The 1,153,433-nt window shown below is 48.8% G+C and overlaps 7 protein-coding genes across 11 annotated transcripts; 4 read left to right on the top strand and 3 right to left on the bottom strand.

The window, feature by feature from the left end:
• On the top strand, positions 502,938–982,343 carry CDH4 (cadherin 4). Its single transcript, XM_018057599.1, has 16 exons — positions 502,938–503,112; positions 505,346–505,457; positions 850,714–850,940; positions 874,170–874,343; positions 924,080–924,235; positions 928,762–928,906; positions 945,695–945,867; positions 960,870–961,007; positions 969,951–970,136; positions 974,237–974,490; positions 974,994–975,136; positions 975,568–975,801; positions 976,632–976,865; positions 977,056–977,195; positions 977,840–978,004; positions 978,600–982,343. The coding sequence occupies exons 1-16, from the start codon at positions 503,056–503,058 to the stop codon at positions 978,804–978,806; spliced, it is 2,745 nt and encodes a 914-aa protein (XP_017913088.1). The 5' UTR covers positions 502,938–503,055; the 3' UTR covers positions 978,807–982,343.
• TAF4 (TATA-box binding protein associated factor 4) lies at positions 994,676–1,059,995 on the bottom strand. The gene is given in 17 exon segments (XM_018057598.1): positions 994,676–996,163; positions 1,008,484–1,008,603; positions 1,009,060–1,009,116; positions 1,010,131–1,010,256; positions 1,011,023–1,011,153; positions 1,011,452–1,011,621; positions 1,012,661–1,012,775; positions 1,013,119–1,013,266; positions 1,015,662–1,015,904; positions 1,016,417–1,016,506; positions 1,018,154–1,018,276; positions 1,019,026–1,019,145; positions 1,021,111–1,021,230; positions 1,022,112–1,022,278; positions 1,058,664–1,059,243; positions 1,059,246–1,059,286; positions 1,059,289–1,059,995. Coding segments are annotated over 17 exon segments (3,180 nt in total). The 5' UTR covers positions 1,059,950–1,059,995; the 3' UTR covers positions 994,676–995,995.
• Positions 1,085,582–1,096,083, top strand: LSM14B (LSM family member 14B). 2 transcript variants are annotated; one of them, XM_018057596.1, is made up of 10 exons: positions 1,085,582–1,085,838; positions 1,087,731–1,087,894; positions 1,089,004–1,089,139; positions 1,089,869–1,089,985; positions 1,092,049–1,092,216; positions 1,092,446–1,092,523; positions 1,092,720–1,092,881; positions 1,093,233–1,093,383; positions 1,094,282–1,094,467; positions 1,094,948–1,096,083. In XM_018057596.1, exons 1-9 carry the CDS (start codon positions 1,085,712–1,085,714, stop codon positions 1,094,451–1,094,453), a joined length of 1,275 nt encoding a protein of 424 aa, XP_017913085.1. In that variant the 5' UTR covers positions 1,085,582–1,085,711; the 3' UTR covers positions 1,094,454–1,094,467; positions 1,094,948–1,096,083. The 2 variants fall into 2 exon arrangements, with proteins under 2 accessions (XP_017913085.1, XP_017913086.1); XM_018057597.1 differs by lacking the exon at positions 1,089,869–1,089,985.
• Positions 1,097,782–1,103,439, bottom strand: PSMA7 (proteasome subunit alpha 7). Of its 2 annotated transcripts, XM_018057595.1 has the most exons (7): positions 1,103,198–1,103,439; positions 1,101,074–1,101,200; positions 1,100,295–1,100,419; positions 1,099,556–1,099,678; positions 1,099,024–1,099,143; positions 1,098,305–1,098,367; positions 1,097,782–1,098,011 (listed from the first exon to the last, which is right to left on the bottom strand). In XM_018057595.1, exons 1-7 carry the CDS (start codon positions 1,103,291–1,103,293, stop codon positions 1,097,919–1,097,921), a joined length of 747 nt encoding a protein of 248 aa, XP_017913084.1. In that variant the 5' UTR covers positions 1,103,294–1,103,439; the 3' UTR covers positions 1,097,782–1,097,918. The 2 variants fall into 2 exon arrangements, with proteins under 2 accessions (XP_017913084.1, XP_017913083.1); XM_018057594.1 differs by having other exon boundaries at positions 1,097,968–1,098,367.
• SS18L1 (SS18L1, nBAF chromatin remodeling complex subunit) lies at positions 1,103,546–1,131,435 on the top strand. The gene is made up of 11 exons (XM_018057593.1): positions 1,103,546–1,103,858; positions 1,118,259–1,118,335; positions 1,118,848–1,118,932; positions 1,119,501–1,119,645; positions 1,120,071–1,120,268; positions 1,121,036–1,121,197; positions 1,121,381–1,121,485; positions 1,122,277–1,122,369; positions 1,126,495–1,126,614; positions 1,128,104–1,128,231; positions 1,129,303–1,131,435. The coding sequence occupies exons 1-11, from the start codon at positions 1,103,790–1,103,792 to the stop codon at positions 1,129,327–1,129,329; spliced, it is 1,209 nt and encodes a 402-aa protein (XP_017913082.1). The 5' UTR covers positions 1,103,546–1,103,789; the 3' UTR covers positions 1,129,330–1,131,435.
• Positions 1,132,127–1,139,568, top strand: MTG2 (mitochondrial ribosome associated GTPase 2). 3 transcript variants are annotated; one of them, XM_018057590.1, is made up of 8 exons: positions 1,132,127–1,132,176; positions 1,133,520–1,133,728; positions 1,135,350–1,135,358; positions 1,135,437–1,135,584; positions 1,136,216–1,136,331; positions 1,136,777–1,136,995; positions 1,137,159–1,137,297; positions 1,138,020–1,139,568. In XM_018057590.1, the coding sequence occupies exons 2-8, from the start codon at positions 1,133,525–1,133,527 to the stop codon at positions 1,138,412–1,138,414; spliced, it is 1,230 nt and encodes a 409-aa protein (XP_017913079.1). In that variant the 5' UTR covers positions 1,132,127–1,132,176; positions 1,133,520–1,133,524; the 3' UTR covers positions 1,138,415–1,139,568. The 3 variants fall into 3 exon arrangements, with proteins under 3 accessions (XP_017913079.1, XP_017913081.1, XP_017913080.1); XM_018057591.1 differs by lacking the exon at positions 1,132,127–1,132,176 and adding an exon at positions 1,132,183–1,132,793; XM_018057592.1 differs by lacking the exon at positions 1,135,350–1,135,358.
• On the bottom strand, positions 1,147,689–1,152,491 carry HRH3 (histamine receptor H3). Its single transcript, XM_018057589.1, has 3 exons — positions 1,151,931–1,152,491; positions 1,150,730–1,150,896; positions 1,147,689–1,149,730 (listed from the first exon to the last, which is right to left on the bottom strand). Exons 1-3 carry the CDS (start codon positions 1,152,187–1,152,189, stop codon positions 1,148,801–1,148,803), a joined length of 1,356 nt encoding a protein of 451 aa, XP_017913078.1. The 5' UTR covers positions 1,152,190–1,152,491; the 3' UTR covers positions 1,147,689–1,148,800.

Here is a 1,153,433-nt window from a genome sequence, read left to right as displayed (position 1 = left end):
TACCCATTTACGGAGTCATCAGCCTCTCCCACCGCCACCCCTGGAGGCTGCTTGTGCCTGCACCGAGTGTGAACAGGGAGGGCTCAGCATCCCCTGCGGGGTCTAGAGACTGAGCCCAGTCCATTCCAGATGGGGAGGCAGGCAGACAGTGAGAGCGTCCCTGGGTGAGGCCATGGGAAGAGAGGTGGTCAGGATTCTTTCTCAAAGTGCCCCTCCATCCTGCCCAGCCCACATGGGAGGAGAGTTTCCCCGAATACTCCAGTTTGCCTTCAACTGTTTGGATTTTTGTCTGAAACATTGCCCTGAATGCATCTCCTGTTCTCAGTCAATTCACACATGTTTATTCAGGTTTCAGTATCATTTTATTGACTGTTCCGCTCAGTAAATATTTACTGAGCTCTCTTTCTGAAAGGACAAGAGTAAGCGAGGATCTGAGAAGTAAGGACCTGTCTTGTCACCCTGGGAGGTCAAGGACTTCCAGGAGGCGGGGCAGGCCGAGAATGGAAGTGGGGCTGGTTCCCAGATGGACTTGCATATCGGACAGCAGAGGTGCCCCAGGACCCTTGATTTGGGGGGTGTTTCCTTGGGTTGGGACTAAGGGAACCTGTTTTGAATGAAGCAGCTTTATCATCCTCTGCCCCTGCCTCCCTTTTCCTCCATCCCTCCCTTCCTTCATTTTTCCCGTAGACCTACAGTTGTGTTTATCTGACACTTCAGCTCATAGCACGTCATCTTTATCCATTTGTGAAAGTCCTTTTTCTGATTTTATTTTCCCCATTACCCAACCTCTATCCCTCTTCTCCTTTTTGGGACCCACTGTAGTGTGACTGATGCTGGTCCTTAAAACATCCGTGTGTCCTTATAAAATACGCAGGGTCACTCTGATGTGCCATTGTGCTTTAACTCTCATTCTGCTTTTGCATCTTTCAATCACAACAACATTTCACTTTAATTTATTTTATTTTTGAGGGTTAGTTTTATTTTTATTTTTTCCATATATGTCTACTCCATCTTTATTTATTTATTTAATATAAATTTATTTATTTTAATTGGAGGCTAATTACTTTACAATATTGTATTGGTTTTGCCATATATCAACATGAATCTGTACATGTGTTCCCCATCCTGACACCCCTCTCCCACCTCCCTCCCCATACCATCCCTCTGGGTCATCCCAGTGCACCAGCCCCGAGCATCCTGTATCATGCATTGAACCTGGTCTGGCGATTCGTTTCACATATGATATTATACATGTTTCAATGGCATTCTCCCAAATCATCCCACCCTCTCCCTCTCCCACAGAGCCCAAAAGACTGTGCTATACATCTGTGTCTCTTTTGCTCTCTCACATACAGTGTTATTGTTACCATCTTTCTAAATTCCATATATATCCATTAGTATATTGTATTAGTGTTTTTCTTTCTGGCTTGCTTCACTCTGTATAATAGGCTCCAGTTTCATCCACCACGTTAGAACTGAGTCAAATGTCTTTTTAATGGCTGAGTAATACTCCATTGTGTATATGTACCACAGCTTTCTTATCCATTCATTTGCTGATGGACATCTAGCTTGCTTCCATGTCCTGGCTATTATAAACAGTGCATCAGTCATGACAACATTTTGAAACAATATAACAGTGCCTCTGCATGTACATCCAGTCTGTTGCTTGTCACTGGGTCATAGAACCGCACATGTATATCCATAACATTGCACGTGTGTGTGCCCACAATATTGCGTGTGTACATCCACAACATTGCACACATATGTATCCACAACATCGCACACATATGTATCGATGACATCACATGGCCCAACATCCGGCAGCTATTATGCCCTCAACCCTGGGGCTGTAGAAGCTGTGCCTTGCACATTTCTGGGCTGTTGTGGACCAGCTCCAGGGCACGGTTCAAGGGACTGATTCTGCCCCACCTGGACTGGAAGAGCAGTAGGCCCAAGTGTGGGTGAATCTATTTCCTTCATGGAGAAGAGGCTCCATCTGTCCTATGTTGATGGGGAAGCAAAGGTCTCAGACAAGGAGGAAGGTGAGTGTGAAGTAAGTGTGCCTTGTGCGCAATGCTGGTGGAAGAGAGGCAGAGCCGAGATGAATTAGGACGCCCGTGTGTGGCGCCTGGATTCCCAATGTCTGTCTTTGAAGAAATGCATGCGGGGCTCTGAGCAACTCTCCTATAAGCAGGGAGGCCAAGAGCACTGTCCACTCCTGAGCTCACATCCCAGGATGACATTTGAGCAGCCGAACCCACCATCCCCTCACATGTCCACATGTCCACAGGCTCACCCTGTCTCCGTCATCCTACCTTGGCTGGAAGGACAGCCTTAAAAAGCAGGATGGTGTCATCGTGTCTCCTTGGCCTCCATCACAGGAGCAGTTCCCTTAGCCACTAGACAGCTCTGAGCCTGAGACTGAACTGGTTAATGCCTTGCTGGCTCCACTAAGGAGGCTTTAAATGAGCCACTCAGTTTCTTGTTTGGGCCGTCAGAGGCAAAGGTGCTAAGGGCGGAGGAACCATTAGGAATGACAGTGCCTGCTGGCCTGTTGGGAAGTGAGGGCTGGGCTGCTGGGCTGATCTGAAGGCTGGAGTGGTGTCTGCAAACAAGTTGGGGTCTGTTAAAAGTCCGCTGCCCCCCACCCCCATCCCTCCACCACAGATGCAGATTAACCCCGGGTCCACTGCCCACCCTCCTTCCTGTGAAGTGCTTGGTAAGCCTGTCTCTATGGCTAATAGTTACCAGAACATCAAACTGCCACCACATTAGGCCAGTTCCAGTTCCCTGGGGACCTAAGAGGTGGACCCATCCCTCAGTTCATTCTATAGGGTTCTTCAGAGAAGGACCAAAAGAAAAAAAAATACCAAACAGTGTGATCTCAGTGGAGTTTTGAGTCCGGGGATGGTCTTTGTTGCCCTGTGAGGAGCTGGGAGCCTGCTCAGTCCTGTGGGTGTCTGTGCCTGTCAAGGACAGAGGAGAGCCCAGACTTGGAGGGGGGCATCTGTTCATAGTGGAGGGAACATCCCCTGGGGCTCCCTGGAGGACCAGGAGGGAGGCTGTGCCCATAGAGATGTTATTTTCCATAACAGGGAAGAGAGAGATGACAGGATGACGGGTAGCCTGAGCACAAACCAGTGGCAAGAGGTGGGAGACAATGAGAAGGAAAAGGTCAGAGAGGACCTGGGCTCTGTGGCCAAGGGTGTCCTGAGCCCTGACTTTGCCTTCCCAGAGTCCAACCTGGGAGCAGGTTCATCTCACACCTGCTTCCTCTAAACAAGGATGGGCACAGACATCAGAACCTTTTGTAGTGGTTTGCCCAAAGGAGGGCTTCCTTGGTGAGCAGATAGTAAGGAATCTCCCTGCAATGCAGGAGACCCTGGTTTGATCCCTGGGTCAGAAAGATCCCCTGGAGAAGGGAATGGCAACCCATCCCAATACTCTTGCCTGGAGAATCCCATGGACAGAGGACACTACACTCCCCAGGGTTGCACAGAGTTGGACGTGACAGAGCAACTAACACTTTCACTGTCCAGGGAAGGCACTGACACTGTCAGTGGAGTCCCCCAAGTGTCATTTGGAAGGTGGGGTGTGAGGGCTCTGTAATCAGCAGAAAGGGCCACATCCAATTCCAGCACTTAGAATGAGGCCACAGTCTGTGGTGATTGATCAGAGGAGCCAGCAGCAGACCTGCTGGAGCGAATCACCCCTGTCAAGGTGTTCTGCAGGAAAGGAACAATGTGAAGAGTGCCAAGTCAGCAGAGAAGATCTGGGTCTCCTGGGGTCTGGTCCAGGAAGACGCACTCTAACAAGCTCCCGAGAGGATTCTGGTTCTAGATGAAAGACCCTTTCCATCTGCAAGACCTCACCTCCTTCCAGGAAAAACGAGATTGTTTTGTTCCCATGTCACTCCCCTCTTACATTTCCCCCAGCAATGGATTTTTGCCGCAATCTGTATACAAGGTACACAGCCCTATTGAGGATTCAGCCAACTAATGAAACCCCAAATTCCATTCCAAATCTCTCTTATTTATTTGCTTTCAGAGAGCGGGCCCTAATTGGCTATTAGGAAAGCATGCCATCAGTTCCTTTATGGGCCGTCGGATTTATGGAACTGGCTCTGGAGTCGGAGGGAACATGAGGCTCTCATTCAATGTCACAGAGCATTTAACTAACCGTTTCATTTCTTCCCAGGCCTAAAGGGAAGAGCACATTTATTAAAGTATTTTGATCCTTTGGAGACAGATTAATGTGAAGCTCATGTCAGTTTTGTTGGATACACCGAGTCAATAAACAGAAATGCACACTGACAGGCAATCCTCTGAGCCACAGGTGCTACAATGCACATGTGTGTTGTCACAGAGAAAACATTACTTAAGAAAAGTAATCCAGCATATTGTATTTCTATCACTGAATGGCTACTCTAAATCTCAGATTGTGTGTGTATGTGTGCGTGTGGTGTGTTTGGGGCAGGTCTATTTTTTTTTTTTTAACTGACTGCAGTGAACACATTTAAATGGAGGCTTTGAACTCAATTGAAGGCTTGAACTCAAATTCATGATGCCATGAATTTCTGTTTAGCTCTGCCATGATTTAAGAGGCCATGTGGTCTCCATCCAAACTGCTCATCTGTCACAGTTATTGTGCCAAAGTGAACACAGTGTGTTAGTTGCTCAGTTGTGTCCGACTCTTTGCAACCTCAAAGACTGTAGCCTGCCAGGCTCCTCTGTCCAATAGGATTCTTTAAGCAAAAATACTGGAGTGGGTTGCCATGCCCTCCTCCAGAGGATCTTCCTGAGCCAGGGATCGAGCCTGGGTCTCCTGCATTGCAGGCAGATCTTTTACTGTCTGAGACACTAGGGAAGCCAGACACCACATAAACACATGATATGGCTACATTTCAATGAAACTTTATTTAAAGTAACAGGAGGAGGCTCACTGAAGCCTGGAGAAGCCCCATATCTGTCCATCCTAAGAGACGATCAGTTTTCATGTCTCATTAACAAAGGATTGTTGATTCATTGGTGATCTATCCTGACCTTGTATTTGAGTGGTCAGTCAACTCTCAGGAACTAGTTCAGGAAGAATACTCTTGTAACTAGAGACTCTTCTTAGCAGATTCTTTCTTCTAATTCAAAGGGTTTCTCCTTTTGGAATGACAGTTTAACGTGGAAATAGTGTAGATTGTACTTTGCAACCAGTAGCTTCAATCAGAGAACAGCCACTTGCTTTAATTCAGACCTTGACATCTTCCACTGTTAAAAAAAATTAAATTGGAGTAAAATTTAATTGTGTTGAAATAGAGATTAGCACTATGGTTTAATAATAACTAGGAAAAGGTCTTTCGTTTTGACTAGGGCACTCCTGAATTCAATAAATGACAAAGTTAATTAGATAACAAGGACAAAAGTGTCTGTTCGTTAATCCTGTAAGCAACATGAGACTTGATGGGAATGCTGGCAAATTGGTGTTTTTGAACTTTTCCCCCAAACCCCCCACTTGTGTTCCCAACTTGGGGGAAAAGAAATTCAGAACAAGTGTTCCTACAGAAACACCAAATCTCTTTCTCATTTTTCTAATAATGGATTATTACTCGTGCTTCAAAGCCAACATTATTAACCTCTAAAATTACATGCATAGGAAGGAATGACTCCCATCTGAAACTGGGAGCAGAATTAGGCTCTGGTGACGGTGTCTGTGGCTTCTCCTGATAACCTGTCACCTTCCTAATTAATTAGCCTCTCAGAACCAGGTGTCACCAAGCAGGAGGGCATGTGGGGAGCTTTCCCAGGAATGTGAGGCAAGCAAGATGTTGGCCAATTATGGACTTCCTCCCAGGGAAACACTAGTGTTCACAGCCCCTGTCTGTGTTTACACAGGGAAGGAGAGGTTGGGGGGTTGGGGGAGACAGAGAGAGGGAGAGATTTCCAAAGGGGAAGCCACTTCCATTTCTAGCTGGGGAAAAAAAAAAACAACAACAACACATATTCTGAAGTTTTCCTCCATCTGTACAGCAGAAAATTATGACAATAAATGTTCTCCATCACGTGCTTTTTTATGTATTATCATCCCATTTAATGATCACACACACCTCGTCAAGTAAGTGCTAATAGACCGAAGTCACAGGTGAAGAAACTGAAGAGTTTAGGGCTTTTCCTGGGCTCATAAGGGAGATCCTGAAGAGTCTGAATTTTCTGAGTCCAGAGTGATTGGGTGCACTTTCATCACTATTGGTTTTGGCCAAGGGTTCTGGAGGAGGAAATGGCACCTGCGTGGGTAATCTTGCCTGGAGAGTCCCATGGACAGAGGAGCCTGGTGGGCAATAGTTGCAAAGAGTTGGACATGATTGAGAGACTGAGCACACTCCTCAGATTCAAGTGCACACAGCAGAACCTGATTGTAACACACCTCACTTTGGGCTTCCCAGGTGGCTCTGCAGTAAAGAATCTGCCTGCCAAAGCAGGAGACATAGGTTCAATCTCTGGGTTAGGAAGATTCCCTGGGGAAGGAAATGGCTACCCATGCCTGTAGTCTTGCCTGGAAAATCTTATGATTTTCCCTTATGAAAATCCCATTCCAGAGGAGCTTAGTGGGCTACAGTTGCAAAGAGTTGGACACTGCAAGGCTGCCATCTCCCTTGGTTATTCCCCATGGGATTCATTGGCAAGCTAAAAATAAGGTGAGAAGGAGTGATTCCCACACCCTACTCTCCATCTGTTCCTCCATGCTCAGAAGATTCCCAGCCTGAGATCTGACTTTGCTCAGAACCCAATCCAGGGAACATCCTACCTGCTACATCCTACCTGGGTGAGGCCACCAAGGATGGAGATCTCGGGTTGAGAGATGCATTGCTAAGGGGACAAGGGTGTGGACACTGCAGGTGAGCCCTGAACCCCTAAGGCACTTTCTTGGGAACAGACATTTGCTCTCTCCCGTCTTGGCTTCCCCACAAACCAGACACAGGTACTGTGATAACCATGGGGCAAACTTTGATTCTGTCACCACATAAAGACATTTCCTCCTTGAATTTCCTTCCTACTTGCTATAAAAGGACAACTAAGACAACAAAAAACACTGATGCCTCTATGACATTTAACGGTGTGACAATGAAATGCCGGTGATAATTGCATGTTAGTCATGCTCACCATCAACCATCCTTTCACCCGTCTCGTCACATCATTGATATTTGTAATGACCTTCTGCGGAACAGGCTGTGTGTGGTTATTATTGGAATGACCATATGGCCTGGTTCTTCTGGAAGAGTCCCCTTTTCTGTTGCACGGCCTACTTGTCCCTCAGCCCCTTGTATTCCTGAAGTGTCCCAGCTTGGACGACAGGATGCATGGTCACCCTGACTGTCAGGTCCACCCTTTATGATTCTGGGCGTTTGGACTTGAGACTATCTGCATGGGGATACTCGGGACAAAGGGAAGAATTGGGATCCAGATGCGAGGAATGAGATTTCCATGTGGACCTCCTGAGGCTCACATGACGGCACGTGGCGCATTGGTGACCACAGCCCTCCTGACTGTCTTTGAGCAGCTAAAGGTAGGCCAGAGGGCCTGGGAATCCATGTGTTAACACAACAATGACAACCACAATTTGTGGAAATTGAGCTCATGAGAGAAGCACTTGCAGCACCTGCCTGCTTTTCCTCATCCTGAGGTTCACCCTCAGACTCTGGGCTGGCATCTGCTGCCAACAGGCCAGCCCTGCCTGGGCTACCAGCCCGGTCAAGAAAGTGGGAACAAGGCCTTTAAAAGCTGTTTCTGTTTAATATAAGCATAAAGTCGTACTTATGAGAAAATCAGATTTTTGATGGACCTCCTTCACCTTCGTTGGCAGGTCTGCTGTTTTAATTTTGAATGATGGATGGGGAAGTGAAGGCACCTTTTTCCCCCAATACTGTGGATTCCACAGGCCTTCCTGGGACTTGGCCTCTGTCTTGAACACAGAACATCCTACCGAGTGGAATCTAAGGTTGTGTCTGTTTGTCAAGCTGAGGTCAATTTGCAAAGGCCCCTCAGACATCAATAGCCAGCAAATTGGTGTGGATGAGTGTCCGTGGTCTCTCTTAGCAGAAAAGATTACCTAGCATGTGTGATCAGCAGGACACCTAGTAGATAAAGGGTGTTTGGGAGCTCTCAGGCTGGGCCTCTGAGAGAAGGGCTCTTAGGACAAGACATATAAAGAAATGGGGCTGTGGGGCCTCTCTGCTCCTTCCTTTGCATCCATATTTTTGCATTCTGAACTGGTCTCTTGACAACACTGGGCTTCCTGCTCTTGACCTGAGCTGCATCATTCAAGACTCATCCCTCCAGGAGGTGTTGGGACCTATTTCCCTAAGGTTAGGAGGCCCTATTCACTAGGTTCTACAGGTGGTGCTAGTGGTAAAGCACCCTCCTGCCAACACAGGAGGCATCAGAGACACGGGTTTGATCTCTTGTTGGGAAGATCCCCTGGAGGAGAGCATGGCAACCTACTCCAGTTTTCTTGCCTGTTTAATCCCATGGACATAGGAGCCTGGTGGACTACAGTACATAGGGTCAAAAAGGGTCAGCATAACTAAAGTGACAGCACGCACACCCAGCTCTAAAATTATGTGATTCTTGCCTAGTTTTTACCTGGGAGCAATTACCAACATTTTGAATTTGGTACCTAAATCAAGACCTTACTGATTAATGTATTATTTTAATATTGCATAATTCAAGTGCCAGTAAAACATGACCCCATGAAGATGGCATGAAGACACCATTTACATGGTCTTAAGGTGGTCTGAACTGATAGTGCCCACAGACATTGATTTTTCTCTGGTAGTTAGTGAATTACCATGACCACTGCTAGCGAAAAAAAACAATAGGAAAAGAGCAGATAGAAACACTTCTTTTCAGGGAAACGTTGGAAAAGAACTCTGAGTGAATTCCTTTATCTACTCATCCACAGATAGACACTTAGATTTGAGTCCATATCTTGGTGATTGTAAATAGTGCTGAGATGAACATACGCGTGCCTATATCTTTTCCAATTAGTGTTCTCATGTTCTTTGGAAAAATACCCAGAAGTGGAATAGCTAGACCATGTGGTAGTTTTATTTTTAATGTTTTTGAGGGCTCTCCATATTATTTTCCATGGTGGCTGCATAAATTCACATTCCCACCAACAGTGTGTGATGGGTGGAAACTAAATTTTTGGCAGTGAACACACTGTCATGTACACAAAAGTAAAGATACAATGTGCACATGAAATGTATAATGTTATTAATCAGTGCCATCTCTATAAATTCTTTTTTAAAAGAATGACCCTATTGATTTGGGGTAGGGTTCCATTGGCACACACAAAGCTTCCCTTCAGAGGCTCACCTCCTCAAATTTGGAAGACTGAGCTCTCTGCCCTACTCTGCGTTCATGAACTCTCATGAGGACATTTCTCTGAAAGAGAGGCAGAACTGAATGCAGGTGTCCAGACAAAACGTTCACACAAACGTTCACAGCAGCAGTGCTCACCACGGCCAAAAGGTGGACACAGCATAGATTTTCACCACTGGATGAATGGATAAACCAAGTGTGGTCCACTCATACAATGACATGTTATTCAGCCATAAAATGGAAGAGATTCATGCTACAACACAGATGAATCTCAAAGTCATGCTAAGTGAGATAAGCCAGGCACAAAAGAAGACCTATGGTATGATGCCTTTTATGTGCAATGTCCAGATGGGCAAATCCCTAGAGACAGAAAGTAGATCTGTGGTTGCCAAGGGCTGGGGTGAGGGCTTGAGGATGGCTGCTCAGTGGGTGCAGGGTTGCCTTTAGGATGATGAGAACATTCTGGAACTGGGTAGAAATGATGGATGCACAGCAATGCGAATGCACCAAATATCATTAGTAGCCAATTTTAAGTTATGTGTGTTTTACCACAGTGGGGGAAAAAAAAGAGCATTGGCAACCCAAAATATCCAAAGCTATTTTTCATGTCCCTCTAAACTGGGTGGTTCTCTCACTTTAATTTTTATTTTATTTGTTTACATTAAAAGCCCATCTGTGAGCCCCTGGCTTATTTTCCTTTGAAAATGACTAATTTCATATTTCATAAGTACAGAGTGAATGCCGATGAGTCTTCATCTGTCACGGGGTGCCTGTGATCAGAGTAATCACCCCCCTAATGTGTCTTGCAAAAGAGCCAATGGATCCATTGTTGGTGATGGTTGCATGTAAAGCAGGCTTTGTCCTGCCTTGTCCCCGTCCATCTGGCTCAGTGACCTCCCTGGTACCGCAGGTGTGTCAGCATGATTTACACTCCTACTTCGTGTGGTCCTTTGCTCATCTAATTGACTGGCCGTTAAAGAGGAGGAGGGGAGAATTATGGGCATCTATACACATCCATTTCAGGATACACAGCCCATCAGCTTCTGGTGGCTAAAATAATACAGATGCCTAATACCATTTTGAATATTAATATTCATCCTCAACTTTCAACAACATTATAATTTGGCAGTGCTCAGTGGTGCTCCTGTCTTTCTAGCCAAAAGACATTTGTCACACTCAAGTAGGAACAATTATTAATAATTTTCATTTCATTAGAAGCACTACAATGAAATGTCAACAGCCTTAAAAGTGCATCAGAAGTGTACAAATTAATTTTGATTTTCTGAAGTGTAATTACTTTTGTAAGTACTAGACTGTGTAATCACTTTGGGCGTTGTTACTTGCCCAATCAATTATACTTAAATGCACTTATCTGTTTTCAAACATGATTTTCAGAGGTCACCTGTTGGTGCTTCTTGCTATCATAATAGGAAGTTCCTATAGTTCATAGTGGACATGCAGTAACAAAGGCCCGGTAAAGGTAGTGATAAGATGAACAGAAATGCAAGAATAAACATTGTCTCAGCAAGAGACCAGCCCAAGCCACATAAGACTCTGGGGCTTGGTTTTGATTTAATTCTGGCTGGGGGACATATATAGTGACTAGAAAAACATTTTTACATGGAAAACTAAAGGTGGTAGTTCCTGTCTAAAGGTGGTAGTTAAGAATGTGGATGTTGCCACGAGCACAGCCTGGCACACCTGTTGACTGTGTTGTTCAGTCGCTTAGTCGTGCTGCACTCTTTGAGACTCCATGGACTGCAGCACACCAGGCTCCTCTGTCCTCTGCTGTCTCCCGGAGTTTGCTCAGATGCGCATCCCTTGGGTTTGTGATGCTGTCTAACCATCTCATCCTCTGCTGTCTCCTTTACCTTTTGCTTTCATTTTTTCTCAGCATCAGGATCTTTTCCAAAGAGATAGCTCTTCGGCCAAAGTTTTGGAGCTTCAGCTGTAGCATCAGTCCTTCCAATGAATATTCAGGGTTGATTTCCTTTATGGTTGACTGGTTTGATCACCCTGTAGTCCAAGGGACTCTCAAGGTCTTCCCTAGCACCACAATCCAAAAGCATCAATTCTTCAGTGCTCAGTTTTCACTATGGTCCAACTCTCACATCTGTACATGACTACTGGAAGAACCATAGCTTTGACTAAATGGACCTTTGTCAGTAAAGTGATGTCTCTGATTTTTAATATGCTGTCTAGGTTTGTCATAGCTTTCCTTCCAGGGAGCAAGTGTCTTTTAATTTCATGACTACAGCCACTGTCTGCAGTGATTTTGGAACCCCAAAACATAAAATCTGCCACAGCTTCCACTTTTCCCCCATCTATTTGGTATGAAGTGGTGAGACTGGATGCCCTGATCTTAGTTTTTTGAATGTTTAATTTGCTGTTGACTCACTCATAACATGAAGGGTATGAAGCACCTCCTCCCATGAAGCGCTGTGCCTGCTTCTATCATTTCGTCTTTACCACAGAGCCTGGTGCGATAGTAGATGCTGCATAGCAAGTAGATGCCAAATAGTCACTGAATCGTGTCTGACTCTTGTGACCCCATGAACGGTAGCTGTCAGGCTCCTCTGTCCATGACATTCTCCAGGCAAGAATACTGGAGTAGATTGCCATTTCCCTCTCCAGGGGATCTTCCTGACTCAGGGATCTAACCCAGGTCTCCTGCATTATAGGCAGTCTCCTGTATTATAGGCAGTCTCCTGCATTGCCAGTGGATTCTTTACCAACTGAGCCACAGGAAACCTTAATAGTTACTAATAAAGTTATTTAATAGTTACTCTAAACTATTAAAAGTTACCAAAGAAGTAAATGAAGATGCATTGATAAAAATTCAGTGAGAAAACATAGGACATGCTGATTTGCTGTTACCCAGTATTGTTAATTATCATAATCAATATAGTATTAATAATGATCATTTCAATCTTGGAAAAATCTATTGATCCCACTCATTTTGACCAGAAAAACAGAGCCGAACTCAATACACCCTTGGAGAGATGCTATACATCACTAATAATTATATAAATGCACTATGAAACATAAGTTGAATACATTTATTGCTTACAGAACATCCAAACAAGAGGTGGTGGAGTGGCAGAGACATGGGTGCTTCCATACACTGTTGACAGGAACATAAATTGGCTCAACCTTCCTGAAGCACTGACTTGGCTAAATATATCACAATTAAATATGTACACAAACCTTTTACAGAGGAATTTTTATTTTTGGTATCTGAGTTATAGAAACAATGTTTAAGTAAACAAAGATGTATACAAAAATGATTTTTTGCAGTATTAAATGCATAAAATGGATACACCATAAATATCCATCAATAACGTATATGTAAATGAGTTATGGTTTGCCTAAGATGGTGCAGTGTTAAAGAACCCTCTTGCCTATACAGGAGATGTGGGTTTGATCCCTTGATCAGGAAGATCCTCTGGAGGAGGAAATGGCAACCCACTCCAGTATTCCTGCTTGAAGAATCCCATGGACAGAGCAGCCTGATGGGTTACAGTCCATGGGGTCGCAAAGAGTTGGACTCCACTGAGTGACCGAGCCCACACAGCACACTTGTCCAAGAACAAAATTCTATATATACATTGTTCTTTGGAGCACTGAACTTTACTTTCACCACCAGACACATCCACAATCGAGCGTTGTTTCCGCTTTGGCCCTGCTTTCTTTCTGAAACTATTTATCTGATCTTCCCCAGTAGTATTTTGGACACCTATGAACCAGGGGTGTTTATCTTCCAGTGTCCAATCTTTTTGCCTTTTCATACTGTTCGTGGGGTTCTCAAAGCAAGAATACTTTGTGAATTGACATATACATTTTTCTAATAGAGTTAAGTGATAAAAGCAAGTTGCAATCCAACATGAATAGTATGCTTATCTGTGTTTTAGAGAGTGGACTAGATTGCATAAAAGCTAATATGAAACTGGAAAGTGAGTTATGATCAAACATGAAGAATTATTACCTTTTGGGGAATGGATTGAATATGTGTGGTTTTAACTTTTATTTATTATTTCACATATTTTAAGTAGAGACCTTATGTGTGGTTTTAATTTATTTTCTGTTGATAAGATAAAGTAAATGCATCACATTTATTTAAAAATAATTTGAATCCTGTGAGCACGTTCCTGGTAAGTAACCAACTGAATCCATAAAGGATGGATAACCAAACCAAACCCATCTGAATCACCCCAACCTGGTCCGTGTGGGCTGTGTCCCCAGGCTTGTGCCTCAATTTGCTGCCAGCTGGAACTGATTAGCAAGTGTGCCAATATAAATGGAAGCCTCCTGAGAAGGGGTTGGTAGATCCCTGTAATTTATATGGAGAACCATTCACTTAAACTTCAACATTCTCAGGCCCTTCCAGTAATATAACTCTGAAAGCAGGACCACTCTCAGTACTCTTCAAAAATATGGATAAACTCTCCAAATTATGTCTTTGTCCTCAAAATGATTTCCTTAGCTGTTAGCTAAATTTCTGCCAAAACGTCATTATACTAAAATGGTGAGGTCCCGCCTCCATGGAAATGAAAATAATGACTCCAACACTGTGAATAGGAACTGAAGTGGTGGTTTCTTGTCTTTGTTAGGATCCATTCCCTTTGAGGTCCACAAATGGGGTGTCCACCTCACTTTTACCACGTTGATTTTTAAGAAAGAATCACATTTGAAAACATCGTAGTAGTAAGCACAACCGTAATTACAAGAAAAATGATGAAATCATAAAATAACAAAGTAAGCCCTATTTTTAAAAAATTAATCTCCTGCTTTAAATAAAATAAAACCTTGCATTGACCTGAGAACTTGGTTAATGAGGCATTTGCCAAGTTGTTTAGTTTTTATGGCTTGCCAAGTGTGTAATTACTTTGCTTGGCACTTTTAGAAAATGTTATTATAAACCCTTCTTCCAAAGAAAATTATGCAACATAATTATTAACTCTAAAATTACACACACATTTATCTGCTAGTGTTCGCTTTCATGCTTCAGCTGTCACTTAAACATTGCCGGCTTGAATCACGCACCTGTTCACAATGATGTTTTCAATGTGTTTCTACTAATTTTCCATTATATGGTGGAAAGCCAAACACTGGGAAAGAGAAAGTAGCAAAAACTGGGCTTTAATAGAAAATCACTTCCCGTAACATCTGAGACCCTGGTAGCCTTCATGGAAAGAGCACCATTGAACCCTTGTCCGCAGTGATCACATTATTCATGTCCTCTTCTGTGCATTTTCACTCATTTTGAATATTTCAACCAGAAACAACAGCTCTTTTGACTCAGATGCACAAAGGCAGGCTGGATCATGTCAGGGCTACATTCTGTTTTTGCTTTCTCTCTAAATCTACTTCTGAAAAGAAAGAAAAGAATGCCCCCCCTTTTTTTTAATGGACAGAAGAGAAAATGTCCAAGGACAAAGTTTCATGAATAATACTTCCATTTCAAGGTGGCCTTTACCCAGATTTCATCTTTGAATTTCCTTTGTGTGAGGCATCTGCCGTCTGCTAACGGGAAGCTCCCCAAGGACAGGGCTGAGTGTCACTACTGCCCAGTCTCAGCACCTGCTCAAGTTTGGGGGTCCCCCCCAATTATTTATTAATTAACTGTTTTCCTTTTGCTTAAATCCATCAGTGATCAGAGCATAAGGACTAGTATAGATTGGACTGTGTGCCCCACCAAGTGTATGTTGACATTGGAACCCCCAGGACCTCAGAATGTGATGGTATTTGGAGAAGGGACATTTAAAGAAGTGTTTAAGTCAAATGAGATCATGGAGATGGGCCCTCATCCAATGTGGCTGATGTCTTTATTGGATGAGGAGATTAGGAAACAGACTCATACCCAGGAGGAAGACATGAGGAGAAGACAGCCGTCTACAAGATGAGAAGAGCGGACTCAGAAGGAAGCAATGCTGCTGACACCAGGATCTTGAACTTTCAGCCTCCAGATGGTGAGAAAACAAATGTCTTTTGTTTAAGCCCCCTGCCCCAGTCCGGGGTCTGTTTTCGTGGCAGCCTTAGCAAGCTGATACCTTGCTTGGCTTAGGAGAGGTCTATACAAGGAGCTATAGAATGTGTATTGGAGAAGGCAATGGCACCCCACTCCAGTCCTCTTGCCTGGAAAATCCCGTGGGCGGAGGAGCCTGGTAGGCTGTAGTCCATGGGGTCGTGAAGAGTCAGACACGACTGAGCGACTTCACTCTCACTTTTCACTTTCATGCATTGGAGAAGGAAATGGCAACCCACTCCAGTGTTCTTGCCTGGAGAATCCCAGGGACGGGGGAGCCTGGTGGGCTGCCGTCTCTGGGGTCGCACAGAGTCGGACACGACTGAAGCGACTTAGCAGCAGCCGCAGCAGCAGAATATGTTGACTTGTGTGCTCAGTCGTGCAGTTGTGTCTGACTCTTTGCAGCCTCATGGAATGTAGCCTGCCAGGTTCCTCTGTCCATGGAATTCTTCAGGCAAGAATACTGGGGTGGGTTGCCATGTCTTCCTCCAGGGGGTCTTCCTGACCCAGGGATCTAACTTAAGCTCATTCCATTGAAGCTTCCCTTTGAATTTCAAGACAGAAGCAACAGTGGCAGCATGGTAGGGTCTGCCCTAGGGAAGTGCCAGCCCCAGAAGCCCGGGGAGTTCGAGAGTCCTGTTTTACTGGGTGACCACATCCAGGGAGACTGGAAACTTCAGAGTTATTATATCTGGACAATTGTGGCTTTCTTTGTAAGAGGTTGTGCCAGCGTTTGCCTGGACAACAGTGGACAGTTTTACTGTCCTATTTTAATCCATTTCCATATACAAACTTCCTAAACTGTCAGATCAAAGAGCCACTGTAAATTGCTGAAAATGTCATGATTACAGTGCACATGGATGCTGGCCTTCCGGGGCCTGAGGGGCAGCTGTCATCATCTTCTTGTGAAGTCATCATGCCCCAGATGTTGAGTAGTTGCCCCTTGCTGTGTAGAAACAGGATAGTGGCTCGAACTCCAGCTAATCTTCAGGGGTCCCCATGTCAGCAGAGGGTCTGATGCTGAACACATTGCTATTTGCATGGAAACAGCTTTTATTGAAGATTTACACATTGAACTAGGATGTATATCATTTGAATAAAAATAAATAAACACCTGTTTAGCATCTCGAGGCACAGTGCTGAGTTATTCCCACCTTTACTGACCCTTTGTTGTTGAGTCTCTAAGTCATGTCCACCTCTTTTGAGACCTCATAGACTGTAGCCCACCAGGCTCCTCTGTCCACGGGATTCTCCAGGCAAGAATAGTGGAGTGGGTTGGGTTGCCATTTCCTCCTTCAGGAGATCTTCCTGACCCATAGATTGAACTGCCATCTCCTGCACGGGCAGAAAGATGTTTTTACTTCTACACCACTTGGAAAGCCCTTTACTGACCCTACACTTTCTAAATTGATTGCTTCTTTTGCTTCTGGTTTAGCAAGAGAGATTCATATTTATCTCTCTGTGGGAAAAGGACACAAATACAAAGCTCTGAGAACATAACAATGTTTTTTCCCCCTATGATCACTGAGAGTTTATCTATTAATATAGACCCACGTGACCATACCCTCTGGGGTTTTATCAGATGTTATTTCACTTTTTGCTGGATGCCTCCTTAGAAAATCCAAGAGAAAAACCCCATGCAAATCTGCATGCTGCATTCTTAGAAAACATTTTTAGGTCCCATTTTAAAGAAAGAGTGAGACATATTTTCACTTTTACACCTTCTGTTCCCAAAGGAAAACATTGACTTCAAAGCCAGGCTTGCAAACAGCTTCCCACTTAAACAATAAAAATGCACTGAAATCTTTCCAGCGAGACCAGAAGTTGTGTGTAAGACATAGAATTCAGGTGTCTATAAGCATATAGAATATATGGAAATTCACCAAATGAAACCAATGAAACATATTCCTTTTCAATTCAAAACGATATATGAAAGAATAGCAACAGTTTGTGTTGGAATGTTCACTTAGCCCTCGTAGAAATACCAGATTAAACCACAGAGAAAAAGATGGTTCTGCTTATCATCCATTGGATATAAGAAAAGAATACAACCGTCTACATTGTATTCATGGGAGGACCTCTGTGTTTCCGGGAAGAAGTGACCCTCCAAATTGAGGGCAATGTTTATCATCACAGAGTTAGCCCATGAGAACAATGAAATGTTCAAATAGAGACCCCTAGAGCCTTAAAAGAAAAAAAGCTAAGACATCACTTTGTTGAGAAAGGTCTGTCTAGTCAAAGCTATGATTTTTCCAGTAGTCATGTACAGATGTGAGAGTTGGACCATAAGGAAGCCTGAGTGCCAAAGAACTGATGCCTTTGAATTGTGGTGCTGGAGAAGAGTCTTGAGAGTCCTTTGGACTGCAAGGAGATCAAAGCAGTCAGTCCTAAAGGAAATCAACCCTGAATATTCATTGAAAAGACTGACACTGAAGCTGAAGCTCCAATACTTTGGCCATCTAATGTGAAGAGCTGACTCATTGGAAAAGAACCTAGTGCTGGGAAAGATTGAAAACAAAAGGAGAAAGGGGTGGCAGAGGATGAGACGGTTAAATAGAATCACTGACTCAATGGGCATGAATTTGAGCAAACTCCAAGAGATAGTGGAGGATAGAGGAGCCTGGTGTGTTGAAGTCCATGGGGTCGTAGAGAGTTAGACACGACTTAGAAACTGAACAACAGAGCCTTAACAACACAGATTTCATAGTGATTACAATTATAAACCTGCACTGTGCATTTCCCTTTGCCAAATGTATTATTTTTTCCCTAGTGATTATCAGGAGGAAAAAGGTAAAGTCAGGCACATATTAACTTCCAAGTTCAAATAAAGTGGTGTGACACTGTACCTGGCCAGGCTCATTTTAATTTCCACTTGGTAAGAGGACATTCTCTTAGATTCATATCTCACTGTTCTTTTTTATCATTTCTCAAAAGCTTGCCATGTGGGGAAAAAAATCCTGCTGCTTATCAGATAGACTTGCTCTAATATATCAGCCCTGGAAACATCTTGCATTTATGCTTCATAAAACTCATCAGTTTTTAACTCTTTCACTCAAATCAGGAACGAAAAGAAGGGCTTCTTCCTTGAGTCTATATAGAGTTAGCAAATTTACCTTAAAACCCACTGTCTCCAACAAGCAATGCATACATTGTATAGTGAAAGTGAAAGTGTCAGCTGCTCAGTCTTGTTGCCCACTAGGCTCCTCTGTCCGTGGGATTTCCCAAGCAAGAATACTGGAGCGGGTTGCCATTCCCTTCTCCAGGGGATCTTCCCGACCTAGAGATAGAACCCAGGTTTCCCTCATTGTAGGCAGATTCTTTACTGTCTGAGGCACCCGGGAAGCCTGTACATTAGCAGTAATGTGCTTATAATCTTGGGAAAGCGTCTTTGTTTAATCAGCATAATATTGTTTAAAGTGTATCTGAATGATAAACTGTGTTTCAGGTACACAAAAATAATTTGAAGCTAACTCTTTCACAAAAGTCGCATTTGCTGAAATTTTTCTGGTTTCCCAAACCATGTTGAGATCACAGGATTTTCAGGTAATACACCCAAACTTGCTTTGTACCAGAGCTCTCCATTTGGAAGACACAATTCTGAACTTCAAGAGTTTGGTGATTAAACTGATGTTTAGCTGTGGCCACCATGGTTTTTTACCTTCTCAGAGGAGTGTGGGGATGGGACGATTGCTTGTGGAGGTGGGGTCAGTGTCTGGGCTTGAAAGCGGTGCTTTAACCCAGAGATGGAGACAAGATATGCTGGGAGGGTGTGGGTATGTGATGCTGGGCATCTTCAGGTCAGAACTCGGCATCAGAGGGTCCCTCACCACGTCCTCCTGGGGGAGCCTCCCCATAACGTCATCACCGGACCCGCTGGGTGAGGACCTGTGGGTCATTCAGCTGCCAGAGTGGTTCCTTATGCCTGTGAATTCTTTGTCCCTCATCTGCTCCACAGCATCATCAGGAGCAGCAAGCAGGACCGCCTCAGGTGGCAGGTCAGCCATGCGCACTAGACCTTGGCGTGTGAATGAAATGCAGCTGGTCAAGTTTGCACAGAAGTGATTTAATCTTGCTCATCAACGCCCCACCCCATCCCCACTCAGCAGGATGCAGACTTCCTGCGATCACTCCCTTGCTCTCCCTGCTTTAACTCGCTGCCCTCGCTCATACCCAGTTCCTCAAGCTCGGTTTCTTCCTTCTTCCTCCCCTCCAGATGGTGCCAGGGCAGTGGGGTGATGAAGAGTGGGTAGAAGAGTCTTCTGAGGTGCCCCCTTGGGTCTTGGTTGGCTTTTGTGAAGGTGCTGCCCCTGGTGTTCGGCCAGGCCACTGTACAGTGCCAACCACCCTGTGGTCCATCTTGGGTCTCACTGGCCCTTTGGGATCTGGCTCATACTCCATCCTTGACTGAATGGTTCACCTACATCTCTCTGTCATATTGTCACTTCTGAACACCTTCAAGGGGAGCCCAGGCCCGCCTCCGCCTCACCCTACCACTCTGATGGCTCACCCTGAATGGGCATCTCTGTGGGGCAGGAGGGAGCCACCCCTGCAAAGGACTGTCCTCCCAGGCGGCCATGGGGTGTCAGCTCCCCAACACGAGACAAGCTAGTTTGGTTTAAAACAAAAAAGCTCTCGAATTCAGACTCCTAATTGGCTGCGTTGGCCTCTGGGCCACTTTGGACCTGTGGGAACTCAGCCTAGTTATTTACATTTCTGCACTTCATCTACAAAGCGCAGATGACAAGAATAGCAGCAGCCTCATGTATTCAGAGCAGCGAACACCATGTCATTAAGCTTCAAGAATTACTGGCATTACTGCTAATATACCTGAGTCTATGGAGGTAGACAAAGTGGAGGAGACTCAGTGCTTTACTATTGGGTCAGGATGGGGCTGAAGATACTTCGCACACACACACACACCTCTACTGCTGGTAACACGTAGCTGCCTGCTCAGTGCCAGGTATCACGATTAGCGAATTGTAATGCCTGGAGAGTGGCTCTAATTTAGCCCAATTTTACAGGCAAACCAGATCAGAGAAATTGTGTTACCTGCCCTAGGTAAAGAAATCTATCTTAATTTTAATTTGTAGTTTGACTTATTATCTTCAAATTAAGATGTAACTAATTCAGTGCACATGTGTGTACTCATGTATTAAATATACACATATATCTAGGCATTCAAATTGGCTTTCTGCATTCATTAGGCTGAGATGTTGAATACAGATGGGATTTAAAAAATAGCCGTATTTCCAGGAAATAATAAAGTATAGCCTGTCATCTTAAAAGGACAACATTATGTTGGCATCCGTATTAGTTCTATCTTGCTGTGTAGCCCCCAGACTTAGAAGGTTAAAGTGACAAACGTTTATTAACTCCCCTGGTTTCTGAAAGTCAAGAATCCAGGAACGGTTTAGCCAGTGGATTATGGCGAAGGGTCTCCCAAGGTCGCAGCCCAGCTGTCAGTACTGTGTTACATGAAGGCTTCACTGGGGCTGGAGAACCCTCACCTGGGCGTGGGCGGGACGCCTGGGTGGCCCCACCACCTGATCTGTGCACGGAGCTGCCTGACAGCCTCCCGGAATGGCAGCTGGCGCCCCCTCTCGGCTGTTCCATGAACTACGCAGCAAACAAGAAGCGACCCTTCTTCACCTGGTCCCCACCATCACCTCTGCTTCCTTCAGTTCATTAGAAGCGCATCAGCAAGTCCTGCCGTTCTCAAAGGGAGGAGAATCAGGCCCTGCCTTTTCAGAGAGGATTATCAAAGAACCCGTGAGTGTTTTAAAGCCATCACCACCTCCATTCATACTGCTTCACACCTGGTACCCCACTGTGGTTTGTCCACGGCTTCCTCGGGCATGCACAGTATTAGTGTCTGAGCCACCGCAGACAGGGCATCACCCGGTTGGCTGCTGTGACAGAGGTACCTGGCTTTCCACCTCTAGCCAAGGACCCACAGCATCCTATTTCTAGATTGTAAGTGCTACGAAGGTGGCTTTGCTTCAAATGTGACTCAGCATCCAAAATCATTTTTACCACATAGTAATTGCTCAATAAATAATAGCCTACTGTGAATGCCTCTGTGTGTAGATGCTTCAGTCTGACTCTGTGCAGCCCCACGGACTGTAGCCCACCAGGCTTCTCCACCCATGGGATTCTCTAGGCAAGAATACTGGAGTAAGTTGCCGCGCCCTCATCCAGGGGATCTTCCCGACCCAGGGACTGAACCCATGACTCATGTCTCCTGCATTGACAGGCGGGTCCTTTACCACTAGTACCACCTGGGAAGCCCTATGAATGCCTGTGGACATTCAAAGAGCTGCATGTTAATCTCAAAGAAGGAAGAACCCCTGAAGGGGAAGGGTGCCTTGAACACCAGGGGGAATGAGAACATCCAAAAAAAGAGTGTGTGTGTGTTCAGGCATCTACAGAGATTATAGCTAAGAAAATTGGGAGATGTCTATGCAGAACTTGTCAGCTTCAATCACATTTCCCTGAACTTGTACCTAAAAGATAAGAGCATCCCGCATCTCTGTTAGTGCTCAAAATTATTAATTCACAGGTAGGCACTCCAGATGAATTCTAGATGAGAAGCTGAATTTTCAGGAGCACAGCAGGAAAACCATCACTTAGAAGGGCTGAGAATAGTTATCAGTGATTAGTGTCTCTATGTTTGATGTGGCAGCTTTCATACTACATGCAGCGTGGGGTGAAGTGGCTGACCCTCCAGACAAGACTGTTAAGGCACTGAGACCAGCCATGTGTACGAGGGAGCCTCGAGCAAGTGGGTGTCGAGGGCAGATGCAAGAGGTGTCTTTGCCTGGGAAAGAAGAGGGCATGCTGGCTGGGGCTCCACACCCAGGTCAGAACATGTCTGTCTGGGAATTGGATGGTCATGGGAAGGAAACTGTGGACAGAGCACATTCCATACCCAGCTTAGTCTATGAACAGATGGACATTTTTCTAGGTTGAGATGATTCGTTGCATGGAGCCAAGATATGTAGCTGAAAATTGAGAAGGGCTGCCTCTCAGAATCGAGGTAGGCTTCCATGGACTGGAACCAGGGTAATTGGCATTTGGCCTCAGAATCGGCTGTCAGCTGGAGTGTTCAGCCTCGTGCCACTAGGGTGTCTGTGAGGCCCCCTCACTCCAGGTGCGTGTAGCCCTGGAACTCAGCAGGTCGACTGCAGCCTCTGCCATCACGGGGATTTCTCTTCAAAGATGCCGTGGTTGGTGCTTGATTTCATCTAAAGATGGAAGCACAGGAGTTGCTCCCTACACGTTCATGCCTCACAGATTTCAGAGTCCATGAGTGGACATGTGGATCCCTGTATAGGACACCAGGCTCTCAAAGTTGATAGTAACCCAGTTTACAGACTTGGGACAATGCACTGATTCTTTCCTTGGAGCACGAATATGGGGAATGATCTGCAGAAAAGACAGGCCAGGGTCCCTGGGGGTGGACTATTAAGGAGGGGAGTAGGCATTTGTGACTCACTGGCAGTTGAGTATGAGGATTGTAGCTAAGCTTTGCTCCATGCTTGCTGGAGGCCTTCAGATCATTTATCAGACAACAAACCCACATGGCTTCTTAAAATGCCTCCTAATCTTCCATAAATGGTTTTTAAAATTATTATGTTTCATAAGCACAGTCAACTCGGTTGCCTCTAAAAATACATACACTGCAGAAATTTATTTGGGCAATTGACAGTTTCTCTCAAGCTGATTCCATTTTAATATTTACTGGGGTCTGTAACCAGGTTATAAATAATTATATTCCCTGTAAATTTATTTGCCTCAGTGAAATACAAAATTTAGTTTAAATATCTCAAATCTGTGATTGGTTTTAGGATATAAATATTCTCTCTGCTATGAAATACGTATGAACCATCAGGTACCAGTGGAATATATTACACAGTCATAATGTATACTGCAAAGGTGACTGATGACTGCTTATCACGACTTCTTTGGCGAGGTATTAGGCATCAAATGATTCATTAGTCATCTTGCAGGAATCTGTTTGACTAACAGGATTAGTATGATCTGAGCATCACAGCCCACTCACATTACTTCCAGTGAAGCTGCTCCTGTCTCTTCTGCGTGCACCTGATGAAGTCTGCCATCTTTCCCACCTGCAACGTTGGACATGCTCAAATGACAGCAAATAATACAGATGCTAGACGACAGTTCCATTTTCCTATTTAAAAGATTTATTACTCAACACTGCGTGTGGCATTTCTTCACTCGCTCATAAATACTTTACAGATTTTGAGAGCATCAAACTTAAAATACCAATCAGCTAAATTAACTACCCAGATAATTGAAGAACAGTATCCTTAGAGTTCTGGGTGTTTAATTTTCATTTTTGATAGTCATTGGATTTGAATTCTCTAAAATTAAGCACTGTAGAGAAATCTGTATCTGCAGGGCATGTTTAGCCTTCTCAATAACTTCTTTAGAATGGCCCAAACTTGGTTGCCTATAAGTATCAGGAAAAAAATGAATTATTAAGAATGCATCACTCAATATAAATGGTAAAGACATTATGGAAGCTGCCTTTCATCTTCTTTCCCTGCATCTCTGTGGTCACTGGCCATTCCCTCTGCTGGAAGCACCTTTCCACACATAACCACTTAACACACTTGCTTGTCTTCACCAAGTACTTGCAGTGATATTCGCCTTTTCACTGTGCTCTGCAGACTCCATGCTGTTTAAACTGGTAACACTTTCCATCCCCTCCCTTAGGCCTCCTGCTTCTCCTCGCCCTGGTTTGCCTTTTTTGGCCCTTCTCTCTTGCTGACATGTCATGTTACTATTGACTGGCCGTCTTCTCGCACAGGCAGGGAAACTCCATATAGGTGCTGGGTTTTGTCATCGCTGTCCCCTTGACTGCTAAGAAGGTGCTTCTCCTCTCTGGACACTCAGTTAAAGCCAGCCATCTGGGGTGACCTTTATCTTCTAGTTCATCCGAGTACCTGGCCAGCTGACTGGAATCTCCACCTCTAGTGATGCTTCTTTCTCTGGCTTGCATGGATGTCTTACATTTTTAGATTGAGAACAGAAATGTGGAAGCGTAGTATCTGGGCTTCCCTGATATCTCAGCTGGTAAAGAATTCGCCTTCAATGTGGGAAACCCCAGTTCGATTCCTGGATTGGGAAGATCCCTGGAGAAGGGATAGGCTACCCACTCCAATATTGGGCTTCCCTCCTGGCTCAGCTGGTAAAGAATCAGCCTGCAATGTGGGAGACCTGGGTTCGATCCCTGGGTTGGGGAAGATCCCCAGAGAAGGGAAAGGCTACCTACTCCAGTATTCTGGCCTGAAGCATTCCATGGACTGTCTAATTCATGGGGTCACAAAGAGTCAGACACTACTGAATGACTTTCACTTTCAGTATCTTGTGAGGAGTATCCACTTCTATGTACTTCCCAGGTGGCTCAACTATTAAAAAAAAAAAAAAATCTGCCTCCCACTGCAGGAGACACAGGTTTGATCCCTAGATTGGGATGATCCTCTGGAGAAGGAAATGATAACCCTCCCCAGTATTCTTTCCTGGAGAATCCCGTAGACAGAAGAACCTGGCTGGCTACAGTTCACAGGGTTGCAAAGAACGACTTAGTGATTAAACAACAACATTCACTTCTACATTCTCCATCCTCAGAGTGCACAGCTGTCTCAAAAATACTGCTGTAACCTTTCTGTAAACAGATTCCTACCCAATGCCAGACACTGTTTAGTTATGCTAAAATAGTAGATGTGAGTCAAATGGATTTATATCTCAGGTTATAAAAATGGAATTTTGGCATCATCTCAGCCTTTTCACAAAAGAGAACGTTTTTTATCCCTCTTGTTATTGTGGACAGATTTGGGTCTAGAACTAATCATTTTCAGACTATTATCATGGCCCTGGAATCAGATTGTCCTTTCCACACCTGCTTCTGTTGTGAGCATCCAGAGAAAGACCCTTCCCCCAGTGCCTTTCCTCCTGCATTTTCATCTATAGCCTCACCTCTTTAAATGTATGAATTAACACCAGGATGTATGCTTAACAGAAAGTCAAGATAAACTCTGTATAAGATGGCTACCTTTAGAAATATTTTAAATACGTTATTATAGAATAATCCACTTTTTGAGGATTTTTCCATTTATAGATAAATTGCTCTGTTTGAGGAACCTAAAATTATGCTTTTGCTTCCCCATAAAACTCTCTCTAATCCTGGCATGACTGAGCTGACCTGTAAAGATAATATTCTAAATCTACCTTTAACTTCTTCCATTGTGGTTTAATTCTGATTCCTTTTCCTGAAAGGCAACTTTTGTAGTTTCTAGGGGCTTCCCTAGTGGAAGGAGACCACTTGCAATGCAGATGTGGCTTTGATCCCTGGGTCAGAAAGATCCCCTGGAGAAGGGAATGGCAAAACACTCCAGTATTCTTGCCGGGAGAATTCCATGGACAGAGGAGCCTGGTGAGTTACCATCCATGGGGTCGCAAAGAGTCGGATATGACTGAGCGACTAAGCGCACACTGGGACTCTTTAGAATCCTAGACGGTGTGCTCAGCCCTCTGTGTCTTGTTCCATCCACTTCCTGCAGGACCCTGGACCCCTGCTTTGTAAGGTGCTCCCTAGCTCCCATCCTTTCCCTCCCTGTCTCTCCAATCTACTCCACAGCTTCTCCCCAAGACTCCTTCCCTAGTTGTGTTTCTAGATCAATCTTATGTACAGTTCCTTCTGAGCTCTGAACTCATAAGCTAAGTCTAAATATTGAAAACTGGACTTCCCTGGTGGTCCAGTGGTTGAGAATCTGCCTGCCAATGCAAGAGACACAGGTTCAATCCCCGGACTGGGAGGATCCCCTGGAGAAGGGAATGCAACCCACTGCAGTATTCTTGCCTGGAGAATTCATGGACAGAAGAGCTTGGTGGTCTACAGCCCATGGGTCTCAAAGAGCCAGACATGACTGAGTGACCAAGGACGTACAGGGCCTCCCAGTCCTAACACTGCTGACATTTGGGGCTGCAGAATTCTCTGCAGGCAGGCTGTCCTGGGTGTGGTTATAACGGGGTTGAGCAGCATCCATCCTCAAGATACCAATAGCTTCCCTTTGGCTGTGACACTGAAATGTTTCAGATGGACAGAACTGCCTCTTGGAGGCAGAATTACCCCCGAGGTGAATCTCTGGGCTAGCCCACCTCTGATGTTTGGGCTCCCGGCTCCAGTGCCACTCAAGGTCATCCTGAAGATAATCCCACGACCCTAGTGTTAGTGGCAGGGGGTGAACTAAATGTCTTTAAACTGACATCTAGCTCTAACACTCACAAACCTTTAATCAAGAAGCTATGACCTTGTGGAAGAGGCAGGGCGAATGCAGAATTAGCCTAAACACCTTCCTGCTTTCCCTCCTGGGAGACACTGAATTGAGAAAGTTGCAGGTCCTCTCTGTCCTGGAGAAGTGGGGACGCACTTTTAAGGGTCCAGTTATATCTGGCTTTTATGAGGAGAGCCCATGAAAGGTCTAGCTGGTTCCATGCCAAATTTCCTTGGGACAGCCTTGCCCTTGTAGGGCTTACAGGATCCCTCAGCCCTGGGCAGGACTAGGTGGTGGCTTCAAGGAAGGAAGGCCTTTGAACAGGGGCCTGTCCTGGCCACACACCTGCCTGTCCAGTCGAGGGACCACCTGCTGGCTCTCTCCCTGATGGGAGGCCCTCTGCAACCACCTACATATTCAGAAGATGAAACCAAACACTTGAGGATTAAGCACTTCGGTAAAACTAAAATCACAATTATAATATATTTTTTAACAGAAGTGAACAGGTGGTGTTTTAAATCTATCCAAGATTAACCCATATTCAACATTTTAAGCACCCAGGCTGCTGTAATAAACATTGTCTAATTACGGATTCTTGGGAGTGCACTTTATGTTGGGTTTTCAAATTGGAATTTGGATCTGATTGGAGTTATCTACACAGTGCAATTTTTGCGTATAATAAAGTAGGGATTCAAAATAGTCAGTCTTTTTTGAGAAACTCCACTTTGGGGTCTCCTTCTAGCTTCTCCCTAGAAAGGAATGCAGTTGGTCTGTCTAGCCAAAGCTATGGTTATTCCAGTAGATATGTATGGATGTGAGAGTTGGACCATAAAAAGGCTGAGCACTGAAGAACTGATGCTTTCGAACTGTGGTGCTGAAGAAGACTCTTGAGAGTCCCTTGGACAGCAAGGAGATGAAATCAGTCAATCCCAAAGGAAATCAACCCTGAATCTTCATTGGAAGGACTGATGCTGACGTTGTAGCTTCAATCCTTTGGCCACCTGATGTGAAGAGTTGCCTCACTGGAAAAGAGAAAGACTGGGAAAAGACTGGGAGAAACTGAGACCAAGAGGAGAAGAAGGCAGCAGAGGATGAGATGGTTTGTTGGCATCTCTGACTCAGTGGACATGAATCTGAGCAAACTCTGGGAGATGGTAAAGCACAGGAAAACCTGGCATGCTATAGTCATCGGGGCTGCGAAGAGTTGGACACGACTAAGCAACTTAACAACGACAACATAGGGTGGCACTGTGATTTGCCAACCTCAGTTTTTCTCCAAATTCAGCTTCTTCTCCATGTTTGGTGATATTATTAGAGGTTCATCACGACAGTGGGATGCTGCAAGTTTTTATTTTAAACACAGAACCAATACACTTATATCACTTAACCAAAGGGCATGGTCCTTCCTAATTTCTGCTTCAACTAAAGCACATAGCAGTAGGTGGTTCCCAGGTGATAACCATAGAAGTTACCTATTTTGGGGAGGAGGATAAGGTGATGCTGGCTCCCACTCTTTTGGGAGACTTCTTAGCTCCACCATGGGCTGAGCAACATTGTGAGCCCAGCTTATAAACAGAATAGTTTGAAAACTATTTTTTAACCCTTTCCATGACCACACTTTTGGGGCTTGCCTGGTGGCCCAGCGATAAAGAATCGGCCTGCAATGCAGAAGACGCAGATTTGATCCTTGGGTCAGGAAGATTCCCTGGAGAAGGAAACAGCAACCCATTCCAGTGTTCTTGCCTGGAAAATTCCATGGACAGAGGAGCCTGGTGGCCTACATTCCAAAGGGTCACAAAGAGTTGGACACAATTGAGCAATTAAACAATAAACACAGCATTTTAATGGTCCCCTTCTGTCTTCCCAACATCCGCTGTATCATCGAAAATGCAAGAGCGTTCCAGAAAAACATCTATTTCTGCTTTATTGGCTATGCCAAAGCCTTTGACTGTGTGGATCACAATAAACTGTGGAAAATTCTTCAGGAGATGGGAATACCAGACCACCTGACCTGCCTCTTGAGAAACCTATATGCAGGTCAGGAAGCAACAGTTAGAACTGGACATGGAACAACAGACTGGTTCCAAATAGGAAAAGGAGTACGTCAAGGCTGTATATTGTCACCCTGCTTATTTAATTTATATGCAGAGTACATCATGAGAAATGCTGGGCTGGAAGAAGCACAGGCTGGAATCAAGATTGCTGGGAGAAATATCAATAACTTCAAATATGCAGATGACACCACCCTTATGGCAGAAAGTGATGAGGAACTAAAAAGCTTCTTGATGAAAGTGAAAGAGGAGAGTGAAAAAGTTGGCTTAAAGCTCAACATTCAGAAAACCAAGATCATGGCATCTGGTCCCATCACTTCATGGGAAATAGTTGCGGAAACAGTGGAAACAGTGTCAGACTTTATTTTTTTGGGCTCCAAAATCACTGCAGATGGTGACTGCAGCCATGAAATTAAAAGACTCTTACTCCTTAGAAGGAAAGTTATGACCAACCTAGATAGCATATTCGAAAGCAGAGACATTACTTTGCTAACAAATGTCCGCTTAGTCAAGGCTATTGTTTTTCCAGTGGTCATGTATGGATGTGAGAGTTAGACTGTGAAGAAATCTGAGCACCAAAGAATTGATGCTTTTGAACTGTGGTGTTGGAGAAGACTCTTGAGAGTCCCTTAGACTGCAAGGAGATCCAACCAGTCCATCCTAAAGATCAGTCCTGGGTGTTCATTGGAAGGACTGATGTTGAAGCTGAAACTCCAATAGTTTGGCCACCTCATGCAAAGAGTTGACTCATTGGAAAAGACCCTGATGCTGGGAGGGACTGGGAGCATGAGGAGAAGGGGATGACAGAGGATGAGATGGCCAGATGGCATCACCGACTCAATGGACATGAGTTTGGGTAAACTCCGGGAGTTGTTGATGGACAGGGAGGCCTGGCGTGCTGCGATTCATGGGGTCACAGAGTCAGACACGACTGAGAAAGTGAACTGAACTGAACCTGTCTTCCCAACAATGCATTTCCTACCAGGAGCATACATTGTGGATGGGAGAGGGAACCTGTTGGGATCACCTTTAAGGTCTGATTCACTGCTCACCCCACCCTGCCCACTCCTGCCCTTGAAGTTTAATCACTTGGATTCAACTTCTATTCTGTACCTGGCGAGAGTTTAAAGCGCTCCCAGGACTTTTGCAGTTGCCCTGGGGTTGAGTCTATGGAAATCATGTCTAGATGGGGGAAACTCGATTCCTTGAGCAAAAGTTGCCTCACCATTCTGCATGGGTTTTCTTTAAACAGGTGACCCAAAGCCCAAACCAGCTCCTTCCTTGGCTTCCTACCCTCCCCCCAGAGGAAGCCACTCAAGGTGCTTTGTGTCTCTAGTACATTTTCCTTGGGTTTGGAGTGACTGAGCCCAGGCAGAACTAAAGCTGCAGGATCACACACTCTGGTTTTCTTATGCAGATTAATCTAGATTGTTTCCCCAGTTTAACTCCGGGCTGCTCTCAGTACAACCAGTCCCATCACAGAGCTCAGAGCATACACACTTTCTCCCATGAGAAGGGAGGCCAACGAGAAGGTCAGGGACCACTCTTTCTCTTGTTGGCACCAGCCTTCTATCCGTCCTCCTCGTGGGTTCTTGGTGTATAGGACCCACCCAGTCCTCACGGGAGCACCAGAGCTCTTTCAGATGTCACAGGAGCTGTTCAGAAAACAGCCTCACCCAGGGGGGAGCCAAGGGCAGTTCTCAAACTCTTATCACCTACGACAGCTCCCGGGGTCTCTCCATGCTTAGCCACAGAAACAAGAAAGGTTCCGACATTCTATACAACTTGCATATTAACGAGGGAATGTCACGGGCAATGCTGTTAGCTTCATATGCAGCCATACCTTGTTTTATTGTGCTGCTCAGATACTGATTTTTGTTTTTTCTACAAACTGAAACTTGTGACAACTCTTACTGTGTTGGCAGATGACGATTAGTATTTACAGCAATGAAGTTTTTTTGTTTGATGAAGGTATGTACATTACTTTTAGACATAATGCTATCACACACGTAATGGGCTACAGTCTAGTGTAAACTAATGTTTCTATGCACTGGGAAACCAAAAACATTCTGTGACTTGCTTTCTTGTGATACTTTATTGCAGTGGTCTAGAATCAAACTGGTGGTAACTCCAAGGTGTACCTGTCTAAGGAAGCACAGGATATTACAAGACTGTTATGGTCCTGAATTTGATGAAAAAAGCAGAGCAATGTGGACTGGGTTATAAGTTTTAACTTTCAGTGACCTTGGGGAGGTGCTGGAATTTTCCCTCCCACTGTATTTGAAGCATCTCCATGCCCTGAGCCACCCCCCCCCCCACAAAAGGTCCCTACATCACCAATTGACTCCTCTGAGATGATAAAGCCTTTCCCAGTGTAGAACCCTTAGATTGATATTTGTGATCCATAAAAAAATCATGAACAAATACATTTGGTAAATTATGCATTACGTGAGGTTATATAACTTTTTTTTTTAAGAGCCTGATTGCCAGGAGTCTTTAGCATAACAATTCCAATTGGATTATTCAAGGGAAGTGTGAATGTGTATGTCTCAAATGTTTTAAACAGAGAATCCTTTTTCGGAGTGGGGAAGGATGGTGTCCCTTACTCCAGACCAGAGTTGTAAGGGCACAAGTGTGGAGATTCTGGGTTTGGGAAGAAGCACATGTTCTGGAGGTGAGACTCTGGCTTCTCCAAACCAAGCAAGAGAACTTGGTCTAATCGTGTCCTTCTGGCTCCACCTGCACCAGCGAGTGTCCCATGCCCCTCTGCCTCACAGCCCCAGACATCCTTTCCCGCCCTCCTGCCCTGGGTCTGCTCCACTCCAGGTCTTTCCTCCTGTGTCCCACCCATCCATCACTGTCCCTGCCTCCTTGGTCTCAGCCTTGGCTCCCTTCTCTCTCTGGTCTTCAGCTCCTTCTCAAGGCCACCAGCTTGCATTCTCCGAGGCTCTTTGCTCTTTACTCTGCATCCTCGTGTGGGGTGTGGGGTAAATGAGCTCCTGCGAAGAGAACTGACGTTCTCAACAAGGGAAGTAGCTCACATCATCCTGCCTCCTTAATGAGCTGAAGTTCAGCAATGAGAAAATGTTCTGTGGATGGAAGTTTGTTGGACTCCTGGTTGTCAGCCTGGAATCCCCTTCATAGTGTTGTTGAAAGTGTTACTCAGTCATGTCTGAGTCTTTGTGATCCCGTGAACTGCAGCCTGGCCAGGCTCCTGTGTCAGTGGTGTTCTCCAGGCAAGAATACTGAAGTGAGTAGCCATTCCTTTCTCCAGGGGATCTTCCTGACCCAGGGATCAAACCTGGGTCTCCAGCATTACAGGCAGATTCTGTACTGTCTGAGGCACCAGACTCCCAGCGTCATTAAGAACATAGATTTGGTGCCCTCAGGTCTTCTGTATTCATTCTAGTGTCCACCCTCCCAGGCACTGAGGGTCTTTGGGTAAGTCACACAACCTCTCTGGGCCTCAATACCTCTTCTGGAAATTAGCAATGAGTCTTAAAACACCTGCAAGTCTTTCCTGAGATAGTACACGTGACATTCATAATCTCAGTGTTGGGCACGTAGGAAATGAGGATTATGGATTATCTGATACTGTTATTATTATTATCATCCTCAATTGATTTCAATGCCAAAATCCAGAGGACCATCCAGAAACCCAGAACCTCCCCCCTCAGGGTCCCCCTCCCCGGTCCAGGCAGCAGAAGGGGATGGACTCCTCGCCTTCGAGTCAGAGCCTGCCCTCCCCGGGGGCCTCTTGCAGTGAGCTGAATCTCTCCATATTAAACACTGCTGGAGCTTCGGAGCACACAGATTTATTTGCCTGTCACATTTGTTGGGTTGCTCTGCAACAGAATGATTGCTCCTAATTAACATATCAACACGAATCATTTCTGGAGTCCTAGCAGCACACACTGCCCAGCTGCTGGTCATGTCTTCCAGGAGACAATCAGGGGAACATAACAAGCCTGCAGTTCTCACCCCAGCTCTGCACTCCTCCGCTGCCGCCCCTGTCTCCCCTGCTGTTCCCATGAACATGACAGGCGCTGTGGGATGGGAAGTGTCACCTGAGAGTGGCTGGAGGCTGCAAGAGTGACTTGGTCCTTCTGATGACAAATGTTCTCAGCTGGTTGCAGGACACTGAGGGGGCAGGGGAAGGATTTTACAAGAGCATTCTGTCTTGAGGACAGAGTTGAGTCTTTTTTATTATTGAGGAAGCATTTCTATGTATCTGAAATGGAGTGTTGGTTCAAGTCTGTCTCTCTCTCTCTTCCTAAGCTTGTGAACCAAGTCCTCATCTTGGCCTATGAAATGTGTCTTCATGGGCATCAGACCCAATCAGCATGGCAGGGCTGCCCAAGACAGAAACAGGCTCCTGGAAGGGGCTTGGGAAAGAGTGCCTTCACACTGAGCAAGGCGGTCCCCAGGGCAGTTGTGCATCCACCTGACTCTCAAAATGTGTGTCTCTGTGTTGGATGGTGATTAGAAAAGGAAGATGTGTTTGGGTGTCCATTCTTACATTTAGATTCCTCTAGGACAGTGGTCCCCAGACTTTCTGGCACCAGAGATTGGTTTCATGGAAGATAATTTTTCCATGGACCGGACTTAGGAGTGGGGAATGGTTTGGGGTTGACTCAAGCACCTTCCACTTACTGTGCACCTTATTTCTAATCTGACACTGCCCCTGATCTGACAGGAGATACTAGTCTTTGGCCTAGAGGTTGGGAACCCTTGATCTTCTGTTATGAGAGACACATTTCCAGCCAAAAATCTCATTTAGTTGCACTTGTCATCCAAGTACAACTCCTATATCAATCATCACAATTACATTTGGGAAGAGAATCACACACCAGGCAACACAGTGGTTGTTCCCAAATCTGCATGTTCACCTGTTTGCTAATTGTATGCACAGTATTTCCATCCCTAGATTCTGCAACAGGTTATCCCTTATTTAAGCGAGTTCTTGTATATTCAGCCCATGAAGACTTCTCCATCTGTAAATGACAATAGACATGTCAGGAAATTGGAAGGACTGATGCTAAAGCTGAAGCCCCAGTACTTTGGCCACCTGATATGAAGAGCTGGAAAAGACCCTGGTGCTGGGAAAGATTGAATGCAGGAGGAGAAGGGGACCACAGAGGATGAGGTGGTTAGATAGCATCACTGACTCAGTAGACATGAATTTGAGCCAACTCCAGGAGGTAGTGAAGGACAAGGGAGCCTGGTGTGCTACAGTCCATGGAGTCACACACTATTCAGCAAATGAACAACAACAAAAGTCCGAACAATGATGAGAAACGCAGAATTTGGATGATGGCTTTGTTAACTGCAACTAATGAATCAAAAATCCTATTGTAACCTTTAAATTATGTATTGTCCAGTGTATTTTGATTTATATTTATTTCCTATGGAAATTGCGTGTTTCATCAGAACATAAATGACGTCTGGCTTCATGATTCTGTTATTGTAAACTCCGAGAGATCCTGAGGGCTTCCCTGATGGCCCAGTGTTAAAGAATCCACCTATATTGCAAGAGATGTGGGTTAGATCCCTGTGTCAGGAAAATCCCCTGGAGAAGGAAACGGCGATCCACTCCTGTATTCTTGCCTGGGAAATCCCATGGGCAGGGAGGCCTGGCAGAGCTATAGTCCAAGGGGCTGCAAAGAATCGGACACCACTGAATAACTAAACCACGATAAACAAAGAGGTCCTGAACCACAGATGTTTTTGTTTCTTATTGAGTCGCTAAGTGGTTAGTGCTTAGTGGATGGCCAATATATATTAATTAGTCAAATATTATTTAATGAATGTTTGGAGAGACGGATGGATGTGGAAACATAGAGACTTTGAGACAGACATTGGGTTTTAGTAACTTACAAGGGACCTTTTATCCAGGAGTTTGGAACACAGTCACGTGGCATCTACTAGACCTTGGTTAGTGACCACCATACCAGCAGTGTTTGATTTGAACATGTCTTAGTGAATGACTTTTTACTGCCAGTCTCAGGCCTGGCTACTCACTGCAATCACCCAGGAAACTTTTGAGATGATGACAATGTAATTATGATGATGGTTGCTCTATAAATATCCCACAGGCCCCTCAATTGTACACTTAGAACAGTTTAGCTGTAGGAGATGTAAATTATATCTCAGAAAAGCTGTTGAAGAATACTGAATCCCTCGAACAAAGGTTCACTTTCAACTGATCTGGAGTGCAGCTGGTAACGTGTCCCCAGGGTATTTTAATATGCAGCTAAGATTGAGAATTATTGGTTCCAGTCTAGCCAGGACCCTGTAACAAATCCATTTCCACAGACACCTGGGAGCCCACCACTGATCATTCCATTTGCATAGATCTGGCTACCCAGGGGCCCACAACAAATGTCTCATGTTGTCAATAGTGTCTTAACTCCATTGTCCCCATACCTGGCCAAGGATTACATCTCACAAACAGGGAGATTTTGTAGAAGATAGCTCCCCTCAACCTGCATGCCAGCTTCCCAGATCACTGTCCCCAAGTCAGTACCTGGAAATCTGGGTCTTTAAGAGCTTCTCCACAGAGCACAAGGCCCTGATCAACATTCATGGGGCTCCTGTATGCACCGGGGATGTTAAAATGAGGTACCTGAGACACCAGCTAAATAGCACATGTTCCCAGAAGGGTCCTGTGTGTCACCTTGCCAGAAACTATTTGCACTCATGGTCACAGGCTGGAGCAGAGTGAGAATGCAAGCCCACAGCCTTGAGAAGGGGTCTGAGGACCAAGGAGTTGCAGGACGTCTGCATGAGGCCAACCAGAGAGAGACTCGCCCCCACCACGTGTGGACTGTCTGACCGCAGGCTGTGTCTTTTCACTGCCAGCCCTGCTCCTCCTTGTCTCTCATATGGGGAAGGCACCAACTCTCCTTACACTGAGGTCTGCTCTCTCGTCTCTGGTCTGAATCCCATGCTTCCATGAGACATACAGATTCTCAGCTGCACTTCTTCCATCCCAGAACCTTAACTGCTCAGTAGCCATCCTCTCTTCCAGCTTGAAAACCTGCTTCTTTCCCATCTTAACTATCAAACCAAGCCTCTCCCCCTCCCCTCAAGGCCCCTCCCCACCAGCTCTACCCCAGTCCTGCCTCCATTCTACATCCAGACTGGAGCTGCCATCACTCACGTTCAAAGTCTGTGACTCAGAGACCACTTTCTGTATGTGACTCCTGGGTCAACACCCCTCACTGTCCCTGCTCCACCGCACACCCCCCTGCCCCCACCACCTCCCACTCAGCATGGACCCAACTCTCTGACCTGCCTCCCTCCTCCTGGCCTACCTGACTCTCCATTTCAGCCACTGGAGGCTCTGGCCTCATTCTTGATTCTTTATTTGTCTTACTCTTCATTTTTACTTTTATTTGTCTCTTAGTCTTTATTCTTCTCTAGAGGTTCTCATGCACGTTAGTGCTTCAAATCAGTCTATAAACTGAAGACACCCAGATGATTACTCAACCCCATTGAAAACTTCCCAATGGTGATTTTCAAATGCTTCTCGAATTCTGTATCACCTGCAGTTTTCCCTACAGATCTCTGTCTGTGGTCCCAGCCTCAGCACCAAGCACCACGTACCATCCAGTGGGTTAGCACACACTGGCACCTTGGTGTCTTCCTTCTTTATCCTTCTTTATCCTCCTTGATCAGTGTTGCCTAAGTGCTAAAGGTTTTACCTCCAAGTATGTCTCAAATCTCTTTGGTGTTCTTCATCTCTGCAAACTCTCATTATACTAAATTGTTCTTTCAAAATGCAAGACTCATCAAGCTCTTTTTCCTAAAAAAAAAAAAAAAAATCCATTAATGACTCTCTGTGGCTCATTGGATAAAGGACAAAATTTCCAACCACTTCATTTAAGACCCTGGAGAGGTTCACCCTGCCTCTCCAGCTCCTGGAGGAATGCTCCACCTGTGCTCCCCACTCCCTATCCACGCCAGCCTCTACCCTCTGTGGGGAGAGAGAGAGAGAGTGAGTGTCGGGTTTTCTGATACTGATTTGTCAGTTCTTAGCACAGTTGCATTCTTTGGTGGGCCCTAGAAGAATGTCTGAGGAGAAGGTGATGGCACCCCACTCCAGCACTGTTGCCTGGAAAATCCCATGGATGGAGGAGCCTGGTGGGCTGCAGTCCGTGGGGTCGCTAACAGTCAGACACGACTGAGCAACTTCACATTCACTTTTCACTTTCATGCATCAGAGAAGGAAATGGCAACCCACTCCAGTGTTCTTGCCTGGAGAATTCCAGGGACGGGGGAGCCTGCTGGGCTGCCGTCTATGGGGTCGCACAGATTCGGACGCGACTGAAGTGACTTAGCAGCAGCAGCAGCAGCAAAAGAAGAATGTCTGTGTATCAAATAAATACTGAATTACCTAAGCCTCAGCCTGCCAGTACAGAAACTGGAGCTGAGGATTGTAGCTAACATTTAGGATAACTTCACAAAGATGCCACATAATAACACAGGTGAGATGCTCACACGGTGTCCAGCACATCACTAGGGCCCTGACACTGAACACTAATGGTGATGATGATGGTGGTGATAATGGATCAGGGGCATCACACGGGCAAAACTCAGCTCACGCTAGATGATCAGTTACAGCTGTTGCCATGGAAGTAGGATCCTAGACGGTTTGTGGATGATACACAATGTAGGCTTCCAAGTCCTCTAATGTGAAATGGGTGTATGGGTCTTCTACTTTGATCCCAGAGACTTTGGGTGTGGTCATGTGCCCTGCTGGGACAAGCTGAGGCTGGGGATTGGGGGGCCATCAAGGGCAGCCCAGCTGCTTGATTCAGAGCCTCACTCATGTCTAGGCTTCCATGTCCCCCGGTAGTGATGCTTAACTGTGGGGTGGCAAGGTCTGAGGCAGTCAGATGCTTCTCTGTGCTATAAGCAAACAAAACTCAACACAAATCAGCCTTGGCATGAAAATATTGACAGCTGGGGTGATCTCAGATTCAGGTCCCTGTCTGGGTTCCTTGCTCTGCCTTCTTCTGAGATTGCCTCATCCCAGCCAGTCTCTCCCATCTCCTCCCAGGAAGTGCTGAGGGGTCAGCTGATGCCTCAGCTCAAAGCTGCCACCAGGTGAAGGGTGCATCTCTGAGGAGTCCTGAGGTCTATTCTGATGGGCTGACCTGTGTCACATAGCCATCCCAACCTGCACCCTTGGGACTACAAGGTGCTGATGACACCCCAGCCAGGTTGGGGTTCTGCACCCCACTTTTTTGGATAAGCATAAAACCTCCTGTGAACATGTAAGGGAGGGTGTCAGAAGCTTCTCCGAGGGAAGATACAAAGTGGTTTCTAGAAGGATAAAGAAACACTAGAGCAAAATGCAAAGCTCAACATCCTGGCGCTTAGATGATTTTAAATCCTCAAAAGAATCTAAATTCACTCAATCCATTTCGGCAGAAATTGCTGCTTCAGCTCCAGCTGCCAAATAAAACTCCTCGCTGACCCCCCAGCACCTCTGGACTATCTCTTGGACGAAAGAATTTAAACTACAGTTTCGAGGCCCTCGGAAAAAACCAACTGGCCTTCTCTTAACTCCAGCATCGCTAACAGAATAGTCAGGAAATGAACAAAGCTTGCCAGAGTGCTGGTGTCGGCAGAATTCCAGTTGTCACATCTTCCTTCCCCGAGCTATTTGCTCGGCTCTTATCCTCTCTATCTTGAAGATCTTGACAAGTTCCTTACCCATTCAGGCAGCTCCCTGGCCATCACATCCTTGCTGACCTAGAATATTAGTCTTTTGTGTGCTACTATATCAAACGCTTACTTGAAGTCCAAGTAAATTACAGCCGGGCTTTCTCCTGTTGACTCTTTGTGCTGTTCCTTGAAAAATCCTATCAGATCAACCAAGCGTGGTTTTCCTTGGTGACTTCATGCTGACTGCATGTAATTAAGCCAAGGCAAGCATAGCTCCTGCCTGCCAGGTGGGGTCTTGTTCCTTGCTGGCTTCCTCTGAAGCCAGAGTGGCACCCAGCAAGGTCCTGAGGAAGGGAGATGCTGTGGCTCCTTCCCAAAGAACCAGCTCAGGGCTCTACTTCTTTCCTGTGGATATTCCCATCATGCCAGAGAAGGAGCATCCCAATGGTTGCTCATCCCAGCTGGGAGGCAAAAGGCACCTGGAATTTGGAGGCTGATGATTATCATGTGCCTCCTGACTCTTCCTTCCTTCTCAACATTCACCTGAGACCACAGGTTTTCCCATCTTAATTTTATAGATTGAGTAACTGGTAACTGGCCGACGTAGGATTTGAACCCTGGCATTCAACTCAAGCGCCTATGTCTTATCCACTCTGCCATCCTGCATGTAAGGACACTGTGTCTTGGAACAATGGGTGTTTGGGAGGGCAAGTGGAGGGGACTGTGCTGACCAGGATTAGGGAGGCTCTTTCTGTGCCCCAGTGCTGGTGGGGATGAGGGGGTTGGCAGTGGAGAGCCTGTGATGACCGAGGTTGAGTATGCCTGCCAGGAAGGAGGGGGTGGCGCAGTATGGCTGAAGTTGCTGTGAAGACTAAACTTGAGGTTGGTTTTTCTTTTTTTAAAAAAATTGCTTATTTATTTATTTTTGGCTGTGCTGATTCTTTGTTGCTGAATTTGGCCTTTCTCTAGGGCTTCCCTCATAGTTCAGTTGGTAAAGAATCCACCTGCAATGCAGGAAACCCCAGTTCAATTCCTGGGTCAGGAAGATTTGCTGGAGAAGAGATAGGCTACCCACTCCAGTATTCTTGGGTTTCCTTTGTGGCTCAGCTGGTAAAGAATCCACCTGCCATGTGGGAGACCTGGGTTCGATCCCTGGGTTGGGAAGATCCACTGGAGAAGGGGAAAGCTACCCACTCCAGTATTCTGGCCTGGAGAATCCCATGGACAATCCATGGGGTTGCAAAGAGTTAGACACGACTGAGTGACTTTCACTTTCACATTCACTTGGCCTTTCTCTAGTTGTGGCAAGTGGGGGCTACTGTCTGGTTGCAGTGTTCATGCTTCTCACCGTGGTAGCTTCTCCTGTTATAGAACATGGGTTCAGTAGTTGTGGCGCACGGGCTTAGCTGCCCCTCAACATGGGGAGTCTTCCTGGATCAGGGACTGAACCTGTATATCTTGCATTGGTGGGCGGATTCTCAACCCTGGACCACCAAGGAAGTCCTAGGGATTCATCTTTCTTGTATGGAATTCATGGGCTAACATCCTCACTGATGCATCTTCTGTCCGTTAGCCACTTGAGTTCCAATTTGTGAGTGTGGCTGCTCCAGCTGCCTCAAAGTCTGGCTGGAATGTGCCCAGTGTCTTTATCTCTGCAACCTTGAAAAGATTTATTAATTGTACCCATAGCTGAAAAATATTGGTATCCTAAACTGAAAAATGGAGTATCCTGTTGCAAGAAAGTATTTGTAAGTGATCCTCACAGTGATAATTTTGGAGAGTAATAAATGCAATTGTTATAAAAATGCACACCTTCTAATATATAAAATGCAGGTTCATAAATACATGTGGAAAGTGCTTAGCAAGTTACTTGCTGAACAAACAAAAGAAGACATGGGTGCTTTGAATTTTTCACTCAACCCCCTCATCTTGTTTCTTCACATCCACCAAGATTTTCATATATCTTTTTCCAAATCTAATGAAAATCCTTTGTTTTGTTTTAAGTAACTGTGTCTTTGCTAAAGTAGGATGTGCTGTGTCTTATAAAGAAACATGTACACTTCTTTGAAACAAAATGAATCTCTGTACTCATTCTGAACAGCGAGTATTAATTCACTGCAGCCTAAGAAGGGGAAAAAAGAAAAGAAAATATATATCTTACTAAAATCAATACTAAGGATACTTCAGTAAATATGAATTCTGCTGCGTGTGGCTTCATCCTTGCCTCATGATCAGCAGTCAGACCTTGGCCATGGAACAGAAACATAGATTATCCATTGATTGCCGGCACTGTTTATTGTCACAAGAGGAATTCTTCCTACATAGTAGGATTACAGCACTTCTTGTTGATTAAAGGTCTAAGACATCACCTCAGAATATAATGCCATCAGTCAGGCTAAGCTGAATTCATATAGAAATCCAGTCACCATCAGATTTGCAATTGTAAATATTTTGAGAAAGAATTGGGAGAAACAAAGGATACTATTTTTCATCATCTGCATGAACTAATGTGCCCTGTGTTGCAGAACAAAGTGTGTGGTAAGAGGATGCTAAATGAAGCACAAAGAAAGTGTGTTTCACCCTCCACAAGCGCAGCGCAGGAGGTGTTCTGACATGGTGTTCCCATAGCAGAGAGTTCAGCTTTGGGCCACTTCAACTGACAGCTGCCTTCTGAGCCCACAGCACAGCAGTGTCTCTGAACCCAGCCCTGGGTTTCTCAGCACTGGCAGGGCCAACCTTTAGGGTCAGAAACGTCTCTGCTGCAGGATGCTGTCCTCAGTGCTGCGGGATGTGTATCAGTGTGTCTGGCCTGGCCACTAGCATCACTAGGTACCAGCAGTACCTGCCTGGCTGTTGCAACAACCAGAAATGTCTCCAGACATGGCCACATCCCCCCGGAGCAGAATGGTCCCTGCTGGAGAATGGTCTAGCCCCGTGTCCTCTATCTCCTGTCTGGTGTCACTGGCCATCAAGCCACAGCACTGAGTGTCCCCAAGTCCATGTAGAGTGAGCCTGCAAGGGCAGCCTGTACAGGCACGTTCCTGCTCAGCACAGGGGTTCCCTCTCCTCCATGAGCTCCATGTCCTGCTCCAAGGAAGAAGGAGCATTGTGTCAACTCCCTCCCCCATCACTTGTCTCTGAAATAGGGCTGTCCTCCCATCTCACATTCAGCAGCTGACACAGCTTTCAGTGCAGTCAGATGGGGTTCCTCACTGTGATACCACCACACAGTGCAGAATTCAGACACTCTATGAATATCCTCTGAACCAATGTGGTTCCTGCAGGTGGTCAGGGAACTTCGGGTGCCCTTCTATCTCCCCTCAACCCTGGCCACTGGACAAGCATGCCACACTATTAAAAAGTATGTCATATATACACAATCTTATATAAGTTATGAGCTTCCCCAGTGGCTCAGAGGTAAAGATTTCGCTGGCAATGCAGAAGACATGGGTTTGATCCCTTGGTCAGAAGAGCCCCTGGAGGAGGAAATGGCAATCCGCTCCAGTGGATTTCAGGCAATCCGCTTGCCTGAAAAGCCCCATGGACAGAGGAGGCTGGAGGGCTATAGTCCAAAGGGCCTCAAAGAGACACAACTGAGCGACTGCGCACAGATGCATTCGCACATATGATTTAGCAATTATTTGTGAAAATTTAATTTGGTGCAACATTCCTGCTGAACCACCAAGAAATACAAATTAAAATCTATAAAAATGGTCATACTTTCTGACCCAGAAATTTGGCTTGGAAAATTAAATTCTAAAAGACAACTGCAGAAATGTAACATATGTATAAGGATTTATATTAGAAGATGTCCAGTGCATCATTATTTATGATACAAACAAGCGGAAACGGCATTTATATATTCTTTACTAAGAAGTTAGCTACAGTATGACATCATATTGTGATAAAATACACATGAGTCATTAGAAATAACGTTGTGTAAAAAAAAGCATTACATTGACAATGCATGTGTTTTGCTTAAAAAAATAAAGATAAGGAGCTGTATTTATAAGATGGTCCATTCCAGTCTCCAGGTCCATAAAAATCTATAGATTATGAGTGGATTTTAATTCTACTTTTGGTGTCTGTGTATATTCAAATATTTGTATTCTTAAGGAAAAAAATATTTCAAAATGAACATGGAGGCATTCATGTCAGGCAAGAATCAACCTTCTTCTTCATTAAACCTCTCTCAGAGAAGTGGCGCTTCGCCTGTTTGCCCCAGGAGCTGAGCTGTGGGGGTGGGACGTGGAGGAGGCAGAGGTTCTGCGGACACCTCCAGGAGGTGACTCAGCTTCTGATTCAGCTTCTGAGTCACCTGGAGTCAGCAGCATCTTCTTTTGTAGTGTGTATGGGGGTGTTTGAAAGTGGAAACTATAGGTGGGTTCAAAGTCTGATGCGTTGAATAAGTTTGATGTGTTCAAAGCAGATCAGTGAATGGGCCAAAGGCTGGAGGGCAAGGACATCAAGCTTCTCATTCTGTGGGGCTTCAAGGATGCAAGAAAATAAAGATGACCTGGAGTAAGGAGTGAGGGCAGAGGACCTCCCGAAGGATTCAAGGTCAACAAGTTTCCTCGATGGCCTCGGACACTTGGGATTACCCTCCCTGAGACCGTTGCCAAGTTCCCTCCAGCCCATGGATCTTTTCGTCTTCCCAGAAGGTACAAGTCTGCCTTCAGCCTCCGATCCACCTCTGTCCCCGACTGACTCTTCTTTGATGTTGCTCTAACAGCATCTTTGTTCTCTCCAAATGACCGTCTTTCCTGTCTATATTTCTTCTTAGCGTGTCTTATGCTTTGTTGTTTATGCCCAGAGATAATGGTGGCAAAGATTCCCCTCTGGTATTAACTAGCACAGGACCACCTGGGCTCTTCCAGGCTCACCACTCCCCATCTCCAAGGTATCAGGGCAAGTCAATCAATGTTTCTGCCACAAGTTTTCCTCTCCTAGAGAAGGCAGATGTGATAACTGCTTTGTAAGACTGGTTTAGGAATTAGAAGTGAAGCGCATGACATCACCAGCATACTATCTGGACTGAACATATTGAATGATGATTCTTATTGCTATTATTATTTCCAGATAAATGTCCAGCTCAATCTGGTACGCAAGGCTAGAAAAAAGTCTGACTATATCAACACTTCAAGATATTTCCTCAAATGTGATCCATGGAATATATTCATGGATGTTGCAGTGGGAGGATTTATTGGGTTGACAAAAAGGTTCATTCTGGCTTTTTCATAAGACATTAGAGAAAACACCCAAATGAACATTTTGGCCAACCCAATACTTTCAACCTTTATTTTCAAAAAATACTTTTTAGATATTTGTAAAAAGACAGCAAACAGTTGTCTATTACTATGTGATATCCTAAGAAAAATAATCTAATAATTCATGAATGGCATACTATGTGCAGATACTATTCTAATGCTTCATACTTCATGTTTAATCCTGTAAGATTCTTATTGTTCCCATTTGCTGAGGTTCAGTGACGTTAAAGTATTTGCCCCAACACTCAGCTGCTAAGGAGCAGAACCAAGATCTGGATCTAGGCATCCAGTACAGAGTCACCATACTCCATCCTTTGCCAAGTATCCAAGGCCAAGCCTCCCAGTGTGAAGGCAGCATTTATCCACTGCCCTTCAAGTGAATGTTGTCCACTGATTGGCCACTGCTCTGTGCTGTAGACTTTGCCTGAATATTTCAGCATCTATCTGTGACATTATTCAACATTTATGGTGCCTGAAATATTTATACTGCATAAATCGCTTCCGCATAGACCTGTGGCTGGAGGAAGGCAGTTTTATCAAAACAGCAATGATGACAAAACCACAGAAATTCACAAGGTGCTCAAACTATCTAGAATGTCTAAGGTGAAAACTTTGAAAGGGAGAGAAAAATGTGCAGATTCAGTTTCTAAAATACCAAGAGCAGACCGTGGATACGCACATCCGGGTGAATGATTTGCACAGCAACCTAAATCAGTGTCTCCCGAATATTGCGAAAACGTCATTTACACATGTCTTCCTTTGCCACATAATTTGTGAGAAGCAGAATGGTCATATTCCACTCGAATTAAAAGAAAAGTGGAAATGGATGTGATTCTGTACCTCACATGGGGATGAAGCTCAGCAAAATCTTCACAAATTTTAAGTAGCTGTGTGTTTCAGAATAGATCCCAAAAAGCACCATTTAAGAAAACATTTTTTGGAGCATGTCTTCTTTTATTAGAAAATGCACATGCAAAAAATTACTTTATGTTGACATATTTTATTCACTTAAGCCTAAGCAGATTTCTCTAATTTGTTTTTTATTCTGTATTAAAGCAAAGTGAATGTGAATCAAATTTTTATTATTTCTTTAAGCGATTAATTCACCTTTGAGAACATTTTTTTTGGTGCTGTCTACTTCAATCTAACCTTACATTTATATTTCATGAACTCCTCTTGGTGTCCCATCAATATATTATAATTTAAAAATGTTTCATGGTCAGGTTAGTTTGGAAAATGCTGATCTAGAGCTATCCAAAACTGTTTTCTTGTCATGTAGAAAAGAGGGAAGATTTTTGTACCTGAGAACAATTTCGCTATCTGTTTTGATAATCTCTGATTAACAGCGGCATGAAATAGGCTATAGATATAAAAATGATTAATAAAAGGTACCTAGAAAGAAAATGGTGCCCTTGCATTTTACCCTTGATAAAGCCAGAAGCCACTGGGTCATACCCTTCAGCAGAGAATAGACAGGAACCGACTCATGTTTTGAAAAATCCATTCAGGCTTCTTTTTTTTTTTTTAATTGGAAGATAATTGCTTTAGAATGCTGTGTTGGTTTCTGCTGTACAACAAAGCAAATCAGCTAGAAGTAGGCATATATTCCATCCCTCTTGAGCGTCCCTCCTGCCCCCCATCCCACTCCTCTGGGTCATCACAGAGCACCAACCTAAGCTCCCCGTGCTCTACAGCAGCTTCCCACCAGCCACCCATTTTATACCCACAATGCTGCTCTCTCAATTCATCCCACCCTCTCCTTCCCCTGCTGCGTCCACAAGCCCATTCTCCACGTCTGCGTCTCTTATCTCTCTATCACTGCCCTGCAAATGGGTTAAAGAGAAAGTGAAGGGAGGAGAATGGAAGCCCGTAGAGGGTGGAGGCTGTGGTCACTGTAATAATCGGGCAGGAGAGGATGATGGCTTGGTCCAGGGAGGTGGTGGTGGAGATGGTGAGAAATGGTCAGATTCTAGAATTGCACTGAAGGGCAGAATTTGCTACAGATTGGACATAGGGCCCAAGAGGAAGAGGGGTGCTGAGGCCACCTCAGAAGACGTGGCCTGTGAACGTGAAAAGATGGAGTTTCCATTTGCTGAGATGGAGATGACTGGCTTAATTTTAGAGTGATGGGCCAAAAGTCCAGTTGGAACATTTTAAGTGTGAGTTGAACCTCATTGCACATGCTGGATGGGAGTTTGGATCATCAGGGAGAGGGACTGGCCAGAACTCTGAGATCAGGGTCATTAGCATATAGATGATTTGGCAATAAACTGGATCAGGTCCCCTAGGAAAGTGGTTTTCAAACTTGACTGCACATAGCAATCACCTGGGAAACCTTGAAAACATACTGACATTTCTGTTCCACCCAAGAGACTCTGATTGACTTGATCTCGGGTGCACTGAGAGTTTCCAAAGTGCCCCAGGTGGTTTTGGTGCACAGCCAAGACTGAGAATCACTACCTAGGGGCCCAACAAAAATCAGGAAGTAGCAGAATGGCACCTTGAGCCCTGGGTATCCCAACATTTTGATGTTAGAGAAATGAAGAACCAGTGAGAGGGTCTAACAAGCAGTATCAGTGAAGAAAGCGGGGATTCGAGCAGAAGGCAAGTGAAGATGGGAGACCATGCTCCGCTGTGTCAAGTGCTGCAGACAAACGAGAAACAAGAGGACTGAGAACCACTGGGCTTAGAAATGAAGAGCGTTTAGAGTCCTTCTCAGGGGCAGCTTTGGTGAGTGATGGGGATACAGGCTCAATGGTTGGGTGCAGCGGAGAAAGGAAAGAGAGTAACTCGATACAAGTATAGACAGCTCTTTGCAGGTAATTAACATAAAGGGAAAGTTCAGTGAACTGGAAATAGATAGGATCAGGAAAGTTCAGATGTTTATCTGTTTCTTGGGTTCAGACAGGAGTCACACTACTAATAGATTTGCTTTATGAAGATGACCAAGGGCATGATAAAAACTGATGGGCTGCTGAAGCTATGTCCTGGGGCACTTCAGAGGCCAGAAATCCAGTGCCAGAACAGAGGGGATGGCAGCAGATGAGGGCACAGGCAGTTCCCTGGATGTAATGAACAGGAGGCCAAAGATATGGCTGTCTGCACACATGACTGTAGGTGAGGCGGTGGCAGAGAGTGGAAGGCCTCTCCTGAATGCTGCTGTGCTCTTCATGAGAAAGTATGGTCTTCTGCTGTGAATGAGGAGGGAGGAGGGGGACCACTGTTTCAAAGAGAAGAAAGGAGATGCTCAGTGACTCTCTACAGGAGATGAAGGGGCGCATGAGCCCCAGCCTTGAGCACATATCAGGTGAACGCTGAGAACGCCGGGCCTCCATCCCTGGTTCTGATTCAAGAGGTGGCACTGATGCTGCTGGCTGGGGACCACACGCAGAAGATCAATGGGTTATAAACCTGTCAGGCTGCCCAGAGCTCTCTGGAGGTGAGCTCACGATTTCTGAGAAGAGAGGCACTTCTTAGATGAAAATGTGTATGTGTGTGTGTATGCTTAAAAATTTAATATATTTGGAGATCATATATATTTACATAATTTGGTGTGATTTGCATGTATGTAAATTATGTCAAAATCACTCCTGGTCAGACTCTTCTCAGCTTTTAGATGAGAACATTGTATAGCAAACATGCAGTCTCTGGTAAGTGAAAAACTTTTGAATGAGTTTGGTTTTGCAGCCCTTGGCTCTCCCGGTTAATACCATAAATTATCAGATGGGATGAAGTGCAGTCACTGCCTGACTCCTTAATGAGTTTCTCATAAATCTGGGCCATTTGGTAGAGGTCAAATTGATAACCCTGAAGAATGAATACCAACGCTTCCTAAAGTTCTACACGGAATGCTGTGGCTGTAACTGCCGGATGGCTTCTTTATCACACTTTTAGGAAGATTGGTGCTTCACTCCTCACAGCTAACTTGAAGATCAGAGATCATTATTATGTTCATTGTCAATGAATCCAGACATGAAGTCCTCTAATGGCACACTTTAGATACTGGAGGACCAATTCTCGATTATTCATTGCTTTGGGTTTACAATTGAATTATTTCTCCCGAAGCCTTTCTGGTGACTTTTAGTCTTGGGTCTGAACTTTTCAGACTTTAAATACTCGAATCCTCTTGATTCCCCTCGGGTTATTTCCTAGTAAAAACTGAAGTGCGATGTGCTTAAATTTCTGGTCTTTGTATTGGATGACGTTTCTAGCTTTTCAGGAGTGTGCCTTGGAGCTAGGATGTAAGAAAGTCTGGGATTCTCTTTGTGCAAAAAGTGATTTGAAGCCCCGGAGACTTTGGAACTTTTCTGCTTGATTTTTCTTTAACTGTATGAAACAGGTTTGAGAAAACAGTCAGGCGAAGGAGCACCTTTGTCTCCACACTACTCTTTCTCTTCAGAGGCAAACGCCGTGACACCTTGCCTTGAAACTGTCTTTTCTAACATTTTGTCTCAGTGATATGGTCCTCTTAGAAATCATTTCTTAAGCGTTGTGTATCTTCTCTACCAATGGGATGGAGAAATGCGTGCAGGAGGGGAATCCTGTTTGTGATCCGACTTGCAATCCTATACAAACTGCAAGTTCTACTAGTAAGTATTAAGGGAGAGAAGCTGTTGTTATTGTTGAGTTGCTAAGTTGTGTGACTCTTTGAGACCCTGTAGATTGCAGCACACCAGGCTTCCCTGTCTTTCACTGTCTCCCTCAGTTTTCTCAGATTTATGTGCATTGAGTTGGTGATGCCATCCAACCATCTCATCCTCCATTGCCCTCTTCTCCTTTGGACTTCAATCTTTTCCAGCATCAGGGCCTTTTCCAAGGAGTCAGCTCTTCGCATCACATGGCCAAAGTATTGGAACTTCAGCTTCAGTATCATCCTTCCAGTGAATATTCCGTGTTGGTTTCCTTTAGGGTTGACTAGTTTAATCTCCTTGCAGTCTAAGGGACTCTCAAAAAGAAGCTGGCTTAAGGAAGAGGAGGGCCCTTTATAAAGAAAAGTGAAAGGAGAATGACACACTTTAGATATAAGAGAACCAATTCTTGATTATTTTTTGCTTTGGATTTACAATTAAATTGCTTCTTCTGAAGGCTTTCTTGTGGCTTTTGCCCTTGGTTCTACAGTCCTCAGGATTGCACTGAGTATAATAATGATAATTTGTGATTATAACAGTTGTAATAGGCTGTGTATGGCTCCCAATTATTCACAGCCCTTCCTGTAACAGGATTGCATGACCTCACCTCATTAACACCAGGCTTGTCCATTGGACTTGCTTTGGCTAATAAAATGGGGTGAAAACGGCAAATGCCATCCGCCTTATGGCGTCAAGTCCGCAGCGATGCCTGAATCCCATGGGAGGCTCTGAGTCCCATTGCGCAGTCCCCCAACCACTAGCCTTAGAGAGGGAATCCTGGTGGTGAGATCAGGGAGCAGAGTCTCAGAGGCCCTTGTTACCACCAGGGCCTGAGATGTGGGAGGGATCTGTTACCATGGCACAACCAAAAGAAAATTAATCCAGCATTGTGCATGCATGCTAAGTCGCTTCAGTCATGTCTGACTATATGCAACCCAATGAACCATAGTCCTCTAGGCTTCTCTGTCCAGGGGAGTCTCTGGACAAGAATACTGGAGTGGGTTGCCATGCCCTCCTCCAGGGGGTCTTCCTGACCCAGGGATTGAGCTTGTGTCTCTTAGATCTCTCGTATTGGCAGGTGGGTTCTTTACTACTGGGAGCCACCTGGGAAAGCCAATCCAGTGATGAAGGCCGTCTTTACTGAAGCATGCATTATTCCAAGTGCATTTCTTCTATCAACGCATTCAGTTATCACAACAAAGCTATTCTTCCTGTTTTGGAGACGAAGGGAAAGGTTAAGTAACTCACCCCAGGTGAGCAAGTGGTAAGGAGGTGCTGTCATCATGATGCAGGCAGCCTGGACAGTCAGTGTCCAGGTTGGTTATTTGCTTTGTAGCCTCAGTTCTCTGATGGGTTAGAGAACAAGTAAGAACTTTCCCAGCTTTTCTTCTTATAAGTGTGGGGATGGCACTCTGTCCAGCTCTCCACAACTCCAAATTGGAGCTGGCATCACTCTGTCTTTTTAAAATAAAGCACATCTTTGTTCCAGAAACATCAGGACAAGGGACTTCATTTTAATAGGCAAGTGGACAAATGCTGAAGATTATGCAGAATGTTGTCCATCAAATATGATAACAGTGAGGCACTGGAAACGACATGGATGGTCACAGATAAGAGGAGGAGAGACATGTCACAGTACAATGATGGATTTGAATTTCCCTGCCACCCTCAGTGGTGTGCAGCTATGACCATCAATGTGGACAAGCACCTCAGACAGATTATTAAGTGAAAAGTCAGACCCCAACTGCCACCTGTTCTCCGTTCCCCATTACTCTCGCTGGAGTGGGTTCCCACATGAATGTGCGAGCACAGCTGTCCCTGGCAATTATTTGCAGAAACTGAAAGCACCTCCCAGAAACGCTAAGAGCAATTGCCCACTGATGGTGGGCTTCTAGAGAAAATCTTACTTTACGCTTGTCTTCACCGTTCAGATTTTTTAGAGTATGTATTTAGAAGTGAGGGCTTCCCTGGTCACTCAGTGGTAAAGATTCCTCCGGCCGATGTAGGAGGCACGAGTTCTATCTCTGGGTTAGGAAGATGTCCTGGAGAAGGAAATGGAATCCCACTCTGGTATTCTTGCCTGGAAAATCCTATGGACAGAGGAGCCTGGTAGGCTGAAGTCCATGGGGTGAAAAAATTTGGACATGACATAGTGATAAAACAATATTTGGAAATGATCTTGTGTTTAGAATGAATGTAGTTAGAGAAAAGCAGTTTTTGTTTTCAAGAGGAAAGAAGGCAAAGCTGGAGACCGTTCTCATTTTGAGCAAAGGGCCCAGGAGTGGACCTCAAGTTGAGAGCAATGTTGACCAGCGTGTCCTAGTTGTAGTGACAGAGCCTATGTTGACTTCCACAGCCTCTTGGGGTGAAGTTTCCAGAATCTCATTACAGATGGACAGGCCATGCCACATCTTCACTGGGGGTGCAGGCCCTGGAGTCCCCCAGACCACAGTCCTCAGAGCTTCAGTTTCTCATCCTTAGCTACTAAGAATCAGAAATCTTCCCGAAGTTGCTGGGAGGGTTTAAGAAAGTGGCCTGTGTTCAACCCTTGGCACACTACCTGCACAAAGTAAGCGCTCAGTAAACCAAGGTTATGATTTATGTTAACCCCAGGTTAAGCCTGTGCGTGGTAAATATGCTTCTTGAGATGACAGGATGTGGTCCGCCAAAGGGTGGATTTCCCAGCCAGATACCAGCTCATTCACTTCTGAAGGTTTCTGAAGACCCTCCATCAGACCCTGGCCTGTGCTTATGAAGAAGGTTTTATCCCATCCTGAGGCTGCTGGGTCAGCCATGCATCCTCCCATCCCTGGCTCCAGTTGGGGGTATGGGTTCAGTCTCCATCTTGGCCTGGAGGCCATAAAGAATGTCAGGCTGGGGAATAAGCACCCTTCATTTCCTCCCTTTAGGAGAGAAAAGGACAGACTCCTGTCCCCTCCTATTCCCAGAAAGAAAGAAAGAAAAAGTGATGTCGCTCAGTCGTGTCTGACTCTTTACGACCCCATGAGCTGTAGCCTGCCAGGGTCCTCCATCCATGGTATTTTCCAGGCAAGAATACTGGTGTGGGTTGCCATTTTTTTCTCCAGGGGAATCTTCCTGACCCAGGGATCAAACCTGGGTCTCCTGCCTTGCAGGCAGACTCTTTATGGCCTGAACCACCATGGGCTCCAATCCTGTCCCCAACAAGATATCAGTTAAACCCCACAAAACCACTTCAGGCAGCATTCAGGCCTGGACCCTTCCCCAAAGGCCACTGTCCACAGCGAATTTCTCAGCCACACAAACATCGCTGAAAGACGTTGTACAGAAGAGAGTCATGGGGAAATGTGGCATGAATGGGGATTGAGAACTGCAGAAATCCACCACACAGCCTCTTGACATTCCCCACCTCACCCCCACATCTTCCATGCATGGCTTGACCCAGAAACCACATCTGAGAAAACAAATCAAACAAGTCCAGTTTGCAGGTGTTGCCCAAATATGGTCATTTGATTCTTTTTCCTTTGAAATCTAAGCAGCTCGGGGAGACAGCGGCACATACAGTTGGCTAATTCTACGTTGTGCTGTGCTGAGTTGCTCAGCCGTGTCCGACTCTGTGCTACCCCATGGACTGCAGCCCACCAGGCTCCTCTGTCCATGGGATTCTCCAAGAAAGAAAACTAGAGTGAGTTGCCATGCCCTTCTCCAGGGGATCTTCCCAAACCAGGGATGGAACCCAGGTCTGCCACATTGCAGGCAGATTCTTTACCATCTGAGCCACCAAGGAAGCCCAAGGGTATTAGAATGGGTAGCCTATTCCTTATCCAGGGGATCTTCCCGACCCAGGAATCAAACTGGAGTCTCCCATATTGCAGGTGGATTCTTATCAGCTGGCCTACCAAGAAAGCCCCATTTCTACATTAGGCATTCCCCAGCGGATTTTTTTAACCATTAATTTTTTTTTAATATAGGTATAATTGACATATGAAAAGCTGTCATATTAAATGTGCATGCGTACTCATTCACTCAGTCCTGTCCAGGAAGCAGCCTCGTGTTTCCAACCCCTCTCTAGGTGATGTCCCCGTCATGTCCCCCTACTGAAGTGGGGATGGAAACAAGAGGCTGCTTCCTGGACTCCAGCTGGGAGGTTGGGATGGGACTGGATCAGAAGACTGGACAACAACAGGATGGAGCCTCTGAATGCAGGGTGGTGAGTTTGGCCTCTGTCTTTCAGTCCAGGAAACAAGGCCAGGCAAGGGAGGGTCAGAGAGTCTGGGCACAAGACAGCAAGGGGAGAGGACAGGAAGACTGAAGAGGCCAGGCAGGTTGGGCAGAAGGGAAAGAGTGAACCACGACTCAAAAGTCACTCTAATTGCACACAAGACCTGAGGAAAGAGTGTTTCTCATATTTTGTTTTTCCTAAAAACAGACACATGCAAGACCCCTGTGCCTGTCACAAAACAGAGTATCAGTAAAGAAATGCATGTTGACTGAAGAAGGGATTTGGGGAGAATACCCTTAAAACAGTTGTGTATGTTTAGAATCTTACAACATTGAACTGGAATGAAGCACAAAATTCAGGCAAAGTATGCAAGATTTCATTTTCCATTCTTTTTTTTAAAATTCATTTGATCTTAGAAATGAGCAAAACTTCAAATATTTTAGAATGCTAAGTAATTTTTTTTCTTTAGTTTTCTTCCATTAGTCCCTTCTAAAAAGTCTAGTTTGCATTTCAGCCACGAAAAATAGTCTTATATTTTTAATGTAGAATAAGAAGAATTGGTATCAGAAGTTTCTGCAGCTAAATGGCAGTAATGTCATATCTGGGGGGGAAAAAAAAGAAGCTGATGTATTGCAGGCTGCTCCAAGCACCCAGCAATTTTTATGCAAAATCCCTCTTTCTGTACTGATGAGCCCTCTTGACTAACAGTATAGTAACTGTGCATGTGTTTTAAGAGAACATCTTGCACCAGCTCTTTAAAATCGTTAGGAAAAATGGGAGAAAAATGTTCATTAAAGGTGATGAGGAAATTTAGATAAGACCTGAAATAGCCGGAATGAGAAAACAGCAAATCAAAGAGATCAAAGTTATGGCTGGCTGCTCTCGGCAGTGATGCCAGTGGAGGTGCCTGCTCAGGTAAGGGCTTAATTAGTGCTGTCAGTCACTCTAATTGCCTGCAATTAAAGGCCTGAGTCAGCAGGGCTATGAGCTTGCCCAGTGATGGGCGTCACCCATGAACTTGGAAGGGGAATCGGGGATCACGCCTCCTCAAGGGGCAAGTGGCACAGTCGTCTGTTTGAGGACATTTTCCATCAGCACCTATGTGGCTCGTCTGCTGGTCTGCTTTCTCCAACAACAAGCACTTTGTTAAATCAGTATCAATTCACAAGCTGGAGGAAACATCCAAGTAGACTTTATTTGATTTCTGTGCTTCTGAGTCGGGGCCAAGGGTGTCAATTATCAATGAACAGACTCTAGGCATTGACTGCAAGTGTTGCACCTTGTAATGCTACCAGCTCCTCGTCTCTCCCTTGAACATCTTCAGCATCCTGTCTTCATAGCCCAGGTCAACTTATGCTTCTCAGATGGTTTCTGGGGAGGGCTTCTATCTGGGTCCCCCCGCATTCGTTCTACATTTTGGGCCATGGTTGTTCCTCGACCAAGAAACCCTGCCCCACCACCACTCCTCTTGAAAGTGAGAAGTGAAGTCGCTCAGTCGTGTCCAACTCTTTGCGACCCCATGGACTGTAATCTATCAGGCTCCTCCGTCCATAGGATTTTCCAGGCAAGAGTGCTGGAGTGGATTGCCATTTCCTTCTCCAGGGGATCTTCCCGACCCAGGTCTCTGGCATTGCAGGCAGATGCTTTACTGTCTGAGCCACCAGGGAAGTGAAGTGAAGTCACTCAGTCATGTCCGACTCTTTGCGACCCCATGGACTGTTGCCCACCAGGCTCCTCTGTCCACGGGATTTTCCAGGCAAGAACTCTCCTCTTTTCCAAGTCTAACCTCCTGATATGGGTTCGATCCCTGGGTCGGGAAGATTCCCTGGAGAAGGAAATGGCAACCCACTCCAGTATTCTTGCCTGGAGAATCCCATGGACAGAGGAGCCTGGTGCAGGCTGCTGCTCATGGGGTCACAAAGAGTCGGATACGACTAAGTGACTTCACTTTCACTTTCATTGTAAAAGACCCTGATGCTGGGAAAGATTGAGGGCAGGAAGAGAAGCGGATGACAGAGGACGAGATGGATGGCATCATTGACTCAAGGAACATAAGTTTGAGCAAACTCCAGGAGAAAGAGAAGGACAGGGAGCTCTGGTGTGCTACATACCATGAGGTCACAAAGAGTCAAACACAACCGAGCAACTGAAAACAACAAAACCAAACTTGGTGGTGGGGGAGGGGGTGTCTATCTCAAATCCTTTCAGGTGACGACCCCTCCTTCTCCCACCCCAAGGAGACCCTCCCCTCTCTGGGTTCTCGTGCACTGTCTCCAGCCCTAATGCCCTCTACCCAGGGACAGTCTGCATCCTTCCCCCAAAGGCAACTATTGCTGCTTGTATCCTCTCTGGGGTTGCCATGAACACTGTGATTTCAAAATTTGATTAAAATACAGAGTAGATGCTCAGGAAATGTTTATCTGGTCAAAGGAAGTCAGTACTGCTGGATAGAAACAAAGGATCCAGGGAGGGAGGCTGCAGAGGAGCCCACTGCAGGGCGACAGGGCAGTTTTCATCTGGATGGCTTGGCTAGGATACCAAATAAAGCAATAAAAATGCTAATCTTCCCAGCCCCGCCTTCTGCTTCAGGAGAGCCTCGGAGGCTGTGACAGCAATAAAGTAGGTGGAGAAGTTAAAGGGGAAAACATAAATTAGGTCATGAGAGGATAAAGAGACGGATTTTCAATAGGCTTCAACCTTCAGAGTTGGGAGGGCCTAAATTAAGTGGATCATACGAAATTCAATAAACAAGGATTGTAGACGGCAGATGATTTATCCCATTATAATTTGAATTAAATTCAAGCATCAATAACACCCCTGACCCAAAGGTTATTAAGAGATGGCTAATAACATGAACCAAACCAGCACATCTGTGTATTATTGCTGGAAATTCAGGGTCAGGGAATTGATTGCCTGAGACGAATTTCATCCCTGGTGCTGTGGAGCAGGGCCCAGGAGGACAGGGCACTGTGGTGTCCCCCAGCCACCGGCCTGCAGCCCAGGACTCCTCATCTGTGGCCAAGACAACCTGGATGATACCCTCTGCATGGAGAAAATCTAGACACGTTTCTTCCTAGCTGGAGGTTTCTCACCTCCCTTTGCTGATAGTGTTTACTTTAGAAAACTTGCAAGTATAAATTCTTTCTCTGACCCTTTGCAAATTTCCCCCCAGTGCCTTGCCTGTGTGATAACCCAGAGCCTGTCTTTCTGGAGGAGATGGGAGCCACTTCCTTGAAGTGCAGACAAAGGAGAGAGCACTGTATCCCCAGACTCCACAGGAGAGAAGTAGCCTGACTTCCACATCACAGAGAGAAACACTTGATGTACCACACACCCTGCTGGCTCCCACCTGGACGGTGGCCCCCTGCACTTTCCACTGGCCTACCCAGGGCTTAAAACCCTCCCGCTTTCGGTGTCAGTGGAGTTGAGCTCAGCCCCGACTGCACTAGTCTTGAGTAACATCTAGTTTCTCTGTTTAATTTTGGTGCCATTCGGGCTTTGACATGTGTCTCTGGGCATCAGGGAAACCATTTGCTCCAAGCGCAGACTGCTGCTCTCAGAAGCTCTCTTCTGCCTTGTGTATAAACTCGTGAGTGCTGGCCAGTTAATCCAGGCCTGTTGCTTCTATTTGTGTTAGACGATTCAGACTGCGTTCAGACATGGAAAACACACCAAATCAATCACAGGACCAGGCCCAGCAAATCTCTGAGAACTGCTTGACAGACACTGGTGTCCCTGCACACTCCCTTTCCCACTCGGGTCTAATTGTGAGCTCCCTGACAATGGCTGGGTATCTGTCACCTTCCTCGTGGGGTCTGATGGGGTTTTGCCTTTCAGCACCACTGAGGTGCAATGTCTCAGGTTCAGGTACATCACACCAGTGAGCACCTGAGCACCTTCACTCCCTTCATCCTTTCATCTTGTAGGACTCCCAGGAAACACTGCTGTCCTGTCTTCACTGATAAGGAGGCCAGACTCAGACAGACTGGGCTTTGCCCAAGGTCACAGGCATGGACAGTGTCAGGCCTGAGATGTGAACCCAGGCAGCCTGGCTCCCCAGACTGCAGGATTTCACAATGAAATATTCTTGTTGTTGTTGTTCAGCTATTCAGTCATGTCTGACTCTTTGAGACCCCATGGACTACAGCATGCCAAGCTTCTCTGTCCTTCACCATCTCTTGGAGCTTGCTCAAACTCATTTCCATTTATTCAGTGATGCCATCCAACCGTCACCTCTTCTGTCATCCTCTTCTCCTTTTGCCTCCAATCTTTCCAAGTGTCAGGGTCTCTTCCAACAAGTTGGCTCTTCACATCAGGTGACCAAAGTATTGGAGCTTCAGCTTTAGCATCAGTCCTTCCAATGAATATTCAGGGTTGATTTCCTGTAAGACTGACTGCTTTGATCTCGTTGCAGTCCAAGGGACTCTCAAGAGTCTTCTCCAACACCACAGTTCAAAAGCATCAATTTTTTGGCATTCAGCCTTCTTTCTGGTCCAACTCTCACATCCATACATGACTACTGGAAAAACCATAGCTTTGACTAGACGGACCTTTGTCAGTAAAGAGATATCTCTGCTTTTTTTTATGCTATGTTTGTCATAGCTTTTCTACCAAGAAATAAGTGTCTTTTAATTCCATGGCTGCAGTCACCATCTGCAGTGATTTTGGAGCCCAAGAAAATAAAGTCTGTCACTATTTCTATTGTTTCCCCATTTGCCAAGAAGTGATGGGACCAAATGCCATGATGTTAGTTTTTTGAATGTTGAGTTTTAAGCCAGATTTTTCACTCTTCTCTTTCACTCTCATCAAGAGGCTCTTTAGTTCCTCTTCACTTTCTGCCATAACAGTGTTGGAATCTGCATATCTGAGGTTATTGATATTTCTCTTGGAAATCTTGATTCCAGCTTGTACTTCATCCAGCCAGGCGTTAATGGGCTTCCCTCTGGCTCAGACAAGGATTTAATCGTTTGGAGTAGGAATCCTGGAGGGAATGTAAACCCAGGGGGGATATATCTAGACTGCTGGCAGGGCAGCTGGATCAGAAACCAACTTCCTGAGGGACCAAAGGGCACTCCTGCTGGAGGGAGACCCCTCCTGGCAGAAGCACTGGAGGAAGGGGCTAGGCACTAAGTGTCCAGGGCAGGCAGCATGTTGTCTGGGAAGTAAGGAGGGGATGAGTTATGGCAGGACAAATGAACTAAGGTGTCTTGAATTCTGCAGGACTTCAGGACCCTGCTCTACTTGTGTAACACCAGGGAGTCAGGGCCACTCCTTTCCAATGGAAGGACATCAGTGAACCGTGGAACATCAAAGGGCTCAGAGCTTCAGCAGCTAGGAGAGAACCAGGGCTGCACAAATATGGTGGTGCCATTGGTCAATAGATACGAGGATGAAGCAGCAGCAACACCTGTAGAAGGAGTCTTGTTCGTGAGCGCAGGTGAGTGCCCACCACCTGTGGACATCCGGGTATTCTTACAGAGGAATGTTTGGGGACTAAAAGAGTAGAGGAGCCGCTGAGTATGGCTTTCCTGTTGTCCTGGTCTCTCCTCCACTCAGCAGCCATTAAGGGCTGCAATGCAACTCTACTGTCTCTTTATCAGCAGTTTCACCTCTACCTGCTGAGAGTGGGATGCAGCCAAGGGAATTCTGGCTGTGCCTCCCACAGGTCAAATCAAAACCACCACCTCCCTGGTGCTGCCTTAATACGCGCTGGGCGTGTGGGATCTGCCAATGGAAGTCGAAATCTGTTGGGAGAATTGCACATCAGTCAGTGAAACTATTACCTGTTTATTTGATAAGAGAAAATTAAATTATTCAGCTCCCAATAAAACAGGCAGCATCCCACCATAGTAGTGGAGTAATTGTTTTACAATTAAGGCTTGCCCAGAATGTACATTACCAAGTCATTTTAATAATGTGTGCATTGAGTTGCTTATTTTTTTCCCAAAGAGAGGCAATTCAAATAAGTAATTTAGTGGTAGAAGTAAACTATGAATTTAATTTATATGTTCATTAATTGTACAATTAAACAGAATACTAATTGACTGTAGAATTATAGCTAAATGGAACACTGCACCCGGATAATTAGTTCTCGTCCTGTTTTTCATCGTGAACATAATTTTTGGTGGTCTCATCCTACCCAATTAGGTTTTGTTTGGCTTTGTTGGAGCATAAATCATTCTGCTAGCACAAGATTTAATCCCCCCAATACAGCTGGTGTGTTGCTCCCAAAGGTTATCTCTTAAAAGAAAGGACATCAGGTTTCAGTGATCAGGATGGGCAGGAGATAAGCTGGGCTTTGATTTCCAGTGCGTTTTCCACAGAAGGACTGATGTAGGCAAAGCCATGGGTCAGAGGTGATAGCATCTTGGTTCTGCCACCTGCATCTGGGAGGGGCTAGAAGTCTGGACAACCTGCTCACCATGTCTAAGGTTTTTACCTGGAATGGACATTTTTAAGCCATGGTCCCTTGGAGCACACATAGGCTACTGGCTCCAACAGGAGCCATCCTGACAGGTAGGAAAAATGTGTACGCAGGAAACATGGTGTCTTTTCATGGACATGAAATGTCTGTGGTAAACTCAGGGCCACTTCCTTTTCTGGGCTGCGCCATTGGGAGTTCTCACCTGGAGCTGATGTCATGAGCCAGAGGGTCTGGTTGTGATCCTTGGTTTATCCTGAGATTCATGCAGGCTGGCTGTGCTTTCCCCAGCTGCTCAGAAAGAAAAACGGAAAAGGGAAGATGTGAAGTGGTGGCTCCCTAAAGACATAGGAATGTACCTTCTCCACATGGATGGGAGGCCAGGTCAGAGTCCCGTGCATGCACCTCTGGAGGCACCAGGATCTCTCAGTTGTTTTGGGCAGCGGATGGGGCCCTCCCAGAGCTGTTTAAACTTCAGGGGCTTCTCTGGCACAGTCTCTGAATGTGGCAGAAAATCAGACATGAAGTAGGCTGTTACCAACATGTCTTCTTTACATAGAGCATCTGTGGGACCAAGTTTGTTTAAGTCATTCCACAAACATCAGGTGCAGCTTGGACACTGTGATAGGTAATTCAGTTCAGTTCAGTTCATTTCAGTCGCTCAGTCATGTCTGACTCTTTGTGACCCCATGAATCGCAGCATGCCAGGCCTCCCTGTCCATCACCAACTCCCAGAGTTCACCCAAATTCACGTTCATTGAGTCGGTGATGCCATCCAGCCATCTCATCCTCTGTCATCCCCTTCTCCTCTTGCTCTCAATCCCTCCCAGCATCAGTCTTTTCCAGAGTCAACTCTTCACATGAGGCAATCGGGTACATAATTAGACAAGGCAGACCCAAATATCTGCCCATTGGCCCCATGGCTGAGACAATGGCCATAGGGAATGTGACCCAGGGTCATCTGGTGAGTATCCTTGGCCATCCTGACTCAGCTTCAGGGGAATCCAAACAGCAGTCTGCGTATTGGCCTCCTGTGACTACTGTAATGAACTACCACCAACTTAGCAGCTAAGACAACACAAGCTAATTTCTGACAGCTCTGGTAGTTAGACGTGGTCTGGTCTAAAGTGGGTCTCCTGGGATAGGACAAGACCAAGGCGTAGGCAGCACTGGTTCCCTCTAGAGACCCCTGGGGAGGCTTCCTTGGCTTCTCCTGCTTTGAGAGGTACCTATGTTTCTTGGCTCGTGGCCTCCTCCTCCATCTTCAGAGTCAGCAGTGGTGTCGTTCCCACCTCTTCTCTGTCCTCACATCTCCCATTCTGACCCTCCAGCCTCCCTTATTCACTTAAAGACCCTTGTGAGGACTATGGGTACATCCAGGACACACTTTCAGCTCAAGACCTTTAACTGAATCAGGTCTGTGAAGACCCTGTGGCTGTGGTGTGTAGCCTGGTTCCGGGGATTAGGGTGAGGACATTAGGTGGCGAACTGCTCTTCCCACCGCTCTCCCTATGGGGAAAAGGAGTGCGGTGGTGCCAGGTCTCAGTTTCCGGGGAAAATAGGTGTTCCTTCTAAGAGGGTTTCGAAACACCTGGTGTTAACTGTTCATCTCACTCTCCAGTATGCTCCCAGTGACACCAAAGTGAGATATGTGACATCCAGAAGTGACTGGGATGCTCAAAGGCAGAAATCCTTCCTGCCAGTTGAGAGGACTCAGGCGGAACCCAATTTTGTTTTATGTTTCTGTTGCATCATTTAAACCATTGAAATGCAAACCCCCACAGACACAAATCGGTAGAAGGGTGGTCTCCCAGTCGATTCTATTGTCCAGAGAAAGAGAAATAACTCAGAACTTTATGCACTTTGGAGCTTCCTCAATGCCACAGTGCATAAAGAATCTGCCTGCAATGCAGGAGACACAGGATATGTGGGTTTGATCCCTGGATCAGGAAGATCCCCTGGAGAAGGGAATGGCAAGCTCTCTCCAGTATTCTTGACTAGAGAATTCCATGGACAGAGGAACCTGGCAGGCTACAGTCCATTGGGTCACAAAGAGTCAGACATGACTGAGCAACTAAGTATGGCGTGGCATGGCCTTATGTACTTTACCTTCAAAGTGTTTAGGTAACGGGACCTTAAAACTAGAAAACTTCCATTGTTATTAGTTTACATGGAATAAATAATTGTACACAAGACATATGTAATCAGAGAGCCATCGGTGTTGGTTTCTAAGCATCAGAAACTGAACATTGAATACAGGAGTAAGCAAGCTTACACCTTAGGAGTCTTTGTCATATACACACACTCCATGAACCTTACTTTCTCCCCTCTTTGTTTAATTCCTAAATACTTCGTACCTTCTGATACTCTCCATAATTTACTTACTTGTTTGGTTTATCATCTGTCTCCCCCATTAGATCAGGGACTTTGTGTTTTGTTCTCTCTTCCAAGAACTAGAAAAGTGACTGCTCTGTCAAAGGCAACCAATAAATATTTATAGAATGAATAAGTGATTTATACCATATGATTAGCATGCTGTATTTTGCGTAAGGGAAATGATGTCTCTACTATAGAATTAAGCCTGAGTTTTAACTGCTGTTTGGTGGATAAGATTTTTCTTAAGCATTAAGTCAAGCCAAGATGCTTCAAGACATTTCCAAGTTCCCAAATCAGGCCATGTTGCGGGGATGGGTCAGCATCCTCACCTGACCCAGGCTTTCTCAGGTCCCCACTAAGAGATTCATAAAGGCACGGAGAAAAATGGAGAATTTGAGACACTCTTGCACAATGCTAATGAAGAAGTTGAAGAGATAAGATGAGATGGTTAATTATAGATAAGAAAACCAATGCAAGGAATCATAGCTATTTCTAAGGAAAATATCAGAATGACAGAAACAGAGTCAATTATCAATGACACAATCACAGAAAAATTGCTGGAAACGTGATAAATATCTCAGAGTACAGGGGGCAAATGTCCTCCATTTTCCAAGGAAAAATCAGCCAAAATGGACCAAAGTTAGACACATTTCAGCAAACATTTAGAATGATAAAGATAAACCCAAAGACCGGTCTTAGAAGGAAAGATACGGCTGCATGAAAACAAGCACAGATGCGTGTGGTCTGAGATCAGTGCCACACTCCTGCCAGAAGGAAGTACAGCTGAGCTGTCGTTTATGAAAAAAAGTGGAAAATCTAAGAACTTTACATCCAGGCGGGGACTTTCCAGGTGTGGGGTTGATACCTAGAGAGTCTCTACATCCACCTGCTCATGAAATACACACCCAGATACATTTTCTTGATACAGTTACATCGGTGACTGTAAGAGATGATTTAACAATGGAAGATCCCCTGAGAGCCTTTTTGAAGAAATGCATGATATAAGCACCCCCCAGTGACTCATGTGCTGTGGAATCCAGTAGGATGGTTCTCATGCTAAGGTCTTGGGCAGCTTCTCCACCCCCACAGATTCAGACTCTGTTCTGTTGTCTGGCCAAAGAACCACTCTTAACAGCCAATGAACCCTAATTTAAATTAAATAACTTTATCATAAATTACTACCTCTCATCTGGAGAGTTGAGCAAAATGCACCCAAATATGAAGCTGATTGCCTCTGCCTACAGAAAGCTGGATAAGCTTTCCAGGCTCTGTTCTCTTGCATTTTCTAGGTTTTTAAAAGAGAATGTCTTCCCAGTGAAAACAACCAAAAAAAAAAAAGCTTCACATAAAGAGAAGAGCCAAGTTTTATGGGTCACAGTGACCTGATACTACTAAATTCTAACATTCAATTCTAATTGGAACAGAAAATCCTGTATTTTTATCTGGCTTTTACAAACCTCTTCAAATGTGAACTTCCAGATCTTCTCTGAAATTTCCCTTCTGTGTCACATTCGGTCAAATACATCTTTAATAAAAAGACTGAAAATGAGTTTTTTAATCCAAGAGACTCTTGGAAACTTTGGAAGTTAATTTGTAGTTGAGAAAACACACAAACAGATCAGGTTTGGGCTTGTCTGTCTTTGCTGCCAGCTGACCTTGAAATTCAGTGTGGGTTGCTTACCTGCTCTGAGCCCTCCTTTCCTCATCTTTGAAATGGAGATGATTGTATCTGCTTCAAAACAGCTAAGACAGAAATAGCACAATGTGAGGAAAGGTCAGAGACCCTCCCTCTTGCTTGTAGACTCCGGCCATGGTGGAAGAATTGTGGCGGATCTTCACATGGGCGTCTGTGAAAGAGGTAACTCCTCATGCTCTGTTAACCTCACATTTCAGCAGAACCAGTAAGCCAGCAGTCTTTTGCGGGTCAGAAGACCCCGCCCTCATGTTCAGGGATCCACTGGAAGCAGGGGATAAGCACAGGAAAGCAGTCAGGAAAGCAGTGATATGCACAGTTATGGTTTATCACAATGTAGGGATGCAGGTAAAGATGAGTGGATGGAAGACAATCACAGGGAAGCCTAGGAGAGGCCAGGTGTCAGCACCCAGATGTGTTCCCCTAATAGAGTCACTGCGAGCATTTACTTTTCCGAGCAATGATGTCTGATAGAGCTTCCCTAGTGGCTCAGCTGGTAAAGAACCTGCCTGCCAGTGTAAGAGATGCAGATTCAATTCCTAGGCTGGGAAGATCCTTTGGCGAAGGAAATGGTAACCCACTCCAGTATTCTTGCCTGGGCAATCCTACAGATAGAGGAACCTGGTGGGCTACAGTCCATAGGGCTGCAAAGTGTCGGACACAACTGAGTGACTAACACTTTAAAAGAAAATTACTTCAGTGAGCTATAGGTATTTGTGGCTTTGCAGGTCTCATGGTCTCAACTCGAAGAACAAGAGCAGCTTTTGACAATGTGGAAACAAATGAAGGAGCCTGGGGTCCCATACAACTTTCTTTATTTGGAGACACTGCAATGTGAACTGCAGAGCATTTTCACATGTCATGAAATATTACGATCCTTTTGGTTTCTTGACTGTGTTGATGCACAGGGTATATTAGGGAGTTAATGATACTATTCTGTATGAAACTATAATGGTGGATACAGGCCATTATGTATTATATTTGTCAAAACATATAGAACTATACAACTCAAAGAATGAACCTTAATGTAAATGGTAGACTTGGGTTAATGACAGTGTATCAGTCAGTGCTCACAGCTGTAGAAAATATACTACTGGTATGAGCTGTTGGCAGGGAGAAGAGTGTCCCTGGGCTTAGTGAGGAGGGAGCTGGCATATAGAACTCTATATACTAGCTTCTCAGTGATTCTGGAAATCTAAAGTCAAAGTGAAAATGCTAGTCACTCAGTCCTGTCTGACTCTTTGTAACCCCATGGACTGTAGCCCACCAGACTCCTCTGGCCATGGAATTCTACAGGCAAGAATAATGGAGTAGATTCCCATTTCCTTCTCCAGGGGATCGTTCCAACCTGGGAATCGAACCTGGGTCTCCCGCATTGTGGGCAGATTCTTTACCATCTGAGCCACCAGGGAAGCCTCAGAACTATATGAAAAAATAAGGTCCAAAATGTTAAAAACATTCGCAGTTCATTGGTCATAGGATACCAGAGGGAGGTGGGGTTTGGCCCATGACATGTCATCGCCAACCCACAGGCAAGCAGGGGGATGAAGCTGACACATATTCACATGTGACTCTTTGAAAATACCAGGACATGGGCATGTAAACAACCTGAGATTCATACAGTGAATACTGTATGAAGCTAATGATTTTAGCTTCCACTGAGCTGGGAGCAGCCACCATAAGTACTTGTTGTTGGCTTAAATAGCTGTATTATTTGTAGTGGAAACTTGGAAAAGTGGGCCTAAAGGGAGATAGAGATTTCTTCAGATATTGCGCTGCCTTTAATAAGCTGCTCACCCTCCTTTTTTCTTAAAGATGGAACAATCAATGCAGCATCCCTTTAAACAGAATAATAAGCACAATTCACTTGGTAAATGAGTATTGAGCGCCCACTGTGTGCTAGCTACCTGCCCGGGCTGCTGGAGCTGGTAGCAATTATGGCATGATGTTGAAAATGGCTGGACGGCATGTCCAAGCAAGAGAAAGAGCAAGTGGGGTCGGATTGATTTCATGAAATATTTGCTAATAAACACATCCTAGCGCTCCCCCTGCGTGGCTGCCCCATGCCCACTGGACTCCCATCTGTGGCTGTTCCATCTTTCGTTGTTGCTCATCAGTCACTAAGTCATGTCTGACTCTTTGTGACCCCATCTACTGCAGCATACCAGGCTGCTCTGTCCTCCACTGTCTCCTGGAGTCTGTTCCAATTCATCTCCATTGAGTCAGTGATGCTGTCTAACCATTTTGTCTTCTGCTGCCCCCTTCTCCTCCTGCCCTCAGTCTTTCCCAGCCTCAGGGTCTTTTCCAATGAGTCAGCTCTTTGCATCAGGTGGTCAAAGTATTGGAGCTTCAGCCTCAGCATCAGTCCTTCCAATGAATATTCAGGACTGATTTCCTTTAGGATTGACTGGTTTGATCTCCTTGTAGTGCAAGTCTTCTCCAGCACCACAATTTGAAGGCATCAGTTCTTTGGCGCTCAGCTTTCTTTATGGTCCAACTTTCACATCCATACATGACTACTGGAAAAACCAAAGCTTTCACTATACGGACCTCGGTCAGCAAAGTAATCTCTCCGCTTTATCTGTCTGCCTACATCAGAGATGAGAATGCATTTATCATCCTCCACTCAACAGGATATTCATTTACTGCCTTTAATATTCCTGTTACATCCTCCGAGGGCATGACCTAGTTCCTTCCTTAAAGGCAGCAATGAAGCAAGTTGCCCACTTGAGAGATAAGGACTGAGGCTCCCAACTCCCCACTTGGAGACAGTCAGCAGAAACCCAGTCCCATCCTGACATCTCAATTCTGGCATTCACATGATCCTCTCACTGGGATTCAGAGGAATCAGAGACCTAATTACAATCTCTACTCCCATGTTGAGCATTTACTCCAATTACACGGTCAATAACTCATTGTATATGGATGTAAATGCTACTTGGGGACTCTCCATTTTTCTCCATTTCTGAGGCAGTAAGAATGGTGGTTTTGTCCATAGAGGCCCCTTTGCTAGAGGCTTCTAACTGCTGGCTTAGTCCTTCTGTGGAAGCCAAGCCTTCAAGGGAAGAACAAGACAGCTTTAGCAGATGGCTAAAAGCAGAGGATCCCTTGTGGCTCAGATGGTAAAGAATCTGCCTGCAATACAGGAGACCCAGGTTCTATCCCTGAGTCAGGAAGATCCCCTGGAGAAGGGAATGGCAACCCACTCCAGTATTCTTGCCTGGAGAATTCCAGACAGAGGAGCCTGGCAGGCTGCAGTCCATGGGGTTGCAAGGAATTGGACACAACTGAGCAACTAACACTTTGAAAGCAGGGCATCCAGGTGAGACTGTGGGTTCCACCAGCATCCCCAGCTCCATGAACACACTTCCCATGCCTCAGTCTACCCCTCTGCAAAATGGGAACAACATCAGTGCCTATCTGAAAAGTCCTTAGGGTGATGTCCAACATGAAATGTGCAATAAAGGAACAATCCATGAAGAGAACACAGGAGTGAAAGCTGTGTATCTCTAGAGCATGTTTGGGGAAAAGCATGTCTGAGGAAAGATGAGAGGCAGCTGCTCTCAGTGCCAACAGCAAGAATCTCAGAGCTGAAAGCAAAGCCAGGACTCTGGTCCTGTGTTTAATCACCACAGGTGCAGAAATGATCCTGCCTTCTGTTTACCCATCTCCTCAGGCCACGGTGCTTTCAATGTAGAGACTCACTGCCTCCTGGAGCATGAAGAAAATCCCCACCAAAGGGGTGTTGACTTAAAAAAATAATCACAACATAAAAGTTGAGAGTTATGTTTTATTTGATGGGAATGTTTAGGACTCCAAGCCCGGAAGACAGCATCTCAAGTGACCTTGAGATAACTGCTTCAAGGAAGTTAGGGGGAGGAGCCAGGTTGAATAGAAGCTATGCAACAAAGGGCAGGTAGTTTGAACATCAAAAGATTATTGTTAAAGAAAACCAGATATCCTAAGTTAAGAAATTAAGCGTGTTTCTATGTATGGGAAGATGGAAGAGTCTAGATTCACTGAAATCCTTCCTTTCACGTGCATCTCGGCTTTCTGAGGCCCTTGTCCTGTGTGTTTTCACATCCTGAGATCCCTTGGGCTCACCATAGGGAGTGGCTGCAGTCTGGTGGCTGTTATATAACAGACATTCTTCTCCTTCCTGAGTGCCCTTAGAGCTCAGAAATTCATATTTGGAGGGCCAGAATCACTGATGACTGTGACATTCTTGTTTACTGATATCACAGGAAATATTTCCTTTCTCGGGGTGGGGAGTTCTGCTTCATATGTACTCAGAAACACACATTCATTAAGAACCAGGCCACATGGCTGTGACAGCAGGTGGAGGCACATGGGCAGGTGGGAGCTCTCTGTCTTGGGGAGGGTGTGTTTTTTCTCTGGGTGACTTGGAGCCCCAGGCCTGCAGCCTCCTTCCAGACTACTTAGTGGACATCACACCAGGACACCGGAGTCGAGAACACAATCTCTCTGAGACCCAGTTGGGCTCCAGAACTACTCAGCAGCCTCTCACCTGCTATGAGAAGTGAGATGTGAAATGTGTTCACATCTTAGGAAAGTGTGGCAGACAGCCCACAACTCCACCTCGGGATGAGCTAGGAGGAGCCCCTCCCACTTCCCTCTTTACTTTCATCTATTTCAGCGTGAAGAGACTCCAAGGAGCGTCACACATTGGCCTCAGAGGCTCCTCTGGATGCCTGGTGTGGTTGGCGGGGTCCTCATTGGGTGTAGGGAAGATGAGCCTACAACAGGTCTCCAAGAGGATGGTTGCAGTGGACCATCAGTGGGTGCAGAGTGAGTCCCTGCTCTTTGAAGATTGTAAGTGATTCAGCCAACATGTTGTTATCCAAGTCCACATCCTAAATGAGGGTGGGCTCTGGATGCCCTTCAGGGTTGCAGAGAAGCTCATGAGGTCCCTGGGAAAGTGAGCATGCACAGAGGTCAGGGAACCTTCTCTGTTTCTCATCTTTGCTCCCACCGGCCATCACAGCCTTACCCGCCACTGAGCAGAAGGCAAAAAAAAAAAAAAAAAGATGGGGTTTGTTCCTACCTTTGAAAACATCACAGAGAGTCAAAGGAAATGTTTCCAGGCTGAACTACACATCACTGAGTAACACAAGCAATAGGAAAACACATCAAGACCGTCAGCTACAGCGTTTGAAGAGCAAATGTGGTCCATGTAGTGGATGAGTGTCAGCAAGTCCCCATCATTGAAAACAGGTGCCCCTTTTAACTGGAGGTCTAGCAAGGGTCAGGCGTGTGGAGATCTTGGAGAAGGGATATCCTCAGGGAAAAAAGGCAGAGAAATAATGATTTGAATTCTGACACTGATTCAGTGTCTGCGGACCAGTTAGCAGCCAGTGGGAGCGATAGCTTCATCCATCGTCAATCAGCAGTGGGAACTCTAGTTCAGACACCCATGTTAACCTCTACAATGGTTCAATGAGGTTTGAGAAAGCAGCTGTGACAGGGAACCAAGAGAGGACAGCAGAGATCAATGACGTCCTGTTGAGGAATGGCATGGAATCGGTCAATTTCTCATCCTCCCACCCTCCAGGTAATGACCACCAGTGGCCAGGATGAAACAGAGCTGGTACTTCCATACCACTCCCAACAGGACTCAATCCTTGCTGTCCTATCTAGGCACTCTTTGTATTTTGAGGCTTTGCATTGCTAAGTCAGTCTAAACGGAGGAGGAGAGACGTGCTGCAAAAGGATAATAATACTAATGAAAGGGAGAGTCAAGCAGGCAGCCATAATGATAATGTGAGGGCAGTGGGGTGTGGACCTCAGTTTTCTTACTTCTGCAATCTCCTATGCATGAATGGAGGGCTCTCTTGGGTGTGACTGGATGTTGACAGAGCCCTGGATCCTTCTGCAAGGACTCGGGTGCCCCATAGTTTGCCATCAACACAACGATCCATGGAGCATCAGTTCAGAGCTGTCCCCAGACAGTGCTGCAGAAATTAGGTCCTAGCAGATGCTTTGTGAGAAAGTCTCAATGAGCAAATGAATGATAAGCTGCTCCAGAAACACATTGTCAGGCATTGGCTACAAATCTGCTCTTTTCTTTTACAGACAATAAATCAAATGTCCTCTCCTCCTCCCATAAGCTGCTTCAGTCAAGTCTGACTCTTTACAACCCTACGGACTGTAGTCCATCTGGCTCCTCTGTCCGTGGGATTCTCCAGGCAAGAATACTGCAGTGGGTTACCATGCCCTTCTCCAGGAGATCTTCCCCACCCAGGGATCAAACTCCCATCCCTTATCTCTCCTGCATTGGCAGGCAGGTTCTTTACCACTAGTGCCACCTGTGTGCGTGCTTAGCCATGTCCGACTCTCTGCGACCACATGGACTGCAGCCTGCCAGGCTCCTCTGTCCATGAGGATTCTCCAGGCAAGAATACTAGAGTGGATTGACATGTCTTCCTCCAGGGGATCTTCCCAACCCAGGGATCGATCCCAGGTCTCCTGCATTGCAGGTGGATTCTTACCATCTGAGCCACCAGGGAAGCCCATGAATACTGGAGTGGGTAGCCTGTCCCTTCTCCAGGGGATCTTCCTAATCCAGGACTAGAACCGGGGTCTCCTGTATTGCAGGTGTGTTCTTTACCATCTGAGCCACCAGAGAAGCACCATCTTGGAAGCTCCAAGGCAAAGAAAGGTGATGCCATTGATTTACCTGTAGCTTCGGTCCTTAGAAGTGTCATTTGCAATCTTGCTGCTCTGTCACTGGTGCCCACTTTTCCCTACAAGCCTCATTAAATGTGTGACCAACCCCTGGGTGAAAACTTGTGATCTAAGTTAAAACGTTCCTCTGCCAGACCTCATTTCTGTACAGATTTAGAGAACTTCCACTTCAGGGCTTCGCTCCTGGGAATGGGGCCCCAGCAGATTCCATGTTCCAGGGGAGCTTGATAAGAGTGCAGAATCTTAGGTCCCACCGGACCTGCTAACCCTCAGACCCCTAGGTGGTTTGTGTGTTCCTTAAAATTGGAACCGCCCTGCTGTCATGAAGAGAAGCCCAGTTGAGCCATGGGTGGCTTCTGGCTCAAATCATATCACTTCCAATCAAATGACCTCCATTTCAGCAATGATACACCCAAGCTCAACAGCCCATGAGCCAATGAGTTAGAAATCCATGGAAGCCAGTGATTCAGTGAACAGCAAATCGTTGTCTGTTATCAGTCACTTCGGGGCACACCTTTTAACAGGCTCCCTCATTCTCTAATCCATGAACTGAAATGCCTCACAAAAAGCCCTCTAAGAAAATTTCAGGCCTCCCTAGGAGCCCAGTGGTAAAGAACCCACCTGCTGATGTAGGAGACGCAACAAGGGCTTGATCCCTGGGTCAGGAAAATCCCCCAATGGAGGGGATGGCAACCCACTCCAGTATTCTTGCCTGGAGAATTCCACAGATAGAGGAGCCTGGCAGGCTACAGTCCATGGGGCTGCAAAGAGTCAGACACAATTGAGCGACTAAACAATAAGAAGAAAGCTCCATCTTAACAGGGAGGAGATCAGAAAACCTGGGGAGAACATAGCCTAGCTTTACATTGCTCTCCTGCTGTCTCCTCCCCTGGCCTCCTTGCTGTCACTCTGATGTGAGCAGTGTTTTATTTAACATTTTGTCATCGCAAAATGCATTTATACTTTATTTACTGAGTGTCTCTCCTCCTGCGCTCTCTGTCTGCTAAAGAAAAACAAGGGTAATACAATAGGGAAGCTGCTGCTGCTGCTAAATCGCTTCAGTCGTGTCCGACTCTGTGCGACCTCACAGATGGCAGCCCACTAGGTTCCTCTGTCCCTGGGATTCTCCAGGCAAGAACACTGGAGTGGGTTGCCATTTCCTTCTCCAATGCATGCATGCATGCTAAGTCTCTTCAGTTGTGTCCAAGTCTGTGTGACCCTGTGGACAGCAGCCCACAGGCTCCTCTGTCCTCTGGATTCTCTAGGCAAGAATACTGGAGTGGGTTGCCATTTCCTTCTCCCAATAGGGAAGCAGAGGAAATGAATTAGGGGTAATGAGTTTTCACTTGACATCGGATGCATGGTTTTGCTTTACCCTCCTGACATGTACTTGGTTAGGTGGCCGTTTAGAATTACCAGTAATATCGATACTTCCTACTAGGCCATTCAGGGTGTGGGGCAACTTTGTGGTGATAGGTATGCTTCTGCATTTTATAATCAAAAGTGATAGAGGAGTGCAGCTCAGCTGTTTGCTTTGTGCTGATGTTTATTCCACCTACAGCCAAAACAAGAGAGATCTTTTTGAGAAAGAAAGGCACATTTTTATTCTTTATTGAAACATGTAATCGAGTTCTTTATATATCAGAGGGGCCTATTCATCTGTATGGAATGGTCATTGAGATGGCCTGTGTATTCAGAATTCACACAGCTCACTGCAAACGCAGGATGGACTTTGGCAATACCCAGGAAAACATAGTGCTTTTTGGAACAACAGTTTCAACTGATTATAAAGTTGCAGGTTTTTTGGACATATTCATTTCTGAAAAGATGATTGACAGAAAGTCCAAAGGATTCCTTTGGATTGACATCAATTTTTGGATGTAACTGGAGGTTCAGACAGCATGAAGAGAGGGTCCGAAGCTGTCCATTACCTTTTAAAGACAGATATACACTCACTTTGAAGTAGGAAAGTATATTCAATGTAAATTAACTTTAACATTCCAAGATGATGGTTCATGATTTATTTTCAAAATAGTGTATCTGTGAAAAATTAAGAGCCACAAGGATCCAATTATCTCAATGGCAGTCTCATTTACGTGGCACGAGGCACTTAAAAAAAGTCGGGAGGGATGTTTAGTAAGGCTAAATTGGTGTTGCCTTGCTGGATCACAGCTTGAAGTCTATCTGAACGACGTGGATCTCATTAAACATCATCAACTTAAAATCGCTCAGATAATAAGAAAGATGAAGATGAAGATCAGCCCAATAGAAGCTTCCCTTTTGTTCATAAATGTACTTCCTCTCGGGAGCATCTCCAACATCCACAAGCAAACAGCACTTTGCAAGACAAGCTGGGAAGGTGGGTGGGCTGGGAGCATCTTTCTGCCAAGATGCCCAGGTCTCTGGTGGCCCGATTGTGAGAGGGGAGTTCAGACCAGCAACTCCCTTTGTCCCAGAGCCTGAAGTCCTGCCCGCTCGCTGATATTGATTTTGGAAAGGAGCTTTGAAATCGATCGATATCTGCTGGCAGCCGAAACCTTCAGATATTTGTTAAAGAAGCAGGCCGTCATGTTTCTGTGGGCAGAGAGGGTGGCCAGCTTTCAGGGTTACATGATTAAATAACGCCTGGTTTAGCTGCTGTCGGTAAGTGACAGGTCGACACAGAAGCAGGCACTTCCTGTGATTAATCTAAGCAGGAACAACCCAGAGTGACCTGTTCCTTTGGCACCCGCGTAAGGGAAGAATATTTGTCATTTGCTACTTTAGAAGCCTTTTCTCCCTTCTAATGAGCTCTACAGACAGATGGGGGCGGTGGGGGAGCTCCGGTAAAATCCCGCCACAGAAGTGTAGGACCCTCGGAACAAAGCAGAGCACAGCTCATCTCCCCAAGTGTTCTTCCTACACTCTGGAAGGAGGGCAGGACACAAAATATCAGAGCCATTAGGCAACCATGGGCTGCAGCCCTTCACAGCAACCCAGAGAGACACAAAGACCATCGGTTCCCCACGAGCCTATGTCTGCGGGGTGCATATGTCTCTACAAATTTATTTAACTAGCCTCATCACCTAGTGGCCCAAGAGATGCTGAATTCAGAGTGGGCATTAAAATGTATTTCTCTTGTAAGGAAGAATTCCTAAACAGGCCATTGTTTACCATTTCGTCTTCTATGGAGCACTTCAGGACACACTGATAAAATATTGATACTCTATAATTGGCCCTTCTGCAGCATCTACGTTTGTCAACCCATTCTGGGGTGATTTATGGTTGGGGAGGCGCTATTCACAGATGCAAGGGATGGTTGGGGAGGCGCTATTCACAGATGCAAGGGATGGTTGGGAAGGTGCTATTCACAGATGCAAGGGAGGCAATTTAAGATATCCCAGATGCAACCAAGTCAAGTGAAAATACATCTGGGTTCAGGCCAAAAAAAAAAAAAAGTTAAGATTCAAGAGAATCAAGGTAGGATACCCTAAAGTCATGGGGGTAACAGAACACTCAGATTTCATGTACAGCTTTCTGTTGTTTGTTAAGACTTCTGGGCTCTCTGAAACACAGCCTAATGGAGAAAAGAGGGTTTGAATCATCTCCCATGTCTGATCTCTGTTTGGCCATGTCTCAGGTAACAGTGTGCCCTGAGTCTTAGACGGCTTATCTTAAGAGAGAAATGATAACCCCCAACTTCAAGGACCTTGTGTGGAGTACATGAGATAGCAATGTGGTATCAGGGAGCAGCTGTGTAACAAAGTATCTGGAATGGTATTTTCCCCCAACAAGTATCTGTTTATTTACCACCTGGCTGTGCTACACTTGGGGCTTCCCAAGTTGTGCTAGTGTTAAAGAACCTGCCTGCCAGTGCAGAGGACACAAGGGAATGGGTTCAGTCCCTGGGTTGGAAGATCCCCTGTAGCAGAGCGTGGTACCCCATTCCAGTATTCTTGCCTAGAGAATCTCCTGGACAGAGTAGCCTGGCGGGCTATAGTCTATAGGGTCACAAAGAGTTGGACATGACTGAGGCAACATAGCACATACATATGCTACGCACACAATGGATACACCAGTGCTTTCATCTCATTGTGTGTGTGTGTGTGTGTGTGTGTGTGTATCCACTCTCAGAAACTCAGCATCAGACAAGGCGCCCAACAGACCAGTGGAGAACTTATCTTTCTTCTTTATCTTCTGATCCAGCATTGGCTTTCTCCACCTAGGATCCCACATGGTCTTATCTGGTTCTTGGGATTCATTCATGTGGAGTCAAGTCTGGATAATACGTCCTCAGGGAATTCCCTAAGCAGATACAGGGCGGTTGTTATTCCTGGCATTCAGCAAATGCATCCAGCTTATCATTTTAAGGGCAGCCTCCCCTTTGAAGGTGTAGGCTCTCCCTGGTAAAGGCGATCCCTCCCAGATTCAGAGCAGACATCACAGTTTGAGATGAACAATTTACAAAGGGCTTTCACATGTGTGACTCAGATCAATTGCTTTCTGCCCGGAGGTCAATGACAAACTGCGTCAGGGATTTCAAAGCTCACCCTCACGATCAGCAAAACATCTTCCTTCTCATTTACGACCAGGACGGAAGTCACGTGGGTCAGATTTTCATTTCTCACTAGGCCAGTGTGAGAGAATTAACCAATAGTTTTAGTGGAGGACAAGTAGGACACCTTGTAGGGGGCCACAGGAAAGGCAGAGTCTCCAGGCATCAGTAGAAGGCAGTGCTCTGAGAAGGATCCTTTCCCTGTGGTTTCCACATGAATGGACTGTGTGTACCCTGTGACCTACTGAAGGACCTGTGAATGAAGTATCTTTTTTCACATGAAAGAGGCCTATTACCATCAGGTGTTAGCCTCCCAGGTGGCTCAGTGGTAAATAACCTGTCTGCCAATGCAGGAGATGTAGGAGACATGGGTTGGATCTCTGGGTTGGGAAGATCCCCTAGAGGAGGAAATAGCAACCCACTCAGTACTCTTGCCTGGGGAATCCCATGGTCAGAGGAGCCTGGTGGGCTACAGTCCATGGGGTGGCAAAGAGTCAGACACCACTGAGCACACATTTATGCACACACCATCAGGTGTCAGGACAAGTTATAGGTCAGTGCCAGAAAAAAATCCACTCATAGATACTCTGCTTTCACTCTCAAAAGCCCTTTTGAAAACATGCATTTTTAGCCATGATAAAGATTTCCATTTTCTGTGCAAGGTTCCCAAGATCAGCACCAGTCATGCTGTAGATAAGATGTGTGTGTGTGTATGTGTGCGTCTATATTTGTGTACATGTGTGTGTATGTCTGTGTGTGTGTCTGTATTTTTGTGTGTCTGTGTGTATGTGTTTGTGTGTGTCTCTGTGTGTGTATGTCTATGAAAGTGAAAGTTACTCAGTCATGTCCAACTCTTTGCAACCCCATGGACTATGGAGTTCTCCAGGCCAGAATACTGGAGTGGTTAGCCTTTCCCTTCTCCAGGGAATCTTCCCAACCCAGGAATCAAACCCAGGTCTCCCGCATTGCAGGCATACTCTTTACCAGCTGAGCCACAAGGGAAGCCCCGTGTATGTCTGTGTGTGTCTATATTTATGTGTGTGTGTGTGTCTGTGTGTGTGTGTCTGTGTGTGTGTCTGTGTGTGTGTGTCTGTGTGTGTCTGTGTGTGTGTATGTCTGTGTGTGTCTATATTTGTGTGTGTCTGTGTGTGTGTATGTCTGTGTGTGTCTACATTTGTGTGTGTCTATATTTGTGTATGTGTGTGTATGTCTGTGTGTGTCTATATTTATGTATGTGTATGTGTGTGTGTCTGTGTATGTCTGTGTGTGTCTATATTTGTGTGTGTCTGTGTGTCTGTGTGTGTCTATATTTGTGTGTGTGTCTGTGTGTGTGTATGTCTGTGTGTGTCTATATTTATGTATGTGTGTGTATGTCTGTGTGTGTCTATATTTATGTATGTGTATGTGTGTGTCTGTGTATGTCTGTGTGTGTCTATATTTGTGTGTGTCTGTGTGTCTGTGTGTGTCTATATTTGTGTGTGTGTCTGTGTGTGTGTATGTCTGTGTGTGTCTATATGTATGTGTGTGTATGTCTGTGTGTGTCTATATTTATGTATGTGTATGTGTGTGTCTGTGTATGTCTGTGTGTGTCTATATTTGTGTGTATCCGTGTCTGTGTGTTTCTCCCAGCTCTTTGTTTTCTCAGTCTGCCTTGCTCTCACCTGTCAAGTCTGCTGAAATGTTCTCCACTCAGATGTCTTACTCTGTCCACTGTCTATAGAAGCCCCAGCACTGCACTGACCCTGCCCTTGTTTTCTCATATCCCATAGCCTCCTTCAGAGCGCTTTTCACGATTAGACTCTCCTCTGCCCCCAGGAGAAGGCAATGGCAACCCACTCCAGTACTCTTGCCTGGAGAATCCCATGGACAGAGAAGCCTGGTAGGCTGCAGTCCATGGGGTGGCTAAGAGTCAGACATGACTGAAAGACTTCACTTTCACTTTTCACTTTGATGCATTGGAGAAGAAAATGGCAACCCACTCCAGTGTTCTTGCCTGGAGAATCCCAGGGACAGGGGAGCCTGGTGGGTTGCCGTCTATGGGGTCACACAGAGTTGGACATGACTGAAGCAACTTAGCATCAGCAGCAACAGCTGCCTCCCCAAAGGCAGACATCCCATCACAGGTAGGAATCCTAGGGATTATCTCACCATCGGACCCCAGGCCCTGAGCAGCATGCCTGGTACTGCAGACACATGCCTGCCTCTGAAAGGACAGGAGGCAGGCAGAGAGGGAGGAGAGAACAGCCATGCCCCTCTCTCATTCCTTCTGTTCCTGTCCTGAGGGGAAGGGAGGTGAGAAAAGCAGAGAAAATGCTGAAGGAATGGGAGTCAGGGTCACTGAGCAGCTGCCATGTGGCTGGAACACCCCTCAGGAGCCCCAAGGCCTGAGCAGCAGGTGTCATCCCCCCAAGTTCAGGGGTGGATTCCTGCTCAAGGCTGTTAAACTGTTGTAAGTGGTCAAGTCAGGATTCAGCCTCCTGGCTTTGCTCAAGCTGACCACTCAGAGGGACCTGAGTTCTCTGGGAGGAAAAGAGCACCCAGGTGTGAGCACGAGTCTGAACAGGTGCACAGGTTCCTGGAAGGATCCTCCAGTTTCACCTTCCTTCCACTGAGCTCCGAGCCTGGATGCTGTGTCCTCAAATGCTGCAGAGAATGAGGGCTGGTCTTGCCAGGGTTCCTGGCCCCACACCTGCCCAGGGCCCACCTCATCTTCCCTGATCACCCCACAAGCTCCTTGCGTGGAACCCGTCTCCCAGGCCATGAGCACGGAAGGGTCTTTGTAACGACCATGGTAATTAAAATGGAGACACATTGCCATCCTTGGACACAGTATTTCTGCCTATTCTTTAATGAAAGAAACTCTAGTCTCTGTCCGTTTCTTGTTACCACATTTATAATCACTTCTATGGCTTTGTGGAGAGTTTTCTGGAAGCGTAGAGGCAAAAAATCTGTTTTCATGAAAGCTCTTCCTTTTAAATGAGGCTGTTGTTTCTTGTGGCCCTAATGCCACCCTAATTGTCCTTTCTGGATTGAATGGCTCCTTTGTAATTGCTACACTTGTGTCTCTGCAGAAGGTATTTCTTGGGCTGCCCACAAAGTGGCTGGTGCACTGTCGTTGGGCTTAGCTGGCTTTTAGCTCCATCCTGACCAATGTCCATGGAGCAGAGACTAAAAGAGCAATTTACACGCCTCACCTTGTAAAGGTCTCATGGTCATCTGATGAGACAGATACCATTGTTGCTCCCATTAGACAGATGCAAAAACCAAGGACTAGAGACTGAACAACCAACCCAAAGACAGACAAGTAGTCAGTACAACCAAGAAGTATCTGAGAAAGGACTTGAGTGTGTGTGGTGTGTGGGTAAACCAGCTCACTGGGCGAACAAAACAGGGAGGGGTGGGTTTTTGCACTTGCTAGCTTCCATATTGTAAATAATCCCGTCATTTATAGTTATGGATGGTTTAATAGCTCACTTGCTGAATTACTGAATACTTAACAACCTGCTCTTGCCAGGCAGGGTGTGTGGGCTTCGCTCACTCTCGTTACTGGGCCTGGGACACCCTCATTACTGGCCATGGGTCCAGCCAAGGCTGAGGCCATGGGTTGGGGGATCTTTAGAACAGCTGGGAACAACATCCACTTAGATATCTCTACATTCAGGGTACACCCTGAGGTGTATCCTGAGGGCGGTGCCTCTCTGGATATCATCAGCAATACTACGCAGCTTATGAAATTTTCCAAAGCTCCTGAAAGGAAGCGAAGTCTAATTTTAAATCTAAAGGAGTCTATAGGAAAGTCTCAAGAGTCAAGCCTCTCACAAGAAAGCTCTGCGTCTTTCCAAAGGTAGGAAACACCTGACCCAAATCACCTTCTTAGCAGGACCCTTCTGTTTTCTCTATCATCTCTGATTTGAACTGAGGCTTCATCACAAGCATCTGTTTGCTTGGCTACATGAGGTCAGGGCAGGGTCCATTTTGGAGGGCCTGGCTCATCAGCAGGCCCCTTCTCAGACCAGCCCCATGTTCCCCAACATCTCTTCCCGGAGGTTATTTAAATCCAAATAATGCAATGTAGAATGGCCTCAGACCCCAACAGCGTAGAGTGGCCCTATGCTGTAGTTCCCATGGAGAAACTCTAAACAAAAACTGGAATTTCTTTTCCATCTCAAACACAGATTCCAATATTTTAGTTTTTTTTTTTTTTCTTTCTAGGTTGGTATAGAATGGGAACCTTCCAGACAACATTATCCTGTCCAGAGGAGGGGGTCTCATTGGCTCAGTCTAATCTAGACACGGTAGGTCAGGCCTCGGCCCTGAGTCTCGGCTCAAGGAAAAGCATCACTTTCGGGAGAGGATGGTGCAGAAAATCTGGAAGGACCCACTTGTCCTCCTGGGGGATAAGGCAGGTCAGAGATCATTCCTAAAAGCAATGGTCTCGGTCCCAGTTCTAGGGATGTTTGCACGTCTCTGTGAATTCACTAAATACCATTTAGGTGTTCACTTCAATAGGTGAATTTCTTGGTATGTAAATGATATCTCAATAAATACGCCTTAAAAGGTACATGGCTGGGAAGGCCACTTCCCTCTTCTATAATGGTTGTATACTAGTTAAACTTGGGTTAAATGTTTAAAAAAAATTAGAGCAAAACATATTCTTATAAGAAGGGATAGAATTAGCTTAGAACTTGAAACATGGGACTTGGAACCTTCAGGTCCAGGTGGATCCAGGTGTTATTATGGTTCCCTTCCTCCCCACTGTGGCTCTCAGCTTTATCTACCCTGGCCTCATCCTGTGGCCAGGGAGCCAGGGAAGTGGACCACTGCCTAAGACAGTGCTTCTCGCTGGGCAGCCATCCAGCCCCATTAGTGTCCCCTCCTCAGAGCTCACCACTGCAGCCAGGGAAAAATGTATTGATGGCTAGTCAGAAGGCCTCCCCTGTCCCACAGCCAGGCCAAGACAGAGTGCTATGGGCAATGAAGCCCAGCAGGGCTGTGTGAGTGGGCAGGGGGTGTTTCCCCAGATGAAAGCAAGGAGGGCGCAATTGCCGCAAGACAGACAGACAGCCTGAAAAGCAACAGTGAAAAAGCAGAGCTCCTGAGGTCATCTACACCATGGACCCCTGAGCACATTGTCTGGTAGTCCCAGAAGGATGGTCTGTATATGCATCAGGTTTGGGCTGAACTCATAGCCCGGACCTGCCTCTAGTCTGGGTCAGCTAAACTGAGGTTGACACGAGTGAGAAATAAGCCTGGCTGCTGTGAACCATCTGAGGCCCCTTCCTCTGTCTTCAGAGTCAGCAGCAGTGGGTGGAGTCCTTCTCACAGCTTATTACCCTGACCTCTCATAGCCGCCGCCTTCTACTTTTCAGTACTTGGCAATCTGTTTCCTCTAGAGATGCTGAGGATAAGGATGGGGTAGTTTGTTACACAGCATCAGTGTGGCAATAACTGACCAATACGCTCCCTCATTTTGTAGCACCAGGAATCAGTGTTTTCTCCCAAACAGGGAGCCCCATTCCCAACAATGAAAAGTAGGGTGAAATCCTTCAGATGGCAGAACTAAGAAGACCTCCATTCATGAAGCCTCGTCTCAACTTTTAAGACCAGGCCTTGAAGAGGGCGTGACAAAGACAGAGTTGATGCTTTTAAGTCACCTTTCCCGTCTCTACAACAGGCCTCTGAGCCCACCTGAACAGCAGAGCAGAACTGTTGTCCTTGGAATGACCTGGGTCCAGACCCACCTCTTATCTGTGGGGACCACACAGTGGTCTATCTCCCTCCACCATTCAGATCTTCACCTTCTCCAAGGTCAGCATTTATAATGAATGGGATGCAGAAATCCCCAAGTCATGTCCCCCACCCCCCACATCAGTTTGGTAATTTATTTATGAGATTTCAGCTATGCCCAGTGTCATATGTCCTTGGGGCCCTAGAGACTTTATCATGCATGATTAAAACAGGACAAAGGAATCAAAGAGAAAGGTCAGGAGTCTTCCTGGGTGGGTGTAAGTTATCCTACCTCCTTGGATGTCCTGTGTGGACACTTCTGGATGGTGGGTTTTTTTTTTGTTTTTTTTTGTGAGTTATTCTTTCCATTTTGAGAGAGTTTTAGAGCTAAGAAAAGCTGCAAAGATAATTCAGAGTACCCATATACCCTTCACTCAGCTTTCCCTTAGGTTAACATCTTACACAGTTTTAATCAAAATTAAGAAAGCATTCTCACTGTTTTCCTACTAACTAGAGTCTGGATACTCTAACTCATGAACTCCATAGTTTTTTCTTTAACCTTCTTCCATGCCAGGATTCCACCTTGTGTTTGGCAATCATGTCTCCTTAGTCTCTTCCAGTTTACCCCCACTTCTCTGTCTTTCCTCATCTTTAGTGACCTGGCACTTTCTCTGTCTTTCCTCATATTTTTTGACCTTGACACTTTGGAAGATATTGCTCAGTTATTGTGTAGAAAATACTGTATTGGGGGCTTGCTGATGTTTGCTCACAGTGAGACTAAGGTTGTGTGTTATTGGGAGAAACACCCAGAAGAAGCGCCCTCCCCCCGAGTGGGTCCTGTTGGGGTGCGTGGTGTCTACGTGCCACCCAGTGAGGTTGCCCTTGACCTGAGCCTGATGCGCCTGAGCCAGGTTCTCCCTGAAAACCCACTACTTTTCCTTTTGATTGAATATTTGGGAGGGTGGCAGTGCATATATCCTGTTTCTGCCTAGACTTTGAATAGCACACACAGTGCATGAAGATAAATGGATAACTCTTCTGCTCCAATCTGTAAATTCAGTTGACTGTGGTTTAAGCCAACGAAACTGAAGTCTATCCCGTGTCATCCACCTCTTTCCATCTCCTCCTAGCCCTGCTGTCCGACATCTCCTGGTTTACATGTCCAGCCTCCACCCCACCATTCTCCCTGCCAACCCCGTCCTTTCACCTCCCAAGAGCATTCTCGGGTGCCTGCACCTTGGGTCAGCACCAGCCATATCCTGAGTATGCTCATGGCAGGAACCCATCAGTGCAGAAGCTGAATTCCAGCTTCAGGAAAACAGCTCCTGGAACACAGTGATGTCCGGGTTTGGCATTTCAGGTCTCTAAGTCTGTCTTGTGCCCTACTCGGCACACAGCGTTCTCAGACCCTTGGCCTGGCAGCAACCTTTCCCTACCCTCCACCCAAGACATCCTTAGGTGCCTGCAGCTGCTCAGCACCATCTCACCCTGTGAGGAACAGGGTGAGTTTGCAGGGAGGCCATCAGAAGATAGAAGAGAGCACCTTGGATTCTTCCCAAAGCCCCCAGACAGAGCCCTGGGCGCCCCTGGTTTCCTGATAAATGTCACACACCCAGCGTTGGCTTCCTTGGCTGATCTGCGGTGACAAGCACAGTTGGCTGCTTGAGTTTCTCTCCTTCCTTTTTTCAGCTGAACATAAGTTAAGGTCTCCAAACGGAGACATTGATCCAGGATTTCATTTTCCTTCTCTGCTGTTTCGGCTTTATGAGGACCCAAGTGGTTACTGCAGAAACTTTCGATGGGCCCAGCAGTCTAGCAAATTAAATCTTGCAGCCCCGGCAAATCCTGCCCTTGCGTCTCTGCACAGTCCCCAGCCTTTTCTGTGGATTCATCTTTCTCTTCTGGGACGGGTATTCGTTTACCCCCATGGGTGCAGGTTAAATAATGAAAAGGCTGAAAACAAAACCAACTCATATTATAGGCAACCTACTGCTGCTATTGCTTTTTCATTTCAGTCCAGAGAAAAGGGACCACTAAAGAAAAAAGAAAAAGCATTCTGGAGGAAGGATAAAAATAAAGGTGAAGAAGGAGAAGGGGGCTTGCAGGTGGGCAGCACTGATCCCTGATCTACTGGGAAGGGGGTGTTGGTTGACCTGCCATGAGATCACTCAGGGTGGGAAGAACACAGTAGACTTTCCATCATGGATAGGGGGCTGGCCCGGGTAAAGCACAGAGCCCCATGACCCTGAGGACTGACGGAGCAAGCGGCCAGCCAGCTGGCAGAGTTGATTTCCTGCAGGGGGACACATCCTTTTTTCATTCACATCGGCCTCACCGTTCTCAGTGGGGAGATAGAGCATCAGCCTAAAAATAGCTGCTTGTGCTGGCCTCATGGCCCCAGTCAAAGCCAGAGGCGTCTCTCCTGTGACATATTCCCGCCACCTTTGGCCCTGGGCGGAGCAGAGCTGGCCTCTTGCCAGGCTTGATGCGAGGAGGTGAAGCCAAGGGTCCAGCTGGAGCAGCTGGGTCAAAGACAGCCACAAATCTGGATTTCCAGGTCATGTGAGGTCAGGCCAGCTGCATTTTTATTTGTAATATTTAAATATATATATTTTTTCATGTAAAAATATGGATTTCCAGTGAATATAGAAAAACTAGACCCCCTGCTGCATGGGGCACCAAGGGGCTGAGCGGGCAGGTGAGTGGCTTTGTCCAGTGGGCCACCCTCCTCACGCCACCTGCGGTCCCCTGCTGTGTGTCATCTTAAGGTGTGTCTGCTCTGTTCCTCGCAGATGCAGCTGAGGAAGCTGGTGACAGCTTGGTGGTGGTGTGACCCTCAGGGTGGACAGCCCAGCCCCCAACCCCAATGGCTGCCAACCGGGGGGCCCTGGTGGGAACACAGGGGAGGACTGCTTCATTCAGGGCTAAGGGCAGTGCCTTCACTGAGCGATCAGGGACCTGCCAGTCCTCCCCCTGCTCAGAATGTGGGTGCCTGCAAGAGCTCTGGGAGGCCTGTTTGTGGACCCTTTGCTTCCGCAAGGCACTCCTACCTCCCTAGCAAGACGCTCACACACATTATTGTGTTATTGTAACTCACTGGATGGCCTGTTCTCCCCACCACCCACCCATCCCAAGAGACCAAGGCCAGTCTGTCCATACCCTTCCCAGGCTGAGCCCAGGGCCTGGTGCACATCAGACACTCAGGACCATTAGTTTAATGAAGGAGCCGGAGGCAGGCCGCGCCTCCACCAGCCCCCAGCCCTGGGCATTTGACGGCAGCTTCTTGATAAAATCTGAACAAAATTTCAATGGCACCTAAGCCCTGCTGGCCAGTCTGTACTTCATCAAGGGATGCCAGGGTCACACAGAAAAGTCACAGATGCGCCTGGGCCCCGGAGATGGCTGTGAGCACTGGGCAAGCAGGTCTGTGTCCTGAACAGCCGTCCTGAACTTGGTGGGTGCAGTCAGAGCCTGTTTTCTTGGATATCTTTTCATTCCTGCTCTACCGGTCAGAGCCAAGCAATCCCATCATGATTCAGTCTCAAAAGTAAGAGAGGAAATACAAACATTCCCTTTCTTCAAAATTAGGACTTGGCCTTATTCAAGGAGAAGGCCCTGATTATGGAAAAACCATTCATAAGTTAAAACAAAAATTAACAAAAGAAGCAATTGTCTGAGATTTGCAGTCCTGCCCAACCCACTAAGAGGAGGAATAGGGGGACATCTTTTCTGAAATAACCATTTCAAATGGGATTCAACCATTTTCACTTATAAGCAGGATGCAAAGTGACTTTAAGCCAGAAATACTTGGAAAATATTAGATGTTTGTGTTGGACCAAGTGATGATGAGTTTATATATGGGGAGGGGCTGGGGAGTCTGTTGGAAAGTGAATGATGCTAAGTCTGCAGAGAAAAACAGAACACTATAAACTGAAGAGAATCCTACACTCAGATGTATCTTTCTTTGTGTTCTGAGATCCCCACAAGTGCCTCTCAGATGTCGCTTCTTAGCCATCCAGATTGAAATGTGTAAAACAGAAAAATGTCAGCAACAACAGGGAAACAGCAAAGGCTCAGGAGGAACAGGGCCTCAGTGACATCATGAAAGCACCTAGATCCAGCCATGCCTGAAGCATGTTTGTCTAGTCACCAAGCTAAGATGTTGAATTGGCTTTCTGTCCCTAAAAGTGCCAAGAGACAGCAGATATCAGTACCTTGAAGTGGAGTGCGGCAAGTGACAGAGTGTGAAAGGGACCGAGGTGAGGCGGAGAAGGAGACAGTGATGTCTAAGTGCTGGGCCCTCAGTTATACAGCCATGAAGAACTGAACACCCTGGGAAGCGGAGGCCAACTCCACGGGAGCTCATTGGCCATAGCCTTGGAAGACCCTGAACAGAGGACACAGAGAGGCCCCGCTCAGACCCCGACACTTGGAAGCTGTATTGTAATAAGTGCGCTTTGTTTCGAAGAGCTGTGTGCATGGCACTTTGTTAGATGACAGGAGGAAATTAATGCAGGCTTCCCCAGTGGCTCAGCCAGTAGAGAAACTGCCTGGGATGCAGGAGACCCCTCGCAGCACAGGGGGCCCCCCACAGCCCAGGAGACCCCCCGCAGCACAGGGGACCCTCTGCAGCATGGGAGACCCAGGTTCAATCCCTGGGCTGGGAAGATCCCCTAAAGGAGAGAATGGCAACCCACTCCAGTGTTCCTGTCTGGAGAATTCCATGGGCAGAGGAGCCTGGTAGGCTACAGTCCTTGGGGTCTCAAAGAGATGGACATGACTTAGCGACTAAACCACTACCACCACCACCACAGGAAACTAATATGAAGCAGGAAGGATCTGATGGGGGCAGGATGGCAGAACCCTCCCTGTTCCTAACGAAATCAGTCTTACTGTGTAGTTCAGAACTGAAGCCGTGGGCTGGGAGGTGCTCGGAGAACCACTGGCCCCAGGGTAGACCTCTCCAGGGAAACCACCTGGACCACCTTCCACATCCACCAATTTCATTCCTGCTCCAAGCACCAGCGGGACCTTCACACACAAGCTGCGCAGCCCGTATCCGGTGGAGTTTATGAAATGTTCCCCATCCGAACCCCTTGTTCCCAACCTTGGCTTGTCCCTGTTTCCCCACTTGGCTCTTGGGGAACCTCAGCTCAGCTTTACCAGGAAGCCTCAACTCTCTCTGAAACAGTCATTAACGAGAGTGGATGCAATGTCCTAATTCCCGTACTCAATTATGTTAAATTATACATCCCCGCAAAATCTCTCCCTCACTGCATTATTTAGGGAGAAAGAGCTAAATAAAGAAGACCTCTATTTTTCATTCCCAATTCTCAGATAATTTTAAATATACTGACTTTTTCCCCCTTTAACCATGGACTCTTATGGAGATGGTTGATTTTCTTTTTGGAGACTTAATTTTGATGGAAGCTCACAACTTGTAATAAAGCTCTGTGCTCACCTGGGCATTTCTATAGCAACTATCACAGCTGAGGAAGAGGGGTTTGCTGCAAGAAACCGGTTTTGATTCTTGACCCAGCATGTCATCATGTGACCCCAACAAGTCTGAATAAGGGTGGCATCCGGGTTGGGAACCCCCTCATCATTTCACTCAGGAATTTACAAGTGCTCGTGAATGGAACTGTAGCAAATTGAATTCCGTTTTCCCATTTACATGCACTGTGCTTTCCCAAACGAGTGTCCAGAGGGGTTGGATGAGTGACTTTCTCCATCTCTGCTTCCCATCCTAATCGTGATAAACCAACAAGGGTAATTTTCACTATTCAAAATTCCTAATCAATTAATGCTTGCATGAAATGCGGGCCCCTTTAGTAACTCAAACTATCAGACAATATAGGGAAAAAAGAGTGATGTGCCTAAGAGCGCAGACTCAGGTACCCAGCACCATCATGGACAAGCTCTGTGACCTCAGACAAGTGACTCAATCTCTCTGTGCCTCAATTTTCCCATCTTCAATATGGAATCAGAACAGTATTTATGTTTTGCGCTTTACTAATATGTAAAGCACTTACAGTGGTGCTCAGCCTGTGATGAGTGTTACATTTAATATTGTTGTTCTCATTTGTTTTTATGAGGTGGATTTCTTTGAACACCACAGAAGATTTACTGATGATCTCATCCACTCATTCTTTCATTGATTCATCCATGCTGCAGGCATTACTTCTGTGCTCCCAGGTCATTGAGCTCTTGTGACTTAGAGATTCATTTTCTGATCACTGTTCTCATCAGTGGGGAAGAGCTCAGACTCACTCCTCCAGGTTGAGCTGACTTATGTCTGCCAACACTGAGCTTCTCCAGCCGTTCCTACCAGTGACCAGAGACAGTACTACAGTGACCAGTTGTCATTCCCAGGCTCTGGATACATATGTAGAGAAAAAGTCACACAAATGAGGCCAGGGGGGAGAAAATAACCTGGATGCACTGGTGTAGGCACCTTCCCATTCACCAGCTTTCTTGGTACTTTGGAATCCTGGCAATTCCTGGGTTTTGTGAATCAAATGAGCAACAGATTCAGGACTGTATGTTTCCTTCTGAGACCTTATGTCTGAGCATAGGTAAGTTTTCAGGGACCACTAGCCGGCATGTAGAGGGCATCCTGCATCTTCATCTCATCAGTTGTGCTGAATCTGCTTTAGCGGGGCAGAGATGAAGACAGACCGCCACTAGGGTCATGCAGGTTAGCACAGATGCATGGTTAAGATGACATTAAAGCCAGAAAAGATGTAACTCGCCATCCACCCAGGCAGCATCATTAATTTCTATCACACTGCACTGCCTTCAGCTAGACACTGCTTCTTCTTCTTACTTGTGGCAACAATTCTTCCATTTGAGAGGAAGGGATTATCTACGCCACAGCCACTCCATGCAGATAATCAAATTACATGTTTTCTTTCTTCTTCAAATATAATCAGGGGCAGCATCTGTCTATCCAAGATGAGACGAACGTGCCTGGCACCAGCCTCGAAGCAGAGGTGACCTCAGCAGTTCAGCAAGTACTTGAAGACGTCCATTAATTACCCTATCCATCCTGACCCAGCATCCCCACACTCGAGAGAAATAACATTCAAAGGACACAGACTGAATGAGAGGAAGGCAAAAGTTTTTTAAGAAGTCACTTTTAGACATATCAATAATATCTCTTTGTTGGGAAAAAATTTTTTAATTAAAAAACAAAGGGAAAAAATCTATCATAGCATTTAGACCCCACTCCTAAATTTGTGATAACTGATGCAAGGCAGTGGTTCTCAATCAGGTCAATTTACCCAGCTGGGGGATATTTGACTGTTTGGAGAGGGGAGGCCAAGGATCCCTCACAGCAGAGAACTGTTTACCTGTCTGTAGTACTAAAGTCTAGAAACCCTGTTACCACAATATGCGATGATACAATAAGCTTATTTTTATGCAACATGAAAACATCACCTGCTAGACTAACTCCTGATACATATGCTGAAGGTACATGTATGCTCAGTCAGGTCTGACTCTTTGCAACCCCTTGGACCATAGCCTGCCAGACTCCCCATTCATGGGATTCTCAGGCAAGAATACTGGAGTGGGTTGCCATTTGCTCCTCCAGGGAATCTTCCTGATCCAGGGATGGAACCCATGTCCTGCCGGAGTCCAGCTGCAGCAGCCAGGGACTCAGCCTGAAGGGATGAGCGGTGTTGGCAGAGAATGATGTAGCCTCTGACTCAAGGTATGGGACTACATGTTTATTTCAAGCTTCAGGTTCTCTTTTATACTTTTGCTACATTAGGTCGGAGGTTTTACATTTTCAGCCCCCCCCCGTGCAGATTTATTGTCTCATTGTTGGCCTTCAAACAGAGTTCCTGCTTCAGGGATTCTCTCAGAATGGTGTTTACTTGTGATTACATTGTAACTCACGCTTATGTCTGGGCTGCATACGATGTTCCTCTGTTTATTTCTTATCTTTCGAAATCCTGCTTGCCCCTAGTATCTTAAACTCACTATCTCCTTAAAAGGCTTCTAGCTATTCTTGAATTGAATTGAAAGTCGCTCAGTCGTGTCCGACTCTTTGCAACCCCACAGACTGGACAGTCCATGGGATTCTCCAGGCCAGAATACTGGAGTGGGTAGCCTATTCCTTCTCCAGAGGATCTTCCCGACCCAGGAATCGAACCAGTGTCTCCTGCATTGCAGGCGGATTCTTTACCAACTGAGCTATCAGGGAAGTCTTAATCATTTCTAAACCCTAAGCTCAGCAAACTTCCTTTGCCATAAACATTCCCCTCACAAACAGGTCTCAGATAACAATCCTTCCCATGGCTTCAAGCTGCAGCCTATGTGCTCATCCTGGAACATTCTTTGTAAAGATCCTTGAATAAATGTCAATGGTTACTTTATAGATTATTTTCTGGGCACAACTGCAGAAGGCTTTGTGCTTTCTCATGCTTTTCTCAAGAGCAATAAGCACTTTAACATTCTTTCCAGCCAACTCAACCTAAGAAAGGAAAGAACAAGTCAGAATCACAAAACTTAACTCCTTCATCCCAGGACCATGCCTGCCTGTGGGATAAGGAGAGGGGGTTGGGGCCGTGTCTCCACTTTGTCAGCAACACCTAACGAGGCTCCTGACAATGTCCCCTGCTTGACAGGCAGATTCTTTACCACTGAGCCACAGAAGCCCTGGAAGGGAAGCATTTAACAAAGTGACTGTCTGCTGGTGAGGACTTGAGTTATCACCTATCTCAATAAAAACCACTTAACATTTTTCTCTAAGCAATAAAGCTGCCCCAAATCCTCATTTTGTGCCATAAAAGTAATTATCATTATTATAAATACAGACATAAGTATTTATTGAGCAGTTGTTACTGTCCACAAAATGGGGGTGTCTGCATCGCCATGGGGACTAATGCCAGAAGGCATGCAAAGGGCTCGGTGCAGGAGGGGTCCTGGCAACAGGTGCTGCCAGCAACAGCAAGTGCCCGATAAACACCAGGTAGCACTGGGTGCTTGTGGTGTGACCAAGACTGCTCATCAGGGCTCCGGGACTGGGAAGGTCATCCGCTTGGATGGTTGCAAAGCAGAAGCTTGAGCCATGATTCTTCCCACCTCAACTCTGATCCACAGACAGACGGATCAGCAGTCAGCATGGACCCTGGGGAATCCAGAGTGAAGGTGGAGCATGCCCCGTGGCAGTGCCTGTTACATCAGCCTGTTTGGGGTGATACTGGTTTCCCAGCCACATGGTTGCTCCTCCATGGGGGCACTGACCATGCTTACTCACCCAGAGGTAAGTTCCTCTCTGGCTCGATAGCCCCAGAGGCCATGGGGAAGGGCAGACCTTCTACTCTTGTGAGAGACTCAGTCCTGCTTCACTTCCTGGATCTTCCTTAGAAAGTTGGCATGACTTTGTGCCCTCTTGGTCCAGACTCCTGCAGGGAAGTGGGGTCAGGGTACAGAGGTGGGACCAGGGTCACCCCATGACCAACTTCAGGGTCCCCGTTCCCCATCTATTAGGCTGTGTCTCATCTCTCCCAAGCCTCCACAACCTGCCCCTTTGAGCAATCAAATCCCACAGCTAGAAGCCCTTGCTTCTCCCCAGTCTCCTGAAGGGGCTGAGAGACCGGGGAGGAGATGACTCAGGGAGAGAGGTGGCAATGAGTGATGTCACACCATTTCCTGGTTTGGACAGCACCTGCTGAGGTCAGAGTGGTTCTCCCCACTGCAGGCAGAAGAGCCAAGCTTCAGAGAGGTTAAGTAGGTGTCAAGGGACCTTGAACTCCTTAGTGAGAAACCAGAATTTGATCCAGACTATTTAACAACAGAGCCTAAACCCCAAGTTGCTGGTCAGTGCTGGTCAAGGACGCTGGATTCGGGCAAACCCTTGGCTACTTCCTAGACCATGTGGGACTGACAGGGCAGCCTGTGCTCTCTGCAGATGACAACAGTCTGTGAGGGTCACATGGAACATCTCAGGGACAGGGCTCAGCCCAGGGCTGGGCACACAGCGAGTGTGGAGGGAGAGTGGCCCTGTGACCATGACTGCTGGTCCAGGCATCCAGTGACACCAGCCATCCAGAACCTCGACATGCAAAAGACAACAACCTCAGTCCAGCTGTGAAAGCACCTCTCCCTGGAAATGGGCAGAACCGAGCCATTTTTCGGTATAGGCAAGACGCTCCTCTGTAAATGTCACCCCACTTCCAGGAGACTGTACAGACATGCCCCAAACTGCCTGCCCTAATGTGTTTATGCCGTTTTCCCAGGATGGTGTTAAACAACACAACCTCCATTTCATACCTGAAGTGCGATTCTTCAGCCTTTTAGCTCGACCACGGTTGTGAAAATTGGGGCATGTTATCTGGCTGCCCATAGAAAGAGCCCAAACATCCTCTTCCACATGTGGTGAATTCTTGCTTAATGTAATAACAGGGTGACCTAAAGCAGCCTCATGTCTTTAATCATTCTAATTAACTAGCATATAACGTTTTACCTAAATACACCAGAAAAAATATGCAGTAATGACAGATACAGTAGGCAATTAACAACACCGAGGTCTCAGAAAGCTGACTGGAAAGCTGTAAGTGCTTTTGTTATTTCTCCTTTCTTAAAATAGACTCTGGCCACATACAGGGAAGAAGAACATATAAACCAAAGTCAAGGCTGCCTGGCTCTGTGTATTCTTGTTATTCTCTCCCTCTGAGATTTATGATCTTCACTCCCACAGATGAGATGAAGACTTTAGGTGCTGTACTAAGTGTGTGCATGCTAAGTTGCTTCAGTCGAGTCCAACTCTTTGCGACCCTATAGACTATAGCCTCACTCTCCTCTGTCCATGGGATTCTCCAGGCAAGAATATTGGAGTGGGTTGCCATGCCCTCCTCCACGGGATCTTCCCCACCCAGTCTTTTATGTCTCCTGCATTGGCAGGCAGGTTCTTTACCACTAGCACCACCTGGGAAGCCCTAATGATATGTGTTATGGATATATAAACCCTCTGGTTCCCAGCACAAAGGCCATCATATGGTTGAAGTGTCCTGGGTCAGAAAGTCAAATGAATGAAGTTCTGACCTCATCATCCACTTGGGTGTAGGGGACTTGAACAGGGCCCTCAATCTGTCTCAATCTTGGTTCCCCATCTGTGAAGTGGGGACAATGGAATGGGCCCTTCAGTGCCCTTGAGAGAATTACTCCAGTGAATGGCTCCAGTACGTCACCATACATGCCTGCTAAACACAGGCAGCTTCCCATCTTTGTTAAAGGTAATGTCCCTTCTCTGTCCCGGGGTAGAAAGAGGAGGGAGAAGATGAAGAAATCCTAATATATATTTTTAAAGATTTATTTTATTTATTTATTTTTGGTTGTGCTGGGTCTTTGTTACTGCACGTGGGCTTTCTGTAGCTGCTGGGAGTGGGGGCTACTCTCGAGTTGCGGCTCACAGGCTCTAAAGCACAGACTCAATAGTTGTGGCTTAGTTGCTCTGCAAGCTGTGGGATCTTCCCAGACCAGGGATCAAACCCACATTTCTAGCACCAGCAGGTGGATTCTTTACCACTGAGCCACCAGGGAATCCCAAATCCTAATATTTTAACCCAGAGGCTGGGGCTCCTGGCTTCCTGATTTCTGTTTCTGGGTGAGGCTTTAAGGAAGAATTTTCCCTTTCAGAGGTAAATGCTCATTCTCATTTTCACTTGGTCCACTTTTCCCTCTTTACTATTGAAAATATTAATTCTAGCTTTTACTTCCCAAGAAGAAAGGCTATTGCCGTTACAATGATTTAAATGGTAACTCCATTCTCTAACTTGGGTGCTTCTCTGGCTTTGATATGAAGGATGGAAACATTCACAGGGTTTGATTACAGCCCTGGGCAGGCTCCTGAGCGATTCTTCTTTGCTCTGATTTCTATTGCTTTGCAGTAGCAGCAGGTGAATTGGGGAAATGGATAAGGAAAAACAAATATGGGTAAATAAAGGCAGGATAAAAGCACCCAGGGGAGAATAAAGGTTATTTACACTGTGCCTTTTTTATTTTAGTAGGCCGTAAGAAAAAAAAAAGCTGCGCTTGAAAAAATGGATTTGGAGGCTCAAACATCTATGGCGAAATAGAAAGTATATGAAATATTAAAAACTAACATTATCCCTTGATTGTGTTTGCCATGTCCAGTGAGTACCATGCTACCGTGACTGTGATCTTATTTTTCTTCTAAATGTTTCTGTGTGGTCAGTGTCATTAACTCTTTCATGGATGACAAATCTGAGACTTAAAGAGATGAAAGAATTTTCTTTCCACAGCCAGGTAGCAGTGCTGGCTGGACACCAGACATTTTTTGGTTTCTAGTGTCTTTTTAAAGACCCACGGCTGCTCTGCAAATGCCAGACCAATCATTCACACTCGGCAAGATTTTAAGACATGCCTTAGGTCAGGAGTCTGTCTTAGAGGGACATGTAAGATCAAAAAGGTGTGTACCTTCCCCGGGAGGAAGGAGAGCATAGCTTCTCTGGGATTACATAAATATGGCATCTCTGAAAACTTAGTCAGACCAGCTTCTCCTTATTCTTGGTTCCTCAGCCTTGACACTGTTCATAACTGGCTGATTTGGGGCTGGATGACTCTGCTATGCACTGTGGAATTCTGGTGGCATCTCTGGTCTTTGCACATAAGATGACAGTAGTGTCCCCCTGTTGTGACATTGAGAATGTCTCCAGATCTCATCACCTGCCCCCTCCGTGGTAAAACGGTTCCAGTTGGGAAACCCTCCCCTTATATCTAGTGAAGATACAACTTGCGATTACATGTTACTCCTTTTAATATTTAATTGTTTTTTAATGAAACATTGAGAACTTCCTTGCAATCTCTTGAGTCTTCACTCCAAATCTGAAGGAAAAGGAAAACACAAAACTTACAAAATTGGCATGCCAAAAGCAAATAACCATGATGCCATATGGGTTTATGTCTGGGTGCAGAATTTTTACAAACATATTTCTGATTCAAATGTTCAAAAATATCTGCCTAATGATATGTAGTTTCAGAGTAAACACTTCATTTTTCTTCTAAATGAGCATTCAGTTTATAGAAATGGAAAACTAATGTATTTCTCTCCTACCAGAAACAATCTCCATGGTGTTCGGAGACCTTTGCTGATTACTTCTGAGCTACATGATGTTTACATTATTTAAACCAGAAGTACCAAAATGATGGGCAGAAGGATTATCTTGGATTTGATTCCTCATCTGGATTTAAAATCCAGTTTCACATCTAATCATAAAATGAAAGAGAGGCATCTTGATAAAAATGGAGAACTGATTATAGATATCTTGCGCCACGAACCAAATTTTTGCTGAAAGGAACACAAGGAAACCTACAACAGCATTGAAAAGGGAAACTTAGGGCCACACTGATGAGGACTTTCTGCCGTATACAGTGCAAGGGACCATAAAGAGAGCTGGACCATTAAGAAGACTGAGCACTGAAGAATTGATGCTTTTGGACTGTGGTGCTGGAGAAGACTCCTGAGAGTCCCTTGGACTGCAAGGAGATCCAACCAATCAATCCTAAAGGAAATAAGCTCTGACTATTCTTTGGAAGGACTGATGCTGAAGCTCAAGTTCAAGGTCCAAAACTTTGTCCACCTGATGCGAAGAGTCAACTCATTGGAAAAGACCCTGATGCTGGGAAAGGTTGAAGGCAAAAGGTGAAGGGCGCTGCAGAGGTTGAGATGGTTAGATAGCATCATCAACTCAAGGGGCTTGAGTTTGAGCAAACTCTGGGAGAGAGTAGAGGACAGAGGAGCCTGGCATGCTGCAATCTATGCGGTTGTAAAGAGCCTGACATGACTAAGTGACTGGAAAACAACAGTGCACAGAGAACCATGTAAGTAAAACTGAGAGCTGGACCACAGCCCAGTATCTAGAGACACGGAGCCTGGGCAGTGAAAAGAGGTGTGTGCACCTGATGAAATTACATGAGATCCAGCAATTTACTGATGCCTGAGCTGAAGCACAGCGTTGCCTCAGAAAGACTGGCCATTCCACAGGGAGGTTCTGTGGGGTGTGCAGATGTTCAGGATGGGCTGTCTGGATGGTGGGAGATCAGCCTCCAAATTGAAGGAAAGGAGAGCTGGGTCCTCACCTGACTCTAGAGCAGTCTCCAAGGAGCCTGAATCAATGCTCATGGACCAGGAATGAAGCCCCAACACACAGAAACCAGGACGCAAAAAGCTGCCTCTGAAAGAACATCATCTGTAAAACCAGAGAGGCAGTGGCACCTTAGATGGTCTTCTTGTTCAGTGGCCTCTCAACCTTCTAGATATTTTAGCAAGAGATCAGGAAGCAGAACCCAGTAGAATCCAGGATGAGAGTGAAAAAATGAGAAATTCAGCTCTCAACACTGTTAGGGGGGAAATGTCCGAGGTGGGCGGAGACCATCCCTTACTGTACAGCATCCTGATACATAAAATGGGTGCCCTGTGTCTGAGTTTTGAACACCGTTCTCAACTCTGTTATGGAAATTCCAATTCATGCAATAGTAGACTGGCTGATAGATTGATTTGCCTGTTCTGAAAAGTCAAGAAAGGTGACTAAAAACATAGAGAAATAAGGAAGATCTGTAAGTTGAGGCTATTTACGAATAATATTTATGACAAAATAATAGTTTTTTAACCTTACATGTCAGGCTTTGTGCTAATTATTTAATCTCTTTTGAAAAATATTTTTGTTTACTCATTTATTTTTGGCTGGGTTGGGTCTTTGTTGCTGTGCAGGCCTTTCTCTAAGTTGCAGAGAGCAGCGACCACTCTCCAGTTGTGGTGTGCGGGCTTCTCATTGCTGTGGCTCCTCTTGTTGTGGACAGAGCACAGGCTCTAGGGCACACAGGCTGCAGTAGCTGTGGTGCCTGGGCTCAGTTGCTCCACAGTATGTGGGATCTTCCCAAATCAGGGGTCGAACCCATGTCTTCTGCATTGGCAGGTGGATTCTTTACCACTGAGCCACCAGAGAAGCCCTATCTCTTTTAGTCAAATTCTCCCTCCTGCTAGCTGTGCAAACTCAACTCTCTGGGGTTCACTAAGTTGATTTTTGGCGGGGTGGTATCTATGAGGACTTGCTTTGTGTCTTAGAATATACACAGGGTGCTTGGAAAGAAAGTATTTAACTGTTGGGTTCATGGATCTAGTTTCCACTAGTTGACACCTGTTTGTATCCTTTTCATTTATTGTTTTATCTATCATTTATTGAAACCTGCATTGCTTTTCTCATCATCATTGCTGGTTCGTCATCCTCTCAGTTTTCTGTCTATATTATTTTCTAATTCATTTTGAAGTTATGCCGTCTAGTGCACACAAGCTCAAGATTGTGTGTGTATGGTGTTTCTGGTGAGTCATCACATTTCTCATAATGTTATAACCTTTTCATCCCTAACAATGTCTTTTACCCCAAAGCCCATTGTGTCAGATTTATGCTACCTTAGTTTTTTCCTTTTGGATAATATTTGTATGGTGTATGTTTTCAAATCCTTTTACTTTGAATTTTGGGGGGAACTTACATTTTAAATTTATCTTTGTAAAGAAGATAAATTGGTTGGATATTTTAATGCAGTCTGAAAATTGCTTACTTGACTAAACAATATAATCTATATTTACTTATTGTGGTTTTTGAAATATTTGGGTAAGTTTATATGATCATAATGTCTTGATGACTTTTCTCCTTCCTATGGTGTTTGATGGACTAATCTTCATTTTCCTTTTGATTTTTAAACTTTCATCAGATTTGCCTTCTATTTCTATTCTTTTATTAGTAACCCTTAAAGATTTAACATTAGATATTTAACCTTCAAAGTCTAGAATTAATCAATGCGTATATTATCCTTTCAAAGAGCATATAGACCTCAGAACTCTTTAACTCTGATCATTCCTTCCTAAATCCCCAATGTTCTTATTATTGGTATTTAATTTCCACCTTCTTCATAAGCCACCCAAATTAGACAATTTCCCAGAATGCTCTACAGGGATTTATAGAGATGAAAACAGAAGAGGCAGACGTTATGAGACCAGTAGGGTAAATTGAGTAGGTTCAAAAATACATCCAGTAGGATTTTCAGCTAGGACAATAAAGAGATTGCAGGAGAAGCAATAATCAGAGCGTATGCTTCAGAAATGTCCAGAGTCAAAGAACAAGAATCTACACACTGACAGGCTCATAAATAATATAAATGTCAATTAATCTTATTGTGCGGAGACAGCAGGATGCCAAAGAAACTAAGGAAATCTCAAAAGCAATCATAGAGAAAATATTTTAAAGAAACAACAATTAGGTACTACATCTTTTTCATCAAGCGCACAATAAGCTAGAAGACAAAGAAAGCTTCCAATTGTGAAATCATACGTTTCTATCAATGTGTACCCAGATACACCCTTGTTTGAGGATGAAGGTGGATAAAGAACTTTTCAGACGTAAAGAAACTGCAAGTTTTACATTTGCAGATCCTCACTGAAGGAATGATGGAAGGATTAAATCCTTCAGCATAATCTCTGTATCACTATGGTTACAAATTACCCCTGACATCTCAACACCTTAAAAAAATGTTTCCTTTTCTTGCCCTGATTGCACTGGCTGGTATAAAACCAATGATATTCATTTTTCTGCTCACATGCCATCTGCTGTGGATAGAGCTGCTCTCACAGTTCATGGAAGGGAAAGTCAAACAAACAATTTCCAGATAAATACCCTCCATCTCTTTACACTTGCACAAGAAGACAGTGTATTCGTAGGTTTAGTGATGCATTTTTAATAATATAAAATATTAAGAGCGATTTTTTAAAAATAATAAGGCAATGTATACAAATTCTGGTCTGCAATGGAATACTGCAGAGCAGACATCAGCAAACTCCCTGTGGCCACAAAGCCTTCCATACATACCTTCTATCCTTTAACAGAAAGTTTACCAACCTTTGCTTTAGAGACTGAAGCGATTTGGTATAAATATTGATCCATCTAAAAAACATCAAAAGCATAAGGTGGCGTGGGAGAAAAAGCAAACTTCAAATGGTTATAAACAATCTGATACACTTTATTTTAGTTACAAATAAAACATACAAACTACATGTGATGGATACATACATATATAAAAAATAGAAAAAGAAGAATATGGAGGAAACTGTCTTTAAAGATCAGGACCCTGGTTACTCCTAGAGAGGGAAAACAAATGAAGGGGGGAGAGTGGGCTTGTTAGTAACATCTTATCAAATTTCTTGTCTTTCCAACTCTGAATGTGCAGGGAGGCGAAAACTCGAGGTCTTAGTGCATTGGAGCTACTCCACAGTAGAGAGCTTTAAAATTACAAAATAAAACAGTCTATGTCTGATGCAGGATACAGCATGCTTGGAGCTGGTGCATGGGGATGACCCAGAGAGATGTTATGGGGAGGGAGGTGGGAGGGGGGTTCATGTTTGGGAACGCATGTAAGAATTAAAGATTTTAAAATTAAAAAAAAAAAGAATAAAAGAAATCTGAAATCCCCTTAAAACAAAACAAAACAAAAAAAAAAAAAACAAAATAAAACAGTAATGAAAGAGGAAATGCCCCAGAGGAAAAGCAGGCAATAAAATCATACTGATGTGGGAGAAAAGTATATCCTGACGAATAATCAATGACAAATTAATTTTTAAGAGGAGTATCATTTGCCTGGATGAAGGGACCCTTGAAGTTAATAGCTCTAAGTGTCAAGGACACGGGAACATGGCGACCTCAATACTCTGTGTGCCACGCTGTATGTCAAAACGTTCATCTTCAGGACCCTCACCGCCCCACCCTGCCCCACCACATATCCAGACTGGAAATTCTTCGTGGGCAAGAGCCATGTCTCTTTCTGTCTTTGAATCTCTAGCACTTGTCACTGTATCTATGCAGATTGGCTATTTTTCATACCTGTTTTGAAATAAAGACAAGATTCTGTGTTCTCTGTGTTGGGCTTAAAATATTGATTTTGAAAAATGTCAGCTGTGCAGAAAAAAAATACTAACCATCTGGTGCTTTTCATCCCCAAAGTTTAGAACTCTGGTGAACTCTCAAAGCAGGCAGGCTTGAGTAGAAGAATAGAAATAAGATCTTCACTTCCCAACATGGGAGCAAGTGTTAGGAGACATTTGAATGGCAAACGGGTCAATCAGGGTATAATTGCCTCTGATAGACACTCCAGAAATCAGAAACATTCTTTACCTAGAGCTGAGTGCCACTTGAAAAGATGACAGCCTTTCCTGCCTTTGAAAACATCAAAGACAATCAAAGCATCAACTTCCAACCTGATCCTCAAGATCGAACGCCCAGCAGACGAGGCAGGAATGAAGACAGCAGCCTCGCCAAGAGAAAAACCCCGTTACAGACTTAAATGTGAGTCACAGAGGAAGCAGATCCCACTACACCTCAGCAAGACTCTTGGCCAGGCAGCCAGCTGGTCCAACCTTGCCTGGATGTCAGCAATCCCGAGTTCAGACAGGACAGTGTCAGGAGGCTGGTAGCCAAAGGGGTCTTCTCTGTGGGCTGGAGGGGCATCAAAGAAATGTCCCACCTGTCTGTGCTTCCCCTAAAACTCTCCTTTGGGTTAACTTTAAACTTTCCAATGAAATGCAAAGAGTAGCTAGGAGAGGTAACACCTGACTTAAGATCAAACATTAACACCTAATCTGAATTAACCTCAGCGGTTACTTGGCCCAGAGCAGAGTTGAAAAGAAGTGGAACTATCAAGAAAGAACTTTTTATTTTATCTCTAGTTAGAACTTGTCATCACTTTTAAGGTCAGGTTTTGGAAGTTTCTTTTGTAGATAAATGCCTATTTGATTCTCAGAAATTAAGCTGTTGGATTTAGTCTTACAGTTTGGCTTTTAAATTGTTGTCTGGTAGGAAAATCTGACATTCTCCTTTACAGAAAAATTTGCCAATGTGTTTGTAATTTTATTTTAGGGAAATTGTGGATCCACATACAATTGTAGGAAATTGTAATGTAGGAGATTCCTCATACCCTTTTCCCAGATTTCCCTAGTTGTAACTGGGAGAAAAACATCTTTTTCCTCTACCTATCTTGGGTTCCTTGGCTGGGATGCTACAAATTAGAACAATAAAAGACAGATTAACAAGAGAAAAACAAACAGAAGCTTATTAACATGTGCATGGCACATACCCAGAGGAGTAATCAGTGGAAAGTAACTCTAAAAGGCGGTTAGAATTGGGCTTCTATAACATCTTAACGACAGAATACACTTTGTAAAGAAGTGTCAAGACAAAGGAAAAAGGAATTTGAATTTCTAGGAGCAGAAAGTTGTAGGAAATTATTAATAAATATATGGCTTCCCAGGTGGCACTAGTGGTAAAGAGCCAAGTAGATGACGTAAGAGACTCGGGTTCAACCCCTGGGTCAGGAAGAGCCCCTGGAGGAACCCATTCCATTACTGGAGAATCCCATGGACAGAGGAGCCTAGAGGGCTGCAGTCCAAAGGGTCACAAAGAGTTGGACATGACTGTAGTGACTTAGCATGCATACATGCATTAATAAATATATAAGAGCTAGTGGAAGAAAAAATATGTATGCTAATGTTGGCTATGTACATTCCCCTGCTGCCATCTCTGGGCTGATAGTAGTCTCGAGTAGCCTCTGGTCATTGTTTTCTGTCCTTCCTAGATGATGGGGGGTGCATCTTTATAAATGTATGTCCTGCTTTTAGGGAAATAAAAGAGGACAGACAGCCTTTATTGCCTCTGCTGCTTCTCAGCTACCTTCAGTTCAAAATAATCTTTTTACCAAAGTGGCATGTTTTGGAGTGCCGTATTCTGCTACCCTTCAGTAACATCTTGCAAAATATAGTAAAGTCACTGTCGAAATGTAGGCATTGACACAGTCAAAATACAGAACTTTTCCATCCACACAAAATTCTTTCCTTTGTCCTTTCAAACCTCCTCCCCTTCTTTCTGTCCCCAGAAACAATCAGTTCCATTTCCATTTCTAATCACTGTTGTCTCAAGAACCTTGTATAAATAGAATATGGAGTCTTATCTTTTGGCACTGACTTTTTTTTCACTTAATTCCCTTGAGTGTCCTCTTAATTCTTATGTGCACATCCATGTGGATGGACCTCATTTGTTTAATTATTTATCCACTGAAAGGCATCTCAATTGTTTCCACTTTGGGATGATATATGTAAAGCTGTTATGAACACTCATGCACAGGATTTATGAGTGTTCATTTTCCTGGGGAAAATATCCAAGACTGCAGTTGCTGGGGTGCACGGTAGTTGCATAGTCTGTTTCATGAGAAACTACCAAATATTTTTCCTGAGTGGCTGCACCATTTTACATTCCCACAAACAATATTTGTGTGCCAAGGTATTTTAAAGGATTGTAAGCTTCGTGCTCATTAGCCTAGGGGGACCTATCCTCAGGTGACAGGTCATAATATGGAAAACAAAAAAAAAAAGTTATATAGTTTTGATTCTAAAAGTGCATCAGGCAAGTTAGATGGTTATTTTGTATTTAAGCCTAGGAGAAAACCAAGTTAAAATTATATCTATGGAAAAGTATAATTGAGTGGAAAAACATATCAGCCTGTGTTTCTCAGGCAACAATGCTTCTAATAAGCTATTTCTTTCGAACATATGGTCATAGCATTAGTACCACTGTGCCTACACGCTCTCTAGGGAGGAAAGTAAATCTGGAATATTGGGTGAGAAAACCTTAACCAATAAAGGTTAATTGAGTGATGAGAAGTAGGCAGCTATTAAAGCCTGAAAAGTTCCTTAGACAGTCACACTGAAGTGAAGGGTCGCCATGAGGCTCCTATGTGTCTGTCGGGGAAGGGCACCACATGTGGGTGGGAAGGGAATGGAGGCGGAAGGAACTTTAACCCCGGCACGAGGGATGCGAGGATAGCAGGGGTGGAGAATTAGCACCTCCATGTCCCTTGAGGCAAAAACTAACCCAAAACAAAAACTTTTCTCAGAAATCACATTTTTTCAAATTCCACTTGAAATAATGAGTTGTTGACTTTCTGTTTTTTTAAGAGAAAATAATAACCTAACTAGCATCAAGGGGAAAGAATTTAATAATATTTCCCATATCTTTAGGGTCTTTGGAGTGTGTTGCTAAGAAAACACAACATACAAAGAGATCAGCTGGGTTTTGTATGATGGATCTGGGAACTGTGTTGAAGAAATGTGAATCCAATCAAATCTCAGTGCAGACTTCAGTCCACTGTTTAAAAGCACTGATATGGAACGATGCCTCTGTTAAACCCATTTCCTATGGAAATAGCACCTCCAGTGGAGTCTGGTGTTCATGGGTGGCTGCTGCTTCAAATGCTGGTGGAGAGAGGCAGGGGGTGTCCTCTGGAGATCCCTAGGGGGTGTCCCCAGAATCTGAGGACACCTGGAACCCTGAGGCCTTTGTACAGGAAGGGATGGAGACACAAAATCAATTAGATCTGTGGAAACCATTCCCCAAATCAGGAAAATCTATTAAACCTCTTGAACTCTACCTTCTGCAGGTGGAGAAGGGAGAGCTACAGACTCGTGCTTTGAAATTAAATGGGCGCCACAGACCACACTGCGGAGTCTGAGAGATGCTGAACGAGTCACTCATGTCACCCTGAGGAGCTTCCATTGGCTCACCTGGAAGTGAAGACCCTCCTGCCTAGTCATGGGACCATCCTGCAGACCAGGTAAAGTTACCACCATAAACCATGTCGGCTGAGGTGTATCTTATGATATGTGCTATTGTTACATTGGTGGTGTAGGTTTGCTGGCTTGTTGTTGGAATTTGACTGTTATTTGTGGGTCTACAATCATGTTTTCTTTAAGATTAATTTATTGACTCAACTGGTATTTGTGGAAAGCCCATTAGGCACCAGGCAGGGTTCTCTGGGCTTGTAGACATAGCATCCAGGTCCAAGGAGCCCAGGTTTCCAGGGAGCTGACATTCTGGAAGAGGGGAACCATGCAAGCCCACAGGTGTGATAGATGCTTGGAAGAAAAAAATAGATGGGGCCAAGGGCTAGAGCACGAGTATATGGGTGGAGAAGGATGCTGTGCATGCTCACGGTTGGTCAGGAATTGCCTCTGTGACAAGATGGGGTTTAAGTGGAGACCTGGAACCAGAGAGGTTCCAGAGGGGATAGTCATGCTCTGATGTGATGGCCAAACACACTTTGTGGAAACGCTTCCTGGTGTGAGTTCTTGATTATTCCTGTTGACTTGATTGTATCCAAGGCTGATCTGGAAAAAGTTTCTAATGTGTTTCAGACATGCTATGTGGACTCTTTGTTTGTTTAGAGGGCATCAGACTGTCTCTCCAGGACCTTTGGGAGTGGTTTCTACCTGGGGATCACTCGGGTACCTGGGCATCACTCAGGTACCTGGGCATCTGGTGTCCAAGGCCCACACCAACCCACAGGTGAGCTCCACATCACCACTGATCCTGGTCTACCCATCTGTTCCTCCCAGTAGACCGCAGGCTGCAGAACGGGGGATGTACCCATTGTTTTTCTTGAAATGTCTAATGTAGCATTTATTTCAGGGGAGAACCTTTCTCAAATGAGGTAAAAGGAAAACTATTTTCAAAGGAATAATTTTATTTCAACTTCAAAAATGCATATACTGAAATTTTTAGGCAGCATATCCACAATAACAGATTTTTTCTAAGACTGTTGATCTAGTCAAGATAGAATTCCAGCCTAACTAGTTCAAGAAAAGGGAGGAAGGTTGTCTAAAGATCAGACAGTCTCCAGGCAGGCCCCACGGGCTGGCAGTGGGAGGTCAGGAAGTCCCCACTGCACACCCCATGGCCCCAGGGTCCCCCTCTCTGCTTCCTTCTTGACTTCTCCCTCTGCCATAAGACCCTGTAGGTGTGTGGTCCTGGCTGGCCAGGGCAGTGGCCCAAGCCCTGAAGCTCTGTGACCAGCCTCTTTAAGCCTCCTTGGTCTCACCTTCCCAATTTTCCGTCCAGGAGGCAGACTTTGGCTGGTGCAGAATCTGGTGTTTTCCCTGGGCCCCTCAGTGGGCACAGGGTGGAGTCTACAGCCCCTAGGTTTGCATTTATCCATTCAGCAGCAGAGTTTTTTTATATGCTGCTTCTACCAGTGAGTTCTGTGCTGGCAAGGCTGATGCTAAAAGCAGAGTTACCCACCATGCCTCTTGTTGTTGCTGTTGAGTCCCTAAGCCATGTCCACCCCTGCAACACCTTGAACTGCAGCACACCAGGCTTCCCTGTCCTTCACTATCTCCCAGAGTTTGTGCAAACTCATGTCCTTTGAATTTGGTGATGCTATCCAACCAGCTCATCCATGGTCGCCCCCTTCTCCTCCTGCCCTCAGTCTTTCCCAGCATCAGGGTCTCTTCCAATGACTCAGCTCTGAGCATCAGATGGCCAACGTGCCTTGAGGGTAAAGGCTCGAACTGCATTCCTTAAGTGTTGATTTAATATTGAACATGTGAGAGAAATGATGATTAGTGTGTCTCCTATAAATGGGAGTTTTTATGAGAAATTTAAAGCATGTTTTTGTTTCCTTAGCAAAGGCCCATTCTGCAGTTAACTACCTCCACACTGGCCTGATCCTTCTTTCCCCTCTGGATTTCTGCAAAACAACTAACCCTAATCACGTTCCCCACTTCTGGGTGTGTACTGGGTGTATCTATTCACTGAGCCTACTTTTCTTATCCATTTAATGGAGGTATTACTACAACTGCTAATAGTGGTAATAATAGGAAGATTTACTTCATATGGCTCTTGTGAGGATTAAGGGAGATACGTGAACAGAGTGATCAGCAGGGTATCTAGAAAAGCTTTCGACCCCAAATATGCAGATGCTGCAGGTTTTATAAACGCTAACCAGCATCACCATCATTGTCACCCTCATCTTCATGAACTTCACCATCACCGTCACCAACAGCAGAAGCTGTGTCACCAGCACAACCATCGTCCCCATCGTCACTCCTGCCAGTTGACAGACGGGTGTGGGGCCATCATTTGTGGCTTTCTGATACAGACAAAAGGATTCCACACACTCTATTTCTATTATTTGAGAGGCAATATGAGGAAAGAACAAGCTGAACACAAATCATTTGGGAAAAAAAAGTTTGATTTATGCCTGCAGTGGCATACGGTCACTTTTCAACTCTGTTCATTAGCTTGTGGATTCTCTTGTACCCTCAGCTCTTAAGACACAGTTCTGAGCCTAGCGAAGGTTTCAGCTCACCTTGGAAATGAAATGTGAGGCATGATCAAGATGAAAGACAGCTTGCAAGACACCTGAGCATGGAAATTGTCTGCAATTTAGCCATTCTTCATTCTCTGTGATTGGAAGCACTGGCCCACTTACAAATGACAATCGAATAAAGAGTTTTAAACAAGCCTTTTCTAGAATGTTGATTTACTGGGGGAGGGAAAAAAGCGTTGTATGCTGCCAAATGATTGCAGCACCTATAAAATGGTGAGGTCATTTTTTTTTTTTTTTCCTGCAGAAATGTCACAGTGAGATTTTTAAAATAGATTCCTGGTGCACTTTTAATAATGTTGAGGTTAAAGATAAGGGGGAAAAAAGTACTTAACAGTGAAAGGGAAGCAAAAATATTGATGTTTACTGTGGATTTGGAGAGTAGCCTTTTATTTAATCAGTGTAATAACATATTACCTTGTATCCTGTGAATATTTTTGTAGTTGTTTTATTTGTAATTAATAACCGTCGGCTCCACAGCTCCAGGCTGATGATCCCTGCTCTCTCCTGCCGAAAATCATAAAACCAGTCCCTGGAGAGACTGGAGGGAGGGGAAACGGGGAGGATGTGGGGCCTGGCAAGTACTCAGAGTAAACATCTCAGAGTCAGGTCTGCAGTGGACACTTCTCAGAGGGTTCACTCAAGACCCCCTCTCTTGGACTGATGCCCACGATTCAAATCCTGCCACGGTCAGGGTTGTTCTAAGTAACCGAGACCCAGCCATTCGTTTGTCCCTAAAATTAGTGCTGGGAAAAGGGCCAAAGAGATGGGCATAGACTATATGATGAGCTACATGCCTAGGAGTTGAATTTATGAAATACTTGGATGGTGGAGTATCCCTTACAGATGTTGCCAGCTGGTTCTCCTCCTCCCCAGCCACCCCGTCCCCCAGCAAAGGACAGAAGTTCCGCTTCTGATGGATGAGTGAGGAAGAGCATCTCCGTGGCCTTAGCCTGCACCTTCTCAGTTACTAGTGAGCCTGCCTCCTTTTCTGTGTCTACTGCTCCTCTAGATTTCCTCTGCTATGGGCTGCCTGTTTTCCATCAGTTGTTTCTTTTGTTCTTCTTCTGACTCTTAGTACCTTTCTCTTCATACTCAGCTATTCCTCCCCCATCACAATTATGTGCTAACAAACTATTAGCACATAATTCCAGAATGTGTCTCTCTTTGTTTTACTTAGGGTATCTTGCATTTGACAGATACTTTCAATTTAAATGTACTGAAATGTGGTAGCGTTTGTTTTGATGGTGGTCTGTGCCTTTTTAGTCCAAATCAAGAAATTTGTCTCCGTTCAAAATCATTAAATAGTCTGCTATCATTTACCTAAAGGGATTTGCTTTGTTTTGCTTGAAATGGTTTCACTTTTTCACATTTAAGCTTTGAACTGACGTTTGGGTATGCTGAAAAGTAAAGACGTAATAGTCCATTTGTCAGTCAGGAAGGTGAAGATGCTGGTGCCATTTGTGTTAATAGAATGCCCATCACTTCCCCAACTTATGTACAGGGCACTCCGTCTTACTCCACTGCCCCATGCCTGTTTTTATACCTGGACTTCCTATTTTGCTCCAGTGGCCAGTTTGTTTGACCCTGAACTAATTCCTCCATGGGTTTTTATTTTTACTTAATAAATAATGAGGAGGGAATTTTGCCTTGACATTGGCTGTAATCATTTCAAAACAGCCTGTATTTGCTTGGGGATTTATTATGTTAAGAGTATTCTCTTTTGTTCCTAATTCTGCCTGTTTTTTAAAAACTCATCTTTGTATGTTGAATTATATTACCTAATTTTGAGCATCTATTGATATGACTGTTTTTTAAAAATGTACTACTAAGTTGAATTGAATTCATATGTTCTTTTATATTAAAACAACAAATGGTAAGTGAACACCTGTCTTATGATTCAATAGAGTGTACATGTGGGGGCATGCTTTTGTCCACGTACTTACATACCAGCATTCAGTTTGCTGATATTTGATCTTGGATTCTGTATCTATGCTCAGAATGAGAGAACATATTTCTAGTCAATACTATAAATAATTTCATCTTCTCCTTTTAATTCCATTGTGTTTGGAAGTTGATTGTGGAGTGGGGATGATTGACTGAATATGAAAATTTTTGTCTTTTCAAAGATGTTATGATGTTTCAATAGGAATACAGTGAAGTTTCCTGAGACTTATTTCCACCCTTATTTTTGTAGTTAGTTTTTCTTTACCATGCATGACCAGTGTGTGGGGGAGCTGGGGTGTGTTACTCCGGGTGGTGCCTGCTGCAGTCACAGTGGGTGGCTCACCTTGACACAGGAGCCAGTCTGTGCCCAGGACCATTTCTGCTAAGAATGCTCGCATGTGTTTCTGTAAATGTCCATCAAACACTAGGACTGACCAGCAGCTTAAAGGGAGGCAGGTGTCCTCTTGAAGCTCAAGATGAAATTTACACACTCCAAGTTGAGCAGATGGTAAATACATTGCAGACTCAGATTTTTAGGCAGGATTTTCAAACACTGTACAAAGGAAAAAAAAATAAGTCACCAACAAAACCTATTAAAATTTCCTTAGAAAACACAGCTAAAGTGAAGTCAAATATCTAAAAGAAAAGATGGTCTCAGCAACTCTTATCTCAACACTGAATAGCCTTCTGGCAATCATAAAAGTTCTTAGCAATTCCTCAGCCTTGATCAGTTAGTAGCGGCAGGCTTATTGTGGCAATATCCTTCAAACAGGACATTAATTTTATTTTATTTAAAGTTCAGTCCTAGGAGATACATAAAAGACACGGTGGAGTTAGGTGTGGAAAAAGAAGTTCAGGGTCTGGACACTTTGAGCAAAAGATGTGCTCTAAAATAAGAACTCTGGTTTGCCTAATGTAATTTTTTAAATGGTTCTAAGGATAAAAAAAAAAAAAAAACTGGTCTAGTTGGAAAACATTCCAAGTAACACATTTTAGGCCAACATTACTCATTTTTATGTGCATTTTGGCAGGATCTTTTTTTACACACAAAAAAATATTATTCCGTTTCTTCATAATCACATCCTATAACTACAAGCCAACTGAGAAAATGATCAAAGGGGAATAAGATATTTCCAGGGAGAATCAAGCCTCACTGAAGTCTTAACAGTAGCCCCTAACTTTACAGTGCATACTCTGATAAGAATGCTGATCTTGTCTTGTGACTTACGGATGCCTGAATGATGTCCCCCAAAAGATAGATCCACAGTGTGACTCCTGGGACCTGTGGACATTGCCTTACTTGGAAAAGGGGTCTTTGCAGACATAATTCAGTTAATGCTCCCTAGGTGAGGTCATCCTGGATTATCTGAGTGGGCCCCCGATCCAGCGACAAAGTCCTTATAGAAGAGAAGATGTGGACCCAGAGAGGAGAAGAGGCAATGAAGCGAAGACAAAGAGGCAGAGGCTGGAGTGATGTAGCCACAGGCCAAGGACGCCTGGCTCCCCAGCCACTGGGGGTGGTGCAGAGAGATGCTCCAGATCCTGCCGAAGGAGCGCAGCCCTGCTGCTGGCTGAACTTCAGTCCTCTGCCCTCTTGAAAAGTGAGAGGGCATGTGCCTGGTTCTGTTGTCTGAAGCCAACAAGTTCTGGTGACTTATTATGGCAGCTGCAGGTCACTGATACAGCTCCCACCCTGTTCCATATTGTTACCCAGGGTGATCTGGAGCCAGGAAGAGCAGTGAGGACTTTAGTTCACAGATCCTGAGCAAAAGAAAACAAAAACAAACAAAATCCAAGCCTACAATCTGAATTGTTGGGGTGGCTTTACCAAGGAGAGTTAGTAAGGACATGTAGAATTATAGCCCAAAGCCAGCAAAACAAAACCACACAAGCACAAGACATGTAATCATGAGAACCTCTGAGGGTGACTTTAAAGAAACAGTGATGCATATTTGGGAAAGGGTTCACACAAAGGCTAACATGACCCCGAGGGACTTTGATATGGAAACAGATTCTAGAACCAGGGACACCTGCCCAGCCCTGACCCCACTCGCAACACCCTGCCCAGTTGTCATGGGTGCTGTTCAAGATAGACATGGGAATGTGGACAGAAAGTCTATGACAAACCTAGACAGCATATTAAAAAGCAGAGACATTACTTTTCCAACAAGGGTCCGCATAGTCAAAACTATGGTTTTCCAGTTGTCATGTACAGTTGTGAGACTTGGACCATAAAGAAGGCTGAGCGCCAAAGAGTCGATGCTTTCAAACTATGACTCTTGAGAGTCCCTTGGACAGCAAGGAAATCAAACTAGTCAGTCCCAAAGGAAAGCCACTCTGAATATTCATTGGAAGGACAGATGCTGCAGCTGAAGCTCAGGTGACTTCCTTCCTCAGGAACCATCCTGACCTCCATCCACAGCCCTTGAGAAAGTACTGTTTCCCTTTTCATCTCTCTAGTTCATCTGCCCTAAGTATGTATGTGGCTGGGTTCCCCTTGTCCCCTGTACTTCCTTCTCTCCATCACCAACAGACATCACCAGGGCCCAAACCAAATGCCAATTTTCTATGAGTTTTGCCCCGATGTCACCTTCCAGCCTAAACCAAGAACTGTCAGGGTTTGTTTGTTTGTTTGTTTGTTTTAATATAACTTATTTGTTTGTTTCTGACTGTGCTGGGTCTTTGTTGCAGTGTGCAGGCTTCTCACTGCAGTGACTTCTCTTGTGGAGCACAGGCTCTAGGGTCCTTTGGCCTCAGTAGTTGCAGCTCCCAGGCTCTAGGGCACAGGCTCAGTAGTTGTGGCATTTGGGCTTAGTTGGCCTGAGATATACGGGATCTTCCCAAACCAGGGATCAAGCCTATGTCCTCTGCATTGGCAAATGGATTCTTTACCACTGAGCCACCAGGGAAACCCAAGGAGTATGAGTTTTCCATTCCTTTGGCTTTGTGGCATTGATTAAAGGAATGAGCCAGTGAAGAAGAGACAAATGGAGTGATCTACTTTTGTGATATATGGAGACTCCTGACTGTGTTTCAACTCCACAGTTAAATTTGAGTAGTCAATGTGTGTTGTAGACTGCAGAATTTACACATGTTTTAAAATATCGAAGATTTGCCAATTCAAGTAATCTCCCTCTGAAGCAAAATGACAGCTAGCTCTCAACTTAAAATCCTCAAACACAATACCTGCTTGTCTATAATAGCAAGAGGGAAGAAGGACCGTCTCTGTGGAAAATAGGTAGTTGTCTTCGCATCTCCGAGGGCCAGTCATTAACCAGCAGAATTCCGGGGGACACCTACATGATACCCCCACAGTTACATCCCCACTTCATTCTGAATATACTTAAGGAGGATTTCACAGCTCAGGAAACTGTGCCAGTGATATTTCTCTCACAGACATTAGTTTCTAGAAAAATGGCATCAGCAGAAGAAGGACACATGCTGGACTGCTTTTTGTCAATGCATGTGGATGTTTATGGCCAACACTAAATAGAGGCTGATGGAAATACAAATTGCAAAACAGAAGACAATGACACCTCTTTTCCTGATAGGAGACTGCATTGTAAGCATTTTTAGACCCTGCACCTCTGTAAGCATAGAAACCAGTGCTTAAGCTCTGGCTCAGTGATGACAGTGGTGTTCTTCTCTTTCCCACCCTCTCCTCCTGGAAGGTAAAGGTGATGAATGAGGGGCCAAAGCGATCATACAGTAAGCTCTTTTGATCAGAGTATCCCTCGAGCTAAACATGTCAGCTCAGGACTGTGCGATGGAGGGTATTGATGACTAGTTTTATGACTCATTTGGGCAGATCCATGAAGTCAACTACTTTGTAAGGTGGCATTTCATCACGCTGCCTTTGATCCAGCCTGACTGGCTCATTGATCAGCATTCACCAAGGAAAGCAAGTGGAACAGCTTGGGACCCAAAGCTGCTGACCATTGTATCTGGACTTTTCAAAGGGTGTGTCCCACAATGTGTGTGTGACTCCCTTGGGCTGGCTTAATTATCCTGCCATTTGATAAGGTCAGGCAGTTCAATAGAAAGTGGGAAAAAATCCACATATTAGGCAGAATCTGTAATTCTTGGCTTCTTGTATGACTCATTTAGAACAGCCTCCCCCCACACCCTCCCTTTTTATTGAAGAATCTGAACACTGAATCTAGACGCACGTTCATGCATCATTTGCTCGGCTTGGAGAAGTCAATTAAATTAAAATCTCTGGCTGAAATATATACATAATAGCTCTTCTGTACATCCACACACACACACATACATTAGCTCTTCCTTTTGATTCTTTTTAGCTTAACTCAATAGAGTTATGTTTTGGTACAGTTTTACTGAGGCACTGTAGGGCTATGAAGGAGACGAACAATTTGCAAGTAGCAAATGCTGTGTGATTCCAAGCACATGCATAATTGGAAAATTAGGTGCAAATAAAATATTTTTGCAAATTATGTATTTTTGCACGGTGTGCTCTCTCTTTCATTCTCATGTGGATGCATAATATATCATAGAGTTTTGCGTTCTCTCCACTGCTGACTTCTGGAGGCTGCCCGAGGGTGGCTTTTCCTTCTCAGAAACCCAGTGCAGTGAGACACCCGGTGACGCTTCCACCTTTGGAATGCAGAGTAGTTAATGCCAAGGGAGGAGCTTCTTTTCCAGGAAAAGAAGTCAGAGCAGGCAGGAAGCAGTTTCCTCCAGTGAGGGACTCTGGAAATTTCTTACCATCCCTGCCCATTTAGTTGGAAGGGAGAAGAGAAACACAGAGCAGGGAATCAGGGCTGGTGACTTGTTTCTTTAAATAAACATTGTTATTTTATGCTAAGAGATTTAGATTTGCAGGGGGAAAAAAGTGTGAAGATGGCGCATAGAATTTCCTATGTCCCACACCTAGTTTCCTCTATTATTTTTAAATACTTTATTGAGATGTAATTTGCATGCCACACAATTCACCCATGCTAAACACACAGTCCAATGGATTCTAGTGTATTTAGAACTGTGCAACCCTCATCACAATCAATAGCAGACCTTTTCATGACTGCAGAAAGCTACCCTACTCCTAATATCAGTCATTCTTTTCTGCTCCCAACCCCCACCCCGGCCCTAGGCTGATCTACTTTCTGTCACTATAGATTTGCCTGCTCTGGACGTTTTCTATAAATGGGGTCGTGTAGCATATGATTATTGTAGCTGTCTTCACTCACTTAGCATAATGTCTTCAAGGTTCAACCATATTTTTTTCTTGGAGAATTGATCACTTTATCATCATATATTGCTTCTATTTATCCCTAATGACCTTCCTACTCTGAACTCTTGCTTTTTCTGACATTAATGTAGCTGCTTCAAATGTCTTTTGTGTTAGCAGGTGTCTCTTCCTCCATCTCTTAACTTCAAACGTACCTGGGTATTTAACTCTAAAGTAGGTATCTATTAGACAACATGTAGTTTGGTCTTGGTTTTAAATATTTTAATAACCTCTAATATATTCAAAAGCAGAGACATTACTTTGCCGACTAAGGTCCGTCTAGTCAAGGCTATGGTTTTTCCTGTGGTCATGTATGGATGTGAGAGTTGGACTGTGAAGAAGGATGAGCGCTGAAGAATTGATGCTTTTGAACTGTGGTGTTGGAGAAGACTCTTGAGAGTCCCTTGGACTGCAAGGAGATCCAACCAGTCCATTCTGAAGGAGATCAGCCCTGAGATTTCTTTGGAAGGAATGATGCTAAAGCTGAAGCTCCAGTACTTTGGCCACCTCATACGAAGAGTTGACTCATTGGAAAAGACTCTGATGCTGGGAGGGATTGGGGGCAGGAGGAGAAGGGGACGACAGAGGATGAGATGGCTGGATGGCATCACTGACTCGATGGACGTGAGTCTGAGTGAACTCCGGGAGACGGTGATGGACAGGGAGGCCTGGCGTGCTGCGATTCATGGGGTCGCAAAGAGTCGGACACAACTGAGCGACTGAACTGAACCGACTGAATAATCTTTTCCTTTTATTTAGGCCGTTTGCGTTTAAAATAGCTAATGGAGTGTGCTCCCATTCTACCCTATTTGAATGTGTTTTCACTGTCATTGTTCTGTATTTCTTTACATCTCCTTCATTTTTCTTTCTTCTCTGGTTAAATTGAGAATTTTATATGGTTATATTTTATCTGGTTTCTTAGAAAATCAGTTATACTTCTTTTTAAAATTCTTTCAAAGATATTTAAAGGGTTTACCATAAATGTACTTAGCTAATCTACCTCCACCTTCATATAACACTGTACTACATATATCTTCTAATACAAAATTCTCAGTTTTCCCCTCACTCACCTCATAGTACTGCTGGTATTTATTTCACTATCCATACACTGTGATCACCCAATATTTTTGTTACTAGTATTAATTTAACATTTAACTTAAACAGTTTTCTGCTAGATCAATTTAGTGTAACAAGCATTTTATCTTCATTTATAATTTCTCTGAAGTTCTTCTGTTCAGTATGTGATCTGAGTTTTGACTCTGTATCAGTTTCTTTTTCTTGAAGGGTTTCTTCTACCATTTCAAGCAGGGAAGGTCTGTTGGCAATAAATTCCCATAGTTTTTGTTTTCCTGAGACAGTATTTCTACTTCATGTTTGAAGGATAATTTTGCTGGATATAGAATTCTAGGGGTGTAGGTGTTTTCTGTCAGCCTTTAAGATATTTCATGCCAGTCTTATCTCTCATGCGTTCTCATGAGAAATCCGCTGTAAAGTCTATCATTGTTCCTCTAGGGAGTAAAACCATTTTCCTTTGCTTCTTTAGGTTTTCTCTTTGCTTTCAGTTTTCTACCATTTGAATACATTATGCATAGGTGCATTCTCCAAGGGATCTTCCCAACCCAAGGATCAGACCCAGGTCTCCTGCATTGCAGGTGGATTCTTTACCAGCTGAGCTACCAGGGAAGCCAAAGAATACTGGAGTAGGTAGCCTATCCCTTCACCAGCAGATCTTCCCAATCTACGAATTGAACCAGGGTCTACTGCATTGCAGGCAGATTCTTTACCAGCTGAGCTACAAGGTAAGCCCCCATGCATAGGTGTATATTTGTTGGTAATTACTATGCTCGGTGTTGTCTGAGCTTTCTGGATCTGTTTTGGCATCTTGTCACTTATTTTGGCAATTTCTCAGTTATTAGTACTTCAGCATTTCTTCTGATCAGTTCTCACTCTCTTCTCCTTGGGGTTTTTCAAATATTTCACATTTACACCTTTTGAAATCATCCCAGTGATCTTAGCTGTTCCATCTCAGTCTGGGAAGTTTTCTTCTGAAATGTCTTCAAGCTCAGTGACTCCTTCCTCCACTTCTCCAGTCTGTTTCTGAGCCCTTCGAAGGCATTCTTTTTTTCTGTATTTTGGGGTTCTATCATTTTACTTTGAGGTTTTTTTTTCAGTTTCCATCTCTCTGCTTACATTACCCATCTATCATTGCATGTTGTCTATTTTGTCCAGCAGATCCCTTGACATAATAGATATCATGCGTGTGTGTGTGTGTGTGTATGTGTGTGTGCATGCTCAGTTGTGTCCAATTCTTTGTGACCCTATGGAATGTAGACTGCCAGGCTCCTCTGTCCATGGAATTCTCCAGGCAAGAATATTTGGAAAAATAAAACAATTGGAAATGACACAAACTATCTATTCCCTTATTAGAGGCTCACTTTAGATATTAGTCTCAGTTCAGTTCAGCTCAGTGGCTCAGTCGTGTCCTACTCTTTGCGACCCCATGAACTGCAGCATCCAGGCCTCCCTGTCCATCACCAGCTCCTGGAGTCCACCCAAACCCATGTCTGTTGAGTCGGTGATGCCATCCAACCATCTCATCATCTGTTGTCCCCTTCTCCTCCTGCATTGAGAACTAGTTGAATGTTGAATTAATTTTAGAGTTCTACATTAAAGACACTAGTTCCAATCTGTCCAACAAAAAGACTCCTAAACATATTTAAGGATAAAGCCATTTGTTAAAATTTGTTCAGTTCAGTTCAGTTGCTCAGTCGTGTCCAACTCTTCGCGACCCCATGAATTGCAGATCACTGCCTAAATCTTGCTTTCCCTGAGATATGCTTTGGTAAATAATACCATAATCTAAAATGTGTTTCTCTCCTTACTTAGGTTATTCTTTTCTAGATTTCTTTTTTTAAATATAAATTCATTTATTTTAATTGGAGGTTAATTATTTTACAGTATTATATTGGTTTTGTCATACATCAACATAAATCTGCCACAGGTATGCAAGTGTTCCTCTAGATTTCTTTAGACTATACATGTATATTTTGATCATAGGTTATAAACATTTGCCTGATATTCATTATGAAATTCCCTATGTAATTTTCCAGGAGATCTTAGGTGTGCACTAAGCCTCTTATTTGTATATTTTAGTTATTATTTTTAAAATCTGAGGTGCCCTAATAAAAGTGTAGGACATCTTTACCTAGTCAGCATGTCTGGAGGCTCTAGTTCTCAGAGAAAACAAATGCCCATCAAACGACCCTTCATTCTTTCTTACACCAGAAGGCATCAGGCACCTGTGTTGTGCCAAATAGAGTTGAATTCTCTGTATCAGCAGAGGCAACAGAAAGTGTTTTCTCTGACGATGCTTATATTCCAAATATACACCTGTTAGGCGCTGGTTCCTTCCTGAGAGGCACACAAACTTTTGCTGTTCCCTTATTTGAAGGCCTATGAGTCATAATAAAGATATCAGGAGAAGGCTTAACAACCCTAATCTTTGCTTCACACAAGTTGCATTTAAATCAGGGAAAACAAAATATACACCTCAGAGCACTAATCCCATAGATGTTAATGTATGTAATCCAAAACCCGTTTGAAGATCAAACACTCCATAGCACTTTGTATTTAAAGAAGTTAAACCTCCTTTCTTACTGAAAGCTCTCTTGCCTTCTTCCATTCTTATTGAAGGCTCTCTTGCCTTCTTTCATTCTTACTGAAGGCTCTCTTGCCTTCTTCCATTCATACTGAAGGCTCTCTTGCCTTCTTCCATTCTTACTGAAGGCTCTCTTGCCTTCTTTCATTCTTACTGAAGGCTCTCTTGCCTTCTTTCATTTTCTGTTGTGTCCTGAGTGAGTCTGTGTGTGTGTGTGTGACTGGTGGGGCAGTCACAGAGTTTCCCAAACTTGTTTCTCAGGAAGCATTTCATGAATGTGGTGTCTCATAATTCACATTTGGGGAAGTGCTTTCCTATTCCCTATCTGCATAAGAAGCCAGTGTACCCAGATAAGACATTTGTAAGTATGCTCATTTTAGATGCCTAGTAACTAAGGAAGAAGAAAGGAATCTCAGTGGGAAAAATGTCAAAGTAAGAATTCTGATTCGAAGCTGGCAGATGCTTTACAGAGTCAAAAAAAAAAAGTAAATCAGAAAGGGAAAATTCTAGCCCTCAAGCTGAAAACAAGCTGAAACAAATGAACCTAATTTCATATCAAAGTAGTAAAATAATAACACAGAGAAAAATTATTCCATGTAATCTCTGAAAACAGCAACCTGAATCTAAATCCTTGGTGATTATAATTCTAAGGATAAAAAAAACTATAGAGAAACCTTAACATTCACTGTTGTTTTTTTTAAATAATAATTTTGATATCATAATTTTGACACCATTTAATGTACCTTTTAGAATAAACAAGTAACAATATTAGTAGTGCAAATGTATACAAATATATATAGAGAGAGATATATGAAATAAAAAAAGACAAGAAAATAAATTCTGTGATGCTAAATTGAAATAGAAAATGAACACACACATCCTATTTCTCTCCAGTGAGAGGGTTTAGAAGCAGTATCTTGGGGCCAAAACTCAGATTTTGTTTTATAAATGCCACTTCCAGAAGGCAGTAAGGTTCAAAGACATATTATCATGTGTCAAAAGCAATTCCATTGGTTAAATGTGGGATATTTGAGCTTCCCCTCAAACATACTTTTATTGCAAAATATAGAGCATAAAATATGAGTCCATCAAGTTATTAAAAAACAGAACAAAGTGCTAAGTTGCTTCATTTGTATCTGACTGTTTGCAAGCCCGTGGACTATATAGCCCACAAGCCTTCTCTGTCCAAGGGATTCTCCAGGCAAAAATACTGAGTGAGCTGCCACACCCTCCTCCAGGGGATCTTCCCAGCCCAGGGGTTGATCCCATGTGTCCTGCATCTCCTGCAGTGGCAGGCAGGTTCTTTACCATTGAGCCACCTGGGAAGCAGCAACGAGCTGTCAGCTCCCCCAGGACTGCTGTAAGTTCAGGAAGCCACCTGGCTCAAGTGAGTGGGGTGAGGCTGTAAAGGTCTAGCCACATCGACCCAGTGGGGGCAGTTGGGCAGCTCCTGATTCTGAAGGGCAGGGCTGGCCCCAAAGCCACTCCATATTGGACAAGGCTTCATCAACCTTTGTCCTGAGTGGTTTAACGTCTTCCTCTGCCCACCCCTATCTGCCCCTTCCCTTCGCAGGTATCTATCTCCAAAGAGGATTGTGCACCCCAAAACCCATTTCAGCATTAGGTTGTGAGGACCCCAAATCATGACATGCAAAAAGAATAAAAGAATGCTGCTATTCAAAGTGACAACTGCAACCACTCCTTACCCTGAAAATTGGAACCTAATGGGAAAGAACTAAGCGTTTACCCAGAACTAGGTTATCTTCAGTTAGTAAGGAAAACTCCTCTTTACAGAGAAGTGGCAGGAGCTAGATGAGGAAGCAATGGTGGGATTAGGGAACTTCGTATTTGCAGCACCCCCACCAGCACGTCATTGACCCAGGAGTGTCAGGATGCCTATGATAATTAGAAAGAAGCTTCTCAGGGAAAGGATTTTGCTCAGTTCCTAAGTACATGCCCAGATTTTCCCTGTTATCTGTGAACAAGGAATACACATTCACATGGATAAACCTTGAGGCCACATGCTCAACCAAGCGGCAAAAGTTACCATGACTGTCAGTAGGAAGGGCCTCTTGTCTACACTTCCTAATGAAAATCAGTAAGAAGGAAACAGCATCGCCGTGAAGCATTCTTGTTGAAAAAACATTCAGTCTAAAGTTAATCAATACTTTACACCGAGCTGTTAAATTACAGGGAATCCAGGGATAAAGGATTAAGTGTCCCAACAAGAATGCAATCAAATATTCCACAATTTGGGACCTTCTGTAAGCTATCTGACATCGTATCAGAAAAATCATTACTGAATAATGCAGTGAAGAGCTGGGGAGGGGAGCTTTAGAACAAAGGTGACAAATTAGACAGATTCCAGTGTGTAAATGCTGACTGGTTCCTGAAAAGTGGAAAGCTGGCCTGCAACACCAACTCCCCATAAAGTTATAGCCATAAAACACCATGTTCACCATGCAGATACCTGCCAATGGTATGGTTTTCATCTTTATGCCCTCTCCTGTCCAGGGAAGCTGCTGGCATCCAAAATTTCTTTTTTTAATTAATTTATTTTTAATTGGAGGATAATTGCTTTACAATGTTGTGTTGGTTTCTGCCATACATTAACATAAATCAGACACAGGTATATATATGGCCCTTCTCTCTTGAACTTCCTTCCCACCTTCCACCCCATACCACTCTTCTAGGTTGTCAAAAAGCACTGGGTCGAGCTCCCCAGGTCATACAGCAAATTCTTAATGTTATGTGTTTCAGTGCTAATCTCTCAATTTGTCCCACCCTCTCCTTCCCCCACTGTGTCCCCAAATCTGTTCTCTATGCCTGTGTCTCTATTGCTTCCCTGCAAATAGGTTCATCAATGCAGTCTTTCAAGATTCCATATTTATGATATTTGTTTTTCTCTTTCTGACTTAATTCAGTCAGTATGATAGACTCTAGGTTCATCCACCTCATTATAACAGATTCAAATGTGTCCCTTTAAATGGATGAGTAATATTCCACGTATATATGTACTACAACTTCTTTATCCATTCACCTGTCCATGGACATCTAAGTTGCTTCCACATCCTGGCTATCGTAAGTAGTGCTGCAAAGAACACTGGTGTACATGTGTCTTTTAGAATTGTGGTTTTCTCAGGATGTTTGCCCAGTAGAGAGATTGCTGGGTCAGATGGTAGTTTTATTGCTAGTTTTTTAAGATATTGAAATTACAGATTTCTTAATGGACGTTTGCCACTATAGCATGCCCAGTTCAGTCAGTTCAGTTCAGTTGCTCACTCATGTCCAACTATTTGTGACCCCATGGACTGCAGCACACCAGGCCTCCCTGTCCATGAACAACTTCTGGAGTTTATTCAAACTCATGTCCATTGAGTCGATGATGCCATCCAACCATCTTGTCCTCTGCTGTCCCCTTCTCCTCCCACCTTCAATCTTTCCCAGCACCAGGGTCTTTTCAAACAAGTCATTTCTTTGCATCTGGTGGCCAAAGTATTGGAGTTTCAGCTTCAGCATCAGTCCTTAGTCCTGAATATTCCAGACTAATTTCCTTTAGGATGGACTGGTTGGATCTCCTTGCCGTCCAAGGGACTCTCAACAGTCTTCTCCAATACCACAGTTCAAAAGCATCAATTCTTCTGTGCTCAGCTTTCTTTATAGTCCAACTCTCACATCCATACATGACTACTGGAAAAACCATAGGTTTGATTAGACGGACCTTTGTTGGCAAAGTAATGTGTCTGCTTTTTAATATGCTGTCTAGGGTGGTCATAACTTTTCTTCCAAGGAGTGTCTTTTAATTTCATGGCTGCAGTCACCATCTGCAGTGATTTTGGAGCCAAAACAATAAAGTCTGTCACTGTTTCCAATGTTTCCCCATCTATTTGCCGTGAAGTCATGAGACCGGATGCCATGATCTTAGTTTTCTGAATGTTGAGCTTTAAGCCAACTTTTTCACTCTCTTCTTTCACTTTCATCAAGAGGCTTTTTAGTTCTTCTTCACTTTCTGCCATAAGGGTGGTGTCATCTGCATATCTGAGGTTATTAATATTTCTCCCAGAAATCTTGATTCCAGCTTGTGCTTCTTCCAGCCCAATGTCTCTCATGACGTACTCTGCATATAAGTTAAATAAGCAGGGTGACAATATGTAGCCTTGACGTACTCCTTTTCCTATTTGCAATCAGCCCGTTGTTCCATGTCCAGTTTTAACTGTTGCTTCCTGACCTGCATACAGATTTCTCAGAGGCAGGTCAGGTGGTCTGGTATTCCCATCTGTTTAAGAATTTTCCACAGTTTGTTGTGATCCACACAGTCAAAGGCTTTGGCATAGTCAATAAAGCAGAAGTAGATGTTTTTCTGGAACTCTCTTGCTTTTTCCATGATCCAGCAGATGTTGTAGCATGCCTACTGAATCCTTTTTCCCTTTGGAGGGAAAAGAGATGTCTGTGTTCCTTTGCTAAACCGACCATCACACACTCACAATCCTTAGCTTTGGGAAGAGGGAGACACAAGTCCAACCCCGAGGATGATGTCCACTCACACCTGGGCATGCTAGACTCACAGTAATTGAATGGGCTGGTCACATGACCTAACATGATCTAGGGAGCCCCCCCCCCCTTTATTTTAACTGCTGGGGAAGAGCTTTTATAAAAATTTAGTAAATGTGAAGGCTGTTAGCCTGGAGCTACTATGACCATCTGCACCTCAACAAGAGGGTGCCCTGCCAGAGAAAAGTGCAGAAAGAGCCAGAGAAAGGGGAAGACAAGAGAGGGACACCATTTGTGCCACTTGATCCAACCATAACTGAAGGTGATGCTCAGGACTTTCCAGAAAAAGGGGGCAGTAAATTCCCTATTTGGCTATAGCCCATTGGATTGTGTTTCTTACTCTAGCAACTCTGACAGCACTGAATAAAATACATGTAACAGTTAAAAATATGAGCAAATTTAGGTGTAAGTGTGTGGGAATCTTTTTTAAAAACTTAGTAGGCAAAAAGATGTGATATTTTATTTTTAAATTTTAATTATGAAACATTTCAAATAAGCATGAAAAGTACAGAAGATAATAGAGCAGATCGCTCTTGCACCCACCTCGGAGCAGACATTAACATTTTGTCCTATTTGCTTCCAATAAATGCAAGGGAGGAAGGAGTATATGATGTCCTATCCATCCTGTCTTCCCAGGCACCATGTCCTTTTCCCTCAAAGCAACCAGGATCAACAGTTCTCACCATGTGCTCTCAGAAACATGCAAATACAGACACTAGGAATACACCTGCTCACAGATGATAGAGTTCACAAACACTGACTAATCTTTGGCTTTTCCCACCAAATATGCATTGGAGATTGTTTCATATCAGAATATATAGGGCTTCCCTATTCCCCTAAGAGCTGTGAAAGGTTCCATGGAAGCAGACCTATTGATTTATGTTTAGATCATATTCAATATTTCACCATAGTGCAGGATACCATGGATGACCTTGTGCGTAAGTCGTTTCACACAGTTGCAGCTGTTTTAGCCCACATTTCTAGGAGTGAGGAATCCAAGTCAAAGGTTTTGTATAATTGTAATTTTGATAGATTTGCCAAGTGTCCAATATAGAGGTCATATCAATTTGTGCTCCCACTGGTAATATATGAAAGAATCTAATCCACAAATTCTGGTCAAGTTTGGGTTATCACATTTTTGCCAACATAGCCACTTAAAAATGTCATTTCAAGGTTGTTTGAAGTTTGTATTTCATGTTGAGTATCATTTTATACATTTAAGAGCCACTTGTCTGTTTCATTTTCTGTGAACTCCCTGTATTGTGTGCCCTTTTTTACACTGGACTTCTTTTGTCAACTGAACAAAATTATGTATTGTTCTATCTGCTGTTTTTCTCTCTCTTTCGTTTTTCAAGAAATGGCCCTTAGTGACATAAACAGCAAGTATGTTCCACAATTTCCCACTTGTCTTTTTACTTTTCATATTTTTTATCATGCAGAATTAAAAAAATTATTTTCATGTAGTCAAGTGTATCCACCTATTTTAAACTTTTGTGCCCTTTTAGAAGAGTTTGTGAGATGAATTGTATTCTCTTAGGCTTCATATGATGAAGGCTTGAGCCTCCAGGACTTCAGAATGGGGCTGTATTTGGGGGTGGGGGTCTTCAAAGAGGTCGTTAAGGTAAAATGGTGTGATACAAATGGTTTGGTATTCCATATAACTGGTGTCCTTATGAGAAGAGGAGATTAGGACCCAGAAAGACCCAGATGGAAGACCATGTGGAGATGCAGAGAGAAGATAGCCGTCTGCAAGCTGAGGAGGGAAGCCTTGGAAGGAACCTGCCCTCGTGGTCCTCTGAGGAAACCAACCCTGCTGACCACTTGATCTTGGACTTCCAGCATCCAGAAGGGGTGGAAAGAAGTGCCTCTCAGTCTGTGGCCCTGCCTTGTGACAGCCAGGTTGACTTATATGAGGGGGGTTTCTTACAACAGGATGTCTTAAAAAGCAAAGTGTCCCAAGCATCTTCTAGACTTGCAGATTATCTTATTGTTAATTTTTAAAGTGTATTTCTTCCCTTCCAAATCTTCTTCAGTGAATAAAGCCTGTCTCAGCAGATGGTACTTCTTCTCAAAGAAGGGCTGGGAGAGGAGATGCCAGCACTCATTGCAAATGAATCTCACTGAGTGCACAGCTCCTGGCCCATGCTCGCCACCTGCTCAGAGAGTACAGACCCTGGACAGGAGGCATGGGGACAGCAGCTATCATGAGCATCAGTTTGGCCCAAAAGGAAATAAAATGGGTTGGGGATCTGGTTGTTCAGTTTCACATCATAAATATATGTCCATTACTGATCATCTCTCAGACATAGCAAAAGAAGTCTTCTTCAGAGTCTGTTCAGCAGCATGTCTGCAGCATCCCAGGGCCATGGACCATCCCCAGACCCACCCCGCAGGCCAAGGAGCAGGAGATGCTCAATGACTTCTCATCACACCATATGCAAGCAGCCCCCAGGGAGAGAGCATGTTGGAAAAACTCAGCTTGAAGAGAATTGTAGAGACAGCCCCGGCTTATGTAGTACTGATTTGTTTTCTAATCAAGCTCCTGGGTTGAATATTTATTCACTTTGTCCTGCTCATAAACTCATCATGTAGCTTTTAAGCACATGGAAATGAACAGGGAAATGTCCCTGTTCATTGTGAGTTGATACTGAAAGTGTTTGATGAAAGAGCCAATTGGTCCTTTTTCCCATTGGATATAGATTTGAGCTCACAGAAAGTCACCGCTGAAGTAGCTGGTCATACATCAAAGGGTTTAGATCTAATGGGCCTTTGAAGCGCTAGTGTAAGCATGTGGGAATGACGTGATGAGGGAGCAGTGTTGCTTCAGAGTGCCATGGGGCTCTCAGGGCTATCAAAAGTGTTTACGTTTTAAATAGTTCACAGAAAGTTCTTTCACCATCTCCCTTTGTGCCTCTCCCCACAGTTAGACCATAAGTAGGACCAGTCAGAATTGGACAAAGCACAGTCGTTGTGTTTGGTGTGCAGTGTTGCCAGAGCAAGGCACAAGAAGGCCTATTTCACTTTCTACACCAAATACTCACGGTAAGATGGACAGGACTGTCCTCCGTGCACTGGCTGCAAGTTACCCTATCATCCTTCCTTGTGCCAACAGATCGCTGGAGCATGATGATATTTCTGGACTCATTTCAAATCTACCCTTCTAAGGTGCTACAGGCACAAAGGTCATTAATTAACCTTGGGCACTGGATGACTGATTCCACAGGGCAAGACCTCTCTCTGGCTCACCACTGAATAGCCAGCACCTAAAAGAGTTCCTAGCACAAAGTAGGACTCAACATATATGTATTCAATGAATAAAGGAACATTCTTTAAATCGTAGATTAAGTAAAGGCTAGCCCTCAAATTAGGGCAGCTAGAAAAAGCATACAGCATATTAAAACTTCTCTAAGAGGACAGCAGAAAGCTAACAAGATAGCGAGGAATTAGTGGGATAAGATGAAGGAAAGTCAGCTGAAATTAAGAGCTGCTTTTTGTCTAAGTTCAACTGAAATAAGCTAGACATCAACTGGTCACTATAACCTGTGCAGACCTAATAGTCTCAGTTATTGAACTTGGATTGAGATGATCCCAAACATAAAATGAATCAAATAGGACCTAAGTCATTTACAAAAATTATAAATGTACAATGACTGGCACACAGTATAAAATTACCAGGCACCTTGAGATGGCAAGGCAACATGTACAAAAAGCAGTAGAAACAGAATATAGAAACAAATTCACAGCAGATCCAGAAATGAGAGTCACTGAATTAAAAAAAAAAAACAACTATGACTATCATGTTCAAGGAGTTAGAAGCCATTGAGAATTTCTACAAAGAATCTGCAAATTATTTAAAAAGAGTCAATTGGAAATTGCAGAAAAATGCTTAAAATTTTAGAACAAGTCAATGAATGGAACATAGATTGGATGCCAAAAGAATTAGAGAAGTGGGAGGTGTCAATGTCAGTCGTGGTCATTGACTGACAGATCGTGGGAAGAATAGAATAAGGTGGGAGACACTCTGGGCTGCTGAAAGAAGGAGCATGCGTGCAATCAGGTTCCCAGAAGAGTGGAGGGGGAAACTGGAACGAAGCAACATTACATTGGCTGGGAACTTTTCAAAGCTAATAAAACACGAAACTGACAGATCTGAGAAGCTTTACTAACCCAAATATAGCCATTAAAAAAAAAATTATACACTAAGGTACTCTATAGTATGGCTACCCAGTGGCTCAGGGGCAAAAGAATCTGCCTGCAATGCAAGAGATGTAAGAGATGTGGGTTCGATCCCTGGGCTGGGAAGATCCCCTGGAGGGGGCATGGCAACCCACTCCAGTGTTCTTGCCTGGAGAATCTCCTGGACAGAAGAGCCTATCAGGCTATAGTCCATGGGGCTGCATAGAGTCAGACACGACTGAGTGACTAACACTTTCACTTTCATAATTCATCTTGGAGCAGGAAATGGCAACCCACTCCAGTATTCTTGCCTGGAGAATCCTATAGACAGAGGAGCCTGGTGGGCTACATACAGTCCATGGGGTTGCAAAAAGTCAAATACAACTGAAGCAACATAGCACACACACATGGAGCTTTGCCCACAGAACATCACCAATGTGGACCAGCTTAGACTATTTTCATTTTACTGATGCCATATTAATATACTGTACTCTTCTTTTATTCTCAGTGACTGAGCAAGCTGGGAGTGGGTTCCAAACACTGAAGCTGGAAGAGTGATTTGTTTCCTGGATGACAGTAGTAAAATACATCCTCAGCTCCCGTCTCCAGCCAATCTAATTCTGCACTGTGGCTGGTGCCTCCCCTTGGGGTCCATCTGTATGTTAATCCCTTTATCCACTTTCACCAAAGGCTGTGTTCATGCTTGAATTACATGCCCTTACAATATTCTTTCATAAGGACTGTGCCATTTGTTTCTGCAGCTCGGGAGGGTTGTCTAAATCCGTTTCCGCTGGGGTGGAGCTACTGGCTCCCAGATGCCCTACAATGTAGGTCCCTCCATATCATTTCTTTTCCAGCTTTAACTGTTTATTGTTTTGCAGGACCTCGATGTTAATCACTGAAATGCACAGACCAGCCTGGACACCTCTAGCTGCACAGAGCAGCCATCCTCCTTCACCCGTGTCAATATTGTAACAACAACTGCCAGAAAGAACTCAGACTTCTCAGAATCCTGGGATCTCAGCTTTTTCTATCATTTCAGAGTGATTTTATTCACTGTTGTGAAGAAATCTTCCCTGTCGACAACTCAGACTTTCACTACTTGAACCTCAGTGATGAGGGAGAGAATTGCCCAGAATTGCAAGTTCCTGAAGAGCAAAGATACCTTCTAATAAAAACAGTCATGCCTTCCATGTACTCCCTCCTATGGGCTTCACTGTAGCCTGATGAGGTGGCTTTGTTATTATACTCAATCTGAAGATCAGAGAACTGAACCTTGAGGAGGTTGAATCATACACTTGGTCAGTCAGTAAGAGATGGAGCTGGGATTGACGCCCAGGACTATCTGACTTATACCTTATCGTCTTTATCACCATACAAAATAGTGTCCTGTAAGTTTCTCTAGGGTAATCTTCAGGCCTGATGCTCAAATACTCTCTATGATGTTTCTGTCAAAAAAAGTTATTCCACCTCTACTGAAACTATTATAATGATGACAGATTCATTATTTCCTGAAGCACACATTGCTTCATAGGCAAAGTGTTGATCATCCTCCCAATGTGTTCCCTAGACCACTACAGATTCTTTGGTATATTAATACAGTTTCCTATAAAAAAAAATCTATTAAGTATGCAAATATCTTTGAACAACACCAAATTAAACAAAGTTAGATGAATATCACCCCCACACACACCAATGTAGGACTTTTCAGAGCCTTTAATATGCTAATGTGAGTTGTGAATCCTCAAGGAGATACACTGCTCAGAATTTGCCAACAGTATGTCTTGCAGCAGTTCTGAGACACAGTTCTGAGAGAGAACTGTGTTTGAGTGTCACCTGTGGAGGTACAGGTCAGCAGTGGACTGCTGCAGGGGCGGGTGCTTTGGGTGCAGCAGACCTGGGTATGGCATAAGCCCTCTTGGAGGAGGTCACCATTAACCCCACCATAGAGCCACCAGAACTTACACAGGACTTGGGAAACAGACTCTTGGAGGGCACAAACAGAATTTTGTGTGCACCAGGACCCAGGAGACAGGAGTAGTGACCCCACAAGAGACTGACTCAGACTTGCCTGGGAGTATCCAGGAGTCTCTGATGGAGGCTTGGGTCGACGGTGGCCTGCTGCAGGGTTGGGGGCACTGAGCATAGCAGTGCATGTATAGGTCTTTTGAAGGAGGTTGCCGTTATCTTCATTACCTCCACCATAGTTTGTCCCAAGGTACATGACAGGGAGGGAACACAGCCCCACCCATCAGTAGAAAATGGGATTTAAAATTTACTGAGCATGGCCCCACCCATCAGAACAAGACCCAATTTCCCCCTCGGTCAGTCTCTCCCATCAGGAAGCTTCCATAAGCTTCTCATCCTTCTCCATCAGAGGGCAGACAGACTGAAAATCACAATCACAGAAAACTAACCAACTTGATCACATGCACCACAGCCTTGTCTAACTCAGTAAAACTATGAGCCATGCCATGTAGGGCCACCCATGACAAATGGGTCATGGTGGAGAGTTCTGACAAAACGTGGTCCATTGGAAAAGGGAATGGCAAACCACTTCAGTATTCTTGCCTTGAGAACCCCATGAATAGTATGAAAAGGCAAAAAGATAGGACACTGAAAGAACTCCCCAGGTCGGTAGGTACCCAATATGCTACTGGAGATCAATGGAGAAATAACTCCAGAAAGAATAAAGAGATGTTGCCAAAACAACAACAACAACCAGTTGTAGATGTGACTGGTAATGGAAGTAAAGTCTAATGCTATAAAGAGCAATATTGCATAGGAACCTGGAATGTTAGGTCCATGAATCAAGGTAAATTGGAAATGGTCAAACGAGATGGCAAGATTGAACATTGACATTTTAAGAATCAACGAACTAAAATGGACTGGAATGGGTGAATTTAACTCAGATGAATATTATATCTACTACTGTGGGCAAGAATCCCTTAGAAGAAATGGAGTAGCCCTCATAGTCAACAAAAGAGTCCAAAATGCAGTACTTGGAAGCAGTCTCAAAAACGACAGAATGATCTCTGTTCATTTACAAGGCAAACCATTCAATATCACAGTAATCCATGCCTATGCTCCAATCAGTAGTGCTGAAGAAGCTGAAATTGAATGGTTCTATCAAGACCTACGAGATCTTCTAGAACTAACACCCCAAAAAGATGTCCTTTTCATTATAGGGTACTGGAATGCAAAAGTAGAAAGTCAAGAAATACCTGGAGTAACAGACAAATTTGGCCTTGGAGAACAGAATGAAACAGGGCAAAGGCAAAAAAAAGTTTTGCCAAGAGAACGCACTGGTCATAGCAAACACCCTCTTCCAACAACATAAGAGAAGACTCTACACATGGACATCACCAGATGGTCAATACCAAAATCAGATTGATTATATTCTTTGCAGCCAAAGATGGAGAAGCTCTATACAGTCAGCAAAAACAAGACCAGGAGCTGACTGTGGCTAGGATCATGAACTCCTTATTGCCAAACTCAAACTTAAAGAAAGTAGGGAAAACCACTCGACCCTTCAGGTATGACCTAAATAAAATCCCTTACAATTACACAGTGGAAGTGAGAAATAGATTTAAGGGACTAGATCTGATGGACAAAGTGCCTGATGAACTATGGACGAAGGTTTGTGACATTGTACAGGAGGTAGGAATCAAGACCATCCCTAAGAAAAAGAAATGCAAAAAGGCAAAATAGCTGTCTGAGGAGGCCTTACAACTAGCTGTGAAAAGAACAGAAGTGAAACGCAGAGAAGAAAAGGAAAGATATTTGAATGCAGTGTTCCAAAGAATAGCAAGGAGAGATAGGAATGCCTTCCTCAGTGATCAATGCAAAGAAATAGAGGAAAACAATAGAATGGGAAAGAATAGAGATCTCTTCAAGAAAATTAGAGATACCAAGGGAACATTTCAGGCAAAGAAGGGCACAATAAAGGACAGAAATGGTATGGACCTAACAGAAACAGAAGATATTAAGAAGAGGTGGCAAGAACACACAGAAGAACTATAAAATATATATATATATATATATATATATATATATATATTCATGACCCAGATAACCACGATGGTGTGATCACTCACCTAGAGTCAGACTTCCTGGAGAGCAAAGTCAAGTGGGCCTTAGGAAGTATCACTATGAACAAAGCTAGTGGAGGTGATGGAATTCCAGTTGAGCTATTTCAAATCCTAAAAGAGAATGCTGTGAAAGTGCTGCATTCAATATGCCAGCAAATTTGGAAAATTCAGCAGTGACCACAGGACTGAAAAAGGTCAGTTTTCATTCCAATCCCAAAGAAAGGCAATGCCAAAATACGTTTAAACTACCGCACAATTGCACTCATCTCACACACTAGCAAAGTAACGCTCAAAATTCTCCAAGCCAAGCTTCAACAGTACATGAACTGTGAACTTCTAGATGTTCAAGCTGGATTTAGAAAAGACAGAAGAACCAGAGCTCAAATTGCCAACATCCACTGGATCATCGAAAAAGCAAGAGCATTCCAGAAAAACATCTACTTTCGCATTATTGACTATGCCAAAGCCTTTGACTGTGTGGATCACAACAAACTGTGGAAAATTCTTAAAGGGATGGGAATACCAGACCATCTCACCTGCCTCCTGAGAAATCTGCATGCAGGTCAGGAAGCAACAGTTAGAACTGGATGTGAAAGAACAGACTGGTTCCAAATCAGGAAAGGAATATGTCAAGTCTGCACATTGTCACCCTGCTTATTAACTTATATGCAGAGTACATCATGAGAAACGCTGGGTTGTATGAAGCACAGGCTGGAGAAATATCAATAACCTCAGTTATGCAGATGACACAACCCTTATGGCAGAAAGTGAAGAAGAACTAAAGAGCCTCTTGATGAAAGTGAAAGAGGAGAGTGAAAAAGTTGGCTCAAAGCTCAATATTCAGAAAACTAAGATCATGGCATCTAGTCCCATGACTTCATGGCAAATAGATGGGGAAACATTGAAAACAGTGACAGACTTTATTGTTTTGGCTCCAAAATCACTGCAGATGGTGACTGCAGCCATGAAATTAAAAGACACTTGCTCCCTGGAAGGAAAGTTATGACCACCCTAGATAGCATATTAAAAAGCAGAGACATTACTCTGCCAACAAAGGTCCATCTAGTCAAAGCTATGATTTTTCCAGTGGTCATGCATGGATGTGAGAGTTGGACTATAAAAAAAGCTGAGCACCAAAGAATTGATGCTTTTGAACTGTGGTGTTGGAGAAGACTGTTGAGAGTCCCTTGGACTGCAAGCAGATCCAACAAGTTCATCCTAAAGGAAATCAACCCTGAATATTAATTGGAAAGACTGGTGCTGAAGCTGAAACTGGAGTTTGGCCACCTGATGTGAAAAAAGGACTCATCTGAAAAGACCCTGTTGCTGGGAGACAATGAAGGTGGGAGGAAAAGGGGACAACAGAGGATAAGATGGTTGGATGGCATCACTGACTCAATGGACATGGGTTTGAGTAAACCCCGGGAGTTGGTGACAGACAGGGGGCCTGGCGTGCTGCAGTCCATGTGGTCCCAAAGAGTCAGACATGACTGAGTGACTGAACTGAACTGATATCATGTGGATTGTTTGTTTCTGAGGCATCTTATAGAGATACAGGAGGTTACAGTTTGAAAAAATGCTGCTTCAAGAAAAACAAAAGAATATGTAGTTGGTTTTCATAATTAATAACAGTAGGTTTCTTATAAATTCCCTGCAAACCCAGGAGTAGTGAATACTGAATGATGGCTACTAGGGGATCATGTATAGATAGAATATTCTATCTCTCTATATTTCATTTGTTGTTATTCAGTCACCAAGTTGTCTGACTCTTCAGGACCCCATGGACTGCAGCACGCCAGGCTTCACCATCCCTCACCATCTTCCAGAGTTTGCCCACGTTCATGTCCACTGAATCGGTGATGCCATCCACCCATCTTATCCTCTATCGCCCTCTTATTATATAATCATCTTAAATCTTAAAAACAACCCATCCTAGTACATTCTATTTTCTTTGCTTTGTAAACAGCACCTTTCAGAAGTGTTAAGTAACTTGCCCAAGGCTGCCCCCTCGATGGTGCCAGAGTCTGAATCCAAACCCTGACCAGATGGTCCAGAGCTGGACATTCTCACGCTTGTCTGCACTGTCCTTTCCAGTCTCCATCCATCTCCTGGTCACTATCTGAAGGTCTCTTTTAGCTGCACATCAGCTGTGAACATGCCCACTGGTGACCCACATTTCTCACTGCTCTGCACACGTCTGCAGTTGACCGTCAAAATGCCGTAAGTATTGATTTGGGGGATTGCAAATTAAACGTAGTGAGTAGGCAGCTTCACAAACAGAGGACACACGGATAATAAGAATCAACTGTAACTCACGCAGTGTCTTCAAGCATCTTCATTATTGGACAAGCATTATGTAGGCACACATACCCATCTCCAACTTCATTTGCCACACTTAAGAGAGGAAATATCAAATTAAGAAGCTGGTCCTATTTATCTCAGTGAGAAATATTTTGTTTTAAGACCTCCAAAAGTCACACTCATTTTTCACATAGATTTTTTAAAAGTGTGTGAAAGAAATACATTTTATGACAAAAGAAAATATTAGAGTGCATATCTTATTAAAACAGCAATTATCTATGAAAAGCAATCATAGTTACTTAGTTTGGTGAAAATAAAGGTTTATGCAACCCAAAATCATTTGAAGGAAAATCACTGGATTCCTCATCTCTTGCTATTCTTGGTCTTTTGAACAGTCAACTGTGAAAGTCTCCTGACCACAGGGGTCTATTGGAGTCTTGTCATTTGGGGCTCCCTTTCACTGGCCCCACAAGGGCAAGGACCACCTGTGTGATGCTGCTGTGGCCTGGCCTTGGCTCTTCACTTACCCTTTGCTCAAATCAGTGACTTGATCCACACACTTGCTATTTCCTAGGAATGTCTAGGGAGTGGAAGGGGGAAAAGAAAGGTTGTTTATGTCTATATCTATATATCTATATCTATGTCTATAACCGGAGAAGGCAGTGGCAACTCACCCCAGTACTCTTGCCTGGAAAATCCCATGGACAGAGGAGCCTGGTAGGCTATAGTCCATGGGGTCGCTAAGCGTCAGACACGACTGAGCGACTTAACTTTCACTTTTCGCTTTCATGCATTGGAGAAGGAAATGGCAGCCCACTCCAGTGTTCTTGCCTGGAGAATCCCAGGGACGGGGGAGCCTGGAGGGCTGCCATCTACGGGGTGACACAGGGTCGGACACAACTGCCATGACTTAGCAGCAGCATGTCTATATCCACATCCCTAAAAATGAAAAGGAGAAGGAAAGAAGTGAAGCTGCATCTACTTTGACTTTTCCTGGCACCTGACTTCTGCTCCAACTGGGAGCGGCTCTCCAGCACGGTGATATTAAGAGAGGGGGCGGGGACATTAACTGGGCTAGGGTGCTGTGGATTTTTGGCTGGTCTACCTGTAATGCTTCCTTAGCCCAGGACTCTTTAAGCCCAGTTTGAGAAGGAAGTGGTCTACCAGCTACTCATTGTGGGATCTGCAGACCAAGGGTGTCAACATTACCTGCCAGCTTGTGAGATACACGACCTCAGGCTGCTGGCTCAGATTGCACGTTATAGAGGGTCCTTGTGCAATTTCATAGAACAATAAGGCCCAGGAAGCATCTGCTTGGGGTGATGCTGGAGGCAAATCTCTGTGTCTCCCAGTGAACTGTTCAGTGCACACTGGAGATTAGGGCTTGGTTTCCTCTGCATCCATCCAAAAAGCCAGTGGTGGAGAGCAAGAATCACCATCGAGTCTTCTAAAGCAGTATTACAGGGAAAAACTATATTAATGAAGTCTTTCTTTTATCAAGGGGCTTCCATAGGTTTTGGTACACAGGCAGCCCACCTCCTTTCCTCCTGGCGAGCCCAGTGCTGGCAGTGCACGTGGGCTCCTTCTCAGTCACCACTGCTCAGAAGATGGAAAATGCAGACATCCAGCCGTATCCAAGAGAAAGGCAGGTAGAATCTCCTAGAGTGGAGTCCAAGGACCACTGTATTTATAAAATTCCCCTGGCTGATGCTAAGTTGTGCACAGAACTGAGAACCCCTGCCCAGGATTGGATTCAGGAGAAAGTTAATTCAGAGGAATTTGAAAAAAAAAGGAGGGGGATGCTTTCTTCTAAAACCCTCAAATGGACCAAGGTCTTTCACAATTGTGTGGTTTTCATCAGCGTCCTAGGTATGGTCCAAGTTAGAAGCCACATGAGCCTTCGGAAGTCTCTCTTAGACATAGACATAGATATGTGTGTTAGTCACTCAGTCATGTCTGATTTTGCAACCCCATGGACTATAGTTCATCAGGCTTCTCTGTCTCTGGAATTCTCCAGGCAAGAATACTGGAGTGGGTTGCCATTCCCTTCTTCAGGGGATCTTCCTGACCCAGAGATTGAACCTGGGTCTCCTGCATTGCAGGTGAATTCTTTACTACTTGAGCCACCAGGGAAACAAATAGATATAGCTATGGATATAGATGGAGATATGGATAAAACAGTCTCAATCTCCACCTCAGCCCTTAACCTTTTCTTAATTTAAGAACACAAGTACAATTCTAGAAGTTACCTGAACTGTCCCCTGCCAAGTTACAATATTCATGAGAAATTGGCTGATTTGTTCCATTAAAACACTTTTTAGGACTCTGCTATGCGTACTTAATTTGAAAACACATGCATATTTAATTTTCTCTTCATTGGGAATGTATTTATACAAGTAATAATAAGCCACAGCCTCTGAAGACAGAAAAAAAATAAGACACATGGGTAGGACAATGTCAGAACTCACAGACGGGAACTCCTTGTTGTGTCTCTATAAATCCCATCATGTCTTCTTCACCAGAACATGAATGAGACCCTGTAGCTTCACAGGAAGTTATCAAAACCTAGAGCCGTATGTAGCATTTCCATGACTAGGCATTTTCCCAGCATACCAGCAACAGCAGTGAACTTCTATAAAACACCAATGGGAATCCAAGCTTGGGGTGATACTGAGTCCGCTGTGACCTGAGCAGTATGCATACATGTGTGAGGTGAAGGTAGTGACAAGTGAGGTGTAGGCAACAGAAGAAAGGAATTAGGGTTGTTTTGTTATGACAAGGTACTCACGTCATCTGTGAAGTGGTGTAGAATCACATAAACTACTCGATGAAAACTATGGCAGGCAGAGAAAGAGTGGGAGACAAAACTAGGAGCAAACAACCAGGGCAACAAATAACCAACAAGAATGAACATGGTAGCCATGAGCACAACTCTCTCCCAAGTCACTTTGAACTGGTGGGAAAACGCACCAATTCAAAAGACAGCGATTGACAAAGTGGATCAAAACACGTAACCCAACTCTGTATTGTCTACAAGAAACCTGCTTTAAATATAAAGACACGTGTAAAGAAAGCACGAATAGCTGCATTAATGTGAGAGAGAACGGACTTCAGAGCAAAGAGAGTCATCAGGGATGAAGAAGGGCTTTATGTAATGATAGAGGGATCAGTTCTTATAGGAGACATGACCATCCTTAACAGGCATATGCCTAACAACAGAGCATCGAACTACCTGAAGCAAAATCAGATAGAACTACAAGGAGAAACAGATGAATCCACGGTTATAATTGGAGACCTCAGCACCCCTCTATTACAAACAGACAAATTTAGCCAGCAGAAAGGCAGTGAGAACATAGTTGACCTCAACAGCACCATCAATCAAGTGGATGTAATTGACATCTATAGACAGTTTCATCCAACAGGAGCAGAAAACATGTTCTTCTCAAGCTCTGGGCCATGAAACATACCTTAACAAATCTAAACGAATAGAATCATAGCATGCCTGCTCTCAGACCACAGTGAAATCAAACTAGAAATCAGAAACAGAAAGATAATGGAAAAAAAAATCCAAAATGCATGGAGAAAAAAACAACACAGCTCTAAACACACACACACACACACAACAACAACAACAACAACAATAACAAGGGCCAAAAGCAGAGAAAAAGAAAAGCCTCAAGGGAGATTTTTAAAATATTTTGAACTAAATAAAACTGGAAACACAACTTACCAGAAATTTCTGGTTGCAGTGAACACAGGGCTGAGAAGGAGATGTGTAGCCTTGAGTAGGTATATTAGAAAAGAAAAAGGCCTAAAATCAACAGTCTAAGTTTCCACCTTAGCTAACTAGAAGAGGGAGAGCAGATTAAATCCAAAATAAGCAGAAAAAAAGGAATCAAAAGAGTTAGAGCAGAAATCAATAGAATTGAAAACAGGAAATCAATAGAGAAAAACAATGAGCCAAAAGCTGGCTCTCAGAAGAGCTCAATAAAACTGATAAGCCCCGAGACAGGCTAACTAAGCAAAAAGCAGACAAGGAGGGTGGGCAGCTATTAATTCAGAAACTATGCCTTGAGCAAGCCGTTTGTGCCTGGCACTATGCCAGGGTACCCTGTGAATAGGACAGATATCAGCTCTGCTCTGCCTGACTGTACGTATCAGTGGCGGGTGAGGGGCATAGATAATTTGAGTAAATATCTAAATGACATCATTCCAGGTCAATTAAGTGCATTAAGGACAACAAGTCAGGGTGTTATAGAGAATGACAAGGTGAGTGGAGTGGTCAAGAAGGGCTTCTCAGTGGAGGTGATATTTGAGCACAGCCTGTGAACAGGAGACACCTGGGCAGGACATGGAGGCTGAGGCACACTTAATGGCAGCTTGTGGGTTTGGAAGCCTGAGCAGGGACACGTTTAGTGGGTCTGAGACCTGACCAGGCCGGAAGATGGCAGGCAGGATAGGGGGAACAAAATTGCAATCAGGCAGGCGTGCTGGATGGGCCATGCTGGGGAGGCTGAGTGTTGTTCCCAGTGCTAAGCGGAGCCGCTGCAGAGCTTTAAGTGGGAGTTTACGTTTCAAAGGATCTCCCTGGAGACACCCTAAGGATTGGATTGTAGAACAGGTGGGAATCAGAGAGACCCACCAGGAGGCTGTCAGCATCATCCCAGAGATGATGGACGTCAGCCCTGACCAGGGTGGCAACATGGGACTGAAACAAGTGGACAGACATGGGGAACGTGGAGGCGGAGTCTCTGGCTGCAACGCTGGCTCTGATGTGGGCAGTTAGTGACGGAGAGAGAGAGGTGATGCTGAGGGCTTTTGCCACGGTGCGTGGTGAGTGTAGCATGTTCTGCTGCGCTGGGGGAGGTGCCCAGTGGCTTGGCACCTGGCTGCTCCAGGATGGAGGGATCAGTCAGTAGAAGGTAACCTGGGGAGCCACTCCAAGAGAGGCAGGACAGGAGAGGTAATGGGGCTGGTTGGCTCATTTAAAAGAACTAGACACATCCTGTCAACAATCCTGTAGTTGACCCCACCTGGTGACAGAGTCTGTATGTTAAAGTGTCGTTTTAATCCTGCATCACCACTTGAGGGGCTCAGATCTCTCTTCAGGCATCTTTAATGGACATGTCTTGGCTCTTTCCCCTGATCAGAATCAACGGCCCAGCTCTCCCCGGCTCTCCCAGGCTCGGTCCAGCACTGGGCCTCCCCTCTGTCAGGCCACAGCTTTGGGAGCAAGGCTCGCAGGTGTGCTCTAGATCTGTGAAATCCAACAGGCTCTGGGAACAGAATGGGGCTCAGCCATGAAGCAGGAGCATCTAGACCTCTCTGCAAGGCCCAGGGAGGATGCTGAACTCAATTCAGAGACATGGCTGCACCCGGTCAGTTGGTCTATTGACAGAGGCGAAGATATTTCAGACAAGGACATGCCTTCGAAGTAGCTGAAGAACAAAAGGGTGGGTTTATTGGAAAGATATGGGGTTGTGTCACTGAAGGCACAGGCTGGACATGCAGTGGGTCAGGGTAAGGATGGAGCTGGACATAGAGGGCTTTGTGGCCAGGAGGCCTCCTCTGGACCACAGGGTCTGTGCCAGCCCTGCTCCAAGCCTCTGCCTCCATCTCTGCCCATCCATGTACTACTCTTCCTCTGAAGCTCTCTCTGGGCTTGTATGCAGCTGTGTGCCACCTTCACGACCCTGCATGTGTCTGGGAGTCTGTCCCTGCTCTCCGGCCCGGTGCACATCTCTATGCATCTCCTCCACTTGCTGACTCCATGTTCTCCCGCAAGGCTGACAATGGCCAACCCGACACACAGCCTCCTCTCTGGGCTAAGGGCCTGCAGTGCCCGATTCCAACCTGAGTGGACAAGCAAAGCTCTGTTCTCCACCCTGGTCCCTGGTGGGCAGTAGGGGATGGAGGTCGGGAGGGACACCATCCTGACATGACTTCAGCCCAATCCTGTGTCTGGGGGTTCCTATCAGTGGGAGGGTTGTGTGCCAGGGCAGAAGTTCCATGGAACAGTCCCTCTGGGTCAGTACTGCAGGACGCAAAGGGACCAGCATGGACTTAGCAAGATCTGTGTTCAGTTCTCGGTCACAGGGTTCTCTCCAGGCTGCTCTGTTTCGATGTTTTACCAGCATCCGTGCTGAAGGAGATTTCCCCAAAGGGAGAATTACAGTGGTGGCAGACACATTACAACCCTTTCCACTTGCAAACTCTCAGATACCTTCTTTCTCCTGCTTCCAAGCCACTGGGGACAAAGAGAAGAACGCAGACAATATCGCTAGAAGCAGCCACTTCCTGAGTCTGCCAGGCACTGATCAGGCATCTTTAGACACCAGGAGGGGTGGGGGGCTCCACCAGGCCCCCCTGGCACACTCCCTCATGCATCTCCTCTCAGACTTCTCCACCTGACACCCAGAGGCCAGGCTGCAATTGTTTCTCCATGCTTATTTGCATGAGCAGATGGCTAGTTAGTGTAAGTGGAACAAAATATTTTTAAAATAATATTTAACAGACGGGGAGAAGGAGGCCTCACTGCAGTCAAACACCCATCTTGTCAATTGAATTCCACGAATCCACCCTGAGCATAAAGGCCACCCTGCCTTCTCCTGTGACGCACACAGGGTTCCGAGTGTTTTACTAAATCCTAAATCAATCAGAGGAGAGGAAAGCCTTGAGAGCATCTTTAGAGCCATGCCTCCTGCTGCCCTGGTCCCCGCGCCACACACCGTCCACTGCCCTGCATCGCCCTCATTGGCGCACACTCTCCAGGCCTTTTTTTCCTCTAATTTTTACATTTTTCGTCATTCTGCTCTTTGGGGCCATTTTCACCTTTGCCTTCTGGTCTACCTTTGAGCCACATTCCGTAGCAACTTAATTAATCTGTGTCAGGGATTGTGCGGATCTCACTTATTGCTTAATATTTGCCTAAATGCCTCCTTTCCCTTGTTTAGACCCTGTCCCCTCATGTCATGAACTCTGTCACTAAAGCCTCCAAGGCCAAGGGAACAATTTTCCAGTGAATTGTTCCCAAGAAAGAGAGGTGGGGAGTTCCTGCTACATCTCCCACTTTGCTCACCTTTTTTTGAAACAGAAGGAGAAGAAGGGGAAACAACTCTCATGCCTTTGCCCAGATTCAGCCACTTAGTTCATATTACTTTTCATTAAACAAATCACCTTCCTGTTTTTAAAAATGAAAATTATGTCACATGCAATGGAATATTAGCCATAAAAGGGAATAAAATTTGAGTCATTTGTAAAAATGTTGATGGACCTAGAGTCTGTCATAGACAACGAAGTAAGTCAAAAAGAGAAAAACAAATATATATATAGGGCATCCAGGCTCCCAGCTCAGAGGAGCATTGTTGATGCCAGAACGGCATTGAGGCCCTGCACACAGACTGGAACTTCCTTCCCAGGTAATTGGAGGTTCTCCAGTGCAACTGGGCGGATATTTCATGCTTGTCATTGTATCTCTGAAACCTTCTCTGACCTGCCCTCTTCCTCCAGGACCAGCTGGGAAAAGACCCCGAATCAGGGCCAAATCATGGCTATTTACTTCTGGAAAGGGCTCCAGCCATGCCCTAATCCCTTCATTTCACGCCTGAAGCCATGAAGGTGCAGAAAGGTTAAGGGGCTTTTTGAAGGTATCTCAGCTCATCGGTGGCAATGTGTGTGGAGCCCAGGTTCGTTAACCCTGACATCCTCCTGGGCAATGGCAATCAGCCACGCTCTTGGATATGGGGTTCTTATGAAGCAGTGGGCTCAGGTCTAATTTTCAAGGGAGAGGGCTTTCAGTACAGCCTGTTGTCTCCACCTGAGAGGCCGAGTCTGATTTTAAACATAGGCGGGGAAGACGGTGCCTCTCCCAGGAGATCCAGGTGGCCAGGCTGGGCTTTCCTGAGAGCTTCCTGCTATCTCATCCTCTTTTAAGGAGAAAGGAGGAACAGTCAGAGTTATTGCATCAGATTCCTCAGAGTTCTGCCAGCCTGGGTTAGTGTGGCTCTGGACATCAGCAACCCCAGGATACTGGAAATGAAAACCCCCAGGAATTTTTTAACTGTCTGGTATAATAGAGGACCTTTGTGTTCATGAGATCATATGGCTGGAGCTTTAGAAGAGGAAAGGCTGATGAAGGCCAGGGAGGCAGGAAAGATGAATGCCCTTGGGACCCAGATCCAGGGGCCTGCACATCTGGTTACTGAATGGGAAACAGCTACTCCTGGTCAGGACAGGAACTCACCAAGGGGATGGCCTGTTGTGGAATTGGCTGATTTGACAGTGTGGCCTTGAGGGTCAATTGGAGGTTTGCTGTCCCTCACAGAGCACAAGGCACCTGCTTCCCTGGTCCCTGTCCATTCCCCATTCCCCTCGGTTTCCTCCCCTCCAAGGCTCCCTTTGCCCAGATCTGCTGTACAGCAGGTGCTGAGTCAGGGCTGGGAGGATGCTCTGAGCAGGGCAATGAGGTGCCCTGGGCTCTGGGAAGGCAGAGATGGAGCCAACCTGACTGGCCGGGGCTGCTCTTCAAGGTCCTTACATTCCTCTCACAAAGTCCCTTGATGAACATTTAGTGTCTGCCCAACACAAGGACCATGGTTCCTAATAATGTTTAGTAGAGATATGTTTATCTCTACTAAATAATGTTTAGTAGAGAATATACAGTAGATACATACGGTGGGTGCATGAAGAGTAAACGTAGGGATGAAGGGCTAAATGAACACATTGAATGCAAGAGGACTTTGTAGGAACTTGGACCAGAGGACAGTCAGGTTCTTTCTAGTCTCTCTGCTTCAGGAGTTTGAAGAAAGCAGAAGAAATATTTTTCAAATCAGCTAGAGGGCCAAGGAGAGAGTGCATCTCACTATGTGCAAGCTCCGTGAGTGGAGAACCTGGGGTCTTTTAACCTCTGTCAGTGTTTCCTGCAGAGTAAAGCCCCTTGGGCACCAGGCAGATAAGACTCCTCATCTCAGTCCCAACTGCTGGTCGCCCCAGAGTGACAATTACACTTTCTTTCTTTCTTTTTTTTTTTTTACAGCAAGACTTGGAAATTATTATTTATTATAGAAAGATTTTTTTTATAGAAAGACACAAGGATTAAGTGTCACTCCGGTTTTGCACCCTTTCGTCACATTATAGAATGTGCCTTACAATTTCCTAATGGGTCAGTGGTCTGAGCCATGTCTTGACTTTCTCGTCACCCCCACTGTCATCGTCTCCTGATGAGCATGAGGCTGGGACCCTCACAGCTCCCCCCGCCAAGGTGGCCTCTTCCTGCTGAGCCCCCCACTGGGAGCTGGCACCTTCAACCCCAAATGACTGGAGAGGCTGTGACTATCCACCCTTCCCTCTCCTTGTCTTCATTTCAGAGCCATCCAATCCTTACAGCTAGCACACTGAAAAATATTCATATTTTAGATGGGGGGTGTTAAAAAACTCATTGACCAAAAGTCAGTTCATCATTTTTAAATCAGTCTCAACACTGTGATAAAAGATAAGTGAATAAAGAAGTTATTCACAAATATGAGGTCTGTTTTGCTAGCTATTTCCCCACCCCTGAATTCTTATATATATATATATATATATATTTGTTTAGAAAACTGGTCAGTAAACACTAATCGTGGTAAAGGAAAATGCATGCTACATAATTCATTAAACCCCACAGGCTTTCTGCAGCCCCGCCATTCAGAAACATGTTAACATGCAGAGTGAACGATTTTCAGTGTAATTAAGGGAATGAGTCGTGGCAACGGCAGGACTCTGATCACCAAACTTCCTTCCAGGCTTCTCTCATCTTTCTGTTGTTTTTATCCTCAAATGTTACTCTGTGGCGGGGCGGGGGGTGGGCAGTGAGGAGAGGAAGGGAAAAGACGGCATGGGGAGACCCCCAAAGAGTCAACACTCTAAGAAGCTGGATGAATCTCTTTCTTTTTAATTTTTACTTTATATTGGAGAATAGTTGAAATCCCATGGATGGAGGAGTCTGGCGGGCTATGGTCCACAAGGTCACAAACAGGTAGACACGAGTCAGCAATGAGCACACACACATGGTTGTTACACGGTGTGGTGGATGCATCTCCGCTTCTGCGCCTAGAAGGGGTGCTCGCTGGTCTTCCTTTCTTTCCTTCTTTTTGGTTGGTTGGCTTGAGTTCCTGGTTATTCCTCATAAAGTCAACAAACCGCCTTCCAGAAAACGGAAAAGCCAACGTACCAACCCTCAGGAGATTCCATCTTTAACTGGTTCCTTACCTTGCACGTTGGGCACAGTGATGTGAAGACGTATCGTGGCTTCGGCACCCATCTTGCACTTTGCTCTAGTCGGGTTGTCTGTATCTCCCTCAGATTCAGGTTGAAATCCTGACTCCCAGAGGTGACGGTGGTAGTATTGATACCTTGGGCTTTACGGATGGTATTACGTCATGAGAGTGGAGCCCTTGTGAATAGGATGAAGTGCCCTTATGAAAGAGCCCCCAAGGATCCTGGCCCCTTTGGCCGGGTGAGGACACAGAAGTTTGCAAACCCAGAAAAGGGCTCTCGCCCACCCAGCGCATCCTCTCCTTATAACCCCCCGACTGCTCCCTTGTGACAGCAGTTGCAGTCGTAATTGGATGCGGATAGGCGGTTAGCCTCTGTCTCCCCAGCGCAGTTCTGTGAGAGGAGGAGCTGTGGTTTCCTCCCCACTGCAGTGCTGGGGGTGTGTGGTGCCAGCCTGACACCCCAGGCTCAGCACATCTTTGCTGAGAGTAGGAAATAATAAACAGGGCTTCAGGTGCTATGGACTTCTATGGGAGCCAATATAAGCGCTCAGACTTGGGGATTACGGGATGTATTTTCAATCACAGTGTCCTGGACTCTGTCCAGACCGTGCATCAGAAGGCTCCAGGATGAGTCTGGATAGGAGGGACTCCAAGGAGAGGAGGGTGTCGCTCAGAATGCCAGGTGAGGGGTCCTTGAACAGATGGCAGAGAGGGGCCCGAGGTGGCCCCCTGGGTTTGGGCACTTGTGAGGCCAAAATGAGTTCTTGTCACAAAACCTCACCGACACTGAGCAGAACATGGCTGTCCTGCACAGGGCTGCCCTGCTGTGCACAGACGTGCAGGAAGTCTGGAAAGCATCATCAAGGTCCTCCGTGTCTTTAGAGCCTAATAAAAGCTGTTATCTTTTCCAAGGAGGGTTATTAGAGGGAGCAGCAGCAGATCAGAGAACAAGCAATCAATTGTAGCCATTACTGTGTCATCTGTAACCTCCTTGGGTGTAGGTGGAAGGATTACTGCTCTGCCTGGGGGAGGTGGGGGGGGGGTCCATCAAAGATCATTATCCTTACGTCCTTCTGTTTCTTCATGTGACCCACCTCTGCTCAGTACCTTTGTACCATATAGAATTCACCCATAGCCTGGTCCAGAATTGAAACATAAAATGCCAGGTACCTCATCCCATTATCAATACCAGTTGGAAGCATGTTTAGCTATGAGTTAAAGAAATCTGAATGAATAATGGCTGAAACAATCAGGAGTTTGTTGTCTTACACTGTAAGTTGTCAAAAGGTAGTTGGCTGTCAGTTTAAATTCGCTGGCTTACTGATGCCGCTGAATACCCAGATTCATTCTATCTTAGTTCCTGTTACTCTTCTTGTGGACTGACTCTTGGCGCATCTGTTGAACATCATCACAAGATGGTTGTTGCCACCACATCAGCCATCAAATCCATGTTTAGCGGGAAAGGGGGAGCACCAACAACAGACTGACTTCTTTTACAAGACAGTAAGCTACATTCCTGGATGCCCGCTATCATACCTCTGCCTTATTATTTGTCAGAATTTTGCCTTGTGGTCGGCCTTTAGTGTAGTGGAGTGAGAAAATTAATATTTAATTTTCAAGTCTTTGTGGCATCAAGGGAGAAAGGAGATAGAATGACTGTTTTATCATCCAAAGAACATTTTCTCCAATACCAGTCAACTTATTAATTCATCCACATAGCCACTTTTGCCATTTTTTTTTTTGGTCAAAACTTTTATACCCTGAGGGCATGATAATATCATTCATTTTTATGTGTGAATATCCTTTTATTCATATTACAAACATTTATTAGTTGCCTCCTACATTTCAAGTGCTGTCCTGGGCAGTTAGAACACTGCAACAAATGAGACACAATGCCTCCTGCTTCAGTGTGGAGGCTGGTCACCTGCAAAGAGACTCTGGTCAGCTATTAACCAAGGTGATGAGGTCTATGGAGGAGAAAGATGGGTGATGTGGGCTCCTAGGGGAATAGACACATCTAGATTGAATCATGTTAGATTTTTCTCAGAATGGATCTTTTAAGCTGAGACGTAGGAAGCAGGCTGATGTGGAGAGTTCCCTCCACCCTGGACCATGGGGAGGAAACATGGGGAATTCAAGAAGCAGGATAACCTCCCAGGACTTGAAATTCCACACGGCTGGAGACTTGGAGCCTGAGAGCAGAAGCCGGTGCAGGATGAGGCAGTGGGAAGAAGTTGCAGGAAGCTGCTTCCATGCCTCCTACCTCCGCCCATTCCTGCAAAGACTCAACTAAGAGACCAGCTTCTAAGGGCACCAGTCTCCACCACACCCTCTGGGTGAGGGTAGGCATGCACGTATCCACAGCTGATTCTTTGTTCCCAGATTCCTCTTTGCATCTCCTGCTGGAGAGAAAGCTGTGTGAACCCAGCCTACACCCCATCCCTGGTTTACCATGTCCCTCTACTGAGGATAGATGCTCATTAGCATTTATGCACCTGGTTGGAACTGCTCGCACACTCCCTTAGAACAGGATCCCTAGCTTGTTGTTAATTTACTGATCTCTGTATCCTCATCCCTTTAGTTCAGACCCTCAAGGATGTGGGCGGTGTGGGCTCACTGGGCAGGGAAGGAGGAGTGAAACAGTTCTTCACCCCTCGGCAGCCACCAGGCACACAGGAAGACAATACTGCCCATTTCCCCTTAAGCCCCATGTTTATTTACAGCCATGCTGTGATACAGACCCCTCTGAAGAACCCATTAAAAAGGACTTCTGATTGATGGATTTCATACCATGGAGCAGAACCATTTCCCCGCCATGTCAAATCCCCCCCAAAACACCCGGAAGTATCCTGCCAGCACATTTGTTCTAAATAAACAGACTCCAAACTGCAAGGAATGAAAAGGCTGCTTTGGAGGCTGTGTTTCTAGCCAGCAGTAAGTTCAGAAGCAAACTGCACATGTGATGGTACCTCCACGGTGGTACTTCACACAACCTCATTTCAAACCTGAGAGGGAAGCTGACAGATTTGCTGCAGACTATGGGCAGTCCTGAAGGTTTTGCTTGAAAGCCTTGGGGGCAGGGAGATCCTGGAATCTTACATCAACCTCCCCACCTCCCTACCAACCCCGGCTGAGCAGGAGAGGGGTCAGCATATGTCACCTGTCCGTCCTCTGACCTTCCCTCCCCTCCTCCTCCCTCTGATGGCAGGGGACCTGGAAACTGCATGGGGCCCTGGGCCAGGTGAGTGGGGAGAGCTCAAGCTGGTGGGTGAAGGGAAGAACCAAGACTTTGGGGTTGAATTAAATGAAATCTCAGGTCTTATCTGTTCCAGCTGTGCCAGGCAGACCCAGGCTCCATTGACCCGGAGTGCAGATTCTCATCTGAAAGTTTGGATGTTTACCATGGTGGGGTGCCTTAGGCATTAACTGGGAACCACAGATGCAAGAGCCCCCTCTAGTTCTGCTCCGTGGAGGGACCATCTACCCTGCTGAGACCCGACTGGCTTCCAAACTCCCCACCCCGCCCCAGACCCCAGTGCCTCAGCCTTCTGTTGCCTTCTCTCTCTCTCCCCCTGCCCCACCACACATTTACTCGCACACACTGCATCACGTCACATACCACAAACATACACACAACCCCCCCGACACCACAGCACAAATATAAGCACACCATATATAGACCAACACAGGCACACCACACAAACACCATAGACCCACACAACACCCACATGACACCTCCACACACATACCCACACACAGACTGTGATGTAATCAAGCCTCCACACTTACGTTTTAGTTCACAAGTTGGCACAAAATAAGGGGGATAAAGAAACCATGTGAAATGACACCAGGGAGATTTGATCCACAGCTTACAGAAGGAAAAACAAAAGGCCCATTTTCCTCAATAAATGGACATCGGAAGTGGAGGGCAATGCAGGGCAGGCTCAAGAGAGGAAGATATTTGAGAGAAAGAGCAGCCTAGTTCAGTGTAGAAGGGTTTGTATCTTGATTGGAACAAATTTATCATAAACACATGTGTATGTTAAGTTGCTCAGTCGTGTCTGACCCTTTGTGATCCTAGTAGCCCACCAGGCTCCTCTGTCCATGGGATTCTCCAGGCGAGAATATTGGGGTTGCTATGCCCTCCTCCAGGGGATCTCCCCAACCCAGGAATCTAGCCCACATCTCTTGCATCTTCTGCACTGGCAGGTGGGTTCTTCACCACTAGTGCCAATACTTTCTCCCAATCTGTGAAATTGGCTTTTGTCATTCAAATATGTAAAAGCTTGTCACTAAATGTATCAATTGTTTTATCAGAAATTTCTGGTTTTACTATCCCAGTGAGATAAAGATATTATCCTATATTTTCTTTTTAAACATTTGCTTTCACATGTAGGCCTTTAATCCATCTGGAATATATTTCTGTGTATGGTGTTATGTAGGGATCTAAATATATTTTTTTCCATATGTCCAGCCAATTGTCTGCATACCAGTTATTAAAAAGTCCATCCTTCCCCATTGATTTGAGACTGCACTCCTCTCACACACAAATCTCCTACAGCTCTTGTGATTTCTGCTGAGGTTAATCCTGCCTGAGTCTTTCTCACAATTGTCTTATCCATCTTTGGCCCTTTACTCCGTTATGTGACTTTTAGAATCAGCTGTCAAGCTCTGTTAACTTCTGAGACTCTTTTGGGATTTCACGGAATCTGCGCATCTATCTGGGGAGAATTTCCATCTTCCTCATATCACCTCACTCACTTTCCTTTTCATCTCCTTGGCTGGTTCTCTCTTCTCTCCCTGCCCTGTCCTCTAAGTTTCAGCAGGACCCAAGCATTAGTGCCTGGAACAGGTGTCTGTCTATCCAAGCAGAATCTTCCCCCTCTAACCAGAGCCGCAACCCCAGCATCCTTCTCAACAGCCTGGAGTCTTATTAAACACAGATCTCAAGCCCCTACCCATGGAGTTCCTGATTCAGTAGCTTTCAGAAGTCCCCAAATATCTAGGGTTGACCCAAGAATTTGCAATCTAACAAGTTTCCAAGTTCTTCAGGTCCTGTGACCACTGTTTTAAAACATCATCGTGTATTAACAAATCGTTAACTTTTACTTTTAGCCTAAACTTCTGGCACTTCCTTCTCCGTTCCAGAATTTCACATGCAACTAAGCGTGATAATCTAATTATCACCTGAAACTGTATAGATCCAAACCAACCCCCTGTTACACTTCCCCCTACACCAATGTTCCATGGTCTTGTCCGTTTCAGGCAATGCAAACACTCTCCTCCAGTGTTTCTGGCCAAAACCTGGAGTCACCCCTTTCTCTCATATTCCATGGACAATTCTTCACCAAATTCTATTGGTTCTACCTTCAAAATGTATCCAAAACTTGACCATTTCTTTCCACCTCCATCACAATTCCCCAGATTCCTGTCACTTGGGTTATAGCAACAGTCCCAAACTTGGATGCAGGTGTCCACCACTGTTGTTCACTTGCCAAGTCATGTCTGATTCTTTGTAGCCTCATGGACTAGAGCACACCAGGCTTCCCTGTACCATCTCCTGGAGTTTGTCTGAGTTCATGTCCATTTTATTGGTGATGTCATCCAACCATTTCATCTTCTGTTGCCCTTTTCTCCTTCCACCTTTGAACTTCCCCAGCATCTAGGTCTTGTCCAATGAATCAGCTATTCAAATCAGGTGCAGAAAGTATTGGAGCTTCAACTTCAGCATCAGCATTCAGGATCGATCTCCTTTAGGATTGACTGGTTTGATCTCCACCATTGCTCCCTTTCAATTTATTGACCCAAGAAGCCAGATAAGCCAATGGAACTTTTAGATCTTGCCAGCTCTTTATGTGAACATCATCCAAAGGACTGGGTTTCACTGGTGGCTCAGATGGTAAAGAATCTGCCTGCAGTGTGGGAGACCCAGCTTCTATCTCTGGGTCAGGAAGATCCCCTGGAGAAGTGAATGGCTATCCACTGCAATATTCTTGCCTGGAGAAGTCAATGGACAAAGGAGCCTGGCAGGTTACAGTCCGTGGGGTCACAAGGAGTCAGACATAAATGAACAACCAACACTACATTACTATACATTTATATATATATTTCAAATCATAAGAGATGATGCTGTGAAAGTGCTGCACTCAATATGCCAGCAAATTTGGAAAAGTCAGCAGTGGCCACAGGACTGGAAAAGGTCAGTTTTCACTCCAATCCCAAAGAAAGGCAATGCCAAAGAATGATCAAACTACCGTACAGTTGCACTCATCTCATACATTAGCAAAGTAATGCTCAAAATTCTCCAAGCCAGGCTTCAAAAATGCATGAACTGTGAATTTCCAGATGTTGAAGCTGGTTTTAGAAAAGGCAGAGGAACCAGAGATCAAATTGTCAACATCTGCTGGATCTTTGAAAAATCAAGAGAGTTCCAGAAAAACATCTATTTCTGCTTTATTGACTATGCCAAAGCCTATGACTGTGTAGATCACAATAAACTGTGGAAAATTCTGAAAGAGATGGGAATCCCAGACCACCTGACCTGCCTCTTGAGAAACCTATATGCAGGTCAGGAAGCAACAGTTAGAACTGGACATGGAACAACAGACTGGTTCCAAATAGGAAAAGGAGTATGTCAAGGCTGTATATTGTTACCCTGCTTATTTAACTTATATGCAGGGTACATCATGAGAAACACTGGGCTGGATGAGGCACAAGCTGGAATCAAGATTGCCAGGAGAAACATCAATAACCTCAGATATGCAGATGACACCACCTTTATGGCAGAAAGTGAAGAAGAACTAAAGAGCCTCTTGATGAAAGTGAAAGAGGAGAGTAAAAAGTTGGCTTTAATCTCAACATTCAGAAAACGAAGATCATGGCATCTGGTCCCATCACTTCATGGCAAATAGATGGGGAAACAGCGGAAATAGTGGCAGAGTTTTTTGGGGGGCAGGGGCTCCAAAATCACTGCAGATGGTGACTGCAGCCATGAAATAAAAGATTCTCCTTGGAAGAAAAGTTATGACCAACCTAGACAGCATATTAAAAAGCAGAGACATTAATTTGCCAACAAAGTCCTGTCTAGTCAAGGCTATGGTTTTTTCCAGTAGTCATGTATGGATGTGAGAGTTAGACCATAAAGAAAGCTGAGAGCTGAAGAATTGATGCTTTTGAACTGTGGTGTTGGAGAAGACTCTTGAGAGTCCCGTGGACTGCAAGGAGATCCAACCAGTCCATCCTAAAGGAAATCAGTCCTGAATGTTCATTGGAAGGACTGATGTTGAAGCTGAAACTCCAATATTTTGGCCGCCTGATGAGAAGAGATGACTCATTTGAAAAGACCCTGATGCTAGGAAAGATTGAAGGTGGGAGGAGAAGGGGACAACAGAGTATGAGATGGTTGGATGGCATCACCAACTCAGTGGACATGAGTCTGAGTAAACTCTGGGAGTTGGTAATGGACAGGGAGGCCTGGTGTGGTGCAGTCCATGGGGTGGCATAGAGTTGGACATGACTGAGCGACTGAACTGAACTGAATTGATTATATATACATATATATATATATATATATATATATGTGGTTATTCTTTTTTAGATTCAATAGCTTTATTCTTAACTACCTTTTGGCAGTTTTGGTGCTATGAATACCACTTTAAAATAGAACTCAGTGTAATGTTATTTTCTGCTGTTTGTGCACGCCTGCTAAGTCATTTCTGTCGTGTCGAACTGTGTCCACTGTGATGCTGAATCATGTAGTGATAATCAGCAACCTTGTTCATGTCTGACTTTAATGTGAGAATTAAAACCCAAATCAACCTTCTGCATATTAGAATCATTGGGGAGAGCTTATTACAAAGCCTGACGGCTGAGCCCCATCCACACAGATATTTAATTAACAGGTTTGGAGTAAGACTGGGCACTAATATGGTTTAAAATCTCCCCAGATGATTCTGATCTGGAGCTGGCATTTAGAACCCCTGCCCAAGATTATTGAGACCATCACCTGCCTTCTCATCAACACACCAGGGTAGGAATGCAGCTATCTCTTCAGTTCTCTTTTTTTACTGCACCTACAGATTTTATTTTCTTTCTTGCAAGAGCAGCTGTATATTTAATATTCCATTGTGTATATGTACCACTATTTCGTTATCCATTCATCTGCCAGTTGACATCTAGATTGCTTCCATGTCCTAGCTATTGTAAACAGTGCTGCAGTGATCATTGGGGTACATGTGCCTTTTTCAATTCTGGTTTCCTAGGGGTATATGCCCAAGAGTGGGATTTCTGGATCATAGTCTTTTAAGGAATCTCCATAGTGTTCTCCATAGTGGTTGAATGAGTTTGCATTCCCACCAACAGCGTGGGAGGGTTCCCTTTTCTCCACACACTGTCCAGCATTTATTGTTTGTAGACTTTTTGATGTTGGTCATTCTGACTGGTGTGAGATGATACCTCACTGTGACTTTGATTTGCATTTGTCTAATAATGAGTGCTATGTACCTATGGCCCATTCATACTGATGTATAGCAAAACCATCCCAATATTGTAAAGTAATTATCCTCCAATTAAAATAAATAAATAAATAATGTTAAAACTAAAAAAAAAAAAAAAAAGCCCATTTGTCATATTTCGTTTTCTACTTTTCAACCGTGAAGAAGGATGCGAGACCATCTACAGCATCAGACGTTCCCAATCAAAAACTTCTTCAGGAACCTTTTGCATACTCAGCCGCACAGCCACAGCCCAGGTAATGCACTGGGCTGCTGCCCTCCTAGGTGGTCATAAAGAGTCACCTGTGACACTGGTTCAGTCTACAGCAGTGGTTCTCAAACTCCTCTGCATATTAGAATCACTCAGAACATTTAAAAAAAAAAACAAACACTTATGCTCAGTTCATACCCCATGTCAACTGAATTAGAATCCTTGATATTGGGGCCTAGGCATCAGTGTTTCAAAAACTCTCCAGGTGATACCAACATGTGTCCAAGTTTGAGAACCAGAGTTCCCATCCCAGACTCAGGTAGAATCTCCAGGGGATGGCATAGAAAATTATTACGTCTTACTGAAGCAGAGCTGGATCTTAAGGTTCTTGCCACCCCTCAACACCTCCGCCTCCCCCCCCGCACCCCTTGCCATGACCTCAGCCTGCCTCTTGTCTGTGTAGAAACTTTAGCCAAAGAAGTTTAATCAGAGAAAAAGGCAGAAGCAAAGGAAAAGAGTCAAAGGAAACCAAATAATAACAATGTACCCATTTAAGTAAAGTCAAGGATCTTTAGTTACTCCTCAAGGGCTATAAACAATATTCTGAGCCACATCCTGTGAGCTGTCTTGTAGATACTGAAACTCTCACCAGATAGAAGAAGTTAACATCATGATGATCAGACTATAGCTATGGCATAAGCTGTGACAATTCTGAGAACTGTCCTCAAAGAAATGGGGAAAAAACTGACCCTGAAACTGAAGACTAACTATTCGAAACAGTCAAGATGATACTAATGAAACACCCATGACCAATTTCAAGATGACTCTCAGAGATGAATATACTATTTCTGCAGGTAGTCAGTTCCCTCAGCCCATAAAAAGCACTTGCCTCCTGATTGTCAGGGGTAGGGTGGTTGTGATGGTGGAGCTGGCCTTTGGACAGACATCTACCCCTTCCCTCCATCCCAGTTGCCAGCATCCAAACTAAAGCAAACTTTCCTTTCCACCAACTTGGCTTCAACAATGGCTTTTGGGCGGTGAGCAGACAGACTCCAATTACAAGCTTATCAGATAATAAGTAAAGCCTGGAGCAGCCTTTGCCTTTTCCCTGGATGCCTGTTTCCTTGCCAGTGAGCTAGGAACTAAAATCAGCGTTGCTGAAACAATACGCTCTCGTTACAGCTTAAAATCCTAGGTCATCCATTGATTGTTTGATCAAACAACTGGAAATCCATGAATTCATGATTATAGAGGACCATTTGTTTTTGCTGTGAATTGACTCACTCATCTACCCTTTTTATTTGTGGAACTTTTACAGAGCTCCTCTTATGTGTCCAAATCTGCCTTATTTTGCTTGCAGAGGATTTGCCTCTCTAAGAACAGTTGAATTATTAATGTTTGACTCTTCCTACTTGAGGCCTTCACATTCACAGCCAAAAAAAAAAAAAAGTTGAATTACAAGTCAAATTAGGAATTTTTAAATATATATAGTAAAAAAAAAAATTGTGAGAAACCCATTCCCTGGTTTTCTATGATGATGCATTCTGAGTTTTAATCCAACAAACAATGCCATCTCTTCTGGATTTCACTGCCTGCACACAGGGGCTAGATAAAAGATAAATGATTCTCATCAACAGAGTAACAGCTCCCCGGGCAGCATCGAGGAGGCTGCTCTGCTGTGCGACACCTCGTCCGGCGTACAACGGTTCCAAGCACTCTGTTTGCAGTGATTGGTTTGCTGGGATCCGACGTCTCCAAAGGGGAACTCAAGTATTCATTTCACCCTCTCAAGTTCCAACAGATGTGTAGACAGCCACGCCTACTGCCCCCTTATTGAAGCCCCATGGAATTACAGAATTTCATAGCTGGTAGGAACCCTGGTGCTTATTTCATCTGTCCTCCGCCAAGGAGGAAAAAGCAGCTGTATCTCAGATATGGGAAGAGATGTGTTTCCCATCACACTGTGACCAGCGGCACTGCTGAGCCTGGGGACAGACAGCCTGTTCTCTCTCCGCCCCACCATGAAATATTGAGGAGAGTGTCATGCTACCAAGGAGATGATTCACGCAGTTCCTACCACACCATCCACTTCAAGTAGATGTGGTGAAAAGGCAAATACAAGCTGTTTGAGTTCTTCCAGAAAGCTCTGCTTGCGAGCAGTGTGACTGCACACCCTATGGAGGCAATCATCTCACAATTTGTAGTTTTCTATACACAATCCTGTGGAGTTGAATTTACAAAATGCTAATGGCCAGGATGCCTATTTCATGACGGATCACTCATCACTCACTGTTATATTTCTTCATTTCCCACATGTGTATGACAACATTCCAAAATATAATTTTAAAACAGGGAAATATTTATGTCAGAGAAGGGTGTGTCTCTTTTCTGAAATGTCAGAGTTTATGTAAGACATAGGGCAGATGATTCGCCAAAAGTGATGGAAGTGCCTGATGGGTAAATCGGAGCTGGGATCTCGTGCAGGAAACAGTGGTACCAGATGCCCAGGAAGGCAGGAGGTGCTGGAGCCTGGGGGCTGGGTGTGAGGAAGCCGATCTAGTAAGAGAACTTCACGGTTGGGCAGGATCACTGTGAGCATTCCCTCCACATGCTTCATCTTGCAGCTCTCCGGGTATACAAAGGGCCCCCTGCATGACCATTATACCAGAATCCTCATCCTCTGGGCAGCATGCTTATGAGGCTGCTGCCAAGGCTGGCCCAAACCAAGGCTTCCTGATGATGGAAACACAGCTCCTCGACTCAGCTGACACTCAGTGCGGTCCCACCCTACTTCCAGCCCTGTCTGGGCACCAAGGAAGAAAGAATAATCAGTCACAGGCTCTGCTCTCAACAGGCTTGTGGCTGTTAACCAAGATGGAGAAAACACAATGAATATCAATGCCCCACAAACACCATTGGGATGGGCAATGCAGGTGTTCACTGGACGGAGGGTCCACCTTCAGAGGATGTGGAGCTGGAGGCTGCGTGACCATCTGGCAGATGGTCAGCCCTGACCGTCCCACTGCCCTAGAGAAGACAGAAAAGGGAGCCATGCCCTGGGGGAGCTGCCCAGAGAAACTCAGACCCATCTCCTACGGTTCTGCCTGTGGCATCACCCTCCTTTTATTCTTTACTTACCTCGCTTCATCACTAGAAAATCCAATGAGGACGTTTATGAAGACACACACATAATTAATAGGGATAACTCATTAATTTACAAGCCAGCTAATCAATAATCAGGTTAATCTACTCAGGCATCTAAAGAACCACGGTGTATCTCTATTTACATTGCTATTTACTCTGGTTCCACATCATCAGTTTTTTTGGGCGGCTATTAAGCTGACAGGGTTGGTCACCACGTAGAAGCTGATAGATTAATTTCTGCTAACATGATATTCTTCCAGGATACGAATGGCATGTTAATAGCCCACAATCAGATGATGGCATTTCCTGTCAGAAGAAAGGATGTTATTTCTCTCTCTTTCAAAAGTTCTAATCAATCTTTTTTTCACTCTACTTGTTTAATTTTCTTGCTTGCTTTTATGTATGCCCAACATATGGAAAAAATTCTTTTTAAACTAATTTATATTCAGCCATCTCATCCTCTGTCATCCCCTTCTCCCCCCGCCCCCAATCCCTCCCATCTTTTCCAATGAGTCAACTCTTCACATGAGGTGGCCAAAGTACTGGAGTTTCAGCTTTAGCATCATTCCTTCCAAAGGACACCCAGGGCTGATCTCCTTTAGGATGGACTGGTTGGATCTCCTTGCAGTTCAAGGGACTCTCAAGAGTCTTCTCCAATACCACAGTTCAAAAGCATCAATTCTTCGGTGCTCAGCTTTCTTCACAGTCCAACTCTCATATCCATACATAACTACTGGAAAAACCATAGCCTTGACTAAACGGACCTTTGCTGGCAAAGTAATGTCTCTGCTTTTGACTCGATGGACATGAGTTTGAGTGAACTCCGGGAATTGGTGATGGACAGGGAGGCCTGGTGTGCTGCAATTCATGGGGTCGCAAAGAGTCGGACACGACTGAGCAACAGAACTGAGCTGAACTGAAATAATTTATCGTATCATTCCAAGAGTACTAGGAAGTAAACAAAGCATAGAGAGAGGTGTTGGGTATCTCTCTTCTTTGGTTAGTTAGGAAAGGACTCCGTGCTGTGTCCATGCTTGTCTTATTTACTTGTTTGTGTCTGGCTGTTGTGAGAAACTGAAATGCTGTCAGTGGCACACTTGGCAAAGAATCCACCTCAATGCAGGAAATGCAGGTTCGATTTCTGGGTCAGTAAGATGCCCTGCAGGAGGGCACAGCAACCCACTGCATTATTTTTGCATGGAGAATCCCATGGGCAGAGGAGCCTAGTGGGCTATAGGCCATAATGTTGCAAAGAGATGGACATGACTTAGTGGCTAAACCCCCACCAGTCTCCCTCTAGCCTGGAGAGCTCTCTTTTCCTCTCTCGGGGCTTAGGGAGAGAGCAAAGTGTCTGATTCCAAGTCAGACCTGCAAAGATTGTAGGAGTCTGCACCACCTTGTAAAGGGAAGAGGATCTCCTCTGTCTCAACTCATGTCCTGGGACCTCACTTATAGCCTGGTGATGTGCCAGGGGTCCAATACCAGTGGTGGGTCCTGAGCGGTTAAGATCTTACAGGCTGTAGCATGGAGCTGCTATTACCCATGGGACAGGAAGAAGGGGACCTAGGGAGTACTGATTTTAGGATTAATTTACCATTTTTGTTTGTTTGTTTCTGCTGCTGCTGCTGCTAAGTCACTTCAGTCGTGTCCGACTCTGTGTGACCCCATAGACGTTAGCTCACCAGGCTCCTCCATCCCTGGGATTCTTCAGGCAAGAATACTGGAGTGGGTTGCCATTTCCTTCTCCAATGCACGCATGTATGCTAAGTCGCTTCAGTCGTGTCTGACTCTGTGCGACCCCATGGACAGCAGTCCACCTGGCTCCTCTGTCCGCAGGATTCTCCAGGCAAGAATACTGGAGTGGGTTTGTTTCTCTTTATCTCTCATTCACACACACACACACACACACACACACACGTACATGCAACATACAGACACACTAACACCCCACACTTGCTGTCGCATATCCTGGAACTTACTTCCCCTGATCTTTAGATGAAGGTCTCCTTTTTATCACTTAGACTTTTACTTTAATGTAGTGGTGGTTTAGTCACTAAGCCATGTCCAACTCTTGCAACCCCGTGGACTTGAGCCTACCAGGCTCCTCTGTCCATGGGATTTTCCAGGCAAGAATACTGTAGTGGGTTGCCATTTCCTTCTCCAGGAGATCTTCCTGACCCATGAATGGAACCCAGGTCTCCTGCATCGCAGGCAGATTCTTTACCGAGTCATGAGAGAAACCCGCAGCTTTAATTCTTCCCATAAATGATGTTTCCTAACCACCTTTTAAAACTACTTCCCTGGCACCACCACCAACCTCTATCTCCACTCTCTGGTTTCACGTCTTTTATAAACCATACACTCTCTAATGTAGCAGGATCTATTATAGCCACCCTTCTTTCTGACTGCTTCATTGCAGCCTTGGATGCAGGCTCCATCACATCTGCAGAGATAATGTAATTTGTATCTTCAGCACCTAGGACAGCGTCAGTGTGTGTGGGTAGTCATATTGCTTGAATGGATGGAGTTGAATAGACAGATTTATAAATGTATCCATTCTACTCAGCCTATGCAGGGAAATTTAAAGAACATATAGAACAAATCAGGAACTTCTTTAGAAGCTGTTATTAGAAATCCATACAGATATTAATATTAAAGCAAAAATGCAACCTTTAACTGAAGCCAATATTTTGGCCACCTGATGCGAAGAACCAACTCACTGGAAAAGACCCGATGCTGGGAAAGATTGAAGGCAGGAGGAGAAGGGGACAGCAGAGGATGAGATGGTTGGATGGCATCACCGACTCAGTGGACATGAATTTGAGCAGGCTCTGGGAGTTGGTGATGGACGGGGAAGGCTAGTGTACTGCAATCCATGGGGTCACAAAGAGTCGGACATGACTGAGCAACTGAACTGAACTGAAATCTTAATCATAAAGCTTCTGTTCTTCAGGGTGTCTGTTTTTTCAACCAGAAGACGTTGCTTGATGCCCTCTGTGTAATGGGAAATGAGTGTAGGTGTATAGCAGTATTTATTGGTAGTATTAATATAATCTCCTTCCATACAGATATGGAAACTTTGTTTCAAATTCTGCTGATTAAGGCATCATAAGGTGTGATTCTCGGAACAAAAGAGCTGAAAATATGACCAAATATAGTCATTTGATAAAAGGTAAGATGAGAAAAGTTTCTTATGTCACCTGACCATTAGCCTGTAGAGAGCTATAGAATTTTCAAAGGAATAAATCAAAGCCTCAAAGCTCCACATTCTCAAGATTACAACAAGGATAATAAATAGCTGTCATATACTTACTGTGTGTCACATGCAGTCTGAGCCACTAGCAGGTATTAATTCATTTAATTGATAATAACCCAGCAGGTCAATACTGTTAATAACTGCACTTTACAGACGAGGAAGTTAAAGCCCCTAAATGTCTCATGACTCTTCCTGGGCCCCACAAATAACAAGATGTGGGCGTGAAATTCAGACAGTCTGGCTCCAGAGTTGCCTTGGCCATAAAGCAATAAGTTTCCCCAGGGACTCTTAGGATGGAACAGGCAAAGAAAGTCATAGGAATATTTTGAGAACTTTGTTTGGAAAAAGCAAGGCAGCTACTTTTTTGTTTATTGCCAAAACACTTGAATGAAAAGGAAAAGTGAAAAGGGGAATCTGCCATCAAGACATGACAAAATTATGTTTACCATCACGTCTGCATTTTATATAGTGTGCTTGGCTGTCAGATGTGGAGACAAAGCTCCCAAAGAGAGATTCAGAAGCCACACTTCCCTCATCTGGATCTAAAGACAGCCCCAAAGTTACAGGACACCAAGCCAACCTTTCTGAGAGCATTACCAGGAATGTTAGGGACCACCATCAAGAATCATTTATAATGTTTGAGATTGTTCTTGGCTTTCTAAGTTGAAAACAAATTCAACTTTCTCAGTTTTACAGACATTTAACAAATCTTGGAAAGTCAGATGAGGGAGTTGAAATTTGACTTGAAAGAAATAAAACTTGTATGTATAGGAATTTAGTGAGAAATCAATTATTCCAACCAGGGAAATGTGATTCTTGACATGCCTCAGCATCACTGTAGACTGTGGGATATTTTTACAGACGTCAAATCTAAACGCTGGAAGAAATTTGATCATCGAACTGTTCATCTAGGAGGATCAAACTGATTTCTTCTGACTTTTCACTAAGGTGCCACTGAAATATGATTTATCAGGCTGTCAGTTTTGTTATTTCTGGAAGGCATTTCAAGACATCCTACAAAGATCTGAATTAATTTTGTAATAATGAGATTAAATCAGAATATGTATCTGATATTTTAGATAAGACTGCCCAGCGCTTTTGGTTATGTAGTCAATTTTGGCTAGATATTAGCATGCATTAGTAAGATCATAATGTCAGTACATTTCATGGAAACACACATTCTCAGCCCTGTTCCTCCGGCTTGGAATAATTTTCATCTCCGTGGGATACTGGCCATGACTTTGATTCCAAAACAAGTCATAAAATTGAAACCTATTTCTCCTTTTCGCTCCCCCATTCTTTATTTCTTTTTTCTTTGCTAAAAAACTGCTTAAATCTTTTCTTTGGAAGCACTTTTCCCAAGAGGTCTCATTTACTACTAAGAAAATTTAACTTAGTTTTAGAGCTGAAGGAAATGTCAACACAAGCAAGATTTTAATGATCATCTAGTTGCATTTAACATTCACAAAAAAAGCCTCTTGTTTGAGAAACTCACAATAATTGAAAATACGTAGTTTTTAAATTATGCATGTGCTTCTGATGCTGAGGCCATGAGGATAAAAAAGCATCCTCTGAAATGTTCTTCTTCTTACATTGAAGTTGGAAACATTTGAATTTCTAGACAATAACAGACTGCTGTGCAATTTATAAGCAGGAGCAGTTGTGTTCCAACTGAAGGGGCTGGTTCCTCAATGGGGTGAAAAAGTTCACAAGTGCTGAGTGACCACCAAAGGAAAGAAGGGTCTTATTTCATCGGAAACAGTATCCAGGGAAGTCCCATCACTGCCTTGACTTCATATACAAGTGCTCATCTGCCGGGAGCCAGCGTGAGGAATTCCGCCCGTGACAAGGCCATGAGGAAGGAAGCTGACATACGCAAGGTCGTGATCAGACTTCAGGAGTTCCCCCTGGCATTTCCTGAGCATCCACCCCACCCCTCAAATAAGAATCTTACTGCTTTTCCACTCTTCTGATATTCTCTGGAAAAAAGTCAACTCAGGGCTTTAGTCTTCTGCATTTGAAAGGGATGTTTCAGTTAAACCCCCTCTGATTGCTCTCTAGCTTGCCTAACAGGTTCCCCAGACCTCTTACAGCTTGTGAATTGCTTATAGTTCTCCAACTGCAAAGGCACAAAGCTTAAAAGCATCTTAAAGATACAGAGCCTTGTCTAAAATGTTAAAAATTATATTGGTAGAGGGTTTTCACTGTTGACTCAATAATTGCCTCCAGGCCTCCGTATTCTTTATCTTTTAGGCACCTGGGAGGATGGAATACGGGATATGGAAAAAGATATATAATAGTTTTGATGTTGGCAACACTAGACTTTTGAGTTAATTACTTTTCTCTTTGTTATATATCACTGCACTCCTCTTGTGTCCTTGCTATGTAAGAATGTAACTTTATTTAGCGCTTTCTGAGAACGGCACCAGACTTTGGGAAGATCAACACAAATAAGTCTTCTGGTTGACAAACCCTTATCAGAAAAAAGGCTGTAAAATGTTAATTGGCCCTTTCGGCCAGATGATGTAAATCACCTAAGACTTGTGTATACAATTAGGTATGCAGAGAGAAAAGCCTGGTTTTGATAAGAGTCTGGACTGCTAACACTGCATAATTTTGTGTTACCCATTGATCTCCATGTTTTATCAAAAGTATAAAAGGCCTTCTGAACAATAGAGGCCGGAGCCAGTCGCTGGACTGGTTTCCCCTGTGTCTCTCTCTTTTTCCTCTTTACTTTAATTTCAGGCTGAATTCCCACCTGGGGCCGTGGAGGCTCGCCAAGTCTACTCACTTGCCCTGGCTGTTAAGACCAGCGTGAAAGGGAGCCTAAGGGAGCCTAAGGCGAGGCACCCTTAGATATTCAAGCGAGTGCCGGTGGCCCAACGTAGATGGTGCAAATTCCTTGTCTGGAATGTTATTGGTCTTCCACGTAATCCAAGTTATTCAGCCCTCTTTCTCCACTTATTTTTCCTACTACACTACTGTTTCTTAATCTAATCTTCTATCAATGAATAAATAAGCCTTTCCTCACCAATGCAGTCCTCGCTTTGAATTCCCTGGATCCACCGGGGCTGGACCCCAGCACTCATCCATCTAGCAGGACCAGAAAAGTCAATGAAAATATGGAGGCTGTTAAGAGTCACCTCAAACAGTGCCTGAGAGGCAGGATCACATAGAATTTTCAGAATAGACTTGTGGTGTGCAATCTCAGCTTCCAGGGCAGTCCCTGGTTATTGCCACGTGCTCAGTCTTCCTGAGCCTGTGATTCTCACCTGTAACATGGATGTAATTCACTGAGCAATGATGAGTGGTGAGGTTGCATATGCTTAATTAACTGTAAGCATTCTATAACAATAATAATATGGTTCTTATAAACATTCACAATAATAATGATATTTTCTCAGTGGTAAAGAATCTGCCTGCCAATGCGGGAGACAGGAGTTTGATCCCTGGATCAGGAAAATCTGCTTGAGAAGGAAAAGGCAAACCACTCCAGTATCCTTGCCTGAGAAATCCCATGGACAGAGCAGCCTGGTGGGCTACAGTCAAAGGGCGTTGTAAAAGATACAACTTAGCAACCAAACAACACAACAACAAAATTATCATGGTTTTCACATTCATTCACTTTTACTGAGTGCTGATGTCTTAGCTCAGGCTGCTATATCAAAATACCATGAGCCTGGTGGCATTTAAACAACAAGCGTTTATTCCTCATAGGTCTGGGGACTGGTGGTCCGAGGTCAGCCTGCAGGGTGGCCAGGCTTGGAGAAGGGTCTCCCTCTGGGTTGTAGATCACTGGCTTCTCCTTTTATCCCAACTGGTAGGAAAAGAAGATGCCAACTCTCTGGTTTCTTCCTACAGGGGCTCTAATCTCATTCCTGGGGGCTCCATCATGACCTCTCAAAGGCCCCATGTCCAGAAATCATCCCATTGGAGGTTAGGTTTCAATGTACGAATTCCCAAGTGACACAGACATTCAGTCCATAATAGCCACTGTGCTAAGCACTATATCAGAGTCTTCCATTCCACTCCACAGGGTTCCAAAGAGGCAGAAATATTGTTTTGATCTTAGAGAAAGGGGAACTAAGCTAATCTGGGGAGTCAAGGGGTGAGTTGTCCAGACCACCCTTCCCAATAGCTTCTGGGTTGCTGTGGGCAGGTAACCTCCAGCCAGCAGCCAGTTCAGGGACTGAGCACTTCCTCCATGAGCACCCCTCCCCCTACAGTGCCATCTGATGATGGATGGATGCAGAAGTATAAAGACCTAGTCATCTCTGCTGCAGAAGCAGAATCTTAATGGGTTGATTTAGCACCATAGCTGTGAGGAGTGGCTGCAGCTCCATCATAGCAGGTTCCTTAAACTGTTTATGTCTTCCTATCCTCCATCCCAATCCTCCTACTGCACAAGATGGAACCCGAGGGCACACCCCAACCATCATCCTGCTGCACCCCAAACTCCATCTCAGCATCTGATCCTCCAGAACTTGGCCGATGGTTAGGAAAAGTGACTGGCTCAGCTGGATTAGTGAGAGGGCGAGATCCTCCCCTCCCCACTCTGCAGGCTCCCCTGACTCCTCTGAAGTCTGAGGACCCCACAATCTTCATGACTTTTCTTCCCCTCCCATATGTGTGTGCGTGCTCAGTCACTTCAGTCTTGTCCAACTCTTTGTGATCCTATGGATTATTGCCCATCAGGCTCCTCTGTTCACGGGATTCTTCAGGCAAGAATACTAGAGTGCGCTGCCACGCCCTGCTCTGGGGATCTTCCCAACTTAGGGACTGAACCCACATCTCTTGTGGTTCTCACATTGGCAGGTGGGTTCTTTAGCACTAGCGCCACTTGCAAAGACCCCCTCCACATCTGCCTCCCACAACTTCCTCCCTCCAACTCCCCAAGAAACAGAACTTCATCTTTACCTCCATCATGCTCCTGACTAATATAGTTTTTCTAGAATTGCATTGCCACTACATGTCTAAATGAAGGCTTAGAATCCTTTGAAGAAAAACATCCATGCAAAGAAATTCCACTAAATTAAAAGACCAGTGTTAATTAGTGAAAAAGTCAGGATGTAAAATGTTTTTAGATGCGTGTTATTTTATTCTTCTTGAGTAAATATATCAAGAAACTAACAACTAAAGAGAGGAACTCAAAATAGAATTCTTATTTGTTCTCTTCCAATTCATCTGTTTGTGACCACAGTGACCTTGAAAGCAATTTGTTCTCCTACAGAAGCCAACATATACCTTCTGTAATCACCCCGACTTCACAACTCATTTGCTGAACAGTTTTTAACAAGGAGAAAGGAATCTTCCTTCTGACCCATGTCTGAATGTTCACAAATTTCAGGTTACCCAACTCAGAATTAATGAGGTTTTACGGACTCTCCTTCATTTGCCGTTTCTCTCTCTTTCTTTCAGCTTCTTCTTTCCTCCACATTAAAAAATAATAATAATACACTTTTGGTAATATGTATAACTGTCACTTCATCTCAAAGCCCTGGAGATCTGCAATCATTCTGGGAAAAAAGCGAGCCTTGTACCCACCTGAACTGTTTCAGTGACAGCATGCTGGAGCGTTTTAAGATCAACAAGGTCAGATCCAGCAGAATGTCATCAGTTCTTCCTGTTCAAACACTGCATCTTCAGAGTATCATCTGGGTGCCTTAGGGAAAAGCCCATGTGTCCCTTGGGTCACTGATAGTCCCTGTGGGAAGTGCCTTTTCCAGGAAGGGGCTCAAATTCTCCGGCCAGGTTTTCAGCCCCTCTGAATGCTCTCTCACGATGCAGCATTGCACACAACTCCAGCTCCTCTGCGTTGTTCCAATCGATCTCTTTGTAAATTGGTTTTTGTGGGATGAATAGAAACAGTAATTCATTATAATGATATGTGGGCTTACCAGGTGGCTCAGTGGTGAAGAATCCACCTGCCAATGCAGGAGACATGGGTTTGATCCCTGGCTTGGGAAGCTCTCCTGGAGGAGGAAGTGGCAATGCACTCCAGTATTATTGGCTGGATAACTCTATGGACAGAGGAGCCTGGCAGGCTACAGGTCCATGGGGTGGCAAAGCATCAGACATGACTGAGTGACTGAGCGCGTGCGTACACACACACACACATAATGGTGTGTGCTTTTCTTTTTCAGTCAACATGGAATCTGTCTATGTACCACTCTAGATCAGTGGGGGGAAAAGGAGCAAATGATTCCAGATCTCTGGCCCAGGGAACTCAGACTCTAGGAGAGTGAAAGTAACTGACTACCTAGCCTGGGCCAGTGCAAGTTCAAGTGTCCTTCCACGTGCTGTGTCAACACAGCACACACCGCCCTGGGAGTAGGGACCATGATCATGGCCATTTCACAGATCGGGATGCAAGTCACACACGCCTCACAGACACCTCCAGTGAAACAGCAGAGCAGGTACTCAGTGGATCGTCGACTAGTGGATGAATGAGCACATGAACTTGCAAGGCAGTCCGTGAAGCAGTACAGCGTGTTTTGGAAACGACTGGTCATGTGTCTGCTAGCTGCTCCATTATTTTCAGCAGCTCATCTGACTCTCTGAGCTTCCAATAGCTTTCCTGTGTGGTGACCCTGAAAGTTGTTGTGCAAGGAGAGGTGACGATGTCAGGCATTTGCTGGTATTTGCGTCTTCACTCAGCAGGTGTTAGCTGACTGGGACCTGGGGTTTGTGCAATGATAACTGACATTTTCATTCAGTTTTCATTCCAATCCCAAAGAAAGGCAATGCCAAAGAATGCTCAAACTACCGCACAATTGCACTCTTCTTACACACTAGTAAAGTGATGCTTAAAATTCTTCAAGCCAGGCTGCAGCAATACGTGAACCATGAACTTCCAGATGTTCAAGCTGGTTTTAGAAAAGGCAGAGGAACCAGAGATCAAATTGCCAACATCCGCTGGATCATCAAAAAAGCAAGAGAGTTCCAGAAAAACATCTATTTCTGCTTTCTTGACTATGCCAAAGCCTTTGACTGTGTGGATCACAATAAACTGTGGAAAATTCTTCAGGAGATGGGAATACCAGACCACCTGACCTGCCTCTTGAGAAACCTATATACAGGTCAGGAAGCAACAGTTAGAACTGGACTTGGAACAACAGACTGGTTCCAAATAGGAAAAGAAGTATGTTAAGGCTATGTATTGTCTCCCTGCTTATTTAACTTCTATGCAGAGTACATCATGAGAAATGCTGGGCTGGAGGAAGGACAAGCTGGAATCAAGACTGCCAGGAAAAATATCAATAACCTCAGATATGCAGATGACACCACCCTTATGGCAGAAAGTGAAGAGGAACTAAAGAGCCTCTTGATGAAAGTGAAAGAGGAGAGTGAAAAAGTTGGCTTAAAATTCAACATTCAGAAAACTAAGATCATAGCATCTGGTCCTATCACTTCATGGCAAATAGATGGGGAAACGGTGGAAACGGTGGCTGACTTTATTTTTCTGGGCTCCAAAATCACTGCAGATGGGGACTGCAGCCATGAAATTAAAAGACACTTGCTCCCTGGAAGGAAAGTTATGACAAACCTGGCAGCATATTAAAAAGCAGAGACATTACTTTGTCGACAAAAGTCCATCTAGTCAAGGCTATGGCTTTTCCAGTGGTCATGTATGGATGTGAGAGTTAGGCTATAAAGAAAGCTGAGCACCGAAGAATTGATGCTTTTAAACTGTGGTGTTGGAGAAGACTCTTGAGAGTCCCTTGGACTGCAAGGAGATCCTACCAATCCATCCTAAAGTAGATCAGTCCTGGGTGTTCATTGGAAGTACTGATGTTAAAGCTGAAACTCCAATACTCTGGCCACCTCATGTGAAGAGCTGACTCACTGGAAAAGACACTGATGCTGGGAAAGATTGAGGGCAGGAGGAGAAGGGGACGACAGAGGATGAGATGGTTGGATGGCATCACCGACTCAATGGACTTGAGTTTGAGCGGACTCTGGGAGTTGTTCATGGACAGGGAGGCCTGCCGTGCTGCAGTTCATAGGGTCGCAAAGAGTCGGACACGACTGAGCGACTAAACTGAACTGGGGTTTGTGGGAGCAGGTGAGTACACCAAGATCCCCGCCCTCATAGGGGCTATGGATTTAGCAGTTTAATGAAACAAGCTTACTCAGTTGCTTCAGTGTGTCCCACTCTGTGTGACCCCGTGGACTGCAGCCCGCCAGGCTCTCTGTCTGTGGGACTCTCCAGGCAAGAATAGTGGAGTGGGTGGCCGTGCCCGCCTCCAGGTGATCTTCCCAATGCAGGGGTCGAACCTGCATCTCCTGTGACTCCTGCATTGCAGGCAGATTCTTTACCCACTGAGTCTCCTGGGAAGCCCTAATGAAACATGCTAGATGCTTGATAAATGGGCCTCATCAAGGCCAACCCAAGTGTACAGGAAGAAGCCCCCTCAGGACTGGGGGATGTGGAGTAGGCAGTATTTGAAAGACCACATCAAACTGGGCAGTATTTTGACTTAGAGAAATCCCTGGTTTCCATCAGCCTAGAGTTTGGGCAGCTCCTTCTCCCCATAAGTGCCCTTCCTGCAGTGGAAAGGACACTCAGGATGGGGGGACAGTCAGAGTCCTGACAGTCTGTGAGACCCCAGTCCAGCTTGACCAGGAGTCAGCCCCATTCACTTCCCTGTTAGATATGCTTTCGTTTTGGCCTATTTTTCACTGAACAGGTCAGGACTGGAGGCATCTCTGGCTATGAAACATGGAAACACTCCTGCCAGCCTCGATTTTCTGAGCAGCAGAGCCCAAGCATTAGCAAAGGCTATCACTGACTGATCCTCGAAGTGGTGACGTGAATGTCTTGATTGTCACTGTAGGTGGTCCCAGGTGACTTCTTGATACCTAGTGGGTGTTCTGTGAGTCATTAATGAGTCACGCTTTGTAATGTTCCTTGTGGGCGCCCCACACTGGCTGCCAGGATTCTGATCTCCCCGGGGCTCTGAGAAACACACCTGGGAAACTAACAGCTGGTATTACTCCAGCCTTAAACAGGATTGCTTTGCTGAAGCACTTCCCTAGTCATTTTCTTAACTTTGCTTAACTTTTCCTGAGACTGCCTTTCCTCTGCAAGGAGGTTAGACAGGACTCGCCTCAGCCCTACCTTGTGTGTCAGGCTCTGGGAATGTGTGGGTCATCAGGGATGGGGGTAACTGTACTTAACTGTGTCAAGTGACTCTCCCTCAATGCATCATCCCACTGATGGTCTTGCCATCAACTTACCGTTGTCCATGTCTTAGATGAAAGGAAAGCAATGTGCCAGGCACCCTGACCAGGTAGAATTGGGGCTCATAGCTAATCGTTTGCATGCACATGGGCATCGTAGAGAGCAAATAACAAGAAATGCTTTTGTATCTCAGCAAACTCATGCTTTCATTCATCCACCTCACGTGTGTATTGAATAAGTGAGCGTATGGGGTTCTTATTGCTACTGTAACACATTACCACAAGCTCAGCGATTTAAACAACACAAATTGGTTATCTTAACGGTGCTGGAGATCAGAAGTCTGAAATGGGTCTTGCTAGGCTAAAATCGAGGTATCGACAAGGGTGCTTTCCTTCTGGAGTGTGACGGTTAAAGTTGTGTGGACTTGACCTGGCTGAGGGATGCCCAGCAGCTGGTGGTACATTCACTCTGGGTGTGTCTGTACCTAGGTGGGGGATAGGGTGGGGTCTCAGAAAGAGATTAGCATGTAAATCAGTAGACTGAGTGCAGGGGATGGCCCATCAGATCAATATGTCAGGAGCCTGAACAGAATAAAAAGGAGGAGTTGGAACTTCCCTATTCTCTGCCCTTAGACCTCAGAGCTTCTGGTTCTCAGGCTTTCGGACCCAGAGCAGGAGTTCTATCACCATGTCATCAACTCCCTGACACTTGGGGCCTTTGGACTCAGGCTAAATTATACCTTGGCTCCCCTGCTTCTCCAGCTTGCAGAGAGCAGATCGTGGTTCTTCTCAGTCTCCATAAATATACAAGTCAATTTATCTAATAAATCTCTTCTTATGTCTATCTATCTATCACCTATCCATCGTCTATCTATCTCTATCATCTATCCATCCACCCATCAATCTTATCATTTCTATTTATCCATCCATCATCTCTATTTATCCTATCATCTATCTATTATCTATCTATTTATCTATCATCTACCTGTATCTATATATCCTATCAGTTCTTTTTCTCTGGGGACCCCTGACCCATACATAGTGATTCTAGGAAGAATCCCAGTCCCTGGCTTTTCCAGCATCAGGAGGCTGCCCACATTTCTGGGACTGTGATTCCCTTCCATCTCAAAGCCAGCACAGCCTCTCAAGCCTCTTTCCTGCTGTGTCCCTCAGGCTCTGAGCCTCCCACCTCCCTCTCTGCCCACCTGGACCCATGGAGATAATCCTAGATTGTTGCAGAAACCAGTCATCGAGAAACCAAGCACCACACCTGGAGAGTTGGAGAATTTAGGTTTATTACACCTGTGGGTCCAGCGGAGTTAACACCCCAAGCTCTGAGCCCCGAACAAAGGGGTTACAGAGTTTTTATAGACAGACTATAGTGGGCAACACTACCTGCTAATAGGCTGGTTTAAACTAAGGGTTTCACGCACGCAGGAACAGTAGTCAAGATGGGGAGGGGGATGCCTGACCTTTACATGGACAGGCATGATTCAGCAGGTTTTCAGGGGCTGGGCAATTGCAAAGAGCAGGACAGGGGTGAGTGAGATAAGTTCCACTTCCTAGTATGATAAGTCCCCACTTTCTGAGACTTCGTGACCTATGTGATCCAGACTTTGAAAGGAGCAAGCTGAGTTACAGAGGCAGAATGAGCAGGAGGTTTTGTAAAATTTTTCACTTTTCCTCTTCAAGATAACAGCCCCCCCAACCCCACTGCATCTCCAAATCCTTAATTTAATCTCACCTGAGAATTCCCTTTTCCAAGTAAGGGGGCATACACACAGGTTCTGCTGATCAGGGTATGGGAGTCTTTCAGGACTATTATTCTGCCTGCCTCAGTGGTCTTCTTTTCCACTTAAAGGAAACTAACCATCCTGTTATTATGGTGAGACAGAAAACAGCCCTGTGCTGGTAAGGTATCATCCCACAGACATGATAAGGGTGATCAAATGAAACCCATGTCAGGAAAGATCCCGGGCCTCCCTTGTGCTATTGCTCAAACGTTGCCAAGGGTTACAGGACTACCTGTCTACAGGACCCTTTCCCATTGGTGGGCAGTCCCCTTTCCATGCTGCAGCCCTAGCCCAACATCAAGCAGTGACTCCCTGGAGCAGGAGGAGAAGCTGGTGCACTCGAGGGACCCAGCATCCCTTGCCTTCAGCATCTCACGAATCTTGAGCACATTATAAGCACCTCTTGACTCTTTGGAACTCACCTTCTTTATCAATCCTGATGATAAAGAGCATTGCTAAAGGGTAAGAACATTCTGGTTTAATTTTTCATGAGGGCAAGTATAAAATATTCAAGCCAATACAACCCGAAGTAAGCACGCAAGATGCCAGCAAGCCCTGACACCTGCCTCTCAAAACAAGCTCCAGTGTTTCCTGGGTCCACCCTGAAAAATGAAACTGACTTCAGCCCTAATTAGAGCCTGACTTCTTCTGGCCAGAGAGTATGGGAAAACTGCAGCCTGTACCTCCCTGCACAAGGGCTGGTGGGTCCAGGCACTTGCTTATCAGAAGGTCACTCCTAACAGTTTTAATTTAATTTTTTGGTTTTCCTTCATGAAAAATTTAAAAACTTTGTATTAAGGGTCATGTTAAAGAAGTCTGGATGAAGAACAGCCCCATGCTGCCTTGAGGACCCAGACACTGTCTGCAACATCTATCCCTGCAGCACAGCGTCTGACAGGAGACCCACTGACCCGTGTCACATGCCAGGGTCCTGCTCAGATGCTGGACTGCCCCCCACTCCACCTGCCGAGCTGATCTAAGCAGGGGAGGGTAAGCTGCTCTGTGTGTTTCCTTCACAGATCCTGCTGGAAAAGTATGTTCTGATTTTCCTCCCCAGGAAGCCCCTGTCCCTAGGAGCTACCACCTCCTCCAAGTGGCTGGGGAGGCGCTGGGCACCCTGAAGTCATTCGGGGACCTTCGCCTGGGAGCCGGTGGCCGATGTGTCACGGGACCAGTCTACATGTTGGTTCCACGTGACGAGGCTAAGATGACAACGAGACAACAGGGTCTCAGGCAGGTGGTATTTGAGATGCATTCATGGAGAATGGGTGTCTCAAAGTCCAGCTCCTGGCAAATCTTCCAGAATAACAGCCTCAGGTCGGGGGGTGGTGGGGGGCAGGGGCACAGCGACAGGAGCAGGGCAAAGGTCATGGGTATAAGTGGCTTATCCCCCTACTGGTGGACTTGGAGACGCTTCCTGGCCTTGATTCCTTCACTGAACCAATGATCATTACAAGGGTCTGGGACATAGCCAGGGAAGGGCACAGCCACTGCTTTCAGGGCTTATGGCCAGAGGGCCGGAAGCTTGGGCTATGGCAGGGCCTGTGCTCAGCATCTCTGGACGATGCCTTGGGGCTCAGGTGAGAAGCACTTCCAGAGGAGGTGATGACTAAGCACAAATCCAAGGACAGACATACAGGAGGTGGCCAGACAAAAGGAAAACTTGAGCAAAGCAGGGAAGAGGGGGTCAGCATGGATGTTGGCAGACCTTCTGTGTTTGGAAGAAAATGGAGGCTGCAAGGTGGGTACCAGGGCAGAAGCCAGGACATTGTGCCCAGCAGACTTGTTAAAGAATTTGGTTCTATTTTAGGAGGAATCAGGGGCCCTGGAGGGTTTTTGTTTTTGTTTTCTTTTGTTCTTTTTTTTTTAAATTTATTGTTTTCACATACAATAAAAGCATCCATTTTAAGTGCTCACGTCCCTACATTTTTACACATGTACACACCTATGTCACCAGGACCAGAATTGACATACGAGGCTTTCCCATGGCCCCCAAAGTTTCCTTGTGACCCATCCCTCTGATGCCACCCTCCCCCATCCCAGGGATTGACCACTCTGCTTTGGTCTCTACAGATTATTTGTGTTGCTCACGTGGGACGTGTGCATGCTTCTGTGTCAGGCAGCTTTCCATCTGAGTTGAGGTCCAGATCCATCACACAGCCGTGCTCATTTGTTGCTTCCCATTGCCGAACTGTACCCCCCTTGTGTACGTGTGACAGCTTTCTATCCATTCCCCACCTGGGGACACAAGGACTCTTTCTGTTTTGGTGCTATGATGCACATGGCTGCTGGGGACAGGCATGTGCGAGTGTGTGTGCGGACGCAGGTATGAGCTTTTGTCGGTAAGCACCAGGAGTGGAAGGGCCAGATCATTCAGGAGCTGTTTGTACAACTTTGTAAGAAATTAACATCCCACCTAAGGGCAGCCAAGCAGGGGCCCAAGATGATGTTTCAAGTTTTCTGGCTGCAGTGCAGTGCAGAGAAAGAATGGGCCAGGGGAGATGGGATAGAATCAGTGAGGTTGGAGATTACAAAGTGTTGTCAGGCGACATGGGGGGGGCACCTGGGGAGAGGGAGGACCATGGTTGACAGAGATGGGCCAGTGGAGAGGCCCGGAGGACCTGGGGTTATAGGACTGGTGCAGCAGGAAGCTGCAGGTTAGAGCAACTTCGAAAGAGCAGGACAAACTGTGCTTGGGAAGATGGTGAGCTCAGCCTTAGGCATGGCATGCCTGAGATGGCCGTGGGAAATCCAACAATAACAGGATGGACCCAAGAAAGGCTCTGGGGAGGGCTCTGGACAGGAAGGACACGTTTCTGAGTAACCAAGGCTCAGCTGGCATTGGCGCTGCAGGAGAAATGTGTGTCCAGTGTGGCCTATGTGGAACCACTGCCTGAGACTTCCAGGAGAGACAAGAGTGCGATTTGGCAAACCTACAAGGAATTTGATTCTCTAGAGACACCATGGAAACATGGTTAGAATTTGAGAACGACCCTCAGAAGTAACTTAGTTGGCATATACAATTATCAATTAGGCAAAGAGGCCACTTGCCTACATCAGTGTGTGATGGAATTAATTTAAAAACCAGACAAAACCCAAATGTGCCCCAATTTCCCCTCATTATCACCTCCTGACAACCGCTGGGCAGGGGGCGGGGGAGGGTGGATGGACACTCATGCACAGTGACTATAAACAAAAATGTTCTCAGCTTTCCAGGAACGCATAAGGGCTCTTTTCCCTCTGCCTGGTCAGTTTCTCGGTAATGAAGAGGTTTGCTTTGCACTTGTCATTGTAGTTCATCTTAGAGGATGAGTGTCTGATTCCATGGTATTTATTCAACCTCCTAAGGAGAGAAATAATCTGCCCAAAGCTGGAAATGACCCCCACACACACACACAAAACAGCCACACAGCTTCCCAAAGCCCAGGGGCACATGCGTACCTGGGTGGACCAAGCCTCTGTGCATGGAAAGATGTGAACACAGTTTGTTTAAGGTATGTGAGAAAGCGCATGGCTGAGATGAAGACAGCCGACATTCACAGGCACTTTAAAGAGGAAATCTTTCAGGGCTGTGGATGCAAACAGTGCGTCCCCAACAGAGCCCACGTGTGCGTCCACCGGGTTTGCTGCTCGTTACCGTGAGTGTGCATGTTAAGTCACTCAGTCATGTCCAGCTCTTTGTGACCCCATGGACTTTAGCCCGCCAGGCTCCTCTGTCCATGGGATTTTTCAGGCAAGAATGCTGGAGTGGGTTGCCATTTCCTTCTCCTGGGGATCTTCCTGACCCAGGTATTGAACCTGCATCTCCTGCATTGACAGGTGGATTCTTTATCATTGAGCCACCCAGGGAAACACCTGCCTTGTTACTGGGCGGATGTAATTTCAAGGCTTCTGCTTTCACTATGTTGGTGCACTTCTGAAACAGAGGTTCTGCTCCTCCGTGTTTCTTGCCAAGACTTCCGGTCTTCATCTTAATAGTGCCATCTCCAGCTCTCCGAGTGTTCCTTGTGCCTGGAGGGAGCTCTTCAAATATTAGAATCGGACTTGAGATTTCTGGAACACAATCTGTTTCTTTTGTATCCCTCCTGTGTTCTTCATTCCAGTGCTCCTACGCTCTCCTGACTTTCCGTAAGAATATGCATTTTATTTAATATGGAGCAGGCACTCTGCTGGGCTAGAGACACAGATCAAGGGGGAAGGGAGCTGCCCTCAAGGACCTCAGGACTCGGTTGGGAAAACAAATGGACATAATTAAGCATCATGCAGTAAGATGCGTGCAAAATTGAGATTTCACAGAGCACTGCGGAATTGTGGAGAGGTTGGCCCTGAAGGGCGGGAACTCTGAGGCTGTGTGCCAGCCTCTAACTGCTGAGCTGGGGGAATGTCTCTTGTTGGATTGACACAGTTCCTCTGAAGCCCTGCTTCTTCCCCCATTGGTGTCATCACACCCTCCATACCCACCAGTCAGAGCATCTTCAGTACTTGTACACGGTGACTGGTCCAGGGCCAGACACAAGATAAATGGGATTGATCCTGTCCAAACAGGTCAAGTTCTGCTGGGGAGAGGGATTAATACAGATCCTGTGAGGAGAGAGATTGCTGCTTCTGGAGCTGTCAGTGCTCAGCTGCACGGAAGCCCAGAGCAGCCAGGACTCATTTTTGCTTCTTTTTGGAAACAATATTCCAGAGGATGAAGCTAGCAGAGAAGGAAGCAGCACGGAGAGAGAGAGAGATGAAGGCCCTGTAGTGTTGGAGCTCCTGGATCCAGCCACACCTGAAGTGAGCCCTGTTTCTTAGCATTCCCAATTAGATGAGTCAATAAACTACGTTCTTTGCCAGTCCTCCAAGTGTAGGCTGGCCGAGGCCCTCCTGGCCCATTTTACTACAAAATTATATAATTATTAGAAATTGTAAAAATGCTGCATAACTCTGAGGAACTGTTAACATATTTGTTCCAAAGCTCTGAATGACAGATCGAACTTGAAAAAATAATTATGTAATTAATCAACCTAAAGAAACATTTAGGTTATCGCCACAAAAAAAGGTCAGAAAACTTTTAAGGCTACAGAATAAAATCTAACCTTCTTAGCCCAATAATCAAGGCCTCTAGGAAGGAACCAAACCTTCCTTCAGACGTCTGCTGATGATCTCACAGAAATTCAAATACTCACCATTGACCTGAACATGTCTCATCCTTCCTTCCCCATCAGCCCTTGCTCCTGCGGTCCCCGCATTCAAACAGGCCCCTCCACTTGCCGCTGCGGAGCCCACATCAAGCTGACTCCCATGGGAAGTATGACCCTCGCCCTCACTGTGGTCCTTTCCTCTGCGTTTCTCTCATCATGGTTCCACCTCCTTTGTGCTATGTCTGTGCAATTTCTTCTCCGCTGAACTGTGATTGTCTCAAGAACAAGAGTTCAACGCAATCCTGAGCCACCTTTGTATTCTTGGAAAAATCTGCATTGAATTCTGCAGAACCTCAGTAAATGCCTGGTAGATGGAGATGTGAATACATGAACAAAAGAGTGGTTATTTTTGGTGCAGATCAAAGATAACAACTGGCCTGATATGGAAATATTGTTATCTTTCTGCCTGCTCCCAGCCTCCCTTGTCTGTGTAACCATAAGGAGCATGAGGACTTTCTTCACCTCCTAGTTTTTTGGAACCGAAGTTGTTAAAAGTGTTGAACTTTTCAGCCCAGGCTGCCTGGGGAACAGCAGTCATGTGTTTCAGTGTAGTTAAGATGCAGTGTCCAGTCCTCTGGTGTGCTGTGCTTAGTCACTCTGTCGTGTCCAACTCTTTGAGACTCGTGACTGTAACCTGCCAGGCTCCTCTGTCCATGGGATTCTCCAGGCAAGAATACTGGAGTGAGTATCAGTTTCCTTCTCCAGGGGAACTTCCCAACCCAGGAATTGAACCAGGGCACTTCTGCATTGCAGGTGGATTCTTTACCAGCTGAACTCCTTATGAAGCCCTGGCTGGTCCTGTAGTTTACACCAGACCCACTGGATATTCCCATGATGCTCGGTGATATTTTGTGTCTGGGGATGTGAACGTTGCTTGGCGATACCAGTGTGTGCCATGGACAGGGGTGCAGGTTGGGTATTACCCAGCCCAGGACAAGATCCAGGCCTTTGTCAGGGAAGGTTCTGTGGGTTATCACTAGCCATCCCCGCTCAGGTCTTCATGCTTGCTTTTGTTTTCTGTGTGTCTCTGGCTCATCTCCTCATCTGTAAAATGGAGATAGGTATCGTAACCACCATGTAGGGCCGCTTGAGGATTAAATGAGTTAGTAAGCATACAGTACTGCAGCTGACACCCAGGAAACGCACAGAAATGATTAAGGTGATGCTAGTCTTTGCCAGTGCCCGAGTGAGGACACAGGATGTCCCCCCAGGAGACGTCTGGTGGATATGCTTGCAGGAGAGGTCATGTGCTGGATAAAAGGAATGGGGTCTACAGACGGCGATGGCCATGGAGGTGGTGGAGGTAGTGGCATGCGAGGCAGCTGGACACACACTCCTGGGTCATGTCCCTGCTGGTCTGAGGCAGGGCCTGGCCACAAGTAGCATCCCTGCACCCCTCCAAGGCCAGGCTGGTGGGACCAGCCATAGGGTGAAAGAGCTCTGCAGAGCCTCTTGGCCTCCAAACCTCCTGGAGCCCACCGTGGGCTGGCGCCACCTTTGTTCATCCCCTCCTCAGTCGTGAACTTGCTCTGGAAGACAACCCCTCTAACTCAAGCTGTGGGCTTGGTGGTTGCTGACTCCAACCACCAAACAAAGAAGGTGGCTTTAGAAGCTCAGAAGGGAGGGTTCTCGGAAAACAGAACAGATCAGAGGCAGCAGAAAGGGGACTTTCTTATGAGGACCTGGCATGCCTCAGAGACCCCTCATGCCTGGACCGGCAGAGCGGGACCTCTTAAAAGAGCCAGACAGAGCCCAGAGGACCTTCCTGTCACTGCCGCTCTCTGCACGGCAGTGTCTTCCTTTCTCTGGACGCTGGCTCCAGCTCATATGTCATCTCCCCCCTGACTCAGAGATCAGCTTTTTGCCTCCCACTCTGCATTCTGAATTCCTAAGGGCTAGAATGTAACTTAGTATGCTGAGACTTCTAAGGTCTGTTTTTCCTTTGGCTTTGGGATTTCACTTCTCAGCAGCGTCTTGGAGTCAGGAGGCAGAGATGACCTTACCCCAACCAAGTCAGGACTTGCTGGAGACAAATAGTTCCTGGGGATGGAGAGTGTTCTGCCAGCTAATTTACATGCCACCTGGAGGGGACAGGCCAGGAGAAGGTGCAGTCCATGCCGGCTGCTCCCTTCCACTGAGTTGATTGGAACAGACAGCCCTGTCTACTGGAATTTTGTTTTGCACCCTTGCACCTACAATTTGGTTTTGTACTTGCAAATCTGGACCTGACTATCACATTGCAAAACCCTCCCTCCCCCTGAAACCAAGAATGTCAGCAGAAGTAATGAAAAGAGAGCACCACCTTACTCCCTTGTGCATTCCCAGCCCACTCAGAGGAGAATGTAAGATTTGGAAATGAGTCCCTGCAGACTGGGCCACCATCTCTTTTTTGGGATCATGGTCAATCCTGGAGTGTGAGGTGGATGGTCAGGGTCAAACCTGAAACCTTGGGATTAATTAGCTTTAACTGGACTCAACCTACACATTTGGCATTGGTGTTCCTCCCACAAGAGGAAATAGAGGTTTTGGTTCACGATGGCAGAGTTGAAGGACATGTGCTCATCTCCTCCTGTGAGAGCACCAAAATTGCAATTAGCTACTGAATAGTCATCGACAGAAGAATGTCAGAAACCACCACTGGGAAAAAAAAAAAAAAAAAAGAGGAAATATGGCATCATGAGGAGGGGGTGTCAAAAGCGCACTGATTTAAGTAATTAAAATTTGGAGCTCTGTGTGACTCTGTGATGAGTCGTCATGTATTTCAGAAGGTGAGAAACATGTCTGTTCCTCTGCAAGTCCTGCCTGGACTCCTTTACTGAGTTGGCTGCTCTGCCCACATGCCACACCTTTCTGGTGCTGCTGGATCACAGCTCCAGGCCGTGAGGGGGCAAGGCAGCTGTAGGAGGTGGGTCAGGATGGTTTCTACTTCTCGTGTAGTTTTCTGGGGGTAAAACAAATCACATTGCCATAGAAACTTCATCTTCTATTTTTCAAGGAGTTTCTCAGCTGATTTAGAAACTGGACCAAGATAAAATCAGGAACACACTTTAAATGGAGTTCAGTAGTCCGTTTATAACCCTGATCCATAGATGAGATGTGTATTAATAAACCATCTTGGTGGGCCCCTCAGTTAACATTGTTCCCAAACTTGTCCCAGGTCCAGTCACCCACCATACATCACAGGACATTAAAATTCCCCACAGTGCCCAGGGCTGCAAATTTGCTTTGCAGAAAGTTGGATAACATCAAGTTTGCTGGCTCATTTCTGCTGGCTTGTTTCTCAGTGGGCGAAGCTGCAGACACCACACGATGTCTCTGGGCTGAGAAAACAGAGGGACGCACTGCTGTTGTTGTTGGCTCAAGACCTAGCAGGGTTTATCTCACCTCTTCCCTGAGGCAGTCACCTCCACCAACAGGGGTGAATGGTCATCCTTGAGGATACGTGTGGTGCCCATGGGCCGTCAGGACACGCAGCCTTCTCTCATGGACTCGGTGTTTTATGACGTTGTACACAGCAATTTCTGTAAATATCCAGCACTGTCCTGGCATTTAATCTATCTTTTAATAGCTTAGTTAGAAGGGACATAAAAAACAATGTTCAGTTCCACACAATCATTCAAATGGTCTCCACGTGCTCTGGAACTGATTCATTGCTGCACTGTCTGTGGAATTCTTCAGACAAGAATACTGGAGAGGGTTGCCATTTCCTTCTCCAGGGGATCTTCCTGACCCAGGGGTTGAACCTGTGTCTCTTACATTTCCTGCATTGGCAGGTGAAATTTTTACCACCAGCGCCACCTGGGAAGCCCAGATGAAGAGAAGGAAAACTTCTATTTCCTCTATTTCTTCTTTAAATGGTTCACTCTTCATCAAAGAGATGATTGTTTTAATTAAAATGACCTTGGGGCCAGCAGGGCAGGTAGAACTCACTCCTGTTTCCTCGCATGGCAGGAGGGTGGCCTTGACCTGCTCAAGCCTCAGACTTGTCATGTGTTGGGTACAGATCATTGTAATAAACACTTCCCAGGAAGTAAGGCTGCCAAGAACTAGCCTTGTCAAGAAAAGGGGTCCTCCCAACTCTCCTGCCCCCCAAAAAGGGCCTTGATCTCTAAAGAAAAGGCTGGTATTTTATTTGAATATATTTCTATAAAGATAATCTAATGGCATGCCTCAAAACTTATCACGTTGTTTTTAAATACTTTTTTGTTCATTTTTAGAATAGGTTTAGTCTTGTAGAAGTATTGGGAAGGAAAAGCAAAGAATTCCCATACACCACTCACCCTATTTCCTCCATTATTAATATCTCACGTTAGGATGGCCCTTTGGTCAATGAACCGATGCTGACCTGTTATCATTACTGGAAGCCCTTAGTGTTGCATTCAGGTTTCCTTAGTGTTTGTTGAATGTCTTTTTTTCTGTTCTGAGATCAGATGCAGGATGTCACGTCTCCTTAGGCATCTCTTGGCTGTGAAGGTTTTCCTTATTACTGATGACCTTGATGGCTTTGAGGAGTCCTTGTTAGACATTTTGGGGAATGTCCCTCAAGTGGGGTGTGCTTGATGTGTTTGTTATAGTTGGGTGAAGCATGTTTGTTGGCGTTGAAGTCCAGTGAAGACCACATTGTTGGCTGTGAAGACTCAGCCAGGATGAAAAAATAAACCCTAGAAATTGGACAATCAGCATAGAACCAGGCAAAGCACTAATAGTGATGATGGATTTCTATTAGTCTTTCCAAACATGAAAAACTGGAACTGATGGTTGGTCCGCAGAAGCCCAAACGTAAAAGGGCTGCAGAAAACCATCTAAATACATAGTGCTCTTCATACTTGGTGCTTATCACTCTGGTTTCCCAGTGGGATGGCTCACAGCCCCTGAGGATGATGACCCAGAAGCTGAGACACTCCTGGCAAAGTGGGGGCTGCCTAGTTCACAGTGCTGGAATAAGTGGGGATACACCCCTGCAGTTGGGGTGAAAGGCCTTCCTCACCACACTGTGCTCTGCAGAGAAAGAAGTACCCCGCACCAGCCATCCGTGATGTGTAGCAAATTTACACAGACCCGGTGCCCTAAAACAGCACCTGCTGTGACCACAGTTTCTAGCACGACCTAGCTGGCCTTCTGTTCAGGGTCTCATCTGGCTGATATCAACATTCTGGATGGGGCCAAGGCTCAGGGTCCACTTCTGAGCTGGGGTAGTTATGGACAGACTCACTTCCTCTAGGCTTCCTGGCTTCTTGCTTCTGCAAGTGAGGCAGGTGAGCATCTCTCCTGCTTCAGTCCCTTTGATTTCTTCCCGCTCTGACCCCCAGCTCCTTTTCTAAAAGGCTCACCTGATTATCCCAGGTCCACCCAGGATCAGTTGTCATTGGTGAATTCAGAGCCCCTTGATTGGGAAACTCAGTTTCAGCATCTGCAGGATTCCTTCACCCTTGCAATGTAATGTCACCTAACCACAGAAGTGACCGTCCATCCTATTAATGGTCCTACCTCTACTCACAAGCAGGAATCACCAGGGCACAAGCTCTCGGGACGGGAACCTTTGAAGCCATCTCAGAATTCTGCTGACCAAGGCTGCCTCCTTAAGACCCTCTTCTGAAATTGTTGCTAAAAGTCTAAACACTCATTTCTTGAGAGAAAACACAAACGGTGTGGCGATCACCTGGACCAGGATTAAAGTGACTGGAGGGTTTGGAGTATTACAGTCAGGGGGCTTCGCTCACAGCTCATAGCCCTGATTTCTCCATGAGGAAACCCCCAGGAGCTAATGGGCTGTAAGTGCATTAGGAGGGGAAAATGGCCCTGAAGGAGCAGGATGTAAATTCATCCAGTCACATCCTCTCTGAGTGCTCTGGTTTCCAGAATTCTCTTTGTCATTTTTTTTTTTTCCTTTTTAAGCATAGAATGCATATTAGAGGCCCTTGACAGTTTTCAGATGTCCTGGTGAGAACAGAAGGGAAGTCTTACTGAGATTCCATTTTCCCATCTTTGTGCTATAAAACCAAGGAAATCATTTAAGGAACCCGGTCTTGAGCGTCTCTGCGGTCAGGTGGGGAAATGAGAGAGACCAGTCACAATGTGACCTGGATCAGAACTCGGAGCCTCTGAGCCCAGACCTTGCCTCTAAATACCAGATGAAATTGCCTATGTCCGGCTCCCACAGTGTTCCCCAGGTGGGGAACTGCTGTGCTGGGAGGGTGACACGGAACTATCACCAGCATTTCTAGATCGTGGAAGAAACTGGCTTTCACCACTGCTACTGCTAAGTCACTTCAGTCGTGTCTGACTCTGTGCGACCCCATAGACGGCCGCCCACCAGTCTCCTCCGTCCCTGGGATTCACCACTGAGGATCCCCTATGAACCAAACTGGATATGATAGAAACTCAGGGTCTTATAATAACCTGTTGTGACCAAGAATCTAAAACAGAATAGATACATATGTATATGTATAACTGAATCACTGTGCCACAGTCTTGAAACTAACACAACTTTGTAAATCAGTTATATTTTAATAGAATTTTTCAATATAAATTTATTTATTTTAATTGGAGGCTAATTACTTTACAATATTGTACTGGTTTTGCCATACATCAACATGAATCTGCCGCAGGTATACATGCGTTCCCCATCCGGAACCCCCCTCCCCCTCCCTCCCCCCTCCCCGTACCATCCCTCTGGGTCGTGTCAGTGTACGAGCCCCAAGCATCCAGTATCATGCCTCGAACCTAAATAAAGTAATTGCTCTTAAACAAAAGAAACTCGCAAGTGGGTGCTGTACCTGCTGTTAAAAGGGTGCTTCTCTCTCACCCTCAGAGGAGGACATGCGTCAGTCTATTTAACGTTTTTAATTTTTTTTTTACATTTTATGAGCAGCAGTCACCCATCTTTATCTGAGATAAAGTAGAACCTCTATGTTGTTGTTTGGATGCTATGTTATGCCTGACTCTTTTGTGACCCTGTGGACTATAGCCCGCCAGGCTCCCCTGTCCGTGGGAGTCTCCAGGCAAGAATATGGGAGTGGGTTGCCATTTCCTTCTCTAAGGGATCTTCCCCACCCAGGGATCAAATCCGTAACTCCTGCGTGGCAGATGGGTTCTTTACCACTGAGCCACCAGGGAAGCCCTTCAGTATGTATGTGCAAAAAACGTCACCCACAATCTCAGTGTGCAGGCATAACCACAGTTTGTGCATGCACGTGCGTCTTTGTGATAATGAGGTAACAAGTTACATGGTGTTTTATAATCTGGTTTTTTTTTTTTTATTATTCTGCCAGGAACTTCAGAATTTTGTCCTGTGTTTCCAGGACAAAACATACTGCTGGCATGTAGCAACATGTAGCATCTGTGGAATAAACTTGTCTGTTAGTAAATATAAAACTCTAGCCTCGTCTCAATTACTGTAAAGTGACCCAATGGAAGTTGTCTGATCAGTATTTCCCAATATGCAATGTTTTCCTACTGCTAATTTCCAAGAGGACCTTAGATTATATATGGATAAAGATGTCTTAATCATTATGTATTTTTTAAGATATATTTCTTCTTTTGTATTATTTTTAAAATATAAATTTATTTATGCATGTATTTTAATTTGTACTTGAAAAAAATATGTAAGTAGCATATCAACCCAATGGTTTCATAAAATTTTACTTTTGGAGGATTAGGCCTAAGCACTATTTAAGAAAGAAGAATTCCTACATAATAATTCAGGAAGTTCTCAGATTTCACAAAAAGATTTTGTGGCAATTTAGAATGTGGAAATATAGTTCATTTAACCATCTACCTTTTCACCTTCCTTATAGACTCTTGATCCCTTGCTTTTTGCTTTTTCTGTTATAAAAACAGTGTGAAGAATATCTTCATACAGATATCTTTATACACCTCATTGATTATTTCCCAAGGGAAAAATGGCTAGCAGTGGAAATATTGTGTCACATGGTTTGAAACTTTTAAAAGCTGTTGGGTTATAACACACAAAAATCGTCCCTGGAACCTGAGCTTGTATTGGAACACTTGCCCCCCATCTCCACCCCCCAACTCCAGCCAGTCAGGCGTCAGTTGCTTTGTATTTTCAGAAGCCTCTGTAGCAGGAATGGTGGAAGCTTGATAAGTGTGCCCTGGATGGGAGAGGGGAAAAATGGGCAGCTCGTGGAGTCTGTGACCCCCGACCTTCTCTCCCTTCCTCTCAATTTCTCATCCCTTCCTTTCCACATCTACAGAGAGTTGTGTGTAAATTTTAAATATAGAAAACAATGTGGTGTTTGATATTTTAATATTTATCATTCAAATTAAAAGACGTGTGGGCTGATATTTATATTACTAACAAGGTATTTCTGAAAAGGGTTTGCTGTTTAGTTTAGAAACTGTCAATAAGGAGGGAGTGTAGGTGAACACTCCCCAGGAAACCCACACCATCCCCTGACAGCCTGCATTTACCCTCCAACCACTCAGGCAAGAGACAGGCTATTCTGGAATTTCTGTCTCGTCCCTTGTGGATGGCATCGCCCTGTGCACCTGGGATGCAGGCAGGATGCTTGTCTCTTACCTTGAGCCCTGGGACCGCTCTGGAATGAGGACTGAAGACCAATGGGAACCAATGGGCTGGCAGCCCCCATGGGAGATGTTTTCATCCTGCACCCGTGAAACGATGTCATTGCTTCCTGACCTCTTTCTGACTGAATCACCTGTGTCACTTACAGAACTTGTTTTAAAAGTGCGTTATTTACTCTATGTTTATGTCGTTACCACTTGTAATAAGAAAATATGTGCACATTCGGTCACTTCAGTTGTGTCCAACTCTTTGAAATCCTGTCGATTGTAGCCTACCGGGCTCCTCTATCCATGGGATTCTCCAGGCAAGAACCCTGGAGTGGGTTGCCATGTTCTCCTCCAGGAGATCTTCCAGACACAGGGATCGAACCTGTGTCTCTTATGTCTCCTGCATTGACAGGCAGGTTCTTTATCACTAGCACCACCTAGGAAACACTTTCACAGTCTTGCTTGATGCCAAAGTCATGGATGCCTCCAGCCAGCCCTCTGCCCCTCACAAAGGGGATTAGCAGGAAGGCCTGAGGTCTGATGAAGATGTTTCTGCACCCAGCAGCAGTCCCCAGCCACAGCCTGGCACCCCTGGGGCCCAATCCCATCACATCCCAGGTTGTAGCAACCCTTCCCTGACATCTTTTCCTCCCCAGTCCCACCCCCCGAGCTCAGATTTCTCTTGCCTAATTTCTATATAAGGTTGAGGTTTGACCATAGCCTGTTGCAGGCCTGAGCCCAGCACTGGGTTATATGGCCCATATATGCTAAAAAAAAAAAAAAAAAGTATAAATGAGTCAAGTCAAATCTACCAATTTAGGTATCAGCAAGTGTCCACAGAACTTGCAACCAAGAGAAATGATATTGGTGATCTTTTTGGTTTATCTTTCTGGACCTGAATATAAGACCATGAGGCAGAAATGGCCAGTCTCAAGCTAACTGCTCAATACTCATAGATGAATTGCTGATTTGGGCTGCACTTAGCCTCATGCAGTGTCCTGGGCTGCCCAGTTCAATTTCTGGGGAACAAACTTAACTCTTCTGGTGTTTCCTGGGATCCTCAGACCCCAGGCCCACCCAAATCCCAGTGAATGATTCAGCAGCAGACAGTTGCTGCTACCTGTGCCAGAGAGTCAGCAGACAGAGCTTGGGAAAAAGAGGCGTATGTATATTTCTGCACATGTGTCATGACTCGAAGAGGAGGAAGATAAACTCATTTTAATCTACCTCAGGGCTTGCAATAAAGTACTGAAGGATCTAGGTTCATCCTTTAGGGCGTGATTTAAAAAAAAATCAAATTCTGGCTCATTCATGTCATTTTTCCTTAAAGTTTGCTGGGGAGAAGGAGGGTGGCCTCCAGTGATCAAATTACCTGGTCTTGTGCTCATCATCTGTATTAAAATGTTTTCTTCCATCAGCTCATTTTGCTCTAGAGAGTAGCACAAGTGAGAAAGAAGACTTAGGAAAACAAAGAAATTCATGCAGGTGAAAATATGCAATTTTTTTTAAAAGAAAACATATATTTGTCTTGAACACATATGTGTGTATGTTGTTTCAACATGTGTTATTTGTCTTTCTATGTAAAGCCATTACTACGTGAGGAGCAAGGAGACAGAAAATGAAAAATAGAAAAGTGATTTCCGTTTTCCTTCCATCCTCATGAATATGAATTCTCCTCTTGATCAAGACAAAAATAATTAGACGAGGTCTCAGGAGACCCAAATCCTCAGCCTGATTCTCTCTCTAAATAGCTGCTTGGCCTGAAGCAAGTTACTTAATTGTTCTGAATTTTTGTTAAATAGTACAGAATGACTTAATATATGGACCAAAATAGACTTGTTACTGTTTAACTTGGAATCAAAATACATTTATTGATTCACATGAAAACATTTTTTATTTTATTGATTCACATGAAAACATTCTGATATTAATTATTCTGATAATAAGAATTTTCAGTAAGAACATCAGTACTGCTGATTTTGGGACCCTCAATGTTAATATCTAGTTGACATTGGATGACAGCAGAGAAATTTCTAATACATTTTCCTGAAAATGGACTCGAAGCCACAGTGTCCCTTGGGGGCCACCCATGTCCTATGTTGTAAGAACTGGACCACCTTAAAAGCCTTCCCATGTAAGTTCTGTGTGTCTCCGATTTGTCTGTCACGTAGGGTCTATTTGGAAGTGTAATGACCTGTTCTACTTTCAAGTTTAGAAACAGACTCTTGCTGTCAATAGTGCTTGTCAACCTCAATTGAATGGCGCTTAAATTTACAACCTGTTTCTGGATAATAATGGGTCTGAAATTGAAAGTGGAGAAGTCAAAACATTATTAATGTGTAATCACTGCCACACACACACAGACACACGTGCACACAGATGCTCACAGACACACGCACACACAGATGCTCACATGCACACACAGATGCTCACAGACACACGCACACACAGATGCTCACAGACACATGCACACACAGAGATGCTCACAGACACATGCACACACAGATGCTCACAGACACATGCACACACAGATGCTCACACGCACACACAGACGCTCACAGACACACACACACAGATGCTCACATGCACACACAGATGCTCACAGACACATGCACACACAGATGCTCACATGCACACACAGATGCTCACAGACACACGCACACACAGATGCTCACAGACACATGCACACACAGATGCTCACAGACACATGCACACACAGATGCTCACATGCACACACAGATGCACAGACACATGCACACACAAGATGCTCACAGACACATGCACACACAGATGCTCACAGCACCACACACAGATGCTCACAGACACACACACACAGATGCTCACATGCACACACAGATGCTCACAGACACATGCACACACAGATGCTCACATGCACACGCACACACAGAGATGCTCACAGACACATGCACACACAGATGCTCACATGCACACACAGATGCTCACAGACACACGCACACACAGATGCTCACATGCACACATAGATGCTCATAGACACATGCACACACAGATGCTCACAGACACATGCACACACAGACACTCACACACACACAGATGCTCACAGACACATGCACACAGATGCTTACAGACACACACACGCACAGATGCTCACAGACACATGCACACACAGACGCTCACACACACACAGATGCTCACAGACACATGCACACACAGATGCTCACAGACACATGCATACACAGATGCTCACATGCACACACAGATGCTCACAGACACATGCACACACAGAGATGCTCACAGACACATGCACACACAGATGCTCACAGACACATGCACACACAGATGCTCACAGCACACACACAGATGCTCACAGACACACACACAGATGCTCACAGCACACACAGATGCTCACAGACACATGCACACACAGATGCTCACATGCACACACAGATGCTCACAGACACATGCACACACAGATGCTCACAGACACATGCATACACAGATGCTCACAGACACACACAGATGCTCACAGACACATGCACACACAGATGCTCACAGACACACACACACAGATGCTCACATGCACACACAGATGCTCACAGACACATGCACACACAGATGCTCACATGCACACACAGATGCTCACATGCACACACAGATGCTCACAGACACATGCACACACAGATGCTCACATGCACACACAGATGCTCATAGACACATGCACACACAGATGCTCACAGACACATGCACACACAGACGCTCACACACACACAGATGCTCACAGACACATGCACACACAGATGCTCACACGCACACAGATGCTCATAGACACATGCACACACAGATGCTCACACACACACAGATGCTCACAGACACATGCACACACAGATGCTCACACACACACAGATGCTTACAGACACACACACGCACAGATGCTCACAGACACATGCACACACAGACGCTCACACACACACAGATGCTCACAGACACATGCACACACAGATGCTCACGCACACACAGATGCTCACAGACACATGCACACACAGATGCTCACATGCACACGCACACACAGAGATGCTCACAGACACATGCACACACAGATGCTCACATGCACACACACAGAGATGCTCACAGACACATGCACACACAGATGCTCACATGCACACACAGATGCTCACAGACACATGCACACACAGATGCTCACATGCACACACAGATGCTCATAGACACATGCACACACAGATGCTCACAGACACATGCACACACAGACGCTCACACACACACAGATGCTCACAGACACACGCACACACAGATGCTTACAGACACACACACGCACAGATGCTCACAGACACATGCACACACAGACGCTCACACACACACAGATGCTCACAGACACATGCACACACAGATGCTCACACACACACAGATGCTCACAGACACACACACACACAGATGCTCACAGACACACGCACACACAGATGCTCACAGACACACACACACAGATGCTCACACACACACACAGATGCTCACAGACACACGCACACACAGATGCTCACAGACACATACAGTCAAAAGGGCAGGTAAAGGATTGAAACCCTCTTCAGTTTTCCAAGCAGAAACCACTGCCTTACTCCTCTGTGATCCAGAGCCTTTTCATTTATTCATGATCAAACATCAGGTAAGGGAGTTTCTCTCCCCAACAATTGCTTATTTCCAAGAGTTGCTGAAGCCCTGAGGCAGACCACTGGGTGTTTTCTTTCTGGGGCTGTGAGCTGAAATGAAAGGGAGAGAAAGGGAGCAGTCCAGTCTTGCTGGAATATTTATGTTGTTGGAGGTAACCTCAAGACTCCTGAAAACCCCAGAACCTGACCCACCTTCCATCCCCGCTTCCAATAGGAGAGGAAAGTGGACGAGCCTCCTGCTTGGATCAAGGCTACAGAGGAGCTTTTTTTAAGCATCTCTAGTTAAGGCCTTGCATCCTTCCCCTCTCCCCACCTGCCTCCATCCTGGCTGAAGCCTTAACATCGAGAATTCTGTTTCTGTTTGATTTCAGGAGTACAGAGCCAAATCTGCAGGATCTCACCAGCTTCCCTCATGTTCTCTGCAATTTTACAAGATACACAATAGTGCATGCAGAATGCCCAGAACTATAATTACCTTCTGTGAGAGAAGCAACAACAGAAAAACAGACTACCACATCTCACTCCAGCCAATCTCTACCTTTTTTTTATATAAATACCCTTACGGAGAAACATTTGCTCTGTATCTGTGTGTTAATCTGAAGTCACTTTTCTAATACCCCCCTGGAATGTAAACCTTCTCTTTATTATTTTTAGAGCAAAAGCGTCAAAGTTTCTCATATGTTTCCAGGAACAGTTCCTTCCCAAGGGGAGGGAAGTCACGCAGTAGAAGCAGGTGTCGACTCATGGCTGATTGTTTCCCACGTGTGGAGGTGGTTCTGACCTAGGAAGCGTGTGGCTGGGAAGAGGGGAGGAGTCATGGCTGTGCTCGATGATGTGACGGGCCCTTGTTGGGAGGCGGGGTGGTGTCACATGGGTTCACGTCCTGGGATGGGCATCTTGAGTTCACGAAGAAGCTGTCCTCTGCCCAAACTGGGACTTTCGCTCCTGTTTCTCCAATTGATCCCATAATCATCCTTTGAGTGTCTACTATGTGTTAGGCATTCAGCAAGGCTCTAGACACACAGTGAGAGGTAACATAGGGGCCTTGGTCTCCGGAGAGTCACAGATGGTACAGAGACTGATGAGTAAAAGGCCTGAGAATGGACAGCATCCAAGTGACCCCATGAGGATGCCCACATGACAGCAGGCAGCCCGCCTAGGCATCTCCCTCCATGGCAGCTCCAGTCCTGAGAACTTTGCCCACGTTAACTCCCTTGGGCCCACAGCAACCTCATAGGCAGGACTGCATCTGCAGGAAAAGGATGCCAAGGACAGGAAGGCTGCGAGGATTTCCCAAATCCACTCAACACCAGGCAGGAGACCCGGTTCTCAACACCTGATCTGTCTACTTTACAGACAGAATGCTCACCCCTGGGCCTTCCACTATGACTTCTTGCTGCACTGAAAAGTAAGCAGGGAAGCAGGGTTTTGAGATGGTTGACATGTATTCTCATCTCCATCAGCCAGACCTGCTCATTTTTCCCTAAAGATAATTAATGAAGAGGCTACCAAGAGATAGGCTATTACCGGCACACAGATGTAAAAGTGCATATATTAAACATACATGTGACAACTCTAGAGGAGAGAAGACCCCAACGAGGTCTATGCACACTATGAAAGTGAAAATTGCTCTGTCATGTCCAACTGTTTGGGACCCCATGGACTGTAGCCTGCCAGCTGCTCTATCTATGGGATTCTCCAGGCAAGAATACTGGGATGGGTAGCAATTCTCTTCTCCAGGGGATCTTCCCAACCCAAGGATCAAACCCATGTCTCCCACACTGCAGGCAGACTCTACCATCTGAGCCACCAGGGAAGCCACTATATCTACCAAATAAAAGTGGAGGAGACACAGTCAATATTTACTGTATGTTATAGATTTATCTTGAGAAATGAACCATTTCCAGGCACATGTAGGCTAAGCTTAATTCTGTGGTTTAGTCAGCTGTCCCCAAATTTATTGGCACAAGGGACCAGTTTCATGGGAGACAATTTTTCCATGGACCAGGGTTGGGGAGGTTGGTTTGGGGATAATTCAAGAGCATTACATTTGTTGTGTAATTTTTTTCTATTATCATTCCATCAGGTCCACCTTGGGTTATCCGGCATCTTGAAGGTTGGGAACCCTTGGTCTAGCCCAGTGGTTCTCAATCCATGGGGGCTGCTTTGTCCCCAGGAGATGTTTGCCAGTGTCTGCAGCCAGTTTTGGTTGTCATGACTAGGGTTGGAGGGAGAGGCTGGAGATGTGGCTAAATCCTGTATGATGCACAGAACAGCCCCCGCACAACAAAGGACCCTCCCGTCCAAAATGTCAGTAGTATTTATCTTTGGTTGGAGATCACTGGGTATCATTCAACACAAAAGAACCAAGTTTGAAGCACAGCTCTATGCCTTGTGTGATACAGGTTGACAGACTGGCCTGTTCTCTCCAGCTTTGCATCAGATTTTTTTTTTTTCCTTCATCAAACTTGAGATCAAATGAGCAAATAAGCTGCATCCAGCTGACGATTTCTCCCATGTCCTGACAAGAGATCTTCCTTCCAAACCCTAAACTTTAGGTCCCTGTCCATCGACCCAGAGCTGAGCAGACACATTCTCCAAAGCACAATTAAAGAGATTGACTGCCTGTTAGTACCAGGCACCCTGGTATCAGCTAATCTGAAATTAAGTGGGAGATAGTTTGTTAGCACTGTGTTTTGTTAAGCAAGCAAAATGGAAAACCTTCCCCATCCTTAGAGATTGATTAATGACCTTTTAAAGGACCCAGCTAAATGGAACAATTGAAGAATATGGGAGCAATTAAGGTGACTTTGCAAGGCAGTTCACTTATCAAAATGACTTAGACAAGATTTCAGTGGGATCATTGCCCCTTATACCTTAACCACTGTCAAATTACATCCAGCAACCCCAAGAAGACTATTTTAGGCGCATCAGTGAAATGCCACCCTGAACTTTTAGCAGCAATTACAGGCGTAACGCATATTGGCCACAGAGAGAGTCAGACTGAACTTCTCCTTGAGCTTCGATCCACATGCCTGGTCCCCAGAGATCCCTCACCCGCCTTGTGTTACAGGTATTTGCTGGTCGGTCCCATTAGCATTTTCCAGATAAAAGGCGCTCTCTGGAAAGGGTAAAAGCTAGGGCTAGCTCAGACGAGGAGACACATTGTTTCAGGAAGCTTTTCTCTGAAACAGTAATTACTAACAGCGCCAGGTAACTTAGGGAAAGTGTGAAAGTGTCCGACTCTTTGCAACCCCCATAAGGTATAAGGAGCTGTAGCCCACCAGGCTCCTCTGTCCATGGACTCCCCCAGGCAAGAATACTAGAGTGAGTTGCCACTCCCTTCTCCAGGGGATCTTCCTGACCCAGAGATTGAACCCAGGTCTCCCACATTACAGCCAGGTTCTCTATCATCTGAACCACCAGGTAAGGCCTATATAGGGAAGCAGAGCTAAAACCAGCTTGGTGCTTAGAACAGAAATCTCACCCCAAGTATGTGTTGTTGTACCTTTTTCTTTCTCCACCTTTTTCTGTTTGATGAAAATGCACCAGCTCAGCCCTTTCTGTTGATTATGGCAGGAGTGTGGGGGCCCTTCCAAGTGCAAGACATCAAGGATGTTTGCTGGGTATTAGTCTGAGCAGAGAGTGTATCCCAGTCTCCAGGCTCTCTGGGCTCTTCCTTTCTGGACCCAACTCTGCTCTCTGGCCCATAGTGGAAGAAAGAGAAGACTAAACATTCATTCAGACACGTTTGCCTTAGAGGTCTGTTTTTAAAAGCACCACCTGCCAAGGACATCACAGAATTTGATCTCTCCCCTTGGAATGATAAAAGTGAGTGAACAGACTTTTGATTGCTTGTGATGGCAAGATTTTCATTTTTTAAATTCATGGACCACTTGGGAAGGTTGTGGATTGGGCTGTGTTCCAATATTTATCATCACCAATGGCCTCTGAGTCTGTATCAGTCAGACAGGGATGGTAAACGCCAGTTTCCTTCCTTTTGCCCCCAATCTGAGGTTGCCCTCAGTTCCAGATTAAGCAGACGGAGTCCTTCATTGATGCAGTGACTTTCTTTCACAGAAATTTTCAAGAGCAAAGAGCTCCAACGGCGCCTGGAGATTGTCTTGACTGTCAGTTTCCTTCTTCTCCCATCCAGGACTCGCCAGTTCCAAATGATCCCCTCCCCACATTTTGTGGGTTTTCCAAATCCATTGGATAACTGGGATCTCTAAAAAGTGCAGGGAAGCGCTTCATAACATTGATCTTGGCAATGATTTCATGGGTATGACACCAAAAGCACAGGCAACAAAGGCAAAAGTAGATGTGGCTACATCAAAATCCAAAGCTTCTGCACAGCAGAAGAAACCATCAGTGAGAGAAAAGGCCACATACAGAACGGGAGAACACATTGGCAAACCACTTATCAGATAAGGGATTAATTTCCAAAGCACGTATATAACTCACCGTGTATCCTTAATTCACCTTGAGTCTGTGATAGCTTCTCAGGCTCTCCTTATTTCTTGGTATGCCAAATTAGGTTCATCTGATGTTTTCTCATGATGCGAAAGTCGCTCAGTCATGTCCAACTGTTTGCGACCCCATGGACTATATAGTCCATGGAATTCTCCAGGCCAAAATACTTCAGTGGGTAGCCTTTCCCTTCTCCATGGGATCTTCCCAACCCAGGGATCAATACCAGGTCTCCTGCATTGCAGGTGGATTCTTTACCAGCTGAGCCACAAGGGAAGTCCAAGAATACTGGAGTGGGTAGCCTATCCCTTCTCCAGCAGATCTTCCCAACCCAGGAATTGAACCCGGGTTTCCTGCATGGCAAGTGGATTCTTTACCAACTGAGCTATCAGGGAAAACCCCTTCTCATGATGAGATTGAGTTATATATTTGATTTCATATTTTAGTCTGATCTCATATTCTATGACCTTTCCATTCACCATTACTAATTCCAGGGTTTGGGGAGAGGGTGGTTCATTTGAAAAGACGTTTCACACAGACAATCTCGGCATTTATGAGCAAAGAGAGCTTTAGGTCTTCCTTCACAATGTGTACATATTCTGCTTCCTTTCCTCCTCTCACTGCACTGGCCAGGATGGGAAAAATTTTGGATCATAGTGGTGAGAGTAGGTGTCCTTGTCTTGTTCCTAATCGGAAAGGTTTCTAGTTTCTAATCATTAAGCATAGTGTCTGGGGAGAAAATTGCTTTATTTGGGGGTTTTAAAGATGACCTCCATGATTTCTGGTGAAGGTGAGTGGTGGCTACGTGGCCCTGGAGTGGCCCAGAGAAAATACCCCATGTCCAAGGTCAGGAGCGGTGGCTGAGAGGAGATACCCCACGTCAAAGGTAAGGAACAGCAGCTGCACCTTGCTGGAGCAGCTGTGAAGAGACACCCCACGCCCAAGGTAAGAGAAACCCCAGTAAGATAGTGGGCGCTGAGAGAGGGCATCAGAGGGCAGACAGACTGAAACTGCAATCACAGAAAACTAGCCAATCAGATCACATGGACCACAGCCTTGTTTAACTCAATTAAACAAAGCCATGCTGTGTACGGCCACCCAAGATGGACAGGTCATGGTGGAAAGTTCTGACAAAATGTGGTCCACTGTAAAATTGAATGGCAAACCACTTCAGTATTCTTGCCTTGAGAACCCCATGAACAGTATGAAAAGGCAAAAAGATAGGACACTGTAAGATGAACTCCCCAGGTCAGTAGGTGCCCAATATGCTACTGGAGATCAGTGGAGAAGTAACTCCAGAAAGAATGAAGGGACGGAGCCAAAGCAAAAACAACACCCAGTTGTGGAAGTGACTGGTGATGGAAGCAAGGTCCAATGCTGTAAAGAGCAATATTGCATAGAAACCTGGAATGTTAGGTCCATGAATCAAGGCAACTTGGAAGTGGTCAAACAGGAAATGGCAAGAGTGAACATCAACATTCTAGGAATCAATGAACTAAAATGGACTGGAATGGGTGAATTTAGCTGAGATGACCATTACATCTACTACTGTGAGCAGGAATCCCTTAGAAGAAATGGAGTAGCCATCAGAGTCAACAAGACTCCAAAATGCAGTACTTGGATGCAATAACAAAACGACAGAATGATCTCTGTTTGTTTCCAAGGCAAACCGTTCAATATCACAGACCACCTGACCTGCCTCTTGAGAAACCTGTATGCAGGTCAAGAAGCAACAGTTAGAACTGGACATGGAACAACAGACTGTTTCCAAATTGGGAAAGCAGTGGATCAAGGGTGTATATTGTCACCATGTTTATTTAACGTATATGCAGAGTATATCATGAGAAATGCTGGGCTGGGTGAAACACAAGCTGGAATCAAGATTGCTGGGAGAAATATCAACAACCTCAGATATGCAGATGACATCACCCTTATGGCAGAAAGTGAAGAAGAACTAAAGAGCCTCTTGATGAAAGTGAAAAACGAGAGTGAAAAAGTTGGCTTAAAACTCAACATTCAGAAAACAAAGATCATGGCATCTGGTTCTGTCACTTCAGGGCAAATAGATGGGGAAACAGTGACAGACTTTCTTTTGGGGGGCTCCAAAATCACTGCAGATGGTGACTGCAGCCATGAAATTAAAAGATGCTTACTTCTTAGAAGGAAAGTTATGACCAACCTAGACAGCATATTAAAAAGCAAAGACATTGCTTTACCAGCAAAGGTCTGTCTAGTCAAGGCTATGGTTTTTCCAGTAGTCATGCATGGATGTGAGAGTTGGACTGTAAAGAAAGGTGAGTGGCGAAGAATTGATGTTTTTGAACTGTGGTGTTGGAGAAGACTCTTTTTAATTTTACTTTACAATACTGTATTGGTTTTGCCATACATCAACATGAATCCACCACGGGTGTACACGTATTCCCAATCCTGAACCCCCCTCCCACCTGCCTCCCCATACATCTCTCTGGGTCATCCCAGTGTACCAGCCCCAAGCATCCTGTATCATGCATGAAACCTAGACTGGCAATTCGTTTCTTATATGATATTATACATGTTTCAATGCCATTCTTCCAAATCATCCCACCCTCTCCCTCTCCCACAGAGGCCAAAAGACTGTTCTATACATCTGTGTCTCTTTTGCTGTCTCACATACAGGGTTATCATTACCATCTTTCTAAATTCCATATATATGTGTTAGTATACTGTATTGGTGTTTTTCTTTCTGGCTTACTTCGCTCTGTATAATCGGCTCCAGTTTCATCCACCTCATTAGAACTGATTCAAATGTATTCTTTTTAATGGCTGAGTAATACTCCATTGTGTATATGTACCACAGCTTTCTTATCTGAGGCCCTTGGACTGCAAGAAGAGCCAACCAATTCATCCTAAAGGAGATCAGTGCTGGGTGTTGATTGGAAGGACTAATGTTGAAGCTGAAACTCCAATACTTTGTGAACTCATGCAAAGAGCTGACTTATTTGAAAAGATCCTGATACTGGGAAAGATTGAGGGCAGGCAGAGAAGGGGGTGACAGAGAACGAGATGGTTGGATGGCATCACTGACTCAACGGACATGAGTTTGAGTAGACTCCAGGAGTTGGTGTAGGACAGGAAGGACTGGCGTGATGCACTTCATGGGGTCACAAAGAGTTGGACACGCTTGAGAGACTAAAGTGAGTGAAAAGATGACCTCCATGATTTCTGATGAAGAATCCTCATTCTCAAATTGTTTTCTCAATGTTTTTTTCTTTCTCTTTATTTTTCAGCACTTTAAGGTGTGTCTGTGAGGTTTTGGTTTTGGGGGTTTGGGTTTTGTTTTTTTAGTTTATTTTTTCATTTTTAATCTATAAATTTGGCTTTCACCAAATTTAAGACATCTTCTTCTATCATTTAGTTAATTTTTCCTGCAATAATCTCTCCTCTCCTTTTGATAACAGACAAAAGGTTAAAATTTTTATATCATCCAGTAAATGCTGTTCATTTTTACTAAGTTTTTTCCTAGGTTCTTCAGATTGGATTTTTTTTCTTGGTTTAGCCTCAAATCCAATAGTTCTTCTCGTATTTGCATTTTAATACTCTGTTCATCTAGTGAATTTAACTTCAAATTAAATTCACTGCTTACTTCTAACATTTTCATTTGATTCTTTTTTTATACCACTCGTTTCCCTTCTGAGAAATTTGTATTTCTATTTATTTCAAGTGTGTTTGTTTTTACTTGATAGAATATAGTTCAAATAATTGCTTTAATATCTTTATCTGGTCATTTCTGATCATAACTGGTAGTACTTTCCTTGACAATTGGTCATGTTTCTCTTGGATTTGTATATTAGGCTGTTCTGAATTGCATTCTGAACATTATGCTCTGACTGCTGTTACAATCCTCTAGGTAAAGTTTATTGTGATTTGCATCATTTTGCCAGGTAATCAACCCAGTTAGGCTCAGACTACAAGTTCTGCCATGTAGTATAAGTTCTGTAAGAGGTGGTTGTGATGTGAGTTTATTTTGGTTCTGCTTCTTGCCTGCACCCCCAGGACCATCTGCAAGTTGAGGTAACTCGCATCATAGTTAAGTTCTTTGCGTGCTGCTTCTGGTGTTTGCTGCACTTGCGCTGTTGGAGGGGAAGCCAGAGACTTGTGTTGGTTTATCCAGAATCTGGGAGACCCTTCTCCAGGCCTCTTCTCCTCCTGCTCTCTCTACCCTCTTGGGGATCCTTTCCCCAGTTCTCTGTGAGGACTAAGGGGTTCTTCAGCATTTGAATTTCCCTCATTGCCAACACACAGCTCCAAAGTTTAGCAGGGCTTGAGGTAGGGCTAGAAGAGAAAGAATAGAAAATGAAAAAAGATTAACTTGTCTCTCATTCCCTGGCATGCTGGGGCCCATTTTCCTGAAAATCTGCCCACAACGATGGGGGTTCTTTTCCGGTTTTGGGTGCTCACGTGTGCTCACTGCTAGGCAGAGCGGCAGCTGAGGCCATCCTGAAGTCAATGCTGGGAAACCAATCAGGAGGAAAAAAACAACAGAAAACGTGCCTCTGCATGGGTCCCTTCTCACGTCTGATTTGCCATCCACACATGCTGGCTGTAGGTTACTCCTCCGAATCCTCAGGTAGCCATTATTTGTACTTTTTCGAGAACTTTAAATTTAAACACCTGGAGAGTGGCTGTAGAGTTTACCTTGTGAAACTTTTTCCCCCCTAAGTTGGGGCTTTACAATGTAATATAGAGTTATTTAAACATCCCAAGTTCTATACCATCAATAGGCTAGGGATCTGCTTCCAGGGTTAAAAGTGATGAAGAAAATTTGATAAATGCAACAGGGCGAGAGCTGAATTTTTTAATGGAAAAGGTGTAAAACAACCATTAGCTGGCTCTGTCTTTCTTGAGAGATCCTCACACCCAGATCCTATGTGCCTAGGAGAGTGGAAGAAGATTGTCTTCCCTGCGTATGTCTTCAGGGAAGGTTGCTAGGCATCCCTCCAAGATCTCGATATGACATGCATTAGAGCAAGGACATACACTTAACATGTAAGACATCGCCTGTGTACTGCCAAAATATCACTCAGTTTAAAATATATTTTCAAAGTGACAAAATTGCCCCAAGGACATGTAAAAGCTGATGTTATAAGAAAGCGTAGTGAATCTGGAAGGGTAAAGAAGGTCACTGGGTTTTGGACTGGAAAAATATATATCCCCAATCCCTGAGTTTTGGAGATTTAATTGTTGGCAGTGGATCAGTTACTGCTAGATAAAGCTATGCAGGCACACACACACACACAGTCACTCATAAAACCCATTCAGTACAAAGCATTTCTAAATAAAATGTTAATAGAAAGCAGAATTCAGTGGATTGTGCACAAAATTATTCCATTCAACAGATAATAAAAAGCAATTAACCAACAGACACAAATAAGGCAGTAATGAACAAAGGATCCTGCCTGGCGTCTTATTTCCCACGTCAAAGCTTAGGATGGAAAGAGGGAAGCCAGAAACAGCAGACCTCCTCAAATCTAGAGCCAGATGACTTAAGCTTCTCCCACCCCTGTGGCTTCTCCCTAAACCCCCCGGGCTTGGACCACCAGACCCCACAGAAAGCCATAGAACTGGCCATGCTCTGGACACCAATATTTTCTTGGGACAGTAGACAAGTACACACGCACCACCCACAATTTAGATCACCAGTCCACGCCGACACTAGAAAGCTTCCAGTCAGTTAGGAATAAACACCTCATGTTCTTTTTTCTTAGAGTCTAAACCTTTGTTTACCGAATTGCTTAAAAGAAGAGTTATGGTCAAAAATATCTGATGAGCTTTGAGGAGAATATAGGCCCTGAGATCTGAAAGTGAAGCTTGTCTGCCCTCTTCATCCAGATGTTGGGAAACTTTGGGGGAGAAAAGTGCTTTTTATCTGTGTTAATTCAGAGACCCCATTAATAACTTGCCCCTTGAACATGCTAATGAAGGTCAGGGGCTGGGCTGAGAATTAAAGTCCGTGGAGAGGCGAGTTAGCACTACAGCTTCAGCTCTCTGCCCTTTCAAAGCCTTTAACTTAAGCTGTTCAAAAGAAGAAAAATTATCTAATTCTCATTTTTCGTTTATTCCAACAACTCATTATTCCAGCAATAAAATTTATAAATTACATATTAGATGTCTGGTCCAAGGGAGTCCATGACATCAGGACAAATACCTGGGCTTGGGGGATCCAACAGGAGAGACAGTCATTAAAAAATAGTTAGACAATAATCATATAATTATCTTCGTGACAGGTCACCAGCAAAAGAATGCCGGATGGGAGAGAAAGACACTTAACAGGGATCTTGCCCTCATTTGGAGGTCAGGAGGTCTTCCTTGAAGAAGTGACAGTCAAGTCAAGAACTAAGGGTGTGCAAATATGACCCAGGTCGACGAGTGGGGAAGGGAGAACACCCCAAGGACAGAGTGTGGTTTGTGGCAGGGAAGCCAACACATGTGCTCGTATTGAAGACCAATGGCGAGAAATGCTTAGAAGAGCATAATGGAGCTTGAAGGAATATCCATAAGAAAAAATATTGACTTTGTATTCATTTATATTAATTAGTCTTTTATACTGCTAACCCAGTAACTTCTATTTCCTAAGCAGTTTTGTGCATCTTATAATTCCCAAATGGCTCAGCGGGTAAAGAATCCACCTGCAATGAAGGAGATACAGGAGACACAGGTTCAATTCCTGGGTTGGGAAGATCCCCTGGAGGAGGGCACAGCAACACACTGACGTATTCTTGCCTGGAGAATCCCATGAACAGAAGAGCCTGGTGGTCTACAGTCCATAAAGTCACAAAGAGCTAGACATGACTGAAGTGGCTAAACAATGCATACTCCTCCCCAGCCAGCCATGGTCTTGCTCTTTGGGAGTTCATATTCTAGTTTCAAGTTTTAAGATGACTAAAGTCCTAGATTAGTAGCTTCTTTGGCCAAGTAGAATCTTAAAGTAAAAAAAAATTCTCCAAGTATTTTGTGTGAAACATAGCATCAGTCAGAGAGCCTAGTGCTTATAGTCAGTATAATATAAGCCCGCCTTCCTCCTGCCCCATGGCTCCCATCCCCTCCCCAGAAAGGGTACCACTACCTCCATTTTGCATGTACCTTTTGGCCTGAGCGCATTCTTGGAGAACGCACACTGGCCTTTTGTCAGCTCTCCCTTTCTTGCATTACTTGTCTCCATATTTACAGATCTATCCATTCAACAGGACATGCATCTCCTCTTTAACAGTGAGGGTGTGCACCCACCACACTTTCCCTTCCCACTCCTGTGTGTGTCCCGCTGGAAACCTGTGTGAGGGTCGCATCGACAAACAGAACCACGGAAGGCATGGCTGGTTCTGAGCATATTCCTATGATCTGTTTGACTAAGTAATGGTTGGCTGATTGTCAGGGTATTTGCCTCACAGTTCCTGGTGATGTTAACGTTCCCCACATCTTTGTCAACACATGGTATCACCAGATTTAAAATTCCTCCCCAGCTCAAGCAGTGTGACCTCATTTTATTTTGCATGTAGCTACTCACTGAATAATGTGACGTCCTCCTTGTGTACTTGGATGATTGAGATTCATCTTTTGTGACTCAACTCAAACCTGTTGTTCATTCTTCAAATGGAGCTGGTTTTTATCTCAATCTATGTTGTATATATATATACTAAGAAACTTCAGTCATGTCTGACTCTTTGCGACCCTATGGATTATAGCCCTCCAGGCTCCTCTGTCCATGGGATTCTCCAGGCAAGAACACTAGAGTGGGTTGCCATGCCCTCCTCTAGGTGATCTTCCTGACCTAGGGATCCAACCTGTGTCTCTTACATCTCCTGCATTGGAAGGAAGACTCTTTAATATTAGCGTCACCTGGGAAGCCCCATGAGTTGGTTTCTACTCTACACAGGAAAAACTGAATCCCCCTGAATGTCATAGGAGGTTCTGCAATGTCTGACCACATATCCCCACGCTCTCTGACTTGCCTCCACCCACTCTCTCCAGGTCCCACTTATTCTGAGATACCCCTCGTCTGTCTCCCTAAAGTGTAGGTTCCAGGAGGACAGAGAGAGTATCCGTTAGTCCCTCAGCAGTGCCCACCACATCTTGCATGTGGCATACAGTCCACCGTTGTTTGTGCAATGAACGGATGAATGGACAGCATTTGCTATATACTTGGCATATGGTCATTGCTCAATTGGTGCATCTTACATTCTTGTTTTTATTGTTCCCATCATCACTGATAAAAAGGAGATTTGAAAAGAGAAAGGCAAGGGTATCATTGGCTCAGACAGGGGCTGCCTCCCTCTCTCCCTTCCCCCCACACACTGTGAAAATGATGTGATTGTAACTATCATTGTGCTTCTTCTCAACCTTGAAGCGGGTGGGCAACACTAAAAGAAATGCTTGAACTAAAACCTCCATGGGTGTCAAGATACAGTTCCTTAGCAGGCTACTGACTAAATAACATGTTGGCCTGTAGGCAAATAGTCAAACTAAAGATCATTCAGCGGGTACCGTTGCTTAACCCATCTCATCTTATCTCCAAAGAAGGAATATTACAATTAGCAACTCAGAAACTCTTTTACATCTTAGTAACCATGCATAAAAATTAATTCAAGCAAAACCTAATTTAGAATAATAATAACATGCCTTCCTAATGTTTCCTACATTAATCATGGTTAAGACAGTTACTATAGCAGCACTGTTGGAACTTATTGAAAATAACGTAATTCGCTGTAGTGCATGTTCTCTTCTGAGAATGCTACTATTTGTTTAAGCAAGAGAGAAAGAAACAGCAAAGCACTGTTTCCTTTGAACTAATTTGAGGTTCAATAGCCAACACAGATGAAAGTAATAAAGTGCTGTTTGCTCTGAGAGGAGGTGGTGGTGACCTCTGATTTTTATGGTTAGATTAGTTTTAAATATGTTCTCTTGGTCTCATTTTTCTCATCTTTTTGCTCAAACTAAAAGAAAAAAATATGGGATGAAGGAGTTGAGTTGAGAGGGAAGAGAAGTACCAAACATTGTAGGGGAGCTATGCCGTCTCTGGGCCAGAGTGAAGCCATCTTCACTTTTGTTGCTTGAGAGCTTGCAGAGCCCAAACCAAACTTAAAGACATCAATGAGGAGTCAATGGCCAGCAGAGGCCAAGGCAGAAATCTGGGGAGAGGTCTGGAAAAATGTAAACAGCATGGGATTATGCGAGAACTCCCCCAGGTCTTCAGCTCAAGGCTCTTGACTTTTGTTCCCCACAGTGTTCACCCCCCAAATCAGGTGCTTCCAAGCAACCGACTGTTCAAGGTTTTCATGCAGAGTCAGCAAAGTTGCTGTTTTTCAGAGCAGCTGCTCAGACCTGGGTTCGACTCTGCCATGCTGCCAACAGGCTGGTCTCCTCTGGCCAGGAGCCAGAGTGAACTGGCTGCTCAGCAGTTGTATTTTCGGCCGTAATAACTTCCCAATGGTTGCACAGTTGACACTGAGATCATTTCCTGTTGTGGGGTTGTCCTGCGTGGGGAGGAGGGGATGGCAGTATCGCTTGTCTCCTCCCACTAGATACGGGTAGCACCTCTGTAGTCGGGACAACCAAAAATGTGTCCAGACATGTCAACGTGTCCCCAGGAGGCCAAAGTCACCCCCAGCTGAGAACCACTAAACTGTAAGATAAAAACAGAGTAGCTCCTTACTATGAAAATGAAATGAGGCAAGCTTCCTGGTGGACCATGAATCCCATGAGGGCAGGCTATGTGCCGTGGACTGATGGAACCTCAGAGGAGCTCTCGGGCAGAGTAAATCCTTGATACGGTTATTACAAAAGTCCCTCCTTGACCAATTAGAGAAAACTGACTTTCTTCCCCAAAATATTTAAACACCAAAATGTCTCAGTTAATAAAATAGAGAAGCTTTGTCTCAGAAGACCCATCACCATTTTCACCATAAACTTTGATACAGATGACACGAAGAACTATGTTTTAAATCAAACTCTCTCAATATAAGCAAGACAATTTATGTTTACTCATTTCTATCAAATGCGTCTGGGTCAACTCCTTCTGGAAGGCCTCTTTCCATAAGATCTGTTTTCCTTGACTTTTATACTCATTTTGGTAGATAGCTTTTTCCACTTTCTTGAATTTCCTTTTCCTTTTTTCATTCTGTTTGTCAGTCCCAGAACAATTTCAAAAACAGAATTTGCATTCTCCAGTTCATTGAAGACAGATTTATTTTAGACCAACCAGTTGTGCAGATTTCAAATATTGATTGGTCACATGTGAAAACCAAATTAGATTTCTTCTCGGATTCTCTTACTGACAGCCCTCCCCTTACACTTAGTCTCAGGGAGGTTGGGGTTCAAAAATGCTTTCATATCAGCTGTGTAAAGAATCCTTATATCAGTGACTCTTTAAAATCGAAAGGTAGTTAATTTAATTTACACCGATGTGTTAGTTCAGGTGTTATCAGTGAGTGTTTAAATAATTAAATATTTTATTTTGATATGGCTGTAGAGTCACATGCAGTTCTTTTTACTTATTAGTCTATTTATTTTGATTTTAGTTTTGGCTGTACTAGGTCTTTGTGTATCATGTGCTGGCTTTCTCTGGTGGCTGCAAGCAGGGGCCACTCGCTGCTGTGGTGTGCAGTCTTCACACTGCAGTGGCTTCTCTTGCTGCTGAGCGCAGATTCTAGGTGTTTAAGCTTTAGTAGTTGCCGCTCCTGGACTCTAGAGCTAGGGCTCAGCCCTTGTGGCACATGAGCTTCGTTGCTCCTTGGCATTTGGGATCTTCCTGAACCAAGGATCCAACCATGTCCCAATGCATTGGTAGGTGAATTTTTAACCACTGGGCAACCAGGGAAGTCTGAGACACATGCGGTTTTAAGAAAACACAGAAACATTGCCTGTTCTTTTTGCCTAGTATCCCATAGTGGTTCAGTTCAGTTCAGTCGCTCAGTAGTATCCGACTCTTTGTGACCCCATGAATCGCAGCACGCCAGGCCTCCCTGTCCATCACCAACTCCCGGAGTTCACTCAGACTCACGTCCATTGAGTCAGTGACGCCATCCAGCCATCTCATCCTCTGTCGTCCCCTTCTCCTCCTGCCCCCAATCCCCCCCAGCATCAGAGTCTTTTCCAAGGAGTCAACTCTTCGCATGAGGTGGCCAAAGTACTGGAGTTTCAGCTTAAGCATCAGTCCTTCCAAAGAAATCCCGGAGCTGATCTCCTTCAGAATGGACTGGTTGGATCTCCTTGCAGTCCAAGGGACTCTCAAGAGTCTTCTCCAACACCACAGTTCAAAAGCATCAATTCTTCTGCACTCAGCTTTCTTCACAGTCCAACTCTCACATCCACACATGACCACTGGAAAAACCATAGCCTTGACTAGACGGACCTTTGTTGGCAAAGTAATGTCTCTGCTTTTGAATATGCTGTCTAGATTGGTCATAACTTTTCTTCCAAGGAGTAAGTGTCTTTTAATTTTATGGCTGCAGTCACCATCTGCAGTGATTTTGGAGCCCCACAAAATAAAGTCTGACACTGTTTCCACTGTTTTCCCATCTATTTCCCATGAAGTGATGGGACCAGATGCCATGATCTTTGTTTTCTGAATGTTGAGCTTTAAGGCAACTTTTTCACTCTCCTCTTTCACTTTCATCAAGAGGCTTTTAGTTCCTCTTCACTTTCTGCCATAAGGGTGGTGTCATCTGCCTGAGGTTATTGATATTTCTCCTGGAAATCTTGATTCCAGTTTGTGTTTCTTCCAGCCCAGCATTTCTCATGATGTACTCTGCATGTAAGTTAAATAAGCAGGGTGACAATACACAGCCTTGACGTACTCCCACAGTGGTAGCATCATGCAAATTTTTGTTAAGTCTCCTTTTGGGGCTCCGATGTTGATACTGTCACAATACAGAGCATTTCCATGACCCTAAGAAACCTCGTGTTGTTTTTTAATATCCACACCATCTTCCGTGCTACCCCTAACTTCTCAGTGCCTGGCAATGACTAATCTGTCCTTCATTTCTATAAATTTTTGTCATTTCAAGAAGCTTATATACATGGAATTGTTTGGAGGTAAACTTTTGGGATCTTTTTCCATTCATCATAGTTTGCTGAAGTTTCATCTACCGTTATGTTTAGTATTAATAGTTTGATTTTGTATGTGTGTGTCAAATAATATTACATGGTATGGATGCACTTTTCACTCATTAACACACGTGTGGGCTTTCCCCATTTTTTTACTATTATGAGTAAAGCTATTATGAACATTAACACACAGGATTTGTGCAAATACAAGTTTTTATTTCTCTGGCATAAATGCCTAAGAGTACAACAGCTACAGCACTCATAGTTTTTCAGCACACAAGTCATAGGCACATATTGTTACATTTATACCTAACTATTTCAACAATTGCAAGTAGTGTTGTAGTTTAATTTGATGTCTATGTATGCATTGTTAGTCTTGTGTTCTGTATTTGATACAGAATTAAAATTAAATAAAATTAATTTTTATGTTTATCATGTATTCTGCAACCACAGTGAGTTGACTCATTAGTTTTGGAAGATTTTAAACATAAACATAGAAACACATGGGACTACATCAAATTAAAAAAAAAAAAAAAAGCTTCTGCACTGTGAAGGAAACCATCAACAAAATGAAAAGACCACGTGTCAAATGGGAGAAGCTATTTGCAAATCATAGCTGATCATGGGTTACTATCCCAAACATGTAAAAGAAGTTGTACAGCTCAACAACAACAACACACACCCAGTTAAATCATGGGCCAAATAGCTCAACAGACTTTTTCTCAAGGAAGATACAGATGAACAACAGGCAGATGAAAAGACGCTCCACGTCTTTGTTACCAGAGAAATGCAATCAAAACCACAAGGCAGTATCACGACACACCTGTTGGAGTGACTCTTTTCAAAAGGACAGGAAATAACAGCTGCTGGTGAAGATGCAGAGACAAGGGAACCCTCCTACACTGTTGGTGGGTTTTCACTAAACTTAACAGAGGGATGGAGGCAGTCCATCTACTCCATCTTCCCCAAGGCGGAAGTCTGACCATGTTTCATCACATTCATTGAGACAATACAGACAGAGATACCCAACCCAAAGGCTAGCTCAGCCATTAGCTTGGCAGATAATTAACTAATCCAAGCCTCAGTTTCCACATCTGTAAAAGGGGACACTCATAGCCTGCCCACTTGGAATCATGCATAGGAACAAGGCACCTGGTACCCAACTTAGTTCTGTCTTGTTGACTGTGATTCATCATGACCAACATTGCCCCCAATACAGGAAGCATCTTCACCCTGCTGAGCAGGTGATGCTTCCAGTGAGTGGCTGGGAGGAAAGGCACACCTACTGGGGTGGGGGTGCTCTGTCAGGAGGCGTGTTGTGTCCTTACTCAAGCTGATGGACTCAGCATGGGTGATGACAGCAACCTCTGCACCCCTAATAAGAAACACAGAACCTCAGGGTTGAGGAGGCCCCCCTACACCTGCCATGTCAAAATCTGCATTTTGACAAGATCCCTGGGGTTTTCATGCTCACCCTGCAATGTGGAAAGCACGGGTCTATACAGACTTTGTTGAGTGGAGCAGGAGTGGAGCTTCTGAGGCTTCACAGAGATCACTGTCCTCCCTGGAGAGGACACAGCAGCTCCCTGATGCAGCTTTGTGTTTGGACACTGGGAAGGTGAAACAGCAAAGGTGGAGGCCCAGAAAGCAGGCAGAGGAGTCCCAGGAGAGGCTCGTGTCAAGAATGGAGTTCCCCATGAGTCACAAGAGGAGGGGGAAGGCAGGGGAGTATCACCAACAGGGACGCACACGACCTCCCACAATCCTGTCTCCCGTCCTGTCCCCTGGAGTCCCTGCCCCATGGATTCAAGGACACCCTCGAGCTCACTGTTTGCTGCACACTGCCTACAATGGCTTTGTCTGGCAATTAGTATGGATCCTTTCTCTGCAGCCAAAGCTCGTGAGTGACCTTAAGACTCGCCCCACATCTGTTCTGCGCTTTGACATGAATGTGAAATCAGTGCCTATGAAGAGGTGGCTGCTCCCCTGGGGGAGCAGGAATGTCCCTGAGGACCCATGCGGCCAGTGAAGTGAAGTGAAGTTGCTCAGTCGTGTCTGACTCTTTGCGACCCCATGGACTGTAGCCTACCAGGCTCCTCCCTCCATGGGATTCTCCAGGCAAGAGTACTGGAGTGGGTTGCCATTCCCTTCTCCAAGGGATCTTCCCGACCCAGGGATTGAACCCGGGTCTCCCACATTACAGGCAGACGCTTTAACCTCTGAGCCACAGAGAAGCCCAGAGGCCACCGCATTTGCAAACTCCAAGGACCATGGAGGGGTTTCCCATCAAATCAGGCTAACCTGGAATAACAGAGATGGGGAAACAACCAAAGTGGCAGAGAATCCTCCCTGGCAAAGCATCGTGAAGAAGTAAAACAGAACCCAGTGCCCTCTGCCCCACCAGGCAGGGGCTTCACGCCTTCTAGGGGAGAGGTGCCCATTTTTTGTACGGAGAAACGAAGCCCACGTACGAGGACTACTGAGCTTCAGTGCCACAGCTATAGAGATGCCCACACGCTGCAGTGAAATCCTGAATTCCATAAATAGGGCCCAACAAAGCCAAATAAATAAACAATTTATTTGCTTCTTTGGGTCTTCCTGGGACCCACCCAGGGAGAGAGGAAACAATGTTCCTTCTTTAAGTTGTGTGAGAAGACGTCAGAGGCTTAGAACACTGGCGAGCAGCAAGCCTCAATATCAACAGGAGTTGGCGCATCCCTGGGCCTGTCCCAATACATTGTACCCCGAGCAGATGAAAGTGGTGACTGCAGAGGGGAATGTGTCTGCAGCGACACTTCTTCCCTACATGGTTTGAAACCAGCCACGTGTGCAGGGGATGGGATGGAGTTTCTAGACACCTGCTACCTTACACATGGGGATGGCCGTTTTCCTCTCTTATAAGGAATATCAGTGTCCTGGCTGTCAAATATAAACACAAGACATAAAAGAAAGAGCATGGGTAGAGGGGAGGGCTTGTCGCTGATCGCACATTTAAATCCAAGAGCTTCCCAGGATCCCCTGCTCCAGTTATTCACCAGGCACTGCAGCCCACAATTCTTGAAAATTGCTCGTTTATTTGGCCACATTGGGCCTTCTTTGCAGCATGCAGAACTTTCACGGCAGCATGCGGTCATCTCTATAGTTGTGGTGCTGGGGCTCAGTAGTCCTGGCGCATGGGCATAGTTTCTCTGCAACATGTGGGATCTTAGTTCCCCGACCAGGGATCAAACCTGCATCCCCTACATTGGAAGGTGGATTCTTAACCACTGGATCACCAGTGAAGTCCCTAGAGCCCACAATATTGTGTAACCAAACTCACACCCGACAAAGTGCTGGGGCCTGGGGCCACATGCTGTGTGAGTGTCTGAGGATCAGGAGTCCAGAGAGAATCCTCCTGTCTTGCAGACTCAACCTGCCCGGTGAGGTCACGGATGTTTGAGCCATTTGGGAATTTGAGCTGCAACTCCAATTGTCAAGGAATCATTCACAACACAGCAAGTTAATATTCAGAGAAAAATAAACCAGAACAGAGTGTGGTTCGAAAAGCGATTTCCCTGTGATGGTGTGTACAATACCATGACTGCATTCTCTGCTGGGTCCTTTTCAAAGCCCTCAGTTCAAAAAAGAAACAACAAAGAGCGCACACACACACACACACACACACACACACAAATGTGAACTGGGGAGAAAATCTAGGAGGAAAAAGAAGGAAACACAGCTCTAAAATATCTCTTTACTTGGCATTTCCTTGGCCTATGTCTGGATTTTATTTTCCTGGTGTCTCCAATTCCTGACATGTTTGTGTTTCTAAAGAAACAACTAAAGGGGAAATGACTCAAGCTCTTTCCAGAATTTTCCGTGTTTTGGTTTATAAGGAGAAGCAACTAATTGCAGCTGGGTTCTGTTCTCAGCTCCTCCTCCTTCTGACTTCAGAACATGGGTCAGGAATCAGTCTTAACCATGTCCCTAACATGAACTGGTCTATTTGTGAGCCAGAGACGGGTTTATCTACCATCTCAGAAAACAGCGTCACTCCTCCAGGTGACATGGTGATCTGTCCACTGTTTCCCTCTCTGCTATTCAGATTGCTGTGTCTTTCATTAAAGAGATATCACAGAACCATTGCAGCCATAATTTTCTGGAGAGATAAAGGAAATCAACCCTGAATACTCACTGGAAGGACTGATGCCGAAGTTCTAATACTTGGGCCACCTGATGCGAAGAGCCAACTTGTTGGAAAGACCTGGATGCTAGGAAAGAGTGAAGGCAGGAGGAGAAGGGGGTGGCAGGAGATGAGATGGTTGCATGGCACCATTGACTCAATGAACAGGAGTTTGAGCAAACTCCAGGAGATAGTGAAGGACAGGGAAGCCTGGCGTGCTGCAGTCCATGGGGTCGCAAACAGTTGAACATGACTCAGCGACTAAACTACAACAACAACAAAGGTCAGAATATATATGATATTTAGTCAGAAAAGAAAACTCACAGGAATATCCCTGATCCAAAAGAAAGAAGTGACAGTCCCAACTGACAGAGACTGGGGCAGGCGTGGTAGTCAGCTACTGGTCGGCCCGTCTGACAGACAAGCCACAGTCCCTGCCCACTGTCTGCTGGGATGGACCAGGGCCTTTGAGCCAGAGGCAGAGCTTTCATCTGTGTCCCCACCCCAGGACACATGATAAGAAGCTGACGCTCCCTTGGAAGCTCCAGCTCTGTGGGGCATAGCTGCCTCCATGCACCTCGGCCTTATCTGAGTTATCCAGGTGAAATAAACAAGAGCTCCTTCAAGAAGCAGACCCTCACCCGCATGATGGATGCCCACCATCCCGGAACAGGAAGTGGGTGTGGGAAGAATGCAGAGACTGAATTCTGTACACTGTGGGTGGTGATGGAAATGGCTCGGCCGTTACAGAAAAAGAGTGTGCAAAATTAAAAATAATTTAAAATTTTTCCTTGAAAAATTAAAAATAGAATTACCATGCAATCCAGCAATTGTGCTTCAGGGTCTACATCCAAAGAAAATGACAGCTGGGATTCAAACAGATACAAATGCTCCCCTGTTCACAGAAGTGTTATTCACAGCAGCCAGAGGTCAAAACAACCCAAATGTCCATCGACAGATGAACCGATCAAGAAATTTTGTAATGCATTTTAGAAAAGGGGAAAGCCTGTCACTTGCTGCTGCATGGATGAACCCTGAGGACATTATGCTCAGCAAAATAAAACAGACACAGAGAGTCAAACATTATATGATATGATTCCACTTCTAGGAAGGGTCCAGGGTCATCAAAATCACAGAAGCTGAGGGACTTCACTGGAGGTCCAGGGGTTAAGACCCTGTGCTTGCAAGGCAGGGTGTGCTGGTTTGATCCATGGTCCAGGAATTAAGATCCCACATGCTTTGGGGTGTGGCCAACATTTCTTTTTTTTTAATCATAGAAACTGAAAGTGGAATAGTGGTTGCCCAGAAATGAGAGAAAGGGGATGGGGGATTCGTGTTTAATGGAGAGAGTCGCTCACCACTCCCTTGGTGAACAATGACTTTCCTCTAATGATACCCAGAAGCAGTGCTGCTTGCTAGCCAGTATCTGGGATCACGTGAAACACGTTTCAAGGTTCCAGCGAACGCTCTATGGAAGGTGACACCTGTGCTATCACACCTTTATTTGCATGCTAAAGAAATATTTTGCTGCTCCTTAGTCTTTAAAATAACTGCCTTTCAGATGTTTGCTGAAAAGGTGAATAGTCTGAGATTTATTTTGAGCATGATACGCTACAATTTTAAGTCTGATCTACCAAATTGTCTCGTTCTATTGACAAACTATAATCAGCCACCCAAATAAATAAGGGCCCACCTGGAACAATGGTGTGAGGTGCACAGCCTTCATTTCCCACTGTTCGTGGGGAATACAACTATCCCCAGGTATGTCGGTGAAACAGCAGGGCCATTTGAATCTACCATTTTAACTCAGGGGAATGCAGACAAATTTCCCTGCAGGACAGTCACCCTTCTGCTCCGTATCCCACCTGTGTTTACAGATCCCTTTTCCATTCGTGGTAGAAAATACGTTAATAACTGTTTCTGCAATCTGTACACCAAGTTCTAGAGTACTCCGAATTCACCCACAGGGCCCTCTCTCAGAGAAATGTGAGCATGAACAGTAACGGGACGATATCCGTGCTGTTGGATGGAGACGTGAGAGAATGCTGATTTTTGCAGCGGGGGCCGGCAGGGATGCAGGCATTGTCCGAGGAAAGGAAATGGGAGAATAACACTGCCCTGGCCATCCAGCTCAGAGCTAAAAGCAGGCAGAGTCTAACCTCCACACCTCCAGTCCTCTGGATCATTCCTACCAAGACAAAATTCCCTGTGAAGAAGCGTGTCCTCCAGAACCTGTCATGCCCTTAGGAATTACACAGAGAATATGATTGCTCTGCAAGTAAGCATCATTCAAAGAAACTAATGGCCAGTCAGAGGGCCCTGCAGTCAGAGACACGGGATACACACCCATCTCCTCCTCTGTGAGGCCTGGCAGGGGAAGTGGGAGGGGATGATGTAACATGCTTGGAAAAGTCGAGAACATACTCCATCTTGGTGGTGGTGGTGCTGCTGGGTTGTATGAACAAGTGCCCAAAAGTCCCTTAGCCCTGCTCTCAGCACACAGTGGGTGTCTTCTGCCACACTCAGTGCCTTTTGCCTCTTTGCCTTGGACAAGAACCCATCAAGATTCGGGAGGATTTATCTCTCATGTAAACACTGCCTTCTATTCCCAAGCACTTCTTCTAAGCAAGACACACAGAGCCCACACCCGCCAAAGTGACCACCAGAGGCCGTTCCACGCATTCATTCTGTTAACATACACAGATGCTGCTTCCAGTAGGGAAAGGTCACCTGCACGTAAACAGTTTATGTATAGCCCATAATGAAATGAAGGATACGGCCCAGAGCAAGATGGACTTTCTGCCGCCGCTTCCCTGCAAGGTAACGAGAAACATTAAAAATGCATTTGGCCCTGATAGGCTGAATTCATTTTAACTGGCATAAATAGGACAGATGAGCTATTCAAATGTCTTCAGAGCACCATATAATGAAATATTGATCATTTCTCATGGCTCCACCAGGAGGGCAGACTCATTTGTTTTCTCTTGGCATTCGTATTTGGTGGCGCCCACAATGAATTCCATGTTGCGAGCTCGCATCCTGTGCCCAGTTTTATTTACCCATACAGTCCAAAGTCTCATGCATCAAAGTTCAAAGGGAGAAAAGATACAGCATTAAACGCATAAGCTTTAATGAACCCTGAATCGATACTGTGTTCATTCTTTGGGTATCGGTGATTAAGAACTCATTTTTTTTAGTCTTTCAGGATTACCAATTGTTAAAAATGTTTATAAATTGTAGTTTTTGTTTTATGAGATCAAGGATATGTGGAAACTAGCTCCTCTATCATTTGCCTTTGAAATATGGTGTGGAGAACTTAGTCCATCTTCTGCTGCGGTGACATTGCTGGTGAATTCTGGCTGGACCAAAATTCAGCAGCTCTCTCTATGGAGAAGACATGCTTGGTGTGGATTTTATCTCATGAAGTTCCTTCAGAAGCCCCAGTTTGATGGGTTGCTCTTTTACTTCAAAACCAAAGAAAACTCATTGTCGGATGATAAATCCTCCACATCTCTAAGATAGAATGTGTGGATATGCTTGAGTTGTGTTATTTTTTTCTCCAGAGAACTCTGAAGCTGTCTCTGACACTTCAAACTTCCAGTTCATGTCAGAGGGGATTTTCAAATAAAAGGGCTGAAAGCTCACCCAACATACCATAATCTCCTCTCATCTGTGGGCTCCTCTCCTCAGACGCCCCTCCCCTGATTCTTCCAGGGCCTCTAGAGGGTCTCTCCGGGGCCCACACACAAATCACGCTGTGGTCCTGATGGACAGCAGGCCCTAGGTAATGTGTGGGTTCAGTTCTGGGACTTGCCTTCTGCACCAATGGGGAGAAGATTTTGATCTCAGTGCTCTGAACATTTCCGAGCACACCGGTGTTGTTCGGAACCCCTGGGTCAATACTGCAAATAGGATCGTGTCAACCTCTAGGTCAGCCCGCCCGGTGATAATCCAAGAAGAAAGGCATCGTTCCCTGTGGTTAGGATTTCCCTGCAATCATTAACAGTCCCCACCCAGGACCTACTGGTAACTTAGAACCTCAGACTGTTCTCCTCTCAAGAACTTTTGAACCTTATTCTCTGCATCCCACTGCAGCTACCAGCCTCCCTCAGCCCTACCTTTCACCCCTGCACAGAGCCTGAGACCCTGCCCCATTCTTGGCTCCTCCACCCATTCTTCATTCTAACCAGTATCATCTTTTAGAAGCATCAACCTGATAAAGACATTGGTCTATAAACCCTTTTAATGATTTCCCAAAGTTTGGAACTCTTACTTACTATGGCACACAGGCTGCTGCCCACCTCTCTGTGCAGGCTTGTCCACCCTCCTTCGGGAATAGCTCGCTCCTCTTCCAGCTCCTCCTATGTGCTGTCAATGTGGTCCCCGCTGCCTGGCACCCTGTTCCCTGCACCTGCCATCATTCCTGCATCACCTTCACCTCCTCAAGGATGCAGCCTTCTCCAAAGCTCTTAACATCCTCTGTCCTAAGCTCCTATAGATCCTGAAACACTTCTAAGGACATAGTCACACACCTGGTCAATACCGGTTCTCCCCTGCACATTGGCAATTCCATGTGAGGTGAGATGCCCTGTGTTGTTCACCCATAGCAATGCCAGGTTTTCTGCCCACAGCAATGTCAGACGTGTACTCAGGGCACTTGTGCCAAAGGTAACAAATACACTCACTTTACACTGAACCCTGCCTATCCCAGCTCTAGAGGAACACTCTTGAAAGTGTCTAAAGGAACAGAAATACTTTTTTAGACTTCTGCTGAAGTTTTGTTTTTGGCCCAATACATGGTCAAAACAACTTAAAATTCACCAAAAATTATTTTATCCAAAGAGTTATATAAACAATAGATCATCAGCTGAAGAGAGAGAGTGGCTGCATAGAAAAGAGAAGAATAGAAGATGTTTTCTCACTCGACGATAACCTACAGATATTTAGAGAAATAGACTGGTTTGAGAACCAGACACAAGGAAGGGTGGTTTGAAATGACAGCGAAGGCCCAGATGTTGGCCTTCCGCCATCAAAGTCCTCATGTGAAACCACGTGAACAGTTTTCATTCAACTCACTGAAACCTATGTCTTCAGTCAGAACATGCTCCCAAGCCCCTCCTTCGCACATGAGTGTGGAGCCTGGCTGGTGGATTTGCAGCTCATGCTTTCCTGGGTGCTTTCTCCTTAGATAGAAGGTGCCAGGTGACTGCATCATCTCTTTGCTCCTGGTCTGTACTCGACACCACGTCTGATGCTCAGGGTGGGGTAGCCTGCTGGGGACCCCAAGACAACAGATTCCAGAAGAAACACGTGTTGGGGTCGGGGACAGCTCACAGCGAAAGGAAAACTCTAGGTCAATGGACTGACATGTAAGGAAGTGAAGCCCTTTGGAGGAACAGGAGAGGAGAGGTCAGGTCGGGGAGATTCCACTGGGAGAGGCCTTTGGAGGTGCAGACAGGACCCGAGGCCACAGAAAGAAATCAGGATTGAATCCTGGTGTTGATGGGGCTCTTCGTGATCAGAGAGAGTAACGTGGTCTTAGATTTATTTCAAAAGAAGATGACTTGTGTCAAAATATGAAAAAAGGAGAGCTTCCCAGGTGGCACTAGTGGCAAAGAAGAATCCGCCTGCCAATGCAGGAGAGTTAAGAGACACAGGTTCCAATCCAGCATCAGGAAGATCCCCTGGAGGAGGGCATGGCAACCCACTCCAGTATTCTTTCCTGGGAAATCCCATGGACAGAGGAGCCTAGAGGGCTACATTCCATGGGGCCACACAGAATCAGACACTACTGAAGCAACTTATCACACACACATGTAAACTAAGGGTGCAACTGTTAATAAAACCCTTAGCAAACGAGTGGCTCAGAAAGACGATAGTTTGTTTGTTACAAGGCAAAAGGTGAGCTCTGTGTTCACTGAAGCTGGGGCTCTGGAAGAATCTCACACCTCTTACTCTTTCTTTATAAAGAGGTTTTCATCAGGTTGAGGAAGTGTGTTAAAAGTTCTCGGAAAAAAAGGGGGAAGTGTGTTTCTTAAAAGAATGCGTGCATCGCCCAATTCTTTGACTTGTAATTGTGGCCAAGGTCTCTGAGGTGGGGAGCTTTGGGAGAGCTCTGCCCTTGCACACCGCCCTCTAACACAACCTTCCTGTTACCTGGGGGTGTCACCTGCCCCATAAGTGACCTTTCCAGGGTGCTCTGGAGGGGGTAAAGTTGGCCTGGTATTCAGCCAGAGTCCCAGCAGATGGTGCTGTTCCCTCTGACTTGGTACCGGCCCAGAAGAGGGGTAGCTGGGTGGCAGGGCAGTTCAATGCTGGGGTACACTGGGGGTGCTGGGGTCCACCGAGGGTACTGTGGCCCTGGCCTCCAGCAGCAAAGGGAAAAGATGTGCAAGCTACAGCAGAGCAGAGAGCTGGACACACGCTGCGCTCACAGCGATGATTCTTACGGATTGAACACCGTCACAGCGTCTTGCTTGTATTGCCAACAAATAAGATGGGAGATTTTGCCCAAGGGCAAAAGGGAAGTTTCGTCAAACTCTTTATTTACATCTGTGATTTTCTAGGAGATTTATCCAGATTACAAATCAGGACTGGGGCCCCTTCTTACAGTTACTGTGAAGGTGAGATGAGACAGCACCCTGGTAAACGCACACAGGAACCGCGTAGACAGCACTTGCGTTGTTCTCGTCATGGTTATGGTTGATTATCACATCCTTCATGCAAATGCCTGTAGATGTGTTACGGGTCAGGATCTGTGATGGGCACAGGGAATCCCAGGCACTTATGACTCAGCCTCTAACTTCAGAAAATACACAAGGGACTTTCGGGGGAAAGGCGAGTCAACACAACAAAAAGCGTGAAATTGGCCCAGAGAGAGTATGGACGAAACAAGGAAAGGATGCAGGCCAGACCGCTAGAGAGGTTGGGGGCGGGGGGGGGGGGGGGTAGGGCATGAGACAAACAAGCCAGACAGTCGGCCTAAGGCTTGTGCAGAGAAGTGATAGGTAGACAGTGACGAAGTGGGCAAGCCCAAGGCGGGGAAGCCAAAGCAGCCCCTCAGATCCAGCCAAGGGGGTGCTGAGCCAGCCCCAGGCTGAGGGCTGGGGGACAGGACATACCCAGGGAATCTGGCATCCCAGTGGCCATCCACACGGGCTTGAGAGAAATAGAGCCGCCTTCCCCCAGGTAACTCCTCCCTTCCAGATGTTCACCAGTGGCAGCCAAGGTCCACAGGTTCACAGTGTCCGTTTGGCAGGAACAGGGATGGAAGGTTCAGTGCCACCAGTGTGGGCGGGACACCCCCAGTGAGGGGCAGAGTGGATCCTGTAAACTAGGAGCCTTTCCTCTGCTTCCGCACTCTCTCCTGGTGAATCAGTGTTGACTTACTTCTCAGGGTTCAGGATTCTCTGCCTCTGGCAGCAGAGAAGGCAACAGTGCCTGCCTTGTGACACCAGGGCTCCGTAAGACCATTCCTCCAAGTGAGTGCTCCCCGCATCTTCCTCCTGCTGCCATGACAGGTGAAGTCTTTTTTTTTTTTTTTTAATGTATTTAGTTATTTATTTTTGCCTGTGCTGGGTCTTCATTGCTATCCATAGTTCAGTTCAGTTCAGTTCAATCGCTCAGTCGTGTCTGACTCTTTGTGACCCCATGAATTGCAGCACCCCAGGCCTCCCTATCCATCACCAACTCCCAGAGTCCACCCAAACCCATGTCCATTGAGTTGGTGATGCCATCCAACCATCTCACCCTCTGTAGTCCCCTTCTCCTCCTGCCGTCAATCTTTTCCAGCATCACAGTCTTTTCAAATGAGTCAGCTCTTCGCATCAGGTGGCCAAAGTATTGGAGTTTCAGCTTTAACATCAGTCCTTCTAATGAACACCCAGGACTGACCACGGATGTTCTGTAATTGTGGTGAGTGCGGGCTACTCTCTAGTTGTGGTATAGGGGCTTCTCATTGCAGCGGCTTCTCTTATTGTGGAGCACGGGCTCTGGGGCACCTGGGCTTCAGTAGTTGCATAAAATGGGCTCAGGAGTTCGGTGCATGGACTTAGTTGCTCTGTGGCATATGGGATCTTCCTGGATCAGGTATCGAACCCATGTCCCCTGCATTGGCAGGCGGATTCTTAACCACTAGACCTCAGGGAAGCCTGTGCAGTCTTATTGACTGAAAATTTTTTTTGCAAACAACCTTACATTGACTGCTTTTTAAAGACATTTACTATCTAAAGATATTTTCAAAAATAGCCTTAACTTGATAAACGATATACATAAAATAGTGGATTTGGTTGTTTAGTCGCTAAGTTGTGTCCAACTCTTGCGACCCTAGGGACTGCAGCCCGCCAGGCTCCTCTGTCCATGGGATTTCCCAGGCAAGAATACTGGAGTGGGTTACCATTTCCCTTTCCAGGAGATAGTCCCAACTCAGGGATTGAACCCTGATCTCCTGCACTGCAGGCAGATTCTTTACCGACTCAGCTAAAAATAACATGTAAAACTTCTTTTCTCATACACAACTGACACCCAACTCTTCACTTTAAGCTGTTTTCTCATGTGCCACCTCCTCCCTCAACAACAACTTTAAAAATGGGAGAAGAACCACTAGGGGTGCCTATCCCAGACCCAGGGGGCCCACAGGATGCAGCCAGGAGCTGGGGTCCATCTCTGCCTTCAGCCTCCATCAGGATGGAAGCTCAGGAGTTTATGCTGCAGAGAAGGCTGTGAGGCCTCACCTGTGGTTTCAGCACTTCTTACGACGACGGTACGCTCTCATGTTTCAGAGGCTAGGACACCGTGGCCCACTGCAGCTTTGTTTTTCTCGTCAAACTCATCAGACACCCCAGGTGTGGAATCTAGGCAGTACGTGACTTGGTTTGTCTGGAGCTCTGGAGGGTGGTCCAAGCACACACGAGGGATCATCGGTGGGGAGGAAAAGCATCCGTGAGTCCATGCTGGGGTACCAGCCCTGGCACAGCCAACACCGACTCTTGCCCATTAACCTTCAAGGAAGTGCCTCCCCTCCAACTAGCAACTGCTTTAAAATAATAGTCTCAGGGAGAATCTCCAGGAGATAAGGAAACAGATCATCTCCAACAAGCCTTCCTTCCACATCTGAGAGAGCTGAGCCCAGGATGGCTACACAGTGAACGTGTTCGGTCCCATCCTCAGCACTGAAGTCATTTTAATTCTGCACAACCGAATTTAAAGCCAATCATTTAAAAATAGTTTACATTAAAAAAATAAAGCACTAAGTCCCCGATGCTATTAAAGCTGAAATGAAATCATTTTACCCCTTCAAAGCAAACAGAGAATAAGGCCTTTGGAAAGAAACGGATGCTCAACCCAAGGACTCTCAAGATTATCAAGACCTTGACCCAGAAATCCCAGCCCTCACCAGTTGTGCTGCATGCATGATTCAACAGCACAACAAAGATACGTGCACAAAGTTACGAACTGTGGCACTGCCCTGAAAAGTAGAAATTGTAACTGCTGGATATAGCTAGGGCCATATCTTCAGAAATTACATCCATCAGTATGAAAGAATATTATCTATCCATTACTGTGATGATTATACAAACTATGAAAAAGCAAGATTACAAAATGACCTGTCTGTGTGGACCGCAGCTCTGAAAACTCCGATTTGTCGTTCATAACAGGGTCAGAATTGGAAACAAAGAGTGTCTGAGGACAGACACTGGGCTCTGTGAGCTCTGCTCCACCACCTGGATGGGGCAATTGGCTGCCTGAAAGAATGGGAGAATAGTATTGAGCTGGGAATAGTATCACCGCAGATCGCTGGTGAGACAAAAAGAGGGTGCAAAGCAGTGTGTACACTCATCTATAAGAAAACACACACATTCCCAGAGACAGGAACTGTTGACTTGGGCACTTCTATGTTTTTCTTGTGTGTGTATGTCCTTCCCTGCATTCAATTATCCTTGAATCAAGCCCATGATGATAAAAATATTGTAAAATAATCAACTGCCACAAGAAAATTTGGGATAGCTATTTATCTTTTAAAATAAGCAGACACAGAGATCTCAAGTTTAAAATGAAAATATTTGTGCTCCTGTAATATTTTTACATTGGGCTTATGAGATTTAATATTACTTTTTAATGTGAATTTTTAATTAAAAATTAAAAATGGATAATAGGCATTTTCCCTTCTCTTGGAAAAAAAAAAAAACCTTCCTAGGAGTTCAGATTATGCATAAACAGTGTATGTGTGTACATGTGAAGTGCAGATAATTTTATTTGAATTAATGTAGTTAGGAAGCTTCTTTCACAAACAGTTATCACACCATAGTGAAAACATTCAGAGCATAAACAGCATAAATAAGCAAAATGAAAAAAATGTTATTGTACTGTTTACCAACAGATCTATAATTACAAAATAAATTAACCATGAAATGAAACACTTTGGGTTTTCTGCAATATTGTTATGAGAGATTGGGTGGGTTGTTGTTGTTGTTGTTTCAAATTAATTCTGGGAAAGCTTAAAAGTGAAATATTTACAAGGAGGATTGTGATTATTTTTAAAATCTATCAGCACACATCAGTGCTGTTCAGAGACGCCTGCTTTCATTTCCAAAGTCAAGGCTGCAAGCAGGGTGGTCACTCTGAAGAGGCTGGCCAGACACCGAAAGGACACCTTTCCAGGTAGGGGATGTCACAGCTGTCTTCAGGTGACACATCCAGGTCTGAAGAGCAATGTTTCTTCATTCTCCTGTGAAGCCAAGAGCCCTGAGATCTCAGCTCAAGTCCATGGAAATGAGGAGAAGAAAGCCTGACCCACCTTCCTCTCAAACAGTGAATTCCAGCGTCCAGCCAACCGAGATCAAGACCAACTTCCAGGGCCGGGTACCCCCGCATGACGGTGTTTATCTGTGTGGGACACTGTGGGGGTGACAGCGTGTCTCCTACAGGAGACTCAGAGTGCTTAGGACAGATCCATCCCCACGGAGAAATGGGGCCCCTGCTTCTTTGCTTTAAGGAAAGTGCACAAAACAAAATTCATGGGGAAAAGGTCCAGCCTCCTCTCTGAAAATTCAGTGTGTGCCGCACCGTTTATCTTTTCATTCTCTTCAGTCATCAGCCCATTTCTCTTCTCTTCCTACTTGGGTTTAAGGTTTATTTGGTGTCAGGCTTTTGTCTTTACTATGCAGGTGCTTTTTCTTGTGAGAGAATGTGCAGGAAACCCAACTGCACCCCCTATTAGGAAGAAAATCAACCCCTGGGTGATGCTTCTATTTACCAGGGAGGCAGGAACCCTACACCTGAAGCTCTTCTCCAGGGAAGCCTCATCCCATTCAGAAAGATGCCACAGGAACTGACCAGAAGCACAGGCATCTACAGAGAATGGCCACTGGTCACCACCACTGATTCCCAAGTGCTTCTCACTGCCAGGCGCTCAGCTCAGTGCCCCTGGAACATTGTCTGACTTAATTTTCCTGAAAGCTCAGCGAAGAACTTGCTTTCTTCACCACCTCTACAAGGCGCTGTTGCAAGTAGGTTCATTGGAAAAGTCAGTTAAAGCAAGAATTTATTAAAAACTGTTGTTCAGTTGCTAAGTCTTTGAGACCAACTCTTTGAGACTCCATGGACTGCAGCACACCAGGCTCTCTGTCCTTCACCATCACCCAGAGTTTGCTCAAACTCATGTCCATTGAGTCAGTGATGCCATCCAACCATCTCTTCCTCTGTTACCCCCTTCTCCTCCTGCCTTCAAGCTTTCTCAGCATCAGAGTTGTGTGTGTGTGTGTGTGTGTGTGTGTGTGTGTGTGTGTTTTCCTAATGAGTAGGCTCTTCATATCAGGTGGCCAAAGTATTGGAGCTTCAGCTTTAACATCAGCACTTTCAATGAGTATTCAGGGTTGATTTCTTTTAGGATTGACTAGGTTGATCTCCTGGCAGTCCAAGGGATTCTCAAGAGTCCTCTCCAGCACCACAGTTCAATAGCATCAATTCTTTGGTGCTCTGTCATCTTTATAGTCCAACTCTCACATCTGAACATAACAACTGGAAAAGCCATAGCTTTGACGAGACAGATTTTTGAGGGCAAAGTGATTTCTCTGATTTGTAATGTCCTTTTTAATACTCATTAAAAATTACACAATCTAAAAATATTTAACTTAACATATGCAAATGCACACTCATTAGCCAATCTTGTGAAATTTAAACCAAAGTCTCTTCTTCAAGTGCAGTACCGCCAACTGCACTTCTTAAATGTTTGTCTTCCATAAGCCTGTCACTGCCATCACAATGCGTGACTGTATGTGCGTGTGCTAAGCTGCTTCAGTCATGCCCAACTCTTTGCGACTTTATGGACTGCAGCCTGCCAGACTCCCCTGTCCATGGGATTCTCCAGGCAAGAATACCGGAGTGGGTTGCCGTGCCCTCTTCCAGGGGATCTTTCTGGCCCAGAGATCAAATCTACGTCTCTATGTCTCCTGCGTTGGCAGGCAGGTTCTTTACCACTAGCTCCACTTGGGAGGCTGATGCATGGTTAATGTTGTCCAATACCAGTTTCTTTAGAGTAGAAAGATGGCTGAAGATCACTTCTGTGCACAATCCTTCTTTTTAATACACACTCCTACCCCACCCCGTCTTTGACAGCTTCTGCTTCTGTGCCTGACTCGACAGCACTTTCTCTTTGGCAGCTTGGTCTCCAAAACATTTCCCTTCATTCTCATAAAAACAACCCCTTTTTTGTGCTCTCATTTCATTGGCTCACACAGTATTTAGCCAAATTGCATAATTACGATAAGATGTACAATCACATAAATTAATGTTGGAGCAAACACAAACAAATCTTGTTCAGCAGGTGCTTCTGCTGGAAGATCCAGAAGGGCCTGAGTGACTGGGGCGTGGGCTACAGGCTGTGGGCATTGGGCGGAGGGGGCAGAGCTCCTCCATACTTTTATAGAGAAGAGGAGCATGCGGGTCACCAGGTGAATCAGCTCAGTGAAGAGCACTTAAAGCACCATCACTGTAGCTGAAATTTAAAGGGCTGCCCATGAACCACTGAGCATCATGCTTACTTCAGGCCCTCTGAATCATCCCTCCAGCTGCACAGTTGGCTCGGAGTTCCCCTTGCTCTCATCGTCACAGCACCAAGTGGGTCCTAGGGGGCAGTAAGAGATTTTGAATAGTGAGTTACTGTCCTGCCATCTGCTGCCTCTGCCTGATCCTTTTCCATGGGGGACAATGTCCCCCCCCAAAAAATCCACATGTTGAGACTCCTCTGGCCCCCAGGACCTCAGATTGTGACTGTGTTTGGAGATTGGACCTTCACAGAGGTGATTAAGTTAAAATGAGGTCATTTGGTGGGCCCTAATCCTACCAGACTTCCCTGATGGGTCAGATGGTAAAGTGTCTGCCTACAATGCAGGAGATCTGGTTCAGTCCCTGGGTCAGGAAGATCCTCTGGAGAAGGAAATGGCAACCCACTCCAGTGTTCTTACCTTGAAAATCCCATGGACGGAGGAGCGTGGAAGGCTATAGTTCATGGGGTCGCAAACCGTCGGACATGACTGAACGACTTCACATCAATCCTACCTGACTGGTACCCTTATAAGAAGAGGCAATTGGGACACACAGACACCAGGGAAGGGAAGGGCCATGCAAGGACACACCAAGAAGGCAGCCATCTGTAACCTGAGGATAGAGATCCCAGCAGAAACCAGGCCTGCCCATACCTTGATCTCGGACACCAAGCCTCCAGAGGTGCAAGAAAGCACGTTTTTGCTGTTGATGCTGCTCAGACTGTGAATTTGATATTGCAGTCCCAGCGAACTCAGACTCCTTCCAGCACACGTCCTAGGTTCTGAATGCTGTCCCTAGAGTCTATCACCTGAGTTCCAAAACCCCATCCCCCAGCTGAACGGACAGGAGGAATAAGGTTGCTGAGAGTGTAACCCTCAAGACCTCCTAAGTGAGAACCACCCAGGGAGGGGGTTTAAAATGCAGGTTCCCGGGCTCCACCCTGACCTACCCAGTTGGACTGAAGCTCTGAAACACTCCCTGTCAGAAGCTCCCAGGAGATTGCTGTGAAGATCAAAATGTGAGAACTGAGGCAGTGTCCTCCATGCAGGTCAGCCCACCTCCAGTTTCATCCCTGGAGTCAGAGCACATCACCTGCACGGACTTCACTTTTTCTAAGAAACCACTGGGATCTGGCTGTGAAGGGCAGCCTTTACCCAACTAGGCAAGTTAAAGCTGCCTGAATAGAACCCTATTCAGACCTGAAGCATCCCACTAATTCCAGTTACTGACAATAGTGATTGAAAAGTGAGTATAGTGGTGACAGGCTCCAGGCTGAATGTCTCAGCTTAGATGCCGTTTCTCTGGCTTACCAGCTAGGTGACCTTAGCCAGCTTCCTAACTTTTTTCTGCCTCATTTCTCCCATTAAAAAACAACAACAACAACAACAACTATATCAACGTGATGTGAAGATTGAAACCATAATACACGAGTACCTAGCAGAATGCCTGCACTTAATGAAAATGAAAGTGAAGTCGCTCAGTCGTGTCCGACTCTTTGCAACCCCGTAGACTGTAGCCCACCAGGCTCCTCCAACCATGGGATTCTCTGGGCAAGAATACTGGAGTGGGCTGCCATTTCCTTCTCCAGGGGAGACCAAACCCAGGTCTCCCGCATTGGAAGCAGATGCTTTAACCTAATAGATGTTATTAGATTACAAGTTATACAATTTCAAGGATTACAACTACTGATACTGGCATAAGGAAAAATGTGTAAGATATAAATAGCTTATAAACCCTAGTATACAGTGAAAAGATCTTATTTGATAAGAGTAACTGCAAAGCTGTGCAGAAAAGAATGGTCTGGAACAAAAGGCTAATTACAGGGGACAAAACGGGACACTTACTCATTTTCACTGAAGGTATTGCAAGGCGAACCAAAAGGAAAGACAGAAAACCATTAGAGAACCTTAGAAATTATGAAGAGTGAATGTCTGTTTGGGTCAAAACACAATACCTTGGAGGAGATGAACCTTCTCTTTGGGTGCAACTGTAAACACTTGGATTAATGTTTGTAGTGAAGGAGGGAGGGGAGGAGGGAGGTAAAGAGGGAGGGAGGGAGAAAGGAAGGATAATGTTTGCTTTTTTTCTTTTTAAACTCCGCTGTGTTTTTTCCTAGTTTCTACAATAATATTGCATCCATGATCAGGAAAAAAAGTATTTTTAAAGAAGTGAGATTAAAGAACACTTTATTTTTTTTTAAATCATTATTACCATCCATAGTCTTTACTTTGGGGAAGAAAATGTCTTTATATCCTGAAAGAAAAAATGCAACCATCCCAAGTTCCTTTCAGAAACATAAATTTCAAAAGTAAGTTTTAAGCATTTTTGTGTACAGAACAAAGCTTCTTATCAGCACCCCACTGCTGGCCAAGAAATGTGAACCTGGAGAACATCAACAGAGAATTTTATGGTGAATAAGACAATTCTGTTGATAAATACTTGTATAGTGGAGAGATTTTATTTCAATAAATATTTGCTTAGCACCTATGCTATGCCTGAGACTTTCTGGCAGCGGGTAAATAGGGGAGTAAAAACAGTCCTGTGCCCCAGAGGATCGTACAGTCTGGTGGGGCATACAAACGCCATCGGATAATCACAGGAATAAAAACACAACTCCTGCTCTAATACATGTGGCAAATGAGAAGAGAGTCATTCTGGGAGAAGACATAGCAGGCTTAAAGCTATTTCCCTAAATCCACAAAGCCGTCTTTGAAGTGGCATGTACACCTGCCGCCTTTCCAGGAAATCTGACACATATGTTTTACACCTGGCCTCTTTCTGCATCTCTAGCTGCATCCGGCTGGGGAATGGATTGAATTGCTTCTGTCTCAGAAGTACTAGAAACCAGACCGGAGCTTCGCACCTGTGAGGGGCCCACAAGGGGTGGGTTAGTGTCCTTTTTTAGAGGGAATTTTTAGAGGGTACCATTTTTAGAGTGACTGTCGCCTCCTGTCCGGGAGGTGGGAGGGGTGATCAGGGCTGGAGAGGTGGCCTGAGGGAGGCGATCCCGTCAGAGAACAGCCAGGCAACCAAGGTTACTGACATCAACTCTGGATCCAGTAACTAAACTGACATATGTGCGTGTATGCGTGTTTGGTCACTTCAACCATGTCCAACTATTTGCAGTCCTATGGACTGCAGCCCATCAGGCTCCTCTGTCCATAAGATTCTCCGGGCAGGAACACTGGAGTGGGTTGCCATGTCTTCCTCCAGGGATCTTCCCGACCCAGGGATCAAACACACATGTCCTGCGTCTCCTGCGCTGCAGGCAGATTCTTCACCGCCGCGCCATCGGGGAAGCCCAAACAGGTGTACACATTTGACTTAATCTGTTCATCGGTTAAAATCTGCTGGGCCTGGTGCTGAAATGCAGTCTGTGCCCTGCTGGGTCTCACCTCAAGGGAAAGAACCCAAGAACCGCAGGACCGTGGCAGCGACCTGCAGGTGCAGTGGGTTTTTGAGCTGTAGGGACATGACTTGGCAGATTTAGGGCAGAGAGGAGGGCCGGGCTTCATGGAGATGTCACCCTGCACCCTGCAGCCAAGAAACCACGTGTGACCAGAGCCCTCTGAGTCTGGGGGGAAAGAACGGGTGATGGAGTTCCTCTGTAAGAAATTTGTGGCACAGCTTCAAGGAGAAAGGAGTCTGAGTAGCAGGGTGAGTCCCAGAACCCAAAGGAGGTGGAGAAGCAGTGAGAACACCAGGGGCAGAGCATGGGAATGGAAGGGGGCAGTCACTCCCAGCCACAGGCCCAGCCACTCGCCAAGGCGAAGCTTCCAGTGAGAGACACGTCCCTTCTCTTCCAGGCAGCTTTTCCTGACTCTCCCCGAGTTGTATGAGAGCATCCATCCATGCCCCTCCCTGTGGTTCCTTGAGTCAGGTCATCCTTTGTGACTTCAAGTGATGATGCAAGCCACACACCTGCCCTGCACCTCAAGGGGCCTGAGACTTACTCCCCCCACGTAGCAGGGCCTAGAAGACATCAGAATCGGCCACCCTAATTACAGAGCCTCCATGCCAGTAAACGCGGGCCTGCATGCACTGCAGAGGGAACCTGGGATGGCCACATGCCCCAAACCATCTTCTCTGGTGGCAGAGAACAGAAGGTGACAGAATTGGAGGTAAATTATTCAGTTTCTTCTCTCAGCCTCTGAAAAGGCTCTGTGCTGCGTGGGAGCTCGGCGCATCTGTCCTGAGTCACTTGCCCCAGGCTGCCTCCGCAGGCTGACTGACAGCTGAGTAACAGAGCCCTGATCTGCAGGAACGGCCTCACTGAGCCCTGTGTCAACAAGCGGACTTTGATTCTGAGACAGCTAATGTATTCTGAGCCTCAGCTGAGCACCGGCCGGGTGCTGGGCGAGTTCTTCCCAGGAGACTGGAGAGGCTGCATGCAATGCTATGGAGCTGGGAGGGTGGCCAGCACGGGAGGAAGGCTGTGTGTCTGCAGGAGCATCAGTGGGTGGTCCAGCACTGGGCGGTGAGAAGGATGAGAACTAGTGGCTAAGGCCAGATGTCTCTCCAGGTTCTGGCAGAAACGGGGGCGGAGGGCTGGACCTGCAGAGAGAAAGGGGAAGCCCTTTGGTCACATTTGGTCCATCTGGGTTCTAACAAGCACAGAGCAACTGAGGCCTCCTGGGAAAGCACACTTGAGCCTCTGCACATTGAATGCTGAACCCACTTTTCGGGTGCCTCCCAATCCCTCCATCAGCCAGGTGAGCACATCTCAGCCTGGAAACAGGAAGACACCTTCATGAAGACAGTGCTTCCTAACAGTGAAGCACAGACTCAGGCCTCAGCCTATTTCCTAATAACTGGGACGCTGTCCATGAGAGCTCAGACACACACACCTCTGCTGTTGACCGAGATGACTCCTGGGAGCAGCAAGTACCCAGGTTTGAGAGAGCAGGTGTGGACACCTGTCCAAGCTGTCGAGAACTTCACTTAGGAGATTCTGCTGAATAAAAGCTACTGAGCTAAAGGGTCAGTGGAAATGACTCGGGACCCTAAATGATGCCCTGGAATCCTCCAGACTGACTTCTGTGTCACTCACCTGGACAAGCAGAAAAAACGCAGAGCCCGCCTCAGAGGGGGCCAGTGTTGACGTCATGATTTCCTGTATATACCACACTCCTAAACCACTGATAACCAACTCAAGGGAGCCTGGGGGCAAGAAGAGAGCTCCTGACAAGCACAGGTGGCAGGCTGCTGCTACTGGAGCCTGTTTGTTTTGTTTTTTAATATTCCATTTTTTCCTTGTGAGATCTCTGCATAAAAACACAAAGGTCCTTGTGGTTAACCTGCATTCCTGCCTGCCAGTCCCTGCTTTGTGTTTCATCCACTCCGGCCACAGTCAGGAGCTCATTTTCTCTGGAGGGGTCGCTATAGAAACCTTGGGGAAAATAACTCAGAAGGATTTTCACAGTGTGGAAAGTCACTTTATTTCTCTACCCTCAGCTGGGCTCTTGTGTTTTCAGAATAGCCCTTGGGCAAAAGTCCAGTTGCGTTTCCTTAGGAAAAATAGGTTCTAGAGACAAAAATAAGATGAAGATGGGGAGGGCAAAAGGTTTCCAGGGGACCCTACCTGCCTAAAAGGTGTCCCCTTGGGTCTGTTGGGATATCCCTGCATTCCTTTCTAGTCCTTTCAGTCCTGACCACCCTACTCGCACCTGACCAGAACCAAACTCAGTCCCAGGCAAAACACCTCGGCATTTATTACCACCTTCACAGAGAGGAGGTGAAGAACAGGTGAGCTTGTCCAGGGCAGTTTCAGAAAACAGGAGTGTCCAGAGAGCAGCCAGGCTGGCGATGAGCCTTGCAAAGTCACTGGGCACTCCGTGAAAGAGAACTCTCTGGAAAGCCCAGAAGACTGACGTTCATGAGAGCCGAGCTCCCCATGAGTGGAGGACTATGCTGTGCATAGCATCTGTTACCTTATCTGATCCACACAGGTGTTAAAATGCTAGCACAGTTACCATCTGCATTCTCTAGATAAGGAAAAAGAGGCTTAAAGAGGTCCAGGAGCTTGGCCACGGTCACAGCCAGGGAATGCACAGAGTGTGAGATCCCAGGGTCACAGGGCACCACGTGCCTCTGGAAGCAAAGTGCACATACTCTGGAGAGTGCTTCGGATAAATTTAATCAACCTCAAATGGATGCAGAGTGGCTGTGAGCTACAGATTGCACAGGGCAGCCCTGACCTAGAATGTTCCCTGCTGCGGTCCAACCAGGTATTCTAATGTTTGGTCTAAAAAATCCGACCAGCATACTGCTCTTGGACCAGGGAGTCTGCCACCAAGGAACTTGGTGCTGAGAGCAGGGAGCAGAAATGCCCCATGTCATTCGAGGTCCCGACACTCCTTTCCAGAAATTCTACCCTGTGTTCCTGCTGCTCCATTATGACAGGTTTATTCTTCTGAGCCTTGAAGAGTGGTGTACAATCTTCTCCATAGAATTGCAAATGTTCCCTGGAAGGGCCGCAGTTTATGTCCTGGTTAAACCTGTTAGGGAGAGTGACAAGCTGGGCACTCAGAGGTCACTGACATGTCCAAGTGGCCCCGGTCATGGCCACTGACATATTGTCTTCTGCAGGCCCTGTGTTGGGACCCACTGCCACCTGACTTCCTACTTTTTGGGGATATGTGTTGGTTTCCTGTGGCTGCTGTAAGAAATTACCACAAATGTGGTGGCTTCAGCAACATGAGTTCACAGTCTTACGGTTCTGGAGGTCAGAAGTCTGATAATGGTATCACTGGGGTAATACCAAGTTGATGGAAGGGTTCTTATCTCCTGGAGCCTCCTGGGAGAATCTGTTTCTTGCCTTTTCAAGGCTTCTAGAAGCCCCCCACCTTCTTTGGCCCAAGGCCCCTCCGTCCATCTCCAAAGTCAGCAGAGGTGGGCTGAGTCCTTCTCACATCACATTTGTCCAACCTCTACTTCTGTCTCCCTCTTATAAGGATCCTGTGATGGCACTGGACCCACCCAGATCATCCAGGATAATGTCCTTTCTCAAAGTCATTAACTGAGGTCTCAAAGTCATCTGCAAAGTCCCTGTGGGGCTCTGGGGTTTAGGGTGTGGGCCATTTCCTGCTGCGGCAATGTTTTGTAGGGGCGTGTGTGTGTGTGTGTGTGTGTGTGTGTGTGTGATGGAGATAGAGATAACATTCTTTGCCTTCTACTTCTTTGTTATTAAAATGTATACAGTCTTGGCTTTGGTTGATCTCCTGGTTCTGGATATTAAGGAAATGTATATTATAAATTTTGGGTCAAAAAGTGAGGAGACGCTGGCCCACAAGAGGATCCTCAGTTTCCTCTTAGCTTGGTACTGACGCATCTCCATAGTAAGGGCCTTGGGTATTCACTGATGAATTCCATGTGAGGTCTGCGTTTGTAGGCTTGATTCTGCAGTGTATTTACCTGGTTAAGACTCCTCTCCTGCTTATCCTAGAGTGTGGTAAATGTGGAGGGACGCTAAGAACATTCTCAACCCTACTTTTAGGAGCTGGACCTGAGATAGTGGGTTAATAATCTCTCTGTGGTGTGTGCACTGGTTGAGGTCACAGCAGGTCCTTGATTCTTAGACAAGTCTGATGGCCTCTTCTCCTGATAGGCCTCCCTGGTGGCTCAGTGGTTAAGAACCCACCTGCCAATGCAGGAGAATCAGAAGGCTCGGGTTCCACCCCTGGGTCAGGAGATGGCACCCCACTCCAGTACTCTTGCCTGGAAAATCCCATGGGCGGAGGAGCCTGGTAGGCTGCAGGCCATGGGGTCGCTAAGAGTCGGACACGACTGAGCAACTTCACTTTCACTTTTCACTTTCATGCATTGGAGAAGGAAATGGCAACCCACTCCAGTGTTCTTGCCAGGAGAATCCCAGGGACGGGGGAGCCTGGCGGGCTGCCATCTATGGGGTCACACAGCGTTGGACACGACTGAAGCGACTTAGCAGCTGCAGCCTGAGTCAGGAAGATCCCCTGGAGGAGGAAATGGCAAACCACTCCAGTATTCTTGCCTGGAGAATTCCATGGACAGAGGAGCCTGGCAGGCTATAATCCGTGGGGTCTCAAAAGCATCAGGCACAACTGAGTGATCAAACAACAACAATTTCCTTATGAGGCCATCTTGGAGAATCCAGTCAGGCTGCTAGAAGCCCTTCTGGTTCTCCTAAAACACATTCTGACATTTAGCAGGACAAAACTAACAAAGAGAGAACATAGAATTGGTCCAAGGGGCCGAAAGGAGATAGGCAGAGGACAGTGGAGGAAGAAAGAGCTGGGGGATAGTTGCATGCGGTAAATCCAGGTGATAATTTTGCCACGACTTCATGCTTACAACTCTGCTGGCATCTGCTCTCCAAAGGCTATCTTACAGAGGAGTAGATGGCAGATGCTACCATACTGAGGCACTTCTCCCCAGCTCTTTGCCCATCAAGACCTGACCTTCTGGGCCTGGGCTCTACATTATTTGAGGAAGGTGCTTGATAAATATCCTCACACTTCTCCCAGCCAGCCAGCCACTTATTCCTTCAACAAACTCTTACTGAATAATGCTGAGGAAAGAAACTATTCTTGTTGCTGTGGAGATAAACTCACAGCACAGTCTCAGCTCTCGAATCACTTGCCAAAATGTTCAGTCCTGATCTCACTAGGCATCTCTTTTGGTGAATTTTTATAACACTTATTGTGACTTAAGGAGCTGCTTTTGTGCCCATTTCCTATAATTGTTTCGAGTGTTTTATCACTTTTATTCTTAAGAGTATTCTTTAAGGTTTCTAGTTAGAATGTTTGTTTAGATCACTGGGGATTGAGGCAAGCAGTAATAACATAGTTTCTGGCCTCAGTTCTTTTAAAATGCTCTCTTTTCTTTATCCGATGCAATATTACAGTTTTATGAGGATTAAATAAACACAGTCTTGGATGTTGTTAGAAAATTCACATTTAAAGCATTAAAATGGGGTTCATCAAAATCACCAGCCTTTGAGGATTCCATAGAAATTTGGCTGTTTTTCAAATTTTATTGAAATGTAGTTGATTTACAATATTGTGTTAGAGGCTTGGCTGTTTAATTCCAAGACCATGAAGAGGAGAGAGGAAGATTTTGCTTTCTCCAGCGTAAACACCCCAAAACTGTTAGCAGACTAAGGATTCCTTCAAGTCTCAAAATGAAATATGGCTTAAAAATATTGCTGATTCAATGCAAATCCCAACCAGCCATATGCATCATTTCATTAAAATATTCATTTTAAAATAATGCCTTAGCCAAAGGAATTCCGATAGGCACTGTGTCCAGCTGGTCCTGTTTGAACTTAGCAACAGACATGAGGGGCTGGGGCTGGGGGTGGCCCCTCTGACGCGAGTAAGTGAAGTGGTCTCCTATCCACCATCCCTGTAACGAAGCTAGAAGCTTCTCTGAGTTATGTACTGCCAGCCACCCTGGTTGGGAGCTGAAAGATCTGTTTCTACCTTTCCGAGCTAATTTTTAGAATTAGGCCGTATGCACTGGCTATGACGGCTCCTCATCCCCACAATCACTTTTCTAAACCTGACAGCGTTCTGCACTTTTATCATCTATCCATTTTTCACTTTTCTGAAAATATGTCTCCAGATCCCAGAGATGCATTTAAAAAGCTAGTTTAAATATTTCAACATTGACATTAAGCAAAATGGTGAGGATGAGCCCGGAGCAAGAACCTCCTCACTGATCTTCATTCTAGAAGGAACAAAGGGGCTTCTTCCTATGCCGGGGCTTTCTGTCTGCCATGTCTGTCTCAGCCTGTAAAACACAGCCCTCCCCTCATTCCACCAGGCCCCGGCTCCACGGCAGCTCCATAGCGCAAGCGTCACCCACCCAGCCAGGGCCCATGAGCGGCTAGCCTCAACCAGTGCCATGATTCCCATGTTCCCTAACAGGGACCCCCCTTACTTGTTGTCATTCTTCAGTCCCTAACTTGTGTCCGACTCTTTGCAACTGTAAGGAATGCAGCACACCAGGCTTCCCTGTTCTTGACTATCTCCCGGAGTTTGCCCAAGTTCATGTCCGTTGACTCAGTGATGCCATCCAAACATCTCATTTTCTGTTATCTCCTTCTCCTCCTGCCCTCAGTCTTTCTCAGCATCAGGGTCTTTTCCAATGAATCTACTCTTCTATCAAGTGGCCAAAATATTGGAGCATTAGCTTCAGCATCAGTCCTTCCAATGAATCTTCAGGCTTGATTTCCTTTAGGACTGACTTGTTTGATCTCCTTGTTGTCCAAGGGACTCTCAAGAGTCTTCTCCAGCACCACAATTCAAAAGCATCAGTTCTCTGGCACTCAGCCTTCTTTATGGTCCAAGTCTCACATCTGTGCAAAGCTACTGGTAAAATCATAGCTTTGACTATATGGACCTTTGTCAGCAAAGTGATGTCTCTGCTTTTTAAAATGCTGTCTAGGTTTGTCATAGCTTCTCTCCCAAGGAGCAAGCATCTTTTAATACCATGGCTGCAGTCACCATCCTCAGTTATTTTGGAATCCAAGAAAATAAAGTCTGTCACTGTTTTCATTTTTTCCCCTATATGCCATGAAATGATAGGACCAGATGCCGTGATCTTAGTTTTTTGAATGTTGAGTTTTAAGCCAGTTTTTCCCCTCTCCTCTTTCACCTTCATCAAAATGCTTTTTAATTCCTCTTCACTTTCTGCCATTGGGGTGGTGTCATCTGCATATCTGACGTTATTGATATTTCTCCCGGCAATCTTGATTCCAGCTTGAGCTTCATTCAGCCAGGCATTTTACATGATGTACTCTGTATATAAGTTAAATAAACAAGATGACAATATATAGTCTTGACGTACTTCTTTCCTAGTTTTGAACCAGTTCTTTGTTCCATGTCTGGTTCTGACTGTTGCTTCTTGACCTGCAAACTGGAAAATGGGCTGCATTAAACTGCCTCAACATCCGCCTAACTTTCAGCAGTGACGGTTAGAACTCTGACCGATTCTCTGCCTTTTCCCATGGCCATTTTCCCTCCGTGCTAGGTGCGCTTTGTACATGCGGTGAGTAAGCGTACTGCACTGCCTTATAGTGTAAGCATGTGCATATGTGTGGGCTGATAGCTCAGTGTCGTATTTAGTCCAGTAAATAAACTTGATGTCAGCAACACCGCCCGGATCACCCCTCTGTCCCCCTCAGTCACCCAGGACAGTGCCTGGAATGTGACACAAGGACGGCATGTCACCTTCAGGAGCATCATCTTCAGCCAGGTCGCAGGATGACAAAAGAAACATCAATCAGAGCAGCACATGAATCGCAGCCCCCAACGTGTAGCTTGGTCGTTTTTGTGGTTATTGTTTCAGGACTGTGTGTTACTGCAGCAAATTAAGTACTACAGCCCTGATTCTTCATGGGACTCAAGAAACGAGCCAAAGCTTCCCATTGCCCAGAAGGAGGTCACAGATGCCCAGTAAAAGTCACCTGAGCCAAAGGAGCTGGCAGTTTGCACATGGAGGGTGCACAGCACCTGCCAGAGAGCCTGTGCAGCAGGACAGAGGGATATAGAAGCTGAGAACAGCAGGTATTGTGATGAGGTGAGTTATATTTGGGACAGGAAGTGGCAAAGGGCAGTCACAGAACAAGCCCAGAAATCCACACAGGGTCCACTGGGGGACATGCCATGGTCCCCAGGGCCATAAATTAACCCTAGAAATGAGGAAGACAGAAAAACCTAAGGGGGCAACTTATAACCTTGAATGTGACGATATTTTGCATCTGAATTAATAGAGACATGACAGGGTTGGTTAGAACACCTTGCAAGTGACTCCATTAATTGTCTGTTATTAGAGGAAATGTGGGCTTTCACAGACTCAAATTGAGTTATGGAAAATGTAATAAAGCTACCTTTTTACACACCCACGTTTTAAAAAGTTTTTTTTTTTTTTTCTTTGCTGTGAGTAACATTCATACCCGTGACACACATAGACTGGCATATTTTTTTACAAGCCCTTGGTCTGTGGTGTTTGAAAAATCAAGGGCTCCAGAGAAGTGAAGACTCCCCCCCTGGGAAATTGACACAACACATCAGAGATAAAAATCGAAGTGATTCTTCTTTCGGACCGAGTCTCCCCATGACATAGGTGTGAGTGCTCCACCTCGGAAGGTCTGCTGCCAGGCAGTGGCAGGCGCTGAATCTCCTTTTCTAGGAGTTACACTGATGCTCACAAATGCTCTTTTCAAATGATTGATTCCCCAACATGTGAGAATCTGAGTTAAGTCTGAACCTCAGAGCACGAGTTCAGAGCCGAGATAAAAAGCTCGCCAGCTCGCCCCGCTTGGCCTTCTGCCCGGCTAAAGAAGCTTCCAGTCTCGAGAGCTGCCTTTGTGGACATGCGGAAGCAAGGATGGTATTGCTGACAGCTCACACAGTGGCAATGGGCTCCATACCCACCAAGATAAATGATGTTTACAAGCTCTTTCAGCCTCGAGCGTGGGTTTCCAACACGGCAAGCCAGCCATTGGAGAACCACCTGCTTGGACATAGAGACTGGCCAATGGCTGTAACCAAAAGAACCATCTCACCTGACATAAAGCCTTCAAGGAAGTCACCAAAGAACCACAGGATTGGCTTAGAGCCAAATATTTGCAACACAAATTTTAGACTTATATGTTTTGTTGTTTCAGTGACAGTAAACACTTGCTGAGCTTGGGCATTTGAAGGGAATCATTCTTTTTTCTTCTTTTTTACACTTCTTGGTGGAAAGTGACTATAATTTTATGTTTTTTTCTGCCCTTACAGCAACACAAACCAGTGATAACTGTACACATATCCCTTCCCTCCAGGGCCTCCCTCCCCTCCTACCCCGCTAAGTCATTACAGAGTGCCAGGCTGGGCTCCCTGTTATTTAGCAATTTCCCACTAACTATCTGTTTTGCACGTGATAGTGTTATACATGTCAATGATACTTTCTCAGTTCGTCCCCCGCCTCACCTTCACCCGCTCTGTCCCCGAATCCCTTCTCTGCTACATTCATCAGAGTCATTTTTCTACCTTCCATATATATGCATTAATATATGAAATTTGTGTTTTGCTGTGTCACTTACGCATGTCACTTAAGCAGTTTGGACTGCAGTTTCCTCTGGCAAGCTGGGCTGACTGGCTGGGATCGCCATGGACACCCACACATCAATGCAAAAATGTTTATGTGGCGTCTGTTGTGTGGTGGGGACTGTGTAGTCACCGAGGATGCACAGGTGGGGAAGGAGATTTCTGTCACAGGAAGTTCATTTTAATGGGAAACATCACATAAATAGAAACATAGATCTGTAGAGGCCTTTCCGTGCACCAGTCTATGTGCAGAGCACAGAGAGGGAGTGGTCCCAGATTGCTGATAGGGATGTGCGGATGACAGAAGGAGAGCAAGTGTGGGGACGGAACCCAGCCCGACACGTGTGGAGAAGCGTACATAGATCGGGGCTGCTGGACCATCCGTCACGTTTAATTAACGGATTCACTCATGGCTTCATGCAACAAGTATCTACCTGAACACCTGTTATATGAGGGGCCCTGGGGAGTGAAAAGTCATGCAGGGAGGAGGCGGGGACTTGGAGCCACGTAGGATTCCTTGGGTCGCTGCCTCCATCCCATAATTCACAGGCCGTTCCTCATCACGCACAGATGTGAGAATTACCTGGGGCAGAGTGAAATACATCAGGTTTCTAGACATCTTCCTTGGAGATTCTGATTCACTCTTTTCTGTGTTGAGACTGAAGGGTCTGAACCATTAATGAGTGCCCTGGGGGATTTCCATTACCTAGAAAGTTTGGAAGCGATTTCAGGGGCAGTGTTGGGGCTGAGATATTTTTAGCTACTAGGAGGCATGTTCTTGGGGGCAGTACAGGGAACAAGGAGAAAAGAAAAGGCTGATGGATACAGAGAAAGGGATGCAGAAAGGGGGACTGATCAGAGAATGGGCAGCAGCTAAATTCACTGGCTTTGATTTCTAAGGCTGGAAGGAGCAGCAGGGGTCAGCTGCTGAGCTGGAGAACAGGGGCACAGAGACGGGTCCTACAGGGCCCCAGGGGGCACATATCGGGGCATTCTGGTTTTCAGTTGAGTTTGGGAATATCCTCAAATCAAGGCTGACCCCCAGCCTGTTCTACAGACCACCCTCTAATTATTTAATAATATGAAAGTTCAGGGCAGCAAGAATGAAAGATCACAAAAGACTTCCTATCTCTCTGAGTCCCTTTCAAGCGCAATCGGATAATAGATTCTACTCAGAGGAGATTCTTGAGAATCCCTGGGACAGCAAGGCGATCAAACCAGTCAATCCTAAAAGAAATCAACCCTGAATATTCATTGGAAGGACTGATGCTGAAGCTGGAGCTTCAATACTTTGGCCACCTGATACAAAGGGCTGACTCATTAGAAAATATCCTGATATTGGGAAAGATTGAAGGCAGGAGGAGAAGGGGGCTACAGAGGATGAGATGTTTGGATGGCATCACCATCTCAATGGACATGAATCTGAGCAAACTCCAAGAAGAACAGGGAAGGACAGGGAAGGATAGGGAAGACTGGCATGCTGCAGTCCATGCGGTTGAAAAAAGTCGGCCATGAATTAGCAACTGAACAACAACAAAAAAGTGTCAAGGGTTACTAGCTTAAAGCATAAGAGGAAAAGCTGCCTAGAATAGGCATGCACGCATAAGCTTATATATGTATATATGTTCAATAACTAATCTATACATATGTGCACATATAGTATGTATCAATATAATATTATTATCAGTATATGTTATTGTATTACTTTATTTTTAAATTTATTTATTTTAATTGGAGGCGAATTACTTTACAATATTGTAGTGGTTTTTGCCATACATTGACATGAATCATCCATGGGCTTACATGTGTTCCCCATCTGAACCCCCTTCCCACCCCATCCCATCCCTCTGGGTCACACCAGTGCACCAGCCCTGAGCACCCTGTCTCATTCATCAAACCTGGACTGGCGATCTGTTTCATATATGATAATATACATGTTTCAGTGCTATTCTCTCAGATCATCCCATCCTAGCCTTCTCCCACAGAGTCCAAAAGACTGTTTTATACATCTGTGTCTCTTTTGCTGTCTCACATACAGGGTTATCATTACCATCTTTCTAAATTCCATATATATGTGTTAGTATACTGTATTGGTGTTTTTCTTTCTGGCTTACTTCACTCTGTATAATCGGCTCCAGTTTCATCCACCTCATTAGAACTGATTCAAATGTATTCTTTTTAATGGCCGAGTAATACTCCATTGTGTATATGTACCACAGCTTTCTTATCCATTCATCTGCTGATGGACATCTAGGTTGCTTCCATGTCCTGGCTATTATAAACAGTGCTGCAATGAACACTGGGGTACACGTGTCTCTCTCAATTCTGGTTTCCGTGGTGTGTGTGCCCAGCAGTGGGATTGCTGGGTCATATGGCAGTTTTATTTCCAGTTTTTTAAGGAATCTCCACACTGTTCTCTATAGTGGCTGTACTAGTTTGCATTTCCACCAACAGTTGTAAGAGGGTTCTCTTTTTTCCACACCCTCTCCAGCATTTATTGTTTGTAGATTTTTGGATCACAGCCATTCTGACTGGCGTGAGATGGTACCTCATTGTGGTTTTAATTTGCATTTCTCTGATAATGAGTGATGTTGAGCATCTTTTCATGTGTTTGTTAGCCATCTGTATGTCTTCTTTGAAGAAATTTCTGTTTAGTTCTTTGGCACATTTTTTGATTGGGTCATTTATTTTTCTGAAACTGAGCTGCAGGAGTTGCTTATTTATATATTAATATATAAACATCATTTATTAAGCATTGACTCTGTATCTGGTACCATGATCAGCACATAGGATTATTATTTATTTAAATCATTAAAACTATCCTTTATTGGAGAGTTGTTATATGCTATATTAATGGAAAAACTGAGGATTGGACAGATCTGAGGACTTGCATAAGATCTCACAATTAGTAGGTATGAACCTTATATTTAAACCTGAATCCAAAAGAGTTCAAAGCATCAACTCTAAACCAGTGTGATGATCACCACGGATGATGATGACAGTGATGATGATTACAATGGTGATGGTGGTGATGGCAATGTTAGTGATGACAAATCTGCCTATTAAGCCTTCACTATATACAGGGCTTCCCGAGTAGCTCAAAAGGTTAAGAATCTGTCTGTAATGTGGAAGATCTGGGTTCAATCCCTGGGTCAAGAAGACACCCTGGAGAAGAGCATGGCAACCCACTCCAGTATTCCTGGAGTATGCCTGGAGAATCCCATGGACAGAGGAGCCTGGCAAGCTGCAGTCTATGGTGTCACAAAGAGTCAGACATGGTGGGCGACTAATACTTTGATATACAGAGCACTGTTCTAAGCACTTTAAAAGTAATAACTCATTCATTCTTCACAGTGAGCTACTTTTGCTCCCATATTAGAGATGAGGAAACTAAGGTATACACAGCACTTATAACTTGTCTAGTTTACACAGCAGGTAAGTGGCAGAGAAGACATTAGAACTTAGGTGGCAGGTCCAGTATTTGGTTCAAATATCGTGCTTCACTTCCTCTCATAATACAAATTCATATTATATAATGGAAAACAGTATATAAAATTATATATTTATAATGCAATGTTATTCAGTCACTAGAAAGAAGAAAATTCTGTCATCTGTGAATGGACTTTGAGGGCATGATAAGTGAAATAAGTCAGACAGAGAAAGACAAGTACTGTATGAAATCACTTATATGTGGAAATCATAAGAGCTGAACTCATAGAAAGAGATTAGAGAGGTAGATACCAGGGCTGGGGGCTGGGAATTGGGAAGATGTTTCCAGGTCCAAGCTCAGAGTGAGAAGATGAGTAAGCTCCGGAGATCTAATGCAGAGCCTAGTCATTACAGTCATTAGAGTCAACAAGACTGTACTGTAAACTGCAAACTTGCTAACAGACTGGACCCTAATTGTTCTCACCCCAAAAAAGAAAAGCTAATTATGTGACATGATAGAGGTGTCAGCTAACACCACTATGGTGGAAGTTATACTGCAATGTATAAACACATCCAGTCAATACATGGTACGTGTGTGTGGGTGTGGGTGTGTGTGTGTGTGTGTGCATGCACACATGCTCAGTCATGTCTGATTCTTTGCAACCATATGAACTATATCCCACCAGGCTTCTCTGCCCATGGGATTCCCCAGGCAAGAATCCTGGGGTCAGTTGCCATACCCTTCTGCAGGGTACCTTCCCCACCCAGAGACTGAATCCCATCTCTTACGGCTCCTGCATTGGCAGGCAGATTCTTGACTATTAACACCTCCTGGGAAACCCTGGTTCACCTTAAACTTAGACAATGTCATATGTCAATTATATCTCGATTTTTTAAAATCCTGATAAAATACAACAAGATGAAACAATGACTTGTTGTGAGAGGTTTGTTTCCTTTACAAAAAAACTAAGTGAGGGTCTGGACTTGGAGCTCACACACCTAGTGGGGATGGGGTCCTCCAGGAGAGGAGGAACCTTCAAAGGCTGCCTGTCAGAGGACATTGTCTGCGTCCACCTGGGAGACGTGAAAGTTTTCCTTTCTGGTGCCCTTCCAAAAGTGGCTTTTTTTTCTGTCATTAAAGGTTTTTGTTGTCTTTTTATTTTTTTAATATAAATGTGTATATTTTAATTGAAGGTTAATTACTTTACAATATTGTATTGGTTTTGCCATATAGCAACATGAATCCGCCACAGGTATACACATGTTCCCCATCCTGAACCCTCCTCCCTCCTCCCTCCCCATACCATCCCTCTGGGTCGTCACTCACTCAAAAGTGGCTTTTGAGACAAAGCCCAAACTGAGGCATTTCCCCTACAGGGCCTCCCACCCAGGCTCCCATGTGCTCTGCAGTGACTGCGCCTGCCCTGTGTCACCAGAGGCAGCAGGTGCCCTGGAGGGGCCAAGCTAGTTACTATCCACTCCCTGCATCCCTGTCACGGTGGAGGTGATGGAGCACAGGCTCCAGTTCAAGAGGAGGGGTGGTATGTGAAGCCACGAGAGACCGATGAGGGAAAAGGCAGAGAAGGTCCGTCCCCATGGCAGCCACCCTCCCATCACAGTGCTAACAGGACACTGGCCACATAATTCTCCAGGTGGCAAATTGGTGCCTTTGTGGCTTAAGCTGGAGGGAGCACTGGTGTGTGTTTGTGTACAACATGCCCTGACACTCACATGAGCAGCTTCCCATGGGGATCTCCAGCTGCGTGAAAGATCCACCAAACTCCTATCATATCCCTGGCTAACCTAGGCTTTGAGGGACAGGATGTGGAATTTTCCAGTTAAAGAATTTCCTGAAAAATATTGTACATTCCTTTGAAAGTTTTCCAGGATTTTATGGCATTTTAAACAAAGTAAAGTAACAAATGGCTAATAAATATATTTCAAAAATGCAAAGAGGCAGAAAAACAATGAAAAGAGAAACTCACCCCCCAGTAGCAGACAGCTAGAAGGGTCACGGGCATCGGGCATTTTCCCTTCCTGTCTATTTTCTGTTCATTTTGGTTTAACAACAGTTGTGATCAGAACAGAGACATGACTTTGCAACATGTCTTTCATTAGCATACCACAAGCACTTTCTCAGTTGTAGGCTCCATAAATGTTAGTTAAATATATTCTATTATCATGCCCATAATTGCATATTAACTCTACAGAAAGCAGGAAAATGTTAAGCAAAAGGGAAAAAATAAAATTGAATTATAATTCCAACACTTAAAAATAAGCGCTATTATCATTTTTGCATGTATTCATTTAAAATGCACAGAAGAAAGGCTAATACACAGATACACATCTATGGATGAAGTAATGGTTCACTTTACCCACTGTGTGCGTTTGGGATGTAGGCAAAGTGGAATCCTAAGTGATATACCATCTTTATCCTATTAAAATGCCATTAAATGCTGATTCTTGTTTAATGGCTAAGTTCACTTCTATTTATATCAGGCAAATACAAAAAATAAATGAGTAATTATGAAGGAGCTCGTTTGCTCCATTATCTCTCTCTCTACTCTATCATCTATCTATCTATCGCCTATTGCTCTCATCTGTCTATATTATCTATTTATCTATATCATCTACCTTTCTGTGTATCATCTATCTCTATCACCTGTCTATATTAACTGTCTATTTATCTATATCATCTATCTATATTCCTATCTATCATCTATCTCTGTCTGTAATCTAAATTCTTTCAGGTTCCAGAGTTTAAGTACCAGTTCTCTCCCTCCTGCTGCGTAGACATTTCCCCTCCAGTGTTTCTGACTCATAGGCTCTTTACTTGCAAGTTTCCCAACCCACACCCTGAAGGAGGGATGTTAAAACTCTAGTCATAGGTCAGGACCCCACCCTGGGTCCCATGACAGGGCAGTGTCAAGCTAGAATTGATTTGTTTTTAAAAGGCCCATTTGGCTTCCAAACCCTGATTTCCCTGTACATCCACTCTGCTTCTTCCTTTATTCTGTTCTCCATCCCCTTTGCTCACTGGGTGAGAAATAACATGGAGTGTGTGTTCTGTGTTACACACTCAGGAGATATAATAAAAGGTACCTGAGCTTCAAGCCATTGGTGAATGAATACTTGAAGCTGAAATTTACAACATACATAACTGACAAGGTATTAATATCGAGAACACAAAGGGAACTTTAGCAACTTAGCAAGTTGATGGAAAGAAGGCTGGTAAGGAAAGGGTGAACACCTGAAACAGCTGACAGGGATCAGAGAACTGCTCAAACACACCGTTTACGCCCAGATGTCAGAAACAGAACGTAGGTGATTATCAGAACTACAGCAGGAGTGAGCACTGCGGCCACAGTTGTGAAAAACAACTGGGAAGTTTCCAGTGACAAGGAGAATGTTCCTTCATTGTGACTGAAAATTTATCTTCCACTTTTGCTGTCAAGGAGAAAGAGAAACTTTGGCAGAGGCACAAACAAAAAATGAACACCAGAACGTCAATCGCAACATTACTTTGATAACAGAAGTAATCTATGTGACCAGTTGGAGAGTGCATGCTTACTTGTTTTAGTCGTGTCTGACTCTTTGTGACCCCATGGACTATATATAGCCCACCAGGCTCCTCTGTCCATGGGATTCTCCAGGAAAGAATACTGGAGTGGGCAGCCATGTCCTCCTTCAGGGCATCTTCCCAACCGAGGGATTGAACCCCTGTCTCTTTTATCTCCTGGATTAACAGGCGGGTTCTTTACCACTAGCACCACCTGGGAAGCCCAACCAGTTGGAGAGGAGTGGATAAATTCAGTGTGAGGGAGACCAAGAGCAGTGTGGATGCTTCCTATGGGTTAAAAGGAAGGACCACAAAGTGTGAATCCATACAGAGCATCCCCATGATACCAGGAAGAGAGACAGGAGGAACTGGATGGAATCAACACAAAATACACTTGACGGTGTTTAAACACAGGCAATGACACCTCTTGGGAAGAAGACTGAGACTGAGCACAGAGGATAAATTTTAAAAAAAGACTTCCTTCCATGGCGGCGATGTTTATCCAAACTGAGAGTCGTCGTCAGTCCAGTTCTGCACATCTGAGGATCAAGGTGGAGGTTCAATATCAATACAGATTTGTTGCCTCTTTCCTTGCCTCTGCCCACGAAATCCCCCGGGTTTGCAAGCGCTGCCAGGGTCCTAATCATCACCCCACACCTAGGGCTGGATGGTGAATGCTGCTCAGTTGATATTTTTTCCTGCCTCTTTCAACCATCATACTTGAAGTTTCAACTTGACCTGTTATGCTTCCAAAAGAGCAATAGAGAAGAAAGATGGTGGATGAAATCACCGGTAGCTCCCTCAACGGATGCTAGGGCGCTGGCCACACAGACGCCTAGGCGTCCATCTGAAAAGAGAACTGGGAGCTAACGACTGTGATTTGATCCTGCTCTGCAGGGGCTGCTTATTGGAAGGATCCATCATACATAGAGATTATTTGTGCTTTAGCTGCAGGCCAAACACTCTGCCCTCAGCATCCAGCAAGAAGCCCGGGCCGCCATCTCTTCTCACTTACCCAGGACATAAATGACAGCGTTATCAGGACAGATGAGCTCTGTTTGCCGGTTTCCATCTGGTTTTTAAATCACTCAAGGAAAGCTCTAAAGACATGTTTTTATGCTGCCTAAAATACACAGAGGAGAAAAAGGGCTTGAGCTTTCACCCATTTCTTATTTCATTATTTGTGTTGCCTCCGCAGAAGAAAGATCACGAAGTCATTCCCCAATTTTTCTGACCTCCAAACACTCACTGTAACCTCTTAAATTTGATGTCTTCTTCCTAAATGTTCTGTCAGAAATTGCCCGATAATTCACTCTTCAGGCAGCTCTGACAGACAACGGGAACATTTCTGCTCCCAGCAGCTCAGGGCAGCTGAGGATGGAACTCATGGAAACAGGCATTGAATCAGTCTCAAGAAGGACATGTGGGGTCCATGCTGGATTGCACTGCCCAGTACACAGGGCTCTCTCCTCAGAACCACAGCAGCGACTGACATGTTCTTTGCTCCTGCCCCACATGCTAAATGGCTCTGTGATCTTTGTTCCAGTTCTTCTGCTTGGGCCAGGAGTTAGATGGCCCCCCTCCCAGGGTAAAGCAATTGGAGACTCATTCCCTTTGGACCGCAATTTCAGGAGACGAACAGCAGGACAGTTAAGGGAGGAGACTGGGCCCTGCCCAGACCACGTATTTCTCATTCCCAAAGTCAGGAGACCTCCTTGACCACACGTGTGCAGACAGACTCCTCAGAAGTCAAAGCAGGAGTAATGTCGCCTTTGCGGTAGAATCCATCTTGGTTAAGAGATGCGTGTGCCCACATGGGAGGATCCTGAGATATGCCAAATATGGAACCAGACAAATCAAAATGATTGGCCAAAGGAAAACTGGGAGAAATGCCCCATATGAGTGATTTATGATACCCCATATGACCCTTCCACAAGGGTGCAACTCAGCAACTCAGGGACTCTCCTTCTGAGTCTGCCCGAGTGTCCATCCACACATATGGTACTCCTTTCTCCTCTTAATAAATACTTCATTTGCTTCACTACCTTCCATGCTTATGGAAATGCTTTTCTCCAAAACTGAGGGCCAGGGCCCTCATCACTGACTGCTAGGATCATAGTGGCTAGGATCTGGTGCTCCCACCACCAAGATCCAGCTTCAATCTGGGTCAGGGAGCCCAAGATACTATAGGCAGAGGCCACCTGAGGTCACCCTAAGCCCCCTACCCCCTCCTGTTGATGGCCTAACTCCCTTCCTGGCCACCCTAGTCATGGCTGCTGAGCCTGTTGACAGAGATTCCTGAGTTTCTACTCTGTGTGGGGCAAGATCACGGGGGCAAGGCTCCCACTCTGAACAAAGGAGTCTTCCAGGGCTCCACTCTCTCAGAGTTTCTCTTTGATGGAGATGAGAGACAAAGAAGGACTAAACAAATGAAAGATCAAGATCTTCATCATAAGCCATAAATGCTATGAAGGGAGTAAATAAAGCTTTGGGACTCACCACGAGAAAAGAAATAAGAAATAAGTGAAGACATTTTAGACCAGTGGTCAGGCAGGAAATATTCAAACTGGAGCCTCAACGGTGAAAAGAAGCCAGAGTTGGAAAAACATAGGAGGAAGTAGATTCAGGTAGAAGGCACAGCAAGTGGAACCGGCAAGGTGGAACCAGCATGATACATTCAAGAAACAAGAAGGTCAAACTGGCCAGGGGGTCCCAAGTCCCAAGTCCAGCAGCCCAGTTCCCAAGCCCCCTTGTGAATCCTCTGAAGCTCCCCAGTCTGGGATTATGACCCTGTGTGCATGCATCCATGGCCTGGTCTGCTGAGAATAATAAAAATCCCCAACATGTATGGGGCACTTCCCCAGGGCCAGACACCACACCTTTAACACCGTTTTCCAATTTCATTCTCACTGCCACCTTCTAATCCAAGAAGAGCCAAAGCCAGGGAATGTAAGCCATTGGCCCGCAGCATTGCACAGCTAGAAGGGCTGGAGTCTGGACAGAACCCAGGTTTATCTCCTGGGCTGGGTGCTCAGCAGCACTCCATGTGAGGAAGGGACCAGGCAGTCAAGAGGGAGCTGGGGAACCCCCAGGGCCAGCAAGAGGGGGTGGTGAGGAAGAACTGGTCAATTTGCTGCTCAGCCAGTACATCTAGCTTCCTTGACCTCCACTCCTGGTCCAAAGAGTTCATGTCCCTTGTGAGGTTAACTCTGACAAATGCTGGGTCCCTGGGACCTTTGGGTGAACAGGGGGCATGTCCTTGGGGACAAGCCTGGGATCTTTCACTGGGGTGGCAGCCATGCATGTGCAGAAGGCGTCCCGCTGAAGACTGAAGCCCTAGACCAGTCCCTGTCTGTTTCATTTTCTATAAAGGGCCAGATAGGCCTTAGATTTTGTAGCCACTTGGTGTCACCTCTCCATTACATCTACTACTACTGTGGCCAAGAATTCCTTAGAAGAAATGGAGTAGCCATTATAGTCAACAAAAGAGTCCAAAATGTAGTACTTGGATGCAACCTCAAAAATGACAGAATTATCTCCATTCATTTCCAAGGCAAACCATTCGATATCACAGTAATCCAAGTCTATTCCCCCACCAGTAGTGCTGAAGAAGCTGAAGTTGACTTGTGCTCATTGGAAGGACTGATGTTGAAGCTGAAACTCCAATACTTTGGCCACCTGATGCGAAGAGCTGGCTCACTTGAAAAGATCCTGATGCTGGGAAAGACTGAGGGCAGGAGGAGAAGGGGATGACAGAGGATGAGATGGTTGGATGGCATCACCAACTCAATGGACATGAGTTTGGGTAAACTCTGGGAGTTGGTGATGGGCATGGAGGCCTGGCATGCTGAGGTTCATGGGGTAGCAAAGAGTCAGACACAACTGAGCGACTGAACTGAACTGACTGACAAGACCTTCTAGAACTAATACCCAAAAAAAGCTGTCCTTTTCATTATAGGGGACTAGAATGAAAAAGTAGGAAGTCATGAAATACCTGGAATAACAGGCAAATTTGGCCTTGGAGTACAGAATGAAGCAGGGCAAAGGCTAAAAGAGTTTTGCCAAGAGAACACACTGGTCATAGCAAACAATCTCTGCCAACAATACAAGAGAAGACTCTACACATGGACATCACCAGCTGGTCAATACCAAAATCAGATTGATTATATTCTTTGCAGCCAAAGATGGAGAAGCTCTACACAGTCAGCAAAATCAAGACCAGGAGCTGACTGTGGCTCAGATCATGAACTCCTTATTGTCAAATTCAGACTTAAATTAAAGTAAGTAGGGAAAACCACTAGACCATTCAGAGGCGAGGCAGTGAGGCGAAGTTGCTTAGTTGTGTCCAACTCTTTGCAACCCCGTGGACTGCAGCCCACCAGGCTCCTCTGTCCATGGGATTCTCCAGGCAAGAATACTGGAGTGGGTTGCCATTTCCTTCTCCAGGGGATCTTCCCGACCGAGGGATCGAACCCAGGTCTCCCGCATTGGAGGTAGACGTTTTAACCTCTGAGCCACCAGGGAAGCCCTAATGACCTAAATTACGATTATACAGTGGAAATGAGAAATAGATTCAAGGGATTAGATCTGATAGACAGACTGCCTGAAGAATGATGAACAGAGGTTCGTGACATTGTACAGAAGGCAGTGACCAAGACCATCCCCAAGAAAAAGAAATGCAAAAAGGCAAAATGGTTGCCTGAGGAGGCCTTGCAAATAGCTGTAAAAAGAAGAGAAGAGAAAGGCAAAGGAGAAAAGAAAAGATGTACCCATCTGAATGCACAGTTCCAAAGAACAGCAAGGAGAGGTAAGAAAGCCTTCCTCAGTGATCAATGCAAAGAAACAGAGGAAAACAACAGAATAGGAAGACTAGAGATCTCTTCAAGAAAATTAGAGATACCAAGGGAATATTTAATGCAAACATGGGAACAATAAAGGATAGAAATGGTATGGACCTAACAGAAGCAGAAGATATTAAACAGGGGTGGCAAGAATACACAGAAGAACTACACACACAAAAAACCTTCACGACCCATATAATCATGATGGTATGTTCACTCACCTAGAGCCTGACATCTTAGAATGTGAAGTCAAGTGAGCCTTAGGAAGCATCATTATGAACAAAGCTAGTGGAGGTCATGGAAGTCCAGTTGAGCTATTTCAAATCTTAAAAGATGATGCTGTGAAAATGCTGCACTCAATATGCGAGCAAATTTGGAAAACTCAGCAGTGGCCATAGGACTGGAAAAGATCAGTTTTCGTTCCAATCCCAAAGAAAGGCAATGCCAAAGAATGCTCAAACTACCGCAAATTGCACTCATCTCACTTGCTAGCAAAGTAATGCTCAAAATTCTCCAAGCCAGGCTTCAACAGTACTTGAACTGTGAACTTCCAGATGTTCAAGCTGGATTTAGAAAAGGCAGAGGAACCAGAAATCAAATTGCCAACATCTGCTGGATCATGGAAAAAGCAAGAGAGTTCCTGAAAAACATCTACTCCTGCTTTATTGACTATGCCAAAGCCTTTGACTGTGTGGATCACAACAAAATGTGGAAAATTCTTCAAGAGTTGGGTAAACCAGACCACCTGACCTTCCTCCTGAGAAATCTGTATGCAGGTCAAGAAGCAACAGTTAGAACTGGACATGGAAAAACTGACTGGTTCCAAATCACGAAAGGAGTATGTTAAGGCTGTATATTGTCACCCTGCTTATTTAATTTCTATGCAGAATACATTATGAGAAACTCTGGGCTGGAGGAAGCACAGGCTGGAGTTAAGACTTCTCAGAGAAATATCAATAACCTCAGATATGCAGATGACACCACCCTTATGGCAGAAAGCAAAGAAGAAGTGAAGAGCCTCTTGATGAAAGTGAAAGACGAGAGTGAAAAAGTTTGCCTAAATCTCAACATTCAGAAAACTAAGATCATGGCATCTGATCCCATCACTTCATGGGAAATAGATGGGGAAGCAGTGGAAACAGTGACAGACTTTATTTTGGGGGGCTCCAAAATCACTGCAGATGGTGACTTCAGCCATGAAATTAAAAGACACTTGCTCCTTGGAAGATAAGTTGTGACCAACCTAGACAACATATTGAAAAGCAGATATTACTTTGCCAACAAAGTCCGTCCAGCCAAGGCTATGCTTTTTCCAGTAGTCATGTATGGATGTGAGAGTTGGGCTATAAAGAAAGCTGAGTGCCAAAGAATTGATGCTTTTGAACTGTAGAGTTGGAGAAGACTCTTGAGAGTGACTTAGACTGCAAGGAAATCCAACCAGTCCATCCTAAAGGAAATCAGTCCTGAATATTCTTTGGAAGGACTGATGCTGGTGTTGAAACTCCAATACTTTGGCCACCTGATGTGAAGAACTGACTCATTTGAAAAGACCCTGATGCCGAGAAAGATTGAAGGTGGGTGGAGAAGGGGATGACAGAGTATATTATTGGATAGCATCACCGACTCGATGGACATGAGTTTGAGTAAACTCCGGGAGTTGGTGATGGACAGGGAGGCCTGATGTGCTGCAGTCCACGGGGCCACAAAGAGTAGGACACAACTGAGCTGAACTGGTGTCTCCTCTCAGCTGTGTGTTTGGGAAAGCAGCCAGAGACCGGTAAATGACGGTGTGATGGGGCACCCATAACACTTGACTTGTACCCAAGGCTATTCATGGATTTGGCATCCCAGGCCACAACCATCCAACCCTGGACCCACAAAAGGCTCCCCCTGATGCCAAAGGATCCTGGCCTCCTTAGGACCTCATGGAAGGCCTGCTTCCAAACACCTGCACTGTAAGATTCACTTTCCTGGGGTTAGCTAATAGACAGCTAATGCATTTGTGTGCTAAGATGCTTCACTTGTGTCCAGCTCTTTGCAACCCTATGGACTATAGCCTTCTGGGCTCCTCTGTCCATGATAGTCTCCAAGCAAGAATACTGGAGTGGATTCCTAGGGTTAACACACTGAAATTCACTCTAAAATATCATCTACCCCAATAACAATTTTTTTTCCCCTTTGATGCCTCTTTTACTGTTCTGCAGTCTTTTAAATTTTCCATCACACATGCATTTTTACTAATGTCATCCCTTGAGATCTATTTGTTTTCTAGAAAGTGGTTTCCATTCTGAATGGCCCCCTTATTAGAAAACCATCAATTACTGGAAGGTTTGAAACAAAAAGAAAACATTTGAAACCCTTCTTCCTGCCTCAGCTGATCCATTGGCATGCCCTCTCCTCTGAAAATCACCATGTGTTTTCCTGTGTGACTATGTGCAGCAAATTATTACAATTAGGACCAAAGAGCAAAAAGCATGGCTTCAACTTTAATTAAATTTAAATTAAATGAGTTTGATTTTTGCTGAGCAGTTCATTTCTGCCAAGGGTCCGGGGGTTTCTGACCCACCAATCTAACAAGCAGCTGGAGAGTCCATGGGGAAGATCTAATGACGTGGGACCATTTCCACCAGCCGTAAACATGTCTCCTGGATCAAGAAGGAACTGCTAGTCCCCGGGGAGCTCCCAGGGCGCCTCAGGTAGAAAATGTGCTTCTATAAGCGAAAATCCAACAAACTTCAGAGAATCTATCATTTTCCTCATCCTCCAACTCAACTCCCAGAAGAAGCTATGCAATTTACACCCACTGAAATGCTGGGGCACAGAGAGACCAGGGAGAAAATGAGAAGCTGGGTGCAGGGGTTGAGGAGGCTTGCAGGAAATCACTCATTTCTACCTGCATGGACGCGGTCTACATGTGGCCTCTGAGCTGGGGACTTTGGGGTTCACTCTCTCTTGAGCCCCTCCCCACTCATCTCTGCAGAACCAGGGCAGGTACAGCATGAACTGTGTTCCAGTATCCGTACATGAAAGACCCACATCTTATTGTTTGGGGTTACTTTAAGTCTTTTGCAAAGCAAAAAAATGATTACCGCCCCCCTCCCCACAAAGATAGTCCACATCCTAATCTCTGGAACCTGGGAACATCAAGATGTGAGTGAGCTAATGATGCTGAGAGAAGGATGTCTTCCCGGACCACGTGGACAGGCCCTGAGAGCACCACGTGGGTGGTCCTGAGAGCACACAGAGGAGAAGACAAGGTGAATAGAGAGGCAGGGACCAGAGCAACGCCCCCTCCAAACCAGAAGCACTGGGCAGCCCCTGGAAGCTGGCAGAGGCAGGAAGGAGCCTCCACTGGGGTCTTCAGAGGGAGCTGGGTCCACAGACACCCTGATATTGGACGTCTGGGCCCCAGAGATGAGGGAGAATACAGTTTTGTTCTTTTAAGTCCCCAGTTTGTGATCATTCATTACAAGCCCCCAGAAATGAATGCACTCCTCCAAAAAATGATTAAAAAGTCACTATCATTCAATCAGTAAATGCACTGATACCCTCTTCTTAATGAGCCATCACTCCTTGCTGAGCACTGGCCCATGTACTGTTACATGCGATGGCATTCACCGCCCCCCCACCCCCCACATGGTAACCACTTCCAGCACCTCCTGTTTCACAGTCAAGGAAACAGAAGCTCAGAAAGGTTGGGTCACTTGCTCAAGATCACCCAGCAAGAGTCAGAGCCCAGAGCTGGATTGGCCTCTCTCCAAAGCCCCAGTGTTAGCCACATCTCTGGGGCTCTGGGCCCATGCTGGGCTCTAGTGTGAGTCCTCAACAGGGGTCAGAAGACTGTGTACCCTGCCTGGAGCCACATCCAAGTCATTCTAGAACCTTGTTCCTTTATCCCAGTGTGCACCCTACTTGGTTCAGAGAGAAATGTGGAGCAGAACAAGAACACTCTAGAAAGGCCTGCTGTGGACATGGAGGAGGAGGATGAAGGAGATGGTCTATGACAATCTACTTCCTTTCATCCTCTTAGCAAATGTCTTATCAAATGTATTCTGTCTCTTGGGTGCTTTCTTGCCTCTCTAGGAGTCTCATTATAGAAAAAGACTCCGAAGCTGCTCATGGTGGGTGTCTGGAGATTCTGTCAGGGTAGAAATTGCAGGGGGTTCCAGAGCCACTGGATCACGATCCCTTCTTGTGAGCTGGGGTCCCCTCAGGGCATGGTGGGGATAGGAAGCTGGGCATAGAGGGGAAGCATGGACTCTCGGTGAGGTAGGCAGGGTCCTTTCTGGCTCCACTCCCTACCTGTCCATGTAAACTGCTTAACTTCTGACAGCCTTCACAAAATGGGAAGAAGAACAACCTAATAATGTTGTATATAACAAATTATAGTGTGTATTTCAGGAGAAAACATGTGAAAATACAATTGACCCTTGAACACAGTTTGAACTGTGTAAGTCTGCATATATGTGGACTTTTTTCACTAAATGTTAATTTCACTGAAGTGGTGCTACGGTCCTACGCAGACTGTGACTGAGTGAATACAGGGATGTGAAGCTGTGGATACAGAGGGTTGACTGTAAAGTTATACAGACATTTTTGACCATTTGGAGTTTTGGCATCCTAGCCCCTGCATTGTTCAGGGGTGAGCTCGTCTCCACACAATTTCAGGCACAGTGGGTAGTTAAGAAGCATCAGTTTCTTTTATATTTTGAGCTTCCAGAGAATCAAAGTATTTTACATTTTTTATTGAATTTTTTTCCCTTCATTTTTATTTATTTATTTTTTTTACTTTACAATATTGTATTGGTTTTGCCATACATCAACATGAATCCACCATGGGTGTACATGTGTTCCCAATCCTGAACCCCCCTCCCACCTGCCTCCCCATACCATCCCTCTGGGTCATCCCAGTGCATCAGCCCCAAGCATCCTGTATCCTGCATCGAACCTAGACTGGTGATTCATTTCTTATATGATATTATACATGTATTAATGCCATTCTCCCAAATCATCCCACCCTCTCCCTCTCCCACAGAGTCCAAAAGACTGTTCTATACATCTATCTCTTTTGCTGTCTCACATACAGGGTTATCATTACCATCTTTCTAAATTCCATATATATGCATTAGTATACTGTATTAGTGTTTTTCTTTCTGGCCTACTTCACTCTGTATAATCGGCTCCAGTTTCATCCACCTCATTAGAACTGATTCAAATGTATTCTTTTTAATGGCTGAGCAATACTCCATTGTGTATATTTATAGAATTTTAAAGGACCTGTATTCATTTAGAAAGTAATTAAGTCTGATTCCTGAAATAGTGTGTGGTGATGGGAGAGTATGATGGGAACCAAGACCCAATAATCCCCAGATCATTGATTCTCATCCAGTTGTCAAGGCAACATAGGGTACCACAGCCCTCTCCAAGGGTGCACTAACAAACTTTGGTGGACACATAAAATTATCCAGATGCATTTTTTAAGAGCAGTTTCCATCAGGGCAGCATTGAGCTGAGAGCCAGGCTACATCCGCTTCAGTTCAGTTCAGTTCAGTTCAGTCGCTCAGTCGTGTCCGACTCTTTGCAACCCCATGAAATCCAAGCATGTCAGCCCTCCCTGTCCATCACCAACTCCCGGAGTTCACTCAAACTCATGTCCATCAAGTTGGTGATGCCATCCAGCCATCTCATCCTCTGTCATCCTCTTTTCCTCCTGCCCCCAATCCCTCCCAGCATCAGAGTCTTTTCCAAGGAGTCAACTCTTCGCATGAGGTGGCCAAAGTACTCGAGTTTCAGCTTTAGCATCATTCCTTCCAAAGAACACCCAGGGCTGATCTCCTTCAGAATGGACTGGTTGGATCTCCTTGCAGTCCAAGGGACTCTCAAGAGTCTTCTCCAACACCACAGTTCAAAAGCATCAATTCTTTGGTGCTCAGCTTTCTTCACAGTCCAACTCTCACATCCATACATGACCACTGGAAAAACCAGAGCCTTGACTAAATGGACCTTTGTTGGCAAAGTAATGTGTCTGCTTTTCAATATGCTATCTAGGTTGGTCATAACTTTTCTTCCAAGGAGTAAGTGTCTTTTCATTTCATGGCTTCAGTCACCATCTGCAGTGATTTTGGAGCCCCCAAAAAATAAAGTCTGACACTGTTTCCAATGTTTCCCCATCTATTTCCCAGGAAGTGATGGGACCAGATGCCATGACTTTCGTTTTCTGAATGTTGAGCTTTAAGCCAACTTTTTCACTCTCCTCTTTCACTTTCATCAAGAGGCTTTTCAGTTCCTCTTCATTTTCTGCAATAAGGGTGGTGTCATCTGCATATCTGAGGTTATTGATATTTCTCCTGGCAATCTTGATTCCAGCTTGTGCTTCTTCCAGCCCGGCGTTTCTCATGATGTACTCTGCATAGAAGTTAAATAAGCAGGGTGACAATATACAGCCTTGACGTACTCCTTTTCCTATTTGGAACCAGTCTGTTGTTCCAAGTCCAGTTCTAACTGTTGCTTCCTGACCTGCATACAGGTTTCTTAAGAGGCAGGTCAGGTGGTCTGGGATTCCCATCTCTTTCAGAATTTTCCACTGTTTATTGTGATCCACACAGTCAAAGGCTTTGGCATAGCCAATAAAGCACAAGTAGATGTTTTTTCTGGAACTCTCTCACTTTTTCCATGATCCAGCGGATGTTGGCAATTTGATCTCTAGTTCCTCTGCCTTTTCTAAAACCAGCTTGAACATCTGGAAGTTCATGGTTCACATATTGCTGAAGCCTGGTTACTTTACTAGCAGGTGAGATGAGTGCAATTGTGCGGTAGTTTGATCATTCTTTGGCATTGCCTTTCTTTGGGATTGGAACGAAAACTGATCTTTTCCAGTCCTGTGGCCACTGCTGAGTTTTCCAAATTTGCTGACATATTGAGTGCAGTACTATCACAGCATCATCTTCCAGGATTTGAAAAAGCTCAACTGGAATTCCATCACCTCCACTAGCTTTGTTCATAGTGATGCTTTCTAAGGCCCACTTGACTTCACATTCCAGGATGTCTGGCTCTAGGTGAGTGATCATACCATCGTGATTATCTTGGTCATGAAGATATTTTTTGTACAGTTCTTCTGTGTATTCTTGCCACCTCTTCTTAATATCTTCTGCTTCTGTTAGGTACGTACCGTTTCTGTCCTTTATCGAGCCCATCTTTGCATGAAATGTTCCCTTGGTATCTCTAATTTTCTTGAAGAGATCTCTAGTCTTTCCCATTCTGTTCTTTTCCTCTATTTCTTTGCATTGATTGCTGAGGAAGGCTTTCTTATCTCTTCTTGCTGTTCTTTGGAACTCTGCATTCAGATGCTTATATCTTTCCTTTTCTCCTTTACTTTTTGCTTCTCTTCTTTTCACAGCTATTTGTAAGGCCTCCGCAGACAGCCATTTTGCTTTTTTGCATTTCTTTTCCATGGGGTTGGTCTTGATCCCTCTCTCCTGTACAATGTCACAAACCTCAGTCCATAGTTCATCAGGCACTCTATCTATCAAATCTAGTCCCTTAAATCTATTTGTCACTTCCACTGTATAATCATAGGGATTTGGTTTAGGTCATACCTGAATGGTCTGGTGGTTTTCCCTAATTTCTTCAATTTAAGTCTAAATCTGGAAATAAGGAGATCATGGTCTGAGCCACAGTCAGCTCCCAGTCTTGTTTTGGCTGACTGTATAGAGCCTCTCCATCTTTGGCTGCAAAGAATATAATCCATCTGATTTCAGTGTTGACCATCTGGTGATGTCCATGTGTAGAGTCTTCTCTTGTGTTGTTGGAAGAGGGTGTTTGCTATGGCCAGTGCGTTCTCTTGGCAAAACTCTATTAGCCTTTACCCTGCTTCATTCCCCATTCCAAGGCCAAATTTGCCTGTTACTCCAGGTGTTTCTTGACTTCCTACTTTTGCATTCCAGTCCCCTATAATGAAAAGGACATCTTTTTTGGGTGTTAGTTCTAAAAGGTCTTGTAGGTCTTCATAGAACCGTTCAACTTCAGCTTCTTCAGCATTACTGGTTGGGGCATAGACTTGGATTACTGTGATATTGAATGGTTTGCCTTGGAAACAAACAGAGATCATTCTGCATAATGATGCTAAAATTGCTGTAAGAGTAATAGCAAGAGAACTGTTACATGGGTACCACAGAAAGATTGGAGTTGGAAAACTCTGCCTGGTAAGTATATAAATGAACACAGTCAGGAAAGGTCCTAATTCTATTAAAACAGTGACAAAACTTGAAGGGCAGTCAATTTACTGCTCAGTGATGTTACAGACAAGGTGAGGCACTGTGATGTCATGGCAGAGATCCCATTTAATGCTTGCTGACCTCTTTAGTGATGCTTTGAGATTTCAGCTTCTCCAGTGAAAGATACCAAAGTTTTTTGGCCCTCAAAAATTGTTCCTGAGAAGAAACTCTTTGTAAATCTCTAGACTGGATTGTGAGTGTCATCTGAGCTGAGGGAGGTTTCCTCCAGTGATGTGCTGGCAAGATCCATGAAAATACTGAGACCTGCTCTCTGAGATGGGCCTGGGCACAGCTGATCCACCTGGAAATACTGCATGTGCTACTGGAGCTAAACTCTCACCTGCTCACTCAAAAATAAGGACAGACTAACTCCTGGCATGGGATGGGGACTAAAGATGGAGGTCATAAACAGAGGCAAGATGACCGTGCTCAGGGAGCCCCTCCAAACAATCCAGTTAGAAGGACTTTGATGTGTGGGATCAGAGCAGGGAAGTCCCACTTCCCATAACAAACAAGTATAAATTCCTGAAGAGTTTTGTGTGAGATCAATCTATGTTTCCTGGATTCAATCTCATGGCCTTGAAGAGATCCCTTCTTCTACTCAGAGTGACTGACTAGGATTAGCAATGAAGGACAAACAATTTACATACCTTAAAAAGGAAGGTGGCCATATTTCAGACTGCTAGAGGAGTGTTCCAAGCGAGAAGAGTAGCAGTGAGCTCTAGGAGCCTGCCAGGGCCATTTGCTCCCGTGACACAGGGATGGTGAGTGTGGGTGATAATGGAGGTGATCACGATGATATGATATGATGATGACGTAATGACGATGCTCACGACCGTGATGATAACGATGGTTTGATGATGGTGGTGGTGAGGGTGAGGGTGGTCATCTTGATGATATGATATAATGATGATGTGATGATAGTGATCCCGACCATGATGAGAATGATGGTTTGATGATGGTGGTGGTGAGGGTGATGGTGGTGATGATATTGATGATGTGATATGATGATGATGAGAATGGTGATGGTGAAGACAGTGGCATGAAGCTAAAGTCCATGGGAGACTGCCTCTAGAGCAGGGGTTGGCAAACTATGGCCCACGGGCAGATCTGGCCCACTTCCTGTTTTTGTAGATAAAGTTTTATTAACATACAGTCATGCTCATTTGCTTACATACTGTCTTTTGCTACCTTCACCCTAAATAACAACGAAGTTAAGTAGTTACAATAGAGACTATATGGCTCACAAAGCCTAAAAGATTTACCATTTGACCCTTTACAGAGAAGTATGACAATTCCTGCTGTAGAAGGAAGGGGAGTTAGACTTCATGTGTTCACTGGCCCAGTTTTCTTCAATCACTTGTGAGCATAAAAACCACTTCGGAGCTTCTTATGTAGACTTGTGGGCAGGTGGTTTGTGGACAATTCACTGATAAACACTTCACAGGGTCCATATACAGGTCTTTCAAACCAGACATGTGGTTTTAAGAGAGCTTAAGTGCCTCTAATCCTCTAGTCTATTAAGTGAGGATTATATATTTTATCTAGAGGTGTTGGGAACCTAAATTGATGAAAAGTAGAAGAGTTCAACATTACATAAAGTTGAGCGGAATTAAGCTAGTTCAATCCTCCTGGAACAAATAAACATCTTCAAGCTTCTCACACAGGCCAGGATATAGTCCTTTAAGTTTGTCAGTCATTAAGTGGACCCACTGGAGAAAATTTTACATTGCCTTTAAACGATCTATTACTGTGATTTTGAGGGGAGCTTAAGTACTTACTATTGTCTCAGGACAGTTAATGCCCCAGTTTTGAAATGCATTCTGTCCAAGAATCACCATTTTCAGTTTGTGATTTTTTTCCCTGGGATTTTTCTAAGAAGATAAAGCTAAATTAAATTCTTCTTCATACCGTCCAACATGAGTTATGGCCTCAGTCTCATTTAGCAACGTTTCCAATTTATCACCATTAAAAATGGTCTAAGAGGGCTTAATTTAGATAACATATTCCTTTGCTTCAGAATCCACTCCCCCGTGACTCGAAATTCTCCTTCTGGTGCCACAAAAAGACATAGGTTCTCCCTGAAACAGACATTACTGATTCCCAAATGATGTTCCTGAATTGTAAGCTGATTTTCACGAAATGAGACAGATGTGTGGAGCTACCACCAGCCACCTGCGATGGCTTTGGATCCACTTTTTAAATGAGAAAGAGAAGGCATTCGGCAGAAATCCCTAGTTGTTCTTTGGGAAAGAGGAATCTTGGCCGAGGAGGCTACACCAATTCCACATGTTCAGGCTTCTGAAACCCACAGGCAAGGGGGAGATATCATTCTTGGATTAGTTGGCTGTAAATGCAGAGATAATGAGACATGCCTGAGACGAGAGAAGGCTGGTTTGGATACTTGTATCAAAACTGACAGGTGGTGAAAAATGACAAACACACTTGGGGAAAACATCTCTCGATTAGATAAAGAGCTTTATGGAAAACAAGTTCAGTGTTTGAAGAGGGCGGCACAGTGTAGCCTGCAAGAAACAGGATCCTCACATCATTCACTTGCTCTATTTCCTGGTATAATCCCCATCCAAGGGTCTTGTGGACCCCACCCTTGCTAATGCCATTTGGAGATTTATTTTCATTTAAGAGACTTGCCATTTCTGTGTATACAACTAATGTGTCTTAAGGGCAGTGTGTGCGTTTATTCAGAAGTGACAAAAAGTTAAGAAAAAGAAAATCAACATTAGATCCCCAAACTCTGAAACACAGATGTAACCATGTGAACATTTCACTTTTTACACCCGTTTTGGCTGTGTCCAGCATATGAAGAAATACGGGGTGTACACGAATTACAAAAGTAGATCTTGTGCTTCTTAGCAACTAGCTTTTCTCTGAAAAATACTTTGTGAAAACCCCACAGGTGTAGATATTCACAATCATTTTTGAAAATGGAAGTGCTGTCCTATTGCATGAACAAATCCCAGCTTATATAATCAATTGCTTATTGGAGGCACTTAGCGTGTTCCCAAGCTTTTGTTTTTATTCGTAAAGCACTGACAACCCCCCTGATGTCCACCACCTAGACCCTCTGTCCAGTCCTTTTCTTATAAACACACCCTCCCCTCCCAGTCCCACTGTGGCAGATGAAGGGTTAAGGTCACACATTTGACAGGTAAAACTGGGAGCCATGCATGCAGCTCTTTCCTTGGTTTCCAAACACCTGCCAGGGTGTGTCTCCCATGCTCTCCAGGAAGGAGAGGAGATAGTGTCTGGTGTCAGACAGGAGCCCAAGGCAGCCGGGCACCCAGGACTCTCCTCCAAAGATCACCGACCTCCTTCCCTCTGACACACTCGCTGTTCTCCAAGGCAAGGCCCCTGCCGATGCCCAGCATGGTGATGTTCATTCCCTTTGATTGTCCACTTTAGGGACTAAAGGGAGAATGATGGTTGGTGATTTAGACTTTCAACCCTGGTGCGAGCTCACATTTAGTGAAAACCCAGCGGTCTCTGAGCAATGCTCTTTGACCTGTTTTCAGAAAGCAAACTGAGAACTTTAAAAATTAAGTCTTTAAAAAGTGATTCAAATACAATCACAGACGCTGGGTAATGGGAACACAGGGATCATTGAGCTATGCCTTCTACTTTTTTGAACATTTGAAATTTTCCATAGTAAAAAGTTGACCAAAAAGGAACCCAAATGAGCTTAGCTGTGAGGATTCAATGCCCTCGTGGATTTAAGAGCAAGTCTACTTAAATGAATTTAAGTAACGATTCTACTTCCCTTATGGCTCAGAGAGTAAAGAATTTGCCTGCAGTGCGAGAGACCCAGATTCAATCCCTAGGTCAGGAAGACTCCCTGGAGAAGGAAATGGCAGCCCACTCCAATATTTTTCCCTGGAGAATTCCATGGACAGAAGAGCCATGGGGTCGCAAAGAGTCAGACACAACTGAGTGACTAACACTTTTTCTACACACAGTGAATTTCAAGCTGCTTCATGAAGCACACATGCCTTAATTTCTGTTCTCTGTTCCATCACAAAGTTTGCTTTGTAAGTTCCATTTTCCTTTTCCTGCTGGAGAACATTACTCCATGGAGAAAAGCCCATTCAGCCACCAGTCCAGGGAATGGGGAATTTTCCAGGCAGTCGTATTTCTTGGAGAGGAGGAGAGAAAATACATCTCACTTCCTTATCTCAGACAAAACCAGGGAGAGCCACATGGAGAGAGAGGAGGAAGGGCCAGGAATGCAGGTGTCCCCTTCTCAGAATACCCTGGCCAACTCAGCCCACGTGACTCTCTTCTCTTGCAAATGGCACTTGAGTTGAGGTCATTAAGATGCTCCTGATTTGTGGCAAGTTCATGGCAAATTTACTGGGGGTCTCACAAAAGTTATTGTTGTGATGGTTTGAGCAGAGCTAGGGCAGGGCAACTGCACGGCTGGGCCCCCCACAAGCTGTCACCTCTACCCTGGCTCTCCGCTCCCTGGAAGACGGATTATAGTGGCACTGCTGTGGTTTCCCAGCGTGACAGGAGCGAGGCTTGGCCAAGGTGGCCACCTTCCAGAGTCACCTCATGAGTTAACAGCAAACATCAGGCAAGTCTCATCTTGATTTAGCTGGAAATCAGGAAGGCAGGAGCCGAAGGTGTGGCTGACAGCTTCCAAGCACTTCTCCCTCCTCCGTGTTTATCACAGCCCCAACGCAGTCAGCCCCTGACTTTCCTGGGGTTCACTCACCCCAAAGAGGATCCCTTCCCAGATTTCATGCTGGGTAAATATCAGTGAGCCCTAGTTTTCCAAAGTGGTCTACCACACACCTGTGCTACTGGAGAGAAGGTGGGAGGGATGTGTGCAGGACAGGAGGAGAGCAGCCCATCACCGTCCATGTGTGATGAGGCATTTTCATCCAAGAGAAAGATGGATTGTCAACCAGGCAACAGGATCTGACATGCAATTATGTCTGTGCACCTGCAGCTCGCCCCATATGCAAAATCCACAGGTGCAAACCTTGAGTCCAAAGACAGCCCTTTAAATCACCCGGCTCCAGATACGCCAGTGGTTCCTGTCAGAGCAGGAAGGCTGCTTTCAGGGAAGAGAAACTGTGGGAGAAGCTCATTCAGGACTTCTTTCTCACACTTGGTTTTGCTTCCTTCATCCAGGGAGAACTTTCACCCTGGAGAAATTACAAGCCTTTCTCTGGATCATTTCTGCAGCTGGTGTCCTATTCTCCTGCCCGACACAAATGAGGGGAGGAATGTTTGTTTTGTGTGTGTGCGTTTGAACAGCTAACACCATGCTGGCTCATCCATCTTCTCTGGGCATCTCACTAGGACACTGGACATCTCCTTGTTTTGGCATCCTTCCGCATCTCCTTTCAGGCACGTCACCAAACCACACCTTTAAAACTGCAGACAACCCCACCAGAAGCTTCTGTCCCTCCAGCACCTCCACTGTCATCATTTTTGCTGTCTTCCAGGGACAAGCCTACACACAACCTCACCCTGAAGGCTATGCCCTCTCAGCCCCACACACACTCTCTTCTCTCTCCCCTCTCTGAACCCCAATTGTATTTTGTCCCTCTTTGTCACTTTGATAATTCTTACCATGTATCAAGGAGAACTGTGCACCTTTCTCAACCACGTTAATACCAGTGAAGTTAATGACTTGAACCCTCAGTGAGGGTGGTTGAGCTGACAGTTGTGCTTGCCTTGCCTTATTCAGTTCTCAGGAAAACCCATGTAACAACTGCTATTTTAAGTCCATTTTACAGATGAAGAAATTGAGGCTCAGGAAGATTCATTCATTTTTTTAATATAAATTTATTTATTTTAATTGGATTCTAATTACTTTACAACATTTTTAACAAACATTTCTCGACTTCCAGGTATAAGCAGGTTGTCTCAGGCACTGGAGACATAAGAAGTGAAAAAAGAAAAAGAAACGCCGCTCTCATGGAGCACGTGGTCTGGTTAGAGAAAAGCTGTCAAAAGGGAACACATGACCAAGATACTTTCAGATGACAGTGAGTAAAGGAAACAAAACGCACGAATACAATAGAAAGTCACTGGGTGGGGTGGGGGAGGGGCAGAGTAGGGAAAAGGCAGAATTCTAGCAGTGATCTCAAGGAGGTGGGGGATGAGCCATTCAAAGAGCTTTAGGAGGAACCGCCAGGAAGAAGGAGCAGAAGATGAGAAGGATGAGAGTCAAAGAACATGGATATCCAGGGTGAGGGGAGCACAGAAAGCCAGGGAGAGGCAGGCGATGGTGGGAGGAGAGGAGGGAGAAGGAAGAGGTCCTGCAGGTGCTTGGGTGGCCCCTGTGCTCACAGAGGTGACCAGGCGGAAGTGGTGGTCCTGATACTCCACCCCCAGGATAGGGAACATGCTCTCACTGTCTCCCACAGCTTCACAAAGTCCAGCACGCAGGTAGGCACACTCCACCAGATGTCTCCTGCACTCCACCTGCTGTGATGCCTGAGTCCTGCCAACCCTACACATTAGTTACTCTTATTATCCGCCTTCTGCAGGCAGGAATCCAAGGCCCAGCAAGGTCACCAGGTAGTCATGGGGCCTTGAACACATGCAGTCTGGGTCCCAAGCGCACCGCTTTGGGGCTAGAGGTTGTGGGTGGGTGTGCAGGTAACCCGCCTTGAGTGATGTGTCACCGAAGCCCCTAGGGATGTTCCAGGGTGTGGCTGCTACTCTCCATGGACAGTGACCACCCTGCAGAAGTGTTTCTGGAAAGTCACTCTAAAGGGGATGCTATTTCTGAGAACTGAGCACAAATGGCCCAAGAATCGGAAGCCCTGATCAAGTGTATGATTTCTTCGCAGAATTCAACTCCTGCGCTATATGAGAGACAACCTCAGCCCAAGCTGGGGCACTGATGACCTTACCCCCAGCCCTGGGCTTAGCTCTCATGAACTTTACAGTGAGGCCAGATCACCCCTGCTTTAGCGTGGCCTGTCCCCAGATGGCCCCAGCTGTCCTGTCTGTCATCAGCAATAGTATCACCACATCAGGAGGGGCAAAGGGTGAGATCTCATGAAGTTTTCTACAGATTTTGTTTTCCCAAGACTCTTCGCAAATGAGATGCTCCCATCACTCCTGACAATAAGAAAACAGAACGTCGCACAATCATTAGATTTTATTTATGAGGGAAGGCCTGAGTTTGCTAAAGCCATTGTTGCACATGTATAAATAACAGTGGCATCTCCCCACGTCCACCTGGAGAAGCTGGGCTGCAAGAATTTAAAAATCATAATAAAGTGATTGACAGAGAGGACACTTCAGGCTCTGAGTCCTAGGATCTGCTTTTAAATATTTGAAAAGTATGATTTTATGCATAAAATGGGCTTCCCAGTTGGCACTAGTGGTAAAGAACCTGCCTGCCAATGCAGGAGATGTAAGAAATGCAGGTTTAATCCCTGGGTGGGGAAGATCCCCTGGAGGAGGGCCTGGCAATCCACTCCAAAATTCTTGCATGGAGAATCCCATGGACAGAGAAGCCTGATGGGCTACAGTCCACAGGGTGGCAAAGAGTCAGACATGACTGAAGTGAATAAAAAATAGCTAGGAGGAAATATATCTCGAGTCTCAAGGGACCCAAGGAGATCAAACCAGTCAATCCTAAAGGAAATCAACTCAATATTATTGGAAGGACTGATGCTGAAGCTGAAATTCCAATACTTTGGCCACCTGATGTGAAGCAACTCATTGGAAAAGACCATGATGCTGGGAAAGATAGAAGGCAGGAGGAGAAGAAGACAACAGAGGATGAGATGGTTGGATGGCATCACCGACTCAATGGACATGAGTTTGAGCAAGCTCCAGGAAATGGTGAGGGACAGAAAGCCTGGCATACTACAGTCCATGGGGTCACAAAGAGTCTGACTTGACTAAGCCACTAAGCAACCAAGTGTTAATATTAGCAATGAGGGATTGTAGGTAGTTATTGGGGGGGGGGGTTTCCTCTTTTAAAAAGTTATCTGTGCTTACTAAAATTTGATATGATATTTTCCAAAGAATTCATGATAGGAGCGTAAACGTGTACCTTCAACTCAGATGTCCAAGGAGCACATCGAATGGTGTGACAGTCCTCTCTTCCTGCTCCAGGCCATCTTTGGACCCAGTAGGGGCCCTCAGCACACAGGCACCGCCCTTCCTAGAGACACAGTTGTTCTGTTGGTAATTGTTCCAGATGCATGAGTAGGTCTGGGTGTTTATCTGGCTTTTGGTCAAGTTTTGGTGACAAACTGCCCAACCCTTTGAAAGCCCTCCTGAACTCAGCTGAGTGGAACCATTCCCTACTTTCGTGCCATCTTCAGCCACAGGTCCAGCAGGAGATCCAAGTTGAGACAATCACATACTCTCAACCTAGAATCTGAGTTACAAGCAGAGAAATTACACTCCTGCAGGATCTCACAGACGAGGCTGTTAATTCGCCTCTGCCAGCAGGAGGACCTTAGCAAAACACTGTCCCCTGTATTGCAAGCCTTCTTCCAGTCAGTTGTCACCATTTGTTACGTGAACTCTGATTGGTGTTTTTGTTCTTGCCATGATCCTGGATTGAAGGCAGACCCCATTCTACATTCCTAACTTAGGCATGAAGATTTCAAGGCCCCAAAACCCAACAGACACAGCCAGCGGTCAATTTCCTTTGGTGGAGGTAAAGACTCAGTGTATCTGTCCAGACACCATTGCATGCAGAGGGAGTCAGGCTTGCAAAGCAGCACCATGAAGGGACTTGGCTGGAGTTGACCTCTTCAAGGCAAGGGTCCTATGAGGACTTTATTCCCAGCCCTCCACACTGACCCAGAGGCACTGGCTACATGCTCTTTGCTGTCCAAATGCAAAGAATCAGTAACACCTGTGCCCCGCAATCCATCCTTCATTTTGCCCATGAGATTGAGACTATAGAGAGTCAGTCTGACAGGTGTCCCAAGCCCCCCATCCCTGTAGAACCAAGTCACAAGCCTGTTTCAGACCTATGTCTGCAGAGAACACAGTGGTCTGTACTTGTGCAGAGACTCTCAGGCTTCATTGTGCTCTGAAATTACCTGGGAGGCTTGACTATGGACACAGAGGGGGAAGGGGAAGGTGGGATGAACTGAGAGAGGAGCCCTGACTACACACTGCTGCTGCTGCTGCTGCTGCTGCTGCTGCTAAGTCACTTCAGTCGTGTCCGACTCTGTGCGACCCCATAGACGGCAGCCCACCAGGCTCCCCTGACCCTGGGATTCTCCAGGCAAGAACACTGGAGTGGGTTGCCATTTCCTTCTCCAACGCATGAAAGTGAAGTCGTTCAGTCGTCTTCGACTTCGCGACTTCATGGACTGCAGCCTACCAGGCTCCTCCGTCCATGGGATTTTCCAGGCGAGAGTGCTGGAGTGGGGTGCCATTGCCTTCTTTGGACATATACACACTACCATGTGTAAAATAGATAGGTAGTGGGAAGCTGCTATAGCCACAGGGAGCTCAGTTAAGTGATCTGTGATGACAGAGGGGTGGGATAGGGGTAAGAGAGGCTCAAGAGTGAAGGGATATATGTATGCATACAGCTGATTCACTTCGTTGTACAGCAGAACCTATCACAACATTGTAAAGCAATTACATTCCAATAAAACAAAATGCCCATACTGACTCTGTGCTTCTGAGATGGGGCCTGAGACTCAGCATTTACACTAAGATGGTGCTGATGCTGCCAGTTCAGGAACCACAGTCTGAGACACAAAAGCCAAGATCATATTATCGTTACAGCTGGCCTTTCTATGAAATCTTAATTCAAATGAGCCAATGATGTTCAAAGTGAATCATGAAGTCAACACATAATCCCTTATCCAGTGGATTTACGGTGATAAGAATCAAGAAACTAAGATCTTCATATAATTTTGAACAATCTTCACCTTTCTGGACTTTGTTTCCTCATCTACAAAATGGGGACAATGCCAGCATTGACCTTGTACATAATTGTGGGATTTAAATAACATAATACACGTAATCTCTGAGCAGAAGGTCATACTCAGGATAAGCACATGGTACATGACAGCTGGGAGGATGACCGTTGATGAGAAAATGATGGTGTTGAGGATGATGGTGGTGTGGATGGTGGTGCTAATGGCTGGTTAACTGAACATGATTTTGGTGAGGTCTGCAGTCAGGGTCCCTGCTAGAGCCACCATGACAATGACCTGCAGCCAGGGCTTCAGAGGCAGAAAGGAATGAGTCTGGGATTTCACTCCAGAGCTGTTGAGCTTGATTTATTGGTTTGGCTCTTTGAGTACATTTCTTGGAGTTGATTTATTGAAGGTTATTTGTTGTCTTTTGTCAGAGAAGTCACCTCACAGCAAGTCTTCCTTCCAAGTCAGAGGGGACATTCTGGGCTTCCCTGCCATGTCTGACCCTGCAAAAATGATCTTCTTAGAAATCGAGGCATTAAATAACCTCTGCAGGGCTGTTAGGGGAGTTCGACTTCTTTTTTTTCCAACCAGGTGCCTTTTTGAATTCAAAAAGAATTGGATTTCTTTCACGGAAGTGAAAATTAAAGAAATTGCACAAAAATTACTACAAGACCCAAAGAAAATAGAACACTTAACTGCAGGTGACAGCAAAGTGATGTTCATATGTATTTAAACTATTTGATTACATTGATGGCTAAATACTCCTTGAAACATACGCATCATTGTTTGGAGACAGGGAAAAAATTGGAGGAAGTCTGTCAATGAGAAAACAGCTGATTTAAAACCTGTCTGTTTTTCTCAACGGAAGACCAGTTTTCCTAAGAACTGCTTTGGTTTTATCCTGCCGTTTTGGCATGGAAAACCAATTCAGATGGAACACTAGTTCAAAACTAAGGCCAACTCAAATGGTCTTTTTCTCAGTTGAAAAACCAATTCAAATGGAAGACCAATTCAAAATGAAAAACATCAGTCTGAGATATATTCTAATGTCATGTAAATAGTACGGTAAAGATTGTACTGATGAAAAGAACTCTGGAGGTGTTTCACAACAATGTGAAACAATGCCACCTAACTGTATGTTTTTTAAATCGTTACGATGGTACATTTTATGTTATATGTATTTCACCACAACACAAACAAAATTGTGGCAAAGGTATCAAGATATATATATATAGAGAGAGAGAGAGACTAACAGAATAAGGATCTATTTGAGCATAATAGAATTTAATTTATAAGAATTTGATTTAACAGCCATGTTAATGTAGGAGGCCTCATTACATTAATGGTGAGGGGATGAAGCAAGCCAAGCATTTAAGAAGAAAGAAACTCATTTCAGAATCTCATCCAGATTACAAACATTTTAATGTAAAAAAGAACAATCAAAGTACGAGAAGAAAATTTAATTGCACAACATGTAGTCCTGCTGAGAAGGGGCATTTTACTAAGTATGACATTAGAAATCCCAAACACAAAATATTGGCAGATTTGACAAAGTAAAAGCACATACACTACACGCATAAATACCCAAAATTGTAAAAGTTAAAAGACAAATTTGGAACACATTTTGCATTGTACATAACAAAGGGTTAATAACCTTTTACTAGAAATATGCTTAATGTATGTTGTCCAATAGAAAAACGGGCAATGAACTCAAACATTTGTTTTACAAAAGAGGAAATACATTTAAACTATCAATCAAAATTAATCAGGGAAATGTAATGTCAAACAAAGTAAGGAAACCCTTTCCACTGTATCAGATTGGACAAATTAAAAATGAATGAAAATAAGCTGGCACGCTTCCTTGAATGTGGTTTTGTAATATGCTATCAACATTGTAAAACATGCACGTATTTAAATAATCACGTTCTGCATAGTCAAGGACAGATACAGAGAGAGATGGAGATGAAGAGTGACGAATGGAAACGATCAGAAAGAACACATGGCATTTTGATCCAAAGTTTCTGAAGTCCCTGAAGAATTTTGCCAAGAGAAAATTCCTTTGCTGCATATGCTTGTCTCCACAAACACAGGCTTGTTCTCTCCACATGTGCACGAGAAGAAACAGAGAAAAAAAAAAAAAGACAAGATCTTTCATGCCAGTTTTTGTAGTGAATTCCTTTGAGGCATGTAGAATCTCTGAAAACTTCCTTGTGTATGCACATTCTCAAAGACTGTTTTCCATGAAACTAACCTAAATCAAACACTGTCATACCGCTATAGGATTTTCAGGGTAATCTTCCCACTTCACTGTTGTCCAGTTTCTCTGTTATTTTTATACTCTCTATTTCATTTATTTCCACTCTAATCTCTTTTTTTTTCTACTTTATAATACTGATGTGTGGCAAAACCAATACAATGCGGACCATTTTTAAAGTCGTTATTGAATTTGTTACAATTTTGCTTCTGTTTCATGATTTGGTGCTTTTGGCCTGGAGGCACATGGAATCCCAGTTCCCCGATCAGGTATCCAACCTGCACCCCTGCACTGGAGGAGGAAATCTTAACCGCTGGGCCACCGGGGAAGTCCCTCCACTCTAAATCTCCATCATGCCCTTCCTTCTATTTGCTTTGGGGTTAGTTAACTTTCTTTTTTCTAGTTTCTTAAGGTGAAAGATTAGGTTATTGATTGAAAATCTTTCTCATACAAAATGACCCTATTTACAAGTTGAATTTCCTCCTAAAAACTGCTTTGGTTGTATCCTGTGGTTTTGATATTTTGATTTCCACAAAAATTGAAACAAGTTCCTCCTCAAAAGACACTAGCTACTGAGTATAAATTAACCCAAAGAATAGGATAAAATACTTACAAATCATACTCCTGATAGAGGACTAACATTCGGAATATGTAGAGAACTGAAACTCAAGAACAACAACTCTATTCGGTAACAGACAAAGGGTTTGAGCAGACATCTCTCCAAAGATACATGAATAAACAGTAAGTACATGAAAAGTGGTTTTTAGCTGGCCAGTTAGTAGTTGAGCAGGTGTTCATAAGTATTATATTTTTTTGGTGTGTTGAAATGGGCTCTCCTGGTGGCTCAGTTGGTAAAGAATCTTGCAGAGAGGGCCACCTGAGTTCGATCCCTGGGTCAGGAAGTTCCCCTAAAGGAGGGCATGGCAACCCACTTCAGTTCTTGAGATGCATGTCACTTGCGTCTGAGACTTGACTTTCCATACCCGTGTTCTTGCTGACAGCTTACCTGGCGCAGAAAAATCAGTTATCCCCAAAAATTTACCATCACCACCCAGGACCTGCTTTTCTGGATTCTAAGGGATAAATCCACACCTAGTACTCTGTAGGAAGTAGAGACAAAAGGCCAAGAATCTACTGGAAGCGGTGGGGTGGTCTCCACCAAGACAGCGTCAGCATGCAACCATTGAAAATGGCTTGTTCACAAAACACTACACAATAGCTCTTCATCTACAAAGTCACCGTGGCAAATATCTCCCCAGTGAATTAGGTGTTTGTGTGTTTTGCTGAAAACGGTATCTTTTCTAAAAGATTGCTACCTAAATAAGAATGCTCTGGAGATCCTAATACGGAAATAAAAGGATGGTTCTGTCATCTCTGGTGTCTCTTTTAAGGAAGAGAAATGTGACGCTCTGAGCCGCCTGCCTCCCATACATCTTTCTCCAGTCCTCTCCCCCTACCTCTCTCCCCTCCTCACTACCTCCCTCTCCCTCCTCGGCCTTGTTTCCAGCGCTCAAACTGTCAGAAAGCCCTCAAATCTGTGCACTCATCCCAGAGAGCTCCAGGCTGTGCGTTCTGCACAGAGGCTGTGCGTTCTGCACAGAGGCTGTGTCATATTTACATATTTTAAGGGGGATGCACCACGAGTGCTCTCAATAGGGAAGTGGTGGGGCTTTCAGCTTTCTAAGGCAACATCACCTATTCCTGGAAACAATTAGAGTCCTTCACAAAAGCCCCAATGCACACTGAACAGGGCTGGGAAAATGAAAGGAAGCACAAGACTGCCCTGGAGAGACAGTCTCTGACTCATCGCTGACCATGGAGACGGTGGAAGAAGCACCAGAGTGAACACCTCCGAGGACTCGCCACGGGGAAGCTGGTAGCCTCTTCTCTTACAGAGATGAACAGAGCCCTAGAAAGGCAGTGCTGTGCCATGCGCTTTGTGTATTAATTACGTGGTGTTGATCAGGCTGGCTGGCTTGACCTGCTGCCTCCCACGTAGCAGCTGCACCAAGTTCAGTGCAGCAGGTTAGGAAACAGAGGGGTTTGTTTTTGTGTTTGGATGCAGATGCATTCGGAGAAGGCAATGGTACCCCACTCCAGTACTCTTGCCTGGAATATCCCATGGACAGAGGAGCCTGGTGGGCTGCAGTCCATGGGGTCGCTAAGAGTCAGATACGATTGAGCGACTTCACTCTCACTTCTCACTTTCATGCATTGGAGAAGGAAATGGAAACCCACTCCAGTGTTCTTGCCTGGAGAATCCCAGGGACAGGGGAGCCTGGTGGGCTGCCATCTATGGGGTTGCACAGAGTCGGACACGACTGAAGCGACTTAGCAGTAGCAGCAGCAGCAGACACATTCTGTGGGCACCACCTATGCGATCAAATCAAACTCATGTTTCCTTTTTGTGCAGTGCCCAGAGAATGGGACATACTTGGTTCTTTCAACAAGATGGGCAAGAGGGCTTGCAAGCTGATAACCCCTCCCCAGTTCTCATACTCATCAATTTACAGGGTAGCATCTAGCTGCCAGGGGCTTCCCAGGTGGCGCTAGTGGTAAAGAATCCACCTGCAAAGTAGGAAACATAAGAGACATGGGTTCGATCCTTGGGTAGGGAATATCTCCTGGAGGAGGGCATGCCAACCCACTCCAGTCTTCTAGCCTGGAGAATTCCATGGACAGAGGAGCCTGGCGGGCTACAGTCCATGGGGTCACAAAGAGTCAGACACGCCTTAGCTACTAAGCAAGCACACATGCACCTAGCTATCAAGCACCATCCTGGACCCTTCGTGAGCACAGTTTTTGTCTTTTTCACAATCCAACCATTTAGCAGAATGGTGGATTTAAAACTGGGAGGTTACTTTTTTAATTTTTATTTATTTGCCTACATACTTACTTACCTATTTGGTTAGCCAGGTCTTAGCTGTGGCAGGCAGTCACACAAGATCTTTGATCATGCGTGATCTTTCATCGTGGCATTGTTGTCGTTTAGTCCTTGCAACCCATGGACTGTAGCCTGCCAGGCTCCTCTGTCCATGAGACTCTCCAGACAAGAATACTGGAGTGGCTTGCAGTTTACTCCTCTGGGGGATCTTCCGACCCAGGGATAGAACCTGCCTGTCCTGCGTGGTAGGTGGATTCTTTACCACTGAGCCGCCTGCGAACACTTAGTTGCGGCATGTGGAATCTAGTTCTGTGATCACATATGGAACCCAAGCCTCTGGCATTGGGAACACAGAGTCTTAACTACTGGACCACCAGGAAAGTCCTGGGAGGTTTTTACCTGCCTGTTTTTATTAGTTTTTATTTTATTTTTCCCTCAAAGCTATATAACTTGTGAGTGGCAGAGCTGAGGTAGGAGTCTAAGTCTCCTACCTCCAGAGGCATCTTCCACAAGGAATCAGTGCACCAAGCACAGAACAGCACCTGCACCAACCCTGAGGGATGCCCACATCGGCATCCCATGCACCCTGCATCTCACAGGCTCTCAGAGAATATGTATTAATAGCAAGAGAATGGTGTTACCCGTGTCAGAAACCAAGAGCTCAAAGTGGGCTGGAGATTGTTACTCCTGGAGTCTACATTTTACCCCAGAGGCGAATGCTACTCCTTTGAAAGTGAAGAAAACGGTCCTTTCACAGCTGTTCAGGCCCTTGGCTTCCTGAAAGCTGCCCTGTTTACCATGGATTGTCTTCGTGAATGTGTTCATCCCATGGGAAGAAGGTGGGGTTCTCTCTTCAATGTCTTTTGACCATGAGCTCCGACCTAGGATGGTGCTCAGCAGAGAGCAGATATATAATAAGCATTTGACAAATAAAAGAGGGAATTTATTACTTACATGTTCTTTGCACAGCATTTCAGTAGGCATTGGGACTTTTTTTTTCAGATAATACAGTTTATTTATTTGGCCATGCTGGGTCTTCATTGCTGCACAGGCTTTCTCCAGCTGCAATGAATGAGAGCTACTCTCTAGTTGCAGTACCTGGGCTTTTCACTGTGGTGTCTTCTCTTTTCACAGAGATTGGGCTCTAGGGTGCACAGACTTCAGTAGCTGCAGTTCCCAGGCTCTGGGGCATAGGCTCAGTAGCTGTAGTGTATAGCCTTGGTTGCTCCCAGGCATGCAGGATCTTCTCAGACCAGGGATCAAACCCATTCTCCTGCATTGGCAGGTGTATTTTTCATCACTGGGCCACCAGGGAAGCCTGCATTGGGACTTTGCAGCCCTCGATATGGGTAATGATCAGTAGGAGAGGGTAAAACAAACTCACTCACAAATGAAACACCAGGCAGGATAATAGAAGTGTCACAAAACAAAAAAGTGCCCAGAGCACAAAGCAAAGACCACGAGTGTCATGACAACCTCATCTCATTTTTCTTTGCTCCACTCTCAAAGCTGGGAAAAGTGTGTGGCGTGTTTGTGGGCATCCAATAAATGCCAGAGGCGTGATTAATAATCAGAATTCTCATTTGTCTGAAAACTCTACCCAGCATTTGAGCAAAACTGGAGAACATTTTTAAAAAACATAGTAGACTTTCAGATATAAGGGGAAATTGAGAAAATACTACAGAGAGTTCCCAAAAGCCCCATATCCAGTTTTCTCTTTTATTAGCCTCTTATATTACATGGCACGCTTGTCACAATTAGCAACCAATATTGATGTATCATTAAAATTTATGACTTATCCAGATTTCCTGAGTTTCTAGCAAACATCTCTTCTTTTCTGTTCAGGATCCGACTCAGGGCACCTTGCTGCATTCAGCTGTCTGGTCTCCTGATATTCTTTCTGGTGGTGGAAGCGCCTCCAGACTGCCTTGATTGTGATGACCTTGGCAGCTTTGAGCTGTGTTGGTCAGGTATGTTGTGAGATGTCCCTCCACTGGAATTTGTCTGATGTTTTCTCCTGTTTATACTGGAGTGATGGGTTTTTGGAAGATCGCACAGGCCAAGCGCCCTTCTCATCACATCCCGTGAAGGGCATGTGAAATCAGCATGACCTCACTGTCTCGACCTTAATCATCCGGCTGAGGTCATGCTTGACAGATTTCTCTGCTGAAAAGTTATTCTTTCCTCCATGTTTCCATACTGTGTGCTTTGGGGAAGGAAATCCCTGTGTGTAGCCAACAGGCAAGTAGAGGGGAGTTGCGCTTCTACCCATGAGGGTAGATACATATGTTATCTAATAGATATGTTATATAATAGATACATATGTTACTTGAAATTCTTCTGCACAGATCTGTCTCATTTATTTAATCATTAATTTACATCAATATGGGCTGACAGATATTCATTTTGTAACTGGTATTATAATCCAATATTCCCTTATTTATTATGTTGCTTGTATTGTCCCAACTTTAGCCCCTGGGAGTTTTTCAGTTGGCTCCTGTGGCATTTGACATACTTGGATCAATGTGATTTTTTAAAATATTTTTTCAAGATATTTTTGATGTGGACCATTTTTAAAGTCTTTATTAAATTTGTTACAATATTGCTCCTAGTTTTTCAGCCGTGAGGCATGTGGAGTCTTAGCTCCCCGACCAGGGATCAAACCTGCACCCCTTGTGGCAGGAGGCAAATCTGAACCACCAGACCACCAGAGACGTCTCCATCAGTGTGGTTTTTTTGAGCACTCCCTTCTTTTCTGGCACTGCAAGATCCCTAGGCATGTCTTGTATTGATACTGTACCTATTCCATCCCTAGGATGAGCCACTTTCCCAAGAAGAACAGTGTGAAAACTAAAATCCGGCATAAGAAATGCTTGTTTCTCCTGTGGCCATTGTTTCCAGGCCTTCTCACCTGACCAAGCAAGGCAATATGAGTATAGGTACCAACTGATGTATATGGGTTTATCTATAAATGTTTCCCAGAGTATTGCTTAGTATCCATATTAAGCTACAATGAGTTCACACTGGTGTCTCTAAGCCATGACCACATGGCTCATTCTGACCTTCCCTATCTGCAATCTCCTGCCCTTGCAGTAAGCCACCTGGTTCCCATCAGCTGATACCCATTTATGTACATTGCGTACAGCCGATACCCATCGTTACATTTCAGCATAGGGATAGCATTTCATACCCTCTTGGGAAACAATCAATAGGAACAGACTTGTTCACCCCCATGCCCATCAGGAAACCTGTTTCCTGTAGCTGTAATGTACTTAGATTCTCCTGTAACAGTCTTCATTCCTTTCTGGAGTCCTTTAAAATGATCTCAAACAGGGGCTCTGTATCAATCTAGAAGGGTGGGATGGGGTGGGAGATGAGAGGGAGGTTCAAACAGGAGGGGATATATGTATACCTATGGATGATTCATGTTGAGGCTTGACAGAAAAGAACAAAATTCTGTAAAGCAATTATCCTTCAATTAAAAAATAAATTAAAAAGGAAAAAGAGACAATGCAAAAAATAAAATGATTTTTTAAACATTTGGATATAAAGGTTTACTCTCTGCTCTGTTAAGTTCTATGCCTTTTGACAAATTCAAAATGTCCTATATCCACCACTACAGTATCACACAGCATAGTTTCAGTTCAGTTCAGTTCAGTCGATCAGTCGTGTCCTACTCTTTGCGACCCCATGAATCGCAGCACGCCAGGCCTCCCTGTCCATCACCATCTCCAGGAGTTCACTCAGACTCACGTCCATCGAGTCCGTGATGCCATCTAGCCATCTCATCCTCTGTCATCCCCTTCTCCTCCTGCCCCCAATCCCTCCCAGCATCAGAGTCTTTTCCAATGAGTCAGCTCTTCGCATGAGGTGGCCAAAGTACTGGAGCTTCAGCTTTAGCATAATTCCTTCCAAAGAAATCCCAGGGTTGATCTCCTTCAGAATGGTTTATTCCTCTAAAATATTCGGACTTCATCTCTTCCTTCCTCCTCCTCTTGAACCCCTGAGTAATATTCGGTCGATGTGGTTTTGCCTTTTTGTAAAACATTGTATAATGGGAATTGTACAGTCTATTGCCTTTGCAGACTGGTTCCTTCCACTTAGCATTGGCATTTAAGTTTCTTCCATGACTTTTCACAGCTTGAGAGCTTATTTCTTTTGATCACTGAGTAATATTCCACTGAATGTCACCGTCTGTTTGTCCATTCATGTTATGAGCGACGTCTTGATTGCTTTCAGTGTTCAGTGACTATGCATAAAGCTCCTGTAAACATTAACCATGCCCAGGTGTTTTCCAACAATTGGGTAAATAGGAGTATAGTTACTGGGTTGCATGGTAAGACTTTCTCTAGCTACCAGGCTGCCTCTCAAAGTGGCTCTAACATTCTGCATCCCCACCAGGAATGAATGAGAGGTTATGTTGTTCTACATCCTTGACACATTTGTCATTGTCTGTTATTTCGGAATTCAGTCATTTTAATATGTGTGTGGTGGCATCTCCCTGTTTTAACTTGTAATTCCCAGATGAAAAATGACATTGAGTGTGATATTTTTATATGCTTATTTGCCATCCATATATCTTTACTTGTGAAGTGTCTGTTACAATCCTTTACCCATTTTTTAGAATTATTTCCTTATTGTTGTAAGAGTTTTTTACATATTTTGGGTACAAGTTCTTCATCAGATATGTGGCTTGCAGGTGTCTCTCCCAACACTTGGCTTGTCTTTTTATTATCGTAGCAGTCATTTTCACACAGCACATGGTTTTAATTTTAAGAAAGTTGCTGCTATTTCAAAAAAACTCAATGCCAAATCCAAGGTCACCCAGCTTTTCTCCATTATTTTCTTCTAGTTTTATGGCAATCTGTTTTATTTTTACTTTAATCCATTTTATTTTTATTTTTAGACCTATGATCCATCCTGAGTTAATTTTTGTGAAAGATGTAATGTAAGGTCTGTGTCTAGACTTATTTACTTTTTAAATTTTCACATACAGACATCCAATTGTTCCAGCACCATTTGTTGGAATGTCTAGCCTCCCTCCATCACATTGCCTTTGCTTCTTTGCTAAAGATCAGTTGACCGTATTTTGTGGGTCTCTTTCTGGGCTCTCCTATCTGCATCACTGGCCCCACATCTGTGCTTCCATCAACACTACTCTGTCTTGATCTTTGTAGCTTATGGAACAACTGAAAGTGGGTACATCAGGTCTCAGCTCTCCTCTTCCTCAGCACTGGGTGTAGGAAGCAGGAGTGTAGGTCTTCTGCTTCCTACATAAACTTTAAAATCAGTTTGCCAGTTTTTACAAAATAAAGAAGTATAAATTAACGGTTGAGAAAGATGGGAGGAGGGAAAGATAAACGTCCAGTGCAGAAGAAATGACAGAGAGATAGATTGATGATAGATAAATATAGAGAGAGATGGAGATGGAGCTATTTCACCCTCAGGTAAGTGCAGCATAACCCCATACTCCGTAAGTATGAGCCGTGCACAGTGACTGTCTTCTAAAGACTGTGAGAAGCTGAAGGAAAAGTAATTTTGCGATGGAGAAACCCAATGAACACTAACTAAAACCCAACGAACACTACCAAGGTTAACAGAGAGAGTAATAAGTCAGGTTGACAGCATGAGCACTTGATGAGATGTGATGAGGATGACATTTTACCTCCGTGGTCTTCTTTCTCAAGACCCATAACCCCATTCTCACCCTGTGAAAATAAAAGCACCAGACAGACCCAGACTGAAGGGCTTTCTGTAAAATACCTGACCGGCGTTCCTCACACTGTCAAGTTAATAACAAAATAAGTCTGAGAAACTATCTGTCTAAAGGAACTTAAGGAGCTACAATGACTAAATGTAATGTGTTGTCCTAGGTGGTACCTTGAGACAGAAAGAAGGACATTGGGTCAAAACCAAGGAAGGCTAGCTAAAATCTGGGTATAAATTGATGCTATAAATGCATAGATACCAGTTGACTAGTTGTGATAAATAAAACAAACTGATGGAAGAGGCTAACTAGGAGTGGGATGTATGAGAACTTTTCTACTATCTTTGTCAATTATCTGTCAATAAAAAAAGCATCATAAAATGAAGGCTTTATTGAATAATAAATAAATGGGTGAGCAGCTGAGACTCAGTTCTGCTGTGAATTCTAGGACTGAGTAGAGAACACAGCTCAGAATGACAATGACGTCACCTGAGGGATTAGGAAGCTGGGATGTTCCCCCTCCAGTTCACACCAGTTGTGGCTGAGGGCTAATCCTTATAACCCCATGCATATGTGGGACGCAGGCAGGGGTCAACAATCTCAGCACCCACCTGCCAGGAGAGGACCTAGGTTCTTTTTTTTAATCAAGGGGCAACCTTGCAGTTTCTAAACTCTCTACAAGGAAGAACTTCCTGAAGATTTAAAAAAAAAAAAACAAGTTAAAAAACAGCACATCCATTGAGAAAAGGTGAACAGAATTATACACCAAGGTTTACAACTTGTGGGTACCTTATTGTCATGTTAATTTCAAGCCCAAGTTGTTCAAATCTCTCCTAGGAATTTGAAATAACTTTTGTGCCCCCTTAGGAAACAACTGGCCTTTCCACCCTGCCCAGGGCTGGGAAATGACAGCCTTCTGGCACAGCTGAGGAGCTTTCCAAAGGGGAGCTAGGTCCCACCCCTGTGACCACCTGACATCTTTACCTGCTCAAGCAGGGGCTTCCCAGAGTGAATACTGGGTTCCCAGCTGTCGCAGGACATCATTTAGAGCAGCGGAGGTGACCTCCCTGCTTTATTTTACAGGAATAGCACTGACCGGCCTGCTTCTGAGCAAATCTTAGCAAGGCCGTGGTGAAAAGGGCACCTCTAGCTCTTTAGGAACATCTTCAAGGAGGGAAGAGCAGCCCTGTTCTCAGGGAAATGTCAAGTGATATTTTGAAAGCAAAATGGAAGCAAACTTTAATTCTCAGGAAAATGAGAAATTTGGTGTGGAAATGCTATTTTCTTCAAAATAGGCAAGTCTTTCCTCCTCAAATGCCTGCTTGATCTGAATCCATGCAACAGCAAACCTAGTCATCCAGCACTGAAGCAATTTCCCCCCAAACCATCACTTTCTGCTCCTTTTAAAATTTTCTAACTTTATTCTTCTGCTGTGTATGTGTGTGTTAGTCGCTCATTTGTGTCTGAACCTTTTGCAACCCCATGGACTGTGACTCACCAGGCTCCTGTGTCCTTTGCTGTCTCCAAGAATTTGGCCAAATTCAAGTCCATTGGGTCAGTGATACTATCTAACCACCTCATCCTCTGCCACCCTCTTCTCCTTTTGCCTTCAGTCTTTCCCAGCATCAGGGTCTTTTCCAACGAGTCTTGTCTTTCAGGTGGCCAAAGTATTGGAGCTTTAGCATCAGTCCTTCCAATGAATATTCATGGTTGATTTTCTTTACTATTGACTGGTTTGATCTCCTTGCAGTCCAAGAGACTCTCAAGTGTCTTCTCTAGCACCATAATTCAAAAACATCAAGAAAACATCAAGCTTTGGCACTCGGCATTCTTTATGGTCCAGCTCTCACATCTGTGTATCACTCCTGAAAAGACTGCAGCCCTGACTATGCAGACCTTTGTCAGCATAGTGGTATCTCTGCTTTTTAATATGCTGTCTAGGTTTGTCATAGCTTTCAGGGACCCTCCAAAATCCCCCTCCTGTCATGTCAGCACCACAGTGTCATCTGAACATGGCTCCTGACTTCCTCATGGCATTGATTCTTCTCTGAGCTCCCAGGTTATCCCTTATCAGGTCCAACAGACCTCTGAATTACCCAATCCATAACACATCTGAACTCTTCTCAGCTGGATTCTGCAGGCCGTTTTCCCTTCCTTTGGTGACTGTGCTCACATTAGTCTTACCTACAGAAAGCCCCACCCTCTCCACCATCCACACGCACCTGCCCTTTTCTAGGTTCAGCTCCATCCTTCCCTAATCAACCCTCCTCCACACAGTGACTCAGCCTCCAAGCTTCTACGGAACTGACTTGGCGCCGAAAGTCTTGATGCCCGGTGATCCATGGGTCTCCCCTTGAACTTATTGACTTGATTTTGACCTCTAAGAAGTCTAAGATCACCTTTGAGCTTACTGATACCAGTCAAGTGTCTGACACTCGTGAGCAGTGTTTCAAAGGGCAGGTGTCATTGATGTTTCTGATGAAATTGTTTCATATGCCTAAATCTTGAGTCTCATTCAATTATAAGCTCCTTAAGTTGGTCATTCTGTGATACATATTTTTTCCTCCTTCAACCTCATCTTGGATTCATTAATCTAAACTTAAAGTGACTTATGAGGTTCGAATTCATACGTATTTGGGGAGTTCATGAACCAACACCACTGCACCCACTCGATCAGCTGAGAACGTGCTTTTTATCGGCTGGTGGCTTACAGATGGTGAGGTTTGCCCCTAGAAATACAGGACTCGAACCATTTTCCATTCTGGTCTTTGAACCTTTGGCTCTGTAGACCTTCATCTCCTGCCACATCACATTTTATTGTCGACCCTGTAGCCAATTTTCTCTAGAATCACAGAATAAATCAAGAGGGAATGAGCATGTGCACTTGATCCTTCTGGCATATAATTTGAGCTGTTCTGGTAATATATGAACTGAAGTTGTCCTCTGTGCCTTGGACTAAATCCAGCAACATCAGTGGTCAATGAGATTTTATTTTTATAATAGAGTAGAGTAAAATGCAACCGACTCCATGCTTTATGGAAAGGAGGGTTTTAATGGAAAAAAATCATCACCATCACCATCTCTAGCAGATTCTTAAAGCTCTCGTGGTTTATGAAGATGTAATTCATGATGATGTATTAAATATTAAAACCAATGTAAGACTTAATCCAAATTTATGGGGCAGCTTTGCTTAATTTACTGTCTTTTGCACGATTTCCTTTACAGATAACTTTTATAATAACAATTATAAAACAGTGTCCACATCCTTGCCTTGTTTGCACCTAGACCAGGATTAAAACTGAACTTGGTGACACTTATTCTCTCCAAAATCATGTCTTTCTTTCTTCCTCCATCACTACAACAGGGCTACCTGGTAATTCTGGCATGATTTTATGGATTGCTGTTTGGAAGCTGGAGACATTTTTCAAGGGTCAACAGAGTGTTTCACTTAATATCTGGCTTACCCTTGAATACTTTTTTGGTGGTGAAAGTGTAAGTATTCATCAAGGCCATGTTCCTAAGAAGACTCACAGAGAAGATGGCAGAGAAGTGAGAATCTGGTCCTTCTCAAATTCTTCAAGACCTGTGTCTCTATTAATGAACTAAGTTCAGTTCCATTTCAAATTTCCTTTCAGGTCCATGTGTCAGGCTCCAGAAGGATGAAGGTGAGAAACAACCCTAAGGCTCTCTCTGCTGAGGAGTGATGACACTCACTTGAACTTTTCCCCTTATTTAGAGGGTTGTAAGATGCCAGAAGCCAGGAAGTCTCCTTGACTTGGGTTTTCCAGTGGGGTTTTCTTATCAGCTGGGATGATGGCTGCTGGGAGAGGGTAATGATAAGCATTATTGATGCTCTGATGAGCATTATGGTGCTCTGATGAGCATTTTCAGAGCATGAGCTATGATGGGGTTCAGCCGCCCTATAAACTTAGCTAGACACCAAAAGAAAGAGAGGGTCACAGGACCGGGAGGAGGTCCCAGAGAGATGGAGAGCCTTCAGTGAGAGTGAAAGGAGCTGAAGCTGGGTCCAGAGGGCGCCGAGGGCTCCACAGGCCTGTGGTGGTGGCCGGGGTGGGAGGTGCGGGATCCCAGCCGGCTGTCGGCTCACCTGCAGACTGAGTGTAAGAAAGAGAAGGTCAGGTGGCTCTGGTTATGGGAGAAAGAGCAGGAACAGGGTAGGGGTGGCCCTGGGATGAAGCAGAGGGAGCGATGGGGGCAGGCTGACCCGCCCTCAAGCCTCAGGCAAGAGTGAGCTCAGCATGCCCCGGAAGCCCCCTCTCCAGGGTAACCCTGCAGGAGGTCAGCAGCCAGCACTCCCAAGGCCCCCTCGATTTCAGGTCCCTCCTTCGCATGTCCGTTCCCATCTGCCCTGACCCTGAACATGTCTCAGCTGCTGTCCTCATTGTCCCTCTTGAGGCAGAAGACCCACAGGTGCGGGAAGCTGAGCCCTGCCCCGGAGGCCGAGGAGCAACTGGCCTCTTTCCAGGCACTGAGAACACCACTGTCTTGTGTTCACTTGTTTTTGTTCCTCTTTTAGAAAGGTGGTAGCGATAACCCTGTATGCGAGCCAGCAAAAGAGACACAGATGTATAGAAGTCTTTTGGACTCTGCGGGAGAGGGCGAGGGTGGGATGATTTGGGAGAATGGCATTGAAACATGTATCTTATCATATGTGAAACGAATCACCAGTCCAGGTTCGATGCATGATACAGGATGCTCGGGGCTGGTGCACTGGGATGACCCAGAGGGATGGTATGGGGAGGGAGATGGGAGGGGGTTTCAGGATGGGGAACACATGTACACCCGTGGCAGGTTCATGTTGATGTATGGCAAAACTAATACAATATTATAAAGTAATTAGCCTCCAATTAAAATAAATAAATTTATATTAAAAGAAAAGAAAGTGGAGTTCTTCTTGGAACACTTTTTTTTCCCCCCGTTTACAGTGAAGTCCAGGGATTGTAGGCCTGGCCTCCAGGCTAGCCATCTGGGTCCTAATTCAGCTCTGCTGCTAATCAGCTGTGACGTATGTTGGGGACTCATCTAACATCTCCTGTCCACACAATGCAGGGCTCACAGTGAGTCCTACTTGACAAGGGTTTCAGAAGAGTTAAAAGTATGAACCTAAACACACTTTAAAGAGAGCCTGATATAAAACGAGCCAGCCAGGAGTGTCTGCAAAGGTGATTTTCACGAGCTCAGCGCCCAACTCTGAGGTTTCCATGTCAGCCACTCCACCTCCTGGTGTCCTCCAGGCCCGTGTCACACACAGGACGGCACATGTGTGTGTGACGGAGCGGGGCTAAGAGAGTGAGACACCCCGCCACAATGAGACTCTCCTGTCAGAGGAGAGGATGTCCAGGCATCAGGCGTGTTGAGGTCCCTTCATCCCGGCTCCACGTCTGAGGAGGGCTCTGTGGACGTGGGTGAATCGGGGGAAATACAGTGTCCTTCACAAACAAAGCAGAATCAGGCCTCTTCTGTTCCCCCCCTCCCCGATCTGCTTCTCCACAAACCCCCTTCTCTTCTTCTTAGGACTCATAAGCCTTCCCACAGAGATGAGATAACACAGGGGCAGGCAAGAAGCAGTGCTGGGTGGCCTTCTCCACACATCCCCATGTATAAGGGACCAACTGTAAACCAACTGCTTGACAAGCTGTTGCTCTGATTTCGTCTCTAATCAGATTGTACTTCTCGCCTCTATTCTCCAAAGGACTACGATTCATGAGCTTTCTGATAGAATAGGATAATCCTTTCTTGTTGATTCGAAGTAGGAAAACAGAGAATGGAGGACTTCTCACACCCATGCCAGAGAACTCAAAGGAAGGAGGAAGTAGTAGGTGTGAGGAGGATGTTCCAGTTGTTGTTGCAATTCCATCTTGCATGGTGCCTGCATCTGTACCCTGATCTGAGGCCCAACTCCAGCTTCATTAACTTTCCATGAACAACTCACAGGAATAATAATCTATCCTATCAATGGAGCGCAGAGTATCTGAGCCCTCAGCACACAGTCTAGGAAATGCCTTTCATGCATGGCTGACCAGATTTTAGGCTCTTCAGGATAGGAACAAAGATTTCTTTTATATGGTCTAGTGATAAAGGACCCACCTGTAAATAGAGGAGGCACAAGAGATACCGGTTCAATCCCTGGGTTGGGAAGATCCCCTGGAGAAGGAAATGGCAAACCCACTCCAGTATTTGTGCCTGGAAAATCCCATGGACAGAGGAGTCTGGTGGGCTATAGTCCATGGGGTCACAAAGAGTCAGAAATGACTGAGTACAGCAACAGCAATAATAACAAATCATATTTAGCCTAAGAATTTTCAAGGAGATGGCCCTTCCAATACTTCATAACTTTGCATTCTTTTTCTTTTTTAAAAAAGAAATATGTATATATTTATGTGGCTGTGCTGGGTTTTATTTGTAGAATACAAACTGTTAGTTATGGCACATGGGATCTAATTCTCTGACCAGGGATCAAACCCAGGCCTCCTGCATTGGGAGTGTGGAGTCTCAGCCACTGGATAACCAGGGGAGTCCCCTCCACGAAATTTACTAATGGATTTCCATCAAGGAGAAGATAATTAAACAGGGAAAATGGCTTTGGGTTTTCCTTTCTCACTGCAAATTATATTCCATACTGGATTATTAGATCCTGTATGAACTGTTAGAACATATGGTCTATGTTGTATATTCTGGTGAAAAGCAATTCAGGGGGTAATGGGTGCTGTGGTCCCCCATCCAGACCACTGTAATGGGCTGGTGCTCACCCAGTGCTGGAACAGCGGCTGCTGACAGCCTCAGACACCCCCATCTCAGAAGCCTTGGTCTTGGCAATGGCAGCTACCTGACATGGGCCTCCTTGCCTCCTAGGAGTGGAGATACAGACAGGAGGTCACTGACCATGGGCCAGGTCCAGGGTGCATGTCCTGCTTGAGGGTTCAGCTGAGAGCAGACTGTCTCCAGAGTCTCCAACTAAGACTACATCCCCATCTGCACCTTCTCTGGCCCTTCTTGCTCCAGCCCTCACCTTCCTGACTGCCCTGAGGACAGGCTCCAAGATGAACAGACCTGGAATCTGGACTGGTTTCTAGCCCTGAATAGCTCTGTAATCTTGGGCAGATCTGTCCAACTGGAAGGATATTCTTATTCCACATTTGTATAATATTCATAATCTCTGAACCTGCATCTCTTGTGTCTCCTGTGTTGGCAGGCAGATTCTTTCCTGGTGGCTCAGAGGTAAAGACTCCACCTGCCAGTACAGGAGATGCAAGAGACGCAGGTTCGATCCCTGGGCCTGGAAGATCCCCTGGAGAAGGAAATGGCAACCCACACCAATACTCTTGCCTGGATAATCCCATGGACAGAGGAGCTTGGAGGGCCACAATTCATGGGGCAGCACAGAGTCGGGCACAGTTGAGCAACTAAGCACTCGTTGAACTTTCTGCGCACATCCTGGCTCCCTGGTTACCATGATGAAGATAACAGAGCAGGAAAAACACAGCCTCCAGTACAGAGAGGTCACAGGACCTTGGGCTGGCCACTGTGGAGCTGGGGGTCTACCTCCATCCTCCAGCTGCAAGTCCAGGGTGCCCATCTCCTGCTGTTGGGGGTCCTGGGAGTCCTGGATGGCCAACCTCAGCACAGGAGACACATTGCATAGCAGGAACATTGGCATAAAAATTTAAATACGTGGTGACAAGAGCAGAGGCACAACTGCAGACCTTGAGGGAGAGCTTCAAAGAAAGGATCCAATGGGAAGAGGTCAGGAGCCCAGGGGCTGCAGGCTCTGTGCCACACTCCCCCGTCATCCCAAGTGCCTCCACCATGTCCTGAAAAGGTTCCTCCTGCTCGCTCTCCCAGATGAAAGATCCTGAAAATTATATAAACGATCAGCTTGGCGATGATGGAAACGTCTCTGGCACTTGCTTCTCTCCTGAGCTCCCTAAAAAATACCTTGAAGCAAAGAGATCCAAATCTGGGTAATTACCCACCAGGCCAAAAGGGATCCTCTGGCAACCCAGCCCCAGCTTTCAGAAGAGGCCGAGGAGGATTCTCGATCCTTCGTAAATGTGCCTCTCGCTCTCCAGGCGCTTCTGTGTTTCCTGTTGTTTCCAGGACTGGCCCTCACTCACGTCGTTAAGAGCCTGACTCTAATGAGGCTGCAGACAGACAGACGTCTTGCTCCTGGGCTTGCAGGTTGTTTCTGAGTGAGCAAGGCCTGCCGCAGCATCCTCGATCCTGGCCCTCCTTCCTCCTCCCACCCCCTCCTCCCACAGCATCAGCATTTTCTTCAGCATCCCTTTTACCATCATCCTCTTACTCTATTTTTCCTAAGGGTCGTATACGGTCATTCCAATTACCCTTTATTGTTGATTAAATTGCACCTATTTTTCAGAAGATTGATCTGCTATTCCAGTCATACAACCACCAAACAGATGCATCTAGGGTCACACTGGGTCCCCACTTTCCATGCAGGTGCTTAATTTTGCAGCTTCTGGGATCCTCCCCAAGTTGTGCCAGAGAACATGCCCCTAGGCTGGGAAACAGCTAGGGCTGGCTGGGGACAGGCTGGTGACACCAGTGAGCAGCCTGAACATCGTTCCTTTCCAGCTCTTCTACAAAGACTTTGCCAAGAACCCCAGGTTCCCTCACAGTTAGGAGCTCCCCCAAAAGGAAATCAACTCTGAATATTCACTGGAAGGACTGATGCTGAAGCTGAATGCCAATACTTTGGCCACCTGATATGAAGAGCCAACTGATTGGAAAAGGCCATGACACTGGGAAAGATTGAAGGTAAAAGGAGAAGGGGGCGACAGAGGATAAGAAGGTTGGATAGCGTCTCTGACTCAATGGACATGAATATAAGCAAACTCTTGGAGACGGTGGAGGATAAGGAAGCCTGGCATGCTACAGTCCACGGGATTGTAAAGAGTCAGACACAACTGAGCGACTGAACAACAACCTCCTGAGTCCCAGGCACAGGAGCCCCACACACCCCTCGCCTGGCATCTCTACGATGTTAATCCACACAAATCCTCTGATACATCCAGCCCCTTGCAAGGACTCTCTCCTGGCAACTGTCCACCAGGGAAGTTTAGGCAGCATCCTTACAGCTACAAGACGCGGAATAATCCCTCGGAGCTTGTCAGTAATGGACTGGAGAAGTGCAGCTGTGAGCATGGACACCCCACAGCCCTTAGCAATGACAAGAGGTATTGACATGGGATATGGGATACTCTCCAGACAAGGTTTTGAAGAAAAAGAAAAATATATATAGACATCCATTTCTAGAAGGAACTACTAACACAAACCAAAAACACCCAAGCTCTTAATAAGAGTCCCACTCAGGGAGAAGGATTTTAGGCAGGCAGGGGACGTGAGCTTTGCATCGTGTGTCTTATGTGTGTTTGTCTTTCTGGGCAAGTATTTCCTTTACTGTTTCGCAACAGTGACAAGTAGGGCAACTGGATTACGAACAGCTTATCGTGTGTTTTCTTCTGTCACAATGAAACAGGAGTAAAATGCCGATAAAATGATTCTCTTTGTTTGATCTCTAACCACTGCTCCTCGCATGCAGGCAGGTGGCTTCAACCTGGAGGTGCAGGACTGAATGAGCAGGTCAAGCCCTTCACTTTGATGTTAAATTCCATTATGAGCTGCCTCACAGCAGTGGGGCAGGCAGGGTAGCCCTCTTGGCATAACCTATATTCCTGATCCTGACTCAAGAACCACATCTACCTGGAGCTACAAGAGCAAGTTGCTGGCATTTGAAAGCTTAGATACTTAACTGCATTGCCTTGTAAAACTCACATTTCCAAGCGATTCACATTTTAACCATGTCCAGAAGTTCCATCTTAAACCCATTTTCACATTTGTCTTGATGGTCAAGATAATTTTTCAGGCAATCTCAGTGTCAGTGGTAACATGGATGCCTCTGCAAAAGTGAAAGGAGAGAAAAAAAAATCTTTAAGGGAAGAGAACGTTTCAGAGATGAGAAAGAAAGGCGTATCACTCAGGAAAGGAAGGTTCACAGATTCCCATTTATCACATCCTCACTGCACACCTTCCATGAGCTTCTCCGCACTTGGAAGACTTCTTAGAAACGTACAAGGATCATTGTAGCGCTGTGTGGGTCCCCTGAGAGCAGCAGGGATTCTCGAGGGAGCAGGAGAGTGCTAATGTGCATGAGCCACCACAAAGCCCCTCTTATCATTTAATTTACAGATTAAAACAGAGACCCTAAATTAAATCAGCATTGCAGGCCCGAGACATAAATTAAATATGTGTTGTAGGCTGGAGACTCTGATTAAGAGATTTGTCATAATTGAAAATTGTGTGGGAACTTCCCTGGTGGCTCAGTGGTAAACAGTCCACCTACCAACGTAGGGAATCTGGGTGTGATGCCTGGTCCGGGAAGATCCTGCATGCCGCAGAGCAATCGAACCTGTGCTCTAAAGACTGAGAGCTGCAGTACTGAGCCCACCTGCTGCACCTACCGAAGCCCAGAAGCCCTAAAGCCTCCATTCCACAACAAAAGAAGCCGCTGTAACGAGAGGCTCGCGCACAACTACAGTAGCCCCTGCTTGCCACAACCAGGGAAAACACCCTCACAACAATGAAGACCCAGCACTGTCAAAAACAAACAAACAAAATGATTTAAAAACCAAAGAAAATTGACCGTATGGTGTGACATCCCATAAGGGATCCCCCAAAAGTTACACATCCCCATCACACTTGTCAATTCTGAACAGCATGGCATGACAAGGTGAAGGATTTTAGTTTATTTATTTTATTATTATTATTTTGCTCAAATTGGAAAAGACCATAGCGAGAGCAGTTAAGGTACTGGGGTCTGATTTTGTAGATTTGACAAGTATGGATATTTTAGGGAAGTAAATATAATTGCAGATGTGTTTCCACTCTGAAGATAAGCCCTGAAGAACCATCTCCTTTAACCACTTCTGTGCTTAAAACCCCACCCAGACTCTGATGGGACCATGGGCTACACCGCTGGGTGCTGTGTTTGACTTCCCAGTTGTGCAAGTTCCGTGAAGTCAGGAACTTCTCCAACCAGCAAACGGGGATCCCCCGTGCCTGGCACATCAGTGCTTAGTTACAAATAGAGAAAAGAATATAATGTGGATCTGGGTTTGATACAGATTCAGATGCTGATGTGGATAAAGGTATGGATATAGACATCTAGTATAGATCAGGTATGGGTATGAATCCGGAAGAAGATATATGTACACGGATGTTGTAGTTTGAACGAACGCGTGAAGCAGTGAGTGAAGGAGCACCCCTCACCAAGCACCTGCTTCCACACTTCCTCCCACATCCATCCCCACAGGGGCCTTGCCTAGAGATCCACCAGGAAGCCTCTATTTCCTTCTTTCTATCCCTCCTTAGAGGGTAGATGGGCTATGAGGCGAGCACAGAAAATATGTCAGCTGGCCTTATGATTCACTGGGCTTCCTTGCTGACTCAGATGGTAAAGAATCTGCCTGCAATGCAGGAGACCCATGTTCGATCCCTGGGCCAGGAAGATCCCCTGATGGAAAGGACGGCTACCCACTCCAGTATTCTTACCTGGAGAATCTCAAGGACAGGGGAGCCTGGCAGGCTACAGTCCATGGGGTCGCAAAGGGTAGGACAGGACTGAGTGACTAACACTTCCACTTTCACCCCAAACCTGCCACATCATAAACATTCCCAGAAATGTGAAATGAAATGCAGGCTCCAAAGCCCCCGACCCAGACCGATTCAGACTCTCCAGGGAGGGACCCATACATGTTTCACCTACATTCCAAATGATTCTCATAATAAGGTGAGTTTGGGACACACTGACCTGGCTCTTCATAGCTCAAGACCACTGGGAGGATGGGCTCTGGACTAAGAAACTGCCTGTGATTGGGGTGGTCTGAGAGTCTCCCTGACCTGTGTGCCCTTCACTCGCCTCGGAGGGACAGGGGAAAGGAATCAGTCAGCATGAGCAGAAATGAGGGCTGCCTTTGGACTAGAAACGACCTGCTCCAAACCTCCTCTTTCTTTCCCAATTAAGCCTCTCCATGTGGAGGCTGCCGGATCACCGGGCAATGGAATGAGACAGAGCAGAAGCAGGCTGCCCGGAAAACTGCTGCTCTTCACTGCGGTGACCGCACACCCCCTCCAGCTGTAGCTGGCTTACCTGCAAAAATCATTAAATTCAAAATCACCATATATATATATAAACAGGCACACAAACACACTGTACCTGCCGATAGCCAGCAGCAGAGCTAATCAAATGCACTACACATTTCATGCAATTTCACACAATTATGAATCTCACAAGAATGCAAATAAAGAGAAAGCCAGGAGCCTGGGCGGGGGGAAGTTACAGGGGAGGCATCACAGGGTGAGGAGGTCTCTGGTTCTTCCTAAGAACCTTTAAACCCCAGGAAACCTCCCAAAGGCCCTCAGCCATCACTACCCAGGTGACATGCACATCGGGAAAAATCATAGGTAGTGCACATATAGAACAGAGTGATCTGGGATCCAGAGGCACCATGGAGATGAGATGGAGCAAAACCCCACCTGGTCCACAGAGCCCCCACCTAGAGCCCGCCAGCCCTTCTCCCACCAAGGTGGGCGTGCACAGAGCTCCTGAAGGTGGAGCCCTGAACATCCACCACAGTCAGGTGTTCCTGCTGTCTGAAGCACCTCATCTGCAAAACAAGCATTGGGTGGATTTGATCTGAGCATCACTGCTTGCCAAGTCCTGGTCTAAGGGAGCTTTGGAAGGGTGATCACGTTGACTGTGGGATGCGGAGTCAAGTGGAAAAACCATGATGTCCCAAAGACAACCTCAGTGAGATTCATGGGGCCAGTTAAAGGAGTGACCTCCCAGACCTCTGTCTGAGGCAAAGGTCAACATGGAAGGCTGGACATAGGGACAACCAGCCAGCTCTGAAACTCCCACTGCACAACTACAGAGGCCCACGCGGATGGTTATACCTCAGTTGATGGGCTGAAAGTGTTAGTCATTCAGTCATGTCCGACTCTTTGTGATCCCATGAACTGTAGCCAGGGTTCATTTGTCCATGGAATTCTCCTGGCAGGAATACTGGAGTGAGTTTCCATTCTCTTCTTCCAGGGGAGCTTCCCAACCCAGGAATCAAATCTGAATCTCCTGCACTGCAAGCAGATTCTTTACTGTCTGAGCCACCAGACTTAATGGATTAGACCTTTGGAAATATAAATGATAGGGGTTCCCTGAAGCATGAGTTTTAAGAGCTCCAGAAATACCCTCAGAAACTTCACTCAGTTTGAGTCTGTTCCATGTCTGTATCCATGTCTGTATTTTCATTTCTGGGTGCATATGTACTTAGTTGTGTCCAACTCTTTGTGACCCCATGGACTGTAGCCCACCAGGCTCCTCTGTCCATGGGATTTCCCAGACAAGAATACTGCAATGGTTTGCCATTTCCTCCCAAAGGGATCTTCCTGACCCAGGGATCAATCTTGCATCTCCTGCACTGGCAGGAAGGTTCTTTACCACTGAGCCACCTGGGACGCCCCTTCATTTCTGGGACCCAGAGTAATAATTCAACTATAGGACTATCCTTGTAAGCCAGTGTCCAGAGCCAGCTGGGTCTGTCTTGTCTTGGGCTTCTAGGGGTCTCAGGAAGCAAAGCTTTCAACGTGACCTCAGAATGGGTGCATGGAGCCCAGAAGCCCACTGAACCCACAGAAGGCAAATATCCTGTGACCACAGCATGGTAACACCCCAGGATCCCATGAACCACAGGACAGGGGAATGAGGTTGCCACCATTTTACTGGTGGAGCTTGGGGCAAGAGTCAATGTTGTGCCTCATTTCTGGCCCTATTTTGTGTTTCTCAATTGTGCAGACTGGGTGACAACAGGCAAACACCCCACCATAGGCTTAGTCACAAATCCCTCACAGAGAGACTCCCAGGAGGCTTCGTCACCAGCTAGACCATGGACTGAGTCTTGACAAATAGATTTTGTTTCCACAACCCACTTGAAAGTAGCACTGTTTCTGCTGCAGTCGAATCAATGCACATATGGATCGCTTGTTCGATAAAAGAAACTAAGGAGGAGGTATTTCAGGAACTAGAGAAGTGGCCAAAAAATATAAAGGAAAGATGATTTAACTGCAACATATTGGAATGAACATCTCAAAGCATGCAATAGAAGGAAAACTTCTACAATAGTTATTTCAATGAATGCGAGTTCCGTGTTAAAGCCGCTTTACTGATTAAGCCTGGAAATTTTTCCTTTTTTTATTTTTTTTTTTGCCTGACATCGCAAAATTCTTGATTTATCTGATGAAATGCCAGACGTTTCCTGTTGGAATGATGTCTGCCTACTACTAGAAATCTGACATCTGGGCACGTTATGCACTAGATGTATTTTCTGAGATGATCCCTGTGACCTCAGCCAGTCTGTTACCAAAATCCGAACAAGACTTGGAGAGTGTGAACCTGATCATCTGAGGCCAGCTCCCTGCTTCTGGAGACAGGGAGCCCCTATCACTCAGCCTTCCTCTCTCCTCCCTTTCTAATTTCAGCTGCCCAGCCCCCTCCACATGCTGCTCGGGCCACCTGGTGTCCCCCAGCCTGTCTCCCTAATATATCTTGTTCACACCCACCCACCTCAGCTTGGATTTTCTGCCCATCTTTTGGCCTCTCCCAGCTCAAGCCCTGTCTCCCCCCAGTAGATCCTCGTAACCTCCTTAAACCCCTACCATCTGTAGAACTCTAACTGGTGCACTTCCCATGGTCAGTGTCACAGATCTTGTTTTTAATTCTCTGAATACATGGAGATTGACTTTCCAAACCCAACACAGGTCCTAGAGGGCAGAGACAGAGTTTTATATATATGCAACAAGTGTTTATTAACCAACAAATACAGCTATTTGCTGCTAGCATAAATATCGTAAAGTCATTTGGCATGATTAAAGCTCTGTCATCTGCTGCACAGACAGCAAGGGTCAGACACTGGTGACTTACTCTAAACACAATGCAGAGAACAGAGTTGACAATGGCCCCCATCCGTGTCTTTGTTAGGGGAGCTGCCTGCCCCACCATCACCATTACCCTAAAAGGAACTGGGTACAGACCTGAATCCACAATTCTGGAGAAACTACCAAACGCAACATTGAAAGGCCCCCTTCTACCTGTCCTCCCATCTGTACCATCAGGATATGTCATTTTCCTTGTATTTTTTTCCCCACCATAAAACCTTTGGAGGCCCTTCAATACAGAAGGCAAACAGAGCCAGCAAAACAAAAGTTTAAATGGAAACTCAGGTACTTCCCTGGAGGTCCAGTGGTTGAGACTTCTCCTACTAGTGCAGGAAGTGAGGGTTCAATCCTCACTTCAGGAGACAGGGTCAAGGGAGTTAAAACACCAAAAACCCAAACAGAAACAACAGAAGCAATATTGTAACAAATTCAATGAAGACTTTTAAAAAATTGGTCCACATAAAAAAATTCTTTTAAAAAATAAGTGGAAATTCATGGAAGAATATCAGCAAAGAGGAGATAAGCATGTAAAAGGTGCTCAGCATCATTAGCCATTAGGGAAATGAAAATCACAAACCACGACACCACCACCACATCCTATTAGAACTGTCAGATTGTTAACAACTGGCAACGCTAGATGCTGGCAAGGACATGGAGCAACAGGAACTCTAATCTTTCGCCAGCAAGATGAAAAATGACACAAACACCCTGGACAACAGATGCGTGCTTCTTATAAATTTAAACTTATCATATGAGTTGGACTGAGCAACTGAACTGAACTGAACTGAACTATGCTCCCCAACCCCAACCCTAGAAACTTAGCAAAGTGAAAATAGAGACCTTTGTTCACACAAAGATCAAATCTATGAAAACAGGGATAGAAGTTTCATCTAAAAATCACCCCAAACTGGAAACAAACCCAGTGTCCCTGAACTGGGCAATTAGTAGGCAAATTGATGGAATGTTCATCAGCACTAAAAAGAAAGAATTCTTGATGTATTCAACCACACGGAAGAATCTCAGATGCCTGGTGCTCCCGGGAAAAATACAGCCTCAAAACACTGCAAACAGAATGATTCAATTTATGTGAAGAGGTAAACCATTAGGGGCAGGAAATAGACCAGAGCCATAGTTGCCAGGGGCTGGGGAGGGAGGAGGTAGGAATATCCCATATCTTGACTGTGCTTCTCATGTGACTGTAGGCATTTGTCAGAACTCACAGAACTGCATACCAAAAAGGTTATGATTTACTGTATCTAAATTATAGCTTAAGAAAAAATATCTCCAAGTTGGCAGCTCTAACTTCAGGCCTGGATTCATCCCGCCCTGGAATCCCTAAACTGCTCCGGGTAGTTCCAGTGGACACCAGGGATACTCAGAGCCCTCAGAGCACAGCTGGGGGTTGCATCACAAGCCAGACCTTCACTGGGCTCCCCCTCACTTTCCAACTCTCTGCCATCTCTTGGGCCCTGCCAGCAGGTAGATGGAGCCGATTCTGGGGACCACTCACAAATGCCATCACTTTAATCAGCAAAACCATCCCCAGACTGCTGGTGTGTCCACCAGCCAGACCCCCCAGCTGAAGCCAGGCACCCTCCAGGGTGATAGACCACCCCAGCTGACCTGCTGGGCTGCTGTCCACTGCCAGCCTGAGAGGAGGGTGTGCAGGGGTGGGCTTGTCCTGCCTCTTGTCCAGGAGGCCACAGCTCCATGGCACTTCCTACCCACCACTCTTGTACTGCACTGTCTCTGGAAGTCAGAGCTCAGATGTCTCACTCTATATGGAGCTGCCTTTATATTAAAGTTAACCCTAGACACCCAGTGTTTATTGCACCTCTATTTACAATAGGCAAGACATGGAAGCAACCTAAGTGTCCATCAAAAGAAGAAATGGACAAAGAAGACCTAAGGTATATAAGGAGTACGTCAAGGCTGTATATTGTCACCCTGCTTATTTAACTTATATGCACAGCACATCATGAGAAATGCTGGAAGAAATGAAGCACAAGCTGGAATCAAGATCGCTGGGAGAAATATCAATAACCTCAGATATGCAGATGACACCACCCTTATGGCAGAAAGCGATGAGGAACTAAAAACCCTCTTGATGAAAGTGAAAAAGAAGAGTGAAAAAGTTGGCTTAAAGCTCAACATTCAGAAAATGAAGATGATGGCATCTGGTCCCATCACTTCATGGGAAATAGATAGTGAAACAGTGGAAACAGTGTCAGACTTTATTTTGTGGGGCTCCAAAATCACTGCAGATGGTGATTGTGGCCATGAAATTGAAAGACTCTTACTCCTTGGAAGGAAAGTTATGACCAACCTAGATAGCATATTGAAAAGCAGACACATTACTTTGCCAACTAAGGTCCGTCTAGTCAAGGCTATGGTTTTTCCAGTGGTCATGTATGGATGTGAGAGTTGGACTGTGAAGAAAGCTGAGTGCCAAAGAATTGATGCTTTTGAACTGTGGTGTTGGAGAAGACTCCTGAGAGTCCCTTGGACGGCAAGGAGATCCAACCAGTCCATCCTGAAGGAGATCAGTCCTGGGTGTTTTTTGGAAGGAATGATGCTAAAGCTGAAACTCCAGTACTTTGGCCACCTCATGCAAAGAGGTGAGTCATTGGAAAAGACCCTGATGCTGGGAGGGATTGGGTGCAGGAGGAGAAGGGGATGACAGAGGGTGAGACGGCTGGATGGCATCACCAACTCGATGGATGTGAGTTTGAGTGATCTCCAGGAGTTGGTGATGGACAGGGAGGCCTGGCGTGCTGCGACTCATGGGGTTGCAAAGAGTTGGACACAACTGAGAGACTGAACTGAACTGAACTGAAGGTATATACGGTGGTGGTAGTGCTCCGTCGCTCAGCTGTGTCCAACTCTTTTGTGACCCAATGGACTAGAGCCCACCAGGTTCCTCTGCCCGTGGAATTTCCCAGGCAAGAATACTGGAATGCATTGCCATTTCCTACCCCAGGAAATCTTCCTGACCCAGGGATCAAACCTGCGTCCCCTGGGTCTCCTGAATTGGCAGGCATATTCTTTAACAATGTGCAACCAGGAAGACCCAAGTGTACATATACAATGGAATATTTCTCACCCATAAAAAAGAATGAAATAATGCCATTTGCAGCAACATGGATGGCTCTAGAGACTGTTATATTGAGTGAAGTAAGTTAGAGAAAGACAAATACCATATGGTATCATTTATATGTGGACTCTTAAAAGAATGATGCAGGCAAACTTGTTTACAGAATAGAAAAAGACTTGGAATTAGAGGATGAACTGTGGTTGCATGGGGGAAAGGAAGGAATGAGGAGGGACGAAATGGGAGGTTGGGATTAACATGCACACGTTACTATACGTGCAACAGTTAATCAACAATGACCCATCGTATAACACAGGGAATCCTACTCAATACTCTGTAATAATCTATATGGGGAAAGAACCTGAAAAAGAACAGACATATGTATATGCATAACTAAATCACTTTGCTGTAAACCTGAGACTAACACAATATTGTGAATCAACTACAATATAAAATTTAAAAATTAAAGAAAAATGAGCCCCAGGCACAGAGCTAAAAGTCAGATGTGTATGATTCCTCAGAATGTTTTTAACATTTTCTTTTCTCTTTAATAAAGGATGGCTTCATCGTGAAAGCCATCAGCTGATACAGCGGGAGCACTGCTTTCCAGGCAGCACGCAGAAATATTCCTATGGGAGGTGGGGAGCAGTATCTATGGTAACAAGATGCAGAGGCCTTCAGCACCTGATGGACCGATGAGGACCCGTGGCTGTGGCTTGTTTCTGAGAGCTTGTGCCCAGCTCCAGGTCCCTGGAGCAGCATCAGCTGGGACCTTGCTCCTTCTTGGGAGGAATACAGCACATGGGCGAGGACTCAGTGAGCCAGGGTCTCAGAGAAAACTGTCGAGATTTGACTCCTGACACTTAACCCCCTTGAGATCATCTCTGTGAATGTGGAGTACAGCTCCGACCCTTTTGCTGTGTGGAGATGAAACCAAGGATATGCGCACTGCACTTGGTCCCCTGCAGGCATGGCGAGAGCTCAATCGGTGACAGTTATGATCTTCTCATTTTATGCCGTGTAAGAGACTTCAGCTTTATGGGCAGGAAAGGCCATTCTTGGCTTCACTAACAGAGACCCTCAAGACAGGTTCCCAGGATGAGATTCCGGTCCTTCAGTTCAATCAGGGTTCAGAGCTAAGCCTTGAGGCAACCAGCCCTGAGCAGGTGGTTGTTCCTCATGTCTGCTCTTCTCACCTGTGTGCCCTGACCTGTCATCTCTGTAATTACACTGGAACACACTTCTCATCACAGGCACCAGGAGAACCCACAAGTGAGCAGGCAGCTGGTTAAGGAAGAGAAAAGCGAAGGCTGACCTCATTTGGATAAAAAGGGATCCACCCAAACCTCTCCAGGACAAAAGTCTTACCATACCAGTGCTCACCAGTAGGCACAGACATGTTCTTTCCTTTCCTATTTTTTTTTTTTATTATGAGGATTTTTGTGAGTTTTGTTCTTTTCTCAATTCAGTAGAATTACAAAGCTTGGAAATAACTGCAAGAATCTGAATGTTTAGCAGGAAGAGAGCCTCAGGCGTTCAGCGCTCTTGGAGCCTCTGCTCCTAAGTACAGGCCTGAACCCAACAAATCAGCAACTTCAGAGGACCTGAGATTAGTGCATGAGCGCCATGCAGGATCCAGCGATGACTGAGAAAGTAAGAGGAAGGGTGAGCACTTGTCCAGACAGCGCCTTCCAACAGGAATAGTGAGGACAGCGACCAATTCAGGGTCACCAGCAGGAAAGGAGCAGCGAGAGTAGCAAGATGCCACACCACCAGTTGGAATATTTGCAGAACTGAGAAAAGGGCTCAGGGGGCAGGGGTGTGCGTTTACTTGAACAGCAACAGAGTGGAGGGGAAGAGCTCTCTGTGGCTGCAGAGAATAGAACTCAGACTAAATTGATAAACATTTCATAGAAAGGCCACTGTGCGTGTTTAAAATAAAATCTAAATTTGTCAATACCGCCTGCATGGTCCTGTCTAATCTGACCTCTTTCCCTCTCTCTGATCTCGCCTCCCTCCACCCGCTCTTTGTTCCCTGTGCCCAGCGGCCTTGCAGGACTTCCTCCAGCAGGCCACGGGACAGTGGCAGTTGCCATCCTCTCTTTCTGACAGTAAGTGGCCTTTCCCTTCCTTCACTTGGATCCAGTCTAAATACCATTTATTCGGAGAAGTCTTCCTGGACCTTCCCGGCTGACGTCGACTCCCAGAATCACTTTTTGCTGCAATAATTATCCAGCTTTATTTATTAACAAACCCTGGTGCTCATCATTCTCTAAAAGTAGTTTGTGTATTCGTCTGCTGATAAGGACTGTGTCTTTCTCTCACGTTCGCCACCTATGCTCAGCTCCTGGGTGAGTATCTGATGAATAGAAGGGCTCGGCAGTGATTTATCAGGTGGGTGCGTGAGTGCAAGAACAAGATGCTCTACCGGTTCTGAGTGGCTCTGTCCCTCAAGGAGAGGTAGAAGGGCCAGGAGTTCTGTCTTCATGCAAAGGAGACCGTCTCTCCCACACGAAAGAGACAGCAGCCCTTCCCTCCCTACTTCCTACACCTCCCACCAGTCTCCAGTACACAAGCATGCAGAAGCCAAACGGTCTTCTTTTCATTCACAGCTTTTGTTTTTGAAAATCCTGAGATTTCTGGTAATTTGATGTATCAAGCAATAATCAATATCTCTCTTTAGGGCATTTTTAGCCACAGCTATGTTTTTAACTTATTTTTCTCCAAACACAGGTTTTTCTCTGGACTGAAAATCCATAGCGTTTCTAAATTCAGATCTCCCGGGGTCCATGTTTTCAACGCTATGAAGTCTAATTAACTGTGAGTTTATAAAGTGATAATTGCCTGATACATCTTGGGAGGGTCCAAGAAAGTGCGTCTCCAAGGGCTTGTGCCCAGCAGTCCTCAAGGTCACCCATGGACAAGGCTGCCCTCAATGTTAATCCAGTGCTGGAGGGAGAAAAAAGCTTATTTAATTGGGGAGTACTTAATATATCATTTTCATATTAAAACAAACACAGCCTTGTAGAGTAAATTCACTAGATTTTTAAAGACAAGGCTTCAATAGTCAAGGATGAGGGGGGTCACTTTTATGCTGTGTTTGGTTTTCCAGAACTCCACGCAGCCAGGAGAGACCAGGTGACACAATTCTAGCCAAGGGGTTTTGCTCACAAATCCAGTCTGTAGGAAGGAAGTCACTTCTCAAATAAAATGACAAAGCTGTACGCTGCCTGGAATACAAGGATATGTGCCAGAAGGATTTTCCTGCCATGTAGGCAAAGGTCATGCCCAGAAGTAAAGGTGGGGCAGTGGACAGGCCCTGGCTCCTGGACCTCAGTACCCGCCCCCTACATCCCCAAGACCTGTTGTATTGGAGAGAAGCAAAACCTTAACCAGTGCTAGAGTTACTGCAACCCTAAGTGTGAACTCCTGGTTTGGCCTCTGTAACAGAGATGATTAAGCCTCTTCCTCCCTGGTCCCTGCCCGACCCTCAGTCTGATATGGCACAAGGCCCTGCTTGACCACTAGAGACACATTCCTCAGTGTGCAGCTTATCCCACCCGATCTGCCTGACCTCTGAGAAGCCTTCAGAGATTGCCACCAGACCATATTCTTCTTTTTTGCAATTGTCTTTTCAAATTAAATCTCTCCTAAGTGAAGCCCAGATTTGTTTTTTTTTTTGACAGAGGAACAAACACGTGGGGAGAGAGCATGGAATCTTACAGTCTCTGGGCTGTCAAGGTGACCAGAGGCTGTCAGAAGTCAGAAGTCCAACCTTTTGACTTGGTTGTGAGTGAATTCAGTCCAGGGCAGAGGAAATCATTTTCCAAGTCTGCCGTGGTAAAGCGATGGGTTTCAGGCCACATCTAACTCCCATGTCCATGGTCTTTGCAGAGCTTCCCACCTTAAAGGGCAATCCTGGGTGAGTCCTGTGCTTGACACTGACCCAGACCCCCCATCCCACGTACACAGCGTCCTGTATACACACATGAACAGGAACACACACACACATGTCTACGTATGTCTAAACCTAGTTTACATGATTAAGCCTAAACCTTAATCCCGGTCAATCAGATTGCCACTGAGTTCCGCTTTCTTCACACCCCATTTTGAAGTTCAGTTGACAGATCAAAATGGAAATTAACCAGGAGGCCTCACAGTGGATGTGCTCGGACAGGCACCAAATCACCAGGCCTTGTGGAGGCCGCCTTTCTGTGTCTCCTCCCCTGGGAGATCATGCCACCTCTCCGTGGCCACTCCCACCAGAGGCTGCCTTTCTTCTGCCCTGCCACCCACCAAGGTGATGTTGGAGCTGTTGGTAGTGACCACACAGAGTGCAGACAAAGCATCCACTTTTCCTGGAGGAAGGAGGGAGAGGGGCTTTATTCTGAGAATGGATGTCTTAATGTACACAGTGAAACTCTCCTCCCATTGAAGAAAATCCTCCCAATAAACAATTGCTGAGGACATATCAGGCACCTAAGACATGTTTCCACCTTTCAGAACCTCACAGTGGAAGGGTACAGAAGTAACGACAGTGATGTAAACGTTGACAATGACGAGCATGTAAACGTTGTTGTTGTTCAGTCGCTCAGTCGTGTCCGACTCTGCGCCTCCATGGACTGCAGCACGCCAGGCTTCCCTGTCCTTCACTATCTCCCACAGTTTGTTCAAACTCAGTCCATTGAGTCAATGATGCCATCTAACCATCTCATCCTCTGTCGCCTCTTAAATGTAAAGTGTGTGATATATGCACATAAACACATACATATATGTAAAATGTACACAAATAGATACATAAACATACATACTTTATGAGTATATATATATATATATATATATATATATATATATATTTTGTTGTTGTTTATAGGCTTCACCACACCAAAACCTTGGGACAGGACTACTGGTCAGGTCAGTCACCATTCCCTTTATTACAAATGGAAAAACTAAGCTTAGAGCTTAAGTAAAGCAGAAGAAGACTTCTTCTTGAACAGAAGAAGTCATGACTGAATGTTTCAAAATTTAACTATCTTATTCCAGGGCTTCCCTGGTGCCTCAGGGAATCCTCCTGCCAATGCAGGAGACATGGGCTCAGTTCCTGGTCTGGGAAGATCCTCTGGAGAAGGAAACAGTAGTCAGTTTCAGTATTCTTGCCTGGGAAATGCTATAGACAGAGGAGCATGGCGGGCTACAGTCTGTGGAGTCACAAACAGTTGGAGGCAACTGAGCAACTAAGCACGTGCGTACACCTCTTATCCCAAAGCCAGAAAAGTCAGTCGTCTCCCAACTTCGCATAAGGTGGCAATTCCAGTGGACAGAAGCTGTTATGAAGGAGGTGTGCAAAGGTCCAAAATCCACCCTGAAAGCTTACTGTGAAATCCCAATGCTATAATTGAATGACTCTCAGATGTAGGCCCAGCTGACTCATCCTAGAAGAAGCAGTGTAAACTTTGCAGGTATGGTATGTTCAGTTCAGGAATGAACTGACAGATAATAGCCTAGAGCTCACTCTGTCTTACCCTTTGAAAATCTGATCTAAACAAATAAGTCGTAGGTGACTTTGTAGAAAGTGTCAGGCATTGGCGTGACTTGACTTCCGTTCATGGTTTTCAAAGCAACCCTATCAGAGACAACTGTGGACCCAGCTGGCTCCAGTGAAAGACCAGCTCTGAAAAGGGTAATACTGCTTCATCTGGCAGTGGGGAACTTGCCTCTGCGTTGCATTCAGTTTGTTATGACATGTTACTTTGGGAGAGATACATGAAAAAAAGGCATCCTTACACAGATATTTAGTTGGAAAAGGGAGAGGTATTTTAATAGTCTCTTTGGGTGGTTGTGGACATTCTTCTCTGATACTAAACCAAAAATCAGTGAGCGCTAGTTTCCCAAAGATAAGGTACAGTGCAAGGCTGAAATTTTAGCAAACTCTAGGAGATACTGTAGGACAGGGAAGCCTAGGGTGCTGAAGCTCATGGTGTTGCAAAGAGTCAGACATGACTTAGAGACTGAGAAACGACAACTCTACATGGTACCCAGGTCTGAAAAACTACGGTTGACCTGTCAGATATTCTTTCAAGGAAAAATGCTGTTTCTGTGGAAAAAAAGGAAGACAGTTCAGCTGGCAACTCAAACATCCTCAAGAAACTTCTCCTCTAGAAAACCCTCGAGCTCTGCTTTGAGGACAAGTGTTTTGTGCTTCCCAAGTCATCACACACAATATTTTTATCAGAGCATGCAGAAGTCACAATGTAACAAAATTAACAGTTTTACTGCTCCCTCAAGGAAATCCTTAAGTGAAACTGGCATGGCTTCACTTTGCAGAAGTGCCTGGAGATGAAGATAGTAACTTCAGTACTCCCCGCCAGAAGTCCGGAATGCTCACCACCACAGCTCCTGACCATCAATGCAAACGTCATCCCAGGGCAAGATAAACACTGTCTTAGTGTAATTATGAAAATAGTTCTGACTTCACAGACCCCTTAAAGGAGAATGAGGGTTCCCCAGATGTCTGTGGAGTTCATAGCATAAAATTTTGTAGTCAAGGACAAACTTAGCTTCCTCCTTCCCCAGTTGACCTTGATTCCCCAGCTCTCAGGGAGACCCAAGGTCAACCTTCTCCATTAGTCCCTTAGCTCTGCTTCAGCTCGTCCCATATCTGACACCCCCTGTCTTGGAACAATGGTCAATACACAAAGGGTATTGATGATGAGAGCCCCAGTGCCACCCCAGGTCCCAAGTTGGGAAACCCCACTGTCCTCCTCCTGGTTTCTTTTTTCATTAATTGTCTCCATATCTCAAAAATGTGTCTATGTTGCTACTCATTAATTCATGAAGCACCTATTAAGCACCCTAATGAGCTGATCTCTGGGCTACTCGTCTTTACTGCCCTCTTCTTTAGAAAAGAGGAGATGCACCCAGACTTCCTGGGCAAAGCAAAAAATTAACCCTTCCCCTGAGTCTCAAAAATTATATTTTCAGCTAAAGTTTATTTATTAGCACATATATGCCTAGCTATTAATCACATTATTTTTAATTAAGGAATTTTCCAGGGTCAAGTTGCCAACTGAAGTTGCTAGGCAGTTTGCCCAAGTAAGGACTTCATTAAGAACAAGGCAAAAATCAAAAAAGTGCAGAGAGTTCAACTGGGAAGAAATCGCCTAGGGAAGCAGGACTAGCTGAGTTTTCTGAATTTACTATCTCACCCCTGACTCTCTCTTTCACCCTCCTGGCTCCCAGTTATTGTGGATGAAAGGAGAATGAGGGTTCCCCAGATGTCTGTGGAGTTCATAGCATAAACTCTGTAGGAACCACAATCTTATCTCTCTGGCTCTAGACATAGAAGTAATTTCAGGAGGTCAAAGGGGAAATGAGAAAGGGCTGCCTGGGTAGAGAACTAAGGGTTGGTTGTGTGATTCTATCCATTTAGACATATTCAGATGTAAGCAACAGAATCACCAGCTAAGAGTTTGTCAAACAGGAAAGACATGTAATTTTCTCCTGTAGCAGGGAGTTTGGAAGGAGAGACTCTCAGGTGTGGTGCAGTGGTCCACCAGGGACCCAGACTCATCCTCTTCTCTTCCTCTGTCATCTTTGCCACTTTGGGGCTGTTAATCCTGGGCTTATAGCCCTATGTTTACATGTCCTGAAGGATCAGCTTTGCCATCTGTCTTTCAATCAGGACATAAACACCTTTCAGCCTTCCCCAGTCTCCCCATCATGTGTCACTGGCCAGGAATAACTTCATGCCCATGAGTCACCTAGCCTGCAGGAAATGGGTGGGATGAGACCAAAATGGTGATGCTTGGCTGCTCAAGGCATGAAGCTGCCTGAACAGGAATGGGGTTTCCTAAAGTCATAAGAGGAGTAACCATGCCCTTAGGAAGACAACCAATGGCACATTATGGGTTTAGTCTCAAAGACCATTTCTTCAGGCAGCATGATGCTCCCACCCAGCTGACCATTATGAGTGGCACCTAAGGGGCAACAGTCACTCAAGTTCTCTGGGACTGAAAGACTGCTTTCAACTCTATCTAACAGCAGTAGGAGTCCCAGAGAATCAAAAAGACTCCCTCCATCAGTTGGGAGATTCCCTGGTAGCTCAGATGGTAAAGAATCTGCCTGCAATACAGGAGACCCAGGTTCAGTCCCTGGCTCAGGAAGATCCCCTGGAGAAGGGAATGGCTACCTCTTCCAGTATTCTTGCCTGGAGAATCTCATAAACAGAGGAAGACAGGCAGGCTACAGTCCCAGTTTAGTTCAGTTCAGTTGCTCAGCCGTATCCAACTCTTTGCAACCCCATGAATCACAGCACATCAGGCCTCCCTGTTCATCACCAACTCCCGGAGATCACTCAAACTCATGTCCATTGAGTCGGTGATGCCATCCAGCCATCTCATCCTCTGTCATCCCCTTCTCCTCCTGCCCCCAATACCTCCCAGCATCAAAGTCTTTTCCAAGGAGTCACCTCTTTGCATGAAGTGGCCAAAGTACTGGAGTTTCAGCTTTAGCATCATTCCTTCCAAAGAACACCAAGGGCTGATCTCCTTCAGAATGGACTGGTTGGATCTCCTTGCAGTCCAAGGGACTCTCAAGAGTCTTCTCCAACACCACAGTTCAAAAGCATCAATTCTTTGGTGCTCAGCTTTCTTCACAGTCCAACTCTCACATCCATACATGACCACTGGAAAAACCATAGCCTTGACTAGACGGACCTTTGTTGACAAAGTTATGTCTCTGCTTTTCAATATGCTATCTAGGTTGGTCATAACTTTCCTTCCAAGGAGTAAGCATCTTTTAATTTCATGGCTGCAATCACCATCTGCAGTGATATGAGGTTGCGAAAAGTTGGATCTGACTGAGCAACTAACACTTTCATCACAAGCTAAGACTCAAAGCCAAGTTGTCCTGAAACCAACACCCATGCCCTTGGCTCATCCTGAGGATGTGGACATTCCATGGGCAGAGGAGCCTGGCAGGCTATAGTCTATGGGGTCACAAAAGAGTTGGACATGACTTGGACATGAGTTGGACATGACTAAACAACAACAATGTACAACAAAGAAGCAAAGACCTTTTACAAATAGGATAATTTAAACAAACTCATGGCATTTTGGAGGATCAAGGGCGAGCACAACCCACTGTCTGGAAATGTCAATCTTCTGGCAACATTAGGTGAGGGAGGAAACCTCCCTACAAAAGAGAAAACAACTTACCAAGGAAATCTCTTTATATCAAAACAAAGCATTTACAAGCTAAATAGCTATATTGGCAGTAGATTAGATTGAATCGATAGAAAGATAGATTGATAGATAGAGATGTATAGAATATTAACCTCATTGCATGTATGCTGCTGCTGCTGCTAAGTCGCTTTAGTCGTGTCCGACTCTGTACGACCCCATAGACGGCAGCCCACCCGGTTCCCCCATCCCTGGGATTCTCTAGGCAAGAATACTGGAGTAGGTTGCCATTTCCTTCTCCGTTGCATGTATACCTACTCCCAAAATTGGATAATAATAACATTCAGGAAATTCCTTGGCATTCCAGTGTTAGGACTCCGTGCTTCTACTGTAGGAGGCACAGGTTCGATCCCTGGTTGGGGAACTAAGATCCTGCAAGCCATGTGGCTCAGCCAAAAAAATAAACTAAATGGCAAAAATAAAATAACATTCAGATGGAAAACTGAGTTACCAGGAAACTTGAGAATATCCGAACTTTCCTAAGGGCCCAAAGCTACTCTCTGTGAGAGGTTTTCTTGGGTCAGCTCATTAGTGAGGCTCTTGGTCATTTCTGACTGTTCCCACACAGGTTTGAATCACAGGGCATAACGAAGTGGAATGTGAGTGAACAGTCTCATCTGCAAATGGGAACATAACCGAAGCCGCTTCGCTTGGGAACCCACCAACTTCTAAGAAAGTCGCATGAGAGGTCAGAGTGTCACCTGTACTTGTCACCACCCAGAGGTGCCTGAGCCCAGTGACAGCCTTCAAGTCACTAAGTCTTGGGGGGAAAATCAAGACCTCCAGCCTTTTTAGTAAATCACTGAAGAGAAGGGCAGAGGAAAAGAAATGAAAATCTGTTCCTTCATAGCTTCAGAAATCACTCAGGGGGCTGGGGACATTCCTAGATTGGTATATGATTAATAATTCAGGGGTCTAGTTTGTGCAGAAGTGAAGATCCCCTGGAGGAGGGCATGGCAACCCACTCCAGAATTCTTGCCCGGGAGATCCCATGGACAGAGGAGCCTGGTAGGCTACAATCTATGGGGTCGCAAAGAGTCAGGCACACCTGAAGCAACATAGCATGAACTCATACTTGTGTAGAAAGAATAGACATAAAGGAGGGTTGCTCCATCTTCTTTCCCATCTCATGCATTTTTCTTATCATGTATTCACTCTCTGCTGCTGCTGCTGCTAAGTCGCTTCAGTCGTGTCCGACTCTGTGCCACCCCATAGACGGCAGCCCACCAGGCTCCCCTGTCCCCGAGATTCTCCAGGCAAGACCACTGGAGTGGGTTGCCATTTCCTTCTCCAATGCATGAAAGTGAAAAGTGAAAGTGAAGTCGCTCAATCATGTCCGACTCTTCACGACCCCATGGACTGCAGCCCACCAGGCTCCTTCTTCCATGGGATTTTCCAGGCAAGAGTACTGGATTGGGGTGCCATTGCCTTCTCCGATTCACTCTCTAGTGAAGGGTAATCTGATAAATCTGTGTTTTGTTTTCCGTGTCCTGGCCCCGAACGGTCTGGGTCTGGGCCTCACTCCGCCCTGAGCACAGATGCCCGATTCCATCATTGATCTTGTTGACTCTGACCCGGGCTCACACCTGGCTCTGCCATCCTGGGTAATGGGTCTCTTTTGGGGAAGCATCACTGTCTCAGGGCACAAGGCAACCAGGTTCCTTGTCTGCAAGAGTGATGGCTAATTTCATGTGCCAATTTAACCAGGCCACCACAGGCCCAGATGGTTGGTTAAAAGCTGTCTCTGGATGTTTCCAAAAGATTAGCATTTCAATCTGCAGACTCTCCCCAGTGTGGATGGACCCTGTCCTGAAAGCCTGAGCAACGCAAAAATGTGGAGGAAGCAGGGATTCACTGCTGCCTGACTGTCTGAGTGGGACTGGGGTCTTCTGCCACCCTTGGACTGAGACTTATCACCTGGTCTCAGGGCTTCCTGGTCAGCCAACATCACCGCTGGCTTTCCTGGGCCTCCAGCTGGTGGGGGGTGGACCATGTAATTTCTCAGCCTCTTTAACTCCATGAGCCAATGCTTCATAACGAATCTCTTTATATTTAAATATATAAATCTCATATAGAAAATCCCTAGTAGATATAATATATATCCTTTGTGTATAAGTCTCATATGAAAGAAAAGTGAAAGTGTTAGTCACTCAGTCATGTCTGACTCTTTGTGGACTGTAGCCCGCCAGGCTTCTCTAGCCATGGGATTCTCCAGACAAGAATACTGGAGTGGGTAGACATTCCCTTCTTCAGGAGATCTTCCTGACCCAGGGATCGAACCCAGGTCTCCCACATTGCTGGCAGATTCTTTATGGTCTGAGCCACTGGGGAAAGCCACAAGTTTCATATAATACATAATAAATCTAATCTGTATAAAACACGTATTTATTATTTATATGTAATATAATTATATATTTATAAATTATAAACATAATTTTATTCAATTATATAATATATATTTATATATATAGTTTAAATTATAAAATAGAAGTATATTTACACCATGAATGTTTTCTATTTTAAACTATACATATATATTATATATATATGAAATATATATGTTTGAATGTCTGTTTCTCTTACCCCTGCAGTACCCTGACTGATACCTCCCAGTAGCCACAGAACATAAGTTGATTCCATGCAGCAGTTCTCAAAATGTGGTCTCAGATCAGCAGCAGCAGCACCTGGGAACTTGTGAGAAATACAGATACTCAGACTCCACCCAGATGATAAGCTGAATCAGAACCCCTGGATGTGGAGCTGAATCAGAACCCCTGGGGAAAGTCTACCAACTCCAATATTCTGGCCTGGAGAATTCCATGGACTATGTAGTCCATGGGGTCACAAAGAGTCAGATACGACTGAATGACCTTCCCTTTCAGGGTCCCCTGGAGGCTTCCTTAAGTGCGCACCACAGGCTCCATGTCCAGGGGTTCTGATTCAGCTCCACATCCAGGGGTTCTGATTCAGCCGATCTGGGTGGAGTCTGAGTATCTGTATTTCTCACGAGTTCCCAGGTCCTGCTGCTGCTGGTTGAGACCACATTTTGAGAACTGCTGCATGGATTCACCGTATGTTCTGTGGCTACTGCAGTCAGGGTACTGCAGGGGGAAGAGAATGAAACATTCAAACAGATATATATACATATACATATAATAGATATATATAGAACCTGAGCAATGCCCAGCTTGGAGAATCATTCTTTAAAGTTGCAGGTGATGGGAACCGAACGGAAACTCACTAGGGCACAAAACAGTAGAAAAATGCAGAGCGAATCTGGCTTCAGGCTCCACTGGATCCAGATCTCCAGTGCCATTCACTGACTCTAATTGACCAGACCAAGGTCAAGTGATTACCAGGACCCTTGAGGATAGAGAGTCAAGGGAGGTGGGGTGCGTTAGAGAAAACCACAGCCAGGAAGAAAAGGAGAGAGCAACAGGGAAAAACAGAAATCCCAGGCACTCCTTCCACAGGTAACAGGCTTTGCCCCCCACTTTTCAAATGGGCAAACAGAGGACCGGGGACGCCAGGCAGTGTTCCGAAGTTCCAGCCCGCTCCAGCTGACTCTGCGTCTGCACAACGAGTCACCAAGGATATCCTCAAGAATAATAAAGTGTGTGTGACCTCAGAGAGGAGCCCAGGATGTCCTGGCTCAGCCCCTTGTCATTCAAATGACAAGCTGTGCTAGTCCCAGTTCTCTCTGAATAAGAACTCTGACCAAGCATCTTTCATGTTCAGCCAACCCTTGTAGCTTTGTTGGTGGCGGGGGGCCTCTGGGGACAAGTCTGTCTTTGGGCATCAGCACGTGTGGTCCAGGTCATCCGCTTCCCCACACAAGCTCCTCCATGTGGAACTGCAGAGCCTGGTAGAGAGCCAAGCATCACTAGCTCTGGTCATGGAGGAATGGGGCCCCTTCCAAGGGCAGCCGGTAGAAATGGCAGCAGCCTGGAAACCAGCTTCTCTTGAATCAGTTGTTCACCCCAGCTCCCATCCATCACAGGAGATTATTGGAGGGTCCATAGTAAAGCCAGTGATTTTCATGATAAAGAAGTTCTTAGGAGCAGAGTGGAGGAGAGCACTCAGAGGAAAGGGCAGAAATGAGCTCTTGGTCAAGTGAGTGAGTCAGGACAGAAGCCAATTAAAGCCAGAGCCACTCAGGGGTCCCAAACTGAAACGTCAGTGGATTCCATGTAACTTGTTAATATAAAGGATCTAATTTGAGGCTAGAGACTTTTTCTCTGTTGGTCTCATTCTCTACAGAAACAATCATTCACTCAAAGCCGCCAACAAGAAAAACTCTGTCCTGTCCTCTCCATCCCAGTGATTCAAATACATATAAACAAATAGATGTTTAAGATATATTTACAGCTTCCCAGGTAGTGCTAGTGGTCAAGAACCTGCCTGCCAATGCAGGAGACATAAGAGATGCAGGTTCGATCCCTGGATGGGGAAGATTCCCTAGGGGAGGCCATGTCAACCCACTCCAGTATTCTTGCCTGGAGAATCCCATGAACAGAGGAGTCTGGTGGGCTACAGTCCATGGGGTTGCACAGAGTCAGACATGACTGAAGTGACAGCTACACACACACAAGAGATACTTACAAAAAGGAGCTTCAGATATTTTTAGATATCACACAAGGCTGAGGAAGGGGGAGTGTTGAGAAAAGCAACTGCCTTGTGATAAATCCGATGAAAACACGCTTAAAATAAAAAGTCCAGGGGGAACTCTGTCATGAGCAAACAGGCATTAGAACACCTGCAGAAATATTGACTTCAACATATTTGCAGAGGCATAGCCAAAATTTCTGTTAGAAAAGTTACTAAGCATCTGACTCACATGTTTATATTTAAACTTTTCTGGAAGAATTTGAATCAGTGTCATCCGTTTGTTTCTCCACCCAGTTTTTGTGGAGAATGTGAAAAATTTGTACCTAGTTCTGGTGATGTGTTTGGATTCTGGTCCTCAGAAGAGAGAGAAAACTACCCTTTATTGAGAAACCCTATCTGGTGAAGACAGTGATTACAGAATTAAAATGAGGTGCAAATAGTAAAGAATCTGCCTGCAAGTGCAAGAGATGCAAAAGATGTGGGTCAGTTTCTCATTTTGGAAGATCCCTAGGGAAGGAAACGGCAACCCACTCCTGTAATTTTGCCTGGAAATCCCCATGGACAGAGGAGCCTGCCAGGCTGCAGTCCATGGGGTTGCAAAGAGTCGGACGTGACTAAAATGACTTAGAACATGCCACTGTTTTCATTGCAAAGCAAAGCACACAAATTCTGAAGCACCATTTACCTTGCTGAAAATAAGCTGTGTGGTTTCCAGGTATGTTAGGGCTTGCCTTATGTATGTAGGAGGTTTGCTGTCGTGACTTTTAAATGTTAGAACATTTCATAAGTCAGCTCTTCTCAACCCTGTTTCAATGCGCACGCGTGCACACACACACACACACACACACACACACACACTATAGCAGTGTGATTATATTATCCTTCTGTCATGATTCTGATTTTACATATACAATGTGCTGGGTAGACACTAACATCTCCGGCTTCTCAGGATTAGTTTTGAAAGTTGCATCTCATTTCAAACAGAAATGACAAAAGGCTCATTTGGCTCCAGTTTTCTGCCCAGAGGTTAGTTATCAGCAGAGGAAGCCTGGAGAAAATCCTCCTGATTTCTCTCCGGTTCCCGTGGAAGGATTAGGAAAAGTTACAATTGCTCCTGGAGCTTCCAGAAGCTGCTTGGCACGAGGTCTCATTACTGTGTCCTGGGACAAAGCGAGGTCTTCTCTGGGAGGCACAGAAGGGCCTCTGCACATGGATCATGCTAGAAGGTTAAACCGATAATACTGACTTTCTTTAAAGAGGAATTTACCTTTACCGATGCAGAGATGCAAGTGAGTCGTGAGGATTTAGAATAATCTCCCTAAGAAACAAAAGCAAATACCGTATAAACACAAATGGGTGACACGTGCTCTGCAGGCCAGCCCTGAGCTACTTCATTTTTCCCGATCCCTTTAATCCTGCGAGGGAATCTCTCCCGGTTCTAGAGCCTATTTGAATGTGGCAGTGACAATTTCACTGCAAGGCAGCAGCAATAATTCTTCTGTCTTCTTGTCCTCTTTCTCTGCATTAAAATATTAATACACACTCTCTGAAGGCATTGCCAATGAAACGTAGATTCTGGAGTGAAATGCATTTGGCATGTGACTTCAAAAATAATTAATCTTGAATTATACTTACCACAGAAATAATTGGCCGGCCCTAGATCATCCCCACCACTTACCTACATTAAGGTTTTGTGAAAATAAGTTCTAAGACTAATTGATATTGGGGATAAAAGCACAGCCCAAGGAAAAAAACATAAAAAATCACCAGGTGAAAACAAAGCGGGAGTTCCCAGTGTGGCTACGTAGTTGTGTTTGAAACACTTGTGTGATAGAGTGGGCACTTTTGTGTAATGGGACTCAGGGAGGAAGCTTTTGCCCAAAATTCTCAGTCTGTACATCTTAATATTCTTTATTTTGAAAGAACGTTCAGTGTGATACTCACTGCTACTGGTTAATCCCTCTGGTTGCTTTGACAGCTATTGTTCAGTTGCTAAATTGTGTCTGACTCTTTGTGACCTCACAGACTGCAGCTTGCCAGGCTTCCCTGTCCTTCGCTATCTCCTGGAGTTTAATCAGATTCATGTCCATGAGTTGGTGATGCTATCCAACCATCTCATCTTCTGCAGTGACAGAAACTGAAGGAGCCGTTGACTCAGAGGTTCCTAGGGAGATCCAGAGATGGAGCCGCCTTCGGGTACCACTGGATCCAGGGGCTGTATCAATGGCATGTCCTCCCCCTCTGCACTTCCAGCTTGTTTCACCTCCTCTTGCTGTCATTACAGCCAAGGTTTCTGGGCTTCCTGTGTGGGAGGGACTAAAGGACCAACAGCAACCCAAGCCCCATAACCTCCTCCCTTTTAGTTCCAGCAGGAAAGGCTTAGTCTGACTCCAGCCGAAGGACACTACCCTCTCTGTTGCCCCCAGCAGGGTCTCAAGGCCCCTGGGAGCATTTTGCGTCTTTGTAATTGTATTTACAAAATGCTGCCCATTCTTTTCTCTGGTGGTAGTGAGTGGGGGTACTCTCTAGTTGTGGTGAACAGGCTTCTCATTGTGGTGGCTTCTCTTGTTGCAGGGTCTTCCCTGGTGGCTCAGCTGGTAAAGAATCCACTTGCAATGCGGGAGAACTGGGTTCGATCTCTGGGTTCGATCTCTGGGTTGGGAAGATCCCCTGGAGAAGGGAATGGCTACCCACTCCAGTATTCTAGCTTGGAGAATCCCATGGAAAGAGAAAGCCTGACAGGCTACAGTCCATGCGGTGGCAAAGGGTCCGACACGACTGAGAGACTAACACTTCTGCTTCTCCTGTTGTGGAGGTCAAGCTCTTGGGTACATGGGCTTCTATAGCTGCAAATGTGGGCTCAGTAGGTGCAGTTCCCGGCCTCTGGAGCGCAGGCTCGGTAGTTGTGGAGCGCAGGCTCGGTAGTTATGGTGCACAGGCTTAGTTGCTCCATGGCGTGTGGAGTCTTCATAGACCGAAGATAGAAGCCATCTCCTGCATTGGCAGGCAGATTCTTTACCACTGAGCCACCAGGGAAGCCCTAATTTGCACCTTGGACATCACAGTAATTGGAGGGTACTGCTGACATTGGACGGAGAAGGCAATGGCACCCAACTCCAGTACTCTTGCCTGGAAAATCCCATGGATGGAGGAGCCTGGTAGGCTGCAGTCCATGGGGTCACTAAGTCGGACATGACTGAGCAACTTCACTTTCACTTTTCACTATCAAGCATTGGAGAAGGAAATGGCAACCCACTCCAGTGTTCTTGCCTGGAGAATCCCAGGGACAGGGGAGCCTGGTGGGCTGCCATCTATGGGGTCGCACAGAGTCAGACACAACTGAAGCGACTTAGCAGCAGCAGCAGCAGTGGAAGGGCAGTGGTGGGGGTCGGGGGCGGGGGAGACTCAGGGATGACCGACGTCATGCCATGTGCCTGGGTGCTGGGCCACCCTGCGTGGTGAAAGCCTGCACACCATCCCGCACAGTGTTCATACATCCAGCCAGATACTCACGGAGGAATAAGCTTGTTAACAATCATCTGAGACTTGTGTCTTCATACCATTTTGCATGGAGCACAGACATTTGTAAGACCCACTGAATTTTCCAGGAGCATAACTTCCATGTGAACCTAGAGAAGATGGCACAGTTTTTCATCAGGGTGGGGGAAGCGTCACCAGGAGTTTCTCTCCATTTTACAGACTCTTGTCTCCGACAGCCACAACACTGACAGGTTTGCATTTCCAAATAGCTAGTTTTCATCTGTTCAGCTTTTTTAGATACTGTGTTCACCCATGGGAAGAACCAGCTGACTATCCACGGTGTCCCCCAAGGCACTTTCTCCTGCACATTTACATTTAGAAATACGCATCCTATTATAAATTGCTTTCCTTTCCCTTGACCTTTATATTACAGTTAGGGCATAAAATTGATTTCTTATTCAATTATATGTGTAGGTAGGTTCTATTATTCCATTTCAGGAGCAACACATAGACTCTTAACTAATCACCGTGTGATGCTACAGATGAAAGGGCAGGTGGGAAATAACTGAGTCCCCTCCCCAAAGCACAGTGAGTGGATGGTGGTTGAGCTAAGTTGCTTGAGTTATGTCCAACTTTTTGCAACCCCGTGAACTGTAGCACACCAGGCTCCTCTGTCCATGGGATTCTCCAGGCAAGAATACTGGAGTGGGTTGCCATTTCCTTCTCCAGAGGATATTCCAGACCCAGGGATCAAACCTGTATCTCTTATATCTCCTGTATCGGCAGAAGGGTCCTTTACCACTAGCACCACCTAGAAGCTTCTGAGTGGCCCAGAAAAGTGATCCTTGCCAACAAAAGCAAAACACAGACACTGAATCTACTGCAATGGTCAGGGCAAAAGTGACATGAAAAGAAAAACCAAACAAAGAAGAAGTCTATGCAGAAATAAAAACAGGTTTAAAAATCAATACATGTGTATTAGCCAGGGTTCTCCAGAGAAATGGAACCAATGGATCTGTATACAGAGAGAGAGATTTATTATACAAGATTTATTCCTGGGATTATGAAGACTGACAAGTCCCAGGGCTTGCAGCCAGGAAGCTGGGGACCCAGGAAAGCCTGTGCTAAGAGCCAGGTAGCCTGACACCCAAGAAGTGAAGCTCCCATTCAACAACAATGGTAAAAAAAAAAAAAAAAAAAAAAAAGACTGATTTTTCTAGTTCAAGGGAAGTTGGGCAACAGGCATTCCCTCTTCCTTGATGAATGTCAACCTTTTGGTCTATTCAGGCCTTCAACTGATTGGACGAGGCCCACCCACATTGGGGAGAGCAATCTGCTTTCCTCCATCAATTGGTTCAAATGTTAATCTCATCCAGAAACACCCACACAGACACATCCAGAAGAATGTCTGACCCAATATCGGGCACTCTGTGACCCAGTCAAGCTGAGACAGAGAATAACCCTCACAACAGGTAAAACTAAAGTTGCAGGATAGAGATAGGGGAACAAAGCTTCTCCTTATGAGAATCTGTACAACTTCACAAGAGATCCCACTGTTGCATCATCCAGGACCTTGATATTCAAATCAGACTTTCCATGAAATTTTCCTGGAGTTTAGGTTTTTTAGTCACAAAGAGTGCCAAGGGAACATTTCCTTAATATAGTGATTCTGAAGCCTGAATTTGACTATCAGGATGGATGTTCTGAGTCACATCTGTTCCAGTAAAATGTAGTCAGTTACTACAAGCTGGAGTTTCTCTTCCTCGGCATCGCTGACATGGTGGAGCAGATCACTGTCAGTGGCAGGGTTGCTGTGTGCACTAGAGGATGTCTGTCAGCATCCACTGTATGTCAGTACCATCCCCTCCCAGGTGTGACAATAAAAATGTCTCCAGACACTGACACATGTCCCCTGGGGGCAAATATGCTCCCTGCCTACCTGAAGCCAAGTGCCATAAAGGGAGCCCAACAATCCACACAGTACCAGCTTCTGATATCATTTTAATTTAATGGGAACCACAGACCCCAAGCACCCTTAGAGACAGGTAGAGAGACCGTGGATACTCTGCCCAAGAGACCCATTTCGTGCCCAGAAGGCTTTAGCATCATTGTGCAGGAGACCCAGGCTAACACGTTCATCCTGCATATCTCCACGAGGGTATCAGAATCAGCTTATCCTTCCCATGGACACAGCACCGGTTCCATGTGCAAAGAGGAACAGTGTCTCTAGGAACAGGATGACTGGTTCAGCCTCCAGGGCAGGAAGAACGCACGTCCTTAAACCCACCTGAAGGCATTTCCAAGAGCAGGTTTGATGGGTGCTCACACATTCAACTTGAGAGATTTAAGACTCATGATTAAATCTAATCACATTAAAAGATTAATATAAAATTAGATTCAAAAATAGCTTTAAAGGACTTTTACATCCAAAAGAGTTAAGCAGAGGCTTAACAGCAGAATTTGCTCCAAGGGTAGTAACTGCTCTCCTCCTGTTTCTCCTTGGGCATGAAGTTCCCACCAAAGGCTGAAAACCTCTGACAAAGACAGACATCTCCTGGAAGAAGCTAGAGGATGAAGGAGAGTCCGGGGGCCACAACAGAACAAAGAATATTTCCTCAGGGGCAGTGTGAGCTTCCTTGTTGAAAGCTTCTGCTCTTTCCGCTAGTCTGGGACACCACCTCTCCCTCTGTTTCCCTTCTTTTCTTCTGCTGCAAGTAATGAAACCTCCCTGGATAGGAGGCCCTCAGCATGAATGATATTGCTTACTGAAGGCTCACTGTCTGCCAAACACTCAGAGCAAAACATTATTCGGATGATTTCATTAAATCCTCAGAAGAACCCCATACCTTGGGTTTGCGTGTGTGTGTCCTAAGTTGATTCAGTTGTGTCCAACTCTTTGCAACCCCATGGACTATAGCCCTCCAGTCTCCTCTGTCCATGAGGTTCTCCAGATAAGAATACTGGAGTGGGTTGCTATTTCCTTCTCCAGGGGATCCTCCCGACCATGGGATCGAACTCTGTTTCCTAGTTGGCAGGCAGATTTTTTACCATTGAGCCACCAGGAAAGCCCACACAGCCCACAGCTATTAACTAAGCTGCATCTCTAGTGATGTGAAGACCGTGCCCTGGAACACACCTGGCCCAGCTCTGACTTTGCTTTCTCTTAAGCCCAAAGCCCAGAGTGATCTTGTTCACCATAACAGGAAAAATGCTCCTTCCAGCTGACACATCTTAGCCCAGAGGGTCATGCATCCCCTTTCCAGCCCCTTGAGGTCCCCCAACCTGCTTCCTAGACCCTCAACTGTGCCAGAGGATAAAGGTGATGATGTACTGTGAGGTCAGAGAGATGGGTGTGAGCAGGACCGGTTGGAGTGGGAACTGGCAATCCTTTTCTGTAAAGAGCCAGAAAGTAAATATGTGTGCCTTGTAGGCAATATGGTCTCTGTCACAACTGCTCAACTCTGTCCTGCAGCACAAGAAAGTGGCACAGATAATGTATAAATGGGTAGGTATGGGTGGGTTCTAGCTAAACTTGACTTACAAGAGCCGTCTTCCCCGAAGCAGGAGTGGCCGGGAGGTAGCCAGCCTGGAGCACGTCAAGGGAGGCCTCTTTTGGGTGGACCCTCCCCTTTGCTGACAAAGCACCTGGTCCTCCATGGGTTTGCAGGAATGAGCCCTGAATTAAGAAAGGGTAAATCCTTACCCATTGAAGATGCTGTTAATGTTGGTTTTCTCACACAAGCGGCCGGACCTAAGTCAGGCCAGTGCAAACCATTTTCCACCCCAAAACAAGAGTTCCTGGGACACAAGAGCCGTGTCCTACTCACCTTGGCAGGTCCCAGCCCTGCAGTTTGCAGCTCAGCACTCAGTGAATTTTGTTAACTTGCAATGAGATATGACATCCTTTTCAGTCCTGTGGGCAGACAGTCCCAGGCAGTCTCTTCTGTCCCCTCTGTGACGCCTACATGCAAACTGGCCCGGGCGCTATGAACAGCATCAACTGCTGGCAGCTCCCTGCAAAGGGATGAACCCAGTGATGACTGCCAGCAAGTAACCTTGAGCTCCACATGAGTGTATTTCAGTCAGGTTCCCTCCACTAACAAATAGGAGACCATCGTCACAGGTGAATCCTGAGACCCTGCTCACCTCTAAAGGCAGCGAAGATGTGAAACCAGGGCACAAACATGGTGCCTCCAGGCCTGTGGCTGCTGTCTGAGCCAACGACCATCAGCCCATCCTTGTTTGCATCTTTGATGTGTAGCTTTTCAGAAGGTAATTGACATGAAGGACATCATCAGTGTTGGAAGCGGAAACAGAAGACACGTAGCCAAGCATTTTCTGCCTTCTCTTCGGCACAATAGGAATCAAATTGTGGCATTACCTGATCTATCAAAATTAAAAAAAAAAAAAAAAAAGTAACAAGGAGCTGCCAAAAACAGTTCTGCCATTGGCTCCTTGTTGAAACAAATGCCCTGAAAAATGTACCCCCCTTTCAGGGTAGAAGCAGCATTCATGCTCACTGGGTCGCGAGAGGCCCCCACCCTAAACCCTCACTCGTCTCTCTCTTTATTGTCTCAGTGGGGCTTCAATCCTCCTGCTGGTTTGTGAACTGAAACGTGCTCATGGGTCCACCTTTCCAAAAGAGCATCACTTGTGTAGGACGAGCATCCAAGGGAGACCATGAGGAGCAGACACTGCACTGGCTTTGTGGACAGTGGGGCAGAGGACTGTGTGCTCACAGCCAAGGTGGGGAGAGAACACGGAGCACGCTGGCTGCCTGTAGGAGTCAGAGCAGTCCAGAAGTGCAGGATGGAGTCCCGGACGTCAGGTTGTAGACCCCTGGACAGCTGTGTGTCTCAGGGGTGTGGGGGAAGCATGGCAGTGCCAGAGTCATTTTCCAGCCAGAATGACTGTGTGTAGATCTGAGAAACTGGTGTGGAGTTGGGGGAGAAGGGGAGGAATGAGGTGGGGCCAGTGGATTCCTTCTGTCCTGTCTGCTCTCTGGTTCCCTAGAGCAGGCACCTGGCTGGATTTCCATACAATAGACATTCTTGAAAGTGCTGGAGCACTGCCCTGATTTTATGCTTCCTGGAGGCTTTTTAATCTATAAACTTATCTCTGTGTAAAACAGGGACTCAACTCCAGGCCACAGTGAATTCCGAGGACCAATATCCTGACAGAGAGTCTCACTCTGACATCACCCAGGGGTGTGGGAGAGAAAAGGTTCACCTCCTTAGGAGACCGCAGCAGCCTGTCTTCTTCAAGGACAGGTCCCAGATTCATCCTCAAGCCCATCCATATTGGACAGTGGCCTCACACGGGGTCAGTGGCTTTTGACGGCCCAGCATCCATGCCACTTTCTTTCACTAAGGTTCCAGTAGACACTATCCTTAGACCTTGCTCAGCCTCTGAGATCCGGGGGGAGCCCAGGCTTGTCACTCTCTTTTCTGCAGTCCCCTGGGGAAGACTGCATGGCACAGCCCTCCTGGAGCACAGCTGAAGATGTGTCGTCCTGGGACTTTAACAGGAAGTCAATTCCAGAAGATTCCCCATCCTTCCACACTGCCTGACAGTATGATGCTGAAGAGGAAAAGTTAAAATTCTACATAACCTCCTGCTCCTCTTGCTTCTGTAACTCAGCTTGCTCCTTGAAAAGTCTGGATCACGTGGGACTCACAATACTAGGAACTGGACTTATCTCACTCACCCTTGTCCTGCTCTTTGCAATCACCGGGCCCCTGCAAACCCACAAACCTACTTAATCATGCCTGTCCGTGTATAAGAACTCTGTAACCCCTTTGTTGGGGCTCAGAGCTTGGAGTGTTAATTCCTCTGGGCCCACCTGTGTAATAAACCTGAGTTCTCCAACTCTCCAAGCATGGTGCTTGTTTTCTCGAGTACTGGTTTCTGCAATAATGCCATCAGCCTGCTTCCCAAGGCAGCCTTCTACAGCACCCCGGGAGAAGAGTTGAGGGAGGGGTGCCCACCTATAGCAAACAAAGCTTCAAGCCTTGACATATTTGAGCCCCCAGGTGGGGTGCAGTGAAAGGTTTTTGTTTGAACTCTTTGGTGAGAAGAATCTATGAGTTCCTATAATTCTCTCACGGTGACCACAGCCACTTGCCACAGAAAGAGTGCCATCTGGTTCAATCAGGCCCAGCTGACTCCCTCAGTTTGTGTTCAATGGTGTCACTATAGTGCCCCCCCAGCCATCTGCTTAGGAGAACAGAGAATGTGGATTTCAGCATCTGGATAGCTCCCACAAAGGGGGCAGAGGATGCCTAGGACCTGGGGAGGGGGACCCATAGCCCTCCATCTCATTTCCAGCTCCAGGAACTGCTGGAGTCAGGGAGAGTGTGGGTGGATCTGAGTGGAGGAGAAAGAGACCCAAGGCCCCTGCTTCAAACAAACAAGATGCAATTGCTCACTTACTCACCCTTCTCCAGCTGTTTCAGAGGACCAGGGCTTCCCCAGTGACTCAGAGGTCAAGCATTCACCTGCAATGCAGGAGCCTCAAGAGATGCAAGTTCGACCCCTGTGTCTGAAAGATCCACTGAAGAGGGCACGGCAACTGACTCCAGTATACTTGCCTATAGAATCCTGTGGGCAGAGGAGCCTAGCAAGTCACAGTGCATGGCGATCACAAAGAGCTGGACGCAACTGAAGTGACTTAGCACACACATACACACACACACGCACACACACACATACACGCATCAGGGTCCAGCAACAATTAGACACTGTTTAGCCAGATGCTGCCAGAAATAAAGTACGTCCACCATTTTATAAGCAGCTGAGACTGAGTCAGAAAGCACAGACCCAGACCTTGCAGAGCCTTAGCGGAGCGCCCAGTCCACAGGGCTGACACCTCCATGGGCCACGGAGCTGATTTTGACAGTTCAGCCCTTCCCTGGGCTGCGCTGTCTTATCATGTGGGTCTTTCTAGTTCTCTGCTCCCCAGTATGTCACAGAGAACATTGCACGGAAGGAGCTCAATGTTTTATTCATTTTCTGGGAACATTCTCCGAACGATCAGGGAACTGCCAATGGCCCCCCCGCCTCATTTTTGAAGAAGAAGAGAAAATCACCCAAGACAATGAAACAGTGCTGCTTTTCATTTTCCTTCAGCTGCTTGATGAAGATAGACCTACATATCACACTTGCACCAGGTCAAGGGCACAGTTCAACAATTTTCAGTGACTTTACCGAGGGGTGCGACCGTCACCATTAGTCATTTCAGATGTTTTCATCCCCCCAGGAAGACCCTCCTATCCATTTGCAATCAACCTCCTCCTACCCCTGGCCCCAGAACACCACTTATCCTATCTCTGACTCTATAAATTTACCTTTTCTGCGCACTTCATCTAAGTTGAATTGTATACTATGTGGTCCTTTGTATACGGCTTCTATCACCTGCCATAATGTCTCCAATGTTTATCCAAGCTCAGCTCATATCAGGGTGTCATTCCTGTTTGTGGAAGAATGAAACCCCGCTGAGTGAGTGTCCGTCCCTCACCTGCTGGTGGGCAGTTGCAATGTTTTCAGTGGAGGTTATTTCAAAGGTGGCTCAGTGGTAAAAGAATCCGTCTGCCAATGAGGAAGATGCAAGAGATACAGGTTCGATCTCTGGGTCGGGAAGATCCCCTGGAGGAGGGCATGGCAACCCACTCCAGTATTCTTCCCTGGAGAATCCTACGGACAGAGGAGCCTGGCTGGCTATAGTCTGTGGGTTCGCAAAAGAGTCAGACATGACTGAGCATGCCCAGCACTTACCTTTATGTAGACACATGCTTTTGTGTGTCTTGAGCAAATGCCGAGCAGTTTAATTTCTGGATCCTACCAAGTATTGCAAACAGAAACTCCTTGTATTTAAGGCCTTGACATTCACAGCGGGCACACAATTTGGGGCACAAGCTTAGAGTCTGAATCCTGTCTTGACCACTGCGTAAGCGAGTGTAAGTTCAAGCAAGTCACTCAAACCTCAGTGTCCTCATCTATAAAAGGGGGAGATATCAGCTTTGAGATATGAGATAAAGATGCTCTGGTTCCTTGTAGAGAGTAAGGGGACAGAGGGTGACCAGCAGCTGTACCCGACCCCACAGCAAGCGCCCAGGACCCGGTGCCGTTTCGATGACCAGACAGATCAGGGACAGAAGAGAGGGTGGAGAAGACAGGGAGGAGGACGGTGCCGCCACCTCCTCTGTCACTTACACAGCCTGCTGCGGGGCTGGCGGATCTCACAGCCACTGAGTCAGGAAAGGCTGCTTCCGAGCCATGGCTATTCTATTCTCTTATCTTGCGGCTCAATCCTACTTTGCCTGTCACCGTTTTGGAGGTCCCCAGGTCTTTGGAAGCCCCCAGGTTCTCGCCCCTCACCTCCTTTCCTGCGTCTCTGCCCCACCTCACCCGAGCCCTCTCTCCAGCCGCCTCCTCATTGCGTCTCTGGGCTTCCACTTGGCTACCTTCAGTGGTGGTGTGGCGGGGAGACCTTGGCTTCCTCCTCAGCTGTTCTGTCAGTTGTCACACTGTTGTCACTTCACATTAGTGCCCTCCCTTTGCTAATACCCAGCCTGCATTCCATGTGATGCTTAAAAAGAAACCCTCATTCTCCTGCAGCCGTTTTCCCTGCTGTTCTGCCTTTTGCCAGAGAATACCTCCCTGGCTTTTCTTTTTTTTTTTAATCTTCTTTGTATTTTTTAATTTTCAGGAACTGAATTTCAACCTCTATCTGTGTCAAAACCAATACTGCATAAAAAAAGATAAGTATATGAAGGTCTTAAAACTTAACATTCCAAATACATTTGATGGAGCTGACCTGCTGAGAGAAGAAACAAAGAGACAGTCAATGGGAACGCTGACAGAGAAACTGAGTTCTCAGACACACAGGAAAGCCTTTTCATTCTTGAGTCAATCAGAAGCTGCTCAGATAAACAGCAATACCAGCAACAAAGGGCAGGAGAAGGAGACGGCAGAGGATGAGCTGGTTGGGCGGCATCACCAACTCAAGGGACATGAGTTTGAGCAAGCTCTGGGAGATGGAAAAGGACAGGGAAGCCTGGCTTGTGGCAGTCCATAGGGTCGCAAAGAATCAGATACAACTTAGTGACTCAACAACAACAACACAACCAACAACAAAAACTATTTCTGAGCTTGTACTGTGTGCCCCACCCTGTTCTAAGCACCATATTCATTTTCACACTCACCCTACAACGACTCTTTGAGATAAGGACACTCATTATTCTCATTTTACAGAGGACAAAACTAAGGCCCAGAGAGTTTAAGGAATTTGCCCAAAGTTGCACAGCTTCACAGTCGTGAAACCAGGACCCAAAGGCCAGCTGTCCCAGCCTGGAGACCACAGCCTCACACCACCTGGAGCTCCCACAACCAGGTACCCCATATTCAGACAGAGGTATGGATATTGCTGGACTGGAGTCTGGCTAGCACTCCAAAAACCTATTCCTAGCAAATGGTTAGCTTTTGTCAGAAAGCCAGCATCTTAACAACTGTTTTTAACTTAGTTTCTAGTTTTGTTGAAAAGCCCATGTATAAAATAAATACGACTTTGGACAGACTAAACATCACTACACAATACGTGTGTATTCACTCAGAAAATATAATTTCATACACAGGTTAATTTCAGAAGACCGACAGAGTGACGGGGACTTCAGTCTGATCTGAATCACAGGCCATTTTCCTGTATCTATCCAGCCATTCTTCCCTTGAATCAACAACAGCAGAGGTGTACTGAATGGTTTCCATGTGCCAGGAGCTGAGAAATGTCCTCTATTCCTTACGCCACCCAGCCCCTTCTATAAAGAGAAAATGGAAACTCAGTGGTAAGTGGAGAGTCAGGGGTTCAAACCAGGAACATGGGTCAGGGCCCTTCCCTTCCTCAAGCAGTTGAATCGTTCCACGAGAACATGGCACCTCCTTTACCATCACTTTTCCATTCAACACATACTTCTCGCCTCCCTGTAGGAGCCAGGCCTGTTGCCAGGGACACAGCGGTGGACAGGCCAGCACTTTCCAAGTTTTGTGGGTGCCACAGCTGAGCAGGGGAACGGATTGTTTATGTTTATCATAGCACAGCCCGTGTGATGGGAGCTGCAAGGGGGCCCTGGTGCTGAGAACACACAGCCAGGTCTTGGGAGACCTGCTGGGGACTTGGGGACCTGCTAGAGACTCCAGCTGGGGGCAGACACTCAAGAGGAAGGAAGTGGAGCGAGATCCAGGTGTCTGCCAAGTACCCAAGACCAAGTGGGATAAGCAAGCAGGAGGAACCACCGAGGGCGCAGGGCTAGAAGCCCGGAGAGGGCAGTGGGGAAGCGTGGGGTGGGGGGTGGTGAACATGGGTGGGAGGTGGTGAGTGTAGGGTGGGGGGGCGGTGAGCAGGGGTAGCTGGTGGTGAGCAGGGTGAGGGTCAGGCTGGCTGCCTTGCAGAGGATGAATCAGGGAGCAAGAGCCTTGAAGAAATGGCCATTTGGAGGCAGCCGAGGTCTTGGGTAGAGAAGATGGGGGCTCAGAGGCCCGTGGTGGGGGAGGGTACAGCTCCAGGGGCAGGTGGGAAACAGACTTGGTGGGAATTGGGGGGTTGGGTGGACAATGAGGAGGGAGTGAGGGGAACTGGACTTGGAAAGATTTAGAGACTTGCAAAAATGGCAAACAAGCAAATTACCCATTCCTCTTCCAATTGTGCTCAGGTGTAATTTCTGCCATCTTGGATTCCAAACCCAACTGGTCTTCCAAACTCAACCTATAGCATAGCCCAGCCCTAGGTCCTGGGATGACCTGGCATTGACCCCAGAGTCCACATTTCTTACATATCCTTCCAGACCCCCCACACATTGCCCTTACCCTTGCCTTCTGTTCATCCATCTCTCCCTCCATCCATCCATCCCACCAAGTGTATATACTATATGTCACAGGTCTGCTAAGTGCTGGCCATCCTGACTGGCATAAGCGACATAGTCCCGGCCATACTAATTACACAAGCCGATGTGCAAGTTCCGAAATGGCAAGAGCTGAGACAAATGTGGCCGTGTCTTGGCAGTGGGGTGACTGGTCCACAGGCCACTCCCACCAAGTCCCTCCTCACCCGCTGGCCCCAGAGACACTGGACCCTGTCCCTCAAGGCCTTGTGCATGTCTCATCCATGTTCTGCCTGTGATAAAAGGCCTGCTCTCATTCACTGGTAGATATTTCCCGCTCTGAAAACCCATCCTGGCTGATAGCATCCATCTCCCCACCCGAGGGATGTTGCAGTCACGTGTCCAAGACGGGTGACCTTGGGCTAGGAATAGCCTAGTCTGAAGCTTCATTTCCTTATCTACAAAATGGAAAAAGCAAAAGGAACTTCCTCTCTGAGTTGCTGTGATAAAAATTAAAAGGGAGAATGCATGTCCGATAACGCAAGTGCTCAGAAGACATGCGCTCTCGTTCTTTATAATGAATCTGCCCCCAAGTGGCGCACAGGGCTGAAGCCTTCAAAGCTCTGTTTCCTGTTTCGGGCACGTGAGAGCCCAAAAGGCAGGCACAGTGAGGGGATCTGGTTCATAAGAGAGGCCGTTACAGACAGAGATGGCGTCCTGAGTCTTGGAAGCAGTCAGCGGGCAGCTTTCCCTTCTGAGGCGATCGATCGCAGGGTCTGTGGATACATCACGCTCTTCTCCTAACACAGACACCTATCTCCTACACTGGATTAAACACTTTTAATTTACAGAGGGAGAAGGACCCATTTCAGTCTTATCTTCCAGACTTCAGCTGGAGTTGTGATGCTTCCTGCCAGGATTCAGGAAATGATGTGGTGGTTTTCCTCCTGAATCTCCCCACCTGCAGGAGCAGTGGGGAAGGAGTAGGCTGCCTCTCCCTCCCCAGGGAGCCTGGATGTTGCTCGCCTCCCCCAGGCAGCCCCTCACCCTCCCGAGCACCAGAGCTTGTGGTCAGAGGGGCAGGTCCACAGCATAGGTTGTGGGCAAGGCTTGGGCAGGATGGGGATGGAGCAGAAGTGGCAGGTGCCACCCCTGTGACCCAAGGCACATCCCGCAGAGGACTCCACCACCTCGAGGGGCCGGGGTGTGCCCTGTGACCCAAGGCACATCCCACAGAGGACTCCACCACCTCGAGGGGCCGGGGTGTGCCCTGTGACCCAAGGCACATCCCACAGAGGACTCCACCACCTCGAGGGGCCGGGGTGTGCCCTGTGACCCAAGACACATCCCACAGAGGACTCCACCACCTCGAGGGGCCGGGGTGTGCTCTGGTGGGGGCCCAGACTAGACATTATGCTGTGGTGTTTGTGGGGGTGGGGGAGAACAGCTCCCAGGAAGACGAGGGTTTGAATTGCAAACTCAGTAGAGCAGATGGTCACCCCAGTGTGGGCGGGCCCGTCCAGTCAGCTGAGGATCTGGGCAGAACAGAGACAAAGGGAGAATCGGTCCCTTCTGTAAGCGGGACCCCTCATCCTCTCTCCCCCTGAGCCTGCACATATGCCACCAGCTCCTCTGAGTCTCCAGTTCCAGGCAGCAGAGTATGGGACCCCTCAGCCTCCACAATCATGTGAACTATCCCTCATAATAGATCTCCCTGGATAGATGATAGACAGATAGGCACGCAAGTAGGTAGACAGAGATTTAGATAGGTAGGTACACGTATAACAGGCAGAGAAAGAGAGATAGTAGGTAGGTAGATAGACAATAGATAGGTGTAAGGATAGACATGGATAGGTAGATAGATGAAAAGTGATATATTGATCAATCTATCCTATTACGTTTCTTTGCAAAACACAGATTAATACAATACTCAACTCACATTCAGCTTTCCTTGGATTGGTCCATCCATCCATCCATGCATCCATTCATTCAACAGGTAGTCATGGGTGCCTGCTATATGCTCAATTCTGCAAGGAGATGCAGAAAAAAAAAATAGTGAAGAAACATCAGATTCAAATCCTGCCCTCATAGAGTAGACTCTGTAGATTGTGGAGAAAGGTGTGGATCCAACAAGCACAGTGACAGAGCTACCAGGGAGAGGAATGTGGGGCCCCCGAGGACACATAAAATGGACTTGACCTCATTAGGGAGATCAAGAAGGGTTTCCTGGAGGAAGTGGAATTTGAACTGAGATTTGAAGAATCAGTAAGCATGAAAAAGATGGAGAAAAGAGGGGGAAACATTCTTAGACCAGTTTATTCAAAGGTCCCAAACAGGTATACAGAGGGGCTGACCATAGTCATGGCTTGAAGGTGAGCTGGAGCAGCGGGCTAGACTGGACTCTTCCTGGTGGGTTGTGGAGATCCGGGCACTGGTGAGATTGGGGAGGATGTGCTAAGCAAGGAGGAGAAGTGAAGCATGTTTATTCAGCAAACATGCCAAGTGCTGCAGCTGTGTACCATAAGCTTTAGTGAGTCGAGAACCCAGGCTAGATTTAGTCTGCTTAAACCATCTTAAGAGTAGATAAATGTGCCTTCTAGTGACCCAGGTTAATAATACTGGATCTTATATTTTAAATCTGCTTAGAGAATAGGTCTCATCACAAGAAAAAATAATTTGTGGCTATCTGAGATGATGATGTTAACTAAACTTACTATGGTCATCATTTTTGAAATACATACATATATTCAATTATCAGGTGGCATACCTGAATCTATATGTCAAAATAACTCAATAAAATTGCATAGGGGTGACAGATTAATTAATGAGCTAATTTTATAGACAACAAAACAGAGATTTGGGCTAAGTAACCTGTCCCAGTTTTCACAGATAGAATGTGACCAACTTCGGGCACAGACAAAGGACCCCCATCACCAAGCAGGTGCCTCCAGCACTTTGTCGGACTGTGTCCCTGGGCTCCGGGTGGAACAGGCCAAAGTGAGATGATGCTCCTTTACCTGGGCGCCCAGGGCAGCCATGGAGGCAGAAGCAGGTAGAGAAGCGAGCACGTATGGCTGAATGGGGTGTCCCTTGGGTCCTGGGAAGCCCGGCTGAGACCCAGTCTGCACGCAGGACGCAAACAGGCAGGTGGACTCACCTTTTGCAGCACGAGGCCACCAACCCTCCCCCTGACACCAGTCCCTCCCGGGAGGAGGCAGGAAGTGATGTCAAGAAAGGACCAGGCCTCGGATGAGAGGCCTATCTGTTAGCCCATTGCCTGCTGGAGGATTTTTATCTCTAAAGTATAGTGTTTCTGTTAGAAGGTACACATTTTCACATCTATTAAATTGCTTTGCATGAAAGTGTACTTTCCTGGTACCATAGCAACCGCGCTTCCTAATCTGATTTAAATTTTTTACCTTGTGCTGCAGAAGCTAATGCCATTTTCTGAAGTCAGGGGCTGCGCTCTGCGCATGATGTACAATTTTAGTGAAGAAAAATAATCATTGGCTAAAAACCACTCCACTCTGCCCTGTTGGTGGGTGTTCCACACTGACGGTTACAGACATGGGTGCCAGCTACTCATCACTTCCTAGCTGGGAGATTCTGAGCAGCTTATTGAACCCCCCTGAAGCTCAGCTTCTTCATCTGGAAATCAGAAATTATAATATTCTGTCTCAAAGAGCTGCTGAAAGAATTAAATGACATAAAGCACATAAAGAGCTTAGTTCTGCGTCTGACATTTATTAAGTGCAAAGTAAACATTAACCAGGGATCTCGCCTCACACAATTCCGTTTCTTTATTATCAGTAATTGCAAGTTTGACTCTCCCGGTAGCAACTGGAAGGCAGTTTTCCACTGACAGCTTGTCTTCTTCTCTGGGATGCTCCAAGGAGGGGCTCGGCAGTTCCAGGAGGAAGGGGTGAAAGTCAAGATGCAGCCCCAAGTTGCCCCATGCTATCTCATGTGTCAGGCAAGGCTTCCTATCCCCAAATCTGCACGCTTGGTCCAGCTTTCTTGGTCTGACACTGTGCTGAATACAGAGGCTGTGGGAGGCATATACCATGGTCCACCCTCCCAGGAGAGCAGCCCAGTCTTGGGAAACCCTTGGAAACATTCCTGAAAAGGAAGATGTCACTATGGGAAGGATCAGGTGCACATCATGCCCCATCTCACAGATGACTGTTACACCCTTCACACTCAAAAAGGACAAGCAGCTTAGACAACTCACAGCTCACCCGGACCTGGGGCCAGGATGGTGGGCTCCATGAGGAGGGCTGAGAGCAAGGCATTCCTGGGGTTCCTAGACTGGCTGACGCATCACTCAAGGTGAGGCGGGTTAAATACACGTCCCAGGTGTCATGACTGAAATTGATTCTGTGAGTTCAGTACGGGGCCCTGGAACCAGTGTTTTAATCAATTACCCTAGAGGTTCTCACACAGGCACCTTGGGAAATGCTACCAGGCATTTATACACTCTAATGCTGTTGGAGTCATTTCAGAAAGTGCCCTGTATCTCTGAGTATTTAAAGGCAAATTATCTTGGGGCTTGGGATATACCTTAACATTCTGCAGAGGGACAGAGGGACAGTGACTCTGGGAACAAAATGATCACCTGGGGACCTCTGAGTGGCAATCCATGATACCACTTTCTCTACTTTTCCGTACATTTGGAATTTTTTCATAAAAATGGATTTTTTTAAATGCTGTTATAAGCTCAAGATCTAAGAAAGTTGAGAATCCCTCTTATTTTTTCCAATTCTCAGCTCCAGCCAGAAACTCTGGATTGTTGAAATATCCGTGTTCACCTTCTTTAACACATGAAGAAAACTCCGTATCTGAGAAATCTTCCCTCCCGTCTGCTCCCGGAGCTGCTGTGGGTAGTTCGTCTTCCCTTCACTTTCCTGTGTCTCTGGCTGACACGGCAGGTCGCATCTGCCCAGGGGGACGGCAGCTCGTAATGGGACCTGACTGATGTCAGCTGACATCACACGCCTGGATGTGGTACTGCTGCTGGGAGTTTCCCGGCTTTTTCTTCCTTCTCTTTCCATAAGCTGTGGCTCTGGCCCCTCCGGGAGTACGTGGAGGAGCACAGCTTCCTCCAACTGGCTGGGGGCTGTGGCTGCTGCCCCCACACTGGCTGTACCGGCCTTCCCCACCCACTCCTGCTCCCAAGTGTCAGGCTAGGCAGAAGGCCTCCCACTGCTTCGAGGCACGGAGGTCGCAGAAGGAGAAGGAGGTACAGATGATGTTCCCCTGGGTGACCTGAGAGCTCCATCCAGACGTGACTCAGTCTTTCGTAAACTTCTCTGGATGGAAAAGAAGCATAGTCAATCTGAGCTCAGAGCATTCAAATATTGAAATGTTAACAAATTTAAACCACCCAAACCAAAGCAAACCCCTCCTGGCCAGTTCACAGCAGCCCCAGTAGCCTGAAAAACCCTCTTGCTTTCATCTCATTGTGAGTTTCCTATTCATAGTGCCTAAGTATTTATGAAGATACACCAGCTCTCTCTACTAAGAGGCAGAATTCACAGCCTCCCTGTTCAAACCCTGTACCTGTCGACAATAATCTGTCTGGAAACTCAGAGGCTGGAATTCAAGCATAGATTTGGTTGGAGCTGGATATCAGCTGACAGGCTGGTGGTGAGGGTACCCCCAGATGCATCTGCGTCCTCTGGGGTCCAGACCTGGCAAGTCATCCCGCAGGGATAGGGGAGCCTCAGCAAACACACCCCACTCTGAACAGCCCCCAGCTGCTGCTCGGGTCCTGTTCATTCACCTCCCACTGGCCACAGCAAGTCCCACGATGTGAGTCTGGATCAGGCACTGCAAACCGGGCACTGACTCATCCAAGGTGGGGAGTCCAGCCACAGGAGGGACGAGGAATCAGAGCCACCCCCTCCTCCCCTCAACATCCAGTGGGTACTCAGCAAAATCTGTATTGACTTGGGATCTAAACCTTGTGTGATCAGACCCATATACACTCCACATTTTGGAAAACTCTACTCAGTGTAGCCGCAGAATGGAGCCCTTCATTCCATCTTTAATTGCAACATAGACTCTTGCCTGCCCCACAAAGAGCATCTCACGGAGGGCAGGGACCACGCCTGGCCTATCTACATTCCCTTCTCTCATCAGGAGAGAGAAAACCCTAAATATCTGCTGATCAACAGGAATGACTGCATGTTGCCAGGCCTGAAACATCTGTAAGTTCCCTCATGAGGAACTTTCCATGTAGGACTGTTTTTCACCTTTTCGTTGTGAAAATTCTAACACACTAAAAAAGAGAGAATGGCATCATAAACCTCCATATAGCATCAGTTGCTATTTAGCCATATTTGCTTCAACTGTTTTGGGCTTCAGCACTTTAAAAAAGGAATTCCTGACATTTCATCAGTGAGGGTGTGCTCTGTCGTGTCTGACTCTTTGAGACCCTATGGACTGTAGCCCGCCAGGCTCCTCTGTCTATGGGATTCTCCAGGCAAGGATACTGGAGTGGGTTGCCATTTCCCTCTCCAGGGTATCTTCCTGACCCAGGGATTGAAGCAGCATCTCTTGTATCTCCCACATTGGCAGGTGAATTCCTTACCACTGTGCCACCTGGGAAGCCTAACACTTCAGTACTGCTCTCTTAACAGAAGGAGACATTTACTTACAAACCACAGTACATTCTTAGATGTAGAAAAGCAAGTGTCCTCTTCTAACATCATCAAAAAACATTCATATTTAAATTTTTCCAATTGCCCCAGTAATGTTTTCTTATAATTGGTGTGTTCAGATCGAATGCAGACAATGTGCACAAATCACATTTGGTTGTTTGTTATGTCACTAAAGAATCTTTTAATCAAGAAAAATCCACACTTTTCTATGCCTGTCATGGACATAGGGATGTATCTGATTGTAATCTGCTCAACAGCCCTACAGCAAAATTGTAATTACCCCCATTTTCCAGTGAAAACACTGAGGCTCAAAGAGTTGGTATAACTCAAAGCAGCAGCTGATATTCATTGAGTTACTGGCATTAAAAGGACATGTGTTTTCATCTCAAAACCGTGCTCTTTTTCTGTCATTTCCATGTGAAGGGAGGAGGAGGGAAGATCCTAAAACTTTTTCTTTAACGTTTTAAAAAGCACCTTTAATATTGATTTTCAACACATTCTGACAGAGCTCGGCTGTTTCTGTTTTCTGTAGAGGAAACAGTGACAATCCTACCCTGAGGGCAAAGCAGTGATATTTTCCCGGCTGAGATCTGTGCCAGGCAGGAACCAGTCACTAAGTAAATAAGGCTGAGGTTTTTAATCTTCAGAAGTATAGGAGTTTTCAGACTATGCCAAAGACCAAACTCAAAAGCCAGTCCATCTTCACTATTTACAAAATTGGAACACCTATAGAATAAGTGAAAATCGTTCAGTTGTGTCCGACTCTTTGCGACCCCATGAACTGTAGCCCGCCAGGCTCCTCTGTCCATGGAATTCTCCAGACCAGAATACTGGAATGGGCAGCCATTCTCCAAGGAACCTTCCCAACCCAGAGATCAAACCCAGGTTTCCCATACTGGAGGCGAATTCTTTATGTCTGAGCCGCCAGGGAAGCCCTATGGGATAAATGATCTGCGAAAAACAACAGAGCTGCCCAAGGTCCACTTTGATACGTGAATATGTCCCTGATGGGTTAGTCTCTAAGCCCTGTCTGACTCTGCAACCCCATGGACTGTAGCCCACCAGGGTCCTCTGTCCATGGGATTTTCCTGGCAAGACTATGGAGTGGGTTGCCATTTCCTTCTCCAAGGGATCAAACCTGGGTCTCCTGCACTGCAAGTGAATTCTTTACCAACTGGGTCACCAGGGAAAACCCCAAATGTATTCCTGTTTCTCTCCAACCCACTCCCTCAAAAGGGCATGTGTCTTTTGAAATCCTTTGAAATGTAGGAAATCATTATGGAGATTGGTACCAGGAGTATTAAGGTTTACAAGGGCGAATCCTTCCTTCCAGTTCTCTTAGGTAAGCTTCCTTTGCAGAGAGAGATTTGCTGAGCAGTTTCTCTATCAGCAAACGCTGACTGATAAAAGCTCAATAGCTTTGAGAATTGGGTTACAGGCTCTTTCCATCTGCACTCACCAGGAGCACAATTGAGTTTCAAAATTTCTTTCCTTCCAGATTGCCACAACTTAGGAAATCATGTCTGAAATTTTGATGCCTGGTGAATGACTTTTTTAAATGTATGTTCCCAGACTATCCCATGGGTATTTAATAGAAGAAACAAAAAATTCCAAATCTCTGAAAGTTTTCTTTTAGCTCTGGTGGCAGGCTACAGTCCATGGGGTCGCAAAGAGTAGGACGTGACTGAGCGAGTAACACACTCCTTACACTGTGCTCAGTTAAGTTGTCCAGAAAGTCAGTCCACAAAAGGACCTTAGAAAGGTACGATGGAAGACCTGTGTACCAAGGAGGCGGCCTCAGGAACCTCGGAGATCTGAAGCGGATCGTGTGAACCCCTGAGAAATCAGGCTGAGAATTCCAAAATCTCCCTGCTCAAGAGACGTTTTTAAACTATTCTTCAGTCTTAGTTCAGATTTTCAAAATTCTTCCAAAGATATAGATTTTCTTTTTTAAGTAGAAACAAGAATGTCATGAAAATCTGCTAAATAAAACTATAGAAGGGAGAAGGATAAATCAGGAGGTTGGAATTGACATATACACACACCGCTATGTACAAAATAGATAGCTAATAAGGACCAGCACAGGGAACTCTACTCAATACTCTGTAATGAATAGAATCTAAAAAAGAGTGGATACATGTGTATGTGTAACTGATGCACTTTGCTGTACACCCGAAACAAACACACCATTGCAAATCAACTATACTCCAATAAAAATTAAATTTAAAAATACAGAAAATAAGGGGAAATGTGTTGGGACCAACAGAAGTCTAATACGAAGGAACAGGTGTGAGTGGACATTCTGATGAACAAAGCAGGGAGTCGCCAAGACAGAGCTCCCCTGTGAGAGTGGTTCACTTTGACTGGTAATGTTGCAACAGCGCATGTCCAACCATATGAGGAGACCCGACTTTAACTACTTAAGTTTCTGTTGAAGTTGGAAGATCCATTTCATTCTTCCTCCAACTTTACACCACAACCAATTTCCAAACAAGATCCAAAGATTAATATTCCCTTCACCAAAGTCTAAAAATTTCAGCCAGGAAATTTTTCCAGAACAGAATCTAAGAAAAGCTGAGTCAAGACTTTAGATGCTCTGGGACAATTCCAGCTTTCCCTAACACCCGCTCCATGGGAGATGGAGTGCTTATGTGTTGGAATTTTTCACTGATGAGACCTTAGCTGGCAATGAGCTATGTTTGCTGCTAAGTCGCTTCAGTCAGGTATCTGACTCTTTGCAACCCGATGGACCATAGCCTGCCAGATTCCTCTGTCCGTGGCATTCTCCAGGGAAGAACGCTGGAGTGGGTTGCCATCTCCAAAGCTAAGTTTGGGAAAAATCAATAATAATCGTGAATAATATGGAAAAAGCTTTGAAAATGCCCTGTCATCTGTGTTCACACTCCTAACATCAGAGTCAAAGCCTGACCTTGCTCTGGGCTGGAGCCAGACTTCCCTCCTCTACTTGACACATAACCTTTTCCTCCTCCCAACAGCTGCACCAACATTCAGTCAGATCTGATAGTGCGGGCTTCATGAGGAAGAGGAAGGGACCCCTCGAGTCTCCCCAGATTGGCTAAGCATTCCCTTCACACTATATTCCCACTCTGAAGACCCATCACTGGAAACACAACCTCAAATCCATCCAGGGAGAATTGATAACAAATCAGCAGCTATTCACTCAGCTTTATTGGCATAACCAAGTGAGGCAACCAAAAATCACCTAGAGTGGGTCAGGCAGTAGGAAACAAGCCACCTCTGGACTTCATGCTCATGTGATAATTCCACGGGCAACTAAGGGCAGGACAAATGGTAACTCAGAAGGATGCTTCCTCAAGATGCAAAGTCATGTTTCCCTTCACTTACAGCTGATGCAGCTGATCAGTCTTAACCTCACCATAACTCGGGAGCCCAGGAGAACCTTCCAGAAAGCACAGGCACAACTGTCTTTTGAACAGACTTGTGATTTCTGGGCACTAAAATCCTTTGGAGACTCTGCTTTGATTTGTGGGTTTGAGAAGCGGTTCATTTTCCAGGATACTTTTTCTGGACTCTCCTAATGATGCTTCAGTAATGGCATCCATGTTGCTATCAATGGCACCCAGGGTGCTTGTTGGAGCTCAGTGATCGCCCAGAATGGCTTTGGGGTTTGTACTCTCCAGCATCCTGGAAAGGGGAAAAAAGCTTTTGATGTTAGCTCACCATATGGTGTCATTGCAAACGCTAACATTTATTTAAAAACTCAAACATCGCGATTTCAAAAAAAGACAACCCAGAATACAGAGAAAGAATGAAATTAAATCATTTCCTTTCCTTGAAATTCTGTATTTTTTGGCCACAGAATCACACTAACACTTTGGGTTTTATCATCGAGTTTAGAACAAATGCCTCCTGCAGCATGGAGATTACCTTTAAATGCCCACTTTGATGCTGAGATAAAGAACCATCCAGCTACTCAAAGGTTCCCCCCCACACACATTTCCAGCTGTGTTTTATGCATTACAATTATTTGAAAACGACTGATGAGAGTCAGACATCATTCTGATTCTACTCTGAGGACCTCCCTGTCAAAAGCTGTGAAGTAGTACCCACAGGTGCCCGTTTCTGGGTCAAGTCCAAACTCCATCAACACAATGCACATTTCAGAAGACAGTCTAAGGAACCTGAATTGTCCTTGATTCTGAGAAAAATAGGTTATAATTCCAAACATCTGTTTCTTGCAAATACCACCACTTAAATAAGTGCAGAGTTCACCTTCTGAAGACAAAGTTATATGATTTTGCCTAAAACAACTGGTGGACACAGAAGCTGGCCGTCAGGGGACATGACCATCCGACTGCTCCCCTTGGGACAGCCGGGTTGACAGCTAAGTGCACAGGAGGCTCTGGTGTGACAATGGCAGAGAGTGAGGGCCAGTGGTGGACAGTTTGCAAAAGCAGTCCCACTTGGTGCTGTCAGGACTCTCTCTGTGGGAACTTGGCTGCCCCTCCAGTGGAGATAGGGAGCCTGTATTCTCAGCCCTTCAGAGTAGGCTGGAACTATGGCTGGCTGGGCCAAGAGGGGCTACACTTGGAAGCCTCTGAAGCCTTGAGAGGCTCTGCTCGATCTTCTGAAACCTGGCCTGGCTCACAGAGCAAGCCTGTCTGGCTTACCAGAGGAGAAGAGATTGCATGAAGATCCCAGGTACCACAGTGGATATCAGCCACCCAAAAGAAGGGGTTGCCTAGGCAACTGCAGTGGACCTCAGAGAGAAGAGAGAGCCCAGCTAAGAACATGTGAATCACCTAACTCAGCCCAGCCCCACAGCCGAGCCTCAAAATCAAGAGTTAAATTTTATTTTTATGCTTTGAGGCAATTATTTTAAGTCACCAGTTTCTAGGATGGTTTGTTATACAGGAGGAATAACCAGTGCAGACCCAGTAATACTCACCTCTCTCTCCATCTCCCTCTCACCTCTCTGTCTCAGTCTCTCTTAGCCCCCACCTCTCTCATCTATATCTCTCCATCAGCACCTCCATCTCCATCTCTCTCCACAGTCTTCTAAACCCACTGCTGTACCTCCAGGACAGAGGAGGTATCTGATCTGGGCAAGAGATTGGAGGACACAATTAAGATCATGTTTGTCAAACATTAGAGTCTATGGAACTGAGCAAAAAGCTTAGAAATGAGCAAAAAGACCCAAACTCTTCTGTGTGTCTATATGCATTTACCATATAAGAAATTAAAGCTGTTTGTTGTTGTTCAGTTGCTAAGTAGTGTCTGACTTTTTGCAACCCCATGGACTGCAGCATATCGGGCTTCCTTGTCCTTTACTATCTCCTGGAGTTTACTCAAATTCATGTCCATTGAGTCAATGATACCATCCAACCATCTCATCCTCTTCTCCCCAAGCCTTCAATCTTTCCCAGCATCAGGGTCTTTTCCAAAGTAAAGCTGAGAAGATTTTGGGCATATATACCGAGGAAACCAGAATTGAAAGAGACACATGTACCCCAATGTTCATCGCAGCACTGTTTATAATAGCCAGGACATGGAAGCAACCTAGATGTCCATCAGCAGATGAATGGATAAGAAAGCTGTGGTACATATACACAATGGAGTATTACTCAGCCATTAAAAAGAATACATTTGAATCAGTTCTAATGAGGTGGATGAAACTGGAGCCAATTATACAGAGTGAAGTAAGCCAGAAAGAAAAACACCAATACAGTATACTAACGCATATATATGGAATTTAGAAAGATGGTAATGATAACCCTGTATGCAAAACTGCAAAAGAGACACAGATGCATTGAACAGTCTTTTGGACTCTGTGGGAGAGGGAGAGGGTGGGATGATTTGGGAGAATGGCATTGAAACATGTATAATATCATATAAGAAACGAATCGCCAGTCTAGGTTCACTGCCGGATACAGGATGCTTGGGACTTGTGCCCTGGGATGACCGAGAAGGATGGTATGGGGAGGCAGGTGGGAGGGGTGTTCAGGATTGGAGACACATGTACACCCATGGCAGATTCATGTTGATAATGGCAAAACCAATACAATATGGTAAAGTAAAAAAAAATTTTTAAAAAGCTCCAGAAAAAGCAATCACCCCTTAGCCATCAGATGACATCACTCTAGTTGTTGTGCACCCCCAAACCTCACTGTTCACTTTAAAAAAAAAAAAAACTTAGAGTTAGGGAGACAAATAATCTTTAGTGTTGTTATGAAAATAAGGCTTTCTTCACAGATTCTGGAGAACCTCTGAGCTAAACTGAAATAAAAAGGTATCAGTGAGACCATCATCAAGGACATTCCTAAGATGTCACACTGCTTCCCAGTTCTGTCTGCAGGATTGTGCTTGTGAAGATAATAATCAGAATATAAACATGAAAAGACTTGCTCATTAGAAAGCTCAGACATTTACTACACAATGGTAAATGCATACTGTTAATAAGCATTCATATAGGGTAAACACTCTAAAATTATTATAATCATGGCATCTCCATGGTAATATTTATTTATAATGAATTATATGCTTACAGGGGAATTTATTGAGCTAAGTGGAGAACTAATTATGGGAAGCATATTTAGATCTTCAATAAAGTAGCTCTTGCTTGTTCTAAATGACAATTGTTTGAAGATCATCTGCTATGTTTGTAAGTTATGGTTGGCACCCAGGTGTCCTCCCTGGGAAATGCCATGTAGTTCCTTTCCTGTTCATCTTTCACTTGGTACCTCCCCGTCATCTATCATTCACACCCCCCACCATCAGCACCCTCTCAAGTCCAGGTCACATCTGCCCTGCACTCCACTATTGTAAGCACTTCTGCATAGGTCATCACCTTGAGTCTTCACTCAACTTGTGACTCAGACATTGTCCTCTCAGTTGTACAGATGAGGAAACTGACAATCAAGGTCATTGAACAACGTTCTCAAAGTCACGCAATTAGAAAAAAAGAGAAAGAAGAAGTGTTTCATTAATTTATTCAAATATCCCTTCACTGATCAAAAATGTTTTGTTTACTTGTTCTTTCAGGTACCATGCTAATAAGTAGGAGTATAGAGATGAATTGATTATCTGCAAAGCCTGAAACTGCTTATAGCCTGGGGCTTCCCAGGTAGCCAACCCACCTGCCAATGCAGGAGACACAGGTTCAATCCCTGAGTGGAGAAGATTCTTTGGAGGGAGATGTGGCAACCCCACTGCAGTATTCTTGGACTTCCCTGATGGCTCAGACAGTAAAGACTTTGCCTGCAGTACAGGAGACCTGGGTTTGACCCCTGGGTTGGGAAGATACCCTGGAGAAGGCAATGGCTATCCACTCCAGTATTCTTGCCTGGAGAAGTCCATGGACAGAGGAGGCTGGAGGGTTACAGACCCTTGGATTGCAAAGAGTTGGACATGATTGAGTGACTAACACTTTCAGTTTCCACAGCCTGGGAGAAGGAGCAGAGCAGGGTGAGATATCAATACAGAGAGATGATCCCATTGTGCCGTACAAAGATGTGGACTGGGTCTCCTGGAGCCCCAAGAAGGTGCTGTGCCTGCTTGTGAGAATGAACTTCCTGGAAGAGTGAGGCAGATGGCACCTTCCATAAACGGCTGCAGTAATAGCTCCACGTGTTGTTCTCTAAGAGAATTGGGGTGGGGGGAGCTTTATTTGTTTAAAGGTTAAGGTTTGAATAATGGTATGTGTGTAAATAAGTTAAAATCACCTTTGAAAATACATTTTAAATTCTTTCAAGATAATATTTGAAACAAAGCCATTTCATAAAATTCATCATAATAGATAATCTTCATCATGAAACTATTTGTAAACTGATTCAAACAGTTACATATTGTCTTTGTTTCTGTAAAGTGAAAGTCGCTCAGTCATGTCCAACTCTTTGAGACCCCATGGACTACACAGTCCGTAGAATTCTCCAGGCCAGAACACTGGAGTGGGTAGCCTTTCCCTTCTCCAGGGGATCTTCCCAACCCAGGAATCAAACTGGGGTCTCCTGCACTGCAGGCAGATTCTTCACCAACTGAGCCATCAGGAAAGCCCTTGGTTTCCATAACTCAGAGTCAGTAGAACTGTAGCTTTACACTTGGAAAATTGTTTAGCCCAGGGCTGAGATGAGTGTCTTGTACAAACTGCCCACAAACCAGCCCCACCCTGTAGAACTGCTTTTCTTAAAGTCTTCCTTTGCGAGATAACATCTATTTACCATGTACAGAGGAGCCTGGCAGGCTACCGTCTACAGGGTCACAAAGAGTTGAACATGACTGAGCAACTAGCACTTTCACTTTTCTTTCACCATGAAAAATATCTCCATTAAACTTATTACAAGATCATTCTAGAGGGCATGCTCCACATCTGTCTTTTGAGTTGTCTGACTTCTGGCAATGATTCACGCAAGTCCTTTGCGTATGTGACCCTTGTTTGTTAAATATACTGTGCATACCTTTTCGGTCTCTGTGGCTTGCCCTTGCAGGGTTTTAGACTTGCATTTTGATTAAGATACTTTCTTAATTTTAATATTTGTTTTATCAAGCTAAGGAGATTTTAAGGCTCCTCCCCACAAGTAGAAGGGTCTGTGTTTCCTCCTTTTGAATCTAGGCAGACAGGCAACAAAGAAGGAGTGATCTGTGAAGTCAGAGCCAGGCCTCAGAGGTAGCTTCCACCCTGTCCTCTGGAGAGGCTTTCTCTGAGCCCAGCTGCCATGCCGTCAGGAAGCCCAAGTTGTCCACTGGAGGGCCCAGAGGCAAGACACCTAGACCAGGAACTTCACTTAATAATCTTGAGCCAGTTTGTGTTTTAATTACATTAATAGAATAGAGGCAAATGCTGAAACAATTAAAAACTAAGATGCATGTGTTGAATGGACTTGTGTTTGCCTTGTGGCATTGCCATTACCACCGAGGACCTTGAAAATTATTGAACATCACTCTGCCTCCTTATGTTCCACCGTGCAGTGGTTCTGTTATTATTCAAGATCCCTTAAGGAGAGTTTTAGGTGAGTAGTGAGCCTCCAATAAAGATAGACAATCATCTTCATCATCGTCATCTGCATTTTACTCCCGAGAAAATATATTGTGTACTTAGGAGTATGTTCACCGAGAGAAAGCATTGTTTTCGAAATAATAGGAACTGAGTGACCCTTGCTCATTCTCTGTCCCCAAGACATTGCTGACATTAACAACTTCGCTAAGACAACAAATTTGGGTGCTAACCCTTACTGTGAAGGGAATCTATTTTCATGGTGGTTCTATACCCAGGACGCAAGTTTCCACCACTCATTTAATTAGAGCCCTAAATAATTTGGATGTTAGAAATCCATTTGTACCATTAGCTTTTATGGTGGATTTTTATATTTTTTTCCCCTAGTCCCCATTTCAATTAAGAAATTTCAAGTTTTACAATAGATCAATGGGTGGGTCCTACATCATTAATTTAACGGGCAAGTTTATGTGAGCTTGCAATTTCTTTGTCAATTCCCTTTCCTTTAATTTGTAAAATTGTTAGGGGAAAAAAAGTGAAACTCAAATAGAGATATAACATTTAAAATATAAGGAAGAAAACTCTGGAGAATTAAACACACACACAAAGCGGAGTGAGTACAGGTAAAATTGGAGGGGTCGGGTGAGATTAGTGGATTATGTATATCCTGTTGATGTCCTGGCTGTGATCGTCTGCTTGAGTTTTGCAAAATGTTACCATCAGAGAAAGGTGGTGAAGGGCATATGGGATCTCTCTGTGGTATTTCTTATAATTGCTTATGAAGATACATATATGCATATATAGGAATATAAGTGTGTTAGCCACTCAGTCGTGTCCAACTCTTTGAGACTCCATGGACTATAGCTTGCCAGGCTCCTCTGTCCATGGGATTCTCCAGGCAAGAATATTGGAGTGGATTGCCCTGCTCTCCTCCAGGGGATCTTCCCCACCCAGGGATTGAACCCCAGTCTCTTATGTATCCTGCATAGGTGGGTTCTTTAAAACCAGCACAGGCTGGGAAGCCCTTACCCCCTCATCCTGTTCTTAAGAGAGAATTTTCACCAAAATCCTGGATGGTCACAGGCATCTGTTCTCTCCCCAAACACTGAAACATCCCTGGATAAGACTTCAGACCTGCCCTCACCACCTCTGTGAATTAAGGTCTAGCCTTCCTTCATGTCTCAGTACAAAGGTTGTTTGTTCAGGGAACAGAGGACCAGATTCCTCTGCTACAAGTTTCCAGGGTCATAGAACTTACCTGCAGAATCCCACATACACACCTTTATCTATGTGACTGTCATTTTAATTGGGGTATAAATTACGGGCATTAAAATGCACAGATCTTAAGTGTCCATTCAATACGTCTGACAATTACACATACCCATCAATTGTATATGTCTTCCCAGGTAGCCCTGCTGCTGTTGCTAAGTCACTTCAGTCATGTCCAACTCTTAGCGACTCCCTAGTCCGACTGCAGCCTACGAGGCTCCTCCGTCCATGGGATTTTCCAGGCTAGAGTACTGGAGTGGGTTACCATTGCCTTCTCCTTAGTGGTAAAGAATCTGCAGAGGCATGTGGTGCAGGTTCAATCCCTGAGTTGGGAAGATCCCTTAGAGTAGGAAAAGGCAACCCACTCCAGTACTCTTGTCTGGAAAATCTCATGGACAGAGAGCCTGGTGAGCTACAGGCCATGGAGTCACAAAGAACTGGACACTACTGAGCAACTAAGCACATAACAACACATCAACTGTATAAACCATCCCAAACCAGCTGGGACACATCAGTCACTCAAAAAGTTTCTCCCTTTCTCTTTTCAGGAGGCAAGCCCCACCCTTAGAAGCAATGGTTCTTCTGATTTCCATGGATGAGTTTCATCTAGTCTCAAATTTCATGCAAGTGGAACCACTCAGCCTACATTCTATTGTGTCTGGCTTTATCAATGCTGTTGTATGTACCAGCAGATTCTTTCTCTTGACAGCAGCATTCATCTATACAATACAGCAGAATTCAGGTTTCCACCATCCAACTGATGAACATTCAGATGCCCCTGCTGCTGCTGCTGCTAAGTCGCTTCAGTCGTGTCCGACTCTGTGCGACCCCATAGACGGCAGCCTACCAGGCTCCTAGTTCCTGGTTTTTATGAATAAGCCTGCTATAGAAATTGTTGTAAAAGTCATCTTGTGGGCATAGCTTTTCATTCCTCCTGGGCAAATATCTAAAAGTGGAATTGCTGGGTCGTAAGGATGACATATATTTAACTTTACAAGAAACTGACAAACTCTTCTCCAAGGGGCTGTGTTATTTTGCACGCCTGCCAGCTGTGTAGGAGAATTCTGTTCGCCCCACATACTCTCCAACATTTGGCACTTTAAAAGAATTTTTTTATACTTTAACCATTCTGATGCATGGTATCTCATTATGGCTTTCGTTTGTGTTTTCCTGATGGCTGATGACGTTGGGCACCCTTTTCTCTGTTTACCACCCATGTGTACAGCTTCGTCTATGAAGTGAGTGTTAAACTATCTTTCCCATTTTTATTGGGTTGGTTCTCTTTTGATTGCTGATTTGTAAGAATTCTGTAGGTAGTCTGGATATAAGTCCTTTGGCAGCTGGATATATTGCAAATGTTTGTTTGTCTATCTTTGTGAGTTACCTATTTAATCTGTTAAAATTGGTTTTCTTTACTGAAGTATAGCTAACTTACAATATCCTGTTAGTTTCTGGTGTACCAGAATGTATATAAGAGTGTATATATATATATGTATGTATGTATGTATGTATGTATTCCTTTTCAAATTCTTTTCCCTTATAGGTTATTACAAAATACTGGGCATAGTTCCCTCGACCATATAGTAGATCTGCCTATTTATTCTCTTGAGAATGTTTTTTGATAGGCAAATTTCATCATTTTGATGACATTTTTAAAAATCAAGCTTCTATTCAGCGGTCAGTGCTCTTTGTGTCCTGCATCCAACTGGTGTCCCAGAGCCATTCTCTCAGGTTTTCTTCTAGAATCGCGCTGCCCAGCGTTGCACAGGGCAGCACCAGTGGGCACAGGCAGCTACTGGGCACAGACAGCACCAGTGCCCAAAACCTGATGACTTAACCCAAGCGTTGCGCTTCACTGACGTGTTCGTAAACCACAGGCTGAGGAAAGGCTTCACCCTTGTTGATTTACCTGGTGTCAGCTCAGACCCCCTTGCTCCTCTGGCCCTTGAGGGCTCCTGGGCTCCCTTCCCTTCTCTTTCTCCCCTTCCACAATGTCTTATCCTCCATGTAGCATCTCCATGGGCTTTTCAGAGCATGGTGGCCTTGGAGTATGTGGATATTTCACATGGTGGCTGGACATCTCCCCTGAGAGAGGGTTCTTCTTATAACCTGGCCCCAAATTGTCACGTCCATGTCATCTTACTGGTCAACCAAATCATGAACTCCCTGCAACATTCATGGGGTGGAGAGCCATAGACTTGACCTCTCAATGGAGCCATGCCATAACACATGGTCGGGGAGGAGGGTGCAAAAATGGATGGAGTCATCTCAGAATGTCCCCACCTCCACCTTGCATCCTAGGACCACATGAAATTCACTTTTTAGTTCTAGTTGTCATTATTGCAGACACAGTATTTTTGAATGTGCACAATGATGTCAACTGCTAACAGCAACAGTTTTGTTTCTTTATTTTCACTCTGTGTGTGTGGCAGTTTTTGTTTGTTTTTCTTGCCTTGCTTTACTGGCCAGGACTTTCAGAACAATGTTGGATGGACGTGGTGGTGAGGCACACACCATAGCCCAGTTCCCATCCAAGAGGGAGAATGTGTAGTGTTTCACCATATGTGTGACTGTCTGATTCAGGATCAACTCCACTAGGCTAAAAACCTCAGGACTATGAAAGAAAGTGAAAGTATTAGTTGCTCAGGCATGTCAACTCTTTGTCATCCTATAGACTGTAACCTGCCAGGCTCTTTTCTCCATGGCATTCTCCAGGCAAGAATACTGGAGTGGGTAGCCTTCTCCAGGGGATCTTCCTGACCCGGGGATTGAACTCAGGTCTTCTGCATTGTAGGCTGATTCTTTGCCAAATGAGCCACCTGGGAACCTCATGACTATGAGAACCATGCCAATTCTGGCCCACCTGCGCATATCTAGAGCTTACTTAGCCAAATGCCTGGCCACAGTAAGTTCTCAAAAAAAAAAAACTATCAAAAAATAATAATAAAATAAAAAAGAATCATAAATGAAAAAGAAACATGTGCTGAATAAATAGTCTTGATGTTAATCTAGTCTATTGTTGAATGCTTTTTAAGCTATTTAACTATCAATTTGAGATTTTAGAGGCTTTTTTCTATAAACCAGGGGCTTTGATAGCCTGCGTTTCTAAGGCACAAATTGACAAAGAAACATATCCATATTCCAAATGTTTTGTTTTTTTCCACTTGAAAAGAGACATCTAAGAAGATTTTTCCTGCTATTGCCTACCGCTGAGGAGGACAGACACTGCTTTCAGTCTCTGCTATGTCTAAACACTGACCCCAGAGAAAGTATCCCCAGAGAAGGTCTCCCACCGTGAAGATAAATGTCTTTATGCCTGGGCCTTGTTGAGACAGGCACTCATCGTAACAGGTAGGCATTGCAGGAAATGAGATGGCTCCCAGCTCACTTGAGCCCAGTAGCCACATCAAATGAGGTCTGAGAGGATGATGGAGTATGATGCCTTTTCTCATCACTTTTTTTTTGATGTGTTGTGATATGAAAGTTATAAACCTGGTTGTAGCCCCTGAGATGTCTATCAAGTGGGCACAAGACCCTCTTGCCCAGGCAGCCTTGGACATCTGGACTTCATCCTCAGGAAGTATGAGCTGTCTTCCTAAAGGAGAAGGGGGCAGCAGAAGATGAGATGGTTGGATGGAAACACCAACTCAATGGACATGAGTTTGAGCAAACTCCTGGAGACAGTGAAGGACAGCCTGGCGCACTACAGTCCATGGGGTCACAAAGAGTTGCACACAACTCAGCGACTGAACAGCAACAACACTCTTGTTACTTCGTGCAAGTTAACAAATCTTTTTGAGCCTCCAGGGCCTTACCTTAAAATAAGGACATTTAGTCCTGCCTCAGTGGATTTTGTAGGGATTAAATGGCACCACCTTTGTTAAAAACCAAACAAACAAACAAAATTCCAGCAATCACATAGAACAGGTAGCAGGTATTCAATTTTGCTATCATTGTCATTATCAGTATTAATTTACAAGTTGACGTTGGAGTCTCCTGCTAGGATTACATTTTTTTCTTCTTTCAATATCTCTTTGATGTGGAGATATTGGCAATCTGTGCTTTGAAATAGTTATGAGCCCAATTACCTTGGCTTCCCAGGTGGCTCAGTGTAAAGAACCCGCCTGCCTATGCAAGAGATGTGGGTTCCACCCCCTGTGCTGGCAAGATACCCTGGAGGAGGAAATGGCAGCCCACCCCAGAATTCTTGCCTGAAAAATTCTATGGACAAAGGAGTTTAGTGGGTTACAGTCCACGGGGTCACAAAGAATTGGACACAACTGAGTGACTTACACACACACACACACACACGCTGAGTACTGAGCAGAGCTCCTTGGGCTGTATAGTAGGTCCTTGTTGATCATCTATTTTATATATAGCAGTGTGTATATGTTAATCCCAATTAAATCTCCTCATTTATCCCTCCTCCTCCCCAGCATTCCTCGTCTTTATGGGTCACCGTTTCTCAGTCTTTTGTCTTTCGAGGTGATAACTGACTAGTTATTCCACGTAAGCTCTGAAAATGTGGCCAGCGGCTTTCAAGTCAAGGGCTTAATGTGCTCCCTTGCCCCTCACACTCTCTCAAGCACCCGCTCTGTTCTTGGGGAGGAATGTTCAGCCTGTCTGGCATTGAAATATAAAGCAAATGCAAGTCCTCATCCAAGTCCCGGCAGCCAGGGCTGGCAGGGGAAGTGGGGACCACCTTCCCTGCAAAATCAGGGGCCAGTGCCAGACAGGCAGTTGGGGAAGTTCTGTCAGTATCCCTGTGGAACATGCCCACTTTTCCCCTGCGATGCCCACTGACACCTCCACTACCTGCATCACCCGCAAGGCTGATCCCCAGCAGCAACCCCCTCCCCCACCACAAGCACCTTTGTGAGAGAAGCAGGTGTAATTCCCAAAGAAGGGATCTCTCATGAATCCTGAATAACATAAGAACCTGGCATCAAGCCTGGACATGTCCCCACGTGATCACAGGCCATGCGGCTTACTACAGATCCAGTCACCACCCTGCAGCCCTCCAAAGTCCAACTCCATGACCCCACAGTGCCCCAAGGTGCCAGAGCCCCCTGTTTCCCCCGGGTCAGCTGAGCAGGAAGCAGAGCTCCCCAAGGCTGAGTCATTTCTAGGAGGGGTTACTGATTTGTGTCTTTCCTTAGCTATGTTCCTGGGCAGAGAGATCACCTAGAATCACACCTGCCTCTTAAATATTTTACGATCCTGACAGCCACCCAGTCAGACCCCTGCAGACATCCCTGCCAGCCTCTGTGCCCACAAGTCTCTGGCAGACGCTGCCCTGAAAAGATTTGTCTTGAGATGTGTCTCTGTCACAGGGGGTTATTTTTCAGCCACTGAGCAGCTCTCAAGACAGCCCAAATGGCCACTTGTGAGCCCAATATTCTTTGAGGTTATAAACTATTTATGTCCCAGTCTGTCATCTTGAGGGTGGGCATCTCTGGCTCTGTGGAAATGTCAGGGGGAGCAGGGGACCAGGGGCATCTTTTTTAAAAAGTGGCAAACACTTCTCCCCAACTGACCCCTGCTTGTCAGAGCCCCACTCAAGACTTGTGGAGTCGACCTTGCCAGCAACTTGATGAATAGGACACCCAGCTCAGTCTGACTTTTCAAGTGAACAGGAAAGACTTTTTCAGTGACTGTAGGACCCAACTGAGGAGAAGGCAATGGCACTCCACTCCAGAACTCTTGCCTGGAAAATCCCATGGGCGGAGGAGCCTGGTAAGCTGCAGTCCTGGGGTAGCGAAGAGTTGGACACGACTGAGTGACTTCACTTTCACTTTTTACTTTCATGCATTGGAGAAGGAAATGGCAACCCACTCCAGTGTTCTTGCCTGGAGAAACCCAGGGACGGAGGGAGCCTGGTGGGCTGCCATCTATGGGGTCACACAGAGTCGGACACAACTGAAGTGACTTAGCAGGACCCAAGCGACTCATGGACCAGAGCCCTATAGATCCTTCAGCAAAACCTAGAGGGTCCACGAGACCGTGCCTGACACATACCACTCCCTCCTCCGTCATTATTTCTTCTTAGTGTATAAAGGTATATGTGATAAGTAGGTACAGCTTACATAATAGTGAGTAATGATATGACGCCTGGGCTTCCCTTGTAGCTCAGATAGTAAAGAATCCACCTGCAATGCAAGAGACCCCAGTTTCATTCCTGAGTTGGGAAGGTTCCCTGGAGAAGGGATAGGCTACCCACTCCAGTATTCTTGGGCTTCCCTATGGCTCAGATAATAAAGAATCTGCCTGCAATGCAGGAGACCTGGATTCAATTCCTGAGTAGGGAAGATCCACTGGAAGAGGGCATGGCAGCCCACTCCAGTATTCTTGCCTAGAGAATTCCATGGACAGAGGAGCCTGGTGGGCTACAGTCCATGGGGTCGCAAAGAGTCAGACACAACTAAGCAACTAAGCACAGCATATGACACCCATAGCAACTCGTCCAGTCATGGGAGAGCCAGCCTGCTCACAACCCCCCACAGGCCCCTCTGCTCTCAGCACCCCCCTCGCAGAAGAAACCACCAACCTAAGATGTACTTCTCAGGAGCACTTCTCTGTTTAGGAGATGAGACGCTGCCCCATTCGTGCAGCACTCCATAAAGTCAACTAGATTTTCAATTTAAAAATAGTAATGAACATAACAGCTAAATAAGAAAAATAAAAATTAAATAAAGCCAATTAGATCTTCCAAGTTAAACAAATAATATAAATTAAATGAAATGTGTGTTTCTCATCCTCTTCTCTTTTTAACCTTGCTGTGTCTGGATGGATCCCTTGGTGTTCGCACAACCTTGTATGCTGTTGAACTTTCTACTAAAAAGTACACGTCATTTCTTCTGTGACTTATTGATGTCTCCCTCTGGAGGCCGCCGTGTTGGGGGTCCCATGCGGGTCACACCACTTATCTGTTCATTTTGCTGCTGATGAACATCATCCCCAGTGTTCCTGCTGTCATTGATGCCCCAGAACATCTGCCGAGTTCATCAAGGTCACTGTGCCCCTCCTGTCACACGTGAGCAGATGTTTGTTCCCTCCATCCAGGAGGGAACTGGGGACTGGGTCGGTGGAGGGGGGGGGGAGCGGTGCCTCCACCCAGAAGCACCCAGCTGTCTGCACAGCGGCCAGTCCCTTCCTGCTCTGAGGACAGCCTGGCCAACATCACAGTCACCATCCTCGTCAGCCACTGGGGAAGAGGATGTGAAATTAGATCTCACTGCCCCAGTCTGCATTCCTTCTGATTTTTCAGTAATCCATATCTTTCTAGGCATTTTCCCATGATTAAAGATTCCAAGAAAGATAAAAATGTTTTAAATTTGGTTCCATGAAAAGATAATGCAAGCTTGGTAAAGAACGACAAAAGATGATACTGTCATTGATAACACTAAGAATTGAACAGGAGACAGAACTTGAACCACAACACAAGTTTAAAAGAAAAGAAAATAATGCAATGATTCCCCCGACATTGCTGAGCCCAGGTGGGCTTAATGATGCGGCTGCGGTCCAGACCCCCTGGGTCCTCTTCCCCAGGTTCCCTCCATGCAGCTCTACAGCCTGGATGGCAGCTCTTCATCTCCCCTCATTGTCTTCCCAGCAAAGTCAGTCTTATTCAGTCTCATCTCTGAGGATGAGGTCTTCCAGGGTCCAGCTGGAGGTTAGTCTCCAAGGTGCCATCTCCCATTCTGTGCACCCAAATTACAAAACTCACACACACACACACACACACACACACACACACATAATCTTCTCTACCATCAAACTCACTTGACCTCTGCCATCCTTTAACCTTAACTTGACTGATATTTAATCCTCAAAACAATAGTCTAAGGATCTATTACATTTACAAATAGGAAGATAGGAAGAAAATAACTCAGACAAAAGATTGGTGAAAAGCAAAACAGTCACTTAGGGGAGAGTGGACAGCCTGGTTCATCCAGCTTCCTGAAGATCGGCCCTTCCAGATACACAGGTGCAGCTACAGGTGGCCTGGAATCGATCCAGCCAGTGGGAAAGAAAGGAGCAGATATAAGACAACAAAATCGGGGGCTCTCTCAGCAAAGAGACAGAGCCCAGGTTTTAACAGCAGAGGGGCTTGAGTAGGGTTATCTCTCTTCTCAGGTCAGACCAAGTGTGCAGGAGCCAGAGGCTCCAGTGAAGTGAAACCGACATGCAGTGTGGATCCAGGAGACAATGGGTGGGAAGGTGGCATCTTGGGCACGGGACCCGGGGATGCAGCAGGTTCAGGACTGGGTGGCAGGCAGGCCCATAGGAGAGAGATGAAACCCAAAGCTTTGAGACCCTCCTCTTACCTGCTCTCTGTGACCAGTGGATATTGAGCCACATAGCCAGTAAAAGATGTACTGTGATCTCCAGGTAAGGATTAGCGTTTGGCATCTCTCTCTGCTTCATCCTGCTCTCTGAGGGGGTCCTTGGCTTTGCCAGGTTTTCATTGCTCTAGTACGAATGGCCCACATTCTAAAGAGGGATGTTTCACGGGAAGATTCCCTGGAATTTCATATCCTAGGCCAAGCGTAAGGTCAAAACCCCCATGTTTAACCCAAAAGCTCTTCCTGGTTTTGTTTAAAACCAAGCAAATGCCACAACATGTGACAGCCACTTTTCTCAGAAGCAGTGGTTTTATTTACTGGTGAACCTTGCAACATCTATTTCTTTCTTTCCTGTCCTCTTCCATTTTTAACATTTAACGTTTTTTAACCTTGTTCTCTTGGTGTCCTCGAGAAAACCCATAACAAAGAATTACAGCTGTATTTCATCCTTTTATCTGCACGTAAGTACTTTTGATCTGTTACCTCAGAGGGGCTATTTATCCACCACGAGGCCTCCTTGCGGGATAAACATCCCAAGGAAGTGGACTGTACCTTCTGGAAGGAGCCTGGCTCTCACCTGACTCCCCAAACAATTTGTGTGTTCTTTACCCTTCACTCTGCACCAAAAAGCTATTTCCTTCAAATGTTAGCACATTTTATCTCAAGAGAATATTTATCTTCAGGACTTCTGGGTACCTCTGCTCCCTGGCTTTGGTTTTAAGAAAGCACAGGATGTAACTCCTTTCTTGTTGACAATAAGGATACCTGCTACCTCCAGGAGATGAAGGGGACGACGTTCCCAAGGTCTTGCTCCTGGGCCCATTCCAATTCCTCAAGCTACTGCAGCAAGTCTATGGTGAGGCCAAAACCAGCATCACCAGCAGCCCCCTCTCAGGGTGTCTGATGGACATGGTGCTGGGGTCAGCTGGTCAATGAATCTGTTTGAGAGGCTCTGGCCTGAGCACCCCCCACCACCTCCACAACAGACACTTGTCTGGTCTCTTTATCTCACTAAAAGAGTTCTTTTCTCCCTTGCACTTACTAAAGTATCAGTGGTAAATTGTCACTGAGTGCCTTTTGGGAGTCTAGCCCTGGAGAGAGATGCATGGGTCCAAAATGAGAAAACTTCATACTCATCAACACAAACTTTGGGGGGGTCATGCCTTGGTGGGTGGGGTTGGACCACAGGCTCAGTGCTCAGCTAAAATAGGTTGGGATCCTGAGGCCTCTGCCTGCTGGCTGTGAAATGCTTCTGGGGGGGGGGGCACTTCATCTCCCTGTACCTCAGTTTCTGCATCTGTGGAATGGGTATCAAGGCGGGACCTGCCCCAGTGCTCCTATAAAGAAGATGCAATGGGACAGGCCTTGCCCAGCACACCTCACAGCCTCGCAGCACAGAGGGGTTGGAAAGGAAGGGAGTTCAAAGTCACAGGGTCCCGAGAACTTCCTGGATGACTTAACAGCAGGCTGTGGAAGTCGCCCTTAGGACCAGGCAGAAAAAGATGTGGGTACGCTCTGAAAGTTTGGGAGCCCTTCACAGGCTCCAGTAAACCCAGGATGTTGAAGGGGCTTTGCTCCCTGACAACCTCAGAGGGGACCACTGCTGAGCTTCCTCTGCCAGGGCTGGAAGGAGCCCACGCAGGAAGGGACACTCCCTGCTGCTGTCTCAGCTGGTAGCTGCCAGACAAGGTGTGCAGTTGGGGAAACTTGAGTAGTTAGGGAACGTGCTTCCTCATTTCCGTCTATGTGATCTGTATCATTCACATCCTATGCCTTAGGGTAGTGCTTGATTCCTAGTTAGCACTCAGGTGAGTAGCTTCTGTCCTTGTGATGGGTTCCTCGTGAACTTCCTAGCTCAGCAGAAAATCAAAGCTAAGGCATCCACCACTCCAACAGAAGGACTTCCTTGCTGGCTCAGTGGAGAATCTGCCTGCGATGCAGGAGACAACGCTTGATCCCTGGGTCAGGACGATCCCCTGGAGAAGGGCATGGCAACCCACTCCAGTATTCTTGCCTGGAGAATCCCATGGACAGAAGACCTTGGCAGGCTGCAATCCATGGGGTCACAAAGAATCAGACAGACTGAGCAACTAACCAACAATAACACCCCAATATAAAGCTCCAAGAATGGATTCTTTCACCCTACCGTTTTTGTTTGGTTTTGTGGTAGCAGACTCAAATGCTTTCTTAAATTCTCTTAAAAAGAAGAGTTTATTCTGGGTCATTGCTTTTACAAGAATTTAAAAGAAAAGTGATACCTTTATGTATTTATTTATTTGATTTGACTTTTTATGAAAGACTACCCCAGACGACCCAACAACAGTGCTGATGGCTGGAGTTCTGTTTCTTCCCTCAGGACAATTTCTTCCCATGAAGAAAAACATGTTTTCCCTGCTGGGTGTTCTGGGTTTGGGCACCTGTCTGGCAGGTTAGACACACTTTGTACCTGAGTCCAGCACACCTGAAGAGCGTTGGCCTCTCAAAACCCTGGAGCAGGATGGATTGACATCCTCTTAGACTCAAAGCTGAGCATCTGGTCAACGTGATCAAATGTCAAAAGTTTTAAATAGGCGGTTTATTGCATGTAACCCGTCTGATTCCTTGCATCATTAAACACATTATAGTCAGACTTTGTGCTATTTCGGTATTTTGGTTACTGTTGGAATGTCTTATACCTCGAACAGTAAAAGGCTGAGGTTTTTCACTACCTTCATCATTTGTCTCTTGATGAAAATTTCCAGGCTTTATCTCCTTCTCAAAGGAACATAATTTAAATATGAATAATGAAAAGTACTTTCAGAAACATAAATCCAATAATGTTTTCTGAGGTGCAAACTGCTTAATGTGAAACTCAGATGCAACACAAAAGAACTGAATGTTAGCAAATTATGCTTTCTAACTCTTCCTGGCATGAAATTCTCCATGGGCCTGGCATCTGGTGCCAGGAGGGTAGGTGCAGACGGAGGAGGCATGTTTTCAGGCTGCAGGTGAGGCTAAGCACAGGCCAATTGTTCTGGCCAGACTTAGAGTAAAAAATGGCAATTCTAAGTACCTTTTAATGACAATGTAGCTTTTAATCTCTTTAATATTAATATTGGGCTTCCCTGGTGGCTCACATGGTAAAGAATCTGCCTGCAATGCAGGAGACCTGGGTTTGATCCCAGGTCAGGAAGAGCCCTTGGAGAAGGGAATGGCAACCCACCCCAGTATCCTTGCCTGGAGAATTCCATGGAGCAGAGAAGCCTGGCAGGCTACAGTCCATGGGGTCTCAAAGAGCAGGACGCAACTGAGCCGCTAACACTTTCAGTTTTCACTTTAATATCACACACATGCTTACTCTTGTGGAGATGAATTTTCAGAGAGAATGAATGTATTTAAGAGTCGAAGTGTAAATTTATTCCTTTGCCATTAAAATAAAGAAACTTCACTTGCATATGAGTTTTTATGGGGAAATAAGGAATACTGATGTAAGTGAGGCTTTTGTGTCTCAGCTGGCATCTCTCTCTCTTATCCCCCAAAATAATAAACACACTTGTGCTTTTCAAGCACACTCTTTAATTCTACATAGAATAGAGGAAATGGACTCCTTTCTAAGATCTTTTGCTTGTCAGGTTGCTGGTGTTATAAGACATTCCTGATGGAAAATTTTCAGATCTTTTGCAGCATGGCTGTGAACCGGACCTCACATGGCATGTGGGACGTCCCTCAGGTGCTGTGACATCCCCAGATTGCTGGGTCATTTCTCCTTTTTACACTAAAGGCAGAATAAGGTTAGACTGAACCCTCGTAAGTCCACCAATCAAAATATGCTTGCCATCACCGTCTTCTGAATTCAAACAAAGAGAAGAAAACCCACTCTCCAAATATGAAACTGCCTGGCCTAAGTAGATTTAAGTGGCTGAGCAGAAGCCTTTAGGGCTTTATCTTAACAAATCTGCACAATCCTTCAGGCTCTTTGTCTATCCCTGGTTATATTCAGTCCCACTGTTTACATAACAATTATGGCGAGAGGGTTTGTTTAGTGCTAAGTGTTTCACACCTTGGGTAAAGCAGTTAATGTTCAAATTCTATTTTGGGCTTTATTTATGAATTTGCAGCTTTCAAAGGGTTTGGCTAGGGGAGCAAGCTGTGGGCCTCTTTTTTAAGAGGCAAGCCTCTTGTTGACAAGAAAGGTTTATTGGGCTCACACTGACTGTGTTCATTTTGTGTTGAGCAGCACAACTAACCACACGGCAGATGTACAATTCCCGCTCTTGCCACACACACACGTTTTCAGCTGGTGCAAGATGTTTGCTCAGAAGACGGATTAATTGTGAGACTTAAAGACTGAGTCAAAACAGTTTCAATGAGTTGGGAAAAGAGTTCAGTCTTTCCCAGCACAGAGCCAGGGTTTCTGTTCTGAAAGATGGCAGCCCCATGGATGGTTGGCTATGTCACCTATCTGAGCTGCTCCGAGAGGTGCCACTGGGAGGGCAGTCGCACTTTGAAGCTGCAAACTTGGATATGTACGAAGCTCAGCTCTTTTGTGCCCTCTTGCCAATCCCCAGGGTCCTTTGAATTTCACAGGGATCCTAAGTGAAGCAAAGAAACTGGAGAGACCACCTGGCTTCAGTCTTTGCTGGCTACGGCTGGCATGCTCTCTGTCCAAGCCGGGAGATGAAATCCTGGGTACCACTACTGCGCATCACACAGCACATGGGCACTGGGGCTTTGGACCAAGATGACAGCTCACACCCCGGGCTACAGCCCAGGGCCCTTCATCTGTGCCCCTCCCCAGGGTAAGGTGGCTCTGTCTCTCTCTCCCTCCAGCTTAGCTCTCTCCCCTTGTGTATCTCTCTCTAACCTTCTCCTCCCTTTCTTTCTTCCCCTCTTTGCTCATCACTGGGCCACCCTCAAGCCTGATTGAGATCCTCGGATTTTGATTCTGCAACATAAGCTGAATTGTCCTCAAATTCCTTCTGCTTTCAGCGGGGTTCATGGCCCTGGGTGAGCTGGACCAATGGGCCAGCTCTCTTCTGGGTCTGGGGATGTGATGTCCCAGACATGTCCACAGAGGAACGTGCTGGCTTATCACCTGCTACAGCAAGGAACATCGCACACCTAGGGGGTCCATACCCACTAAGGAAGTGGAGTCTTGCTCTGGATTAGAGGCAGTCAGAAAGGGGCACTTCTGTGATGGGATGGTCTCAGGTGATTGTTTCTGTGGGAGGAAAGTCCAGGCAAGGATGAAGCTGTGCGTGGAGAGCGGCAGTCACCCCTCAGTCACCAGGCCTCTGCCCTGTCACCCTCTGAAGCGTGTCCATGCCCACTCCTGTGTTTATGTCCATGACCACGCTCATGTTCACGCCCGTGTTCACGTCCATGTTCACATCTGTGTTTGACAGAACAACACTGCCAGGCTATAAGCATCCTACCAGCTTGTCACAGTATTGAGGTCAGATCCATTGGGAACTCAGCACCTGCTATTTTCCTTTTCCAGACTCAGGAAGAGAAAATTCCAGAAACCAACACACACATTAACATCCCACTAAGAATTCCTGCTTTGACCTCTAGTAACCACTTTGCATGTTGAAGGTGAGCAACCTTCAAAAACCTTCTTAAGTCCCCTTGGCTGGTTTCTTTGCAGCCGGAGAAAGGCCCAGGAACTTCCAGGAAAGGCCCGTGCTGATTTGTTTAACCCGATCTACCTTTCGTTCTGTTTTCATCAGAAGGATGAACAGTGATAACTATTGTAATAATATGTAATGATTTATAGCTACTATTGTAAAAATATATAGTTATATTATAGTAATACATGGTTACTATTGTAATCATTTAGGATGAGATGGTTGGATGGCATCACTGACTCAATGGACATGAGCTTTAGCAAATGGGGAGATAGTTAAGGACAGGAAAGCCTGACATACTGCCATCCACAGGGTCACAAAGAGTCAGACACAACTTAGCAATTCAGCAACAGCGACAGCACCGTAATAATTTAGTTGAATAACATGGCTTGACGTCCCCACTCACAGAGGCCACATGGGCACCAATGGCATTTGATGAATGCTGAAGTAGTTAAAAGTTATGGCTGATACTTCAGAGAAAATATTTTGGTTTTAGGATAATACACAGACACTTCCTTTGTTTCTCTGTTGCTTTATCCATGTGAAAATAAAAAGATAAATGTGCCTGAGACCCACTGTGTTAGGTTAGAGTGGATGAGTTTTCAGAATGTGCAGCTGATTTTGGTTTTCAGTCTCACATCCTTAGACTATTATTTTGATGCCTCTTTAGGTCTTTATTCCCAACTTTACATGTTTTTGTTCCTGACTTATGTCCTTTCCATTCTTGTGCTTCCCAAGTGTGGTTAGTTACAAGAATTGTCTGTTCTGAGTGGAAGCACGCATTCCCTGGCCCAGCCCAGAGCCACCACAGAGCTAGGGTTTTCCTGGGTAATGTTCTGCGCGGCTCTCACTTTCCTGGTATTCATTCCAGGACGCTGGCCACTGGCTCCAGCCTGTGAACAGCCTGCCATTTTCGCAGGACCCCAGCCACCTCAGGGAGTGTGGCCCTTACCCCAGCTGAGGCTGAAGTGTGTAGACAAGCACTGTGACCCCCTCTTCTCAGAGACAATCCTTACTATTCTTCGGCGGCTTTAAACCCTCCTCCCATCAGAGAAAATAGCAGATTTTCACTCAGACTCTTGTCCATTGAGTCGATGATGCCATCCAACCATCTCATCCTCTGTCATCCCCTTCTCCTCCTGCCATCTTTCCCAGCATCAGGGTCTTTTCCAATGACTCGGTTCTTCGCATCAGATGGCCAAAGGATTGGAGCTTCAGCTTTAGCATCAGTTCTTCCAATGAATATTCAGGGTTGATTTCCTTTAGGAGTGACTGGTTGGATCTCCTTGCTGTCCAAGGGACTCTCGAGAGCCTTCTCCAGCACTGCAGTTCGAAGGCATCAATTCTTCAGTGCTCAGCCTTTTTTATTGTCTAGCTCTCACATCCGTACATGACTACTGGAAAAACCATAGCTTTGAGTATAAGAACATCCGTCGGCAAAATGATGTCTCTGAGTACACCTTTTAAAAATTTTTTTGGCTGCACCAGGTCTTACTTGGGGCATGTAGGATCTAGTTTCCTGCTGCCACTGCTAAGTCACGTCAGTCGTGTCCGACTCTGTGCAACCTCGTAGACGGCAGCCCACCAGGCTCCCCCGTCCCTGGGATTTTCCAGGCAAGAACACTGGAGTGGGTTGCCATTTCCTTCTCCAATGCATGAAAGCGAAAAGTGAAAGTGAAGTCGCGCAGTCGTGTCTGACAAGGGATCAAACATGGGTCCCCTGCATTGGGAGCACAGAGCCTCAACCGCAGGACCGCCGGGTAAGTCCCTCCCTTTCTTATCAGCCAGCGCATTTTTCACATGATGATCATTCTTTGCTTTTCTTTAAAAAGGCAGAATGAAGGGTTCCCAGCCCAAGGGGCCAGGAGGACACAGGTCTTGGGCTCTGGTCTCCCTCGGGTCCTCACCACAGCCAGAATCCCCCTTTTCAGACTCTACCTCCTACCCCCGTGACTCCCAGGGTAAACCAGCCCCTCGCCTAAGAGCCCCTATCTCCATGCAGACCCCGAATCCCACACAGGGAGGCACCTCCATCTCCCTGTGAGTTCCGGGCCCACTGTCCTTTCCCAGCAGTGACATGACAGGTGCAGACGCGAGTGTCATCGTCCAGAGTGGTGCCCTAGGCTTCTTCAGGGCAGCACGGCCGATGCCCGGGGCAGCGAGCATCCACCTAGTGTCAGATTGGAGTCATCTGTTGAAAATAGTAGGACTGAACTGTGAGGTTGTTTGTTTAAACCTGGCTGGGAAGAAGGCCAGATCAGAGTGGATTTATTCCCCAACAACGAGACACTGCGTGTAGCCTGCAAATTTTTATGTACATATTCTTCCCTGCTTGGCCAGCTCCAAGTCAATAAAGCAAACCTGCTATCTGAAAAGAAAATGTATATACAGGCATAGAAGAGGAGGAGGCTGAACCTACAGAGCTTGGCTGTGTCTGAGTTTATCCCACCAGGCTGAGCAAGCTGGTCTCGCATCTCGGGTTTCAGACACCCCTGCAAAGCTCATAGTGCAAGGTGGAGATGCAGGCTTTGCTCATCCTGGAAGGGGCCCTGTGCATCCTCACAGCCCCCAGCCAGGCTGAAGCCTCCTATTCGGGACCCGCCAGCAGCCCAGACCCACGGTGTGGCAGCAGGTCATATGGGCTGGAGCTGGGGACAGGGCAACACCTTCCAGAGTGGCAGAGCCCACCCCAGCTCAGGGGGCTGGCTCTCTTGGAGGACAGGAAGCCAAGAGGCAGAGGGAGGAGTGGGAAGGGGCCCTAATGCTGGGAATTGGACGAGCCCCCTTGACATGTATTATTATACATCTCACGCATCTCAGTCCTGCAGGATTGAGTTACAGCTTCACTCTGACACCGCTCTGTGTGTGACCAAGAACAAGGACACTCCCACATGCACACACTGGAGTGATATCACCCATATCTGGACCAACCTAGGAGTGTTGGTGGCATGGCTGGATTTGTGCTTCATCCCCCCAAATCCACCGGCTGAAGTCCTGCCCCCCAGTACCACTTGGGGTGACTGCGTTTGGAGCTAGGGTTTCAGACAGGAAACTGGAGTTAAAAGAGGTCTCTAAGGTAGACCATCACCTCTTAGACTGGTGTCCTCATAGGAAGAGGGGACGAAGACACACAGAGAGATGAGGGATGCTGGCGCCTGAGGACACAGTGAGAACACAGCTGCCTGCAAGCTAGGGAGAGAGGCCTCAGGAGGATCTGACCCTCAGACACCCTGATGGGATGTCCAGCCTCTGGAGTGTGAGTAGTAAACTGGTGTCTCAGCTGCCCAGTCTGTGGCACATTGTTGTAGCACCTGGACCCAGGAATGCAGGTATTTAGAACATGGCTCAGAGCCTAATCCAGAGCCTTTCTCTTAGCGTACCCCAGCAGTCAGTGTTCTCCGGTGGTTATAACCATGCACCATGAACAAGGTCACACCGTCCATTCTCAAAATCATAAGCTGACCCTCTGCAGTGATGGGTGCATTCCTTTCAGTCATCATTTCTGAGTACCTAGCAACTGCCCAGCAGTGTCCCAGACGGCAAGCTGCCCACTGCTGAGTAGACACTGGCAAATCACAGACAGAAGGGAAGAGCTCGGCTGGACAGTCCACACAGATGCTCTGGGCTAATTTCTGACGTAGACCTGTCGGGGCCCTGGCTTTCCAGCCCCGGATGATCCTGCACAAACAGAAGAAGCCCTTCTTTCTGAGTTTGGCTCCTGGAATACTTGGTCTCCACAAAGGCTTTTCTGTCATCTGAGAACAAAGCTGCCCTGCAGCTGCCGGGAATCTTAGCACTGCTTCTCTAAACAGGCTGGTCTGTTTGGCTCCTGTGCCCCTGAGCCCACTCCGGCGCCCACCCCCCTGGGTTCTGTGTGCCATCTTTCTTCACTTTGGCTCTTCTACTCTTGTGTGTTTGCCCAGCAGACCATCAGGTACAGAGGGCGTGTGCAAATGTAGTTGAGAAAAGAGCCTCTAGTGAATGGCAGCCCTGGGGACACATTACACCCCAACACAGCCCACCTCACCTGGAAGATCAGCGATGCTCATGTTGGCTTGAGAAACATTCTGAGAAGTCTTACAGCAAACGGAGCTGCTTTACACTTAGTTTATACCAAATACATTCAACCAAAATGTTGTTATTAAGACAGAAGCCTCTTCTTCTGCCTCACAGGCTGGTGATGGCAGTGTCCACTTGGGATGCGGTATTTGCAGCAAATGAGTGTGACGCTGGAACCAGGAGGTGAGAATCAGAATGCTCTTCCTTCCCAGAGTCCAGCAGCCACCCTTGGTACCAGGCCCATCTGCGGCAAAGTGCTGCTTCTCAGCCTCCTGGGGATCTGCATCCAATAACCGCATCTCTTTCCTGACAGTAAACCGTATGAGGTCGGCAAGCTCAGCTTACCCTCCAGCCCCAAGGTGAGTGTAAAAATAATTGTTTAAGAAAGAACAGAAAAGTAGGGGATAGGGGGCACCCTATTGGTGCTGCTCCCTGAGAGGCTGCAATAGCATCAATTCTCACAATGCTGCTTATTCCGAATAGGGTCCCTGGGAATTCCATCAACGAGATTTCCATACAGCAGAATATGCTGGAGAAGAGGTTTCATCGGCGGAGGGGGCAGGCTCGTTCTGAATGTTTTTCAACAGAGCGCTGGTTTTCTGTCCCGGGAGACCTTGGCAATTTAAAGAGGCAATTGCTTCTCGGGCTCACCCTGCAAAATTGGAACTAATAGAGCCGCCGTCTCCATCAAGGTTGCTCTTGGGAACTGGATACAATCCAAGAAAGACTTATTCTGGACAACATCAATATTTGTCCCATTAAAAAGTGTGGTATAAAAATCAGTTACATTGTTGACAAGCTGTTCGGGTCCTCCCGGGCTAAGCCCGTTATGAAAGCTGGTCCCTCGCTCTGGCAAAGTGAACTGCAGGGAGGTTTTTGAAAGCCCGTGCCTTGGCCTGTGGGCCTCTTCCAGGGTTCCATGTAGAAGTCCCGAAATGACAACGTCTTGGACTGACCTCCTTTCAGCATTTCCTCCCCCCCGCAGCATCGTTAAGTTTTCCCAGCACACTCGCCAATGCAAATCATCCACTTATGTTCTCACACAAAATCCAATTGCCAATTTGTCTTTTTATTCTTACACTTAAAGTGATTTGCCTTCAAATAATCTGCAATGAATTGTTCATTTTACTACCGCAGGAAGCGATTGGTTCGTCCAGGGAGCCACTAAGATTGTAATCATCACCAAAGAACTTGTACTTTTCCCGCATAACTATGCAGCAGCCAAGAGATGCCTGTGGGGGCTGCAGGACCGGTTACTACCATAGTTCCCCATTTGCTGCCCCGCATCCATCACAAGGCCCTGACCCAGCCAGATCCACCCTGGCCTCCAGGTGGGGCTGAAGACAAGAGTCTGAACAGGATTTGAAGGTGCTGTGGGAACACCGGATGCTCTCCAGGAAGTCATTAATTAGCTCTAATCGCTTTGTGGGCACTGGCCTTTGGCCATAATGGAGATGGATTTGGGCTTCATAATCCCTGGTGGAGCTAGACATGAATGAGGCCCAGAGGGAAGGCGGTGGTTTAGGAAACACAAACCATCAAATGCAGGTTGGAATACTCCTCCCCCACTGGGCTCCGGTCTGCCCATCACCTGTCCTTCTCCACCCCTGCTTCTCCAGGAAACTCTCACCAACCTTTGCGTGGATCCAGGGTGGGACCTTGGGCAGACCCTCACTCCCAGGGGTCACCCTGCCAGACCTCGGGAACCAATGCTTCTTCCTTTGCAAGAGATTCCTACCTTGCTTCTTCACGCCCCCACAAGCAGAGAATCTCATTGCTTCAGAAATCAAGAGAAATCCTGGGTTCAGCCGGAGGTGGGGCTGGTGAGGCACTGGTAGGAAAAAACCCTCCTTCTCAGGGGTGCATCTCCTCCTCTGTGGGCTCAGCCATCACTTATCTTCCCAGAAAACTCATGGCCCTTCCAACAACCATAGCTTTCCCTCCTGGGGGGACGTCAGGCACAGGATGAAGGTCAGAATAGTGTGAAAACTTCTGGTCAAGGTGTGGGGCTGCTGTTTCCCCGGATGACAGAGGTCCTTCAGCTGAGAAGATATTGTATAAAAAAGCAAGCGGTGGAATTTAATTGCCAATTAGAGATGGTGGTTTCCAGCTGGCCATGGCTCATCTTTCAAAAAGAGAAAACTGATCTTAACTCTGGAAGCTGGCAACTTGTAGGGGGACAGGACCTGCTGAAAACTTGAAGCCGGAGCTGGCTCGGACCTCACGTGGACTCAGGAATGCTCAGAAAGCCCAATGCATTATTTATTGTCATAAAACGCAAGTCTGAAGTTTTATCATAAAAAGTATGTCTGCATAAAAGAACCTGACATGGCAAATCAATAAACAAGTGGATTGCTTGCCTGGAATGGCCTTTTTTATTGTTTTTGTTTGTTATCAGCATCAAGATCACAAAAGAAACGATGACCCCCCTAGAAGGCAGGTTGGGAAAGGCAGCCAAATGTGCTAAAAAGGAAGGGAAAGTGGGCGTGACTCACCAAAATTAAAGAAACATGAAGTAAGTGTTCCACTCTCCCTGTGGGGAGAGAGCAAGGGCAGGGGGACCCGCTTCCTTTCTGCCTTGGTGGGCGCTGCCAGCCGGTTTATGCAGACTGAAGACATACAGCACCCGCAGGAGATTTGCAAAACACAAAACAAACAAACAGAACAAAGCACACACACTCTCTCTTAAGCAACCACCCTGGGCCTGTCCTTGGCTTGATTCCTGGAATTTTCACGTACTCTTTGCTTCATTGACACTTCACAGAAATTCCCAGGAGGCAATGGCCTGACACCCATTTGACAAATAGGAGCTGAGACCACATGACTTCAGGAAACCCCTTGCTCCTCTGGTCTGTGGAGACAACTGTGAGGGCCAATGTTTCTTCCTCCCTAGGACATCATGGGACATAGCAGTTCTGATGGAGAAACCTGAACCCAACCTGGCCGTGGCCTTGAGCACGGACTTCAGAATCAGCCGCCTTGCTTCAGGACCCGGTCTCCTCTGACAGCCAGTTGAGTTTCTGCCTCCATCCTAGCCTTGCTTCCTGATTTAGAGAAAAGGGAGACACTGGGTCGGCAAGAGCATGAGATAAAGAGCCTCATAGTACAGGCACTTGGTAACCGCTAAATAAACCATGGGTCAAGTGTGTTCCTAGCATCCTGGAGCCTGGGCTGATCCACTGCTCAGACCAGGTCTTCACTAACCCCCCAGGGGCTCCCGGGATGCTTTTCACAGATACGTTTGTTTTCCACTGTTCGTTGTCTATCACCCCCATTTGATCACAACTTTTGTGAATGGAGGAAATGACAGATCAATAACAGATTTGTTCATTAGCACTTGCTGAATAAATGAGTGAATAAATTCATGAAGATGGGCCTTCTGTCTGACCACGTGCTGCCAACACAGCTGGAAGGGAAACACCTAAGGCTGTACATGTGGGGTTACAGGACAAAAGGGAATTGTAAGGTCTGATCAAGTGCACTCGGGCAGGGGCTGGAGGGAGCCGGCCTGGGGGCTCAGGACCTGGAGCTGGACACTGAGAAGCAGCAGGAAGGGCAGGGAGGAAGGGTAGCCTCTGCTGTAGGGGGTGGCAACTTCACCAGGGCTGTTCTGCAGAGATGAGTCACAGGATGGCTATAGCATCTTTAACTGAATATAAACAGGCTTCCCAGGTGGCTCAGTGGAAGAGAGTCTGCCTGCCATTGCAGGAGACACAGGAGACATGGGTTCGATCCCTGAACAGGAAGATCCCCTGGAAGGAGAAATGGCAACTCACTCCGGTATTCTTGCCTGGGAAATCCCATGGACAGAGAAGCCTGATGGGCTACAGTCCCTGGAGTTGCAAAGAATTGGATATGGCTAAGCAACTGAGCATGCACAAATATTGCCATCAGATCAGCTGGGGTAGATCACGTGCCTCCCCATCACTCCAGTCGTGACGAACAAGGACCTCAGTGCCTCCGAGTAAATCCAGAAACAAAGCAAAGGAGCACAGGACCCCCGTGCCAGGCATCTTGACAGTCTAGCAGCGTCTTCAGCCCAAAGAGGCACCAGCCGGAAGCCTCAGTGGCCCATCACTAATGATCATTGAATATGTTTGATATCCGCTGTGTATATACACACTCCCAAAGTAAACTGCATGTGGGTGTTTACATTGAAAGAGACTTTCTATGTTATAATTGATAAGACTTTAATTTCCATGTGGTTTCAACAGTAGACACTGCTGAAAAGAGCAAAATGGCTCTTTTCAGTATTACCGAGCCTTAGTTACTTTTAGGGAAGCAAAACGTTTTCCTTTGACCACCCTGGTCTGAAGTGGAGGGAAAAGCAAATCAGATGGAACCAGGACTGGAGAAGCAGTGATACGGGTGCAGCTAATTGCACCTCCCTGGATCCTGCCTGCTCCCACGGCCAAGGCTGAAAGGAAGAGGCCATGCTGGCCCTGCCGTTTGTCTTGGTGTAAGTGTGAGTGCCTGTGAACTCAGTTGCTAAGTCATGTCTGACACTTTGTGACCCCCTGGACTATAGCCCTCCAGGTTTTTCAGTCCAGGATTTCACAGGCGAGAATACTGAAGTGGGTTGCCGTTTATTTCTCCAGGGAATCTTCTCAACCCAGAGATTAAATGTGTCTCTTGAATTGGCAGGTGGATTCTTTACCACAGAGCCACCAGGGAAGCTGGTAAGTGTGAGTGCTCTGTGCTAAATGAGGGGCCACTTCCTGGGAGATGCTAAGGTTTGTGTCTATAGCGGGAATCAGGAGGAAGAGAACAGAGGAGGAGGCAGAGGTCTTCCAATCCCCTTGAACTTGCCCAGCAGTGGGGCATGGGGCGGCATGAGACATAGCTCTGTGTGTGGGCCTGAACCCTGAGTCCCTGAACTCTGGGCCAAGTGATCATCTTGCTTAGACCCGGTTCTGGAAGGCAGGGGATTTGACCTCCCACAGGGCTGTGGGAAGGAGATGATGTGTAGAGACCATCCAGAACAGTACTCCCCCGGGGGCAGATGGAGGCCTGGGATCCTCACCAAAGGGCATGAAGACCAGGGTGGCAGCAGCTGGTGCTGTTCACCCAAGAGCCAGTCATGACCTTAAAATTGTCCAAAAGCCTCGGTTAGCTCAGGACAGGGGAGCCAGGATCTTGGACTCTAGAAATGGTGCCTGAGTCTCAGAACTGTCTGCTTCTCTCCACTGTTGGCCTCATTTCCCACCCGCCAGGAGAATGACCCCAAGACCCATGCCCTCATCCTTGAATGACTATGAGAGGCACTGAATGAGCTGGCTGGGCAGCTCTAATTCACAAAGGGCCACAGAGGCCTCCGAATGAAGCTACCCGAGGCCAGACCCAAATTCTCTGTGCATGTCCACTCCCAGAACAAGAAAGTGACCAAAAGGATCCTGAGAAATTCTGGGAGACATGAATCCCTGAAGATCTTACACAGAGAGCTGAAGTGGCAGCCCTCTCTTGTCAGCTTGAAAAAAGAGAGATGAAAAAAGAAAATATGAAGGTGATGGCTGTCACTTACCTGCAGGCAGGTAGAAGGAGGTGATCATATTTATCCCTCTCACTCCCTGCCAAGAGCTCAGGATTCACGGGGAGTGTGTGAAAAATACAGATAAGCTGTGCTGATCAGTGAGGCTGTTTTAAACATCAATTTTTAGAAACAAAAATAATCAGGCTTGGGGTCATGCATGCTATGTTACTTCAAAAGAATCAGGCTTGGGGTCAGACTGGCCTAAATCCAGCCTCCTGATGACTCTAAGATCTTAGAGCTCTTTCATCTCCTAAGTCTCCACATTTTCATCTGTGCAAGGGGATTAACAACACTGATAGAACCTGGTGGCTGCACAAAAGTTGATCCTTTCCCTTCACGGAATGGTCAACCCCTCTCCTCGGCCCAAAAAGCCAGGGGTTATGGATGGTGGTGTCAGTTAAGGCAGCTGCATGCAGATGGGGTAGGGAATGGCAACCCACCCCAGTATTCTTGCCTGGAGAATCCCATGGACAGAGGGATCTGGTGGGTTCCAGTCCATGGAGTAGAAAATTGGCCAAGACTGTGGAACTGAGCACACACACATACAGAGGGGGGTGTATATCCTGTTTGTCGTTCTCCAAAGCCCTTACACAGGAGGACAGATTGGTCCAGAAGACATGTCCAAGGGGACAGCTGGGCCTCCATCTCACTGCAAAATGGAGCATTTCCCAGACTGATGGGAGGAAGTGAGCTGGGGAAGCATGGGGGCGTTTGGTGGGACTGCAGTGCAATGAGAAACGTTTGCAGTAGCCACATCAAAACAGGTGAAAAGAAACAGGCAGTACTAATTTTAATAATGCATTTCATCTAACCCAATAGATTCCAGTGCTATTACTTCAAGATGTAATCAACATGAAACATCTTCATGAGACATTTTGCAGGCTATTTTTTGCACCAAGTCTTCAAAATATGGTGTGTGCTTTGCTCTCACAGCACCTCTCATTCCAGATGAGTCACATCTCAAGGGCCCCATAGTCACCCATGGCCATTGGCCACCAGACAGGACTGCTCAGGGGTGCCCAGGCCCTGGATCTGTTGCCTGCAAGTCAGGAAGGACATGGACTGAGCTTGGGGGTGGGCCAGCCAAGGCCAAAGGAGCTGGGTCTCCTTGGAGTCAACTCCTGCCATGATGACCTTATGGACGTCCTTGGGATCCCACCACTGCCAGACTCTGCAGTTGATTTCAGTTTGAGGTGATGTTGTAGGTGTCTGATGCCCTTGTTCCACATGGCAGAAGTCACATAAAGTTGTTTAAAATTTCTGTAGCACAGTTAGCATTTTTAACATATCTGTGGTGAACTTTAATGGGATTCCCATAAAAATTGAACAGACCTCCTAACTAGCTGGAATAGTCAGTGAATGACCTTGGTGTTTTTAATTAAATCCAAAGTGAAATTTAAGAACTTGAGAGTTTTATGTGGCCGTCTACGCAAGATGGGAACAGGGAACGAATGGACCTCTCTACCTGCCCAGCTGACACTGGGTTGATCCAGACTAACTCATTCCCAGGTGTGGGGTCAAGTGATTACTCAGTGTGTGATGCTTGCTTGATAGCCCAAAAGTTTTCCAGAATGGCAGGAAGGACTTCTGAATAACTAACTCCCACTAGACCTTCTGCCTTCACCTACGAGATCTTTTCTTGTTTGTGCTGGTGAAGGCAACACATATATTACTATAATAATTTGTTAAATCAGGTGCTTCCCGTGGAATGATGAGCCCAGGTGAACTAGAGATGTATGTGTTTCTGGGATGAGGAGGAGGATGAATGCTAAGCGTAAGGACCAGTGGGAGCAGGTTGTCAATCAAATTTGTGAGTGGCCTATTTAAGGCAGAACCCACCCTGGTTTATAAAAGGACACAACCTGACTCCTTCTTGTAGTAAATCTGTTTCATCATCCCCCTCCAACCCAGGAAATATCCAGAACTCTCCCCCATTCATTCATCGGAGGTTAATCAGAACAACTGTGTACAAACCAAGTGTGGCTCGCACCCCAGCCCCTCAGAAGCCTCCCTCTGTCCCTAGGCAAGGATGTGCTCTTAGTTCTTTGAAGCTACAGGTCACTGCTTCCTGATTTTTTCCAACCACCTATCACAAATATAATACATTATGATTCTAAGTGTACTTGTATTATCTCCCTGATGGATGAGAAGATTTTTAAACACAAGATCTGGTTCATTTTCTTCCTGTCTCCCAGAAGTGCCCAGCACAGGATTCACCCATGTACTTGACTGTCCATCACTCCTGGTGTTCCCCTGCCCCCGCCCCCCACCACCAGCCTTCTATCTCTCGGGTCTAGTTCTGTCAGACTATGTCATCTTTCTGTCTCACTTTCCTTTTCCCTCTTTTCCTACTTTTCAAAAAGCACCATGGAAGGCCTCAGTTAACTGCTGGGCTGGGGCAAGATATTCTCGCTAACTAAATGAATGAATGATTAAAGTTAACTGAAGAGTCATCCCCAAACATTTTTCTGGTTGCCATGAAAATCCTCATTGTTGAACATATTTCTAAATATGAGTTCCCATCTGTCTTAGGAGCAGCCACGTAAAACGTAACAGAACTTCTTGGTGGTTGAAGGTCATTATTCGATCATCACTTCTCATGATGAGTCCTTTCCCAGAGTACCCTCACCACCTTCAATGCCCCCTCAACCTCCTACAAATTCTTCTCCTAAAGGATCATACAGCTGTCAGATGCCTCTTATCCTGAATCTAAGGCAACAGTCACCCTCTTATTTTAATCTAGCACACTATGAAGATGTGGAGTAGTGTGTCCCAAATTAAAGGACAAAATAATTCTATGAGATTTACTTTGTAAAAGCCACAAAAGAAGTTGGCAGATACCTCTGACCCAAACCTGCCTCCTTGTTTAGAAAAAAAAAAAAAAATGTTTTGTTCATGCATAAGATGACTGTTAATTTAGAGACTTGGGGACCACGCTCCAGCCCGGGGGTGGGGGTGGTGGTTAACTCGTGATTAGTTAAACCTTTCCTCTGGATGGTGATCACTTAGGAGTTCCTATAATAATTGGCCTGTGACCACAGGGATTGAGATTGAGGCATGAAGGACAGTCGGCTGAGGGACTCCTGGAAAGGTTTTCTACCTCCTAAAAGGAGGCACAGGGCTGTCCTCTCTTCCTGCCCTGGGGTGGTATTTTCTGAGAATGAGAAGCTGGGTGCTACAGCAGCCACATTGTGACCATGAGGGGCAGGTCCAGGAATGAATGCCAACACAATGGCAGAGCAGAAAGGTGACAAAATCTTGTCCTTAAGTACATCAACGGTCACCAGATCAGCCATCCTGGAATCTCCAGAATTTCCCACTTAGGTTTAAGATATTGAGTTAGTCTTTTGTGTCTCAGTGCTATAACTGTAACTGATATGTACAGCTCTTACCTTTTAGTCTTCAAGCAGAGGGGGGTGGAAAATAAAGAGAAATGCACAATCTGAATAATTATTCTAACTGGCGTGGTTCTGGTTAGTTATCATTTATTTATATTTTTAATATTGTTTATTTTCTAGGGGTACTTGCAGCCACGGATTCTTCCCTGCAGGAAGTCTCCTGTACCTCCACAGGAATCTGCCTGGCTCTGCATTTTCTTAGCCTATTTTCTTCATCCCTGGACCTCTGAGCTGAAAGCTTCCTCTCAGAGTTTCACATATGGATCCTGAACAAGCAAATCTGTCTGTGCAGACCTCCACTCTCATCACAAGTTGGTAATTCCATGCTGACTGTAAACATCCAAACAATCTCAGAGCCAGAAAGATAGCCTTGCAGGATGGTTATAGCGGTGAGTGAGGAGGCTGCTCCCCAAGTATGGATGTCTCTACCAGTTACTCTGCTTAAACAGAAGGAGTTGGAAGTCCAACCAATCATAAGACATGCACACACACACTCCCAGGAAGTCCAACCAATCATAAGACTAACTCAATATCTTTCCCCTTTGTTCTTCAGTTTAATTTTTTTTAATTTGCATACAGTAAAATTCACCTTTCTGTGTCAGATTCAATGAGCTTTTCCACGTGCATCACCTCTCAGTCAGGACGCAGGCAAATCCATCACCCTCAGCTCCTGTCTGTCCTCAGGACCTCCTCCTCCTAATCTATGGCGCCTCTTCATTCCTACAGTTTCACCATAAGAGTGATGTTTTATAGGACGAAGCCTTTGAGCCTGGCCTCCTTCGTTAACTACAGTGCATCTGACGTTCACCCCTGTTGTTGTGAGTATCAGTTCAATCCTTTTCATTGCTGAGTAATATTCTACCATTTGGATGTACCACAGTGTGTTCATCCACCCACTCTCTGAGTGAAGGTCATCTGGACTATCTCTAGTTTGGGGTAATCACTGCTATAAACATTCATGTACAAGTTTTACATGAACATTCTTTTTATTTGTCCAGGGTGACACCAAGGACTAGGAGTCCTGGATCAGTGGTCATTGGGTGTGCAACTTTGTGATGAAACTGCCAATCAGCTCTCTAGCATGGCTGTTCCATTCTGTGTTCCCACCAGCGATGAACGGTGCCCCTGTGGCCCCAGATTCTTGGCAACACATTATTTCATCCATAGTTTTCACTGTGTTCATCTGAATAGGTATCATTAATGCTATTTCATCAAGGACTTAAAGGGTGTTTAACACAGGAGGTTAAAGGGAGGGATGGTTGTAGAGAGCAGAGGGCCCTGGGCCCTTCCCCACGGTGGTGGCACCATGATTGGTGGTGTCCCCTCGGAGCCTTTGAGCAGCATCTTCTGGGTCCTCTCCTTGCCCCCAGGTCCTTCTGGGAGACACATGCATGCACACACACACACTCCCAGGGCCATATCCCCATGCCAAGCTTCCCTCTGAATGCAGAGGAGACCTCGTTTCTCTGCACCTTCCATGCCCTCACAGACAGACGTGATTTATGGTGCATGCTAGCACAGTCTCTCTGTGCATGGCTGGAGGAAACCGAATTGATGAGAGAATTGTCAGAAATGATTCCGCGTGTGTTGTGGGGTGGATTTTAAAGGCAAATCAAACGGGAAAGAACCATTTCTGTGAAATAAAATGTTCTCCCATTGTGATGTGTAATATTTCCCCAAGAAATAATCTCCCTAATTTTTCCAAATAAGATTTTGGAAATAAATCTCAGTTAGGTGACCAGGCAGTTCTAGGTAAGTAAGATATATCAAGAAGATGAGTTTCTAATATCTGAGGACAAGAATGTGGTGTGAGAGCTCAGGGGAGGGCAGGCCCCTGGCAGATGGGCATTCCAGTTTTCAGAAAGCAGATGGGTTTGTAAGGGACTCCATCAGGCACTGAGGGGTGGATATGATGAAGGGACTGGGGCGGGTGCACTATGGACCCATTGCCTGGATGTTTACACCTTCCCAGTGTGTGACCACACAGTGGGTGTCTGGTAGGTGCACACGGTGATGGTTAGAGGATATGTCAGGTGTCTCCGTGGCCTCCTCCACCTCGGGGTCTGGTTCAGCAAAGTGGCTCCATCTCTTGGGGGACAGCAGGCAGAGCTGACTTCCCCAGGGGGAGGAAGGGTTCACCCAGGCCAGCAGAGACCTCTGGCTACTTGAAAGCTCCACCAAAAGTGCCAGCACCTACCTTGCAGAAGCCATCGGGTCCACTTGGAAACCCGCCTTCCTGATGTGGTGTTGGGGCCAGTGAACCAGGATCTCTGGGTCTCGGGGAAGGACTCATTTCACATGCATGTGGTAATGGGGTACTTTGAGAGTGTGGCTAATCCATGAATATTAAAAATAAAAAATGACTGATCGATGAGAACTTTGTTTGCAGCAGGAGAGTGCTGGGTTCAGCCAGACCAACTCTCGCAGCTTAATTACCATCATCAGAGTTGGTTTCACAACAGAGCAGGAGGTTTTGACATCATTGATCTGCCATCAAGGTCCAAGGCTTTCAGAGACAAGTACCCGCCCATCGCCTTTCAGGGCTGTATTGGGAACACGTCAGCGCCACTTCGTATTGATACTCAGGGGAGATAAAAATGCCCGTGATGGTGTGATTGATCATCGCATATTAACTAAGGTTATTAGAAAAGGAAAATACAACACTTCCCTCGTCTCCTCGTGGTGCTTTATCTGACAATCTATCTACTTCCTGTCCCTGGGTCTCTGTTCTCTCTGGCCACGTTTTCTTCTCTTTTCTTTCCCTTTTTTTTTTTTTTTTTTCATCCTCAATGAATTTCAGTCAATTAGATGATGAACAAAATGACCTTCCCAGGATCTCCCAGGACACTTCCTCTTTGGGAGAGCTGTTCCAAAGAAAACCATAGAAGATTCACTCAGGAAAACCTCAGAGAACCAGCAGAGGAGCCAGAGATGCCCCAGCCCCTTCTCAGGGGGTTCAGACTCTCACCCATTCCCTTGCCTGGACAAGGGCGTCTTTCGCCTCCACTCGGTTTGAGCAAAGACAGGTCTTGAAACTGATCCCGTCTTCTGAATGTCTCTCTTGGTTTCTGGGATCGAGTTTCCTGGGCCCTGGAGGAAAGACAGCAGGGCAGACAGAGGACAATGAGCCTGAGTGTCACTGTTAGAGTTCCCACCTTGCTAGCCTTGCTGTGTACCGCGTGTTCAGCTTCCCTGGGACATAGCACCGCCCTGTGTTCTAGGAAGACTCCCCTGAAACAAAATAAAAGAACTCCACTGACACCTCATGTAGGACTCATTCTTTCCCGTGGTGAGCATTTACTGAACACCTGCTGTGTGCACGGGGCTGCAGGCGGGGCTGTGGGAATCTATTCCACACAGATCCCCACCCCCCACCAAAGTAGTGGATGCAGGCTTGGGCAGTGGAAGGAGATTTGCTGCCCCGGGCCTCAGGCTCCTCACCTGTCACATGGGAACAGGGACATCCAAGCCTCTCATGGGTGTACGCTTGATAAGAAACTCTGCACATAGAAGCCAGGCAATTGTCTTGGCCACGACAGTGATCTGGCCATTGAGCTGACAAAGTAGGTGATCAGTGAGATGTCAGCTTGGTTTCTGCCACCTGGGCACCCTGCCACATGCCTTGGGGGCCAGATGGTCTCAGGTGAGCATCCTTGGACCCTGCCTCTCTCTTCTTGGCCAGATCTCAGGATACCTGCAAGGCCAAAATTGTCTGGAAGCAAAGCCTACTCATGACCTGTGTGTATCCTGGGACTGCAGTAATCAAGGGCCACAAGCTGGGGGCTCACACAGTAGAAATGAATTCCCCCATCGTTCTGGAGAATGAACATCTGAAATCAGGGTGTGGGCAGAGCCGAGCTCTCAGGTAGGGGAGCTAGAATCCTTCCTGCCTCTTCCAGCCTCTTATGGTTCCATCTTCACGGGGTCTTCTTTCTTCCCTGTGTCTCCTCTGCAAAGGTGTAAAGAAAACTACGACTGGTGGCCCACCGACTCAAGAGAAAGAAACACTTGTTCCAAGTTCTGGGTTCAGTGAAGGTTCATTACTTGAGACTAGTGTAGCAGGTGCTGATGGATACACATGAGTCGAAGCCTCAGTAGGCTCATTGACTCAATGGACACGAGTTTGAGCAAACTCTGGGAGATAGTGAAGGACAGTGCTGCAGCCCATGGGGTCGCCAAGAGTCAGACACGAAAGAGAGACTGAGCGACGACAAGCCTGGGTAGTTCATAGGTATGGCTGCTGCTGCTGCTGCTGAGTCACTTGAGTCATGTCCGACTCTGTGTGACCCCACTCGTGTGTGACCTCATGGCAGCCCACCAGGCTCCTCCGTCCATGGGATTCTCCAGGCAAGAGTACTGGAGTGGGGTGCCATTGCCCTCTCCACATAGGTATGGAATACACCTCAAAAATAGCACTGATGGAGCGTTCTCTGATCTAGGAAGAGAGTGCAGAGCAAAACTGAAATTCAAGCTAGGTGATGCCATGCTGACCAGAAGCCAGCTCCTAAGCGGGCTCTTCACAATGTGCGGGGAGATCTGAATTTGAGACAGGACAGAAGGCAGAACAGTCTTCTGATGAAATCTTTTGAATGAAATACTAGGATGCCTATAAACACATTTACTTCTCAGCTTAACTTTTGAAAGATTTTTGCTTACACCTAATGCTTAACTGACATTCGATTGTTCATGTCATTCATAATCTGATAGGGTTGTTGAAGAATATTCATCTTACATGTAAATCAATTGACAAAATGGGGTCCTTCCATCCATGTGTGTCTGCACCAAAAACTATCTTTCCAAATTTAGCTCAAATTTGTGGATTAATTTTACAAGTGACAACTCATCTGCTTTCTCTTTGTAATAAAATAATTAAATTATTTTTGCTCCCGTTCAGTTGTATTTTTTTCAGGGTAATCTTTTTCATTAAAAGCCATTTAATGTTTTTGTTCTATTATCTTCTATATTTCATCTTTTGTATTTTCTCTGCTCTCCTGTCATGTTTCCCATTAAATTTCCCCCCTTTTATTCTCTTGTTGTCATGGCTTTTAAAAGAAGTCCCCCCCCTAACACAAGCTTTGAACTTAAAAACCTGAAAACCATGTTATTTGGAATAAAAGAATCTGGGGTGTCACACATTTGCCAGCTAATGTGTTACTCCTTATGTTTTGTTTTAATTTTCAGACCAATTGTTTATGAACAAGGTCTTTTGTTTCTTCGAGGTTGGTCTGGTTCTCCGGACTCATCCTTTACAGGAAATGATAATCCTCTGACAACATAATCATCACCATGGCAACTGGAGGCAATGTCTCCAACAGAATTATGACTTCAAGGGCCCGGATTTGCATTTCTACCCACTCCTGGAGCGGCAGGCGTGCACCTCTGCTGGCCCCACTCCACAGTATGGTGTATGAGAGGCTCCGGAGGGCTGAAGGACAGGTTCCCACGCTGAGAACAGGCAGTCAGGAAAAGCATTGTAGATTCAGAACCTGCTGCTGCTCCATCAGCTTCAGACACACTTACCAAGCAAAACAAACAGCTTTTCAATTTTTTTAAATCTGTGTTTTGCTGTGTTATGCTGCCTTTTCCCACCACTCCCACTGAGGAGTGATGTTTTAAAGCACAGATGAGCAATCCTGAGCAGCTCAATTCCTAGAGCTTGTAACTCTTCTAACTCATAGTTAACTGGTCAATCTACAGTTAGGGGAGAACTGATAGACCCACTGGTGCCATTCTAGGGTGAGAAAAGGATAGCCTCGCCCCTCCAGCTCAGTGGTCAATGGCATAGGGCTGACTATCTGCATTAAGAGCTCAAACTCTTACATTAGACCAAGTGGGTTCCAACTTCTGCTTTTGAACTTTATAAGTTACTTAACTGAGTATTGTTCAGTCACTAAGTTGTGTTTAACTCTTTGTAATCCCACGGACTGCAGCATGCCAGGCTTTCCTGTCCTTTGCCATCTCCCAGAGTTTGCTCAAACTCATGTCCAGTGATACCATCCAGCCATCTAATTCTCTGTTGCCCCCTTCTCCTCCTAACTTCAATCTTTGTCAGCATCAGGGTCTTTTACAATGAGTCGGCTCTTCGCATCAGGTGACCAAAGTATTGGAGCTTCAGCTTCATCATCAGTCCTTCGAGTGAATATTCAGGGTTGATTTCCTATAGGACTGACTGGTTTGATCTCCTTGCTGTCCAAGGGACTCTCAGGAGTCTTCAGTTTCACAGTTTGAAAGCATCGATTCTTCAGCCTCAGTTTTGGCCACTGTTTGAAAAAAGAAATTGAGTTATCCAGCACATTCAGGAGACCAGCAAAGGAAGCTCAGGGCTTGTACCAGGGTCCAATAGGCATAAGTGCTCAGAAGCCCTGTCTTGGTTTTCCAGGTATTGCTAGCAGGAGAGGCAACTGCCCATTTCACAGATGTTGAAACTGAGGCTTAAGGAATTTCCATGGAGCTCCAGGTCAGAGAGCAAAAAGCAGCAGGTAATGGCTTAAACACAGACACTTCCACTCAATCACTGGCCGTGGCCAGAGACTCAGCAGACCCTGAAGGGCCACGAAAATGCAGGGCATAGGACCTGACTATCCTGGAGGGCAAATTGGCTGAGTGAAAGTGGGCATAAAGGAGATAATTCCCTGCTTCCCACCCTTTGAGGGCACTTAGTTCCCCCTCCGCACCCACCCCCATCTTTCTTCTCTTTTCCCGGAACCATCGTGACACAGACAGAGCTGCCAGGTGGGGGGGCCTTTGCATCACCCAGAAAGATGGCAGGGACTAACACACTCCACTCTGCATAGAATCCAGGAACTATAATTGGTAATCCCCACATGCAAAATAAAAATAATCACTCCATCAGCGTTTCATGATGCATGTGTAATTTTTTTTTTATTTAAACATTTAATGTCATAAAACAAGCCTGGCATGCAGAGGAAACTGTTGATTTCTTCCAAAGAAATCGTTCCCTTTTAAGTCTAATTAGATATGAGTTAGGGCATCCCAGGGGAGGAAGTCAAGATTTGGGAGACTTGTCCCCAGTTGGCTAAATCCAGCAATGATGCTCTCAAAGTCAGCAGCAAAGGAGAATTCCTTCAAGGAATAAGGGAGACTGATTTGTGGGCAAAAAGTCAACACATTGTCCCCCCAAGCCACCCACAGGTTAGTGACTTTCTGGGAAGGAAGAGGGAAGCTCAGGGTCCAGAGAAGCTCTGAGAAGGATCCTCCTCTTCTCAGGATCCTCCTCTTTTTAGGGGTTTGTCCATCACCCACAAGTACCACTCAGCCTTTGTTCCTCAATTAGCCTTTCAGTCCTGGGAGGGTGGCTGCCCAGGAAGACCCACTGTTTAGACTCTGAAATGAAGCAATTAACATCTTGGCAGTGGGCAGCATTCATCATTTGTGACCATTTTTATTGAACTTCTCGCCCAAACACAAGATGGGAAGACATTTATTAGTTCACACAAAAGGCATCTCTGAACAGCAAATGCTCAATTATTTCGATGTTTACTGTTGAGAAAACTGCAGAAGAAAAATGTACATTCAACAGACGCATTCTGAAGGGTCTTATATAGAGGAGGCTTTTCTGCCATTTCTAAGGCACATTCTATCATTTTGCTTGGTTTTGAGTCATTGCAGCCTTCTGGACCCCATATTGTATTCTGGCTTCCACCTCTTCAGGCTTACCTAGTCGTCGCGGGCTTCTGGTTACACTCATCAACTGCATAACTTGCATATGCACCCTTTCATCAAACTGGTTATCACAGAACCTCAGATCAGGATAAGGAGAAAGGACATGAAATTTGTAGAATATTTCCCAGTTCCAAGTTTTCCTCCCACAAACTCCATGACAGTGTGGTTGCCCCCTAAAGCGGCTGCCTGTGCACCATCCCATACTCTGTCCCAGGACTGTTCCTTCCTGTGAATGCTGGGCTTAGTCAGGTGACCTTTGGTCAATAGGATGTTAGCATCTGTGACTCAAGCAGAGACTGGAAAAGTCCCTTGGGCATCTCCCTTCATGGTTTGACCCTGCTACTCCCTAGAGAACATATTCAGGGTAACTTGTCAGAAAAAAAGTGAGTGGAGACTGGTCTAGCTGCTCCCAGCCACCTGCAGCCAACTTCAGAACAAGACAGCTCCGGTGAGTCCACTGAGCCTGACTCATATCAGCAGAGCAACACTGTCAACCTGTACCCAGGTGGGAAAAGACTGTATAGTGGTTCCCTGGAGCTGTTACCTTTGTGATGGTTTGTTACACAGCACTGAGGCAGTAGGTAGCTGACACAAACCCAGCATGTTTCCAGTTCATTAAGCACCTCTTGTGCATCAGCTGTGGCACCTGGTACTTTACAGGCTCAGCTCTGGCCTGACTGTGATGTCAAGAGGCAGTTGTCAGAATTCTTATTGGTGCAGATAAGGGTGTGTGCCTTACATGGGACAGTCTATAAGCAGGATGAACTGGGTTTGAACCCAGGGCCATCTGCCTCTGGTCTTTCCTCTTCCCGCAAGCCATCTGTCCCCATGCTGCCAGGTGCTGCCTCCAAGCATGAACAGGTTGGGCGGCCTCCATCCATTTGATTCCACAGGCCCTGCAATATCCCTCTAAATTGCCAGTGCATCATGCCGTGTCCCCTGGAAATTCACTAGGAATGAAATGAATCTGAATGTCTAAAAGAAAACACACAGGCTGGCATTCTATTTGCAGCTGCCCATTCAGGTCTTATCATCCTGGCTCATCTTCCCATGAGGCTGTATAATGGGATCACTCCAAACAACCCGATGTGTGGGAGGCTTAACCCACCATGCCTCCTTCGAAATTACTGGGTTCCCACTACAAGCAGTGACTACCATTCTCCACTGCAAGGTTCCCAAGCTGAAATCTCTCACCTTGTGGCCCAAACAGAACGTACCTGCCCTGAACCAAAATCATCCAGCTTCTCCCATTCTCAGTAGCCTCCTTGGCAAATGCCAGTCCCTTCTGGATGTATATGAAGGTGTCTAGATCTGCCCCTGTTCCTCAGTGAGCCATTGGCCTGATGTTGGTCTTCTCTGTCACCATACGGAGCATGTTAATAAACAGGAGGAGTATATATTTGTGGATGAGTGAATAAAAAATTGTACACATGGGGAGATTTTTGAGTACAAGATTATTTGTGTGTACCAGGGCTTCTCAACTTGGACTGAGTATTAGAATCACCCAGGGTGTTCTGAAAAATACAAATGACAGGACCCCACCCTGGACCAATTAAACAGAGACCCTGCAAGATGCCTGGGTTCTTGTTTTAAAACTCTCTGTGTGAAATGAATGTGCACCCCAACCCCCACACACACATACACATTTTATTTTAAACACAAAGATTCAACCAACTCTAACACTAGTGATGTCATCCCCGCAGGGGACTCTTACAGAGTGTCCCCAGAAGAGGGTCCAGTGAAGTGTTCTGTGAGTGGATGTAAGAGTTCCTCCCATCCTCCATCCTGCCCAGAGACCTTCAGGGTCACCAAGAAGCTGGAACCACTAGATGAGAGTTGAGGGATGGGCTTCCTGCTCACCTCTCAGCTGGGGAATGGCCCCCTAGGGTCGTACACTGACTTGTCTTCTCACTGGCCTCGAAGACCATCTCAAGATGCTGGAATGTAGCCTCCAAGCTCAAGAGCTGCAACCCTTGCCTACCATCTACTCATCCTTCTGCTAGTCTCAGAGTGCAACCATGGCCAGGACTTATCTGCCTATGACTGCATGTCAGTGATAGATATTGTCCCTTTCAGCTAGTTAATGAAGGATCTGAGTCACGCCAGCTTATGTCTGTCAGAGAAACACCAGCAAGCAGGATACAGAGACCAAAACAAACCCCATTTGGAAGCATGAACTTGAAGTAAATCAGGAAAAAAATATTGTTGGGTTTCTCTAGTGAAGACTCATCACAGGAAACCAGCTGACCCTCTGCCTGAGTTTCAAGGATCTTAAGTTTCAGATCCAGGGTTATTTGGGGCAGAGGTCAAGGCATGGGTATTTCCTTGATCAAGGAGGCAGGGACTTCTGTGAACATCAGCCATACGTGTGCCCAGGTAATCAGGCTGTAGAAGGGAGTGGGTTTTCCATAACTCATCAACACGCAATGATTTTAAAGCACTAAAACCCAGTTGTGTATGTTCCAACCTAAACAGGGGAAAGGATTGTCTATTTTATTAGAAACATCTCTCCTGAGGAAGATGGAAAGATGGTTGCAGGATTGGCCTCTGGACTCACTGTCACCACTAACTAACCAGCCACAGGACCATTTGGCTACTGAAAACCTTTGAAGTCAAGTTAGCCCTCTGGCCCAGTCTCTTCATCTGGGGAAAGAGGGCATCTGGCTGAAAAATAAAAATAGCCAATGTTTTTTGAATATTTACCATGCTCTGGAAAATGTGCTAAGTGCTCAATTATTTTAAAACATTAATAATTCTAGGGTTATCAGCGCTTCACCACACTGGGAGGTACAGACTGTCATGATCCCGTTTATCAGATCAGGATCCTGGGGCCAGAGAGATGAGTGATGTCCAGGTGGAGACTCCAGGACTGGACGGAGGGGCTGCAGGTTGCTGCTGTATTACTGATTCTAATATACTGTCTTCTTTTGTGAGCAGAAGGCTCCTTCCAGCTATAGGATGTGGCCTTGCTCCATTGACTTGGCTCATCTGCAGGGGCATTTGTAGAAAGTGGTCTCTGAGCCACCGCTCGACCTGCAAAGACCTGCTAGTCACCAGACAGGCAGGTAGGGAAGGCAGCATTTGCCAGACTAGATCCACTGAAGGTCTTCGTTGTTGTGCTGGGTGTTAACTTCCTCCTGCCCACTGATACAGTCAGTAGGAACTTGGTATCCATTCACACTTCCTTCTTGAGTGCTTCCTGTCCTGCCAATGTTGATCAGCCAAAAGCTATATTTTCCAGACTCCCTTCTGCAGTAAGCTGACACTCAGGTGGCCCCAACAATCCCTTGAGCATGGCCTCCAGCCAACAGCCTGCAAGAAGCCAAGACCTCAGTCCAGCAGCCCTGGAGGAATGGACTTGGCCAGCAGTTAAGTGAGCTTGAAAGCAGGCCCTTCCTCAGTAGAGCTTTCAGATGAGACCCCAGTCCTGGCCAGCATGTTCTTTGCAGCCTCTAAGAAACTCCAAGGCAGAGAACCAAGCCAAGCCCCCTGACCCACAGAGCCTACGAGATGATTAACATGTGCTAAATTTATGATAACCTGTTAAACAGCAACAGGTGACAAGTGTTTAGTTCTGCCTGTCAGACGTTCTCCTTGGGATGTAGAACACGGAAGGGAAGCATCTTCTTGCTCCTTCTGTCTGATTTCAACCAGTCTGTGTGAGGTCACCAGCCTGCATTCCAAGAAGTGGTGGCCAGGGTGAAGCCTGAGAATCTTGGTGGTTATGTTCACAGCCTAGCACTCAGATGGGGAGATCACACTCCCAAATGTCATCAATAGATCAGTGGGTCTCCCGATTTCCCACCTTCCGGTAGGCAAGGTGGTAGCCCCTGGCAGGTCGTTTCTGCAGGACATGTGGTCTGTGTTGGCTGGCTTGTCTGTGCATCACTAGCATTCACTTCTCTACTTGTCCAGCCAGTTCACAAACACCTGACTCCTCATGTTAAGTCACTGTCTCCTACCTCCTCAGGTGGTCTTTATTTCCTGCCCTGAGTCCTAGCAGATCCACCTTGCTCCTATATTGTTTCCTAGAAAGTAAGGCAAGCCTTTCAATATTCTCACCATGCTCCTGAGTGCTTTTTCTCTGTGCAAATTCAAGATGCTCTGAATGTTGGCCAAACATGAATTAGATGACATAATCCTACCACAAGTACATATGGGACACAGAAGTTTAGGAAGCAGCACTACAGAAATCATGGCCTTTGTCTCTCAGAACAGCTCTCTGAAGTGGGTGTGCATCACCCACCTGTTTTATAAACAAGGAAACCAAGACTAGGGGGAAGTAAACATGTGGCCAAAGTGAGCAGGGGTAGAGCCAGGACCCCACCAGGTCCCAAGGCAGTTTTGGTCCCTTCCTCCTCAGGGTGGCACTTCCCAAGACTTATTGTTCTCCTGACTTCCTCATCCTTCAGGTTCTACAAACATGAACCCCAAGGTGAAAATGGCCATTAGATGCTATTTCCTCATGTGCGTCCCTGTGATGCTTGCTTGTCCAATGAATGTCCATCCCTATTGTGTGAGAACCAGCTCTTCCACTTGCTAACTTCCAGAACATGAGTGCCTGCTCTTGGCAAGATCACAGCATCATCCAAAGACCCTGACCATCAGGATGAATGGGGGTTGAATTTCCCCATGTCCTTGGTCTCCTTCTTGCTCAGCACAGAAATGCCTTTGGCTCAGCCAGATGCCCACAGGCACCACCCCCCGCCCCAGAAGTGCCTTTGCTTAGCTCACCCACATGGATGGATGCTTTTCCCTTGGCACAAAGCCACTGTATTGGCTGGTGGATCCCTGTCCAAGCAGGGGACACAAGTGTGAACAGAATCTTTGGAGGACCTAGGAGTGTGTGTCCAGCAACGAGAAGGCATCTCAAGGTCATAGATGTCCCTTCAGATGCTTGAAATGCTCCCACTCTATAGAGTTTCTTCCCAGACTGTGTGTTGTAGAGAACAGAGTTAAGAGCAATGAACAGAAATGTCTGGGAAGGAGAGGTGGGGATGCCTGACAGTTCAGGGACTCTGCAAAGATCCTTTTCTACATTAATAGGAGCCATGTCTCTGAAGGTGGTGACCTCGGTAGGAAGTGGGGTCTTAGCAAGTGATGTCATGGGAATTTTCATGAGTTCCTCTTCTTTCACCCCTAAGATCACCTTTCAGTGCAGTTTGTGAAATCTTTCTAAGACAACCCTCCTCATCTTCACTGTCTTCCCCTTTGTGAAATGTATGACCCAAGCTGCCAAAGCAGCACCCTCGGTTCCCCACCCTGCGGCTGACCCGTGATAGGATCCAGGGTGGTCAGGAGATATTTTTGTATTTTGTTGTTCAGTTCCTCAGTCGTGTCTGACTCATGTGACTCCTCCTTGCAGCACGCCAGGTTTTCCTGTCCCTCATTATCTCCCAGAGTTTGCTCTAACTCATGTTCACTGAATCAGTGATGCCATCCAACAATCTCATCCTCTGTTGCCCCCTTCTCCTCCTGCCCTCAATGTTTCCCAGCATCAGGGTCTTTCCCAACGTGTCAGCTCTTCGCATCAGGTGTCCAAAGTGTTGGAGCATCAGCTTTTAAGTCCTTATAAGCAGGCAAATGTTGAATAGCAAAGATAGGGAAGAGATTCATTGTTAAAGCTAACGGCAAGAAGCCTCATTAGAACATATTGTGAGTGTTTTGGAAGCTCCTGGAATGTAATTGGGTTTTCTAAACACCATACCATTTGATTCAGGTTTGGGAGAGGTGATACAAAGTGGACTTGAAGTAAAAATCGTCGATTATGTCCTGCAGCTCAAGCCCAGTGCCAGCAAAGAAGCCTAATTACCCACTGAAGCTAATTGCTTCCATTTGAGCCGGCTGCTAGGACTCTGCACAAAGGATTTGGAAATGAGATGGATCAGAGAGTTGCAGGCCAGAGCCAGGAGCCCAGGAAAGCAGGCCGCGCTCACGGAAGCAGTACACAGGCGGGGAAGCTTTCAAAGACACTTCTCTTTGAGCTGCTCCATATGAGCCAGCCAGAGCGAGAGCACTGCTTCCTCTGAAGGTGCCCAGAACAACTTGAAAATCTCGTTGAAAGTGGCAGAGGGGAGACAGGCTCCGGGATAACAGGATGCACACACACGCTTTGATCTCCATCAAGCGCTCTGCAAGGAGAGTCCTGGTGTCAGGGCTCTGAGGAGCTGACACAAGGGAAGACAGCCTGCTTCAGAAAGGGAGCCCCTCCCTGCCCCTTTCCACCCCCCTCCCCACAGATGCTGCAGAAGGCTGATGTCAAAGGGACCATGTCTGCACTCAGGAGCCTCCAGGGGTCCTCCAGGGGTCCATGACAGCTCCTCTTAGAGACCTAAGCCAGCTTCCCCGTGGACACGCCCACCTGCTCTTCTGCTTGGCCCTGGCTGTCCTGGAGATTGTCCTCATCTGAGGAGGAGCTGCACTTACCAGGGTTTGGAAACTCGGAGGCCAACATGCTCTTGACACCGGGTAAGAGGAAATGGATGTCTACTGCAGAACAAGCCCCCCAGGTCAGCACTGACTCTGTTCCCTTCCCAGCCCACCTCCTGTGGATCAGCTAATCTGGCCAGAATTATCTGAGAGACACGTAGTGACTCTGAACACTTCTCATTTTCACTATCACTGCCTGGGTCCAGGCCACCATCACCTTGGCCAGGCCCAGAGCAGGTAGGAATGCAGTAAGATTTCATGGGCCCTAATTGATCAGTTTCACCTCTATGGTCCATTCTTCCATTACATCTATCTACAGAGGGTGAGGGGGTTGGATGGCGTCACTGACTCAATGGACATGAATTTGAGCAAACCCTGGGAGATAGTGAAGGACAGGGAAGCCTGGCATGCTGCAGTGCATGGCACGGCAGAGTCTGACACAACTGAGCAACTGGACAACAATCTGTCCATCTATCATCTATTGATCATCAATCTATCTGTCATTTATCTGTCTGACTATGGCTTATCTATCTACAGTTGGATCTTTAATAATGTGGGTTTGAACCGTGCACGTCCACTTACACTGAGTTTTTTTTTCAGTGAATACGTTTATTCCTACAGGATCTACGGTTGGCTGATTCCACAGAGGCAGAGAATCCAATAGAGAGTTCCCATGATGGGACATGAACATCTTGGGTCTTGGGTCTGCGGCAGGTTCTGGAACCATACCCCTGAGGTTGGAGAGATCTCTAGAAAGTTCTTCCCCTTTGTCTTCCCCCAAGGTAGCCAACTAGTCCCAACCCAGAGGGGAGAATCTCTGATTTTGCCAAAGGCCCAAACCAAATTACTGTTTTAGGCCCTTGCCTTTGACCCCAGTCAAAGGGACTTTGGGTCTCCTTTTTCTTTTAAACTGAGGGACAACTTACCAAGAGAGAGTCCAGAGCACTTAAGAGTCCCAAAACCTTGCTGGTGTAATCAACCCCCGCCCACAGCCCCCAGGTGTAGACAGAACATTTCCAGCACTCTCCATGTTCCTCTGTGCTCTGGGTGGTCAGCCCTCCAACCCAAACCTGTTCTTGAACTTCCCATCCACAGAACCACACAGGATGTGTGCTTTCACATCAGGCTTCTTTTGCTCCATGTTCGTCATCCAGGAGTGACCATGTGTTATACACTTAAAGTCCACTCTCTATTCTTGTAAAGCTTGCCTCGCTTATTTTATACCTGTCTGTCTGCATTTCTAGAAAGTGAACTGCTGTGTCTTGAAGTGGAGCGAGCTGTGGTAGGTGGATGTGATGGAAACCACAAAGGCGGTGGATGAGTCATTCACATTGGAGGAAAAATTCATTCCCGGGGAAGGCAGCCGGTGACCAAGAATCAGACTAGGAAGTCCCCAGATGAGAATCTCCAGCTGGAGGGAATTACAACTGAGAAACAATGGAGAACTTCCCTCAGACGCCCTCAGACAAGTACAACCAGTGCTGCGCAGGAGCTGGATCAGCCTCCAAGGATTTCCAGGCACAGAGAAGGCCAGGTCAGAGCAGCAACTCAGAGGGGACAAGCTGGTGCTGGTGGGACCTGACCGATGGACTTTGCAGGTACTACTGAGGGAGACTGAGTGGGTCCAGGCCCCTGGTGGTCAGTTCACTGCTGTGCTTGGCCTGGGGCTTCAGGTCCACCCTATTCTCAGGTCTCCATGGAGTCCTGAGGCAGGACTTCCCTTCAGCTTCGGGTGGCCAAGACTGAACTTGACACAACTGTCCCCACAAAGAGATGCACACCCACCCTTAGATGCTACCATTTTGCAGCAAAAAAAAAAAAAAAAAAAAAACCAGACCATACATAGCTGCTCTGTGGTGTGTGAAAACACATCTGTTCGTTTATTTATAATACTTTTAACCTCATGCCCTGTCCACCCCACCAACCCAGTCCCATCCTGAACATCAGGCAGGCCCCACCCCAGTCAGAGCCTAGGCGTCACTCGGCAACCACTGGCTGGAAGGTCTCCGCGTCCATCACTCCTGAATTTGCACCACTGCAGACCTGCTTTGTTGCTTGGTAACAGTTTTCACGGGCACATGAAAAGGAGAGTTCTGAAAAGAGGCTTGCTTAAAGCCTGACAGCAATTACAGGCAAAGCAGTCTGCATCTTTCATTTCAGAAACCAACACACAAATGCATCTTCCCATTCAGTTAGTGTTTTATTATTATTTAAACAGCCTCCCCACTCCACTCGAAGCCAGCTCTGTGTCAACACTGACTCCACACCCCTCACTTCTGAGCCTCTTCAGTCACTAAAGAGAGAAGGTTCTTTTTCGCGGGCATTTGACTTCCTCTTGGCTTCAGAGTTTGTGGTGAACAACGAGCGTCTCACACTCAGGTCGCAGCCCCAAGAGGAGGAGAGGTCTTATGCCCCCTGCCTGGGCCAGAAACCATGCCCACAGCCACTTCTCCTTCTCCATCTCCTTACAAGCAAGCCCCCGCTGAACTGCTGATTAACTGGCTCATGCATGAACATAGTGGGCCAATCTGAGACTCCTAAGGGCAACAACCAACTGTGATCTGATATTTTTTTTTCTCCAGGAAGCTTAAGGGAGTCCTAGGTAAAGAATTCTGAATAAATGCTTCCCCTCTTTCATGATCCATTGGTTCTTATGCACAGAGGTGGTTGCAACCTTCGTTAATTTCAACTTGTCGAAAGGGAGGTTTTGATGACATCATGAAACTCGCAGAAAGACTTGAGCAGGCTCAGTTTGATATTAGAAAGTTCCCCACCCTGTCCCCATTTTTTTTATTATTCAACTAAATGAACTCAGGCTTCCCTGGTGGTAAAGAATCCATCTGCAATGAGGGAGACCTGGGTTCAATCCCTGTTACAGAAAGATCCCCTGGAGAAGGAAACGGCTACCCACTCCAGTATTCTGGCCTGGAGAACTCCATGGACTGTCTATGGGGTTGCAAAGAGTCGGACATGACTCAACGACTTTCATTCACTTCACAAACTGAACTCATCTAATAGAGTCTAATAGAAGTATGTTGAAGCCCATGTCTTACTTTTTTTAAATTTTATTTATTTTATTTTTTTATGTATGGCTGTGCTGGGTCTTCATTGCTTCATGGGCTTTTCTCTAGCTGCCACGCACAGACTTCTCACTGCAGCGGCTTCTCTTGTAAGGAAGCTCTGGCTCTAGGGTGAACTGTGGTACATCAGCTCAGGAGTTGCAACTCCCAGGCTCTAGGGCACAGACTCAGTAGTTATGACTCCCAGGCTTAGTTGCTCTGAGGCACATGGGATTTCCCCGGACCAGGGATGGAACCTGTGTCTCCTGCATTGGCAGGCAGGTTCTTCACCACTGAGCCACCAGGGAAGCCCAGAATTTCCATTTTTGATCAAGACTGAACTGCTTTCAGCAAGTCATTCCATCTCTTGGCCCCCAAGATGGCGATCTTCACCTTCTGTGGTGACGCTCGTGACCCCTGGACCTGCTGAAATGCGCCTATGTCAATAGCAAATGTTAACCTTCTCAGCATATTATCAACCACCTAAAATGCACTCTTTAACTTTTCTTCCAGGGAGAAGTCATCTGAACCAGTCATCAGAAACCCCATTCTTCCGGCCAATTTCCTGAGAACAGGGGGAGCAAACACACCACATCTGGGGGCCCTCCCATCTGTCTCAGAACCGTCTCCCCTAAGCTGAACAGGCTCCAAATGTCATCTCTGTTGCAGTCTTATCTTCCTCTCCGTCCACTATATAGCATGACTCTTTTCTATTTCAGATAATTAATTATCAGAACTTGCCAGAAATAGCTTCAAATCTCACAGCAGTTACCCCTACCCATTAGCGAGCAAGTGGTTGCAGTCTCTCTCTCTCTCTGGGATTATTTGTGCTAAGAGGTCAAAGATGGCATGAGAAATGAAAAGCCATTTGCTTTAGCACCATTAGTACACTTTGTAGATAATTATATAATTTTTCAAGTATTCCTGGGTATTCACTTCAGCTGCCCACTCTTCTGAGTGAACTTTGACAAGAGAAAATTGCAGGTAATTTCTGTTTGTTTGGGTACTGTTTCTATAGTAATAAGGATAATTATTAACAAAGGAAGAAAGTTGTATTAGATTTCAGTCAATAAATAATCTGAATTTTTCCCTTTAAAAAAAAATGTTCACAGCGCAGAGCTAAAGTAGAGAGAAACAAGGACATCTCCTAGTTTTTCTCACTCTTTTTATTTTTTATTTTTTGGCTTATCTTGCAGGTGAGATATCATTCTCAATTTAATTAAAGTCAGAGGAATAATGGCTACAGGGCTATGTTTCTAGCAGGGATCCCAAATGCCAAGGAGCTTGTGAATTTCTCTAACAAGAGAAGGGTCAAGATCACCCATGTATTTTAAAGACAAGTGTCCACCTCTCCACCCCACCTGGCCCCACCAGTTTGTAAGTTCTATGAAAAGCTTAGAATATCACCCTCAGTCATAAAGGAAGAGAAAGTATTAAATAACAGTGCCTTCAGCAACAACTGCCCATTCTTCCTCTGATAGGCAAACAACTGGGCACAAGTAGGCCCCAAACCAGGGGGCTCCGCAGGCCAGCCAGCATGCTTTGATTCTCTGGTTGGCTGAAGAGCGAAAGAAGCGCATGTTCTTCCTTCACTGGCACTGACTGAAGCTGAGCCACGTGTCCAGGAAGGATGCTCTGGACCAAGGCTGCAGCAGCCAGCCTGGCAGGAGCTCGCCCCTGGTGAGCTCAGAGCAGGGACCGCAGCAGACTGATGAGGGACCCTGCCTTCATTTAGGCTCCCCCGGAGGCAGAGCCTGAGCAAGGATTCAAGGGTCGGATGTTTATTTTGGAGGGAGATCCGGGTAGAAGGGAGTCAATCAAGGTGTGCCATTAAGGCAGCTGCCACTATAGGGACCTGGGATAGTCTCCCGGGAGACCTGCACCTCCGAGTCATCTGTCCTGAGGGCTGAGGGAGCCAGAGGATTTCCTGACAGTCTCCCAAGATAGATGGCTGGAGAGCCACTCCTGGGCGGCCCTAGTTATCTGACGCTTGGCCTGCCAGGCACCGACGTGGGGACTGTGCAGGACCAGGAGGGCCCTAGACAGAGAAGCACAGGCTGGCAGAGATGGGTCAGGATACAGACAAGGAGGAGGTGTGGGTGTGGTGCCAACATGGCCCATGTCGGTCACCAAGGTCAATGAGGGGTTGGGGCGCCATGGAGACAGAACAGCAGCTCCTTCACTGGCCACTGGGCCAGAGGAATGCTTCCTGGTAAAGGGAAGGGATGTTGGAAGTGAGCCTAAAAGATGGGCAGGAGCTCCCCTGGGGAGGGATGGCGGGATGCAGCATTGAACGGACCAGGAGGTGTATAAAAACGATGTCAGGACCCGCCCCCGGGGCCAAGGTTGAGAGAGGAGAGAAAGAAGGTGATGCCATGGAGAGGGGGGCTACCCAGGCCAGGCAATGAGAGATGCCTGTGATCACCAGGGGACCCCCAGAGGAGTTCAAGAAAGGGAGAGACAGAACCCAAGTTCATGCTTTGAAGGAACCATCTGCCCATGGTCTGAAGGGCAGTGTGGCATCAAGCAGGCCTGAGGAGGAGCTTGACAGCAGCTTGGGGGTGAATAGGTAGGGGTTTGGGGCTGCAGAGAGGTAGTAGGCAGGAGGGAACTGATCAACTCCAGCTGCACTGCTGTTGACAGGGTTGGGGACACACGGGCTTAGCCATTTCAAAGACAAGAGCCCGGCGCAGTTTGGGAAATGAGGGATAAGACCAGCCCATGCAGGTAATAGGTTGGACTGTAACATCAGGAAAACCAAACGCACCTGCCTTCTCAGGCCCTACCCTGTTCCCTGAGAGGAGGACACTGCAGACGTCAGGAGAAGAGGCAGGGAGGCATCCCTAAAAACAGCCGTCGGATGCTGAGACTCAGCTGCTAACCAATCTTCCCTGCATGTTCTTGACTCCCGAAGCCACCTGCTCAGTCTCAGCCAAACGTACCTCCCAGACACCAGTTTTATGTTTAAAGAGATGGTTGGAGTCACTGAAAATCCAGCCAGCAACTCTGCTCTGAACATCACATCACCTCCTTTCTCCATGCTCTGCTGCAGAAGTTCAAACTACCCTTCATCCTGTGACACAGCCTAAATAAGACTGTTCACTACCCCTCCCTATGCTCTGTTAGGAAACTATCCTGATGCGTTCCCTTGAAATGCTTTGACCAGACACGCTGTATACTAGTCGTTTGCAAGCTGCATGAAAGGTCCTTTAACTGGCTTATGGGAAACAAAAGGCATCCCCATTCCCACCGGTTTCACCATCTCCCAGGCAATTCCTGGGAATTGCCAGCAGCCCACTTGTCACAGCAGTCACACTGCAGTGTTCTTTTCCTACCGCTGATCGCTGTGGCGTGAATACCCCTGCTATCAACATGACGAAGCACGTGGCATCCTCTGCGCTCCCCGGTGGATGTGAGGGAGCCGGACAACACACCTTTGGCCTCATTGTTCTGTTAGCCCGTGTCAGAAGTCACTCTGGTGGACTTGGTGGGTTCCTCCCACATCCCATTAGAACCACCTGTCACCCCTGGAGACAAACCTGAGCTGAGGAACCAGCTCCTTCATGAACCAGGTGTCATGACTGTAAAAACCCAACAGAGAGAAAGCTACCTCTGTATGGGGTTCTGAGCCCCAAGTTCGGTCAGGGGCAGACTCCAGACCCAGAGAGCAGTGACGACTCCCTCTGCCCCATTGCTTCGGGGACCTCATCAGCTGCCCTTCCGGGCTGCACTCTAATTCTCTTATTCTCTAGACTTGGAAAGAGAGAACGTTAAGAAGTCATTTTCCCATCCTTCCTTTACATGCATCCAGCTCTGCTCAGCTGCAGCTTCTCTGTCTTTGGGTGTCTTGTTTCCCATCTCACATGTTCCCAAGAGTCAAGAACATGCAGGGAAGAGAGGTTAGCCCCTCAGCCATGTTAGATGCCAGCATCATTATGGCTGCACCCAGGCCACTGGGCATCCACCTCCGGGTGTCGTGACTGCCAGAATTTCTGGGGGGAGTGGAGCATGGTCATCTCCCTACAGCTCGTTCCAAATAAGAACCAGGAGCAGGTAATGGACCCGCTGATTTTCACTTTTTTGAGGAATAATAATGCCTGATAGGATCTGAATTACACTGTTCTTTTTTTTCCCTTCTACAATCTGCATTTGCAGCATTTTTCGTCAATTCGAAGCATTTGAACAAAGATCATCTAGCACGCCTGGGATAATTATGTCTATCAAAGAACACTCACGGGTGCACAAAGCTTGGGAAATGCTACGCCAATGATTTGTTTGAAGTGCAACCCAAGGAGAGGAGTATCTATAGTAACCACAGCCAGGTATTCAAATACCACTGTATTTCCTGATAATGGGTCCATTAATGAAATAGCAGTTTGATTTTCAATCGCACTTAATGATACCTTTTGTGTAACCAACAACCCTATGTGCCGACATGTTCAAACGGGCTGGTGCAAGTGAAGGGACAAGTCAGGGAAGGGGAGAGGGGCTGGGGGACAATATTTTAGGCTCAATCGGAAGAGAAGCAGCGCCGTCTCAGTTGGAGCTGTAAGGAACTGGCCGCCGAACCTCAGATCAGTCCTGGTGGTTTGGAAACCCTAAGACTGCCTGCGTCTGCACCTTCCACTCTTGCTGTAGACATTTTAGAAGAGTGGACATGGGTACTGGTGGTCACTGGAGGTCAGCACACCTCAGGTTCCTTGGAGATTCCTGGCATCATGCCATCCAGACCTTGGGGGCATAAAGGGCCAAAGAGATTATAGGAGCTGGAGGAGTCAGCCCTACAGTTCTGGCCATAGAGACAGATGGTCACCCGGCCCAGACAGAGCCCATCAGTGGTCCCTCTGTGGGACACATCATTGAGGCAGAAAGAGATCTGTCCAAGCCTACCAGCAGCTCAGTGCAATGGCAGGTATAGAAGAGAATGCTAAGGACGCCACATTCAGCCCCACACACTCGGAGAAGCGGAAGAAAGCAGCGGCGAACAGGAAGTAGAGGCAGAGACCCCAGGTTCCCTCAGGCCCACCGTGGGACTCTGGCATCTTCAGATTCTTAGATTCCCTAACATCTCCTTCAGTCCTGATCCTAAGTTCATCTTTATTCTGAGCCACTTGCAATGGACCCCAAACAGAGGGATGGGTCCTCATGACATCAGCCACTTCTCATCAGCCCATCTGGTCTTGGGGAAGCATCATTTAAACAACCTTCCAGAAGAGACACAAGTTCTACCAAGATCATCTGCCCGAGAGCTGTGGGGTCATGTTCTGACAAGTATTTCCCTCATCTGACCCCAAGTGGTTCCTCCGGCAGGTGGAGCTATTGGCCTGGAGCTGGGCTTACATGGGGACCACCCTGAGAGGCTCCATCTTCCTAGTGGACTTTGAGTGATTCTGCTGTGATTGTCCTGAAACCCCTCCGAGTCTAATCAGCTGGACACAGCACGAAACTGGAGGAAAAAACACTGATATTTGGAATGATGAGGGTTTTACTTTGGATCAATTTTTTTCCTTTCAGTTAGAAATTGACGTGCCACTCCTAACCTGTTCTCTCTCTCTCTTTTCACATCTCTGAAAAAGCTCCTATTCATCTGGAAGTCAGCACCACATCCATCCTGTTGTGATTGTCTGGAACCAAAGGCAGCATAAGCCATTTACAAACCCCTTCTTTCTAAACAGCCTCATTTGTGGGCTCAGCATGGGCTCAACCCCCAGCTGGCAGGGAGCCCCCACTTAAAGAGAGGGTCAGGATCTGTCTAAGCTGGGCATAATCACATTTCCCAGTGTCCAGTCTCTGAGACCAGAGTGACAGGCAGTATCACTCCATTAGAAACATCATTGATTTACCGAAAGGCCATAGCCAGAGCCTTAGGTACCGGGATGGACATTGCAACAAATTAATGAAAAATTCCATATAGCTGAAATGCCCTACAAGAAGAGACCAGTTGTAAAACAAACAAACCAAAAATGACGCAACGGCCACATGATAAAATATGACACAATTCACCAGTTCATCCTCAGAAAATATTTTGAGAACATGGAAAATGCTCCTGCTTTTATATGAACAGAAGGGAAAAAGCAAGAGACAGATTTGTAAATAAAAGATCGGTTAAGTTTTGCGTTGTACACACACACACGCACACGCACACACACACACACGCACACACACATGCACACACACGCGCGCGCGCACACACACACGCACACACACACACACACACACGCCTATAACCCAAACACTGGCGGGAGATATTGAAAGGAGGCAAACAGGAACGCTAGGACGACTGGAGACTTCAATTTTCTTCTTAATAATTTCCTATATTTTCCCAAATGTACATGCAAATGTGAATTTCTTTTTTAATTAGAAAATGTCATATTTATATAAATACATAAAACACTGCAAATGCGGTACCACAGACTACACAATCCAGAGATTAGCAACAAGCTGAAGAGCTGCCGTGAAGAGCTCAGAGCAGACACCTTCTTTGGCCCCAGGGTACCAAAGCACATCTTGGAAATCCATATGCATAAAGAACAGGTTTCAAACTCAAATAAAACCTTCATTCATTGATCATTCCCCAGACGCACTTCTCACGTTCACACTTATGTGGTTTCCAGTCTCAGGGGCCATCTTCCCTGTCCTCCACCCTGGGGACAGGGCAGTCCATCCATCCATCCATCCATCTAAGGGTGGGCTCCAGGTCCCTCTACTGCCCCTGGAGGAGGAACCGGGGTGACCAGTGTCTCTCCACCCACCCCCAGGTGGAGTCAGAGTCTCTACAGAGACCCACAGAATGAAGAGACTCATAGCACATCCTCTGCCCAGAGCCCTCAGTCCCACCCTGGGGAATGTGTGTCTCCACCCAGTGGATGGAAGGAAAGAGCAGAGGGTCAGAGTTGCTCTGAGCTTCTGACAACACGTAAACACAGCTTCTGCCATTTTCCTCCTGCCTGCGGTATTTCCTCATTATGACAAACTGACAATATAAAAGAAATCAAGAAGGGAGCGAATGTGGGGAAACATTTAGGAACGTGTAATCATGGCACAGTTTAAAATGTTTCTCTGACTCCAACTTACGAGATACATTTATGGTGTTTTTTTTTTTTCTTACGCATTCAGGTAACTTTCTAATGGAGCCACCGTCTCACACAAAATTGGGTTCTCCTTGGATTAATATCTTTGAAAATTAAGTTGATTTATAACCAATTTTCTCCTCATTTAAACAGTGACCTGCAAGGGCTCCTCTGGGGAGCCCGTGGGATCCGATAAATGATGGGTTGCCAAGAAAGCTCAGTGAAGCAGAATCTCTGGAAACACGGGCATCTGGAGGTGGGTCCTCAAGGGAGCAAAATGATGCATTTCCATGTTTTATATCCCTAAGTCAACTCTGGAGTCAGACGTGCACTTCCTGGGGACAAGGAAGCACTAACTGGATAATTATAAAACAACCTCATCTGAATTACAATGGTCAAAACACAGTGGTCAAAAGGGACCATTCTGTTTACCTCCACTGTGTCCTCAGGCCACACCAGCCAGTTTGCCCATGGGTCAGCATCTTCAGAACATTGGGGAGATGCCCCCCAACACAGGGACCCTGAGACAAGTCAGCCCCTCCTGACGCTTTGGAATGACACAAGGGGGCCCGTCTCCTGTAGCCAAGATGGGAAGGCCAGATGTATTTAGAATGGCCCACCAGTTGTTGTTCTGTTGCTAAATCACGTCCAACTCTGTGACTCCATGGACTGCAGCACACCAGACTCCTCTGTCCTTCACTGTCTCCCAGAGTTTGTACAAATTCATGAATTTGAGCAAACTCTGGGAGACAGTGAAGGACCCACCAGATGCTCCCACAGGTGCAAAAGAAGCAGACTTGGTTCTCAGAGGGTGCGTCCATCTCTGCTGCTGAGGAAACACCATGCTTCGTTATGTTTAGGATTATTCTGAGTAAAATGCATCACCTGTGTGCGTGCACATGTGTCTTTGCGGCAGGGACAGAGAGTGAGTGAGATGACTGTCGCTGCAAGGGGGTAATAACCAGCTATGAGTGTGAGCACCCACTGTGTGCTGGGCATGTGCCATCCCCACCACCCTTCACTGGACTCTACCAGGATGTCACTCCATCAGCCCTTTATCCGTGAATAAGGAAACAAGGTGACCTCTGTGAGGATGTCCCAGTGGAGGGCATAGCGTAGCCACTTGGCATTCCTGTCCATGGAAGCACAACTTCTTACGCAGCATCCCACATGCTCTGCATTTCACCATTCACTCTGCTCACTGTCCGTAAGTCCTGCTAAAGCAAGTGAATCGCCTCGCTGTTCTCTGAGTGTTGAAGGCCCTGGAGAGAGCAATGCTCAGTAAATATTTGCTTGATGGAAAGAGGCATGCATGCTCTTAGCCATCTTCTTCTACCTGATCTAGTTGGCTCTGGCTCCTGGAACTCTTCCCAAACCAACAAATGACTTTCCAGAAGTATTTCAATCCAGGCTGCCAATATTCCACTGTTTTCAGAGGTTGGTTATGCTGCCCTTTCAGAGGCTCCCCTGTGCCCACCCGCATTCACGGAGTCTGGGGGAGGAGCAGGCAGGTCAGGAGTTCCTGCTTCTCTCCCGTCTGTGTCTTCTGTTAATGTTCCTGATGACATGGATGTGGATCGCTTTTTAATGAGGGGAAAAAAGAAATCAAGAAAGTGACTGCCTTTTTGTTTGTTTGTTTTAAAATTCTGGTCACAGTGCATGACATGGGGAATCTTAGTTCCCTGACCAGGAATGGAACCCACACTCCATGCATTAGAAGGTGAATTCTTAACCTCTGGACCACCAGGGAAGTCCCATAACTGTCTTCTGAAAACTCAAAAGTGATGGCTCTGCACTTGTAGCCCTGGGGTTCCTTTGTTTCAGGTGAGGAGGGCAAGGTAGACCCCACACCCCAGCCCTGCCCCAAGCCTGGGAGTTTCCTTCTTGCCAGACAGCAGAAACCCATAAAGGCTAACAAAATCCTAGGCATGTGATACTGTAAAAAGTAGACAAATGACTCATGATGCTCAGAGCTCTGGTCCCACTGTGCCCCTTCCTGTTATTCCCGAGGGGACTGGTCTGATTAAAGTCTAATTGTGTTGTTATGGAGGCAAAATTAGGAAGGTTATTCTCCGCTCAGAAGGCACTGACTGGAGCCATGGGTTACCCCCTAGTTGAATGCTTCTATGGACCTGGAACTCACTACCTAACAGGGTGAGACTGTCTCACCTGGCAATCTCTTCTTTGTGTTAAGTTTTTGTTGTTGTTCAGCCACCAAGTTGTGTCTGACTCTTTGCGATCCTAGCTTCCTTGTCTTCCATTATCTCCCAGAGTTTTCTCAAATTCACATCCATTGAGTCAGAGATGCTATCGAACCATCTCATCCTCTGTGGCCCCCTTCTCCTCCTGCCTTCAATCTTTCCCAAATTCAGGGTCTTTTCCAATGAGTAAGCTCTTCACATCAGGTGGCCAAAGTATTGGAGCTTCAGCTTCAGCATCAGTCCTTCCAGTGAGTATTCTGGGTTGATTTCCTTTAGGACTGACGGGTGTTAAGTTTACATCTGTGAATTCTGTGGTGACCTATAGTAGGCAGAGACATAGGTGGGGGTGGGAATCTTGATTCTAGCAACAGCCTGTGAGGGAAAACTGCAGCCAGCCATTTACTAGCTGGACTCTGGAAAAGACACTTGACCTCTCCTCACTGTAGAGTAGAGAAGTTGATGCTGCAAATGCCACATCATTCAAGATACTTTATAAGAGATGCAACAAAAGCAAGGTCTTAGCTCAAAGCAGGTGAGTTTCAGGTCTGGTCTGATCCAGGACAGACATGATGCAATGTCATCACCCCCTGGGTAGGTCACTGCCGCTTGAAACACTGCACGGGCCCACCAGCTCACCCTGTGTGATAGCCCTGGATGATTCCAAAAGGCTGAGTTCTCTCTGAGTGCCTGAAATGGTTTGAATTGTATGCAGGGCCATAGCGATGCTGCAGGAGCTCAGGTGCTAACCATAGTAATTCACTCCGAGCAGCCTGGCACTTGCTGCCCAGGGTGATAATGCATACCTTAAAGAATGCCCTTAATGAAAATGTTTAGGATATCAGATTCAGCCAGGACTCCCACAGGAAGGCGATTCCCCCAGATGAGCAAGTCCCACTGTCCTGAGCCACGGGAGGAAAACACGGGGTGAGAAGTGGGCAGGTGGGAGCCTGGCTGCCCGTGGTGGAGGCACACTGACACTGCTTAAATGCATTCTTTTTATTTCTTTTTGATCTGGATGCAAGCAAATTACTGACCTGATACAGCCAAGAGTCTGGGTGTAGCAGGATACCTTCACTTCACCAACAAATACCTACTGTATGTCCACATGTGTGCCTTGGTGGAGGTGTTGGGGGTGGGGGGTGGGTAGTGGGCTGCACAAACAGACCGAGCGTCTGCTCTCAGTGACCTTCCACACCTCTGGGAAGCACACAGCCCCGCCCCAAATGCCTAGCTTGTCGCCTGGATAAATGTGCGACTAAGAGAAGGAAGCGGTGGGAACAAAGAAGAACGCTCTTGGCCATGCGTGTCAGTGCCTCCTGCCCTCTGCCTCCTTGCCCTCAGCCTTTAGCTGGTCCCACCATATTTTTGGAGGGAAGAGCGGAGAGGACTGGAGGGAAAGGTGTGGAGTACACACTGGACTCCAGCATCTATTTCCTGAGCTGCTGTAAGAAATTACAACCAACTTCATTAGAGCGACACAGACATACCTGCTCCCAGTTCTGGATGTCAGAAGCCCAGAAACAAGATGTGAGCAGGAAGAGCGGCACCCTGCTCCAGGCTCCAGGGGAGAATTCTCTTCTGTGCCTTTTCCAGCTTCCAGGGGCCATTCACATCCCTGGACTCATGGACTTATCATCTTCAAAGCCAGCACACAGCATCTCCCCATCTCTCCCTCTGACTCTGACCCTCCTGCTTCCCTCTTATACAGATCCTATGATTACATCAAGGCCAGCAGATAACCCAGGATCCACTCCCGTATCCAGGTCCTTAACATGAGCACATCTACAAAGACCCTTTGCCAAGTCAGGTGACACAACCGCAGGTTCCGTGAAATTGGCCATGGACACCTTTAGGGACCATTATTCAGTGGACCACCATGACCAGAGAGAATCCTCTGGTCCTCTCGCTGGCTAGCTGAGATTCCACCTCTGAAAATATTGCTGTCGCCCACATCCTGTGGTAGGAAGAAACACATCATTCAGGGGATTTACCGTTTTCCTTGCTAAAATGTTTTATGGTCTTTTGTTTGTTTGTTTGTTTTAATGTGATGATTTAGGGTTGCTTTGTCTTAACAGCAAAGAGAATGAACATATTGAAGGGTTGCACTGGTTTTCATTTTATCAGAGGTTGGAGAATCTTTTGGGCTTTAGAATGTCCTCGAATCTTCTCTCCAGCTAGGTTTCTGAAACAGAAACTCCTGTTACTAAGATGCTTAGGATCACCAATGGGCTGAGAAAGGATGGGTGAGAGATTACTCTGTGAGTCTTGCTGCCTCCCTGCTTTGTCCTGGAGCCTCACCACCCACCAGATGTCACTGATGGGAGTGACCACTGGGAAAGTCACTTTGTTTGCACCATCTCCATGGGAACGCCTTGCATGATGGCAGTTTTGAATCTCAGGAATATGAAACATTTTCATAAAGCATCACTAACCTGCTCACAATTTGATGTACTGCCATGAGAGGGGAAATGGGAAACTGGCAGCTGTGAGTTGAAGGGATGGGAGGAGGGAGGCAGGGAGATTTGGGTGGGGGGGGCCACCATTTCCTCTGGATGCTGCTAGAAAGGGTCTCCAGAGCACGTCACTCCAAGTGTCCCAGGTGATAAGCTTTGAAAGCTAGAGGAGGCCACACGGGCCAGAGTGGTGCCCCCTTGGTCCAGTACCCTTGTCAAAGTGGCCGTCCTTCTCTCTCCAGTGCGTGCAGGGCTGAGCTTGCGCAGGACTCTGGCTTCAAAGACCTCAGGGAACCTGCAGTGGCTGCGGTTCCCTTCAGGGAACGCCGCTCACCTTCAGGCTGCAGAGACACTCGGCTGACCCCCCGGGCCCGGGGGACAGGGATGGCTGGCAGGACTGTGGAGAAGCTGGACTCCCTGTCTCTTGCTTGTCAGCCAGGAGACTCGAGCCAAGATACAGGCAACCCAAGAGGCTGCACTCGCTGCTCTGACCTCTGCATCAGAAAGCAGTACCCAGGCCTCCCCACCCCTCCTTACTCCCACTGGCTTCCCCTCCTCCCTAGCTTTCTTGACCTGGATCCTCAAAATCCTCTCTGAGCAGGAGGCAGGCAGGCTCTTCCTGTTACTTTGGGAAGGAAGATGCCCTGAACTTTAGGAAGGAAGGCTAGACAGATAAGCATCACCAGCTAAAATAAAAATACATCCCAAGACTCAATAATCAGCCTGGCAGAGTCCAGAGGACAGGTTGAGTGAGGGCTTGGCTGTGGGGAGCCAAGCACAAGCTGTGGCTGTTTCTCTTTGGTCACCAGGCGCTCAGGGAGACGGCTTCTCTCACCCTCCCGTCTCCTCTAGCCCCACAGCCTCCAGAGGTGACCCATGTCCGCCTCCTGGGGTCTCTCTTCTCATTCTTTCAGCCTCTGACCCAGACTCTCCTCTGTGGGTCACATGGAAGGGATTCAGTCTTCAGTGGGTGCAGTGCAGAGAGCAGGGTACCCGGGGACCCTCCAGAAACATGCTAAGTCATGGCTCCATGTGGCTCAGGGCTTGGCTTCTCCACTGTAGCATCCTGAGACTTGCTGGATTCCTGAGAGCTTCCCCCAGGAAGGAAGGAGAGACTCCCCATGGGGTTTCAGGTGGGGGCCCTTCAGGATCAGAGGGAAGAGGGTAATGCTGGAAGATACCGCAGCCGGAATGTGCAGCGACTTGAGGCGCATACAGGACTGCTCCTGCGGGCCGTGAGGGAGCATGCGCGCAAGGCCTCTCCCCGCTTCCCGCTGCTTTGCTGGCATCTTCGCTGTTCCTCGACTCGCACCTGCATCTCCTGGGTCTCCCCGCCGAGTGTCCCCCCGAGTGCCTGCACGTGTGCTCAGTTGTGTCGACTCTTTGCGACCCCATGCACTGTAGCCCACCAGGCTCCTCTGTCCATGGGATTTTCCAGGCAAGAATACTGCAGTGGGTTGCTATTTCCTCCTCCAGGGGATCTTCCTGACCCAGGGATCCAACCTACATCTCTTGTGTCTCTTGCATTGGCAGGCAGATTCTTTACCACTACCTGGGAAGGCCCCCTGTGTACGTACCTCTGCCTAAACTCTCTCTTTGATAAGGACACATTGTTTTAAAATCTACCCTCATGACTTCACTTTAACTCAGTTACCTCTATAAGGACCCCCTCTTCAAATATAGGCGCATTCTCTGGTCCTGGAGGCCAGGACCCCAACATTTGGCTGGGGTGGGAATGACTCAGTTCAACTGACATTAGTAGACCAGTAGACCACCTCCTTTTATCCTCAAGACCAGAGAGTATTATTTTCCTCCATACACAGATGCAGAATGTGAGGCTTAGAAAAAGTGAGATAATAAGCCCAGTGCTGTAAGCCTTGTGGATAATGGAGCCAGGATGCAGACCTCAACAAGTTCCATGCTTAACTACTCTCCCGCAGTTGACTCTTCACACAGGACACTCTGAGTTATCACCAACCTGCATTTCTGATGACGGCCAGTGTCTCTTCTGCACAGAGACAGTGATTCGTGTCACCTGGGGCTCTGGAGATGAGGCCAAGGCAGGTGTACCAGGGAAGGAGAAATAGAAGGAGATTAACCAGGATTTCAGAGAACCCTGAGGGGCTGCGGCATCGAGTCCAGGATTTAAGACTCAGGATACTTGAAAACCAAAGATTCACACGTCCGCGTCTCCAGGGAGAACATTGATGATGACGGTGTGTTTCTGAGCATGCTCCAATAGCAGGTGGAGATTAATTAGGATTTTTTGGTTGCAAGAAATAGAAAACCTCTTGAGCTTGCCTAAGCCAGGAGAGGTAGAACTCAGGACAAAGATCCCCATGTCTCATGGGACCCGGGGTGCAGGGTGCAGGCTGGGCAGAAGCAGCCCCTCCACCTGCCTCTCTGGGCTTCTGCACACCTAGATCCACTCCAACCCTCCACCTGATTCCCAGCCAGTGGCCGTGTGCCCAGTCACCCCTGACACACAGTCCTGGCTGTGTTGGAGAGACATCCATATGACAGTCTCTCAGACCCAGGTCCAGATTCACAGGGTACAGAATCTGATTGTCCCAACTCAGGTCAAGTGTCCACACCATGGCCTGCAGGTCTAGTCTGGGATGCAAGGGCAGAATGGAGTGGACCACGGTGCCCACTGAGCAAAGACCCTCCCATCCCCCAGCCCTTTCTTCCTCCAACATGAGCAGATCTGGGGTTGGCCTTCGTTCTTTCGGGACTGAGTGTAGAAATGAGGGGACCATGAAAAGGAGTCAGAGGAAACTTCTTTGTTTAAAAAATGCCCTGGTGGTTGGAGGGATAGAGCTGTTGTTTCTACAAACCCAGCGATTCAAACCCCATGGTGAGTGGCATTTCCATGGTCTCCTCTGAACAGGCCTGCTGCTTCTGCATCGTCTCTTAGCAACTAAATACCTGACTAATACTCAATTTTTTTCCAAGGCTTTAAGAGCTGCAAGATATTAATTCCAAACAAGACATCCAAATTGTTACTCTGGAAACTTGCGTACATTCCCCTCCATAGATTAGATGATAAAATGCCACATTAAAAATAGCCCTGATTATTTCACCCTAGCTTGCCAGAAGTGGGATCAGAAGCCCTGTTCTCAGGCCTGTTTTGCTGGCTGCTGGCAGCTGTGAGCACCCCTGCACACACCCTGCAGTGGCCCCTCCAGGAAAGCAGGCAGCTGGGTTTGTGTAGCACCTGGTGTGGACTCCAGATGACCACTTGCTGTCTGGGTAACTTTGAGGAGCCTGTGACCTCTCTGAAGCTCAGTTTGCTTCCCTGGAAGTTGGGAACCTTAGTGCACTCAGAAGGTGAGACCCATGGATGACTAAGGATGTTTCATGTGATACAAAGAGCAGAGGAAGCCTGAAGGTTGTGGGGAAGGGCTAGAGAGTGGAAATGGTCACTGTCAGTGAACAGTAATCGACAGAGGGAACACGGTCTGCCAGCTGGGCCACTAAGATCTGTTCTAGTGATGCCCAGAGTCAAAGGTATGGATTTGCAGGCATTTATCAGGGAAAAATATTTACCAACAAAGAACTGGCCAGATTCCAATTCTACATGGAAGGAGCTTGGGAGTCACCACTTCATACTAACAAGTGAAAAGCTGAACACACTGAAAAATCAGCGATTCTTCTTGGCTCTAAAAAGGGAGACACAGGCAAATGCTGCCACGAAAATTGAAGAGACGCACAAATGCAGGAAGTCCCAGCATCTCCAGGGCAGCAGCCAGTGCAGGGGCAGGAGACCCTGGACCGAATTCATGAATCATGGGATGGTTGGCCCAGTGTGAATGACGCTGAGTGGAAACCCCAAGGGACCCGGGTATAGGTCCCCCACCACACTGTGAGATGCACCTCCAAGAACTTGACTATCCTCTTGTAACAAATATCAGCCCCCCTCAGGCTTCAAGCAAGGTGAGGGGAAAAGGAACCATTTTTGACTGCTCCAGAGAACTCTGTTCTTCTTAACAGTATTTGACCTCAAGGGAAACTAGTTAACTGGAACCTAACCTGCGGAGTTCCCAAGTGGTGCTAGTGGTAAAGAGCCCGCCTGCCAGCGCAGGGGACATTAGAGACTTGGGTTCCATCCCTGGGTCAGGAAGATCCCCTAGAAGAGGCCGTGGTAACCCACTCCAGTATGCTTGCCTGGAGAACCCCATGGTTCTCCAGAACCTGAAGCCTGGAGGGATACAGTCCCTGGGCTCACAAAGAGTTGGACACGACTGGGCACTTAAACACATACATGGCTGGAGAAAGGAAGCAACCAGCTCCAGTCTCTTCCCACCACCCTGCCCCTTTGTCTCTCACAAAGGAGAGAGAAAAATGAGAACCCTGGAGGAGTTCACAGTCTAGAGACAGAAGCTCACGAAAGACAGAGACCTAATCACAGGCTCTAGGACGTACCCCTCTCCCACTCCTCATCACCATGTGAAGAAAAGAAAGTGCTAGCTGCTCAGTCATGGCTGACTCTTTGTAATCCTATGGATTGTAGCCCACCAGGCTCCTCTTTCCATGAGATTCTCCAGGCAAGAAAACTACAGTGGGTAGCCATGCCCTTATCCAGGGGATATTCCCGACCCTGGGATAGAACCGGCGTCTTCTGTGTCTCCTGTATTGCAGGCAGATTCTTTACTGCTGAGCCACCTCGAAAGCCCCCATCAAGTTACTATCAGACAGCAAATCTCAGACCCAGGAAGCTCAGAGAACACCAAGCATTATAAACACTGGGAAAACTACAAATGGAACCTCACCATCAAACTACAGAAAATCAAAAATGAAGAAAAAACCCTGAAGGAGCCAGAGGGGAGAACACCTCACCCATGGAGGATTAAAGATAAGAATTACATCCGACTTCTCCACAGAAACAATTCAATCAAGGAGAGAGTGGAATGAAATATTTAAAGCGTAGGGAGAAAAAATCCCCACCAGACTAAAATTCAACCTGTGAAATTATTCTTCAAAAGTGAAGGAGAAAGGATGACTTTCTCAGTCAAACAAAAATTGAGGGCATTTGGGCTGGTAGACCTGCCTTGTAAGAAATATTAAAGCCATTCTTCAGAGATAAGGAAAATAATATAGGTCAGAAACTCAAATCTACATAAGGAAAGAAGAACGTTGAAGAAAGGATAAGTGAAGGTAAAAGAAAAATTTATTTCTCCAATTCTTCTTTGATCTAAGAGATAACAGTTGCCACAAAATAATAATGGCAAAATGTATTTGATTTATGTTTGCTTACTTATATATATTTGTAACTGCTAAGTCACTTCAGTCGTGTCTGACTCTCTGTAACTCTATGGATTGTAACCCTCCAGGCTCCTCTGTTCATGGGGTTTTTCAGGCAAGAATACTGGAGTGGGGTGCCATTTCCTCCTCCAGGGGATCTTGCTGATTCAAGGACTGAACTCACATCTTTTTTCTCTCCTGCATTGGCAGGCAGGTTCTTTACCACTAGCACCACCTGGAAAGTTATATATATATGCTTATATGTATATATATATGCTTATGTGTATATATATATGCTTATGTGTATATATATATGCTTATGTGTATATATATATATGCTTATGTGTATATATATATGCTTATGTGTATATATATATGCTTATGTGTATATATATATGCTTATGTGTATATATATATGCTTGTGTGTATATATATATGCTTGTGTGTATATATATATGCTTGTGTGTATATATATATGCTTATGTGTATATATATATATGCTTGTGTGTATATATATATGATGAATAGCAACATAATATTAGGGATAAGAGAAATTAGAAATATTGTGTTACTATAAGGTACTCACTCCGTTCATGAAGAGACGCAGTATTCTTTGAAAGCGTACTTTGGTTAGTGGTAAGTGTATATTAAAAACTCCAGGGCAATTGCAAAAGAGTTGTTTTTTTTTTTTAAAAAAAAGGTGTATAACTGATATGCTAAGAAATGAGAGAAAATGGAATGATACTAAATGCTCGATTAACACCACGAGAGGCATAAAAAGTGTAGAAGCAAAAAAAGGCTAACAACCAGCGTGATAAACAGGAAATGGTAATGAATGGTAATGAATACGGTGCATGTGCGCGTGCTAATTCGCTTCAGTCGTCTCCAACTCTGTGACACCACGGGCTCTAGCTTGCCACTCTCCTCTGTCCATGGGATTCTCCAGACTAGAATGCTGAAGTGGGTAGCCATTCCCTTCTCCAGGGAATCTTCCCGACCCAGGGACTGAACTCACGTCTCTTGTGTCTCCTGCATTGGTGGGTGGGTTCTTTACCACTAGCACCACCTGAGATTGAACCCCAGGATCCTGCATTGCTGGTGAATTCTTCCCCATCTGAACCACCAGGAAAGCCCTGATGAATAGAGTAGCTAAATATTAATCCAGTTATGTCAATAATCACTTTGAATGTTAATGACCTAAATGCACCAATTAAAGACAGAAATTGTCAGGATACATCAATAAACAAGATCCAACTACACGCTGTTTGCAAGAAACCCACTTTATATGTAAAGACACAGACATATTAAAAGCAAATGGCTGGAGAAAATCTACCAACTCTAACACAGAAAAGCAGGAGTCACTATGTAATTGCAGACAAAGCAGACTCCAAAGCAAGGAGAGTCGTCAGGGATAAAGAAGGGCTTTACACGATGATAAAGGAGCCAGTTTCCTGAGAAACACAACAGTTTTTAACAAGTATGGGCCTAACAACAGAGCATCAAACTAACTGATAGAACTGTAAGGAGAAATAGACAAACCCACTATCATAATTGACAACTTCAACACCCCTCTCTTGGAAATGGACAGATCCAAAAGGCAGAAAATCAGAAAGGACGCAGCTGAACTCAACTGGATGTAATTGCCAGATAGAGACAACTTCATCCAGCAATGAAGGATGCACATTTTTCTCCAACTCGCATGAACATTCGCCAAAATAGACCACACTCTGGGCTACAACACACTCCTTAACAAATCTAAGAGAATAGAAATGACACTACGTCTGCCTCCAGACCACAGCACACTAAACTCAAAATCCATTAACAGAGAGATAACCAGGAAATCTCAGAGGGTGTGGAAATTAAACAATGCACTTTTAAACAGCATGTAAGCCAAAGAAGAAAACTTAAGAGAGATTTTAAAATACTCTTAACTAAAGGAAAATGTAAACACAACTAACCAAAATTTGTGGAAGGCAGTGAAAGCAGCGCTTATGACATTGATTGCATGTAATAGAAAAGAAGAAAGACCTAAAATCAAGAATCAACGTTTCCACTTTAGGAAATTAGAAGTGAAGAAAAAAATTAAATCCAAAGTAAGCAGCAGCAGAAGAAATAAGAATAATTAGTGCCGAAACCGATGAAGTTGAAACCAAGAAATCAATAGAGGAAAATCAATGAAAACAAAAGCTGATACTTTGAAAAGATCAAAAAAATCAATAAGCCTCTAGCCAGACTAAGAAAAAGAGAGAGGGCACAGATCACTAATATCAGAAAAGAGAGAACATCCCTGAAGATACCATGGACATTGTAAGGCTAATCAAGGAATATTATCAACAGCTCTGTGCCCACAAATTGGAGAACTTGGATGAAATGAACCAGTACCTTGAAAGGTGCAACTGGTCAAAATTCACAAAAGAAGAAATAGATTCTGTGAATATATATATGCTCAATTGCTCAGTCATGTCTGACTCTATGAGACCCCATGGACTGCAGCCTGCCAGGCTTCCTGTGTCCATGGGCTTTCCCACACAAGAATACTGGAGTGGGTTGCCATTTCCTTCTCCGGTCGGGATCTTCCTGACCCAGGAATTGAACCAGCATCTCCTGTATCTCTTGCATTGGCAGGTGGATTCTTTACTGTTGCACCACCTGGGAATGCCAGCATCTAAGGAAATAAGTAATGACCTTTCAAAAAACAGAAAGGACCCAGCTGAGATGGGCTCACTGGTGAATTCTGGTGAAAACCCAAAAGATGTGGCAGAATTAGTGACTGGAAAAGAAAGGAAATAATAAACTAGAAAAGCACAAGTTGGAGTTCATCAAAACAATCACAACCTTTTCGGGGTGGGGGGAGGTGCCCATGCTCCAGACCTCCCTATCCCTCCCTCCATATAGCCCTTCATCTTGGATGCTGCTCGAACTCGCAAACCCCCAGCAAACGCAGCTGTTCAGGCAGCTCGGACCCTTCCCCACCCCCACGGATGTTTCTCTCAGCCTGTGCCCACTCAGAACTACAACTTCCTTCTAGTCTCAGTTCCTGGCGGGGGTGGGGGCGAGGGAGAGGCTCTACCCTGGAAGAAATCCTGAGGAGAAATAATAAATGAGAAACTCAAAGGACAGAATTGCTCTACAAAATCACAAGATGTTTGTCTTTAAAAAGCAAAAAAAAAAAAAAAAAAAATACAAGGCTTGGGACTTCCCTGGTGCTCCAGTGGTTAAGACACTGTGCTTCCACTGCAGGGATTCAAGGGTTTGATCCCTGGCTTGTCAGGGAATTAAGATCCCTCATGCCAAGAGATGAGGCCAAAAAAAAGAGATACAAGCCTTGGAAACCAGAAGCAGGATATATTGAAGTAAAAGGACTCTATTTACAGCTCAGGATTTTGGCCATTAGAACTCCAGGTGAGTTCATTAGTTTACAGTTCCGTACCTAGGCCAGCCAGGGTGCTCTCTCACCCCTTGGTCCTTGCTGGGGATTGGCCTGAGGGGCATCCAGGGGTGTGTAGCTGAGAGGTCAGTCATACAGGAGGGTCCAGGACCCAAGAGCAGCAAACTAGCAGTTGGAGGTTCAAGTGCTACAGACCTTGGTCCACACTGGCCTCACTCACTCAGCACTGACTTAACAAAGGACAGGTTTGAGTCCCAGCAGGCCTGGAGGGCAGGCCCCCCAGAAGCCAACTTGCTTCCTGCTGGAGAAACCTCACAGAGAGCCAAGGACATGGAGCCTCCCTCCCTAAGCCCACCGGAGCGTCAGGAAGTGCCTGACTTCCACCTGCTGGGTCTTAAATCAAGTCATCCCCACAAGGCCCTTCCTGAAGCCTCAGTCTTCTCATCTGTAAAGTGGAGTGGTATCTATAAAATGGGAACAATAATAAAATCATTCTTGTATTATTATAATATATATTATTGTGGGGAAAAATAATAAGCCATCAGAATGGCTCACTGTGTATGCTATGCAAACATTAGCAAATGTTACTACAGGATCTTTTTTTCCTTGGAGTATAATTGCTTTATAATATTGTGTTTGTTTCTGCTATACAGCATCATGAATCAGCTGAATTTATACATATATTCCCTCTCTCTTGAGCCTCCCTCCCACCTCACCGCCATCCCACCCCTCTAGGTCATTACAGGGCACCAGGCGATCTATTTCGCACATTGCTATGTGCATGTCAATACTCTTCTCCAGCTCGTCCCACCCTCCCCTCCCCCTACAGTGTCACAAGTCCATTCTCTCCATCTGTGCTTCTGTTTCTGCCTTGCAAATAGGTTCCTCTATACCATCTTTCTAGATTCCGCATATATGTGTTAATATATGATATTTGATAATATACGATATTTGTTTTTCTTTTTCTGACTTGCTTCACTCTGTATGCACTCTCACAGCAACCTTTGTTCGGTGGAGCTGGCATCATTACACTTACTCACAGGTGAAGAAGCTGAGTCCTAGGTAAGTCGGGGGATTGCACCAGCAAACTCTGTGGCCAGTCCTCAGCTAGACTTGTCTAAAGTTCTTGCAGAAACAACACATGGCATAACGGGCCTTTCCGAGTGGCCCCGCACTGTGTATGATAAAGCCGCTCAAACTGGCTTTCCATCAGCTGGAAATGCTTATTAACTGGCGATTCTACCGTACAGTGATAATTGATATTCATAAGGAAGTTAATTGAAATTAAGTTTAAAATAGCTTTAGTGTTAAGTGCATTTTAGTCTAATTCCTTGAAAATTCGTCATCTGTGTACAGTAGATGGGGCTTCTTCAGTGGCTCAGCGGTAAAGAATCCACCTGCAATGTAGGAGACACAGGTTCAACCCCTGGGTGGGGAAGATCCCCTGGAGAAGGAAATGGCAACCCACTCCAGTATTCTTGCCTGGAGAATTCCATGGACAGAGAAGCCTGGGGGGCTACAGTCATGGGGTGGCAGAGTCGGACACAGCTAAGTGACTGAGCATGCATACACACACATCCAGTAGATAAGGTAACAAGAAAACATGCCTTAAAAAAAGCATTCAACCTGGAGCTCCCCAGGTGCTGAAGCCCTGTGAGAGAAGAGGGGTCAGTAGGGGAGGGTCAGCTCCTATGCTTAGCCCCCACAGCCACTGCACATGTTCAGGAAGCTGAACCACTCACTTCCCAGACTTTTCTCTACATCCCCTAGGACAAGAGAATGCTGACCCCTTGAGGGCACCACATCACCCCACAACCTCCAGCCCTACCCAGTTTAGGAGCCTAGTGTGGTGGTGGTGGTGATTTAGCCACCAAGTTGTGTCCCACTCTTTGTGACCCCATGGACTCTAACTACCAGACACCTCTGTCCATGGGTTTCTCCAGGCAAAAATACTGGAGTGGGTTGCCATGCCCTCCTCCAGGGGATCTGCCTTACCCAGGAATCAAACTCGTGGACCCAGGTCTCCTTCATTGCCAGGCAGATTCTTTACCACTGAGCCACAGGGAAACCCTTAGGAGCCTATGGTGAATCCCCAAATTACACCTAAGTCCTAACACCCCAAACCTGCAAATGTGACCCTCTCTGGAAATAGGGGTTTTGCACATGCAGTCAGGTCAAGCATCTTAAGGGACCTTAAGATGCAGTTGCCCTGGACTTAGGATCACCCTAAACCCAGTGACACATGAGGAATAGGAAGCGGGGAGATCACAGAGAGATACAGAGAAGGGGGAAGTCCTGTGAGGACAGAGGCTCCAGGGAAGGGTTCTTCCTGCCTAAAACTCAAAATACACAGGATGTATTTTTATCCTCCCAGACTGTTTGGAAATATCCTCAAAGGTTGTTGAAACCAGTAGCAACTGGAATCGCTACACATTTTATTAGCAGTTCATGCAGACACATTTAGCACCTAGGTAATGTACCCAATTGATAAAGTTGCAAACTGAATTCAGTGAAGTGAACTATCTTAGATTTCAGGGCTTTGGTCCTGCAGCAGAATGTTCATTTGAGCAATGGACTGACCATGAGTTAGTCCTGCCAACCAGTGTTTCAGGTGCAAAGCTTTCTCTCCCTCAGCCACAGACCCTCTCAACCCTGTTGACCTTCTGCAAGGAGCTTGTCCTCTCCAGACACGTTTAGGCTCCACTGAGAGCCCCATTTTTTGGTTCAACTTTTCCAACCTGTGGACTGAGCATGTGAATAACTCTGCTAAGCGTTGTTTCCAACACCTTGCGGTTAGAGAGATGAGGTCAAGGAGCTGGTTCCTCCTACTGAAATGTGAATTGAGTGCTTCTTTCCTAAACCACAGCAAGGTCCACCGTCAGATACCATTGTGCATGCCACACTGTATAAACTCAGATCTGCATTTGGCTGCTGACAGATGCTTTCTGCCAGAGTTCACAGCCCATCCACCCGCTGTCCCCATACAGATGTGACTTAAGCATCGAGAATCAATCACCACTTTTGGAATATCAGCTAGCAGATGTCCTCTTTAGAGATTCTAATGCAGACTGTGAGCCCACAGATTTCAGTGCCTTTTTTAAAAGAAGTGCCATTTGTCTGTAAAGATGCCAAATGGCCTGAACGTTATTTGGACGCTGGGCTTACGGACAGATCTTCCCTGGGCTAAATAAATGCATCTTGTGAGCAAACATGGGTAGGAGTGGGTGTGCCCTGGCAGAGTGCAATGCTGCAGACTGCAGCTCTAACCGGGGAAGTCATCCGGCTCAAACATACTGCAGAACATCTGAAATTAATCACTGCTGCTGGCACTTTAATAAACAGCTGCATCTGAAAGCATTTTGGAATGAACACAATCCTGACCGCCAAATCTTGTTGAAAGAAGACAAGCAAGGGTTATATAAAGGGTTATAAAAACTGCTGGTTTGGGCAAGTAAAGAGAGAACAAATTTGAAAGTCACTCTTAACCAGACTCCTTCGGGAATGAGTACCTGACACGTGACCCTAAGCAACCTGTCATGAGATCAGACCCTGCAAAGTGTGTAGTCATCTAACCCAGGCCTGCACTGATTCACCTTGCGGTCTGAGGGGTGTCTCACCTCCTCTTCAATAAAGTGGAGATGTGACAGCTCCCCGTCTGGGCCTTTGCAAACATCTGATGAGATGATGGGCATGGCCATTCTTTGAGCAGATAAAGAAGCCCCCAGAGCAAGTTAGCACAAGCCGTCACCACTCACATCCTCCAAAATAAAGAGAATTCTAGTAAAAGTCAAACCCATATTTCTCTGCCTGTTTTCCTAGGACAGCAGTCCACAATATTTTGGGGCCCTGGGGAGATGGTTTCAGGATGATTCAAGCACATTGCATTTATGGTTTACTTTTTTTCTGTTATTATTGCATCAGCTCTACCTCAGATCATCAGGCACTAGATCCCGGAGGTTGGGAACCTCTGTCCCAGGATAAGACTCTCGGCTGTCTTCACCAGACTCTCGCAGTGATGAAATCAAAGGTTGGAAATGATTCAAAACAACAGAAAGATCAAATGGCTCACCTCTCAAGGACGTCCTCTGGTTGGGAATGTCCAAGAATGGACAGACAAGGGCCAAACCCTGTAGAGCAGGAACCTAACCCACCGCCCTCCAACCACTGCGCCTCCCTCCTCTAGAAATCTGTTTCTATTCCTCAAAGCTTACATGCCCCCCAGAGACAGCAAATAAAACACATTTGCCATCACTGTCAAATCTGGGCTGTAGATATTGAGAGATCTTTGTACCATTCTCTCTACTTTTGTATACATTAGAAATGTTCAGTAATTAATGGCTCTTTTAAAAAAAAATCTATGTAAGTACCACACTCTTAGATTTTGATGTTTCTAAAAGTTAGGTGTTAAAAACCAATTTAGAACCAACCTTGATTGTCACTGATTCTAACCATGTGGTTGACCCGGTGCTGGAGGGAGGCAGCTGGCTTTCCAAACTCTGCCAGGTCAAGGGTCCGAGAAAGACTGCATCAGGCTCCCAGGAGCCCCTGGACATTGTGGTCTCTTACCCTCCCCCTCCAACCCTGGAAGAGGCCTAGTATCCCACAGCCTTGCCACTTGAGTGGGGCAGGCCCCTCTCTCAAGTTTTAAAAATGGACACAATCAGTCAGCCTGAATGCATCAGACTCAGGTCATGTGTGGTCACAGTGGGTGCAGGGCTGGGGCACACACCCTGGGGACAGAGGCTGGAGGGACCCAACCACCAATGTACACAGTACAATCTTCTCATTCCAGGCAGACCGAGGCATCTGGGGACCTCACCTGTGACTCGAGCAGCCCTGAGCAGGAAGGATCTCAGGGCCTTGATACAAGCCCTTCTGGGTGTGAATAGGAGAGTGGCCACTGCCCTGGTATCCACCTGGCTTCCACGGGGACCAGACAGAGCAGGAGCCCAGAGGACCACTCACACCTGAACTGAATCCCACCCACTCCATGTATCTTCTAGATATGCCAGCCGACATGCTCTTTCTTTCCAAGCATCTGTGGCTGTGTCTTCCTGCCCCTGATATGACCCGAGGTTGGCTGCCCAAACAGAGGCATCGGAGGTCTGCCCCGGTGCTTTATCTCCTGACCGATGTGGGTCAGCTTTCTCTTGATGGTCCGGCTGGTCTGTCCTGTGAGTACCACTTCGTTCCTTAAGGGCCCAGGCTCTGAGCTCAGCTGCTGCCCTTCGGCGTGGTCTCTTTGTCCTCAAGGCTTCCCGACACTGGTGAATCATTCTACTTGCCAGCCAGCTCAATGTAGAGCCCTGGATGGAGCCCTCAGGCCCCTGTGATGAGGTTCAGTGCCTCTTGATGTCAGGACCCAGAGCCTACTCTAAGGATTTTGTTTCCAAAGACACATAATTATAATCAGGGGACTTTGATAAGATGTGTGCATGAATGCTCAGCCTCTTCAGTTGTGTCTGACTCTCTGTGACCCTGTGGACCCAACCCAGGGATCAAACCCACCTCTTTTGCATCTCCTGAACTGGCAGGTGGGTTCTTTACCACTAGTGCCACCTGGGAAGCCTGTTGATAACACATTTCTGATTTAAAACATACAGAGTCTCGTCAATCTGTGAATGAGAAAGGCTCTCTCCTCCTCCTGGTCATGATGCTCTGGGCTACGTCCTGCAGAATGTGGCGCTGGCAGCATGGCCGTGGGGACCTGTGTGTGCTTGAGGATCTCGACACAGGACATGCGAGGCTGGCCACCCGCCACCACCACCCACATGGCTTCTCCTCTTCTGGCTGCTTGATGTCAGTTCTTGGATCGTCCTTCCTCCCTCCCTCACTTCCTTCCTCTCTCTAGCTTCACCTGGGTCTGGATGCCTTAAGCCTGGTGACTCTCACACAGGGCGTCTGTGTCTACAGTTACAGTGAGACCATGGCATGTGCCTGTCGAGGAGCCAGAGTGGCTAGTTCCACGGCACCCACGGACACTCGCAGCCTTCAGGGTCTCCAGGGCCATAGTCATACTTAGAGGGATCATGGCTGTTATTTCACTTCTCTCCTCCTCCAAACTGTCCCCACCAAGGGTGTTAAAAGTGAGGCCATACTTACCACCTAACTGGTATTACATAGCACTCCATGGATGGATGGCTGAGCTGGGGAGTGGGGTTATTCACCCCAAGACAGCCTCCGAGTTGCCAGAGCATTGAGCCCCATGCACACCTGCTTCTCTCCTCTTGTCCTCTTGTCCGGGCACCTCTGCAGCTTCGCGGTCCCCATTTCAAAAGCACCAACAGCCACTTTGTTATGCTCGGACATTCTTACCCAATAATAGAGCCAGCTGCACAATGAACAGCGTGGGTGCCCACACGGGCCCAGTTATTAACACAGCCAAGCAGGGCCCTCAAAGGTGTGATTAAGGCCGCCTTGGATGAAAAGAAATTTCAAAGGCAGCTTTCTCTCCCTGACTCTTTTGAATCTGCCTGAAAAAAAGAAAAAAAAAAATCAGAACTTGATTCCAAGCTTGTTCTGGGGGGTGGCAAATTAATGAATTGTCCTCCTGCCACTGAAGACTTAGCTCAGAACTTGGGTTACCTGGTGGATCAGTCTTTATTAGTCTCCTTACTCTGGGCTCTTTGTGGTTCCAGCTTTTATTGTGGCTGCGGAAGGCGTTGTAAGGGGCTGATGAGTGTTTGCCGTGCGGAGCTGAAGGAGAAGCAGAGATTAAGTGGCATCTTCTCCCCACCCCACTCTCCTTTTTCCTGAGTCAAAAGAAACAGGAAGGCAGAATTCAAGTGAAAACTAATCGGTGCATAATTCTCGAATGCAGTCGTTAAACGCCCATAATAAGTACAGCAGCTATTAGACCGGTGCTTTTTCACAAAGGTTCAGTTGCTTGTCTTGCTTTTGAAAGGATCAGGTCCTTGAAATCTGACTTCGGGGGGATTCAACCCGCATGAATATCTCCAAGCTACTTTCCCCATGAGATAGCTGTCGGCTCTTTGGAGCAAATCAAGCCATTTACAATGTGTTTATGCGGGGGTCCACGTGGAGACAGCTTGAATGCCTTCATTGTGTGCCCTTCAAAGTGGAGTGATGAGGAATCAGAAGACATTTTATGAAAAGAGAAGAAGGCAATTTGGCTTCCTGTGACACCATTCATGCTCAAAGGATCCCAACAGCGAAAAACTGACAAGGGAGAAAGTGCTTCTGCTTTGTAAGTGAGATGGCGCCATTGCAGCAATAGGGCTGGAAACAAAAAAAAAAAAAAAAAAGACCAAACTGGGCATGAGTTAACCGAGACTTCAGGTGGGTCTCTGGGTCCTTGGGAGCCCAGCACAGGTGGGTAGAATCATGCAAACATTTTGAGTGGCCACAAGCAAGCCGTTCCAGAGCTGATGTGGGCGGGGATAACTCTGCTGCCAAGCACTTATTCTGGGCACCAGGACCAGATCTGTCATCCATTCTATTTGCTCGTGTGGTCATCATTTCTCTCCTTTACTGATTTTTTAATTAATTTTTATTGGAATACAGTTGCTTTACAAGGTTTTCTTCTTTTCTGCTGTACGATACAGTGAATCAGCTGTTCATATACATATATCCCCTCTTTTGGGGGTTTCCTTTCCATTTAGTTTACCCTGGAGCACTGAGTAGGGCTCTACAGCAGGTTCTCATTTGTTATCCATTTTATGCGTGCATGCTCAGTTACGCAGTTGTGTTGGATTCTTCACAGTCCCACACACTGTGGCCCACTAAGCTTCTCTGTCCATGAGGTTTCCCAGGAATACTGCAGTGGGTTGCCATTTCCTTCTCTGGCCAGGATCTTCCCAACCCAGGGGTCAAACCCGTGTTTCCTGTGTCTCCTGCATTGGCAGGTGGGTTCTCTACCACTGAGCCGCCTTGGAATCTCTATTTATTTTATACATAGTATCAATGGTGTAGATACATCAATCCCAATTTCCCAATTTGTCCCCCTCATAGTATCCATAAGTTTGTTTTTTATATCTATCTTTACTTATGCTTTGCAAATAGGTTTATCTGTACCATTTTCTAGGTTCCACATATAAATGATATTACACAATATTTGTTTTTCTCCTTCTGACTAACTTCATTCTATCTGGCAGTCTCTAGGTCCATCCACATCTCTGCAAATGACATTATTTCATTCCTTTTTATGACTGAGCAATATGCCATTTCATATGCATACCGTAACTTCTTTATCCATTTCTCTGTTGATGGACATTTAAGTTGCTTCTGCGTCCTGGTTATTATAGATAACCCTTTATTTATTAAGGTGAATAATTTAAACAAAATTAAGATGACATTCATCTCTTCTTTTCCTTTTTGCTCACTGACATAATGTTGCTGCTTCCATCCTTTCTGGAATCCCTCTTGTTCCTGACGTGTAAGGATGAACCATTACACACAGTTATACTCCTGGGTCAAATTTTGCATTGTCACACCCGCTGCCGCTGTAATCTGGGGAGCATGGCAGTCTCTGGGAGGGCGTGTATTTTGCTCAGGTGCTCTGGCTCCTGCAGGAAGAACCCACATCAGGGGCTGGTTCCTAACTGTTATTAGTCCTATGACTTCTTCCTTGGAATAAGTTCCTGGGAGCTAAATGTCTCGTGTCTAAGCCTGCTGATAATGTTATGTTTATTTTTATCTATCATCAAGCTATTTTCCCAAGGAACTAGGCCAATTTATGGTGCCGTCAGAAATCTATGATTGTAGCACACGATGTCCCCAATAGTATTGAAGATGACAGGTTTTTAAATATGTTAATTTGATACATTATTCTTTAGTTCTTCATTATTATTTTGAGCTACATGAGGGAGGTTGAACGCTGCTCCCTCGTTGCCAACGCTAAGGCAGCACATGGGCCGTCCAGCTGGGGGTCCCACCCAGCCTCCCCCTGGGCCTCCCTTATCGAATGTCTGTCAAATGCACCAATGATGCAAGGACCCTGTAGTTTCTTTCATAATCTCACCTGTAATGTGTGTACTGTCTCTGCTTTTCCCTCCAGATCATGCCTAGGAGGGAAAATTAAGTGTATTTTCTAACATGGAGGGTCTGAGAAGGTCAGTCTGATCTTACACCCACCGTGGCTTGTGCTGGAAAGTTGCCAGGGAAGCAGTTCTCCCAGGAACTGGAGGCTTTGGGGCCAGGCTCTCTTCCCTCCATCATGGGCATGTCAGGTCCCTCTGCTCTCAGCAAGTCAAGGTACATCACAGCCCCTGTCCCACCCTGCCTCAGCCAGACAGAGCCTGGTTCCCTGCCCAGTCTCCAAGGACCCATGGGGCCAGAAGTGCCCAGGGGTGGAAGGGAGAGGCCAAGGGCAGTAAGCCCAAGAATAGGAGAGGCTGTGCCCTGTCTTGTCCTCACTCCACCCAGTATGCCAACTGGAAACCTGTGACTCGCCTGTCTTTTCCAGGAGTGTGCTGTCTGCACGGGGGCCAAGTGCTCCTTCTCACATCACAGGTACAACTTCAGCTTGCCCTTGGTTCTGTGACACAAAATCAGCATGGTATGGTGATTCTCAGTTCAGTTCAGTCACTCAGTTGTGTCTGACTCTTTTGGACCCCAAGGACTACAGCACACCAGCCTTCCCTGTACATCACCAACTCCTGGAGATTGCTCAATCTCATGTCCATTGAGTAGGTGATGCCATCTAAGCATTTCTTCCTCTGTCTTCAATCTTCCCCTCCTCCTCCTGTCTTCAGTCTTTCCCAGCAACAGGGTCTTTTCTAAGGAGTCAGTTCTTTGCATTAGGTGGCCAAAGTATTGGACTTTCAGCTTTAACATCATTCCTTCCAATGAATATGCAGGACTGATTTCCTTTAGGATTGACTGGTTTGATCTCCTTGCTGTCGAAGGGACTCTCAAGAGTCTTCTGCAACACCACAATTCACCATCAGTTCTTCGGTGCTCAGCTTTCTTTATGGTCCAACTCTCACATCCATACATGGCTACTAGAAAAACCATAGCTTCTAGGGGACCAGATAAAAATATTTGTAAAGATCTATCTCCTTTGCTTGGGTGTCAGATGTTAAACAGACTGAGATTCTGGCTCTTCCTTGTTGAATAAGTTTGTGTGTGTATGTCAGTCTTAGCCTACATTGTAAGGAATCACCTTCTCATGATAGAATAAAGTCTTATTATCCTGAATGAGGCCAACCTTCCAAGAATGTACTTTTTCAGATGGCTCTGGAAATCCTGGGCCAGGGAGTCAGGTCCTAGAAGAGAGCGGACCTAAGGGATCCAAGAACCCTTGGATTCTACCAGTGGGATCATGTCTCCCAGCTCCATGACTGGGCCCTCTGTGATCCCAAGGTGCAGGTCTGGACACCACTGAACTTGTGCTCAGTACCTCTTTAGAGAGGAACAATCACCCTTCAGGAGACAGGAGAGCCACAGGCTCCAGGACTGCTTAAGATCCCAGGAGGTTCTTAGCACTTGACCTCCGCTGTCCGCTGGGAGCATCTCAGAGCACAGTCACCCCCAGGGATGTTGACACAGTCCTGTAACATGCCAGAACTGGGCTTGGCAGGGCAGATACAGGGATGGTGGGCATACCACAGCCAAGGGTCCTGGACATTCCACTAAGTACCTGGCAATCTTGCTGCATCTCTAGAACCCGGGGAGCAGTGGAAATTTTCAAGGGTTCAATTTGGTCCTATGTGTCTTTGAACAGGCTACTGTGTGAGCAGATGGGGAGGGAGGTGTGGGCACAGAGCCTGCTGCAATCATCCAGATGAGAAATGGTGGCAGAGGTAATGTTAGATGTGCAAGAACTCTGTGCAAATCAGGGGTCAGGGTGGAGGGCACCACCGGAGGAGCAAACCAAGATGGAGATACGTCTGTCTTCACATCGTACGGTCTAGTCACCTGGCCCCATGTTCCCCTTGGACTCTACCCTAAAAGTGATGGGAATCCATGATCAGATCTTAAAGAAGGCAACTGACATGATCAGAGTTAAGTCTTAGAACTTCACCGTCTGGGCCAGCAGGGGTGGAGGAACCAGGAGAGGAAGGTTTCTCGTGACTTCTGTAAAAATGAATGTGTCAAATCAGTTTCTTCATCCTTAAAATGACGTTAAAAATAACTTACCTGGGATTTTGGGAGCATATGAAATATCCATCGTCAGATCCATTATTCAGAGTTTGCTTAGGCATCATGCCAAAGGCTTCACTTACAAAATCCCAGTTAATTTAATCTTCAAAACAATCTGCAGGATAGATGCAATGGCCTGGCTTTCATGGATGAGAATATTAACTGTCCGAGAGTTTGCACATTTGCCTAAGATGGTCCAGCTCTTAGGGCAGAGGGAGGCTTTGAAATCACAACAGTGGAACTGCAGAGCTCAGTGTCTTAAACATCTCAAGTCCCATGCTGCGTGCGGACAACATCTCTGGAGTGTGAGCAGGATCTGTTCATATTTCACAGGTGAGGACAGAGGCTGGGGGAAACTTGACAATCTTGCCAGCCCCAGAAGAACTACTTTCAGCAGCATACTTGTGTAAACCAGAAAGTAAGACACAGTCGGCATATGCGGCTTCATCACCTACTCAGATTCTGGCCTCATCACCTGCTCATATCCCAGGTCCCATGAGTGTCTTCAGATTCATGCTTTCATGTAAGCAAGACTTGGTGCAATTTGGAAGAGGGTGAAACATTTTTATTGTAGAACAAGAAGACGACCCTGGTCACAGAATTCCATCAGAGAAGTTGAGTGCCAAGTCAGAATGAGAGACTGGGCAGATGTGGGAAAGGTGGGAACAGCGGCCAGGAAGGACAGTGAGCAAGGTGGGGTGACCAGCTCCTGGCAAGTGACCGGATCACCACATCCCGGATGGCCCTGTGTGACTCCTCCTCGGTGCTGGTGAAGGCTTTCTGTCTTCAGTGATGAGGAGTGGGTGACTCTAGAGGAGGCCACTCCTCCTGGCACAAGGACCAGACAGAAAGGGGACCCATGGCTCTTAGAAGTGAGTCTTCCAAGTTTCCCTTCTGTAAGCCTCCTTGTTCTTGGGATGAAGCTATTTCATACAATTGCTGCTAACATCCATATTTCTAGAAAAGCCAAAGCAATTTATCTGGGAGACGAACTCAAGCCCTTGAACACACTGCACAGAAAATTGTGACCAAGACTAAAATTCAAGAAATGAAATGGCCAGTGGCAATTTGCTAAGTCTGGGATTCTAAGATTCCAGTCAGCCAGGTGAGTGGGCCCCAACAATTGGAATCAGACCCCTGCATCCTGATCCCATCACCCTCTCCCCATCTTTTACAGAGGAGGGCCCTAGTCCTGCCAAAAAAATGAGATCCAGGTTACTTAACCCTCATTTCACTTGAAGGAATGACTCTAGTCATCGCAAATGACAGCCCTACTGGTCAGAAGTCATTATAACAATGCTTTTCAACTATTTTGTTAAAGCATTGAGGTGAAAAAACAAACAAACTGTTCCATTCTCCTTCCACTCTTTGACACCATGAATTGGCAACCACACACTGTAAATTCAAAAAAACTTTCTGGGAGGGAGAGGGCACCATACCGACTGCACTCTTTTATTTTTATGACACAGCCTAATTTCTGTAAAATATAATAAATAAAAATATTGATTTTTGAATTGAACCGTAAAGAATTTGCCTAAAAATGCATTGCTTCCATGTTTTCCATTAACATCTTGGTGAAATCTTTAAAGAACCTCAAAGCTTTTCCTTGAATTTTACCTTAATTTAACTTCTGAAAAATGTTTAGATGATTGGAGACAATGAGAGTGTGCCACCTCTGTTCTGCTCCATGGCTGGGAGCAGGTGAGCATCTCTCTGAAAGTTACCCGCAGCCAGAGCAGAACTGGAATCCAAGAATCCAAGGCCCATGTGGGCTGCCCTTCTCCTTACTAACTCCCTATTTTTGGTTTCCTTGCATGACTCTTGAGAGTCCCTTGGACTGCAAGGAGATCCAGCCAGTCCATCCTAAAAGAGATCAGTCCTGGCTGTTCTTTGGAAAGACTGATGCTGAAGCTGAAACTCCAGTACTTTGGCCACCTCATGCGATGAGTTGACTCATTGGAAAAGACCCTGTTGCTGGGAAGGATTGGGGGCAGGAGAAGGGGATGACAGAGGATGAGATGGCTGGATGGCATCACTGACTCGATGCACATGAGTTTGGGTAAACTCTGGGAGTTGGTAATGGACAGGGAGGCCTGGCATGCTGCAATTCGTGGGGTCGCAAAGAGCTGGACACGACTGAGCAACTGAAATGAACTGAACTGAACTGCATGACCACCACACCCTAAAAGATAAGGAAACCTGCGCCAAGGCAATGACCTCAGGTACAGGCTCAGAAAATATGAGCTTTAGGTATATGGTTTTCTTATGCCTGTTATAACAAATGAACACAAAATAAAAGGCATAAAACAATATAGATTTGGGAGATGTCCAGTAAAAGGGAACCAACACCCAACATCCCAGCAGAGGCCAACATCACCCCAACTGTCTTCTGATGCAAGACATCCACCCTTCCCACTGCTGCTGCTGTTAAGTTGTGTCAGTCGTGTCTGACTCTGTGTGACCCCATAGGCGGAAGCCCACCAGGCTCCTCTGTCCCTGGGATTCTCCAGGCAAGAACACTGGAGTGGGCTGCCATTTCCTTCTCCAATGCATGAAAGTGAAAAGTGAAAGTGAAGTCGCTCAGTTGTGTCCAACTCTTAGTGACCCCATGGACTATAGCCTACGAGCCTCCTCCATCCATGGGATTTTCCAGGCAAGAGTACTGGAGTGGGGTGCCATTGCCTTCTCCGCCACCCTTCCCACAGCTGCCCCAAATAACCTTGGAGGGACCCCAAGCCTTTGTCTCTCTACCAGGCCTCCACATTCTGGGCAGAAGCATCTCACTGGTTTTCTTCCAGCTCTGAGCATGGGCTCATTCAACCAGGAGTGGGAGGAGACCTCCCCTCCCTCTGGCTAACCTCCTGAAGGGGTAAAACTCCTGCCTTCCATCTGTGTGGAATTACAAAAGTCCGAAGACAGTATCTGTGCGCTTTGAAGCCAAAATGGCAGCTAGATTCCAGCTGACACTTCCTTGTGGCATGAAATATTTTTCTAAAATATAATATTTTATAAATTCTTAGGTACAGATAAAACATTTAGATGATTTCTCTTTTTCTGTTATGTTAAACAACACTGCAATGAACACCTGTCCAGTTAATCTTTGGGGGTATCCATGATTATTTCTTTAAGATGAAATTCTCAGAATTAAATTTGTATATCAATGGTGCTATATAACCAAAGAGCTTTTTGTCCTAGTTTGCAAACCCTGTATTGTTGACCTGGAGACAAACACCAACTTTCTTATAATCAACATACATTCATTCATATGAGAAATGTGCATTTGCAATTGTGCTATAGCAGCAAAAGTTTAAAAAAAATAGTTATTAAACATCATGTTTCGCGTGACTTCATCTAAGGTTCTGTGTTCCTTTTTCACTTTGGAGACATCGGTGCAGGAAATTAAAACAATTTCACACTGTGGCATTGCTATCAACAAAGGTTATTATTTCGGTGATACATACTAAATGTTAAAACATTTCTTTTGTGTAGCAAATGTATTTGACTGCCCTTTAACAGGGCTTAGAGTCCGTATTGAAAACATGTGGTCCAGGGGTGATTTGTCACATTTCTCGTTAGCTTTCCAGTGTGGATAGTACAGTCTTAATGCTCTCCTTCACACACACACACGCACACACGCACACACCCACACACGCACGTACACATGCACGCACACACACACACGCACGTGCGCACGCACGCACACACACACACACGTATGTATGTATGAACAGATTCAAGCTGAGCTATTTCAAATCCTAGAAGGTGATGCTGTTAAAACGCTGCACTCAATATGCCAGGCAAATTTGGTAAACTCAGAAGTGACCACAGGACTGGAAAAGGTCAGCTTTCATTCCAATCCCAAAGAAAGGCAATACCAAAGAATGTTCACACTACCATACAATTCAAGTTCCAACTGTCCCCATTCTCAGTTAAAAGATTTCGGATCAAGAATGAGACATGAGGTAGTGGGCAAGTGTCCACACAATCCCTTTATTGTAAAAACATTCTTTTTCTTTGGTCCTTACATATACAGTACTGTTGTTTATAGACAACCCGTCTATTCTTTTTGCCTGACTTTTCAACTCTTACCCAGTGGTTTTCTAGTTAATAGAGGGTGAGGTGCAATACAGCCAATATGCAGGGACCTTGGAGGGGAGGTTTTGTAATCGATGAAAAAACTCAAACTGAATTAGTATTAGAGTTTTCCTTATGTTTAATTAAGTCTAATTAAACAATGCCGACATCTTCCTGGCACCTGTGGTGCGATTATGTTAAATATTTAATGCTTGTGAAGGATTAGGCTGCGCTTCTAATCTATAGCTAACAATCTGTTCCCTCTCTGGAGTATTTTTTATTTAGTTCTGCTTCTGTATAATGAGTTACATTTCAAAGGAAGTGGTGAAGCACTAGAGAGAGACGCATCTCACCCACGTGACTTATGAGCATGGCCTCTGGCCTTGCTGGACCATAGCAGGGTGTCCAGAAAAGAGAGAAAGGAGAAAGCAAGAGCATCAAAGAGGCCTCTGGGGGTTTTCCCAGATCCTTCCCGATCCTACCTGGCTCATCAGGTAAAGAATCTACCTGCCAATGCAGGAGACATAGGTTTGATCCCTGAGTCAGGAAGATCCCCTGGAGGAGAACATGGCAACCTACTCCAGTATTCTTGCCTGGAGAGTCCCATGGACAGAGGAACCTGGTGGGAAACAGTCCATGAGGTTACAAGAGTCAGATATGACTTAGTGACTAAGCACGCAGCTCACATTGCTGCCACTTATTAAGGGCTTGGAGTGTCAGGACACCAAGTTCACATCGCAGACACCCTGGATGTTCTCATCTGTTTCACAACCGCACAGTCTCCATCCCCCATTTCTCCAAGGGTGTCAGCTGTCTAGTGAGAAAATACACGTGTGTGTTTATACCCCTCCACACTCCCCAGGACCCACATATCCTCCATCCCCTTGGAAATAAAGCTGCCCTACAAACCTGAGCTCCTCTTTCAAAGAACTCACTTCAAAGAAAAGGCCATGGTTATTTCTGGAAGCAAAACTACAAATGCTGAGTAAGGGTGTTTGTAGAATGCCATGCTTCTCCTCCAAAGGAGAACCGGGCCTCATTATTCATCTTGGCCTGAAATGCTTCTCAGAAAAGAAGTTCAGTGTTTTTCCTGCATATGTAACACTCAGCACAGAGACTCGGAACTTGCAGCTTTGTTTTATTTCTCTAATGATTCCTAACTTTTTTTAACATATCTGGGAAAGAACGACATATTTCTGTAATGAGGTTTCAATTGGAAGAATCTATATAATCAGTTTCTCAGGGTTTTTAAAGGTTTTCCTCCTCAGCAGAGCATCGTGGCAAGTAGGTTCTCCTTACTGACAAGTCGGAGAGAACTGCAGGAGCCCCACTTGTTAAAGCAAATGAGCTTTTAAAAATTGAACAAACAAAGCTGATGTGTGTTCTGGTGGTGGATGAACTACCTTCAATGTTTGGGGCAGAGATGAAGATCAGCTTGGATCCTCCCTATAAAACTCAAAGGCTCCTGAAAGAGATCCAAAGTTCCACAGATCCACACCTTGAAACCTGCAGCTCCTACCGCTGCAGCTCTTCCCACCCCCAAGAACCCCTCCTGAGGCTGAGTGAGAGGGAGGGATGGAGCAGGAAGCCAGGAGCATACTCAGAGAGCAGGCTTTATCCTGAGATGCTCAGAGAGTGGCAGAACCACAGGAGCCTTTGCAAGCTACAGCTCAGCCTCTGCCATGTACTTCCGGGATGCTGAGATGGCATTCTGCTCCAGAACAGGCAGGCATGGGTGAGATTGAAAAGTGGAGCTAGTAGTAAAAAACCCACCTGCCAGTGCAAGAGACATGAGAGACATGGGTTTGATCCCTGGGTTGAAAAGATCCCTTGGAGAAGGAAATGGCAATGCACTCCAGTATTCTTGCCAGGGAAATGCCATGGACAGAGGAGCCTGGTGGGCTACAGTCCACAGAATCACAGAGTTGGACACAACTGAAGCAACTTAACATGCATGCAATACTCCTTGGGAAGTGCCCCCCCTCTTGTAGGAATGCACTCCAAGTGAAAACAGGGTGGTGCCCTGTCCACAGGGGAAAAAATGAAGGAACAGCTTCTTGCCAACTGTTGAGAACGCCAAGTCATGTGTATTCAGAAGTGTCGCTGGATTTTCAAAAGTCACTTTGCACTTATGTAAAATTAATAGGGTGTTCATTATAAAACCCGTGCAGCATCTTATTAAACACTTCCTGTCATTGGAAGCAGAGGTAGAGGCTCCTGAAGCTGGAGTTGTGTTGCCCTCTAGTGAAAGAGGTCAGCATTATGCATGCAAAATTATTTTGATCACTGCATAATTAATACTTATGGAGGAAGGGAGAAAAGATTCAAGCCCCAGTCTATTCAGGAGGGCTAAGTGTTTACATACACATACATACATATATATATACATGTATGTGCATGTGTCCCCATCCCCCTAGACAACCTCCCACCCCTCCCCTTAATTTGACTTAACATACGGAAGCCATTTCTTCTTCCTTGTCACTTTTATGTCTTGGCATGCAAGTTTCGTTTTATATGGCTATCAACAGGCTAAGATCCAAGCATAAAGCATAAATCAGCAGCGCTGATCGGAGACACAGAGCTTTAATGCATAAGTATATATTTAATGTGTCTGCTGAAAGAATGTCTAATTACCCTGTCATTGAACAAAGCACATGTTCAACTGTGATAAATTATGCCATCCTTTACTTCTGCAAAACATATCGAGATTTAGGAAAGCTGGAGAAAACCACAAAGCCATCTACCCAGTGGAAAAAGCCAGTGCCCAGACCATCTCAAGAGGCGAGGACAGACAGAGAAGGGACAAAGGTAAGGTGACATCCCAAGGGCTTCACTGCAAACTCAGGCTGCCACGTGTAGCGAGAAGCAAGTCCTCCTTGAGTGGCATGTCCCTGAACCCATGCTGACCCTTTCATAGACTTTTATTGGGTCTGTATTCTGCCCTTTTATTGGGACTTATTATTGAGTCTGTAGCCTGCCATTATGAATTCCACATTGCCACAGGCTGGATTCCAGTACCCCAACCAGTGTACATTTCAGAAAAAGGGAAGGGGAGGACCACACTCTTATTTGTAGTCATGACTCTTTCCAAGGGAGCAAGATCCAGACTCGGGGTGCTGAGTCCCCACGAACATAGCCCCCCAAGGGTAATGGCTATAAGACAGCGGCATGCTCCACTGAACCGTGCTGGGTAGATTAATTTGAGTAGAGGATCAAGTGGGGTGAGTGTGGGTTATAAGAGACGAAGTACAGCTCACCGATGTACCTAGACCATCGTGGCTGGTCTGGTAACATTGAGGAATGCTCTAGAAACTGGGGACCCAGGGGCTGTTCCAACGTGGAAGCCAAGCAGGTGCCTGCTATTATATCTGTCCAACATGGATTCATTTCACCAAGCTCCCCTCCTACACATGCCTGTCTCTGTCACCCCCACCCTCCTCCTTGGCTGAGTCTTGGTTCTGACCTTTCCTTCCCCAGACAAAGGTCATCACAAGTCCCCAGACTCTTTGAAAGCCCTAGAGGGTGCATTAGCTGAGAGCCCCAGAACTCTGCATGTTTATTCTGCAGCGTCAGAGCAGGAACCATGCTGGGCTCTGTGATTTGTGTGATGCTCAGTCCCATGGACACAGAAGCACTAGGTTTCTATTTATGTCAGCAAGAGACATAGCAAACCATGAAGAGAAAATACAAATTCATCCTGCCTTGGTGTCTATGCCTTTCCTGAGAGCCTGCCCAGAGCAGCAGTCTGTTTCCTCAATGGCGATTATATTTCTTATTTCTTTGATTACCTCTTGTAATAGTATTCTTTTATTTACTGACGTATAAGAGAAGGCTTTACCATGATGTCTTCATCGTGTATAAAATACAGACCCCAGAACATCAGTCCTTTTATTGGCTTTACTGAATTGTGATCTATAGACTGAAGGGCACATGAAAAATAGAGATAAAAAATCTATTTCTGATACCATATTGGCTCTGAAATGTCAAAGTCTTCTTTATTGCTTTAGAAGATTTGTATCCTTATTTATCTTTCTCAGTTTATTTTCAAAGCCTGCTGTCTCCACGCTGTTTGACAGGCTGCTGCCTCCGTGTATCATCAGGGCCCTCACTGCTTCTCAGGATCTCATCAAGGCCACCAAAGCCCACTGAGAAAGAAAAGCCAGGAGACTCAGGCCAGCTGGAAACAACAGGCCAATGGCACAGACATGTCACATAGGCAGCCTTGGGCCACGTGCACGCAGGTTCAGCTCTTTTCAGTAATTTATTGAGGACCCAAGAGACACTCCTATTCTTTGAATATTGACAAATTGATAGACACACTCACCACTGTACCTTTTCTTTAAATTAATTTATTTATTTTAATTGTAGGCTAATTACTTCACAATATTGTGGTGGTTTCTGCCATACACTGACATGAATCAGCCACAGGTATATATATGTCCCCCCGTCCTGAACCCCTCTCCCACCTGTCTCCCCATCCCATCCCTCTGGGTTGTCCTAGTGCACTGGCGTTGAGTGCCCTGTTTCATGAGTTGTACTCGGACTGGTCATCTATTTCACATGAGGTAATACACACGTTTCAATGCTAGTCTCTCAGATCATCCCACTCTCGCCTCCTCCCACAGAGTCAAAATCTGTTCTTTATATCTGTGTCTCTTTCACTATCAAATATAGGCTCATTGTTACCATCTTTCTAAATTCCATATATACGCATTACTATATTGGTGTTTTTCTTTCTGACCTACTTCACTCTGTATAATAGGCTCCAATTTCATCCATCTCATTAGAATTGACTCAAATGTATTCTTTTTTATAGTTCAGTAATATTCCATTGTGTATATGTACCATAACTTTCTTATCCATTCATCCGCCAATGGACATCTAGGTTACTTCCATGTCCTAGCTATTGCAAACACTGCTGTGATGAACATCTCCTTCAATTCTGGTTTCCTCTGTGTCTGCTCAGCAGTGGGATTGCTGGGTCATATGGCAGTTCTATTTTCAGTTTTTTAAGGAAGCTCCACACTTTTCTCCATAGTGGCTATACTAGTTTGCATTCCCATGAACAGTGTAAGAGCATTCCCTTTTCTCCACACCATCTCTAGCATTTTGTTTGTAGACTCTTTCATAGCAGCCATTCTGACCAGCGTGAGATGGTACCTCACTGTGGCTTTGATTTGCATTTCTCTGATAATGAGTGATGTTGAACATCTTTTCCTATGTCTATTAGCCATCTGTATATCTTCTTTGGAGAAATATCTGTTTAGTTTTTTGGCCCATTGTTTGATTGGGTCATTTTATTTTTCTGGAATTGAGCTGCAGGAGCTCCTTGTATATTTTTGAGATTAATTCTTTGTCAGTTGCTTCGTTTGCCATTATTTTCTCCCGTTCTGAAGGCTGCCTTTTCACCGTGCTTATAGTTTCCTTCATTGTGCAAAAGCTTTTAAGTTTAATTAGGCCTCATTTGCTTATTTTTGCTTTTATGTCCATTACTCTGGAAGGTGGGTCATAGAGGATCTTGCTGTGATTTATGTCAGAGAGTGTTCTGCCTATGTTTTCCTCTAGGAGTTTTATAGTTTCTGGTCTTACATTTAGATCTTTGATCCATTTTGAGTTTATGTTTGTGTATGGTGTTAGAAAGTATTCTAGTTTCATTCTTTTACAGGTGGTTGACCAGTTTTCCCAGCACCACTTGTTAAAGAGATTGTCTTTTCTCCATGTATATTTTTTACCTCCTTTGTCAAAGATAAGGTGTCCTTAGGTGTGTGGATTTATCTCTGGGCTTTCTATTTTGTTCCATTGATCTGTATTTCTGTTTTTGTGCCAGTACCATACTGTCTTGATGACTGTGGCTTTGTAGTATAGTCTGAAGTCAAGCAGGTTGATTCTTCCAGTTTCATTTTTCTTTCTCAGGATTGCTTTGGCTATTTGAGCTTTTTTGTGCTTCCATACAAATTGTGGAATTATTTGTTCTAGTTCTGTGAAAATTACCATTGGTAGCTTGATAGAGATTGCATTGAATCTATAGATTGCTTTGGGTAGTATACTCATTTTCACTATACTGATTCTTCTGATCCATGAACATGGTATATTTCTCCATCTATTTGTGTCATCCTTGATTTCTTTCATCGGTGTTTTATAGTTTTCTATATATAGGTCTTTTTTTTCTTTAGGTAAATTTATCCCTGAGTATTATATTCTTCTCACCACAATGGTAAATGGGATTGTTTCCTTAATTTCTCTTTCTGTTTTCTCATTGTTAGTGTATAGGAATGCAAGGGATTTCTGTGTGTTAATTTTATATCCTGCAACTTTACTATATTCATTGATTAGCTCTAGTAATTTTCTGGTTCACCACTGTACTTTTAAAGAAACGTTTAGAGTCTAGGTGGCATCCCAGGGGGCACAGTTGGCAAAGAACCTGCCTGCCAGTGAAGGAGCTATGGGTTCGATCCCTGGGTTGGGAAGATCCCCTGGAGAAGGGAATGGCAACCCACTCCATTATTATTGCCTTGAAAATTCCATGGACAGAGGAGCCTGATGAGCTGCAGTCCATGGGGTCACAAAAGAGTCGAACATGACTGAGCACACACCTGCATCTAAAGTGATTCAGCCAGAATTGAATGGCCCACACTGGGCTCCACAGTTGTTTGAAATGGAAATGCTTTGAGTTAGACAAAATTCCTCTCCTTGGAAAACGAAGTGTACCTCCAGAATGAGGCTCTGCTCCAGGATAAAGATTAAATGGAGAATGTGATTAAGCAGTACTTGAAACAAAGCAGGGCATTAGGACCAGAGACACCCACTCTCACTCCTAACCTCTAGAGTCTGAAACCCACAAGCAGTCTCAGCCTCACTAAGGAAGGAAAGAGAAGACCTCCCACCCTTGAAGCCTGCAGGGGAACCAGAGCCCCTACCTGTCAGATGTGAAACTGTGCTCCCCTCTGGGGAACTTACAAGTCAAACCAGGATCTCTTGGATTGCAGGCAGATTCTTCACCAACTGAGCTATCAGGGAAGCCCCTGAGGAACTCACTTCTTCTTTTTAATTTCAATTTTTTACAATGCTTAAAGGGTGTTGCTGTTGATGTTTAGTCGCTAAGTGAAGTCGCTCAGTCATGTCCAACTCTTTGCGACCCTGTGGACTGTAGCCCACCAGGCTCCTCAATCCATGGGGTTCTCCAGGCAAGAGTACTGGAGTGGGTTGCCAGTTCCTTCCTGTGACCCCATGAACTGTAGCCCACCGGACTCCTTTCTCCATGGAATTTCCCAGGCAAGAATACTGGAGTGCATTGCTGTTTCCTTTTCCAGAAGATCTTTGTAACGCAGGGATCAAACCTATGTCTCCTACATTGGCAGGCGATTCTTTACTACTGAGCCACCTGGGAAGCCCCTTATTTAATCTTTACTCTTGTGCAAAATGCACCAATTCTGAACAGCTTATCTAGACAATTTCATGAGAATTCTCTGACAGAGTGGATACTGCTGCTGCTTCCCAATTTTCACATCAGACACAGGGGCCACCAGCCCAGGGGGGAGAGTGGCCTCATGAGTCCAGCAATATTAGCCTAAGGAAATGCAGGTAAAGCACCATCATCACTGAGCTTGGGTGGGTGCTCAGCATTTTGTTATACTCTGCACTACCTTAGCTATCACCGTCCGGCAAAACCTTTCAGCTGGGAAATCACAACCCTCCTGTTGGCAGTCACATACAGCCCATTCTGCTCCTCTCATCTCTGCCAGTAGACGGATAAAATGTCCAGTGTTCTTCAAGAGAAGGATGCCACCTAAATTTCCTAGCAACCGGACTATTGATAGAACAACTGGACAGAGTTTTTAGCCTAGAATAATCACAGTAAACTACCCTTGGCATTTTTCACTCATTGAGTAATATTCATAGAATCGCATTTACATTTTCTGGGTAATAAATCAAAGGCGAGATACCATTGTTTCTAATTTATCTGGTAGACTGCACTAGTGATATCTTGCCACTGTGGATATTTCTAATATTTCTTTAAAATCCTGAGATAAATGGATCCTGAATGTTGAATGTGGCGGATATCTTCATCCCCTAAAACTTTATTTCAGGAAAGGTGCTTTCTTTTCCTTTCAGTTTCTAAAGGGAATATTATACAAATTATGTCAAGCAAGCATTAGCTATCAACATTAAAATATTGACGTTGCTCAAACCCTGTCTTACAAAAAGAAAACATTAACAATTGAGCCCATCAGAAGACCAACCGTATGAATTATAAATCAAAAGACAAAATGTGTTTTTTTCTCTTTTCTGCAACAGACATGGAACAGGATATTATAAGCCTAAGGCAAAATAAGTGTTTGTGCTCTTGACATATTTTACCTGTTTATTCAGCAAAATGAATGCGTTTCCATTTGTTCTTTCTCCAAATACGTAGCACACAGAACCCAGCCAGCCAGGAGTAACTGATTAGGTCCCTGATAACAACTCTAAATGAAGGAAATTGTCACTAATGTGGACTCTGCTACTTCAGAATTTGTGATGCAGGCAAGCTTTGGCTTAAAACATTTCTTTATAATCTTTAGGAGGAAAATTAGATTTAATGGACAAACCTCAGTACAAATATAATTACCAGGGACAGGCATTACCTGCTTAAGGGCACACACTGATTCCAAGCGGATAGGGGACATGCGTTTCCCTATAAATTCTTACTATGTACTAATTACAAACTGCATTAACTTGCGCTCAAGATTTATTATGAAATTGTATATCTTCTTACAGTAATAAAATAGTTCCAAACCACAGAAATAAAATGTGAAATTCCCTTTGACCACACTTCTCTGCTGGGAGAAGATAGCTCACTGCTCTCTCCACCTGTTTTTAATAAGCAGATCCCTGCACTTTCCCATGGGCTGAATTCAAGGTGAGGCCAACTTGGGAGTAATCGTAATTCTTTTAAAAGAACAGTCACTGACTCAGAACTTCCAGTGAAAGTAGAGGCCAGGCAGCCATCCAAATTGTTCTCTGTGCAAATTGTGTAATGTCATGGGCATCTCACACTCCTGTGAAAGGATGAGATTTTGGGGACTTGGCATTTTTGTCCTGGTGGCTCAGAGGTTAAAGCATCTGCCTGCAATGTGGGGGACCTGGTTTGATCCCTGGGTCAGGAAGATCCCCTGGAGAAGGAAATGGCAACCCACTCCAGTATTCTTGCCTGGAGAATCCCATGGATGGAGGAGCCTGGTGGGCTACAGTCCACAGGGTCCCAAAGAGTCAGACACGACTGAGCAACTTCACTTTCACTTTCACTTTGAGAATGCACGTGTGCCCTTGTCCCAAGGGCAGGGCCTCATGGAGAGGCTGCCTGGAGAACTCAGGATTGAGGAGAGCTTAGATCCACTGAGGAGTCCCAGAGGGGAGGAGGAAGAGCTGGTCCCTCTGAAAAGGATGGAGACATTTGAATACAGGCAAAGGTATTGGAGTGGGTTGCCATTCCTCCTCCAGGGGATCTTCCCAACCCAGGGATTGAACCAGCATCCCCTGTGTCTCCTGCATTGGCAGGTGGATTCTTCACAGAGCCACCTGGGAATCCCAGGAACAGTTGGTGCTTTTGAACATGAGGAATCAGAGCCAACCAGAAGATGAAGATGGAGATGAGTCCTGAGTGGTCAAGGGGCTTCAGGTCCCACCCTCACATGGGATGTGGCCCCAGGGATACTCCTTAGAGATCTGAAGTCCAGGGAGGTTGAACTGAGCTTGCAGTGGAAGCATCATAGAGCCCCCTTCAGGGGACTATGGTTCCTGGAAAAGAAGGTATGTAAAATGACCAATGAGCCCAGGTCAGGAGGTGGATACCCAGGTCTGGGGCCCTATAACCCCCACTCCATACACACTTTATCCTGGACCTGGCATGGGCATGGAGTCTCTTCAGTGCTGCCATCGGATGGCCCACCCTGGAGGCTTGTGTTCATCAGGGTTCCCCAAGAAACAGACCAACAGGATGTTTAGAGAGAGAAAGAGATTTACTGTAGAGAATTGGCTCCCATGATTATGGAGGTTGGAAATCCCCAGATCTGCAATCAACGAAACGAGCTGGAGAAGCTGTTTCAGCTCAAGCCTGAAGGCAGGAGAGGATCAGTGTCCTAGCTCAGCAGTCAAACAAAGGAGTTCCTCTTATTCAGCCTTTTGTTTTACTCATGTCTTCAACTGATTGGATGTGGCCCACCTACACTGGGGAGGGCAATCTTCTGTCCTCAGTTCACTCAGCACATCTCATCCAGAAACACCCTTGCAGATGCATAGAATAATGTTTGACCAAATATCTAGGCATCACCACTGCAAAGCCCACTAATGCATCCATGCATCTCAAATGATGGCACATGCTCTATGTGTCTTACCAGCCCTTGTTTGCAGAGGGATTAGCCTTTTCACAGCAACAAACGGGTGTTACATTCCTCACATGTCATCAGCTATGGAAGTTGCATCATTCTGTCCCATCATCCTCCTTCTCCTCCTATCTGTCCTTTGTGGAATCTGCTCACTGGGATCTGCTTTCCTGTCTCCAGTGCAAACTGTAGCAGAAATAGCCCTCTCTTTGCAAATCACCAAGCCAAGGATACTATGGGAGCATGTAGCCCACAGCTAGATGAAACACTAACAGTAAATCACACACTCTTTCTAAGAGTTATAAACATAAAACGAGTCAGAATGGCCTGCCCCAAGTTCTAGATCACTGCCTATTGATAACTGTAATTGGCTGGATGCCAAGCAGCCTATGACTGTCCAGAGGCTCCTCTTTCAGTTTTGGATGTTCTCTGCTGGACACAGAACCAACCTAGGAAGGAGGAATGTGTGCCATCATGCACTGCTGCCCAGAAACTAAATCCCTCACTTGCTCAGCACCTGTTCACTCATAGACATGCTCCTGGACACTCCTGATGAGTTGGAGAGAAGCAAAAACATCTTTGCCCCTGGTACCTAAATGATGGCCAACCCCAGAGTTCTCTTCTCCCATATGCCCCACAATACAGCAGGAGCTCCTCCAAGTCCAGATAGTGGAGTCCAGTCCTGCCTCCCTGCAACATCTACCAGGGTCCCTCCCCAACTCATCTGAGAGGCCTTAGGGTCTGGCTTGTGTGCACAGGACTCTTGTGGAGTTGGAGGAACAAAGATCCTTCATGGTACCCTCAGGGCTGACACTTCTCCCTGCAAAGGGGTGGAGTCCTGGCTCACAGTCAGAAATCCAGGCAACTGGAAGAGAGAGTTGGGGTTTGTGCTTGCTTCCAGTACCAAAGGGGACTGCCATGTCACCACTTCATGACCCCCGAGCTGCCTGAGCGTCTCAGAGCTTTACCTACTGCATCTAGCCATGGAAAGGTGGTACTGCCCAGGCCTCCATAGCACAGATGATGTCCAAGGTGCATGTCTGCAGCCAGAATGGCCAGGTAATAGCAAGCCCTGACTGTCAGCCACCCCTGCTCCCTGGTCTACCCAACTCGCTTTGAGGGAGTGACCACTGGCCTTTCTGCCCTCTGAGGCTTCCATCAGAAGGGCCTCACCATCCTGGCAGGAGACTGGCCCTGGGTCAGTGCACATGACCCCTTCCAGTAACTGGGCACCTTGGAGATGACTCTGGGGTCACCATCCCAGCAGGCACACAGGACACTTGTTTCTCAAGATAGAGGCTCCACCAAAGCTGAGGCTGTGGGCATCCTGATAACCACAGCCCACCACTCCTTCTGCCCTGGAAGCCCCAGAGCACGCATCGGCCAGGCCTCCATCAAGCAGCAGGCTGATCACACCCCTCAGGTACTGAGTGCTTCAAATGGGGATGCTTCAAATGCATCCACTTATGCAAGAAACACCCACATTCAGGGATCTTCTGCTGAAAGCCAGCTCAGCTTATCTGCAAAACTGTCAGGAATAAGGTTTTTGAGCAGGATGCGGTAAAAAGAAAATCAGCCTACCTCTAAATACTCACTTTACCCCCAAGGTATTTCATCCGTGATACATGCTTGGACCAGGGCCCCACGTCCTGCCCTGCCTGGTCACAGACTCACTGGTTCTAGGGAGGAGGTGCATATGTTTTCCCAGCTGGCCAAGAGCATAGGTCAAAGACCAGAGCTCAAATGAGTCTGACCCTCAACCAGGCACATGCAATCAGAGGTTACTCCCCCAGCTGTTGAGTGAACCCCGGCCCTGGCTTCCAGGAGGAGCCCTCATTTCTTCCTAGGATGCTCTTCCTCCCAGCTCAAAGCCCCACATCCACTGAGAGGGAGGGATGAAGTTATCTCCTTCACAAACATTGTTTCCTCTGTCATTAAAATGAAGAAGTGTCCTGGCTGCTGTCAGAGCAGGTCTAATCACCGCGCCAAGGCAAGGCCCCTGAAGAGCCGATAAATCACCACGCTGGCGATGATTACCCTGATTAACAAAGAGGGATCCTAATTAAAGCCTGCACTGTGGCTGGACCCACTTCCAAAGTGTCTTCAAATACCCTACGTCTCAGTGACAGAGAGGTTCTCATTCAGCAGGCTGCAGGTGAGTGAGGCCCTGCTTCTGGGACTGAGGAAATCAGCTCTGGGGTCTCAAGTTCAAATCCTGGAGACAAGGTCCTTTGGGAGCGGGGCAGTCCTTCTGGAAGGGGAAGCCCCAGAGTTGTACAGCCCTATAGGCCATGAGGTCATTCTCCTGACCCCATCTCTACGGGGCCGGGCCTGCAGGGTCACCTGCCTCCATCCAGCACGGTGGCACCTTGTCTTCCTTTGGGAAACCACCCTCCCCCCTTTCAATCCACCTGGTTCAGCTGTGCCCATCCACCACCAGCTCCACCCTATATGCTCGCACACAGATGCACACACTTACACATTCATACACACACGTGTCCTCCCACACAAACCCACACACTCCACATACTTCATCACCTTGGGCTGAGCTTCACATTTTATCTGACAGGGAAGCCTCCATGGCCACTGCAGCAGATTGTGAGCCCTGAGTTCTGAGAGTGAGGGGGTAGGGTGCTGGAGAGACTGGGAGAGCCAGGTCCCAGAGCTGCCCTCACAGGTGAGTCTGGGCATCGTGAGACCCTGACTGTGTCATCCCCACTCACCTGTGGACCTTCCTGTCTGCATGTACCTGCCTGAGCTGGGTTCTCATCAGTTCCTTCTCTGAAGGCCTGAGGATTCTTGCAAACACCCCAGAGAGGAGGGCGGGGTCCCCCGGCAGCTGTTTCCAGCAGCAAACCCACAAGCAGCTTCCCTGATATGCCAGGGCTCTGTCCATTCCCTCAGGGCTCCAGCGCTGCCCATCCCCATGCTCCGAGCCCCTGCAGGGGTTCCCAGCCCCCCGAGTCGGAGAGGAGCCAGAAACATCTGAGACCAGACCTAGCAGCCGCAGGCCCTGGAGGGCAAGGCCACCTTGCTTTAAAAAGTGTTAACTCTGCAAAGTGCAGACAAGCAGAGGGGAGGTGCCAGGAGTTACCTCTGGGCCCTCTTGAGTGTGTTCAGAAGTGACTCTTGTGGGGCAAGGTCCACCCTCCTCCCTTCTCCATTCAGCTGCTTGGCTGGAAAACAAAAGGAAGCCGAGGAGAGAGATTATGATGACAATGATGCTTATCATTCATTCTGCTGATACAACAAGCTCCGGCTCTTGATTCTCAAGTCTGCAGACCCTCATACACTAAAGAGGGGATTCTCTCCCCTACAGAGCCCAGCGGTCACTGCCCAGTGGAAGTGGCCACCTCCTTCTGTAAAGAGCGGAGAGCAGTGGTCCCCAGACAGCGTCATCGGACACATCTCACAGTGTGTGCTTAGCTGCTCAGTTGTGTCTGACTCTTTGCAACTCTTTCAACTGTAGTCCTCCAGGCTCCTCTGTCCATGGGATTTTCCAGGCAAGAATACTGGAGCAGGCTGCCATTTTCCTCCTCCAGGATATCTTCTCGACCCAGGGATCAAAATTGCTTCTCTAGCATCTCCTGCATTGCAGGTGGATTCTTTACCCACTGAGCCATCAGAGAAGACCAAATCTCACGATGGAGCTGGTCTAATATTTCCTCTCAAGTGCTTCACTTTCTCCCACCCCAGAAGGACCACACCTTTTTTGTCCCTGGTGCTGTAGGTTTTTGGTTGTTTGTGTTTATTACAAAATAATCCAGGTCAGCTGTAATAAATGCAGAGAACAGTCATATATAAAGTGAAAGCCCCACCCAAATGCAAAGCTATCTATGGAGTGACAACAGAAGCCTGATGCAGGCAGGAGTGGTTGTCCAGACACATTCTGTGAGGCACGAGTGCACACATGAGCACACACCTAAACACGTGTACTCACATGCAAGCACAGAGAGACACACATGCACATACATCCCCACATGTACACACAGAGACAGCATATACTCAAGCATGCACGCAATGCACCTGTACACACATGTGCACACTTACGCACATGTGAACACATGTGAACACATGTACAGATTTGCATGCAGAAAAAGAAACACACGCTCCCACACACAGGAAACTTGGGTTTCCTACAATCTTTTTAATGAAACTAAGATTCAACGATGCACATCAACCTACAATTTGCTTTCACACAACAACATACTAGGCCCCTTCCCACATCAGTACATGGGATCGTCCCACCATCTCATGAGTCCATCGTACTCCATTAGGAATGCACCACAATGCACTCACCTGTTCCTCCACTCCTGCACTGTGAGATGGTGACTCACAATCCCCCAACACAAACAAGGTCACGCTAAACACTGTTTATAGCACATCCCCTTGCACACTCATGCTGGTATCGCTGTGGAATAGAACTGACCCATGAACTTAAGGAAAAGACTGCTCGGGTAAGGATGAGCTTCAGAAAGTGAAGCCACAGGAGAAACAAAGCATTCTTTTTGCTCTAAATTAAATTCTTCCAAAGAAATGGGCACGGATGTCAGTGCAGCCATCTGTATGAGTCTCATTGGAATGCCAGCCCTCGGAACGTTCCCCGTACCTGAAGGATTCCCGTCAGCTGTCTGTGTTAATCAGCCTCCACGGATAATAGTCTGATGAGATACATGTTGTCATGATGTCTTCCGTACTTTGGGAGGAAGTGACATAATATTGTGACAACATACTGTAACACTTTTGAAATCTTAATAACCAATGCACGCCGAAGGTCATGAATTCCCATCCAAACCCAGGCCCCACGCACAGCGGCATCTCTCCCGGAGACAGACCGCCTGTGCTCTGGAGGGGCTGTGGTTTTGGAGTAGACACTGAGTCATGGCACTTCTCACTGCACTTCATCTGTGAACAGGATATGACATGTCCCACTTTTGAAGTATCCAATTAGAAACAGAGAAAGAGGGGGCGCTTCTCTCTCTATCTCTCCCTCTATCGGTGGCTCAGTGGTAGAGAATATGCCTGCCAAGGCAGGGGACGGAGGTTCAATCCCTGGTCCAGGAAGGTCTCATATGCCACAGATCAACTAAGCACCTGCACCACAACCACTGAGCATGTACTCTAGGGCCCATGTGCCACAACTACCAAAGCCTTCTCAGCCTGGAGCCCCTGCTCCCCAAGAGAAGCCACCACCGTGATAAAGCCCACACATCCCAACTAAAGAGTAGCCCCCTCTCATGCAATTACAGAAGAGTCCATACAGGAACAAAGACCCAGCATCACCAAAAATAAATAAACAAAGTTAGTTTTTAAAAAAGGAAATACAGAAAGAAGGGGATGGAAGTGGGATCTCCCCAACTCTACATGCTTTTCCTCTCTTAGAAGAATAAAACATTCCAGTTAAAACTTGGTAACTAAATAGTATTGCCTAAGGAGCTACAAGTAAAGTCAAAGTGTTCTCTTGCTCACCCTTGACAACAACAAAATGTACTTTTAACCTTAGTGATGAGAACTGTGGTGACTCTCTGATAAATACGGGGTTGCATGTTTTTTTTCTTCCAGCCCACGAGACCCGGACGCATACATAGGAAACTTGATTTATTTTGCAAAGTGAGTGCCATCCAGAGCCTAAAGTGTTTAACAATCAGTCATTCCATCTAATTAGATCTCTCAACAGCTCTGGAAGTTAACTTCACACCCATCATGACACTAATGAGCTCTGTGATGCTGGGCGTGCTGGAGAGAACCCGCTGTGCAGGGACCGAGAGATCTGGGCATTTGGGTGGTTTTGGGGGGCACATACAGCTTTGTCTCAACCTCATTTTTGTGACTTAATTCAGGATCCAGAAGCCTCTTTTAACAAGACCATATGCATCCAAGGACTCTGGTTATTTAGTGTGCTCCATTTGGGGAGGAAAAGGGAAAAAATACAGCACCAACCATGACTTAACAGAACTGACATGCCATTTATTTCACTTTTTTCAAAACCCTGTGTTTGCAGCATCGACCTCATTAAAGAGCCTCTAAGCAGGATGAGGAGCTGGGTCCTGTATATATTAATAAAATCATTGATTTTCACTGAGCCAACTCTTTGCCGGCACCTGGAATCCTAACAACACGGTGTGGAAACATTGCTCATGTCAATTTCCACTGTATACTGTTAATATCCAATTTTGAGAGCACATCTTTTATTTGTAAAAGCAAATTGCTAGGAAAAGCAATTGCCACTGGCATTCTATGTTTCTAGCTCCAGCATGTATCCTCATGGAAAATTTATAGGAAAGAGTTCCTAAGTTTCTCCATATCCCAAATAGGCCTGGTGTTTATCATACTTTTGGGTACATATGTGGCTTGGTAATTTTTTAAATGATGGCCCATATGAATTCAAAATGAGATTACTTTCAAACACATACATTAAATAGTTTTGCCTTGAAGGATTAAAAATAAGAGGCAGAAAGAGAAGATGCTATAGACCTACTGAGAAACACAAGTTGAAGGATCTTTAGCATTTTGTATGGGTCCTTTTCAGCCAACAGCTGAGAGCCGCAAAGCTGTAATCTCACTAGACTGGGGAGTTAATACGAATGACTCTGGGAATTAAAGCAAGGAAATTAAGGACATTTGTGGGAGAGTTCAGGGAAACCAATTGTTCTCTGGAATTATTGATTGAATGGTAAGTCAAGAAATGTTAGCATCAAGTGGAGAGTGTGGACCAGAGCAGTAAATAAAAGAACGATACATTTTAAATGCAATTGTTGCAAAGGGCACTAAGCGATCACTGTATTAAATGATTTGCTTGGTGCTGAATGCATTTGAAGCTCCCAATATGTCTTTGTGCATGTATACAATACAGCAAAAAGGGGGTGGGGTGGGGAATTGAGTGGAATAATAATGGGAGTAGAACTGAGAAAACCTGTCAAATCCAGCTGCTGATAATAATAATTTGGGTGACAACAGGTCGTGAGGCAGAGCTGTAAAGTGGGGAACTAGAAGTATTAATAAAAACAAGGTAAGAACGTGTGAGTATAAAAACCACGATGTCCAGGACAGACGCTCAGAATAATTAGCCTGTCGAGGATGAGATTCAGGGAGATGCTCAGATCCAACCTGACCTCAGAATGGAGCAGGAACTCAGGCTGCAGGGCACCGGCATTTGTGGCCTGCTGGTCGGCTCTGCTTGGCTTGTGCGATGCTTTTCCTTCTGCTTTTTTAATGACCTGCCAATAGCTAAGGTGATTTCACATAAAGTGTCTGGATTCCTGGCTTTTCCTGGGAAATTAAGATCTGACAGCATGGTGCCCGCTCCCCATGTGACCAGAAGATGCTAGAGCTACAGTGGGGGTGGGGGAGGAGTTCCCTTCTCTCTTCACACCAAGTGTGTTTTACTTATGTGTATGTCCTGCCTGACCACAGTGGTATTTGTGTTTGAGGACTCTTGATCAAATGTACACGTGATATCAGCTGCATCTGCTTCCCTAAGGGCTTCCCCGGTGGCTCAGATGGTAAAGAATCAGCCTGCAGTGCAGGAGACCTGGGTTTGATCCCTGGCTCCAGAAGATCCCCTGAAGAAGCGAATGGCTACCCACTCCAGTATTCTTGCCTGGAGAATCCCATGGACAGAGAAGCCTGGCAGGCTACAGTCCAGAGTGTTGCAAAGAGGTGGACACAACTAAGCAACTAACACTAAATTCTTCCCTAATGGACCAAGGAGAAAACTCAGTATCATTTGGTCCATGAGCTGGGAGAAACAGGCTGCCCTGGCCATGATAGGTTTATATACTGTGGCAGCCTTCTTTATGGACCTCTGTAAAGATTATATCAAGATTACAGGAGCTTGTGAGCTCCATGTTGTACAGAGAGAAGATAAATGTCTCATTTTTCTAAAAAGCTCACAATGCAACCGGAATTTCACTTGAACCAAGTAAACAAAATTGTCATCTAACTTAAATGGGGGAAAGAAGTGTTAGAAAAGTCTTTATCATTCTATTTTCAACTCTCCTATTATTAAGTTTGACTGATATTTCCAGGAACAGGATTGTTACAGGGCGATTTTAAAATGAACCCAGAAGAAACCATTCTTCAGGGTTTATAATAGAAACATTTTAAAATTTAAATCACCAGTGAAAGATTGAAACCATGCGGCTTGGAAGCTGTGATTTTTTTGGTGGGGGGGGGCATTTATTTTCCATGCAAAGTGCAGCCTGACACAGAGCCTGCTGCACAGCCTGGGTCTAACTGAACAACTGGTGAAGACATCAAGAAATGGGCAAGTGACCTTGAACTTGACAACATCATGGGAACAGACTGCCTGTCTCCTGGGTGTAGAACTAAGGTACCACACTGAAGATGTTACTGAGGGGGGAGAATCTCTTTACATTTGAAGGTAAGGGTAGTATGCCAAGGGGCTTGGAGCCTGTCTCTGTTACAAGAGCCCCTCAGAGGGTTTGTCTACTCAGTGGGGAAAAGCGGACTTCAGAAACCATCCTCTCAGCAGTGATCTCTCCCGGATGCTGACATGATTTATTGATCAGCAACAATTCCTGAGCACCCAGGGAGCAGTGACTGCACACATAACATGCTTAACACAGTGCCTGACACTCAGAACGTGGTGGGGAAGCTGCCGTTCAAGTTAACAATTCAAGTGCATGGCGTGCAAACCCTGTACCCCTAGTCATTGTCTGGGAACGTTATTTTATTTCTAGGCTTCACCTCTAACCTTAGAGTAATAACTCCTGCTTTTAAGAATTCCACAAGGTAACGTAAAAATGCAGCTCAAGATAGGCAAACAGACATTATGATTATTATTACTACGTACAGTCTGTTTTTCCCAGGACTTTCAGGAATTGATTGAATGTGGCACAATAAACTGGAGGGCTATTGGCTATCGCATTGAAAACTCAGGACAATTTTTCTCAAACAATGATTTAGGAAAATAGAGGTTTGTGCAATAGTTCTCATGGCCTGTCCACTTCGGGAACTGATTCAAAATGCGCACGTGGACATACATGCCTGCCAGAGGGACAGGAAACCCAAGCCTTGTCCCAGCGGGCACCCGGCACCTGTTAGGAGACAAAGGGCTCACTGAACAGCCTGAGTCGCTGCGCTGTTTGCTCCTGGCATCTGAAGCATTTCATGATTCACAATCGTAACCTTTTACTTTCTTTCGTGGACTTGGTTATTATCACGATTCCTACTCTTGAGGAAGGAAATATGGATTTAACTAAGTTAATAAACTACATGGAGATACTGCCCCCACAATCAAGAGGGGCACCAGCACTCGATTAGGAGGTATTTATTTTCTTGGTTTTCCATCCTGACCCTCTGTTGCCACAGCTTTGCCAGAGCTGCTACCTCTCGAGGTTAATGTGGGCTTGCAGGACACTTGGCCCCGCCAGTGACCACACTGCTAGTAGAGCCAATGGGCTCTCCTTTGGAACAAACTACAGGGCATTCAAAGAAATAACAAGCACACTCGATAATCAGAATGTACAGGGCATCACTTTGCTGACAAAGGTCTGCATAGTCAAAGCTATAGTTTTTCCAGTAGTCATGTATGGATGTGAGAACTGGGCCATAAAGAAGGCTGAATACTGGAGAATTGGTGCTTTCCAATTATGGTGCTAGAGAAGACTCTTGAGAGTCCCTTGGACTGCAAGGAGATCAAACCAGCCAATCCTAAAGGAAATCAACCCTGAATATTCACTGGAAGGACTGAAGCTAAAGCTGAAGCTGAATCTCCAATAGTTTGGCCACCTGATGTGAAGAGCCAATTCATTGAAAAGACCCTGATGCTGGGAAAGATTGAAGGTAAAAGGAGAAGGGGTCAGCAGAGAATGAGATGATTAGATAGCATCTCTTACTAATGGACATGAATTTGAGCAAACTTCAGGAGATAGTAGAGATCAGAGGAGCTGGCTGCTGCAGTCCGTGGGGTTACAAAGAATCAGACACAACTTAGTGACTGAACAACACATCAAGGAAGGGCATCGATACCTGGAGGCGCAGCTCAGCCTTCCTTGAGCAAAAGCTTGGGGCTCATGGTTGACCCTGGAGAGGAGGAGGGGCTGTGGATTCCTGTCTGGGATTCACAGCCTTCGCCCTCCAGCAGGAAGCCGAGTGCATCTCTTATTAAATGGCACGTACATGTCTTTGAAGGCCAGACTCGCCACCCACATGTCCAGAAAAGAGCCACCTACTCGAGCTCAGCACCAACCACGGATGGCAGCTCCTCCTCTTTGGTCTCTCACCTTCTTAGCCAGGATCAAGACTCCTCTGGTCATTTGAGATGATGAGATTTGATCCAGTTTTCCAGTTGGTGACCTCATTCTTCAAGAGGAAGCACCCAGAGCTTGAGCTTCTCTGAACGGTGCCTGCAGTGAAAAGTGGGAACCTACATGTTCCAGCAACAAAAGTCCACGTCATGAGTTATCACTTCCTCAGTGTATTCCAGTGAAATTACCTTTCATCTGAACTCAGAATTTTCTCTGGATCAGCAAAGGATTTCAGGCTTCTGGGTGGGTGGCATTCTGCTAACAGGAGCCTCCGAGGCCCACTCCCCTTTGCTCTCTTCGCCTGATCCTTATTTTTACAGACACACCATCTGCTTCCTGAAGCTCCACAGGGATTGTACATGTCTTATGGGGTATTTATCATATGTTAGCCATTTCTGTGAGAGGCATTTTGAAAACTGCCAAGTCTACATGTATGAAAAATGCATTGAGGTTGCTGTTTGTCTAGGGACTGCAAACATTTCTTACCATTTGTCTCAATTCACACTCTGATTTCAACACCAAGCTCAGAAATGCACAGTAATGTTCTAAGCCCTGCACCCATCCCCTTTCCTCTCAAAACCAAACTGTCCACCATTTATTTTCTAAGCATAGAAAAAGATGTCACTGCATTTGATCCTCAGTCTATAGAAAGAAATGGCAACTTGTGGGAGCAGACCCTAATTTTTACCAACATATCTCACACTCTAGCTTATAATCTCAAATGGATAAAATGCAGTCTGCCATTCAGGATTCTCTTCATGTCTTCAGAATCCGCATTTGGACGTGTAATTGTTGTAACTGTAGAGCAAGTTTTACCCCTGAGTGTGAATGTTTGTCCCAGTAAAGGATCTGAATATTCGCATTACACTGTGACTATGCAGCAGAGGGAGGAATTGAATAGTTGCTTGAAGTACTTACTGGGTGGGGCTTTTCCCGGTGGTGCCGCATTAAAGAATCCACCCGCAATGCAGGGGATGCAGGAGACTTGGGTCTCAATCCCTGGGTCGAGAAGATCCCCTGGAGGAGGGCATGTCACCCTACTCCAGCGTTCTTGCCTGGAGAATCCATGGACTGAGGAGCCTGGTGGGCTATAGGCCTTAGGGTCACAGAGGGCCAGACATGACTGAAGTGACTGAGCATAGCATTAACTGGATGTAGACAGCCAAACCCCAAATCCATGTGTTTTTCCTTTTTTCCCTTTAGTGGGTTGGGCTTTTTTAAACCATGAATATTTTTCATTTTGTTTTCTAATTGGCTAGAAAATTCTGTCTTCAGGTCCATAATAATTGCCTTGAAATCTACCCTTTTTTGGCAGACAGCGACCAAGAATTTAACTGCAACGAAGCAGGTATTGAAACAGCTTCTTCCCAAATAGCTCAAAGTCTCCTTGTCACCGAAATCTCAAACTCTATCATGGTAAAAAGTAAAATAAAAAGGGAACTGGCATATCCATTTCCATCTGTTTTATCGTTTCATTATACCTTGTTATTTAAAGGGAACATGATCAAGCCACATGACTTGTGCCTGACAGTAATACTGCATGAGTGAAGTCCCACCAGAGAAGTTGAACAAAGAAGATTATTCCTATTAACTTATCAAATTGCACCAATAAACCTGCATGGCTCTCAGGTGTCACTAACAGAATTAAATGAGAGTTTAACGGGTTAAACGGGATCCAGTGGTCTCTGTCAGCCATTGAAAGGGAACCGGGGGCATAGGAGGGGCACTTCCCTCCCAGGTCAGGCCACCCCTGTCTGTCAGACAAATACAATAGGAATTACTTAATTTAACACCATTTCAGTTCTAATTGAATTCTATTTTCTAAATCCTGAATAAATACATTACAACTGCCGCTTTGGTCAAATGGAGAGAAAGAGCCATCTTTTAATGACTCCCCTGTGGATTTAATGCCTGTTCTATCTGTGAGAATGATGATTCCAACATCCCTGGAATTCATTGATGGGATGATGGTTATTTAAACTCACTAAGTCTTTACAGAGCAGATAAGTATTTGAATTTGCATTTATGAAAATCACAAGGTGAGCTGGGGAACCAGGTGTCAGGCTGCGACTTCCCAGGCCCTGGGAACCATGGAGTTTAGGACCAGGATGTGAAGAGTGGGGAGCTATTCTTTCCAGGACTTTCCACCAGCCTGCCTGTCCCTCCACAGCATTCCTGCCAGTGGACTTTAACACATCACCTCTGAAGGCCCACCTGCCTGGTTTACACCCCCAGTGCTCCCTGTCACCCAAAGACCTAGCCTGGGTGTCATGGCCAGCTCAGCCCTCGGGCCTGTCCACCCCCACAGCCTGGTCACTCTGCCCCTTCCTGGCGGGAGGTTCACTTGCACCCCAGGACTTTTGCACATGCTCCCTTCTGTCTGTAATGCTCACATATGCTACAATTTGCAATTGTTGATGTCATTATTAGATTCTTTCTTATCTCTCCTGCCAGGCAGTAAACTAGGGCCCTCATCTAATCTGTTCAATTGCAGCTCCAGCACATTTTGCCCAGCACGCAGTTTGCTCTCCATAAGCTTCTGATTGAATCAAAGAGTCATCATTCAACCAATGCTCTACTTTACAAATCTTGTTGAGCTTAAATATAAATAAGCCATTTCATCAAGCTCTTTCTTGGTTATTCCCGTAATCCAATACTTCTCATATTCAGAACGACTACATGCTCATTAGCATCCATGGTCTCCCCTCTAATCTCCCTTTATTTCACTCTGATTTTCAGAGGGGTTGTGTGTTAGTCACTTAGTCATGTCCTACTCTTTGCAGTCTCATGCACTGTAGCCCACCAGGATCCTCTGTCCATGGAATTTCCAGAGAATCCTGGAATGGGTTGCCATTCCTTTCTCCAGGGGATCCTCCCAACTCAGAAATTGAACCTGCATTGCTTGAATTGGCAGGTAGAATCCTTACCACTGAGCTACCAGGGAAGCCCCTTCAGAAGGGATAACCCACTACAATTTACCCACCAGACTCTGGACTTCTCTAAGCCTCTCCGTGTTCTGCTCCTCTGTCTTCCTCCTAGGCTGCTTCCAGTGCATTGCAGCTGCTGCGTGTCCCTCCTAGGGTCTATCTGCAGCACATCCCAGGGAAGGGGCTTCCTGAGACGCAACCCACATGGGGCTCCTTCCTCCCTCAAGGCCCCCTCCTGATAGGTCTGTGACCACCTAAGCTCTTTGCAAACGTGACCCTGGGTGTTACCCACCGTCCAAGCTCCAAGGGATGCCCAGGGAGATGACCCAAACTGTAGAGACAGGCTGCTCCTTGCCAACAGTAGTCAGCTGCATGGGTTGGGAGTTGGGGGGGTGGGGGGAGACGTCAGGGACAGAGAGAGCCCTTGGGGCAGGGGTGGCCAACCAGTGTCAACATCCAGCTTTCAGGAGACAGGGCAGGAAGCCCTGATCTGCAGGGTTTGCCGATTTCCACCGTGTAAACACTCCCTTTGTGGTCAGTGGTGACTCTGGGATAGGGCATCCCAAGCTTGGAGGGGGACGAGGTGAGCACAGTCAACTGTCATGGGCCCTAGGACCTCTGGTACATCCCGGGGACAGCAGGGTTCATGGGGGAGGGTCAAGGAGCTACCAGAGCTCTGTCCCTTCTGCCCAGCTTGGTCCTTACCCCACACCCACCCTGTCACATCCTTCAGGGCACTGACCCCACCCTTGAAGTGATGTATTTGTTCCCCGGCAGGCTGGTCAGCCTCCCTGGGGTGTGGTGGATGCTCAGAGGTCTTGCTTGTCCTCCTCGGGGGAAGCCCCTCCCATCACCCAGTTCCAGGTTTGCTCATCACGTCTGTCTCGATTTCCTCCTGGAACAGAAGATGTATTCCTACCTCCGGCTATCAGAACCTGCAAGAAGAAGCAAGACACAGTCTCATTTCTAAGTACTCCTAAGCTATTTTCTTCCCCGAGATCTTTCTGAGTGTTTGCAAGTGCACCCCTAAGTACCTAATGAAATGGATTTTAAAAGCCTGCCCACCTAATTCAGATATTTCACGGAAGACAACGTCATTGCTCTAAAAACTTCCCTTCGAAACATAAGCAGCATTCTAGAATATCAGGATGAAAATGACTTCCTCAAAATAAGAATAATGGTAAAGTGGGCAAATGTAGACTAGGGGTCAAAACACAGGAGAAACACGGAATCTCAACTTTCCTTTACCTTCCATCAGAACCCAGGAAACGCATCCCCTTAGCCTGTTGTCCAGTTGCTCAGTCGTGTCTGACTCTTTTCGACCCCATGGACTACAAGGCTCCAGGCTTCCCCGTCTTTCAGCATCTCCCAGAATTTGCTCAAATTCATGTCCAGTTTGTCAGTGACATCATTCAATCAGCTCATCCTCTGCCACCCCCTTCGCTTCCTACCTTCAATCTTTCCCAGCCGGGTCTTTTCCAATGAGTCTTCGCATCATATTTCAAGTTCCAACATCTTCTACTGGTCCTACCTCCTTCTGGCAGCTCAGGAGACATGTCTTTTGAAATAAAAACCCACTTGCATCCTATGAAACAGGCTTCAGAATCAGACTCTAGAGCCTGAGGCCTCAGCAAATCCTGACAGCCCCACCTGGAAGCCCCGGAGCCAGATCCTCCATCTGCCTTGAAGAGCAGATGGAAAGGATTTGTGGACAGAAAGGACCCTAGGCTTGTGAAGTCCACCAGGAAGTGACTTTGTTCTGTTTTGGTGGTGCGGAGAGGAGCGGTATATGTCAGAGAGAGACAGAGAGAGAGGGTCCTGGTGAGGGAAGGGGAAGAGCCGCCTCTTTGCTGATGAGCTGTACTGCAAACAGCGAGTGGAAGCCCAGCTGCTTATGCAAATCTGCATCTCAGAAATCTGAGCCATAGGTCAAGTACAAGCAGCAGAACCACGCTGGACAAAGATGGAAACAGCCCCCTGCCAAGAGCTGGCCTCTGGGCAGCGGGCAGGGGAGGAAGGGCTCTTTCTGCATGGACAGCTGAGGGTCTCCATCTGCCATCACCTCTGACACTGGGCACAGGAGCCTGGTCTGTGTGATGGCACAGCTTGGTGGTGCCCCTGCCCGACCTCACAAGCGATTGTTTGAAAATAGAGCTTGTCTTGACAGTGATAATTCCTACTTGTCCATTTACGAATTGAGCTACTTTTTAAAGGCATGATGTCACCACCTTTCCTATTCATGGGTCCCCCTGGGACCTGCCTCCATGGCAGCGTGTCCCAGCTACGCCCCTGCCCTTTCCAGCCTGGGGTCAGCCACCCTATCATCTTTAAGGGAAATAGCGGGGTTGTCAGCGTATTATTTGGATGCCGTGCTGCTTAAGGTTGTGGGAAAGAGTAAATCTGTGCATGAGAGAGTAAACCCACGGAACATCTTTACACTGTGCTTTGTTTCGTTCGGTTTCTTTCTTTTTTTTTTTAACTTAGCAGGGCAGTTAGACCATATCTCTTAGAAATTAAAGCATGCATCTCCTTTGACCCAACTCCATTTCCAATTCAAGCTGTAGAAATAATTGCCTAAATGAACAAAGACACATACACATGAATAATCATAGAAGACTGGAAGCAACCTAAACACTTACCAAAAGCAGCCCGTTTAATTTGAGGGACACTCCAGGTGGCCCTAGTGGTAAAGAACCTGCCTGCCAGCGCAGAGAGGCCGGTCTGATCCTGGGGTCAGGAAGATCCCCTGGAGAAGGGAATGACAGCCCGCTCCAATATTCTTGCCTGGAGAATCCCATGGACAGAGGAGCCTAGTGGGCTAAAGTCCATGGGATTCGCAAAGTTGGACTCAACTGAGCAATTGAGCACAGTACACTGTGCAGTCAGTATGGGGTTGCAGATTGAAATATAATGAGGGAAAGAAGCCCACCAAGGATGTTTTAAATTGGTCTTACTGAGGTATAATTGACCTTTAATAAGCTTCACACATTTAAAGTGTGCGACGTGTTACTTTGACATAGGACACATTTGTGAAACCACACCTGAGCTATTTATATATGTTAGACCACATCCCCATCTGGAGCTCCCTCCCGCCCATCTGCATGCCTTCCTCTCCGCTCCCGCTTCTCTGCCCAGGCAACCACTGACCTGCTCTCTGTCACTGTAGATTAATTTCCATTTTCCAGAGTTTTATGTAAGTGCAAGCACACAGGGCATATTCAGTGCTGTCTGGCTTCTTTCACTCTCATAATTGCTTTCACCTCCATCCACACTGCTGCTGGGCCCACGGGCTCATCCCTTTTTATCACCAGAAGTTTCCATTATATGGATGCCTGGCAGTTTATCAGTTCTTCTGTTGATAGACATCTAGGTTATTTTCATTTGGGGGCTAATACCAATAAAATGGGGCCTTCCCAGGTGGCACTCTTGGGTAAAGAACCCACCTGCCAAAGCAGGAGACACAGGACACCTAGGTTCGATCCCTGGGTCAGGAAGATTCCCTGGAGGAGGGCATGGCAACCCATTCCAGGATTCTTGCCTGGACAATACCATGGACAGAGGAGCGTGGCAGGCTGCAGTCCATGGAGTCAAAAAGAGTCAGACGTGATTTAGTGAGTGAAAAGCCACAACAAATAAAATACCTACGACCAGTCATCTATGTGTTTTTGTACAGACATATGTTTCTTTTCTATAAATACCTAGGAATAGAAAATCTAGACCATATGCTAGTTGTAGGTTTAACCTTTTTTAACTGAGGTAAAACTGACGTATAACATATCAGTTTCAAGTGTACAATATAAGAATTTTAGATTTGTATAAGGTTTAGCTTTTTAAGAAACTGCCAAACTGCTTCCCAAGGTAATTTCCATGTGTATATGCAGATACATGTTTATACATATGTGTATATATATATATATATATATATTTGTTTACATGCACATAAAACACCACATAAATTTGTATAGAGTGTACGTAAGGGGTGTGTGTGTGTGTGTGTGTCTGCATCCTCATCACGTCTGAGAATTCACATCAAACACTCAACAGCTTTGGACAACAGCCTGAGAGCACCATTTCTGAACAGTATCAGCTCCCTTCTCTTGTGTGTGCTAAGTCCCTTCGGTCGTGTCTGACTCTTTGTGACCCCGTGGACTGTAGCTCACCAGGCTCCTCTGTCCATGGGACCTTCCAGACAAGAATACTAGGGTGGGCTCCCATGCCCTCCTCCAGGGGATCTTCCCAACCCCAGGGATTGAACCCACGTCTCTTACATCTCCTACAGGTGAATTCTTTTCCACTAGTGCCACCTGGGAAACCATTTCCTTCTCTTGAATTAACCTCAAACTCTGCGTTTTTGAAAGATCAAGTTTTAAACAAATGCCTTGGGGAAAGCTTAACAAACACCATGGGCAAAGATTCTGAGCTGCACCTCTGCTGAGTGCCACACCCCACCTCCCAACACACCACGTGGCTTACTGATGGGGATGCGTGGAGGCAAAGTGACACTCAAGGGGAGCAAGAGGGATCACAGCCTTTGTGCACAGGGCAACGCAGGCCAGGGCTCCTTCCAGCTTGAACAAATCCCAAGAGTCTGGATACCTGTGTTGGGATTCATCACTGCTCTCAGAAAAGATGTGCCCCTCTAAGAACCAGGACCCTGATGGGGGAGAGACCAGACACTCTTGTCTCAGAAGACATTGGTTATAGTCATGGTTCTGTACACTGGGCAGGAGCATTGAAGGGTTACCAGAATGATCTTTGGGCGTTTTCACACATTTAGTTGAATATTAATGCTTCAGCATAGAATTGAGTTGTTAGTGTTTCATTAGTACTATTTTTAATTTTTAATAATTACTTGTTCCCATTTGTAATATAAACTCAATCAGTTTTATAGATTTCTATAAATAGACACACAACTTACTTTACAACTTTTGTAAATTAGTAGGCATCTCTAGGTCTCAATTTTCTCATCTATAAAACAAAAATAAGAGCACCTGCCTTGCAGTTTTGGCATGTGTTAAATTACTTAATTAAAGCAGTAGTGAGCACAGGATAAGGGCTACAGCAGTGTTGACTATAAGAGTTCCTATTATTTCTTTCTGAATTTGGATCCTTCTTCTGCAACATGAGACTCCTGTTATTACTCATTCACTCATTCATTGCTCATGCATTCATTCACTTACGTGACCAATATTTACTGGGTGCCTCCTGTAAGCTGGTGGCGAGGTCTCAGCTAGTTGTGGTAAACAAAATAGAACTAAAAATCGGGGTGCAGGAGCCACAGAACCCATCAAGGGGAACCACCAGGGACGATGGTGGGAATCAAAGGATGGAAATCAGCACGGGCTTGGCGTGGAACCAGGAGTCCCTCTAAGAAAGAACCCTTGGCAGAGGAGCAGGGAACACTGCATGGAAGACCATTCGGGGGTGGGATGGAAGGATGACAGTGGTTTTGGAACCAAAGCTAGTCAATGCAGGAAAGTCAGGGAGATGAGGTTTGAAGATAGATTGAATAAGAGAGTGAAGCTTTAGGAATGGTTCCTAGATTCTGAGCTTCAGTATCAGGGTAGATGAAGGGGATGTTCGCTGGAATGGAGCACATTGTCCAAGAAGCAGTTCTGTCCCATGGAGAGGGAGGCAGGGGATGAGGACACAGCTCTTCTGGAATCGAAAAGGATTGAATGCTTCACTGGAGTTTACTAAGACTCTTTCCAAAAAAACTGGACTTGATGCTTCTATGGAGTTATTCAAACATGAATTACCTTATAGGAGTAACTCTACCAGACAAAACCAAATGGTGGCTGCCTCAGTTGTCATTTATGTGAAAGGAATAATGTGTAATTACGCATAATCTCTCCCAGCCAGGAAGACCTAGAGGGATTTAAAAAATTGACTTTGTCATTCAAGGAAAAATGGTGGAACAGGAATTTGAACCCAGATCTGGCTGATTCCAGGCTTTTTGCTATCCTAAGGGCACCTTGCAGAATTCATAGGACTTCCTTTATAGAAGTGAAAAGAATGAAATCTTGGAAATAATGGAAAGGTGATATAGCATCCTGCAGATTCTAGTGTGAGATACAGTTGGTAGGTACTCAGCAGCCTTGGCAGTTACGCTGACAGTTTCTTAGAAGAGGCACCAGTCAAATAGCCAGATAAGATCAAGCTTCTGTAATGGAATTTTTGTTCACTGAGAGAGAGTGAAATACAATTCAAGCAAAGTGGAGTCACAGACTCCAGATTTTACTTCAGGGATGGAGAGACCTGGGACAGATTATTGCTTCCATCTTTATAACAAATAAAGGACCAGGCAAACTGCAAGCCACTGACTTTTCCTGAACCCATCAAAGAACCTAGACTGCAGAGCAAACAAAAAAGTCAAAACCTGGAGAGAGACAGCATGCAGGGAAAAAGAAGTTCCACACATTTGCTTATGCAGAGCAGATGTCATCTGATATCTTATATATATATTGTAATAAAATTCACATATATTATAATAAGCATATATACTGTAATAAAATTCAGCTTTAAACTATGACCAACCTAGACAGTACATTAAAAAGCAGAGATATTACTTTGCCAACAAAGGTCTGTCTAATTAAACTATGGCTTTTCCAGTGATCATGTATGGATGTGAGAGTTGGACTATAATGAAAGCTGAGTGCCGAAGAATTGATGCTTTTGAACTGTGGTGTTGGAGAAGACTCTTGAGAGTCCCTTGGACTGCAAGGAGATCCAACCAGTCCATCCTAAAGGAAATCAGTCCTGAATATTCACTGGAAGGACTGATGCTGAAGCTGAAACTCCAATACTTTGGCCACCTGATGCGAAGAACTGACTCATTGGAGAAGATCCTGATGTTGGGAAAGATTGAGGGCAAGAGAAGAATGGGACAATAGAGGATGAGATGGTTAGAAGGCATCACTGGCTCAATGGATATGAGTTGAGCAAGCTCCAGGAGTTGGTGATGGACACGGAAGCCTGGTGTGCTGCAGTCCATGGGGTCACAAAGAGTCGGACATGACTGAGTGACTGAACTGAACTGAACTTAAACTGTTAATTAATTGATAAAGGCCAAACGTGGGTGAGCATGAGCATGGAGAGCATGTGACTACAGACATGGGTGAGGGCTTGCATCGTATTACAGACACACCAAGCATCACGTGTTTGTATGTAAATGTAAAACATATGCCAAAGATGACACAAAGGATGGGAGGGAAAAATTAGGAACTTATTTCTGTAAGTCTCTCATACTACATATGAAGTGGGCATCATATTTCTTGAAAGTGAACTTAGATTTTTTTTAAGTTAATGGTAAATATTAAGGCAAACATTAAAAAATTGAGATGTATAGATACATAGTAGAAAAAATAAAATGTAATCATAGAATCGTTAGTTAAATCTAGAGAAGGCAGAGAGAGGGAGAAATAGTTTTAAAAAGTGAAATAAACAGAAAACAGCAAACAAAATGGTACGTTTTCATCCAACGTTATCAATGATTTTTTAAATACAAATGGTCTAAATGAAAGATAGTTAAAAGACAGAGACTGTCAGGTTGAATTTAAAAAAGGGAAAGACTCAAACATATTCTGTCTAGAAGAAATTCATTTAAAATATAAAGACATTAATATTAAGTTTTTTAATACTTTTATTAAAATAAAAAAGGAAACATGAAAAGAAGTGAATCACAAACTATCAATATCAAAATTGGAAGAAGGATCATCTTTACTAATCCCCCAGATATTAAGAAAAGGAAGAAAATATTACAAATAAAGTTATGATGATAAATTCAACAACTGAAATGAGATATATCAATCTCTTGAAAGACACAAAAACAACCAAAACTTGGAAAGAAATAATAATCTAGATAGACCTATATACATTAAGGAATTAAATTAGTAGTGAAAAATCTTTTAAAAATAGATCCAGATAGCTTCACTGGCATATTCAATCGAATATTTAAGAAGGAAATATTACCAAATCGGGATACATTTTCCAAAAAAAATTTTTTTTAGAAGAGAGCACTACTCAAGTTATTTTATGATGCCAGGTTTATCCTAATTCCAATACCCGACAAAGATATTACCAAGAAAGGGGAGGGGGCGAGAGAAACAAATGCATATTCTCAGTTTTTAAATATCTGGAAGACATAAAATATTAAAATCCTAGAAGGAAACATCTTCTAGAGATTTTCTAGGGAGAAAAATCTACCTGAACTGTTTGACAATGAGTTTATAGCTATGACACACCTTAAAAGGAAACAAAAGAAAGGTAAATTGGACTTTTTAAAAACAAAGCGTTTTACTTTGTGAAATACACTGTTAAGAGAATGAAAAAAACATGCTACACACTTGGAAAAAAGAGTTTCAAATCACATGTCTAATAAAAGACATATGTTTTGTATATGTAAGATCTCTTAAACTCAACAACTCAATTAAAAGTGGGCAAAGACCTGAAGCAAACATAGATTCCTAGATCTCACAGGAATCTCAGTATCATAGATACCCAACATCATTAATCATTAAGGAGACACATGGTAAAACTGCCCTCCCCACTGGCAATCATAAGTCTGTTCTTTACATCTGCAAGTCTATTTATGAGTGTTATTCTTTTTTTGTGTTGTTTTTTTTTAATTGAAGGATGATTATTTATTTAAATGATATTGTCTTACAATAATATTTACGTTCTGGAATTTGCTTTTTTCACCTATCAGCACATCTAGAAAAATCTTTATTTATCATTTTATATCAATCAGTTCAATTCTTTCTATCTTATGCATGGATGAAACTGGAGCCGATTATAGAGAGTGAAGTGAGCCAAAAAGAAAAACACCAATACAGTAAAAAAATATATATTATATTTTATTTTTTAATTTATTTTTAATATAAATTTATTTATTTTAATTGGAAGTTAATTACTTTACAATATTGTATTGGTTTTGCCATACATCGACATGAATCCACCACAAGTGTACATGTGTTCCCCATCCTGAACCCCCCTCCTACCTCCCTCCCCATCCCACCCCTCTGGGTCCTCCCAGTGCACCAGCCCTGAGCATCCTGTATCATGCATTGAACCTGGACTGGCGATTCGTTTCGCATATGATATTGTACATGTTTCAGTGCCATTCTCCCAAATCATCCCACCCTCGCCCTCTTCCACAGACTACAAAAGACTGTTCTATACATCTGTGTCTCTTTTGCTGTCTCGTATACAGGGTTATCGTTACCATCTTTCTAAATACCATATATATGCATTAGTATACTGTATTGGTGTTTCTCTTTCTGGCTTACTTCACTCTGTATAATAGGCTCCAGTTACATCCACCTCATTAATTGCCCCAAATTGGAAACAATTCACATACGCATTAACAGGTGAATGGATTATCAAACAGTGGTTTATCTGTGAAAAGAAATAATACTCTATTGGGCTTCCCTGTTAACTCAGATGGTAAAGAATCCACCTGCAATGCAGGAGACCCTGGTTTGATTCCTGGGTTGGGAAGATCCACTTGAGAAGGGATAGGCTACCCACTCCAGTATTCTTGGCCTTCCCTGGTGGCTCAGCTGATTAAGAATCTGCCTGCAATTTAGGAAACCTGGGTTCAATCCCTGGGTCAGGAAGATCCCCTGGAGAAGGGAAAGGCTACCCACTCCAGTATTTTGGCCTGGAGAATTCCACGGACTGTATAGTCCACGGAGTCGCAGAGTCAGACACGACTGAGTGGCTTTCACTCACTCATGTAAAGGAATGAGTGATCAATTCACGCAATGGTAAGGATGGGTCACATACATTTTGCCAAGTGGAAATAGCCAAAGTCAAGAGGCAATGTACTGTATGATTCCATTTATGCAACATTTTGCTTTTGTTTTTCTTGTTTTGTTTTTAATTTTTACTGGAGTATAGTTTGATTTAAAATTTTGTGTTAGTTGCTACTATACAGCAAATTGAATTGGTTTTACATATACATACGTACACTCTTTTTGAAAAATTTTTCCCATATAGGTCCGGGTTCGATCCCTGCATCAGGAAGATCCCCTGGAGAAGGAAAGGGCAACCCACTCCAGTACTCTTGCCTGGAGAATCCCATGGAGGGAGGAGCCTGGTGGGCTACAGTCCATGGTGTCGCAAAGAGTTGGACACGACTGAGCAACTTCACTCACTTTAAATAGGTCATTACAGAGTATTGAGAAGAGTTCCCTGTGCTATACAGTAAGTTCTTACTGTTTATGGGAGCATGTCATTTATGGGCTTCCCAACTGGCTTAGTGGTAAAGAATCTGGTTGCCAATGCAGGAGACACAGGAGACTCGGGTTCAATCCATGGGTCAGGAAGATCCTCTAGAGGAGGAAATGGCCACCCACTCCAGCATTCTTGCCTGGAGAATCCCATGGACAGAGAAGCCCAGTGCTATAGTCCATGGGGTTTCAAAGAGTCGAACATGACCCAGAGGGATGGGATGGGGAGGGAGGTGGGAGGGGGGCTCAGGATGGGGAACACATATATACCCGTAGTGGATTCATGTCAGTGTATGACAAAACCAGTACAATATTGTAAAGCAATTAGCCTCCAAAAAATAAATAAATAAATTTTTAAAAAACAGAGTCGAACACGTCTTAGCAACTGAGCATACACACACACACACACACACACACAGTGTGCTATTTATACAACACTTTGGAAAAGTAAAAGCACAGAGTGGAAAAGAGACCAGTGATGGCTCAGATTTGGGGCTGGGGTAGGAGTTAAGTCCAGGAGAATAGGGCATTAGCATAACTTCAAGTACCTCTCCCCAAAGTCTTTATTAATTCCTGGAGTGGGTTGAACATATGTCCACACTTTCTTTAATATTCCTCCTTCCAGGAGATGGAGCTTAATTCTCTCCCTTGAGGATGGGCTGGTTTCAGCAATTCACTTCTAATGAATAAAGCTTGGAAAGGGAAAAATGGTCACTTTTACAGCGGAGAAACCTGGGACATCATCTTACAAGTGATCAAGGTCCCCATCATTCATAACAAGTTGTGCCAATAGCAGGCACCCCTGCATGGTGTGAGGCCACCCGTCCCTGGGGTTGCCTTCTCTCAAACCCATACCTGGATGCGAACACCAGAAAACATCAGACAAATGCAAATTGAGGGACATTCTAGGAGGCGTCCGGCTGATACTGGCCAGGATTCTTGGCCTCCCCCTATCAATAGAAATTGATTAGAGGCCAGGCAGGAAATTCAGGTAAGGGTTTATCGGGGCCCCTGCTGCAGCAGTGGGGAGTGAGAACAAGTAACAGGGCCCCATACCTGCTCGTTCCCCGAGGGTGGCGGGGGGTGAGTTGGTTCCTTACATGGGGTGAAGTTAGGAGTGTATCCAGGGGTCAGGCTAGAGCGGGGCTTAGTGGTTTACCCACCCTTTAGGTGGTGTTGAGTGCAGAAGGCTTGCATAGTACCCAGTTTTTCTCTTGATTCTTCAAAAGTGGCAACTGGCAGGGTGGTGGAGAGGTCTTGATCTTTGTACCTTGTCCATAATGTGCCCCAACTGTGCACACACATGATTATTTTTATTCCCTTATAACTTCTTTGCATTTTATAGCTCAATGAGACATTTGTCCAGACGCAAGCTCTGCAGCAAAGAGTCCCAGGTCCCAGCCAGTCTCATGACCACTGCTCTTCAAATATTTCTAGGTGAAGAGAGACAAAAAAACGTTGAGAGGTTGTCATAGATAGGAAGGGACAGGGAGACCTGGGAGACTAAACACCATGCTGGCATCCATCCTGGTTCTGACCAGGAACAGGGGGTACTGAGTGATGTCTGGAGTTGAGTTATTTGTATGGCATTAATGGTTCTCATTTCTTTGCTTTGATAAATGCCTGTGGCTTTGTATTTTCCAGTAGTCATGTATGGATGTGAGAGTTGGACTGTAAAGAAAGCTGAGTGCCAAAGAATTGATGCTTTTGAACTGTGGTGTTGGAGAAGACTCTTGATAGTCTCTGGGACTGCAAGAAGATCTAACCAGTCTATCCTAAAGGAGATCAGACCTGGGTATTTATTGGAAGGACTGATGTTGAAGCTGAAACTCCAATACTTTGGCCACCTGATGCAAAGAGCTGACTCATTGGAAAAGATCCTGATCCTGGGAAAGATTGAGCGTAGGAGGAGAAGGGGTTGGCAGGCATCACCGACTCCATGGACATGGGTTTGGGTGGACTCTGGGAGTTGGTGATGGACAGGGAGGCCTGGCGTGCTGCGGTTCATGGGGTCTCAAAGAGTTGGACATGACTGAGCAACTGAACTGTGGTTTTGAAAGAGGTCTCTGTTAAGTGACACTGGGTGACAGATGGGGTAGGGGGTGGGGGGCTCTCTGGACTCTCTTTGCAACTCTTCCACAAATCTAAATTATCCCAATATAAATTCTTCAAAAACTTATAAAAACTGGGCTCAGCACAGTAGAGCAGGCTGGGCGTTTCCCGTTTACCACTTGGGGTATTGAGCAGGCTGGGGAAACGAAGGAGAGGAGATCAGGCAGAAGTTTCCAGTTCTCACAAAAGTCAGCATTTGCAGAAACTTGGGACTTTTACCCAAGACCTTCAGACACCATCCTCTGTCAGCACCCAGGCAGCCCAGATGCAGAAAGGCCATCATCTTGGGCAGTGTGGCAAGCTAGAAACTTCTGCATGAGGAGGCAGACACCTTGCTTCTCAGAGTGTGGTCCAGGGGCCAGAAGGCTGGGCATTACTTGAGAGCATGTTGGAAATGCAGGGCCCCAGGCCTTGCCCCAAGCCTACTGCACCAGAGTCTGAATTTCAACAAGACTGCCAGCTCCTCCTCTGCCCCTCCATGGGGGTGTCCACTCCTCCTGCCCACCATCAGGCCCTCTCCAGGGGTTGTCTCTTGTCCTGGATCACAGTCTTCCAGCCATACTTAGTCTATTTTATTCCTTACAAGACCAAGCTTTTTCTGGCTAGATCACTTAGACCAGAAATAGTGCTCAGACACCCAGTTACAAACACACAGACTTACAGTCATGCACATGTGAATTCAGGCTACTCACACACAGACCACACACGCACACACACACATACACACATTCCCTCACTCACATCCTACATGCACCTTCAGCTTTATCTTGCTGGCTTGTTCGAATGTCTGCTGCCTGTGGCCGTCACTGTGGTCCCAGCTCTGGGAGGGACCTTTGCCTCCATGTCTCTCACCATCTGTTTGCCCAGCACCCAGCATAGAGTCTGGCATGATACAGAGACTCAACAAATGTTTGTGTCTGAAGAGGAAAGAGAGAGAACCCAGGTTCAAGGGAAAGGGCAGGACATAGAGGGAAGAGACTGCAGATGAGAAGAGGTTGGTCTTTGCTGAACACGCAGGTCATCTCTGCATCCTGATGCTCCTCTCTCACACATGGGTCCACAGGTCCCCTGCAGCCAGCCTTATTAGATGAAACTCTGCAGCTCTGATTTAAAGCACAGAATACGCACCTGCCTTCCTACAAGTTACGGACTCAGTAACCAGCCGACCCGGGTTCTGCTCACGAGTTAAGAATGTGTTTCCATGGTGACCCTCTGGTAATTAACTCCTTGGAAGGTATCCAAGGCAGACCAGCATTCTCCAGAATCGGGCACCACTGGGGGTCCATCCCGCCCAGGGCTACTTGTGGTGGAAAATTAACTTGCATGTTCAGGTTGTGGGAGGGACATTTGTTCCCCAATGAATGTCATCAACACTTCCTCCTGTATTTTGCAGGAGAACCAGCTGGTCCAACAGTCCCTGGGAGCTTTATCAATGGACTCAGGTCTACTGTGAAACTCTGGAGACAGACCCAGAGAAAAGTGTGGGATGAGCCATTTCTAAACATTCATCACTGTTGGAATGATTTGATGATGACCAGCAGTTTCTTCTGCTTCCCTGGTAGCTAAGTGGTAAAGAACCCATCTGCCAGTGCAGGAGACATGCATTTAATTCCTGGGTCAGGAAGATCCCCTGGGGAAGGAAATGACAACCCGCTCCAGTATTCTTGCCTGGAGAATTTCATGGACAGAGGAGCCTGGCAGGCTACAGTCCATGGGATCAGAGAGTCAGACATGACTGAGCACCCGAGCGTGCACGTGCATGCACACACACACACACACACACACACACACACACACACACACACACACACATACACAGCAGCTCCTTCTAACAGACTGTTGAAAGAAATGGGAGAGCTGGGTGGAGGACTGAAGACCGACATTTTCATATCATGTGTTGTTGGATGGATGTTTCTTGCTAACATTTTGAAATTCTTTGTTTAGCTTCTTTATGCTCAAGGCAAAACATGAGAGACGATGATAGCGCATCACTGAAACAATGGTGATAAATCCTAAATAGCTATAATTACCCTGTGGCTTGAAAAGAGACTTGCACACAATTAATATTGAAATTTGGCAAGTGCTAGATCTAAAGAAACATATAATTTATCAAGTAAGGAAATTTTAGGGCGGGCCATCACGTAGTCTTCAAAAAGGAAGTAGAATCCCACTGCAAAGGAGATCTATGGAGCAAGGATTTTAAGCGTGGTACCCACAGCTCACATTGCCTTTTCCCACCTTTCTAACCCCAGTCCCAGTGCCACGTTGAAAAGAATTCTGAAGCATCAGCTAGGAATGCATGTGCTCGAGGAAACAGATCTGCTTGCAGCACAGACTGTCAAGCTGTTGCTGTCACACGCACCACAAGACAAGGAGATTCAGTTCTCCCCAAGATCTGGTACAGACTGTTTTGATCTGGAGGGAAATTTTGGCTGCATTCCAACACTTTGAGCCAGGTAACCGACACAGAGGGAGCAGCGGGCAGAATCCAGGCTCTGACATCGGTGTAAGCCACATTCACCTGCTCTGCACCCTTCGGGGGGCACCTGGGAGTTAGAGATGTGGCTTCAATTAGACCATCTCCTTCATCCTTCCATGCTTCCACTGATTTGCTTTCATTCTTAAGTTTTGTGAACTTTCTGAGCCCTGATCTCATCCCTGTAACAACCCACCTCCTGGGGTTGAAGATAAAACGAGGTTAGCAAAACTCCCAGCACATAGTAGGCACTCAATAAAAACTGGCTCTGATTCTCTGCAGAGCCACTGGGTGCCTGGATCCCAGATCCCATCAGGCATTCAGGTCCTTCTGGGTGAAGCATAAATAAAATCAACAGTTCACCCTGAACCTACATGGTAAGCATTCAACGGGACTTGAGTTTCCATCATCAAATTAGAGAATGCCCTGGCCATTCAAACCACCTGGGATCCTGTTCCTGAGTTTAATTCAGTTCAGTTCAGTCACTCAGTCATGTCTGACTCTTTGAGACCCCATGAACCACAGCACGCCAGGCCTCCCTGTCCATCACCAACTCCCGGAGTCCACCCAAACCCATGTCCATTGAGTCAGTGATGCCATCCAACCATCTCATCCTCAGTCGTCCCCTTCTCCTCCTACCCTCAATCTTTCCCAGGATCAGGGTCTTTTCCAATGAGTCAGCTCTTTGCATCAGGTGGCCAAAATATTGGAGTTTCAGCTTCAACATCAGTCCTTCCAATGAACACCCAGGACTGATCTCCTTTAGGATGGACTGTTTGGATCTCCTTGCAGTCCAAGGGACTCTCAAGAGTCTTCTCCAACGCCACAGTTCAAAAGCATCAATTCTTTGGCACTCAGCTTTCTTTATAGTCCAACTCTCACATCCATACACAACTACTGGAAAAACCATAGCCTTGAATAGACAGACTTTTGTTGACAAAGTAATGTCTCTGCTTTTTACTATGCTATCTAGGTTGGTCATAACTTTTCTTCCAAGGAGTAAGCATCTTTTAATTTCATGGCTGCAATCACCATCTGCAGTGATTTTGGAGCCCAAAAAAATAAAGCCTGACACTGTTTCCACCATTTCCCCATCTATTTGCCATAAAGTGATGGGACCGGATGCCATGATCTTAGTTTTCTGAATGTTGAGCTTTAAGCCAGCTTTTTCACTCTCCTCTTTTACTTTCATCAAGAGGCTCTTTAGTTCTTCTTCACTTTCTGCCATAAGAGTGGTGTCATCTGCATATTTGAGGTTATTGGTATTTCTCCCAGCAATCTTGATTCCAGCTTGTGCTTCTTTCAGCCCAGCATTTCTCATGATGTAAATAAGCAGGGTGAAAATATACAGCCTTGATGTACTCCTTTTCCTATTTGGAACTAGTCTGTTGTTCCATGTCCAGTTCTAACTGTTGCTTCCTGACCTGCATATAGGTTTCTCAAGAGGAAGGTCAGGTGGTCTGGCATTCCCATCTCTTTAAGAATTTTCCACAGTTTATTGTGATCCACACAGTCAAAAGCCTTGGCATAGTCAATAAAGCAGAAATAGATGTTTTTCTGGAACTCTCTTGCTTTTTCAATGATCCTGTGGGTGTTGGCTGAGATTAGCATGCAAATAGGATGCAGGAGTACCCAGGCACACACACACTTGGACTTACATACCTTTAGGAAAATTAATTTCCCTGAGTTTGTTATTTCATCAGAAGGATAGAGAGAGAAGTCACAGCTGGGCAGTTCTGAGGCCTTCCCCCAGGTCAGGCTGTCCAGGATCCTCCCGCGGGGCAGACTGTCTGGGGCCCTCCCTGGCTCAGAGTGTCTGGGGTCTTCACTGCATCTTCTGTGTCTGCAGCACCTGGTGACCCAGCTCATCCTACTCCTCTCTGGTCCCCTCTTTCCTTGATACAAGTTATTTCAGTAGGAAACAACGCCCTCTCCCCCCATTAAAAGCAGCTGTTTTATTTCTGATTGACTCTCTTTTGAACAAATCCTCCAGAATCAAGTTGCTTGAAGGGTAATTGTTCCCAACAAATACCAATTTTTCCTCTGTGCAGCTGTGGTTATTCAATCTGTTTCACCATCTATTGACGGGCGTATTTATTGCTTGACTTTTTCCCCCTCCATTTATTGTGGTTCTGTGTTGTTCTCCTAGTTTGGGGGGATTATGTTCTATAGGTTTTAGATGGGGGATTTATGTCTTGCTTTACTGTATTCCTAGGATGTGGTGTACCTGCATGCTCAGTTCTATCCGACTCTGCGACCCCATGAACTGTTCCCTGCCAGGCTCCTCTGTCCATGGAATTCTCCAGGCAAAAATACTGGAGTGGGTTGCCATCAGCCCCTCCAGGAGATCTTTCTGACTCAGGGATAGAACCCATGTTCCTGTGTCTCCTGCACTGCAGGCAGATCCTTTACCGCTGAACCACCAGGGAAGCTGGCAGAGTATAAGAAATGTTCATACGGATGGCTAATAAACACATGAAAAGATGCTCAACATCACTCATTATTAGAGAAATGCAAATCAAAACCACAATGAGGTACCACTTCACACCAGTCAGAATGGCTGTGATCCAAAAATCTGCAAGCAATAAATGCTGGAGAGGGTGTGGAGAAAAGGGAACCCTCCTACACTGTTGGTGGGAATGCAAACTAGTACAGCCACTATGGAAAACAGTGTGGAGATTCCTTTAAAAATTGCAAATAGAACTACCTTATGACCCAGCAATCCCACTGCTGGGCATACACACCAAGGAAACCAGAATTGAAAGAGACACATGTACCCCAATGGTCATCGCAGCACTGTCTATAATAGCCAGGACATGCAAACAACCTAGATGTCCATCAGCAGATGAATGGATAAGAAAGCCGTGGTACATATACACAATGGAGTATTACTCGGCCGATAAAAAGAATTCATTTGAATCAGTTCTGATGAGATGGATGAAACTGGAGCTGATTATACAGAGTGAAGTAAGCCAGAAAGAAAAACACCAATACAGTATACTAACACATATATATGGAATTTAGAAAGATGGCAATGACGACCCTGTATGCAAGACAGGAAAAAAGACACAGATGTGTATAATGGACTTTTGGACTCAGAGGGAGAGGGAGAGGGTGGGATGATTTGGGAGAATGGCATTCTAACATGTATACTATCATGTACGAATTGAATCGCCAGTCTATGTCTGACGCAGGATACAGCATGCTTGGGACTGGTGCATGGGGATGACCCAGAGAGATGTTATGGGGAGGGAGGTGGGAGGGGGGTTCATGTTTGGGAACACATGTAAGAATTAAAGATTTTAAAATTAAAATAAAATAAAATAAAAATAAAAAATAAAATAAAAATAAATGTTCCTTTTTTAATTAAACTACTTTTAAATTAAGTATCTCAATACAACATTCTAAAATTTTGACATGAGTTCATTAATCGGCAACATCTATGTTTCAAGGGATAAGAGACTTATGGAAGCTGGGATGGGAGAGAACTGTGGGGGAAACTGAGCCTTGTTCTGATGGGCAGGGCCATACTCAGTAACCTTTAATCCAATTTTCTGTTGATTGGGCGCGACTGTGTTCCCTCCCTGTTGTTTGACCTCAGACCAAACTATGGAGATCAAACCAGTCAATCCTAAAGCAAATCCCTCCTGAATATTCAATGGAAGGACTGATGCTGAATCTCCAATACTTTGGCCACCTGTTGCCAAGAACCCACTCATTGGGAAAGACCCTGATGCTGGGAAAGATTGAAGGCAAGAGGAGAAGGGGACGACAGAGGATGAGATGGTTGGATGACATTACTGACTCAATGGACATGAGTTTGAGCAAGCTCTAGGAGTTGGTGATGGAGAGGGAACTCGTGCATGCTGCAGTCCATAGGGTCCCAAAGAATCAGACACAGCTGAACAACTGAATTGAATATTTCAGGAGAAACTAACCAGTCTCGAATATTCAAAAATCACCTTTACAAATTCTGGAAACATGTCAGTCAGTTACATGGAATCCCCCATAAGGATTAGATTTCATACATACATGCTTATTTTATCCATCACAAAAATGTCTAGGAAGTAGCCATTGGCCTCCTGAAACTGTTCAGGATAAAAGTCCCATAATCTCAGCTGAGTAGTAACAGTTCCTGGGGTTTCCTCCGGACCCTCGACTTCTGGAGTATCCTTGTAGGGGAATGGCATCCTCTGAAGAGAAAAGTTCACCAGAATGAGCCAGGCCATGTGTCCTGGAATCAGGACTAGATTGAAGGGATTGGGTGGAAAGTAGGTACCAGGACACCCAGATGGGAAAGCATTGACAGTCTTCCTGAGCACCTAGACGGTAGACTCCACGTCCCCAGAAGGGTTATTTTGGACATACCAAGCCATCAGCTCGCTCACCACAGTCCTGTCTTGGAGAATCTGCTGCCACTCAAGCCCAAAAGGCCACCCACACAACACTGAGCCCTCACTCCCAGCACTGGTGACAGGACCAGGAAGGAGTCAGAAAGCAGTGCTTGTGTGGGTAAGGGGATGCTGAGTGGCCAGAGAGACAGGGGGGTGGGGGGCACAGAAACAAAGAGGAGAAGAGAAGGTAGATGGTACAGGGAGGGAGGAGGGAGGGGCGTTCAGGATGGGGAACACATGTATACCTGTGGCGGATACATGTTGATGTATGGCAAAACCAATACAATATTGTAAAGTAATTAACCTCCAATTAAAATAAATAAATTTATATTAAAAAAAAAGATGATGGACCCTTGATAGACAGAGGAAGTGGCCATGTGTCCTGACCTCCCAGGTTCTGCCTCAAGCCTGGGCCCAGCTTCACATCATTTACTTGGTTCTCGTGGTTCACCACAAGTACTTGTGTGTGTGCATAGCTCAGTTGGTAAAGAATCTGCCTGCAATGCAGGAGACCTGGGTTCGATTCCTGGGTCGGGAAGAGCCCCTGGAGAAGGAAATGGCAATCCACTCCAGTATCCTTGCCTTGAAAATCCCATGGACAGAGGAACCTGTCAGGCTACAGTCTACAGGGTCGCAAGAGTCAGACATGACTTAGTGACTAAACGACCACCACCACCTTCCTCTGAGCCAGCAAAGCTCAAGGTCCAACACCCATGTCTTGTGCCCAGGACACAGCTCCAGGCATGGCACCAAGGGGCTCCCAGAATAAACAAATGATGAGCTTTGGGTCCAGAAAGAAGTGACAGGTCAACTAGGAACCCACAGCACGAGGGTCAATGCACAGGTAAGAATTACTGCTGCAATTTCAATGAAACATGTAGATAAACATCAGAGGCAAAAATTCCTTTCTTTAACCTTAGAATAAAAAGTGTTTGATAGTGTTAGTGATGTGATTATTAAATTGTGAATTCATGTTTTAAACAATAAGTACCTTCCCCCTGGGATTCATGCGGGACACTGTGATCTGCCCAGGTTTTGATCCAGATACTAGTCGTCTGTAAGAGGAATAGAGCTCTTCAAAGAGCCATTGATCTGACGTCCTGCAGGAGAATAAAGTCAAGATGGTCCTGGAACATCTTCTTGCCCGAGAGCAAGAATTCTTTCCAAAATGTTTGGGGAAAGTACTAAAAGGACAAAGGAAGCTAGTCCAACAATCTCCCAGTGGTCACGCTGTGACAATAGGACCATGCAAAAGAAAGACGATGATAAAGAACTAAGTCAATTCACTGAAAAGCGAGGGGTCCATTTGCTGTTGTTTAGTACTGGCTCTTTGCAATCCCACAGATTGTAGCCTTCCAGGCTCTTCTGTCCATGGGATTTCCCAGGCAAGAATACTAGAGCGGGTTGCCATTTCCTTCTCCAGGGGATTTTACTGACCCAGGGATCGAATCAGCATCTCCCGCATTGGAAGGCAGATTCTTTACCACTGAGCTACCAAGGAAGCCCTGTAGGTCCATGCTGCTGCTGCTGCTAAGTCACTTCAGTCGTATCTGACTCTGTGCGACCCCATAGACAGCAGCCTACAAGGCTCCCCTGTCCCTGGGATTCTCCAGGCAAGAACACTGCAGTGGGTTGTCATTTCCTTCTCCAATGCATGAAAGTGAAAAGTGAAAGTGAAGCTGCTCAGCCATGTCCGACCCTTAGTGACCCAATGGACTGCAGCCTACCAGGCTCCTCCATCCATGGGGTTTTCCAGGCAAGAGTGCTGGAGTGGGGTGCCTTTGCCTTCTCCTCCATAGGTCCATACTGACACCCAAAGTGGTGCAAGTTAGTATAAAGTTTGCAAAGCTGTCCAGAAAAGGTTAATGGGGGTTGAAGATGTGTCAGTACCAGATTGTAACCCCACAGGTTCAGTTCAGTTCAGTTGCTCAGTCATACCTGACTCTTTGGGACCCCGTGGACTGCAGCACACCAGACTTCACTGTCCATCACCAACTCCCGCAGCTTGCTCAAACTCATGTCCATTGAGTCAGTGAAGCCATCCAATCATCTTATCCTCTGTCGTCCCCTTCTCATCCTGCCTTCAATCTTTCCCCACAGGTTACTTGCTGGTTAATAGAGGAAAATATAGGTACACAATGGAGGGATCTGGAAGCCTCCTCTTTATGCCAACAATGAAGCTTACTGTCACTCATGGTAAAGCAGCCCGACATGCATGTGTCCCCAACAAGACCCCACATACAAACAAATCTGTAGTAAGTCAGTCCCCCACTCAGACTTCTCAGTTACATGAGCCGATAATCTCCCCAAATGGTTTGCACCAGTTTGAGTTGGATTTTTAGTACAGATCAGATAAGAAGCAGCAAGTAACCTAGAGCCAAAGGCACAATTTTGGGAATCTTTGGGAAAACTCCTCCCTTCCTCCTGGTTAAGGAAGAGAACTCAGAGATCCTGAGTGTCCTGGGATTGTAACTACAACCTGCCTGATGGAGTTAGAGCGTCTGTGCCTTTATGAATCACCGAGAAGCTTCCCTCTGCCACCTCCACCCCACTCAGCTTCACCCACGAAGAGTAGGAAGCCAGGTTGGAGCGCAGTGTCGTGGCCTGGCAGGACTGCACAGAAAGGCACGCTCTTCACCACTGAGTCTTCCTTCTGTTCAGGCTGAGCTTCCAGACAGATTTCTCATTCTCTGAAATCCTTCTGGGTACCTCGGGGATCTCAGGGTCTAAATTCTAAAGACATTTCTTTCTAATTGCCATTAACTCTGCTTCTCAGGATGTCCCTTCACCTCCTAGATCTTAAAACTGCTGGCAGAAAGCGATGCCTCGTTCGGAATGGAATGGTTTTGCAGGGCCAGTAATATCTATAATTATCCTGACCGCATCTGTGATGAATTTCACTGGCCTTCCATGGGAATCGTTAGTGGAAATCATGGTATCACATTTCTCAGCAATGAAAAGGTTTTCTGTCTATGAGGGGCTTAGGAGGCAGCAGTCTTCTCATTATTTCATTAACCTCCCAAATATGTCCAGGCGTGTGATGCTGAACTTGGTGCGACAGGACAGGTGAGCTGGAGCCGAGGCTTTTGCTGCCTTGGTTTCTCCTCGCACCTTTTTTTTTTTTTTTTTTTTTTCCCCTGACGCTGAAGCTCCATTCTCAGTATTCCTCAAAAGCCGAGTTTTAAACAAAGACTTTTTTCCACAGTCTCCACGGTATTCAAAGAATCGAGACATACATGTCAAATATTTTAAGTCATTTACGAAAGTATTGAGATTTCCTAACGTTAAATGAGCAGAGTGAGGCCGTGGATGGCAAAATTACCCGTTGCCGGCAGTAATTCAGCGGCTGTCTATCACCCATTCGAGACACGGTGGAGAGGAGGCCTGGCTGATTTAGCGACTCAGTGGATGCATCCAAAAACACCACTTAGAACTTAGTATTTATTTTCCATAGAAAAGAATAATGGCACTGTTTCCTGCTGGGAAATTTACTATGCCTCTCTTCTGTTTAACCAATAATACCTTATGGGTGCTGGAAAATTATATTCACTTAAAGATCAAACAGTCATTTTCATTTGTCCTGACAGAAAAGTGTAAATTGCAATTGGGTCTACAGAGCCCAGGTTCAGTCAGGGTTTTGTTAGAATAACCACAGCCACCAGCAAACCCACTTCTGCTCAAACTCACCAGGTTCCTGCCTGGTGCTAACTCTCTGCTCAGGCCACGCCCCTCACTGGGAAGCCCCTCCTTGCCAAACCCTCCTTTTCCCTGGAGGTCCAATTTTAGTTCTCTCTTTCCATGGGTTTCTTTCCCAACATGTCTGCACTGACATGGAACTCCATGGTAGGTGGATTAATCTCAAAAATCCATGCCCTTGCTTTGTAGCTTTCTAGCTTCTCAAACTGGAGATGCTTAAAAGATGCTTGCTCCTTGGAATAAAACACATGACAAATCCAGACAGTGTGTTAGAAAGTAGAGACATCACTTTGCTGACAAAGGTCCATATAGTCAAAGCTATGGTTTTTCCAGCATTCATGTATGAATGTGAGAGTTGGACTATAAAGAAAGCTGAGCACTAAAGAATTGATACTTTTGAACTGTGGTGTTGGAGAAGACTCTTGAGAGTCCCTTGGACTACAAGGAGATCAAACTAGTCAATCTTAAAAGAAATCAACCCTGAATATTCATTGGAAGGACTGATGCTGAAGCTGAAACTCCAATACTTTGGCTACCTGATGCAAAGAGCTGACTCATTAGAAAAGACCTTGATGCTGGGAAAAATTGAGGGCAAGAGGAGAATGGGGCAATAGAGGACAAAATGGTTGGATGGCATCATCTACTCAATGGACATGAGTTTGAGCAAACTCAGGGAGATGGGAAAGGACAGAGAAGCCTGGCATGTTTACCTCCACACAATCCCTTCACCCTGTGTCTGCAGCTAATTTACCCTGTGAGAAGACACTCAGAGAGGGGAAGGGCTCCTACGGTCCCTAACGTCTCCATCATCTCAAACTCTGCATGGTCCCAAGGATTCTCTTCTTGTCTAAGGGTAGGAAAGTCTGTTTGTTGTTTGCTCCCAAATCTGCCAATTATTCCCCAAGTCCTTTGGTTTGCCTAGGGACCTAGACTTTTGCAATACAAAACCCAGGAACAGACTCTCTGTTTCTGTACATTCTGATGTCACTATCCGCCTTTCAGTCAAGAACCACAGACTACAGTAATAAGTGCTTGTTGATTTTGAGGCAAGATAACATTTTGGAGAGGAATGAAAGAAGCAGTATGTGTTTGTTTATTTCTTCACAGAGCTTATTATTTGGCTCAACAACAATAACATAACAAAGAAAAAAGCAGCTAATTAGTTTAATTAGACAAATTTCACTGACAGTGATCTCCCAATCTCAAATGGAGACTTTTATTGAGTTGTGTTTTTTGTTTTTGTTTTTGTTTTTGTTTTTTGCCACGGTTTTGGTAGAAGTCTCTTTAATACAATTGGTGTTTGGTTTGTTGCTTTGTTTAGCTTGTCCATCTCAAAGTCATTCAACAATGACAACAGAGCTCTTGACAGATAAATCTTCAGTTCATTGAAAGTTAAAAAAGGGAGAAAATGCAGTTATGCAGAGCAAGGTAAAGAGCAAGCCATCTCTGCATGACCATTTTTGCTCCATTCAGCCTTGGTTATGTTATCAGCCTTGGTTTCACTTCAGAATAAGCTGAGGAAATTCACAAAAAGAGCATCTTGGAGGGCTCCCAACTGGGAGTTCCCCTTGAATATTCAGCTGAGTACTGTAATAACACACAGGTAAGGGACTTGCCTGTGCTAAGGAGAGAACTACCTGAAAGGATGGAGGGAACCTTGACAGGTGTCCACCTGAGGCCAAGAATAATACCTCTATCCCCCAGCCAAGTTGAAGAAACTCAGGACTCACTGGGTGTTTAACAAAGTGTTCAACAAAGTGTTCAGAAACTTTTGCATCAATAGATGTAAAAAAAATTAGCCCTAGACAGAACAGCTCTGAAGCCATCTTAGACATCATTAAAGATTCAAAAGGACTAAACGGCCTCCAAGTAACTCAACTGAACTATAAGAAAAGAATACTTAAACATATTAATAAGAGACTGTGGGGACATTCTCAGGCTAGATCTTGCTGGCCCCAGGTCATTCTTCTGGGTAGGAATCAGCCTCTTCTCTGGTCCAGACCTCCACAGGTGGGGTCTGAAGCAATTACATCAGCTATGGCCAGGGTGGCCCATTCATCAGAAATGTTCCAACCCTCCCAGGAATCTCCCTTGGCACAAGCACAAGGTTCTAGTTAATTTTAAATGTAATTAAAATATTTTCTTCCTTTAAAACTAGAATAGATTTTTTTAAAGAATATAAAAATATACAGCTCTCAAAAAGATAAAAACACACAAGTGTGACATGTAAACAAAGATTAACAGACTTGCAAAAAGGCAGCAAAACATTACCCATAATGAGAATAATTCATTAAAACCAATCCAGAACTGATGTTAGAATTAGCAAAAAAAGATGGGCATTAGTATGATTATTATACCTATATTCCATAGGATCAAAACATTATAGAGAGATATGTAAAATATAAAGAGATCTGAGAAGCTTTTGAAAATACTACCCCCACACAATTAAATCAAAATATCCAGGAATAAGTGTGTGAGAGCATTTTTTTAAAGCCACTCCGGTGAGTTGAGTTGAGAAACACTGCACTGACAAAAATCTACAGGTCCAAAAGACTCCTAGCTTTGAAGAACTTCTTATTTGCCTTCAAGAATCCAGAGAACACTTCCCAGTTACTAATCACTGAGGAAGATTCCTCTAAAAGAGATAGGAAGACTCATGGCTTGTGTGTATCTTCCCCACAAAGCCCCCGACACATCTTAACAGGAATGCTTCCTATAACGACATTTTCCCACCACAGCAAAATTAAACGTAAAACTAAAGAACAAATCACAGGTTCTGGGAAAATGCGTGCAATGGCTGTGACCTGTTTCTGTAATGCCCGTACATTTAGCAATTTCTGTTTAACACCTGACATAATTCTTCAGGTTTCAAAACATCCACAGGTTCAGTCTCTCTTCATTTCTTGCTCACTCCAGAGCACTTAGTGGACTCAGAGCTGTGTTTCTACCAGACACTAAAGAAACACTTGCTGGGGACTTCCCTGGCAGTCCAGTGGTTGAGCATCCACCTTTCAAAGCAAGGGACGTGGGTTCAGTCCCTGGTTAGGGAACTAAGATCTCACATGCCATGGGGCAACGAAGCCTGAGAGCTACAACTACTGAGCCCAAGCCCTCAAACCACAACTAGAGAAGCCTGTACACCACAACGCAAAGTCCATGGGGTGCAACTAAGAACTGATGCAGCCAAATGAATAATAAGTTAAAAATAAATATCTTTTTAAAAAGAAAGGAACACTTGTTGAATTGATTTAAATGGGGTCCTGTAACACGTGGAGAATTTTCTTGTAAACTGAGCTATCCTCGATTACCACCACGTATACACACAGAATTACAGGCTGTGGTGGGTGTTTAGACAATCTGTACTCTGTGTAGAACTCTGAAACATTGGGTGCCTGGGAATGGGCTCCTTGTGGGTAGTTTTTAGCAACACCCCACATAGTTTCAGGAAGCTGCTGAAGTTACCCAGGTGGGAGCATGTGGGGAATTTGGGTACTGCAGTTATGGATGCTGAATAGCACTGGATGCTTTCATTCCTTTGACAACTCAGGCAGAAAGCTTCAGTTCAGTATTAGTAAGTCTTAAAGGTGAAGGTGTGAGCTGATGAGTCATGTCCAGTTCAGTTCAGTCGCTCAGTCATGTCTGACTCTTTGCGACCCCATGAATCACAGCACGCCAGGCCTCCCGGTCCATCACCATCTCCCGGAGTTCACTCAGACTCACATTCATCGAGTCCGTGATGCCATCCAGCCATCTCATCCTGGGCCATCCCCGTCTCCTCCTGCCCCCAATCCCTCCCAGCATCAGAGTCTTTTCCAATGAGTCAACTCTTCGCATGAGCTGGCCAAAGTACTGGAGCTTCAGCTTTAACATCATTCCTTCCAAAGAAATCCCAGGATTGATCTCCTTCAGAATGGACTGGTTGAATCTCCTTGCAGTCCAAGGGACTCTCAAGAGTCTTCTCCAACACCACAGTTCAAAGGCATGAATTCTTCAGTGCTCAGCCTTCTTCACAGTCCAACTCTCACATCCATACATGACCACAGGAAAAACCAGAGCCTTGACTAGACGAACCTTAGTTGGCAAAGTAATTCCTCTGCTTTTGAATATACTATCTAGGTTGGTCATAAATTTTCTTCCAAGGAGTAAGCGTCTTTTAATTTCATGCCTGCAGTTACCATCTGCAGTGATTTTGGAGCCCCAAAAAATAAAGTCTGACACTGTTTCTACTGTTTCCCCATCTATTTCCCATGAAGTGATGGGACCAGATGCCATGATCTTCGTTTTCTGAATGTTGAGCTTTAAGCCAACTTTTTCACTCTCCTCTTTCACTTTCATCAAGAGGCTTTTTAGTTCTTCTTCACTTTCTGCCATAGGGTGGTGTCATCTGCATATCTGAGGTTGTTGATATTTCTCCCAGCGATCTTGATTCCAGCTTGTGTTTCTTCCAGCCCAGCGTTTCTCATGATGTACTCTGCATAGAAGTTAAATAAGCAGGGTGACAATATACAGCCTTGACGTACTCCTTTTCCTATTTGGAACCAGTCTGTTTTTCCATGTCCAGTTCTAACTGTTGCTTCCTGACCTGCATACAGATTTCTCAAGAGGCAGGTTAGGTGGTCTGGTATTCCCATCTCTTTCAGAATTTTCCACATTTTATTGTGATCCACACAGTCAAAGGCTTTGGCATAGTCAATAAAGCAGAAATAGATGTTTTTCTGGAACTCTCTTGCTTTTTCCATGATCCAGCGGATGTTGGCAATTTGACCTCTGGTTCCTCTGCCTTTTCTAAAACCAGCTTGAACATCAGGGAGTTCATAGTTCACGTATTGCTGAAGCCTGGCTTGGAGAATTTTGAGCATTACTTTACTAGCATGTGAGATGAGTGCAATTGTGTGGTAATTTGAGCATTATTTGGCATTGCCTTTCTTTGGGACTGGAACAAAAACTGACCTTTTCTAGTCCTGTGGCCACTGCTGAGTTTTCCAAATTTGTTGGCATATTGAGTGCAGCACTTTCACAGCATCATCTTTCAGGATTTGAAATAGCTCAACTGGAATTCCATCACCTCCACTAGCTTTGTTCATAGTGATGCTTTCTAAGGCCCACTTGACTTCACATTCCAAGATGTCTGGCTCTAGATTAGTGATCACATCATCATGATTATCTGGGTTGTGAAGATCTTTTTTGTACAGTTCTTTGTATTCTTGCCACATCTTCTTAATATCTTCTGCTTCTGTTAGGTCCAGACCATTTCTGCCCTTCATCGAGCCCATCTTTGCATGAAATGTTCCCTTGGTATCTCTAATTTTCTTGAAGAGATCTCTAGTCTTTTCCCATTCTGTTCTTTTCCTTTATTTCTTTGCATTGATCACTGAAGAAGGCTTTCTTATCTCTTGCTATTCTTTGGAACGCTGCATTCAGATGCTTATATCTTTCCTTTTCTCCTTTGCTTTTCGCCTCTCTTCTTTTCACAGCTATTTGTAAGGCCTCCCCAGACAGCCATTTTGCTTTTTTGCATTTCTTTTCCACGGGGATGATCTTGATCCCTGTCTCCTGTACAATGTCAAGAACCTGAGTCCATAGTTCATCAGGCACTCTATGTATCAGATCTAGGCCCTTAAATCTATTTCTCACTTTCACTGTATAATCATAAGGGATTTGATTTAGGTCATACCTGAATGGTCTAGTGGTTTTCCCTACTTTCTTCAATTTGAGTCTGAATTTGGTAATAAGGAGCTCATGGTCTGAGCCACAGTCAGCTCCTGGTCTTGTTTCTGTTGACTGTATAGAGCTTCTCCATCTTTGGCTGCAAAGAATATAATCAATCTGATTTTGGTCTTGACCATCTGGTGATGTCCATGTGTAGAGTCTTCTCTTGTGTTGTTGGAAGAGGGTGTTTGCTATGACCAGTGCATTTTCTTGGCAAAACTCTATTAGCCTTTGCCCTGCTTCATTCCACATTCCAAGGCCAAATTTGCCTGTTACTCCAGGTGTTTCTTGACTTCCTACTTTTGCATTCCAGTCCCGTATAATGAAAAGGACATCTTTTTTGGGTGTTAGTTCTAAAAGGTCTTGTAGGTCTGACAGAATGTGGTCCACTGGAGAAGGGAATAGCAAACCACTTCAGTATTCTTGCCTTGAGAACCCCATAAACAGTATGAAAAGGCAAAATGATAGGATACTGAAAGAGGAACTCCCCAGGTCAGTAGGTGCCCAATATGCTACTGGAGATCAGTGGAGAAATAACTCCAGAAAGAATGAAGGGATGGAGCCAAAGCAAAAACAATATCCAGTTCTGGATGTGACTGGTGATAGAAGCAAGATCCGATGCTATAAAGAGCAATATTGCATAGGAACCTGGAATGTCAGGTCCATGAATCAAGGCAAATTGGAAGTGGTCAAACAAGAGATGGCAAGGGTGAACGTCGACATTCTAGGAATCAGGGAACTAAAATGGACTGGAATGGGTGAATTTAACTTAGATGACCATTATATCTACTACTGCGGCCAGGAATCCCTCAGAAGAAATGGAATAGCCGTCATGGTCAACAAAAGAGTCCAAAATTCAGTACTTGGATGCAGTCTCAAAAACGACAGAATGATCTCTGTTCGTCTCCAAGGCAAACCATTCAATATCACAGTTATCCAAGTCTATGCCCCAACAAGTAAGGCTGAAGAAACTGAAGTTGAAAGGTTTTATGAAGACCTACAAGACATTTTAGAACTAACACCCAAAAAAAAGAAGAGTCATGTCCAGCTCTTTGCAACCCCATAGACTGTAGCCCGCCAGGCTCCCCTCCCTGTCCATGGGAATCTCCAGGCAAGAATACTGGAGTGGTTGTCATTCCCTCTCCAGGGGATCTTCCCGACCCAGGGATTGAACTCGCATCTCCTGCATTGCAGGCAGATTCTGTGCTGATTCTTTACCATCTGAGCCTTATTTTTGTTGTTTTAGTTGAAACATATTTGACATATACTGCTATGTACATGTAAGGTGTCCGTGTTAATTTGATCACTTGCATTGTATTATAATTGTCATTGTAGTGATAATTAACTCCTCTATCAAGTCCCATAATTATTACCTGTTTAGTGGTAAGAATAATTAAGATCTAAGTTTGAGGATTCTAATGCAATATTGTTGTCTGACAGGGAGGCCTGGCATGCTGCAATTCATGGGGTCGCAAAGAGTCGGACACGACTGAGCGACTGAACTGAACTGAAGTGAACTGAACTGAACTGAATTGTTGTCTGTATTCACCATATCGTGCCTTGGATCTCTAGGACTGGCTTACCAGTCCTTTCAAGTTTGTGCCCTGACACAAAATCTATCCTATCACTCATCTTGTCCCTAGTAGCTACCACTCTACTCTGTTTTTATGAGTCTGGCTCTTGCAGATCCCACTTTAAGTGATGTCATACAGTATTTGTCTTTTTCTGTCTGACTTGTGTCCAAGTTTCACCGTTATTATAGCATATTGCAGGATGTTCTTCTTTCTCATGACTGAGTAATATTCCTCTGTGTGTGTGTGTGTGTGTGTGTGTGTGTGTTACATCTCCTTTAACAGCTTATCTGTTGATGCACACAGGACATCTCTATATTTTGGCTATTGTAAAATAAGGCAGCAATTACAGAACCTGCCTGACAGTGCTGGAGTCCCTGGAGATGTAGGTTCAATTCCTGGATCAGGAAGATCCCCTGGAGTAAGACGGCAACCCACTTCGATACTCTTGCCTGGAGAATCCCATGAACAGAGGAGCCTGGTGGGCTGCAGTCCATGGGGTCGCAGAGTCAGGCAGGACTGAGCATGCACACACACAAACACCAGAGTGCATGTATCTCTTTGATATTCTGTTTTCACTTTTTTGGATATATACCCAGAAGCAGGATTGATAGAATATATGGTAGTTCTATTTTTAATTTCTGAGGAAACTCCATGCTATTTTCCACAGTGGCTGAACCAATTTACTTTCCCACCCACAGATCACAAGGGTTCCCTTTTCTCTGCTTTCTCACCAGCTCTCACTATATTTTGTATTCTTAACTCTTGTTAACGTGTTCCTTTGACATACAGATCTCCAACCCAGAGCCTGGGAAGACAGTGGTATCTTTTTCAAATTCAATAATGTTTTTCTGGTTCACTCAGATTCCTAGTGGCTTGAAAGAGGCAGAGCTAAGATTCAAGTCTTGCCATGTCTGGCATCAAAGATATGATTCTACACAGTTTTTAAAGATGTAAAAAGTGATACAATGACATAACTTACATAACTTATGGGTTATATATTGTGTAGCCTGCAGGATTAATTGATTTCTTTAAAGAATTAAGGGAAATCATAAAAGAAATGTGTTTGAGGTGAGTCTTGATGAAGCAGTCTTTCTGGGTGCAAGGGACATATATTTAAAGCAGAAAGATCAGGAAGCAAAATTTCAAAGGATGTTTCAGGAATAACTTGGTAGGTAGGAATCCAGAGTGGAGATAGACAAGTGATGGAGCTTTCAATAAATGGTGACAAGCAATTGGCTCCTCCTGCAGAAAAAAATTACACCTCTAACTCATATCATATGCAAAACCAATTCAATGTGGATTAAAGGAATATATGCAAAAAACAATTCTTTTCAGATATTGTAGGAAATTGTCGAGAAGAATTTATACAGTCATGATTGACAAGCCCATCAATTGCCTATTAATTGTTATAAATCTATGATCAATCTGTCTTTTCTCTCTGCTTGCTTAAAGATTGCATCTTGTCTTTCAGTTCAGTTCAGTTCAGTCACTCAGTTGTGTCCGACTCTGCGACCCCAGGGACTGCAGCACGCCAGGCTTCCCTGTCCATCACCAACTCCCAGAGCTTGCTCAAACTCATGTCCATCAAGTCGGTGATGCCATCCAACCATCTCATCCTCTGTCATCCCCTTCTCCTCCTGCCTTCAATCTTTCCCAGCATCAGGGTTTCTTCTAATAGGTCAGTTCTTCACACCAGGTGGCCAAAGTAATGGAGCTTCAGCTTCAGCATCAGTCAGTCCTTCCAATAAATATTTAGAACAGATGTCCTTTAGGATTGACTGATTTGATCTCGTCTTTAGTTTTCAACAGATTCCCTAAAATGTGCTTAGAGTTGTGGGGGGGCTTTTAAAATGTGTTTATCCTGATGATAACTAATTGCACTTACTGAATCTGTGAGTTGGTGTCTTTCATCAGTTCTGGAAAATTCTAGCCATTGTACAGACAATTATTGTCCCCACAATTTTACTTCTTTCCTTTGATTTGGAACTCTGAGTACATATGTATTAGCTTTGGCCATTCATGTTTCATGTCAGTTTTCCTCTCATATTTTTTCCATCTCTGTCTAGCTGGGCTAGATGTTTTGGATAATGTTTTCAGATATATATTTCAATAAACTAATTATCTTTTTATCTTTGTGTAATCCACTGTTAAACCCATCTGCTGAGTTTTCACTTTGATCCTTTCTCCTTTTTCACATTTGTAACTGGTTCTTTTCTAAATGTGTCTGGCCATTTTATATTCTCTCACTTTCCCCATATCTGCAATCCTTTCAATTTATTTCCATAAAATAACTAAATGGACTCACTGGATATGCTATACCTGGTAATGTTAATATCTAAAATTTACATAGTTATTACACTGTCTGTTGTTTTGTTGGTCTTTGTTCATGGAGCCTGGTGTCCCTGCCAAAGTACAATTTTTTAATGACTTCATATTTATTTAGGGCTTTATTGATGGCAGTTCCTTGAGTTCGGTGTTGAAGATGATATGACTTCCTTTTGCTTCTGCAGATTTTTGAGAACATTATCAACCAGGACTACAGTAAAGTACACTCTCCATTTGAGGTTTTACAGATTAGATATTAATGTAAATTCAGCCTGCAAAGCTGAATTCTCAAGTTAGCAATTTCAGGATAGATTTTCTCTTTCTCAAATCTACCCTGAGGCCTTGCAGCCTCCAAGGATTTGTTTCCACCGCCCGTTATATTGGGTGCAGGCCTTCGGGGGCCCAGGTTCACATAGAAGGAACCCTTGGTTGACTCAGCACCTTGGACAGAGCCCAAGCTTTGCTCTCTCTTCCTTCCCCGAGGCTATAAGTGAAGCTCAAATGTGCTTGGTTGTCAGATGCCCTCCAGGTAGAACCAGCTCCCTGCTCTTATCTCCTCTCTGGGTTCCCCATAATAATCAGTCCCTGGCCTCCAAGTATAATTTACTTTCTTGACGGCACATCATGCATTTTAAAGGGTTGCTTTTTTTTTTTTTCCTTCTCTCTAATACAGTACTTTTGGTTGGTTTCCGTGGGATTTGTCATATCTAGCCCACCATTCTGCCAGAAGGCAGTCTTTGTAATAGCTGCATTAAATTCCATATTATAAATGTTCCACTTTTTAATCTTTGGTGGATGGATAGCCAGTTTGTTTCCGGATTGTTTTGTTTGTTTTTGACCCAAAAAGAGTCTTTACGAGTTCTTACGAGTGCATGCTCTCATTTCTGAAGGACTGGTTCAGAATATCAGAATGCCTGTATCCACCAGAGTGTTGTGTTTGTAGACACACAGATTCACACACATACCTGCAATATCTCACAATGTGCACATTCATCTCTTCTTTTGTCCCAAATTTTTAGATTGAAAAATAAACAGTTGCAAAAATAGTACAAGGAGAAGAGTGCACACATACAGACATTGATCTGTGTTCCTACAGTGTGTATTGTTTTACTGAACCATTGGAATCATACAGCTATCAGGACATTACTACTAAATATATCAATATGCATTTTTAAAAAAACAACCACATAACTACAACTTTGTTATCACACACAGGAAATGCAATGTTAATATCATCCTATTATCTAAAATGCTGTCCATATTCAAATTTCTCTCGTTGTCCCAATAACACCTTTTATAGATGTTTTATACTTTAATCCAGGATCAATTGAGGATCACAAATTGTCTTTAGCTGCAAAATTCCCTTAATCCCTTTTTAATCTGAAACAGTTCCCTTGGCTTTATTTTGATTTTTGTCTCTCAAGGGGTTGATCTTTTGATAAATCGAGGATAGTTATTTTTCAGAATATCCCTCAAATGTATTTATCTGATTATTTCTTTGTGATTTGATTCAAGATCATCATTTTTGGCCAGAACCTCTCATAGGAAATGTTTCCTTCACTGGGCATATGAGCAATTACTGTTTCTTGTGATTCTCCATGTTAAGTTTGAGCATTTGGCTAAGACAGTGTCCCCCAGTTTCTCTCCTACCCATTTATCCTTTTCCCATTGTAATGAATAGTGATTTATGACACAAGACTTTGAGCATGTGGATACCCTCTTCACCAATGATCTTTCATCCAGCGATTTTAGCATCCATTGATGATTCTTACCCAAATCAGTAGTTATTATGGTGGCTGTAAAGTGGTGGTTTCCTACTTCTTTGATTCCTCTGCGTTTAGTCACTAGTATTTTTCTGTAAAGAAAGCGTTCCCACTTGCCCCAGCTTTTAAAATGTTCATTCGTTCATTCATCCATTTGTGTGCATATGGACCCGTGGAGTCTTTCAGTTTTCTTCTTACTTGATATGTTATAACCCATTCCCCAGACTGGCCATGGCGTGCTTTTCTGTTTCCTGTCTCTAACAATTTTTGAGCACTTGCTCCATTTGAGCCCAAGAAGATGTTCCCATTTCATCATATTCTTTCTATCCCCAGACCCGTATTCATCAGGTCTCACTGGCCCTGGCTCCTTTTGAAGGGAAGACTATTTAGAAGCCTACACCTCGCCCTTAGTTTTTGACACTCTCCACCCATCACCCCCCTGCCATTGACTTTTACCACTCACTTCCCCAGCCCCTGCCACCTCTGGGCCTGTTCTGTGGACTTGTCTTGTATGCTTCTCTCTGGTGTTGGTCCTTTCCATGACACCAACACAATGTTCTTCTGGTCTCTCCTTGGATGACTTCCCCCATTCCCAGGGTTCGATAATAATTCATATGCTGCCAATTCCCAAGCTGCCATCTTCCATTCTAGCCTGTCCACTATTTACAGTTGAATCCTCAACTGCTAACCCCAATGTCCTGCAGACATTTCCAGCTCACACACTTCACTTTCAATTAAAGGCATCACCACCCTCCCCATCTTCCAGTCTTAAGTATGTCACCTTCTTTCTCTGTCACCCAATCTATTTAGTAACCAGATTCTTCCAGGTCTACCCCAGAAATATCTTATGCATTACATTTTTCTCTCCAACCTCAGTATTATGTAAATATTGACTCTCACTGGAATGATTGTCTCTCGTTCTGCAATCCTTGTGACTTGTCTGACTTCTATGTCAGAATTACCTCCTCCTGGATAAATGAGATGACATGTGTGGTATGCATTCCTCAGCCATACCCTGTTCCTTTCTAGGAAAAAAACCCTGATGTTGATCAGCACAGATGGACACCTAAACACCTGGCCATGTTCTCTCTAATGAGACAAAAGCAAGAGCATGATGTGGGGTTTAATGAAGGACACCCCTTCTTCCCTCTCTACTTTCTTCCAGCCCACAGCTCAGAAGTCTGCCACTCCAGCAGTCATCTCTGCCCAACAACTGGTCTGGAAGATGAATTCCGTGTGCTGAGCTGATGGGCAGGAAGATAAAACCCCAGAACACAGGATGACACCATGAAACTGTTTTCTGTCATATCCTGGGTGCCTTCCTCCAAGTTTTTGCCTGCAAGATATCAACTTTGATCTTTCATAAACCATCACTTTGGGGTGGAGGAGATTATTTCTCTTATGAGCAGCGACCCTAATCCCAGCCTACACCATGTGGTATAGTGGTGCCACACATCATCTTGGGAATTAGACAACACTGCCCTGAGATTTTTTTTTTTTTTTTTGCATTTCTTTTCCATGGCGATGGTCTTGATCCCTGTCTCCTGTACAATGTCAAGAACCTCAGTCCATAGTTCATCAGGCACTCTATGTATCAGATCTAGGCCCTTAAATCTATTTCTCACTTCCACTGTATAATCATAAGGGATTTGATTTAGGTCATACCTGAATGGTCTAGTGGTTTTCCCTACTTTCTTCAATTTGAGCCTGAATTTGGCAATAAGGAGTTCATGATCTGAGCCACAGTCAGCTTCTGGTCTTGTTTTTGTTGACTGTATAGAGCTTCTCCATCTTTGGCTGCAAAGAATATAATCAATCTGATTTTGGTCTTGGCCATCTGGTGATGTCCATGTGTAGAGTCTTCTCTTGTTGGAAGAGGGTGTTTGCTATGACCAGTGCATTTTCTTGGCAAAACTCTATTAGTCTTTGCCTTGCTTCATTCCGTATTCCAAGGCCAAATTTGCCTGTTACTCCATGTGTTTCTTGACTTCCTACTTTTGCATTCCAGACCCCCATAACGATAAGGACATCTTTTTTGGGTGTTAGTTCTAAAAGGTCTTATAGGTCTTCATAGAACCGTTCAACTTCAACTTCTTCAGCGTTACTGGTTGGGGCATAGACTTGGATTACTGTGATATTGAATGGTTTGCCTTGGAAACGAACAGAGATCATTCTGTCATTTTTGAGATTGCATCCAAGTACTGCATTTCAGACTCTTTTGTTGACCATGATGGCTACTCCATCTCTTCTGAGGGATTCCTGCCCGCAGAAGTAGATAAAATGGCCATCTGAGTTAAATTCACCCATTCCAGTCCATTTTAGTTCCCTGATTCCTAGAATATCAACGTTCACCCTTGCCATCTCTTGTTTGACCACTTCCAATTTGCCTTGATTCATGGACCTGACATTCCAGGTTCCTATGCAATATTGCTCTTTACAGCATCAGACCTTGCTTCTATCACCAGTCACATCCATAACTGGATATTGTTTTTGCTTTGGTTCCATCCCTTCATTCTTTCTGGAGTTATTTCTCCACTGATCTCCAGTAGCATATTGGGCACCTACTGACCTGGGGAGTTCCTCTTTCATTTTGCCTTTTCATACTGTTCATGGGGTTCTCAAGGCAAGAATACTGAAGTGGTTTGCCATTCCCTTCTCCAGTGGACCACATTCTGTCAGCAAAAAGCAAAATTACTGTCTGAGGAGGCTTTACAAATAGCTGTGAAAAGAAGAGAAGCAAAAAGCAAAGGAGAAAAAGAAAGATATAAGCAGAGTTCTCTGCTTTGGAACTCTGAACGCAGAGTTCCAAAGAAGAGCAAGAAGAGATCAGAAAGCCTTCCTCAGTGATCAATGCAAAGAAATAGAGGAAAAGAACAGAATGGGAAAGACTAGAGATCTCTTCAAGAAAATTAGAGATACCAAGGGAACATTTCATGCAAAGATGGGCTCGATAAAGGACAGAAATGGTATGGACCTAACAGAAGCAGAAGATATTAAGAAGAGGTGGCAAGAATACACAGAAGAACTGTACAAAAAAGATCTTCACAACCCAGATAATCACGATGGTGTGACCACTCACCTAGAGCCAGACATCCTGGAATGTGAAGTTAAGTGGGCCTTAGATAGCATCACTATGAACAAAGCTAGTGGAGGTGATGGAATTCCAGTTGAGCTATTTCAAATCCTGAAAGATTATGCTGTGAAAGTGCTGCACTCAATATGCCAACAAATTTGGAAAACTCAGCAGTGGCCACAGGACTGGAAAAGGCCAGTTTTCATTCCAAACCCAAAGAAAGGCAATGCAAAAGAATGATCAAACTACCACACAATTGCACTCATCTCACACGCTAGTAAAGTAATGCTCAAAATTCTACAAGCCAGGGAAGTCACAGGAACCAGAGATCAAGTTGCCAACATCCACCGGATCATGGGAAAAGCAAGAGAGTTCCAGAAAAACATCTATTTCTGCTTTAGTGACTATGCCAAAGCCTTTGACTGTGTGGATCACAGTACACTGTGGAAAATTCTGAAAGAGCTGGGAATCCCAGACCACCTGACCTGCTTCTTGAGAAACTTGTATGCAGGTCAGGAAGCAACAGTTAGAACTGGACATGGAACAACAGACTGGTTCCAAATAGGAAAAGGAGTACGTCAAGGCTGTATATTGTCACTCAGCTTATTTAACTTCTATGCAGAGTACATCACGAGAAACGCTGGGCTGGAAGAAGCACAAGCTGGAATCAAGACTGCCGGGAGAAATATTAACAACCTCAGATATGCAGATGACACCACCCTTATGGCAGAAAGTGAAGAGGAACTAAAAAGCTTCTTGATGAAAGTGAAAGAGGAGAGCGAAAAAATTGGCTTAAATCTCAACATTCAGAAAACTAAGATCATGGCATCTGGTCCCATCTAGATGGGGAAACAGTGGAAACAGTGTCAAACTTTATTTTGGGGGGCTCCAAAATCACTGCAGATGGTGACTGCAGCTATGAAATTAAAAGATGCTTACTCCTTGGAAGGAAAGTTATGACCAACCTAGATAGTATATTCGAAAGTAGAGACATTACTTTGTCAACAAAGGTCTGTCTAGTCAAGGCTATGGTTTTTCCAGTGGCCTATGAAGAAAGCTGAGTGCCGAAGAATTGATGCTTTTGAGCTGTGGTGTTGGAGAAGACTCTTGAGAGTCCCTTGGACTGCAAGGAGATCCAACCAGTCCATTCTGAAGATCGGCCCTGGGATTTCTTTGGAAGGAATGATGTTAAAGCTGAAACTCCAGTACTTTGGCCACCTCATGCAAAGAGTTGACTCACTGGAAAAGACTCTGATGCTGGGAGGGATTGGGGGCAGGAGGAGAAGGATGAGACAGAGGATGAGATGGCTGGATAGCATCACTGACTCAATGGACATGAGTCTGAGTGAACTCCGGGAGTTGGTGATGGACAGAGAGGCCTGGCGTGCTGTGATTCATGGGGTCACAAAGAATCGGACACAACTGAGCGACTGAAGTGAACTGAACTGCCCTAAGAATTGGGCTTACCAGGTGGCTCAGTGGTAAAGAATCCGGCACTTTTCTCCTATCTCTGACCTTTGATCTGTTACTTACTTACCTGTAACTTACAGTTCTCCCAGACTGGCCAATGAAGTTCTGCATACCCAGGACCATCCACAACAGGATACATACACGAAGCTCTCACAAATATTTGTAAACACACTGCTGAATTGAAATTCTTTATGCACAATGTGTACCGTGTATGTGGGGCCTTTAAGAAATGACTTCCACATGCCTGATTCCAAATGCATGAAATCATGCTTCCTTTATTTAGTCTGAGACAATTTTCTTTACATTGCTCAAAAATACCTCCTGAATTTGGGAATTGGGATTTGGAAAACAAACTCTCCTCCCTCCCTTCATCCTTCACAAAGAGAACACATTTCATCCACGCACTCTGACCTTTCCATCTGGGGAGTGATGCATCCTCTGGGCCTGTTTTGTGGGGAAGCCAAGGTCTCCATTCCATCTCCTTGGGATGCCCTGGGGATGCCCAGAGCCTCTCCGACCAGCACCCAGATGGTGTCCAGCTGCAGAGACCACTACCTTCCTGAACACTTGGATAAGAAAGAAGACAAAGCCTCAGTGTGGAAAAGAGAGAAGTGTATTGAACTTACATAATGATCATAGTGGTTTTCCCTGATGGCTCAACGGTAAAGAATCCACCTGCAAGACAGGAACTGCAGAAGATGCAGGTTCAATCCCTGGGTCAGGAAGATCCCCTGGAGGGGGGCATGGCAAGCCACTCCAGTATTCTTGCCTGGCGAATCCCATGGACAGAGGAGCCTGGTGGGCTACAGTCCATAGGGTCACAAAGAGTCAGACACAACCGAAGTGACTGAGGGCACATAGCTCCCAGCCTAGGAGTAAAACACATCGTCACCAGACTGAGACCCCAGAAAGCGATGAGTCCTACCTATTCCCAAGATTTACATTCCAAGTGTGAAAGTCAATAAAAACTAATTAGATGTTTACCTCATTTCCTTGGTAATGACCCTTAAACGCCGCTGATTGTCAAACTGAATCTATGTTGAGGCACTGCCTCTCCCCGGGTCAGGGCTACTTCTGCATACACAAAGAAACGTCGCCACAGTTATTTATTTATTCCTGGGCCCAGTATGCTCTGTGCAGATGCTGGTGAGCTCATTTCCATAGGAGGAGGGGCTGGAGGCAAGATTTGAGCGCACTGAACAGGGAATTAGGTATGCAGCAACCATTTACAATAATGAGAGTTATGCACCTAATTCCCCAGCATCATTTTAAAATTTGTTTTATTAAATAATGCTGTAATGTTATGTTAAGTAATGCAATGTTAAGTAACATTGACTTCAGCCTCATTAAATAATCTCCTTAACTATCATACTGGAAAACTAGTATCATTAAATAAAGGCGATTTGTCATCAGCCATGATGTAATTGTTACAGAAGGTTCCAGGCTAAGGAATTAATTAATAAAGGTACCACATGTATAATGCTATCAATGCACAGAAGGGAGAGTGGGCAGATCTGGAACATCCCTTAGGAAAGAGTGGGAATTCATAACCTTCCTTGATCATTAGCTCAGAAAAAGGAGAAAACCCTAACCACCCACTTTGGTCTTGCTTCTTCATGCCTGGCAAAAGGACCAGCATCTGGAGGAGGCATTATCGTGATGAGTTCCTGGAGAAGAAAAGAAACATGACTCAGTTGGTTCATTTGTCAACCTTCCTCTCTATTAGTAAGAAACCGGAAAAACACAATGGGATATATGTCAACCTTTTTATGTCAGGATGGTCCATTTTCCAATTAAAGCTGTGACACTGTAAAGTGCCACAGAGATTTTTGCTTGTCTTTTACTGCCCCCTTAGAATAATGTCACCCTCCCAAAGACATTATCAGAATAATGTCACCCCCTCCAAGATGTCCACATTCTAATCTCCCAATCCCATGAATATGCTAGGGTGCAGGGCAGAGAAAAATGGAGTTAAGATTGCTAATCCGGGGACCTTAAGAGAAGGGGAGGGTCTTGGGTTATCTGAGTGGCCTCAGTGTAATCACCACAGCCCTTAGCAGTGGGAGAGGGAGACGGGGCCAGAGAAAGAGAGGTGGAGAGGGAGACGGGGCCAGAGAAAGAGAGGTGGAGAGGGAGACAGGGCCAGAGAAAGAGACATGCCATGCCAACAACAGAAGCAGGGCCTGAGCCCCACAGTGGGAGGGCTCAGCCCACACAGACAGCTTTGAAGATGGAGGAAGGGGCCCCATGCCAAGGAATGCAGGTGGCTTCTGGAAACTGGGAAAGGCAAGAAAATCAATCTTCACCAAGAGCCTTCAGAGAGAAAGGCAGCCCTCTCCACACCCAGGTTTTAGACTTGCGAGACCCAGGTCAGGCTTCTAACCAGTAGAACTACACACGATAAGTGGGCTTTTTAAGTATGGGCTTCCCAGGTGCTCAGTGGTAAAGAATCAGCTTGCCAAAGCAAGAACTGCTGGAGACGCAGGTTCAACCCCTGGGTCAGGAAGATCCCCTGAAGGTGGGCATGGCAACCCACCCCAGCATTCTTGCCTGGAGAATCCCATGGACAGAGGGACCTGGCAGGCTACAGCCCATAGGGTGGAAAAGACTCGGGCATAGCTGAGCACGCACGCACCCCAGTGCGGTAACGCACTAGAGCCGCAGGAGAGATCAAATGCATCCACTGCCTGGAACAACTTCCTGCACTTCCCAGAAGCAATTGGACAGATAACACACGGGGAGATGCCCCGCCCACGAGCCAGCTCCCGCAGTGGCTGTTGAGACCCTGCTGCCTCACCATAGGCATTTCAACATCAAAAGAGAGAGTTTCAGGAGAGCCAGACAGGCTGACAGACAAATGGCCTGCATCAGTCAGAGCACAGGACACGAGGAGAGACCAATTCCCCAGGGGCTGAGCCCTCCCCAGGCACTCTCTCCACCTGCAACCTCTCCTTACCCAAACTTGATTATAAGGGAGGACATGCTTGACCTCAGAGCTGAGGAAATAGATATTTAGCTGGTTCAGCCAAAGTTCACAGGTCTTCACAGTACGAATCTCAAGAGCATGGCTTAAACCTCTTGCATTTCAGCTCCCGAAGCCAACCTGCCCGCTGCCCTGTGATGTCCATGGTACCAGTGATCTCCATTCAGCTCCTCTCAGAGAGAGGGGACTGCAAGGTCAGTGTTCTGTGTGGGAAACATATACTCCAGTGTTGGTCTACTTCTTGCCTTGTCCCTGTTTAGGGACCTTACAAAGGGACCTTGAATTTACCTCAAATTCTCTGGGACAGAAGCATAAGCATGAGAGCACTTAATCACCCCACCAGGCTCACAGCTGTAAGGGTTAATATGACAGAACGCTGATGGGGGTGCTCGGCTACTAAGGCAGCCTTTAACATGCAGACAGAAGTACAATTCACCAACTGCCCACTGGCCAATAACCATTAGCTCACGGGGTAGGCAGGGGGGCCGGTCTTTGGCCAGAATTTGTGCACACATAAAAGCATCATTGGCAATTGCCCATTTTATTACAGTCATGGAAGATAAAAGTGCAGAGATTCAAAGAGACAATAAAAAAGCATGATTGGGAGTGCTTACCCTTTCTGTCCAATAGAACCTGGCCATGCTGGAACGTCCTATTCATGATCCATCCAATATGGTGGCCTCTGGTGACAAGCAGCTGGTGCAGTGAGACCAAGGAAGATAAAAGTTAGGTTCGTTTCAGTTAATTTAAACTCAAGTAACCATCTCTGACTCTTGTACTGGACAGCACAGAATTGAAGAAACATGTGTGAAACTAAAGTATGTCTGTGACATTGGCCTTGGAGTTGACCACTGGCTATTGATCTTGGGGTGGTCAGCCTTATGGTCAGGCTCATTCCAGTCTCCAGGACCTAGATGTATAATCCTTCCATGAAAACATGTGCTCGCCTATCCATTACCCTGTCATTTAAAAAAAAAATCTTTAGTCTGTATGCCCTGTATCTATTTCTTCGGCTACTGTACCTGTCAATTTGCATTACACATTGTACTGCAACTGAAAGGCATGCCCCAGGGTGGCCCATGTGCGGTGCCTTTTGGTTTCACATGTGAAATTACAAGGGCTAATGACAATCATCAATTAAAATGTTGCTCATAATAAGAAAGACCATTGAACTTTTGGGAGTTAACAAATCCACACGTAGACAGGTGTCTGTTGAGAAGGGAGGGTCCTAGGTGCAGCTCCCCGGGTTCTTCTTCCTGGGGGAGGTGATTTTTCTCTCGTCCTCGAATCCCATGACGAGCCTCATAGCCACTGTCACTATGGCATGATAAAGACCATTCCAGGCTCACATTTTTCAACTTCACTTTAGCAGTCACAGACATCTCCTGATGCATCAGAGCACCCAGACCATAATCCAGAGTGAATGACATTTTTAAACGAGGAAAACGAGGTTTATAGATTTACTTGCCAGTGTCGGCATTTTGATCCTCATAGTAAGAACCCTACATTTGACAAGTGTTATTTAGGATGCTGTCTGATTGGGCTTCCCGGGACAATGACAGCCTGAGAGGCTCTGGCCTGGCTACAGGATGGCCAGAATTAGTTGCACTTACCCACGTCCCATCAAACTCAATTGGAGGATGTTGTCTTTGCTCCTTGAACACTCACATCCTAGTCCTCATACTTGCTATGAAGTTACTGAATTGATCGCAGGGGATCGGCAATCCTACTGAAAAGTGATCTCGGAGCCAAGCCTGTGCCAGCAGGATGTGAAGCTCTTAAATATTTGCTCAGCTAAGGCTGAGGCTGCTCATAAGCCAGAGAAAGGGCAGCGAGTAAACACCACGAGCTGGCCACATGCTCTCCCAGGCACTGAGTCATCTGGGGCAGCTGCACAGAGAAGGGAGATAGCATCCTGTGAATTCCAGCAAGAAGTCAACACTCATCACTCCCAAGAGAAAATGAAGAGACAGCCAGCCTCCTACATGTAAGTAAATACCAATTCTCAATGCGTGTTCCTGGGCACACTGCTATAACCCACAGGGTTCTTCCAAGTCAAGAGATTGATTCCAACCACCTTAAGGGGAAGAGAAGGGATTTATTTTGGGAGCAGTTGTCTCTACTCTGGCTACATATTAGATCGTCTGAGATGATTTTTAAATGCCAATACCCAGATCACAAGAGTCAGTTAGCAAATAATACTTTCTGTGGAGGTGGGATTCTGGGAATTAGTACCTTTTAAAAACATCACCAGGGAATTTTCAGGTGCAGTAAAACCACTGATGGTCCGGTGGTTAAGAATATGCCTTACAATGCAGGGAACGCAGGTTCAGGTCCTGGTCTGGAAAACTAAGATCCCACATGCCACGGAGCAACTAAGCCCACAGGCCGCAATTAGAGCTAACGAAGATCCCAGGTGCAGCAGCTAAGACCCGACAAAGCCTAATGCATAAATAAAAACTCATTAAAAAAAAAAAAAAAAGATGTAGTCGGGTTGGACGCCAGGGACTGAGGGGTCTGGAACATTCCCAGCAGGAAGGCAGCTAGAGAAGCAGACTTAGGAAGCTCCTGAAAGTCGTGAGGAGGGTCCCACAGGCGGGGCCCACCATTCCTGCCACCCTCAAGCCATGGGCTCAAAGGCCAGAATTCTCAGAGAGTGGGTGGATGGACTCAGATGTGGCCAGGCCCTTCTACGGCCCAGGGTGGAAGGAGGAGGCAGTTGCCCTGTCCCTCTGGCCTCCTGGGTGGGAGGTGGGCACCGGCTCTGCTCCTGCCAGGGCCCCATGTGACGAGGGTAAGGGTAATCCCCCAGAAGGAAGCTGGAGTAAGGCCAGGAGGGGAGCGGATGCTGGGCCCCCAAGTGACTCCTGCAGCTATCATCTCTGTCATCAGTAGGTCTGTATTACGGGGCAAAAATCACGCGTATTAGTCTGCAGGTTGAAAAAATTATACAACGTCTTTGAACGCAAGAAGAGGATATTCCACATTTTTTCCAAGATATTTTTAGTAACAACAAAGCCCTTCTCCCCATCGTATGTTTGAAAGTTACTATTTTGATCATTTTAAAGACAGTGTAGTGGCATCAAGTGGAACAAGAGCAACCCCTCTATGACATTCTAGATCTGGCTCACCTGATTGTCGTTTGTAGAGTGTCCGGGGTGCGCCAAGCCCTTCACAAGACACCAGGAGCCCAAGAAGGTGGCTCCCTGGGTGCTGGGAGGAGCAGGATGCATCTTAGAGCATTGGTTCATTTTCCCGGGCGGTGGGCAGGACAATGGCTCTGCCTGCCCCAGGTTCCTGTGTCCCTTGGGGTTGGCGGGTGACCCTGCCTAACTTTAGGAGTTACAACTCCCTGTGTGGGGCATAGCTGAGGTCAGCGTAGCTTGGGGAGGATGCATGTGCACCCTGCCCAGCAATGCGCTTGTAGGGGGCCAGGAGGGATAAGTCTGGTATAGCCCGGGTGAGTGCTATTCAATCACACACCTACTGTTTGACTGTGGCCACACCAGTCCCCCAGGCTCATGTGTCTCATGGAAGAGACTGAGGTGCTTCCCACCTCATGGGCTGCCTGGCAGGTTAATTACATTAAGGGACTCGCAGGGTGTTAGCAGGTGAGCACTGCTGTGTCCATTTTGATTACAATACATCCTTCATCTAACACGAGGTGGGAAAATATATGAGCGCAGTTTGCGTGCCAAGTCCATTCTGTTACTGCAAGGGATTAATTTATTCTTTGTTTTTGTTTTTGTTTTTTTTTTTCTGCAGGAGTTTAAGCTGCTAAAGCAAAACAATTTATGAATGAGGGTAAGTGTGTCTGCATGTGTGTCTGTGTGTGTGTGTCTGCATGTGTCCATTCTTGTGTCTGTGTTTGTGTCTCTCTGTGTGTCTGTGTCTCTGTGCAAAGAAAAAGGACTCATACTGTGTGCCTGTCCTTCTGTGTGTGTGAGCAAGAATGAAAGGGAACCCACAGAACACCACTCTGGGCATTTTCTTTGCATGTCTCTCTCGGCAGGATTGATCTTTCCTGAAACCTTTTCACCTTTATACCTCCAGAACTTAGTGTGCTCGTGGCGAAAATTGGCACCAGGCAGCCACAGGTGGAATTCAGCATCCTTAGGTTGCAGGAGAGTGATAGAGAATAAATACAACTAAAAGAGGTGGAGCCGAAGGCTATAGAAAAGGATAAAATACTATCATTTGCAGCAACATGCATGGACCTAGGGATTGTCATACTGAGTGAAGTAAGTCAGAGAAAGACAAATACCATCTAACCTCACCTCATGGAATCTAACACATGCTACAAATGAGCGTATCTATGGAACAGAAACAGACTCACAGACGCATAGAACAGACTTGTGGTTGCCAGGGGCATGGAGGGTTGGGGGAGGGATGGGGTGGGAGTTTGGGTTTAGCAGATGCAAGCTAGTATATATAGAACAGATAAACAACAAGGGCCTGCTGTACAGCATAGGGAAATATAATCAATATCCTGTGATAAACCATAAAGGGAAAGAATATGAAAAAGAATGTATGAGCATAACTGAGTCACTTTGCTGTACGTACAGAAATTAACACAAACTTGTAAATTAACCATACTTCAATAAAGTAAGTTTTTTTAAAAAGGTAAAGCTGAAGGCTGTGTAGTTTCCCTGTATGTAAGAATCCCCTGGGCTTCACGTCAGCCAGAAGCCACACTTCCTGGGGAGAGGCCCAGGAATCTGCGTCTGCTTCATACCTGGGGCAACACAGACCTGCTCCTGAGCTCCGGCCAGGCTGCCTGCACTCGGTCCCACCCAAGCTGTCCCTGGCCCACCGTGGTGGCCGCTTCTCTCCATGTCAGCATTTCATATAGTTTCTACCCGCCGAGGGAAACAGCAGGACTCAGCTGAAGGAGGGTGCATGTTCAGATCACCATCAACCCTCTGTCCACCAGCCGTAGGATCTCGCTGCTCACTGCTCAGAACACGCTCAGGGTCCACACATCAATTTCAGTTTAAAAATCCATCTCACACACATTCTGAGCAAATTACATCAGATCAGGCAGAAACTGCCTTAAAAGGGAGTTAATATTCTGGCTAAAGTTCCTGCATAAGATGACCACACTAGTCAGGCCAGCTGTACTGAACCAATTTTGGGGGTCAGACAAGTGAGCACATCAGTGGTGGGGTGTCTTTTTCAGAACTGGCCCTGGGAAGTCCTCTCACCTTGCAGCTCTCGTGCAGAGCTGAGCTGTCAGAGGTGAGCTGTCCCCTGGTGGATGGTGAGGGGCTCTGAATGGGTGTGTGTCGGTTCAGAATGTGGAAAACATTGTTTGGGGAGTATTTTTAACAAGGAGGCGATTATTTTTACAGCTAGAAATTGGAAAACTCTCAAAAGCCAATGGGAGGGAGTAGAGAGGCAGATTAGGAGAAGTGAACCAGCAGTGAAATCGCCATCAGAAATGATGGCTGAAAGGCTTGTGCAGACGACTCCGGGTGGCTGTGGGCACCTGCACGCAGCAGAGCACTGTTCCCACAAACGTGCCCACATCTGAATGCCCCAAACTTATGAATTTGCCTTCCATGGCAAGAGGGGGCTTTGCAGCTGTGATTAAGATTGTGAACCTTGGGGCTTCCCTGGTGGCTCAGTAGTAAAGAATTTGCCTACTGATGCAGGAGATACAGGTTCCATCCCTGTTCGGAAAGATCGCACATGCTGAGAAGCAACTGCTCTTGTGCACCAGAACTATGGAGCCTGTGCTCTAGAGCCCATGCTCTGCAACAAGAGAAGCTTTCGCACAGCAGCTAGAGAGTAGCCCCTGCACAGAAACGAAGACCCAGCACAGCCGAAAATAAATAAAATTCTTTTTTTAAAACGATTGCAAACCTTGAGCTGCTAGATGATCCTGATTATATGGGTGAACCCAAGGTCATGGTTCTTTGAGAGCAGAGCACCAGCCTTCACTGTGGTCACAGAAAGAGAGATGCGGTGATAGAGGGAGTGACAGAGAGACAGTGTAGAAAGACTTGACCCACTGCTGATGGGTGTGAAGTTGGAGAAGGGGACCAGGAACCAAGGAATGCTGGTGCCTTGAGGAGCTGGAAAAGGCCAGGAAGTGGACTCTCCACTGGAGTCTCCAGGAAGACACAGCTACGTGGACACCTTGATCTTAGCCCCATGAGAACGATATCAGACTTTGACCTCCAGACTGTGAGATAACACATCTCATTGTTTAAAAAAATGTTCGTCGCTCAGTTATGTACGACTCTTTGTGACCCCATGGACTGTAGCCCACCGGGCTCCTCTGTTCATGGAATTCTCCAGACAAGAATACTGTAGCCAGTTGCCATTTACTCCTCCAGGGGATCTTTCCCACCCAGGGATCAAACCCAGGTCTCCTGCACTGCAGGCAGATTACCATCTGAGCCACCGGGGGAGCATTTGTGGTAATTTTCTCCAGCATCCAGAAGAAAACTAACACAGCTCTGCCATCGGGCTGCCCCAGTAGTTTGGTCCGCCCACATTCACTCCTGCAAAGTGGAGGCAGTGGGCATGTCTACACTGCAGGACTGAAGGGTTAAATGAGATATTGCATGAGAAGTGCTTGCTCCAGTGAGTACTTCCTGTGAGTTAAGCTACAATTTAGAAAGGAAGTTTAAAAAGGAAAAAAAAAATGTAAAAAGTTTTTAAAGGAAGGGTCTCTATGCCTCAAAATGCACAATGTAGAATTCATGATACTAGGAAGGCCTTCAGTCCTGATTGTGGAGACAGCAGGCTTATTGCAGAGTTCTCTGTTACAGTTACAGATTTGTGGGTCAGTTATTCCCTGTGAGTGGAGCCGAGGAGAACTTTCTGCCTCAGCCTCTGCACCCCTGGCTTCACTGTAGGTCCTGGGCTCCCCCCTGGTTGGATGCTGTGCAGACACGGCCTCACTGCTCTCCATGCAGTGTCTGGGGCCTCAGCTGATGGAACAGACACAAAATATACAGAGCAATGGAGTGAGAAAATAGCCTCAGCCCCAATCTGAGGTCAGCCCTCTGCCGTCTCTTGACAATGCTGGAAGCAGCGGCATTGTTCCCTCCATGAGAAGGAAAGATGTTTCATTCCCACGCGCCTGAGCTTTGTGAAGCGTGAACTGTTCTGTTTTCTTCTCACTTCCTGGAGATAGAAACCAAAGGCCTCATACTGGGGCCTCACCATCTCTGCGCTTTATTTGCCCTTCGCCGCTTTTCGCGAGTAAACTCCTTCCTCTGCTCAGTTTCCCTGCAACCCGCGCCCCTGTGCATCTCGTGCATCTTCATTTCCTTTGAGAACTTCCTCCTGCCGCCTCCTGTCTGGCCTGACTGGGACCATCTCTGCCTGTCTGATGATGATGCCCAGACCTCTAACCCCCTGCCAGGCCGGGCAGCCCCTCCAGACCCAGTCGAACTGCACATAGCGCCACTTAGTGGCTGAGAGCCCCCGGCACACCCTGCTGCCCAGTCTGGTGAGGCTCCAGGACCTGGGGAGGATGCTTTCATTGAGGTCCTGTGTGGCAACCCCAGGGGCTGGGACAAGCCACATCCAGGCTGAATGGACCAGGTCTGGACTGAAGTTATCCCTCTGATGCTGAGTGACTGCGATGCTGTCACTGATTGAGTAGGGTCTCTGGTGAGTGAGGAGTTGGAGCTCAGGTCCTGACTCACCAACAGCTGCCTTTCCCACTGCATCACAGAGCAGCATGAACCAAGATTCACAGTAGTGAGCAGTGGGGTGTGTGTGTGCACGTCCCGACTCTCCTGACAGTGAGAAACTTATCACTCATCACTTCCGAGGCAGGTGCCAGGAGGCCCCCCAGCATTTGCCCCCCAGCATGCAGGTCCCCCGGGCTGCCTGCACTTTCAGAGCCTGGGAGTGAGGGCTGCCACACACCTGCACCCTGGGCACCTCCCTGGCCTCACCTGGTCCCAGTCCCAGCCCTCAGTGTTGGACTCATGGCCCTCGGATTCATATTCATCCCAACTGCCCGGGAGGAGCCCCTGGCATCTCCCATGCCCAACCCAAAAGCTCTCCTGAGTGCATTCAGAGAAGGTGTGGAGCCCCAGGAGAAACACCCGGTCCAAGAAGCCTCAAGGGAGGGACCTCCCTGGTGCTGCAGGGCCACGACCCCGTGCCCTCAATGCAGGCGACCTGAGTTCAATCCCTGATCAGGGAAACTAGATCCCACAACTAAGACCTGGCACAGCCAAACAGATAAGCATATATTTTTAAAGAAGCCTCAAGGGAGGCTGGATTTGGAGGGAGCGAATGGTCAAACTCAGGCCAAATCCAGGTCAGCTCAGGTCAGTGCAGCCTACACCAGGTCAATTCACTCTGAGTGGCCTCAGCAACTTTGTCATCAAGTGAGTAGGTCACTGAGTTCCAAAGACAGGGGAAACTGAGGGTGCAGCCCAACTCTATCCTGAGGATCTCTGACTGCTCATAAGGAGTACATCTTCCCCAACTAAATGCTGCCTGCTGAAGGGTCTGACAGAGATGGGCACCCAGTAAGCACCAAAGCAAAGGCCCCGCCAGGCCTGCACCCTCAGAGCTGCTGTTTGACAGCATGTCTGCCGCAGCATCATTACGCTGCCAGCAACTTGACATCACTTTCAAACCACGGCTTTATTTCAATAATTATAAAGTGTTCTGGCCTCTGACAAATAAATGGGAGGCCTTCCTGCATGCCAGCAGAGAGGGGAGAGGCAGTGTTACTAGGGCTGGGCCGCGCCCTACCTCCCACTTTCTGTTCGTCCTAATTTGTATTTGCCCAGAACCACAGGAAACCCAGAGATTGGCAGACTCGTTACTCACTTTTCACCCCCATCAATCTCGGGGAGGTTTTACATGATTGGATATGAGTTTGGGGTGAACTATTCAGATCTCATATTTTGATGAATGGGGAAACAATTGCCCAGAGAGAACACAGAATCATGTTGAGTTTGCATGTTTCAGGAAAACAAACATCACCTTCGCCAATCCCTATTTCTACCTGCTGTAAGAATTTTCTGCAGATCTTCAGTGTTTGGTGAGCAAAGATCACTGGATGTGTGTCCTGTCTGCCCCGAGCTCACAGGGAGAGACATGTCCATCTCTGAGCATCATCTGCCTCCTCAGTAGTAAAGAATCCACCTGCCAACACAAGAGAGGCAGATTTGATCCATGGGTCAGGAAGATTCCCTGGAGGGCATGGCAACCCACTCCAGTAATCTAGCCTAAAGAATCCCACAGACAGAAGAGCCTGGCAGGGACTACAGTCCATGGGGTCACAAAACAGATACAACCAAGCATGCATGCACGCCCTGAACTGTGGGAAGGTTATTTACAACATGTACCCTCAAGGACCCAGGCAGACCATCTGCCTGGTGGTGGGGCAGGAGCCTCCTCTAGCACTCACAAGGTATTGATGCTGAATGAGACTGGAGAGCTCCTCAAATCTCACAAAGCTCAAATGTAGCTGTGGACAAGCACCAGACCCCTGAGGGCTGCTAGAAGCACAGCCGTGTGGCTATTCTCACGTGACAGCTCAGGATCACCATCCCCTCGCGTTGTCACTTCCGAGAGGCGGGAGCTGTGCCCAGGGACACCGCGCCTAAGTTTTTCCATCTGTAAATGAGGGGTAGCCTCATGGTTTCATGTCAGCCTCCTTGGCTAGAAGACGGGATGGAGGGATGCAATTTTGTCTGATAACTTCCCCTCCTGGAGGCATCAACTCAAACTAACCACCTGCAGAGACACTCTCTCCCCTTCCTAGCCAGGTAGCCCCGGGGCATTGGGGTCAATTGGCGGTACAAGGCAGTTGTTAGAAATCTCTGTCTCCTGAAAACTAATCTCTGGTCTCCAAGCTCAGCCGGCTTCAGCGATGTGCTATTACTACACCTCCTCCACCTCGTATTATTAATTTCATTTATAGCAGAACCGATAACTCACACATTCAAGGCAGTTTGTCATGCATACCTGTAAATAGATTGAAAGTCTACTGAAGCATGCTGGGTAAACACGAAGCCAGTCTGCTCGTCTCCTGGCCCCGCGCCAAGTGCTTTAGAGCCAGGCGATATTTTCTGTAATGTGTGTGAATTTATGCCACCCCCGGGCCCCCACCTCCGTCACCCCTGAAATTCCATTTAGTCTTGGCGTTACTGCTCGCGCCGCTCTGTTGGAGCCGCACCCTGTGAAGGTGAAAAGTCTCACACGTCATCTTCCTATTGATTTAGAAGAGACACCTCCACACCGCCCTCTCTGCTGGTCGCTGCTCAGTGATCTAAGCTGAAAGCTCTCTGCCCTGTAGGAGGGGCGTGCATGCTGCTGGGCTGCCTGGGCAGAGGGGATGGGGCAGCAGAAGTTGTGGAGCTCAGGGGGAGGCGGGGGTGCACCCCTCCACGCTGCCCCAGGGCGGCCTGGAGTCACTGTCACAAGGATGGTCCTCAATGCCGCAGTCTGAATACTTAAACTGGTTCTGGCCAGAGATGCAAGTTGCTTGCTTAAAGCAAGTCTTTTATTTATTTTTTTCTTTTAGGGCTGCTACTAAAAAGAGCAAAATGGACCTCTAGGTAATTTACAAATATATGGACCTTTTGACCCCTAGAGCCTGTACCCTGACATTTACCCCATAGATATACTCATATATATACTCACAGCGGACACACCTATGTGGTAAGGGCTGACTTGGGTTGTGAGGGAAGGACTGAGGCCCGGGCTTGAGCACTTGGGCTCAGAGCTACTGTTCTATGGGTGTCTGGGTCCCCCATTTCCAGCATCCACCCCTCTTCTCCTGGTAACAGACTCTCAGTGTTCACTGGAGGTAATTTTCCCATCAGTGAGATTCAGATACCCCTGCCTCCATGTGGCCACGTGACCCAGACCTGGCCAGTCAGAGTATTGAGTCACCCTGGCACAATGACTAGTTCAGGGAGCTAAGATCACCAGCTTGGTCCAATGTGGTTCATCGTAGGATTCTTGCTGCTGTATTACTGGAAAGGCAGGGCATACACATTGAGCTGCTAACATAAACAGTAAACATCTTGCTACTAGAAGGAGAAAGCCTCTTTCAGAATGAAGTTGTATGTACAGCACAGAAGGGAACAAAGCCCAGTGGTCAAGCAAAGACTATCCAGCACCTGGATCCAGCCATGCCTGAAGCTGTTTATGTCTTGGTTTATGGGTTACCTGAGCCAACACATGTTTTGCTTAAACATAAGCCAGTATGACTTGGGATTCACTCACTTCTGATTAAAAAATAATACTCTGATAATACAGCTTAGAACCGAATCACCAAGCATCAGAATTTCCCCAACCCTTTGCTACTGTTTTAATTTCCTTGCAACCATGAGAGTCTGATTCAAAATTCTTATAGTTTTAGGATTCCTTCAAGTGCTGTTGTTTGTAAATCCAACCCCTCAGGCAGTCAGATGAAAAAGGACCAGTGTATATGGAAGAAATGCATTATTTTAAAATGAAAAGGGGAAGCAGGTTTTCTCCAAGGTCTTTTCTTTGCAACTGTGATCACCTATTCCTCTCTTATCCCCAACCCACTTTCTCTTGCTTTAGAGGTAACCCAACACTCCAACAATGGCACCCCACTCCAGTACACTTGCCTGGAGAGTCCCATGGACGGAGGAGTCTGGTAGGCTGCAGTCCATGGGGTCACTAAGAGTCGGACACAACTGAGCGACTTCACTTCCACTTTTCACTTTCATGCATTGGAGAAGGAAATGGCAACCCACTCCAGTGTTCTCACCTGGAGAATCCCAGGGACAGGGGAGCCTGGTGGGCTGCCGTCTATGGGGTCGCACAGAGTCGGACACGACTGAAGCGACTTAGCAGTAACACTCCAACAGCCTCTGAAAAGAGTGAAAGTGTTGGTTGCTCAATTGCCTCTGACTCTTTGCAGCCCCATGGACTGTAGCCTGCCAGGTTCCTCTGTCCATGGGCTTCCCTAGGCAAGAATATTAGAATGGGTTGCCATTTCTTTCTCCAAAGTATGGGATCAAATCTGGGTTTTCTGCATTGCAGGCAGATTCTTTACCATTTGAGTCACGGGGGAAGCCCATCCTAGCCTGTAGATTTTATTTCCACCTCTCCCATCTCCTGACCTTGGATTCAGAGAAATGGGCAGATGACTGAACTCTCAGCCCAGCGGGCTGCCACTGGCCCCATTCTCCCAACAGAGGAAGCATGTATGAATACTATGCGTGAATACACTAAAGTTGAACTATTAATGTTACTCTTTTTTACATAGCTGGAGTCCATGGCGTTTTGAACACAACAGGAAAGTCTATGTAAATAAGCACATATAATTACACAGAAGGCCCACAAACATGCCCCTAGATGTGGCAGGTTTGTCTCGAATCTCGTGACACAGGAGGCTCCAGGCCTGACTCTGTTCTAACCTCAGGGAATCAGCCGGAGCTCAGAAAATATTTGGGTTTCTCATTACAGTAAAAATTGCCAGCTGGGCTGGAGGACTGTGTCTCCTGATGAATGGAAGATTTCCTTGATTGAGATGAGCCTAGAATGTAAGAGGCCCAGTGTCAGATGGCATGTCCGATTCTTTGCCACCCCACAGACTATAGCCCACCAGGCTCCTCTGTCCATGGGATTTCCCAGGCAAGAATGCTGGAGTGGGTTGTCATTTCCTACTCCAGGGCACCTTCTTGACCAGGGATCGAACCTGCACCTCCTACATCTTCTTCATTGGCAGGCGAATTCTTTACCACTGAGTCACATGGGAAGCCACAATGTCAACTGAGTGGTTAGTAAACCTGGATTTGGACTTTTAACTTATAAATAAATAAATAAATGTGGCTTAAACTTCCTGTTTGCCTCTGCCACACTTTTAATGAGTTTCAGCGCAGCCAGCAACATGGTTTTGCAGAGTCTTGTTGTCGTTGTGGAAGACACAGGGCCAGTCTCTCCTGATGCAGAGACTCCCCAAGGGAGGAGGTCCCTCTGAACATCCATGTGGACCAGGTCTTGTGTCCTCTAGTCTCAGCTGGATTCCCTGAAAGCAGAGCCTGAGACAGAAACTAAGGGGCAGACAGTTAATTTAAAGATGGTCTCTACTTATTTCCGTATGTTGGGGTTTTTTTAACTGTGCAAGTTTACTGAATTATTCACTCTAACACGATTCATATGTGTGTGAAGTCTTCACAGTTTTCTATAGGTAAAATCATGTTATGTACAGACAGAGATAATTACTTCTTCCCCTCCCACTGGGATAGCTTTTCTTTCTTTTCCTTGCCCAGTGGCTCTGGCCAGGACTTCCAGCGCTGTGTTGAATGGAAGTGATGAGAGTGGGCATCTTTGTCTTGTTCCTGATTGTGAAGGAAAAGTTTCCGTTTTTCACCCTTGAGTATGATGTTAGCTGTGTGCTTTTTATATATGGCCTTTATTATGTTGAGAGGGTTTCTTTTTATTCCTAGTTTCCTGGGAATTTTTATCATAAAAGGATCTTGAATTTTGTCAACCACTTTCTCCAAATCTATAGATAATAATCATGTGGTTTTTTTTTTCACCCTTACTTCTGCTAATGTGGTTTTTGTTGTTGTTCAGTCCCTAAGTCATGTCTGACTCTTTGCAGCCCCATAGACTGCAGTGCACCAGGATTCCCTGTCCTTCACTATCTCCCTGAGTTTGCTCAAACTCATGTACCTTGAGTTGGTGATGCCATCCAACCATCTAATCTTCTGTCACCCACTTCTCCTCCTGCCCTCAATTTTTCCCAACGTCAGGGTCTTTTCCAATAAGTTGGCTCTTTGCATCAGGTGGCCAAAGTATTGGAGCTTCAGCTTTATCATCAGTCCTTTCAATGAAAATTCAGGTTTGATCTCCTTACTGTCCAAGGGACTCAAGAGTCTTCTCCAGCACCACAGTTCAGAAGCATCAGTTCTTTGGCACTCAGCCCTCTTTATGGTCCAACTCTCACATCTGTACATGACTACTAGAAAAAACCATAGTTTTAACTATAGCTTATAGAGGCAGCTATTGGAACAAACCACCTCCACAAAGTCACGTTTGGAAGGTTTCCTTCCTCAACTGTGCAACTGGACTATTGGGTAGCCAGCCTCCCAGAGGTCGCCCCTTCAATCGGAGGTCACTCCACAGGGGCTGGGGTCAGTGTCATGGGGTCTGGCCTCTGATGTTGAGGAAGCAGGGCGTTTCAGAAGGATGGATACACATCCCTGGCTTGGTTCCTACATAAAGACTCTTTATGCCCCACTTTCCCCAACAGATTTTCCTCTCTGGAGCACATGCCTATGAACGGAGCAACAACCAGCAATGAATGTCCCCAGTTTCCTCTGTGCTTGCTTCAGGCCCCACTCACCACAGCCGACCCTTGTCTCCCAGGAACCAAGGGACCTCATCTCAGGCCACTCAGGGCAGAGTCCCAAGGAGGGATGTGTAACCAGTGTTTATCCTCTTGAAATGCACTGTTTCACTCCTCTTTTGGGTCTTTCCCCACCTCCTCCCTGTCTCCTTCTGTGGTTGGAGAAGACGTGAGCTAAGATGCACAACTCCCATTTGCTTCCCCTGCAAACAAGAGTGTGATCAGAATAACGCCTTCCATATGTGAAGGGCGGGCGTGGAAGGGCTGCTGGCATGCTGAGCTGAGGCCTCCTGGGAACAGCCACTTCCTTCCAGCTGCACGAGGAACAAAGACCTCATTAGGGGCACGGTCGGACATCCAGGGTCCAAGTCTTGTGATTATGGCTGAGGGGCTGAGAGCCTGGGCTGACTTGGCTGTCTTGGACTGGCTGTCCTCTATGGGCTGTCCCCTTCTCCCTCCCCCACAGCACAGCCTGCGAGCTCACGTGCATCACGAGCCATGGAAGTGTGGGTGTGTCTCACCCACGAGCAGCTAAGTGAGCCAGCACTGGAGGCAGTCTCCCTGCCTCCGCAGCAGGTGTGTAACAGTCAGCTAACCACTACTGAGTAACAAGTCACCCACGGCTCAGTGTGTTAAATCATCCACCTCAGATTGTACCTCACAGTTTTGCAGGTCAGGAATTCAAACAGGAATTTTGCTCCATGTGACGTCCGTGAAGGTCCTTCAGCCGTACGATAGAGTGTTGCATGCTCAGTCACTCAGTTGTGTCTGACTCTTTTGTGACCCCATGGACTGTAGCCCACCAGGCTCCTCTGTCCATGGGATTTTCCAGACAAGAATACTGGAGGGGGTTGCCATTTCTTCCTCCAGAGGATCTTCTTGACCCAGGGGTCAAACTCACGACTCCACATTGGCAGGCAGATTCTTCACCACTGAACGACCTGGGAAGCCCTAATTTGGTGATAAAAAGATATGGGGGAAACGTGAATGTGAATGCATGTTGCCAAGTGAAAGAAGCCAATCGGGAAGACTACATCCTATCTGATTCCAGTGCCACCTCCACCACTGCACCCAGCACCTCCTAGGAGCCTTGTTCCTATGGGTCAAGTCTACAGAGTTTAGCTTTAGAGCTGAGTTGCCTGCTGAGTAGACCCGTGACCATGCCTGTACTATCCCACCCTTTCTTTCTTTTCAGGCCTCTTCCCATTGCACACACAGAGCCCAGCAGCCCTGAGATGCTCCCAGTCATTCTGAGAATCCCCTGCCACACCCCACCTGAACAGGTGACCTCCCTGCCACCTCTGGACCCCTGCCCACTTTTCCCTCCCTCACATCAGGCAGTTGTTTGGCCAACCCATGGGAACCAAATGAAGTCACAGTAAATCATTCAAGATGGAAATATTTGGAAGTGGTCTCACGCCTTACCTAGCTGGGGAAGTGGTGAGCAAAGTACCTGATATTCACTAAAAGCGAATCTCTGAGGCTGGCTGGGGTCCACCCACAACCCATATTTTAAGACTCTTGTCAGGAGGTTCGATGGCTTACCTAAAGTGTGAGGATCTGGCTTTACACCAAAGAAGTACGTCTCTAATGGAGGTCATGTTTTTTGGGGGCAGGTGGTTCATCCATCTGCCTCTGCAGCCTCCTCTCCATCAGAGCTTCAGATACAGACCCAGAAGGAAAGACAAGTGGAGGGCTGGCTCCCTGAGGAGAGGACAGTGTCCCTGGTCCCCCACACTCAGCAGGGTGTCTGCAGCGGGGTGGAGGGGTGAGGGGGGCACCTCCAAGGGACGTCTCCCCACATCTGCGCAGAGTTGATCAGGGCTGTCACCATCCCCACAAGAAATACAGGCACCTTTTGACAGACTTGCTGGTATTCCAGAGACAGTGATCAGTGGTAACCCCTCAAAGTTCAATAATAAAACCGGGTTAAATATAGCTTGAAAGGATCTGACCAGTGACTGTAGGCGGAAGCCAGTCCCCCTGAGAGCCCAGACAGGCTAAAGCCAACAGGACACCCTCCAGTTCAGAGAGGCTCATAACTCCAGGCAGATGCTTTAACTTGTAAAGCCATTTCCCATTTCCTTTCCATTTCCTTGGTCTCTCTTGTGTTTTATTGCCACTCTCAGTCTACTCATATTTCCAACATCTCCCCCGTTTTCTCCTTCCCCTTGAATCTCATATTATCTATTTTACCATTTAATTGGTTTCCTCTCCTCAGACATTTGTTTCTATCATTCTCCCTGCAGCCCCTCCCCCACCCAACCTCCAGACTCCTTGCTGCCTGCACCTTCCTAGCTGGACCATCTCCTCTGGCCCCAATTCTCCTTCTTCTGCCTGGAGTTTATGAGATGAAAGAAATCACCCGCGTTCGCATTACCAGGAGTCGGTAATGCGAGGGTTCAGGCTCAGCATCACAGGAGCCTCCCCTCTCCTCCGAGGTTGCCCAGGAGAGCAACATCCCTCCCAGATTTCCCATCATCCGCTGCAACGTTTGCTTTTTCAGAAATTTCCTGAAGCTGGTCCAGGGCTGGGGAGAGCCAAGGGTCAGGTAGAGGTGCCCCCACCCCACTGCAGCAGCTGCTGCTGCTGCTGCTAAGTCGCTTCAGTCGTGTCTGACTCTGTGCGACCCCATAGACAGCAGCGCACCAGGCTCCACCGTCCCTGGGATTCTCCAGGCAAGAACACTGTGAAAAGTGAAAGTGAAGTCACTCAGTCGCGACCCCATGGACTGCAGCCCACCAGGCTCCTCCATCCATGGGATTTTCCAGGCAAGAGTACTGGAGTGGGGTGCCATTGCCTTCTCTGACCCCACTGCAGACATGAGATAAACTGAGAATCAGGTGTGAAAGGTCCTGGCTAAGTGGGAGGTGGTTCAAGTCCTCTGCTTGCTCCAGGCCTCAGTTTTCCCCTCTGTCTAATGGGGGCATTATAGGAAGGCACCCAGGGGCTCAGGAGAGCTGCTGATTCAAGCCAATTGTCATCACTGCTTCATTCATCCAAGCCCTGGGGACAGGACCCTGGGCGACATGGGGAGGAGTGACTACATTGGGCCCCTGCTCTCAGGCTCTCAGGCTCTCAGAGTGCCCTGTGAGCGGGGTGCACACAGAAAGCAACTTCATGACAGTGAGACAGCATGAGGTGTGTGCGAAGCCAGAGGGAAGCCAGAGCCTGCCCCTCACCCCTGAAGAAAGGCTGACTGAGACAGAGGGAGAGGTCACCTCCCACACAAACGCTGATGGGGCCCAGACAGAGGGCATGGTGGGGACACAGGCCCAGGAGCTTGGAAGGATGCCTGAGCTCCTGGTGGGGCCAGAGACCAGGTTGCTGAGGGGGAGGGGGCAGGCGGTAGGCGGGGCGGGGGTTGGCATGACGGAGCCCAAGGCTGGAAAAGGAAGAAGATGGGGTGAGGCTGGAAAGGGACAAAGGGACCTGTGCACCTTTCCTCCTGGGGTTCCTGCCCCAAGAGCTGCCAGATCGTCTCACTGGCTTCTGTCCACTGCCTGGAGCGGAACTGCAGCCTGGTCACCCCACCCCCACCCCCAGCTGTGACCCTGGACAGGCTTGCCCGCATCTGTGACAGGTGGGAAAGACCACCTCCTCCATTCGTGAGGATTACAGGAGATAAAGTTCGAAAGCCCCCATGTGGGCCACCTGGCCCACCCTGAATATCAACGCGTGTTGAGGGAGAGCGATGACATCAGTGAAAACAAAAGCAGTAATAACAGCGGGCTTCCTCTTTCTTCCCAGTCAGCAGGCTCCATGGTTAACCTCCCTGGACTTGAAGGTGGAGGTTCCCTGTGCTGGCCTGTCTGTTTCTTGCTTTTTCCTTTACAATTGTTCTGGCTTCCATGCGGGGAGATTTCCTTGAGCAGGTAGCAGACTGATCGCACTCGTTTCTGTAGTGCCCAAACATCTTCAGTCCTCCGCAAAGATCCTGCTTTATTCTGGGGACCCGCCTTTTGCTAACTTCTCTCTGCTTTCTTTACAAAACAGTTTTTTGTCTAACACTGAAAGTGTCTATAAGGATAAATGGAGGAAAAACAAATTAACATCAGACGACAAGGCAGGGAAACGGTCCCCATGCAAGCATTCAATTGGCTTCCGAAGCTGACCTTTCCGCAAGCATCCTCAACAAGCAGGAGAGAGGTGTCTTCGAGAACATCGACAGCCCCACCGCACTCACAAGCTACGCTCCCCAGGGAATTCTCATAATCTCTCTTAGAAACAAAAGCATGCTCTTCTCCAGGGTTCTTTACCTGGCAGCCTGATGACATAGCTCCTCCTTCAGGTGGGCTCAGCCAGCTGGCCAGAGTGGAGCTGGCTGGAGTTCCCCCTCAGGGTGGGCTGTGTCTCCAACCTCCCTCCTGACCTCCCCCCACTGCCCTGCTCTGTCCTGTGATACCCAGATTCAGTAGGTCCATTGTGCTGTCCAGGATGGAGCATTTATACGAGCTTCCAGGAGATGCATATGGCGCGTGGGATACATGACGGTTTCTAAACACTAGGGCTCAAGTAATCCAAGAGGCTGTTAAAAGGCCAGGTCCCCATCCCGGTGGTCCAGTGGTTAAGAATCCAGCTGCCAATGCAGAGGACTTGGGTTCAATCCCTGGTCGGGGAAGATCCCACATGGGGCATGAACTAAGCCCAGGCACCTACTACTACTACTGAAGCCCGCATGCCCGAGAGCCTGTGCTCCGCAACAAGTGAGAAGCCACTGCAATGAGAAGCCTTAGCACCGCAACTGGAGGGTAGCCCCTGCACGCCGCAACTAAAGAAAACCTGCGGAGCAACGAAGACCCAGCACAGTCAAAAAAACAAAGGCCAGGCCCCCGGCTCCATTCCCCAAAGTTCCAAGTCATCAGTCTCAGGTGGGGCCTGGGGATGGTTTAGTTGCTAAGTTGTGTCCAACTCTTGCCACCCTGTGATCTGTAGCCCACAAGGCTCCTCTGTCCCTGGGATTCTCTAGGCGAGAATGCTGGAGTGGCTTGCCGTTTCCTTCTCTAGTGGGTCTTCCCAACCCATGGGATCAAACCCAGGTCTTCTGTACTGCAGGCACATTCTTTACCAACTGAGACACCAGGGAAGCCCTAGGCGGAACCTAGGAATCAGCATTTTTCATGAGCCTTGCTAGGATGCTGAACCAGATCATCCGAGGACAGGAGGGGTGAAGGGAGGCTTGGTTCCCCTGCAGACTCCCATTCGATGATCTGGGGTGTGGCTCGAGGGTCTGTAATTCCCGCAAGCCCCCATAGGGAGTCGGTGCTGCTGGTTCGAGGATCGTCACCTGGAATTCACTGGCCTGTGCTTCAGCCCATCTTTTCCTCCCTCTCAGTGGATCCTCTCTGCCTCGCTCACAGCAAGTCTGATAAACCAATGCTCTCTGCTGGACCTGCTTCAGCTACTGCAGTGTTTCTGAAACCATATTCCCGAACATGTGAGTTCCCATAAGACATCATATGTTGTATACCAGGGCTCCTCCAGCAAATGAGTTTGGGGGAAAAATGCTACCCAGGCCAGGTAGGCAGGGCTGGGATGAGAACACTGGATCCTGCTGCCTCCGTCTGGCCTCATCCTACCTCCCCCTGCCTGGGGGAACAACCAGCAGGGATGATAGCAGACCCCACACTGGAGTCAGGATGGCTCTGTGAGTTAATCCACACAGAGCTCCCTGATGTGTGCCTCCCCCAAGGCTGGTGAGAGGCAGGAAGGACCTGCTGGGTCTGCAAGTCATCACACCCTTCAGCAGACTCAAGACTGAAACAATCGGCAGTAGGAGATGGGGAGGTGTTTCCTCTGGTGTTTGGGCCTCAGGACACCCCCAACCCCTGCCAACATCATTTTTTTTTTAATTCAAGTTGGCACTCGTGTTGGCACTGAGCAGTTTTGGGAAGCACAGCAGAGCAAGTGCTGGGTTCTGGACCCCTTTTCTGAGAATGATCTCCATCACACTCCGACCTTCTGAGACAAAGGCAGGTCCTAGGGACAGACATTTCAGAACAATAGCAAGGGCCGCAGCTGGCCTCTGTGAACCACCTGTAGTGATGAAGCACCCTGAGTAAGGGGGGAATTGGCGGGGTGTTTGAAGAGGTGTGAGCACAAAGCTGAGGGTGGATCTGCCCATGAAACCTCACTGGCAACAAAGGATTTGCACTGAGTCTGAGCATAAAGATGAGTTGGGCACACTCGGCACATCCAGAGGCACCCTGGTCCTGTCCCAAGAGGCTGGGGACTGTCAGCTCAGGCCAGGTGTGGCAGGCTAGTACTGATGTGATGTCCCCTTTAACTGCCACAAAGGTCCTGGGTAAGAAGCCACAAGTTGACCCGTGCTCTCAGATATAGAACTTGCCTGCCCCTCTCAAGTTGTCTAGAATCTGACTTCCTTTAGTTTAAAGCAGCAAGCTAATAGCAGGCTGCCCAGCCCAGGTGCCAGGGTCCAGGAAAGGAGTAGAGCTGTGCGACGACTCTCCTGTCCAAGTCGGCTCTGACCTTGGAGCTCAACTGTGTGCTCTGCTTAGTCGTGCAGTTGTGTCCAACTCTACGACCCCATGAATTGCAGCCCGCCAAGCTCCTCTGTCCATGAGGATTCTCCAGGAAAGATTACTGGAGTGGGTGGCCATGCCCTACTCCAGGGGATCTTCCCAACCCAGGGATCAAACCCAGGTCTCCCGCATTGCAAGCAGATTCTTTACCCGCTGAGCCATCGAAGAAGCTTCAACAGTTCACTCCATCTTCTTTCCCCTCCTTGGCAGTGTATTTCTTAAACCAGAGCTAATGTATTCTGGACACAGAGCCCTCCAAACCAAGACAAAGAACATTTGCAATATCTGAGCAAACAAAACCGCTTTTCTTAAAATCTCCAAACCAAAAGGGAACGTGCATAAACATTTACTCACTTTTCAAGCTGTACCTGTTGTTCACTTGATGAGCCCTTAAAGAAAGGTCCCTTCAATTCAGAAATCACCCAAACCGGTCCCGCTGACCGTCCTGACAGCTCTTCTGTGAGGGAATTTCCGCCTTACCTTCTCAAGTCCTCCAATGTCTTTCTTAGCTTCTCAGGCCTAACCAGGTATTTTGATGCACGAACAGGCCCCTTCCTTGATCCTGATGGGTGTATCACAACCGGGGCCCGGACCTGAAGCTTTTCCTCACCCTGGGGGTCTCTGCAGCCTGGAGCCCCTCCCTCTGTGCTTTTCAAATCCGCTTGGGTCTCAAGGCTAAACTCTGAGAGGCCAAAGATTTTGCGAGGCCAGGAGGTGGGTCTGGTTTAGCGGGAAGACACCGAAAAGTACAAGACAGATGGGCGTTCCCAGCCCCCTGTGGACTCAGGCCTCAAGCTGGATGAAGGCAGCAGAGGGTCCCCGCGCAGATCCAGAAAGCTTTCCCATGGTTTGGGAGCTGGAACGACCCTGCCTTGTTCAGACCTCAGCAGCCTCCCCCGCCCCCACCTTTTTCCCTGTAGACTTTATGTCCTCGGCCCCTTTGGCTGACCGGGGCTCCTGATGCGCTAAACCGGGCTCCTGATGCACTGTCCGAGCTAGGTGGTACCTTGGGGCAGGCGGCTGGGGCGGGCAAGTGAGGGGCGCGGGTGAGGCGCTGGGGGCGCGGCGCCTTTAAGGCCCGCGTCAGGCCGAGCGAGCGAGCGCAGGGGCCGGGCGGCGGGGCGGGGCCTCGGCGGGGCTGCCGCGCGGCTTCACCTGCAGTTCCGAGCGCGCGGAACAGAGGCGCGGGCGGCTGCGAGGCCGGCGGACGCACCGGCCCGAGGGAGCGCGCCGCCCGCCGGACTTGGCCTCGCTCCCGGAGCCTGGCGGCGGTCGCGGCGGCGCAGCCTGGCCGGAGGCGCCCGGCCCGCTCGAACGGCGGCGGCGGCGATCAGAGCAGCGTGATCCGGACGGCTGCAGGGAGCGGGCTCCGGGCGCCGGGCATCGGGCGGGCGCCGGGGCGCGGCGCGGCGGGGAAGATGACCGCGGGCTCGGGCGTGCTCCTCGTGCTGCTCTCGCTCTCCGGCGCGCTCCGGGTAAGTTGTCGCCTCCCGTCCCGGCCGCCCGGAAGCCCAGGCAGAGTGGGGCCACTCCCGGGGCCGGCGGGGCTCGCACTCGCCCGGCGGGGCTCTCCCGGGCTTCCCTGGCCCGCACCGGGCGCCCCTGCCGCGCGCACCGCTGCATCCAGCCGGCTCCCGCGCTCCGCGAAGCCGCCTGCGGTAGGCAGGAGCGCGGAGCCGCCGGTGCAGCGGGGAGCGGCGGTGCGGAGCGAGGTGGGAGTATGGGTGAGCGGGGGACGCAGAGAGCCCTACCCGAATCGGGAGCCGCCGGGCATCCCTCCGCCACCCCAGGTCCGCGGCCGCTGCCCCGGAGCTCGGCTCGCCGGCGCCGGGGCAGGCTGCCCGCTGGCGGAGCCGGCGCGCCCTCCACCGCCGGCTCGCCGCGCTCCTCCGGAGTTGGCGAGCCCAGCCCGGGCCGGGGCTGCGGACGAGGGGGGCTGGCGGTAGCCGGCCGGATATCAGGGTGCTGAGGACACCCGGTCTGGCCGCCCCTGTTGAGGACTGGGTGCTCGAGACGCGGCGCCGCCCCCGTCCTCGTCCTCTGACTGCTGGCAGGGACCATCGATGCGGGTGGGCAACGGATGTGGACCGCTGGGCACCCTAGCCCCGGACTCCCGGCCGCGCCGGCCGCAGCCAGTGTCCGGCGGGGCCCTCGCCGCTCGGAGCGGGGTCGAGGAGTCAGGGGCCAGGCAGGAGTAGGGTGAGGTGTACCGGGAGCGCGGTCCCCGCGCCCGCCTTCCTCCTGCGGAGCCCGCGATCTCTGTCCCCAGCCCAGCTCCGCGTCCGCTGGGTGCAGGGCCGAGGGGGGCGCCGCTCGGGGAAGGCAGCGGGGCCGCGAGAGTTGCAGGAACCCCCTCTCGTGGCCGATCGGCCTCGCTGCTCCTCCCGGGCCGCGCTGTTGTAACCTCGGAAATAAACAAGTGCCCGAGGCCGGAGGCCCGCTCTGAGGCTCGGGGCGCTCGGGTGCACTAGACCCACGCTCGCTTGATCGGGCTGGTGGAAACTTTCCTGGGCGAGTTAGCTTGCCCCCGTCCCCCCTCCCCGCTTTCGGTCCTATTTGGAGCTCGCTTGCCAGGCACGGGGCCGCAGTTTGGAGCTTTACGCGAGGAGTGACCCCGCGCCCTGCTCTTCCTCCCCTCGGTGATTTTCTGTAGGGGCGCCGGGTCCAGGCCCGCGTCAGGGTGCCTGGAGCTCCGGGTCGGGGCGGCCTCCGAAGCTAAGGACTGGCGGGCGGCTGCGCGCAGAGCTGGTGGAGGCGGGCGGCGGGGAGGCGCGTTCCGCTCGGCGGCCCCGCGAAGGCGCGACTGTGGGGTGGGTGCGGGCTGCGCCCCTGCTCCTCGCGCTCCAGGGAGCCGGCGCTGTGGCACTCCTTCTGTCGCAGGGCTGGCTTCCCCGTTGCGCACGCAGTCTCTCCCTCCATTCCCCATCCCTACAGCTGACCTCGCTGCCACTCCTCGCAGCCTGGGAGGGGCCCTTTTCCCACCCTGCCTTCTGGGCGCCCAGGGTTCTAGACCTCCCACTGGGCAGGATACCCCAGAGTGCTGGGATTGGGGGACAGGACAAGAGTACACCCACCTTTTTTCGGTCAATTACGGGAGCTCTCTAGCCTGGTTAGGCTGGAGATGGGGGCTCCAAGAGTGGACAAGCCTCCAGGAAGTGGGGGGAGAGGACTGGATTGTAGAAACCTCCCCCACCTCCCTGCAGCCTCCCTGAGAGCCAAACTCAGAGCTGAGTCTCTGAGAATCTGCTTTCATCCCTGCCCCTCTGCCTCCTCTGCGGCACCACAGGGAAGAGACAGCCTGCTCCACCTCACCCAAAGCCTGAGCGCTGGGGTGGGAGGGGACATGGCCCTGGCAGGGGCCTGCTCCCTTGGCCTCCCCTCCCCCATGTCTCCATTGGCTAACTCCTGGCTCCCTTGCCTCCCTATTATGGACAGTCCTTAGACCTTCCCTTCTGCAACGTGCTGGTGAGGCTCCATCAGGCCCTCCGCCCTGCCATCCACCAGCGTGGCCTCCCTGTTGCATGCCCCTGTCACTGGCTAATATGGTGACCACAGGGGCATACCCTGGGTTATGTATGAGTGGAGACTCTGGTGGACCAAGACTTGGCATAATGGAGCCCTTGAACACAGCAGGCCCTACTAAACTTGGGTTGGATGCAGTTTCTATGAACCTGTGTTTTTTCTAACCTCACTTATTTCCATTCTCAGGCCCACAGTGGGGATCTTACAGCCAGGGAGACCTGCAAGGCTGGATTCTCTGAAGAAGATTACACAGCATTAATCTCCCAGAATATTCTGGAAGGAGAGAAGGTCCTCAAAGGTAAGGCGGATGTGGGAATGAATTCGCATACTGCACTCTGGACTAGGGAGACATTGCCACCTGCAGAACAAGAGGCAGGACTGGCTTTGAGCCAGGCTCTATGTGAAGCGAAGGTGGAGAGGCCAGTGGACATGCAGATCAGTCGACCTAAATGGCCTTTTGCATCACAGGTGAATGATTCAGAGTCCCTGTCATTTTTGAGTGAGGTGAATCATTTCCTGGGCAACAAATTGGAATTCGGATATAGTGTCACCCAAATAATGTGCAGAGAGAGACTTTCTTACCAAGTATTTTTGTGTATGAAATTCTGGATTCTTAAATTATCCCTGCTTTGCAATGCATGATAAAGCAGACGATGTTGTTGGGGATGCGGTAAATAAGCCCACAGACGTTCTGTTCAGACATGGCATGCGTTCTCATTACTGTCCTACTGACAACACAGAAACACACATGCAGGAGGGAGCTGCCAGTTAGCTTCATTGTCACTGCAGGGCGATGCCCACACTCGTGACGGGGACGTCAGAGGCAGCTTCTGAACTCCAGTGACAATAGATCCTCCTGCATAGCGATCTGCTTCCCTCTCAAGACAAACTAGTTAAACTTTTTATTCACACGGGAGGGGGAATAAATCAATTCTTTCTTCCTTGAGGTTTTAAAGTGGCACGGCAAATACCTTGACCCTGTGCCTCCCCTCCCTGCATTAGTTTCCCAGAAGTAGATTTCAGCCAGTTTCAAAGTGATGGACGGAACGAACTTTAGCAGAAGCATCAAAGCTGAGTTTCAGTATCCATGACTAATCCACACTCAGGCTGCTGACTTTGTCCCCAGTTTTCTGTTTCAGGGAATACAGAGTTTCTGCCCACCCCCACCCCCAGCAGATCCTTTGTTGGGAGGGCCTCTCACAGAGTGGGGGAATTCTTCAGATCCTCTGTGGGGACAGCTCGTTGACTTACAGGGTGTGCTTGGTTATATGAATCAGGATCTTATTTTGCACTTAGTCCAACTTTGCTAACTTATTTTTAGTCATCTGAGTTAACTGTCAAAATAGGGCATGTGATACTATTGCTTCTTTCATTGATTATCAAACAACAAAAAACAAAAAAAACCCAACCTCTTGGCTGTGGGCCTAGAAGCAGGATGGGTATGCTGCAGGAGTGGGCGTCTATGGGAAGAGTTTTCAAGAGATGCTGTGTTAATTGCATGGTGCATGTCATTTTAGAAAGTGTGGACCGCCTTTCAGGATTTGTGGGTTTATGAGAATCCCTGTGTATACACGGAAAAGGCCCAGAAGATTCTCCCACACATGCATTGTACTGCAGGCAAAACAGGAGCAGTTCACTGTGGTCCAGCTGTTTGCGTGTCCAGAGGCTGGCATACTTGCCACCTCCCCCATACGGAGCTAACCTTGATAAGATCCTGTAGTATCAGTTTTACTCAGGAATGTAAGAAAAATTGCCTCTGTCTCTGTAACAGCAGGTGCTACCACCTGCCATGGAAGAGAATGACACATTCTCATGCTTTTCATAATAAAACGAGAAATTTCCAGCTAGCATCATCCCTCTCTCTTGGTGGACTGCAAAGGTCCAGGCTGACTTGACCTTCTGCCCTTGGCCCCTGTGGTAGGGAAGCCTTAGCTGCTGGCTAGATGCTTGCCTGCCCCGTATGCCCCAGGAGTTCATCATGGTAGGTGAACTTGGACCAGCTCATGGGCTTCGTGGATATACAACTCATAGTCCAAGCACTTACCCCTGAGATGAGTGTCCCAACCCAACCCTGGTTGGGGGAAAATCACAGAGCATCTCCTTCACCTGTGAGTGCCACCTCCTGTCTGTGCTCAGGGACAGAGAGGTTTTATATCTTAGAAGTAATTTTACACATGTGGAGGCAAAAGCTATCACTGCATACACTTGAGCTAGGGCAGATAAAAATTTATTTACATAGAAAACTTTGCAAACGATGAGACCACAGTGAAGATGCATGTATCGAAAATAAGTGCCACGATATTTCTGTTATCCTGGTAGAAATCACGCTAAACAGATAATGACTACTTATAATTGAGTTATTCCAATGGAGAGAGCTTAACCTTAATTTGACAAGTGAAGCTTCACAAAGTCACCATTTTATTCAAAATGCACCGTAAGCCGTTAACAACTGCCTCGAGGCTCCTTCTCTCTGCCCCAGTCAGCTCACCAGCAGCCCTGAACATCCACATTCCAGAAGGAGAGATTTGTTACACAATAATTAACTTGTTTATGATAAATGGATGGAAGAAATGTCGTGGCATTTTGTTTTATGTCTAAATGAAAAGCATTTGCATTTGAAAAATTTCATGCTAATTAGGCTTAAAATAGTTTTCCCCAATAGGGTAGCAAATACTATGGAATTGAGAACCTTTTGAATGGCGGGCTGAGCGCTCCATGTGGCACACAGGGCATTTGTTTAGGTGCTGTGTGATTCCTGGATCCACTCTGCCTCATGGTTCTCATCCGTGCCTTCTCTGGAGAGCACTCAGGTGTCAGTGCAAACACTCTTAACTCTGTAAATTCTGCTCCGGGATTGTTCATTGATGGCCGTGATCACAGGTGCATGATCGTATCTAAAATAGGATTGTTAAGCCCTTTTCCTTTGGCTTCAAGGAAGTGTTCTCCACGCCATAGTTTAGCATGGGGTAGAAGCTAAGCCGGTGTCTTTTTCTCAGCTTTGTTAATAATGAATGGTCAGCCGGGCTCGAGGCTGCAGCTGATGCACTGACCTGCATCGCTCTCTCGTGGCGGGCAGAGTTCTGCAAAAACCCAGACCCCCTTCAAAGCAAAATCCCCCAAGGATGGGAGAGTAAGGGGTGGCTTAGTGGAAACCCAGCACATGTGGGTCATATCTCTCTTTGCTCCTGGAGAAGAAGGCCACGTGTGAGTGAAAATGCTGTCTGCTGGGTCGGAGGAGGGGGATCTGAAAATTATCCCATGAATTCAGATAATACAGAAAGAAGAGCTTTGTTTCTGGTGGCTTCATTTAATGCAACTACCTCAGAAAAGCCTTCCCTCTCCCATATCCAGGTCAGTTCATGACCATCTTGTGCCTTTAACCATACTCTGCTTCCTTATTAGAGAATGTATATTATCTGAATTTATATTTTCTCTCTTACTTAAATTGTAAGGCTCATGAGGGCAGCAATCCTGTCACTCTGGTTTAACATTTAGAATGTTCTCAGCCAACATTAGGATAAAACCCAATTAACAGAATCTTGAATGGAGGTTAATTTTTCTCACATAACCACAAAGAGATAGATAGTCAAGGGATGATCAGATCAAGAGTACCAATCTCATGCCTAATGTTTATTCTTATCATCCTACCATCTTAGTAATAGTTTGTCAGTGTGTTGCCTCATCATTGCAACCTGGCTGCTGTGGCTCCAGGCATTGCATTTGAGTTTGTAGCAAGCAAGAAAAAGGAAGGAGCAGCAGCACCATCTGCATCTCTTCCCTGTATGATGAAAGTACACACTTTCTCAGAACGCTTGCAGAAGTTCTCACTGGGGACAACTAGGTCATAGGCCACTCCTGTGGAAAGAGGTAGGGAGGCTGGGAAGCAAAGAACTGCATGGTCTGACTAAGACCCATCATGCCCATCACCTGGTAGATGAGTCAGTTGCTACCTGGAGCGTAATTGGGAGTCTTAGGAAGAAAGAAAGGAGAAATGTGTGCCGAGGAGGCAAATGTCAGTGTCTGCCGCATGAGGTTTCTCTGGCCTCCCTACACCTTCCCTGAAGCAGAGTGACAAGTGATGCATTGTCAAATGATTGACTCATTTGAGTACCAAGGCACACAGAGGGAGGGATGGTGGAGAAGGGACCAGATGTATGCAGGAGCCTGGAATGGGTATGTAAGAACTCGCCATGATGTAACTAATGTGGCCAGATGTACCGCTAGCTTATCTTCACAAGTATGTTGAAAATAGCCTCTGTATCCTCCTCTGTGAAGACGGGTAACTCTTGCAGGGTGGAAGCATCACAAGATGTGTGGGCCAGATGCTGAGCAAATCTGAGTGGGTACCCATCACCCAGTCCCATGCCTGCATTGTGGGGTGGTGGATGTGCAACCAGCATTGTCGAATGAAGTCATGAATGAGCCAAAAAACACTGACGCTACAATGTTTCTGAGTCCCCTCCATCAACTCAAGACAAGCAGGAGCTGCTCTGAATGTTTAAATAAATGGCACAGATGACAAACCAACTACGTGTGCTGAGCATCAATGGACACTGCGAGTTGATGTCCGATACCCATTCTCTCCCTCTTCCTCACTAACAAAACCTCTTCTCTCCTCATCCATTTGGCCCACACTGAGACTTGTCTAAAATACCCACACCTCCAGTAAACTCTTAAACCAAAGTGGCAATATGGCCTTTCTCTGGTCAGCAGAATCTACCTATATTATTCTGTTAGATGAGATATGTGAGAAAGCTGTTTTTTTTCTTGATGAAGAAGAATAGACCTCACTGGCCATACCTTCTGCCTTTTGCCCTTACCTTTTTCTCCTGCCTGGAATATGGACATAATGTCTAGGGCAGAGCAGCCATCTTGTGACTATGAGGATGGTGGAGTAGGAACCGGATCTCAGGTGGCATCCTTGAACAACTGCAGACCTCTGGACTCATTGTGCCATGAGAGATGAGAAAAATGAGTGAGAAGCCACAGTTGAGTCTTGTGGCATGCAGCCAAATGCATTCCCTGTCCCGGGGAGACAAAAGAGCTATGCGTGCTCCAAGGGCCTGTCTTTCAGTCTGGAAGCTCACAGCTTGTTTCACACTCTGCCTTGAGCCTCTGCTCGTTCTGTGTTCCCTGGGCCTTGTCCTTACTCCTGCTCTAGTGGCCTTTTGTTTCTTTCTAAGTTAGTATCCAGACCCAGCACAGTGGATTGCAGGGACAATGTCTGGGCACTCAGTAAATACTTAACAGATGAAGTCAAGAATCACAACTTCAAACTCTCTTTTTGGCCAGGATATGACTGAATCATTAAATATAGTAAGCTAGGGCTGTCTATCTGATCCACCCATCACAGAATGTGAACTCTCTCCTGACTCTCTTAGCCACCGTCTTTCAGGAAGCCAGGAGATTATGCCCTGGGAATCTTGGTCTCAACAAAGATGTGGAGAGAGTGGAGGTGAAACAGGACTGAACCCCAGTGGCTGGCCTCCCCTGGCTTGTGGCCAGGACATTCCTTGCTCTTGAAGCCAGAGGAGGCTTCTCTGAGCACCCAGCCCTCACTGCCTTCTGTCAGCGATGCCTCTGGGGCCCCTGAGAATGACTTCCAGAGCCTGTGGTGGAGATGCTCAGGCTGTCTTTGGAGCCAGCCTTACCTTTTCAAGGGCCCAGTTTTGGGGGTTTCTCAGCAGCCTTTCCCTGCAGTGATTCTGCCTGATCGCAGAGTTAAGGGATTTAGAAAGGGAAGTTTAGAAAGTGGTTTCTGTCAGATAAGAGGGGAGACCAGCACAGTGATAAAGCATGGAGTCTGCTTTATGCACGGCCCACAGGCCAGAGCTCGCGTTTAAAACAGGCCCTGATAGCCGTGTTTAAAACCAGAAGGAGGCCAAGGTCTGCGGCCCCCTGCCCTTGGCTGCCACACCACGTGCAGGCCTAGCTCTGCTTCCGTTGCTCCCCCCGCAGCCAGGAGGGAGATGTCCATGCCTGGGCTTCCACTCTAGGTCCAGAAGCCCATAGATCAAGAGCATCCCGCCCATCTCGTCCCTGCCCCTCTCACCCCTGCCCCTCTCCTATCACCCCCCATTAAATAAAAATCTTCATTGCAGAGATGCCCACACCAGTCAGACGTGAGGATGAGTGCCTCAGCCACACTGCAGTTTAAAGATTAAGAGTTTTGCATTTCAGAAATATGTATTTTAATGGAGTCTTAAGATGAGGGAATGTGAACCTTTATGTAATTATAATCCTGAGTCCCAGCTGGATCTGTGACTGGGTGACTCTGCAAAAGTCTTGTGGAATTCTCACAAAAGCCTGTAGGGGAGGTGGAGTTATTCCCATTGTATGGATCAGAAATCGAAAATCCGGAGGTTGAGAGATTGCCCCAAAGGCATGCAATGTGTCTTCCCTCTTTGTCCAGGCCCACGCCCATGCTCAGCTCATTTACATCCCCTTCTGTTGTGAATGGGTTGGTTTCTGGAGCATTTGAGTTACAGGCAGACAAGAGAACACCCAAGATGTTCCGGGCACCGGGCACCGTGGTAAAATCCGCAATTATCAGGCATTCAGACATGCTCGGAGAAGGCAATGGCACCCCACTCCAGTACTCTTGCCTGGAAAATCACATGGACGGAGGAGCCTGGTAGGCTGCAGTCCATGGGCTCGCTAAGAGTCGGACACGGCTGAGCGACTTCACTTTCACTTTTCACTTTCATGCATTGGAGAAGGAAATGGCAACCCACTCCAGTGTTCTTGCCTGGAGAATCCCAAGGGCAGGGGAGCCTGGTAGGGTGCCGTCTATGGGGTCGCACAGAGTCGGACACGACTGAAGCGACTTAACAGCAGCAGCAGCAGCAGACATACTAACTGTTTCTCATCTTGGACGTTTGAAACAGGCCTGGTACACCCAGAAGTGCTTGATCGTGGCTCCTGATGTGTGAAGGTCCATCTGAAGTGAGTCCAAACTCGGTGGACACTTTGGGCTTGCACAGCTGGCCCTGGGATTAGAAGAGCCAGGGTTCTGCGATGCCAGCAGGAGTTTTTGATTCCAGGCATGTAGCAAACAGTCCCTGAGCTGCACTGTCATTTGGCTTTCAGACTCTGCCCGAGTCCAGGGCACAGCAGGGAGCCGTGAGGAGCCAGGAGCTGAGCTGAGGCTCAGGACTGGCTTCATAAACCACTCTTGCTGCTTCTTGGAGCCTGGGAGACATGGGTGGGCCTCCTGAGAAGAACTGAGATCTCTGGTCTGAAGGAGCCGTCCACCTGCCCCAGCTGATCTGCCCACACCATCTCCTGGGGGTTGTTCCCTCCATCTGCAGGTGGTCCTTTTTGCCTAGGTCTGGGGTTCTGGGTGTTTGCAGGGGCCTCCAATTCCAGGTTCCTCCCTCCCTCCCTCCCTCCATTCTTCTTTCTTTCCTTCTCTTTTTTGAAGCATGGTTAAGTAGATGCCAGAACTAACCACAAACTGCAAGCAAGCGAGGAAACCAGCACTCATCTTTTCAGAGAATGTTTCTGTTATTCTGACTGTCTGAAGGAGCAATTCTTACTCTGAGTGAATTCCACTATACAAAATAACCATAAGCTGCGTGACTTTCTTTCCATCAAGGCTGGTAAATTTCTCCCTAGTGTGCTCTTGTAAAACCTCTTGGCACTTCCTTTTTCTTTTCATCTTCAGAGGGAGCTGTGCTATATTGTAAGATGGGCTGGTAAAGAGTCTGCTTTTTATTTCAAGACTGGTAATTTTGGTAACTTATTGCCCGGATTCTAGGCTGCCCTCTCCTGGTGGCTTCCAGTCCTGTCTTAGTCCACCCACCCCTGTTTTTAAACGAAAGAGAACAAACAGAACAAACACCTACTTCTCTTTGACTAGTGTATGCTACCAAAGGCCCTTTCCCCTCCAGCCTCCATCAGGGCTAGTGTTTATTGAGAACGTACCCTATGCTGATGTGGACTTATATTTCATACCATACAGACACCCGTGGGCTCTGCCAGAGGCCACACCCCAGATCACCAGATCTGTCTGGTCCACGTGACTTTCCACTCCCATGTTGCCTTCCGCAGGGAGAAATCTACTTAGTTTGTCCATTGTAATAGTATCTTAGTGTGGTACAAAAATGTAGCAGCTTAAAAGACGCAAATTTATCAGCTTGCTCTTCTGGACATGAGACTCCAACATGGGTCCCCTGGACTAACATCCAGTGTGGGCAGGCTGGGCCCCCGTGGAGGCTCCGGGGAGGGGGGCAAGAAGGAATCCATTTCCTGCCTTTTCAGCTTCCAGAGGCCCCCCTGCTTTCCCTGGCTCACGGCCCCTCCTCCTCCATACCAGCACCTGGCCAGCACAGACACCCGGACAGCTCCCCACACCTCTTCCTCCCACATCACATCACCTTTCCTAACGACTGCATCTTCTGCTCACAAGGACCCTGAGACAACCTTGCCCCCCACCCCCCAGATAGTCCAGCATCGCCTCCCATCTCAGGTGCTGAACTTGACCGCATCGGCAGAGGCCCTTTTGCCATGAAACTGACTGAAAACTCGCAGGTCCTTGTGCTGAAAACTCGCAGGTCCTTGTGCGGAGGACCTGCTGAGTCCCTGGCATCGTGCATATTCTTCACTGAGCTCCTGTGGACCCTCGCTCCTTCTCAGGGAGTAACCTGAAGCCCAGAGCGATTCAGTGACCCAGCAGAAGTCCTGGCTGAGGGAGGCTGTTTGCACACAAAGCTGCAGCCCTGAGCTCTGGCCTACGTTGCCTTCCTCCCATCCTGCCTCATCCAGAAGCTCCTGCCTGCGATACCCAATACCCGTGTCTGTAACTAGGACCCTGGCTGGCAGCTTTTTCCTGGGTCCTGAGATGGAGATTGGCCACTTTGGAGACTAAAAGGGGAAACGGTGACTGCAGAGCCCGCAATAGCTTCTGATCTGGTGCTTTCACTGCGCCTCGTTCGGCTTCAGTGTGTTTTCTTGCTGACAGCGTGCGGGGATTTAGGAAGGATTAAGGTAAGCCTTCAGTGACAGATAAATACACGCAGGGCAGGAGATGGCCACCCCCTGCCTTGCTGATAGGAGGAGGGTCCCCTGGATGTGGGAGCTCACCTACCCAGGGAATGGCTTCAGGAGAAGCCGCAGGCTCTCCTGGCCTGGGACAGGTGCGCTTTCCATTTGAAACAGTTTAGTTCCAGCTCCCAGGATGGGTGTACAGACCCCATGTCCATCCAGGAAGGAGACCTCTCTCTCTGGTCTTTGAGCCAGATGGAAAGGAAGGCTCACAGAGCAGACCACGTTCTCCCTTCAGGTGTATGCACCCAAACTTGGTGCAGCTGACTTGGAGAAATGAAGGAGTCTCATTGGGTTTTGCTGCCCAAATGTGAGTTTGAACACTGTTGATCTGCCTGAATCAACAAACACAGTTTGATTTTCCTGGAAAGCTGAGAGGGTCCCTTGGTGTGTACTTGTGCTAAGCCAGGGACAGGAGGGGGTGAGGAGTGCAAGCTGAGCCGACCAACAGGGTAGGGGGTGTTCCTGGGAGAGGTGAAATTCATAGGGGGAGCAGAGGGGAGCATCCTTCTCTGGGCCTCTTGTTTCCTGACCTGAAGTGAGGCAGGATGTCCAAGTGTAGTCTAGGAACTGCCTGCCTGGGCGACATGGTTAAGCCCCACAGGTCCCTGGGTCCCCTCTCACACCTACTACAGCTGCTTGGACAGTGGCACAAAAGATACACCAACCCAGACCTGTGACCGTGACGGTGTTCGGAGAGAGGGTCTTTGCAGGTTCAACTAAATTAGGGATCTCAGGATGGGATCATCCTGGATTATCCTGGCCCCCACATCAATGACAGGTGTCTTTTTAAGAGACAGAAGGAGAGATGTAGACACTGGGGAGAAGCCATGTGACAATGGAGGCAGAGGGATGTGGCCACAAGCCAAGGATACCTGGGAGACCAGAAGAGGGAAGAGGTAGGACAGACCCTCCCCTGGAGCCTGTGGAGGGGGTATAGCCCTGCGACCTGGATTTCACACGTCTGGCCTCCAGAACTTCAAGAGAATAAGTTTTTTATTATTATTTTAAGTCTGTGGCCACTTGTTATAGCAGCCTCAGGGAACTCACACATGCTAAGTCACTTCATTTATATCCAACTCTTTGCAACCCCCTGGAGGGAGTTTGTCTCACCCTCCTCCAGGGGATCTGCCTGACCCAGGGATCAAACCCACGTCTCTGATGTCTCCTGTATTGGCAGGAGGGTTCTTTACCACTATCGCCACCTGGGATGCACTGAATCAGAAATCTTGGGGCTGTGGCCTGGGATTCTGCCTGCTTAATTCATCTCCCAGGGAAGCTGATGTTCCTTAAAGCCCGAGGGCTTCCGGTCTAGAGCATTTTTAGCTTCCGAATTCCAGAGATCAGCATCCCTCAAGGGAAAGTGTGTTTTCCATGAGGGCTTCTGCGAGCAGGTAACCTGCATCTTACAGTGCCACTCAGGTCGGCGATGGGAAGGATGCTGTGGTTCCCGTCTCCCCAAAACAGTAAATGGGGCACTTCAATACAGAAATGTAGGCTCTCATATTATGAAGCCTGACACAGAACAGTTTCATTGAAATTAAATTCATTGAAATTAAAATGTATGTGAATATTTGTTCTCCTCCCATTATCTTTCCCGATCAAATGGAATCTTAACAAGGATTATAGCTCAGATAATATCTCATAGATACACTGTAAATATTTTGTTAATCTGAAGATCTACGTTTGGAAGTGGATCGTTTAACTGCTGCTGCTGTGACGTGGAGGCCCCCGAGAAGGAGCGGCCGCGCTCCAGCAGGAAAGCATTTATAGAACATGCCTCTTCTCTCCCCAAAACTGCTTTACTCTGCAAATGCAAAAAGGCATTATTTCTGGCTCCCAGCATCTTGTTTCTCTGTTTCAAGCAGGCACATTTTTGCTGCGTGGCCTCTGAGCTCTCCTGCAAGGTGAGCAGGATTTCCCCAGGAAGCAAAGGAAGGCAGCTGCTCAGCTCAGGTTCCAGGGCATCCCTCCTCCTGGGGGCCCCCTGCACACTACCCGCCCCCCCCCACCTCCCTCCTCTGGCCCTGGACCTCTGCGGCTATGTTGCAAGTGGACTCTTCACAACTGCCACTAGACTGTTGCAAACCACCCTGCCTGCTGGGTCTGTGTTGAGGGGGAGCCTGGGGTACCCCAGGAGGGCCCAGGTCTTACTGGGAGTGAGTGGCTGCGGCCATCCTGTCTTTCTGGGTTGCAATGCACAACCAACCCAAAGGCCAGTGACTAGCGTGGAAATGGCCCTGGTCCTTCCAGAGCTTGACCACTGCCCTGAGCACCAGGATTCTCAGGCCCCTGCCCTGTTTCAGCTGGCCGCTTGGGCGGCATGGGACATGAGAACCTCGGGACGGCCGGAGCAGAGTGGGAGGGGCCCTCGGGTCGGAACATTCTGGATCAGCTGCGTGGTCGCTTTCTCCTGATGCTCCGTCTGTTTGCGCTGCCCTGGTTGTGGAGGCTGTGAATGGGGTGAGCTGCTTCACGCAACCCCTGCAGTGAGCTCCAGGCTCCCACGGGTGCCCCTTCCCATGCCTGCGTGTGGCCCCATTTGAGGAGCTGGTCAGACAGTTGCTCTGTTTTCCAGTCTGTGGGTCAAACCTTCATCTGGCACGGTACCCAGCACCTCTTTGGTGCCAACTACTACCCTCTAAGGTTGGCACATAGCTAACCCTCTTTTATGAAGCAGGGGGCGCTGACGGAAGATGGAAGATGACATAGGAACGCCTGTGTAATGGGGCAGCCTGCCTCCTGAGGCCCGCCCTTGCTGCATCCTGTTCATCACCTCCGCTCTGACTCCCCCGCCAGGGAGACCCAGCACCCCAAGGTGCAGGGTCTGAAAGCTTCGGGAGTGCAGGGCCAAAGTCTCCATCATCAGCTCTGTGGCCCTAGACATGTGCCGTGGCCAGTGTGACCTCTGAGGCTGCATCCCCAGGGAGAGAAGACAGTTCAATGCCCAGGCTGGTCTTGAGGGCCCAGTGGGATGGACATGTGGCTTCCGGGAAGCCAAGTCTGGCTGGTGGAAAGCGACCCACTGCCGGCCTGTACCCTGGTCACTGGTCTTATTAGCGGATAACCCAGACTCTCCTCTCCCTGGGCCCTTCCCCTGAGGTGTGATGAGCTGGCCTTTCCAGGAGTGATTTTTCCATTAGACAGCGGCTTGATTGGATATTCTTTATGGTTTTCTTTGGGGACTTTTTCCCTTCTTGACCTTTATATTCTTATGTGCGGCCAGGGACCTTTCGGCAAAAGACATGTTTTTAGAATTGAATAAATAAATGATGGAGAGGCTTATTTAAAGCTTCATAGGCTCGTGGGGGAGGGAGGCCGCCCATGGACATAATTTTACTACCATCGTTTATTAATAGGATTGGGTATGATTGGATTATGTCTTATCACATTTAATAATGTGGCGTGATGAGCTGCTGGAATCATTGGGCAATGAGTGTCCGAAGGTAGCCGTCACCATGCTGCAAGCCTCCTTACTGTTTAAAGCTTTATTTCATCTTATGTTATTCTTTCCCACCTTCCCTCAGATACAAAGAAGGGATTATACCACTTGTCTTATGTAGTCCTTACTAGCGTAAGATAAAAAATTGAAGACCAGCAAAGGGTTGAAGGCAATAAAATTGTGATCAGAAGTCCATAAAATTATAGAACTATGTTTTCTTAAGAACAGAGAGGCTTCACAATCACTTTTTTTTTTTTTTAAGAAATTGGACCCTTTAAGGATTTATCTGTGGAGAAGTGTAAGATATACTTCCATGTAAGGGAAAAAATACGTTACATGCTTGAAAGGTTAATGACTGGTAAACGTCAATTTTCTACCATCCTGGCTAAAAAAAATTGCCTGTCAGACATAAGATGTCATGCCGCCAAAATTGCAGAGGCCTCTGAAATCCACTTTGAAGCCTGGGATCCCATGGGAGTGCCGAGGGCAGGGGGACAGGCTGAACACCAGGCACCTCTCCCTCTTGCTGAGCCACGGCACCTCAGTTAGAAGGGAGAGCATCTCACAACTGGTGGGAGTGTTTCTCCAGTGTATTTTTGGTTTAAAGATTTAACAAATGCTCTGGATTCCTAGTCCTGGAAACTGCAGATGCTTAACAGCAGATCTGTCCCCCTTGATAAACCTCTATTTGTGGGTCTGTGATATGGGAATCCTGGGAATTTGCATTTGAAATACTATAAGCATGTTGTTCAATCGCTCAGTCATGCCCGACTCTTTGCAACTCCATGGACTGTAGCACACCAGGCTCCTCTGCCCTTCACCATCTCCCCGAGTTTGCTCAAACTCTTGTCCACTGAGTCGGTGCTGCCATCCATCTCATCCTCTGTCACCCCCTTCTCCTGCCTTCAATCTTTACCAGCATCAGGGTCTTTTCCAATGAGTCAGTTCTTCGAATCAGGTGGCCAAAATATTTGAGCTTCAGCGTCAGCATCAGTCCTTCCAATAAGTATTCAAAGTTGATTTCCTCTAGGATTGACTGGTTTGATCTCCTTGCAGTCCAAGGGACGCTCAAGTCTTTTCCACCACTATAGTTCAAAATCATAAATTCTTAAATTCTTAGGTCTCAGCCTTTTAATCTGTACCTGACAACTGGAAAAACCATAGTTTTGACTGTATGGATCTTTCTCAGCAAAGTGATGTGATTTTAAATATGAAGATATCGATGGGACTTCCCTGTGGTCCAGTGACTAAGACTCTGAACTCCCGATGCAGAGGGGCCCAGGTTCAGTCCCTGGTCAGGGGAACTAGATCCCACATGCCTCAACTAAAGATCCCACATGCTGCAGTAAAGACCCAGCATAGACAAGTAAATAAATAGTTAAAAAATACATTTCTCCTGTAACATTTTGAAAAAAAATTAAAAATACAATGACTGTGACAGGCTTGTGTTGCAGCCCCTGGGATTAGAATGCGGTTGTTTCCACATTTTGGAATTCCAGCACACAGAGATTCTGGAACTTTCTAGAGTGTCACAGGGACAGACTGAGGGATGGGAGGGGAAAACCCTCTGAATTGTACCCCTCCACCTCTCTCCAGGTGTTCGGTGCTGTGTCTGGTAGGCAGGTTTGCTACGGCGGAGCAGATGCCCTGCAGTTAGAGGAAACAAGCAAGGAACCATCCCTTGTATGCTAATTTCCCAGTGTCCTCTGGGTCCAGCATCTTCTGCTGGATTAAATGCAGCCCTTGATAAGGGTTCTCCTTCGTCCTAAGCGAGGGAAGACCCCCCTCTCGTCCAGCCTGGCTGACTCAGCAAAAGGGAGGGACCAAGGGCTGTCTTTCTGATTTCTCTGCGAGCAGGATTGAGTTCCCCACAGGCTGGCGTGAAGCCATAGGCCTGCTCCAGCATCTTACATTCTGAGACTCCAGCCTGGAGGGTCGCATGTCTGTGTTTAAATCCTGAGAATCCTCCGTGCTCACCTGACACAGCATCGGTAGTGCTCACCTGACACAGCGTCGGTAGTGCTCACCTGTCAGCCTGACACACTGGGCGAGGTTGCCTGAACCTAAAATAGGAATTTGATTTTCCAGCACCATCAGCCTGGGGGTTGTGCCTTTCTGCAAGATGGTTCCGTCACGGCATGAGGGAGTCTTAGTTTTGCCTTTTCCTGATTGAAAGAAGAAATTGAAGGGTGACAGATCTCGCCTCGATGTGCCCAGGTTTGGTTTAGAAGCAGGTGGGGGTTTGGGAGGCCGTGTTTAAATCAGGCAGCTGACTGGGGGCAGGGATGGGAAGGGGTGCCGGGCAGAGGGAGAGGGACCCGAAGAGAAGGGCCCTGGGAGGGGACTTGAGGACTTGGTGGCTTCCTTCTTCAGTTTTGTGTCCTGAGTGGCCTTTCCTCTCCACACAAAACAGGCACCAAGAGGAGAGCTCTTTCCAAGTCGGGCCTCCGTCCTTCTGGAGGCGCACTGAGGACTGTGGGAGACATGGTCCATTGTCGGGCTCTAAGAGGCTTCTGGAAAGATAGTATTCTGTGCTATGCACAGACAAAGTCCCCCAGTTGGTCTGAGGTTGCAGCTTCAAGGAGGCACTAATTAATCACTTCCTCCAGCCCCAGGGGAGCAGAGGGGCTGCTCCCTAAATAAGGAGGCTGCAGCTCCCCCCTCGTCTAGCTGCTTTGCTCAGTGGGCAGAAAATGGCATTGTTTTCTCACTTTGAAAGGTGGTGATTCTATCAGGAAGGCGTCTCTCCTGTGGTTACCTAAGCACCGTCTTACTGCATTTCTCTCCCATCAGTTCTGAAACCTTATTTCCTTCTTGCTTAAATGCCGCACATGTGAGTGGACACTTCTGCTGCTGGGGAGGAGCATTGTGGGTGAGGGTGCTATTTTTCCTGGAAGCTCCGGGTCTCTCTCCTGGATGGTGGATGCTGAGGGCGAGACCATGGGTGACTCTGGACACTTGCCTGTGTTTTTTTCTGAAGGAGCCCTGAGTTCTGAGTGTCAGCCAGCAGCCGAGGAGGCAAACGCTTATCTGTTTATTTCCTACCATGTTGTGCTGTGAATCTCAACTCGCCGTCTCCCAGTGGAATGGCCCCTGGTGTGACTATAGCATCTCCCCAGGAAGTTATTTGATTTTTGATGTAACGAAAAGGATTAATGCAGTTGGGTTTTGATAAGGCTGGCCGTCTAGTGTGGCACAGACTTGCTTGTCCCGGCCATATCGCTGACAGCTGGATGGTTACGCAGGAGCACTGCAGAGCCATGATATGGGCGTGCGGAGATAATTGTAGTTTTGCTATTTAAAAAATAAGTCTAGTGCTTTACAATGTTACAATGATAACCTGTTTAGGGAAACTCACAGTGCCAGGCTCTTGGCACAGAAAAACCTCTTCTAGCAGCTTGACTTGGATCCTATTAATCTATTTTTATTTTCCCAAGCATAAATTAAAGTCTCATTGCTGATTGAACTCATAAGCTCAGTTCAGTTCAGTCCAGTTGCTCTGTAGAGTCCAACTCTTTGTGACTTCATGGACTGCAGCACACCAGGCCTCCCTGTCCATCACAACTCAAACTCATGTCCATTGGGTCAGTGATGCCATCCAACCAGTCTCATCCTCTGTTGTCCCCTTCTCCTCCTGCCTTCAATCTTTCCCAGCATCAAGGTCTTCTCCAGTGAGTCAGTACTTTGCATCAGGTGGCCAAAGTATTGGAGTTTCAGCTTCAGCATCAGTCCTTCCAATGAATATTCAGGACTGATTTCCTTTAGGATTGACTGGTTTGATCTCCTTGCAGTCCAAGGGACTCTCAAGAGTCTTCTCCAACACCATAGTTCAAAAGCATCAATTCTTCAGTGCTCAGCTTTCTTAATGGTCCAACTCTCACATCCATACATGACCACTGGAAAAGCCATAGCTTTGACTAGATGGACCTTTGTCGGCAAAGTAATATCTCTGCTTTTTACTGTGCTGTCTAGGTTGGCCATAGCTATTCTTCCAAGGAGCAAGTGTCTTTTCATTTCATGGCTGCAGTCACCATCTGCAGTGATTTTGAACCCCGAGAAAATAAAGTCTGTCACTGTTTCCATTGTCTCCCTATCTATTTGTCATGAAGTGATGGAACCAAATGCCATGATCTTAGTTTTTTGAATGGTGAGTTTTAAGCCAGCTTTTTCATTCTTCCCTTTCACTTTCATCAAGAGGCTCTTTACCTCCTTTTGGCTTTTTGCCATAAGGGTGGTATCATCTGCATATTTGAGGTTATTGATATTTCTCCCTGAAGTCTTGATTCCAGCTTGTGCTTCATCCAGTCCAGAATTTTGCATGATGTACTCTGCATATAAGTTAAATAAGCAAGGTAACGATATAACAGCCTTGATGTACTCCTTTCCCAGTTTGGAACCAGTCCACTGTTCCATGTCTGGTTCTAATTGTTGCTTCTTTTTTTTTTTTTAATTTATTGATATCTTTATTTTTTTATTTTTTATTTATTTTTTATTTTTTAAATTTTAAAATCTTTAATTCTTAACATGCGTTCCCAAACATGACCTACATACAGATTTCTCAGGAGGCTGGTAAGGTGGTCTGGTGTTCCCACCTCTTTCAGAATTTTCCAGTTTTTTGTGATTCACACAGTCAAAGGCTTTAGCGTCGTCAGTGAAACAGAAGTAGATGTTTTTCTGGAATTCTCTTGCTTTTTCTGTGATCCAACGGATGTTGGCAATTTGATCTCTGGTTCCTCTGCCTTTTCTAAATCGAGCTTGAATGTCTAGAAGTCCTCAGTTCATGTACTGTTGAAGCCTAGCTTGGAGAATTTTGAGCATTACTTTGCTGGCATGTAAGATGAGTGCAATTGTGTGATGGTTTGAACATTCTTTGGCATTGCCTTTCTTTGGGACTGGAATGAAAACTGACCTTTTCCAGTCCTGTAGCCACAGCTGAGTTTTCCAAATTTGCTGGCAGGTTGAATGCAGCTCTTTAACAGCATCATCTTTTAGGATCTGAAATAGCTCAGCTGGAACTCCAAGCATAAATTAAAGTCTCATTGCTGATTGAACTCATAAACTAGCATTGACTTAAAAAACAGTCACAACCTAAATGTTGAGAGTTATGTTTTATTCCACTTAAATTTTTAGGACTTAAGCCCTGAGAGAACACCTCTAAGGAGAGGGAAGGGTCAGGTTATATAGAAATTTTGCCATAAGGAGCAGGTAGTCTGAACATCCAAGAATTATTGTTAATTAAAGAAAACCAGACATCCCAAGTTAAGGAATTTAGTGCTTTTCTATGTATGGGAAGACACAAGAGTCTGGGCTCAATGAAATCATTCCTTTCATATGAATCTCAGCTCTCTGGGGCCAGTGTCCTGTGTTTTTCACATCCTGAGTTGCTCAGTTCTCATCGTAGGGAGTGGCTACAGCCTGGTAGCAGCCACATCACACAGATTTTCTTCCCCTTCCTGGATGCCCTTAGGGCTCAGAAGTCCACATTTGGAGGCCTGGAGTTGCTGATGACTGAGACATCCTTGTTTATTGATAAGGCAGAAAATGCTCCATTTCTCACTAGAAGGAAGACCAGGAGTGCGTATCTCCAGTTTTGAACTAAATATCATTCCATAGATTTCGTATCTGTGATGTGTTTATGCTTTTGCTTTTAAATGATCTCAAGAGCTGAGATTAGATGCGCTTGGTTAGATGGGTGAATACCTTGATCTATGGGGTGATCTTGATCCAGGTGCCCATTCGGTGTTGTACCTGGGGTTTGTGGGGAGAGAGGATTAGCAGCCACAGTAGAGCAGCGTGCCCCCACGCTTCTGCCGTTTTCCTGTCCCCACCAGGAAAATGACAAAGCTGTGCCCAAGCTCCCGATGCTGTTGTGCTCGATGCAGATGTTTTGATGATGATGGGGACATCTGTCCCTCCCAGGATGATGGACCTGCTGATCCATCACAGTGGCTGTAAGAAGGCCACAGCGTCAGGGGACCAGCGAGGTGCACACTCCTCACTATGACACCGTGCTGTTCATTTTGCCATTGGTGGTAGGGATTCACTTCGTGAACTCTGTGGGTCTCTGGATTTCTAGATTTCAAAGTGACTGTAGCCATCCTTGACCCATTGTCAGTGGATTCTAGAGAGTCTTAGGCCCTCCATGCCATGCTCTCCACGGCTCTTCCCTTCTCCCCCACAGCGCCTACCCTGCCAGGCACCAGCACTGACTCACCTGCCCACATAGCACAACCCTGCCATCCCTTCTTTCCCTGCTCTGTCCCTTTCTTCTGGCTGCCTCCCTGCTCATCTTGCCCCTGCATGTAGGGGAATCTTCCAGGGCCTCCCGATCCAAATGTCATCTCTCCGCTGGGCTCTCTTTGGCTGTCATCTCCCTCCCTTTCTGCCTGAGCTAAGTGAAATTAATTCCTTCCGCTTCCCTTGTCTCACAGTTTTATTAAAATGTGCAATGACATAATGTTTATCGTCCTCTCCTCCATGGCTGCCCCAATTGTGGTCTTACTCTGAGTGTGTTTTCTGGGTAACAGAGAAGTGAGGGGAGGGCGTGTATTGGGGGATGGAGAAAGAAGAACTTGGCCCAGCACACACCCAGGGAGGGATCTTTGCAAGAGGAAGGAGATAGCTCTGCCCACCTCTTGGAGGAGGCAGAGGCTGGAGCTGACAAGCAAGGAAATATGAAAGCGAGATAATTAGAGAAGGAGGGGCATAAAATGGAAAAGCCAAAATATGTTTCATTTTGCACCTCGGTGTTAGGGCTCACTCAGTTTATTTATTAAGCCGTTATCAAAGTAAAGTGAGACAAGTGGGTCTCAGTCTAATGAAATTGCCCCTCTGTGGGCCGTGTGAGCTTCAGGTATCCTGAGCATAATTGGATAACAATGACAATTATTGCACCGGGAGTTTTAGTGCTGGCTAGCCTCTCCTTTTGTGCTTTTTCTGCACAGCAGCTCACGGGCCTTTTGATGAAGCCAGGGTAGGGCTGACCACTCCAGCTACAGTCCCCACTGGGAACTGCACACTGGGTGCCCATCAGGCCCACAGACCTTCACATTTCAGCTCCTGGTGCTCTTCTCCATGTTGGAACCTGGATGAAAAGCCCTTCTTGCTGTCATATGGTGAACTACTGAGCAGGCTGCTCTGCTGGTCTGGGCACCTTCAAGGTTGGCAGTTCCTCACCTGGGGGTCAGGGTGCCAAGGATGCCCACCAAAGACTTCTGCTTTGTTTTTTAAAATTATTTGACCCGTGCCCCATCCCTACACCTCCATCCCTCTCAGGTAGGCCTGTATCGTTGCACTGCTGAGAAGGGGGCATCTCTGTAAAATTGTTTTGACCTGAGGGGATCAAGCTTCAAGGTGCTTGTGTGCTTAAATGTGCAGGAATCAAACTGCTTGGCTGATAACACGGCATCGATTCATCTCCTTCCCCTGCTTGCTGAGCCTGAGGCCTCCCCAGATGAGGTAGTGGGGGTTGTGGTCATATGGGGAAGTTCTCATTCTCGGTGCCAGAATGATGTGTCAGTGGGCTGAGGACTGGGTCTTCATCAAGGCTCAGCAGACAGGGACTCCAGCAGCAGCCCGCCTGGCTGGAGGTGTGGGGAGAGGTGGAGAGGAGGGAGCTTGAAGAACCAGAGACTCTATCATTGGGGTCAACCCCCAAAAAGCAGGTCAGGGCTTACAGTTATTGTTCCAGGAGGAGAACAATCAAAGTGCAAGAGAAATAGAGGTGATTTGGGAGGAAGGGAGTGTGGGAGGGGCTGGAGGGGGTCTCCAGGAGTGTTCTGTGTCCTCCAGGAGCAGGGAGTCAGAACCCTGCTGGTCACCACTCACTCCTCTGAATGTGAGCTTGTGCAGTGCCTGGGGTTCTGAGGGAGAAGGCACACCCGGGGCCTCACCTGCATGCCCACTTTTGCTGTGATCTGGAAGGTGTGAATCTGATCAGCTTCACTTCTTAAGTGGGGGCTTTAGGTCCCAACAGCAAGGATCCATCCACGTGGAGGGTGAAGACTGACCTCCGGTCTCTGCTACCTATGGTAACAGGTGCCGTGGGAGTCCCTGGAGGAGATCAAGGGGTGGTAAGCTTGCTGGGAGCTGCGGGTCCAGGGTGGCTGCCCCGCCTCTCTCATCTGAGCACCATCCATGGTCCTGTATTTCTAGGGATGAGAAGCACATGGCCATGCCCTCTCATCCTTGAGCTGCCCTCTAGGTCTCTACCGCAACCAGGAAGGATGGAATGCACATCCGGGAACACTCTCTGGGGTGGGCGGGCAAGGGGTGCCAAGCACCTGGTCTTCCTGCCCAGCTGATGGTTCAGCCCTTGCCCAGACCTGGCTGTGTCTCGGTCCTTGCTTTCAAATGCACCCTTTGCCAAAATGCCAGAAGGAGCTGGGGAGGCAGAACCACAGCCACCCCGAGGCCATGCGCCCCCCTCGTCCTGTCCCCTCCCAAGCTCCTGACTAAGCCACATGCCTGCTGCTCCTGGTCCTCCTCTTCACACTTGTCCCGGGGCCTCTGCTGGGACCCTCTGTATCTGCTCTCACTATGCTTCCTGCCTGGGGCCCTTGGCTCTTGTCCCCTCCCTGGGGGCGTCCCTGCCAGCTGTTGCCCTCCTGGTCTCCCTGCTCCATCTGCCTCAGGGAGCAGCACAGCTGCCCAGAGCCCCTCCCTGTTGTCCTCTCACCCATCACACCTGCCCCCGCTGCATCGCAGTTCCAGGAGCACCCGGGCCCCAGGGCCTGAGCTGGCCAGGTTCAGAGGGACACTGAGGGCCGGTCACCGAGCAGGTTATGTCCCCACTCTGCTCTGATTCCCCGCCCCCCCACTGATGTCACCCACAACCCCCTTCCCCCCGAGCAGGTTCTCATGACTGTCACCCTCCTTCTTATCCCCTAGTGCAGTTTCCACCCCTGGGGCTGGAATTTTTTGGCCCTTCATCCCTCCCCTCTCTTTTCCCGGGAAGTTCCTATGTCTTTTCACCTCAGGCAGCAAGTCCTGTCGGAGGCCCCCTGCCCCTCCCTGGGGTCTGGCCCCCCACCTCTCCCCTGCCCCTTGGCAGGCATTGCTATAGGAACCATCATGTGACTCAGCCCAAGGAGCTCAGCCAGTGGACCTTACATCCCCCCAGTGCACCTGCTGGGGCCAATCACCCATGGGTGCTGTCCTCCTGGGCAGAGAAGGATCCTGCCCCCAATGCTGGAAGCTGGGTGCCCTCAAAGCCCCCAGGAGCTGGGGCAGGGGGGAGACAGTAAGGGACTTAGAGGTTTGGGCGCCTCTGAGGACGGTGTACTCATCTGAGTCCTGGGGGACACAGACTCAGACTTGTTTCCAATTCAGATGTGTGGCCAGTTTGGACGCTGGTGAGAAAATTCCCAATGGTCTAACGTTCCAGGAGCCAAACACAGCAGAACTCTGGGTGGACTCTCAGGCCAACAGTCCATGCCTACAGGTCTGACTCCGCTGTAGATCACACAGCCATGCGTGGAGGCTGCACTCAGGTGAGCCTGTGACACCCCTGGAAGCTGGGCCACTGGAGAGGAGGGGACACCTGAACTAGGGCCTATGGCTGCGGAAGAAAACCTCCTTGAGAGGCTGGAGACAGCCCAGCCTGGCATCTTTGGGACAGGGCTCCATGCTGACTGGAGGCCAGAGGAGGGCAGAGTGGACAGCAGTGCCCAGGGCCACCAGGGCAGGACTGGGGACACCCCTGCCTGCCCACCCTCACCTGGCCCTGAGCCTTGGCTGCTGGGGCTGGGTGGGGAGGGGTGTGTGGTCTCAGCCCAAGCCCCCAGGGCTGGGCGTGGTCCAGGAAGGAGCAGGCTGGTACAGATAAGCAGTGCCAGTGAGGACAGCTTGTTTTGACCAGAAACTCCCACCAAGGTGGAAAAGTGGATTTTAACTGCACATTGTTCAGACTCTGCAGGTCTGTCACAGCCCGCAGACCTCCACAGTGTCAGCTCCCCAATGCCCCCCCACCCACATGCGGTCTGTGGTACAGCCAAAAGAACCCTCGGTTTCCTCCTCACTCACTCAGAGGGACACTGAGGGCCAGTTGCTGAGCGGGTCATGTCCCCAATCTGCTCTGGTCCCCACCACCTACTGGCATTACCTACAGGCCCTGTGAGCAGGTTCTTGTGACTGTCACCCTCCTTCCCACCCTCTAGTCCAGCTCCCCACCCTTCCCACCCCCTCCCACCCCCATGGCTGGAATTCCTTGGCCCTTCATCCCTCTCCTCTCTTTCCCTGGAAAGGTCCTATCTCTTGTCACCTCAGGGAGAGTGAGTCCTGGAAAAGCAACCTTTACATTCTCTTCCAGCATCAAGGCCTCAGGTGGGAGCTGGGATGTCCTTATTCTAGATAATCTCGCTTTTTCACCGAGGGAGCTAGCACCAGACTTGGAGCAAGCGTTTAATGGCATTATTCTGCGTTTAGTGTGCTTATTTACAAGCGAGATATTAGCCAGCAATACAAATTTCCCTTTTAAAGGCACAAGCGTCCATAAAATCACAGAGTCCATTAAAACAAAAGCCTGGGGTGCCTGCAACTGGGCGACTCCATGGTGTGCATGAGTGCGGTGTGCCCTTGTTGCCTGGAAGAGGACTTGGAGATGGGGCATCCTTGGCCGCCATCCAGTCGCACTGTGCCCTATAGGAAGGCAGCCATGTCCAGGTAAGGTCTCATAGCACTGCATCTTCCAATGTTTTGGACGGTTGCTTCTCTTTGTGGCAACTTTGTGGGATTTCCCCAATGGCTCAAATGATGAAGAATCTGCCTCCAGTGTAGGAGACATGGATTCGATCCCTGGGTTGGGACGATCCCCTGAAGGAGGGCATGACAACCCACTCCAGCATTCTTGCCTGGAAAATCCCATGGACAGAGGAGCCTGGCAAGCTACAGTCCATGGGGTCACAAAGAGTCTACATGACTGAGTGACTAACACTTCCACTTTTCTTTCTCTTTGTGGTAAGTGTTACCAGTTTTCCATTTTCCCTGCTGATGAAACGTGTCCCATGGAAATGATGAATTTTTTTAGAGAAATGGGAAGGAAAATGGTAAGATGGTCCACAGACGGGGCCAAGAGCCTGGGCTGGGCCAGCTGTGGATGGAGTTGCACTGGAGTCCAGGACAGTCAAGCGTGTGGTCGGGCCTCTCCTCCCTGCCAGCTCCAACATATACCAACCCCCAGCAAGCCCCACATATACCAGACACCCTGGTGGGAGTCCACACAGCTAGCACTGAAGCCTGTCAGGAACAGAGCACAGAATGAGCATCTGTCCTGAGGAGACCCAGTCATCTCCTTGTCCACCAGCCTGGCTACCACCATTAAACACAAATAAAACACCAGAACATGCAGAGTGAGTGTGCTCTGGGCCCGTCTGGGTCTATCTGGATGTTTCACTGAAAATTCCGACTGTTGTGGAGGTAGCCACACAGAGGAGAAAGACAGCTGAGGAAGAGGCTGATCAGGAGCCGAGTTATGAGGACAGGAAGCAAGAGTTAACCTCTGGGGGCCTTGTCTCCCTCCCCAAACAACCACCTTTAATCAACTGGCGTGTGTGTGCATGTGTGTAACCATGGTGCGTTATCGTATGGGAACACGCTTGTGTGACTTCCCTGGTGGCTCAGATGGTAAAGAATCTGCCTGCAATACGGGAGACCTGTGTTCAATCCCAGGGCTGGGAAGATCCTCTGAAGGAGGAAATGGCAACCCACTCCAGTATTCATGCCTGGAGAATCCCATGGACAGAGGAGCCTGGCAGGCTATTGTCCATGGGGTCACAAAGAGACAAAAGTGAGTGGCTTTCACTTTCACTTCACCACACATGTGCACAAACATGCAAGTGACTGGTGTGATATAAGCAGGCTGTAGCATGTGTTCATATGTACACATGCTGGGTGAGAGTGGTGCATACATGCATATAAGCATGTGAGCGGTGTGTGCATATGTACAGGCATGGATGTTTATGCATGTGTGTGGTGTGCACATGTGTGCATGTGTGTGGCTTGTGTGCATATCCGGTAAGTGTGGTGTGCCCGTCGGGTGGAGGGACGGAAGGACAAGTCTTGTTCTTGACTGCTGAAACAATGGATGCCATAAAGAAAATCTGTGTAAACCTGTCTCAGGGCTCATCTCTCATTATTTCCTTGTGATGACTCACTAGAGGCAGAACTCAGAGTTTCTGTTTCCTTACGTGGGCCTGGATCTATGCACCTAAAGGATATTTCATGCAAGTGGTGGTGGTTTGTGTCCCAGCCAGGACTTAGGAGACCCCCTGTTCCCAGCCTTCTCGCCCTGAGGCCTGTCACATGGCCAATCTTTTAGAAGTGTTTTGCAGCCTGACAGGTGTAAGACGCTGTCATTTAAACTTGCATTCATTTAACTGGTGATTAGTAGAGTGGTAGGGAACTTTTTAAAAGTCTGCTTTTCCTTCCTCTTTTTGCTTTTGCAAATAAAGTGTCTGTGTGTGTCAGATGCTCTCTCAGGGGTGATTGGAGTGGCCCCTGCAAACACAGATATTCATTTATGAGAAACCCGACATCTGTCTTCAACCTGTAAGCCACAGAGATCCCTCAGGAAAGTTCTGTAGATTCTTGCAAGTAGTTCTGGTGTCTTCCTAGAGTTTGTCCCCAAGTGTAACACGTGTAGATGTGCGAGCAGTGTGTCTGCAAGGTGGAGTTGCTGCTGACGTGTGCTTGATGGAACCCAGTCTAACCAAGGACCATTATTTACCTTAACAAGCAAGCCAAGTCCATGCAGTCTGGAGGAAACCCAGCACGGATTCTTTGCAAGGCAGAGGGGCTTTCTGAGAGCCTGGAGTCCAGGTTTGAAACCTAAAGCTGCCAGGACAAGGCTGGCAAGCTTTCTCTGTAAGGGGCCAAATATTAGTTATTTCAGGCTCTGCAGGATGGGGCCGGCGGGACCTGCCCATCTCTGCTGCTATAGGACAGGTGCAGCTGTGGACAGTTCACTGTGGGGGGTGGGGGGGCCCTGTGTGCAGGTGCTTTATTTGCAGCATCTGGCGCTGGACACCTGTGGCTTCCTGAGGCGCTCCTGCTGCCCGGTCTCCTGCACTTCTGGTTCTGCACACTCCATCCAGGTCAAGGGTCAGCGGGGTGGGTCCAGGCTGGGTCACCGGTAAGAGCACAGGGCGACATTTTAAGCTGAGGAGGCGTTCCTTTGGTTAAGTCAGGACGTCCCTGCCTGTCTCCACCAGGCGCAGAGACACTGGAAGGGACCTCCGGTGTTCCGATGGGGGGCAAGTTGACCACAAAGCATCTTGCCACTTTCCTTCCAATGCTCGTGTCAGGCTGGAAGCCGGGACCCTGGGATCCCCTCAGACCAGTGAGTGACCCAGCCTCATCTGTGGCACCTGCAGTGCAAGCCGGGAGGCACTGACTAGGTGCCCTGTACCATGGACCCCGAAGGCACGGCTGCTCTCTGGATATGGCTCTGAGTGAAGCCACCTGCATGCCATCCAGATTGGGTGACCTGTCCACCACCAGGCCAGCAGGTCCTGTTCCTCAGTCACCACAGGGCCTGGTCACTCACCCACGAGCAACATTGGCATCGTACCTGCTTTGCTAGAGCTCACGTCCTCCCCGGGATGAACTGGACTCTGTGAGGGATGCTCACCCAAGTTTAAAGTCAAGTGGGTGGAAGACTTAGAGCCAGAAAAGCAACTTGTGGCGTTGAAACTTGTCTGACGTTGGTTTTCCCCGCGGTGCCTCCTGAGCTATTGGCGACTTCTCCTGTTTGGGGGGACCCGGAACCAGAGAATGAACCTGAGACTTGGCAGGCCCCATGCTGGCGCCCTCTGCACCTCAGTCTTCCTGTCTGAGAATTGGGTAAGAGTTGCAGCTGCCCCCTAACCCACATCCCGAAGGGTGAGGCAGGCATACATGGCCATTGACCTTGCAGGCAGTTGGCAGATGAGGGTCGCTCAGCCTGCGGTGGCTCTTGGGGGAAATAAGCTCAGTGGAGGGCACATGTTGGGTGTGGGAGCCCAGGTGACCTCCCACCTCAGTGAGGAGATCTCCCAGTTCCTCCCGAGGCTTCCAAGTAGGTCAGAGCCTGAGTCAGGGGGATGGTCAGGGACACGATACGCAGCGGCTCCAGGGCCCACCTCATCTGCACAGCCTCCCTGCACTCATGGGTGGTGGTGAGGAGGCTGCTGGAGGATGCGCTGGGGACCGGCCTCCCTCTGGGTGAGCATCCTAGCATCCAGCTGGCTCCTGGGCGGTTGAGGCTGTTGGTCAAACCCCCACGCACGGCATCCCACGTTGGGGGGCACAACTGTGACACGGGTCCTGGCTTCTGTGGGGAAAGATGGTCCAAGCCCAGATGTCTGATGGTCACTCTGCCACCAACCTGTGTCTCCTGGGAAGCGAGGCCTTGCTGTACACTCCAGGGAGGGTGCGAGTCCATTTGGGGGTGAAATATTGTCAATGATGTGGAGTTTCACATGATGAAACACAATTATAACCAATAGGATTCTGAGGACATTGATCAGCCTTTAACTTTATTTGTCCAAGTCCACTTGATGAGGGAAGTCACTGGCCTTCTATCCTCATGGTGTTATTTTTCCCAAATATTCTTCAGTGGATTTCTGTTACATGTTTCCCCGGAAAGTCTCCTTTCTTGCGATGGCCGTACTTCCTGGCTGATCCATAAAAATGGGATTTTCCTGTCTTTGGTTCAGGCCCCTAGTGCTGGACCGTGTAACCTATTTTAGCTGAAAAAATCGCATTTGTCACTCTTTTTTCCCCCCTCGCATTTGTTACTCGACTGACAGCCAAACACCCTCGCTCCCAGCATTTGCAGGGTGGTTCATCCACCTGTGGGGACAGTGTGGGCCTATCCTTGGGGCTGGGGTCTGGGTGGGAGAACAGGCAGGAGCTAGCCTCTTAATTGCATGATCTGCTCATGCTATCATGAGACCCAGGAGGGCAGTGGACCCTGAGCAGTCCCTGATGAACGAGCTTGCATGTTCAGCAGCCCTGGGGCCTGGGCTGTGGTGAGTAGGCAGAGCTGTGGTCAGCTACCACGGCCCTGGCAACCACTGCTGCAGGCGAGGAGACACCACCAATGATGTGTCCAGGAGACCCCAGCTCTCCCCCAGCCCAAGTTGGCCCTGCAGGGGCTGCTGCACAGAGGAGACAGGTGGCCCTGCAAAGAAAACATAAGCAGTTTCAGCTTTTCTCTGTGCTTGAGGGTCAAGGTATTCATCGTCTTCAGCAGTAATAAAATCATCATGTTCCGAGGTAAAAGTCACAGACTCAGGCGCCTGGCAAGTAAACTGGGGCTTAAAGGAAAGTGGCTTTTACAGATCCTATTAGGAAAGGACAAAAAACATTTAAAAAGCTGGGAATTCATTCTCTCTCTGTAGCCATTATAGTGAGAAAGTGGTTTATGCAGCACACACCTGCTTCAGAACAGAGCAGTTGCTTTTGCTCCCAGGCCAAGTGAAAAATTCAGAGATACTCCCATGTGCATTTCTGGGGAGACGAGGGTCCAGGGAAGGGGTAACTCTACTGCACCCCACCCTCCTTGGTGTGCCAACTGTGCTCAGGGCCTCCTGCCCACCTGCCCCACCGTGTGCGTGCCCAGGCTCAGGGTCACCGTGACCAGCAAGGAAGGACCCTCTGGCTTTGCAGAGGACCCTCTGCAGCCACCCATCCTTCAGAACAGGTCAACCATGAACTCTGCCTGCTTTGGCTCCCTTGCCTTCCCATGTGGGAGCTGAGCCCCACCAGCTAGCAGCACTTGGGAGGCACCTCCTTGGTATGGATGCCTGGTGAGGACAGCCACATTGGCAGCATTCCAGCCTTTGCACGAAACAGGCTCAGTGGTCTCATATGAAATAGACAGTGACACCAGAATACCCCCAAAGCTAGCAGGGCTCCATGGGTTTAAGTGCCACAGAAACGCAGCTCAATGGATGTGGTTGCTGTGACAGGGACAGTGCTGTGCGTTGGCCACGTCCTCTGGCCCTCCCATGGGCACAGGTGCAGAGAGGAGATGGCAGTTAGGAGCTGGGGAGGGGGGAGGCTCCTCTAGGCCGATGGAGAGGTGACAGGGTTGCAGACGGACACAGCCCGGTCCCTGCATCACAGAAGGGAGAAAACTGAGCAGCCAGTGTGGGCCGGGGCGTGGGCTGAAGGAAGATGCTCTGTTTTTTGAGATGCAATTAAAGCAGTCCCCTGCTTCGTGGAAAGAGTCTTGCTTAGGTTGGGGCATGTTTATCGATGTTTTAATGCATGTTTTTCACAGAGACCTGGAGTTGTAAGTCCCCCCGTGGGGCTCTGGAGTCCGACAGCCTGGAGGCACACTGATTAAGTCTGTGGCCTCAGACAGGGAGCCAGGCCTGTTGTCTACACAGGAGGGTCATGGTATTTCCCCATCCCCTCCTAGACTGTTGTGATGATAAGATGCTGTCATAAATGCAGATGTGTTTGCAGACCCGGAAACCTTCCCTGAAGGTTGCAGAGTGGACCTAACAGCAATGGTCAGAGTGTCCCTTTGGCTTTTGGAGTCTGTGATTTTGATGCTTGAGCTCACGGGACATCAATACTAATGGTAGGAAGTTGCAGATTCTCATGTGGCCTTGGGCACCTCCTGGGGTGCTTCTGTTTACATAGATGAATAGCATGTGGCCAAGAATAAGGAGACGGTGGTCCAGAAGGCCCCTCACCCTCAATCTAGCCCTTCAGGCTGGGGTCACCATACCTGACATCCACTCGCCCACTCCTCAGAGCTGCAAGCAGTGGTCCTGTGGCCCCTCATGGGGCGAGGAGGCAGGCTGACTCTCTTTATCTTTAGCCTCAGTTATTGTCCCAACCGCCATGTCTGGATTCTCCACTCCCACCCCAGCCCCTGTTCTTGCTTCAGGCACATCATGTGCCCATCTGGTACATAGCTCTATGGTCACCTTTGCAGTAGCATTGGGCTGGACTCAGAAAATAAAGCAATAAGCACAGCACCTGCCCTCCGAGTCCAAAGGGACAGATAAACCAGAGGGCAGCTGTCAAGTGAGAAAGGGCTGTGAGACTGAATGAGTGGGGACAGTGGGAATTTGTGGGAGGGGGTCTATACCAGAACAGAGGAGGTGGTGGTTGGAGGGGTCCAGGAGGATGATGGCTACACCGAGACTAAGGGATAAGCCAGAGTCTGAGAGGAGAGAGGAATATGAGCAGCAGGTAGACCAGATGACTTGTCTACTCCATTAAGAGGTTACCATGCTGAAACCTTTAGGGGTCATAAGAAATAAGGGATGTGTGTGTGTGTGTCCCCCGTGTCCCACCACCTGCCAAAGTTCCCAGCTCTGGAGCAGTTGAAGATAAAGCGATAAGGTTCCTACATTCATGAAATATACAGTTCAGATGAGGTTCTCAAAGCTTTTTGACCATGACTTATAGAAAACAATAACTTTTAAAATGTAAAGCAGTAAATAGCTCCCCCATACACAACATAAATAAAATCTCGTAGAACAGTATTTGCCTTCCTAGTAGAGATATAATTACCATGGATATTTTCCATTCTGTTGTATTTTGTTTTAGAAGCTTCCTCATGCTTATCAGGTTGTTGGCCACAGTTTGTAAAGCACATTTTAAAAGTACAGTCAGGCATTTATTTATTTATTTATTTGGCCACACCACAAGGCTTGTGGGATCTTAGTTCCCCAACCAGGGATTGAACTTGTGCCCCCTGCTGTGGAAGCATGGAGTTCTAACAACTGGACTGCCAGGTAATTCCCTGTACAGCAAATGTTGGAGCACAAGCTCTGGGTGGGTATTTGGACAGCATTTAGGAGAGAATAGGTTTGGCTGAAGATCCCTAAACTGGGTATTTCAGGGCAAATCAGATGAAAGTATAAGTGGATGGATGGATGGATACATAGATTCATGGATGGATAGATTGCTGGATGGATGGGTGGATAGGTACATTCATGGGTGGATGGATAGATTGATAAGTAGATGAATGGATAGGTGTATCCATAGATGGAGGGATGGAGGATAGATGGGGGGGTGGGTGAGTGGGTGTGTGTGAGGATGGGTAAAGGGAAGGATGGACGGATTGAGTGTCTTCATAATGGTTATTACTCAGTAGATTTTTTTCTGGAGCTGTGGGGTGTTTTTGGCAGGACTTGGGGGCTGAGTTAAGCGAGCAGGACCTGTTTGCCTACAATATATTATGGTATTCCTAATGTGTGTCCCTCTTTTTAAAAAACATTGAAAAACACTGGCCTTGTCATGCAAAGAGCATCTGTGTTTGGTATAAAGCAGTGCCATGGGTGGAGGTCTTGCTCACTGTAAACATCCATAGAAGGTGACTTCTGGTGATCAGCTGGTGCCTTTGAGCTCATGCACATCACTCCATTGACAGGCCATCCCTGCCAGGGTCTGTCTGCCTCGGTCACTGCTCTTCCCAGGGCCAAAGACAGTGCATGGTGCACAGCAGACGCTTGACTACTTGTCCACTGAGTGGAGATTCGTGTCTTCCTGCCTTGCTGCAAAGGCCATGAGCATGTTCTCTGCTCCCCAGGTCTCGTGTGTGATAGAGACATTAGTACATGTCAGACCCTTTAGCGGGTTTCCCGTTGTTTTAGTATGTTCCTTTAATCTAATAAGTATGTGCCCTTGGCTGAACTTCCCTGAGTCTGTGGGGAGACCAGAGAGAAGGCAGGATGATGGTGTGGCTTGAATGGCAATCAGGAGGCGCTTCTTATGCCGGAGGAGGCACCGTGATGCCTCCTGTTGGAAACTGCTCCACTTTCTTCTGGGTTTAGGGGTTCAGACCAGCTCTGGGGGAATACTGTTCTGCTTTGGGGAACCCAAAACAGCTTTGGCTCTCACGGGTGGTGATTTCAATAATCCTGCCATTCAGGGAGCTCTCTTGGTGGGGCTTGGAGAAATGGGAGAAGGTGATGCCATCGAGGTGACCTGTCCGAGGGCGGGGCTCCTGGCCAGTGTTTGGCAGCTGCCTGACCCTGGACACCAGCAGAGTGTCTTGGTTCGAGGCCACCCGCATTCCTCTTGGCCACAGGCTCTGAACTGGCAAGAGATCAATGAAGTCATGTGTGTATACATTTGCTGGGATTATATTGAAGTCCATGTGCTTTAGTGATCAATCATCCTAGACAATCGAGTCCCCTCTGAGCACCAAGAACCCATAGCCTGGCCGCCTTCCTCTCTCCTGGGTTGTGTTTCTGGAATGCTCTTACCAGCCAGTCCTCTTTGGTCCTCCAGGTATTGCAGGACAACAGGCTGGCATTCATTGCTACAAACCATCAGAGGATCAAGTCCTGAAGTTAACCTGTCAACACCGCTTCTCCTTTGAGAAATAACAGTTTACTTGTAGCAGACACTCAAAGCCTTCTGGCACCCACAGGACCCTCAAATTCTACTACAATCATCACCATCTTCTCTTGCCAAAAAAATAATAAATTTAAAAGAACATGTACTAAAGAAAATCGTTTCCAAGTTGGGCTGCAGAGGAGTCTGAAATTCATAGCTGCTGAGTCCCCCTTGCTCACGGAAAAGGCAGAAGTAAGAGCAGGTCTTTGTGTGTGGTGAACATGGTGCTTGTCTAAATTCATGGCCTAGAGATGCTCTGAAAGAACAGAGTTGGTGTCTGAAGACTGTGAGTTTGCAGCCCCAGTGGCAGCATTTTGAATATCACTGAATATTCGGGTTGAATTGTGTGCCCTACAAATATATGTTGAGGTTCTAACTGCTTGGGACTTTGAGTATGGCTTTATTTGGGGGTCAGGGAGGGAGGAGGTCTTTGCAGATGTAATCAAGGTAAGTCGAGGTCACACTGAATTAGGGTGGGCCCTAAATCCCTCGACTGGTGTCCTTGTAGGGAGGAAGAGGACCTTTAATCTAGTTTTGGGTAAAGACCCACAAAGGTGGGGTGGACAGTGCAGGCAGAGTGGGGTGATGTGTCCGCAGGCAAGGGCGGCCTGGGAGGGCAGGAGCCACCCTCCCCACACACGCCAGGGGGAGCCTGGCCCTGTCCACACCCTGAGAGTGACCTCAGTCCTCCAGCCTATGAGAGAGTCAAGTCTGTTTTCTGAAGCCCCCCAGTTGGTGGTCCTTTGTTACGGGAGCCCTGGGACTAGAATTCGCTGGGGATACTGCAGTTGTGCAAGGCCACTAGGAAACCACAGTGGAATGAAAGTGTTGGTTCAGCTGCGTGCTGGTAACTTACCTTCTTGATGACACCCAGGAGTGACTTTTAGGGAGGAACTTGAGCTCTGGGTGAGTTTCCTGTTCCCAGCTCCATTGATGATTGATCAGTGGCATCACTCCAGACATGCAGGGTTGGCGTCTGGAGCCCAGGTGTCATTTTCCTGTCATCCCAGTTGTGTGACAGTGGATTCTCTCCTGAAGCCCCTCAGACACTCATAGCCACCCACCCACCCTCTCCACATACTGCCCTGTGAGAGTTCAATAGAACCACATTCTATATGCAGACAATGATGAGGCCTAAAGGCAAAGAAAAGCAGCGTATAAAAGTGCAAGGGGCCCTTTGAAATCAGCCGTAAATGTCAGCCCATGTCTTCTCTTTGGGGTGGGTACTTGCAGCAAGCATCCCAGCCTGCTGTTTTGCTCGTGTGATCATTTGAGATAAAGCTTTAGAAGGAGGATCTGGTTTGGGACCAGTTCGTATAAAGGAATATTATTAAAAATAGCATTCTATGGAAGCATGTGTGTCTTAATTTGTTCAGCAAATAAGCATGTCCTGTTGTGGATTCTGAACCCCGAGGCTGCCTGTCTCTGTAGTTGTTCCCATAACTGGCCCCCTCCAGGTCACTGTTATATGGATGTAGGAGTTGGGGAGCAGCCCGTGTGCATTTTCAAGGGCGCCTATGTCAACACACTTCAAGTACATTGACCCGCCCCACTTGGGAAAACAGCCCCAGGGCCCAGAATCAAATTTGGTTTAATTGAATCGTTGTCTGCCCATGCTGGCTGCCTGGAGAGGGCGGGGAATGTTTGTCACCAATGTTGAGGGCAGATCTGGTCTGCTGAGTCCATGCTGTTCCCCCCCACCCCCACCCCCCGCCCCATGCAGACCCCCTCAAGGGAGTCCTCCTGCTTCTCTGCTAGTTTCCAGAAATGATACTCAGGCAATAAACTTCGTCTCTAAAAATAGGGCACATCAAGGCCTTGATGTTTTTTCTAATTAGTGTAAGAATTTATTGAATATACATCATACATGTAGATCACAATATTATTAAAATTACTATTAAGACTTTACACATCAAAATATTCCAGGCAGTTGGGGACACAGGAAGCCTGATGCTCCCTGAGAACCGGATCTGCATTAGCAAGATAAAGGACAATTTAGGACGATTACAAAGGCGATGATTTAGAGTACAACATAAAACTCTGCTGAGAACTAATTCGTAATGCCAGCTGCTGCTAAGCTTCTTAATCTTTATCTAGTTCAATTAAAATCTGAATGTTTGGGATTTCATTAACAACTGGGGGTTTGGAAACTACACGCACTCTTACACTGGGTTCCGTTGCTGACGGACAATACTGGAGCTTTCCCAGAACGTCTTCAGGTAGACAGGTATAATTAAAACTTAAGTGCTTAAAGGATAACTCAGAGGAAAGCAAAGATTAGTGTAGTTTTTCCGTCAGATCCAAGTGACAAGAATAAGAATCCCCTTCAAAAGCTGTGCACATTTTGCTGGGGAGAGAAGGGTATCAGAGCCTGACGGAGTTGCTGTCTGCGCCGCTTGGCTGCAGGCTGCTTCAGTGTGAGGCCGGGGAGCCGGTCTGGGTGACTTTGACCGTGCGGGTGGGGGGCCATGCCAAGTTTCTGCTCCCACGCCGCGCTCCAGGTCCGCACTCCGCCGCAGGTGGGTTTGCTGTCTGTCAACTCATTATGCAGTTTCCAGACCTTTACAAGCAGGTCTTTCTAAAGTCGAATGAGCCAAAGTGATCAGCCTGGTGTGTAACTTCAGATTGACGACTGAAAGCGGAAGGAGTGTTTGATGTGTGTGTTTCCTCGTGACCTCAGTGTCAAGTCTATGGTCATGAACCTTACTCTCTCAGGATCAGTAGGGTCCCTTTGTCCTCCTGCAGAGGTTCTGACTGAGATCAGGGCGGGGACAGGGGATCTGCATTATTAAATGCCACCCCCCATGTCATCGTGAGGCAGATGGTCCCCTCACCAGGCCCTGCGCACCCCTGATGGAGAGTTTAAGGTTTGGGACATACCTGCTTTCTAGACTCAACCTGGTATCTGTGTGTAAGGGGCTGAATGATGGCCCCAAACATGGCTATGTCCCGATCCCCAGGACCTGCAAATATATCACCTTACATGACAAAAAAGGACTTTGTAGGTGGGATTTGGTTAAGGACATGGAGGTGGGGGATGATCTCCGGAAGACCCCTTCTGACCGGAAGGAGGAGGGCAGAGTTAATAGTGGGTGTGACAGTGGAAGCAGAGGTTGAAGTGATAAGAGGAAGGGGCCATGGGCCAAGGAGTGTGGGCGCCTCCTGGAAGCGGCAGACCCTCCCACCCCCACAGAGTTCTCAACTCTCCTGCCGCCTCCCCTTGGTCTGACAGCATCCCAGATGTTGATGGACACAAGTTTGCACCTGCTGAGGAGCCTGGCTTGTTGCTCACCTGCAGCGAAGTGGCCACTTAGTATGTCAAGATGAGAACGAGCTGCCACGATTAGGTGCTCATCATGTCCACTTGTATAGAAGAAGCAGGTGAAGGATGCCTCCACATCCCACATGGATTCAGCCAGTGTCCACTAGGTAGGTGAGCTCAGAGCTCAGGATAACTGGCACGATGCTGTGTATCTGTACACCTGGATTCAAATGAGAAAATCGGAGCCTCAGATGGATCCTATGGGGCCATAAATATCTATGGCCTATATTGCTCTTGAACTTGATGAGCCTTCTGAAGGCACCCTTACTGTTTTCACTCTAGGCCCTTGAATATTTTTATGAACAGCAGCCACACTAGCACAGCTCAGGGAGTGGCCTTGTCTACTCAGTTCCCGGCTATCCCCCATGAAAAGCTGGGAAGCTTCCCCGCTTCCCTTTGTTATGGAGGATTTTAATTTCATCTGTTGACTTTAAGGGTCTTTCCAAAGTTGTTGGGAAGAATGATGATTGAGAATCTCAACTCAGCAAGTTGCTTTAGAATATCACAGCCAAAACATCCCAGGTTCCTTCAAAACTTCCATTTACACTCCAGGACATGGTTGATTGGTTATGTTGCTGCAGTGCCATTAGGCTTTTTAAAAACTCTTTATTGACCACATGCAGAAAAATTGCATCAGTTGTGAGCGTTCAGATGGCGAAACTTTTTAAACTAAGCACATGGTGCCACCAGCACCAGACTTATTACCAAGGGACTGAGTGGAACCCATACTCCAAGGCCTTTCCTAGTCATCACTTCTTCCAAAGGGGTTGGCTGCACGTCCTATTTTGCCTGATTTTGGACTTCAGGTCAGTGGAATACTGTCGCATCTTTCTTCATGCTTCTAGCTTCTTTGGTTAAGCTCTAAGTCATCGGATATTGGCTTCCCCGTGGCTTTTCCACCTCCGTTGGGGCAGAGCTCTCCTTCCTGTGCATGTCCATATTTTATCTGTCCGGTCTACACTGATAAGCACTTGGGTTTTTCTGACAGTGCCATGCCAGATAGTGTCACATAGGGCCCACCACACAGCCATGTGCTAGGCTTCTGCACTAAACTTCTGAAGCACAGCCCTCCTTGTGTTAGTGTAAGGACAGGAATTCTCATTTACAGTGAAAGGTGGAAACGATGGAGTGTGTCAGGTCTGAACTCAGCACCCAGATTGTTGTTCAGTTGCTCAGTTGTGCCTGGCACTTCGCAATTCCATGGACTGCAGCACACGAGACTTTCCTATCCTTCACTGCCTCCCAGAGTTTGCTCAAATTTGTATTCATTGAGTCAGTGATGTTATCCAATCATCTTATCCTCCCTCACCCACTTCTCTTCCCGTCTTCAATTTTTCCCAGCCTTAAGGTCTTTTCTAGTGAGTCAGTTCTACACACTAGGTGGTCAAAGTATTGGAGCTTCAGCTTCGGGCCTCAGTCCTTCCAATGAATATTCACGACTGATTTCCTGTATTATTAACTGGTTTGATGTCCTTGCTGTCCAAGGGACTCTCGAGAGTCTCCTCCAGCACCACGGTTCAAAAGCATCAGTTCTTTGGCACTCAGTCTTCTTTATGGTCCAACTCTCACATCTGTGCATGACTGCTGGAAAAATCTGAGCTTTGATTATACAGAACTTTATCAGCAAAGTGTGTCTCTGTTTTTAATACACTGTCTAGGATTGTCATAGCTTTTCTTCCAAGGAGCAAGTGTCTTTTAATTCCGTGGCTGCAGTCACAATCCGCAGTGATTTTGGAGCCCAAGAAAATAAAGTTTGTTACTGTTTCCATTTTTTTTTTTCCATCTATTTGCCATGATGTGATGGGACCAGAAGTCATGATCTTAGTTTTTTGAATGTTGAGTTTTAAGCCAGCTTTTTCACTCTCTTCTCAGCACCCGGGGGGAGAATGCAAATATTCTTGTATCATTTAGTCCATTCCTAGTGAGCCTCCTGGTTCTAAGTGTACCTAACGTGTTTTCACACAAGTTTGCACTGCCAGGGGCACTGTGATATTCCAGGGCTCTGCAAATGAGTATTTTGATATTAAACACCGTGTGCTTGCACACTTACCCAAAGCTGTCACAGAACTGCCTCGAGCCGTGGGGCTGAGTGAGTGGAACTGGTTTTGTGCAGTTGGAACTGGTAGGATCCAGTGTCTTTTGTGGGAACAGGGAGGCAGGGAGCTGTGAAGTCCAGTGGCACCCTCCTTCGAGCTGCATTGTGCAAGAAAGCTTCGCAGACAATTAATCTTTGTCCACCTGCAAATCCTGGCAGAAGTCAGACACACCAGCAGCCTCTGAGATTTTTTTCTGCTGAAACGGCTGCTGCTTTTGTTCATCGAAATAATTGCCTATGCTGGGGGCCGGAGGAAGGGGGGGAGCTGGGCTTACCATTTGGCACAAACCAGACAAAATGTGAGGTGCCTCCAGTTCTCCAGTGCGCGTGGTTTCCCTCTGCTGATGGGGTCTGTTCAGGCACCGCCACCCCCACCCCGAGGTCTTGCCTCTGATGATTTCAGGTAAGGAGATTGGGCACCTGGATTCTGGAGCTTAGATTTTGCTGCCAGAAACCTGTCTTGGTACCTGAAATAGCCCTTTCCTGTGCATCTGAAGTTGCTCAGGACACTTTCAAAGGCTGGCCGTGGGAGCAGGGCCTGCAACCCACAGTTGGCGGGAGGATGGACTCCTGGTGATCTGGATCACAGCAGGTGAGCCTGTGCCCAGACTGCTCTGCTCCCACCTGGGTCGGAGCCGGGCTCTGACTGCAGATTTGCGAGGCCCGGTACATGATGAAAGTGTGGGGCCCCTTGTGCAAAAATCGTGAAGAGTTTCACAGCGGCGGCAGCAGAGCACTGAACCAAGCAGAGCCCTTCCCAATGCCGGGCACCTTGTAACTGTGAGGGTTGCACACCTCGAGGCCAGCCCTGCTCCAGGGGCAGCTGTGCCGGAAGATCCTGTAACCTTCTTGGAGCCGGTCCTGAGATCAGCTGAGTGCTGGGGTGGGAGGCCAGGGGCTTCCCCATCCTTGGCAACTCAGGGGAGCACCTCTCCTGAACCCCCTGCTCTCAGAAGGGACCACTCATGCAGAGCTGTCCTCTTCCCTTTCAGCTGCCTTGGCGTGGACACCGCCTTCTCTGCTCTGAACCTTTATTTGATGTAGTTTGTATCAGGCTGGGTGGGTGTTGTAAGCAGACGGCAAAGTAACAAAAGGAAAGACACAGATAAACAGGAAGAAAGAGAAACAGTTGAGATGTCATAAAGCTTCCAGAACCATTTCCCCAAATCGTTTTTCATGCCTCTATTGGAAGGAAACACGTGACCTTAATTATAATATTTAGTAAAAGATTTGAGCAGTGGAAGGATTGATTTGTGTACATTCAAATGTTTTCTGACTGTGTACTGAGTGCCAGGGCCTGGATGTAGCAGCGAACAGAACAAAGTCCAAGAAAGTTTTAGGGAATTTAGACGTGGTGACTGGCTTCCATGAAGATCTTGGAGTTGGATGTGGCTTCCCTGTGTCAGGAAGATACCCTGGTGAAGGAAATAGCACCCACTCAAGCACTCTTGCCTGGAGAATGCATGGGACAGAGGAGCCTGGTGGTTACAGTCCATGGGGTCACAGAGTCAGATATGACTGAGCAACTAACAATTTCACTTTCATTCAGATCAGTTTTGAAAAGTCGTGTGTCTGTGGTGGGGGTGGGGGACCTTCCTCCTGGTCACAGAGATAGCACAGTCATCATCCAGGCTCGTGCCTGTGGGTTGGCTCAGGTCATCTGCCCTCCTCTGCTGACCCCTAACTTTGTCAGCACAGGGCCATCTACAGCTGGCTTGGTCTCAAAACAGCCAAGCCCAGGTGATGGACAGACCCCATGCTCCAGCCACTGGGCGCTTCTCACTCCAGTGGGTGTGTCCTCTCCCAGCAGCCAGATCAGGAGTCTTCCTATATCCATCTGCTCCGGGCACCCGCTCATCATAACGAAGGACCACAGACCCGATGAGTTTAAACCACAGAAATGTATTTCTCTCAGTTCTGGAGGCTGAAAGTTCAAGACCAGGTGCTCAGCAGTGTTGCTTCTTCCTGAGGCCTCTCTCCTGGATGTGTAGATGGCCATCTTCTTCCTGTATCCTCACCTGGCTGTCTCTCTGTGCGCTGTGTCCTAACCTCCTCCTCTTAACACACACCAGTTCTCTTTTATCAGGACTAATGGCCTTATTTTACCTAAACTACTTCTTCAAAGGCCCCTTCTCTAAATGCAGTCACATTCTAAGGTAATGGGGTTGGGACTTCAACAGATGGATTGGGATGGGAGGTACACTTCATCCCAAGGTGCTGCCACTGGGCTTGGAGAGAGAGAGAGAGAGACAGAGAGACAGAGAGAGACAGAGAGAGAGACAGAGAGAGACACATACGGCCCTCCCCCACCCCCACCCCCACCCCCACCCCCATCAGAGCTAGGCCAGACACACAAAGGAGGAGGAGGAGGAAGAGGAGGGGCCGGGGGCGGCCTCCGGAGGCTTAGGGTCTGACCTTCTGGGTGAGCTGAAGAGCTAGTTGAATCCCAGCTGAGTGGGCAGATGCTTAAAGTTAGCCCATTAAAAGACAAAAACTAGATAAAAATGTGAAGGAGTGAGTGTTTATCTGAGCTCTGAATAGCAATGGGAACATGCTTGCTGAACAGAAAAGCAGGAGGTGAAATCAGAAAGGAAAAGATGGCTGGATCTGAAAACAAAAAAGAAAAAAAAAAAAAAAGTTCACGATAAAAGCCAGATTGGGAAGAATCACTTTGATAAATAGGACACAGAATTTCTCACCTTTAAATATAAAGAGGCAATATAGATTGGTGAGACAATCCAAATTAGAAAGGCAGACCAAACCTTAAAGAGAAAAATCACACAACAGCAGATCTTTAATAACCATAGCGAAAAGCGTTCAGTTTCGCGAGTAACCAAGGAAATGCCCTGAAAACAGTATTTTGCCACTGTTGTCCTACCAATTCTACAAAGTCTTCTTTTTCTTTTAAGCGATATTACTGAAAACGGGCCCAAATCTGTTGAGTTAGCATATTTTATACTACATCCAGAAATGTTAAATTGAAATAGAAAGGAAATTGACAAAACATGCCAAGAGCCAGAGAAATGGTTTTGTGCTTTTATTCAGTGATTCCAGACCTAGTCAATACAAAAAAAGAGGAGAAACCCATGGACCAGCCCCCTGAGCAGGCGGGGCGCCTGCAAGCAGCTCAACGCTCTTTGCTCTGCAGTGTTTGCGGTACCTGTCCCGCCCCAGCCTCAGGGTCAGGAAAAGTCACTGTCCCCCAGTTGCACAGTGACTCTTCCAGCCTTGACCTTTTCTTCCTTGTTCTCAGGGTTTCCCTGAGAGCTCAGTTGGTAAAGAATCCGCCTGCAATGCAGGTTCGATTCTTGGGTCGGGAAGACCCCTTGGAAAACGGATAGGTTATTGGACATGACTGAGCAACTTATACTTTCCTTGTTCTCATGTCTCCCCTTCCACCTGCCCCGTGAGCTGGGAACCCTGGAGGCAGGGCCACATCCTTCGGTCCTGTGCTTCCCGTCATACACAGCAGACACTTGGAGGGATGGGCCAAGGGTGGCAGCATGCGGTCATCTTCCAGAGTGGACCTCAAGCCCCTGTACTGATGGGACACATGGGGTGGCTGGCACCTCCTCACCCCTCTCCTGTCCTTCCTCTCAACCCAGCAGTTCCTACCCTTATCCTCTGCCTGCTATTGACCCCCCAGTGCAGAGAAAGAGCTTAACCCCCAAGCAACATGGAAGCTGACCAGGCCAGCACTGCCCTCCCTTCTTCAATATTCAATCGGCCGCCCTCCCCCGGCATACACACAGCCTCACTCCTCCCAGGAGTTGGGGTAAGCATGATATTCTCCTGCTGAGCCCCCACCCCTCCACACTACCCAGGGTAGTACCCACCCCCAGGCCTTCCAGAGATGAGACACCAGTTCCTGCACAGTGAACACCAGGCCGACAACACTGGGGGGGAGTTCTTACTACAGGCTGGCCCTAATCCAGTGTGACTTTCATCTTGTGGCTTATCAGGGCCTAGTCGTGTCTAGAATCTGCTTATTTCTTCCTCCCTAATCCCATGTACTACACCGGCCTGGTTTAGCCAAGAGCAGGGATAACAGTCCTTGCTGCTGTTCTGTGGTGACTTTCCCCTCCACCCTTGGGCCCAGGGCACCAGCTTGTGGGGAGAGACCAGGGCCAAAGACCAGGGGCCAGCAGGGAAGTGGGCTTAGGGGGTGCCCTGGTGAGCACGGCGTGAACACGGCTGGATTTCCCTAGGGAGGGTGCACGTCTCTCTGGGTTCCCGGCTCCTGCTGGGCTGCCCTTGGCACCTTTGTTTTAGTGCAGACAGGCCTGCTGGGGAGCCAGCAGTCACTTCTCAACGCTGTGTGGACCTTGGGTAAATATGTTTTTAGAACCAAGGGGAGGGAGCTGTTAATTTCACGTGGGAATGGAGGCCGCCTTGTCTCAGCCTGTGTGAGAGGAGCTAGGAGTGTCCCCCTGCTGTGGCCTGGGCATGTCCCAGAAGTGGTTTGTCTCTGTTTTTTTAAGTAGATCTTTCCTCCCAGGTAGATCATAGCACGTAAAAGCTGATCACTTGTGTGAAGGAAGAGCCCTCCATCATGGGGACTCCCCAGACCCTCTTCCAAGCACAGTGGTCACCCTGTCATCTCTGCTGATCTGAAGGACAACCTCAGAAGAAGGAATTAGCAGTTACCAATGCTTGGGGTCAGGGGCCTCAGGAGGCTGTGCCCTGGGCGTGCAGTGAACTCACCCCTTGGATCTCAGGGGTGTGACGCAGCCTGGGCAGCAGAGGGATCTGGTTTGTCTATCTGTCCATCCCTCACCCATTCAGGGATCTTTGGTAATAGAACCTCCATTCGTGTCTCATGTCTGAGGAAACTCCTGTGTGCTCTGCAGAAGGTCCTCCCAGACTTAGGCTAAATGGGGGCCATGGAGACCCAGCCTCATCAGCAGCACCTCTCTTACCTGGGTCCACAGTGATGACGTGGGGGTGGGCTTGTGATCAGACAATGCCAGTGAAACATTTGTGGCTTTCTGGGTTCCTGGGCAAGAGAAACTCTTCCTGGATGCCTTGGAGAAGTCTGGTGTCTGGAAGGAGAGGTGGTGCTCCCAGGGAGCTCAGAGTGGAGGGAGGAAGCTGTCCTTGGGATCAGTGACCCCACTGATGAGAATATGGTCAGACTGCAGCTGCAAAATCATACAAGTCTCACTCTGACTTAAACTACTCGGAGTCAGGTTTTCCATCTCCTGCTGCAGAAAGGGAAGTAACAGGGACAAGGGCTTGAGAAGGAATGATTCTAAGAACTGGTGGAGCCAGGCAGCAGGGGGGGATGAGGGGAGAGAGCACTGGACCTGGTCCTTAGGATATCACGCTCTGTCCTCGGGGTGGGTTAGCAGGGAGCAGGTCCAGGAAAGGCGGGCTTCCTGAGGCCTGGGAAGGTGGCCTTGGCATGCAGGTCACCCCGGGGGAGGGAGATCCAGACACTTCCCTACCCACATGCCTGTACCCAGGTCCTCTGGCCTCCCCATTGCTGGTTTGGATCTTTGGGGTTGGATCTGCCTGTCTCTGGGAAACCTGTGACACAGGAAATAGAAGCTCATTTTCCAAAGGGAAGGGTGTTTTCAGAGGGGCTTTTTTGATGGATCAGCATTTTTCAAAATCCATTCCATCAGGAGGAGTTAAGAAAAGAAAAATCTGATTTTCTGGAACATCAGAGATGGAAGAGGCCCCGCTCCTCGCACATGGAGGCTTAACTAAGTTTATAATATGGAGGCTTAACTAAGTTTATAATCTGAAGGCTCTAACGAGTTTGGAAAAGTCCCCTTTCCCCTTAAATCAGGTTCAGATGGCAAAACCGATGTGTTATCCAGCAGAGGTAGAATAAACCTTTGGCTGGAAGGGAGAATAAAGCCATCAACTCCCTCTTATCAGGTTTCTGCCGCTCGCCTCTGCCCGTCCACCATATGCCGCATTCTCTAAGCAGGATCGCTTTGCCCGTTACAGGAAAAGTGGTTGCTTTTCAGCACAATTAATTTAGTAGGACACAAATGCTGCTGACGGCTGGGAGTAAGGTTTGATCAAACAGATTGGCTAATTGGTAGCAAAGAAGTGTTGACCGTGTAAAAGAGGATGAAAGCAGAGTTGGACTCCACTGTCGTTAGGATGGCCTTGCCCCACATAGTGTGCGGAGGTGGGGGCGGGTCTCTGAGGGTGCCCAGAGCTAGAAACCATCCATCTCTTGTTTGATTTGTTTAGGATGATAGAGCTGAGGTGCAGGCCAGGTAGGGAGGTGAACCAGGTGGGCATGGCCACCTCACCTCTTCTGGCAGGGCAGCCTTCAGAGCACACAGCTTGTTGTGGGACTGTAAGTCTATCACGCTCTCCATTATTTCTGAAACCCAATAAATGAAGGTGCCAGAGCAGCCCGGCCTCCAGGCGCCTGCTCTGTAATTCTGTGGAATCAAGCTTGAATTGAAGTGTTTATTAGCAAATCCTGGCCACACAATCTGGTGGAGGCGGGAAGGCTGCAGCTGTAGGGCATCCCACTGAGGTCCTGTGCGGGGCCAGGGCCTCCTCTGTTTTTGCTCTAGACCAGGTGCTGGGTACCCAGCTTGGGCGCCACTGGGTGGTTCTCTGTTTTAAGGTCTGTGCCGTGCACTGTCAGATGTCTGGCAGCATCCTTGGCATCCCATGCCAGTAGCACCCAACCAAAAGTGCCCCCAGATCACGCCAGTGTCTCCTGGGGGCAGAAGCCTCCTGTTTGAGAACCACAGCTCTAGACAGAGGGCTGAAGTTGATTCAAAAACTGATCCCACACACAGAGGGCCAGGAATGACCTGAGAATGGGGCAGTCACTCCAGATGGATGGGTGACAGGTTTAACAAGCAGAGAACTTACATACGAGGCTTGACCTGGTGCCACAAGTCGAGTAGATCTCCACCCCACCTGCCAGAATCTTAAAGTTTGTGTAGCAGACTTGACTTGGTTCAGTGAGTCCACTGTCCACAGAGTCTCAACCCTGTCATCACACAGGATGCAGCTTTGCCTCGGATTTTTTTAAAAATATGTGTGTGTTACTTGCTCAGTTGTGTCTGACTCTCGCGACCCCAAGGATTGTAGCCCGCCAGGCTCCTCTATCCATGGGATTCTCCATGCAAGAATACTGAAGTGGGTTGCCATTTCCTTCTTCGGGGGATCTTCCCAACCCAGGGATTAAACCTACATTTTATGTCTCCTGGATTGGCAGACGAGTTCTTTACCACTAGCGCCACCTGGGAAACCCTTTTTAAAAAATATAGCTGTGTTTATTTTTATTTGTTTGGCTGTGCCGAATCTTAGTTGTGGCACGCAAGATCTTTAGTTTGCCTTGTGCTTGATTTCATCTAGGACCTGCTTTGCATGATAAAAGCCTAAGAATGTAAAAATTTCTGAAAGCAGTGCTCTTTTTCCCTTCCTTTTTACCCATTTGTTTGCTCAACCTGTTCAGTCATGTCCAACTCTTCGCGATCCACCAGGCTCCTCTGTCCATGGCCTTCTCCAGGCAGGAATACTGGAGTGGGTTGTCATGCCCTCCTCCAGGGGATCTTCCTGACCCTGGGATCAAATCTGCATCTTATATCTCCTGGATTTGTGGGCTCTTTACCATTAGCACCCCTTGGGTAGCCCACCTGTTTGTTTATCTCTTAGCATTAATATTGACTCTCTATTAAGGAAGCCTTTCCACTCAACAGCTTCATTAATAAACCATGAATCAGGACATCTGGGGGGCTGTGATGTGGGTGCATCCTCTACCAGGCACAGTGAGACAAAGGAATTGGGGTGATTCGTTCACCCCAGCTTACACGCTCAGCTGAACATTGCCCTGATGAGAAAACTGTAAGCTCCATGAGGTCAGGAAGTGTGTCCTGTTGGGCTGGCCTTTGGCACAGAGAAGGAACATTGCGTGGTCATTGCTTGAACCGATGAGCTAGTCTGCTTCTTGAGCTGTGTTATGCTTCTTATCTGTTCATTCACTCAACAAACATGCTCATATTCCCTGTGCCTGCCACTTGCCCAGGCTCTGAGCGGGGAGGGCTAAGCAGAAGATCCTTCCCCAGCCTCCAGCCAGTGTCTTTGGCCATGGCTGGTTCTGTGTACAGGTGTGGCCGTGGGTGCAGGGTCAACAGGATATGTTGACGTTTCTGATACTTTCCAGATTGGAGAATTCAGCTGTCAAAAATTTCCTTCTTTATTGTGCCAAGAGGTAGGACTAGCTTGCATTTTCACTATTGCAGATTTTAAATTGCCTGTGTCCATTCATCCATCCGTGGACACGTGAGTTGTTTCCGCCTCTTGGCTGTTGTGAACAGGGCTGCACAAACGGCAGATGTCTCTTTGAGAGGCTGATTTCAGGTCTGTTGGGTGCATACCCAGCATTGGGCTCACTATAGCATGTGGCGGGTGGTTGCCGGGCTGGGAGAGTGCAATGGGGATGAAGTGTCAGTTGTGCAAGGTGAGTGTCTCCTAGAACTAGCCGTCCACCATACATAGACAGGTGCCACCAGTTTGTTCAGTGAGACATCTCCAGTTAAATGCTCTTATTGGTTCAGTGTCTCTGGGGCAGGGCTCATGGCTGGATTAAATGCTCCTATTGGTTCAGTGTCTCTGGGGCAGGGCTCATGGCTGGATTAAATGCTCCTATTGGTTCAGTGTCTCTGGGGCAGGGCTCATGGCTGGATTAAATGCTCCTATTGGTTCAGTGTCTCTGGGGCAGGGCTCATGGCTGGATTAAATGCTCCTATTGGTTCAGTGTCTCTGGGGCAGGGCTCATGGCTGGATTAAATGCTCCTATTGGTTCAGTGTCTCTGGGGCAAGGCTCATGGCTGGATTGCTCTGGGGCCCCTGTTTTGCTGGTACAGCAGCACCTAAGGGTGTCCAGGCGGTCCGCGAGCAAGTCTCTTCCTGAGCATCTCAGGTGCAGACGTGTGTGTGTTCTTCTGGTTCCCTGTTTTCCTGTTTTTGTTGTGATCATTCTTTCATTCAGCCAGTATTTGAGGACATCTACCAGAGGCCAACTGTGTTCGGCATAGGAACTAACGTGCTGGTTCTTGACCCCAGTGGGCCAGTTGAGAATGCCAATCCCTTGACCTTGGAGAAGAAGGCAGGAGCAGCAGTGGAGGCCAGGGAAAATGGGGTGGATGGGGAAGGACCTCTGCCATGCGGGGTGGTCTCCGGCCAGGGCTCGTCTGCCCCCATGAACCTGGAAACCCTGGAGGCGTTTACATTCACCACAGCTAGAGGAGGGGGTGCCATTCACATCTGATGGGTAGAGGCCAGTGATGCTGATAACCTCCTGCAGTTATCAAGGCGGCCCCCTCAGGACAGAGGATTATACAGCCAGAATGTTCCTACTGCTAGGAAAACCTGGCTTTAGCTGAGATCTGAGCAGTGAGCAGGAGCCAAGAAGACAAAAGAGGGACGAAGGTAGGGCAGGAGGAGCAAGTGTAAAGAGGAGCTGGGCGAGGCCAGGGCACGTGGCTGGCAGGACAGGGCTGGAGAGGGGCGCTGGGGTTGGACGTTGGCCTGGGCCTGGCTCCCTCCGTGGGGCAGGGCAGGCATTGTCTTCCTGCCCAGCGTGGGGAAGTGGCCTGCGGTCTGTCTCCAGCCCCGGAACCACCAGCTCCTCCAGGCTCTCCACACTTGGATCCTCCTTGGGGCAGTGTTGACCTGGCTAGTCTGGCCTTTGGCCAGTTGTCAAAAAAATGAAACCAGCCCCACTGCACATTTCCAGGAAGACAGGGGCTCCGTGGGTCTCGTTAGTAGTCGATTGAGGTCAGAGGGCTCTGGCGGTTATCTAACTCTGCAAATTAGACCAGTTAATTGCCTGGGAAGTGAGTACATGGTCTCATTGATCTGGGAAAGGCGGGTTTCACCTTAGGAGAGTGGGGGAGGGGAGGCAGAGCCGCTCTTGTGGATTCTGAAGGTGAGGTCACCTTTCAATCAAAACCCTTGATCCTCGGTGCTTTTTCTTTTTGTCTTTTTCCTATGCCTCCTAAAATGAGAGCCTTGGAATGCTGAGGCTAAGACTTTTCCTTAAAAAAATATGAGAAGTTGCATATGCATGTGTGTGTATATTTCAATGTGTCCTCATATGTATCTCTGCATATGTGAGTGTGTGTGCATGTGTGTGCCTGAGTGAGTGCATGTGGGGAGCAGGCTGTGGGGGACAGAGTTCAAGTTCTGGAGTAAAGGCAAAGCCAGGAGCCCTGGTCTAAGTGGAGGGTTTGACAGTATGCTCTGTCCTCGGGCATGTTGTGGGTTTATCTCTGTAAAGGGCTGCATGCTGTGAGCTTTGGAGGGCAGCCCCCAGTGACCTTGGCCGTTTTTTCCCTTGGGCTCGCCCAGTTGGCCTTGTCAGCACAGCACCCTGTTCCCACACCTCTCAATATCCCTTACTCCATGCCCATCAGGAGATGAGAAATCACCATTCCTAATACAAATCATCCTCAACTTACATGGGATTATGTCCTGACAGATCCACTGTAAACTGAAAATATTTTAAGTGAAAAATGTATTTAATGCACCTGATCTACCCACCTGCCTTACCCACCTTAAATGTGCTCAGAATGCTGACATCAGCCTATGGTCGGACCAAATCATCTAAATCGAAACCTGTTTTATAGTTGTTGTTCAGTCACTTGGTTGTGTCTCTTTTCGATCCCATGGACTGCAGCATGCCAGGCTTCCCTGTCCTTCCCTGTCTCCCAGAGTTTGCGCAAACTCATGTCCATTCAATTGGTCTTATAGTAAAACGCGGCATATCTCATGTTGACTAAATGCTGTACTGAACGTGAAGGACAGTGGTTGTCTGGATCCAGAGTGAGTATAAGTGTGTTGCTTGCACACCCTCATGATCACAGGACTGTGGCATACTGCCAACCTGGGGGGTCACAATTCAAAAGCCTCTGGTTTCTACTGAGCATGTAGAAAGATCCCTTAGCACCATCCGGAAGTCAAAACATCATAAATTGAACCGTTATTAAGTCAGGGGCCATCTGTACACAGGTGATCCCAGAGACATACGAAGTTGATTGGGACTGATTGGAACTGTTTTCCCTTCTGTTTTCAGACACTAACTTCAGGTGACAAATATACTGAAGGAATGAGGTGATTCTCTTTGAGTTTCCCTCATGGAATCTTTATTTAGGCAGGTAATTCATAGTTACTCTCCGCAGACTTCTCCACTTAAGTGACTTGTTTTAGGAAGAGTTTAGCCCAGAGTGGAGTTCACGGTAGGTTTCTGTGAATATATATCGATCGAGCAGATGAATGAGTGACATGTTTTGAACTATATTCGCTCACGGCTGCAAAATTGCATTCATAACAGGAAGCTTGCTTAGGGGGAAGAAAAGGGGTTCTTCTTGTCTTATGAAATACACGATTTTCTCCCCAGTGTGCAGTGGGACTCTCCTGAAAATTCACAGCACACGTGTTGTCTGGCCAGCTCAGAGGAGTAGAATTTTGGCTACTCAGATGGGGTAGGGGCCTGAGTTACTATATACACAGTAGATGACAGGTTTTCAGAGACGGAGTATGAGACAGTATTAGCAGCATTAATACTACACTGCTTCATGGATTTCAGTTACTCCTTGACCCAGAAGGCTCACATGCATCGTGCAGGGGTCCCTGGGACCCCGTGTCCTGCATGTTGGAGGGGCTGACTGGCTGCCCAAGAGCACTGGGGGTGAGATTCTACAATTCAGAGGCTTTTCTCTTCTTTCAAACTTTTTATTTTGTGTTAACAATGTTGTGATAGTTTCAGGTGGACAGCAAAGGGACTCAGCCATACATATATACATGTACCCATTCTCCCCCAAAACCCCTCCCATCCAGACTGGCAGGTAACATTGAGCAGAGTTGCCTGTGCTCTACAGTAGGTTCTTGTTGGTTATCCATTTTAAATATAGCAGTGTGGACAGGCAACCATGAGTTCATTCTCTGAGTCTGTGAACAGAAACTTTTATCTCTCAGGTCACATCCACCTGGAGCACAAAATGAGTTGTTTTTCATTCTCTTAGAGAAAAAATTTTATCTGGTTTTCTGTGGAACAAGGGCACGGGTAAATGAAAGACATGTTCCTTCTTATGACTTTTCATCCCAGTAATCCTGAAGCATCTGAAGAACCAAGATACTACAGCTGTGGAGTTAGCGAGTTACATGAAATAACCATTTCTGGTGTAGCCTTCCTGAATGTCATTTTCAAATAACTTGTTTGCCGGGTGCATTTTCACGGGCTGTGAGGTTTAAGAGCTACCCTCACGAGCAGGATTAAGGTGTCCTCTCCATCCCCATTCCCAGAGCAGTCCTGTAGCAGAGGAGGGGGAGGGGGAGCCCTGGGATTCTGTGAACATCTCCTGAAGTGGTATGCTGGAAGCAAGTAATTGCTTTGAAGTTTCATACTTTATCTGAAAAATTCATGTACCCAGAAGCCATATAAGAAAAGACAGCCATGTTTGACCATATAAAAATTAAAGTTCCTGACTGTCAAAAGCATACCATTTAAATTTTATGGGAAAAATAGAATCCTAGGGAAAATGGTTTTATGTGTTTGACAGTTTTCCTTAATAAATAAAGAGCTCTTTAAAATCAATGGGACAAAGAGCTCAAACTGTTGGGGAAGGGAGGCAGGAATGTTGAACTAAATTATGTGATTTTATAGCTATGTTATGTGAACAAGCAGCTATGGGGGGGAAAGGATTTTAGATGATTGAGAAACATTTTGAAGGCATTTGCTCACTTTCATGTAAATGCAAAATAAAAGTCTGACCTACAATTTCACCGCTCAGATTGACAAAGATTAAACCACTGGTGCACAGCTCTGGGAGGCTGGGAGGACTCTGGCCACAGGTGGTGATGGGAGATGTGTATTCAATGTTACGGGTGGTCACTTGACCACATCCATCAGACGTAAGGTGGGCACACTGCTGATGCAACAACCTCACTGCTAGATACTTGTTCTATATCTATACAGCCAGGCGTGCAGTTGCAGTCACTGAAAAGTTGTTTATTATAGGAAACTGGAAATGACACACTCTTTATCAGTCAAGAACTGTCTCTAGCACAGAACAGAAAATCAGCCAGCCTCTATCAAAGATGAGGTTTAATTCTATGAGTGGCCGTGGAACTTTGGTTCATAACTGACCTTATGTGATAAACAGCAAGTTTGCAAGATGATGAATTCGTTAGGGCCCTGTGTGTGGAAAGTAGGGGACTCTGTTTGACATTTGTGCCTGTGTTTTAGTATATCCATAGAACATTTTTGGAAGCTTTGATAGAAAGATAACATGTTCCTCTGGGGAGGCAGGGGGCAAGAGGGAGGGCCTTTTGTTTCCTGTTGTGGATTGTTCATAGTGGACTTGGTTTGGTTTTTAATAGAATTGCTAATTTTTTAATATAAATTTATTTTAATTGGAGGCTACTTTATAATATTGTATTGGTTTTGCCATACATCAACATGAATCTGCCACGGGTGTACACGTATTCCCCATCCTGAACACCCCTCCCACCTCCCTCCCCATCCCATCCCTCTGGGTCATCCCAGTGCATCAGCCCCAAGCATCCTGTATCATGCATCGAACCTGGACTGGTGATTCGTTTCACATATGATATTATACATGTTTCAATGCCATTCTCCCAAATCATCCCACTCTCGCCCTCTCCCACAGAGTCCAAAAGACTGTTCTATACATCTGTGTCTCTTTTGCTGCCTCGCATACAGGGTTATCATTACCATCTTTCTAAATTCCATTTGTGTGTGTTAGCATACTGTATTGGTGTTTTTCTTTCTGGCTTACTTCACTCTGTATTATTTAAACAATACAAGGAGGAAGCTTACCTTTTCTATTAGGTATTGATAGTGATCCCATTTCCCATTATATGTTAAAGTAATACAGATATGCACAAGCACTTTGTATGCTAATTCTCAGTGCAAATTGTGACCTGGGTGTATGTACAGGAGGGTGCTGGTCTTGCTCCTGTGTTAATAGTCTCACTTGCTCTCCTGCCTTCAGATGTGTGCTCGCCTCCTGGAAATTATCCCCTCCCACCCCACAGACCCTGGACGGTCATTTAAACTGTTTGTCAGCAGAGTGACCTGTGCTTTGGCTCAACAAAGTTCAAGTTGTTGTTGCTGGTCCTTCAAGAACACCTAATGTCGGGAATTCCAAGGTGGTCCAGTGGCTAAGACTTCTTGCTTCCACTGCAGGGGACATGGGTTCCTTCCCTGGTCAGGGAACAAGGACTCCACATGCCACATGGTGTGGTCAAAAAAAAGGTCAAGAACGCCCTATGTCTTAGCCTCAGCTGCCTGCCTTCTGGGCAGCAGCACCTGCTGCTCATGGTGGGACCCTGCAGGTGTCCTCAGCCCTGCCCACTGCTGTACAAGCCCCTGTGTTTAGGATGTATTTAGGATGTATTTAGGATTCTGCACTTGTTGGCCTGAAAAGGTCTTTCTTGACAGGTCAGTCCTGGATGGAAGCACAGATCCATATGGAATCATGCCCTCCACACTGAACAGAGCAGGCCAGAGCAGGCACTGCCCCCACAGTTATCTCCATTACAGCATAGCCAGTTGGGATGTAAGCTTGTCTTGGTGGCTCTTTGGAGAGAACCTAGAACATGTAAATCTGTGTCAGAGTGGTGATGTGGAAAAAACCCAGAGTTCCTGGGCATATCGGTTTCCATCATGGTTATGGGTTCAGTGCGAGCCAGGTCCAGCTTCAGCCCTGAAGAGTTCAGGGCACCTCCTGGGATGCAGTGCTGGTGTTCAGGTCACGGTCCTTCCTTAGAAATGTACCCCTCTCCCCCGCCCCGCCCCCAGCAAGTGCAGGAGCTCAGAGGCCCCAGGCCACCCACAGGGGGCCAGACATTCCTGACCCCCTGGGAAGAGCGCTTTCCGGCCCTGGGGTCTCCTTCCTGTTCTCACTGGCCCTGGGGGATGCTTGGTGCGTCCCATTGTCCTGCATGTGTCAGAACTTCTCCAGCCCTGGCTCAGACCCTTTGCTAGGTGGAGGGAATGCTATGGGTTTCCCTTTGCCCTGGGTTGGGGGTGGTGACCCAGGGCTCTTGTGCCTGCACACAGTCCCACTCTGGGCTAACTCAGAGGCTGACTTTCCATGGTCCCTCCCCTGGTTGTGAGCACCCTTAATTACACTCTTGGCTCTTACCTGGCATCTCAGGGTAAAAAAAATCTGCCTTCTTCGCAGATGCTACCCATCGTGCTCATAAGGCCCCAGCCCCTCCTGGGCCCTACCCTGTTCCCGGCTATTTTGAGACTAACCTTCAGTCTTAGTGCTTGTCCCGTGGTGGCTTCCTCTCTGCCCCATGGGGGTCTGGGCCCCTCCCATTCCAGACCCAGGTCGCCTTAGAACCTTTTCTGGAATAAAGCTTCAGCCACACCTGCCCCAACCTGGAGTCTTTATTTTTGGACCAAGCTGGGCTCTGTTTTTGTTTGTGAAGGGAGGGGCTCTTCCCCTCTGAAGAAGCTACCTGGGTGTCCACTGCCGGCTTGGCCTTTTGAAAGCAAGGAACTATTTTTAGATGCATTTCAGCAACTCTTGTAAAGAAAAGAGGCAGAAGTAGGTGCAACAGACGCTCCAATCACACACACACCTTGGCCGGGCTGGGGGTGGGGTGGTGAGGCTCTCTTTCCTGAGCATTTGGCAAATCCCAAGCTGGCCTCCTACATTTGGATGTCGCTGGGGCACGGGCTCTAAGGAGGCCTCATGCTCTGCCTTACTGAGACCCTGCAGGTGCTGTGTGCTACACAGGTCACCAGGTGGCCAGGCTGACTTCAGTGCAGGGGCCACGCCAGTGACCAGTGTGTGTCCAGGTGGTGGAGGGTGGAGGAGGCCCAGGGCCCCAAGGGGAACACGAGGCTGCTCCGGGTGAAGTGGTGAGCAGAGCTGTCTTCCTTCTATGGCTTCCACACACCTGTGCCCGAGTCCCGGGTTGACATTTCAGGCCAGTAATAGAGAGTTTATGGTGCCTGTGGCAGAGTGGCTCGAAATCCAGCTCTAGGCTCTCTGGGAGACCTGCTGTGAGAGCATGTTCCAAGCAGCTCCAGCGTTACCACTCAGAACACAGTGCTTCTGAGGCACAAAGAGGCTGGGTAATGGGGGGAGGGGTGGGCAGGCAAGTGTAGAAGACACTGGATTCCTGAGTTGTTGCATGGAAAAGCCCACACAACTCCCACTAATAACCTTTTGTGCAGTGTGTGAGTATAAACTAATATTTTTTTGCTGTGTTGTAGCCAAGCATTCCAGGAAACAAACTCACTCCGAAGGACAATGCAGATAGTGGAGTGCAGTTTATTACACCAGCGGGCCCAAGGCAGAGTTTCCTCTTAGCCAAGGACCCAGACCAGTTTTTGTGAAAACCTTATATACCCTAAGTGTATAAGGTTCCCTGAAACTAGTCTGAACAAAGGAAAAAGAAAGATACAATCAAAGTTAACCCTTGATCATATGCCTTAAGCCTCCGTAGTTCACAGTGGACAATTATCAATAGGCCTGTGGTCATACCCCAACAAGCATAATAGAATGTATGATTCTATTCGGTTACACAGATAATTAGGGTGTTCTTTTAGGTGATGGAGAGCCCTGGGGCTCTTCCTTCCAGGGGCCTGGTTTTCCAGTTGGTATGTCGTTTCCATAGATACTGGGCATATAGCTCGAAGTCCACAGTCCGGCCAAAGATGGAGTCCTGCTTTCAAGAGAGAGCCTGTTCTGTTTCCTCCTTCAGCTGTATTGGATTAAATAAAACATTAGGGAAATCAATTTCTCCTCTATTTTTACTTTTCTAACATGGCACTAGTGAGTGAAGTTGCTCAGTCGTGTCCGACTCTTTGCGACCCCGTGGACTGTAGACTACCAGCCTTCTCTGTCCATGGAGTTTTCCAGGCAAGAATACTGGAGTGGGTTGCCAGTTCCTTCTCCAGGAGATCTTCCCAACCCAGGGATTGAACCCTGGTCTCCCGCATTGTAGGCAGACGCTTTACCTAGAGGTTTAGGATTGCATTCTCTTCCCACTGGATGGAGCCCCCTTTCAGTTCTTTCTTCCTGAGTAGCCGGGACTTGGGGTCCCTTTTTCTGTGACCAGTCCCAAGTTGGGAGAGGACTACCCACTGGCCACTCCATTTGTGAACGTGACTGTGGGGTCTCCAGGTGGGAAGGACTTGCCTCACTGGTTATGAGGGTAAAACTCCAGCCTCCAGGTGGGTGAACTGCCTGAGCCCCTTCCTTGGTCTCTCCCCTTGGGACACCCACACGCTTTTGCACCCTCTCTGTCCTCCCCGCCCAACACCCAGAACTGTGTTCCCACAGCCTGTGTCTACAACCCTGTATCTCAGTCTAAATGTCCTAAAAGTCCTGGGCTGTTTAGGAAAAGGCTCAGCCGACTCAAGAGTTGATAGCTCTGTCACCCAGCAGATCGTGGGGACAGAGGTGGCTCCTGCGACTTGGGGACATCTCATGGCCCCAGAGCATCAATTTCCTGTCTCCACGCAGCCCTCCCCAACTACACTACCTGTCCTGCCCTTCCTGACTGCCCCCCCCAACCAGAGTGAGTCACCACACTCCAGCAATTCTGCAGGTCCCCGTGTGCCCAGGCTCATTCACCTCTCAAGCCTGCAGTGCCCTCTCCTGACCTCCTGTGTCCCCAGTATGTACCTGTGGTCTGAAGCGGGTGGTCCTCAGCTCCTCACTCCCGCTTTCTCTGCGCTGTGCTCCTCCTGCGTCCTCACAGCACTCATAGGCTCTGAACCCACTGCTCCCCTCCGTTGGTTTGTTGTCTGTTTTCCTCCAGGAGACAAGATGCTCTGTGGTCAAGAGGCAGCCTTGTGCTCTGTGCCCATGCCTGGCACATAGTAAGTGCTCAGACCTCCTTGGATGAGCAGGCGCTGAGCAGAAGCCTCATCCCCTGGAATTCCCTGTCTGGCCTTATCAGGGGTTCTGAAACCCCAAATGGTTATTGTTAGATAGGTACAACAGGGAAAAGGAGTCCAAAATGGCGGTGGCTACAAGACAAAGCAGGGAAACCCCTCGAAAATGACACAAAAGAAGGTCTGAGGACCGGAGTGAGGACCTCAGGCGAAACAAACACTCCTGGCTGGCCCAGTTTACACAGGACAGGCCCAGGGAGAGGTAAACATATGAATAGAGGAGCCAGAGCCAGCTCTGTCCCTCTCCCCCGCGCTGGGGCTCTCTTCTCCTCATGTCTTTAGATCGACGTGCCCTCACGCCTCGAAGATGGATTTTCCTGCTATCTTCTAACTAAAATAGAGCTGTAACACTGAGCTGTAACACTGATTTGTCTAAGAGCTATAACACGGTCCATTCAAGACCTGAGAGCTATAACACGGTCTATCCAAGACTTGAGAGCTGCGACACACCGAGGGGGCTTTAGTGTCCATCACTCCAAATCTTTGTTGTGACGAGACAAAAAATCGAAAAACATACACTCGCGTGACAGTTATGGGATGAAGACCACCCACTGGGGCTTGCCCCATGGGATGGGAGTGAGACCCACCTTCTGGGTGAAGGACCAGACAGTGTGCAACTCCCAACAAAGAACCCTAGAAAGAGAGCGGGGACATTCCTTCTCACTTGCCAAGATGAAGCCCCCAGACCCCCTCCCTGGTGGAAGCTACTGCAAAGAACTGGCGGAGCTTCAGTCACCGTTCAGATCTCAGTGTCCCCTCAACGGATGTGAGAGGCATTCTGCATCTTATTAATAAGCACGATGGCAGCTCTAATGGTGCTACAGGACGCTAATGAGAGAAGACATCAGACAGCTCGGGCGTTGGACAGGCAGCCCTGCAGCGGTGGGTGTGGGGGCCTGGACAAATGTCCGGTGTCTGCATTGATTCTGTCCTTCCCTGCCCAGCCCAAGAGGACAGAGGAGCCAGGTCCAGATCAGCGGTTTCCTCCCATGTAACAACGTCACAGTGTTTGTGGTCCAAGGGACATCAGAGGTAATTATATTCACTTTGTTCAAAAATTTAGGAATGAGCCACACATGAAGCTTTTAGAGATTTGGGACACGTGGATCTGCTATTTAAAGCATCTAATTGCACCTTTTTGTGATGCTCAAAGTGTGATTATTTCACCGTGGATACTGCGCACCTGGTGTGGATGCCCGCTTGCTGGTTACTCAGCCAGGCAAGGGGGTCTGTCTGCTCAGAGGTGGTCCTGGCAGGACCCTAATTACACCAACGATTGTTCCTGAATATCCAGAATCAGATTCCTGTGAGAGAATCTGCATAACATTCCCACCAAGACGGGGTTCACGCATTGTGCATGCATGCTTGCCTGCTGAGTCGCTTCAGTCATGTCCGGCTCTCTGCAGCTCCATGGGCTGTAGCCGCCCCCCCAGGGTCCTTTGTACATGAAATTCTCCAGGCAAGAATGCTGGAGTGGGTCGCCATTTGCTCCTCCAGGGGATCTTCCCGCCCCAGGGACTGACCTGCATTTCTTGCATCTGCTGCATTGGCAGGCGGGTTCTTTACCACTAGCGCAACCTGGGCAGACTTGGAGAGCTCCCTGCATGGAGGTCATCCAAGCAGAGACTGCAGGAGGTCTCACAGGAGACCTGGCCAGGAGCCACAGAGCAGGGTGTGGTCCCGGCGGTGGCTGGGGAGTGAGCTGTGCAGGGCTGTTGCCTTCTGACGGGGATGTTTACAGAGTGACTGGGCCAAGAGTGGCCCACTCAGCCTGGGTTTCTCATCTGTACTACCCTGGGGTGAGAGCAGCCTGCCCCACTCGAGTCACTTCAAGGATGAACTCAGATGGCATGTGTAAACATGGCACGTAGGGAGGTTGCTAACTCCTCCTCCATCAGTAGCATCACTGCGGTTCAGAGTGTTTCAGTGATTCTCTTGTCCTGTGACCTCCTAGGACCTGGTCCCCAGCACCCTGCCCAGTCTTCTCTCCATTCCTTTTTGTTCTCTTCCAGGAAGGCCTTTTGTGGGCCCATTTCACTCTCCCTTGCATGTGTTGTGCTAAGTTGCTTCAGTTGTGTCCGACTCTTTGCAACCCTATGCACTGCAGCCCACCAGGCTCCTCTGTCATGGGATTCTCCAGGCAAGAATACTGGAGTGGGTTGTCATGGCCTCCTCCAGGGGATCTTCTCAACCTGGGGATCGAACCCACATCTCTTTAAGTCTCCTGAATTGGCAGGCGGGCTCTTTTGCACTGTACCTCCTGGGAAGCCCTTCATTCTCCTTTGGTCAGTGCCAATCCTATGCCCACAGTAGGTCCTCACTCTGTGTTTGTTGGAAGTAAGCCAATGCCTGCCACATCCAGCCCTCTGTGTGTGTAGGGAGCAGCTTCTTTTTAATTGAAATAGAGCAGATTGTTACTTAGAATTTCCAGTCCTCGCTGCAGAGGACAGGTGGCCCAAGTCCTTGAGAATCAGACGGGAATAAGTCCTTGAGGGTTCCAGCCCTGTGGGCCTGGGGCATTTCTGTCTGCCCTCCTCCCCGCACTGGACCTTCCAGGGATGGATCTCTCTTCCTTCCCTGCCTCTCTTCATGAAAACAACACCCAGTATAGAAACACATCCCCTCACACAGGGCAGTGAGGACAGGCACTCCAGGTGGCAGTTAGATTTCGGCCTCAGTCTGGCTGATTGGGACAAACCATGGTCCTTCTCCCCGACAAGAGCTCGAGAAAAGCAAGTCCAGGCTGGAATCCTCACTCTGTGCTTCTTGGCCCCTTGACCCAGATGTTACTGTTTCTCTCTGAGTGGCAGGGGCTTTACTGTAAAGTAGGGGGTATATTCGGAGAAGGCAATGGCACCTCACTCCAGTACTCTTGCCTGGAAAATCCCATGGATGGAGGAGCCTGGTAGGCTGCAGTCCATGCGGTTGCTAAGAGTCGGACACGACTGAGCGACTTCACTTTCACTTTTCACTTTCAGGCATTGGAGAAGGAAATGGCCACCCACTCCAGTGTTCTTGCCTGGAGAACCCCAGGGACGGGGGAGCCTGGTGGGCTGCCGTCTATGGGGTTGCGCAGAGTCGGACACGACTGAAGCGACTTAGCAGCAGCAGCAGCATTAGCAGCAGGGGGTATATTCTTGAACGTGGCTGGCAAAGTGCTTTGTCAGGTGATGATGACAATGATGCAGGTAGCGATGAGGAAGAAGAAGATGATGGGGATGACAGTGTTGATGAAGATGAAGAAAATAATGATAGTGAGGTGATGGAGTCGACAAAGATGATGATAGTGATGATGGTGGTGACAATGATGAAAAACGGTGATGATAAAGAAGCTGATGAAGCTGATGATGGAGATGATAAGAATAATAGAGGACTGATAGTAATCGTGATGCTGCTGATGATAAGAAAGATAAGGATGATGATGATGATGGTACTGGTGATGGAGGCCCTGGGCAGATACACTCTGGGTCGACTCCTTAAATCTCCAGTGTTCATATTCAGGAGTCTAGGTGGTTTGTTTTCGAAGCCTTCTCCCTGAGGATGTCCTCTTGCGCACTCGCGCCACTCGCACACCCACACCCAGGCTGCCCCGTCCTCCCCATCTGGCAGTCTGGCATCCTGCTCTGTGAGCTTTGTCATCTTTAAGATTTCTGTCTTAGAGCCGAGGTTTTCTCCTTTACTGTGCTTGCTCTTCCTGCTTTCAAAACGGTGCCGCAGTACCGAGTCGCACGGCTATGAAGGTTGAAACAGCACTTCCTTCCTTCCTTCTCCTGGTAATTTTGAAATGTGTGAATTTCTGCCCCGGGGTTTTTAGTTTTCTCAAACAGCAGGGGGTTAATTAGTTTGGTTATTTCACAATAGCATTGACAGTCGTCTTATTAACTGGGCAGATACCCAAGGACTCTTTCTCCTCACTGGGGTCTCTGATGAGGTTCTAGTCCCAGGGCTGGGCGCCAGGGCCGTGGGCTTACAGAGCCTCCAGGGAGGGGGAGAGATTCGAACCTCTGGAATCACTTCTAGCTGTTCCCAGAGAATCATCTCTAGCCGTTCCCATAGCATCACCTCTAGCCGTTCCCAAGAAAATTGTGAGGCTGGGTTTGCCTTTTTGGTCTGACCCAGGAGAGAAATGTCAGCCATTTTGCTGACCCTGGCTCAACTGTTCCTTTTCTACAGATGTCGCTTCAAAGCACTTGAAGAAGCTCGTTATCAAATACTGTAAGAAGGGAGATGGGGGAAATGCTGAGGAGAAGAAAACCAGGGGTTTAGAACCAGCAAAAAGGCTTTTCCTGCAACTAAACATTTCAAAGGAGAACATTCTGTCTTGGCAGATTGAGCAATTGTAAATAAGGCTTGGGCGAGAATGGGGGTGGGAGGATGAGGCAGGCTGGTTTTCTCACCATGAAGACGTGTTCCCTGGAGAAGGGGAATCAGAGAACCAGCAGGCAGGCAGCTGGGCTCTAGGACGGGGCTGTCACCATTTCTTCCACCCAGCCCTCACCCCTCCTGCCTCTGTCTGGCCCTCTGACCCAGGATCAACTGCCCTGCTCTCCAGGAGTAGACCTGACCCTTTATCCTCAATGGCCCCTGATTAACCATTATTCTTTAATTTCAACAATAATGTCAAGCACTTTCCCAATGCTAAGACTTAAGATGGAATTGATAGGGACTTTTTCATTGTACTAATGTCTCTCTGAAAAGTGTTTATTTTTCAATTGTTTAACAATCCTTAGGACCAAGATAGCAGCATCTTAGAAAATCTTAGAGAAAATCCCATCCTTCATTTTATGTTTGTGGATGTCCTAAAGTGAATTTACTGCCTCTATATATATCCCCCAGACACATTCTTGAACATGTCCCCAAGGAAAATGCACAAGAACATTGCTGTCAAAACATTCATAATGGCGAAAACAAAGCCAAAAAGTCCAATGATAGGAGAATAAATGTGGCGTATTCAGTGTAATTCTATGATGAACTATTTCTCTCTATATTTATCCCCATAGATAAATCTCTAACATAATGTACACAAAAATTGCAGTGATATTCAGTAAACGGTATCATTAACGTGATGTTTCAGATTGCCCTCAAATACTGTATTTTCATATGGAATGAAAGCATAAACATGAAGAAAGCCAACATACCAACAAAATTTCAAACAGTGGTAACTGATATGAAGGTGGAGACAGGATGCAAGAGGGTGGGCAGAGAGGGCTTCCACTGTAACATGGGAATGTCCCAAAGATTAAAAGCCAGCATGCTCAGGACTTGCCTGGTTGTCCAGTGGTTAGGACTCCATGTTTCCACTGCAGGAGGCATGATTAGATCCTTGGTTGAGGATGTAGCATCCCACATGTGGTGCAGCCAATTTTTTTTTTTTAATAGCCAATGTGAGGGCTATTATTTGTTAAATTTAGGTGGTATGTGTGTGTGATTATTCTTTGTAGGTTATGAGTTCTTTCATAGTTAGATAAACACTGTTGGTCATGTTGTGTACTTGAAGGGATTCTACATAATTGTTTTAGAACATCAGAACCTCAGAAGAGGTAGAATTCTTGGGTCTCGTTGAAAATTGGGGTGTGCGGAGTGCACAAAAGACATTACAGGACTTTGTAGAGGATTTTGAGACAGGTCGTGACATACGTTTTCTGCCTACTCCTTGCCTTTCCCAGACCTGTGACATGGACACTCTGGTATTCTTGCAGCTCCTTCCCCTCCCATCAGATACCTTACATGGATTCATTATCTCTGAGAATTTGAGAAGGGACCCTACCCAGGCTCAGATCAGAGCAGTGAATTCAGAACCCCATATAGAGCAACCAATTTAGAATGTTTGAAGGGAAAAGCCCTCTGAATTAGTCACTCTCTTACACAGTTAGTTACTTGCACATTTTAAATGCCATCTCTTTGCTTCCGAGTTCATTTTGTGAATATAAAGAGCATTCCGAGTTTAAGAAGATGAGTTAATTAAGAAATCATAATTCCCAGAAAGCCTCTTTGACATAATTTAAAAACCCAGGTAAATGTAATCCCATCATTTAAAACCTTAAATCAAATGAGAGAGTAGAAAATACCATTTAACTATATGGGTAATCCCAACAAGAGGACCCAGGGGCAGGGAAGGAATGGAGGTTGGCCATTAGGAGACGACAGGTGGGTAAGGAAGGACACTCGTTCTGATCCCGAGGTCATGAAGCCAGTGGGGCATCGAAGAGACAGTGTCCGTGAACATATGGATGTGTTACCCGTGGCTGGAGCCTCCAGCAGTGGCCACCAACCAGCAGCCCTCTGCTTGCTGCATAAGGGAGGCCACCTTGGGTGGAGAAACACAGGCAAGGCATCCATCTGTCACGGATCGTGCCAAAGGGAGGGTGTTTTGAATTTTTTTGATCAGATTCTACGATGACTCGTATTAGAGTTATTCCTTCTAAAGTAATCTCCGGGTCAAGAATTTAGAGCATGCTGTTAAAACAAATGGTCCTTTCTTGGCCCTCTGGATCTGCATTTGATTTTGTTTCCCTGTAAAGCCCCAAATACCATGGCACTGACCATCACATGGGGCGTTTGCTCAGCACAGAGCCTATTGGCCGGATGCATGATCACAATTTTAGAATCCAAACTCTAAGATGCATCCTTGTGTCCCCCGTGGAACTGAGAGTAACCCTTCCATTGAAGAGGGGGGGCCTGATTCCCTCCGACATGAGGATGAAACCCCAGACTTCACTTCATCAGACACAACCCTGGGTGCTGCAGTTGGCCGCTGGCCGGCTTAGAGCGATGGGTGATGAGCACCATGTAGGCGCATCCCAGCCTGTGACTCCGTTGCTGTTCTGTGCACTTTCCACTATTTCCACGGCAGAAATCACATGGCAGAAGTATTGCCCTTGGCTGTGCTTCAAAGAGAGGTGGAGTGAGTGCTCAACACAAAATTCAGTCCATGGCTTGATCTCAATAAATGTTAATAATTGTTATTGCTACTATGGGACTTTTGACTCAGCTCTATAAACTCAGAGGGAGAATAAGGGACTCCAGTGACAAAGCGAACTATGTGGCCAGCAGTGACCAAATTTGGGAATTGTGAAGCAGGCCACACACGGCATTCCCTTGGTTTGATGGAAATGTCTGGAAAAGATTACATAGCTTCATTCACTTGATGTGTGCACATCTTTATTTAAGACAAGCTGGAATTGAGGAAGGAAATGGGGATCTTGACTCTTAGCCATCTTGGAAACTAGCAGTGAGAAGATGAGTAAATAACATGATTCCTCAGCCAGAGCTCCTTCTTCTAAGAGGGTAAACACATTTGTTGGTTAATTGCTGCATGCTACGAATAGGAAGCTGCATCAGTGGAAGTGACTGATGAAGGGTCTTGTAGACGCATCTGTTTGTCACATTTTTACGACCCATTTAGGTGCATAAGGTTTAGTGGACAGCGGGGAGATGCTGAAGCCTGGATGTTTAACCCAAGGTCTAGAGATCATAAAACTCTTTAGAAATGCACAGGCCACTGTCTGAGAGGCCTGCTGGCTTGAGTGACACTGTGACAGGATCATGCATCTCTGCCACTTGGTCTGAAGAATGGCGAGCTCGAACTTCCTGGACGAGCACAGGTTCTAAAGACCCAGCTGCGTAATTGAGACTGTTCTGTAACGGCAGAGGAACGTGGACATTGAATGTGGATGCCCCCTGCACGACCACTTCCCTGGTTATCTTATTGACTCAGCAGTGGCTTCCCACATATCACCAAAGCTGCAGGAGCCGGATTAGGGACACCAGATGGAGTCACAAATGGAAAGTGCTCTATTTTAAAATTCTGCATGGCAATTCTGGCCACACGTAAAGGTGGCATCTCAAATGAAATTCACCCAACTCTACCATTTAGCCTTAAAAAAAAAAGTAACACGAAGAAGTTGAAGAATCCTAAATATTTGAAGTCATCCAACCATGATGCTGGGAGGGATTGCGGGCAGGAGGAGAAGGGGTCGACAGAGGATGAGATGGCTGGATGGCATCACGGACTTGATGGATGTGAGTCTGAGTGAACTCCAGGAGTTGGTGATGGACAGGGAGGCCTGGCGTGCTGCGAATTCATGGGGTCGCAAAGAGTCAGGCACGACTGAGCGACTGAACTGAACTGAACCATGGCCTGTCAACAGTACCTTTCCTCTGACCCTCACGAATGACCTCACCATTAGGAAAAGGCTGCTCTGCCTGACTTCTGGAAGTGTTTCCGTGATTATCCATCCACAGGACTTTGAGTGCCTCATGGTGTCATCTCCGAACTCCACTTGCTGGGGTAGGTGGAGGATGCTCTTTGTGCTGTAGCCTAAGAAGCAGGCATCTGCTCATAACCTCTCGTGGAATTTGTTATGTTCCTGAAGAGTTTTTTCACTCAGCCAAACGTCACGTTGACCTGAGTAGATGAATATCTGTTTGGGGCCAGAAAATGAGATGCAAAATGATTATGAATTAAGGTAAAAGGAACTTCAGGTTCATAGTCCTTGCCAAAAAATAATTTCCATTCAGATTATATCAGACGGTTGGCTGGGAGCCAAGAACATAAAAAGAACAATATTTAGCTAGAATTTTTTAACGTTTCTGTGGGGATATATGTGTGCAGGCGTGTGTATACATTGTGTCTCCATGTGGGAAGCCAGACAGATCTCAACCCGCAGCTGGGATATGTTTAGAGGACTAGGTCTGTGTCTGTGGATAAGAGTCCAGCAACAACTCATGTAGCTGTTTCCCTGTCTGCTTGTGCCTCCCTCCTCTGTGTCCCAGCAGAAAAGCCTTCCATGTTTCTGGAATCAGTCAGCATCAGTAAGTTATGAATGCAGTAACAAATGACCTCAGGCTCCGTGACTTCAGGAAAGGTCTTGCTCAGAAAACACTATGGCTTAGTGACTTCTTTATTCTGGAATCCTGGCTGAGGATGTGTTGTTCTTCAGGCACTGTGCTTTTCTTCAGGGCATTTTTCAAAGCTCATGTTATAAGTGGATGGAACTTTTGATGCATAACCGTCAGGCTCTCAGGTCCAAGGTGGCATGAGCCACTGTGTCAGCACCACAGAGCAGAGTGCCCATCACAGTGATGGCAGCCAGTCACGTCTGCTGGACACTACTGTTGCTGTTCAGTTGCCAAGTCATGTCTGACGCTGCAACCCCATGGACTGCAGCATGCCAGGCCTCCCTGCCTCTCACCATCTCTCTGAGTTTGCCCAAGTTCATGTCCATTGAATGGGTGATGCCATCCAACCATCTCCTCTTCTGTCACCCTCGTCTTCTTCTGCCTTCAATCTTTCCCAGCATCAGGGTCTTTCCCAATGATCCAGCTGTTTGCATGAGGTGGCTGAAGTATTGGAGCCTCAGCTTTAGCATCAGTCCTTCCAGCAAGTATTCAAGGTTGATTTCCTTTAGGATTAACTGGTTTGATCTCCTTGTTTTCCAAGGGACTCTCAAGAACCTTTTCCAGCACCACAGTTCAAAAGCATCAATTTCTTCTTCGTTCTGCCTTTTTCTTGGTCCAACTCTCACATCTGTAAGATGGACACAGGGCTAAGATAAAAAGCAAATAAACAGTGAGAGACTCCCTGAGAAGTCAACTTGACTTAGACCTGAAGGACTGTATCTCAGTGAAGGGTGAAGAAGGCACATTCCAGAGGAAGGAGAATTCTTGACGAACCTCAGAGGCATGGCAGATCTTGACATGTCCCGAGGTCTTCCTGGGAGTTTCCTGAGAGTGCTCAGTGTGAGGCATAGCGGTGCCTGACGGGGAGAAGGAGGCGGGCCGTGCTGGCCTCGTGGGCTCAGAGGACAGTGCTGGCCAGTGCTGGCATGGACACCTCCCTCTTGGTGTATAGGTTTCTGCTTTCTTGGAAGGAACTTGCTCTAAGGCTTCTTTCCCACTAGGATCACAAGAGCAAGAGTATTCATATGCCCTCAGTTCGTGTGTTTGGAAATTGCTTAGCTACTCTGTTGGGTTTTCCGTATTTATTTGTTTGTCTTTATTCTCTTTATCCACATTTAAAAGGGATTTGAGGTAATTTTCAATAAAATACTGTATACACTAAGTGGTAAGATGGAAACAGCGAGAGGTGACTCATTGAAACGTTTCTTCCTTTCTTATGGATATCCTCAAGTATCTTTGTTTTCTAGGTTTGCCATTTTTCCCAGTGACAAGATAGCCGGAGGTTGACCTACCTATTCCTTAACAAGCAAGGAGTTGCTTTTCCCTGGTACTTACTAATTCACAAAATTCTATTCCTTTTGACATTTCTTATGTTAATTTCCCCTTATAAATTTCAGCTCAGTCCTTATTTTTCAGTGTCTTCTATTCAACTTTAATATTTTAATTTTTGATGAGAGTCATAATGCCGGTACTCTTGCCTGGAAAATCCCATGGATGGAGGAGCCTGGTAGGCTGCAGTCCATGGGGTCGCTAAGAGTCAGATACGACTGAGCAACTTCACTTTCACTTTTCACTTTCATGCATTGGAGAAGGAAATGGCGACCCACTCCAGTGTTCTTGCCTGGAGAATCCCAGGGACGGGGGAGCCTGCTGGGCTGTCATCTATGGGGTCGCATAGAGTTGGACACGACTGAAGTGACTTAGCAGCAGCATAATGCCAGCAAAAATCCATAGACACACACTCAAAATAAGACTTTCCTATGTTTAAAGTTGACTATATGAAATCACCCTTTAAAGGGACAAAACTCAGCAGAATTATGTAACAATGAATCACCGGGTTCTGAGGTGCTGGGTATATCTCCTTTGAAACAAAGTAACTTCATGCTGTCACCAGCTGTCTGTAGGACTGGTGTCTAGGACCCTTTATGATACTCCATTCTGTGGTGTGATGAGTAGAATTGTAGCAAGGATCTAGGGTAAGAGTCCTTATGCTCTGATAATGTTAGGGGCAAAAATGCTTTCATCTGATTCCTAGCTGTCCCTTCTGGTAAATGAATTCTACCAAGAGCATTCTCCTAATGAGAAACATGAGTAGATTGGTATGAGCATTTGGTGCCAGTTCTAGTTTGTTTCCCTCATTGTTGACATATTCGTTAGATATGTTCATCTATAAAAGTGCTGTTTCTCCCCCAGTGAAACGGAAATGGATAGCATGCCGTTTCTTCCGTAATTCCTTACCTGGAGTAGCTCTGAAACTTCACGTGACACCCCCAGGCAGTTATTAGCACAGTGAAATCCAAACCCTCCTGTTCTTAAAAGCAGTGTTAGTCCCTGTAATTAACTAGCCAAGTTTCATTGGGAATATAATGTTTCATTGAACAGTCAGTGTTTAATTTTTACTCAGCTTAATATAGCGTGGGCTAAAAGAAGCCCGCATTGATGAAGGAGCCGTGCCTCTGTGGGATGCCTGGGTGTCGAATCTATAATAACCACAGAAGGCAGCGTAACTGGGACACTGCTGATCACTTATTCATCTTATCCAACTGAGCAAGTGTGGAGTAAACTGTCAGGCTCACCGTCACCTTTAACTGCAGTTGGGAGAAGAGAGAGTTTGGTCGATGCCCGTGTGCTCAGCACCCAAGTGGGAGCAGGAAAAGATGTTTAAGGACCATCTACCCCCCAGTCCTCAGGAGGAGACCCTGTGCTTTGAGTCACGGACTCTGTCTGGGCAAATGGATGCCCTGCTTGCCTGAAGGACAGGAACTGTGTGGAGTGCGGTCCAGGGTGCTGTCCAAGGTACTGTTTCCACCCAGTACATTTTCAGGCCCCTGCTCTGGACCCGTTATTTCCCTGGTCATTTCAGCTCTAAATTCTCCTTCCCTCATGGGGATCATGCTCTCAGGGGAGAGGCAAAAAACACACCAGGAAGTACCTGAGTGAGGTGATTTCATGCAGGAGGGCATGATGAAGGAAGCAGAGCAGGTGGTATGACTGAAACTGCCTGCTGCCTCAGATTGAATGCTTGCTGGGGCCCTGGGGGCGGGGGCAGACATGGATTTGGTCAAGCCTCAGGGCTGTTTCTGGCAGAGGGGGCCGCAAGGGCAGAGGAACTAAGACAGGGACGGATGGGAAATCCTAAAGGGACAAGAAGGTCCTGTGTCTGGGGCACAGTGGGTCGGGGAAGGAGATGGTTTGTGAGTGGAGAGGTTGGGGCCATGGTGAGGATCCTGGGTTCCATCTTAAGCAAGTGGGAAGGCTGTGGAGGGTCTTTACCGGGGGCTGCGTGTGGACAGTGGGTTATGGGAGCAGCGGTGGAGTAGGGTTCAGGGGGAACCAGAACTGCCGCCATGCATACTGCAGGGGAGAGGCCGTGGAGGGTGCCTCAGGACAGGATGCAAGCTCTTCTGGTTCCATGTCCAGGTGGCGGCCTGTCAGTCCCCTCGTCCCCATCACACACCCACAGACAGGCCAGTCCACTTGCTTGCCCTGTTCCCTACTGGTGGGCACATGCACCTGATCAGCCACACATTACGTGATCCTTTACCTTGGTCACCCCTGTCCCCTCACCAGCCTGTGGGTTCCTCATCTCCAGGACCCCATGTAGATCCTGACCTCACAGCACCCCCGACTCATCTGGTTACTAGGATTTGACCTTCATGATGTCAGCCTTGTGTTTCATGCCCTGTGTAGCCAAGACCTTACCTTTAATTTAAAAGAACCGTTTCCCACCTGTGCTTGACCTGGCAAGCACCAAGCAAAAATGCTCCATGGACGTGTCCTGCTAGTTCCTTGTAGTCTGTGTGTGGTGGCTGACCTGTGTATAGCAACAAGCCTGCGATCAAGTTAGAAGAACCTTTTGTTTTAGATTATTCTAAATGTTCTTGCTTGGATTTTGCTTAAAGGGGAAAAAAACAGTCAACACATTTTTCCTACTTCATACTTAACCAAAGGGGAAAAAAAGTAGCAGGATATGGACCTCCCACGATTCTTCCTATGATGACTAAATATAAATATCTATGACAAATCACAGAAGGAATCATTAATGACAGCTGTCCATGTTATTTAAAATGAATTAGACCTTTTGGTTTCCCCTGTAATGAAAGCCAAGAGATACTCTGAAGGTTGTTGCCATTTATCACACACCTGGATGTACTCCATTCAGCTAAGTCAGGAATCACAGACACTTAACAAAGCAAATACACCCAGCTTGAGTGCTTGTGAAATGTCAGCTCACTTCTCTTTGTCTTGGATAGACAGTCTTTGTCTTGAGTGGGTAGGCTTTGCTTTCTTGGTTTGGATCAAGACATCTGGCTCCCCAGCTCCAGCTTACGTGGCCAACCAGGTATGTCTTGGGGTTGATGTCTTGGGGTATGTGAAGGTAAGCATTGGAATTACTGACTTTATCCTGGGACTGCCAAGTCTTCCCACCAGAGTGAATGGCAATTGTGTAAAATTAGGGATAGCCCTTTCCATGACTGAAGAAAATTCAAGAAACCCGCAATTGTGTTTATCAGAGAAAACTTTCTTCTGTGTAGTACAAGTGAGCCCGGTGTACAAGTAACATGATGATGTCCACTGGGCTATTTTCTCAGTGTAACGGTAGAAATGTCCACGTTGAAAGTGACAGAGTAAGGAGATAGGAGGACATCGTTTGCCCCTCGGACCAATTGAACAATAGCCCCCTCGAACAATTCTCTTTAGCAAAAAGGAGGAAGACTGATTTCTGCCCCAACTTTCTCTAACCTTAAAATTGAATTTCCAGTGAGAGCATTGTCTTTATTCTATTCAGTTTTCTTTTTCTTCCCTTGGTTAAGTAATCCAGAATCAGTTTACAGTTGGTGGTCTCTTCTTTTGACGATTTGGCCAAATATCTCCAAATGCCTTGCAGGTTACGGCTCCCCAGCAGGACTGACAGGTGTGAAGTGAAAGTAAGACTTCCGGAAATACGATTTGTCATTTCAAAAGTGACTTTCTTCCTGGCTTTGAAATAAGCAATCCGATGACAGCTAATAACTGCTCCTCATTTCCTATAAGGAAGAGAAAACTGTTTTGATTTTTAAATATAATTAACACAGGGTTTCTAGAAACTCCTAGTTTTTGCTTTTTTGTTTTCAAACTAAAAATTTTATTGGAATTTAGTTGATTTACAATGTTGTATTCGTTTCAGGTGTATAGCATCTCTGTCTCTCTCTATATTATATATATATATATATGTATAAATACATACATATTCTATTCTTTTTTGGATTCTTTTCCATTACAGATTATTAAAAATATTGAGAACAGTTCCTGTGCTATACAGTAGGTCCTTGTTGTTTACCTATTTTATATATATAACAGTGTATATGTTAATTCCAAACTCCTAATTTATCTCTCCTCCCCTAACCGTAAGTTTGGTTTCTCTGTCTGTGGGTCTGTGTCTATTCTGTATATAAGTTCATCCATATCGTGGTTTTTGGATGCCACATGTAAGCGATATTGCAAGTCTTTGTCTTTCCCTGTCTGACTGACTCAGTCTGATCACCTCTAGGGCCATTCATGTTGCTGCAAATGGCATTCTTTCATTCTTTTTTCTGGAATGACTATAATGTTCCTTTGTATATACCTACCACATCTTCTTTATCCAGTCCTCTGTCAGTGGGCATTTAGGTTGCTTCCGTGTCTTAGCTATTGTAAATAGTGCTGCTATGAACATTAGGATGGATGTATCTTTTCTAATTATGGTTACCTCCAGTATATGCCCAGGATTTCTGGATCATATGGTAGCTCTGTTTTGAGTGTTTTAAGGCAACTACATTTTTTTTTTTTTTTTTGATAAAAAGCCCAAAGATGCCCCACAAGCCTCCACTTCTGTGAAGGATACAGCCTGGGTCCTTTCTTAGCTGTCCAGGGCTTCTCTGGCTGATGAGAGGTGACGGGTGGTCTTGCTTTGTCCGATCACACTGTAATGTATGGTGCTTCCTGACTTGTTTCATGCTGTGTAGCCATGGTGTCCAGGACTTTGTGCTGGGAACCCGCCTTCTGTTGTGGTTTGAGTGCGTCTCTGGGCACTCTAGAGACAGGTCATAGACCCGATCTCTGGAACCAGCCTGGGATCTAGAGGACAGATCGTCATCATCACGAGCGGCTGGTGGGGGACCCGCTGGTCTCCCAGAGCACCCTGCCCGCTCTGACCATGGTTGCTTTGTACCAGGAGGGGATAGTGGTTCGAGGTAGAAGGCAGAATGTAACCCAGTTCGTCCCCGTACCCTCTGTGGATAAAATGTGCTGCATCTGCTCTGATGATAACTGGTAACTCCAGGGAGTTACCCTCTGGAGCACTGGCTCATGTTTGCTGTAAACTGAATCCTGGGGAAAAAACAGCCACTTGAAGTGTGAGCCAGTTAATTTACAAGGTCAGTGAGGAAAAACCTTCCAAGCAACCTTGAGTGAGGGCAAGCAGAGTAGTTTTCCACCATCTTCTACCTCTTCTGTCAGCTGAATATGGTTGCTAGGCTAGGGGCAGGTGCAAACACACTCTGGTCGGGGGGCTGGTGGGGTCAGCAACCCCCAGAGCCCCTTTCCATTTCAGGAGCTCAGGGGTGAGCCCTGGTTGTTTTGAGGATTAGCACAGTTGCATCTATAAACAGCTTACAGGGAAAGTCTTACCCATCTGTCTACAATAGAGACCCTCTCAGAAATTAAGCATGAGCTGAAAAGAGGGAGACCAGGCACTTACTCCAGGAGACCAGCGGCAGCCAGGTTGGGGTCATCTGACCAGCGCCCAGCCCCTGTAAGCCCAGAGCAGGCGGTATTGCGCTCTGAATGGGCAGCCTAGCAACAAGCACGCCCCAGTGTTGTGAGCCAGAGAAGCCCCTGCCCAGATCTCAACCCTGCCCAGTTTGGGGACAGACAGTAGGAGAGGGAAGGGACCTGACCACACCCGCCAGGGTAGCCAGGAGCCTATGGCAGGATTAGACTTCTGACCCTGGACAGCCGTGGTCCATTCTTCCTACTCCTCTACTCCCGAGGCTGGTAGAGACCCCAGCCGGGTGCATGAGTCAGGCGCTGTGGCTGATGCATCTCTGCCCTTCACTCTGGAGCTGTCCCCTGCATGCGGCCTCAAGGGAGAGGCTCAGTTTTAGGCAAGAAAACCTTGTGGTCTCAGAAGAAAGTTATGGAATTGGAAGCCCACGCTTCCCTTGGAATTACTATTCCATGAGCATGTTGCTTTTCTTTATTTTTGAAAGATAATGTTGAAAGGAAACATCATACAAATGGAGACTGAATCACGAAAGACTCAGAATCTGCCCCAGGCTGAGCAGATCTGAAGTGAGACCAGGGGACCACTGTGGCCCTGAGTGCAGACCCGCCTGCTGCGGGAGGAGTCATGAGCCCTGTGACTCTCCCCTCCTGTGTCACGGCAAGGAAGGGTGCTTTCCAGGAGGAGTGACGATTTCTTCCAGGTTCCAGCCCAAAGGGGCTCAGGTCCCAGAGGAAGGCAAGGCTGTGCGGGCCATGGGCGGGCCTTTCTGCCAGCCAACACCCACTTTGGTGTGAAATACATTGAATTCTAAATGTGGCTCAAGAAGCCTCAGTGTCGCTTGAGTGGGTCTCTGAGGTAGAGAAAGCAAATGCTGAATGAAGTCTGTGCTATTCCACAAATTCCCTTTCCATCTACCATCTTAATTTTTTTAAATTATTGCATCATAATTTTACCCGTTCTCTCCTCCACCCCACAAATCATTCGTGATATGTTGTCATTGTCACAGACAATGGGGCGAGTAACCAGCAAACCCTAAGGGCCCCCGTTCACCCCTCCTCTCTCACTCCGCTTCGCAGAGATGACCAGGGGCCACTTTCCAATGCATTTACATAAATAGATGAACCTGTGTACATCCTACTCTAGGATAAATGGAACTTACTGTACATAGATTTCTGCAACTTGCTTTTTAAGCTTCATTTTTATTGGAATACTTACCTTTAGAACATATAGTTTTCCCGATTAAAAAAAATAATAATTTCAGCATATCCCATGAGTTGGATGTCCCATTAACTTATCTATCTATTATTGATGACATTTAGATTGTTGCTGTGTTGTCCCTTATTACAACCAATGTCCTTCTACATTGTGGACAACACATCTAAAGATGTGAGAAGCTCTGAGAATTCCTCTTTAAAAGTGGCTCCCCCTGTCCACGTGCCCCCCAAGGGTGTGTAGTGTGCTCTTTCTGGGCTACCCCTCCAGTGCTTGTCTTCTCAGCCCTTTGAATTTCTGGCCATCTGGTAATTAAGGCGTTGTATTCCGGTTTAGTTTTTATTTCTCTGATATCCAGTAGGGCTGAACGTTTCATGTCTTATATTGACCATTTATGTTACTACTTGAATATATTCAGGGGAACAGCTTTTTCTTATTGATTCACAGGAACTCTTTACATATGCTATATGTTAATTTCCTATCTGTCACACTTTATGTTCACTTTCTGGCAGTCCATTACCTGTGTTTTTCTGCTCTTCTGAGTTCTTCTGAACAACACAGCATATAACCTGATACCCTCTGAAGGGGTGCCACTCAGAAGGTGAGAAATGGGGCCAATTTTCCATTCTCATCTGGCACAGAAGGTCAGAGGACTCAGAAAACCTTGAAATCTTAAAGCGCAACAGGCATAATCAGTTTATTCTGCCCAAGTCCCGCCGGACTCAGGCCTTGGGGGAACTGGCAGCTGGCTTTCCTGCTCCCCTACCACTGGGGAGACAGAACCCTGCTTTTCCTCAGCTCCAACTTGAAGCGCGGAAGAACCGGGTTCTTTGCTCCCCTGGTTTCTGACCCCTGGCAGGGTGGCCTCACCTGCCTGAGTAACCCCCTACTTTTCTTGCCCTACACACCCCAGTTCCTGAGTTTGGTTTGATACCGTACAGATTCTGTGGAATTAAATGACAGTTTTGATCCTTCCTCCAGTAAAGCCAAGCTTGTTTGGAAGGTGGGGGGATCTCAAGGGTGGTGTAAAGGCACCAGGGCCTGGGACCTCGGGCCACTGTGCATCTCCAAGGCAGCCTGACTCCCTACTAACAGTCGCCTCTTCCATTAAAATTAATGTCAGAGTCTCCGGCAAGATGCCAAGTCACGGAGATTGCATAATGCCTGCAGTGCTGGCCTGTAAATTCACTTCATCACCGTTATCTAGCCATTTCCCTTGTAAACCATCTTAATGTACTGATGATCCACGGAACACAGTCTTCACAGGAAGCTGGATTTTATTCCACAGCCTTGAAAGTAGATACGGTTCAAATTAATCACTCCTCTTGTAGCCTGGCTTTTAATTCTGGTGAATTCTGCCTTCTTTGTCTTGTTCTTTTTTTCCCTCTTGGTCTGTGAAAGTTGATGAGAGTGCAATATTTATGATCTGTCCTAGTTCACCTTCCAACAGACGAGTCAGAGCCTGAGATGTGCCACTTTAGGAACATCTGAACATGAAAACTGTTCTTTCACTTGGCTACATTAATGAAATTTATCTTTGGGCACAATGGAGAATGATGGATTTTCATCTTGCCTTGTTTAGAGGACTTATTTCCTGTGTCAATGTTGAAAGTCTTTGTTTTCCTGTTTTGAGGTGCGAGGAGTTAGTAATTTACAGCATGGGCAGTGATTCTGAAGACTCTATGGCCCCAGTTTTCAGCTAGGGGTGATTTTGCTCTCAGATGTCTGGGGATATTGTTGTCATGACGGCAAGGATGTGAGTAGAGGCCAGGGGTGCTGTTCAATAGCCTCTGGTGCCCAGGAAACCTCAGACCACCAACAGGGACCCCAGTGTCCACGGTGCCGAGGCTGAGGCTCAAGACTCCATGCCCCACAGGCCCCATGCCGGTGAGAAGGACACAGTTTTGCCAGCAGGCATTCTACTGAGCTGGGGTCCCCTACTTGTTGTGTTTCAAGCCTCATCTCTTATTAGCAACTTATGCTGTCTGAACCCCAGCTTCCTGATGTGTTCACTAGAGATGGCTACCCACTCTGATAGTGGGCCCTTATGAAGACCTATCAACAGGACAGTTCATATTTAGAGCTTAGCAAAATACCTACAAATGACAGATGTCCAGATGGTACTTGCTGCTGGTTCTTTGATATAAATCACTGTCCCAAATTTGATGACTGCATTCCTGGTCAAACTATTGAGTTTGTGATACTGGCCAGGGCTGCATTGGATGGGGAGCGTAGCAGAGCCCAGAGCCCCTGCCTGACTGTGTTCAAGCAGCTCCCACACCTAAGGACGCCCTATTAATTAGGAGCCATGCATTAACATTTTATAGGCCATTTGGTCATAAAGAAAAGCAAAGCCAACTTAATTCTTGCTGGCTTTGAGGTTTCAGCTTCACACTCAGCACATCCAAGGCAGCCGCTGCGGGAATAAAATTCCTGAAATGTGGCTGTGTTCACTGAGCGGGGAGGAAGGCACTCCACTGTGGTCCCTTTGGCAGAGAACCCTAACCCTTTAATGTCCAGGCAGTAAACACTGAACAGGCAGTAAATTCTTCCCGGGAGAATTGTGGACCCCAGAGAAGCAAGAAAGCAGAATGTGAGGAAGACTTGGGCAGAAGACTCTTCTCCTCTTCTGCCTTTGCCACGTAGGAAAGTGTGTAGTGAGGCATGGTCGTGCAAAGAGCTTCAGACGTCCACGGGGCTCTGAAGGAGGGACTTCAGCAGGGCTAAGGAGGTGGTGGGGAGGGGATGCAGGTCAATCTTCCTCTTGTGAGGACTTTCAAATATAAGAGAAACACTAAAAATGAAGCAGAGGCCACCTGCATCCAAAATGGAAACCTCGGAGTCCATCAAAGAGTGCGGGAACTTCATCTAGAGACTATTCTGCTGTAGCCACATAAAGCTGTCTGGTCTCCTGGTTTCAGGCAAGAAACATAGGGCTACAGATACACACTGGGAAATAGGAGCTGATGGTTAAGACACAGGGAAACATGTAGAGATGCATACATCTATGTGTGGGTGTGTACATGATCTATGTGTTATATCTAGAGAAGGGAATGGTAACCCACTCCAGTATTCTTGCCTGGAGAATTCCTTAGACATATATATGTTTGTGTATCTATTTATCTAACCTGTATCTATCAATCTGTCTGTAGAGGATGAGATGGTTGAATGGCATCACCGACTCAATGGACATGAGTTTGATCAAACTCCAGGAGTTAGTGAAGGACAGAGAAGCCTGGCATGCTGCAGTCCATGCTGCCGTCCATGGGGTCGCAAAGAGTCAGACATGCCTTAGTGACTAATTAACCTTTATCAGCACACACATACACATGCAAACACATAACCATCACAAGAACTGAAAAGCGTTAGGAAATCTGGAAAACCCCTCTCTTCTTCACAGCCCATAGCGTGGGAACCAGATGCTGATAGATTGTTCTGGAAATGATCAGCTTGTCAGGAGAGCATCCCAGGGTTTCAGAAGGCAAGAAGCTTACCATGCAATTGCTTAAAAGTTTGTTTCCAGCAAGGTTAAATTATTTTTCTTGCTATTTTTCACTTCAGGGATTTGACTTTGTTGATCAGGGTGTTCCACTGAGGTGGAATGAGCAGATATAGCAGTGACATTTATGGAGCATTTATGGTATGCCCAGGGGGGCATTGGGACACGCCATCTCTCCTGGGGACTGTTATCATTCCTACCAAATAGATGGGGAGCCCATCTGTGAAGAGGGCCCAGCCTCTTGCCCAGGGTCCTGCAGCTGGAGGCTGGCTCAACTGGTCTGTTACCAAGTCTGTTCCCTGATGGTGCCCACCCTCTCCCACCAGGCAGCATGGCCATTCCCGAGTTAAGAGCCACCGTTTCCTGGGAGATCCTGGGCAAATGAGGTCTTCTGTGTGAACCCCACCAGTTCCAGCCAAGAGCCCCAAGAGGCTTTATGCCCAGTTGTTTATGAGTTAAGCCAAGCGGAGAAATGCCACGGCCCAGACTTGCATTAATCCCCTCACCATTAATTGTCTGACTACATTTTCTTCAAGAGGCAACAAAGAATGAAAGCCATGCAGTTGCTTTTCTGTTTAGCTGGTTGTAAATATTCAGCCAGAATTTGATTGGCAGTGCAATATTATGTTCCCCAAAGCTTGTGCCGTATGTGAATATTTTAATTAGGATTGTAACAAGCTATTGAGAAAGTTTGAGCTAAATTGGTTCAGCTGTTTTTGCATTAGTGAAGCATGAAAAGGAATTTTTTTCCATCTATTAGAAAATATCCCTTTAAAAAATTAAGCCAAAGCAACTGAAAATCAGCCAGTTTTTGGAACACTTATGTAAAGTCAGGAGACTGGATCGAGGCTGGGATTCACTGGACATATTTTTAAAATGTAAAATGAAGTTCAAAGAGATTATTCCAATTCAACCTCTCCTTTGGCAGCTGCTTGGGAGAAAGAGGTGGTTCTTTCAAGGACCCAGTGTTCTAAGAAAGGCAGGGTCTGTTGGCTGGTTAGCTCAGATGGTTAGAGCGTGGTGCTAATAAAAGAAGGCCACTAGCAGGTTTGGATTCCTCAGGGTATCCTCATCCACAGAGGGGGTCTGCTCCCCATGGGGTCCTGCACTGGGTGCTTCTCAGCACACGGCCCCCACCTTCACCCGATGCCCCCTCCAGGTAGCACACCTCCAGCAGTGAGGCATGGCCAGCCGAACCATCGTGAAATCCTGTCCTGCTGGGTGGAAACCTGCCTTCTTGTTCATGCCTCTCCTCGGAGTTTGAGCATCACTCTTGGCTTTGGGAGAGGTTGGGTGAGACAGGAAGAGAAGGGCATGGCTGGCCAGTAAGTATCTCATGAGAATCCCGCACGTTATCACTTACCTGTGCTATTGGGCAGCCTCTCGGCTTCTCTCCCTGTCCCCCTCCCCCCACCAGAAGCCATCCCTCCCTCTCTCAGGTCTCAGGTATGAGGAGCTGTCCTCCATGCTGGTGGTGGTCACCTCTTGTCACCATCATGGTCCCATGTTCCCATTTCTGCAGTGACCAAACGGTGCCCTTGGGAGAACCACAGATACTGGGCAACCCATGACCCACCCTACGCTCACTCACATCAGCCCTGAACGTGGGCCCAGTGTGGATGACCCATTCTTCACACTTTTCAGAAGACAGAAATCTGGAATTAAATGTGAAATCTCTTGTCAAATATTGGCAACTAATTCACCTGTTTTTAGAACACTGTGCAGTCAGTCAGTCAGTTCAGCCACTCAGTCGTGTCCGACTCTTTGTGACCCCGTGGAGCGCAGCATGCCAGGCTCCCTTGTCCATCACGAACTCCCAGAGGGTGCTCAAACTCACGTCCATAGAGTCGATGATGCCATACAACCAGCTCATCCTCTGTCATGCAGAACACTGTGCAGGCCCCACGAAACAGACCCCCCTCCAGCGAGGACTGCAGGCCAGTTCATTCTTTCCTGTGTTAATGCAGTGACACCTGAGAGCAAGAACTGTGGCTCTGTTTTGTATTTTTTCCTTGATGCTCCCTACAGCACCTATGTAACTGAACACTGGTGGTAGTTAGTAATTTTTTTTAAAAAAAGATTTTTATGTTCAACATTTAGAACAGTTTTGCTGACACTTTGCCAACAAAGGTCCGAATATTCAAAGCTATGGTTTTTCCAGTACATGTACAGATGTGAGAGTTGGACCATAAAGAAGGCTGAGCACCAAAGAACTGGTGCTTTCAAACTATGGTGCTGGAGAAGACTCTTGAGAGTCCCTTGGACAGTAAGAGATCAAACCAGTCAATCCTAAAGGAAATCAACACTCAATGTTCATTGGAAGGACTGATGCTGAAGGTGAAGCCCCAGTCATTTGGCCACCTGAAGCAAAGAACCAACTCACTGGGAAAGACCCTGATGCTGGGAACAAATGAAGGCAGGAGGAGATAACAGAGGCTGAGATGGGTTGGATGGCATCACTGAATCAATGGACATGAGTTTAAATAAACTCTGGGAGATAGTGAAGGACGAGGAAGACTGGCATGCTGCAGTCCATGGGGTTGCAAAGAGTCGGATATGGCTTAGTGACTGAACAACAAGTGTTTGTAGATACTAGCTTTGTAACCGTTAGTTCCAGTAAGACGTGTTCATGCTAATAAACAAGAATCACCCCCATCACCCTCTGCCTGAATACACACAGTCTGAGAGGATCCCATGAGCTAACTGGCAGAGCTGGCTCCGGCACTCAGGCTCACATCCCTGGCCCAAATCTCTCCTTGAGCTGTTAGTTTGGGATGGGCAGTGGTGCCATCTGCCTCTCCCACCACCCACCAAACTGTGAGCTCAGGGGGTCATCACCCTGCTGCCCCCTTACTTCCTGGAAGCACTAAGCCCCAAGCCCAGCACACGGGCCATCAGCTACGACTTATTCTCATTGCCCAGAGGTATTTCCCTTGAACCGTAAGCCCCATGAGGGTGGGACACAGGCCTAGCTGTTTCTTCAAATATCCCCATGCCTACCCAAGGGCCCCCAGGCAGAGTAAATATTCCATAATCATTTGCCAAATAAAGACTGAATGAATTATGGATTGCTCCCTTACTGTTTCTCTGCTGTCTAAACCAGGACATTTAAAATCTTCAGCCTTACACTATTGATTGGTGAAACCTGAAGTCCCTGTGAGCAGATGGCCTTGTGCTTCTCCAGGAGAGGGTCAGTATATGACCCTTCCCGGTTGCAGACTCACACAGACGTTGTCTGAGGAACGCGTTCACTTATGTTCTTAAGGGCTGAGTGCAGAGGCTGAAGGCAATGGTGAGCCTGGCCTCAGGCCGAAGACAATAATTCTTACCAATGGGAACAATCCCATTAACACGGGAGCTGAAGGAGAAGAAACCACATAAAACCATGTAAAACTGTGCACTCCACAGGGAGCTGTCCTGCCAAATCCGCTCTGTAAATTTTAGCCAGGGGTGGGAGAAGGACAAGGCCTGCTCCGTGTGTACCCGGCCTCAGTGCGCCCCACACGGGACACGGCAGGGGATGGGCCTCCACCAGAGGGTGCACCACACTGACATCCGTGGCCTATCAAGGTCAGGAGGGGCAGCGGGGGTGCAGAGAGCAGGCAGCGGGGCCCGGAGAGCAGCCAGCGAAGAATCAGGCCCATATTTCTCTCCCTGGCAGCCTGAGTCAATTAATTCCAAGGGAAGTTTCTGGGTCAGTGACTTATCTTGGCTTTCTTTTTGTAGAGAAACAATGAGCTCTCACACTCTAGCACCACAGGAAAGGCCCTCTTAAACCCAATGAGTTATTTACTCTTGTCCTGGGCTCACTTTCATAGGCAGGAAAGAGGGCTCATTACAAGGGCCACTCTGCACATTCCCCAGAAGTTCTGTGTATCCCTGTGTGTCTCTTATGTCTTTTGTGCACATGTGCACGTGTGTCTGCGTGCAGGTGTATGCCCGTGCTTGTGTGTGTGCGCTCATATGTCTGTGTGCACATGTATGTGTATGTGCCTGTGCCTGTGTATTCATGTGTGTACATGTGTGTACATGTGTGTGCTCATATGCACGTGTGTCCGTGTTTGTGCCTGTGTGCGTGTGTGTGTCCGTGTGTATGCATCCATGCGTGTGCATGCCTGCGCTTATATGCATGTACTCGTGTGTGCATGTCCTTGTGTGTCCATGTTCATGTGTATGTGTGTGTGCCTGTGCTTATGTGTGTGTACATGTGCCCATGTGGGTCGGTGTATGATGCTCCCTTTCCCTTCCCCTGGGAAAACCTGTAATAAAGTGCATGGGGGTCCAAGTGCCGGGTTCACTCGAGAAACATGTGCCTTTAAAATTCCCAAGTTCCCAGCACTCAGCTGGCCTGGGTGATGAGCCTGGCTTGTTCTCACCGCCCCCCGCAGGGTAGGTTTGAAGGGCTCCCAAGGGCTGGGCTGCAGCCTTTGTTCCACCCACAAAGCGGTAAATGAAGCATGTAGCCCGCGGCCCTGGCACTGGCAGACCCCCGGTGCCTTTCTTTGGAGGGCGATGGATTAGAAGCCGTTGTCTCCTTTCCCACGTGCTTCATTTTCAGCATTAGTGAGAACGGTGGAGGGAAAGAGGAAACCTAAAGGCTTCGTTTTGCACTCACTGCTCCCACCAGAGTCTGTGGCGGGTGCTGATGAAAGTGCTTGTGATGGAGGGAAATCAAAAGAGGAAGACAGCACTTCCACCCCGCGAGATGGCACTTTAGAAGGAAGGCCTGGGAAAGAAGTTCTTTATTGAGCAATTAGCCATAATAAGCTGCAATGAGACAACAGATCAAACACATTCTCTGGAAGGAATGTTAACAGAGACGATGACTTTCTGGAAGGAACAACAAATAACATCCAAAAGCTGAAATCTGGAACTCTTGGCAAGATCCTGGTTCTGAAGAGAAGTAAACTTCCACACACATTTTTCTCTTCCTATTGAGCCCAAATTATAACCAGAGGCGTTCAGATTGGAGCGAGGCCGCCTTGGAGACAGTGTCTGTGTGTTTAGTGTCTTGGGGGACTGAGACTCTGGATTTGTTGGGAAGAGCAGAGGACGCTGACGTGTGCCCTGTGGGTGCAGCATGACCAGAGTTGTCAGACAGTTAAAGAATGAGCTCCTCATCCTCAAGGACATTTCAGCGGGGTGAGGGGTACAAGGAGGAGGTGAGAAGGAACCTTTGGTGGGAGGAAGCAGAAAAGATGCCATCGGGGCTGGCGTGTGCTGTGCACCGTCTGCTGGAGGGAGCCACAGTCAGGATCTTTGGGTATTTTCCTGGTTGGATCCCTCCTTCCATTATTTACTCATTCCTTGGTGGTTCCCATTTATTTGTTTGCTGTGAGCTAGGCTCAGGGCTCTGCCCAGGGTTGCAGAGATAAGAGCCTCCCTGTCCTGGAGTTCGGGATCTAGGGTGCCGTAGTCAAAGCAGGTTGTGATGAACACAGCAATGAAGATTAATTTGAGTTGTCCCAAGACCAGAAAGAGGCTACCTGGGGAAGGAGTCCAGGAAGAGGTGAGCCAGAAGAACTAAGATATTCGTTAGGGCTCAGTTCTGGACCAGATACTGAGGCTTGTGGGTCATGGGGCTTTCTGCATTCGACACAGAATAGAAAAAAATCTTGACACAAGCTATTTAAAAGCAGCCAGAACAATCAAAGGCATATAGATCAACTTTGGGAAGAAGGTTTTGATAAATAAGACCTGTACACCAGTGAACTGGTAATTGTAAACCTGCTGCCCAAGGAGAAGCAGGATATTCCTGTAACCTGGATGTTCCCACTTCCACAGAGTTTTATCAGAAGGAAGGGAGTTAAAATGCAGCGAGAGGGACTTGGATGGTGGCACAGTGGTTAAGAATCCATCTTGCAGTGCAAGGGACACCAGTTCGATCCCTGCTCCCAGGAAGATTGCACATTCCATAAAGGAGCTAAGCCCATGCACTGCAGCTACCACAGCCTACATGCCTAGAACCCATGCTCTGCAACAAGAGAAGCCGCTGCAATGAGAAGGCCTCATACCACAACTAGAGAGTAGCCCCCGCTCACCACAACTAGAGAAAGCCCACTTGCAGCAATTAAGACACACCACAGCCAAAATATAAATTAAATAAATCATTTTTAAAAAGGCAGCCTGAGGAGTTCTGAACAAGGTATTAGAGAATTTAGATTCCAGAAGAGTGGGCAACCTGTGAGCTCTGGTCTAGCCTTAGGAGATGAGAGACTCAGGGAACGTGGGCAAGAGGATGACCAGCATCATAGAGTTTAGGGGCACCAATGTTGAGGCTGAAACTCTGCCTGGGGGTCTGGGGGTGTTTGTCAGGCTGAGATTTGGAGAGTAGAGGCCACTGAAAGCTTCCTCTCCATCGGTAGAGAGCATGGGGCTCTCCCGATGCTCTGGAGCCCCTTCCAGCCCCTTCTAGACATGTGTACATGCAAGCTTGTGAGTGGGTTGGGGCAGGGGAAGGAGGAGGAGAAATCATATCTTAGCTTTCATGACTGTATGTGTCAAAAAGAGAAGAGTGAACTTGAGGAACTGAGAGATGAGACAGTCTTGGCGCCTTGTGTTATGAGTATTTGTAAGTCCCTCCAGGGTGCGGTTTTCCAGGGGGAGGTGGGAACAGCACTGGTGATCAAAGCAGATGAGTCCCAGACATGGTGCTGGGACCTCCTCCTAATCTGTGCGGCATCTGTCTGTCGGCTTTCAGAAAAGAAACGCTCCCATCCTAACTTGGTTTCTGGTGACTGCCTGTGAAGGAGGCTGGCCCAATTCCTCCATGAGCAGATAACTGCTCAACAGCAGGTGCCAGACCCACAGGACCATAGGGTCCAAGGCGAAAGAGCCAGTGTCCAGCCAGGAAATTGTGCAGGTGCAAAGCCAGGAGAGAAGGGGCTTTGCAGCCGTCCACTCTTCTGTGTGTCCAGCTCCAAGCCCCCAGCGCTCAGGGCAGTGTCTGGGGCATCTGGAAGGGGTGCTGAGGGACCAGCGGTGTCTGCCTGTGGGTGGGGACAAGGTGGCAGGATCCTCAAAGCCCTCTGCCCTCCATCTACTGATGGCTCCGAGGGCTCTCCCACCTTCAGATCCAGCATTTCTGAAGCCCCGGAAGCCTTGTAGTGGGTCCCCCACTCTTGGTGTGGGGACCCGCGTGGTGTTTTAACAAGACCTCCAGGGGTTCTGATGCAGGGTGAGGTTGAGAACCCGCTGCCCTGGGCCTGACACACAGACCTGCCCCTGGGTGGGAGGGGTTCCTCCAGCTGCTTCCGCAGGGCTCAGCCTGGGCTTGTCTCTGTCCTACGGTCAGGACAGTGCTTCCAAGGGGAGCTTGGGGTCCAGTCAGCCAGCTCATAACTCACCATCTTCCTGGACTAAAGTCTTCTGCAGGCCTTCCCATGGTGCACGTGCTGTCCACAAACAATGCAGAAATGTGCACACATTGCTGCTGCTTTAGAATCTGAGAGTGGAGACCTGACCTACGCCTTGCTTCCACCGGGTGGACTTTGAAAAAAGAGAAACTTCTCTGGTTCAAACCTGAGCAATGTTTAGGCTGTTTCCAGAGATAATGAGGAACACAGAGGCTCATACAATTCCCAGCAGTTTTCCAAGTGTGGTCCCCAGAGCAGCAGTGTCAGCATCACCTGTTAGGAACTCAGGTTCTCAGCAGACCTACTGACTCTGACTCTTGGTGTGGGGACCCGCATGGTGTTTTAACAAGACCTCCAGGGGTTCTGATGCAGGGTGAGGTTGAAGACCCACTGCCCTGGGCCTCACACACAGACCTGCCCCATCACAGTCGTCAGCTAGTATGCCTGTAAATACACCTTCCAGGCTGGATCAGGGGCCAGGCTGGCAAGCTTCTCTCCTTTGATTTCATCTGTGTGGTGGTTTTTACTTTAGCTTTTTTTCCCCTGAAATGGCTCCTGAACAACATATGAAATATTTAATGCCAACAAAAGTATATAAGTATGTTTTAAAGAATAGAAAAATAAGCTCCCAACATAAAGCCATGGTTTTTCCAGTAGTCATGTATGAATGTGAGAATTGAACCATAAAGAAGGCTGAGTACTGAAGAATTGATGCTTTCAAATTGTGGTGCTGAAGAAGACTCTTGAGAGTCCTTTGGACTGCAAGGAGAGCAAACCAGTCAGTCCTAAAGGAAATCAACTCTGAATATTCATTGGTAGGACTGATGCTGAAGCTGAAGCTCTAATAGTTTGGTCACCTGATACAAAGAGCCGACTCATTGGAAAAGACCCTGATGCTGGGAAGGATTGGGGGCAGAGGAAGAGGGCAACAGAGGATGACATGGTTGGATGACATCACTGACTCATTGGACATGAATTTGAGCAAACTCCAGGAGATAGTGAAGAACAGGGAAGTCTGGCGTACTGCAGTCCACAGGGTCTCAAAATGTCAGACACTACTTAGCAACTGAACAACAACAATAAAAACAGACAGTTACCCACCCAATAGAATCCCCTGCCTGCCTATGAATGTTCTGTTCATCATTTCCCATAACACTCATTGTTTTGTTTTGCTTCTTGATTGAGCTTTATAAAAATGGAAAATTGTACCAAATGCTCTCTGATCTGGCTTATTTTCATTCAGTGCTGAGAACCAGCCTAGAAAACAATTAACCATGTAGACTCTGGAGCTGGCCACTGGGTTCATGTCCCAGGGCAGCCCCTGTGGCGTCTGGAGCAAGCCCACCAGATCCCTGGGCCTCCACTTTCTCATCTGGAAAACATAATCCTGGTGTTTTTACAAATGGCAGTTGTATGCATCTGGTTGTGCCTGCAGTTTTTTAAACTAAAAAAATACATGTTTTATGTGACTCCCTCATGTTGTAGCTCTAAGTTATTCATTGCTATAAAAGCCACAGTTCAGTGCAGTTCAGTTCAGTCGCTCAGTTGTGTCCGACTCTTTTCGACCCCGTGAATCACAGCACACCAGGCCTCCCTGCCCATCACCAACTCCCGGAGTTCACTCAGACTCATGTCCATCGAGTCAGTGATGCCATCCAGCCATCTCATCCTCTGTCTCATCCTTCTCCTCCTGCCCCCAATCCCTCCTAGCATCAGAGTCTTTTCCAGTGAGTCAACTCTTCGCATAAGGTGGCCAAAGTACTGGAATTTCAGCTTTAACATCATTCCTTCCAAAGAAATCCCAGGGCTGATCTCCTTCAGAATGGACTGGTTGGATCTCCTTGCAGTCCAAGGGACTCTCAAGAGCCTTCTCCAACACCACAGTTCAAAAGCATCAATTCTTCGGCGCTCAGCCTTCTTCACAGTCCAACTCTCACACAGTTTGTATGAATTCATTGTAACATATTCACCTGCCTGTTGATGGTCAGTTGGTTTGTTTCCAGTTTTTTTTCCTTTTATGAATGATACTTCTCTGAACTTTCTTATTTCATGCTCTAGTGTCGACATGTAAGAATTTCCCTAGTTAACAGACCCACGATGGAACTGCTGGCTTGTCAATTGAGACCGGCTCACTTTCAACTTTAATAGAAAACATCACATTGTTTTGCAAAGAGATTGGGAAAAGAGATATTCACTCCCACCAGCAGTGTATTAGAATTCCTGTTGCTGCAAAGACTTTTCAGAGTTTTTGGTCAGATGTTTAAAAGACGTTTGTTTTGCTGTTGGGTGATATTTCCCATTTCCAAAATTTGTAACGAGGCTGAGCATCTTGTCCTGTTTGTTTGACATTTTTATTTCTGATGTTAAACTTCAGCTTGGGTCTTTTACTCATTTTTCTGCTATCATTTTCTGGCAGATCTATAGTTGTTTTTAGTATATTCTAGATGCATGCATGCTAAGTCACTTCAGTCGTGTCCACCTGTTTGCAACACAACAGGTTGGGGCCCGCCAGACTCCTCTGTCCATGGGATTCTCCAGACAAGAATACTGGAGTGGGTTGCCATGTCCTCCAGGGAATCTTCCCGACCCAGGGCTCCCATGCAGGTCTCCTGTGTCTCCTGCACCTGCAGGCGGGTTCTTCACCGCTAGTGCCACCTGGGAACCCATACTCTAGATATTAGCTCTTTATTATTAGACTTGTTTGGGGAACTATTTTCTCCCATCCATGTCCTGTCCTTCAACTGTCTCTACAGTATCCTTTGGTAAACACAAGTTCTTACCTGGGTGCTGGGGAAGTTATCAGTAGTCTTCTGTGTATATTGATAAGTGTGTGTGTGTGTGTGTGTGTGTGTGTGTGTGTGTGTACTACTTAGGAAATTCTTTCAAGGTTGTATAAATACTCTGCTGCGTTTGCTTCCAAGGTTTCTCCAAAAGTTCATGTTTAAGTTCTTCAACCTTTGGAAACTGGTTTTGTGAGCCATGTGAGACAGAAATACAATTTTACTTCATTCTTTGTGGAAGTTGATTGTTCCAGACTGTGGATCAGGAAACTGTTCATTTCCCTTCTAATTTTCAATACAAGTTCTTTATGTCAAAATTTTTCGTACATGCATGGATGTGTTTCTGGGTTTTTTATTTGTTGAAACCTACACCAGTGCCCCCCCCCCCACATTAACAAGGCCCTATTCTGAGTCTCGGAGCTCTGTGGGCACACTCCCACTTCATTCCCACCCAGACTGTCCTGCTTGTTCTCCATCCTCTGCTCCTCCGTAGAAATCTGGAACCCCCTCTACAAACGATTCTGAAATTCTGATTAGCATTTCTTTGAAGCCAAAGGCCAATCAAATGCGAACTAACATATTAACTCTAGAGATTTATTTCTACATTATGCAAATATTCTATTTTTTTCTGTAATACTGTATAATTTTCTCCCTAAAGTCCTTGTACGTTTCTTCTTAGAGATGTTCATAGTTACTTCATATTCTTCATGTGGTTAGAAACACCATCTCTTATTAAATTAAATATTCTACCCGCTCTATGGTACTGAAAAGCAATGAACATTTGTAAAAGTGTATTTAGCAATCTGTTCAGTTTCTTATTTCTAATAAATTGAAGATTAATTGGGGTTCTTCCATGTCATTAATCATATCATCTATGAATAATGCAATTTTTAATTATTTCTTTCCCATCTTTGTACCTTTGCTTGTCCTTTCGTGTCGATCCGTCTGTGTTAACTGCAGACATGAATAACTTTATAATTTGGTCTTGCTCTTCATTTAAAGGCTCGGAGGACTCATCATTAGATGGTGTTTGCTGTTGGTTTAGAAGATATTCTTTATGAGGCTTAAGGAAGTTCTCTTTCGATCCCAGTTTGCTATGACGTTTTATTGGAATTTTTTCCTTCTGCTGAAATAATCTTGTAATTTTTCTCTTTAATCTGTTCATATAAAAATTGCATTAATAAACACATTTGCATCACAGAGATAAACTCTGCTTGGCCACAAGAGACAACTTGCTGTATTTAATTTACTAAGTTTCATATCTTTATTGAAGAAGATTAACTGAATTTTTCCTTGTACTTCTCTGGCTTGATTTGAGTTTCAAGGTTATGACAGTTTTGTGAAATGAAATGGGGAATGCTCCCCCTTTTTCTACTCTGTAGAAAAATATTGCATAAAATTAAAATTCTCCTTTGATTGTTTGGTAAAACTTAACTGTAAAACCCCCAGGCCATGTTTGTGTGTGTGCACTCACGTGTGTGAATGTGTATGCATGAAGGTGTACACATGCATGTGTACTTGTGAGCATGAACACTGTTGGTGACCAGCTTGTTTTCCTCGGCAGTTAGAGGACCAGCGGGCCCAACGTGTTACCCTACTGACTGCTGAGCTCCTGCCTCAAGTTCATCTCCAGCAAGAGTCATGTTTGCAGCTTTGGGGGTCATCTCAAGATGAGGTTTCCATCTTGGCTTAGAATCCCCTACAAGTAGAGCCTGCCGCAAGGATGGGATACAGGCAGCTTATTCAGGAAGTGAGGCCAGGAAGCTTAGGGAAGGGTGACCAAGCAAGGAGGAAAACCAACAGAGGGCATATTAATGGGGGTCACGGCCTTGGGCAGCTACGGTTCAGTCCCTCTGGGCACCCTCTAAGGAGCCACCTAAAACTCCCTGCAAGGGGACTTCCCTGGTGATCCAGTGGTTAAGAATCTACCTTCCAATGTGGAGGACAGAAGTTCAGTCACGTATCCAGGAAGATCCCATGTGCTGCAGAGAAACTCATCTGTGCAGCACAACTACTGAAGCCCATGTGCCTAGAGCTGGTGCTCTGCAAAAATAGAAGCCACTGCCCTGAGAAGGCTGAGCACTGCAACAAAGGGTCGCCCCGCCTGCGGCAACTGGAGAAAGCTGCACAGCAACAAAGACCCAGTGTGGCCAAAAAGAACTATAAAAATTAATTAGTGAAAAAAAGAACCGCTGCAAGCAAGGAGGCCAGCTTTCACTCAACACCCCACTCTGCCGTCACTGGCTGAGGTGTCCGCTCAGGCCCAGTCTGCCCAGCCGCTGGCTCACACGTGTGCGAGCGTCAGACTGCCCGTCACAGCGCCTGTCGCATGCGGACCCAGGGTTAGTTACAGGCGGGGCTCCGGAAGTGTTCCCCAAGGTTTCTGTGAATACCTGCTCCCTCAAGCTCAGTGGATCTAAACAGATCTGATACTTGTCTCTGGTTAACTGCTCTTTCTGCTCCAGATGGTGAAACCGTCAGTAAATAGCATTCCAGCTGCATCTAAGAGAGCCGATTTAAGAGGAACAATGTGTACAACAGGGGGTGTGGTGAAGAGACACAGGACCAGCCTTACGGGGCTCCTGCTGGCCCCTTCTAGGCTATTTGAGAATCAGAAATAAATGATGACAATAGTGGGTCATAGCCTTTTGAATAAAGTAAGAATCCTGGAGTCCAAAATGAAAAAGAAAAGGTGGTAGGGAGGGGCAGAGCCTCCTTACAGCAGAATGACACCTAATGAGTGAGGAGTGAGTGAAGGAACCAGAAAATCACCGTGGACAAGCGCATAATGACAGTTGATTCAGACAGGAAGCACCAGTAGATGCTAAATCTAGGTGATGAAAGTCAGGGAACAACGGGATGTGTATATAATACCTCCCTGAAGTTACTGTTTATAAAATCAATAGTGAGTTTACATGAGAGAAACCTGGCTGACACTGACTTATGAAGTGATTGAAGTTAACATCAGCAGAAATGGAGCAAATGGAGACCACTTGCCTCCTGAAATGGGGCACTGGGAAGGACACAGCATCATTCTGTGATGTCCTTAAGCATCCTGAACTTATTCCTGGGGAAGCATCACACAAGCTCAAACTGAGGAACATTCTACAGGAACTGGCCTGTGCCCTTCAAAAATGCCCAAGTCATGCAATGCAAAAACTGATTACATGGGCAGGTTAGAGAAAATGTGAATGAAAGCAACAGAGTTCAGTGCCTGATCTGGGATTTTTTTCTTTTTTTCCTTTTTTTTATTTTTGTTTTTACTAAAGGACATCCTTGGGACAGCTAATGAAATATGGGTAAGATCTGTAGACTAGACTATAATATTGAGTCAACATTATCCTCATCTTGATATCTAAACTGGGATGTGTAAGAAGGTGTCCTTGGTTCTAGAAAACATACATTAGAGTTTGTTAGAGATAAAGCAAATGGGGCTGAGGAAATCTATGTGAAGGGAATATACGGGAATTATTTGTCATATTCTTGTAACTTTTCTTTAAGTCAGAAATCATATTGAAATAAGAGTTTAAGAAAGTACGTGAGCAATCAGATTGAGAGAGATGGGCTCCAGGGAGCTCTTTAGATCAGATGGTCAGAGAGGACCCCTGCAGAAGGCACCGTTTGAGCTGAGACATGAACAAGGTAAAGGTACCAGCCACAGCCGCACATATTAGACACAGAAGAGGTGCAGTTGGCCGCAGCGGGAAGCTTTTCAGAGTCCTGGGGACAGCAAGGGGCCGCCCTTTATCTCAGGCTGGGGGACCGTGGGGAGGGGCAGGATTCAGAGCTCAGGCAGGATGTGGAGTCTGTCCTGGATGTCGGGGAACCTGGGGGAGGGTTCCAGACAGCACAGCACCATAACCACCTGGGTCTGGAGCATAAGTTGTTGGCTGCTGATGGGAAAACTGATTGGAGATCAGGCGGGCTCTTCCAGCCGGGAAGGCCATTGTGCCATCCAGATGGGGCTGCCGTCCATGCTGCAGGCCCACACTTAGCAAAGCGAGGGGCAGCGGGGACATGAAGAGGAATGGATGGTTCAGATATACTCTGGAGATGGATCTGGGGGGTCCCGGGAGAAGGGAAGCTCAGAGATGACCCTGTCCTTTCATCCTGAGCACCTGGGTGGAGACCTGAGATGAACCCTGAGTCTTCAAGAAGCTCCTGGCTCCAAGATGAATAAGATGGTGGTATCTGTGATGCCCTCAGGATGGGAGGGGGCTAGTGGTGGGTTCCAGGGAGCAGGGGGGCATTCCCCAAGGCCAGGCCATCCAGAGGCCTTTGCACCTCCCATAACCATGCCTCCTCCCACTGACTGGCAGGCCTCTGCCCTCACGTGGGTCACTGTTTGCACCAAGGCCAGGAATTTCATCCTCAAAGGTCAGAGACCATCCTTCCATTGGTTCTAAAGTCCTAGAGAAGGAGTCAGATGCTGTCAACCCGGACTTGTGACATGACCACGTTAGGGTAGCACAGGTCATTCCAGCAAGCTGTTTAAATACTGATCACATCTCTTACTTTGTAAATAGCCAATGGTAAATGTTTACAATTTTGTTTTTACGGAGACTCTTAATGAGAAAGCAGTTCCCCCCACCTTCCCCGTTGCCTGAATATTAAGCCCTTTAATGAGAATACACAAAATGACCCCATAAAACTTGGGTTGGAGTGGGCTGCAGTGGGGCTTAGTGCTGTGCCCAAGTCGAAAGGGGTCTGGGAACTGATGGTGACCCTCCTGTCCAAGTTAGGAATAACAGAGTGCCCGCTGCCCCCTCTCTCTCCTCCTCACCCCGCCTGCACCCCAAGGATGCCAGCTGTGCGGGTGGTGGTCACTTCCTGGGAAAGAGTGGAAGTGCACAGCTTGGGGGTTTAATTTGGGAGCCTGCCTGCTTTTTAATTGGCCTTGGTGTTAATGAATGGCTCCGTTCTGTGTGCAGCGTGCAGGGCTGGGCACCGGAGCGTGTAATCTGATTGGAGCCTGGTGCTCAGAGCACTGCACAAGCCTCTGGCAGCGATGGGGAGGTGGGGGGGTCAGAGGAGGTGCTCGCAGTACCAGTGGGCCTCCGCACTGAGTTTGGAAGTCTGGGAGCACTTTTGTCACCTTGTGGCGTCTCCCAGAGACCACCTCGGGGCTTGCTGTCCTGAGAAGGTGGCAGAGAGACGGAGACTCTTCTTGGGACAGCCCCCACACTGGCATCCAGGAGGCATCAATAAATTCACTGCTTCCCAGTCCGGAACTGGGGCACATGGGGACATACTTCATCCTGCCAGGCCTCCATCCACTGGGAAATGCCGTCCAGCTAGCATGGTGCAGACCAGCCACCTGGTTGCCCTCCAGACTCCTCTTCTGTCTTTGGGGCGTTTTAGCTTTTTGGCCCATTCTGCACTTGAACAACACCCTGGCCCCCGCAGGGCCTGGGAGGCCTTTGTTGCAGGGCCCACCCCTCGCCGCAATGGAATGTGTGCCCCTCCAGCTTGGTCACTGGAACCTGGCCGAGAGTGGGGCTGTGCATTCCCAGGGGACCCAGGGCCATGCCCAGATCTGCTCTGTGGGAGCCCAGCCGAGCCTTGCAGGAAACAGGCTTCACGCAGAGTTGGGCACATCTTGGAGGCAGGTTTGGAGTCTGAGCTTGTGCCCTGCCATGGCGTGGCTCAGACTTCCACCTCTCACCTCTGCCAAGGTTCATCTGGGGACACACACGGGCCAGTCTTGTGAAGTTGACTCACCGTGGGGTTTGATCCAGTGACAGGCTGGCAGCTTGTGTTTGTAAACACACTGTCCAGTTCAGGTTAAAGAAATCACTCTACATGAACGCACATCTAAATTCAGTGCTTTTGTCTGGGATCTTGTCTCCACCTCACACTTCTTATTGGCCTGGCATTTTGGCCCAAAAAGAAGCATGTGACCAGCTTGGCTGCCCTATCACCCCCGGGAGCCAAACGCCACGTCCTCCCAGGCCCCGAGCCTCGTGTCTGGCTCAGCCCCATCCTGCAGTCACATGGCCACGACGTGGCCCAAGTCACACTCGGCTGTGTCAGGACCCAGCACCCCAGCCCTTCCTGCTCCTGTGATCACATCCAAAGAAAACCAGCAAGCCCGGCACTCAGCCACAGACTGTCTGTCAGTCAAGGCGGCCTTGCCGGGCGCTGTGCCCTGAAGGCGCTACGCTCTGCAGGCGCTGTGCTCCCTGCAGTTTCACAAAATCTACCTGCAGATGCCGTGGCTTCCCCTGCACCAGGGATGGCAGGTGCCTCTCTCAATAAAGTAAGAGCATCCAGGAGCAGCTCCCAAACTGGCTGGGCCTCTGGCATCTCGGGGATTCCCACAGGCCTGGAGAGATCTTGGTCACCCTGGCATCACATCTGCAGGATGCCCAGGCCAGCCCGCTGCACCTCCCACCCCCACCACACTGCCTCAGATGAGAAGGAAATAGCTTGTCCACCAGGCCTTTGCCGGGTGGAAGGAGGGCCAGCTTCTTAGCAGTAGGATGGTCACTAGGTTAGAATGTGACACTGGCCATCTGGAGTGAGGCCAGGAGTTCCTGCGTTCCTGGAAACAAGATGCAAAGTGCTAACCCTGCAGCGTGAAGGAGCAGTCGGGCCAGATCTGCGTTTTCCACATGTCTTGTGCTTCAGATTTTTGTTTCTTCATCACATGTCAACACTTAATCATAATTCTCATAAAAATCATGATTTCTGCCTTGTTCTCTAACACAGTGGAGGCTTTGGCTGTAGGGCTTGTTCCTGCTGGCAGGGGTGGCCCGGGGTGGGTTCCCTGTGCTGTCACCGCGCCCACCCAGTCCTGTGGCCCAAGATAAAGTCATGTGCCTTTGTGCATGTGACACTCAACACCAGCCAAGTCTGGGACCCAGGACAGTCACAACTCCAAGGGGATGGCTGGCGCAGATCGGTGAGTAGTAAGGCGGGCTGCACTCTTGTGCATCTGATGAGTGAAGCGGGCTGTGCCCTTTAACCGCCCATTCTGAATTCCTGGAGACTCGTTCAAAAGCTCCTTTTATTGTTCTAAAAACAGCAATGATATTCTTTGTTCTTCACAGATAACGCAGCAGAGTCTCTCCTATTACATTTCTCATAATGGATGTCGTCCTGGGCCTCTCAGGACCACTTGGACTTAATGGAGAAAAAGCAGCAGATAAAACTATAGCAATCCCATACCACCTCTGACCTCCCCGCCAAACAGGATTAGAAACCAGACACCAGGGCCATGGGTTCTCATGCCAGGCTCACATCTGAATTGCCAAGTGACCTTGGCCAGCTGTGTAGGGGTATATCTGGGGCTGTTTTGTCAACTGTGACATCACACTCACAGTTCTCTTTTGGGTACTATTGAAAACATGAAAGGCAACGTGAGTGCTCAGTGTAAGTTATGCAAATGCGTGTGGCGTGAAGAGGTGGAAATGTGTGTGTGGCTGTGTAAAGTCTTTGGACTCACATTAACCATGTGGGACACCTAGGCCTCTGCAAAAACAGGTGTGTAGACTGATACACCCAGAGCAGGGGGTTCCCTGGGTGTGCGTGTGGGTGCCTGGGGCTGGGGTGCACGTGAGGGGTTTGGGAGAGTCTAGAGCTATGAAGATACAATAGCCCTGACTGTAGGGAGTCAACCCGCTTTGACAGATGAGCCTTTCTGGGTTTTTAAACATTCATCAAACGCCTGCTGTAGACCAGGAATGGAGCACGGTGCTGGTCATCTGACAGTAAGGTGGCTTGTCCTTCCTGAGGGGCTCACGGGTTGACAGGAGAGAAAGATTGAGAGAAGAAGAGCACAGCACCATGCCCTACAGAGGAGAGGTGCAACCCCTCCAAGCATAGGATCCAGGGAGGCTGCTCGGAGGAGGCGATGGCCAAGGTGGGGGCAGGGAGAGGTGAGCTATGGGATCACCAAACAGAGGGGCAGGTCTGGACACGGCTAGGGCATTTCCCAGGGAGTCCTGAGAGCGGTGGGGGCACTTGGGATTGGGGTTAAGTGTGCTGACTTGAGTCAGACTGTCCTGGCTCCACCACTTACTTCCCCTGTGGCCTTGGGTGAGTGACTTCAGTTGTCTGCAAAACAGAATAAAAATACCCACTTCACAGTGTTTTCATAAGATTGGCACTGGGTTAGCCAAACAGTTCATTTGTTTTTCTGTAAAATGCTATGGAGAAACCCAAAGGAGTTTTTTGGCCAACCCTATGATTAAAAGCATTGGCTTCCCTGGTTGCTCAGATGGTAAAGAATCTGCCTGTAATGCAGGAGACCTGGATTCAACCCCTGGGTCAGGAAGATCCCCTGGAGAAGGAAATGGCAACCCACTCCCGTATTCTTACCTGGAGAATCCCATGGACAGAGGAGCCTGGTGGGCTACAGTCCAAGGGATCGCACAGTCAGACATGACCGAGTGACTGATGCACTTGATTAAAAGCATGTGCTTCATGTCTAGTTAGAGCCCAGTGAAGTTAGATGGTGGTGGTGGTGGTGGTCATTGTGATAGAGGCGATACTGGGTGATGGTGGTAACCATTATGCTGGTGGTGGTCGTGCTGCTGGTGATGGCGGTGATGATGACCACAGTATTAGTTGGGATGGTGGTGGTGATTGTAGGTCATAGTGGAGGTGATGGAAGTGGTGGTGGTCATATTAGTGGTGACAGAACTGGTTTGGGAGTGGTATGGTGGTCATAGTTCATAGCGGAGGTAAAGGTGGTGATGGTGGTAGAGATGGGTTTGGCAATGGTGGTGGTTGGGTGATGCCATTGATATTAAAGACTGTGGTCCAGGTGGCGACTGTAGTTGTGTGTTGGTGGTAAATATGGTAGAGAGGCTGGTGATGCTCTGTCATCTGCATCCCCACGGGGTTGGTGAAATGAGCATAGAATCCATGAGAAAGTAGCCACAAGGAAGAACTGCCCTGGGATCCCATGGTGTGGGATTCTGCCGTGAGGAATGTGTGTGTTATTAGAAAAGGTCTCCGGAGAGGGAAGGCCATAGCAGGGGTCAACCTCCTCTAGGGTGTGAGGCTCAGACAAGGCCTGGGGAGGGAGGCCAACTCTCGTAGTCAGAGAAGAGGCCCCAGTGCAGGGGTGGAGGCAGGACAAGCCTGGGGTCCTAAGACAGAGACAGCAGGAGCAAAGGGATCAGGCGGAGGGGTGGACTTGGGCGTGATAATCGTGGAAGATACCTACCGGGGACAGAATTCAGATCAATCGTGGGGGAGGGGCTGGTGTTGGAACAGCCATGTCCTGTGTGTTCTTCCCCATGTGGCTGGCATGGGCCCTCCTTTCTACATGACCAGCACAGACTTTCAAGTGAGCCCTGGGGCGAGGGTGCTGAGACTTCCACATCAGGAATGTGACAAAACTTCTCCAAGTCTCCCATCTTCATGCTCCCAAGTCAGGGCTGCAGGCAGCGTGGGACACCCCCAATACCACCTCTCCTTCCAGAAGTTTCCATGTCTTCCCAGAAGACATCCTTGCAGGGTGTCGGAGTCGCACTAGCTTCCTGGATGGTCCCCATGAACGGGCGTGCTTCCCCTCCCTGTAGGGCTGTCTCCTCTCCTTCAGCCCTACCGTGAGCACCAGTCAGGCGAGCTTGGAGCGGTAGGATGCTCAAAATGCTCATGTGCACCCACCACACATGACGGGCGGCTGCTGTCGCTCACTCTGTGTTGCCAAGGCAACTGGGGATTTGGAGGGGACGCTGGTGACATATTTTGCAAGCAGCATTCTGCAATTACTGAAGACTTTGTGGCTCGATCTAAAACTGAGGAAGAAGCGTGAGGAGCATGGTCTCTCGTGGCCTGCTCTCTGCTTCTGCTTTTCCCACTCCCTTTAAAAAATGCCGCAGGTGGGGGCTCCTGGGCTTCAGCAGGTCCCCAGGGTCTGGCCCCATGTGTTGCAGTCAGTGGCTGAGTTGTCAGGTGGCCTCTGCCCTTCCTTCCCCTCCTCTGCCACTTCAGCCCTGGCCTCAGTGCAAAATCCTCTGGCATCAAGACTTTGCCAAGTGCCACTTCAATGAGAAGTGATGGTTAAGGTGACCTTGAAGTGTCATTGACTCCAGGGGTGTTTGGGATGCTCTGGATGGTGTTGGACCTCAGTGTCCTCCCATCCCACCTGGTGGGGATCTGTTGCTTTGGCCTCCCCAGTGGGTATGGGGACAGAAACCATCACCATATCAAAATCCGGAGGCCCCTGGAGGGTTTGAGTAAAACTGACCTCTTGCAACTTCTAACAGCCTTTTGAGCTTTTGTCCAGGAGGGAAGTTGGCCTCTCTCCTCTCAGCTCAGATCTGAAACAAAACCACCCGCTGATGGCTTTCTGTAGGTCACTGACCGCTGTCACTTCCCAACTTTACCTTTAATCAGGTCCCGCAAGTGTGCGCTGAATTCCCTAAAAGAATTCCTTGTTGAGCTCATTTCAAGTCCCTTTCAGAAGCATCCAGGCTGCTAGGAATTAAGGAATAACGGTTCCAAGTTGAAGGCACCCTTTCGGCACCCTGTAAATGGCACTACTGTCCCTCCTGTCTGACTCTTCAGGTGGCACCCACAGGGGTCTAAACCTCCCTGGGCCCACTCCTGTGGCTGAAGAGCAGTCAGTGTGGACCCCGTAAGGAGTGGGCAGGCAGGTCAAGGGTCCCCATGCGTCCCTATGTGTGAGCAATACTGTGGCCACTGTACTTTTAGCTGTTAATGTTGTGTCAGTTTTGCTTGGTCCAAATCTGAACGAGTACGTTTGGGGAAATGGTTCTACATGTTTCAACAGGATATAGAGCACCTTCCTTTTAAAGCTGGAGAGTACAGTGGATTGAGCTCCTACGGCTGCTGTCACAGCAGTGGGCAGTCGTAGTCGCCCTCTGTGTGTCTCTAATAAGGACACTTGTCATCGGACTGAGGACCCTACTAGATAATCCAGGACATTCTCTTATCTCAAGATTCTGAATTATGTCTGCGCACTTTCTTTTTCTAAATAAGATGACCTACACAGGCCCCAGGGCTTGACATGAACATATCTTTCAACCCACCATGTACAGTTTTGAATAGAGGTATAAAAAGATGGTTTAATGTAATTTGTACACTTTTAATTTGAGGTAAATTATAGATTTACAAGGAAGTTGCAAAGAGAGTACAGGAAGGCCCCTTTACCCAATGTCCCCTACCTGTAACCTGTCACATGACTCTTGTATCAGTTCAGTATCACAAGCTAGAAACGGGCAGTTGGCACAGTCCTTATATTGGAGGCGTAATTTTCTTTTTTACTTTTTTTTTTTTTAATTTGCGGCTGTGCCGTGTCTTTGTTGCTGAGAGGGCTTTCTGTGGTTGTGGAAATCGGGGGCTGCTCTAGCTGTGGTGCGCGGACTTCTCACTGCGGTGGCTTCTCTTGTTGTGGAGCATGGGCCTTACGTACTGGGCCTCAGAAGCTCTGGCTCTGTAGCGCACGCTCAGTAGTTGTGGCACGTGGGCCTAGTTGCCCTGTGGCATGTGGGATCCTCCCGGACCAGGGACTGAACCTGTGTTCCCTGCCTTGGCAGACAGATTCTTAATCCCTGGACCACCAGGCAAGGAAGTCCCAAAGGTATAATTTTCATTCAAGGCTGAATTTCCAATCAGAGACTGTGTTTACATCCCAGGTCCCCCTTCATAGCTATGTGACTTTAAGCAAAGTTTCACCATCCTGAGCTCAGGGCTGTTTTCTTTTGTTTATGAAAGGACTTCCCTGGTGGCTCAGATAGTAAAGCATCTGTCTGCAATGGGAGAGACCTGGGTTCAATCCCTGGGTTGAGAAGATTCCCTGGAGAAGGAAATGCCAACCCACTCCAATACTTCTTGCCTTGAAAATCCCATGGATGGAGGAGCTTGGTGCAGGCTACTATCCATGGGGTCGCAAAGAGTCGGGCACAGCTGAGCAACTTCACTTTCACTTTCACTTATGAAAAGAGAGTTTGAGAATGCCGGCTAAGGTAGTTGAGAAAATTAGGAGATCATACAGATGCTGGGGCCTTCCCTGTTGGCTCAGTAATGAAGAAAGAACCCACCTGCCAAGGCAGGAGACACGGGTTCAATCCTTGGGTCGGAAAGATCCCCTGAAGAAGGAAATGGCAACCCACCCAGGATTCTTGCATGGAGGATCCTATGGATAAAAGAGCCTGGTGGGCTACAGACTGTGGGGTCAAAAAGAGTCGGACACGACTGAGCAGCTGAACAACAATAACAGTGGATACCTGGCTGCAGCATCTTGCCTGCCCGTGGCATGGCCGGGTGCTTCGTTTTGACAGATTAAAACTGGAGCTTGGAACATGTGTGTTTCAGCATCTACTCCTTCAAAGGGTCTGGAGGTCAGATGTGGAACATGCCAGTGATTTCAGAATGAGCCCGTTGCCTGGGTCTGGGGGACTGCAGCAAGAGCTCTGCTCTCTCAGCCCCTGCAGGATGGAGCTGGCTTATTGGGCAGTCAGCCAAGTGGCGTATTCCTGCTCTTCTCCCAGCTTACCATGCAGGACGGAACAGTTACATCCGTGATTGTTATGGTGATCAAAGTTGATCCAGTGTTTACATCTGTATAGGAAATTCTGACGGTCATTAAGCAAATTCAGAACCTCATCTCCCGAGGGAAAAGGCGTTGTGGGGGATGGGGCGCTGTTAGTGCTGGTGTTTAAATACTCTGCCCGTCCCTGCAGTTTATAGCTTACCTGCCGCTGCTTGAAACCTAAAATGGAGAGAAGGATGCTCTTACCTTTAAAAGAAAAAAATGATATTCCAATGCCTCATTTAAATGCACTTATTTGACTAAGCATCCTTCTAAGTAAGGAGCAACAGAAAACCACAATGGCATTCTCTCCTGTCCTCACTGTTTAACCGACTCCGGTCACTGCCCCTGTGGTGGAACAGTCTTTGTTGATGTCCCCGCTGCAAGTTTGAGAAGTGAAGCATCAACTTTGGGAACGTGAAACAAAAAGAAGAATTACTCATAGCAGGTAGCACTCCTCAGAGCAGGCACAAATCACTGAAAAGGAAACCAGACTGTAATTGGCCTTTGTTTGAAGCGGAGAGTTATGCAGATAAGGATTGTGTAGCTAATTTGTGGCAAACTTTTTTTTATTACACGGACTAATTTGATATTGTCCTGGGAAGCCATCCCTCTGAATATTCAACAAAAGCAACAATGCACCCGGAGAGAAGGTATTAAGAGTATTATTTTTGCGTAATTTATATTCGGTGACAGACATCGCCTGCTTCACTTCATCACACATTTACGGGGAGACTGGTCGATGCTTCCAGTCTCATTAAGCTATTTATTCATCGTAATGAATGATTTTAATACACTGCATTAAGGTTATGCCACACCGAACTGTTTAAAAATCCATCTTACTATACATACTTTAATGTGTGAAGCTAAATTAATACCTTTATCACTGCCTCAGTGGTTGGACAGACACCATGCCGGTTAATCACACCCCCTCCCCTTGTTCTGGGCCTTGTCACAGAGTTGCAGTCATCTCACGGACTCCATGCCTGTGAACAGATGCGTTGTCCATTTTGCATAAACTTCTGAGATTCAGGGGCTCCTCTTTGCAGACTCTCCTTCTCCTGTTCTGCCTCCCACCCACATAAACCCATCTTGGGTCCCTCAAGATGCTGTTGGCAAGTTGCAATGACAGGACGATGCGGTCTTCCTGAGGATGGAAGGCAGTTCTAATAAAAAGCTGTCATTCACAAATCCAGATCCTCTGTCACACGACATGCATTTTAAAGACCATATGAACTGTTAAATGGCTCAATATGGGCACGGTTTTACAACTCGGAGATTTTTAACGGCGAGAAAAGGGGGTGGGGCCCACCACAGCTCTGGCCAAGGAGAAGCTTGGGGCTCTGCAAGGAAAGAAGGCATCTGGGCTCCGTCAGAGTTTTCACGGCTGCACCTGCTTCAGAAGCCACCAGCACCGATCACCCGGGGGAGGGGGAGACGTGGGCAAGTGTGTGTGTAGTGACAACACTTTTAGTCTTTTATAATCTAGCAAATATTTGAAAACTACAAACCGTGCCAAGTGATATCGCCACCGTCTGAAGGCGGCAGATGGAAATTTAGAATGGTGCTCTCTGCAAGAGGAAGGTTGGGCCGGCCTCAGCATGGAACATCTTAAGTGTGGAGGGGGAGGGAGGGCCTGTGGTCCCAGCCCCCACACCACCAGCCCCACTGGATGAGGCTCCCTCTGATTTATCCTTCCAAGGACCCTTGAGGGCAGAAAGGTCACTAGGACATTTGTGATTGACACTGGATACAAAATCCTGCTTGTTTTATACATGACATCACCAGAGCCTAATCGGAAACTTGGGTTTTGAAATTTAAGAGAGAAAAACACATTCTTTGGGAGAAAGCAAGTGCAGAAAATTGTAGACAATTACTCTGGGCTTGTTTTAGGCCGTGCGGAAATAATTAGTCCATCGCACATGAACCAGCAGATGACGGTAAACAAAAACATTCACTTGGTGAGAAGATCTTTTAGAGGAGGAGAAAGGAGAGAAGAATCTGCTTCGACACTCCCTCCCAAGGTGGACTGAAGCTCAGAACAAAGCAGCATCATTTCTAAGGGGCGATCCAACAGAACCAGCAGGGCCTGGGCCCTGGAAAGTCCCACTTTGAAAATTTGAGCCACCCACCCACCCACTCAAAGGAATGTAAATTATTTACTTCTTCTTTTTCCCCCCTCCAGTTTGAGTTTTACATAATCAAGTTACAGGGGAAAACCTCAATCAGAAGATGTCTTTCAGAGAACGATTTAAAGACATGGCCATTATCAGCAGAAATGTCTAATAGAAGGGATATCTGATACCTCTGGCCAAATCTTTCCTTTAATTAGAGGCGCAAATATAAAAATAAGAAATGAGAACTGGAAGCAGAGTTCACTTGTTAACTATCTAGATGCTGAATGGAATTTTCAGGCTTGGTGGTTCTGACTTACTGTGTAAAGACCAGGCTGGGGTGTGGGGTCACTTTCACATCAGGATGATAGGAAAGAGAGATGGAGGCTCTGCAAGGGGTGCAGGTAAGCAGGCAGACAGGAGACCCTGCTGTGGAAAGAGGCAGCCCCAGGCATGGATGTGCCCCTGAGCAGGTTACCAGGGTCTGCATCACCACCACATAAAGAGGCAGAGGCAGTGGTGGTTTTCTAGGATCATGACCAATTACCAAGTGAGTAGCTGTACAAGAGTGCATGCTCCCCCCATTCTGGAGGCCCAACACCTGAAACCCAGGTGTTGGCTTGGCCAGGCTCCCTTTGAACGTCCAGGGGAGGGTCCTTCTAGCCTCTTCCAGCCCAGAGGCCCCATGTGCCTGTGGCCACATCCCTCCAAGCTCTGCCTTCGTTGTCACATGGTCTCTGTGTCCCATCTTCTGTCCTCTTATAGGGACACTCGTCACAGGACTTAGGGCCCACCCCAGTCAGGATGATCCTCAGCTTTGTCACACCTGCAAAGATCCTTTTCCCAAAGAAGGTCATATTCACAGGATCCAGATGTGACTTATCTTTTGAGGGGACACCATTCATCCCACTACGTGACCCCAAGTAGGGGCAGGGGGCACTGTGGCAAAGTGGATGGGACTGACACAGGGTCAGAAACATGAGGCTGGAGTCAGGGTCACTCCACAGCGTAGGAACTGGGTCAGAACCAAGCCCCACGTGGCCCGTACTGAAGAGCTGGCCTCTCATCCAGGTCAGGGGATAAAGGAGCCCCAAGCCTGAGAGGGGACTGGGGGTCAGTGTGCCGCCCTCAGTCTAGGAGCTGGCTGGTGAGCTGGGGCCCCCAGAGTGTCCTTGGGCTTATGTCGAGAGGTCTCATGGCTTCTCCCTCCACTCCCAGGCCTCCTGACCTTCTGCCTGACCCTTTGTCTCTGCAGCATGTTCTAAATAATTCCAGCTCACTTTGTTCTCCCACCACCCCTCCTACGGCAGTCCTAGAATACTCAGAGCCCATGCTACACCACTCACTGCTTTGGGGGCACAAGAAAGGAGGGAAGGTCTCAAGGTCTCCAATGACGAGACAGGGTGGTGCTGTGGGGCCATGGGGACCGTGGTTTCCCCAGTTCTGCCTTTATGCAGAGGCTCAGATAGCTTCTTTCACTTTGGACATGTCTTACTTCCCCCTGGGATCACTGTCAGGGTGATCTAGCTTTGCTGAAGTCCAGTGCCTGGTGCATAAATGAAGAGCTCAGCTCAGGAAACTGTAGTTATTGACCTTAAAATTCTGTGTATCCAGGAAACAGAGTCTAGAACTGCAGGCACCAAAGGGCTTCTTCAGTTCAGTTCAGTCGCTCAGTCATATCCGACTCTTTGCGACCCCATGAACTGCAGCACTCCAGGCCTCCCTGTCCATTACCAGCTCCCGGAGTTCACTCAAACTCACGCCCATTGAGTCGGTGATGCCATCCAGCCATCTCATCCTCCGTCGTCCCCTTCTCCTCCTGCCCCCAATCCCTCCCAGCATCAGAGTCTTTTCCAATGAGTCATCCCTTCGCATGAGGTGGTCAAAGTACTGGAGTTTCAGCTTTAGCATCATTCCTTCCAAAGAACACCCAGGACTGATCTCCTTTAGAATGGGCTAGTTGGATCTCCTTGCAATCCAAGGGACTCTCAAGAGTCTTCTCCAATACCACAGAAATCAAAGCTAGACTCTCCAGAAGACCAGGTGGCACCTGAAGGAGGGAGCGCTGGCCCTCCTGGCAGTCCATGCCCATGTTACCTGAGGGGCAGAGCCCACCCAGCCCTTCTGTGACCAATTTTACATGTTCTTGTTTGGGTTTACATTACTGGGTCGAATTCCTTTTAAATTGTGCTATTTTGTTAAAAAAACAATTAGAAAATAAAAATGTATGGATGTGAGAGTTGGACTGTGAGAGAAGGCTGAAAGCCGAAGAATTAATGCTTTCAAGCTTCTTCTCAAGGAGACTCTTGAGAGTCCTTTGGACTGAAAGGAGATCAAACCAGTTAATCCTAGAGGAAGTCAACCCTGAATATGCACTGGGAGAACTGATGCTGAAGCTAGAACTCAAATAGTTTGGCCACTTGATGTGAAGAGCCAACTCATTGCAAAAGACCCCAGTGCTGGGAAAGATTGAGGGCAAGGGGTGAAGGGGACAACGGAGGATGGGATGGTTGGATAACATCACCAACTTAATGGACATGAGTTTGTGCAGACTCTGGGAGATGGTGAAGGACAGGGGAATCCTGGCATGCTATAGTCCATGAGGTTGCGAAGAGTCAGACACCACTTACCAACTGAACAATAACAAACACCCATGGTTAGAAGAGAAAAGAGAAACCTTGCAGGTCAGAATGATAGAAGGTGAAAGATGCACGCCCCACCCCATCTCCAAGGCTGCTAGTGCACCCTGCTGACAGAGCAGACAGCCCTTCTAGCTGATACACACACTAAATTAAGTATAGCATTAAATGAATGCTAGCACTTGGCTCATGGCACATTCTCATTTTTACAAATTCATTTTTAGTCATAACCCCCTAAATAACAAGACCATAGGCGTTTGTACCCACCTTCATGGCCGCTCCCCCACATCCTGTCCTCACCTCCCACTGCCCCTGCCCCCAGAAGACCGCTGTCCTAAATTACGCTCTCTCTTCCCAGCTTGCCTTCTCAATCATATAGTTGTATTACATCTGTATGTTTCACTGAAAAGTATATGTCCTTTGATTTTGGTTATTTTAATTTTAATAAATGGAGATCTTTGTATGTAATCTTTGATCACTGACTTTTTCACTCAAAATTATTTTGGGAAGAGTCAGAAAGTGTACATTTGACCATCTAAGGCTCTGTTGTATGAGTCTGACAATTTATCCACCCCCCAGTGTGTATTCATCAGACACATTTGCAGTTGTGAGCCATGGTCTACATCTCCATGGACCCACAGGTGAGTTCTCTTGCTTGGGTAGAGGCTGAGGAATTCAAAATTTCCACATGTGGCAATCGTGCCTGATTGCTCTCCAAAATGCACTCTCAGAAACCCCAGCTGAGAGAGCCTGACCATCATGCCCTCTCCCAATCTGGTGATGCGGGGCTGCTAGCCTTGTGCACTGAACTGAGTCAAGATGATCCCGTGACTTCCGATGTCCGTGTTACAGACGGCGAATGTGGTTTACCATCTTGTGGACCTAGCACCACCCATATTACTTATGATGCTCCTACTCATCTCTTCTGCCCATTTTTCTATCTTCTTGTCATTTTTAACACAAATAGAACTACTACATACTGTGCTACAACTCAAATTTTAAATATATCGTGGACAATTGACATGATGTTTAAACATCATGACAACTGATGGATGTTGCGCATTTATAAACACAACTATCACACAGGAAGACACGTTTTGCACTTTTATGGTCTGCTTTTTCTCATTTAACAGCATCTCCCGAAGCAGTTTCATAAAAACAAAATATTCCAAACCATAACCTTAATTATGCTATTGTGTGAGCACAGAGTACTATATTTAACTAATCCTTTATATTTGGACTTGAAAGTTGTTTCAATTTTTCACAATTATAAACAGCTTTGGGATAAACAGCCTCGGAGTTAAATCTTTTTACATTTGAATTTCTCTGCCCTTGGGAGATATTTTAAGTAGTAGAAGTGTCAAGTTGAGGACATATTCTAAAAGCTTTCTAATACCTATGGATAAAAGAATGGAGGGTTTTTTGGTGGCGTTTGTTTTTGTTTTCAAAGAAAGAAAATGACCAAAAGTTCCCGGGGAGGGCAGAGTGTCAGCCATGGGCCCCGCCAAACTGTGACTGCTCTGAGTGTGGCTTTCAGCAAGGAAGACAGAAAGTGAAGTCGCTCAGTCATGTCCAACTCTTTGCGACCTGTGGACTGTAGCCCACCAAGCTCCTCCGTCCATGGGATTCTCCAGGCAAGGATACTGGAATGGGTTGCCATTTCCTTCTCCAGGGTATCTTCCTGACCCAGGGATTGAAACCAGGTCTCCCACATTGCAGGCAGGCGCTTTAACCTCTGCACCACCAGGGAAGCCCAAGGAAGACAGAAGTGGAGGCAAGTTTGGGCCTCTCTCCGCACCCCGCCCCCCCCCCCTCCTGCTACCTGGCTGACTCCGCCCCTCCTTCTGGCGGACTCCGCCCCTTTATCTGCTGGACTCTGCCTCCTGGTACAGCATGACTTTTCCACGTTGATCTGTGCCAGAGACCTCGTTATCCTGTGGTCCCATCTGTGTCCCAGGGAGCATTTCCTAGCACTTGGCACAACTTGCAAATATGTTTATTCCCTTAAAAAAGTGAGCTTGTCTTTCTCACCGGAGTGTCTCTCTCACCTCACTCCAAAGCCCAGCGCATAGCAGATGCTTAACGCCTGTGGAATGAATACTTTTAAAATTTTGTTTATTTCTGGCTGCTCTGGGTCTTGTTGCTGCGCGCGGGCTTTCTCTAGCTGTGGTAAGCGGGGACTACTCTTTGTTGTAGTGTGTGGTCTTCTCATTGCGGTGGCTTCTCTTGTGGAGCACAGAGCGTAGAGTGCGTGGTCTTCAGTAACTGTGGCACTCAGGCTTAGTTGCCCCACAGCATGTGGGATCTTCCTGGATCAGGGATCAAGTCCATGTCCCCTGCTTTGGCAGACAGATTCTTAACTGCTGGACCACCAGGGAAGTCCTGAGTGTTCTATTTGATGAGTATGTAGAGAAAAGGTGGGAAGAATGCCAGCCAACATACAAGGGTGGTTGTATAGGTCAGGACATCCCAGCTGGGCTGAGGGACACTGGACCATGTCTGCAGACATTTTTGTCACAAATAGAGGGGAGAGTTGCTGCTGGCATCTAGGGGGTGGGGTCTATGGATGCTTCTAAACACCCTCCAAATGCACAGGACAGCCCTCCCCCCGCTGAGAAGGATCCCTGCAGACTGTCAGCAGCACCAAGTTTGAGAACCCCCATTCTAGGTCACGAAGTCATTTCTTCCTTTTCATTGTGTCAGTTTCCCAAAGTCTAAAATCGTTGTGTAATTAAAACTTATGAAAGAGGTATTATTAACTGATATGAGCTGAGAGGGAGCAGTAGGGACTCTCAGGGATCCTCTGTCCACAGCCTCCGACCCACTGGTTTTGTCCTCCGTGGGAAGTCTCTGAACATGTTCTCAGGCCCCGGAGCCTGTGCAGACTCAAAGAATATTCTAGAAAACTCCCCTGAGATGTACGCATTCTAGCTTGCCACTAAGTGAGCTGAGGAAATTAGTAATTTACCCAAAGGGGCAGAACCAGCATCATTTAGGGAGAAGGTCTGAACTGTAGCGCTGCTTCGGGGGGCAGAAGCAGGCAGGCTGGACAGGGCTGTGCAGCCCGTGGGCAGAACACACTCGGCCGATACCTGCAGCATCACTGGTGCCCATCAGCCAGGGCAAGGGGCCACCCCTGCACTCCATGCACCCCCTGAACCCCTCTGATGGACTGAGGGCTATGGTCAGGGCTGAACGCAGTCCCCACCACTCTAAGGGCTGTTCCTACAGCCTTGTGGGAAAGTCCCATCCCATGCACGGGGCCCAGGTGTTTGAGCTGAGACGACGCGGTGTGGTCTACATCCATCCTCATCGTTTCCTGTGGGAACCAACCAGTTCTGGCGTATCTGTTCTGGCTAGTTCCGCTCCCCTCCTCCTCTCTCCCTTTGGGGACATAAGCAGAAAGATCCTCAGGCTAAAAGATGGGTGCCCTGCATCACACTTCAAACTCCCACTGGCTATCTATTTTACATACGCTAATGTGTATGTTTCAGTCCTAATCTCTCAAATCATCCCACCCACTCCTTCTCCCACTGAGTCCAAAAGTCTGTACTTTACCTTTGTGTCTCCTTTGCTGCCTGGCATGTAGAATCATCCATACCATCTTTCTAGATGTCATATATATGCGTTAATATACATTATTTGTCTTTCTCTTTCTGACTTATTCACTCTGTATAATAGGCTCTAGGTTTATCCGCCTCATTAAAACTGACTCAAATGCTTTCCTTTTTATACCTAAGTAATGGCAAAAACCATTGTACAATATTGTAAAGTAATTATCCTTCAATTAAAATAAATAATAAAAAAAGATAGGGAGATGATATTTTTGTGCTAGTGGACTGCCCTCCTCTGAGCCTGGGGGTCAGGCAGTTACGGTGGAGGACACAGTCTGTCCCTAATTATCCGACTTGCTGCATCCAACTTGCTGTGTCGGGCAACTCTCCTGGGCCTGCCAGTGTGGACAGAGAAGTGGAAAGGAGAGAGACACCCTGGCTGCAGGTTTGGGGGGATCATTTCTGCTGGGCACCCTCCCTCTTCCTGCATCCAGTAGAAGGTGATGAGGAACCAGCCAAGGAAGCTGCCCTCTGCAAGTGGTGAACAGAAATGATCCTGGTAGACAGGGAAGTGAGGAGAGTAGACAGGTCCCCAGCCTCCCCCAGACCTGGCATGAAAGGAAGCTGTCCTGGGAGCTCAGGATGCATTCTAGGGCCTGAATATAAGGTGGGGGTGGTTCAGTCGCTAAGTTGCATCTGACTCTTTGGGACCCCATGGACTGCAGCACACCAAGCCTCCTTGTCCCGCACCATCTCCCAGAGTTCACCCAAGTTCATGTCCATTGAATTGATGATGCCGTCTAACCACTAGGGGAGGGGTAGGGGGCAGTGCACGGCTTTAAGCTTCACAGTGGGCTTTTAAAAAATGCCCAGAGAGCTTTGCAGCTCAAATGACTTTGGGTAAAGACCCCTGAGCTGCAGGACAATCCATGGTGACAGAGCAGCTGTGTACCGAGGACCCCACCTCTGTGGAAGCAGGTGCCCACGTGTTCTGAGAGACTCCGAATCACCCGGATCACTCAGTATGCGCCCTCACGGGGAGCCGCCAGCATGGAACATGCAAGACTCTGACGTTATTTTCCAGAGAACTGAGTTCCTTGAATATGAAAATTAACCTTTTTTAATAACAAAATGATATAGTCCATTGAAGTAGGGCTGGATTTATCTTGTGACGGCGCTTGTCATGGCCTTGAGTATTTATCGAGTAGTTTTAAAAGTTCATTAAACTCCAGAGATTAAGTGTTGCCCTGAGCAGTGTCCCATAAAGGGGAAATATGGTCCTATTACTTGGTAAAATGTTGTCCTCTGTTGTTAATTCAACTCCCCTGAGCTCCCATCTTCTGATTCAAAAGACATTTTCCTGTGCTGTTAAATTTGACATTTTCAAAGAACCTGGGACTGTTTCTCCTAGCACTCACCAGAAACTCAATATTGCCCATTTATTTCATGGTGGGGGGCAGGGGTGGAGAAATATCAGCCCCCCAAGATTCCTGCAGAAATGTCAAGTGCATTAGCCCTCACTTTTCCCTGCTGCTATCTTCCTGTGTCACTTGACTCAGAAATAGCGTTGACCAATACAAATTCTCCTCAGTGGGGAAGAAGGTTCAAAGGCCTGTCCATCCCTGGAGAGGCTAGGGGCCCTGGCCAGGGGTGTCTGTGTTGCCCACCAAAGGACCAAGGGGACAGAGGGTGGCAGTGGTGACACATATGCCTCCCACTGGGCCCAGTCTGTGCTTAGTGCAATTCATTTTGCTTCTAATTTCTTTCTGAGTCAGTTCCCGCTGATTTTCCATAGGAAAATCCTTTTTATTATCTTATTTGACCTGAGGCCTTTGTTTGCTCTCTACAGCGAGGTCTTGGTGACATTGACAATGCTGTTTAATTGGTCTTCAAATGAGGCAGCCTGGGGCGGCTGCATCTTCCTGTCCCCTGATGTGGGACCCTGAGCCCCTCGAGAGAAAACCCAGAGCAGCACTTGGCCCATCACTGTGTGGGGCTGGGGGCCTTCCTTACAGAGTATCTGATGCGGGGATGATGAACAACCCCTAGCCCCTCTGATCTGGGGAACACCCAGGCACTGGCAGAGTTAACCCTGGAAGCTCTGATTGGCAGCAGAAAGGAGCATCTTGAGAGAAGCTGCTCTCGTGAAACTGAGAGTTCTGAGTTAATGAAATCTATACCTAGCACATCCATCTCTGAGCAGATGTTTGCTGAACAACTACTATAGGTGAGCCCCATGCTAGCTGTCTGCTCCATGCCTGTCATGTAAGGAAGACCCGCGGCAGAGCAGAGTGCTAAGTTGCTTCAGTCGTGTCCGACTCTTTGCAACCCCATGGACTGCAGCCCACCAGGCTCCTCTGTCCATGGGATTCTCCAGGCAAGAATACTGGAGTGGGTTACCATGCCCTTCTCCAGGGGATCTTCCCAACCCAGGGATCGATCTCACATTTCTAAATCTCCTGCATTGGCAGGTGAGTTCTTTACCAATAGCGCCACCTGGGATGCCTCCAGTGGCAGAGTCGAGCCAGCATGGATTTGGCGGGGGGGGGGTGGTTCCCAGCTGCCTTTTCCTACCACTCTGGGCCTCCAACTTCCCCATCACATCAGGAAAATAAGAGTGCAGCTTGATGGGCTCTTGTGAAGCTTAAGTGAACTAATGCATATATGGAGGTGGGCATTATGCCAGGGATAAATGCTCAATAATTAATAAGGATGACGACGACCACCACCGCCACCAGCAACACCAGCCTTCATTAAATCCTCGCATGTGCTGGGCAGTGGTCCAAGCAACACTTTACTATTAGCATATACAGTGTGCAGAGTATTGTAGTTACTCTTAGAATATCTCTAACAGATGAATATTGGGTTCAGAGAGGTTAAGTAACTTGCCCAAGATCATACAGCTAAGAAGCAGCAGAACCTGGATTCAAACCTAGGCTGCCTGACCTGGAGATTATGCAGTGTAAGCTGCTTCCACCCTTACTGGCAAGACAGACTTGGGCTGCAAATGCACGGAGCTCCCATCACCTGTCAAGCAGGTCTGTAACACACTTGGCGGAGTGTGCACTCAGTAAGAGTGAACCGGTCACTGTCCAATCATCATCATGACTGATACTATCTTATCGTGTTCACTCAGTGTGATGATGTTTGTCTGTGAGCATGTATCACACATGCTCATGTGTGATACATGTTGTTGTTTAGTCATTAAGTCTTGTCTGACTTTTTTGTGACCCCACAGACTGTAGCCCACTGGGTTCCTCTGTCCATGGGATTTCCCAGGCAAGTATATTGAAGTGGGTTGCCATTTCCTTCTCCATGGGATCTTCCCTACCCAGGGATTAAAACTGTCTCTTGCATTAGCAGGTGGATTCTTTACCACTGAGCCACAAGGGAAGCCCCTGCATGCGTGCGTGCAAAACCACTTCAGTGGTATCCGACTCTGCAGTCCTGTGGACTATAGCCCACCAGGCTCCTCTGTCCGTGGGATTCTCCAGGCAAGAATACTGGAGTGGGTTGCCACGCCCTCCTCCAGGGGATCTTCCCAAACCAGGGATTGAATCAGAGTCTCTTTAAGCCTCCTGTGTTGGCAGCTGAGTTCTTTACCACCAGGGCCACCTAGGAAGCCCCAGGGAAGTCGGTATCATAATATAAAATACTTACACAAGTGATCATGTTGTTATTACCATTGTGGTTATTACTGTTATTGATCTAGCACTGTGCTGTGTGTTCTGATATATGTGGGGAAGAGGGGGGGACTGCCTGTTCACCTGGAGGGGTTCCCAGGTGCTGTTGTTGGTTTGCATCTCAGGAGAAGCAGGCAGTTTCCGGAGAGTCTCTCTCCTCTCCAACCACCTCCCCTGGACCATACCTTCGACCTCGGGTCCCTCCATCAGGTGTGTCATCTCCCCCTTGATATCTTCTCCTTCGCTTGTCAAGACTTGACTCAAGGATTCATTCCCCACCAAAATCTGTCCCACCCCTGCCTGCCTCTCTCGGCAGGTGAGGGGAGTGGCCCTGGGGTCTGGAGGTGGCTGCGTTTCCATGAACAAAAGTTTTGCTCACTTGGACCTCGAGAGCCTTGGCTTTCCATGTTCCCACTCTGATGGGGAGGCGGAGGGACAGAGTGAGAGGCTGCCCCTGAGCACTGCTGTAAGGAGGGGGTGGGGACGGAGTATGGGGGAGGGGTGTGGTCTGCGGCCTAAGGCGACAGGCCTCATCTGAGCAGTCAGCCCCTCCCCATTGCAGATCCTTGAGCGAGAACCACCACATCGACCAACTTCTCTAAAGGAGTCAAATCCATTTTATAGGAAATCTTTCCATTTTTAAATGTTGGAAGCTTCATATTAAAAAACGCAGAAACCACAACAGCCACTGCGTGGGCCAAAACAAACACTTGTGTACTTTAGGAGCCTCAGCAGCCACTGGACTGCAAGCCCCTCAAGTCCCCTCCCTTCGCCTTCCCCATGCCCACAGTGACCGCAGCAAGTCCCCTCTCTTAGCCTTCCCCGTGCCCACAGTGACCACAGCAAGTCCCCTCTCTTAGCCTTCCCCATGCCCACAGTGACCGCAGCATCTCCAGGGCACTTCGTGAAGATCAGTCCCTGGGCTTAGAGCTTGCAGGATCCCCAGCCATGGTTCCAAGCTCAGAGGCCAGCATCTCCCAGTGAATTAGGGGTGGTCACCTCTCCATCTGAAGCTGGGCTTTCCCCCCACACCCGACCAGGAGGGGCAGAACGTGACAGGGCAGGGCCGGACCTTTGGAGGGCCTCTGGGGGTCTGCATTCAGCTTCTAGGGCCTTCACCTCTTCCTAGGCCTGAAATTTCGAGGCTTTGTAAAAAGAAGACATGCTGGGAGTTCATCACTGATCAGTGCTTATCAAACCCAGAGGTAAAGACCCAACCACTTAGCCCATATTTGTTACTTTATAAATTATATGCAGGAGCTCCTATATTATTGTTATCTAGTAAAAACACACAACATAAATGGACACATTAAAGGATGAGAAAGACAGATATTTACTTAATTTGTGAACAGTAAAAGAACCTTTGCTTGTGTGTGTGTATATATATACATATATATATGACAGTATTAATAACATTACTAATGTTCTAAACACAGCTTTTGAAGGTCTTCCTAAGTCTACTATCTGCATGTCTTCTGGCACAATAAACACCTAGGGCGAGCTCTGTCACAAATGAGGTGGGGATGAATCCATATTAAATCCAGAGAGTCTTATTAATTTCACATGTTTAGGATGATTTCATCAAATCTGCTTTGTTCCTCCATGGAGCTCTTTGGCAGCACTGTCAGCCTCTCTGGAGTCATTGTTGCAATCCTTCAGGCCTCCTGAGTCAAGATGGGTGATTGGATGGTCTGTGTGCGGGGAGTTGTGTCCCACTCTTATTTATTTGTAGTTTTCCTGAAATAGCTGGAGCAGTACCCTTCAGCTTTCAGGGGTCTTCGTGTTCATAGTGTGGCTAACAGATAGGGCTAAAAGTGGGGCCACTCTATCTGGCCCTCTGCCTGAATTTATAAATAAAGTTTTATTGGCACACAGCCTATTGTCAGGTATCATCTGTGGCTGCTTTTACACAACAGCAGAGTTGAGTAATTGCAGCAGAGACCACATGGCCCTCCAAGTCTTAAATATTTACTCTATGGCCCTTTCTGGAAAAGTAATGATTCCCAAACATGAAGTGTACCACCTCTGAACCACCAGGGGCCCTTGTTGACCATCTGGATCCTGACTCCTCCTCTGCAGATCCCATAGGCGAGACCTGGGGTCTGTATTTTAATGAGCTTCTCAGATCATTGGGAAGAATCTAGAACACACTCTGGTCTCTCAGTGATATCTTGTGAGGGTCACAGCTGCCAAGGGCAGAGGGCTGTTTCTCAAGGCCACCTGACCAAGGTCTCTCCAGGTACATCTGGCCTCAGACCACCTGCATAGAAACAGCTCACCTGGGTGCTCACAGCAGGTGCATATCCTGCCCCCAACCCTCTGCTGGGTGGGCAATCTGTTGTTTTAACCACATCTGAACCACAGACAGGCTATGTGGCAGGGTCCATGCCTGGCACAGCCCCAGAATGACTCACCCTGTGTGCTAGTCTTTCCCAGCTCAGTCTTTCCAGGTTCCTCAGGCTCAGAGCCCTGAGTGCCATGTGGAGGTACCAGAAGGGTATTGGTTCCCCTTTATCCCTGTCACTGCCTCACCTGTAACCCCATCTCAGCCCTGGAAACAACCCCAGGTGGCTGATGCCATAGGACTGGGGAGGGGTGATAGGGATCTAGTGGGTTTCTTTAAACTAGTTGAAAAGAATTCTGATAAAAAAATGTATTGAAATCAGAAACATCTGGGAAGTCTCTGAAAATACAGCCTCTTCTGGGGGTGATTCCTTTGGGAGGGGGAGTCTGGGCAGCTCTAGAGGCCTTCTCCCATCCAGCAGGGGTTCCCAGATGGGTTCGCTTTGTGAAAATCCATCAGTCTGGATGTCCTGGCCTTCTGCACGCATTCTATGCTTTCCTGAACACATGTATTTTGAAATACAGGCTTTAGAAGGTAGGCTCAAGGTGACCTAGGGTCACCTTGATATACTGACGGAACTGAACTTGAAACCTATATCCGGTTTCTGGGTGTCCCTGCATTGCCCTTGGAATTGGTAATTTGTATAGGTCTTGTCATTTTCTTCAGACAGTCTTGCTGCATTGTATATTTTTCTTGTTTAAAATGTTGATACATGAAGTATAAGCATTTAAATTACAGTTTGGGTTTGGAAAAGAAATAATTTCTAGGACTTCCCTGGTGGCCCAAAGGTTAAGAATCTGCCTGCCAATGCAGGGGATATAGGTTTGACCCCTGGTCGGGGAACTAGGATCCCGCATCCACAGACCTACAACTTCTAAGCATGTGCACCGCAGCTAAAGAGCCCATGTGCTGCAGCAAAAGGTCTTGTAAGAAGCAACTAGGACTCAATGCAGCAAACAAATAAATGAACAAATTTTTTAAAAAAGAAATAGTTTCTGCCTGAGTAAGGACCGCCATCCACTTGGCATCTGTGTGGGCAGTGCCTATGGGTCCTGCACCTACCTTAGGAAACTGGTGGTGTGTGAATGGAGGAAGGAATGATGAGATTCTTCCATGTGTCAAAGTTTAGGAACCGGGCTATGAAGACAATTCTGTAAGTGCCTAGCTGTGTTGAGGTTGCTGTTTTTTAAGCACCCCATCCATGAAATGGATATTTTAGGGGACGGGGACCTTACTTGTGCAACAGAGAACCAAACGTTGAGCACACCTTGTACCGTTGGGAGGGTGAGCTCACAGTCATCCTTTCTGCAGGATTTGCTTGCTGTTTTCATTTACAGACCCATGTTCTCACATTAGCATTGAATGTGCATCCAAGTAGATCAGCCTGGCTTATTTATCTTGGGATTGATGATGTACCATGAAAGATTTTCAGCTTTAAATATTTACGGAGGCTTGATTTTTGCATTATGATAGATTTGCATCCTGGATTCTTGCAACTTATGTAGGGGAGAGATGATGTTCCCAAGAGTGCTATTTACAGATAAAGAAGCGGAAGAAAAGACTAGAATCATGTTGCTTGAGACTTGTAAGGGTAAAGGGAGCATGAGGAATTTTGCATTAGTAACTTCTCCAGAGAAAGAATCTGTAGGATGTATAGGTGGGGAGAGAGGGATTGTAAGGCCTTGGCTCACGTGATGGGGGAAATCTGCAAAGAGGGCCAGAGACCCAAGGAAGAGCTCATTTGATGGTGTAGTTGTATTGGAAGGCAGGAAGTTTTCTCTTTGTTAAGGCACTGCAGGCTTTTCTCTGTCAAGTTGTCACCTGATTAGACAAGGCCCACCTGGGTTATGGAACGCCTTATGCTCTATTCCGAGTCTCCTGATCTCAATGTTGATCTCATCCCCAAATACCTCAGGCCACCTGCAGGCTACTATACCTAGACAGAACATAAGGCCCAAGCTGACCCACAGCATTAACCATCACAGACCTGGTCTGCTTCATAGGTTCACTGCTGGCCATGGGTGAAGGAACCACCTGCCTCTTGAGAGAAGCAGGCCATGTTCTGCATGAGCCACTGAGACTTGACTTGATAGGAAGAAGGGTGCACAGGGGCGGGCAGGAGCTGCACTTGCCGTGCATCACTGGCAACCCTGTCGTTTCTCACGGAGAGGAAACCAGAGCAGTCAGAGACATGAGGATGGCCAGCCTCCTCTGCCTGCATCTTCTTATGAATCACGTGCTTTAACCTCCCCAAAGCCTGGGGCACAGCGCCCAGCCCACCCCACACAGTGACCCCAGTGGCCTTCTCTATACACTGAAGAGGCAGGCCCATCCAGGCTGCACACCCCTGCCCTGGGCCAGTAGACTCCAGCTGAACGAGGATTGCTTTTGACATATTTCTGGGGCATCGTACATTCCGAGCTGATGTATTCAGATGCAGGATCCAGAAAAGCACTCGATTTGGACACATTCCAAACTGGCTTTCTCATTAATATTCTCACCAAACGACATCCTAGCTCTTGGAAAAGCTATGAAGTGTCCATTTTCTTGCTTGGTTTTCTTATCAAAACTTGCTGCACAGATGTTTGTTTAGAAGTGACCTGGAGCTGTGGCTGCAGGTCCCGACCATGACAGTTTTGGTCAGTGAAAGCCGGTCCCTCCAGGCCACTCAGTCACGGTGACTGACTGGGATGGCCTCTCACTCTCCGGGTCCCCCAGACCACCTCGACTCGGCCACCAACCCTTCATGAATAGGATGACCCTCAGACACACAGTCCACTCTTGGAAGTTGGTCTACAGTCCCTCCTTTCTTCCACCCACTGGCCTTTTTCTCTAGAACAAGGAAGAGGAACCACATTTACATTTGTCATGACGGTGCCTTATTCAGTGCCTGCTTGCATGTGTGATGCTGAGCCTTGGAGAAACTAGGGTGAAATGAACTCTGCGCCTGCCCTTCGCCAGCTCCCAGACAAGTGGTGGCCGTGACTTGCACCCCTTAGGATGAGGGAGCTGTGAGCACACAGGGCCACCCCTGAGCCCAGTGGTCCCTGCTGGACACAGCATTCCAGATGCCAGAGGTGGAGCAAGGGTTTGCTGGGCACCCTCCCTGGACCCCTTCCTGTCTTCTTTAGACAGGTTCCCATGCAGGGACAGCCCTTGCTATGGTGGATCATGGCCTGACTGCAGAGGACACTGACATGGAGTATAGTTCACCCTACTCTCACAGCCCTGGTGACAAAACAGAGCAAACCCCCATCTTCAGGGGTCTTCTCCAGGAGGATTTCACCTCCTCGACTTTAGAAACCCTAGGAGGCCAGAACGCTTTTCTATCTGTCCAGCACAACTCCCCGGGTTGAAGGCTGCTGAAACCATGCTTGCAACCAACAGTGTCTCCCAGAAGTCACAGTTGAATCCAGAAGTGCTTGTTGAAAGGAGGGAAAGGACGGAGCCCATTAGTGCTGATCCAAGGCGAGTGAGGGCAGTACTGAGCTCCAACAGCCCAAGGAGAGGGGTGCTCTCCTGAGAGCAGCCTGGACAAGCAGAGGGAGTGGGGTCTATGTGGGGGACAGACACCCCCCAACATCAGGATTAATATCAAAAGTTATGTCTTTTTGGAGGGCTCTGTTCCACACAGTCAGGCAGGGATCCAGGCTATCTGCTCCATCCAGAGCCCAAGGACTCCTTAGTCACCACTGCAAGGACCTGCCCCCTGGGAGGAACCCATGACCAGAGCATCCACTGGCCAAAACTACTAGACTCACGGCCACCCAGAGAAACTGGCCTTTCCAGGGAAACTGAAGCCATGCAATATGGAGGTAGGGGCAGGGATCGTGGAACATGGGATCACCTTTAGGTGACCTTCTGGTGGTGGGACAGCGTGGCTCCTGCAGCCCTGATACAGCTCTACCTCACAGATGCATGGTGGGCCATCCAGTGGTGTCAGCTGAAGTTTACTCTGGCTGGAAGTCTCCCTTATCACATCTGCCTTGGTTATTTAGCTCTTTGGTGCAGACTGGATTTTTTTTTTTTAATAATGAGTGCTTGCAAAGAGCTTTAGCTTTAAAACACATTCTTGTCTTACCTGAATGAGTGTTAGACCAATTTACAGATGAGAAAACAGGAAGGTTAAACCACATTCTCACTGGTCGCCATGGCGGAGTCTGTTGGAGAACATCCCTTTCCCTTTCTTTCTTGTCTACGGATCCACAGATTTACTCAGGACAAACAATCTACCCAGACAAAAGGCTTGTTTCCAGGCTCTCTTGTAGCTAGGTTTCACCAGGCAATTAAGTTCCCACCGAAAATATTTCATGGGACTTAAAGTTTTTTTTTTTCTTTTTTTTTTTTTTTTTTTTGCAAAATTTTCGTTATACCTGCCCCCGCCCCTCAACTTCCTTCTTTCCTTGCTTTATCCTGTGTGGAACATAGAAGTGATGGCTGGAGGTCCAGCAGCCATGTTGGACCATGAGGGGACTTTGAGGATGGAAACCACAGGTACAAAGGGCAGAGAAAGAGGAGGCTGAGTCTACATCATCCTGCTGGCCACTGTAATCGCCTGGATTGCACACCCCTGGCCTTGACTGACATGAGCAAACACACCTTTACAAGTTTGAGGGAGTGTCTGTGTGTCCAGTTAAACCTAACACAGTCTTTCCTGCTATATAACTTTAATTTTTTCTGGACATGATGAGTCCAGAAAAAATGGGTAGTAGTACTGGCCCCATTTGCTGTTGTGCTCTGTGGCTTCTGGTCACCTCTCTAGAACTCAGGGCACTCTGGAAAGTGGCCACTTTGTGCTGTCCTCCCCACTCTGGGTGCAATGACTCCAACTAGATAACCTTATGGAAAATATGTAAGCTGGATCCAGACAACAGGAAGTGGTCCTTTTCCACCTCACTTACTTCTGACCAGATCTCAGAGCACCACCTTCTGAACTGTTCTCCAGGTGCTCCACCTCACATGTTCCCACATCTGCATCTCTCTTCAAGCAGTTTCTCCCTATGCTCCAGGCTTCCCAGGGGACACTTGTTCTGCAAAATAATAGTAAATCTTAAATTCTCTTTGTCCCCTCAATCCAAAGGGCAAATGGAAAGCACCATCTTTAACTGTGAAATTGCTTCCCCCTTCAGCTAAATACAGCGAGAAAGTGGATGGCAGGACACAGCTTATCAGGAAGAATCTAGAAATCGCAGTGTGTGATCTTCAGCACGTGGAAATATCTCCACATGTTATTCTTAATTAATTATATTTTATTGAAGCAATTAGGTGACTGACAACCTCAGTTAAAGACTAATGAGAGGACCATGTCTTTTCACGTGCTGCTGATCAGAAAGTGCAGCCGGGAGTCCCAGGGGCCATGTACCAGGCAGGGTGGGGAGGATGCCCAGACACTGCCCGGAGGCCAGGCAGGCAGGGGCGTAGGACCACGACCCCCACCGTCTCTGGTCCCACGGGTGTTTCTCCTCCCAGCTCCCGGAATGAGGCCCTGCATGCCCCACCTCGTTCCTCTGCTCTTTTTGCTCTCTTTCTGTTTGTTTTAATTTCTGAAAACAATGAGGACAGCTGTGAAGTCCTAAACAATGGCACTTCTGGGGAAAGTTGGGGTGATTTGTCTAATTTTCATGCCTTTCACTCTCCCTGATGGTGGAATGGTTTTATGTAGAGGCATCAGATAAATTTCATGCTTCCTGCCTTTTCTAAAATATCCAGTGGCACCCAGTGCACCTGGCTCAGACCCAGGGCTCCAAGACTTAACGGCGATCGTGACAGTCACGCAAGGAGATGTGATGATTCTCCACATGGCCGAGACTGAGGAAGGAAGCCGCGTGGGCAGGGGTTTGGGTGGAAAAGGCACCTTGTTCCCTTAAGGCCAGGTTTCCTGTTAACCCGCTTCCTTTCCTAAAGGAAATGCCCAATATCCAGGCTTTGGACTTGGTCTTGTCATTTTTAGGAAGAACATTGTCAAGAAAGTCATGGGCACAGCTGAGACACAGCCTAAACACCTTTTCCAGGCTGATTTTGTTTAGGGCCTGGCGACCACAGTTAAAGCTGTCTGCCCCCCATCTTTTGCACCTGCCTCCCCAGGAGATGCAGGAGCTCTGGTCCCACTCCCCAAAAGCCACACCAACCGCACTCCCCTCCTCTGCCCTCCTCGGGCCTGGCGACTCACCCCTCCCTCCATCCTGTGGACACCTTGCTGCTACCACTCCTGTCCCGCAAGGAGACCCAGGCTTTATAAAGTGCCCTGGAATCCACCATCCCTACAGCACTGACGCTTCCCAGCATGGGCTGGGTCCCACGTCTTAGAGACGGACCTGAGCGCCCACACAGGATCTTAGGGACCGTGTTCAAAAGCAAGGAATAAGAAATCAGAGTGGCTGAACCACATACATGTAGCTATGGCCCTAAGCCCCCGTGTTCATATTATTAAAGTAGTTAATACTCTCACGTCTGTGGCTGAGAGCAGGAGAAACCAAGGCTGAAATAGAAGTATAATCCAAGAGCCTCAACCCTGAGTAATCATTCAGATGAGTCACTTTTCAGTGAAGAAGTGGTGAAGTTGTGATTACAAGTCATCGAATGTGTGGAAGAATTGTACTCTTCTTCGTGACTCATGAATAGTGGTGGAGATCTGTGCAAACACTTCACACAAGGGTTGGCCAGCTTTCCCCAAAGTGAGACAGAAACTTTCTTATAAAGAATTTCTCTAGCAATTCTACTCCTGGGGATATTCACAGGAGAAATGAGTGCATATATCACACAAAAAAGTAATTTTAAAATGTTCAGGCATGTCCCAGAAGTTTTATTCATATATGATCAACACCGGGAGGTGCCCAGGTGCACACTCAGGGGAGAGTGGGTAAAAAGACCGGGGCACAGGTGTACCTCAGGATGCAGCACTGAAGTGGAGGGAAGGAGCTATTCATGCAACGTGCATGCGGGTCACCAGCAAGAGAAGCAGACCCCAAAGAGCACACACCGACCGTTCCCGTTGCATGATGTTGATAAACAGGCCAAACCTACTGTGCTAGCTTCCTATGGCTATAACAAGTTAACAGACATAGTGGCTTAAAGACCTAAATTCACCCTCTTACAGTCACAGGGTTAGACGTCTAAAGTAGGTCCTTGGGGCCCTGCTCCTCTGGAGGCTCCGGGGGAGAGTCGGCTTCCGTGCTTCTGCAGCCTCTACAGGCGCCACATCACCCCATCCTGGGCTTCCATCATCGCCTGTCCTCCTCTCACTCTGACCTGCCTGCCTCCTTCTTACAAGGACCCTTGTGATTACACTGGGCCCACCCAGAATCCAGGATTATTCCCCACCTCGAGGCCCTCAACTTAGTGGCCTCTGCCAAGTCCCTCTTGTCACGTAGTCACATCTTTACAGGTTCTGGGGACAAGGACGTGGACATCTTTGGGGATCATCCTTCTGGCTCCCACACTAATTGATGGCAGTAGAATAGTAGGGGAGGTGCCTTGGTGGGGAAGTGGTGCTTGTGAATGGACAGGAGTGCTGGCCATGTTCAATGGTCGGCATCACGGCGTTGTTTACACAGGCACCTGCATTTGTGAGAATGCTCACGCTGTCACCTGAAAACCAGTGCACATTAGCACTGTGTATGAGTACACATCAGTACATATTTTTTGAAAAAGAAGAAAGTTAAGGTCGGTCACCTGACGGACACTGCACTGTCCATGTGGCGCTGACACCCCCACACTCAGTGGGATAAGTAAAGAGCCAGATTCTGGTGTCGGTTTGCCATGATGGAGTGTGAGGCCTGGAGCAGAAGGTGGGTGGACAGAAGCCCTGTTTTATGGACCTTCTTGGGTTCTGATTCATTTTGCATACAATGCCCATGGAAGGTACATGCTTTTGGAGTGTGGAATAACTATGTTTTTTAACAGGGCCTCTGACAGTCTGTGGGCTTCCCAGGTGATGCTAGTGGTAAAGAACATGCCTGCTAATGTGGGAGATGAAAGAGACGTGGATTTTATCCCTGGATCAGGAAGATCCCCTGGAGAAGGAAATGGCAATGCACTCCAGTGTTCTTGCCTGGAGAATCCTATGGACAGAGGAGCCTGGCAGGTTATAGTCCGTGGAGTCACAAAGAGTCGGACATGACTGAGCACGCGTGCTAACAGTCTGCAGGGTGGTCCGCTTACAGACATCTATGGGATGAAGCTGTCTGTGACCACTGGTGCCCTGGTCCCTTGCGTGTCCTCAGGTTGCCCAGCCAGACAACTACCAGGGGGACAGGTCCACTGGGGCCACCCAAAGTGTGTCCATCTGCTTCTTCACTCCCGAGTGTGACACTTAAGCTTTTGCATGCTGAGCAGCTTAGAAAACCACCAGGCAGTTTTGTCAGAGGCAGCGTCGTGGACATTTGCACGGTGCCTTTGGCTTCCAGGGCCCAGCTGGGCTCGACCCCAACAGGGACTTTCCGATATATCACTGACCTCAGAGAAGCCCATGCCAACCCTGCAGCCACCATGGGATGCATGGCCCTGACCTTGAGCTTATCCTTCATTCAGTAGCAGAGTCAGAACAGGCGAAGAGACTTCGAAACAGCTGGGATTTGGAGAGAGGCACGCCACACCCCCATAACGCTCTTTAAATACGTTCCACGTGGAAAGGGGCTCCCTCCCTCCCCAGAAGGAACTAAAATGTGTTCTTCACAGATAAATATTTCAGACCAGACCAGCTCATCTGGATCAAATGTTACCTTTTTAAAGATGCAAATTGAAAATTAGCATCAAAACATGAGGGTTCGCTGGGGCCCAGGAAGGGCTTCATGCTCAGCAGAGCCTGAGCACGTCAGAAATTAGGCCCCAACCACCTCCAACCTGAGGTGGAGCTCGGTGTGTGCTGTCACTTCACTTCGTATATTTTAGTTATTTTAAAAGGAAGCAGGATAAGAACTACTAAGCATGTCCTAAGTAGGAAAGAGCTTCTGTATATGAGAGATGTGAGCCCCAGAAATCATTCTGAAAAGATTTTAGGGACTGTTCTATAACACTGCAATTTCCCCGTGGCCCTGAAATGTCATTTATTTTTTAATGTTCCCAGTTTAGAAACTTTGAAAGGGGATCAATCAAAGCTACCAAAGATACGGCATTAAGTAGCTGAGAATATTCGGTGTTTAAGAACACTAATAACCGTAGTTCATGTCTGGGGACTCATAGACCACAGGCCGTCCTTGCGCAGACCTTAGAGGGAATGTCATTTCACCCTCTTTTCCCTGATGAGAACTAGGAAACTCAGAGAAGTCAGGCAACCTGCTCCGAGGGCACACAGCTCAAAACTGAGCAGGGATCTCAACCAGCAAGTCTGAGTTCTGGATCAGGCAGCTTCTTCTACACTGGGACTGGACAGGCTAGAGTTGTAGGGAAGCCTGGTGACACTTCAGTGCCTTTGCCATAAGTTGTCATAAAAGAAAACCTTGTGACCATAATCCATACATCCACTCAGCTACCCACTTATTTATCCACGCACCCACCTATGAATCCATTCCTCCATGTAACTATCCGTCCACCCACCCCCATGCATCCACCCATCCACCACCCCCACCCACTCAGTCATCCATCCAACACCTATCTATCCATCCATCACCCCACCCACCCATGCGTCCACTCTTCACCTATCTATCCACTCACCCATGAATCTATCCATTCATCCATTCATCCACTTATCCATCCATCTATCCAGACATCCATCATTCATTCATCCATCCAATCAATATATCTGTCATCCATCCATCCATCCAGTATATCTGTCATCCATCCATCCATCCAAACACCCACCCACTCACCCATGCATCCATCCATCCACCCATCCACCCACTTATCCACCCATCCATCTGTGCAAACAACCATCCATCATTCACCCATCCAGTGTATCCCTCATACATAACATCCGTCCACCCACCCATGCATTCTTTCTTCTATCCGTCTCTCCATCCATTCATGCCTCCATCCATCCTGGATCGTGGGGATTCTGCAGTCAACAAGGCTGACAGAGTCCCTCCTTTCATGAATCTAACGTTCTTACTCTTCACCATCCTGTACCACCGTCAGAATAGGAGACTGCGTGGTGTCCTGACCAGGGCCCCCAGAGATCCACCTTTGGGCTTATCTAGGGCGAGTCTGATCTCAAAACTGCATTAGTCACTCCCTCATGCAAGGAAAAGCTGCCTTTTGAGATGGAAAGACCTCAGCAGAGCTTATGCCTGGATAATTGCCTTGGCACAACCTCAAGTGAGACTCTCTCATCTTCTTTATTTTAGTTTTTACACGGGCAGCTTTCCCACAGGGTCAGACGGCCCAGCTTCCACACGGAGGCTCAGCTGCCGGCTGGGCGCCCTGTGTCACCGCCTCAAAGATGCCGCCAGCAGCCACCCCCCAACACGGCCCACCATATGCTCTGCATCTACACCGGGCAGCTCATTTCATGAAACTCTGGTGCAAAGCAAGTTTTCAGCTAAAAAAATTAAATGAAAATAAAGTGAGCAGTGAGTGCCAGACCTGGAAGGCAAGCAGCATGTGGATGGTGGGGCATGTGTGGCTGAGCTGCAGCCACACATGGGCAGGCAGAGCAGGCGGCCAGCGGGCACGGGCAGGGTGGACAGAGGCTCAGGCCACGCACTGGTCAGGCCCACGGGGCAGACACCAGCAGTACACTCGCTCCTCAGCCTGACCCAGCAGGAGGACCGTGGATGGCAGAGCATTCAGTGGATGAGGCCTCATCTCAGTGTGTGACCACAGGTTCATCCCTTCCCTTCTCTCAGCCTCCTGCCTCATCTAGAAGAGGTGAATGAGACCAACCCCCCACCCCACCCCCACTACCCTTAGAGCAGAAGAGCCAGGCCCCCGCCCTGTCATTCTGCTCAGCAGAGCAGACAGAGGACGCTTTCCTTCACTGAGACAACTGACCCTCCCCTGCAGGCACCAGACACTCTTCTGGGGTTGCCCAGCCTGACTCACTGCTGAATCCTGGTAGGCAGGTGACTATCTGTCTTCAGTCCAGCCTGTTGTTGTTTAGTCGCTCCGTCATGTCTGACTCTTTGCAACCATGGACTGTAACCCTCCAGGCTCTTCTGTCCATAGGATATCCCAGGCAAGAATACTAGAGTGGGTTGCCATTTCCTACTCCAGGGGATCTTCCCAACCCAAGGATTGAACCTGTCTCTTGCATTGCCAGGCAGGTTCTTTACCACTGAGCCACCAGTGAAGCAGTCTAGTCAATACTAAGAAAAACAAGGGAATTTCAGTGCATGTTAACAAGAAAGTCTGTGTGCAGGGCATGAACCAAGGGTGACTGGGGCTGGTTCACAGTGTAACTGAAAGTGAGGGCTGGCTGCTTGCTGCTCAAAAGTCAGTGAAGTGGCCAGGTTGGTGGACAAGATAATTTGCCATATTTTGGATGTCAGCAACCTAGGGGGAGATGCTTGTCCTCAGGCCCCACATGGGTATCTCCCCTTGGGCACCTGGGTCTGTAGCAGCCTCATCAACTTCCTCATCTGGAAGTCTTCTTTCTATGAGTTTGACTTCTCTGGAACCCTCTGTAAGTATTTGTCTTTTTGTGGCTGGCTTATTTCACGTGGCATATTGTCCTCAAGGTTTGTTCACCTTGTGGCGTGTGTCAGAATTTCCTTCCTTTTAAAGGCTGAATAATATTCCATTGTGTATATACCCCCTATCTTCTTTACCCATTCATCTGTTAATGACACTTAGATTGCTTCTATGTCTTGGCTGTTGTAAGTAAGTCTGCACTGGACATGGGAGGCAGATATCCTTTCCATATCCTGTTGTCACTCTCTTTGGATAAATACCTAGAATTGGAGTTGCTGGGTCATATAGTTGTTCTACTTTTGACTTTCTGAGACACCTCTATCCTGTTTTCCATAGGGGCCGCACCAGTTTACATCCCCCCAGCAGTGTACAAGGAATTCCTCCTCTCCACATCCTCGCCAACACTTGCTAACTCTTGTCTTTTTGACGCAGCCATCCTAACAGGTGTGAGGTGACATCTCATTGTGGTTTTTTGATCTGCATTTCCCTGGTGACTAGTGATGCCGAGCATCTTCTCGTGCACTTGTTGGCCATCTCTATCTCTTTTTTTTTGGAAAAATGTCTACTAATGGTCCTTGACTATGTTTAATGACTGCATTATTGTTATTTAGTCTCCTTTGACTGTTTTCCTTTGTTTCCACGTTTCTCACTTTTCTAATTAAACTTATTCTTTGAGTAAAGTTTCCCACAGACAAAAGGCAGGCAAAGGACCTGCAGGGTAGAAATGAATGATAGGGCCCTGATCTATTTCGGTTTTGCTTCTTCCTCTGTAATTTGGAATCCTCCTATTTCTTTCTCTTGCCTACTTGCTCTGGCTAAGGCTTCCAATATCATGTTGAACGAAAGTGGTGAGAATTGGCATCTTTGTCTTGTTCTTGACCTTAGAGAGAAAACTTGCAGCTTCTCAACATCTATTATGATGTAAGTTGTGGGCTTGTCACACGTAGTCTTTATTATGCTGAGGTATGGTCCCTCCATGCCCACTTCTGGAGAGCTTTTGTCATGGATGAATGTCAGACACAAAGTTCTGAATTGATTTGAGGGACACGGGTTTATGCATTTTAATTTAAGGCAGTATTTTTAAGGTGGTAAAATCTGGACTGTTTTGTCCTGACTCACGGCCCTTGGGGAGGATTGAATATCTGTGCACAGACATAGGGGTGCACATCTCTGGGGCTGACCCATGTGTTGGATGGAATGACTGTGGACCCAGGGAGAGGCAGAATTGAGGAGGTGTTTGGAAATTCTCATTTTGAAGACACAGGACCAGCCCAGCCTGGCATTACTGCTCAGTAGAGAAATTACGAGGCCCACAGAGCTGACCACAGTGCTATAGGTGAGACTCAGATTCTACAGCCCAGCTCCTTCTCCTAAAGGAGAGGCCTCTCTTGGGGGCCATGTAGTCCAGGCCTCCCTCCCTCCCTCCTCTCCTTTCCACACCAGCTCTCCCCTTCCCCCCTTTCCCCCACTTCCCATACCACCAAAACTGCTGAGGTCACTGTTTCTACCTGAACCAGCTGTGGGGTGTAGGACACGCACCAAAGCGCCAGCCGTTTCCTCTGGAAATATCGTGGGTGCAAGCGAGCGCTTCAGGAGTGACCGTCAGGCCATCTGCACATCCCCGTCTGAGCTGATTATTACCACTCACTGCCTCACACACCGGTCCGTCTCCAGCCACAGCACGTTTATATACTGGTATCTGAGGATGCTGAGATGAGCACCGTGCACCTGGAAGCATCTCTAGTTGCTTACTTCCCAGAACGTCATTCGGTTTCTCCAGACTTGCACTGTTTGTTTTACTGCTGAAACAGTTCTGGGGCGTCTGGAGACAGACTGTGCGTGTGCAGTGGGGTGAGGGTGGGGGCACACACCTGGACCTGACCCTATCCCTCAGGCCCCTCAGAGGTCAAGCTCAGGAAGCCTCTGTTCTGAATGTACGACCAGAGGCCTGACCCTTCCCCGTGTGCAGAGCCCCGACTGTCCTGGCCCAGCAGTCAGGCCATAACAGCTGGCCATCTTGATGCTCCTGATGTTTGGGAAAGAGAGGAACCCTCTACCCACTAGGCTTCCAATCTGGACACTTCCTACCCTGTAGAAAACGTGTGAGTCTGACCCTTCCACCTCTGTTCCCCGCTCCACAGGCCTGGCTATCTTTCTGTCTCTGCCCCTGGCCTTTGCCCCTGCTGTTCCCCTTTGGCGAATCCCAGCTCTAGTTGTGAATTCCAACTAGAGATGATCGTACTAAGTGATGCAAGTCAGACAAAGACAAATATCATATGGTGTCATTCATATGTAGAATCTAATTTTTTTAAAAGATACAAATGAACTTATTTACAAAACAGGCTTATAGATATCAAAAACAAACTTACAGTTACTGAAGGGGAAACATGGGGTGGAGGGCAGATAAATTAGGAGATTGGAGTTGACATATACACACTGTGTGTGTGTGTGCTCAATCACTTCAGTCGTGTCCAACTCTCTGTGACCTCAAGGACTGTAGCCCGCCAGGCTGCTCTGTCCATGAGATTCTCCAGGCAAGAATACTGGAGTGGGTTGCCATGCCCTCCTCCAGGGGATCTTCCTGACCCAACGACTGAACCCACGTTTCCTGCATCTCCTGTATTGCAGACAGATTCTTTACCACTGAGCCACCAAGATGCTCCACGTGTACACTACTATATACAAAATTGGGCTTCCCCAGTGGCTCAGCCGTAGAGAATCTGCCTGCAATGCAGGAGACATGAGTTGAATCCCTAGGTTGAGAAGATTTCCTTGAGAGGGAAATGAATACCCACTGCAGTATTCTTGCCTGGGAAATCCCATGAACAAAGGAGCCTGGCAGGCTACAGCTCAAGGGGTTGAAAAAGAGCTGGACATGACTTAGTGACTAAATAACAAATATATAAAATAGATAACCAAGGATCTACTGTAGGGCACAGGGAACTCTACTGAATACTCAGTAATGACTTTTATGGAAAAAGAATCTAAAAACAAGAGAATGCTGTGCTGTGCTTAGTTGCTCGATGGTGTCCAACTCTTTGTGACCCCATGGACTGTAGCCCACCAGGCTCCTCTGTCCATGGGGATTCTCCAGTCGAGAATACTGGAGTGGGTTGCCATTCCCTTCTCCAGGGGATCTTCCTGACCCAGAGATCAAACATGGGTCCGCCCCAGAGACTCTGAGTTAGTGGACCCTGGACAGGTCTTGGGATCCCGAGTTCCTCACAAACTCCCAAGAGGAGCTGCTCTGCTCAGTTTGGGACCACACCAGAGATGCCAGGGCATTGAGAGCTCTCCAGCACCTTTGTGCCGTGGCTCTTGCAATGATACTTGACAGTGTTCCCGTAAACCCTTGTTAATCGGACTAAGCAGAGCTAATGAGAGAGTGATTTCTAGGGCATGTCTTAAGGGCTTGTGGACTGGGTGTGAACATGCAGAGATGGGAGTGATACGGTTTTTCCGTAGCTTCCTCTTCACTGCCCCTGCCCTGAACGTGAGTCTTCACTCGGCTTTGAAGCCTGCTCATCAGCGTGCCAGGCGGCCTTCTGCCTCCAGGCCATTTATAGTGCCAAAGCTTGTGAAGCTAAAACAGTTTGATGTGTAATTGCAGCAGGAAATGGGGAGCCTGCTGAGCATGGCAGGATGTAGTGCCTTATCACCCTTTATGTGCAGCGACTGCTCGCCGCAATTGCCGGCAGATCCGCACCATCGACACGACGGTGACATTTTTCATGGGCCGCCGTGTTCTGAATCAACACTGCAGCCGTGCGATTAGAGGAGCACAGAGAAGGAAACAACCGCTGCCAGATCCGTCCCAAGGCCCGCCCCCCTTCTTAGTACCTGCTGTCTGGTGTGATATGCAAAACGGCTTCTCCAGAAACATTTCACCTTCCCATCACCTGAAATTGAATTTTATTTGGTGGCCTGCATACAATTCATAACACTTCTCCAATACACTTCAGCTCTCATTTAGTTTAAAGTGTATTCTTTATTTCCTACCTTCCAAGAGATAGAGAAAGATGCCCGAGAGCTCTTGTGTGCTGACGACCCCCAGGCCCCAGGTTCGCTATGGAACTGGGTTTTAAACTGTTCTGTCTGCTCAGTAATGAGAGTTGCCCACAGCCCAAAACACCCTGAGATGAGATCCCTGCTTCTGGGGAGGTGCCACCAGCAGCGCCGATGGAGGGTTGTTCTAGAGCCGTGTTTTTCTGCTCAGCTGTAACATGCCGCTTCCTCATTCAGAAGTGAAATTGTACACGTGCTGGGGATCACCTGCCAAGTACAGCACATCCTTCAGGGGTGGATGGACCTCAATTTTAAAGGCTCATTGAAGTAGTTTACTTTTAAAGTGTTAGTCGCTCAGTCATGTCCAACTCTTTGTGACCCCATGGACAGTAGCCCACAAGAATCCTCTGTCCATGGGATTTTCCAGGCAAGAATACTGGAGTGGGTAGCCATTTCCTCCTTCGGGGGATTTTCCCAACTCAAGGATCCAACCCAGGTCTCCTGCATTGCAGGCAGATTCTTTACCACTGAGCCACCAGAGAAGCCCAGTTTTCTTTTAAACAAACAAGCAAAACCCCTCTCTCCCACAATTCCAGGTCATAAAGTACTGAATGGGGAAGATCTCCTCGACAAACCTGAAGTTCCAATGTAGGAGAAAACCTTGTTTGGCCAAAATTATTCTTTAAAAAAAATTAAGTTTACTGAGATAAAATTTACATACAATACATTCTGATCCTTGAAGTGTACATTTCAACGATGCATTTTGACAGATGAACACGCTCATGAAGTCACCACCATAACCAAGATTTAGAGCATTTCATCCCGTCTGAAAAGCTCACTCAGCCACTCTGCAGTCAGCCTCCTCTCTGCCATCCCCTGGCGACACTAATCAGCTTACTGTCACTATAGATTAGTTGGCATTTTGTATAATTTTATAGAAATGGAATAATTTGGTGCCTGGCTTCTCTCCCCCTGTTTAATGACTCTGGGATCTGTCCGAGTTATTTGTGTATCTGTCATTTTCTGTTGCTGAGCAGTATTCCCACGTAAGAAAACCCACTTGGTTTATCGTTCACCTGCGGGTGGGTGTTGTGTATGGTTTCTCAGTTTCTGCTGTGGTGAATAAAGCTGCTCTGAGCACTTGGATCCAACCCTGGTATGTTTCAGCCATCCTGGGTGAGCCCCTAGGAGTGGGACAGCTCCTGGGAGGGGTTATATTTAACTTTCCCGGCAGCTTCCCAGTGTGGTTGGACTATTTTATATTCCTGCCGGCAGCCTGAGAGTCCCACCCTGCAGGTTGTATGGTCAGTCCTTTAAATTATAGCCTTTTTGATGAATGCGTCATGGGAGACCTGGGTGTTTAATTCTCATTTCCATGGAGACTCAGGAGGGGAACTTCATGGACTGTAGCCCAGCAAACTCCTCTGTCCATGAGATTTTCTAGGCAAGACTGCTGGAGTAGGTTGCCATTTCCTACTCCAGGGGATATTTCCATCTAAACCCAGCTCATGTAGAGACCCACCAACTTTGTGTTTCAGTGGGTATTTCTTGGGTGGTATGGCTTTTTTGTGTTAGGACCATCAGTCTCCTGACCCTTGGGAGGAGATATTCTCCCAGGGAGTCTGGTTGTACTCTCTGTGATCAGTCATTCTTCAGGGACTTGTCCCTGGGTTGTTGTTGTTCAATCATTAAGTTGTATCCCACTCTTTGCAACTCCATGGACTGCAGCATGCCAGGCTCCCCTTTCCTTCACTATCTCCCAGAGTTTGCTCAAACTCATGTCCATTGAGTTGGTGGTGCCATCCAACCATCTCACCCTCTGTCTTCCCCTTCTCCTCCTGCCTTCAATCTTTCCCAGTATCAGGGTCTTTTCTAATAAGTTGGCTCTTCACATGAGGTAGCCAAAGTATTGGAGCTTTTGCTTCAGCATCAATCCTGCCACTGAATATTCAGAGTTGATTTCCTTTATAATTGATTGGTTTGATCTCTGTGCAGCCCAAGAACACTCAAGAGTCTTCTCCAGCACCACAATTCGAAAGCATCCATACTTTGGTGCTCAGCCTTGTTTATAGTCCAACTTTCACATCCATACATGACTACTGGAAAAACCATAGCTTTGTCCCAGGGTGGATGCTACATAAGTCTTCTTCGGTCACTTGTCCCTACAAGTGTCAGATGTCTCATCAGACAGTAACTCATGGAACTTACACTTGACCCCAGTCAAGAGCTGGCTTGCAGTTCATACTGGCCATGGTTCCATGCTGGTTCTGAAGGTCCTCATCAGATTATGCACTACCCGATTCAGCTCAGCTCTGAGAAGCGCTGAATGAGCCTGGGCTCTCTCCCTCTGCATTTGAGAGAATAATAGATCTATGGGAGAATTCATTTGTAACTCTAAGCCCCGAGTTAAAGACGTCTCAGGGGATAAACGTGGGTGATTTGTGGAACATTGCGATGCATTTATGAGATAGATGGCACGTTCCACGTGTGCAGTGAGACTCGATCAGGTTGCATTAGAGACGTCAGGCTCCTCCCCACCTAATCCACTCTCCTGAGCGAAGAGGAGGCCAGCTGTACAGAGCGCTCAGTGTGAGATACGGCAGTGGAAATCGCCTCCGTGGCACCTGTCCTGGAGCAGGTACTTGCTTCTCGTGCGTTTAAGTGTATTAGGGGACTTGATGAACTCTTAGATGCTTCACGGGATGCTTAATTTCCAGGCCCAGCCCCACCTCCTCACCCTCAGGACACACATCTTATGAGTGTGATGGCAGGAAGGTAGCGCCAGGCCCACAACAGCCTCCAGACAGCCTGCATGGTCCTGGGGGCTCCTTCCTCCATGGCTGCCCCTCGTTTTGGTCCCAGTTTCCTTTTCCTGCTCCTTCCACACCTTCTTTCTAATGTTTGTCTTGTTAGGGTTTCAGGTAATTTAATCCTTGGCTTTTTGGACCCCCGCCCCCCTCCCATGACACGGCATAGACGAAATGTGAGTTGGTTTCCTTCTTTCTTGGTGCAGCCTTTGCCCTCACCACTGCCCACATGTATGAAGCTGGACTGACTGACTATTTGCTCAAGCCAAATTGTATAGGCAGACATGATTTTTATTCTGAAACCATGGGGCTATAGGATTCATAAGATTGGTTTTTGAAGAAACTACGGCATCTGCATCTGTGTGATCTGTGTGAACCTTCAAGATGCCCAGGTGTAGATTTCTCTGTGAACCCATTTCTAGCAACCAGGTCTGGCCATCAGAGGCAGAGGAAGAAGGATTCGAACCTGCAACTGTGAGACCTGGTATGTCTCCTGCCCCGAGCATAGCCCCCAGGTTTTCACTCCTGAGGCTCTTACCCAGGACTGGGGTCCCCAGGAGGGCTCTGCTAGGCCCCTCACCCTCCAGGGATACCCAGTCAAGCCTCATCTCATGCCCCGACCTGATGCATAGAAGAGTGAAGGGATGAAGGACAGAAAGTGGGGCTTCAAAGATACGAGTGGGAAGGGACATTAGACCGAGGGCCTGGGAGGAGGGAGCAAGCAAGATGCCAGGACAGGCCTGAGCTGACACAGGCCCTGCCCTGTCCACACGAGCTCTCTCCTCTCCAGGAGGCCCAGGCAGCTCCTACTCCAAATGTGAGGTGAGACCTGACAGCCCGGCTCAGCCCACAGGACACAGCTGGGCTCCGCTGTGGCCTCCCTGACTTTGCTCACTGTCTGTCCCCAGACGGGTCACCTCACTGTCCTGGTCACATGTCCTGGTCACCTCATGGCTCTTGCCCACCCCCAGTCCCTGAAGGGCCTGACCGCTGGGCCCGTCCTTTGGGTGACTTTGCCACTTTGTTCCGGAGGCTTGTGCGTGAGGACAAGCTCAGAGCCTTCAACAGCTGCCATACCAAGAGGTTACAGAGAGCGTGGGACCAGAAGACAATGTCTTCCCATTAGTCACAAGGATGTGCCAGAGGCTGTAGGTTCTCACCGTGGAGGGAAGAGGACCCAGTGCACCCATCTAGGTATGGGGAAGAGTCCTTCTGGGCCTGTGGTGCTAGTAGGGGACTCCCTGACCTTCAGGGCCACCCCTTCACTGACCTTGGGAGTCACCTCCTCCCTGATCTTCAGGGCCACCCCCTCCCTGACCTTCGGGGCCGCCCCCTCCCTGACCTTGGGAGTCACCTCCTCCCTGATCTTCAGGGCCACCCCCTCCCTGACCTTTGGGCCATACTGTCCCTTCTCAGTCCTGCCCCAGAGCCTGTGCACAAGCTCTTCCTTCTGCCCTTTCTTGGCCTGGTTGGCTCTGCTCACCCCTCAGGTCCTCAGGGAAGCTGCCCTGACCTCTCCTTCTGGGTCAGGCCCCCCTAGTCTCAGGTCTGACTCACCTTGTTCCCTCTCTGCAGCCCTGTCACCAGCACTGTTCACACATGTCACCATGAACCACGTTTCAGCCCAGCCCAGCCCACACCAGCCAGGGGTCCTGCAATTCCATCCTGACACTGCCCACCAGAGTTATCTCAGACCCCACAGGTCAAGGGCAGATTCCTCTTCTTCTGATGCCAGCCCCAAGTCCTGAGGCATCTCCAGGCTGCCTGCATTTCTGGCCAATTGGGATATAATTACAGACGCCCCATGTCCCCATCCCAGATGCAATATTCAGTAGAAAGACATGCAGAGCTCAGGCAGGCAGCCTGGGGTTACAGCTTTACTATGAAGAGTGTGTGTGGGGTGAGGTCTAGGAAGCTGGGCATCCTGTCCAGCCCCATCCCCTCAGATCTGGGCACCCCCTCCCCACAGATCAGTGTGTTCACCAACCAGTGAACTTCTGTGTCAGCATTCCTACTGGGGCTCATGACCAGCGTGGTTGTTTGCATCACTGGCCTTGGGACTACCTGCCCCAGAGGTCAGGCTGGCTCAGACTCCCAGCTCTCCAGGCCTGCGGTTCGTCCTTCTGGTGACCAGCCCCCATCCTAAACTAGGGCCCACAGTGAGTCAGCTCATCAGTCTAACAAAGACACTCCATCACTCAGGAAATCCCAAGGGCTTTGGAAGCTCCCTGCCAGGGACCAGGGACAAAGGCCCAGTTCTTACTGCACAACAGTGTGCTTGTTCCATTCTTGTCTGCTGCCCTCAGCGGGCGCGGAATGGGCAGGGCCTTGCCTGTTTCTCCTCTCTGCCGTATCTTAGCACCCCGCACAGTGCCTAGAACACAGGGGCACTCCCCAAATATTAATACTGGAAGGAGGCAATCAGCCTGAGTGATAGGAGCAGAGCCAGTGGCAAACCTGGGAGCAGACAGGAGAAAAACTGTCCACCAAAACGCATCTTTGAAGATCAGAGTGCAGGCCCCCCCACCCTACAAGCACCCCACCACCACTTCTGTCTCTTGCTCTTTTTAACTGTTTCTCATCCAGAGAAGACATCTTAGGCCCGTGAGAGGAATCTGTTTATTTACCTTGATGTCGTTTTCTCCCCCTTTTTGGTGTGTTACTATTTTCCTCTGGCAAGATCCTTATTTTCTTTGGAATGGTGCTTAAAATGATAGCATTTAGCTGCCGTAATAGCAGCTCTGCCAGCTTCTTCCTGTGACACAGCAAAATCGCTGTGACCAGCAGAGACGCCCCCTCCTCCTCGGCAGAGCAAGCGGCCACCCGGGCACTGATTGCTAAGTGAGGTTTTGGGGCCGTTCCTTTCATCCTGAGTGCAGTTGTAATCAGAGTTTCAGCAACACGGACCACACTGCGGGGAGAGAGAGCCCACCAGCCAGGTTGACTTTTAAAAATGGGTCTTCGTGTGTTCAGGTAACAAAAAAATGAGAGGGTTTTTCTTCTGCTCCCGTGTCACTGCCTGGTGGTTTCAATTGTGAAACTCGGGTCCGCTGCGCTCCATCTAAGGGGGATTAAGTCGCTGGGGTTCCTATAGTGATGACTCCGCTGTGGACCCTCCCACTGTGCAGACACTCCCCTGAGACTGATGGGAAATTCCACCGGGTCTGTGCCGTCCCCTTAGAAAACTAAAGTCACGCTCGGAATTCCAAAGGCACTGGCTGCTCACGGTTAGTTTAAGTCCACGCTCGTGCTTAGTCACTCAGTCACATCCAACTTTTTGCGGCCCCATGGGCTGTAGCCTGCCAGGCTTCTCTATCCATGGGATTTTCCAGGCAAGACTACTGGAGTGTGGGTTGCCATTTCCTCCTCCAGGGGATCTTCTCGACCCAGGGATTGAAAACCACGTCTCCTGCATCTCCTGCATTGGCAGGAGGATTCTTTACCACTGAGCCACATGGGAAGCCCCAGAAAACATCCTCTGTTAAGGCTGGATAGTTCATGCCTTCTGCTTTGTGCCCCCAGTGTGCATCACAGCTACTCATCTCTGCCTCAGGACAAGGAGACAGCCACAGGTGGACATCTGGATTTCGGCAGCGTTTATTCCCCACAAGAGTGCAGACCAGTGGGCAGGAGTTATCAATACCTGAGCCAATCTCTTCAACAGTTCTGATTCAATGTCCCAGACTAGGGACGTCCCTGGCTGTCCAGTGGTTAAGAGTCTGCTTTGCAAGGCACAGGGGATTCAGGTTTGATCCCTGGTCAGGGAACTAACATCCCACATCCCTTGAAACAGCTAAGCCCGTGCACTGCAACTACTGAGTCCGTATGCCCCAACAAAAGATCCTGCATGATGGAACTAAGACTGGACACAGCCAAAGAAATAATAAAATAAACAAGTAAATTTTTTTAACTGCTCCAAACCAGACAAAATTTCCATACATCTCCCTAATTTGTGGATCACATTTTACCAATTATGGCTTACATGAAAGGCCCAGCACTTGAGAAGATTTACTGTTTCTTCAGTTTATTCTTTCATGAAAATAAACATCCCCACCAGTAGGAAAATGCAGCCTCCGTGAAGAATTCATATTAGAAAATATGAAACCCATCCCCCCCATCTTGTGAGCCTTATTCTTCTGAAAAGCCAGGAAAGCTTTCTTTACATCCCAGTTTTATAGCGTGTGTTTTGTTCTTCTACCAAAGACCTCATAAATCAATTGGACACATTTTGCTCAAAAGAAATATTTTCTGTGTGAAGTATTTTCTTCAAGATTTTCTTTTTTTATCAGGGGTTTGTAAAAGTGCAAAATGACACATGGATATAATTGGTTGGCCATAGTCCTTATCTGTGGCTATCTTAACATCTCAGCTTATGCAAAATGTGAGTGTCAGAACTTGAAGCGAATAAGTTGGGGAAGCTGACATGAAAACGTTATGTATCAGGGAGAATGTTCTGTGCTTCAAAAAAGCTTTTGGTGAAACTTTGCAATCCTGTTTTGATAAGAGGCGGAAGCAACTCACCCAGAGGATAAACCCAGCCCTGTCCTAAAACAGATCCTCAACAAAATATAGAGCTGCGTCTTATTAAATCAACAATATCTGCAGTGACCTAAGAGCAGGAGTCCAGCCCATTTCCAGTGCCCCAAACAAATAGTACAAATTGGTCAAACAAACAACAAACACGGAACTCACTTAAAAACACCAAGAAAGCGAAATTCCATTATTATACACACAGCGGAAACATGTCGGGTGAAGCGTTTGAACGCTTATTTTATTTTTTCCTCTCAGCATAGCGTTTGTCTTCTGTGTTGACTGTTCTGACTGAATATATTTTTAACTTTTAAAAGACTTGTCTCTTAACTGGAAAATAGTTTGACTTTTTGTCAAAATGGTCAAAACAGTCTCTGCGCTTGAAGTCATGTTATTGAAGATGCGGGCCTGTCTATTAAGAGCGAGCACTCAGAAGAGTGTTGATGTGTGCGTTTTGGTTGTCTGTTCCTACAAACAAACCTCCGCAGACACAGAGGCCCTGAGACACAGCATCCCCCTCGCCCTGTGGGACTGTGGTGGGATGCCCATCTGTGGACAGGCTTGGCTGGATGGTTCAGCGTGGGGGCTCCCTGGCACCTGCAGTCAGATGGTGGTTGCAGCTGGGGTCTCCCCAGGCTGTGAGTCCAGACATCCAAGATGACGCATGCATAGTCATCACCTGGGAGATTGGCTGGGGCTGTGGGCTGGAGCTTCAGGTTTCCCACAGCTTGGAGACTAGGTTCATAGTGGTGTCTGTGTCCCCAAAAGAGAGCCTCACTGGAGGCTCTAGATGGAAGTTGACTCCTGACTGGGTCTCGGGAGAACAGAAACACCCCTCGCTCTGCATTCTGATGGTCAGAGCAGTCAGTGGCCAGTTCAGGTTGAGAGAGACTGGCTTAGCATCCCCATCCAGGGAAAGACCCTGATGCTGGGAAAGATTGAAGGCAGGAGGAGAAGGGGGCTACACAGGATGAGATGGTTGGATGGCATCACCAACTCAATGGACATGAGTTTGAGCAAGTTCCAGGAGGTAGTGAAGGGCGGAGGAACTTGGAGTGCTACAGTCTATGGGGTCGCAAATAGTCAGACGTGACTTAGTGACTGAACAAAGACGACAGCTAGGAGGGAGAGCAGCTGGCAAGCACAGATAAGGGAGAATGAGTGGTGCCATCCTTGGGGACCACCCACCACAGCCCCAGTGGGTGGGCTCTCACACCCCAACACTATTTCCCCCCACCCCTCACCCCCGTTACAAGGCTTTTGGGGGCAGAGAAGGTCCTCCTTGTACAGAGCACTCGTGTGCTGAGTTCCTCTGCTGGTCTCTGCCTGACGCACCTTCTCCTTAGGTCAGTCTTAACTGATTGCCCAGTGTGGCAAGTGGCCCATAATAAACCATAATTGCAAAGTAAGTTGATCACAAAATGACAGAGCAAAATAATGCAAAAATGCTGCATTTCATGAAGATGATAAGAGTGTTTTGGAAACTTCTGGAATTACACTCACAATTATTAACAAATGAAAAGAAGGCAAAGTTCAACCAGAAAATCACTGAAGTGACAATCAGCTTTCTGCCAATGATAGAACATGTTCATCCAGAGAACTGTTGAGACCTTAAAGGATTAAGACAGCACCTTCGGGGAACCAGGTGTCCCAGGTTGCCATGTGCTTTGCTGACACAGGGTAGGGAGTGCGAGAGGTGTGGTCCCATGTCAGGAGACAAAGAACTGCCCCTGCAAGGAAGATATATTCCTTCTTTTGGGGAAGAGCCAGGTGAGCGCACCTGCAGGCACCTGTGAAAGACATGTAGGCATTGGCACAGAACTGAATAGGAGACAGAAGTTTCTGTTGCATTCACATAGAAATGCAAAGACTTTTCTTTCTCTAGCTTCAGTCTTGGAGGGAGAAGATATGGTTCTTTGCACTTCTTAAAGTAGGGAGCACCTCCTTGGAGTGTGCAGGCCTGGGCTTGGTGACTTGAAATGCGGCGTCAGAGCAGAATCCCTGATGTGGTCCAGGCCTTCGCGTGAGCTGAAGTGTGTGTCCCCAGGCAAGGTGGCCAGAGACAGGGCTCAATCTAGAATCAGGGATTTTACAGGGAATGGGAGACAGGGGGTGCTTCCTCACCAGCCCCTTGTTTCCAAATGAGTCTGCCATCTTTGGGGACCACCCATCACAGCCCCAGTGGGCAGATCCTCACACCCCAGGGCTGAGAGTGGCACCAGGACCACATGATGAGCCGACCGGAAGTGGGCAAGGCCCTCCTGGCGGGTCAGCAGCATGAATTGTATGGACCAAAAGAGAGAAAACCTCCTTCTTCCCACTGCCCTTTTATCACCATTTGGTTCATAAGTTAAGAGTCAAAAAAAATTCATTTTGCAGTGTGTTGACCCAGGTTTCCTGCCCCCCGACCCCCATCAACTAGAAAATGTATCCTCAGGAAACACAAGCCCTGTTCAGAGACAGTCCTGTGTGTCTGGGTGTCCTTATGAGCGACGGCCCGGAGCTCACCTCTGACCCCCACGAGGGACCACCCAGGAGCAAGCGCCTCCCGGCTTCCAGACACTGTTATTACTGTTTCACTTCTACTAATTAGCAGGATGGATTTTATCAGTCTTTGCTAAATTGAGCAAGTAAACGAGGATTTATTCAAGATGCCTTTAAAGGCATGTTAGTGCACTTTTTGCAAAGACCACAAGCAGGGAGAGCTGGCTGGCACTGGGTGGAGAACCTCATGTCACCAACTTAGATCGAACATGGCCCAACATGAGACCCTCCCAATGCCGTACCTTTGGAACATATTGTTAAACAAACATCATCCTTGTCAGATCGATGAAAGCTCTCTGTATCCTTTATGCTTATCATCCTGCTGAGAAAATGTTTGTTCTGAAGGTAATAACAGATTTTGAGAACTCCAATAAAATTACTGCAGAGCTAACCACCATTTTAAGTAAAAGTGGCATTTCCGATGGGCCCAGTGGGGCGTTTCAGGGCTTTCTCCCTCTGGGGGCGTACATGCACCTGCGTTTAAGTGGCGTGCCTTTGGATCGGCAGTTTGCATTCCAGAGACTGAGATACAAAATGCTGGACATTAACCTGCATTCACTGGGGCCTCAGCCACTGTCAGTGACTTCCAGATAGAAGTAAGGGGGTCAGGGCAGCCCAGGGGTTGTGAACATGTAGTCCCTTATAGAAAATAAGTAGCAAAGAAGCTTTTTAACCATCTTCTTGCTGATTAGAAGAAACACACACTTGTGACAATGCATTTTCTGGGTTTCAACCCTGCGGGGTTCCTCAGCCTGGATGCTGTTGACACTGGGGGCTGGATCATTCTCTACGAGTGGTGGTTGGTCGGGGGTGCGTCCTGTGCACTGGAGAGTATTCAGCAGTAGACTCTGCTCCCACCCACCAGATAACAGCAGCACCGCCTCCCCCTCCCCAGATATGACAATCAAAAATGTCTCTGGACATTGCTTGGTGTCTCCTGGAGACCAAACGGCCCCTGATGGAGAACCACTGCCTTAGTAATATGCCTTTTTAAAATGGACTTTATCCTGTGAGCCATGGTTGGAATGGCCCAAGCCCTACTGTTACCGGAAGTGGAGTCTGGCCACTCGCTGCTCAAAAACGATTGAAGAGTCCAGGCTGGTGGAAAGGAACGTTTGCTTTATTTAGGATGCCAGTATCCAGGGTAGGGGTTGGGGGTGGATATCTGTTCAAAGGCTGACTCCTCCCCCTGAAAATCAGGGGATAAGAGCTTTCATAGACGAAGGGAGGGTACTCATGAAGAAACTGCATAGTCAGCTCTGACAGTCATCCTGGAATTGGTCGTCAGTGGTGTGAGAAGTGCCATCTTGATTGCTTTAGGCACAGTCAATCTTTAGTTACAGCTTGTTCCCAGTTCTCAGAATTGTGGCAGCTTCGTGTCACGGCTGCAGTTTGGTCATCATAGTTAACTTCTTCCACTTGGCATTTAGTACCTGAACTAAAGGTCCTTGACTGTGCCTAATGACTGCATTATTATTATTATTTGGGCTCCTTTGACTGTTTTTCTTTGTTTCTGCATTTTCTCATTTCTCTGATTATACTTATTCTTTGGCTCAAGTTTTCCACGGACAAAAGGCGGGCGGAGAACATGGGGTGAGGTGGGGCAAGGACCAACCACTTCACTACCTGTGTGCAAAGCACCTGGATTTACTGAAAGTCTCTGCACACTTAAGTCTCACTCCCCTGGACTGTGATTGCCACAGGAGTGACTGACACTCTCTAATCGGTGCAGTAAACATTCCTTGTTATGCCAGAGTCATTTGGAAATCAGCTTTGGGACATGGTTGCTATTTTCGGGATCATCACACATCATCTGATGTTTGGTGTCAAACCCAGAGCCGTGTTATTTAACACTGATTAATAAATGGCAGGTTGTCAGTACCGGTTGTGAAGACACTTCAAGGCGCCATTGTTCTTTTAAATTAAAACATTTAAACATTTAAATCCAGGGCTGGTGCTGGTAGCTCATGGTAATTATTCCTTTTGTCTCTGCATACCTTTCTTCTCCCGATCACAGAGCTGTCACACCAACGGTACCTGGAGTCGGGGTGCTTGACAGCCCTTCCCTATTAACTGCCATTATTTTTACAAGAGAAGCTGGGAGCCTCTGGAGCAGATACTAATTTTGAGAGAGGACTGCTGCCTAAGTTATTAACATGAACGTATCTGAAGGCTACAACGTGTTCCCTTTATGTTACGGGCCAGGCTTGCAGAACTGGGCTGCACGTGGGGTGTGGGGTGTGGGGTGTGGGGTGTGGTGCGTGTGGTGTGTGTATGTTAAGGAAGCATTCTTCACACCCCTCTTGGTGCCCAGAATGCTTCATCCCATTCTTTTCTTTCCCTCCACGCCTTCCTGCTCCTGACTGTAGGAATTACAAGTGACTCTGGCGTCTCTAGCAAACAGAGAGTATGCAAGCCATCAGGGGCTGTGGAAGCAGCAGGGGTTGGCCTGGCCTGTCTGGAGCCTCACAGTGTGCCCACAACCCTCCCACTCAGACACCAATTAGTATTCAAGACTCCATCTCTGGAGGAAGGGTCTGGCTGACCAAGCCCAGGCTGACCCTACCTGCTCACCTGGGACCAGCCCCTTCCAGGTGGGCAGCAAGAGTGCCCATACCAAGGCTGAACCTGACAAGGGCCCCTGAAAGACAGTTGTTGTTCAGTCACTAAGTCGTGTCCAACTCTTGGAGACCCCAGAGACTGTAGCACACCAGGCTTCCTTGTTCTTCACTATAACCCAGAGTTCATTCAAATTCATGTGCATTGAGTCAGTGATGCCATCCAACCATCTCATCCTCTGTTGTCCCCTTCTCTTCCTGCCTTCAATCTTTCTCAGCTACAGAGTCTTTTCCAATGAGTCGACCCTTTGCATCAGGTGGCCAAAGTATTGGAGCTTTAGCTTCAGCATCAGTCCTTCCAATGAATATTCAGGATTGATTTTCTTTGGGATTGACTGGTAGGGACTCTCAAGAGTCTTCTCCAGCACAATTCAAAACATTCAGTTCTCTTGTCCTCAGCATTCTTTATGGTTCAACTCTCATATCCGTACATGCCTACCTACTGGAAGACAGAAGTGCTAATGACAGAAGGGCCAGATTCTGAGAGAGAGCTGTTGTGTCCCTGCCTCCTTCCATGTTTTCCTCCCCATCCCTCTTTCACCTGCCTCCTACAAGTCAGCACTAGGCTCAGGGACCATGACGATGTCAATTTTAGCTCCAAAGATGCGGTTTTCTCACCATCTTCAAATCCACCTGGTTCGTGTTATATTTAGCTTGTTCTAAATTTTTTCTAGTGGGGGAAAAAAGACACACTGCAGACGTATACTGCTGCAAAATGCAGGGCATCCCCCATGGATTATGTACATGTTCCTCGAGTCTGGTGTTCAAGGCAGTGATTCCTGGCTTGACTCACATCTTCGGGATTAGATGTGGGGGCGGGTGGCTAGCCCTACCGCTTGTCTCTGATGGAGGGGGTCTGGGAAAATCCTTGGTATCTTTCTCTTCCAGAAGAACCCTTACCCTTGCATCTCATTCCCTCTGGCACCTGGAGATTCATTACAATGTATCAGACAGACAGACAGATTGAGACCAGGGGAACTTGGGCAGCTTATTTACAATTGCTTAGTACTCTTGCCTGGAAAATCCCATGGACGGAGGAGCATGGTAGGCTGCAGTCCATGGGGTCGCTAAGAGTCGGACACGACTGAGCGACTTCACTTTCACTTTTCACTTTCATGCATTGAAGAAGGAAATGGCAACCCACTCCAGTGTTCTTGCCTGGAGAATCCCAGGGACGGGGGAGCCTGGTGGGCTGCTGTCTATGGGGTCGCACAAAGTCGGACACGACTGAAGTAACTTAGCAGCAGCAGTCCTAGGACCAGCTGAAGAAAACACTTCAAAAAGTGAAAGTGTTAGTTGCTCAATTGTATCCAACTTTTTGCAACCCCATGGATGCAAAAAGAGCCTGCCAGACTCCTCGGCCCATGGAATTCTCCAAGCAAGAATATTGGAGTGGATACCTATTCCCTTCTTCAGGGGATCTTCCCAACCCAGGTTTCGAACCCAGGTCTTCTGCATTACAAACGGATTCTTTACCATCTGATCCACCGGGGAAGTACATTAACACTTTAAATATATACAGCTATATTTGTCAATTATTCCTCAATGATTTTTTAAGACATAAAAACAGTGGAATCCATATGTCTAAATAAAAGAGAGACAATAAAATGCAAATATGTTTAATAAAGTTTGTCACTGCATACTGGACTATAAAAAGAGAGAGAAAGAAATGAAAGATGCTAAAAATGAAAGATGACAAACTCTCAGACTTTTTTAGGAAAATGATATGGTTCATATTCCCCACTTAAATATGATTACAGTGTAAAGGTTTTTTAAACTGGGAAAGTAGTAATTTTCATAAGCAAAACAATTAATCAGATATTGACTTACAGAACATAGAAACTTGTGATCTTCTGCACACCCAATAGATCAGGAAGTGTGGGTGATGTTTAGAAGGGTGAGTTTTACTGAGATTACCTAGAAACACAGACTCTCATAATTGAATTAGGGAGGAGAAAGATTGCCACATACCAGGTACCACTGGCCAAGAGGATTAATTATAAAAGATTTCTTAGACCTAATAGTCAACTGCTATTTTTCTGAAAACTACTTTCATAAATTTTACCTTGTTCAATTATATGTTTAAAAAGACATCATGGAGCAAGATTTAATGCTATGCAAGTAAATATTTGACTAATTATTTTGCCTGTGAAAGTTGAGATCACCCAAGTGGTACTCGCAGTAAAGAATTGTCTGCTAATGCAGGAGACACAAGAGACATGTGTTCAATCCCTGGGCTGGGAATATCCCCTGGAGGAGGAAATGGCAACCCACTCCAGGATTCTTGCCTGGAGAATCCCAGGGACAGAGGATCCTGGCAGGCTGTAGTCAATGGGCTCACAGAGAACTGGACACTACTGAGCACACACTATGAAAGTTAGTTTTCCGATGAAAAACCTTTACACTTTAATCACACCCATAGTTCAAAACAATTTTAAACCAAGTCAGGAGTTACCCTTTCAAACAAACATTTTTGTTCGGCTCATCTCACATTCCAGGTCATCAAACATTCACAACTCCATAAATATTCCAACATATGGATTATTACTGTTTAAATGATTCACTTTATTCTAGAACGTTAGCTTGCTTCCACTTTTTATTAGGGAGAATGGCCATCCTGTGCATGTTTTCTGTGAGTTTCTGATCATTTCCCTGAGGTTGAGTCATGGGGCTAAAGATTCAGAATATGTCTAAGGATTGCCACCCCTGTTGCTGAGGTGCCCTCAGAAAGCCCAGTAGGTGTGAACATTCACTAACTGTAGGAATCCCAGCATGTCAGAGGCACAGGTAGGGTACATATCCATCAATAAGGATAGACCCACTTCTGCCAGCTCACGAGGGGAAGACCTGTGATGCAAGACAAAAGGTTTGTTTACATTTTTATGTGCCATCATTACTGAAGACGTATTGCCACTAATTTATTGACTGTTTTTTCTTTGTAAATTAGGTATCTTTTTGGATTTGCTTATTTTTTCCCACCAAAGTACACGTGTTCCCCGTTCGATTTGTGTGGGTCTTCGGTGCTGTTCATCAGCCTTTCTGTCTCCTGTGCCTCCTGCGCATCTGGCTCCTGTTTTCCTTTGGTCTTTTGGTTTTAGTCATGTTTTCTGACTTAGGGTCTCACTTATTTTGTTGTTACGTCTTTTCCCACATCTCTTCCCAAGTGCTTTTTCTTATTTGCCCTTCGTCATTCAGTGTCTCTAACGCTCCCCGTTTCGTTCTCTGATCTGTTCGCTTCCCTTGTTCCTTTCACTTTTCATCGCTCTTTTTGCCCCTGATGTTCCACTTCCCTCATTTTTCTACTCCCCTTGTCTTGGGGTCACCAGGGAGGAAACTCCTTCTGAAATCACCTGCTTTCCCGAGTTTCTGTCTTCATGTCTACGTTCGTACCCCTTCCCTTCACTTGACACTGATTTCCCTGTGTAGCCAGTTTAGAAATGGACCTGAAGGGTCTGAAAAGTGGGTGGTCCAGTGCCCGTCCCTGAGAAGCCTGGTACCTGACCCCTCCACGTGTCCCGGGTCGCCATCACTGAGGGGCTTGTTTCACCTTCCGCTGACTCTGAAGAAGGTGCTTTCATAGTTTCCATGAGAAGTTTTTTATTAAACAAACCTGCACTCTCCCAGACCAGAAAGGCATTATGTGAATGTTTTATGAGCCGAATGTGGAAATTAATGGAGGGAAAAAAGAAATGCTAGAAATGTGGGTTGTTCGTCGTTTGCTGCTCACACCCGACAGAACACAGTTAATTGTACATCACGTCGCAGGCACCTCTAATCTCCTCCAGAATGTGTTTTTTATTTCGATTTGTGTTGGGGGTTCCATACAATAAACACCTATTGTGTTCTCTGGAACGATAATGGGTGCTTTAAAAGGACAAAGGCATCTCTGAGCTGCTATAGGAGCTGGAGGGATAGTCAGTCCTGCGTTATTACGGTGCTGCTGGGAGGAACTGGCTCAAATAGCTGAGCCTTGGAGACCATGATTGTGCTGAACCTTGTTACGGTGAACTTTCCCTGTATGCATGTGCAGCTCTGCTTAATGAATATACAAATAGGCACTCCACACACATCCGAGGGTGTTTTGTTGTTGTTGGGTTTTTTTTTTTTTTCGTACTCTGAAAAGGCCATTGTCTTTTTTTTTTAGGTCAATCTTTGAGTTTAGTGATGGAGAAATAGCAATAATAATAACAACAACAACAACACACACACACACAAATGTAATCAAAAAGCCCTGAAATATTTAAATTTTCTTTGAGAGACAGCCGTGGTGACTTGATTATGCAGCGGGTCATGTGAAAGGTCTGCTGGGTTGTGAATATGCAGTGATTTTCTCCACCATTTTAAGAAACCTGGGTTCTCATTAACTTCTGTCACTTCACACACAGCCTCCTGGGAAGCCAGTGGGATCAGGATGGCATCTGCCCACAGTGGTGGGCTGCACGGGGGCTGGGGGACATCCAGGCTTAATATTCATTGCCTTGAGGGGCACCTGAGTTTTAACCTCAGCCAAGGCTGTCCTCGGAGGCCTGCAGTCTGGCACACTCATCTCCCCTGAGGGAGGGACCTGGCAGCAAAGGTCAGTATGGATGGCCGGGCAGGCTGCCACCAAACCCAAGGAAGGCAGAAATTAAAGCCATTCATTTACATCCCCTTCAGTTCTCAGTTTTCTCCCAGCTCTCTGAACAGCTAATCTTTACACTGCCTGTCCCCTAGGTCCCTCTGCTAATAAGGATCCTCCATCCTGCCTTCTGAGTCCCAGGCTCCTTCTCATGTGACCTGGCAAAGATTTCTTAATTGAACCTAAAGCCCATCTTTCTTAAATGATAATTTTTCACAGTCTCCTAATAAGAGGAAAAGGAAGGATTACAACTTTTATTGCTTTCTAAAACTTATTTTAATAGTAATATATATCGATGGTAGAAAATTTTAATAAAAATGGATAAGAATTAAGAATGTAAAATCACCAATGATAGTTTGATCTACAGATATCCTTTCTAGGCTTTTTCATTAAACCTACAAAAGTGAAATTATTCCAAACCATTTTGGTTTGCCCCAACTCGTCTATCGACTGTGGCTATTTCCCATGTTGCACATAGTTTTTGACACCCATTTTTAAGAGCTGCCTAGATTCTGTGGTACTCCATAATAGTTTATGAAGCAATTTCTCCAATCAGTTCAGAATATGCTTTATTTCAGTGTCCCTGTCATTAAAGGGCAGAAACTGTTTAGGCTTTGTTTTGAGGGGCGAGCAGTTTGCAGTAGGGCTGGTCATTGACTAACCCACCCCCCTATTTAGACTGGGAAACGAGGGTGTGTTAATTTCTACAGTGTTGACGATGACGCCATTATGACTGAGAGTGTCTTGCTGAAATCTTGGATGCTTTCCAAAATAGTCCTCGGTGGCCATGTTTGTTAATGTTGAACCTGAGTCTGTGAGTCAGGACTATCTCTGTATGAACTCCATTCATGGGATCACCACCCTCCCCAGGACTGGGCCTTTGTAAGACCCCAAGTTTCCATAGGGTCCCACTTCCCCCCCTCCCCCACCATCAGGACTGGGGCTTTGTGAGACCCTGAGCTTCAAACTCTAGACCAGTGGGGATGGAGAACTGGTGTTTCCCAGGGAGCCTAAACAAAACCCAAGAATGCACACACACAGGCCTGAACCCAAAGCAGAGACCCACCCCCAGCCCGTCACCCCAGGCAAAGGATAGAGCACAGGGCCTGTCCCCAAACACCGCTGGTGCTCAAGTAAGTCAGTTTTCCCTGCGATGGAGTGTGGTTTGTACCAGCCCCTAACCTCTGAAACATGACTGTATCACTGGAGGATCAGAGGGACATATGTGTGTCTCCTGGCCAAGGGTCCTATCACAAGGACAATTCCTGGGAAGGACCTGGCCTGAGCCCGTGACGGGAGCTCCAGCCCCAGCCCTCCCCACTACCACCACCACCTCTAGCCTCCAGGCTGGTCTGTTCTCCCAAGGGTCCATCCTCAGAAGAGACTCACCCCCAAGTGACCAGGTCTTCCACTGCTGCTTGTCCCAAGACCTGACCCCCTCCTCTAGCCTCTCCCTCACTAATGGGCACTTAGATGATTTAGGCAGAAGCCATTTGAAAATTAATTATCCAGATAATTGCCCAACACTTAAGTTCACTTTAAAAAATGTAAATTCGATCATCAGCCTAACATACACTCATTTTGCATCCTCCAGAAAATTGCCCTGGCCCTGGCCCAATGACCAGGCACCCTTGGACATCTAATGCCATTTGTTTATTTGTTTGTCACCAGCTCAGGCCCCACTTAGAGCTCTGTGGCTGTCACTGTTTTGTGCCCAGGTTGCAATCAAATGCACAGCTCTTCGTCCTGCCAGGCTGAGCTGCAAACCAGTGGATGAATTTACACTTCGAGCTCCAGGCGTCTTTGGAATTAATCTCATGTGTCGGAAAATTATACAAGATGATGCCTGATTCCACTGGCCTGTAATGGATCTTAGTTCCTCATTTAGAGATTCCCTTACACTGCCTGATGGAGAAGAAAAGCCAGACTTTAAGTAGCTTTACGTGTGTCGTTTGATTTCTGAAAAGATTGCTAATCCTAGTGGGAGTTTATGTAAAAGCACTCACACCCTGCAGAATAGGCAAGGTTTCCATATTTATCAACGCAGCTCTTCTCCTGTGAATAATGCATTCTGGGGCAGGCTCAATAAGTCGCCTTGGTTAATGAATCTCAAAGGTAGAGATGGTTGTTGAAGCATCTTACCGGGTGGGCTTGCTGTGTGTGTGTGTGCTGATGTATTCCGTTTCCAAATTTCCGTGGTCGTGGAAGGGTTTTCCACCTTCCCCATGAAGGAAGGCAGGGAAATCAGGGGTGTTGCTTGGCTCTTTTTTCGCAATTAATCCTCAGCTACGTTCTTTTGATATGTGCAAAAGCTTTGCTTGTCATGCATCCATGGTGTGTGATTCAGGAAGAGAGACCTGAGGAGGCAGACAAGACAGAGGGGGGATGGGGTGTGATGGAAAGAGAAAAACCAGGAACTCTTGTTTCTTTCCATTCTTCCCCTCCATCTATTCACACCCCGGCTCCCAGCTGCAACTCACTTTCTTCTGTCATAACACACGGCAGCAAACACAGAGCTGGCATTTAATTTAATCCTGCAACATCTTCAAGTTTGACTCACGATGTGTCCTCTCCCAAGCTAACTGTATAGAAAAGGGTTTTATTAAGAAGCAAATGAAGAAGTGAAGATCTAACTTACTGGGAAGTAATTATCCCAGTTTATAACAAGCTGTAAGACTTTTGAAAGGAAGGTGGGGGGGGGGAGCAATGAAAGAGTATATTGAGGATATTAAATTAAGTAATTTTAATGTCATCATTTGATATCTAGGAACACGAACAATTTATAGTTCTCGAAATTGTCAGGTTGAAGCATTCATCTTTCAGGGGTGGGATTGTGCCGTTAGTGGGGGTTGGAGAGCCAGGTTCACAGCGAGGGAACTCAGATTTCACTTTGAAGGGGCAGGGTGGGAGAGGAGAGAGCCAGACAGGGTGGCAGCCTGTGGTGTCTGTGTTCATACCCCTCCCATCCTGCTCGCCATGAAGTCCTGGGCGAGTAGCTGGATCCACCCTTGTTCAGTATCCATCTCAATTTGAGGAGGATGCTAATAGCTCTGGCTTCATGGGGTGCCCATGTGGGGCCAGGTCCAGGGAAGCACCTGGCACCATGGAGGAAGAGTGTGCAGACTGTGGGTTTGTTTCTATTATTTAAAAGCCAAGCAATTTATCTGCCTCCCTTAATGGGATTGTGGGATGCAGTCTGAGACATAGAAAAGTCCATTCAAGTGGCCTGCATGTGGTCCTACAACTCTCATGGGAATGACCCTGCTTGTGGTTACAGCCAGGGGCTAACCGGCCAGGCACCTGGTTTCCACCCCCACCGGGGACTTTGCAGGGAAGGATCCATCTTCAGGTGAGGACCCCCTCTGCAGGCCTGGCCTGTGGCTAGTGTATGTTCAGGGCTTCAGCTGCACCGTCTTCTTCATCTGCCCCCTGAGGACCCTGCCTTCACCAGGGCATCACACATTCATTCAGAATCACCCACCAGATCAGCCACAACCTCCCTCCGGGCCTCTCGAGTTTAGGTGTCATCCAGCCCTCATGTGGTTGTGAGAAAGAGTTCTGGGATGGACCCTGGCCACAGCACACCCTGCCCCCGCTCACTGCAAAAAGATCCTTGAGCCAGAGTGGTCCTGACACCCCAAGGTGGTGGAAGCAGAAGGCGGGGCCCCAAGAGGCCAGGCCAGCATTTAGCACTAGAGGCAGTGGTCTCAGCAGTGACCATGTTCAGGGATGTTTATTTTGCATAATTGGAAAAGGCAGATTGGTGATGGGCTCAGAATATACACTGTAGATTTTTCATCATTTTCCCCCAAATAAGCTCTCTGCGTATGGCAAGGAAGTCTTTTCCCTGAGAGAAGCTGGGCCTCACCCTTCCTTGGGCTCCTAGTACAGCCTCCACCCTCTGCCCACCAGGTACCCACAAGGCTTCCTTTCCTCTCCACCTGGTGGAAGTTTCCAGCCCCAGGGCTACATGACCCTCTCTAATGTTCCATCCACTCAAACATTGTAAAGGAGTGCCCAGTCAATGACAACTCTGCATCAGACCCTCAGGAGGTAGAGAAGGTGAGGCGAGGGGCCTGTGACTTGTTTGTGGAGCCCCTGGGAGGGTGACAAGGGCCAATGTTTCTGGACACAGGAATGTTTGATGGTTGACACAAGGGCCTCAGCTCCATGATTTTCTGATGGCGACGAACTCTTGGGAAGTTCTGACAACCCAAAGGACAGCCTTCCTTCTGTTTCTGTGGCAATTTCACTCCTGAAAAATTCAATGTAGTTTAAAACCCTGCCAAACCAGGGATGCTTATACATAGAATTAAACTCTAGTCTCAAATAATTCTAGACTTGTAGGATGTGACAGTGGGCCATACCGCTAAGCACAAACAGAACTTCTCAGGCTTTGCAGAACACTTTGACATCCAAGTCCTTGCCCACAAACCGCTCAGAGCAACCAGACATGGGATAACCAGAATATGCCCCTATATTTCCAAAACTGTTCTTTGGGATAGTACCACCTCTCAAATAGCCACTGTGCTCAACTGTGAGTTACTTCCTCAAGAGCTGTATTTAGTCCTAAATTTCATCTGAAGCATGAGTCCTGGCAGGTGTGAAGTAGCCAGACAGACATGTGTGATGAAGGATGGATAGGAGGATGAGGGATGAATGGATACGTGAGCAGGTGAATGAAGGATGGATGGATGGATGGATGAGGGATAAATGAATTGATGAATGGATGATGGGCAAATGGGTGAAGGATGGATGGGTAAAGAATGCGTGGATGGATGAGTGACGAATGCATGGATGGCTTAATGATTGGATGAATGGATACAGGATGGGTGGATGAATGGAGAGAGAGGGATGGGTGGATGGATAAATGGATAGTTGGATGGATTTAACATCCCTTACCTGGAAAACCCTCAGGAACCAGCTGCCCAACATATGTGTTGACTTCACCACCTCTGGACTCTAAGGATGGATGGACCTTCCCACTTCCAAGTAGAATGTGTTGATAATGTGTGGGTGAAAATCATCATTTGGCTGTTGTAAAATCACCAAGTTACGTACGAATGTGAGGTTTTACTGTAGGTCGGTTTCTCAAGAGCTGATTTTACACCCCCCACCCCCCGCCTCAACCAGGGATTGTTTAGCAATCCCTGAGAACATTCTCGGTTGTCACCTTGGGGAAGTGTGCTACTGGCATCGAGTGGGTAGAGACCAAGGATACTGCTAAGCTTCCTAGGAGCTCAAGGCAGCCCCCACAACAAAGAATGGCCCAGCCAGATGGTCAAGAGTGCTCAGCTGAGAAATTCTGCTGAAGGTGCTCAGCTATATTATTTTTTTTAAGTCACCATAATGTAAATGAATGGACTTTGGAATATGAAAGACAGCCTCGAGCAAAATGGAAGCACAAAGAGCTTGTGCATCTACAGAAGACAAGATTCCGGGGGAGGCAGCTCCCGAGATGAGGCCTCTGAGGAACTTTCTCCAGGTGTCCTCAGCGCAGGACGTGCGCCCTGCATGTTGCAGGTACTATTCATGTGATTATATATACTTATGTGAAGACACAGTTGTTCTTTAAATGAAGCGACACTTCCAAGAATAATAGGAAAACTTCTCCTTAGAGTGAGCAAGTTAACACCCGAGAAGGAGAAGCCTGGATTCACAATAGGGTAATAAATGGAAACTCACCGCACAAAGGAAAATCGGTGTTTTAATTTGTCAGAAAATTACTGACTGGCAAGAGGCTCTTTGTACCAGAGTTCCTCTTTCAGAGCGTGAATTTTCTTTAAAAGAGGGCAAACAAATGTTTACAGTCTCTGCCGAAACAGTCATTTGAAAGCAATTGGTACCTACATGGAGTTCGTGGACCGGCCTCCCTTGTTGCAGTCACCATGCAGCTCATCGAGAAACAATTAGTCTTTACAGACTCTGCGGCCGTGGCCACTGCAGTCCAGCTTCTCCGAGTACCTTGGAGACTGACAGCATCTCCTTTGCTCATCAGAGCTTCACGTCTGCGGTGCCGGCTCTGGTGGGAGGGGCGGCTTGTTTACGCTCCTTCAAAGGAGCTCTGTTAAAGGTAACAACCAATGTGGAGAAAGCCAGAGACAGTAGCAGAGAGAGCCACCGTGAGAGAGTTTGGTGATGGCAGTGATGTGACGATGACAGTGGTGGGGATGGTAGTGGTGGTGGGGACAATGGCAGCAGTGACGTGACAGTGGAGGTGGCAGTGGTGGTGGTGATGATGATGGTGGTGGTGATGAGGATGGTGGTGGTGATGAGGATGGTGGTGATGATGGTGGGGACAATGGCAGCAGTGACGTGACGGTGGAGGTGGCAGTCGTGGTGGTGGTGATGAGGATGGTGGTGCTGGTGGTGGGGACAATGGCAGCAGTGACGTGATGATGGAGGTGGCAGTCGTGGTGATGATGAGGATGGTGGTGATGAGGATGGTGGTGCTGATGAGGATGGTGGTGATGATGAGGATGGTGGTGGTGATGAGGATGGTGGTGGTGATGAGGATGGCGGTGCTGATGGTGGGGACAATGGCAGCAGTGACGTGACGGTGGAGGTGGCAGTCGTGGTGGTGAGGTTGGTGATGGCAGTGGCAGTGATGTGACGGTGGCAGTGAGGGAAGAAGCCGCGTCAGGGTCAGCGCAACGGTCCTCTGGCCCCGCATGCCCCTCGGTGATCTGCACTCCTCCCCTTGGAGGAGTGGTCTCGGAACTCTGACTGTTGCTGATGATGGTGATGATGACAGGAATGGTGATCATGATGGCTACTCCAACAAGCCTGGCCTTGTTAGAATGGCCAGGGTATCTGAGTCCCAGTTTTGCCTTGAAGGGATACAGTATGGGGCCCCAAATCCCTAGACTCACCTGCCTTGGGAGCAACCTGGTCTGTATGTGGGGACAGAGCCTGCTGGGATTCTAGAGGCCAGGCAGCCAGTGTCCTGTGTGAACAGAGTTGTCCCCAGGCATGGGATGGGAGGTGGCCCTGTAGGAAAGGCACAGGTCGCATGGGGGTCCCAGGGACCACTGAGAAGAAGCCGAGCTAGCTCTCTGGGAGAGAGAGGTCTGGCCATGGGCGAGGGGGCAATGGGTTCTGAACTTGGCTCCAAGGAGACAGCAGACTTGGGGGCCTGGGGACGATAGACCATTGGGGGAACCCCTTCCACTGATACCCTGACAGGAAGTGTCCTGCTCCAGTCTGTTTGCACCTGTTCCCAGAGACATTCCCTGTGAGAATTCACCGAGGACTCTGTCTCTAACACAGAACTGGGCTGTATTTGTAGACACACGCATCTAAATTCAAACTTAAAAAAAAAAAAAGAGTGTTGTACCACCCACCCCACCTTTGCAATTTTATGCAAAACGTCTTGTAAAAATATTGGCAATTTCAGAAGCAAATTGGATTAACAATTACAAAATCCCTTGATCTGGAATTCTGAATCAGGAGGGAAGACAGGCTTGCATACAGCCCCCCACCACTGCCCCCCCCCCCGCTTTTCTTGTAATTAAAAAGGGTATGAAGAAAAGCAAAGCTTTCCAGCACTCTCTCTTAATTGTCAGTTGTGCAGGGTTAATGAACTACATTAGTTCATTGAAAAATAACATATTGACTGTCAGAACTTGACATGCCAGCACTGGAACGGAGCCTCCATAGAATGTCTCTATAGGAAATTAGAAGTGACTTTCTTTCCTCTGAAAGGAGACTGAAGGCCTGTTGAGAAGGTGTCTTCCCAAATGGTCCTCTTAGGAGCCACGGGCTCCAGGCAAAGGGGACGTGATGCTCCTAGGGCCAGTCCAGATGGATGCCTGGGACAGGCAGAAGCCCCGGGCGGGGAAAGGTCATGCAGGGGCGGGGGCTTGATTACCTCCCCCGTAAACTGCCGCCCTCTGGAATCGGTGTCTTGTCCTCCTGTGTCATTTCTGCATTTGTGAGGTTGTTCACTTAACCTGTGCGCTGACCTGGAATCGTCCCTGCCGGAGACGCGTGCTGTTTGCAGAGGAATCTGAAGGAATGAGCTCAGATGCTCTTTACACTTGACTAGCGAGTGAAGAGAGAGGGATCACTCAGCACTTTGGGGCCCAGAGCACTAGAAGGCTGTGTGAGCTCCCAGGGCCAAGGAGTCAAGGCAAAACCCGGTAGCAAAGTCCATGAAAAATTAAGACGCCATTAAAAATTGAGTTGACAAAAGGATTGCCACTGTTCATACTCCCGGTTCGGGCTCCAGGGTGGCACTAGCACATGCTTGAAATTATTGAGTGGCAGTGAGGCTTTTTGATGAGAAAATTGTCAGGGAATAGGTGTTAGCCGGATTAGTGAATAAATCTGAAACTAACCTAGGAGTGCTGTGGCTTTGGAAGGCCAGCTGATGAATGCTCTCCTCCATCAGCCTTCCTGAAATCTCGTTACAGATTAGAACTTTCGGTTGAAATTCTGCTTTCATATCCACCGAGGCCTCATAAAGACAGATATGCCCTGAGAGCTCAGTGATTCAGACACCACTCTGAATCCTTCAAAGTAACACACGAAGGTCCTGCCCAGGCACATGCATGGCTGGGGTTTACTTGGAGTCCTCAAAGGGGAAGAAATGATCTTCAAAGGTGAAAGAGACACATGTATACCAAAAGTTGAGATTCTGAAAAATAATTTATTCTTACCTGTTTGTTAAATCAGAGGACCCAACAGTCCTCATTCTAAGGAATCTCTAATCTTTTTCTGAATCTGTATTCTGAAAGTAATGAGATTACTCTAAGTAGCCATAATATCGGACTATTGCCTCAGTCAGTAAAGAATCCACCTGCCAATGCAGGAAACCCAGGTTGGATCCCTGGGTCAGGAAGATCCCCTGGAGAAGAGAGTGGCAACCCACTCCAGTATTCTTATCTGGGAAATCCCATGGACAGAGGAGCCTGGAGGGCTACAGTCCACGGGGTTGAAAAGAGTCGGACAGTATGTAGCAATTAAACTACTGCTACTATAACCTTAGGGGTCCTGCCAGGTCGCCAAGCACATTTGTTCCGAGAGTCTGCCCTACCTTCTCCCTTCTGAGTCCAGGGCTCTGGGCACCCCACTCAGTCCTCTCTCCCCATCATCTGGCAGCACATCTGGGCACATCAGGGACCCATCCGTCTCTCCCTCCCTTACCCCACCAGCCCGAGTCCTGTGACAGTTTTCCTGCAGTGAGCACCCCACCCAGCAGGCCCCCAACTTCCGCTCCGTCCTCCCTCCTCACAGTGATACTGACCTTCCACAAACCTGGAATAGAACCAATCTGTCCTTTGCTGTCTCCCTGCCCTTTCTCTATTGACGTCAGATTAGTCTCAGCAGAACTATGCCAAAGAGGAGGGAAGTGGGCATCTGGTACCATCGAAATGACGCAGAGTCTGCAGAGGAGGCTGTCAGAAGGGTGTCAGAGTCCCTGTGGGGCACCAGAGTAACAGCAGTGAAGACAACCTGAATGCTGTCTTCCTGGAACAGCATCTGCCAAATCCCAGTCCATGGAGTGGCAAAGAGTTGGATGCAACTTGGGGACTGAACAAAACATCAAAAGCACCAAGCACCAAAGTTCAGCCCTGTGGGAGCTCAGTGAGCATTTCCCATTTCTAAACCAGTGGTTCTTCTCAAGCAAATACACCCGAGACTCTAACCCAACCCAGGAGTGAGCTCAGAATCCTGAGAATCAAACTGTCCTGCCCATACCTCAAACGGACTGCCGTCCAGGCCACTGGACCAGGATTCGGAATCATCAGTGGATCGCGCTCAGTCAGGAGAGAAAACAGAGGCTTCAGGGATGAAGCCCAGGTCCTGGGTGAGAGAACTCAGATCCAGTAATGAGTCCTGTCCTGTCTGAGTCACAGCACCAGAACCAAAAGAGAAAATTGCACCAGGCGAGTGAAACAGGCAAGGGAGACTTTATTCGAGACTCTTGTAACAGAGGGGAGAGATGTGAATTTAACTCTGCTGGAACAGTAGCGGAGGTGGTGGCAGGGTCCTGGAGAGCTCTGGGGCTAAGTGGGCATTGTGAGTAGACCACCTGGGTGTGCTAATTGTCCCTTGTGAGAGTTAGGTGCCTTCTGCCCACAGAGACTAAGCCGACCAGTCTCCAGTGATTCATTTCAGGTCCTTGATAAAGTTATTCCTGTTCTGTCAAAGGGACAGAGGAAGAGTTTATAGTAACAAGGTTTCTAAGTAGATGCTCTAAGGAAACAGAGGTCAGGATCCCATAGTCAGAAAGAAGTTTGCCTAGAGTTTGGTCCATTGGAGGGGAACATTGCAGCAATCTTGGTCAAAGGGGAAAGGACAATTCGAAGATTTGAACTTGAGCCTTTCTCACTATAAGCCCACGGCAGTGACCCTCCCCTGAACAATTAACTTTCCATTCTAATGTCACTATGCCCAAGAGTTTATGGTTAATGTAACGGAGTTAAGGGGCTGTTAGTTTCTGGGAAACTTGGCATGTGGGGGCCCTGATTGGTACTGGGGAGAAAATGCCCAGTGGATGGGGGAAGTCCTGCTGCAGTCAGATGGCCGAGCAGAATATGATGTGCTCTAAGGTCCAATAGGTTGGTTTCCAGGCAAGATATTCAGGAGGTGATCTCTCTACCCTCCACATGGAGTCCAGATTGAATGTAAAGAGCAAGTTTTTGGAGCATGTTCCTGGCCATTTTCAGCTCAGAGGAGAAGAGAGGTTAATGCCTCCCTATAATTCAGTTAAGAAACGACCATCCAGAGGTGGGCTGTTGGTCAGAATATGCTGGGTTTTTATCACCACTGAGGGCCTGGCCAAGCCCTCATTTTGCCTATGCACACAGCATTTTGTCCCTGAGTAGGGAGTAACACTCAAGAAGGTTAATTGATGTGGGCAAATGTGAACAGCAACAGCTTCCCTGGATCTCGGCATTGAGGTTAGAGCCACCAGCTGGACCACGAGGTCTCGGGGATCCAGCTTTATTAACAGTCCACTAACTAACTTGATGTATCCACTGTTCCCTGGAGGAGAAGCAATTCAGTCTTCCCGCTCCCTGAGCCCAGGCCCCCTCCCAAGCAGAGGGGACCCTCTTGCCAGTATCCACCAATGGTGGAGGGGTGGGCCTCACCACCAGCTGTGGACTCGGAGCTGTTACCAAACTAATTTTCACTGAGAACAAAGAAGCCCAGTAAGAAGAATGGCTCTTTTATCCAGGTCATGCATTTTACATTTTCCCTGTTTAATAAGCTAAGAGTCTGAAAATGTTGAATTTGGATCCTTTATTAAGCAAGTCCTGCGTGTGTGCAGAGACCTTCAAACGTGTGCGCGAGTTTCATATGCCTACACATTTAGAGGCTGTGTTTGAACATCCCAGGTGACCGTCAGCAGGGACTTTGATCAGACAGAGAGAAAGCTGGAAGGGGTAGGGAATTGTGTGTTTTTCTGTCCCTCTGGGAACGAGGAAGGGGTTTGTTGGAGAGTCTGTGTTTTGATTCTATGAGACTAGCTAACCTGCAGCTTTCCAATTTTTATCAGAGCATTCAGGAAGAATAGAATTTCTGTTGGAATTATGCATTTAAACAGAAAACTTTCCAGGGAGATGTGACAGTGGCGAGGGGCAAGTGGGAATCAAACCTGGTTATCTTTTTATAAACCTCTGCTATATTCCCTCCATACAAACATGCTCAATATTTCATAGGAAAATGTACTCATTATAATAAAGTTATCCTTTTACTGTCTCAAAGATGACTACACTTGGGGAGGGAGGCTCCGTCACCACACTGGGTGTCACGGGCGCCTCTCTGTAAACGGTCCGCACGTGTTGACTTGACACAGCGACTGGGTGCATCTGAAGAATGGCATCTCAGTGAGCATTGCTCTGAACTGTTGGCGGTGCGAAGTTCAATGGCTTTACTTTGATTTTGAATATTTATCTCCTGGTTTTTGTTTCTGTCAATCCTTGAACATTTTAACTTGATTTTCACTTGTGAGCAGGTCACATTGCTAGAGACTATAAACCAGAAAGACAGGCTCTCAAGTCTAGCATGTTCCTTTATAGGGTAGAAAATACAGCCTTTTTCCTCTCCTTTACTTTTTCGGACAAATGTTGACTTCCCTCTGGTCTCCGGTTTCCAAGTGACTTTGCCTGCATGATTTCACAGGTAGGGGAAGTGTCTTGTTTGGAATGGTGAGGAAATAGGATGGAACTAACCCTTGGGACAGTCTTTAATTGTGAAATTGCATCACATTTAGCTCAGTGTGTGGACAGCATGTAACATGCTCCTGTCCACCAAAGGAGAAGCAAGTTTTCATTTATTTCTCTCTATAGCTACCCCCATACCTCCACAACATCAGGCTGAAAACTTAAAGATTTAGTCAGAGATTTGCAAAGAAGCAAGCAGCGTTTGCATTCATGCAGGCCCAGACATCCGACAGTTTGACTCGAATGATTTTTTTTAAGCTTCTCTCCAGATGTCTGACAATATGTGAACACAGCTGGATTATCTTTACCAAAATAGTTGATTTTGCTGCAGTCCTATTCAATGACATTTCCTCCCCATGATTTTTTTTTCCCTCTAAACTATGACTAAATAGGGAGAGGCTACAGCACAGTTGTCATAAGAGAGCAAACACAAAGTATATCTCATAACCAAGAGAAGAAAAGCACAGCAGATGACTCAGTACCATGTCAGAACCACCATCCAGGACCAGAAAAGGCTTTTCATAAATTACAGGTTGCAGCATCCTGCTTACAGTGACAATGTTGTTGTTTTCCAGTTGCTAAGTTGCATCCATCTCTTTGCAGCCCCATGAACTGTAGCACGCCAGCCTTCCCTGTCCTTCACTATCTCCCTAAGTTTGTTCAACTTCGTGTCCATTGAGTCGGCAGTACCATCTAACCATCTCATCCTCTGTTACCCGCTTCTCCTTCTGCCTTCAATCTTTCCCAACATCAGGGTCTTTTCCAGTGAGTCGGCTCTTTGCATCAGGTGGCCAAAGTACTGGAGTTTCAGCTTCAGCCTCAGTCCTTCCAGTGAAGATTCAGGGTTGATTTCCTTGAAGACTGACTGGTTTGATCTCCTTGCAGTCCACAATGAACTGACAATTAGTCCTATTCGAGAGGCAGACCAGTCAAATTGTTGTTTCTTAATAGTTGTTGAAAACATTCATTCAGGTTTGAAATTCCTGTCTCTGTCCATGTTTTCCACCAAAGCAATGATATTCTCAGTGATGTTGATAGTATTTGCCATGTGTGAGTGTTTGCTCTGTGCCAGGTTCTTCAATACACCATCACAGCATTATTTCCTTATAAATAACCATTGGGGAAATTGGACCCATCTCTGGTTTGCGGATGAGGAAACTGGCCTCGGGGAAGGGGTCACATTCTCCTTATTACAGACTCTCAAAATCACAACCACTTCACCTAAATTAAACCTGAATCAAACCAATAAAAACCAGCAAAGGAAGTCTTCTCACTCAGCTACCGTGTGTTAAATATGAAGTACCAAGTTTCCAATTCAACTAGTCCTTTTTGAAAGTTTTCTTTCTGAGCTCTTGAGCCTTAACACTTTCCATTCATTGAGGAGCTCTGTGGTCAATTATCTGAAACATCATCCCGAATATGAAAAGACTGGGTTGAGAAGGTTTCCCCTGACCTCAGTGTTTGACTCTCAGTGACATATTCTACACCCTGCCACCCTACTGAGAGCAGGGTTGGTGGAGTCTATGGCTCTCTCCGAGCCATGCTCACCTTTTCAGTCCTGTTGGTGGTCTTTGTGAAGGTGGCCAGCTGGGAGGTTAGAGGGGACAGATTCCCAGACCACCCTCACTTTGGACACCAAGTGCAGAGTCTGGGAGCCCCTGGGGCTAACCTCAGGACACACTGAACTCACTGTCATGCTCATGGTTACAGTTTCTAACCTCAAAAGGACAGATTAAAATCAGTCCAGAGAAGAGACTCATGGCAGATTCTGGGAGGGTACTGAGTGCATGGTTTCTCTGGGGAGACAGAGCAGGGCTGTTCTCCCAGCGTCGCTGAGTGATACGTGGAATAGTGCCAACCTGGGAAGCTCACTTGGAGTCCAGAATCTTGGCCAGCTCCATCACATGACTGCCCAGTGGCTGACCTCATCTCCAGCATCCCCGGCAGTGACCCAAAGCCCCCACCCTACTCGCATTGTTACTCTCTGGCTGGTCCAAGGCCCCCAGGCAAAGAAAGACTCCTATCAGGGAGGATGTCCCAAGGGCTTAGAGAGTCTGAGGCCAGACCACTCCCTGTGTAAAGTTATTGCCTTCTTGAAAGTGAAAGTGTTTGTCATTCAGTCGTGTCTGACTCTTTGCGACCCCATGCACTGTAGCCCGCCAGGTTCTTCTGTCCATGGAATTCTCCAGGCAAGAATACTGGAGTGGATTGCCATTCCCTTCTCCAGAAGATCTTTCCAACCCAGGGACTGAACCTGGGTCTCTGTCTGAGCCACCAGGGAAGCCCTTCTTACACAGCTTAACTGTTGGAATTTTTCTAATACTTTTGTAGTCATGACTTTTCCACTTTCCAGGAAGCCACCATTATTCGTGGAGCCTGTTATGGTTTGCTCTGTTAAATCTACAACATTGACTGATGAATTTCTTTAGCAAACAATACCGTTGGCTGATATTTTCCCGGTAAGCAGAATTGAATAATGTTTGCTTTGTGTTCAAGTATGAATCATCTATTTCCCTTTTGCAAGAAAAGAGACTTGGCGAGTCCCCTACAAAATTAGATTGCATGGAAGCTTTGCTTTTACTTAATTCTTTTCCAGTTAAAAAGTATGATGTGAAATTGATAGGCTGTACCTGCAATGTTCTGGTAAACGGTTACTGACATCCTCGTCTCTTAGGACTGGAGAGGTAAGAGTAGACAGAATTTTCTGGTTACCAGGGTGTCATTCTGTAGTCTGTTTCAATCTACAACATGACATTGTTGAGGTATAATTGCAAAGAGATGAAAATAGCACATCATCATATGATATTTCTACCTTTGCATAAAATAAACTGAAATAACCTCAGTAGGATAGATATTAGTAGAAAATAGTGAAGTTATTAAAAAGAAATTTTGAGTATTCATTACTGCTGTTTTTAATATAATGTATTGTGAATTCTCCAGGCAAGGGAGTACTAGAGTGGGTTGCCTTACCCTGAAGAAGGAAATGGCAATCCACTCCAGTACTCCCTTCCCTGAAGAATTCCATGAACAGAGGAGCTGGGCAGGTTACAATTCATGGGATCACAAAGCGTTGGACACAACTGTGTGACTTTCTTTTTCACATAGTGAGTTTACACACTTTAATATGTGGAGGGTACTAAACTGGGTCTTCGTTGCTACATGCAGGCTTTCTCTAGTTGTGGTGAGCAGGGGTTACTCTCTAGTTGAGGTGTGGAGTCTTCTCTGTAATGCCTTCTCATTGCAGAGCAAAGGCTCTAGAGTGTTCAGGCTTCAGTAGTTGTGGCTTACAGGCTCCACAGACTGTGAGCAGCTCCAGCTGCCCCTCGGCATGTGGAATCTTCCCAGACCAGGCATTGAACCCATGTTCCCTACATTGGCAGGCAGATTTCTTAACCATTGAACCACTGGGGAAGCCCTGTACACTTAAATTTTTAACAGTGGTTGTGATTCACAACAGGCTGACACATTTTCTAGATATTTATCAAAGGGCTCCATCGTGTCCTTAGAAGTTCGCTACACATAGCTGGCTACACCCCACCCACGAGGGCTGTGTCTAGAGAGCTTGTGGGCCCCTCTTATGATGAGCCATGGGTCTCCCGCCTTATCTCAGCCAGAGTGTTATTTTCTTCAACCTAAGGCTTTGTTTCTAGAAATAACCTACTTTTGGAGCTCACATTTTAACCAATAGACACCATAACTTAACTCATAAGCAAAAAGTTGAATTTCTGGTTCATTTAGCAGATTGCTTATAGTTCTCGGTTCTATGCCCTTGTAATAAAATACGTTGTGGGAGTAAAGTCCACCGAGTCTGTATGATTTTGTTAAAACAACTTTAATAAGGCAGTGAGCATGGAATAACTAACACAGGCACACAAGCACACACACGCACACGCGCACACACACACACACACACACACACACACACACACACACACACCCCGACCTCTTTTTACATCCACAGCAGGAAAAGACGATGGTGACTGGAGATCAGCTTTGAAGGCATAACTGTGTACTGGTGGGGTTTCTCCTCGCTTCTTTTGCTACACACCAGTTCATGCTTTTATGGCTCTTCTTCTGGACTCTGTTGTAACAAGCAGCACAGAGTATTGGACCACTCTGGTTCTCTGTAAAGATCCAGGCTCTTTTGCTGAGGGTCATACAGGATGAGTTTTAAACTTCTCTGCTTCCTGGGTCTTCAGAAAACATCCATTCGGTGAGATGTTCTTTTGTAATGGAACAGTACATTATTATTAGTGTTCCTTGATACAAAAGAAATGCAGTACCCTCGGGCTGTAAATAGCATTGATTCACAGAGGTTGGGAGAGATACAGCAATACTTTTTAGATTATTAAGAGGGCTCCTCTTACCTGAGATTGGAGGAGAGATGAGTTTTATAATCACTGTGCCCTGGGTGACTTGGTGAAGCAATCAAACCCTCTCTTTAAGACATAATTATGATTGCTTTCAACATTTTCTTTTCTGGAAATATCCTTTTTTTTAACTTTATTTTGATCCTGCCTGGGGCATTTTTATATGTTCTATTAAGAAAATTCCTGCTGTGGCAGATGCTACCAGCAAGTACTCTAGAGCAGTCTGAGGCTTCTGCCTCAGTGAGATTTTACAGCATTATCGAGCATTTCAGAATGTTTTATCAGTAGTGCGAGCTGCAGGGTCTGGTTGTAAACTTAGGGCTTTTCGTTGTCCATTTAGAAACCTGTTTCCAAATATAATTTACTTCCACCATCTCTGGATAGATTAAAATTCCCGAGGCAAATACAGCAGAAGCAGTGTCTTCTTATTCACTTCTGATTTGTGATGCCGTTTGGTTATAGCAACCCCCACATAATTAATGATGTGCTTTATCTGAGAAGCCTGCAGTGTATAAACCAGCCTCCGATTCACTGCACAAAGGAGATGTGTGTGCTGTGAAGTCAGACACAACGCGGCCACTTCTTTTTCCCCATCACTTTGAGCCCAGGACCGAAAGGCACTCGGGAACCTGTAACTGTGTCTGCTGACTTCATACCTGGAGAGAAGACTCAGCTGAACCACAGAGGTGGGGTTTAGAAATGCTTGCTGCCCCCACCCCCAGCCTCCTTCAGTCCCAACCTCCTTCAGACACCCAGACCTGCAATTCTGCTCCACCAAAATAACAGCCTAGAAATGCGGGTGTTCTGAATTGGAGTTTCGAAGGCTTGCCCCCACCCCACCCTCACTCTGTCCTTGTAGGACTTGTCTCTCCCTCGCCCTACCTCCCCACCCCCACAGCTCTGGACTCTGAGAAGCTGCGACTAAGCTCCACGCCTGCCGATAAACCTCCTCGCTGCTTCCATCAGGGCCTCTGGGTGCCTGTGTGCTGCTGTTTCATCACAGATTACAAATGAACACTGCTTTTGAGATAAATTTGCAAGGCGTAGGTGTACTGATTTTGCAAGAACTCTTCCTTGAGCACTATAGCTTCTGCATCTGAGATGCAGAGATGGAATTTCAGGTGATGTCAGGATCATTAACTCAGGCTGGGCAAGGGGCAAGCGTGAGCCTTAATGACCAAAGGGATCTGGGTGTTGTCATCCCAGGAACAGTAACACTAATAATTAGTGTTATTGGATGGACTATGCTGCAGCTCATAGCAGTGATATAAACATACTCAGGGCAGCTTGGTTCTAGTTAATGGTTCTTTGCTGGAGTATTACTCAGACTTAGAGACCAATTGCATAATTTCACATTAGATATAATTTTGACTTGAGTTTTAACATTTTGTTGCTGTTTCTTTGAATTCTTATTCAACAAGTGTTTTGTTAGATTCAGTCTTGTGTTGAACCTTGAAACAGGAAAAATTCTGTTAAGTAGGGAGGTCTGAGTCCTGTTTTCTGTCCTTGGGAAGATGGAAGTCAAAGTGAAAATTTCCTAAACATTCACTGCCTGTCCAGCTGATCTAAAAGTGTGAGTGTTTGTGTGTGTGTTTTGAATATATGCTCCAAACATAGAGGTGTTCATCTACTTTTTCTGAACAAATACACGACATGTATATATATGAAATGTAAACACATGAAAATGGACAGTGAGACAGGGGCTCCCCACCTTGTCCACCTAGCACCAGATCTGCAAAAATTCTCGCAGATTTTGTTGACATAGCTGGGTGCCCCGGGGTTAAGAGTGGAGCATGAGAGGAAGCAGGTGCTTGAAGCTGCCAGGAAGAGGAGGGATTGAGATACTGGTCAGGACAGCTGTGCCAGTAACAGGTGTTTACAAGAACCATGCTTGAGAACCCATGCAGTAAGGACTGGAGTGGGTGCTAGGTAGGGGAGGTTCAGGGACAGCATCCTCGGAGACGGATGTGATGAGGCACCTGCTTCAGGGAGCGGGGAGATCCCTCCCACCCACCTGGTTCCAGAGGCAGGGAAAGTGGAGAGAGCAGGGAGCCTGGGAGGTGAGAGAAGCATGCCTTACACCTGGGCACAGCCTCCACCCTACTTGCTCTGATCTCAGCCAATAGACCCTCCCCTCCCAGCACTGGAGCCACTGGCCACATGCAGCCACTGAAATTAAAGTGCACTACAGTGAGCAAGCACTTTCTCGGTCACACAAGCCATGTGTCAAGTGCTGAGCTCCCACTTGTGGCTACTGTATTAGGGCAGATACAGAACAGTCCCATCACCAAAGAAAATTCCACTGGACAGCCAGCACTGGACTGTGCTGTTTCATTGTTCAACTGGCCTCGGAAAGAATGAATCTGCAAGGTAGGCAGTTACACCCAATGCTCTTCACCTGGGAAGCAGTTTCTTAGATAAAAGCAGAATTTCCAGCAATCACGAACTTTCACATTTACCCAAAGGAGTTGAAATTTATGTCCACACAAAATCCTGCACGTGGACGTTCATAGCAACTTTATTCATAATCTCTGACACTTGGAAGCACCATGATATTGTTCAAGAGGTGGTCCATCCAAACAGTGGAATATTGCTCAGCAATAAAGACACATGAGCTGTCAGCCATGAAAAGACATGTAGGAATCTTACATGCACATTAGTGAGTGAAAAAGGCCAATCTGAAAAGGCTGCAGACTGTACAATTCCAACTATGTGACACTCTGGAAAAGGCAGAACTATGGAGATGGTAAAAAGATCAGGGGTGGCCAGGGAGTGGGAGGAGGGAGGGATGAACACAGAGGATTTTTAGGGCAGTGAAGCTACTCTGTATGATGCTATAATGGTGTATACACATCACTGTACATTTATCCAAACCCACAGAATATACAGCATCAAGAGTAAACTCAAATGTAAGCACCGGCCTTTGGCTGATGAGGACATATCCACACAGGTTCATCAGTTGTAACTAACACACCATCTGGTGCAGGATGTGGGTAATGGAGGTGGTTGTGAATGTGAGGGGGCAGGGCGTATAAGGGGAAATCTCTACCTTCTGCTCGCTTTTGCTCTGAAACTTCTCTTAAAATAGTCTGTTAATTAAAAAAGCAGGATTTCATGTTCAGTACTTTTCCAAACTGACTGACCCTCACTTGGTCTTTTAAAATCCCTATAAGACTTTTAGGGTGGAATGCAGGAGAACAGGATCTTCCCCAGTGGCTCAGCAGTAAAGAATCCACCTATAATGCAGTTCGATCCCTGGGTCAGGAAGATCTCCTGGAGGAGGGCACAGCAACCCACTCCAGTATTCTTGCCTGGAGAGTCACATGGACAGAGGAACATGGCGGGCTACAGTCCGTAGGGTTGCAAGGAGTCGAGCACGACTGAAGTGACTAAGCACACAAACACACGGAAAGAGATTTGCATGGATTGGCACGTTACCCCCTATGCCTTTGCTTTAGTCATCAGTCTTTCCTGAGCGGGTCCCCCTCTTACCTTGCACTTAACACCCAGTGAATGACTCATCCAGCAACTGTGAGGGGAACTCAGTTCTGCAGCAGGAACACCCTCCCAGGAGCAGCGTTCCCTCCTTCCATCCCATTGCTCATAAAAAAGATTGCAAGGCTCTCTCCCAGGGGAGGGCAACTCCCCTCCTGGAGCAGTTTACAACCCTGTTGCTGGGTGAAAGCTTTAAGAGATAGTATTCTCAAGCAGAACCTTTCAATTCTGTAGGAGTTTTCATGGGCTGGGAAATAATTCCTTTCTCCCAGTCCTACCCCCAGACACAGAGCTTTAGTTGTTTAAAATAAAGCACCAACATCGTTTATGAGATGTAAATATAACTCCTGTAAGACGGGCGCTGATGCTGTCTGTAATCGTACAAGGAGTGACATTTCCTCCCGTCTGCTGGCAGGGATCGGAACTGCTCAGAGCACAAAAATATGCCTCTAAATTGAGAGCTGTAACTGGCACCCCAGACAATAAAGAAGAATCTCCTCAAGTATTTGGGTCCAGACATCCAGATGCCGCGCCCACTGCTTACCACAAGCCTGGTGTGCACGGGAGAGCAGTCGAGCGGGAGAAGACATGTCAGGAGCCATTGTCTGTGCCAGGGCAGGAGAATCCAGGCAGCCAGGCCAGAGCTGGGTGTTCATCCTCCGAACTAGTGCCCACGTGGCCCTCAGCTTGGGACAGTTGTGGACACAGTGGAGCAGTGGGGATTCTGCTCTGTCTCAAACGTGACAACAGGACATGTCATTTTATATGGATCTTAGTGTGTCCAGGCTGTAGTAACAAAATACAATAGATTAGGGGGCTCAAACTGCAGACAGTTTCACACAGGTGTCGGGGCTGAAGTCTAAGATCAAGATGCTGGAAGATTGGGCTCCTGGTGAGGACTGTCCTCCTGGCTTGCAGATGCGAGTTTTTGGGCATGTCCTCACATGGCAGAGACAGAGGTTCTGACGTTTCTTCCTCCTCTTATGAGGATACTAATTCCATTATTAGGGCACCTCTTCAAGACCTCATCTTAAAGCTAATGATCTCCCAAAGGCTTTCCCCCAAATACCATCACACAATATACATCACAGGGGTTAGGGGTCAGCCCATAACAATGTGATTGCTGGATACCCAGGGCTGAATCTGGTTGCCATCCAGCAGATCATCCAGGTGTGATGCATCATATATCACTGTTGTCCACAAGGATGTGCATGGGGCCTGCACCAAGTGTATGCTAATATTCTGTGCTGTGCTAAGTCGCTTCCAGTCATGTCTGAGTCTTTGTAACCCCATGGACTGTAGCCCACTAGGCTCCTCTGTCCATGAGGTTCCCCAGGCGAGAATACTGGAGTGGGTTGCCATGCCCTCCTCCAGGGGATCTTTCCAACCCAGGGATTGAACCCGAGTCTCTTATGTTTCCTGCATTGGCAGGCAGGTTCTTCACCACTAGCGCCACCTGGGAAGCCCCAAGTGTATGTTAGTCCATCAGACTTTTTTTTTTTTTTTTTTTTCATTTCTAATAGTAAATTTTTTCCTATTTTTTTTAATTTATTTATTTATTTTAATTGGAGGCTAATTACTTTACAATATTGTAGTGGTTTTTGCCATACATTGACATGAATCAGCCATGAGTATACATGTGTTCCCCATGCTGAACCTGCCTCCCACCTCCCTCCCCACCCCATCCCTCAGGGTCATCCCAGTGCGCCAGCACTGAGCACCCTGTCTCATGCATTGAACCTGGCTGGTGATCTGTTTCACAATGTGATAATATACATGTTTCAGTAATATTCTCTCAAATCATCCCACCCTTGCCTTCTCCCACAGAGTCCAAAGGACTGATCTTTACATCTGGGTCTCTTTTGAGGTCTCACATACAGGGTCATCGTTACCATCTTTCTAAATTTCGTACATATGTGTTAGTATACTGTATTGGCGTTTTTCTTTCTGACTTACTTCACTCTGTATAATAGGCTAGAGTTTCATCCACCTCATTAGAACTGATTCAAATGCATTCTTTCTAATGGCTGAGTAATATTCCATTGTGTATATGTACCATAGCTTTCTTATCCATTCATCTGCCAATGGACATCTAGGTTGCTTCCATGTCCTGGCTATTGTAAACAGTGCTGTGATGAACACTGGGGTACATGTGTCTCTTTCAATTCTGGTTTCCTCAGTGTGTATGCCCAGCAGTGGGATTGCTGGGTCATAAGGCAGTTCTATTTCCAGTTTTTTTAAGGAATCTCCACACTGTCCTCCACAGTGGCTGTACTAGTTTGCATTCCTACCAACAGTGTAAGAGGGTTCCCGTTTCTCCACACCCTCTCCAGAATTTATTGTTTGTAGATTTTTTGATAGCAGCCATTCTGAATGGCATGAGATGGTACTTCATTGTGGTTTTGATTTGCATTTCTCTGATAATGAGTGATGTTGAACACGTTTTCATGTGTTTGTTAGCCATCTGTATGTCTTCTTTGGAGAAATGTCTGTTTAGTTCTTTGGCCCATTTTTTAATTGGGTCATTTATTTTTCTGGAATTGAGCTGCAGGAGCTGCTTGTATATTTTTGAAATTCTTTGTCAGTTGCTTTGTTTGCTATTATTTTCTCCCATTTTGAAAGCTGTCTTTTCACCTTGCTTATAGTTTCCTTCATTGTACAAAAACTTTTAAGTTTAATTAGGTCCCTTTTGTTTATTTTTGCTTTTATTTCCATTACTCTGGGAGGTGGGTCATAGAGGATCCTGCTGTGATTTATGTCAGAGAGTGTTTTGCCTATGTTTTCTTCTAGGAGATTTATAGTTTCTGGTCTTATGTTTAGATATTTAATCCATTTTGAGTTTATTTTTGTGTATGGTGTTAGAAAGTGTTCTAGTTTCATTCTTCTACAAGTGGTTGACCAGTTTTTCCAGCACCACTTAATGAGATTGTCTTTTCTCCATTGTTTATTCTTGCCTCCTTTGTCAAAGATAAGGTGTCCATAGGCACTTGGATTTATCTCTGAGCTTTCTATTTTGTTCCATTGATCTATATTTCTGTCTTTGTGCCAGTACCATACTGTCTTGATGACTGTAGCTTTGTACTATAGTCTGAAGTCAGGCAGATTGATTCCTCCAGTTCCATTCTTCTTTCTCAAGATTGCTTTGGCTATTCAACGCTTTTTGTATTTCCATACAAATTGTGAAATTATTTGTTCTAGCTCTGTGAAAAATACCGTTGGTAGCTTGATAGGGATTGCATTGAATCTATAGATTGCTTTGGGTAGTATACTCATTTTCACTGTATTGATTCTTCTGATCCAGGAACATGGTATATTTCTCCATCTATTTGTGTCATCTTTGATTTCTTTCATCGGTGTTTTATAGTTTCCTATATATATGTCTTTTGTTTCTTTGGGCAGATTTATTTCTAAGTATTTTTTTCTTTTCATTGCAATGGTGAATGGCATTGTTTCCTTAATTTCTCTTTCTGTTTTCTCATTGTTAGTGGATAGGAATGCAAGGGATTTCTGTGTGTTAATTTTATATCCTGCAACTTTACTATATTCATTGATTAGCTCTAGTAATTTTCTGGGGGAGTCTTTAGAGTTTTCTATATAGAAGATCATGTTATCTGCAAACAGTGAAGTGTCTGATGTGTGCCAGGTTCCATGTTTCTGCTAAGGATATAAAACGAATATGCATTACTTTCCTCTGTCCAGGGGTCAAAGACCAGAGTCAACAGACACAGAAGCAAGAAACCATGGTGATGTGATAAATGCATAACAGAGATAAACTATATTTTGTTTATCATTTAAATAGAGATAAAATTGGAAGAGCTGTCTCTTCTGCTTCCCATTTGGGGGGCTTGTCATTCCTTTGTGTAAATCCAGACTTCTTTCTGGTGCCATTTCCCTCTGTCATGAGGACCTCCGGTAACATTCATTATGGTGCATGTCTACTAGTGATGAATTCTTACAGCATTTGTATTCTAAGGAAGTCTACATTTTGCCATTTTTGCTTGATGTAGAATTCTAGGTTGGAAGTTTTTTACTTTTTTTGGTCTTTAAATACTTGAAAAATACTGCCCAAGGATTTCTGGCTTGCATCATTTCTGACAAGAAGTCTGCCATCCTTCTTAACTTTGTTCTAATCTAATGATATAATGCACTAACCCCCCACACACACTGCACACACACACACACACACACATACTTTTAAGATTTTTCTCCTAATCAGTGGTTCTAAACAGTTTGATCATAAGCTGCCTTGGCCTAGTTTTCTTGATATTTCTTTTGTTTGAGGTTTTTTTATTGAGCTTCTTGAATCTTTTTATTTACAGTATTTATCAAATTTGGGAACTCATAGTCATTATTTCTTCAAATATTCTTGTCCCTCTGGCACCATCTCCTTTGGAGAGTATAATTACATGCTTATCAGGCCACTCAGAGTTGTCCTATAGCTCACTGACTCTTTGTCCCATTAATTCTATTTTTCTGTGTATTTCATTTTGGATACTTTTTATTAGTATACCTTCAGGTTCAATATTTCTCCATGGTGTCCAATCTATGCATCCCATCAAATATATTTTTCATCTCAAAGGCTGTAGTTTTCATCTGTGTAACTTTGATATGGGTCATTTTTGTGTCTTATCATGGTTATGCTTTCCTCTACCTACTTGAACATGCAGATAGAGATATAACTTTTTACTGTCCTTGTCAACCAGCTCTCACTTTGACCTCTTTATTGATTGCTTTTTCTTCTTATTATGGGTCATATTTTCCTGCTTCCCTGTATGTTTGGTGTTTTCATTGGATGCCAGATATTTTGAGTTTTGCTTTGGTGGATGTGGGCATTTCTGTGTACCTATTAATAATCTCAATCTTTGTTCTGGTGCACAGGTAACTCATCTGGAAATAGTTTGGTCCTTTGTAAGAGGCAGGACTAGAGCAATACTTAGCCCAGGGCTAAGTTCATCCCACTCCCAAGGCAGATTTTTTCTGAATTATCCATCAGTTCCCCAAATGGATGAACCCAAGTCTGAGAAACTTGGCCAGAGGTCAGTATAAGGCAGTGACCACCTTGGTCTAGAACTCAAGTCTCTCAATGCCAAATCTCTACCCCGAGACACAGAGCATCATGAGTAAACTCATGCCATTCTCAACCAGAGTTTTGCCCCCCAGGGAATGTTTGGCAAGGTCAAGAGGCAGTTTTGGTTGTTACAGCTGGGGTGGGGTGGCAGGCTGCTACTAGACTCAGGGTGGGGTGGCCAATGGAGGCAGGATGCCCCCCAGCAGAGAGTGATGTGGCCCCAGAGTGGAGGAATGGGGTTGGGGTGGAGAAGCCTTAGTCCACACATTGCTGTGAAAGTGCTCCAGAAACCATGAAGTGCTGTGCATGTAAAAATCTCATGATTCCAGCCTGATCATGCAGTAGTCATCAAGTTCCTGGCTCTGCTGCCCTCACATATCTAGAGGAGGTGCGTCTCTTTAAACCCCCTTGCTGTCCAGGCACTCACACAGGTGCATTACAGTGATGTCCTAGGTGTATACAGTAGACATGTCCTTCCAGGATGTGCAAAGCTTGAGTAAGCAAAAACCACACCATTCAGTCAAGCAGCCTCCCTTCTGAAGCACAGCCTAGGCTAAAATGTGCTGGCTGTCGGCATCAACAACAGCTTAGAGGGCTAATTTGATGCTAAAAATGCAATAGCAAGTTAAAACAAGACATAGTTTGTTTCTCATCCTAGCTCTCTGTGCATTTCTGTGTGTAAAAGAAAGCATTAAAATGTTTTTTCCCCTCCCTAGAAACCAAACTACTTCAGCAAATGCTTTTCAAATCCTGTAAAGTGCTCATGCATTTTTAGTTATACAGTGTTCTCAGGTGATTCTTCTGCAGGTCCATCCATATCCATGACTCTGTGTCTCCTTGCTCATCTCTTTTTCCATCTCCCTCTCGAGGTCCAGCTGGCTAGTCCCAAGCAAGGGTCTGAGGCTTTGTTTTTCAGGAACTGAGCCCATTGCTTCAGAGCCTCTGGAATTCAGCTTCCTTTGGCCCCATTGCACCTGTTTATTCCAGTGGCTGGATTCTCTGTGCACAGCCGCCTGTGCTGCAAAATGCAGATTAACAGAGGAAGGATTCTGCAGGGCCCTGAGCATGCCAGGTGTTATCAGAGATCTGGCAGCAGAATGACGCTGAAATGCACTCATACCAACACTTCTCAAAATATTTGTGTGTGTCTGTCCCCAGTATGCCTTTCTTTTATTCATAAGGAGATGCTCATGAAAACAACTGGTCTGTTTCAACTTCACAGAGCAGTTGAGATACGTCACACTACAGGGAATGGCCAGCCAACAGCCTCCACATCTGTGCTCCTCATGACCCCACTGTCCTGGCCAGTCCAGCTTGGCCTCTCCAGACAGTAGCCCCCACTGCATCCTCTCCGTGAATAAAACACAGCCACTGTGTCCTTTTACCCTAGTGTTCCCATTTCAAAGCTGTGCACTCTTGTCTTTCCTGAGGTTCTACTAACTCTTTAGACCCACTCAGCTCCCACCTCCTCTGTACAGCCTTTGACGAGCACCTTACTGGGCAGTTCTGCTTCTCTGGACCCTCAGCTCAGAACGTCCACAGTGGAGGAGTCCTGCCATCACAGTCCATTCTGCTCCCTTCTTCATCAGCCCTGCTCATCTTCCACTAACTTGCCACCATGGGTGCTCCAGCTCATGTTCCTTTTGTCACTGCCAACAGGTAGTAAGCAGCCTGAGACCCTAGGCTGGCTTTGCCCATAGTCTGTCCTCAGTAATTTTAGTCACCTGTGTCTGCTGGGCACACCTGCCCTGGTGGGCACCCTGGAAAGGTATCACATCCATTCTCATGAAAACCTGAAGACCAACCCTGGGAAAGGGTGGATGCAGCCCACTGGGAGCACAGAGAGGTGAAGTCACTTGCAGAGCAGCACAGCCAGGATCTAAGCTCTCTTCCTCATGGTATGGAGCCAGCTCCTAATCACTGCCCCTCAAAGCCTCCTGGCACCTGTCTTATCTCTTCTCTTTTCAGAGCAGGTCTGATCAGATCAGAGCACAGAGTCGTCCGTGCTTCCTCCTGGGGTTAAGAAAAGACTCTTGGGCAGTACCCAGGAACTAGGCATGAAAAAATAAATACGGTAGACCAGAGCCTGCTAAGAAATAAGTTCATCCTTTTCCAGTGGGTGGCTTCCTTTCATGAAATGAGTTGGCATGCCACACTCCATTTTGATGATTTTGGCCAAGGATTTGGGTTCTTCACAATTGAAGTCAGCACCCCTGTTTCATGCAGGATGTGGTTGGCAGCCTTGAGCTCCTGAAGATCTCCCTAATGGGGACTGTGTTCAGTTTACTTCTCTAACATAATTACAAGGCGACAGAGAAGCCTACCCATTTACTCTCACTCTTTCCCCACTCTCTCTCTCTCTCTCTCTCTCTGGCTGCGTCTTGAATAGCTCCTGTGGATCACAGCCCCAAAGCCTCATCCAGAATATCCCAAGGCATGGAGGTTGAGGCTAGCACACCAGACTCTTCATATTTATGGATCCCACCCACAAATGTGCCTGAGCCTGGGGACTGTGTTGGGTCCTGGGAATGTACAGCTGGGGGGCCGACCTCAGGGGATAGGTTTCCACTACACACTGCCCAGGTGTGAGCAGGTGCGAGGTCCCCACGATAGCACTCGTTGTCCAGGGCCTCAGTGAAGCTGCTCTGTGCCAGTGTTCAAGGAGACCACTGGCTGTAGCCAAGGGCAGGGCGGCTGTGGGATGAATTAGAATGGGCTGCATACTGCTGCCCGTCTGGGGCCAGGCAGCTGTCCCTGCCTCAGTGCCCAGAGCTGGACCCCGTTCCTCCCACCAACTGCCAAGTGGAGGTTTCAGCGACATACCCCCTGCCCACCAGCCACGGTCACTGGAAACAGCCACTGGATTGCTCCCCTGTCAGTCCTGGGCCCCACAGGGGCAGAGACCCTGGGTTCTCTCCGATCGAGAGGATCAACACAGGAACTCAGCACGGTTTCCTCTGTCTATACCTGGACCTACAAACCACAGATGCACCAGCTCCTGTGCTTAAACAATTCTCTCTGAGGACTGAGGCACAGAAAGCCAGGATGTGCCACTTTCCAAAGAGGAATGCCAAGTATTTGCCTCCGTGATGGGCAATTCTTTTCATTTGTGAAATTTTATGAACCAGAAAAATCCACGAAACACATTGAAGAAACCCAGCTGAAGGCAACCCATCTAATTCTGCTATGTTCTTTCATTCTCCTTCTCCCTCATATCATGCTGTAAAGTTCATACACCGCAGATATTTCCTGGAGCTATAAACAGGCTTATCTGCACAGCAGCCCCTCAGCCCAGGTTTGGGATGGGTCACCAGGCTGTGATGGGTCATAGTCACTTGCCATTCAGTCCCTGCTGGGACCCCCAGCCACCCTCCGGTTCCCACAGTGGAGAAGGCAGGTCAGATTGCAGCTGGTAGGTCGAATGCAGCACTCTAATGGTCACTGACTTACTGCAGACAAAGGCGGTCATGTGCCAACCCCCAACTTCACTGAAGCTCCAGTACTTTGGCCACCTGATACAAAGAGCCGAAAAAGACCCTGATGCTGGGAAAGATTGAAGGCAGGAGGAGAAGGGGATGACAGAGGATAAGATAAGATGATTAGATATCATCACTGACTCAGTGGACATGAATTTAAGCAAACTCCAGTAGATAGTGAAGGACAGAGAAGTCCAGTGTGCTGCAGCCTATGAGGTCACAAAGAGTTGGACACATTTAGTGACTGAACAACAATATAAACGGGAGCAAGATTTTAGGGAGACAACCCAGAGAGCATGTCTCAACTTGCCTTTTTTTTTTTTTCTTGTATGTTGGACTTTAGTTGATTCACAATGTTGTGTTAGTTTCAGGTATATGGCAAAGTGATTCAGTTATGCATATACATGTATCTGTGTTAATGGCTCAGTCATGTCTGAATCTTTGCAACTGTCAGGCTCCTCTGTTCAAGGGATTCTCCAAACAAGATACTGGAGTGGGTTGCCATTTCCTTCTCCTTACATATATCTATTTTTTTTCAAATTCTTTTCCCATTTAGTTTATTGCAGAATATGGAGTAGAGTTCCCTGTGATCTACAGTAGGTCCTTGTTGTTTCTCTATCTTATATACAGTAATGTGTATAAGTTCATCCCAGACTCTTGATTTAGGTCCACCTGCGACTTCACTTTCACTTTTCACTTTCATGCATTGGAGAAGGAAATGGCAACCCACTCCAGTGTTCCTGCCTGGAGAATCCCAGGGATGGGGGAGCCTGGTGGGCTGCTGTCTATGGGGTCGCACAGAGTTGGACACGACTGAAGTGACTTAGCAGCAGCAGCAGCCCTTTAAACAAAAGAAGGACATGGCACCTCACTCCAGTATTCTTGCCTGGAGAACCCCATGGACAGAGGAGCCTGGCGGGCTACGGTCCACAGGGTCACAAGAGTCAGACATGACTTAGTGACTAACTTACCCAATCCACCCTTTAAACAAGGCTTTGTAGGTGGCACTAGTGATAAAGAATCTGCCTGAAATGCAGGAGACATGGGTTCAATCCTTGGGTCTGGAAGATCCCCTGGAGGAGAAAATGACAACCCACTCAGATATTTTTGCCTGGAGAATCCCATAGTCACATAGGGTCGCAAAGAGTCAGACACGGCCAGAGCATCTGAGCACACACACACACCCTTTAAAGAGCTTAGCCTACCGTGCTTTCCCGACCCTTACTCTTCACTGTTCCTCCCAGGACAAGCCTCAGAGGGAGAGCTGCCAGCTGACACGGCAGCCCTTTGGCAGTTTAACCTGTCCTGTACCCTCGATTTTCCAGCCAGAAATCCACCTTGAAATGCTCGTCCTCCAACAGCATTCATCAAAACCCAGCATCTGGGTCTCCCAGCTGCCAGGTCCACCTGGTAAGGACTTGTCAACGTGCCACTGTGTAATTGAAGTGCAACTCAAAATGGCTAAGCCTCGTGCACAGGAATGTCTGTGTGTTGTCAGCCACGTGTGGGCCTGAAAATGACGAGTAGAGATCAGCTCTCCCAGTGGGAGGACACGGGGATGCCTATGTCCTCGGCCACCATCAGTGCGTCCATGTTTGCGTCTTACAGCCCAGATCAGAAGGAAGCAGTCTGGTCAGTGGTGCTGGGGGTGGTGGGGGAGGGGGGGACATGGTGATTTGGCAAATTCCATGTGTTTTACTTCTTCCAGTTTGCAGACATACTCACCACTAGTATGTACCTGGTGTTAGCACTCGTGACCGGAGTTTTTCAGAAATGGATTGACACCTGCTTCCTTCACCGTAGTTCACCTCCTGACCTTCTGCAAGGAGCAGGGAGGATTGAACAAGCCGCCATCACCAAAACTCAGAGTGTTTAATAGAATGGAGCCGTTTTTAATTTCTTTAAAGAACCTTCCAAATTAACTCATGTGTTGAGTGCCTCTATAAACAAATGCTTGAAGTTTGCATGGATCCCCCTGGAATGATCCTTTTAAGTGGATTTGGCTAAAAGACATCCTGCAGGGGTGATTGCCCTGAGATCGCTTCCGTTGGCATGAATTATGCTAGCGGCAGAATGTGTACTGGGCTAATTTATTTTAAATTGTGGGATAAATTCTGAAGTACAAGCCTCCATAAAAAGCGTCCTGGAGTCTGACTGGTAGTGGGAGGGCTGGCTGAATGAGGAAAGACCAAAAGTAAGAGAAGCCGGCTCCTGGGCTCTTGATGTTTGAGGAGCTTGTCCCTCACTTCCCAACTTGTGAGGCTGAAAACGTTGGCAATAATTTTTAAAGAAATCAAAGAGCACCCTTCTGCTGGCTCTCTTCTGCTCCTTGAGTGTTCTCCAAGATGGTGAGAATTTAGAGGTGCACACCCACTTTTTGAGTGTGTCTTGGGACCAGTGTGACCCGAGAGCGCTTATGTTGTTTAAAGATGCAAAGACAGGATATTGGCTTGTCTGGCTGTTGTATACATTCAAGTTTCCTTTCTATATTCATCCATCAGTTTGGGAAAGGAAGGTGTTTCATCACTTGGTGCTTTGAGGTGCTACCTTGAGATCCACCCTTGGTCTCTCTGCTAAAGATCTTTGTACTGGCTCCAGGCATCATATTCTTGTCCTTCTCTGGTCCCTTGTAGGTCTCTAGTTGCTTGACAGCCATTACCCCAAGGAACTCCCCACATCTCCTGGGAGTGCAGACAGAACCCAGGTGAGACCTGGGCACAGCAGTGATGACTTGGTTCATAGATAAAGTTGTGACAAAGTAGCATTGAACTTGAAACTACTCTGACGTGCTCCTTCCTATTCCCCAAGGGCTGAGCACCCATGACCAGCATCACAGCTGGAGTTGAGCTGAACCCTTGACCAGGGCTGCATGGACAGGTCAGTTGGTTCTGATAATGTAGCAGTGTGTTCTGTGCTTTGTGGTCAGATTCTAAGCACTGGGCATTTATGAAGTTTTCGTGTTCCCTGCAACCCTAGGAAGTGGTCACTACCGAGACTCTCAATTTACAGGTTCAAGTACTTGCCAGTGTACGGTCGTTAAGCAACTGGCTTTTGGAACCCAATCCAGCTGGTCTCAGAGTCAGAACCCAACCCAGCTGAATGGCCAGTGGTCTCCAAACATGGCCCCTCATCAGAATTATTTGGAGAAACTTCTGAAACCTACAGCTCCCTCGGGCCCCTCTCAGAGAGCTCCTGAGTCAGTGGGTGGAGGGCCAGGAATCTGTGTTAATGATGGACCCCACTTGAGAACTGCTGTTTCACCCACAAGTTCCTGATGGACTGTTATCAAAAAGAAAATCAAACACACACCACCCTTTGGCTCAGTTTTTCTCTCTTAGGGGACATAAGAGGACCAAATGCTTATAACAGGGTTCACAGTAGGCCAAACCCACAGCCCAGGTGACCAACACCAGACAGGTATCTCTGTGTCATGGAATTCTATTCAACAATGAAAAGGAGCAAGCTGCTAACACAGGCAGCGGATGAATCTTGAAAGCATGCCGAGTAGAAAGAAACTCACATGATAGAGGACATACATTTATGTGACATTCCAGGAGAAGCCAAACCAATGGATGGTTTGAAAAAATTATCGGGGTGTTTTCCTGGCTGGTGATGGGAATTGGAGTGGGCAGTGAGGGGACTTCTGGGGCATGTTCACTGTCTGGACAGGGGATTGCCTCACACAGGGGTCTGCCATTGTCACACCTAAGATTTTTACATTTCACTCCATATCGAAAAAGAAACATAAATGAAATATGGAACTCTCATTAATGGCATGCATGGTGAAATGTTTAGGGACAAAGCACTCTGAAGTCTGTAGCTACTGTGATGTCAGCCAAAATGACCTGGGTTGATGGGGGAGGGGAAGGATGGGTGGATACACGTTAGAGAAAATATAAGCCGTGATTCGGGTGATGTCAACTATTATCCAAAGCAGCAGCGAAGGGGTCTCCCCCTGTGGAGCTGCCCCAGGTAAAGAATGCTCACTCGTGACCACCTCCCTGTTTGGGTCTGAGGGGTGCTCATGTACCGAGGATTCCAGCCGTTACCGAGACGCAGGAGCCCAGTGGGAATTTGGGTTTGCAGTTCATCACCGTGAGGCTGGACGGGAAAATGGGGCTCCCTGCCCTCCCCTTGGAGTCCTAACTTTGGCCCCAGGCTGGAGGACTCGTGTTCTTTCCTGCTTCCAAATGGCAGGTAGTAGAGAGAGGAGGTAGTCAGGTGACACTTAAGACCATGGTATCTAGTTGGCCCAGGCAGCGAACAGGTGCAGCCAACACAGTCCAGCAAGGACCTCTTTTCTTCTAGGTTTGTTGTTAAGTCACTAAATCATGTCTGACTCTTTGCAATCCTTTGGACTGCAGCCCACCAGGCTCCTCTGTCCATGAGATTCTCCAGGCAAGAATCCGGGAGTGGGTTGCCATTTCCTTCTCCAGGGGATCTTCCCAGCCCAGGATCGAACCCTGGGTTCGAGTGTGAAGGGTGACAGCAAGTGAGGCAGGGAAGGGTCACCTTAGCCCAGGTCACACTGAGATCAGATTCCACTCACCTGCACAGGTGTGTGTGCGAGCTCAGCATCAACTCCCAGGCAGGATGTCACCCTTCACCCCTGCAGCTCCTACATTTCAGGCAGATTCTTTACCCTCTGGGGGTAAAGAGGCTTCCCTGATTCCTCTTGTTAGAGCCAAGTGCTATTTGTCTGCTAAAAGATGCTGCCACTTTGTAACTGTAGCAGTTCTGAACAATAACAAGGATTACTAGGGCTTTCCTTTAATAGGTCACCGTTGCTTATTCTCCTAAGCTTAGCCTGTGTTTCATTTCCTGTTACATCCTGCATGGGAGTTGATGCTGAGCTCGCACACACACCTGCACAGGTGAGTGGGCTCTGATCTCAGTGTGACCTGCGCTCAGGTGACGCTTCCCGGCCCAACTTGCGTCACCCTTCACTCTCCGTGACCTCTCAGTGTCCAGGGTGCGTCTGGTGTAGGTTCACGTACCAATGACACCTCAGGAATGCCAAGAAAACAGAGACAGACGTGAGACTCTAGGCGTGTGTGGCCAAGACAGTTCACAGCTAAACTGCCTGGACGAGACATGGTGAGGGAGGGAAATGGCCATTGGATTGTAGCTTGTTACTGGTAACTTGATCCCAGAGCCGGTTGACAAGAGTGGTGTCTGGGCTGGTCCTTGCACACCGTGAGTGAGTCCCCGTGAGTCCCAGGGGCCACATGCCCCTACAGTCTGGTCATTTTAGAAATCACAGCTTCTGTTCATCCCAAAAGTTTAGAGAAGTTTTGTGTACAGTTCCGCCTTCATCTTTGCTATTTTTTCTAAACTTAATAGCAAAATTTTCCTCTCTGCCCTCACATTCTGTGTGCAAATCATAAAATCTACAAACCTTGAATAGACTTAGAAAATCACACACTGCTATGAAAGGAACCGTAAATGAATCTTCATATTTGAAGTTTTGTCATTTAACAAATGCATTGTTACCCATTATCCTTTCAGTACTTAACAAACAACTTATAATGAGATACAGAAAGACACAGTTGGAAGGGCTTTTTTCCCTTCCTTTCTTTCAAAAACAGCTACTCCCTTGCAGGTAGTAATTTTGCTTTAAGAAGAGGGATGGTTAGTGCTAGGCTTTTTAATAAAATACATGTGAGAGAATAATTCTCCTAAAACATTCTATATCTACAAAAATCTATATGTGGGGGAACTGGAATTATTCCCTAATAGATTTTATTACATAGCAGTTAAGAATTTTTCTAAGAGACATCTAGTCAAAGCCATCAATTTGGGGGAACAAAGCATGGGAGAGAAGGAATTTATTGAAAACTGGCATTATTCCCTACTTGGTGGAATTCTTTATCTGTTCTCTGGCTTCATTTTCTTTAGAAGGTGGAGCCCTCTAGGCTGTTAGGTTAGTATGATTAACCACAAATATAGGAGTGACATTTATTCACTTAATCCATGTTCTCCGGATGTGGTCTGTCTGCAGGAGGAGTGTCTACACCAGGGAAGCTGAGGCAGGAGGGGAGCTGCCCAAGGAATATACCTTGAATGGCTGAAAGAATAGACAGAGACTTGAGTTTATAAAGTGAGGTGTGGGGGTCCAGGATGGGGAGACCCACGGATGGGATATACCTGCTGTTTTAATAAATTAAAACCTGATCCTATACACCCCAACACCAGTCACGTAGAAGTGAGATACAGAGAGAGAGGGTGATGTATTCATTTGTTTTACTCAAAACTGATTGTTGCACACCTTTTGTGTGTCAGGCATGGAGAAACGCAGCCCCAGGCCCCTGGAGACACAAAACACCACTAGTTACAAAACACAACAGGAAGCACGGGACCAAAGTGCAAGGGAGTCCAGATCCGTGGACAGAGGAGACCGAGCCTTGTCCCGGGAGGCCACCAGTGGCCCCTGATAACAGCATTGGAGGGGTCGAATGGTCAGGGATCCCCTAGGTATGGGGAGGCTGAGGGGACCTGGGTCCAGGAGACGGACAGCCAGGTGGAGTGAAGGAAGGCTAGAGGGACGGGCAGGGAGCCAGGGGCCGTGAGCAGGAGACAGGGAGAAGAGAACATGCCAGGCACCTGCTGCTTAGGGGAGCAACTCCAGGGTTTCCCTCCAGTATTTATGAAATATTTCCAACTTGCAGAAAAGCTGAGTGAACTCGACAGTTGACAGAAGCGCACCCACCACAAAAATCCTGCACATAACAACCGTGTAAAGCCCACACTTCACAGGCTGCCGATTGGCTTCACCTCAGCCCCATCCCCTTTCCATCCGTACACCCATCTTGCTTCTGATGGATTTCACAGTGAAATCAGTGTATGTCCCCCCTAAACTCTTCAGCAGGAAGCTCATAAAATAAAGCTCATGTTTGTTTACATGTTGAGGCAAGCTTTCACAGAGAGAAAACTGCATTCCTTTTAACTTGGAAGAATGTATATGCCCAAGTAACCCAAAGTCCTATCAAGGTCTAAACCATGGTCCCCAGCCTTTTCGGCACCAGGGACCGGTTTCCTGGAAGACAACTTTGCTACAGACCCCAGTAGGGAGGGATGGAGATAAAGTGTACATTACATTGATCACGCACTTTGTTTCTATTATTATTGTATCAGCTCCACCTCGGATCATCAGGCATTGGAGCCTAGAGGTTGGTCTAGAGCATCGTTTTCCAGAAAGTTTTCTCCTGCTCTTTAGTGGGCCACCCCTCCCGCCCGGGTCCATCCAACAGAGGCAATTGCTGTTTTGGTTTTTTCATCATACTTTGCCCACAGTGAATCCACTGGTCATGCCCCCTGTTTGGGATTTGGGGTCTAGTGTGGGCTTTGCCTTTTACCAGTGGAAAGGGTGCAGCCAGTTTGGGGCAGCTGTGAAGGAAGTTGCTGTGAACACAGGTGCTTCTGCTCTTGGCGTAGACAGCCCTGCTCTGCGATGCTGATGGAGCAGCCCCTTGCCAGGCACACTCACTGCTGCCTGCGTGCATCTTCCCGGCTACACTTTGCACCAGCTCTGTCTGTAACGGGAAGCTCCCGTGGATAGTGTGCTTTAGAAATGATCTTGATTTTTTCTCTTTTATGACAACTTCAATAGTACGTGAACCAAGAACTTCCAGATGTTCAAGCTGGATTTAGAAAAGGCAGAGGAATAAGAGATCAAATTGCCAACATCCGTTGGATTATAGAAAAAGCAAGAGAATTCCAGAAAAACAACTACTTATGCTTCATTGACTACACTAAAGCCTTTGACTGTGTGGATCACAACAAATTGTGGAAAATTCTTAAAGAGATAGGATACCAGACCAGCTTACCTGCCTCCTGAGAAATCTGTATTGCAGGTCAAGAAGCAACAGTTAGAACCGTACAAGGACCAATGGACTGGTTACAAATCGGGAAAGGAGTACGTCAAGGCTGTATATTGTCACCCTGCTTATTTAACTTATATGCAGAGTACATCATGAGAAACGCTGGGCTGGAAGAAGCACAAGCTGGAATCAAGATTGCAGGGAGAAATAGTAACCTCAAATATGCAGATGCTACCACCCTTACGGCAGAAAGCAAAGAGGAAATAAAAAGCTTCTTGGTGAAAATAAAAGAATAGAGTGACAAAGCTGGCTTAGAACTCAACATTCAAAAAACGAAGATCATGACATCTGGTCCCATCACTTCATGCCAAATAGATGGGGAAACAATGAAAACAGTGACAAACTTTATTTTCTTGGGCTTCCAAATCACTGCAGTTGGTGACTGCAGCCACGAAATTAAACGGCGCTTGCTCCTTGGAAGAAAAGCTATGACAAACCTCTATAGCATATTAAAAAGCAGAGATATTACTTTATTGACAAAGGTCCATCAAGTCAAAGCTATAGTTTTTCCAGTAGTCATGTATGAATCTGAGAGCTGAACCATAAAGAAAGCTGAACACTGAAGAATTGATGCTTTTGAACTGTAGTATTGGAGACTCTTGGACTGCAAGGAAATCAAACCAGTCCATCCTAAAGGAAACCAGTCCTGAATATTCACTGGAAGGACTGATGCTGAAACTCCAATACTTTGGCCACCTGATGTGAAGAACTGACTCTTTAGAAAAGACCCTGTTGCTGGGAAAGATTGAAGGCAGGAGAAAGGGACAACAGAGGATGAAATGGTTGGATGGCATCACAACTCGACGGATATGAGTTTGAGCAATCTCTGGAAGTTGGTGATGGACAGGGAACTCTGCATGCTACAATCCATGGGATTTCAAAGAGCAGACACAACTGAGTGACTGAACTGAACTGATGACAACTTCTGTCTTGAGCTTGGAGTATTTGCTCCCTCTTGGTTTCATGACTGACGGGTTTGAAATTGAGTCTATAGCTTGATGTTTGTGGTTTTAATTTCATGTCCCTTTATGATTTCTCTTTTCCTCCTTATTTACGTTCATTGATTTTTCTAGAATTTAATGTGCAGTTCTTTATTGGAGTTATGGGTTTCCCCAGTTATGGCTCAAATGGTAAAGAATCTGCCTGTAATATAGGAAGGGTTGATCAAACGCCCGTGGGTTTAATCCCTGGGTCAGGAAGATCCCTGGTGGAGGAAATGGCTACTCATTTCAGTATTCTTGCCTGGAGAATCCCATGGACAGAGAAGACTGGCAGGCTATAGTCCATAGGGTTGCAAAGAGTTGGACAGGACAGAAGCAACTTACACACATCAGAATTTTAGCTCTCCTTCTGTGTGACGTCACAGGAGTTGTTCTAGGAATCTCTGGGAAAGCAGAATGTGTTCCAGGGGTTGTTAAAAGGCAAAGTTAGGCAGCATCCATGGGAGGGAAAAGTGGGTGACATGAATAAGGCAGATAGGTTAGCAGTTGACTGATGTCAGCAGGCCGATTTCACAGTTAGCTGAAAGGGGACCTTCAGAATCTCCTGGCCTGGATGACCAGCAATATACACTCAAACTCTCCCCACCTTGTAAATTTATCAACATTTTAATCATTAATGGTAAGCAAACTCAGGTGACAGTATGGTTCAGGCTTCTAATTATCTCTTTGAAAATAATTCATCTAGGGAATTCCCTGGTGGTCCAGTGGCTAGGTCTCTGCCTTTCACTGCCAGCGGCGAGAGTTCAATCCCTGGTGGGGGAACTAAGATCCCGCAAGGCTGTGCAGCCAAAAAAATGCATAAAATTGTGATTCAATCTTATAACCACTGAATTTTTAAAACCACTCTTAATATAACTGGACAGTTACCAGAGGACCTCCCAAAAACCAGGCTCGATTTTTAACCAGATCCTGACTACCCCAGCTCCCTTCCATAAAGGAGACTCATCCGGAGTTCAGGCTCTGGGGATTTGGACTCCTCCTGAGGACACCCCCGCTGAGATGTGGACAGAAGCCATGGGCACTGAGCCCAGGACTGCAGACACCACACATGGGTATGGGGGCTGTGGCATGGGGACCAAGTCTCCAGGCTTGCCCAGCATGGCTACGGGCAGCCTGGCAATCTACACCACACATGGGAAAGGAGTTACAGGCAGTGACATCCTATGGACACCCTGGTCCCTCGGGAAAAACCCTGAACTTGGCTCAGGAGGCCAAGATGTTGTCATTGTATTTGGGGTCCCTGAGGTCACCCAGCCAAGAGGCGGCAGAACCAGAATTCAGCCTTGGCCTGCAGCCAGCAGCAGCCTGGAAGGGCGCCCTCCTCCTCTGTCCACAGGGCCCCAGGCCTCATGCTTGAATCCCCTCCCTTTCCTGTCCCCAGGAGAGCGGTGTTGAGGGACATCTGGAGGCAGGGATGGACCTCATGGGCAGGGGCTGAGTGAACCCATCCAGGCCCCAGGTCAGATGCCTGTGATTGACCCTGCCCCACCCCATCCCTGGGACCTCTGAGCCTCGTGTGTGCTCAGCCCCCAGGCCCTGATTGTGGGTGATGATTCTGTCTGCTCCACGGGTAGTGGGGGCTCTCCACAGGGAGCTCTGTACAGCTCCCGTAGGACAGAGCCAAGCCCAGCTCCGGGGTCACTGAGTTGTCACCTGGGCCATTATAACTATTATTATTAATTTTATGAGCATTCTTGTTGCCATGACAATGGCCATCCCTGTGAGGTCAGTCACTCTCCTCTCAGGAACCTCCAGTGTGTCCTTAGAGAGGAGGGGGTCGCCCAGCCGGGCGGGGCCTCCTCTGGCTTTGTCATGGGGAGGAAGGGTGTCAGTAATCCATTCACATCCCTGTTGTGTTTGTCAAATAGGATATTATCAGCTGTGCTCAGAAATGGAAATTAAATTTATAACAAGAGATATAGTCATAATCGGAAAGGAGCACAAAGGAGGCCCCTTTCACAATGATTACAAATCATGAAGTCGTTACTCACGCTTGCTCCTCTGAACTAGAAGCTTGTTTGTGAGCAAAGGCCGCTCACGGCACTTGCTCAGTAAAGTTCCACCTTGTTGAGTGGGGAGAAGTGAACGCCCGGCTCCTGGTCGGCTCAGCGTCCACCTCCCTGGGCTTCATCTCAGGCCATGACAAAGCCACCTCAAAGGGACTTCCGTAACCATGTCCACTAGTGATAGCGAGAAGCACCGAGAGAAGAGACCGCATTCTGTCACATGGTCTTCCCCCTGGAGATGTGGAGAGGAAGGCCTGCAAGGCCTTGGGGGCTCAGGGGCCATAAAGCAACATGATGAGGAGAAGGGCTGCATGGTGGTGCTTCTGTCAAGCAGAGGCATTTCTATCAATGTTCATAGTTCATCCTTACAAGTCCTGTCTCCTAACACCATGGGCCCATCAGGCACGTGACCAGCAGCCTTGTGGCCCCGAGTCCCAAACCAGCCTGGATGCTGAGTCGGTGGGTCGAAGTCCCCGACACAGGGCGTATGGATGACCACGTGGACTCTCTTGCCTTGGAGACGGGAAGGCAGACGCATTATGCCTAAGGTTCTGTAGCATGTACTTCTCCTTACAGCGGGCACTGAGTGTGTCTCCAGGAGGCTGTTACTCACACACCCATGGTGCTTGGGCCCTGATTGTGCTCCTTGTGGTGGGAGAGAAGGAGCCTCCTTCTCCTGGGGAAGGTTCCTGGTCTCCAGGGAAGTGTCCTCTCCCAAGCCTAGCCAGCTGGGCCTGCTTGTATAGAACCTGGGTCAGGGAGGTGGGCCCACAGTCTGAGTCTTCATCCAGACTGCTTCCCCACATCTGATGCTTCAGGCTTCACTGTATCAACGTCCTCGGTGGCTCCCTTAGCCTGCGGCTTAAGGTCATACAGATGACAAGTTACTGTATCTGCCTTCCGTGCGCAAGAATGGGCTTCCCAGGTGACACTAGTAGTAAAGAACATGCCTGCCAATGCTGGAGACATAGGAGACACAAGTTCAATCCCTGGATTGGGAAGATCCCCTGGAGAAGGGAATGCCAACTCACTCCAGTATTCTTGCCTGGAGAATCCTATGGACAAGGGAGCCCGGCAGGCTGCAGTCCATAGGGTCACAAAGAGTTGGACACAGCGGAACAGCTTAGTGCAAACACACACAAGCACAAGAACACTTACAACTGATGGAAAACAGCGCCTAGAGAGGTGAAATGACAACATCCTTAGGAAATGCCACCGATAGTTTCTATTTACCTGGATACCTGTCCAGTCACTGAGCCTCCCATTAGGAATAATTTGTTGATGGCTGAAAGGTCAGGAGCCCCCATCAGCGACTAAATCTCAACACCTTCGAGCCTGTGTCTCCCACCCTCAGCACCCGACAGCTGTCGCGAGGCCCAGAGCACATAGAGGAGCAGGTTGTGAACTCATGCCGTGCCAAGCAGAGTGCAGAGGCTGCTGGGGTGCTGGTTCTGGTAACTAGGGTCCAGCTTGTGCATCAGCGCCATGCGTGCTGGGGAGGCTCTGGGCTCAGCTAATGACCTGTCCTCTTCTCTCCTCCTAGGTAAGTGATCCCGCTGCTCACGCACACGCGTGTCCTCACATGCCCGTCTCACCTACGAGAACCTGTCTCCACTCCCCGGCTCCTCTGCAGTCTTCCCGGGACGGTGTGAGCCGGGTGGACCCGGTGAGCGGGAGGGTGGGCTCACGTTTCCCAGGCCATGGCGACATGACTCCTCTTTCTTGGCCAAACTTGTGCTGATGAAGGAGAGGGTGAGGGGTGAGACAGTCACATGGGAACCAGATGATGTGGCCTCTCTAACCTGAGAAGCCAGCCTGGACAGTGATTCGATTCTGCTCTGACACAAGTGAACCTGAGCCCAGCATCTCAGCGTGAGCTCCCAGACCTGCTCTCGGCATGAGGCAGCTCTCCTGTCCGAGTGGCCTGGTGGTGTGCTTTGTCGTTTTTCTTGAGTCTGACCTGGAAGTACCCATTTCTCAATTCTGAGCACTTTCTGGGGAGCCAGGTGGCCCCTCTCCCAGGTTGTCCTCGGGCTGGCTTCTCGGGAGCCTAAGGTTGTTCTTGTGGTTTTTGACAAAGGGTTCAAAAGTGCTTTTGGTTAAAGAAAATGTTAAAAGTACATAGCTGAGGAGTGTTCTCTGCTCTCAGAAAGACACCTGTGGGTGCAGCAGAAAGTGTAGTTGGTCGAGAATAACGTTGAAAGCCCAGTGAAAGCATGTCTGTTGTCCAAGGTGATTTGGCCCAGATGGATTTTCTTTTCATGGCTTGGTGGGTCCCAGGGGAACCTTGTGTGCCTGGAGAAGTAGGTGAGACAGACCCAGGGAAGGCAGCTCCCTGCTGAAGCATGGGTGAGAATGGAGGGGGTGTTGTCCTGCATGAGGCTGGGCTGCAGGGTCCTGGGCTCTGGGCATGGTAGCAGGACACCCACGACCAGGTGGAGCCCTCTGGGGAAGAGAAGACACTCCCTGCAGGTGAGCAGAAGGGCGTCTGTCTTGAGCTCTGCATCTGGGGAGCCTGATCTCAGGCTCTTCAGCTATAGACTTAACTGCAAATGTACCGGACTCTCTTATAAAAAAAGACAAAGAGGAACACAAAAAAGATCATAAGATAACTATATCACTAAAAGGGAACCTAAAATCTCTTGAGAAAGTGCTGTTTTCTTGGACAAGCTCACTGATGGGAGCATGAATGTTGGATGATTTTTGGGTGCAGCCCGGATGTTCCAGATGTTGGGGGGGTCACCCCCCTGCCCCAACTCTCCTAAAATCTGTGGAAGGATATAGGTCATATGTCACAGGTCATATGTGGTAAGGACATATGTCAGGCTTTACCTTGAATTCAGGCGTAGCGATTGGCCTCAGGGTAATTGAATCCAGGGTAAAAGGACCTATGTTCTGAATGAACTGGCTAATTCTTATTTATTATTTATGTCATGTTATTTAACATGTCTCATAAGTCTGTGGATAAAATGGCCTTTTTTTTTTAATTTCACGTGCATATTGGCATTTATTCTCACAAGGAAAAGTGTTTTACCATTTGAACTCGGTGTGTCTTGGGCTCACCTCAGAGGGACAAAAAGTGACTGGACAGGTGAGCCAAGAGCCCTTGCGTGTGGCCAGGGCTCTGTGGGGTGTCCCCTCCTGCTGTCTGCCTGAGCCCGGGGTTTGAAACAGGGGCTGGCCACACTCCCCTCCCCACTCACCTCAGCTGCCGCTCTGGGCTGTGGTGGCCTCTCCTGGGTTCTAACCTGGGATCAGCCACTGCCATCCTGGGAATGGAGATGTCATCATTCCCTGATGCCCTGCAGGGTCTCGCCCCAGGGTCACAGCGCCCACTGCTCCAGGTGGCACTGAAGAATGGAGCCCGTTTGGGTGGGGACCTCTGTGGCTAAGACTGGCGATTCTGTCCAGGGTACCTCTGCCTTTGTCTGACCTGAGAACGTCTGAGTCTGAAACTCTGTGAGTCCCCATTCAATATCTGATTTCAGACCTGGTGTTCACCCCAGCTCTCTGCAGAGACACATTTGCTACTGAAGCAATGCTCTGACTTGGTCCTTAAACACCATCTTAAGAGGATTTCTACCTCTGGGTTATTTATGTGACATCTGGGCTTTCCCCTTCTTTAACTCAGTGTTTCCCTATGGGTGACTGACCCCAGGGGTGTTTGGCAAAGTCTGGAGGCATTTGGGGTTCTCACCGTTCTATATGAAGACACACTGTGGTGTCAACTCGGTACAGAGAGGCACTCAACATGCTCCAGTGCACAAGACAGCCCCTCAGCACAGACTCATCCCACCCCAAGTGTCAGTAAGGCCGAGGATGTGAGACCCCGAGTTCACTTTTGATAAAAAGCTTTGACAGTAATGCTACATAAACAATGATTTGAGAGTGAGTACAACCTCTCTGCCCATCAACTTGTTTAATTCCTGGTTCCATAAGGTGCACATGGTCCTCACCCTCACCTTGCAGATGGGGAAACAAGGCCCAGAGAGGTTAGGCGGCTGCCCGAGATCACACAGCAAGTCAGGGGTAGAGCCGTTCCGTCCTGGCTATACAGTCCCTGCTGTGTTACTTGGCTGCGTCTGCTCACCCAGACAAGAGTTGGGCTGGTGCAGACCCCACATGGCGTGAGGGGTGACCCTGTTCTTCCCAGTGCAAGCACTCTCCCAGCCTCCTGCCCCTCCATTTAATAACCGGCCATGGGCATGATCTGTTGTTACAGCCCTGGTGTCTCTGCCCATGGGAGCCTGATTGATGACCTAAATGGTACCAGAAGCATGGTTACACGGGTTCTTCTGCGACGGCTGTAGATGGTGACACTCCCCTTGATCCGGGTGCAGAGCCAGGCAGGAACACATGCTCCCCCTCCCATCCACACAGCGCCTTCTCATCACTTCCCCAGTTCCACCCCTAGGGCTTGATTTAGAAAAAGTGTCTGATTTAATGGGGAGAAAAAGATGAAACAACAAAAACAGGCCATCGAAAACCCTCCAAGTGTGGTGAAGGTGCTTCTCTGCCATTACACAGCTTAGCATTCTTTGTTTCTCGTTTTAACATTTTGCTTAAGATGTAGGTCTGGAGGCTGTGTTTCTCCTAGAAATTATTTTCCAATTCGCACTGCTTTTATTCATGTCTTGGAAGGAAGGTTTGTGATGGGAGGCGTGTTGGGCAGATTTGATGCGGTGCAGGGTATCCTGGAATTCAGCATGAGCTGGTGGCTAAGGAGCCAAATGGAGACTATAACTGGGGAGGCAGGCCTGCCAACCGGCGTGACTTTCTGCTACTGGCCAGCTGAAGGGAGAGGGATTGAGAATGAATCCCAGATTCCCAACCATGAACTGCTGTATGTTCCTCATCCACCAGAAGTGTGCCGTTACCCCAGGAGAGCAAGCTTTGGGGTCCAATCAATAGAAACAGGATATGAGGTCTGGGAGATATGAAGCTCTAATGCTTTGGCCACCTGATGTGAAGGGCTCATTGGGAAAGACCCTGATGCCGGGAAAGATTGACGGCAGGAAGAGAAGGGGGCAATAGAGGATGAGATGTTTGGATGACATCACCGATTCAATGGGCATAAGTTTGAGTAAACTCTGGGAAACAGTGAAGGACAAGGAAGCCTGGTGTGCTGCAGTCCATTGGGTCAAAAAGAGCCAGACGCGAGTTAGCAACTGAACAACAGCAGTGAGGCAGAGGGAGGGGACTTCTGGGTGACAGAGTCCCATCCCGATTTCAGGCCGTGCAGTTGACCCTGTCTTGTTCATGGGGCCACATGGGCCGCGGATGCTGAGCCTGCTCTCACTGGCCCTGTGAAGCATATCAGCCAGGTCGTGTTCACCAGTGGCAGTGCTGGGCCGGGGGGCGTGGCCAGTGACGGTGCTGGGCCTGGGGGGCGTGACCTTGTTGGGGGCACTGGTTTTGTTCTTCTGTGTATTGCCCACACTTGGCATCCTGCCTGGCACGCGATAGGCCTTTAATTAAAGTTGGCAGAAAAAGAGAAAGTGGGACAGAGTGATGGGAGAGGGCATCTTCACTCCCAGGAAACTCAGGGTCTGGTGTGTTTTAGTGGAAGCCCGGTCATCGTACCAACGAGCACACCGATGAATTCCGTCGCTGCTTCTCCCACAGCATATGCAGGTCCGCACGGAGTGCCCGTCTTTAGTTTCCATTCTTTTTGAATCTTCCCTACTACTCTTAAAGGCAGGAAAACTCTACTGGTAAGTTGAGGAGGAAACCTTTATGTGTATAAGTGGGCCAGGTCCATGAGAAGTCCAAACACAGTGTCCAAATCTAGACTTAGAATTGGACACGTGCAATTACAGCTTCATAAATGAACCTCGTACCATATAGGATCTGGTAGTCATTTGCTCCCGGTAAGAATTCTGAGTGCGAATAGCAGCAAAAAAAAATCAAGTGACTTTATTATTAGTGTTAAATATTTACATAGTTTATAGAGGGGTGTAAACAGAGGCTGACGCGTTATGATAGAAGTGAGTCTTTTCCAGAATTATGAGTTAGGAAACGTTTGGTGGAGAGTGAAGAAGCTCACGCATTTTATTTTCAGATGTGGTACAAGCAGGAACTGGAACTCCAGACAATTCTCTGTCCTTATTAAAATCCAATTACAGTAATAGCTCAGCCTTAAACTTGGGGTATTATGGATGCAACATAAATGTTTAAACAGCTCGGCTGTGTGTGATGGTTCTCCAGTTCATATTTCTCACCACTGGTGAGCTGCTTCTCATTTGCAGCTGACTTTCAGGGGTTTGTTGGGTAAAAGAAATGTGAGGGAGGAAAAATTGCTGAAGCATTAAATCCTACCAACATTATTTTTCCTTTTCCCCTTTAGGATAAACCCTCCATTTTACTAAGTTGATGAGTTAGCCTAAAACATATCAAAGAAATCATTCAATGAATATTTATATGGCACCTACTAGGTGCAAAGACTTTTTCCCCCTGGGTGAATAGAAACCTGAGCCCACCTGCAAGATCTGGGGAAAGAAAAAGGCTTTGTGGACTCCCCATATGCAGTGCTCACAGCAATTCAAGAAAGGCTCCCTGGGCCCCCCGAGGTGAGGAATATCCATCAAGCCTGCTCTTCCCACTCTGAGCGGGATGAGGGGTGGAGGGGCGGGGCCACAGGGCTGGTTAGCGTTTAGGTGTTTTATAACGGAACCACAGTCTGTGTCGGCCAGGAGTTTCTATATACATAGAAGCCGTCGAAGCCCACCATCAAAGACGAGGCTGTACACGCCCCAGGCCACTGCGAGAATAAAAAAATCACTCAAGTCAGTGGCTCGTGACTCCTCCAGCTTCCCCAGGACTCAGCTTTAGGGAAAATCTGTCCCATTTGAGAGTTTGGGGGCTTTTCGGTTCTCCTAAGTGACTTTGCCTCACGTCGTGTGAGTTTGTATGACAAAATATAGTTTTTCAAGTCAGATGCAACAACTCAAAATAAATATACACACACTAGAGACACTTACAAATACATACATTTTCTCCAAAGGTAATTTTTCTAAAAGCCAGGGTAGCTTTTGGTACCACATCTAATTAAGAGATTGTAGAACAACGCACAACCATCTTGATTATAATAACCATCTTCAGATAATGCCCTGTTAAATTAGCTCACTGAACATCTATTTTGTAAGTAGATTTGGTTTATTTTTAGTCCTTGTTTGAAGCCAGGAATCCAAATGGAGATGAAGGGTTTTCAGCAAGCGAGGAAACCAAAGAGTTGGCTGGTGGCACTCGAGACTTTGGCCTTTTCAGGAGGAAGTTTGGAAAAAACCCACAGTGATGGTGGGGTCGGGGGGTGGTTCACTATGTCTCAGAGAAGCTTCCCCTCTAGAAAAACAAACAGTTGTGCACTCGGAAATGAAGGGTGCATCCTGCAAAACACCTGACAGGTAATATCTGCAGTCCATGTATCAGGTTAGGGGTTAATGCCGGAAATGCATACGTAATCCCACAATTAAATGGCAAACAAAAACAGCAACAGCAGAGAAACAACAATTAACCTAACATTCTAAGGACTCGAACAAGTGTATCTCTGAAGAGAACGTGCAAGTGATAAACAGGCATATATGAAAAAGTTCCATGTCAGTAACTTCAGGGAAACGCAGGTCAAAATTCCAGGGAGATGATACCTCACAACTGTCAGGATGGCTGTGACCACAGAAAAGCACAAGAGTTGGAAAGGATGTGGAGAAATCGTCTCATTTACACATTTGCCCAGGGTCCCATGTGACAGTTGGTCATCACTCTCCTGGGCTGCATTAGTCCGTGACAGTTTCTCAGACTTTCCTTGGTAGTTGGATTACCAGTCCTTTCTCCCTACGAAAGGAAGACAACATGGAGATTCCTGCAGAAATTAAAGACAGAACTAACATATAACCATCAACACCACTGCTGGGTGTTTATCCAAAAGAGTTGAGATCAGGACCACCAAGCCATGTCTACATTCTCAATAGACCATCTCTCTGCCTCCCAGAGTGTAGCCAGGCCACACGTCCACAGACGCAAATACATGATGGAGAAAATAAGATGGCATCCGGCAGGCTGACCATTTCTATCACATAAAACTGGCTTAGGCAGTGCCCATGAGTGTGATCACTAGAATTATTCAGCGGGTGGTAATCAACACCTAAGAAAAAATGATGCTCGTTACAGCACTAATTACTTTAGTCATCTAGTGTTTTCCATGTTAATGAACATCAACCCCAGACTTCCATAACCTAAACTATGAATCTCCCAATATTTCCGTTCATATTCACTGAAAAATTCCTAGTCATGATTGGATTTCATCAATATTTCTGATGGTTGAAGCCAGGGACTTACAACAGGATCTGGAGAATAAAACCAAAAAGGGAGTACAGTGGAAAAGACAAAGCAGAACTGGCTGGTAATCCTCCAACTACCAAGGAAAGTCTGAGAAACTCTCACAGACTAATGGAGCCTAGGAGAGGGACGACTGACTGTCACATGGGATCCTGGGCCAAAAAGGACAGTCGGAAAAAACTAAGGAAGTCTGAATAAAGTGTACGTGATCAGTCGCTCAGTCATGTCCGACTCTTTGTGGCACCGTGGACTGTAGCCCACCAGGCTCCTCTGTCCATGGGATTTCCCAGGCAAGAATACTGGAGTGGGTTGCCATTTCCTACTCCAGAATAAAGTGTGGTCTGAGCTAATAATAATGAGGTATCGATGATGGTTTGTTAATTAAGACAAATGTACCTGGTGACGGTGAGACATTAACAGAAGGAAAGAGCAGGTGCGCACTGTGTAGCTCTTTGTGCTTTGCAACTTTTCAATGAATTTAAAACTATTCTGGGACTTCCCTGGTGGCCCAGTGGCTAAGACTCTGAGCTCCCAATGCAGGGGGCCCAGGTTCCAGCAACTAAAAGAGGAAATTCATTTAAAAAAAAAAGCAAGCTATTCTAAAATAAAGGGCCTGTTTTTAAAAATGTATAAACAAGATAACGTAGAACCACCCATTCTTGCACTGCTGGGAAGAAACGTCGCTCTCAGTACCTCGGCGTCTTCCGCTGGTCCTGCACACACTGCCTCGCAGGGAGAAGCACACCAGTACAAGGGTCCATATCACCAGCTTTTCCCCTTAATGATGCAGCGGTGTCAGAACCATCCCTGTGTCACTAAAAGGGATTTGATCAGTCAATATATGAATAGACTCAGTCTCGGGGAACATGACGTCATCCAGAGACTGGAAGCAAATTCAGAAATGGATGCTATGTCACAAGGCATTTGCAACCCCAGGAAGCCCATGGGCCCCAGTGCTGGTCTTAATGCTCCACGTTGGAGGCTGAGCTCTGGAGAAGCCGCTCTGTCTCCTGGAAGCTGGAGGCACCACTGAAAGCTGCTGTGTGTCGGGCGGGGGGAATGGAGATCAGCCAACGCTTCCTGGAGGAGGTGGGCTTGAAGGAGGATGAGGATGTGAGTGATGGGTGATGGGGACCTTCCCTCCTAGGGCCAAACAGGGAGAGGCAGCAGGTGGGGAGAGAGGGGTGTATGAGGAGCCTGGGGAGACTTTTGCAGGACTGGGAGCCAAGTGAGGTCAGAGGCTGGAGGGTGGGAATCTCGATGGGGTGTGGAACCAGGAGGAGCTGACATTCAGAGACTCCACAAGCCTCTGCTAGACAGCCTCAGCCTCAGGCAGTGTCAGCCACCACATCAAAGGGGAAATCAGGACCACTCAGATCAGGTCTGAGGAAAGACAGCTCACGACCACTCACTGAGGCTGACAGACAGCTCACTCGCTGCTCACAGCTGGTACCATGAAACTAAGGAGAGGAACGTAATATTTTAGGGGTAAAAAAGGAGGGAGAGAGGAAAAAAGGGGTGGGGGGATCTTTCCATATGGTGAAGGTTCTCATTAAAATCAATTGTAAACTTCGCTAATGGTTGGGTTAACATCATTTGGAAATCATTTGTAAATATCAGCTGCATCTATAATCAGCATGTGAAATTTCCTTATTGAAAGCCTGTATAGCTTTGCGTGTGTTTTTCAGTAGAATGTTATTCATTTAAAGTTGTTTGAAAATCTGATCAGAAAGATCTCCAACCCAGAAATTTAGTGATTTGAAAGACGCTACACTCACGTCTCTTCTCTGAGATGCTCCTTCCGAGTGATGCTTAGAAAAAGGACAACTAAAAACTGGATCCTTGGGGGACTTCCCTGGACGTCCAGTGTTTGGGACTCCATGGTCTCACTGCCGTGGGCCTGGGTTCAATCCCTGGTCAGGGAACTAAGTTCCCACAAGCCGCTCAGAGCAGCCAAAAAAAAAAAAAAAACTATCCTCAACGTGTGCTGTGTCGTGTGTGGCTGTAGACAGGTCGCGACTTGAGTTCTGTGAGTTTGGATTTGGCCTTGAGGACTGTGATTTAAGGCCCGAGGCTTGTCCCTGGGAAAGCGTAGGGGCAGAAGTTTACAGTGGACGCTAGGCCTCACCTGGCCTCTCCCCTTCACTCCCATCCAAGGAGTGGAGGGCTCATTTATTATTTGACTCTGATCTGCCAGATGGGGTGATGACTTCCTCTGAGATAGACAAGCATCCTGTTCAGCATTCCACCATGGCCTCCAGGGTCCAGCAGGTGGCCGGCTGCCCCACCTTTCTCTCTGTGGTTGCTTTGTCATTGGCCATCCACAGCAGGACTGTTTGAGAGATTGCATGAATGATAAAAGTGGTAGAAACGTGTTTCCTAAATTATTTTAGGGGAGGTAGGTCCCAAGTATCTCCTCCCTGGTGGCTCAGACAGTAAAGAATCTGTCTGCAATGCAAGAGACCTGGATTTGATCCCTGGGTAGGGAAGATCCCCTGGAGATCTGGCTACCCTCTCCAGTATTCTTGCCTGGAGAATCCCATGGACAGAGGAGGCTGGTGGACTACAGTCCATGTTGTCGCAGAGTTGGACATGACTGAAGCAACTAACACTTTCAGGTCTTTAAGTGCATGAGATGGAATACACAAGTCGAGCAGAACATACTGTTTATTCAGCAGGAAGTGTGTTAGCTTCCTACTCTGCTGCTGGTGTGTATGTGTGCATCAGGCTTGCCCGGGGGGCCCCAGAGCCCGAGCCCCTTCAGTTTTCACAGGTAGAGCCTAGAAGTCCACCTTGGGGACCACTGGCCTGGAAGGCATCTTCCATCCCTCCAACCTCCCCCGTATTCCATGGCTTGTACTGTAGTTCTCTTGTCCACTTACAGAAATGAAGAATTCGTTTAAAAAGGGCTTCTGCTCAATCAGATTAGCTTGGATGAGACTGTAGACTCAGAAACACGCCCCTCCCCAGCCACCAAGAAAAGGCCTAAAAGAAACATTGCTTCATTTTGACCAGCACGTGTGCTACTTTTCAACATTTACTGAAGACAATTTGTAGCTCTTTACAAATCTACTCATGAATCATAAAACAGGTTTCTGCATTGAATCATAAAACAGGTTTCTGCGTTGTGAGGTGTTGACCGTTGTGTAGATGGAGGAATTACACGCAGGGAGTTGAGGAGCTCCAAGCTTCCTAATCAGAAACAGAGCTAATCACTCTGCAGAGATTAAGCCACTGCGGACTCTCAGCACTGTTTTCTGCCCTGAAGACATTGATATGCTGAACTGTGAGACTCTTTTTTTCCGTGGCTATCCTGGAGAGTAAATACTTGGGAAATTCCTGTGCTGCTGATAAGATGCCTGTGGATAAAGAGCCCTCTTTATCTGCTCTCAGGAACTATGAAGCTTGCCTCCTGGGACACTGGCTTTTCACAAAGAACACCCTTCATCTGCACTGATTGCAAACGTGGTAATCAAGCTCATTGGACTTCCTGGCAGGGGAGGGAGGGTACTAACTCCAAACAGGAAATCAGAGCTAGTCTTCTGTCCATGGTCCAGCCTGCAGTATCCAATGCCCTCTCTGACTCACATCCAGGCACCACAACCACCTCTTCAGAGCGCCCACGGTGGTGATCTGAGTGTGCGCATGTGTGTCTGTCTGAATGTGTGCGCTGCTCTAAAGACCCCTTAAGGGACTTCCCTAGTGGTCCAATGGTTAGGACTCTGTGCTTCCACTGAAGGGGGTCACAGGTTCAATCCCTGGTTTGAAAACTAAGATCCTGCATGCTATGCTGCCAAAAAAAAAAAAACCCTTGAGTTTTTATAGAGGGATCCTCAGATACAGGGAAACATGAGCCGTGATCATTTAAAGTGACCGTTCTCTCCTCTGAGTTACCTGTTTGTAGACTGAATAATAAGCCTTGGCTTGTCTCAGGCCCAGAAGAGGGGAGATTAAATGGCTGAGTCTATGAGAATATACATCACCAAAGCCTCCCTCCTGTCGTGACCCAGTTCTCCAAGTGCTGGCTTATGAAAGACTGAAAGTAGGTCATCAGAGGGAGATGGAGTGGGTGAGGGGAGAAATCATTCCACGACAGTCACTTAAATGTGCCCATGCTGCTTCCGAAGGCTAGCTGAGGGCTGGAGCCAGCGCCCAGACTCGCCTCATCCTCCCCTGATGGTCCGGCCACCTGCACAGAAGCCCCTCAGAAGCAGGTTGCTGGTGACATGGAGCCTGGGGCCAGCAGGCCGGTCTGTCCTCGCCTCCCCCTGTAAACTCATGGGGTTCATGTTCCCGAGAGAGAACACTGCCTGTACGGGGACAGTGTTGGGTTTTTTGTAATTCAGGTTTTCTTGTTAGTCTGTTTTGGCAAATTATAAATTCAGTCCCTCAAAATCGGATGGCTTCTTCAAAGTAGAATCTGGATACCAGTCGAGTGCTTTTTCTCCACAATTAAAGTGTTTAAGTGCCCCCCTCCCCCCTCCCCCTACCCCTGCCACCTCCACCGAGGGCAAAGCGCAAGAGGGGAGCCACGCCATCCCCTCACAAGGCAGCCTTGGACATCCCATGTGACCAGCTTGCTTCCACTTGAAGAGCAGAGCACTGTCCTCCTGGAGCCAGCCAGGCCTGGCCTCTTCCTGCCCCTCTGGCCACCTGTTGTCTCTGCCTGGGACAAGGTCCCCAACCCGTGATATTGCAGGACGTGGGAGGAAGAGGAAGGAAGGGGCAAGCGTCTCAGTGGGGGCCAGCGCCCAGGGCCCAGGATGGGGCTGTGGTGTCCACTCCTCCGCCGGCTCCACAGGAACACAGGCTGGGGCTGGGGGGTGCACATCCTCAGACCTCCTGTGCATCCTCTTGCTGCAGCCCAGGGCCATGCTGAACTTACTGCCCCCTCATCTTACAGGGAAGAACCCAACGCTCCAGAAACGTGATGTCAGTAACCACGATGCACACACGTGGCCACTGTCGTGTCCACCTTCAGCACGCCTCCCTTCCCTTCAGCCAGATCTCATCCCTGAAATGCAACCAGTCTTCTTTTCTCTTAAAAACATTGAAAAGAAAATCCGACAACTCCAGGCTGCGAGTCCCCTTCTGCTCCCCTGTCACCCCTCCCTGCTGTGCAGGCTGGCCTCCCTGTCATGACCATGCCCGATCTTTTCTTTGTCATGGGTCCCTGCAAGGGCCAAGGGCATTAACTGAGTGACCAGGTCTTATCAGAGCCAAGTATCCCCTGGGCTGAAGTTGGCTGGTAACGCACTGACGTGATCCTCGGCAGGGAGCTGAATGGAGAGCCATAGATTTATTTTGCCTTGGGAAAATACACATGAATTTGGCCCAGATATTCATCATTTCTAGAGCACCCCCAGAATTGTGGTCAAGAGGGTTTAGATGGTCATAAATACGACGTTTTCTAGGAGTGGTGATGAGAGGCACTCAGATGGCCCCTGGGGTGGGAGGGGAAGGGCCCCTCTGAAGCCTCAGCACAGTTGACCTTGGTCCTTGTGTGGCCTTGGGCCTGGACACGGGTCAGGCACCCTACTAAGCCTGGACTGTTCACCTGCAATCAGAGGCTTCTTATCCTGGAGGCGCCATCAAAGCATCAGGCACAGCACAGGCCCTTAATCACAAATGGAGTTGAAAGAAGAGGAAACAGGAGCTCTGTTTTAATGTGTAATTGGCTTTCTTTTACATTTTGCAAAATGATTGAAAAGCTTTAAAGTGTCTGCTTGGCCCAGACCCCATGGACCTGGCCACTGCTCACCTCCATTTGAGCTCCCAGTTCTGGGACATCACCTGGTCATGTGGGCAGGCCACATCCCAAAGACCCTGGATTAACACAGAAGGACACTGCAGTCCATGAAGGCTGCTGCCCTGCTGGCTGGTCCAAAATGCCATCTGATTAGCTGAGATTGTGTATTTCCAGTGGACGCAGTGGAGCCCTCCTAAGACAGCTGCAGAGTGCTCTACGGCCTGAGGTGCTTCCTTTCTTGTTTGAGTTGTCAGGAATGGGTTCTCTGGCTCCCTCCCAGGGCTCCTCCCTGAAGACCCACATGGACTGCAGGTTCCGTGGAGTCCAGGGGTCACTCTGCATGGAAATTCCAGCAACTCCTTGGACCCCATGTTGCCAGCCCATCTGCCCACTGCATCCTTGTTGCGAAGATAAGATTGTATTTGTCCAAACTATGGTGAGACAATGAAGGGGATAATTAAATGTTCAGATGGGCAGTGGATCTTCAGCTGTGCTAGAAGCCAGCAAGGAGTGGGAGACATGACTTCTGAGGGGCAAATAGAATTGAGATCATGGTGGGAATGCAGGAGGCTCTTCCAGACCAGAGAAGGGCCTGCACCCCATATTGGGGATCAACTGTGAACCCCAGTATGCTATCTGCTTTGATTTTAAGAACACTTACAAGCTGGTTAGTCTCTTTCAAGCTCATCCCCATCAGAATGGATTTCTGTTCCATCAAAGCAGGTCTCCTAGATTTCTTCTTCATACATAGTTCTCTGAGTACAAGTAACTGTCGCTGATTCCCAGGGCTACCAGGAACACCATGTGTCAGCACGTTCAGCAGAACCCCAAGCTCCTACAGGACCAGGACAGCCTGGTCCCTCCTGTACCTTCAGCATCTCATGCTGAAGAGTGATGGAGATGGCCTCTGAGACCAGGAGCTATATCAACAGCACAGTAACACACTATTTTCTAAAACTGCCTCAAAAGCTTCTCTCAGGAAACCCATCGAGGAAGGGAGAAACGAGTCCAAAGGGACAGTGACGAGAAGGGGTCAGCCTCACTCTCATCGTTATCTGAAGGCATCTTAAGCTAAGCTCCAGATCAACACATCACCATGTGTGCTGGTGGTGAGCATGCGGCACACACCTACCCCACCTTGCCAACTTTCTGAGGACCTCAACAGGATGAGCACGTGCCTGCTTTACAGAGGGGGAGCCCCGGGCACAGCACGGGAGGATCAGCAAGGTCTTGGAGTGGCCAGGATGTGAACCCTGTCTGCACCAGCAGTGAGCCACATCCTGACCTGCCAGATCCGGATTTGATGATTGGACACTGTGTTCCCAGGGAGCCACGTGGGTCAGTAGACCAGAGGACTAGGGATGCGTTCCTGGCAGGAACACTGTCAGCACTCCAGGATGCCTTAGTGCTCGCATGAGCTCAGGCCAAGCCTAACCATGATCCTGCGGGGCCTTCCTAGACCTCCCCCTCCCACAATACACAGAGGGTGGGTGGGCCTGGGGACTGTGCTTCCAGTCTGGGGAGGGGAGGGAGACCCAGGAGGGACAGCCAACCCACTAACAGGCTAGCAGGGGCACAGGGCAAACCCCTTCCCCAAATGCGCCTCCCCACATCTAGAGAGTTGGTGTCATTGGAGTTGCAGCCTGGTGCCGTGCTGATTCTGACACCAAGTGTCGCATCCATTAAAGTTTAATTTGATCTTTTTTAATATCACATTAGAACGTTTCCATCCTGGAATGGAATGGTTATAGCTAACGTAAATCTGCCATACGCACGGTGCGTCATTTATATTAGCTTTTATTTAACTGGGTAAAAGGTAATTTGTTTTTATTAATTGATTCGTTTTCCCCCTCCAGCCAGGCAAGATGAGGCCCCAGTGGTGGGGTGAGGTGGGGGGGCCTGTGTGCGGAGCTGCTCCCTGCTGAGCCCCAGCTGCCCCTTCACCTCAGTGCTGGCCGCTGTCTTCCGTGGAAACTTTAATTGACCGCCCAGGTGCCTGTGCGTCTTGTTATCCGCTCCAGGGCCTCACATCTCCCTTTAATTTTTTATTGTTGGGTTATCCTGTACAACTGATTAGTCAGGCGCTTGCTGCTGAAGTGGGCTGCAGCTTTTCAGCATCTTCTCTAAACAAAGTGGAAAGGAATCACCCAGAACTGTCAACTCACGAGCCCATCTGGGCCACCATGCTGCATTCAGAGTGTGTCTTGCGTTCAGGCTAGTCAGCTCCTCCATCCACCACTGATGCCTTGAAATGAGATGCTGTATAACAATTAACCTGGTTTGGCTTCTGTCTGAACTTTGCTGCTTTTCCCTCAGCCCAGATTACGGGTGGGTGACTCCAGCTTCCCCAAGCTGGCTGGCTTTGTCCATGCACCCATCCACCCTCCAGCCATCTCTCTAACCTTGGGTGCCTGGGCCCAGTTTCCTCATTCGCACTGGAAACTTTCAGGCAGCTTGGGAAACACTCTCCAAGGTCACAGCCTGTTGAGTCCTCAGGTGAATTCCTGGTTGGATTGGAGAATGCTCTGAGAACTATAAGGTTAGCCCCATGCGAACATGCTTAGTCACTCTGGTCGTGTCTGACTCTTTGGGACCCCATAGACTGTAGCCCACCAGGCTCCTCTGTCCACGGGATTCTCCAGGCAAGAATACTGATGTGGGTTGCCATGCTCTCCTCCAGAGGATCTTCCCAACCCAGGGATCCAATCTGCATATCTTTATCTCTTATGTTTCCTGCATTGGCAGGCAGGTTCTTTATCACCAGTGCCACCTGGGAAGCCCAAGGTTAACCCAGAGCCCACGACAAGTCCACCCCTGCCCATCCTTCTCTTCCACAGCCTTATAGAGAGCACCCTTTGTAAAATATTTCTGCCTCCAGCAGCCTCTCAGTTGAGAGCCGTAATTTTCACTAGCATTCATTTATAAACACCTCGGCTGATCACAGGTGTTCTGTGGGGAGTGCCGTAGACAGTGGTCTCAGGGCATCTCAGGGCCACTCGCCTTCGGCAGGAACAGCCAGGGCAGGAGTAGGCACTCTCATTTCTGCACTCCATCTGGTTAGGACACACCATCCATCCGTCTCCCCCACCGTCAGTGCAGACAACATGGCTTTCATCACCTGTAAGCACTGAGCTCTCCTCCTTACGAGAAAGATACACACCCATTTCCCGTATGGGATCCTAGTGGCAAATGTTGCTTTTCTATAAAACTAACCCTGGTTAATATTTAGGGAAAATTGCTTACAGTAACCCAGAGCTGCTGATCAATGTGTGCCAAGACAAACCAGTCATTTCGCTTGGGTTTTCTCACATGAAGGGAGCAGATATCAATTCAGCTCAACTCTGTCCACCTGTTGAAGGGAAAGGAAGTGATCTTTGGCTTGAATTTCAAGGTGGACTGTCTCTGCAGCACTGACGTCTGCATCTCACTCACGCTTCACTTTCTTTTGATGCAATAGTGCATGCAAGAGGGGTTTGAAAATATCAAAGCAGTACATGCGCACTGCCTGTCATTACTTACCCATGCAAATATCCCATGATTATAGTTGGGACAAATTGTTTCCCAGGTTTCAATATGATATTTTCTATGTGTGTAGTGCTTTAAACCCTTCTCAAAGCTTTTCTCCATATCCATTATGTCATTTAACCAACCAACTGAACTTGAACTGGAACAAACAAAAACACTGATAAATTAATTAAATCCAGAACTTTTATGGGGGAGGAGAAAAGGGGTAGCAAAATACAGCTGTGTTGCAGTTGGTTTGTGGACATCTACTAAAAAGTGATTTTAAGGGGGAAACAAAACGAAATCTACATCCTTCCCTGCTTCAGAGTCTTCAAATGAAAAAAAGAGAGAGAAAAAAAAAACCTGATTCCTTATTTTTGTCTCATTCCTGGGACCCAACTTGGACGCAGTGGGAACCACTGAGTGTCCAGGAATCTGCCTTTATTTATTGTCTGTGCCGTGAGGCTTGTGGCATCTCAGTTCCCTGACCAGGGATCGAACCTATGTCCCCTGAAGTGGATGTGCAGAGTCCTAACCACTGGACCACCAGGAAATTCCTCAGATTCTTATTCTAATTTCATGAAATACTTGTGCATTTTTCTTATTTTTTCATCTGACCCACCACCCTAAATAATTTTTGAGGATATTTTTATTTTCAAAAATATATATTTCTGAAAGTTTAATGATAATGCATTTTTATAAGAACTTGTGATAGAAATATTTGCATAAGAAAGCCAGTGTTTCTCAACCTGGACACTACTGACCTCAGGGCTGGGCCAACCTCTGCTGGAGTGAGGAGTGTCCTGCATGCAGTGGAGTGTCCGACAGCATCCCTTGCTTCCACCCCCCAAGTTGTGACACCCAAGGTGTCTGCAGACGTCGCCCAGTGTCCCTGGGCGGGAGTGGGATGGACCAGTCGCCCCAGTTGATGGGGCTGCAGAGTATCTGATGGGCCTGCAGAGATGGCATCCCAGGCCAAACTCAGCTCATGCGTGTCGGTCTGGCATCAGGCCAGACCGTCTGCCAGGAGTGGCTCATCCTTGGACCAGAGCATCAGGCCATCGCCAGCGCTGTCGCATCAGCTCCTGCTCATCATGGCCATCAGTGCCCTCCTCTGCCTCCACAGGAAGAGCCTGCTGGGGCTTCCAGGGCAGGGAGGAGGCCGACGTCCAGGCAAAGCTTCATTTTCCAGAAGTTCACAGCATCTGGGGAAGAAAACCAGAATAATATCACAGGAGCAACAACTGAGAAGACGTCTAGAAATTGCTTCTTGTATCAGATTGAGCCCTGAGGTTCATCTGCCAAGCCTCCCCGCCACCGCCCGCCGCCCACCTCTCCTGCTTTAATGAAGATGCTGTGTGGGAGCTGTGGGGGCGGCGGGGGCTTCCTTCCCTGGGCTATGAGCCTTGTTGGGGGCTCCCAGCAGGAGGCTCAGCCTTATTGAATCATGTCGCTTCAATAGCATGACTCCTGAGAGGGTCTGCCCCACGTGACACCAAGGCTAGTGCTCTCCTTTCACAGGAGGCCGAGGACGGAGAGTCCTCCCTGCAGTGGGGGCTGTAGCCCAGGTGAGGGCGGTTCCCCACACAAGCCCCGGGCAGTTGTATGGGTATTTCTCAGGGCTGCAGGAAGAGAGTGATGGGAGCGTAAGTTCAGACACGTGGACACCTCACCTGTGATTCTGCACCTCAAGCAGCTACGACAGGAGACGGAGAATCTGACTTAGAACATGGCCCAGAGGAGGGATATGATGGGTTCTGCTTGCCCTTGATGGGCCCACGTGACAAAATGGGTCAGCTCAGACTTCCCCAGCACCCTGGACACGCACACCACGTATGGACACACATATGCACATACATATACACACACATATACACACCTACATGTACACAGGTTGCAGACACATGCACACGGGTACACACATAGAGTTCTTCTCCTGTAGGAACTCTCCAGTAAATCCTTCAGAGCTAGGATTCACTTAATTGTGATGATGAAAAGTGATAAGAGGCTTAAGGGCTAGAGCAGCCCAGGGAGGGGCCTGCTGCTTTAGCTGAGCACCCAGAGAGACCCCGGAGCTGCCCCCTAAGCTGCTGAGACCTGAAGGAGGAGAAGGGGAGCAGAGGCAGACCCCTGGGCACAGATGCAGAGCCGTGTTCATATTGTAAATAGCACGATTCTGCTTGTTTTCCAGAACCAGCACCGAGGTTTTTGAAGAGCTCATCTCGAAATAGAGTTATGTAATCAGAAGTCAGCTCTTTGCCTTTTATAGAGAGGTCTGCAGAGTCAAATGGGGAGGCTGGAGGGCTGGGCGTAGGGGGCGGCTCTGCAGGCCATTGCCTTTCTTGAGGGTTCCCATGGCCCTGCCAGTGGGGGAGAGGGGACTCACTCAAGGGGCTGTGAGGTCCACCAGGCTGCTCTGTCCCCCGAGTGACAGGGGAGGGGAAGTGTGCTCTTCAGTTGCACACCTGGGGCTTCTCTGTGCCCAGCAAGTGTATCAGCCTGTCCCTCAGTCACTCTTAGTAATAATAGTAGTGGTAGGTAGTCACTCAGTCGTGTCTGACTCTCTGCGACCCCATGTACTGTAACTCATCAGGCTCCTCTGTCCATGATATTCTCCAGGCAAAAATACTGCAGTGCGTTGTCTTCTCCAGGGGATTGTCTCATCATTCTTAGTGCCATTTATTAAAGCTACAAAGAAACAAAGTCACTGAAACTCAGTAGCTGCTGTAATCAGTTATGCTGCTGCTGCTGCTGAGTCGCTTCAGTCGTGTCCAAATCTGTGCGACCCCATAGATGGCAGCCCACCAGGCTCCCCCGTCCCTGGGATTCTCCAGGCAAGAACACTGGAGTGGGTTGCCATTGCCTTCTCCAATGCATCAAAGTGAAAAGTGAAAGTGAAGTTGCTCAGTCCTGTCTGACTCTTAGCGACCCCATGGACTGCAGCCTACCAGGCTCCTCCGCCTGTGGGATTTTCCAGGCAAGAGTACGGGAGTGGGTTGCCACTGACTTTCTGTTTATGCTGGGGGAGCTGGAAGAATATTGCCATGAAACAGCCACATTCCACTTGGAACACCTCCCTGTTGGAGGAATATGTTTAGAATGGAGCCCATGAACTGCATCCTCTTAAAAATGAGGACACATGGAAACTGGTGAATCTGACCACCGTCTGCCCTGGGGTCCCTCATGCTGACACTGTCCTTGTTCTCCTCCAGGACAAGGACCCACTAAGTCGTGTCATCAGGGAGCTAGGGGAGGTAGACTCGGGAATTCTCTGCACTGAGTTTGCAACTTGTGAGTCTTACACTATTCCAGAATTAAAATGTAAAAAGCCCACACTCACCACTTCCAGTTCTCATCAGATGATACCTCTGTAGATAGGTTTCTCGGGTTGCATAAGAAACAAATTCTCCAAACTAGCTTTTAATGAAAAGAAACCAGAATCTCACACACAAAGGTGGCTTCTCTCTACCTCCTCTCACTCCCTGCCATTTAAAAAATAATCCTTCTTTCTAATGTGAACGTTGAAATAAAAATTGCGAGACTGGTTCCAATGCCAGCTTTCTATTCCCAAGTCAGAAATGACTCAGAGAGGTCATTTTCTGAATGATCGCTGTTGTTACTAAGCTCAAATGGCACCTTAGTCAGACGTCTCGTGGGCAAATTCCCTGGTTCATCCCAGTGCCCACTTGCTGGCTCGTCCCCTGTGTAATTTAACACGGTTGGAAGTTTCTGGTGATGGGAGACCAGGCTAGAACAGTGGAGGAGCATGGGGAGGTGAGCTGCTGCAGCTGTGGATTTGGAAGAGCTTTTGTGGTAGTTTTACTGGGAGTGAGGATGTTTGCGGGTTCATTTCTTCTGCCTCACTCTTGGGTTTGCACTGGGCATCCCTGGATTGTTTCCATCACCTGGGGGGCAGGGCACCCACCAGGGAAGGGTGGCCCTGGACACTTCTTGCAGACACCTCTGCAGGGTACTAAGGGTGTTTTGGGGGTATCTGCAGGCTTTTCAGAAATAGCCATGACCCCAGCAAGTGTGTTCTTTGTATCCAAGATAGACTTCAACTGAACCCCCTCCAGAGGCAGGAACCAGCAACTTGCTTAAAGGAAGACAGAGAGAGGAAAGCAGAGATTTGTGGAGCGTCGGCTGTGTGCTTTGTGCCACACAACAGCCACACCCATGCTCTCTGCAGTAGTTGCTGTGGCCTCATTGATAAGCAGCTACAACCAAGAAACCCGAGCTCCCAGGGACTCTGCATGCCCCTTTCTCACTCATGGCTCAGAGCTCTGCTGAGGTACCCCGCCCAACATCACACAGAAACCAAGACTCCACCTGTCTTCAGTGTTTAACTTGCTCTGGGTCCCTGGAGTTCCCTCCATCTAACTGCTGGAGTTGAGAGAGACTAAGGGTGGACAGGCATGCGTCTGTAGGATGGAAGAAAGGCATGTCCCCGCGTGGGCACCTGCTCCCATGGAGGGCACACATGCTGGGGGTCAGCCACCTCGCTTTGTACGAGGTTAACACTTGCACTGCTTCCATTTCACAGATGAGGAAACAGAAGGTCCAGGAACAGCCATCTTTCCCCAGAGCACATGGCTAAGACAGGGGAGGGGACTAGGACCCAGGCCATCCATTCCCGGGGGTCCCAGAGCATCCCACCACCCACTCCCTCTTGTCTGATGTGCACCGACCATCCAGGGGCTTCTGTTCTGACTCTGCGGAACAGAGCAGGACAGGACACAGTCGAGGCAGGAAGAAGGCCATCTTTTCTTCTCTTTGCAGGAAGGAGCATGGTCACTTAGCATTCATGTCACAGGTTACACCTGGGGGCTTAGTGAGGGTTCCCAGGTGGCACTAGTGGTAAAGAGCCTGCTTGCCAATGCAGGAGACTTTAGAGATGTGGGTTCGATCCCTGGCTTGGGAAGATCCCCTGGAGAAGGGCACGGCAACCCAGCCCAGTGTTCTTGCCTAGAGAATCCAAGGACAGAGGAGCCTGGTGGGCTACAGTCCGTGGGGTCGTAAAGAGTGGGACGCAACTGAAGTGAGAGCACACGTGCATCATGAGGAGGGAAGCAGAGATGTCCCTGAGCCACGTCCTGTGGTCCGCACGCCCACCACTCCTCTGCAGAGCAGGCTTGCTGCTCGGGTTCCGAACACATCACCAGAGCCACGCGCTTCATTCCCATGGAGTCTCATTTTTTAAAAAGTTTAAACAAAGACCTCAGCTTCATTTGTTTTTCTTTTTAAATATTATGGAGAAAGATGATTTATTTCATGATTCTTAGATACGAATGATGGAGCGAGTGGTTTCCATTTCATTATTGCAGTTGTCATATTTCAGAACTTCCTAAATATAGCTTTATTATAGGGGAAAAAAAAAAGCCTACAGCCCTACATCAAGATAAAAAGGTTTCTGTCAAAATCAAATGACATGTCAATTTTAATGAGCAACTGAAAAATTAACAAATGTAACGTTCTAATCTAATTATGTTCTTCCGGAAAGCTCTTTGAAAATTGACTCAAGTTTTGATTGTCAAGTGCTCTGCCCTCAAGGCAGCAGCGACGGCATGTGGCAGACTGGAGAGAGGCCTCCCGGGTGCTCAGAGGGGCTCTCTGCCCATCGCGGTACTTCCAAACCTGGGAATGTTGGCTAACGTTCTCAAACTTTTCATAAACTACAGCACGTACAGAAAAATGAGCAAATTGCAGGCAGTGTCCCTCTGAATGTTCACAAGAGAATGACAGTCACGTAAGCAGCACCTCAGATACCCCCTTCCCATGTTTTCTTTTACGTAAATAAAAGCTTCTTTTTAAATTTTTTATTTATTTTTATTTATCGGCTGCATGGCATGTGGGGTCTTAGTTCCCCAGCCAGGGATCAAACCCCAAGCCCCTGCATTGGAAGCGGAGTCTTAGCTAATGGAGCACCAAGGAAGTCCCTAAACGCCAGGGCTCTATGCCCCTCACGCCCATATTCATTGCATGATTGGTGTTCAGAGCACTGTGCATAATGAATACATGCAGTTTAATAACTGTTGACATGTCTACTGTTACCATCACCAAATCCAGGTCATGAACATGTCCGTCACCCCCAAAAGCTTCCACGTCCCTTTGCTGTGGTTCTTGATTGTTTGCAGTAAAAACACGTAACATGAGCCCTACCCCCTTAACAAGATTTCAAGTACCTGATTCCTTTCCATTTGTTTGTTGTGTAGTCGCTAAGTCCTGTCCCACTCTTTTTTGACTCCATGGACTGCAGCCTGTCGGGCTCCTCTGTCCATGGGATTCTCCAGGCAAGAATACTGGAGCAGGTTGCCGTTTCCTCCTCCAGGGGGTCTTCCCAACCCAGGGATCCAACCTGTGTCCCTTTTGTCTCCTGCATTGACTTTGGCAGGCTCTTCATCGCTAGCACCATCTGGGAAGCCCTAGGTGCGGTCCACATACTTGCTAATGTAGGGAGCTAGACATTTTAGAAAGATTTCCACTCAAGGCCCAAGTAAGCAGCGTTTTCTGGTGTCAGGTAAAGTCTCCTACTCCTAATAAAGATTTAATCCTACGACTGAATTTCATACCCGTCGGAAGGAATGGCCATTTTCTTGGCAAGACATTCATATTTGATGCCTGAAACCCAAAGCCACATTTTTAACCTTCTCTTGAGATCCTTTCTGACTGTATAAACTTTGGAATTCTGAAGATCTTTGATATCAGGAAGATAAATTTACATAGACATATACCATAATTCTTGTTCCTCATATCTTTCACATTGCTTCATTTACATACGCTTTAAATATCCAATGAATGGCAATAAATGGAAACTCATAATAAAACTGGTAATAAAATGGATTATTCAGGTAATGCTGTTTTATTACAGTCTCATTATGATTATATAATCCTTATTAAAATCTGGATCAAAGATGAATTTCTCACTGGAGGCGCTTCACAAGCACTTTAATAAATTCTATTTATTGCACAATCCCAGGATGGATATTGGTTTTTATAATTTCCTACAAATGTGTCATCATATGACATGGAATCCGTCTACAGGAAATCTATAGCCTGATTTCTTGAGAATTTACAGTGTATTTTCCTGTTCTGACTCTAGATTCCTTTATTTGAAGAGACATTTGCTGCATGGAATATGTTCACAGCATTATTTTTCATCTCTGACTCTTGTGGGTGTTGCCCCAAATTGCCCTTCTCTTAGAATCTCTTTCCGACAACATCTGGGGTCCTCTGGTATTGATGAAGCCGCATAGGGTGGGTGGAGTCAGGCTAAGCCGACGCTGCCTAGTGAGTGATGGAGGGACCCAAGGGTTTTCTCACTGGAGCACATACCACCAGGAACACAATGCCACCCCTGACCTGGCACTTCTAGGTTAACCGGATGAGACACAGAGCAAGGCAGCAAGAATGGTCCCAGGAAAGAGCCAGAGCCTCACAGAAAACAGAGCCGGAAGAAAGATGCTTGGCTGGGAAGGGGCTGCATCAGGAGAGTCCCACGTCACGAAACAGATGGACCTGCTCTGCTGACCATAGTTTGTTGGTCCAGGAGGCAGGCCCAGGAGCATGTATGCTTGACCAGTGAAGGGAGCCTGCCTTCTGCTTGACCCAACAGTGGAAGCAACATTACAGTCCATCTGTTGCAGTCGCATCCATCCGTTGGATCCGTGTCTGGGGCGTGGCGCTGTCCACAGAGGCAGTGCTAAAAGATGGAGCTGCTCTTCCTTGTTGTCAGGACGATTAATATTTATGTCTAGAGGTCGTGGGAGAAAGTGGACTGGACAACGTTAATATCATTGGAATCACTGCCCAAGGCTGCCATCTGAGAGGGGCAACTCTGGGCCCAGCTGCTGTGTCTGAGGTTCAGCTCCAGAACTCCCCACTGGGTAACCACCTCTTGCCTCAGTTTCCCCATCTATAAAATGGGCATCATAGAGGGCTCTTCCTATGTGTTGTTACAGGGACTGAGTGAATGAATATGAAACCACTAGAGGGCCTGGCACATCACAACATGTGTTGTAAAATGTTTCCTAAATAATATAAATGAAAAGATTGCTTCAAATGGGTGGGCTGGTGGAGGGCAGGGGTTGGTCTCATCCACAAGAAGCCAAGACCCTCCTCCTCATTCTCCCAAGTGGCCACTGGATGCTGAGGGCAGACAGTGGAGGCAGTATCACCCGGATCCCCACTTGTAGAGACCAGGTGGGTCTGAGACAAGGCTCAGGCATGGTGTGGAGCCCAGGGGTCACACTGTCCAAATGCAGCCTGGAAATTGGATGTTGAAACGCTTCCACCAGCGTCAGACTGGGAAGCCCAATTTTAAAGGCAGGATTTAGATAAAACTGCTTATTAGTAAAGTGAGGATTATCTGGGATTTTAAAGTTTGTTTTCATCTTCTGTGCCACTCAAGTGTGGGGACTTGAGGAGATTTGGGGCCCTGGTCAGAAGCCTGAAGCTAGAAAAAGCACCAGGCAATCCTGCAAAAATGGCCCCTGTACTGACCCTGCGTCTTCCTGCTGCCCTTGGCAGAGATGCTGATGGAAACCAGTGCTGGCGAAGCCAGAACCAACTGCCAGGCCCCACCTCTGTGACTGAAGATTACTCCCTTTCAACCCTGTCATAATCACCCTGAAGAATGGAGCCCAGGTGGTCCCACAGGGAACCCAGCTCCACGAGCCCCCAGGTGACAGGTTCCTCTCTCCATCCCCTGACCCCAGGCAGCACGGAGCCCAAACAAAATCTCTGTTCTCACCTTGTCTTAACACATAAAGGACATCCCAGGTGGTGTCATGATTAGTCCAGCACTGTGACAAGCACAAGGGACAGATATCAAAATGGAGTCTCGTCATCTGGGCCAAATATTCAGAGTCTCAGCCCCTCACCCCCACCCCTCCAGTCAAGTGCAGCTCGCCAGTAGGAAGTAAAGTGGAGATGTGGGCAAAAGACATAAATGGGGAAATACTCAAGAAAGTGGTAAACATACAGAAATGGTTTGGCCACTTAAAAACAAACCAGAGTGTCCCAGATGCGAGTCTAATGAGCAGAAATCAGTGCTGAGAAGGCCCTGGGGAGACGGCTCCCCTCCACCCCCGCACAGAGTTCTGTGAGGAAATATGGGCCCAGTCTGGGGGGCAGACAGGTGGACAGGTGGACACGCATCAGTTTTCTGCTCCAAGGTCACTGTTACTGCAAATGTAGCAGCTCCAGATAAGACCCATCAATGCACCCCAACCTGTGGTCACAAGGCCGCTCCACTCTCAGCTCAGGGTCTCACGGTGCTAAAAGCAGGGGTCAGCTGGGACTGCTGTTCCCTTCTCATTAGGGCCGGGGTCCCCCAGGCTCACCAGCTGGGGTGGAACTCACTTCCTTCTGTTTCCCATGTGGTTTCTTCTGCAAGGAAGGCCCCTGAATAAGCTGGGAGGGACGAGGGAGAGAGGGCTCCAGGGCTAGGCCCCCAGGAGACTGGGGAGGCTGCGAGGAGGAGGTTCAGCCAGGGAGGACGGGCACGGTTGGAACCTTCACCGAGCTCAAGGTAAAAAGCACGTTTTCAGGGAAGGGGGATCCACAGCAGCTGATAACATTGGGGCAGGCAATGCAAGGCAGGCCTAGGGCCATCAGGTGAGGGAGGCTGCATGTGTGCAGACCCCCCAGGGCTGCGGCTCCAAGGTGCCCCAGGCTGAGTGGGTGTGCCTGCTGCTTCCCTCTGTCACCAAGAGCAGGCAGACCCCTCAGCACAGATGGGTCAGAAAGCCACGCTGGACTAAGTGCCCCAGGCCCACCCATGCATGGGAAGACCCAGTGCCCCAAGAGGGCAGCTTGGACCTGGGAACCTCAGCCAACATGACCCCTGTTAGAGTCTCCCTGGCCACCCTTCCCTACAATTAGAGCTGCTCCGTGTGCAGAGACGTGAACAGGGCCGCCTCCTGCTGCATTATTGAGTGGGTATCCCGGGGGCCAGAGCAGGCCTCCCAGTCTTCAAAGAGAATAAATAGGGTGAGGACGTGACCGGGGGTGTCAATGATGGGAGCCTGAGCACTGCAGTCCTCACATGCCTGGCCTAATCACCCCCCTGCACTAGGGGGGAGGCGGGAGCCTCATTCACAGGCACGGTGGGACCAAGGAAGCATCTGGAAAATTAACTCCACGTCTCCTTAAAGGAGAAGAACAAGCTGTACCCAGGTTCGCCTGATCCCCCCATGAGCATCTGGCTTTGCTGTCTTTCCACCCAAAATGTATTTGGGGAGCTTTTTCCTCACCAACCTTTTGCTTTTCAGATAGTAATCCCCACCTCCTTCTGTTTAGGGAGACAAATTGACTGAATACTAACAAATTTGTTCTATTAACATATTCAGCGGTAGGCAGGCATGAGATAATATAACTCAATTTCTATCTTAAATCATTGTTTTAATCTCGCACTTGAATATCATCATTTAATTTGTACATCCAGCTGGAAATATTGATTTTCAGAAGCATTTATTCTGTGCATTATGTAAAATTCTATTTGCACTCTGCTATAGAAATATTACTTTGTGGCTTAAAATATTATTGAGATTGTTCGATTTTTTCCCCTCGTTTCCCACGTGCTCTTGCATCTAGTGCAGCTGGGGCAGAGAGTGACTCCCCTGGAGCTGAGAGGGGTCCTTGTGGCAGTGGGTAGGGGTCCGACTGCAGACACAAAGGAAAAAACCAATCCCCGCATGCTTGGCTTCCAGGACTTCGTCTGTGCCTGGGCATGTGTGTTCTGTGTTCAGCACAGTTGTTGAGAAGCCGGCAAACAGTGAAAAGCAGGCTCGAGACTTGTCTGGGGCCAGGCACCCACCAAGCCCCCTGAGAAACGCCCACAGGCACCTGCTCTGGGGACCCTGAGGTCGTTCACGGGGCCCCGAGCTGCAGAAGTAGCCTTGGTGTCTGCACTCATCAGATTCTCTTTCTTTTGGGGTCTTTCCCCACTTTGTGCCTTGTGTGGTCTCCTCAGACCTCCTGAGCGGGGATACCATAGAGCAAGGATGCCACCCCTTGTGACAGCCCCCTGTGGGCATGGTGAGAAAGGGGCCTTGGTCCAGATTCACTCAGAAGTCACCCTGCCCATCTGCTGGGGCAGTCAAAGACCTGAAGCCTGCCTCAACTGGCAGTCTCAGCCTTATCCGTACAGGCAGAGCACCCGGCCTTAACTGAGCCTTTCATCCAAGGGGCATCCCTGGCCTCTGTCACCCAAGCCCCTGCTTTCATTGATATAAGGACCCAGGCTGGCTGGGTATAATGATTCTCATTTCACAGATGAGGAAGGTGAGGCTCAGAAGCATGAGCTAATGATTTACTGACTTCAGCGGCAGATTAGAGTCAGTTAGACAAGGAGCAGCTCCGGTGGCCCCCTCTGGATCTCCAGCAGCCCCACCGAGGGTGTGCTGAGTTACGTGGGGGGGCCCTGGCCATGGGGACAACCCCCCAAGGGCCCATTAGGGCTCGACCTCGTATGTGCCGATCCAGTCCACAGGTCTGTTTGTTGAAAATGGCTGCTGATCCAGAGCGGACAGAACTGGATTTAAAATAATGGTCCTAACACCAGGCTTAGGAAGAAAATCAATTTGTAGTCATCCAGAAAACCTCTCAGATATAATGTTTTTAGAAAGAAATTATATGTGGAGAGAGTCAGAGCTGGAGCCATAACTTGTGAGATCCAGCGCAGAATGAGTGAAAACATAGGCCCTCCTTCAAAGGAGGATTCAGACATTCAGGACGGCACAGCTGAGCAGTAAGTGCACCAGGGCCCTTGGAGTTTAGCTGCAGGAGCCAGGAGTGACCAGGGGAGGCGGCAGGGTCTCTGTACTGGCCCTCCCACTTCCCCTCCCCCAGTGAAGACTTGAGGAGCAATTTCAAGCCTCCCACCCCACTCCCTCCGCATTTCCCTGCAGAAGACTCTAGGCAGAGGCTCCTGGGGAGTAACCAGCTGTGCCTTTCAAAACGGAGATTGAAAGAGACTCACAGGGCGGCTCTGGCTTAGATCTGGAGAAAACGGTCCCCAGAGCGGCAGACAGCACAGCGCCATGAGGGGGCCACCGGGCCAGTCCAGTCCTGTCTGCCCTTCCCAGTCCTTTCGCACCATGTGGGCATCCTGGTGCCACTACCAGCTCCTCCTGGTTCATACCAGCCCTGCCTCATTGCTGTGAAGCCTGGCTGCCCATCCTTGGAGAGCTGTGGCCTCCCCACCCCAACCCTGCCGTTCTCGTGGGGCAGAAGGCAGTACCCGGGGAGCCCGCTGGGGGTCAGGGACAAGGTCAGCACTGGTGTTGCTCAGAGAGTTCAAGTGTCAGAGAGACCCCAACACTGCAGAGCCAGGGAAGTGGCACCTCCAGTTACCCAGGCATCAGCGGGTGCCCGGACTCCCTACAAGTTAGTTTCCTTGGAGTCTCTCCAGGTTCAAGGACATGGGGAGGACAAACTTGCTGGCTCCCTCTGCTGCCTAAAATAGCTTACTGTGTGGGTGCTCAGTTGCTCAGTCATGTCCAACTCTTTATGAGCCCGTGGACTATAGCCCACTCTGTCCGTGGAATTTTCCAGGCAAGAATATTGGAGTAGGGTGCCATTTCCTTCTCCAGAGGATCTTCCCCGAGATCAGGGATCAAACCTGTGTCTCCTGGATTGGCAGGTGGATTCTTTACCGCTCAGCCACCTGGGAAGCCCCTAAAATAGTGTATCCTCTGCCATTTACCTGTGTGCCCAAAAGGTGTCATAAGGGAAACTTAGTGTCTTCTCTGTGCTTTTCCAGAAAATAGTAAAATTCCCCAGTCAACATTCACGCCATAGGTATTTGCTCTAGTTATTAATCAAAATACAGAACTCTCCAACATCTGCTGTCAAGCGACTGGAGTCCATACCTTCTGCTCGTGAGATAATGTGTAGAGAACATTCGTGAACGTGAACACACGGGGTGGAGGGAATAAGATGCAGAGAGTTCACACCTCGGAACAGAGAGGAAGCACCAGCCCCGGGTTTAACCTGGCCACCCTTGGGCTCTGCTGTGTCTTCATTTGTGTCACCACGTGGGGTGTGTCTCTCTTTTTCAGTAAGCACACTGCTTAGCTTTGTTTCTGTCCAAAGGATCAATACGACACTGAAAAGTGCAAATGACAGAGCAAACACAGGCAGGGCCACGGTCCAGAATTAATAGATGTGAATAGACACTTTTCAGTAGTCGTGTACGGCAGGGAGAGCTGGACCATAAAGAAGGCTGAGCACTGAAGAATTGATGCGTTTGAATTGTGGTGCTAGAGAAGACTCTTGAAAGTCCCCTGGACGGCAAGGAAATCAAACCAGTCAATCCTAAAGGAAATCAGTCCTGAATATTCACTGGAAGGACTGATGCTGAAGCTCCAGTACTTTGGTCACCTGATGGGAAGACCTGACTCATTGGAAAAGACCCTGATGCCGGGAAAGATTGAAGGCAGAAGGAGAAGAGGGCAACAGAGGATGAGATGGTTGGATAGTACTACCGACTCAATGGACACGAGTTTGAGCAAACTCCAGAAGATGGTAAAGGACAGGAAAGCCTGACATGCTGCAGTCCATGGGGTCACAGGGTCGGACACGACTTAGCGACTGAACAACAAATAGACCTCTTACAGAAATAAGATCATTGCAGGAAAGGTGACAACCCCTTCCATCCCCAGAAGCAAAACTTCTGAGTGAAGCATCTCTCCATCCATGCTTCTGTACTTTCTCAGTATCGTTATGTGTGCAGAGATTATGCTGAATTTTTATGCCGACTTACTCGGCATGTGTGTATGTGGCATCGCACCCTGTCATTCTGGAACTGGCTTGCTTTGTGTGATATAGTTTCTGAGATTCCACAGTGTCCGCCCTCTGCTCCCTCCAGAGCACTGGACACGGTTGCTCCAAGCTGCCCCTTGGAGTCGAATGTGGCCAGGCAGCGTGCTTTGGGAGATGAAAGGTGAGCGGGATCCTGTGTGTCACACGAGTCACCACACCCGTGGGCGGAAGTCCTCCAACTCAGAGTAGCTCAGAACGCTGAGCCAGCATCCACAGGGCGGTAGGTCTGGAGGGCTGCCTAAGCTGGAGATAAACTCCTTGCGCGGGGCTAAGCCCCTGAGACCTGGGGATTGTCAGCATAGCAGAAGCCGCCCTGTTTGGACTCATCGGCTTCCGGTCCCAGCTCATGTCATCATAAGCAGCCTGGCAGTGAGGAGCCTCGTGCGTCTCCTGATCCAAGTGCTCTCTCTAGAGTGATTACCTCAATTTTCTGGGTCAACAGGCAGTTGCATTTTCAACTCTTCTGGCCTGGCTGACTTGCTGTCTGCAAAGGCTGAACCAGTTTACCCTCCCCCCATGCACCAGTCCTTGCCACCGAATGACCCCAGCACATTATAGACATTGCATGTTTGCCAGACTGAAGAGTGCGGAATTTTGCTGTTCCATTGCTTTAATTTTCCCTAGAAGCCCTCTTTACAGATAGTGTATGGTGTCAGTCTCTGAAATATTAGAGATCCCCGTGATCTTGTAAATAACAACCCTGTCATGCGTGAATGCATGCATGGTCAGTCGCTTCAGTCTTGTCTAACTCTTTGCAACCCTATGGACTGTACCAGGCTTCTCTGTCCATGGCATTGTCCAAGCAAGCATACTGGAGTGGGTTGCCATGCCCACCTCCAGCAGGTCTTCCCAACCCAGGGTTCGAACCTACGTCTCTTATATCTTCTGCACTGGAAGGTGGGTTCTTTACCTCTAGTGCTATCTGGGAAGTCCAACAACCCTGTTAATAAACAATAATTCATATTTTGCACAATATTGGGAAATTTTCTATGTTGACATAAGAGAAAAGGAAGCTCTTACCAGCTCAGTGAACTTGTGGTACCACACGAGGGATATTTCATAAGCAGAGCATCTTAAAAGGGTCTTTCTGTTCTTTTTATTAAATGACTCTTGCATTGGAAGGGCCATCATTCAGCTCACAGCTCACATCCTATCACTCATAATGAGGGCTGCAGCGGCTTCAGCCCTTGGGAAGGTCCAACGTGACTCTGCGAGTGATGTTTCAAGTTCTTGTGGTTTGGAAGAATGACAGTTTCTTGTGTTCGTAGAAGCTTGGAATGCAGGGTTGGGCTGATACTCAGAAGTGTTGCTAAATTCACGGATGTCACAGCTCACTAATTTCACAACCGTAATAGGTTTCATTTGTCACTTGAGACACTGCCAAACCAAATGCTGTTTTCTTTCTAACTTCGGTTATAAAAAGTTCTTTAAACCCAAAACGCTAAGGGTACATCTGAACTATGTTGGTGCTGAGACAAGGCAGAGATTGAAGTAAGAAGCTGCTCAGCCAGCAAACACACACAAATCGCACGCTCACAAATCTCAGCTTTAAAACGCCAGCATCCTGAACACCACCTGGTTACCCATGATATGAGGGTGTTAGTGGACCCTTGTTGTGCATCGCAGAATCGGTACCTTCTCTGCCCTAAAGCCGCCAAGAGACAGGCAAGCTGAATGCTATTTGTCCCGGTCACGTCACCAGGGCTGCAGAAGAGGCTCAGACACGGACGTGGGCTCTCCCTGTTGTCAGCAAGGATGCCCTTTCAACTGGGCTGAAAGAATACGGCAGCATGGCTACCCCTCGCTCACCACTGAGGCCCGAGGACCTCAGGAAGGGCCCACCTCCTCCAAGACCCTCAGCCGGCTTCTAGGGACAGAGACCCAGGATGTGGATCCACCTGTCAGGGGGTCTCCAGATGGGTGGTTCTCACCCAGGGGCAATTCTGCCCCCTCCCCCAGGGGACATGTCACTTGGCTGAGCAGCCTCGGGTCAGCACGGCATTAACTGTTTCCACATGGGAACAAACACAGCCTTTCTAAAAGGCCAAGTCAACCAACACACTAAAAATTACCTTTAAAATGCTGAAATTGCAGCCATGTCCGGCAAGTGTACATTTGGGAAGTGGTGGGAAACTCATGAAAGAGCAATTAACATCCATCAAGAGGCTGTGGGAAATTTATTCAAACTGCAGAGGCCTGTCAGAGGTAAAAGTCTTTTCCCAGGGGCCATGGCTATCAGGCTGTCATGGGCACGGGAGGGATGCTGACCGCCCACTCAGGCTTCCCTGGCCTCCTGGGCCTGCGCCAGAACCAGGCCCTGGTGTCAGCTGTTGAGTCGTCCATCTGGATGCCCCCACACTGACCCCATCCTCCCCTCTCTTTTAAGTCCAGCTGGTGACATGAGTCCCGCTTCATAATCGCGGTTCAGGTCCATTTCCCTGGTCCGCCCTTCCATTTCTCCTGGAGCCCTCGGAGATCAGCACCACCCGTGCTCCATGCTGCACGGAGTGTGTGCGCTTGTGTATCATGGTGCATGTGGACGCTGCGTATGATACAGGGTGTGTGTGACACACATGGAACATATGCACACTTGGCATAAACTTCAGAGGCCTGCGCTTGGCATCGTTAGCACACACAAGCTCACGGTACCTCTGGCATGTACAACCTCTGCTGTCTGCCGCCTGTTTGAAAAGTCTCACCCCCAGAACTCAGTAACTAAGGTGCTAAGTCCTGCCTGCTTCTCAGGTGAGTCTTCACCTGAAAATCTGGGTAGGTCGGGGTGTGTGCTGGTGTGTGTCTCTTTGTTACAACAGAGCAGAGACTAGCTGAAAGCTGAGCTGGTAGGGCGTTGAGAGTGCTGCCTAGAGGCCCCGGCCTGAGCACCGTCTCGGGGAGGCCGAGGCCCGAGTGCTGTCTCAGGGAGGCCCCAGCCCGGGCAAAGTCTCAGGGAGGCCCTGGCCTGAACACAGTCTCACAGAGGCTGAGGCCTGAACAAAGTCTCAGAGAGACTGAGGTCTGGAGAGTGGTGCAGGCTGGCAGTGAAGAAAGAGGCTGCGTCCGACTCCAGGCTCGGCCACCTCGGGCCAGAGCCCTGGAACTCTCTCCCCATCCCTCCCGCTGCCGTGTTACCTCCCTCGTAACACAGTCCTGCAAGGGAATGTTACGGGGCTGGATATGTGTGCACACGCACATGTGTAAGCTTCACGTACACACAAATCTGGGTGTGTATACACACATACATGTATGCTTATATACATGCATGTCTGTAACACCTGTTCCTATATACATAAAATGATAACCCATGGGGTTGTTTAAAGGATTAAATATGTGTGCGTACCTATATGCGCTTATGTGCACATGTACGTATATGTGTATATACATATGTGTAAAATATGCATCTATCCACACAACAAGCATACACATTTACTTAAATGTATGTCCCTCCACCAATCGCATACACATACACCCATGTGTGTGCGCACGCACCTCAACGTGTGCATGCGTGTGTGTGTGTGCTTTATGCACGTGTGCACAGGTGCTATACTTTCATGTGCCTGTGTGTCTGTGTGAACGCATGCACATACTTCGCCTTGCACCTGTGTGTGTTCTTGTGAGACTCGGGGCAGGTGTCTGGCTGCTGGGTGGGGGTGCTCAGCAGGGCTCTGCCGTCCTCTGTGCCAGTGCTGCAAGCCGGGACCCGGTGTTGACAGGCACCAAGTCTCCAGGGACGGCGGTCTACGCCCCTCCCACCAGCCTGTTTAGTAGACGCAAGAGGAGGACTACCCTGGGTGATGCTGGGAGACAGATGCAGGTCAGAGGCAACAGGTGATGGGCCCCGGGGCAGGGGTCCCCCCATTCAGCTGGCTTCTTCAGGGGAGCCTTGCCCTCAGAGCCCAGCCATGAGCCAGGCAGAGCTTGCAGGGTGACCCAGGTGCTGGTTGCCTAGATTAATATTTGAAAAGCCTTCAAACAGCATCCTGGCATAGAGGAAGCTTTGTATAAATATTTGTAAAATAAATAAAAATAAAACACAACGTGCCATTTGCACTCAGGGAAGGGATGTCTTGCTTCCCCTGATGTGTTCTATCTCCTGGGACTGGGGGTGTCTGCTCTGTGACACAGGGCTCCTGGTCAGTGTGGGGCCCAGTGCACCCCACTGGGGAGCAGGCAAAGGAGGGGGCAGTGAGGTGAGTGCAGGGGCGATGCTGGTGGTGCCAGGAGTCCAGACCCAGGGGGATTTTTCTATTCTGTCTGTTGGATGTCTGTTCTGCTTCTAGTCATTTCCATGACTAGGTGGAGCTGACGCCCCAGGTGGCCATTGGACTGACCAGAGCCGGAAGGTAGCCAGCCGCCTGCAGGGAGTGTGGAGTAAGGCCGGCCCCAAAGACGAGGCCTGGGCTTGGGGGGTGTAGGCTACGCCAATCCCTTGCCAGGGACACCAGGGTCCATGGGACACAGTTCTCTGTTGCTGCAAGTGACTGTAAGTGGTGAGGCTTGAGAAGGGGGAATATAACCGACAGGGCCTCCTTCCAGCCCCTACCCCAACACCTGCTGCCGTTTGCTCTGAAAGGGATGAACTTAGCACTATGTTTAGCTCTGGGACCCAGCCTGGCTCGGAGATTTGTTTGAACACACGTTGCAGAGGAGGTGGGTTCCTCCACACCCTCACCTCCATAACCAACCACATCGTCATCCCACCTGAAAGGTTCTCAACCCGTCCCCTGGTCCCCTGGGTGCTGCAGTCATGTCCACACACCTGGGGCTCAAATGTCATCTTTAAATATGGTCCATTTGAGTTCTGATCCAGATGGGTCTGCACTGTGTAAAGTGCTCTTTGACTGGTGGTTTCCCCTGGCTTCATCTTTCTGGTTTGCGGCTGAGGAGGTGGTAGTCTGCCCTGTAGAGGTCCAACTCTGGGTCTGCATCCTTACCTCCAATGTGGTGTAACAGGCTCCTCTCCCCACACCACATGCCCATCAGTGGGAGTCACACCCAGAGGCCTGAGCAGGTTTGCTGTGATTTGTTTTGAGGAAGGATCCAGCTTGCTGAAGCGGCCAGGTCATCCATCGGGGCACATGAGGTCAGGTCCCCTGTGCACTTCAGAAGTGAGAGATGACGAGAGGTGCAGGGTGATGGAGATGCAGGGCGAGAAACACTCCAGGACCCATAACCAACCACCGCCCTGGGGTGGGTGCAGGCCTGGGCTTGGAGGGTCCTGGGGGCTCCAGACTCAGGCCTGGGTGGCGGGATGGGGGCAACAGAGGCAGGGGCCAGGGTCAGCCTAAGAGGAGAAGGTGAAGAGAGACTCAAGATCGGGGGACAGGAACAGAGCTGGTGTGTTTGTGTGTGATGTTCACATTAATCCCTCCCTGTGACAACTCCTGAATAGTTTACATTTTAATTTTTGAAACTATTAAGTTCTTGGGGCAACATTTTTATTCAGATGGGTTGTGTTTTCGTGGCTTAAAATGTCTATTAAAAAATTAAAGTGTATTTACAGAAATTTAAATTCTCAGAGTGCAGTAAACAAATTGCCTCTAAAAGCACCCGTTTTAAGCAATTCAGAGAGAAAAGGCAGCGATTAGGAGCGTCTGATTGTGTGACCCAACCTTGTACGATTTTAAAGAACAGTTAACGGTACACCTCGATGCTTATTCTTCTAAAAAGAAATGTCACCGATTAGGAGACGGGAAAAGGGGGAGTTGGGATATTACAGGAATTGGCAAGTGATTGGAATATTATCATCCAACTAATGGATAAAGGTGGCTCGTTCAGGAAATGAATTTGGAAGATTACAGAGCTGAAACCTTCAGCGAGAAAAGCGCTGTGTCTCATTTTGTGAAATTACAAATGGCTCCAGCTTTTCGGGGGTGAGGCAGATGGAAGCCTCGCTGCTGGGTGGGGATAGCAGGGGTCGATTAAGGCCCACAGGAGTCATTTAAGCAGCATTGTCAGTCATGCCAAATCTCCATTTTGCAAACACGTCTCGGCCCAGGAGACAAACAATATCTTCCCCATTTTCTAACGTCACAATGAGAAACCATCCTCCTGTGGTCTTGAAAAACAGAGCTCCTGACCCCAAGGTTGAACCAGTAGCCATTGATGTAACATACATATCACAGTCGCCGGTCAGAGCACCGTGAGCTCCATGCCCAGGCACGATAACAGAGCACACCGATGCCAGAAAGGAGCATGAGGAAGGCTCCTAGAAACTACAGACACCATCCTGGTATCTATCCAAGAAGCAGACTCAGCTCAGTGAGGCGGACGTTGGTGTCGCTTTTAAAGAACAGTTCGGTGCTTTGAAGGAAGGGGAGGGGGCAGAGCGCGCTCTGAGGCAGAGGCTTGTCCACAGTTGCTTCTTTGTTGACAGACTCACAAATTCGGGGCTTTCCTCATGTGCTTTAAGGGTGTGCAGCCTTCTCCATTCATCCCCTCATCCTGTTCATTGCAAAGGCATCATCCGCATTCATCCTGAGCATTTTCTCAATGCTGAGAGACAAATAGCCAAGCTTCCAGGATGCAAAGGGCCAACCAGCTATGCGGCTCAGCTTCCAGGCGGCAAGTGCCGAGCCGTCTCCTGCCTCGAGGGGAGAAAGGAAAGTGAGGAGGGGAGTGGACTCCGTGGTCAGACAGGACATTGGAATCCAGGCTCTGCTGCCATGCATGTGATGTGGGGTTGATGGCTTCACTTCAGATCAGATTCCTCACTTACATATATACACTGTATGTGTGTATGTTTGCTCAGTCGCCCAGTTCTGTCCGACTCTTCGCAGCCTCATGGACTGTAGTCCACCAGGCTCTTCTGCCCATGGGATTCTCCAGGCAAGAGTACTGGAGTGGGTTGCCATTTCCTCCTCCAGGGGATCTTCCTGACCCAGAGATCAAACCCTCGTCTCTTAGGTCTCCTGCATTGGTAGGTGGATTCTTTATCACTGAGCCACCTGGGAAGCCCACGTGTATACACTACTATGTGCAAAATAGATAGCTAGTGGGAGCCTACTATAAAACACAGGAAGTTCAACTCAGTGCTCTGTAATGACCTAGAGGGGTGGGGTGGGGGAGATAGGAGGGAGGTTCAAGAGGGAGGGGATATATATATACATATGGCTGATTCGCTTTGTTGTACAGCAGAAATTAACACAACACTGTTAAATAATTATACTCCAATAAAACAAAATAACATAATAAATTGGATTCCTCAGTTACAAATGCAGGTAATAGTAGTTCCCTCCTCCTTGTTGTTGTTATTCAGTCGCTAAGTCGTACCTGACCCTGCGACCCCATGGACTGCTGCATGTCAGGCTTCCCTGCCCTTCACCATCTCCTGGAGCTTGCTCAAACTCATGTCCATTGAGTCGGTGATGCCATCCAACCATCTCATCCTCTGTCCCCCTCTTCTCTTCCTTCTTTCCATCTTTCCCAGCATCAGAGTCTTTTTTAATGAGTTGGCTCTTCGCATCAGGTGACCTTTAGGAATGACCCTCCCACCAAGGGTTTGTAAAGACGTAATGAATGGAGGTGTGTCAATATGGTGGCACTGGAGGGCTGTTAGCTGATAAACATGATAATTACTTAGTGTATTTCAGGGCACGGCATACACTAGGTGCTTAGTCAGTGTGCTGGAGGAGGGAGTACCTCTCCTCCATGTGTTGTCTGAGCCTTCGCCACATCAACTCGGTCCTTTATTTTATCTGGCAAGTTCCACAGGGTACGGAATAGTTCAGAACAGTGCACAGATCACGGGATTGCCACAAAGTGACTCTGCACATATGACCAGCAAGTGGATCAAGGGGCAGGCAGGACCTTTCCTGCATCCCTGAAAGCCCCTCTGGTTCAGTGAGTCCCGGCCCAGGAGGCAGCCACTGCCTAACCCCTCTCAGCACAAGTGACCCATGTTGTTGGCAAGTCTTGTGTGTGGGGAGCACCCAGCACGGTCCATGTCAAGGCTGCTTCCTTCATTCACCCTGATGTTTGTGAGGCTCACCCAGCCTGCTGAGGGGGGTAGCTGTCTACCCTCCTTGTAGCACCGTGTCCTGTCGTGGACAGCCCTGCCTGCCCCACCCAGCTCTCCCTCTGCCTGGAGCACCAGGCCCCACACTCAAGGACAAGCTGCTTTCCATCTTTCTGATTACATTCGCCTCTGGAGCCATTTGTGCAGAGACTGAAACAGATTTGATGTGATGAATCACAGAATCACACCCTTTACTCAAAAACGCCACATAAACAGCAGTTCCGTTTGGGATGAATTGGACCCACACGATGAGTTACGGGCTCATTAGACTGGCAGAGTGCCTTCCTTTATCATATTAAGTTTACCTAAATCACACAGAGCGTTCATTTTTAGAAACAATTCCCGCCCACCTCAAGGAATCTTCAGCATTGCTACATGAGGTACGACAAAGTCCTGTTTTTAGCGGGAGGCACATGGTTTGCAGTTGTGTGACAGCTCGGTTCTGTGATGCCTTCTCCATGGGGACAGCGCATAGAGATTGATGACCCATCAAAAATGATGTTAAAGAAAGAGACAGCCTGTGTCTGCTCCTGCCTGCAGCTTCCAGCAAGGCCCACACCCTTCTTGCTCGGACACCCTCCCAACATGTGGTGGGATGGCCCGCGGCACCCCTGCCTCCCAGGGAAGCACACACATCCCTCTGCCTCTCTCAGAAGAGCTCTTGGAATCCCAGCATGCGCTCTGGTGATGAGAGTGTGCATGAGGGCATCACCGAGTCCTCAAAGCTTGGCTCTCTTCTAGAAAATAAACCCAGGATGATGTGGGCAGACACGGGCTTGGTTCTCTCACAGTGTGTGTGCCCTTAGGATTCAGAAAGGAGTGGGTAGCCACTCAGACCTCTTTGTGATTGAGAAGAAAGAAATCGCAGAGAGGCTCTGGGGTTGGGGTGGGGGCCATCTGTCCTCTGTGCAGAGACTGTGTTCTCAGAACAGCCAGGACCCCTGGGTGCTCTTCCCACTTGTGTTAAATGCAAAGAGTCCTTCAAGTGAAATGGCCAGAGTCCGCATGTGAACTGGAATGTTTCTTAACTGAGCCATGGTTGAGAACAAATGGACCCAAGGACCCCTCCCCTTATCCATCACAGGGAACTGCTGTGAATTCAGATTCCCACTTCAGGTAGCATGCCTTCTGAACACATGAAGTCTGCAGCTTGCTCACCAAGCATCTCTGTTCCCAGAGGTCACATGTGTAGATCCTTGAAATGCCGAAGCCTCAGGTCACACAACCCTGGTGTCTGCCCTGAACAGGTGTGCAGGGCTTGGTTCTGCTCAGGGGTGTCACAGAAAAGAGGCAGGGCACAGGGCACCCTAGTCCTCCTCCTGGGGCACTGGTTCCTGCCTCGATTTGGGTCCCGATGAATAGAAATGTCACTGGAAATTGATTTTCCATTTAGTCAAAAGAAAAATTTATTTCTGGGTCTTTCCAAATGTAAGGTCAGCTGTTGATGAGTCAGTGAAAATTTTATTAAGTTTTCTCCTTGCTGTTGGGTGTTTCTGGGTATTGCGTTCATGGGTGAGCAGGTACCCTACGAGCCATGAGCTGATCACTACAAAGGTCAGAACTGGCCCGGTGGGGACAGAGGACAGAGAATTGGACTGGCAAAGGCACCCTCATTTCCCTGGCTCCTCCGTCTCCAGGCAGCTCACTCTGGTTTAGAAGTTTCTGTGGTGTAAGCAGCAGTCGAGATATGTTTTCCACAAAAGGGCCAAAATGGCAAATATTATAGGCTTTGCAGCCATGGAGCTTCTATCATGTCAACTCCACTTTGAGACCCAAAGCAGCCACAGACAGTAAATATACGCATGGGGTGGCCACCTTCCCACAGAGCCACTTACAGGACCCAGTGGCAGATCCCATTTAACTATGGCGGCGGGCCATAATTACTGACTTTTGGTCCAAGAGACCTCTCATTCCATGTAACTTGACCAAGACAACACTGGTTGTGCAAAAGCAATTCAATTCCAAGGTTGCCTGCAAGTGAAAGTAAATTTTATGTACAGCGAGACCTGGATCTACTTACGATAGATTCTGCTTATATATTAATTGAGTTTCTTAATGTGATGGCTGTTATCCGATAGCTTAGAGGGAAAAAGGGAGATAAAATTCATGAGCAAAATTGCCCCTCATCTATAGTCCTCTTCTGAATTGAGCCTTTGTTCTAACGGAATCGCTGCACTATTTGAATGCACTTAAATTTCCAGGGTGGGGGCAACCACAGAGAGCGCAAGTATTGTTTGTGAACTTCTCGGATGGATGGCCCTGGTGGAATCCAGAAAGTCTTGTTAACAACATTAATGTGTAACTACCTGCGTTTTAATCATGTAAAGACAAACTCAGGCCACTTTGTTCTGGTGGAGCATCACTAATTCTAGTTATACGATAACTCTGCAACACTGGATTTTAGAAATTAGGCCTCCGAGACCCATTAGCGGTGTGGTACGCCTTGCTGAATGGATGTCTATATTATTATCAAGGTAATTCGGAACAAATTTCAAGCTGTGACAATAAAGTGGTTCTTGTAGTAGGTTGGGGTTTATACAGAAATTGCCAGTTAGGAGAATGGTTATGTTTTCAAGTCGGAATTCCGATGGACTAGTTTTACTTTTACTCACTTTCATTAAATTCTGAACTTTTTTTTTTTTTTAACCAATGATAACAGCGTACTAGGGCAAACTGTGATTACTGGGTAATAATGAAATGGTATCTTTTTCACCCCTTTCAGCCCGTGGTGGGTTTTGGTATAAGACTGTGCAGTTCTCTTCTATGTCCAGGACAAAGAGGAATTCTCAGTCATTCACACCAGGAATGCTGTCCCAGGAAGGAGGTGGTCCTGAACCCTAGGACCATCCTTTTGAGAACCTCACACTGGCTGTGGCTGGTTCTCAAAGCCCTCTCTCTGATCTTGTCACCCATTTTCACTGCAGACAGCACAGACGGAGAAGTTAAGTTCTGGAGCAGCACCGTGAGCAGTTAGGTTCCTCTCCAAGCCTTTCTCTTGCTTCAGTGCTGGAGGGGTTGGAGAAGAGTATGCTTTGGTCATCTGTGATTATGGGACCATCCTCTGTCCCCCATACTTCACTGTACCCTCACCATCCACCATCCCTTCCCCCTCACAGAGCCTCTCACAATGTGTTAAATGTGAACAAATGTGAAATGAATGAGGGTCACGGTCGGACCATGTGTTGGGGCCCCTGAGGATGCCTTGATGAAAGCACAGAGGCTGAAGAGCCAGGGATCAGGTACCCCCCACTCTCCGTGTGCCCTCTGTCAGCACATCGTCTTCATCGTGTCATCAATCATCGATCTAATGTCTCCCATGACTCTACTTATCGTAATTCATCAAATCCTCATCACAGCCTGTGGGGCAGATACTATTACTGTCCCTTTTCACAAGTGAGTAAGCTGAGGCGCAAAGGGGGCAAACCCATAGAGAGAAAGTCAGAGTCGGTATCAATCATGTAGAAGTGGTGGGAAAACTTAATGCTGACCCACATGCCCACGACACAGGGAACGTCCTCTGGCAGGCACAGCAGCGTCCTTGCCTCTGGACCCGCCAGAGAGCAATGGTCGCGGTGGAGACCACTGCTGGGCCTCCGAATAGGCTGCTGGCTGCCAATTGGTGCCAGTCTCACGTTCCCCCCACTGATGAGTCACCAGCTGTGCTAAGTGGCTTTAAAGACTAATCCTCGTTCTCCCTGTTGGGCAGGCCTGGGGGAAGTTCAACAAGGAAAGAGCGTCTTTGCTCGTTGGAACATATGGTTTGTTCAGAGAAGGGAGGATCCATGTGTCACCAGTGAGAGCCAGCATACTGGTCAGAGAGGCAAAGTGATGGCATCACCTTCTGATCCTGCAGTTAAAGATCACCCACAGTCTTCTTGGGGGGCTTCTCCATCATTTTTCTCTGTCCCAGGGGCTGTGCAACTGGCTTCCCAGGGTCCCCTCACTTGCCAAGACTCATAAGCAGATGCTGGCCCTCTGGGAGCACTGAGATCCTCAGCTGCACACACTTCAAACACAAACACCACACATCTGAAACTTTCATCCATTGACACCAACTCATTTATTTTCTCAAACACCTACGCACTCCCTCTCCTGCCATCAACTATTAGGTGTCCTGAGTCCCCTGCAGTGTCTGCAGAGAAGAGATGAACTGAGCCATATGAGGACATTGGCTTTGATTATCTGGTTAATGGGTGAAGCAAGACTGGGTGGCTGACAACCTTGGGAGCCCTCTTGGCATCAGCACCACGGACAGCGGCTTCTGGCCCGTGGACTGGTTACTTTTGTCAAGACCAGGGTAACAGATTCTAAAATTATGCATCTTTTAAAGATATATATATTATATATATATATATATATATATATATAATGTTTCAGGAGCAACTCAGTTGATTCAGGTTTATAAGTGCATGTAACCATCATGGTAAAAGTTGTTCCATGGACATTTCCAGGTGTCATTATATCCAAGGAGTTACGAGTGACAGCTTCCCTTGCCTGGGTCCAGGCTGCCAAGTACCAGTTCCTAGCAGGTTGTTTGACCCTCATGTGGAGCATGAAGATGACAGCACCTCCCATCCTGCAGGGCCTGTAGGGACTGTGCATACCCTCCCCCAGGTCCCAGCCAGATAAGTCATTGGAAGTACTTGCCTTTGCTTCTGGACACAACTGCCCCTCCAGCCATCTCCACCCCTTGGGTGCGCACAGACTCACAAATAAATATTATTTCTTTTCTGAATGATAGTAAAGGTAGGAAATCAGATATCAGTTTTCTTTCCATCCTTTGGATCCGACAACTGTACATAAACCACACCCAACTGGTGGGAATTGAAGCGGAGGCTGTGTTAGGGGCTTCTATGCACTTAGCTCACTTTACTCCTCTTTGCACCCCGAAGAGAAACCACACTGTTACCCCATTTTATAGATGAGAAGCTGAAACATAGGGCAGGTAAGTAATTGCTCTAGGCCACACAGCTAGTGGGACCCAAAGCCAGCACAGCCTCATGCCTGCCTCAGCCTGCACCTGGCCAGTGGAATTAGGAAAGGGATCCTGTTCCTTAGGAGTGTCCCATGAAAAGTAATGGGAGTAGGACTTCCCTGGTTGTCCACTCTTCCAAGGCAGGGGCTGTAATCCCTGGTCAAGGATGAACCCACATGCTGCATGACTCCAGCCTAAAAGTAAAAAAATAAAGCAAAATAAAAAACATTACTAAGGGTGGGCCACCATCTTTATTCTGATGGGCTCGGCCAGGGACTGACCACGGCCCATGAGCCCAGACTGGCCTGCTTCCTCCTCTTACAACATTGTCTTGGAAGACACACTGTCTGACCATTTTATTATTATTATTATTTATTATCTCTGCTCCTTTCCTGCACCCACAGGAGAGCTGAGTCATTGTGAAACAGTCCTTGGTGCCCACGGAGCAAAAACTGGTTACTCTCTGTCCCTGCACAGAAAACATCTGCAACCCCTGCTCTACTAACCTGGGCAGAAAAAGAATAATAAAACACACACACACACACACACACACACACACACACCTTTTAGCTTTCATCCTCTGGCTTAAGAATCAGCTCTCCTCCAGGTCTAGCTGATGACATTGCCTCTTTCTGGGCATAGTCCAGGCTCAGAATGGTGGCAATGCCATCCCCATCCCACTTCAGGGAATTTCAAGATTCCCTGGAATCTTGACCCACTCAGCTGCTGGGGCCTCAGTGTGGGGGTGCCCAGTCCTTCCCTGGTTTCCAGGGCTATCACCTGAGAACTGGGGGTGTCTGGTGGGGGCCAGCCATGTGTACCCCACCCTACAGAGTCTGGCAGGACCAGAGCCTAGGACATCCCTCGCGGTTGGGCTGGCAGAGCAGCAAGAGTCGCCGTGTACCACGGCCACTCAGACCTCAAGCAGCGTATAAAGGGAGGGATCCAGAGTCCATCTGGCCCCTTTCGCCCTCCCACAGGAATGGCTCTGATTTATTGGTTTAATTAGGGGCTTTAAAGCTTTAATTTGAAAAGTTAAATAAGCTGTCTTTCTGTGTAAACTGTGGCTGAGCAAATTTTCCCAGGATAAGAGAGGAAGGGTCTCATCAACCTGAGATCGTGGCCCTGCCAGGACCGCAGGCCCTAGTGGGATCCCCCACCCCTGGGCAGCTCAGCTCCAGTGACAAGGCCAGCTCCTCTCCCTTGGTTAGGCTTGTTCCCACCGGCTGCAGGCATAGCCTGCGTCAGCCCGTGCACGTGGGCACGAGCTTGTGGGAGCCTCAGCTTGGCCATGCATGACAGCAGATCTGTTTCACTCCTGCCATCCTTTTGTGGCTCCAGGAGAGAATGTACAAATAGCCATCTTCAAAGGCAAACACTCACTGTGTTACGACATGGCTCCTGATTCTGCTCTGGGAAGCGCCTGGGAAGAAGGTCCCTGTGGACCCACAGAGCCAAGGCTGGGGTTCTGAGCACACCTGGTATCCCCTTGCCTCTGCGCATTGCATCTGAGATCTCACTGTTGGCCTCGAGGAAACACTTGCTCCTGACAGTTTGCTGCCCTTTGGGTCATGTTCACTCTCTTGCACACAGGCCTAGCCGCAGACATGGGTGGTGGGCCCTGGCAGCCCAGTGCCGATGCGGCCTTGATCTGTGCTGCATCTCCCCAGGAACAGGATCTTCTGGGGCCACCCTGAGGATGGCAATGAAAAGGTGGGTGACAAGAGGTAGTCTGTTTTTGGTCTGGGCATTGAGTCCTGTGCTTCCTGAGCACGGGCGCCATGGGAGTAGGGGGAGCGGTGCGTACGGACGACTGTGTTTGCAGTGCGTTGTTGGGCTATTGATCTGGAACTCCAATTCCAGGGAAGTGATGCCAAATAAAGTCAGTGCTTGACTAGGGGAATCAGATGTGGGAGAGGAGCTTCTTGACCTCAATATGTGATGATGCTCCTGTGATAAATGCTAATCGCCTTTCCACCATGCCCTGGGGCTGCTGGTGTTTCTCCCTCCTCCAAGAGAATTGTATGCATGTGTAATGGCTATTGAGAAGTTTGAGGTCTTCTCCTAAAAAAATGTGGAGCCCAGGTGCATAAGTCTGTCTGTGCTAACGCAGGAGGCAGGGAGACTGCATTGAGACTGGAAGATTCTCGTGTGTTTTGAGGCTTCAAATTGAGGGAGGCTCCCCCCGACCCCACCTGCTACCCCGTGCTTCTCTGAGCAAACAGGGCTCTGTATCCCTGACCTGAAGCTGCAGGGCAGCTCAATACCCAGCCTGCAGGCTGCTTTCTGAGGTGTGGACTTTGACTCTGGAGACAACAGCTCCCAAGGAGGGCATGTCAGCTGTCTTCTACCAACGAGCGTTATGTGTGGTCTGAAGAGGAATTTCGACCCCCGTCTTAACAGGACTCCAGGGCTTGCTATCTGTGGCCACAGCAGGTATGCAGCCTCTGTCAGTTCAGAGATATTTATCCTGAGCTAAGGCCAGTGAGACTGGCATGCATCCATCTTTCATCATGGTCCCCCAGATGCCCAGGAAAGAGCGGGACTTACCCAGGGCAGAAGGGCTGGAGGCTCTGGGGCTGCTGGAGCAGAGGGTAGGTAAGCATAGGACCAGCAGGGAGCAGGTCCCCCCAACTTCAGCAACCTTAGGACTGGGGGTTTTCCCAGGTTCCTGTGAGAGCCAGAAATGCAGGTGGGGATCCCCACTTGGCAGGGAGGCCCCTTTGAGACCCTCTGCAAGGCAGTTGCAATGCAATGCCTACCCATCTTTCTATAGGAGTCAGGCCTAGCTGACCTAGCCTTGGGTCTGGGCCAGTTCACAGGCATTCAAGAGCTGCAGCTGCAGCTGAGGCTTTAGGAGCTGAAACGAGGCAGTTTCACTGCTGCAAGGAATAGGAAGGGCTTTCCCGTTCTCCTGAGCACCCCCAACCCCCGCGCCCTGAGTACCTTTCAGAGTGACACCTCGTACCAAGCACCATGCTGTGGCTACTGGGGAGAAGACTGAGGCTCAGACTCACAGGGTCCCACCGTTGGAAGATGACAGAGCAAGATTCAGCCCTAGGTGTAGCTTTCCCTGGAGCCAAGCCCTAAACGAGTGAAACAGGCTGGAACTGGTAGCATTTCTCGTTCTAGGGCCATGGCTTCCAGGAAGCAGGCTTGATCAAAGAAGGAAATGGACATTCAGGTGGATACCTTGCCTGAGCTTGGGATCAGTCACATGAGCTCTGAGCTGAGCTGACTTTGCTTAAAAATGGGCTTTTCCTATGTCTTTGATACTTGTGTGTCCCATAGATTAATTGTGTATATATGACACACGATAATGTATATGATACACATTCATGTGTTTCATTCTCCACAGTGAAGGTCAGGGGTTCCCCCAGGTGTTCCTGCAGGGGGTGGAAAGGCAGGACACAGGTCAAGGGAGGGAGGGGTGTTCACTTAGATGGGATCCGGGGCCAGCCTGGGTGCAGTCATCCGAGCTGTGAGGCGAGGGGGCCCGGGTGTGGTGTGAGCCTGAGAGGAGGGTGAGAGGCTCCAGGGCATCAGCAGAGGCACACAGATCCTGCCGGCCATCCTCAGGCAGCCTTGCTCATCCACGCAGGAAGCTCAGACCGTACACTGGGATCGCCCCTGGGCCCTGGGATGCCGCCCCACCTCCGGGTAGAAGGCCCTTCCCCACGTCCTTGTGTGGTTACCGTTTCCTTACCTCGGTTTGCACCACTCAACTACAGAAGCATCATTTCTGTGCACAACACTGCAGGTGGCCACAAGGAAGGAGACCCTAGACACCTGGGAACCAGAGCTGGAGTTTTCTTCCTCTTCCAAGTGTGTTGTGTTTGACTGTCTAGTGTTTGTTGAGAAGTTCCCTCTTCTTGTAAGATCCCACTTAGAATGTATACTCTATAGTGCTCCACGGACAGAGAAGTGGCCAGACTGTGCTGGCCACACAGCAGAATATTAGTCAGCCTTTTAAAGGGAGGGGATCTGACATCTGCCAACACGGATGAACCGTGAGGACAGGATGCTGCCTGAAACAAGCAGTCACGGAGGGAAAAATGCTATAGGATCCCACTTATCTGAGGTCCCCAGAAGTAGGAGCATGGGTGCCCTGGGCTAGGGGTTGAGGGGGAAGTCAGGTCATCGTCCAGTGGGAAACATTTCTGTTTTGTAGGATCAGAAGATTCTGCTTGGTGACGGGTGTGTGGAGATAACACTGCTGTTCACTGGAACACAGTGAAGATGCACAATTTTATGCCATGAATTTTCAACCACAATTGTTTTTTAAAGTCCCTGCTGCAGACAAATAGCTGGGTACAGGAGCCCTTCCTGCCTGGGCCATGGGGGCTCCACCTGCAGTCCCACCTGTGCATAACATTTGCCTTTAGGGAGAGCGAGCTGACTGGAGAGGGGGTTCCAATTTTAGCTGAGCTCCAAACCTGGGAAATGAGACCCCCATCAGAGAGGGGCCCCATCATGGTGGGACCCCCATCATGAAGGGAGGTGGAGGAAATGCCATCCTAGTGACTGCAGGGAGGGAAACTCCTAATACTGGACAACCCCTGAGCCCTGCCCAGTGCTCAGGACTCACTTTGGCATTTACCTTGAGATTCATTTCAGAAACAAATCAAAAAAAGTGGAGGATTTGGAGATTTCTGGGGAACTGTCCTTGGTTTGGCATTTTGGGAGACAGGCTGGATGCTGTTGAGAGTAAAACTGAAGTCCCAAGAGTACATCATGACCCTGGAACCTGGCTTCGACCCTGTGGGGTCCCCCTGGTGTGTGATCACCCATCACAGATCAGGAGACAAGGCTGGTGGAGGGAGCTGTGAGCATGCCTAGAGTCACATGGGCAGCCTGTGTCTTCCGGCCACACAGAGCTGCCGGCACGTGCCATTCAGGGGGCCCCAGGCCCTGGTGCCCAGTGAGCCCTGAGTCAGCCCTCCCACATGCCCTCTTGCTAATACCACCCTTTCATTAGGAGCAGAAGAGAGAGTGGCAACAGCCTCTGTGCTCTGGGTCCTCATCTGGAAGAAATTCCCTCATATCACAACTGTGACTGTGTCCGTAAACTGCACACAGACGCAATCGTGATACACTCAAACCAGGACAGATGGAAGGGAAAGCTGTGTGCCGATAACATCTCGAGCGCAGCCAGGAACTCCGTGCCCCTCCCTGCACCATCTCTTCCTGCATCCTCGCACCCTCACCCCCACCCCAACCCCACCTTGGAGGAACAGCAGGCACAGGTTTTAATTGCTACAGCTCCTGAGTCGGGCTGATTGACTCAGCCTCGGGCTGATTGATTGGGGGCACTTGTGGGGGTACAGTGAAGCCAGTGGTCTGCAGGTGGGCATTCCAGCCAATTAGTCTCCCACCCTGGGTGGTGCCCCAGGAATTCACTTCTCACCAGCAGCCCCAGCTGACCCCTGTGGCCTGGGTCCCCTCCCTCACTGACCCCTAAGGTTCCTGCTCTCCTGATCGTGGCGGTAAAATGCCCTCCCCTCCCTCCATCTCAGTAGCCCAGCCCATATGTCAGACTCAAAAAAGCATCTCCTCGCTTGCAACCACACCAAGATTAATATTTTCCACTGGGGATCTCACACTATCGCCATCCGAGCAGACAGCTGCATGCGTGCTCCACCAAGCAAGGCTATGCTTGCGTGAGGTGCATGAGCCCCAACGAGGAAAATGAAATGAATACAGATGCAGGTATTTTGTGTAATGGGGGCACCGTGGAGCACACCAGGAGTGGTGCCCACTGCCTTCATATCACTGTGGGGTGATATATGTCACACAGAGTTGCATCCTCTGGTCCTAGCCAGCTACTGCCCTACCCACTTCCATCTCCAGGTGTGAATGCCACTGGAACCTTGTGGATCTTATTTAACTTGTTAACTTAACAGAGAAAATGTAATTTTCAGTTTGAGTTTAAAAAAGATAACTCAGAGCCTCGGCAAACGACCCAAATAAGAGAAGCAGGGGTTTCTGGTCAGATGAGCAGTCAGAGGGCGAGACAGCGGCAGTGGGAGCCCCGGCTCCCCCGTGGAGGGGCGCGTTCGCAGCTCTGCTGCAGGAGCTGGTTGTGCGCCCTAGTTTGCAGGGTCTGTTCTCACCCGGAAGGGCTGGGGCCAAGCCCAAGATCCTCGTAGCTGTGCCAACTGCCATATGCCCCATCGGTGGCCAGTTAAACACCTGGGCATTGTTCCAGTGAGGGGAAAACTAATATGGCAGAGCCTCAGGATGGATCAGGAATAGCCACAGTGCAGCTCAGATGCCTATTAATGAACTCATGGAGTGTTCCACCACATTAAAAACCGAGGCACTAGAAAAGTGTCAAAATGGGATCAGAGCTCCGTATTTCCTTAATCAAATTCTTCATTTAGGACTCTTCCAACTGTAGGTGGCCACACTGAACTCAAAGTAACTAGTATAAAAAAGTATCAGAGAAATCCAGCCAATGCCTTCAGTGATGGCCTGATCCAGGGGCGGAAGATGTCATCATCTGGGCCTGGTGTCTCTTATTTCTGCCTCCTCCAGTTTGGCTCCTTTCAATGAAGGCTCTGCCCTCAGTGAGACAAGCTGGCGATGACAGAGCCAAACCTACCCGTTCTCCAGTTTAAGGAGTAGGGGAAAGAGGTTTTTCCTGTCAGTGTTAATACAGCTCTCAGGATGCGTTCTTATGGCTTGCACACAGCTCCAGTGCCAGCTCAGTGCCACATTTCACAAGCATTTATCAGATGAGCTATCATAGTGATAAAAATTTTTAAAAAACACACCAGTTTGTACTCATAGAGTTTGAATTTGTTCATGAAAGACAGACAACTGAAACTTGGAATGAAAAAAAAGAGCAGTGAGAAGAAAGGAACGTGACTCTATAGAGCAGGGGTCTGCAAGCTATGACCTCCTGCCTGTTTTTGCAGATAAAGTTTTATTGAACACAGCCATGTCCATCATTTCTGTATTGTCTATGGCTGCTTTCATGCTACTACATCAATATTGAACAATTGCAAAGTGCCCATATGCCCTGCCAGAGAAGGCACTGGCACCCCACTCCAGTACTCTTGCCTGGAGAGTCCCAGGGACGGAGGAGCCTGGTGGGCTGCTGTTTATGGGGTCGCACAGAGATGGACATGACTGATGTGACTTGACAGCAGCAGCAGCAGCAGCATACGCCCTGCAAAGCCTAAAATAGTGACTCTCTCAACCCTTTACAAAAAAAAAAAAAATGTTTGCTGACTCCTACAAAGCAAGGAATAAAGGAGCATGGCCTTTAGATGGCCTGATGGATGCAAGCTTCCCCAGGGACATGTGAACTGGGATCTCGGGAATAAACAGGATTTAATTCAGCGAAGAGGTCGGAGTAAGGAAAGAAGCTATGGGAGGGGCTGGGGAGATGGTCAGGGGCTTTGGCTGTAAGATACTGCTCCTCCTGGGATCAGCCTTTATGAGTGGAATGGTTGAGGGGTGGGGAGGGACACGTGGAGGAGGAGGTGAAGGATGGACCCAGAGGGTGCGTGCTTCCCTTCTGAAGCAGCGGGCATGGCAGTGAGCTGAAGCGCAGAAGGAACTGGAGCACAGCTCCTGGGAGCTCAGCTTCTCAGCGCAGGTTGCATCTTGACATTTATTACATTTGTGCGTGTGAACATAAAACAAAGCTTCTTCCTCCAGCGAGACGACACTTCAGATCCATTCTCGCTGGGTTAAGCACCAGTGCTGCTGTTAACCCCCTCCACCTCCATCCTTCCTCCAGACGGTGGTGTTTGTAGATGGCACACCAGGGTTGTGAGAGAATAAAGAACCTCTTGGTGCTGAGAACACCAAGCTTGGATGGATTAGCCTTGTTCTCTAACCCACGCTCTTGGCTTCACTGGTGCCTGTCTGACCAGCCACTTGGCTTAGCCATCTCCTCAGCACCTGGGCAGCACCATGACTGGATGTCAGCTGGCAAAATGATGGCATCTGTGCAAATCCCTTCCTCCCTCACCTGAGGCAGACATCACTAATCAATCCCAGCTGGGTTAGATGGAGACTTGTGAACCTGCTCAGCTCAGAGCTCTTGGCACCCAGAGAAACCCACGTGTCACCCTTGTCCTGGGTGCTTGAAATGGTGAGAAAGAAAGAGGGCTTGTCTGAAGCACATTAATTTATCTGTGCCCCTAAGCAGTTCGTCTGTAAGATTGAAAACGCAAATCCACAATTAGCCCCATTAAGCCTTGGGACTCTAGGGTCTTGGGAGATTTATTTATTTTTAATGCCAGACAAGAAAGTCATTGCAAGAGCCATAAAGTGCCGTAGAAAATTAAAAAGCAGCCTTGAAAACTCAGCTGATGGCTGCAAGAAGCTCAAGGAGATATTTACCTTTGTTGCCAGGCAAGTTTCTTGCCTGTTGATGGTCTGTGTGATGGAAGGACCCCATCACGGTCCACCACAGCCCAGCCGAGTCTCTCTTCTCCCCACACATGCTGTGGGCTGGGGTCTGGGTCTCAGGGAGGACAAATGGGGCTGGTGGGCTGGGCGTGTGGGCCACATGTTGGGAAGAGGCCATTGTTCTCACCATTCTGGACGCTGCCTTTGTGGGAGGAGGTGGCTCCACCTTGCTGATTAAATCTTCCTGGTGGTGGCCCTGGGCAGCCCCAGGAGGATGCGGGGAGAGGTGTGTGTCTTGACACAATTAACATTTCTGATCAGTGTCTTCTCTACTACTGTCTTAGGAGCAAACTAGCCTGAGGCAAAGCTGTGAACAGGCAAAGCTTGTCTTCATTTCTCTCCCATCTTTTCCTTTAAAAAAAAAAAAAAAACACGGCACACTTAGTTCCCCAACCAGGGATCAAACCGAGCCCTCTGTAGTGGAAGCAGAATCTTAACCACTTCCCTCCTTCCCAGCCCCTGTGCCTATGCAGCCTCCCCGCCAGGCTGGGCCTGACTCCCGGGATGGCTGTGACACTTAGGATCCGCTGCCTGGAGAGCAGAGGCCAGTCCCCAGCCAGACAGAACGCCATGCTCACGGTCCACTGGCAGCAGGCAGGCAGGCAAGTTTGGGGCCGAAGCTATGTATGAGCGCCATGTGGGCCTCAGCAGACTCAGCTTTCTTGAAATGGTGTCACTTTTTGGGTTTGTCAGAAGGTTCTATACCACTATGTTCTGGGACTTCACTGGATGTAGCTGCTGATTTCCTCTTCAAATTAATGCAAAGGAGCTGGGGATGTTCTGGTTTCCCCTCCCAGCCTGGGCTTAGAGCCATGAGCGACAGGTCCAGAGAGACCGTTCACAGCTCAGCAGTCAGAAACAAGGTCTGCAGCTCAGCATTCACACTCCGACCTCACGGGATGGTCCTTGGAGGTGGCAGCTCGAGGTGTCCCTCTGCCAGGAGCCTGCTGCCTGTCGGGCCACCTCCTCACGAGTCATCCTCTTCCTTGCTGTGCAATGTCTGGGTTATGAGGGACTCAAAGCCAAACCCAGCATTCATCTGATGAGAGCTCATGTCATCACAACATCATTTCTTCCTCATCCTCCCATCCGTTTCCAGTCCTCCGTGTGCCCGGCCTCCGGCAGGTCCCATCCTCACACCTGCAGTGAGGTGGTGTCTGCGCCCCACCCAGTGGAAGAGAGGACAGGGTCCACCTATCGGGTCTGTGAAGGAGAGGGGACACTTTCTCTCCCATGTCCCTTGGCAGGACTGGGTTCCACCCCAGAACCACTGTGGCCAAGGAGCAGGCAACACGGGCCATCTCTTTGGGGCCCAAATATGGCACCAGGGGAGAGGGCCTGTCCTGCTCAAAACCACCTGAGATGGAGGTGAGGGGCTTCCCGAAAGAGATGGTGGGTTCCAACTGGCAAATATGCATTGCACTCGCTCCTCCCAAGACTCCTCAGACTCCTGTCCACAGGACCACACTCTGTCCACAAGAGAGAATGGGAGGACCAGGAGCAGCCAGGTGACCAGGGAGTACGTCCCTGTGAATCCCTCCTGCCTTGGCACGAGGTCCCAATTTGGATTCCATGAAAACAGAGCCTTGGTCTGGCTCACTTCCCTGTCCTCTGCCCCTACACCCCGTGCAGAGCACAGGGGGGTGCCTGTCGTCGCCAGCACGTCTCCACGCAAAGCCAAATGACATCTGCCTTCACGATGAAGGTCCAGTCAGATCGAGGTGAGCGACTTTGCTGCTCACTGGGAAGGTCCCTCCCCCTCTACTGCAGTCATTCAGCAGCTCTTGGAGTCAAAATGTACCTTTTTTAATAAAATAAAGTAGCTAATTAAATTGCACACACTTTCTGAATAAAAATAAAACTGTAGAGTAAACATCTGTGCACCTGAGGTTCATCCAGCCCCTCCCGTGCATGTTGCATCTTTATCAGCTGGAGAGCAGCCCACTTGTGGAGCACAACCTTTCTGTTTATAACGCAACCTGGGGCAAAGGCCTTGATTTACAGACTCCTGTTGGTGTAAAAAGGGGAGAAATCTGCATAAAGTCAAGGCAAATTCTATTTTTTTTTTTTTTTTAGTGTTTGAGTGTGTTTAGTTACCACTTCATGCGTGCCTGGTTGGTGCCTATGCAGCTCAGACCTCTCGTGCCTTAATTAGCAGAGTACACAGCTCATTTTGGCTGCGTTGCCCACACAGTGAAGGCAATTCATTGATTTTTGAGCTGAAACTCAAGAAGGGAAGTCAGTCTGTTGTGTGTCTTCTGCAGGCTGAAGCCGAGATGCCTTGTGTAGATGACTCTGCGTCTCTGTCTGCAGACCATGTCTGTGAAAGTGCAGGAACATAGAGTGAGGTCATCCTGGCCAATGTACAGTGGGGTGCAACCTCCCCACTGGCCCCCTTTGTTCATGTCAATGGTTTAGCACTAGGACGGTGACTCTCCCAAAAGTCGAGGTGACCCTGAGCCCCAGAGACCCCCTGAGCCCTGAGCCACAATCAGTGACAGGAGGCAGCCTGTCTGGGACCCGAGGGCCTGGGGAAGTCATGGTCACCAAACAGAGTCTTTCCAGGGTCTGGATCCCAGCCTCTTGTCCATGAGGGCTTATCTGCAAACCAACAGCCAGTGAACACAACCCAAAGTCAACCATGACCCAGAGAGCAGCTTCTCTGCTAGAATTAGGGAAGGGGAGGCAGGTGAGTCTTCCTCCAGGGTTGTCTTGCTCTTTTCTGGTCTTGTTCTCAGAAGAGACAGGAAGCATGAGAGAGAAATGGGGCATGGATAAGGGAGACCTAGGAGCTGTCTGTGTAGCCTGGCTGCAAATATCCGACAGTGGACATGCCATGTGTATTCACTTCCTCTTGCTACTGTAACAAATGAACAGAGAGGGTCTTAAAATAACAGATTTATGATCTCACAGTTCCGGAGATTGGAAGACCAGATATCAGCGGGTGGTTCCTCCTGATGACTTCATGATAGGATCTGGATCCTGGCATTTTCCAGCCTCTGGAGGCATCCAGGCTACTGGACCCCCGGCCCCTCCTCCATGGTCAGGGAGCAGCAAAAATCTTCAGTCATCACATTCCTTCTCTGACTGTCCCACCTCCCTCTTATGAGGACCTGTGACAACACTGGGCCCCCAGGGAATCCAGGGTCACCTCCCATCTCAGAGTCCTTAATTGATCCTATATGCAAAGTCCCCTTTGCCTTGGAAGGTGACATCTTCACAGCATCCATGGGTTTGAACATGGACATTTGTGGATGCTGTTACTCAGCCCCCACAGTATGACTCTCTCCAATACCTGAAATCTCTCCCTGAGTCTGATGGCCATGGGCAGCGTCAGGCCCCTTCTGTCACCCTCCCCAGTGAGGCCATCTCAGATTCCTAGGGTCTCGCCAGCGTGCAGACCAGCCTGTCCTTGGGTTGTCTTGTCATCATCATGGGACAACACCCTGATAGTCCTCCCAGCATTTGTCATTCAAATCTCAGCACAAACATATGTACCTAAGCTCCCTCCTCAAGGAGGCCTTCCCAGCTGCCTCATGGCAAAAGCCAGGCCCCCACCTTGTGTGGGCACATCTGGGAGAGGAGGAAGAACAGGTGGGCCTGCAGGGGGGTGGACGAGGCGCCCCCTCCTCTCCGGGCAGCCTGGCCTCTCTCTCTTCTCCCTGAAGTCACGTCAGCATCACCACTTCCCCTTCTTTCCACATTTAAGTGTCTTGTCTGTGACATCACACTGCTCAGGCTTTGTGTTTGCTGCTGTATTACTCAGGCTTTAGGAGCACCTCCCCTCGCCGACTTCTCCCCCCTTACACCCAGGTTAGGACAGCACGTCACGTGTGCAAGCCTTCCAGGCAATAGAGGGACCTCTGATAAGCACAAGGTCAGGATTCTTTCTGCTAAGCTCCTCCACTGGCTTCACCCCTGCTCCAGGAATAAAATCCCAATGCCTCTAGATAGCCGAGCCTCAGTCCCCCTGCTCCTGGGCCTGGGGTGTCCTGTCCTCGTCCCTGGGTGCCCACAGCAGTGTCCACTCCTTCTTAGCAGATCTGAGAAGCCCCTTCCACCCAAAGAGGCCTCTCTAACCCCCTTTCAAGTCAGAGTGTCTGCTCTGCCCGCTACCAGATCACTCAGTTTTCTTCCACGCTCTTCAGCTCTGTGATTGCCTGTCTTCAGTGGATCAAATCAGTCTATTTCTCCCCCTAAAAGCTCCAATCTTGCCTGCTGCTCTGTCTCCAGGGGCCGCACATTGCCTGGCCACAGCGAGGTGAAGGTTTTCAGGGTATCCCAGTAGATTTTCACTCAGTCCTGTCCAACTCTTTGCAACCCTATGGGTTGTAGCTGCCAGGCTCCTCTGTCCATGGAATTCTCCAGGCAAGAATACTAGAGTAGGTTGCCATTTCCTTCTCCAGGGGATCTTCCCAACCCAGGGATCGAACCTGCATCTCTTGAGTCTCCTGCATTGGCAGGCGGATTCTTTACTGCTAGTGCCACCTGCGTAATGTGACTTTCACTCAGACAATGGTAAAATATAATGAGTTGAGGGAAAAAGATCCCCCAGGTGACAGAAGCAGTGACCCAGAACCCACAGAGGCTACCAGCTCCAGGGTGGTCCATGCCATGGCTGCCCGAGGGAGGTGAAGAGCGCAGGGCACCCAGCCTGGCCACCGGCTCTCCCACCCACGGGACACTTGCCTACCATCGAGTCACTGTGAAGCATGAGGGGACGAGCCTGTCAGGGGGAGCCTGACGAGCAGCTTCCCCATGAGGGGTGATGGCATTTTCCTGGGAGGTCACCTTCGAGGGCTTCAGCCGGCCACTGCTGTGTGCAGAGCCTGCCATGCCCCACCCCCTCCCCACACCAGGCTCCCTGCTCCTCCTCCTGCACAACACAGATAAGGAAAATGGGACCTGAAGCTCAGGAATCTTGGCTCAGGGCGGCCAGCGTGGTAAGTGGCAGTACTGGCACCCAGCCACAGGTCTGCTCTGAAACATTCCAGCAAAGCGATTCTGCCGGGAAACGCCATCTGCACAGCTGAGTGCTATGTGGAGCGGCATAGGCTCAAAACATGGGCTCCTGTTCATTTCCAGCCAGCTCCCCTCTGACTGGCAGAAGTCCTCCTCACCCTGGGTCTTCCCTGCCCTGTCATGCATGGGCCGTTTCCTCCTCCTGTCCTGTCAGTTTTAAACCCACCAGCAAATCACTTCTATTTATTAGGCTTGTTTAGATGCAGATCACTTCTTCATATGTTATTTATGCATCCTTTCCCGCTTAATTTTCAGTCTTCATATTCAATGGATGTTTTCTCTTTCTGATTATTTGCCGAAATTCAGCTCAATAGGATTTCACTGAATATCTGTTGTGGGACCCTCCTGAAATATGGTGGAGCTTTAGAGATGGTGATGATAATGATGGTCATCATGTTGATGGTGACGGTGATAGTGATGGTAATGAGGATAATAGTGATGGTCATGATGGCCGTGATAATGATAACTATAGTGATAATTGTGATGATGGTGATGCTGGTCATGGTGATGGTGATGCTGGTCATGGTGATGGTGATGCTCGTCATGATGATGGTGATGATGGTCATGATGATGGTGATGATGGTCATGATGATGGTGATGGTGGTCATGATGATGGTGATGATGGTCATGGTGATGGTGATGGTGGTCATGATGATGGTGACGGTGATAGTGATGGTAATGAAGATGATAGTGATGGTCATGATGGCCGTGATGATGGTGATGATGGTCATGGTGACAGCGGTTATGATGATGCTGGTGTGATGACAGTCATAGTGATAGTCATGATGATGATGGTGACGTTAATGGTGATGATGATGAAGATTGCAGCCAACACTCTTCTGCACGGATGGATTCTTTGGCACAGTCCTAAGACCTTCACACACATTAGCTCATTTGATGCTCTCAATAACCTTATGAAGCACCTTCCTTGTGCAGACAAGGGATATGAGGCACAGAAAACTGGCATGACCTCCAGAGTCACTCGGGCAGTGAGTGGCAGAGGTGCAGTCTGAACCCAGGCTGCTGGGACCACAGGTCCTGCTCTTAGTCTCCATCTTTGGAGAAGGCACCAGTTTGTGGGGGACAAGACACACACACACACACACACACACACACACACACATGTACACACGTGCGTGAACACAACATGCGCACCTACACCCTCAAAGCAATCAAATAACAGTTCAAAAATTGTCCACTGTGGTTCAATCATTAATTTATTCATTGAAAAGACATCTGAGTGCCTATTGTGTGCTAATGGCCTGAGGATAGAAGTGTGGATGAAGCGGGTGTGGTTTATGGAGCTTAAGGCGGGAGGGGGAGCTGTCCTCCTCACTGCTGTCCCGGGTGCCCCACGACTGCAAAAGAAGGCATGGAGAAGGATGCTGTGGGATTCAAGGTGCAGAGGCGATGCCGGGACTGGAGAAGGTGGCTCGGCTTCCCAGCATCAGGGTCTTCATCTGATTGCTGTAGAGAGACTGAGAACCAGAGTGGGCACAGGGGAAGATGAGGGGGAGAGGAGGAGTGGGGAAGGGTCCCTGTGAAGACCTGGCCTCTGGGCTCCTGGGCGGCAGGAGGGAGAAACCCCTGAGGGGGGTGAGGAGTGCTGCAGCTTGAAGTGGGGCAGAGAAGGTGGGGCATGGACACTACAATGAAGCAGCATTTCCCCCTCCAGCTTGGCCCTTGCCTTTCTGCTCACTTCATCATCCTTGGAGACCCCCATTGGGGGAAGGAGCACAGCATCTCCTCCACTGGACTTTTACACTGATTTCCAAGTCAGTTTAACCAAAAAAACACTGACTCTGAGACTGGGAAGAAGGCTTTCATCTTCCTGTTACAGTCTTGTCTCAGCTCGAAGAATCAGAAGAGAGTCCTGGGCAGAGAGCAAGGGAAGTGGGGTGAGGGGTGTGGCAGTGGAGGTGCTGGTGGAAGAGGCCCACATCCCCCTCCTTCCCCAACCGACCCACCAGCAGCTGGGCCACAAGCACCTTCCACAGCACTTTGTTTCTGGTGCACCAGCTAGCCCTGCCTGGGGAGTTGAGTGTGGAAGACCCCAGCCCGGATGGGGGGAGGAGGAGGTAACAGGTAACCTGAAGACTGACAGCCTCCTGGTAGCCCACTTAGTTCTCAGCGTCTTTCCTGAAGGAAAACTAAGCAGCAGAAAGCAGCCACTTTCTTTGGCATCTTCTGTTTTAAATTCATTTTTAACTGCATGAGTTATCACATGAGTGATTCCCTATCGTTGGAAAGTCACGTCGTGCCACTTGAGTAGCACCAGCCCAACATTCAATCGATTCTCCCCTGGAGAAACCGTGTTTCCTGCCTCGTGTGTTTACTTCCCTGCACAGTTAAAAACGTACATAAGCGTGCACAGATTTGTCTTCCATTTTAGAGACATAAGTGATGTTACCGTGCTGCTATGAGAACTTGCTTTTCTAGCTTCGGGGGTCCTTCCGAGGTGCGGGGCCTAAGAAGTACTCACCCAGACGCCAGGATCATGGCTCTTCTGCCTCATCACCTGTTACTTGCAGCAAGCCAGAGTTGGGAAAGAGACGGAACTGGGGCTTGCAAACTGGGAAAGCTCTAGGTTTTTAAGTTCCTTTCCAAAGTGGTTTAACAGAGTTAACACTGAACCCCAGGACCCGAGAGAAGACCGACTCCTGTGTGTAGCCGTCAGTCCAAGGTTCTGTGGTCTGAGGTGTCAGCCTGATCCAGAAGCAGAGTCTGGGCAGGAAACCAGGGCAGGGAGGGCTCTGTTCTCTTCAACTCACACGGGGGACCAGCCCGGCTCTCAGGCAGTTTCAGGCCCTCGGCAGGAAGAGACGTGCGGAGCGAGGACCCTGAATGCTACATGGAGGGACCAGTCCCAGATGCCAGTGGTCACCTGAGCAATGGCACTCCCGCCCCCTCCCCCGCCCCCGAGGTGAAACCGAGTCATCCGTTTAGACCTGAGGCACAGGTCCTTGGCTTTCTTACCTGGGGGCTCTGCTCCTGGGGGCCTGCTCTTCCCGCCCACAGCGGGCCCCCACACAGACCCCCACCCATTCTTTCTCTCTCCCAGTGCAGGGCACTTGTATCTTTTATTCAACTTTCCTCCTCCTGAAACTCACTCGCCCATGGTGGTTCTCAGTAAGCTGGCCCCCCTCTCGGTTCTGCCTTTCCTGGAAAAGCCAACAAACCTTGCACCTCATAAATTTTAACAGCCTTCTCAACTGATGTATTTCATGTCTGAATTGTTTTATCTGCCCTACTTTGATTGTAGGCCCTGAGGGCTGAGACCTCGTCCTGTTTCATCTTTTGTGCAGCTCCGAGCACACTCTTGGCATCCCGCTCGTATAAACACACAAGAAGATAAATATATGCAAACATCTCTAATTGTTTTATTTAGAGCCATCTGACAGTAGATCAGAGATGTGTGTGTCCCTACACATCTGAGACTGGAACGCAACTTCTCCACATGTCTTTATCTGTTCCTTGGGTATTAGTAATTTATAAAGCGTGATTTATTTACTTAGAATTTCTCTTCATAACTTTAAATGTGGGCATACTATAAAGGAAAAATTTAATCTCCAATGTCTGATTAACTTTTGCCAAACAAGCTTCTTAGAATTATCTGTGCTACACGGAGACTTAAAATAAGACTCAAATCATTTGTCTTTAAAAACACAAGTCTTCCTCTGCCTCAGCATTAAATGATGTTAAAACAAAAAGGCTCCGTTTGGATTTAAGACAGATGCAAATTAATCAGGAGTGATTTCTTCTTCATCTGAGTTTTTCAGTGTTTGCGGAAGGGAAATAATTAAGCTGGGCTTGTTTTAACCTTTCCATTTAACTTTGTTTCTAATGTGTAAATTTTCAGGTTCTTTTTTTTATGCTGGAAAATTTCTGTTGGTGAATATAATATGCCTGTAGCTTATATAATTCAACAAATGACATACAGAAACAGGTGAGTCCACAAGAGAAGTCAAAGCTCTCCTGAGTCTTCCTTTCAAAATGCACTTGTAGAATAACTACTGTGTGCCAAGTAAAGTGCTAAATGATGAGAATTCAGGGGTGAAACAGAAAGACAAGATTCCAGCCTCAGGGACCCCCAGACTTCTGGGGAGAGGCAATTAAAAGCAGGTGAGCCAACACCATACACAGAAACTGTAATCAGCAGCACCGAGGGGTCCCCCAGTGCTGAGAGTGGTTCTTCCTGAGAAGGGGCAGCCAGGGGGCAGCTGAGGTTCCTCCTGCAGGAAGGACGGCTGGGAGGGAGCCTTGGGCAGGGGAGGAGCAGGTGCAAGGGCCCTGGGGTGGGAGAGAACCCGGTGGCCCCACAGACAGAGGTGCTGGAGGATTTTATACCAAGAACCCAAGTAACTGATGAAATGTGTTCACTCAACTGCTGTGGACAGACTCATGTGAAGGGATCAGAGGGAGAGAAGTCAGCCCTGTGCAAGATTTACAGACAGGGAGTGGCGATGGGGCCGGTATCCAGACTGAACTGGCCAGAATGCTGCCCTGAGCCAGGCACCCTGGAGGCAGGTTTAGGTTTGGTTTACATGTGATTCCAGGAGCCTCGGTGCCCACTGGGCAAGAGAGGGCCTTCCTCGCCTGCAGGGCCTCAGCACCCCACGGGCAGGGAGATGCGGGTGTCCACCATACCCCGGGGACAGGGTGGCCCTCTCCCACCATGTCAGCAACCGTAGACTCAGGCCCACACTGACTCTCTGGCAAAAAAAAAAAAAAAAAAATTTCTCTTTATAGAAAATGAATAGTCTCTTTGGGCATTTTAAGAACAGAGCATTTGGAATCAGTAGATTTCTGAAATGCTTTACCTGGAGGTGTTTCAGGCAGGACATAGAGCCTTTCCTCTGCCAGGTTCTGATCATGGGGCAGCCTCCTGGCCTGAGGGGCCTCTGAATCTGTGGGCCCCAGGTCAGAGGCAGAATGGTAGTCAACACACTGTCCACCGTCCTGATGTCACTCTGGGTGTTGAGCTACAATCCAGACACTTGTGGCTGACCGCTGGGGGTCCCTGCATCTCCAGGCTCCACTCTGAGGAATAAGGCCCAGCCTCGCTCTGTGTATGATGCTTTGTCTGTGATCGGGTCTGCACGCTCCCATGGGACACGGCAGTGGTCCAACAGAGCGTCTGCCAGGGTCACGAGGACATGGCTCCCCAGGCCTCAAGGCTGCCTCTGGCCCGCACCACCTGCCCTGCCCCACTGGCCCCTTGCTCTGCCTGAGTTCTCTCTATGCCGCCATCTGTCTGCCATCCGCCTCCCCGCTCTGGTACATAGCTCTGCTAATGCGTTAACAGTGCCTGTTTGTCAGTCATGTCTCCAGAGAGGTGCCCAGCACTCAGGAGCCACTCACTGAAGACCTGGTCAAGGTGTGGGTCCTCTGGGATCCTGCTGGTGGTCCTCTGGGATCCTGCTGGTGGTTCCCTGTGAACAGCCCTTGCGCCCTGAGCACCCCAACCCCCCACCACCAGCCTGCGTTCTGTGGTGAATGTTGAGATAGCCCCACTCTGATTGCAAACTGCAAGGTTGTCAGTGCACGAGGGCTACAGAGGTGCTGACTGGCCTGGGGAGGCACTCATGGGAAGCAGCGTTTCCTCTGTACTCAGAAGGAAGAGGAGGCTTTATTCCATGTCAAGAAACAGCCTGTGGGGAGGATTGGGATGGGCCGGGGTAGGGGGCACGTACAGGAGGTTGCCCATTCCCACAGGCCCTGTGGGTGTCAGCAGGAAGCTGGCTGAGCCCCGGAGAAATGGGCACCTCCCTAGGGCAGGAGGTGGGGTGGGACAGGGCACGCGGGGGAGAGGGCTTCATGGGGAGCTGAGCCTGAGCCAACCCTTGCCACCCAGGGAGCTGGTCATGCAGAACTGGCGAGGACCCCGAGCTGCCAGGACCTGGGGCCAGGACGCGAGAGTGGAGGGCGACAGTCATCTCCTCCTGTCGGCAGCCCAATGGTGCCATCAGGGAATGTTCTAGCAGGACGATTCTGGCACCTACAAGACCAAATTCCTGAGATGAACACGTTAAACCCGATCTCCTCTCACTGCTTCTCACGCGTCCAGACAGCGCGGCAGCTCTGATAACGTGGGTGTAGCAGCTCTCTGGAAAGGAGGGACCACCCGTCTTTCAAAGTAACGGTCCCTAGGAGACGTGAAGGGTCTGCCGGCAGGCTCTGGCAGGGTTGCCGCTCTCCTGCCAGCGTTTCTAGTTGCTGGTTACAGGGTGCTTAGATTTTTATTCTTTTTTTCGTGACTTGGTTTTGGTAGGTCAGATGTCTCTAGCAATATAGCCACTTCTCCCAGGTCATCCAGTTTGTTAGCTCATCATTGTTCATGGTGTTTTCTTATAATCCCATGTATTTCTGCTGGCATTGGTGGTAATGCCCTCTCTCTCCTTTCTAATTTTAGTTATTTGAATCTTTTCTCAGTCTAGCTAAGGATTCGTCACTGCAAAAAAAAAAAAGAAGTCTCAAAACATAAAATAAGGCTGTAGGAGAGGGAAGGAGAGACAAAGAGGGAAAAAACATACAGAAAACAGTAAAAATGGCAATAATAAGTCCTCCCCTATTGGTAATCACTCTAAGTGTAAATGGATTAAACCCCCCAATTAGAAGACACACAGTGACCGAATGGATCAAAAAAGACAAAGAAATCCAACAATATGCTGTCTGCAAGAGATTCACTTTAGACGCTAGGACACCCAGAGGCTGATGATAATGTATGTTGATTGCCTTCTTATCCCCCTTTGTGTCTAGTCTGTTGATGTTTTCTTTGTGGTTACTGTTGAAATTACATAAAACACGTTAAAGTTGTAACACTATCACTTAAACTGATACAAACTTAGCTTCAACCACATACGGAAACTATCCTTTACATGCCTGCAGCCCATTTATCTTACTGTGACGCACATTATGTCTTTTTATACTGCATGTTCATTCACAAAGATTTATAGTTACTTTCTATGCTTTTTTTTAAAAAAAAGTTCTACACTATAATTAAAAGTGATTTATACTCCAATATTATGATGCTACAGGCATTTTATTTGTCTATGTAGACACCTCCACCAGAAGGTTTGATATTTCATATTATTTTGCGTTGCTGTTGAGCATCTTTTCATTTCAACTTGAAAGTCTCCGTTTAGTGTTTCTTGCAGGGCAGATCTAGTGATGAACTTACTCAGCTTTTGTCTATCTGAGAAAGTCTTAATTTACCTTTAAAAGAAATTTATTTATTTGTGCCAGGTCTTAGTTGCAACATGCAGGATCTCTTACTTGCAGCGTGAGAACTCTTAGTTATAGCACATGGGATCCAGCTCCTTGACCAGGGATCAAATCTGGGCCCCCTGCATTGGGAGCGCAGAGTCAGCCCCTGGACCACCAGGGAAGTTCCTTATGTTTCTTTTCCGAAGGCAGTTCTGCCAGATGCCGCTTTCTTGGTTGACAGCTTGTTCTTTAGCACTTGGAAGCAGCACCCACTCCCCGCTAGTGAGCAAGGTTTCTACTGAGGATCCAGTGATAGTCTTACCAGAGCCCCTATGTGAAATGGTGCTTTTCTCCTGCTGCTTTCAAGATTCTCTCTTTGTGATTTTTAATAGTTTGATGTCAGTATAGGTCTCTTTAGATGTAACATAGTTGGAGGTCTGTGTGTGTGTGTGTTCTCAGCCGTGTCTGACTCTTTTGTGACCCCATGGACCCACCAGGCTCCTCTGTCCATGCATTTTCCAGGCAAAAATACTGGAGTGGGCTGCCATTTCCTCCTTCAGGTGACCTTCCTGATCTAGGGATCAAGCCTGCGTCTGCTGCATTGGCAGGCTGATTCTATACCACTGAGCCGCCTTCAAGCTTTTTGAATTAATGTATTTGTTTCTGTCCTCAGATTTGGGATATGTTCACTGACTGTTTCTTCAAATAGGCTCTCTGCCGCTTTCTCTTCTCCTGCTTGCTGCTGCTACTGCTAAGTCGCTTCAGTCGTGTCCGACTCTGTGCGACCCCATAGAGGGCAGCCCACCAGGCTCCCCCGTCCCTGGGATTCTCCAGGCAAGAACGCTGGAGTGGGTTGCCATTGCCTTCTCCAGTGCATGAAGGTGAAAATTGAAAGTGAAGTCGCTCAGTCGTGTCTGACTCTTAGCGACCCCATGGACTGCAGCCCACCAGGCTTCTCTGTCCATGGGATTTTCCAGGCAAGAGTACTGGAGTGGGGTGCCATCGCCTTCTCCTGCTTAGGTTCCCATAAAGTCTAAGTATTTCCACTTGATACTGTCCTGTAAATCCCTCAGGCCCTCTTCACTTTTCCTCATTCTGTTTTCTTCTTGCTCCTATGACTTGATTATTTTGAATACCCTGTCTTTAAGTTCTCCAGGCTCTCTCCTGCCTGGTCAGGTTCAAGGTTGAACTCCTCTAGTGAATTTCTCAGTTCCGTCATTGTGTTCTTCAGCTCCAGAGTTTCTGCTTCTTTCTCCCTCATAGTCTCTCTTTGTTGATACATTATTCTGTTCATGCGTCATTTCCTCAATTTCATTTAGTTGTCTTTCTGATATCTTTTACTTCCTTGACCAAGCTTATGATGGTTATTTGGGATTCTTTATCTGGTAAATCATTTATTTCCATTCCTTTAAAGTTGATTTTTGGAGATATAATTTGTTCTTTCTTCCTTGGGGCATAGTTGCTTTATGATGTTGTGTTAGTTTCTGCTGTACAAAAAAATGAATCAGCTATATGTATACACGCATCCCCACCCCCTTGGACCTCCCTCCCGCCCACACCCATCCCACCCCTCTAGGTCACCAAAGAGCATTGAGCTGAGCTCCCTGGGCTGCACAGCAGCTTCCTACTAGTTGTCTGTTTTACACACACGTCAATCCCAACGTCCCCGTTTGCCCCACCACCACCATCCCACCACCCCTGCCATCCATTGCTTACATCTGCATCTCTAATCCTACCCAGCAAAAAGGTTCGTCTATATTTCCATGTTTCTTTGCTGGGACTTACATATTTGGAGAAAAAATGACCGCCTTTCTCAGTCTCTATAATCTGGCTTATAGAGACAGACCTTCACCAATCCACCAGTTAAAGATTCTGGGGACTTCGCGAGACTTTTTCTGGTGATGGGATTCTCTCTGCTGGTCCATGTAACCTCCTATCTGAGGACTACCCGTTTCTCCTGAGGACTTCCCCCTAGCTTCTGTCTGTGGCACTTCAGCCTCTCTGGCGCTGGACTGCCACGGAATTCCTTTTGTTCTCAGTGGCCCCCAGCCTAGCTCCCTTCCCTGTCAACATTTAGGTTCAGCCAAGGCAGAGTATTGGCCAGTGTTCCATGCTTCTCTTTCCCTCCCAAGGGAGCAGCCAAGTGTCGGGAGCTGTTGATCAGTCATATTCTTCTGTGCTGGGGGCAGGGCGAGCATGAGCAAATGTCACACCTTTTCCTGTCCATTTTGATAAGGTTCTTCTTGGTCCATCTCAGATGCCGGACTCTCTTAACTGGTTTCTGGATTCTTCTCAAAGGCAGTTGATCTATGTATCGTTATTACATGATTATTCCCGTGGAAGAAGGATTTGGGGCTTCCTACCCTGTCACCTTGCTGATATCACTCTCAGTTTTGACAACTCCGAGCTTGAGGGACACAAGCTTCTGATCCACACTCATCCCCACCATCAACGCCAGGGCCTGCACTCTTGTCCTCCCAGGGGGCAGAGTGTAAATACTTTTAGCTTTGCTTCCTGTACTCAGCTGCTCAGCACTGTAGCCTGGAAAGCACTCGTAGACAGTATGTAAAAGAACGGACATGGCTGCATTCCAACCCAACTATTTTCAAAATCAGCTGGTGGTGGGCAGGCTGTAGTTTACTGACCCTGATCCTTGTCCAACACAGCTAAGGGATCAAGCCAAAGCCCAGGCCAGGTCCCATCACTGGTCAGCCTCCAGGACTCCAGAGTCCACTTTTTGCTCAAAGCAGAGTAAGGGCTTTGCAGCAACCACCCTTGTCACCACTCACCCTCTTCCTTTAAAAAAAAAAAAATTTCTTGGCCACACAGCATGTGAGATCTTAGTTCCCTGACCAGGGATTGAACCTGCGCCCCATACACTGGCAGCATGGAGCCCTAATGACTGGACCACTGGGGAAGTCCCCACCCACCCTCCTCCCACTCTTGCCTTCATTCAGTCCCAGTCACCAGTGGGGCTGTTACTTAGGCACTTGTACTGTTGCTCCCTGTTCCCACTGCCCAGAACGCCCTTTCTCCTTAGACCCACCCACTTCACAGCTCCACAGCTTTTGTACGACTCTCCCAGACCTGCTTAGGCTGCCACGCCGAGATACTGCCATCTGGGTGGCTTAAACACAGAAATGTATCGGTTCATAGCTCTGGAGGTTGGACGTCCAAGGTCAAGGCTTGGTCTTCCCAGGCCTCTCTCCTTGGCTGGTAGATGCCGTCTTCTCCCTGTGTTCTCACACCCGTCAGCTCTCTTCTGTGCGTTCAGTTCAGTCACTCAGTCATGTCAGACTCTTTGCAACCTCATGGACTGCAGCATGTCAGGCTTCCCTGTCCATCACCAACTCTCGGAGCTTGCTCAAACTCATGTCCATCAAGTCAGTGATGCCATCCAACCATCTCATCCTCTGTCATCTCCTTCTCCTGCCTTCAATCTTTCCCAGCATCTGGGTCTTTTCCAGTGAGTCAGTTCTTTGCATCAGGTGGCCAAAGTATTGGAGCTTCAGCTTCATTATCAGTCCTTCTGTGTGAATGTCATAATCTTCTCCAAGGACACCAGTCATATTGGATTAGGGCCAACCCATACAACTTTCTTTAGCCTTAATCACCTCTCTAAAGACCGTGTCTGCAAATACAGTCACATCCTGTGGTGCTTGGGGGATTCAGGCTTCAATGTATGCGTGTGAAGGACATAGCTCACCCCAGACACTCCCTCTGAGGCCTGCCCTGACCACGCTGTCTGGTCAGCAGCCTGTCTCCTTGTCTCAATGCTCTAAATTTCCTCATCCTGCTCTCTCCTCACTTAGCACCACTCCTGCCTACATCCAGCAGGATCTACCAGCACTTCTACAGTGTTTCGTTCTCCTGGCTTTTTTTGTATTCTGAAAAATTATTCAAGACCCAAAGCGTTTTTGTGCATACAGGTGAAATCTTTCCATGTTTACCACAGTGAACGTTGGAACGGAGATATTTGAAACTAGTTGTTGATGAATTCATTTAAAAATGAGAAAAATAAACCCATTACATTGCTAACATAACACATTTTATGAAAAGTAATCATATTTTACAAAAACAAAACCAAATTAGTGACAAGAGCAGCAGTGTTTTACATTTTTGCAAAACCCTTTTAATGTCTGGGAAAAGACTGCTATATCTGCTTTTGCATTCCCTATGTGATGTGTTGTTTGGGTTGAAAAATATATGGAAAAATTTAGCCTCACTCAGATTTGTGGAGTGTATTTTAATCATCTTTTCAGATAATACTGGACACTCTTCTTTGATATTATATCAGAAGTTGATGTGTTCGCTTCCTAAAGGTTAGCTGCAACGTGGGAAGCTGAGACCATCTCATTGAACTTCTCATACTCCATTAAATTAAAATCCATGGGCCCATCTGTGTTTAGAATGAGTCTCCAACCGATGAGTAGTCTTATAACATCACGGATTCGTCCTTTGAATTGGTTGTTTTTCTGTGTTATGTGTCGCTTCAGTCATACAATATTTTAAAACTCACGTTCGTCAATACCGCCAAGAGTCTCATCTGAAAAGGCTTTCATTGTTGGGACACTTTCAATCTCACAATAACAGACACAAATTTCCTGAAATCTAATTTTCGCTGGAAAAAAAAGCTCTAATTTTATCACTGGCAACAAATGTTGTCAGTTGTTTTCCTCAAAGTGACAGACTCACTTTGTTCATCTTCAGGCAAATGTCTGCCAAACACTGGGACATGACAAACTATGGTTTGCCTGTCAGTTGTTCTTTTAAAAAGTAATAATTTTCCATGAAAAAAAAAAGTGGCTAGTTCAGCTGGCAACTCAGACAGCCACACAAGTGCTTCACCTCAAGGCAAATGCTTCCCTTTGGTGTTTATCTGAACTTTCCCTTTCATCACGCTGAATAATAAAAAGAAATATATTAAGGTTTAATAAAATTAATTCTGCTTCTGCTTAAACAAGGACAGTCCTTAATGAAACAATGTTTTTCCCACAGTGAAGGCTTGGTGATGAAAAACATGATGACTTCATGACCCTGGTTTTTGCCAAGGCACTCACCATTTTGCCATTTTATTACGATAAAATTTATATACCAAAAAATTCAGTCTTTCAAAATGTAAAATTCAGAATCTTTAGTATATTCACAGAGTTGTGCCACCATCACCATTAATATAATTTTAGAACCTTTTCATCACCCCAAAATAAACTCCATACACATTAGCAGTTGCTCCCCATTCCCCTCCTAACCTCCCGCTCACTGCGCGCGCACACATACACACACACGCACCCTAGACAACCAATCACCAATGTATCTTCTATCTATATACATTTGCCTATTCTAAATGTTTTATGTAAATGGGATCATAAAAGATGTGGTTTTCTGTGACTGGTTTCTTTCAATAGCATGCTGTTTTCAAGGTTCATGGATTTTGAAGTTTTATCAGTGCTTCTTTCTTTTCTATTGATGCATAGGTTTTCATAATATGATATCATAAACAGAACAATGGCCCCCCAAAGAGGTCTACTCCTGACTCGGGAACCTGTGACTGTATCACTGCATACGGCACAAGACACTTTGCAGGTCGATTCGATTAAGGACCGTGAGGGGCTTCCCTGGCAGTACAGTGGTTGAGAATCCACACTTCCATTTCTGGGGGTGAGGGTTCAGTCCCTGGTCGGGGTGCTGGGACCCACATGCCACGTGGCACAGCCACAAAAAACAAACCCAAAAAGGACCTTGAGATGAGGAGATTACCCCGGATCATCCAGGTGGGTGCTGTGTTATCACAAGGGCTCTTATACAAAAAGGAGCCGCAGGTCAGAGTCAGAGAAAGAGATGCGGCAGTGGAAGCAGAAGTTGCGGTGATGTGGGGCCAGGAGCTGAGGAACGAAGGTGCCTCTAGACGCCAGAAAAGGCAGGGAAACAGGTTTTCTCCGTGACCTCCAGAAAGAACACAGCTCTGTGATCTTTTCCAGATTCCAGCCTACAAAGCTGTAATGGGTCTGTGTGATCTGAAGCCATTGAATTAGTAGTCCCTTGTTACAGCATCTGCAGGAAAGTAACGTGTGCGGATCTATCACATTGTTTATTCATTCTTCCTCGATAGACACTTGGATCACTGCCACCTTTGGGCTCTTAAGAATAAACTATTAGAAATATTTGTGTACACATTTTTGTGTGGACATATGTTTTCAGTTCTTTGGCATATACAGCTAGGAGTGAAATTGCTGGGTCCTATGTTGAACATTTTGAAGAACTGCCAAGCTATTATTTTGCAAAGCAACTACATCATTTTCAGTCCATCAGCAAAGTATTAGGGTGCTAATGCATCCACCTATTCATCAACACTTGTTGTCTTCTGGGTTTTGTTTAAATTATCATTACATCCATTCCTATTCATAGTAAATGTGAAGTGGTAGGTTATCGTGGAAAGGCTGAGGGCCAAAGAATAGATGCTTTCAAATCGTGATTCTGGAGAAGACTCTTGAGAGTCCCTTGGACTGCAAGGAGATCAATCATAAAGGAAATCATTCTTGAATATTCTTTGGAAGAACTGATGCTGAAGCTGAAGCTCCAATGTCTGGCCACCTGATGTGAAGAGCTGACTCACTGGAAAAGACCCTGATGCTTGGAAAGACTGAGGGCAAGAGGAGAAGGGGGTGACAATGGACGAGATGGTTGGACAGCATCACCAACTCAATGGGCATGAATTTGAGCAGATCCTGGGAGATAGTGGAAGACACAAGAGCCTGGCATGCTGCAGTCCATGGAGTCGCAAAAGCTGGACATGACTTAGCAACTGAACAACAACAACAAACAGCTCATTGTGATTGTGATTCGCTTGGGTTCTGATGGGTCCACAATAATGATATTGCTCATCTTTTCATTCACTTATCTGCCATTTGGGTCTCTGGAGAAATTTCTATTCAAGTCTTTTGCCCGTTTTTAATTGGGTTATCCATCTTTTTGCTATTGAGCTATAAGAGTTCTTCATGCATTCTGGGTACGAGTTCATTATTAGATATGTCATCTGCACATATTTCCTCCCCAGATGCTCAGGTCTCTGATCTATGAGTGGTGCATGGGGGAAGGGAGCCCCAGATCTCTCAGCCATGCTGGCCTGGAACAGCCATTCCACACCACAGAGCTTGGGGGAGGTTTGAGAAAGGCTGGAGCCCTACTCCTCCCAGGGAGAATCCGCTGCCCTAAACAGGGAACTGGAAGGAGGGAGCCCTGTCTTCCTGGCCAACCTCACGTGGAGGAGGCTTTTCCTCTGGCCGACCTGGAGGGATGGGGTTAAGGTTAGGGAGCAGGTGGGCTCAAAGACTCAGACTCACACTGTTCCTACTGTGATTTAGGACCTTTGCCTGGATGAGTGTTTCTCCACTTGCTCTATGCTCTTAGGACAATTTTCAAAGATGCTGAATGATTGTTTATTAAATATTTTTACCAGTTACATTTGTTTCTCTGGGGAAGGAGTCTGTGGGGTTCTCACACCTCCCTCCATTCCAGAACTCTCTAGGTTCAACATCTTATTATTATTGTAAAAATCACTGGACATAGCAGAGCCCCTGAAAGGGTTTTGAGGAAGCTATTAAATTGCAGGAAACTGTGTGCCCTGTTGGAGCAGAAGCATCATGGGGACTTACATTGTTTGCTGATGTCTCCCAAGCACACAGCAGACCTGCCTGCCTGCTCACTCAGTCATGTCTGATTCTCTGCGACCCCATGGACTGTAGCCCGCCAGGCTCCTCCGTCCATGGGATTCTCCAGGCAAGAATACTGGAGTGGGTTGCCATTTCCTCCTCTAGGGGATCTTCCTACCAAGGCATGGAACCTGCGTGTGCTACATTGACAGGTGGGTTCTTTACTGCTGAGCCGCCAGGGAAGCCCCATGACAGACATTCTGTATTTACTGAAGGAAGGAGCCAAATGGCCAGGTGCAGGCTCAGAGGTGGGGAGAACGGCTGGGGTGGGGGTGGGGTGGAGGTCATCTGCAGCCCTGGGAGGAGCCAGACCCCATGGGCACCTGAGAAGGGACTGAACACGGGGTCATCTGCTGTGAGATTTTTTTAAAATCTCTCAGTAACTGCCCCATTGCTGATCCAGCAGGAAAGAGACCGCCTCTGTGTATCAACTCACCTCCTCCCGCAGCAGGAGTTTCCAGAACGACTGGTTCCCTGAGCTGTAAACAGGCTCAGGGAACAGCCCACTGTAGCTCAATGAGACCCTGAGCCCCGCCCCCCCCCAGCCCTGAGCACCTGCTGCATTGGGGCTCTGGGCCCCAAGGACAGAACACACCCTGGAATGCGCTTGTGTTTGCTTCCTCCATCCTGCATGGCGCCAAGGAGCCTCATAGAATGCTCTTGAATTGATAAGATGCAGCAGGAAGAGTAATGTGCTGCTTTAGGAAAGGACCTCAACACTGATGCCAGGTGTTAAACACAGCCTGTGTCAGCTGAGCCCTGGGCCCCAGGGCCGGCCACACGGGCACAGCCTGTGTCAGCTGAGCCCTGGGCCCCAGGGCCGGCCACACGGGCACAGTTCCTTTTCAAGACCAATAAATAGGATAGAGTTAATAGCTAGTATCTGAGAACTTTACATCCATTATTTCACTAAATCTTCACTGTGGATCCATCCATCCATTCACCCAATATTTATTGAGTACCTGCTTTGTGTCTGCATTGGCCATTCTCTGGGGACGTAAAGCATGACCTGCAATTTGGGGACTGTCATTAGGCCTGAGTTGCGTAACAGGAAATAGGTAAAGAGAGGTCAGTAATAGTTTGAGTCGGCTCCCTGCGACCTCCTGGTCCTCTCCTTCACAATTAGGAAACCCAAATGTCATCGTCTTCCTAAAAGCATTCAGGGATTAATCAACCCCCCTGCCAGCGTCCACTGTGTCCCCCCCCCCAACCCGGCCTACCTCTCAGGCTCTGCTCACAGGAAGGACTGGGTGCTGGGTGGCCTCTCAGCCCCATCCCGAGTGTCCAGATCATCAGAGAACCACAGAAAGTTCTACAGGCAGACTCCCTCCCCGGAGTGAGGCACCTTTCTGAGGCCCCATGAGCTGTCTGCGTGAAGTCCAGAGGCCATTCCCCACAGAGAAGCCCGAGAAGGGAAGAGGGGGCTTGTGAGGACTCTGTTGAGTCATGGGAACCCCGTTCCTCCTCGATGTCCCATAGAACAAACAAGAAGCACACAGGAGTCAACCGTTCTTTCTTTAAGGAAAATGTTTCTATTGATTCAAGAGCATTCTATGACGTTCCTTGGTGCCATGCAGGATGGAGGAAGCAGGAGCTCATTCAGATTTCAGAGCTGTCCCTTCTATCTAAGCCACATGGTGCATCGTACACCATAGACCTGTGCCATGTGGACTGGGCTGCTTCTCTGGGCTGCTTTTCAGGAGCATGTTGGTGGAAAAGATTGAACTGTTGGGGACCAGGCTCTGCCTCTGACTCAAGGAGACGACCGTGGGCTGGGTTGATGGCAACGTTTTCCATAACTGCTTCCCATAAACCCTCCTGGTATAATGTCTGCCCATAAAAATTCAATCTCTTGGCTCAGGGCAAGGAGAGGCCACTCATTCCCCTCCAGAATGTGTGAGCCTGCAGGGGGAGGGGGTGGTCCTCTGGGAATATGCTGGCTCTCTGTTACAGCAACAGCCTGGAACAAACACATCTCTCAGCGAGAGGGCAAGTTTGCCTGAATTGAGCTGAGAAATCTCCAGGGACCAGAGCAGCATTAAGCACTGGGGGTACAGTAACTCTGATCTCAGCCTCTAAAATCTCCTCCCTCCCCGCCAGCGACTTCCCACCACCATAAAACAAAGGAATTCAAGGTGTTTATATTGACAAGCAAAAGAGCCTTCTTACAGGCGCTCCTGATGGGTTATCTTCAGGATTTCCCAAGGCCAGTGCGCATTCTTGGCTTGCTGAACGGGAGGGGTCGTGATCCAGTAGCTCTGGGGACACCAGCCACCCCCCAGTCTTCCCAGTCATCCCAGTGCCCCAAGGGTCCACAGGAAACACTAACTGGAGGAGCAGAGGCATCAAGTGTGCTGTTTGCAGTAAAACCCATAGCTGCCATTTAGGTAAAGTTGTTTATTATTTGATTTGAAACCATTAAAGTCATAATCCCTTCTTGGGTCATGAGCCCCAGCTCTGGGCTGGGTCTGGGGACACAGTAGTGAGCTCAACAGATGACAGGCTGACGTCCCAGGAACTCTCAAGTTTAGTAATAGTGATGACGCATGATGTTACTGACCGGGGGTGGTTAAGTCCCCAGTGGGGCCACCTGGGCTTCCTCCGCTTCCTCTGTGTTCTCCCACCCCCAGCTGCCATGTGTCTGTTTCTGAGGTATTTGTATCCTTGATCTTGTTGCCAGATGAGTGGAGCTGTGCTGTGACCCCCCTTTAACAGAGCAATGTTTCCAAATGCATACAATGAAATCTGTTGGATCACAAAGGCAAGCAATTATATTGGAATGTGGTTATCAAAATATGAAAAACAAGTCTGTGACATAGAAGTGTATGTTTATACACTTGAATTCCTTTGTTTTATGTATGTTTATACATACACTTCTATGTATGTACCATTTATTAACCTGCTAAGTAAGAGTATCCAGCGGTGGCTCTAATACATTCTGAAATTCCCCAGTGGTGCTGACCATCCACAGTTCCTCAGGCCACCCACAGCTGCAGCTTGAGATACAAGCCTAGGACAACATGCAGGGTGCGCTGCTCACAGGCACGAAGGCGGGGCGTGCCGGCCGGGGTGGGGTGGGGCTAGCTTGGGCTCCACGATCATGGATTCCCTGAGCTCCAGGCACAGCACATAGGCCCAGAACCCCTGGCCTGGAAGGCCCTTCCATCTGCTCTGCCCACATCTCCATCCACTCCTCTCCTTCTGCTGTCCTTGTGTGTGCATGCTCAGTTGTGTCCATCTCTTTGCAACCCCATGGACTGCAGCCCACCAGGCTCCTCTGTCCATGGGATTCTCCAGGCTAGAATACTGGAGTGGGTTGCCATTTCTTTCTCCAGGGGATCTTCCCAAGCCAGGAATGGAACCCACGTCTCCTGCATTGGCAGGCAAGTTCTTTACCACTGAGCCACCGGGGAAGCCTTCTGCTATCCTTACTCCTGGCATTTTCTCAAGCCCTGGCAGCTTCTGGCCTCACTGTGTGGATCTTCTTCAGCCCCAGGCCCTACCTCCCCCTACGAATGCCTGGATTTGTTCTCCCCTGTGCGTGGCCATCTGGTCCTTGGATGGGGGAAGGGGGTTGTCCAGACAAATGGAGCCAACAGTGGACATGAATGGGGCGAGTGTGGGGACAGGAAGGGCTCTCATAGGACAGAGATGAGGGCTACAGAATAAGTCTTAAGTGGACAAACTGACCTGAGGCTCAGCCCCAATCTGGCAGGGCAGGCATGAAACAACAAGTGGTGATGGGATTGGGTGGGGGTGGCGTGGATACTGTGACCCCAATTTGGGGGCATGTTGGAAGGGACTTCCAACCATGTTTTCCCTCCAAGAGGGCAGGCTCCTGTGAAGCAAGCCCTGAGCTAATGGCAGAGGCAGCAGTGGATGAGCACCTGGAACCTGCTGTGTCCCTCCTCGATCACCTGCCATGGCCGCACCTCCTTCCCTGCATCAGCCGGACCTCCCGTTCCTCTTCCTCCTCCTGACACTCTCTCCCATTTCTGCTGAAGCTGAGCCCCACATCCTTGTGCCTCGCATCACACTGTGCTCAGGAGTCCCAGCCACAGGACAGAGCATCAGCCTTTCCAGAGAACCACTGTCGGAGCTGAGCTGAAGTGACAGGCATTCACTCGAGTTTAATGACGGAAGGTGTGAGGCTTTACTGTAATTTAGCAATGCTCTCTGGTCAAGCGGATGGCCTGCCTATCAAGAGATGCTTCTCAAGACCAGCTGGCTCCCAGAATTCTGCTCCAAATATGGGGTAGAGGTGAGGGTCGGGGGGCATGTAAGAGCACAGCTGAGGTGCAGGATGTGCAGTATTGGAGGGTGAGGGGGGCAAGAGTTGCATGAAACCACAAAGGTTATGTTGCATCATTTAATTTTTGGCCAAAAGAACATGAAAGAGGAGGGCAGTGGGGTCGACCCTCAGTTCCTGGATTCATTGCTTTCTGAATGCCAGCACGTGGCACTCCCTGGCACAGGGAGGATGGGACCTACTCTGCAGCTGTGCTGTCTTCAAGCAGCACATATGCATGTGGGGACTGAGGACAGAGACTTCAGTGCCAGGCAGGGTTCCTCCACTTCTCTGCCACAAAGCCTTGGGCTGTGCCTCAGTTTTCCCATCTCTGTGGTGGGAACCCTGATGGTGCCCACGTCACCAGGCTGCTCTGAGAATCTAACACAGAGTAAGCGCTCAGCCAGAGACTTCTGCGTTAGTTACTTTAATATAACCTCAAGGACAACTTTTACCCTAGCCGCCTGCTGGTGAACTCCTACTCATCCTTCAGCACCCTGCTCATTTGTCCTTCCTTGAGGCAGCTCCCCTGACTCCCACTCCTCTCCAGCTCCAAGTTCCTGCGCACTCCTGACCTGTGACCTGACATCTGTCTTGCCCTCCCGACACCCAGGGCACAGTAGGTACTCACTGTTCAGACTCTGGACGACCCTCTCCCTGTGCCTGCCTAGGTGCCACCTCACCGCCTCTGCCCACATCCAGCCACACCCTCTGGAACAGGGGTGGAAGCAGAGGTTGGACCTCTTTGGAGCCTCTCTCTGGCAGGGGATCCTGTCTCCCAGCCCCTTCCTGGCCCCTCAGGGCAGAGTTCCCAGTGTGCAACATGCTGAGAACATGAGTGAGACTTCCCGGAGGAGGTGGCATTCGAGCTGCATCAGGAAACCTTCAGAGGAGTTTCCCAGATAGAGGAGTAAAAATTCTGGTTCCTGTAATCTTTTTTGAGGGTTACTGAGACAGATAAGACAAGCAAAGCCTTTGGTACAACAGTATACTTCAGAGACGTTGGTATATGCATGTGGGTATGCAGCATACACACTCATCCACATGTGAGCACACACGCACACACGGCAACTTCTCCGCATCCTAGCAGAGACCGCAGTGTTCACACAGTCCACACTGATGCCACTGCTCTCTTTCCAATTAACTCTTTGTGTCGGGAGCCAGGAACACATGTCTTTAAGCCCCGGAGGGAGACTCCTGAGACAGTGACTGTCTGACAGTGAGGCCGAGAACTTCCGCGGAGGAGGTCGTGCAAACGTAATTGCGGCGTCGCCCTGCGGCCCTGCGCAGCCCTGTGCCACTAATGAGCCTTCCTGGACAGTAAGGCCGGTCCCCGGTGAGGCCCGGTCCTGGGAGGCAGCTCCAATAACTGCAGGACCCAGAATGGGAACCATCTGGCAGTGTAAGGAAACGCTTCTCTGGCCTCGACCTGAACGTGCTCCTGGGCAGGAGGCTGACCTGCCGACGAGCTGGGAGGACTGCTCCTGGCTCATCCAGGAGTCCAGGTGCCCCATGGTGAGGGACATGGCAGGGGGGGGTGGGGGGAGCCCTCCTTCTGTTTGGCATTTGTTCTTCCTGACGCTCCCCCCACACACGCACACACACATACGTGAGAGCATGTGTGCACACATGCTCCACCCTCCCACACACACACATGTGGACCTTTCGTTTTCATTTCTGGGGCAAGGTGTTTAACAAATGGCTGCTCCCAACCCGGTGGCTCACGGTAATGGCCTAATTACGGAGCTCTCGGTGGACGTTGCTGTGGGCATCACTTCGGGAGAAAGGGAACTAAGCTGGGATGCCCGTGTAATTGAGGGAGATGGCGGGAGGGACTGGCCTGAAAACACAGGTCTCGTTGCCCACGTGGTCAGGGCTGGACTCAGGCTTCCTGCGTCCCTAGCACAATTCCAGGTTGTCTGCTGTGAACACGTGGAAGGCGGGGGCGTTCCCCATGCCTGTGTTCACTTCTGCATGAAATGGGGAAGACCAGCCCATGAGGTCAGGCAATGGGCCTGGAAGTGACACGTCCTAGAAAGTAAAGGAAATGAACCTCAGATCTGACTCAAGTTAAGTGACTCTGGTGGCCTTATTTGGAGAGGCTGGTGGGGAAGGCACGAGGCTCGTATGTTGCCACCTCCAGCTTGGCCTCAAGGTCCCTGCTGTGATACTTTGTTGAGGGCAGGGGGGGCTGGGGTGTCCAGAAGAGATTTTTCTCACTGGCTTTCAGGAAACTGGTCCAGGAGCCTGACAGGCAACTTGAAGCAGGACAGAGAAGGGACAGAGCATGGGGCTGGCCATGGCCACTGGCGGTAATTTGTCCATTTCCTGGTCTGTTAACCTTTACAATCTTGTTTTAACACCGTCGCTGTTTTAATCTGCCTTCGCCACTCGGCCCCGAAACACAGAGACTCAGCTGAATATACAGACATGATGGAAAGCAAACAGCGCTCGGCTGAGGGCCGTGGGTTTTCAGTGGACACATCCATGGAAGTGGAATTGCCCCCGACCCAGGAGGCACTGGCCAAGATGTTTTCCTTTTTAACATTTGTCTGCTTTTTTCCTTTTGTAAAAGTGCTCAGTAACATCACGATCTTCTGGAATGCAAAAAGACTTTAAAAATTGGAAACGCTTTTTTATTCCATTTAAGGAGAAATAAAGTCCTGTTTCAAAAGCACATTTGGTGACCCACACTCTTTATGATTTTCTCATGAATTATTTTCCTCACCATCTCTTTAAAAATGGGCATAAAACCTAAATAACATGGTCGTGCAGAAATGGGGGCGATGACATACAGTATGGTTGGCAGCCATGAAATCTGCATTGATGTAATAAGATTCAGTAAAATGTGTGTGACTTTTTGGGCTTCCCAGGGGGCTCAGCTGGTAAAGAATCTGCCTGCAATGCAGGAGACCTGGGTTCTGTCACTGGGTTGGGAAGATGCCCTGGAGAAGGGAAAGGCTACCCACTCCAGTATTCTGGCCTGGAGAATCCCATGGGCTGTATAGTCTATGGGGTCTTAAAGAGTCGGACAAAACTGAGCAACTTTCACGTGGATACACATGGTAGATGGCACTAGTGATAAAGAACCCACTTTCCAATGCAGGAGACTTAGAGACACGAGTTTGATCCCTAGGTCGAGAAGATCCGCTGGAGCTCAATCCCTAGGTTGGCAAGATTCCCTGGAGGAGGGCATGGCAACCCACTCCAGTATTCTTGCCTGGAGAATCCCATCAACAGAGGATCCCAGCAGGCTACAGTCCCTAGGGTCTCAAAGAGTCGGATACAATTGAGGTGACTTAGCCCACTCACTCATGTGATTTTTTGAAGGAGTTTTTCTGCAAGGGGACTCATGAAAGCCTCTGTGGGAGCCAGAGTTGGGGAGGGACTGGCACCCTGGATCCTCTCTGGGAGAGAGTCCTCCTTACCTGGGCTAGGGCCCTTGAGAGCCTTCTAAATCCTGGCTGAGTTTTCATCTGGGCCACTCAAGGTGCCTCAGAGAGGCTTTCATGAGAAATAAGAAAGGGTTTTCATTGGTGGGTGCCTGGTGCTATGCCTTTGTCTCTTGGCCGGTTTGGAGCACTGGCCCTGGTCCAAGTCTGACATGCTGGGTCGGCCTCCCTCCCGACAGGACCACTCAGTATACACCTGCTCCGTCCAGCTTCCCTCCTGCTTTTCCACATTCCGAGAACTCTCCCCTTGTTAGGTTTCAAGCAGTACTGGTGTAAAAATGAGCCTTCTCCCCGCAAGTCTGTCCCTCTCCACCCCTGAGTGGCTGCTGTGTCCTGGGCTGGAAGAGAGGGATCCAGCCTTCTTTGTGTAGCCCTCTGTAACAGACACCTGGTCCAGCACACACAACTTGGGGAAGAGTAGGTTTATTTTTAAGCCACACCAATTGGCAGGGAGATGTCTTGATCATATCTAGAGAGTGCTAACAATAAATTTACCCAATGGCTCCAGTCAGATGGGAAGTTGCAGCTGTCATTTTGAGAACAAAGAATATCACTGGGTCCACTAAGAGTCCTCCCCACCAATAGGCTGGCCCACTGTTTGTCCAAATGGAACAACCCCAAGTGCCAGCGGGTGGTTGCCAACACAGACCACTGCACCCAGAAGTCGTCAGCACCCTGGACAGAGCTCCCCAGCCTGCAGCCAGGGGTCTCAGTCTCCGCGACTCCTGGCTGGACTGTCACTGTCCCCTCAGCCTGTGGAGCTGTGGCCTGACTCTGGAGCACTGTTGTTTCTCACATAGTTTTGCTCTGTGATGTAGGAATGTTTGACACGACCCACTGCGGCTTTCCTCACCTCCTCTTATTTTATTCTGCTTCCCTGTGGGCTCAGTGGTGAAGAATCTGCCTGTAATGCAGAATGCCCGGGTCCAATCCTTGGGTCAGGAAGATCCCCTGGAGAAGGAAATGACAACCCACTCCAGTATTCTTGCCTGGAGAATCCCATGGACAGAGGAGCCTGGCGGGCTACAGTCCATAGGGTCACAAAGAGTCAGACACAACTGAGCGACTAATTTTATTCAAGCGGTGAACCCTGCAGACCTGCATGCAGGACACTCGCTCTTGAGTCACTGGATGAACCACCTGCACTGCATTACCCTCACTCTGGGATTGGCCCTCGTGCCCAGCAGGACACCAGCATCGCTGCTGAGGGTCCCTGGAGGCATTTCCCCATGAAGCCATCATACGTTCATCCAGACTGGGGACAAGCAGGACCTCAGGTCAGAGAGTAGACGTTCATGATCCATGCAGGGCCAGGCCCGGCTGCCAGGGTCAGAGGCCACCGCTGCAGCACTGGCTCTGCAGCAGCTGCCTCAAGACCCGTCCAGCAGGGCCAGCTATGCAACCCCATGCCTAAGCACAACACTGGAGAGCCATGCCCAGTTCCTCCAGCTTTTGCTAAATCCCACGCTACTTTCCCCTCTCAGGCTTCAGAGCTCCATGGACTCCTCAAACGTCAAGTGTCCATGGCATGCTTTTGAAATTAGTCCAGTCGAGCCTTTTAGGCAGAATGTCTCTTTCTGCCTTATTACTTTGACATCCAACACATATGAGTGTTCTAAAGATTCTCGTTGCCTTCATTAGTACCTACTGACATGACTGCTGCAAAGACTTGGTTTTGCCTACTCTGGAATCACCTCTGGGGTTTTCTCCACTGAGAAACCTTTGTCTGGTGCTTGTATGGGGCTTTGTACAGGCTCCTGACCTGGGAGATAGAAGGCCACCTCCGCCTGGCACCTTGCGCTCTGTTTGGTTTATTTCTTATGTACTTTTTGGCAGTGCCTTCCAAGTTGAAGCAGATGTGAAAAGAAGAGTTTGGTGATGGCCCTCCTCTAGGAGATCTATTTTAATGCAGCAGTAGAGGTGGGGCAGGAACTGAAGGGGAAGAGACAGAGAGGGAGACCTCGAGTTCTTGTACCTGATACATAGAAGTCTTGTCCTGTAGAAACCAGATGTGGAACAAGCACAGCAGGGGCCACGCTCAGGCACCTCTTGTGTTCTTGAATCCAGTGGGCACTGGGGGCCTCTTTCTGCTTCGATGCGCGTTTCTGTGATTCACGTCTTCTCATATACCTGTTTCCCATTTGACTTACACCCTGTCTGTGAATTCTCTATTTGCATCCTTTGTGATTTTAATAATTTAGTTGGTTCTGCCTTTTCCTTGTGGTTTTGCAAAGGTTTCTTAGGTAGCATTCACATTATTGATTTTGCAAGGTGGAATGTCTCCAACTGGGTACACATAGGATGACTTTGTCAATTGTGGATGTTACTGAAGGGAAGTCCTTCATTCTGTTGCCATGTGTAGACTCTCGGGTCTTATTTAAAGACTCTATCCTCATTCCCAGGTCACAAACAGCCCCCTCCATCTTCGATCATTGATGTTACGGTTTTGTGTGTTGCACAGAGCTCTGTGACCCTTGAAGACTTGGCTTTTGCATTTGCTGCGAGGAAGGGGTCACACGCAGACTTCTGTCTCCAGGCTCTCCTTTCTTCTGTCTGGTGCTTGACCATTTCTTCTTCCACCTCATTTTTTCTACAGAGAACTCAGCAGTCAGAAGCCTCTACCGCTCCCTCTGTGTTGTGTGTGAAGCAGAAAATGACAGGCGAGCAGCCCTCCACACCTCTCAGAGGGCAAGCAAAGTGTGACCAGAGGTCCTGCTTGCCCAGGGAGACGGGTCTTTGAGCTCATGCTTCTCACACACCCGCTTAGAGAAGGTTCATCTGTTCTCCCCTCCAAGTGCTCCCTCTTGAAAAATACAGGGTCTTCCTTCTCTCTCCCCACCCCTCACTTTCTGGCTCCATTTCACTGTCCCAGCCTCATTACCACAGCCCCCAGTCTTTACCCCAGTGCTTCAAAAAGCGAACACAACTTCAGAGGGGTTTAGAAACCAGAGCCAGCTCAGAGAGACACAGCTGCCCTCCGGGCAGAGAGAACCCAAGGCTGCAACTCAAGTGTCCAGAATGGCTCCTCCTGAAGTACAGGGACCCCACCTGCATCACAGACCCGACCAGACAGCCAACGATCAGCAGCAGAACAAGTGCAAGGTGGCAGCGTCCCCCTCCCTGATTCCCCTGGAAACACGCCAGCATCAGGGTGAACATGCATCTCCTTTCATCATCTCCACACGGGTGTTCGTAAGAGTCGCTTGTAAACTGTCCATCTCTGAGCAGAATCCGGGAGGTGACACTAGAAAAACCGGATGAAAGGCTTCAAAAGAGAAGTGACTCTGGTGACCTGGATGCCTAAACCCCTAGGGAAATAGTTAATTCCAGGAGATGAAAAGGAGAGGAGCAGCCCAGCTGGGAGGTCCAGCCAAGCGTGACCCCACCCCTCCTGTCAGCACCTTGGGCTTCCTCGTGGACAGGTGTTTGTGGCCAGCCTGCTCCCAGGGCCCAGGACGCACAGTCCATGGGCTCTTTGCAGCTTGTTTCCAACACCCTTGAAAGCTCAGATCGGGGACGGGGCAGTGGGAGAGGGGCGCCTGTTTGTTTCCCCATGGCAGTTGCTGGTACTTGATTTTCCAGATGTGCTGCAGCTTAAATGGGTGCATGTTTCAGGGTCCCTATGAGCACTGAGCCCATGAGTCTCTGATACAGCTGTCTCGTCCTGTAGAGGCAGGATCTGCTGGGAAGTGGGAACGGCCGAGAGGTGAGCAGTAGAATAAGAAATACATTTGAGGGCTTCCCAGGTGGTTCAGAGACTAAGACTCCACATTCCCAATGCAGGGGGCCTGGGTTCAATCCCTGGTCACAGAACTAGCTCCCACGTGCCACAAGTAAAGAATTCACTGAGATCCAGCACAGCCAAATAAATAAGTAAATAAAAATAAATGTTTTTTAAAAAAGAGAACTATGTTTGGTCTTTGTCCCCAAATCCAGGCATAGGGCCCCTGGAAGTCTTGGAACCTCCTGAGTGGTGGGAGTAACTTTAGATCCTCATAAAGACCGTTCTCCATCCCCCCAAGTTTACACTAGTGAGGAGACTCAGTGCAGGTCCCTGGAGAGCCTCAAAGGGGCTGCTCACCAGAGAGAACAAGCACTCAGAGGGTTTGGACTTTCAGCCCCGCCCCACCACCAACCACCAACCTCCATGAGAGGAGGGGGTGGGTCTGGAGGTTGAACTCTATTAAAAACTCTGGAACCCTGAGATGCTGAGAGCTTCCCAGCTGTGCGGGAAGGATGGGGAGCCCAGAAACAGCGTGGAAGTTCTGCCTCCACCCGTACCCTTGCCCTGTGCATTTCTTCCATATGACTGAGCCTGACATGTGTCCTTCATAATAAGCCAGCAAATGTATAATAGGTGATGTTCTAGCAAATTATTGAACCTGAGAAGGGGGTTATGGGAACCCCCAGTTGATCAGAAGCAAAGTTGACAACCTAGGACTTATGACTGTGTCTAAAGTAGGGATGGTCTCGGGGGACTGAGCTCTGAACCTGTGCGGTCCACGTTCTCTGTTGGTAACTAGTGTCCAATGGAACTGAGTGGTTGTATATCAGTTCTGCTGCCCGAGAACTGGTTGCTGCCGAAGAAAACACCCCAGAGGGTGTGAGCAAAACACTACGGAAAAACTAAACCGTCTTGTTTGGGGAGGTGAGTGGAGGGATTGCCAGGTTCTCATGTTGTGAGGGGCGCTACTCTTGCAGACCCCAGGGATGGGCCACCTGCCCAAGCCCCACCCGGGGCACTGTCCCTCCTCGCCCTTTCTCAAGTGAGAACTCCTACTGCTGGGCTCTGCCTACTGACCAATTCAGTGAGAAAACGCTGACTTTTGCCTGCCCAGAGTGTGCAAGAGCCAATGGGCACCCGGGTCTTGCTGGAAGAAGCCCTTCCGCAGTGCTGGAATTCCAAGCTCTGGAAATGGATCCACATATTTTGTGTGTTTTCGTAAGTGAGCAACTTCCCACAATGGAAAACATTTATGATCAGTTAAACCTCAAAGTGCTCAAGTGCAGCTGATTTACGAACTTTTAAGTTTCCACTTTTAATATTTCGTAAATAAAAGTAAGTTAATGGATGGCGGATAGTTGGAAACTTTTCTGCTAAAGACACAGCCTGTCAGCTCCCTGAGGATCCTCCATTTGGCATTTCCTCCTGTCTCTTTGCAGTGTCTTAAGGAAAAAGCATGTATCTGGGCCCAGCCATCTCTTCGTTTCCCAACAGACCTTGTAATTATTAATGTAGAGATTCCAGAGACGGCAGAATTAACAATCTCTATAAAGATCAGTGTGCACGAGAATGAGGGCACTGCAGCTTGCACTCCCACACTCAGGGTGGTGGTGAGGTGTAGCCCATCAAGTCAGGGGACCGTCTCTGTCCTGATCATGGCACCTGTGTCGTCGCCCCTCCTCCCGGCTGAGTCGGGGGCCATCTCCTTTCCGAGGTCCAGGAGTGCAGGACCCGAGCATCTCCATCAGGGAGGAGGGGAGGACCCCGAGTTGTCCCCATGGCCACAGCCCCACATGCACGGCCCTGTCTTCCCATGGAGACTGGTCCCTCAGAGAACTGACAAGTAGGGGCAACTGAAAGCCAAGTGCCCAACAGAGGGGCGGGCTGTGTGACTTGGGGGGCACAGAAGTTTCTGTGTGAAGGAACATCTCAGACGGAACCTTCTCTACGAAGACACAGGCTGGCGTGGTGCTGGGGCAGGACTGCGGAAGAGCATGGAGTCCCTCAACCACGACTTCCTGGGCATTTCCTGCATGCTTCCCAGGATGCCTGGTGGAGAGGTGGCTGCGGCTGGTGACGGCTCTAGTCTAGAAGTCAGGAGGCGCCAGGCAGGGAGCCACAGCTGCTGTCAGCGCTTGTCTTCCTGGACATCCTTGTGACTGAACAAGCTCAGAGGAGGAGGGCCTCCTCATGGGTGTGGATGTGTAATGCTCTATGCCGTGATAATGTTAGAGAAGATGGGTGGATGGGTGGATGGATGAATGGACTGACAGAAAAGGAGGAAGGGAAAGGAATGAAGGGGAAAGGGGAAAGGTGGATGGATGGGTGATGGAGAGATAGGAAGAAGGGAAAAGGAAGAAGGGAAAGGGAAGGATGGATGGGTACATGATATCTACAGATGGTACATAAATGATAGAAGCAGATACAGGTAGACAGATGATAGACGTGATGGATAGATGGATGGATGAATGGATAATAGACAGGTAAGGGTCAGTCAGTCAGTTCAGTCGCTCAGTCGTGTCCGACTCTTTGCGATCCCATGAATCGCAGCACTCCAGGCCTCCCTGTCCATCACCAACTCCCAAAGTTCACCCAAACTTATGTCCATCAAGTCGGTGATGCCATCCAGCCATCTCATCCTCTGTCATCCCTTTCTCCTCCTGCCCCCAATCCCTCCCAGCATCAGAGTTTTCCAGTGAGTCAACTCTTCACATGAGGTGGCCAAAGTACTGGAGTTTCAGCTTCAGCATCAGTCCTTCCAAAGAAACCCCAGGGCTGATCTCCTTTAGAATGGACTGGTTGGACCTCCTTGCAGTCCAAGGGACTCTCAAGAGTCTTCTCCAACACCACAGTTTAAAAGCATCAATTCTTCGGCGCTCAGCCTTCTTCACAGTCCAACTCTCACATCCATACATGACCACAGGAAAAACCATAGCCTTGACTAGACGGACCTTTTTTGGCAACGTAACGTCTCTGCTTTTGAATATGCTATCTAGGTTGGTCATAACTTTTCTTCCAAGGAGTAAGCGTCTTTTAATTTCATGGCTGCAATCACCACCTGCAGTGATCTTGGAGCCCAAAAAAATAGTCTGACACTGTTTCCACTGTTTCCCCATCTATTTGCCATGAAGTGATGGGACCAGATGCCATGATCTTCGTTTTTGAATGTTGAGCTTTAAGCCAACTTTTTCACTCTCCTCTTTCACTTTCATCAAGAGGCTTTTTATTTCCTCTTCACTTTCTGCCATAAGGGTGGTATCATCTGCATATCTGAGGTTATTGATATTTCTCCCAGCAATCTCGATTCCAGCTTGTGCTTCTTCCAGTCCAGCGTTTCTCATGATGTACTCTGCATGTAAGTTAAATAAGCAGGGTGACAATATACAGCCTTGACGTACTCCTTTTCCTATTTGGAACCAGTCTGTTGTTCCATGTCCAGTTCTAACTGTTGCTTCCTGACCTGCATACAGATTTCTCAAGAGGCAGGTCAGGTGGTCTGGTATTCGCATCTCTTTCAGAATTTTCCACAGTTTATTGTGATCCACACAGTCAAAGGCTTTGGCATAGTCAATAAAGCAGAAATAGACGTTTTTCTGAAACTCTCTCACTTTTTCCATGATCCAGCAGATGTTGGCAATTTGATCTCTGGTTCCTCTGCCTTTTCTAAAACCAACTTGAACATCTGGAATTTCACAATTCATGTATTGCTGAAGACTGGCTTGGAGAATTTTGAGCATTACTTTACTAGCGTGTGAGATGAGTGCAATTGTGCAGTAGTTAGAGCATTCTTTGGCATTGCCTTTCTTTGGGATTGGAATGAAAACTGACCTTTTCCAGTCCTGCGGCCACTGCTGAGTTTAAGCTAGTGGAGGTGATGGAATTCCAGTTGAGCTATTTCAAATTCTGGAAGATGATGCTGTGAACGTGCTGCACTCAATATGCCAGCAAATTTGGAAAACTCAGCAGTGGCCACAGGACTGGAAAAGGTAAGGGTAGATGGATAGATAGATGTGCAAATATAGTCAGAAGAATAGAGGTGGAGGTTACTGTTTGCCAGCATGTTCCATAATTCATTAGCAAAGACATTTAAACTATTTTCATGTCAGCCCATTTAATTGAAACCAGCATCTTCCATTTCCCACTGGACTGCTTGAAAAGAATGTTGTGGTAGAGAGCGGTCTATATGTTGTGACAGATGAGACACAAAACTGCAGCATCCCCTGGGCACCCCAGCAGCTGGGGGGCTTCAAGCCCCTCTTCCCAGCCCTCTCCTAGTGAGGGGCCTTCTTCCAAGGAGCAAGGCTCCACTTCCCTGTGTCTGGGTTGGTCCCCACTCAGTTTGGCCTGTCCATCACATCTGCGGGTTTGTGGGCCTCTCTCCGTTTCCATGTGTTCAGGGAGTCCTTGGCATCTGTTTCTGTTTTCTAGTCACACTGTTAATATTTGCTCTCATGCATTTCTTAAAACTGCACCGCCAACATTTCTTTTGTCAAAGGTCAGCACTGGAACTGGAGTTTCTTTAGGAAAAGTCGGAATGTGAGACAGGAGCCCTCGAATGGACCATGACCCCAGACTGGGTGCTGGCTCCCCAGGGCCCCGCAGACTGCTCTGCCTGCCCCCCAGCACAGAGCATGGCTGTTGAGTGTGTTTGCCGTCCCGTAACTTCCTCAGACAACTGCCCGTCTCCTCTGCTGACAGGGAACATGCCTCGAATGAAAGTTCATTAGTCTATTGAAACATTGCAGTTAATTGAGAAGCTAGTCCCCAGAATTGTCAAGTTCGTATTTCCATCTGTGCCTGAGCGCAGCTGTAAAGAATGTTTTTGGACAGGTTAATTTGCCTAAAATACCATGCAGTCAATCAGAGTAACAAAGTTGTTGATGCCCGCATCTGTCAAACGGGGCTTTCATCACTGCTGTCCTCTGGTTGCACAAGTTGGCAGAAATACAATGAGCAAGAGTGCCAGAAATGCCGTCCAGCTTGAAACACCCAGCAGCTAGGGGCTGTGCTGGCGAGCAGGGTTCTACCGTTCAGGGTCCTTTTTGGAAGTAGTATGTATCATTGAGGTTAGAGACAGCTTCAATATTTAATTCAGATTGCTGGTATTATTTACATGTGTTAATTATCTATTTTACTTAATTTGCTGCAGATGAAAACCCTCTTTCAAATGAAGTGTGTGTGCTTCTGTCTCACATAGGTGTTTACTTTAAAAATAAAGATAGTTCATGTGTCTGTGCAACCTAAGTCACTTCAGTCGTGTCTGACTCCTTGCGATCCCATGAACTGTATAGTTCACCAGGCTTCTCTGTCCATGGGATTCTCCAGGCAAGAATATCTGAGTGGGTTGCCATACCCTCATCCCGGGGATCTTCCCAACCCAGGGGTCGAACCTGAGTCTCTTAGGTCTCCTGCTTTGGCAGGCAGATTCTTTACCAACTAGCACCACCTGGGAAGCCCAGATTACATGTATACACTATAATTATTAATATTACAGCAGGGTCTCCAAGTTCTCTGCTGGCATTAGCTTGGGTTAGTCATCTCACAATTGGGTCTTGTCCTCAGGAAAGGACCAGCCCTCCAGGACTTGCAGCAGAAAAGGTGGAAAAAGGAAAGTTTGACTGTGACACTCTTGTCCATAGTTTCACACAGGAGACCTGGGAGGAAGTGATGGATGGGTTTGCCTGTCCCAGTCCTGCTGACCATAACAGATTCCACAGACAGGTGGGTGAACAAAAGCATTGATTTCTCACAGTCTGGCAGTTGAAGTCCAAGGTCAAGAGGCCAGCAGATTGGGTTCCTGGTGAGGACTCTCTACCTGGCTTCTCACCGTGTCCTCATGGGACAAGGGACAAGAAAGGCAGGAAGCTTCCTCATGTCCCTTCTAATGAGGACGCTGATCCCATCGTGGGGGCTCCATCCTCTGACCTCATCACCTCCTGAGGGGCTCTGCCTCCAAACACCATCATGCAGGGGGGTTGGGGTTTCAGCATACGAATTCAGTGGACATACACTCAGTCCATAATATGCTGCATTTAACACAATACTACACTCTGTCAGCCTGTGCTGACAAGAGGGGACACACTGACATGTGTCTCCAGACATTGCCACTTGTCCCCTGGGTGGGGCAGAATCACTGCCAGTTGAGAACCTTTGTTCAAGTTAGAAGTGATGAGCAATTTAAGCGGGCTGCAGGCTGAACAGCCAAGTACCTCGGGGGTTCAGTGAGGAGCTGGGCCATGAGGATGGGGGGCCCTCTGTCACCTGGAAGCCACTTGGGGCAGTGGGACGAGTCTAAGCATTCAGTGTGGACCGCAGTAAAGTATCTAATCTAATTTAACTGACTGAGGCGTGCCTTTGGAGCAGGCTGACATTTAGACTAATGGCACAGGTACTTGGGTTGAGGGGGACGCAGGGTCAGCAGCGTCAAGTGAGAGCTTGGACTCTGGAATGGAATGGGCCTGGCTTCACATTCCGGCCAGGCCCTGGGCCAGCTGGTGGCTAGGAGACTATGGAGCATATTTCTGAGACTCAGTCTCCCCGTCTATGAAATGGAGCTGGGTTGATGGGAGGATTAAACAGGATCACGCCTGAGGCAGAGTGTGGAGGACACCTTGTCGCCAGCAGACCTCTTGTCCTCCTGTCCTGGGACACGGAGCCTTCCTGGGAGAACCTTGGGGTTTGCCTTTCTCCACCCCAGCTGGAGCCCCCTTCTCACCTCCCTTTTGAATAAATATTGAAGGTGCTGATTCCACGTTTCTTTCTTATGTCGATTCCACCCTTAGTCAAAGTGTTTAGGACTCCCACTACGAGAGAAGTGATTTCAAGAAAAAACCGAACACCTAAAAATGCACGATTGCCTGTAATTAAACCACAGAAAGAGAGCCCTATAGGCTAATTGAAAGTCCTATCCGATGGCTGCATTTTCTGTTCTGTATATCAGCACCATTTGTTGAAAGTGTGTCAGAGCTGATCTTTAGGGACATTCTGACCTGTCACTGCACAGCCCCGGGGACCAGCCATCAACAGGAAAAGCTGTTTTAGCAAGTCATTGAGTGTGAAGTGTTTTGTAAACAAAATAAAATCTAATCAGGAAACATGGTTTATCCACTGTCTTCAGGAAATCTGACCCTGGCAGGACCTACTCTAAGAGGTCATCCCCACCCCAGTACAGACCTCATTGTAAACAGCTCTGGAACCAAACAGCTTGGGTTCAAATCTGGGCCATGTCCTCACTCTGGGTCTCGGGGCAAGTATTAATAGCGTATTCTTCCTGCCGTTGCAATGGGGCTTCCCAGGTGACATTAGTGGTAAAGAACCCACCTCCCAATGCAAGAGACGTGGGTTCGATCGCTGGATCTGGAAGATACCCTGGAGGAGGGCATAGCAAACCTCTCCAGTATTCTTACCTGAAAAATTTCATGGACAGAGGAGCCTGGCGGCTACAGTCCATGGGCTTGCAGGGAGACACGACTAAGTGACTTGGCATGCACACACACCTGCTGTTGTGTTTCCTTATCTGTGAATTAAGGGTGATCAGAGTCTTATCTTGGAGGATACAGGAAGGATGAAACAAGAAGCCCCAAGCTCCCAGTAAATGTTCCATGAAACCATCCTTCATCACGCTGCTGTCACCTCATGAGCAGGATCCAAACAAAGGAAAGCTATTATCCGTCTTTCCTAAAACTCACCCCTAAAGCCACATCAAGGAGTCATGGGCCCACAGTGCCCTACCGTCCAAGTCTCAGCATCAGGCAATGCTGACTTTGGGCTTCTTGGTCTTCAAGTGCTTCCCTGGGAAATAGATGTAGCCCACATCAGGGAACCTTGCACTCTCCCTCCTGACTTCCCAGTAAAGTGGTTCCAGACAAGGTTGAGGGTGTCTGGAAAGGACAGTGTCCATCAGGTGGAATCCAAGGCCAGACGGGTAGACTGTGAGGCCAACCCCCTGTGCCCACACCCGGGGGTGTGAAGATGGGGATTCTCAATGCAAGGATAAGGAATAAGAAATGAAAAGACAGTGTCAACTTCGAGGGACAGAAAATCTCTCAAAAAATTCCCCAGAAGATGCCAGGAAATCACCCAGAGGGAGCTGTGGGGGCTTCTCTGATGAGGAGAGAATGAAACCAAGAGCTTAGAGACGTGTTTGCAGAATCGGGAGGAGTGGGTGAGGCCCAGGTGAGAGGGAGCGGAATGCTGGCTTCTTCCCAGGAACTGGTCTCAGAAGCCCCCATCAATCCAGGTGACCACAATGAAGCTGTCTGCAGAACCACAGCAAAGGAGGCTGAAAGAGGGTTGACCAGTTGGTCAGGGCCATACACAGTTAATAAGCTGAGCTCAGTTATGCATAATTGTGCCCTGTGAGGTTCCACCTGAGCAGTGGGTGCTTTTGTTTCTATGTCATGGGGCTGGGGTCTTCCTAGGCCGTCAAGTTGCCTTTTGAGGCTCATGCATCACTGATGGGATATGTAAGCATCTCCAGGACAAGACCCACCGAGTCTTGAGGACCAGCGAGGAGTGCTGCTGCATGGTGCCTGGAGTCCCCCCAGGACTCCCCTGGTGGTGCTGAGATCCCCAGAGGCACCCACCCTGGGCACGAAAACACGGGAAGGGCCGCTTTTAACAAATTTGTTTCTCCTCTGGGTGTTTAATTAGTAATTCATTCAATGCGCAAATATTTAATAAGAACTTTTCCCTCTTCTGTGACATCAGAAATCTCTGACATTTGCTGAACTGACTTGGCATCTTTATTAAGGATTTGTATTGGAGGCGTCCACAGTTTTGAGCAGTCTGTGTGAGAGTTTGTTCCAAAGAGATTGTGTGGGAGTAGGAAGCAGGGAAAACACAGGGCTATATTAGGGTCAGAAATAATGATCATCTGCTTATCAGGAGAACCAAATATCAGCAGATCAACCAAAACAAATCTGAAAGCAGTGAAAACAACATCATTTTAAAGAGGAAGAAAAAATGGGGGTTTTTGTCTGTTTGTTTCTCAGGGTCTTTTTTTAGACTCAGCTATCTAGGCAGACACTCAGATACTCGGGGCCTCCATACGTAGAAAGCAGAAGCTGTCACAGACTCCAGAGGGCATCACCAAGTGCTCGTCCTCTAAGCACTGTGCTCGCCCTGACAACAGGGCAATTTTGGTCTCATTGTCCCATTTTTCAGATAAGGAAATCAGGGAATGGCTCCTGAGCCACTCAGCTTCTGCAGTCCCATCAGGGGTCCCTGACCCACCTCCCCACGCAGCACAAAGGGGGTTTTCACCTCACTTTTGGGCCCCAGTGTTTCTCTGGCCCCTGGAATGGCTGCCTTCCTTCCAGTGTCTCTGAAATTCCCCACCCCACCCCCACCTGCCCTCACTCCCAGAGATGTGTGCGCCTCTCACACATGCTGTGTCCTCTCCCCAGGACCAAGGTCAGGTTGGAAACACTGACAAGTCCTGTGCTCACTGTAGAGAGAGGCACCACTCAAGTCACATTCTGCTCCTTGTCCCCGACATGTATGCAACTGGACACCTTCCCCAGACAGGCCCTCTTCAGTGACAGTGTTGCGGGCTTGCTCATTGGCATCCAGCTTCCCCACTGGCCTCTGAGGTCTCCGGTTCATTTTGTAGTTTATCTGTTTGTCTACATAACTCAGGCTTCACGAATTCATTTTTCATTTGTATTCACTGAAGGCCGAGCATGGATGTGAGTGCTCCTGCCAGGAGCCTGGCTGGTCTTCCAGGTACAGGAGAGAGAATACCATCTATAGACTGGGAGGACCCCCAGCCCCACAATCTGTGTGTCCAGCCTAGGGTGGACTGTTCAGGCCCAGTATTGGGCTTTCACACTCAAGTGTGAGAAGCAGGGACACATTCACACTCACCATGAGCACACTCACCTCTGCATCCAGACCCTCCCGGTGTGGCCACTTGACCACATCCCCAGACAGATGTGTGAGGTCAGGAGTGGACAACAGACCCCACACCCCCTCTCACCTCCCTGTAGGGTGGGATGGTGTCCGGAACACCCTTCATCCTGGTTCTGGGCAGTGCACTGCATGCAGGGGGGCTTAATAAATGCTTCATGAATGTCAGCTTGCGCTTCTTCACCAAGGCATTGCAGACATGTCTGGGCTCTCTCTGGGAACACCTCTGCTCCTGAACCAGCGGGCAGCATCTCAGCTCAGAGCCCAAGACTTGTCTGCAGAGCCCAAGGTGCCCACCTTGTTTTCAACCATGTGGGGAGCAGGAGCAAGGGGCTGGATGGGTGGTCACCCTGCTTGCAGTGAGACAGCAGTGGCCGCCAGACCTGAGGAGCTCCCTGGCTGCCCGAGTCCCATGGAACAGCCACCAGGGGCTGGAGTCAGGATGCTCTGGGCTCTCGGCAGTGCCAGAAATGAAATAAAAAAGATAATTCAGAGCAGGGTCTCGGGAGTAAATCTACCAAGACGCGAATTGCAATCAAAGGCTCGGCGGGTCCTTATCTGTCCCCCACATGTGTCGCCGTGGTGCTTGCGGTTGGCTTTAATTATTGATATTTCTTTTTAAGTTAAAGATGAATTTGAGACAGCTGCAAACTTGGAAGGTTTATCTTCCAATTACAGGGAGACCTATTAAGAAAGATCACTGGAGTCAGCCATGCTCCCAGAGGTGGCCGAGGCCATGGGGAAGATCCGGGAGTGGGGCTTCCCAAAAACCACCGTGCTATCCACCCTGTGTCCTGCCCACGTGGACGTGCCAGTGCCTCGTGTATCCCCGAGTGCTCTTCCTCGTCGCAGCCAGACTGGCTGAGCCCCTCCAAGCTTCTCTACTAGAAGATCTCGGTCTTCACACAGGACTCTGCTTCTCCTGCTGGAGACGAATACACTTTGGGGTGACTCCAGCACAGAAATTGGAAACACATGGAGCCCTGGGATAGGAAGCCCTGTCTCACCCCAGTGTCTGCCTTCCTCTGGGCTCCAAGGAGGGTGACAGCCTCTGACAGAGCTCTTGGTGCCCACAGAGGCCTGGAAGGAGACAGACTCAGACCAGGACATCCTGCAGAGTGAACTCTGAGAGCAAATTCACCCCAGATCCTGGAGACCCCAGCCACCATCCCAGGCTTCCTCACCAGCCCAGAACACAAGGATTCCCAATTCAGCTGCAGTCCTGCCTCATCCACCCATCCTCCCAACCATTGATCCATCCATCCACCATCCACCCATCCTTCTCCCAACTGTCCTCCCATCCATCTATCCATCCTCCCATCCATCCTTCCATCACCCATCCATCCATCTTCCCATCTATCCACCATCCACCCATCCATCCATCATTTCTCCCAGTCATCCTCCCATCCACCCAGTCTCCCACCCGCCCTCCCATCTTCCCAACCATTCATCCATCCACACACCATCATCTACCATCTACCAACCATCTATCCATCCATCTACCTATCTATCTATCTATCCCCCATCCATCCATTCTCCCACCCATCCTCCCATCTTCCCATCCATCCATCCTGGGCCCAGTTGCCCAGGAGGGATATATTGTGGGTCTTCACTGTCATCCCCAGTGAGGCTGAACCCAAGGGAAGCAGTTTTGGAATTCCTGAGGTCAGAACACAAGGAAGAGTTTGCTCCAGGGGCTCCCCACTTTGCACACACCTGGGACCACCTTCTTCTGAGCACTGGAACTGAGGGTACCGTCTTTCTGGCTCCTGCCCTTCCAACACCCTCCCCATGTCCCCAAAGCTACCAGGCTGTAGGCTACCTCATAGACCTCAGGGCAGGTGGCTGAACAAAGAGAGGCCTCAAAGCTGACACAGAGGTCTGTTTCTCTGCTTGGAGATGTGGGGGCTTTGGGAGTTCTGCCAGGGGCAGGGAAGGGACTTCTCCTGAGCCCAGAAACCACATCCTATGACTGCCATGCAGAGCCAGGCCTCCCAGGCATAGACAGCCACACCCACTGCTCTGCTCATCAGAGCTGGCCTCTGCCCCTGGATGTGAACCTTGATGTCACTCTGTTATTTTTTTCTCATCTCATTTCCAGTGTAAAGAGCCACTATCCCTCATTTAGATCCTCATGCTAAGGGCTACTGCAGAATTCCAGAGGCATTGACCCTCTGCCTGCCCACTAGGAAGGGGCTCCAGGGGACCCTGAGATGGAATGTGGGGAAATCAAAACCTTTGTAAAAAAGTCTATTTCTATTCAATCTAGGAGACTTTGGCTCAAACCATTAAAAATGAGAAAGAGAAGAAGTTTCTCTTTTGGAGAGAGATCTGCCAGGGCTCTTATTACATTAATAAGTCAAGTGTGGTTTTTAAACTGGGATTTTTGCTTGAATAATTAGTTTTCTCATTTACCAACTGAAATGGAATCTCCATCCCTGTGGAGTTCGTTCGTCTCCTGTGTCTCCTGTTTGACCCTAGTGGCTCCTGATCATCTGAACACATTTTTCTGTCTCTCCCCTCTGAGCCCTGTTTGCAAGTTTTCAGCCCCTGCTGCACTCAGGCTGGAAGGCAGGGGATGGTGGTCACGGGTCCCCACCACTGCCCCCCTCCCTCTCCCTCCACCATCTCCCTCAGGGCCTGATGCCCCCAGCTCCGAGCCCACCCCTGACCCCTTAGACATTTGAGACCCTCAGTCACTGGACGTGTTTGGGGGCCAACCGCCTGAACTCATAATGTGATGTGTCCAGCTGCCCAGGAAGCTTCATCCAGGCTTTACCGGAAGAGCCTACAGCCTGAGCTGGAGTAGAAGGGGTGTCGGCCTGGGGGCAGGGACAGGATTCCAGCCGCTCCTCAGCCGGCCAGCTGACCTTCCCTGGGTGACCCCCGCACAACCTGGATTGACCCCCCACCCCACCCCCGGATTGCAGGGAGAGATTCTGGACTCTCGTCCACTGTAGGCTCCCGGATCCACCCTGGAGACCAGGGTGCACTGAGTCTTCCTGTGATTTTGCAGTTTGTCTTGACTTCTTTTGATTTTTGCTTTTCTTTGTTTTTGCTGTAATACTTTTCTAACTTTTTTATTTTGAAATTGTTGTAGGTCAGTGGAAAGTTTCAGGGATAGCACTCCCCACCTTCAGCGGCTGCCACCACCCACAGCTGCGGTGCACAGTCACAACCCAGACATTGGCCCAGCTCTCCGCTGTTCATCATACATGTGGATTCATGCAGCCCCCGCAGCAGACACAGAGCTGTAGCAGGGCCACAGCCACCTTCCTCCTTCTGCCCTTACAGTCACACCAGCAAGGCCGGGATCACTCACTTCCCACCCAGTCTCCTCCCATAGCACGTGGGAGGCAGCATTGCACACACGCCCCCACTTTCTGCCTGACCCTGAAGCTTTAGTTCTTCCTAGTAACCACGACTCTCTTCCTCTCTCACTGCCCTGTGTCAACTTGCCTGCTAATTCACCTTCTTCCTTTCCTCTTTTTCATTTTATTTTTCTCCTGTGTACTTTTCCTCACATCTTAACAAGCATCTAAACCTTACAAAATATTAGCTTTGTTCTCTTTCAGTATACAGCATCTCTGTCATTAGAAGAAAAATGACATAAAAATAAAAAGCATATGACTAAATTTGAATGGTTGCAAAACAAGGCTGTCCTGAGCTGGGAGATATCAAGTCCCTTTGGGGGAGTAAAATCGATGATGAATCATGGGTCATAAAGCCCAGGGGATGCCTCCTGAGCTCACAGTTTACGTCTTTGTGTCTCTGATGCTTTGAATTGCCCACCATTTCCTTCACAGCCTCTGAATTCCCTGAAACGTGTGCATAACAACATATAGAATCATGTTTTCAGGCTGAATTGGTTAGGTCTGGGTTTTTTCCCTATTTGAATTGTGGATAACTCTTTTCACTTAGACTTGGTCTCTCTTGATCTGGTTGGCACACTCCCTTCCCAGCACCTGGACTAGGGTCTCAGTAAGAATCAGGACAGTCACTCAGCCCTTTCCTTACCCTCGGGTCACCTGTCTCAATCGATGTCCTCAGATGACTTTGTCTGAAATGGACCAGGTTGCTCTCCACAGCTCTGAATGGTCCATAAGAGTCATTCTCTGCTTTACCCTCGTGTAAGTTCTCAGGCCACACTGGTAGCCCGTAGGATGGATCCTTTCTTTGGTCTTTGTCAGCTGTCAGCTGCGCGTAGAGGTGGTGGGTCCTCTGGGCTTTGGGACACACCCTCCACTCACCGTGGAGACCTGGTCCAGCCTGGTGCCCAGGCCAGGGCAGCAGAGGCACCTCACATTCTGTTGAAGTGCACTGCCTGTGCAGACTCCCGTCTCCCCTCTCTGCCCTCTTGAGCTCTGTGCTTCCAGAAAGGGTTGGTTTAGGGTGTTGCTTTGACATTTGGAATGATGCAGTGCAGAACAGAGGCATACTGTGGATGTGGAAGCAGAGGGGACCCTGAGAGCTGAACCCCCCTAGAAACTCTCAGTGATCCCAGAGAGGCTCTGAACTTGCACAAGTGTGTGATGGGGGTTGGAGCCAATTCAGGTCCCAGGTGACAGGATGATGGGAATTACAAGCATCTCATGGTGTCCTCAGGGGAGTGATGTGAGCTGTCTTGTGTAGAGCACAGAAGGGGCATGTGAGCATGTCCAGGTGTGGCTGCTGGTGGAACGAATGAGCGGGTACGGGAATGAATGCCCAGAGGAGACCATCCCCCTGGATCCTGCTTCTGTGCAGGACATTCTACAGCATTTGGCAGCCCGTCTGAAGCTCAAGCAGGGCAATGGACTGAAAATGCGAGAGGGGCAGGAATTTATAATTAATTAATAATTAATTAATTATAATTAATTAATTAATTTATAATTAATTTACCTGACCCTGCTTCAGTGGTAGTAATCAGTGCAATTATGGTCTGTGCCGTTAAGTGCCCACGGATCACACGGGCCTCCCAGAGTGCTCTCTATCCCATCCTCCTCCCAAGGGAGCCAACGTGGGCCAACCGCTGGCTCCCTCTGCCAGTGCTGCAATCCAGCCCGGCAAGTACCATCAGATTAATTGATTCCTTCCCCCAACTCTGTCAGATTGCTGCTCTGTCATTTCCTTTGTGTGCTTACTAACTATCCAACGCTCACAGTTCCCAACCTGAAATAAAGCCATTGATGATAATTTAAGCACATGGCCTCTTCAAAGACATGATAAAGAAGTCGGGTGGTAGGTCATCGTGATTAAAACTGGAGTATAACATGACGATTGGGGGTCAAGGATAAATTGAGCTTGTACTTGTCCAACACAGGCCATAATCCTGCAAAATTCTAAAGGAGAAGAGTTCATTTTTCCTTAAAGATCCATCTCGGTCTCCACTGGCAATTTATATTCTCAGCGCGGAGCTGAAGGCATGAGCTTCTCAGGACCTCTCGGAGCTGTGAGCAGCATCTTTATTTCTTGGTGGACTGGGGGTTAGCTGGCCAATTATTTTATGTCCTTTTTTTGTATTAAGAATACCACTGTGAACAAAAAAACGATCTGGTTATCTGGCAATGAAAATGCCCATCTTTGTCATCTCAGAGCCGCTTTGTCAGATGCTGAACCCAAACGCAGCTCTGTTTAGTCATAATTGCCTTCTGTTCGGTTTTGAAGTAATTACTTTCTTATAGGAGTTTTTGCTATTTTATCTTCGTGGATGGTTCACTTGGGAGAGCTGATGGGAAAAAGAAAGCCATAGATCTGGCGTCCCCAAGAAATGCCGCAGCTTTTGATGTTCAGTGTAGATTTTGATAGAAAATCCCAGAGAAAATAGCAAGATCTCTCTTTAGCTGGAGGAAAGCATGTGCTCAAAATCGTTTACTTTTCTCGCTCTTTGTGACATCTGAACAGGAAAGCCAGGCCGGCTTTCCTACACAGAAAGATTTAAAGGCAGCTCATCAGAGCACAAATAATGATTTCAGTTGTGTCTCTGTGGCCAAGCTCACCGTGACCCCCTAAACGGCCCCTCTCCATCCCTGGTTGCACCAGTCCAGCCTCCAGAGGGGAAGGCAAGCCTGCACTGGGCAAATGCAGACACAACACCGAAGGCAGTGTGCTTCCAATGGTGGACCAGCCACCCGGCCCCATGCTGGCTGCTAGGGCCAACGCCATGGCTGCCACTGCCCAAGGGGATTGTCGGTGAGCTTAGACAAGTGTGCAAGCCGTACCACCATGAGAAAGGTGAAAGTAATCTCTCGATGTGAGTCCTCATCACAACCCAGGGGAAGCTGAGGGTTGCCTTGAGGGTGAGGGATCTGAACGGCTTTGTCAGACTTGGCAGGGATCTGCCGGCAGAGTCATACAAGAGCCTGGAATCCATACGTGTGTTTTCTACTGATAGAAAATTCTGCTTTCATCACCCAGCAAACTCAGTGCAGATTAATTAAACATGAGATGGTGATTAATGTTTGAAGAGGAGCGGGAGTTCGGGCTATGCTGTTGGTCTGTCTCCGGGTGAGTCTTGGTTCTGCTCGTACTGACTCTTTACGCTGCAGGTTTCAGCTCCGGGTTCAGGGACAGGGGTGAGAGTCCTTGCTGGACCCCAGGCGAAGCAACCACTCAGGGGATGTTTCTTGTGCGTGTCCATCTCCACGAGGAGCTCGGCGGGCAGCCTTGTGTCTGCTCCCCCGAGGCTCACAGGCCGTACCAGGAGGCCCGTGTAAGCGGGTGTTCAGGTCTGACTTGCCTCTTGCTGGTGCTGCATTTTCAGGCCGCTCTCCTTGCTTCATTCCATGCCTCTGAGGCTGGTGACGTGCTCTGGAAGCTGTGATGGAGGGGGTCCTGGGAGCAGGTCCTGAGGCATCAGAGGGGAGCCTGACAAGGAAGCAGCTTGACAGGGGAAGGTGCCAAGACCAGGGCTTGCTGGGGCCTTGCACCCGTGGATAAATCTGGAGACACTCTCAGGCTTTCCCCCATTTCATAATTGGTGATTTGGGTTGTTATTATTGGCAATGGTGGCCCTTCTCTCCTACCAAGCAGGCGGCAAACGTCTGGTTGTGAGCCCACCACTGCAGATTTTCTGACCATGTTCTCTGACTTTGAACCTGCCCTTTCCTGATCCCTCTGCGTTTTTCTCCCTCATTTATGCTGTTCGCCGATATTGTAACACTGTCAGTATATTGAGCCCCTGCTATGTTGCAGAAGTTAAAGAGAAAACGTTATTCTGACACTCGTTAAAGAAAGCAAAGAAGACTCTGCTGGATTCAATTGCAGAAGGGGAGGCAGACGGACCTGACCTCCAAATGCAGAAGGGAGAGCTGGGGATGCACGGCCGGCAGGCAGAGTAGGGGATGATCACAGAGAGGAGCTTGATGAGATGACAAGGGTGGGGGTTCTTGCTAAAGGCAGGCCAAGGAGTCAGATACCAAGGGCAAGGAGAATTGTCCATAAACCACCCAGCGGGGTTCTCTGATAAAACCTGGGTTTGGCAGGCCAAGGTCCAGGCCAAGTAGAGAAGAGGGCTCCGAGGACCCTGATGAAGGTTTGACTGGTCAGAGAGGAGCCCCGGCCTCAGGTGTGCATTTGAGTCCTGAGAACAGACCCTGTCATCGCCCCTGCAGATGTGGAGGCTCGTACAGAGCCATGGGGGTTGGGGAGCAAGTGTTCAGAGCCGGCCGTGGTGACCCCAACTCCCAAACCTGGCGACTGACCATCTTGCCCTTGAAGTGCTGGTCCCAGATCTTGGTAAGGAGTCACTTACCAAGCCTGTCCCCTCCCCCAGACTGCATGAGAGCTCTGTTGATGAAGGGGAACTGGCTGGGCTTGGCATGAGTTCCAGCAGAAGCAGAAAGGAGAGACTGTCACCCAAGCAGCTTCAGCAGGTGAGGAGGTCCCACCAAGACTCCACTGAAAGCCAGGGAAGCCCTAAGTAGGGCAGAAGGAACTGTGTTCCTCGCCTCTTCCTGTGGCCCGGATTACTTGCCAGTTTCTGAGATGCTCTACACGTGAACAGGCAGCCTCCCACCTTCCAGGAGCAGCAGAGCTGACAAGCCAAGCTGAAAAACCAGCCTCCCCTGTCCTGCAAACACTCCAGAAAACTGGCACTTAAAGCTGGATCCCAAAGACAGAGGAGCGGGGAGGACTGCTATGGCTCGGACACTGCAGAAGGGACTCCCATCAGCCAACTCGAGACTGGCGAACCTAAGGTGTACAGTGTTCCTTCAACCTCCCTCTGGCTTAGGAACCCCCCTCCACCCACTGAAGAGCACCTTCAGAACAGCTGAGGATTGCTAGATGCCATAAAAGAATGTGCAGCAGGAGGCGAATGCCTTCCAAGTCGATAGACAGCAGTTCAAGACAGCCACAGTCTTCATTAAGCCCAGAGAGAGGTGGTGTCAGACAGGAAGTGTCATGTGTCAGAGCAAAGTGGAGGCCTTAAGAGTGACTTAACCAATTGCCTTGTCATGAGGAAACCATGACTGTCCCACCAGCAATGAGAACAGCCTGGGGAGGTTCTGCTTCAGTGGTGCAGAAGGAAGGACAACACTTGGTCCTCAAAGAGCCCTGAATCCCAGGAAGGGCCCCATGCACAGAACACCCACCCTCACGGCAGCTCCACCCCCTCAGCCGCTCCACCCCCTCAGCCGCTCCACCCCCTCAGCCGCTCCACCCCCCCCCCCCCCCCCTCAGCCGCTCCCCCCCCTCAGCCGCTCCACCCCCTCAGCCGCTCCACCCCCTCAGCCGCTCCACCCCCTCAGCCGCTCCACCCCCTCAGCCGCTCCACCCCCTCAGCTCACATCACTGATTCATTCCCAGAGGCAGGGAGAACTCTGCGAGCTCAACAGGTGTGCTTGTGCCAGGCGTGCCCCCGACCTTGGGAAGCCCTGCTGTGTATCACAGCCACATGCCAGCTTTGATGAGCCTTTTGATGTTATTCAAAGCATATTATTTTTTAAATATAAATAAACCTAAATTTAAAAAAAGAAAACAATGGATACGTTGATTCAAGTATGTGTGTGCAAGTTCAGTCATTCAGTTATGTCTGACTCTTTGTGACCCCATAGACTGTAACCCGGCAGGCTCCTCTGTTCATTTACTTTTCCAAGCAAGGATACTGAAGTGGGTTGCCATTTTCTTCTCCAGTGATTCAGATACACTTGTCTTAAGAACACTCAGTACAAAAAATATATGAATTTATACAGGGGATACACTGCAGGATTTTTCCCTATTTATTTTGCAAACAGAGCTTTCCCTGCATTAGTCTGCTCAGGTTGTCATGGCAAAACACATGGACTGGGCAGCTTAAACACAGAAATTCACTTCTCATCATTCAGAAGCTGGGAAGTCTGAGATCAAGTTTCCAACATGGTCGGTTTCATGGTGCAGCCTCTCCTCCTGGCAGGGTAGTAGCTACCATCCTGCTGTGTGCTCACATGACCTCTCTGAGTGCAGGGAGAGAGAGAAAGACAGAGATCACAAGAGCTCTGGCATCTCCTCTGATATGGAGACAAATCCCATAGGTCCAGGGCCGTACTCTTGTGACCTTGTGTAACCTTAAAGACATCCTTAGAAGAACCAACTCCAAACACTGTGACACTCAATTTACACCCGACATTTCTATCCCTTCAACCCAACTAGAGTCTTTGTGCCCTGGTGTTTCTCTTCTTCCATGTTTTCTACAATTTCCGTTGCCAGTCACATAATGTTGTAACCATGTGATCGGGGTCCACTCTTCATTGCATTACTGTTGCAAGGCATTTCTAGAGGGAGCTTACCGTGAAGAGTACTGCCTGCCTCCCTCTGAGGACGGTCCAAGTATAACTGTGGTCACCATCGTGCTGACTCACCCTGGTCACACCAGCCCAGCCACTGGGATCCACCCTTCTCTGTGGCTGCCACCAGATCTGGCAAAGCCCACAGGACATGGGGACTTGCCTTTTGCATTCAACCACCATCCTCTGGCTGGAGCCCAAAGTCACGGGGTGGGAGGTAAGGTCAAAGACATAGGCCAGGCTCGGTGCTTCTGGGGCCTCGTGTACCAAGAATGCAGCCTGGATCTTGTCCTAAATCCTTTAGCTCTCTTTCTCACTTCTTTTTTTTTTTTTTTTTTTTTAAGAAAAGCCTTCATCTTGCTATTTCGTTGAACTGAATTTTGAGATTCTATACAACCTGTACATCCAGGTCACAGTTTATAAGTTGTCAAAAAACTCCAGTTGAGAAGTGAAGAATTGATATTCTTGCCTGCAACGGAGACAGGGAATCAAGAAACTCTGCATTCATTACGATACCTCGCTTCCTGCAGGGAGAGTCTTGCAGGCTTGGCACCTGCCAGGAATGGCTCAGGCTTCAGCTCCTGCTGGAGCAGCTGAACAGGGGCTCCATGTCGGTGTGGGGAGACAGAGCAGCAGGAAGTGTGGGAGAACTTGAAGGAAGCGTCTGAGCTTGCAACTGCTGTTTTGTTGTCTTGTCACTAAATCGTGTCCGACTCTTTGCGACCCCATAGACTATAGCCCACCAATCGCCTCTATCCATGGGATTTCTCAGGCAAGAATACTGCAGTGGGTTGCCATTTCCTCCTCCAGGGGATCTTCCCAACCCAGGGATCAAACCTGCATTGGCAGGCAGATTCTTTACCCCTTAGTCACCTGGGAAGCCTTATAATATAGGCCTTTAGTGCAGCTAATTCAGGGATAAGTGTCCTAGCTGTGTCCTGGGAGGCTTGTACCTTTCCTGGTATTGTGGTCTCATGTATCACCTATGCTTGCCTCTTCACCTTCATTCTCCACACAGTTGCCAACCAATATTTTTATACTAAAAATTAGGTCAATCACCGCTTTGCTCAGAATCCATCAATTGCTTGGCATCACACTAGTGAAGTGGGCCCTGGGCTCTTCGGCATGGACTCCAGGCCCTCCATGATCTGGTGGCTGCACTCAGGCCTGTTTTCCAACATGGTCACAGTGTCTCCGATTTCTCTGAGCAGGCCAAATGCCTCCTAACCTCAGAGTCTATGGCTCCTTGCTACCAGAATGCCATTTCTCCTGCATTTCACCTGGTAGGCACTTCTCCCTTCAGGATGGTCACCCCCTCCAAGAAGCCTGCCCTGACCACCTCAGTGGATATTAAACCCTCCCCTGCCCCACTGTGCAGTTTTCTCTTACAGCCCTGTCCTTTGCTCTGTGCATTTCCCCATTCAGTAATTATATATATTATAATTATATATTTATCATTCACAATGAATCTCTTCACCAGGCCATAAGCTCCATGAGGACCAGTACTGGGTTTCATTTACAACTGAATTCCTAATGTTTAAGATGATGCCTGAAACATAGTAGGCAATCAGTATTTTGGGAAGATCCCCTGAAGTAGGAAATGGCAGCCCACTCCAATATTTTTCCCAGGCAAATCCCGTGGACAGAGGAGCCTGGCAGACTACCATCCATGAGATCGTCAAGAGTTGGACACAACTCTGCAGCTGAGCACGAATGTTATACAGGAAAACTATATGAATCAGTATATACTTGTTGAATGAACGCTGTGTTTGCTATCTATGCTGTGACATGTGTGTATAGATTTGAGTGTCTATGTACTGGGTATCTGGACACATGGACAAATGCTGACTGACATTGTCATTAACTAGTTCATTTAATATTAGCCAGGAAGCTTTATTATTAACTATGTCATCCTTTTTCCCAAAAAAGTATTTATTGGGCATCTACTGTATGTCAGCCACTACTCCAGGCAATGGGATGTAGTCTTGATAAGAGAGAATAGTTCTCACCTTTAAAGAAAACTATCCTTCTGTATCAATCTATGATCATCCACATGCTATGTTTTTTAAGAGGTTTATTTCCATATTTAAAGGTAATAGCAAGCTTTAGTGCTGCTAATTCAGAAATAAGTAGTATTTTGTTAGTTTTTCCAAAAGCCAACAATTAACTTAGGCTCTATAGCTGGTGTAAAAATTATTTCATTTATATATCAGCAAGAGTTTGATCACCATATCCATATATAGACTGTCTGCATAATTATGTTCTTGAGTGAGTGAGTGAGTGAGTGAAAGTCGCTCAGTCGTGTCCGACTCTCTGCGACCCTGTAGACTATACAGTCCATGGGATTCTCCAGGCCAGAATACTGGAGTGGGTAGCCTTTCCCTTCTCCAGGGGATCTTCCCAACCCAGGGATCGAACCCAGGTCTCCCACATTGCAGGCGGATTCTTTACCAGCTGAGCTATCAGGGAAGCCCAATTATGTTCTTAAAGGGTCCTTATATTTATTTCCACCCAGGACTAACATCAGACCTTTACTGAAGGAGGTGTTAAAACCAGTAACATTCCAGAGAGGACATTTGGGTTCTCTTGCAAGTTAGAATTGTGATTTGCCAAGGCAGTGACTTCTGACTGTGTCTTCATATTTGGAGAATGACAGTTGCATTTTGGTGGGTGTTTCCCAGACTCATGGATGTTGATCTTGCTTGGATCTCCCAGCCCTATGTGCAGAGCCTCCCAAGAACAGGTGGATGCACTTGTTACTGCCCTGGTTTCTTTACTGCAGCTTCCTTACCTTGTCACCTAAGACCAGCAACTTATCTTAACAGGAGCCCTCGGTCCAGTCAGCCCCTCACCTGGTCAGTGCATGGGTGTGGACTCAAACCTCTGGTGTTTTGGTGAAGCCAGAACTCAGGCTTCACCTCATAAAAGCCCTGTGACCTAGGAGAGGTTGCTCTACCCACAGATGAACTAAGGGCCATCTGGTCAACCCCACTCTAGGGGCCTTCCACCAATCTCCTCTTCTCTAATTTAGAGAATCCCAAAATTTTATCTATGCTCATTCATTTTCCAGTGATTTAGTGATTTTAGTACCTCTCTCAGGTTTCTCTCTGTTCCCTTAGTCTTAAACACAACTGTGAAAAAGGGTATTTCTCTTTTAATTCACTTACCCTTGCAATTGTGGATGGCAGGTGTTAAGAGAAGAGACCTCAGCTCTGGGGTGAGAGGCAGATCCCAGTATCTGCTCTCCAGATGATGCTCAGAGGAGAGGAGAGTCCCACAGCAAGGGGTGATGGGTGCTGGGTAGAGAATAGCAACTGACCTTCCACATATTTACTTAGAGGATGTCCTTAGTTAGGACTACAGCCTCCAATCACAGAGAAGAGAAAAAGTGAACTGAATAATATGAAGTTTGAGTCAATGTCAACATTTTTTAATGTCACCATTTCTTTAACCTTTTTAAAGTACATAATAGACATTCATGTTAGAAAAAGTGAAAAATACAGGAAAAAATCATCCATAACCCCAGGATCCATGCAAAACTACTTTTCCATAGTTTCTTTTATGCATGTTCTTATTCCCATAAATTACATATATATATATATATATGTTCACTTATTGCAGTGGGGTGATACTCTCTGTGCTAAATAGTAAGGTGCTTGGTTTCTCAATAAACCACGTGCAGCTACTCATGTTATAAATTTACATCATTGTTTTAAATGACTGGATACACAACTATGAGGAAACTGTAATGTGACCAGTCCTGTATGACTGATGTTTATGTTACTTTTAATTTTTCAATATTATAAATAATGTAATAATAAACACTCAGTCATTTTTGCATTTGTCTGTTATTTCCTTGGGATAAATTCTGAAAAATAGAATTTTGGGGTCATAATAATGAACATTTATAGTGTTTTTTAAGTTCTGTCATATTGTCCTTTAGAAAAAAACTGACTATCTGCATTCCCGTCGTTAGTGTTTGAGAAAAATTCCTTCAAATCCACAGAATCTTGAAATTTAATTTTACCTGATGAATGTTCCCAGGCTAATGCTTGGGATATTAATTCATGGTGATTTTTCATTTGAAAAAAATGTATTTTCATTTCCTATAATTATGCCAAAGAAAGTTCAAGAATTCTATAGAAGCTTTCGCTGTTAATTAGTTGTGAATTTATGTTGTGTGAAAAGCAATGTAATCTTTTTTTAAAGTCATATGCATAATTATTTGATTTTCATCTGGCTCTTTTGTAATTTATTACACAACTGTATTTATCAGATGTGTGTTAATCCATTATTGAGTTTCATTTGGCATCTCTAACACTTACCAAAAATGTTTACCAAAAATGACATAAAGCAGTTATAGAATCAGGTTGAATAATAAAATCAGGAGCTAAAGTTTTATAGGCAGTGTGACCTCACCCACAAAAACCTTGACTAGAAAGGTCTTCAGACCAGAGGACTAGGTGTACCAGATGGATCCCCCAAGTGGAGCAGCGGTCACCCTGGCGGGCAGCTCCCAGGGGCTCCAAGAAGGGCTTTTATTTGCATTACATTTACTGAAATTTTGGTCCTTTCCTTAGTAAGAGTAGTACATTTGTAACCGTATGAGGCAATGTGCATATGTGCACCGTGTGCTCCTGTGCATCTCAACTTAGGCAGTCGGCCGGGAGCCAACATGGAAGCTCAGGCAAGGCTCCTTGCTGGTGAGAGGCTTGGGGCTGTGTCCCATCTGCTTTGTAACCATGTGTGCCCTCCAGTTTTTAATAGATAGGTTGCTGTATAAGTGTGACCATTATTACGGTACACACGCACACATGCACACACATACACACACACAAACTCTTTCCTTTTGGCCTCTGCACCAAGCACTGGCACTAGGGACCCAGCTCAAAGGAGTGACCTATTTCCCAGGCACTGCCTGGCCTCTCTGACCACGGGTGTGTCCCCCTCTCTGGGGTAGAGCCCCTTCCCTGGGCCCGGCCTCAGCAGAAGGTCTCAGCCAAGCAGGGACTCACATCCTTTGTCATCCCATGGGTTTGTGCATCCCATGAGCACGTCGGCTCTGGAAGCGGGCTTGTTTGCTCACCTGCTCATTCCTTCCTTCACTCGCTCATGTGCTGACTCTGTTCTAGGCATGGGCTCGGGAGGGCACAGGGAACAGCCAGAACAGGTCCCTGGCATCCCATCGCAGGGTCCCCGTGAGCAGTGGGTGCCCAGCACAGCACAGATAAAGGCGGGCAGCTGATAAGAGGAACCAGGGGCCAAGAATGCACCTGCCTGGACCAGGTGACCCTGTTCCTGTTTGAAATGACTCTGTTCTAAATGTCCAAATGTGTGGGGCCTGAAAAGTGTGGCATCAGCCCTCGTGATGGTCACGGGCGATGGGACAGCCTCTCATGAGAGGGCCGGGGAGGCTGCAGGGGCTGCCCTCTAGGCATGGTCCTCCCTCAGTAGAGGGATGGGCCCACTGGGAGGGGAGGACTTTGGAGAGTCAGACTCCCACAGGCCCTCTCCTGGGCAACGCACCAACGGCAGGGTTTGCAGATTTGGAGACAAGGCCCTGGCAGGCAGACAGGGAGGTGGACCAGGGCTGGGGTTGCCTGTGCTGGTCAGGTTCTCCCTCCATGCTCTCCAAAGGGCCACAGCGTAAGAATGCAGCGAGTTAACGTAGCCACTGATTTCCAGTGCCTCTTGTTGTTTCTACCCCAGAAACACTCACTGGAGACCTGCCAGGCACGGCTGACAACAGCCGAGTCCCACTGAGGCTGCCACGGAGACCCCCAGCATCTAGAACATTCTTGGACCGGAGGAGGGCCTGACAGATGTGTGATTGAATCCATCTACAGGACAAGTGTCTCAGGGACATGTGGTCAACCATGGATCCTTCCGAGGGCCGCACTCCCTGCGGCCGGACCTGGTGGACACCCCTTTTTCTCCGTCCCACACCATGACTCATGAGCACGCAAACCTAACTATTGACACCAGAGCCAGCTCCTCTCCATGCTCTGAGTCACAAAGGAGGAGGTTGGTCTCCACAAACAGGCTGCTTCAGCAGGGTCTCACATGGCTACTGGTGCACTTTTTCATGAGTGTGTTTCTGAGTGATTCGAGGGATTGGGGGTTATAAAGATAAACCCACAAGATGACTTTCAAAGCAGCTTACAAACGCCTATCTGATGCTATTAGTTTTATGTCCTTTTCTCTCGCTTATCAAAACCCATTCTGAAGCACCTCTGATGAGGCAGATAAGTTGTTCTCTAGTTTCCCAGATTAGGAAAATGTAGGACAGGGTTGTCTGTGACTTCTTCAAGGTCACAGTAAAGGGAAAAGCAAACCAGTGCTGTGGAGATCGTTCCAGAAGGCTCAGAAGTCTGGTCTCTGGGTGTGTGCATCCAGGTTCTGTGTGTTGCTGGAGGGACATTGAGCAGAGGGTCTCGAGATGAAGATGTTTGCAGAATACTTAGTAATATAAACGTGGCCTTCGCCTCATAGTGGAATGTAGTGTGACGTGGGATTTGTGATGGACCGAAACCCGTAGTGTTAAATCCACACTGGTGAAAGAAGCTAATCCTTTAAAAACACACTGATGTGCCCTCCTGCAGTGACGGTAGGTGCCCAGCTGTGGGCAGGATGCATGGACAGGATAGGAGGGCAGCCCACCCACCACCGAATTTCTGAGCCAGTAGTTTTGGGGGGCCCAAAACTGTGCATCTGTCAATTCCCCGGGGCTGGTGGTCTTGAAGTCACTTCAAGAAGCACCGTCTCAGTCCACAGCCGCTCTGTCAGTTGCTGCGCAGAATTGTGAGAGAGTGCATGTGAGAGTTCTGAGCACAGGACCCAGCCCCAGGGAAGGACTCTCAGATCCTACTGGGTGAGTCCCTGGAGGCGCCTGTCTTTAAAAGCTTGCAGAGGGGCTTCCTCAGTGGTCCTGCGGCTAAGACCCTACTCTCCCAGTGCAGGGGGCTCGGGCTCAATCCCTGGTCAGGGAATTAGATCACACATGCCTCAGTTAAAGAGTTCACATGCTGGGCCTGCAAGAGTTCACAACTAAGACCTGGCACAGCCAAACCAATAAATATTTTTAAAATTAAAAAAAAAATTTTTTTAACTTTCAGAGATCATGGCCACCTGCCTTCCAAGGAGCATGTCCCTTGCAGGCAGCTGAGCAGTGGGGTTGCTCACCCCCAGGGAGGTTGGTTTCCACAGGCACAGTCCTGGGGGCCCCAGGTAAGGGTCAGCTCTCTACACAGAGCCTCAGGGATGGGGTAGCTGCTGGGGATGGTATTTGCTAAACCCACCATCAGGGGGACGTCCCAGGGAGGCTGGACATGAAGAAGGCTGGGGACCCGGGGAGCTACGAGGAAGACCACAAAGCCAGAGAAACAGCATCTTCCCATGAGAGGAACCAGAATGAGCTACAGTGGCTGTCTCCTTGGAAACCTCGTAGTGACATGCTTAAATTGTGGAAAGGTTGACCACAGCCACTTACCTGGGTTTGCCACAGGTAGGCACACACGTGAGTTTTTAAAGCCAGATTCTCCTGGGACTTACCTCCAAGGAGTTGCTTCCATGAATGGCCCCTCCCCCAGCATACACGTGAGTACAGAACCCCCTCAGGGTCTCTCCAGTCCCCCGAGGTCCCTATCTCCCCATGCAGAGCCGTGCCCACCTGCCCCTTCCTTGCCTCTTCTACCATGAGCCCCCAAGGAGACCCCCAGCCACTGTCTTCCTTTATATCAAAGACCACCCTGGGCCTCCGTGGTCCAGGCTCGCAGATGGTCATTGATGGAATCTGCAGACATGTCAGTAGCCGGGCTAGGGCCAGGTGTCTGGAGGGAAGGACAGTCACCCTCGGAGCCCCATGGAGCAGAAGCCTGGCCTGAGTGAGACAGGGCAGATGGGGACCATTTGGAGAAAAGTGTGACTCTTCCTTGGTAACTCCCGGAAGACAGGGTAAGACTCCAGGCTTTGAACCACCCCCAGAGGGGAAGTGGGATCTCACAGGGTGGCTGACTGCCTGTGCACCTCACAGAGGCACCCAATTTGAGCACTTAACAGAAGTGTCCAGTACAAAGTACTTAGATGTCCTGAGTACTTAATAAGGGTGTCCAGTACTGAGTACTTGGGGTCCTGAGTACTTAGCAGAGGGCCTCAGTACTCAGTACTTTGGGGTCCCTGAGTACTTAGCAGAGGTGCTCAGCATTCACATCACACCGTTCCCTCCCAAGCCCACCCCTCCCATGACTGCCCTTCTGCAGGGGGCTGGAGGTAAGTCCAGACAGGGAGCCTGCATCACTCTAGGTAGATGTGAAGACACCAGCAGGCTCCGTGCAAGGTGTGGCGAGCGCACACACTGGGAGAACCCTCATGGCCCAGGGGCCATGGTGATGAATAACTCAGGCTCTCAGAATCTGTAAATAGCCTCCCACCTGGGCTGCCTTTGATGTTTCATTCAGGAAACTCTCGCTTGGTCCAGGCCTGTTTTAATTTGTCTCGTTCCCCCTGCTCTGCTACCACTTCCCGTGAACACGGGCTGGAAAAGCTGCTCATTATCGAGCTTGAAAAGTTATGTCTTGCAGTGTCTTTGGTGCTCTTCTTGGAAAAATCGTTTTCTGGCCAGGCAGCCTCCAGCTCCAGGCTCTGGCAAGTCTGGGCCTCCTGGGTCAGGGGTGTGGGTGTGGGGCTCCCTCATCAGCGAACCTGCTTCCTGGAAGCAATCAGAGGACAGCAGGTGGTAGGACTTCCTACCTGCATGACCATGGTCTCAGGAGTTTAATTACATGTGACAGCAAACGGGCTCCTGCATCTGGCACCCCGGCCTCTCCAGGAATTAGCATTTGCTGGCAAAACCCCCTTCTCCTTCCTCCTGGTCTTCCAGGATGGCCCTGGAATACCTGCCACAGGCAGCAGACAGAGGAGCTAGGGCAGGTTCCTGGGCACCTGTGCCCCCAGGCCACTGGGCACCGCATGGGGCCCCAGCCTCTTCCCACCACCCTGCCCTCTCCCATGTTTGGGGAACATCCTGAGAGGATGAACTGTGGGGAGTACAGGAAGGGCAGGACTTCCAGGACCCCCCACCCTGCCAGGACACACGCCAAGGTCCAGACTCCAGGATGGCCCTTGCTCCCTGAGGTGGACGAGGCCCCAGGGGTGGCACACAGAGGGCAGGAGCGCAGATGGAAGAGCCTTAAAAAGAAAGAATCTGCTTTCTAATGCCAAGGCCCACCCATCTGTTCTGACCACCTCAAGGAGAAAATGCCAGTTCTCAACAAATGTGTCTTTGATTCTTCTAATCTCTTTCAAAGAGCAGAATAGACCTCGGGCACAGAACTTCAGCCAGGAAGGAACCATCACAGCCCCACTAGCGACCACGAGAACAGTAACAGGACCAGGAACATTGTCCTTTAGCAGACACTGCGCGCAGCCCTTTGGGGACAAACCCTTTAGTTCGCAAGACCCGGTGAGATGGGTTATTTTATTACCCCCATTTCGTAGACGATGAAACTGAGACAGAGAGGTGAAGTCACTTGTCCGGGGTCATACAGGGAAAAAAAAAATTTCCAAAGTGGAATTTCAGCCAGGCAATCCCGTCCCAGAGCTCCTGTTTGTGATCATCAGGCACCCTGCCTCCAAGCACTGTGTACTATCGGCCAGAACATAGTAACATTCTTTTATTTCTTACAATGACCCATTCTTTATAGCAAGTGATGCCGGTTTTCTACCAAAGAGAGATTTAAGGACTCTGCGGAAAGGATATCTGCATATACACATATATGTGCACATACATGTGTGTGCGTGTGGACACACCTAAATGTACACATGTGTGCGTCTATATATGTAATGCATGAGTGTGCATGCACGTGTGTGTATACACACTTACCTGTGTGTGGGTGTTTATCTGTATGGACAGTGATAAACTGAGTGAGTGCAAAGAAAAATAACATCATGCTGATGGTGTGGACACTGTAACACAATGAGGTACCGGGGATGATAAGAGAAAGCAGGGGCTTCTGGTGGGTAGAAACCTTTCCAGAAATTTCCATGGCCACCTCTGTTCTCTGTGCACTTGGCAGGCGGGCCATCAGGAAGTAAGGGACACGTCTAGTGAGTCTCTCTCCTGCCATTCCCCACCCCCACCCCCACAGGGCCCTGACCCCTCTGCCCCTCCCTCCTCTACAAGGCCCGCTCCCATGCTACACCACTCCTGGTCTGCATGGGCCCCCCACACCCAAAGGTCTGGACAGATGGGCCTGAGGCCCCAGGTTCTGTAGGTGACCCAGGAAGCCCTCTGGGCCTTCAGCTATGAACCCGTCAGAGTGCACGTGTCAGAGTGCAGACCTCAGGGCTAGTGTGAGCGGAAGAGGCAGGATGGTGGATGAGTAGTGACCTGCCTGGCGGGCACCATGCTGGTGGGCATGGTGATTGAGGTCTGCAAATGCTAGACCACTGCTGCCCCGGATGAGTGGTCCTGGACCCCCCAGGGCCACCTCGGCCTCTGCCCAGCTGAGATGCCGTCCACACACGAAAGCACATTGACTCCCCCAGAACCAGAACCAACACACTGGGAGAGCAAGGCCCAGGGCGGGACCCTCGTTGCTGCCCCCCCATCCCGGGCTGCAGTCACACTTGCCTCTGGACATTTTGGCGGTGGCTTCAGCCGCTGAAGTGAGCCTGGCCTCTTTTCCTGTCTGCTGTGAGCTGAAAGCCAGACCAGAACAGCCTGGGAGGAGATAGAGGCCACAGCTTGGGCTGGAGGGTGAGCTGGTGCCTCCCTTCCCCCACCACCCCCCTGCTGTGCCAGCCACGCACCACATGCCCCTGACAAGTTTATTAAAATGCCACCACCTGCCTGAGCTGGGAGCTGGCCCAGGCGCCCCCTAAACCCGTGTTCTGAGACAGGGAAAGGCAGGGCCCAGCCTCCTCAAGTCAGGGACCCAGGACATAGGTCTTCCATCCGAGACCCAAACGCCCCATCCCCAAGATGATCCCTACTGCACAGACAGAAAAGGGTTTCCTTCTCGAGACCCTTTCCTAAAGCCCGCAGATGCCTCTGCTCGTCCACCTCATTTCCAACCCTCTGTTCCTTTACTTCCGGGAAGTCAGCAGACACCCCCAAATGGCGACATCATACTGGATTCCACAACAATGTCTCATCTTTTCCATGTTTGTTTGGAGGGATAAGGCAGCGGGAATCAAAGGAAGTTTCCTGAAATTAGCAAGTCATCAAATCAGAACAAAAACAGAAAAGAGTCTTCATAATTGAAATTATTTCTACCAACCCATTCAGCTGGGGTTGAGTAAATAAAAATCTTCGGTTGCTAAGAGATGGAGATCTCCAGGCAAAGAAGTCGCTGGCAGCGGTGGCTGGCGGCCGACAGTCAGGAGGTGGGACGTGTGGGACAGTCCTACCTGTGTATGAAGGCCAGGGCACACGTGCTCTGCTGAGCTGATGAAAAGTCTCGGTCGCACACCATAAGCCAGAAGGCAGTAGCATCCCCTGGGGGCTTGTGGGGTCTTGGCTTCCAGATCCAAGTAGCTGCCGTCAGGGCGTCACTCGCTGTAATCTGGACATGGTTTGTGCTGGGCACTGGTCATGCCGGACAGCGCACTCCTGAAAGGGACCCAGAACTCTCTGATCTTCAATCAGTTTGTCATCATCGGTCAGTCGCTCAGTTGGGTCCGACTCTTTGCAACCCCATGGACTGCAGCACGCCAGGCTTCCCTGTTCTTCACCATCTCCCAGACTTAGCTCAAACTCATGTTCATCGAGCAAGTAATGCCATCCAACCATCTCATCCTCTGTCATCCCTTTCTCCTCCTGCCTTCCATCAGTTACATGACACTAAAAACAAATTGGTCTGGGTTTTCAGCCGTGAGTTTGAGAGAAAAGCCTGTTTACAAGCAGACCAGATGGGGATGACTTCACATTTGGGATTCGCTTTGATATGTGGTGAGTCCCTTCTGCAGATTCTGCCTCCACCAAGGTGCAAGAGCCCTGTTGGCTCCTCCGAGTGAGTGATAAACACCTCCCGTGAAGTGTGCCAAGCAGGGCTCATGGGATCTGGAATGAGCGCTAGAAGAGCTCTGGGATGATGGGGAAGCAAGTAGGTGATCCCAGGCAAACTCCTGTTTGTTCATTTTTGATGAGGTGCACGTAGCCAAGGGCAGCCGAACTGGCTTATGATACATGGGGGTCACATAGCATCAGATTTATCTCTGACCTTTGAGTGTCTGACGAGCAGGCTGGCGGCTTGCGCATGCCAAGTTTATACAGTGCTCTGACACAGAGTGGGTGAGTTCCTCAGACTGTCTGCATCTCAGAGTGATCTTGACTGATGACAGGGAGCAGAGAAAACAGCAGCGGGAGTGAGGGGTTCCCAGCAGCTGAATGTTAAGGTCACATGCTGGGAGGTTTGTTCAGGGCAGACAGGGCAGAGGCCAAGGAGGGGAGGGTCTGAGACCCACATCCAGCCCAGTTGAGGTGGACACTGTGGCCCGGGCACCTTAGCGTGCAGATAGGGACCGGAAGCCGTGTCCCAGGCTTGGCTGGCCAGCTAGGTTGCAGGCAAGGTAACTGTCCCCTACCCTCCTAGCCAAGCTCTTGGTCCCCACCTCCATGAAGAGGGGAGATCTTTCCTGCGTGTGGTCAGAGAGCCACTGTACCTCCCCAGAGGAGGCTGCACAGATGGGAACCACGGGCTGGGCCAGGAGTTGGGGGTCTGCTTCGTGGACCAATCTGGAGCCAGTCTCCTCCCTGGAGTACTGAGAGTTGTGCTTCTGCCCTCAGTTGTGGACTCAATCCTATTTATAGCAACAAGCCTGGTGATGTGACCTCCCCTAGAATGGCACAGAGATGGGCCAACAAGGCACCTGGTGTGCACAAGGCTCTTGGTGACGTGGTCTGGGGTAATAAGTGAGACTTGGGACACCTAGCTTTATGTCCCTGTATCCCCTGCTCTCAGCCCTCAACCTCAAACCTCCCCCGCTCCAGGTCCTCAGCACACTCACTGGCCAAACAGGTGTTTGAAAGAGTGAATGATAGAGAGAGTGAGAGGTCACAGGTCACAGGAGGGAGGCCATGGTGCAAACGTCATGCTTATTCTGAGCACACTGGGAGCCACTGAGAGTTCTATCAGGAGGGTGGGGTCTGTATTCAATTGCACTTGAGTGGCCTCTGCTCTGGCTCCTATTCTCAAGCCCAGAGGAGCTAGAGAGTAGCAAGAAAGTGAGAAAGGATGGCCCATCAGAAGGTTACCGCAGGTGAAATGTTCCCAGAGAAAGGCCCTTTCCTGAAATTCAAATCTACCTCTGCACTGAAGGGATGCTTCTCCCACTAATACCCTTCCTTCTCCACAAAAGGAGGGTCCGCACCCCCCTCCCCTCAGCCACTAAAGGCTCTAGTGAAAATAACGTGCCAGCCATATTTACAGACGAACACTGATGTGGAGTGGGGCAGCCCCTACCCAGGTCATCCAGAGAGACCAGCACCTCTCGGCTCGGGACAGCACCCTTCCTAGCAGGAGCTGCTCTCACCACAGGAGGGACACAAGGCCCCAGAAGGTGGCGCTGGCGGCAAGTGGGCATCAGCAGGCTCTTCTGCTGAGGCAACCAGAGCACAGCCCAGAGCAGCCTAGCGAGCAGGGTGGCCCTCCTGACGACTCCCCTGCAGGCCTGGCTTAAGGAACCGCAGGACCCGGCACTCATGGGGTGCCCAAGACACTCTGGCTGCTTCCCCTCGGTTACTCCATCCTCGGCCTCAGGCAGGCCCTGCCTCAGGTGGGTCCCACCCTCCTGAAACTTCCATCCTTGTGTTCCAGCCACCCCAGCGTCAGGACAGGAAGACGCAATCGCCCTGGAGAGCCAGGGCTGCCCACTCCTGGTTCACCCAGCATCACCCATTCTTGCTGAGGAGCAAGTCAGCCAGGAATCCGAACCACAGCTGTGGCTTTTAAATGACCCTGGGAAGACCCCCTGTGGAGCCAGAGGCGGTGACTCACCAAGTCAGAAGCACCCTCCCCAGCCACCATGTGAAGTTGCGGGAGAAGATGTGAGCTGACCTGATCAGAGGCGCGAAGGAAAAGAGCCTCAGAGTTCGGATGCCCACCAGGACTCTGAGAATCACCACGAGGAATGGTTCTAAGGTTCTAAGACTTGGAATCCTTCCCGAGTGAGAATCCACCAGCGACTCGCCAGCCTGCACTGTCCTTCTGAGGTCATCACGCGGATCTCTCCCACCTACTGAGCCAGGAGTTGAGACAGAATTCACCATTGTGTGTGCTCAGTCAGTCGTGTCCGACTCTGCCACCCCAAAGACTGTAGCCCACAAGGCTCCTCCGTCCATGGAATTTCCCAGGGAACAAAACTGGAGTGGGTTGCCGTGCCCTCCTCTGGGAGATCTTCTCAACTCAGGGTTTGAACACACATCTCCTGCGTCTCCTGCATTGGCAGGTGGATTCTTTACCACTGAGTCATCCTGGGAAGCCCAGAAAGTCACCACTGCAGATGCTTAAGTCAGCCTTTTCAATAAATGGATAATCAGCTGTTTAAAGACAGAGAGACTTCTTGCTCTCCCCGTGGCTCCAGGGAAGTACTGGGAATGATGTCATCCATCAGCCTCAGGAGGGTGTCATCCCTGCCTGGGCAGTGGACACTCAGACCCTGGGGTGGCTGGATCATCCAAACAAGGGTCTTGTGTCCCCAGTGGGGCTGCGTGTGGAGTTTCCCTCCCAAGGAGCTCCACCAAGACAGGGAACAGGTTCTGTCAGCAGGAGAGGGGGAGCCATCGAGAATAGTGTTTATCCAGGAAAAGGTGCAAAGCGCTAGCCTGTGTGCGTGGAGGCCAATGGAGCTGCTGAGGAAGAGTCAGGCTGTGCCCGTGTCCCTGCCGAGCTGGGCTGTCTTCTCAGTGGGGTGGGTGGGAGGTGAGGGGCCGAGGAGTGAGCGTGCAGCCCGAGGAGGAGAGGGTTCACTGTAGGGGGTGGAGGCTGCGAGGATGTGCGGGACGAGGCAGCTGACGGCGTGGTGGTCAGGACAGAGGGGAGCGGAGTAGGTGCAAGTCACCCACCTTGTAGGGCAAGGAGCTTCTCAGTAGTTATTTCCCTCAGGTTATTTCTAGTCTTCTTGGAACTGGAAATAACCAGATGGCACCTCGGTGTTGTGTCCAGACTCAAGCTCAATGCAGTACTTGTGGTGGACAGAAGAAGGGCCCTCCAGGAGGTAAATCTCCTGATCCCCAGAACCCGTGATGATGTCACCTGACGTGGCAAAGGGGACTCTGCAGGTGGGAGTAAATTCAGGAGATGATCCTGGATTATCCGAAAGTGCAAGTGTTCCTCACTCAGGTGTGTCCGACTCTTTGAGGCCCCATGGACCGTAGTCTACCAGGCTCCTCCATCCATGGGATCATCCAGGCAAGAATACTGAAGTGGATTGCCATTTCCTTTTCCGGGGGATCTTCCCAACCCAGCAATCCAAACCGCGTTCCCTGCATTGGCAGGCAGGTTCTCTGAGCCACCTGGGAAGCCCAAGTAATTACCTTCAAAGTCACAAACAATGTAGATAAGCATTATACACCATATATTGTGGTGGACGTCTCAACATCTAGTAGCCAGTTCAGTTGAGCCGTTCAGTCGAGCAGTTTGGGGTCTGATGAGTTTTTCCCGGGCTGACACATTGAGCATTCTCCCTCTCCTCGCCGCTCAGCCTGATCACCGGTCTCCCGGGGGACAGTCCCTCTCATGGAGCCTCAGCAGATGCTTCTGAAAGACCATGGCCTCTGGGAGTTGGGAAGGAGCAGCCTGCCCCCAGTGTCCCCCATCCTGCCCCGCTTCTATTGGAAAACCAGTAGGCCACGTTTTAGGGGGAAAAATGTGCTGATGTGAAGTGGCCTCTGAGACCCATTCAACCCGAGCATTTATTAACCAATCGCTTGGTCATGAGACTGAAGGGAGAGAACTCAGACCCCTAATGTGCTTTAAGGAGACTTCACAGGGTGGGAAAACACCCACCCTCACATCCTCACGGCTTTTCCTCTCTTTGAGCCACACACAGCCAAATCTGAGACATAATTGGGTGTGAATTACCTACACATTATACATAGTACTTCACCACTAAGTAGCTTTCTGCAGGGCTCAGAATGCATTTTCCCTTTTGTCCAAATCATGCAAAATACTCTTTCTGAATTGTTAAGATTTTCTGCCACGCGTAAAAACGAGGCTTAAATCACCCAAAAGGCAGCCAAAATGCAATAGATAATTCTGAGAACTTTACACCTGTGCATATGATTTGAGGAATCTGTTAGTCTCCCGCCCCTGAGGGGATAACAGGGTACTGACCTGGGCGTGGAGGAAAGTCATGGTCTAAGCATCCTTGCCCAGAGGTTCAGGGCTGTGGCTGCCCCTACAGAGCCCCCTAAAAGAGCCTCGCGGGCATAAAGAAAGTCAGAGCCCTTTGCAGCCTTGAATGGAGTGCAATTGGTGTGACTACACTAGGGAGCTCTCTGTCTGCTTCTGGAAATGATTTCTTCCTTAATGATTCTGTTTTCCTTCCCGAGGAGAAGGCAGAGAGATTTGAAGTTGGCATTTTGCAGGTGTGGGTGACATTGTGATGTTGAAGCCTGATCATATGAGCCTGTGTGAGCCGCCAGGGGTGACAGAACTGTACATCTGTGTCCCCGACACAGGTGAGTCTCTGTCCCCAGTTCTGCCTGGCTGGTGGGGCCGAAGACCAAGCCCCCAAATCTCCATCAGCACCCACCCCCTCATACACAAGGGGTTCAAAAAATAGGCAAACAGAAGACAAAGAAGCCAAGTTGAGGTTTAAATTCATAGACACCACAATTTGGGGAGATGAAGGAACCAAGTGAACGTCACCCAATGCTGGGGAGCGAGGACCCCAGCCCCGACTCCACTGGGCATCAGGGCCACCTGGATGCTGTTGACACAGACCTGTGGCTCCATCCCTGGGGTTTCTGACTCAGTAGATCTGAGGTAAAGCATGAGGATTCTCATTTTAAACAAGTCCCAAGGACTTCCCTGGTGGTCCTGTGATTGAGAATCCACCTACCAGTACAGGGATGTGGGTTCAATCCCTGGTCCAGGAAGATTCCACATGCCACGGGGCTACTAAGCCAACGTGCCACAGCTCCTGCAGCCCACCCACCCACAACAAGAGAAGCCCCCCAAATTAAAAATCCATGCACCGCAACCAGAGAGTAGCCCCCTTGGAAATCTCTGGTTGATTCTAATCTGTGTAACATTGTATTACTCTCAAATTTGTAAGGCTTATGTCCTTTGTCATCAGAACTTCTATTTTAATTGTGGGACAATATGTCCATAAACAAATATACTGAAAGTGGGTGTTAGCTGCTCACCCAACCAGCTTCACCCTTTCTTTGAAAAAAATGCACTGTGTGAAAAGATGCATAAGAACAAATTGTGAATGGCTCTCTCTTGGCTGGTTTTCTAAAACTCCAGCGTGTTTTTCTATAGCTGGAAATGACAGATGGGAGTCTATTAAAATAAATACAGAGTCACCATGCCATTCAGGGCTGGCAGCAGGACTCACCTCCTCTCATTCCGATGCACTATTTTCTCCCTGGAATGTGTTTGTGTGAATTTATGTGCTGGGTATAAATATGCGGAATGTGAGCAAGTACACACAGCTGTATTTCCACGTCTGTGTGGTATAGGGCATATGATAAATCTTGAGATCCATATGTTAGTCTTGTAAAATCCTGATCTTTGAAAGTAGTGAGTAATAGACATTAGGATGGCAGAGGGGAACCGTCATCACAGAGGAAATAATCTGTTCCAGAGACTGTATATACGGCACAGAAGACCGGGCAAAGCCTCTCACCCCCTGCACCGAGCAGCGAGGGCTGACTTTTGGCAAGTGGTCCCCTGCATCCTGGCACCCTCACGTTGCGGGTGCTGGACTCAGACAGCACATGTCCCAAGGAGTATGGACTGGTAGGGGTGGAAGGGCAGATTCCTGCCCACCTGTGGGCTGGGGAATATGCAACACCAAGCTTTGTTACCGTTGCACAGACAGGTCAGCGGGTCAGAATCTTGCTTGTAACTCTTCAGCTATCATCATTGTTCAGTCGCTAAGTTGTGTCCAGCTCTTTGCAACCCCATGGACTGCAGCATGTCAGGCTTCTCTGTCCTCCACTATCGCCCAGAGTTTGCTCAGATTCATGTCCGTTGAGTTGGTGATACTATCTGACCATCTCATCCTCTGTCAGCCCCTTCTCCTCCTGCCTCAATCTTTCCCAGTATCAGGATCTTTTTCAGTGAGTCGGCTCTTCCTATCAAGTGGCCCAAGTATTGGAGCTTCAGCTTCAGCATCAGTCCTTCCAATGAATATTCAGGGTTGATTTCCTTTAGGACTGACTGATTTGATCTCCTTGCTGTCCAAGGAACTCTCAAGAGTCTTCTCCAACACTACAATTGAAATACTTCATATAATGAAGTGTAATCTTTAAGTCAGATATTAAAATGTGTTTGCTTGCCCATAGTATAAATCTTTCTGGAGAAGACTGGCCTCATAACACCAGCAACTGGTCACAGGCCTTTTGCCCTGAGCCAGGCCCTGTGCTGAGTAAATGACCCTAATTAACAGCCCTATTTTCAAGAGATTTTCTTGCTGCCTTTGGGTATGACGAACGGGGGCCTGGCTCTCCTTCACAGTGGAGACAGACAGAAGGCCATCTTACAGGCAGGTGTCTCCAGTGGGGCTGGGATGGTCAGCCCGGCAGCCCATGCGGGTGGTGTCCACCCCTACTCACAGATTCCTTAGCCAGGATGACTCACACCTGCTGTTTGGCAGGGATGTAGACAGAGTCCTTCCAGACAAGGCCCCCATCCTCTGACTCACAGCGCTCTAGAAACCACCAAACAGCTCTGGAAGCCACTGACTTTGAAACAGAACCAGCAGAAGGACTGGTGTTGAGGGCAGGACAGCCTGGGAGGGTCCTCAGAGGGCCCCCAGCACAGCCCCTAGGAGTTTCCAGCAGTCACTGAACTCACGTCTTTGAACCTCCTAATCTTAAACACGCCCGTGAAGTAAGTCTGATTTAATATGAATGTGAGCGGGGGTGTTGCTGGCTGAGACTGTCTCAGATCCTTTTACAGAATATACTTTATCCAAAAGGAAAGGCTGTGCCCACCACCCTCACTCAACAGCCACGGTACCTTCGGTATCTTTATCTCTGTAGAGTTCCCATTTCTGGAGATTTCTCCCAAACGCAGTCATGCAACATGTGGTCCTTTGTCTCCAGCTTCTTTTCATTCAGCAGAATGTTCGTAAATCTATGTTTTAGCTAACACCATTTTTCTGAGAGCCATATATAAATTCCCACTGACTTCAAAACCTGCCTCCACCTACTGATCTCTGAAAACATCTGCCACCCCAGGTGTGAAGTGGTTGTGATAGCCCCCCAGCACAGGATGGGAACTGAAGGAGACTGCACACCAAGCCGTTCCTGCTCTGCCTGCCTCTCCTTGAACTTGGGACGTGTCAGGCCTCCCGGGAGAGAGCACCTGCTTTCACTGCCCCTGCTTACCTGCCACCTGTGTAGACCGTGGTCCTTCCTATCACCTTACTTCCAGCCTGGACACAGCCTGTGCAGCTTGGGGTCTTGCAATGGTCATTTCCGCCTTGGATGGTATGAGACCATCCTCTGGACCGCCTTCCACTGCCCTGACCTGGGTCACCAAGATGCCAACCGACTTAGAGCTCCAGGATCCAGCCCTCCTGGGGTAATCCCTCACCTACTTCAGAAGCCTCAAATGTGCCCAGTGTGTAACCTTTCCCTTATCCTGGGCAGTGCAGAGGGCCCTCTGGATACCAGTGGGATGCCACCCTCAGGCCATTTGACATTCCAGACGGCAGCATCCTGGGAGAAAAGTTTTTCCTCACAAGCCCCTCTCCCTCCTTTTATCAGAGGAGATTTTGCAGTTCTTAAAGATTCTGATAAATACTGAAGGCAAAAATAAGAACCATTCTAGCACCATCAGAGGTGGTGGGATTTTTTTTCCAGTGAAGATAGACCAGTGGCGTCTGTACTGATAATTTTCCATATTTTTCTGCCAAGAGAATAAGGGTCCTGCCAGCTTTTCCTAAAAGAACCAGAATTTCCATGAAACTCCTGGAGTTATACAAACTGCTCGTGAATTTGATGACAGGTGGTCTCCCTGCTGGGCCGTCTCCCCGGTTAAGTGTTTGCCCATCCCCACAGCTGCTCGGCTCAGGAGACCTGCGAGCCTGCTGGAGACTAAACGTGTGTGTCTCCCCCACCCCCGGTTCATGTGTTGAATCCTCACCCCCAGGGTGATGTGTTGGGAGGTGGCCTTTGGGAGGTGATGAGGCGGTGAGGGTGGAGCCTTATGGATGGGATTGGAGCCCTGATCACGGAGGCCCCGTCCACCACATGAGGACGCGGCAGGTAGACGGGCCTCTGGGAACCAGACGCCGAGTCCCCAGTTGTGGATGTCCAGTCCCCAGAGCTGCGAGGAGTAAGTTCCTGCTGTTTATACGCCCCCGGCCTGTGACATTTTGTGATGACAGCATGGAGAGTCTAGGCCCAGAAGCACTGTCTGCGAGTGCGCTGTGTGCACGTGTGTGCATGTCTGTGCTGTGTGTACACACATGTGCAAGCACCAGCCGATGGTGATGAGCTAGCTACTGACCCCTCTCCAGCTCTCAAGTCAGATTAAAGCCTCCTTTTGAAGCCCACCACGGGTCCTGCTCTCTCCCCACCGACAAATCGCCACCTGGTCTCACCGTTTCATGACCCAACTGCTCAGCACTTCCCACGACAGTGACCATAAACGGGCGTCCCTGTCCTGACCAGCCCTGCCCAGTGTAGCCGGCAGCAGTGATGCTCACTTGTCCAGCTCTCCCCAAAGGGAAGCACCGCCTTTCCCAAGAGCCTCTGCCGTGACCTTCCCTCCTCCTCGGGCTTCTCCCCAATTTGTATTTCCGACACCAGACATAATCCCCCGGACAGAACTGGACAGTGTCTTTCTTCCCCTCCTCCCCGTGGATGTGACTTGTTAACTATAGTTTCTTCCCAAACCCGGAGTCTCCTATGTGGTAACTGTCTGTACCTGAGGCAGCCTGGGACAAGGAGGGAGGAAGTGTGATCATCAGAGATGCAGGCGCTGCCTAGCAGCCTGCCAGCCCCTCTGTCCGTCCTCCGGGAGCAGAGGCCACCTGCTGACTCAAGCCACCCTCTAATCATCAAGGCTGCTGTAATTCCACCAAACAGCCAGGGAATTATTTTTAGGAGTAGGTTTAAGCACAAAGAATAACTCTATTTAAAAATAGTTTTGACAATGTGAAATAGGGGAGGGCTTCCTTTCTGGGAAACAAACTCACTTAAGATTCCTTAAATTCCCAAGTAAATGATTTGGAAATTCTTTCTCCCTTAAAGCCTGATCAGAGGGACAACTTGACAGGTAGCATTTATCTCAGGGAGCATCTGCTAGTCCTCAAGCACCTGATGAGGGAGCATTTATTTGAAAAATAGAAATGCAGTCTATAGTCTCTGAGCATCTAGAGCATGGAAATATTTTCCAGGAAAAAGACTTAGCCCCCTCGCCACCATGGGGGTGGTGGGGTGTTGTTTGGGGTTGGATTTTATAGTATCTGGTCCTTTCTTACAGAGCTTCCCATGTGGTGCTAGTGGGTAAAGAACCCGCCTGTGAATGCAGGAGACAAGAGACGTGGGTTCCATCCCTGGGTCGGGAAGATCCCCTGGGGGAGGGCATGGCAACCCACTCTAGTATTCTCACCTGGAGAATCCCATGGACAGAGGAGCCTGGCGGGCTACAGTCCATGGAGTCGCAAAGAGCTGGACACAACTGAAGCGACTAAGCACGCACCCACTTTCCTAAAAAGAAATTAACTCCTGTTAGTTAAGGGCTATCAGTTTGGCTATTATTTACTTTCCATATTGCTAGTGGTTCATTTAGGTCATATCTAAGTTCAGCAGACCAAGAACTGGACGGAACACAGGACCTGCTGGCCGAGTGGTAACTGAGTCTCAGAAGCCAGGTCGGCAACCCAGGGGCCTGTCCTCCAACCTGGGAGTTCAGAGACCCTCTCCTGAGCTGGACTGTTGCCTTAGTTCTAGCAGTTGACATGCGGCCTGGAATATCCTCTTTTTTTAATTGATTGATTGCCTGTGCTGGGTCTTTCATTGCTGCTTCGGCCTTTCTCTAGTTGCAGCGGCAGCTGCTCTCTAGTTGCAGTCACTTCTCTCGTTGCCAAGCACAGGTTCTAGGGCGCACAGACTTCAGTACTTATAGTGCACGGGCTTAGTTGCTCTGTGGTATGTGGGATCTTCCTGGATCAAAGTTGGAACCTGTGACCCCTACATTGGCAGGCAGATTCTTAACCTCTGGACCACCAGAGAAGCCCTGGAATATTCTTATCCAGCACTTGTGTCTCTCCACCATCATCAAATCTGCTGTACAAATAGTCACCAGATCAAGTTAAACTGACCTGCTCTGGTCCTTGTCTCCCTCCAACCTCTTCTGCCTCCCTCCTCCTTCTCCCTCCTCCCTCTCCCATCGTCATCTCCCTCTCCATCCCTGCTTCTCCTCTCTCTCCATCTCCCGACTCCCCCCTCCATCCCCCTTCTCTCCTCTCTGCAGCCCCCTTGCTCTCTCTACCCTGTACTCTGCCCCTTCATTTGACCCCTTCTTGTACCTACCATCCACTGCTAGGATGAACTTAGTTCTAAGTGATGTTTGCTGAGCACTTGTAGAACAGCTCTCATTCTAGTAAAAATCATAAGACGGTCTTACCCCGGCAGCAGTACTCTTCCCTAGAGACCCATGAGAAGGGCCTGCATCCTCACCCCCATTCTCCTCAGGCTCAGCATTATCACCACCGCAGAGGCCTGTGTCCCAATCACTGCATGGCTCTGCCTCTTCCCAGTGTACCTTCCAGGAGCCCCCACCTGAGCCTAGAGCTCAGCACCACCCCCAGGACCAGTTCAGTTAAGTTCAGTCACTCAGTCGTATCTGACCCTTTGCGACCCCATGGACTGCAGCACTCCAGGCCTCCCTGTCCGTCCATCACCAACTCCCAGAGTTTACCCAAACTCATGTCCATTTAGTCCATGATGCTATCTAACTACCTCATCCTCTGTCATCCCCTTCTCCTCCTGCCTTCAATCTTTCCCAACATCAGGGTCTTTTCAAATGAGTCAGTTTTTTGCATCAGGTGGCCAAAGTATTGGAGTTTCAGCTTCAGCATCAGTCCTCCCGATGAATATTCAGGACTGATCTCCTTTAGGATAGACTGGTTGGATCTCCTTGCAGTCCAAGGGACTCTCAAGAGTCTTCTCCAACACCACAGTTCAAAAGCATCAATTCTTTGGCACTCAGCTTTATTTATAGTCCAACTTTCACATTCATACATGACTGCTGGAAAAACCATAGCTTTGACTAGACAGACCTTTGTCAGCAAAGTAATGTCTCTGCTTTTTAATAAGCTGTCTAGGTTGGTCATAACTTTTCTTCCAAGGAGCAAGTGTCGTTCAATTTCATGGCTGCAGTCACCATCTGCAGTGATTTTGGAGCTCAGAAAAATAAAGTCAGCCACCATTTCCAGAGTTTCCTCATCTATTTGCCATGAAGTGATGGGACCAGATGCCATGATCTTAGTTTTCTGAATGTTGAGTTTCAAGCCAACTTTTTCACTCTACTCTTTCACTTTATCAAGAGACACTTTAGTTCTTCTTCGCTTTCTGCCATAAGGGTGGTGTCATCTGCATATCTGAGGTTATTGATATTTCTCCCAACAATCTTGATTCCAGTTCTTGTGCTTCATTCCAGTCCAGCGTTCTCATGATGTACTCTGTATATAAGTTAAATAAGCAGGGTGACAATATACAGCCTTGACATACTCCTTTCCCAATTTGGTACCAGTCTGTTGTTCCATGTCCAGTTCTAACTGTTGCTTCCTGACTTGCATACAGATTTCTCAGGAGGCAGATCAGGTGCTTGGGTATGCCCATCTTTTTAAGAATTTTCCACAGTTTATTGTGATCCACACAGTCAAAGGCTTTGGCATAGTCAATAAAGCAGAAGTAGATGTTTTTCTGGAACTCTCTCACTTTTTCGGTGATCCATCGGATGCCTGTAATTTGCTCTCTGGTTCCTCTGCCTTTTCTAAATCCAGCTTGAACATCTGGAAATTCACAGTTCAAGTACTGTTGAAGCCTGGCTTGGAGAATTTTGAGCATTACTTTGCTAGCATGTGAGATGAGTGCAATTGTGTGGTAGTTTGAGCATTCTTTGGCATTGCCTTTCTTTGGGATTGGAATGAAAACTGACCTTTTGCAGTCCTGTGGCCACTGCTGAGTTTTCCAAATTTGCTGTATTGGGTGCAGAACTTTCACAGCATCATCTTTTAGGATTTGAAATAGCTCAACTAGAATTCTATCACTTCTGCTAGCTTTGTTTGTAATGATGCTTCCTAAGGCCCACTTGACTTTGCATTCCAGGATGTCTGGTTCTAGGTGAGTGATCACAACATCAGGTGCGTCTCTCTAACCCCATCTTTCCTGATGACATATGTAATGCCTGCGATGCAGGGAAAGTTCAAACATGGGGAATGTGTCATGTCCCTGGGGACGTCTCTGTCATCCGAGCCGCATGGAGAGCAGCCACGTGTCAGGCGATAGTCCTCCAAGAGCTTGTCTTCTGCATAAAGTGAAATATGCACAGAGATCATGTGTTTTATTCTTTAAGACTGAAATCCCTCTGGCCATTCCTTTTGATTCACTCCCAGCATGACTTGAGCCATTGCCCAGGGTCTGGGTTAGCTGAGTTTCTCCCGCCTATGTGACCAATGTGTGAGTGGCCACCACTGACCCCCACAACCTTTAGCTCCCTTGACTGAGGACCAAGGCTGGGAGCTGAGTGACAAGCAGGTGACAAGGGTGAGAGGCCAGGAGACCTCCAGGAAGTGGCGATGCTGGGTGTGGCCGGGCTGGTTGGGCAGGTCTGTGCCCTTGGAGGCTGGTTCTCGGTGTGCAGCGTCAGACCCAGGGAGAGGCAGTGGTGGCCAAGGGCAGAAGAGGGGCCGTTGCACCCTCCTGTCCTCCTGCCGAGGCTCCTCCCTGCAGGATCCCGTGGGTCTCCCTGTCGCTGCTCCAAGTCACTCCGAGCAGTAGGACTGGAGGGGCCTATCCAAGTACACCTGGTTCAGGGAGTAAAGAGCCTTGATGACCCTGGGGACCCCTCCCGAGACCACCCCACCTCCCTGTGAGGATGGCTGGCCATACTCATAGCCCTGTGCTTTGCTGTCTTCGGGTCTGGTCTGACAGAGGAGACACGAGACACTGGCTGGAGGTTTCCAGGTTTCAAGGACCAAGTGGCGGTGTTGCTACAGATTCTGGGAGGGGCCGCACTCCCCAGGTCTCAGCCACAGCCACTGCAGAGCTGCTGTGGGCTAAGCATCTCTCCCAGAGAGGAACCTATTGGACGATTCTCAGACTGATGACTGCCCTTCTGGAGGATTCCCATTGTGACCGCTGCAGTGGGAGGAGGGACCAGGCCCCAGCCCACCTCACTCACTCAGCAGCAGATATAAGTGTGTGTGTCTGTGTAAGAATGTGTGCATGCATGCTCAGTCACTCAGTCGTGTCCAGCTCTTAGCAACCCCAAGAACTACATGTAGCCCACCAGGCTCCGCTGTGCATGGGAGTCTCCAGGCAAGAGTACTGGAGTGGGAAGTCATTTCCTCCTCCAGGGGATCTTCCCAACCCAGGGATCAAACCCAGGTCTCTTGCATTGGCAGGTGAATTCTTTACCACTAAGCCGTGGAAGCCCATGTGTTGGCATAGATATAAATATATAAATATTTGACTCCTGAAAACAAATTAGAACCCGTTACAGCCTTCCTAGAATTTCTAAGTATAATGTGCATCTGCAAAGAAGTAAAGTCTTTTGTTTCTGCCAAGGAAAGGAAATTCTTCACCTTGTCTTGGTGTAAGGAAACTTCTTACATGAGGGAAAATTAGGTCCATTGGGAGATAAAGATGTGTGTGTGTCTATAACTTTTTATATTTGCTTTCCCAGCTGTGTCCTAAAGTTCAATCAAGGAATTTAAAAGGAATATTTCTTTATTTCCAGGGGCATCATAGGCATTTTATTTCCTGACTGGTCAACATACTCCTAAAAGGATCTGTTTTAAACAGATAGGCTGACCTCACACGAATCTCCCTTTAGGCTTAAAAGAGGAAAATAAGATGAGAAAAAACTCGGCATCTGTGTACAATCACACACATTTGCTTATCGTAAGCATGTGTTATGCCACGTTTCCTAATAAACATTTATTGATCAACCAGGATATTTTCTCAGATACGCACCCTTGCCAGCAATTCCCTGAGTGTCTGAGTGTGATGGGGCAGGGGGCAAATTTATAACAACTTTACACCATCGCAAAAACCCATCTGTGCTCCCTAAGACTCAATTTGCAGCCACTTACACACATTTCTGCCACAATTGATCAGAAAAATTGATTCAGATTCTATTTTAATGCTCTATTTTCTACCAGCAAGTGAGTGTTGTTTTGTTTTGTTTTTTTCCTCACTAGATTGGGCCTCAGAAATGCCTACTGGATATTGGTCAAAACTTAACACACTTTCCTCAAAGCCCTTAAACTAAGAGCATTGGAAGGTTTATGAATGGAGGATTTTTTTCAGTTATCTAATTAAAATGAACCATGAGGGCAGCCAGCCCCAGGAAGGCTAGGAAGAATGGTGTTGGGGGTTCTCAGTGGCTAGGTGGGGACCTGGGGGACCCTATTAACCCACCTCCAGGTCTGCTGGTCACTCGCTGGGCACAGCAGATAGGGCGGGCAGGGGCCTGAGATGGGGTGGGTCACTCACCCAAGCCTCATGTGGTCATTCCTTCCTCTCTGTGCTCCACTGTCACCTGCTGTGCTGGACACTGTGTGGGAACGTCTGCCGGGAGCCCAGAGAGTGGGCAGGAGGGGCAGCAAGGGGACTGGGATTGGCCCACCATCCATGGCAGTTTGGGGTCTACCTGTGTTGAAAAGGCTTGGGATCCTCAGGGCAAGAGTAGCAAAGAGTCACGTGCAGTTTCACCCGGGCCCCTGAGCACACAGGCATCGCCGTCATTCTTGGCCCCTAAGCGCCCCTGCTCCATGTTAGCCCCCGGGTCTGTCCACCTACCCCGTGTCACTCCCTGGGATATTAACTTGGGGTTTTCAGCTTCTCCAGCTAGAATGTTGGGGAGTAATAGGCGTGCCTGGCCCATGTCCACTCCCACACACAGACAAAACCAACAGGCATAAGGTGCCCTGATAGGACTCCGAGAGTGCCAGCTCCTCATAACTGCACCGGAGGGGCAGGATCCAGTGCTACTGGTGAGAAATGAATACTGTCGCGAGCACCTCCGAGTTTCCCTCCAACCGGAACTGCTTCTCAGCTGCCCAAGATGGCATCCTGTTATGAACCTGCAGAACGGAAAGACAAGTCAGCTTCTATGGGAAGGAAACTCAATTGTTCCGCATTGTTTTAGGATGCAGTATTTTGCAATCCTACCAGCCTCTTCTCTGATGGCTCAGTGGTAAAGAATCTACCTGCAATGTGGGAGACCTGGGTTCAATCCCTGGGTCAGAATGATCCCCTGGAGAAGGACATGGCAACCCACTCCAGTATTCTTGCCTGGAGAATTCCGTAGACAAAGGAGCCTAGCGGGCTGCAGTCCACAGGGTCACAAAGAGTCAGACACAACTGAATGACTAACACTTTCACTTTCACCAGCCTGTTCACCTTCCCAGTATTGATGCAGAAGACAAATTTATTTCTCACTTAGGTCAAGGTGAAAATACCAAGAGGGCAATGAGGAAGTACCAACATTTAAATCATTTTTCCAAACAAAATGTGAACCGGGGTTTCAAACTAGAAAATGAACATGCTTTCCTGGAGGCTGTGCATCCTCAGATCATCAGGGGCCCCCAGACTCACTTGGAGAATTGTTAAATCAGGACCCTGGGAGGTAAGAGGCAGGGCCTCCACAGAGACCGCCTTGGGTCTCACAACCTCCTGCATCCTTTTGGGACCACAGTCCACCCCACCCCCACCTGACATCATGAAGAGATTAGCAGGCAGTTTTCTCCTGTGCACGGAACACCCTCAGAAGTCTCCGCAGTGCACAGGGACGACACGCGGGGATGCTGCTGACAGAAGCTAAGTGAAATGTCATACTTGCAGACCCAAGGCCCCCGGAAGAGCTGGAGTGGGGCTGGTTGTGCCTTCGGAGACTGACAGCTAAATCTTTCATTCTCTCAGCTCCCAACATATGGCACGAAGCAGGGTGTGAAAGATGGATTTCTTCAGAGAGGTGCGGAAAACACGTGCACCATTCCTACTGCTTGGCTGCAAAGGAAGATCAAAACCGCCGTGTTTTCTGAGCAGAATTTGAATGCTTTGAAGCCAAGTCTGCAGATTGAGAGTGTCAGCACAGAACTAATACCCACATAGAGTAATTAGCACTTTGCATGGCGGGCGGGGTCGCCCAGCAAGGAGACACACACCTCCCTCCACCAGAGGTCAATGGGCAGCCTGGAGAGGCCTTCCTGCTTGGAGGCAGTGCCATCTCAATGTTATGCCACTCACTGTCCACATCGCCCAAGGGATCAGAAGTTCTCAAGTGGCCCCGCAAGCTTGCGCCAGGCCCCACTCGGGGTTGCAGGGAAAGCCCTGAGGGTTCACAGTTTGGGAGAGATTGACCCCTGATCACTGTCCAGCCCCCCATCTTGGTGCTTCTCATCCGGAACCTGAGCGCCATGGGTGGCAGTGGTCACGGAGTAACGGAGACCCTTAGTCAGCTCCAGGCCCTGCGAGGCAGGGTGTGGGGCTGCTGTGTGTTAGGGGATCAGAAAACAGGGACGCTCAGAATCTCAGAGCAGCACCTACAAAAGGAACGGAAGAGGCCAGCAAAGAAGCCACAGTGTCCGGGAGAGGAGTCGACGTGGAATGCAGCTGACCTGACGCCTTGCCAACCCGAGAGCTCTTCTCCTCTGTGACCTCGCTTCTCTAATCTCCCTCTTGACAAATGACACGTGACAGCGTGGGGTTCCCACTGTCCTGGGCATCAGCCTCAGGGTTTTCTCAGACACACTCCAAGGGTCTCCCAGCCCCGGTGCTGCTGACTCAGGGGCAGGTGCCCCTTGGCTGAGGGGCTCCCTGGGCATCACAGGATGAGTAGCAGTGTTCCTGACCGCTACCCATAGAGGCCACTAGGCCCACCCTAGCAGTGAACCCCCAAAACACCCCAGACACAGGGCTGAGAACTACTGCCCTGGGGGTTGCTGTTGCTCAGTTGCTAAATTGTGTCTGACTCTGCACCTCCATGAATTGCAGCATGCTAAGCTTCCCTGTCCTTCACTGTCTGCCCTGGGTAGACATTAGGAAAAGGAAAGCAGCTTCTTGTCAGGTCCCCAGGGACGCTGGTCCACGCTAGAGCCAGGAGCTAAGCATCTGTGATGGTTTGTTAGCTGATGACCAACTGAGGCCGGGTTGAGAAACTGCCCTGCTCGTGCATCCTTAGGGGGTTCGAGGATCCCAGGGCCTCTGGGAGGGGGAAACACACCCCACTGAACACCCCCACTTCATGCTCTGCAAGCATAGCCTCCGAGTTGTGTTGGGGGAACGTGTGTTTACCTGGTCTTTATCTGGAGAAAGGTGACTCTTCCCTCTTCATTACAGCTTCAGCCATGGCGTGATTTACCAGAACGTCAATTGAAAGCATGCAGGGCCTCATAGATGCTCTGACCTTCTCCGTGCTCCCGAGTCTAATTGGCTGGTCACTCCTTCCTCCCGAAAAGGTCATCGCGGCTGGAAAAGCAACAACCATTAAGGTTGGAGCAGAGAGGCCAGTCCCCGAGGTCCACGCACCACCCCCATGGTCAACCTGGGTCCCATCAACCCCCAGGGTGGGGGCAGCCCATGACCCCAGAGAGCTTCAGTGGCAGAGGTGGAGGGGCCTGGGGGAATTCATCTCAGCCTCTGGACAGAACGGCAGCCTCTCATGCTATAGGCTGCTGTCAACTCCAGACATTATTATTTTCTGCAGATCAGGTGTCACTAGCACCCTGGCCAAGTTATTTTCTCCAGCCCCACCCAATCTTTTCAGCTCCTTCCACCCCTGGGTCTTCATGCTTGTCTCTCAGAAGTCACCCAGTCATCAGGCCTTAAATTGAGATCAGAAAGTAAAGTTGCTCAGTCATGTCCGACTCTTTGAGATCCCATGAACTCTAGTCTACCAGGCTTCTCTGTCCATGGGATTTTCCAAACAAGAGTACTAGAGTGGGTTGCCATTTCCTTCTCCAGGGAATCTTCCTGACCCAGGGATCGAACCCAGGTCCCCTGCATTGCAGCCAGACGCTTTACCCTCTGAGCCACCAGGGAAGCCCAATTGAGATCAGAGCTGAGGATAAATCAGGAGGAAAGAGGAGACTTGCGGAAGCGGGTGGGGTGGGAAGTGAGCAGAAAGCCTGGGGCTCTGTGAGGCTTCTGTGATCCTTATGGACTCAGGCGGCCTGGGTGGCAGCTTAGCAAAGGTGAATGGGACAGGAACAATCCCAACAGAGCCCTGTGACCTCCAGAATATTCCAAACCCCTCAGAACCCCACTGTGACAGGAAAGCAGGGTCATGCTTCCAGGGCAGGGCAGCAAGCATGGCCAATTCGGGTGCCAGTCTCTGTATTTTGTGTATAGCTGTGAGTCCTCAGGCCCATTTCAGTGATGCTGCAATTGCTCTGCGACCTTGATTCAGAGTTAAGGCAATAAAAAACAGCATCTTGTCATTAAACACGTTCTTATTTATCTGAATGTGCATCTCAACACCATGAAGGCTGTCTGTACCTGAGCCACAGTGTCCCTAGTGCTCTGTGGACTCAGAGACGGGCAGTATGGCCTGGAGAGGGCCCGGGCATGTGTGTCTGCCTGCCTCAGCCTGGCATCTTTTCCAAAACTCCTTGAAAAGTTTGGCAACTAACTGTTGTCAAACTTGATGGAAATTTAGAGGTATTGATCTACGTCTGTCACTTTCCTCCAAGCAAATCAGGCCTGGTTTTCCCAACAACCTGCTCATTGTGTGAGGTGGCCCCCTCGGTGTCTGCATGCGTGCACCATGCAGAAGGCATCTAGGCTCTTTTCTGCAAACTGGACATGTCATTTTCTATGTGTCTTGGTCAGCGCCAGACGCTGGGGGAGAGCACAGATCACGGTAGATATCACCCCTCATTGCTGAATGTCTGGGCAAACGGAGCATACAGCTCACAGAGCTACCAGGGCCATTGGGTGCTGCGCATACTGCACAGACCAGGCTGAGAATCGGACACGGGGCCTCCGGGCCCCCATCTTCTCCTTCGTCCTCTATACCATCCACCCCGCTTTGTGCTGGGTCTGCTCTGCGTGCAGGAACCATGATGTCGTGGGGCTTCTTTCCTAGTTTGAGGAGACAAGTGACACACACACACACACGCACACGTGGATGAAATGGAAGGTGGCTATAACTGTTAATGGGGTAAGTGGGCCTGGCATGGATGGAGGTGTCTGTGAAGTGGAATTTCCATTGAGTAGGAGCTGGAGGGACAACATGGCTGGGAATGGGGATGGGGCATGACCTTGCATTTGCAGAGCATTTAACCCAATCTTGAAAAGATGCCATCTGTGGGCACACACGGATCAGCGGGGAAAGAGAAGTATGGCTGAAACAGGTGGGTGCGTCTGGTCTCCTACACAGGACTCAGGAGCCCCTCTGGGCCCCGGCTGGACTGTGCCCCCAAGCCCTGTGTCCTTCTTGGCCCCCAATCCTGCCCTTTCTGTTTTGACTTTAAACAGATTGGATGTGGATTTAAACAATATTTACCCAGACCCACTCTAACTTGTGTTTTTCATTTGGAAATATTAATTGTGACCTTTCAGAACTCCCAATTAAAGTTTTCCAATAAAACAAAAAGGGTGAGCAAGCATGAGTCGGGGTGAGGCAGGGCAGATTTGTGCAGTGGCGACACTGTCCACTGAGTCCTTGTCCCTGCCGTGGACAGGCAGGCAGTCACACCCCTTGAGGTCTGGGAACCCTGGTCTCTGTCCCAAGTGGGGAAAAAGCTGAGTCCTGTGAGATCTGTCCCCGTTCCTCATTACAGCCTTGGCTTGCTGAGCCTGGAGATGGACGGGGGCTTAAGGGCTCCCTTATTGCCTGGTGTACCTGGCCAGTCACTGCCCTCCTGCCAGTCCCGTTCCCTCTGCCTCAACCCCAGAGCATCCCCCCGCCCTGCACACCACCACTTGGGCTTCATACCTAAACCCAGCTAGCTGCAGGCAGACCCACCACGAGTTCTGGGGTGTGTCTTCACACAGAAAGGCTTGTTCCCATCTTCTCCCCAGACACCCTCCAGATCCTCAGGTGGGGCTGTTACGGATTCCATGAAATGAGCAGAATGCCGTTCAGTCACCTGGAGAGGCCATGCCCCTTCCAGTCAATGGGGGGTGTGGCAGGTACCAATCAGGCTGGGGGACCAGGTTCATCCCACATCACAAGAACAGTCAGCCTTTCAGCTGCAGCTTGCATTACCGTCCCACTCCCAGGCCCACCTCACCGAGCAGCAGGAGCTGCGGTTCTCAGTGGACTGTCCCCGGCAGCATCTCCATTAGTCTTGGAGCCCGTGGCCAACAGCTGTCCATGGTTACAGCAGCTGTGTCCTCTCCGGACACTTCAAAGGGACCCTTCGTCAGGAGACCCACCCTCATGGGGCTGGCTCTGACCCTTGCAGGTCTAGTCAGGGCGGAAATAACAGGCGGATTAACAGTGGTGTCGCCTGGCAGCTCACTCTGCCCAGGCTTGTGAGCCAGCATCTGGGTGGTCTCCAACAGCAGACGCTTCAGCGAAGTTTTAAATTAGGCAGAAGCCCGCAGAGCTGCTGGAAGGCTCCATTTGCTAGGGGTTTGCTGGGCTCTCTTGCACACATTTATGTCAACAATGAAAAATCGCATCACCAACGGCCAAATCAAATACCCCAGTTGTGTCAAGATTCCCCAGATGTGACGTGCAGAGCTTGCAGCCCCTTGTAAATTCCACGTTGCTTCTTCCGATTAAAGACGCCTAGAGATTTCTCTGCCGGGAGCACTGGCTCCTTGGAGTTCCTCTCTTCCCCTCGGGGCAGAGAGCAAGTCCTCCCACAGCCTGTACTCACACCCGAGGGGAGTGAGAGCAGCCCACCAGGCTGTTGCTCTTGCCCAGAAAACCTTCTCAGGTGAGCTGCTCTGCAGGAGGGGCCCAGGACCCTGTCTCAGAGCTGGAAGCGTCAGTCCTGCCTTCAGATTTCCTACTGATTGAAGGAGGCTCGGGGAGAACAAGGGGACAGCACAGGCACCAGCCGTGAAGCTCTGACCGTTGGCAGTAACTCAATCAGCCTCGTCTGCAGGAGACCCACATCTCTCAACAGTAACACAAGTTTTCATAGATACAGTGAGGGAGGGGAAGGCATGCGACGAAGGCTGGTTTCTTGGGAGCAGAGAAAGTTTAGGCACACCACAGGCTCTAGGGGAGGAAGGACAGACAGAGGGGCCAGTCCAACTAGGCTCTGGGTTTCCAAAGGCAAGGACACAGATTGTCGGGTCTGCGAAGGGATGTGAGCTGAGCCAGCAGAGCCCATCTTCCCTCCAAGTTCACAGAAAATACGTTGGCTCCCTCGCATTTAGCAAACGCAGGGCTAACGTCTCCTCAGGGTGCTGTGCCCGCAGGTCAGATGAACAGTGAGCTTCAGTGGAACAGGGTCGGGCAGGTGTTAATGATGAGGCTCAGCCCCGGAGCAGTGTCATTTGGCCGTCAGCTCTGGAGTTTCCGTGAACTGGGTAACCCAGCGTGGACTTGGCTTCATAAAGGGAACCCGTGCCTTTTATAAAGATGAAGGACATCTGAGCCCAGGATGGCTGGCCACCACGAGCTGTGATGATCACGTATCCCCTCCCCCTCCTACTCATGCTGGGCAAACCTGTGATGCGGGATGTGTAGAGTGGTGTAAAAACAAGTCAAAGGGCAGGTTGGTGTCCTCACCTGCATACAGGGCACAGCATCCGGTCCTGGCAGGCAGGGAGAAGGCCGCCCCACGTAAGGGGAAACGAAACAAGCGAGGTGAGCATCCTTCCTGTGCTTGGTCGGAGGAAGCTGGTGCCCCAAGGGGTCAGGACCCTGGGCTTCAAGCAGATGGAGCAGGATGGAGGTCCTGCTGCAGGGCTGGAGACTCTGCAGAAAACAGCCCACCTCTCTGAGCCTCCGTGTCCTCCCCTGGAGAAGGGACAGAGGCCCTCCTGGGAGGCTCTCGGGAGCTTTTGCGGAAGCATCTGCACTGAGACTGAGAATCCGGCCGCCCTGACCCAGATAGGGGGTCACATGTTCCCCGGGAAGCAGCAGACTCGACCACCGCGGCCCATGGACAGGAAGCTGGGTATGTGTGCGTCTCCTCCCAAGACGACAGAGTTGGGGAACCCAGAATCAGTGCCCCACGGCAGCGTCTGTGGAGCCCTTGTCTCACCCACATCCATCTGCAGCCTGGCCATGCCCAGAGTGGGTGATCAGCTCAAGGGATCACTTCCTGGGGGCCCAGATGGCTCGGTGAGGGCAGCGGCCCAGGTAAAGTCTGCATCCTTGGTGTCCAGCTCTGCTGGCCACAGGCAGTGGATGTCCTGGGGCGTCCTGCATGAATGCTCAGAGCTTCTGTTTGTCCCTGCTTCCTGGGGACTCAGAGCAGGCACCTGAGAGGTGTTTGTTGGCTGGAGTGCAGGGGGAAGCATCCCTCAAGGACCACCTGCCTCTGGATTGAAAGGCGTGACCTGCAGACGTGTTGGGTAGATGGCAACCCAAGCTGGCAGGAGCCCAACTCCAGCAGGTCCAGGCTGGCCTTCCAGCTCCTAGACCGTGTGGGCCCCGTGGTCCCCTCTTGGCAGGAGTGGGGACCCCCTCGCACACCACTCCCTTGGCAGAGCTGGGACCCCTCCTGTGCCCATCATCCCACCTGTGAGCAAATCGCAGGAGGCCTGCTTATCTATTATTTTCCATAAATTCTGCCTTTGGTGTTGTATCTATAAGTCATCACCATACCCAAGGTCACCTAGAATTTTCTTCTGTGTTAACTTTTAGAAGTTTAATAGCTTGCATTTTACATTTAGGTCTGTGACCTGTTTTGAGTTAATTTTTGTGAAGGGTGTGAGGTCTGTGTCAAGATTTTTTTTTTTTTTTTGGCTTGTGGGTATCCAGTGGTTCCAGCATCATTATTGGAAGAAATATCTTTGCTCCTGTGTGTTGTCTTTGCTATTTTGTCCAAGATGAGTTGACTGTGCTTATGGGGGTGTATTTCTGTTCCATTGATCTGTTTGGTCTTTCGCCAGAACACACAGTCCACTAGCAGCTCAGCCCCTTCCACCTCCTAATCAGGCTGGAATGCCCTCCCCTCTTTTCCCTGCCTTGGCCTGGGTTGAAGCCATCATTGTCCCCTACCAGGTGATGGCAACATGCACCATCCTGCCACAGTCAAAGGGCCTGTCTCTCCCTGAAACACCCTGGGCACACACTGCCACCTGACTCCTCGCCTGGGTACCTCTTGTCCCAAATCCCACTCCAGCCTCACAGGCCTCCTCTGCGTGGAGCCAGCTGCTTCCCCATAGTTTGCAGCCTACCCCTTCCCTTTGTGTCTCAGTGAAATGCTGCCTCCTCCAGGAAGCCACCTGGAATCCCCCAGCTGAGGCCCCCTTGTGCTTCTCCCTGGCTGCACGGGTGTTCGCCCCAGCCTCACACGGGGTGTTGCTGCCTTTTGCTGTGGGCACTGCTCAGAGTGGGGTCACAGATGGACATGGGCTCCCAGACTGTTTGTTACAGATCGGGACTAGACAAGCACAGAAATCACGAGTGAGCACTTAGGAACCTGCAGCAACACCCTGCCCACCATCTTCCCCTGGCAGTTCATCTTTACTGTATGTTACAGAGGCATCAGCGTGTGATGGAAACCAGATTAAAAAGCAAAACACTGGGCTTTCAGCAGAATGGACTGGGCAGTGGGGCGTGGGGTTTGCCTTAGGAAGAAGGCCCAGGGCACCTGAGAAGACATGGGCGAGACAGGCTTGAGTTCATGGATGACCCCAGAGTCCATCACCCCTGCACCTGGATGCTGCAGCCGGCTGTCCACATTATGAACTTGGGCGCACCTCCCCTCTCCAGGAACTGTGAGCGAATCTGCGAGGCTGTAGCCAGGCCCAGCCACTGCCCGGACAGCTGCTGTCTATAGATTCAGTTGGGGCTGTCAGGAACTTCCACTTAGTACTTCCTAGTGACGAGTCATTATCACCAGCTCCTCTCAAGGTGAAAGAGGAGCATGGCAGAGGTGCTCCTACAGTTCCTTGACTGAATGAGGGCACAAGGGTGCCGGGAACTGAACCGTGCTTGGTGCTGCGCACCCCGCCCCCCCCCCCGCCCCAGGCGCTCCCGGCGTCTTCACGAGCCCGAAATAGCAGGTATGGCAGGGAGGGAGGCCTGTGTCTTTTCTTTTCCCACAGATGGCACACGCTAATTATCCTCATTTGTGTGGCACCTTACACCTCTGTAGGCTTTTTTCCAAATGTTGGGAAACAGATCATCACGTCTGTTTCCATAGCTGTGTGAGAGCTTCTCCATTAACAGGATTGGGCAGGACCATCTGCGTGTTTAGTGAGAAATTCGCCACCAACAGTGAGTTTAAAACTTTGAAACGAGGGCTGGGCGGGATGTTTTCTCACCTGTGTGTGGGCTGCCAGAGAGGGGCGGGGATGCAGAGACCAGAAGGCCAGGTGGGGGCCTCCCACAGCCTTCCTCACTTCTTGGCCAGCTCCCCTGGTCTCAGTGGTATGCCCAGCCCAGGCTGCTGAAAACCAAGCCAGAGAACTTTCCAGAAAAAAAAAAAAAAACAATGGCAGGAAGCCCCTCTACTGCCAGCTGGTCTTCAGGCAGGTGAGCTCACTTCTGGAGCCTCAGCCAGACTCGTCACTAAGAAGTACTAAGTGGGAAGTTCCCGACAGCCCCAGCCGAATCTCCTCAGTCTGGGAGAAGCTGCAGCCGCTGGGCTCACAGGGGTCCAGCCTTGCAGAGTGACTGTGAGGGCCTTGCAACCTGACAGAAGGTTCTGGAGGATGAGTGGCAGCATAGGAGGTCTGCAGCCACGCTGGGCCCTCAGTCCTTGTGCAGCTCCTGAGTCATCTCTCCTGTGGCAGAGAGGCCCTCTCCACTAGCTTCCAGTGCAAATTTATACAATTTGCAATTAAAGTAACACAAGTTGCTGAGCAAGGACAAGAGAACTCATAGCCTGCCCATCTCTGGGTGCTCGGGGAGGAGGGCTGTGGGCTGTGGCAGTGAGGAGAGGGCCTGGGTTGAGCTGGTGTGGACAGAGCCACGCTCATCCAACATGTTTCCACGGCACTGCAGATGCAAGCTGTGCGTCAGACTAACAGGGCACCAGATGATCATTCATTCACTCAACAAATGTATGCTGAGAGCCAGCTTCATGCTGGAGACGTGGCCAGGATGGCAGGCCCGCCTGCCAGGAGCATGCCAGCCAGTGGAGGGCCAGTCAGACTCCCAGGGCTGCTGTAACAAAGCACCACCAATGTGGTGGCTTAAAACCACATGAATGGGCCTTCCCTGGTTGTCCAGTGGTTAAGAGTCTGCTCTGCAATGCAGGGGACATGGGTTAGATCCCTGATCTAGGAGGATCCCACATGCGGTGGAGCCAGTAAGCCCATGCGTCACAACTACTGAGCCAGATCTCTAGAGCCTGAGAGCCGTGACTGCGCTTGCAGCCAACAACCACTCAGCCCGTGTGCCTGGAGCCCGCGCCCTGCTCTAAGAGAAGCCCCCGCAACGGGAAGTCCACGCGCCACAACTAAGAGCGACCCCCGCTAACTGCAGCTGGAGAAAGCCCGCATGCAGCAGTGAAGCCCCTATGCAGGCAATAAATGAATAGGTTTTTTTTTTAATCCACATGAGTGTTATTACCTGGCATCTATGAGGTCTCTTGTCCATACCGGTGCCCTGTCCCCATGCAGCAGGACTGGCTACTTCTAGAGGCTCTGGGCCAGCAAATCCTTGCACTGCATTTTCCAGCCTCTAGAAGCCAATTCTTGGCTCACAGCCCTTCATCCATTTGCAAAACCCGCAGCGCAGTGTCTTGCAGCCTCTCTCTGACCTGCTTCCCTCATCACATCTCCTTCTCCGGCTCCGACCTCCTGCCTCCCTCTCATCAGGACTCTGAGGGCCACCCGGGTGACCCAGGATCACCTCCCATCTCCAGATCCTTAACTAGAAAACATCTGGGATCCCTTTGGCCCTGAAGGTGAGGTATTTTCAGGTTCTAGGATTAAGTTCTGGGAGCTGAGAGGGTGGGCAAAGTGCAGAGGGGCCGGGAGAGGTGCTGGGAAGCTCTCAGGGGCCCTGACTGATCCCAAGCAGGTCCGACCCAGCCGGCAGCCCTGGAGGCCTAGGGAAGGGTGAGAGGGAAGAATCAGGGAGCATGTAGGATGGGAAGACCCCCCCCCCAGCTCCTTCCCCCTCCCCCCACCACCTCCGCCGCCTCCTGGCAGTTTAAGCCTGTATCAGACCCACTGTTGCAGAAACAGTCCTGCCAATCCACCCCTGGCCCTGCAGAAGCGTCCACTCCCAGGGACAGTCCCTAATCACAGGCTGAGTCTGAGTGATCAGAGGGGCAGCAAGCGTGGGGGAGGGACCGGGGTAAGGGAAGAGGCCCTCCTGTCTAGTTGCATGCTGGGCACCACTTCCAGACACAGACACAGTGTCTGGAGTCCCCAGCCCCTGGCCACCCAGAGAGGGAGCCTCTTAGCTTCCAGCCAGGACTAGAGGCCAGAATTCCATGCTGAACAGGCAGGAAGTCATATTTTTTTAATGTTAATGAACTAATGGAAGCAAACAGCACAACTATCCCTGACTCACCAGGGATGGCCCTGGGACTCGTGAGTGAGCAATGAAGGACAAGAGAGGTGCTAGAAAATTCCGTGTGCCAGGCAGGGTCCACTGAACAGCCGTTCTGCTCACAAGCCTGCCCTGTTCTTTCATCCTGACATCTCATGAGAGCCTGATCTCACCTCTATCTGGGCCTATGACAAAGAATGGCCCCCAAAAGAAGCTTTTTTAAATATAAATTTATTTATTTTAATTGGAGGCTAAGTACTTTACAATATTGTATTGGTTTTGCCATACATCAACATGAATCCACCACAGGTATACATGTGTTCCCCATCCTGAATCCCCCTCCCACCTCCCTCCCCATACCATCCCTCTGGGTCATCCCAGTGCACCAGCCCCAAGCATCCTGTATCATGCATCAAACCTGGACTGACTATTCGTTCCACATATGATATTATACATGTTTCAACTCCATTCTCCAAAAAAATGCACCCTGTGCAGCCTGATGAAACAGGCTGCACCCTCGTCCCCAGACATTGCCGGGTTCAAGATATGATTTTAGGACGCGTCTCAAAGTGCTAAGCTAGGGGACTGCCCCGTCACAGGGAAGGAAGTTCGGATCCTGCGCTGAGCAGACAGTCCCACTGCCCCCTCTGGAGGTGAAAGGAAAGGGGCTGATGCTGCCTGGTGTCCTGGGGAGGCACCAACTTGCCCCTTCCCTGAATCCTGTGCCCCTTTCTTCTCTCTGTTCTTCCCCAAAAGGTGGGACCATGGGGACATGGGACACCTGGGTGCTTGAGGAAGCTGCTCCGGTGTGACCAAAGGAAGTCTCCTCTCTGTGTTGACCACCAAACGCAGGAGGGACTCAGCACCCTCTGCTGGGGCAACGTCTGGACACCTCACCCCATATCCCAGGCTGCACTGTGACACTCAAGCTCGGGTATGGAAGCACCGCTGTGTCACCTGCAGGGATGTCGCCCGATGACCCAGGACCTCAAGAGAATATTCAAGTTAATCCAAACAAGAGCGGGTACCCAGCACTGTGCCACTTGCCCCCTTTAGACAAATGGTGTCTGATGCTGGAGTCCATGTACCACCCACCTCTCTGCTCTCTCTGCAGCATCCGTGGAGGTCAGATTTCATCGTCCTCTGTCTCATCATCCCCTACTAGTTGGACAGAAAGTGAAGAGAAATTAAAGAGCCTCTTGTTGAGGGTGAAAGAGGAGAGTGAAAAGGCTGGCTTGAAACTCAACATTAAAAAAGCCAAGACCATGGCATCTGGTCCCATCACTTTGTGACAAATAAAAGAGGAAAAAGTGGAAGCAGTGACAGATTTTATTTTCTTGGGCTCCAGAATCACTGCAGACTGTAGTCATGAAATTAAAAGGCACTTGCTCCTTGGAAGAAAAGCTATGACAAGCCTAGACAGCATATGAAAAAGCAGAAGCATCATTTTGTTGACAAAGGTCTGTATAGTCGAAGCTATGGTTTTTCCAGTCGTCATATACGGATGTGAGAGCTGGGCCATAAAGAAAGCTGAGCACCAAAGAACTGATGATTTTGAATTATGGTGCTGGAAGATTTTTGAGAGTCCCTTGGACTGCAAGGAGATCAAACCAGTCAATCTTAAAGAAAATCAACCCTGAGTATTCACTGGAAGGACTGATGCTAAAACTGAAGTTCCAGTACTCTGGCCACCCGATGTGAAGAGCTGACTCCTTGGAAAAGACTCTAATGCTGGGAAACTTGAGGGCAGGAGCACAAGGGGGAAACAGAGGATAAGATGGTTGAATGGCATCACTGACTCAGCAGACATGAATTTGAGCAAACTCAGGGAGACAGTGAAGGACAAGGAAGCCTGACGTGCTACATCCCGTGGGGTCACAAAGAGTTGGACACGACCTAGAGACTGAACAACGGAAACAACAAGTTGGGCAACAGGTGAAGTGGTGAAGGGCTGCCCGCCCCCCAGGATTCACACGGCCCCATCTGGGCTCTGACCCACGTGAACCCCGAGTTCCGAAGGTGTGAGAGACAGTCCCTGGGAAGAAATTGAACGTGGAGGAGGGCCTAATGATAGGAAAGGCCAAAATCAGGGTCAGTACCCACGTCCTGAGTGCAGCCTGCAGCCAGACAGGGAGCTTCGGTGCATTCTGATCAGAGACTGCTTTTGAGTGTTGGCCATTTTTGCTTAGTACTAACTGAGAGAAAGACACAGCCAGATCTTCAGTGTCTGAATATAAAAGAACAACAGCAAGCTGACTCCTTGTAGAATCTTCCAAGGTACAAGTCAGCCACCAGGCCTGTTAGGTTTTTATTCCTTGCTTTCAAAAACACAAGCTGTTTCTCTCCCGGAAGAGCATGTAATGTGCGAAAACATTAGGGATATTGCAGAACGGTTGCATGAAATAACTGGGGAAATATTTCACCAAAGCGTTAACCTTCGCCTGCTGCCCTCCCCTCCCACCCCAAGGAGAGATAAGTTCTCAGAGTCTTTATCTCAGGCCTGTATATAATTGCTGCTTTAAATCACAAAAGCCTTTAGAGACATGAATGCAGGATGCACAGGGCTGTGTTTAGGCTGTTCTCACCTACAAAGCCACCAGATCATGCCCCGCCCCCCTCCCCAAAGAGAAACAATAGGAACCAGGCAGGACGAAGGCATCTTCATCCCCCAAGTGTCTGTGAACATCCGCAGGAATGTTGTACGACAAGTGGGGGCACGTGTCTTTCTGTCGGGCTCTTTGTTCTTTCTTTCTGAAGAATGGATAATTCCTGGGAGTTTGTGTTTCGCTCATAATTGTTTTTTAAATTAAGATACACTTTGCGGCCCGACTGCTGAGATAAAGATGTGGCTCCTGGGGTAGCACCTTGCTTTTGTAAAAGGAAGCAAAGTGATAAGACCTTGCGCGCTGGTTACTTGCAGAGCCTAGAAAACAAAGTTACCCCTTCACATCTTGTTGTAAAAGCTATTGTCTCACTGTTTCATCTTCCTTGCATTTCTCCAGCACAGGAGAGGGGCTGGGAGTGGAGAGCAGACCCTGGAGGGGTGGGAGGATGCACGGAGTCTTAGCCAGCTTCCTTCTGCCTCCGGGCACAATTGTGTGGGGCTTGTTCTGTGCATCACCTCATTGAATTACAGCAAAACCCTTCAAGGCAGAGGTTGTTATTTCAACATGGCATCTCCTTTGCTGCAATGAGTCCATAAATCTGACTATGGGTACAGATGCATGCCCCCTGGTTTGAAGGTGATTGTGCTGGCTCAGGTGTGATGATCAGAGAGGTTTAGCAAGTGCTCCAAGGCCACACAGCTCATGCCTCTGGTTCCCAGGCCTCAGCTCTCGGCAAGACAGCTCATCACACTCTTTCGCACCTGCCACAGTCAGTGCACATAGTAGGTGCTGATCACATAGTAGGGACTCAGTGAGATGAACTGCAGCCTCCTGTACGTGACTTTCTCTTTCTGGCAGCCAGAGGAATCTAGTCCAAAGGCTGCATTTCTCTGAGAGATGGCTTTCCAAGGAAAGTCCAGAACCTTCTTTCACAGTCCTCTAACATGCACTGGGCAGGGAACAAATCGAGTTTGGGCCAGGGTGGTGGGCTGGATGGCAGGACAGCCCCCTGCAGGCAAACCCTCAGCAGGTGTGGATGACACCAGGAGCTCTCCCCCTGCCTCCAGCCTTCCCGGTTCTCATGGTCTAAATCATCTGAAACGAAATCATCCCTGGTTCATTGACCTTTCTGCAAATTTTAATTTACACTCAGAAGTAAAATGTCACATAATTTTTATGCATTTGGCTGAGCTTCTTTGCCGCTATGTTAAAAAACAATTCTTTATCAAGATTTCATGTCAAATTTGCACCAGGGGTAATTACCCCAGGATAAATGCTGCATTTGCACAAAGATCCACGGGCAAGGCCTGGGAGGGAGCATTGGGAGCCTGGCAAGGACTGCGGGCAGGGCCAGGATCCATCACCCCCAAATCAACTTCATTAACTGGCTGTTCTCCCTGCGGTGGGTGAAGCCCCTGCAGTGAGAGAGGAATCTGCAAAGATTCCTCCAAGACCCAGCCCAGCACACAGCTCTCTCCTCCTCTTTGGGATTTAATGGCCAACACACTGTTTCAAATTGTGGTGCTGAAAAAGACTCTTGACAGTCCCTCGGGCTGCAAGAAGATCAAATGAGGCAATCCTAAGGGAAATCAACCCTGAATACTCACTGGAAGGAACCGATGCTGAAGCTGGATCTCCAATACTTCAGCCACCTGATGCGAAGAGCCAACTCCTTGGGAAAGACGCTGATGCTGGGAAAGATTGAGGGCAGGAGAAGAGGGCAAACGAGGCTGAGACGGTGGGATGGTATCACCGATTCAGTGGACAAGAACTTGAGTGAACTCCAGGAGATGGCAAGGCACAGGGAGGCCTGGCATGCTGCAGTCCATGGGGTTGCAAAGAGTACATGACTGAGCTATGGAACAAGAGCAACGATTGTCCAGCGGCCTCCATCAGAGAAACGGGGCGCAGACACATGGACAAACCTCCCGGAGCCTCAGTTTTCTGCTCAAGGTGAGAACAGTAGCAGCATCACAGACTCCACCGACAGGAACCACCGCTGACAGGAGAGGAAGAGCAAACAGAGGCAGGGAGGTCAGGAAGCCCTTGCAGGGGCACATCCAGCCCATGCCCCAGGCTGAGATGAAGCGGCAGCAGTTTTGGAGGCATCTATTACAACAGTTTCCTCAGATGCAGGACTTGCTTTGGACATTTATCCTTCTAATCGCCATTGTATTTATGGTAGAAAAGAAATCACACTTGTCATGAGGAGTCCACAAAACAACGGTGTCCCCGAGCCACTGTCCTTAACTTGGTCGCTACGTATGTGTTCACATGTTACTGACAGAGTCCACCCTTCTTCCCTCCGACGCAGGGCATGCTGTGGCTCCCTTGCTCCTGGACGGTTACCATGTGCCCTGCTTTGGCCAGAACTGGGAGCCAGAGCAAGGTTCTCCCAGGAGGAGACCCAGGAGCCAGTGAGTCCCGTTTCTCAGCAGCAGGTACTCCTTGCTCAGCAATCATGGGAGCAGAGACACCCCTCTCAGCCTTGGGTCCAACCATCTTAGGCTTATATTCCCCTGGCCCTCACAGACTTCCCAGGCCCCTGGGCCTCTAACAAAGATTACCAGAGGGAGAAGCAGGGAGCACGGCAGCCACATTGTGAATCCACATTCCTGCCCCCCTCCTTCCTGGACCTGTGGTCCTGGGCATTCTGTGGACGGTGATGTTGTGAACGTGCGGACGTGGGATTAGGACCAGAAACAACACAGATGTCTCAGGCCTTTGCTTCCTTGGGATGGTCCCTGGCTAAGGAATGAGATGCTCCAGAAAGACAGGTGACAGGAAGAAGTGTCTCAAGGTGTCTCACGCTCTTTCTCTCCACGTCTGGGTTGATTTCATTCTTTACCAACCATTCCTCGTTGTGAGCCTGGTGAATGTGTCTCCAGGTCCCGACCATCAGAGCCCAAAGTGAGTCAGGGGGAGGCCCACCCTGGCGAGTTCAGAGGGCAGCATGTGGCCACTCTCTTTCCAAAGAACTGCTCTGTGGTGCAGCCCCACCTGAGCATCTCCTTGGTTCTGCCCAGGGATCTCCCTTCTTTGAAGAACAGGGGCTCCTCAAGAGGTAGGGGGTGGGCCCAGCAGAGAGCAGGGTGTGAGGGGTGAGCCAGGACAGTCAGTATGTGGATGGACAGTTGGACAGATGAATGGACACAGATCAGAACAGACAGATGGACAGACGCGGAGCATGTATCTGCTCCTCTCTTCATGGTGCTGGGTGTGTGAGGAGCCCCCGTACCCCGGAGCTGGGAGGGACCATGGCCAGGAGGCTGATCCCACCTCTCTAAGCTGGAGTCTCCGGAGTCACCCACCAGACTGAGGTCCCTGTGCCACCTGGAGCCGCCCTCCCGATCCTCAGCCCAGGTTCAAACAGCACGTCCTCAAACAGCACGTCCTCAAACAGCACGTCCTCCCTAGATGGTAGGAACAGTCTCTGAGAGCTTGGAAAGGAGAAGGAAGCTGTGAGTGGATGGATCTGGGGAGCGGGAATGCTCACAAGTGCTTTTAAAACACAGAGAGCGCAAAACAGCCTTCCACTGCCCCTCGGTAGAATGGAGTACAATCAGAAACCAGGTCTGGGGCCCAGCCGGGGTCTCCCCTTCCTCCTGTTGGCCTCACCTGCAGAGAGGACAGTCGGGGGAGTGAAGGAAGGGAGACAAGGGAGATGGGGAGGGGAGAAGGGAATAGAGAGGGGAGGAGGAGAGAAGGGGAGGGGGAGGGGAGTTGGCCCCGGAGGACAGAAATCACCTCCTCTCTACCTGGGCCTTAATTGTGAATGATTTCATTAGCTTCATCCTGATGCACGGGAGCTAATGACAGAGGCTGATGGTTCTAAAAATAGCCGGTCCTGCTCCTTGTGTTGTAAAGAGTCCCCCATGGCCTGCCCTCTGACCTGCCCCTGCCCCCGCCCCGAGCCTGCTGTCTGCCCCAGCACCTACCCCTTGCCCCCCACCCAGTTCAGATGTGTTAGGAGCCCTAGAGGGGATGGAGCCTGGCCCCAGACCACTGAAGCTGAGCCTGCAGAAGGCGAGGCTAGAGGATGGAGGGGGCCACGGAAGGTGCTGCAAACCCACCCTCTTCTCATGCAACAGGCTTCTCTGGCACTGGGTGGCCCCACAAAGAAGACTAGGGCAGAAAAGCGGCCAGGAGCTTATGGGGTGTCCGCCAGGCAAGCAGCTGTCCCCTGAGCCCCACCAGGGGAGCAACCTCACACCATTTTCTCTCGGGAACCCCCGCCCCGACACTCTCCAAACAGAGGCCAAGTGTGAGGGTTGCCTCCCCACCCCCACTTGTAAAACAGGTGACAGCTGTCCCTCCCAAGTGGCGGGGACGCCGTGTGCTCTGGGTGTGGAGTTTGGCCCAGAGCCTGGCAGGTGCTGAGACCTCTATAAGCAACCGCAGTCCTTACTATTACAATGATCACCTTTGTTAGCTGTAACCAGGGCCCCTAAGAGACACTTGAGCTTGTCCTTGTGCAGCCTAGCAATAGCCATTCATCGCCAGCCACACAGTGGCAATGACATTCCCACGCCTGGGATGGAACAGGGAGCCCCTGGGCACTGCCCTGGGTGTGGCAGAGCCTGTTCAGAGAGCCCACTACCTCCTCCCTGGAGTCTAAGGATCGCCTGAGCCTTATCCTCTCTTCCTGACCATCCTCATCAGGAGAGCAGGAAAGGTCTACCCCAGGCCAGCCTCACCATAGTGCACAGAATTACAGCCACAAGCCTGAACCGCCCTTGTAGACTGTCAAGACTGTCCATACACGTGCAGCCATATCTCTCGTGGTGTCTTAAAATGTAGTCATGACCATCTGTTTGTGAATGGACACCTGGGTGTGGTTTTACATGTCAAGCTCTTGGTGGCAGGAGCTGATGGAAAGACTCGGTGGAGCCTTGGAAATTACTGAGGAGTGGTGCTTCTTAAATGACGCCTATGATGCCCTTGGCTGGTCTGCGTCCCTGGGGAAGGGCCCCAGGGCAGGGACAACTACGGTCATGTTCACACCCCAGAAGGAAGAGGGCGCTTCTGGCACAGGCTGGAAGCCAGGAGCCCCTCCCCATGAGCCCTGAGCTCTGCCGCTCGCTGGCCATGGGCCCCAGTTTCCTCTCCTGGACAGTGTGGAGCACAGAGTCGTGACAGATCTGTGAGATTCGCTACAACGATGAGCTCCAGGTGCCTCGCGGGACCCCTGAGTGACGAGCGCAGGAAAACTCACAGGACGTTCATTAGTTCAGGAAATGTGAGTGCAGATCTCCAGTAAGGTGATAGACTTCTTTTTTTATTGTGTATTTTTGTTTATTTATTTGGCTGCACTGGGTCTTAGTTGCAGAATGCGGAATCTTTGGTTGCAGCATGAGAACTCTCAGTTGCACCCTGTGAGATCTAGTTCCCTGACCAGGGATCAGACCCAGGACCCTTGCATTGAGAGCATGGATTGTTAGCCAACAGACCACCAGGGAAGTCCCCATAGACTTCTTTTGTTATTTTTTTTATTTAAATTTATTTTAATTGGAGGCTAATTACTTTACAATATTGTATTGGTTTTGCCATACATCGACATAAATCCGATACACGTGTTCCCCATCCTGAACCCCGCCTCCCACCTCTCTCCCCGGACCATCCCTCTGGGTCACCCCAGTGCAACAGCCCCAAGCATCCTGTATCCTGTATTACTTATTTTTCTTTATTTGTTTGACTGTGCCAGGTCATAATTGCAATATGCAGAATTTTTGGTTGTGGCATTCGAACCCATAGTTGCAGCATGTGATGTCTAATTCCCTGACCAGGGTTCAAACCAGGCCTCTTGCGTTGACAACATGGATTGTTAGCCAGTGGACCACCAGGGGAAGTCCCCATAGACTTCTCTTCTTAACAGTCAAAAACCACCTCCATTTTTCCAAAGAATCAAATGGACTCCAGGAATTTTGATGAGAGAGCAAAAAATCTGGGCAGGGCCATGCCCCTAGGGTCAACTCCCAATTTCTGGAGCACCCCCCATCATCCTTGGCTATTAGCAAGGCTCCTACATTCTCGAGATCAGATATGGACCACAGGCCCCTTCCCCCTTCCAGTGACACTGGGCTCTTAGGGGAAGAACATCCCTCATGGCCTAAATCTCTAAGCATGGGAATGACATGGGCGTGGTCAGTCACTCATCGTGCTGTCCTCCAGCTGTGATCTGGGCATCTCCCACACCTGGCACTCTGCAGGCCAGTCCGCAGGTCTGCGGCCAGATTCACCAGCGTCACCCCTGCTGGCTCTCTGTGAGTGCAGACAGAAGGACCGCCAACCTCCTCTTTCATCAGGGTTGGGACTGCCTCTTTCATCAGAGGATCCCCCCAACTTAAGGGCTTCGGGCTCCATTCTGATGGGGCGTCAGTAGGATTTACTAACAAGGAGCTCAGACCTCGGTCCTGACGACCACTGCAGAAGGAAGGTCTGTGTAAATAACCTTCCTGGGATCTGGAGTTACTGCCTTTCCCCACCTCTCCAAGCCCTCTGTCTCCTGAGACACCTGCACCTCTATCTTCCTCAACAAAGGACTGTTAATTAGTCCCACAACCTAGAGAAATACCCCTCCTACTTGGGCTCAGAACCATTCTGAAAGTGAAGCCTTGTGATGCAGTCCCAGCTGTGGTAGGCAGTGTGTGGGGAGACAAGCTCTGCCTCTCCCACCAGCATCCCTGGATTCACAGGGCGTGTGAATCCTCACTTAGGACCCCGGGAGCTCATCAAAGCAGTACTGGGGTGGAGGCACCCTGGAAAACACAGTCACCCAGACCAGGGAGCACGCTTGTTGCCACTTCCACTGATGTTTCCTGGAGAGAAAAATGGATATGAAGTCGGGGTAGCTGGATCACTGCGCTAGATTCATTATAAAAGAAACCCGGGGCAGAGGCAGGTTTCACGTTGCCTGCCATAGACGGAATGGCATCAGAGAGGTTTTGGTGTTTTGTTTTAAAATGGGATTTTTAACATCTCTGAGACAGAGTGTTTCCTCTGGAGAAGATGTGTCTGATGGAGAGTGAATATCCATTTTTTAGTAGACTTTATATTTTGGAGAAGTTTTAGATTCATGGGAAAAGAGAGCAGAAAACAGAGTTCCAGGTGCCCCTCCTCCCTGCAGTCTCCCCTGCTGTTAACACCTCCCCAGGACATTGTTACAACTAGGGGTTTCCCTGGTGCCTCTGAAGATAAAGAATCTGCCTGCAATGTGGGAGACCTGGGTTCAGTCCCTGGGTCAGGAAGATCCCCTGGAGAAGGAAATGGCAACCCACTCCAGTATTGTTGCCTGGAGAATCCCATGGACAGCTTGGCAGGCTACAGTCCATGGGGTCACAAAGAGTCAGACACGACAGCAACAACACCTTCACTTTCACTTATTACAACTAGTGCAGACATGGTTACAGTGGATGGACCTGCACTGACACCTTCCGTCACCCAAAACCCACAGCCAACCTTAGGGTTCCTTCCTGGTGCTGTATGTTCTTTGGGTTTGGACCAATGTGTGATGACATGTATCCACCATTACAGTATCAGAGTATTTCCTCCACATGAAAAATCCTCTGTGCTCTTTTCCTTTTCATCCTTCTCTTCCTCCAACTGCTGGCACCCCCTGATTTTTTAAAAAAATATTTGTTTCTATTTATGTGTGTATTTGACTGTGCCAGGTATTAGTTGCGGCATGAGAACTCTTAGCGGTAGCATATGGGATCTAGTCCCCTGGCCAGGGATTGAACCCACGCCCTCTGTATTGGAAGGCAGAGTCTTGACCACTGGACCATCAGTAAATTCCAGCCCCTGGTTGTTCACTGTCTCCACAGTCCTTCCTTTTCCAGAGTGCCGCGCCGCTGGACTCACACAGTCTGCAGCCAGCTCTGATTGGCTGCTCTCACTATAACATGTGTTTGCGTTTCCTCCACATCTTGTCATGACTTGGTGTATCCCTGGATTCCCATTTTTGAAGCTAAGGGGAATAGAACCCATGCATTTATTCCGATAGCATTTGGAGGAACCCCGCGGCAGGTGCTGGGATTCACAGTGAGGACGGCAGGCCTCGCTCCTGAGGGCCCAGCATACTTGACATGAGTGGTTGGAGCCACATGAGCAGGGCAGCGGCCTTGGGGGAACAAAGGATGGTCCCCCATATCCTGGAGGACAGGGAGCCCTGAAGGGGGGTGATCCCTGGGCAGGAGAGAGCATTCCTGCACACAGAGTGGAGGGAAGCGAAGTGGGTGCAGGGTGGGATGGAACAGGCCTGGGTGGCTGAGCCTCGGACCACAAGGAGGGAGACCACGGGGCAGCTTAGGTGGCCCCTGGGGACACACTTGGACACACAGGACACCTCAGGATTGGCAGCCACTTGAGCAGGTGCAGCAGGTGATGGATGGAAGGAGGGAGCGAGGAGGGAGGCAAACATATTTACTCCTCAGCACAGGCCCAGCTACAAGCTCACCTCTGGCTCATTTGATCTTTCTCAACTCAACTAACAAGAAAAATAATAAAACTAGAGGTTTCATGATCGTAGCTCAAGTCTCCAGCACCCCAGACGCAGCCCGCTGCCCCCATAAATGTCAGCACGCTGGTGCCGGTGCCGACAAGGAAGCAGATCGGGGGTAGCCCGTTCCCAGCACACTAGCGCCCCCTTCCTCTCAGGGAGCGAGCAATGAAAAATGATGAGGGTAGGGGGTTAAATGAAATCCTCCTGGCTGGGGGGGCTGCCGTGCCTCCTTTCGGGGTGCCATGCATTCTCGGCAGATGCTGTGGATAAGCATGGCTGCACCTGTCTGCTGTGAGTTAGCAAGATGGGCATGGGGGATGGAAAATTCTCCTAAGAAAGGGTTTTGCACTGTCCTGGAAAAAGAAAAGAAGCGGGTCTCTGCTGTTTAGCCCAGGGCTTAATTATGGGGCTGCACACAAGGAGCAACTTGGACTCACCAGAGCCAGGGCCCCACACTGCTGAGTCCAGCTTGCGGAATGTGCGGTTTTGACCTGTGAGATGTGCACCAGCTAAAACATCGCAAATGCCTTGCGTTTGGGGTGTTGGTTAGCTGCATTATAAAAGTACCCAGGGCCCGGATGGGAAACGCTGGCGTACGTAATGACTCGGGGCCCATGTAGCACTGGGCTCGGGGGGGATCTGTGGAATTCCTGGAGTGAATGAGTGCATTCCACAATGTCATCTTCTCCCAGCAAGAGTAGTTTGCTTGTTGATAAAATGAAGGGTGGGATAGATGGCTTCTGGGGAGTGTTCCAATCCTGACATCCTAGAGGTCTGAGACACCCCTCGGAGATGCTGGCGACACGGGGATGCCACTGCAGGTTCTTACAGGGGGGCATGGTACCCGGAACGTGGCTCATGCACACAGGCGGCTTCCAGGAGGGCAGCCTGGATGCCCCCTTCCTGAAGCCTTCACCTCCCTCCAGGGCTTAGGTGTGCTCTCCCCTTCTCCCAACTTCTCCAGTGAGGGCAGTACCCCCTCACCCTACCCTCCTCTCTCTCCAACCTGTGCTTGGGCCAGGAAGGGAGGGGCCCTGAGGAGGGGAGCTGGGGTCCTGGGGCGCGGTTATTTACAGGAAGGCTTTGTAGAGCTCTGGGCATGTGGGGCCTGGGGGACTGGGGTTTCCAGGGGCAGAAAGCAGAGAGACCCTTCTCCCTGTCCTTCCAGCAGCCAGAAGGCCCTGGAAACTGCTTTTCAGTGAATTCATACACCATAAATTTCACCATTAACGTGAGCAACAATCCAGCGGCATTCAGTACATTTGAGTGTGAAGCAGTCATCGCCTCTCCCTAGTTCCAACACTTCTCATCCCCTAAAGGAGACCCCATACGTCCTGGCAGACACTCCCCAGCCACCGGCCACCACTCGTCTGCATCTGTGTCTGGTGGCTACAGCTCCAGCCCTCCCAATGGGCAATGGCAAGGGTGACGGTCTCTCGGGGACCCGCAGTAAGCAGGCAGCACTCTGAGGGATAATGGGAGACCCCACAGGGACATAGCCACGCTCAGTGGATGACCCACGAGAGACTCCCTCAGGGGCCCCCAGGACAGGGGAGCAGGGAGTCCTGAGGTTGTGCAGGCACTGCCAGTCTCCTCTCTGCCCCCCGCCCCCACCACGGAGGGCATCCCTACACATCTCCCTGGTGATGCATCCTTGCTGGGTGGGTAGTGAACCACCTACTTGTGGAAGGCTCTCCTGGATTCCTCACTCTTTTTCTTCCTTTTCTCCATCTTTTCCTGGCTCTAGAGTTCCTCTCCTACAAGCAGACATGTGTGAAGTGGGTATAGGGGATACTATGATCCACTGTGGCTAAATTTTGAGGACGTACCTCTGAAGTCACAGCAGTGGGCCTCTAACTCAGTTGACTGGGTGTTTCTATGGCTGGGAAAGGCTGGGATCCTCTCTCAACGTTGGCTCCAAAAGAGGGTGTCACGTTCACTCAAGACAGCCTCTCAGCCTCAAAGGCCACTGGACCTTCCTAGAAACCCCCAGAGTTGGGCGGGGGGTGGTTCTTCCCTCCTGGTGCACTAAGTGTGTACTCAGTCCCTTCGGTCGTGTCCAGCTCTTTGTGACCCCTGTGGACTGTAACCCACAGGTCCCCTCTGTCCGTGGGATTCTCCAGGCAAGAATACTGGAGTGAGTTGCTATGCCCTCCTCCAGGGGACCTTCCTGACCCGGGGATCTAACCCGCTTCTTCTAGGTCTCGGGCACTGGCAGGTGGGTTCTTTGCGACTGACAGGTCACCCCGCTGGCTGAGCACCTTCCTATGTGTTTGCTCTGACTGGTTTACCCGACAGCCCAGCTCCCGCCACAGCGGCTCTCAGTCCTTGAGATTCCGCCCTTCCCCATCTTTGCACATGCTGCCCACCTGGAAGCCCACCCCAGCCCAGGCCTCCTGGAGACCCTCATATCCCTGGAGCTTGGCCGAGGCACCAGATCCTCATCCTGGGAAAACACTCCCCGCTGTGCGTCTCAGTTGGGCTCTCTCAGAACCGGGCTCCTTCCTTCACGCAGAGCCCCCCGCCCTACAACCCCAGGGAGCCACACCCCGTGTGATGACCCGCCCCACCCTGAGCTCCATCTGGCAGAGACGTGCTTCTTGCTCTGACTGTGGCATCTGTAAATCCACACAAACGGATGGATGGATGGCGCTTCCCATAGGAGCTCTGTGTGTGCAGCTGCCTTCTCCAAGGGCCAAAGCCCTTCCAGGGGTGGGCAGAATGCAGGACGCCCTGGGGCGGGGGAGGCCACAGAGATTCCAGCGATAACTCAGTGGGTTCGCATTGGGCGTGTTGGCGGGGACACCACTAGGATGACAGACAGAGACTAACATGTACACAGCACAGAGGAAAACACGCCTCCCTGACAGATGGCTGGCAGGGTGCATCCCTGCCCCTGGTCCCAGCCGGAGGACAACCAGCCCAGGGTGCCCATCAGCCTCCACTTCATTTTCCTGGCTTCCTGGTGAGGGTCAGAGAGGGGAGGCCCCTGGAAGATGAAATCCTGCTCTTGAATTTCCTGGTGTTCAGCCTTTCCCATTGTGTCCATCTAGACAGTTTCCTGGGTGTTTGGTTCTTGCACGTGCTTCTCAAACCATTGACAGTGCTGCTGCTGCTGTAAACTCTGGGCCTTCTCAGCATCAAGTTACATTTCAGGAGCAGAGCGGATGCTGGCGGGTGTCTGTTCTCAAAATAAATAGGGCTTGGGAATGGAATGCAGTCTAAACGGAGAGGCAGGCTCTGGGGGCCAGGCCAGCTGCGGAAGGGGACCTAGGCTCCCAGTTGAGCAAGATGGTCAGAATGTTAAGGGCTGGCTGTCCCCACACCTCCCACAGGGCTCCCCACCCAGGGACCCCCCAGCTTGGCCAGCCCTCTACTAGATTCCACCATCCACACTGCCATTTCCCAGTCACCTCCCACCTGGAGCCTTCACTCTAGGTCTTCCTGGGTAGATCCCCAGAGCCGGGCACCACGGGCCCATGAGTATGTTTGTGCAGTGAATGACTTTGTGTGACTCTGGCCAGTGCCTTTGCTCCCCATCTCCTCGGATGGGTGACATGCCGGGGTGTAAGATGAGCTGGGTTCATCCAGCCAGCCTCTGCCTGCGCCAGCCCTGGTTCACCCTTTGCTGGTGCTCCCAAAGGCCAGTGCTCAGAGCACCTGCTGCTGCTCAGGTCACAGACCCATAGTCCCAGGTGCATCCCCAGGAGGCATGCCAGGGTGGGCATGACTGCAGAGTTCAGCTACACCCAACACAGGCCCTCCACACCCTGGCATCCCAGCAGAGGCACACACATCAGCCCCTACCCCTGGCCCTGTCCTTGGGCAGGTGGCCGAGTCCTCCCCCTAGGACCACCAGGCCTCCCACAGCCCACCACACCTCCAAGGGGACAGAGGCAGCCCGGGCTGTGACTGTGCGTGTTTCATCAACTGGACCTGATTTCTCTCAGGAATCCTCTGCCTCTTGTCAAGTTTGTTTAAAACTAATGGAAGCAATTAGCAGGCCTCGGAGATGTGTGGCCAATCTGGGTTGCGGGGAGCAAGCACACCAGGGGGTCCATATCCCAGCCACGGATGGAAGGAGATGCAATCACCTCTCCAGGCAGTTTTCTCCAATGGAGCCTGGAGGAGGTCATGACCCCGGTGCCTGCAGCTCTGCATAGGTGTTTTCTTCCCACGAGGCTGGAGGACACTCATGCTGGGGTCACAGTATCCAGCCTGGCCCAAGAGGAGTCCATGGGTGTGCACGGCCCGACAGCTTCTGACCCCCAAAAGAGAAGGACTTTACCTGCAGAGAGGAGGTAGACCCCAAAATGAAAAGGAACAAGAGGAGGGAAGTAGGTTGAAGAGGAAGCAAAGAGAGAAAATTGGGCAGGATACGCTGAGGGTGGTAAATGCCTCCACTTGGCTAGCCCCCGGCTACAGCGCCAACTCTGAGCTTCCCAGCCACCAATAAAGAGGCAACTGCCTTGAACACCTCTCCAGGAAAATACAAGTGGGCTCCTGGGTGAAGCATCAGCTCCTGCCCAAGACCCCAGATGTGTCTCAGGGGAGTCTGCCCACTCCCCCACCCACCAAGAGCTCACTTCCCATTTTTATGACAAGATGTAGTGTCTGTAACCTTCTGAGCAATGTTTGCATGTTGAGAAATCTAAACCCACATTTCTTAGGGTTTCAGATGGGCGCTCACTTATTCAGAGCTTAAGCGCCATGAATGCCCCTGGTGTCACGAAAAACAAGCCTTCCTGATCTTTCCCTTTGACAGAGAGATGGTCACCCAGCAGTGCCCAGGAAGGCACTGTCCTGAACTCTCCTCCTTCTGAAAAGCCAGCTCCCCGACTCTGTGTGCGCTTGGAATGGCCCCCAACTTCCCACAGACACATTCCAGCTCCTGCCTCCTCACTGACATGGGCTCGGAGTCTCAGACAAGGTGGTGAAATGAGCCATTGGGTAGAGCTGATCAGCCGGCCTGCAGTGACACAAGCCAGAGGCCAGTTCTGTGTTGTCCCAAAGCCCCTGTGCCTCCTCAGGATTGGAGGGTCCTAGTCAGACCCCGGGGTTGAAATGGTCTTAAAGGCGCCTGCATGGAAAGGCTGGCTTTATCATTGTAGGTCGTGTCTGGTAGTGCCATCTTCAATGTTCTGAGGGTCTCCCATCCACGGAGGATGTCCAACCCCTGCAAGGTCCCTGCTCCTGTGGACGGTGCCCCAACCTTCCTATTGGGGCAGGGCCTACGCAGGTAATTTTTTTTTTTCTGACATCTGCGTCCACACTTCCCTCAAACGCCGCCAAAGCTCTGCACTAATTAAAAAAAAAAAAATACAGCAACACCGTCACTTAATCTGGAAGAAATGCAAACTCCCTGCTGCTGTCCAGTCCCATTAGCAATATTAGAAATTTGCTTTCAGAGAACAAAGGGCTAATTTCTGTACTTCGTGCTAATCTCTGGCAATCACAGCATTGTCATTTTATCTTTGTCAAAGACAATTGAGCATCAGAAATGATTGATCCATTCAGTTTGTTGCTGACTTTAATTTGTATACCGTTGGGCGATGGTACAATGAAAGCAGCCTAGCATTCTCCTGTCACTTGGGAAAGAATGTGACTATTCCCTCCCCAGGGGGCATTTCCCTGGAGCCTCAACCCACTCATCACCTGGATTGCCCTCTTCCACCCGAGGACCTCCTCTGTGAACCCTGGAGTCTGTGCACACGCGGAGACGCCTGGCTCCATCACACTGAAGAGCATTTTTGTATTAAACCCACGAGTGGGAGGTGTCGGTGACTGGGAGATGTCTGGAGTGAAGTATTTGAAACGAGGGAACGTTCATGTTATTTATTATTTCAAGGCAGCCAACAATAAAAGGTGAACCTGGGGGAAACACTCTATCAGAACTAACAATAAGGAGCTTTTTTTAGTTTCTAGAATAAATAGTAATTAAATCATGTAAGCTGTGACAGTGAAATTGCTTAAAAAACCAATCCTCCCACCATAATTGCTGAGATACCCACATTTTTATAAATGTTAGGTAACTTTATCCGTTACTTTCATCAGCAGAATGTGACACTGGCTGTGGGTGCCTCATAATTTACCATGGCTTCAGGTGGCAGCTACAGAAGTACATGGATAAAAAGGCCCTGATGCAGTCCCAGGCAACAGGCCGCTTCCGCTCTGTCTTCTCCTGCAAGGAGGGGGCAGGGGGGCACAAGTGGTCCGGAGATGGAGTCACAGGAGGTGCCTAATGGATGTTTGGGGTCAGTAGACCGTCCACCTTACATGCCTGCTTCCAGGTCATGAGAAAGCTCCAGCTGCCCAAGGTCACTAGAGAATCCACTGAATGCCACCCCCGTCAACTCAGACTCCAGTTGAGCCCAGAGGTGGTAGTTAAGTTGGGGAGAGGGGGATGAGTTTGCAGAGATGAGAACAGCTATGCGTCAGAGAGAATGAAGCAAGTTCCTTGTGTTTTGTTGTTGTTCCTTTTTCTAAGGCCTCAGCTGATTCCCGGGAGGTAGAAATAAAAACCCCTGGACCTCCCTGGAGGCTCAGTGATAAAGAATCCACCTACAATGAAAGAGAGGCAGATTCGATCCCTGTGTTGGGTGGATCCCTGGAAGAGGAAATGGCATTCCACTCCAGTGTTCTTGCTCGGAGAATCCCCTGGACAGAGAAACCTGGAGGGCTACATACAGTCCATGGGGTCGTGGAGTCAGACACAGCTAAGCGCACACAGAGATAAAACTCAGTACCTGAAGGTCAAGCAATCAGTTAAATAACCGCTTTCTCACCCATATTAGAGACCGAGGACTGCAGCTGAACATAAGCTCTGAGCAGACGCCTGCCCGCCAGGCTTTCCCACCCACCCTGACCTTATCCCCTTTCTCTTGCAGTCAAGTTCAGCAGCTGCCTGGGGACCAAGGGGACGCACTATGAGACCAACAGCATGGACTTCAAGGTCGGGGCCGACGGAACAGTCTTCGCCACCCGGGAGCTGCGCATCCCCTCCGAGCAGGTGGCCTTCACCGTGACGGCGTGGGACCACCAGACGGCTGAGCGCTGGGACGCTGCAGTGAGGCTGCTGGTGGCCCAGACCTCGTCCACGCACTCCGGACACAAGGTGAAGCATGACTGCACGCAGGGAGGGCCTGGGCACATGTCCTTCCTCCTCAGGTGGCTGAGCGGAGCCTGATTGGCAGAGGCAGACACCTGAGTGGGTGGCACAAGGCTTGGGGGCGACCTCTGACCTCCTGCCTTCCCAAGCAGGGCTGCTCACAGGCCCCCATCAGCTTGGGGCACGGTCATCAGCACCCTGACGGTCAGTTCCTTTGCGAACAAGGGCCTCATGGCTCCATTTCTCATTGGGCACCTCTCCTGCCTAACCTTGTCGCCCCTCAGCCTGAGGGCTCCCGAGGCCTAGAGGAACGAGAAGTAAGACAGAGGCCACATGGCTGGCCGGGCAAGGCAGGCAGGGTAGCTGGTGTGAGACTGATTCAGAGAGAGAGGAGGGGGAGGAACGGGAGGAGGGAGGGGGGAGGGCACACTTCACATAAACACACACCAGCGCATGTCCCCAGGCCCCAGCCCTCCCTCTGACTTCCCCTCTAACTTAGCTTCGTGGCTGTGTTGATAGGATGGGAGGGGTGAATTCACCTTCCCCCAACCGCCCCCGCATCCTGAAAGACCTCTCCACCCTGTGTGCCCCAGGACTCCAGGTCCAGACCCCTCAGCCCCCAGAAATGCCCACGTTAGGTTTCCTGAGTCTGCGGGGACCAGCTCTGCTCACCTTGGCCTGCATTTCAGCAGCTGTGTTGGCCTCAGGCTGGGGGCTGCTAGGTCAGCAGAGAAATTGCGGCCCAGAGGACCCGCATGGTGGGTCCAACTGCACGTCCATCTACACGAAGGTGGACCTATAGGGAGGGAGAACCCTTGAGAGGCCTTGTGGCCGTTGGTGTTATGATAAGCATGTGGTTCAATAGAAAAGACACACAGCAGGTAAAGCAGGACAGGCCGTCAGGACAGCATCCAGGGGTATTCCTTCAGGAAGGGCCCACAGGAAGTGGAGGGTTAGACCAGATTGACCAGATGCCTTTCTGTAGATTTGCCCAGAACCTCACAGGACTAAAGTGCTCAGCAAACCCCAGTGGGACACAGTCTAAGTTTCCCCAAACCTATTTGACAAAGAAACCTTCTTTATGGGAAATTTTTCAAGGCAGGTGTTCTGAGGAACTCACTTTGGAAAACTGGGGCTGTGTTTCATTTTTGTCTTATTTTTAAGCCATATGGTTAAACCACCAGGAGGTGATTTAGGTTAGAAAATCAGTGACTCGGTGGCTAGCCTTATCCTGGGAGGTGGGCTGACACCTTTGCTGATGACATCTTGGGTGCCCTCGGGGGTGTGCTGAACTAGCTAGGTATTGAAACACACTTCTAACAGGGGTGCCCCTCAGACCATGAGTCTCACCTTGAGGATGTTGAAAATCCTGAGATGGATGTGGTTTTCCATCCCTTCCTGAGTGATCATGACCAGCCACGCCATGGTGGGCAACATGGCCCTCATGGAGGCCCCCTCCCCGCCAGGGCTGAGCCAAGGGCAGCAGTAGAAGGCTTACATCTCGATTGCAATGGCAATGCGGAAACGGAAACAGTGCCTTGTGGCCAAGGAGCAGGGCTCTCTAAAGCCCATGGATGGCCTCAGATAAGAGGCACTAATTAAAAACAGAATGACACCGTCTGTCAAGCATGTTAATGACGTGATTTCTGAGGCAGTTAATCCCCTGATCTTCCAAGAAGGTGACTGCAATTAGACAATCACCAGGATGCGTGCACCTCCAACCCCATGGCAGGCGGGGCCAAGAAGCACCTGATCTGCAGATTCCATGTCCCAGGTTAAGGGCATCTGTGGGGTGACTATGGGGCCGCACCCTGAACAGATGACACGCGACCGTGTAGGCAGTGGGCACGTCCCTGCCACCCACCTGAGCCGGTCCTTCCTTGTTTATTTCCCATCACCTTCGTTGCTAAGGGCTCCGTGCTTCCTATCTTCAAACCCAAAGAGCCTTGCCCTAACTTTCTAGGACCCTCCCCTAAGTGTGTCCACATCAATCCTCACAACATCTGCCAAAGTGGACACTGTCACTATCCCTGCTTTACAGGTGGGGAAGCTGAGCTGTGTGACTGCAGCCTCTTGCTACATGGGAGAACTGATGTTCTGGAAAGGAGTAAATAAGGGACTTTCTAGGCACAGCTGAGCCCAGCATCATAACAGAGCCTGGCTGCCCTGGGTTGTCTGTCTGGATCAAGCTCCTCCAGCTTACCAGCTGATGTTCTGGGACAAGCATACAACCTCTCTGAGGCTTTGTTACTCTGGAAAATGGGACAGCAACACTGCCTACATCCCACCCAGGGGTGGTTAAGAGGATTATGTGGGATGATGCGAGGTCAGGCAGGGTGCAGACTCTATGAGACCATCGTCCCCAAAGAGGTGAAAAATAGTAGGTCTTCTTGCTGTCATTGGCATGGTCCCAGCCCTCTGAGTCCTTTGCTCGTCTCGGCCACGGGGTCCTCACCAGGGTGGTGCCTGGGAGGACAGGGAGGAGCGCCGGTGTGGGACACTGGCTGATGCACCCTTACAAAGCAGGGCCGGCCTTTGAACAATGTCACTCTGTGTAAATGGATTGAGGTGATCCAGATGGCTGGTGTCCTTAGCCACCTGCCAGAAGCAAATGTCAATCTTCTCCAGGGGAAGGTATCATGCCAGACCTCAAATTATATCTGTCTTCTTTTGTATACAATTTCTAGCACTCAACCGAAAATGACTGGAGGAACAAGATAAGATAACTAAAAATTAAGAGGAAAAGCAGATAATAATCAAAGACCGATGGGGTAGATTTACAATTATATTGTTAATTGTAATCATTAAAAATAGATTAACTCTTGTACTTGGAAAAAAACAAACTGACAATATATTTTTCAAAATCTATCCATACGCAGCTTACAGGGCTTCCCTTATAGCTCAGTCAGTAAAGAATTTGCCTGCAATGCAGGAGACCTTGGTTCGATTCCTGGGCCAGGAAGATCCCCTGGAGAAGGAAATGGCAAATGGCAACCCATTCCAGTATTCTTGCCTGGAGAATCCCATGGACAGAGGGGTACCTGGCAGGCCACAGTCCAAGGAGTCTACAGTCCATGGAGTTGCAAGAGTAGGACACGACTTAGCGACTAAACCGCCACCAGGCAGCTTACAAAAGATATATCTAGAAAGCGTAAGGATACAGGAAAGCTTGACGTAAGAGCATGGGGCAGGGAAACACCAGCCAAATAAACAAGTATGAAATCAATGGTAGATTTTAACTAGCATCCGTGAGTAGACAATAGAACATGCAGACAAACTCTCAGTAAGGAGACAGAAGATCAGAAGCACAGAATTAAGAAGTCTGACCTTGGTAAAATGTACATAAAGCACAGAAACCAACTGCTGCTAAACACAGATTGTTTACAAGTATACTCAGAATACTTACAAAAATTAGCCAAACGTCAAGCAAACATCAAAATGCTTCAGAAGTTTAGAATCAAAATGTAGTTTCTGTTCTTCTTACCACAGAGCAATTAAACTAGAAATCGATAAAAAGGAAAATTACTGAAAAATCCCCATAGATTTGGAAGTTAAGTAAATGCCTTCTTATTAACCCTTGGGTAGAAAATAAATCACATGGAAATGGGAGATTGTTTTGAACTGAGTAATAAAACTAGTTGGGACGTATTAATCACTGAAGTCATGCCAGATGGAAATGTTTAGCCTTAAATACATATATTAGAAGATAAAGACTGCAAAAAATCAGCAATTTTAACACTTATCTCAAGAAATTATAAAAATGAGAAATGAAATACAAAGTAGAAAGAAGGGAACAGTAAAACAAAGAGGAGAATATAATGAAACAGAAAATAATAGAATCAACAAAGACAGAAGTCGGCTCAGTTAGACTAAGAAAAAACCTGAAAATAATTCCTATCTAGAATGACAAGAGAATCTCAGGACCAATCACACAGACATTAGAAGGGTCACTTGAGGACATTATATACAATTTATACCAATATATTTGAAAACAAAGATGGAATAGATAACATTCTAGAATATAAAATTTACCAAAATTAACATGAAAGGAACATCTGAACTGTTTTATTATTGTGAATAAAGTTTTAGTTCAGATTTTTATCACACACAAAAAATTACTCTCACCATGATGGCTCCACTGATAAGTTTTACCCAAGCCAAAAGGAGTTAAAACTCATCCTACAAGAGAGATGGCTTCCCCAACCAAATGGGGACCATGTTGAGACCAACAGGAACTTTTCCCAAAGCCAGCAAGGACCTTGAAAGAACCATGAGAAAGAGGATCGTTACATGCCTGTCCACTCAGAATAGATGGGAAAAAAACCTAAGCAAAATTTTAACACACGTGAATCCCCCCATGTTTACATGGGATAAACAATGGCCACATTCATCTGTTTCAAGAAATCAAGATTTGGTTTAACACTTAAACATTAATCCAAGTAATGCAAAATAGAATAAACATCACATGATCATCTGAAGAGTGATTATTAAATTTAACTTCCATTCAAGATGAAACTGTTCAGCTAATGAGGAAAAGAAACCATTCTTAATCTCACAAAGAGTATATATAGCAAACATCTGAACTACAGTTGGAATACGCAAAGCCTTCCCTGACTTCAAAAATAGGGCAAGGACACTCTTACACCACACACCAGAGTTGCAAGCCAGTGAGTTTAGGCAAGAAAAAGAAATCAGAATAAACAGAACTAGCATTATGTGTAGCTTACATAATTGTGAATGTAGAAAATCCAAAATATTCTATGGCTAATTTATTGGAATTAATGAATGATGTTAGCAAGGATGCTGAATGTAAAAGCAATTGCACCTCTACAGACTGCAGGAGATAGTTAAAGACAGGGAAGCCTGGCATGCTGCAGTACATGGGGTCGAAATTTGGACACGACTGAGCAACTGAACAACAACAGACCAGGAATAGTTAGAAAATACAATCTGAACCAGATACCGATTACAACTGCATTAATTATACAAGACCCTTACGTATTACTGAGAGCAATTTTTTTCTCTTTGGCTGTACTCTGCAGCTTGTGGGATGTTAGTTCTTACACCAGGGATTGAACCCAGCTCCTCGGCAGTGAGAGCATGAAGTCCTAACCACTGGATCACCAGGGAATTCCCTACATATTACTGAGAACACTTAAAGATCTTTGAAAATAGAGGGATACACCCTGTTCATAAGTGGCTTAATGTTATGGTGATGTCAGTTCTACCCAAAGGTTTCTATAGATTTAACACAATCCCAGCAAAAATCCAACACGTTTTTTTTTCTTTTTTTTTTTTTTAGTTTTTTATTTTTTAAATTTTAAAATCTTTAATTCTTACATGCGTTCCCAAACATGAACCCCCCTCCCACCTCCCTCCCCACAACATCTCTCTGGGTCATCCCCATGCACCAGCCCCAAGCATGCTGCACCCTGCGTCAGACATAGACTGGCGATTCAATTCTTACAAGATAGTATACATGTTAGAATGCCATTCTCCCAAATCATCCCACCCTCTCCCTCTCCCTCTGAGTCCAAAAGTCCGTTATACACATCTGTGTCTTTTTTCCTGTCTTGCATACAGTGTCGTCATTGCCATCTTCCTAAATTCCATATATATGTGTTAGTATATTGTATTGGTGTTTTTCTTTCTGGCTTACTTCACTCTGTATAATCGGCTCCAGTTTCATCCATCTCATCAGAACTGATTCAAATGAATTCTTTTTATCGGCCGAGTAATACTCCATTGTGTATATGTACCACAGCTTTCTTATCCATTCATCTGCTGATGGACATCTAGGTTGTTTCCATGTCCTGGCTATTATAAACAGTGCTGCGATGAACATTGGGGTACACGTGTCTCTTTCAATTCTGGTTTCCTCGGTGTGTATGCCCAGCAGTGGGATTGCTGGGTCATAAGGTAGTTCTATTTGCAATTTTTTAGGGAATCTCCACACTGTTCTCCATAGTGGCTGTACTAGTTTGCATTCCCACCAACAGTGTAGGAGGGTTCCCTTTTCTCCACACCCTCTCCAGCATTTATTGCTTGCAGATTTTTGGATCGCAGCCATTCTGACTGGTGTGAAGTGGTACCTCATTGTGGTTTTGATTTGCATTTCTCTAATAATGAGTGATGTTGAGCATCTTTTCATGTGTTTGTTAGCCATCCGTATGTCTTCTTTGGAGAGATGTCTATTTAGTTCTTTGGCCCATTTTTTGATTGGGTCGTTTATTTTTCTGGAATTGAGCTGCATAAGTTGCTTGTATATTTTTGAGATTAGTTGTTTGTCAGTTGCTTCATTTGCTATTATTTTCTCCCATTCAGAAGGCTGTCTTTTCACCTTGCTTATATTTTCCTTTGTTGTGCAGAAGCTTTTAATTTTAATTAGATCCCATTTGTTTATTTTTGCTTTTATTTCCAGAATTCTGGGAGGTGGATCATAGAGGATCCTGCTGTGATTTATGTCTGAGAGTGTTTCTTTGCTTTTCTATAGAAAGGCTAAGAGCTGACTTTAAATTTTTAAAGAAAAATACAAAGGGCTTCCCTGGTGGCTCAGTGGTAAAGAATCTGCCTGCAATTCAGGAGACACAGGAGACGTAGGTTCAATCCCTGGTTTGGGAAGATCCCTGGAGGAGGGCTTGGCAACCCACTCCAGTGTTCTTGCCTGGAGAATCCCATGGACAGCGAAGCCTGGTGGGCTACAGTCCATGGGGCCTCAAAAAGTTGGACACAACTGAATGACTGAGCACGCTTGCAGGAATAATCTAGAATGACACAAAAATGGGAGGCCCGGGTGCTTCAGACATCAAGACTCCGAATAAACCACACCAGTTTCTCAGCCTCACCACTGCTGGCATTTGAGGCCAGATCATCTCTGATGTGGGGCAGCCCTGTGCACTGTGGGATGTTTGCCAGCATCCCTTGCCCCCCTCCAGATGCTAGCAGCACCCCACCACCCCTGTTTGCAACAAAGCTGTCTCATGTCATCCTCAGATGTTCCCCAGGAGCCCCATCTGAGAGCCACAGAACTACAGTCATTAGATGGCACTGTTTGAGATCAAACAAATGGAACAGAATAGTACAGAAAAAAATATTTAACATTTTGGAAAGTCTTATCTTCATGGAAGGCTTCCCTGATAGCTCAGTTGGTAAAGACTCCGTCTTCAATGCAGGAGACCCCAGTTCAATTCTTGGGTCAGGAAGATCCTCTGAGAAGGGATAGGCTCAGCTGATGAAGAATCCGCCTCCAGTGCAGGAGACCTGGTTTGATCCCTAGGTTGGGAAGATCCCCTGGAGAAGGGAAAGGCCACTCCAGCATTCTGGCCTGGAGAATTCCACAGACTGTATAGTTCATGGAGTTGCAATGAGTGGGACACAACTGAGCAACTCACTTTCACTTTCATCTTCATGGAGGTTTAACTTTTATACAACAAAATTCGCCAACTTCACGTAAATGACTTGATTTACCTCGTCAAATACACACGGTGCCAACACTGGATTTTTTATGAGTGGCGCTGGATGGCAGAGGCCAGTAAATTGCAGCTCACAGGTCACATCTGACCTGCCACCTGCCTGCTGAGGCCTGCAAGCTAAGAATGGTTTCTGTAATTTCAAATGGTTGTATAAGCACTTAAATTAATATCCTCGACTTTGCTTCTTGACCTGCAATGTCTAAAATATTTAACTGTGTGACCCCTTAATAAAAAAAAATTGCCAAGCCTACTTAGAATAGTGGAGGAGGACTGTCTTTTCCGTAAGTGATGCTGGGCTAATGGGGTACCCGAAAGGGGAAAAGTCAAGTGACCCCTTTGTTGTGCTTAGTCGCTCAGTCATGTCCAAGTCCTTGCAACCCCATGGACTGCAGCCTGCCAGGCTCCTCGGTCCTGGGGATTCTCCAGGCAAGAATAATGGAGTGGGTTGCCGTGCCCTCCTCCAGGGGATCTTCTCAACCCAGATTTCCCTCATTACAGGCGGATTCTTTACCATCTGAGCCACCAGGGAAGTCCCAACTGACCCCTACCCCCATGCTACACCCCGATCAGTTCCAGGTGGATTGTAACTCTGAGTGTGCAAGACAAAGCAGACAAATAGAAGAGAATTGGGAGTGATGTGTGAGGAAAGCTTTCTTATATGTGATGAAGCACAGAGACTACAGCAAAGGTTGATGATTTGACTTCATGAAAAATGAGAATCTACTTATCACTACTTAAGAAAGCAGAAAGACTGTAAAGCAATTATCCTTCAATTAAAAATAAATAATTTTTTAATGATTGACAAAGAGGCACATCCTGAATATAGAAGAGTGTGCAAGCTCGGTCGTGTCCGACTCTTTGTGACCCTGTGGACTGTAGCCCACCAGGCTCCTCGGTTCATAGGGTTTTCCAGGCAAGAATACTGGAGTGGGTTGCCATTTCCTTATCCGCCTGAATATAGAGAGAGCATCACTATGTAAAGACAAATAAGCTGATAGGAGAAAAATTAAAAAACAACAAGCTGTCCATGAAAGAGGAGAGTCTGGTGGTGGGTCAGTGTGAAGACATGTCAACCTCAGCAGGGCAATGCAAATAAAAGCCAAAACCTACCAGAATGACTAGCCTTCAAAAGACTGGCAGTACCAATTCTCACATTGGTGAGAACGCAGAGAAACGGCATTCCCATGTGCTTGGTGGGGATGCATTATGGTACAGCCTCTCCAATAACAATCAGCATTTTCCATTTAAATCTGAATATACCTCTGCCTAGTTGAGAGGAAAACTGTTTCTCTTCTCACACCTCTGACACCAAAGCTATAGGTTTTCCACCCCAGCCAATCCTCTGACTTTCCATGGACACCAACTGGGTGTTCTCTAGTGTATTTCAATTCTGACCCTCGCAGCCCGGAGTCAGCACAGACCATGAGGCTCAGGGCTCCATCCACAAGCCCACTTCCCATCACATGTGGGTCACAAGGGGTGAGTCTCCTCCTGGTTACTCGCTCCTGTCCAACTCAGTTCTCACCACTCACACCTCTGGCCAATCATTTGCTATAAAGGTTCACAGAACTGGGCGCAGCACACACTTACTCTTCCTGGTTTATCATGAAGGAATGTCCAGGTCAAGCACTACGTAGGGGGACGTCCAAATGCAAGGGCTTCTATCCCCGTGGTGATGGGTGCACCACCCTCCTGCCACATGGATGTGTTCACCAACCCAGAAGTTCTCCACACCCCAGAGCTCAAGGATTTTCATGGATGTTTCATCCCGCAGGCAGGATCCATGAACTCAGCTTCTCAACTCAGCCCCTCTCCCCTCCCCAGTGGATGGAGTGGGCAGGGGGCTGACAGCTCCAAGTTCCTAATCATGACTCAGACTTTCTGGTGACCAGCCCCCTCCAGGAGCCCACCCAGAGTCACTTCACTAGAACAAAAGATGCTCTATCACCCAGGAAATTCCTAGGGATTTAGGAGCCATGGGTAAGGTGCCCCTGTCAATCCATCACTGCAGAGGTTGCAGGGGTTTCAAGAGCTCTGTGTCAGGAATGAGGAGCAGAGACCAAGTGTGTATTTTTCATCATGCCACTGGTTATAGGTACAAGCCCAGAGGAAGTATGTGCCCATTCATACCAAGAGCTCTGCACCAGAATTTGATGAACCTGAAAAGAACCCAAAGGCTCATCAGCACTAGGTTGTTTAAGAACCTGGTGGTGGCTTCGTGCAGCGAAATTCTGTGTAGCAGCAAAAATGAACAGGGAAGGCAAATCCCACAGACATGCATCGAGGGATAGAAGGCCAGGAAATGCAGACTGTGGTCCAGACGTGGACAACATGGAGTGCGTGTACAACCTCACAGAGGAAGCAGGAGGAGGTGGGCCCAGGGGGCTTTGAGGAATGAGTGGGGGACCCGGGCCAGGTGTTCATTCCCGTGTTTGTTTACTGAAGTTGCAAGCTCTTTCCCACAGGTCCTTTATACTTCACAATTTCAAAGCATCTTTTCAGTGCATGCAGAGGGCTTTCTGGCTGGGTTTGGGAAGGTGGGGAGTTCAAGGGGGACTCTGCAAGTGGGAGTTCTGCTGGTAGAAGGTTCTAGAAACACAAAGTGAAAGTGTTAATCACTCAGTCATGTCCGACTCTTTGTGACCCCATGGACTGTAGCCTGCCAGGCTCCACTGTCCGTTGAATTCTCCGGGGAAGAATACTGGAGTGAGTCAGCCATGTCCTTCTCCAGGGGATCTTCCTCACGCAGGGATCAAACCCGGGTCTCCTACATTACAGGTAGATGCCCTGGTCTGATCCACCAGGGAAGTCAAAGGGCCTGCCGCAAAGGAGCCATTTGCAGCGTTTAAAGTCCCAAGAAACTCTCATGAAAGGAGACTTGAGGCGAATCCCCGGAGGAGGGCGCAAAGGGACCCCCTAATTTCCCGGTTCCGTAAATCCCTGCTCTCTCGCGTCAGGTCCCATCAAGCACGGTCTCCCTCGTCCGTTATTTCAGCGACTCTCAGGGAGCGGGCAAAGGCAGCTTTATGATCAGGTGAACCATAAACTCCTGGCAACTTCTTCCTTTCCTCTCCCTTCTTAGCAACCACTTAAAGGCGGTCTTTTTGTGGGTAATACCAGCAGGGCTGGAAGCTGGAAGGTTTTTGTGTGCAGTCTTGCAGGAAAGCTGATAGCAATTCAATTAGAAAATGCAAATGAGGTCACATATTTCCCACGGGAGAGCTGCATCGCCCCCAAGGAATTGGAGCGACGTTCGGCCTCATAGTCGATACTGAGATCAAGTTCTTGCACCCTCGTCATCTGGCTGGCTGTGCAGCACTTGAAAGTGTCAATAGGACCTGTGGGTATAGTTTGCAAAAAAGGAAACTGTTGTTTATGAAACTAATATTAGATTGTAGAGTGTGTCAGCATCTATGAAAGATAAACTCAGTCACGCGTTATCCCGTGCCCAAGCCCAGATGCCAAAGTGCCATCTTTCCCTGGGATTTCCACCTCCCCAAGTGTTGGGCTGAACTGTGCCCCCAGAGTTCCTGTGGGGAAGTCCTAGCCCACAGTTCCTCAGAATGGGACCAGGTTGTCAGACGTAATTAGTTCCAATGAGGTCCTAGGGGCAGAGGGACCCTAATCCTGCAGGACTGGTAAACTTATTAAAGAGGAAAATTGAACACAGACACAGTCCTTGGTGCTTCCCCTATGGTGCAGCAGTAAAGAATCTGCCTGCCAATGCAGGAGATGCAAGTTCAATCCTTGGGCCAGGAAGATCCCCTGAAGGAAGAAATGGCAACCCACTCCAGTCTTCTTGCCTGCAGAATCCCAGGGACAGAGAAGCCTGGCAGGATACCTTCCATGGGGTCGCAAAGAGTCAGATGCGACTGAGTGACTAAGTACAGCACAACGGCACAGTCCCGGGCAGGACCTGTGTGAAGATGAAGACAAGGATGGAGGTGACCTTTCTGCAAAACAAGGACACCGCCAGCCACCAGGCTCCAGGATAGGGGCCTGGAGCGAGCCTCTCACTTGGCCCTGCGGAGGGACTGCCCTTCCCACAGCTGGTCTTGGCCTCCGGCCTCCAGAACCATGACATGAGCGTCTGCCGTGGAAGCCCCTGTCTGTGGTGGGCCCAGGACAGTCATTCACTGGAGATGTCGCCAGGTGGAGACCCGACCCCAGGGGTGGAGACACACATCGTCCGTGTAGCCTCCTGAAGGTGGATGAGAGTTCGGAGCTTCCAGTCCTCTTCCCGCCGCTGCTCGGGTCTCCAGTCCCAGCAGGACATCTTGCCAAGACCACAGGTGTTAAAGCCCCATCCCCACGGTCTGCCTCTGTGAGTAGAAGGAGCCCGTCTGTATCACAGACACTCAGATCTGTGACAGGACACAGAATGGAGAGGACCTGGCTGAGATGCAGTTTCTGAGACACACCGTGCCCCCCAGCAATGAGGCCCTAAGGAAAGGCTGGCCTCCGAGCAGCCCTTCATGAGCGCCAGAGGACCAGCACCCATGCCTTAACCCTATGCTGCCCACTCAGGAGTCTTAACCAAAGGGGGCCAGTGGAGCCTGCCACGCGCAGTGTCACCTAAAGGTCATCAGGTGGAGCCCTGGAAGCAGAGTGTGCATGCACCTTCAGAAAGTAGCAAGACGGTCCTTTTATGCTTTTCCAAAAGGTGGCCTCCACGTGACAGAAACAGCGACTCCCAGTGTGGCCAATACATGAGAGTACGGCCGGCGAGCGAGCACACTGCTGTCCATGCGCCTGTTCTCTGGAGGGTGGCAGCCACATTCATGTGTGATGGCCAGCTTGGTGCTTCAGGCACAGGCTTGACTGCCTGGGGGACTCGAGAAACGAGTGTCCATGTCACAGACCCACACAGACTGCCAGGAAGGAAATCCATAGTGACCACAGCCGGGTGGACCCTCCCAGCGATGGGTGGCCAGTTTTAGACCTCAGTGGGGGCACAGCGCTCCCCAGAAATCCGCAGCTGTTAACTCTGCAAGTGCGAAAGCAGGAGTGAGTTCTAACCCCTGGAAGCTGCACCTTTGCAGTTTTGGAGAGCTCCCGGCTGCCCCAGGGAGAGCAGGAGTGACACGGTGGAAAAGGGCCAACTCAGACCATGTTTCAGGCTGCTGACATCCTTGAACGAGTGTCAGGGTCTGCGTTTTGCAGAGGAGAGGTGTCCAGGGTCCAGGCCCAGGAAGAAATGCATGACAATCACTGGTCACTTTCCCTGGCCTGTCTTGGGAGTGAGGAATGGCCCAGGGCTGGGCCGGTAGAAGGCAGAGGCTGCTGGTCTGTCCAGGGGGCCAGGAGTGCAACATCTGAGTCGAGACTGGAGATAGGAAAAGCAGACAGAGATGGGAGCACCCTCGGGCTAGGGGAGCACCCTTAGGCAGAGCCAAGGTCAGATGGCCCTTCGAGAGGTATTTGTGTCTATTCTAAGATGTGTCGACATTCCAGGGGGAGCTGAGAGTAAGGGTGGGGGGTGGGGCTTTTTCTGCAGCAACCCTGGCTGGGCCAGCACCATGCCCGGCCTGCTTCCTGCTGTGTCTCTGCTGAGAGAGAGGCAAGGAGTGGGCTCCGGTCATGGCTGGTTTACTAAGTGGGCTGAAGGCCCCCAGGGGCTGGCCCGGCTGCCTCTCCCGCCCCATGGGGACCATCCCATCTCACCACTGTCCGTTCCCTGCTCCAGGAGGTCCCACCACCCAGTACCCACCACCTGGATCCTAGCACCTCCCCCCTCTCAGCTTCTCTTTTTCCTGAAAATACGAAAGCCTCAGAGGGCGGAAGCCATCCCCACCCAGCCAAGTCCACCACTCTGCCTCCTTGTTCCCGTGAGGGGACACCTGTCACTTCTGCAGGACACACCCTGCATCCCTCATCGCCTCTCCTGCAGCTGTGCAGGAGCCAAGATGCAAGCACAAACAGGAAGAGACCCTCCCTCAAGACCCACAAAATGCTCGTCCTGACCGAAGCCTTCCAGAATCATCCACGCTGATGAAACGGACCGTTTTTCTCACTAATTGACACCAACGTGAGCGATCCCAACCAGTCCCACCGCTTGCAACTCCAGGAAAAAGTCATACATTTTGGCTTAACTTGCTAATGTAATTTATTTATCTTCTCTTACTGTAATTGTACTTCTTTCTGTAAACTAAAGAGCAATTTCATTTACATTGTTGCTGGCAAAACATAATTGTCCTAATTCTCTAGAGCAGGTCCCCCAGTGGGGCGCTCAGGGCTTCTCCAGGAGGAGAAGCCTGGAGTTTGGGTTGTCACAGAGGGTTGGGGGTGCTCCTGGCATCGTGTGGACCCAAGCACCCTACAAGTGCACAGGACGCCCCCCAGAGCACCCCCTGCTTCCACATGTTGGCAGTGCAGAGAGCCTGGTTTAGAGCCAGGTGGGATCAGGGGGAACTTCTCAGGCCCTGGGAGACACATTATCTTCTGTCCTCGTTTTGCGGGAGACACAAGGCTGGAGAGGGCAAGGGGTGTGCTTTGAGCGTCTGTTAAGAGAAATGAGGTTTTCAAACTACTTGAGAACACAAAGCTTCCCTGAGGATGATGGTGATGGAAACAAATTGCCTGAAGAACCAGGGCTCAGTGGTTCCCCAGGGATGCTCCCACCCCCACAGTCCCTGACCCGTCTGCTTAGGCAACAGTGGCAGTGGTGTCAGAACGGCACAGCCCGGCGACATCCGCCCTCCGCGTCAGGGTTTCACCTTGTGAGTGAGGAGCAGGGAGGCCGAGTTCAGACCCCAGCCGCCGTCACAGCTGTATGAACCTGGCCAGTCCTTGGACCTCTGCCCAAGTATGAGTGACGACCATGTCAGCCCGTCCCTTCCTGGGTTGTTCTGGGTACAAGTGAACGAGGCCGGGGGGTTGGGGAGTCCATCCCATCCCCCACTCCACCCCACTCCTGCATCCCCCACACACCAGGCAGCGAGCACAGAAGTGTTAGCTTCAGACTTTCCTTCCAAATATGGATACACAAGGAAATAATCATGCTGTTTCATGCAGGAGACCTTTCTTTCCATGACTTTTATGGGAATTCTCAAAACAGTCTCCCCTTCTTAGAAGAGATGGGAAGTAAGAAATACCATAGTTGCTTTGAGGGGACAAGGATAGGGCATTGGTCTTCCCCATTGTGTTGTGGATGTAAAAAAAATTCCACTAAGTGCTTTTTCAGAACTAAACTCATGCAAATGTTTGTTTAGAATGGCTCCCATGCTCTATTTGTTAAAGAAGGGAGCTATCTTTCTGTTGTTTTATTTTGTGTTTGTTAAATACCATTTTATTCTGTCGGTCCTTAGCTGCCATGGAAACCAGCCAGAAGGCTGCAGACAGAACCCTACTTAAATATTTTAAATATACATGCTTGCAGGCAAACAAAATGTACCATTTTTCAAATGTATATTGAAAGGGAAGTCAGAGGTAGAGGAATGAACTATCTTATAGATTTTGGTGCCTCTCTTTTTTTCTCATGAAATCTAATTATCCTCAGTGAAAATCAGTACTAGACCTGACATTTGGGGGAGTTGGGATGGGTAGGACGCTGTTTCCTTGTTTGAAGCATGTTTAACCCAAAGCTGTAAGGAAGCAATGGAAACAGGAAGGCTGATGAATCAAAGACCAGGGAGAGAGCCGTAAATAACACTGATACTTGAGGGTGACTCTCATGCACCTGCGATCCATCACACATAGTGTGAGTGCACACGGAGACACAGCGTGTCATCCCCTCATGTCTCATTCTGAGCACAGACCCACAAATTCTGTAACCTGGGAGCACCAAGCCCTACATCAGTCATGTTTCTGCTGGGATGGGCCACCCCCTTCCCCAATATCAAGGCCCCCAAGAGGGTCCGGTGAGACTGGGAGCGATCCTGGTCACTTTAAGAAGGTGCAGGAGCAGGCAGGGCCGGACGCTGGTTAAAGGAAAGGGGTGGATACCCAGAGATGGTAGTAGAGTGAGACTCACGGGCACAGGTTGACCTCTGTGATGAAAGAGAAGCAGCCCCAGCCTAATCAGGGCTCCCAGGGCCTTCCACCTGAGGACTTCCTCTCCCCGCATCTCCCAGGAAATTCAGTGCAGGTCCTGGTCCCAGACCTCTGACCCTCAGCTGCTCGTCCACCACCCAGAGAGGTGCTGGCACATGGCTCCCGGGCACATGGCCAGCCTAGAGACCAGAGAGCAGGGAGGACTAGCAGGTTAAGGAACAGGATTCCCTGTTGCCTGCATCATCCCTCCCTTATCTGCTTATGCAAATTGCAGTCACAGGCTCCAGCCTCACAGAAGCCTTGTCTCTCAGCATTAAGGGTCCGGGTTGCACTGCCCATCAAGGGCGATGGAATGTGTGGGGCACCTTCCCCAGAAGAAGCTGCCCAGGGTAGTGAGAGCCCACTATCACCTCTGGGGGGAGGGAGCCCACCCTGCACCCCTTGATTAAGAAGCGTCCTTGTGGACATCAGGGTTACCTTGCCTGGTGGACAGGTCCCACAGGGAGCTAGCTTGAACATTTTCTAATAAATTTAGCTTTTATTGAATCAGGTGGACTTGTGCTTATGCTATTCTCTCGAAAGTGGGGGGAGGGCTTCGCTAACAGCCCAGTGGTAAAGAATCCGCCTATCAATGCAGAAGACACAGGTTCGATCTCTAGCCCGTGAAGATCCCACATGCCACGGAGCCCCTAAGCCCATGTGCCGTAACTACTGAGCCTGTGCTCTAGAGCCAGGAAGCCACAACTCCTGAGCTCACGTGCCCCAACTACTGAAGCTGGCATGCACCCTAGAGCCTGTACTCCCCAAGAAGAGAAGTCTCTGCAACGAGAAACTCGTGCACCGCAACTGGAGAGTACTCCCCTCCACTTACCGCATCTAGAGAAAACCCTGCATAGCAACGAAAACTCAGCACAGCCAAAAATAAATAAATAATTTTTTAGTGGGGGAAATTTACGGCACTGAGGCACAGCAGCCTGGGACCCGACAACTTCGTGCAGTGGCTGTGGGGGCGTCAGGCTTCATCTGTGACCCCATCTTTGAAGGGTGGGGTGACTGGTGCTCTTAAGAAACACACTGTGCTCTGGGAGTTTTTAAGCCACTTCCAGATCCGTGTCATCCCCTGAGGGTAGAGGCCTCTGGGGAGCCATCTTCTCTGGAGGAGAGTGGAGCTCACTGCACTTTGCTGAAGGGTCGGGCACCCACGTGTGATGACCTGGGCTTGTGTCCCAGGCCCTGCTCCCTGTCCACCTGCTTCAGGCACAGTCAAGAGCCCAAGGACCCAGACTGGCTCATGGTGGGACCCTCACCTGCACTCCCATCACCGGGAGAGGTGAATATTCCCCACTTACCCACTGCTAACCAGTTGACACCCTCCTCAATCCAGAATGGCCAAGAAGGAGTTTCTACATTGGAGACAGAGCCTGGGTTGTTTGTATTCCCTGCTCACTTCTGAGTGTTCTCTGAGTCACCTATTTGCTTACACTCAGCTCTTCAGAGTTCTGTGTTCCTACCAGAGAGTGGTTGGATAACAGGAAAATGTAACCAATTATAAGTTTTTGCATATAGATCGGAGGAGGAGCGTATGACTATCGTCCTCCCCTGACACTTTTCTCTCTCTCGTTTTTTTTCCTTTTTGAAAAAATAGGAAGGAAAAAAGAAGCGATAATTTAAAACCTGCCCCAGGATAGCTTTGCATTATTCATCTTTCACTTGTGAACGATGATGGGAGGGAAATGACCCGGCTTCTTCCTGATGTCGGCGAGTCCCTGAAGACCTCACCGGGGAGTCGCTCTCAATTACGCTCATAATCAGACTCAGAGGACAACCTCGTTGAAAGGAGAGCAGAGCTGGGCGGGCGTAGGGCTGCGGGAACTTAAGAAAACGAGACTGTGTGGCCGGTGAGGAGCTAAGGAGAAAGCCACCTCGGGGAGATGGGCACAAGGGTCACTGCTGGGCTCCAGGTTTGGGCTCAGTGCAGGGAGCGGGTAGAAAGTGATGATTTTGGCGGCGGGCATCGTGCAGCTTGTCTGCGGACTTGGGGCCGTGGCCTTCCCTTGAGAAAGGAGGACAGTCCTTGTCCTCCTGCATCCCTTTCTCTCCTGAGTTCACTGAAGTGTGTTCCTGAGTGTGAGGGTACATCCCTTTATCCCTGGACAGAGGATGCTACACCTGAGATTATCCGGAAACCCTGCCAACAGAGAAGCACTGAGCCCAGAGACAAGGTGACCTGGAAGGACCTTAGACCCTGTCCTGGGCACTACAGACCCCCAGGAGCCACAGGAAAAGCAGGGCGCACACCCCTCCCAGGGGACCAGCCCAAGCAGCCACACAAACACTGGATGTTTTCTTTACAGAGTGCATGTCTGTTGAGGACGTGACCCTGTAGTTCACCTGTATCGCTCGGGAATGAGACCACCTAACCTCCCCGGATTGTAACCTGAGGCAGACACTCCCCACCTCTGGCCCACAGCCCAGCTGCCTCCAGAGCTCATCTGGCCCCTGGAGAGGGAAAGAGGCCCAGGGGAAGTAAAAGACTCACTCAGGGCCCAGGCCTGGTGCAAGGACACCCCTCTCCCCACCCCCGGGGAAGCTCCTCTGGGCAGCTCACCATTTCAGAGCCTCCTCAGCAGAAGAATCCAGTGCTGAGACCGATTGATTAAGACTCAGTGGGAGAGGCCATCTCAAAGGAGAGATGCTTTATAAATAAGAGCCGATTAAGGAGCAGGCAGACTCAGGGCTCCACAAACGAGCGCCCAGTCTCTGCATTGTCTATGCCTGGGAGCCATGGTCCCCACCCTCATCTGCCCTCTTGGGGAAAGGCCATACCTGTGGGCAGGACAGCCCTGGCCCCTCCTGTCCCCGTAGAAGCCCACCTGCCACCCCATCCTAGGGTCAGGGCTCCAAGGGGTCCCCAGAGCCAGCAGCCACCCAGACTCACAGGACAGAGGTGCAGGGAGCGATGTACAGAATTCAAGGGAACCGCGTCAGGCTTCAAATGCCACCCCCCGCTGCACACCATCCCCGCAGCCGCCAACTCTGCAGGCAGGTGGGCTGGATCGAAGGTCCGACCAGACCACCAGGCAATTTCCTCAGTGCTCACCGTTCTGCAGACCTGCAGGTACGAGTGTGGCCGAACCCAAGGCCAGCCCAGCAGTCAGGAGCCCCTCCCTACCACTTACAAGGCCTCTGACATGAGCTGAAGTGTCTGTAAGGAACCAGTGATGTGGGCTTGGTCACCGGATCAGGGTCGGGCTGTTGGTTCTGAGAAAGTTGTGACACCTTATATACAGAGAGAGAGACATACAGAGCACACACATATGTACACATGTACACATATACATATGTATCCGTGTCCATACATGCATGTGCCTATATAGGCCTGGACATGAACACACACATGTGTGGTTTTTAGTAACAGGAGCACAGAGGCCACATTTGTGTCTCACCCAGCATCCACCATCGTGGCTCAGAAGCACTGGTGACCTTGGCACATGGGGAAATGCCTGCTGTCATCTGCTCAGATATGCTCTCCACAGTGGCCACGGCGTTATTTCCCGTCTGTGTGATTGTGCATCTGGGTTTGCGAGCCATGATCTGAGCGGCCCGAGGTCATTGCAGGTCCAGAAGTGAGCACTCGCCCTTGGGCGATGGCTCGTCCATGTTGGCGTTGCCGTCCCTCCCCCAGAGGAGCGGGTGTGTCTTCCCGTCCTGGCGAAGCTAGCTCAGGTCTGGCATCGATCTTCTCCAGATTTTGTTATTACATTTGTCTCACAGCTTTAAAATAGTAGCAAATATGTGCAATTTATTTAAACAACACTAGGGAAATTAACGCCATGGAGGCGCAGCCTCAGCAAAGGAGGATGAGGCAGGTTTTCTAAAGGAGAACAGAACAGCTCGATGAAAACCTTTCACATCCTGAGTCTGAGATTCAGAGGCTCACGTGAGCCTCAGCAGGTGCCCAGGTAGACCTGTGTTCTCTGCACCACACACAGGGAGACGTGGGGGGAGCCCAGATGTCCAGTCCTCGCCTCCCAGAGGTTGTACCTGTGGCTGGGACCCCTGCCCCAGCCCACCAACCCCCACCATCGTGCGAGGTGCTTCTGGCTGATTCCAGCTGCTGCCCTGATGCCGACAAGCTCAGAACAAACACTGTCTCCCTCCCGTCTCCTGAGGCAGTTGCTGGGACAGGTGACCCTCATTTCCTGAGGGGCAAGGTCTTACGTCTGTGAAGGGTGACAGCCCCCTAGTCCCCTGGAGGGCTCTGTAAACACACACCGCAGGCCTCACCCCAGAGGGCATGAGTCCGGGCTGGGATCTCACACTTTGCATTTCTATCCTGCAAGCTGACCTGCGGGGAAATCAGAGATAAACCAATGTCTTTGGGCCTCTTAGATGGGAATGTCCCTGTCTAACCAACCCACTGCATGCTGACATGAGGACTCCTAGAGGGGATGTGACCTGACGAAGAGACCCCAGAAGTGAGGGTGGCATGCAGCCAGATGCTCCAACCTTGAGGCCTGACCTCCAGCACTCAGATCCTGCCTCTGCCTAATGAGCTAAGAGGACTTCAGAAGCGACTTGGCCTCTCTGGGTCCCCTGGTAGAGAAGGGATGACCTTCCTGTGGCCTTGAAGGGAGGAAAGATGCAGGAAGAGACGGTGGAGAACATTCCGTGCCCACAAAGTGCCCGGGGCACATGGAGAGCAGTCATCTGCATCCTGGCTGCCAGGGACTTCCCTAGTGGCTCAGATGATAAAGAACCTGCCTGCAATGCAGAAGACCTGGGTTTAATCCCTGGCCCGGGAAGATTCTCATGAGGAGGGCATAGCAACCCACTCCAGTATTCTTGCCTGGGAGATCCTATGGACAGAGAAGCCTGTTGGGCTACAGTCCACGGGGTCAAAAAGAGTCGGACACAACTGAGCCACTAACACTTTCACTTTCTGGCTGCCAGGGAAGGGGCAACGTGCAGCTAGGACCAACCTGAAAGCTGTTCTGTGATGCTCATCAAGGAGCCTAGAGACAGCCCCGCCCATCATCATGAGAGACGCAAGGTTGGTCACAAGGCTGGGAGGATGTCAGGTTTCCGTAGAAATCAAGGCCTCGGGATGCACACACCTAGCACGGATCCTTCTGATGAAGGTGGGACGCAACATAGGGAACCTTTTGGTTTTTAACTGCCGCAGACTCTTAAATGCAGGAATTCAACACGGAAGACAGCTGGGCCCCTGGTAGGGAAAGTCCCAGTGGGGGTCTCAGTGGAATATGGTTAGCCTAGATAGGTTTTTCCGCTGATGTAGCATTAGGTTTTGCCTACAAAGGTCTGTACAGCCAAAGCTATGGTTTTCCAGTAGTTGTATATGGATGTGAGAGCTGGACAATAAAAAAGGCTGAACACCGAAGAATTAATGCCTTTGAACTGTGGTGCTGGAAAAGACTCTTCAGAGTCCCTTGGACAGCAAGGATATCAAATCAGTCAATCCTGAAGGAAATCAACCCTGAGTATTCATTGGAAGAACTGATGCTGAAGCTTAAGTATGAATCCTTTGGCCACATGATGTGAAGAGCCAACTCATTGGAAAAGATCCTGATGCTGGGAAAGATTGAGGGCCTGAGGAGAAGGGGATGACAGAAGATAAGGTAGCTGGATGGCATCACCGACTCAATGGACATGAGTTTGAGCAAGCTCCGGGAGATAGTGAAGGACAAGGAAGCCTGGTGTGCTGCAGTTCACTGGGTCTCAAAGAGTCAGACACCACTGAGCGACTAAACTACAACAGAAAAGTCAACATTAGGTTTGGGCATTCAGGAAGGATACAAGTTGTTATTGTTGTTTTTTAATCAGTTAGTTTTGTCTGCATGTGTCCAACATTTCTATGCAACTTTTTTGCAAAAGGGAGTAAGGGAGGCTCTCTGTCCACAGCGGACCAAGACCAGCGGGTTCTCACTGGGTCCAGAGCTCAGTTGAGGGTGGAGACAATGCCGTGGCTGGAGAAGGGCCACGTAGGGCCAGGTGCCTCCAGCCAGGCTTGGGCTATCCTGATCTAAGATCTGTCTCCATACCACGAGTTCCCGTGTGCTCCTCCTGGCTCTGAGGCTTGGAGTAAAATGGACATGAACTGCGGAAAGTGCAGAGGCAGCCACATGGGGCGCCGTGAGTAAACCTGGAGGCCACACAGATGTAGGCGCCACATGTACACAGGAGTTCTTATTTATAGAATTTCATGCACATTATAACATCCCGAAATACAGAAAGGCAAAAGAAATACAGTAAAATAAAACTCACTGGTGACTAGAGAAGACCAGGGTTCACATTTCTGTGTGTTTCCTCCCAACCTTTTCTCTACTTTTTAAAAAATCATAGGACTCATATCGCCTATAACTTTGGCACCGTTTCTTCATTTACTGTTATCATATGGAATTTCTTCGTGTTTTCAAAGAGTAACTTCTAATGACGTGTAATATCCCCAAATATGAATGCAGTGCAATGCCTTTAACTGCTATTTACTACTATCAGAATTCCAGAATTTTTTCCTGATATTTTTATTCTTTTATATATACACACTATTATCATAAAGACAACTACAATGAACATCTTTATTTGTAGGGTTTTGTCCACACAGTTTCACTGGGACAGGTTTCAGCTCCGGAGTTATGGGGTTAAGAACGAGGACCTTTTCTGAGGTCCTTGAAAGTCAGTGGCTAAACGCTGGTCCCAGCAGTGACGAGGTCCATGACTTCAGAGCAGATATCCAGACCCACTGGCTCCCATCAGGTGTGGGCTCTTATCAGTCTAATTTCCATAGCAACTCTCTGAATTCAGTACTGTTATACCATCCCTACTTTATAAAAGAAGCAGCTGAAGCTTAGAGAGATTGAGGGCCTTTCCCCATGTCCACAAATCTTTGGACGAGGGTCTCTGTGACGCCAAATTCCACATCCCCAGCCATCACCCCCTGCTGACTCACAGCATACACTTCAGTGCAAAGGATTCACTCTGTTAACTCCTGCCACTCTGATGGGTGAGGAAGACACACTGCTTTAGTTTAGTTTGATAACTGGAAGATGTGAACATTTTTCATGAGTTTATCAATCCTTTGTATTTATTTTGCTGTAATTATCTGTTTGTGGTCTTTTTCCTGTTATAATTAAGTTCCATTTTTATTGATTTATAAGAATTCTTTATATAGTGAGGTTATTAACTCTGGTCATATTTGTTGTAAAATTCACCCATAAATAAGCGTTTTAAATTAAAATGTATGAGTACTTTCCTTTGTCATTTTTTTCCCATTGTTTTCCTCTTTAAAAGCCCTAATCTACTTGTTAAATAGTCAGCTGTATTTTCTCTATCCCACTCAATCTGTAGTCCATTTCTTTGTACAGACGAGAGGTTTGGTAGAATTTTTCCCCCTAGCATATACCCACACACACACACTTATCCCCGCACCATCCAGTCTTTTCCTGGATCTAGATTCCAGGGGTTTCCCTGGTGGCTCAGATGGTAAAGAATCAGCCTGCAATACAGGAGACAAGAGTTCAATCCCCAGGTCAGAAAGATTCCCCTGGAGAAGGAAATGGCAACCCACTCCAGTATTCTTGCCTGGAGACTCCTATGAACAGAGGAGCCTAGCAGCCTATAGTCCATGGGTTTGCAAAGAGTCTAACATGACTTAGTGATTAAATCACACACACACACACACAGATTCTAAGTGATGCCTTTTCCTCTGCAACACCTAACCAGGCTCCTCTGCCTCTTTTCTCCCTTTCTGCAGAAAGGAAAGAAGAACACAGTCCTGGACCCCGTCCAGCCTCCGAAAGACACACTGCTGCCATGGCCACAGCGCCAGAGCTCCAACGGGCTGAGAAGGCAGAAACGGGACTGGGTCATCCCACCCATCAACGTGCCAGAGAACTCGCGCGGGCCCTTCCCGCAGCAGCTGGTGAGGGTGAGTGGAGGGCCTCCTGCCGAGGGGGCTGCTCTCAGCTTTAGTCTAGGCTTCTCCTCCCAGGATGTCAAGAATTGAGCCTGATAGGCATGTTCCCAGAGCCTGGGATGGCTCTGCACTGGGTGTCCGAGAAGATCAAGATTTCACCTTTTCAGTAACAAGATCAGTATCACACAGAACAGAAAAAAATCATAAGGGCGGTCGTATCCTCCATGGTGGACAGGCCTGCTCGCTTTGGGACCTCTCTCTCCGGTCACTGTCAAGTGATGACTCTGGTGCTTGGGAGGAGATGGGACAGGAACTTGGGTCATGGCCCTTGACCTCTGGCATCTTCCTTTGATCTGTTTGTTCACACTTCTTCCCCATTATGACTAAGATGCTAAATGGAGAATGATGGCTTCTCTGTGCTGACAGTGACCTTGATGAAGTCAGAGGGCCTGAGAATGAGCCTGGGGTGCCAGGGGGCAGTTCTATGTCTCTTCCCTTGGTGTTATCTTCTCCTGACAGCCACCATGAGGTTGCTTTTCCTGAAGGAGGGAAAGACTCATTTCACAAATTCATGTTTCAATAATCAAGGCCATCAACTAGCATTTTCTTCTTCCCTTTGAATGAAAATTGCAACCCAATATGAGCAATAATTTGATAAAATGCTAGTGAGAATTCCAGTAGATAATGCCATCCATGGAGAGTGCCTTGCCCCACTCTGTTATTAAGGCATCATCTTCATTCCTTGGCCTGATTTGTCTGTTTTGTTTCCTATTCTGTTTGATGCAGAAAGAGAGGGTGGTGTTTAATATGCAGAGATGAAGCCACAAACTTTGCAGGGACCCCAGATCAGACACCCCACCGCACACACATCACAGACACAGTGACGTGTCATGAACATCATCCTGCCTTCTCCACATGTGATGCTGTGACTTAAGAAATACATAGTTTTGTGTTCATCCCCGTTATTCACCAGAACTCCTAAAGCCTGTGCAGTTTCCTAAAAGATAAGAGTGAAAAAGATGTCTGCAGACATTCATAGCAAACCCTGTCTAGCACATCTGAGTTTATGCACAAGGGGACTTTTGGAAAGCAGGGGACCCTCGTCACCAGGGGGACCAACCCTGAGACCGGAGGGCTGGTACCTGTACTTCTGCCCTACCTCCAGGACGGAAAGGGGACTGGAGGTTGAACCAATGGCCATGATTTAATCAATCATGCTGACGTGATGAAGCCTCCATAAAAACCAAAAAGGACAGGATTCAGAGAGCCTCGGGGGGTGAGCACATGGAGATCTGGGGTGCCCCTTCTCCACCTCACCCCGCACCCCTCTTCCATCCGATTGTTCCCAAGTCACAGCCTTTATAATAAACTGACAGGCCAATGAGTGCACATTTCTGAATTCTGTGAGCTGCTCTAGCATGTTAATCCAACCCGAACCCGAAGAGGAATTGTTGGAATCTCAGATTTACAGCCAGCCAGGCAAAAGCACTGCTGGAATATTCTGCTGCCCTGGTTCCCAGTCTCCCAGGTTATGATATTGTCACCTGACACATGGACATTCCCTCCTCTGTCTCACAGGCTGCACACAGGCCTGTGAAAGGGCAGGAGACTTCCACGGGCAGAGCCTTGTCCTGCGAGGGTCCCCAGCCTGCTGGGTCCATTGGTCCTGCTGTCTGTCCTCTGCTGGATGATGGAGGAAAAGACATGGGTGTGCTTTCCTCCTGACCCCCTCCAGGGTCCCAGGGACAGAGAAGTTGTGGCTGGTGATGGCAGGGAGAGGACCGGCTTCCCCTCACTGGCAGGGGCTCACCACCCCACTGGCCGAAGGGCATGTTGATGGGGACACATCTTCTCACAAGCCACAGTGATGTCTACACGCTGCAATCGGGGAAAACACGGCCCCTCCCAAGTTAACACAAAACTTGCACATGGGGCAGGCAAGCAGCAGCAGGCAGAGGCGCTCAGGTCCTTGTAGACGATGGCGGGCCTTGCTGGTGACCAGGCGAGGTGTCCGGCGTCAGGTGAGCAGAGCTGCACATTCCACATGCTGGAATCCAGCGGTCACAGTTCAGAGTCACTGGGGGCAAGTTCTCCTGTTTTCTAGTCTGAAGCGTTGCTGTGGTTTGGAGAGAGAGTGTCCTCCGCTCCTCAGACGTCCAGTGTGTCTGCAGCCCTTGGAGGGAGGCTACCTCCAAGTCGATGTCGGCTCTGACGCAGACTGCAGGAAGAGAGGGTGGTTTAGGGTGGGCTGATGCTATGACAAGCTTCCCCACAATTTCAGAAATGTAACTCAATACATGCTCATTTCTTGCTCCTGGAACGGTCACTCGAGGGTGGTCACTCAGAGCTCCAGAGCGAGGGACACAGGATGGCTGGGCCTGGACGTGGCGAACACCAATTGGGCCAGAATCCCATTGGCCAACTTGCAGGGGAACTGGGGTACACAGCCCAGCGCAGGAGGAGGGCTATGTGTGGGGAAGCACAGGGCGCTGACCCAGCAGGTTTCCCCGAGATGAGAATGGTGCATGTCCTTTCCTCTCTAAGGGTCCCTCTGCTCTGAGGAGAGGGCAGCAGAGGTGAGCGATGGGGCCTGACTTACTGCCCTTCTCTGAGCTGGGCTGTCTTTTCCCTGCTGTCCTGCTGTTTGTCCTCCATACTCAGTATGCTCCAGCATCATGCTCATTATTTACTCATCTAAGGACAGGCCTCCAGAAGGCCAGGCCTGCCTGCATCTCTAGTGCTGTGAACAGTAGGTGCTGCCTGTGCTGAATGAATGCATGAGTGAGCAATCAAAGCCACCCCAGTGGTGAACACTGTCCTGGGCGCCCACAGTGGCCGAGACACAGGGCATCTGGGGGATCTTGGCACTATTGTCCTGGCTCCTCTGGGGTCAGACTGCTTCCACCGGAGTCAGGCTTCCAAGCTGAGCTGATCCTTTTGGGGAGATGAATCTTCAGCAGATGGAAAATAGAGTCTCCGCTATGGTTTCTGTGCAGTATTTGTGTTTTCCCAATGGATACAAAAGGCTTTCCTGGTGGCTCAGATGGTAAAGAATCCACCTGCAATGCAGGAGACCCAGGTTCAATCCCTGGATCGGGAAGATCCCCTCGAGAAGGGAATCGCAATCCACTCCAGTATTCTTGCCTAGGAAATCCCATGGACAGAGGAGTCTGGCAGGCTACAGTCCATGGGGTCTTAAGGAGTCAGACACGACTGAGTGACTAACACACACACAATGGATTTCAAGTCATTACTCGAGAACTCAGCCCAGAAACTCATGCATACAAATGCACTCACGTGCTCACTGTCTGCCTCCTCCTGCCCTCTGTCCCTCTCTCCTCCCCCGTTTCCTCCTTAAACCTTTAAGTAGCACAGACAAGGGTTTGGGGTGCTTTTCTGACCCATTTCTGTCTACAGGAAATCGGTGAGTTTGCTGTCAGTGTTTTTTCAAGGGGGAGGGGTGCTCCTGAAAGAAGCCCCCAGTCACAGTGAGCGTGAATACAGCTTGATGGGAGCGGGAAGCCGGCTGCGGACCATAGAGGTGCAGCTGGGATCAGCTGCAATTCTGTGCTCATTAAGGCATTTCATTCTGATAAAATATGTTAAATGAAAAAGTGGGAGGGAGATGAGCAGGCAGAATGTTCTTCCCAAAAAACCTCCGTTAATTACAGGCTTTTTCCTTGGAAAGGATATCATGTTTCTTTACAAGCCTTCCTTCTGCTGAGAGGGGAGAAGAGATAATAGGTAAGCAGAGGGGAGTCCTGGGCCAGGAGAGGGTTGCTGTGACTGGCGGGGCTGCTGGTAGCTGTGATGGCCGTGGCGAGGCGTGGAACAACTCAGGGGCTGAGCCCACCCAAATTAAATCACAAGCTAAATTAAGCGGTGAGTGAGGAGAAGCAGCCACTTCATGGAGATCCCACTCGGAAGATCCAGGCTGTGCTTCCTCCCAGAAGGAAGGAGGAAGCAGTTCACAGCCATTAAGCCAACCCCCTAGGAAGCTGCACAGAGCCTCTTCATTATCCAGGATCATGGAAAACGCAGGAGGGGGCCCCCTGGCAAAGGGTAACAGGCGACCTTCCTGCTCCTGAATTCCAGCTCTGTCTGGGCTCTGGATTGAACGGTTTGGGGCCACCTATGGGTGCCAGGCAGGCTGGAGAGTCAGAAGAGAGAAAATACACAGCCCTTTTGTGGCCTCAAGAAGCAGCAGGCATCCACTTCCCACTTGTCATCCAGAGTCTGGTCCCTTTACTACCTCCGTTAGGACTCCTTCACATGTAGATTAGAGGAGGGTTTTGAAAAGACACTCGCTTTTCTAGCGTGTATGTTAGGTTTGACTTCTAGCAAGATTCAGAATGAGGGTAAAATCAAACTTTTAGAAAGAGGACACATTTCTTAGCTGAGTCTAATAAAAATTCAGAACTGGTTAACTTGAGAGGTTGTCCAGGGCAACCGTAGGAGTCGGCTCAAGATGACGAGGAGGCAGGCAATGCTCTTGGGAGACAAGTCCTTTAATTTTGGAAGTTGGCATTTTAATAGACAACGAGTCATCCAAACCTATCCTCAGAGCCCTTGCCCAAGAGCCGGCCTGGAGAGGGAGCTCTGAATAGAAGGCTCCAGAAAGAAGTCCTTACATAATTGCTCTGTGTGGAAGAGGCAACATGGAGAAGATGAGCCAGAGACTCGCCTAGAGTAGGGAGAGCAAGAACTGGGCTGCAGGTGGCTTGGGCAGGGTCATAAAAACCAGCCCCTCGACATCAGATAACCCAAATGAGCTTCAGCCAACTGAAGTCAAAGGTTTTCCTCACGTGTTCTTGACAGTTTAGTGCCCATTTTGTGCATGTGAACCATACAGCCTCAGGTCCACCCGCAGATGTTTACAGACCTTTGTGTGAACAGAGGATGACCTGGGGTTGGGGAACAAGGGCTCAGGAGCCAGTTGTGGGATGAAAAGTACCCGGGCTTGGGTCTGCATCACGAGATGTGTGACAGGGAAATGGAAGATAACCCCAGATCTGCCCAGGATAGACTCTCCATAAATGTTCATCAGATGTACGAATACATGTGTTATCCTATACATGTATGAGTTCTGTGTTATCCTACAAAACATTTGCCGGTGGCCTAGCAATGTAATCGTCACTGCGCCTACCTCAGAACCTGGTACTCTGAAGGCATCCATCCATTCATGAATGATGGATGTGGTCATTATGCACCTCCTCATGGAAGCCAGGTTATCTGTCAAAGCACAGTATGCATGTCTTGTCCCCCTCCCATCATTTCCCTGTCATCACCAGGAGAAAACCTAACCCCCAAGCACGTCCTATGGGACCCCATGATCTGACTCTGCCTTTCATGCACCAAACTCCCACCATGCTGGGCCACACACAGCTTCCGGTTCTGGTCACATCCTTGGTTGCCTGAAGTCCTGTGTTTTCCCTGTGTTTTAGCCACCCTAGCCTGCCTACTTCCTCTGTTCTCTGAGAATGCTTCATGTCTCAGGACTAACACAGGCCCTCACCCATTGTCTGCCTGTGTGGCAGAGTTTTTGACAGTTTTTTTCCAGTAATTATCAATCTGTCTCCCCAGTAAACACACAGGTACTTGAGAGATAGTTCACCTGTCAAACACAACAATGAGGACAGAACAGATGTCATTAAGTACTTACTGAGTGAATGAATGATTCAACTATTGTGCCCAGATCTAGTAGTCCACTTTTCGTGATCATTATGGAGATTGTTGGGTTAGATAAACAATACTTGGAAATAATGAAACTGGAAGTTCTGTTTCTGGCAGTGCAGGAGTAGTGTATATCAGATGAATACTCCTCAAATAACACTTGTAAACTTTGGGGAAATTTTTTTGCTAAAAACTATTTGAAGTTGCTTGAGAATGATCAATAGTAGGCAGAAACTGTTGGGGACTCCACCCTTGAAAAGGAAACAGAACTGAGTGTGACCTGTGTTTGTGTATCTTTAAGAGCACCCCCAATCTGTCCTTGCATCAAAATGTAGCTAGATCTCACCCAGAAAACCAGTCTTACTGGCCAGAGGAATTGGAAGATGGGATTTAGAACTGACAAAGCAGCTAGAATGTGAGGGGATAAATCCTGTAAAATATGTAGCCATAGGTGGAGACTCCCAGAAATACTCATAAATTCTGTCCAGTTCCTCAGCTGCCCCTTGAACTTTACATGCACACAGAAGATTCCAGAGAATCCAGAGAAAAGCAACAGCTAGATGATTGAAAGAATCAAGAAGAGACTTACCAGGCAAGATAAACAGATTTAAATTTCAGTCCAGCCAAGTTAACACTCTTTTAGAAAAAGGCAGCAGAGCCAGCTTCTCTACAGTGTATCATCTACAATGATTACAATGACCAGAATACCATCAAAAATTACTAGACATGCCAATAAAGGAAAGGTGACTGATAATTAGGCAAAAACTGCTCATAGAATCTAACCCAGATATTGGAATTAGCAACCGGGCCTTTAAAATCTCTCTCACAAATATACTTCAAGGACTTAAAGGAAAATATGGTCAGAATGAATGAATACATTGAGAATCACAACAGAAAAATGGAAACTCCAAAACTACAACCAAATGGAAATGGTAAAACTGGAGAGCATGAAATCTCTAATGAAAAACTTACTGGATGGGCTTACAGAGTAGATTGTAGAGGGCAGAAGAAAGGTCAGTGCATCAATCAGTAAAAACTATTCAATCTGAAGAATGGCAGGAGAGAAAGGATTGAAATGCACAGAGTTTTGATAGGACAGGATCAAGTGGCCTAATGTGTGTAACTGGCATCCCAAAGTAAGAGAAGAAAGGTGATAAGATGAGAAAAATGCCTGAAATGTCCCCAAATTTGGTGGAGAGACAAACTTATAGATCTGATAAATTCAGTGAATCTTAAGCAGGATAAAAACAAAAAAAGCCATACCTTAATTACTGTCAAACTGCTGAAATTCTAAAACTAGAGAGAAAAATGTTGTAAAAGAGGAAAAATGAAGCACAACAAGGACCACAATGAGAGCAAGGGCTGGATTCTCTTTAGGAGTGATGGAGGTCTCTGGGCAATGATGTTTTCAAATTGCTAAATGAAAATGAAAATAGAATCCTATATCCAGAAAAAACATATCCCTCAAAATTAAAGGTTAAATAAAGGCATTTCTGATAAACAAACTGAAGGAACTCCTTACCAGCGAGCCCACATTAAGCAGTAAATGATGTCCTTTAGGCTGAGAAGAAATGACGCCTGTTGGAAATTCAGATCTACAGGAAGAAATGGAGAACACAGGAAAAAGTAAATGTGTGGGTTGACATAAAAGACTATTTTTCCTCTTATTTAAAAAGGCAGCTGACTATTTAAAGCAAACATATAGCAGTATATTGTGGGTTTATAATTTCTATAGTTATAAAAAATATGACAAAAAAGGACCTGCTGGAAAGACAACTAGTGTGGCCCGAGCTCTAGACTCAGCCTTGCTGGTCAGGGTGATTGTCTGACGCACACAGCAGTGTAACTGGAACTTGCCCCTGTGGCTATGCAACTTCTACAGATGCACAAGACCCTCCTCTGAGCGCGCAGGACCCTCTGCCAGGTGGATGTTGCCCTCCGAGCTCAGTGTACCTCCCTTCCAAGGAGTCACCTGGGAGCAGTTTCTGGGCAGAGGTGGCTGCTTCCTAAGAGGCAGAGCCTTCAGATGCTCCAATTCCTAACCTCTGTAGTGGGTCTTTCTGGCCTATTCATCAAAGCCAGAAATGCGTATCGGTGAGTGAAGTGGACTTTCTCAGCCTCTGGGAAGAAACAGAGCAGGGTTGCTCCGGGATTTTGCTCGTGTCTGAATTTCCTTTGCAGATAGATCTGAAGAGATTGCAGAAGTGTCACCTCTGCCTCCACCACACTTTCCACTGTTTCATGGGTCGCTGAAATGCAAGGAGCTGGAGCAGAAGGGGCTGGAGTGAAAGGAGTTGAAATGATTGAAGAAGAGAATCCACTGGGCATCTGCTTGTCCCCACCAGGAGACGCACCTCCACCCTCCACAAGAACATGTTCAAGTATTGGGAGTAACAGTTTCAGAGAAATAGCAGGACTCCTTTCCTGCTGAGGCGGGGCAGCACGAGTGCCCAGCACCTGCAATGCAGGGTCCACCATCTGCTCAGCCCTGGTGGGGAAGGGTCAGCACCATCAGCCCCCAGGTCAGTTCTGAAAGCACAGCCCCCACCAAACGTGCCTTTGGGGCTCTTTCGAGACAGCCTCCAGGCCTCCCTGTAATTACTTGAGGGGAGCATGCATTACCCTCACAAAAGCCAGAGGGACCTGAAGAAAGCATCGTTGAATGCCTCCGCACCGTGGGTTCTGTGATTTAATCAATCGTGCAGAAGACACGTGCAAGTCCCTTTGTATTTACGGCTCCCTCATCTGAGTAGAGAATGTTCCCTTTCTTGAATTGCTTTAATGGCTATATTTATGCAGCTGAAAGTTCCTTAAGAAATGAAAGTAAAATCAAATTTCTCTAAATGCTCAGATAATTTATTGGAGAATATTCAATTAGAATATATTAATATTTTAGGTTTCCACCATTAATTTAATATTCAGAAATGTAATTTAGTCGTAGAATCTCTGAATCACCCTGGGTGGATGGGGTTTAGGATGTGGACTCTGAGCACCTGCTGAGAATGGTCAGCTCCCAGGGCCTCCCTCTCCCTAACCGTTTCCCACCAGCCAGGGTTCTGCCTCAGCCCCCAGGCCTCCTGTCCACAGACCAGATGTCCATAAGTATGAACACGACCCACATGTATGGTTGGGGCTCACTGTGGACCCCAGGGAAGAGCCCAGGTGGGGCTCATCAGAGCTCAGAAGATTCCAGAACTCGGGGAGCAGTGGCCAGTAATTGAGGGAAGAGGTGGCTATGTGGGGGAAGCCTGCTTCTCCCCACACACACACTCTCCCCCACCAGCCCATGTGGGCAGGACTAGTTCATTGTTCTTATACTCCTAAGTCACCTCCAGGACTATGTGGACATTGCCAGGGAAACTGACTTCCGACCCTCGTTCCCACACTGATGAGTGGAGTCAGGGGGGCTGCTGCAGGGTGGGTGGCCTGCAGATAAGCTTGAGGATGTAGAGACTTGAGGGTATCTTGGGGAAGGGCTCTCAGCCATCCTTTCCTGGAAGGGGTGCCCTCCATCTGCAGTGTGGCCTCCTTTTTTGTAGGAAATAATGACAGGTCACGGTGAAGGTTAAGCCTGGACTTGCACACGGAGCATCCCCTCTGCTGTTCCGGGCACAGAGGACGCACAAAGACATGATGAGACAGAGCCCAGCCACCCAGAGTCTAATGTTCAGGGAGAGGGAGAAGCAAACTGCTGATTATGTATGGGGGACCAGGAGATGTGGGGTGCGAGCATGTTCCCATCAAACAAGGCAGCCCCAAGAGCCTTCCCTGGTATGAGAGCGAACACAGGGGCAGATGAACCAGGGTGATACCAAGGGGAAGAGCATTCTAGACAGAGGGGACATCAAGTATAAAAGCTCAGTCTTGAGGAAGAGCCAGGAGGTCAGATTGGCTGTATGGGATGGGCAGAGACAGGGTGAGGGTGATGAGGCAGGGAGTGCCAGGGCCAGGTCCCAAGGGGCTTGCCCATCAGGATGACCCAATACGGTGCTTATGATCCCCGGGGAATAAGGGGCTTCCTTTAGTCACTCTGAGTCCATCCCGTGGCCAGGCGGCCCTGGAGCTTCTGACCCTCAGTGTGCATGTGATGGGAGCAGCAGTTGCAGGGCAACCACCAGAAGGACACATGACCCCGGGGTGGTCACAGACGGGGGTCCCTGCAGGCACTGAGGAGGGAGAATGCACAGTGCAGTCTTTGTTTTCTGAGATGCCTCCAAGCTCAGGAGGGAGCAGATGGCAGAGGACACCACTGCTGGTGTCCAGGGATTGTCCAGCTGCTCCCTGGAGCCTAGGGGGAGAAGCCCACAGGCCCCTGCCATCCTGGGATGACAACAAGAAACACCACCCCCCCACACCCCCCGGTTACGCGGTCCTGCAGGAGACCCAGATTTGTTTCTGATACTTAGTGTCTCCTGTTAATCACTCCCAAACCACAGACATTTTATTTTGAAGACTCTCTTCCTCCAAATTGTACAGAATCAGGTCTGGGGCTCGGCAGCCGCGGGGGAGCGGTGCAATCTGTGTCCACAAAGCTCCCAGCTGAGGATCTGACTTCCCCTCCCTGGAACAAGAGAACAGAGATGCCAGCTCACAAGCAAAGCCAGTCAGAACAGAGAGCGTCTGGGGAGGGAGCTCAGGCCGCCTCTAACCTACAGAAGACAGCAGCAGACGGTGCTGCGGTTTCAGCCGCCCCCGTGATGCTGGAGCAGTCAAGCCTACATCTCCAAAGTTATTCTTAAAAATGACACCCCAGAGACAGGCTGTGTTGACGGCTGGACTTGCAGCCAGACTGCTCTGAGCTTTGTTTACTTCTGGCTACAGTCCCGTCCAAGAGCGGCTGGGTCTCAGGACACCACGGCCCTGGGCACAGGGCCCTCTGCATCTCGACTATCGGAAACAGCCTCAGCCCTGGCCCTTGCTTAATCAAACCCAAGTCCAAAGAGGTATTTGCACCTGCACGTAGGTGTTCAGCCTCCCAGTCTCCTTGGCCATTGAGTTACCAGCTTGATTTGGGCTTTGGGGCTTCTTGAGCTATAAAGGCTTCAGTTCAGTTCAGTTCAGTCGCTCAGTTGTGTCCGACTCTTTGCGACCCCATGACTCGCAGCACGCCAGGCCTCCCTGTTCATCACCATCTTCTGGAGTTCACTCAGACTCACGTCCATCGAGTCCGTGATGCCATCCAGCCATCTCATTCTTGGTCGTCCCCTTCTCCTCCTGCCCCCAATCCCTCCCAGCATCAGAGTTTTTTCCAATGAGTCAACTCTTCGCATGAGGTGGCCAAAGTACTGGAGTTTCAGCTTTAGCATCATTCATTCCAAAGAAATCCCAGGGTTGATCTCCTTCAGAATGGACTGGTTTGATCTCCTTGCAGTCCAAGGGACTCTCAAGAGTCTTCTCCAACACCACAGTTCAAAAGCATCAATTCTTCGGCTCTCGCTTATTTAAGTCAAAAAGCTGATTTCATTTCCCAAAGAAGGAGGCGTTAGGAACAAGAAAAGCCATGGAGCCTCAGTGTCTGTTTGTTAAAAGCAAACTTTACCAGACAACTAAGCAGCGTCTCACAGAGGCCTGGGCCCTCCTAAGCCCCCCAGGTTGCAGGGATGCGCCCCGGGAAGAGATGCCAGCAGCCTGACCCACACCCTCACACCCCTCCTCTATCCCTGAGCAGCGCATCACGAGGACGAAGCAGGTTACCTTAGTCGTGGCTTCAGGAACGGTCTACACATGTGAAACAAATTAAGGGAGAGGGCACGGTGGTGTGTCCCATGTGTTGGCAGAAGCCTGCTCTCCATGCTCCGCTGGGTTCTGAGGCCACCTCTGTCCCCCGCACATCATCCCCACAGCCCAGGGAGCTGCATGCAGGTCGGAGCTGGCCAGGGGTCAGAAGCACAGCGTTTTCGACTTACCTATTGCCTCTAGCAGGTGGAACCGATAGAGAAGAGAAAGAAGAGGCTTGTTCCCCATGGCCAAACAGGGAGGGCCCAAGCCTGGGCACTTTGTCTCCGGAAATCAGCACCCAAATCAACACCTAGGCTTCCTATTAAAAAGAATAGAATCCGTGGGACTTCCCAGGCAGTGCAGTGGTTAAGAATCTGCCTTGCAATGCAGGTGACAGAGTTCAGTCCCTGGTCGAGGAACTAAGATCCCACATGCTGGGGAGCAACTAAACCTGCTCACCACAACTAGAAAGTCCATGAGCCACAATGAAAGACACGCGTGAGGCATCAAAGATCCGCGTGCCACAGCTAAGACCCAATGCAGCCAAACATGTAAATAAAAAGAAAAGAATCCAAAGGCAACGTGGGCTGCAAACTTACCCTGTAGATTTGGACAAGGTTGGTGGGAAAGGATGTCGGGGTGACTAGTAATCTATCAGGCCAGTGACTGTCCATCTGTACGCCTATACCTCCATCCCTGTGTACATTTATCTGTCCGCCTCTCTCTCCATCCATCCATGCCCCTATCTGTCTGCCCATGCATCCGTCCATTCATCCGTCCATACACTCGTTTGACTGTCCATCCATCCATCTCTCCCCGCCCACCTACCCGCTTGTCTACGCAGCATCTGCCCGTCCATGCTGGCCATCCAGGACTCTCACCTTCTCAGCGCCCTGCACACTGTAAGGCAGAATCTGCCATGACCACAGCAACACACACTCCAGCTACTTTTTCAAAGCATAGAAGGCCTGCGAAGTAAAGGAAAACCTAAAGAAGTCAAAAACCCCACACCATTAGTTGGCATCATTAAATTCCTTTCAGCATTTGAAGGCTCCCCGTTGAGGACAAAGGTAATACACTTTTGACATTGGTGGAAAATTCCCCCCCAGGTTTGGGGGAAAGCCATCCATTTGGCTTAACTATGAACATGACAGAACTATTGGGCTCGATGATGACCCCGATCCCTGAGGAAGACTTTAGGACCAGAGAAGACGTCTTGATTGCTTTCTCAGATCATCAACAGCCAAAAAAGAGTAGGCTAATAAGAAAGAAGTGTGTTTGTTCCTCCTTAGAGGAAATTTCAGGGTTTTTTAGAGAGAAGTCCAGTTTAGGCTGGAAGGAAATAGTGGCCTAGCCAATCACTTCAAAGACATCTATCCAGCATTGACTCTGAGGTCAGCATTGAGACCCATAGTCGTGGTCCCATCCAGTCCTGGAGAGCTTACCTGCTGGTGGTAGAGACAGACAAGAGAGAGGTTCAGAACATGGAAGGAACCATGATAAAATCAAGCACAGGGATGAGACGGGCGGGGATGGGCCAGTTGGAGACAGAACCGGTGCATCAGGTGGGGTGTGTCACCCAAGGCCCTTGAGCTCCTATAGGGCCAGAAGCCAGCTGTGCGAGGATCAGGCAGAGAGAACAGCAAGCGCAAAGGCCCTGGAGCAGGAATGAGCTTGGTGCACAGAGGGATGGAAGTCTGTGTGGTAAGAATGTGGCCAGCATGGGGAGGAGGTAAGAAGGCTGACCAGGGAGGAGAGCAGGAACTAGGTCCCTCAGGGCCTCAGACCAGGTGGCGGGTCTAGGTGATCCCCTCCAGGAATGCTGATTTGTCCTCTGTGATATGCCCTCAGCAGCAGGCTGCATGTGAGATGGAAAGTTAAGGACGGGAACTGCACCTGAGCTCCAGGATGGGGGGATTCAGCCCAAGGGACAGTGACATGCGCCTGGCAGGACAGGAGGGGAGATGGAGGAGGACTGGGACAGTGCAGCCTCCTGACTGGCTGGTGTGAATGGTGACTGCCCATGGGATGCCCCTAACCCTGCCCCAAGGTGGGGGGACACACTGCCACAAGGCAGCCTCCCTCCTGGCTGCACGGGAAGTGGGGCCCCGCCCAGGGCCGAGGGGGGCGCGCTTTGCTCTGCAGCCTGGTACCTGGGGGCCAGAAGGCCAGTCAGTGAGGAAGCCACATGGGTCCCTCCCCTCCATCTAGCATTGAAGGGACACTAATGTCACCACCAATTAGAAGGGTTCACACCATCCTTTCTTCCTGTGAACCATGGCAAAGCCCAGGGCAAGAAATGACCACGAAAAAGTCTAAACCATCATGACAGAGAGGTAAACATTTGCCTGACAGCGGAATGTGTCTGTCCACAGCCCAGGTCTGGTTTGGTTTCAGCTGCACCGGGTCTTAGTCGCAGCATGAGGGGCCTTCAGTCTTCATTGAGGCACATGGGATCTTTCTAGTTGCAGCGTTCGAACTCTCAGATGCAGCATGTGGGATCTAACTCCCCGACCAAGGATCGAACCCGGGCTCCTTGCATTGGGAGACCAGTCTTAGCCACTGGACCACTAAGGAAGTCCCAGCCAAGGTTTTTAAATTAAGCAAGCTCTGGCTCATGTGGAGCTCTGATTGTGTTTAGAAATAGTAATACGCATCTGGGCTCATAACGATGCTGGTGCCAGGCCTCTAGGAGCCTAGGGTTCAGATCAAGAAGGTCCAGGTGGGATCCAGGCCAAGCCTCTGGGATGAGGAGGGGAGGTTGCTGTGGACCAGGACACACACCTCCCATGGGGCCAGCTGTGGGCCCTGCGGACTCTCACACCGGGAGAATGTTTGCTGAAGAAAACCAGGCTGTTTCCAGCCTTTTGCTTGGCTCCCAGGTTGGAGAAGCCAATAAAAACTAGCCCTATTGACCCCTCTCGTTCGGAGCCAGAGGTCGAGGGGTGGCAGATCCTTCCTCGAAATCGGGCCCCTGGAGATTGTGCTGAGCTCTAGCCCCTCTTAATGCAAATTTTGAAAGCTTTTAATGTAACGTTAAGTACATACCAGCTACTCGTCAGATCTGTAGTTATTGAGGGTTAATTTTCTCTCCTCCATATTCCTGATCAACTGTTACTTATAATTAGCCCCTATAAATGTTTCTAAATACTCAGATAATATTTGAATAGTTTAAATAAACTAAATAGCTGTCTTTTTGCTTCCATCGGGAAATCACGTTTAAATTGGGAACTTTACAGGGGCAGGTCCATGCATCTGGCTGCTGTAAGTGGAGAGTTGGTTGACACCCAGCTGTTGCACTCCAGGGAAACAAACAGTTTAATATGTTTCAGAGTGTAAGAGGATTATTTTTAAATAGCCCCATGAATATCAGGAGAATTCGAGCAAGCCATAAACAGCCCTGGGTCGAAATTCTCTTAAGGCTGGCAGGGACTTTGCGAGCTGACTCTCCTTCCTTAAAGTCAGCTTTCACATTTGGCACTTGTGCCTGGCAGCTTCAGCTTGGGTCCCCAGTTTTCTCTGCGTTGACCCTCATGGTTTCGGGGGGCACAGGCTGGCACACCCCACGAGATACCTGTGGGCCCCTCCCGAGACAAGGATGCTCAGTTTGGGGGTCCTGCTGGGGGCCGATGGCAGGGTTTCTGCAAACATGTCTGCTGAGTTCAGCAAGGCGCTCCCAACACTGTCTCCTCTCCCTGCAGCCCCTCGCCCCATCCAGGAGCATCCTGGAGTGGAAGGAGGCCCATCGCAGTAGCAGCAGACGCCCCCAGGCTGCCCTGCTCCCACCCTGCTTCCAGCCCTGGGGGGCAAGGTGTGCTATGTCTTGTACCTCCTCACAAGCCCAAAACAGCCTGCTGTCCACACTCAGGAGCCCCAGCTGGACAGCTTCACAGCTCGGCGGCCAGGAGCAGAGACAGAACACGACAGACCAAAGAGGCCTTTCTGGGGCTTCTAGAGCTGCTGGCAGCAGAGGTGGTCATGGGAGGGGTGGGTTCAGTCACAGGCCTGCGGGGGAGGGGCAGCCGTGGCTCTGGGACATTTAGCTACCACCTAGGAGGGGTGCCTGGAGAGACCCCTCTATGGGCATCCTGTGCTCAGAGGCCAGTGGACCCTGACTCAGGTTAGGGATTTCCCAGGTAACACAGCTTCACCACATGGCCTCTTTCAGAGCACCTTGTCTGTAGCTGGACCCCACGGGAATGCTCCTTCGGGGGCAGCCAGACTGAGGGCTATCGGGGGTCAGCCTTGGGGTCTGGGCCACCTCTGGCCCTTCCCAGTCAAGTCTTGGGGCTGGGAGTGTGTCCTCAATGTCCCTTGTGAAGCAGAACCCTCCAAGGCTCAGGACAATCCGTGTGAACTCTTGAAGCTGCTCTGGCACCTCTGAATGCGAGGAGCACGGGGCTCCTCTTCTTCCCGCTGGTCCACAAGCTCTGGGAGAATCCTGGCTGTTTCCAGCCTCTGGAGGCACCTGCATTCCTTGGCCAGCAGCCCCTCCTGTGTCTCCAAGGCCAGCATCACAGCACCCACCCCTGGCTGCTCTTTAGTCAAATCCTCTCTCCCTCTGCCATGTAAGGACCTTAGAGCCTCCTGGCTGATCCAGGATCATCTCCCAGCCCCAGAGCCTGAATGCAATCATGCCTGCAGACTCTTATTTGTCCTGTGAGGTGACACTCATGGACTCCAGAGATCCAGACCCAGACGTCTTTGAATAGGACACATGGCCCTGTTCAGCCGGTCAATCCCAAGGCAGGATGTGGGGAGCCCCGTAGGTGGGGGGAGAGGAGGTGCTGTCTGGTCTCTGCCCCCTTTCCCATCAGGCTGTGTCACCTGCTCCCCCAGAAACAAGGATGTTCACAGCAGCTCACCTTTACTAGCCTCCCTAGGGGCCGAATGCAGGCGACACCATCCCTGCTCGGTTCAACCCCTGAGCCCTGGAGGAGGAGCGGACTCTGACCCACATCTGTTCCCAGCAGAGGCATCAGGCTCAGAGAGGCCAAGGTTCTCACTGGAGGTCACACAGCTCAAAGCACAGAGCTAGGCTGGGAACCCACAAAGTCTGGCAAAGTGTACTTGGAACCCAGAGTGTCCAGGTCTGGGGGTGGCCATCATCCCCATTTTTACCATCTCTGGATTAGCAGTAAAGGCATTATTTCTGCAGAATATCTCTTTGAAGGAAAATTTACTCGGGGAAAGACAAACAAGCTTCTCCGTTGGAGGGAAGGAAAAATAGGAATCTGTGGCTTGCGTTTCTCACTTGCTGCTTTAAGCTAGTCAGCCGGACCAGCTCCAGGATGGCTGCAAACAAGATAACGACTGAGGAAAAGCAAAGTGAGATCCGTGGAGATGCCTTGCACGCCCCAGGGCAGCGAGGGGCTGAGGACCTTCTGAGCAGAGATGCTGCCACGGGTGTGGATGTGGGTGGGGCAGGTGACCAGGCCTGCCCTCCACTGACTCCCAAGCCTCATCACTGGGGGCCACTGGTCGGGGGAGGGCACCCTATGTGCTGCAGGCTGGGTCCTGTACTCCTCACCCCACCTACCTTTGCACAATGCTCACAGACTGGGTCTGGCTCGGGTATTTCTGCCTTGTCATCTATTTGGAGTGAGTCTGGCATCCTTGCATGTGGGCAGATGGGGAGGCAATCATGTCTGCGATGTCACTGCTGGAATCTGACTAGTTGTGGACCACAAGGAGCCTCCTCTTTCACCCCCACCCGCACCCCCATGCTTCACAGAACAACCCGCTAATTAACCACCTATCCATGAGCCGTCCAGTCCCTTCAGTGAGGTGTCCAGTGGCATCTGCCTCACCCGTGTGCCCGTGAAGTGCTGCAGGGTCCCCTCTGGGTGGCCCCAGCAGATTCTGACCTCCCAGTGCTTATGGGCCAGCGAGGAACTCACAGGTACTTGGCATGCCGGTGGCAATCCGTCCAGCCAGCAATTACCAATGCCACCGAGAGAGACGTGCAGGCAAAGAGTCTGTCCAAACCAATTTCCCCGGGCTGGTTATTTCAAAGTCTGAAAATCCCTAATTCCGGGAGGCAGGCGGTATTTAAATTTAAGCTCGACTCCCGAATGAGATCTTTGCGTTCGCCTGTTCAACTTTATTTGGAACTGTGAAACGGTAACTTGATTACATGTTAAGGAAGCTTTGGCTGGGGGATTGCAGCCAAAGTCTCTGCTCCTCTGAGTTTATCCCCCTGCTGATGGAATCCACCCAAATGCGGGCCTCCGTGCCACTGCTGTGAGAAAGCATGGACCAGATTCAACCCAGGCATTCTCCAGGTGGGGCATCCTGGGGCGACGGTTTCAGGGTGTTGTCTGTGGTCCTAGGAGGGGGACACACTAGCTCCCTGCTTGGCCACAAAGGAAGGGCCATCTGTAGAAAACAGTCTCCCCAGCCTCCCAAGCCACTGGATTATAAAACTGTCCAGATAAAAATTCATTTTAAGAAGAGCTTAGACCCGGCCACCTCTCACCTGGGGGCAAGTTCAGCTTCTGATGTATTGGGGTCAAGCTGGGGGGCCCAGAGTGGGGCCCCAGCAGGTGAGCAGGGGCAGTAGACTCAGAAACTCAGGGGGGAGGAAGGATCTCAAGTCGAGGGGCCAGTGTGGAAGCCACCATCACCTGAATTTGAAATGACAGGGGCGGAGGTCTGGAGCAGAAGAGTCAGGATTCTGCCTGCAAATGGCAGAAGTCCACTCTCAAACGCAGGGCTTATGGCTCTTGTAGGTGAAACACGACGAGCCGTGTCAGCTTCAGGAATGGTGGGATCTAGGCGCTCAGGCAAAGTCTGTGTCATCAGGCGGCTTTCTCCTCGTCTTGCGGATCTGCCATCCTTGACATCAGCCCATCTCAGCAGCGCCCCTCAGCCCCAGGCGTGAACAGCACAGAGCGCATACCCCCACATCCCCAGTTCCATGGAAGGAGAGAGTCTCTCTCCACCCACTGGTTCCAGCAAATTCTCAGGAGCAGTTCATGAATCTGATTAACTCCTATACCCACCCAGCAATGAGGTGAGAAGACACAAGAAAGCCCCGAGGCAGAGGGACCAGCGGCTCCAAACAAGCCACCCAAGAGCACGTGTGCTCCGTGGGGGCAGCGTGGGCAGGAATGAGGCCGAGGGCCATGGGGCTGGATCCTGGGGACCGCACAGGGCCAGGCCACTTTAAGGAGCCACAGCTGAATTCTAGAAGCAGCAGGGAGACCAGTGGGCAGCATGGGCCTAACTGCGCTCGCTTCTCAGGGAAGCCCCAGTGACTGCCCCATAGACTCTGCTCGCACTGGTCTCGGGACAGCTGGAGCCCTGGGGATGTTCAGAAGCTGCCCAGGTGACCCTGGTGCATGGCCAGGGTCTGGTATCCCCAGGCTGTCCCAGCGCCTGCACACTGAGCCGTGTCCCCATTGTAATAAGACAAGGGTGCCAGGCAAGCTCCCCGCCCCCAACCTCCCATCATCCTGGCAGAGATCCACCCCTCTCAGAGGACAGGGAGTTGCATGGGAACCACAGGGCTCTGATGGGACTCTGAGCCTTTGGTTTCTTATCCACAGTGAAGAGGAAAGGCTGAAAATCCTTGGCAGTGTTTTTGTGGGAAGCAGACATTCAGTAAATGAAGGAGCAGAATTCCACTCACCTTCTCCAACCCCCACCCCCACCACCCCTATGCTCAGCCAGGCCCCAGAGGTTGGGGAGGGCAGGGGGCTCCATGTCCAGTGCACCCACCTGGGGCCAGCATGGTGCAGGGCCCTCTCCAGAGGGCCTGTTTTTTCCTTCATAGGCGCCAGGAAGAGGGGTGTCCTCATTCCTTCCCCAGGGCTGAGGCATGCACCTGAGTCTCATGCCCAGAACAGAGACCAGGCTCCATTTACACCCATAGTTTAGAAGAGCACAAGGTCAGTCTACACCCCTGAAGGTGGGTGCCAGAACCCACCCACATGGGTCTGTACCCCGATAATTCAGAAGGCGCTCTGCTGCCATGAAAAACTATAATGTGGGGTTGGGGGCAATCCACACCCATTTGAGGATCTGAGGGTAGTTCCAGACCCTTTCCCCAGGGAGATGCTCACACACACACACACGTGCATATATGCACATGGGTACACACACACATGTGCATACACCTATATACATGTGTGTCCGTGCTATGCATACATATATGCACATGTGTGTGTCCACCTGCACACATATGCGTGTGCACTTACACGTGTGTGCATATGTTGTGCGTGCATATATGCATGCGCAGGTACACCCACATGCACACATGTATGCACACAGATGCCCGCACATGGGCCCCTGCAGAGCTGAGGGAGACTCCTGTTAGAAGTTCACCACCATAGCAGAGTCTAGGCACAGGCCAGGCCAGAGGTGGGGCCGTTGGAGAAACACCGCACAGCCTTTCACTCTGACAGGTGTTTAATTTGTGGAGGAGAGTGGAGACAGTGAAGGCAGGCCCCTTCACCCCCACTGCCGCCTCATCCATCTCAGCCGCAGGCATGTGTGGCACCTGTCCACGTCAGCACTCCGTGAGGCCAAGTGGGGTGATGGAGAGGCCATCTGCCACCCCTCCACCCCTGGGAGCAATGCAGGGCCAAGCTGGCCCCGAGGACAAGGTTGAGGGCCACCTTCCACCAGGTAACGCGGATGCCTGGCACAGATTGGATCTCGGCTTCTTGAAACCAGAACCATACTTCTGAGAGAGGCAGAGCTTATTTTAACTGCCAAGAAGCCCTCTAATAATGGGTTGCTAAGAAACCACCACAGTAGACGATTTTGAAAACGAAGGAGACGTTTGTTCTGATCTATGAGTTTCCGAGACCATGGAAACACCCCCACCACACACACGCCCGCCCCAGATGACGCACTGCTATGGGGGGCGTGGAGGGTCCTCTGGGAGGGTTCAGGAGGTGCCTGGTGGGGAGAAGCTGCCGTGGGAAGAAAGTGAGTGATGTTGGAAGAAGCAACGGGTGTTGTCAAGCCCACGGTCGCTGTATTCCAAACCACAGGGTGGGCCAGTCTGGCTCTGCCTGGCTGGTGTCTTTGTGGAGGTTGGGGGCCTTAGAATGGTCAGGATGTTGAGAGGACTATCTGTTCTATGGCTTCTCTCTGAGCACCTGATAACAGGGGTTCAGGATACCTACCGTGTCTGAGTTTGGGGCTATACAGGCTAAATCGATCGGGTCCAGAAACCTCCTTCCCACCCACTCCCTCTGCTGCCTGCAGGGAGCCTGGGATCCTGGCCCCGCCTGGAGTTCTGGCAACTCCCACCATGCAGGAGGGAGGGCGGCCTCGGGCAGGTCTTGTGCGCTGTGATAAACCATGTGGCTGCTCCACACGGTAACTGCGCTCAGGAAAATAAGCAGAAGCAAGAGGACAAGACAAGCTGAGAAATTACTGACAACTCTTCAGGCTCGAATGACATGGTGGAACAAGCGGGGAAAGTGTCTTGTATCAAGAGGGCAACCAGTACCTTGGGATTTTTCCCACAGCACTTTATCAACCCCCAGGGTATCTGGGGTTGTTCAGCAAAGACAGAACACTCAGAGCCAGTGATATCATCACTGTTACCTTAAATAATATCGGCCAAGCAGTGGGCTGGCAGGCATCGCTGGAATGTAGGCACCAGGAGCTCCAAAACCATGCTGGTTGACTGGGCTGTGCTGGGCTGGGCTGGGCTGGGCAAGACCCGAGGCTGGAAAAGGCCGGTCCACCAGCATGCCCCAATCCAGACAAAATTATGCCTGAGACTGACAAAGGTGGTGAGACGTACTCTGGCCGTGTTCAAGGCACCTGGAAGTCATCTGTGGCTGCAGGAACCTGGGCCTCAGTGACTCTGAAACCTTGCCCCGACAGACGAGGGGACGGGTACCACTATGGTGGGGGCAGGGCTGCGAGAACTGCTTCCTCACAAAGCTCTGGGTCACCCAAGAGTCTGCACTTCCAGAACCGTGACTCTGATCGCAAACCTAAAGGGTACATCTGTTTTCTTGGCCTCGTTTCAAATGCAGCAATGGCAGCTGCAAAAAATACAGCTAAATCTCCGTGCAAAGACACATTTATAACCACCGTGCCCTGCAGTCAGAAAAAAGGCTCCATTTAGACCTCATTTCAAGACCGTGGGCACATTAAGGCCCGGCTCTAGATCTTAATGATGTGTGGGGCTTCCTCCACCCCGCTTTGCCCCTCCTAGAGCGAACTCGTCTCGGAACATTAAGGGGTACTTGCAGGATCCTTCCTACCATGATTAGCAACAGAAGAGCCGTCGACTCTGCACCTCAGAGCAGCTTCTCAGCTTTGTCTCCTCCCTCCCAGTGTTTGCAGCCTCCCGTTTGCCTTTCAAATGTGCTACCACGTCCTGTGGGGACCGGTGGGGTCAGGATGGTGGTGGGGTCTGGGTCAAGCCCCTGGGGTGAGCATTTCATGACCCCACCTCCATACTTTCTGCCTTCGGTTGGAATCTGCATATGCTATGATGGTGCTGTTTTAATCAGCTCACTTTTCCCATGAATTAAGTTTATTTTTTAGTTAATCTGTGCTGGAGTATACTTGCTTTACAATGTTTTAGTTTCTGCTCTACAACAAAGTAAAACAGCTATATGTATACATATATCCCCTGCCTTTTGGATTTCCTTCCCATTTAGGTCACCGCAAAGCACTGAGTAGCATTCTCTGTGCTATACAGTAGGTTCTCATTTGTTCTTTGTTTTATTTTGTTGATGTTGTTGTTTAGTCACTAAGCTGTGTCTGACTCATTGCGATCGGTGGACCGATCGGTGGACCATAGCCCTCCAGGCTCCTCTGTCCATGGGATTTTCCAGGCAAGAATACTGGTGTGGGTTGCCATTTCCTTCTCCAGGGAATTTTTCCCAACCCAGGGATCGAACTCACATCTCCTGCATTGCAGGGGGATTCTTTACCACTCAGCCACCAGGCAAGCCTGTATATATGTCGATCCTAACCTCCCAATTCACCCCATCACCACCCCCTCAGAATAAGCTTAAGGCCACTTTATGCAATCATTGTTTAATGAACAGCCCCAGAACTAGGCCTAAGGAAAACGGGCCCACCCCAAAAAACAGCAGCAAAATGATGTGACTGTTTAAAAGCTGTGTTTGTCCATCTGCCCCTGAAAACCAACTGCAGCCCCAGCAGGAAGGCACATGCTACCGCTTGGGAGATGGCAGCCGCGGGGAGAGTGCTCCATGGGCTTGAGACCTTTAACTCGGAATTAATGTAGACGACCAGTTCCACCAGCTGAGGCTTCTCCTTTCTCTGCGGCTGGTCAGAAGCGTTTCTGAGACCGGTGTGCTGTCACAACCAGCCCGTCTTTCCAGGGTTGGCTGGCCGGATGAACAACGGGTGTGACATGTCAGCACAATTCAGAAATCAAATTAATCTAGGATCTTCAGTGTTGTGGCAAATTGTAAATGACACCCAGGAAGACACGCTCACCTGTCATCTCCGCCGTTTACATTACTGAAGCCGATCCCCAGCTCGGAGGCACCTGGCAATGAGGGACCTCTCGTTAGCCATCAAGGTCCTGAGAGCCAGTGATGACTGTAATCATAGCCGCTTGTCCGTGACACCTCGACTAATTAGCTTTTGCAAGGAAGAGGGGAGGCAAAGCTGGCACGTGCGGAGGTGCAACCTTATCCAGTTGGAGGTGATGGATGAGGAGACGAGGGCAGGAACTTGGGTTTTAATGCATGAGGACTTGTGAAGGAAAGCAGGCCGTCTCTGGCCGCAGCTGTTTTTCGTGGCTTGGTTCTTCAGGAACAAAGACAGAATGCTGAGTGCAAACATTACAACCTACATACAAGACAGACAAGTGACTGAGGGGCAAGGCCAGAGAGGGGTGATGGGAAGCCTTCAGCTCAACCCAGAGGCCGCAGGGAGGTATATGGGCATTCCCAGGGGCAGTGGGAGTTTTATAGGGAGGGGTGACCTGAGTTTCATTTGAAAAGATCACTGTGTCTCTTGCTGCAGTAGTCCTCACCACCCCAGCAACTATTGCTCGAGCCTGGGTGCTTGGTGGGGGTTGGGCTGAGCTGAAGGCCTCCATCCTCCAGCAGGAGCCAGGCTGGCTCTCCAGACAGAAGCAGAGAAGCAGAAGGCAGCCAAGACCAGTCACTGACAGCTTGCTGGCCAAGTGAGGCGCTGGTTGACCCCAGCGAAGACGGTAGGGTGGTGGGTGTGGGGAGGACATGGGGAGAGGATTTAGACTGGGTTGAAATCCACCCATCATCATGGAGCTGCATGAGGCTATGCTGCAGGGGTTATTATTGTCATCCTTCTGCCCCCTGTGTGTGCTTAGTGGTTTTGCTTGTGGGTAGGTTCCCAGAATTCCTGCCAGTAAAAACCAGCTCGTCAAGAGCGGGGAGAGAAGGGGAAGTGATTGGTGTTTAGTGGGCACAGAGTTTCACTTTTGCAAGATGGGAAAATTCTGGGGGTCTGTGGCCCAACAGTGCAAATCTGCTTAACAGCAAATGTAGAAATGTTTAGGAGAGTAGATTTAACATAGTGTATCTTTTACCACAATAAGAGAGAGCTAAGCAAAGCAATAAAATAAAGTGAAATCTAAAAACCCTTTATTAAAAAAAAAAGAATTTGTCATTTAAATAGAAATGCTGAGCCAGACTCAGAGCTCTCTCCCTAACTTGGTGAGTTTTTCTAGAGTATATTCCACCGTGACTCTGACCTGTAGTGATGCTATAGCGTTATATTCCTGTGCTATACTCTGAGCTCAGTTGCTCAGTCATATCTGACTCTTTGTGACCCCATAGACTGCAGCCTGCCGGGCGCCTTGGTCCATGGAATCTTCCAGGCAAGAATACTGAAGTGGGTAGCCATTCCCTTCTCCAAGGGTTCTTCCCAACCTAAGGATCCAACTCACACTTCCTGCGTGTTTCGCACTGGCAGGTGGGTTCTTTACCACTGAGCCACCTGGGAAACCCTGTTATATTCCTATTTTCACTCAAGACCCATTTTTTAAATGAAAGTAAGTGACACTCCACAATCCCACAGTCAAGATCATAATCAAATAGAAATTGAATGCAGCCTGCCCCGGGGAATGTGCCCCCCTGGATTCTCAGACCCACATGACACCCGGGATCCCTCCTCTGTTCACTCAATGTGGAGAGTTATCAGGAATCAGAAAAATGGAGCCTCTCCCACTGGAGATCCAAGTCTGCCTGTGCTCCCCAGGTTCCCTGCCCAGCTCCTGCCCTGTTCCCCTCCATCTCCGCCAAGCCCCCTGCCCTGCCCCCTGCTCCCTGCCAATTCAAGAGCAACCCCAAATGTCATAAACCCATCAGCTCTCTGCAAAACCAATCGGAGGCCACTGTCCCTGAGAACTTCCATACCCCAGACCCTTGGTCAGCCTGTAAGTCTCAGAGCTTCTCAGCAAAGCTACTGCCCCCTACACCTCCGCTGCCCCCGACCCTCCACTGCTCCCTGGGGTGGGACTGGCAGGAGCATGTGGCCTCTGCACTTTCTAGGCTGGGCTTGCTGGAGGCTGGAGATCCTGACATTACCCTGCTCTGCAAATTATGCCACTCTTGTAACGGGATTTGTAACCTGAGCTGGAAGGGAGTCAATCAAACGAGCTTACGCACACCTCGTCCCTGCAAAAGCGCTGGTGATGCGCTGACAGCTGCTTCATCAGCAGCCGGCTCCTGGCTCCTGCCTGTCAGGCACACTGCTCTGGAGGATCCTAGCAGAAATCGCGTTTCGAAAAACCACAAACATCCCCAAACTCTTAGGGAGAAAAAAATACACTCCATGCTGAGGATCTGATCCAGGTAGAAGTGAGAAGTTGCTGGAAGAAAGATCCACAGGACTCAGGCTTAAGAAATGAGGTTTTCCTGAGACGTAGGATTGGCATGCCAGCATCTCAGTCAGGCCTTAATCAAGACTGCGCATTAAACGCGTCTGCTGGGGTCACACAGAATCACCCAGAAGGGAGAGCAGTGACCATCAATGGCCTGTAACAAAGATTAAACTCTAACGATCTGAAGCAAGGAGAAAAAAATAGTTTTCATTCCTTTGCCGTGAGAAAAGGATGCTCACCGTACAGGCATGAGCAAAGCAGATGATATCAACCAGTTGAAAATGGAAAAGCAAAATGGGAAATGGTTGTTGCCTGAGCCAAGAGGTCTTGGGATTCCTAGAGCCCTGGCCTCGCCACCATCCTGGCGATAAGCCCAGCGGGAGCCCCTCCCCGGCAATCTGCAGCCCAGCCAGCTGACTTTCAGCTTGCACTCTGCATCAAAGCCCAGGTGGTTCTGCCATCCACCACCTGCGTGTCTTCAGCAGTATCCCCGGCCGGGGGCCTCTGGAAGTGGCTCCCTCCTGCTCGGTTATTCTGCTCTCAAGGGTTGCTGCCTGCACTTAGCTGAGTTTTCCTGCAAGCAGAGCTGAGGCTGGGGTTTAGGTGCATGTATGGAGGTTGGGGGGCGGGTAGCGTTATCAGGAGAAGAGGCAGGGAAGTGGGATGAGCAGGGAAGAAGCCAAGCAGAGAGTTGGATCCAATTGGAACCCAGCCTCAGACTGGTCCCAGAAGCCAAGGAGGAAAGTGGCCCCAGCTCCATCCACCCTTGTGCCCACAGCCTTCATGACCATGGCTGCCTGGGCAGGGAGCAATAACTTCCCATGGGAGGGGGTTCACTTGGCCAAGGGCAGCTCTTCAGCCCCCTCCCAGCAGCTGGAGGAGAAGCTGCTGCCCAGGGAGGTGGGTCTGGGCAGAGCCCTGGCCACGTGCACATCTGCTTCTTTTTGGTGTGCTTTCCAACATCCCAAGAGGATTTCTCCTACTCCACATGGCCTAGACCTTAAGTCAAACCATTCCAAACATAGTATTGAAACTGGATAGGAATGTTCCCCACCCTTGATGTATAATTCACTCACCAACCAACTGATGTGCGTGTGAATCTCTGTCTTTGCAACCCCACGGACTGTTGCTCGTCAGGCTCTTCTGTCCGTGGGATTTTCCAGGCAAGAATACTAGAGTGGGTTGCCATTCCCTTCTCCAGGGAATCTTCCCCACTCAGAGATCAAACTCAGGTCTCCTGCACTGCAGATAGATTCTTTACCATCTGAAACAGGGAAGCAACCAACAGATAATCTTTGTATTTCTGTAGAAGGTGGTCTATTACTGGGCCAAGCCCCCTGGGGGGATCCCAGGAGATAGGACGCGGACATGTGAATTTCTCAGGGTTTGCGTCATGTGCAGAAGGCACGCAGCCTCCTCCACCTCCCCACCCACTGCACCCCAGATGTGTCAGAGAAGCGCTTGGTTTCAGAGCAGCTGCTCTGCTCCCCAGGCTCAGAGAGGAGCCTCTTCAGGCAGGTCAACTGCACTTGCAGAAACAGACCGAGAAAAACCACAGCCTCCTGCTAACAAACAGGCCTGACGTGCTGGCCAGCAGGTCGGCCCTGCGGCCCAAAGCTTGAGTCAGGATCCCACTGTAGCCGCTGATGTCCGGGTTCCAGGGACTGCAAGCACTACATAGACTAGAGCCGACCCAGATTCACAGTATGCCTCCCTTCTCCAACAGAAAGAGCTTAAATTATTGCTGCCGCAGATTTCAAACAGAATTTCCAAGCATCCTCGGCAAACCCGTTCAGTTTTGAGAATTAACAGAGTAAACAAGATTGCAAGGGGGATGTTTAAAATGTGCTTCCTGCTCCCTCCAGCACTTTGGAGGCCCCCACCCTCGTTCTGGCTGATCCACTAATGAGCCCGAGTTCTTATCCATCCTCCCAAGCCTCACACCCTTGGGGACCCACTCGGCTTCTGGCTCCCGCGTCAGGTTTGCCTGGTGACAACTGCGCCCTCTTGCTGAGACACTCGGGGGGCAAGTTAACCACTCAGTCGTGTCCAACTCTTTGCAACCCCGTAGACTGTAGCCCACCAGGCTCTTCTGTCCATGGGATTCTCCAGGCAAGAAAACTGGAGTGGTTTGTCATGCCCTTCTCCAGGGGATCTTCCTGACCCAGGGCTCAAACCCAGGTTCTCCCACATTGCAGGTGGATTCTTTACCATCTGAGCCACCAGGGAAGCCCTGAGGGGCTTCGTGCTGCACTTCTCTCCTGGTTCCCAAGGTCGGATGGAGCGAGCGTGTCCATGAGGACTCGTGATCCTTCTCTTTTCACAGATGAGGAAACTGAGGGTCAGAGAGGCTTAGTCACCTACCCAGGGTCCCACAGCGGAAGGCAGCAGCTGCAGTTCCAGGCCCGCCTGCCTCCAAGCACCCCCACCCCAGTACCTGGGCCAGAAGAGCTGCCCACAAGGGCAGAGAAAGCGTCCAGCCTCTTCCAGCTCCAGCCAGCCTGCGTTTCATTTCCTCCACCCAGTGTGTGACTCCCGTCCCTCCCTGGCTACCTGGGGCCCCCAGAATCTGGTCCACTGTCCTCTCCAAAATGGTAGGAGACGGTCACCACTGACACTCCACCACAGCCCCTACCACCTGTGGCTAGTGGCCCAGAAGAACCCCCCAGGGGAGGGCCCAGCCTCTAGAGCTCGAGCTCTGGGTTCACATTGGGTCTCCCTGCAGCATGTGACTGGGGGCCACCGGCCTGCCCCTCTGGGGCCACTCATGCATCTGAAATGTGCCCCACACCCGTAGGCAAGGACTGACCCCCAACCCAGAATATCCCAGGAGTTACCTGCTTCCATCCGTACTGTCACCTCAGTTCAGGGACAAGCAAAGTAAGGCACAGAGACTGTAGTAAGTCACCCGAGGGCACACAGCCGGGACACAGGTGCAGAACTGGAACCTAGGCTGGCGAAGCAATCCTTCGGACCTTCCCCAGGGGTTCAAGGGAGGCACCTGGTCTGCCCTGGGAGCCACATCCTTGCTGACGTTTGGTTTGGTTTCCGCTGCCTCCAGCCTGTGAACTGGTGCACGCTGCCCTCTCACCTGTGAGCTGGCACCTCCCAAAACAACTGGCAGAAAACTCCCTGGTGCGAGAGACCCAAGGCAGAACCCCCCCATTCCGAGGGAATGTTCACAGCAATTAAACCCTGCTTTACGTGATAGGAAAATGGGCTCTCCCCACCCCACCGCCACACTCATAAGTACATCTCTAGGATGTTGGTGTGTCTGTAAGTGGTCCCTCATTAATTCCTGCTCCCACTCACTCCAGTGCTTGAGCATCTTCCTTGGCGGGTGATGAGCACTTTATCGCCATCATCTCAAGTCCTCCGGGACAGGCAGCCCCTTCCAGGTAAACATTTTGAAGGAAGCACATTTTCACCCTGGGGCTTTGCCGTGGGTGGGGTGGGATTAACGCTGACAGTTCTTTGCAGAAAGCGCCCTGAGGGAGGTCATGCTCCTTTCTGCCCCTACTTACCCACGCGGTGCTCCCTGCCCAGCAGCCTGGGGCACCTTGGCGCTGCACAGGGCTTTGTGATGCCTATGTGACCTCAGTTGTGGGTGTTGGGAGGCAGTTCCTGAATAAAACTCAATTTCTTCCCGTCTGTAAACCAAGAATCCCCTGCCTACTTTTGCAGCAACACAAGCTCTGAAAGTATTCATAGGATGCTGGAAAGTTCTGCACCTGGGTGCACTTGAGTTCCAGGGATGTGTGAGCTGGACAGAGTGCATGCCCTAGGGTGCAAGGCGGAGGTCAAGGGCTAGAGAAGGATGCGGGCAGAAAGGGTGTATGCCCCATAACCCAAGGCGGCCTTCTGACTCGAAACCACAGTCCCGGCCTGACACCTCCTCCCGGGAGAGTTGTGGTGCCCAGGTCACCACCCTGGCCCTCCTCCCCCGGGAAGTAGGGCCACATGTCCTCCTCTGTGGCCCTGAGGTGTCTGTCCAGACCCAGGAGTGGCCCCTGCAGTAATTCCAGCACCTTCTGCCCTCATGAGCTGGGAGGGTACCCCACTGCTGCTTCCAGAGCAATCTGAGTTCCTGACCTGGTGTTCCCTGACTCCGTAAGTCCAGGAAGGTTCAGAATTTAGCCTTGATCTTGGACTTCTGGAGGGTAAACAGTCTGAATCCAAACTCCTTGGTACTCAGGAGTCCTGAAGACCCCCGGGAAGCCCCCAGGAATGGGATTTATCTTTGCAGTAAAGGGGTGAGGAGGGGGCATAAAAGCTCAGAGATTATGTTCTCAGGCCTTGGAGGCCGCAGCCCAGGGAATTCCAAACTGGAATGAAAATAAACCAAAGGAACACTGGTTTTCTGTTTCTAAGTCTTTGAAACTGTTAATCCTAGCTTATTGAATGCAAAATACGCCCCGATCACAAATGAGACGCTCGCAACAGGAAGGTTTGGAGCCGGGAACTGGGTCGTCTCGCACTACCTGGAAAGCCTGTGCTGACTTTAAACCCCCACATAGCTCATTTACAGAAGAGCTTTCAGCAAGCGCTTTCTCTTGGCCTTGGCACAGAGGAATCTAAAGTCACCTAATACCTGGGAACTGAGTGTCTCCATTTAGGGAGCAGATGGGAGCTTCCCAGGGCGGCCCCCTGGGGATCCTCCCGAGGCTGTCACAGCTTCACTCTGGAGCAGACATTCACCCAAGGGCAGTCGAAGGCCCGGGTATGATGGGGAAGTCTGTCCTGCAGCAGCTTTGCAAGAAAGGAAACTTGAAGACAGGAGCGTGGGGGCATGGAGGCATGGGGGGTGAAACATTTAGGGGGTGCAGCCACTTTCCCGACCTGAAAACCCTCGTAACATGTTAGTTTGCTTTCATCGTTGTTTGCCTAGTAGCAATATATCCCCAGTGTTCAGAGGGGTAAAAATACGCAGCAGAGGGATTCCCTGGTGATCCAGGGGTTAGGAACCCATCTTCCAGTGCAGGGGACACAGGTTCAGTCCCTGGTCAGAGAACTAAGATTCCACATCAGGCAGCATGGCCAAAAAAAACACAGTTGTTTTAAAAAATACACAGCTGAGCAAACAGGTCTCTCAGCGGCTCCCTGACTTTCTAAAAACAAAAGCAGCAATCCTGATGGCCACATTAAGCTGAGATTCTCAGGGGGAGAGGATGGAAAATTCTATTTTCCACTTCCTTAAACACCAAATTTATTTTCTTTTATCCTATGAGATGTTAATTTTCATAATAACAGGCCATGTTTTGCCAACCGGAAACGTAAAATGTAGCCCCTATTATAGATGGAAACCGTGCCCTCGGCTCTTCGGGACTTATGCAAATGAGCATTTAAAGCCAAATGCGACCTCTGGGTTTCCTGCAGTTGGTGAGCTGTTGGTGAAACATGGAAATCTGTCCACAGGCAGATGGGAGCTGATGGAGTCTAGAATTTAGGGGACGATCCTGGTCATCTCAGGTTGACAAAAGACATAAGTTCTCCTAAAGGACGGCAAGTGCAGCCACTCCCGGGAGACACGGCTGTGACCTTGCCAACTAGACGCTCACCCACAGGCTGCCCCCTGGTTCCCACACCTTCCACTCTCACCACAGGGTCTGGGCTCATTCCTGAGCCTGTCTCTGCCACGCGCATTTGCTTCCATAAGTGACTTCTGCATTATAGCAGCTTGTTCAAGACAGGCCCCTGAGTCACCCCAGAACAGGTCCTGCGGGGCCAGGGAGTGTCTCAGACCCCAGTGGCATCTCCTGGGGAACCAGGACCAGACGGTTCCCAGACCCACTCTCTGCACATCATCACCTCCCAATCATCCAAGCAGAAACCTTGTGTGTCATCCCAACTAATGACAAACAGCTGTGGGTTCTCTAAGCTTCTCCTTGCTCACAGCCCTCGCTGGTGGGTCTGCTTAGGACGAGCCAGGGAGAGCTGTCAGGGGACCCGTTGGAACTCCCTGAGGCTAGCATTGCAGCAGGAGCCTCGTGGCTGCACCCCAAGGCACTCACTGCCTTCTCCTGCCTCAGTGGGCCTCTGGGTTCCCTCCGCTCTTCTTAGCCCCATCCCTGAGGTCCGGGGTCTTTGCACCTGCAAGGACTTCGTCTTCTACCTCCCAGCAGGACCTTCCCTCAAAGAGCATCTTGGCCAGGCCCATTGGGGACCAAGTGAACTTGAAGGAGCATCAGAGACAACCAAGGGAATATGGCATTAGCCTTGAAATTGTCCCCTTCTGAAAGGGGGACACAGAAGGAGTGAGAGCATGTATCAGTATTCGCACCCAGTGTTCCTCTCAGACGCAGTCAAACACATCATCCATCCCCCACTGCCCAAGGAAACCTGCAGACGCATTTGTATTCTGCAGACCCCCTAACTCTGTGGTTGATCACATCTCCTCCAAACACACCAGCAAGAGGATCTCCATGGTTTCTGACAGCAGCCAAGTGGGAGCACAACTCTCTACGATGACACCCCCGCCCCAGCCCCACACGGTTCTGCCAGGATCCCGTACTTGTGTGCATCAGTTAGGGAAAGCACCACTTTCCATCCCCTTGTGGGGTCTCTTCCCTCTGCTGCTGATTGGTATAATTTATATGAAGCGATGAGCCCCCGCCGGGCTGGGACTGCTTGTGATACACATATAATTACCAACCTTCTCCCAGCTTTGTGCACTCTGAGGAGGAAAGATGTTTCTAAAGGAGCTATTTTAGTTGTACTGATGAAATGCATATTCATTTATGGGGCGAGGGGGCTGGGTTAATTAGCTATTATTGCAAGGCACGCTGGGTTCTCAGGGATGGGACGCCAGGGTGGGGACACGCGTTACCAATTTGACTCTGTGACCTTGAGCTGTGGCAGACCTGCTTTGAAAGGTCTTGGGTCAAGTCCTCATGCACCGATTCCTGGAATCTGGGGTCCGCTTCTCCCACGAGATCTGCTGGTTTCCTCTGGGGAAGATCTCCGACCGACTTCCTCCTCCTTCCTCCCCTTGGCTGCACCTTGTTCCAGACTGGGGGCCCCCATCTCTTCCCAACTTCATCCTGTCTTCACACTCACCTCCCCCAGCCTTCCCTTCCCCACAGAACCCCAAGGTCATTTAGGGTTCCCAGGGCACTGGGCCTTAGGAATAGCTGCCATTTCTCGGGGAATCCCACGTGCCCGGCGCTGGCCTCTAATGCAAATTCTAGGATTTGTGGGGCAGTTGTTGCGTCGTCACTAAGTTGGGTCTGACTCTCTGCAACCCCATGGACTGCAGCACAGCAGGCTCCTCTGTCCTCCACTGTTTCCTGGAATTTGCTCCAACTCACGTCCATTGAGTCGATGATGCCATCTGATCATCTCATCCTCTGTTGCCCGGTTCTCCTCCTGCCTCAGTCTTTCCTAGTAACAGGATCTTTTTCAATGAGTCAGCTCTTCACATCATGTGACCAAAGTATTGGAGCTTCAGATTCAGTGTCAGTCCTTCCAGTGAGTATTCAGGATTGATTTCCTTCAGAACTAACTGGTTTGACCTCCTTGCTGTGCTTATAAGGCAGTAGCTGTTGTGAAAGAACCAGAAACCGCACCCCCCCCATCAAGTTCCACCTTCTCCTCCTCTGTGATTCAGCCCCACTCTGTGCTCCCTGTGATCTTTAGGATGGGTTTACAATTTGGAACAGCAAAGGAAAGAATCTTATCACTGTAATTCAGTTCAATTTTGCCAACATTTAGCAGGCCCTCTCTGGCCAGGGCACAGTGTACCTGAAGAGAGACCCAGAGAAGAAAACACCCCAGAACCCGAGGAAACAAGCACGAATCCAGCAGCCCCAGCAACTCGGGGCCAGAGGAGAGATGTAGGATGCTGCGGGGCCACTCCCCCAGCTCGGAACATCGCTCTCCAGAGATAACACACAAACCTCACGTGAAATTCACATTTTCTACCAGCCACACTTGGAAGAGAAAAAAAGAAGATGTGAAACTAATTTTTTATTGTTGTCAAAGACACATGACATAAAATTCTCAGTCATAGCCATTTTTAACTGCACGTTTCAGTGGCTTGAAAATGCATTTATAACGCCATGCAGCCATCACCTTTCTTCTCCAGAACTCTTCTCATCTGGCAAACCTGAAACTCAGTCCCCCTTAAACACTAACCTCCAGCCCCTGGAAACCCTCTAGGTCTGCTTTCTGTCTCTGCGAACTTGACTCCTAGTCTAGGGACCTCATAAAAGTGGAATCATATAGAGTTTCACTTTGTGACTGGTTTATTTCACTTAGCATAATCTCTTCAAGGTTTGCCCATGTTGTAGTATGGGTCAGAATTCCTTTTTTTTTTTTCTTTGAGAATTTTTTTCCCAATTTTTTGAATATTTATTTTTAACTTATTTATTTCCTTGTCCGTGCTGGGTCTGAGTTGTGGCATGTGAGATCTTCTAGTTGAGGTGTTTGACCTCTTTAGTTGCAGTGTGCAGGATCTCGTTTCCCATGCAAGGAGCAGTGCCCAATCTACAGTGGCCTGGACACAGTCTTTATTTCATGTTATGAGAAGCAAAGTGAGTTGGTGCCAGTTCATGGGCTCATCAATGTCTTCAGGGAATCAAGCCTCCTATTTCCTTCCTCCGCCACCCTTAGCTATTGGTTTTGTGTCCTCATGGTTGCAAACGGGCTGCCAGTGCCCCTGCAATGTTCTCCACTTCAAGAAATGACAGTAGCAACTATCTTTTCATGCTTATTGTCAGGAAAGGAAAGAAGAAAAAAAAGCCCAGGATTTCCCCTCCAGACTTTCCTTCATATCTCACCCTTCAGATACTGTCAAAGACCCTCTGAACTGCAAAGGCTGCTGTGACAGCAAATGGGGGCAAATCCCAGCCTCTGCAGTAGGAGGCAGGGAGGGAGAAGGGAGCTCCCTGACTGGGATCAGCTGCCCTCCCACGCATGTTCTAGAGCAAGGAGGCACTGCCAGCAGTTCCCTTCCCAGCTCCTCCAGCTTGAAGACTTACTAGAAATTTTTTTCCCTTCTTTATGGAGGAAGGTGGGGCTTTGCGATTTTATTTTTAGATTTCATCTCATTAATAATTTACTTATTTGCCGTGACTGTGCCTTCAGACTGCAAGGCCAGTGCTCTAATGTGCTGGTGAATTATGTGTTCATTACGCGAGTGAAGCAGAAAGAGCGTCTCGATGCCTAGAAGAATCACTCATGTAATAAAAACCTTTGTCATTTATTCATTTTAATACAATAACCATCTTCCCGCGTGTTGTGAGTGTTATTACGGCACCTCTGATGACGGCAGTAACATGAGGAGACAGTCGTTTTATGGAGCAGAGTTATTGCCATGTTTAGATTATCAGAATTTTTATTACGGTGCTAAAATGAAAACTGATAAAGCAAAAAAGTGGGCTGACATACCTGTAGTTCCCAGGGCCTGGGAGACAAAGGGCTACCCCAGAGGTGTACCTCAGCCGTCACTCACCAAGGTGGGCAGTGGTGACACCCTGTGCACGGCCCGGAGTGGGGAGGGCTGGGGAGTAGAAGGCTCTCTGAGGAAGCACTAGAGGGTGTGTCCCCCCCAAACCCACACCTTCCCCACAGAGGATGTCACTGGGCTTCACGGGGTTTCAAGCATGGCCGACAAAAGGCCACTGGACTTGTCAAATCAGCTAGCTGCCCAGGTTTCCTTCTCCCTGGTGACAAGGGCTAACTACCCCCAGCTGGACCCTGGACATAACAGGAGGCTGCACCACCTGTAATTTTAGTGAGTTTGTTCTAACTTTTAAAAATTTATCTATTTATTTTGGCCGCACTGGATCTTCACTGCTGCACGTGGGCTTTCCCTGACTGCAGAGAGTAGGCGCTACTCTTTATTGCCCCGACTTCTCGTTGAGGTGGCTTCTCTTGTTGCGGGAGCGTGGGCTCTAGGTGCACAGGCTTCAGTAGTTGCGGCCCTTGGGCTCGTTAGTTGTGGCTCATGGGCTTAGTTGCGATGCGGCATCTTCCTGGACCTGGGATCAAACCAGTGTCCCCTCACTGGCAGGTGGATTCTTATCCACCAGAGAAGTTCCGCCTGTGATCTCTGGACAGAGAAGTGCCAGAACAGCAGGTTGAAGATCAGCATGCTCCCAAGCGGCTGCTGGCCCCCTGTGCAAACTGCCCATCCACTGTGGGAGTGGAGGGGATGTATTTACCAGGCTTATTCAGAGAAACAAGGCCAGTAGGGTGGATTGTTGTTGCTCTTGTTGCTCAACTGAGTCCGACTCTTTGCGACTCCATGGACCGCAGCACGCTAGGCTTCCCTGTTCTTCACCATCTCCCGGAGCTTGGGCACTTTAGGGGTATGACCCGGCCAAGGCGACACGCTTCGGCACAGAGCCGGCCCCAGGGTCCCCAATATCCTGGCCAGGACCCTAAACGTATCTCAGCTATTCCAGGGTCTGGGACTTCGTTAAACAGTGTACTCTTTATTTTTGTGTTCAGCTGAGTCCGACTCTTTGCGACCCCATGAACCACAGCTCAGCAGGATTCCCTGTCCTTCACTATCTTCTGGAGTTTACTCAGACTCCTGTCCATTGAGTCAGTGATGCCATCCAACCACCTCATCTTCTGTCATCCCTTCTCGCCTGCCCTCAGTCTTACCCAGCATCAGGGTCTTTTCCAATGAGTTGGCTGTTCACATCAGGTGGCCGAAGTATTGGAGCTTCAGCATCAGTCACTCCAGTGAATATGCAGCGTTGACTTCTTTTTGGATGGATAGATGGATGAATATAAAAGAAAGAGACTTATGATATAAGGAAGTGGCTCACGCCAAAATCAGCAGTGTAGGCTCACAGCCTGGGGACTCAGGAGAGCTGCCCATCTAGAAAAGTCTGAAGCCATCTGCTGGAGAATCCCCACTTGCTTGGGGTCAGTTGGTCTCTTGTTCTGTTCAGGCCGTCACCTGTTTGTAGGAGGCCCACCCGTGTTAAAGAGGGCAATCTGCTTCCCTCAAAATCCACTCACTTAATGATCATCGCCATCAAAAATGCCCTCACAGAAACACCCAAAGGAGATCACATCTACCCACGTGGATACTAATAATGGAATGAGGATTTGAACCCAGAACTATTTCACCCAAAACCCATGCTTGTCACTGTCGATATAATATCTTTACCATGAGTTTGTGTGTTTTGTACCCAGCTGAATTGCTAGATGCCTTGATGTCCACTTAAATCATTTATTTGGCACCATGAGAATAAATACATGTAGCACATTTATGCTGCCAGTTCATGCAAAGTCTTAGGAAAACAAGACATGCTGTTCTGCATGAAGTAAATTTACGTCAAAGTAAGGTTCAGTCAATAAATACTCTGCGGTGGAGCCACGTCATGGGGCAGCTTTCTTAGGCGGAAATGGTGTGTTTTATTGGAAAGATTGGAAGACACAGTGTCTTTAGGGTGGGGAAGCAGTTGCTCAAGGAAAGCAAGTCTCTAAGAACCGTTACTCTGCTTGCCACAGTTGAACACATCAGCTTGTTTTCCTTTTCATTATAATCTTCCAGCAGATGTCTGGGAGTCACAGGTCCCCTAGGGAGAAATCCCGTGATCCTCTGCAGCTTTCAGATCTGGGCTCCTCAGGGTGGTCTCATCATGTGTCCACAGGCATCTCCACTGAATGTTGTCTTGGCAAGTGTGGGTGGCCATTGGGTAGCTGGATCCCCAGGTAACTGGTATGACTCAGCATGAAAAGTAGCTCCAGAATCTCATAGAGGTGGATAAGGATACACAAAGGATGCTCTCCTGCCTCTGTGATGTGAATTAAGTGAACTGATGATGTAAAGAGGTGGAAGGAATTAAAACAGAGAGACTCCTGGGGAGCAACATCACAGGGTCCTGGGTCTCACCTAAGGAGGCAAAACTCCCCTCATTTCTTTCCTGTGCCGAGCTGTCTGCCTCTGTGATGAGAGTCTGTGTGTGCACGTGTTCGTATTTCTAATACTGATCTCATTAATTTATTTGGAATTAACCAGCATGAAAACTTCCAAGAAAAGAGGTCTTGATAAGAAATAGTAAGCCAGTGCCAAACAAGAGATCCAGGTCAAGTTTAATCCAATTGTAGGGATATTTAGAAGGAGGAAAAGAATCCTTTAATTCGAAGGCCTTCTTCATCTAGAGCCTCTTCTCTCTTATTCTATAAAAGAACCATTAAATTGTGCAATAACACTGGGGCCATGAGCATTGTAAGAACAGGCTTAACCCTTGTAAGATTACAAGATGAAGCTACATTTTCTGAGTGTCGGCAGCATAAACACAAAGATTCCTCGAGAAGGATGTTTAAGTATTGGGTCTCTCCAAACCCCACGCTTCTCCTAGGACCCAACAGCCATTTCTTTCATCTCAGAGTTACATTTAAAATGTTTGCATTTACAGCCTAAGAGTAGATTTTTCTCACTTGGCTTGTGGAGTCCAGAGTTGGAGGCTATTTTTTTTCTTTCTTCCCTCCTTCATACATTTGTCGCCTGACTTGAGAAATTACCTATGTGATGCAAAGTAAAAGTTTTTATAAATCCGGCCTCTGGCTCTTGCCTTACTGCAAGGCTTACTCATAGAAATTCTGAGTGCTTACTATGGACAAAACCCTGTCCACATGCTTCACATACAAGGTCTCATTCAAAATTCACACTTGGGCTCCCATCTGGGCCTCTCCCCAGCCTCATCCGTGGTCTGGCTGCCATAGCCTCCATCCCAGAGACTGGATCTCATCTGGGGTCATCTTGTCAGAGACCGTGTGTGCAGGGCCTTCCAGAAATGGGCAGGGACACGCATTATGTATTAGTGAAGAAGCATTCCTGGCAAGACGTTTGACTCTCTTTTTTTTAACATTTATTGATTGATTAGGCTGCTTCAGGTCTTAGTTGCAGCATGCAAGCTCTAAGTGGCAGTATGTGGGATCTCATTTCCTGATCAGGGATCAAACCTGGGATTGAACCTGCATTGGGAGCACAGAGTCTTAGCCACTGGACCCCCAGGGACGTCCCGAGACATTTGACTTCTCATATGGGGACCAGAAGTGACACCAGGCAGGACGTGGGTGGCAGACCTGAGAGCGCCCTCCAGCCACGGGTGCCGTCTGCCCTGGGCACCCTGCCTCTCCAGCCCAGGCAGAGTCCCATCCAGGGCTCTGTTCCCTGACACACAGGGCTCCAGCCAGGGGGCTCAGAGGGAAAGCCGTCCCCGCTCTGGCTTCTGTGCAATGACAGCCCTTGGTAGCCGTTAAGTTCAAGAATCTGCAGGGAAGCCCAAACTGTGTTCAGAGCCCTCGATCTTCCGGGAGGTGGTCCAGGTGCCCTGCGTCCACTGAACACCACTAGAGGCCGGGTGCTATGTGTGTTAAATTACAGTTTGCTGAAAGCCACATGACCCTCTCTCCTGAGCACCTCCTGGACAGTCCAGTGAGGGAGACAGAAAGAGGCCGGTCAGCAAAAACATGGACGAGAAAATGCTGGCCATGTAGGGGCTGGGGAGGTGAGGAGGCAGGCATAAGAGGCGCACTAAACCTCCCTGATGACTGGCTGGACCCCTCAGGAGAGGACAGACCCCTCCTCACCTGGGCAGCCCCCGGAGGCCACCTCTTTTCCCCGAGGCTTACCTCTCCACACTGCAGGGTCCTCCAGGGGACGGGGCTGAAGCCGGACCCCAAGGCCAAGCTGATCCTCTGGGCTCTTCGCAGGCGGCCACTCAGATGGGAACCCCATCCCCATCTCTACTTGTAAGGAGCCCCACCCCAAACAGGATGGAATTGTCAGGTGGGCCTCCAAGGGGATGGGGCATAGGCGGGGGCCTTGGCACCTCGGGGATGCTGCCCTCTGCTTAGCACTTCCCTGCCCGCCCCTCTGTCTACATCTGGGTCAGGCAGAGGTTTAACCTAACGCAACGGGAGGACCCATTCAGGTCCCTCTCCCCAAGGAACATGCCAGGAGTGCCTGGGCTGCTCACGAACGGAAGGGAAGGCTGGCCAGCAGGTGGCCCAGTGCTCTGGTCTTGATAGGGAGAGGGCCCTCAATGGGGGGCTCCAGCCACATTTCCCGGCCCCGGCTCTTTCTTAACTTAACGTCCACACTTGAGAGCCAAGCTGACCGGCCAGCTCAGCTCATGGGCCTGCCTGTTGCCCAGGGGAGGGCAGGGAGTCTTGACCAACCCCCTGACTTGACTGACACCTTGACTTGACAGAGACAATGGGGAACAATGCTCCCCAAAGAAAATCAGGCCTCTGTTGCCAGAAGAGCCGGGAGTGGACCCTGCCCCACTCCCATCTTCAACAATAATGTCTTAGTTGTCCCATACCCAGAACTAAGAAGCTACCTGTCTTTGTTAATTTGGTACAACCTGAAGGACACTTTTGAGAAGCATCTAATTCACTCTTCCCACCAGGCAAATTTTGTAAGAACATATTCATGGCTGTTATTAATATTCATACGACTTTGAGGATTTTTTTCATGATTTGTAAAATTCCAAGTAATTGTGAATGGAAATGTATAACAGTGTCAATGTTACACAACAAATGCCTTTCCCCATCATATTCTGGGTTTTTCTGCTCATTACAAGAACCTAATTGAAAATAATTGGAAGCTGAATTTCACTGTGCATGGAAAGTATTTTGTAAAATGCAAGAAGCACAAACATTGTCAAGCCTCTTAAAGTCATGTTCATGTATCAGGGAGGAGTGCAGAGTTGGGGGAATCTGGACTCTCACTCACCCCCGGCCCCAGGTCTGTCCCATCACGCACTAAGAACGGTTTTATCCTGGCCAGATCTCACTGCTCACCCAGCGCCAGGGCAGAGGGCTTTTCAATTAAACTTTGCTGCAAGCTAACAGTGCCTCATGCAGAACTCAGTTACAGTTTCATGACTGCTTTCAACAGCAGCTGAAATCAGGTTCCAGTCCTGGGCCTTAGAGCCATGGTGACTTTTTTTTAATTGAAGGATAATTGCTTTACAGAATTTTGTGGTTTTCTGTCCTACATCAACAAAAATCAGCCACAGGTACACCCATGTCCCCTCCCTCCCATCTCCCTCCCCCATCCCACCCTTCAGCCTGTCACAGAGCCCCTGTTTGAGTTCCCTGAGTTATACAGCATATTCCCACTGGCTATCTATTTTACAAATTGTATCATAAGTTTCCATGTTACTCTCTCCATACATCTCACCCTCTCCCTCCTACCCTCCCCCCACCCCATGTCCACAAATCTGTTCTCTAAGTCTGTTTCTCCTTTGCTGCCCTGAAAATAAATTCATCAGCACCATCTTTCTAGATTCCATACATATGTGTCCGTATGTGATACTTATATTTCTCTTTCTGACTTACTTCACTCTGTATAATAGGCTCTAGGTTCATCCACCTCATCAGAATGGATTCAAATGTGTTCCTTTTTATGGCTGAGTAATATTCCATCGTATATATGTACCACAGCTTCTTTATCCAGTCATCTGTTGATGGACATCTAGGTTTCTTCCATGCTCTAGCTATTGTAAACGGTGCTGCAGTGAACACTGGGGTATGTGTGTCTTTTTCAATTTTGGTTTCCTCAGGGTATATATCTAGGAGTGGGATTACTGGATTATATGGTGGTTTTAATCCCAGGTTTTATTCCTAGTCTTTTAAGGAATCTCCACCGTCTTCCATAGTGGCTGTATCAGTTCACATCCCACCAACAGTGCAAGAGGGTCCCCTTTCTCCACACCCTCTCCAGCATTTACTGTTGGTAGACTTTTTGATGATGGCCGTCCTGACTGGTGTGAGGTGGTGTCTTTTTAAAACACAGAGCATTTCAGCAATCCCAGCAGATTTGCAGAACTGACCAGAGTGAGCACAACACCCAGGGTCTGAGTCTGCATCGAGGGTCAAGTGACCCTAGGGAGATACAGAGACCTCCTGGGCCCCGTGTCCTGTCTGCGCAAGTGAGCACAGGTTCCTCGGCCTCACTTTCTGCCCCATGAAGCTTCCCAGGAAGGCAGCATGACCAAGACCAGACCTGAAACTCTGCCCTTGAACCCTGATGGCTTGTGAAAGCTTCGTCCAGTCCTCGGCCTCTCAGGCCTTGGTCTCCCTATCTGCAGAAGGGACTGGACCCGACGGTCAGGGGCTGACACCCTAGGACTTCCCTTTACTGGTCCTTAAGGAGCTACAGGGGTGAGGAGGGGAGATTCCTGGGCCCTGCTCTTCACAGGGGAGCTCATCCCCGCTGCAGGCATTCGAGACACAGTGAGGATGCGGGATAAACACAGTGGCGGGCAGGCTGCCACCCTATCCGCTCACCCCAGCCCACCCCAACCCCCCACCACTCGCCCCATCACTACCACCTCCTCACCCCCCACCTCCCCACCTCCCCTCACACACACACACCTCCCTCTCCTGCCAGAGGCGGGGACCAGGTGGCACCACGCCCCTCATCCCCCTGGTGTCTCTAGAGCAAAACCGTTCTGACCCCTCCTCCAACCCGGGAGGGGGACGGAGTGGGGGTGGGCCTCCCCTCCTCCTTGGCGCCTGGGGAGGGGTGATCACTTCTCTCCTGACTCTCCTTCCCACTTCTCTCCCACTCCACGATTCCCTGCCGTTTCTTCACCGTCAGACAGTAAGCATGGGACTGGCTGGTCCTTCTCCCTCCCACCTAGGGTCTTAGAACCCTGCCACTCCTGACACCCCCTCAGGCTCTCCCCCAACCTTTCCCTCTGCGCCCACTGCCTCCTCCCTCCTGGCTCAGAGAAGACGTTTCTCCTCCAGGAAGAGGGCCTCCCACCCACTTTGGTTTCCCAAAGCACCTGGCTGTGACCCTGGCTGTCGGTTTGCATGTCTGCCCCCACCCCCCAGACAGCATGTCCTTGTTTCATTTGTTCAGTCGGTGATTACTGTGTGCGTGGTGCTAGGCCTGCACCTGCCATCCTTGGGGTCAGGCAGGGTGTCCGTGTTCCCACAGCCCAGGAGGGTGTGGGGCAGCCATAGTGCTTGGCAGTAGGGGACGGGGAGGAGGAGATGGGAGACAGGGAGCCATCCCGGCAAAGCAGACAAGAGGACAGACAGAGAACCTGAGAAAATGCAGATTCTCTGTCAGCATGAGAATCCAGGAGTCCCAGCATCGAGAGCTGGCGTAGGGACCAGTGAGGCCACAGAAGCTGAAATGCATTTAGGTGTAATTATGTTCTTACCTCTGGACTCTCATGAGAGTCAGATTTTAAAAGAAATTGCCTCTCCTGGCCGGCTGTAGTCACGGCCAAGTTCAGATTGGCCTGCCTCAAATGCGAGGTAGGCGGGGAACAAAGCATCTGCGGTCACGATTCAGGGCTTTTCACTCTGCTGCTGCCGGCAACTCGAAACTCCCACCAGGTAAAGAAAATGAGAGCTTGCAATCTGCTTTCCTGGGAAGATCCCTGGGTTTAATATCACACGAAGAGAAAGAGCTAAAACGCTTCACCAAAGAATTATATCCTCGTGGAAGATCCTGATCCTAAGGGTTTTGAGAGCATCTTTTAAGACACAGAGATGGGGTCAGGGAGGCCTTGTTAGTGGCAAAGCCATTAAGCTGCAGAATAACATCGCTTTCCAAGAGGTTTAGCGCAGAAAGGCGGGGACATCCAGTCATGTGCATGCATGTACACACGTGTGTGTGACAGTGTGTGTATGTGTACTTACACATGTGTTATTTGTGCATATGTTTGGGTGTGTTACTCTATCTGTGCCTGTCCAGGAATCACATACCACAGTAGACAAAACCACACAATTCTAACCCGACTTTCTCAAAAATTCCCTCTGCCCTCAAGTCCTTCCAGAGTCTCTCACAGACCCTGTTCTTTCCCCATTTCATAACTGCCACCTTATAATTCTGCACTGACTGGCTGTCACTTTTTAAATCTAATCCCTCTGGTCCATGAGACTTCCCAGGTGGTGCTAGTAGTAAAGAATCCACCTGCCAATGCAGGAGCCTCAGGAGATGTGGGTTCAATTCCTGGGTTGGGAAGATACCTTGGAGGAAATGGCAACCCACTCCAGTATTCTTGCCTGGGAAACTCCATGGACAGAAGAGCCTGGCATGCTTCAGTCCAGGGGGCCACAAAGAGTAGGACATGACTGAGCAACTGAGTTCACATGCAGTCTGGTGCATGAACCACGTGAGGGCAGGACCATGTCCATCCAGCGCAGGGGGGCCTGGCGCACAGCACAGGCTGTCTGGCCAAGCGAAGACATTGTTGAAACAACTGGGGTGGGGAGTGCCCAGCCAACAATGAGGTTCCCAGGGATAACAGGTCCCTTTCCCTCCTGGGGCGAGGTTTCCTCTGCATCCATAGGACCCTCCACTCCTTCAGTTCTTGGGATAAACCTCCAAGGCCTTTGCAATTCACAAGACCACACAGGGTGACTTTTCTCCAGTTTCAAGTTCATTTGAAATTAGGAAAATACCTCCTCCTTGGGGGAGATTCTGCCGGAATCCTGCCATCCAGGCAGCCTTTCTGGAGGATGGAGCCGGCCCTAGAACGAGGTCCCTGGGTGAGCACAATGGCCAGGCACCATACGTTATTTTAATGTAGACATCACTTTAAACTAACCTTTTACCATCTGTTCTGTCCTTTCATAACAAATGCAAAACAGCATGATCCTCGGTGGCGTCATAAAACTAGGACGGGTGATGGAAAAGCCGTCTCCACTTTTTATTCATGGCCCTGCCGGACGCCGCTGGGATGTTTTTCTCATTTTCCAGCCACAAATCAAGGAGAAACCGCTCTCGCCTGATCTGGTGAATTCATTCACACAGTATTTCTTCTTAACACGGTAAACTATGGGAGAATTGAGGGCTTCCTGAGAGCCCCGGGCTCACTCAGCGTGTATTTCAGGAGGCGCCGCTGAACAGCACCTGGAGAATTAGGGGAATGTGGCCTGATGGTCAGGATGTAATGAGATTCCTTTGCAAAAAATCAAAATCTTTAAATGTGTGGCGGGTTCTTTTCAGCAGTTTCATAATTAAATTTCCCTGTGAAGGATGGGCAGTCTGGCCGGGAGGGTGCAGGCTGACGGTGTCTCTGCAGGACTGTAGGGGCTCACACGCCCCGCTTCATCCAGTTCAGCTCAACCGCTGTCCTCGGGGGCCCTCCTGTGTACCCTACGTCCTCTTCTCTTAAGCTAAACTCAAAGCAAACCTCTGAATTCACCAGACTTTCTAGAATCTTCCAAGCTCCTGGGAACAAGAACTGGTTTGAGTTTCTGCCCAGTTTCTCAGTTCCCTTCTGCCCTCAATCGATCAGGTGCAGGCGACTCCCTGCCCCGCAGATCTGGAGATGAGGGAACTTGGCCAGGGAGGACCCTCTTTCTACAAACCGACTCCAGGGAATGGAGCTGGGTCGAAACTCCTCCCCGCTCAGTGCCTTGGACAGGGCTGGTCAGATGTTGTTCTGCCTGAAGGACCATCCCTGGCGGACAGAGAGGGGATGTGTGATGCCGACAGGCCAGAGCCTCGTGTCCGGGATGCACAGCGCTGGGAGCCAAGGAGCTGGCAGGAGGCAGGCGGCCGGGACCACTCATCTCTCTCCAGCAGGAGGTGGGCAGCACTGATCGAGGGAGGGCAGCCCCTTGGAGCCTGGGGTGCAGACAGGCATCCAGCTAGACCGTGGCCAGTGCTCCTGCTTAGGGCAGACAAGGGGCAGGGGAGCCTGACCTGATGCGAGGGAGGAGGAGCCCAGAAAGCCAGAGCGAAGATATTCCTCACGGACTTCGAGGAGCCATGTGTGCGGGCCCAGGTGTGTGCAAGCCTGTATGTGTGTGCGTGCCCATATGCATGCGCACCGTATGTGTGCGTGGCCCGCAAGCACATGCCCATGTGTGCACATGCCCGTTGCTCTCCCGGAGACCCTGGTCAACACCCAAGCAGCCCAGGTCACTGACGCCTGTGTGATGAGGCATCACCTCCTTGCTGACTGTTCCTAACATTTTCTGTTCCCCGTCCTCCAGTGTATCAGGTAGGAAGCCACCATCATGGTTAGGGTGGCCAGTGTCCCTACCCCCACGCTCTTGCCCTGGTGGGGTCGCCTCTGATATGTAAATAGTCACTGCTGGTTTAGGAAAGTGGTTCTCTATTAAGCCGAATTTTCTCAGAAGCGGAGTTTTCTCAGGGATGGCTTGTGCTAACGGTCCAAATTCAGTTGGAAAGGATGTTCATTGTCAAGTCTCTGAGGCACCTCCATAGGGACCATCCTGTGGTGGCTGTCAAGCTACAGAGATCAGCTGCCCAAGAAAAAGCTGCCCTTAGTTTCTGAGGTAACTCCTACTAGGCGTGTAGGGGAGGAAAAGTCAACTTCCCTCCCCTTTCTGAGCTCCTGGCTGAGACCCCTGTAATAAAAGACAGGTAAACAAAAGGAGGAAAAACAGAAGTTTGTTAGCATGTGTGCCTCGTGTACACGTCGGGGAGACCCAGGGAAAAATGAGCAGCTCCCCAAGATGCCTTAGAATTCAGGTTTAAGAGGAAATAAAAGTGAAAGTGTTAGTCACCCAGTTGTGTCCAACTCTTTATGATCCCATAGACTATAGCCCGCCAGGCTCCTCTGTCCTTGAAATTCTCCAGGCAAGAATACTGGAGTGGGTAGCCATTTCCTTCTCCAGGGGATCTTCCCAACCCAGAGAAAGGGGGAGACGAAGTGACTTGTAGGAAAGATGATGGCCCTTGGAGGAGAGCTGGGAGGTATGGTCATGTGACAGGTCTGCCCTCCTCCAGGCCCCCTTCCAGGACTGGTAGCAATGAGGTTCCTCGATGGATAATTCCCACTCCGGGGAGGGGGCACTGTGACCCCTGAGCCCCTCTGAGGCTCTTCTCCAGGTAGATGAGGGAACTCAGAGAGAAAGCCCCTCCTGCAGCTGGTGGTTCTCAAGTGCCCGCAGCACAAACGTCACTACACCCAGCAGCACATGGCAGGGGCCTCGCACTAACCCTCATCCCTGCCTTTGACACTCCCCCAAGCAGTTTCTAGGCTTGGAAGCCGGGCTGGCAGGCTGCTCCATCTCCCTGAACCCATCTCAGTCCTGAGAGGAGGTCAGTTCAGTAAAGAGTTATCTCATTTCAGGCGGCGGGGTTGCGGGCAGGCTTCAGGGCAGGCATACCATCAGGTTATGATAGGAGGCATCTCTTTGAAAGCCAAAGAAAACCAAACTTACTGGTTAGACCAGACCTGTTTCCGAGCCCTGGGGTGGGAGGCAGCCCATCGAAAATATTTCTGGATGGCGAGCTCACAGCATCTTTGTGGTCTGGATGCCTCTGGTGAGATCGTGTTTTGTCTGGGGAACCTTGAGAGGTCATTGGCACGGCAGCAGGCATGCAGGTTGTCTGTGCATGAGCTCTTTCAGGTGCTCCCTTGAAGGTCATTCCCTCATCCAGCCTTAGTTTGCAGGGCTTTGGGAAAAGGGCAGCTTCGCTTTTAGTGTTTCCCAGTTGGCTCAGCAGGTAAAGAATCTGCCTACCAATGCAGGAGACTCGGGTTCCATCCCTGGGTTGGGAAGATCTCCTGGAGGAGGAAATAACAACCCACTCCAGTAGTCTTGCCTGGGAAATCCCACAGACAGAGGAGCCTGGTGGGCTACAGTCCATGGGGTCGAAGAGTCGGACACAATGGAGCAACTGAGCACAGCAGCACAGTTCTTAGTGATTCCAACTCAGAAGGGCAGGAGGATATTGGAAGCATTGGTCTGGAACCACGTAGCCAGATATTTGAGGAAACTAGAAGTCAAATCCAGTCCACTTACGGGTAAGAGCTCTAACAGTTAAAAGTAAAAAATAAAACCTCAAAGACCACAAACAGGACTAGAATCTTAAGGCACAGAATTCTACCAAAACCTAATTTTTCTCTGTATAATCACCCCCATTTTTAAGATAATCAGATAATCATGGTAAAACCAATTTGTTTGCAGAGGAAGTCTGGTCTCATTTGACGTGACTCTTGGGAGGTTACTGGGCAGTAACTCCTAGCCAGGACTCTCTCTGGTCACCCAGGCCCTTCTGCTCAGCTGATGAAGGCGGCTCTGGTGGGTTGACCCCACCCGCTGGTGTCTCCATGCTGACCATCACACCTCCGCTGGCCTGGGGGAGTGCTCTGCAGTTACCTTACTTTGCGGTCTTAGGAGAATGGTACCAGGGAGGATTTGTAAAGCCAGGGCGGGTGTTTTCTCTATATGTCCTCTTCTATGGAAGACTTTAAACACCTCCTAGGTGAGCTCCCCTGACCCTCGAGCCCTTTGCCGAGGAATTTCCTAAAGAATTAGCAGTCTCTTCACGTTTGTTCTTCCTTCAGCCAACTGTGAAATTTTATATTTTCTCAAAAAATAACCCGTTCATCAGGATTTTCAACTTGGCTCGCATAAAATATAAAGAATAAAATAGATGTTTTAAGTCTTATTTTTTCCTCTTACGCTTGCCAAAGGTACATCTATTTCTTATGAATTTTTTCCCCAGAGTACAGCTCTTGCATCTATTTATCAATCCTTCCAACTTTTCTGTTTTCAGATTCAGAAATTTCTGCATTCGTCTTAATTACCCGGGTGTTCACCATATCCTGCTTTGTCATTCCTTTCCTTCTGGATATAAATGCTCAGTTCATTCACTGTAATTCTGTTTTAATGATGAAAATATTTGAAGTTAAGGGTTTGTTTTGACTCCGTCTCTGGCCAAATTCCTTGGGTTTCGCTGTTTCATTGTCATTACTATTTTTAAGTGAAAGTGAAAGTCACTCAGTTGTGTCCGACTCTTTGCGACCCCATGGACATAGTCCATGGAATTCTCCAGGCCAGAATACTGGAGTGAGTAGCCTTTCCCTTCTCCAGGGGATCTTCCCAACACAGGGATCAAACCCAGGTCTCCCACATTGCAGGCGGATTCTTTACCAGCTGAGCCATAAGGGAAGCTAAATGCAGTTTTGATTCTTAACCTGTGGTTACTTCAGAATGTTTTCTAAAATATCTCTTTAAAAATCATCTTTAAATTTTAATTATATTATTCTAGTAAGAAGTCCTGGTCAATTTTGCTTTGTGGAATTTTTTTGAGGTTTTTGTTGTGGTCCATTTTTTTGCAAAATATTGCCATGGTCCCCTGGGCTTTGATTTTTTAAAGTTGTCTTTTCTAAAGGTGTATTCAGAGTTTATGCTAATCTTAATTTGGCCCCATCAGCTATTGCTTTCACGCCCCTGTGGCTTATTTACAATCTCTCACCATCGGAGAAGCTTGTTGTCTTACATGGTCTCCTGCCCACCAGCTGCCCCGTGCATGCCCAGGACCTCTGCTTCACCTGAATGAAGGACGTGCACCTTATGTGTAATTCTGCAGGTGTCCTTGCCGTCTCCTGTAGTCGGGCATTTATCTAACGATCTGGTCAAAAGTGAGGTGCTGTCCACATAGTCCTCCCCCAACCCACATAAAGCACAGAATTGTGCATTTTTTCCTCTGTTCTTTCATTTCTTCACCCAACTCTCAGGCTTTGCTAGCTTACTTTAGATGTGGGACCCAGATCACCATTATTGGGGTCTTCCCTGATAGCTCAGACAATGAAGAGTCTGTCCACAATGCAGAAGGTCCAAATTTGATCCTTGGGTCAGGAAGATCCTCTGGAGGAGGGAATGGCTACCCACTCCAGGATTCTTGGGTTTCCCTGGTGGCTCAGATGATACAGAACCCGCCTGCAATGCAGGAGACCCAGGTTCGATCCCTGGGTAGAGAAGACCTCCTAGAGGAGGAAATGGCAACCCACTCCAGTCTTCTTGCCTGGAGAATCCCATGGACAGAGGAGCCTGGCGGGCTATAGTCCATGTGGCCACAAAGAGTCAGTCACGACTGAGTGATTATCATTTTCACTTTTCACCATTATTAAGTTGTTGTTTTCCACAATATACCGTTTCTATAAACACTGTGCCTGTACTCAGCTCTGTAACCACATTGACAACATCTTTCAGGGCTGTGTTTCTGTGTCCAGATGCTGGTGGGGGGGCATTTCCAAGGCAAGCCCTGTTCTCGAAGTCTTTGCTGTGACCCTCTCTCAGGGCAGGGCAGGAGGACCAGAGCAGGAACAGGGGACATTCTCTGTGTCTTTGCACATCCAAACATGCCCACTGCCTTTCTGCACAGATGATCACTCGGGGGCACAAGTGTCTTGGGCCCTGACCTTTTCCCTAAAAACCCCACGCAGTGAGCTGTGTCCTCGCCCCTGTCTTTCCGGAGGTTTGACGTGAGGGCCCTTTGTGCCAGGTCCTCAGCCATCTCAGACCATCACTCAGGCTCTACCGTGGGCATCTTCACCTCTGCCAAGCTCCCTGCAGACCCTTTCCTCTTGGAATACTGTGTCTCCTCCTCCCTGTCACCTGGTGGGCTCACCGGACATGTAGTGCAGGCTCTCAGTGAACCCCTGGCCTCACCTGCCCTTCTGGTCCCCAGAGTGGACCAAGCGCTGGCTGTGGCCTCACATGCCCCTGAGAGAGACATCATGTGAGGCCATCCAGTGGGATGAGCATAAGGTCCCAGTAAGAAGCCTGACCTTCCCTCGCCCCCGTCTGCACCCTCTTCCAGATCCGGTCCGACAAGGACAACGACATCCCCATCCGATACAGCATCACAGGCGTGGGCGCTGACCAGCCCCCCATGGAGGTCTTCAGTATCGACTCCATGTCCGGTCGGATGTACGTCACACGGCCCATGGACCGGGAGGAGCGAGCCTCCTACCACGTGAGTGTCCCTGGACTCGGGCTCCTAAGGGCGGGGGGTTGGAGGGGAGTGCAAACCCAAGTCCTTATCAGAAAAGCCCACCTGCCTGCGGGGCGCCTCCCCGGGCTGTGCAATTCACAGAGCAGATGGGCCGAGAATGTGCTCTGGTAACGTGTCCCTGGCGATCCCGGGAGGGCCTGGGACACAATGGGGGAGCCCCTGGTCAGAAGCTGTGGACCCACGTGACCTGCTGGGAGTTCTGCTGGGGAAGGGGTCGTGCAGCTGGCCTGTCACTGCCGCCTCTCCAGTTCTGGGCACGCATCCCCAGCCCCTCTGCCCCTTCCTCTGAGAGCAGAAAGGCGGCTCTGAGAGAGCGCTGTTGCTTTCATGGGGAGCTGCCAGTGGAGAGGAAAAAAACATGAGAAAGTGAAGGCTGCGAGGCTCAGTTAAAGGGACCGTCCACCACTTTCCACTTGGCCTCCTGGCCTGGCGGCACACAATTGGCCCTAGAGCTCAGTGGGTGCACGGCTCTCACGCCGCCCGCCCTGGCGTCCAACCCTCTTTGGGCTCTGCCTCCTCTTCGTGGGATGAGCATTTGCACCTGCTGGAGGTGGGGGCTGGAGCCAGACCTGGAGGGCAGGGGTGGGCAGCCCCACCCAGCAGCTGAGACCTGTGCCCTTAACCCCTCCGACCTCCATGCTCTCCTGCAAAGGGGAAACAGTCAGGCTGCCTCAGCGTGTGTTCTGAGGACTCAGGGTGACCATCCCTGCGGTGTTCAGGACAGCCCAGAACGTGGTAAGTCTGCCTCTGTGGCTATAGCCAGGGCATCGGAACTCCCAGCTCCAAGACTGTGTTCACAAAGGTGAGGGGGACGGAGTCACAGCCTCCGCCCTGTGTCATCTATGGACCGGCACTGACCTCACTTGGCTTCAGCCTGCAGTGCCAGATGGGAACCCTGAGAAGGGAGGTTCCACACGGGCAAACTTGTCGATACCACATCCCCTGGCGGAGAACAGAACCCACCACTGGGGGGTGGGCAGGCCCCTCTGAGTCACAGGCTTTCCTCTCTCAACTGCTCAGCTCCTAGCTCAGGATGGCTGCAGAATTTCTGAGTCCAGCACAAGATGAAATGGGGGCCCCTCTGAGCTTACTACGTGTTTTAAGATGATGACGGCTAAGCTTTAAACCACACACAGACCCTTCTGAGTACAAGGCCCGAATGACTATGAGAGTCACACACTCGCCTCCTGAAGTGAAACAGACAGGAGGCTGAAGCTGGAGGACTTGTGAGCCTCATCCCCTGGCCGTCTGGGCCTCCCCAGCCCCTTCTGCACCTCGGTGCAAACGGCTCAGAGCCACACCCAGGTGTCACTGTCCACTCTGAAGACCCCCCAGCCCTGGGCACCCCAAGAGCAGCTCGATCCCAAGAGCACCACACCCCCTCTCCCTGCACCCCCAAACCAGAGCCTGGGAAGGCAGGAGACACATTTGGGAAAAGGAGACTCACTTGGCTGTGGACTGAGAGATAGCTCCCCAATTCCTCACCTGCCGTGGGCCAGGGAATCGCTTTGAGTTTAGAGTCCACGATTTTAGTGGGGCTCTGATTTTAGTTACCTCTGTCCACCCAGACTGTCTCCTTGCCACTAAAGTCAACCCCCTACATGACGTGACTCAATCACGGGGTGACCCCTGTAACCTTCCCACCTGGAACCTGTGCCTCACATCTCAGAGTCCTCTGTGCTCCCCCAACGGATGCTGTTTAATCCTGTCCTGAGTCCCACTGTCATCATGGCTGTTGAGGGGGTGGGGCAGCATCTCCCACCTGAGAGGGAGTTGACAGACCGTGGACACGGGTCACTGGTGGTGACTGTGTGAAGCCTGTGATCACGAGACAGACAAGCATCACTGTCTGCTCTGCAAGGTGATTCCCCAGAGGGCGCCTTCATGGCTTCCTTAGGAAGCCTTGCTGTTGGGGCCACGAGCGATCAACTTGGGCAGGATTTTCCTGAGCCTCCATTTCCCTGCCTGTGAACAGAGATCCAACAGACCCGTCTCATGGTTCTTGTGAACAATGAGGTGAGGCAGTGCCTGTGGAGGTCTCGGGGCACTCCCAGCCAGAGCCAGCGCAGGGCTGACGGAAGACAACAGGACCCTGCACACAGCAGGCATGCACAGCGCATCGCAGGAAATTTACTCTGCACAAGAAACCCAGATTTGCAAGTCTCAGGACATTCCTTATCTCCAAGTCACAAAGCATTTCTTGTCTCCAACGCCAAGACAGACCCCATCCCCAAGCCTGCAGCTGTGTCCAGCCTGAGAGATGGAAGGGAGGGGTGGGTGGCCTCTTAGAGATTTCCAACAGAATCTATCAAATGTTTTAAGCTTTTGGAGGGAGATGAGGAGACCCTGCCAACCACTTTCCATCGAGAGCTCCACTCGGCCTGCTCCTGCTGCTAAAGATAGCGGCCCAACCGGGGTGTCACTTTAGTTAGAAGATAATAACTTTAATTTTAGCTCAGAATTACTTTTTTCAAAGCCTCCTCAACCTTTGGCTCGGCTCCTTATTGCCTGGTCGCATCTGACAAGATGAAGGATGGCCCAGCTGCCCGTGGGAGGATCCCCTGGAGGAGGGCACAGCAACCCACTCCAGTATTCTTGGGCTTCCCTGGTGGCTCAGACAGTAAAGAATCTGCCTGCAACATGGGAGACCTGGGTTCAATCCCTGGGTTGGGAAGATCCCCTGGAGGTAGGGCATGGCAACCCACTCCAGTATTCTTGCTTGGAGAATCCCCATGGACAAAGGAGCCTGGCGGGCTACAGTCGATGGGGTCACAGAGAGTCAGACACGACTGAAGTGACTTAGCAAGCACACACTGGCCGCCCACAAGAGGACTTCCACAGCAGGGAGGTGCAAACTGGGCTCAAGGAGCAGGGGCCCGATGGCGGGGGTTGTTGGGGAAGCGGTGGGTTGGGAGAAGCAACTGCACAGCACCCCATCCTGAGATGTTTAAACGTGATGTTTCAAGCTGATCTGTCTTGAAGGGGCAGCTGCATGGCTCTGCAGGCTGCAGGTCCCAGGAACCTGAGCTCACTTGTCTCCTTGTGATGACACGGATCATCTCCTCCATGAAGCCCGCCTTGAGCTCCCCCCAAACACATGGTTTCAAGGGGAAAATTCTACACAGGGCTGTCTGCCAAGGCTGCGGATAGGTCAAGGCCCCTCCTGCAGTCATGGATGGCACCCTCCCCTCCCCCAAGGCTGGCAGAGCGGCTGGGGGCACAGGGCACCAAGGGGATTGCCTGATAACTGGGCGGGGCCCCCAGCTCAGAGACCTCTCCTGCTGGAGGCTCCTCTGGGCACCCTTGACTTGGCACTGTCTTGGCATAAGGATCCTGTAGTCCAGTGTGTTTGGTTTCGAGGGTGACATGGTTTCCACAGAGAGGTGAAAGCACGGCTGTGTGACAGTCACAGTGTTGGTCTGGAGAAACAGGTCGGCCCCTTCCACCTCCAAGTGTGGTTTTCCCGTCTAGTCTCAGGGCGCCCACGGCCCCACTCCAGCCCCCTCTGCTGCCCATGGCTCAGTCACTCTGCATTCCCCATGCTTGCTGTCCTCTGGGCCCCTCATCCAGGGCTCAGCTCCAGCATCACCTCCTCAGAGAGGCCTGCCTGGCCTCCTCCCCACCCCATGGGTCACTGCAGTCACGTGCCTTCTCAGGGGCCATCTCCTGCATGAGAAGCCCCAGGGCAGCCCCGGATCTCATGGAGCCATGGACTAGGGCAGAGCCAGTGCCTGCCACAGGTGGGCCCTCAATAGATATTGATTGAGCGAATGAATTAATGAGTGAATGAATGAATAAAAGATAAAAATCCAAAATCGAAGAGGGGAGTCTGAGCAGCCCCTGTGGGCCCTTCAGCCCAAGTTGGGGTACCTACCCTTTGTACCTTGAGTTGTTCCCAGATGGAGCTCCCTGGAGCCCCTTCCCCATCAGAGTGGGGCCTTCCACCCCAGGGTCCCTGGACCCATTTCCTCTCTGCTGCCCCAGGAAAAAGATAAGCCAGGGTGTGAATGGCCAACAGGGTAGACTCGAAGTGGATGCCCAAGTTCAAGGACCTGCTGCGTCTACTCTCTGGGTCTCCCCCAGGCCTGGCCTCCTGGCAGCAAGGGGCCTAAGCTCCCACCCCGTTAGCACACATGGCCTTTCTGCAGCTGCTCTAGGTAGACATGAGTCCTCAGCATCAGTGGTGCAGGGATGGATATCAGCGTGGACCCTTGGGTCAGCCTCCAGCTCCCATGGTCGCCCTGTTTCACCCTCCCAGGACACCTCCCATTTCCACAGATGAGAGAACCCAGACTCATGACATGTCCCAAGCCCACCCCACACTCCCCAGGCTGCGCCTTGAGGGGTCCCTGAACTGCTCTGTAGCCCCACCCCAGGGCTGTAGGTCACAGGAGATCCGCTCCTGGTGGTTCACAAGGCTTCGGGTCAGGCGCATCCCCGCTGGGGGCAGCTGCTGGCCCTGACAGCATGTGTTGCTTTCTTTCTAGCTCCGAGCACATGCCGTGGACATGAACGGCAACAAGGTGGAGAACCCCATCGACCTGTACATCTACGTCATTGACATGAACGACAACCGCCCCGAGTTCCTCAACCAGGTGTACAACGGGTCCGTGGACGAAGGCTCCAAGCCAGGTGAGCCCTGAGCCCCAAGGGAGGGACATTCCCGAGGAGGGACACGCAGCCCCCGCCGCCATGATGACACCTGGGACTCATCGCTTATGGTTTATTTTAGCACCCACTGCATGCCCTAGGGAGGGGCATCCCTGCCCCACAGACCTCACAGTCCAGGCCAGGCACAGACAGAGGGTCCGAAACAAGGGAGCAGAGCCCCTGCAGTGACGATTTGGCTCAGGAGCCCTCTGGGCGCTGAGTCATGGGAACGGCTGTAGATTAGGGAAGGCTCCTCTGCAGAGGTGACCTGTGGACCAGGAGCTGACTTGTGATCAGAAGCAGCACTCAGAAGGGCAGGGAGGGAGTCTGGTGGCAGGGAGAGCATGTGCAAAGGTCCTGGGGCCGGTCAGGGAGGAGGCTGGCCATCTGAGGCCTCCTGGGCACATTTGGGCATAGCGGGAAGCACCTGAGAGGGCTGACTCCCTCAGCCTGAAGAAGTGAGCTGTGTGGCTGAAGCCCTTGGTCCCCCTCAGAGCTGACCCAAGAGCTGACCCGTCTTCCCAAGGACTCCTGTCCAGCATAAATGATAACGACCACTTTACAATGTCTGGTCTCTGGATCCCATAAAGACCAAGAAGTGGGCATCTCCCTCCCCCTTCAGCTCAGACAGGACTCAAGGCCTGAGGAGGTGGAGCAAGCAGTCCCAACCCCTCAGTGTGGACATGGGCACTAATCCCCAGCAGATGCTGGCACAACAGCTCAGAGATCCCCCAGCATCACCTGGGAATGTGTTATAAATGCATAGCTGGTGGCCGCCCGCTGATTCACTCTGTAGGTGGGGCCCCGAGGAGGCAGCCAAGCTCCAAGTAACTCTGCACTTGCTAAGGTTTGAGAAACCCAGCCCCACACTGTCTCCTGATTTGGGGGAGGGTGGGGGGCAGTTGTCCTCATTACGACTACTCAGTTTGGGGCAGGCAGGGGCAGGGGGCAGGGTGGAGCTGAGCCAAGCACCACTGCTGAAGCCCCTACTAAGGACTGCTGGAAGCTGCCACTAAAATTCAGACTGTGGTAACATTTGAAATTGAGAGAAACTAAGGGTCATTTTGATTCATGAGTGATGCCCTGTGCAATACTGGGAACATACGCACAGTAAAGGTGTTGCCTGTCATCTGAACATCACAGAGGCTGGCCCTCCCCATCCCTGGTGGGTGCCCATCCTGGGAAGACTTCCCGGGCCTCTGAGGAGGGGTCAGCAGGCAGAGGGGCAGGAAAGCAAGCATTTATCATCTCTTCTCCCTGGAGGCAACTGTCACAGCTCCGTCTCCAGGGGTTGCTGCTTCCACAAGGTGAAATGCATTTATAACTGATTGTCCTCAGAATCAGAAGGCTCAGGCCAGCCCAGTGTCAGCAAAGGGAAAGCAATGTGACATTGTTTCTGCAGAAACCTCCGCGGCTGGGCCCTTCAGGCCCCTGCAGGCCCCTGAGGGGCAGGTGGGTGGCCAGATTAGCTACAAACAACCAAAGAAAGCAAATAAGGACTGCTGACAGCCAGCTCTTTAAGGAGCAGGGTGGAGAGTGGCTGTCGGGCTTGGTGGGTTGGGGCGGGGGGACTTTCTTGTTAATGGAAGCAGCAGGTCCTCTCTCCCCAAGACCCAGGACACTCTGTGAAGGTGCCTCAAATCAAGCCTCCCACATCTTATTTTCGAACAAATCAATGAGACAGTTTTCCCAAACGCATAACTGCCTTTACCCATTAGGATAACAAAAACAACAAACTGCTTTATCTTCCCCTAAAATCCTGATAAACCTTTAAGCCAGGACATTGGAGCATCCTCAGATCACTGGACGTGGCCCGGGTGAGCTGAAGGCTGGCCCTTTATTCCCTAGGCACTCAACACCTTTCCAAGACTGTTTGCACTAAATGTTGGGTGACTTTCGGAGCCCCTGGGTGCCCCCAGCTCCATTTCTGGTCCCGGAAAACTGTCAGAGGGGACCAGAGATGCAACCCCTTTGTGCCAAGCCAGGATGGAGCTGCACGGTGCCTCGCTGGGCCTGGCTTGATGCCCTGGTCCAAGATGAGGAGGCCATGTCCAGACAGAGCAGGGCCCACCTCCTCGACGCAAGAGGCTCCCCGGGATATGGAAACAGTCTCTATAAGTCCTTTTCTCACCCCAGTAAATTACAATAATAAGAGGTTTTACACAGTGCCTTTGTGGGATAAGGAAAAACTACCGCCAGAAATTAGTCATTATTCTCTGGAATGATAGGCTAATGAAGGGTTTCAGACGCATGTTCTAATGGAAAACAAGTGAAAAGATATATTCAGTATTGACTCAGTCGGGTAGGAGTCAGCTAAGGTCTGGGAAATTGCAGCAGGGACGTCAGCCAGCTGCTGGGGGCCAGATCCCAGGTCACCCCACATCTTCCCTGAACCCCAGGCCCCTCCATGTCATGAAGCCCTCTCTGGCTTTGCTGAGTTGCAGGGGCCTCACACACAATTCTGGTTCATATGGCTGTTCAGTTCAGTTCAGTCACTCAGTCATGTCCGACTCTTTGCAACCCCATGGACTGCAGCACGCCGGGCTTCCCTATGCATCACCAACTCCCGGAGCTTACTCAAACTCGTGTCCATAGAGTCAGTGATGCCATCCAACCATCTCACCCTCTGTTGTCCCCTTTTCCTCCCGCCTTCAATCTTTCCCAGCATCAGGGTCTTTTCAAATGAGTCAGTTCTTCACATCAGGTGGCCAAAGTAGTGGAGTTTCAGCTTCAGCATCAGTCCTTCCAATGAATATTCAGGACTGCTTTCCTTTAGGATGGACTGGTTGGATCTCCTTACAGTCCAAGGGACTCTCAAGAGTCTTCTCCAACACCACAGTTCAAAAGCATCAATTCTTCGGTGCTCAGTTTTCTTCACAGTCCAACTCTCACAGCCAGCTGAGCAGCTGAAGTTCTCATTGTAATTCCATATAAATGGCCACGTGGGGGCAGTGGTTGCCGTGTTGAGTCCCCACCCAGATGGGGCCACAGCAGCAGTCCCTCCCCATGCCTGGGACCTTCGGGCCCCTCCTGATCATGGTCCCAAATCCTGGAGGGAACTAGCCAGGGGCCACCAAGACCTGGGAGACTGCATGCGAGACTGCAGATGAGAAGGGGAGGCACATCCGCTGGCTGCCCTCTGAATGTCCCGCCACCGGAGCTTTGCTTGGGTGGGCGCCCCCGCACTTCCAGGCACACACCCCACCTCTGCCTTTCCAAACTCTGCCCTTTCTGCAGAGCCCCCCTTGATGCCCCCCTGTTCTGTGTCCCCCAAATCTGCTGGGCCCACCCCTGGAGGGGACCACCTCATGCCTCTTGGCAGAAGCTGCACCTGCAGGAGGGGCCGCGTAGCGCACGCAGGCGGGCAGGTTCACCAGCTCTGCACTCCCACTGTCAGGACATGTGGGCGCTGGGTGTGCATCCCTGTCCAGCAAAACCGGTCTTAAGGAAAGTAGTCTTCTCCATCAAATCCTCTTTCCCTAGCTTTGAAATTGACCCCGTGCTCGGGAGTTCAGATTAATAATAATTATAAAAACTTATGTCTGTAATATAGATGTTTTCCATAAAGAAATGGAGTTTCATTTATTTCAAGTGCACCAGAAAGTGGAACCAAAATTAGAGTTTCCCAGAAAAAAGGTTCAACTGAGATGTGACGAGAAGAAACCCAAGAGGATTGTGACCTGGTGCTTACTGAAGCCTGGGGTAACAGAGGCATCTCTGGCCCTGGGTGGGCAGGAAGCAGGAAGGCCGGGCTTTGGGCAACCTTGAACTTCCTAGGCAAGCACCGCTCCAGGCAACTCTTCAATGTGCTTCCTAATAGGGTCTCATTGGAAGAAATGTCTTTTTAAGATATCTTTTTACTTTAACGTGATTGTAGACGCACATGCAGTTGTAAGAAGTAATACAGAGACATCCCACAGACCCTTCCCCTGACTTCCCCCGGTGGTAACATCTCAAAGATGCAGGGTCACACCAGGGTGTAACATTGGTACAAGCCCTGGCCCTCACTCAGACTTCAGCACGCGTGTGTATGTGAGTGTGTGTGTGTCCACGCAGTTTATCACACGTGCATATTCGCACGACCCCCATGGTCAAGACAGCAACATTTAAGAAGGCTAACACCCATCTTCCCTGCTCACCAATCCATCTGCCCACCATCCCTACCCTTGCAACCACTGACCTGCTCTCCATATCTGTGATTTTGTCATTTTAAGACTTTCATATAATTGTGACCAAAGCAGTATGTTACCTTTGAGTGCGCTCTCAGTTACTCTGTTGTGTCCAACTTTTGTGACCGCATGGACTGTAGACCGCCAGGCCTGGATTCTCCAGGCAAGAATACTGGAATGGGTTGCCATACCCTCCTCCAAGGGATCTTCCTGCCCTGGGGATCAAACTCATGTCTCTTGCATCTCCTGCATTGGCAGGCGGATTCTTTCCCACTAGCACAACCAGCCCATCCTACAGGAAAGCAGTCCTGAATATTCATTGGAAGGACTGATGCTGAAGCTGAAACTCCACTACTTTGGCCACCTGATGTGAAGAGCTGACTCATTTGAAAAGACCCTGATGCTGGGAAAGATTGAGGGCAGGAGGAGAAGGGGACAACAGAGGATGAGATGGTTGGATGGCATCACCAACTCAGTGTACATGGGTTTGGGTGAACTCTGGGAGTTGGTGATGGACAGGGAGGCCTGGTGTGCTGTGGTTCATGGGGTCGCAAAGAGTCAGACACGACTGAGTGACTGAACTAAACTGAGCACCACCTGGGAAGCCCATGTTAGCTTTGGGGGCTGGGTTTTTCCACTCAGTATAATTCTCTGGCAAATTGTGTGTCCTAAGCTCATTTCTTTTCATTGCTGAGAAGTCCATAGTGTGTATGCCCTGCCCTCATTCACCCTTTGAAGGGCATTCTTGTTGTCCCAGTTTGGGGCCGTAATGAAGCTGCCAAGAGCTTTCACTCACATGTGGACTTTCATGTGAATTTTCATTTCTCTGGGACAAATGCCTGAGGACTCAATCACTGGGTGGTTCGGGCACCAGGTGTTTAGCTCTGCCAGGAAGTGCCACACACTTTTCTGGGGTGACCGTACGATCTCCTGTCCCACCATCTGAGTGGTCCGGCCTCTCCGTGTCCTCACCAGCATTTGGTGGTGTCATCATGTCGTGTTAGCTGTTCTGATAGGTGCGCAGTGGTACCTCACTGTGGTTTTTATTTCTCTTTCCCTGATGCTAACTATGGTGGAGATCCCTTCCTGTGCTTGCCATCTGCATCTTCTCCTTGCTGAGACATCTCTTCATGTCTTGTGTCCATCTTCTAATTGGTTCCTTTTTTAATCACTGAGTTTTGAGGATTCTTTATTTGAGATGCAAGCCCTTTGCCAGATGTGTGGTCTGCAGATAATTCCTCCTACTTTGGGACTCATGCTTCTCATGTTCTTCAGGGGGTCTTTTGGGAGCAAGAGTTTTTCATTTTAATGAAGTTCAATTTTTCACTCTCCTCTGATGGACTGGAGCTGGGTATTGAGAACTCTTCCCAAACCCTGGGTCCTGAATATGTTCTAGGCTGCATTCTAAAGGTTTTAAGTTTCACATTTTATTTTCTGTCCTTGGTCCATTCCAAGTTAATTTCTTTTTTCTTAATGTTTCAAATTTGTTCATCTATTAACCAAGAAAGGCACTTCCCCCACCCCCTCCATTATATTCACATTTCAGTGATGCTATAGACTTGAAATTCACTTTTGGACATTGACTTTTCTATCTGAGTTAATTTCTGTGTGATTTTTATAGAAGGCGTGAGACTTAGTCTGGTTCATTTTTTGTTTACGGATAGCCCAGATGTTCCTGTGCTGTCTGCTGGAAAGGCTTCTCTATTTCACTGAGCTGCTTGTGTACCTTTCTCAAAAGTCAGGTGGCTTGTTTACGGGTTTGCTCCGTGTTTTCTGCTCCCATCCGCTGATCTGCCAGCCCCTTGCTCCCTGGATGCCGGGAGCTCCACAGGAAACCTTGAGTGGAGCGGAGGTAAAGGCTGTTTCCGACTCCAGCTACCCTTATCCTCACGGGGTGGGACTGTGCACTTGGCAGGTGCCATCGCGTGGCACTCAGCTGCGGGGGGGGGGGGGGCGCTCCGCAGAAAAGAGAGGCAGTGGAACTTCCCTCAGCAAAGCCGAGGGGGTCCGGAGGAAAGGTGACCCTGCTGTCCGCCAACCTAGCCCCTCAGCCAGCGACCACAGTCCCCTCTAAGCAGTTCCCCTTTATTGCTGCAAACTCTTGGTTTATATAGCCAAGCAAGGGGGTGTTTGTGAGGGTTGGACCAATCATGTTAAAGGTCAAATTGTAATATGCCATAGTTGCACCAATCACGTTAAAGGTCAAGTCATCATGTGCTTCATTGTAACAGGAGTCTATGGTGATCGCACTGTCCACGTGCAGGGAAATCAAGAGAGCCAATCAAAAGTTTTAAAACACACCTTAGGCCGCGCCCTCATCTCTTCTGCCAGGCGCCATCTTAGCTCTAAACCGCAAAGCTAGCCCTTTTTTCAAGGTTTCCCATTTAGGGCCCCATACTCAGCCACTCGTCTTAGACTCCCGGTGGCCAGCTGTGGCCAGCATGTGGCATGGCGAGGCCTCGGCTGGCCACTCACTCTGTCTCATCGTTAAATGGGGGTGATAGTACCACCGACCTTGGGGAATCAGCTGAAGGTGTCCACCTGAGGCAGCTGACACCTGTGCTATTGTTAATGGTGTGATTACTATTAATGGGTATTAACTTATTACTATCGTTAAATGTTCTTACTCAAAATATCAGTTCATTTTCACAACTCTGGTAGCAAGTTACATTGTCAGATGGAATCTCGGATTGAACCATAAAACTCGCTTAAAACCAGCTGTCCTCTACATTACGTTCCTGCATCCCTCAGGTCACCTGATGGCCGAGCTAGACCTCAGACGTTCTTAATTATCACAAACTCCCCATTGGCCACGGCTGAATGATGGCCATTTTGCAGCCTGGGCTGGGCCAGCTGGAGCCAAGCTGAGGCCTGGTCCCAGAGCTGATGGGAGGATTGGGCCCAGGTGCTCCTCCAGGCCCTGCCCCCTTCAGGAGGATGTGCAGGAGAGGGACGGGGAGGCGCCCTCCTTGGTGAGGCCACAGCTGGGGCTTGGCCAGTGGGCTGCAGCAGAGGGCGTTCAGGAGAAGAAGCTGGAGGAACCCCTGTAAGCGCCAGCTTCCAGCCGAGCAGGCTTCCCCATCGGGCCCCCCACTCACCCCTCCGACCCCAGTCCTCTTCCCAGAGTTGCATGGGGTTGGTTGGGGGATGGCACTGCAGAGCAGAGGCTGAGACCTTAGGAGGCCCTCGGCCAGGCCAACTGTTTTCTTCACCGGAAGCAAGCGCTCTCCTGCACCTCCGGGTGCCCCTCCTGGGTGCAGGCGCATCTTTAAAAGGTCAAGTTCGGCTCCTTGGAACTTGGCCTCTTTAAGAAGGACAGATTAAAAAACTCTGGGCCCCCTGACCTGCAGCTTCTGAGCCCAACCGCTTCCCAGGCTCCCGAACCTGGCCGGGGAGGCCCCGCGTCTCTGCTGGAGGCCTCGGGCTCCCCTGCAGTGGGCGCATCTGCCACTGATGCTCTGACTAGCGGCCACCATGGAAAGAGCACTGCCTGGGCCGCTGGGGGCTGGGCACCGTGTTAGGGCCTCCAGACAGGAAACCTGCTGAACCGTGTACAGCCCCGTGACAGGCACTGTGGGCAGTAGGGAACAGAGGCGAAGAGCAGGTAAGAAGACACACCGCGGGAGCACGCGCCGCCGAACCACACTCCCTGCCGGGCGCTGCCAGTCCACCCGCACGGGATGTGGTTGTGGTGAAGGAACGTGTGGTGTTTACTGAAACGGCTCCAAACCAGGACAGGCGGTTCGTGCTCAAGAGATCCAAACCCTTCTTGCGGGGGTGGGGGTGAGGGTGTGGGGGGCGAGCGGGGGAGCGATGATTAGTTCCTGCACAAATCTCTGCTTGGCGGGGTCACGGGGTGGGGCGGGGTCGCAACTCTTAGGCGCCTGTAGGTCGGGCCACACGTGCTCAGAACTCATGGTCATCAAGTAGTTAATGTGCTCCACGGGGTGGTGGTCTCAGCCTTTGTTAACCCACCCAAGAGACCAGCATCAGATGCTGTTATCAGGCTATTTCAGAGAGGAGCTGGTGCAGAGGACATGCTGGCGGGGCTAGTGCGGGGCGGGGCTAGTGCGGGGGCGGGGCCAGCGCGAGGAAGTAGGGGCAGAGGTCCCTGAGTGTCCTGCTTCGGTTCAGGTGCGGACAACAGTTAAACCAGGTGATCTGGCTCGTGAGCTGCAGTTCTAACCATGAAGCTAACCTGCCTCCCCTCCCCAGCCTGGGTCAGGAATAACTATGGATACAAGTCTCAGAAAACCCAGCTAAAACTAGTGGCGTTTTAGACGAGTGCATGAAGCCGGCAGGCTCCCCATCTCTGTGCCCTTTGCCTCCCTCTGATTTTTCACTACGATGTCACAATATGGCTGCTGTACCTCCAAGCGTCACACCCACTATCAGGAGAGAAGGGCAGTGTGTAGCGTGGGAACCATCCCTCTAGAAAAGCACACACAAAAGCTGTGTATGAGGTGCCCCTTCTCCAGGGTGGGAAAGCGTGAGCGCCACCTACAGGAAGCCCATTGTCCAGATGAGGAACCAAAAGACAGGTGTGCTAGGTAGGGGCCTAAACAGAGGGTATCTGATGCATGCGTGGGCAAAGGCCGTTAGGATGGGAGGAGTCTTTCCTGCCCCAGGGCCTCTGCCCGGGCTGCGCGCACAGCCTGGCCATCCTCCCCCTGACCGCTGGCACACTGGCTCCTCCTCGCTTCTCCAGAGCTGTCTTCCCCACCGCTCTCACCAGGAGCCCCTCCCTGCACACTCTGGTCCTATTACTACTGCGTTTTCTTAGTTTGTTGTCATCACTGCTTTTCCCCTTTGCGGGGCAGAGACCCTGTCTGTTCCATCACCTCCTCCATCACCACCATGTGCCTGAGCAAGGGTGGGATTCAGTGACAGCTCAGCCTAAGTCACGGGCCAGCTCGGGGGTGGGGACCGCACCTCCGTGCCCAGGGGGTGGGGACCGCACCTCCGTGCCCAGGCCCCCACCCTCCCTGGAGGGTGCACATCAGTTCTGTGAAGGCCTCCTGGAGGGTCCACACCTGTGCAGAGGGAGGCAGCCAGGCCTGTGGTGTACCCCAGCGGCCAGCGTTGTCTGATGCTATGTGGCTCAACCCCTGGTCAGGTTTATCCTGCTGACCCTCCAGTCTCACACTTCCTGCCACCCTGCCCAGCCCCCACTTTTCAGGAAACAAGCTCACAGGGCTCAGGGCAGACCTCACAGCTCCATCCTCATAGCCTGGACCCCCCTCTCCCGTCTGCGCCAGCTGGGGGTCCATGTCCTTACAACAGCATTTCCCTCTGGAAATCAGAGTCGCCGTGTGCTCTCCTGCCTGGAGGCAGCCAGACAGGTCTCATGGCGTCTCTCGAGCCTCCCAAGAAAAGATGCCTCCTTATCAATTTATTTTTTTCTAAAAAAAAGCTCTAGTTGGAATCTCTGCTTTTCCTAACCCCTTGTAACTGGATGAGGACCTATATTATAAATTTTGAAATTAATGTCACTTTAAAATATTAAATAGCAGAGAAATCTACATGCTGCAAATGAAGTCAAAGAAACCTTCATCTATATAACGCAGAGTTTTTGCTTAAATAGATTATTCTATTAGTCAGCCCTGTTTATTTATTTATTTTATTTCTGTGCCGGTGGAGGTCCCCCTGAGACTAATGCCACGGACTATTGCACAGATGGCACCGGATACTTGAAAGTCATCCGAATATTAAGAATTTAAATCTTTAGCCTCAGTGATTTGAGCAGAAAGCCAATTATGGGGCTGAATTAGTTTTCAAATTAAACTGCGATTTAAGGCTTGTGAAATTAATCCTTTAAGGCGCATGGCAGCGTTTGTACATGAACTCCTCGCTAGAGCCCAACCTCTGTCTTCTCCCCCTTTTCCTGTTGGCCTGATTAATAAAGAGATGTCCAGCATCTCAGGCAGCAGACGGCATGCCCTCTTAGATGAAAATGCAGAGCGATGTTCAGTTTCATTTGTTAAGATGAAGTCAGGCCTTTCTGCTGGGGAGGCAGGGAGACCCAAGGAGAAAGCCACAGAAGGTGATTCCCTCCTGGATCTCACAGCCCAGCTGGTGGGGAGAGGCTTAACTCCCAGGTTACGACAGAGGCTGCTGCAGTGAGCAGTCCCAGCAGTTGGTACCACGGTCAAACCGCTCCCTCCCATGGGTGGCCCAGGCTGCCTCTGCAGGTGTACCATGACACTGGGGCTACTGGGTGCTTATGGCTGCCCATGGACCAGACCTGCCCCACTGGAGAAGGGTCAGGCTTAGCCGGGGACTTGATGGCCAGGTCACGTCTTCCCAGACACTGGGGGCCAGCCCTGCTCACAACCCGAGGTGCGATGTAGCCACTGAACACTTGCTGGAGGGTTTAGGAAGGGGTGCCCTCGAGTGTAAGGAGAGTGAGTCACGGGACACGGGCCAGGGGCAGAGGTAGGGTGCTGCCCAGGTCAAGGCCTGGCCCCCAAGTCAGGAACCATCTCTGAGTGCCCACTGGGGGTGGCGCTGGGGGCTAGGACGAGTGCCCAGACCGCAAGCAGAGGCCATCTCCCCCAGGCAGCTCTCCAGGTTTCAGAAAGGAGCTCCTTCCACCTCGACCCCCCCTTCTTCTAGGAAGGAAGCGAAAATAACCCTGAGCCCTAGATCAGTTCCAGGGCCCCGAACACTTATATTTCATCTGGGTTTGTTGCCATGGCAACCCTGCCCTTGGCCTTTGGGCTCAGAGCACTTGGGCACGCCTGGGTCACCTGACCACAGAGCAGTGGCCGTGGACCTGCCAGGTTTTCAGAATCTGTTTTGAAGGAAACCAAATTGTGATTAAGGCTGAAAAAATGTCCCATCAGTTTTCCTTTTCAAAAATAACATTTTACCTTCTGATCATCAAGTAATAATGTTTGGAGGAAACTTGGGAGATATAGAGAAAATCACAAAGAAAAAAACGCCTTCTCCCATCTTGCCTGCCACGCAGATTGCCGTGAGCATGTCTGTCAAAGATCCCTCTGGTCTCCTCTCTGCATGAACACATTGTTATATTAAAGAACACAGTTTAGAAACTAGATTGTTCTCAATTTTGCTGTATATCATGAACACTTCAAGTGTTGAAATATTCTGGCTTTAAATGATTTCCATTGTGGGAATGTACCAGTTTATTCAGCCAGTTGTCAGACTTTCAGCATCAATTATTTTTTTTTAATTTATTTTTGGCTCTGCTGGGTCTTCACCACTTTGCATGGGCTTTCTCTAGTTGCAGCAAGCAGGGGCTACTCACCATCGTGGTGTGCGGGTTTCTCATTGCGGTGGATTCTCTTGTTGCAGAGCACGGGCTCTAGGGCATGCGGGCTCAGTAGTTGCAGCTGGTGGGCTCTAGAACAGCAGCCTTCAGCAACGGGCTTAGTTGCTTGGCAGCATGTGGAATCTTCCCAGCCAGGGATAGAATCCTTGTCCCCTGCATTGGCAGGCAGACTCTTTACCATTGAGCCACCAGGGAAGTTCTCAATTACCTATTAATTGTGCTCCTTGTTTGCACTGCTAGGTGTGAGCTTCACAGGTCAGGGACATTTTTCTCCTTTTATTTGAGACTATTGTTGATGCACACGCACTTGTGCAACAGAACACACACAGAGCCCACATCCACCTTCCCTGACAGTAATGTGGAAATAAAGACTGGCCAATGGGAACCAGCAGAGGCTGTGTGTTCAGAGCACTGGGTGGGGGAGGGGGGGAGGGGAGGGGTCACCAGCCACCATCACAGGCAGACTAGAAGGCGTGGAGAGGGCCTTGGGCATGCCCCAGTGGGGGCTGGGGGACCGGCAGTAGGGGCCTAGTGTGGGGCACCCTATGTGATTGACTAGGGGTTCATTTTGACTTTTCTGGCAGATTTGGGTTTTGTTTTTATTTGGCTGCATGGGACCTTAATTGTGGCACACGGGCTTTAGAGCACGGGCTCAGTACTTGCGGCACACGAGCTTAGTTGCCCTGCAGCATGTGGGATCTTGGCTCCTGTGTTCCCTGCATTCCAAGGCAGATTCTCAACCACTGGACCACCAGCGAAGTTCCTGGCTGATTTGTTTTTAATCTGCCTCTGATGACTCAGTTATCAGAGTCTCCCCTGGTCTGGTCCTGGTCAGTTCTTTTGCTGTTTTCAGACAGGTTTTGTCTTCCTGTGTGCCTCGTTCATCATGGGCAGAGCCCTGCATGTGAACAGTTGCCGTGGTGACTTGAGGCTGTGTGAGACGGTACCTGTCTCTGTGGAGGATGTGCTTTTGCTCCTGCCGGGGACGCTGGTAACCGAAGTCACCTTAACTAGAGCCATGCTCCTGCGAGGCCATCTCTTTCCCATTCACCCTCACCCCTGGAAGTGCACTGCCCTTCCAGATTAGCCCAAAGACTCAAGCATTTTCCAGGTGTTCCCCCCCACACACCCCATGGCAAGCCCTAAGCTCAGTATTTTCACCCCATTCCCATCAGTCTGTTGAAAGATCCATATAGCTCTTCGGCTGTCAGATTTGGAATCAGCAAACATCTCAAAAGGAAAGACGGCCCCGAGCCTGGGCTCCCCTTTCCAGCCAGCCCCCTCCAAGTCTGTGCCTCTGGTGTCTCTCTGCCCTGAGTGAGATGCTCTTATTGCATGTGAGGTCCAGCTTCTCTCATTTTCCTCGGAAGACTGGTTTAAAATAAACATTGTCCACCACTTGCTAAAAACAGGACTTCCTGGATTTATTTTAAATACTGAATGCCTCTGGGGAAATTCTACTGATAATTAAATTCATTAAAACTGGGTTTGCACACAATTCTTTGAGAATAGCCATTGCATGAAGCTAGGTGGGTGCGTTTGATGGACTTCTTCCTATGGCTTTCAAAACACAGACGTTGTGAATGTTTCCCCTAGAAGACACTCGATAAAGATGTGTGGAATGAAGGAATAAACATCCTAGTGGGTGTGCAACATCTTGGTCTGACTGTAGCCAATTCCCTCTGAAATCCAGCGAATGAGTTCATGTTGTCCCTGCCACCCTCGCCACTCCCCTACACACACTTCCAGCTGCCTGCAGCCTGTTCTCTGCATGTCTTTTGTTTCGTTTAATGATATATATTTTTAAGATTGATCTATTTACTTTTTTAATTTTTTGACCGTGGTGGGTCTTCGGAGCTGCATGTCAGCTTTCCCTGGTTGTGGCGAGCAGGGACTACTCCTCATTGTGGTGCCCAGGCTTCTAAGGTGGTGGCTTCTCTTGTTGCCAAGCACAGGCTCTAGGCACACAGGCTTCAGCAGTTGGAATGTGTGGGCTCAGTAGTTGTGGCTCTCAGGCTTAGTTGCCCTCCGTCACGTGGGATCTTCCTGGACCAGGGATTGAACCGATGTCCCCAGCCCTGCATTGCAAAGTGGATTCCTAGCCACTGGACCACTAGGGAAGCCCTCTGTGTGTCTTTAAAACATACATTCGACCCACTCTCCTGATGAAAACATCTCCCTGTGATCTTAGAACAAAGTCCAAAATCCTTGCCATGAGCCCAGCCTACCTCCAGCCCCATCACATGCCCCCACCTCTCTTTTCCTCAAACATCCAGAGCTCTTCTCTGCCCCAAGGCCTTTGTCTCCCCTGCCTAGAGTCCTGCCCTTGCTTCTCCACCCTACTGCCCTCATCTCTCAGGCCTGCCCTGCTTCCTCTGTAGTCCCCTCCCACCTAGTTACTCTACATGTTCACACAAGCATTCTTACCCCCTCCAAAGCCCTCACCCCAGCTCCAAGGATCTGTCTCCTGTGCGTTCTGCCCATCTTCACTGGCCTGTTAGGGGTGGGACCACAGCCATATGGTTGTTCCCTACATACTGAGCACAGAGCCCGGAGTCTGCACACAGCAAGTGCTCACTCAGTAACTGAGGGGCAAGTGAAGTGAAAGTCACTCAGTCATGTCCAACCCTTTGTGACCCCATGGGCTATAACCTGCCAGGCTCTCTGTCCATGGAATTCTCCAGACAAGAGTACTGGAGTTGGGTAGCTGTTTTCTTCTCCAAGGGATCTTCCCGGCCCAGGAAATGAACCAGGGTCTCCTGCCCTGCAGACAGATTCTTTATGAGCTGAGCCACCAGGAAATTGAGGGCTAAGCATCCCCATACACTGGAATATTATTCAGCCATAAAGAGGAATGAACCCTGAAATCATTAGCCTCAGAGAAAGACACCAGATGCAAAGGCCACATGGTATATGATTTCATTGATAAGCCATGCTCAGAAGAGGCCAATCCATAGAAACAGAAAGTGGACGTGTGTTTCCGGGGGCTGGGAAGGAGGATGTGGGGAAACTCTTAGTGGGCACAGATTTATTTGGGGGGATGATGGAATGCTCTGGAACTATATACTTTCTGCTGACAATGGCACAACAACTGAAGATGCCAGAATACACGGACTTGTGCGCTTCAAAAGCGTGAATTTTCTGATGCGTGGATTACATGTTGATTAAAAAAAAACTATAAATCTGAGGATTCTATGAGTGGGCAGCAGGGGCTGCAGGCCTAGAGCGCCTTTCCTCCCACAGCGTCGAGCCCCACCCAGCGAGGATGTCCTGTCTTTCAGTCATGAAAAGGCAGGTCCTGAGCCCACTAGTCTCTGGTTGGAGGATGAGGATAGAAAAACCTGAGCCCTGTAAAACAGATTTCCACCTTCCTCTTGCTGTTTGCCTTCTTTTCTGTTTCCATAAAACGCATCTGCCTTGAGAAACTTTTATTCAGTTAAAGTCGACAGCAAAGCTGACTCTGTGTCAGGCCCTCCCTGCACGGGGGGTAGGAGAGGCTGGACAGGCACGCAAGAAGACCTGCCGGGCACACACCTCGTGCAGTGAGAGACTCCAGGAGCGTCCAGGAGAGACCCCTGCCTCGACCATGGAAGTGTCTACACCACTGTCCACCCAGCTCCCCGTGCAGCACCAGCCCAGAGCAAATGCCTAGCATGTGTCTGATGAATAAAGCCCCCTGCCCATTACCACCCTGGATCCCAACAGGCCTGGAGGACCCCAGCCCCAAGCCAAGTTCAGCCTCAGCATAAGCCAGCACATTAAAGAAGGACCCAGTGGAGGATGGTGCCCACACTCCCTCACCCCTATGGGCCCTCGACAGCACACTATTCCAACCTGGGAACAAGGAGCTGAACCAAGAACATGCAGATGAGGACAAAGGCAGCGTACCCCAGGCCCCAGAGGCAGGTGCAGGGCTGGAGCCCATGCCAGTCAGAACTCCAGGTTGCAAGCAACAAAGTTAGTATAGTGTTAGTTCAGTCGTGTCTGACTCTTTGTGACCCCATGGACTGTAGCCCACCAGGCTCCTCTGTCCATGGGATTCTCTAGGCAGGAATACTGGAGTGGGCTGCCATTCCGTTCTCCTGACCTCTCCCTTCCCTTCCCTTTTTCCTGACCCGGGGATCAAACCTGGGTCTCCTGCATTGCAGGCAGATTCTTTACCATCTGAGCCCCCAGGGAAGCCTAAAATAGCATAAGACAAGGAGGGAAATATGTTCTAATATTGGTTCAGGTGTACAAAGCATCCGTAAGGGACCTTCCCCTCAATCTTGCTGTGAACCTAAAACTGCTTAATAAAGAAAAGTCTTCATTTTTTTCTGTATACAGATAAGAGCTTCAGGTGCAACTTGACCCAGGGGCTGCCCAGTGAGAGGTGGTCACTTGAGCCTGCTGTGGCTTTGTTTCCTCTGAGATGGCCCTGTCCTTCAGTTTCTATCTCTGTTGCCAAAAAGTGACAACAGCCTCCAACCTCACACGCTGGCCCAGCCAAGTCCAGGGGCAGGGATGGCACACTGAATTCCTAGAAACCCCAAAAAGCATATGCCCTTGCTCCCAAGCTCTGACTGGTCAGCCCACTGCTGACCTGATCACTGTGGCCAGGGGTGGAGGGTATGCTGATCTAGCCAGGGCCTCCCAGTGGGGAAGGGTAGACACCAACAGGAACGCCATACCCTGCTCTCAGGAGGCGGGGAACTCTCCCGGGGTGTCCTCTGCAGACCTCGACCCTGGCGCCTGGTGGGGAATGGGTGCTGAGCTGGGGGAGGGTGTAGGTACTCACACCTCTGGGCTTGCACACCCCGAATTTACTCCACCTGCCTCTGCATCCGTGTGCAGAGCATCCCCTCTGCGGGGTCTCTTCTCACTTAGCATCCTCCAGTGCCTATTAGGCACCTTCAGGACACAGCCCTGTTTCCTTACTATGTGCTGAGCCCCTCCATGCCAGCTGGGGCCTTGGGCTGTGTGGCTCAGGAGGGGATGTGCTGGGTTTTGAGCCAGAATTGTGTGCTGCACTGACCCTGGGTGGCTTCCTCTCCTGATGAAGTCAGAGAGAGCAGAGACCTCAGAGCAGACTTGAGCCTGGGAAGAAGGCCCCACCCCCATGGTTCTGCAGGGGGTTATGGGGGTGGGGGGAGGGACAGACACATTCCCCAGGACCTGGCAGCAGTCCAGCCCACAGGTGAAGAATGAGACACACCACATCCAGCCTCCAGGAAGATATGACTGCGGGAGACATATGCTGGGGTGCGTGCGAGGGGCAGCGGCGGGCGTGGCAGGCAAGTCCCACATGAGCTGCCATCTCTGTTGCAGGCACCTACGTGATGACAGTCACAGCCAACGACGCGGATGATGCCACCACAGCCAACGGGATGGTGCGCTACCGGATCGTGACCCAGACCCCGCAGAGCCCCTCCCAGAACATGTTCACCATCAACAGTGAGACCGGCGACATCGTGACAGTGGCTGCTGGCCTGGACCGAGAGGTGAGGTGGGCGCCGTGGGGCTGGGGCACGACCTCCCCCTGCAGTCTGTGTGGGAGAGGATGACCCAGAGGGAGCTCACTGCGGGCTTGCGTGGAATGGTGATGTTCGCTGCTGCTGCCACCAGAGGAATGGAGGAGGGGGGGTCATGTGTTCATGCAGTGGATGACATGTTTATGGTCTGGATCGTGTGTTTATATGATGTGGGTCACATTTATGTAAAGTGGATCATGTTTATGTGATTGGATCACATGCTTATATGAAGTTCAGTTCAGTCACTCAGTCGTGTCCAACTCTGCAACCCCATGAATCGCAGCACGCCAGGCCTCCCTGTCCATCGCCAACTCCCGGAGTTCACTCAGACTCGCGTCCATCAAGTCAGTGATGCCATCCAGCCATCTCATCCTCTGTCGTCCCCTTCTCCTCCTGCCCCCAATCCCTCCCAGCATCAGTCTTTTCAAATGAGTCACCTCTTTGCATGAGGTGGCCAAAGTACTGGAGTTTCACCTTTAGCATCATTCCTTCCAAAGAACACCCAGGGTTGATCTCCTTTACAATGGACTGGTGGATCTCCTTGCAGTCCAAGGGACTCTCAAGAGTCTTCTCCAACGTGTGTGTATTATGTGGATCGTGTGTTTATATGATGTGGATCGTGTGTTGATATGAGGTGGATCATGTTGATATGAAGTGGATTGTGTGTATATACAGTGGACTGTGTGTATATTCAGTGGATCACACGTATAAGTAGTCGGTTTCGCATATATATATAGTGGATTGCGTGTGAATATGGAGAAGATCACGTTATGTACAGTGGATCGTGTGTTTATATGCAGTAGATCACGTGTGGGGGGTGTATATAGAGTAGACCCTGTGTATATGCAGTGGGCTGCATGTATGGGCAGTGGGCTGTGTCCACAAGCTGTTGTGAATGGATGAGGTAAAGCTAACTATGAAGAAGTCGGAGGCTTCTCAGAAAAGATGGCCTTGCTCTGAGCCTTGGAGGTTCATATAATCAGTTATATTTCCTCCCCTTTGGGACTAAAGACCCACTTTTTCTGAACACTGCACACCACCTGTTTAACTGGTTCTGAGCAATCAAAAATTTTCACTGAGCACCAACTTTGTGCTGGAAACCACCGAGGGTGCCAGAGAGTAGTGGGCAGTGACTGCTTGTGTGGGGCTGACTTCGCAGGAGGGAGGAGCGGGTGAGGGGGGACAATCCCCACCAGATAAATGAGTCCAGGTAGCGGCGTGGCTTATAAGGGAATGGCATCATGTGCCGTCCACAAAGGACTGGGGCGAGGGTGTCCACGGAGGCCCCGTCCTGGTTTCGGGAAGGGTGCGTATGAGTGTCCCAGGGCTGTCCTGACAAAGGAAGTGTGTCCTCTCACAGTGCTGGAGACCATGAGTCCAAGATGCTGGCAACTTTGGGCTCCAGCCCGGCAGAGCAGAGAGTCCCACCCACCTCCCCCAGGGCACAGATCCACTCCCCCGCCCAGCACAGCCTCGCGGGCCTCCACCACCTCTAAAGAGCCCCTGCTCATTGCTAGATGAGCCTGGACTTCAGGTGAAGGAAGCAGAGAGGCGAGAGCAGGTGATACCAGCCCTTGGCCCCGATCGCCCAGCCTGCTGAGCCATCACCTGCCCTATTTGAGATAATGAGCAGCCCGCTGCAGTCCTGCTGGGAGCCTGGCTGCAGTTTCAGGCTTGGAGGAGAGAAGAGGTGTTTCTGGGGCCTCTGTCCCAAGGAGAGAGGGCAGCACCCAGGGGACCTTCAGCAGAGCAGGGAGACCCCAGCTGGGAAAGCTCGGGGAAGCTGCTGATTCCAAAGGCACGGAGCGGCTCTGAACACCATGCCCCTGCTTTCCCCTGCGAGCGGCCTGCGGGCTGTCCCTGGTTTGCCTTTACCTACGAATAACCAGGCAGGTGTGGAATGGGACAGACGGAGGACGGGTGGTCAGCCAGAAGCAGGAGGAGGTGTGGGCATGCCTGCTACTCGTGCAAGCGTGTGCTGAGCTCATGTGTGGCAGAGCCTGTTCCAGACAGTGGGGCGCCCCGGGGGCCTCAGCACGGACCAAGCACTGCGCGCGTCGTCACATCTTAGTCCTTGAAACTGCCCTGGGGGGACTCCTGGAGCAGCGTTTCTTTCCAGATGAGAAAGGCAAGGCTGCAGGGCTCCTAGCTGCCCAGGGCCATGGGGTCTCAGAGCTCAGCCCCCATACCATAAACTGTCCATTGTTGTCTGAAGTTCACTTTTAACTGAGCAGGCTCTGTTTTTGTTTGCTCTGGCAACCGACCCTGAAGCAGCTGCCCACTCTGGGCCCAGGTAGGGGCAGGGGTACCTCTTGGAGAGTTCAGAGTGTGTACCTCCTCCTGCATACCCCCTCCTTGGGATCCGCAGCACCCGGCTAGCTGCCCGGCACATGATGGACCAGCTGGTGTTCTGGGACCAGCCTGGCTTCGAGTTCTCAGAGACCCAACCACATGGGAAGAAACAGCCTGGGCGGTGCCTGGCCCCATGTCCTCTGGCCTCTGATCAGCTCAGTCCCACCCCTGAGGCTGGCCTCTCCTTTGGGACCGCTCCTGGGTCAGTCATAGGCACCTCACTGGCTGCCCCCTCAAAATCTCCTCCCCGCAGCTCCCCCCAGAACAGGTAGTTGCTGAATCTTAAGCGGGTCAAGTGAAATAATTAAGCACAAGCTGTCTGCACTAATTAGTGCATCCACGGACCAGCACTGCGATTATCCTGAGACAGCTGCTGGCCACTCCTCCCGCCGCTTTCCCCACTGTGGGGCGAGCCCTCAGGTGTGCGGGGGCAGCCTGGGAGGGCCCAGCCCAGGAAAGGGCAGCCCCGCAGACAGAGGGAGGGGGAGGGTGGACCCGGACAAGGGCGGAAGGACAGCACCCGAGGCCCGCCGCCCTTGAGCTCCTCGGCCCTGGTATCCCACGGCCTGGCCCCACCACCACCACGCAGGCTCTGTCTCCACCCCTCCCCTCTCCTGCCACTGGGCTCGCTGGCCTCTTCCATCTGGTTCTTCCCATGTTCTCACCAGATGTCACCTCCTCAGGGAAGCCCCCCAGACTCCCCTTCTCTCACTGAACCTGCAGTTCCTACAGAGCCCAGTGTGGGGCAGATACTCTCTGGACTTTTCTTCTTTGCTGGGGGTCCCCTCCTGTGGGCCTGCATGACCCATGTCATATGCATGCGCCTCTCTCCCAGCACCCCTGTACCCCACCATCAGGGCAGTGTCCCCACAGGAGACGTGACCCAAGGGGGTGGCCAGTGTCCCCAGCTCCAGTGAGGGACAGGGAGAGACTTGGTGAGGGGCCGAGAGAAGGCTCCATCCCCAGGGCCCAGGTCATGTGAGGCCAGGATAAGGACACAGTGTGGCTGGACGGGTGAGCTGGAGGCTTGGTGGCCCAGAGGGAGGGCCCACAGCCAGCCTGTCTGGGGCCACACAGGCACCTGGGACCACTGGGAGCTGGGGGAACGAGGATGGTGGCCTGGGGCTTGGAGCCACACAGGGAGTGGGTCAGAGAATGCACACAGGGTTGGGGGGCTTGCTCTGAGCCTCCCCCAGGGAGATGGTCATTCACGTGGGCGGTGGGGAGAGGGAGGGAGCAAGGTGGTGTTCACTGGGCACCTACTGTGTACCATGCACTCCCGATACAACTGCACTAAGACAAGCCCCTGGGGCAGCCAGTGCCCAGTTGCTGGGGGTGCCATCCACTACACCGTCCGCTTTCTGTCCCGAGCTGCCTGCTGTGGGTGGGATGCTCTGGCTGGCAGTGGCCGGTGTGTCTCCACTTAGAAACAGACCTTGCAGGGCCTCGGCTGCACGTGTGTGGAGGGCGCACCCACGCTGGGTGGGAACTCAGCCTGCCACGCCCTGCCCATGTGGTTTCCCAACACGACCTGTGGCTTAAACGTACAAAGGACCACAGGCAGGGCCTTTCTGCTCTCTTTGAAGGATGCTGACCATCCCCAGCCCCACTCCTGTGGACAGAGGTTTCCCCTTGGTGGGGAAACACTGCACATACTTCTCTCAGAACTGGCTTCCTGTTTGCAGAGTAAGTCGTCTTTAGAAAGGAGGAAAATCCACAAACGTAATTGCCACTGTGTCTAATTAGGCAGAGCTATGTAAATCGAGCATTTCTACATGATTAAAATGTCAGGAGAGCCGGGGTGACACAGGAGCAGCTGAGTGTCTCTCGCAGCCCCGTCATCGGAGGGGCCCCTCTCGCTAATCCTGCTCATCTGCCTCCCTCCTAATTAGAATATTTATGGCCTGATAAGCCAGGCAGGTGGTGCTCTGGAGGGAGGGTAGTCACTGGGCTATGTGATCTGCCCATCCAGCTCCATCCTTGAACTGCTGACCATGGGTGGCTCACCATCTTGAAACTTCTTTCTCCCAAAGGTGGGCCAAATTCACCATATTATGGTTCATATATTTTTCAAGCGTCTCCACCCTATGTGGCCATCAGATGAGATTTCACAGAGTGATAAAGATGGCTTATCCCCGGGCCAATGATGATAGTGACCTCCACTAACTTTACGAATTCACTCATGAGACTCAGCTCAGGTGGAAAACATTCTTAGTGACAAGACCAGCATCCCCCCCTTACTCACAAGAAGCATCATGACAGGCCACATGGGAAATTCCAAAAATCTGTTTTCCTGGAAAATGTGCTCCCTGTAAGACTATAGCAGGCATCAAGGGGAGTGGGGTCAGCGGTGGTCTTGGACCAGGCAGAGTTTGGTGTGTGTCATTTAGTCACTAAGTTGTGTCTGACTCTTTGTGACCCCATGGATTGCAGGGTGCCAGGCTTCCCTGTCCACTAATCCCAAAGTTTGCTCAAGCTCATGTTCATTAAGTCAGTGATGCCATCCAACCATCTCATCCTCTGTTGCCCTCTTCTCCTCCTGCCCTCAATCTTTCCCAGCATCAAGGTCTTTTCCAATGAGTCAGCTCTTCACATCAGGTGACCAAAGTATTGGAGCTTCAGCATCAGTCCTTCCAATGAATATTCAGGGTTGATTTCCTTTAGGGACTGACTGCTTGGATCTCCTTGCTGTCCGAGGGACTCGCAAGAGTCTTCTCCAGCACCACAGTTCAAAGCATCAGTTCTTTGGTGTTCAGCCTCCTTTATGGTTCAGCTCACATCTATACATAACTACTGAAAAATCCATAGCTTTGACAATACAGACCTTTGTCGGCAAAGGAGTGTCTCTGCTTTTTAATATGCTGTCTAGGTTGGTCATAGCTTTCCTTCCAAGGAGCAAACGTTTTATCATGGCTGCAGTCACCATCCGCAGTGATTTTGGAGCCCAAGAAAATAAATCTGTCACTGCTTCTACTTTTTCCCCTTCTATTTGCCATGAAGTGATGGAACAGGATGCCATGATCTTAGATCTAATCCCTTGAATCTATTTGTCACCTCCACTGTATAATCATAAGGGATTTGATTTAGGTCACATCTGAATGGCCTAGTGGTTTTCCCTGTGTGTCGTAGTCACTCAGTCATGTCCAACTCTGTGACCCCGTGGACTGTGGCCCACCAGGCTCCTGAGCCACAGTCAACTCCAGGTCTTGTTTTTGCTGACTATATAGAAGTTCTCCATCTTCACCTGCAAAGAATATAATCAGTCTGATTTCAGTACTGACCATTTGGTGATGTCCATGTGTAGAGTCACCTCTTTTGTTGGAAAAGGGTATTTGCTATGACCAGTGTGTTCTCTTGGCAAAACTCTGTTAACCTTTGCCCTGCTTCATTTTTTACTCCGAGGCCAAACTTGCCTGTTACTCCAGGTATCTCTTGACTTCCTACTTTTGCATTCCAGTCCCCTGTGATGAAAGGATATCTTTTTTGGTGTTAGTTCTAGAAGGTCTTGTAGGTCTTCACAGAACTGGTCAACTTCAGCTCTTTGGCATTAGTGGTTGGGGCATAGACTTGGATTATTGTGATGATGAATGGTTTGCCTTAGAAGTGAACAGAGATCATTCTCTCATTTTTGAGACTGCACCCAAATACCGCATTTTGGACTCTTTTGTTGACTATGCTGCTAAGTCACTTCAGTCATGTCCAACTCTGTGCGACCCCATGGATGGCAGCCCACCAGGCTACCTCATCCCTGGGATTCTCCAGGCAAGAACACAGGAGTGGGTTGCCATTTCCTTCTCCAATGCATCAAAGTGAAAAGTGAAAGTGAAGTCGCTCAGTCGTGTCCAACCCTCAGCGACCCCATGGACTGCAGCCTTCCAGGCTCCTCCGTCCATGGGATTTTCCAGGCAAGAGTACTGGAGTAGGGTGCCATTGCCTTCTCCATTGTTGACTATGAGGGCTACTCTATTTCTTCCAAGGGATTCTTGCCCACAGTAGTAGATGTAATGGTCATCTGAATTAAATTCACCCATTCATGTCTGTTTTAGTTCACTGATTCCTAACAGGTCAGTGTTCACTCTTACCATTTCCTGCTTGACCACCTCAATTTACCTTGATTCATGGACGTAACATTCCAGGTTCCTATGCAATATTGTTCTTTACAGCATTGGACATGATTTTTACCACCAGACACATCCACAGCTGAGCGTTGTTTCTGCTTTGGCCCAGCCACTTCATTCTTTCCGGAGCTATTAGTAATTGCCCTTCACTCTTCCCCGGTAGCATATTGGACACCTACCAGCCTGGGGGGCTTATCTTCCAATGTCGTGTCTTTTTGCCTTTTCATATGTTCACGGGGTTCTTGAGGCAAGAATACTGGAGTGGGTTGCCATTTCCCCTTCTAGTGGATCATGTTTTGTCAGAACTCTCCACTGTGGTCCATCCATCTTGTGTAGCCCTGCACCGTTGAGTTACCATAGCTTCATTCAGTTACACAAGTCCCTTTATCATGACAAGGCTGGGATCCACGAAGGGGGTTCAATATATCCCACTGGCAATCCTTGAATCATTTTTGCCAAACATTATTTTTAAGACACCGAATGTGGCTCTGTGGTCTCAAGAAAAAAAAAAATTGCCCATTGAATCCACTGACCCCCCTCACATTGGGTCCTCACCCCTGAAGTCATTGCACCCAAAAAAAAACAGAGGGAAGAAGAATAGTGATCCTAGGAGGGCCTCAGGGCTCCAGCTTGCCTCTGAGACTGGCCTCACCCGTGCCGTCCAAGAGTCTGCTGAGTCACAGGATGGTCCTGCAGACGTGGGGGTCTGGCAGCGAGCAGGGCAACCCCTCCAGGACCCACGGCCCGTGCATTCGTATTCACGGGGACCCTCAATACCACACTCCTGGCCACACTGAGTCCAGCTGGTTCCCAGGGTTTTCCAGATGTCACCTCCCTCCACTTAATGTTGTCACAGTGGGAAATCAGCCCCAGGGAAAGCAGATGACAGCACTTCCTTTAGAGAAAGATGAGAAATGCAAAACAAAAGCCAGGGTCTGTGCTGAGTTCTCTGATGGATTCTCTCCATGCGGGACAGAGCCCTCGAGGCCACAGAGCAGCCGCCCACAGAGCATGCCGGGAGTGGCCCAGGCCCTCAGGCCCATACCTGTTTCTGGGGCTTAGCTGCCCCGAGGCATGTGCAATCTTCCCACACCAGGATTTGAACCTGTGTCTCCTGAACTGGTAGGTAGATTCTTTACCACTGAGCCACCAGGGAAGCCCTGGATTCTCACTCTTGACAGTGGCTTTTAAGAGAAGCAGCAGCAGACCTGGGCCTAGAGTCTGGAGCCACCAGGAAGATGGACTGAGGTCCCACCAGGCACAGGCCATCTTCCCATCCAGGTCAGGGTGGTGCCACCTGGTGAAGCTGTGGGTGCGGAGTGGGTGCCCTGTGAGGCTGTTCAGCATGCGGTCAGCCTGCAGGCCCAGCATGGGATGTGGGTGCCTGGGGACCCCACAGGCAGGAGTGGAGTGTTGGCACCTGGAAATGTCATTTGGGTCTGTGAAGCCCACTGTGTTCACGTGGGTGGGTCGGCGGCGTTTGGCACCTCTGCAGCACTGTGCTCCCTCCCCACCCCCTGGACCACTGTCTACCTCAGGGCCTTTCTAGCCCTGAAGGATATCTGGGTGCCAGCAGTGACTCCCCACCCTCAGCCCCCCAGGCCAGGCCCTCCCAGTGGAGCAGCCTGCTTTGAGCATTTCCTACAACGTTAGCCTTTGCAGGTCTGGCCGTTCTCACTGAGCATCTAGCGTTCAAGGTCTGTCCACACTGTGGCTGGGGTCAGTGCTTCACCCCTTTTCAGGGCTGAATCGTATTCTGCTGCTGACAGGCACATTTGCTAGTCCCATCGTTAACTGGCGGGTGTTCAGACCACTCCCCATGACAGGTGCTGCTGTGATCACAGATCAGCCCCTGCTTGGATGCCTGTTCTCGTCCTCTTGGGCATATGCCTAGACATGGACTTGTGGTCAAAAGGCGACTCTGTGAATTCCCAGGACCCACTGCCTATTTTCCATGGTGGCCACACTCTCCATCCCTTTTGGGACAAGTCTCAATGCGCTTGCGTGAACAGGTCATCAGCCTTGTGGCTCATCCCACACCCAGGGCCCATCTAGTGGGTCCCCAGTTGTGTTCTCAGGCCCTGAGGACACCCACAGGCTGAGCACATGAGAACCAGACCCAGGCAGGCGGTTAGGCTGCACTGTCTCCAGGGACAGGCTGGCCCAGTCCCAGGAGCAGCGGGGCAGCAGGGTCCAAGCTGCGTGCCCTGGAAGCCCCAAGTGGAGAGGGCCGAGAGTGGAGGGTGCAAGAATCTTTGATGCTTTTCTGGGGCAGGCCAACCAGCTGCATTATTGATGGATGTTCTGCAAAATTTAAATGCTGAGCTACGGGGCGGTGAGTGAAAACCCCAGAGACTCCCGCTTGCAGTTTTCTTCCCTTCTCCTGAAGTTGGAAATGGTCAGATCACGTTTTAATGAATTCACTGCAGCCCTACTGCTGCCCGGCTCTGAGGGCTCTGCACCTGGCAGGAGCAGGGGGACTGCTGGGCAGCTGCCAGGCTGACCAGCAGGGGCACCTGCTCAGTACGCCCCCTGGTGGCCGCAGCTATCAACAACCATCCTTCAGCGGGTGGCCCACACCCCCACCTCCCTCCAGCTCCGCTGGGGTGGGCGTGTCATAGGGAGAGCAGAGGTGGAGGAGGAACGCTGGCCGTTGACTGGTCCAGAGCTGGGCCCAGGGTCCTCTCTGAGTCCCAGGGGAGCCCAAGAAGAGGGTTGCTGGAGTCCAGGATCCAGTCGCCACATGGCTCACCAGTTCCGACCTGAGAATCCAGTTTGATCACCTGCAAAGTGGGGATGGTATTGCACCCTATTCCCCAGGGCTGGCTGAAGGACAGGTGGGGATACTGCGTGTGGTCTGTGGATCCACCAGCAGGAGGCACTAGAACCACCCTGAAAACAGCCCCACACAGTCCACCAACTCCAGGGCCCCTCCCTGGCCTCATGCAAATGGTGACAAGCATGCTAAGGCCACGAAGCAAGGCCCAAGGAAGGCTTTTTATATAAAAACATCAACTCTCTTACCCATGCTAGACCCTCCCAACAAGTAAAGCTGGAACATTTGCAAGAGGGTTTCTGTCCAGGGATGTTTCCCAGGTTCTACCTGGGCCCCACCACCCACCCTCAGGTGACCATTATGAAGTCTGTAAAGTATACTTTCTAAAGCTAAAGCCACAGCAGAGGCTGGCCCGCATTCCCCTAGTGCCCCCGCGATGACCTGTCTGAGCTCAGCAAGGCTGGCTGGATCTCAGAGGCCCCACCCATGGGGCCTCTGGATTTTCTTTCTGCACCCCGCACTCCCCTCACCACACAGCCTAGAAGGACCCCACCGCTGCCACCACCTGGCTCCCAAAAGCAGGACCGGCATGCCGTCTAGTGGCGGCTGTCTGTACGATACACACTTGCACAGGCACCAACGTGCACACACTCCCAGGCATGCACACGCAGACACACCGCACGTCCACACAAGCATACACATATGCACATGCCTGGACACGTACATGTCTGTGCACACACACTGGTATACACATGCATACATATGGGTCCAAAACCACAGGCATACACACAGGAACGCGAGCTTGCACACGCATATACACCCATGCACACACACACACGAAGTGCCCCCGCGTCTCTGAGACGGTTTGGCTCTCCAGTGTCGTCTTAGGGCCGCAGCCCATAATGGTCGCAATGTAGAGGCGGTGACTCCACAATTAAAGATAAGACTGGAGGGGCGCCTTCTCGCTGTAGTCACATGACAGCAGTGTCACGGGGTGAGCACCTTCCCTCCTCTGCTCTGGTTAAGCCCCTCCCTTTGCTGTGGGGTCGGAGCCAAGGTGGGGTGAAGTCCCTCCTCTCAGCCCTCCAGCCTGGGTCTCCCTCCCTCCCTCCCTCCCACCAGGCAGTCACATGGGCAGAGTCCCAATGCTGAGGCCATGGGATCGCAGCACAGCCTCTCCCAGCAGGGTCTCGCCATCTGCTTCAAGGAAGGCCAGCGTGGGGATGGGGCTGTTTCGGGGGCCTCGGTCCCTCCAGTGGCCTGGGAAGGGCAAGCTGAGGCCTTGGTTCCTGGGGTGACCACACACTATGTGCCGTCAAATGACAGCTGTCGGGAGGAGGGGTCTGAGACCAAGGTTGGGCCGTGCTGGCTCCTTCTGGAGGGTCATGAAACACTGTCTGTGCATCCGCTGGCTTCCAGTCATGCTACGGCCCTTGGCATCCTTGGCTTGTGGTCGCTCCAGCCTCTGCCCCATCTCATGTGTCCTCTGCCCTCATCGTCTCTTACTGGACACCTGTTGTTGCACTGGGCTGCCCTGACCCAGAGGGCCCAGGTCCATCTCAACCTTCACTTTATCTAAAAGGCTCATGATGGACTTGGGACCACAACTTAACCAATCACCAGGTTGTCCTATCATCTCTTTACTGTCCCTGAAGAATGACCTCTGCTGGCCACTGAGAGCAGGGTAGGAACAGAGGTGGGCAGCTGGGGCCCAGGAGCCAAGCGCCATCTGTCTCGGGCCAGCCGTGTGGCCCACGTGTGACCTGTTTAGTGAGGAGTTGCCTGCACTGGACAGTGGGCTCCTGAGCCGGGTCTTGCATGTCATCTTCCCCACGATGCTCATGCAGAGCAGGGCCTGGGCAGGTCAGACGGGAGGCCCCACATCTCCTTCCTGCTCCTCATCCCCCAGGACCCCAGGTGGCCAGAGCTTCCACGTTGGGTTGGCAGAGCCCTGGGGGTGCCCCACAATGGGACTCTGGATGCCTCAGGCCCATAAGGTCACCAGCCGTGAGGCAGTCTCCATTTAACACTGACTCCAGGAGCCCCCTTCCTGACTCTGCCTGCCATGGTTTATGTTGTGGGAGGTCCAGAAGCATTTCTGCAGCCAGGCATATGGAGGGGGTCGGCTCAAGGGGCATCCCCAGTGCCCATGCCCCTCCTGTGCCAGCTGCTATAGGACAGGCCTGTCCAAGGTGTGCCCCCGGCCTGGCCACCATCCTCAGCCCAGGCCAGCGTCTAGCACAGCTGGAATCAACTAGCAACCGACCAGTGCCTGCAGAGCCAAGCTGTGACGCAGACGGTCACCGTGGATGCTGGGGAGGGTCTCCTCCGCCAGTGACAGTGTATACACGTGCTCTAGATGCCAGAGGGAGAGCTCTGACCACAAAGTCCTGGGCTCTGGAGCAAGAACATGCAGAGGGCCGCCGTGCTGATGCTGAGAAGAAAAGCAGGGTCTCAGGAGAATGGGTGTCTGTCAGGGGGAGCAGGTGCACACTTGTATTTTATTCGAGGAGGGAAGGTCTTGCTGATGGGTGCAGTGTCAGAGCAGGCAAAGCAGCCCTGCATGACCCTGGGGGGGAGGGGAACATGCGTTTAAGGAGCAGCAAGGAGGCCCCGTGGTTACAGCAACGTGGACGAGGCAGGAGGGGAGACAATGAGGCCGCTGAGGCCACCACCTGCTCCTGGGACCCATGGCTCCTCCCCACGGAGCAGAGGTGAGCCCCCAGCTCTGTTAATCAGACCCGCCAGGTGAGAGGGGCAGGGTCTTCTCGGCACCTGCATGTGTGTCTCAGCCTTCGTTTCTCTGCGCGATGGGAGGTGACAGGAGGCTGCTCTAGGCTCTGTCAGCCTGGGTGGCCCCCCTTCCCCATACTTTGTGGGCTGGGCCTAGATATTCACAGACGGAACTTTAGAAATAAACTGTCATGTTTAGGACTAATTTATATTTACAGCAGGTGATGCTGGTTTGCCATTTATAGCAGTGGCAGAAACTGCTTTTTTTTTAAACTTTTTATTTTTTATGAGGGTATAGCCAATTAACAGTTGTGATAGTTTCAGATACACAGCAAAGGGACTCAGCCATACATACACCTGTCAAACTCCCCTCCCATCCAGGCTGCCACAGAACATTAAGCAGAGTTCCCTGTGGTTATCCATTTTGAATATAGCAGTGTGTACATGTCCATCCCAAACTCCATAACTATCCCTTCCCCGCCGCTCCTTCCCCCTGGCAACCATAAGCTCATTCTCTGAAGTCTGTGAGTCTGGGAAACTGCTTTCAAGTGTGCTTACTGAAGTGCAGGAATGTGTTTGCTGTCAGGGACAATCTGCAGACAGAACTGGGGGGGCGGGCATGGTGTTAGTCTGCACTGTGGGGGTGACCGGCGTGTCCAGAGGGGGAGCCCCCACCACAACCACCCCAAGGCCATGACAATCGGGCCCTGAGTCTGCCCTCAGGCCAGCGGTGCCCTGGAGGGTCGGGGTCAGAAGTGCTAGAGAAACATCAGTTTATCACAGGTATCGAATCCAGCCCCCTGTGCTCTGCAGCAGGGTCTTATTGTTCATCCGGTTTGTTTGTAGTCCTTTGTATCTGCTAATCCCAACTCCCACTCCATCCTTCCCTCGCCACCCCCCTTCCCCTTTGGGAACCATAAGTCTGTTCTCTGTGAGTCTTTCATAAATTAAGCTCATTTGTATTGTACTTTAGATTCCACAATATAAGTGCTATCATATATTTGTCTCTGACTTAACTTCATTTAATATGATAATCTCTAATTGCTCCCATGTTGCTAAAAATGACATTATTTCATTATTTTTATGGCTGAGTAATATTCCACGGTTATGTATGTACATCTTTATTCATCTGTTGATGGACACAATGCCTTGGCTATTGTAAGTAATGCAGCTGTTAACATTGTGGCTATATGTCTTTTCAAATTAAGAGTTTTCTCTGGATATACACCTAGGAGTGGGATTGCTAGAAAAATGGTAAGTCTACTTTTAGCTTTTTAAGGAACCTCCATACTGTTCTCCATGGTGGCTGTACCAATTTACACTCCCACTAACAGTGGAAGACGGTTCCCTTTTTCCACATCCTCTCCAGCATTTATTGCTTGTAGATATTTTTGACGATGGCCATTCTGACCAGTGTGAGGTGATAATTCATTGTGGTTTTGATTTGTATTTCTCTATAAGTAAGGGCTTCCCTGGTGATTCAGTCGGTAAAAAAATCCCCCAGCAATGCAGGAGACCTGGGTTTGGTCCCTTAGTTGGGAAGATCCCTTGGAGGAGGAAATGGCAACCCACTCCAGTGTTCTTGCCTGGAGAATTCCATGGACGGAGGAGCCTGGCAAGCTACAGGGGTTGGAAAGAGTCAGATGTGACTAAGCAACTTAGCACGCACAGTCATTAATGAGGTTGAGCATCTTTCCGTATGCCTGTTGGCCACCTGTATATCTTCTTTGGAGACATGTATATTTAGGCCTTCTGCCCATTTTTTGACTGGGTTATTTGGTTTTTTGTTGTTTATTTGTATGAGCTGTTTGTATATTTCAGAAATTAATCCTTTGTTGATTATATCATTTGCAAATATTTTTTCCCAACCTGTAGGTTTTCTCACTCTGGTGTGCAAAACTTGTGTTTATTTGTGCTTCTATTTCTATTGCCTTAGGAGACTGACCTAAGAAAAAAAACACTGCTACGTTTTATGTCAGAGAATGTTTTGCTATGTTCTCTTGTAACAGTTTTATGGTGTCGTGTCTTATATTTAAGTCTTTATGCTCTTTGGAGTTTCTTTTTGTGTATGGTGTGAGCGAGTGTTCTAACTTCATTTACATGTGGCTGTCTAGCTTTCCCAACACTACTTGCTGAAGAGACTCAAACATCTTCTGAAAGGGGCCAGATAGCAAATGTTTTAGGCTTTGCAAGTAATGTAAGCTCATCACAGCCACTTAGCTCAGCTGTTGTGCAAAATCAGCCACAGACAATGTGTAAATAAATGAATCTGGCTGTGTGCCAATAAAACTTTATTTACAACAAAACAGACAGTGGCAGACAGATTTGGCCCACAGGCCAGAGTTTACTGACCCTCAAAGGCCCCTTGGTGACTCGCAGCTACCCACGAAGGTGTAGACACCTTACCAGGCACTGCTCTCTCAGGGGTGCTGCACTGGTGGCTCCTGGCGAGGTCTGGCTGCAGAAGGTTTGGGGAGCCCCTTCAGTGCCCAGAAATCCACTGTCCCCATCCAGCTTTATTTGCCTCCTAAAACCCACACCTGTATCTGAACACTAACCACTTCTTCCAGGCAGCATGCAGACACAGTCTGCTGGTGTGCAGGTAACGGGGTCGGGGGCTCAACTTTCCTTCTCTTGTTTGAATTTCTGACACTGAAGATGCTAAAGAAATGAGGTCGCTGCAGACACACATCTGGGGTCGCCTCTCTTTGCAAACTTCCACCCCAATTTTACAAAACTCAGTGTCTTACAGTCCAAGCCCCCTTTTCCTTCCTTCTAGTTTGATTCACACCTGTGAAAGCCAGGTGCTGGGATGAAGGCAAAGACCTTGCCACCCACTGTGAGTGAGGAAAATGTTCTTCCTGCGGCCAATACCCTGGGCAGGAAGGGGACCCAGCAGCAGCTGAATCCATCCAAGGAATATGTTTCTTTGAACAAAGTATAAACAGCTATACCCAAGCTGCTGCTCTGTTCTTCCCCCTTGTCCCTTGTAGAAAGTCCAGCAGTACATGGTCATCATTCAGGCCACAGACATGGAAGGGAACCTGAACTACGGCCTCTCCAACACGGCCACTGCCATCATCACGGTGACGGACGTAAACGACAACCCGCCAGAGTTCACTGCCAGCACAGTGAGTGTGTGTCCCCTCCTGAATCTGAAGGAGTGGGCCGGTGGCATTCAGACTCCAGGGGAAGGCTGAAGCGTCGGCCACTTTGGGGTGTGCTCGGCGGGACAGGCTGGGGCCGCAGGGGGACATACATGCCAGGTTCTTCTGGAAGGACCCTCCACAGCCCACCATCAGCAGGAGGGCAGTGGGGGACACAATGTGTCCTGCCCCTTCAGGCACGGCCGGTGGGCTGTGACCAGGCCACGAGCCAGGTTGCCCGCAGACCTAAGTGCCCACAGGAATGGCCCAGTGGTACAGCCATGGGATCACGGAGTCACGGGCTCCCAATTCCTCTGGGTTCCCAAGGAGCTGTGTCCTTCAGTCCACTCGCCCTGGCGTGGAGGTGCTGACGGGACAGGAACCTACACCCACCCTGCAGCTGCCTGGCCGGAAATGTGGTGGGTGGTGGGAGGGTGGTCAGTGAGGGTTCCCGGGGCACCACCAGGCCCCTCTCCCCCAGCACCAGCCTGGGCCTCTGGTCAACCTTTGGTCCCCACCAACCCTGTGAGGCTCAGGTCCCAGTCATGGGAGAGGAGGCTGAGGCTCAGAGAAGCTAAATCACTTACCCAGAGCCACAGAGTCCACAAGGCAAGCAGCTGGGAGTGGGCCCCAGAAGCTGAGCTCTCAGGGGATGGAGAGGGGAGCCCCTCGCAGTGAGCCCACGTCAGCATCCCCTCAGCCTGCTTCCCCACGGCCCGCACACTCTTCAATCCCAATCTCGCAGTGCTCCGTGCTAGAGTCCCAGGCTCTAGGTCCAGGTGGACCAAGGTGGGAGGAGGGCAGTCCCAGCCATGAGGGCACAGTGCCACCTGGTGGGCAGATGGCAGATCGCCCTGTGGGGTCAGGGTGGGATAGCTTTCATTCTGTGGGCTCTCCACGGCCAGGGGGCAACATCCAGGGAGTCAGGACATAAGTGAGACATACCCCCCAGCCTGCAAGAACCCCAGGCCCATCCCCAAGGCAGCCCCCACCCTTACCGAGTTTTTCTGTTCTCAGCATGGATCCTTGGAAACTTTCAGGAACAAATTTTCATTCTGTCTCCCGACTTAATCATTCTCTTTTAACTTGAATTTTGGTTAGGTCATTCACATACACAGCACAGCAACTTAAAGTTACAAAATGACTTACCCTGGGGAAGAGGCCCTGGTGTTTTAATTCTGTCCCTTGCATCATTTCTAGTTTTCTGTTTATGATGTGCCCTGAAGACATTTCCACATCCAGATTCCAAATGGCCTTGGAATTTTTTCAACATGTGTTTAGAAATAATTTCAAGTTCACAGAAAGGTTGCAAGAAAGGAATGGGGAATAGAACAGCCTCACGGAGAGAAGGCAGGATGGTGGAGTAGAAAGCCTCGAGCCCATCTCCTACCACAAAACTCAAAATCACAGCTGCTGAACAGTCATCCATAAAAAAGACTGGGACTTGCCAAAAGAGATTTTCTACATCCAGGGATATAAAGAAGGAACCACAACACGATGGGAGGAGAGCACTCTCACAATGTAATCAAATCCCATCACAGGAAAGGTCAGTTAAACTAAAAATTGGTTCTTTGAGACTACTACAGGCAACTATATGGCAATAAATTAGACAACCTAGAAAAAATGGACAAATTCTTAGAAAGGTACCATCTCCCAAAACTTTACCATGAAGAAACAGAAAATATGACCAGACCAATAACAAGTACTGAAGTTGAATCTGTGATTTAAAAACTCCCAACAAACAAAAGTTCAAGACCAGATGACTTCACAAGTGAATTCTATCAAACATTTAGAAAAGAGTTAACACACATCTTTTTGAAACTATTCTGAAAATTTTCAGATGAAGGAACAGCTCATTCTATGAAGCTACCATCACCTTGATACCAAAATCAGGCAGATGCTTCAAAAGAGGAAAATTACAGGCCAATATCACTGATGAACATAGATGCAAAAATCCTCAACAAAACACTAGTAAAAAGAATCCAACAACACATTAAAAGTATCAATCAATTTGAAAAAAGACTGGGACCTCCAGCCATGAACAAGGAGAATTCATCCCAGGGATACAAGGCTTTGTCAACATCTGCAAATCAATCATTAACAAATCAAAGAATAAAAACCATATGATCATCTCAATAGATGCAGAAAAACTTTTGAAAAAATTCGACACCCATTTATGATAAAAACTGTCCAGAAAGTGGGCATAGAGGACACCTACTTCAACATAATAAAGGCCATGTATGACAAACCCACAGTTAACATCATACTCAGCTGTGAGAAAGTGAAAGCATTTCTTCTAAGGTAAGAACAAGACAAGAATGTCCACTCTTGCCGCTTTTATTCGGCATAGTTTTGGAAGCCCTAACCAAGGCAATCATAAAAGAAAAAGAAATAAAACTTATCCAAACTGGAAAAGAAGAAGTAAAACTGTCAGTGTTGGCAGATCACATGATCCTCTACATGAAAATCCTAAAGATGCTACCAGAAAACTACCAGAGCTCATCAATGAACTTGGTAAAGCTGTAGTATAAAAAATTAATGTATAGAAATCTGTTGCATTTCTACAAGTTTACAATGAACGATCAGAAGGGAAATTAAGAGAACAATCCCACTTAACATCACAACAAAAAGAATAAAATACCTAGGAATAAACCTATCTACGGAGACAAAAAACCTGTACTCAGAAAACTATGAGACACTGATGGAAGGAGTTAAAGACAACACAAACAGATGGAGAGAGACACCAAGTGGACTGGAAGAATCAGTACTGTCAAAATGACTATACCACCCAAGACAATCTCCAGATCCAGTGCAATCTTGATCAAATTACCAATGGCATTCTTCACAGAACTAGAACAAAAAAGTTCACAATTTGTATGGAAACACAAAAGACCCCAAACAGCCAAAGAAATCATGAGAAAGAAAAACAGAGCTGGAGGACTCAGGCTCCCTGACTTCATACCATACTACAAAGCTACAGTCATCAAGACACTGTGATACTGGGACAAAAGTAAAAATATAGACCCGTGGAGCAGGACAGAAAGGAAGAAACCCACATACACCTATGGTCACCTTATCTATGACAAATGAGGCAAGAATATGCAATGGAGAAAAGACAGTCTCTTCAGTAAGCGGTGCTGGAAAAACTGGACACCTATGTGTAGAAGAATGAAATTAGAACATTCTCTAACATCAAACAAAAACTCAAAATGGATTAAAGACTTAAATAGAAGACCAGACACTGTAAACTTCTAGAGGAAAACATAGGGAGGACGCTCTTTGATATAAATCACAGCAATATATCTTTGGATCCATCTTCCAGAGTACTGAAAATAAAAACAAATAGGGACTTCCCTGGTGGCCCAGTGGCTGAGACTCCTCACTCCCAATGCAGGGGGCCCAGGTTCAATCCCTGGTTAGGGAACTAGATCCCACATGCCTCAACTAAGACCCAGAGCAGCCAAATAAATACATATTTAAAATAAATTAAAAAAAAAAAACAAATGGGACCTAATAAAACTTTATAGAGTTTTTACACAGCAAAGAAAACCGTAAATAAAAGGACAACCTATGGAATGGGAGGAAATACTTGCAAATGAAGCAACTGACGAGGACTTAACAAATAGCTCATGTGGCTCAATATAAAAAAACCACCCAATCAAAGTATGGGCAGAAAACCTAAGTAGACATTTCTCCAGAGAAGACATAGAAATAGCCAAAAGGCACATGAAAAGATGGTCAACAATGCTAATTAGTAGAGAAATGTAAATCAAAACTGCAAAGAGATACCACCTCCCACCAGTAAGAATGGCCATCATTTAAAAGTCTACAAACAAATGCTGGAGAGGCTGTGGAGGAAAGGGAGCCCTCCCACACTGTTGGTGGGAATGCAAACTGGTACAGCCACTATGGAGAACAGTATGGAGGTTCCTTAAAAAAACACTGAACACAGATCTAGATATTATCCAGCAATCCCACTCCTGGGCATATATATCTGGAGAAAACCATAACTTGAGAAGAGGCACATACCCCAGTGTTCACTGCCGCACTGTTTACAACAGACAGGACATGGGAGCAATCTAAGTGTCCACTGACACGGGAATGGATGAAGGTGTGGGGCATACGTATGACTCAATATTACTCAGCCATAAAAAAGAGTGAAATAACCATGCACAGCACAGGGATGGATGATGATCCATAGTAAGTGATCACAGAGATGATCACAGTCCTTGAAGTCAGAGAAAGACAAACACAGTATGATATCACTTATATGTCAAATCTAAAATATGATACAAGTGAACTTATTTACAAAACAGAAAACAGACTCAAGGGACTTAGAAAACAAGCTTATGGTTATCAAAGGGGAAGTGGGGAGAGGAGTTTTGGATTAACTACACTATATATAAATAGTATAAAATATATATACACTACTATATATAAAATAGATAATCCATGAGGACCTACTGTATACCACAGGGAACGCTACTCAGCATTTTTTAACCTACATGGCGAAAGAATCTGAAAGAGAATACACACGTATATGCATATAACTGAATCACTTTGCTGCACACCTGAAACTAACAGACACTGTCAATCAACTAGACCTCAGTTAAAAGCAACAGCCACTCACGTGACCCCACCAGCACCATCCTCCATACCTGCCGCTCCCCGTAGACCTGCCCACAGAATTCCTCGGAGTGGCTGGACAATCAGCCATACGTTGTGAAGCCTCGTGTTCCAACACCTCGTCCTAAGAGGAGGGTTTTCCGTCAGGGAAATGGCTGCTACCCTTTTCCCACCAGAGACACCTGAGACCCATAGGGTTACTTCTGGGCTGCCTGAGGTCCCCTGCTCGCCCGGCCACCTGCTCACCACACCCCTGTCCTCCGAGACCCTCCCAGCTCCCGTGTCCTCTGCACCTGCCAGCCCTCACCCACCCCGGCTTCTGCAGCTCCAGAGGGGGCCTCGACATGGCCCCTACACCCAAGCTCCTGGAGGGCAGGTCCACGGGGGACCACTTCTGTCCACTGTCCCGAGCCCCTGTCTGGCTTTGACAGCTTGGCCTCCTGTGGCTCTTCATGCTTTTAATCTTAACCTCGTCTGCCCTTCTGCACACCAGCCACAATGCAAACACCCTGAGCCCCCAGAAAGGCTGAATCCTGGGTGACCCACAAGGAAGCAAAGAGGAGGGGGACAGGAGAGGGAGGAGAACCATCCTGACTCCCTGTGTGCACCAGGGCATCTGCACAAAGGCAGGGGGATGACCAGTAAGATATCCCCAGGTCCATACCCACCTGTGAAGAGTGGGCAGCCCAGGAATTACACTGAGACCCCGGCCAGGGGCTGCATATGACCAAGGAGGCACCCTGGAGCATGTTCCTGGGGCCCAGTGGCAAGCAGGACCCCAGGACACGGTCTGCTGGGCTCAGTGGGGGCCGGCCACACCCCCACACACAGCTGAGCTATTTTTATCAAGTTTAATCAAGAACAATCAGCAGAAGCTGAAGAGATGGGAGCGTGGATTTGCATGATCCAATTCCTAAACGTTAATTGAAAGTCATTTTCCCTTTGCCTGCTCTGGGCCTGCTCTACGCTTGCTGCCCCTGCATGGCTTTCCTGCTGTGAGAAGGCCACTGACCTCAGCACTCCCTGGGGGCAGGGCTGAGCCCCCAGAACACACCCCCACACCAAGCCCCAGTCCTGGACCGAAGCCCCGAGACCCAGCCTCCTCACCACCCACACACAAGCCCACAGGAGGGTCTCCTGGAGTCAGGAAACCCCTTCTGCCCCCAGAGTCCCTCCTGTTGTGTGACCTTGGGCTGATGGCCAGACCTCTATGAGCATAGGAATGTCTTCTCCTCTTTACATCTGAGTGTTACACAGCTCAGGGTGAAGCTGGGAGCATCTACTGAACTACAGGGAAGTTTGTTCTCTGCCCTAAAAATGCCACCAGGTGGTACCTGACCTCCATCACAAGGGGCCTGACCTGGCAGTTGAACAGACAGGGTTCCAGCTCTGCCTTCAGCAGGGGAGAGGTCAGGATGGAGGCACAAGAATGTTCATCCCAAGTCCAGTTTCCTCATCTGTTAAAAAAAAAAAAAAAAAGAGAAGGGTGGTAAAGGTGGTGGTCAGAGAAATTCTTATATGTTGATACAATCAAATACAACAGAACCACCTGAAACAAACAGGACGTGACGTGTCATATTCTAATGTGGAAAATCCTCCAAATAGATCAATCACTGGAAAGCCAGTGGACAGGACAGGTAAAGAGTGTAACGATCCTTTCCTTGTAAATAAACTGTATTATATAAATACCAAAAGAGGCCAGGAGTCCTGCAGGTACATAGCTGTAGACTGTGATAGGTTCGTTTTCACTGTGTTTGACTGGATGATTATTCCCCATCCAAGGCACGTGTGAATAAAGTTAGGTTAAATATTTTTAAAAGGGGGACTTTCCTGGTGGTCCAGTGACTAAGATTCCACACTCCCAGTGCAGGGGGCCTGTGTTCAATCCCTGGTCAGGGAACTAGACCCCACATGCCACAACTCAGAGTTCCCATGCCACAACTTAAAAGAGCCCACGTGACACAAAAGGGCCCACGTGCCGCAGCTAAGACCTGGCACAGCCAAAAAAAACACGTATCTTTAAAATGGAGGGTGAGCTTATGGCAGTTCCCATCCCAGGGTTCCCTGAAGATGGAAGAGAAGACAAGCCCCAGTACCCCCTTTTCTGGAAAGGGGGTGACCAAGCCTACCTGTGAACCACAAAGCCAGGGAGGGACTTCAAGGTGTCTTAATGGCTGAGGGTCGGGTCCTCCCCTGAGCCAGCGTCACGGGCATGTCCCCGCATTACTCACGAGCTCCTACCACAGCACTGCGAGGAGGGGCGAGGCTGCAGCATCCCACCTGGCCCTTGGCCCCAGGCTCCTCCCGGAGGTGTAGGAGGATGGACGTCAGCCCCCCAGTCTCACCCCGTTATTATGAGCCATGGCTCCCACCTGTCAGCTCCCGATTCCAAGCTCGGCAGCCAACAGAAATCGCTGCAGTCTCACCAGACAGGAAACTAAACTTCAAAGATTAAAATCACCAGGACATTATGCCGCCCCCACCTCTGACCCCTTGCACCAGCCACCCAGAGCTCCATCCCCCTCGGCCCATATCCCTGAGCCGGGGCTTTCCTCCCTGTGGAGCCCCCAGGGCCTCACGTGTGGAAAAATGAAGAGAAGAGAGAGGAGCCTGAAAGTGCAGGGTGGAGAGGAGAGAAGAGATTGGAAACCCCAACTGCAAATAACAAAGAAACTGAAAAAATATATATTAAAATTATTGGAATGTCACTTCCCAACAGAAGCGAACTCAGCCCCTCAGGCCCCAAGGCGGGCAGGGCTCCACCACATCCTGGCTGGACAGGGCTGCCAGGACAGATCCCCAGGCAGGGGCCAGGTCAGGGCACTCCCCTTGCAGTTCACACCCTCAGCCATACCAGGCTCCCGGGCCCTGGGAGAAGGTGGCAGGAGGGGGCAGGTCCTCAGACCTGAGCCGAGATAGGACCAGTCGTGGCTTGAATAGGGGGCACAGAGCAACATCTCGGGGGCTTGGCGTCCCCCAGGGAGTGGGGGGCAGGCTCTGTCATCTCCATCTGCTCGGCCCAGCTGAGGGGTCGCTGGGCTTCCCTGTTCCCCCCAACTCTTCTGCTACCATGACCCTCCCTTGAGAGGAGTTGGGATTGTACTGGAAGGCCCAGGCATGAACAGGAAATCCACATGCCTCTGGGGTGGGTAGGTGTGAGTGGTTCTGGATTACCAATCAGCAAGGCAAGAAATCCCATTCCAACGCTCCTTAAATCCTTCCTTTCCCAAATATCTGCCTTAGTATCCCATGGGGCATGGGGGAGGCTTTCCCTGTGCCTGAAAACCCCAGAAATTAAATTAAAACCTCATGATGGCTAGAGGAAGTCTGACAAGAAAATCCTAAACCGACTTACCAGCTTAAGGCCCTTCTTTGTGAACCTTTATTAAACCTGCATGAATTAAAATACCCTTTTCCAATAAACTTCACCTGGAAGTCAGTAACCACGGTTAGGGCTGCGCTGCTGTGAACACAAGGAAGCCAGGGCTATTTGTCCAGGTTTGTGCCCAGCTTTTGTGGCTCAAGAGCACACTGTGTGGTCAAAGGACAGTCACATGACTTGCAGGTCCAGTGTAAAGTAAGAATGCAGGCCCTCATTCACGAATTAGGAAGAATTTCAAGACTGACGCAGAGCATAAACCCAGCCCAGGACTCCCTTGAGCTGGGCCATGTCTGCACAGCAGTGATTCTCACTGATGAGAGGCACTCAGCTTTCTATCAGCACCTCAGCACCAGCACCAACAGCCACGCACACTCACACGCACTTTGCCTGCCCATCACCACTGCTGCCACGTGAACCACACTCACTGACGGGGATGGCTCGAAGCCCTAACTGAGCTGTGACAGGGAAAAAAAGGGCCAAGGCTCCGTGACTGGTCGCCTGCCCAGCCGCAGCCGCTGACCGCAGGCCCCAGGGACCCAGGGGCGATGAATTCAGTTCAGGAAGCCCTTTGCAGCTGCCGCCCTCTCCTGTTCATTTCCCGTCTCACAAGCACATTTTACTCTCTCGTAAGCCCCCAGGTACCGGCATTGGTCCCCAGCTGAACGGAGCAGGGCAGCGTGAGGGGACTTAGGGGAACAGCCTGGCGTGGGGGTGTCACAGGCGGGGCTCAGTATGCAGAGAAGCCTGGGCCTCTCTGGATGCCCCTGGGTCGGCAGAGACGTGGGACGGGCCGACCCCTGGGGATCACCATGTGGAAGCAGCTGGGGGCAGAGAGCAGCCCCCAGGGTGGGCAGAGGGCTCTCCGGCCTCTCCAGGCCTCCACGTGGGTTCCTCACACTGTCTTTTCTGACACCCTACAGTACGCAGGGGAAGTCCCGGAAAACCGCGTGGAGATGGTGGTGGCGAACCTCACGGTGATGGACCGAGATCAGCCGCACTCCCCGAACTGGAACGCCGTCTACCGCATCATCAGTGGGGACCCCTCGGGCCACTTCAGCATCCGCACAGACCCCGCCACCAACGAGGGCATGGTCACCGTGGTTAAGGTGGGTGCTCCCTCACTTCCCGCCCCAAGACAGACACAACAGAAAGGATGAACCCCCAAGAGCCAGGGTCAGAGGCAGCCTCACAAGGACTGGTCACGTGACCCCCAGGACGCTGCCAGCCTGACCTGCCATTCCCTGCCCTGCCACGAGATAACTCTCCCATCTTCTCCCCACACCCGGCCTGAAGCTCCAGAAGCTTGAAAGCCGAGAATCAGCCCCTCCTGCGTCCCCTCAGGAGGCAACAAGCCTTGTCAAGGGCAATGAGCAAGCTGTGACCCAGGTGCCTGGAGGAGGGTCAGGGAGGAGGGAACACCAGGGAGCAGGCCAGCTCAGGGGTTGCAGTCCCTCCTCCCCCTGCAGCTCCCAGAGCTGCTTCCCCTGGAGCCTCCTGACCATGGGGGCAGTGCAACTCCCGGGCACCCCACAGGCTCTGGTGCCCCCTCCCCAAGAGCCTGCACCCACACCGGGCTACTCCCTCTCGGGGCATAGACCGGCCCTGGGCTTTGAGCAAGGGGTCGTGGCCATGTTGGGGGGAGGCGGCCAGAGACCAGCTGAGTGTGTCAGGCTCTGATTGAAGGGTTGGAGCAAATCACCTATCGATTTCCCCATTACAATTGATTATTGATTCCCCATTACAAATACGCTTCCCTTTCCCTCCTGTGGACTTTACCAGCCATGACCATCCTCTGGACGGCGTCTTCGCTCACATGGTGGCACAGTTTTAACACAAACTCAGCATTATCTCACGTCCTCCAGGAATACGACCTGACACACACATGGGAGAAAGATCACTTCCTCCAGTGACTTGCTCACAGACGAAACCACTGTAATTCTATGGAGCAGTGTATTCAAGCGGAGTGGCCCCCATTTTACTCAGGGGGGCCCTGGGGGAGGAGGTGGAGACCTGAGAGCCGCACAGGTCTTGGGGGAGGGGGCAGGGGGGCCTCAGCCATGAAGAGGTTAGTGCCATGGAGGGATGAGATGCCTTCCTGGGGGCTCTGGGTGGGGGGTTCTGGGAGACACCCCTTCTATTGGCAGATAAGACCACGCCTGCAGAGGATAAGGGTCCCCCCAAGGTCATCGGGGGTGGTGAGGGGACAGTGGGGAGATGAGGGTGTCGGCCCCAGAACCCCGATCTCTGCCGCCACCTCTAGGCCCTCCTGTGGGCAGGCACCCTAAGCCCCCTTTCCACGCCCACCCAGTTAGATTCCTTCTTAAACTCCTTCCTGTGCTCCATAGCTTGTTTAGTAACAGAGGCTGAGAAGGCATGAGTTTGATGCACCAGGCATTATGACTACATGCTCACAGAAACCAAGGCTGAGCTGCGGTGGGAGTCCAGACAGGGCGGGGGCACCTCAGCTGGGCACGCAGGGGGCCCACCTCCAGCACCCACTGGTCTCACGGGACCACCAGCCCCACGAGGCCATCAATTCCCCTCTAAGCAGAGATGTGTTGCAGTACTTATCACAGACGTTTCCAAGGGCACTTAGCCGTGAGAGAGACAGGAGGGCCTGCGCCTGGCACTGCAATTCCCTGGTTACTAGTGTCGCTCTATCCATGCTTCCAGACCTCAGGATCCCCTCCTCTGCTCTCCTAACTATGTACTGCTGCGGCCCCTGGCACGGCCAACTACACCTCTGCAGTCTCCAGCATGTGTCCACACCTAACTTCTCTCCATTTTCCTAAAACCGTCTCTTTGCTGTGCCGTTTTTCAAGTCTGGATCCCAAAAGGGTCCCAAGGCTGTGTTCGGTTGCATCATCTCTTGAATTTCTCAACACCTAGAACATCCCCCCCAAACGCCGACCTGTCACAGACTCGGGGTCCGTGGTGCCAGCTCTGTCGATGGCTTCCTCATGGCATATCTGGTCCCGCATTTCAGAGCACGTGCTTCCTGACCATCTCGAATCTTTCACCCATTCATTCACATGAACGCTTCATCCAAACTGAACGTGGGATGGTTTTACTTAACTCCATTGCGTTTTATACTTGATCTCATCTCTCTTACACTGAAACTCTTGGTTGGCTCCAAACAATGTTAATTGCTAGTTTACTTGAACCTACAACACACAGTTTTCCCTCAGCGTCCATGGGATGACTGGTCCCAGGACCTCCAGCTCAGGGAGACACCAAAATCCACAGATGCTCAAGTCTTTCATATTAAATGACACAGTATTTGCACACAACCTGCACACACTCACATATATTTTAACTTATGATACCTGATACAATGCCAACGCTGTGTAAATAGATGCCTGTGTGTAGCAAATTCAGGGTCTGCCTTTTGGAAATTTCTGGAATTGTTTTCAAATATTTCCAGTTGGTGGTTGGTTGAGTCCACAGATGTGGAACCCATGGATATAGAGAACCAACTGTACATAAAAAGCTTTAAAAATAACAAACCAAACATCACTGTTAACACCAGGAAGACCAAATGAATTTAAGACTTTTCTGCAATAACTGTTGTCCTCAGAATAAATCCCATGAAGGACTCACGATCTTAATACTGTCCTAGTCACTAGAAGTCATTATTTTCTTGGGAGTTGTATTACCATTGAGCATCACGACTCAATGGACATGAATCTGAGCAAACTCTGGGAGACAGTGGAGGACAGAGGAACCTGGCATGCTGCAGTCCAAGGGGCTGCAAAGAGTTGGACACGACCTAGCCACTGAACCACAACAACAAGACTTTATGTGACTCCAAAAATCAAAGCTATATGGCAAAGCATGCAGCAAACTCATGCCCCCAGACTCCCCTCTATCGGGTCCTTCCCTCTGCTCGGGGGTGACCATTTTTACGAGGTTTTTTCCCCCTCTTTTCAGCATTTCTTTCTACAAGCAGGTGCATACACAAATCCACACTCCTCTCCCCCTTTTACACATGAGGCAGCAAACGAAGGACATTGCCTTTCCAGCTCACCAATCCATCCTGGAAGTCTCACCACTTCCGTGTGCACTGCCCTGGTTCTTACAGCTGCAAGTGCCCCCACTGTGTCGACACGGCTCGTCCACCCACCAGTGCTGTGGAAACCGCGGCATCCTCCATGAACGATACAGAGGATGCTGTGGTGAACGTTCTTGGGCACGTGCTTCCTCACATGCATCCAAGCAGAATTATTCAAGTGCAGTCGCAGTGTGACATGCTGCTTGTTGTCCAGTGAGACTGCTGCGAGCTCTGCCACAAATAATTACACGTCTTGGGGCCCCAGGTAGTTTTGTGCAGCTTTCGTCTTCCTCAACAGGTGAAGATGACCCCACAGGCCAGCCACACCCTGCAGACCACACCAGCACTTATCAGTCAGGGTCCTGACACCCCAAGACATGTGTGAACTGGAAAGAATGTTCACGCAGGGGCCCACACAGAGATGAAGGGTGCGCAAGCCCTCAGGGGCTGGTGTCCTATAACTCACCCCTGACCCGGTGGGTGACAACTGAAGGACGTCCTCTCACAGCTCTGGGAGGGTCCCCCCAGCCTCGTCTGGTTCCTGGTGCTGTCCTTGGCTGGATCCATACCACCCCACCTCTGCCTCCCTGCCTTCACCTGGCCCCTCCCTGCATCTCAAGTCTCCCTCCCCTGACTCCCAGGCACCAATGCTTGGACTGGGGGCCACCTCAATCCAGGACAACATCTCTCAAGACCTTCACCTTCATCACGCCTGCAAAGACCCTATGTGCCCAAAGGGCACATTCACAGGTTCCAGGTGGACACATCCTTGGGGGCTACCCCTGCAGCCACCATAGCATGTGGGCAGCCTGGACAGACAACAACCCCCCAGGGCATCAGGAACAGGGTGGGGGCTCCATACTCCCAATGTAGGATGAGAGCTGGAGGCCTGGTTTGGGGGGACCTGGGGAAACTGTGGCCCCAGGGAGCCCAGCTGCTGCCACTCTGTGACATGGGGGTAGAAGGTGAGGTATGAGGTCCTTCAACCCCACTCTCTCTCTCCTCCCACTGCCCTAACCCTGAAGGAAGCCAGATACAGACGCTGGGGGACGGCATTCCTGGGGACTGGCCTCTGGGGCCCAGAGCTAGCAGGTGCAGACCAAGCAGCCCCATGGGCACTAAGCTGGCTGCCCCTCTTGGTGCCTCTCATTCCAGGCAGTCGACTATGAGCTGAACAGAGCATTCATGCTGACTGTGATGGTGTCCAACCAGGCACCCCTGGCCAGCGGGATCCAGATGTCCTTCCAGTCCACGGCGGGGGTGACCATCTCTGTCATGGACATCAACGAGGCCCCCTACTTCCCTTCCAACCACAAGCTGATCCGCCTGGAGGAGGGCGTGCCCACTGGCACTATGCTCACCACGTTCTCAGCAGTGGACCCTGACCGGTTCATGCAGCAGGCTGTGAGGTGGGCCCGCAGAGCACCCTCGGGCTCTGAGAATGGGGTGCCTTGTGCTCCACGGAGAAGAGGCCTAAAGTGCCCAGTGAAACCTGAGACCCGAAAAGTCCTGGGTGGGTGCTTAGGGGCACCCCCAGGCAGGGAGGCCCAGTCCGGGGACAGCTGGATCACCAGCCGCCAGGCTGCCCTCCCACAAGATGGTGGGAAAAGCTTGAAGGACATTCATCCACATCTGGCGTCAGACTGGGTCTGGACCCCACCTCTCATTCCCGAGCTTTGTGACTTTGCAAGTCACCAGCCTCTCTGCTCCCCCATCTCCCCTCTGTAAAGGGGGGTGACAGGAGAATCTGCCTCCCAGGGTTCTTGTGAGGTTAAGTAGCCCATCCTCCTCAGGGAATTCCAGCCACTGCTGTCACCAGCCCAAGTGGGAGGCCCCAGTGAGCTCAGGGTGCAAGCGGGCGGGCAGGAGGGGCTCCCCTAGCCCCTCACCTCACCCTTCCTCCTCCCTGCAGATACTCAAAGCTTTCGGACCCAGCGAACTGGCTACACATTAACGCCACCAACGGCCAGATCAGCACGGCAGCCGTGCTTGACCGCGAGTCTCTCTACATCAAGAACAACGTCTACGAGGCCACTTTCCTGGCAGCTGACAACGGTGCGCCAGGGGGCAGGGAGATGTGCTGGGTAGGGGGCTGTGAGCTGGGTCCCCTCGGCCACTGGTGCCCCGGAGCCCCTCCCTCATCCATTCGAAGCCCACCTCAGCCAAAAAACACGATTGTTACTGTCAGGTTGGAGATGCCACCAAAAGGCAGGACCACGGTCAGCAAACAGAGGACAGAGGGAGCAGCTCTGGCCAGCCAGCACCAGTCCACCCACACCGTGGGCCTGCACTGAGGCAGGGGCTAGGCTCGGGAGCTCCAGGATGACCGCAGTCAGCAGGCGTGTGCACTCATACGTGGTCTACAACTGAGTCGCTGTGTATGTCACACAGCAGAGTCAGTGTGTGGGGCCATGGGGTGTGTCCTGGGCAGGCCTGGGCTCAGGAGCCCAGGAGTGACCGCGTGACTGCCCATGTCCGACCCACAGGGATCCCCCCGGCCAGTGGTACCGGGACCCTCCAAATCTATCTTATCGACATCAACGACAACGCCCCCGAGCTGCTGCCCAAGGAGGCGCAGGTCTGTGAGAAGCCCAGCCTCAATGCCATCAACATCACAGCGGCTGATGCTGACGTGGACCCCAACATCGGGCCCTATGTCTTCGAGCTGCCCTTTGTCCCGGCGAGTGTGCGCAACAACTGGACCGTCACCCGCCTTAATGGTGAGCCCGCCTGAGGCACCCGCCCACTGGCTGCCCGGCCGTCTGGAAAGTCAGACCAAGTCCGGAGGGCAGCTCCACCCGGCCTGTCTCCAGGGAAGCAGGAGCAGTGGAGTCGGGAGCCAGTCTCACAGGGGCTACACAGCCCTCTCTGCAGGGCAGGGGCCCTGCCTGCTCCAGGGCTCAGCCACCTAGGAGACCCAAAGGCAGGTCCCAACCTTGTCCTTTAAAGAGCTCCACGTGATGGAGACCACTCCCCGAGCCAGTCATAAGACAATGGGCCCTACCAGCACCACGTGTTCCCTGAGGCGCTTTCCTAGCCATGGCCTTGGTGGACAGGGCTTCCGAGTTCTGGAGTTCTGATAGCATTTACTCGTTCCCCAAACCCTTGCCAACACAACATTATTGTTTTAAAATCATTTTTCCAGTTTCTTAGCCAAAATCCCTGTTTCCACTTGCATCTTATAACTACCAGTGGACATTTTTTCATCTATTTGCCATTTTTTGCTTCTGTGAATTATCTGGTCAATGTCCTTCACTATTTTTCTTTGGAATGGGTTTTTTTTTTTTTTTTTTGACTTGGTAGAACTCTTTCCTTATTAAGGAAACAATTCCTTCATCCTACGTGTTGGAATTGCTCTATTCCTGAATCTCCAAGTCTCTTAACCTTACAGGACGACAGATGGTGTGTGGTATGTGTGTGCGCATGTACTTGTGTGTCTATGTGTGTCTTAGCCAGACAGGCCGGGCCTTTGCCTATTTGCCTGTGTTCGTCTCGCTCAGGAGGGAGGGCTGGCTGCCCACTGAGCAAAGCGCACCCCGCCCCCACCCAGGTGACTACGCCCAGCTCAGCCTGCGCGTCCTGCACCTGGAGGCCGGGGTGTACGACGTCCCCATCACTGTCACAGACTCGGGGAACCCGCCGCTGTCCCACACGTCCATCATCAAAGTCAAGGTGTGCCCGTGCGACGACAACGGCGACTGCACCACCGTGGGCGCAGTGGCAGCGGCCGGGCTGGGCACAGGTGCCATCGTGGCCATCCTTATCTGCATCGTCATGCTCCTCAGTGAGTGCGGCTGGCGGGTCCCAGGGGGAGGTGAGGGGCGCGGCACCCTACCCACCAGAGTCTGCCACAAGCCCGATCCAGACGAGGGGCGCAGCAATGGACACGGGCCCTAGTGGCCACACGTGCCCGCCTTCCACACGCTCCCGAGTGTGCACACACACAGCCTGCTCACAGCAGCCCCACCCCGCAGCCATGGTCCTGCTCTTCGTTGTGTGGATGAAGCGGCGGGAGAAGGAGCGGCACACCAAGCAGCTGCTCATCGACCCCGAGGATGATGTGCGGGACAACATCCTCAAGTACGACGAGGAAGGGGGTGGCGAGGAGGACCAGGTGAGGCTGTGGGGACCCTCCCGGCCCCGCCAAGCACACCCACTGCCCCACTCGCACTTCTCTCAGCCACTGACCCCAGGCCGGTGCCACCCTGCATCCCAGGGCTCGTTGAGGGGGACCTGGGAGCTGCTGGGCAGGCCTCACTGGGGATTTAGGGTGAGTCTTACCAGGCTGAGCTGGTCAAGAATCCGCCTGAAATGTGGGAGACCTGGGTTCAATCCCTGGGTTGGGAAGATTCCCTGGAGAAGGAAAAGGCTACCCACTGCAGTATTCTGTCCTGGAGAATTCCATGGACAGTATAGTCCATGGAGATCACAAAGAGTCAGACTGAGCAACTTTCACTTTACCCCAGGAAAGCTCAGGGACCCTTGCGAAGTGGGGTAACACCAGTCCCAGGTCAGGGACGTGGTACAGAGCAGGTGAGGGGTGGACCCGGGTTGGGGAGGGCTGGGGGCACAGGCCCCACGTGTGCCTTGAGGACAGACAGGATCTGATGGACAGAGGGAAGGCAAGCTTTTCAGAAAGGACAGACCAGGTGATAGAACCAGGCAAGGATGCACCCCATGGACCTCCCTGGTGTCTCTGCCTGCTGTCCCCCACCCCAACCTGGGCCCCCTCATTGACTCCACCACCCCCCCGCCCAGGACTACGACCTCAGCCAGCTACAGCAGCCAGAAGCCATGGAGCATGTGCTGAGCAAGGCCCCTGGGGTGCGGCGGGTGGACGAGAGGCCCGTGGGCGCCGAACCCCAGTACCCAGTCAGGCCCATGGTGCCCCACCCGGGAGACATCGGCGACTTCATCAACGAGGTGGGTGGTCCGGTGTGGGGGCGGGGTGGGCACACTTGCTCACATGGACCAGAAAAGCTCACTTTTCTGTGAGGGGGGGTGGTATGAGGAGGCAGAGTCAGACCTTGGTTCACTGAGCCCTGCCTGGGGGTGTGGCAGGGGCAGGCAGGTCAAGCCCCTCCCCTCAGCATCCTCACTGGGAATGGCCTAGGAGGTGGGCATTCATCCAGAGCAGCCATCTGACCACACACTTGAGTCCCTCTCCTGACATCTGGGATTTGAAGTTCCAGCCAACAGGGTCCCTGCCTTTGCTCGTCCCCCCTAGTCTTGATATTGACCCCAAGGTGCCCACCTGACAAGTCCACGGGCGTCAAGGGTGCACCCCACCTCTGCCGCATCTTCCTTTGTGGGATAGAGCGGGACGGTGAAGCCAGTGTGCGGCCACCTCCCCACACCCCGCCTCCCCTGCCAGGCCAGTCTGTAAACTTTGCTCTACTCTGAGCTCTGAGACACCTTTCACGGACATGCGGGAGCACTTACTGAGCACCTACCCCAGGGTCCCACCCCACATCTCCAGTCCCCCGGCTGCACTCTAACCCCGTTTCTGTGGCCCCAGGGACTGCGCGCAGCTGACAATGATCCCACGGCACCCCCGTACGACTCACTGCTGGTGTTTGACTACGAGGGCAGCGGCTCCACAGCGGGCTCCGTCAGCTCCCTGGACTCCTCCAGCTCCGGAGACCAGGACTACGACTACCTGAATGACTGGGGGCCCAGATTCAAGAAGCTGGCGGACATGTATGGAGGCGGTGAGGAGGATTAACGAGCCTCCCTGCTGGATGCAAGGATGGATGGACGGACGGACGGACGGGAGGAGCAGGACTGGAGGAGGCAACGGGCCTTCCCGACCCCCAAGGCCATGTCACTTAGTGGTGGGGGTCCCCGCCCTGCCCCCGCCCCAGCTGTCTGGCATGAACACTTGACCCGCGGCTGACTCAGCACTGAGGAGAGCAAGAGGCACTCTGTCTTAACTTGAATTTCTTAGGACAGAAGCACTGTTTAAAAAAAAAAAAATGAAAGTGCCTTTTGGTACATGTATCAGATTCCCTCAAACTCAGGAGCGACTAAAAGCAAGCAGACAGGCCCCCCACCCGGTCCTGAGCGCCCCCAGCCCTGGCTAGTCCCAGCTCTGAAGGCACCAATTAAGGAATTGGAAAGAATGTGTCCTTTTTTCTTTTTCTGGATCTTTTATCAAGAAAACAAATGGGTGACTCGCGTGACAATTGACAAAGAACAACAATGGGTCCAAACCCCATCAGCCCCTCTGAGTCCTCATGCTTTGCTGTCCAGTTAGGGTCTCCTATCCCATGGGGTCCCCAGGTCAGCTCAAAGACCTACCTTCAGCTTCTGCAGCAGCGAGTCCCCTGGGTGTGGGCCAAGCCCGTGGACCCAAGACCCACTGTGCACTCTGACTTTTGCCCTGACTCCCAGAAGCTGGAAACAGCTGGAGCCGTCCCTGATGTCCCCCATGGCTGCCCAGGGCCCCCCAGTCAATCATCAGGCCTCCCCCAGGGCCAACTATGACCCTGAAAGACACCCAGGTCCCCACTATCTTTGGTCCAAGAGAGTATGGTGTCCCAAGAAGCCACAACCAAAACCAGCCACCATCCCACCAACCCCTGGCATGAGCCCTCCACCCTCTCAATGAGACTCCCAAGAGACCCCATGTCAAAAGCCCCCAGACACTCACCAGTCCAGCCCCCGAAGGCTCTGGATGTCTCTGGCCACTGGCAGGGCTGCACCGACCACAGGGACAGCTGATGCTCACTTGGGGTCCAGAAACCAGCACAGCCAGCGGGAGATTCTGGGGTCTGCCCCAGCTCTGCCCCTCTGGACTGGTCTCTGGAGCCCGGGAGCTGACGAGGATGGCAGAAGTCTGCTCCAGTGCCGGGACAGTCTCATCGTCCGTGCAGTCCATCCCACACGTGTCTGCGCCACGCCCGCCGGAATAGTCTCCTTTCCTTTGGACCGGTGTGAGCCCCCAGCAGCTGCTGGACCAGTTAACTGCTCAAGCTCTCACACCTGGACGTGCCCTCTTGATGGGCAGTGTGACTCTCAAGCCAGACTCCAGGCTCAGTTCCACAGGACAGCAAGAGGCACTGCGTCCCAAGGACCCACCGGAGCCCCTGCTGTGTTTGCCAGGGTTGCAGGGGGTGGACAGCTAGAGGGAAACGGGTGAGAAAATGCCCTGGGGCAGCTTCTCCCCCAAGCATCACCCAAGGATAGCCTGTCTGGTGTGAAGGCACCTGGGCTGGCTGGAGAGGCCCCTCCAGGGGAATCCTCACCTGCTCTCGGCTCCCCAGCAGGACTTGGCGTCAGGCCTGCCCTGGAGCCCCACCCTGGGTCTGCTCCTGGGGTCAGGCCTCCAGAGGACCTGGGACAGGGGTGCACATACTCCCCATGTTCTCCATGGAGAGGGTCTTTGATCCACACCCCTACCCGTGGCCTGCCCCCAATGCCATGGTCATCCGCTTTTCTAAACAGCTTCAGCCTCGAAGATGAACTTGAGTGTCCACATGTGCGTGTATGTGATCCGCGTGGGTGTGTCCCCGCTGGACGTCAGGGTCTTCCCCAAACCAAACTCCTCGCTAACTCCATCCACTCTCCCAGGGCTGAGCTGAGCTGGGGAGGCAACTCGGCTTGTGGCCTGAGGAAGGCAGGTCCATCCTGACCTCGTCCACAATGGCCCAAGGAGGGACGAAGGGACAGGTAGACAGAGGCAGCGGCCGCTTGGGTCATGTGCTGATGCCCCCAGGCAGACAGTCCATCTCATAGACCTAAGTGGGTAGCCTGCCGAGGTTGGGGATACCCCCTTCCTGCTATGCAAATCGCTCGGGTTCAGACAGCCAATGAGGACTGTCCCAGCACCTGGGGGCGTGGCCACTTGAGGACTGCTAGTGTCCTCAGGGTTGGTGAGATGTGAGCTGGAATCTCATGTTTGTTTTTGCAGTCAAAGTTCTAAGTATGAATATGGGGTGGGGGATCTAGACAGCTGTGGACTCTCCCCACTGGACTCCTGAAGCCTCTTTGGGTCCCCAGGGTCCTGGGCTCACCCCAGGGATGGGGTGCCAGGCCCAGCCCACAGCTCGTTGTCCTGAACACCAGCCCCCCAGCCTCCCTGCAGCTCCCCTCCTCCTCCTCTCATCACTGCCAGGCCCCCACCCCGCAATCTGTCTGTGTTACACAGGCCCAATCCCTGCTCCCAGGCAGCTGGAGAGCAGCCCCTCCTCACTGCCATCCCAGACAGCCTCTGGAGACCCCTACCCTCTCCCAGAAGCATCCGGGAACTCTGTCCCAACCAACAGTTAGCATTAGCTACACAGTCAGTGTCAAACATTTCTCATGTAGCTTGTAGATGCGACGGGTCCAGACCAAGGGGTGCAGCCAGAGGAGGCCTGGACTCGGCGCTGGCGAGGTGCTCGGGCAAGTCCTGTGCCCACAGAGATTTTTGTTCTTGTGACCAGGACTCACCTACAAGGACACTCCAGTCTCGGGCAGCAGGCATCCCCAGCCCAGAGCCCCAAGCCTATCAGGCCTTGGCAGCCCTTCCCCAAGGCCCAGCCGGCCTTCCCTTTCACGTGTTAGAACACCCAGGCGCCAGGCCTTCCACCGTCAGAGTGTCAGGGTACCCGCCAGCCATCAGGCTTCCCTACTGTGAGCACCACTGACCCATCCGGGCCTTTGAGACAACTCTGTTCTCTCTGAGGGGAAATGTCAGGGAGGGGAGTCTTGGGTTTTGTCATGGCTGAAAGGAACACCAAAAAAGCAAACAGTCTCCCCCACGAAGAGCGCCCTGTGAGACAGCCCCTGGCCACGTGGTGTATATACGACAGGCCCCACGATGCCGGGATCCGTGGGGGGACCACCTCTGTGTATAATTGGAACGCGTTTCGCTTTTCCTTTCTCTCTCCTTTTCCCATTCTGATCTTTTTTTTTTTTTTTTTTTTTTGCATGTTTCTTTTTGACAATGGACAACATGTGTAGCAGCCCGCATGACTGTGGTTGTTCTGGGGAAAGATACTGGAGTATGACGTATTCTCACTGCAACTGAGCATCGCGCAGTTAGACAAATGTTCCAACTTTTTTTGTAATTGTCAACAGCACAACTATTTTGTATTGTTGTTTGTATCATTTTGTACCAAAAAAAAAAAAAAGGAAAAAAAGGGAAGAGCGTTGATGTTTTCAATGTGTTTTTAGTGCCAGGCGGTCTTGGTTCCACACTGAGCAGCGGCTCCGCAGGGTCGTTGTGTGCGGGAGCGGACGCTGCTGCAGGGGAGTAAATAAAGCCCCCCTTTTACGCAGTCGGCCTCACCCTGGTTTTTCTTCGAGTGTCCCTGTAAACAGCAGATGGATGAACACAGGGGCTTTGGTGTCAGGAGTGGGACTTGCTCGCTCAGCAAACATCTCAGCACCCACTGTGTCTCGGGCTCCATTCTGGGCTCCGAGCACAGCCCTCAACAGAACCAGGCTCCTCACACGGGTCAGGCCTAAGGGTGTGGACAAACAAGACCCAAGTGCCATACACCTAAAAATGGTTAGATAGATATACGTTCCTAGAAGGTATAAACCAAGCTAACAAACTGCTAAACAAGGTGCGTCCCACCTGCTGCCTTGGCAGACATACCTTCGTAACAGCAGGAAAGGCCTGCGTCAGCTTTAGGATTCTCCTGCCCCTCTGATTCTCTGTGCGCCCCGCACCTTCTCCCCACCACAGGGGCTCTTCATTCCGGCCCAAACTGCAGCCCCAGCCCCATGCCGGCCAGAAACCCTAAGGCAAGTGGGTCCAGTCCTCAGACGCTCTCACAGCGCAGCCTGCGCTTGACTACTGGCCTGAGTCTGAGCTGCACTGGCTCACACTTTGCTGGTCACAGAGCCACCCAGGGGACCCACAGGGACACTGCTGGACTCACTGGGGCTCTGCAAGCCTCAGGAAAGCAGCTCCAAAAGGCTGAGGGGTGCCCAGCTCAGCCAGAACTAAGTGATGCAGTCAGACCCGCAGAGGGAGCCCCAACCACCCCCACCAGGCCTTTCTGGGGCTCAAATCACAGCTAATCACAGGTGCAGCTGACAATCACAGACACGGTTAACACTTGCCGCAAATGACATTCACAATTAGGCAACTGCTGTGGGCCTGGGATAGGCAGTCAAAGAGGGGTGGGGCACAAACTCCTTGTAATCAGACCCCTGGGGCAATGCCCAGGGTGGGGTCATTCTGCTTAAGGTCACTCCTCCCAGCTCCCCAAGTGGCTCAGCCGATTCTTTACTCAGCAGGTAAAGAATCTGTCTGCAATGCAAGAGACCCGAGCAGGAGATGAGGGTTAGACATAGGTTTGATCCCTGGGTGGGGAAAATACCTTGGAGGAGGAAATGGCAACCCACTCCAGTATTCTTGCTTGGGAAATCCCAATCCATGGGGTTTGAGGCAGAGGCCTGGCTGTCCCCAAAGCAGAGGCCTGGCTCGAACAACCACAAAGGCCAGGCTGGGGTCTCTTGGAAGCCAGGCAGCCCCTTCTCTGACCCCAGGGCCTCTCCTTGGGTCATTTTGCCAGAGAGAGGTCACTATCCTTGCCTACATGTGGATACAGGCCCAGGAGGGCAGTCAGAGCAGTCAGTTCACAGGTGAGCACTGGCAAAGCCCCTGGGGCCTCTGCTGCTCCATCAAGGAGGCCGGGTTCAGCCAGCAGTTGGAGGAAGGGGCAGACTCTGGGACCAACGTGCTGGGGGATGCACACAGGAGGCCACAGGAGGCAGTGATACAGGTTGGCCCTCCATATGCCCCAGCCACATGGCAGCCCCCCACCACAAATCCGATGCCCACCCGCGAGAAAGCTTCCTTGACGAGAGAGGAGCCTGAGAAGAGGAGGAGCCAAGGCTTGGAGAGTGACAGAGAACAGGGCCAAGAGATGAGGAGACGGCTGTGTGGGTGAGGGCAGGGTGTGGGTGAGGGCAGGGTGTGGGGGGCAGGCGGTGGACTGACCCTCACGAAGGCCCTGTTCCAGCTCGGCCCAGGCATGGGGAGGACCCGCACTCAGCTCTGGCCTGTGGCTGGATGCCCTGGGCCGGCAGCAAGATGGTCCGGAGCTCAGGGAGAGGTCAAGTGGGACGGATGCGGGGGTGATCAGGGCACAGTGGAAAGCAGACACCATGAGAGGAGGCAGTCACATGTCCCAGGAGGGGGTGATAAGGGACTGAGCGGAGACTCAGGACTAAATGAGAACCCCAGGTTGATGCCGGCGGGGCCTACGGATGGACAGACTGGTGAGCAACTGCACCCCCGCGAGCTGCTTTTGGAACCCAGCAGAACCCTGTACCCCTCCTTCCCCTGACACACACAGACAAAGGCCCCTCCACACCCCCTGCCTCTCTCTGTAGAAAAGCTGAGTCTCCCAGGCCTCCCAGAGTCACAAAGGAGTAGTTCCAGCAGCTAATGACTACTACATAGTCATGGACTCAGTGTTGACACATGACTAAAATCGTCAGCAAAGAGATGCTACACACCCAGGTCAATAGCTTCCACTCTGAGAGTATGGCGCCCTCTGTCAACATGCAGGGCTTCCCTGACAGCTCAGTTGGTAAAGAATCCACCTGCAATGCAGGAGACCCTGGTTCAATTCCTGGGTCGGGAAGATCCGCCGGAGAAGGGATAGGATACCCACTCCAGTATTCTTGGGCTTCCCTTGTGGCTCAACTGGTAAAGAATCCGCCAGCAATGCAGGAGACCTGGGTTGAAAAGATCCCCTGGAGAAGGGAAAGGCTATCCACTCCAATATTCTGGCCTGGAGAATGCCATGGACTGTATAGGCCATGGGGTCGCAAAGAGTGGGACGTGACTGAGAAACTTTCACTTTCACTATGTCAACATACAGAAGTTACACAAGATGGACTTCACCCCTGATCCCACAGAAATGGAATAATTCTCCGACAAGTGGGGATTTGAAAGCAGCTCTTTGCAAGAAAGAACTCTCTGCAAGAGGCCCTTTGGCCTTGTCACTTTAGAAATCTATATTGTCACTAATCTCAAACCAGGCACTCCCATGCTCTGCTCATCTCTGGCCCAAACACACCTTTCAAATCTTTGATCACACAATCCCTGGCCTAACCTGTTGGTTCTCTCCATGGATCAAAGACACAGAAAGGAAGACTAAGCAATTAATAGATGACCGGGACTCTATCCCAGCTTCCCCCTTCAGTAATCTCATGAACAAAGTGCATGGACAAGACAGCAACTAAGGAAAGATCACAAGGAGCCAACGAGCCTGCAGACAGTGGGGGCCGGCCCCCATCTCCATGACTAACTGACCTCACTTCCTCTTTCCCCCTTAAAACCCTCATGGCCAAGCAGAATCTTGGGACTCCGTTTTGGGGGACAGAGTCCCTCCTCCCCAGATTGCTGGTTTCCTGATTAAAAGCACCATTTCCATTCCTGCCAATACGTGCCACTCCAGTATTGATTTTTAAGCAGTGAGCAGCCGGACCTGAGTTCGGTAAAATTTTCACTTGAGAAAAAAATAAACTTTCACCCTGAACCCAATTTTAACTGATAAACACAGGCTGGGTGCTATCTCACAAGAGCCCAGAGCACTCTCAGCCCTCCTAAGCTCTCCTGGCTATCCCTTCCTGCTCTCCCGTCCTCTCTCAACCCCTAATCGCCCTCTCCCTCAACACACAGTCTTCCCCAATCTGCTCAGGGATATGCCCCCGGGAGCTGCCCCCATCCCAACAGCCCAGAGCCAGGTGAGGGAGGTGAAGGAGGGCTCAGCTGCCACAGATCTGTCCCAGCAGGCCCATCCACAAGGGCAGGGGTGCTGCCAGCTCACTGGACCTACCCCCATGGCGCCCAGGGCAGGCCTCTCAAGCACAGCCCTGAAGCACCTCAGTCTGGGGAAGAGGGGTTGTGCCTGGGCACAAGCAGAGTTCTCTCTCGACCCTCCACACCGCAGCTTGAAGCAGCCTCATCAGAGACGGAAGGGCCCCTGAGCAAAGGTGGGGTGAGTAGTTCAGTCATCCCCCTTTGGAGGTGAGATGGAATGAGAGGGCCTGATGACCACCCTACACTCCCTGCACCTGCTACCCTGGCCAGCAGCTCCCCAGAAGCCTGAGTGGCAGTAAGCTCATCCTGACCCAGGCCGTCAGGGGTTGGATTGGAGTGGGGGACTCTCTGAAGCCTGGGGGCCTCCTAAACACTGACTCACCTGGACAGCATCAGGCCTCACCAAATAAGGGTCCTCACGGTTGACCCTGAGGAAGCAGGAGACCCTGGATACTCACTAAAGGGGCAGGGGATGGCCGGGGGTCGGGTCACTTGCCCACAGCCTGTCATGTCCACTCCCTCCGCCCTCCCTCCCAACCCACATGCTCTATCTCCGCCCCACCCCAAATAATGCCCACCAACCCTGTCCCCACCCCGCCCCACCACACACAAACACACACAGAGCTGTCCTGACTCACATGCAGCTGAAGGGCGCTGTCCGCGGTGCTGACTTTCAGCTGCCTGGCCCTGCCTCGTGTGGCCTCAGGAAGCGCCCATGGGAACTTCTGCCTGTTTGGAAATAAATCACCTGCTTGGGAACTTACCTCAAACACAAGAACTGCGACAGAGAGAGGAGAGGTCTGGCCCTGCTGAGCTCCTGCCACGGGGACACCACTTCTCCTTGCCCTCCCCTGCTGGGCCAGGCAGTGGGGAGGGGGCTCAGCAGCCGGGGCTCCATGTGAGCAGCCTGCCGCCTTGCATGCCTGGGAGGCTCTCATGGTCCTCAACCCTCGGATTCCTCTGTGCACAGAGCTCCCCAGACAAGATGGTCCTTCAGTTCTCACCGTCTGCGTCCTTATGGGATTCCTTCAACAACTTCACTACTGAATGTTCGCGGTTTTACCTCGAGTTTTCCCCCAATCTGTCTCTACATCTTGGCGGGGCAGTGATCGCCCTGGCTGTCCCCACTGTGCTACAAGCAGCAAGCATGGCCTGACTCAAAGGAGCTGGCACCCCAGCTGACGAGACTCGTTAACCAGGCCCCCACCCACCCCGCCTCCCTGGGGCAGCAGTGAGTGTGTAGCCAGAGCCTGGACAAAATCCAGCTTGGCTCCTCCTGGAGCTTCTGACCTTGGATAAGTTCCCTAAAGGTCTCTGGGCCAACACCACCTGCCCAGTGGGTGGCTGGGAAGATGAAGATGAACTGAGAGGAGATAAAATCCAAGTGTCCACGAGCATTTCAGAGTGCCCAGGGGTGCACAGGCACCCAGGGGACCCACACTGCAGGGCCAGCCCCCAGGGATGAGTGCTATGGTCAGCACGCAAGCAGGGTGTGCACAGGGTGTGCACACGTGTTTGCTCACCAAACAGGCACCATCTCCCTTCACCAGGCAGCTGGTGGGCCCTGCATCCTGGCCCTATTGACTGAGACTTCCACCCACCACCAAACGCTGTAGAAGACTCTGGGGGTGACTTAGGGAGGGGGCAAGAAACTTCCAGAAGCATGCTGGCCCCAGTGGCCAGGCAGGGGGTAGGAGGTGAGCACTCTGCACCTGGAGCCAGGAGTGGGTCTGTGCTGGCAGCCTAGATTTTTCCTTCCTTTTAAATTTCTGGAATGGTTGCCATGGAAACTTAGAGGCTGGCAGTCAAGAGCAGCTGAGGAGAAGGCATAGTTGGGCTCCGATCAGCTGGGCCTGCAGCCATGCGGGGCCAGTCACCCACACCCAACCCCTCCGACTCTGCAGAAAGAAAGAAAACCTGAATTCTCAGCCTCTCTTGGGAAGTTACAGGACTTCTCTCTGGGCTGGGGACCAGGCTACAGATATGGAGGAAGTCGGGGGAGGATGCTGGACATGAAGGCCCAGTGACTATGCCTGGAGCAATCCAGCAGGTCTTTCACACGCCCTTTGCAGGATGGTGGGTGCCAGCCCCTGCCCTGCCCCATTCTGTTAGCAGGAAGGGGGTCTCTGGTTACCCTGGGCGGCTGGTCAACCTCAAGTGGTGAAAAGAGATGGACCAGGCCATTTCAGGGCCTGAGGACATATCTCAGGGCATGTGTCTGCTTTCTGCCTGCTCAGCTTGGGCCCTAGGACTTCTCACATGGGAACCCAGGAGGACCGTGAGAAGGACCTCTGGGTGGCCCAAAGGTTTGACTACTGTTAACAGGGTGTAGTCCAGTAACAGCACATCGAGTGCCCAGCAACAAAATCCTCACCTGACCAGAGAATGAGCCCAGGGGGACAAACTGGTCATGAAATGCGTCCCAACTCTGCGTGGAAATCCAGGCCGAAAGGGAGGGGACTGTACACAAAGACCCTTGCCCGCCACCCAGTCCTACAAGAATCAAGTCACCAGCACCACAGTTACTGACTTGCAGCACAGCCCAACAGGAATTCACAACAAAGACCAGGGCAAGGCGCTTTGTGCTCTGGGGAAACTGGCAGGACTGGGCTTCAGGTAGTCAGATATTTCTAGGAGAGAATCTTAGGAACCCAGTTTCTTGCCTTTTCCCATACTGAGAAAAGCACTAAAACCATTAACTAGAGACCCACTCAAAGACAACAGTTACCTCCCACCAAGCTGTGTGCTTGGCTGCCTGCATCTCACGAACAAAGTCACATACATGGACGCCCCTGGTAGTAAAGGGGATAAGACTCTGCCTGCTAATGCAGAGGACACAGGTTTGATCCCTGGTCTGGGAAGACTGCACATGCCACAAAGCAACTAAGCCCGTTGACCACAAATACTGAGCCTGTGCTCTAAAGCCATTGAGCCGCAACTACTAAAGCCCATGCTCCGAGATGAGAAGCCACCCTAAAGAAAAGACCAGCCCACGGGCATCAACAAAAACTCAGTGCCACCAAAAATAGATAATTTTTTAAAAGATCACTTATGCTGCCCCTCCGCTCATCTCTGAGACATCCTCAGAGCCCTTTGAGAAGCTGCCTCCTAGATTATAATCCGTAGATTGGCACAAAAACTTCCCATTTCTTTCTCAGACTTGACCAGTGTTTTCACACACAGTTGCATGCCCATGCTTTTTAATAACATTTTGGTAGCTTCACTGGGGTGTTCTAGGGGAATGGAGAGGTCCTCCACTCCCACAGACCTGGGAGGCAGGCACACAGCTGCCTCTCGGGCAATCAGCTTAGTAATGGGCCCTCTGGGCTCTAAACCCAGGGCGCCAGCCAGGTTTCCGCCCCTCCCCAGGGAAGTGAAGATGGAAACCACACTCTGAATAAGTGGGCTTCACACCTGCCTTGGTTAACCTCTCAGCCACCCTGGAGTTGGGAGCGGGGGTGTTACTACTGTCTTCACTTTAGAGACGAACAAACTGAGGCCCAGTAGGTGAAAAAGCTGCATCCAGAGGAGGGACGCGAGCCCCAACTCCGTGCTGCAGGAGTAGGGGCCCTAGGCCAACCTTGCCAGGAACCCAGTGAGGGCAGATGAGGTGGGGCGAGGCCTAAGGACCCCACCCCTTCTGCAGGTGCCCAAATGAGGGGCCTGGGTCTAGCGCTGTCACCACCGCCCCCCCACCTCATTCCCTGCATGACTCCCTTCTTTCTCAGGCCCATCTCTTCCAGAAAACCCTGTGGGCTCTCACCCAGTTGGTAGAGGACCCCCTCCCAAGGGGCAGTCCCTCCCCTCCTCTCAGCGGGGGAGAGGTCCTTGGCCCAGCCAGACTTGGGGACTGTACCTGGCTTCTTGCCCTGGGAAGGGGAGGAGGGGAAGGACCAGGAGAGTGGGAGTGAGAAACGCTTAGACAGCCTCCTTCCAGGGTGGGGTCTGTAACACTGGGGCAGTCTTCGGTCCTTCCCCAACCTCCTAGGAGCTGGTTATCAGGGCCTGGCTGCTTCTGCAGGCCTGGTTGAATTGACAAGTGAAATTCTTGCCACCACCTTGCCCTAGCACCTCCAAAAAAAGCTCACTACTGGGCCTTCAGGCATGGCTTGATCTAGGTGTTCCAAGAGCACCACTCTTTGCCTCTGTACTGGTCTTGGTTTCAGCCATGCTCTCCAGAAGCAGCAGCCAGAGCTGACTTCCTACTCGCCCCCAAACATGTACAGCTCCTTTCTGTAGACTGCCCACAGCCCTCCCTCTGCACCCCTTCCCCTCCTCTCACCTCCTCTGCTCCCCCTCCCTACACCCCCCATCTGCCCCCTCCTCACACCCTCTCTTTTCCTTAGCATGCGCCATCCCACCACCACTGGCTGAAACTACTGCTGCCAGCACCAGCAGTCCCTCAGGGGAGACTCTCCCATCTTTAAAAGGCCCTCCTTCAGCTCCTGCCCCTCTTCCCACACAGTCTGTTCCCAAGCTTATATACCCAGCTCGACCCCCAACTCATCCTCTCTCCACCATCACCCCCTACTCAGCAGCATCCCACCTGCAGGGCATCCCTGGGGGCAGGGCAGCTGCTCACCACTCTCTGGCACTCCTTGCCCCTGGCCTGATGATTAACCGTGTGCTGGCCGGAACCCTCACGTGGCACTGGTGACTCTGCAGCCACAAAAATTGTGCCATGCCCCTGCCCTGGGCGTCACTTCCAGACACCATGGGCCTCCCTGGCCTTCCCTCTGCTGACAGCTCCTCACCTCAGCCCCAGCACCAGCCTCTATTCACCTGAGCTAATGCCCCAGGTTACTGACCACATCAGTATAGTAAGTACCCTACTTACGAATGAGTCCCATTCCGAGAGCACGTTCATAAACCCAATTTGTTCAAATTAGCCTATGTACCCAACTAATACAATCGGCTATATAGTACTGCGCTGTAATAGGTTTACAACACTTTTCACACAAAGAACACATAAAAAACAAACACAAAAAATAAAACTTTTAATCTTACAGGACAGCACCTTGAAAGTACTACAGCTGGCCTATAGAGTCTGGCATCGAGTGAGCAAGCAGGGAGAGTTACTAACTGGAGGAAGGAAAGGAGGTGGGAAATGGTGGAGCCAAAAGATTGTCAACAATAGGAGATGGAGGGTAAGCTGCAGTTTCACTCACATCTGACACTGACAGGACGCACATTAGCATCTTTGAAAGTTCACAACTTGAGGGTTTGTATGTAGGGGACTTCCTGTAGTTCATTCCTTTTACTCCCGGGTAGTACTGCATTGAGGGCTTCCCAGGGGGTGCAGTGGTAAAGAATTCACCTGCCAATGCAGGAGATATGGGTTTAATCCCTGGGTTGGGAAGATCCCCTGGAGTAGGAAATGGCAACCAACTTCAGTATTCTTGCCTGGAGCAGTCCATGGACCGAGGAGCCTGGCAGGCTACAGTCCATGGGTCACAAAGATTCGACCATGACTAAGCTCACACGAAGCACAGCTTTTTCACTGAATATATAACCTCCGGTTTGTATGCATTCACCTTGATGGAGTATGTTTATACAGAAAGAGTGACACAGTTCCTCAGGTGTTCCTGCCATGTCACACAATGACAGCACGTACAAAGTTCCATCTGCCCAGGGCACCCACAATGTGATACCACTGAACTTCACAGTTTGAGCCAATGTGGGCACCTGGTGAAAACTTGCTGTGGTTTTCACGTGCTCCTCTCAGATGACCAGTAATGGTGAACACCGTTCCATTCATGTATTGGCTCACTGGCATGTCTTGACACCTGTCCAAGGGTCTCGCACATTTCTTAATGAGTTGTCTTTTGACTGCTCAGTTGTGAAATTCTATTTATGTATTCTAGACATGAGTCCTCTGTCAGGAGTACACACCACAGATGTCTTCTGGAAGTCCTTGGCTTGGCCTCTCTCTGTCACAAGAGCACCTTTGGATGAGTGGATCTGTAAGTTCCAATTTTCCAGTCTTTTCTCTACAGCTTGTGCCTTCTGTGCTCTTAGAAATCCCTGCCCACTCCCAGGTCACAATGATCTGTGACATCTTTCCCCAGAAGCTTTGTGGCGTTAGCCCCATCTTCAGGCCTGTGGTCCATCTCGAAGCGACGCATGCGGTGTGAGGGTAGTCGAGGTGCGCCTCCCTCATCAGGGATCTGGTTCACACCAGCAGGAGCCTAGTGACCACAACACACGGGTGCATTTCTGGACTCTATTTTGTTCATGGATTCTATCTGTCTTTACACCAATACTGCGCTGTCCTGATGATTTTCTCTCTCCAGAAAGTCACGAAATCCAGGGGTGGAAATTCTCCAGTTTTGTTCCAAACTGTCTTGGCTCTTCTATCCTCTGCAGCTTCTGGAATCAGATTTCAGTTTCTATGAGAACTGCTGGGTTCTGACTGGGATGGCACTGAATCAGTCTGGGCAGAACTGCTGTCTTCACAATACTGGGTCCCCTCCAAGGGCTCTATTTCTCCCTTTAGGTCCTCTTTCATCTGATTTCAATGTAAAGATGTCTAACTGCATATATTCCGAGCTACCCCAATATTTTCAGTGGTGGTGGTAATGTTCTCTTTTGCACTTTCTACCTTTCTGCTTCTGGTGCATGGGAATTACGTTTTATTCTGGATAGTGACCTTGTACTCCAATATCTTACCAAATACACAGCTCAGTTTCAATGTGTTTGTAGATTCTTCAGGGATTTCTGTGCCCGTGAGTGTGTTGCCTAAAGCCCTGCCTTCACCTTCTTCATCTCCAAACCTCATGCTTTCTCTCCTCTGCCTTTCTGCCCAGCTGCCACTGCAGTTCCCTGCGAGATGCACATGGTCAGAACAGACATCCTGGTCATGGTCCTGGCCCAGCCCAACAGCTTTCTATCCCAAGCCCACACAGGAATGAGAGTCGTACTTGAGACAACTGGTAACAATTCTGCTGAGACACCGAGTAGTACCCAGTGCTCACAGGAGGCATAAACACAGACACACGTTTGCCTCTGAGCTGCCGGCCACACCTCTCTCAGGGGTCATTCCTAGGTAGGGAGTGTCAGTCTGCACCTCGGTGAGGCCCTGGGCAAGACGACCAGACCCTATTAGACATACAGGTAAGCTGGAACCAAGGCTGCACCAGCAGAAACGCAAGTACTGCCGCCCTTCACTGACTAAACTAGTTTATCCCAGGGTCAAGAACTTTTCATTGTTCAGCTGCTCATTCATGTCAGACTCTTTGCAACCCATTGACTACAGCATGCCAGGCTTCCCTGTCCTTCACTATCTCCCGGAGTTTGCTCAACCTCATGTCCGTTGAGTCAATGATGCCATCCAACCGTCTCATCCTCTATTGCACCCTTCACCTCCTGCTCTCAATATTTCCCAGCCAAGAACTTAGTGAGAACAAAGTATTAGTCTTGGGGGAGAGTCCAAGTATGACCTCAGTACTCAACCACCTCTGGCATTCTGGTACACAGGGAAGATTGGAAATCATGCCCTGGTGCTTCCTGCTAAGTGTTAGTCACTCAGTCCTGTCTGACCTTTTGTAACCGCATGGGCTTGTAGCCAGCCAGGCTCCTCTGTCCATGGAATTCTCCAGCCAAGAATACCGGAGTGGGTTGCCATTCCCTTCTCCAGGGGATCTTCCCCACCCAAGGATCAAACCCAGGTCTCCTGCATCTCAGGCTGATTCTCTACCGTCTGAGCCACCAGGAAAAGGCTCTAAAAATTCACATCTACCCTTTCATCGCCAGCATCACAGGTGTTATGGGCTGAACTGCCTCCCCGGCCCAAAAAGGATCACGTTGGGGGTCCCAACGCCCCAGGAGCTCAGAACTTGACCTCGGAATGTGACCGGGTCCTCACAGAGGCCATCAAAGCTCAAACGAGGTGACTAGGGCAGGCCCTCACCCAAACGACTGGCATCTTATGAAAGGGAGGGATTTAATCATGTAGAGAGATGTGCACACAGAGAAAACGGCCCAGCAGGCAAAGAGCGACGCTTCCACAAGCCAAGAAACAGCGGCATGCGCACAATCGCCAGGAGCCGGGGAGGCCTGGGCACGCCCTCCATGCCACACTGCCTGCACCCGGGTCTCGACCTCAGCCTCCAGCACGGAGACGACCAACCGCAGTGCTGCGTCACTGGGGAGACCGACACAACATGGGTCAGACTGAGGCTGTAACTTGACAGAAACCCACGGATCTTGAGAGACCCAAAAAACCAGTCAAAATCAACGAGACATGGATAGCAACTGCTATTACACAGACGAGGCCGGCGGCGGCTCTCACGAGACCTGCGCTATCGTGAACTCGCCCCCTCAGAAACCACAGTGCATCGAGGCCAAGCTGTCACTCACAGCCAGACAGGGCGGGGCCTCCAGCGACCACACCCCACCACCACCACCACCACCACCACCACCACCACCACCACCACCACCACCGTGGGTCCGCATCAGGGCTGGGGCCAGGACGCCCACGTGTCCCCACCCCCGCCTTACCTTCCCACTCCCAGGGGCGCCCCAGGCCTCTGCACGGACAACAGCCCAGCGTCCACGCTGCACGAGTCCATCCGTGTCCGAGGAAGAGTGGCCCGGCAGGGAGCAAGGCCTGAGCTCGGCTCCTGGGCCCTCACAGGCGACACCAGGTCTGACTCTGGAGGCAGGTCCTGTCCTCGGAGGTGAGGCTATTTCTACCGGACTCGCTGGGTTATAGACACTGACTCCTAACAAGTGGCTCATAAAGACACACCTCAGCGGAGCCAGAGCTAAATCTCTGGCAGCAGAATCTACAACGGAAAACTGGGAAAAACAGGCAAAACAGATACAGATAAATTTGTTTTTAATAAAGGAGTTAATTTTCTTTCAATCCTATATAAAACAATAGCAATTAAAAACTTCATTTTTGAAAGTAAAATATTTACATATGAACAAGTAACTGTGCAAAATTTACATGAAAAAATGGAAAGACAGGGATTTCCTAAAAGACAAAATAAAAGGTGTAACAGTTTTCAGGTGTCCATAAAAAATACTGATCAGCATTCAGTTCACACGCGCGAATAAAGTCTAACATGAGAATTCACACAGAGAAAGCCAAAGTATTTACAGTCATAAAAGTACTATCAATAGACAATTTAATACAATAACCTCTGAAAATATAAAGAACCAATTAGTATATTTGTAATAAAAAAATAGGTACAAAGAAGGGGCTTTTGCTCTGGACGTCTGTAAAGTGGGCCCACAGCTTGCATACAGTCTCTTAGCAAAATAATTATAGTTACATAGCCATCTTCATGTTATGTGCCAAAAATTATGTACAATTACTGACAAAATACACCAACCATTTTTCAACACTTGATTCACACTGAGAAACAGTCTTTTGATGATTCTTCTCAACTTTGATTTTATTTCATCTAAGTTTTCACTTTTAGCTAAAAAACACAGTGCAAGTAAAATAGATTTATGCTGAAAAGGTTTTCATTTCTTTTAACTTTACAGCTTTACAAACAATAGCAAATAAAATGCATTTGTACAGATGCTGACCACACATTCAGAAGGAGCCACGTCACTGGGGCCCCACGAAGCAGAGAGGGACAAGCCCCGAGGCGCGGGCGGACGGTGGGCTGCCTGCTCCTCGAGGATCCTGAACGGAGGGGCGGGGGAGGGAGGGAGATAAATAGTCTAAAAAATCAGTTTGCTTTGCCAACTGACTAATACAAAAATAAAATAAGTGAAATGAGGTCACTGGCTGTAGACACACACCTACGCAGTAAGCTGGGTTGAACTAAACCAAATGCACAAACGATGTAGAAACCGCTATGAGGTGACAAGAGGGCAGCTAGTTATTTGCTAAACGATTCCATCAGTTTTTATATATGGCTTGTTTGGCAAGAAGGCCACTCAATCAAAGATGAGTTAGGATTTAATTGTCCTGTAAGAGTACCCGCAGGCCTCTGTGTTCTCTGTTACAGAAACATGTTTTCCTCCATACTGAAGAGTTGACTTAGAAACAGGAATATAAAACTGTTCCATTGTAAAGAGGTGGCTGTTTTTTAAACAATATCCCATTTGCTCGTTACAAAAAGGCGTAATCTGCAAATATATAAAAAGTCCCCAGGCGTCTCTGCTAAGAGGCCGCGTCCGTGCTACTTAAGGAATGCTTTGTACAGCAACAGTGAATGGCTTGTCTCGCGTTCATTTTCTAAACAAAATATGAGGTCCCTGAGGTTGACCCGCGTGATCCTTTGCCGCGTGAACTGTCTGGGGGTTCCGACGCCGGAACTGCCTGGGACCGCCGAGCCTGGGCCCGAGCCCTGGTGACGAGAAAGGAGAAGACAGCCGAGTTAGTGGAGCGCAGAGGTAGGCAGGGCCCTCAGCGCTGGAAGGAAGGGGCAACGCCAGGTGCTACCCCAGGACTGCAGGCCTGGGGGCAGCGCACGCTTCCCTATAGGTGTCCCACGGAACCCGGCTATGGAGGAAGCCGGGCCTGGACAGGCTTAGGCCAACTGCTGGAGCCGTGGTGCTCAGCCAGTGCCTAACAGAAGGGGTGAGAGCAGGGGGCACAACCCCACGCCCACCTCCAGGTCTGGTGCGCTCAGGCACACACTGGAAGATGCTAACCCTGCAACTCCCCACAGAGCTCAGACTCTGGCCCCGGGCACAGAAGAAAAACGTGGCGGCTCCTCTGCCCCAAAGGGTCGCAGAACGGCTCCAGGGCTCATGGCTGGCATTGCTGGTGTCCAGGACTCAGGTGGGCTGGCACTGCACCTGCGGTGGCCATGTCACCCCCCACTTCGCCAACAAAGGCACGTTCCCAAAGCCACAAGGTCCAGGCTCGTGGGCTGGGCGGGCTGGCGGTCAGCAAGCTGGGTTGCAGGACTTTTCGGTCACCATGTCGTCTGCGGCCTGGAGGATGCTCCCCACTCCCTTGGGCTGACAGCGGCCTGCATTGCTCGGCGCCCAGTTTGGTCAGCCTGCGGGGGGATCCAGCCGAAGGTGTGAGCTCTGGCTCCTGCCTGCTTGCAGAGCTGGGGTACTGGGTGCCTTCCTGCCGCGTCGCCGCCCCCCCAGCAGCAGCATCCATGATTTCAGCACGTCTGTCACTGTCTCCATCCAACACTCGTGGGCACAAACCACACAACTTCCAACTGGACGAGTCTTGGTTTTCCATTCAGAATGAACAGGAAGTGTCTGTATTCTGATGGTTAAAGTTGCTCATGTGTATTTCAAGTGCAAAACTTACAATGGAACTTTTACAGCGTTTTCTCAAAGTTTAAGAAGGTGGGAGCCATGAGTCCTGTGATGCTGGAGGAGGCCGCAGTGCAGCAAGCGGCCAGCAGGTGGCAGGCGAGGCATCCCATGCGTCTTCTGTTAATTTACGAGTTCCTTACACCCCCCGCCCCCTTCAGAACCTTAATCACCAGTCCGTCCTCCAGACAAGTCCTCTGGTGACTACTTGTCTGTGTTTGAAACAACTATTTAGGTTTTTTTGCCAGTTTTCCCTGAGTCTCCGTAACAGCCTTATAGGAGCATTTTGGGTACAAAACAAACAGCACCCCTGAAAAGGCAATGATGAAAACACACAGCCGAGAGGAACCAGGAAAATGGGAGCTGGCCTGCGCCCGGGGCCCTGTGGGTCTGCACCCTCAACATGGGGGAGCCGGCAGAGGCCAGCGTCTGGAGAGACAGCTGGGAGGGCAGGGAGGCCCCACCTGACCTCGAGGCTCACGGAGAACAAAGCGCTACCTAAACCATGGGCCAGGTGTCTTCTGTGACACTTGTTACAATTCTGGACCATGTTTGATGCTCTTACTTTCAAAATAGTTCAACGACCAAAACCAGCTAGGAGAAGGGTGAGGGCTCACTTCAGGCACAGAATGTAGAGGATGCTGAAACTCAGAAATCAAGGTAAATGACATTTTAATGAAACCTTTTTCAGAAGTCAAAAGTGGCTTCAAACAAGACAAGCAGGCGTTAGCACAGCCCACAGCAGGACTCCACTCCGTGGCCGTGCTGGCCACACTCATCACATCTCAGGCTCCAGTGGTCACGAGGTAGCCACACGTCACTCTTTCGTGGACTTTAACAAGAAGGCTGTGCTCAGAGGCCTCCTGCCTGACACTAAATATAGTCCGATGTCACGGGGTGAGTGCCAGCCTGTGACCGACTGCCTCTGGGGTGTCCTGGCCACAGAAGGTGGCCACAGAAACCCAGTGCCCAGCCTGCAGGAAGCGGCCCTGAGTTGTCAGCAGTGACCTCAGATGACAGAAAACTGCACGGCAGACGCCAGCATCCACTTTCATCAAGAGGCTCAAGCATAGAGGGTGACAGGTTTGTTCTGTTTTGCATTTGCAGGCGGTGGGGTTCAAACACAGCAACCTTGGACCCCAGCTCCCCTCCTGAAAGCACTGTGTGAACTCAACCTGTCCCATTCCAAGACTGTCATGAGATCAATGAAAGGCTATCCCCTCCTGTCTCCTTTGAAGGTAACCTTAACTCTGTCAAAAATGCCACAACCACCTTGACAGGCAACAAGCACTCAATGTGGAAACCAAGTGGAAACAATCACCTTAGCCCCAACCTGCCTGGCTCACTGGTCACTTCCCTCAGGCCCCCAGAGCCAGGCACAACTGGCCATGGCACCTGAGCAGCTGCAGGGACCTGCCATGGGCCCTCACCAAGGTGGCAGAGAGCACCAGCCTCTTGGGGACTGTCTGGGGGAACTCACGTGGGGGACCTTACTGCCACTCCCCCCAGAGCCCCTACAATAGTAGCAAGAGGTCCACACCCATGACAGGGTGTCTGAGGGATGCCCCATGTGCTAGGTGGTGAGTAACATAGGTCAAAGTACCAAGAGCACAGACACCCCCTGGCTCACTCTGGTCCTCTTCACACCAGTGCAATTCCCAAGCTTGTCCACGCCCGAGCACAGGCAGCTGGAGGGCTGCAGAGACCCCCAGCACTTGGCTGAGGAGAGCCAAGGTCACCCCGGTTATCTTCCATCATCTCCCCCAGGGCCACCCAGAAGAGGGAGGGAACACAGCATCCGCACAACATGAAGACCAAGGAGGGGGGGCTGTGCCCCCATGGCTCCAAGCAGCAGACACAGCAGCAAGAGAGTCCTCCTCCCACCAGAACAGGCCGGGGGGTGCCTAAGCGCACACCAAGAAGTGAGGGGGGGAATGCAGGATCCTGCGGACGCCACCAGAGGACCTCAGCCCTCCTCATCAAGACAGACACCAGCTAAGTCACTGGGCTCTGCACAACAATCAGGAGAGGGCGCCATCAGACCACAAACCTTGTCAACACCCACACCACAAATTAACAAGAGGAAGATCAGGAAGTCCACCAAGAACCACCACAAAAAGTCAGAAAATGAAATCCCACACATATCAGGGCCAAATGCAATCTGGAAAAATAAGCAACTACAAGACAATGCTTTCAACAAAAAAATGTACTTACACATTTAAGAGTATGAAAATCACCTTGAATCAAAACCTCAAAATAATAAGGGCAAGATGAATTAAAAGCCAGAAAGAAACGAGAGTTGACTGACTCAAGAAAGAAATGAGAAAAAAAGACAAAATTATCTCATACAAGAATATAAACTGTAAGGTGCTCAGGGGAGAAAAATCTTGAATAAAAATTCATAAGAATTCAGAAGAAAAGCAGAAAAACAGAATAGAAAGGGGACAAAGGAAAAAAAAATTAAAGGGCCAGGAAAACACAGGGTAAAGGAAGACACGAAAGGGGGACATGCACTGAGCCATCAGAGCCCCCAGAGAGGGAGGCAAACGTGAGGGCAGGAGTTTATATAAACCATAATCTGAGGAAACTTTCAAGAAATGGAAACCAGAAAACCAAACCTACATGGACAAGGCAAGTGGGCACCTGGGAAAATTAACCCATAAAATCAACTTTGACGAAGCCTGATAAAACTGTCAGTTTTCCAAGATAAATTAACCTGGAATCAGGCTTTCCCAAACCCATGCTGCTGCTGCTGCTGCTAAGTCACTTCAGTCATGTCCGACTCTATGCGACCCCATAGACAGCAGCCCACCAGGCTCCCCCGTCCCTGGGATTCTCCAGGCAAGAACACTGGAGTGGGTTGCCATTTCCTTCTCCAATGCATCAAAGTGAAAAGTGAAAGTGAAGTCGCTCAGTCGTGTCCGACTCTTCGTGACCCCATGGACTGCAGCCTACCAGGCTCCTTCATCCATGGGATTTTCCAGGCAAGAGGACAGGAGTGGGGTGCCGTTGCTTTCTCCAAACTGAGCCACTAGGGAAACCCATATACAGTAAGCAAGGAAAAGCATTAAAAACATCACTGAAAGCAAGCATGAACCAACATTTTTCTATCCAACCTGACTGCCCTCCACATCAAGGCCACAGGAAAACCGTTTCTACTCACAATATGGCGGGGGACTCTGCACCTGAGCTTGGTGAGAGCTCGGCCACAGGTCAGGGTCATCCCAATGAAAGAGAGCAGAGAATCCACAGCAGAAGGGAGAAATAAGCATTTATAATACAAACGCACAGCTGATGCGACAGCAAAACTGAGGCAGTGGCCAGGAGATGACACCGTGTGCCATGGCGAAACAGAAAGGACTCGACAAAGCGTGAGACGGAAGGGGTCTCAGCACCCTCCGGGGGGGCCGTGTGGCTGCCTGGGGCCGAGGAGAATGCGGACATGAGCTAAGACGCCCAACAGGAGATGCACACGAAAACCTGGGGTAAAGACACCCACACACTTACATACAGAAGTGACCACCAGAGCAGAGACACAAACCTTCCTAAACACAATCATCTCAATTAGGGAGCAAAGACTACACACCACACCAAAACACAGCAACTGTGAACAAAAACAATCATCATAATCCTAAGAGTCTGGGACAGAGTCTGAACCCACACGTCAGCTGTATCAACACAGATGACGGGCTTAACTCGCCTGAGATAGGAAAACACTCGCCAGCGCGACTCAGAAGACAGGATCCCACCGCACACTACACAGAGGTGCACCTACAGGAGGGGCCACAGGCCCAGGGGGAACGGAGGCTCCAGACCAAGGGGAACAGAAGAGCAGGGGAAACAGGCCTGACTGAGGACAAGGAGACACCAAGCCCACGGGGCACAGACAGACACTCTGTGATGCTAAAAATCACAACCGACCATGAAGATACAACACTTACGGATATGCACATATCAAATACCACAGCAGCCCCCAGAAGAGCAAAACCTGCAGGAGATGCGAGGAGATGAAGACCGAGATGCTGACAAGGGTAACTGTGGAGCTCCACATCCAGCACAAAACACACCGGGTGGATGAAGATAAGCCGAGACAGTCGGTATAATCCATGACGTTCTGTAAACCCTATGAGAGCCGATACCCTGTCCTGAGAACGAGCACCCGCAGCGCATTCACAAACACTGAGTATCCCTGCTGCCCAGCAGGTCTGCAAAACTCAACAGCATGCCAACACATGGTCCCACACGTGTCCCAGCTAAAGGAACCACGGCTCCAGGGAGACACAGCCGACCCCTGGAAGACGTGAGGTGAGCAGGAAGACATGAGGTGAGCCTGGAACGTCTGTGCTGCGGGAAGGTGAGAAACCTTCCAAGGGCGGCGGGTTAAGTGAGAGAAGAGAGAAGCCAAGCACAAGGGGCCTGTGGTGACTGAGCAGGGCCAGGACAGGAGACCCCACTGCAGCCCCCGCCGGGACAGAGGCAGGTGAGGAATGGAAGAGGTGGAGCTAGCAGATCCCCCCAACAAAGGCCCAAGGAGCGCCCGCGGCCCCGAGCAGGGAGCAGTGACACCGGCCGGAAGGAACAGTGGTCGGGGGAGCACAGCCGCAGGACTCCCCACAGGACGCTCATGGAGAGAGGAGATGGATTTTCCAGCAGGGACACCTGCAAGCCCAGCTCCCGGATGCCCCCAGCTCCGGAGATGGCCCGCCGAGGGCACAGCATGGCCGGGGCGGCACCCCAGCCACGATGCATCACCTGGATTTCACTGAGAGGAAACTGACAATGCACCCAGAACAGGAGACTGTCCAGCAAACAGCTGACACACACTCTTCAAAGTGTCAGGTCAGGAAAGACAAGGAAGCGCGGAGGGCTACAGAGACCGAACGCCAGGACAGGGCCCTGCAGCATCAGTGGAGAGCAGGAGCCATCAAGTACAGAGGAAATGTGCAAAAGCCACATCTGACTTAAAAAATCCAAACTACACAAAGAAGCCTAAAACCTCAATAACAAGACGATCTTAAAAGGCACCTCACCAAGAAGATATGTAGATAGCAAATAAGCACATGAAGAGATGCTCCACATCGTATGTCATTAGAGAAACGCAAATTAAAGCAGAGAGACCCTACCACACAACCACGAGAAAGGCCGAAACCCAGAAGACCGACAACACGAGCGCTGGTGCGGGTGTGGAGCAGCAGGAACGCTCATTCAGTGCTGGGGGGCGGACGGGAAACAGAGCAGTCACTTGGGCAGACAGTATGGCGGTTTATAGCAAAAGCAAATGTACACTCACTACACAAAACTGTGCCCCTTGGTATTTATCTGAATAAGTTCAAAACTCACACCCACAGAAACCTGTACACAGGTGTTTACAGCAGCTGCATTCATAACTGCCAAAACTCAGCAGCAACCAAGATGCCCTTTGGTAGGTGACGTTTAAGTGAAATGTGCATCTAGGCAATGAAACAGCGCCAAACTGAAGTGTGTTATCAAGCCACGAGAAGACACGGAGGAACCCTGAATACATTCAGGTACGCGAAAGAGGCCAGTAAGAAAAAGTTACATCCTGTCTGGCTTTAACTCTATGACACGGGCAAAGATAGAACTATGGAGTCAGTAAAAAGATCATGGGTTTCCAGGGAGTTGGGGAGGGAGGGATGAACAGGCAGAGCACAGAGGATTTTCAGGGCAGTGAAAATACTGTGTGTGTGACGCTCTGCAGGTGGATACATTAGTACATACATTTGTCCAAAAGCACAGAGTGTACAACACAAGAGTGAGCCCTGATATAAACTGTGGACTCTGAGTGGCGATGGCATGTCAATGCAGGTTAGTCAGCTGTAACAAATGCACCATCTGGTGGGGGCGTGGCTGATGCGGGAGGCTGTGCACGTGGGCAGAGGAGCAGAGGCATCGGGAAAACTGTACTGTATTTGACCGTGAACCGAAAACTGCTCTAAAGTATGAATTTACTTATTTTAAATTGATTCTGAAAAACAAAATCCAGTAATGTCTTGAGTTCACAGTTATCACAGCACTACACTACTTCACATCATGAAGTTGAGTAAGGGGTACACGGAAACTCTACTCTTTATGTAACTTTTCTGCAAGTCTAAAATTGGCTCATAATAAACGTTCTTAAGACATAGCCTTAAGGATATAGTCCTAAACTATAAGAAAAAAATTAAGCATTCTCTCTGATGAAGAAAAGCACTTGAAGGACTTTTTTAAGCTCCAGATTTTGTGTTCATTATCACACACAGAACTCACTTTTCCAAAAGTCCAAAATCAGGCACACCAACAATACATGAAACCACGCCCCCTGGGCCTTCTGTGACATGTCTCCACTGTCTCCTCAAGGTGCTCTATCCCTCCCAACTCCACTCTCCTCCCCACACCCACACCCTCCCCGCTAGTCTCCTTTGTAGATATTTCAATGCCTAAGACAGAACCTAATCAACATGCCCTTCCCCTAGGCCCTCCCCTGCCAGCACAGGGACCCAGCGGCCAGAGTGGTTGTGGGACTGGTTACATTGAACAAAAACAAAAAGAACCAAATATTCTGAGAAGAATGGGAACTTGACGTCTCACTGCCTGTGAAGGGACTCCTAAGGAAGGAAGGGGAGGAGCCTGGAAGCAGCCCTGAGGTCCTAGACTAGAATTTCAGGATGCACTGAAACACGTAGGGTCCTTCTAGATAGACAGAGGCGCACACACGCACACGACTGTGCACAAACACACGTTCCAGTCTCTTGACTGCTGGGGCCTCCGGAGCCTGGGACAGGGACCCTGCGGCAACCAGCACGCACAGAGCTCAGACACTCGTCTCCAAATATCACCCTCCACTGCAGGGAAGCTCCCAGGTGCCACGTGGGGAGGGCAGGGGAGGCACAGTCACCCGGACACCTCTCATGCTTACAGGTTGAGGGCAACGTTTCAAAAGGATATAGAACCAGCTCGAAGAAGCTTCCACTGATCAATCTAGAAACAACGAAAGCATTGATTACACCCCCTGAACACAGCAGGATCCATGTGTCCACACACGGTGATGAGTGGATGGATGGATGGAGGAGGGTGGGAGGGAGGCTCTTCTTCACAGCAGAAGGCAACCAGTAAATGTGGGGGCATGATGGACACACAGCGCCACAGCGTGGCCCCTACCCTGGAGGTCCTGATGCAGCGGGAGCCATGCGTGGGTGCTGAGGCCAGGGGAGGGGTGACAGGGACAGAGCAGTGCGTGACCCTGGACCCCTCCTCACGTAACACTAATAAACACCAAGGGACTAGGCAGCTACACAGAGGGGAAGGCTGCTTTCTTAACCAAGCACTCAGTCACATAATCAAGGCTAAGGTTACCAGCAACAAGAAGTCAATACTGTCGGCCTGATGACATTGAGGCTCGCCCAACAGAACAAGAAGCCTGTCCTCTCTAACACCGTCAGGAATGCAGGCATCAGGCACAGGCTCACAGCACATGTCAGCTGGACACTGCACACGCCCTGGACAGGTGGCGAAGCCCAAGCAGGTCTGGGGACCCTGAGCCATCAGGGTGTGATGTCCTGACTGCGGAGGGGAGGGGGTGCAGTAGTAACGTAAGAGTGTCCAGCATCATCAGCATTTAGGGGTGACGGGATATCCATCAGGAAAAGATCTTGTACACCTCATGTATAATACACAAGTGCATAGGCGTGTATAGAGAAGAGCTGCTGAAATAGCGGTGCTAAGTGTTCAGAACCGAGGATCTGGATATGGAGATTCTCACACTGCTCTTTCCACTTTTCTAAAGACTTGAAACTATTATAAATTAAAAGAAAACATATTGAAAAATGTTAATCAATACTTTCCGGAAAGATGCTGCCAGCGGCATCAGAGGTTTTTAATCTTCCCAAAGGCCAAAGAAAATCCAGAGCAGCTAGGAAGCAAAACCAAACGCCAGCAGGCAACACACAGAACAAAACCAGTGGAGACGAGCTGCACGCAGCCAAGCCTGGAGACTACCTCAAAACTGTGTGGAAGGCTGCCGGGCACCCATGCAGTCTCAAACCCATCGGGTCTTCACCCAGAAGAAGGGCAGGTTCACCGGAGAGCAGCCACGAGACCGGGCTGGTACTCTGCCTGTGACCAGCCAGGGGCCCACACAGAGGGGACTCTGTGAGGAGTGTACTCCTCTGAAGCCGAGCAGGACAGGACAGAGGAGACAAAAAGGTCCAGCTGAGAGTCTAGAGGGGCAGAGCCAAGAATCACAGACAGCACATCTGTCACCACGTGGAAACTATGGAAGAGGAGCTCGGCGAAGCCAGCAAATCTTCAAACTGCCTCCTCCTGAGGTTTAAGACCGCACAGTTCACACGAAAGTGAACCACAAAAAGGCTGAACCCCAGACAAGCTGCCCTAAGGAAAAATGAGAATACGGAGCAGACCACCACCCAGAGAGATAATGGAACACACCAGAAACACAAGAAGAGATCAAAACTACCATGTCTATTTCCAAACAGAGGCACTGAGAAAATGATACGATGCATGAAAGAACAACGTAAATCCGAATCAGCAAAACCTGGAAATGAGCTGACAAAGTCAAGGAAAAATTGGCAGCAGAAGAGAATTTCAGTTGAGAAATGAAGACTACACTAAAAAAGAGCCCAGGAGCAAATAAAACAAGACACTAAGGAAGAAAGAATACAGTGAGGATGACAAAAAGCACCAAACTTTATAATTTAAAGTATTTTAATTTTGTTTTTTAAATATAAATTTATTTATTTTAATTGGAAAAAGCACTAAACTTTTTAAGAGAGAGATTAAAACGATCTAAGTGAACAGGCAAATACTGACGAGAGATATGAAAGACACAACATAAAAATAACAGGAATCTCTGAAGAGGAAAGCAAAAACAAAAACGGCATTCAAGAAGATGTTCCCGAATACAAAAACGTTCGAACTGCATGCTGAACAAACACAACCTCTCCCCAAGAACAACCACCTTTTGAGGGAAAAGAATTCCGTGGGCAACTTCAGGCAAGAAGAGCATATGAAACACAAGAGAAATAAAATCAGACAGTCATCAGACAGACAGCAAACCTTTTACACCAGGGGAAAATATCTAGTGTAACTACGTACTCAAGGAAGAGTCTCAAGCAAAGAAAATGTGAGCCAAGAATTTTATAGCTATCAAAACTGTCGTCAACATGCACAAATCTGGGGAACTCAGCCCCCAGGAAACATCCCAAAAGAATCCAACAGAGAATAAGATTTGGAAAACCAAATGACTAAACAGATACCCACACACACTAGTCAGTATTAACCATCCAGTTACTTATGGAACTAAGATTACCATGAAACAGCCGTGTGACGTAACCAAAACACGCGCAAGTGACAGTCCTTGCTGGAGTACAGCCCACCCGACGTCCTCACTCCCGGTGTCCAGTCAAGATGCCAAGGCCTTTCCTAGGAGTAAGGATCATACCTTATGCAAGACCCACCCTGACCTCAGAGGGAAGGCAAATGTGCTGACTGAGCCCCGCTGGGTGGATTCCCACAGACCCTACTGAACAACAAAGCAAGACACAAAACACACATGTTCAAGATGAGCAGCCAGTTGCTGAACTTAAACAAGCACTGACACTCTTCAGAGGATGATGATACATCGTTCACAATGTCCAGCATGCAAGCAGCAGTGACTAGACATGCAGAGAGACGGGAAGCTGTCACCACAGTTGCAGGGAAGGGCAGTCAACAGAGATCAAGACAAGATGACCCAGATGCTGCATGTGACAAACCGTCAGAGCAGCTTTTACAAAGAGGTTCCAAGGATGACGGGAAAATCTGGCCTCAATAAGGAGCAGACAGGGAAATCTCAGCAAAGAATCAGCAATGATAAAAAAAAAAAAAAAAAAGGATCTAGGCAGAAATCCCAGAGCTGCAAATACGTCAACAAAGGAAAACTTCACTGGACAGGCAAGATGACAGAGAATCTGAAGATAGATCAGCAGAGGTTATCCGGTCTCAAACAGAGAAGAAAGTGATTACAGAAAAACAGGTACAGACTGAGACCCACAGGGCAATATCGGGAGAACTAACAGAGGTATACCTGGGAAACCCCACAGGAAAAGACTGAAACAGAGATAGGTTTGAGAACTAAAGGCCAAAGCGCTGCAAATTTGAGGAGAAACAGTGAGCTACTGACCCAAGAAGCCCAGAGAAACCCCAGCAGAGGACAAGGGAACCAAGTCTAAACAAACAAAGACAGCAGACCTCCAAGAAGCAAGACCGTCATCTTGAAACTCATGACCAACAGGAAACAAGGACTGAAAACCACAGTGGAACCCCGAATACTATGCAACAGCTTCTTTCAGGATGCAGATGGTCACACGTTCATGGCTGTGTTCAGGTCTAGGAAAGAATAAGAGCTCTGTAATTCTGCAGAGCACACTGGGACACCTCCCATCTTCTTGGTGAGCTGGAGCAAGATAACACGGCTAAATGAGAATAGGAGCTCCCTCAGAAAAGAGAGAGAGACCAGCACTAAATCAGGCCTCAGGAGATAGAGAAAATGTAAAGGCAGCTAAAATTCTCAGCATCGCTTATCCCTGTTCGTCTGTCATTCTATTAAATTTAGTTATACATATCTGGATTTGCTTGGCCTATTCAAGAAGATGAGAGAAATTAACTTAAAAAAAACAGAGTTGAAAGAAAAAAACTGTGACTATTCAGGGAAAATTTCATTCAAAATTTTAAGGAGGAAATTCAACCACTTTCAAGTAAACAAAAGCTGAAAGATCCCATCACCAAGCAGACTGCACTACCAGCAACACTAAATGCTGTCCTTCAAGCCAAAGAGAAATACTGCTGATGGAAACCTGGAACTCGAGGAAGGAACACAAAACATCAGAAATGGCAAGTCAGCAGGTAAATGTAAAAGACAACGTTCTCTTTCTTCCTGAGATTCACAACTGGCAGTTTAAAGAAAAAAATCATGATACTTTAAAGGAGGGTTTGTAATTATATATAAAGATACAAGAGCAAACAAAATATGGACCAACAGAACCAGGCCACAGCTTTCCTTCGTGCTGGGATCTGGGCTCACCTCACGTCCACACTCAAGGAGGACAGTCACCTCAAGGAAGGTCACTCTGCTGACTGACTGCCCCGCATGGTCTCCAAAGTCAGCCTAAACCTCACTGTATAAGCTACAGATTTCAAACAGCCTCCTGCAAAGGGATGGCTCAGGTGATACCCACAAATAGGCTGATTTGATATACAGCATCGAATGTAAAACATATTCTGAGGGCGGTGAGACAACATGTAAATGGTGCGAAAGCCTGACTCCCTGGAGGGTGAGCGGGAGGCTGATGCCCGAGGCCCTCCAGCCCCTGTCCCTGCATCCGAGCGGTACCTCTGGTCCCGATCCCGGTCCCGGGGAGTCCACTTTCCTCTTTTTCCGGGGCCCGATAGCGGCTAGTGCTGTGAGGTTGGCATCTCGCTGCCTCATCTGTGCCAGTTCTTGTTGCTGCATCTTTGTTTTGAAAAGCAAACAGAGATTGTCATTTCATGAACCTTTTTCTTACTACAAGAAGAAAGTAGTAAGTCTGTCTTTCTTACAGACACCAAAGGGTTTTCCATATTTTTCTAAATTAAATTTTTAGTTTGTTTTTTTTAAACAGTAAGCATATTTTACAATCAAAAAAGTAGTAAAGCAATAATAAAAAAATTTTTTTAAAGCTCAGAAAACATGAGCAAATTTTGAGAGTATAGAGATCGGATACCCTGAATGAGAAATTACCATGACATGTAAAAGCAGGACACAAGTGGTTTGCACAGGCAAACACCTGGAGAGGTGTCAGTCGCTACGTGGAGGCCAATGCAGGTATGCCATCACTTCCTCAGCCCCTCTCTCACCCATCAGCGCTCAGGCTGAATACAAACACACTTTCCAGTGTGCCATGCAGGTTCCTGGACTAGAAAAGCTTACCTCCTTTGCCTTCTGTTTCAACCTTAACTGTTCTGGATCTTCTTGTCTGGATCGAGACTATTTTTTCAAACAGGTAAAAAAGAAAAATAAGTTATGACCTAAACATTTCTCATCTGACAAACATGTTATCTTATTCGTGACATAACAAAATCTAAGTCTTACAACAGAAAACGTCAAATTTTTTAAATGCTTCTGGCCAAAAGATGAAAATTTATCATCACAAAAAACAAACATTTTTGAGAAAATCAATACCACCTGGACAGAAGAACCATCATGTGGCCTGTGGCAGGTCTGCCAACTGCAGAATCTGATGTGATATGGCATGAGGATGGTGGCTGCAGGGCTCCGCTCAGCTAGGGGACCTGCCCACACAGTGAGTGGCCGCTGCTGTTGGAATGTTCCCTGTCCCATGCACCATGTCATGAGGTCACCCTCAAATACTGCTCGGGCTCCGGGACACCCCAAGCATGTGTATGAGCACTCGGGCTCTGGGACATCCCGAGCGTGTGTGTGAGTGCTCGGGCTACTGGACACCCCGAACGTGTGTGTGAGCACTTGGGCTACTGGACACCCTGAGCGTGTGTGTGAGCGCTCCGGCTCCCGGACACCCTGAGCGTGTGTGTGAGTGCACGGGCTCCCAGACACCCCGAACATGTGTGTGAGCGCTCCGGCTCCCGGACACCCCAAGCGTGTGTGTGAGCGCTCAGGCTCCGGGACACCCCGAACGTGTGTGTGAGCGCTCGGGCTCCTGGACACCCTGAGCATGTGTGTGAACGCTTGGGCTACCGGACACCCCGAGCGTGTGTGTGAGAGCTCCGGCTCGCAGACACCCCGAGCGTGTGTGTGAGCGCTTGGGCTACCGGACACCCCGAGCGTGTGTGAGTGCTCCTGGACACCCCGAGCGTGTGTGTGAGTGCTTCTGCTACTGGACACCCCGAGTGTGTGTGTGAGTGCTCAGGCTCCCAGATACCCCGAGTGTGTATGTGAGCACTCCGGCTCCCGGACACCCCGAGCGTGTGTGTGAGCACTCAGGATGGAGATGGGAAAACTGAGTGAGCCGCAAGCACTTGCCTTTGCTGCCCGCATTAAGATCTCTCTTTCCTGTTCGTCTTTTCTCTGTTTTTCAATTTGATCAAGCTGTTCAAAAAATTTGAGCTGAGCCCGGACATCACTTGCCTGTTCGTATCTGTCATCATCCTACAAAAAAGTGAAAACACTGTCATAAACTTGGGAGCCCAGCCAGACAGTCAGCGTACCGCTTCCGGCCTCCCTTGGCCCAATCCCCAGGCTGGTGCACAGACTCCAACGTCCCCCCTCCACCTCCCAGCTCCACATCTGATAAGTGCTCTGGACGCTCACATGCCATCACAGGTGAGTCTCCTTGGGGCTCACAGGGAAGTTTCCATTTTACACACTTTGGCCATCACTCTTTTTTTTTTTGGTGCCGAAATCCAGGACCGAACATCACTTGATTTTTTTTTTTTTTAAGTGACAGCTAAAATTTTTATAGTAACATAAAAAAAATTTTTTTTAAAGCAAATGGCTACACGCTTTTATTCCAAACGCTGCTCTGAAGGCAGTGCCTGGTAGGGCTCGGCAGGCACCTGGCTGCTCCACGGTGCCCTGAAAGTGGACCTCCACAGAACAAAACGGAGTGCTGTTCCAAGTCACAGGTGGGCGGGATCCCCTCGGCTCTACAGGGACAGCTGGGGCCTCAGGTGCAAGGATTCCAGGGGAGTGGGGAGAATGGGTGGAACACTCCACCCACTGCAGATCAGCTCTTTAACCCAGAGGCCAGGCCCCCTCGGGATCCTCCTCCCCAGCCAGGTGGATGGCACCCAAGGGCACCATGAGGCTGAAAGCAGTAGCCTCTTCCCCAAATCCAGTTCTGGGAAAACTCGAAACAGGCTGGACACTTGGCTGCCTAACAACAGGGAGTGTCCCCCAGGGAAACGGCAGTTACCTTGTAAGAGAAGTTCTTCTGCTGGGCCGTCTCCGATATCTTCTCCACCAGGTTCTGCAGCCTCTGCTGCGTGGCATGCGACACATAACTCACCACGTCTGGGTGCAACTCCGTGATGCCATGTTTCTTCCCTGGGGACAGGCAGCACTTTACCATCACTGGAGCTCTGTTCTTCCCTTCACTGTCTTCCTCTTATTCACTGGTTATGGCTTTGTGCAACCCGAGGGCACCCCAGGCAGGCCTGCAGGGGAGGGGGTCTACACCTGCTTCCCTGAGACCACCACTGTCAACCCCATGGAAAGCACAGCCCCGGCAAAACAGGTGACCAGGAACAAGGTGTGTCCCCCAGCCCAGGACAGCGCCACACTGAGCATGCAGTTGTGGTCCTCGCCAAGTCCACACGGAGGGGCCGACATCCCAGGGCTGTACCTATTTCTAATATCCTTCTCTGCAGAGGTGCCGGGAGTAGGAAGGTCTCGTCTTTGCAGGACCTCGTCAGGGTGCCCACCAACTCAGAGTTTGTGGCCAATATCCTCGCGCTTTCTTCTGACAGGTTCACTCCAGCCATGGACGCTACGTCATTGATGTCATCATCGTCCCTTCAGGAAACAAGAGGCAGCGACTCTAACTCAATGAGGGGTAGAACTCTGCAAAACTCTGACCCTCGAGCACTGCATTCTAACCACTGGAAAGGCACTAACTTATCCTGCATCCTCCTGACCCCCGCCTGGAACCTGCAGCCTCGCGAAGCGCCTGGTGACTGTGAAGAATCGGTTCTAGACAACAAGACCTGGGCGCTGGGCGTGCTGCTGCCATTGTGTATCACTGGCCCCAGGCCCCAGGGCAGGTGGGCAGCCCCAGCCGTGGCTTTCCCAGAACTGTCACCTGAGTGTTCAGCAGGGACCCAACCCCACCAGGCCCATCTGGTTGACCTGCTCTGCATAGCTGGCTCCCTCACTTGCAGAAGGAAGCATGGCCTCTGGGAGCCCTTGTTTCTTTCCTCTCTGACCCGCCAGTAGACGTGTCTCCCACCTCCACAACCTCCCTCACCCTCATGAGCATCCCTCCCACCCTGCCTGGCCCCCACCTCCTCGTCCTGCCTGGAGCCCAGTTCTAATGTGGGCCCCGAAGGCTCCCAGTGCTGCCAACACCAGGCCTGCTCCCTAACCGTTTTGGGGCCGGAGCGTCTGTGAAGGGAAGGACCAACGGGCCCCCAACATATGCCCACTTCACCACCTCTGGACTGAAACCAGAGGAGATACCGCAGCCATTCCTAGGGCAACACTCAGACCAACTGCCTGTCAAGAAACCAGAGCGCAGAACCTCTAAAGGCTCTGAAACTGATGGAAGGTCACAGGATGCGTCCTCTATGAGGACCAAGATGCACTCAGAAGGCTGAGCCGTCGTATCTCAGAAACAAACCTCCTGCCAGCTTGCACAGAGTCAGCTGGCTTGCCTTCCCACCCTGTGTCTGCAGCAAACCTCCCCGAGTTGCTTAGTGGGAAAACACACGCATGGAGATCAGAGCTGAGCATGGAGGGAACACAGCTTCAAAAGGGGCCACAGAGCAGTCGTTCCTAGGCACAGGCCGGCACCCATGTGGCCTTCCCTCTGGCGCCTCTTGTGCACACTCCTTACCGAAATGAGCCTCCCCCGGGCTCCTTGAGTTTATTTTTCTGTGCAGCAGCAGCTTGTGCGGAGACAGTAGAAAGAGCTTTGGTTCCAGGTAACACAGCAGGTTTCACCACAGGGACTGCAGAGCAAGACACAAGAGTGTACCCCCTGCACAGACTCGCACCAGGGCTGAGTGGGCCCAGGGACGCCATTACCCCCACCAACGAGGAAGATTCCTAAACCGTAAGAAACACCGTTACTAACTCTAAACTAGAGTAAAAATGCAGGGAGCCTCTCTCAAGCACTTATTTTCCTGCATTTCATCAAACTTTCTGAGGTGTAAGAATGACTGCTGGTAAGGAATCCCGTCCTCTAAAAACCATGCTGCCAAGGTGGGGACTGAAGGGCACATGTGAAGCAGCCAAGCTTGAGCTGTGAGTCCCACAGTGATGAGGACCAGGCGGACAGGGTCAGGCGCTCACCTGGCTGCAGCTGGTTCAGCTGGATCTGCTGGGGCGTGGTGAGCACGATGCGGTTGTGGGGCTGCCGGAGCGCGACCATGGGCGTCTGCGTCAGTGTCACCTGCGGCGGCCGGATCAGTGCTCCAGGCTTGGGTGGTGGCTGGATCACCTGGAGAGAGCCCGCGGGGCGCGTGAGCACACACCCCCACCCCCAAGGGGGCTGCCGGCACCTGTCCCCAGCCCAGGGTCCCGGCCGTCCAAAGGGACCGGGCAGGTTGGATGGTACCCCAGGTCTAGTGCCTCCACACCACCTCGAGCTCCTGGAGCAGAGCCGCATGTGGGGCCCTGAGGTCAACGCCCAGGGGACACGGTTGGGAGAGCTTCTGAACCAGCGGGAACAAGCAGCTTCTCCCCAGATTCCAGCACGGGTGCCAGGGCCGCCTGAGACCCACCACAGCCTCAGGCCAGATGCTCAAAACCCAGCTTCTGAGTTTTACAAGTCACCTGGGGGCTTGCCCTGTGCTACAAGCACTTGAGGAGGGGGCTTGGGGGGGGGGGTGCCCTGGACCACATTATCTCTGCAATAAATCCTGTGGAAATTCACAACATCCGGAAGAACAGATACACGATGGCCCCCAGAGGTGCAGGCCACGTTTTGGCACAAGCTCAGGGAAAACCTCAGGGTTTCCTGTCCCCACAGGCTTCAAGGGCAGCAGGTGATGATCGCAGTGCCTGACTCTGCTGTGTCTCATCTTTCTGCTGCAATGAAGCATGATCAAAGCAGAGCCCTCCCCTCTGGAGGAGGGGCTCAGGGAGCCCTGCCCTCACACTGGCCCAAGGCACACCGGCTCCAGCCGTGGCCAGCAGACACTTCTCCATCTCTGTGGAGCCCATCTCCCTCACCATCAACGAAGGCAGAAAGTAACACAGATTTCAACTTGAGCAGGTGAGAAACCAGGACTCCGCTCATGACTCTGATCACCCACCTGAGTATCAGTTGGGCGTTATAAAATACACACTCTACAACCTATGAAAGTAACACAAAGACCTCCATTGTTTTATTAAATATTTTAACTGTCTATAGGAACATTCAAAAAAATCTAAGATCATGGCATGTGGTCCCATCACTTCATGGCCAACAGATGGGGAAAAGGTGGAAACAGCACCATATTTTCTTTTCTTGGGCTCCAAAATCACTGCAGACAATGATTACAGCCATGAAATGAAAAGACACTTGCTCCTCGGGGAAAAAAGCTATAACAAACCTAGACAATGTACTAAAAAACAAAGACATCACACTTTGCCAACAAAGGTCCATATAGTCAAAGCTAGTTTTTCCAGGAGTCATGTACAGATGTGAGAGCTGGACCATAAAGAAGGCTGAGAGCTGAAGAAGTGATGCTTTTGAACTGTGGTGTTGGAGAAGACTCTTGAGAGTTCCCTGGACTGCAAGGAGATCAAATCAGTCAATCCTAAAGGATATCAACCTTGAATATTCATTGGAAGGACTGATGCTGAAGCTGAAGCTCCAATACTATGGCCACCTGATGTGAAGAGACGACTCGCTGGAAAAGACCCTGATGCTGGGAAAGACTGAAGGCAGAAGGAGAAGGGGACAACAGAGGACGAGATGGTTGAATGGCATCACTGACTTAATGGACATGAATGTGAGAAAGTTCTGGGAGATGCTGAAGGACAGAGAAGCCTGGCATGCAGCAGTGCATGGAGTGGCAAAGAGTTGGATACCACTGAGCAACTGATAAACAACAGCAGGAACAAAGGACCTTCCCAGGTGACACAGAGGTAAAGAATTTGTCTTCAGTCCAGGAGACACGGGTTCGATCCCTGGGTCAGGAAGATCCCCTAGAGGAGTAATGGCAAGCCACTCCAGTATTCTTGCCCAGAAATCCCCATCGACAGAGCAGCCTGGAGGGCTACAGTCCATGGGGTCACAATGACTGAGCACACACACGCAACTTAGGAACAAAACCCCTTTGAAACTGGAGAGGAAAAAAAAAAAACAGCAACTGCCTTTCTATGCTTGGCGAACTCCACCTGCCTGCCGGAGCAGGTTCAAACCTCTCTTTCCACCAGAGACGCCTTCTCCACAGCTGCACAGCCAGAACCTGGATCGGAACCACACACCAATCCACCATCAGCAGCTGCAAACCTGGGAATCTCCAGGCCCCAAACCATGGCTGCAGAGCTGGGTCCTAAGCCATGAAAACTGACATGCCCAACACTCAGCACTTGCGTTGGTTCCGTGTGTTTGGGCCGTGGCTCCTGATTGAAGACAACGCCCGGCTGAGATGCACCACACATACGCTGTGTCCATTTAACCCAGGGACACCCTGAACCGTCGTACAGATAACGGACTTGCCAGAGGGTAGAAACCGACAGGCTTACTTTGCTTTACTGAGAAATAAACTACGAACCTGCAGGGCCCTCATCTCAACCTGACAGTTCACTGCTCAGGATTTAACACCCCAAACTCCCCCTGCCAGTTTCTCTGGGCCGTGGGCAGGTGGGCGGGTGGGGAGCAGGGCAAGGCTCGGCCTTCATACCAGTGGAGTGGGCTGCCCCTGCTTGCCGACGCCCACCTGTGTGGGCTGCGTGAGGCTGATGACAGGGGGCTGGAGGGCGCTGGTCACGGTGGCCGCCGTCTTCCCGGCCGTGCGCTGGACCGAGCCACTGAGCACCACGGCGGTGAGCGCAGTGGTAGCCTGTGAGGCCGGTGGCTGCTGCTGGCTCTGCTGGATGAAGGCTGCGGAGTCGGGGGTCAGCTGTCTCAAGGCGGGCAAGCTCCTCTGGGCGGAAAGACAGACATGGGGTCGGCTGGCAGCACGACTCCTTCCTCTGACCCAAAAACACAGGACCCTGAGAACAGGCCCCAGCGTCGGTGTGGGGCTTCAAGGGGCCCAGCGTCAGCACCCCACCCACAGTGAGGACTGGCTGGAAACGTTTCAACACCAACCAGAAGCGGCATTTCTGACAGGCGGTTAAAGCACATTTAGGGCAGCAGAGGTGTCTGAGCGACACCTGCCTCCCAGCAGTGCGGCCCCCTTCAGCCTCGGGCACACGGGCCGCCCTCTAAGGGGACAGGGCCCTTCTGGATCCTCAGGTGCAACACGACATTGTGGTAGCAGCAGTGGGGGTCTCGAAACTTACAGGAAAGCCTCCAGAAAGAAAACTTGACAGTCTGCCTCAGGGGCTTGAAAGCTGCAGATGCACGGGTGACAACCGTGCGAGTCCACCCCTCCCCAGAGGAGCCCGCCCACCACCACCCAACACTGGGCGCCCGCAGCGGGCTTCGGATTACCTTCAGGAAAGGCACAAGGTAAGGTTGAGGTGAAGAATTAAGTTCTCGGTATAACCTACTAGTGAAATCTTCTGCTTCGATTTTTCCATCCTTAAAGACAAAATTCACATTAAAATTCCTTTGTGAATACAAATTTGCACACATGTATCTTTATTCAGTATTTCTCCAGGTCTCGAGTTTTACAAACAGTTATTCCTCCCTCCTGGCTGTGGGCTCAACTGTGCCATTCCTCGACTTTCTTACTACCACCGCACATCAGGCATTCTGCCAGGAAACAGACAAGCCTAAAGGTACCCCCGAGACCAAGTTAGAAGGTAAGGCAGGCCAGCGACACCCTTCCCTGGAGAGACCACACCTACACTGAGACCCCAGAGCAGCTGGGGCGCCAGAGAGAGAAGCGCGTGCCCAGATGAGAAGGGCCACAGCAAGCGGGCATGAGCCCGGGAGGACCAGAGGTGGGCAGGGACGGGGCAGCACAGGTGCCCTGGAGGCGTGAGCACCAACCCGGCTGGCTCTGCCCACACCCAGGAGTCCTATGAGACAAGGTGCCTACCTGCACCCTCTCACACAGGGTCACCTCCCACCAGCCTCCAAGCCCGGGGCTGACTGGGCCCAAGTCAAGGAGGGAGCAGTCAGGGCTGCAAAGAGGGCAGGATGGGGGTCCCAGAACCCTGAGAAGGGCGCAGCACAGGGGGACAGCGCCGGGCTCTTTTGGGAAGTGAGAGAGACGTGAGATGAGCCCGTGCTTCCAGTCCCCGGAGGGGCTTCAGACACGGGGCCGTGGGAAGAACGAACAGCATGTTTTAACTACTAAGGTTCATTAGAAGGTAAACTGTAATTGAAACAAACAAAAAGCTGGGAGTTCTTGCTCCTCTCAGGAGGTGAGACTGTTGTTCAATCTCTTAGTTTCCTGAAAATATGTAAGGTGTGTCTGAAGTGATCATTTCTGCTGTGAGAGCGCAACTTCACTCCTTTCCAGCCCCAAACCCACGTGTCCAGCACAGGGGCGGCTCCCCTCCAGCTAGAGCCCATGGCATGGAAAGGAGGCTGCAAGCGGAGGGTCACCGCTGACAAACCCAGCAGCAGCAGGACAGAAATGGCCATCAGCCCATGTGCTAAACTACCAGGCTTCCTGGACAAAGAAAACGAGAGCAAGGAAAGGGGGAAGGAGGGGACCCCAGGTTAACAGCGACACGGAGGCAGCAGCCAGAAGTGAGTCTGACGACTGGCCAAGCCCTGCAGGTGACACTGGACTCAGCTTCCAGGAGCCTGGGGGCTGCAAGGGTCCCCAGGTTCCCAGGCTATGTCCAGGAATCGGGACTAAATACCTATGAGACTGGGGAGGGGCTGTGGGCAGCAACACGGCACAGCAGATGCAAAGCCAGGTAAGAACTCAGGACCCGCGAAGCCTTCAGCTGGCCCGCAACGGCTCGTCACTCTGCCTTCCACTTCCGAGTCACTCAAAACCCTCCGTAGAAGATGTGGAGGAGTGAGAGGGAAAGCCCTTAAAACACCCACCATCTCTTTGGTGAATTCACATCACTCCTGTGTGGCCAGCACGCCAAGCAACTGACATGGAAAAGGAGATGCTAGGAGAGCTGTCCAGGTGTGAGGCTCCGAGAAGCCAGGGGTGAGAGTGTCGGGACCAGGGGAGGGGGCCCAGACTGCGGCCGCCGCCACCCCTGCCAGTAGCCAAGCACTGCACTCTAAGGAAGGGGCCGGCGTGTGGGCTCTTACCAGCAGATTCTGTACCAGTTCTTTCACATTAGCGGCTGTCTCTGTAGACTGTTTACCAGACGAAGCCAGTTTTATTAACGTAGATAAAAAATTTTTACATTTCTTCACGTTTTCCATAGTTTCCTGGATAGAAATTAAGAAGGTATAAGTGAAAAACTCTTACAAAGCAGACTATTATCATAGCCTTTGGTTTAACTAAGTTGCTGTGTATCATACAAGAAATGTATATTTCTTCTCTATAATGTCTTTCAGAAAGATGCAGTTACTCTCATCGCCTGATGATGGGAGTATAAGCCAAAACATGTGCTCCCAAGGCACAGATCAAATTCACAGCTCACTTAGCCCAGCAATTCTTTCAGAAATGTAACTGATAAATGCAAAAAGACCATCTACAAGACATTCACTGTGATGTTGCTTATCATAAAGAAAAACCAATACCTAAGTGTACAATAAAAGGAACAGAATCATGACATAGCTACTAAAAAAGATGCTGAAAAACACTCAGCAAAGAAACATGAAAAAGTTTTAAATCACAAATAGAGCACAATCCCACTGGTTTAAACACTCATCCACATGTAGGAAAACTGTTGGAAATAAACTTGAAGAGGATGACGCCACTGCTCTGGCAGGCTACAACTGCTGTGCAGGCCCCGTCGTCCCTGAATGCAGCTGGTCTGGGCTTCATCACACAGACATTCCCACAGTCCGAAAGCCTGATGCAGGATGCTGGAGCCCCGCTGCGGCCCTGCAGAGGCCACTGCCCTCAGACCCCGTCATGTACGGGGCCATGGAAACCCCAATGGCTCCCCACGTGCAGGCTGGGGCAGCATGACCACCACACACAGCCCCGTGGCTCCCGAGGCGGCTCTCACCGTGGCAGCTGTCGAGGTGGTAGTGGCCCCTGGGACCGTCCGCTGAGGTGTCACCGTCTGAACAGCTGTCGCCGTCCCAAGTGAGGTTGTCTGAGCAGCGCCACCCAAAACAAGCTGAGGCTACAAGAATCCAAAGCATGAGGTAAACAGACAGCCTTCGTGAGACTCCCCACAGCGGGCAGGGCCCACAGGACCTGAGACCTCGAGGGACCATTTCAGCCCCACTGCTGTGTCCCCAAGAGCTGCCACCCTGAGCACCAAGGAAGCAGCGTTTTGCACCCGCAGCAAAAACTGACAGAAGCAAAGCCAACGGCCAGAAGGAACCTGGCTATCAGGAGTCAATCCGGAGTGTCACAGAGAGGCCAGGACAAGTAACCTTTTCATAGCCACCCAGATCACATTTCAGAAATTAAAAGGAAAAAAAGAAAACAGAGACACAGACTGAAAAGCCAATCCCCTGGCTCGTGCAGGGAGGCTGGCGACAAGAAATCCAGTGTGTCACACAGGCAGGCCCCCCCACAGGGCAGCACCGGGACTCACTGGGGTCCCAGGCTCCCCTCTGCTGCCACAACACCCTTCTCTGCTTCCCCCAAAGTGAGTCACATCCAGAAACGCTCTGGAAATGGTTTTCGACCAGGCAGGGGCTCAATGTAGTTGGTGCTGAGACGGAGGGGTGACTTTGCTAAACAAATACATTTAAACAAACGAACAACTAGACACCAAACAACAACTGGGCTCATCAAACTCTCGCGATTTCTAACCCTATGTGAGCAATCGTGCACAAGTTCACAGCTTCTTTATTGTAAATTAGCACTCTTTCAATGTAAAAATCTAGACTTCTCCAATTTTTCAAACTTTCTTATGACTTTGGAAGGTAGGGGGCAGTATAACCCTGAGCATGACTCGCGTGCGGCTGCTCTCAGCAAAGCAGGTCCTGGAGCCTGCCCTCCAGGAGGTGCTCAGATGGTGCTGCTCATGGGGGGCAAAGGGACAGGGGGGCCCTGGGCAGGCAGCTGCCTGCAACCTCAGGCTGTAAACACTGGTTTCCCAGGAGGAATGTCAGTCAGAAGAGATGGTGGGCTTTCTTTATCATTGATGTTTTCTTTCACTTGTAACATTAAGCACTTACTACTTTTGTAACAAGAAAATGGCAAATAAAAAACTTCAGAGAAAGAAAAGGGAGAGAACCGACCAGCAGGCATAGCAGAGCTGCTTCTGGACAATCAGAAACAGCCAGGGCACATCCCATTCTCGGAGGTTTTCATTTCATTTCTGTCAAGATGCTCCCCTCACACGTGCTCCCACTAGCCCCATGAAAACACCTTCCACCTGGACAATACTGAGATGGCAGACAACCTGTTCTGATAAGCCTGGTGCAAAAGCTCACTATGAGCTTCACTACCTTCTGAGAAAAGGCTCCTCTCTCTACAACTGAAGCCCCAGACACTCCAACCAGGCTGAACTCGGCCAGATGACTCCCAACCCCAGGAAGCACCACTGCCATGCAGCTCCTGTCGCAGGAAGAGACCACCGAGCTCGTCTACTTGGGACCAACTGGCCCTCCAGCTGCTCTGAAAGCAGTGTCACGGCTGCGGGCACCAAGAGACAGATGAGAACAAGACCAGGCCAAGCGGGGAGACCAAGGCGAGTGAGGAGGCCAAGCTGGCTGCACTCAGGATCAGGGCCAGAAGCCCCCACACCACGCTGCCGGCACCCACCAGGGAGGGTGTTGTGATAGCGACACACAGTAACACACACACAGCGAGGACACAGCCTCCTCGGTGCAACACACACACACTATGTAGACTGTTTCTGCTCCAGAGACACTGCACCACCAAACGTCAGCAGGTGACGTTTTTTAATTGCGCTTCCGGCACAGTGAGAGGCTTCTGAAAGTGCGGCTGGTGCTAAACTCCGTGTAGTTTTAGAGAAGCCTGGCCTCTCCTGCACTGGTGGGCAGAGAAAAGGCACTTTATTCCAAAGCATCTCCTGCCCCAAATCCCGAACCCTGGCATCCAGCACCCAAACTCGCGAGGCCCGACCCCTGACCCCAGCATCAAGGGCACCACCCAGCCCCCAGCTCACCTGAACCCCGGGCGAGCGCTGCAGTGCGGTGCTGGGCTGTACCGTCGTCTGGGCCTGAGACACCTGCTTGATTATGGTCGTTGGGGTCACCTGCCGTGCAATAATGGGGGTCCCGGGCGCCTGAAAAACAAGGAGTTGTCGCCTAAAAGCAGGGAAGTGAGAGGCAGCACACCACACGGTCCTTTCTTCAGCACAGAGAGCACACCTGGGCCCCCAGGGTAGGCGCCAGTGTCAGTGAAGCCCCCTAACTGTCACCATATAACTGTAACACACTCCTTAGCAGAGCCTCCCACATGGTCTTCGAGGGAAGCGTGTGTCTGGGAAATCAACACTTTGATTTCCTGTAATCACACAACAGTCAAAGTGAACATCTTAAAAACTTCTGATGGAACGGACCTCCACAGACCCTGCGAGCTGCTCAGGGCTGTTTCAGATGCTCAGGGAGGGGCCCCTCTGTCTACAGCGCAGGACACCAATTCCAGGGGATGCAGCTGTAGTCACAGGACGACAGAGCCGTCAGGACCACTCTAGTCTCCATGTTAGTCTCTGCCCAGTCAACCAGCTCAGAAGGGACAGAAAGGCACCAGAAGGCAGAACCTGGGGGAGGGGAGAGTCCCAGGCACTGAACCTGTCCTCCTGTCACAGCCTCGGTGAGGGGGCACAGCATGGGGGTGGGGGGAGTAGCCCCCAAGGCTCACACATCTATGTGTTGGGGGGGGGGGCGCTGTTTAGCATAGTTCTGCAAAGCTCCTCTGTGCCCCCCTGGTCACAACAGCTAACGAGGCTCAGGACTCACTGGGTCCCGTGCTCAAGCGTCCTAACCATCCGTCATGGACCTACAGGCGGCAGGATCTGCACTTTGCAGAGGAGGAAACGGAGGCGCAGGAGGGGTGTCACAGGAGGGGGTGTGGCGGAGGGGTGCAGGTGGAGACCTGAGCTCCTCCCAGGGCAGCCAAGCCGTCCCACCCCCCACAACCCCCGGAGGCTGGACGTGTGCTCACCTGCACGGTGGAGATCTGCACGGGAGGGGCACTTGTGGGGGTGGCCGGGCGCGGCGCCATGGTGGTCTGCGGCTGTGCCTGGGCATGGGCCTGGGCCTGCATCTGAGCCAGGGCCTGCTGAGGGATCATGAGCAGCTGCCCATTCTCGCTCCGCACGAGGACCATACCTGGGGGGCGGGGGAGGGGGGCTGGTGTCAGGAATGCGCCCCAGGGCCCGACTCCACAGGGAGCCAACAGCCCTGAGGAGGAGAGGGAGCTGCTATGAACCCCATCCCTGGGCTTTGAGCACACCTGCCAGCAGAGATGGCGCACAGGACAACAGAGACACGAGAGGAGTTTTCACCGATTCAAGGAGTAGCCATCACCCAGGCAAGCGGAGCTCCTCACACCTTGTCCACCCCACAGCACCCCGCACCGGCCTGCAGGTCAGGAGGCCAGGGCCTGGCAAGAACCCCCATGGCCAAGAGTGCTCCCCACATGGGCTGCCTGACTGCCAAGTGCCCAAGGCACCAGGTGTCTCAGGAGAGGTCGCAGCTGGAGCCTCAGACCCGAGTCCTGCCCAGGAGCAGGTCACATCCCAAGCCCGCCACTGGCTCTGGGGGAGGCAGCCTGGCCTCTTCTCCCATCAGGTCCCCATCCCTGGGTACTAGGCTGGACCTCAAGACAGCATTGCCCACCACTCACATGCCTGGGGCCGTGCCTGGAGTGCCCGAAGCCCAGACACTCCTTCCAGGAACAGGACCCCTCGTGTGTCCATGGTGACCTGGGACCCCCTCCCCAACAGAGACACAAGACACGGAGGACCATTCACCCTTCATGGGGCTCCAGCTACATCACTGGAAACCAAATCCTAGCAGGCAGTGTGACATTAATTCTAGCTTCTAAAACCAGCACCAATTACATCCTAGATTCCATTAGAAACAGTAACACAACTTTCACACAATTTCCCATGACGGATTAGCGATGGGGCTGAAAGGGAATCCTATGAACACCTCACCCCAAAGCCAGGCTCGCAGAGGGTGGGCACAAGGCACCCCACAGAAGAAGGACTCAGCCGGGCAGGGGTGTGGCCCAAGGAGCCCGCTGAGTGGGAAGCCCCACAGGGACAGCTGAAAACCTCAAGGCCAAGAACCTTCTGCCAGCCATCACAACAACAGGTGTTCCCTGCTGAGCCAGACGGGAGCTCCATCCAATGTACACATCTGAGAAGTCTTTGGAGCTGCTGGTCCCGGCTCCTTCAACACCCATCATCACATCAGGAAATACAGCCTTTCCCTAGGGTCACATCTGCAACTCTCGATCCAGAAGAACCACTTGTATGTGTGCCCGTTATGAGCGCACCCTCCAAGACAACCCTTTCAAATGAGCCATGCTGCAGCAAAAGAAAAAGCAAAACAAAAAGACAACCCACAGAACGGGAGAAAATATTTCCTAACGATGCAGCCTACAAGGGATTACTCTCTAAAATATACAAACAGCTCATGCAGCTCAATATCAAAAAAACAAACAAAAAATTTAAAAATGGGCAGATCGAAGCAGAGATCCTTAAACAACTGAAAACAAATTTATCATATGATCTAGGGATTGCTATCCCACTCCTGAGCACATATCTGGAGAAAACTGTATTTTGAAAAGATACACACAGCCCAATGCTCACTGCAGCACTATTTACAACAGGCAAGACGAGGAAGCAACCTCAGTATCCACTGACAGATGAGTGGATAAAGATGACGTGGTACATATGTACAATGGGGTATTACTCAGCCATGGAAGAGAATAAAGTAATGCCATATGCAGCAACATGGATGGACCTAGAGATGATCACACTAAGCGAAGTAGGTCAGAGAAAGACAAATATCATATCACTTGTATATGGAATCTAGAGAACTGATACAAATGAACTTATTGACAAAACAGAAACAGACTCAGAGAGTTAGAAAGTAAACTTACGGTTACCAAGGGGGAAGGTGGGAGTGGGGAAAGGTAATTTAGGAGACTGGGTTTAACATATACACACAGCTACACAAAAAAATAGATAACTGGGACCTCCCTGGTGGTCCAGTGGCTAAGAGATCTCTGCTCCCAATGCAGGGGGCCCAGGTTCAACCTCTGGTCGGGGAACTAGACCCCACATGCCACAGCTGAAGAGTCTGTATGCCAAAACCACAGAATTCTAAAGTGTACATAAATGTGCTCCGTTGTGTCTGACTCTGCAACCCCAAGGACCGTAGCACGCCAGCCAGGCTCCTCTGTCCAGGGGATTCTCCAGGCAAGAATACTGGATGGGTTGCCATTTCCTCCTCCAGGGGATCTTCCTGACCCAGGAATCGAACCTGTGTCTCCTGCATTGCCAAGCAAGTTCTTTACCACGGAGACACTGGCGAAGCCCAAAGAATCCAAATGCTACAACTAAGACCTGGAGCAGCCAGATAAATGACTCAATCTTTTCAAACAGACAATGTGCCAAGGATCTACGGTACAGTGCAGGGAACCCTGCTCAATATTCTGTGATAACCTAGACGAATGAATATATGCATAACTGAACCACCCTGCTGTATACTCAAAACCAACACGATATTGTAAATCAGCTATACTCCAACATAAAACTTTAAAACTTGTAATAAATTTTAAAATAAAACTAAAATAAAGACAATAATGCATATTTAATTTATATGCAGAGTATATCACGCAAAATACCAGGCTGGATGAAACACAAGCTGGAATCAAGATTGCTGGGAAAAATATCAATAAACTCAGATATGTATATGACAACAGCCTTATGGCAGAAAGTGAAGAACTAAAGACCTCTTGATGAAAGTAAAAGAGAGGAGTGGAAAAAATTGGCTTAAAACTCAACATTCAGAAAACTAAAATCATGGTTTCCAGTCCCATCACTTAATGGCAAACAGATAGGGAAACAATGAAAAGAGTGAGACTTTATTTTCTTGGGCTCCCAAATCACTGCAGATGGTGACTGCAGCCATGAAATTAAAAGACACTTGCTCCTTGGAAAAGCTATGACCAACCTAGACAACAGAGACATTACTTTGCCAACAAAGGTCCGTCTAGTCAAAGCTATTCAGTAGTCATGTATGGATGTGAGAGTTGGACTATAAAGAAAGCTGAGAGCTGAAGAATTAATGCTTCTGAACTGTGGTGTTAGAGAAGACTCTTGAGAGTCCCCTGGACTGCAAGATAAAACCAGTCAATCCTAAAGGAAATCAGTCCTGAATATTCATTGGAAGGACTGATGATGAAGCTGAAACTCCAATACTTTGGCTACCTGATGCAAAGAACTGACTCACTGGAAAAGACCCTGATGCTAGGAAAGACTGAAGGCAAGAGGAGAAGGGGACGACAGAGGATGAGATGGTTGGATGGCATCACCAACTCGATGGACATGAGTGTGAGCAAGCTTCAGGAGTTGGTGATGGACAGGGAAGCCTGGCGTGCTGCAGTCCATGAGATCACAAAGAGTCAGACACAACCAAGCGACTAAACTGAACTGAAGGACAATAAGCCATATTTTCAAAACAAAACAAAACACAGCTGCTGCAAATAACTCACTGTTTTGAAATCTCTAAAACCTGGGAGCTTGTGAAAGCACTGAGGAGAGAAAGGCCTGGCAGGCTGGCAGCCGGAACTGATGTCCACGCCCTGAGAAGTCTGCACCATGCCCAGGACAGGCTCAGGCCACAGGGCAGCTCAAGGGGGTTACACGGTCATCAACCCTGGCCCATGCTTGTGCTGAGGGCCCCAAAAGAGGGGACCTGGTGACACTCCCAGCCACTCACTCACCAGTTCACTCAGGCACCATGCTGAGACCCCAGTCCTTCATCACAGGGACTCAAGGGAACAGGGCAGCCCAGCAGGCCCCCCCAGTTTCCACAGCTGGACACCCCAATTTCAAACTGATGCCTACACTTTATCGAATCCTTACTTATTTGCTTAAAAAATCATGTTCGCAGAAATTCAAAGGAATATTTAAATAACATTCGAGAAAAGCAATGTGATTAATATGACAATCAAGTGACAGTGGTCTTTTGGACACAAAAGTCTAAAAAAACAGACTGGGCCATGCAGTGTGCCGATAGCGAGAGTGAAAGCTGAGGACAGAGGCAAAGCTCCTGCCAAGGAGTGACGTGGGACTCTCGCAGTGATGAGACCTCTCGGCGGCATCAGCAACGTCTCCAGTGGGAACAGACCCGAGAAAGAAAGAACCAGGACAGCTGTTCCGGGCATGAGGGCCACGGGTGGAACCAGCCAGCAGCTCTATGGGTGGCAGCTCCAGAAGGCGTGGCAGCTTCCCTGGTACCACGCATACAGCCACTGACTCCAAAAGAAGTGGAGTCAGGCATGCCTATGACACCTGGGAGAATCTGCCACACAGTCATGACATCATCACACTCTCTAGACCTCATAAACTCTGGTTATAATGCTCATTTCTAACAGATGACTCTGCAGTACCACTCAAAGGCAAAGAAACACAACTGTCTCAAAATGTAACTTAAACAAACTTTAGATAAAAGATCACAGAAAAGCAACCGTCTCTGTTCACAACAGCAGCACCCTGTCTGGGACTCCCAGCACTCTGGCCCCAGGGAGGACCAGGAGGCCATCTGAGTCGTCATCCCTCTGTCGGCGCCAAGCCAGCTCTGGGAGCGGTCAGGGAAGGGCCCCTGCAGGCGCCACCCTCCCGCCCTACAGACACACAGCCCCCAGGTCCCCCGCACACACACCCTGGCAGCCTGGCTGCACCATGGACCCCACCAGGCCCCTCCCTGCACCCCTCACCCCCAACTCAGAGTGCTCTAGAACCAAAACAAGCCAGTGTGCACAAGCAACAAGCATGACACGGCAAGTTCACACAGCAGAAAGCCACTCAAACTTCCATGTTAGATAATGCTAACATCCTTCTTAGTGCAGAGACAAGCGTTCATGAGGGCAGACTTGAGAAACGCAGAGACGAACCCGGAAGACAGAACTCTCAGGAGCCCGCCCCCTCTGGCTACAAGACTTTGAGTTTCTTTCCACCCTCTGTTCTATGAGCACGTGTACAACATATGTGTTTTGATAACCGTAAAGAAAATTGGGGTAATTCTGTTGATATTCAGCTTGGTGTTTTCTTTTCAAAACCATAATTTTCAGTGGCTACGTATTTCATCCAAAATGTATTTATAATTTCTTTATTGATGAAGGCAGGCAATTTTCTACTTTTTGTCATTGTGAGAGCTCAGGATTTTACAGAAAGACACACAGCATAAACCCACAGCCCCCGTGTTAAGGCCGTGCTGCGTGTACTCATACCTAAGACAGACACAACACCACCTGTTTGGGAGGCTGGGCACCCACGGGCACAGAATGCAGGGAGCTCTGTGGTGTGGGGTGGGGCTGGGGCACGTCCTCGTCACAGCCCGAGCACAACAACAGTCCTTAGGACTAAACCAGCCCCACCCTCCTCCAAGAACCAGAGTTCAAGATCAACTCCAGCATTTGTACCCAAGGTTACAGTTTCCCTGATCCCTTTCATACCAACATTTTTCACTGTATTTTTAACCAAAATGTAGGTCAGCCAGAGCTACACGACAAATAGGCATTTTCCACTCCACCTGGGATCCTCCACCTGGAAGTCACCACTTCTGGGGAGACATTCTTAGCATGGCCTTCAGTGCTCAGCCCCGCCCTTGCCCCCAGGACACAGGCATGTCCTTCGGCCTCAGCTGGGGGCTCCCAGGCCTGGCGAACTGCCCAGCTGCACTGGCACAAGCAGGGAACAGCAGTTGGGTTGGAGGGGCCAGACCCTTCCCTGCCCTCCCACCCACCCCCAACAAGCACTGCTAGCACCATCACTGGCCAGATGGCTCGGAGAGTCTGCAGAGACGGTGCGATGAACAGCAGAGCCTCCATAATCAAGATGCAAAATAAAACTGCCCCTGAACCCTGACATGGACGCTGAAGAAGCCAGAATCGGACCAGGAGCAGAGGAATGCAGAGAGGCGTGACACAGCCGGAGAACGAGAGCATCATGCAGGGAACCAGGGAGGGACTTCAGGTCTGGACCATCCAGACCCCAGCCCGCAGGAGCAGCAGAGGAGCCCGGCCTCGTGGGGCATCTCTGAGACCCACGCCCAAGAGAACAGCCACCGGCCAGGGTGTGACGGGGACCTCTTGCCACACCACCCGCAGTCCTGCCGGGGGCCCTCCACCACGTGCCTGTGGGACGGGGTCCCCCAACTACTCTACCGGAAGCAAACTCAGCCAGACACCAGCACAGATACCAGTGACGCTGACTTAATTACAGCCTAAACATTCTTTCACTCTTAGGGCTGCCTGCCTTTTAAACCACCTAAAAGAAAGTGCCTAAACCCACAGAGCTGTGACTCCAGGAAGGCTGGTGGTCGGGTCAGACGTGTGGGAGGTGGGGCTCCTGTGTCCTGGCCTCACCCCAGCCTCACAGGACCTGAGCACTGAGGGCGGAGCAAGACTGCTGCAAACGTAAAGAAGTGTTTGCCTGCCTGCACTGTCAGTGCTTTCAAAGCTGAAGGTGAGGAAAACTTTGACCAAAACAAACAACAGGGCTTCTCTGGTGGCTCAGTGCCAAAGAATCCCCCTGCCAATGCAGGAGACACAGGTTCGATCCCTGGTCTGGAAGATTCCACGTGCCTGGGAGCAACTACGCCCATGCAGCACAGCTACTGAGCTTGTGCTACAGAGCTGGGGAACCGCAGCTCCCGAAGCCCCCGTGCCTCAGCGCCAGTGCTCTGCAACAAGAGAAGCCCCACCACGAGAAGCCTGCGCACCGAACTAGAGAGGAGCCCCTGCTCGCTGCAACCAGCGCGAAGCCCATGCGGCAATGAGTCGGCACAGCCACAAGTAAATGCGCAAATAAAACAATTTAAAAACAACAACAAGAAAAGCCCTGGGCAGGCAGACCCCACCCACTTCTTCCAGCTCCAAGTCAGGTTTCCCCCACACAAACATGGCTCAGGGTCATGGCAGAGCACGGCTGGAGATTCAGGACTCCACACCTGATTTTCACTTCACATCACACAGTGACTTTCAAAGTTTTGATGAAACCAAGCACCGGCTGTTAAGTAAGGTAAGGCAACACTGGGCCTCAGACACTGCGCCTCAGGACCTCACTCCCAGGGTGGACATACATGTACTTACGGCTGATTCATGCTGTACAACAGAAAGCAAACGACACTGTAAAGCAACTACCCTGCAATTAAAAATAAGGAAAGAAAAGAAGCTGACTGCTGTGCACACACAGCAGCAGAGCTGTCCCCACAGGACAGGCTGGAGAATGAGTACCAGGACGAGGTGGGCGGTGGGGGGTCAGGGCTGGAGGGGGTCTTTCCCACACCAAGCACGTCCACACAGGCTGAAATTCAGAAATGGACATGCTTAGAGTACAATTTCTGAAAACAAAATTTTACCCCAAACTTGACTAAATAGTCAGTAACCACAACTGTCTTACCTACTTTAAAAATTGACCATAAAAATGTCCATCAAGCAATTCCCAAAAATAACACAAAGGGCCAAAGAGCAGATGCTTAACCTCGCAGGTTTCAGGCAAGGACCATCCCCCAGATGCAGCTCAGTGTCCTTTCTACCTTCAGCCCTGGCACGGGCGGGGCGTGGGGCACGCACCAACACCACGGTGCATGCCCCTGGACCCAGCCACTGCAGTGCGGGGTCCCTGTGCGGCGGCACCCACCTTCACGGCTCAGGCAGCCGCACCCCTGCTGCACGTGCCCACACGCAGCCCACCTGTGCGCCAGCAGGGACGCGTGCCTTGGACGTGCGATGGGACGGGATGTCAGAAGACAATGGCACCACAACACACGTGACCAGCTCACGGAAAAGTCACGTGTGCACACTCAGTTGTGTACCTGAGAGATAAAAACCCGGTCTAGACACACTTCAGGGTATTGTCCTCCAGGGAAAGACCTAGGTTCACCGTTGTTTAAACTAGCACTGGGACCGCCCTGTCACTTCAGTGACACCCCAGAAAGGAAGACAACACCAAGAAGTGCCGGGGTGCCAGAGCTCCCCCAGCCCCGAGGTCCTCTCAACCCTTGGGGCGGCCTCTACTTCCCTCCTCCCCGAGGTCCACCACCGAGGACGCCACCCGCGAGCCTCAGCAGCCAGCGCTACCCCACCCTGTCTCGGACGCTGCACTCGCCTCCTGTGTCCTGGGCCGGCTCTGTGGTTCCAAGTGCCTGTCACCTCTCTCCTTTCTGGGTGACAGAAGGAACATAATGCCACAGAAGGACATGGTGTGTGCCCCTAGGGGCACAGCACAACGGAGGGACGGTCTCCCTCCAACTTGACACAGGCCTCACCCGACACAGTGGCACGCATCCACGCATCTGCCCGACGAGGTGCCTTGGCCCAGTGCCCTCACCCCCACACGTCCACGCACAGCAAACGGGAAACCACCATGTGACCAGCGGGCCTCTCCACGCACCTGTGGAGGATGCCTCTGTGCCGTGTGCCGCTGGCCCGGATCCCCCTCTGCCTCTCTGCTGTCCACACCTCAGTCAGCCCAGAGCAGTTCCCAGCCCCTCAGGTTTTCAAGAGTCCTGCAACCCACAGGTCTCAGAGGCTTCCCCAAGCTCTTCTGGAGGCCCTGAACCTCCCTCCGCACCCTGGAGCTGGTGCCCAAAGCCTGCGCCCATCAGCTGCCAGGGCGGCCATGATGAGAGGTCAGTCAGCATCCCGAGGGCCTGGGGCCCCTGCCTGCAGCCTCCCCAAACTTCTGGAAGAAAGCCAGAACATGCTTCACTGCGACCCACGTCCAGAGTTCTGAACACTCCGTGCTAGCGGACAACTTGCATCCAGGCGTGACTCAACGCAATCCCTCTTGCCTGCAGATCTCTGCTCCCTTCGCTTTGACTGGCAGCAGCAAGTCTGTGCCCCCAGCCCCCGCCACACAGCACCGAGAGACCCCAGGTGGGCACTTCTCCACTCAACCCAGTCCACCCTATCTTTCCTTTATCTTCCCTTTCCTCAAACTTTCCCTTAACTTTATCTTCTGTATTTATTATTCACTTTCTGTTCCTTCTTGGGGGTAAGAACGTGTGTAAATAAGTAAAAAAACCAGCAGATGCTCCTCCCAGAACAGGGGAGGGGGTGCAGCCAGGAGGCAGGGACCTGAAGCACCCCCTTCTCTCCACAAAGCTGTGCATGTCGAGAGCCGCTCCAGAGACAGGGCAGGAGAGGAACACACAGGACGCTCTGGAAGAACCTTCAGGCCCTTCTCAAGGTCAATAAGCAAAGGGATGAGAACCCCTCTTCCAGACAGTGTGCTCAGCAGGCTCTGACTCTGAGGACGCGTCAGTACCAGCTTCTCCAGCCTGAACGCCACAGATGTGTCCATCTCCACCCTCTCACATGTTCAAGGACTCAGTAAGTCAGCCTTCAGCCAAAGAGGCCAGAGCAGAGGGGCTGCTCTGATCTGAGAGCCGAAGGCGGGACACGTGGCCCACTGCCCCGACCCCACCCCACCCTGGGCTCCAGCATCCAGGCCAAGGGCCGGCGCAGGGCCTGGGTCTGTGGCAGCCAACTGAAGCCCAGGGTGGGTCTGCGTGCTGTGAGACATCTGGACAGTGCGAACCGGGCACGGTTTCCAGGGAACCAAGGTCAGGTGGCAGACAATGTGCACAGTCCAGGATTCACAGCAAACTTTAGCCACCTGCCCTCACTCATCAGAAGGCCCGAGAGGAAGAATCAAAACCAGAAACTGAACCACCTTCGTTCATTCACTGCCGCCACACTCACGGAGGATCCAGTCATGCTGGACTGCGTGGGGCCCTGGAGAAAAACCAGAAACGCACACTGGCCAGGGGCTTCCCACACAGGGGGTGAGGCAGGCACTAGCCACAACCCACCGCCTCCCATCAACACAACCATCTATCTATTAATGTGACTGATCTGTCGATGCCAGGGCCATGCTACAGGGGGAAGGTGTCCAGTGCTCGGTGCAACCAGGGCACACTCCTGATCTAAACTGAAGGGCCCCAAAACGACCCGGGAAGGAGGAGAGGGGGTCAGTGTCAGGAGGGGTAAGGCTGGGCACCCCACACTGCAGCATGGCAGGCAAAGACCACCCAGGGGCATGCCAAGAAGAGAGCCAAGGGGACTGAGGGCTGAGGTCCAAGACCTGCGGCCACCCGTCAGGAGGGCCCTGGGCCCAGGCGAGGGTCATGGGTCTGCAGGAGAAGCCAGAGGACCAGGAAGGTGAGGAGCTGACGAGGAACCCCACAGTAGGAGAAGAGGCATCTGATAAACTCAAAATCCACTGGACTAGAAAATAAATATCCTCCGCCAGGAAAAGCACACAAACAGTCTTAGAAGACAAGGAATCTCGCTAACTCTCTGAAATGAGCCTCCAAACTCCCACCCCCAGTGGTAAATCCTCAGGAGCATTTCCTTTGGTATCAGGAACAATTCAAGGGTGGAAGCAGTACCCATCTACCCAACACCATACCAGTGATCCCAGCAAACCCCACAGACCAGAGAACGGGTCGAGAAGCGGGAACATGAGGACGAGAATGAAATAAACCTGTCATAACTGCATACAACAGTATTCTCTACATATAACACCCCTACCCCAAAACCTGCATACGCATTTTTTGAAATATTTGCTCATTTTATTTGGTTGAGCTGAATCCTAGTTGCAGCAAGAGGGACTTAGTCCCCTGACCAGGGATCGAACCCGGGCCCCCTGCACTGGGAGCGGGAGTCTTAGCCACTGGACCACCAGGGAAGCCACTGCACATACAGGTTAGAAGAAACGGCTCAGTGCCACTGCTTTATTTAAAACCAGTATCCGAAACTCAACTGCAGTTCAACATTTCATCAATAAAGGATTAGAAAAATGCCATTTTAAAAACTACTATTTACGATAACAGAATAAACTTTAGCGTGTCCTAGAATGAATCCAACCAAACATGCACAAGACCTATAACAGAAAAAAAATGACAAAATTTGATTGAAAGATATAGAACTAAGTAGAGTGATATGCCATATTCATGAATACATATGTACTATTTGTGGATGGCAATCCTCCCCAAATTGACCCACAGTCAGTTCAGTTCAGCCGTTCAGTCGTGTCCGACTCTTTGCGACCCCATGAATCGCAGCACGCCAGGCCTCCCTGTCCATCACCATCTCCTGGAGTTCACCCAGACTCACATCCATCGAATCAGTGATGCCATCCAGCCATCTCATCCCCTTCTTCCCCTGCCCCCAATCCCTCCCAGCATCAGAGTCTTTTCTAATGAGTCAACTCTTCACATGAGGTGGCCAAAGTACTGGAGTTTCAGCTTTAGCATCATTCCTTCCAAAGAAATCCCAGGGCTGATCTCCTTCAGAATGGACTGGTTGGATCTCCTTGCAGTCCAAGGGACTCTCAAGAGTCTTCTCCAACACCACAGTTCAAAAGCATCAATTCTTCGGTGCTCAGCTTTCTTCACCGTCCGACTCTCACATCCATACATGACCACAGGAAAAACCATAGCCAGAGTAATACAATTCTGATCAAAATAACCTGGGCCTCGAAGAGTTGATTCAAAAATGTATAAGCAAGATCAAAATACCAAGACAAGCACAGACAATTCGCAGGAAGAACCTGGTGAGACACTGGCTCCACTGGACACCAAGAGTCGGCACGAGCCACACGATTTATGGACATGATGGCACTGATGAAAAAGCAAATGAAGAGAAAATCCTGGCAGTCCAGAGACAGACCCCTGCATAACATAAAAACAGAAATACTACAGAAGGGACATGCAGATCACCAAGACAGGGAAGGTCACTGCAAACAAACAGTGCCAGGACAACTGACTCTCACGTGCCATATGCACACCGGATTCCAGGAGGTTGACAGACATAAAAGCATAAGTAAACACTAAAGTTTTAGAAGAAAACACAGGAGACCACACCTATGACCTTGGGGTTAGAAACAACTTCTTAAATATGACTGGAAAAGGTATTTGACATAAAGAAAAAAAACAGACTCCACTACAGTAAATCAAGAACTCCAGTTCATCAGAAGATACCATAAAGAAAGTGAAAAGACCAGCCGTAAACTGAAAGGACAACTGGTCACTTACATGACCTATAGAGGAATCGTAAGCACGATACAGACAGAAGTCCTACAGATTAACAGAAAAATTCAAAAGAAAACTGGGCAAAAAGACATAAACAGACGTTCACAGAAGGATACCCACAAACAGCAGTGTACGACATAACGTCCACTTCCTCAATCCTGGAGGAAAAGGAAACGAAAACTAAAACAATAGCGTGGCAGCACTTCACACGCACTAGGTTTGAAGAACTGAAGAGCCTGGCAACACCAAGTGCTGTCAGGGATGAAGACCCACAGGAGCTCTGCGTGGCTGCAGGCAGACCGGAGTCGCCAGCATCCCTCAGGTACCAGCGCCAGACAGCGATGCTGCAGGAAAGCAACACCAGCAGCCCTCACAAACTCACACAAAAGCCCCAGCAAATCAAATATAACAGTACACAAAATGATACTGCTTCACGGCCAAGTGGGGTTTATCCTAGGGATGCACCATGGCTTAACATTCGAAACTAAATCCATGTAACACCTTATTAACAGACCAAAAAAAAACCCCCCCCCACACACACACACATCTCAATACATGAACATGGAAGGCATTTACCAATTAAACATCCATTCAAAAATTCTTACCAAACAAGGAAGAGAAGGGAATTCCCTCAACCCACTAAAGGACACCTATGAAAATCCTACAGCTAATATCATACATTTAAAGGGAAGAAGTCTAATACGACCCCCCCAAATCAGAAACAAGGCAAAAATGTCCCTTTCCATTGCTTCTATTCAACATTACACCGGAGGTCCCAGCTGGTGCAATATAGCAAGAAGAAGAATAAAGGTATGAAGATCAGAAAGGAAGAAGGAAACCTCTCTCCGTTACAGACAAAACAGTTGTCTCTGTAGAAAACTCTATAAAGAATCCATAAAATTGCCAGAAGAACTAATATATGGGTTAGGCACAGCCACAGGATACAGGTCAATAAATGAGCAATTTTATTTCTGAATACTAGCAACAAGTAACTGGACACTGCAATTTTTAAGTACCATTTATGTAGCTTAAAAACATGAATGCTTAAAGATATGCTTATTTAACAAAGTATGTTTGAGACATAAACACTGAAAACCATAATTCTGAGAGAAACGTTTATAAAGACCTAAATAAACGGAGAGGTATTCTATGTTCACAGATCAGAAATCAATGTCTTTCAGATGTCAATTATCATAAATCTGGTTCACAGATTCAATACAATCCCAGGCAAGATATCAGAAGACTTATCTGTGGAAATGGATAGCTGATTTTAAAACTTATATGGAACTACAAGAAATTCAAGTAGCTCCAAGGACACAGAGGACCCTGGCATGCTGCAGTCCATGGGGTCACAAAGAAGTGGACACAACTTAGCCACTGAACAACAACAAGTAGCTCCAAACATTTTTGAAAAAGAAGAGCACTCAGAGTATTGATGCTACCTGAGTTAAGGGCTTACTATGAAGGAGCTGTGCTAATCAAGAACTGTAGACAGGGATAAACAAATGGGATCAGAATACAATCCATAAACAAAGACATCAAATAGGTACCATTGAATATTCTATGGGGAGAAAATTAATCTCAACCCCCTACCTTACCAACATCCCAAAGTGAACTTGAATTGGATTAAGTAAAAGCTAAAAACAAAAAAAATCCTATACATGGGAGAAAACCCTTGTGCCCTGGGTCAGGCAAAAACTTCTTTGATAAGACATAATGTAAATTCCCACATGAGCTATTTCAAGTCCTAAAAGATGATGCTATTAAAGTGCTGCACTCATTATGCCAGCAAATTTGGAAAACTCAGCAGTGGCCACAGGACTGCAAAAGGTCAGTTTTCATTCCAATCCCAAAGTAAGGCAATGCCAGAGAATGTTCAAACTACCACACAATTGCACTCATCTCACACGCTAGCAAAATAATGCTCAAAATTCTCCAATCGAGGCTTCAGCAGTATGTGAACCAAGAACTTCCAGATATTCAAGCTGGATTTAGAAAAGGCAGAAGAACCAGAGATCAAATTGCCAACATCTGCTGGATCACAGGAAAAATGAGAGAGTTCCAGAAAAACATCTACTCCTGCTTTATTGACTATGCCAAAGCCTTTAACTATGTGGATCACAACAAACTGGAAAATTCTTAAAGAGATGGGACTACCAGACCACCTGACCTGCCTCTTGAGAAATCTGTATGCAGGTCAAGAAGCAACAGTTAAAACCGGACATGGAACAACAGACTGGTACCAAACTGGGAAAGAAGTACGTCAAGGCTGTATATTGTCATTGTGCTTACTTAACTTATATGCAGACTACATCATGAGAAACGCTGAGCTGGATGAAGCACAAGCTGGAATCAAGATTGCTGGGAGATGTATCAATAACCTCAGATACACAGATAATATCACCCTTATGGCAGAAAGCAAAGAAGAACTAAAGAGCCTCTTGATGAACGTGAAAGAGTAGAGTGAAAAAGTAGGCTTAAAACTCAACATTCAGAAAACGAAGATCATGGCATCCAGTCCCATCACTTCAAGGCAGACAGATGGGGAAACAATGAAAACAGTGAGAGACTTTATTTTCTTGGGCTCCCAAATCACTGCAGATGGTGACTGCAGCCATGAAATTAAAAAACGCTTGCTCCTTGGAAGAAAAGCTATGACCAACCTAGACAGTATATTAAAAAGCAGAGACATTATTTTGCCGATAAAGGTCCGTCTAGTCAAAGCTATGGTTTTTTCAGTAGTCATGTATGGATGTGAGAGTTGGACCATAAAGAAAGCTGAGCGCAGAAATGATGCTTTTGAACTGCGGTGTTGGAGAAGACTCTTGAGAGTCCCTTGGACTGCAAGGAGATCAAACCAGTCAATCCTAAAGGAAATCAGTACTGAATATTCATTGGAAGGACTGATGATGAAGTTGGAGCTCCAACACTTTGGCCAGCTGATGCAAAGAACTGACTCACTGGAAAAGACCCTAATGCTGGGAATGATTGAAGGAAGGAGGAGAAGGGGACAAGAGAGGATGAGATGTTGGATGGCATCACCGACTCGATGGACATGAGACTGAGCAAGCTTCGGGAGTTGGTGATGGACAGACAGGGAAGTCTGGCGTGCTACAGTCCATGCGATCACAAAGAGTTGGACACGACTGAGCAACTGAACTGAACTGAATGTGAACACTGAAAGAAATTGATAAGCTGGACTTCATTAAAACTAAAAACTTGCTCTTTGGAATATACAGTTAAATGAAAAGGCAAACACAGATAAAGAAAAAACACTTATAAAATAATTCTGATAAAAGAGCAACTGTATCTATGTTTTTAAAACTCTTACCAAACCAATAATAACAACACAATTAAAAACTATAGGTGAAACAACTGAATACACACTTCAGGAAAGATAGGAAAATGAAAAATAAGCACACGAAAAGATGCTCAACGACATTAGTCATTAGGGAAATGCAAATTAAAACCATAATGAGATAGCATCACATACCCAAGAAACCAGCCAAAATTTAAAATACTATACTAACAGAAATGATTTGAAACAACCATCATACATTGCTGGTGGTAATGTAAAATAGGACAGCCACTAAGAGCTTGGCGGGTTAAAAAGTTAACATTCACTTACAATATCCAACAGTCCCACTCCTATGCATCTGCCCAGCAGAAGTTAAAACTCACGTCCATACAGAGATTATTTTTTTCTTATGTGTGTCAAATTGACAATACTGTGCTAGTTTCAGTTATTCAGCTTCACAGAAGCACTATCCTTAATAGTCAAAAGCGGGAAACCCAAATACCCACCAAACGGTGACTGGACAAATAAAACTCCATATCCATCCACTGCACGGAACACTGCTTTACAACAAAAAGCCATATACCGATATACACAACAGCTTGGAAATTTTCACAAGTATTCTGCTAAGTAGAAGCCAGACAGAAAAGACTATCACTGTGTAAGTTCATTTATATAAAATTCTAGAAAAGGCAAAATCATAGAGACGGGGCAGATGACCAGCTAACCACCGAGGCAAGGGGCAAAAGGAAAAACTTTTTCAGCCTTTGGAACAATTCTCTATCTTGATTGTGGTGATGGTTACATAATTTATGTTTGCTAAAACTCACAAAACTATATCTTGAGAAGGGTAAATTTTACTGTATGAAAACTATGCCTCAATAAAAGAGACTTTAAAAAATAAACACAGTGAGAGACCACCGCACATCCACTGGAACAGCTAGATGAAGCAGTCTTCCCATGCCAAGCCCTGGCTGGGACACGGAGCAACAGAACTCTCGGAAATTCACACAACCACTCAGGAAAGTAGTGAGGTGGCCTCTGATGAGACTGGACGTGCGCTTCCATACGACTCAGCAATCCCACTCCTAACATTCATGCAGGAGGAGAGCATGTCCACGCACATGTCCACATGAAGCCAGGGCACTGATGTTACAGAGTGTCAATCGTCACAATCAAAAGCAGGAAGTGACCCACCACGAACGGATGAACGTATGGCGTGTGTCCAAACGTGCAATGCTGCTCAGCACGATCAACGCATCACTGGCACACACAGCCACATGGGTGAACTCAAACCATGCACGGAGGGAAGAGCGACCGACACCAGAAAGCACATGGCACATGACTTTATACACAGGAAATTTTAGAAAGGCAAAACCAGACGGCAGTGACAGAAAAGCAAAAAGGACATTTGCATGGGCCCAGGGTGACCTAGGGTAACCAAGAATCCTGCGTCTTGTGATGGGGGACAGACAGGGCATCCACTTCTCAAAATTCCATCTGTGTTCTCAAAACAGATCCGCTCTGTTGCATGCAAATACCCCCAAAAAGACTTTAACGTGTACTGATGAGTGTTTCAAGACGAGCCCTGTCAACCCTAAAACATCACAGACCAGACTTCCAAGTCACCCTGGAAGCTGAGGCCCCACTCCCAGTGCACAGCAGACTGGACCAGAACCACCGGGCTTTTGCCCTCCATAGGCAGGACTGCCCTCCACCTCCAGCCCAACACTTGCCGGCAGACCCATGCTGATGGATACCTTCGATCATTCATTTCATTCAAAAATGAAAAACGTCATTTTCAACTATCCCCCTCCAAACCTACTTTTAAGTTTTAGTGTATGAACATGCAGAAAGGTATCACTACAAAAAATGATTTCTTCTCAGAGTATCCTAGATATAAAATGTAGTTTTTCAATCAAAACGTCACTAGATGATGGTCTCCAGGTTACACTGCTAAAAAAGGAAAATCAAGATTCAAGTCGATGTATATGCCACCTATAGAAAAAAGAGGAGAAAGAATATTATCTCTGTGTGCACATATTTATTTTTACAAAAAGACATACTTAAAAAGAGGGCCCACAGACTAATATATATCCCTCTAGGGGAACGGAAGAAAGCGGGACTAGAGTTGAAAGTCCTTCTAAAAAGCTCAGCATTCATACAAAGGAAATGTCTGAAAATGTTTCACAAATTCAAAATACAAAATTACAACAAACAAAAAAAATAGGAACTAAAGTTTAAAACAAAGTAAAACAAAAATAGAAAAAAAGTAAACCATGTATCAAATTGGTAGCACAGAACAAAAGAAAAGATTATTTTAATGGAGTCTTGAACATATGAAGAACTGCAAAGAAGGGCTTTCCTGGTGGCACAGTGGATAAGAATTCGCTCTGCAGCCCATGCGCCAGGACCACTGAGGCCATGCTCCACAAGAGAAGCCACCGCAACTAGCGTAGCCTCTGTGCATCAGTGAAGACCCAGCGCAGACATAAATAAATGAAATCTTAACACTATAAATACACACACAGTGTCAAAGACTTGGCGGGTAACCTGTGTTAGAAACACCAAGAGGAGCCCCTCCCCTCAGAGACCAGGCCCAGCCCCTGGCTTTTCCAGAGCCATTTTCCTCTAAAGACCATTCCCCATCTCGCTGGGAAAAGTTCATCTCCAGGCCTGGGACCCCGAGAGCACAGGACACAGTGAGCACTCACAGCCCAGCAGGACAGAATGAAGAGCCATCCCCACCCGACCTGGCCCCCAGTGCAGAGACAGGGGACAACAAGGAGGCACCTCCAGAAACGCGGTGTGAGCCACTCGCCTTACAACACACAGACCAATCCCAGACACAGCCAAGACCATGAGGAAACACACACGGAAGACACAGTAAGCATCTGGGTCGTTCCCAGAGCAAGAGCCCATCCACACAGGCACGTGAGGAACCCACCCTCCACCACTCACCCCACGCACACTCCTGCCCGCCACAGCACATCTTCCCTCTCTGCAGGGTCCCATCATGTACAACAGGCCTGGCCCAGAGCTGGCACTAGACTATACTGAAGAGTGAATGACGGGTCACTTACATGCACACCCATTAAGATCATGTTAACCAGAGCATAGTTAAGGACCTGGGAAATCCTGGACATCAAGAAACAATGGGTCAGAGATTATTACAATGACCTCTTGGTGACAGAAATAACAGTACACATTAATAATAATCATTCTTTTCCCGCACTTTTTCCCTGTTCATCAAATTTTCCACAGTGGAAATAAATTGAGAGACCAGATCTTACCTGGTTTGTTTGTAAGATGAGGAAACGTGTACCTTACCAAGGCCACTTCTGAAACGACCCCCACACATCCGCCCACCGGAGGTGCGCTCAGTCCTTTTCACTCTACCAGCCTCAGTGGGAGTGGACGGAGTGGGGGGACCCCACAGGGGCCTTCCTCAGAATTCCTCTGATGACTGTTCATGTGTTTGCCAGCCATTTTCAACATCTGTCTTATGTCTATTGCAAACTCCTGCCGTTCTGAACAGAGCTGTCTCCTTACTGCTGTCCTCAGCCCTGAGGCACCACCTTCTCAGAGTGAAGCCAGCAGGCACTGAGAGCAGGACTTCTCCTAAAGATAACGAGCATTCACACTCATTCCCAGCAAGGGAACCTGACATTCCCTAAAACAGGAACCCTAGACGTGAACGGGAAACTGTAAACTCAGGCACAAGTAGAGAAGACCCTACCCAAAAGAAAAAGGACACTGTCGTCGGTGGATCCTTGGTGAAGCTGCTGCCCTCAGGGAGACCTCCAGAGGCACAGCCTTGTTGTAAAGAACCAGACTCACAAGTGGAGGTGGTGACATCTCACAAGACACTGAGAAAACAAGCCCTTCTCTCTGCTGTAAAGGGAGTGCTCACACTGTTCAACCGCAAAGTGCTTAACCTGCACAAGCAGGGCTCTGCCCTAAGAAAAGTGACCCCTGGTCTCCACACCAAGCGTGCGGGGAACACAAACATCCGCCATCAAATTCTAGTCCTGTGGAAAATGACAAGGGGACCAGAGATCTATCGTCTCAACACAGCGCCCGGACTCCCTTACCAGGACACTCAGACGTGGCTGCCTGACGGACAAGCAGCACCCATGCCACTATTTCCTGGGATCCCCCAGACTCACTCTTCCACCTACCTCACAGCCCTTCACCAAGGCTGGCCCCCACCCCCTCCCCCAGCCACCCAGCAGCCACCTCCCTCCTCACTATCCATGGGGTATGGAAACCAGCCCACCCCCAACCCAGAGCAGGACACCCTGGTGGGGAGGGTCACTTTCTAACACAAACACCCAATTCACCCTTGAAAGTCCCAAAAGCCCTTGGGGGCTCAGGTGGGGCCAGGTCTCTTGGGCTGCAACACTGGCCCTTGCCACCAGAACCCCAGACCAAGGAAGGGACACGCATTCCAGAAATGCCCTTCTCAGAACCCTGGATTCGCTCAGGGACAGAGACCCGGACATGATAGGGGGTCTCCCTCAGCCCTCCCCTGCCAAGTGTGTGCCCCTAGCGTCCCATGGAGGCTCCCCAAATATCCCCATTCATAGTAAAAAGTCTCAATACAGGAAAAAAGATCAATTACCTCAACTTGATAATCTACAAACAGTTGACAGCTAACATCATACTGAATACTCAAAGCTTTTCCACTAAGATCTGGTGCGGGCAAAAATGCCCCCCTCTCACCACTGCTTAAAACCGGAAGTCCTGGCCAGGGCAATAAAAGGAAATAAACAGTATACAGATTGGAAAAGAAAAAATAAAACTGCCTTCGTTCACATATCATATGATCATCTATGCAGAAAATCCAGAAGAACTGACCAAAAAACGAACAACTCCTTGGAACTAATAAACGGTTATAGCAAGGTTGCAGGATACGAAGTTAATACATAAAATCCAATTGCTTTCCTATAAACAAACAATGAATAAATGTAACTTGAAATTAAAAACACAATATCATTTATGTTAGCATCAAACAAATGAAATCAGTTCAGTTCAGTCGCTTAGTCGTGTCCAACTCTTTGCGACCCCATGAATCACAGCACACCAGGCCTCCCTGTCCATCACCAACTCCCGGAGTTCACTCAGACTCGTGTCCATCGAGTCAGTGATGCCATCCAGCCCTCATCCTCTGTCGTCCCCTTCTTCTCCTGCCCCCAATCCCTCCCAGCATCAAAGGCTTTTCCAATGAGTCAACTTTTCGCATGAGGTGGCCAAAGTATTGGAGTTTCAGCTTTAGCATCATTCATTCCAAAGAAATCCCAGGGCTGATCTCCTTCAGAATGGACTGGTTGGATCTCCTTGCAGTCCAAGGGACTCTCAAGAGTCTTCTCCAACACCACAGTTCAAAAGCATCAATTCTTTGGCGCTCAAGCCTTCTTCACAGTCCAACTCTCACATCCATACATGACCACTGGAAAAACCATAGCCTTGACTAGACGGACCTTTGTTGGCAAAGTAATGTCTCTGCTTTTGAATATACTATCTAGGTTGGTCATAACTTTTCTTCCAAGGAGTAAGTGTCTTTTAATTTCATGGCTGCAGTCACCATCTGCAGTGATTTTGGAGCCCAAAAAAATAAAGTCTGACACTGTGTCCACTGTTGCCCCATCTATTTCCCATGAAGTGATGGGACTAGATGCCATGATCTTCGTTTTCTGAATGTTGAGCTTTAAACCAACTTTTTCACTCTCCTCTTTTACTTTCATCAAGAGGCTTTTTAGTTCCTCTTCACTTTCTGCCATAAGGGTGGTGTCATCTGCATATCTGAGGTTATTGATATTTTTCCCGCCAATCTTGAGTCCAGCTTGTGTTTCTTCCAGCCCAGCGTTTCTCATGATGTACTCTGCATATAAGTTAAATAAGCAGGGTGACAATATACAGCCTTGACAGACTCCTTTTCCTATTTGGAACCAGTCTGTTGTTCCATGTCCAGTTCTAACTGTTACTTCCTGACCTGCATACAGATTTCTCAAGAGGCAGGTCAGGTGGTCTGGTATTCTCATCTCTTGAAGAATTTTCCAGTTTATTGTGATCCACACAGTCAAAGGCTTTGGCATAGTCAATAAAGCAGAAATAGATGTTTTTCTGGAACTCTCTTGCTTTTTCCATGATCCAGCAGATGTTGGCAGTTTGATCTCTGGTTCCTCTGCCTTTTCTAAAACCAGCTTGAACATCAAGAAGTTCACGGTTCACGTATTGCTGAAGACTGGCTTGGAGAATTTTGAGCATTACTTTACTAGCATGTGAGATGAGTGCAACTGTGCGGTAGTTTGAGCATTCTTGGCATTGCCTTTCTTTGGGATTGGAATGAAAACTGACCTTTTCCAGTCCTGTGGCCACTGCTGAGTTTTCCAAATTTGTTGGCATAGTGAGTGCAGCACTTTCACAGCATCATCTTTCAGGATTCGTTATAAATCTAACATAATGCCTACAATGATGAATTAAGTCAAAGGAGAACTAAATCAACGAAGAAATGGATATTCCACATTTATGTAGAGAAAGGCTCGATACTGTCTAGATGTTAGTTCTTCCCAACTTGATCTGTAGACTCAACACATTCCCAATCAAAATCCCAGTGCATTATTTCATGAGTATCAACAAGCAGATTCTGAAGTTCACATGGAGAGGAGGCCAAAGACCCAGCACGGGCCCTAGAGCACTGAAGGAGAACAGTGGAGTGAGTACCCGGCTTCAGCACTTACTAAAATGCTACAGTAGTGGAGACAGAGTGGTTCAGGGAAAGAACAAACAGATCAATGGAACAAAGCAGAGAGCCCAGAAACAGACCCCCATAAACACAGTCAACCGATCTTGGACAAAAGAGCAAAACAACACAACAGAGCAAAGACAGTCTCTTCAACAAATGGTACTAGAACCACTGGACACCCCTCCACCAGCAAAAGATGACTCTAGACACAGACCTTACACCCATCACAGGAATGAACTCAAATGTATCACAGACCTAAATGTAAGGTGCAAACTATGAAACTCCTAGAAGATAACAGAAAAAAACCTAGGTGATGCAGGCACAGTGATGCCTTTTCAGATACAACACCAAAGGCACAGCCCATAAAAGAGAAAACTGATAGGCTGAATTTCATCAAAACTGAAAACATCTGTTCTACAAAAGACAATATCAAGAGAACGAGAAGACAAGTCATAGACTGGGAGAAGAAAATACTTGCAAAAGACACATCGATAAACTGTAATCCAAAATATGCAAATAACTCTTAAAACTCATCAAGAAAACAAACAACCTAATTGGAAATAGGCCAAAGACCTAAACAGGTATCTCAGCAAAGTACAGAAGGCAAACAAGCACACGGAGAGATGCTCCACATTTCCATATGTCATCAGAGAAACCCGAATTAAAGCAACAAGATGCTGCTGCTGCTGCTACTACTGCTGCTAAGTCACTTCAGTCATGTCCGACTCTGTGCAACCCCATAGACGGCAGCCCACCAGGCTCCCCCGTCCCTGGGATTCTCCAGGCAAGAACACTGGAGTGGGTTGCCATTTCCTTCTCCAATGCATGAACGTGAAAAGTGAAAGGGAAGTCGCTCAGTCATGTCCGACTCTTAGCGACCCCATGGACTGCAGCCTACCAGGCTCCTCCGTCCATGGGATTTTCCAGGCAACAGTACTGGAGTGGGGTGCCATTGCTTTCTCCGAAAGCAACGAGATGCTACCACACTCCAAATAGAAAGGCTGAAACCCAGAACACTGACAACACCGAGTGCTGGTGAGGGTGTGGGGCAACAGGAACACTCGCTCACTGCTGGCGGGATGTGAAACGGTGCGGTCACTTGGGAAGACAGTTTGGCAGTTTCTTACCATACAATGCAGCAACTCTTGCTCCTATTTACCTAAAAGAGCTAAAACTTACATCCACACGACAACCCGCATATGGACGTTACAGCAGCCATACGGGGAAGTGTCAAAACTTGGAAGAAACCAAGATGCCCTTCACTAGGTGATTGATAAACAAACAGTAGAGCGCCCGGATGGTGGAGCGTCACAGAGTGATCAATAGAAATGAACCATCAAGCCATGACAAAGACACGGTGAAACCCTGAGTGCATATTACCAAAGAAAGAAGCCAATCAGGGAAAACAGCAATAGCGTATGGTTCCAACTATATGCCATTCTAGGAGAAGGCAATGGCACCCCACCCCAGTACTCTTGCCTGGAAAATCCTATGGACGAAGGAGCCTGGTAGGCTGCAGTACATGGGGTCACTAAGAGTTGGACACAACGGAGCGACTTCCCTTTCACTTTTCACTTCATGCACTGGAGAAGGAAATGGCAACCCACTCCAGTGTTTTTGCCTGGAGAATCCCAGAGACGGGGGAGCCTGGTGGGCTGCCGTCTATGGGGTCACACAGAGTCGGACACGACTGAAGTGACTTAGCAGCAGTAGCATATGCCATTCTGGAAAAGACAAAACTATGGAGAGAGTGAAAAGATGAGTGGTTGCCAGGGGTTGAAGAAGAGGGACAACAAGATGGAGCACCAAGCACTGTGTGGGCAGTAAAGCACTCTGTGTGACGCTGTCATGATGGAGACGCAGCATGACACGCTCGTCCAGACCCACAGAAGGCACAGCACGGCAGCGAGCCCGGCTAGAAACTGTGGGCGATGCGCCAATGCAGGCTTACCAGCTGTAACAAATGCATCTTCTGGTGGGGGTTGTGGATGCTGAGGGAGGTTGTGTGTGTTGGGGGCAGGGGTGTATAGAAAATCGCTAGATTTTCCTCTTAAATTGTTGTGAAACTAAAAATGCTTTTTAAAAAATTATTATTTTTTAATCTACTTTTGCTTGTATGGAATTCCAGTTGAGCTGTTTCAAATCCTGAAAGATGATGCTGTGTAAGTGCTGCACTCACTATGCCAGCAAATTTGGAAAACCCAGCAGTGGCCACAGGACTGGAAAAGGTCAGTTTTCATTCCAAACGCAAGAAAGGCAATGCCAAAGAATGTTCAGACTACCGCACCATTGCACTCATCTCACACACTAGTAAAGTAATGCTCAAAATTCTCCAAGCCAGTCTTCAGCAATACGTGAACCGTGAACTTCCAGATGTTCAAGCTGGTTTTAGAAAAGGCAGAGGAACCAGAGATCAAATTGCCAACATCCACTGGATAATCGAAAAAGCAAGAGAGTTCCAGAAAAACATCTATTTCTGCTTTATTGACTATGCCAAACCCTTTGACTGTGTGGATCACAATAATACCAGACCACCTAACCTGCCTCTTAAGAGATCTGTATGCAGGTCAGGAAGCAACAGTTAGAACTGGACATGGAAAAACAGAGTGGTTCCAAATAGGAAAAGGAGTCTGTTAAGGCTGTATATTGTCACCCTGCTTATTTAACTTATATGCAGAGTACATCATGAGAAACGCTGGGCTGGAAGAAGCACAAGAAGGAATCAAGATTGCCGGGAGAAATATCAATAACCTCAGATATGCAGATGACACCACCCTTATGGCAGAAAGTGAAGAGGAACTTAAAAGCCTCTTGATGAAAGTAAAAGAGGAGAGTGAAAAAGTTGGTTTAAAGCTCAACATTCAGAAAACGAAGATCATGGCATCTAGTCCCATCACTTCATGGGAAATAGATGGGGCAACAGTGGACACAGTGTCAGACTTTATTTTTTTGGGCTCCAAAATCACTGCAGATGGTGACTGCAGCCATGAAATTAAAAAACACTTACTCCTTGGAAGAAAAGTTATGACCAACCTAGATAGTATATTCAAAAGCAGAGACATTACTTTGCCAACAAAGGTCCGTCTAGTCAAGGCTATGGTTTTTCCAGTGGTCATGTATGGATGTGAGAGTTGGACTGTGAAGAAGGCTGAGCGCCGAAGAATTGATGCTTTTGAACTGTGGTGTTGGAGAAGACTCTTGAGAGTCCCTTGGACTGCAAGGAGACCCAACCAGTCCATTCTAAAGGAGATCAGTCCTGGGTGTTCATTGGAAGGACTGATATTAAAGCTGAAACTCCAATACTTTGGCCACCTCATGCAAAGAGTTGACTCACTGGAAAAGACTCCGATGCTGGGAGGGATTGGGGGCAGGAGGAGAAGGGGAGGACAAAGGATGAGATGGCTGGATGGCATCACTGACTTGATGGACATGAGTTTGAGTAAACTCCAGGTGTTGGTGATGGACAGGGAGGCCTGGCGTGCCGCGATTCATGGGGTCGCGAAGAGTCGGACATGACTGAGCGACTGAACTGGACTGGACAGTCCAGGGTATAGCCCCAAACCCCACCGGAGAAACAGCCTCTGAGTGACTGGCTGATAGTGGAACAATCTCCTCCCACTCCAAGACCCTCTAAACCAAGAGTAAAGGAACCTAAGAGGTACTAAGCTCGCAAGAGGAGAAGAGAGTAGATGGACAGGAATCCCCTGGCAGTCCGGTGGCTGGGACGCACGCTGCCCTCTCTCCTCCACAGCATCCTTCGCAGGCTCCACCTGTTCTACCCTCTAGGGGTCACAACACCCAGAACCCATCTCTGGCAGCTTCTATTCTCCCGGCTATCCTACCCTCCCCCAAACCAGGTGAGCACACAGTCCCTGTGGTGTGAAGAGCAATCCCCCTTTTAAGAACCCCTTTCTAGGTCCCAGCCCTGAACCCACTTCCTGACTCACACTCATGTGGGTAGACGACCCAAACTCAAACTTCTAGAACCAAGCATGTGACTTTCCTAAGGGAGTCACTGGCCTGCTCGCAGGATGTCCCACATGCTGCTGGGAAGTGGCAACGCTTCCTGGATGACAATTCCTCCCACAACAGGTCTGTGCCCTCTGCTCCCCCACTGGAGACTGGGGCAAGGATCCCCACACAACAAAACACCACCCACCCTACAGGAGGGGCACCCCTGCACCATAACACCGAAGGCCCCAGAAAATGGCCCACAGCACAGCTCTCTCTACAGAGGGACAACAAAATCCAACACATGGTTCGGCTATGTATAGTAAGATGCCCCGAGCGGGTAGGAGCGGAAAACGAGGGTGTGGTGACCACAAGTGGGGACACGGGCTGCTGCAGTGGGGAGGTAGGGTCCAACCATTACACGGGAGGCAGGCAGAGACCCCGGTCTCCTGCCAGGGGTGTCACAGGTGATTATTTAACTGGTAAATGACCAGAGACTGTGACTCATTCAACTCTACACACCTCACATCCAAACACACACCATGCCCTCCACTGGCCTCCGTCTCAACCAATGCTTCCTGAAGTTTCGGCCAGTCCGCTAAACGATGGACTGTCCACAAACACCCCCAGGTCTCCGGGACTCCCCACATGAGCGCCATGCCAACACGGAAGTCAAGGCAGAGCAAGGCCCAGGTGCCCTGCTTCACTGATGAGACCACCATCGAGACCAATGGGTAATTCCCAGAAAGTCCCACCTACACAGACTCAGAACACCTGCCCTGCTGTCTGGAGCTCCTGGAGACAAGCCTCAGGGAGAGACCCATTGTCCTGAGGAAGGGCCTGCTCTGCCGGGGGCCACGGGTTCTGAAGCCACACCTTCAGAGGGTTCAAGCCCATCCTCTGGACAACTGCCCTCAAGTGAAGGAACACACGACACAAAACAGGTGGGAACACACTGATCCCAGCAGTGTCCCTGCACAGCCATGGAAGTGGGCTCACCCTGGGCACCCCCTCCCTGCACACAGGGTACTCCTGCTGGCCAGCCGTGCTGACCCAGGGAATGGAGCTCAGATGCTCTGACAGCTCTGCCTGTGCCCACGCGTCCCCGCACGGCCTGCCCCACCTTGCGGTGGCTAGGCCGGAACAGGACACTTCTCTCTAGGGTGGCAGGTCCCCAGCAGCCGGCAGCCCCCAAGGTCACCAAGCCAACACCACCCCCAAGCGCAGCCTCAGAGACACTCAGAGGCGTGTGGTTTCCCAACTGCTCAGCATGGACGGAAAGCAGAGTCGGCCCACGAGGGCCCAGGCCAGGCTGCCAAGGCACACAGAGATTGGGAGCCTTGCCTGGACCCACACGATCCCTAATGAGCTCTTCGCCCATCATCCCCATGGCCCAGCTGGAGGCTGTCTTCATCACCCGAGGACTTTCAAGGTGGACATTCTGAACTGAGTTTAACTGCAAAACGCGTCACTAAGCGGCATGAAACCTGACTTGTTATCTAATCAGTCCAAAGCAGCAGAGGAAACTGCGGAGCATCCAGAACTGAACAGAACAGGCAGAAAGCCTATTTTGAGAAATTACACCAAGGGAGGGAGTGACTAATGACACGGCAACTCAGAAATGACATTCCACTAGCCCCACCCCCACTGACCCGCAGAGGTTCAGCCATGCCCCGCCCATCAGAAGGGCACTCCCTGAGGACAGGACAGTCCTGCTTCAGCACCAGGTCGGACTTGAACTTGGTGCTCAGTTCATGCTTGCTGATCAATGAGCAGCCCAGGTCTGGAATCACCACCCTGGCCTGTGGGGCCACGAATAGGGCCACTGACTGTCCACGGAAACAGCTCTGTGCCTTCAGGGCCCAGCTGGAGGAGTCGTGGCCTCTGCCCTTTGAGGCCAGGGTGCCTCCTGACAGCTCACCCTCCCAGTCAGCAGGGTGGCCTCTACCGGAGCGCTTGCAGGGGCCATAAGGGGCCTTTCAAAGCCAGGACCACGGAGCACAGCTCCTGCCGCCAGGAGAAGCCCACAGCCGGGCACTCCACACCCTGCCACGCCTGCTCTCCAGACAGGAAGCGAGCATGCTCCCTGGGACAGCGTCTCCACATGCAGGCTTTCCCTGTGCAGAGCCTGGTCCCTGAATACCAGCTGCTCCAGTGGGCACAGCCCAGAGGGCATACCGGAAGGAGGGCGGCACCCATCCCAGGCCCTTGGTAAGTGGCCATTAGGTCCTTGAAAAGCGACTCACCTCCAGTCTCAGCATCTTCAAAGGTGGTCATCTGCAGGGAACCATCAGCTCCAGAAACCAACAGGCCCCTGAAGACCTACAGATGCCTACCCACCGGCACATGGCAGGAGTCAAGGACTGCACACGCCTGGGCTCGCTGACTTCGAGCCCCACAAGGAGAGTACTGACATTCATTCTAGGGGGTCTTCATAACAAGGCAGAGAGGCCAGCGGACAGCACTTCCCCAGTGACAACTTCCAACATCACAAAATACTCTACCCAGAAGGACTGGCAGCATTCAGACTCCCCCCTTCCACCTTACCCTCTGCCCAGCAGGGTCTGCCCTTCTCCACCTTGTCCCAGAAGGCAGCTTTCTCTCTCTGGATCTGCACTGAGGCTCCCGTGGGGGTGACCCCACGACGAAAAATTCCATCAAACACCACGACTCCCAAATTCTGACCTCTTCCGACCTCTCCCTCAATCTTCTGCTTATATTCAACTCCCTCCATTTCCTCTACAAACAGGCATCTCAAATTTAACATCTCCAAACAAGCATACTTGTGCCCACCCCCACTGGCCCCCAGGGAATGTTCCACCTTCTTTCATGTCACCCCAGTCCCCAAACTCACTGGCCCCAGGAGGCCCTGTCCTTACCCCTGACCTCCAACCTATCAGTAGGCCCACCATGCTCCAAGTCAACACTGGCATCCCAGGCCCGGCTGCCTGCCTACGCCTGGATGCTTCCCTGGCCACCACCAACCCCTGCTGGCCAACCTGCCTCTACCTACCTCACCCCTGTATTCCACACACACAAAGTGCTCTCATAACACAGCTCAGATCTGACCACTGCCCAGCTGAGAACCCTGGAATAAACTCAACCCCCAGCACTTCTGAATGCACAGCTCTGTGACCAGCCGGCCCCCAGCCAGCCCCCAGCCAGCCCCCGCAGCTCCCCCAGCTTGGGCTCTCCTCCCTGACCTGCTCTCAAGTCCCCGCACTGGCCCCTTTCTCTCCTGAACCCAGGTCCCCAGCAGCATGCAGCTCCCTTCTCACCACCCAGGCCTCAACTGCCTGCTCGGAAGGGCTTCTGGTCCCTTGTCCACTCCTTCATCAACCTGGGGTAAGAAACCCGCAAAACCAAGCCCCCAACAGCAGGGGCTCTGTGGGTCTGGGGCCCCAGCCTGGACGCTGGCATCCACAGCAGCCTGGCTCACTCGCTCAGTCCACGCCTGGAAAGCAGGACACGATCTCCACCAACACCTCCATCAACCAAGGGCCTAATTACCCTCACAAGGTTTAAGAATCCAGACACGAAACCAGATACGACTTGCTAAAGGAAATCTTTAGAACACTGCTGGTTTCTAAAAAGTCACATTTTGGCCATGTTTCTAAACACCACGGTTTTAAAAGCGTAAACAGTCGAGTCCTTCAAAAGACACCTGTATCAAAGACTTGAAAACGTTCAGCACAGCAGGCGCACAGAGTGGACATGGGACGGCCACGCCAGACCAGTGGACATGAGCACTGCAGGGTGTCACGGTGCTGAGATGAAGTGCTGGCCCGAGGCAGAGGGGCACCAAAGGGAACTGAAAAGACCACTGAGGGGTGGGAGCCACACCCAAAACTTAGGAGAAGGCGGCCCTTATGCAGTGACCCCGACTCCGTAAAAGTTAGAAACACTTCTGCACCCGACATGGGCTGAGATGACATCGCCAAAATGAGACCCGGCCAACAAAGTGAGGTTACAAGTGATGTCTTCTCCCTCCTTACACTTTTCCTCTCTTTCCAAACTTCCTATAATGAATAAAACTAATTTTATGATCAGAAAAAACAAGTGGGCAAAGAAATCATTTTCAAGTGACCGACAATTTGTATAACACAGTTTTATTTTTACAAAATCAAGAACATATTCCTTTATAACTCTTTGAATAGTCACCGTGATACTTGAGATGCTATTATTTTACAGCATTTTTACAAGATCAAAAAGGCTCGACACAGGCCTGTCTCTTCCATGCTGAGCTCACTAACGCCTGGCGTCCATCTGAACAAACTTCATGAAGACCAGCCCCCCTGTGAGAGCTGTACAAACTCCTTTGTACACCTTTCCTGAGTGGCTGTCCACGTACTTCAGCACAAAGAGCAGAAAAGCTGCCTTCTCCCCCCGACCCCGAGACTCAGGTGTAAGCACAGTATACACTTCCTCTCCAAAGCCCGTGGCCTCCTTGCTGACCCCACCGGGCCCTTTCTGCCTGACCAGCAGGCCAGCCACGCCCAGCACTGGGGAGCGGACTGAGGTCTCTGAGTCCTGCCCTGTCCATTCAGTGTTCACTCAGGCCACTGACCCCCCAAACAAGTCACTCACAAGGTAGAACCTTCTTACCACTTGCCCCTAAGTTCTGAAATCCAACATCCAATTTGAAGAACTGTATTAGGATTTCCCCATCTCTGGAGCGGGACGATACTCAGACAATACCAAGCCCTCCAGGACACAAGTTCCCCAGCATCAGCACCGACCCCCTGCACCCTCCTCTTCACCTGGTCACATACCTCCCAAGTTTGGGGCTCAACATCAGCAGGCATGTGCCGTCCTCCCAGGCCACATGGAAAACACAGAAAGGTCCCATTCAGGCTCTAACTTGGGGAGGGAAGGACAAACGTCCGACCCAGCTTCACAGGCCCGCAGGGCTGCAGAGGGGCTCTGCGCTCACAGGCCTGCGTCACGTCCATCAGGAAGCCCACGCTGGGAGGGTGGGGGGCTCCCCCCTCCACCCACACACAGCCTCCACCCACCCCCGAGCAGCAGCGCAGCCAGGCGGGCAGCCAGACAAGAAACAGGTGTGGCATCCATGCGCTTCTCAAACTGGGAGCAAGGGAGGAATCTAAATTGTGGACAACTTTGTCTTCTGAAGGTTTTAATTTCTTGGTGTAGCTATTTGAGAATATGTAAAATTCAAAACTGTTCATTTAAAGCTTGCATGGCCCTATCCTAGAAATATAAAGTTTCCAACTTTCAAACATAATTTTATAGCACTTAATCTACTTCACTCGGCGTTAAAGAACAATTATTCTAAGATGGTCTGAAGTGCAGTGTTTGTAATTTACAGACCAGGGGCCTGACCCCTTAGGCCCGAAAGGAAACAGCGCAATGCAGTCACCCGCCAGGCACACAACACCCAGGACGGAGGGTCCTGTGCAGCTCCCCTCTCACTTGCTTTTCTTTCTCAGTTTGTCCTGTTACTATCAAAAGCCTGATTAAACAATAGGCTGCCAACCTCCAGCCAAAGACAAATCTCGGAGGTGAGAGCCCCAAGCAGCGACAGAGTCAATCAAGACAGTCTGAAAACCTGAGTCTCCTGCTTGTTATCAACTTGAAGACAAGGAAAAGCGCTTTTGAGAAAGATGCAAATTACCCCAAAGCTCAGGCAAGTTTCTCCAGAGTCCTTTCAAATCTCTGCTTCAAGATTTTCAAAAACAGTTTTAATTATGTTTTGATCAACTCACACACAACTAGTGATTTATAAAAAAAGCTTTCTTCAGACGTATCACTTATGACGAGGAAAGCTTACATTTACACACTGCAATGGGCTCAAGAAGCATGTCAGAACCACCGTCATCTCATTACGATTTCAAAGAAACAAACAGGTGCGCCTGCCCCTACTGCTCTTTCCCTCTGCCACCTCCCAAGCCAGGGCAGGGCAGAACCGGGCCAGTCCTGTTCTGATCCCACCCCACCGCTGGGGGCCCAGCGCCCACCAGTCAGCCACTTTGAAGGTATCTGAGGAGTCCAGGCTCCACCCCCACCATCCAGGGAGACAGGATGGCCACCCACCAGCCAGGAGACCATCTTCCTAACTGGTTCCTTCCAGAGCCCTAACAGTTAAGGACTGACCCCTCCTGCAGCAGGACTGACTGTTCTCAAACTTCTCAAACTCCGGTGAGTCCACCACTAGGGCAGGGTTCACTGCCCTGGAGCATAGTGAGCAGTGAGAAGAGACATCCCCAAAAGGCCTGGGGGTGCCTTTCCTGGTTGCTGCTAAAATGTGAGGATCATCAGTCCCAAAGACCCCTACGTGGGCATGGGACATCATCCCAGGCCACATCACCAAGATAGCTATGTCCACACTAAAGAGACGGGGACAGTCAGGACAGAAGGTGGGGCAGAAAGCGGGAGGAGGGACCACCTGCTTGTCCACTGAGGGCCTCCCCCAAGCTGACAGTGGAGAAGTGACCTCAGAGACATCACCTCATCTGTCGCTGAGCAGAGCTGCCCCAAAGTTATTTTTCTTCCTTCTTTTCAAATCCCACTGTTATCTAAGTACATCAAGAGGAAAACTTGGCCAAGGCCTTTGGCCTAAAGTGAGCCCCTACCCAGGTCTACTCTCTCCGCAGAGAGTTGCACTCCGTGTCCCCCATGTCTGTCAGGACACATCCCCCAGATCCGCAGCCCACTTGTGAAACCTCAGCAACTTTCTCACCTACAGAACCAGGCTCCCCAGGGTGCTGAGAACCTATCCAATCTGGGCACAGTTTTGATGGGAATAACACCATCCTGTAGACTCGGCTACATCCATAGGACGTACTGCTTGAAGCTGATGACAAAGGCCAGGGAGCTGAGACAGCATGTGAACAAACACTACTTGACAGTTGTGCACGGTTCATCCCAATGCAGTTTCACAGCCTTCACAACAGGGTCAAGCCCACTCTCTACCTAGGGAAACTGAGGCCCCAGGAACCATGTCTTCTGTCCCAGGTGAAGAGTGCGCTCAAGTGACAACACATAAACTCCTAAGGCTATCCCTTGTGCCAAACACTTCTGCAGAAGTCGGCCACCAGAACATCCTGAGCCCCAAGCCCTGCCATCCTGCTCAGGGTCCACCATCCCAGAACTCAACCCGGTCTACACAGAAGTTGGCCCCCAGGTTCTTCTTCCTCTTTCCCCACCATCCAACAGTTCCATTCACCGAGGATGGGAACCCCACCCTAGACCCGTCTTTCCAAGCACAGCCACCTTAAGACTATTCATCTTAAGTCAGCCCCATGCCAAGTCAGTCCTGAAGCCAGGATATGGAGGAAAGGCGTTCTCTCCTAGAATGAGAACTGTACTTCAGCCAAACCTGAGCATCACAGGAGGACAAATTCTCCATGAAAGCAGAACAGACAGAGACACACACTACTGAAAATGCAAACTTGCCAACAAAAGATAACCTTTAGAAATGAGCATCTCTAACGTAACACCTATCTGAAAAGATCTCTTAAAACCATTTGCGCACATGCTAATTTTGGTGTCATATCACTTTTCTCTCCTTTCAACTACAATCATAATATTACTTTTATGTTATGACTACTCTAAGCTGTATAGAACTAACTAGTGCTCTTCACTGTTCTTGGGACCACCGCCTTTGCTGCAACAATCTCTCTGAAGACTCACATGTTCTCAATATTCCCCACAGCAGATTAAAACTGAGACTCTGGTTCCTTCAAACAACTAAATTAATCACAATAACATCAACGTCTCTTTACAAAACCATCCTGACAAAGACATCAAAACTGAATCTACTGAAACCAAATTCAACAGGAGCTTACAGTGGACTGGGAGGATGAAATACGCAAGGCCTGCCGGCCCTCAGGGACTCAGTGAAGGCTGACTCTGTCCCTCTGTTTCCATCACCACCACCCACCAACAGTGGGGCAGGCCTCTCTCACAGGTACTCCAATTGCCAACAGTCTGTTATTTCACTTGACACCTATGTGTAGCTTTGAAAACCCTGCCCACCCCTAACCCCTGAGTACTAACCAGAGTGCATTATCAGCCAGGCGATAGCTATTTTCACAAGTTAATTCCACCTCCGCTTTATACATTTTTACGATGAGAGCTTTCAATGAACAGGAGACCTCAAGTAGAACTTAGTGTCTTCCAATCGATCAATTACATGAGGTAACTGAATATTCATAATCTGTCACTTTCATTTATAAAATTAATTTGTACTATTTAAAAGAAAGGACTTTGTTGTGGGGAACTGGTAGTAGTTTTAACTATGCTTCTTCTGCTCCTGCTTTTATTAAAATGATGGAACAGAATCAATCAGAGCTCCAAATGAGCGGATCGACTGTGGGGGTAGGGGAAGCATGAAGAGATGGATGTGAGTTTATTTTCTAGAAAGCATTTGGCCCCTTTAAAGCACAGCTCTCCACATTTGTCACCCAAATGTCAACATGAGCTGTTCTACACACACACACACACACACACACACACACACGGGACTACCGCAAAGACTCATGAGAACTCATGCAAAGAGTCAGCACTTTTACAGTTTTCTTCAAGGAGTCGCCTACTTGTCACATGCAGACATCCTTAACACCGCCGGTAGAACAGGAGATGAAAGTGCGTCCAGGGTCAATCATGACAAAGCTGACAGAGGCGCCCTTTCAGAACCACAGCTTCCTCCCCCAGAAGGCGGCAGGCAGTGAAGGCTGCACCTATGCAGAGGCGAGGGGATCCAGTCAGCCCCAAACCGCCACACCTACAGGCATCACACGAGTGCCCCGGGGGGCCTCCTCCCCGGGCACAGCGCCAGCCTCACCAGCTCCACTGACTCACAAACTTCACTGACAGTTTTCAGAACAAAAGCGTCATGCAGGGAACTGTCCTGGCCAGGAGTGGGGCAGGGGCTGAGGACCACTGAGGGATACTTTAATGAGTAACTAAAAAGTATTTTGACGTTTTACATAACCTGTTACCACCATGACTTCTCTTTTTTAAGCGTCACTAGAGATCAAACATATTTTCCACTAAAAGATCAAAATACACATAATGTGCAAAACAGAACCTTTAATGAAAACCTCCTACAAACTCAAAAACAAAGCATGTTGTAAGAGGCACCCTGCACCTCTCAGGTACCTATTTCACAGCACCTCCTCCTGGGATCAGGGCAGCCCTCACGACCACCCCCAAACAGCACTCTTGGCTGGAACCTTGCCTCCTCCCTTCTGTGGTGTGAAATCAGATCCCTGCCAGGTGCCGCCACCGCTCCAAACCTCACGGCACTGTGACAACAAGACCTTCCTTCTAAGACGCTGAAATCCTCTCAAGGTGACCAACGGCTGCTTCAGAAAGCACGAGGGGACGCACACACAGGCGGTGCTGTTTCCACTACTCCTGCCGCCAGCACATGTTACTACACGGCAGGGGAGGAGCGCTCTGCGTCCACGCAGGCGAGGCCAGGGATGGAAGCAGAGACTGGGAGCCTCCAGTGCTGGGGTTTCTCTCTGCCCAGGAAGCCCGAAAGCAAGCAGCGGGACACACTTAATGCCACGGGGACCTAGATGGCCTTAAAAAGCTGCCCAGAGGACAGAAGATGGAGCGTAGGTTTGGAGACACTGCCTGCCCTCCTACACCAGCTGTACCTCCAAAGGACTCACTGAACCGGGAGCCCCAGTCCACCGCTGACTGCACTGGTGACAATCAAAGCAACCGGGCGTCCTCCAAGTGAGGACTCCGTGCAGAACCACACGGCCACTACGGGAAGTGCTGAAAAACGACTGCAGGAGCCGCGTGCGGCAAGGGCTGTGACCAGGAAGGGTGTGTGCCCCAGGATCCCTACAAGCTCACCTGGGAACTCTGCCATCCTGGTGTCAGCAGGGGAGCAAAAGCTTTCCACGCAGGCTTGCCCAGCCTCACGGAGGGGGCGTCACTCCCCTGACCTCACCGGGAAAGGGGGTCCCTAGACCACCAGAAGGGGACACCAATCACAGACCAGCCCAGTAACAGAGCAGAAGAGTTCAGTGAGGACACAAACCATATGCCTGATCCCAGAAACCAGGGAGAGAACAGCCAAGCGTGGGGAAGTCACCAGTCCAGACTGAATAACCCAGCAAGTTGTCCTGAGAGCGCCAGCTGCTACTGCTGTCCACTGTGGGGGCACCGGGCAGGGACACACAAGGCCAGGAGGAGAGAAGAGGGCCCACTCGGCGGAAGTCCCAACAGAGAAAGTTCCCCAACGCAAAGTGGACAGTAGAAGCCAAGCCCCGCACAGCTAAGAGGCCCCCGCCGCCACATCACGCAACACTAGAGCACATACAGGCCCGGGACCGGCCCGGACCGGGGCAGAGACGCACTGGCAGGGCTCATGACCTCCGCGTCCTGCCAGCCAGACAACTTCCTGGACTCCCGGCTGGGGAGCACACACACAGCCGCTCGGCGGCGCGGCCACTCACCTGGGGGCAGCTGGAAGTTCTGGATGTTGGTGGGGTTCTGCGGCGGCTGCGGCAGGCGTGGGGCGAGGACCGTGGGCGTCAGCGTGGCCCGGATCCCGCCGGTGGTGGCCGAGGGCGTCCTGGGCAGGCTCTGGGTCACCGCGCTGGCCGAGCCCTTGGGCAGCCCGGTGGGGGTGCCCGGGGCCGGCGGCGGGAGGCCGGCGGCGGCGGCGGCGGGCAGTGCCCCTTGCATAGTTGGCCCGAGGATCATGCCGGACCCCGCGCCGGCCGGGCAGCTGGTCGCCAGGGTCTGCGGCGGCGGGGGCGCCGGCTGCAAAGCGGTCTTGGGCGAGTCGGCCTTGGCCACCTGCGCGGGCGCGGCGGCGGGCCCGGGCTGACTGTTGGCGGCGGGCGCCGGGGCGGGCGCGGGCGCGGGGGCCGGGGCGGGCGCGGGGGCGGGCGTGGGGGCGGGCGCGGGGGCGGCGCTGCCCCCGTTCTGCGCGGCCGCCGGGGGTCCGGCCGGGGGCCCGGGCGGCCGGGCCAGGCTGGCGGCCGCGGGCGGCGGTGGCGGCGGGGCGGCGGCGGCGGGCGCGGGGGCGCAGGGGGCGCGGCGGGCGCAGGGGCCGCGGGGGGCGAGGGACGCGGGGCGCGGGCGCGGCGGGGGCGCCGAGGAAGGGCGGCGTCTGGATGACAGTGGCGGCGGCGGGCTTGGGCGGCGGCGGCGCGGGCGCGGGCCCGTTGTGGAGCAGGCTGACAGCAGGTGCGGCGGCGGCGCGGAGCGAGTTCCCCAGCGCGGCGCTCCCATTCAAAGTTTGCGCGGCGCCGGGGCCGCCGGGCGGGCCGTTGCGGGCGGCAGGCTTGGCGGCGGGCTCGGGCGCGGCCGCTGCCCCCGGCGGGCAGGCCCCGGCCGCGGCGCCCGCTCCGGCTCCGGCCCCGGCGCCCGCGCCGGCCTCGAGCGCGCTCAGCTTCGCGGCGGGCCCTGCGGAGACAAGCGGGGCGGCGCGGTGAGGACGCGGGCCCGGCCGGCGGCCGCCCGCGCTCAGGCCGCGCCGCGCTCTACCTGCGGGGGGCGGCTCCGGCGCCGCTGCGGGCGCGCCCTCGGCCGGCACGGCTCCGGCTCCGACATGGTTCCCGAGCGCGCCGGCGGCCGCGGCCCGCGCCTCGGGCGCGCGGGGCGCGAGGTGGTGGTGGTGGGCCGCGCTGGCCGCCAGCTGCGACTCGAGCGAGCCCACCAGGTCGCTCACCACTTTCTCGTCCACCTCGCTGTTGAAGAAGACCTCGTCCAGCAGATCCGAGCCCGCCGCCATCTTTCCTCCTCGGCCCGCCGCCGCCGCCGCTCGGCCGGCGCTGGGCGGGGAGGAGGCTCCGCGCGGGCGGCGGGCGGGCGGGCGGGCGGCCGCGGGGGCGGGCGGGGGGCGGCGCGCGCCGGGCGGGCGGGGGCGGCGGCCGGGCGGGGGGCGCGGGCGGCCGGGCGGGGGGAGGGCGGTGGCAACGCGGTGCGCAGGCGCGGCGGCGTGCCCGCCCCCGCCCGCCGCCCGGCGCCTCACCATTGGCCGCGGCGCCCCCCCGCCCGGCTGCCCGGCGTCCCGTGATTGGCCGTACTGTGCACTTAAAAGGCGCGGCCAATGGCTGCGAGCGGCAGAAGCCGAGGCGCGGGCGGGCGGCCGGGGGTTTGCGGGCTAGTGGGCTGGGGGCCCGGGAGTCCTTGGTCTGGTGGGGATGGTGGGGTGCAGGTTGCCGGACGGGCCAGAGCTGACGACCCGGAGGACAAGACGGGCGGGGACCGCGGCTGGGGCCTGGTGGGGGCGGCAGCAATGACTGGCTCTTTGTCTCCGCTTGCTCCAAAATGGCTGCGGCCGGAGCTGATGGGATCGCCGGGCGGGCGGGCGGGGGCGGGCGAGGGAGCGGGGACGCCTATATCGGAGCTAAGGCCGCCGCAGCCCGCGGGAACCCGGCACCCCGTGAGGGCACTGCCTGGGGGCTGGATCAGCGAGGTAGTTTGGGCGTCGTCGCCATTGCTCCCGGGCGGGCGCAGGCCCCGAAGCTCGGGGCACCGGGCGGGGCGAGCGCGGGCCTGCCCCCCGGACCCGCGCCTCGGTCCGCCCGAGACCGGGCGTCTCGCGCCGTGAGGTCCGCAGCTTGGGCGGCGGGGGCGGGGCAGGGGTCGGCGCCCGAGGCCACGCCAGGGTGACTCATCTCCTCCGGCTGCGCGGCCCCTGGCCGCGAGTGTCTGTAAATCACTGGGTGAGACGGTGGTGCCGGCCGGGACCAGCAGCTCGCGTAGGGAAAGGGAGCGTCCGGCTTGGAGGTCTTCCTGGGGTCCTTCTCTCCCGTTCTGTCCTTTTGACGAAGTAAGTTATTTAAAATAACCTTACGAGCACCTTCTCTGTAGGAAGAATTCACCTGAAATTCTCGCCTGCGTTTTTTGTTTTTTTCACCGAAAGATGGTATTCTAGGACATGTCTAGTGGTTTCTTCTCTTTTTTGGGGTGGGAGGGGAGGGGGGTAGACCCAGAGAAGCGCCTCCGGCAGAACAGGCCACACCGCAGTCACACGGCCCGCAGCACAATGCGGGAAGCTGTTGACACACAAATGATCTTTTCTACCCGCCTAACAAAAGAGCCGGCGGCCCCCGCGAGCCCAGCTCCCGGGGCGGGTTCAGACAATGAGCGCGGGGGTTGGAGCCTGCGAAGGGGCCTCCCCGGGCGACCGTGTCGGGGAACCCCTGCAAAGAGAGAATAGGAATTTTGCACCTGAAGCTGACTACTCAAAACACAGGAAAGGAAAGGGGTGGAACAAACCTGGGCTGGGGGTACCTTGAACTCGGGGTGCCTGGGTCATCCCCACCGGGCTTTGACCCCAGCGGAGGCCGACGATCTGGTTTGCGAGCAAGAGCAGAAATGTGGGAATATGTGTAAAATCTGATCTTTAATGTTGACAACTCACCAGACAATGTTAAGTGAGCCAAACAAAAGCAGGCCCCGGGTGCCGTAGTGGGAAACAGAGAGGTACACCGTGATCTGCAGTCAGAACACCCAGATCGGAGTCGGGACAAGAGTGACAGCCGTGCTAGGAGGCAAACCACTGACTGACGCGAGACGGTCAGGCCCGGGGGGGGGGGGGGCGGGGGTCCCGGGCGGGGGTCCCCTCTCGCCCGCCCCTGTAGTTACTGGGATCTAAAGTGAAGGGAGCAGGTGGTACCGTCTCGGGCCCCTCCTGCTTTCCCATAGAGGCCCGCCCGCCAGGACCCCTCCAACCCCGGGGCCCCTCCCCCGCCCAGGCCTCCGCGCCGCAGCGGTGCTGACATCACCCCCAGCGTCCTCCGGGGCGCCCTCCGGTCCGGCAGGAAGTGGGAGGTGAAGCGTCGGTGCACCGTCTTCCCTCCCCACCCACCCCGCTCTGCCGCGACTCCGCTTCCAGACGGGGTCTCTGCGCCCCAGCGGAAGGTGGCGGCTAACGACAGCTTAGGCAGCTCTTACGTCTCGGACACCCTGCAGAGACCTGCCTGCCCTGGGGAGGGTGGGAGGGGCGGTAGCCACGTGGCTCCTCCCCTCCTCCCTATGGTGGGCGGGGAGATGCTGCCAGACTGTTAACCTTGGCCACCCTGGGGACTGGAGCATTTTCTTTGAATATCTCTGCATGGTTTTGTTCCCACAAGAAGCTTCCGTATGACTTATGTAGTTTGAAACAAAAATTCCACCTAGCATGAAAAGAAAAACGGGCCCGAAAACGAGTGTCAATATACACACCAGGTTTAAACATGGAAAAATGTTTGCTGTTAAGTGAGAATGGCAGAACCCCAAAACAGTATATCGTTGCCACCCACAGCGGTGCAAACGTCCAAAGCCATAAGCAAAAAGGAGACCTCCCAGGCTGGCAGCTGTGTGGGACTATGGGGTTTATTAAGCGGTATATTGTCTTTTCAATAAAATAGAGAAGATATCAGACACGTTCTCTTAAATATAAGAATAAACATAACCACAAGTCTAATTTCAGTGTTGCCCTGGATTTGTGAAAGATATACAGCATGTTACCTATGCTTTTATTGTGTGCCTAAAATACCACACCATAAAACAATTTTTTGAAAAAAGACATACAGCCCGGTGGCAGTTGGTGACCCGGCTCTGGTCCCAACCAGCAGCACAGCCTCAGTGGGCTGTGCTCTGGTCAAGAATGGATCCGTATCCCAGGGGCAAGCTCAGTAGCACATAACTGATTGTAAATGCAGCTCCATGAATCTCTTAGGGCCGCTGTAACATTATCACAAACTTGAGGGCCTAAAACAATAGAAATTTGTTCTCACAATGCTAGAGACCAGAAGTCCAAAATCAAGGTGTCAGCAGGGCCACACTCTGGAGAATGGAGGAAGAATCTCCAGCCTCTTCCAGCTTCTGGTGGTCACAGGCATTGTTAGCTTGAAACAGCATCACCAAATACCCTGAAACAGAACTAAGAAGGAAGAGCACAAGACCTACAGACCAAAAAATTGTACAACATGATTGAGAGAAATTACAGAAAAAATAAATACATGGAGGGATATACTAAGTTTAAGAATTGAAAGACTCAATATTGTAAAAATGTTGTTTCTCCCCAGGATAATCTAGATTCCATACAAATGGATTTTAAGATCCCAGGCAAGATCATTTCACAGAAATGGACAAGCTAGGTTTCCATTTCCAGTATGTAAACTACTGAACTGACCTCCCATAGCACTATGAACTCTGGACAAAATACAAAATAACACTTAACCTGGAGTCCCTGTCATGAGCACAGGCAGATGCTGGAGAGGATTTAACACTCAGGAGAAGAGAATGGCAGGGTGAGCTGCCTGTTTTCACAGCTTCTAGTCTAACTGCAGATTGTTGTTCTTCAGTCACTAGGTCATGTCCAACTCTGTGACCCCATGGACTGCAGCACGCCAGGCTTCCCTGTCCTCTTCTATCTCCCGGAATGTGCTCAAATTCATGTCCATTGAGTCAGTGATGTTATCTAACCATCCCATCCTCTGCTGCCCCCTTCACCTTTTGTCTTCAGTCTTTCCAGCATCAAGGTCTTTTCTGAAAAGTCAGCTCTTCCCATCAGGGGGCCAAAATGTTGGAGCTTCAGCTTCAACAGATAAACACCAAGGAAACACCTGCAGGCCTGCTGGCCAGAGCGCCAGGAGATAGAGTTGGGGCAGTGATACCCTGTGGAAAGTATTTGGGGGCATCCCAGAAAGGAAGGAGTGAGAGAAGGGGAGACCCCAGTTCTACTTATAATCTGGGCCTGACTCTCCAGGTGACATTAGAACACAGGTGTAGGACAGACTCTAAGCATCTTGGCTAAGAATGAAAGAACTGAGATGAGATCTGAGCTGCTGTCCAAGGGAAAGTGTTTGCTGTCAGTCCCACCAAGTCATCTGCTGTGTGCTAACACAAACACAGAAATAATAAAATCAACACTCTGAGTTAGTGTAGGAGAATCCAGTGTCAACACAAAATAACACAATATCCAGGACACAATCTGAAATTACTAAATAAAGAGAAGGCGAATGTAAGCCATCCTGAAAAAAAAAAAAGGCAATTGATCCTGATATGACCCAGATAACAGAATTAGCAAAATAAAATTTTAAAGTATTATAATCACTCATGTAAAGAAAAATATACTTTAATAAGTGAAAAGATTATTTTTTAAACTCAACGACACACTTGGGATGTCCCTGGTGGTCTAGTGGTTAAGACTCCTGAGTTTCCACTGCAGGAGACACAGACTCGATCCCTGGTCAGGAACTAGAATACCACATGCCACGTGGTGAAGCCAAAACTAAATAAAATAAAAATTACAACAGAGGACTGGAACATATATTTTATAAAGGAAATTCTATAACTGAAAGTTAAAATTTTCTAAACATAAAGTTGGGCTTCCCTGGTGGCTCAGACAATAAAGAATCTGACAGCAATGTGGGACACCCAGGTTCCATCCCTGGGTTGGGAAGATCCCCTGGAGGAGGGCATGGCAACCCACTCCATTCTTGCCTGGAGAATCCCATGGACAGAGGAGCCTGGCAGGCTACAGTCCGTGGGGTCACAGTCAAACACAATTGAAGTGACTTAGCACACACATATACAAACATACAGTTAACTGAATAAGCCAAACAGAAGAGTGGAGTGACAGAGGGAAATAAATCAGTAAACTTGAAGATATATCAATAGAATTTCTTCAATCTGAAAAAGGAGGAGTGGGGAATAAATTGAAAGAGCATAAGGGATCTCTGTAATACTGAGTAGTATTGAAATATCAACATCTGTGCAACAAAAATCACAAAAACAGAGGAAAGGATAAGGCAAGAAAGAGTATTTGGAGAAATAATTTCCAGAATTATCTATATTTGGTGAAAGGCATAAATTTATATACTTGAAGAATTCCAGAATTCCCCAACTAAGAATCAAAACCATACACAAGCACAGCACAAACAGCTGGCAGCCAGGTGTAAAGAGAAAAATCTAAGGAGCAGCTGCAGGAGAGGGCTTCCCAGGAGATGAGGGTTTGATCCCTGAGTCAGGAAGACCCCCTGGAGAAGGAAATGGCAACCCATTCCAATATTGTACTCTTGCCTGGTAAATCCCATGGATAGAGGAGTCTGACAGACTACAGTCCATGGGGTCACAAAACAGTCAGACACGACTGAGCAACTAAACAACAACAGCTTCTGGAAAACACCACGTCTCATGCAGGGAACAGTGAGATGACACTGTGGACTTCTCCCCAAAAACTATGGCGACCAGAAGGAAGTAGACCAACACCTTCAAGTATTGAAAGAAAGCCCACGAACCCTTTTGTAGAACGTCAAATTTTCAAACTGTCCAGAATAAGGGTAAATAAAGATATTTTACTATATAAGAAAATTAAGAGAACTCATCACCAGCAGACCTAAACTATAAGAAATGCTGAAAGAAATTCTTCAAACTGAAGGAAAGTGATACCAGATAGACAGTGGTCATCGGGAAAGAATGACAAGCATCAGAAACAGTAAATACCAGAATAAATATGAAAGGATATTTTTCCTCTTCATTTCTCTAAAATACATGTCTATTTAAAGCAAAAGTGTAACACTGAATTGTGGGAGGTTTTCCTGCATTTAAATATACTATAGCAAAGCTATAGCAAAACATGGACCTATGCTAGTGAAAGGGTTCTGTGTTTTATGTGATGTGGTGCAATGTCACCTCAAAGAAGACTGAAAAGTTAACGATATGTATTGACATACCTAAAGCAACCATTAAAAAGTTTAACTCAGAGTCACAGTTAAAAATCTGATCAATAAATTAGAATGTTGAAAATATACAGATAATCTAAAAGAAAACAAAACAGCACATTTTAGAAAGAATATAAACAGACAATAGACCTAAATCTCACCAACTTCATCATCATATTAAATGGTAGGCATTAAGCACTTCAATTAAAAAGACAGAAAAGGAAGACTCAGCCATATGCTATTTTTTGAGAGACACTTCAGAACCACGTATCATGCTAACAGGTTAACAAGGCTAGAGAGGCTGTATTAACGTCAGATAAAATGGACCTCAACACAGTGCTTGTCAGAGATAAAAAGAGACACTGCCCTAATGAAAAATGGTTAACTCATTAAGAAGACAAAAATCATAATTGATGTGCCTCATAGCTTCAAAACATATGAAGCAAAAATTAACAGAATTAAACAAAAAACAGATAATTCAACAATTGCTGGAGTTTTGTTGTTTCGGTTGCACTGAGTCTTCAGGGGCTTCTCACTGCAGTGGCCTCTCCTGGGGAGCACAGGCTCTAGCTGCACGGGCTTCAGTAGCTGTGGCTCCCCAGTTCTAGATCGCAGTCTCTACAGTTGTGCTGCATGGGCTTAGTTGCTCCGCGGCATGTGGAATCTTCCCAGACCAGGGATCGAACCCATGTCTCCTGCATTGGCAGGCAGATTCTTTTTCACTGTCCCACCAGGGAAGTCCCCATTGTTGGAGATTATAACAACCATTGAATCAATGGGCAAAAATCTCAGGATAGACGCTAGTGATCTGAACAACACTGAATTGTCTTGTGAAGTAAAAGTGAAAGTAGCTCAGTCACGTCTGACTCTTTGCGACCCCATGGACTATATCGTCCATGGAATTCTCCAGACCAGAATACTAGAGTGGGTATCCTTTCCCTTCTCCAGGGGATCTTCCCAACCCAGGAATAGAACTGTCTTGATGTGCTATTTATCCAACACTACATCCAACACATTCCTTTCTATTGCACATAGTATACTCAGTCAGGTAAACCAAATGCTGGGCCATAAAACAGATCCCAACAAATTTTAAAAGGTTGAAATCATGCAAGAATATGTTTTCTGTTTATATTGGAATCAAAATCAATAACAGGGACTTCCCTGGCCCAGTGGTGGCCCAGTGGTTGACTGCTCTTCCAATGCAGGCAGTGTGGTTTCAATCCCTGGTCGGGATACTAAGATCCCACACGCCTCATGGCATGGCCAAAAAATAAAAACAAATAAGCTAACAATAAGAATAAGAAAATCAATAACAAAATGGTGAAAATTCCAAATATTTGGAAATATCTAACTAACCCATGGGTCAAAAAAATTCACAAGGGAAATCTGAAAATACTTCCAACTGAATTTTACTGAAAATACAGCATATCAAAATGTGTAGGCTGCAAGATAAGCAATGCATAGCGTGAATTTAGTTTATATTGCTTATTTTAAAAATGCAAATTCCAAATTTTTATAATTTTATTTATTTGTTTGTTTTTGGCTGTGCTGGTCTTCATTCCTGCATGGACTTTTCTCTAGTTGTGGCGAGCCTGGGCTTCTCCCTAGGTGTGGTGTGTGGGCTTCTCATTGCAGTGGCTTCTCTTGTTGCCGAGCATGGGCTCTAGAGCACAGGCTCAGTAGCTGTGGCGCACAGGCTTAGTTGCCCCAAGGCATCTGAGATATTCCTGAATCAGACTGAACCCATCTGTCCTACATTGGCAGACAGATTCTTTACCACTGTGCCACCTGGGAAGCCCTAAAATTTATATGGCAATGTAAAAAGTCAAATACAGCCAAGGTAATCTTGAAGAACAACCCTAGAAGGCCTTCACTACCAGATATCATGACTGTGATAGTAATTAAGACAGCGAGGGGTTGGTGCAAGAATAGATGAATAGGCCAGATGAATACAGAGGCCTCAAAACAATTCACAATGTGTTTAGTCAACCTACTTATGACATATCGGACAATGCCTTGAAGCGGAGAAAGGATGGTCTTTTCCCCCAGTGGCCCTGGGACAATGGCTCCCCATAAGGGTGAAAAACAAACCTCACACCATACAGAAAAATCAACTCCAGGTAAATTGAAGAGCTAAATGTGAAAGGTAAAATAATAAAACTTATAGAAGGAAACGGACTTATAACCTCAGAACATGTAAAGTTTTTGTCCGTTTCTTGGCTGTGGTATGCAGCTTATGGGACCTTAGTTCCCCAAACAGGGATTGAACTTGGGCCACAGCAGGAAAAGCACCAAGTGCTAAACACTGGACTGCCAGGGCATTCATTTTGTTGAAGGTCTTTTTAAAAAAATAAGTATGAAAAGTCCTGAGCATTATAAAGGAAAAAAGTTGATAAATTGGACTACATTAAGAGCTTCTCATCAAAAGACATCATGAAGGGGCTTTCCTAGTGGTCCAGTGATTAAAGAGTCCGCCTTGGAATGCAGGGAACACTGGTTCGATCCCTGGTCCCAGGAAGATCCCATATGCCTCCAAGCAAGTAAGCCTGTGTACCACAACTGCTGAGTCAGCATTCTGGAGCCAGTGTTCTGCAACAAGAGAAGCCACCACAGTGAGAAGCCCACACACCGCAACAAAGAGTAACCCCCATTTGGCACAACTAGACAAAGCCTGCTCCCAGTGCAATCCCAAATCACTAACTAAATAAATTATTAAAAAGACACCATTAAAGAATGGAAAGGCAGCCCACAGAGTGGGAGAAGTTATGTGCAATACAGAGAAATGGGATAGGACTTCTGATGGATAAAAAGACTGGTTGGAATATAAAAAGTGGCCAGCCTCATCGGTCACCAGGAAAATGCAAACCAAACCCACTGTAGACCTGCCAGAAAGACCATACTCAAAAGGACCGACACCATCTAGTTGGCGAGGAGGAGGAGGATCTGCAAGTGACAGTAGGAATTGGTTCAACCACCTTATAAATTGTTTGGCAATTTCTGCTTAAGCCGTGCAGCATCGCCTGCCCACAAGTCTCCGCCTGCACCCAATAGATGAAAGTCCTGTGTGTCCCGCGGAAGAACCAGAACAGTCTGAGCAGCACTGTTCGGACTCACCCCAAACTGGAATCAACCCAAATTTCCATCACCAGTGAAATGGATAAACAAATGGCGGTCCACTCATTCAATGGCATTACATGGCATGTTTGGTTTGAGAGAATGTGTTGACGTGTGGAGTTTTTTTGTAAATGTCACACTTGAGTGAAAGTCAATGAGGAAATGTGTCAGGCTTTGCATACTCAGCTTTCCAAGCTGGAGAGATTTAAACATACCCCTCATTCTCTGAGAGAAAGAAACCCAGAGCCCAGCAACGGCAAGCGACTTGCCTAAGGCCACCAGGAAATGGAGACATAGGAGGAAACACAAAGTTCCTAAATCCCGGGCCAGGACAGTCCCCAACACAGCAATTTGCTCTCATCAAATCCCTTTCTTTCTCCCCATTTCTGGTGGACACTTGCATTATTTCCACCTCCTAGCTACTGTGAATAATGCTGCTATGAAGACAGGTGTGCAAATATCTCTTCAAGCCCCTGCTTTCAGTTCTTTTGGATAAACTACCCAGAAGTGACCTCATCAACATTCTCTAGTTATTTTATACTTGTAGGTTTTACTATACCAACTAACCTGAAGGTCCTAGAAGCCAAGGATCAATCATTCAGTTAGGTGTTGGTGAGTATTGCCTCAGTGGTAAAGAACCCACCTGCCAATGCAGGAGACACAGGTTTGATCCCTAGGTCGGGAAGATCCACTGGAGATGGAACTCCGGGAGTTGGTGATGGACAGGGAGGCCTGGCGTGCTGCGATTCATGGGGTTGCAAAGCGTCGGACATGACTGAGCGACTGAAGTGAACTGAACTGAACTCACTCTAGTATTCTTGCCTGGAAAATGTCATGGACAGAGGAGCCTGGTGGGCTAGAGTCCATGGAATTACAAAGAGTCGGACACGGCTGAGTGAGCACACACAAGCGTGAGTGTTTAATGCCATGTTCCTAAAGGGGAACCCCTAATTTGTGGTGATTGCCCAACAACTGTAGTGTACAGACCTGGTGTTGGAAGTTGGGCCCTGCTTGACAGTGTCCAGAGCAGAGGGACCATGAGTCGCCACCCCTGCCCTACATGGCCAGGCAGCACTCCCCTCATTCCTGAAGAATTGAAGCCAAAGACACCCCAGACTCAGGGGCAGGAGCCCAGCAAGGTAGAGGGGGTGGATTGAATGAAATTCCTTCCACTGAAAAAGGTTCCCAAGCTTGGAGGTGCTAATGTTGCCCTACTCCTTAGGTTGGATGGTGGGGACAAGGGCGCTCACTTTCTTCTTGTTAGTTAAAAGATGCATTGTGATATGTGCTAAGTTGCTTCAGTCGTGTCCAACTCTTTGCGACCCTATGGACCATAGCCCTCCAGGATCCTCTGTCCATGGGGATTCTCCAGGCAATAATACTAGAGTGAGTTTCCATGCCCTCCTCCAGGGGGTCTTCCTAACCCAAGGATCAACCCCATATCTCTTAAGTCTCTTACATTGGCAGGTGGGTTCTTTACCACTAGGGCCACCTGGGAAGCCCTGCATTGTGATATATACACTCTTTTATATGCATGAAACACTTAGCATTTAAAAGGTAAAACAAACACCCACACAGACTCACATGGTGCATGCACCTGCACACGTGTGCATTCAGGTGCATCCAGCCTCTCTGTGGGGGGTGTGTCCACAGGCTTTGGGTGGGATGCAGCCACCTACATTCTGAAAGAAATCATTCGAATGATGGTCTTTCCCACTGAAGTTAAGACCCGCTGCTCTCATACAAAAGATGTCTGGGATGCCCGTCATTTCCCTCAGATTCCCTAAAAACGGGGAATAAGCGAAATGAGTCACTGGCTCCTTTCTGGGGAGAAAGAAAGGGAGTCGCACATGCAGAATGAGGTTAGTGGTCAAGAACAAGCCAGCGAATTGCATCTTTGGGAGAGGCTCACACATTAAAGCCTTTCCCAAATTCATGCCAATATGCATTTATTTGGGCTTCCCTGGTGGCTCAGATGGTAAAGAATCCACCTGCAATGCAGGAGACCTGAGTTCAATCCCTGGGTCAGGAAGATCTCCTGGAGAAGGAAATGGCAACCCACTCCAGTATTCATGCCTGGGAAGTCCCATGGTCAGAGAAGCCTGGTGGGCTACAGTCCACGGGGTCACAAAGAATCGGACACAACTTAGCCACTAAATGATGACGATGCATTTATTTTGCCAGTCATATTTTTTTATCAAAATGGACTGTGTCATTCAGAAACCACTTGCAAAATGAATGTCCCGCCCCAAGAACCCCCATGCTATTTTTTTTGAAGCTTATAAAGCAAAAAGGTAGCCCAACTCTTGAGTGCAAAAGGTCAAATCTTTTCATTAGGAGCCTGACGCCCCATCGGCTCTCCCTGATGAACCTGAGGGCGTGAGAAAGAATCAAAGCAGGAACTTAAACCTAAAAGACATGACCTGGAGACCAGGAGAGAAGGCCTGCCCCCAACTCTGGACACAGCTCACCAGGTCCAAGTGGGCTTGATCCATCCGCCAGAAACCAGGGGGCTGGTTTTCACCAGTTTCCGGCTACTGTGCTGCCCGCTGCCCTGGAGCCCCAGGGCTGTCTGCAAAAAGACTGGAAAGGTGGCAAGGAGCTCAAGGTTGGTTCCCTTCTCCTCTGTGCTTTTTCTGGAGTTTCCACATTTTCTCGAATGGATGTATTGTTCTTCTATCATTAAAAAGAGAGAAGAAAAAAAAAAAAAAAAAAAAGCAAAAGAGAAGCACTCCTTGATTTTTCATCATTTAACTTGTGCTTGAAGAAAAAGACACAGACTTTAAAAAAAAATGCACAACTCAGTGACTTCTCGCACTGACACGCCCACATCACCAGCAGCAGATCACGGAGCAAAACAGTGCCCACCACCCCGGAGACCCCCCCTCCCAGGCTCCCCTCCCCCAAGTGACCACCACCTGAGTTCTCATAGCATGCACTCCTGCAGCCAGGTTGGGGACCTGAGGCCAGTGGAATTACACAGACTTCTCTCTTTTCCCAATGTTTTATTTTGTGTGTGAAGGTTAATTTTTTTTATTGTGGTAAAATTCACATAACATAAAACTCACTATTTCAACCTGTTACAGTGTAAAATTTAGTGGCATTTAATGCATTCACAGTGTTGTACAACCATCACCCTTACCCAGTTCCAGAATATTTTCTTCACCCCAAAGGAAAACTGTAAGCAGTCAGTCCCATCTCCTATTTTCTCAGCCTCTGGCAACCACTAATCCAGATTCTCTCCCTATGAATTTACCTAGTCTAGACATCTCACATAAATGGGATCATACAAAACATGTCTTTCTTTGTGTCTGTCTTCCTTCACTCAGCATCTTTTATTGTATTTATTAATTTTTAGGCTGTGCCATGCAGCATGCAAGATCCTAGTTCCCCAACCAGCTATCGTACCTGTGTCCCCTGCAGTGGAAACACAGAGCCTTAACCACTGGACCACCGGGGAAGTCTCTCCCAAACTGATTTTTATTTGCATTGCCCTGATACCATTGCTATTTCTGATGCAATACAATCCTTATCAAACTCCCAGGTGACTTCTCTTCAGAAATCGACAAAGGAATACTTAAATTCATATGGAAATTCAAGAGACCCAGAATAGCCAAAACCATCTTGGAAAAGAAGAACAAGGTTGGAGGACTCACACTTCCCAATTTCAAATTTATTACAAAACCACAGTAATCAAGACAGAGCAGAACTGGGGTATGGAGAGAGAGACCAATGGAGCAGAAAAGAGAGCTCAGAAATAAGTCCTCATATGAATGATCGAATGATTTTTGAGAAGGGTGCCATGACAATTCAATGAGGAAAGGACAGTCTTTTAAACAAATGTACTGGGAAAACTGCATATCACATGCAATGCAAAGGAATAAAACTAGACCCCTCTTTCACCCTAGACACAAAAATTAACTCAAAATTGATCAAAGACCTTAAAAAAAAAAAAGTGTGAAAGTGTTAGTTGCTCGGTCATGTTCAACTCTTTGTGACCCCATGAATTGTAACCCACCACCAGGCTCCTCTGTCCATGGGATTCTCCAGGCCAGAATACTGGAGTGGGTAGCCATTTCCTTCTCCAGGGGATCTTCCTGACCCAGGGATCAAACCCAAGTCTCCTGCATTGCAAGCACATTCTTTACTATCTAAGCTACCTAGATGTAAGGGCAAAAACTGTAAAACTCTTAGAGCGAAGTACACATATAGACCTTGGATTAGGTGATTTTTTTTTTATATGACAGCAAAAGTACAAACAACAACAGAAAAAAAAAGATAAACTCGGTATCATCAAAATTTAAAACTTTTGCACTTCAAAAGACAAGAAAATGGGAAAAAAAATGACAGAAAAAGTTTAAATCACACTTAGAGGAGAATTGTATCTAGAATATATAAAGAACTATCACAACTCAATAACAAAAAGACAAATAACCCAATTTTAAAACAAGCAAATGATGTGAATAGACATTTCTCCAAAGGAAATATACAAAAGACCAATAAGAACATGAAAAGATGCTAAACATCTGGGTGGGGCTGCATTTCACAGAGAACGGCCAGGACCATGTCAGTCTCCCAAAAGGAGTATGTTACTCTTGACAAGCCAGCCCAAAGTGACAATGCTGAGGGTTTTCCCAGGAAGGGATGGATTCTTGACATCCTCTCTATGCAGGTGCAGAGATGCGCTGCTCACAGCCCTCTGGGAAAGGACCACAGCCCAGCTGCAAGGAGCAGGGTGAACCTAGAACCTCCAGCCATTAGCTGCAAACCCAAGTCACTCTCTTCTCAGGTGATCCCAGCCCCTGCCAGCTATTTCTGCTCAGTGTGGGACTCCTACAACGGGCCAGTGCTCCCAAGCCACCCTCTGGGCTAGCACATCACCACTGGTGGTCCCTCCTGCCCAACCCTGCTGCCTCCCTTTTCCCCTGTACAGGTATTTCTTTCCAAGAAACCTTTGCACTCCCAGCTCCATTTCAGTGTCTGCTTCCTGGAGAAGTTGGGACTGGGAGTGGAGCTGTCCAGGAAAGAAGGCAGCAGGGTGGACTTGTGGATGGGACCACGCACTGTCGGGGCAATGAGAAGGACCCTATCCCTGGCCCCGGGGCCCAGCTGTGGACACTTACCCCAGGGATGGCTTGAGGGAAGGGGCTGGGAAAGAGGCTGGTGGAGGGGGCTGCACTGCCTCATCTGGAGGAGGGAGGAAATAATGAATGGAACCTTCCTTAACTAAGTTGCTGACTTAAGAGACATTGACATTAAGGTGATAATGACAGGCTGGGGGCAGTTAAATAATTGAGAAGAGTGTGAGGGCCAGCAATCTCATTAGCAACTTCAAAGCAATCCCCATCTCAGGTCCAAGAGCAGAAAACACTCAAGTTCAAACGTAGTGGCCAGAGAGGCTGTACTTCAGATGGTTGAGTGCTCACCAGAGGCAGGACTGTTCTGCCTACATCAGGACCCTGGTTGGGACTCCGGGGACCCCCAGGGGGTGGGGACCTGAATGTGTGCATGCAGAATTTGGCTTCTCAGAGGTCTTCCGCCACCTGAGCCTGCAGATGTGGCCCCCTCCCCAGCAGGGATGTGGAACTCTCTCCCACAAGACAGCGGATGCCCGTTCCACATGCTTTCCAGGCCTCCAGGACTGTAACCAGAAGTAAGTCACAAATGTAGCTGGGACAATACTGGAGAAGAGGGACTGCAAGGTTTGGCTGACATATATTGTGAAGTCTGCGGGCTGGGGAGTGGTGTCCCTGGCACCATGGTGCTCCCTGCATGACCATTGCCGTGAATGGACAGAGCAGCGCCCCCAACATGAGAAGGAACAGAAACTCGGGCTCAGACCCTCTGGAATGAGGGTGAGGGTCACTCCCTGAGGAAGACCCCTAAGATCTGCAGAGGTGACAACGAGGAGGGTGTGGGCTGGAGAGTGGAGACCAGAGGGGCTGAGCACCAGCTGAGGGGTCGAGACCAGTAGGGGCACACATCCACCTCCCTCTCTCATCCAAGTATCCCCAGGAAGAGAGGCTGAAGAACCCCTGGAGGAGCCCCGTGTGCCAGGGAGTGAACCTGTTCACCCAAGAGTGTGGACTGTGGTTACACAGATCTCCCTTCCCAAAGAGACGCCCTGTCCCATAGAGTGGGGCCAGCGGACTGCCCGCAGCCATTAGAGGCTTAGGGTCTGCCTCAGATTTCACGGAGGTGGTGCCTTTCTCAGAATGGCTGCAGTCAGCCCCTGAGCGAGACTGTGTTCCTAGGGCCTGGTCACTTCTGCCCACATGGGACTCCTCACCTGCACTCCAGAGTTCTGTTCAGCAGGGAGACTTGGTCAGGTCCCAGCCTATGCCGACTTCCTCCACTTCTCCTCTCAAAGAGGCATTACCCACCCCAGTCATAACCTTTGAATCCTCATTAATCTCAGCATCTGCTTCCTGGAGACTCTCTCACCTGGCCATTATGTGATGACAAGCAGGATGATCAGGGAGGGTTGGTTTATTCATTCAGCAAAGGTTTGGGATTTGCACCTGGCTCAGCAAGAATCTGTCTGCAGACTCAGGTTCCATTCCTGGGTCAGGAAGATCCCCTGGAGAAGGAAATGGCAACCCACTCCAGTATTCTTGCCTGGACAATCCCATGGACAGAGGAGCCTGGTGGGTTACAATCCATGGGGTCACTAAGAGTTGGACAGGACTGAGCAACTAACACATAGCTAGAACAGTAGGTACATTCCCTAACTGCCCTCATCCTCGCTCTCCTGTCTATAAAATGGGATAATTGTAGAGCACTCCACCCCCCAGAGCACTGCTTCGAACATCAAATGTGTAGATGGAGACTGCTTGGTACACTGGCCACCACACACTCAGTAAATGTGAACTTCAGCTGCTGTCCTTTTTTCTGAGCACTCCTTCAAAGTGTTTGCTCCATGGACCTTACATTTCTCTGCAGAAATCAGAATGCACAGTCTGCACCCTGCAAGCATACCTTGTTTAATTATGCTTCGATTTATTGCACTTCGCAGATACTGCATTTTTCACCAACTGAAGTTTTGTGGAAACCCTGCATCTAGCGAGTCTATCAGCACCATTTTTGCAACAGCATTATTTTAAAATTAGGTATATGCATTGTCCTTTAGACACCAGCTTCCCTGGTGGCTCAGACGGTAAAGCGTCTGCTTGCAATATGGGAGACCTGGGTTTGATCCCTGGGTTGGGAAGATCTCCTGGAGAAGGAAATGGCAACCCACTCCAGTACTCTTGCCTGGAAAATCCCATGGATGGAGGAGCCTGGTAGGCTACAGTTCATGGGGTAGCAAAGAGTTGGACACGACTGAGCGACTTCACTTTCACTTTCACTTAAGACATTATGCTATTACACACTTCATAGATTATAGTGTAAACATAACTTTTAAAATATTTATTTGGCTACACCAGGTCTTAGTTGTGGCATGTGGGATCTAGTTCCCTGACCAGGGATCAAACCTAGGCCCCCTGCACTGGGAGCATGGAGTCTTAGCTGCTAGACTACCAGTCGTTATTCAGTCACTGAGTCATGTCCAACTCTTTGTGACCCGATGGACTGCAGCATGCCAGGCTTCCCTGTCCTTTGTTATCTCCCAGTGTTATGAATTGCCTCTTTGCATCAGGTGGCCAGAGTATTGGAGCTTCAGCATCAGTCCTGAAAAGTCCCTAAACATAAGTTTTAGGAAACCAAAAAAAATTCACAACTCCCTGTATTCTGATGTCCGCTTTATTCCAGTGGCATGGCAAGGAACCCACAATACCTCTGAGGTCTGCTTGTATCCATGGTCGGGATGATGACCCACAGGCCTGAAGACCTGGAGCTGTAAGGTCTGGGGACTCTGGGCCAAAGGCCTATGATTCGTGTGCTACCTGACTGACTGGGATGAAAGGTGGGCTGTATACACAGCAACCCCAGGGCAGCTCTCCCAGGAGCAGGCTGTCAGTCCCCTCCCAAGGCTCTTCCTAAAAGAAACCTCTATCTGTCCTGCCCATCTGAGCATGAATCTGCCCCTTCGGCGACTGCTAACAGAGGGGTGGACACCCAGTGCTGGGGCGCTCATCTGAGCAGGGAACTGCCTTTCATCCCCAAATGGAAGGAATTGCCCTGCTGAGACATGGACACCCTGTCCCCAGATAGCATCAGACAAGGACCGGCTGCCCTCACACGTTGCTGTGGGAACAGAAAGATGTGCAGCCACTTTGGAAAACCGTCTGGTGGTTTCTCACAATGTTAAACATAGACTCACCATATGACCAGGCAATTCTACTGAGGTATATACCACGGGAAATGAAAACATATGTCCACACAAAGCCCTGTACACAGTGTTTATAGCAGCATTATTCACAGTAGCTCAAAGGTGGACACAACCCAAATATCCATCAACTGGATGAACACGTAAGCACTGTCCTACAACAGAATGTTATTCAGTTACAGAAATAAATAAGTACTCATACACACTGCGACCTGGATGAGCCTTGAAAACACTTATAAACGTTTGCCTAGTGAAAGCAACCAGTCACAGAAACCTACACAGTATATGATTCCATGGATGGGAAATGTCCAGAACAGGCAAATCCACAATGATTGCCTGCACCCTGGGGGGGACAGTGCAGTGGGAAGTGGATCCTAATGGCTACAGAGTTTGGGGCGGCTGTGTTGACCTTTCTTTTTTCCCTTTGGCTGCACCTCACAGCATGCGGAGTTCCCTGACCAGAGATCTAACCCCTGCCCCTGGAGTGGAAGCTCAGCATCCTAACCACTGGACCACCAGGGAAACCCCGGTTTGGAATGTTCTGGAATTATATAGTGGTGATGGCTGCACCACTCTGTGTCTATACTAAACATCTCTGAACTGAACACCTTAAATGGGTGAATATTATGGTGTGTAAATAATACCTCAATAATGTTGCTAAACAAAGAAATGAATAGACGTGAGTTCAGTATAGCCCAGTGTGGAGAGAGACCAGACTCTGGACTGCTGGCCCTGAGGCTCCAGGGAGCATGGTGAACACTATTTGTGAAAACACTTCCCTGAACCCAGGGAGACTCCCAAGGCAAACACGGTTCTCATGCTTGCTGCTTGGGAAAGACAAATACACACTCGTGGACGTCTGCAGTGGCTTGTGTGAGCAACTCCAGCCATGGGGGTGTGTTTTTGGCATCACACACCCCATCCAGGTGCTGGGACCTCCTGGAAAACCCAGAAGCAGCTCTGGGTGGAGGCATCTTCCTGGAGGAAAGCCTCCTCCTCAGCCACAGAAGAGAAGGTTTGTAGTGTTAACAAACTGGACCTTCACGAGCCAAAGTACCCATGGGCCAGGCAAGATGCTCCCCATCCACACTCCAGCCTCTCGCTGGGTAAGGGTGTCAGCACACAGCTGAGAAGTCCTCAGCTTAGCTCCCAAGCTCTGCAGTGACCACAGGCTTCAGGGGCTGGACCGTCTCTGCACGTATGCTCAGTTGCTCTATCTAGACTGACTCTTGGCAACCCCATGGACTCTAACCTGCCAGGCACCTCTGTCCGTGGGATTCTCCAGGCAAGAATACTGGAGTAGATTGCCATTCCCTTCTCCAGGGGATCTTCCAGCCCAGGGATCAAACCCCACCCCCATCCTCTGTGTTGGCAGGTGGATTCTTTACCACTAAGCCACCTGGGAAGCCCTCTACTGCTTATTTACACGACTTCATTCCTGGAGCTGCGGTTGTGTCAGGCCTGCACTCCTGTATCATCAGCAGGTGCAAAGAAAAGCAGGCGTCCAGCCTTGGAGCTGATGGGGTGTTCACATTCTAGGACGCTCCAGGGCGGTCTCTGGGTTACTGTGGCAACGTCCTGGGACGGCATCCTGCACTCTTTGCATGGGGTCAAGAGAGGGAAGATGAAGGAATGCCCCCCCACCCCCCGCCAAGCTTCAGCTCAGGACAGCCTGCCCTGGGCACGGGCACAGGCACAGCGAGGGTTCCTTGAGTGAGGAGAGGGCATCTGGTCTCTCCCCCAGGGGCTGAACCGGGAACGCCAGGAGGCAGGGTGTACATTCAGAAGCCGGACTCTCAGATCGGAATCCCAGCCCGGCCACTCACTAGCCGTGTGACCCTGGCTGAGCATCTAGCCCAGGCTGGGTTCATCATCATTAGGCAACCCCCAGGCTGGGGGACCCCATCCTGACCTCCAACAGCCTGTGTGCATCGTGCAGGCCTGTGACTCCATACAGGGGATCAGAGCGTGGGTTCTTTGAGTCTCTTTCTCTCACGGCCCTGTCTATGCGACCATGGTCTGCTTACATGTGGTGCCCAGACTGACCCAATCTCCTGCCAGCCAGTCATCAGCTCTGCTGTGAGATCGCTCCAGAGCACCTGCTGCTAGCAGACACATGCATCACCATTGGGCCCTTAGAGACCTACTGATAAATAAAAACAACCCTTGCCATGTGCTCAGGGGAACACAGGGGACCCTCCCTACAGCCCCCTGCCCCACTGCCCGCATCCCTTTTCTGAGCTCCCCTTGGGAACCACCAGGAGGCCAGGGCTGGGTGGCTGGCATGGAGCACTGGCAGGCTCCCTACAAGCTGAGCCGGACAAACAGCAATGTTGCATGTGCCTCGTGCCAAACCTGCGCTGGACCCAGAGCCTGGCATGGGGGCCCTTAGGGGGTGGGGACAGGTCACCTGAACCATGGGCCTGCCCATCGCTGTGGCCGGTGGCTCACTACCCCAGGAGAATGTGGGCAGGAGATGCCCAGGGCACAAGGAAGGAGGTGAGGTGGGAGGCACCAGGAATGGTGCCCCAGGGCTCTGCTTCTGGGCAAGTTCCTTCTCCACTCTGAAACCTGTCTTCCTCCCACCCTGCTCTCAGGAGTCAAATGCTCACCACTGACTTCTCTGGCCTGTACACCTCTTCTTCCTTGAGGTTGTGAGGGAGCCCAGGTGTATGGAAGGGGTGGGGGAGACCTTGTGGAATGAGTAGGGTGGGCCCAGCTGATGATGCAAGGGGCCCGGGGACCTCAACCTCCTTCCACCCTCCCTGTGTGCATGGTGGGCCCTGGTCCCTAATGACCCTTCCTATCACCCTTCTCAGGGAGGCTCTGAGCATGCAAGCAGACAGGAGTGACCCAGGATGAGGTGTTAAGAGGGTCCCTCCTGCTTGCTGGCCTGGTGCTCACACTTTCCATCCTCAGAACATGAGCCACAACCTGGTCCCCACTTTTCTCTAGAATGCTGGAGTCGGAGAGGTTAGGAGAACACAGCCAGGTCTGCCTGATCAGCCCTGGGTGGTGAGGGTGGCTAAGGGGTCCCGGGATGTGCTGCCTAAGTTGTTCCTGGGCTCTTTATTTTTTCTTAGATTTATTTTTGGTTGCACTGAGTTTTCATTGCTTTGTGCGCACTTTTTTTTAGTTGCAGTGCACAAGGGCTTCTCTTGTGACCGAGAAGAGGCTCCAGGCACGCAGGCTTCAGCAGCTGTGCCATGCGGGCTTAGTTGCTCTGAGGCATGTTGAATCCTCTCGGATCAGGAATCGAATCCATGTCTCCTGCACTGGCAGGTGGACTCCCAACCACTGGGCCACCAGGGAAGCCCCTTGATACTCAGGGACCAAGTGTCTGGGTCTGCCAGGGTCTCAGCTCTGCTCACTGTCCCACCCAGCTGGCCCTAGAAAGGCGGGCTAAGGCTGCTTAGCTAGGTCTGCTTCTTAACACAGTATTTGGCTGCACTGAGTCTTTGCAGCAGGAGGGATCTTCAACCTTCATTGGGTTATGTGAACTCTAAGTTGCAGCTTGTGGAATATAATTCCTTGACCAGGAATTGAACCTCTGCCTCCTGCATTGGGAGCACAGCATCTTGGCCACTGGACTACAAGGGAAGTCCCCAAATACACTTCTGTTTACTCCCCACAGCATGCCTCATCACCAGGAGACAGCTGGGTAGGTGGTGGGCTGTGAGAGGAGGAGAGGAGATGGGGAAGGGGCAGGGGGACGGAAGGAGAGGGAGATGGAAGAGGAAGGGAGGGATGAAGGAGAAGGGAAAGGAGGGCAGGGGGGGTCCAAAGATGAATGAACTTCAACCCACCAGAGCTCTGGGAGCCTCCAGGGAAAACAGCCCTGCAGGCCCCAGGGCAGGGAATGCATTTCCACTGGATTCACAGAGATGAGAACTTGAGGAGAACGCCTGGCTGTGCAGGATCAACCCTGCTCCTCTTGTCTTTACTCCCAGACCACAGAGGCCCTGAGCACATCTGTCCGGGGCCTCCCAACCCCTGGAAGACTGCCTGGAAGACTCCCAGTAAGACTGGAAAACTCCCAAAGCCAGCCCCCTGCCCCCAACCCAGCCCACCTGTAACTCCTCAGCCCCTTCCTGGCTCCTCACTCTCTCTGGGCAATGTCTCCCTCTCAGAGGGTGAACATCTCCCCTTCCCATGCGTGCATCAGGTCCTGGAGGAGAGGAGGGGACAGGCAAGGTCCTGCCTTGCTGGCACGTTCCCAGCTCCAGACCATAGACTCGATTCTGGCTTTATCTATGACCACCTATCTATTACTAACAACTCATCTGTTCTGTTTTGCTGCTACTAAGCCATGTACATGCGTGCTAAGTCACTTCAGTCCTATCTGACTCTGTGACTCCATGGACTGCTGTCCTCCAGGCTCCTTTGTGCATGGGATTCTCCAGGCAAGAATAATGCAGTGGGTTGCCATGACCTCCTCAAGGGAATCATCCCAACCAGGGATTGAACTTGTGTCTCCTGTGGCTCCTACATTGCAGGTAGCTTCTTTTACTGCTGAGCCACCGGGGAAGCCCCTCAGTTCAGTTCAGTTGCTCAGTCGTGTCCGACTCTTTGCGACCCCATGAATCGAAGCATGCCAGGCCACCCTGTCCATCACCAACTCCCGGAGTTCACTCAGACTCGTGTCCATCGAGCCAGTGATGCCATCCAGCCATCTCATCCTCTGTCATCCCCTTCTTCTCCTGCCCCCAATCCCTCCCAGCATCAAAGTCTTTTCCAATGAGTCAACTCTTCGCATGAGGTGGCCAAAGTACTGGAGTTTCAGCTTTAGCATCATTCCTTCCAAAGAAATCCCAGGGTTGATCTCCTTTAGAATGGACTGGTTGGATCTCCCTGCAGTCCAAGGGACTCTCAAGAGTCTTCTCCAACACCACAGTTCAAAAGCATCAATTCTTCAGCGCTCAGCCTTCTTCACAGTCTAACTCTCACAGCCATACATGACCACAGGAAAAACCATAGCCTTGACTAGACGGACCTTAGTCGGCAAAGTAATGTCTCTGCTTTTGAGACTAAGCCATAATACCTGTGAGGTCAGTGGCCAGGCCAGGAATTCTTTCTCAGCTGCCTATCAGTCACAAAGTGGCTTTCTGTGGCAACTTTCCCCTCACCGCTGCAGGACACAGGCAGCAATGGAACCCTGGGCAGGGTTCTGTGTAGCTTCACACTCGTCCTTAGTAAGGGACATGTGTGTGAGCATGCTGAGTCTCTTCAGTCATGTCTGATTCTTTGCAACCCTATGGACTGTAGCCCGCCAGGTTCCTCTGTCCCTGGGATTCTCTAGGCAAGAATACTGGAGTGGGTTGCCACGCCCTTTTCCAGGGGATCTTCCTGACCCAGGGATCAAACCTGCTTCTCTTGGGCACTGGCAGGCAGGTTCTTTACCTAGCACCACCTGGGAAGCCCTTAATAAGGGACACTCTCCTCCAAATACCAGGGCTTAGTGTGTGGCTCATGGGTACAGTGGAAACCTAGCCAGCCACTTCTGTGGTCCTCTGCATGCCACCCTCCCCCCATGCAGAGCCCCAGCACCTATCAAAAGCCCATCACAAACATTATTTTCTGGGGTCCTCATGTGCTCCCAGTGAGAGGGGCAGGACAGCTGTCATTTCCATCTGGCAAAAGGAGAAACTGAGGTAGGGAGTCTAACCTACCCAGAGTCTTCTGGGTTCTAAGCTCCTCTCTCTACATCCCAGGCTTCCCAGGTAGCCTGAGTGGTAAAGAACCCACCTGCCAATGCAGAAGACATAAAAGATATGGGTTCGATCCCTGGGTTGGGACCATCCCCTGATATAGCAACCCACTCCAGTATTCCTGCCTGGAGAATCCCATGGACAGAGGAGCCTGGCGGGATACAGTCCACAGGGTCGCAAAGAGTCAGACACCACTGAAGCGACCTAGCACGCACTACATCCCCAGGCTTGGGAGCCTAAGGCTTGGTGATGACTGAGCAGGTGGGAACTGTGGAATTCTATTTAGGGTGGTGGCGCTGGAGGGGTGTGTCCTCACTTGAGAAACAGACCACACTAATGGACTCCTGAGATACATGTAGGCCCCACACAACTGCTCCCCCTCAGTCCTTTTGCAAGTGCCCTCCACTGTGGGCAGGATGCCAAGGAATGAATGGCACAGCCGGCCTTCCTGGACCTGTGCGCCACGTGTATTTTTAGGCCCTGCCCTGCCATTTGCAGTGACTGACGTACTCCGGGAACCAGCCGGTTGCACACTGGGAGCCCAGTCATCTCTCTGAGGTCTCGGGCACTGCCCCTGCCCTGACCCTGGAGCTCATGACCTAGCGCCCCTGTCCACGGCTGAGTCGGCTCCTGCTGGTGAACGCAGGAGCTGGTGAACCCAACCCCCCACACCTGCCCTCCTGCCCCGCGCACACACAGCTGTGGTGAGATGTGTGAGCCATAGAACCTGTGACCTGGGCAAGTCATGTTTTGGACCTGGAGAGTGGCCGGGGGGCATCAGCTGCACAGGGGACCCCAGGCCAGACGGTCACTGAGGTGCTCAGGAGACGTGGGGGGGCACTGTAGCACACAGGCCCGCCCTGGGGAAGACGGTGCTGTGCTGAGGGAGAGCCGTGTCACGCCTACGGGCAGACGCCTCCAGGCCTGGAGACCTTACCTGAGCTGGGCTAACCCAGGGGTCACCTCACCAGTGCACTTCCAGGAGCAGAGAAGCACAGCTAAATCTCGGCAGTTACACTTTGAAGACTTTTTCATCTTATCTTCTGCTTCTTCTCTGCTCCCTTTTCTCCAACCCAATACTGTTCTGTTGCGGGGTGCCTGTGGGACCAGGGGGTTCACAAGGGCAGGAGTCTGTGGCATCTGCAACCTGCGGGCCGCGTGACCCTCCCACACCGGGCTCGGTTTCTTCTGTAAAATGGGGAGTCAGAGCTGATGTGCATGGTGTGGTAAGGGGTTCACAGCGGTGGCTCTCACGTTTTCATTGGGCACTTACTGCAAGCAACGCACTTTACATCTTGGTCAAGTACCCACTTAAACACGAGTACCTGAAATAAACGGTTCCCAGAGCCAGAGCACTCTCCCTGAGATCCTGAGATGCTCTCCACCTCATTGTTTCGTTTTTATAAAATGCTGGTCACCACTCATTAAGCTTTTACACGACCCAATACTGGCTTCTGATTTGATGTCAAGAGAGAGACCAACCAAAAAAAAAAAAAAAAGCAAGTGCAGATGTAACCACCCATGGAGTACAGGGCTGTGCAGGCAAGAGGGGTCTGGCGAACAGGAGGGGAGACCGGTTCCCCAGTTCACTGCGAGGCCTCCAGCCGGAGCCGGACAAGGAGGCACGCAGGCCAGGTCAGGCGGGGCTCGGAGGCCCTGGTGGCGAGGCTGGGAATTATTTTAAGGGACACGGAACGCCACCGCAGGAGAGGGGGAGGGGCGGGATTAAAGGAGAAGATGCGCTCAGCATGTTATATTTAGCGGTCAACGCGCCGGAAGCGCTCGTTACCCGCAGTTACTACGGCGCCCCACGCGCGAGGGGCAGCCCCCACCCTAACCTCCTAGGCAGTGACCTTGATCACCTGTCTTCTTCCGCCCGAGGAAGAGACCCTCCCCCACGACCCTTCGCCTCCACCCCGCAGGCAATGATTATGGCCTGCCTCCTACCTTCTACCCTCAAGGAAGAGACCTCCCCGGCCTCCCACCTTCACCCCACGGGCAGTGACCCCGACTTCCTTGGTCAGTGACCTCGGCCCCCGTCACTCCCCGAGGAAGGGAGCCCCTAATCTTCACCCCTGGGGAACGGGAGAGTTGAGGCGCACGCTGGCCTTCCTGCCCAGGGCCGGGGAAAGATGTCCGGCAAGCTGCTATAAAGAGGAAACTGAGAGCCGTGAAGACTGTCCACTGGCTCCCTGCCCCTGGATGGCGAGAAGATTAGCACGCGGCGCAGGCAGAACTTGGCGCCCCGCCCCTTCGCCACACGTGTGCCCCGCCCCTCCCGCGCACGCGCGCTCCGCCCCGGCCGATTCCCACCCCTCCCCCAGTCCTGCCAGTCGCGTCTCGTGCTACCACCCTGCGCGGGGCCCGCCGGGAGCCAGCCGAGAAGTGGGACGGAAAGCAGGGAAAAGCCCGCCCGGGCTGGTGGCGCGAGCTGCGCAGGAGCAGATCGCGGGCCCGCCCCCAGGCCGGCGGCACGGCCATATTTAAAGGGAGGCCGGCGAGGCGATCCAATGGGCGGCCAGCGTGTGGGGGCGGGGCGTGGCGGCGCAGGCCCCGGATGTGGCTGCTGTGGCCCCTCCTCCCCCGCGCTCCCCTCAGAGCCCCCGGCCGCGCGCCGCCGCCGCTCGCTCGCTGGTCCCCGCGCAGGCCCTCGCGCGGCGGTGAGGCGGCGCCGAGGCCGAGGAGAGGGCGACGAGGCGACCGCGCGGAGGCGAGCGGGCCAAGCCCGGCCGGGCGGCCGCCGCCATGAGCGGCTCCTCGGGCACCCCGTACCTGGGCAGCAAGATCAGCCTCATCTCCAAGGCACAAATCCGCTACGAGGGCATCCTCTACACCATCGACACGGACAACTCCACCGTGGCGCTCGCCAAAGGTAGCGCCCCGCGGCCGCCCCAACCGTCCGGCCCCCAGCCCCGCCAACAGCCGGGTCCGCGCCCCCGCCCTACCCCCACCTCACCAGCGCGCCCCTTCCCCAGTCCCGCCTCAACCCCCCCCCGGGGTGCCCCTCCCCCCGCCCCCCCTGCGCGCCCCCGCATCCGGTCCGCGCCCCCCGCGGCGCCCCCGGCCTCCGCCCCTGTCCCGCTGTAGCCCTCCGGGGCTCGACCCGCACAATGGGCTCCCCCGGCCCCGGAGGCGGCGTAATTGTGAGCGGCCGCCCCGCGCAGCCCGGAGTTGGGGTGGGGAGGTGGGGGCGGGTCCAGCTCCCGCGGCGCCGCCCCCCGTTCTCCTTGGTGGCGTAGCCCACCTCTATAGGTGGGGGCTCGGCGTTGCTGGAAGGGCCGAGGGCCGCGGGCGCCGAGAAAACCTGGTCCCTGGGGGGAGGGGAGGGGAAGGGAGGGATGGGAGAGTGGGCAGACCCGAGTCTCGCCGGGCCTCTCCGGGACGCTGTGGGGGCAGGGGGTGAGAAAACGACTCCTGCAAGCCCTTCTGGAACCTATTAAGCAGCTGGGGCCTTGAGCCTGAACAAATACCACGTCTTAATGGATTCTCCTGCCAGGATAAGAGCATCGGTTTGTGGCTAGGTGCTCCGTTTGAAAGCGCCTTCCTACTCTAATTCAGACGTTTGGTGTGTGGGTTTATCCCTTGGTGACAGACCCCTCCCTGCGGGCGCTGGTAACCCCACTGAAGTCCTGGGAGACTAGGGGAAAGATGGCTGCATTGTGCCTCTGCTGGAGCCCAGAGTCTTTCTGAGTGTGTTGAGGCAGGAGGTGGCCCCAAAGTTCCTTTGTCTTCATCCTCCGGGAAGGTAACTAGTGTGGTTCCCCTGCCTCCTATAAGTGCTGCGTGCAGCCAGGTCTACAGAAGCCCCGTGTGGTTGGTGGGTCTTGTTAGGCTAAGGACATTGTGATGGGCTTCAAGGGTCAAGGCGTAGCGCGGACGCTCCTGTGTTAGAGCCCCAGGCCTTTAGGTCGCAGTCAGTTTCCAGCTCTGGGAATAGGTCCTCCAAAGACTAGTTGTTAAGTTTTTGGATGGATGCGTTGCTCCAGGAGGTGTTGATACAAGTACTGTTAGTATCGTGTTAGTATAAGTACTAATTACTAACTAGTATTATAAGATTATAATTTGTACTTTTTGACTGCATTTGGCCTGAGACCCTGGTTGGAAAACCTGAGGCCCAGAGTAGTCCCTGGTCCTCAGTGTGCTCAAATTAGAGGCAGCCTCAAGCCCATCTGTGCCTCAGAGATCCCAGGAGGAGACACTTGCTTGGGCTCCTTGAACCCTGCCATTAAGGATTAATCCCCTAGGAAGTTCCTCTAGGAGACGGTGACACTGCTGGTGGGCATCCATGTTCAGGGCCCCCCCCCATTGTTTCTCTACCAGCTCCTCCCAGGCTGGTTGTGGACAGAAGGGTGGGGATAGCACTCAACCCACAGCTTTTCTCAGTTGAAAACAGACTCCCCAGGGCTGATGTGTCGTGAAGTTTCAATCAAAAAGCAGCTTTGGGGCCGTTTAATCTGCTAAGTCAGACGTGAACGGGGGTTCTGCAAACCAGACGACTCATTTTGTGAGAGTGCTGGCTTGTATTTGAAAGTGAGAACATTGAGCTTCATGAATCTTTCCTTGTCCTTTGTGACCTAGGACTTTTTGGAGCTTCGACAGCTGGGGTCTTGTCAGTTGATAATGGCATCTTCTCCATTGATAATTGTGGGTGGGTGTTAGTTGAAACGTGGAAACTGGGTGCTGTGGATGGCTCCTAGGAGGGGACTGATTGAATGCACTTGGTTGAGGACAACAAATTAACCCTTCTTTTTCTCAACCCCTAAGTGAGGTCCTTTGGTACTGAAGACCGTCCCACAGATAGGCCTGCCCCCCCTAGAGAGGAGATTTATGAGTACATCATCTTCCGGGGAAGTGATATCAAAGATATTACTGTGTGTGAACCTCCGAAAGCTCAGCACACGCTCCCTCAGGATCCTGCTATCGTTCAAGTAAGTGCCTCGCTGTGTTTCTGTTGTGGACATTGTTTCTAAGAGGTGCTGGTTTCCAAGTGGAACTTGGTGTCGTCTGGCCAGAGTGCTCAACTCAAAAAATGATCTTTTCATGAAAAGTAGTTGAATTTTTGTCTAGGCGGTTGGTGTTCTGTGGGAGGTCTTAAGCTTCTCTAGCATGCAGTGGGGTGTACTGAAGGGGGAGGTGGGTGTGCTGGGAGGGGTTGGGGCAAGATGCTTCTAGGGGAAATTACTGATATGCACCTGGGGGGCTTGTCCTTAGTGTCGGGTTGGGAAAGCCTGAAGCCCCAGTGGCGTGCTATGAGCAGCAGAGATGCTTGGAGGGACTTGGGTCAGTGGAACTCGCTCTTTCCACACTGTCCAGGCGTTGAATTCAGAGTTGTGGAACATTGACGTTGGAGGTCTCACGCCACATGCCTGCCTGCTGCGTTAGGGCATTTGCCCTGGATTACTAGGGAGCCCAGGCTGATACTTTCTTGACTTGTAAACTTCGACAGTCACTGACTCTGTTGGGGTTCACACTGCAGGAGGCTCTGGGCTGAGCATGCCCCCTGGGAGGTAGGAGCTTGCACTCTGGGCTGTGGAGCCCGTAAAGAAGCGCCAGGCCAGACGTTGGAAAGGTTTGGAATGAGTGTCCCTAGGAAGCTGACAAGAAGGAAGTACCTGAGCAAGTCCTTGAGAGACAGTGGGGCCCAGGCACCAGTCTACCTGAAGGTGGGGAGCCAGAGAGGAGATGCGTGAAGACAGTTCCCTAGCGGCACAGCTGGGCCCCTGAATGTTGGGGGAAGTCGATGCCCCTGGTCCTCTGAGTTTTTAGTCATAGGCAGCGGGGGGCCATTAGAGGGGTTCATAGTGTTAGGAGAAGATCGTGTTCGAATTTCATAGACTGGTGTAGCTGGGGATAAAGTATGGAAAGGGCAGTTCTGAGCTCCCTGAGACCATCTTGGAGGCTCATGCGCCTCGGTGCCGCTTCAGCCTCTGCGAACACAGGCCGACAGCCTGGCTGCCTTTGCTGGTCTGCACGGTGCTCTCCAGGCAGGGTGATGGGAGGCCTTGCGCTGCTCTCACCTGTGTGTCTCGTTGCTCAGTCTTCCCTGGGCTCGGGCTCGGCCTCCTCCTTCCAGCCACACGTGCCTTACAGCCCCTTCCGAGGGATGCCGCCCTACAGCCAGCTGGCCGCCAGCTCCCTGCTTAGCCAGCAGTATGCCGCTTCCTTGGGTTTAGGTGAGTAACCTTTGCCACCTGTGAACTGCCTGTGCTGACATCCAGGTGATGGGCACAGACCCTGGTGGTGGGGACACTGTATTCTTGTCACATCCAGATTGTAGTGCACACTGCGTAATGTACCTTTCTCAGTGCCCCTTCAGCTAGTGAGAAATTAGTAATTCCTCAAATGAATGAGAGGCAGCAGTATGAGTTTTGAAACAGATGAATCGAATCAGAATTCCTTTAAAATAGCCTGTGTCTGGGTGGAAGTTGTGGTACGTCTGCTTCAAGGAAGAAATAACTGATACGTGTAATTACAGATGAGTTCTAACCACTTACACATTTGTCAGCCTATAAATATAAAAGTTAAATGCAACACCCACCTATTCTATCCTTTTATCATTCTCCTGTCAGTGCTTTGCTCAAAAGTGAAATTTCCCCCACGGCTCAGTAAATTCTCCTCTACACGCATAGACTGAGGGTTACCTGGCCATAGGTTTGCAGTGTATTCAGACCACAGAGTTGCAGGCATTGCCTACTTCGCTCATGAGTCATGCTTGTAAGAATCCTGCTGTCTTGACCACTGCTCCCCCAGTGCAGGAGCCCTTCTCACCTGGCTCCCTTTTCCTAGATGAGGCTTGTGTGATCAGAGTGCCCCGTGAAAGAGCCTGCTGGGTGCGAGCAGAGTCTCTCCTTACTCACCTGTGTGCTTTCTTGTTTGCTCTTGTCTCCTTTATCTTCTTTTAGAAAAGTTGGTAAGCCCTCCAGCCTCAGCCGCGGCTTCCAGCCCTAGTTCTTCTCCATCTCCACAACCTGTTTCAGAGCTTGACATGTCCTCAGAGCCACACCAGCTCACTTCCAAGGGTAACAGCAGTTTTGGAAAACTGCATGCTGTGTTGCGAGCTAAGAGCGAGGGGTAAACCAGTAGCCCAGAATGACAGTAGCTGTAGCAAATAACTTGCTGAGCCCATGGATCAGTTCAAGTGCTTCTGTGTGGTTCTGCACATGATCCTGGAGTAATGACTCCCACAGTTTTAAATGACTGATTAGAAAGAACCGGCAGTGCACTTCGTTCACTCGTCCTGAGTCCCGGGCCTGTTGCCACCTATACCGTTATTATCTCTGCTCAGAAGGCCCTTTTCTGGGGTTTCTGGTGGGGAAGACTGCAGGGCGATCGCCTGCTGCTCTGGGATCCGTGTGGCGCTTTCCTCACCACCCAGGGCATGAGGAATCGGGGGCCTCAGCTATCTTTGGGGAAAGAAGCACCATTAAAATTGGGTGGCCAACCTGAGCTGTGGACCAGGTGAACAGTGGGCCTGATCCTTGGCTTATTAACACTGGTTTGTGCAACCTGTCTGCCGGGTGCCTGCACTTGGGGGAGTTTCTTGACCTTTCTGGGCCTTCTCCTTTCACCAGCAATCTGACAAGAGAGCGCTGTGTGCCGCCCTCACCACTGCAGAGACTCGGTCCACAGTGGTGCCTGGGGCTTCCGTTATAGCCCACAACTACTGTCAGTCTGTTAACCTGCTTGTGTTGCTTTCCTGCATGGATGCCAGAGGATCTGAGCTATGGCTGTAGTGATGGGTTTTCCCCACTTAAAAATTGCCTGAGATAGTTGGTGGTTCTTAGGGCTCTTAGAACTGCTCTAAGGGCAAGATAGTTTGACTGGTCTGTTTTTGTGAAAGGCAAACAAGCCCAAGGTTCTTGCCCAGTCTGGTTACAGGGTGGGTAGGACGCAGCTGTGTCTTGTTGCGGGAAGGCCATGCTCAGTGACGCGATTGTCAGAGGAAGTGGTCTAGGTTAATTAATGCCACCACAGAGAACACTTAGAAGTACCAGTGTGGGGACTTCCCTGGTAGTCCAATGGTTAAGAATTCGTGCTTCCCCTGAAGGAGGCACAGGTTCGATCCCTGGTCAGGAAACTAAGATCCTGCATGCTTTGTGGTGTGGCCAAAATTAAAAAAAGTACCTGTGTGTAGGGCCTGGCTTCTGAGTACTTCTGATCTTTACCAGGAATTTCTGACCGTCGTTTCTGTTGTGTGTGGAGCAGAAGGTAGACTGTCCTGTGCTCATGTGTGCTGGGCTGCTCCTCCGAACATGGCTACTCCATGGTTAGGGCTCATTCTGTCCCAGAAGTCTGTGCGCCTCCACCTAGTCTTCAGCCGTCTGTTGAACAGTGCCCACAGGAACGCGGGAGGGGAGACGGCCTGACCTCCCCTCTGGCCTCCTCTTGTGGCTGAGCCCCTCCTTCCAGCTGGGAATTCTGCCAAGATTGGCTTCCGGGGCTTCTCTCTTGCCCTCAGGCCTGGGGATGCCTTGGGGTGGGGAAAGACCCCTGCAGTGCCTGCTCCAGGGGCAGCCTGGGAACCCTGGGCTCTTAATAAGGAGCCTTCACAGGAGGAGCGCAGGCTGTCACTTCTCTATAGTCAGCTCTCATCGCTTCATCCTTTTTGATTTTATTGTGCCTTAAGCAAAAATGACCGTGTTCTAGCATTTTTAACTTCAAAGGCTGACCACTGCATTTTGTGGAAGATGCCAGACTGAGATGGTTCTTGTCCAGCAGGGCCCAGAGTGAAACACATTCTCAGACCGTGAATTCACCAGCATCTCAGGACTGTCAAGCCCCCACGGGGTTAGAGCTTATGTGGTTTGGGGGAAGCGTTTTCTAAGGCACTTGAGAGGTGTTCGTGGTGGTAAGGGTTTCCCTCCTCGGGGTGCCCTAACTACGGGAGCCTGCTGGCTTTGTTGCTGCCTAGACTCAATGCAGGGGATGGTACAGGTCGGGGCTGTGCTGCGTTTGGTAGAATTTCTCAAGGCGGTTGCCTTCCTCTCCTGCCTCATTCACCATCTGGGAGACAAGTATCGGGGTGCGGGGTGTGAGGCTTGCTTCTTTTCTCCATTTTTAAATCCTCTTCTCCTCAACTCAGGAGCCAGCTTTCCGTCTGTCTCAGTTGGCAAGAGCCCCATGGTGGAGCAGGCCGTCCAAACTGGATCTCTTGATAACTTGAACTCCAAGAAGCTGTTACCTGGTAAGGGCACCGTGGGCATGCAGCTCAACGGGCGCCCGGCCCCACCCAGCAGCAAGGCCACCACCGGTACTTAACTGCTTTCTCGCCTGGTCTTTATTCATGTTCTCATAGGCACAGCGCTTCCTGGGGGGATCTCTATTTTTTTAACTAGACCCCCCCGGCCCCACACCTCACAAGCCCTATAGGCTTTGCAGGGCAGCCTCTTGCCACGTGTCCCCTGGGGGTGCCACCCACGTCCCTTGCTGGGCTCTGCCTCTGCGGGCGCTGGCCTTAACTCTTCCCTTTTGCGCCTTAGATGTCGTTCAGCCAGCAGCTGTGCAAACGCAAGGGCAGGTGAACGACGAGAACAGAAGGCCTCAGAGGCGGCGCTCAGGTAACAGCGGTCACCACTTAGAGTTCTGGGGGCCCTGCTCTGCTCTCTGCTCCTGCCTGCTTCCCGTGGGCGACAGTTTAAGGGGGCCGGGTTCAGCGGTGGCTTCCATGTATCCTGTCCCTCTTGGTCTACTGTTTCACGCTGAGCAATGTTGGGTTAGTGGCTTACCAGCCAAGGCCACCCTTTCTTCTCACAGGGAACAGACGAACAAGGAACCGCTCCAGAGGGCAAAGCCGTCCAACTAACATCAAGGAAAACACAATCAAGTTTGAAGGTGACTTTGATTTTGAGAGTGCAAATGCCCAGTTCAACCGAGAAGAGCTGGACAAGGAATTTAAGAAGAAACTGAATTTTAAAGGTCTGAAAATTTGCCCTCTCCGCAGGAGTGTCCATAGAGTGGGTCAAGGAAAGATAGCTGGGGGTGAGGGGCAGCTGGGAATGGTGGTCAGTGGGAAGGCGTGCCTGTCATATAAGGAATTCCTGGCAAGGAGAGGAGTCTGGAGCGGGGACAAGAGCAGACTGCAGGGCCTGGGACAGTGTGAGGTGAAAGAGACCAGCCCTGAGGAGCAGAAGAGCTTTCACTCAGTGCAGAACACTCCCGGGCGTTTCCCAAAGCCTCAGTCAGCCAGAGTGGTGCAGTGGGGACCTGTCCTGGCAGAAGGGGCTTGGTTTGCTCCCTGGCATCTCAGTGCTCCGCTTCTCTGTGCAGATGACAAAGCTGAGAAAGGGGAAGAGAAGGACCTGGCTGTGGTGACCCAGAGTGACGAGGCCCCTGCTGAGGAGGACCACTTGGGGCCCAACTGCTACTACGACAAGTCCAAGTCCTTCTTTGACAACATCTCCTCTGAACTCAAAACCAGGTTGGGGGTCTGAGGGACCAGGCAAGCCCTCGGGGAGCTGGTGTGGAGCTGGTGTACCTGCGCTCTTGAGACTAGGGCATGCTCCCATGGAGACCAAACCCAGATCTCAGGTTCAGGGCAGATCTCTGGGGCCCCCATTCACAGTTTTACCATCATGCATACAGTAGCCCCAGTGGCACCAGCAGTAAGTGGGGGCCTGGGAGCCTGGGTGGTCACTGGTGCTAGAGTGATCTCACCCAGGTCCAGGCACCTCTTTGCTTAGCTGCCCTTTCCCCGTCAAGGTGGGGGTGGAAAGTGCTCCCTGCTGGTACTGCTGATGTTCAGTTCTGTACCACCTCGCCTGGGCCTGCTTCCTGGTCTGACCTTGCTGGCTTGAGGCCCTTGCCACCTAGGCAGCTGGCAAGGGTGTCCACGGTTTTCTTAAACCTGATGGCTTGAGGCCGGGAACTCGTATGTGCTTTGTTTTTAATACCCAACAGCTGATGCCTTGTGCTGCCCAGGAACGTGCTAGACAGTAAATGGAGTCTACAGGATGAGCATGGTGTGGACACTCAGGTCCCTTCGTTACTCTAGTAGTGGGCGCTGGGGGTGCAGCAGAAAGGAAAGGAAAAGGCTCTTGTCTCCCCTCCCCGAGCACATAGCGGCCTTGTGCTGGCCTTAAGAGGTTGCAGGTGTGAGAGACCTGTCCAGTGGGAAACAGGCCTGGGAACTCTTGCAGTGCAGAGGCTCCAGCTCCACGGTCCTGACTGGATTGCCGGTCCTGACTGGATTGCCGCTGCCCCCACCCCCCCGCCCCCCATGGCTCCAGTGATGAGTCACCATCTGTCCTCCTTCCTCCCCAGGCTGTGTGAGGAGCTGTCTGCTGCAGTCAGTTTCACGTTTTTCGTTTGTGGTTCAGTTCCAGGCGGACGACGTGGGCTGAGGAGAGGAAGCTCAACACGGAGACCTTCGGAGTGTCAGGGAGGTTCCTCCGAGGCCGTAGTTTCCGGGGTGGATTTCGAGGGGGCAGGGGCAACGGTGCAACCCGCCGTAACCCGACTTCCCACAGAGCTGGGACCGGCAGGGTGTAACGAGGCAGCCAAAGGTAAGTGAGGGGGCTTCGTGATCCTTCAGCATCGTGGCCAAACTGGGCCCCATTAATCTTAATGAATCACTTGGGGGGCTCTCAGGGACGGTAGGACTCGGGCCCCAGGTTGTCAAAGTGAGGGTCCAGGCACGGAAGGGTGGGGTGTTTCCTCCTCTAGTGTGGTCAGTCAGGAGAGATGATTACAAGCTGGGGCTAGACCCAGCCTGGCCCTGCAGTGCCCCCGAGTCTGCATCTTTAACTAGGTCGAGGGATCACGTGTGCCCCTTGGGGTCTGGATGGTACGTGAGCTGCAGGTGGGACCTGGAGCTGCCTCCCGACCCCCAGTGTGGACAAAAGCAATGACCTCAAGTTGTGTTGGCTGACTTGGGGTCGGGGGAAGGTTGAGTAGCACATTCTTCATTGGAAGCCAGGATGTGCTGGGCTTGGGCTGGGGAGCTGCCCGGTGAGACACTAACCAGGTGTCATGTCTTCTCGAAGGCTCTTGCTGAAGCGGCACGGGTGCCAGGCCGTGTCTACGAGGACGATGGAGAACGCTGCACTTACTGGGAGAGACATGGTCACTTCGTTTACTGAGTTTGGAAAGTTCCACACTACTACTTAAGTTTTGGACTGAACTTGGATGTGGTCTGGGTTAGAACCTCTTGTTTGGGGAAGTGTACATGGGAGACCGCTTTGAGGTGTCCTAGCCTATTTTTCCTTTTTAGTTGTGCACAGCCTGATTGTAAGGTTTTGGTGATCTGTAGAAAGGTTCTGGAGCGAAAGCGTGATCCTCATTTTGTGACCTTTCTTGGACAGCTTTGACTTTAAGGTGGAACCAAATTTCATTTGGCAAATGCAGCAGCCAAATGCATCTCTGTAACTCAACTGGCCGCGGATGCTGTTGGCCTGGCACCCCCACTGCCACAGGTGGGGCCCAGGAGCTGGGCACGGCCAGCACGGGGGCATGTGGGGGCGGGTGGGCCTAGGGCAGGGAAAAGTGCGGTGTCCCACAGATCATGTTGTTTAAGCAAAGCAGATGACCCTGATATCCCAAGGGGCAATGTCAAGGTAGGGGCTGGTGGGGTTGGGGGGGGGGGCTCCTGTGGTGAGCTGTCACTTGGAGTGTGGTTCTGTAGGAACCGGGGTTGGGGGTGAACACCCAGGACAAGCCCCTCTGTGGCGTGCCTGTTTTTGCCAGTCCCTGACCCGGGCCAGTCAGTGGTGGACTCAGGCAGAACACTGTTCGGTGTCTCATCCACTTGGAAATGAGCCAGTCTTTTTTTTTTGCGAGGTCGATTGACCGAGAGCATTATTTCTTCTCAGTTGTAAATAGTTCCATGTTTTTGTTTTACTGGTAGGTGGAGGGGAGGGTGGGAATATAAATTCGTTGCATGAGACCTTTAGTAGAAGCATGTTCCCTCTGACAGGGCATTGTGGTGAACATAAGCACCTTCGTAACTAAATCCCTTTAAGTAGGCATAAAGGTTTTAGTTCTGTATTACGTTACTGTAAAAGCTTAGGTTTATTTTTGTAGGACTTCATGGCTAAGAATTAGAGCATAGCAATGGGGTTGCTCTGTTGGAGTAATGTAAACTTGTAATTATAAATAAACACGCAAACCTTTAAAACTCTTCTCTTGCTCTAGAAATAGTCCTGTTGATTCTGTTGCCTAAATTACATCAGGGTTAACATGCCTGTCCCACATGCATGCTGTGCGTGTGCTGTTCAGGCCTTGAGCTGGTCAGATCTCTGGGGACACCTGGTGCTGTGAGCAAGACCTGGTCAGTCTGGGTGTGGGCCATCAGCCAGGCCCTTTTGGGGTGAGTGATCCTGCTCTCTGGACGCTTGGGACACTGGTTTAAAGAACCAGCTTCAGAAGGCTTGCTACCTTAATGCAGCTTCCACACCCCTAGAACTTCATGTTGATGCTTTATAACGTGTTACAGGGCTGGACCTTTGGACCACAGAGAAAAGCAGAGATCTGGCCACTTCGAGGTGGAAGCGCCTCACATCACTGTTAATGGGCATGCAGGTGGTTTCTCAAAGGCAGTCTCAGGGCAGGGCCAGGCAGCAGGTGGACCAAGCCTTGTGTTCTGGCCAACGTCCTCTTCTGGGCAGTCCACCACTTCTAGCAGGTCCTGAGCCCTGGTGGTAGTTGCAGAATTTGAACAAATTCTTGGCAACTTTCCATTCGGGCGACTGACACCTTTGACCAGTGAAAAATAAATACCTTCCACAGTTGACCTGCTGGATACAACCAGCCTAAACACTAGTTCTAAACTAGGTAGGTGACTCCACACTCAAGCTCAACAAGTATTTCTCTGCTAGAGATTCTAAATATAGTTGTCAGTTTACCACCTATGACCAACCTTGCTATTAAAAATTTAAACTGACAATCATTGTGACACTTCAGGCTGAGTTTACAATGTATCGAGGCCTTTTCACTGTTTTGGCTGTGCTGTGTGGCTTATGGGATCTTAGGTTCCCAATCAGGGAGTGAATGAATGAATGGGGGGGGCCCTCAGCAGTCAAAATGCCAAGTCCTGCCCCTGGATCACCCTGTACTCTTCAGGAGTCTGATGGGTGGATATAATCCACTGAACCGAGAACTCAGTTCAAGAAAAGCCACAGACGAGACAGAGCAGAGCCCTGGAGTACTACCAGTGCAGTCAGAAGAGACCACCAGCCCAGAGACTCAAGAGAGCTCTCTGGGTTCTCCTGCAGTACTGGAAGCCAAAAGGCAATGCCATTGCTAAAGCTGGTAGTAGAGCCCACAAGAGGCAGAAAGCTATGCAGGCAAAGGGGGTGGAAGTGGTTCTTCTACCCAGGCAAAGTTTAGGACCATCACTTACTCTCTAAGTGGGCTGGAAGCTAAAAGAAGGATAATCTTTCTGGTTAAAAAGGGGGTGGGGGTAGGAACCAGAAGTCTTAAGGATCAAAACAGGAATGCTGACCTGATTTACTAGAACCAGAAATTCAAGACCAGTTCTGGAGCTGCGCTGCAAAGTGAGCTCCAGGTTTAAACTGAGCGCAGTCTGTCCTTGTGTCCTGATGTCATACATTCATCAAGGACTACAACAAAGTGTGAGAAGAAATGGTCATTCTGTGTCTAAAACCCTTAAACTGGAGAAACCCCAAGTTTCTGCCTCCATGGTGCCTCTTGTCTACTGCCCTGTACAGCCTTTCCACAAATCCCAAGGGAGGGATCCCACTCAACCATCACCTTGTCTTAGACCCTGGTGAGGAGCAGAAAGGAATGTTCCAGAGACCCAAAGTGAACAAGTTCCCTAAAGAGCTAGCCATACACCTTAAAGATGCAATCACCTCTGAAAGAAAGGTTAAAAAATAGGCAAATTTATTGTAGGACACTTGGACAGTATGGATAAGTGGAATGGAAACGCATATGTATCCTTTTGGAAATCAGCCATGATTTGAATTTAAAAATCGTTACAAGCAAAATTTCATTTCATCATGATGCTTTCTTTTGTTTCTTCTTTTCATTTTCTTCTTTTTCTTTCTCAATCTCAGCAACGTATTTCTCAATCTCTTCAGGATTTAAAATCTACCAAAGGAATAGTATATGATTAGCCACACAAGGTGCCCCCAAACCTAAGTCCCAGATGCCCCCTCTGGCTGCTTTTACAGGAGAGCGAAGCCACATGTGGCCGACCAAGGGGACAAGGTGGAACCAGCGTGTAGATGGTCAATGTGGGAATGCTTTCTTTTCCACTTGTGTGGGGACCCTTGGAAAGAACACTTCTTGGCGCTAGAGCGGTTCTGAACATGCACTGCCCCCTGCCCTGACCACTGGGAACACACCCAAAGAGAAGGACAGCAAACCAACTTGGTGATTACCTTGAGGGGTTGATCTCGCCTCATGACAGCAAGCTCTATGTTTTTGCCACCTGACTGAACCACCTTTGAGGGGAGAAAAGAGCATCAGACACCTCACCCACCTCAACCAGACTTGGTGCCCCGTGAACCTGAACCCAGAACTGCTGCACAAGGGGAGGGGTGGACACGGGGTGCCCCGGCTGCCCACTGATGCAGCCTTGTGAGCTATCGGCACTCCTCTGATCTTGGCACAGCTGGGTTTGGGCAGGCTTGCTGTCCCTCCTCCTGCGGGCAGATGGACTCAGGGCCCTGCCAACTGCTCGCAGCCTGCCCTATCACCGAGGCCTGATGCCTGGGCCCCAGCCTAGCCTTAAAGCTGTAATCCCCCTCCGCCTCTCTGGCTTCACCCCCAGCACCTCCAAGGTCTTGACAAACTCTAAGACCTCACAGCTCCCATCCATTATTCCCAGTTCTTCTAATTCTGACTCCAGCAATAGCTTGAGCCTCAGAAAGTCTGAACTCTAGGCCAACTTAGCCACTTGGTACCCTGACTGCCCCAGATGTATAAAGGAGCTGACAGCACCAAAGTGGTGCCTGGTGGTACCGTGAGTGCCTGCGCCTCTCCTTGTTGCCTACACATTAGGCTGTTCCGTCCCATGCTGTCCATTCCCCAGGTCAAGTACCATCACCACCATAGCATGGGTGTCTTCATCTTGCCCAGGTTTCAAATACAAACTTACTTCCAGAAGGGCCTTGATAACCAGCTTAATAGTCAGATCATCTGTTTCAATGGCTTCGTCAGTATAATTCTTCTCCAGGAATTCACGCACTGACTTGGCACCCCGGCCTATAGCATTGGCCTGAAACAGGGATGTGTGTTACATGGCACAGAATGCAACGATCCAGAGACAGACAGCCAGTGCCACCCTGCTCCCGCGTGCTGTGGAGAGGCAGCCAGGCTGGGGGAGACCCTGCCCCATGGCTTCTTTTTGCAAAGGGCTATTTGGAATTGGTGCTCATGCCCACCAATGGGATTCTAATGAAAGACACATGGCCATCTTGCATACGCCACGTGTCCTTACAGCTCACTATCCTTTGCTCCCAAACATCAACACTGAACAATTTCCCGGCTTCCACATGACAAGTGTCATGAGCACGTGTGTGTATGCGTACATCCCTCTATAGGATGAAGCCAGCTCAAGGTCCCAACAGCCTCCAAAACTGCTTCTACAGGCAAGATGGCCCCAAGCCCCTTTTTTGTCAGGGACTCACCTTCCAGGCATGGTATGTGCCAGAGGGGTCAGTCTGATAGAGTCGAGGGGTGCCATCAAAGTCGAAACCCACAATGAGGGCAGAGATGCCAAACGGCCGGCGCCCATTGCTCTGCGTGTAGCGCTAGTGGAGAAAGAGACGCAGTGACACTGCAGCCTCCTCATGGAGGCTGCCCAGAACCCACCGCAAATAAAACACACTGTGTTCCAAACACACATTTTAACAAAAGGATGAAAATAAATTAAGCCCACGTTTAGGTTACTTGTAATTCAAGTGAAAAATGAAACGAGCCCATGGTTTCTCAGCATTCCTCCTTCCTGTGCTACATTTTCATTCTTAGAAAGAACGGAACTGCATCGTGGAGCTGGGGTTCCTTGGAGTTACTTTGACAGCAGACACCTGGCTACATACCAGGTTCACAGGTGACCAAGATTTCACCAAGAGCGGGGGTGGCTTTTAGCCCCTTCACAATTATTTGGTGATAGATCATTCAGAACTAAACAAAAACTACATCATGTCCCTCTAGAAATATAAATCTGGACTACTCCAGGCCACTAAATAAAAACACCACAAATGCCACTGAAAAGGATACACAATAATAAAACTGCAGATGAAGTCAAGGTTAGGACTGCGCCTGTGGAACAAGTGCAGTCTCCGATTTGCCCACAGTGATGTCCCGTGGCAGGACGCTCCAGGACACAGCTCATCACCAGAGCCGAGCCACAGCAGGAACACCCACCTGCTTCAGACTGGCAATATAACGGGTGATGTACTCCACGGTGACCGGGTCCTCCACGGTCAGTCGGTGGCTCTGGCATTCCACGCGGGCCCTGTTGATGACTATTCTTGCATCAGCAGTGAGGCCTGCAAGGATCACAAAGACAACGCCCCCTAAGCCATGCCTCATCTGGACAATTGTCAAGGATGGCGCAGATCACATGAATGGACAGCAGATAACCTCGGGCATGTTCTAAAACTGGTCCTGACAGGCAGCACCAAGGTTACTCTGAGCCCCACAGTGGAACCAGCAGCCTCTGTGAAATCCTCTGAGAAAGCTGCATGGGTAAGGAGCTATGGGTGCTAGGCTACACACACACTAAGTCTTTGACAAGTCAGTCTCTATGAGAACTGGGATCTTCCTGCTGAAGGAGGAAATGAGTGAAACCACATAAGTGCAAGAACACTGCACATCCCGAGAGCAGGGCGCTGTCCAGCTTGCCCCACTTCATAGGTACACGGTTAACTGTGGACAGCTGACCTTTCTCCTGACAGCAGCAATGAGGAGACAGCACACCCCCTCTTTTTGGAACCATTGATTCATTTAGACCCTCTGCTTCAGCCTCCTGGGGAGGATCATACCCCTGAAACTGAGGCCAGCCCTTTTCTTCAAGGCCAAATCTTTCTCTTAAACGATTCTGGTTTACCCAATCACATGCCCCCCATAGCCCTTTCACTAGGTTAACCTCCAGAGGGCCGTTCTTCCAAGAGACAGGGACACAGTGCTGGCCCCAGACTCACCGGCGAATGCCATGCAGACATTATCATCCAGAGCACAGATCTTCCGCACTGTCCTTTCATCCTGCAGTTTAGCCACTGACTTCTTCTCCACACCAAGAACAACAATGTCTTTTCCTCGAACACCGACCTTCAATAAATATCAACGGGGCACTTATGAAACTGACCAGAGGTTTTGCCACCAGAGACACAGCACTAAGAGCAGATGTTAACATGGTCCTGTGAACACCCCTGTCGGGGCACGCACACCCTGCAAACTGTGGGCCTTAATCCACTTTTGGGAGAGCTAGCCCAGGCATCACCATCTAGGCACCTAGCCTTGTGCCTTAAAATACTGATGTGTAGTTTCAGTTACAACACAACTGAGGAAAAACTGCTATATAATCCATATGTTTGTGAACATGTGTCATTTCAACCCAGTGAATCAGAGTCTCTGTAAAGCTTGAGCATGAATCCCTAACAGTGAAGTCAGGTGTTCCAAAAGCAGTGTTGCTGTGATTATGAAACTGTACCCGAACCCTTCCCTCTCTCTCCTGTGCACTTGTTTTTTCTCTTTTTTGATTATACCACCAGGCTCAAGGGATCCTAGCTCCCCGACCAGGGACTGAGCCTGGGTCACAGCAGTGAAAGTACGGAGTCCTAACCACTGGACCACCAAGGAACTCCCCTCCTGCACTTTTGAAATCAATGTGCACAGCGGTGGAGAAGTGCCTGGTATGGCATCAGATGAACAGCACATCAACTATTACCAGGAGACCCATGGCTCTCTGCTTACGGCTGACACTACAGCAGAAAAAAAGACGTTTTAAATACATGGGGGGGCAACCACATTGGCTGCCAGTTAACCCACTCAAAGCACAGCAGACACAAACGAGACAATCACTTGTAAAAGCAACTTCTCTCAGTTTGGACAGGGTACCTCGGCCTTGGCCCTACAGGCACCTGGGCCAGCTAATTCTTCAATGTGGGGGGCCAGGTCCGAGCCCTGTTGGATGTTTAGAAATTTCCATGTCCCCGTGCAAAGAAGCACCATGTGGCAGCGTTTCAGATTTCAAGGAGCTTTCTCATAAACTGTCTGCAAAGGCCAGGCCCAGAGGCAGCAGTCAGGGCAAGCAGAGGCAGCCATCTGGCTGGCCCACGGTGGAGGGGTGTCAGTTGACATTCCCCCAGTAGTCTTCAAGCTGAGCTGAGGTAGGTCAGAAAGTGGATTTGGGGGCCTTAATTTCGAGATTCACGAAATAAAAAAAACTTCAAAATTCACAACCGTCTCTGCCTACTCAGGCCTCTGAAACACTAAATGATTAGGAAAACAAAAACCACAAAAACCCATCATCCAGTTTGACTGATAAACTGACAGGTTATCCTAAAGACAACAGGTATTCACACCTGAAGCAGCGGCCTAAATGACAGACCGCTCAGGTGCAACGGGACCCGAGTCGGGGGCAGGGTCCAAAGAGGGAGGACTCAGCAGTCGGACCCAGGAGGGAGCCTGCCCGCCGCGCCGGCGGCCCGGGAACTGCAGCGCCGATGCGACACCGGCCGCCCTTTGTTCTCGAGATCGCCCCGGGCCTGGAGGGCAACTACTTTCTGGGGGCGGGGGACGACAGGGAGGGGAGAGTCGGCTACCTGGGAGCTGTCCAGACTCTGTCCGCCCCAGCCACCTACTCCTTCAAGGAGCGCCTGGGAACTAGCAAGGGCCGGGCCCTGCCTCTCTAAGCCCCGCGCCCTCGCACCGCCCCAGGCCCCCCAGGCCGCGCAGGGGCTCCCGCCAAGATGGCGTCGGCGGCAGGCGCGCGCTCGGCTCTGGACACGGCGCGGGGAAGCGGAGCCCGCAGCCAGCAGAGCCCTTGTCTAGGCACCAGCAGCCCCGCTCGGCCATACGCGGAAGCCGGCTCCTGGAGAGCCGCCCGGCCTGCCCTCGCGACCGCCGCTTGCGGCGCTCCTTTCTCGCAGTGGCGCCCCAGTCCCAGCTTCCGTGTGCGCCCCAGGCCACCATGCCTCCCTGGGCCCCGAACCACTGCGCGCCCGTCAGCGTGGCCCCCGGGGAAGCGGGTCGGCGAGACGCGCCCGGGCCCCACCCAGCCGCCCGGGCCTCTGCCGCCCCCGGCGCCCCGCCTCCCCGCTCACCGCGGTCGAGCCCTTCTTCACGGCCTCCTGCGCGTACTCCACTTGGAAAAGGTGGCCGTCGGGCGAGAAAACGGTGATGGCGCGGTCGTAGCTCATGCCTGCGGAACGACGCGACCGGGCCCGGGAAAAGCGCACACTCACGGCCGCGCAGCCGGCGATTCACAACGTTGCTGCGCCGGCGCCGCGCGCGCCCGCCCGCCCCCGGCACCCCCGATTACGCTAGCGGCGTAAGGCGGCGTCCCGGGGCGTCAGGCGGTGCTGGGCTGACGTGCGCGCGCAACGGGGCGGGGCCCGGCCGAACCACAGGCGGCCGGGCGCGGGGGGTGGCGCGGCTGCCGCGGGCTGGGCGCGGGACACGGAGCGGTCTCCCGGGGGCGCGGTGCGGGGCTCTGCCTCAAGCTGAGGCGGCGCACGAGACAGGGGCGCGGAGGGCTTCAGGGCGGAGCGGCAGCGGCGGCGCGGACGAGCCCACAATGCAGCTTCCCCCGCGCCCCCCGCCCCCCAGCGACTGCGGAGAATGTGCGCCTCCGGCTGCCGATAGCAGCCGGAGAATAAACCCCGATGATCTAGGGTTGATCCCGCGCCCGCTACCATGTCGGTGGCTTTCGCGTCCGCCCGGCCGAGAGGCAAAGGCGAGGTCACGCAGCAAACCATCCAGAAGGTGGGCTGGGGGCCCCGGGCTGGGCCCGGGAGCCGCTGGGTGCGGGCGGGCGCCCGGCCGGGTCGAGGGTAGCCGGCGGACGCGGGGCGCGAACAAAGCCGGGGCGCAGGCGACCGCAGCGACCCCGCCGGGGCCCCGCGCGCGCTTAGGCGCCGACGTGCGCCAGCTTGGGCGGGGGCGAGCGTGGGCCGTGAGCAGGGCGCGGGGCGGCCCGCGGGGTGGTGTCGGCGGATCCAAGCCGGGAATGACCCTGGGCCACGCCGGGCACGGTGGGGTCCCGCCGCTTTCGGGACCAGGGGCCGCGGGCAGGGGCGCAGGGTGGCGGAACAGACTGCCCAAGTGGTGGTGTCCGAAAGATGCTGCTCGCGGGATGGTATCCTCGGATCCAACCAGGGATCGACTGCGGGCCGCACGGGCACAGTGGTGACTCACCATCTTTGGGGCCACAGTCCATGGGCAGGGGTGCAGGGCGGTGGGACCAGGCGCCCACCGAGTGGTGTCCGCCGGCCACCCGGCGCGCACAGGGGATCCGCTTCGCTGGCGAAAGCGGTGGCGCTGCGTGGTGGGCGGCCCTGGCCCCTACGCGCACCTTGACTGGTTAAGGGGCGCACGGGGCGACAGGAATAGGTCCCAGCAGCCGGCCCCTACCGCCCCCTTAAGTGCTGGCACACGGAGGCACAAAGGGGCGCATCCAGAGGGTGGGACGCAGTTCAGCAGCCCCGCAGCCCTTCGAGGAGCGCGCTACACCCCGGGGCCGACCTGCCGGCCAGATCTTGCTGCCCTTATTCGCGTGTCAAATTGTCTTTCAGTGTGACACCTAGCTAGCCTCTCACCTAACAGAAACTTCACACATTTGCTTTACAGCCTTGCCCACGTTCTTTAAGTTCGGCCTTGTGGTTTTCTAGAGATAACCTTCCCGTTGGTTTGGGGGCACCTTTAACAAAGCCTTAAGTTGTGAAAATGAAGATTTCAGTTTTCCTACTGTTTTTCCTTAGAAGATAAGCTCAGAAGAAAGAGAATGTTAGTCATTGCCGCTTGAATTTTTTTGGTGTTTTTGACAGCTATGTTACTTTCTTTTCTAACCTGCAGTCCTCTGCAGTATGCCTTGGTTTCTGTGAGCCTGTTTTCCCCCTGAAGGGATTCGCTTCAATGGCCGCGGCCCTTCTTCCTTGATGACCTGCGGGAACCTGGTGGACTTCTCAGCCTCTTGACTGTTTGAGACGACTTTTGCCGTGACTGGTTTTGACAAACGAGGAGCCTCATAAATGCTAAATGGGGAAGAGAGGACTTAAGAAGCAGGAGAAATACAGGTTTAAAAGTAGAGCATTCTTATTTGTTTGGTTAACCGTTATGGGGTGCTCACTGGCCTTATTCTAAGGGCTTTGCAGGTCTCAACTCGTTTAATGTCTCGAGTTACTATCGTCCCCATTTTACAGATCAGGAGACAGGTATAGGGAGGCTGCATGCCTGCTGGTACACGATAGAGCCAGGAGTCACACCTGGACAGCAGCTCCAGGGTCTTCCCTGACAGTGACACTCCGTGTCAGACTCTTGGTTGGGCAGAGAGTCAAGCATGTGACCCACACGCAGATGTTGGCAGTCCAAGGGGCTCTGAGGACCCTGGGTTTTGGAGTTAAGTGTGACGAGTGCAGTCACTGTTCCTGAAGCTGCCTTGGCGTCAGCATTTATCCAGTTGTTTGCGCTTTGCAAGTCTCTAGGCAGAAGTGTGTGTTTGAGCACTGCTCCCAAACATCAGATCAGAAAGACTGCATCGCAGGGCAGGTCTGCATGCTGACCGTTGGGGATGGGTCTTCGGCTTAGGCTGTCATCTGGTTTGACCTTTTAGGGCTAGCGGTCTGTGTAGTCACCTTAGTGTTTTGTCAGTGTATATACGCAGAGCTCTCTTACTAGTATTCTGAGAGGGCAGCAGAGATACATGTTCTGCACTCATATGAGCTGTGTCCACAGTATGTGCTCATGCTCAGAGCGTTGAGAAAAAGCCAGGGGTTCCTTGGAAGCCTAATTGGTAGTGAGACAGCAGGGAGTATGCTCTTGTCCTTAGAGTATGTTTGGGTAGGAGCTTGCCAGGCAAACTCCTACTCAACCTTCAAGGCCTCACTGAAATGCCCCTTCCTTGTGCACCCTTGGCAGTCATGTGGTAAGTGCAGCATTTTGACATGTCACTTGGGCTCCCAAGTTTTGTGTTGCTGACCCGTTCTTGTTGTGTCCCCAGGCTGGCACAGTGTCAGTGCCTAGCATGTGCTGGAACATCTGTGACCCTGATTCCATCAGTCAAGTGTTTGGGATAGGCAGTAGTAGTCACTTCCTACGGCTGTCATAACAGATTACCACAAACAGGGTCATTTAAAACAGCTGCAATTAATTTTCTTACAGTTCCAAGGGCTGGAAACCCAAAGCCATGGTGTTGGCAGTGTTGCTTCCTTTCTGGGGTTCCGGGCCAGGATCTATTCCAGGCTTTTCTCTTGAGTTTCTGGTGATTGCTGCTGGGCCTTGGAGCTCCTTGGCCTGCAGATGCATAATCCTGACCTCTGCCTCCATCTTCACCTGGCCCCCTTCCTATGTGTCTTCCAATCTCCCTCTTCTCATGAGGATACCAGGTGTGGGATTTAAGGTCTACCCTAATCCTTCCCTGTTGGTTCAGATGGTAAAGAATCCGCCAGCAATGCAGGAGACCTGAGGTCAATCCTGGGTCAGGAAGATCCCCTGTAGAAGGGAATGGCAACCCACTCCAGTATTTTTGCCTGGAGAATCCCATGGACAGAGGAGCCTGATGGACTACAGTCCATGGGGTCACAAAAAGTCAGACGTGACTGAGCAACTAACACATTAATCCATGTGACCTCAAATATAAGTTGATTACTTTCCCAAGGCCCCAGTTTCCAAATAAGGCCATGGTCCCAGATACTGGGAGATAGGACTTGACCAGGTTATTTTGAGAGACACAGTTCAACTCCTAAAGGAGGACACTTGCGGCAGAGGCATATCAGATAAGGAGGACCAAAGAGTGGGGATAGGAAGGGTCTCAAAGGTTGAGAGTCACCAGTGGTCCCGCCTGTGGTCTGCAGGGAGTAGAGCAGGTGTTGTTCAGTGGCTCAGTCATGTCCGACTCTTTGTGACACCATGGACGGCAGCACGCCAGACTTCCCTGTCCTTCACCATCTCCCAGAGTTTGCTCAAGCTCATGTCTGTTGAGTCGATGATGCCATCCAACCATCTCATCCTCTGTTGCTGCCTTCTCTGCCTGCCTTCAGTCTTTCCCAGCATCAAGGTCTTTTCCAATGAGATGGCTCTTCACATCAGGCACCAAAACTGGTGGGGCTAGAAGGGCCAGCCTGATTAGGGGTGCCTCAGTCATGCACTCAGTGGTCTTGCTTGCAGTGACCAAGCGTAGTGTGAGGGCAGATGAGAACCATGGGAGACATGATTTGACCGGAGGGTCTGAGTTGGAGGTGGGCAGTGTCCCCAGGAAAAGCCAGTGACTCTATACCTGGCCAGCTGACCTATAGGCCAGGACCCGCCCTGAACTGCTCTTTCCGGCTGGGGACCCAAGACCATGCTCTGGATGTCACTGGTGGGGGTTGGGGTGCTGCTGTCTCTGCAGCCTGTGTGGCTGGGCTGGGGCATGTTGGAGGGGACCTTGACTGCTTTGCCTTGGCCGACGTGCGGGTGCCTCCTTGTTGCTTGGCACATAGTAGTTGCTTAATAAATGGGAATTTTATCATCACTGTTTATATTGGTTTCCTTAGCTTGTTTCCTCAGCTGAAGAGCAGGGATAGCATCTTGTCCCTTTGCACCCGAGCCCCTTGTATGGGGGAGACAGGCTCGGTGGAGCTTATGGAGGGGTGGGCAGTTGTGTGTTTGCTGACGCGGGTCAGGCACAGAAGAGAGACCAGCAGGGTGGCTGCCCGGCCCCAAGGACCTCTGTGCCCAGGGGCAGGGTAGGGGCACAGGGGTAAGGGGTGACCCATTGTCGGGGGAGGGTGCCCTGTACTCTCTCAGACCTGAAACTTGCCTTAAAAATGTAGGCTAATTCATGGGGGAGGTAGATTGGCCATTTTAATTCGCAACTGAGAGGGTCTTGGGGACTCGGAGCCTCCTGTGAACTTTGCTGTTGATCATCTCAGGCAGTAATTACTGAAAGCACTTTCTCCTCAGTGAGCAGAGGCCTGGGAAGGGTCTCCTGGGGTGGAAGTGGTGGTGTCCCCTCACTGTGGTCTCTGGGACCAGCCCTGGGTGGGGAGGCAGGGTGCTGCCCCTGAGCGCACTTGAACCTGCGCTGTGGAGGCTCTGAGTGCAGCCCCTGTGGGTGTTCTCAGGGAGGGAACAGCCCCCACCCAGCCTCTGCCCTTCTGCCCAGGCACTGCCCCAACCCAGGTGTTGTCCTGGGAGCCCCCTGGTGGAGGATGGAAGCCTCTGGATAAAGTACAGGCCTCACCCCCCCACCCCTCTGCAAGCCCGCCTCCTCAGGGCTGTGTCTCTCTTGCAGAGCCTGGAGGTGGAGGGAGGGGGAGGCAGCCAAGGGCCCTCTGACATTCACTCACAGGTGTCCCCACTGTGCCCTGCCCGGGGCCCCGGCCCTCTGCCCCAGCCTGCTCCCCGGGCCGGCGGGCCCTGTGCTGGCAGTTGGATGACAGCATCCATGCAGTCCCCAGGCTCTGAGTAGAAGCCACCCTCCCACCCCGCAGTGAGGGGATCTAGTTCTTGTGTCCACAAGTGGCAGGGCCTGGGCAACGTCGGGCCAGTCTGGACCGCCTCATCTGTGGCAGGCACCATGACTGTGTGCCCTGCTGCGTGAACATGGCAGGAGTCAGAAGGCCCCAGGGCAAAGATGCTATATGTTTGTGCAGCTGAGGCTCCTGAAATGTGGCCCCAACCCCTTGGCCAGCACAGCTTCTGAGCAGATGGGTGACTGTGCTGGGACTGCAGGGCTGGTGGGGGGGCGTGGGGTCGCAGTGGGGGTGGAGCTCACGGGTAAGGCTTCGGGTCCCTTGTTTTAAGGAAGATGACATAGTTGGATCCTTTCAGCTGCACTTGTGGTGACACGTGATCACCTGGTACAGGAAGGCGAGCCACCTTGTAAGTAAGTGATGGTCTCAGCCTTTTGATGGTATTCTTGACATTGAGCAAAAGCGATGAGTAGATCCTGAAGGGTAGGTGATCCCAAACTGCAGGAGTCCAGGGTCCTGTGAAGAAGGAAGGGAGCCAGGCTCACAGGGGCAGAGTGACAGTGACTGAATAATGTGGGGGCCCCACATCCTTGAGGAGGATGGACATATGTTTGCAGCTGCGTGCATGTTAACATGGATCACAACAAACTGTGGAAAATTCTTAAAGAGATGGGAATACCAGATCATCTTACCTGCCTCCTGAGAAATCTGTAAGAAGGACAAGAAGCAACAGTTAGAACAAGACATGGAACAACGGACTGGTTCCAAATTGGGAAAGGAATACATCAAGGCTGTATATTGTCACCCTGCTTATTTAACTTATATGCAGAGTACATCATGAGCAATGCTGAGCTCATGAAGCACAAGCTGGAATCAAGACTTCTGGGAGAAATATCAATAACCTCAGAAATGCAGATGATACCAACCTTATAACAGAAAGTGAAGAGGAACTAAAGAGCCTCTCGATGAGGTGAAAGAGGAGAGTGAAAAAGCTGGCTTAAAACTCAGCACTCAAAAAACTGAGATCATGGCATTCATCCCATTATTTCATGGCAAATAGATCAGATTTTACTTACTTGGGCTCCAAAATTACTGAGGACAGTGAAGTCACTGCAGCCATGAAATTGAAAGATGCTTCCTCCTTGGAAGAAAAGCTATGACAAACCTGGACAGTATATTAAAAAGCAGAGATACCGCTTTGCTAATAAAGGTCAGGATAGTGAAAGGTGTGGTTTTTCCAGTAGTCATGTACAGATGTGAGAGTTGCACCGTAAACAAGGCTGAGCACCAAAGAATTGATGCTTTTGAATTGTAGTCTGGAGAAGACTGTTTGGAGTCCCTTGGACATCAAGGAAATCAACTCAGTGAATCCTAAAGGATATCAACCCTGAATATTCATTGGAAGGACTGATGCTGAAGGTGAAGCTCCAGTACTTTAGCCACCTGATGTGAAGAGCCGACTCACTGGAAAAGACCCTAATGCTAAGAAAGATAGAAGGCAGGAGAAGGGGATGACAGAGCATGAGATGGTTGGATGTCATCGTCGACTCAATGGACATGAGTTTGAGCAAACTCCAGGAGATGGTGAAGGACAAGAAAGCCTGGCATGCTACACTCCATGGGGTTGCAAACAATTTGACACAACTGAGCCACTGAACAACCACAACCATGTTAACATGCCTTACCATGTCCTTAGAGTCTGAACACACGTGTCAGACACGGAGGGAGGACCATAGGGCGGGGCCAGCCCTCCCAAGGACACCATAGGAGTAAGGTTTGGGGTTTTTGAAACCCACACATCCCATTCACAGATTGACCCATCAGGCAGATGTTTGTTGGAAGGGGTCCTGTCAGTGTTCATCGGCACGGTCTGTGGCCTGGGGGCTCCTAGTTATCCTCTGGGTTGGCGGGTGGCAGCTGCCTGTGTGCTGGCGGGAAGGAGCCCTGATGGGTTAGCAGAATGTCTGCCCTGAGAACCATGGTGGGAGGGGGGTCAGCCACCCGGGGACGCTTACCCAGCTCTCCAGTCGTCCCTCCCACAGCTCAGGTGGCTCCCAGGAGTTATCACATGGAGTTGACCCCACGTGTGCAGGCATGCACTGTGGTCTCTTTTGTAGCCACAGAAGCCCCTGAGTACCATGTGTTTGTTTTGTGGAATTCTCTGGTGCTTAGGAAACAACAAGGGGGGAGCTTTGTGGCTGAGACAGGGGCGGTGGGAGACCAGCGGGACGGAAATGTTCCCCATGTGTCACAATGGGGACAGGGAGATGCTTCCAGAACAGCCGAGGTTGGCTGGAGTGGCAGCCAAGGGTGGGGGTTTGGAGGCCCACCCACCCCCTGGGCCCACCGGTACTTCAGCACATCCGTGAATTTCTTCCCATTTTGAGGGCACAGCCTTTGTTAATTACAAGAACAGGCACAAGGACATTGTGAAGGGTCTTTCTGCCCATCGTGGGGTGACCTGATCCCCCCTCGGCAGCAAGTTTCAGGGCCTCCAGGCCCCTCTGTGCCCCTATTTCAGGGTTCCCTGATGGCTCCAGTCCCTGTACCCCACCCTCTTGTGGGCTCTAGGGCCCCTAGTCCCTCTCCTTCACAAATTTCTGATATCCTCAATCCCTCACCCACCCAGTCAGGACCCCACGTGTGGCGTCAGCGGCCCCTGAGCCGGCCCTGCCTCATCACCTGTGTCCTCACCTCCAGGCAGCCCCATGGGCAGCAGAGTGCCAGGTCAGTCACCACCTCCCTGGAAGCCAGGTCCAGTCCCTGGTAAAGCCTGTGGTGGATTGTCACAGAAACAGCAGCTGAGTGGGGCCACCCCAGCTCTGAGCCTGTGTTCCCACCCCCACGGTGGCCCCAGGCTTTGCTTCACGGTACTCTGACCACTGAAACAGCGGCCAGCACAACAGAGGCTTGATGAGACCTGTGCTCTCCGGCTACCCACTGGGGCCTGAGACCACCAGGGTGACCACATGCCAAGGAAGCCCCACCAATGCCAGAGCAGAGGCCAGGAGAGACCTGCGGCAGACCTCCCCGACGGCCCCAAATCATGAGAACTAAGAAGCCGCTGTTTTCATCATGGGGCATGGGGACATTTGTGACACGCAACAGGTAACAGCTGTGCCCTGTGTCCCATGAACTTGGTCGCATTGGCCTTTGCAGTCCATCCAGGCTGCGGTTCAGCAGGTCACCCTCTGCTGGGCATAGGCCTCCCCCTCCCCCAGCCGCTCCATGGTTCTCCATCTCCACCACATCCTCTTCTGCACTTTCCTAAAACTTCTGTCTCTGCTTTCGGATGTGCCCTGCTCTACCGCACCTTTGCCTGGGCCGTCCCTGCCAATCAGGCTGCCCTACCTCCAACTCTACCTGTGTGTTCCTGGTCGGCTTTCCAACCATGGCTCAGACATCATTGCTGAGTGCTCCTGGATCCCTGCTGTCAAGATCACAGTTGACACACAGCCGCCTGTGGCACCAAGCAGATATGTGCCCGTGGCCGATTCACCCTGACTCCAGCCACCTACTGCCCACTCCATCGCAAGGAAGGGTGGGATCTGGCCACCTCCTTGTCGTGCTTGCCTGGGTCTAGGATAGGCCTTCAGAGATGGGATCTCACCATCACTTGGCAGTCGTGGCCCTCAATGCTGAGCACCAGCTTCTCCAAATGGTGTTGCCACCTTCTCTACTGTCTACCCCAGGATTCTCGCCTCCAGAGGCCCTGGGCCACACCTGGCACTTGGGTTTCAGCTCTTATACTTCATGAGTCTCCAGCTCTTTTCTCTGTGACATCACCTGCCCCATCCCCCTGAACCTATGAAAAACCAGGCTTCCCAAGAGGGCAGAGAGCAAGGGGCATGCCCTCTGGTGCAGGAAGGCACAGGATCTCCTGTGAGAAAGCTCAGAAGACAGCAATAAATATGTGAAATAGATTGTTAATCTCCCTGTCAGTGTAAGTGTTGTCGTTATTTTTCAACTTTGCATTAAGGATACACACTTTTTAGACGCACACTTGGTAGAGAAAGGGGCTTCCCAGGTGGCACTAGTGGTAAAGAACACCCCTGCCAGTGCAGGAGATGCCTGAGACAAGCGTTTGATCCCTGGGTCAGGAAGATCCCCTGAAGCCGGAGATGGCAACCCATTCCAGTATTCTTGCCTGGAGAAGTCCATGGACTGAGAAGCCTGGGGGGAGGCAACAGTCCATAGGGTTGCAAAGAGTCAGACACAGCTGAAGCGACTTAGCATGGGCACACTGGTAGGAAAAAGAACAAGTGAACCCCCGGACCCACCCAGCCCCGGCGGTCCCAGACTCTTTAAAATTACCTTTTACACAAAGTTGCAAATCATTTATATTCTAATATAAAATGAAAAAAATTTTAAAAAGAAAAAGTTAAATAAAAATTTTAAAGATAAAAAAAAAAAGCTTAAAGATAATAGAATCATCTTTTAAATGGTAACAGTAACAGATGCCTCTCTTAGAAATTTTAATAAACACATAGAGGGAATAAGAAGGAACTGATTCACAGATAACCACCACGTAGTTGGCAGGATATGAACCTGCGCAGGGAGACCCCAATGGATTTCTAGTCCATCAGAAAATATCAGGGCTTCCCTGACAGCTCAGTTGGTAAAGAATCCACCTGCAATGCAGGAGACCCTGGTTCGATTCCTGGGTTGGGAAGATCCGCTGGAGAAGGGATAGGCTACCCACTCCAGTATTCTTGGGCTTCCCTGGTAGCTCAGCTGGTAAAGAATCTGCCTGCAATTTGGGAGACCTGGGTTAGATCCCTGGGTTGGAAAGATCCCCTGGAGAAGGGAAAGGCTACCCACTCCAGTATTCTGGCCTGGAGAATTCCATGAACTATATAGTCCATGGGGTCACAAAGAGTCGGACATGACTGAGGTGACTTTCACTTTCATAGGAAATAAAATCTGTTTGTAATCTCCAATCCGGAGTGAGCCAGGGTTTCCCTCTGGTCATTTACTTCTTGTTTTAAGGTTAGATTTTACACTCATTAAAACCACATCTGCACATAAAGAATCAAATCGTGCTGTGGGGCTTGTATTAGAAATTCAGGGTCATTCTTCCACCCCCATGCTGGTTTCCACCTCCCAGCAGCACCACTTGCCCTCACCATTGCTAAACCAAGTGGCTGCTTCTTGAATGATTTTAGCTTTAAGGATTGTCTGTTGACTCAGTCCACTCATAGCCTGGAGGCTGAAAGTCTGAGACGAAGGTGGTGGCAGATTTGATGCCCAGCGAGGACCTGCCCCCTGATTTGTGGGCGGCCACCTTCTTGCCGTCTTCATCCCAGAGGAAGCTCTGGTGTTGTCTTCTCACCAGGGCAGTGATCGCATTATGGGGGCTCTGCCCCCATGACTTTTTCCAAACCTGAACACCTCCCAAAGGTACTGCCTCCAGACACCATCACATTGGGAGTTAGGGCTTCAACACAGGAGTTTTAGAGGGACAGTAGATATTCAGTCCCTAACATTTGCTCTCACATGAAGATGACGGCAAAGGAGGTCATGGCTTGTTTTCATGCTCCCTCTTCCACCACACACAAGTGCTCCTATTGCCCCAGGATGGCCCCCTGGTGGTTGATCCACCTCTGGTTGTGATAGTGTAAATGTTCCATGCACAATCTTGTGTGTGATCATTTTTCCTGTCCAGTCTTTTTTTTTCCCCTGGAGTTGGCAATCTCACTTTCTTTTAAATCGTCTCTCACTACTCTATCCTAGACTTTCTCCCAGTCATGGAAAGCTCAGCTCAGGTAATCTGTCAAGTCCATGGTCTCAGGGCTACTCTTCTTGGGCCTCTTTGGGTCTCCCTCCACCGTGGTCCCCATTCTTTAGGCCTCTGTGTTGGTCTGAGATCTTCCCCTTTTGCCATTTGCTCCCTTGTTTTATGGGAACACATCATTTTACAGATTCCTGAAAAAAGGTTTGTGGGACATGAACCTTTAAAAGAATTCCCATATTCTCTTCCCGCTGATTTCCCCAAGTTAACATGTTGCCTCATTTGCTCTCTCCTCCTCTCTCTGCCCCCCTGCCCTGTGTATAAATATTATTTTTGCCAGAATCGTTTGAGATTTGCAAACTGACTTTTACTCCCAAATGTCCAAGCACCACTATCTAAAGACAAAGACATAACCACGGAACAGAGATGGGCATGTGGGAGCTGACATGGACACAGGACTGTTATCTGGTCTGTAGACCTAATTCTTATTCCCCATTTATGCCAAAAATGTGCTTCATAGGAAAAGAAAATCCCAAGTCATGTGTATTCAGTTTCCCAGTAAGGAATTCTTCTTCTATCTTCGCCTTTAAAACTTTGACATTTTGAAGATTATGGGTCAGTTGCACTCAATAGGGCTTCTGTGGCGGCTCAGATGGTAAAGAATCCACCTGCAGTGCAGGAGACCTGGATTCAATTCCTGGGTTGGGAAGATCCTCTGGAGGAGGGAATGTCAACTCACGTTAGTATTCTTGCCTGGAGAATCCTGTGGACAGAGGAGCCTGGCGGGCTACAGTCCATGGGGTCACAAAGAGTCAGATACAAGTAACACAGATACACTGCACTCAATTAGGGTGGAAGATGCCTTTTCCTGTTTATGCTAAGAAAGTGTATTAAGTCTCCCTCGGGATCGGGTTGTTGCTCCCCAGCATATTTTGGGATTGCCTCATTTCTTCTCAGAAGCTCCCCTTCAGCATCCAGTTATCTCTCCTGAGAAGACACACCTCAGGACCAGGTGGTCGCTCCTCTGGCAGGCACTGTCAGGATTAGGTCATCACCTCTATAAGTCTCCCAGGCAATTGGTCATCTCTCTTCAGAAAGTCTCCCTAAGGATCAGGTAATCCGTCTCACAACGTATACCTCAGGATCAGGTCATTCTTCCTCTGACAGAGTCTCTTAGGACTCATAAGCTCCCTCAGATAATATGCCTCAGGATGTCTCCAATCCTCAGGAAGTCTCCCTTCAGGTGGGCCGATCCCTCCTGAGAGTGCTTCCCTCAGGATTGAGTCACCCCTCCTTTGAACGACTCCCCATTGGCTCATTTCTCGTCCAAAAGTCTCCCTCAGGGCCAAATAATTCTCCTCAGAAGGTCTCCCTCTGGATCCAGTCATCCCTCCTCACAAGGTCTCCCACAGGATCGGATTATTCCTCTTGCAAGTCTCCCTAAGGATCAGATCATCTCTCCTCCAAAGGCTTACCCAGGATCAGGTCGTCACTCCACAGGAAGTGTTTCAAAGATCAGGTCTTTCCTCCTCAGAAGATCTGTCAGAACTGAGTCATCCCACCTCAGGAGTCTCTCCCTGGGTCTGATTATCCTCATCAGAAGGTCTCCTGGATCAGATCATTCCTGCTCTGAAAGTCTCCCTGAGGATCCAGTCATCCCTCCTGAGACCGTATCCCTCAGGATCCCGACACTCGTCCTCAGATAGTCTCCCTCAGGATTAGGTCATCCTTGCTCAGAGTCTCCCTGAGGATCAGGTCATTCCTCCCCCAAAATCTCCCTCAGAGCAGGTCATTCTCTTCAGAAAGTCTCCCTGGAAGTTGGGTAATCCCTCTTCAGAAATCCTTTTCATGGATCAGGCTGTCTCTCCTTAGGGAATCTGTCTGATTTGGGACGTTCCTCTTCAGGAAGTCTCCCTTAGGATTGGGCCATCTCCCCTCAGGAGTGTCATCCACCTCAGGATCAGGTCATCCATCCTCAGAACGTCTCAGTCAGAACTGGGTCATCTACCTTGGGGAAGTCTCTCCCAGGGTCTGATTATTCTCAGAAAGTCTCCTTCAGCGATTTCCCAGGTGGGCCACTGGCTAAGAATCCACCTGCCAATGCAGGAGACATGGGTTTGATCCCTGATCCAGGAAGATGGAGCTGCTAAGCCTGTGAGATGCAACAGCAGATGCAATGGCCTCCGTTAAGAAGCCCATTTCTTTGCAACCCCATGGACTGCAATGCACCAGGCTTTCCTGTCCTTCACTATCCCGGAGTTTGCTCAAACTCATGTCCATTTAGTGGGTGATGCTATCTAACCATCTCATCCTCTGCCTCCCTCTTCTTTTGACTTCAGTCTTTCCCAGTATCTGGGTCTTTTCCAATGAGTCAGCTCTTCTCATCGAGTAACCAAAGCATAGGAGCTTCAGCTTCAGCATCAGTCTTTCCAATGAATATTCAGGGTTGATTTCCTTTCGGACTGACTGGTTTGATCTCCCTGCTATCACAGGGACTCTCGTGAGTCTTTTCTAGCACCACAGTTAGAAAGCATCAGCCTTCTTCATGAGCCTTCTTTGGTGCTCAGCCTTCTTCATGGTCCAGTTCTCACATCCATACGTGACTACTGGAAAAACCATAGCTTTGCCTATACAGACCTTTGTCGGCAAAGTGATGTCTTTGCTTTTTAATACACTGTCTAGGTTTGTCATAGTTTTCCTTCCAAGGAGCAAATGTCTTTTCATTTCATGGCTGCAGTCACCGTGCACAGTGATTTTAGAGCCCAAGAAAATAAAATCTGTCACTGCTGCTACTTTTTCCTCTTCTGCTTTCCATGAAGTGAGATAGTACCTTGTTTTTAAAAAATTCTAACTGTAACATTTTCTTATAGTTATGAGAACTACAAAAATGTTCGTAACAGCTGGTTAACGTCTCAACCTATGGTTTTCCTGTCATTGCTTGTTATACCAACATTGAGCACTTAGCGTCCCCCCTTTTCTGAGCAGACAGGAAGGATGCTGAAATGGATTTATGGTTCATGTGAAGCATGTGACTTTGGGAGAGGATTCTTGCCTGGCATCAGGAGCCTAGGAGGTAGAGCCTGGGGTGCCTTTTAGGGGCAGCTCTGAGAGGGAGAGGACATGGCCTTCTGTGGTTGTTTTCCTTTCTTAATTAATCTGGGAAAGACTTCCTGGGCAAATGGCAGGGATGCCCAGTCCCCGTCGGTCTAATAGCCTGCCTGTGCTGGGCTCCGCAGGCAACCCCGGCCCACAGCGCCCCCTTGTGGCTCCCCATCTCGGGTCCGCCCCTCCGCCGACGTGGGAATGGCAGAATTTGGCGCATCATCTCTAGGGTGGGGAAAACAGCCCAGCAAAGAGGAGAAGGTTGTAGCTAAAAAAACCAAGCAAGAGAAACCAAGCCCAAAGGCTCAAGGGATGAGCAGGGAGGGCGAGGCCCTCAGTGCTTGGGTTCCCCATCTCTGCCCCACGTCCTGATGGGAAGTGTCCACTCAGGGCCTCCTGGTCGGTCTCTGGGAGCCCCTCCCACACTCCCACGCGGTGACCTTTTCTGCAGCCTCTGTCGCCTCCTGGTCTCCAAGGCTGTCCCAGGTGCTGTCCCCAAGTGGGGGCATTCTGGAGAATGCCTCCCCCAGGCATCCCCCCCACACGGCCATTACTTGTGGGTCTCACATTCTCCAGACTCCAGTCCACCCTCAAGGACCCTGGAAAACAGGTCCTGCAGGCTGTGGGTTTTCCTCTGCAGACTGACAACCTGGGACCTGTCTGGGTGGGGCCGGGTATGATGGACCCTGGTCCTGTGGGGCTGTGGGCTTGGCCCAGGGATGTGGAAAGTGCTGGGCCCTGGTGGCTCCGGCCGTGAGGGGGCAGCTCTGCTGATGGCACCGCTGGGCCTCATGAGCTGTGGGATGGTACCCTTGAGCCCCCTGAAAGACCACCTGAAAACACACCATGTTCCCGCGCTCACGTCTGCTTCTCCTTCAGATGCTGGACGAGAACCATCACCTGATCCAGTGCATCCTGGACTATCAGAGCAAGGGCAAGACGGCCGAGTGCACCCAGTGAGTGGCCACACCGCCTGCACCCCTCCCAGCTGCCTCAGGCTCGGTGGCCTGAGAGAGTGGGGCCTCGGGGTCAGCCAAGCTGCTGAGTCGGCTCCCCCTGGGTGGCTCCCCACGGAGAGGTGGACGGGTTTGGAGGGAAATGCGAGTGTAGGGGAGAGCGGACCACTGTGGGGCCCAGGACTGGGTGCAGAGGGGGCTCACGAGCTGCTCTCATAGATGCTGTTGCCTCTTCGAGGGCTGGGGTATCAAGTGAGCCCAGTGCCAGGGTCCACCGATGAGGCTAGCCCCCTGGCAGACCCTCCTGTGTCTCCCTGGCCCCCACATCCCTCTGACTCACCTCCACCTCCATCCTCTGAACAGACTCAGTGGTACCAGATCAGGGTATCCCTCCCCACCCCTGGCCCTTTCTGGATTGCAGAGCGCTGTGCCATCTGCCCGTTCCCCTCAACCCCAAGGCTTGGCTGCAGGGCTGGGCAGGCTCCTCCCCTCACCGACGCCTCCGCCTGCAGGTACCAGCAGATCCTACACCGGAACCTGGTCTACCTGGCCACAATCGCAGACTCCAACCAGAACATGCAGTCTTTGCTGCCTGCCGTGAGTGCCCACCAAGGCTGGGGGAGGGGGAGGTTTAGACACCATTGGTCCAAAGCTACAGGGCTGCTCTCTGGTTCAGATCTGGGAGAGTGAGGGTGCCCGGATAGGTAGGGGGTCACTTGGAAGCTCCATTTTCAGTCCTGTGATCAGAGGTGGGCCTGGGGGTGGAGGAGGAGCAGGGCGCCTGGCAGCCTGATACTATAGCACAGGACAGGCTGTGCAAGGGCTCAGGGCTACCAGAGAGACCAAGGCGGGTGGGGAAGGGTGTGGAAAAGGTGAGGTGGATGCGACTGGGGCTGGTGAAGCAACTCCCTGAGTCCCAGGAATGGGGGGTCCAGCTTTGAACCTCAAAGTGTGTGTTGAAAAGCTCGAGGAACACTTGGAGTAGCATTTCTGTCTTGGCCTGAGCTGTCCAGCTATATGAGAGCGGTGGTCTGTCTTAGAGACATTTGCTAGGCAGCCAGCAAATGTGGCTGCAGATCTTGGGGTGGCTGAGTCCCTGGATGAGATGGTCTAGAGGCCATTCTCCGCATTAACCCTCCTCCTGGTGACCTTCCTGTTGCCACAGCCACCAACGCAGAGCATGACGCTGGGCCCGGGAGGGCTGTCCCAGAGCGGCTCAGCCCAGGGCCTGCACTCGCAGGGTAGCCTCAGCGATGCCATCGGGGCCGGCCTGCCACCCTCCTCCCTCATGCAGGCCCAGATCGGCAACGGTGAGCGGCCCCGGCATTTCGGGCTCGGGTTGGTTCTGGGAAGCAAGTGAGTCACCAACTGGGCTCCTGAGTGGCTGGTGCTGCGGTGGAGACCCCCTCTTCCCGGAGGCCCTGCTGCGGGCACACGTGTGCGGGTGACACGGGGTGGGGGGGTAGGGCCCTTGTTGCAGCCCCAGATTGGCTGTGACCCTGCAGATCGGAGTGTGTCACCTGGTCACCTGAGTGCACAGGTGTCCTGTCCTTGGGTTGAGAGTCGGTAGCAGCCACTGGGACGGTTGATTTATGTGATGGGAAGCAGGCCATTTCCTTCTCTGGTTGCTGACCGTGGTCAGCCTCCCCCCTGCACAGTCACCTGAAGGAAACTCACGGGGGGTGTCTTTCAGAGCTGGTCTTCTGTGGGTTTCACATCCCCTCACCCCCCACAGGTCCAAACCACGTGTCCCTGCAGCAGACGGCACAGAGCACGCTGCCCACCACCTCCATGAGTATGTCGGGCAGTGGCCATGGCTCGGGGCCCGGCTACAGCCACTCGGGCCCTGCCTCGCAGAGTGTACCCCTGCAGAGCCAGGGCGCCATCAGCAACTACGTGTCCCGGGCCAACATCAACATGCAGTCCAACCCAGGTACCGCCCCGCTCAGCCCATGGCCCTTCCTCTGGCAGCTCCCTGAGGGGTGGGGCTGGTGGGTACAGGCCCGGTGGGTAGGGGGCTTGGCTGCTCCCACGGCAGCTTCAGGGGAGGCTCTGAAGGGTGGTGGCATGCCCCCCCCACCCTGTGCTGGGAGGACAGGGAAGGGCTCCCACAGGCAGAAGGCACGCAGGGCATGCTGAGGGGTGGCAGGAGCCCTGCCTGACAGCTTGGGGCCTTGAGCACTCAGGAAGCGCTGGGTCCAAACTGGGGTGCCCAGTGAGTTTCAAAGCTTAGAGCAGAAACAGAAGGTGTGAAATTACTCCTTGCTTCTCGTTATGTTAATTACATACTGAGAACAACCTATTTGGGATATATTGAGTCAAATAAAATGTTGCTGAAATAGATTTTACCTGTTTCTTTTCATTCCGTGATGTGGCTCACATACCTTGTGCTGGACAGCGTTGCCTGGAGGGTCCCGAGCAGGGGGGAAGGAAAGGACAGGCGGGCAGGGCCCCCCAGGGCCCTTTGAGGCTACCGTCTGGGGAGGGCAGGGCAACAGGCTCCTCTGGGACCAGCGGGTGGGGGCCGCGTTTCACATTTTATGAGTCACCCAAAGGCACTTTGGCAGGAAGGGTGATGTGGCCCCATTGGGGGGGCCTCGTGGAAGCCGCAGCCTGGGGTGAGGGTGCAGGCTGGTCTGGGGGTGGGGGAGGCACCACCTGGGAACTGCTTGGGTTACTGGGGTCTGTCATGTTTCCCAGTGTCCATGATGCACCAGCAGGCAGCCTCGTCTCACTACAGCGCGGCACAGGGCGGAAGCCAGCACTACCAGGGCCAGTCCATGGCCATGATGGGCCAGAGCGGGCAGGGGGGCGGCGTGATGGGGCAGCGGCCCATGGCGCCCTACCGGCCCTCCCAGCAAGGTGAGGCCGCCCTCGGTACAGGGAACCAGTGCGGGGAGGGCCGCTGTGGGAAGCCCAGCTCCTGGGGGCTGGACATGCGGCAGGGCCCCAGGTCCCCTGGGTGGGCCTGTGGGGTGTCCTCTGAGTGGGCCCATCTGGGAGGTTCTGGGGCTCGGGGAGGTGACATCAGCACTGTCCCCCCAGGCTCGTCCCAGCAGTACTTGGGCCAGGAGGAGTACTACGGCGGTGAGCAGTACGGCCACGGCCAGGCTGCTTCGGAGCCCATGAGCCAGCAGTACTACCCCGATGGTGAGGCCCGCTTCCTTGGCATCTGTCCGCACTCCCCAGTTGTTCCCAGTTCAGTCCCAGCGCCCCCGCCAGCAAAGCACCCAGAGTCCCCTTTGAGGGTGGGGGCTGGTCTCTGCTGAGAGAAGCTTCTGGCACTGGGCTCCCTGGGGCTGGGGGCACAGTCCTCTGAATGGATGGACGCAAATATCCGAAGGATGGACATGAGCTCGTGGTGAAGTGCCTTCAGGAAGGTGATGAACCCGAGCCAACTGTATGCCTCGTAACAGTCACCTCCCAGCTCAGTTACACCTTCTGCAGGTTATTTTCCTTTTCCGTGTCACCGTCCCGGCATCTTTAAAATCAGGATTTGTGGAGATGTCTTAAAGTGACTGCAGAGGACAGGTGGGATTTGGGGAGGACCCCATTCAGGGATGTGTGACCAGGTCAGGCAGTGGGCGGTGGGTGGGGAGGTGGCCAAGACCAGAGGGGTCACACACTCCAATGGGAGTCGGCGACGGGATGGTGACCACATAGCAACATTAAGAGCTAACGGACACGTGTGTGTCAGACATGGGGCACCAAGTATGCTCTGTAAACCTTGGCTTGTTGGCCCCAGGAGCAGGTAGCCATCTGCACTTTAAAGGAACCTTGGCTGCCAGACAGCAGGAAGAGCTCCCACGGGCTCAATCTAGGACACGGGACCCACATCCAGGGGCACGCCATCCCGACCTGATGGCTGAGTCCATGTGGTCTTCCCCGGGTCTGGGAAGCCAGGACCTCTGCTGACTGCTAGGCGCCCCATTTCCTTGCAGGACACAGCGACTATGCCTACCAGCCGGCATCCTACACAGAGCAGAGCTACGACCGGTCATTTGAGGACTCCACGCAGCACTACTACGAGGGCGGTAAGGCAGCTGGGTGTGAGCTCCAGGCCTAATGTGCACAGGGCCTGCAGAAATGGGGCAGGTGCCGATAAAGCCGCCAAGGTGATGGCACCAAGCTGGCCCTGGAAAGGACTTCCTGCTGCCCCCAGGAAACCCTGAGAGGAGAGGGGCCGCTAATAAGCTCATGGGTGATGGCATCCAGGGCCCCCAGTCTGCGGGTCAGGAGTGGGGACCATGTCAGGGCTGCCAGTGGCCCAGGAAAGAAAAGACAGATGATACGAGTGGAATGAGTGACTAGAAAATGTGACTTTTGAGGTGACCTGTTTTTAATTGTAAAAACACACAGTGTTACCATTTTAGCCATTTTAAGTGCCCACTCTAGCGGCACTAAGCACGTGCGCGTTGTACCATCACAGCGTCGTCCCCAGAGCCTTCGTCTTCCTGAACTGACCATCTGTCCCCAGTAAACACTACCTCCGTTTCCCCACCCTCTCCAGGAAAGCTGGGCTCAGCCTCCTCCTCAGGAAGAGCCCCCACGCTGCTCACCAGGGCGGGCTTGTCGAAGTCTCAAGTGCAGTTTGTACCCTCGCTTTGGACTACAACCACTCACCCTCCATAATTGATGAGGACTTTGCTAAAACGTCCAGTGACTTCTTTTAGGGCAGGTGTGGCAGACAGCATGGTTTCCTCCTGGGTCTGGAAATGTTTTGTTCCACCTGGTTAGTGACCCTCGCACAGGACCACACACGGTACTGGCCACGCCTCAGTGGGTGGCCTGCCTGGTCTTTTTTAGGTTGGGAGGTGGGGGTGTTTCTTTCAGAGGAGTGGTCTGTGCCCTGAGAAAGGCAGGGGTGTTGGGTGGGGGTGATTAGGGGTGGCTTGAAGCCAACATAAAGAACTTTCCCATAATTAGCTTTGTCCCCCAAGGGAATGAGGAACCTTAAGAGACACAGGTGGCTGGTCCTGGTATTGTTCACAGGAGACAGGCGCCCTGCAGGTTCCCTGGAGTGAGAGGGCCGAGAAGTGGTCCGGGGCACAGCAAACCCAGATGGGTGGGACAGGGTTGCTGTCGGGGCCACGGCAGAGCCCTCCATGGAAACCTTGACGTCCCACTGGCATTTTCTCTCCATGAGGTTTGCAGGAGCAGAGGCTAGACACAGCCAGTGTCCACTGTGGCATGTCCAGGGCACTGCTGTGGCAGGTCCCCTGGGTCATACCAGGTGTACAGCACCAGAGTGTCTGGATGCTGCCTTCTGTGTAAAACAATGAGTGCTAAGAGCACACCCACCCACCATAAACAGACGAGAAATACTGGAGACAGCGATCGAAGTGACTCGGGGGTGATAAGGCCAGGCCGGGCGGGTGGACTGGGTTTGCTTTTAGATTTCAAATCGCATCAATGCATCTGTCCGTTTAGAAGTCAAACTTCGAAATAGTAAACATTATTGGCTGTTGTTGAAATTCAAAGTGCTAACCCTGTGGCTGTGCAGATCTGCCCCCGACCCCCAGTCCTCAGGTCGATTCTCAGTTTCTCCCGACGGCAGTGGTGACTGTGGGTGGGCATTCGGTGCCACTCAGGCCCCGAGGCTCATCTGTGCTTGACGACAAGGTTTTATAGACAAGTCACCATCATGGGTTTGTTCCTTTGTTTTGTGGCCACATTCCTGCCACATTTATTAACACCAGCCTCTTCTTTAACCAACGAGTGTTTCCTTTTTTCATGGCCACGTCATAGGCTGTCGCAATATTCTTTAAATATCTTTAAAGATAGAAACAAATGAAAAGGAGCAGAAAAACAAGGGAAGTGGTCGTCTCTGCCCCAGTGGTGGGAAAGCCCCGGGTTGTTCCAGGAAGGGCAGACTCTGGGCTCCCTGGCTCTGCTGCTCCCACAAGACCCTCTTGAGAACTCCTCAGGCATGTTCAGAGAGTCCTGCCTCTTGTTTCAGAGTTGTCCAAACCAGCCCATCTTCCCCTGGGGTTTGGCCCTGGATCAAGGGAAGGTTTTTCTGGGTGCATGAGAGCTGCGCTGAGTTCTCACTCACTGCACACCTGCTGTGTCCAGGCCTCAGCAGCTGCTGCTGTGAATTAGCCCCTTTACCTGTTGCCACAGAAGGAGAACAGGGACTGTAAGACATGAGAACGTGCAGATGGGCCCCGAAACTCTGCAGCCCTGGAGAAACCTGCCAAGTCTCTGGTGCACTTCTCAGGAGACACAAGGACAGTGAACCCACATCTCCACCAGTTGCTGACACCTCCTTGGCCATTGGCTGTCCCATTGGCCATTATTGCTGGGACCGGCCATGGTTGTGAGGAGGGAGCAGAGGTCAAGGTGTTTCCTTAGATGGTGATCAATCAGAAAGACCGAGGAAAGATTTCCCTGGTGGTCCAGTGGCTAAAACTCCGCACTCCCAGTGCAGGAGACACGGGTTCAATCCCTGGTCAAGGGACTAGATCCCACCTGCCACAACTAAAGATCCCACATGCCACAGCACAGCTGAGCTGGCTCAGCCAAATAAGAAACAGATAATTTTTTAAAAAGACCCACAGGCTCCTCAGAGCCCACCTTGGAGAAGAGTTTGCCCATATTACAGAGTGTGTTCCTTTTCTTTGTGTGCAGCTGGAAATGGACTTCCTAGTGGGGTTTTAAGCCTTTCCACATGAATTTGCTCTCAACAAAGCTGTTATTTTTAAATGTACATTATCAGGATTCCAGTTTTTAAATACTTACAATTTATAACTCCTAGAAGAGGAAAGTTTTTTATTTTTTTTTTATTTTTACTTTATTCTAAGGAAAGTTATTTACAACTGGAAAAATAATGTAGAAAAATGGGTTATTTGGATTCCATTGTTCATAACCTGGCCTCTTGTCACAGTGCCTCTGTCTCTTACTTCCAGAATATGTTTTGAATAAAGAACAAAAACAAAACAACAAACAGCTCTCCTTTCTGGGCAGGCTGTTCACTGGCTCTCTGATGCCACAGAGGAGTAAACACTCCTGGGCCCCCGGCCTCCAGCTGCTCCTGCTAGAGCGTGGAGTCTTACGCAAAGTAGGACCCGACATACTGTAAGTTAAAGGGCAGGCACTATGGTGTTGAAGAGCAAAGCCCTATTTGAAAGAAAACAATGAAACTAGGCTTAAATTGGTCTTTGTATAAAGGCACTATGAAAACTGAATGGAATTTAATCTCTACACCAATCTAAAACTCTTGTGACCTGCGTTAGGAAGACTTTGTAGAAATATTTTTAATTTTTATTGATTTTTAAAATTTTATTTAAATATAGTTGATTGACAGAGTTGTGTTTCAGGTGTTCAGCAAAGTGATTCAGTTATACATATATACATATATTTACATATGTACTTTTCTTAGGTTCTTTTCCATTGTAGGTGTAGGATTTTTAAATGGTTAACACTCGCTCTTAACCCTTGATAACTATTTGTTAATATGCTTACCACTCTCTCAACTTTTACTGTGAGCTTTCTTCCAAAAATGAGGCTTTTAGCATGGGTGCTGGCTGGCTAGTTAAGAGTTTTGAAAATGAGAATTAAGGCATTTTCTTTGGAAAAGAAAAAATGAACCTAAAACATCTCAGGGACTATACCCACATATAGATGAAGAACACAGAGGTAAATTTCTACATCTTTTCATCCATGAAGTCAGAGGAAAAACACGTTACAGGTCTGAACTGGCTTGCACATTTGCCTGTAAAACGAAATTGCATTGAAACATGTGGGGTCCCTTTGAACTCTGGGAGTCACACAGCCTTTCCCTGTGTGTGTGTCCAGATCTCCTTCTTATAGGAACACTGGATTAGGGCCCAGCCTGATCCAGCATGGCTTCCCCTTAACAATTACATCTGCAAAGACCCTCTTTCCAAATAAGGCCACAGGTCCCCGGCGTCAGGACCTCAAAGCCCTGGTATCAGGCTTTGTTTTAACTGCAATAGTCTTTTCATTTTGGCCGTATATTTGTATTTCTATCAGATAGTAAGAGAGAAGTATAGTAAAACAATTTGTATTGTTGTGGAAAAGAAAAGGTACTGGAGCAATAGAGTCAATCTATGGAACCCAAAGCAGCCCATACCTTGGGGGACAATGGAGCTGCCATTGCTCCCTGGAAACAAGTTCATGTCTACTTCCCTCTGCAGGAAACTCACAGTACAGCCAGCAGCAGACAGGGTACCAGCAGGGAACAGCCCAGCAGCAGACGTACTCCCAACAGCAGTACCCCAACCAGCAGAGCTACCCCGGACAACAGCAAGGCTACGGTAAGGCGGTGGGGGTTGCAGGAACATGGTCATTCAATGGGTGCCTACGCATGTCTTATTTTGAAATAGCTGTAGGTTTCCAGAAAAGCTATGGGGAAAGCTGATGGTTCCCCTTGGCTAACCTCTTCTATTCCCAGCGCCCCATGGTCACAGCTAAGAAACCAGCACTGGTGTGTGGCCGTGGACTGAACCCAGTTTCTTCAGATCTCATGGGCCTACCTGCATGTCCTTTTCTGTCCTGGACTGTCTGGGGTTCCACAACTCCTTGGGTTGCAAGTTGCTCGCACTTTTCTTGTCTTTCCTGACCTTGGCACTTTGAAGAGGGCTAGGCAGGCACTTTGTAGACCCTCCATCAGGCTGGGTTTGTCTGGATTCTGAAAAAAAGACCATGGTGGGGAAGTGCCTTCGTATCCCCTCCCATGGATGTGACTTGCCTCTACTGAGGCTGACCGTGGTCATGTGGCCCATGGCGCCTGCCAGGCCTTCCCACTGCCCCACTCCCTCCATCCCCTCCTCCAGACTCTGGTGTCACTGGGTCCATCCCCACCTGAGGGGGCATCATCCACATAGATTGTCCAGGAAGTCTTCTCCAGGGAAGATAGGTGTCTTTTCCCCTGTTCACTTAGTTATTAATCATATATTTCTATTGGTAGGTGCTCGTAGGTACTGATGTTACACATTGGGTTATGATCCAAACTTCTTTATTTTACGGTTCAAGCTGTCTCAGCCCTGCCTCTTGGGAGCTTGGGTTGGTGCCCATGCCCCTTGGACGTGCCCCCCGCTTTTGGCTTTGGGCATGTGCTTCTTTGTGGGACCACAGCATTTCCCCTGTCCCAGGCCTTGAAGCAGCTGGTTTTGGACAAACCCCTCAGCCTTTGTCAATTCCGCCTTCCCTGTCCACTTAGGCTTCGAGGCACCATCACTGTCTTGCCTGTGTCCTCGCCATTTGCTGCACATTTAACTCGTGTTTACAGTAATAACTGTGACTGTGTAGACTGGTCCCAAGAAGCAGGTCTAGCACTCTGACAGCAGCCCCCAGTCCCCGTCTGGATGTGGGGGAGGCATAGCTGGAGCCATGGGGCTGTAGCAGGTTTGGCCGCCAGCTGTGGTGCTTTCACTACTCAGGTTTATTTTTATTTATTTATTTATTTTTTACTACTCAGGTTTAATGTGGTAGAAAAATGGGTGCTGATGTCTCAGGGGCTTCCCCAGTAGCTCAGCTGTAAAGAATCCACCTGTAATGCAGGAGCCACAGTAGATGCAGGTTGGATCCCTGGGTCAGGGAGAATCCTTGGAAGAGGACATGGCAACCCACTCCAATATTCTTGCCTGGAGAATCCCATGAACAGAGGAGCCTGGCGGGCTACATTCCATGGGGTTGCAAAGAGTCAGACACGACTGAATTAGCAGGAATGCACGTCTCAGGGGCTTGGGAGGACCTGTGGGAGAGGGTGTTGGGGAGTGATCTCACGATCCTGCTGTGTTCTAGGACCTGCCCAGGGTGCCCCCTCACAGTACTCCAGCTACCAGCAGGGACAAGGCCAGCAGTACGGAAGCTACCGTGCATCCCAGACGGGCCCGTCCGCCCAGCAGCAGCGGCCTTATGGCTACGAGCAGGCAAGCCTTCTGCCCGTTTCCAGACCCACACCCCGCCTTGTGCATCACATGTGACAAAGGTTTCCCCTATGGCCATGAGGAATAATAAAATGGGACAGGCTGGCTCCCCAGGTTCCTCCAGAACATGAATTCTCTGAGCCTGTAAGGTTTTTAAAAATTGCCACTTCAGTCAGACACAGCTGGCTCTTTGTGTCCTAAACTCACCCAGAGTCTCGTCCTTTCACACGGATGTTTCCCTCATCCCTGGCAGTGGCAGTGTCTGTTGCGTGCCTGCAGGTTATGGCACCTAGGCAGATTGTAGAGCTTGCATCTTGCCTGTCACAGTTGGACCTGTCTCGGGCAGGAGCAGGGTGGTAGGTGGGAGGAGACGGGTCCTAGGCACTCTGGAGTCTCCTTGGAGGACAGTCCTGGGCAAGAGGTGACTATCCATCAGTGACTATGTGGTAGGTCAGAGGCACCAATGACTACATGGCTAATAAAACCTTAAGGCACTGTGTGGATTAGGGATGTTTTTCTCTTGGTACCTGAATAGGTAAGGTCCTGTATCTCATTATTTAAATACTTCTCACTCTGCTCCCTAAAGAGAGATAAAGAATGAGCCAGTTATACATAGAGAACGAGTTTTCAACAAGAAGTAAACAAGCCCAGGGCAGAGTTATTAGGGAAGCAAAACTTTTTGGCTTTTGGAACGTTCGGGTGAGCATGTAGGAAGCGGTGCCAAGGGGAGTGTACCTGGGGAGCCCATCCCAAACCTGCTCACAGCAGGGTCAGGTGGGGGTGTGACGGGGGTACCTGGCCCAGGCCCAGTGCAGTCAGCTGCTGTGTGACCACGTGGACCAACCTCTTCCACCCACTGACCTAAATCAGTCTCTCAGCCTGGATGGTGGCTTCCAGAACATCAGCTACCCATCTGCCTCATGGACACAGGCTGAGGCATTTGGTCACTGGCCAACCATGCCCCATCCGCCTCTCACCCTGGGTGTGGGCTGAGGTGGGATCTGTCTCATCCTCAGGTGTGAACCCTCTCACGCAGGCCTGTCGGAGTATAATCTGTGTCTTGCTCTCTTGCAGGGCCAGTACGGAAATTACCAGCAGTGAAGGACCTGTGTCTATGAGGAATCCTGAGGTGGCACGTCCGCCCAGGATGGACAGGCCAGTGACAGTTCTGAGGGGCTGTGACCTGTAGGCTGCCCCTCGTCTCACGCAGCGTCTGCTTGTGAAGCGCACACTTTTCATGTGGGGTAGGACACCGAGCGTGCACGCTGGTGCCAGATGGCGCTTTGATGGTGTGACATATTTGGTGCTGTGTATAGTATTGTATGTCCATACAACGGAGAGGTTGTCCCTTTTTGTCCCCCCATCCATGTTTCTAGCTAGCTTTAGGGGTCCCTTTGTCATTGGAGTCTTCTCTGCCCAGTGATGGGACAAACCTACCAGAGGCCACAGTCCGCATGTTCTTATGAACAGACCTGAGGTCTGACTCTCCTCTCATGTTTGTACTGGGGGTTGTAAACTTGTCTCTCACTGGCTGCACTGCCCCTGGATGGCAGCCTCTTTCTTCCTGGTCCTCAAGGCAGGGGAGTTGGGCAGGCATTTTCTGTGGTTTGCATTAGTCTTTGTTACCCAATGGAAAGGATAAATAAGCTTCACTTGGAGAGGCCTTGAACCTTGATTTCCAGACCTCGTTCCTTAGCTGTGTCTCTCACCGGTTCTGTTTATCCAAAAAGTTACATGTTTTTGTATTACAAAGTAAAGAGGGATCAATGACTTTGTTCCAAATAAGCAGGAATCCAAGAAGGCAACTGTGATCAGCCTCACCCAGGGAGAGCGGTGTTAACTGAAGGAAGGAGAGGGTAGTCCTCTGGAATTACTTTGGGTTTGACCCTTGTTTATCGGATGGTCGTTTCTGGAATTTTAATATGTAATATGCTCAATTCTAAATTCATAATTTAAAATAGTGACACCGAATTCTCCAAAGAGTTGGCAAGTTATTTTATACTTCTTCCAGGACCTGCTTATTCAGATCGCCAAGCGAGCGTTCCTTTTCATTTAGGAATATCTGAAATTCACATCTTAAAGAGAACACCACTGATTTCACTGTGTTCTTCCTAAAAAGAAGGAAAGCTCTAACGTAGAGAAATTTGAGTCGTTTTTACATTCCTAGGACATTAAATGCCATTTAAATTCTGCGCAAATGTTAAAGATAGCTCATGTGGAAAAGTCAGGTCAAAGGAAAAGTTATACATTTCACTAGTAAGTCATACAGACATTTTATCAACCTTTACTTGGATAATAATACCCATATTTATTATGGCCCCTTTAAAAACATCTTTGGGTAAATGCTGACATATTTCCAAGAACCAAAAAATTTAAAAAAAAAATCCAATTCTTGATATCAAGTCTACTGAAGTTGATGTTTTAGTGAAGTCTTATGTTTTAAAATTTTAAGGTAGTACTTTATCCATAATTGGATGCTTTGCAGTCTAGAAGACATTTTTAATGTGTTTCTAGCAGAATGAATTCCGTCCCCACTGGGAACATGGCGACAGTTACTGTTGCTGTTTTACAGATGAAGCACCAGGGCTCATTGAAGGGACAGCTGGGGTCCAGTACAAGTCCTGTTCTAGGACGTTCTGCCCTTTTCTGTGGAGACAGAATCACAGGGACAGTGGGATAGAAATGTTTATTTTGTAGACTTTCGGGTTTTAGAAACCCTTAATACTAGTAAGGGCTTAAAAAATACATCTCTATATTAAATTGCTTAAGTGAGAGCCCTTAATTGCTAAATGACACAGACATTAGCAATTTCAATTTAGGGAGTCATTTCCCTTCATTTTGTTCTGTTCTTTCCTGACAATTTTCATAGAAGTAATTTGCAAACTCAATCGGGGATTAAAATTTCCTGTTGAAAATGTTAAAACATTTGAGAACTGTGAAAATAGTTTATTTTTATTCTTTGCCAATATGGGAATATGCCTTTTGTGTGTGTGTGTGTTTTTTTAAGTGCTGTATTAATACTTTTTGAAGGAAAAGGACACTTGAAAAAATCTTATCCCAAAACTTCAATCTGAAATGTCTTACATTAAGAATTTCTTGAATGTTGTGTATATATTTTAAAAAGCACTTTGTGAAATAGTTTGTACATTTATTTCCTAATTTATACATGATTGTTGGTGTTAATATATTTAATGATTAATAACAAAATGTTTATTTAACGTGCCGTCCATTTTTATGTAATGTGGGGAGTGATGCCAGCGGCTCGTCACTCTCGTGTCTCTTCTGTCCGCGGCAGCTCAGGCCGAAGCGAGTTGTCCGCGCGGCGCGGTCGGTGCCGCCTGGTCTCCCGGCTGAGGTGCGGGCGCCCGGGCGGCGACCCCGCCCCGGCCGCGTCTGGACTCGGCATCTCCGGCCCGGCACGGCCGACCGAGCATCTCTCCCGCGCCCAGCCGGAGCCTCGCCTCGGCGGTCGCTGAGCGCCGGCGGCCGCTCAACCTCGGAGCCAGAGGTGGGCGTCTGACCATTCGGCCGTGACCGGGCAGGTCGCCCCGTCTCGTTCACGAGCACAGGCCGTTCACGAGCACAGGCCGTCCTCGGACAACCGTCCTCATCCGCCGTTTCTCTCTTCAGTCGGACTTTGGCGTCTTGTTTTATGCCTTTGGTGTGATTAATAAACTGGCTCTTCGAGAACCGACCTGAAGACTGAGTTTCCGTGAGGTGATGGGGAGCCGGAAGCCGCGGTGGGAGAGGGTTGCCCGGCCCGCGGTGTCGGAGTCCCTGGGTTCAAAGGAAACACCCGCCCACTTGCTGGAAACCCTCCTCGGCTCTCCCCGGACGCCCGTAGCCCCTCCCCCTCTCGCACATGCGCGCTGAGGACCCCTGCGCAGGCGGGGCCGGCCCGGAAGTGATCCCTGGAGGCGGCACCGGAAGTGACGTGCCCGCGGAGTGGTGAGTGTGGGTAGCGTCCGGGCACCCGTGGGAGAGGGTAGGGCACAGGCGTGGGACCGAGCGCGCCCTCGAGTCCCTGGCCCGGGCTTCCTGCTTTCCTTTAGCCCGCGTGGGCGCGCTCCGGCAGCCCGGAGACGCCCTCGGGCCGAGGTCCTCGCGGGTGTTCTGTAGTTGCGGTGGCGTGGTCGCACAGAACAGTGTGAGCGTGAACACTGGTGTAGAGTTCTGCAGAAGCAGCGTCCTGCTCTGAGGGCAGCTCGGGGCAGGCTGGACCTCTCAGACCCGTCCTGGTCTGGCACCCCGGTCCGTCAGGAGGGGGCTTCCTTCTGTAGAGGACCCTTCTCGAGACACGAGCGGAAAGGAGAACACGCTTTTAAATAATAGTTCTCAGGCACATAGATTTTAGCAGCGGAAACGTGTCCAGAGTTAAGAAACACAACATTGATTCTTTAAAAATGACCTTTGCCTTGGTGCCCTGGACGGTGGTCGTGTGTGTGTCCCGCATTTGAAGAACACTGCTGTGAATCACTGGTGCAGTGAGGATACTACGTGAAGTGGGCAAGTGACAGCCTCTCTTGAGTCTCAGCCTCCACTGCTTTAAAATGGGCGTGCAAAATGTAAGGGTCCGAAATCCTGGCACGGTCTCTTGAGGACAATTTAAGGAGGGTGTAAAGGCCCCCGTTTGAAGGGGAGCATTCAGGGAAACAGCAGAGTTGATGTTTTTATCTGGAGCTGGTGACAATGGCGTTGCTGCCGCTCCTGGACCCCCGCAGGGTAAGGAGAAGGACCAGGACAGAGGAGTGTAGACATGGCCTCCTTGGCTGGTGGTGCAGCCTTCAGTCGATATCCAGCTCTTGCTACTCCATCCAGCCATTGCCCAACAGCAAGGCAAATGAGGGTGGTCCTGCAGGGTATTCTCTTGAAACAGCAGGGTGGGAAAGGAGTCTAGAAAAGCAAATGGGGAAAATCCAGTATGCGGTGTTATCTTTCATAGGGTTGTAAGAAACAAATGGGTTTGTTTTGGCGTTGGGGCCGGGGGTTGTCCTCAAGATTTATGGGCTCTCAGTTCCCTGGCCACAGAGGGAGCCTAGGCTTCTGGCAGTGAGAGCCCAGAATTCTAACCACTAGGCTACCAGGGAACTCCTTCCAAGTGGCATATGGGCTAAGAGGGCCTGACTCCTGTGGAAAGTGGTGAGTGAGGTGAGAGCTTCCTTCATGGGCTCATTTATTTCAGAAACGTACATCAGGATTTTTTTGGCCCAGGAACCCACACTTCTTTAGTTTCAATTTCATGTTCAGGTTTAAACCAGATGTCTTATTTTACCGGTTTGCCTTTTGTTAAGGAGTTATGATACCTTCAAGGCTTTTCTCAGCGAGACCCCAAGCAGTGTTGGAGGGTATGGGGTGCTGGATGCTAGCAGCCCGCATGGTCCATGGGCCCAGCCGCCTTCTTCTGCTGCGCGCTTCTCCCAGACTGCTCTCAGTCAGCTGTGCGGACTGCACCAAGCACCAGGAATCACCCAGGAAGCAGCCACTCTCGGAGAAAAAACTGGTGAGACTTCTAGAAACCCTGAAGGGATTTGCCTCCAGTTTCCTCACTGGAAGTCACAGGGTGTTGTTTTGAGCTCCCATTGTCTTGTCTTCATTTATCCTTGAAGATGAGGACATGAGATGAAGGCCTGTGGATACCAAGTACCATGCAGGCCAAAACTGTGGTGGCCCCAAGGTGGTACCCAGTGTGGTAGAAGTGATGACCCTTCTGGGTATTCTCTGCCTTCACCAGGAGGGTGCCCAGACTCCTGTATCACTAGCCTATGTGTCTGAGATAAGTATTATATATATTCTTAAATGCATGGAGATGGGAACGGCTTACCCACTCCAGTATTCTTGCCTGGAGAATTCCATGGACAGGAGAGCCTGGCAGGCTACAGTCCATGGGGTCACAAAAGTCAGATACAACTGCGTGACTAACACTTTCACTTTTCACTTTCATATTCTTAAATATGTGTGAATAGTTCTTAATTTATAACATTGGAGAGGGGGCACATAGACGTTTAGTTTTATAGTTCTCAAAGTCTTACACTTTTTTGTTCTTCTGTTTACCAAAACCTATTTAAAATATGAATGATCTTTAATCAAATTGAAGAATGTACGTGTTTAAGACCACTTTGTTTTCTCCTAAGTAGGGGGTTCCACATGAGGCTCATTAGGGCAGAGAGTACTTCCTGTGGGAAAATTACTTTGGCAGTCAGTAAGTGTACTCAGATGTATCAGGTTTCCAATGGTTATGTCTCCTCCCTGGAATGTAAGCGCTGATTCTGAGTTTTATCTTCTGTTCAGTGCTCATCAGTTGTGCTTTTTTCCCATCAGGTTGCTTTCCCTCGTGTTCAAAATTATGCATTGTGTTTTTGAATAGTAATTCATGGTTTTTCCATGTGGTGGTGCCAGAGCATCTTAAAATATTTGTGTGTTTTCCTTTTTTAAAAAAAGATCTGCTTATGGAAATGCAGATGCCTTGGTCCCCACGGAGGGGCTGTGTGGGCGGCCACATCTGCCTGTGCACTCCTGTGGGAAGCAGGCAGGCTTCTTGGGACAGGGCTGGGGTGGTAGCCCCAACTTGCACCCTGGCACCTCGGGCAGCTGGACATCTTGTGCCAGTGAACATTTATTAAACATTAGCCTGGTCGGTTAGTTCTAATTCTTGAGGTCAGTTGTAGCTCCCTTAGGGACCTGGAGAAGAACTTGCTCACAGATTGGAGCTCGGTTTGCATCACCACATTTAAAAATGTGGACCTACTCAGTTGGCCAGAGACTTCTGCTCTTAGCGGGAAGCCTGGCAATGGCCCAGGGACCGTCGCTCTCAGTGTCTCGTGCTGAGGAACAGAAACTTCGTTAGTAAAGGTCTGTTATTTCAGTAGTGTGTTTCTATTTGAAAAAAATCTAGGAAGACGCTTTATTTAAGGAGTGTCTCCTGTGCTGTGCTGTATTTAGGTCGTTAGTGTTGTTTGTTTCTGGGGCGTGTATTCCACGCTGAGCACTCTTTACATCTGCATCGTGAATTTACATTTGCCTACAAATAGCAGTGACTTCCGGGAACTCTTTCTTATATTTGCATTTTAGGAGAGATTAACAATGTTAGTATTATTAACATCTAATTTTAAAGTTCTTCCTAGGTAGAAAAGGTACGTTTCAAATGGCTGCTTGGTCCTTGGAAGGACTGCGGAGTTAATACCAATCGGGGCACCCTGTGCTCTCTGCAGAAACGGCATTTTGTGGATCATCGCCGAGTGCTCGTCCGAGGGGGACGCGGAGGCAATGGGGTGAGCTGCTTTCACAGTGAACCCCGGAAGGAGTTTGGAGGCCCTGACGGTGGTGATGGAGGCAACGGGGGCCATGTCATCCTGAGAGGCAGGTGCCCTTGGGCAGCTGGGGAACTTCACTCTTGTCTGTCATCTCTGGATGGGGAGTTTGCACCTTCTTGCCCTAACAGGAATTTGAATTCAAAACCGATGTGTGGACATCATTTTATTAAATTACGTGGATGTTCACATTTAGATATTTTACCCCAAACCAACTTTCAAACCAACTTTGATGGTTTGTTGTTTTTTTAATGTTTCAGGAACATTAAGACTATCAGAGAATCTAACATTCTGGTACCATATGTCCAAGGGTTAAATCTGTTAGTGTTACTATCAGTCAAGTGCTAAAAGGGTGTTGATCGCCCCTAAACACATGGAGCACAAAGGCCTAGCAAACCAGTCCACTTGGAGTTAGTAGCCATTCACAGCATAATAATAAAGTACAGCTGTTTTCAAATCACAATGATATTGTGGGTAGTTGTGAATTTTTTCGAAACTGTAGTATCTTTTAAAGGAAAATAAGAATTTAGCTTTTTCAAAAAGTCTCATTGCTGGTTTGGTAACTTTTGCCGTGACTTCATCCCGTGTGCATTCTTAATCTGAACAAGAGAAATTTTATGAAATGAGATGGGTCTGCCTTTAACACAGAGGGCGGTGACGCTTCCCGCTTTGACTTCCAGTTGACCAGCAGGTCAAGTCTCTGTCCTCTGTCCTGTCGCAGTACCAAGGGTTTGACGGCGAGGACGGCGGCAGGAAGAACTGCTTTGGGCGGAATGGCGCTGTCCTCTACATTCGGGTAGGCCAGGCGTGGAGTCCCCTGTCCACCCTGTGGGCCGTCGGGTTCCCAGGTCCTGCGAGTGGCCCAGAGGGGCCTGTCTTCCACAGAGCAACCCCAGTCGGGGACTCAGTGTCAATTTCATACCATATGCACCTATGACCTGTTCACAGTCCTGAGACGATTCTGTCTTCCAGTGAGGGGACCCACAGGTCCGCAGTCCCTATCTGCAGCCCCGCAAGCCTCCCCTGCCCTACCCCCTGGGGCATCTCTGTGTGAGCAGTGGGTTCACGCCCTCAGCATCGCTCTCATTCGCAGATGCTCTGCTCACCCTGATGCTATAGAAGTGCTACTGGGAGAAGCCATTGTGCAGCCTGCTCCCCAGAACCCTGAGGGCCCTCCTCCCTCTGGGAGCTTGAAGTACCCCCTTCTCTGGAGCCCCTAAAAACACTTTGTTGTGTTTCAGGTCCCCGTGGGCACTTTGGTGAAGGAGGGAAATGAAGTCCTGGCTGACCTCTCGCGCCCAGGAGACGAGTTCATTGCAGCAGTGGGCGGGGCAGGGGGGAAGGGTAACCGCTTCTTCCTGGCTAACGACAACCGTGCACCCACAACTTGCACCCCCGGACAGCCGGGCCAGGAGCGCGTCCTCTTTCTGGAGCTCAAGACGGTGGCACACGCTGGACTGGTGGGTGTTTGTGCATCATGGCGGCCGAGCAGCCCGCTTTCTCCTATCAGGCCCTCTTGGCTTCATTAGGAGCCCTGTTCTTGCTTGTCCCCCGTTCCCAACCTGAGACTCTCTGACCCAACCAGGTACAGACTCTGTGGTGACAGTCTTCACTGTCTTCCAGGTTGGGTTCCCCAACGCCGGGAAGTCCTCGCTTCTCCGGGCCATTTCAAATGCAAGGCCCGCTGTGGCCTCCTACCCATTCACGACCCTGAACCCCCACGTGGGGATTGTTCACTACGAGGACCACCAGCAGATAGCAGGTAGGATCTCTCAGAGGATTGGGTGATGGTGGAATTCAGAGCCATGCTTATGTAACTTACATGCAGCCTTGTTTTTCTTCATTTAAAAATTATAGTTCTTTATCAAAATCGGTTTAGATTTGCTTCCCACCCCCTCCCCCAGGCATCTGTTAGTGGCAGTTCGGGAATTTGAGTTTAAATTTCAAACCTGAGGAAATTACTCCTTTTCACCGCCTCTATTCTTCTTTTCCATCTACGGGGAATTCGGCAGCATCAGTCATGTGGACAACATGTGATTTTAAAAGCTTTCCCTGTACCATTTTGAGAGAAGAAAACTTTTTCCAGAAGATAATGTACCCATTAAAAATAGTAAGCCTGCTGGCAACGTGGTTTGTATAGCACTTTATATTTGCAGAGGACTCTATCATAATTTCTATCGGTAATCAAATTATTAATAGATTACAGGAAGCCGTTTTCCCCTTTTTTGAATCACTTTTGAAGCCAGAGAGATTGGAATGTGTTAAGTAGTTCTTATTAGACTGATCTGTCATCATGCCAGTCACCCAAATATTTCAAAGCATTAGCAAGACTGGAAGCTGCAGTGCCTCAGATGGAATCGGCCTGGTGAATCAGCAAGGCGGAAAATTGAACGACTTCACTCATGAGATACTTTTTGGAAGGAAAGTCTCAGTGCCCAGAGGCCCCGGGCTCCCCTCCTGACTGTCTGCTTGTCTCCTCCACAGTGGCTGACATCCCCGGCATCATCCGGGGTGCCCACCAAAACCGGGGCCTGGGCCTGGCCTTCCTCAGGCACATCGAGCGCTGCCCCTTCCTCCTGTTCCTGGTGGACCTTTCAGTTCCAGAGCCCTGGACGCAGCTGGACGACCTGAAGTATGAGCTGGAGCAATACGACGAAGGCCTGTCCAAGAGACCCTACGCCGTCGTGGCAAACAAGATCGACCTCCCGCAGGCCAGGGCCCGGCTGCCCCAGCTGCAGGCCCGTCTGGGCCAGGAGGCCATCGCCCTGTCGGCAGCCACCGGGGAAAACCTGGAGGAGCTGCTGCTGCGTCTGAAGGAACTGCATGACCGCCATGTGGCCACCGAGCTAGAGCACGGCCGCCAGCCGCTGCGGTGGTAGCAGAGGAGGCCACACCTGGCAGGCCAGCTGCAACTGGAGATGAGGAAGGAGCCCCAGGGAATTGGGAGGCCTTGGTGCAGGGGCCTTCCTGCCAACCTGGGACTCCCAGCCAACACACCCCCTGCCTTGGGACAGGACCCCTTGGGCAGCGGACGCTCCTGCCCCTGCCAGTCTCTCCCCAGTGCTTCCACACCCGCCTGCGTGTGAGTGACGTGCTGCAATGGGCTCATCTGTGTTAATTGGCCCCTAATTATTAATAGCAGGGATTACATGCTGGCTGACGTCACCAGATGGGACGTGGACAGGAGCCAGCGTCAGCAGCGCTGACTCGCGGGTGGTGGCAGCTGAGGCAGAGGTGGGCCTCTGATTCCACAGCTGTTGGCACCCTTTCACAGGGATGCTCCGTCTGCTGCGTGAGGCAGGGGGTGAGGAAGCTTTTGCAGGTGCCCAGCTGTGAAGAAACAGGGCATCAGTGAGGGTGACGCCCGCTCTGTCATCCCAGACGGTGCTGTGCTCTGTGGAAGCTGAGCTTCACGACTGAATGCTCCCAATATCCGACCTGGGCCTCATGGTGGGTTATTAACTGCAGGCTGCAGGCAGGGTGTCAGCAGCCTGAGCCCCAGGATGGTCAGGGACAGGTCTGTGTTGCTAGGTGTCACTGGCAGCTTTACCCACACCTCAGGGTCCCCCAACTGCAGATGCCCTAATGAAGACAAGCCCACACATCGAGCAAGGTGTGGGCCCACACATCGAGCAAGGTGTGGGCCCACACATCTGTTTCCCCCAGCTAAAGTGTGATGCCCCTGACGTGTCCCTGAGGGGTGAGGGAGGGGCAGAGGAACAGGCCCTCTAGGAGTTGGCCTCAGGGTCTCAAGGCATCTGAGCCTCTGGATCACTCAAACCCACATCGTTTCTGCATGATGGGGGCTGGGCAGACCTCAAACAATAAGCCAGCGCCTCAGCTTTCAGGAGCAATTCCATTCTGATCTAACATCAAATCTGTGACAAGAACAAGAGTTCTTTACCCGAAGCTTTATTTTAATGTCTTGTAATTTCAGAGATCCTTGTGTTCTGGAAACCAGAGATGGGTTTTGCATCTGTTTGTTCTTTCAGGCCACCACAAAGAGTAAAAGCCAGGTCTGAGTAGCATTTAATTATCAACGGCCTTTCATCTTGCTCACAGGGCCCCCGCCACGCTCACTCTTCAGAGGCGGAGACGCTCAAGATGCCCGTGTAGCTGACCCGCCAGGGACCCCACTGCAGGGGCAGGGGCTCGTCCAGTTCTCGCTGTGTCCCCCAGAGCCTCAGGACCTGACCATCAGGGGCACCAGTACATTTGTGGAACGAGCAAGTGTGTGGTGGCAGATATCCAGTGCTTTTAGGTTGCTTTTAAAGACATTTAAGAGATGAGGTGGACCCCAAGCCACAGCCCCCGTCTCAGCTCCCCTAGACCTGCCTCTTCTGGCCGTTTTGCTGAGTGACCTGCTCTGAAGTCTGAGCAGCTCTTACTACCTTGATCAACCTGAAGCATCACCTGTTGATCTCTGGCCCTAAGCAGGGACTTGCTTTCTCACACTTAATCCCTGTACCCTTCCTGGGTTTGTGTCAGGCCATCGGGGCATGGGCTGTGGGCTCCTGGGTTTTCTTGCGGCATTCTCCCTCCTCCAGGTGGTGTCTGTCCAGCGTCATCCCTTCCCACTGGTTCCATCTCCCCGGAGCTCAGCCACCAGCCTCCCCTGAGGTCTTCTCTCCACTTCCTCGGCCTTCTGTTCCCCCGTGGATGACAGTGGGCCCAGCGCCTCCCTGCTCTCTCCTCCCTCCTGCTTTACTCTCGATTCATCTGCAAAGACCCTGTTTCCAAATCGCGTCATATTGTGAGTTTCCAACTGATGTGAATTTGGGGTCCTCTTCAGCCCCATCAGCACCCTGTTTCATACCGAGCTGATGCCCCCTCATCTCCCCATGCAGCAGCCTAAGCGGCCCTATCCTTGTATGCACAGATCCCTGCCCCACCCCTGCTTGGCGACCCTCTCCCTTGCCTGGCCTGACTCCCCCTGGCCCCCGGGCTCCCTGCCCCACCACTCCAGCTGTTTCCTTGCAACACCAGGGACCCTCCAGTAAGGATCCTCTGGGAAACCAGGCTTCTGTGTGCCAGTGCCCTTCCTCAGACACCCTATGAGTGCCTCCCAGCTGGTGGCCCCGCAACCATCTGATCAAAGCCAGACTCACCTACATGGGCCCTGCCCTGGGCCATGCTGGCCTGTCTCAGGTACGTGGTCCTTGGTATGTTCATCGGCCACCATGTGGCTCTTTGAGACACAGCTCACTGGTTTGCATTGCATCCCGGGGCCAGGACGCCAGAGGCAGGAGGACAGACTTGCTGGGCCCATAGTAGTTCAGGTAGAACACACATGTGTGGGGATACACACCAGTGTGTTTACAGATGAGGGGGACATTCAAAGGTCACGGAGAGGCGGGCACCACCCCTGAGGGTTCTGTCAGACGGGTCAGTGGTGATCAGGCTTGGGGGTGGAGAGGTGGCTATGGCTCTGAAAGCACGTGAGGTGCCTGGTCATGTTATCATGTGACGAAGTCGCACAGAACTTGAGGTTTGATGGGTGGACTCAGAGTCTGGGAAGGCGAGAAAGTTCTGGAGGTGGATGTTGGGAATAGTTGCACGACTGTGAATGTGCCTAAGGCCACTGAGCTGTGCACTTAAAACGGTTAAAAGGGTAAGTTTTACATATATTTGACCACAGTAAAAACACATGCAGAACTAAGCACACGCACTTGTGTGCACACATGCAGTTACATGCACACACGTGCAGGTGAGCATGTGCTAGGCACTGTTGACACCATCCGTCTCATCACAGGGTGGCTCTAATGCTCAGGCCCACCAAGGCCAGGGTGTCTCCTCTTGTGAAAGGGCAACAGGGCAGACAGCAGAGGGGACACACAGGCCTTGGGTGGAGCCAGAGCTGCCGACAGGAGTGTGAGCACCCAAAGAGGGCCACCTGGAGGGGTCTCTCTGTCTTGCAAACCTTTAATTCTCGAGAAAAAAATTTTTTTTTCCTTGTCAGAAGTAACCAGGCAGCAGTGGGTCGGTATTTTTCCAGAGCCACGAGATGTCTCCACTTTCTGCTATGGCCTTGGAGTGGAGGTGGGGGTGAAGGGCAGGCTTTCTGCCTTACTGTGGTCTGGGTGGGCTGCCTAGCCCATGGAGCCCACTACACTTGGCACTGGGATATGCCTGTCACCCACCCCTAATTGCCTGGTTTTATCATCTATATGCCTGGGACGCATCTGTAAGGTCCAGCAGAGTAGGGACACCCGTGGTCTGGCCTGGGGTCTTAAACTTGCTTACTTCAGCCCCACCCTGGGTACACAGCCCCTTCCCCATGTGGGATCTTCTGGGACCCACGGCCAGGGACAGAGCAAGCCTTGGAGTCTAGAGGGCCATGCCCCCAAGATGCTAGCATACTGTCCCTGGCCAAGCCTATCCATGCTCAGACTCCTTTCGATTCAAAGATGGTCCTCTGTTAAAGTCTGGGCCACAGGCAGCCACCGGCTGCCCACCCACAGGCCCTTCCCATAGCTTCCAAAGAGCTGGATGGGTCCTCAGAGCTCAGCCCCTCCCCCACATTGTCCACAAAGACAGGGAGAGACCACCTCTGTGAGATTTGAATTTCAGACTCGCAACAAAGAATGCGGTACTTAGCCACCAGATTATTTGTTGTGACTCTGAAATCCAGGTTGCACTGAGCTCCTGTGTTTTATCTGACGGCGGGAGTGAAGGGATGAAGCAGGGGGAGGTTGCATAAACACATCCCTGTTGCCACTGGCCCTGGAGGGGGGGCTTTGGACTGGGCCACCTGGGGGAGAGGCTCCACCCCACCAGGGTCCTGCGTTCTTCCCATCCCTGGAGGGGCAGAGGGCCCAGCCTGATGACCTATGCCAGGGCAGCACGAAGTGTTTACTTTCAGCCAGCTGCCCCCTGGTGTCCTTGGGTGGCCCAGCAGTAGTGACCCCCTCCCTCAGATGGTGGCACCGGCCCACATGGCTGCTTTACCCTGATGAGGTCGGGCCAGCTGGCTCATTAGGACCACAGAGGGCTGTCTGCAGTCCATAGCTGTTTAGGGGGCCTCAGGGGACCACCCAGCGCTGGTCCCAGGAATCCTCTGTGTGGGCCACAGAGCTGCTGACCCAGCATGGGGGTTCCATCCAGGAGCTTGGACTGAGAGATACTGACTTCTTTCAATGATCTGGGATCCTCAGTGACATAAGCTTCTGACTCAGGGCCCCACGGGAGCTCAGGACGGTGTGCAGACACCGTCCATCCTCGGCCCTCCCCCACCCGGGGTGTCTTGCAGTCTGAAACACTTGGGTTAGAATTTGACTCCTTTCGATTCAAAGATGGTCCTCTGTTAAAATGCACATCTCTCCTCTCTGGAGTAGTCAGCCCATCACACTTTAGTATGAATTAATAGGTTTGAGGAGCTGGGACAAGGGGCAGACGATTTCCAGGCAGAGCAGAGCCTCAGCTGACGCAGAAGGCCCTGGGCCCTGAAGGGCATCAGGGAGGGGCCAGCAAGGAATTGTCCACCCCCGTGGCTACTTGGGAATCTGGGGTTCTGCCAAACTGGGGCCCAGGGCAGAGGGCAGGCCAGTCCCTATCCTATACCTACCTCTGCTCAGAACCAGGGCTTGCTGAGCTCTTTGAGGACTGTCCAGCATTTAAAGCAGAGCGTTTACAGATCACCCAGTTTGACGTGTTTGAATTTGGAAGCCGGTGACTCTGGAATGTCACAGATGCATTTTTAGCCCAGCACTACCACCCCCTCCTCCCCTTGCTCCAAACCCTCCCTCCCCCTCCCTCCCCCTCCCTTCTCTCCTGTCTTTCTTCTTTCTCTTTTGAAGGATATTTTTGTGCCCCTCCGAGATTTGTGTCTGATGAGCTCCACAGCAAGGCACCTCCTCTGGACACAGAGCCTGCCACCTTGGGGACAGGACGCTAGGTGCTGTGTGGGATGCCCTGTTTAGTGGAGAAGGAATTTAAGCCAAGGCAGAGTTCCTGGTGACCTGTGGACGGGAAGGATGTCACAGGCCAAAAGCCTGGCATCCTGCCCTTCCTTCCTTACAGCCGGTATGTTACACTGAACATACCAACAGTCATTGTTTCCTACCAACAATCGCGACATCTTTGAATCACTTTGTTGCACACCTGAAACTAACACAACACTGTAAATCAGCTGTTGTGTTGTGTGCTCGGTCATGTTTGACTCTTCGTGACCCTGGGGACTGCAGCCCACCAGGACCCTCTGACCATGGGATCCTCCAGGCAGAAATACTGGAGTGAGTTGCCATTTTCTCCTCCAGGGGATCTTCCCGACCCAGGGATCGAACTCTTGTCTCTTAGGTGTCCTGCATCGGCAGGCAACTTCTTTACCAACTGCACCACCTGGGAAGCCCACAGTCATCACAAACAACTAATTATTATTTACTAAATGATTAACTCACTTCCCCATTTTTTATTAAAGACAGAGCCGTCTCGTGAGCAGGAATGTTTCCTTCCCCTCCCCCACCCCAAGACAGAGGAGTACCAAGCTGGGTCATCACATTACAAAATGTTATTTTGTGCTGGCTTTAGGAAAAGAGGGGCGTTTGTTGACTCATGAAACCAAAAGGGGCTAGCTTCAGGCCAGGCTGGATCCAGGTGCTCAGAGAGCAGCAGGTAGAAGCCATCTGCCAGTTCTCCATGGCTTTCTTCTGCCTTGGTTGCAGCAGGCGTGCTCCCTCCATGGAGAGGCCTCTAAAGAACAGTGTTGGAGGCCACCAGGCCAGCAACCCCAGTTGCAGGGGAGCATCGGCCTCCCAGGGCCCCCAAAGTCCCAGGACGGCTGCTGTCTGGCCACACTGGGGATGTGCACTGCCCCAACTTTCCCCCAGTGGTTCTTTGCAGCCATACCTGGGACCCACAGCTGTCCTGGAGCCCAGGGATGGTGTCAGCCCCTAGACCCACTGGAGTGAAGAGGGGATGGTTCCCAAAGGAAAAGCAGGAGCTGCTGCCACCAGAAGAAGCATTGGGCTTGGGCAGCGAGAGGCCTTGGACTTGCTCAGAAGTGTGTGTGTTTCCAGGTGCCCAGAGTAGGGCTTGGGAGAGGAAGAGAAGGTGGGAGAGGGTGGGGTGTCCCCTTAGCCTTCCAGAGGGGCAGCCCCCTGCCCTGGCCTCAGCTTCCCCAGTGTGTGGAAGCACATTTTCCACATGACCTGGGTGGTTGGGTCCAGGTTCCTCCACCCACCTTCCTAACTCTCCCTTCTCTCTCCCACTTTCTTGGCTCCAAAAGGGCAACTTCTCCCAGCTCCTGTGCACCACACACAGAACATACAACAGACACCGCTGTGTGCTTTGGGTTAAGATCAGCACAGTTGAGTTCATTCCCAAGGCTCATGGGAGCCCTTCCCAGATGCACTGCCAGGCAGGTTTCTCCACTGTACTCGTCATCCAGGGATGCAGGTGAGTCCCAGGAGGACACAGTGGGGTGGAGACCCACTCACATACCTCACCCCCCTTGGTGCCCGGAGGGACCCAGGGGGCAGGAGGATGGAGTCTTGGCCCCTACTGGCTGCTGAGTGTGGGATATGAGCCAGTTGCCCAGCTTCCAGGGCACCAGCTCTCAGGGTCTACTGAGTGTGGAGCTGAGCCCACCCCTCTCTGTGGGGAGTCCCTGAGGACACAAGCTCCAATAAATGTTGGTAGAAAGGTTCCCGTACCCCCCGAGCCCAGCCACGAGTGTCAGAATGGGAGGTGGAGGCAGGGGCTAGATAGGCTGGGTCTCCCCATGGCTCAGACCTCCAGAAGTCCTGCCAGCTGATCCCAGGCTTCCCTCATTATGACCCTGATGCCCCAAAGGACTGCTGAGTAACTTGACCTTTTGTAGAAAGATGGGAGCTGCCTGCTGGGCTCCTGGGAACTTCACCCCAGGGTGGGAAGGACCCACACCCAGCAGCTGCACAGAGCCAGTTCCCAGGCGGGCTCTCCTGGAGCCAGCACCTTGGTGGGAGGGGTGGCCAAACAGATGGAACCAGTGCCAGCCTGGGGAGGGGGGTTCCTGAGATCTGTTGGCCCTACGCCCTGCTTCCCTGAGGGCCAAAGGCTGGCCCTGAGGGGAGCCAGGTCACCCATGAGTGTCCAGGGCAGAACCCTGCCTCAGGCCTTTGCCCAGTTCTTCAGCTGTGTGGCTCTGCCAGTCTCTGCACTTGTCCTCACAAATCCCCCAGGTACCCACTATTAGGGCTGGCTGACACAGCTGGGGCACCCAGACTGAGCTCCATCCTAGGGCCTTAGGCTCACTCTCTGGAGGCCTCGTTGTCCTCAGAAGCAAGGTCACCCTCCTCATCTCGGCTTCCAGGCCCCAGGGCATCACTGCTGCCCATCTGGGTCCCTTTCACTTACATGCCCTTCTTTCAGCCCATGGGCTCAAACCCACCACTAGGCTCAGTGGAGGTTTATGGAATAAAGGAATGAAACAACAGCTCTGCAGACAGGCTCCCTGTCCACATGGCTGATGAGCCAGGTGCCCCCTCCTCTTGGTCCCCCCAACCCCGTCTTCCACCCCCGTGGGAACAGCCCTACTTAAGGGCCAGTTGTTTGTCTACCTGCCTCCCACCAGCCCATGGCTGGCTCAGAGCCCGGCACACAGTAGGTGCTCAATAAACAGCAGCTGCCGATGTGGGTGGTGCCCGCGAGGGTGGCAGCTCCTGCCTCTGGGCTCAGCTTTGTCTCTGCTCCCAGCAGTGGATCCAAGGAGAAGGGCCCCCTTGGCGGGTTTGTTTGTGGCAGGACACGACCCAATAGACTCTGTGTCTTTCTTCTCTCCTGCTCCACCCCTGCAAGGGAGCTCTGGGAGCGGCAGTTGCCAGAGATTGAAGGCAAAATTGCTTGAAAGCCTGCACTTTTATCCTCCAATTTGTAGCCATTTAGCAGGGCCGGGCTGAGGGGCAGTGCGGGCTCTGGCTGTGCGGGCAGCACAGAGGCACCCACTGCTGCAGAGAATGGGTTCTTTGTCCTTCTCCAGACAGCTCTGGGCTGCGAGATGACGCCCACAGACCGGGGGCCAGGCGGGTCTGCAGGGCCGCAGGGAAGGTCAGTGGCCAGCCTCACCCCAGGGCCCAGAGCTGCGAGGGCTTCCCCAAGCTCTGGCCACAGGCAGCGGGTGGCCTCTGCCGACCCTGCCTCACTTCCCCACTCCCAGTGCTCAGCTCCCGACAGTGCCCAGGCCCAGAGCGGACCCGAGGCTTGGCCCTCCCTTGGGCCACTAAGAAGACTGTTACCCTGCCCGGACCAGAGGGGTCTCTCTCGAGGACAAAGATCATGGAAGGGAAGGGGTACCAGCTTGGTGAGAAAATGTCTAGAAGAGGAAGATTGTGGTTTTAAACATTGTGAATAGCTGCGCCCCTGCTGTAGTGGGAGCACTGTCTGGACCTCACTGTTGGATTCGGGAGCCATGGCACCCAGCCGTAAGGCTGGCACTGAGGCTGCCAAGCGTCTCTCAGCCAGAGGAAGAGAGAACATGGTCAGGACTGTGGACGCTGTGCCGGCACAGCAGGGGGTGTCCGTGAGGTCAGAGCAGGGAGGGGCCCTCGTGGCTGGAAAGGAGGGAAAGCTTCCTGGAGGCAGTGGCATCTGACCCACCCATGTTTATGTCGCCCCTAGGTTGAGCTGGTCTTGCCCTCTTTCCGAGTGGTCTCTGGGCAGCTGGGCCAGTGTCTGCCCCTCTGTGGAGCCCAACGGGCTCAGGCTCACCCAGCACCGTCCTCATCATCTCCTTCTCCCTGTCCCCGTCCATCACACTCATCCCACCTCCAGGCCATGGCCAGGAAGCCACTCTACCAGAGATGCCTCCCCACCTTGGGCCGTCACCCTCTTGAGCTCGGCTCCAGCCCCTACACCCCTGAAAGCTCCCCATGGCTGAGAACAGTGAGAACCTCTGTCCTGGAGCAGCCAAGCTGCAGCAGGTGGGGGCTGTGCTGTCTATTTTGAAGCCTGAAGTGAGAGGGAGTGGCGGGCAGAGCACTGCTGGGGCACCATGTCCCTTACTGGGGTTAAACCCTTGTATGACTGCTGGCTGTCTTCTCTCCCCCTCCCCCGCTTGAAGAGACACTGAGGTGGCGGGGAGGGGCAGGCCTGCATCTCATGCCCGCCTGAGTGCTCCTGTGTCCCCATGGGTTCCAACTGATGCTTGGCCACCCCCATGAAGTCCTCAGGAATCAGCACCAATAAAAAAATACACTTTACTGTGTGGACTGCAGGGTCTGCAGGGGCAGCACGGCAGGGGTGCGGGGAGCAGAGCATGCAGAGCGCCAGCCAGTGCACGGGATGCGGCAAAGCAGCCCCTCTGCTGGGCTTGGCACCTGGCCCCTGGGCTCCTCCGACTGCCCTGAGAGGACTCTCAGGGCTCGGCTCTTTCTCTCTCCCAAACCGGGATACTCTGGTTGAGCAGATGGAGCGGGAGGGGCAGCCTTCTGGACAATCGAGCGTCCGGGGCTCCGGCCACCCTCAGAGCCTCCAGTCGGGGCCCAGTGCCCGAGCTGGAGGCAGGGTGGGCAGAGCAGCTGGCTCGGCTCAGCCAGAAGCGGCACACAAGGAAGGAGGATGTGGGAGCCCACACCTGCCAATCCAGCCCCAAGCTCCTCAGCAGTTTTGTCTCTTTTGATTAAACATCTAAGGAACACCGAGTTCACGGACGTGTTTTCTTCTTCTCCGTCTTCCTGAAACACCCAGAATGGAGACGCAGAGACCTGCAGCGAGCAAGGTTCCTGGGGAGCGCCCGGCACTTTGGGAGCAGATAAAGTTGGAGGGAGGAGGGATGAAGGACCGGGTCCGGCCTCAAGCAGGGGACGGACAGCAGCAAAGCCAGCAGCCAGGGCTTGTCTGGGACAGGGCAGGTGTGCAGGCGTGTGCAGGTGTGTGTGCGTGCAGGGGCCGAGCGCTGGCCCCAGAGGCCTGGAGCACACACCAAGCACTTGCTTTGGGAAGAACACTGAGCAGTAATTGTGAGAAACAAGGACATGACCAGCCATCACACTGTCTGTGGGGGTGGACAGAGTGGCTGGGAGCCCTGGATTGTCCCTCCTGGGCTACAGCAGGACTTGGGTGGCATCATTCTGGCTCACGCAGCAGGGGCCCTTCCAGCTGCCCACCAGCCTGCCTCCACTGCCAGCGGATGGTCTGAGAGGCTGCCATGGCATTTAGGGTGGGCCAGAAACAAGGCAGAGCACACGCCTGCAGGGCGGTCAGGTGTACATGAAGGCCCAGCTGCCCAGGAACCCAGGGCCTTGAGCGGATGGCAGTGGCCTCAAGCATCCCGGGTGCCATGGAAGGCCAGCTCACTTCCAGCAGTGCTCCAGGGAGCTGTGGGGCTGGATCTTGAGCTTCTGGGGGCAGAGTAGCTTGGTGAAAGCCCGGCGGAAGCTATAGTGGCACAGCGGGTAGAGGACAGGGTTGACAGCCGAGTTGGCCCACAGCAGCCAGAAGGACGTCTCGTACCAGTAGTCGGGGATGCAGTGGCCATGGCAGGCGGCCCGAATGATCATCAGGAGCGTGTAGGGGGCCCAGCAGAGCCCGAAGATGCTCACGATGACGGCCAGTGACTTGGCTACCTTCTTATCCCGCGAGAGCCGGAAGCGCTGGGTGATGCTCTGGGACACCATCTTCATGCGCTTCTCGAGGGACGCCGAGGACGCGGATGGCTTGGAACCACGCTTGAGTGATCGAGGCCTCTCGGTGCCCCTTGAGGAGCTGCCGGAGCTGGAGGTGGGCGAGGCCGCGGCACCCCCACCACTACCACCCCCGAGGGCCACCTCCCCGGCCTCAGGGCCCGGGGTCACCTCGCTGACTCCCACCCCGTACCTGTGCAGCGGCACGGCCTCCCCGCACCCTTTCTGCCAGCATCCCCAGCAGCTGGGTGCAGTGGGCGGTGGAGAGGGCTGGGCCTCGGGTGGAAGCTCGGTGGTGGCCGCCTCGCGCACTCCATCCAGCCGGACACGGGTGCGCCTCTGGATGTTCAGGTAGATGCTGAGGTTGAAGAAGGTGACACTGAGGAAGGGGGTGAAGAACTCAAGGGTGGAGGCCGTGATGAGGAAGTACCAGTTGTAGAAGAACTCGGCGTAGCAGTGGCCCTCAGGGATGGAGCTGCCGCCAGACAGGTACTCCCAGCTGAGGATGGCGGGCCCATAGAGCAGGAAGGCCAACACCCACACCAGCACCATCTTCTGCACCGCCCGCCGCGTGTCACCCTGCTGGGCCCGGTAAGAGACCTGTGGCGGGACATGCTGGGTCAGGAGGCAAGGGGACTGAGCCAGGGCACAGTGCTGCCCAGAGCTCCGGGCAGCCTCCAGGCCTCTGTGCAGGGCCCTCCTCAGCAAAGACGCCTTCCCTTATCCTCCACGAACCCCCAGTAGGCTGAGGCCTGTGACTCTCCCATGGGCTCGGAACCGCCTCTCAGAATCCTAATATTGTGCCAGGCTGCCTGTAAGCCATCCCCCTGCCAGCTGTGTGGCTCCCTAGGAGTCACGTCACTGTCCAGTCCTTTGAGGACCCATCATGTGCCCTGCTCTGTGCTCGGCATCTTTGATATCATCTCACTTAATCTTCACAGCTGCTCCACCCTGGTCCCCACATTCTTGATGGTTCAGGTCAGGCAGGAAAGACCACAGGTGGCGGGGCTCCACGGGCAGAGCTGACTCCAAACCCGTGCTCTCTGCACCCTGACCCACTGCCTCCCTAGATTAGGACACACACAGCCCTGGCAGAGTGAGCCTGGCAGAGCCGTCAGAGGAGATGGCACCAGACTGACCTCTGGGGCAGTGCTGCCACCAGCCCTGTGCCTGCGTGACTCTGACATGGGAAGTGTGGGCAGTCCAGGGTCCCTAAGTGTGGCCACCTACACCCAGGGCAGCTCATGGAGCCTGTCTTTCTGAGGCACACACACCCGTGGGGAGGTCCTACCAAGGGCCCTTGGCCCCAGATAGTCCCTTAGTTCCAGGGACTTTGGACCTGCTCCAGGGTGGAGGCTGGAGTGACCCCCTCCTTCAGGTCCAGACAGGCCCTTCTGCCCAAACCAGGACCAGTCCTACTGGCGGCAGATGGCTACTGAGCAGGCAGGTGGCTACAGAGTGCCTGAGGTGAGCAGACCCCAAGCCCACCCAGCACCGCCCATTCAGAAGTGGCCGAACCCCTGCCTGGTGCATCTCCTTGCCGCCTCTGGCCACCCTGCCCCCTGAGAGTGAACATGGGCACCCACATCCCAGACTCACGGCTCGGGTGACCGACAGGAAGCGGTCATAGCTGATGAGAACGATATTGAAGACAGAGGAGGTGCAGAGCAGGTAGTCCACCACCAACCACAGCTTGCAGAGGCCCCGGCCAAAGGGCCAGCGACCAGTCAGCACGTAGGGCACATAGAGTGGGATGCAGAACGCACCTGTGGGAAAGGAGGGCCATGGCTGGGCAGGGGCCTGGGGTCAGACCCCCCCACAGCTGGGAGATAAGCAGGACCTGGGGGCACATAATGGACCCCTTTCTGGGACCAGCAATCCCCCCTCCGCCTCCTTCCTAGGCATGCTCTGAGCCCTGCACCTGGCCTCCAACCCTTGCCCCACCCCCAGCCCCACCCCCAGCCCCACTGTGTTCCTGGACTTGGGAGCAGGAAAAAGCTCCAGCGGTAGGGCCCACTGGGCACAAGGAGACCCAAAGCGTCATTCCTGGCCTTTTGCTAGTCCTCTCAGTGCCTGAAGGAAGGAAGAATTTCCTTCCTCTCCGCCCCGCTGCACCCCAACTCCTATCCTGGACTTTGGGCAGCTCCTCCTCATCAGCTCAGAAGCAGAGAAAACATTTCTCCGGACTCAAAGGGCACTTGACTGCTACCATGCGGGCGGCTCCCAACGCCAAGCCCCGCTCTGAGCAGCTGGCAGACGCTCCTCTCAGCCCCAACAGGTGTCTGGCGCTCCGGCCCCCTCCTTGCGCCCCGCCCCCGCCCCCCCCGCAGCCGGCAGCAGCGCACGGACACGTGAGAGCGCGCGCTTCAGAGCATCTCCCCAACCCCCCCTTCCCCGCGGCCTCCTCCCCCAACACGGCTCTAAAAATCTCCCTTCCACGTCCCCTCCCCCCAGCCTCCCCCCAACACCCTCCCCGTGTCCTGAGTCCGCTGCAGCCTTTGTTTGGCTACGGCGCAGGAGCCCGCGCTGCACAGTGGCCGCAGAGCCTTGCGCCTTGCTGAGCGCCCGCTCGCTCGGACCCCTTCCCCGGGGACGTCCTTCCCCAGCCCGAGTCCCGGGGCCCGGGAGGCAAGGAACTTCGCCTGTGCCCACCTCCCCAAAGTCCTGGACACCCCCTACCCAGGCCTGGCTTCCTAGCGGGGTGTGTTCCCGAGGAAAAGCACCCTAGGTCCACGTTCCAATCCCTGCTGACCCGACCCGGCTGGGCGCCCCTGACTCTGGAGGGGGCTGGGGGCTTTACCCACGAGGAAGTCGGAGATGGCGAGGTTGAGCAGAAAGAAGTTGTTTTGCGTGCGGAGGCTCGAATCCGCCACGAAGGCGAGCATGACCAGCGCGTTGCCCAGCACCGTGGCCACGATGAGCAGCGCCATGAGCGCCGCCAGCACCGCGGTCCAGGCGGCGGAGAAGCCGCGCGCCCCGCCCGCCGCCGCCGCCGCCGCCGCCTCGCCCGCCAGCGCCCCCGACGCGTTCAGCGGCCCGTCGGGCGATGAGCGCTCCATGGCCCCGCCGGCTCACGGGGCGCGGGGGCGCGGGGCAGGGTGCGGACCGCCAGCCGGGCGGCCAGGAGTGGCCCCGGTCCCGGAGCCTGGTCTTTGCGGGCTCTCGGCCCGGCCGGGTTCCCCGTTGGGTGCCCGGCGCATGGTCCGCGGGCGCCGAGACGGGGGCCGGGGCGGGCCGCGCCCAGGGGGCCCGGCCCGGAATCTGAGCCGAACCAGGGCCAGCGGCACGACCACTGCAGCCCGAGCGGACCCGGGGCGGAGCTGGAGCCGGAGCCGCTGCCTGAGCGTCCGTGCGCCCGGAGTGCCGCGCGCAGCTGAGTGAGCCCCGAGCCCAGCCGGCGGCCCCCCGCGCCCCGCGCAGCGCCCCCGCCATTGGCTGCCGCCCTCGCCCCGCCCCCGCCCCGCCCGGCGCCGGCAGCACCACGGACAGCGCCGCGTGCCCGCCGGGCCGCCGGAGCCCCAGCCCGAGTGCGCACGCCGGCTGGCGAAGAACCTGGCACGGCGGTCGCCCGAGCTGGGGGCTCGCCTGCGGTCAACCGCCCGCGCACACAGGAGCCAGTCTCTGGGCCGCTTGACCTGCCCTGTGCCCTCCGTCCCAGTGACCCCTGGCTGGCTCTCATCGGGATCTGGGGCGCCTGAGGGGGTCCGGAGTGGGAGTGAGGGGAAACTTCTGCATCCGCGCTCAGGGCAACTTGCCCCCACGGGACCCCCTCCTCGTTTCACCCTTCGAGCAAGCAGGACTCGGAGAAAGGAATCTCCCGAAGAGAAAGGATGGGAGGGGTCTCCGACAGCCGGTGCCCTGGTCAGGGGTTTGCTCCACCCCCCATATGGGTGGGACTTTGGCTCTCACTCTCCCTTGGGCAGGACCCAGGGTAGGGTCCAGGGTGACCTGCAAGGCGCAGACAGATGTGGAGTTACATAAGGGAAGATGGGGAACCAGCGAACCCAGCCGCGAAGGGAGCGTGCCCACCCTGAGCTCAGGGGGCCGTAGGCTGGGGGAAAGCGACCGTCGGCCTGGCACCCAGCCTCGGGGTCCCCCCGGTGGACAGCGCGGTGGTGAGGTCGCTAGTGCGGGGACAGACGAGGTCACTGCGCTCCGGGCGCAGCTAAGGCGGCGCGCTGCGTTAGCGCCCGCGGGAGGGGCTGGGGGGAGAGCGGCAGGAGGGAGCGCCCCCTCCCCCAGGCACAAGCGTTCGGATAGACAGGGTCGACGACGAGACACACACAGCGAGACAGACAGACAC

The sequence above is a fragment of the Capra hircus genome, chromosome 13 (genome assembly GCF_001704415.2).
Source record: "Capra hircus breed San Clemente chromosome 13, ASM170441v1, whole genome shotgun sequence".
In the NCBI taxonomy this organism is placed as follows: Eukaryota; Metazoa; Chordata; class Mammalia; order Artiodactyla; family Bovidae; genus Capra; species Capra hircus.
The sequence above is the reverse complement of the archived record's forward strand: the minus strand, read 5'-3'. Positions and strand labels throughout refer to the sequence as shown.

Coding starts and splice junctions, on each gene's coding strand:
- CDH4 (XM_018057599.1), top strand. CDS start 503,056: ATGACCGCGGGCTCGGGCGTGCTCCTCGTGCTGCTCTCGCTCTCCGGC. Junction 505,458..850,713: donor AGGAGAGAAGGTCCTCAAAG/GTAAGGCGGATG, acceptor TTTCTCTTGCAG/TCAAGTTCAGCAGCTGCCTG. Junction 975,802..976,631: donor GACCGTCACCCGCCTTAATG/GTGAGCCCGCCT, acceptor GCCCCCACCCAG/GTGACTACGCCCAGCTCAGC.
- LSM14B (XM_018057596.1), top strand. CDS start 1,085,712: ATGAGCGGCTCCTCGGGCACCCCGTACCTGGGCAGCAAGATCAGCCTC. Junction 1,085,839..1,087,730: donor CACCGTGGCGCTCGCCAAAG/GTAGCGCCCCGC, acceptor TCAACCCCTAAG/TGAGGTCCTTTGGTACTGAA. Junction 1,087,895..1,089,003: donor AGGATCCTGCTATCGTTCAA/GTAAGTGCCTCG, acceptor CTCGTTGCTCAG/TCTTCCCTGGGCTCGGGCTC.
- PSMA7 (XM_018057594.1), bottom strand. CDS start 1,103,293: ATGAGCTACGACCGCGCCATCACCGTTTTCTCGCCCGACGGCCACCTT. Junction 1,100,420..1,101,073: donor TGTCTGCATGGCATTCGCCG/GTGAGTCTGGGG, acceptor TGATCCTTGCAG/GCCTCACTGCTGATGCAAGA. Junction 1,099,144..1,099,555: donor GCACATACCATGCCTGGAAG/GTGAGTCCCTGA, acceptor TCCCTGTTTCAG/GCCAATGCTATAGGCCGGGG.
- SS18L1 (XM_018057593.1), top strand. CDS start 1,103,790: ATGTCGGTGGCTTTCGCGTCCGCCCGGCCGAGAGGCAAAGGCGAGGTC. Junction 1,118,933..1,119,500: donor TGCAGTCTTTGCTGCCTGCC/GTGAGTGCCCAC, acceptor CTGTTGCCACAG/CCACCAACGCAGAGCATGAC. Junction 1,121,198..1,121,380: donor CTACCGGCCCTCCCAGCAAG/GTGAGGCCGCCC, acceptor CTGTCCCCCCAG/GCTCGTCCCAGCAGTACTTG.
- MTG2 (XM_018057590.1), top strand. CDS start 1,133,525: ATGATACCTTCAAGGCTTTTCTCAGCGAGACCCCAAGCAGTGTTGGAG. Junction 1,136,332..1,136,776: donor GCGCTGTCCTCTACATTCGG/GTAGGCCAGGCG, acceptor GTTGTGTTTCAG/GTCCCCGTGGGCACTTTGGT. Junction 1,136,996..1,137,158: donor CGGTGGCACACGCTGGACTG/GTGGGTGTTTGT, acceptor ACTGTCTTCCAG/GTTGGGTTCCCCAACGCCGG.
- HRH3 (XM_018057589.1), bottom strand. CDS start 1,152,189: ATGGAGCGCTCATCGCCCGACGGGCCGCTGAACGCGTCGGGGGCGCTG. Junction 1,150,897..1,151,930: donor CATCTCCGACTTCCTCGTGG/GTAAAGCCCCCA, acceptor CCTTTCCCACAG/GTGCGTTCTGCATCCCACTC. Junction 1,149,731..1,150,729: donor TCCTGTCGGTCACCCGAGCC/GTGAGTCTGGGA, acceptor GTCCCGCCACAG/GTCTCTTACCGGGCCCAGCA.